General features: G+C 38.7%; 6 protein-coding genes, 1 non-coding gene and 3 pseudogenes across 55 annotated transcripts; 5 read left to right on the top strand and 5 right to left on the bottom strand.

Moving 5' to 3' along the window:
- Window positions 1–41,733: 41,733 nt before the first annotated feature.
- Window positions 41,734–42,860, bottom strand: NEUROG2 (neurogenin 2). Its single transcript, XM_050791334.1, is given in 2 exon segments — window positions 41,734–42,083; window positions 42,086–42,860. Coding segments are annotated over 2 exon segments (816 nt in total). The 5' UTR covers window positions 42,639–42,860; the 3' UTR covers window positions 41,734–41,820.
- A 24,310-nt stretch (window positions 42,861–67,170) lies between these two features.
- Window positions 67,171–152,006, bottom strand: ZGRF1 (zinc finger GRF-type containing 1). Of its 6 annotated transcripts, none has more exons than XM_050791315.1 (28): window positions 151,605–152,006; window positions 148,033–148,123; window positions 146,790–146,870; window positions 139,011–139,070; window positions 135,199–135,387; window positions 132,637–134,884; window positions 127,559–127,623; window positions 124,418–124,468; window positions 121,121–121,204; window positions 118,338–118,511; window positions 112,309–112,459; window positions 109,848–110,500; window positions 109,018–109,156; window positions 107,798–107,982; window positions 106,244–106,440; window positions 103,240–103,379; window positions 90,994–91,137; window positions 90,233–90,347; window positions 88,589–88,851; window positions 85,674–85,833; window positions 82,220–82,297; window positions 81,871–82,018; window positions 76,928–77,055; window positions 75,639–75,762; window positions 68,943–69,119; window positions 68,672–68,806; window positions 67,706–67,967; window positions 67,171–67,523 (listed from the first exon to the last, which is right to left on the bottom strand). In XM_050791315.1, the coding sequence occupies exons 2-28, from the start codon at window positions 148,051–148,053 to the stop codon at window positions 67,366–67,368; spliced, it is 6,330 nt and encodes a 2,109-aa protein (XP_050647272.1). In that variant the 5' UTR covers window positions 148,054–148,123; window positions 151,605–152,006; the 3' UTR covers window positions 67,171–67,365. The 6 variants fall into 6 exon arrangements, with proteins under 6 accessions (XP_050647272.1, XP_050647270.1, XP_050647267.1 ...); XM_050791313.1 differs by lacking the exon at window positions 121,121–121,204 and having other exon boundaries at window positions 109,848–109,988; window positions 110,448–110,500; XM_050791310.1 differs by lacking the exon at window positions 121,121–121,204.
- On the top strand, window positions 152,006–175,083 carry LARP7 (La ribonucleoprotein 7, transcriptional regulator). 4 transcript variants are annotated; one of them, XM_050791327.1, is made up of 14 exons: window positions 152,006–152,200; window positions 154,699–154,793; window positions 162,053–162,256; window positions 163,695–163,795; window positions 163,913–163,996; window positions 164,129–164,293; window positions 164,374–164,467; window positions 164,536–164,886; window positions 164,979–165,123; window positions 166,855–167,006; window positions 167,793–167,911; window positions 170,439–170,598; window positions 171,470–171,561; window positions 174,742–175,083. In XM_050791327.1, the coding sequence occupies exons 3-14, from the start codon at window positions 162,055–162,057 to the stop codon at window positions 174,820–174,822; spliced, it is 1,746 nt and encodes a 581-aa protein (XP_050647284.1). In that variant the 5' UTR covers window positions 152,006–152,200; window positions 154,699–154,793; window positions 162,053–162,054; the 3' UTR covers window positions 174,823–175,083. The 4 variants fall into 4 exon arrangements, with proteins under 4 accessions (XP_050647284.1, XP_050647282.1, XP_050647286.1 ...); XM_050791329.1 differs by lacking the exon at window positions 152,006–152,200 and adding an exon at window positions 152,403–152,563 and having other exon boundaries at window positions 154,702–154,793; XM_050791325.1 differs by lacking the exon at window positions 154,699–154,793 and having other exon boundaries at window positions 152,007–152,200.
- Window positions 175,084–212,181: 37,098 nt separating this feature from the next.
- Window positions 212,182–212,641, top strand: LOC126955628 (oligosaccharyltransferase complex subunit OSTC-like; annotated as a pseudogene).
- A 24,257-nt stretch (window positions 212,642–236,898) lies between these two features.
- On the top strand, window positions 236,899–932,382 carry ANK2 (ankyrin 2). Of its 41 annotated transcripts, XM_050792371.1 has the most exons (52): window positions 596,189–597,351; window positions 700,398–700,442; window positions 723,361–723,462; window positions 744,555–744,653; window positions 747,218–747,316; window positions 779,250–779,348; window positions 783,439–783,624; window positions 784,049–784,072; window positions 786,909–787,007; window positions 788,533–788,631; window positions 796,181–796,279; window positions 801,795–801,992; window positions 804,108–804,206; window positions 804,371–804,469; window positions 810,583–810,681; window positions 823,049–823,246; window positions 826,452–826,550; window positions 827,067–827,165; window positions 831,283–831,480; window positions 836,273–836,371; window positions 837,053–837,151; window positions 841,044–841,142; window positions 842,068–842,166; window positions 851,074–851,146; window positions 852,530–852,583; window positions 859,257–859,401; window positions 865,709–865,811; window positions 866,520–866,623; window positions 871,738–871,773; window positions 878,232–878,456; window positions 879,961–880,059; window positions 881,043–881,197; window positions 883,641–883,852; window positions 884,362–884,566; window positions 886,749–886,845; window positions 890,584–890,812; window positions 891,917–892,042; window positions 894,773–894,895; window positions 897,177–897,209; window positions 899,168–899,189; window positions 901,912–908,109; window positions 909,641–909,715; window positions 912,211–912,342; window positions 913,915–914,058; window positions 916,415–916,700; window positions 918,380–918,671; window positions 921,414–921,506; window positions 921,983–922,066; window positions 922,178–922,342; window positions 923,663–923,845; window positions 926,646–926,737; window positions 930,094–932,382. In XM_050792371.1, exons 1-52 carry the CDS (start codon window positions 597,268–597,270, stop codon window positions 930,275–930,277), a joined length of 12,489 nt encoding a protein of 4,162 aa, XP_050648328.1. In that variant the 5' UTR covers window positions 596,189–597,267; the 3' UTR covers window positions 930,278–932,382. The 41 variants fall into 41 exon arrangements, with proteins under 41 accessions (XP_050648362.1, XP_050648342.1, XP_050648359.1 ...); XM_050792370.1 differs by lacking the exons at window positions 596,189–597,351; window positions 700,398–700,442 and adding an exon at window positions 694,661–695,350; XM_050792373.1 differs by lacking the exons at window positions 596,189–597,351; window positions 700,398–700,442; window positions 784,049–784,072 and adding an exon at window positions 694,661–695,350.
- On the bottom strand, window positions 263,062–263,817 carry LOC126955626 (U6 snRNA-associated Sm-like protein LSm2). The gene has a single exon (XM_050792448.1). The coding sequence runs from the start codon at window positions 263,711–263,713 to the stop codon at window positions 263,426–263,428; it is 288 nt and encodes a 95-aa protein (XP_050648405.1). The 5' UTR covers window positions 263,714–263,817; the 3' UTR covers window positions 263,062–263,425.
- Window positions 297,969–298,271, bottom strand: LOC126955627 (40S ribosomal protein S29-like). The gene has a single exon (XM_050792449.1). It carries the CDS (start codon window positions 298,234–298,236, stop codon window positions 298,066–298,068), a length of 171 nt encoding a protein of 56 aa, XP_050648406.1. The 5' UTR covers window positions 298,237–298,271; the 3' UTR covers window positions 297,969–298,065.
- On the bottom strand, window positions 342,465–344,504 carry LOC126955003 (eukaryotic translation initiation factor 2 subunit 3-like; annotated as a pseudogene).
- On the top strand, window positions 363,739–377,508 carry LOC126955002 (transcription initiation factor TFIID subunit 4B-like; annotated as a pseudogene).
- Window positions 932,383–969,404: 37,022 nt separating the features above from the next.
- LOC126955844 (U1 spliceosomal RNA) lies at window positions 969,405–969,568 on the top strand. The gene has a single exon (XR_007726131.1). It is a non-coding gene; the product is annotated as a U1 spliceosomal RNA (small nuclear RNA).
- Window positions 969,569–1,002,543: the final 32,975 nt, after the last annotated feature.

Here is a 1,002,543-nt window from a genome sequence, read left to right as displayed (position 1 = left end):
GCTGTTGTAGTTTCCCATTGACCTTAATCACAGGGCATAGTAATACTAAGAGATGCCCTAGTGGATCTCCTGCATTGTATGCATACTCTTCCTTACCTCCATTGTGGAGTAGTAGACTGATTTCATCTTGATAGTCCTCATCAATTACTCCAGCCAACACTGTAACTCTCTTCTTAGCCTGTTGACTTAAAGGTAGGAGGAGCGCAAAGTGTCCAGGTGGCAATCTTAACTTCCAGTTTAATGGAATCGTTGTTTAATGTGTCTCCTGGTGGCAGGATTCCTCCCTCTGGAAGTAAGACCTCTAGGCTAGCGGAACGTAATGTCGTGGGAACAGGAAGCAAAAATTTTGCTAGTGGATCACTAGGGGTTATGGTGAGTGGTGCCACTTTCACTTCCACCCCTTGATTCCTGGACCCATGAATTCTGGCTATGGTAGAAAACGTACCATATATTGGACGCTGATTCAGAGCATACATGGCCTTCTGGAGAACTTTGCCCCAGCCCTGTAAAGTATTGTCACCTAGTTGGCACTGTAGTTGTGACTTCAAAAGGCCACTCCACCGTTCTGTCAATCCAGCTGCTTCAGGATGATGGGGAACATGATAAGACCAGTGAATTCCATGAGCATGAGCCCACTGCCACACTTCTTTAGCCATAAAGTGAGTGTCTTGGTCAGAGGTAATGCTGTGTGGAATACCATGATGGTGGATAAGGCATTCTGTGAGTCCATGGATGGTAGTCTTGGCAGAAGCATTGTGTTCAGGATAGGCAAACCCATATCCGGGGTAAGCGTCTATCCCAGTGACAGATAAACAAACCTCTGCCCTTTCCATGATGGAAGAGGTCCAATATACTTGACCTGCCACCAGGTAGATGGCTGATCACTCTGAGGAATGGTGCCATATCGAGGTCTCAGTGTTGGTCTCTGCTGCTGGCAAATTGAGCACTCAGCAATGGCAGTAGCCAGGTCAGCCTTGGTGAGTGGAAGCCCATGTTGCTGAGCCCATGCATAACCATCCGTCCCTGCCACCATGGCCGCTTTGTTCATGGGCCCATTGGGCAACAACAGGGGTGACTGGGGAAAGAGGCAGAGTGGTGTCCACAGAACGGGTCATCCTATCTACTTGATTATTAAAATCCTCCTCTGCTGAGGTCACCTGTTGGTGAGCACTCACGTGGAATACAAATATCTTCACAGTTTTTGACTACTCAGGAAAGTCCATCCATGTATCCCTTTCCCAAATTTCTTTGTCACCAATTTTTTAGTCATGCTTCTTCCAACCCTGACCATCCAGCCAAACCATTAGCTATAGCCCATGAATCAGTATATTATTGTACATCTGGCCATTTGGTGCACTGCTCAAAGTTCTGCCCTCTGGGAAGATTTCCCTTCACCGCTGTCCTTCAGAGATGTCCTAGAATGGGGCTGTAATGCTCCAGCTATCCACTTTCGGGTGGTGCCTGCATATTGTGCAGAACCATCTGTGAAGCAGGTCCTAGTCTTCTCTTCCTCTGTCAACTGATCATAGGGAACTCCCCATGAGGCCATTGGTGCAGGGTGGGGAAGAGAAGGCAGGAATGGAGACCACAGTCATTTAAGTCACTTCCTCATGTAACTTACTTGTGCCTTCAGGACCTGCTCGAGCCTAATCATGTATATACCACTTCCATTTGATGATGGAATGATGCTCGGCACAACCCACTTTATGGCTAGATGGGTCAGAAAGCATCCAGTTCATGACAGGCAGTTCAGGTCACATGGTGACTTGATGACCCATAGTCAAATGTTCAGTTTTCACCAAAGCCCAGTAACAGGCCAAGAGCTGTTACTCAAAAGGAGAGTAGTATCTACAGAAGATGGCAGGGCCTTGCTCCAAAATCCTAGAGGCCTCCACTATGATTCCCCTATAGGGTCCTACCCAAGGCTCCAAACAGCATCCCTATCTGCCACTGCCACCTCAAGCACCATTGGATCTGCTGGGTCATATGGCCCAAGTGGCAGAGCAGCTTGCACAGCAGCCTGGACCTGTTGCAGAACCTTCTCTTGTTCTGGACCCCACTCAAAACTGGCAGCCTTTCAGGTCGCTTGATAAATGGGTTGGAGAAACACATCCAGATGAAAAATGTGTTGCCTCCAAAATCCAAATGGGCCCACTAGGCATTGTGCCTCTTTCTTGGTTGTACGAGGGCCAAATGCAGCAATTTATCATTCACCTTAGAAAGAATATTTTGACAAGCCGACACCACTGGACCGCACACCACTGGACCCCCTTTTACTGAGGTAGAAGGTCCCTGAATTCTAGTTGGATTTGTTTCCCATCTTCTGACACATAATGTCTCACCAATAAGTCCAGTGTATTTGCTACTTCTTGCTCACTGGATCCAATCAGCATAACGTCATCAATGTAATGAACTAGAGTGATACCTTGTGAAAGCAAAAAGTGACCAAGGTCTCTCTGAATAAGATTATGACACAAAGCAGGAGAGTTGGTATACCCCTGAAGTAGAACAGTAAAGGTGTATTGCTGGCCTTGCCAGCTGAAGGCAAATTGCTTCTGGTGGGCCTTACAAAGAGGAATGGAGAAAAAGGCATTCGTCAAGTCAATGGCTGCAGAGTAGGTACCAGGAGATGTGTTAATTGCTCAAGCAATGAAACAGCAGCTGCAATTGGAGTCGCCCCTTGGTTAAGCTTATGATAATCCACTGTCATTCTCCAAGATCCATCTGTCTTCTGCACAGGCCAAATGGGAGAGTTGAACAGGGATGTGGTGGGAATTACCACCCCTGCATCTTTCAAGTCCTTGATAGTGGCACTAATTTCCAGTCTCTCCAGGGATGCAATATTGTTTTTTATTTACTATTTTTCTAGGTAGAGGCAGCTTTAGTGGCCTCCATTTGGCCTTTTCCACCATAATAGCCTTCACCCTACTAGTCAGGGAGCCAATTTGGGGGTTCTGCCAGCTGCTAAGTATGTCTATGCCAATTATGCATTCTGGCAGTGGGGATATGACCATAGGATGAGTCCAGGCATCCACTGGACCCAGGGTAAGTTGGACCTGAACTAAAACTCCATTAATTACCTGATCTCCATAAGCCCTTACTTTTACTGGAGGACCACAGTGACATTTTGGGTGACTCTATACATAGCACTTTTGACCATATGTAGAGAACCAAGGAACATAGTGAAGCTGGTTGGTTGCTCCTAAGTTCAGTGGACAAAGTGATGAAAGAAAACGATGAACTCAGGGATTCTGTCTCCTGGCTTCAGAAGCAGATACTGAGCCTCAAATGTACTAAGGTTGCCCTGAGTGAGAGTCTTATCTTCTGTAGAGAAAGAGCTGAAATTGTGGAAAAACAGACACAAGCTCTTATCATTCGAGTGACTGACTTTTGTATAATGAACGTGTATCCTTTGCTTTCACTAAATTAAATTATTAGTTCTAGTAGCTTTTTGTAGATTCCTTAAAATTTTACATATAGATAATCATGTTTTCAGTGAATTAGTTTCACTTCTTTTTTCCAATCTTTAGCCCTTTATTTATATTAGGTTGGTGCAAAAGTAAATGCAGTTATTGCCATTACTTTTAATTACTCATAATGGCAAAACCTGTAATTATTTTTGCACCAACCTAACGTTTCTTGCCATATAGCACTGGCTAGGAACTCCAATACAACATTGAATAGAAGTGATGAGAGAAAACATCCCCGCTTTATTCCAAAACTTAGAAGAAAATCATACAGTCTTTCACCACTAACTATAATAGCTGTAGTTTTTTTGTAGATATCCTTTATCCGATTGCCAAAATAATTTTCTTCTACTCCTAGTTTGCTGGGAGCATTCATAATGAATTAATGTTGGCTTTTATCAAATTATTATTTAATGCCTATTGTGACCAAATGAATTTTCCTTTTTGGTTTGTTAATATGATTAATTATATTAGTTAATATTTAAATGTTGAACCAACTTTGCATTCTTGGAATAAAACTTATTTGTCTTGAAGATTTTATATACGTATTATTGGATTCAATTTACCAAAATCTTGGTAAGCTGTTTTCAGTCAATATTTAACAGAAGTATTTGTCCTTTTATTTATTTAATTATCTATTTGATAAATGCAATATATTAAAAACTAACTCTTTAATAACATGTTTCTTTTATTGTAATGCCTTTGTTTGCTTTTATTATCAGAATAATCCTAGCCTCTGTAGTTACCAAAACAGTATAGTACTGATATAAGAGTAGGCACATAGACCAATGGAACAGAATAGAGAACCCAGAAATAAAGTCAAATGTATACAGTCAACTAATCTTCAACAAAGCATACAAAAACATAAATTAGGGAATGGACATGCTATTTAACAAATGTTGCTGGGAAAACTGGCAAGTCACATGAAGACGAATGAAATGGGATCCCTACCTCTCACCTTATCTAAAAATCAACTCAAGATGGATCAAAGACTTAAATATAAGAACTGAAACTATTAAAATTCTAAAAGACAACATTGAGAAAATTCTTCTAGACATCAGCCTAGGGAAAGACTTCATGACTAAGACCCCAAAAGCAAATGTGACAAAAATCAAAATAAATAAATGGGATCTAATGAAACTAAAAAGCTTCTGCACTGCAAAAGAAATAATCAGCAGAGTAAACAGACAATCCACAGAATGGGAGAAAATATTTGTAAACTATGCATCTTACAAAGGACTTATATCCAGAATCTATAAGGAACTCAAACAAATCGGCAAGAAAAAACAAATAATCCCATTAAAAAGTGGACAAAGCACATGATTAGGCATTTCTCAAAAGAAAATATACAAATGGCCAACAAACATAGGAAAAATGCTTAATATCACTAATCATCAGGGAAATTCAAATTAAAATCACAGTGAGATACCACCTTACTCCTGCAAGAAAGGCCATTACTGAAAAGCAAAAAAAGCAATAGATGTTGGCATGGATCTGGGAAAAAGGAAAAGCGTATACAGTTCTGGTGAGAATGTAAATCAGTACAACCTCTATAGAGAACAGTATGGAGATTCCCTAAAGAACTAAGAAGTAGAACTACCATTTGATCCAGCAATCCCACTACTGGGTATCTAGCCAAAGGAAAAGAAGTAATTATATGAAAAAGATACTTGCACACATATGTTTATAGCAACACAATTCACAATTGCAAAGATGTGGAACCAACCTAAATGCCCATCAACTAAAGAGTGAATAAATAAAATGTAGTATATATATACACCATGAAATACTACTCAGCCATTAAAAGAAATGAAATAATGTCTCTTGCTACAACTTAGATGGTGCTGGAGGCCATTAATCTAAGTGAAGTAACACAGGAGTGAAAAACCAAAAACAGCATTTCTCACTTATAAGTGGGAGCTACACTTTGAGTATGCAAAGGCATACAGAGTGATATAATAGACTTCAGAGACTCAGAAGGCAGAAGGTGGGGGGGGGGGGGGGGGCCAGGGATAAAAAACTACACTCTAGGTACTATGTACACTACTCGGGTGATGTGCTCTAAAATCAGAATTACTACCGTATAATTTATCCATGTAACAAAAATCCGCTTGCATCCCAAAATCTATTAAAGGAAAAAAAAAAAAAATTGCCAGGCACGGTGGCTCATGCTTGTAATCCCAGCACTTTGGGAGGCTGAGGAGGGTAGATCACCTAAGGTCAGGAGTTCAAGACCAGCCTGGCCAACATGGTGAAACTCTGACTCTACTAAAAATACAAAAATTAGCTAGGTGTGGTGGTGGGCACCTGTAATCCCAGCTACTCAGGAAGCTGAGGCAGGAGAATCTTTTGAACCTGGGAGGTGAAGGCTGCAGTGAGCCGAGATCGTGCCACTGCACTCCAACATGGGCAACAGAGTGAGACTGTATCTCAAAAAAACCAACCAACAAACAACAACAACAACAAATGTGTAAAAAACAAATAATCCTAGCCTCACAAAATGAGTTGAGATAAATTTTATTCTCTTTTTTGGGAGGGTATGTTTGTGTAGATTTAATAATATTTCATTTTCTTAAATGTTTGTAAGAACTCATGAGTAAAACCAACTGCCTGAAGCTTTTTTGTTGTTGTGCTGTTTGTTTGTTTATTGTTTTGTATATTTGTCATAGGAAGGCTTTTAAATACACATTTAATACCTTTAAGAAGATATATGACTACTTAGATTATCCATATCTTTTGTAGTTAACTTAGATAATTTACTGAACATGTAAATTTTGTCTAATTTGTCAGATTTATTGGTATGAAGTTGCTCATAATTGTCCCCTACTTTTTTATGTCTGCAGGGTTTTAGGAATGTCCATTCTCACATTCTTGATATTGGCAATCTCTGTCTTCTCAGTTTTGCTCATCAGTGTGATGTGAAGTTTAGCAATTAAGTGTCTCAAAAAAGTAATTTTGGGCTCTTTTGTTATATTAATTACTTCTGTTTTATTTTGTTTTCTATTTCATTGATTTTGTCTCTCATTACTTCCTTCTTTCTGCTTAGTTGGGGTGTAATCATAAAGTGATTATACTCATTTTTTTCCTTCTTTCTGCTTAGTTGGGGAATAATCATAAAATGATTACATAATTAATTTTAAATGTTTTTCTTCTTTAAAGTAGTTTGTAACGCTATGAATTTTCTTCTAATCAATTTTTAGTCATATCTCACACATTTTGATATGTTATAATTCAGCTCAACCCATTTTCCTCTTGGACCATTGACTTTTTATGTCTGTTATTAATTCTCAAATAGGAATTTTCCAAATATCTTTCTGTGACTGATTTCTAATAAAATTTTGTCGTGGTAAGAGAATATACATTAAATTATTTCAATTTTTTAAATTTATTGAGACTTGTTTTAGGAACCAAAATATGATCTATTGTGGTAAATGTGTCTTGAGCACTGGAAAAGAATATGTATTCTGCTGTTGTTGGTTGGAGTGTTCTAGAAATGTTAACTAAATTTAATTGGTAGTGATTTCCAAGTATTCTATATCCTTAGTGACTTCCAATCTTTTTCTATTAAATATTAAAATAGAGGTATTGAAATCTCCATTGTGGCTATGTCTACTTCTATCAGTTATTGCTTTGAAACTTGGTTAAGAGTATATATTTAGAACGTTATATCCTCTTGATGAATTCACCCATTTATCAGTATGAATGGCCTTCATTATCTCTCTTTAATATTCTTTGCTCTGAAATATACTTATTAATATGTATTGATCATTCTTTTTGCTTTTTTCGTTTCTTTTTTTTTTTTTCTTTTGGAGACAGAGTCTTGCCCTGTTGCCCAGGCTGGAGTGCAGTGGCAAGTTCTCAGCTCACTGCAACCTCCACCTCTCAGGATCAAGCGATTCTCGTGCCTCAGCCTCCCAAATAGCTGGGACTATAGGCACCCGCCACCATGCCTGGCTAATTTTTTGTATTTTCATAAAGACGAGGTTTTACCATGTTGCCCAGGGTGATTCAAACTCCTGATCTCAGGCAATCTGCCCACCATGGCCTCTCAAAGTGGTAGGATTACAGGTGTGAGTCACCATGCCTGGCCAATTTTCTGTATTTCTGATGCTCTGACATGTGGGCCTTGCTGACACTGGAAAGACTGTCCCTCCCAGGGATAGCCAATTCCTAGAGGAATTGTGTGAACAATTCAAATACAGATCAACAAATCCAGATCCCCTAACATCAACCATCTCCTTTTTTGGTCTTCACACGCACAGTCACTATTCCTTTCACCTAATCACCCCAGGGTCAGATACTAGACAACAAGAGACAGCCCTTTTATCCTAGAGCCCACTGAAACTATTCAAACCAGCCAAAATCCTAAGCCTGCTTATACTGCCTTGCTTTGCCTCTCCAGTAAGAACCACAAAAAGGCTCTTGCCCATGTGTCCCCCCTCACTCCCTCTGTCTCCTGACCAACTTGGTGCTCCTTCACATGCCCTTGCTGTTTGGCATGCCCTTCCTCTTGGGAACTATGAATAGCAAACTATCTTTTCAATGGCAATCATCTCCTAACTTGTTAGCCTCAGCACACCAGGATAATAATAAAACCTACATCTTAAAACAATGTATAACTATGTTAATACAGCCACTTCAACTTTCTTTTGATTGTGTCCACAGAGTACATGTTTGTCTAGATTTTTACTTTTATTACTTTTATCTTTATATTGAAAGTAGGCAGCATGCAGCTGGATTTTGCTTTTTTATCCAATATGACAATTTCTGCCTTTTAACTGAACTATTTAGACCATTTACATTCACTTGAATTGTCAATAAAGTTGTATTTAAATCTACCACTGCTTTATGTGGGGTTTGGGGTTTTATTGTTGTTGTTGTTGTTGTTGTTGTTGTTGTAGAGTTCTTTGTTTCTTTATTTTTCTTTCCTTAGCATCTTTTCTGTTAATCATGTTTTTATTAATTCCACTTTATCTTCTTTGTTGGCCTGTTAACTATTCTTTGTTTTTTCAAGCAATTGCTTTAAGGTTGATATTATACGTGGCCTACCTTCAAGTAATATACTATTTCACCTATTGTATAAAAACCTTAAAAGAATATACTTTGTTTTCTTCCTCCTACACCTGGCTTTTGTGCTATCATTGTCATATATTTTACTTCTATGTATAAATTCATAATATATTCTTATTATTTTGCCTTAAATAGTCAATTATCCTTCAAAAATATTTTTAAATAAACGTATTTTGTATTTTCCCAAATGTTTATCATTTCTGGCACTCTTCATTTGTTTTTGTAGATTCATATGTCCATCTTGTATCGTTTTCATTCTGCCTTGAAGGGCTTCCTTTCAAGGAAGAAGTGATCTGCTGCCAATGAATTACCTTGGCTTTTACATGTTTATATAAGTCCTTATTTGAATTTCATTTCTAAAAGATATTTGCTGGATATAGAATTCTAGGTGGAGTTTTTTTAAAATATGTCATTCCATATTAAAGATGTCTGGATGCATTATTTCTGATGAGAAGTCTGTTGTCTTTCTCACTTTTGTTTCTCTGACTACTTTTTTTCTCTCACTACTTTGAAAACCTTATCTTTTATCACTGATTTTTAGAAATTTGATCATTTTGTATACTTCAGCGTACTTTTTTATATATACATAAAAGTTTATATATATATTTTGTTTATATATTTATATATTTTATTTATATATATAAAGTTATATATAAAAAGTATATATAAAAGTTTATATCTATTATATATTATATAACTTATATATAAAAGTATGTATATGTTATATATAAATTATATCTATTTTATACATATAAATTATATATATTGTATATATAAATTATTTATTTATATATATAAATTATATGTGTTATATATATAAATTATATATATTTTATATATATATAAATTACATATAATTTATATATATAAATTATATATATTTTTATATATATAAATTATATATGTTTTATATATATAAATTACATATATTTTATATATATATAAATTATATATTTTATATCTATAAATTACATATATATATATAAATTATATATATTATATATATAAATTATATATATTTTATATATATAAATTATATATATTTTATATATATAAATTATTTTTTTTGCTTCAGATTTATTGAACTACTGGGATGGTTGGTTTTATAGATTTCATCAAATTTATGGTCATTAGTGCTATAATGTTTTTTCTTTCTGTCCATCTTTTATATGGACTCCAAATCATACATATGTTTGGTTTCCTGATATTGCCTTATAGCTCACTATTACTGCTGCTTTTCTCTGTATTAGTTTGGAAAGTGTCTTCAAGTTTATTAACTGTTTTCTTCTATGCCGTATCATCTGCTCTTTATCTTCCCTAGGCATTTTTCCAGATACTTTGTGTTTTACCACTTTAACTTTTATTTTGAATTTTTAATACATTTCATTTTTCTTCTCCTCATGTTCATCCTTTCTTCTACCATCTTGAATTGTTATAACAGTTGTTTTCATGCCTTGTCTACCAATTTTATTATCAAATGTCATTCCTACATTTGTTCCTTCTGAGAGATTTTTCTCTCTTTTGTGAGTAACATTTTCCTGCTTCTTTGAATTCCTGGTCATTTTTTACTAGATGCCAAATATTGAGTATTTTATGTTGTTTGGTGTTGGATTTTTTTTGTATTATTTTAAATATTTGGGAACTAGGTTTGTGGATGAAGTAAAGTTCCTTGGAATCTGTTTAATATGCTTGAGGCTTGCTTATAAGCTTTGTTAGGTCCAATCCAAAACAGCTTTTAGTCTAGAGTTAATTTTCTCCCACTTTTGTGGAACTTTACTCAACATTCTATTTTTAGGATTTTTTTTTTTCCTTTGGCATATGTGAACACAAACTGTTCCTAACTCTGTGTAAGTGCTGGGGGGTTTTCTGCCCACTCATTTCTCGTGATATCTTCTCCTTCTTTGGTAGTTTCCACAGGTGCATGTGCAAATTAGTACTCAGCTAAAAACTCATGAGAACCCCCCTACAGATCTTCTGACCTCTCTCCTTGAGCAGCTCCCTCCTCTGCCTCACATATTCCAGCTGCAGAGGCTTCCCCAAGCTCCAAATTCTGTCTCTTCATTTTAGCTAGACCACCAGGCTCTGTTCATGCTCCTCCCCTCTCTGCTGTGTCCTTTCAAGCTAGGACAGTCATTGGGTACCTCTCATTGGTTTCTCTCCTTTTAGGGATTCTTGTCCTGTGCTGCCTATTTTCCAAAGGTTGAAAAAAACTGTTTCATATATTTTATACAGCTTTCTATTTGCTTATGGCCAGAGGGTAAATGTGGTACCTATTATTCCATCACGGTTAGAAGCAGAATGTTCATGCACTGGTTTTTAAAAGCTTCTCCCTAAAAGTGACAAGGGTCACTGATACTGTCTTATAGCTCACTATTAATGTGACAAGTGTCACTTTCACTCACAATTTATAATCAAAGTAAGCCATTTGGCCAACAATTCTAAAGGTAAAGGTAAAAGAAGGTAAATTCTACTATATGCTTAAGAGAAAAACTGAGATATTTGTGAATGGAACTAATGACTTCCACTTGCCTTAGACCATCCAGTGTAAGATTTACTGTAAAGAAAACATCTAGGCTAGTCCCATGAAATTTAGTCACATGCACCATAAGATTATTATTGCAATATTTCTCTTCGAACTCATACTTCTATTTAGCATAGTGATTACAGCTAAGGCTCCAAAGTAATTCAGGCTAGGGTGCAAATCCCCTTCTGCTGGTACCTGTCTGTGTGACATTGGACAAGTTAGTTAAACTTCCTTAGTTTCATTTTCTTCCCATATGAAATAAAAAAGTAATAATACCTACTCATAAGGTTTTTCCAAGGATTAAATAAACAATGCTGATAAAGCCCTTAGTCTAAAATCTTGTACAAGGTAAGTGCTCAATAAATAGCATTTCATTATTGTTATTATGATTATTGACTATGTGCTGTAAAATGCTAGGCAGATGGCATAATGGTCACAGCTATCCTGATAGCATGTTTTCGGCTGCTTCCTATCACTAGACAGGACTTTGATTTAGGTCAAGATGGTTGGAACACAGTAAGACTCGAAGAGCTCATACTTGCTATTAGAAAAAGTTGGCCGGGTGGGCTGGCTCATGCCGGTAATCCCAGCACTTTGGGAGTCTGAGGCAGGTGGATTGCTTGAGCTCAGGAGTTCCACATCAGCCTGGGCAATGTGGTGAAACTGTGTCTCTACAAAAAACACAAAAATTATCTGGGTGTGATGCCATGTGCCTGTAGCTCCAGCTACTTGGGAGGTTGAGGAGGGAGGATTGATTGAACTCAGGTAGCAGAGGTTGCAGTGAGCCGATATTGTGCCACTGAACTCCAGCTTCAGTGATGGAGCAAGACCCTGTCTCTAAAAATAAATAAATAAATAAATAAATAAATAAATAAAGCTGTTTACTTGTCTCTGAATATAAAGTCCAAATTAAATATGTCAGTAGGCCCGCATGTACCTTATCCCCGCAGTTAAAGTTCTCATGTTACATGTTTCTTTACATGTAGCAAAGGAAAGAGGGGATTAGTTTGGTATTCTTTTAGGCATTTAGATACCTACTAATTAGCGATATAAATTGGTAAGGTCCCTCCTGCCCAGACGTGACAACAATTGACAGAAAAGAATTAATGCCAGGTTTTGAGAAATACACAATTTAACACGGAGTTCATCTGCAACACTGTTCAACTTGAAATTTCCACATACACCCAACTCCCCAGGGACACCACTACCTGTCTGTGTAACCTTGGATAACTTGTGTAACCCTCCTTAGCTTCAGTTTCTTCCCATGTAAAATGAAAATAAGAATAAGAACACCTAGTCATAAGGCTTTTCCAAAGATTAGGTAACCAATGCAGGAAAAGCCTCTCACACAGAGCACTGTTCATGATTTTACCTCCTGTACTTTACCAAATGCATTGCCATCACCTGCAAGAACAGGTGAAAATGTGGTGGGACTTCTGTTGCTCTTGAAAAAAACTTAAGAAGCCCTGAAACTGGCAAAGTGCTTTTTAAGTCTCCCGTGCAACTCAGCCAGGCTCACTAGCATACGCTCACATTTGTTGGCATTAAAACTCCCCTGCCATTCTAGGAATGGGAGTTCCTGGTGACCATTTCAAGCAACTACGGGTTGATGATTTGTTAAACAGAATGAGAGAGGAGGGGATTGGGGCACCAGTGGGTGGATTTGACTCCTCTAGCCCAAACTTTGCCTCAACAGAATTAATTTCGCAGTGCCTAGTGACACAACTGAGGCCCATTGGGAAGTTCATGGGGGAGGAATAGCCTTTTCCAGACACTTTCAACGAATAACACACAGTACACAGCCTCCTGGACACATGGAATTATTCTCTCCATTGTTGACAGTATCAGCTCCTGTGTTGCTAGCTTGCATTTTTCTAGTTGGATGTTTTTTAAAGAGAGGGAATCAAAATAACCATCTAGTATACGGTGAGTGAACAAATCCCTGAAGGCGTTTCTTGGTTTCTTGGCAACTCAGAATATCTATCTACATCAAATGAGCCCATCTAAGAGAAATTTTAGTCTCATTCTTAACTCATATTACCATTTGAAAAATCATAAATGGAGTTTTAGAATTTCCCCCCGCCCCCTGAAAAAAAAATGTCACAAAGGCATAGGCTGCTACATTAAATAGATGTGTCCCTAAAATGTTTTAGGAAAAATTAGTATTTTGGAGGCTGAGTGCAGTGGCTCGCACCTGAATCCCAGCACTTTGGGAGGCCGAGGTGGGTGGATCACTTGAGATCAGGGGTTCGAGCCCAGCCTGGGCAACATGGTAAAACCCCATCTCTACTAAAAATACAAAACAAGCTAGGTGTGGTGTTGGGTGCCTGTAATCCCAGCCATTAGGGAGACTGAGGCAGGAGACTCACTTGAACCCAGGAGGCAGAGGTTGCAGTGAGCAGAGATTGCACTGCTGCACTCCAGCAGCCTGGACAACAGAGTGAGACTCCATCTCAAAAAAAAATCAATTAATTAATAATTTACAGAATATATTACATAGAGAAACAGAAAACACCTTAATAAAAATATTTGTTAATATTGTGAATTGCATTAAGATAATTGAGCAACTGAAAAGCCATAAAATAGTACTAAATGAGAATATTGTGTGTTGTAAAGTGTATCCTTCTTCTAGTGAACATTAGTTTGTGGCATCCTTTGAATTTATTTCTTCCCATTCTAACTATACCAACAGTACCTAGAGTTCCTTTGAGATATCTCCTCCTCTATTCTTGGCCAAGTATTTTAGGTATGATTGATCATCCTCTTACCTTGTGTTCCTTAAGGACAGATTCTGAGACAAGTTGCATGCAGAAGGCTTATTGGAGAGTGACCTCAGCAAATACACCATTCAGAACGTAAGGAGGGCAGAATCATGGAGGAACACGCTGAGGCAGTAGCAATGTCGCTGCAATTGAGGTCTTGACTGATTCTTTGGGGAACTATGAAAATGGCATGAGCCCTCAGAGTTAACTCAATAATGAGGCAAGGAAGCAAGATTTTGTGTCCCCACTTCAGCCAGTTGTTGGCTTCAGGCTACCCCCTGGGAAGGGTGTGACTTTGGGTTAGAATTCTCTACAGCTGCAGGAAATTCTCAGAGCCAGCCCAGCAATAAACCATCAGCAGCTAACATTCCCAACATCTGGGAGAGGGGTAAATCAGCCCTGAAGGGGACCACAGTATCTATTCCACATCCATCCCCAGCTACAGGGGTGACTCTAACTGGCTTAAGTCAATCAATGTTTCCTATCTCTCTGAACACAGCATCCATTTCAGGATTAGGCTCATGCCCAGTTTGAGGGCAGCCAGAACCACAAGAATCAATTTCTGGACTTCTACTGGAGCAATTAGAAAGGGAGATACTCACTTCCATGAATTAGCACCTGGCGTTATGTATCCTGGCAGCTATCTTGAAGCCACAAAGGTAAAGTATGACAAGAAAGCGGCCATGCATGAAGAGGTGTTCTTGAGAGATGGGAGAGAAAACTATGTGAGCCCCAATCAAGTTGCATATGAAACTAAATTTTATCCCTGGAAGGAGCCAGAATGTTCCCTCTTTAACTTTAGTCAGTTTAGATCAGCCTTTCAGTCCCTTATATTTGATTCATTTCCCAAATTTATGTATAGGATGGAATCTTTCATACTAAAACAGCAAGACTTTTGCTTTTGAAACTTGACAAATTATGAAATTCCACCTGAAAAAGTAAACAAGAACAGTAGATTAAATGTTTTTTAAAGTGTAAGAGAGAAAAACAAAACCTATCAGAAATTAAAATATCTCTAAAAGCTTTATTAACACAACTTGCTGCTGTTCAATAATAAACAAAGAGATAAGTAGAACAAATAGCACCGAAGTTAGAATAACAATTTAACACATGATAAAGACAATAAAAAATTGAATTGATAATACAGTAAAGATGTCATTGGCCAATTGGTAAGCTATTTAGGAAAATTCTACTTAAGACTTGATCTTAAAGTATATATTATATTAATTCATTAGAGATTAAAGAAATAACAACAAAACAGAAAAAAATATAGAAATGAAAACTATTCCAGATGGAGTAGGGGGAGAGGAATTTCTAAGCCTAAAACAATAGTAGAGATCAAATGTCATTAAATCAATAGTTCCAAGTATGTACACCAAAGCATCCAACAAAATTAAAAGGCAAGTAAAACACTAGAGAACAGAACAGGCAAAATATTCCTTCCTTTTTGGTAGAAAAAATTTATTCAAGTCAAAAAGAAATGCTAAATAAGACCCTAGTAATTAATAGGTAAGAAAACAATTCATGTAAGAGACAATATAATTAATTAATAAACAACATGGCAAAATATTTAACTTAAATAATGTTGCAAATATTAATGCAGGATATTAAAATATTTTTATATTTTCCACTTTTCAGGTTAGTGATGATTTCCTAATATGGTAATGAATTATCTAATCATAAAAGATGAAAATAGAAATGTATACAATCCTTTTGGATAATAACTTGAAAATATGTATCAAAAGGCTTAAGTGTTCATTATCTGATCCACTGATTTAACTTCTCAGAATCTTGTCAAGTGGAATAATTCTAAACATAAAGAATATTTAATTTGGGAGGCCACTTGAGGACAGGAGTTAGAGGTCAGTCTAGGCAACATAGCAAGACCCCATCTCTACAAAAAATAAAAAATTAGTCAGGCATGGTGGTGCATGCACTTGTAGTCCCATCTGCTTGGGAGGCTAAGGTGAGAGGATCACTTAAGTCCAAGAGGTCAAGGCTGCAGTGACCCATGATCATGCTACTGCACTCCAGCTTAGGCAACAGAACAAGACTCTATCTCAAAAAAAAAAAAAAAGAATATTTAAAAATGAAATAATTTTAAGTACAAGGACATACCTGCAGAATTTAGGACAGTGAAAATTTTGAAGCCGAAATGTCAAACCCCAGGAGAAAAGTAAAAGCTATAGTATGGCAACTTGCTGATAGTCTACCATTTAAAATAATGGCTGGCAAAATAATCCTAAGCAAAAAAAACAAAGCCAGAAGCATCACATTACCCAACTTCAAACTATACAACAAAGCTACAGTAACCAATGCAGCATGGTACTGGTGCAAAAACAGACACATAGACCAATGGAAAAGAATAGAGAACCCAGAAATAAAACCACATACCCACAGCTATCTGATCTTGAACAAAGATGACAAAAATAAGCCAGGGGGAAAGAACTCCTTGTTCAATAAATGGTGCTGGGATAGCTGGCTAGCCACATACAGAGAATGAAATTGGACCCTGTATTAGTCCTTTTTCAAACTTCTGATAAAGACACACCCAAGACTGGGAAGAAAAAGAGGTTTAATGGACTTACAGATTCGCATGGCTGGGGAGGCCTCACAATCATGGCAGAAGTTGAAAGGCATGTCTCACATGGTGGCAGACAAAAGAAGAAAGCTTGCGCAGGGAAACTCCTCTTAATAATACCATCAGATCTAGTGAGATTGTTCACTAAAATGAGAACAGCATGGGAAAGACCTGACTCCATGATTCAATTACCTCCCACCACATCCCTGTCACAACATGTAAAAATTCAAGATGTGGGCCGGGCATGGTGGCTCACGCCTGTAATCCCAGCACTTTGGGAGGCCGAGGTGGGTGGATCACGAGGTCAGGATATCAAGACCATCCTGACTAACATGGTGAAACCCCATCTCTACTAAAAATACAAAAAATTAGCCAGGTGTGATGGCGGGCGCCTGTAGTCCCAGCTACTCAGGAGGCTGAGGCAAGAGAATGGCGTGAACCTGGGAGGCAGAGCTTGCAGTGAGTCGAGATCACACCACTGCACTCCAGCCTGGGCAACAGAGTGAGATTCCGTCTCAAAAAAAAAAAAAAAAATTCAAGATAAGATTTGAGTGGGGACACAGCTAAACCATATCCTTCCACCCTTGGCCTCTCCCAAATCTCATGTCCTCATATTTCAAAACCAATCATGCCTTCCCAACAGTCTCCCAAAATCTTAACTCATTTCAGCATTAACTCGAAAGTCCACAGTTCAAAGTCTCATCTGTGACAAGGCAAGTCCCTTCTGCCTGTGAGCCTGTAAAATCAAAAGCCAATTAGTTACTTCCTGGATACAATAGGGGTACAGGTATTGGGTAAATACAGTAATTTCAAATGGGAGAAATTGGCCAAAACAAAGGTGCTACAGGCCCCATGGAAGTCCAGAATCTAATGGGGCAGTCAAATCCTAAAGTTCCAAAATGATCTCCTTTGACTCCATGTCTCGCATCCACGTCATGCTACTGCAAGAGGTGGGTTCCCATAGACTAGGGAAGTTCTGTCCCTGAGGCTTTGCAGGGTACAGCCTCCCTCCCAACTGCTTTCACATGCTGGTATTCAGTGTCTGTGGCTTTTCCAGGCACACAATGCAAGTTGTTGGTGGATCTACTATTCTGGGGTCTGGAGGATGGTAGCCCTTTTCTCACATCTCCTCTAGGCAGCACCCCAGTGGGGACTCTGTCTGTGTGGGGGCTCCCACCCCACATTTCCTTTCTACACTCCCTTAGCAGAGGTTCTTCATGACTGCCCCACCCCTGCAGCAAACTTCTGCTTGAACATCTGGGCATTTCAATACATCCTCTGAAACCTAGGTGGAGGTTCCACAACCTCAATTCTTGACTTCTGTATACTAACAGGCTCAACTATGTGGAAGCTGCCAAGGCTTGTGGCTTGCACCCTCTGAAGCCACAGCCCAAGCTGCACCTTTCCCCCTTTTAGTCACGGCTAGAGCAGCTGGGATGCCGGGCAGCAAGTCCCTAGACTGCACACAGCAGAGGGGTCCTGGGCCCAGCCCACAGAACCATTTTTTCCTCCTCGGTCTCAAGGCCTGTAATGGGAAGGGCTGCCATGAAGACCTCTGACATGCCCTGGAGACATCTTCCCCATTGTTTTGGGGATTAACATTCATCTCCTCATTACTTATGCAAATTTCTGCAGCCAGCTTGAATTTCTCCTCAGAAAATGGGATTTTCTTTTCTATCACATTGTCAGGATGCAAATTTTCCAAAATTTTATGCTCTGTTTTCCTTATAAAACTAAATGCCTTTAACAGCACCCAAGTCACCTCTTGCATGCTTTGCTGCTTAGACGTTTCTTCTGCCAGATATCCTAAATCATCTCTTTCAAGTTCAAAGTTCCACAAATGTCTACGGCAGGGACAAAATACTGCCAATCTCTTTGCTAAAACATAACAAGAGTCACGCTTACTCCAGTTCCCAACAAGTTTCTCATCTCCATCTGAGACTACCTCGGCCTGGATTTCATTGTCTATATCACTATCAGCCTTTTGGTCAAAGCCATTCAAAAAGTCTCTAGGAAGTTCCAGACTTTCCCACATTTTCCTATCTTCTTCTGAGCCCTCCAACCTCTTCCAACCTCTGCGTGTTACCCAGTTTCAAAGTTGCTTCCACATTTTCAGGTATCTTTTCAGCAGTGCCTCACTCTACTGGCACCAATTTACTGTATTAGTCCATTTTCACACTGCTGATAAAGACATACCCAAAACTGAGAAGAAAAAGAGGTGTAATGGACTTACAGTTCCGCCTGGCTGGGGAGGCCTCAAAATCATGGTGGAAGGTGAAAGGCATATCTCACATGGCAGCACACAAGAGAAGAAAGCTTGTGTATGGAAACTCCCCCTTATAAAACCAGCAGATCTCATGAGACTTATTCACTATTATGAGAACAGCATGAGAAAGACCTGCTCCCATGATTCAATTACCTCCTATCAGGTCCTTCCCACAATATGTGGAAATTCAAGATGAGATTTGGGTGGGGACACAGACAAACCATATCAGACCCCTACGGATCACCATTTATTGGACCCCTACATATCACCATCTACAAAAATTAACTCAAGATGGATTAACAACTGAAGTGTGATCCCTCAAACTATAAAAAATGTATAAGAAAACTTAGGAACTATCCTTCTTGATATCAGCCCTGGCAAAGCATTTACAGCTAAGACCTCAAAAGCAACAAAAACTGACAAATGGGACCTAATTAAGCTGAAGAGCTTCTTCACAGTAAGGGAGTAAACAGACCACCTACAGAATGGGAGAAGATATTTGCAAACTACGCATCCAACAAAGGTCTAATATCCAGAATCTATAAGGAACTTAAACAAATCAATAAGCAAAAAACAAACAACTCCATTAAAAAGTGGGGAAAGGACATGAACAGACACTTCTCAAAAGAAAACATACAAGTGGCCAACAAGCATATGAAAAAATGTTCATCATCATGAATCATCAGAGAAATGCAAATCAAAACCACAATGAGATACCATCTCACACCAGTCAGAATGACTTTTGTTAGAAAGTCAAAAAACAACTGATGTTGGCAAGGCTGCAGAGAAAAGGGAACACATACATTGTTGGTGGGAACGTACATTAGTTCAGCCACTGTGGAGAGCAGTTTGGAGATTTCTCAAAGAACTGCAAGCTGAAATACCATCCAACCCAGCAGTGGGACATAACCAAGATGATATGGTTTGGCTGTGTCCCCACCCAAATCTCATCTCGAATTATAGCTCGCATAAGTCCTTCATGTTGTGGGAAGGACCCAGTGGAAGATAATTGAATCATGGGAGCAGTTTCCCCCATACTGTTTTCATGGTAGTGAATAAGTCTCAGGAGATCTGATGGTTTTATAAGGGGAAACCCCGTCCACTTGGCTCTCACTCTTCTCTTGTCTGCTGCCATGTGAGATGTGCCTTTTGTCTTCTGCCATGATTGTGAGGCCTCCCTAGCCACACAGAATTGTGAGTCCATTAAATCTCTTACTTTTGTAAATTGCCCAGTCTTGGGTATGTCTTTATAGCAGCATGAAAATGTACTAATACACAAGGAAAAGAAATCATTCTACCAAAAAGATACAAGTACCTTTATATTCATCACAGTGCTATTCAGCATAGCAAAGACATGGAATCAACCCAGGTGCCAGTCAATGGTGGACTGGATAGAGAAAATGTGGAACATATACACCATGGAATACTACCCAGCCATAAAAAAGAATGAAATCCTGTCCTTCACAGCAACATGGCTGCAGCTGGAAACTAAAATTATCCTAAGTGAATGAATGCAGGAACAACACATGTTCTCACTTATAAGTGGGAGCTAAATGTTGGGTACTCATGGACATAAAAGTGGAAACAATAGACACTGGGGAATACAAGAGGTTAGGAAGAGAGAGGATGTTAACGGTTGGAAAAACTACCTACTATGTACTATGCTCACTACCTGGGTGACAGATTCATTTGTACTTCAAACCTCAGCATTATGTAATGTAACTTTGTAACAAACCTGCACATGTAAGACCTGATTCTAAAATACAAGTTGACATAAATACATATATATACATGGCTGGCCATGGTGGTACATGCCTGTAATCCCAGCTATTTGGGAGGCTGAGGCGGAAGGATCACCTGAGCCCAAGAGTGCAAGACCAGCCTGGCCAACATAGGAAGACTGTCTCAAAAAAAAAAAAAAAAAAAAAAAAAAAAAAAAAGCAATACCATGAAAAATATTTATAAATAATGTTAACTATTAAAAGTCAAATACAAAATTGTGTACAGAGCATAATTTGAACTATATAAAACATTTACACACAACAAGCCTAGTCTTCATGTATGTGAAAACTAGAAAAAAATGAACATGCAAAATTGCTAAGATAATCTTTTGGAGTGGTGATACTGTGGATAATTGTCATCTTTCAGGTTTTCTCTATGTTCCCTTTTTATTTAATGAGTGATAAACAAAAATATTTTCTTTAAAATTCTGCCACAAATGTTCAGGGACATTTTGAAATATAGATAAAATTTTAAATTTACTAAAATGCAAGGTGATTGAAAAAATATTGCAAAACAGTAGGTACAGTACCATTTCATTTTAGTAAGAAACATATGTGTAAGTTTTTCCTTCTCTAGCTTCAACTCCTTCCTCTCTACCATTGTCTTCTGTTTTTCTGTCAATTTACTCGAACTACTACTATCTTAGAAATAAATGAAAAAGAGAAAAAATTAGCTTTTCACTCAATTTCCATCACCATACTCTTCTTTGCTTCATTTAATACTCTGTAAGAATTCTTTATCCTCCTTGTCTTAGCTCTCCCCTTCTACTCACTCCTCCACTCACTGCAATATGCCCTCACCTCTAGCACCCCAGAAACCCCCTTTGCTTGGCTCTTCAGTGAGCCCCAGGTTGAAAAACAAAATTAACATTTTCAATGTTTATTTGACTTGACTTTTGTAGCATTTGATGTTGTGGACCATGCTCGGCTTACCTTCTCTTTCTGACAACTCTCTTCTGGTTTTTCTTTTACTCTTCTGGCTTCTTCTTTTCAAGCTTCTCTTACTCTCCTTTTTTCTTAACTATTGGCATTTTGTAGGTTGTTACACTTTCCTTGGGTAATATGATCTATACCTGTAACTTAAATGCCACCTCTTCAGTGATAAATCCAAACTTTATGTAATTATCTTGGACCCTCAACTCACATCCTTCCTAACATTCAGAATAAACTCAAGCATCTGTTCATTTGACAATATTCTCTAACCAAACATACCCTGCTCTCAGTTAAGAAGGTGCTAAGTGCTTTTCCTCTGTATTCCTGCATGTTGTTTTTCTAAAATAATACTTCACATTTCTGTAATCATTAGGTTGCTTGATCAGTCTCTCCCACAGGAGGGCAAGAATCATGTTCGACTATTGTTATAGCTCCCTTGTCTTGCATAATACCTGACACAAGATAGTATCCTCCCAAAAAAGGCAAGTAATCTGATGAGACAGAAAATGAGTCAGAGGTTACCAAACTCACTTTCTGGAGCTTGAAATAAGACTGGGGCTAGAATGGCTGCCCAAATCTATAATTAAATTTGGAATCAAATTTCTATCTGTGGACTCCAAATTCAATATGATCCTCTCCTTGCCTCAACGGCATGCCTCACTGCAGCAGCGTACAAGCCACGAGGTTACCTGAGCCATCCGTCCATGGACAAATTGCAAAGCAGAGGAAATGTAATGTCTGTCTTCAGTGTCTTTCCCCAGTTAGTACCCTCCCCCTGCTTTCCCTGCAGCCATCTTGGACACTCTAGTGCCCTAAGCTCCCTGGCTTTAGTCCAGTGCCATTGCCAGGCTTCTCTCTACCATATCCTCATTGTTCCAACCAAATATTGTTGCAACTCACCTATCTTACATCTTATGACCTCATGATCATCTGCTTAATCTAGTCAAAACCCAGGTCAGCTGCGGGGGTTCTCCCTACCCATAGGCCTGGCCAATTGTTTCAACTGCTTCTCAATTCCAATTCCATCCTTCATGATTTCTAAAACTCCTAGGGGTCTAATAGCTCTACAGCATTCCGATAACATTGCTATTAATATAGTGTTTGCTACTGATTTATCAATTTTGAGAAAAGTCAGTGGTTACTAAGTCTTAAGAAACATAGGAAACATTTCTTTCTACAAAAGAAAATCTTTTTCAAATGTTTATTTACTGTTTTTTGTTTGTTTTTTTTTGTTTTTGGGGACAGAGTCTCACTCTATCACCCAGGCTGGAGTGCAGTGGAATGATCTCGGCTCACTGCAACCTCCTGTCAGGTTCAAGCAATTCTCCTGCATCACCTTCCTAAGTGGCTGGGACTGCAGGCACACACCACCACACCTGGCTAACTTTTGTTTTTTTGTTTTTTTGTTTTTTTCAGTAGAGACAGGGTTTCGCCATGTTGGCCAGGCTGGTCTCAAACTCCTCACCTCAAGTGATCTGCCCACCTCAGCCTCTCAGAGTGCTGGGATTACAGGCATGAGCCACTGCACCCAGCCTATTTACTTAGTTTGGAGACAGGGTCTTGCTCTTTTGCCCAGGCTGGAATGCAGTGGTGTAATCACACCTCACTGCAGCCTCGAACTTTTGTACTAAACCTATCCTCCCACCTCAGCCTCCCAAGTTGCTGGGAGTACAGACACATGCCATCACATCTGACTAAATTTTTTACTTTTTTATAGAGGCAGGGTCTCACTTTGTTGCTGAGGTTGGTCTCGAACTCCTGGCTCCAAGCAATCCTTTCACTGCGGCATCCCTAAAGAAAATCAATTTGTGGCCGGGCGCGGTGGCTCAAGCCTGTAATCCCAGCACTTTGGGAGGCCGAGACGGGCGGATCACGAGGTCAGGAGATCGAGACCATCCTGGCTAACATGGTGAAACCCCGTCTCTACTAAAAATACAAAAAAACTAGCCGGCGAGGTGGCGGGCGTCTGTAGTCCCAGCTACTTGGGAGGCTGAGGCAGGAGAATGGCGTGAACCCGGGAGGTGGAGCTTGCAGTGAGCTGAGATCCGGCCACTGCACTCCAGCCTGGGTGACAGAGCAAGACTCCGTCTCAAAAAAAAAAAAAAAAAAAAAAAGAAAGAAAATCAATTTGTAATACTAGTGTAGAATAACATAGCTCCGTGCCCCAAGCAGCTCTTCTTTTTTAAAAAAGTTATTATTATACTTTAAGTTCTGGGATACATGTGCAGAATGTGCAGGTTTCTTACATAGGTATACATGTGCCATGGTGGTTTGCTGCACTCATCAACCTGTCATCTACATTAGGTATTTCTCCTAATGCTACCCCTCCCCTTGCTCCCCACCCCACACTGTTGTGCAATGTTTACCTCATTGTGTCCATATGTTTTCATTGTTCAACTCCCACTTATGAGTGAGAACATGCAGTGTTTGGTTTTCTGTTCCTGTGTTAGTTTGCTCAGAACAATGGTTTCCAGCTTCATCCATGTCCCTGGAAAGGACATGAACTCATTCTTTTTTATGGCTGCACAGTATTCCGTGTTGTATATGTGCCACATTTTCTTTATCCAGTCTATCATTGATGGGTATTTGGGTTGGTTCCAAGCCTTTGCTATTGTGAACAGTGCCGCAATAAACATATGTGTGTATGTGTCTTTATAGTAGAATGATTTGTAATACTTTGGGTATATATCCAGTAATGGGATTGCTGGGTTAAATGATATTTCTGGTTCTAGATCCTTAGGAAGCATCACACTGTCTTCCACAATGGTTGAACTAATTTACACTCCCACCAACAGTGTAAAAGTGTGCCTATTTCTCCACATCCTCTCCAGCATCTGGTTTTTCCTGACTTTTTTTTTTTTTTTTTTTTTTTTTTTTTGAGACAGAGTTTCTCTCTTGTTGCCCAGGCTGAAGTGCAATGGCCTGGTCTCGGCTCACTGCAACCTCTACCTCCCAGGTTCAAGTGATTCTCCTGCCTCAGCCTCCCAAGTAGCTGGGATTACAGGTGCCCACCACCATGCCCGACTGATTTTTGTATTTTTAGTAGAGATGGGGTTTCACCATGTTGGTCAGGCTAGTCTCAAACTCTTGACATCAGGCAATCTGCCCTCCTGAGCCTCCCAGGCAGATTACAGGCATGAGCCACCGTGCCCAGCATGTTTCCTGACTTTTTAATGATCTCCATTCTAACTGTCATGGAGTGGTATCTTATCGTGGTTTTGATTTGCATTTCTCTAATGACCAGTGATGATGAGTTCTTTTTCATAAGTTTGTTGGTCACGTAAATGTCTTCTTTTGAGAAGTGTCAGTTCATATCCTTCACCCACTTTTTGATAGGGTTGTTTGTTTTTTCTTGTAAATTTGTTTAAGTTGCTTATAGATTCTGGATATTACCCCATTGTCAGATGGATAGATTGCAAAAATTTTCTCTCATTCTGTAGGTTGCCTGTTCACTCTGATAATAGTTTCTTTTGCTGTGCAGAAGCTCTTTAATTAGATCCCATTTGCCAATTTTGGCTTTTGCTGTCATTGCTTTTGGTGTTTTAGTCATGAAGTCTTTGCCCATGCCTACGTCCTGAATGGTATTGCCTAGGTTTCCCCTGGGGTTTTTATGGTTTTAGGCCTTACGTTTAAGTCTTTAATCTATCTTGAGTTAATTTTTGTATAAGGTATAAGGAAGGGGTCCAGTTTCAGTTTTCTGCATATGGCTAGCCAGTTTTCCCAACACCATTTATTAAATAGGGAATCCTTTCCCCATTCCTTGTTTTTGTTAGGTTTGTCAAAGATCAGATGGTTGTAGATGTGTGGTGTTATTTCTGAGGCCTCTGTTCTGTTCCATTGGTTTGTATCTCTGTTTTGGTACCAGTACCAATGCTGTTTTGGTTACTGTAGCCTGGTAGTATAGTTTGAAGTCAGGTAGCGTGATGCCTCCAGCTTTGTTGTTTTTACTTAGGATTATCTTGGCTATTCAGGCTCCTTTTTGGTTGCACTTGAAATTTAAAATAGTTTTTTCTAATTCTGTGAAGAAAGTCAATGGTAGCTTGATGAGGATGGCATTGAATCTATAAATTACCTTGCGCAGTATGGCCATTTTCACGATATTGATTATTCCTAACCATGAGCATGGAATGTTTCCCATTTGTTTGTGTCCTTTCATCTCAAAAGTACACAATGGTTTGTAGTTCTCCTTGAAGAGGTCCTTCACATCCCTTGTAAGTTGTATTCCTAGGTATTTTATTCTCTTTGAAGCAATTGTGAATGGGAGTTCACTCATGATTTGGCTCTCTGTTTGTCTGTTACTGGTGTATAAGAATGCTTGTGATTTTTGCACATTGATTTTGTATCCTGAGGCTTTGCTGAAGTTGCTTATCAGCTTAAGGAGTTTTGGGGCTGCTGAGATGATGGGGTTTTCTAAATATACAATCATGTCATCTGCAAGCAGAGACAATTTGACCTCCTCTCTTCCTATCTGAATACCCTTTATTTCTTTCTGTTGCCTGATTGCCCTGGCCAGAACTTCCAATACTATGTTGAATAGGAGTGGTGAGAGAGAGCATTCTTGTCTTGTGCCAGTTTTCAAATGGAATGCTTCCAGCTTTTGCCCATTCAATATGATATTGGCTGTGGATTTGTCATAAATAGCTCATATTACTTTGAGATATGTTCCATGAATACCTAGTTTATTGAGTGTGGGGTTTTTTTTGTTTTGTTTGTTTGTTTGTTTGTTTGTTTTAGTTTCACTTTTGATGTCCAGGCTGGAGCGCAATGGTATGTTCTCAGCTCACCACAACCTCCACCTCCTGGGTTCAAGCGATTCTCCTGCCTCAGCATTCTGAGTAGCTGGGATTACAGGCATGTGCCACCATGCCCAGCTAATTTTGTATTTTTAGTAGAGAGGGGGTTTCTCCATGTTGGTCAGGCTGGTCTTGAACTCCTGACCTCAGGTTGATCCACTCCCCTTGGCCTCCCAAAGTGCTGGGGTTACAAGCATGAGCCACCGTACCTGGCCTTGAATGTTTTTAGCATGAAGGCCTGTGTCGAATTTTATCAGAGGCCTTTTCTGCATCTTTTGAGATAATCATGTGATTTTTGTTATCGGTTCTGTTTATGTGATGGATTACATTTATTGATTTGCATATGTTGAACCAGCCTTGCATCCCAGGGATGAAGTCAAATTGATCATGGTGGATAAGCTTTTTAATGTGCTGCTGGATTCGGTTTGCCAGTCCAACCAGCTCTTCTATGAGAGGATAGTTCAAAAATTATTGTTGAGAAAACCTGAACCATTTATGCAAATGAAGGGCCTAGAAACAAAGAGGCAAGTAGCCATTATCTGATGTGGTCCATCTGCCACAGAGTAACTCCACCACCTTCAAAGAACTAGAAAATGTGTCTTTCTGATGTTTCCCAAGACTTGAAAGAGTGAGACGTTTAAGAGAAACCATTGTTGAAAATAATTACCACTATTCAAAAAGCATTTTATACTTTTCCAACGATACATACATTGTATCATTTAAACCTTATAGCAGTCTTACCTGGGGGGAAGAAATGTTATTGAATTTAATTAAAATACTGTTTTCCTGGCCAGGAGCGATTGGCTCACACCTGTAATCCCAGCACTTTGGGAGGCCGAGGTGGGCAGATTATGAGGTCAGGAGATCGAGACCATCCTGGTTAACGTGGTGAAACCCTGTCTCTACTAAAAGTACAAAAAAATAGTGGCATGCGCCTGTAGTCCTAGCTATTCGGGAGGTTGAGTTAGGAGAATCACTTGAACCTGGGAGGCGGAGGTTGCAGTGAGCCGACTTTGTGTTACTGCACTCTAGCCTGGGTGACAAAGCAAGACTCCATCTTTAAAAAAATAAAAATAAAAATATTGTTTTCCTATTTGAAAACCAATATGTATATATTCACATGAACAGGTGAATGGATGAGCAAAATGTGGTATAGACTTTCAATGGAATATTACTGAGCCTTTAAAAGGAATGAAATTCTGACACATGCTACAAGTTGAATGAATCTCTAAAATATGCTAAGTGAAAAAGGCCAGACACAAAAGGAAAATATTGCATGATTCCACTGATATGAGCCACCTAGAAAAGGCAAATTCACAGAGACAGAAAGTAGAAGAGAAGTTTCCAGGAGCTGGGGACTGGGGAGAATGGGGAATTGTTTAATGGGAACAAACTTTCTGTTTAGGATGGTGAACAAGTTCTGTAAGTAGGCAAGCTGATAACTGCATAAGATTGTGAATTTACTTAATGCCACTGAATTGTACTTAAAGGTGGTTAAAATGGTAAATGTTACATATATTTCACCACACTATCACAAGTGATATGTGTTCAAAGTTGAAAAATAGAAAGTATCAAATAAACAATAATTATAAATTTTAAAATAGTCATGATTCAACCACCAGGACTACTGCTATTAATATTTAAAGTTTGAATGTCTTCTTCTATAAAATAGAAATAATAATAGTAGCTACATCAGAGGGTTATTATGAAGTTTTAACAAAATAATCTATGTAAATGACTTAGCAATGGTCCTAACATGTAAGCATAATGAATGTTAGCTGTTATTACAGCTATTATTTGATAATCATTTTACACATATTCCTATAATCTGCTTTTTTTTTTTTTTTTTTTTTTTTTTTTTTTTTTGAGATAGAGTCTCACTCTATTACCCAGGCTGGAGTACAGTGGTGTGATCATAGCTCACTGCAGCCTCAAACTCCTGGGCTCAAGTGATCCTCGTGCCTCAGCTTCTGGAGTAGCTGGGAATACAGGTACATGTGACCGCACCTGGCTAATTAAAAAAAAAAAAAAAGTCTTGCAAAGACAAGGTCTCACTATGTTGTCCAGGCTGGTCATGAACTCTGAGCTCAAGAAATCCTCCTGCTTTGGCCTCCCAAAGCGTTGGGATTACGGGCATGAGCCACCACGCCTGACCTAATCTGCTGTTTTCAACCTAACAATGTATTGGGAACATACTTTCATGTCCATAAAAAGACACATGATTTGTTATTTCTGGGCACTCTTTCATTGTAAGAAAATAAATGTGAATGCAAAGTTTAGCTACAATGATGTTATTATTAGAGAAAAACTGGAAACTGTCTAAATATTCTGTGATCAAAGATAGAGCTTACAGGTGTAGAACCAAGAGCCCAGACAGACTAAGGAACTTATTCAGAATTACACAGAGGGAGCCAAAATTCAAACCTGTCCCTTTCATTGTAAATGTTTAGTATCGTTTAGATCAGTATCGTTTAGGCAAGAGGTTAGACATTGACTTTTTTGGGAGACAGAACTTTGTTCACTTGGAAGGAATTCTTGCTCTCCCCTCTATCAGTTGTCCCAGCAAAAGTCCCTTTGTTCCAACAGATGCACCTCTTTTACTCTGAAACCATCATCTAGTCAGGAGTCCTATGCACAGCAGATGTTTTGAATAAGTGGTGACTTTATCCTGGGAGACTCTTAGCCTTATCTTATTATTATATTAGTTATTATCTTATTATCTTATACTTATTTTTATACTTATTATGTATACTTATTATCTTATCTTATTATCTTAGTCTTATTATCTTAGTCAAATTACTCTTCGTAAGCTTAAAGTCCCCTTAATACTCAAAATATATTAATAACTTTTTCCCTCTATTCACAAAAAGATTAAATGATACATTGTAGCAATTCTCAAGTAAATCTCACCACGATCGCTGTTGATCTTTCTTAGAGAGAAAAAGAAAAAATCACAACATAGCAATAAATGGAACATAATGCTTGCAAAATTCCTTTGAGTAATCTTTGTTCAGAACTTATTTAGGTTTTTCCTGAAAAGGGGATTCGAGAAAGAAAACTTACATGACCTTATTGTTTAATGTTGCTACCAAAGAAGAGAGAGTTACCTTCCCTTTCAGCCTGGATCAGAGGCATGTTACAGATGCTGGAGATAGCAACACTGAGCAAAGGGTGAGCAGGCCCACACATGACACACACACCTGTCCTCCTGGAGTTTACATTCTAATGAGGGAAGATAATGTAAATAAAATAAATTAGTAAGATAGTATGCTGCTTTGTGGTAAGTGTGAGAAAAATAAAGATAGCTGAGCATCATCGAATTAATGTACATCATAAATGGAACAAGGATTTAAAAATTATATATGTATTCACAACATGGTCTCTAACTGAATTCATATCTAAAAATAAATTATAAGCTTGTAAAAGAAAAAAGATCATTTATTGACTTGGATCTCTCAGAGTCTTTGTATCATATGGGGAAAATTAAACCTCCTTGCTAAAGATCGATACTTTTGGAACTTTTCATGAAGTTCAGTGACAGAGTAGTACACATCCAGGCCTTGGGGGAAAGAAAGTTGTTATTCTGAGTTGGCTCTAAGGGAACACTAGTTCATAGGAGAGAAGTACAAATCCAAACCACCATGCTTGGTGCTGGTTCCTTCAGATTTCACTAACTCTGCTCTACAGCTCTCTGCTCTGAGGCCACCATCTTCCCTCTTCAGCGCACCAGACCATCATGTTAATAAGAGCTGATTTGTAAATAGCGTCTCCCTCACTCCATCACTACCCCCCTTTGGCCAGGCTCCTACTTTTCTGCTCAGTGGCACAGATGCGGCTTTGAGCTAAGGGGGACCAAGCAGCTATTAGCAGCAAATGCAGTGAGGGAAATTAATGAAGGGGACAACTAATAAAAGACAGCTCAGGACAGCCAGACTAACTTGCTCTTGCTCCGAGCAGTAATTAACTTTTTTTTTTTTTTAGCTCATGAAGGTAAATATGCCAGCGGCACTGGTCCAGTCTAACTCTTCTTTATTAAAAAAGAGAGCAGAGCTATTCATGGGGAGCTGAGACTTAATCTGTTTTCCCCCCAAGAGGAACAATTTTAAATTATTGTGTGATGTGTTTATAGATCCATGATGTCCAAATCAAGAGACACCTTTAAAGATCAGGGAGAAATGAGGCAGATGAAAGATTACAACTCTCTGAACAAAAGAAATTATCATCCCCTGCTTGGAAGCAGCTTAAAAGAGAGAAACCTTTATCAAAAATTTACTTCTCCTCACCACCTAAAATGATTGACCTCTGTTCAGTACAAGTGCTGAATGAAAAACAAAATCAAATCCAAAGCACATGGCCAGTCTTAGATGTCAGTGCTAAATATTAGCCCAGCTTGAGGGACTTTTCAGTTGCCTTCTTCAAGCTTCCAGTTTTCATTTTTAAAGGCATAGTTATAAAAAAAAAAAGTTAAAATGTGGTTTTTCCAAGTATTTTTCAAAATTAATATGGACTCTTTGAAAAGTAAAATCTTTCCAAAAATATATCAGGATGAATCTGTTAGATTTTGTCTAAAAGTGTTTCTAAAAGCAAACCTATTGGACTTTATTTTAAAAAAGACATTGAAAAGTGAAGCTAGAATAGAGTTTGGAAATACCTGGTATAACCATAAATAGTTGTTCTAACCTTAGGCCTACTATACCAGGCTAAGAGACCTACTCACAGTTATATAGCCACTCAGTAACAGAAAGGACCCTAACCACTTAGTCCAATGCTCTGGCTTCTCCAAAATGAAAAAACCCCATCACATACTCTAAGTTAGTAAGCTAATTATAGTACTTCAATTTAATGTGTGGTTTAATCACATTGTCTTTTTAAGCTTGGGTACCAACAGGATCAAATTGTACATCACAGTGAATTTTATTCATGGGCTCAGGAATCAATCTACTCTTCAAACTGGCCTCTAGACCCATTGAACTACCTCTGGCCCATTCTGGAAAAAAATGGGGCAAAAAACATAATTACCTGCAGGACTCTGTCAAGCCATCTACTCTTCATTCAGGAGGAGTAGGTACCAAGATAATGGGTGCTCTTTTGCAAAACTGACAGCAATTTTGCATCAGTCAATAACGCTATGGAAAGGAGAGTACAGCTCCATTTTGTTAATTATGTCCTGAAAGGTAGCAGAAGAACTAGTTGTGAATGATAGAACTTTATACATGCTTACTTCTATAATAATAGTGTGGGCAATTCAAATTAAAGTTAATTAAAATGAGATAGAGAAAAATGAGGGCAGGGGTCCTACATGCTTTGAAAATAAATATGAATAGTATTTCCAGGAGCTGGAGGGAAGAAGAAATGAGAGCTGTTGTTTAATGAGTATAGAATTTCAGTTTTGCAAGATGAAAAAGTTATGAAGATTTGTTGCACAGCAATATGAATATACTTAACACTACTAAACTGCACACTTAAAATGGTTAAGATGGTTTTTTATTTATTTTATTTTTTTTTTTTTTTTGAGATGGAGTCTCGCTATGTCGCCCGGGCTGGAGTGCAGTGGCCGGATCTCAGCTCACTGCAAGCTCCGCCTCCTGGGTTTTTACGCCATTCTCCTGCCTCAGCCTCCCGAGTAGCTGGGACTACAGGCGCCCGCCACCTCGCCCAGCTAGTTTTTTGTATTTTTAGTAGAGACGGGGTTTCACCGTGTTAGCCAGGATGGTCTCGATCTCCTGACCTCGTGATCCGCCCGTCTGGGCCTCCCAAAGTGCTGGGATTACAGGCTTGAGCCACCGCGCCCGGCCAAGATGGTTTTTTAAAATCACTTTTGGAACAGCTGAAGATTTTAAGGCATTAAAACATTCTTACACGGCCCAAAATAAAAATAAAAATGACTTTTAAAATAACAGAATCTTCAAATTCTTCAAAAGTGGGCTACCAAGTTTTAGTCAATGTATAAGACTCTTTTTTAATTTTGTTGCTACAAATAAGTTATATATTCCCTGAATAAATATACAACCATATTAATCAGGGTAGGCTAAATTGTGATGCAATAACAACCAACCACTGAATCTAAGTGGCTTCACTCAGGTTTTTCTCTCTCATGCAACATCCACTGTGAGTGTCGGTGACTCATGATGACCACTGCTCTTTATGTGGTCACTCAGGAGCCCAACTAGCTTTGATATTTTGGCCTTACTATCTTAAGGCAAGAGGGAGATAGAGACAAGCTCAGTTATAAATGGTCTGAGCATGCCCAAAAGGATTAGAGAGTCAGATATGGCAAAGACAAGGAACATCCTCCACAATATCCAGCAGTAGTGTTTTGTCAGGTGAAACACAATTAACTGAACATCATGGAATGAAAGGAAATAGCAAGCTTTCTTTTGTTTATTTATTTATTTATTTTTATTTTGAGAAATGTTCTCACTCTGTCACCCAGACTGGAGTGCAGTGATGCGATTACAGTTCACTGCAGCCTTGACCTCCTGAGCTCAAGCAATCCTCCCACCTCAGCCTCCTGAAGAGTTGGGACTACAGGCATACACCACCATGCTGGCTAATTTTTTTTAGAGAGACAAGGTCTCCCTAAATAGCCCGGGCTGGTCTCGAACTCCTCAAGCAATCCTCCCACCTCAGCCTCCCAACATGCTGGGATTACAGGTGTGAGGCACCACACCAGACCTCTTCAAGCTTTAAATAGGAGTCTAAATATAGTGCAAAAGAAATTGTGTTTCCTGGAACTTGTAAAAATATTGCCTACCGTGTAGAGCAAATCACTGTAGGACAAGAAATAGTTCTATTTACACAGTAATATAGTGCAAAAGGACAACGAAGTGAATAATCCGATGATTATGAATGTTAATAGATTCTGTGAGATGCCAGTGAGACAGTGCATGGTGTAATCATTGTTGCCTTGTTTAATGTTGTCTTGAGACTTGTAATCCTTTCCAATTTGCTAAGAAAAATCTCTAGAATTTGAAAGTGTGTCATGAATACAAAAGGGTGAAGAAGCTCAGTGTTTATGAATACTGTCTTTCTAGTCCCTTACCAAAAGTATGGTAACATTAGAATCAAAATGCCCTTGGGGAGTTTCACTCACTTTGCTGGGGTAGGGAGGAAAAAAAAAAGGGTATTGAAGAAAATTGACCCTTTGACTTTCTTCCTTAGAAAGTTAAAGAAGCAGGCCAGGCACCACAGCTCATGCTGGTAATCCCAGCACTCTGGGAGGCTGAGGTGGGTGAATCACTTGAGGCCGGGAGTTTGAGACCAGCCTTGGCCAACATGGTGAAACCCCATCTACTGAAAATAGCCAGGTGTGCTGGCATGTGCCTGTAATCCCAGATACTTGGAAAGATGAGGCATAAGAATCCCTTGAACCTGGGAGGCGGAGACTGCAGTGAACCAAGATCTTGTCACCGCATTCCAGCCTTGGCGACTCCATCTCAAAGGAAAAAGAGAAGCGGGCTGGAGCAGTAACCACGCCTATAATCCCAGCACTTTAGGAAGCTGAAGTGGGAGGGTCACTTGAGCCTACTGGGAAACATAGGGGAGGCCTCATCTCTATGAAAAATTTAAAAATGTAGCTAGGTGTGGTAGTGTATGCCTGAAGTCCCAGCTACTCAGGAGGCTAACATGGAAGAAACGCTCGACCCCAGGAGCCAGAGGCTACAGTGACCCAGGATCGTGCCATTACCCTCTAACCTGGGTGACAGAGTGAGACCCTGTCTCAAAAAAAGAAAAAAAGAAATAAGCAGAGGCAGCAATTACCTGATTACCTGGAGAACTATATCCAGTCATTGACACCACAGATATGTTCTCCAATCTGCTTTGTAAGGTATTATGGTAATTACCACACCATGCATGTGTTATGAAAGTGTAGGTAAGATACAGAGTAATGTGGAGGTGAGGAGTGTACCACTGGCCAGTGCCTTCATCAGTTCAGCTTCACCTCCTATAGTTCAAAACAAAATGGTTCTGAAAACTCTTGGACGTTTAGAAAACTCTCCCCAATGTAGAACAGAAAAGCCTAAGATGCCAGAACAGTTCTACTCAAGGAGAACTGAACCACTTTAAAAATTGTTTGCTTACAGAATAATAACTGAATATGTCAGATGGAGTCTCCTACATCTACTGAAAATTATAGGAAGGAGTTTCTATTGCAGATACCATGAAAAACTCTACAGGATGTGTTTGTGCGTGCACATGCCCGATGTCACACAGAGATACAGTCCAAAATCATCTCCTAATTCAAGAGAAACGTTGGATGTGAACTCAGAACTTCTGAGTTCTTTACTGTTTTTCCAGCAAAATTATGTTTTTTTCTTGTCTGCTTCCAAGCGGTTGCCATGGTAATTTTGAGGGTTAGGGGAAACATTATTAACTTAGATAGGATTTTTTTTAACTATCTTTCTTATTATTTTTTATTTATTATTATTATTATTATTGAGATGGAGTTTTCACTCTTGTTGTCCAGGCTGGAGTGCAGCGGTAAGATTTCAGCTCACTGCAACCTCTGCCTCCCGGGTTCAAGCGATTCTCCTGTCTCAGCCTCTCGAGTAGCTTAGATTACAGGTGTGTGCCACCACGCCTGGCTAATTTTTGTACTTTTTTAGTAGAGACTGGGTTTCACCATGTTGGCCAGGCTGGTCTCGAACTCCTGACCTCAGATGATCTGCTTGCCTCCCAAAGTCCTGGGATTACAGGCTTGAGCCACCACGCCGGGCCCTTATTTATTTATTTTGAAACAGGGTCTCATTCTGTCGCCCAGGCTGGAGTCCAGTAGTGGGATCTCATCTCACTGCAACTTCTGCCTCCAGGGTTCAAGTGATTCTCCTGCCTCAGCCTCCCGAGTAGCTGGGATTACAGGCATGTGCCACCAGCCTCGCTAATTTTTGTGTTTTTCGTAGAGAGGGGGTTTCAACATGTTGGCCAGGCTGGTCTCGAACTCCCAGCCTCAAGTGATCCTGCCGCCTTGGCCTCCCAACGTTCTGGGGTTACAGACGTTAGCCACCACACCTGGCCTAGATAGGTTTGATTTTTAAAAACATCTTTTTGATCAGTCTGGGCACTGTGATATGAAAAAAAGTATTAATTCATTGATACAATGATTATCTGAAGTTTATAGCTAGTCTTTAGTTAGTTTCACAGGTATGTTCAATGTTTTATCTCACTTGACTTCTTTCCCAAAATTATCTGGAAAGTAACGCAAAAATAAATCATATCCTCATATTAAATCAACCTTCTTGTATTGGTTTATATATGATGTTTCAGTAGATGTAAAAATTTGAAGAAAAAAAAAACAAGATTAAACTAAACTTATCTCAGAATCCTTCGTGTTTGATTACTTCAATGCATAGCAAGATTTATGTATTGCAAAAAAAAAAAAAAAGGGAAAGAAAGCAATGGCAAGCCTGTGGGGTTACTCTTTTGTCACACTGGCACTAGTTTGGCTTCTTTCGGCTATTCTTATGCCAAGGAGGCAATAAACCCCCTTGAGAGTCATAGAGCTGCCCGCGGAGCCCTGACGGTGCGGAGAAGCTTTTATGCCAAAATACAATACACAAAGGGATCATAAACACGTTTGAAAAGGAAGATGACCTCTTTGTCACTTGGAATTAGGCTTTATTGCAAGCTGCTGCCATGGAAACCATCCCCAGCTCTCTCCATATTTTAAGGCTTCCTGTTTCCATTTTACATGGACTTCAGCACCTTTATTTAATCCTTTCTACATCAAATAAGATAGGTGAAAGGTTTTGGTTCTTTGCTCCATTGTTTAATGTCTCCACGTATGCCTTTAGTTATGGAGCAAAAAGGAGTGTTAGTGAAATCGAGGATTTGAGTGCAGATGGAAACAAAGAGAAGGTGATAATGGAATTATTAGAAAGAAATGGAGACAAACACTGGTGACACAACCTGCTGTACAATTCGACAAGATCTATCAGAGAAGATATACACTCCGTATTGAATCTTTAAAAAGCCAGCTGCAGTCCAAACAGGCTACTCTAGGAGATGCGTCCTTTGGAAATAACTTTAACATGTTGCCTCTTGCTTTCTTGCATGGCTGGACTTCCATGTGCAGTAATTAGAGTCTACCAGGTTACACGAATCTAAACAGCTGCCCCCAAAGTCGAGCCTTAAAAATATGTTTCCATTGGGAAGAACTGTGAATCCCTGGTTCTTTTATTTCCTAAGAAATATATAACTTTTGTTTTGTAAGACAGTGAATATGCAGAAAACCGAATGCTTACATAGTTATAGCCTTGAAAAGTAAAAGCAAAGATAACCGAGAAAAAAGAGAATTGACGATGAGCTAACTACCGCTGAAGCTCTGCGATCCAAAAGCTGCTGGGACATCTGAAGAATGGCCCGGGGTCAGTTCGGTGAGATGCGGGGCTGAGGAGGAGAAGGAGTGGGACCGTGGGCGCCAGGTGTTTCAAGGATCCTCCTCCTTTCCCCCTTCCATCTCTGATTCCATCTCCAATTTGGATCCCGGGAGACCGAGCATCTCTCACGCGGTTGACACCTCTACAGGCTGGAGCGCGAAGCCGGCGCCTGTCCGGGTGATCAGGGAGGCCTGGCCTTTCATGCGGTGTTCTCAGTCAGTAATCCAAGTTGGCATTTCCCCCTTCGCGCTCTGAGCAGCTGGAGAAGCAGAGAATGCGAGCGAAAGCAGACAGAACCACCCCTATCTCCCCTCCCCCGACCCTGGCACCGAGAGGGGGAAAAAAGTCATTTGTTGTAACGCACACACCATCAGGATTCTTTCCCACTCCATCCTCCCGACTCACGCCACCTTGCAGGGAAATAATAGGTCCGGCCACACTGGCTTTCGCGTTCTGCTTTCCGGATGACTGAATTTCTTTGCTCGCCTCTCCTGTCGGGGACCATCTGAAACTGCCTCCAAGCTGCGTTCCCAGGGAACCCCCCAACCCCCACTCATTTCACTCGGGGACTAAAGAGCGACTCACTTCAACGTCCTCCGTAAAATGAACCCCATCTCGGCTGGAAAAATCAAACTGGGGAAGGAAAAACGCGTGGGGGGCGAGGAGAACCGCTCCTGCAGACCTGGCCCCTCCTTGGCCCAGGGGGACCCCTGCCGGTGCCCACTCTGTGCCACGTGGGGCGGCCCCAAGGAAGATGCACCATCCCCCAAACCAAGCGCTTTGGAAAAGAAACTGCAGAGAACAAGAACAATAAGAAGCACGGAGGGCGGGGGTGGGGGGGGTGTCTGTGGGGTGATGAGAAAGCTGGCCTTTCATCCCTCCTTTTTTGGACATTCCTTAAGTTTAATCATTAAAGTGGTCCTTAAAAAAGAAGCCAGCAGCTTAACGCTGCTATTTCTGACAATCTGCCCCACACACTGTCAGCGAAGTGAAAGATCTGAATCTAGCTTTGTTGCTTCGCTACCAATAGCAGACTTGGGGAGACCAAACCTCCGATTTCTGGCCACATCAAAGCACTGATTATGCAAATTCCCATTTTTTTAAAGAATAAAAGAAAATGGAGGGGGAATTATTTATCACACAATGAACCCCCTGTCAGGGCAGGAAACAATAGATCAGACCAGATAGCCCTTCTAGCCCCAGGCTGGGGGAGCGAGAAAGGGGGGTATTGGAGCCCTCACGTTTTATTGGTCTAACCTAATTTCACTAATTCTCTTTTCACACATTTATTTTGCGGATTCGGAGGCCAGGACTTTCACGCTCCCGGGAGCGCCCTGCATTGGCGCGATTCAAGAGCTGCCCACTTTATTTAATTAATACATTCAAAGCTCGCTTGGGAGCCCGAGGGGGCTCGGGGGAGACCAAGGCTGGCGGTGAGGAGGAGGCGCTTTTAACCGGTTCCAGGTGTCGGTGCCCAGAAGTCACAACCGGCCCAAGGGTGTGCAGTGCAGGGGGGTGTACCCAGCGGGTGGGAAAGCCGCAGCTCTCAGCCTCGCCCTCAAGCCAAGCCCTTTAGCAGCCTGTGACCCAGACTGGCGGGTGGGCGGCTGAAGCCGGCCTTGGGCCTAAAAGCCCTTCTTGGGCCATAGGACTAGGCTTTGGGAAGTGCCGAATGGGCCCTTCCTCCCCCCCGGCCAAAGCCGCCCAGGGCCTTCGCCTCAGCTGGGACACCTGGGGAGCCCACCCAGTTCTGGTCCAGGTGCTGCGGACCCGGGAAGCCTCAGCCCCTCCTCCTGCCTCCAGCTGAGCCTAGGTCCGGCTCCTGTGGCAGTCCCAGCGGTTGGCAGTCCGCCTCCCTACCTTTTTTTCTCCTTCTTGGCGCTCAGATGGATGTATTTAAAATCTAGTGGAGGCAAAATGAGCTGTAACAAGGCCTAAGCACTTTAGAACAAATAAATACAGCCAATCCCAGAACTCTGGCCGCGCTAAAGCGACGCTCCAATGAGAACAGCACCCACCTTCGCGCCTCTCCGCACTTAGGAACGCGCCGCAGCGCACTAACTGGCGTTGGAAAGATCTAGCAACACTGGGAGTCTGTGACTGTCACCGAAAGAAAATCTCCACAGCGTTGGTTGAAGTGTCTCTCGTCAGAGCCACCAGAAATAAAATGGCATGGCTCCGAGGCCTGCAGACCTACTTGGTGCACACAGATGCAGCTCATCACAGTGCGGTCACAGTGTCGGGAGGGAAATGAATCAAATGGAAAAACGACCTTGTTGCCTCCTGCAGAAGCAGCGGCTTCGACCCTCTAATTGTACTCATTCCTACTAGGTAGGGAAAAGAACGCTGGGCCTCAGGCCACAGGCCGTGAAGGTTGCAACGGGTTAGGGGAGAGAATCTCGGTGCCGAGGCAGTCAGTACATCATTCTTACCCGCTTAAGATGATTAGACGCCATAAAAAATAATTGCACCAATTTAGTGTAAAATAGGTGTGTTCTAGACGGGGAAGGGAAAGCCTGAGTGTGAATTGCAAATGGTAGATGAAAGCCCTGGCATTTAGGATGTGTCTGCTTGTGTGTACATGGAGACCTCCAAGCTCCAGCTTTGAGAAGTTGAACAAGACTCTGGACTTGGAAGAAGTGTCTAGAGTCGGCTAGGTCAAGAGTGAAGTCTGTATTAGTTGTATGAGCCTTGCTCAGAGCTAGGATTATTGAATCATCTATCCATCCCTGCCTCTCCAACTGAGCCATTAGGGTCATCTTTTTATGGGATGGCTTCATCAATTGAGAAGGTTTCCCATAGTCGCAGGAGTAGCTGCATCTGAGATTTTGTCATGAACTATTTCTTTGGCAAGTTTCCAAAGGAAGCACCATGTGTTGTTAAATGTATCACCGGAAGATGCGTTGTTCAGCACCAAAACTGATGTTTTCAAACTATCATATTACAGTTCCTTTGCTTGCTGGCTTGGCTTTTTAAACACTAGAAACATAAATGTGAATATAAGAGAAATGTCACTTTCTCCCTACGTCAGACATTCAAAGAGCAGCTAAGAGTAACACAATCTTTAAATTAAAAGGGATTTACCAAAAGGTCTCTCATGCTTGGCTATAAAAATGAAACCAAAACCCTGAGTTAGTTCTGCCTTTGATTAAAATGGAGTTATTAGAGAGGAGTAGTTTCAGATAGACACCTCAGGAGAAATTATTATTGCATTGTGCAGAAGAGTGGAGTATATAACCCAAATCAGATGCAGGTAAGACATTCGTGGGGAGGGGGATGCTGTGAACAACCAAGATTTATTGTGATCTTTTTTAGCTTGTGTTATCATAGACACTCTTCCCCAAGGGGATTAAACCTAGAATGTGGTCAACCTTCATTTGGTCATTTTTGACCCAAAGCCAATCAAAGATCATTCATTTCTGCTTTGGAGATTGAGATGCAAGTTAAACCATTTTTGCTTTCTCTTTGAAGAAGTTTTGACTATGTAATAACTTTAACAAATATTGGAAAGTGGAGCTATTTCTTTATATGTTTTCAATTCCAGTTCATTCTAAATGTCTGCTTTATTCTGGGAGCCTGCTTTTAAAAGCAACTAACTTGTTAAAATGCCTAATAGGAAATCTTCTAATAATGAATTTATACATACTGTTACATCACAGATGTTAGAGCTGGAAAGGCAGCACCCTTGGAGGTCACGTCCTATCCCTTCAGTTTACAGATGAGAAATGAAGCCAAACAAATTGTACAAAAACCAAATTTCCACACACTCCACCAAGAAATTTCAACTTCACTTTTTTTCAAATCAAGGTTTTCGGAACTTTGGAGCTTATCATGACTTAATTATCATTTAAATTCTTCTCCCCTTTTTTGCTTGTTTGCTCAAATTTATTTCTTAAAAATAAATTGTGTGCTTGTCTTAAAAATAGAGTTACACTCATTTCAATATTAGTGTCTCAAATATGATTCAGCTTTTTGTGATTTCTTAATGAAATTCTACACAAAGCATTGCCAAAAAATACAAGTACTACATTCAATTTGACATGGGGAGAATTTCAAAAACACACAACTCATTCGGCATCCAACAATCACATAAGCAAGAAAAAGTTAGAATACAACACACAAACTTATGAAAATTAGATACTTTATTTATAGTTTAATCACAAGAACAACTTTCTTGTTCTTCAATACGTAAATACATACTAGAATAAACTCTGTAGAATATACAAAAAAATACATATTTTCCCATGAAAAATTTCTTTATAATAAATAGAAGGGAACACGTGTGTGGCTGATCCGGATAATGCTCCGTGTCTGCTTAGGTTTTCAGACTGTTGATTTATTTTTAATCTCTCGAAAGAATGGGGGAGTTCCTTCTTCCCTAAAAGGTCGAGATAAATAATGCATGAAGCAATCCTCCCTCCTGATTTTTCCCTTTTCCTCCACATTTTTCCTTTTGATAGAGAGTTCAGCCTAAATTTCCACGCTTGCATTCAATCATTACAAAGCCTACAAATTATACAATGACTTCTAACCTGCCCCTCTAACAAAACAAGTTTTTACCCCTTATAAATCATAAGAGACAGATGGCAAAATAGGGAAGAAAAAGGAAAGAGAAGGACGGGACAATAGGCATTGTGACGAATCTGGGAAACAGAACAAAGTGCACATCAGAGAGGGAAAGTTTGGTTTGACAGGTGAAATTCCCACAGCCTGCAGACAGCAATGGGAATAAAGCAGATGCCAGCCATTGCAAATCTGTGGATAATATTATTACCAGTAAAATCATTCAGATGCTAAGATACATTTCTTTCTACTCGACATTAACATCTCTATGTAGAAGCAAAGGTGAAGAGATCACAGGAACCAGTTGCATTCTCCCTGTGAGATTCACACGAACTGCACCAAGTCCTCCCGCGTTACAGAGAAAGGGGAGGAGCGTCAGTCCGCTCTGCAAACTGTTTAGATATGCCACCATCATCTCTTCCCAGCGTCTTTTTCGTCTCAAGAAGCGCCCCCAAAACGCCACCCTTGGCTTTGACAATAAGCTCCATCACACCTTCAATAAATCAGAGCCCGTCTGAATGAAGGATACACAAAGCCAAGAAATGCAAGAAACAACCGGGGAATCAGAACGGCTACACCTGCCCTGTGAAGTGAGAAGGTTTCCAGGGCATAGAAGGGAGGGGGCAGGGTAAGGGAGGAGGGCTTGACTGGGGACAGGAAAGGGAACCCACTAAGGCCTGACGTGGGTAACAGAAACGGCAGCTCTAGATACAATCCCTGGCTATGGGGAGGTGAGGTGCATAGCGGTGCTTGTCGGGAGGTGGAGGCTGCCAATAGTCCATGTCTGACCCGGCCGGGCTGGCGGGCGATAAAGTGCAGCTGTAGGGGGAGGTGGAGTTGGAGGACGCGGAGGAGGACGGCGTGGGGCTGTTGGTGCAACTCCACGTGGAGGCGGGCGAGGGGCTGTCTCCGCTGCTGCTCAGGGTGGCACTGGCGCCTCCCGGGCTCAGCAACACTGCCTCGGAGAGAGCGCCCCCGGCAGGCCTCCGCCGCCGCCCCCGCAGTGATCCGCCAGGCGCAGGGTCTCGGTGAGCGCCCAGATGTAGTTGTGGGCGAAGCGCAGGGTCTCGATCTTGGTGAGCTTGGCGTCCTCTGGGAACGTGGGGAGCACCTCGCGCAGCGCGTCCAGTGCTGCGTTGAGGTTGTGCATGCGGTTTCGCTCGCGGTTGTTGGCCTTCAGTCTACGGGTCTTCTTGATGCGCTGCACCGTCTCGGCGGTCTTGGCGCCTCGGGAGATGGCCCGCGCCCGAGAGGGGCGCCGTTTGCAATCGTGCACCAGACCCAGCAGCCGTGCGGGCCGGCAGCCCTCCGCACCCGCAGCCGCGCCGCCCCGCGCCCCCTGCCCGGCCTCAGCCCCGCGCTGCCGACGCGCCCCGCCTGACGCGCCCGGCTCCTCCTCCTCTTCTTCGTCGGCGCTGGATGACAGCGGGGTCAGGGCCGCCAAGGCGGGGGAGGCCGAACCGAGCAGCACCAACACGTCCTCTTCCTCCTTCAACTCCAAGGTCTCGGATTTGACGAACATCCTACCAAAGAGAGAGGGGAAGGAGAAAAAGGCAGTGAGGCGTAAGGAAAGAAACAGAGGCGCGATCTTCGTGTCACAGGGGCGTGCTCGGGCGCGCACCCGAGAAGACCAGCTCCGAATGGCGCGGGTAAAGAAACCCGGGCCAAGGTCAGGAGCGCCGCTAGCTCTCGCTGTGATCCTGCAGCCAGTCAGCCAGGTCCTGCCCTCCGCGGGCCGGCCTGCGTTCCCGCCGAGAAGGGACTGCGGCCTCCGCGACAAAGATTCTGCGCGGACCAGAGGGCGTGCGGGTGTGGTTGGACTGAGTGCTGGGAAGCCACCTGCGAAGTTGGAAGCCGTGGCTCGAATACTTACTTAGTTGGCTCTAACTGTGCCTCAGCGTTGCTGTGACTTTGGCGTGTGCCGGGAATCTCAGTGCAGCCGCGAGCGCAGCGCCGCGTCCTTCGCCGGGGGTGAAAGCTGCAAGCCTGGCGCTACTGTGGCGCAGCTCCGCGGGGGACCTCTGCGACCGGCGAGTTTGCCAAGAGCCCCGGCGGCGGCGGCGGCGGCGGCGGCGGCCCGCCCGGGTCTTGTGTGTTGTGGTGGTGGTGCGTGTCTGTCTGTCAGTCAGTCCCTGGCCGTGCGGCTCCTGGCACGCGACTCCCAGGCACTCCAGTTAAAGCGAAGCTGCTTGTGGTTCAGTGGCTGCGTGTCTGGCACACGACTCTCCTTAAAACCCCTTATATACCACCAAGAAAACAATCAGATCTGCCCCGGGCCCCCCCTTCCCCGCCACCGCCTCCTCCTCCTGTCAGTCCTGCCCCCCTTCTCCCCCGCTTTTCCCTCCCCTGGCTTATTCTTTTCATTGCATTATCATCATTCATTTCTTTCTCTTTCTTCACTGCGTTTCCCCCTCCCTTGGCCCTGCCATCCATCCTCCTCCTCCCACCACCCCCGCCTCTCTTTTCCCCCTTTATCTAATCAGCATAAAATGGTTCTAAAGCTCCTGTTGGAGTTCCAGGCTGCGGCCGGAGCTGGCGAAGCCGCAGCGGCCGCAGAGGCTCAAGCTGCGGCTGTTGTCGCCGCCGCTGTCCATTGTGATTGGTGGCTCGCGCTCGGCTGGAGCGTGCCGCTAATTTATTAATGAATGGAGGTCGCGAGGCGCAGCTGGCCAATCAGGGCGCCCCGGACTCCGGGAGGCCTGCGAGCCACGCGCACCGGAGCCCGCTCCCTTTCAGCGGCTCATTAGGGGCCCGAGCGCTGAGGGCGGATGGGGGGACCCGTGCTACCGCCCCCGCCTTCGTCCTCGCTGCAGCCGAGGCTCCCCCCGCCCGGCGCGCGCGCAGGCACCGCACCCGGCGCTGCCGGCCCTCCTAGCTCTGGGTGATGGGAACTAGGAATTAGTTAATGGGGGTCAGAATCCCGGGGAAAGCAGTTAGCCCTGTGGTGCTGCCGGGCGTCTCTTGGCAAAGCCTCTTAGGGGCTGTATCAAATAGTAAACGATTTTTTAAAAGGATTCATTTGGTTAGGAGAGGAGAAGGGCGTGGATGGCGAGCTGTGGACGCCTCGTGGACAAGTGTGTTTGGGGCCGTCGAAACTGGCGTGGGAGAGTGAAGGGAGAGGACACTGGGGATTCAAACAGGCGTCTCCTGGGAGGGGAGGTCGGATAGTGTAGCAGTTGATGAGCTTTTAGGGATGTGAGAATAAAACCACTCACTTGTTAGAGCTGAAAGGATCCCCCTCGTTTTACATACGGCAAACTGAGGCTCCGGGCACTGATACAGGTTTTGCGGGGGTTTACCCAGTTTATAGCCTGGAGGGACAGCAAGGAGGCTTCCCGCGTGGGTGGCAGCGAACCGAGCTGGAGGAGCGGCAGAGCTGCTGCTCCTGCAAGCAAATGCGCTGCGCTGACATTTCCGTGACCTCTGCTCCGCGCTGGGGGGCGTTGTAGGGACAAGGGGCCCATCTTCCCAATTCTTCTGTTTTTCAATAAGAAAAAAGAGCTGAAGGAAGACTGGACCTCGGAGGAAACTTGTTCTGAATTGCTCGTCAGCCCTCCCCACTTTCCCCACGTTCATGCCCACCCTTTTGTCCACGTGGGGATGGATCCGGACTTCAGTAGACTGGAGTGGGGTCCCTTGAGATCCCCTTTGCAAATTAACTTTAGGCAAGGCACAGTTGGAGTGTTAGGAGTGGAAGAGTAGAAGAGAAAGAGAATACTGTCTTCTGGTTTCTGTCTCCCTCGGTTTGTAGGACTTAGAAACAAACTGTATTCCAAAGATGGAGTGGTTAAATTGGCTGTTAGTATTTTGGCATGGCTTTAATTTGTTTAATGTTTTCTTCAGGGAGATAACAAGGAGGACTGGAAGGCACAAAGTAAAGAAAGTGAAAATTAGAAACCTGTGAAAAGGAGCATTACCCATTGCAGTTCTTCAACCTTCCAGCTTCCCTCTATCTTGGAATTATTTGAAAACTATCATGATTTCCACTTTGCTCTTTGATGTTTGTGTTTTCACGTTCTCCCTTTTTAAAGCAAATTCCCAAAATACAAAAGCATCATTTGCCAGTTTCCGCCTCAATTATTTTAGAACAGTTTAATTTCACGTGTTAGAAGTGCAGAAATGAGAAGAAAAGGGAGACACTTTCAGTGTTTCCAGCACACAGCACCTGCGTCTCACACATCTTTGGGTTTCTGTCTCTGTATCATGAACCTTCAGAATCAGAACTTCATAAAAAGTTTGACCAAGCACAAATTGTGCTACAAGTGCTTTCCTTTGTTGCTGTACACATGAACATTAATTTATAGGCAATTATCACTGATAGCAAACAAGCAAATACTCTTCTCATAGTCCCCCTAAAAGAAAACCTGCCAAGGGTGTGGACTTGTCTAGCCCAGTAGGGACCGAAGGAACACGTGGGAGCAGACACAGAATTTTTGTTTGTTTGTAAATTTGAATAAAATTAAAGGACAAGAAAGCTAGGTTCTGAGGAAATGATCAAAGACTTTTAAAAACAAATACCAATGAATGATAGGAGGAACCTTGGTTTTTCAGTCTTTAGATACCTATATCGCTTCACAGGAGTTGCAAAGAAATACAAGCCAAAATAGATTAATGTAATGAAAACAAAGGAAGATTTATTTTAGTGTCAGTGGAGATACCTGTCTTTGGACAGCTTGCTTTAAACTTTTGGTTTAGCTAGGGAGTGCTAGGTTGATTTAATGATAAAATACATTTGGGGGAAGAACAGAATTGGAATCTAGTTAAGTAGAGACTTAAAGGGAAACTTGGTGAGCCTCGTATAACCCCAAATAACAATGAGATCAAGCTGGGTCTGATGCTTAGTGCCAGTGAAACACACAATGGATTTCTTTAGTTGATTGTTAACAGTATTTGAACATCTGACTCTCCAGTTTTTATATTCTCCCAGGATTTTATGTTTTTATGACTCACTGAAAGGGTACATGTTTTCCTTTGACAAAATCCAAATCTTCTATACTGTCTGTGAGTGATAAGTTAATAATGCATATTTAAGTATATCCTATACAGATGCTTAGTAATGGTAAAATTGTATTAAGGTAAACTGCACTCTTCATATTCTGGAAGTTTCCTGCAAAAGGAAAAACCATTCCATCGATGGCAAGAAACTTAGGATTGTGTACATATTCAAACATTGCTATAAATCAATTTCTAATCATTAAATGTAAAGACATCATCGGGTTTATAGAATTTTATTTTTTTAAACGAGGGCTTCTTTAGGCATATGCAGTGATGTATGTCCAATTACTATAAAAAAAATACATCTGTAAATGAGAACACATGGACACAGGGAGGGGAACATCACATACGAGACCTGTCGGGGGGTGGGGCTGGGGGGCGAGGGGAGGGAGAGCATTAGGACCAATACCTAATGCATGCGGGGACTTAAAACCTAGATTATAGGCCGGGCGCGGTGGCTCACGCCTGTAATCCTAGCACTTTAGGAGGCCAAGGCGGGTGGATTACGAGGTCAGGAGATCGAGACCATCCTGGCTATCACAGTGAAACCCTGTCTTACTAAAGAACACAAAAAATTAGCCGGGCATAGTGGCGAGCGCCTATAGTCCCAGCTACTCGGGAGGCTGAGGCAGGAGAATGATGTGAACCCAGGAGGCGGAGGTTGCAGTGAGCCGAGATTGCGCCATTGCACTCCAGCCTGGGCGACAGAGCGAGACTCCGTCTCAAAAAAAAAAAAAAAAAAAAAAAAAAAAAAAAAAAAAAAAAAAAAAACCTAGAGTATAGGTTGATACGTGCAGCAAAGCACTATAGCACATGTTGAAACAAACCTGCACATTCTGCACATGTATATCCCAGAAAGTAAAATGTAAAAAAAAAAAAAAAAAAAGTATACAACAATTTTTTAAAGTACATCTGTAAAAAACAAAAACAAAAAAACGCCCTCTATATATCCTGGAACTCTTAAGATTTTTGGTTGTGTGTTTGTACTGTAGCCTTCAAGAGCTGATTCACACTTGATCACAAAGCATTTCTGAAAATATTTCTTACTGTGAAAAATATCATTTTTAAAAAGAAGAGAAACACCCAAGGACAACCTCATGCAATCCAAAGACCAACCATTCCTACTCACAGTTGCCTAGATAGCAGAATTGTATTTGTTCAGCATTTTGCTTAGTTTTGCCGGAAAAAGAAAGCAATTTCCATTTGTACTCAGCTTTGCGAAGGCATAACTAATGCCAAATATCCTTAGCTGTACTCTTCTAGCACTCTTTTAACTTAAATAAATTCAAGAGGCACTTGTGTGGTCTAAAAGATTGTCCAGATGAAACGAGGCTGAAATGTTATGTGAAGGGGGAGGGGAGTGAGTGAATAGCATCAGCCAGGATGGTGACCGAGGGCCGCTCCTGTCCATTGCATGAACTGTCCTAAGGGGTCAAACTGTTCATCTTCAGCCCTTCTTTCAGTGCGGAATCCTACTTTAAGAGAACAAAAGCTCAAAGCAGGCAGTTATCAAGAAATGGGAGCACAATGATTTAAACTCATCCCCAAACCTCAGAAAGAAAGGGGGCTGAGTGCGTGCAGTGAGAGAAAAGTGAAGTAAGGGGAGGGGTGACAGGGTGGGGATCTTTAGAAAGCCTTTGTTGCTTCTAAGAAGCTTGAACTTTGAGACGACCCAAAAGCCCTAAAGTTTAGGGTAGGTGTTGCTGTGGAGCCATAGGCTACATCCCCTCCACACTTCGACCTCACAAGTGGCGAAAGAGGACAAATGGTCGCCGCGCTAGTCCCTTGCTGTTGCAGGTGACTGTCCGGGGCGCGAAGGAGGGCGCCCTTCCCTGAGAAGACAAAAGCCAAGGTTTGGCTATCCAGCGAGCCTGTCCCCTAATTCACAGGAATGTCTGCGCTCTGCTAAAATAACAAGATGAAGTACCTGACAAGGGGGCTTTGTAACCCAAATCCTAATCCTCCGAGTGAGTTCTCAGAAAGATGGAAAGACGGCGGGAAAAAGTTGGTAAATCCTAAACATCTTTTACATCAACTGTCTCTAGTTCTTCGCTGCAGGCTAGAAACGCAGCTTTCAGAGCAGGAGAGCCTGGGATGGGAACAATTAGCTTTCTCCGCAGAGCACCCCTTACAACGCTAGGATTCGTTATTGATAGTGGTGAGCGCTGGGAATGAGTGTGAATTCAGAGTTTCTGACAGTCCCTATCCGGGAGCCAAGGAAGCCAAGGGGAAAACAATGTAAATTCGCCCCGATCCCCAGTTACTGCATCCCACAAGGTATTCTCGGTCTCCCTCACGTTTTCCCCTTGAATCCTCTAGGGGGAGGAATCGGCTTGAACCTAGCCATGGAGAGGTCCCGGCCAGGTCACTGAGCTGCGCTTCACTGCGCCAGCCCCTCCCCTTCAGTATTTTCATAGCGTCCGAGGAATCGGCATCCGCCAGAGCAGACAGAAGGCAGGGAAGATCATCCTCCAGGCCCCAAGCCCCACTCTAGAGACCCTAGTTCCAAGCTCGCACGACGTGCTCTGGTGCCTCCAAGTCAAACCTTCCGGGATTCGGCTTGACACACAAGGTCAGCTTGCTAGCGCAGAATCGGCCCCGCAGGTGCTAGGAGGCTCACTTCCTTCTTCGCAGACGCTATACCCTGTCCCCACCTGCTCTGGGGAAGGCAAAGCTCCGCAAACTTCTTACCCCTAATGCAACCCGCTACCCAAGTGTCCCTCTTCTTTCCCACGAAGGAAAGAAATTACCGTAGGAGATTTTGCCAATCCATGCCAGCTTTCTGATTGTTTTCTTCAGGTAAGGGGAAAAGAACAGCCAGCGCGTGAATGGAGAGCTGGGGGCCCACTAGGGAGAGAACCTCTTCCCCACCCTTCTGTGCCTGCAAAAAGGGACATTGGCTATCCAGGGGAAAGTGCAAGAAAGAGAGCACTAATCGCTGAACCAGGAGACAAACACGATTACCAGCTCCGAGCCTTGAGTCAGAAAGTCTCATAGACTTTAAGATGTTAATCCCCAGCATAATCCTTCCTTTGGCGTGTAGGAATAGTGCAGCCACAAGAGTTGTTTTGTTATTTATATTGGCGTTTAATAAAACTCAGCCAGTGGTGAATGGGCTGCCCACTCTCCAATGGTAATTAATTCCCTATTTCAGTGACCCAATTGTCCTGGGACAGAGCGGTGGGCCCGTCCCAGTGCCCCGATCCCCCTTTGTACGGATACACTGCCCTCGTGCTTCAACAGCTATGGAAACTCATTCTTTTGATGTCATTCAAGGAGTTTTCCTTGGGCATCTTCTAAACTTCAAGGACCCTTTTCTTTCTCCGTTTCATGAAAAGCAGTGCGAGCTTGACCACCTCTGTAGAATTTAATGATTTGGTGAAAGGGCCCTTTGGGATTTGTGTAAGGAGTTAGACACCGAGCAAGGAAATTTGGCAGCCTGCTCCCTCCCGGCGACCGTCCCGAACCTGGAAAACACAAAACTTTGAGAAATGGATAAAGATCTTGAAAGCTGATTTTCCCTCTCCTTTCCCCACTAAGGAAAAAAAACACCCAAAATAAAACAAAACTTAATTCTCTTCTGGAAATAAATGCATTTTTTATTGTTGCTGATACAAATTAAAAGAGTGATGTTGAGGTAAATAAGTTCGAATCTTTAGCAGAGACGGTTCCTTAATCTGTACCTTTTGAGAAAAGGATATCAGTTTATTACTTTAATTGATTCATTGAATCATTTCTCCTCCCTATATTCAAACTACACTTAAGGAACACCCAATGTGTGTCAAACACTGTAGTAGGCCCAGGAAACACTGCGATGCACAAGACGCACATTCCTACCCCCATAGAGCTTACTTTCAAAAGGTATTGAAAATCGTTTTACGGGTCGGGCACGCGGTGGCTCACGCCTTTAATCCCAGCTTTGGGATTGGGAGGCCGAGATCGCCTGAGCTCAGCAGTTCGAAGCCGGCCTGAGAAACAGGGCAAATCCCCGTCTCAAAAAAAAAAAAAAAAAAAAAAAATTAGCCAGGCGTGGTAGTACGTTCCTGTAATCCCAGCTACTCGCGAGGCGGAGGTGGGAGAATCACTTGAGCCCGGAAACGGGAGGTTGCAATGAGACCACTGCACTCCAGCCTGGGCGACAGAGTGAGTCCCTATCTCAAAAAAAAAAAAAAAAAAAAAAAAAAAAAAGGTTTTATCTATCAAAAAAGGATACTTGTATGTAGACAATGAAACAATGCAATGCAATAGTGTTGGGAGACGGGAGTATGGTTTATTTTCAGGAATCTAAAGATATACTTTAGAACCTAAAACATTGGGGGTCGACCCTTATTGCTGATTTATCCATTCTTTCTTCCCCCCTGCAGTATTTCTCGAGCGCCTACAGAGTGCCAGGCGCCTAGGGAGGCGCAGCGTTAGCACCAGGCGCGAACCAGACAGCTGTGGCCTGCCTGGTAGAAACGACCTTGCGATAACGCAGTTGCTGGTACCGCTCTCGGTGGAGGAGCCAGGGCCGGGTCTCCAGGCCGGGAGGGGGCGGCCGCGGCGCGCCGGGGCAGCGCTCCCTGCACAAGTAGCTCTTCTATGTCTTTACACGTACTTCCAAAAAAAATTCGCAAGTCACAGAAACAATTCAGAATTCAACTAAGAAAATACAGAGTGAACCATATGGCCTGGGTGGCTCGAGTCGGCTGCATTTTCCTCCAGACAAAGAAGGGATTGAGGGTTGAAGGAAAGGAGAAAAAAAACCAACTTTCCGGCTGATGAAGCTGTTGTCTGGAGGCAATGATCCCAAATCTGAAGGCTTTATTCCGGCTCCGACGGAGACGTGATATGTCATATGATTAGCATCTTTCATATTTACAAGAGTGGTATGGGCTGCCAGTCTTGACAGAAAGGCGAGAGAAAGAAGGGGGCATATGCTGAAATGGATTTAGCATTTGAAAGAGAGAAAGGAGATCGGATAAATACACTTAAACGAGGATTTAGTTTTACTCCTGTTGAGTTCTAATAGATTGTTGATTGAGATTTTAGGGGCCTGGAACCGAGGTGTCAGCAGTAATTTAAAGAAGGTATTCAGTCCGCCAGCGCCTCTTTTCTCCGTTTCCCCCTCCCTCCCCTCCCACCCCCTCCCACCTCCTCCCACCCCTCCCTCCCCTCCCACCTCCTCCCACCCCCTCCATCCCCTCCCTCATTTACGCCTTCATGCAGCACGGGGGCGGAGAAGACTTTTAAAACAAAACACAAAACAAGATCTTTTGCGAGGGCGGTGTCTGAGGGAGCCCGAGCGCTGACGGGTGTGCAGGAGGCGCCCCCTACAGCCCGCTGCGCCTCTCGGGGTTGCTCTCCCTTCCTGCCGCACCTGAGCGTTTTCAGGAAGCGCCCGGGTCCGGGAGGGCCGGGCCCACCCGAGGGCTGCCGATTCACCGCAGGCGCGCGGCGAAGTCGGGGCGCCTCCTGGTGGGGCGCGGCCGTCTAGAGGGTATAGGGAGAGCACTGCGGGGTTTCGGGGCCGTGGGGAAGCTCCCAGGACAGTCGGCCACCGGGGGACAGTGGGTTTGGGGTCGCCTCGAGGTCGGTCCGGGGACGCCGTCTGGGAAGCTTCACCTGCGGCTCGGGTTACAAACGCACGGTGCCCAGCCGCGTCCTCACCTGCAGTTTCAAAAGCTGAAATAAACAAACACAAAACACCTCCCCTCGGGTTCTAATGGTTGCCAAGTTTGAGAACAACCATATTTAAGCCCCACGAATTTTGTTTTGTTTTGAGGATTTAGCAAATCAGCTAGAAGTGACGCCAAGACCCAATAGGCTGGGGAAAAGGACTTGGTCTCCAAGCTCAAAAGGAATCAGATGCACTTAGTGGGTCCAGGCTTTGTGTATCACACCATGTCTGTACAGATGTTTTCTTCACGCACCCAGAGCCACGTTCAGATTCATTCTCCAGACTGCTTGTCGTTCCCCGGTACATTTTAATTATCATCCGAATTGGTATTTTATGTTAATTTTTAGCTAGATGTCATGTGTGTAAAATGTTGGGCGGGGACAGAGGGGTGTTCAGTCAGTGTCATTTGCTTTAAGCCTTAGCTCATGGGTCCAGACTCCCAAATTTCTATTTCCGCTCACCATTTTCATCTCTTTCCCACTTTACTTGTCCTTAACTTCATCAACAAATTACTATGCTTTCCCAAGGATCTAAGTTAACTTAAGGACTTACCATTTTACCACTTTACCTGTTAATTGGAACGAATTTAAGTTTCTCGCATTTATCAACAGTAGAGACTAATAATAAATTATACAATAATTTACTACAAAATGTTGGTAGTAAATATATTTACATATAATTGCTACAATAACAAAATGTCATGCAGACATTAAAATTATATTTCTGATGGATATTTAATTTTTAAATCTCATAATGTTTAGTATGACCCCAATTTATAGATATTTGTATCTAAATGATTGGACAGACATATAAGCTCATACATCCTAGAGTGAAAAATATATTCATAGTGGTTATCTTTTTTTCTACTGAGTAGTGGTAAGTTAAGTTTTTATCTCTGTCTGTTCTAGGTAAATACTGGAACATTCATAATCAGAAATTGTTATTTTTTTAAATGCCGGCCTTCTGGAGAATGCCTTTTCTTTTGTAGTCTCTGTCAAACATTGGAAGGAAATTTCAGTTCAGAGATGTCTGAAGTGGGGTAAGTTATATCATAGAACTCATCCACAGTTAAAATTGAGGCCCCAGGAGTTGAGCCATTTGCATTGACATGGGATACTGTAATTTTAAGACAAACGTTTAAAACTTATTCTTGAACTATCAGTGGAAACACTGTTTTAGAGGAGAGGAACATACATTGCAATTTCAGTATTCTCGTTAAATCAAAATTGCTGGGCTTGAACAGAGAAAGGAAAGCTCCTCAATGCTCCATCACATAACTTTCAGAGAGATGAGACCTCATCATAGGGTTCTGGTGGATTTCTAAAGAAAGACTTGATTTTTTGTTTGTTTGTTTGTTTGTTTGTTTGTTTGTTTTGAGACAGGGTCTTGCTCTGTTGCCCAGGTTGGAGTGCAGTGGCATCATCCCACTCAATGCAACTTCCTCCTTCCAGGTTCAAGCGATTCACCCACCTCAGCCTCCAGAGTAGCTGTAACTACAGACAGCACCACCATGCCCGGCTAATTTTTGTATTTTTAGTAGAGACGGGGTTTCACCATGTTGTCCAGGCTGGACTCAAACTCTTGGGCTCAAGTGATCAGTCTGCTTCAGCTTCCCAAAGTGCTGGGATTACAGGCATGATCCACCATGCCCAGCCAGATTAAAAAAAAAAAAAAGTCTCAAAGTAATACACTCCCTTATTTAATAACACTTGCCAGCAGGAAATTCTTTGTGTCTAATCTTTTTTAAATGTGTTTCTTCTTGACCTGCCCTCAGCTGTAATTAAAAATTTTCCTCCTTTTTTCAATTTGTGCTTGGAAATATGGCATCTATGGCTACTGTTTTAAAAATAATCAGGATTTGGAAAATATTTGATTCTGAGTTTTGCTTTCATATGCTGTTAGGCTTTTGGCTTTCTCTGTGACAGAAGCCATCTTTACCCTGAAGGACGCTACTGTGAGTTTCTATTTAACTGCATTTTTATAGCAGCAATCACCACACTGAAACTATGTTGTGTTATTGTCGAGTGCATGAGACAGCAGGACTGAGAATAAGAGAAAGGAAAGGATTTGCAAGAGGATAATGGCATTCTTTTCAGCAAATTCTCTTTTTCTCCAGGGTTTTTATTTTTGAGGATTTGAGGTTTCATTTTCTCTTGAAGAAAAAGGTTAATCTCACAATAAAATAATGTACAAAAAAATCAAAAGATATATGGTAAAAGGCTATATGGTAAAAGTCTACTAAGAAATTTTGAAAACACAAAATAGACTAGAAATAAAAAATAAAACTCCATGTCAATATTAACCGAAAGCCAAACCCTATTGATATCCTAAATAGAAGACAGCTTTCACTTTGTTCTGTTTCGTTTTCAAATTTCCCAGCTGGGGAGAGTCTAATATGCCACCAAAAGGTGGAGAAAATTCTAATTTTATTATTTGCATGAATGTGGTAAGCTCTATTCTTATTTATTTAGTTAGTTAGTTATTTATGCATTGAGACAGGGTCTCGCTTCTGTCATGCAGGCTGGAGTGCAATGTCATGATCACGGCTCACTCACTGCAGCCTCGACTTCCCTGGCTCAGGTGATCCTCCCACCTTAGCCTCTTGAGTAGCTGGGATTACAGGGGTGTGCCACCATGCCCAGCTAATTTTTGTATTTTTTGCAGAGACGGGGTTTTGCCATGCTGTCCAAGCTGGTCTCAAACTCGTGAGCTCAAGAGATCTGTCCACCTCAGCCTACCAAAGTGTTGGGATTACAGGTGTGAGCCATTGCACCAGGCCTAGTCTTACTCTTATACTTCAAATAATTTGAGTTACGTTGGATTTGAGACCAACAATATTCTCAGAAAACAAATGATCAGAGGTTTAAGGACATTGTATTAGGTTTCAGTGTGTTGTTTCTTAAGATAAATTGCTGGCCACCCAAAAAGTGACATGGTATTTTGGTTTCTTCTCTGAGTCTTCCTTTGGCTCTCAGTGTCTCATAAAATTGGCATCAAAAATGTTAGGTGTTTCCGGCTGGGCATAGTGGCTCATGCCTACAATCTTAGCACTTTGGGAGGTGGAAGCGGGAAGATTAATTGAATCCAAGAGTTCCTGGATGCACTGAGCCAGATGGTGCAACTATACTACAGCCTGAGCAACTCAGAGGGACTGTCTCTGAAAAAGGAGTAGTGCTTCATTGAAATAAAAGCCTTTTCTGGCCGGGTGCAGTGGCTCACACCTGTAATCCCAGCAATTTAGGAGGCTGAGGCAGGTGGATCACTTGAGATCAGGAGTTCGAGACCTGCCTGGCCAACATGATGAAATCCCGTCTCTACTGAAAATACAAAAATTAGGTGGGTGTAGTGGCTCTTGCCTGTAATCCTAGCTACTCAGGAGGCTGAGGCAGGAGGATCACTTGAACCCAGAAGGTGGCCAGGTTGCAGTGAGCCAAGATCATGCCACTACACTCCAGCTGGATGGCAGAGTGAAACTCCATCTCAAAAAAAATAAATAAATAAAAACATTTTCCTTCCCTCTCACCCAAAAATTCAAAGTGCTTTTGTCTCCCTAATAAAATAGAGGTGAAATAAACCACATAGAATGTTTAAAGTAATAATTAGAAACATATGGATACAGCCTCCTAAGAAGTCAGTAGTAATCTCTTGGTTCCAAGCATTTGGCCAGGAAAGAATATCTAGATAGCTATTTCAATCACAGCTTGCTGGCATTGGAATTTCTCTTTAATTTGATATTTAAGAAGAAATAAATCTGTAACTGCAGAACACAAAGTGATTTTTCTTTACTGGCCCAGGTAATTTAATCGGTGTGGAGAACCAAGTTAAAAGTTAGGTCAAGATAGCATTCATAGAGATGAAGACAATCACTTTTTCCTCCTTCTCCTTATTGGACAGTGTATAGTCTATGGCTATGGCAAGGCTGTGTCAGTGCTCTTGACAAGAGTGCTCTTGGCAAAGTGCTCAGCACTGCTCTTGACAAAGTTATCCTCTAAAGGAAAGATTTCTTTTGCAGTTTTTTCTCTACTTAGTCTTTCTCCATATTTTTAGGTTGCATTGGGTGACCAAAGGATTCAGTGTTTTTCTGGAGCACATTTTTTAGATGTTTATTTGCAGCTTATACCTTTTGGAAACTTGGAGGATATAGGGACTGCTTCTTGAAGAGGGGAAGCAAACCTACAATGAGCCAGGCACCATACCACCTACCAACCTTGAATATATTGTTTAATTTTGTCTTCGCACAAATCCCAATGAGGACATTATTGTCATTACCATTTTCACAAATGAGGAAACTTGCCTAAGATCACCCAGATCACAACTGCAGTCTAGTCCTGTCACACTGTATACCCAGGCTTGACAATTTCAGGGTTATGTGCTTTCCTTGAGGAATGTGTTGACCCTTCTGAAAGGGAAAAGATTCTCTATGACCTCATCAATGCAGACAGTGCTATTGTTATTATAGTGTTACCTAAAGATGGCCAAATGGAAATCTTACTATAAATTCCTTGTTTTTATCTCTTACAAAGCGATGACAACCAACAAAATTTATAAATATAAGTACAACTATAAAGGCAATTCCATCCAAATCAACATCAACTTAACGGGATAGATGTCATTTTTTTTTTTTTAATCACCTGAAGACACCACACAAATTTCATATAACCTGCCACTGTGAAGTTTCAAGTTTGGATACCTTTAGTATGGCACCAGGTATATTGTGTGATATGCCTACCATTCCCCACCCACCTTTTTTTTGAAATACCAAGAAATCTTTGTTTGTACAGTGTTATTTGGCTGTCATTAAGTGTTGACTAATAATGTACATAGTAAGTTGCCATTTTTTTTCTTATTGGCTATTAAAGCACTCCGTGGAGCCAACACGATCAGAAACATAAATGTAAACAGGGCACTAACATCTCACATTATTATTAAGCACGGAGAATCCCTATGTCCCCACAGATGCCTGTCCTTAGATCCATAAGCTCCACACCAGAGTTGGGACTTACCCCATGAACTGACGATGGGAACACCACCTCCTGAAATCTTCAAGACATGCAATGAGATAGATATATCCCAACAAGATTGAATGGGAATGTCTTTAATGTGACAGTGCTACAGAAAAGACAGCCAGTGGTGCTCAACTAGTCATTTTCTCCTTCTTTTATAGTAGTTAGATCCCCATTTTTAGCTGGGCATTTGGCTGCCTATAGTTAAAGACTACATTTCTCACTTTCCTTGCGGCTAGGAGAGGTCAGTGCAACTCAATTTTAGCCAATGAGATGCAAACAGAAGTGGCACATGCAACTTCATGTCTTTAAGGGCAGGGGCATGCCCTCCTCCCTTGCTTTTCCTTTGCCCTGCTGCTTAGAATATGGATATAATATACGGATTTCCATCTTGGGTCATGAGGAAGAGGTACACAGCCTGGAGATGGTGGAACAGCGACACCCTATCAGTTCTCCATTGCTTCCTTCCCAACTCATTTGCATGGGAGAAATAAACTTCTAATTGTTGAGGGCATTGTTATTTTGGGTTTTCTATCACTCACAACTGAATCTAACAAGCTCCAAACTCCCAAACCAATGAAAAATAACAGATAGGGCCGGGCACTGTGACTCACGCCTGTAATCCCAGCACTTTGGGAGGCCGAGATGGGCGGATCACGAGGTCAGGAGATCAAGAGCATCCAGGCTAACACAGTGAAACCCCTTCTCTACTGAAAAAATACAAAAAATTAGCCGGGCGTGGTGGAGGACGCCTGTAGTCCCAGCTAGTCAGGAGGCTGATGCAGGAGAATGGCGTCAACCTGGGAAGCGGAGCTTGCAGTGAGCGGAGATCGTGCCACTGTACTCCAGGCTGGGTGACAGAGAGAGACTCCGTCTAAAAAAAAAAAAAAAAAAAAAAAAAAAGAAAAAAAAGGAAAAAGAAAAAAAGAAAAGAAAAATAACAGACAGAAAGAACTCCTTTTGTCTCTCTCTCTTAATATTACCTTGATTCCTAGATAGTCAAACTTGGCAGTCTTGGTAACAGAAGAAAATAAACTAGTGAACATCTTATGTGGTCTTCATTTGGCAGACTCAGTGGTAAGCAGAAACCTGATGACAGCTTAGTGGTCCAGCTTGTTTCTCCTGGGGGCGTTCTTCCGAGGATATTTGGGCTGCCTCCAGAGTTGCAGTATCTTGGGCGGCCAGAAGGTGGGTGATGTACGGATCTTTTGTGTGTGTGTGTGTGTGTGTGTGTGTGGCCGTGGACACCCTTCAACCCCGTCTTTTGGTCTTCAAAGACTTCGCCAAAAGGAGGGGCAGGAGCTTCCTTTGGCTTTAGGTGGGGCAGGAGCTTCCTTCTTCGCATTCGGCACCATCTTGTGAAAAGGGTATACAAAGTTTTAACACAGGTAAAAGTAGTCTCTGGAGAGTGGATTAGTGGTTATCTTGGGGAGGAGAGATTGACTCACCCCAAAGGGGCCCAAGGGAACTTTGCAGGTAATGGAAATGTTCTCGATTTTGGTGGTGGTTATAAAGGTGTACATACATTTGTCAAAATTCATCAAGATGTACACTTAAATTACGCATATTTTACATACCTCAATACAAGTAGTTTTTAAAAACAAAAACATATTTCTTAGGATAAATGACTTTGAAGTCAGTGGTTCTGACACAGGTTGACCAATGATCACATGTTGAGAAACAATATTATAGGTGATGAGATGCAATAAAAAATATTTCTAAAGTGATCATATCTGCAATGTTAGAAAAATCATTCTGGTGGGAAGAGTGACTGAAGATAATGAGTTGAAGAGCTTAGGGACGTATAACTTCTGGGCATATGGGACATGTGAGATCAGTTATCATAAATGTGTTGTGGCACCCATCTGCACGTTAGAATAATTTCCTCTAGAGCACCCAGAAGCCCAGGTGTAAGAAAATGGAAAAGGATGTTTGAATAAATCTATAGAGTTTTATCAGCTGGAAAAAAACTGCAGCAAGCCACTAATTTGCCAAGGCAGTTGAGAATGCTTAAGCAGGATGGTGTCTGGACAGAGAGGAAAAGATAAGGAAACTAATAGAATGTCAGAATAGTAACGAGTCAAGAAATGAGAGATCATGAAGCCAGAAGGTGTGTGTGGGAGTGAGGGAGAGGTCATGGTCAGCAGCATGTTGGAGTAATTTAGGGTGATAATAAATCTCAGATGATTTTTTTTAAGTATAGACAACATGGAATGAACTCTAAGATATATTGTTCAGTGAAAAAGGCAAGGTATACAAAATTTCTTACATAGTAGTCTACCATGTAAAAGAGGGAGACCAGGCTGAGTACAGTGGCTCATGCCTATAATCCCAGGAGTTTGGGAGGCCAAGGCAGGAGGCTTGCTTAAGGCCACAAGTTCAAGCCTAGCCTGGGCAACATATTGAGGCCCCTTCTCTACAAAAAGGCTATAGTGAGCTATGTTTGTGCCACTGCACTGCATCCTGGATGATGAAATGAAGCCCCATCTTTAAAAAAAAAAGTGAGACCTGGCATCTCACACCTATAATCCCAGCATTTGTGATGCTGAGGCAAGAGAATCTCTTGAGCCCCAGCAAGGGCAACACAGTGAGACCCTGTCCCAACAAAAAAATACAAAAAAAAAATTAGCCTGGCATGCACTTGTCATCCTAGCTACTGGGAAGTCTAAGTTGGGAGGACCACTTGAGGCTAGGAGGTTGAGGCTGTAGTGAGCTAAGATCATGCCACTGCACTCCAGCCTGAGGGACAGAGCAAGACCCTGTCTGTAAAAAATAAAAACAAAATAAATTAAAAAAAATAAAAGCTGGTGGCTGGGGAGATATTTATATGCATTTACCTGTATGTTAGTAAGGTATTTCTGCAAGGAAATATAGGGATCTTATAGCATTGGTTGATTCTGGGGAGGAAACCTGGGAGGCTGGAGGACACAGGAGCAGGGGAGACTTTGGGCTGTATTCCCTTTTGTTCCTCTTGAACAAACCATGGCAATGTTATTGTCTATTCAAAAGTATATAAATAGAATTAAACAAAAATAAGGGGAAAGAGAATAGATGTGCCATAATGAATAAAAACAGAAAGCAGGCCGGACGCGGTGGCTCAAGCCTGTAATCCCAGCACTTTGGGAGGCCGAGACGGGCGGATCACGAGGTCAGGAGATCGAGACCATCCTGGCTAACACGGTGAAACCCCGTCTCTGCTAAAAAATACAAAAAACTAGCCGGGCGAGGTGGCGGGCGCCTGTAGTCCCAACTACTCGGGAGGCTGAGGCAGGAGAATGGCATGAACCCGGGAGGCGGAGCTTGCAGTGAGCTGAGATCCGGCCACTGCACTCCAGCCTGGGCGGCAGAGCCAGACTCTGTCTCAAAAAAAAAAAAAAAAAAAAAAAAAAACAGAAAGCAGAATGAGGTATTCATGCTTCAAGCATATAAATTAGGCACTGACCAGGCATGGTGACTCATGCCTGTAATCCCAGCACTTTGGGAAGCCAAGGTGGGGAGATCACTTGAGCCCAGGAGTTTGATCACACCACTGCACTCCAACCAGGGTGACAGAGACACTGTCTCAAAGAAAAAATAAGGCATACATGAGAGCACATACTAGAAGGTAAGAGAAATAAACACAGTTTGATTCATTTTAAAACATTTAAAGTATGCAAAATACGAAAGAAAACAGATCATCTGGATATATATATATATTTTTTTTTGAGACAGAGTCTCACTCTGGCTGGTGCCCAGGCTGGAGTGCAGTGGTGTGATCTCAGCTCCCTGAAGCTTCCACCACCTGAGCTCAAGTGATCCTCCCACCTCAGCCTCCTGAACAGCTGGGACTACAGGCACACACCACCACGCCTGGGCCTTTTTTTTTTTTTTTTTTTTTTTGAGAGGGAGTCTCACTCTGTCCACCTAGGCTGGAGTGCAGTGGCGCAGTCTTGGCTCACTGCAACCTTCACCTCCTGGGTTCAAGTGATTCTCCTGCCTCAGCCTCCTGAGTAGCTAGAACTACAGGCACACACCACCACATACAGCTAATTTTTGTATTTTTAGTAGAGACAGGGTTTCACCATGTTGGCCAGGCTGGTCTTGAATTTCTGAGTTCAAGTGATCCACCCACCTTGGCCTCCCAAAGTGCTAAGATTACACACACGAGCTACCATGCCCTGCCCATTCTAGATTTTTATAACATTCTATAGTTACTGAGCACCTACTCTACTGGTGCTGATCCCAAATTATAAATGCAAAACATGATTCTTAAGAGCCATTGGCACTAAAGTTATGTATGTGATTCCTTTACCAATATGTTGACTATTTTGTCCTTGGTCCCTTATATTCAGTCAGCTTACCTAGGCAACATACATAGTGCACATAACAATGTCTGGTCTCATACAACAATGTCTAGACTCATCAAATGACCCTGGACTGCTTGCTGTTCATTACACTTTACCTTATGCTCTAATTTTGTTCTTATGTGATGTCACCATGTTACTCAGAAAGGTCATCATCATCCATTCACAACACTGGATAGGGCTCATAATACCTAAAAGGAGTCACAAACCTGTGGGAGATGTCAGCTGGTTATACATACATCCACAGCTGCGCTGAAGGACGTGGGATCTTTTTATACTTCAGAATTTGTTAACCATGTTGTCTTCCCCACCAGTTACTCCCTTCCATTCACAACTATTATTCTACCTCTCTATGACTTACCTGGTCTTCAAAGATCTAACTTCCACTTCATACCCCATAGCCTGATATTGACTCTAGATATAAAGAACCTAAGGATGTAGGAGACAAAGTATTGAGCTCCTGATGGCATCATGGTCATGTTAGCTCTTATTTAGAAGTATATATTCCAAAAGAATAGGGAAAGGAGCCCAATTTTCTTGCTTCAAGTATGCCCCTAAGTTTTTCCATCAGGAAGAGCTCTACTTTGCCCCATGTCGGGGTGGAGTGGTACATAACTAGTCTTGCACTCCATGCCTGGCCTAACACATAAAACAAGCTGCATATGCCTGTTGTGCACAAAGGGCCAGCCACAGAGCAGATGCTCAATGAATGCACTGACTTTAATGGCACCAAAGAATTAGTTCTATTCCAAGAAGCCATAAATCCATCATAATTCATCCAATGTAATGAACTATATCTGTCTTTAAAGAGGCTGGCTACCATAGGTACCCTAAAACTTTCACTTAGGAAATTTTCTCTACCAGTTCTTTAGCCTGCAAGGTGACTGCTTCCTGATTTTCCACACATGCAAGCATGCACACATACATCTTCATTTATTATCAGGACTAGATTTTTTAAAAATCAAACTAACTTGTGTTTCAGGATGACAGAAACTTAGAGGACTGCGGAGACATTTGGTTAGTATCTTTCCTTTGCTTTATAATCAAGTCATGCTAATGTAAACCAAACACACAACTTGAACTAAACACACATTTCACTCATGGCTAATTACAAAGCAGGGATTTCAAATCAGTGTTGATCTAATGTTTTTAGAGCAATTATTTAATTTTCAAGGTCCAATATCTGTCGAGTAAATCACCAACTTCCAGTTCATTCTTATTTAATATAAACAAATCTAATTAGTATAAAGATATTTCACAGCTGTCTTTAAATTAAACCATAGTCAAGAGCAAGCAGAATTTTGGGTTTGCTTTGGCATCCCAAATAAAATGTCTTTTGTTCAAATATAAAAGAGCAATACCAAAAGTTATGTTTTATTTTGAAGTTTTAAACTAAGCTTCATAACCTCAAGCAACCTGTAATTTTTCACAATTCAAATTTTGAATAAGGACAGGAGCTGGCTATAGAGGAAAGCAAAGTATATTATTTTTTCACCTACTTTTGAGAATTATAAGAATTTTAAGAATCACCATTTCAGCTATAAATACGTTTTCGTTAATAATATTTCTCTTGCATTAAGTAGCAAACTACATCTTATAGTAGCAAATGTAGACATTCAAAGAGAAATCAACAAACCCATTTCTCTAGTAAAAATTATATTTACCAGGAAGGTATAGATTGTCCAACAAATATGCCAGGCACAGTGGCTCACGCCTGTAATCCCAGCACTTTGAGAGGCCAGGTGGGGGCAGATCACCTGAGGTCAGGAGTTCGAGACCAGCCTGGCCAACATGGTGAAACCCCATCTATCTCAAAAAACAAACAGGCCGGGCGCGGTGGCTCAAGCCTGTAATCCCAGCACTTTGGGAGGCCGAGACGGGCGGATCACTAGGTCAGGAGATTGAGACCATCCTGGCTAACACGGCGAAACCCCGTCTCTACTAAAAACACAAAAAATTAGCCGGGCGAGGTGGCGGCGCCTGTGGTCCCAGCTACTCGGGAGGCTGAGGCAGGAGAATGGCGGGAACCCGGGAGGCGGAGCTTGCAGTGAGCTGAGATCTGGCCACTGCACTCCAGCCTGGGTGACAGAGCGAGACTCCGTCTCAAAAAAACAAACAAACAAACAAACAAAAACACATTGTTAATAAATGGTTTCATACTAAATTAACTAAGGTAAATGATCAGGAGACGAGTCTAGTTGGAACAAAGAGGATTGTAAAATTTTTGGTCTTTTATCCTTTGATAAAGTGACTTACAATGCAGTGGTGCAAATAGCCTAGCCTCAGAATTGGATTAGCTTGGGTTCCAGCCCTGCCTTGTACTACTCATGGTAGATTAGGTGGATTACTTCAATTTTTCTGATCCTTGGCTAAATCATTTACAGAATGGGGAAAATACCTATCCCCCCACTGGGGTAAATGAGATGTTTGTGAAAAAATCTTCAAAAATAAAAAAAATCCAACACACATACTATATAAAGTAAGCAATTAATGATGAGTAGATTAAAGCCTAGAAATTTCATTCTATTTCAATTTGTGATACATAAACTAATAGACATTCTATAAATTAAAATCTTTACATTTTAATATCCTATCATTTAATGAACACAAGTTGGGAGACATTGTTTTAAGATTATTGTTATGTATAGATGTTTGATGGCTATCATTGTAAAACTGGCTTATTACTTTGAGTATCTTGTAAAATCCTAAGAAATTTTAATATTTTGATTGTTATTGAATGGGATGCTTCTTAAAGTTCAATTCATGTCTATCCAACCTTGGAATTTGAGATGAAAAAGATAAAGAATGTGTTAGCCTGGGCTTTAGGGATTTTTTTTTTTAATGTCAAATATTGTTATCTTTTTCTTACTGAAAATACATATAAAGACCATATTAATATTCAGGGTTCAGATAGTATGTTTCCACTCAAAATATATCATGGAGCCAAAAACAACTCCACAATGATCAACACCACCCAATCAGAAGAATGTTTTATTAATATAAACCAGGCCTGCTGCAGCTGACATTACACTTTGGGATGACAGTCTGTGACCCAATCCAGAATGGTAAAGATTAAAACCAGAGACAAAACTATTAATACCATATCCACTGTGGAGTAAGGTCCACCCAGAGTGAAAGAAAGCCTCTCCATCTTCTCGCCCAGATGGGAATCTCCGTCCTAAACTAAGGGAATGGGGGCAGCATGGAAACAGAGACTAAACTATTTCCATTTCTTCCCCCGCACCACCATTACTTTTTCTTTTCTAAAGTGCCTGATGGAAAAGAGTGCTTAACCTAGTGAGCTATGCAGGTGGGCTAGAAAGAATAGAAAGAATGGTTCTGCAAAAACCAACATTTTCTATTAATTGAGTTTTAGTTTTCTGTTACAATATGCTATAAATTAGAAAAAGGGAAATAATAGCTATGTAGTTATAAGATAGAGCTAATCCCTTAGCAAAAATAGTAGCATAGTATATTAGCCATCTCTTTGCCACCTTCTACACCATAACATTTATACTAACTTCTTATGTTCTAAACAAGAGGAATGTTGTTGAATGGGAAGTTCTTTTAAAGATTTCGATGTGTTCCTGTTTAAAAAGGACCCAGGCACGGTGGCTCATGCCTGTAATCCCAGCACTTTGGGAGGCTGAGGTGGGCAGATCACCTGAGGTTAGGAGTTCGAGACCAGCCTGACCAACATGGTGAAACCCCATCTCTACTAAAAATACAAAAATTAGCCGGGCATGGTGGTGGGCACCTGTAATCCCAGCTACTTGGGAGGCCGAGGCAGAAGAATCACTTGAAGCTGGGAGGCGGAGGTTGCAGTGAGCTGAGATCATACCACTGCACTCCAGCCCGGGCAACAGAGCACGACTCTGTCTCAAAAAAAATAAAAATAATAATTTTTAAAAAAAAAGGTTCCAGTGGCCTCTGTCACATTAAAATAACTATGAAAACACGTAAGATAAATGTTTGACACTCCTAGCTGACCTATTGTCATAAGTTGGGAGGAATAGTAATGAACTGCTACAATGATATCCCTGGGTTGAAAATATAAAATTGATACAGTACATGTATAATGGCATTAAAAACAGAGTAGGCATGCTCACTTAAAAATAAGACCCTTCTCTCCTTTATTAAATATCAAAAATATAAGATTTATAACTACCAAAAAATAAGGCAGCTATACTTTCAAGTGCAGTTACTGCTTTTTGAGATTGCTGGAATGCTGAACCTACCCTCTACATCAGAATATTTGGCAATGTCTGGAGGCATTTTTAACTGTCACAACTTTGGGGTAAGGTGCCACTGGCATCTCATGGGCAGAGGCCAGGGATGCTGCTAAAGGGCACAGGACAGCCCCCCATAAGAAAGAATTATCTGGTCCAAAAACGTTAAAAATGCCAAAGTTGAGAAGTCTTACTCTACACCATCAAGACCTGTCCCTATATCATGGTAGAAATGGAAATTTCTGGAAAACTGACAAAATGAGAGATGAAGGGAAGGGAGCAATTAATGACAGCACAGGCACAAGTGCAGAAGATTGAGCAGTTCTAGATAAAAGCTAGTAGGATTTAGACTAGGAATTGTGCAAAATCAGTCATCCAGCTGTAGATCTGAGAAAGAAGTTCAATTATCATCCAAATGAACAGTAAGTGAAGCCAAGGGCAATTTACATAGTGTTTATATAGCTCTCATAAGTGTATGTAAAAGAAATATATCCTCAGATATACAAAACCTCAAAAGATATATCATCTATATACTCTTTTTGGGGAAAATAAATTACTTGAGACCTAGCTCCAGCTGGCCAACAACTCAAAATTAAGAAATAAAAAATAGGGAGGTCTGGGCTGCAAAACTCAGGAATCCAGTTTAAATGTATGTTGTCAGTTAGATTGTACAGTTCGTGGGTAAAACGTGGTTCTGTAATACTTCCTTCAACTATTCCTCTGCTTTGTAAGGATCTGTTGGAAGTCACATCTTTCACTTCAGTCTGGATAAACACTTAAAAAAGCAACTATTGTTGCAAGTAGTAACTAACACATTTGGGAAAAGGCTTGGAGAATTATTAAACCACAAGTTTTGTTACTGAATTTATTTTTTTTCCTAAGAGTTCCATAGAGACTGACTGGTCATTTTCTTTTTATTATGAAATAATTCCTGCATCTTTGAAATGAATATTTCCTGCATCTTTGAAATGAATATTGAGTGACTTGGGTCACAAAATATTTGAATTTTCCTGCATCTTTGAAATGAATATTGAGTGACTTCGGTCACTAAGATTTTTTTTAATTGGTAAAAATATTGCATTGATATTAATTATAATCAAGCCCTTGTCATTTTTCTTTCCAGGATGTATAAATGCTCTTTTGTTAATAATGTCTAAGAATCAATGTGGACACAAATGGTTTAAAACTTAACTACGTATATACACATAGAATATAAGCATAGAAAAAAGACTAAAGGAATATGTTAGTGATTATCTCCGGGTAGTGTATTTCTAGGTGATTTTTGTTTTCTGTTGTATACTTTCTTATATTTTGTAAATTTTCTACAAGAATGTATTATTTTTATAATAAAAAGTTGTAACCCATATATATATCAATACCTACTATGCAAACAAATGCAGAGGAAAAAGACTAGAAGAAAATGAACCAAAGGTAATCTTTCTTTCATCTGTTCATTCTTCCAATGGATACTTATTAAGCACCTATTATATCAGGTATAGGTGCAAGGCACCAGCCATGGCCAGGTGTTGAACACTGCTATCTCCAGGTGTAAACTTTTAGTGTTTTTCTTTCTTCTTTTGTGTACTTTTCAAAACTTTTAAACATAAAAACATATTTGTGAATATGTTTTTATTTATAAAATGGGGGGTCTTATAATCTTTTAAAAAATATTCTGATAAAGTTTAGAAAGGTGTTGGTATATCTGATTGTGTAGATATGTTCCAACAGATGAGCTCTGGAGACATTCACTATTATTGAAGTATACAGGTATTCTCCATACCCTGCCCCTTGTAAAATTCATTTCTTTAGCAAACAGAAATCATTCTTCTTAGAAAAAAGCTTATTTTTATTAGGATTTTATACTACCTTTTGTACACTTTTTTGAAGAACAAAATTTTTACATGTGTTTACTACGTTATTTAAATATCATAAAGTATTTTTAATAAGAGGGTTTAGAGTAATAAATATATAAAAAATATACAACATAAAATGAGTCTGACTTTACATAAATACAAAATATTTACATCATGTCTTTTTGTGAATGAGATTTATCTTTAGATTTCTCTTTTTCACTCTTTTTCTTCTGTTTTTCTTCTGCTTGTTTTTCAAAATAATCTTTAAGGAGATGGTTCAGCTGTGATTCATACTGGTTTGCATCTTGCAATCCATCTTTCCTTCCTTAAAAAAACATACGACATGAGACAACTATTCTTTATTTTACAGAGGTCCCAATGTCATCATGTCAGTTACTTCCCCCAGTGACAAATTCAGAACTGCTCCTGCTTGAAGCACCCCAAGCATTAACCCATAAAAGTCAGTTTGAACTTGATACGCATGAATTAAACACATTTTTATTTTACCTTCGCAGTGTTGGATCACTCGTCCCCACAGTCGATTTTTCCTCAAACAGGCTAAATTTCCCACAATCAACAAATGCCTCTTTCCTCTAGTCAATGCAACATTCATTCTTTTTTCTGAATCAATGAATCCTACTTGTCTTGTCCTTACACAGGACAGAATAATGATCTCCTTTTCAGCTCCCTGAAAAGCATCTACTGTGGACACCTGCACAGTTTTAATATCAGGATGGCCAAAGTCCACAGCACTGAGTAAATGACAAAGCTGTGGAGGAAAAGATAGCAATCATGTGGTGAGAGATTGTGAAGAACTTAAGCTTCTGAACCTGCTCAAAGCAACCACTATAATTTAACTAACAGTAAATAATTTTCATTTTTCTTTTATGACTCACATAGATTTGGCTAGTTTCTAAAATGATAGATAAATGACTAGATGACAATATTAATTACGACACAAAATCAAAAGTGATTTATCTATTGCTGCGTAACTCATTTGGATATGCTAATTTGGAGCTGATAAACTAATAATGAAACAGATCAAAAAATACTAAAAGAAAAAAGAAAAATCTAGTTAGAAGTAATTGGCTTATGTGTACATTAATATTTGGTATCTATCCTTGATTTAGTGATAAAATGTACTAATAATAAAAGAACATTTTGGATAACTGAGATTCAATCCCATCTGTCTACAAAGCATACACCATATTTTCTTTCCTCTAATTTGTTTTTTGCATTTTTGCCCCAACAGCAGTAAACTAAATTTAATTAAACCTTGTTAGGTTTACATTTAATTACACAGAAAAAAAGCCAGACTAGAAAAAAATCAGAATGTTTCTTTTTTAATACATTAATTACAGTACCAAAAGTTTTTCAGGCACCAAACCGACTACTATAAATGTAATATCAAATGTGGTAACATGTAATTGTAATATTTAATATATGACAAATGCTGTAATACATAATACCAACCTTGTACATCTGGGATTTGTATAATGTTATCACGCCAATCATAGAGCCTGCTATTCCACTTGCAATTAGTGATTGAATCAGCTTCAGTGTAAAAGTAGCTTCTGCCACATTATGAAAGCTGTTATCTCTTTCTATCTGGAGTAAGAAACAGATCCTAAATTATATTTCCCAGAAAGGCTATGGCAAAACCAAGTAAAATCATACAAACAACAACAAAATTAAACAAGGAACCTAAACCATGTTGACTCTCATCAACATTAATGTCATTTACCTGTTCTAGTCCTTTAACATTATAAAAACACAGGGTTGGTAGCCATTCCAATAAAGGGCTCCTCTCTATTTCTGTTACACCATTCATGAGGGTTCCTTTGTAAAACAGATCATTAGCAATAGCACTGATTGCAGGATGACAACGGTATTGAGTTCTCAATAGAATTGGCTTGTGACCCTAAGAAATTTAAAAGAAGAAAAGTAAGAACACATAACTTTTTTATTCTTCTACAGAAAGAACATTATGTTTTTAAAATTAAAAATATTGCTATATTATGTATGGTCTTAGGAGATGAATTACAAAAAAATGTAATTTTTTGTAATTAATTTCAAAAAATAAAAATATATTTTTTAATTACTAAAAATATGTTCATATTAAATTAGAAAAATTAGAAAATATAAAAGATGTCAACTTTAGATTTATCTAGTAAGTTTGGCTCCTAACAATTATGGTGGTTTTTTTTTTTTGAGATGGAGTCTCGCTCTGTTGCCCATGCTGGAGTGCAATGGCATGATCTTGGCTCACTGTAGCCTCCACCTCCTGGGTTCAAGTGATTCTTCCGCCACAGCCTCCCGAGTAGCTGGAATTACAGGCATCTGCCATCACACCTGGCTAATTTTTGTATTTTTGTAGAGACTGGGTTTCCCCATGTTGGCCAAGCTGGTCTTGAACTCAAGTGATCCACCCGCCTTGACCTCCCAAAGTGCTGGGATTACAGGTGTGAGCCATCACGCTTGGCCAACATTATGCTTTTATAATATATCTGGATTTGGTCTAACACTAAATTGAAAAGAATCTCTTAAAAAATTAGGTGTCGTAGATATCTCATTAACTTCCCTCATTGAGTAAAAGCCATTTTTCATTCTGAATCTTCAAAGAAGTTACAGATTTTATTAATGCATCATAAAATCCAAGTCCTATCTACTTTAGGGCTTTCGAGCAAAAAGTTCTGTAGTATTGTTAGAATTGAATAGCTACAAGGTGCTCTAACAATAATACATGTATAATTCAATGCAGGATTAATGACCAAATGGAGAAGAATCTTCTATGGCAAAAAAAAAAAAAAAAATCCTAGTACTCTTTGGGGCATAAATTTGTCTACGTTTATAAGTCTAAGTCAGCAAGCACATGAAACTGCTGACAAAAGTGTCAAGTATAAAAATGCTGAAAGAAAAATAATGCTCAAGCTGGGCGCAATGGTTCAACGCCTGTAATTCCAGCACTTTGGGAGGCCAAGGTGGGTAGATAACCTGAGGTCAGGAGTTCGAGACCTGCCTGGCAAACATGGTAAAACCCCATCTCTACTAAAAATACAAAAATTAGCCAAGCATGATGGCGGGCGCCTGTAATCCCAGCTACTCGGGAGGCTGAGGTAGGAGAATCACTTGAACCCAGGAGGTGGAGGTTGCAGTGAGCTGCTCAAATGTTAGAGAAATGACTAAATTATGGTATATCCACACTACATAATACTTAGTGATCAACATATTTATGACAACAGTAATGATACAAAGCTAGTAGTAACAAGGGGAGATGATTTACTATTATGCAAAGTTTAAAAAGGCAAGATAGAAGTTATATTTATGGTATGGTTTCAACTATGTATAAATACATATATTTGATATAGGCATATAACCCTAGGATAAAAGATGGAAGGAAAAATACTAAAACATTACAGAGAGTTTTCTCTTAAGGGCAGTGAAGTTATTACAGATGTTTTTGTTTTGTTTTTACCTTTTTTCTTTATTTTCTGAGACAGGGTCTCGCTGTTGCTTAGGCTGGCCTCAAATTCCTGGGGCTCACACGATCCTTATGCCTCAGCTTCCTGAGTAGCTGGGACTACAGATGCCTGACACCCCACCCGAATTTATCTATTTTTTTCTTTTCTTTCTTTTTTTTTTCTTTTTCTTTTTTTTTTTTTTTTTTTAAGAGACAGGATCCTGCTCTGCTGCCCAGGCTGGAATACAGTGGTGAGACATAGCTCATTGCAGCCTCAAACTCCTGGACTCAAATGACCCTCTCACCTCAGCCTCCCAAGCAGCTGAGATTATAGATTATAGGCACGAACCATCACACCCAGCTTGCCTTTCCTCTTGTCTGTAGTTTCCACACTTTCTATAATGAATAGTGATTACTTTTATTTCTTTTACTTTTAATAATTGTGAACTAGTTCAAATATACAGAAAGCAAAGAAATAATATTACATCCATGAACTTACCATCCAGACTTGACATTAGCCATATTAAGTCATTTTTGTTTTGGCTCTCTCTTTTGTTAGATAAAATATGACATATATAGCTAAAGATCCTCCTTCATTGCTTTCCTCTACCACCTTTCCCAGAAATAACCCCAGTCCTGATTTTGTTTTGTGGACTCGTCATACATGTTTTTATATGTTTACTGTATTGGTATGAATCTATAAATAATATATATTATGTGCTTTTGAAATTCTCATAAATGGCATTTTATTATAATTATCCCTTTGTGCTTTGCTTCTTTCAATATCCACTATATTTCTGAGAAGTATCCATATGGATCTAGCTCATTCATAATAACTGTTTTTTTATTCTACTCTATGACTAACTCACTTTTTTGTCCATCTCTTATTTGCCGTTTTAGAATTCCCCCAAATTAAAAAAAACCCACTTCATATTTTAAAAGGCATTGACAATAGGTACATGAAAAAGGGCAGAACAGTATGCAGAGTACACTACCATTTGTTAAAATGGGGAGGGAAAATGCTCTATATTTGCTTACAGGCATAAAATATCACAAGAAAGGTACAAGAAAGTGATGACAGTTTCTTTGAAGGAGAGAGAATGAATGATTGGGGGACAGGAGGAGAAGTCTTCACTATCTCCATGTTTTTTGGTTCCACTTGAGTTTTGAACCATATGACTATATCACCTATTCAAAAATGTTTTAAGAATTTAAATAACTTTTTATTTTAAAAATTTTTTTGGTAGAGGCAGGATCTTACTCTGGTGCCAGAGCTGGTGTCAAACTTGTGGCCTTAAGTGATACTCCCACCTCAGTCTCCCAAAGTGCTGGGAGTTACAGGCCGGAGCCACCATGCCCAGCCCTTTTTTAAGATAATTTTTTTTTTTAGTTAAGATTTTTTTTTACAAAGCCATTGAAAATGTCTGATATAAAAGAGGTTGGACACTGACTTGTCACAGATGAGGTGGAAAGTTTTGCAATTAAATTGCAATTAACAGCTCAAGACAACTGAAAGCTTCCTTCTTCATAAAACGGAATACAATTCAACTCAAAATTCAATGCAACTTGACAGTTAGAAAGTCCAGCAAGAGGAGGTAACCGCTTGAGCTAACTCCGACCCGCAATGCAACTTGAAATTCAATCTAAGGGGGAACTTCTTAATTAAGGTAGAATAAAGCTGCCTTATAGAATCCATTCTCCAATATATAAAGGTACAAAAAATACAAAAACAGCAGCAATGATAATGCAGCAATTAGGCAACAAAGAAAGGTTTACAGCCAACCAAATGCCATAAACTTTAAAAAGTACTTGTCATCAAGAAAGAAACAAGATTCTGGGGTGGAAGGGGAAAAAGCAGCACAGTGAGCCAGAATTCATATGATGGCAATGGTTCCTAAGAATAATGAAAAAGGGAAAGTGAACTTGGCAGTTTTTACTAGAATTGAAGGCTCAAGAACTGTGTCCCTTTCCCGGGGATACTCTTGGGCCTCAGCTGTCCTATCACTTTGATGGGACATCACCATAATTCCAGGGTACTGAGAAAACAGAGAATACAAATCTGAGAGAGTATCTGATATCCAAGCATGAACACCAGAAAATGAAACAAGAATGGCAACTATACAAACATAGTGTTTATATAGTTGTATAGTTTGTATAGAAACAGTGTTCTCTCTTTCTCTCTCTGCCATGTAAGGACACAGCAAGAAGGTAGCATCTACAAGCCAATGACCAATGGAATAGAATAGAAAGTCCAGAAATAAACCCTTGTATATGTGCTCAACTGATTTTTGATGAGGGTTCCAAGACAATTACATGGAGTCTTTTCCACACATTGGGAAAACGATATATCCACATGCAAAAGAATGAAATTGGACCCTTATACCATATACAAAAATTAACTCAAAATGGATCAAAGACCTCAACATAAGAGCTAAAATTATAAAATTCTTAGAAGAAAATATTGGGGAGAATTTTCATGACATTGGATTTGGCAACAATTTCATAGATATAACACTAAAAGCACAAGCAACAGAATTTTAAAAAATAGGTAAATTGAACTTCATCAAACTAAGAACTCTTGTGCATCAAAAAACACTATTAGGAAAGTGAAAAGACAACCAACAAAATGGAAAAAAAATTGCAAAGCATATATTTGAAAAGAGACTAATTTCTAGAATATATTAAAAAAAAAAAAACCTATAACGCAACAACAAAAAAACCAAAACAACCCAATTAAAAAATAGGCAAAGGACTTGAATAGGCATTTCTTCAAAGAGGATATAAAAATGGCCAATAAGCTCATGAAAAGAAGCTCAAGATTATTAGTCTTTAGGGAAACCACAATAAGATACCCCTTCACATCCATTAGGATGGCTATGATACTCAAAAACCAACAAGAAGTGTTGGTGAGAATGTGGATAAATCAGAACCCTTGTGCAACTGCTGTTGGGAGAGTAAAATGATGCAGCTACTATAGAAAAAAGTTTGGTGGTTTCTCAAAAATTTAAACATACAATTATCATATGACCCAACAATTATACTTCTGGGTATGTACTGAACTGAAAGCAGGGATTTGAACAAGAGATTATTCACAAGAGCCAAAAGGTGAAAACAACCCAACTATCTATCAACAGAAATGTAGTACATACATGCAATGGAATATTATTTAGCCTTATAAAGGAATGAAATTCTGATACATGCTACAACAAGGATGAACTCTGAACACATTATGCTAAGTAAATCAGACAGATGTAAAATGACAAATACTGTATGACTCTACTCAAATGAGGCACCTAGAATAGGCAAATTCATAGAGCTAGAAAATAGAACAGAGGTTACTAGGGGCTGAGGGACGAGGAAATGGGAAATTATTGCTTAATGGTTCAAAGTTTCTGTTTGGGATAATGAAAAAATTCTGGAAATGGACAAGTGATGGTTGTACAACATTATGAATGTACTTTAAAGTAATAATAATATAGTACCGATACATGCTACAACATAAATGAACCTCAAAAAATGAAAGAAGAGAGACACAAAATGTCTCATATTGTATGATTCCATTTATATAAAATATCCAGAATAAATAAATCCATACAGAGAGAAAACAGGCTGGTGTCTGCCAGAAGCTGTAGGGAAGAGGAAATGGGCAGTTAACTGCTAAATGGGTATGGATTTTATTTTGAAGTGATGAAAACGTTTTGAAACCAGACAGAGGTAGTGGTTACACAAGAAACTGTGAATGTACTAAATGCTACTAGACTGTTCACTTTAAAATAGTTTCTGCTATATAAACCACATGCTGTAAAGAAAAAAAAAAATTTTTTTAAGAAATTTAAAAAATAGTTTTATGCTAGATGAATGCAATGGTTTGAACGTGTCCCTCAAATTTCCTGTGTTGGAAACTTCATCCCCATGCAACAGTGTTGAGAGGTGGGACTTTCAAAAGGTGATTAGGCCATGAGGATTCTTTGTAATCCTCACAGATTAATGCCATTATCACATGAGTGGGTTCCTCATAAAAAGATGGATTTGTGAATGGATTAATGCCATTCCTGGTATATGTGTGTGGGTTAATGGATTAATGCCATTATCACATGAGTGGCTTCCTCATAAAAGGATGAGTTTGGCCTCTCCCACTCTCTTGCTCTTCTGCCCGCCACCACAGGATGACAATGAAGCAAGAAAGTCCCTGCCAAATGCAGGTCCCTAGGTCTTGGACATCTCAGCCTCTGAAACTATAAGAAATAAATCTCTGTTCTTCATACATTACCCAGTCTCAGGTTGTTCTGTTATACTAGCACAAAATAGACTAAGACAGTAAATTCCACCCCAATTAAAAAATGTTAATAATTAATTTAAAAATTACTTACAATGTGAAGTAGTGCTCCATGTAGATAATAGAGACATTATAGGTTTTTTTGGTTTTAGAGCAAAAGCTATATACTCCTACCCACTACTCAAGTAAATAGGGAAACATTTCTTTTTATAAAAGGTACTGGCCGGGCGCGGTGGCTCAAGCCTGTAATCCCAGCATTTTGGGAGGCTGAGGCGGGCGGATCACGAGGTCAGGAGATCAAGACCATCCTGGCTAACACGGTGAAACCCCGTCTCTACTAAAAGATACAAAAAACTAGCCGGGCGAGGTGGCAGGCGCCTGTAAGTCCCAGCTACTGGGGAGGCTGAGGCAGAAGAATGGCGTAAACCCGGGAGGCGGAGCTTGCTGTGAGCTGAGATCCGGCCACTGCACTCCAGCCTGGGCGACAGAGTGAGACTCCGTCTCAAAAAAAAAAAAAAAAAAAAAAAAAGGTACTTAAATTGCAGGGTTCCACTTGTATTTAAGATTAATATTTTCCAGACAACTCCAATTATACATTATTTTAAGGCAGGACTAAATCTTCTAATATTTTCATTCTCTATCAACACATACACACAATGTAGAATCAATAAATGATAATTCTGTAAGAATTTAGCAGTATGTACCATTAAGCAAAGTCGATCAAAAAGAGTTTGTTCCAATCCATTTTCATGAGCTGCATCAGAACCCTGAATAGTAGGAGGTAGCTGTTTGGGATCTCCAACAAGAATCAGCTTTTCACACTCAAACCTAAAACAGAATTTCAAAAATTAATCTAAGCAATTAAAAAGAGTGCATTAACATCATTTATTACACTGTTTGCCAAAATTGTACTTCGAAATATTCAAATGCCATGAAATATCCTGAGTACTAATAAAGCTTAGTAGTTCTATTAAGCACATTAAAGGCTTTGAAAAGTTACGCAATAAAGAATCCTTTATATAATTTAGTTACCCTCCCCGCACATAAAAGCTAGTAGGTGCCCCTTGCCTCTGCATGGAATTAATATTTCACAGAGCATATTTGGGAAATGCTAGTTTTTAGAATCCATAAACTCTTAAAATTAAAGTCTTTCTTAGGAGTCATTTAGCTTAAACCGTTGTCTTAGAAATTAAGTAAATTCGTGGGCCGGGCGCGGTGGCTCAAGCCTGTAATCCCAGCACTTTGGGAGGCCGAGACGGGCGGATCACGAGGTCAGGAGATCGAGACCATGCTGGCTAACACGGTGAAACCCCGTCTCTACTAAAAAATACAAAAAACTAGCCGGGCGAGGTGGTGGGCGCCTGTAGTCCCAGCTGCTAGGGAGGCTGAGGCAGGAGAATGGCGTAAACCCGGGAGGCGGAGCTTGCAGTGAGCTGAGATCCGGCCACTGCAGTCCAGCCTGGGCAACAGAGCAAGACTCTGTCTCAAAAAAAAAAAAAAAAAAAAAATTAAGTAAATTGGGTTCTCAGGGGCTAAATGTTCTCCTAAATAGGAGTAGGATATAGTGGGGAAAAATCAAAGTTTTATAAACAAACCTATATCTAAATCTCAACTCCATTATATTTTAGATACCCAGCAGGTTATTTAATCCTTTCATGCTTCAGTATTATTATTTTTTCTTTTTTCTTTTCTTTTTTTTGAGACGGGGTTTCACTCTGTGTCACCCAGGCTAGACTGCAGTCATGCGATCCCTGCTCACTGAAGCCTTGACCTCCTGGGCTCAAGCAATCCTCCCACCCCAGCCTCCCAAGTTGCTGGGACTTTAGGCACACACTACCATGCCCAGCTAATTTTGTATTTTCTGTAGAAATGGGGATTTGCCATGTTGCCCAAGCTGGTCTCAAACTCCTAGACTCAAACAATCCAGCTGCCTCAGCCTCATAAAGTGCTAGGATTACAGGTGCTACCCCAGGAAAAGAATATTTTAGGTTACCTTGCAATGGGAAGGAGAGAGGCCGGTTCGGTTATCTGACTACACTCATCCAACACAACTACAGGAAATTTAAGATCATTCATGCATGGGAATGGGCAGGCTGCACAGGTAACTCCAACTACTCGAACCTTTATTACAACAAAAATGTTATTAATTAACAACTATTAAAAGAAAATAAGAGAATGTATTTACCAAAGAACTTGTAGGCTAAAATTAGAGAGTGAGCTAGTCCTAATTTAATTCCTAGCCATCAGAAATCTTAGGTCATCATATCTCCATATTTTTATTATTCCTACATACAAAATGGAAATCAACAAATGTAGGTTACTTAAGCCACAAGCCCATTAACAAGAACAAATAAAAGACATATTTTGATATTCAGAAGGAAAGTATCACAATATCAAGCATTTGTAAAATATCAAGGATGACGCACATATTTTATTGTCTAGATGAGGTTAGACAACGTACATTATATCAACACAGGCCAAAGTTCTTCACAAAAAACATTGAATATGTTAACGAAATATTCTTTGCTTAACCTTCAAGCACATTAGTTTTATTTATTTAAAAATGTAAAGATGACTAATTTTAAACAACAGTAAATAAAATGTACTCGTAGCCTGTGAATATATTTGAATCTTGTAAGTTACACATTATAGCAACATGGCATTACTCTGAAGGCAAAAAGCTTCATAAAAGCTGATTTTTAATCTCTAAAGTTAAATGTAAACAATAGGGAAATCTATGAATTTTCTAAATCGATGTAGTCATTGACCTAGTAGCCTGCTATCTATACACATATGTGTACATACACATATACACACGTATGTTTGTGTACATATACATATGTGTGTATAAACACAAACACATACACATACATGTACATATACATATACAGTCATGTGCCACATAACAATGTGATGTTTCGGTCAATGATGGACCAGATATATGATGATGGTCTCATAAAATTATAATGGAGCTGAAAAATTCCCAGCCCCTAGTGACATCACAACTCTCACAGCACAATGCATTATGCATGTGTTTATGGTGATCCTGGTGTAAACAAACCTACTGTACTGCCAGTCATATAAAACTATAGCACATACAATTATGTACAGTTCATACTTGATAATAAATGACTATTTTAGTGGTTTATACATTTACTATAGCACACTTTTATTATTATTTTAGAATGTACTCCTACTTATTTTTTTAAAAAAAGTTGTCTATAAAACAGTTTCAGGGACGTCCTTCAGGAGGTATCCAGAAGAAGGTATTGTTATCATAAGCCCTGACAGCCCCATGTGTCCTATTGCCCCTAAAAACTTTCTAGTGGGACAAGATGTAGAGGGGGAAGACAGTGATACTGATGATCCTGACCCTGGGTAGGCCTAGAATAATGTGTGTATTTGTATCTTAGTTTTAAACAATAAAAGAAAAAAACAGTTTTAAAGATAAAAAAAGAAAAATTTTAAATAAAGCTTATGGAATATTTTTGTATATACAAAATGTTTGTGTTTCAAGCTGCGTTATTACAAAAGAATCAGTTTTTTAAAATTTTAAAGTTTATAAAGTAAAAATATTATAATAAGCTAATTTATTATTGAAGAAAGAAAACATTTTTAAATAAATTTGGGGTAGCTTAACTGTACAGTGTTTACAAAGTCTACAGTAGGCCAGGCGTGGTGGCTCACACCTGTAATCCCAGCACTTTGGGAGGCTGAAGCAGGTGGATCGCTGAAGGTCAGGGGTTTGAGACCAGCCTGGCCAACATGGTGAAACCCCATCTCTAATAAAAATGCAAAACTTAGCCGGGCATGGTGGCAGGTGTCTGTAATCCCAGCTACTCGGGAGGCTGAGGCAGAAGAATCGCTTGAACCCGGGAAGCGGAGGTTGCAGTGAGCTGAGATCGCAGACTGCACTCCAGCCTGGACAGAGCAAGATTCTGTCTCAAAAAAATCAAAACTTTTTTTTAAGTCTACAGTAGTGTACAGCAGTGTCCTAGGCCTCCACATTCACTCACCACTCACTCACTGACTCAACCACAGTGACTTCCAGTCCTGCAAGCTCCATTCATGGTAATTTAACTATAAAGTTAACTATTAAAAAGCTATAATATACATAGTTTTCTGAGGACTTCTAGAACCAAAACTTTGTGGTTATTATTTCCAATTTCTCCTTCCCTCCCTCCCTATACAGGTGTACCATTTTAAATCTTTTATACCATATTTTCACAGTACATTTTCTGTTTAGATACAGAAATACCATTGTGTTACAATTAATTGCCTACAGTATACAGTACAGTAACATGCTGTACAGATTTGTAGCTGAGGAGCAACAGGCTATACGATGTGGCTTAGGTGTGTAGTAGGCTATACCATCTAGGTTTGTGTAAGTACACTATGACGTTCACACAATGACAAAACTGTAAAACAATACATTTCTCAGAATGTAATTCCATTGTTAAATGATATATGATTGTACTTATTCTCTTCTAACAATCTGAAGATCTATAAAATTATACTTCTTGATAGCAAGGGCAGTTCATACCAACTGACCATATCTTTTTTCAACAAAGTGACAAAAAATATACTTTACAAATTAAATATTGCCTCCACAGATCCTACAAAACAAGAAAACATTACAACTGCCTTATTTTCTTTAATAATAAATAATACTCACCACACACAATAGCCCTGTATCAGTTAGGTTTTCTTCTTTTGTTAAAAACAAAAACAAAAATCTTAAAGCCACATTTATATCAGAAATTCCACAGTATTTAAACATTCAGTGCTTTAAAAATGATCAAGCTTCAGTGCCACTCTGAAATATTATTCATTTTATTTAATTTCTGGCAACTGTATCTACAAAACAATCTTAGAATGAGAACTCTAAAGTTCTGTGTCAGGAAGTTTTTAAATTTAAAGAAATGTCTAATACAAAGACCTAAAGTTTTAAGTTTTCTTTAAAAAATTATATTATCTTTTAATTTATTATGTTGCTGAGATTCTAACAGCAGAAAAGATTTTGTTACTGACCTAACAAGTATTAATTAACTATGAAGCATTTTTAAAAATTAGTTTTATTGTGAAGACATGTCACTTTAGAAATGAGTCAGGTCTTCCGGGTGTGTTGGCTCATGCCTGTAATCCCAGCACTTTGGGAGGCGGAGGTGGGAGGATCACTTAAGGTCAGGAGTTTGAGACTAGCCTGGCCAACATTGTGAAACCCCGTCTCTACTAAAAATACAAAAATTAGCCAGGTGTGGTGGCATGTGCCTGTAGTCCCAGCTACTCAGGATGCTGAGGCAAGAGAATCGCTTGAACCCAGGAGGTGGAGGTTGCAGTGAGCTGAGACTGTGCCACTGCACTCCAGCCTGCAGCCTGGGCGACAGAGTGACTCTGGCTCAAAAAAAAAAAAAAAAAAGGTGTCAGGTCTGAATGCCTGACTGGACCTTAGAAATATGTCAGAGAAAACATCTAAAAAAATAATTCCTCTAAAATAGTTTTCATTTGTGAATAGGTGATACCAATGAGCAATAGATCATGGTAACTGAGCTTTCATTCAGAAAATCAGCCAAGAAATCGTTAACAATGATACATTATTCTTATGTATCATTGTTATGTTGGGTTAGTAAAGTGGTAAGTAGTTTAAATAAATGACTAATTTGTATTAATTGAACACAGCCAAACTAAGCCTTTCTGGATTTGGTTAAGAAGAGAGTACAGAGTTAACTCTAAAATTCAAATAACAGAAAGTTAGTCTGAAGTTTTCTGAGGACTTCCAGAACCAAAACTTGTTATAGATTTAGTTATTATTTCCAGTTTCTCCTTCCTGCTCTAGGAAATTATTATTACATATCCACACCCTTTGCCATGTTACTTGGCAGTGCTTCCCACCAGAGAAGTAGGGGAGTATATTTCCTTGCCTCACTGATGTTAGGCTTGGCCATGTGACCTGTTACAGCAAATGGAATGTCAGCAGACATAATATGAACTGAAGCCTTAAATGTGTTTCTGTGATCTGTCCTGCCCTCTTGCACTTCTGCCATCTGTTCATGCAATAGCAACTGTTCTCAGAATGAGAGACTTGATCCGTAGCCTCAGGCCAAGCGACACCACTTGACCTGTAGAGTCATAAGCTGTTGTCTTAAAGTACTAAGACTGAGTTTGTCAACCCTCATTATTTCAGCAATAGCTGATTAATACAGGGTGCCAAGTAGACTGATTTTCTCAACTCTCTAGCAGAAAGTTGCCAATGTGCAAGTGGCCCAAGAAGCCAACAACTTTCTTTTACTCCATCCCCATTGCTTTTCCCCATGCTCTCCTTTCACAGGAGGAAGCTGCTGATTGATTTCTCTCTTCCAACAGCTGATGCCCAGGCTTCCCTGGATCAAAACTTGATAAAGAAGATGGTGCTACCTGTTACAGCCTAGAATCTTGTGTGCTTAGTCTTGGCTCCCAATACCTGGAAGCTAGTATCTGAGCCTCCTGGATTTTTGGATATATACAAACACTAAAGGTCTTGGCTTTCTTGGAGAGCATGAGCGACAAATTTCATTTGGATATTTTGCTCAGGGTCAGACCCTCTCCATCACTGTTTCTCCTAGAATATAACCAATTTCATTTAACTTGCAAGGAATCTATTCCCACCTCTATACTTTCCTCTTCAAGCCTATAAAAAGAAAGTAAACAGGGAGAAGGAGAAAGGATGACTCAGTCATGGTGAGTTGGATCTATTCACGAATTTGAAGAATGCTTTGAAGCAAACATAAAACATACACTGGGTAGACTATATCCAAGGATCCACATGCATGCACCTCAGTAGAATCTAAACTATCATGGCAGTTTGTTTTATTTAAAGGAAATATTATTTCATCAACAGAAACAAGAGAATCTGAATGGTATACATAAATCAAGAAACAAACTGAAGCTACTTCTTACCTGCTTCAGCAGGGTTCTATTTGTCCCCAGTTTATGCTGCTCAATGCTTTTTCTCACATAGACTCTTTCCGTAGGAGTCAGGTCTTCCTTCATTAGTGCATGTAGTTCTTTTAACTGTTCACTTTCATTTTCTGAGCCAGCATGCAGGCTAAATAATTATATTAAAAACACTCCTCTTTATTTCATTTTTCGTAACATCACAGTAAAGCAAAATACGAATTTTCTAAGTTAACCAAGAAAAGATAAGCCTTTCTCCATTCTTCAAAAATCAAATTTAAGGTAAGAGTCATATAAAAGTACCATACTTCCCTCTGACCATTCTGTGACTTCTGGAATTTTGCATTCTTACCTATAAGGTAAAATTGGTTTGGCAATCTTCCTAACACTCCCAACTCTGATAAAGTTTTCAAATCCAAGACTGAGAAGCCTTTAAATAAGAAAACAATATAGATTCTGATTATTTAGGAAACAGAATACAAAATAAAGTTTTATATAATAACTGTGTTATTACAACTAATTTTGTGTAACAGTATATTTTAGTTATAAAATTTAATGTGAAATACCTAAACTCAAAGTAAACGCAATGTAGTTGGTTTTTTAAATATAATGCATTTTCTAGAGAATTAAAAAATATGCATTATTCCATCTTGAAGGCTCATTAAATGTTCATAAAAAGCCAATGTTAGTATTTATCACAAATAAAATTGCCTCTAAAGACACAATATAGAAAGCAATAGCTACCATATACTTAGCACCAAGATTTGTTAGGAAGAGCCTCTTTACGTATGTCACATTGTTTAACACTCACTACAGCTCTAGATGACATCTCCTCTTAGAGATGAGGACACAAGCTCAGAGGTGAGGTATCATGATTCAAACCCAGGCAACTCTGTCTACATCCAAAGGTTATGACTGGTCCTCTACATACATTATCCCTTAGTTAGGGCTTTGTGAGGAATGACCCCTCACCTACACTTTCCTTTTATATCTTACAGCTCTAGCACTATGCTGGGAACACAGCTGGAACTCAGTGAATACTCAACTCTCTAAAACTTCTACCACCTCAAAATGGGAACGTAAAGACCTGGAGAACTAAACTATAGATCTCTAAAAACAATTTTCCAAAATAATTACGAAACAAATTAGTATCAATATATGAATAGATTTCAATTTTCACATTTTTCATAGTCTTCAGCTTGAAGAATAATAGCAACTTAACGGGCTGAAATACTAGCTTACGATTTTTTTTTCAATGCAAGTTTGGTTAAATCTATAATAACAAAGGTGCAGTCTCCTCAAAGTACTATTCACCCCATGCTCTTTCATTTCTTCTCAAGAAACTGTTCTATCCACTACAATAGGAAAACAAGGTCTGTTCAAGCACACAATGAAAAGGTTATTTCAGTGTGAAGAAATGTATGAAACCAGACTATAAGCAGTTGAGGCATAGATCCTAATTAGAGATTCACATTTCTCAGGTCCTTATCAGAGATTTAAGCATTAAAGAATCTCTTTTATAAGTTTCCTGTTAACTTTTAGTATTGAGTACTTACCTTCCCTCCTCATTCTAACTTCTTGTTTTTTTGTTTGTTTGTTTGTTTTTAATATTGTTTTGTTTTCTAACAGTCTACAGTTAAATTTTCATCTTGGGCTAAGCAATCTAAAGTTCCTTCCTGTGTAGTCTCCAGGTAACTCTTCATTATCTTTATTAAAAACAAACAAACAAACACAACGTCCTCAGCCACTCTTTTAAATTGCTTATAAGAGTGTACACTAGAAGAATCTTTCTGAAGGGAAATTTTGAAAAGTATATTTAGAAGCTTAAAAGTTTTCATATCTTTTATTCTAGGCTTAGGATTATTTTCCTAAGGAAAGAATCAGAAATGGATACAGAGTTTTATGTTTAAGGATCTTTGTCATAACATAATTCATACTGGCAAGAATTTGGAAATAATTTACTGATCAAAAATTGCTTAAAGTATGGCATAAGAAAATCATTGAATATAATAGAGTTATAAAAAATTATGTTTTCTAAGATTTTTTTTTTGGGACAGAGTCTCACTTTGTCACCCAGGCTGAAGTGCAGTGGTGTGATCTTGGCACACTGCAACCTCCACCTCCCGGGTTCAAGTGATTCTTGTGCCTCAGCTGCCCGAGTAGCTGGAATTACAGGCATGTCCCACCATTCCCAGCTAATTTTTATATTTTTGGTAGAGATGGGGATTCACCATGTTCGCCAGGCTAGTCTTGAACTCCTGGCCTCAAGTGATCTGCTCACTTCAGCCTCCCAAAGTATTGGGAATACAGGCATGAGCCAACTTTTTAAGTAAAAAAAGCAGGACACAAACAACACATACTATTGAATCTCAAATTTGGAAAACAAAATGTATGAGTGTGTATTTAAAAATCTGTAAATAAATATAATAAAACATCTGTGTAGTCTGCATATGTTCTACCATAAACATTCACTTGTATAATTATGAAAATTAATTTTTAAAATGCCTAGGCTTAGAAATAATGACTGTTTCTCCTAACCAAACTGCCATTTATGTTGAAATTCAGATCATTAAACATTGGAATATTGGTGAAATATTGTAATATTCTTTGCATTTTTAATAAAGTCTTATGCAATCACAAAAATTACCTTCAAAACAGATTATTGTCTTCTTTGCATTCCTCTTATTGAAATAAAAAACATAATATACTTAAATTGTTAAGCCATTTACTATGATGTGTTCATGTAGGCAGATGAACAAGAGACTAATCTATAACTACTGATTCTGGAATTTGATTCTAGCCTACTTCTTTTTATTTATTTATTTATTTATTTTTATTTTTTTTTTGAGACAGTCTCCCTCTGTCACCCAGGCTGGAGTGCAGTGGTACAGTCTCAGCTCGCTGCAGCCTCTGCCTTCTGAGTTCAAGCAATTCTCCTGCCTCAGTCTCCTGAGTGACTGGGATTACAGGCACCTGGCACCACACCGGGCTGTTTTTTGGTATTTTTAGTAAAGACGGGATTTCACGATGTTGGCCAAGCTGGTGTTGAACTTCTGACATCAAGTGATCTGCCCACGTTGGCCTCCCAAAGTGCTGGGATTACAGGCGTGAGCCACCACGCCCAGCCTGATTTTAACCTACTTCTAAGGTAATAGACCCAAGACTCCTAGGTCAGAGACAAAGGACTTTTACTTATGGCACAGGAAGCAGTATAATTATCAACATATCTGCATTGGTTTCCCTTGGCTCCCAAGTCACATGAGGAGACAAACAGCATCCAGGTAGATGCCTGCACATGCCGTGGGTTGAGGAGTAGGGCAAGAACACTGAGGCTGGGGATCCAATATCTTACAACAAGTAATAAGCAAGCCTGCTCTTTGTCCTGGAGGGAGACATTACTTCATCAGTCAAAGTTGCTTATTGCAAACAAAATGTGAGAAATGTTTTGGGTAAGAATGGTCAGGGACTTGTATCCTTGGCATCCCAGCAGGGATGCTCAGGGCTGCTGGCAGACTGCCTCCCCCAACAATACATCTCTAGCCCTACATGTTCTTGGCTGAACTTGAATTTTTGCATGAGTATCACTGTGCCAAAATTTCCAGTTTTGGTTTTTATTTTATCCTACTTACAAACTAATTAGTTAGCCTGTTACTGTTTCACAGATGCTGGCTCCTGGGTCAGAGACAAATGTCTTGCATTCTTGGCATAACCAGCAAGAGTACATGGACACTCAGGGCCCACAGTGGGTTGCCTCTCTCAACAATATCCCAAAACAATAGCTACTTAAATGCACTTGTCATGCCTACCCAAGAAGTACTCTGTCAACAGCCACATTAGTAGAAGAAGAAATTAGAAGTTTCCATGGCCTTGCATTTCCAACGGTGGGAGCTTCACTCTTTTCAAACAGCTGTACAAAGAACAAAATCACCACTGCCAGCAAATAACTCTTTCCTGCTCCAAACACACCTAATTATTTTAAAAGAAGAAGAAAAAATAAAAAGCATAAAATAAATAAATTTCTTTTTTCTTTTCTTTTTTGAGACAGAGTCTCACTCTGTCACCCAGGCTGGAGTGCAATGGCACAATCTCAGCTCACTGTAACCTCCGCCTCCCAGATTCAAGTGATTCTCCTGTCTCATCCTCCCAAGCAGCTGGGATTACCGGCATGCATCACCACACCTGGCTAATTTTTGTATTTTTAGTAGAGCCACGGTTTCACCGTATTGGCAGGCTGGTCTCAAACTCTTGAACTCAAGTGATCCACCTGCCTTGGCCTCCCAAAGTGCTGGAATTACAGGCGTGAGCCTCTGTGCCTGGTCAAACATAAATTTCTATAGGCATAACAAATATTTCATCCATCTCTCCCTCCTCCATTTAATTAATTAATGTGCTCTAAAAACACTGAGTGCTCACTATGTGCAAAGCACAGGGGATAAATAGATAACCAAAATACTTCCACTTTTAATGAGACCATCGCCTACTTAAAATTATAAACAAGTAAAGTAATAATTAGAAATAATATGGTAAGTAATATTATTTTGGATCACAGAAGGAAGAAAATCTATCCCTGCTTTGATGGAGATGTGAGTACTTCCTAAAATTAAGAAGTAGAACTAAGACTTCCAGAATAAGATATCCAGACTGCTTAGAGAAAGGGCCATTCCAGGCAGAGCCATGACAAAGCATGCAGCTGTTAAAGTAACTTTTCTATATAACCTCTACCAAATAGGTAAGAGATGAGGCTGATAAGGTAGGCACGGGAGCTAGTAAGGTAAATCACAAAAGCTCTGTTTGCTATAGCTAAACAAAGTTTGAATCTTACCTCAGAGTCCAGCAGATGTCATCTAAAGATTTTCAGCAATGGTTGTTTTTTTTGTTTTGTTTTGTTTTGTTTTTTTTGAGACAGGGTCTGGCTCCGTTGCCCAGGCTGGAGTGCAGTGGTGCAATCTTGACTCACTGCGACCTCTGCCTTCCAGGTTCAAGCCATCCTCCCACCACAACCTCCCAAGTAGCTGGGACTACACGTTCATGCCTCCATGTCCAGCTAATTTTTAAATGTTTTTGTAGAAACAGGGTTTTGCCATGTTGCCCAGGCTGATCTTGAACTCCTGAGCTTAAGCGAGCTACCCTCCTTGACCTCCCAAAGTGCTGGGATTACAGGTGTGAGGCCAAGCAATGAGTTTGACTTAATCAGATTGTGTTTTAAAAAAACAACTTGAATGAAAATATGAAGTAAGGCACAACTAATGGTAGATCAATTAGAAAGTTTGTGAGATAATTACAACAATAATAAATGTTAACTTTACTGAGCGCCTCCCACGTGCCAAGCACTGTTCTAAGCCCTTTACATATGTTAACTCATTTAATCCTCCAACCCTATGAGGTGAATGCTATTATGATCTCCATTTTGCAGAGTAGGAAATTAAAGATTAAGAGATATATAACCTGCCCAAAATCATACAGCTAACAAATGATAGAGTCAGAATGTAAATTCAGGATTCTAACTCTAGAGTCCACACTCTTACCCACTAGGCTATATGGAGGTATGATGAAGGCTTTGATTGAGGGGATACAAGTAAACTGGAGAAGAGATACTCAATATGAAAGACAGATAGAATCTAGAAGGAACACATCTTAGTGACTAAGCTGATGGCAGGAGATGAATAGTGACAGAATAAGAGGAGGATTAAGAGAGAGTCACTTAATCTTGAGAGAATAATCTAGGATGACTCTCAGGTTTGATTTGGTCAACAGGGTGGATATGATATAATTCCTCAAAATAGGACAAAAAAAGTAGGATTAGCTTTGGTGTAGAGGTCTATGAGAGAAAATGTGCTACTGAGGCAACAGAATCCAGATAGAACTATTTACTGTAAGTAGGAGGAAGTAAATCGCCTTTGCTATGACAGAACCAAGCAGTAAGAACAGCTCCAAAATTAGGTAAATTGGAGAAGGAAGGCAGGACATTGAAAGCAGTTTCTGTTATGACCTCCATTTCCTCTTTTAGAGGCAAGATCAAGAGAAAGGGCAAGAATGAGGTTATGAGAAGAATTAAGGTTTGTAATCACTGATATAAAGGATAGAAGAGTGAGCTGACTAGGAATAAACAAAAGGTTTTGCTAATCAAGTTAAGTTTACTATAGGACAGCAACATGTAAACATCTAAATCAAATCTGGTTATTTTGACCATAAGCTAATAATGCTACTCATTTATCAGATACACTAATAAGTCTCCTTTTTTAGGGTAGTCAGTTCTGTTCTCATCTAACAGTTTACCAAAGTGGGTACAGGTTAAAAAGTCTGCTTAGAGTTATTCTTGAACCTCATTTGACTAGAAAATTATAAAGGAGCAGACTGAGTCACAAAAGCTTACAGATAGAAAACAATTAGGCTGGGTGCAGTGGCTCAAGCCTGTAATCCCAGCACTTTGGGAGGCCGAGACGGGTGGATCACGAGGTCAGGAGATCAAGACCATCCTGGCTAACACGGTGAAACCCCGTCCCTACTAAAAAATACAAAAAACTAGCTGGGCGAGGTGGCGGGCGCCTGTAGTCCCAGCTACTCGGGAGGCTGAGGCAGGAGAATGGCGTAAACCCAGGAGGTGGAGCTTGCGGTGAGCTGAGATCCGGCCACTGCACTCCAGCCTGGGCGACAGAGCGAGACTCCATCTCAAAAAAAAAGAAAGAAAACAATTACAATTATTTTATTTCTTGCTTCTTACCATGTATGATAGTGATAGGGAGGGTATGAGCTTGCAGTTCCTTCAGTTCTTCAATACTTTCATGTGATGCCATCATTTGAGCTATTTGAATTAGAGCTGTAGCTTGATCTTTGTTTAACTTGTATACCTGAATCAACTCACTAGCTAACTTCAATGTTGCTCCTAGGCTGAGTAGTTCAAATTTTGTGTTGACGTTTGTGAAGGCTGGTGGGATAAATTTTCTATTACTGACTCTTTTGTTACTAACTATAGTTGGCGAAGACCTAATAAAAATGAAGCAAATAAACAATTTTTAAAAATAGAGACATTTGAAAAAGATGAGTAGAACAATTCATAACTTAGCCATCACTTTGTAAGCATTACAGAGAACAGTTTTTTATGGAAACAAACAGTAAGTGGATATATACTGTAAATGGATACATACTCCAATATTGAGGAGGGTAGAAGAGAACTAACATTTGTTGAATACTTACTACGTGCTGACACTTTGCTGAGCATTTTACATATTACTTGATGAAATCTTCACAACACTAGGAAGTAGTTAATTAGTTAATTATCCCAAATACAGATACAAGAATATTGAATTTTTCCCCCCAATACCACACCACAAATAAGTGGTGGACTGACTTTAAAACCCATGCTCTATTATACACACCTGACTTAGATAATTAATCTAGCCCTCATTTCAGGTAAAACTACATCACATGAATTGGTCTTAATTCTATTTCTATGAAAATTCATTTCAAATTGGATAAATAACGTAATTAAATCATAAGGATATTTATTTTTTTACCTAGGACTTCATTATAGTGAGAAAAATAAAACATCACAGATAGATAATAATATTCCAAATTGAAAACTGGACTTTTCCTATCATTTTTAATGCATTTAATGTAATATCACTTCCATTTTTTTAAAAAAGGGACATGGTGCTTGAGAAATTGAAAATGAGATATGGCTATATCGAGAATAAAATCAGTAGTAATATACACACTGGATTCAAGCTGTAAAATGATTCCTTTAAATGTTAAATAATTTGTGATATAAAAATACAGATAATAAAAAATAAAATAAATACCAAAATGATCCTTAAATTATCTCCTGACAAAGTGAAAAAATTTACAGTAACATTTATTAGCTCAAACCTTAATAAATAGATGAAAAATACTGCATATTTCCTTTTCTCTCTCTTTCTTTTTTGAGATAGAGTTTCACTCTTGTTGCTCAGGCTGGGGTGCAATGGTGCGATCTTGGCTCACCACAACCTCCACCTCCCAGGTTCAAGCAATTCTCCTGCCTCAGCCTCCTGAGTAGCTGGGATTACAGGCATGAGCCAGTATGCCCAGCTAATTTTGTATTTTTAGTAGAGATAGGGTTTCTCCATGTTGGTCAGGCTGGTCTCAAACTCCTGACCTCAGGTGATCTGCCCACCTCAGCCTCCCAAAGTGCTGGGATTACAGGCATGAGCCACTGTGCCCCGTCCCTTTTCTCTTTTTAACTACTGACAGAGAGTAATGTTGTAGTCTGAAAAATAATTACAATTTTATTGGCAACATTTATATAATGTACTTTTATTGAATTTTCATCTTTACTTCTGGTTACCATTTTTTAATACCAATGACTCAAAGGTAAAAATTGACTTACATTGTTAACAGGTACTGTGTTAGAGGTAGAGTAGCTGGATTAAAGTAGTCCTGAATGTTTTTCAAAGTAGTCAGTTCTGTGCTAGCATTACAAACTAATAACGCATGGACAATCACTGTACAGAGGATACAAAAAATAAACATTCGACGTAAATAAAATGGCCCATAAAAACTCTGTGTTAAATGTTCACATAACTCAGAGTTTGGCTACTGAATTAAGCACATGACATAAAACAAACCCTTAAACACACACACACAGATCCCAAACTTATATTCATTAAATTACTATGCTATCTGCTCATTCATTTTATAATGGGTACCCATAAATTGCATAATTTAAATCATATTTGGACTTCCATATATCAACAAATGAACAAGAACACCTGTTTTGAGTTAGTACATTGTAGCACAACTTCACAGCCAGCAGTTTCCTTTAATCAACATATCATTTGTGCCATACAGTAGTATTTGTATAATTTTTAAACACTTTCTTGCTTTTTTTCCTCAATTACTTCATAGAAATGTATGGAAAACAGAAAATCAGAACAATCTAATTAGAAAATTAGAACAAAACAATCCCCCACATACCATTCTTCCTCACAGAAATATCTATATATTCAACTTTCATACACATTTTCAGGAACACACTGTACACAATAGTAGAAACTAGAGTTGGGTGCTTTTTATTGGCTTTAATCAAACAGTGCATCTTGTCTATCATTCTTTTCAAATATAAACTAAAATGAACATAGTAATACTCACTGTTAGTGGGCCAGTTGGAAGGGAAATAGCCTTTCAAAGGCAGTATTTCTATCTCATTGATAGACGATGGTCCAAAGAAAGCACTACATGCAATAAAAGTATCCAGCTCAAAGTCTAGGGTTTTTGAAACCACCCAAAGATCATCTGAAAAGACAAACTTTTTTTTTTTTAATTATACTTTAAGTTCTAGGGTACATGTGCACAACGTGCATGTTTGTTACATATGTATACATGAGCCATGTTGGTGTGAAGACAAACATTTTTAAACACTACACAGACACATACAGAATGGTTCTATATTTTTAAAAATTATATATATTTGCACATGTGTGTACATACATCTATAGTACACATATACGTACACATGATGAGAAGTAAAGCTCTGGAAAGATATTCATCAACTATCAACCTAAAGGTTGGGAGTGCTCCTGAACAAAAGAACCAACATCAGATTCTGCAATTAATACAGTACCTCTTGAATCACACAGAAAAAGACTAAAGAGATGGCAGAATTACAGGGTGAGGAAGAAGCAGGGCAGAGACATCACATGGGAAGATGAGTTTGCTACAATGGAAATCCCTAGGTTTTGCATGAACCCACAGAACTCCTAAGAAGGCAGGACATGGGCTAGCCCATAAGACTATTGTATTAGTCCGTTCAGGCTGCTATAACAAAATATCTTAAATTAGTAATTCACAAATAGCAGAAATTTATTTCTCATAGCAGTTCTGGAAGCTAAAAAGTCCAAGATCAAGGTGCCAGCAGAGCACCAGTGAATAACCAGTGAAGGCTCACTCTCACTGGTGCAAAGGGGCCAAGGTACTCCCTTTAACCTCTCTTATAAGGTCACTAATCCCATGCAGGACTAAGTTATGCAGTGCCCACATGACTTAATCATCTCCCAAAGGTCCCAGCTCTTAATACACTGGCAATCAAATTTCAAAATATGTATTTGGTGGGGGGAGTGGAGGGCGGGGGGACACATTTAGACCACAGCAACCACTTAACACACTACAAAAAAAGTAATATTGGACTCAGTTCAGGCTGAGAAAACCAACTGCCAGGGCATCAGCAATTGGAATAGTGCCAAAGATCAGATCAATAAGGATATAAGCAGTTCTAGCAAGCTGAGAAATAATCACAAAAAAGCAATATACTATCCCATTTTCACTAACAAGCCTCTTTCAGGAAAGCGGACCTTCCTCCTCTCTAGCAACTACTTAGTAATTGGCATGTGTATCTTGTGATATTAAAAGTAGGCACAGGGAGGAATAGGGTTTTTAGAAATGAGAAAGGTGTGGAAGCCCTGAAAGAGAGACTAAACTGGGCAGCGACTAAGATTTCAATACCCAAATGAGTCTGAAATTTATTGGACAAAATCTATCAAATTGGATTCATCTTAAACTTTCCCTGCTGCAAATAGGAATGAGAGATTCCAGTGAAGAAAATAAACTAAAGAGAACCTTAAGACTGAATATATCTAGTAATTATTTAATCATATGCATTTCAAAATGGTAACCTATAAGGAATGAAAATGAAAGGTATTAAAGTAAGACTTTCACTTTTAACTGTATATATTTCTTTATACCTTGATTTTTCATTGTATCTATTTATGTATTACTTGTTAATTTTTTTCTTTTTTTCCTCAAATGCTGGTTTGGAGATTTTTAATTTTTAAAAAATGATCTCAAACGTTTAATTTCTAAAAATCCAACCACTTCATGAATGTCTTCTATGTGATATACATTTAAAAAATAAAAACATACATAATGTTCCTGCACAAAAGTTTCCTTCAAAGGTCACATTATAAATTCTTTTTACTTACTAAATTAATAACATAATTCAAAACACGCAAAACAATGCTCAAAAAAACTTTTGAATTAAAAATAAAGACATAGGAGATTCCTGATTCTGGTGTCATCTAAGATGCTGAATTAGTATGATTGTTGGCTTCCTTTCTGTGGGGAACAGAGAGAGAAGTGGAGAAAACCATGGAAAATCTCAGGTTGGAGGGCCTGTTTTGAACCGGGGTTTGTGTACCTGAAGTGATTTTGGCCAAGTGCAGAAGGCCTGTAGAGGAGGAGGGGATCAAAGAGGGTGAGGAACCTCCTGGGGTTCTGTTCTTGCTTCCCATCCCATCTTCTTCCCCATCCCCAATTGTACTGGGACACATAGGGCCTACCTATCCATAAGGCAATTTATACTTCTGGTCCAGAAATCCTCTGGAGGAAAAAAAAAAAAAAATCAGGGCGGCAATGCAAGCCCTATGCCATAAAGTGTGGAGAAAAACAGATGGTAACTCACTGATCACAGGCAGTCTCTACTTCACCTTCAAACCCCTAGGGCTAAAGAATTTTACAATCTAAGAAATGATACATCTTAATGTTGCATTTTCCTTTTATTTTATTTTATTTTATTTTTTTTTTTTTTTTTTGAGACGGAGTCTCACTCTGTCGCCCAGGCTGGAGTGCAGTGGCCAGATCTCAGCTCACTGCAAGCTCCGCCTCCCGGGTTCACGCCATTCTCCTGCCTCAGCCTCCCGAGTAGCTGGGACCACAGGCGCCGCCACCTCGCCCGGCTAATTTTTTGTGTTTTTAGTAGAGACGGGGTTTCGCCGTGTTAGCCAGGATGGTCTCGATCTCCTGACCTTGTGATCCGCCCGTCTCGGCCTCCCAAAGTGCTGGGATTACAGGCTTGAGCCACCGCACCCGGCGCATTTTCCTTTTAATCAGAGGTTTTAGATTTCACTTTAGGGATCATTCTGTGGGTAACTGTGGTTTTCTAGTGCCTGGGGCTCTCCACCCCATAGCTCAGTTACACCCTCAACTCCCTGAGCTCCTTCGAGCTGACCAGACTGGAATGGGCCTTCCCCAACATGTACTGCCAGAAAGAAAAGCTGATACCGCCAGGGGAAAATGAGTTCACAGGCCAAAATATTAAGACATTCAAGGAACACAAAGACTTAAAAAAAAAAAAAAAAAAGAGGTAAAGGAAGATAGTAACATTGTAAAATAATAACAGCTGAGTGCAGTGGCACACAACTGTAGTCCTAGCTACTTGGGAGGCTGAGATGACAGAATTGCTTGAGCCCCAGAGTTTGAGACCAGCCTAGGCAAAACAGTGAGAACTCATCTCAATAAATACATATGTACATACATACAGGAAAACAGGCCAGGCACAATGGCTCACGCCTACAATCCCAACACTTTAGGAGGCTGAGTCAGGGGGATCACTTAAGCCCAAGAGTTCGAGATGTGCCAGGACAACATAGCAAGACCCCATCACTACAAAAAAATTAAAACATTAGCTGGGTATAGTGGCTTGAACCTATAGTCCCAGCTACTCAGATGGCTGAGGTGGGAGGATCACTAGGGCCTAAGAGGTCAATGCTGCAGTGAGCCATGATTGCTCTACTCCAGCCTGGGTGACAGAATGAGACCCTGTCTCAAAAATTAAACAAAACAAACAAACAAAAAAACAAAAAACAGGAAAAAGAAACGAACACAAATATTAGGTTGGAAAAATATAATTGATAAATAGCAGGATGAATACATTTGAGGAATCAATAGCCAATTCAGATAATCATATTGATGATATTTCCCAGAAGGAAGAAAGAAGAAAAATTCAGGAAATATAAAGGAAAAACTAAGAGATTTGGAAGACAGATTCAGAAGTGCTAACATTTAAATAATAAAAGATCTAGAGCCGGGCGCGGTGGCTCAAGCCTGTAATCCCAGCACTTTGGGAGGCCGAGGCGGGCGGATCACGAGGTCAGGAGATCGAGACCATCCTGACTAACATGGTGAAACCCCGTCTCTACTAAAAATACAAAAAACTAGCCGGGCGCGGTGGCGGGCGCCTGTAGTCCCAGCTACTCGGGAGGCTGAGGCAGGAGAATGGCGTAAACCCGGGAAGCGGAGCTTGCAGTGAGCTGAGATCCGGCCACTGCACTCCAGCCTGGGTGACAGAGCAAGACTCCGTCTCAAAAAAAAAAAAAAAAAAAAAAAAAAAAAAAAAAAAAAAAGATCTAGAAAAGAGGGAAAGAATAAAGAGATAAAAAAGAAAGATTATTTGAAGAAATAATTAAGATTCATTTCCCAGAAGTATAAAAAAAGATAATGAACTTTAGATTTAAAAGGTCCATAATGTGCCCAAAAGGAGAAATCAGGAAAAACCCAGTTAGACACTGTGTAGAGAAATACAAGACTATCAAAGTAATTGAGAAAATTCTAAAACTCCCAGCCAGAAAGAGCACATAACACATAAAGAAATAAGAATCAGAGTGCCAGCCAGGCGTGGTGGCTCACACTTGTAATCTTAGCACTTTGGGAGGCCGAGGTGGGTGGATCACCTGAGGTTAGGAGTTTGAGACCAGCCTGGCCAACATGGTGAAACACTGTCTCTACTAAAAATAAAAAAAAAATTAGCTAGGTATAGTGGTAGACACCTGTAATCCCAGCTACTTGGGAGGCTGAGGCAGGAGAACCACTTGAACCCAGGAGGTGGAGTTTGCAGTGAGCCCAGATTGCACCACTGCACTCCAGCCTGGGTAACGAGAGTGAAACTCTGTCTTAAAAAAAAAAAAAAGCCAGGCACAGTGGCTCATGCCTATAATCCCAGCACTTTGGGAGGCCAAGGCGGGCGGATTACAAGATCAAGAGATGGAGACCATCCTGGCCAAAATGGTGAAACCCCATCTCTACTAAAAATACAAAAGTTAGCTGCATGTGGTGGCGTGTGCCTGTAGTCCGTTAATCGTGAGGCTGAGGCAAGAGAATCACCTCATCATTCAGGAGGCGGAGGTTGCAGTGAGCCGAGATCACACCACTGCACTCTAGCCTGGCAACAGAGCAAGACTACGTCTCAAAAAAAAAAAAAAAAAAAAAAAAGCAAATCACAGTGCCATCAGACTTTTCAACAATAACGAATACAAGATGATAACTAAGTATATTAAATGTTGGATTAAAATATTTGAAAGTGCCGTTTTTGTAGGTTGAAAGCATTAAAGGAAAAGAACTTAGAACCTAAAATTTTATATGTAGCCAAATTATCATCCAAAAAAGATAGAAAATAGATGTATGCTAACCCAGTGTTTCAAGATTTAGACTAGAACTACTCAAAGCAGGCTGTCCTGAACAGTTACTGGTCTGTAACAAGAAGCTTGTGCTAGAATATAATTCAACAAATCAACATAATGCTTCCTTCATTCAGAAAGCTTGCTACAAATAAAACAAAATACAGCTAAACTAAACAGCATGCTAATGATATAGGTGATCTACATTCTGGAGCTGCTCCTCAGCTCTCTTTGGGAACCAGTAAGTTTGTGGACCAGAATCAGCCTACAGACTCTACCTTGAGTAGCACTAGTCTAGATTTTGTCAACTGGGGGCAGGAGGGGGAAGAGTAAGGAAACGGATCAGGGGAAGAACCAAGGGATGTGGGTGTTTTCTAAGTATCTGTTTTATTGGGAGCAGGGATAAGATTTAAATATCGATTTATTTTTTAAAAATAAGAAATGAGGCCAGGCGCGGTGGCTCAAGCCTGTAATCCCAGCACTTTGGGAGGCCGAGACGGGCGGATCACGAGGTCACAAGTGTAGATCACTTAGTAGATCAAGACCATCCTGGCTAATACGGTGAAACCCTGCCTCTACTAAAAAATACAAAAAACTAACCTGGCGAAGTGGCGGGCGCTTGTAGTCCCAGCTACTCGGGAGGCTGAGCCAGGAGAATCGCGTGAACCCGGGAGGCGGAGCTTGCAGTGAGCTGAGATCCAGCCACTGTACTCCAGCCTGGGCGACAGAGCAAGACTCTGTCTCAAAAAAATAATAAGAAGAAGAAGAAATGATTTTAAAAAGCATAGTAAAATTAGAATAAACAAAAATAATTTAAGATTAAAGAAACATATCCAGGTATCAATTATTATAATAAAGTCAACTATTGGTCTTATTCTATTTACAAGTCACATCTTTAAAATTGAGACATATGCTGTTTATAAGGAACACCTGTAATATAAGAACAAACAAAGATTAAAAAATGAAAAAAGACTTATGAAACTAATACTAGTCAAAATAAACTTAGCATACCTATATTAACAGACTTTTAAGAAAAAATTATTAGAGAAGGAGAGGATCATCTCTACATAATATGTTTACCCCGAGGTTAATAATAATTTAAAATATATATGTACCAAATAAAATAGCCCTAACATATAAGATGCAAAATGTAATAAATAGCAGGGAGAGAGTGCACCACAAATTTTCAACTCATCTCCCTTAATTACTTAGACAACTGCCACAAAAAGTTGGCAAGACTATATAGAAGATCTGGACAAGACAATTAATAAGCTTGATCTGACCATTAAAGAGTTCTGTATTCAACAATTAGAGAAAATGCATTTCTCTTGTACTATGCCATTAAAAACAGCCTTAAAAATATCGCTCCTCAGTCTTTTGGCTAGGATCAAGTGTACAAAAACCTTAGTAGGCCAGCTGCGGTGGTTCACGCTTGTAATCCCAACACTTTGGGAGGCTGAAGCGGGCAGATTACTTGAGGCTAGGAGTTTGAGACTAGCCTGGCCAACATGGTGAAAACCTGTCTCTACTAAAACTAAAAAAATGTAGTGGGTGTTGTGGTGGGTGCCTGTAATCCCAGCTACTTGGGAGGCTGAGACAGGAGAATTGCTTGAACCTGGGAGACGGAGGTTGCAGTGAGCTGAGATCGTGCCACTGTACTCCATCCTGGGCAACAGAGCAAGACTTGTCTCAAACATACATACATACATACATACATATATAAATTTAATAAATTTTAAAGAATAATATAAAAATAAAAATGTCTACCTATTACATATTTAAGTCAGAAGTTAATAAAAAGTTAAACTAGAAATTCCCTACATTTTTGAATATTAAAACAAATGCTAAATGACTCACAGGTTAAAAAAGAAATCATAATGGGAAATTTAAAACAAACTGAATTATAATGAAAAAAATACTTCAGCAAAAATAGAGTGGTAGGCCAGGCGCGGAGGCTCACATCTGTAAACTCAACACTTTGGGAGCCTAGGCAGGCAGATCACTTGAGGTGAGGAGTTCAAGACCAGCCTGACCAACATGGTGAAACCCTATCTCTACTAAAAATACAAAAAGTTAGCTGGGTGTGGTGGTGGGTGCCTATAGTCCCAGTACGGGAGTATGGGAAGCTGAGGCAGAAGATTTGCTTGAACCCAGGAGGTGGAGGTTGCAGTGAGCCACGATTGTGCCACTGCACTCAGCCTGGGCAACAGAGCCAGACTACATTTCAAAAAAAAAAAAAAAAAAATAGAGTGGTACTTTAAGGAAAACTTACAGCCCTAATAAGTGTATTAGAGAAGAGAAAAGCCTCAAAATTAGCTAAGTATCAACTTAAGATGTGTAAAAAAGAAGAGGATACTATCCTAAACAAAATAGAAGAAATCATAAAAATTAGAGAGGAAGCCAACAACAACAATAAAAATAAAACAAAAATACATTGCTGATCTTCTGATCAATAAAACCAAGTCAGTTCTTCGAAAAAAATAACAAAATAAGACAAACCTCAGGCAAGACTGGTCAGAAGAACAAAAACACAAATAATACAGTGGTATCAGAGAATATGAATAAATTTAAGATAAAAATATTCAAAACTTCCACAGGGAAATTTGCAAAACTTTATTATAAGATGTCACAAAAAAATTTAAATAAACAGAGAGATATAGCAAGTACATGGTATTAAACCTTAATTTTTTTTTTTTTTTTTTTGAGACAAGGTCTCACTATGTTGCCCAGGCTGGTCTCCAAACTCCTGAGTTCAAGCTATCCTCCTGTCTTGGCCTCCCAAAGTGTTGGGATTTCAGGTGTGAGCCACCATACTCAGCTCTAAATCTTGGTATTTTAAAGATGGCATCCCTTCTCAACTTTATAGGTACAATTCCAATCAAGATCCCAACAAGTTTTTCATGAAACTTGATAAGATGATTCTAAAATATATATGAAAGAGTAAAGGACCAAGAACAGCCAGGCCACATCTAAGAACACAGAGGGGAACTTGCACAATTTGATATCCGGATTTATGAAGCTATGGTAATTAAGGCAATCTGGAACTGGCACAACAATATACAAATTAACCTACAGTATAAAATAGGGATTCCAGAACACACACAGTTACTTTAAACCTGATTATATGACAGACGTAGCATTTCAGACCAGTGAGGAAAAGAGACTAATCAATAAAAAATGGTTACTATTCTAGCAAAATTGGTAATTAAAAAGAAAAGATGAAACCGGATCCCTACTTCACACCATATACGAAAGAAAAAAAGAGTCAACTTCAAGTGGACTGAAGATTTAAATCTCATAGCCACCAAAACAGCATGGTACTGGTATAAAAATAGGCACATAGATCAACAGAATAGAGAGCCCAGAAATAAAACCAAATACTTAGAGCCAACTGATCTTTGACAAAACAAACAAAAACATAGAGTGGGGGAAAAAACCCCTATTCAACAAATGGTGCTGGGATAATTGGCAAGCCACATGTAGAGGAATGAAACTGGATCCTCGCCTCTTGCCTTATACAAAAATCAACTCAACATCTAGAACATCAGAAAAATCCTTCTGACACTGGCTTAGGCTAAGACTTCATGACCAAGAACCCAAAAGCAAATACAATAAAAACAAAGATAGGTCGGGCGCGATAGCTCACGCCTGTAATCTCAGCACTTTGGGAAGCCGAGGCGGGCGGATCACGAGGTCAGGAGATCGAGACCATCCTGGCTAACACGGTGAAACCCCGTCTCTACTAAAAATACAAAAAATTAGCTGGGCGTGTTGGTGGGCGCCTGTAGTTCCAGCTACTCGGGAGGCTGAGGCTAGAAAATGGTGTGAATCCAGGAGGCGGAGCTTGCAGTGAGCCGAGATCGTGCCACTGCAGTCCAGGCTGGGGACAAAGCGAGACTCCATCTCAAAAAAAAAAAAAAAAAAAAAAAAAAGATAGATGGAACTTAATTAAACTATTAGTAAAAAGCTTCTGCACAGCAAAAGAAACAATCATCAGGGTAAACAGACAACCCACAGAGTGGGAGAAAATCTTCACAATCTATACATCTGACAAATGAGTAACCTCAGAATCTACAAGAAACTCAAACAAATCAGCAAGAAAAAATCAAATGATGCCATCAAAAAGTGGGCTAAGGATATGAATAGACAATTCTCAAAAGAAGATATACAAATGGCCAACAAACATGAAAAAATGCTCAACATCACTAATGATCAGGGAAATGCAAATCAAAACCACAAGGCAATACTGCCTTACTCCTGCAAGAATGGCCATAATCAAAAAAATCAAAATTAATAGTTGTTGGCAGGGATGTGGTGAAAAGGGAACACTTTTACACTGCTAGTGGAAATGTAATCGAGTACAACCAGTGGAAAACAGTGTGGAGATTCCTTAAAGAACTAAAAGTAGAACTACCATTTGATCCAACAATCCCACTGCTGGGCATCTATTCAGAGGAAAAGAAGTCATTGCACAAAAAAGATACTTACATGTTTATAGCAGCACAATTCGCAATTACGAAAATATGAAACCAGCCCAAATGCCCATCGATCAACGAGTGGATAAAGAAATTGTGATATAGATAGATACACACACACACACCCCCCCGACACACACACACACACACACATGGAATACTATTCAGTCATAAAACGGCACAAATAATGGCATTTGCAACAACCTGGATGGAACTGGAGATAATTCTAAGTGAAGTAACTCACGAATGGAAAATCAAACATCGTATGCTCTAATCGTAAGTGAGAGCTAAGTTATGAGGGTGAAAAGGCATAAGAATAATACAATGGACTTTGGGGACTCAGGGGAAAGGGTAAGCGGGGCGGTGAAGGATAAAAGACTACAAATTTGGTACAGTGTATACTGATCAGGTGATAGGTGTAGCAAAATCTCAGAAATCACTACTAAAGAACTTATTCATGTAACCAAACACCACCTCTTCCCTCAAAAAATTATGGAAATTAATAATAAAGATTTAAATGTCAAAAACCAAACTGTAAAACATTTAGTAGAAAATATAGGTGAGTAATTTTAGAACTCAGCATAGGAAAAGATTTTTAAGATAAGATATAAAAAGCACTGTCAAAAAGAAAAGATTACAATAAATATGACTATTCTAAAATTAAGATTTTTATTTATCTAAAGATATCTTAGGCCGGGCGCGGTGGCTCAAGCCTGTAATCCCAGCACTTTGGGAGGCCGAGACGGGCGGATCACGAGGTCAGGAGATCGAGACCATCCTGGCTAACACGGTGAAACCCCGTCTCTACTAAAAAATACAAAAAACTAGCTGGGTGAGGTGGCGGGCGCCTGTAGTCCCAGCTACTCGGGAGGCTGAGGCAGGAGAATGGCGTAAACCTGGGAGGCGGAGCTTGCAGTGAGCTGAGATCCGGCCACTGCACTCCAGCCTGGGCGGCAGAGCAAGACTCCGTCTCAAAAAAAAAAAAAAAAAAAAAAAAGATATCTTAAAGTAAGTGAAAAGACATGATCTGAGGAGCAGATATTCACAATATACATAATCAACAAAGAATTAATATGAAGAACACATAAAGAACTTCTATAAATAAAAGAAGGTTATAAAGAACCCAATAGTAAAATGGCTAAGAAGAAACACATGTAACTAATAAACACATGAAGAGTATTTTAACATCACTGGTGAGCAGAGAAATGTAAGCTAAAACCACAATGCAATCATCTTACACTCATTTGAATGAGTTGCTCTATAAGATCTCTTATACTCAGGTTGAATACAAACTGATAGAGCCACTTTGGAAATCAATTTGGCACTACAATCTAAAGATGTGTGAAGTATCTTCATATGCTGTAATGCAGCATTTTTATTCCTAGAGTAATATTCAAAAGAAACCTGTACATATCTACAAGACTGTACAAGAATATTCACAACACCCTGTTCACAGTGGTAAAACTTAGAAACCCAAACAATGAAAACAATAAACTATAGCATGTTTACAAAATATTATACAACAGTCAAAACAAATAATCTAGACTAGATTTAAGAACAACAACATGGATAAATTGTAGCAACATACTAACCAAAAAAAGATAAATTCCAAAAGATTATATACAGAATGACATCATTTTAGTAAGGTCTAAAAAAACTAAAAATTTTATTTAGCTCTTTAGGAATTCATTTACATAAATCTATACACAAAGGAAAGAAAAATGTTGGTGTGTGCAAGGATCAAAATGATAATTACCTTGAGTTTGGAGAGACCAGATGAGGTAGTGGGGTTAACTTAAATGTAGGTTGGTATAAAGGTACTAGATTTTGATTTGGTTTGTGGGCTCACAAATGCTTATTATATTATTTTAAATAACTAAGTAAATAACTAAATGAAAGTGAGCTATGTGAGGACCAATGACTAAGAGTAGGTCACAAAATCACAAATAATGATTAATCCAACTTAGTGCACCTAAGGTCCTTTAAAAACACTCAATGCTGGCCGGGCATGGTGGTTTATGTCTATAATCCCATGGTAGCCAAGGTGGGTGGACCACCTGAGGCCAGGAGTTCAAGACCAGGTTGGCCAACATGGTGAAACCATCTCTACTAAAAATACAAAAATTAGCTGAACTTGGTGGCGTGCACCAATAATCCCAGCTACTCGGGAGGCTGAGGCAGAATAATCACTTGAACCCAGGAGGCAGAGGTTGCAGTGAGCCTAGATCACGCTACTGCACTCCAGCCTTGGCAACAGAGTGAGACTCTGTCTCGGGGGGGGAAAATGTTTAAAGGATTTTATTTCCAAATATACAAAATTTGGGGTTCAATGTTGCCAAATTACATAGACAATAAAAGAAGCAGCATCAACAAACTTATTATTACGTATTTTCGGTTTATTTTTGACTTTAAATCAGGGCACAGTTGACTCAATATACTTACTTATATGATTCCAAGAAATAATTAAATGTTTTTGGTATCCCTTTTAATGAAGTTTTTAAAAAGCCCTAACATCTTAAAATATGTTTTTTAGAAATGGTCTAATTTATTATACAATTAGTTTATATATAATACATAGTACTATATTATACTTTCAAAATTTAATATAAAATTCTTTAATATAAACAACTTATACAGTTGTATGTAATGGAGACAGAAGGCTAGATTGAATCACCAGTATGATCAGATCAACTCACTTTTGCTATAAGCTGAAGAACTTTCCTTCCGACTCAGCTTAAGATAAAGTTTGGTTTTTGGTTCATTATAAAACTCAGGATTTACAGTAGTAAACTTCTTTAGTTTGCCATACTGTTTTCTTTGAAAATCAAATCCTTTTCTGAAAGGTAATAAAAAATAAAAATGAATTGTAATAATATTAAGGTGCAAGTTTTTTGAAAATCTTTAAAATACAGTATGAAAAGAACCAGGTTTTATATGTGTACCTACTTTCATACATGTATACAAAATATAAATATATTCTATCAAAGTAAGACAATAACAACTCTCACAGAACTGTCATCAGTTTTAGAAGAGACTGAGATAGAAAAGTATCTGAAAGATAGAACACCTCATGTGCTTTTTAAAATCTTTAAATTTAATTTGTTTTATTGGTATGTAATAGTTACACATACTTTAGGAGTACATGAGATCTCCTGGTATCTTTACACATTGTGTAATGATCAAATCAAATCAGGGAAACTGGGACATTCATCACTTCAAACACTGATCTTTTCTTTGTGTTGGGAACATTACAATTCTTCTCTTGTAGTTATTCTGAATATACAATAAATTATTAACTATAATTTCCCTACTGTATTCCTTTTTCTTTTTTTTTTACATTTTAACCAACCTCTCTTCATTTCCCACCCCGTTTTCTTCCCAGCTTCTGGTAACCACCATTCTACTCTCTTACTTCCATAAGATCTCCTTTTTTAGCTCCACATATGAGTAAGAACATGCAATATTTGTCTTTTGGTATCTGGCTTCTTTTTTTTTTTTTTTTTTTTTTTTTTTTTTTTTTTTTTTTTTGATACTGATTGAGACAGAGTCTGGCTTTGTTGCCCAGGCTGGAAGTGCAGTGGCATGACCTTGGCTCAGCGCAACCTCCACCTCCTGGGCTTATCCTGTTTCAGACTCCCAAGTAGCTGGGACTACAGGTGCAGGCTACCACACCTGGCTAATTTTTTTATTTTTTGTAGAGACCAGGTTTCAAGAGACAAGGTTTCATCATGTTGCCCAAGCTGGTCTTGAACTCCTGTGTTCAAGTGATTCGCCCACCTTGGCCTCCCAAAGTTCTGGGATTACAGGCGTGAGACCATGCCTGGCCTTTGGCTAATTTCACTTAACATAATGACCTCCAGTTGTTGCAAATTACAGGATTTCAGTCTTTTTTATGCCTGAGTAAGATCCCATTGTGTGTGTGTGTGCGTGTGTGTGTGTGTGCGTGTGTGTGTGTGTGTGTTTATATACCACATTTTTTTTATCCATTCATCCTCTGACAGACACTTAGGTTGATTTCGTATCTTGGCTACTGTGACTACTGCTGAAATAAATATGAAAGTGCAGGTATCTCTTTGATATACTTATTTCCTTTCTTTTGGATACATACCCAAGATTGGGATTGCTGGATCACATGATAGTTCTATTTTTTTTTTTTTGAGGAACTTCATTTTCCAAACTATAAAATGGGAATAACTTATTCCCATATCTCCATCTTACAGGCTATTATAATAATTACATAAAATAACTCATGTGAGGCCGGGTGCGGTGGCTCACGCCTGTAATCCCAGCACTTTGGGAGGCCAAGGCAGGCGGATCACAAGGTCAGGAGATCAAGACCATCCTGGCTAACACGGTGAAACCCCGTCCCTATTAAAAATACAAAAAATTAGCCGGGCATGGTGGCGGGCGCCTGTAGTCCCAGCTACTCAGGAGGCTGAGGCAGGAGAATGGCGTGAACCCAGGAGGCAGAGCTGCAGTGAGCCAAGACCGCACCACTGCACTCCAGCCTGGGAGTCAGTGAGACTCCGTCTCAAAAAAAAAAAAAAAAAAATTCCTGTGAAGTGCCTAGTTACAAGAGGGCCTGGCATATATCGGCTCCCAATAAAAATGTTACTATTAAATCACCATGCAAATGGTCTTTATATTTATTTTGAATAATCTAAACTTTTATAAAAGACATACTTCCAAAAAGTAGCATTCTATTATCCTATAAGCTATGTAGGTCAGACATGCAAACAATCAGTTATTTATTATGCCACACTGCTAAAAATTATTCCTATAATTTTTCGGATAGGGTTTCCCTTAGGATTGTGGAAAATAGCCCCAACTATACATAAAATAAGTTAGAAAAATAGCACCCTGCTAGTTATACTGATATTGCTCACACTGTTTGATGTTTAGAAGGAGCCAAAATAACTTTAAAGACTTATTCCCTGGCCGAGCATAGTAGCTCACGCCTCTAATTCCAGCACTTCGGGAGGCTGAGGTGGGAGGATCATTTCAGTCCAGGAGTTCGAAACCAGCCTGGGCAACATAGCAAGACTCCAGCTCTACAAAAATTCAAATTAGCTGGGTGTGGTGGCATAGGCCTGAAGTCCTAGCTACTCAGGAGGCTGGGCCAGGTGGAGAGCTGGAGCCCCAGAGTTCAAGGCTGCAGTGGGCTAAGGATCACACCACTGCACTCCAGCCTGGGCAACAGAGCAAGATCTTGTCACTATATAATTAAAAAAAAAGAGACGGCCGGGCGTGGTGGCTCAAGCCTGCAATCCCAGCACTTTGGGAGGCCAAGACGGGCGGATCACGAGGTCAGGAGATAGAGACCATCCTGGCTAACATGGTGAAACCCCGTCTCTACTAAAAAATACAAAAAAAAAACTAGCCGGGCGAAGTGGCGGGTGCCTTTAGTCCCAGCAATTCGGGTGGCTGAGGCAGGAGAATGGCGTAAACCCGGGAGGCAGAGCTTGCAGTGAGCTGAGATTCGGCCACTGCACTCCAGCCTGGGCGACAGAACGAGACTCCGTCTCAAACAAACAAACAAAAAAAGGACTTATTCCCATTTTGCAGGTTTAGAAACTGAGGTATTCCATCTTTTAAATAGTTTTCCTATCTTAATCTCTTTTAAAACTGATGATAGTTCTGTGAAGGCTGTCGTTCTCTTATATATAATCACAGGCAATCGCTTGGTACTATAAAACATACCTCAACAAAAGCTGGCATTCCTCATAGAGTGGTATCTTTTGACTTCTTAAGTACAAGCCAATACTCTTAATATCACTTAAAACCATGCCAGGTCGAGCTCCTTCCTGTGTTAAATATCCTGGAGTCACGTCCTCAAGCCATTTAAAGAATTTACATCGATCAGCTTTGGGTCCATCACATGTATAAAAGAGACGACCCTAAGGCGAAAGAAAAAAGATCAACATTTAGTGAAAAAAAAGCTTTTACTTTTCGATTATTTTTGTGTTTGTCAAGGTTTCTATGCAAACTGCTTGGCATTACTGTACTCCAGTAAATTAGTCACTATACAACTTAACTTTATTATTAATTTAAAACCACCTGCTTTTCCATTTACTTTCTCTTTATCAAAAGATTACATTATTCTGAGAGTAAAATCTTATTTGAAAATTTGTTTTTCTGATTTAAAATGTTCACTATCAACAACCTGAAAGCTGCCCAGAAACACTGAATATCTTATCCATTTCTTTCTATCTTTTTTTCTCATTCACATAAGTACACACACACCACAACCCAACAAGAACAAACACACGTAAAATTTTTTAAACAAAACTCAGATGATACATTTTCTACTCCGTAACCTACCCTTTGTACCCAACAACATAGTATGAGCATGAAACTATGTCATCAAATAATCTTAAAAAGAAAACAAAGACTTTTAGTAGCTATATTTTAGTCCACAGTTATACCACTATTTACGAATTTTGGCTTTTGACGCCTAAATTTAAATCCAAATTTATACACTTAGCTAACAATAAAGTGGGATATGCAAACGGTGGAAGCAAATTGTATTATGAATGAAAGCACAGTTCTACAGTGAGTATAAGTCATCAATCAACCTACGTTTTATTAACCTGACTCCCTCCATAATATATTATTGACAATATAAATTAAGTCAGCATACTTTTCTATTCCTCTGGGCTTATCTGTTACTTGTACTGGGGATTACATGGTAGACTAGTTTCAACCTTCATTTCTTTCAGGCTCATTTCTGAAATCTCTAAGCTCTCAGGTTGAAACACATCCCCCTTCTCAGTGATCTCACTATAACTTAGGCATATTCCTCCTATTTTATCAATTACAGAAGTATGTAAAATTTTCAGGTGGGCACAGTGGCTTTTATGCCTGTAATCCTAGCACTTTGGGAAGCCAAGGCAGGAGGATGGCTTGAGCCCAGAAGTTTAAGGCTGCAGCGAGCTATGATCAAGGCACTGCACTCCAGCCTGGGCAACAGTGAGACCCTGTCTCTAAAAAAATAATAATAATAAAAATAAAATTAAAATACTACACAAAAAGTTCCTAAGCAACTTGAAGGTTAATTTTAACTCATATTTTTGTATCCTAGAGCACAGATCATTCTTTCAATAAAACTTTGAGAATTTAATGTGTGTTAGGTACTAACACCTCAAATAGAAAGCTCTTAAGACTCACTCTTTAAGCTTATCATGAAGTAATAGGTACCTAAACCCTTTATAAGAGAAGTATTTGGTATGGTAGGGGGAGGGGAAGCAAGAATACCTTATTTGGACCTTCCTTTTTAACCATGACAAGTTTTGCAGGTTGACTATGATGGCAGGATGGCACATTATTTTCTACGTTTTTCAGTTTCTCTCCCTTCAATGATGTGTAAAATGATATGTCAACTTTTGAAAGAGCTTTGTGCAAGTTTTGTGCTAACGCAAACAGCAATATATTTAGATGTTCTACAAAAAAAAAGAGATAGAGCAGAAAATTAAATACAAAATAATTTTGTTTGTATTACATGTGCTGTTTGTAGCTAAATTTGAATAGCCTTTAAACAGTCATACCTAATACGAATTTCCATTTTTAAAAGTTATTTTCTGCTAAATTTAACACTTCTACTTAAAAAAAAAAAAAAGAAAGAAAGAAAAACTCTTAACTTGTAAAAGATAATATTGGCCAAGTGTGGTGGCTCATGCCTGTAATCAAAGCACTTTGGGAGGCCAAGGTGAGTAGACTGCTTGAGCCCAGGGGTTCAAGACCAGTCTGAGCCACATGGTGAAACCTCATTTCTGCTAAAAATACAAAAATTAGCTGGGTTGGCCGGGTGCGGTGGCTCACACCTGTAATCCCAGCACTTTGGGAGGCTGAGGCGGGTGGATCACGAGGTCAGGAGATCGAGACCATCCTGGCTAACACGGTGAAACCCCGTCTCTACTAAAAACACACAAAATAATTAGCCGGGCATGGTGGCAGGCGCCTGTAGTTCCAGCTACTCCGGACGCTGAGGCAGGAGAATGGCATGAACCTGGGAGGCAGAGCTTCAGTGAGCCGAGATGGGGCCACTACGCTCCAGCCTGTGGGACAGAGCGAGACTCCATCTCAAAAAAAAAAAAAAAAAATTAGCTGGGTATGGTGGTGTGCACTTGTGGTTCCAGCTACTGGGGAGGCTGAAGCGGGAGGATTGCTTGAGTCTGGAAGGCAAGGTTGCAGTGACCCAAGACTGCTCCACTGCACTCCAGCCTGGGCAACAGAGTGAGATCCTGTCTCAAAAAAAAAAAAAAAAAAAAAAGATTGTCATCTCCCACTTTTAAAACTCAGTTTTGATCTGAAATTAGAATAAAAGTTACTGTTCAAAAACTAGAACACATGAAAAATAACAAATCTTGAATGAGATACTTAGTATGAAAATTCACAATATAATGTATCATACTCTCACAATTCTACTACTTACATGAAGCAGCAATCGTAATACAATAAAAACTCAACAGCCATACCTATGAGGCAAGATGTGAAAGTCTGCTTATAATGAGCAGGAGACTGAAAAACAGCTGGTATGTGAATTTGCCTTTGGGGAAGATAAGCAGATTTTATTTTCTGCCCACTTGGAAAACATAGCTCAGAGCCACTTATCTCCTGCAATGGAATAATTCAAGTTATCATAGCAACTCCAGAAAAATACCGTTTACTAAAAAGTAAATTATTTTTCATAGACTTATTTTTTTAATTAATTCTTTTGATTTCTAGGATTCTTGAAAATTACTTTCAAATTTTAAATGAGAAAACAAATACAGCAAGAATACCTACAAATGGCATTTTTAACCCTAAATAAGAGTAACTTTTCTTATCTGCCCCTTAATAAGTTTTTATATATTTTTTGCTAGGAAAAGTTTAACTGATGTGAATGGATCATTATGTATCTTTGTTTCTGGTTATGACTATAATAAGGATTATTCACAATTAACGTGAAATAAGATGCACTTTTACCCTAATGATGACTTAATCAGCAAACACAATTGACAGTCAAAAGTAAAAACAATCATTGTAATGGTAGTAGTGATGGAAACAAAAATAGGAGCTATCACTTATTAAGTATTGATAATGTACCAGACACTGTACCAGATACTTTCAAATAAATCATTTCATTCAATGTTCACTACTATTACGAGAGATTTTAAGTAAAACATGATGTGACTGCAGCTCAGAGTTAGGATCAAAAAAAGCCATCTGTTCAAATTGCTCCTATGCAGTATATTTTGTTAATTCTTTTGTTGAAATTCAGACAATAACTATTGGAAAAATGTACAAGACTGGTACATTTCCTCACCTGTAAATCCTTTACACTATAGTTGTAGCAGGTAGACTCTCCTAATACATTTTTAATTTCCTCTGTCTTAGAAGTCTGCTTTAAATTCAGAGAAAGTACTTTCTTTCTGGAAACCAATTCTTGGCTGCTAAAATCCTGCTGCTGTTGATAGAGCATGCCTTTTATCATTTGCAAATGCACAGAGTTCAAAGAGTTTTCATTGACAACATCACCCTGTCTTTTACTTATGTCTCTAAAATGCATCCCAGAAACAGCCTCAGCAAAAAAGCCATCAGTTATTCTCTTATCAACTCTGTCTGGAGTAGTCACGTTGCATTGGGATGTGTTTTGATATTTCAGCCACTTGCTCTGAGTAGATATATTATTGAGAAGTGAAACATCCCCTGGAGTCACTTCCCCAGATTCTTCAGAGAAAGAGGTTTCATTTTGGTCCTCAGGCTCAATGCTAAAAGAAAGAACTGCTGACTTTTCACACAAGTTGAGCATGGGGGAACCAGAAGACTGGTATGTGTTAGAGTTGATCACACACAAATGAGAGTCTAAGTCAGCTGGCCCATCAGTAGGTGGCAAAGTAATAAGTGGAACCTGGGTTCTACTTACTAATGAAAGCCTTTGAAGGTTCTCATTCTCCAGAGAACTGGATTTTTTCATCCCTGAAAAAACAAAATGCTAATTAAATAAAAATGTTCTACTAGTTATCACCTAGGCTCTAGAAAACAGTGGGTGTACAAAAGCAAAAAGTAGCAACTTGCCCTGAAAAAAAAAAATCATATTATTTTATTTCCTTAAAAAAAATTAATGGTTTTAATCTCAAAAAATAAAGATTTCAAAGCTTAATTCATATATACTGAAACATTTTTAGGGTTGATGAAGTCCCTCTTTTTCTTCTCCTCCTTAACTAATGATTTTTTTCCTAATTACTAAATTATGTTTATATAGCACTTAACATTTTCAAAGCACTTTAAAGCTAACAACAACCAAAAAATGCATCATTCTCACTTTACAAATGAGATTACAAAGGCTTAGAGGTAGCATAACTACAAAGTGGCAGAGTCAGGATAAGAACCTGGACTAGTTTTTTATATCTACTTTCATTCTTTCTCCAGAGACTGAAATTCATGGTTCACTTATATGACTATGTGATTGTAACTTCCTTTAGATATTTTTACACTCATGAATTATGTTACCCTTCAGAGTAAAAAAGATTTTAGCTTTACTTTGATCTAATGGTGTTTGATAAGAGTAGAATTCTGGTAAACTCATGGCAAATTCTGTCTGAAAGAGTTTAATGATTCTAATGATTCTTTCTGTGTGTCAGCAGCTTTAGTGATATATTCCTAAAAATCTAAGAAGCAATAAATATTTGTTGAATATATAAACAAATGAAAAATACTGCATCAGAATTATGCAAGCTGATAGTTTTTATCTGACAATACTATGGATACCTATTTTATAATAATGTACCTTCCTGACAGAGTTTTTGTTTTGTTGGAAATACACTCTGGAGATCATCTGGAAAGTAGCAGAGCAGTAGGTGAGCCAATGAATATTCTTTTATAAAGTGCTATGCTGTAATTCTAACAAGTCAATCAAGTAACACTGACAGAAAAGTTAAAAATCCATTAAACTAAAAGATTCATGGTATAACTGTGAAAATCATCTACTGTTCATTACCATATCACTTGTTCTTGAATACCCACTCCCGTGTATTTGATTCTTCTCTACCTTGTTGTCTTCTACCAAGCACACCCATAAAACCTTCTCTAACCCAACTACCAATTCACATTACAAAATTTTTTGTATCATCCATCCAAAATCAAAAAAATCATCTACAACTCACCCCTCACCCAACATAAATTCAGAATCAGGGGAAGATATATTGATAAGATTATAAGAAAAGAGAGAAGAAAAGAAATTTTAGTGAAAGGGATCCTAGAGAATAGTATTATATTCATCAAAAAGCAGAAGCTGACTCATAGTGAAAGGCCAAAATATATGAAAATCCAGAGTCCTAGGAATGCAAGTGTGGAACAGCAGTTGAAGAGTTCAGGATCCCAAAGCAAAAAGAGAAACTAAGAGGTTATGCTAAGGTCAATCAATGGTGTTGATGAGACATTTGCAATCAGTCATTCCTCTGGAACAGGAAGGGGCTGTAAAGGGGTCAGATGCTGCAGTTACAGCTGTGAGAAGTACTGACAATGGTAGAAAATACTTTCAGGGCTCTGTGTTGACAAAGTTGGGAGGAGAAACAAGAAGGAACTAGATAGCTAGAAGGGAATATTGTACCTGGAATAGCTATCTATGATAGAAAAAGTTCAAAGGAAGAAAAGTTATGGAAAGGCTTCAAGGCGTATGACACTGAATCTGGTTCTAAGATATATTTAGTGTAATAATCTCTCAAATAAAAAATTTCATCTCTTAAATGAATAGACAGATATTAGAACAATATGGTAACGACTACCCTCCAAGTTGAGAAAATGAAGATCATCAGGTAAAGTTCTTGCTTTCAGGGACGTCTCAGAGAATTCTACCATGAAGTCTTCATCTCTTGAGTTCAAAGAAACGGTAGAAATAGGGCTCAACGTAGAGACGTTTTGTTCTGGTGATGTCACCTATACAGAAAGAAGAATCAAAACTACAGACCAAAATCTTCTGATTTTTTTCTTTAGTTTGAATGAATTCTAGTAATCTATATTATAAAAATAATGATTTAAAGCACATTATGTAGAGCTATGGTGGGGGCAACAACTATAAAACTTCTTCCAAAAAGGACGGAATAAATTTACTAAAATCAACAAGAATAACAGTAAAATACAGAGCAAAAAATCTTTCAGATTTATTTGAAGTGGGTCAGATTTTGATTTGTACTGGTCTGGGTTATTAGGATTTGGTCCTGAAGATCAATTGCCATTCTAAGGGGCTCGGGCCAAATTAGACCTAATGTTTACAGCTGTGAAGGTCTAAATCCCTGCAGACTCAAGGACTGAACAGTTTTCTCTTATGTCCTCAAGTCCATAGTTGATCTAAACTTCAAGACATTGCTCCAAAATGAAGTGAAATTTTAAAATATATCCCAGCTATACAGTTCATATGTTATTCTTGTTAGAACAGCATTTAATTTTGCTGCTGCTTCTTCCAGAAATTAATCATCTTAAAATCTAATATGATGATCAAATATATATACAATATATATATTTGTATAAGCACAGAATAAAAGAACAAAATTTGGAAGAATACATACCTTATTGTTAGAGTGGTTTTAGATGGGAATGGAATTGGGGGAAGAGCTCTTTTACTTATACCTTCATACTCTTGTAAATGATTTGAACTTGCTAAAATGAGTATGTTAATGAGTATATGATATTTTCCTTAATAAATGACAATAGCCAGGCACAGTGGCTCACTCCTGTAATCCCAGCACTTTGGGAGGCTGAGACGGGTGGATCACCTGAGGTCAGGCGTTCGAGACCAGCCTGGGCAACACAGTGAAACCCTGTCTCTACTAAAATACAAAAAACTAGCCAGGCATGGCGGCGTGCTCCTGTAATCCCAGCTACTCATGAGGCTGAGACAGGGGAACTGCTTGAACCTGGGAGGCAAGGTTGCAGTGAGCTGACATCACACCATTACACTCCAACCTGGGCAATAGAGCAAGACTCCTTCTCAAAAAAAAAAAAAAGACAATAAAGATTTAAAGTTTATAAGCTTATATATACATTTTACAGCATTTTCTTGATTGGCTACTGGGTTCTGGGTGCTGTGCTAGGAAATAAAGATGTGAAAAAATACTCATGATCCCTGGACTCAAGGAGTTCAGTTCAGTGGAAGACAGACAAATGGGAAATTACAATCATCACCATAAAAATAGTTTTATTATATTTCTGAGTTCTTACTATATGCCAACACTATATATTTTTAACTTGTTTAATCCTTATCACAACCATATGAGGTGGGTACTCTTATTTTCCTTATTTTACAACTGAGGGAAGTGAGAAAAAGAGCAGTTTAGCACTTAAATTTGCTTTATTCATCAAGCTTATAAGGGAGTTCAAATCTAGCCAGTCTAGACTATATTGCCTCTTTAGGCCGAGACGGGCGGATCACGAGGTCAGGAGATCGAGACCATCCTGGTTAACACGGTGAAACCCCGTCTCTACTAAAAATACAAAAAACTAGCCGGGCGAGGTGGCGGGCACCTGTAGTCCCAGCTACTTGGGAGGCTGAGGCAGGAGAATGGCGAGAACCCGGGAGGCAGAGCTTGCAGTGAACTGAGATCGCGCCACTGCACTCCAGCCTGGGCGACAGAGGGAGACTCTGTCTCAAAAAATAAAAATAAAAAAAATTAAAAAAAATAAAAATAACAGTAACAGGCAATACTTACTGAGTACACTATTCCGTTCTGTTCCCCTACTACCCTCTCCACAAACTTGCCAACGTTCTTTCTAAAATGTAAGTTTGAATATTTCACTCCTCTGATCAAAACCCTCCAATGCTCCCAATCTCTCTTAAAGTATGAGGCAGCTCTTACAAAGTCCTATGCAGCCCTACCTGATCAGCCCCTTACCTCCTGGTTAACCTCACTGCCTATCACCCTCCCCCTCACTCACTCCATGGCAGCCTCCTTGCTGTTCTATACACCAGCCATCATTCTTCTGCCCCAAAACCTTTGCTCTTGCTATTCCCTGTGCCTGGAATGCCTTTCCCCTGGATATCTGCATGGCTCTCTCCCTCTCTTCATTCAGATCTCGACTCCAGTGTCATCTTATCAGAGAGGCTTACCTTGCCTAAAATAGAACTCCATCCCATGTGTACTCCCTATCCCCCTACATACCAGTGTCATTCTTCAGAGCACTTAAGACACTCTGAGGTGCTGTATATTTATTTTCTGTCTCCTTTAACCAGAATGTAAGTTCTGTGAGGGAAAGATTGTGCCTTATTCATAAGACTATCTCTAGACCAAGAACAGTGTAACATACAGGCATTGTTCAAGAAATATTTGTCAAATGAGTGACTGATTAAATATGCTTATCTTTTAATGAGTTTGCTACATACATGGCCTCCACTTTCTTACCTCTCATTCATTCCTTTTATTTGTTGTTGTTGTTGTTTTTTGAGACTGAGTCTCACTCTGTTGCCCAGCTGTAGTGTAGTGGCATGATCTCGGCTCGCTGCAACCTCTACCTACCAGGTACAAGCAATTCCTGTGCCTCAGGCTCCTGACTAGCTGGGACTACAGCTAATTTTTGTGTTTTCTGTAGAGACAGGGTTTCACCCTGTTGGCCAGGCTGGTCTCAAACTTCTGACCTCAGGTGATCCACCCGACTCGGCCTCCCAAAGGGCTGGGATTACAGGTGTGAGCCACCACGCCAGGCCTCATTCACTCTTTAAATGACTCTAAACTAATTCTTACCCTATTTCATTGAAATTATTCTTGCCAAGGTCACCATTGCTAAATGAAATGGACATATTTCTGTCCTCATTTTATTGGGTGTCTCAATAATAATTCACATAACTAACTCCATCCCAATTCTTGATACAAATAAAACCCATTCTCTTCTCTCTCTATGCTCTCTTTAAATGAACCCACCCATTCTTATTGCTCTAAACTTTTCTTTGTGCAAATGACTGCACAAATATCTCCTCTAAATCAGACCCATGTACCCAACTTCTTACATAGTATCTCTATTTGACGGTTTCACAGGTATTCTTTATTTATTCCTATGTATTCACCAAACCTGCTCCTCCCTGCTACAGAGAGAATTACGTACCCACAAAAAAGTATATGTTGAAGCCTTAACCTCCAATGTGATTATATTTGAAGACATGGCCTTTAGGAGACAACTAGGGTTAAATGAGGTCATAAGGGTGGGGCCCTTACGCAACTGAATTAGTTTCCTTACAAAGAGAGACAACCAAGATTTCTCTCTCTCTCTCTCTCTCTCTTCAAATGCACACAAAAAAAGGACACATAAGAACATAGGGAGAAGGCAGCTATCTGTAAGCCATGAAGAGAGGCTCATGAGAAACAGAATTGGCTGGAAACTTGATCTTGGACTTCCAGCTTTCAGACTGTGTGAAAATTAAGTTCTGTTGTTTAAGTCATCTAGCCTGTGGTATTTTGTTATGGCAACCCTAGCAAAATAATAGTTCCCCATCTTGCTTTACTCAATGAAAATTGCCTCAGTCTGCCCAATTGTTTTTCTTCTCCCTTTCTTTCACCCTACTCCTTACATTTAATCCAGTAACATCCATGATTCTAACTCCAAGATTTGTCTTAAACCCATCAACTCCCAACAATTTGGGAAGCTGAGGCAGGAGGATTGTTTGAGCCCAGGAGTTCAAAACCAGCAGCAACCTGGTGAAACCCCATCTCTTAAAAAAAAAATTTAAATATTAGCTAGGCAGCCGGGAGTGGTGGCTCATGCCTGTAATCCCAGACCTTTGGGAGGCCGAGGCAGGCAGATCACTTGAGACTAGGAGTTTGATAACAGCCTGGCCAACATAGCAAATTGTTAAGCTAGTTCTAAATGTATATGCAACATATGAAAAATACAAAAAATTAGCCAGGCATGGTGGCGCATGCCTGTAGTCCCAGCTACTTGGGAAGCTGAGGCAGGAGAATTGCTTGAACCTAGGAGGCAGAGGTTGCCGTGAGCTGAGATCACGCCACTGTACTCCAGCCTGGGTGACAGAGCAAGACCTTGTCTAACAACAACAACAAAAAAAATTAGCTGGGCATAGTGGTGGGAACATGTAGTCCCAGCTACTCGAGAGTCTGAGGCAGGAGGATTGCTTGATTCCAAGAAATTGAGGCTGCAGTGAGCCATGTTCATGCACTGCAGTCCAGCCTGGGTAAGAGTTAAGACTCTGTTTCAATAAACAACAAAAAAAGACAAACTTTGATTCATCAAACATACCATTAAGAGTGAAAAGGTACGTAAGGGTCAGGAAAGATATTTGCAAAGCATACAACTGAGTATGTATCCAATTATATAAAGAATTCCAGAAAGTTTTTAAAAGATAAGCACATCAATTAAAAAATGAGGAAGAGGCCAGGCGTGGTGGCTCATGCTTGTAATCCCAGTATTTTGAGAGGCTGAGGCAGGCAGATCACCTGAGGTCGGGAGTTTGAGACCAGCCTGACCAGGAGGAGAAACCCCATGTCTACTAAAAATACAAAATTAGCCGGGCGAAGTGGCACATGCCTGTAATCCCAGGTACTCGGGAGGCTGAGGCAGGAGAATCGTTTGAACCCAGGAGGCAGAAGTTGCGGTGAGTCGAGATCACACCATTGCACTCCAGCCTGGGCAACAAGAGTAAAACTGTGTCTCAAAAAAAAAAAAAAAGGAAGAAAGCCGAATAGGCACTACACCAAAGAGAATAAAGAGATGGCCAATAGGCACACAAAAAAGGTCCCAACCTCACTATCAGGCAGGAAAATGCAAATTAAAATTACAAGTGAAGTACCAGTATATACCCACCAGAACAGCTAAAATTGAAAACCAAAAACAGTCAGCATCAAGCGTTGGTAAAGATGTAGAGTGATGGGGACTCTCATACACTCCTAATGGAGATGTAAATTATAAATGCCACTTTGGAAACCAGTTTGGCATTCTGTACTAAAAGTAAATATATCCTATCCAGTGACTCAGTGATGCTACTCCTGGGTAATATAACCAACAGAAGTATGTCACGTGTGTGTGTATATGTACATGTTCATGATGGTACTTGAATGTTCACAGCAGCAGTATATGTAATAGTCCCTAAACACAAATAACATGAACATCTGAAGAATGGATAAATTGGGATACATTTATGCAACAGAATACTACACCAGCAATTAAAATGAATAAATTACAGCCACAGGCAACAACATAAATGAATTTCAAAATGCAATATTAAACAAAAGAGGGCAGACACAAAGAATACACTGTGTATGATTCTATTTATATAAAGTTTTAAAGCAAAACTAATAGATGGTTATAAGTCAAGACAGTGGATATCTTAGGGAAAAGGGTAGTGATTGAAAAGGGACAGAAGGAGAGCTTCTTGGGTGCTGATAATGCTCTATTCGTTAAAGGTGGAGGTTATATGAGTATGTTTACTTTGTGGTGATTTACTTATTTGCTGTATGTATTATGCTTACTATGCTTTTTTTATTTCTTCTAATATGTATTGTTTTAATAAAAAGGGAAATAGACGTTAAACAGATGAGTATTTCTCTGTGTAATCTACCTATTTGCTTTTGTCATGAATTCCTAGTCTTCTCTGAAGTGACAATCTATTAAACTCCCAATCCTAAAAAGGTAATGTATCTTTCAAGTAAAATACTTTTGTTATTTAGTTTTACTTGAGATATTATGCTTCTTGTCAATTTACTGTACTCCTTTTTAACTTATAACTGTACAAACAACTATGCTATTTTTACAAAATGTAGTATTAACATAAAGAAAATGATTTGGCAAAATGCAACTATAAAAATATTTTTACCTGCAAGAAGTCAATCTGCATACACGTGCTAGGTAACTCTGGTGTCTCTGTCATAAAGTTTTCATACTCAGTGCTATCTGGAAACTGACTGCATCCTAGCTGTGAGCTGCGTCCTCTGACCATTACACCACTAGTAGCTGATCCTTTTACTTGATGTCCTTGAAACTCAACAGGCTACAGATAAATCATTAAAAATAAGAACTGCATAACTATATATTGACACATATATTCACAAAGTAAACACACAGAACATAATACATAATTCACTTTTTATTACACATAAATAATTACCAGGAACTAATGCTGAAAACCAGGAAATTCTCCTATTATCCTAAAACATATGTATGGGTAACAAATTCAAAGGACATTGATTTAACTGCATTTAACTTCAACATTAAAAAGTATGATTTAGGCTGGGCATGGTGGCTCACGTCTGTAATTCCTGCACTTTGGGAGGCCAAGGTGGGTAGATCACTTGAGGTCAGGAGTTAAAGATCAGCCTGACTAACACTATCTCTACTAAAAATATAAAAAATTAGCCAGGCGTGGTGATAGGTGCCTATATCCCAGCCACTCGGGAGGCTGAGGCCAGAGAATTGCTTGAACCAAGGAGGCGGAGGTTGCAGTGAGCCAACTTCGCACCACTGCACTCCAGCCTGGGTGACATAGAGAGACTCCGTCTTAAAAAAAAAAAAAAAAAAAAAAAAAATGATTCATAGCCAATGAGGGGGAAAAAATGAATAAGTATAATTTTATTATAAGCATAAAGATGAGTATAATAATGGCTAAGCCAGAAATATTTAGTTGTTTCTCTATGCTTCCATTATATATTACACAACTATGCATTACATACAATACTGCATGTTATAGACTTTCAACTTCATACTACAATGAAGTTTCTCCTTATTTCTATACTAACTGTACTGTAAGTCCCTTGAGAGCAGAGACTTTTTTCTTCATCTAGGTACCACCTATATTTAACAGTGTACTTGGTATACAGGAAGCAATCAATAAACAGCCAGTAACAGGGAAGAATGAGAAAGAATGCAAACAGCATTTCTCTTTACTTAGGGGTTTTGTAAAATATCAGGCTCAACTGCAGGATGGGTGGTGGACTCTCTGCCTCTCAGTAGAAAGATGTGACATCCTACTGCTCTGAGAGCAAAGGCCTGAGAGTGTGATTCCAATGCAGACATGTTCCTTAGAGAGGTTCTTTCACTCAGTCTGTTTTCAGGCTTCAAATGGCTTTCTCTGCTGCCCCCTGGGGGGTTCTAGGATTTTTACTCCACACAAAGTAAAGCCTACCCGAAATGTGGAAAAATAAGACTGATAAGAGAGTCAAAGGAATGTAGATAAAGGATTAATTCATTTTTAACAAAATGACAGTAATATATAATTGAATATACTCTTATTAAAAAATGAAGAACTGTACATCACACATTTGAAAGAAAAATCTAATTTAAATGCCCTTTAATAGGACTTTGGTGGAAAATACTCTTCTGAACTTAAAAATAAACATTGTAATAAAAATGAGTCTCAACTGTTAAAGATTCTATATGTTTCTGCTTCTGCTTTGTCTGATGGGTAATGTATACTCCCCACAAGGAAACAGGTACATTGCTTTCCTTTTTTTTTTTTTTTTTTTTTGGAGACAGCGTTTCGTTCTCTCATCCAGGCTGGAGCGCAGTGGCACAATGTTGGCTCACTGCAACCTCCACCTCCCAAGTTCAAGTGATTCTCATGCCTCAGCCTCCAGAATATCTGGGACTACAGGTGTGTACCACCACACCTGGCTAGTTTTTGTATTTTTAGTAGAGACAAGGTTTTGCCATGTTGGCCAGGTTGGTCTTGAACTTCTGGCTTCAAGTGATCCACCCGCCTTGGCCTCCCAAAGTACTGGGATTACAGGTGTGAGCCACCATGCCTGGCCAAAATAGGTACCTTTCCTTCTATGCTGCCATGTAGATCTTTTCCAGAGGTGTGTTGGGTTTTAGTAGTAGAACTGCTATTTACAAAACCCATCCATTTTTATGCTGTCGTCTTTGTTAATTTTTGACATAGAATAGGTAGCACTACTTAGAGCTTGGTTACATATACTTCTATATACTCAGAAGTATAAGTGGTAGAATAGACTATAATAAGTTAAAGGGTATAAAGATACTCATTTTTTTCCCCACGGAGTATTCATTAATTGTACTCTACATGGCTTTGTGTCCAACCCCCAGTGTATCCCATGTATGGAGGGATAATCTAAACACTATATTATTAGTTCATTAGTAGTATAGAGAAAGTTCAAGACCAAAAAGGGGATCGGGAGTCATTAAATAGTTTTTCTTGTTCTTAAAACCATTTATTATGCTACTAACCTTCTGCCTGTGAAAATTCTGATAGTTTAGTTGTTGTTTTTTTTTTTTTAAAAAAAAGAAAGAAAAAAGAGAAGAAAATATAGTTGGTTAAAGAAATTGGGCCAGGCGCGGTGGCTCACGCCTGTAATCCCAGCACTTTGGGAGGCCGAGGCGGGCGGATCACAAGGTCAGGAGATCGAGACCACGGTGAAACCCCGTCTCTACTAAAAATACAAAAAATTAGCCGGGCGCGGTAGTGGGCGCCTGTAGTCCCAGCTACTCAGGAGGCTGAGGCAGGAGAATGGCGTGAACCCGGGAGGCGAAGCTTGCAGTGAGCCGAGATCGCGCCACTGTATTCCAGCCTGGGGGACACAGCGAGACTCCGTCTCAAAAAAAAAAAAAAAAAAAAAAGAAATTGATGTTCTTCACAAATTTTACCTTAGGGTCACAGGTTTTTCTCTTTATTTGTTTAGGAATAACAGCTAGAAAAGCAGTCTCTTCTTTACTTCCCAAGGAAGAGAACTAGGATAAAATACCAGTAAGTTATCTAGTTAGCTAGAATAGTTTCACAGGTGGTTCATGATTTTGATGGGAAAATAATTACAAAACAAGTTTGCCCTGTGAAAACACACTTGCCATCTCTATCTTGCTTCTCTCTACACACACATACAAGCTATCTCTCCCTGGCAAAGGGGTACTTTAGCAGGTAAGTCACTATGCAAATTAATTTTAAAACTTAGCATGTTAGAAAATTCTGATTTTAAATTTTTAATTAAATCTTTGAACACTAGAAAAAAATGCCAGGTACAGCCGGGTGCAGTGTCTTACACCTGTAATCCCAGCACTTTGGGAGGCCAAGGCAGGCGGATCACCTCAGGTCGGGAGTTCAAGACCAGCCTGACCAACATGGAGAAACCCTGTCTCTACTAAAAATACAAAATTAGCCAGGCGTGGTGGCATGTGCCCGTAATCCCAGCTACTCGGGAGGCTGAGGCAGGAGAATTGCTTGAACCCTTGAGGCGGAGATTCTGGTGAGCTGAGATCACGCTATTGTCTAGCCTGGCCAACAAAAGCAAAACTCCATCTCAAAAAAAAAAAAAAGAAAAAAATGCCAGGTACATAATAAATCACCTGTCAAACCTAATACTATGTTAATGCAGATCACCTATTTTAAAATTAGCAAGAAATGAAAGGAAGAAAAATTGAAAAAGTGCAATTGACTATTTGAAGAATGAATCATCTCCTAGCAATCACAAAACACATCATACTGACAACGGCAACAAGTCATTTTTAGTTCATCAAGTAATATACGAAATAACCATAACTTTTCATATGACTTGGACAAAGAAAATGAATTCAACTACAAAAGCAATTGTTTAAATGTTTAACAAATGCAGAGAAAGAACACTTTCCCAATAGACTGAAGAGGTAAACTAGTATATTTCTTCAAATAAACAATTAGCTCTTAAAAATATTCAACCTATATTTCAGAATTAGAATTTTCTTTTCCTTTTTTTTTTAGAGACAGGGTCTTGTTCTGTCACCCAGGCTGGACTGCAGTGGCACAATCGTTGCTCACTGCAGCCTTGACCTCTAGGATCAAGTAATCCTCCTGCTTCAATCTCCTGAGTAACTGGGACTACAGGCATGTGCCACCATGCTACCTAATTATTTTTATTTTAAAAAAAGTTTTTAGAGATGGAGTCTCGTTGTATTGTCCAGACTGATCTCAAACTCCTGGCCTCAAATGATACTCCCGTCTTGGCTTCCCAAAGTGTTGGGATTACTGGTGTGAGCCGCTATGCCAAGCCAGAATTACAATTTTCCAATATACAGTTTTCAGAATTAATTAGCATACTACCTTCTCTGCTGGAATAGTTCTTTTGCAATGTGTAGTTCATTATACTTTTAAAAATGAAGCAGAAGTGGCATTAAGGGTATCTTCAAAGAACATCCTGTTTTCAAAGTTCCTTCTATCACTAACATACATAAAGAGGTTGTTTCAGAGAGTTGTAGTAAGAAGAGCCATTAAATTAAGCTGGGAACATGCCTATAATCCCAGCATTTGGGAGGCGGAGGTTGGAGGATCACTTGAGGCCAGGAGTTTGAGACCAGCCTGAACAATATAGTCAGACTCCATTTCTACAAAATAAAAAAATAAAAAATAATTATCCAGCCATAGTACTGTGCACCTGTGGTCCCAGCTACTTGGGAGGCTGGAGGAGGATGGCTTGAGCACTGGAGGTCAAGGCTGCAGTGAGCTGTGACTGTGCCACTGCACTCTAGTCTGGGTGACAGAGTAAGAACCCATCTGAAAAAAGAAAAAAAAAGAGCCATCACAAAAATACTAATGTACTCCTATTTTAAAGCTAAAAACAGATTTAAATAATTTTTATTGCAAAAGATTATTGAGACCTTTTCATTACTATGGGATGACAGCATATTTTTATTGTCTTGTTAAGAAGAGGGGGATAACACTATGTCACATTATGGGGTCCAGGCTGGACTCTATCTCCTCAGCTCAAATGATCCTCCTGCCTCAGCCTCCTAAGTAACTGGGATCAAAGGCACAGGCCACTGCTCCTAGTTTCAACAGACTTTTAAAAAATATGTGATATTTAAGTGGCAACTCATTCTAAGGGAAAAAATAGTGATAGTGTTATCTGTACTTTACACTTTGTGATACCTGTCCTTAAAAAATTTTAAACCTAGGCCGGGCGTGGTGGCTCACGCCTGTAAACCCAGCACTTTGGGAGGCCGAGGCAGGCAGATCGCCTGAGGTGGGGAGTTCGAGAGCAGCCTGACCAACATGGAGAAACCCCATCTCTACTAAAAAAATACAAAATTAGCGAGGCATGGTGGTACATGCCTGTCATCCCAGCTACTCAGGAGGCTGAGGGAGAAGAATTGCTTGAACCTGGGAGGCGGAGGTTGCAGTGAGCTGAGATCGTGCCATTGTACTCCTGCCTGGGTGACAAGAGTGAAACTCTGTCTCAAAAAAAAAAAAAAATTAAACCTTATTTTTTCAAGTGAAAAAAAGACAAAAATGTGATCATTTGTAAGCTAAATTTTGTAGTTGCCAATTGTTTATTATTTTATATGTGTAATGTTGTTACATAAGAATGAAAAATGGCAAGTAACCATAATACAGGTGTTTTCTTTTTATTTTGTTCTGTTTTAGGCAACAGAGCTGTAGGGGTAATTGTGAATGACTCATAGGTTTGGTAATGTTTGCAAATCTGCAAACTAACTTCATGGTAAATAATTTGTTATTTAACCAAATTATATTGATCATATAGTACATTTATACTAAATGAATATCACTACAAATGATTTCAAAAACTGACAAACTTAAATTTATTTATAAACTTAAAATTACACGCCATACCTATATATACAAATATAATTTGGCAAATTTTTTTTTTTTTTGATACGGAGTCTCACTGTGTTGCCCAGGCTGGAGTGCAGTGGTGTCATATCAGCTCACTGTAAGCTCTGCCTCCCAGGTTCACGCCATTCTCCTGCCTCAGCCTTCCGAGTAGCTGGGACTACAGGTACTTGCCACCACGCCCAACTAATTTTTTGTAGTTTGGTAGAGACAGGGTTTCACCATGTTAGCCAGGATGGTCTCGATCTCCTGACCTCATGATCCACCCGCCTCAGCCTCTCGAAGTGCTGGGATTACAGGCGTAAGCCACCACTTCTAGTGGCTAATTTATATTTTAAATAACTTACCTGCAAAGACTGAAGTGGTTCACTTAGTTCAACTTCATCTTCTTTTAGTACCTTAGGAAGAGAATATTAATTTAAGATAAACCAATAGGCAATAATAATTTAGAAAACAAAAATACAAATTTCGGTTAGACTTAAGAAATACCAGGGCCGGGCGTGGTGGCTCACGCCTGTAATCCCAGCACTTTGGGAGGCTGAGATGGGCGGATCACCTGAGGTCAAGAGTTCAAGACTAACCTGGCCAACATGGTGAAACCCTGTCTCTACTAAAAACACAAAAATTAGCTGGGTGTGGTGGTGCATCCCAGCTACTCAGGAGGCTGAGGCAGGAGAATCGCTTGAACCCGGGAGGAGGAGGTTGTAGTGGGCCAAGATTGCGCCACTGCACTACAGTCTGGGCGACAAGAGTGAGACTCCGTCTCAAAAAGAAAAAAAAAAGAAATACTAGAACACCATCACTAATATGAAATAAAAACTGGCCAGGCATTGTGGCTCACACCTCTAATCCCAACACTTTAGAGGCTGGGGTTGGAGGACTGCTTGAGCCCACGAGTTTGAGACTAGCCTGGGGAACATAGTGAAATCCCATCTCTACAAAAAATACAAAAGTTAGTTATGTGCTGGCATGCACCTGTAGTCCCAGCTACTCAGGAGGCTGAGACAGGAGAACTGCTTGAGCCCAGGAGGTCAAGGCTGCAGGAGCCAATCACACTACTACAGTCCAGCCTGGGCAACAGAGCAATAACCTGTTTTAGAAAAAAAAAAATACATAAAAAGTAAAATCCTGATAAAACAGTATTGTCACTTAGCAAGAATTTAAAAAGCTCGGAAGGGTACTAGTAAAAATGAAGTAAAATAAATATTCTAATTGTAAAACATTAAAATTTTTATATTTGAAAATATCATGGCCAGGCACGGTGGCTCATGCCTGTAATCTCAGCACTTTGGGAGGCCAAGGCAGGCGGATTACCTGAAGTCAGGAGTTCGAGACCAGCCTGGCAAACATGGCAAAACCCCATCTCTACTAAAAATACAAAAATTAGCTGGTGCATGGTGGTGTGTGCCTGTAGTCCCAGCTACCCAGGAAGCTAAGGCAGGAGAATCGCTTGAACCCAGGAGGCAGAGATTGCAGTGAGCCGAGATCACACCACTGCATTCCAGCCTGAGCAATAGAGCAAGACTCTGTTTCAAAAAAAAGAAAGAAAAGAAAAAAAAAAACAAAATATCAAGAACCCAAGAAAGAAAGTTGTTCCTAGCCTTCCAAATAATTACTTCTACTTCTGGAATCAAATCTAAGGAAAAACTTAAAATGCAAACAATGATTTATGTGTAAAAACATTTATTAAAGGGTTACTTATAATAGCAAAATGCTGGAAATTATTTAAATGCCCAAAACAGAGAACTGTTTGTCCAAAGCACAAGACAGCCATAGGATGGATGGTAAATAACTTTTAAAACATATGTTTAAGAAGAATTATTAATAATGTGAGGTAATACGACGATATTAAGGGGAAAGGATATAAAACTATTTATATACATCAATCTAATCATTTTTTTTAACTGGACACACAAAAAAATCTGGAAACATTAATAAATATTCTGAGAAATAGGGTAAGTTTTATTTTTCTCTTCACTGTTTTCTATATTTAAAAAGAAAAAAATCAAGATTATTAAAAGGGGAAAAAAGGACCAGTAACATAGAAAATAAAGAAAGATATAAAAAGGAAGCAAGTGAGGCCAGGCCTAGTGGCTCATGCCTGTAATCCCAGCACTTTGGCAGCCTGAGGCAGGTGGATCACTTGAGGTCAGGAGTTGGAGACCAGCCTGGCCAACATGGTGAAACTCCGTCTCTACTAAAAATACAAAAATTAGCTGGGAGTGGTGGTGCACACCTGTAATCCCAGCTATTTGGGAGGCTGGGGCAGAAGAATCACTTGAAACTGGGAGGTAGAGGCTGCAGTGAGCCAAGATCGTGCCACTGCACTCCAGCCTGGGCGAAAGAGAGAGACTGCAGCTCAAAAAAAATAAAAACAAAAATAAAAAGGAGGCAACTGAAACATTCTACTTGCTTTTGTTCCAAACATGTCTGTAGAAAGACCAGTGCCATATAATGAAAGAAATGACCCTCCAGAAGTGCTAATGGCATCCCCATTGAGTTAGAAACAGTCCTCTAGATGATTTATCCTAGAATTTCAATTCATCCTAATTAGAGCTATTATTTTTTATATAACTACCATGGTTCCCAAACTGTGCAACAAGGTACTCTGAGGTGGCACAATGAACTCACAGGAACTCCACAAGGTGTTTTACATGTAGGGAAACAGTGTCACCTGACATCTGTCTGACACCTAATGAACTACTAACTCCAGGTCTGTTTCTATATCAGATCTTGCTACATTTCTTTCAATGACATCGCCATCACGCCTTTGTGAAGCTGAGTTCTGAGAAACTGCTATGATAAAAAGCAATTATCACGAGAAAATCAATGTGTAACAAGAAACAAGGTGGTGTTACCTAATCTATTCCAAGGTTTGAGAAGTCATATAGTGCCCAACAGAGGTACACATTCCATTAGTAACTGTGGGGTTTTTTTTGTTTTTGTTTTTGTTTTTTTGAGATGGAGTCTCACTCTTATTGCCCAGGCTGGAGTACAATGGTGCGATCTCGGCTCACTGCAACCTCCGCCTCCCGGGTTCAAGTGATTCTCCTGCCTCAGCCTCCTGAGTAGCTGAGATTATAGGCACATGCCACCATGCCTGGCTAATTTTTGTATTTTTAGTAGAGACGGGGTTTCACCACATTGGCTAGACTGATCTCAAACTCCTGACCTCAGGTGATCTGCCTGCCTCGGCCTCCCAAAGTGCTGGGATTACAAGCGTGAGCCCCCGCACCGAGCCATGTAACTGTGTTTTTTAACAAACAAAATGCTAACATAGGAAATACTTGAGTTGCTTAATACTACTAACTACATAATAAATGCAACTGTTAGGTATTTCTTCTGGCTGAGGAAGGCAATGAAAAAATTAGATACAGGAGGAGTCATGAACCAAGATAGCCTAGGACTGTATTACTATAATTCTATTACAAATTATAGAAAGTTCTTATCAAAATAAAAGAACATACTCTTAGAGAAAAAACCTGTACCTGTTGAGAATCCTTGTGCAGATGAGGAGACTTTGGTGAAACTACTGTAATAAAGGGTTTCCTCACTGTAATGGAGAAAAGAAATAATCATATCATTGTTATATATAGCAGTACTCTAAAATTTAACTTATTCCTAAATATGAAGCAAGGAATATAACTTAAATTTTAAGATCAGACGATTTTGGTTAATTGTTCAATTTAGAAACTAGCATTTGAGGATTCACTGTACTGTTGTTTAGACTAAAACATTTTTATAATAAAAATTTAAAAATATTTAGAATGAAAGCCTTTTTACTTTCTAAGTCAATAGTAGGAATGTTTCCTTGTACTCCTTTTTTACACTAATTAAAAAATAAAAACTAACCCAATAGTTAATAACCTATGCTAAAAATGCTAAAAATGAAGTACTGGACAACTATGAGGAACAAGAAAGTCACGACTCCCAATATACTGTTGCTATGTGCAAACATAGACAAGAAAAACCGAGTCAGGCATGGTGGCTCAAGGCTGTAATCCCAGTGCTTTAGGAGGCCAAGGCAGGCAGATCACTTGAGGCCAGGATTTCAAGACCAGTGTGGCCAACATGGTGAGACCTTGTCTCTACTAAAAATACAAAAATTAACCAGACATGGTGGTGCACAACTGTAATCCCAGCTACTCGGGAAGCTGAGGCAGGAGAATCACTTGAACTCAGGAGGTAGAGGTTCCAGTGAACTAAGGTTGCGCCACTGCACTCCAGCCTGGGTGACAGTGAGACCATGTCTCAAACAAACAAAAAAAAAAACAGCACTTCATGCTATTTCTAGTCTATCTTAAACCCATTTTTACTATGGCTTAAGAAAAAAATTCTATATTCTAAAAAATTCACTCAACAATTATTTTCCAAGTGCAGTGTGCCAAGCACTAGGGACATAGCAGTGAACATGACAAAAAAAAATTCCTTGAAAAAAGATAGACACAAAAGACAAATAACTAAGCCAGATAAATTCAGATTATGATACAAAAGGGTATCTCATTGAACAGTGATATGATACAGAACGATTTTTGACACAGGAATTGGAAAAGTTTCTCATGGGAAGTAACATTTAAGTTGAGACTTGAAGAAAAAATTCAGCTATGACAAGGGTAAAAGTGTTCGAGTAAAAGGCTGAATACAAAACAGCAGAAAACTTGGCAAGTCTGCAGAATGGAAAGGAGTGCAGAGTGGCTAGTTTTGCCACCTTATCAGGTATCCATTTAAAAATAGAATTTTTTTTCTTAAAAAAAGTACATATTCAATCATCTCTCTCTTCTAAAATCACAAAAAGACTAATTTTAAGTGATAATTACGGCAAAAAATCATAGCTATAACTAGTGTAAACTTCATTTTTAGGCTATTGCTATTTATGATTTCATTATTTTCCTGCTAAAATTCAGAATAAAATAAAATAAACAATAATTTTGGAACTTGACATTTCTAAAAAGTTTTTTAAAAACACTGGATGAAAATTGATGTTGTTTTCCTTTACTGCCTTTGCTCCAGAAAAACATTCTAAATTAACATTTCTAAGCTATATACAATTATCTCACAAAAAATTTAGAATTTTAACACTTTCACACATTCTAAATTGGTAGCAAAAGTTATTCTTCTCTAATTTTGCTTTAAACGTCATAAAAGTACGTTATACCCTCGTGATTCAATCTTCTCAAACTGTCTCAAGAAACCAACTTAATTCTTTTTAGAGAAATATATTTATATCAAAAAAGCGAATTTAGTCGATCATTACTCATGGATTCTACCTACTCCCTAAAGTTTATTTGTAACCCCTAAATCAGTATTTGCTATACTTTCATGGTCATTTGCAGACATACATAAAGCAGCAAAAAACGAATTGCCTGAAACGCATGTTCTCAAGGCAACACTCTGGCTTCTTGTTTTAGCTTATGTTGTAAACAATTATCTTTTTCATGGCCATTTGGTGCCACATTTTTCATTTTTGTGCTATTTATTGGTAACTTCACTACTTAAAATGTCCCCAAAGAGGCCAGGTGCCGTGGCTCACGTCTATAATCCCAGCACTTTGGGAGGCTGAGGTGGGCGGATCACCTGAGGTCAGTTCAAACCAGCCTGGCCAACATAGCCAAACCCCATCTCTAATAAAAAAATAAAAATTAGCTGGGTATGGTGGCACACGCCTGTAGTCCCAGCTCTTCAGGAGGCTGAAGTGGAAGAATTACTTGAACCCAGGAGGCGGAGGTTGCAGTGAGCCAAGATCGCCCCACTGCACTCCAGCCCAGGCAATAAACTGAGACTCTTTGTCAAAAAAAAAAAAAAAAAAAAAGTCCCCTAAGAATAGTGCCATCTAGTGTTCCCAAGGGCAAGAAGACTGTTATATTCCTTATGAGTGTGTTAGGTAAGTTTTTTACAGGTAAGTTACATGGCTGTTGGCTATGAGTTCAATGTTAATGAATCAATAATATATATTAAATAAGGTTCTTTAAGCAGAAACATACATAAAACAAGGTTATGTATTCACAAATTAATGAAAATGTTCTGACCACAGGCTTGCAGGAACCTAACCCTGTATTTCCCATAGGAGCAAGGTTTACTGTTGACTAATTATGTGTTTGCAGTGACTTCACAGAACTATTGCAAATCATCAGAATCAACTGTAATTTTCTTTCCAACTTGATGAGAGAAACAAGTTGGTTTCCCAAACTAATGTGTTTTTTTTTTCAGATGGAGTCTTGCTCTGTCACCCAGGCTAAAGTGCAGTGACACAATCTCTACTCACTGCAACTTCCACCTCATAGGTTCAAGCTATTCTCCTGCCTCAGCCTCCCAGTAGCTAAGATTACAGGTCCCCACCACCACACCCGACTAATTTTTATATATTTTATTAGAGATGGGGTTTCACCATGTTGGCCAGGCTAATCTTGAACTCCTGACCTCTGGTGATCTGCCCACCTCAGCCTCCCAGAGTGCTGGGATTATAGGTGTGAGCCACCACCTGGCCTTCAAAACTAAATTCTATAATCCCTAAATCTTCACACTAGAACTTTATGTTCTTATATGGTATCATATAACTTTATCTACTCATATTTATTTTTCATTAAAGCTTTTTACTTTTTTTTTTTTTTTTTTTGAGATGGGAGTTTCACTCTTGTTGCCCAGAAGTGCAATGGCGCAATTTCGGCTCACTGCAACCTCTACCTACCGGGTTCAAATTATTCTCCTGCCTCAGCCTCCCGAGTAGCTGGGATTACAGGTGCCTGCCACAATGCCCATCTAATTTTTTGTATTTTTAGTAGAGACAGGGTTTCATCATGTTGGCCAGACTGGTCTCGAACTCCTGACCTCAGGTGACCCACCCACCTCGGCCTCCCAAAGTGCTGGGACTACAGGCATGAGCCACCATGTCTGGCTACTTACTTTTAATATTTTAGAAAACAAACTAACAATTATCTTCAAACTTAACTACATTTCAAATAACCATTTTAGTAGGTACAATAAGTTATGTATATTTTTCTCAAGAATCACATGAGATACTCAAAGTTCAATTTTACCTTTTGAAAGTAGTGCACTGTTCATTTACATTCAAATGTATATTATTTACTATCATATTCTTTAAAATACAATGCTGTTGCCAGTGTACCATAAGGAAAGTCAAAAGATCAATCACATACTGAAAGAAAACATTTACAACATATATCATAAAGGGCTAATATCTCTAATGTATAAAGAACTCTACAAATCAAGAATTAAAAAGCCAACATCTATTAAAAAGCTGGACAAAAGGGTAGACAGAAAAGATAGTTCATGGAAAAATATATACAAATGATGTTTAAATATAAGATGCTCAATTTCACCTGTAGTAGTAAAAACACAAATTTAAAATAACACTGAAAAGGTCAGAAGTGATGGCTCATGCCTGTAATGCCAGCACTTTGGGAGGCCGATGTGGGTGGATCACTTGAGGTCAGAAGTTTGAGACCAGCTTGACCAACATGGTGAAACCATCTCCACTAAGAATACACAATTAGCCAGGTGTGGTAGACACACCTGTAATCCCAGCTGAGGCAGGAGAATCACTTGAACCTGGGAGGCGGAGTTTGCAGTGAGCTGAGATCACGTCACTGCACTTCAGCCTGGACAAGAGTGAAACTCCGTCTCAAAAATAAAAATAATAAAAATAAAAATAAATAAATAAAATAAATAAAAAATACACTGAAAAGCCATTTCTCATCTATCAGATTGGCAAACATTCAAAAGCTGGGCAATACACTATTGGCAAGGCTGTGGAGAAACACCCAGTCTCATACATTACTCATGGGAATGAGAAATGATTAACTCCTATAAAGAGAACTTTGAAGTATCTGTAAAACTGAGGCAGGAGAATCGCTTGAACCCAGGAGGTGGAGGATGCAGTGAGCTGAGATCGTACCATTGCACTCCAGCCTGGGTAACAAGAGTGAAACTCTGTCCTTAAAAAAAAAAAAAAGACAGACACAATTATGGAACAGAGGAAAGAGGGAAAAGAACTCTGTGGTACAGGATTGGAATTAGAGGTATCAATATGAACTCACTTTAAAAAAAAAATGTATTCCCTAGTACCTGTCCAAAAATGAATAATAAGAATAGATGTAATTAGCTAAGCATGGTGGTGCATGCCTGTAATCCCAACTACTTGGGAGGCAGAGGCTGCAGTGAGTCACTCCGGCCTGGGTGACAGAGTGAGACTGTCTCAAAAAAAAAAAAAAAGAGACATATACACACATATACATACATATATATGTACATTTTTTGACATATATTAACTTAAATGTGCCAATATATGCTTATACATGCATAGAATATTTATGGAAGGATATCCTAGACGAAAACTGTAGCTAATTCTGAAGGGTAGACTGAGGGATATGGTTGGATGGGGACTTTTCATTGGTATTATTCTCTATTAACATTGGTTTTACAAAGTACATGTGTTACCTATTTAAACATTATATAATTCTTTAATGTAGCACCCAGAGCTATTATCTTCTTTCTTTATAGCTCTTTGAGCTATAAAGAAAACAATCCAAAATAGACACACAATTCTAACCTTCAGGACTGCTATCTGGCTCATATGTCTGTTGAGTTCCTTGCTGAAAGACAGTATTTTTCTTTCTCAATATTTCCAAACTGTCTAAAGCAGTACTGTGTTCAGATAGTGACTTTAAAATAGAAATGGTATTTACTAATCCAGAAAGTTCTGAAGAATTTCTAGGATTCCAGTATTGTTTGCCTTCTCTGGCAGTTTCAACCTCAACATGGTCAGGGGGTGGACTTCTAATCTTTCCCAAATCTTCAGGTTCAGATATATGTGCTTCTGTGTCTTTGGAAATAAGATGCTTTTTTCCCAGTGGGTAAAACAAAGAATTGGAAATGTGGGTATTTGATTTATCAAGTTCAATACATTCAGAGTGATTCTGATTGGTATTTAATAGTTGGACACTGTTGTCACTACTAGAAGTTGAGGGTAAAACATGTTCAACATTTTTGTCTAAGTCATTTCCCAAAATAAAATGCTGAGGTTGAGCATCTTCTGAAAATAGATTACTGTTTTCAGCAATCTGATTTTGAATATGAAGAATATGTAAATTCATGTTTATACCTTTAGATTTATTTGGGAGTAAAGCAAAATCATAGTTATTTCTGACTTCTTGAATAGGTTTATTAGAATCTTCTTTATTATCTATGTGTACAGCATCAGTCCACTTGAAAGATTCAAAATTGCTCAATGTGTCACTATGCTCCTCTATTTCTTTTCTAGTGTTTTCAGCTTTACAAATTCTCATGTCAAAACCCACATAAGTTTTATCACAAAACTGTGATGGCAGAGTCTCTTTAACAGGAAATGTCACTGTAGGTTTGCCACTAACAGATGTTAAGAGTGGCAAATGTTTACCCTCAATCTCTTCACAGTTTGTATTCTCAGACCTCTTCTGAACACATGAATTGCCATCATTAACCAAAATGTCCTTTACCCAACTCTCTGAATCCTGGGAAATTTTGTTGCTTTCCTGTGATTCCTCCTCAGTGTCACTGGTCTCAAAATTGTTCAGATTAAAAGTTACCTCCAAAAATGGTTGTGTTACATTACTCAGTGATTCATGAATACTATTAAGACTTTCATTATCCATTTTACTTTCAGAAATCACGTCTGTAATGTCATCAGAGATTCTAGAATTATTACTAAATTCAACTTGGAGATGTTTCAGTTCTGGCAGAGATGACTCTGATTGTTCATACTCCTTTTCTGGTGTTCCACATGTATTTACCTCCTGAGCATTTTCTTTAATGAGAACTGATCCTTTAATGCAGACCTTGTCATTTTGATTAAAAGATATTTTATTATCTTCTTGAATGTCAGATTCTGACAATGTACTATCATTTTCTGCACTGCTACAGGTAATCTGTAAGCTATTGCTTTCACTGAATGAAGGAATTTCTAATTTTACTTCCTGATTCCAGGATTGATCATTATTACCGACTGACTTGTCTACATTATACTTTTTCCCCTCTTCAACACATGTTTCAAAGAACTGTGTATTTTTTTGTAATGAAAGGTCTTTCAAATTATAATTTATATCATCTTCCTGGGCCTTGGTTTTCCTTTCTGTATCATTCCCATCTACAGTAGAACGTATAGGTGAACTCTGTGAGGATAAATACATGGCCCACCGGCTTTTATTTCTCATGGTATTTTCTGATTGATACTGGTAGTATAAATTTTCTGTGCTCTTCATCTCAGCACACTCTTCCTGTTGAATTAGGTGCTTCGGTTTAGTAGCAATTTTTAAATTTCCCTGTGGTTGTTTTTGAGGAAAATGCTCTGTCATCTCAGAATTTAGTTCCTCACATGTACTAGATGATTCAGACTTCAGAAGAGCTAATATCTGTGCTTTGCTTCTGATGTTTTGTGAAACTCCTGAACAGTGAGATGCTAAACTATCTCTTTTCACAGGCTCATTGGTCAGTAAAGAGTCTGAAAGCTTATTTCCAGAATTGATAGGAGAGCAAAAATACTTTTCTTCACACAGCACTTCTGGGTTAATCTGGAAGGATGGAGAAAAAACTGAAGAAAAATCCATGGCATTTCTCTCTCTGTTCTTGTAAGTCACAATGTTCTCAGGGTCTGCCAGTATATTATTTACATCTTTATTGCCAACAGTAGGAAACAAAGGAGGCATGCTGTAGAATGGAGAAAAAATAGTGGAGCCAGGTTTCTTAGCGTCATGTGATGCAGCTGATTCACCACTTTCTGTAATAACCATTTTCTTCGGAACCTGACGTGGTCCTTGAAAATCCTGAAAATATTAAAATAACTGTTAGCTGTACCATTACCCATAAAGGAAATGTGAAGTGAACTGGCTAAGAAAAAAAAAAAAGACGAAGGAGCGTTTCTGCTTTGCCTAAGGTAAAGTAATATTTCAGATTTAAAGTTTGTTAAAGTACATTCATTTGTAATAAGATTTTTCAAAGTAGGGTTTATTTCCTTTCTACCTAAGTATACTATGAAGTGCCCTTTGAACGACAGAGTACGATAACTTCGAAATTCACTACTTTTTGAGACAATTTAATAAATATATTTTGTTGTATTATTTTCCACAGTAAAACTTACAGTAAACTTCCTTTTTAAGCCAGAGGGCTGACATCCACGAGATTGGCCAGAGGATATAAATCTCCTTGAATTTAACTCTGGTGCTTCTTTATTGACATTCTGCTTAACAATACCTATGGCTCCAGCAACTTTAACCTCTTCAACTGTGATTAAGTATCGATCACTTTCTAAGTCATCTCCAGGTTTCACCTAAAAGAATAAATGTCAAAATCACATACATCTAATTATTTGATTATCTATGTATTCCAGGATGCTCACTAGCACTAAGACACAATGGGTATTCAATAAATAGGTGTTGAATGAATAAATCAGTAACTAAAGTCTTCAATTATTTTTTATTATGTACTCGTTAACTATCAATAAGCACAAAAAAGGACAATAATATAATTTTTTAATTTCTCTAATTTGTTTATTCAACAACACATATTAGAGCTAGGTGTGGTAGCTCACACCTGTAATCGCAAGACTTTGGGAGACCAAGGCAAGAGGATTGCTTGAAGCCAAGAGTTTGAGACCAGCCTGAACAAAATATTCAGATCCTGTCCCTACAAAAAAATTTTATTTTAAATTAGCCCGGACTGGATGGGATGGCTTATGCCTGTAATCCCAGCACTTCAGACACCAAGACAGGGGGAATGCTTGAAGCCAGGAGGTCAAGACCACCCTAGTCAACATAGCAAGACCCGTCTCTACAAAAAACTTTTTAAAAAATTAGCCATGTATGGTGGCATGCACCTATAGTCCCAGCTATTTGGGGGGATGGGGTGGGAGGATGATTTGAGCCTAGGAGGTCAAGACTGCAGTGAGCGGTTATCACAACACTGCTCTCTAGCCTAGGTGACAGAGTGAGACTCTGTCTCAAAAAAAAAAAAAAAAAAAAAAAATTAGCCAGGCATGGTGGCATGTTGCTATAGTGTCAGCTACTTGAAAGGCTGAGGTGGAAGGATCCCTTGAGCCCAGGAGTTTGAGGCTGCGGTAAGCTATGATCACACTACTGTACTCCAGCCTGGATGACAGAGTGAGACAATGTCTCTAAAAACAAAATTAAATTAGTAAATAAATATTACATACTGGGGACTTACATGAGGCCCCTTGTTACATACTAGGGATACAAAGATGAGAAAAAAATGCCTCCTCTCAAGCAATTCACTTAGAATCCATACAACTAAGTGTAACTTTTCAAAAATTAGAGTTATTACCAACTATATATCTTTAAATGAATAAGATACTCATAATTATCACAAATTAAACATTATTATAAATCATTACAGTTGCTTAAATAATCATATTCTAAAAATGCATTTTAATCACATTAATGAGTAAATGTAGTACTTGCCACCACCTCTGACTGCAGCATAAAAATAAGATTATCGCTAGGCACAGCGGCTCATGCTTGTAATCCCAGCACTTTGGGAGACCGAGGCGGGCGGATCACCTGAGGTTGGGAGTTTGAGACCAGCCTGACCAACATGGTGAAACCCTGTCTCGACTAATAATACAAAAAAAATTAGCAGGGTGTGGTGGTGCATGCCTGTAATCCCAGTCACTTGGGAGGCTGAGGCAGGAGAATCACTTGAACCCAGGAGGCGGAGGTTGTGGTGAGGTGAGATCACGCCATTGCACTCTAGCCTGGGCAACAAGAGCGAAACCCCATCTCAAAAATAAAAATAAAAAATTATCAACCTAATTTGAAAATACAAAAAATCTGTATCAGATTAATATTTTACTAATGAAATGATTTTTTTTTTTTTTTTTTTTTTTGAGACGGAGTTTTGCTCTTATTGCCCAGTCTGGAGTGCAACAGTGCAATCTCAGCTCACTGAACTTCCGCCTCCCGGGTTCAAGTGATTCCCCTACCTCAGCCTCCTGAGTAGCTAGGATTGCAGGCATGCGCCACCACGTCCAGCTAATTTTGTGTATTTTTAGTAGAGAAGGGGTTTCTCCATGTTGGTCAGGCTGGTCCTGAACTCCTGACGTCAGGTGATCCGCCCGCCTCGGCCTCCCAAAGTGATGGAATTACAGGCGTGAGCCAGCGCGCCTGGCCCGAAATGATTTTTAAGATGAAATAATAGTAGTTACCACCAATCAAACCATATACTAAGATACTGATTCTCCTAGACCCTTCTGAAAATATATAAAAGTATCATAACCACTACTGATGTCACGTAAAATTTCAAAACGAATTAAATCCTATGGCCAAAATTAAACATCATCATCATCATAGTATGCATTTTAACACATTTAGAATCACTGTACTAGGCCAGGTGTGGTGGCTCATGCCTGTAATCCCAGCACTTTAGGAGGCCAAGGCACGTGGATCACTTGAGTTCAGGAGTTCAAGACCAGCCCAGTCAACATGGTAAAACCCCATCTCTACTAAAAATACAAAAAATTAGTTGGGTATGGTGGCGCACACCTGTAATCTCAGCTACTCGGGAGGCTGAGGAAGGAGAATCACTTGAACCCAGGAGGCAGAGGCTGCAGTGAGCCGAGATTGTGCCACTACACTCCAGCCTGGGCAACAGAGGGAGACTCCATCTCAAAAAAAAAAAAAAAAAGAATCACTATACTAACTAAAACTGCTAGGCATTTTACTAAAGTTATTTCTAACCTTCAGACCGACCCTGTAAGTAAAGCCTGTCTGTGATCTACATTTTACATCAGGGAAGTTAGATATAGAATTTAGGTGGGCCAGGAAGTATTTAGAACTGGGAAATGAACCCAGAATGACCAACTTTAATATCCTAATTCTTCACTAAAATATGCCTTTAGTTCTCTTTCTATGCTTTTTCCTCTTTGAGAGGAAAAACACAAACTACATATTTGACAGAATACCTTATTTACCTACTTATTTTTAACTTTTAAGTTCAGGGGTACATGTGCAGGTTTGTTATACAGGTAAACTTGTGTCATGGGGGTTTATTATACAGATTACTTCATCACCCAAGTATTAAGCCTAGTACCCATTATTTTTTTCTGATCCTCTTCCTCCTCCTACCCTATCTGCGTCCTTCAGTAGGCCCCAGTGTCTGTTGTTCCCCTCTGTGTCCATGCATTCTCATCATTTAGCTCCCACTTACATGTGAGAACATGTAATATTTGGTCTTCTATGTTCCTGCATTAGTTTGCTAAGGATAATGGCCTCCAGCTCCATTCATATTCCTGTAAAGGAACATGATCTCATTCTTTTTTATGGCTGTACATCATGGTATATTTGTATCTCGTTTTCTTTATCCAGTCTATCACTGATGGGCATTTAGGTTGATTCCGTGTCTTTGATACTATGAATAGTGCTACAACGAACATACACATGCATGTGTCTTTATGGCAGAACAACTTATATTCCTTTGGGTATATACCTAGTTATAGTTCTCTTGGGTTGAATGGTAGTTCTGTTTTTAGGTGACAGAATATTATACTTAAATGAGAATATGTCACAAAAAATTTCCCACAGTAGACCTCTGCCTATGGAAAAATCATGTAGTAGAATTAGACTCTAGAATCACCTCCTGGGATCAAATCTCAGCCTTCCTACCACTGTAACTCTATGAACATGAGCAAGTTACTTAACCTTTCTGCACTGCACTCTTAATCTATAAAAATCAGGTTTTTTTTTTTTTTTAGATTATAAAAAATCAGTTGTAGAGATTAAAGGAAACATATCTAAAAGGTTTTAGCACAAAGTCTAGTTATAATGTTCAACAAATACTAACTATAATTATTAGTATTATGACTACATTAACAATATTCATAAAGGACTTAAAGAGATTTTTAAATAATAACTTAAAAATAAGATAAACACACTAAAATACCTCAAGGCATTTAAGAAACACACTCTCCAAACATGCTCCTTTGTCATCATATAAAATTGCCTGTATAAAAACAAAATAAAGGTTAAAAAGGAACAACACAATTATGCTTTTCTTAAATATCTTCAAGAGAAAATAAGTAATTGTTATATAAGTCATCATATAACGAAAGGATTACATTTGTTGAACTTGGATTTGAAAATGCATCTATTTTGAATGTTTATTATGCATCAGTCTGTGTAAGAGAGTAAAGGCACACATAAATAAATTCAAGAACTTAATTGCTACCAGGAGGATATTAGAATGAAACTGGGAAGAGGCTGAGTGCAGTGGCTCACACCTGTAATCTCAGCACTTTGGGAGGCCGAGGCAGGTGGATCACCTGAGGTCAGGAGTTCCAGACCAGCCTGGCCAACATGGCAAAACCCCGTCTCTTCTAAAAATACCAGCTGAGGCAGGAGAATTGCTTGAACTCAGGTGGCAGAGGTTGCAGTGAGCTGAGATCACGCCACTGCATTCCAGCCTGGGCAACAGAGTGAGACTCCATCTCAATTAAAAAAAAAAAAAAAATTGGGAAGAAAATATAATTGAAACACATTAAAGGGGACAAACAGGAGACAAGATCATTTCAAGAGATTATTGCAATGGGATGGTATACAGGATAAAGGAGATGATTTAGCACTTAAAATAAGGTATTGGCATTCAGAAGGATAATTGTTTATGAGGTATAATGAATAAAACTTGTTAAATGTGAGGGTTAAGGGGGGAAAAAAGGATGCTAAGGTTATTACCATTTTCTAGCTTTCCCCTTATGTCTCTAGCCCTTTTTCATAGCAATTTTTCCACTAGCCCCTTTAATACTGGTGTTTCCATCACTTTGGAAAACCGTCTGGCAATTACTTGAAAGATTAAACAAAATTCCCACATGACCCAGCAATTCCACTCCTAGGTATATACCCAAGAGAAATAAAAACATATGTCTATACAAAAACCTGCACATTAATGCTCATAGCAGCATTATGCATAATAGCCAAAAAGTTGAAGTAACCCAAAAGTATATCAACTGCATTATGAATGGATAAATAAAACATGACGTATTGGGCTCGGTACACAGCTCGTGATGTAATCCCAGCTACTCCAGGTACTCTGCAGGCTGAGATGCAAGGATTACCTGAGACCAGAAGTTCAAGATCAATCCAGGGAACAAAGCAAGACTCTATCTCCAAAAAATTTTTTTTATTTGCCAGACACGGTGGTGTAAGACTAAGTAGTCCCAACTACTTTGGAGGCTAAGGCAGAGGGATTGTTTGAGCCTAAAGTGAACTATGATTGCACCACTGCAATCCAGCCTGGGCGACAGAGCAAGACCCTGTCTATTGAAAAAAAGAAAATCATGCCAGGTGCGGTGGCTCACGCCTATAATCCCAGCACTTTGAGAGGCTGAGATGGGCAGATCACCTGAAGTTGGGAGTTCGAGACCAGCCTGACCAACATGGAGAAACCCCGTCTCTACTAAAAATACAAACTTAGTTGGCCTTCGTGGCACATGCCTGTAATCCCAGCTACTCAGGAGGCTGAGGCAGGAGAATCGCTTGAACCAGGGAGGTGGATGTTATGGTGAGCTGAGATCACGCCATTGCACTCCAGCCCGGGCAACAAGAGCGAAACTCTGTCTCAAAAAAAAAAAATTATATGGCAATAAAAAATAAAATACATATGAAGATACATGCTTCAACATGGAAGAATCTTGAAAATATTATGCTAAATAAGACTTACTCACAAAATACTACTTATTACATAATTTCATTCATGCAAAAATGTCCAGAATAGGTAAATCTATAGAGACAGTAAGTAGATTTGTGTTTGGGTAGGGCTGGGGGCTGGGTACTGAGTAGTAGCTGCCAATGAGTATGAGATTTCTTTTGGTGGTGACAAAAATATGCCAAATTTAAATTGTGCTGATGGTTGCAAAACTGTGAAAATACTAAAAATCACTGAATGGGTGAATCGAAGTGTGTGAAGTGTGAATTATATCTCAATAAAGCTGTTAAAAAAAATTGGTATTCTTGTCCCTCTATTCTTTTAATTTGATACACCCTCCCTGAGCACTATCATCCATATAAATCAGATCATGTTATGCTCCTGCTCAAGTCATTCCCACGTCTCTGCAGCTCCCTAAGAATAACAAAAGTTCTTTCCATAGCCAGTGAGGCTTATATAATCCCCTTTATCTCCATTCTCGCCCTTGCTCACTCCGTTCCAACCACACTAATGTCCTTGTTATTGCCTTTCACTAGACATACATATTCATTTAATTTAGCGGTCTCTCTCCTCCGTGTTATTTCCATGAAGTCAGGGATTTATCTGTTTTGTTCCCTGCTGTATTTGTTAGAACAGTGTGTAACTCACTCGGATGCTCAAAAAATATTTGTTGAATAAATGAATACACTCTAATAGTTTCAAATACCATCTAAAAGCCAAGGACTTCCAATCTATACTAGTAGTCAGGAACTCCTTGCTGAGGTCTAGATCTCTACAGCTAATTACATGAGTGTTTCTATGATACTTCAAATTTATTTATTTATTTTATTTTATTTATTTTTTCTTTTTTTGAGACTGAGTCTCACTCTATCACCCAGGCTAGAGTGCAGTGGCATGATCTCAGCTCACTGCAACCTCCACCTCCCGGATTCAAACGATTCTCGGGCCTCAACCTCTCGAGTAGCTGGAATTACAGGCACCCGCCACCATGCCTGGCTAATTTTTACATTTTTAGTAGAGACAGGGTTTTACCACATTAATCAGGCTGGTCTGGTCTCAAACTCCTGACCTCAAGTGATCTGCCCGTCTTGGCCTCCCAAAGTACTAGGATCACAGGCATGAGCCACCGTACCCAGCCTCAAATTTGTTATATTCAATATGGAACTAAAAATCTTGATTGTTCCCATTAACTCATTTTTCTTTTTGAAATATTTCATCTTGCGAAATAAATACACAAACCTAAAAGTCATTCTGGATCCTCCTCTCACCTTCTATATCCAAGATTTAAGAGGCTATATTTTCATAATTTATCTATAATCATTCTTTTTCTCCATCGTCATTGCTAATGTCTGCTTGGTCAGACCTCCATTACTTTTTGTCTAGATTATTCTACAGCCTCTACTATAAGTCTCTGAAACCCAATCGGACTTTTACCCTACACAACTTTTACACTGCTGCCAAACCAATCTTTCTAAAATACAAACATAGCCGGGCATGGTGGCTCACATCTGTAATCCCAGCACTTTAAGAGGCCAAGGCGGGTGGAACATCTGAGGTCAGGAGTTTGAGACCAACCTGGCCAACATGGTGAAACCCGTCTCTACCAAAAATACAAAAATTAGCCGGGTGTTGTGGCACATGCTTGTAATCCCAGCTACTCAGGAGGCTGAGGCCCAAGAATCACTTGTGCCCAGGAGGCAGAGGCTATAGTGAGCCGAGATCGTGCCACTGCACTCCAGCCTGGGTGACGGAGCAAGACTTTGTCTCAAAAAAATAAAATAAAATAAAATACAAATATGATATGTCACTCTTGTTCTCATAATTCTTCATTAGCTCCTAGGGCTGAGCACACAAAGTTCTTCATGATATGGTTCCTGTCTACCTCTTTAGCTTTATACTGCATCATTTCCCAATATGGGGCCTTCATTTCAGCTAGATTTAAATGCTTATAGTTCCCCACGTTTCGTATCATTTCATACATTCAGGTTGTTGGGACTAGGACACAATATTCAGCTCCCTTCCCCTTAACTTAGCAATTTTGTTTACAAAACAGAACAAAAAATATATACATATATGCTTCATCTAGAAAGACTTCCCTGAACCAGAGACAGATCTAAATGTCTCTACTTTGTAATCTCATAGAATCCTAAACAAACATATTATAATCCTTATGCCCTTAGTCAAAAATTAGATAAAAGTCCCTTGAAGACAAGAACTATAATAACAAACTACCATTCATTGTGTGCTTAGGATGTGGCAGGTACTTTATTAAGGTCTTTACATGTTTCTTATTTTAATCCTTAAGACAACTTTATGAAGCATCATTTCCCCCATTTTACAAAGAAAGAACAGAGGCACTGAGAGTACTTCCCCAAAATTATACATCTAATAAGCGAAGGGCCAGAATTGAAACTGAGGTCTACTTGACATTTGATGCTAACTGCTCTTCTACTCTGCATCCACCTATCTTACTTGACTTTTCCCACTGTTCACCAGCGATATGTTGGTAGGTTGATGACTTATTCAGTGGAAGTTGAATAACTTTGACAGAATTTAGATAGAGAAAAGGCATAACCAGCAAGAGAAGAATATAAGCAACAGCCTGCATTTAAGAATGAGGGCGTTATATCGGAAACAGTGAGATAATTAACTTGCCTAGAACACAGAAACTTTCAGGGACTAACTTGAATTTACCTTGTTTTCCTATAACCTACTTGTGTGAGATATATAATGGGCACTCAACAAATGTATGCTATAGTTGAAGATAAAGTTGGATAGTAGCACTAGCATGACCATAATAATTTGGAACCAGAAGACAACACAAAGGATATGCAGAATCCAATCAGATGGTTTTTAAATATCTACAAGATTTTAAAGACACTAGATCTAAAGAAAAAGGCAGAATATAAAAGAAAAAGTTATATAGAATAGCATCAGACACTGAATGAACTAGTTTATATATTTAAAAAACATATGGATATGCACAGACCTGAATATTCATCTATTTAAATTAGAAGAATTAATCACATGACTTGAACATAGCGATAGCAACCATGAGACCACCACCTTCAAAGAGCATAGACTTGGAGATCCTGTTGTTACTACAATTAAACACAGGGTTCGACATGTCCCTTGGTGATGGTGTTCAAGTTATCCTGATTATCTATAGCCTTGGGTCTCAAATCTCACTCTAAAATCTTACTGGCAGCCTCAGTTTGTTGATATGATAACTCCAATTTACTTGGGTAACAACATGTTTTTTACTCAATGTGAAAGTACCTTGTAACTCCTGAAACATTTAGAACTGGATATAGACAAAATGAAGTAATTCAAACCAAAAATATCAATACTTTTGAATTATAGTCATGAATAGATTTTAGTTATTGGCCAATCTGACATTAGGTAATCTGATATTTCAAATATTTGAGCCAGGCGCGGTGGCTTATGCTTGTAATCCCTTTGGGAGGCCAAGATGGCTTGAGCTCAGGAGTTTGAGACCAGCCTGGCCAACATGGTGAAACCCTGTCTCTACAAAAAATGTAAAAATTGCCAGGTGAGGTGGTGTGTGCTTGTGGTTCCAGCTACTTGGAATGCTGAGGTGGGAGGATCGCTTAACCCTAGGAGGTGGAGGTTACAGAGAGCAGAGATTGCACCACTGCACTCCAGCCTGAGTGACAGAGTTAGACTCTGTCTCAAAAGACAAACAAACAAACAAAAAAACTAATAAAATATTTGTGTTATTTTTAATTTTAAAAAGCTACTTTTGCCAGGCACAGTGGCTCACACCTGTAATACCAGCATTTTAGGAGGCCGAGGTGGGAGGATCACTTGATGTCAGGAGTTCGAGACCAGCCTGGCAAACATGGTAAAACCCCATCTCTACTAAAAACACAAAAATTAGCTAGGCATGGTGGTGGGTGTTTGTAATCCCAGCTACTCAGGAGGCTGAAGCAGAATAATCACTTGAACCTTGGATGCAGAGGTTGTAGTGAGCCAAGACTGTGCCACTGCACTCCAGCCTGGGCAACAGAGCAAGACTCTGTCTAAAAAAAGAAAAAAAAAAAACCACTTAGTTTTTTCAACTTAAGTTGCTTGAACATTAAGTGAAAACCCTACTGAAAGTAACTGTTAAACTCAACTAGGTTTACAAATTTAATAGGATTACATAAATTGAACTTGAAGACTTAAGCAAAATTAGTTTTTTAATTTACTGTTTTAACAAATTAAATATTAAGAAATAGTAGGGCCAGGCGCAGTGGCTCACACCTGTAATCCCAGCACTTCGGGAGGCCAAGGCGGGCAGATCACCTGACCTCAGCAGTTCGAGACAGCCAGACCAACATGGAGAAACCCCGTCTCCACTAAAAATACAAAAGTAGCCAGGCATGGTGGCGCATGCCTGTAATCCCTGCTACTTGGGAGGCTAAGGCAGGAGAATCGCTTGAACCTGGGAGGTGGAGGTTACGGTGAGCCAAGATTGCACCACTGGACTCCAGTCTGGGCAACAAGAGTAAAACTCAGTCTCAAAAACAAAACAAAACAAAAAAAAGAAATAGTAGATAGCCTTTTCTCTACTAAAAAGTTTGCCTCAGTGATAACCTCACAATGACAGATAAGTAAAATAAGAACAGAATATGGTTATATTTAATTGCTAGACTGAGGAGTAGGGGCTTCATTCAGGAGGCCACAGACATTGTCAATGTGTCCTATGTAAAATTAGTGACTCAACTGTAATAAGGTTCTTTTTTAAAATTGGTAATATTTGGATCACCTGAGGTCAGGAGTTCGAGACCAGCCTGACCAACATGGCGAAACTCCATTTCTACTAAAAATACAAAAGACTAGCCGGGTGTGGTAGTGGCACCTGTAGTCCCAGCTACTTAGGAGGCTGAGGCAGAGCTGCTTGAATGTGGGAGGCGGAGGCTGCAGTGAGCTGAGATCTTGCCACTGCACTCCAACCTGGGCAACAGAGTCAGACTCTGGTTCACAAAAAAAAAAAAAAAAAAGACACAGTAGAATGGAGAATGGTTAGGACATGGGCTCTGGGGACAAAAAGCCTAGGTTCATATGTGGCTCCTCCACCTTCCAGCTTTGACCCTTGGCAAGCTACTCCATCTCTCTGTACCTCAGTTTCATCTTCGGTAACACAAAGATTAAAAGAGTACCTAACTAGTAGGAGAGTTACGTAGATTAAGTAAGTTGATACTTTTAAAGCATTATGCTTAGTATATAACAAGCAGTTTATAACTTTTGTAAAATTTTTTTATTTACTTTTATTTTTTATGTAGAGCCAGAGTCTTGCTTTGCTGCCCAGGCTGGTCTTGAACTCCAGGTTTCAAGCAATCTTCCTGCCTCAGCCTCCCAAGGTGGTGGGATTACAGGTGTGAGCCATGATGCCTGGCCTTATCATTTATGTTAGGAGCATTCCAATTCCACTCTTGGAGTTATTTTGAAAATACACAAAAAATTATTATTAACAATAGTCACTCAGCCGGGCACAGTGGCTCACGCCTGTAATCCCAGCCTTTTGGGAGGCTGAGGCAGGCAGATCACCTGAGGTCAGGAGTTTGAGACCAGCCTGGGCAACATGGCGAAATCCCGTCTCTAATAAAAATACAAAAAAATTAGTCAGGTGTGGTGGCAGGTGCCTGCAGTCCCAGCTACTTGGGAGGCTGAGGCAGGAGAATCATTTGAACCCGGGAGGCGGAGTTTGCAGTGAGCCAAGATCGTGCCACTGCACTCCAGCCTGGACGACAGAGCGAGACTCTGCCTCAAAAAAATAATAATAACAACAGTCACTGTACTGTGCTACTGGATAACAGATCTCATGCATTCTATTAATGAACATTTTTAGAACGCACAAATGAACCACTGTGATATGGAGATCATTTGAAAATCTGTTTTCACATCATTTCAATGTATGGATATATTTGACATTTTATCACGTACAATTTTTAAAATATTCAATCAAAAATCAAGAACCTCGCTCTTGCACCCTGTAGTCAACTGCCTTGTACTCACTTTGTTTCCAAAGGGAGTGATCTTCAGAATTCCATCTTGCCACACTTTTGACTTCTTCATCTTTTGATGAGTATATAGAACCTCATTTCCAAAAATACAAAAGAAATGGTTTCCATTTATATATATTCAATGTTATATATTTTATATATCCTTCCTACATACAAAATATATTTAAGGCACCTTTCATCAAAAAAAGGCACATACACCCATATCAATTTTTTAAATTTTAAAAACAAAAACACAGATAGCATGACAATAACATTAAACATTAATTAAATGAAATAAAAAGGGAAGAAAGGGAGAGAGAGAAGGAGAAGGGGGGAATAAGGGAAGAAATGGCAGGGGAAGGAAGAAAGGACAGGAAAAATACAAGGAAGAAACAAAAAAGATAAATGAGCACTGAAAGTAATTTGAGCTCTCCAGTCATCAGTGGGAAGGGAAAAAAATTATTGGATTACACAGTATAATAATCTGTGCAGTTCTCAAAGTTTGGTCCAGAGACTCCTGGAGGTCTCCAAGACCTTTACAAGTATCTGTGAAGTCAAAACTATTTTCATAATGCTGTCTTTTCATCCTCACTCCTTCAGGGGTACAGAATGAAGTTTCCCAGGATTATGTATATGCAATATTGTAAGATTCAGTTGCAACCTGAATGTAGAAGAAACAAACATGAGAATCCAGTTGTCTTCCGTTAAGCCAAATCATAAATACTTTTTACATTTCTGCTTTAACTTCTAGTATGAAAAACATCAATAGACGTAAGACCCCCATATACACAAGTTACTTGGGGTCAACAATTTTCTAGAGTGTTAGAGTCCCGAGATCAAACAGTGTGAGAACCGCTGATCTATACAGAAGAGGAATGCCAGTTCTTCAAGAGAAAGATATTGTTTCCCGGTCTCACACTTCCAAAGAATATGTTACAAAGGACTTTGTCTAATACTTGATCTTAGCCAAAAGGCTGAAAAGTGATGATTTTGTGTAACAAGTATGAATAGTAGGTAACAGATAGGGTTACCAGATAAAAACTGTGCAATATTTGGGATCCTAATGTTAAAAAAGGTATGCATTGTTTATTTGAAATTCAAATTTAACTGAGTAGCCTGTTTTTTGTTTTTTTTGTTTTGTTTTTGCTAAACCTGGCAACACAGCAATATGTTTGTGAAACGCCTTCAAAAGAAAGAAGGAAGAAAGGGAGAGAGGAAAGGAATTTCACCAAATTGTGAAAAATGGTAAAACTTACAATAAATTCTTGGCTTTCCATTATTTCTTCTTAAGTTATAAACCAGCTGGGTCCAGAAAATAGGAAGTACTTATTCAACTATTTATACCACCTAAAATTAAAAATGACATAAAATTTCCACCCTGATTTCTTAAAAATAACAAATAAAATTTTTCTCAATAAACTCCCGACCACAGGCATGAATCACAGTTCCAAGACTACCTAACTACCAAGGGAAACAGAGGTGTAATAAAATTATCTATCACTGAGGACACAGTAAAAGTGATACCATGCTGTGAAACAAGAATTTTTTCACAAGTAAAGAAAAAACTAACTAAAATATATAAACTAATTTGTAGTCTGCAAACATTTTTCCAGATGCATAATATGTGTCAGAAAACACGAATTTGTCCTCCACGTTTGGTTTCCTATAGCACAAATTCAATTTTTAAAGTTTTCTGAATTGCTATGGCCACCACAAGATGGCCCCCTTGTGTTTTAAATTTTTCCTTTCAACTCTTAGCATCAATATACCACAGAATCTAGGACCAATTATATAGTACCTCTGCAAGGAAAAATCTTTCCAACACTGTTGCAACAGTTACTGTAGTTATGTTATGCTATTGGAGAAAACTGTTTTTGTGGGCAAATTTGAAAATCTAAAATCACTGATGGTGATCAGTGAAGAAGTAAATAGAAATGCCCAAGAAACATACTTTCTTTTTTTTTCCCTGAAGTGGTTCTAAAGATGTGACCCCTGGACCAACAGTATTATCTGGGAACTAGTAAGAAATGACCGATTAAGTCAGAAAGTCTGGGGTTGGGGGCCCAGCAGTCTGTCTTTTAAGAAGCCCTGCAAGTGATGCTGATGGACACTCAAGTTTGAGAATACAGACCTAAAAGACCTAGAAGCTGTAATTTGTGATCTGAGTTCAGTTCCTCTTTTAGACATATAAAATATGCCACTTACATATTATTTATAAGTTACATATACTTATTCAGTACTTACTATGTGCCAGATATTATGCTAGGCTAAAATATTTAAATGGAAACTCTACCCTCCATCTCAAAGAATTTCAGTATGGCGGGGTGATAAACAGTAAATTTAATAAAATATGGCAGGAATAAGCACAGGCTGGTCACCCAGCTTGGTGTGGATCATCAAACAAGGCTTCTTCAAGGAAGTAAAGCCTAAGCTGTAAGTTGAAATAACCATTAGTCAAGGGAAGGCCAGTGAAGGTCTTTCCAAACAAGAATTGATATGTCTGATGAGGGAACTCTAGTACAATTACCGGGTGAAGTGCAGGCCGGGCACGTTGGCTCACACCTGTAATCCCAGCACTCCAGGAAGCCGAGAGAGGCGGATCACCTGAGGTCAGGAGTTCAAGACGAGCCTGGCCAACATGGTGAAACCCCCGTCTCTACTAAAAATAGAAAATTAGCCGGGCGTGGTGGTGCGCGCCTAAAATCCCAGCTACTTGGGAGGCTGAGGCAGGAGAATCACTTGAACCCGGGAGGTGGAGGCTGCAGTGAGCCGAGATCATGCCACTGCACTCCAGCCTGGGCAACAAGAGCAAAGATCTGTCTCAAAAAATAATAATAATAAATGGGAGGGGGCAGTGAAGTGCAAGAAAGTGAGTGGCATCCTCCCTCGACTAATCAAGGTCATCTGGAGAAAGGATAGGTAAGGGGTATGCAAATGAGATATGCATACTTGCTTCATGACACAGGTCACAGGACAGAAACCAAACCTACAGAAGGACTGCCTTTCAGAAATATAACACCTGGCCAGGCATGGTGGCTCAGGCCTGTAATCTCAGCACTTTGGGAGGCCCTGGCGGGTGGACCATGACATCAGGAGCTCGAGACCAGCCTGGCCAACATGGTGAAACCCCGTCTCTACTAAAAATACAAAAATTAGCTGGGCATGGTGGCATGCGCCTGTAGTCCCAACTACTCAGGAGGCTGAGGCAGGAGAATTGCTTGAACCCGAGAGGCGGAGGTTGCTGTGAGCAGAGATTGCTCCACTGCACTCCAGCCTGGATGACAGAGTGAGACTCCATCTCAAAAAAAAAAAAAAAAAAAAGAAATATAACTCTCACATCTTATCTCCCTCCCCTCCAGCGCACATAAACTGCTGATGCCTAATAATGCCAAGAAGATAAAAGAGAGATCCAGAAAACCACTCCTGGGCTGGATATGCTGTGTACATAGATGAGAATACATGGTACAGACACAGTGCTGGGCATGTGGCAGTCATTAATATCAGATCTGTTTAATAGCTACCATGTATTCAGTGCTACCATATGCTAGAGACTGTTAAATGCTTTATTTGGAGGTTTCGCTTTTGTTTGCTTTTTAACTTTTCTTTTTCTTTGATAGAGACAGGGTTTCTCTCTGTCACCTAGGCTGGAGTGCAGTGTTGCAATCATAGCTCACCGCAGCCTCAAACTCCTGGGCTCAAGCAATCCTCCCAGCCTCCCAAAGTGCTATATTATAAACTACATTATATACATTATATGATGTTAATTATATACATTATAATTATTATGTAATTATATAATATATAAATATATTACTGTTATATAATATGTAATTAATTATTGTGTGTAATCATATATATTATATAACTATTTATTGATTACATACTATGTATCAAGCAGGAATTGGACGAGACACTTTACATATAGTATTTATCAGTCTCATAATCCTGAAGAATAAGTATTATTACAATTTACATATTAGGAACCCAATATTTACTAATTTAGGATTACTTATATGCTATTTCGCAATTGCAAGATAAATTCTCTATTATTTTCCTAAATTGAGATATTACTTCTGGAAAGGTACAGTTTAAAAAGAACTTGGAAGATGGAAACTCTTAAAGGATGGTTAAATTCGATTACAGGAGAAAACCTCAAAAAAAAAGCTAACTGGATCTTTTAAAATCTACAAGAGCTCTAATACTTCTTCACTGAAAGTCAACACCCTTTCTTATCTTAGCATTAATCAGAAAAAATTATTTAAGATAACAGCATCATATATTTAAGTGAGATGCAAAGATAAAGAGTTTTTTCCAAGTGTTCATCTGTCCACGTCTACCAGCCAATTCACCTGCTGACCGACTTCTAACAGGTGAAAGATTAATCTCCAAAGAAGTTTTTAAAGATCCCAAATGTTCTGTGATAATTATATACATACATACATATACAGATATACGTACATACACACACATATATATACCTTGTGCTACGATATGTACAGATACAATACATATACATAAAACTCGGTGTTCTCAGTAAAGTATGAGCCATTTTTCATTTAATTACAAGATGTTTTTCCTTTTGTTTTTAGACAAGGAGGATTTTTTGAACCTAACCCTGAACCTCTAAATAGTTCAGATAACAAAGTTTTGGAATCACGAATTCAACATTGTTAAGAAACCATCCAGTCCAAATAAACAAAGGAAACCCACATATCATTTGCCAAGATTCTAATAACCATAATCCTGTGTCACCAAATGACAATGGAGACTCGATCCTTTATCAGTCCTAAATACGAACAGCAAAGTCCCCTTTGGTCCTCATACGTACTCGAAATTGCAAAGCAGGGCCTGGGAAAAGCGGTGAAGAGGCAACCCTTATTACAAGCAGTCCGAGTAGCTGTTACTGCGACCACCCTAATCCTGGTTCCAAACAGCATCCTTCCCGGTTCTCTTCTTACGGAGCAGAGTCTTTTGTCCCTTCGCCCCAAATCGCTCAAGCCATTCCTAGGAAAGCCCGAGAAACACTTCACCTCACCTGTCAAAATTACAGAAAATCCACTTTCGAATTTTTCCCGCGAAAGAATGTGACGTCATTAACGCGGGACCTCACCAGATGAGGACCCAAAACTTGGCCCGTCCACCTCCGCCCAAGCCAAAAACCGCCGTTTTCAAACCGCCAATCAAATTCTTCCTTGGCTTCGAGGCTCTCAGCCGGCCGCGCTCTCCGATGCCCCGCCCTCCCGGAACCACCTCGCCTGTGACGTAGGTGGCGCGCGCACTGCCTTGGGCCCGTCTTTCTCGAGCGGGACCGGCGAACGTTGTCGCTCATCCTATGACGCGAAAGTAACCAAGACTATCAGGATCGGGAGACGGAAAGGGCTGAAGGCCGCAGTACTTGACCCTGTATTTTGGGAGTTGAACGGAGTAAGTTACAAGCGGCGTATAGGGTCGCACAGCTTGGGCGACGTCTGATTAACTCTCCGTCCTTTTTCTTGCGGTCCACTCTATCATCTGTCGTCCTTCTTACCCCGCCTCCCGCCTGCGCATCCATCACTTCCTTGACCTAGTTATCTATGCGCACGCGCAAAACTCTTCCGGCAGTACTTGTAGTTCTCGTTTTCAGAGAGTAGGGGCGCATAGGGGCCCAGCATGGGGAGATTTGGGGCGCGCCCTGCCTATGACGTTGTCCTTGTGGAAGTACGGGTGCCGAGAGAAGCAGTAGTCAGTAAAGACAGTGCAGTATTTCGCAGATTGGAGCTGACTTGTGGCTGCCAGAGGATAGTGAACGTGAGGATTTATATTCTAAAATTATCATCTTCTTTTGCAGGACTCTGCCATAGTCCTCAAAGAGTTAAAAATCCAGTTATGGAAGGGAACTAACAAGTGCTAGATACGGTGTGCAGAGTGTGTTAGCAAAAAAACTTAAGCGAAAACAAATGAGGAGGCAGTTAATTAGAGGACACAGGGTGGTGGAACATCTCAAAGAGTAAGATGCCATTTAACCTGGGCCTTGAAAATTTAGTAAGGAAATTTAGACGAGAAGATTCAGACAAAGCAGAAGACACAGGCCACTACGTGTTGAGGGACTTGAATTGTAAGCAGTGACTAGAACAATGATTCTTAACCTGTTGTGAAACGCTTTTGAAAACCTAATAAAAGTTATGGATTAGCTTCTCAGGAAAACATGTATGTACCTATTAAAACATTTTGCGAGGCCGGGCACCGTGGCTCACGCCTGTAATCCCAGCACTCTGGGAGGCCGACACGGGCGGATCACTTGAGGTCAGGGGTTCGAGACCAACCTGGTCAATGTGACAAAACCGCGTCTCTACTAAAAACACAAAAATTAGCGGGGAGTGGTGGTGCACGCCTGTAGTCCCTTAAGAGGCCGGGTTGGGAGAATCTTGAACTCGGGAAGTGGAGATTACAGTGAGCCAGGATCGCGCCACTGCACTCCAGCCTGGGCGACAGAGAGAGGCTCCGTCTCCAAACAAACATTTCGCATATAATTTCCTCAGGAAAAATTACGAAATAATTTTAAATAGCAAACACACACAAATGACTTGGTGTCCTGTCTAACTCAGTCTTCCGGGTTATCTGTCTTTCGTGATCTTTGAACTATTTTTCAACCATGTAACCCGCTACAACAACATGGAAATGAGTTTGTCCAGTAAAGATGCAATTAATTATTATTCTGAGCAGTATTTATTAATATTTACTTCAACGTTCCTTATTGCCTATGTACGTGCTTTTTTTTTTTTTTTTTTTTTAAGAAGGAGTCTGGCTCTGTCGCCCAGGCTGGAGTGTAGTGGCCGGATCTCAGCTCGCTGCAAGCTCTGCCTCCCGGGTTTACGCCATTCTCCTGCCTCAGCCTCCCGAGTAGCTGGGACTACAGGCGCCCGCCACCTCGCCCGGCTAGTTTTTTGTATTTTTTAGTAGAGACGGGGTTTCACCGTGTTAACCGGGATGGTCTCGATCTGCTGACCTTGTGATCCGCCCACCTCGGCCTCCCAAAGTGCTGGGATTACAGGCTTGAGCCACCGCGCCCGGCCGTACCTGCTTTTTAAATTCTTCCTTGAACTGGTTTTTAACACTTAACTGATTCCTTTATTTACAGTCCAGCACCACATACCGACAGACCGCATGTATGACAGTGGTCCCATAAGATTATAGGTGTGTAGTAGGCGATACTACCTAGGTTTGTAGGTGAGTACATCATACAATAACTACATACCCTACGATGTACTTACTCACCTGAATATGCATTTCTCAGAATGTGTCCTTGTCATTAAGCAACCCATGACTGTGCTTAAATCTTTACCATGTATTCCATTTTATATTTGTACAAGAGTCTTAATTTTACCTTATCTTTAAAATGTATTATTTACAATTTAACGGAGCCCACAAGAATTCTTGTCCAGACAAAGTTGCATGGACTTCAGATTAAGAATTCCTGAGTCAGAACATAGAGTCCATGGTGATAAATTGCAGGAAATTCTAACAAAAGGTAGACAATGTGGGATCAAACATACCTGGGATAATTTACTTAGCTAGCTTGGGCCAAGTCACATAACTTTTTTGAGTTTTTGTATTAAGAAGATGGAAGAAACTGCTACCTAGTGGGATTGTGAGGATTTACAAAAATGTATATAAAATTACTGGTATTATTACCCAGTAGCTTTTATTCTGCATTTAAAGCAACTAAAATGTTACTTTTTTTTTTTTTGGAGTCTTGCTCTGTTGCCCAGGTTGGAGTGCAGTGGCACAATCTTGGCTCACTGCAAGCTCCGCCTCCCGGGTTCACGCCATTCTCCTGCCTCAGCCTCCCGAGTAACTGGGACTACAGGCGCCTGCCACCACACCCGGCTAATTTGTTTTCTTTTTTTTTTTTTTTTTTTTTTTTTTTTTTTTTGTATTTTTAGTAGAGATGGGATCTCACCTTGTTAACCAGAATGGTCTCCATCTCCTGACCTCGTGATCCACCGCCTCAGCCTCCCAAAGTGCTGGGATTACAAACGTGAGCCACCGCGTCGTGACTTTTTTTTTTTTTTTTTTTTAAACAATGTTTTCTTAAACTGCATATTATGTTATGGGAAGGTGCTAAGGAATTTCTAATGTTGCAAGTTTTGACAGAAGCATCACAAAACCAGGTCTGTATTTTAGATGGGTTATACATAGGCTTCTGCTGAGAATGGATGACTTACAGAACAGTTTATAAACTATTGGCATATTCTAGTGACAGTTGTAGCAGTAGTTTTAGAAAACACTGGATGGAGATGAGAGCCATTTCAAAAGTCAAACTGGTAGGATTTAACAAGAGTTTGGATAGAATAATGGTTACTTGTGTTCCCTATCTTAGCAATTTGAAGTGCTTTTATTTACATTATTTTGGCTAATGCTAACAACCTTATAATGTGAGTATGATTTTTATCCATATTTTATAGACCGCAGAGAGATGGGGTAACTTCCTCAAAATCCACACAGCTAATAAGTAGCTTGATTGGTTAACTTGGTGGAATATGGCATCCTTAAATAAGTTGAGGATGGTAGAAAGAACAGGTGTGGATAAGAAAGACAGTGCGTTTGATTTGGAATGTGTGGAGTGACAATACACATACCTGTTATCACAGGACATTGAGAAGTATGGACTTTAAGGATCAAGACTAACGAAAGTATTATAACTTCCTGATTCTCTACAGTCAATGTATAAAGAAGCTAAATTATACCATATCTTATGTTCCTTGCTATTTAATCTAAATCGAAGGTAAATCATTCTGAACTTAAATACTTCAAGCCACAAAAATAATCCTTAGGAAAAGAATGAAGGAGGGTCTCTGGGCTGAGAGATGAGAATGATAAGGAAAATCTGGTTTCTGGGAAAATTGTGGCTTTCTGCGCCTATATATTTCTGTCTACTTTTCCTTAGGGCTTTGACAAGGAAATGAATTGGAGAGCAGGTAGTCTGCCCTTTATAACTTAGTTTTTTCAAGAGAGAAAATCAGCAGTAGAGCCTGCTGTAGTGATAATCATAGCCTACACTGTGTGTGTTTGTTTGTTTGTTTTTGAGATGGAGACTGATTCTGTCTCCCAGACTGGAGTGCAGTGGCACGATCTCGCATCACTGCAACCTCTGCCTCCTGGGTTCAAGCCATTGTCCTGCCTCAGCCTCCCGAGTAGCTGGGATACAGGCATGGGCCACCACACCCAGATAATTTTGTTATTTTTAGTAGAGACTTTGTTTCATTTTGTTGGCCAGGCTGGTCTTGAACTCCTGAACTCAAGTGATCCACCTGGCTCAGCCTCCCAAAGTGCTGGGATTATAGGCATGAATCACTGCACCTGGCCTATTTGTATTTTATTTACGTTCCACAACCTTACAAAGAATTTGAAATGCTTAACATTTTACAGGTTCTTTTAAATCTGTTTATTTATTCAACAAATACTTAGGTACTGATGAAGTTAAAGTTCCTGCCTTCATAGTGTCTACATTCTGGTGGGATAGATAGACAATAAAATTTCAGGCCGGGCATGGTAGCTCACACCTGTAATCTCAGCACTTTGAGAGGCCCAGATGGGCAGATGACTTGAGGTCAGGAGTTCGAGACCAGCCTAGCCAAAATGATGAAACCCCATCTCTACTAAAAACAAAAATTAGCCAGGTGTGGTGGCAGCTGCCTGTAATCCCAGCTACTTGGGGGGCTGAGGCAGGACAATCACTTGAACTTGTGAGGCGGAGGTTGTAGTGAGCCAAGATCGTGCCACTACAGTCCATCCTGCACAACAGAGACTCCATCTCAAAAAATAAAAAATAAAGTAAAGTAATAATTCCAGCTAGTGACAAAAGGATACAAGGATAAAAAATAGTGACTGAGGAGGTGGACAGAGTTAAAGTCAGCAGGGAGAGACTATTTTAGATTGAGTGGAAAGAGTAAGTCTCTCTTAAGAAGTGATGTTTGCAGAGACCTAAGTGTACAAGGAAGTAATCCATACAGATATGGTAGGGAAAGTCAAGGGAGCAGCAAGGGCAAAGGCCCTGAAGTGGGAAAGGTCTTAGCATGTTTAAAGAACCAAAAGATGGTTATGTTTGGACTGAGCCTGTTGGCAAGAATTATGTTAGATGAAGTTAGAGAGATCCCCAGGCCAGATTATATAGGGTCTAGTCAATCACAGTAAGGTTTTTGGACTTTATTTTGAGTATGATAAGAAACCTTTGAGCTGGGTGCGGTAGCTCACACCTGTAATCCCAGCACTTTGGGAGGCGGAGGCAGGTGGATCACTTCAGATCAGGAGTTCGAGACTAGCCTGGCCAACATAGTGAAACCCCATCTCTACAAAAATTAGCCGGGTATCATGGCGCAAGCCTGTAATCTCAGCTACTTGGGGCAAGAGAATCACTTGAACCCAAGAGGCGGAGGTTGCAGTGAGCCGAGATTGTGCCACTCCACTCCAGCCTGGGTAACAGAGCGAGACTCTGTCTCCAGAAAAAAAAAAAAAAAATAGAAACCTGGCTGGGCACGGTGGCTCATGCCTATAATCTCAGCACTTCAGGAGGCCGAGGCGGGCAGATCACCTGAGGTCAGGAGTTCGAGACCAGCCTGGCCAACATGATGAAACCCTGTCTCTACTAAAAATACAAAAAAAAAAAATTAACCGGGCATGGTGGCACATGCCTGTAGTCCCAGCTACTTGGGAGGTTGAGGCAGGAGGATTGCTTGAACCCCGGAGGCAGAGATTGCACTGAACCGAGATCGCGCCACTGCACTCCAGCCTGGTTGACAGAGTGAGACTCCATCTCAAAAAAAAAAATGAAACCTTTGGAGGAGTTTGTGTAAGGAATTGGCATGATCTGATTTACATATTTAAATAATAAATTCTATCTGGAGAATTGATTCTAAGGGAAGAAGATTAGAAGCAAGCAGACTAGTAATAAAGTTCTTGTAGTTGTTCAGACAACACAGTAGTAGCTTGGACCAGGTGCTTATGATGGAGGAAATGATAATTATTCATATTTGGAATATATTTTAAAGTTAGAGCTAACAGAAATACTGATGAATTGACCATGAGGTGTAAGGAAAAGGGAAATTAAGAATGATTTTAGGCCGGGCATGATGGCTCAGGCCTGTAATCCCAGCAGTTTGGGAGGCCAACACAGGTGGATCACCTGAGATCAGGAGTTCAAGACTAGCCTGACCAACATGGTGAAACCTCGTCTCTACTCAAAATACAAAATAAGCCAGGTGTGGTGGTGCATGCCTGTAGTCCCAGCTGCTTGGGATGCTGAGTCAGGAGAATCACTTGAACCCAGGAAGTGGAGGTTGCATGAGCCAAGATGGTGCCCCTGCACTCCAGCCTGGGTGACAGAGTGAGTCTGAGACTCTGTCTCAAAAAAAAAAAAAAAAAAAAGAATGATTTTAAGACTTTTGCCTTTTCAGCAATTTTGTAATTGCTGTTTCTGAGATAGGGAAAATTGGTGGGAGGGGGTTGTTAGCATTTGAGAGTCCTATTTTGAGATATCCTTTAGATAAACTAGTGGAGGTGTGAGGTGGACAGTTGAATATTGGAATGGGGAGCTAATGAGAGAAGATAGATTTGTAAAGCCTCAGCATAAAGCCAACGAGCTTAAAGCCAAGATCCTCAGAAACAATGACTGTGTAAATGAGAAGGAAGCCCAGGACTGACTCCAATTTAGGCATCATGTAAAGGTGTAGGGCACAGTAGGAGAGAGAGGGTAAAAGGAAATTGAGAAACTGAGATTGCAAAAGGAAATTGAAAAGGAGGAAAACCAGTTTGGAAGCTATATGAAGAAAATATTTTCAAGAAGGGAGTTACCAACTGCATTTGCTGCTGACAGGTCAAGTAGACAGTGGAGCACATTCAGGAACTTGTTTGTAGTTTCTCTAGAATGGTGAGGAGGAAAGCCTGACCAGATGGGTTGAAGTAAAGAGCATGAGGTGAAGAACATGGTTGTGTGGTACTCAATGACACCTCACTGTTTTTCTATTATTAACCCATAGTTGTGTTTTATATCTTAAGCTAGCATCACCTAAATATGTCATTACTTGTATAATTTCAAAATTGGTATTTGATTGATCTACTGAAGCCTAAAATGCCAAAATGTTCTTCTGTTGAGTTTGATGAGTATGCATGTTTAGTTGGAGATTTGAGGTAAAATGCATTAAGGGCTTTGTATCCTCTTCCTAGATACCACTTTGAAACACATTATCAGCCGGGCGCGGTGGCTCAAGCCTGTAATCCCAGCACTTTGGGAGGCCGAGACGGGTGGATCACCAGGTCAGGAGATCGAGACCATCCTGGCTAACCCGGTGAAACCCCGTCTCTACTAAAAAATACAAAAAACTAGCCAGGCGAGGTGGCGGGCGCCTGTAGTCCCAGCTACTCGGGAGGCTGAGGCAGGAGAATAGTGTAAACCCGGGAGGCAGAGCTTGCAGTGAGCTGAGATCCGGCCACTGCACTCCAGCCGGGGCGACAGAGCGAGACTCCATCTCAAAAAAAAAAAAAAAAGAAAGAAACACATTATCTATTTCTGTTACTATCAGCAGCATCACTTTAGCAGTTAGAGATTCTAACCAGCAGTCAGACTCAAGAGATGCAAATACTGTTTACCAAAGAAAGATACAAGGCAGAAGATAGGGTAGATGCAGCTTTTTCATCCCACCAAAGGCCACTAAGCCATTTACTTTTTTCTCCCATTTACCCACAGCAGGCATGTATGCCTTCCCTAGAAAAGGACCACGGTGTATTTAGGACACTTTAACACATAAAAGCTTTAACCCCTTTTGCCTATCAATCTGTTGTTCTGGTCATACAAGCATAAGGCCTCCATGCCATCTAATAGCTGCTCCAAACCAGGTGCAACATGGGAAACAGATAACACTCCCCATTAGTCTCTCCAATTTCCAAGAAGACTGTATTATGGGAGACTGAGGTTATTCTCAAGCAGCCTGTATTATCCCAGGCCTGATTATCCTTGTATTATCCTTTGCTGTATCCTAGCCTGTATTATCCTTTGCTCATATAACCACTAGTGATTCAATTCATTCAACAAAATCTAGGCACAATTTATTCAAAACATTTTTAAGTGACTATGTGGCAGGGACTGACAATATATCAGTAAACAAAACAGACAAAAATCTCTGATTTCATTGATCTTACCTTCTAGGAAGGATAAACAATAAAGAAATAAATTGCATAGTAGTGATAGGAATCTTAGAACATGATAAATGCTACGAACAGAAATAAGGCAGGGGCGTTACCATGTATGTATCCAGAAATTTGCATTATTAAATATGGTTGTAGGAGGAGACCTCACTGAGGTGACATTTAAATAAACACTTGAAGTAGGAGAGCAAGCTCTGTTATCTCTGGGGATATGTGTCTCAGAACAGGTTTAAAAACCCCTGTTAGACATTGCTGGGTGAGCTTCAGGAAGTGCAAGAAGGACTGTATGGCTGGAGCTGACAGAGCAAAGGGGAAGAGATGTTGAAAGGAACTTGAGAAAGGAGGGGGGTAGAAATTGCTGCCCTAGGGCCGGGCGCGGTGGCTCAAGCCTGTAATCCCAGCACTTTGGGAGGCCAAGACGGGCGGATCACCAGGTCAGGAGATCGAGACCATCCTGGCTAACACGGTGAAACCCCGTCTCTACTAAAAGATACAAAAAACTAGCCGGGCGATGTGGCGGACGCCTGTAGTCCCAGCTACTCAGAAGGCTGAGGCAGGAGAATGGCGTGAACCCGGGAGGCAGTGAGCTGAGATCCGGCCACTGCACTCCAGCCTGGGCGACAGAGGGAGACTCCGTCTCAAAAAAAAAAAAAAAAAGAAATTGCTGCCCCAGAAATAAACACTGGGATGAGAAGGCTACTTGAAAAGGCTGGTTTATGGCTGAGTGTGGTGGCTCACACCTATAATCCCAGCACTTTGGGAGGCTGAGGCTGGGAAATCACCTGAGGTCAGGGGTTCGAGACCAGCCTGGTCAACATGGTGAAACCCTGTCTCTACTAAAAATACAAAAATTAGCTGGGTGTGGTGGCAGTGGCGCCTGTATTCCCAGCTACTCGGGAGGCTGAGGCAGGGAGAATTGCTTGAACCCAGGAGGTAGAGGTTGCAGTAAGCTGAGATAACGCCGCTGCACTCCAGCCTGGGCAACAGAGCAAGACTGCCTCAAAGAAAAGAGAAGAGGCTTATTTCTACAGCTTACCAGTTGAATTCTGCCCCCTAGAAAGCAGAAATTAACGTTTTAAAAATCAAAATTGCCAGACACGGCCACTCCCGCCTGTAATCCTAGCACTTTGGGAGGAGGAGGCGGGTGGATCACTAGGTTAGTAGTTCTAAACCAACCTGGCCAACATGGTGAAACCCCATCTCTACTACAAATACAAAAATTAGCCGGGCATGGTGGCGTGTGCCTGTAGTCCCAGCTACTCGGGAGGCCGAGGCAGGAGAATTGCTTGAACCTGGGAGGTGGAGGTTGCAGTGAACCGAAATCGCGCCACTGCACTCCAGCCTACGCAACAAGAGGGAAACCGTCTCAAAAAAAAAGCCAATAAAACTTCTCTGGGGCAGGGGGCGGTGGGGGGGCGCGGTGGGCGGGGGATTGTTGCAATGGAGAATGTGCAGGTCCCTTAATCTTACACTTTTCACTTACTGCCTTATAAGTGCAGTTTAGTGAGATAAAGGTGTAATTGTTGTATTATTCTAGGATAATCTGGCCCTGCATTTTAAAAGGTACAGGCCGGGCGCGGTGGCTCACGCTTGTAATCCCAGCACTTTGGGAGGCCGAGGCGGGCGGATCACAAGGTCAGGAGATCGAGACCACAGTGAAACTCCATCTCTACTAAAAATACAAAAAAAAAAAAAAAAATTAGCCGGGCGCCGTGGCGGGCGCCTGTAGTCCCAGCTACTCAGGAGGCTGAGGCAGGAGAATGGCGTGAACCCGGGAGGCGGAGATTGCAGTGAGCTGAGATGGCCCCACTGCACTTCAGCCTGGGGGACAGAGCAAGACTCCGTCTCAAAAAAATAAAATAAAATAAAATAAATGAAAGGTACAAAAAAACTAAAGCATGATCCCTAACATCGGAGGTAAATTATTTTTTTAATTTACTTTATTAAATATAAAAATAAATTTTCTGTTTGTCTTCTCACAGCCAAATGTGAGTCCATTATTCTCTCAGACAATTAAATAAAGGCTAATCTAAATATTTAACTATATTAGCTATTGTGGTTATTTAAATATTTACCTCTTTTTCTTATATTTCACAGGAATGGAAACTGAAAGTGGAAATCAGAAAAACGTAATGGAAGAAGAAAGCACTGAAAAGAAAAAAGAAGTTGAAAAAAAGAAACGGTCACGAGTTAAACAGGTGCTTGCAGATATTGCTAAGCAAGTGGACTTCTGGTTTGGGGATGCAAATCTTCACAAGGATAGATTTCTTCGAGAACAGATAGAAAAATCTAGAGATGGATGTAAGTTTGCTTCAGTAAAGGAACCAACTTTTAGATGTGGTTGCCTTTCAATTTATTTATAAAATAGTATATATATTTTTTTGAGATGGAGTCTTGCTGTGTTGCCCAGGCTGAAGTGCAGTGGCATTATCTCAGCTCACTGCAACCTCTGCCTCCTGGGTTCAAGTGATTCTCCTGCCTCAGCCTCCTGAGTAGGTGGGGCTACAGGCACGCACCACCATGCCTGTCTGATTTTTGTATTTTTAGTAGAGATGGGATTTTACTATGTTGGCCAGGCTGGTCTCAAACTCCTGTCTGCCCACCTCGGCCTCCCAAAATGCTGGGATTACAGGTGTGAGCCACTGCACCCAGCCTAAAATAGTATATTCTATAATGTATGTATTCGTTTCTGCAAGTATGTTCCTTGTCATCTGTTTTAATTTTTATTTAGTGAATGACAGTCTTCTAAATATTTAGACTGTTGGTAAGAGTTTAGGCTATATTAAATAAGCAGTTTCATATCAAAGCTTTTAAGTATTTTGGGATTTAATTGCTTCAATAACCATTTATCATGTGTAACTTGAGATGAGAGTGCTATACTTTAGTTCATACAAGAAGGCATTTCACCTAGCTCAATGTTATTTTTTGTTTCACATTTTTTGAGGCAGGGTCTATCTTTTTCCCCTAGGCAGGAAATGCACTGGCTCCATGTCTGCTCACTCCAACTTCTGCCCCCACCTCCACCCCCTAGCCCTACCCAAGCTGTCCTCCAACATCAGCCTCCCCAGTAGCTGAAAACACAGGCAAGCATCATCAGGCCTGCTTTTTCTTTTTCTGGCATTTTTAGTAGATATGGGGTCCCACCATGTTGCTGATCTCGAACTCCTGAGCTCAAGAGATCTACCTTCGCCTCTAAATTGCTGAGATAAGAGGCATTGAGCCACTGTCCCCAGTTGATAAATTTCAAATGACCAGCCATGTGCTTGTTTCTAATAGGATGGGATCCAGACATCCTCTTTGAATGTCTGGATGTTGCTAAGCAATAAAATCTCAATCTGCAATTACATACACTAAGATGTGTCATTTTAGGTATGCCAAATATGCAATACCATTTAGACCCTCACACAACAATACTGTTAATGGACAAAGTCTGTCTCCCAGGCTGGAGTGCAGTGTGATCTCAGCTCACTGCAACCTCTGCCTCCTGGGTTCAAACGATTCTCCTGCCTCAGCCTCCAGAGTAGCTGGCATTACAGGCATGTGCCACTACACCCAGCCTAATTTTTTGCCAGGCTGATCTTTAACTCCCCCATCCACCCGCCTTGGCCTCCCAAAGTACTAGGATTACAGGCATGAGCCACCAAGCCCGGCCTGAGGGGCAGGTTAAATTGTACCAGATTGAATTAATCCTGCTGATAGTGTACACTAACACAATTATTAACTTTTTCATTTTCATTAGATGTTGATATATCACTACTTGTGTCTTTTAACAAAATGAAAAAATTGACTACTGATGGGAAGTTAATTGCCAGAGCATTAAGAAGTTCAGCTGTCGTAGAGGTAAGAATTAAGAATGACTGCCATTACTATATAATTATAGTTTATAAATAATATTAACGTAATGATCATTATTATAGTTTATTATAGTTTTATTAATGTAATAATACTCTTTTAAAGCTTGATTTGGAAGGCACCAGAATCAGGAGGAAAAAACCTCTGGGGGAAAGACCAAAAGATGAGGATGAGCGCACTGTGTATGTGGTAAGCTTAAGAGCCCGGGTCCCCAGTCAGAAACTGGCACAGAAACAATGTAATTAAGTTAAAAACTTATTGACATTCTGAAAATATAAGCATTGCAAAAAACTATTTAATATTTCTTTTAATTTATCACAGGAGTTACTTCCCAAAAATGTTAATCACAGCTGGATTGAAAGAGTCTTTGGGAAATGTGGCAATGTTGTTTATATAAGTATACCACATTATAAGTCTACTGGAGATCCAAAGGGATTTGCGTTTGTGGAATTTGAAACAAAAGAACAAGCAGCAAAGGCAATTGAGGTAGGTCCAGATCCTAGAAAAAAAAAATGTATAGATATAACAAATATTAAAATAGTAAAACTTTTTTTCAATCATTTCAGTTTCTTAACAACCCACCAGAAGAAGCACCAAGAAAACCTGGCATATTTCCTAAAACAGTGAAAAATAAGCCCATTCCAGCCTTAAGAGTTGTGGGTGAGTATTTTTCAATATTTAAGTAGATGTAATTGAAGTAAGATGAACTAATGATGGCACTTTTACAGAAGAGAAGAAAAAGAAAAAGAAGAAGAAGGGCCGAATGAAAAAGGAAGACAATGTCCAAGTCAAAGAGGAAAATATGGACACAAGCAACACCAGCATCAGTAAAATGAAAAGATCCAGGCCCACATCTGAGGGCTCTGACATTGAGTCTACTGAACCCCAAAAGCAATCCTCAAAGAAAAAGAAAAAGCGGGACAGAGTTGAAGCATCGAGCTTACCTGAAGTCAGAACAGGCAAGAGGAAGAGAAGCAGCTCTGAAGATGCAGAGTCCCTGGGTCCCCGATCAAAAGTAAAGAAAATTATTCAGAAAGACATCATTAAGGAACCTTCAGAAGCTTCCAAGGAAAATAGAGGTAAACTGCAAGGTTTTATTTACATAAATTAAGCTTCTGTTTCACCCATTTCACAGCCGCAAGTCTTAACTGGCTTTTTTATTTATTTCAAGATATAGAAATCTCTACTGAAGAGGAGAAGGATACTGGAGATCTAAAAGACAGCTCTCTCTTAAAAACAAAAAGGAAACACAAGAAAAAACATAAAGAGAGACATAAAATGGGAGAAGAAGTTATACCATTAAGAGTACTATCAAAGTAAGTCTGTGGTTTAAATCCTGTCATTGGCTTAACAATCCATCACCATTGCTAAAGTGCAATTCCAATTTGTGTTCAACAGAGTTGCATATTAGCAACAGTAGTGGCCTGTAGCAAAGAACTGCACACAATGTGGGCGTTAACGCAATCGCTGATTAAGTAGGAACCACCACACTCAAACATGGAAGCACTTATTTTTGTCATACCACAGCAAGTGCCTCCATGTTAAAGTAGAGGGGGCACCTTAACAGACTTAAAAATACAAAATAAAGCTTAAATAAACGAGAATAAAATCCTTTTCTAAAAACCTTATAAAAATGTAAAAGGAAGACTTACCATCACCAAAACATGGAAGCACTTACTTCTTTAGTTTCAAAGCAAGTACATCCACGTTTAAGTGGTGGGAAGCCCAGTCTTGGACAAACTTAGAATCCTTTAACCTGTAACAAGCTTAGTAAGCTTGAAACACAGTAACAAAAAAAATTACAAAAGGTGTGCTGGCTTGGAGACACCTCCACTGAAACATGGAAGCACTTACTTTTGTTTCACACAGCAGGTACCCCCATGTTAAAGCAAAGGGGATCCCTTCAACCTCTTAAGGAGAGTGAAGTTAGCATGTTCTATTTTGGAGAAGTAAGTTGGATTCACTCCTACTAAAACATGGAAGCACTTACTTATTTTAAAGTCACAGAAAGCACTTCCATGTTAAAGTTGAAGGGAGCCCACCCACATACAACTTCTTTGGTCTTGAGAGTAGTTAAAGCTGAGGAGAAAGAAAACAAAATGGCATACCTTTTGAAGAAAAATATTTCCTTACCTTCCTGAATTAGTTCCCAAAGATTCCTGTCCTCCTCCACAAGGGTAAAAGGCAGGGACTTCAGCCACTTCTATTTATACTATTCTTAACTCCTGAATTCCTTTTGCCTTTTTATCTCAGAGAATCATTACAAGGGCCTTTTGTTATTTTAATGTATCAGCTCTTGGGGAATGTATGATCCTGGGTGGGTCTGGATCCTTTTTTTTTTTTTTTTTTTTTTTTGAAGTATACAGATGTCAATGTTAACAGCTAAAACCATTACCACAAGATATCTTCCTCTTTAAAAAAAAAAAAGGAAAATCTATCTGCTTGTTTGATGGCATAGATTAGGGTAACAATGAGTGCTCCCACTAAGCCAAGAGAGGCATTGTGTTTCTATCTGGAGGAACTCTAGCTGTTTGAAGAAACATCTACATGTTAAATATATGTAAATAAATAGAATGCTTCCATGGGGTGTTTTGTTCTACTTAGAAATTCTTTTTGATTCAAGTAAATACTAAGGAATGTTATCTCTCAAATTGGAAGCAGTTTAACAAATCTTTAATCTCGCGCTTTTCCCACAGAGATGACTGATTTAGTAAATGTTACTAGTTAAGGAATCAATGCTAAAATGTTACTTTTATAAATTAAAATACTTCAGACACACTCAAAAATGTAATTGGCAATCTTAAAACGTTTAATCTGAATATTAGGGGAAGAGGAACTCCCTTAGCTTATTTGCTAAATGTCTTTAGAACCCAGGAAATATTTTGAATATGTGTTTAAAGAAACAAGAAAGTTGGGTGGAGGAGTTACTCCAAGTCATTGTGAATGTATATATTTAGATATTCCCATATTTACTTTTTATATTTTATTTTTATATATTTTTTTATATTTAGTCATCTATAATCACTATTTCATTTCTTTCCTTGCAGGAGCGAATGGATGGATTTGAAAAAAGAGTATTTAGCGCTACAAAAAGCTAGCATGGCTTCTTTAAAAAAAACAATATCCCAAATAAAATCAGAGTCAGAAATGGAAACAGACGGTGGAGTACCTCAAAAGACTGGAATGAAAAATGAAAAAAGTAAAGATCACTGATAGTTTTGACTTATAATGTACAGTTTTGACTTATAATGTACTTATATATGAAAATGCTATCTCTGAGTTGTTACAAGATAAACTTTAATTTTAAAAAACTTGATTATTCTGTGTCATTATTAGAACAATTCTTGATTTGTTAAGTTATCCAGATATGTTATTTACTCTTGATATAAGAACATTTAAAAGGCTCATTTAAAACAATTTTTTAAATAACCTGAGTTTTCTCTACAGTTTTCATTTAAGCACATGAGTGCAGTTTGTAGACTGAACAAGTTTGTAGGAATGAAGATTGTAGTTCTCACCTGTAATTTCATTCTGTAGTATGAACCACAAGCAGGAATAAGTTAAAGCAAAATTCTTATGAATTCAAAATTAGGATACATCTTAAATTATCATTTGTTGTAAAAATAAATGATGCTCACGTTGGAATAATTATTTAAAACAGTATCCTATAATTTTTTTTTAACTTTATTGAGTTAAAATTTGCTGTTCCTTTGTGCAGGGAGAAGGGGCAAACTTAAAGACTTTACCAGTGCTCTTCTAGCAGTAACAGTTTGCATGTAGAATAATAAACCTTTCTGGATTTTATTTCATGGTATTTTGAAATAAGCAGTATGACATATAAAATAAACTTTGTTTATTTTAAAATTAAATACGTTTTAAATTATTTAAATCTGCCTCAGGAATTATTCTAAGATAGTCCTCCCAAGTATTAAATTGTTAAGTGTAAGAGATTTAGTGCTGGTCTTTTTCCTCTTCTAATCAACAGCCAACAGTGAAGAGTGTCCCACCCAGGAGAAAGTTAATGCAACAGGACCACAGTTCCTGAGTGGAGTGATTGTGAAGATCATTAGCACAGAGCCTCTACCTGGCAGGAAACAAGTCCGGGTAATGATTTTGAGCCCGTAGGGTATTTGTTCCTTTCTTGTCTTAACTTCCCTGTGTGATAATGTTTTGAATATGGAAGATAAAACAAATCAAATTAGAATTTGTATCTCTATGGTAAACTACCTGTACAGTTTTAATTCCATGGTAACTCTTAGGTTTAATTTTGAAGCAAAAACTAGAGACTGAAATTCCTCACTGAGTCCATTTTATAGTAAGCACAGTTTAAACATCCTTCTTTATAGGAAAATTGTAACTTTTGCTTATTTTTATTGGCACGGATTTATTTTTTTGTATTACCTATGTGCTGATTATCTTTAAAATTGTAATTATAGAAAAGTGTAAAATATTTTTGAAGACCTATAGAAATCTTTCACACATGTGCCAAAAAACCCATAGTTCTATATAATTTACGCTACAAATTGCTGTACACACAGGTTTATAATCTTTTTTTCGTTTTGTACAGTCTATCTTCTATAGCCTTTTATACCACACTGGTAGCAATACTTCTTTCTATTAGGGAAAAGTAAGTATATACTTTTATGTGAGAGTACCGTATCTTATTTACCCTTACCCTGCCTGTGACCCATTTAAGTCAATCCTTTTCTTTTTAAAAAGTGTGAAATGCTCTGTAACATACCACATATTTTAAGTATTTTCTTATACTGACATTCATCATCACTTAGTATATTGTTTTGGTTTTACATAGACTCATCAGTCACAGGTTTTAACTTGAATATCATTGAGGTGGTTGTTTATCTGTAAGCACTCCTTATCTGAAATGCTGTCCTACAATCCTATAGCTGTCACTAAGAAACAAATTTTGATTCTCTTTCCAATATTGGTGAAGGATTTGGCCAAATCCAAATTGCTATTACCAGCTTGCATTTCAGGAGACAGCTGAAAATTGAGGGATGTAAATACCGCTCTGGTTAATCAGATTGCAAAACATTTAATAAAAAAAATTACTCAGTTATTTGTAATCACTCATTAAATAACTTTTATTATTTAAATGGTAACTATATCAATTACAAATTCATCATTTATGATCATCAAAATCATAAAATCAATCCCTGCATTAATCCAGTTAGTAGTTACTTACATTTTGCTGAAACAAAAACTGAGCTGTGATGGTGGTTACAGCTGTCTGTGACTTGCCCATGTGATTACTAGGCTAATTTGTCCTTCTATGGGTTTTAAATTCTGAGGGTTTTAAATCAAGAGATTAGCCTGACATTATAATGGATATTTAGTAAATATCTTTTGAGTTGTAGTAATTGAATATGCTCAGAAGTCAGTTATAAAACTCATTACTGGTACTGAATGCATTCAAATTTCAACAATACTGAATTTTTTACTTGCTTTATATCTAAATTTGGTACTAATTAATTAGATAAAGAAGTGGGAAGGACTAGCAAGTATATGTCTCTGCAGTTCTTTTTTTTTTTTTTTAATTTGGCAAACAGTTACCAAATGCCTGTTTTGTGCTAGTTTGCTGAGTGTTGGGATGAGTTAAGATCTGGTCCCTGGCTTCTAGAAATTCATAGATTTTATTATATATTTTTTATTGTTAACTGATAAACTTGTCTTATTCTATGATGAAATAATACTCCCAGGTATTGCTCAATTCTTTCCATAAATCAAACATCTAAAAATTCAACATTTGAACATAATCTAAATTAGTTGTGTCCTGAAAATGTAGGTTAAAACTAAAGTGAGGCAAGATAAGAAAGATTTTTTTCCCCCATTTAGGAATCTCCAGTTATTTCTTTAGCTTTGTGAATGGAAGTTGATGAATTAGGAATTAGTGTAACATTCCTGCATAAATGCATTGTATACTCTGTAAAACCTGCTGTGAGGGAAAAAAAAAAAGTTGATTAAGAATGCAGGAATCTGGTTAATTTGCCCTCACAGCAGGCAGTGTAGGTAAAACTTTTCCTTGCTGGGTGACCACAACTTGTTTAGAAGAGGTTGCTTAGGTATTTTTTTCAGAAAGTAAGAGCTCTTGAACAATTTGGAAACCTAGTATCTTAGGTTCAGTAAAACTGTTTTTCATGAGTTGTTATTAAAAGTTGAGTGATTTGTACACATATTTTAAAGTCATAGTGATTTTCTGCAGGTGAGTAAAAACAAACCTCCCTTAATCCTTTTTTTTTTTTTTTTTTAATTTTATTCCTTATACTAACTACTCCCAGATGTGAACCCTTCCTGATTTGGGGATTGGGGGACACTATTTCTGCTTTCTGCTCTACAAATCTGTTGTCCTTATAGAATATTCCCATTCTAGTTCAGATTTTAAGGATGTGATTTCAAGAAAATAAAGGAAAATAAATTGTTAGAGTTGATATTATTCAAATCTATTTTTAAGAACATGCTTTACAAGAAATGTTTGATATAGGATATTTGCTCCTCATTAGTCTGTAAAATGCTTTATTTACATAATATATTCTGGCATAACCATTGGAATAGTTTTAGAATTATTGTGAAACATTTTAAATTTTATTTGTCTTTCTACTTAATTCTAATGCAGGATACTTTGGCAGCAATCTCAGAAGTTCTTTATGTTGATTTGCTTGAAGGGGATACAGAATGCCATGCTAGATTTAAAACTCCTGAGGATGCTCAAGCAGTAATAAATGCATATACAGAAATTAGCAAGAAACACTGCTGGAAACTCGAGATCCTTTCTGGTAAAACTTCATAGAAGTGTTTTTTTTTTGTAACCATCCTTATTGTGGGTAACATTTTCTGAGTTTGGCTAATGAAACTAGTTTTGTTTTTTGTTTGTTTGTTTGTTTTTTGTTGTTTTTTTTTTTTTTTTTGGTCTCACTCTGTCGCTCAGGCTGGAGTGCAGTGGTGTGATCTCAACTCAACGCAACCTCCACCTCCCAGGTTCAAGTGATTCTCCTGCCTCAGCCTCCTGAGTACTTGGGATTACAGGCGTGTGTTACCACGCCTGGCTAATTTTTATATTTTTATTTTATTTTTTGAGACAGAGTTTCGCTCTTGTTGCCCAGGCTGGAGTGCAATGGTATAATCTCAGCTCAGTGCAACCTCTGCCTCCTGGCTTCAAGTGATTCTCCTGCCTCAGCCTCCCAGGTTAGCTGGGATTACAGGCATGTGCCACCTTGCCCAGCTAATTTTATGTTTTTGGTAGAGACGGGGTTTCTCCATGTTGGTCAGCCTGGTCTTGTCTTGAACTCCCGACCTCAGGTGGTCTGCTTGCCTTGGCCCCCTGAAGTGCTGGGATTACAGGCATGAGCCACTGCACCAGGCAATTTTTAGTAGAGATGGGGTTTTGCTATGTTGGCCAGGCTGTTGTCGAACTCCTGACCTCTGGTGATCCTGCCTCCTCGTCCTCCCAGAGTGCTGGGATTAGAGGTTTGAGCCACCGCACCTAACGAAACTAATAATTTTATTTCTATTCTGTAATATGTATAAAGTGGCATTAAATATAATCAAAAACTGTCCTAGTTCTGTTACTGAGAATGTAATGCCTTGAATATGGTTTTTCAGATGTGTTCTTCTTTTCATCCATCAGAGTTTTTGTTTGTTTTTAAGGTGATCACGAACAAAGGTATTGGCAGAAGATTTTGGTTGATCGACAGGCAAAACTTAATCAGCCTCGGGAAAAGAAAAGAGGCACTGAGAAGGTAATTAATTCATTTTTGTTTTTTTAGACCAAACTTTCTTTGAACATTTAATGCCAAAGTCAGTATAGGTAGTTATAAAATGATCTTAGCTTTGCTATTACCTAACAAAGATTTACTGAGTATATACTATGTTTTAGGTTGGGAGGAAAAAGTCATTTCTCTAGATTTCAAAATGTGTGAAATTATTTTTCTCACAAGGATACATAATTATAATTTAGAGTTTTTCTTTTTAACTAGTGATACTTTAACAATCTTGATTTCTGGCTGCTATGTCTTGTAGTTTGGTGGTAAATGATTATAGAAAGATTATCGTAATGGTAAAACCACAACATATTTAGAATGTAGTTTCTAAAGATAGGAAGCTCCACAGATAAGATGGAGAGACTTTATGCATAGTGTTTCCTATAGCAACGATAAGCTTTATTCCTCTTTCTCTAAGATAGTCAGTAGGTAATACAAACAAGCTTAAATAATTTAAAGCAAGCCCCAGCCAGGTGGGTGGATCACGAGGTCAGGAGATCGAGACCACAGTGAAACCCGGTCTCTACTAAAAATACAAAAAATTATCCGGACACGGTGGCGGGCGCCTGTAGTCCCAGCTGCTGGGGAGGCTGAGGCAGGAGAATGGCATGAACCCGGGAGGCGGGGCTTGCAGTGAGCTGAGATCCGGCCACTGGGCGACAGAGCAAGACTCCGTCTCAAAAAAAAAAAAAAAAAAAAAGCAAGCCCCTCTTTCAGTAATTTTATTTTTCTGTCACTCAAAATGATATTATAAAAGTGTAAGAAAAAAGAAAAAGATGAACTTCCTTTTTTGTTAGGTGAGCACTTTAAAAGTCCTATTTCCTGTAATCTAAGCTTGTTGATTTGGGGTCATATTTATTTAAAAAAAAAAATTTTTTTTTTTTAAGTTAAAAGGCAAGCATTTTTCATCAACCTTCTTCCATTGCCCAGAATTTATTGTGATTTGTGGGGAGGTGTCTTACTGGTCTTTGTGAATTTTGTTTCCTTGAAAGGAGACTGAACTTGCTGTGGTGGGGAAGCCGCCTGTGCTTCCCAAGGATTCTTTCAGGGATACGAGGTGTTAATTTCAAAGCCTGTTTGAGATTATTCAAATGTTAAAATCACTGATCCAGAACTGGTAACTGAAGTGAAGTCACTTTGTTAAATAATACCCTTCTAATTGCTGTGAAATTTCATTTAGATTGTATATATTTTTTAAACTAGGAATAAATCATTTATTTTTCATTTTAAAAATTTAGAGCTCATCTTTGACTAGGAAATTTCTTAAATTGAGTTGGAACACAACTCAGTTATGATGTCAGGATTGTTGTTAACACAGTTTGTTAAGTAGCTATGGAAGTAGCAAGTTGACTCTTGTGAAATGAAATGGAGGTTACCACACAAAGTAAGTGCTGTGCAAAGCTTGTTGGAAAAAAGGAGTAGACCATAATTAGTTTAGCCAACTTGTTTGCTAGTTAATTCAACTAATGTTTTTTGAGTGCCTTGTGTTAGTCACCATTCTTGTAACCTCGGGTAAAGTCATGAATCACAAAGTCCTCTACTTTCATGAAGCGAACAGATAAACCCTATAGTTTAGGTGATGACCAGTGCTACACAGAAAAATAAAGTGTATTGCAGGAGAGCGTTATATCAGCTGAGGTTGTCTGGAAAGCTGTCTGCAAAGGTGATGTTACAGCCAAGACCCGTAGGGAAGTGAGCGAGTAAGCCCCAGTAAAGTTTAGAAGTATCGCTTTTCAGGCAGAAGCAAAGAAAATGTACAGACCATAAGGGAAGACTGTCAGGGACTAGAAGACCAGTGTAGTTGGAGTACTAGGAGCATCTTAGTAATTAATGGGAATTGCTTAGAAAAAAACTAGTAGAACATCAGTGAATCTGCCAAAAGGTTACATAAATACCTTACTGGCATGACAGCCCAATGAAAATACTACAATAGTATTGTATTTGGCCCATAATTGAGTAAAAGTAAAAAAATTATGGCTCTTAATATTCATATTATGGGGCCGGGCGCAGTGGCTCATGCCTGTAATCCCAGCACTTTGGGAGGCTGAGGCGGGTGGATCACTTGAGGTCAGGAGTTGGAGACCAGCCTGGCCAACATGTTGAAACCCTGTCTCTACTAAAAATACAAAAATTAGCCAGGTGGCACACACATGTAATCCCAGCTACTTGGGAGGCAGAGGCAAGAGAATTACTTGAACTTCGGAGGCGGTGGTTGCAGTGAGCCAAGATGGTGCCACTGCACTCCAGCGTGGGCAACAGAGCGAGGCTCCATCTCAAAAAAACTAAACTAAAATAATATATTAAACACAAGTAAATAAAATTAGTGATGTCTCACAAAAGATCAAGAAGATTAAAGAAAAGTCTGCCAAAAGGGATGTCTCCTAGTCATTTTGCTAGCCTAAATCTTTGTAGTATGCCCTATCATTTTGAACAAATTGGTAAAAATAGATAACAGCTACTAGAGACATAATGAAGCTTATTTCTCTTTGGCTTTTAAAACATTTGAATTATTTTCTGTATAAATTACTGATACTCAGCAGGTAAAGGCAGAATTTATAAAATTTGTGAACAGCAACATGGGTATGATAGAGTTCTAAACATCTTTGGATTTTAATTCACCTCAATGATGAATAATAGGTTTTTAGTTGAATCTAAAAGTAAATTCCTTCCAATGGCCATTATGGTACCAAACACTTTAAAGCTATTTAAATGAATACCCATTAGAATCTGTATTTTTAAGAGGAAAAGATTTGCATTTACTCCAAAGTTTAATATTTTAACTTTTTTTTAATCAAGGAGGCTTTTGGAATATTTTAGACATTTTAAACAGTCTTCTTCTTTATTCTGTGTAATTTCATTTGCCTTCCTTAAATATATTCAACAGTTTATGTTAGGGTATAAGAAATAGGAAATAGTCAATAGCCTTAATAACAGATTTGATTTGTAATTGATTTGACCTGAGCATAATTATCTCATTTGTCATCTTGCTGTTTTTAAAAAATTTTCATTCAAGCTGATAGCTGTGAAGTTTTTTCTAGTCGTAGTTTTGTGTGTGTGTGTATGTGTTTGTTTTTTGGTGTTTTTTTTTGGTTTTTTTTTTTTTTTTTTTTTTTTTTTTAGTATCCAATGCACTCTAATTTCTGATTTATTTCTCTTTAGTTAATCACCAAAGCCGAAAAGATTAGACTGGCAAAGACTCAACAAGCAAGTAAACACATAAGATTTTCTGAATATGATTGAAAAAAAAAACAGTTCACCTCTTAATACTTCACAAGATACTTGAGCTGTTCTTGGGATATTCACTTTTATTATGGTAGCACTGCATAATGAATGTGTTTTTAATTAAAAGAAATATCTTTGTTCCTCAATTTGTAAATAAGACACTTTTTCTAGAGACAAATACGATGTATACCACAATTTTTTCTTAAAACATTTTGTTGAAATTATCTCAGATGTCGATGTCAGGTGATTTAGTAAATAATAAATGTGTTTTGAACATTATTTGGAAATGTGTTGATTTTGTTTTTATATTGTAAAACCAAAACATAATTGCAAAAATAACACTACATGAATATATATAAAATTTAGAGAAATGTTTAATACTGAACTCTCCCTGTACTTAGTAGTTTGTAACTTGCAATACCTTCAATACCTTTTCATGTTGATTTATACAGACATGTTTAATATTTCGTTCTATTTATTCCACTTGGCCTATCTGAGCTTCCATTGAATAATAGACCATAGGGATTGGTTCTAATTAAAATGTTAAATTTTAAAAGAATTGAGTTTATTTTTCATAAATCAAGTTAAATGTTTTATTTTGGTTAGACAAAATAAAATATAATAGGTGCTCTGAGCACAAGAAGGAAAAAATACAGGAATCAACCTTAGGCAGAACTGAGCTCTGTTATTTTATTCAGGAAAATCACAGGAGTGAAATATTTAAGGCCTTCCCAGAATTGAATTTACTGGGTCCATACAGGACTGGCATCTTACTCTCTTACCAAAATCTCAAGGAAGTACTCTGGACAGCCATGGAGTTAATTTCATTGGGCTGCAAACCAAATCCTGGATCTGTCAGCTTTATCCAAAATTGGGGGTCTTATTTGGCCACCCCCTTCCATGGATTGTGGAGAGGCTACACTCAGGATCTGTTCACTTCTATGAGCCAGATATTTAAGGAGATTGGCTATCTCACTGGTTGGAGTGACAGCTAATTGCTACCAAAGTAAGTACCATGGCAAGTTCCCACTCACCCACTCCATGAAGTTTTTCTCTCTCCACGAAGGAAAGCTAGCATATGCATTTTCATGGAGGAGAAGGAAGATGTATAAATAGTTGCTAAGCCCTATTATGAGGATTATGACTAAAGATGCTCCAGTAGATCAGAATATCAGGAGTAAATTAAGGTTTCAAGAATTCAATTGATGTCAGTGAGGAATGTCTTAAGGCAACATGGAGATGTTACCGAGTAACATTTCAGAAATCCTCCCATGAGCAGTTTTTAAAACGGTCATTCAACAAATATTTATTGAATATCTGTGTTTGGACATTGTAACACTTGGAAAACATTGAACAAAACAAAGATCCCTCACTCATGGAGTTTATAGTTCAGCAGCAGATACAGACAGTAAACAAAAGTAAGTAAATTACACAGTTTATTAGAAAGTGACAAGTCCTAGGAACAAAAAATGCAAGGGAAGAGAAACCCTGTTCGTTCATTTTTTCTTTCTTTTTTGAGATGGAGCTTCCAGGCTGGAGTGCAGTGGCATGATCTTGGCCCACTGCAACCTCCTCCAGGGTTCAAGCAATTCCTTGCCTCAGTCTCCCGCATAGCTGGGACTAAGGCACACGCCGCCACTCCCGGCTAATTTTTGTATTTTTAGTAGAGACGGGGTTTCACCATCTTGGCCAGGCTGGGCTTGAACTTCTGACCTCGTGATCAACCCTCCTCGGCTTCCCAAAGTGCTGGGATTACAAGCGTGAGCCACCGCGCCCGGCCTCATTTTTTTATGTTTTAATTCATTTAATTCAAAGAATGTTTATGTAGTCCCTGGTATATATCAGACGCTGACTCTTTAAACATTAGAGATACAGAGGAAAGGTCCTTGCCCTTGAATTTACAATCCCTTGGTAAAGACAGACAAGTGAATACAGTGTAATTATAGTATAGTGTGATAGGACAAACGTCACTCCAGATGAGATGCATTCTGTAAGTAAAATCATATTTCTTCATGACCTTTCCAAGTCCCCGTTGAACCTGTCATGTTTTTGGTAAATTCTTACTGAATTACTGTGCTTAGCACACAGTAATTACTTACTATTTGTTTAATTGAATTAACTTGAATGTGTACTTCATGTTTCCCAAGTGCAAATGTTTAGTTGCATAAAGGTGGGTTGTGTTTTCAAGTTGCTTATTCTTAGTATTCACATTTCTTTTTTTTTTCAAGTATCTGCTCTGTACCTATCCTTGTACATGTCAGTGGGATCTGCTTCTTTAACTGCAAAACCAATTTTATTTTATTTTTTTCCTGAAGATCTGCTTGTTGAGAAAGCAAAACCAATTTTATTTAATCACCCTCCAACATCTCAGTATCGCTTTTACAAATAAAACTTTATGGGCCATTGTCTGAATTGAGATGTGCTACCAGTATAAAATACACACAGATTTTTTTGGAAGAATTGGAAAAGATTATTAATTTTTTCATATTGAATACGTATTGAAATAATATTGTATTAAAATATATTATTAAAATTAATTTCACCTGTTTCTGGTTAATTTTGTATGTGGCTACTAGAAAATTTTAATTGCTTATGTAGCTCACATATTTCGATTAGACAGTGGTGAGCTGGAGGAACCACATTGCAACTAGAATCAATGGCAGTATTTACTGTAATAGCTCATGCTGACTCACAGTTACTGAATAAATTGGGAATACCAAAAACTTATATCTTTGCACAAGGCTTAGCTGATGCCAGAAAAAGAAAAAAAAGTTATTTTGTCCTCGAATCCATTTGATAAGCCTCATGCTTTGTTATCTTTTGACTCAAAATAGATCTGGATTTGTATTTTCCTGTTTCCTGCAGTATGACTATATAAAATTGTCAAGACGTAAGGAGTTTATTATTTTTCTATACTTGAAGAACATTTTGTGGAATTATTTTAAAAGTAACTGCTGAATTATATACCTGCCTAGTTTTATTTTAATATCAAGAAAATATGTACTAAAATTGGCTGAATATATATATATTTTTTGAGACGGAGTGTCCCTGTCGCCCAGGCTGGAGTGCAGTGGCGCCATCTCCACTCACTGTAAGCTCCGCCTCCTCGGTTCACGCCATTCTCCTGCCTCAGCCTCTCGAGTAGTTGGGACTACAAGCGCCTGCCACCAGGCCCAGCTAATTTTTTGTATTTTTAGTAGAGACCGGGGTTTCACCGTGTTAGCCAGGATGGTCTCGATCTCCTGACCTCGTGATCCACCCGCCTCGGCCTCCCAAAGTGCTGGGATTACAAGTGTGAGCCACCGCGCCCAGCAAGGCTGAATATTTTTAAATTAATCATAATATCCTAGAAGTTAACTAGTGAGGCCAAATGGGGTGGCTCACGCCTATAATCCCAGCACTTTGGGAGGCCAAGGTGGGCGGATCACCTGAGGTCAGGAGTTCAAGACCAGCCTGGCCAACATGGCGAAACCCCATCTCTGCTAAAAATACACAAATCAGTCAGACATGGTGGTGCACACCTGTAATTCCAGCTACGAGGGAGGCTGAGGCAGGAGATGCGCTTGAATCCAGGAGGTGGAGATTGCAGTGAGCCGAGACCGTGCCATTGCACTCTAGCCTGACCAACAAGAGCAAAATTCTGTCTCTAAAAAAGAAAAAAATCAGAAGTTAACTAGTGAATGTATTATGCAATTGACTGAGTTTGAATCTAATAAGTATGGCCAAATAATGTCCATTTTATGGTGCTTTATTTAAAGTACAAACTCCATTACGTCTGTTCTAACACAAATCTCAGCCCACGAATTAAGGTATACATAAGATTATTTTATATAATTCAATTTAATCTCGACAAGGCACGGTGGCTCCCACCTATAATCCCAGGACTTTGGGAGGCCGAGGCGAGCAGATCACTTGAGGTCAGGAGTTGGAGACCACCTTAGCCGACACGGCGAAACCTGTCTCTACTACAAATGCAAAAATTAGCCAGGCATGGTGGCACACGCGTGTAATTCCAGCTACTTGGGAGGCTGAGGCAGGAGAATGGCTTGAACCCAGGAGGCTGAGGCTGCAGTGAGCCAAGATCACACCATTGCACGCCATCCTGGGCAACAAATGTAACTGAAGATTTTTTTTTTTTTTTTTTTTTTTTTTTTGAATTAGGGTCTCACTCTGTTACCCAGGTTGGAGTGCAATGGCTCAATCACAGCTCACTGCAGCCTCTAACTTTTGGGCTCAAGCAATTCTGCCGCCTCAGCCTCCTGAGTAGCCAGGACTGCAGGCAGGCGCCATCATGCCTGGCTAATTGTTTGAATTTTTGGTAGAGACAGGGTTTGTCCATGTCGGCCAGGGTGGTCTCAAACTCTTGGCCTCGGGTGATCCGCCTGCCTCTACCTCCCATTGTGCTGGATTACAGGCGTGAGCCACCACGCCCGACCTGACACTGTCTCAAAAAAAGAAAAAAGGAATACCACAGTGCGTGGCTGTACAGGGAAATGATTAATGATATTTGTATGGATGGATGAATCAGTTATATATTTGTAACAATTACATAGTCATTTAAATATGCAAAAGCACAGAGCTAAAAATAAAAGTAACCTAACTAATCACTTTAGGCTTGTTTTTGTTTGTTTGTTTGTTTTTGAGCAGAGTCTCCCTCTGTTGCCCAGGCTGCAGTGCAGTGGCGCGATCTTGGCTCACTGCAAACTCCACCTCCCGGGTTCAAGTGATTCTTCTGCCTCAGCCTCCCGAGTAGCTGGGATTACAGGCGCATGCCACCATGCCCAGCTAATTTTTGTATTTTTAGTAGAGATGGAGTTTCCCCATATTGGCCAGGCTGGTCTCGAACTCCTGACATTGTGATCCACCCGCCTCGGCCTCCCAAAGTGTTGAGATTACAGGCGTGAGCCACCACCCCTGGCCCTCACTTTATGTTTCATAACATTTAATTAAGTCCTACAAAAAAACTATTGCATTGACAAGTATCTTTTTAACTTCTTATTGAAGTAAATCATGTATACCAAAAACTGTACAAAAAGTGTACCAAAGATCTATGAAATTTTACAAAACAAATGTACCTGGGTAACTGCACTCAAATCAACAAACAGATTACTTCAAGTCAAAGATGCACGTCAGGGGGAAAAATAAGAAACACATTATTAGCTGGGGAAGTTGGCACATTCCTGTAGTTCCAGCTACTCAGGATGCAGAGGCAGGAGAATTGCTTGAGACCAGGAGTTTGAGACAAGCCTAGGCAACATAGGAAGACCCGGTCTCTTATTTAAAAAATTAACCAGGCAGGCTGGGTGCGGTGGCTTATGCCTGTAATCCCAGCACTTTGGGAGGCTGAAGCAGGTGGATCATGAGGTCAGCAGATGGAGACCATCCTGGCTAACACAGTGAAGCCCGTCTCTACTAAAAATACAAAAAATTAGCCAGGTGTGGTGGCACGTGCCTGTAGTCCCAGCCACTAGGGAGGCTGAGGTAGGAGAATTGCTTGAACCCGGGAGGTGGAGGTTGCAGTGAGTCGAGATCGCGCCACTGCACTCCAGCCTGGGTGACAGCGAGACTCCGTCTCAAAAAAAAAAAAAAAAAAAAAAAAGCCAGACGTGGTGACACATGTCTGTAGTCCTAGCTACTTGGGAGGCTGAGACTGAAGGATTACTTAGTCTAGTAGTTGGAGGCTACAGTGAGCTATGATGGTTCCACTATACTCCACACTGGATGACAGAATGTGACTCTCTCTCTGAAAAACAAACTAAAATTATATCAGCCTTGGAACTGATTGGAAAAATGTGATGGCCAGGTATGGTGGCACATTCCTGTAGCATCCTACTCAGGAAGCTGAGGCAGGAGAATTGCTGGAACCCAGGAGTTCAAGACCACCCTGGGCAATATAGTGAGAGTCTATCTTAAAAAACACACACACACACAAATGGCCAGGCACAGTGGCTCACGTCTGTAATCCCAGCACTTTGGGAGGCCGAGATGGGTGGATCACCTGGGGTCAGGAGTTCAAGACCAGCCTGGCCATCATGGTGAAACCCCGTGTCTACTAAAAATATTAAAAAATTAGCCGGCATGAGGGCCGGGCGCGGTGGCTCAAGCCTGTAATCCCAGCACTTTGGGAGGCCGAGACGGGCGGATCACGAGGTCAGGAGATCGAGACCATCCTGGCTAACGCAGTGAAACCCTGTCTCTACTAAAAAATACAAAAAAAAAAAAAAAAAAAAAAAAGGCCGGGCGCGGTGGCTCAAGCCTGTAATCCCAGCACTTTGGGAGGCCGAGACGGGCGGATCACGAGGTCAGGAGATCGAGACCATCCTGGCTAACACGGTGAAACCCCGTCTTTACTAAAAAATACAAAAAACTAGCCGGGCGCGGTGGCGGGCGCCTGTAGTCCCAGCTACTTGGGAGGCTGAGGCAGGAGAATGGCGTAAACCCGGGAGGCGGAGCTTGCAGTGAGCTGAGATCCGGCCACCGCACTCCAGCCTGGGTGACAGAGCGAGACTCCGTCTCAAAAAAAAAAAAAAAAAAAAAAAATTAGCCGGCATGGTGGTGCATGCCTGTAATCCCAGCTACTCAGGAGGCTGAGGCAAGAGAATCACTTGAACTCAGGAAGAGGAGGTTGCAGTGAGCTGAGATCGCACCATTATACTTCCAGCCTGGGCAATAAGAGTGAAACTCCATCTAAAAAAAAACCACAACGAAACAGATTATTATTAGCAACCCCTCCTTCAGTCACTTTCCAAGGAAGAACTCAACAGAATAGATTCGTTGTATCTGATTTATGCTTTATGTCAAAAGAATCATACATTTAGATGATCTTTGGTGTCATTGGTTTGCTCATTACAAGATTGTTCCTAGAAGAAAAAAACAAAAAATCCATCAAAAAAAGACTATTTACATGATGGTATATTTACACAATGAAATACAATACTCAGCAGTGGTTATGATTGAAGTAGAGGCTGGGTGCCAAGGCTCATACCTGTAATCCTAGCACTTTTGGGAGGCTGAGGCGGACGGATTACCTGGGGTCAGGAGTTCGAGACCAGCCTCCCCAACATGGTGAAACCCTGTCTCTACTAAAAATAGAAAAATTAGCCGGGCGTGGTGGTGGGCGCCTATAATCCCAGCTACTCAGGAGGCTGAGGCAGAAGAATCACTTGAACCCGGGAGGCAGAGGTTGCAGTGAGCCGAGATCCTGCCACTGAACTCTAGCCTGGGCAAAACAGCAAAACTCTGTCTTAAAAAAAAAAAAAAAAAAAAAGATTGAAGTGGAAAAAAGATGTTCCAATTCAGTACATGTGGTATTAGCCCATGTAGGTAAACATATTAAGGAGAATATATCTCCTTTTAAGAAGTATATATCATATATGTGCTGTTATATACATTAAACACATTTTAGAATAATATAGGAAATTAACAGTGGTCCCCTTTTGTTTTCCTTTACCACATAGGAAGTCGAAGTTTATAACAGTGGTTGCTTTGATGAAGAACTGAAGCAAAGATGGAAACTTTTTTTATTTTAGTATTTGTGTCCTGTTTGTATATTTTAGTAAAAATGCATTATTTTATTTAATGTATTTTAAGTAGACAAATGGAAAGTTGAAGAATCTTTCAAATACAATCTTCATGTTTCATATGAAAGCCTTTGTTTACAACCACACAATAAGACGCCGGCCCTTGAACTTAAGGTGCACTGTTGAAAAAGTGTATGAAAATTCCAGGAGGAACCAGCAACCCACTCAAATGGTTCGTTTTAGCTTAGAATCAGTCCATTTTTGCAGTCATCATTTTCAAGCCCTTAAAATAAAATTGCACTGGTAATTAGTATGCATATCTATTACTCAGGAAATCCAAACAGTTTTAAAAGAAAAGAATGAAAAAAACAGAAAAGAATGTTTGGGAGCTTTAGCTACCATTACTAAGGAAACCAACTCTACTTGCCCTCTCTAATTAAAAAAAAAAAAAAAAGCCACAAAGTTTGATAAATAGTAAGGAAAAAAAGGCTGAATGAAGGAATGAAAATATACTTGTAAATTATCTCAAGTACTGACAAAAGTATAGAAATATAATGACCTGAAAATTCTAGTTAGAAATTACTTTCCCTGCCGGGCGCGGTGGCTCAAGCCTGTAATCCCAGCACTTTGGGAGGCCGAGACGGGCGGATCACGAGGTCAGGAGATCGAGACTATCCTGGCTAACACGGTGAAACCCCATCTCTACTAAAAAATACAAAAAACTAGCCGGGCGAAGTGGCGGGCGCCTGTGGTCCCAGCTACTCCGGAGGCTGAGGCAGGAGAATGGCGTGAACCCGGGAGGCGGAGCTTGCAGTGAGCTGAGATCCGGCCACTGCACTCCAGCCTGGGCGACAGAGCCAGACTCAGTCTCAAAAAAAAAAAAAAAAAAAAAAAAAGAAATTACTTTCCCTATCATTTCAATGACTCAATAAAAATTTATTGTGGAAAAAAACTAGAAAAAAACATAAGAACAAAAAAGAAAGGCATCAAAATTCTATACATGCTATTACAGTTTCATAACTTCCTTTGTTTACTGAGGGGTACACTGTAAACATTTTTCTTTCAAAAAGCATTATCCCCTCGAAGTCAGGTTTTTAACCCGTAAAATAGAGATAATATTATCTACCGTCTCATACATTCTTGGCAGATAGTAATCACTCAACTGCTAGTCCACTGCACCTATGTCTCTCTCTAAAATAGCATTCTTTTTGGTTTTGATTTTGTTTTTGAAACAGGGCCTCTCTCTGTCACCCATGCTGGAGTGCAGTGACATGATCATGGCTCACTGCAGCCTTGACTTCCTGGGCTCAAGTGGTCTTCCCACTTCAGCCTCCCAAGTAGCTAGGACTTATGAGCACAAATGCAACATGCCAGGCTAATTTTTAAAATTTTTTGGCCGAGAGGCTCTCCCTATGTTGCCCAGGCTGGATGACACGATGATGACGATGATTACTGTTATTATTTGTAGAGATGGGCTCTTGCTTTGTTGCCCAGACTGGTCTTGAACTCCTGGGCTTAACCTATCCTCTCACCTTGGCACTCAAGAGTGCTGGGATTGGCCAGGCGAGGTGGCTCACGCCTATAATCCCAGCACTTTGGGAGGCCCAGGCAGGCAGATCACCTGAGGTTGGGAGTTCGAGATCTGCGTGACCAACATGGTGAAACCCTTTCTCTACTAAAAATACAAAATTAGCCGGGTGTGGTGGCACATGTCTGTAATCCTAGCTACTCAGGAGGTTGAGGCAGGAGAATCACTTGAACCTGGGAGCAGAGGTTGTGGTAAGCCGAGATCGCACCATTGCACTCCAGCCTGGACAACATGAGCGAAACACTGTCTCAAAAAAAAAAAAAAAAAAAAAAAAAAAAGAGTGCTGGGATTACAGCCTTTACCACGCCAAGCCAGGCTGGGTTATTTTTAATAGCTGTTTAGTATGCCATTATGGGTACCCATCATAATTTGTTAATGAATCCATTATTGCTTGACTTTATTTATTTTTTTTTTTTTGAGAGAGGTTCTCGCTCTGTCACTCAGGCTGGAGTATAGTGGTGCAATCACACCTCACTGCAGCCTCAACCTCCTGGGCTCAAGGTATCCTCCTGCATCAGTCTCCTGAATAGTTAGGATTTCAGGTGCCACCACCACCATGACCAGCTAATTTTTTTTTTTTTTTTTTTTTGGAGACAGAGTCTTGCTGTGTTGCCCAGGCTGGAGTGCAGTGGCGCAATCTCGGCTCACGGCAAGCTCTGCCTCCCGGGTTCACGCCATTCTCCCGCCTCAGCCTCCCAAGTAGCTGAGACTACAGGCACCCACCACCACACCCGGCTAGTTTTTTGTACTTTTAGTAGAGACGGGGTTTCACCATGTTAGTCAGGATGGTCTCGATCTCTTGACCTCGTGATCCGCCCCGCCTTGGCCTCCCAAAGTACTAGGATTACAGGCGTGAGCCACCATGCCCAGCCGACACCCCAGCTATTTTTTAATACAGAGATTTGGATAATGTTTAGTTTTGCAGAGTGTGCAGATAATTAACTTAGTTAATAGGTATGATGTACTTAGTACAATATCTGGCATGTAGCTAGTGCTTTATAAATGTTCATTGCTGTAACAATGAAAATTGAAGCCGGGAGTGCTGGTACGTTTCCGTAGGCCCAGCTAATGTGGAGGCTGAATCAGGAGAATTGGTCGAAACCAGAAGTTTGAGGCTGTAGTCCTCAATGATCACATCTGTGAATACCCACTGCACTCCAGCCTGGGCAACAGAGCTTGATTGATCCTGTCTCAAAAGAAATAAAAATAAATTTTTTTAAAAGATGAGAGGCCAGCTGGGGTGGCTCACATTTGTAACCCCAGCACTTTGGGAAGCTGAAGTGGGCAGATTGCTTTATCTCAGGAGTTCAAGACCAGCCTGGGCAACATGGTGAAAACCCATCTCTACAAAAAATTCAAAAATTAGCCAGACTTGTTGGAGTGGGCCTGCAGTCCTAGCTACTTGGAGGCTGAGGCAGGAAGATTGTTTGATCCTGGGAGATGAAGGTTGCAGTGAGCTGAGATTGTGTCACTGCACTCCAGCCTAGGTGACAGAGTGAGACCCTATCTCAAAAAAACAAAAACAAAATAAAACAAACAAAAAACAGTTTCCATTAAGAACCAATAAAAGGGCCGGGCGCGGTGGCTCAAGCCTGTAATCCCAGCACTTTGGGAGGCCGAGGCGGGCGGATCACGAGGTCAGGAGATCGAGACCATCCTGGCTAACACGGTGAAACCCCGTCTCTACTAAAAAATACAAAAAACTAGCCGGGCGCGGTGGCGGGCGCCTTTAGTCCCAGCTACTCCGGAGGCTGAGGCAGGAGAATGGCGTAAACCCGGGAGGCGGAGCTTGCAGTGAGCCGAGATCACGCCACTGCACTCCAGTCTGGGCGACAGAGCGAGACTCCGTCTCAAAAAAAAAAAAAGAACCAATAAAAGAAAAGGAGACAAACAAATCTCATAGTCTCAAATCTACAACAAAAGTCAATTTAGAAAACTTCTTTAATATCTATAATATTGAATCACAATATTAAATAATTGTCATCCTTTATGCTTACCATTGTGACTCAAATAAGAAATAAAAATCTCTCTTCTCTCTTGAAGATGGAGAACCTGAGGATGGGTTAACTAGCCTAAACATCTTTTTTGGAGAAAGAATCTCTCTCTGTCGCCCAGGCTGGAGTTCAGTGGTATGATCTTGGCTCACTGCAACTTCTGCCTCCTGGGTTCAAGGGATTCTGCCTCAGCCTCCCTAGTAGCTGGGATTACAGGCACCCGTCAACACGCCTGCCTAATTTTTGTGTTTTTAGTAGAGACGGGGTTTTGCCATGTTGGCTAAATTGGTCTCGAACTCCTGACCTCAGGTGATCTGAGGTGATCGGCCTCCCAAAGTGCTGGGATGACAGGTGTGATCCACTGTGCCCAGCTGTAGGTTAAACAGTTCTATTGATGTTTCCAAAAGTTCAGATTCTTTCTGGAAAGGGAGACTGCACTAGGAATAATCATAGAATCAAAACTTTCATGTACAAGAAAGACACATGAGCACCATCTAATAAATATTCCTTCTTGTTGCCGGGCGCGGTGGCTCAAGCCTGTAATCCCAGCACTTTGGGAGGCTGAGACAGGCGGATCACAAGGTCAGGAGATCGAGACCATCCTAGCTAACCCGGTGAAACCCCGTCTCTACTAAAAAATACAAAAAAAAACTAGCCGGGCGAGGTGGCGGGCGCCTTTAGTCCCAGCTACTCAGGAGGCTGAGGCAGGAGAATGGCGTGAACCCGAAAGGTGGAGCTTGCAGTGAGCTGAGATCCGGCCACTGCACTCCAGTTTGGGCGACAGAGCGAGACTCTGTCTCAAAAATAAATAAATAAATAAATAAATATTCCTTCTTGTTACAGATGAGAAACAGGCTGGGCATGGTGACTCACGTCTGTTTACCCAGCACTTTAAAAGGCCAAGATGGGAGGATCACTTGAGCCCAGGGGCTCAAGACCAGCCTGGGCAACATGGCGAGACCCCGTCTCTACAAAAACACATACAAATTATCCGGGCGTGGTGGCACATGCCTCTAGTCCCAGCTACTTGCTACTTGGGAGGCTGAGGTGGGAGGATCACCTGAGCCAAGAGAGTTTGAGTCTGCAGTGAGCTGTAATTATACCACTGTACTCCAGCCTTGGTGACAGGGTAAGATGCTGAAAAAAAAAAAAGGAAGGAAGGAAGGAAGGAAGGAAGGAAGGAAGGAAGGAAGGAAGGAAGGAAGGAAGGAAGGAAGGAAGGAAGGAAGGAAATAAAGAAACAGAGACTTAGAGATGTTCAGTTCACTTGCCCAAAGTCACAGGACAAGTGTAACAAGCAGAGTCATCCCAGATGTCAGAGTTAGGCGCTGAAGCCAGCAACATGGAGAAACACCAAATAGTCAAATTTATCCTGAGAAAATATGTCTTGCTAGAAAAATGTATTCTTTAAACCCAAACAGAGCCAATTTTCCCACCATTATTAGAATGGTCCATATTCCTTTAGTTGGACAACAATATGCATAACAGTCATTTCAAAGGAAAAATGTGCATCTTTAAACCCTACATTACACTCAAATGTACTTTGATGTTCACTCTCAGAGAAGAACGTGAAAAATCAGGAGTTGGCCAGGTGTGGTGGCTCACACCTGTAATCCCAGCACTTTGGGAGACTGAGGTGGACAGATCACCTGAGGTCAGGAGTTTGAGACCAGAATCCAGCCTGACGCGGTGGCTCAAGCCTGTGGGGAGGCCGAGACGGGCGAATCCCACGTCTAACTACTACTAAAAAATACAAAATTAGTCAGGTGTGGCGGGCGCCTGTGCCCAGCTACTCAGGAGGCTGAGACAGGAGAATGGCCTGTAGTCCCACTGCACTCCAGCCTGCTAAAAAAAAAAAAAAAAAAAAAACTGGTGCAGAGTAGCCCAGAGGAGAGGCCGAGGCAGGAGAATCGCTTCAACTCGACATGTGGAGGTTGTAGTGAGCCGAGATGGTGTCACTGCACTCTAGCCTGGGTGACACAGCAAGATTCCATCTCAAAAAAAAAAAAAAAAAAAGAAAACTGAGGAATCAAGGAAGAGTGTATATTCTCAATTAAGTAGACTGTCTCATAAAAAAAAAAAAAAAAAAAAAGCTTGAGGCCAGGAGTTTTAGAAAGACTGAGCAACAGAAGCTGGGCGCGGTGGCTCACACCTGTAATCCCAGCACTTTGGAAGGCCAAGGCGGGTGAATCATGAGGTCAGGAGATCGAGACCATCCTGGCTAATACAGTGAAACCCCTTCTCTACTAAAATACAAAAAATTAGCTGGTTGTGGTGGCGGGTGCCTGTAGCCCCAGCTACCTGGGAGGCTGAGGCAGAAGAATCCCTTGAACTTGGGAGGTGGAGGTTGCAGGGAGCCAAGATCGCCCCGCTGTACTCCAGCCTAGATGATAGAGCGAGACTCTGTCTCAAAAAATTAATAATTAATTAATTAATTAAATTAAATAAAGACTGAGCAGCAGAGTGAAACCTCATGTCTACAAAATTTAATATTAAAAAATTAGCTGGGTATGGTGGTGTGTGCCTGTAGTCCCACCTCCCCAGGAGGCTGAGGCAGCAGGAATCTGAGGATGCAGTGAGCTGTGATCACTCCACTGTACTCTAGCTTGCGTAACAGGGCAAGACCCTACCTCTAAAAACAATTAAATTTAAAAAATAAATATCATATTCTCTTTCCTCCCCTCTCCTCCCTTTCTTTTCTTTGCTTCTTTTCTTCCTTTTTTTTTTTTTTTTTTTTTTTTTTTTTTTGAGACGGTGTCTCGCTCTGTCGCCCAGGCTGGAGTGCAGTGGCTGGATCTCAGCTCACTGCCGCAAGCCCCGCCTCCCAGGTTTACACCATTCTTCCTTTTCTCCCTCTGTTTTCCTAGCTTGTAAGGTTTTGCTTTTTTTTTTTTTTTTTTTTGAGACTTGGTCTTGCTCTGTTGCCCAGGCTGTAGTGCAGTGGTACAATCATAGCTCATTGCAGCCTCAACCTCCTAGGTTCAAGTGATCTTCCCACCTCAGCCTCCTATGTAGCTGGGACTACAGGTACATGCAGCTACACTCAAATAATATGGTGTTTTGTTTTGTTTTGTTTTTTTGAGACGGAGTCTCACACTTTGGCCCAGGCTGGAGTGCAGTGGTGTGATCTCGGCTCACTGCAAGCTCCGCCTCCCGGGTTCACGCCATTCTCCTGCCTCAGCATCCGAGTAGCTGGGACTACAGGCGCCCGCCACCATGCCTGGCTAATTTTTTGTATTTTTAGTAGAGACGGGATCTCACCATGTCAGCCAGGATGGTCTGGATCTCCTGACCTCGTGATCTGCCCGCCTTGGCCTCCCAAAGTGCTGGGATTACAGGCGTGAGCCACCGCGCCTGGCTGATAATTTGTTTTTTTTTTTTTTTTTTTTTTTTTTGAGACGGAGTCTCGCTCTGTCACCCAGGCTGGAGTGCAGTGGCCGGGTCTCAGCTCACTGCAAGCTCCGCCTCCCGGGTTCACGCCATTGCCTCAGCCTCCGGAGTAGCTGGGAACAGGCGCCGCCACCTCGCCCGGCTAGTTTTTTGTATTTTTAGTAGAGACGGGGTTTCACCATGTTAGCCAGGATGGTCTCGATCTCCTGACCTTGTGATCCGCCCGTCTCGGCCTCCCAAAGTGCTGGGATTACAGGCTTGAGCCACCGCGCCCGGCCTATGTTTATTTTTTTTAAGAGGCAAGGTCTCTCCATGTTGCCCAGGTTGGTCTCAAGCTCCTGGGTTCAAGCAATCCCCCGGCCTTGCCTTCCCAAAGTGTTGAGATTATGGTAAACGAACATATCTATTTATCCTGTGACTCCAGTTGATGGGCTTACAGGGCCACAAGAGGAAATGGAATAATGAGAACAGAGAGGAAAATATAAGCCTCATATGTATCCACTAGGGAGGAACCTACCTCTTGATTTTCTTTGGTTTTTATCCTTATACTTCCTTTCTCAGCATCCCAATTACTTACTCCCCCAAACCTGTCCTCATTTCCCAATACTTAAAGAGTTTTGGCCAAAATGTTAGTGCCGACTCTTAAACATTTTGAAGTAAATCCATGGGTTCTGCTTTTCAATACATTGCTCTTCTTAGCTCTTACAGTTCTTGACAGGTTTGGAAAGATTTGACTCTGAAATCATTACTTCCTAGGCTATCAAGCCTTGGCAAAATTCCTGCACTGATTTGCTATCCATCAACTCCACTCTTGATTTAAATTCACCATGATAGCCCTGAATTATATGGACCCCAGAGTGAGCAATTATAGCTCAGTTATAGATGGATTTTTATGCATGTAGAATATTAAAATTAAAAAGAAAAAATAGAACTCAGTGCTGGAAAGTATAGCATCACATTTCCTCTTTTATTTGATATATTTGGCATATTTAAAATATCAAAAATTTTTTAGAGCTGTATTCAGCTTTATTACTGTCTCAATTAAAGACAATGAAATATGAAATTAGATGCAGTTGCCTTAAACGAAGTTGACAGCAGATGCAAAAAATACAGCAAGCACGGACTTCACTGGTTTGACTAGGGTTAAGTGGTACTGCCATTACAGGTCAGTGCTAGTGGAGTGGGTTCAGAAACGTAGTACAGAAATACAGTGTTAGGATTTGTTCAAGAAAATCTAAATTATTTTTGCATGATAGAAATTGGTGTGTCGGCCCAGGCATGGTGGCTCATGCCTGTAATCCCAGCACTTTGGGAGGCCGAGGCAGGCGGATCACAAGGTCAGGAGTTTGAGACCAGCCTGACCAATATGGTGAAACTTTGTGTCTACTAAAAATGCAAAAATTAGCCGGGCTTGGTGGCACATGGCTGTCATCCCAGCCACTCAGGAGACTGAGGCAGGAGAATCACTTGAACCCGGGAGGCAGAGGTTGCAGTGAGCCGAGATCACACCATTGCACTCCAGCCTGGGTGATGGAGAGAGACTCCATCTCAAAAAAAAAAAAAAGGAAAGAAAAAGAAATTGGTGTGTTGACTGGGCGAGGTGATTAAGGCCTGTAATCCCAGTACTTTGGGAGGCCCAGGAGGGTAGATCACTTGAGGTCAGGAGTTCAAGGCCAGCCTGGCCAACATGGTGAAACCCTGTCTCTACTAAAAATACAAAAATTAACCGGGCATGGTTACATGCACCTGTAATTCCAGCTACTTGAGAGACAGAATCTCTTGAACCTGGGAGGTAGAGGTTGCAGTGAGCCGAGATCATGCCGCGGCACTCCAGCCTGGGTGACAGAGTGAGATCCATGTCAAAATAATAATAATAATAATAATAATAATTTGGTGTGTTGGCTGAGCCCAGTGGTTTACACTTGTAATCCACAGCACTTTGGGAGACACAGACGGGTGAATTGCTTGAGCGGAGGAGTTTGAGACCAGCCTTGGAAACATGGTGAAACCCCATCTCTACTAAAAAATCCAAAAAATACAAAAATTAGCTGGGCATGGTGGCATGTGCCTGTAGTCCCAGCTACTCAGGTGGCTAAGGTGGGAGAAGCACCTGAGCCCAGGAAGTCGAGGCTGCAGTGAGCTGTCCCACCATTGCACTCCATCCTGCCTAGAAAAAAAGAATTTGATGTGTCAAGGGCTATTTTCTAGCAGAAATAACTTACATTAGAATGATTTTACACTCAGCCAGGCACTTTGGGAAGACACGGTGGGTGGATCGTGTGAGCTCAGGAGTGTGAGACCACCCTGGGCAACATAGTGAAACCCCATCTCTACTAAAATACAAAAAATTAGCTGGGCCTGGTGGCACACACCTGTAGTCCCAACTACTTGGGAGGCTGAGGCACAATAATCTCTTGAGCCCTGGAGGCAGAGGTTGCAGTGAGCTGAGATTGCACCACTGCACTCCAGCTTGGGCTACAGAGAGAGACTCTGTCTCAAAAAAGAAAGAAAGAAAGAAAGAAAAAAAAAGAATTATTTTACACCGTGATGCTGGGGTAAATAGGGCAGAGAGTTGCTAAAACACATTTGTGCACAGACAACAGAAGAAAGACATAATAGTGTAAATAATTATTATAGGCCAGACACGGTGGCTCACGCCTGTAATCCCAACACTTTGGAAGGCCAAGGGGGCACGGATCACAAGGTTAGGAGTTCAAGACCAGCCTGGCCAACATTGTGAAACCCCCATCTCTACTAAAGATACAAAAAATTAGCCGGGGGTGGTGGTGAGCGCCTGTAATCTCAGCTACTTGGGAGGCTGAGGCAGAAGAATCGCTTAAACCCAGGAGGTGGAGGCTGCAATGAGCCAAGATCGTGCCATTGCACTCCAGCCTGGGCAACAAGGCGAGACTCCATCTCAAAAAAATAATGAATAAAAATAAAAATAAATAAATAGGCTGGGCACAGTGGTTCATGCCTATAATCCCAGCACTTTGGGAGGCTGGGGCAGGGGAATTGCCTGAGGTCAGGAGTTCAAGACCAGCCTGGCCAATGTGGTGAAACTCTGACTCTACTAAAAAAAATTTAATTTAATTTAAAAATAAATAAATAAATAGGCTGGGTGCGGTGGCTCACGCCTGTAATCCCAGCACTTTGGGAGGCTGAGGTAGGCTGATCACCTGAGGTCAGGAGTTCCTGACCAGCCTGGACAACATGGTGAAACCCCGTCTCTACTAAAAACACAAAAATTAGCCGGGCGTGATGGTGCTTGCTTGTAATCCCCTCTGTGTAGAAGGCTGAGGCAGGAGAATCGCTTGAACCTGGGAGGCGGCGGTTGCAGTGAGCCAAGATTGTGCCATTGCATTCCAGCCTGGGCAACACAGCAAGACTCTGTCTCAAAAAATAAAAACAAAAAGATAGCGTAAATAATTATCACATATCTTATTTATAAAAATTCTTGCTTTAAATAGCTTCTATTGCCAATAAAATAAACCCATGGATTTTACTTCTTATAGACATATTAATTTGGGGTGTCAGCTTTTGTTTTTGTTTTTGCTTTTTTCATACGATGCTGTAGTTTTTTAATCACATCACTTCCTCATTTGTGAATATATTATTTTCCTGTGTATTGGTTACCGTATCTCTAGACTTAGGGTTCTGCGCTTGCTGTCAACTCTCCAACCTCATTTTTTGTTATTCGCTAACATGACCTTCTTCTTAGGCCAAGTTAATTGGCAATAGCACACAGCACATGAATAACTATTTCCTTTTTTTTTTTTTTTTTTTTTTTTTTGGAGACAGAGTCTTACTCTGTCACCCAGGCTGGAGTGCAGTAGCGTGATCTCTTCTCACTGCAACCTCTGCCTCCCAGGTTCAAGTGATTCTCCTGCCTCAGTCTCCTGAGTAGCTGGGACTATAGGCGTCTGCCACCACGCCCAGCTAATGTTTGTATTTTTAGTAGAGACAGGGTTTCACCACATTGGTCTCAAACTCCTCACTTTGTGATCCACCCACCTCGGCCCCCCAAAGTGCTGGGATTACAGGCGTGAGTCACTGTACCCGGCACTAGTCCCTTTCTTTAGGCCCTTAGAAAGACCTGAAATGGGGCCCATCTGGTGGGCTCACGCCTGTAATCCAGCACTTTGGGAGGCCAAGGAGGACAGATCACCTGAGGTCAGGAGTTCGGGACAAGTCTGGCCAATATGGTGAAATTGAAACCCTGTCTCTACTAAAAATACAAAAACTAGCCAGGCATGGTGGTGCACACCTGAAATCCCAGCTACTCAGAAGGCTGAGACAGGAGAACCACTTGAACCTGGGAGGTGGAGGTTGCAGTGAGCCAAGATCATGCCACTGCACTCCAGCCTGGGCAACAGAGCAAGACTCTGTCTCAAACAAAAAAGAAAGAAAGAAAGGAAGAAAGAAAGAAAGAAAGGCCGGGCGCGGTGGCTCAAGCCTGTAATCCCAGCAAGGCCGAGACGGGCGGATCACGAGGTCAGGAAACCATCCTGAAAGGTGAAACCCCGTCTCTACTAAAAAATACAAAAAAAAACTAGCCGGGCGAGGTGGCGGGCGCCTGTAAGCTACTCGGGAAAATGAAAGGCGGAGCTTGCAAAGAAAGACAGAGCGAAACTCCGCCTCAAAAAAAAAAAAAAAAAAGAAAGAAAGAAAGAAAGAAAGACTTGAAATGTCTTTCCTACTCTCTGCCAGTCTGTATCCATCACTTCCTCCCAGTGTCTATCCAAAATTTAGTTTTCTTCAGGGAGACATCCCTTTCTGACCACTTCTTGACTTCTTATTCTCTAATCACTTAAGCTCTGTGGTTCTTCTTAACGTGGTCCTTGTTAACTTCTTCAAGTGACTATTGTCTCTACAGAACTGGGACTGATCCTTTGTTTCTTTGTCATCTGAGCTGAACTTAGCACATAATGGCACTCAATGCTGTCTTCAAGAGAAGATTCAGATGTTATTACCACTGCTTGTCATAAATATCATAATTTAGTTGTTTAATGAGCCACTGAAAAAGAAACATGCAGAATAGTAAAGCATAAAAATGACAAGCAGTGGCTCACGCATGTCATCCCAGCACTTTGGGAGGTCGAAGCAGGCCAATCCCTTGAGTCTAACAGTTTGAGACCAGACTAGGCAACATGGTGAAACCTCATCTCTACAAAAATACAAATATTAGTGGCTGTGTGCGGTGGCTCACGCCTGTAATCCCAGCACTTTGGGAGGCCAAGGTGGGCGGATTACGAGGTCAGGAGATGGAGACCATCCTGGCTAACATGATGAGATCCCATCTCTACTAAAAATACAAAAATTGAGCTGGGCATGCTGGTGGATGTCTGTAGTCCCAGCTACTCGGGAGGCTGAGGCAGGAGAATGGCGTGAACCCACGAGGCAGGGCTTGCAATGAGCCGAGATTGCACCACTGCACTCCAGCCTGGGGGACAGAGGAGGATTCCTTCTCAAAAAAAAAAAAAAAAAAAAAATTAGCCAGGCATGGTGGTGCACATCTGTCTGTAGTCCCAGCTACTCCCAGAGGCTGAAGTAGGAGGATTGCTTGAGCCTGGCAGGTGGAGGCTGCAGTGAACCAAGATCTCGCCACTGAACTCCAGCCTGGGTGACAGAGTGAGACCCTGTCAAAAAAAAAAAAAAAAAACCCAATAAGCATATAGATAAACTGATACATGGAAATGTGTACATAAGCCAAGTGAAAAAAGGCAAAAGCCTCCACTCCTTTATAAAGACAAAGCACAAATAAGAAATAAACACAAAATAAAAACATCAAATATCACAAAATAGTACATATACACTGATTTCAACTCAGTAAAGTATCTATTGTGTACATTTACTTTGTGCAATGTAAATTGTACTAGAAATGAAGATGACTTTTTCTCCTGTAAATTTGTTGGAGTATAGTAAAAATGAAAACATAAACATAAGAGATGAGTGACAAAAGTTGTGAGTTCTGGTTCTTTGCTGTATATATAGGAGTATATTTCTTCTCTCTCTCCTGGCCCTTCTTCCACAAGTCCACAAGAATTGATGAAGCATCTATTCTTTTTTTTTTTTTTTTTTTTTTTTTGAGACAAGGTCTTGCTCTGTCACCCAAGCTGGAGTGCAGTGGTGTGGTCACATCTCACTGCAGCTTGTACCTTTGACCTCCCAGGCTCAAGCAATTCTCTTACTTCAGCCTCCAAAGTAGCTGGGAGTACACAGACATGTTCCTCCATGCCTGGCTAATTTTTTAGTTTTTTGTAGAGAAGGGGTCTCACTATGTTGCCCAGGTTGGTCTGAAACTCCTAGGTTCAAGTTATCCTCCCACCTCAGCCTCCCAAAGTGCTGGGATTGTAGGCATGAGCCACTGCGCCCGGCTCTAAAGCATCTATTCTGTACGTGGCATCAGAGGTAGATCCAGCACCAGGTGATTATGATTATTCTAATACTCTTTAATGCTGGAGAACCACTGCACTAAGGCATAGAATACACTAGTTCAGTGGTTTTCAAATTTTAGCATGCATCAGAATGACCTGGAGGGCTTGCTAAGCCTGCTGACTCCACCCCAGGAGTTTCTGATTCAATAGGTCTGGACTGCAACTGAGCATTCCTAGCTCTAATAGGTTCCCAGGTGATGCTGACACACTTTGAGGATCACTGCTCTAGTGTTTCTCTGATGCTATGTGGAAAAAATTATTGCGTATCATTTGGCTTCTTCTTGCTTAAGTCCCACATCGTATTCCCTTGTGAGCTAAGCTATTGCCTGCCTCCAATGTACCTCCCCTCTGTTTACACTTAATTTTTCTTCCTCTACAGCTTCTATGTAAAAATACCACCATCCTGTAAAATAGATTCACTTCCTGTCTAACTTATTACATCAAGAGAGAGCTATGAGGCTGAGGCGGGTGGATCACCTGAGGTCAGGAGTTCCAGACCAGCCTGACCAACATGGCAAAACCCCGTCTCTACTAAAAATACAAAAATTAGCCAGGCATGGTGGTGGGCGCCTGTAGCCCCAACTACTAGGGAGGCTGAGGCAGGAGAATCGCTTGAACCCGGGAGTTGGAGGTTGCAGTGAGCCAAGATAGCACCATTGCACTCCAGCCTGGGTGACAGAGCAAGACTCTGTCTCAAAAATAAAATAGAATAAATAAAATAAAGTTTTCCAGAGCTATATATATATATATATATATATATATATATATATATTTGAAACGGAGTCTTGCTCTGTTGCCCAGGCTGGAGTGCAGTGGCGCGATCTCGGCTCATTGCAAGCTCCACCTCCCGGGTTCACGCCATTCTCCTGCCTCAGCCTCCCAAGTAGCTGGAACTACAGGTGCCCACCACCATACCCGGCTAATTTTTTTGTGTTTTTAGTAGAGATGGGGTTTCACCTTGTTAGCCGGGATGGTCTCAATCTCCTGACCTCATGATCCGCCTGCCTCAGCCTCCCAAAGTGCTAGGATTACAGGCGTGAGCCACCACGCCCAGCCCCAGAGCAATTTTTTAACGACTGCTTTACTTACTATCCAAAGCTAATGTTTAATCCTAGCATTGTGAGACTCTGCACACAACTAAAGTGTTTGGTTTCATCATACCGCTAGCCTCAAACTACCTATCACTGACTTGTATTCTCTACTGATTTTATCCTTAACTTTGCAGTTGTCTGAAAAAGTAAGAGGAGACTTAAGACCTTCCTTATGTTGTTGTTCTGGCCTCAAAGGTTCTTGAAAACTGACTTCACAAAGACACAGAAACTATAGCAAAGGGCACGCATACTAGTTTGACAGTGTGTGAGCTATCAGAAGTGAGAAGAATGCTGTCACCACATGACAAATGTTCTTGCGGCAGCTGGGAAGGCATACATAGCTTCCAGTATGATACAGTATATTTTTGTCTGGAGTCACGTAGTCCCTGCCTTTAAATATCCAGGTTGCTCTTTCAAAGGACAGTTCAAATACCAGAACACTTAAGATTTCTAATTATTACATAAGCAATAGAGAATTACAAATCTGTTTCTTAAACTTTCCTATGTCAAGGTTGAAACCAGGAACAACAAATATGTTCCTCATTGATGGGATCTTATTTTGGCAGACTTACACAGTCTTTATTTCTTACAGTATGATGTGTCTATATTTAGCTAGTTGTTCCTTTCTGGGCCCTTGAAGTAACTTTTTTTGGCTTTGCTGCCCTTAAAGGAAAAGGAGAGATCTATTAACATGAATGAGAACTGGCCACAAATGGGTTTTTAAAAAGCAATAGAATTCCTGAGATGAGGTTTAGGTTTTCTTCAATTGCCAAAATTAATGCAGTATTGTTGCTGACCCAGTGAAGAGGGTTGGCTCTCTACAAAATGATAAAATAGACAAATTTGACTTCAGACCTCTAGGACTTCTCTATTCTGAGCCGTTTACCTCCTTGGGTGGTGTCACCCTGATTCTCATATCCCCCACATGATTGTATTTTTATTAAAATGCTTTCCGAAATCTTCCATTACCAGATAGAGGTATCATTTGTTCATTCAGCCAATATTTAACTTGCAACAATCAGGGACCAAGCATCAGTAACAAAATAATAGATCTACTCTCACTGAGCTTTTACTCTAGTGTCAGGAGATAGCAATAAATAGATGAATACATATATACATATAGATTGTATCAGATGATAATACAGACTATGGAGGAAAAAAGAGGAAGGGTGTGATGATTAATACTGGGACCTTGTGATCGTGTAAGTTAATACTTAATAAACTCATATATATATATATCTCCTATTAGTTCTGTCTCTCTAAGAGAGCCCTGAGTAGTACAAAGGGTAACAGGAGGCTGGGCACGGTGGCTCATGCCTGTAGTCCTGGCACTTTGGAAGGCCGAGTCAGATGGATCACCTGAGGTCAGGAGTTCGAGACCAGCCTGGCAAACATGGTGAAACCCGCCTTTACTAAAAATACAAAAAAAAAAAAAAAAAAAAAAAAGCCGGGTGTGGTGGTGCATTCCTGTAGTGCCAGCTACTCGGGAGGCTGAGCCAGGAGAATGGCTTGAACCTGGGAGGTGGAGGTTGCAGTGAGCCAAGATTGCACCACTGCACTCCAGCCTGGGTGACGGGGCAAGACTCTGTCTCAAAAACAAAGCCAGGTGCGGTGGCTCACACCTGTAATCCTAGCTCTTTGGGAGGCCGAGGTGGGCAGATCACGAGGTCAGGAGATCGAGACTACCCTGCCTAACATGGTGAAACCCCGTCTCTACTAAAAAAATACAAAAAAAAATTAGCCGGGCGTGGTGGCGGGCGCCGGTAGTCCCAGCTACTCGGGAGGCTGAGGCAGAAGAATGGCGTTAACTCAGGAGGCGGAGCTTGCAGTGAGCAGAGATCGTGCCACTGCACCTCCAGCCTGGGCGGCAGAGCGAGATTCCGTCTCAAAACAACAACAACAACAACAACAACAACAACAGCAACAACAACAGCAACAACAACAGCAACAGAAAGGGTAATAGCGAGTTCAAAGGAATGGTGTGTGTGATGTTGCAAGTTTAGTAACCTAGAGTGGTCTTGGTTAGAAGATAGCATTTGAGCAAAGACCTGAAGGAGGTGAGATAGGGAGCTATTTGTAGTAGGGTTTGAGGGAAGACTTTCAGGCCCAAGGATAGCAAGTGCAAAGGCCCTGAGGTGTGAGTGTGCCTTCTTTGTTGAGATGCAATAAGGAGTTCACCATAGATGGTGTGGCATGAACAAGGGAGTGGGTGGTAGGAGATGAGGCCAGAATGCTGGAGGTCAGATAATATAGGGCCTTGGGGCTCACTGTAAAAAAATTTTATTTTGATTCTGAGGGAGACGAGAAACCATTGGAAGGTTTTGAGCAGAATGACATGGTCTAAAACAGCTTAAGGTATGGTCTTTTCCAGGACTGCAAAGTTGTAGAGATAAAATAATGACTATATATATTATTATTATGTGTAATATAATGGTGATAGAAACAGCCATCTTATATTGAACAATTAATATGTGCAGGCTCTGTGATAAACATTTTACAAGAAGATTCTGAAACGTAATTTCAGGGATGGGAAGACACTTTTTGGTAGGGGTGTCTTCCTCCTGAAATCACCTCACTTTCTCTCTTTCCCTGCCTACAGACAAGAGCAGACATGCAGTGCCCTGAATTTTGCTAGTGACGTGGGAGTTAAGCTACTCTTTAGTGACAAGAGGTAAAATGAGAAAAAGTTTTATATTACATTGTTCCAGAAATATTATTCTTACTGTAAACCCATCATTAAAGAGGAAACCATCATTGCTAAATCACAATTTAAAAAATACTGACCAACTTTAGCACTTCATATGCATTCAATGCTATGTGCATGGATTCCTTCTCCTGGATCTTAAGCTCCTTCTAGGATGAGGGCAATTTTTCCCTTTCTAAATTCTTTGCCGGAACCAAGATTTATATTGAGACTCTGACACTAATGACTGATGCAAAGTCTGATATAATTTTGCTGTCAATTCAATCATGCTGGCTCTATGGCAGCATGCTGGAAAATTCCTGGGTCTGGATTCTACTGGTCATTCTTTGAAATTCTCAGTCCTTTTTTTTTTCTTTGCCATGCACTCAAAACCTGGGATATGAGGAAGTGAATGACAGCACTGGGCACCATTTTTCTGCATTGAAAGACCAGGGAGTGTTCTCTCTCCCTTGCAAAAATTCTCAGATACCTATGCTGGCAAAGAATTGAACTCATGTTTATTATGTGCTCATCTATTTAATTCACTTGCAACAAATACCCCAGAGACACCATTCTAGGTCTGATAAGAAACAAGGGCTTAAAAATCTATCTCCTTGGCACCGTATTAATCCTCTTGAATATATTATTTCATTTACCTTTTACAATTGGAGTTAGGTATTGTTAGCCCCATTTTGCCTGAGGAAATTGAAACTTAGAGAAGTAAAATTGTCCGATGAAGTTCCTACAACTAATGAAGTTAAGTAAAGTTAGGTATAAGATTTCAAGTTCATCTGACGTTAAAGCCCATGTTTTACCAGCACAAATGGTAACATTAAAAAAAAAAAAAAAGATCACAGCAAGAATCACTGAGGAAAAAGAAATAGAATACCAATATCAAGTATACATTCTATATATAGTTTTGTTATTCTGTGGAACATTAAACATAATTAAACCATTTAAATTGTGTATTACTATGGCAAGAGATCTCTTTGATCTTTGATTGAGGCAAAAATGTTGCCCAAACACAAGAAAGCTCCCTAAGGCAATACTGATTACTAGCAACCCTAAGAAATCAGCACTAGCTGGAATGTCTTGGGAATTTTTATTGTAGGGTTAGTACCGAAGAGTGGGAGTTGAGCCTTAGCATGTCTTAATGTGGGTCTCAAGGGCAGGATGGAGGAGGGAGGTAAAGGGCAGGCATTTGGTATTGGGCAGGGTCCAGATGCAAGATGAGAAGCAACAGCAGCTGAGGACCCAGTAAGAAGACATATGTGCCTCTGAAACCTGTCCTTTCCCCTTTAACCTTGACTTTCTTTTTCCATTTCCTTTTACATCTAGGGTCAACCTTCCCTTACTTTGTTTTCTGTCCCCTAAACTGAATAGGTAAGGCTTCCTAAACCCCTCTGAGGAAAACATCACAAAGATATGAAACTTTAGTTCAAGGATATCGCATTTGTTTTTTTCCAAAATGAAAACTTTGGGTTTTCTCCATTTTTTTATGACAAGCAACACGGACAACTACAGGTGAAGTTCAAGGGACATATATTCATACATGCACATAGAAAAAAAAAGATATAAAATGGTATATACTAGGAGTTAGTGTTGTTGCTTGGATTATAGCACTTAGATTCCTTTTTTTTTTTGAGATGGAGTCTCGCTCTTGTCCAGGCTGTAGTGCAATGGGGTGATCTCAGCTCCCCACAACTTCTGCCTCCTGGGTTCAGGTGATTCTCCTGCCTCAGCCTCCCGAGTAGCTGGGGTTACAGGCATGCACCACCACGCCTGGCTAATTTTGTATTTTTGGTAAAGACAGGGTTTCTCCATGTTGGTCAGACTGGACTTGAACTAACGACCTCAGGTGATCTCCCCGCCTCAGTCTCCCAAAGTGCTGGGATTACAGGCATGAGCAACCACGTCCGGCCTATTTATAACATTCTTAAGTAAACAGATACTGCATATGAAAGATTATTTTTAATTTTAAAGTATGCATAAATGATTGCTCAACAATATTTAAGGTGAAAAGCCGACAAACAAGTTGGAAAGGCTGTTAGGACAGATGCAGCACCAAGATGATATTACAGATGCTCAGAACGATAGGTGACTAGTTAAGGAAAATCTATAGAGGCTCTGGCATGGAGGCTTCTGTAAACCCACCTTAGCTCTTTGGGAAAGTCTGTGCAGTGAACTTCATGGAGTGCTAAGGGAAGAGTAACACATCCACTTAGCTTGACAGATCAACTTAATTAAACTCTGTGATGGATGGGCCAACAATAGTCAAATATAGATCATATTAATAGCCAAGTAAATTCGGCAGAGCGCGGTGGCTCAAGCCTGTAATCCCAGCACTTTGGGAGGCCGAGACGGGCGGATCACGAGGTCAGGAGATCGAGACCATCCTGGCTAACACGGTGAAACCCCGTCTCTACTAAAAAATACGAAAAACTAGCCGGGCGAGGTGGCGGGCGCCTGCAGTCCCAGCTACTCGGGAGGCTGAGGCAGGAGAATGGCGTAAACCCGGGAGGCGGAGCTTGCAGTGAGCTGAGATCCGGCCACTGCACTCCAGCTGGGCAACAGAGTGAGACTCCGTCTCAAAAAAAAAAAAAAAAAAAAAAAAAAAATTCCAGGTAAATTCTGCAGAAAATGAATAAATGAACAGATGAAAGAAATTAGATAAGAGAGTTAGTAAAACTGGCTCTCATCTATTGTACATACGATGTGCTAGATGTTGTGCTAAACACTCCATTACTGATCCTTAAATTGACTGCCAAGAAAGGTACCATTATCACCATCTACATCCTTCTTTTACAGCTGAGGATTTCTTTTATTTCTTCATCTATTTATTTATTCCATAGAATTTTTATAGTCATCAAAAAGGTATGCTCATGAAAACTTTATGGGGAGAAACCTTAAGCGAGTAAGTCAGGATACAAAATTGTATTTATAGGCCGGGTGCGGTACCTCACGCCTATAATCCCAGGACTTTGGGAGGCCAAGGCGGACGGATCACGAGATCAGGAGGTCCAGACCGTCCTGGCTAGCACAGTGAAACCTCGTCTCTACTAAAAAATTAAAAAAAAATTAGCCGGGCATGGTGGCGGGCGCCTGTAGTCCCAGCTACTCAGGAGGCTGAGGCAGGAGAATGGCGTAAACCCGAGAGGCAGAACTTGCAGTGAGCCGAGTTCGCACCACTGCACTCCAGCCTGGGCGACAGAGTAAGGCTCCGTCTCAAAAAAAAAAAAAAAAAAAAAAAATCAAAATAGCATTTATAGTAGAAATACAAGGAAGTTTTTTTTAAAAAATAAAAATAATCTGAGCATTAAAAAATTACTGGAACGAGATCCACAAGGAGTTTAGCAGTGACTGCGATTGAGTGGTGGGACTGAGTAAACTGCTTTTCTAATTTTTATCTTTCTGTATTCCTATGATTTTTAAAAGATTTGTGTTACCTTAGAAGTAAAATCAGGCCGGGGGTGGTGGCTCATGTCTGTAATCCCAGCACTTTGGGAGGCTGAGGCAGGTGGATCACCTGAGGTCAGAGTTCAAGACCAGCTTGACCAATATGGTGAAACCCCACCTCTACTAAAAATACAAAATCAGTTGGCTGGGTGTGGTGGCTCATGCCTGTAATCCTAGCACTTTGGGAGGCCCAGGCAGGTGGATCACCTGAGGTCAGGAGTTCGAGACTAGCCTGACCAACATGGAGAAACCCCATGTCTACTAAAAATCCAAAATTAGCTGAGCGTGGTGGCACATCCCAGCTGGTAATCCCAGCTATTCTGGAGGCTGAGTCAGGAGAATCACTTGAACCCAGGAGGCAGAGGTTGCAGTGAGCCAAGATTGTGCTATTGCACTCCAACTTGGGCAGCAAGAGTGAAAACTCCATCTCAAGGAAAAACAAAATGCTGGGCGCCGTGGCTCACGCCTGTAATCCCAGCATTTTGGGAGGCTGAGGTGGGCGGATCACGAGGTCAGGAGATCGAGACCATCCTAGGCAACACGGTAAAACGCCATCTCTAAAAAAAAATACAAAAATTAGCCTGGGAGACAGAGCAAGGCTCCGTCTAAAAAAAAAAAAAAAAAACAAAAATTTAAATGACATGTTAAGAGAACCATATTGAGGGATAAAAATATCACGTGTAAAACTCAATATAAAGTATGATTCCAATTATGTTATGTTACATATATCTTAGATAATACATACATTATAAATAAAAGAAATAATATGTTAAGAATTTCAAAGTGAAATGAATATATGTTAAAATTTCAAGATTTTGGCTGGGTGTGGTGGCTCACGTCTGTAATCCTAGCAGACTAGGCTGAGTAGGCAGATCACCTGAGCCCAGGAGTTCGAGATCAGCCTGGCCAACATGGCGAAAATCCATCTCTACAAAAAATACAAAAATTAGCTGAGTGTGCTGGTGCGTACCTGTAATCCCAGCTACTCAGGAGGCTGAGGTGGGGCGATCACCTGAGCCTGGGAGGTCAAGGCTGCAGTGAACTGTGATGGTGCCACTGCATGCCAGCCTGGGTGACAGAGTGAGACCCTGTCAGAGAAATAAATAAATAAATATTTCAAGATTGTATTACATTGGTGGAGATTTTAATTTTTCTTTATATTTTATTTTTCTCTTAAAAATATCTTTAGTGAATAGTACAATCAGAAAAACATGTTCTTGAAATATATGCTTCTAAAATCCACTAAACTGAAAGATTTCTCTGCTTTTATCATCCCAGCATGTACCACATTTACTGGCATTCTGCCAGCATGCAGAAATACTTGATAAATAAATATATGAAAGGATAAATGAACAAATGAACAGATGAAATAAGATAGTCATGTGCATTCAGGCCAGTTGGTTATCTTTTCCCCATGCCTCACATCCCATCCATTTTCAGATTTTGTCAGCCTTACCTTCATAAACAACACAAATCCGACCTCTCTCACCTTGTACACTGGTACCATTATAGTCTAAGCTACCATGCTTGCTCAACTGGACCATTACAATAGCATCTTAACTGGCACTGCTACTTCTATTCCTGACCCCTACAACCTGTTCTCAATAAAGCAGGCAGAGTATGACAGAACTTAATCATTCCTCTCTTCTACAACCCCCAGTGACTTTCAATGTCAATCAAAAGGAAGTCTAAAGTCCTTCTGGTGGACCATCAGGCCTGTATATCCATCCCCACCCCATATCCCTCTGACCTCATCTTCTACTCAATCACAGCACTCCCACCACATTAGCTTTTTGTTCTTGCCTTAGGTTCTTTGCACCTGCTTGTCCTCTGCCTGGAGTGCTCTTCCCCAAAATAACTGCAAGGCTTGCTCCATCACTTCATTTAGGTCCTGTGCAAATGTTAGCATGTCAGAGAGGACTTCTTAGATTCTCCTATTAAAAATAGCACCATTCCCCTCCTTCAGTCCCCTGTTATTCTCAGTCCTCTTACTCTGCTTTGTTTTTCTTCATAACCCTTATAACCACCTGACATGATGTATATTTATTTGTTTAACATCTATGTTCTCTCACACCCAATGGCCAGAATATATGTTCTATTAAAACAAGGGCTTTTCCTGTTTTTTTTTTTCTCTGCTACACATAAGATTAATTCCTCATAAAAGTAATTTTTTGAAAATGAAGACACAGGCCAGGTGCGGTGGCTCACGCCTGTAATCCCAGCACTTTCGGAGGCCAAAGTAGGTGATCACCTGAGGTTGGGAGTTTGAGACCAGGCTGACCAACATGGAGAAACCCCTTCTCTACTAAAAATACAAAATTAGCCGGGCATGGTGGTATGTGCCTGTAATCCCAGCTACTAGGGAGGCTGAGGCAGGAGAAGCACTTGAACCCGGGCGGCGGAGGTTGAGGTGAGCCGAGATCGAGCCATTGCACTTGAACCTGGGCAACAAGAGTGAAACTCCGTCTCAAAAAAAAAAAAAAAGAAAAAGAAAAAGAAAAGAAAACTAGGACACAAATAATGTCAAAAGATTAATGATATGTTCTCCTCTCTAAATTACCTCAACGATTTGTAATAAGGACATCCTATCTTCATTTCCTTCTTAACCTCAACTTTGAAAGCTGAAAGGTTCCAAATGTCCAATTGTTTTAAAATAATGTGTTAAGCCTAACTGTACTATGAGAATTACCAAACACCTGGTATAGAAATTACCATAATGTAACTTGCATACTAAATTATGAATATGTTAATTGCATTATTAAAATATTTTAATATATGGTTAACATTAATTTATAATGCTGATATTTCAAGACCACCTGGTCCAATTCTACCTCTGACACTAGCAGGTTGACCTTGGGCAACTTGCTTAAACCAGCTGTGTCCCATAGAAGCATAATGTGGGACACATAAATAATTAAAATCTTTCTTTTTTTTTTTTTTTTTTGAGGTGGAGTTTTGCTCTTGTTGCCCAGGCTGGAGTCCAATGCTATGATCCCGGCTCACTGCAACCTCTGCCTCCTGGGTTCAAGCGATTCTCCTGCCTCAGTCTCCCAAGTAGCTGGGATTACAGGCAAGTGTACCACGCCCAGCTAATTTTGTATTTTTAGTGGAGATGGGGTTTCACCATGTTGGTCAGGCTGGTCTCGAACTCCCAACCTCAGGTGATCCACTCACCTCAGCCTCCCAAAATGCTAGGATTACAGGCATGAGTCAACACGCCCAACCTAATTGAAAATTTTCTTTTTTTTTTTTTGAGACAGAGTCTCGCTCTGTTGCCCAGGCTGGAGTGCAGTGGCGTGATCTCAGCTCACTGCAAGCTCCACCTCCCGGGTTCATGCCATTCTCCTGTCTCAGCCCGCCAAGTCGCTGGGACTACAGGTGCCCGCCACCACACCCAGCTACTTTTTGTATTTTTAGTAGAGATGGGGTTTCACCGTGTTAGCCAGGATGATCTCGATCTCCTGACCTCGTGATCCACCAGTCTCGGCCTCCCAAAGTGCTGGGATTACAGGCATGAGTCACTGTGCCCGGTTAATTTAAAATTTTCTAGTAACCAGATTAAAGAATGTGAAAAGAAACAGGTGAAATTAATTTTAATAATGTATTTCACTTAAGCCAATATATCCAAAATATTTCAACATGTAATTAATGTACTCCAATGTTAATGAGATAGTTTAAAGTCTTTGAAATCCAGTGTGTGCTTTACACTTAGATCATGATTCGGACAAGCCACTTTTTTTTTTTTTTTTTTTGAGACAGAGTCTCACTCCATCACCCAGGCTGGAGTGCAGTGGTACGATCTCAGTGGTAAGATCTCGGGTCACTGCAATATCTGCCTCCCGGGTTCAAGTGATTCTTGTGCCTCAGCCTCCCGAGTAGCTGGGATTAGAGGAACCTGCCACCACACCTGGCTAATTTTTGTGCTTTTAGTAGAAACAGGGTTTCACCATGTTGGCCAGGCTGGTCTTGAACTCCTCACCTCAAGTGATCCACCCGCCTCAGCCTCCCAAAGTGCTGAGATTACAGGCGTGAGCCACCACGCCCGGCCCAGACAAGCCACGATTCAAGAGCTCAATTGCTACATGAGCTAATGGATATGACATTGGACAGCACAGGCTCAAACTTCTGCCTCAGTTTTCTTATCTGTTAAGTATGTATAATAATAGTATCCGTCAGCTGCGTGCAGTGGTGCACACCTGTAGTCCCAGCTACTGGGGAAGCTGAGGCAGGAGGATCGCTTCAACCCAGGGGTTCAAGGCTGCAGTGAGCTATGATCTATCATGTCACTGTACTCCAATCTGGATGACAGAGGGAGACTCCATCTCTTAAAAAAAAATATATATATGTGTGTATATATATAAAATAAGTCAATTAATTAAGAAAATGCTGTCTCATATGATTGAATTTGTTAATGGATACAACAAAGTGCTTACGACACACTCAGAGTTTTAAAAATAAAACGTCGTTGGCTGGGCATGTGGCTTATGCTTGTAATCTAAGCACTTTGGGAGGCCAAGGTGGGTGGATCACCTGAGGTCAAGAGTTCGAGACCGGCCTGGCCAACATGGTGAAACCCCATCTCTACTGAAAATACAGATTATCCACAGTGGCACATGCCTGTAACCCCAGCTACTCAGGAGGCTGAGGCAGGAGAATTGCTTGAACCCTTGAGGCAGAGGTTGGAACGAGCTGACATTGCACCACTGCACTCCAGCCTGGGCAACAGAGTGAGACTCCATCTCAAAAAAAAAAAAAAAGCAAAACGTTGTTAGTGGGTGGAGGAGCTCAGTGGTCAGAGGCTGGGAACCACGTCACATCATTTCTTTGGCTTGCTTCACAGAGGAAGATAACCCAAGACCCTCTGCAAGAGTAATCTGATGGTCTAGAGAAGAGTTTGTTGCCACTCAGAGTAGAGGAGATCTCATAACAGGAGGATGAGCAAAGCTGTAATCACAGGTGAGCAAAGCTGTAATCACAGGTTAGCAAAGGTCACAGGGGCACTGATAGCATACATTTGAAAAAGATCACAAGATTTGCCCAGTAAAACATTAATGATTTTGTTGAGACAGTTAGTGTTATCTCTTCAATGACTGATACATAACCCTATCTTATTTTACCTCATTTCTGCAATAAAAAGTGCCAAATAAGCAACTGCTCTTAAATTATTATCTTAATCTATTTGCAAACAATTCAGTAAAAAGTGTTTTTGGGCTGGGCACGATGGCTCACACCTGTAATCCTAGCACTTTGGGAGGCCGAGGCTGGTGGATCATGAGGTCAGGAGTTCGACACCATCCTGGCTAACACGGTGAAATGCTGTCTCTACTAAAAATACAAAAATTAGCCTGGCATGGTGGTGTGCGCCTGTAATCCCAGCTACTCGGGAGGCTGAGGCAGGAGAATCGCTTGAACCCGGGAGGTGGAGGTTACAGTGAGCTGAGATTGCGCCACTGCACTCCAGCTTGGGCGACAAAGAGAGACTCTATCTCAAAAAAAAAGAAAGGAAAAAAAATGTTTTTCTCTCCATTTTTCAGGTTAGGGATTGTATAGACGAAATGAAGGGAAAATAGCTAAGTTACACAAAGGTCACCCAAACGGACAGAACAAAACTTTGGACCTGGGTTTATCCATTTCCCAAGCTCATGTTATTTTCATTTACTAAAAAGTACCATAGGTTCTGCCAGATATTTAAATCAAATAGATTTTAAAATGTGTCTTTTCACAATACCATATCTTATCACTATATAGGTATATGTTCAAATATTAATTCCTCTTTTTGTGGATTTTATTTAATTATTATTTTTGAGACAAGGTCTTGCTCTGTCACCCAGGCTTGAATGCACTGGTGTGATCATAGGTCACTGCAACCTCAAACTCCCCTGTTCAAGAGATCTTCCTGCTTTAGCCTCTGGAGTAGCTAGAATTACAGGCATGCAGCACCATGCCTGGCTAGTGTATTTTGTTTGTTTGCTTTTGTTTTTAATGTTTAGTAGAGATAACATCTTGCTACATTGCCCAGGTTGGTCTTGAAATCCTGGGTTCAAGCGATTCTCACACCTTGGTCTCCCAAAATGCTGGGATTACAGGCATGAGCCACCGTAAGGCCTAGCCTTTTGTGGACTCTAGGTTTTAAAATGGTACTACATTTTATATATTAATGCCAGATTTGTCAAGAGCCCAAAAAATCAGGAAGTAAGGAAGTATTCTGAGTAGGAAAAATAGTTATCATAAAGTTCAGTGCCCTAGATTCAAGACTATTCTCTTTAAAAAAAAAAATTTTTTTTGCCGGGCGCGGTGGCTCACGCCTGTAATCCCAGCACTTTGGGAGGCCGAGGCGGGTGGATCACGAGGTCAGGAGATCGAGACCATCCTGGCTAACATGGTGAAACCCCGTCTCTACTAAAAATACAAAAAATTAGCCGGGCGTGGTGGCGGCGCCTGTAGTCCCAGCTACTCGGGAGGCTGAGGCCAGAGAATGGCAGGAACCCGGGAGGCGGAGCTTGCAGTGAGCCGAGATTGTGCCACTGCACTGCAGCCTGGGTGACTGAGCGAGACTCCATCTCAAAAAAATAAAAATAAAAATAAATAAATAAATAAAATAAAATAAATTTTTTTTTTCTTTAATCAACTCTCAAGTGCTTGGACAAGACCAATCTCATAAGAGTCTTCAGGGCCTCATTCTGAATCTATTGGTTTGCATTTTGCATAAAGTTACAGCAGTTCTCATGATGTGGCTTCCAAACTTGTAACAGATCAGAATGGTGTTAGAGGAAAATCAGCTGCTTCAGGTGGCATATCAACGATAATTAAGCAACAAGTGATTTCCTGTCAGCACAGAAGGAAACAAAAAATTTTAAAGGAAAACTCAAGCCCTCCAAAGAACATTAATAAAGAATCATTTAGTAGGGCCAAATGGTCCTGGTGTTTTTTAGCAGGCAGAGAGTTTCTAATATAGCTTAGAAATGTTCCTTCATATGGTCGGGTGTGGTGGCTCACGCCTGTAATCCTGGCACTTTGGGAGGCCGAGGCAGGTGGATCACGAAGTCAAGAGTTCAAGAACAGCCTGGACAACATGGTGAAACCCTGTCTCTACTAAAAATACAAAAAAGTAGCCAGGCATGGTGGCGAGTGCTTGTAATCACAGCTACTCAGGGGGCCGAGGCAGGAGAATCGCTTGAACCCAGGAGGCAGAGATCGCAGTGAGCCGAGGTCGTGCAACTGCACTCCAGCCTGGCCTGGGTGGCAGAGTGAGACTCTGTCTCAAAAAACAAACAAACAAAAAATCATTGTACGTAGGAACATTTCTTTTTTCTTTTTTTCTGAGTCAGAGTCTCGCACTGTCTCCCAGACTGGAGTGCAATGGTGTGATCTTGGCTCACTGCAACCTCCACCTGAAGGGTTCAAGCAATTCTCCTGCCTCAGCCTCCCAAGTAGCTGGGATTACACGCATGCACCACCACGTCTGGCTAATTTTTGTATTTGTAGTAGAGACGAGATTTTATCATGTTGGCCAAGCTGGTCTCCAACTCCTGACCTCAGAAAATCTGCCTGCCTTGTCCTCCCAAAGTGCTGGGATTACAGACATGAACCACCACGCCCCGCCTACAATAATTAATATAAAAATATTTTGGGTCAGGTGCAGTGGCTCACGCCTGTAATTCCAGCATTTTGGGAGGCTGAGGCAGGTGGATCACTTGAGGTCAGGAGTTCAAGACCAGCCTGGCCAACATGATGAAACCCTCTCTCTACTAAAAATACAAAAAAAACCCAAACATTAGCTGGGCATGGTGGTGGGTACCTGTAATCCTAGCTACTTGGGAGGCAAAGGCAGGAGAATTGCTTGAACCTGGGAGGCAGAGGTTGCAGATTGCGCCATTGCACTCCAGCCTGGGCAATGGAGTAAGACTCTGTCTCAAAAAATAAATAAATAAATATATATTTCTCTATATATATATTCCTCTCTCTATATATTTCCCTCTATATATATATTACTCTATATATTTTCCTATATATATATTCCTCTCTCAATATATTCCTCTCTATATATATATTCCAATATATATTTTTATATATATATATATTGGAAGGCCGGGCATGGTGGCTCATGCCTATAACTCCAGCACTTTGAGAGGCCATGGTGGGTGGATCACAAGGTCAGGAGTTCAAGACCAGCCTGGCCATCATGGTCAAACCCCGTCTCTACTAAAAATACAAAAAAAAAGTAGCAGGGCGTGGTGGCGGGCTCCTGTAATCCCAGCTACTCAGGAGGCTAAGGCAGAGAATTGCTTGAACCTGGGAGGCGGATGTTGCAGTGAGCTGAGATTGTGACACTGCACTCCAGCCTGGGCGACAAAGCAAGACTCCATCTCAAAAAAAAAAAAATTTTTTTTTGGAGCTTGTAAGGAATCCTGTTAGCTACTATCAAAAGTCTCCATCCATCCATCCATCCATCCATCCATCCATCCATCCATCCATCCATCCATCATCCATTCACCCATTCAATACTGTATTTAAATGGAATCTGTATCTAGGGAATTTAAGTTCAAGTAGGGGGCATACATGTAAATCATCTCAGTAGAGTGACAGTATATTACAATGCCTGACACATAGTATGTACTCAATAAGTATTTATTAAGTGAAAGAATGCATAATATAGGTAAAATAAGAACATAAAAGAGATAAATTTTTAACATGGCAAAACTCTACCAAAAAATTTTAAAATTAGCTGGCCTGGTGACATGCAGCTGTAGTCCCAGCTACTTGGGAAGCTGATGTGGGAGGATGGCTTTAGCCCAGGTGGTCTAGGCTGCAGTGAGCCGTTATCACATCACTGTGCTCCATCCTCGGTGACACAGCGAGACCTTGTCTTAAAAATAAAAAATCGTAGGCCGGGCACAGTGGCTTATGCCTGTAATCCCAGCACTTTGGGAGGTCGAGGCAGGCAGATCACGAGGTCAGGAGATCGAGACCATCCTGGCTAGCACAGTGAAACCCTGTCTCCACTAAAAATACAAAAAGTTAGCCAGGCGTGGTGGCGGGCGCCTGTAGTCCCAGCTGCTAGGGAGGCTGAGGCAGGAGAATGGTGTGAACCCAGGAGGAGGAGCTTGCAGTGAGCCAAGATCATGCCACTGCACTCCACTCTGGGAGACTGAGTGAGACTCCGTCTCAAAAAACAAAAATAAAAATAAATAAATAAATAAATAAATAAATAGCTTGCTGCCACCAACATGGAGACTTTGTACCGTGTCCCATTCTTAGTACTTAAGTGTCCCAACCTGAAGCTGAAGAAGCCGCCCTGGCTGCACATACTATTGGCCATGACTATGTATGCTCTGGTGAAGGTGTCTTACTTCCTCATCACTGGAGGAATAACTTATGATGTTATTGTTGAACTTCCAAGTGTTGGCTCTATGACTGATGAATATGGGTATCAGAGGCCAGTAGCTTTCTTGGCCTACAGAGTAAATGGACAATATATTATGCAAAGACTTGCATCCAGCTTCCTGTTTACAATGGGAAGTTTAAATTTCATAATCCTGGACCCATCAAATGTATCAAATATCCCAAAACTCAATAGATTTCTTCTTCTATTCATTGGATTCGTATGTGTCCTATTAAAATTTTTTCATGGCTAGAGTATTCATGAGAATGAAACTGCCAGGCTATTTGATGGGTTAGAGTGCCTTTGAGAAGAAATCAGAAGGATTGTGGTAGTACAGAAGGAGCGCCTTTAGGTCTTAGAGCCACGGCACTTTTTATGTGGGAAAGAACTATGCAGATTTGTGACTTGTTAATTCTCAACTGTTGCTTTACTATTCGGAGAGTCCCCTTTATCCATATGATAAATATTTACATAATGAGAAGCTAGTCTGTGTTGTGTTCAGGCACATGGGACATATACAACAGTAATGAGGATACTGGATTTGCTCCTGTCAATGAAGTTTTAAAGGCTGTACCAATCCTCCAGTATGACATGTGGAAAAGAATGAAGAGCAGCAGTAAAAGAAATATCTAGTGAAAAAACAGGAAGCGTATTGAAGCTTGCACTAGAATTTCTTCTTGGTATTAAAGAGACAATTTTATTACAGTATTTTTTTTTCCTGCTGTCCTGTTGCTATACCAATTATGTTTAGTGGCATTTTCTTCTTAGTTTTTCATTTCTTACTCCATATCTACAACTATAGTATCAAATAATTATTTTTTACAATCCCCTTAACATTTTTTGGAGCTGACATTTCTGATTTTCAGAAATTAACATAAGGCCGGGCGCGGTGGCTCAAGCCTGTAATCCCAGCACTTTGGGAGGCCGAGACGGGCGGATCACGAGGTCAGGAGATCGAGACCATCCTGGCTAACATGGTGAAACCCCGTCTCTACTAAAAATACAAAAACTTAGCCGGGCGAGGTGGCAGGCGCCTGTAGTCCCAGCTACTCGGGAGGCTGAGGCAGGAGAATGGCGTGAACCCGGGAGGCGGAGCTTGCAGTGAGCTGAGATCCGGCCACTGCACTCCAGCCTGGGTGACAGAGCGAGACTCCGTCTCAAAAAAAAAAAAAAAAAAAAAAAAAAAAAGAAATTAACATAAAATTAAGAAGCAAGGTTCCATAAGCTGAGAACTCTGGACAGCTCATCAGCTTTTCCTATGGTGCTTTGCCTTTAACTAGAGTGTGTGATGGTAGATTATTTCAGATATGTACATAAGACTGTTTCCTGAACAATAAGATGCATGAAAGGAGCAGAAATAAATACTCTTCCTAATTAAAAATAAAAAAATAAAAATAAATAAATAAGGCCCGGCGCGGTGGCTCATGCCTGTAATCCCAGCACTTTGGGAGACCAAGGCAGGCAGATCATGAGGTCAGGAGTTCGAGACCAGCCTGGCCAACATGGTGAAACCGCGTCTCTACTAAAAATACAAAAATTAGCTTGGCATGGTGGTGGGCATCTGTAATCCCAGCTACTCAAGAGGCTGAGGCAGGAGAATCGCTTGAACCTGGGAGGTGGAGTTTGCAGTGAGCCAAGATCAAGTCACTGCACTTCAGCCTGGGTGACAGAGCGAGACTCTGTCTCAGAAATAAATGAAAGAATAAATGAATTAATTAATAATAAAATAAATAGGCTGGGTGCGGTGGCTCAAGCCTGTAATCCCAGCACTTTGGGAGGCCGAGGCGGGCGGATCACGAGGTCAGGAGATCGAGACCATCCTGGCTAACACGGTGAAACCCCGTCTCTACCAAAAAATTACAAAAAACTAGCCGGGCGAGGTGGCGGGCGGCTGTAGTCCCAGCTACTCGGGAGGCTGAGGCAGGAGAATGGCGTAAACCCAGGAGGCCGAGCTTGCAGTGAGCTGAGATCCGGCCACTGCACTCCAGCCCGGGCGACAGAGCGAGACTCCGTCTCAAAAAAATAAATAAAAAAAAATAAAAAAAATAAATAAAGTTGACTGGTGTGGGGTGGGGCTGGGGGTAGCAGAGCCCAGAAGAGGGATCTTGAACTGTGTTTCATAAAAGTAAGGAAAGCATTTGAATAAGAAGGAGCAAGATATTTGAAGGCAAAGTGGTGGGGAAGAGTAAGACATACTCAGGGCCCTGTGTGTAGTGCTGGAATGGCTGGTCATGAGGCAGAAGCCACAAGCCAGGACTAGATTGTGAAGAGCTTTGTGTATTAAGCTGAAGAATTTGGATTTTATTGAATCCAGTGTATCCAATCCAAGCATTTACTGAATACTTGGAGTGGAAGGAGAGGTGCCACCTGGTTAGATTTTTGTTTTAGAAAGATCATTCTAGGGTACATCACAGGATCAGAGTCAGAAAGACTACTCAGAAAGTCCTAGACTATCTTTAAAATGAGTGGGGGTGGGACCGGGGGGATGGTGAGAGTCTTAATAAAGATAGTGGCAAAGGCAAAGACAGAGAAGGGAAGTACTACAAAAGAAGTTGGTATAAGGAGAATTCAATGACTATTGTGGGGAAAGTTGGAGGGAGAGAAGAAGTTTAGGATAATCCCTAAAATTCTAGATTTCATGTGAAAAGGCAGAGAAGCAGCTGAAGTTGGTTTTGGACACGCAGAGTTTGAAATGCTTAATGGGCCTGAATAGTTGACTTCTGGGGTATGTTTTATCCTGATCCTGGTCTTTGAGCATTATTATTCTTCATATCTCCATATGCATTGTTCAAAAACTAAAGCACAGATAAGAAAAGAAACTTTAAATGACACAAACTAAAATGTTGCTTGCATGTTCAACTGAATAAAATATTGAGGTAATTATCTTAAAAGTTAACATATAAAGTACTTTTAGCAAAACAGGAAAATAATTGTTTAGTTTTGGGGTCTAGACATTGTTTTCCTTGTCACTGCAATAAATTACTCTCCATTTCTCTCCTGTTCTCTCTGATCTATTTTTGCAAAGTCACATTTATGTACCATCTGCAAACCAATGAAATTTGCTATTCAGATTTTCCTAGTTGGCTATAAATATTCTGCTCCCATTTGCAGATCCTTAGATCATATTTTAATTTATAAAAATCATAAAAGGTCAAACACACATTTTCTCATCTAAAAACCTATGTCTAACATTATTTTCTCTCCTCATATTCCCTCCATGATCTCACCAAAAGCTAATACTTTGAAAGAAATTCTATCATATGGTTGTTCTAAACACCAGAGCAAGTCCATAGAAGAGTACTTTACCCTTTGACCTACTCAAGTAGCTGGTTTTCACTTTGGCTCTTCATGTACCAAGCATGCCGCCCTGGAGGAAATGGAAATTATCCCAGTGGAGAAGGTCAGAAGCCTCTTCCAGAGGTTTCATTCAATCTAGGATTACTGTTCTTGTCCCTTAAGGTCAACATAAATAGTGTTGACCAAATGATTAAAATACTTACAAACAAAGTGGTATTTCCTAACTTTATACATTTCCTATTGGAAATACTGTCCTGGGCTTCACCCAGGGCCATATTCATGAAGTTATCATTACACTCCTGAATGCAAAAGTAGGCCTATATTAATTTCAATGCAATCTTTGACTCTTAAAGTCACTTGTATTTTGTTTCTTTCTTTTTTTTTTTTTTAGATGCAGTTTCGATATTGTTGCCCAGGCTAGAGTGCAATGGCGCCATCCTGGCTCACCGTAACCTCCACCTTCCAGGTTCAAGCAATTCTCCTGCCTCAGCCTCCCGAGTAGCTGGGATTACAGGCATGTGACACCACGCCCGGCTAATTTTTTGTATTTTTAGCAGAGACAGATTTTCTCCATATTGTTCAGGCTGGTCTCGAACTCTTGACCTAGGGTAATCAGGTAATTGCCCCATGCCCATCCTCTATTTAGAGGCTGGAGTGCAGTGGCGCGATCTCGGCTCACTGCAAGCTCCGCCTCACAAAGTAGCTGGGACTACAGGCGCCCGCCACCGCACCCGTGTATTTTTAGTAGAGATTACAGGTGTGAGCCACCATCCGCCCGGCCTCCCAAAGTGCTGTTGAGCCACCGCGCGCCCGGCCTCTATTTAGTTTCTTAAAATATATTGTGATAGGTGACTGGCTCACGCCTGTAATCCCAGCACTTTGGGAGACTGAGGCGGGTGGATCACCTGAGGTGAGGAGTTCGAGACCAGCCTGACCAACATGGAGAAACCCCAACTCTACTAAAACTACAAAAAAATTAGCCAGGTGTGGTGGCACATGCCTGTAATTCCAGCTACTAGGGAGGCTGAGGCAGGAGAATCGCTTGAACCTGGGAGGCGAAGATTGCGGTGAGCCAAGATCATGCCATTGCACCAGCCTGGGCAACAAGAGTGGAACTCCATCTCAAAAAATAAATAAATAAACATATATATATATATAGTGATAGAAGATGCTGTGGCCGGGAGCGGTGGCTCAGGCCTGTAATCCCAGCACTTTGGGAGGCCGAGGCAGGCAGATCACAAGGTCATGAGATCGAGACCATCCTGGCTAACATGGTGAAACCCCATCTCTACTAAAAATACAAAAAATAAGCCGGGCCTGGTGGCACGTACCTGTAGTCCCAGCTACTCAGGAAGCTGAGGCCACAGAATAGCTTGAACCTGGAAGGCGGAGGCTGCAGTGAGCTGAGATTGTGCCACTGCACTCCAGTCTGGGCAATAGAGCGAGACCCTGTCTAAAAAAAAAAAAAAAGAAGATGCTGTGGTGTCTGAGGTTAACATAGTAGCTGGGACGATAGGCCTGGCTAAATTAGAATCTTCATACCAGACACCACAGCATCTTCTATCACAATAAGGAGAATCCTTGAGACTAGGAGGGCTGCAGTGTGCTAAACCAGTCAGATGTTTGCACTAAGTTCAGAATCAACATGGTGACTTCTTGAGGGCAGGGGACAACCAGGTTACCTTGGTAGAGGTGAACAGGCCCAGGTTGGAAAGAAAGTAGGTCAAAACTTTCATGCCGATGAGTGGTGCAATCGTGCCTGTGAACAGCCATTGCACTCAGCTTGGGCAACATAGCAAGACCTGTTTTTTAAAGGAAAAAAAAGATTCTAATTTATGCTACTCTACAATAAAAAGGAATGAACCACTGATGCATGCAACAACTAGAATGAATCACCAGGGAATTTTACTGAACAAAAAAAGCCAATCTCAGATGGTTACATGTTCTTTGATTCCATTTATATAACATTTTCAAGATATTACTTTGATAATTTAAAAATTTATTTTAGGGACCAGGTGCAGTGCCTCATGTCTGTAATCCCAGCACTTTGGGAGGCCGAGGCAGGTGGATCACTTGAGGTCAGGAGTTTGAGACCACCCTGGACAACATGGTGAAACCCCGTCTCTACTACAAATACAAAAATTAGCCAGGCATGGTGGCGGGCGCCTGTAATCCCAGCTACTAGGGAGGCTGAGGCACAAGAATCACTTGGACCTGGGAGGTAGAGGTTGCAGTGAGCTAAGATTATGCCACTACACTCCAGCCTGGGCAGCAAAGTGAGCCTCCATCTCAGAAAATAAAATAAAATTAGGCCGGGCGCGGTGGCTCAAGCCTGTAATCCCAGCACTCTGGGAGGCCGAGGCGGGCGGATCATGAGGTCAGGAGATCGAGACCATCCTGGCTAACACGGTGAAACCCCGTCTCTACTTACAAAAAACTAGCCGGGCGAGGTGGCGGGCGCCTGTAGTCCCAGCTATTCGGGAGGCTGAGGCAGGAGAATGGTGTAAACCCGGGAGGCGGAGCTTGCAGTGAGCTGAGATCCGGCCACTGCACTCCAGCCCGGGCGACAGAGCGAGACTCCGTCTCAAAAAAATAAAAAAATAAAAAAAAATAAAATAAAATAAAATAATAAAATAAAATTATATTAAAATAAATACTATTTTCAAAAAAACACAAGGATATAAAACATAAAAGACATTTGAGTTTTCCTTATTTAATCTTCCTACTTAATCTTCACAGACTATTAATGTATTTGGAAACAATGAACAGCTGTAAATTATAAATCTTTTTCTCTAGTCTCAGTGAGATTTGTCAAAATTCTTTTGGTAACAATGGAAGAGATATGTGGTTAGGAGATAAGGGTCTTGTCAGGAATACTTCATACTGATTAGTGATGCAAAGCTGGCCCTGGGCATGATGTACCTGGCTGCCAATTTTTTGTTGTTTAACCGCTAAACAACAGCTAACTAAAAATGGGCCGGGAGCGGTGGCTCACGCCTGTAATTCCAGCACTTTGGGAGACTGAAGCGAGTGGATCACCTGAGGTCAGAGTTTGAGACCATCCTGGCCAACATGGTAAAACCCTGTCTCTACTAAAGATACAAAAATTAGCTGGGCATGGTGGCGTGTGCCTGTAATCCCAGCTACTGGAGAGGCTGAGGCAGGAGAATCAATTGAACCCAGGAGGCGGAGGTTGCAGTGAGCTAAGATTGTGCCACTGCACTCCAGTCTGGGCGACAGAGCGAGACTCTGTCTCAAAACAAGCAAATAAATAAATACATAAATGAAAGGAGTTAGGCATGTGTCCTCCAACTGCTAAGTTTTATCTAAGGGACCATAAACACTGCAGCTTCCGTATACTGCTGTAATCACCTTAGTTTGGCTTCTCATCCTTTGTGACCAAAATGTATCCTGTGTGGTGGTGATGAGACACCGGAAATTAGTGCCAGGTCCTCCATGGCGCTGCTGCTGTGTTCCCTGTCCCGTGTCCTTTCTGGAAACTAAATTTGGTGCTGACTAAGCCTGTAGTATCTATGAGCTTGAATAAATGGAACCTGAAATCCACTCTGGTGGTCTTCAGCATAACAGTAAACTAAAGGACCACAGTACTTAGCCAAAATAATAACAAGCCACTTATTCAAGCATGAGGGAATACAAGAATACAAATATGATCTTTTATAAACTAGTGATAGAATTTAGCTTTATTGTGCTATGGTTACTCAGTTAATGGACAAACCCTCTACAACACTTGTCAGTTCCAGATTCCTCATAGCAAATAAGTGGCTGTAGGGAAGAAAGTCACACAAGCACTTGCAAAAATTTTAATTAGAAAAAAGTATATAAAAAATAGGTTTAGCAGAGTTATGCTTTATGGGCCAAACAGGTTTCAGTTCAGATTAATTTAATCAGGCTTCCTAAATTTGTTTTTTACCTCTTTCCATTCAACAGAGCATAAATATTAAATGCTTATATAAAATACATTTCATTTGAATGTTTTAAATACAATACAAAATTTGAGCACAAAACAATGCATTATAGTCTATTGAAGAAATTTACAAAACACTAATGAAAAATTAACAGCTTCAAGTAAGTAGATAGTACTATACAAATGCTTGTCCAACAAATGCCATTGTAAACAGAGGAAGAGCTGGTGCAGTGGCTCATGCTTATAATCCCAGCACTTTGGAAGGCTGAGGCAGGCAGGTCACGAGGTCAGGAGATTGAGACCATCCTGGCTAACACGGTGAAATCCCGTCTCTACCAAAAATACAAAAAATTAGCTGGGCATGGTGGCGGGCGCCTGTAGTCCCAACTACTCGGGAGACTGAGGCAGGAGAATGGCGTGAACCTGGGAGGCGGAGCTTGCAGTGAGCTGAGATGGTGCCACTGCACTCCAGCCTGGGCGACAGAGCAAGACTCCATCTCAAAAAATAAATAAATAAATAAATAAATAAATAAACAGAGGAAGAAAATGCAACCAGCCTGGGCATCATGGCGAGACCCTGTCTTTACAAAAAATACAAAAATTATCCGGATGTGGTGGCAAGCACCTTTAGTCCCAGCTACTTGTGAGGCTGAAGTGGGAGGGTCACTTGAACCCTGGAGGCAGAGGCTACAGTAAGCCTAGATGGCCCACTGCACTCCAGCCTGGGCAACAGAGCAAGACCCTGTCAAGTAATGGATAACCCCACAAGACTGTCTGATAGCCTGATCACGGTAGCTGGCAATTTGTAGAAAGCAACACTTAGAACCCATTTTATCATTCCTGATTGAGCTGTCTATGCTTTCACGTGAGTTTTGAGCTTATTCGTCATCTTGTTGATCTTTCTTTCCAGCCTGGTGGATCTGGCAAACTTGACCATCATGTTGACCGCGGATAACTCTTGCTTCATATCCTGGATCTCTGCTCTCATCTGTGACTCCTGCTCTGCATCCTTGCACTGCACCCTGGCCATAAAAGAGAAGGACGGGAGTAGGATCTGAAGGACGCGGCACCCAAACAGGAATCTGAGCACCAGCAGCCACACCCAGCGGTTAGCCTTGGCCATGCCCATGTCAGACGCTCCTGGTGGCATAGGCACCGTTAGCTATGGTAGCTCCATGGGGATCACGTTGGCATCCACCTATGTAGCAGCTCTGAAATGACAACATTTTAGAAATGGCAGACGAAGTGGATGCCAGGGTTTAAGGAGAAGTGTTTATAAAAGGGCAACACATGAGATCCTCCTGGTGTTGAAACTGTTGAATAACTTGCCTGTGGTAGGTGGATACACAAATCTACAAAGGTGGTAAAATTGTGTAGAAGTTAGTACACACACACTCACAAGTAGGGACAAATAAGTATAAGTAACACTGGAAAAATCTAAATAAAACTAGTGGATTGATAACGTAAACATCATGGTAATGGTATTACACTATAGCTTTGTAAAATGTTATCATGGGGATAACTAGGCAAAGTGTGCAAGGGATCTTGCTGTTTTTGCTTATTTCTTATTACTGCATGTAAATCTACAATTATCTCAATAAAAACCTCAATTCAATAAAAAATGTCAGGAATCCATAGTTTCTTTATACCAATATTACGTCATCATATAATATGTTTTGTTGTTGTTATTTTCTGTTTTTGCTTTTGTTTGAGACAGGGTCTCTCTCGGAGTGCAGTGGTGCAATCGTGGTTCACTGCAGCTTCCATCTCCTGAGCTTAAGTGATTCTCTCACCTCGGCCTCCTGAATAGCTGGGACCACAGTGGTATGACACCATGCCTGGCTAATTTTTTAAATTTTTTGTAGAGACAGGGTTTTGCTATGTTGCCCAGGCTCATCTCAAACTCCTGGGCCACAGTGATCCTCCGGGCTTGGCCTTCCAAAGTGCTGAGATTACAGGTGTGAGCCATCGTGTTTCATATAATATTTTAATTATTATATATTTATTATATAAGGTTTTTGTAGGGTATCAAATATTATAATAAAAATGAAGTCGATTTACTGATATGGAAACATGCTGTATTGTAAAGTTAAAAAAAAGGACTTTGTCAAGTAACATGTATAACATAATCCCCAAAATGCACTTGTCTTTGCAAATAAAGGTGCTAAGAGTTTTGAAAGGATAAAAAAGAAGCAGTTTACAGTAGTTATCACTGGGGCATGGGACTACAGGAATAGGGAGTGAAGGACACTTATTTTTCACTTTATGTGTACTTCTTTCTTTCTTTTTTTTTCTTTTTGAGACAGGGTCTTACTCTGTTGCCCAGGCTGAAGTGAAGGGGCATGATCAGGGTTCACTGAAGCCTCGACCTCCCTGGGCTCAGGCGATCCTCCCACCTCAGCCACCCGAATAGCTAGGACTACAGGCATGTACCACGCCCAGCTAATTTTTGTATTTTTAGTAGGGATGGGATTTCACTATGCTGCCCAGACTAGTCTTGAACTTCTGGGCTCAAGCTACCTGCCTTTCTCAGCCTCCCAAAGTGCTGGGATTACAAGTGTGAGCCACCCGGCCGGGCGCGGTGGCTCAAGCCTGTAATCCCAGCACTTTGGGAGGCCGAGACGGGCGGATCACGAGGTCAGGAGATCGAGACCATCCTGGCTAACACGGTGAAACCCCGTCTCTACTAAAAAAAAAATACAAAAAACTAGCAGGGCGAGGTGGCGGGCGCCTGTAGTCCCAGCTACTCGGGAGGCTGAGGCAGGAGAATGGCGTAAACCCGGGAGGCGGAGCTTGCAGTGAGCTGAGATCCGGCCACTACACTCCAGCCTGGGCGACAGAGCCAGACTCCGTCTCAAAAAAAAAAAAAAAAAGCCACTGCGCACAGCCCATTTTATGTGTAATTCTGTAATGTTTGCATGCTATTTACCATGAGCATGTACTACTTTTATAATTAAAATTCTACAAAAAAATTCTAGCTTAATAGCAATCTAAAATTTTAATAAAATTTTGTAAAATATTGGGATATATTTGCAAATATGAGGGTAGAAAATGTCTGCAATAACTTCAGGTAATAAGGTAGCAACATGTTGTCACCTAAAGACCAATGCGTTCTTCAAAATTTGGCTGCTCTATAAACTCTATTAGTTTGAAAAAGCCAAAAATGACTGAAAAAGGAGAAAAATAATTCCTTTTTAAAGCGCTTATGTAAAAAAAATGTGCCAGTTCTAGTGCTCTTTCCATTTGTGGTGATTTCCTCAAATCATAAACAATTATCGTTTATTTCATGCTGATTTTCATAGAACATGTGCTGAGGTTGTAAGCAAGCATATGATACCCCCACCCCGCCAACTTGAAGATGTTAATAACATAGCTACTGGGAAATAGGGCATATGCATAAAAGATAAATAACTATACAATAGGCCAGGAGTGGTGGCTCATGTCTGTAATCCCAGCACTTTGGGAGACAGAGGCGGGTGGATCACCTGAGGTCAGGATTTCAAGGTCAGCCTGACCAACATGGAGAAAACCTGTCTCTACTAAAAATACAAAAATTAGCTAGGCATGGTACTGGGTGCCTGTAATCCCAACTACTAGGGAGGCTGAGGCAGGAGAATCACTTGAACCCAGGAGGTGGAGGTTGTGGTAAGCCGAGATCATGCCATTGCACTCTAGCCTGGGCAACAAGAGTGAAACTTCGTCTCAAAAATAATAATAATAGGCCTGGTGTGGTGGCTCACACCTGTAATCCCAGCACTTCGGGAGCAAGGCGGGAAGATCACAAGGTCAAGAGATCGAGACCATCCTGGCCAACATGGTGAAACCCCGTCTCTACTAAATACAAAATACAAAAATTAGCTGGGCGTGGTGGTGTGCACCTGTAGTCCCAGCTACTTGGGAGGCTGGGGCAGGAGAATCGCTTGAATCTAGGAGGTGGAGTTTGCAGCGAGCCAAGGTTGCACCATTGCACTCCAGCCTGGGGACAGAGCAAGACTCCGTCTCAAAAAATATATATAAAATAATAATAATAATAACTATACAATATAGCACAAGTATGTGTATTATATAAGTACTACATATATATTATATAAGTAATACACAAGTATTATGTATATTATTTGGTTGCTATAGACAGTGAGTGTTCATAAATTATCATAGGATGAGGTAATAGCAAAAGTATAGGAAAATCCAATCATGCTTTTGGCAGAAGATAGAATAAATTTGGGATTTTATTTAAGATTGAGTAGACTGATTCAGCTGAAGTAAGGTTTATGTAGAGAAGAGACAGGAAATAAAGTTGGAAAGGAAGGATGGAGTCTTAATGTGAAAAGCCTTGAACATCAGCCACCTGACAATCAGTCTATATTTAATATGAATAAAACTTTGTTCAAGATCCATTTAAGCTAGAATATCTAAATTTCAGACTATTGATTTGTTCTGTGTAGCTGAAACTCCTACCCTTTTAGTTGATTTGTTTTAAGATTGTTTTGGACCTTACTTATATTGATTTGAAATGTTTACATGGGAGTGGGCCCAATTCTCTTTTTTTTTTTTTTTTAAACAGAGTCTCACTCTGTTGCCCATGGTGGAGTGCAATGGCATGATCTTGGCTCACTCCAACCTCCATCTCCCGGGTTCAAGCGATTCTCCTGCCTCAGCCTCCCGTGTAGCTGGGACTACAGGCACCCGCCACCACTCACAGCAAACTTTTTGTATTTTTAGTAGAGACGGGGTTTCACCATGTTAGCCAAGATGATCTTGATCTCCTGACCTCGTGATCCGCCCGCATCGGCCTCCCAAAGTGCTGGGATTACAGGCATGAGCCACCGTGCCCGACCTGGAGTGGGCCCAACTCTCTTTAGAAATTTGTTACCCAGTCGGGCGGGGTGGCTCACGCCTGTAATCCCAGCATTTAGGGAGGCTGAGGCAGGCAGATCATGAGGTCAAGAGTTCGAGACCAGCCTGGCCAACATGGCGAAACCCCGTCTCTACTAAAAATACAAAAATTAGCCGGGCATGGTGGTGGGTTCCTGTAATCCCAGCTACTCAGGAGGCTGAGGCAGGAGAATCGCTTCATCCCAGGAGGCAGAGGTTGCAGTGAGCTGAGATTGTACCATTGCATTCCAGCCTTGGCGACAAGAGCAAGACTCTATCTCAAAAATAAATAAATAGGCCAGACGCAGTGGCTCATGCCTGTAATCCCAGCACTTTGGGAGGCTGAGGCGGGCGAGTCACAAGGTCAGGAGTTCAACATCAGCCTGGCCAACATGGTGAAATGCCGTCTTTACTAAAAACACAAACAATTAGCTGGGTGGTGTGGTGGCGGGTGCCTGTAATCCCAGCTACTCGGGAGACTATTGCAGGAGAATCACTTGAACCCGGGAGGTGGAGGTTGTAGTGAACCAAGATCGTGCCACTGCACTCCAGCCTGGGTGACAGTGCAAGACTCCATCTCAAAAATAATAACAACAAATAAATAAATAAATATTAATTTTTTAAAAAAAGAGATTTATTACCCCTTTCAGTTTTGCACAGATGCTAGTCAGGTGAAGAAGATAGGTGAAGGCGTTCTAGGCAGATGGAACCCAGGATATGTAAGGCTAGAGTCACAGGCAAGACTGGCTTCTGAGGAGGGAGAATGGCAAGAACACAGCATGAATGAACAGCAGAAGGAAATCAGCTCAAAAGGTCAGTTATGGAAAAGATTGGAGATGTCATCAAAGTGGGGCCTCTGTGAGAGGAACTGATAGCTTGAAATAATTTTATTATACAAACAACGGAACCAGTAATATTTGCTTAAAATATTATTTGAATGGTTGAATAACATTCTATAAAACATCCCAATATGTGGAAGCTTCATAATGTATGTACTCAATCCTCTCTTTTAGAATATTTAGCTGACTTCCAGATTGTTATTGTTTATTTATGTTTTATCTATTATAACCAGTGCTACAGTGAAAATCTTTGCTAGGGTACATGGCCACCATGTAGACCAGCCTGGTCAACATGGTGAGGTAGAGGTTTCAGTAAGCCAAGAATGCACCATTGCACTTCAACCTGGGCAAGAAGAGCAAAACTCTGTCTCAAAAAAAAAAAAAAAAAAAAAAAGAAGGAAGAAAGAAAGAAGAAATGTTGAAAGATTATTCTACATATAACCATAAAATTTCTTTTTATTTGTTGAGACAGAGTCTCACCCTGTTGCAGAGGCTAGAGTGCAGTGGCAGCATCTCAGGTCATCACAGCCTTCAACACCTGGGTTCACGCGATTCTCCTGTCTCAGCTTTCTGAGTAGCTAGGATTACAGTCACATGCCACCAAGCCCGGATAATTTTTGTATTTTTAGTAGAGACGAGGTTTCGCCATATTGGCCTGGCTGGTCTCCAACTCTTGACCTCAGGTGATTCACCCCCTTGGCCTCCCAAAATGCTGGGATTACAGTCGTGAGCCACCACACTCAGCCATTTTTTCTTTTTTTTTGTGACAGAGTCTGGCTTTGTTGCCGAGGCTAGAGTGCAGTGGTGATCATAGCTCATTGCAGCCTCAACTTCCTGGGCTCAAGCGATCCTTCAGTCTTAGCCTCCTGCATAGTTAGGAGCAGGAGGCAAGCACCATCACACTCAGCTAATTGTTTTTTTGATATGGAGTGTCCCTCCTGTCACCCAGGCTGGAGTGCAATAGCGCGATCTCAGCTCATTACAACTTCCACCTTCCAGGTTCTGGCCTCCCAGGTTCAGGTCCTGCCTCAGCCTCCCGAGTAGCTGGAATTACAGGTGGCTGCCACCATACCTGGCTAATTTTTTTGTATTTTTAGTAGGGACAGGGTTTCACTGTGTTGGCCAGGCTGGTCTTGAACTACTGACCCCAGGTGATGCACCCTCATCGGCCTGCCAAAGTGCTGGATTACAGGTATGAGCCACCATACCCCACTGGCTCATTTTTTTATGTTTAATAGAGGTAAGGCCTCATTATGTTGCCTAGGGCGGTCTCAAACTCTTGGCCTCAAGTAATGCTCCCGCCTCAGACTCTCACAGTGTTACAACTACAGGCCTGAGTCCTTACACCCAGCCTCTTTTTAATTTTTTTTTTTTTTTTTTTTGAGACAGAGTCTCACTCTGTCACCCAGGCTAGAGTGCAATAGCAAGGTCTTGGCTCACTGCGAACTTCGCAGCCCGGGTTCAAATGATTCTCCTGCCTCAGCCTTCTGAGTAGCTGGTATTACGGGCACCCACCACTATGCTTGGCTAATTTTTATATTATTATTTTTATTATTATTAATTAATTAATTTTTTTGAGACAGGGTCTTGTTCTGTCACCCAGGCTGGAGTGCAGAGGCCTGATCTCAGCTCACTGCAACCTCCGTCTCCCAGATTCAAGCGATTCTCCTGCCTCAGCCTCCCAAGTACCTGGGATTTCAGGCATGCACCACCATGCCCAGCTAATTTTGTTTTTTTTTTTTTTTTTTTTTGAGACGGAGTCTCGCTCTGTTGCCCAGGCTGGAGTGCAGTGGCGCAATCTCGGCTCACTGCAAGCTCCACCTCCCGGGTTCACGCCATTCTCCCGCCTCAGCCTCCGAGTAACTGGGACTACAGGCGCCCGCCACCTCGCCCGGCTAGTTTTTTTTTTTTGTATTTTTAGTAGAGACTCACCATGTTAGCCAGGATGGTCAATCTCCTGACCTCGTGATCCACCCGCCTCCCTCCCAAAAGTGCTGGGATTACAGGCTTGAGCCGCGATTTTTTTTTTTTTTTTTGAGACAGAGTCTTGCCCTGTCACCCAGGCTAAAGTGCAGTGACACGATCGTGGCTCACTGCAACCGCCACCTCCCGGGTTCAAGCGATTCTTCTGCCTCAGCCTCCTGTGTAGTTGGAACCACAGGCGCCCGCCACCACGCTGGGCTAATTTTTGTAGTTTTTAGTAGAGACGGAGTTTCACCATGTTGGCCAGGCTGATCTTGAACTCCTGACCTCATGATCCACCCGCCTTGGCCTCCCAAAGTGCTAGGATTACAGGCGTGAGCCACTGTGCCCGGTCATTATTATTATAATTTTTTTTTGAGAGGGAGTTTCACTCTTCTTGCCCAGGCTGGAGTGCAATGGCGCAATCTCGGCTCACTGCAACCTCCGCCTCCCAGGTTCAAGCGATTCTCCTGCCTCAGCCTCCCGAGTAGCTGGGATTACAGGCATGCACCACCATGCCCAGCTAATTTTGTATTTTTAGTAGAGACGGGATTTCTTCATGTTGGTCAACCCATGTTGGTCAGGCTGGTCTCGAACTCCTGACCTTAGGTGATCCTTCCGCCTCAGCCCCCCAAAGCGCTGGGATTACATGCATGAGTCACCACACCCAGCCTTTTAAATTTTTTTTTTTTTTTTTTTGAGACGGAGTCTCGCTCTGTCACCGGGGCTGGAGTGCAGTGGCCGGATCACAGCTCACTGCAAGCTCTGCCTCTCAGATTCACGCCATTCTCCTGCCTCAGCCTCCCGTGTAGCTGGGACTACAGGCACCCGCCACCTCGCCCAGCTAGTTTTTTGTATTTTTTTAGTAGAGACAGGGTTTCACTGTATTAGCCAGGATGGTCTCGATCTCCTGACCTCGTGATCCGCCTGCCTCGGCCTCCCAAAGTGCTGGGATTACAGGATTGAGCCACCGCACCCGGCGCCTTTTAAATTTTTAAATAACTATCAGTCTTAGGACTATCTTCCCTAATGCAAAAAGTATATCAATATTTAGAAGGGCTTTTATTTCAAAGCAAAGGAATGCAGATTTTATCCTGAAGCAATAGAAAGCCATCAGGGCTGTTTAAACAGGAGAGGTTTTAAAAAGTAAGTTACTCTGGGTGAATTATGCTGGATGTTCCAGGATAGGAAGAACTCTGTGGGGTCATTATTAAGAAACTAAACAAAACACCGAAAGAGTGGCTGAAAGCCTTGACTAAAGCCAAGGATACAGAAAAAAAAGAAGCGGAGATTACCATATTAGAATTCACTGGATGTGGTGAGTCATTATAGAACCTGAGAGATGTAGAGAGGTCTAGGATGACACTAAAGTTTCTAGCTTGAGTGATTTGGTTCATGGTAAGAATCTCCATCTAGGCTGGGAATGAAGAAGATGGAGCAGGTTTAGAGAATTTGTGTAGATGGATACATAGGTAGGATACATGACAGAGAAGGGTTGCATTGTATTTTAAAACTCTCATATTTTAGGCACTGTCACTCAGGGTGAAGTGCAGTGGCACGACCTCAGCTCACTGCAGCCTTGATCTCACTGGTTCAAGTGATCCTCCTGCCTCAGCCTCCCAAGTAGCTGGGACTACAGGTGTGTGCCACCACGCCTGGCTAATTTTTGTATTTTTTTTTTTTTTTCTTTTTTAGACGGAGTCTCACTCTGTTACCCAGGCTGGAGAGCAGTGGCACGTTCTCGGCTCACTGCAACCTCTGCTTCCTGGGTTCAAGCAATTCTCCTGCCTCAGCCTCCCAAGTAGCTGGGACTGCAGGTGCTTGCCACTATGCCCAGCTAATTTTGTTGTTGTTGTTTGTTTGTTTGTTGGAGACAAAGTCTTGCACTGTCACCTGGGCTGGAGTGCAATGACATGATCTCAGCTCACTGCAACATGTGCCTCCCAGGTTCAAGTGATTCTCCCGTCGCAGCCTCCTGAGTAACTGGGATTAAAGACTTCTGCCACCATGTCTGGCTAATTTTTTGTATTTTTAGTATAGAGAGGGTTTCACTATGTTGGCCAGGCTGGTCTCGAACTCCTGACCTTGTGATCCATCTGCCTCGGCCTCCCAAAGTGCTGGGATTACAGGTGTGAGCCACCGTGCCTGGCCCAATTTTTGTATTTTTAGTATAGATGGAGTTTCACCATATTGGCCAGGCTGATCTCAAACTCTTGACCTTGTGATTCACCTGCCTTGGCCTCCCAAAGTGCTGGGATTACAGGTGTGAGCCACCGCACCCGACCAATTTTTGTAGTTTTTATAGAGATGAGGTTTTGCCATGTTGCCCGGGCGGTCCAAGGGCTGGGATTATGGATTTTTAAAAAGCAGTCCATGGGGCAGAAGGAAAACCAAGACAGTGTGTGGAGTCCTGGAAGTCAAGTGAAGAAATTTATGTCAAATAAATTTTTTTTGAAGATAAGTCAGACAAGAACTGACCAAAATTGACCAAAGCAACAAAGATGGAACTGGAGGTCATTACGTTAAGTGAAACAAGCCCAGACACAGAAAGACAAGTATTGCATGTCCCCACCCATAAGTGGGTGCTTAAAAATGTATATACTTATCCCAGAACTTTGGGAGACAACATTTCAGAAAAAATTTTCTACACGTGGAGCAGAAGCATGGAATTACAGAGGGATGGGGATGTATGCTTATGGGAATGAGCCAATAGAGAGGGAAAATAGATGATACAGGGGAAAGTGAGAGCCAGAGGGAGAGAGAGGAGGGAGAGTACTTATAAGAATGACATTCACGCCGGCATGGTGGCTCACGCCTGTAATCCCAGCACTTTGGGAGGTCGAGGCAGGTGGATCACGAGGTCAGGAGATCAAGATCATCCTGGCTAACATGGTGAAACCCCGTCTCTATTAAAAATGCAAAAAATTAGCCTGGTGTGGTGGCAGGCACCTGTAGTCCCAGCTACTTGGGAGGCTGAGGCAGGAGAATGGCGTGAACCTGAGAGGCGGAGCTTGCAGTGAGCCGAGATCGCGCCACTACACTCCAGCCTGGGTGACAGAGTGAGACTCTGTCTCAAAAAAAAAAAAAAAAAAAGAATGACGTTCACAAGTAAATTTGAGGAGATCTGATCAAGTGCCCAAGTGGAGGGCTTGGCCTCTCATAAGAGCATGCACAATTCATTCATGGTAAGACGATAAAAGGCATCATTCAGCATATGGGCAGATGAATACAATGGTGATGAAACTATGCGGAAGCTCCCTTTCATTCCCTCTGGTTTCTTGGTGAAATAACAAGGTCATCAGTTGAGAATGAAGAATCCAGGCCAGGAGTGGTGGCTCACACCTATAATCCTAGCATTTTGGGAGGCCGAAGTAGGTGGACTGCTTGAGGTCAGGAGTTCAAGACCAGTCTGGCCAACATGGTGAAACCCCGTCTCTACTAAAAACACAAAAATTAGCCAGGCATGGTCACGTGCACCTGTGATTCCAGCTACTCCACAGGCTGAGGCATGTGAATTGCTTGAACCCAGGAAGTGGAGGCTGCAGTGAGTCTACACTGCTCCACTGCACTTCAGTCTGGGCAACCACAGAGTGAGACCCTGTCTCGAAAAAAAAAAAAAAAAAATTCAGGGGTAGCACTGGAAGTTTGAGGAGAGAGTTGTTAATGTGCTAATGATTGGCTTGGAAAGTGGGAGAATTAATTTATTAAGGAAAGATGAAGGATTACCACACACCAACAAGGCCCACTTACAATTAGTATCCAGCAACACTGAGACCTCTCAGCATTTTTCTCCAGGTATACTTTGCATGGGTGCAGGCTTAGAGTAGATGGAACACTGGATATAACTGAGATTTCATTTTGCCAGATGAGCATGGCAGAGGAAGAAAGAGGCATGTTGAAGTACATACAAGGCAGTGATTATAATAATATAATAGTGGTTCATGGAATCCAAATTGAGTTAGGAGAGGAGGGGGACGTGCAATGGAGTAGGGATAGTGTGAAGATAGTAGGGCTGAAGGGTTGGAAGTTTCAGTGGGATTACAGAATTACTGGAGATCAGGTAGTATAGGAAGTCAGTTGGAAAGAAAGTAAGTGATGATCAGAGAATGGAATGTTTGATAGTGGGGTCATAGAGAGGGGACAAATATCAATAATGAAAACCCTAGGGTACGAACATGGGAGTAGACAGTAGATATCTGGGGTGGGGTGGAGGTCAAGTCATTGCAGGTTAAGAGGGGCACTGTCTAATTGTCTATGTGGATTTTATATTTTATTTTATTTTATTTTTGAGATAGAGTCTCATGCTGTCACCCAGGCTGGAGTGCAGCGGCATAATCTTGGCTCACTGCAACCTTTACCTTCCGGGCTCAAGCCATTCTCCTGCCTCAGCCTCTTGAGTAGCTAAGATTATAGGCATGCATCACCATGCCAGGTTAATTTTTGTATTTTTAGTTGAGACAGGATTTTACCATGTTGGCCGGGCTGGTCTCGAACTCCTAACATCAAATCATTCACCTGCCTTGGCCTCCCAAAGTGCTGGGATTATAGGTGTGAGCTGTTGCACCTGGCCTATGTTGATTTTTAAAAATTAACAAGAATTAGCCGGGCGCGGTGGCTCACGCCTATAATCCCAGCACTCTTGGAGGCCGAGGCGGGGATCACGAGGTCAGGAGATCAAGACCATCCTGGCTTACACGGTGAAACCCCATCTTTACTAAAAAATACAAAACAATTAGCCGAGCGTGGTGGCGGGCGCCTGTAGTCCCAGCTACTCGGGAGGCTGAGGCAGGAGAACGGCTTGAACCCGAGAGGTGGAGCTTGCAGTGAGCTGGGATCGCGCCACTGCACTCCAGCCTGGGCGACAGAGCAAGACTCCATCTCAAAAAACAAAAAAAAAAAACAAAAAAAAAAAACAAAAAACCATTAACAAGAATTATGACAAGGATATTGCTGAAGAAAAAGAAAGTAAGGTTTTTAAGGTCTTCAGGAAATGTAAATGTCTGTAACAAAGAGAAATTGTGGTGGTCTAGTATGATTTTCAAAGCAGCTGGATTTTTTTAGGGCAAGCTGTAGGGACAAGAGTCTAGAGGTAGGCCGGGCGCGGTGGCTCAAGCCTGTAATCCCAGCACTTTGGGAGGCCGAGACGGGCGGATCACGAGGTCGGGAGATCGAGACCATCCTGGCTAACATGATGAAACCCCGTCTCTACTAAAAAATACAAAAAACTAGCCGGGCGAGGTGGCGGGCGCCTGTAGTCCCAGCTACTCGGGAGGCTAAGGCAGGAGAATGGCGTAAACCCGGGAGGCGGAGCTTGCAGTGAGCTGAGATCCGGCCACTGCACTCCAGCCTGGGCGGCAGAGCGAGACTCCGTCTCAAAAAAAAAAAAAAAAAAAAAAAAAAAAAAAAAAAAAAAAAAGAGTCTAGAGGTAGCAGTTATAAGCAAAGATGAAGCTTACTCCAGGGTCTGAGAGAGAAGGAGGGCTATTGGAAGATAAACAGTCACCACTCAAGAGGGCTTCAGAGACCACTAAAGTAGTCCTCATTTTGCATAGTTTCCTGGTAAACCCAAATGATGCCTTTCCTGGAGCACTCTTCACTGTCGTGGCAAGCGACAAGTGAGACTGAGACTTGAGTTATACCTCAACAAGCCAAGGAATGCCAAAGTTTTCCAGTAAACTACCAGAAGCTAAGGAAAAAGCATAGAACAGATTCTCTCTCAAAGTCCTCAGAAGGAACCAACCCTATTGTTACCTTGATATTGGACTTCTGGCCTCCAGAACTGTAAAAGTAAAAATTGGAATACTGGCCAGGCACAGTGGCTTATGCCTGTAATCCAGTATTTTGGGAAGCCAAGGTGGGCAGATGGCTTGAGCCCAAGAGTTTGAGATCAGCCTGGGCAACATGGTGAAACCCCATCTTTACAAAAAAATACAAAAATTAGCGGGGTATGGTGGTGTGTGCTTGTGGTCCCAGCTTCTTGGGGGACTGAGCCGAGATCTTGCCACTGCACTCCAGCCTGGGTGACACAGTGAGACAGTTTCTCAAAAAAAGAAAAAGAAAAGAAAGAAAGAAAAAAGAGAATACTTTCCTACTTACAATATTGCATCATGTCTCTATCCATATCTATCAATGTCAACATCTGCCTCTATATCAACCTATTATTTATTTAAAATGTTAATTCTTTTATTGTTATGTTCTTTTTTTCATTAATTTGGATTATGTACCCCAGGACTGGAGAGATTGAAGACTATAAATTTAGATTTCTGTGTGCCCAGTTATGATACAGAACACTCAGGAGCCATAGCAGTATTACCGGTACTTACTTGCCTCGCTAAGTTTTTCTTGATTTTCTGATATGATATAAAGGTTTTCTTTCTTTTTTTTTTTTTTAAATTTTTGAGACGGAGTCTCGCTCCGTTGCTCAGGCTGCAGTGCAGTGGCAGGACCTTGGTTCACTGCAAGCTCCGCCTCCCGGGTTCACGCCATTCTCCTGCCTCAGCCTCCCGAGTAGTCCCCTACAGGCGCCCGCCACCTCGCCTGGCTAATTTTTTGTATTTTTAGTAGAGACGGGGTTTCACTGTTAGCCAGGATGGTCTCTATCTCCTGACCTCGTGATCCACCTGCCTCGGCCTCCCAAAGTGCTGGGATTACAGGCGTGAGCCACCGCGCCCTGCCAAAGGTTTTCTTTTTTAACCACCTTTATCTTCAGTCTCCTGTTTTTAGGTAGATACCATTACATAATATCTACGTAATATATCATTACATAATATTACATAATAATGTAGTCATGACTACATTATTTACATTGAGCATTTACAATGTCTATGTATGTTATCTCATTTACTATTCACAATGATCCTACAAAGTAAGTAATATTAGTTCCCTTTCACAGGTAAGGAAACCTTTTCACAGGTAAGGAAACCTTTATTTTTTTTTTTGAGACGGAGTCTCCCTCTGTTGCCAGGCTGGAGTGCAATGGCATAATCCTGGCTCACTGCAACCTCTGCCTCCCGGGTTCAGGCGTTTCTCCTGCCTCAGCCTCCAGAGTAGCTGAGATCACAGGCACACGCCATCAGGCCTGGCTAATTTTTGTATTTTTAGTAGAGACAGGGTTTCACCATGTTGGCCAGGATGGTCTCGATCTCTTGACCTTGTGATCCACCCGTCTCGGCCTCCCAAAGTGCTGGGATTACAGGTGTGAGCCACCACGCTCGGCCTTTAGAAATGTTAAGTAGATAGGCCGGGCGCAGTGGCTCAAGCCTGTAATCCCAGCACTTTGGGAGGCCGAGACGGGTGGATCACAAGGTCAGGAGATCGAGACCATCCTGGCTAACGCAGTGAAACCCCGTCTCTACTAAAAATAACAAAAAATTAGCCGGGCGAGGTGGCAGGCGCCTGTAGCCCCAGCTACTTGGGAGGCTGAGGCAGGAAAATGGCGTGAACCTGGGAGGCAGAGCCTGCAGTGACCCGAGATCGCGCCACTGCACTACAGCCTGGGCGATAGAGCGAGACTCTGTCTCAAAAAAAAAAAAAAAAAAAAAAAAAAAAAAAAAGAAATGTTAAGTAGATAGCATCTCAGTGCTAGTTACTGAGATCAGTTCACCATCTTAACCATCAAGCTATACTGCCCCAATGAAAATGGCCACATTGGGAGACTTGGAGGAACGCTTGAAGAGATGAAAAAACAACTTTTAGCTGGGCAGGCAGCTTACACCTGTAATCCCAGCACTTTGGGAGGCAGAGGCGGGAGGATCACAAGGTCAGGAGTTCGAGACCAGCCTGGCCAATATGGTGAAACCTCGTCTCCACTAAAAATACAAAAATTAAGCCAGGAGAGGTGGCTCATACTTGTAAGCCCAGCACTTTGGGAGGCCAAGGCGGGCGGATGACCTGAGGTCAGGAGTTCGAGACCAGCCTGATCAACATGGAGAAACTCCATTTCTACTAAAAATACAGAATTAGGTGGGTGTGGTGGCGCATGCCTGTAATCCCAGCTACTCGGGAGGCTGAGGCAGAGAACTGCTTGAACCCAGGAGGCGGAGGTTGAGGTGAGCCGAGATCAAGCCATTGCACTCCAGCCTGGGCAACAAGAGTGAAACCAGGTCTCAAAAAAAAAAAAAAAAAAAAAAAAAAAAAGTGATTTTCCTCCCGAGTAGCTGGGATTACAGGCATGCACCACCACGCCCATCTAATTTTGTATTTTTAGTAAAGATGGGGTTTCTCCATGTTGGCCAGGCTGGTCTCGAACTCCCAACCTCAGTTAATCCTCCCGCCTTAGCCTCCCAAAGTGCTGGGATTACAGGCGTGAGCCACCGCGCCCAGGGGCTAGCTTTCTTTCCTTTTCTTTCTTTTTCTTTTCTTTGCTCTTCTCTTCTCTTCTCTTCTCTTCTTTCTTTCTTTCTTTCTTTCTTTCTTTCTTTCTTTCTTTCTTTCTTTCTTTCTTTCTTTCTTTCTTTCTTTTCTTTCTTTTCTTTTTTTCTTTCTTTCTTTTCTTTCTTTCTTCTCTTTCTCTTTTTTTTTTTTTCTTTTTCTTTTTTTCTTTTTTTAAACTTTCTTTCTTTCTTCTTTCTCTCTCTCTCTCTTTCTTTTCTTTTCTTTTTCTTCTTTTTTTAAACATTTAGAGGTCAAGCCAAAGGAGGACTGAGAATTGATCATTAGATTTCGCAGCATGGAAGTCATTGGGAACCTTGCCAGGAGAAAGTTCGGTGACGCAGGTGGAGGAAAGCCTGAATGGACTACGTTCAATAGAGAACGTGAAGAGAGGAATAGGAGATATTGAAACTTTGTAAAGGCTCTTGCTGAAAAGAGACGTACAGAACTGGAACACTAGCTTAGGGAAAGGAGGCTGCTATAAAGGAAAGTTTTGCTTTGTTTTGTTTTTGAAGGTAGGTGTATATTTCTAAGGAAATCTATAAGAAAGGGAAATTGATGATGCCTGAGAAAGGGAACAATCTCAGGAAGGTCATTTTATCTGTAAAAAGTCATAATTCCACCTCGTTGGGACAGCTGAGCCAATGAATTTCTTTCGACAGTAATCAGGTTTGGAAGGTGCTTTGCAAATCCATGGAAGCTCTATACCCCCGGGAAACAGTGAGGCAAACAAGATCGGCCCCTGTGCGGGATGTATGACTCCTGCCACAAGCAATTGAGCAAAGGTGTGCAAACCCTGGTCCGTCTTTTAAGTTCTTCCCAGAGCTACAAAAGAGGTGCTCTCTCCCTTGGTGAGGGATGGGGCCAAGTCCCTACCCTGGAACGTGGCTGGAAGATGCTTTCTCATAGTGAAGAAGGTGGGAAGGGAAGAGGTTGGATCTTGAGAGAGGGGAAAACGCCCAAAGCGTGAAGGACACACCGCTTGGGACACTTCATCCATCAGTCCACATCCGACAGGGGCTGAGGTCCCGGTGGCATTTCACACCACGTTCACTCCGTAAATGAATGCCCCTTTATCAATAGGGAGTAGTTGGCAGAACAAAGAATGTGTACGCGTGGAGGCTAGAGGTGGGTGGGTGGGTGCCTTAGCACAACGCCAGGGAGAGTGAGTGCAGATAGGAAAAGTGTGTATGACATGAATGGAAAGAACCGAGAGTGAGTGTGGAGATGGGCAGGGAAGAGCTGGACGCGCCCCAACAGCCGGGGGCCTCCCAAGGGAACGTCCGCCAGTGGTGCGGGAGCGCCCGCGGAGGAGCCTCCTTCTCCCCACCCACCTCCCGAACTCCGGCAGTCAGTGGTGCATATAGACATATTTCTGGGAGCTGTCCATGAGCTCATCGCTCTCCTGGCGATAGCGGCAGCGGCTAGGGAAGCAGCCTCCTTTCTCCCGGCGCCGCCGCTAGAATAAGCCCAGCCGCTCGCACGTTCAGACCACACGCGCCGGGCGCGGCGCTGGGAAGGGGCAGCTGCCGGCCCAGCCCCGCGGCCAAGGTCGCGTCCGACCCCGGCCCGCCGCGGCCCGCAGTCCGCCGGCCGGGATGTAGGTGGCGCGGGAAGGGACTCCGGCTGGGTGAGCGGAGGACACAGCCGCCCCTTCCACTCTGCGGCGCAGGAGCCGGGGCGGGTCCGCGGGGCGCGGCGGCTGCGGAGTCTCCGGGAGGGCGCGGGCCGCAGGCCCGACGCGGAGGAGACCGAGGAGACGCGGGAGACCCAGGCGTGACAGGGGGAAGAAACCCGGAGCCGCAGGAAGATGGCTTCTCCCACCTCCCCGGCCCCGGAAGGCGGGGCCTCCACCCCGCCGAACCCGCCGCGGATTCGTCAGGTGGGTGCACAAAGTGCGGGAGGGGCGCCGGCACCCCATTGTCCTCGCGTCCCCCAAGGGCGGGGACCTCAACCCCAATGCAGAGGCTCCCCAAGGAGCGGGGCCGACACGAGCCGACTTGGCTACATCGCCCGGCCCAGGATCATTCTCTAAACCTCTTTTCTCAGTCTCACTTCACACACAGACACACATACAGACACACACGCAGATAGCCCTTGAAAAATACACGTCTTCCAAAACCAGACGTGTAACTTCTGAACGCTCACACACTCACACACACGCACCCCGCAAACTCATCCCTCCCACACCGCACAGAGGCACACACCCAGCCGTCACATGACCCACTGCAGAGCTACACCGTTAGAAGAAACCAGGGTGCCCCAGGGGGAAAGGTACCCCAGACCCAAACTCCCTGAGGACCTTGAGAAGGATTGCTGGAAGCATTTACTTCCACCCATAGGAGAGCAGGAACCTCGTCTAGAGGTTACTCACCATTTCTCAACTTTCGGGCAGAGCTTCACCCAACAACCGCAGCCCTGTATCCTGTATTAGCGATGTAGTACAGAAAACATGTGTTCCTGTTCTCTCCACGTCTGTAGAGACACAAACAGCTTCCCCCAGCACAGCAAGGAGGAATGCACGTTTCTTTGACTGTTTGAATAAGCCCTGTTTTCTGTTTGTATGGTAATATTAAAACAAGGGAGTACTCCATCTGGTTGTGATCTGTGATTTGGTATCTAGATTTTTTTTCCCCGCTGCTACCATTGCCAGAAACTATAGCACTAGCACTTTAGGTTATCACGGTAGTAGCGATTGTGCACTTGCTGTGTTCAGGGTGGTGTATGAGTGTGAGAATATGATTCATTGACTGCAAATAGGAAACCTCTTTACCGAAGACAATTGGATTCCTATTTAGAAATAGGGCTAAAATTGGTTGATGAATAGTATCTGTGCAGGAAAATAATGCCCAACAGAATGGTCTTTCTCCCTGGCAGTGTGGAAATTTTGAAAAATAAAAGAGACTCCAGGATTTATGAAAACATGACAGTAAAATCAATTGATGCCTAACAAGGTCTTTGCCACGTTTGAATCTTAATATGTGTAGGTAGTGTTATATTAGGGACAACTTTTGTTTATGGGCATTTTTTAATGCAATGACTAAAAAGTAGTGTGTACAATTTTTGTGGCAATCTGCATCCCAAAGAAATTGTTAGGGTTTTAAATCCTTATAGAATCTGGGACTCTAATTTTATGACAACGCATTTTTAATGCACTTGGAGCTATTCTTTTTTTTAATTTTCTGGAAGAATTGTGATAGCAGATATCATTAAATCTGTATTTGTGATAGTTATGCATTCAAGAATGAATGTGAAATTATTGTTATTTGCAATATAAATCACATTTTAAGCAAAAAATTATTTTTATATTTGTTTGGCTAAATATATGTGTATGCATACTTATATATAAACATTGAGGAAGTAAAATTTGTTAATAAATAGAATACGTGCACTCAAACATTTCTATGAAATCTTATTCTGTAAAGCACTTTTATTGATCTAGCAAATAATATGTATGAAAATAGTTATAGAAAAAAATGTGTATGGAAGGTCATTGTTATTTTGCAGACTAGACACTCTATTTAGAGAAACTCATAATTAAAAACTATGTAAAATGACATAGTGCTGCAACATTCAAGTTATTGACTGGTGTCCTCTGTTCAGGCTTTCATTTATATGACCTTACAGTAGCACTGCTTTAGTGATTGGTGCATTAATTTGCATAGGATGTAGAAATAGGTTGCTGGAATTATTGGTCCTTCTCGTCTACCTGATTCATCCAGTCAGGTGGAACAGAAGTACTGACAACCTCTGGCTGCAGAATCACCATTTGCCTGAAAGTGATTTTGAGCAAATTAGAAATAGAAAAACAGAAGGGATAACCGTGTTGTTCTACTAAGTGGTGAAATGTTTTAGGCCCCATTCACATTGTATTTTAACTGTGTCACTGTTTCCTGGACATGTTTTTCCGTGTTCATTAATAATTCTTTTTCAAATCAATTCTGGATTGAATTGGAATTAAATTAAAATTGAAATTGTTTTACTCTTTCTGAACCATGCAAAAATTCAGAATAAGTGTAATTGAAAAAAGCACAGAAGTCCAAAGGAGTAAAGATTTTAATGTGGATTTTTGCAACAAATCTATTGGTCATACTATTAATTATATAATGGAAATTTAGAAATTAAAATATTTTAGAAAAGCTTTGGGTGAATATAAACATAACTGGCAAATTAGTATATTTAACTACTAATTTCGATGAAACTATGCTGTGTGGGGATTCATTTATTCAACAGACATTTATTCAGCATAAAGTAATGTTTCATGCTCCAAAAATAAAGAAATGAAGAAGACAAAAACCCTACCCATTAGCAGGTGTAGGTATTTGAAGCAATAAACTATTTAAAATTTGAATTAATTATAGGGTCCTTTCCACGTTATTTAGACAAAATAGTTATTTATCAATTTTTGTTCTGATCACTCCTCTAATAATGAGCCTAAATAATATCTAATTTGTATGTACCTAAAATGTCACTGTAGGATTGCATTCATGTTTGCATTTATTTGCTATATTTCTGTTCTCATTAATTATTTCATATATTATTAGAATTGCATATCACAAGCTATATATGTTATTTTTTACAACTTCACATTTTGAACAAAGGTTTTTTTAAAGCTTTTGGATAATGCTGATGTAGCATGAAATATCTAAAGTGGTCCAGTACCTTCACACAGTGTACTTAAAATCTAGGTTTCCAAAAATGAGAAGGACAAGGAAAAATGACCTTTAAGTTCATTCTGCTAAGGGAGAGATAACTTTATCAATGCGCCATCTTTTCAGGCTTCTTAGGCATTAGGTATTTCCCTTTTTTTCTTCTTCTTCTTGTAAGAAAAGGGGTATCTTTTCTGTATTTTATATCCAGGATAAATAAGTTACAGAATTTTCACCTACTTTTTCCAACTTGTAAGTCAAATTAGTTATTAAAATAGAAAGACAGATTTCATGGACATCAGCCCATGTTTATTCTTCATTCATTTTCTAACTTTGTAAAAGAAAAGACGAAGAAATGGTTGTTTTGCAACTGAAGTTTTAAATAGTTTGTCTGTATATGTCACATACATTAAAGGACCCATATGACTCTTACGGCCATTGCCAGAGAATTTAAATCAAAGCTAAACGAGTACTTACTGAGATTATGAAGTATAAGATATATTGAAGGCTGGGCACGGTGGCTCATGCCTGTAATCCCAGCACTTTGGGAGGCAGAGGTGGGAGTATCACCTGAGATCCGGAGTTCGAGACCAGCTTGGCCAACATGGTGAAATCCCACCTCTTCTAAAAATACAAAAATCAGCTGGGTGGCCGGGCGCGGTGGCTCAAGCCTGTAATCCCAGCACTTTGGGAGGCCGAGACCGGCGGATCACGAGGTCAGGAGATAGAGACCATCCTGGCTAACAGTGAAACCCCGTCTCTACTAAAAAATACAAAAAATTAGCCGGGCGAGGCGGCGGGCGCCTGTAGTCCTAGCTACTCGGGAGGCTGAGGCAGGAGAATGGCGTGAACCCGGGAGGCGGAGCTTGCAGTGAGCTGAGATCCGGCCACTGCACTCCAGCCTGGGCGACAGACCGAGACTCCGTCTCAAAAAAAAAAAAAAAAAAAAAAAAAAAAAAAAAAAAAATCAGCTGGGTGTGGTGGCGGGCGCCTGTAATCCCAGATACTCAGGAGGCTGAGACAGAAGAATCGCTTAAACCCAGGAGGCAGATGTTGCTGTGAGCTGAGATTGAGCCACTGCACTCCAGCCTGGGTGACAGAGCAAAACAGTCTCAAAAAAGAAAAGAAGAAAAGATGTATTGATAGCAGCTATCTGGACCTTACCATCTTTTTGACAAACTCTGATGGGTATTATCATGGCACTGATTGCTGTGAGACTTGGAAGAGCTGTTAAGACTATCATTGTCTATCATTGGCGCCAGAAAACTTCAGTGTCATTCTCTTGTTTCTTCATCAGTCCTTCCCTGTGGTCTCTGGGTATTGGTGTCGTATCATTTATGGCACCAAGCTCGCGTTCCTTCATTCTTTGCTGCGGAAACGTTGAGACCTCCCATGTGGTAATACTGAAATATTTACAGTGAGCCAGGCATGGTGCTGAGCGAGGCATAGTTTTCACAACAATCCTATGAAGGAGATATTATTCCCATTTTCTAGACAAGAAAACATGGGTTTAGAGAAACTGAGCTACATACTCAAGTTCATAGCTAGGAAACTGGAACTCAGGGATTTAAAATGTGGTCTTAATAATACCTCACTTTGCAATCACTGTTATTTACTGTCTTCCTCTTCTAATTTTCAGGATTTGTGACCATTAAAGGAGCTCCTCTGTTACTCCTAGCTATCTATAATTATTCTCATGGAGTTCTGCTTTGAGTTACTTGGATTTAACTATAGTATTTACAGTAGAGTTGAAGTAATTTTCATTACTCAAATCCATCAGGAGAATAGCTTGGGCTGGGCGTGGTGGCTCACACCTGTAATCCCAGCACTTTGGGAGACTGAAGCGAGCAGATCACCTGAGGTCAGGAGTCCGAGACCAATCTGGCCAAAAAGGTGAAACCTCATCTCTACTGCGAATACAAAAAAATTAGCTGGGCTTGGTGGCGGGCACCTGTAATCCCAGCTACCTGGGAGGCTGAGGCAGGAGAATCACTTGAACCCGGGAGGTGGAGGTTGCAGTGAACTGAGATTGTGCCACTGCAATCCAGCCTGGATGACAGAGCAAGACTCCATCTTAAAAAAAAAAAAAAAAAGAAAGCTTGAATTCCATTTTCATTTCTATGTTCTCTAAAAGAACATTTTTCCAGCATTGTGGTTGCTGACAGGAGAGCCTAAAGCCTTCAGTTACTTTTTGCCTACAGTGGGAGCTCCTCAATTATTTCTGCTGTTTCTATGATGGTCCTGAGAAAAATAATTCTGAGAGTGAATGGGTTAATGGAGAATCTTTTTGAACAGGCTATATATACACATATATGTTTACATTTATATATATATATATATATTTTTAATTATAAATAGAGATGAGATTTCACTATGTTGCCCAGGCTGGTCTCAAACTCCTCAGCTCAAGTGATCCTCCTGCCTCAGCCTCCCAAAGTGCTAGGATTACAGGTGTGAGCCACTGCGCCTGGCCAGGTTTACATTTTTAAAGGATTTTTCATTCTTTTATTTTTCTTTTAAGAGTTGGGGTCATCGGGCACAGTGTCTCAGGCCTGTAATCCTAGCATTCTGTCTCGAAAAAAAAAAAAAAAAAAGAGTCGGGGTCTCTCTGTGCTGCCCAGGCTATGTATGGGCAGTGCAGTAGGGTGCAGTGGTTATTCACAGGTGCAGTCATTCTGCATTATAGCCTCAAATGCCTGGGGTCCAGGAATTTGAGACCAGCCCGGGCAACACGGCAAAACCCCATCTTTACAAAAAATACAAAAATTAGCTGGGTGTGGTGGTGGGTGCCTGTACTCCTAGCTACTTGGGAGGCTGAGGTGGGATGATTGCTTGAGCCGGGGAGTTCAAGATTGCAGTGAGCCGTGATCATGCCACTGCACTCCAGCCTGCGCGACAGTGAGACCCTGTCTAAGAAAAACACAACAGGCTGGGTGTGGTGGCTCACGCCTGTAATCCCAGCACTTTGGGAGGCTGAGGTGGATGGATTGCCTGAGGTCAGGAGTTCGAGACCAGCCTGACTAACATGGTGAAACGCCGTCTCTACTAAAAATACAAAAATAATTAGCCGGGTGTAGTGGTGGGTGCCTGTAAACCCAGCTACTTGGGAGGCTGAGGCAGGAGAATCGCTTGAACCCGGGAGACAGAGGTTGCAGTGAGCCAAGATCATGCCATTGCACTCCAATCTGGGCAACAGAGTGAGACTGTCTCAAAACAAAACAAAACAAAATAAACAAATAAATAAACAAGAACACAACAAACAAATGCCTGGGCTCAAGCAATCCTCCTGACTTAGCCACTTGGGTTGCTAGGACTACAGGCCTGTGCCATTGCACCTGGCAGTTTCTTCTACTATTAATTACATTCTTTGTATATTTTTGTCAGGATGTTACATACATACATATACACACACACATACACACACACACGCTCGCATATATATATATATATATATGTATGTTTTGTTTGTTTGTTTTTGAGACAGAGTCTCACTTCATCCTCCAGGCTGGAGTACAGTGGGGCGTAGTCTCGGCTCACTGAAACCTCTGCCTCTGAGATTCAAGCTATTCTTCTGCCTCAGACTCCCAAGTAGCTGGGACTACAGACATATGCCACCATGCCTGGCCAATTTTTGTATTTTTAGTAGAGATGGGGTTTCACTATGTTGGCCAGGCTGGTCTCGAACTCCTAACCTCAGGTGATCCACCCGCCTTGGCCTCCCAAAGTGCTGGGATTACAGGTGTGAGCCAGTGCACCCGGCCAAGATATTATATTTTTAATTTTTATTTTATAAAAAGTATTTGAGTTACAGTACAGGATAATTTATTTTAGAGAGTGAAGGGATGACAGAGGCAATAAATAAATATAGTTATACATTGACATTATCAATTTAGGTTTTTAAATTTTGCTTTTTAATTTACATATAGTAAAATTCACTTTTTATATAGTTTAATGAGTATTGACAAATACTTAGAGTCATGTAACCATCACCGCAATCTAGGTAGAGAATAGTTCTATCTCCTTGAAACATTCCCTCATGCTAATCCTGCTGTAGTCAAACAAAGGCTCCTCCCACCTTCAGTTCCTGGTAGCCACTGATCTGTTATCTGTCCACATAGTTTTGTCTTTCCAAGAATGTCAGATGAATGAAATCACCTAGAATAAAACCATTTAAAATTGATTTTTTTCAATCAGCATAGTGCCTGTAAACAGGTCCCTCTAAGTTCTTACATGTGTAAACATTTTCTTCCTTTTTATTGCTGAGTAGTATTCCAACATATGGGTGCACCACTGCTCAGCCATTCACCAGATGAAGGACATTTGGGTTGTTTCCAGGTTGGGGCAGTGATGAATGAAGTTGCTATATAAAACACTTTGGAAGGCCAAGGCGGGCAGATCACCAGAGGTCGAGCGTTCGAAACCAGCCTGACCAACATGGAGAAACCCCGTCTCTACTAAAAATACAAAATTAACGGCGTGGTGGCGCATGGCTGTAATCCCAGCTACTCGGGAAACTGAGGCAGGAGAATCGCTTGCACCCGGGAGGTGGAGGTTGTGGTGAGCCGAGATCACGCCATTGCACTCCAGTCTGGGCAACAAGAGTGAAACTCCGCCTCAAAAACAAACAAACAAAATTTGTATGGGTTTTTTGTGTGTGAACCATGTTTTTATTTCTCTTGGATGTGCACCTGGGAATATAATTTTTGAATTATATAGTTATATAGTAAGTATATATTTAACTTAATAAGAAATTGTCAAACTATTTTCCAATGTGACTGTGTTGCTTTTACATTCCTTCCAACAATGAATTAGAGTTCTTACTGCTCTGCATCCTTGCCAACATGTGATGTTGGCATTTTTTTGTTTTAGTCATTCTAATAAGGGCGTAGAGACACTTCTTTGTGGATTTAATTTGTATTTCCCTAATGACTAATTATGTTGAGCACGTTTCATGTGCTTATTTGACACCCTTATATTTTCTCTTTCTTTTTTTCTTTTTGAGATGGAATCTCGCTCTTGTTGCCCATGCAGTGGCATGATCTTGGCTCACCACAACCTCCACCTTCTGTGTTCAAGTGATTCTCCTGCCTCAGCCTCCCAAGTAGCATGGACTACAGGTGCCTGCCACCACGCCCGGTAATTTTGTATTTTTAGTAGAGATGGGGTTTCTCCATGTTGATCTGGCTGGACTTGAACTCCTGACCTCAGGTTATCTACCCGCCTTGGCCTCCCAAAGTGCCGGGATTACATGTGTTAGCCATTGTGCCCAGCGGATATCCTTATCTTTATTTTATTTTATTTATTTATTTATTTTATTTTGAGACAGTGTCTCACTGTGTTGCCCAGGCTGGAGTGCAGTGGCATGATCTCGGCTCACTGCAACCTCCGTCTCCTGGGTTCAAGTGATTCTCTTGCCTCAGGCTCCCAAGTAGCTGGGATTATAGGCATGTGCCACCGTGACCAGCTAATTTTGTATTTTTAGTGAAGATGGGGTTTTACCATGTTGGTCAGGCTGGTCTTGAACTCCTGACTTCAGGTGATTCTCCCACCTCGGCCTCCCAAAGTGCTGGGATTACAGGCATGAGTCACCGTACCTGGCTGAAAAGATTATGTTTTATCTATTAAATTGCCTTTTCATCTTTGTCAAAATTCATTTTACATGTTGACACGAGTCCATCTCTGGACTTTCTCTTCTGGGTTTCAATATTTTTAACTTTTCAGATTTTCTGTATGCATTATATAGATTCAGAAAATCTTAACAGCATTAATATGCTTTTAGCTTGGCTTTAAAATAATTTTTTTTTTTTGAGATGGGGTCTTGCTCTGTTGCCCAGGCTGGAGGGCAGTGGTGTGATCTTGGCTCACTCTCATCTTCACCTCCTGGGCTCAAGCAATCCTTCTGCCTCAGCCTCCCAAGTAGCTGGGACCAGAGGCACATGGCACCATGCCCGGCTAATTTTTGTATTTGTAGTAGAGATGGGGTTTCATCATATTGGCCAGGCTGGTCTTGAACTCCTGGCCTTGAACAATCCACCCACCTTGGCCTCCCAAAGTGCTGGGATTGCCGGCATGAACCACCGCGCCCAGCCTATTTTGAGATATCCTAGAAACTTTTTACAATGTGACGAAAGCATTTTGGTTTACAAAATCCATCCTTCTACTTCCTGCTGACAGGTTTGATGAAAAAAAAAGGTAACAACAACAACAAAAAAGGCCGGGCGCAGTGGCTCACGCCTGTAATTCCAGCACTTTGGGAGGCAGAGGCGGGCAGATCACGAGGTCAGGAGATTGAGACCATCCTGGCTAACACGGTGAAACCGTGTCTCTACTAAAAAATACAAAAATAAATTAGCCGGGCGGGCGCCTGTAGTCCCAGCTACTCAGGAGGCTGAGGCAGGAGAATGGCGTGAACCCGGGAGGCGGAGCTTGCAGTGAGCTGAGATCGCGCCACGGCAGTCCAGCCTGGGTGAGAGAGCGAGACTACATCTCAAAAGAAAGAAAGAAAAAAAAAGAATTATTTATACATTTCCTATTTAAACATATGAAGCTACAAGGCAATTACTCATTTCTAGAAGGAAGACTGTTTATGAAACTGAAATTCATACAATTAAACTATATTAAAAAATCAAATGGAAAAAAGAAAAAATAATATATCTCATCTCATACCCTACTTGATGAATACAGAGAGTTCCCAGAGGCTTTAAAAAAACAGTTTCTAAATCAGCTACGTTGAATATGAACAATAAGAAGAGAAATAAATAGGGACTTTAAGCTTCGTTCACTTCAAGGTTTGGAGAAGTTTAGCATTTTATGTTTTTATAAAGGGTTATTATATGGGTAGATTATGGTATATTAAGGAGCTAATTATCTATTTCTAGTGACACATATAGCCTTGAGTTCACTAGCCTGTAAACCTAGCTTTTATTGCAAGGATATATAAATACAGTTTCAGTTATCTATTGCTACATAAGAAACCCCATCAAACATAGTGGCTTCAAACAACAATAATCATGTGTTTTGCTCATTAATCTGCAATTGGGTAGGGCTTGGTGAGGATATGAGGAATCAGCTGGAGTGACTAGAAGACTGGAGGTGACTCCATGACTGGAGCAATAATCTTCTACAATTTGCTCAGTCACACATCTGGTGACCAATGCTACCTGAGGGTGTTGGCTAGAACACCTATATAAGTCCTCTCTGTGTGAATCTTGGCTTGCTTGCAGCGCGGTGATTGGGTTCCAACGGTAAAAGTCCCAAGAAATTGTGGCAGAATTAAAAGGCATCTTTAAGACCTAGCCTTAGAAATCACAGGTTTCTTTTGTCATACTCTTGGTGAGGCAGTCTCATGGCTTCACCTAGATTCCGTGGGAGGGCACATACATCCCACTATTCCATGGGAGAGATGGCTATTAACATCATATTGTAAAAATAGCATGTGGGAGGGATATTGGCCACCTTTGAAAATAGATCTACCGCAGAGTGAGAACTAGGTTAACACAAGTAAGCTGGTATCAAACAAGACTCAACACGTTATTTTTGTCATCGGATCAGGAGGTAACACAGATGTGATAAGAACTAGTTACAAACATTTCACAGGAAATATTTCCTCACTTAAATCTTCATACATTACTATATGCAAATGCTATACTTTTGCTGTTTACCTTCTTTTTGATTGTTCAGTCGCCTTGCCCTTGGGCTCTGTGCTTTGAATTTGGAGAGTGTTACATAGTACCACCCTTAGACACAAGCTCTGGGCTCTAGAACTTCTCACTCTGGGCTCCTTCCAACCACACTTTTTTCTACTGAATGAGGAGGGCATGAGACCAGGGGACTTGCTCACATAGGGCCTGCACTTTCTCTTTGCAGCTATGGGAGGTGGAGGTTGCAGTGAGCTGAGATCACGCCACTGCACTCCAGCCTGGGCAACAGAGCGAGACTCCCATCTCAAAATAAATAAATGAATACATAAATAATAAAATGCACAAAATACATTTTGCTCAATACCTGGCATTTGTTTTATACTAAATAATTTTAGCTATTGTTATTATATGATAAATGCACGATAAATGTTAGCCGCTTCCCTTCCCCAAGGACAGCACTACAGGGAAGGACAGCCATTTTCCTGAGGATTAGCCACAGAGGTCAGAAATGAGACTTGTACAGCTCCCCTAATTCCTATCTGAGTAACTCTGAGTAAATTATATAATTTTGATAAACTTTAGTTTTATAATGTATTAAATGGCAATAACCATAATTCCATCTCATAGGTCCATTATTATTATTATTTTTCTTTTTTATATATAGACACAGGGTCTTGCTATGTTGACCAGGCTGGTCTCGAACTTCTATCCTCAAGCAGTCCTCCAACCTTGGCCTCCCAACGTGCTGGGATTTCAGGTGTATACCACCACACTGGGCCTCATTGGTCCATCATTAATCTCTAATGGTATAGTGTTAGTGTAAGTGCTTTCAAAATAATAAAATATTATAGGTGTACATGCTATTGTGAAAAAATATGTAATTTTGATTTCAATTGTTTATATCGTAAGCCTCTTGGTTAACTCAATGTCCTTTATTCTAATAGTTTTTTTTTGGTAGAGATGGGGGCCTCACTATATTGCCTAGGCTGGAGTGCAGGGATGATTCATAGACATGATCATAGTGCACCACAGCCTTGAACTGCTGGGCTCAAGTGATCCACCTGCCTCAGCCTTCTGAATAAATGGTACTATAGGCTTACAGCACTGCACCTGGCCTCTAATAATCTGTAAACATGATTTTATTGTACTTTTTTTTAATTGAAGAAGTTATACAGAATGTGGTAATAACATCACATATTTATAGATGGATATGTGGGAAAAATAAACCTTACTCCAAAACAAAACACTGCAATCCTCCTCTCCTCCTTTTGTTTACGTAAATGGGAGCCTACTGTCCACATTGCTTGACATCATGCCTTTTTAATAATAATTTATTTTGGTAGGCCGGGTGCGGTGGCTCACGCCTGTAATCCCAGCACTTTGGGAGGCTGAGGTGGGTGGATCACCTGAGGTCGGGAATTCGAGACCAGCCTGACCAACATGGTGAAACCCTGTCTCTACTAAAAATACAAAATTAGCTAGGTGTGGTGGTGGGTGCCTGTAATCCCAGCTACTCGGGAGGCCAAGGCAGGAGAATTGCTTGAACCTGGGAGGCGGAGGTTGCAGTGGGCCGAGATCGCGCCACTGCACTCCACCCTGAGCAACAAGAGAGAAACTCCATCTCAAATAATAATAATAATAATAATGTATTTTTGTTATCATTCCATTTTGGTACATATACTTCATTTTTTATTTAGTTACATATTTTATTATATGCATGTATCATAATTCATTTCACTCTTTATGAGTGAGCATTTAGGTTGTTTCCAGCATTTGGTACAGTGCACACCATGTACATTTATCTTTATGAACATGTGTGAGGACCAGGCCTGGTGGCTCATACCTGTCATCCCAGCACTTTAGGGGACCAAGGTGGGAGGATCTCTTGAGCCCAAGACCACCAGGACAGCATAGTGAGATACCATCTCTACAAAAAAAAATGTTTTCTTAATTAGCCAGGTGTGGTGATGAGCACCTGTAGTCACAGCTACTTGGGAGGCTGAGGTGGGAGGATCACTTGAGCCTGGGAGGTCGAGGGTACAGTGAGCCATAATTGTATCACTGCACTCCAGTCTGGGCAACAGAGTGAGACCCTGTCTTTAAAAAAAAAAAAAAAAAAAAAAAAAGAGTATATATGGGTCTTTGAACACATGTACTGACAGATAAATTCCCAGGAGTGAAACTGGTGGTTTAGGCCTGGTGTAGTGGCTCAAGCCTATAATCTCAGCACTTTGGGAGGTCAAGACAGAAGGATTGCTTGAGCCCAGGAGTTCAAGACCAGCCTGAGCAACATAGTGAGACCTCATCTCTACAAAAAGTAAAAAAAAAAAAAAAAATCAGCTGTTCAGGAGACTGAGGTGTGAGGATTGCTTGAGCTCTGGAGGTCATGGCTGTAGTGAACTGTTATCACACCACTGCATTCCAGCCTGGGTGACAGAGCAAGACCCTGACTCAAAAATAAATAAATAAATAAAAATAAATTTTTTTCTTTCTACCCTGTTAACTGATGGAAAAAATAAAAATAAAATGAAACTGCTGAATTAAAGACTACTTTTACACCCTCTCACTTCTGAATACTACATTCAACAATGTAGGAATCCCAAGTTACACATTGAATTACATTAATTTTGGTCTTAGGTATACAATTGCTAATCAAGCTTTATATTTTACAAATATCTTGTTTGTTTCCTTTACTTTTATTATTATTATTATTTTATCTTTTATTTATTTATTTTTTTGAGACAGAGTCTCGCTCTGTTGCCCAGGCTGGAGTGCAGTGGTGCGATCTCAGCTCACTACAAGCTCTGCCTCCCGGGTTCATGCCATTCTCCTGCCTCAGCCTCCCGAGTAGCTGGGACTACAGGCGCCCGCCGCCATGCCTGGCTAATTTTTTGCATTTTTTAGTAGAGACAGGGTTTCACCGTGTTAGCCAGGATGGTCTTGATCTCCTGACCTCGTGATTCGCCCGTCTTGGCCTCCCAAAGTGCTAAGATTACAAGCGTGAGCCACCGCGCCCGGCCTCCTTTACTTTTAAATATTACATGCTGATGTCAACATATTAGGAAAATAACCCTCATAATCTTGCAACAAAGTAGGGATTACACCTCAGTTGAAAACTTTTCTTCATTTAACTCTGTTCTTTCCTTAGTTCACTTTAGGTTATTTAGCTTCAGGGTGTTATTAACAAGTATGATTTTTTTTTTTTTTTTAATTTCAACTTCTTTTCTTTTATTTTTTTGAGACGGAGTCTGGCTCAGTCGCCCAGGTTAGAGTGCAGTGGCAGGATCTCGGCTCACTGCAAGCTCCGCCTCCCGGGTTCACGCCATTCTCCTACCTCAGCCTCCGAGTAGCTGGGACTCTGAGTAGTAGTGCCTGTCATCATGCCCAGCTAATTTTTCTATTTTTAGTAGAGACGGGGTTTCACTGTGTTAGCCAGGATGGTGTCGATCTCCTGACCTTGTGATCCGCCCGCCTCGGACTCCCAAAGTGCTGGGATTACAGGCGTGAGCCACTGCGCCTGGCCTTCAACTTTTATTTTAAATACAAGGAGTACATGTTCAAATTTGTTACATGGGAATATTGCATGATGCTAAGGTTTGGAGTACTCATCCTGGCACCCTGGTAGTGAGCATAGTACCCAAGAAGTAGTTTTTTAACTCCCCTATCCCCAGCAAGTACCATTTCTGTTCACTTGTCAGATTCCCTCCTTCCTTATAATTCTTTTGTTTGTTTGTTTGTTTTTGAGATGAAGTCTCCCTCTGTCACCCAAGCTGGAGTGCGATCTCGGCTCACTGCAAGCACCACCTCCCGGGTTCACGCCATTCTCCTGCCTCAGCCTCCTGAGTAACTGGGACTACAGGCGCCAGCCACCACGCCCGGCTAATATTTTGTATTTTTTAGTAGAGATGGGGTTTCACCGTGTTAGCTAGGATGGTCTTGATCTCCTGACCTTGTGATCTGCCCGCCTCGGCTTCCCAAAGTGCTGGGATTACAGGCGTGAGCCACTGCGCCCAGCCTTTTTTCCGTCTAATTCTTGACAATCACTTAATGACTAATATCTGTAGCAAATTGGAAAGCAGATAATCCATATTTTAGATTTCAGATTTGTTAAGTGGATGCACAAAGAGTGTAAGTAACTTGCTCAAAATTACCTACCAAACAAGTGACAGCCTGAGCAAGGCCCTCATTAGTAATAATTTGCTCTTTAATCCATGAAACTTTATGGCATTTCAAACATGAAGAGAGAAATTACCAATTACATTTTCAGTTTTAATTATCACTTGAGAGAAGACATACTAATAATGTAATCCTCCCTTACATTTCATTTGGACATTATAGAAGGTAGCTGTTAAAATTAGAAACTAAATTAATAATTTCAGATGTCACCTGGAATATAACCCTTGGCAATAATTTTAAAAGATACATTCTTCAGATTTTTCATTGATTTATTATTTTGAGACAAGGTCTCACTCTGTCACACAGGCTGGAGTATAGTGGCACGATCTCGGCTCACTGCAGTCTCCACCTCCTGGGTTCAAGTGATTCTCCTGCGCTAGCCTCCTGAGTAGCTGGGATTACAGGTGCACGATGCCACATCCAGCTAATTTTAAGATATTTTGTAGAGATGGGGTTTCACCATGTTGGCCAGGCTGGTCTCGAACTCCTGACCTCAGGTGACCCACCTGCCTTGGCCTCCCAAAGTGTTGGGATTACAGGCATGAGCCACCGTGCCCAGCCATATTCCTCAAATTTTTTAAAAGCAAAGTTATGACTCTGTAAGTTATGGTTCATTTGAAAAGCACTCAGAATATTTTAAATTTTCTTCTGAGAAGGACATTAGATCTACCCCTGCTCTCAAGAATCTTAGAATCATATAGAAGAGGATGGGCCAGGCACGGTGGCTCACGCCTGTAATCCCAGCACTTTGGAAGGCCGAGGCAGGTGGATCACGAGGTCAGGAGTTCAAGACCAGCCTGACCAAGGTGGTGAAACCCCGTCTCTACTAAAATTACAAAAAACTTAGCCGGGCGTGGTGGCAGGTGCCTGTAGTCCCAGCTACTCGGGAGGCTAAGGCAGAGAATTGCTTGAATCCGAGAGGCGGAGGTTGCAATGAGCTGAGATCGAGCCATTGCAGTCCAGCCTGGGCGAGAAGAGAGAAACTCCGTTTCAAAATAAATAAATAAATAAAAAACAATATCATAAGGGCAATAATAGTGTATAAAATACCATGGAAGGACAGATAAAAATTTATTTTGGTTGAAGGAAATCGTATTAGGTTTAATGAAAAAGTTGAAATTTGAGTGGGATATAGGAGAATGGCTTTAATTTTTATAGGTAGAGATTGGATAAAGAGCTTTTCAGATCCAGAAGGAGCAGCATAAAGAGACACAGAGAGATGGGAAAATATTGGAGGCCAGGCAGAATTGTTAGTGATCAATAGTAATGGACTAAAGAGTAAATGACAAGGAGTTACTAGTGAAAGATAAAACTGAAAACATATTTGGTAGGCTGGGCATGGTGGCTCATGCCTGTAATCCCAGGGGGAGGCAGAAGCGTGTGGATCACCTGAGGTCGGGAGTTCAAGACTAGCTTGGCCAACATGGTGAAACCCTGTCTCTACTAAAAATACAAAAATTAGCCGGGTGTGGCGGCAGGCACCTGTGATCCCAGGTACACAGGAGTCTGAGGCAAGAGAATCACTTGGACCTGGAGGCAGAGGCTGCAGTGAGTCAACATTGTACCACTGCACTCCAAAGTGGTGACAAAGTGACAAAGTGAGATTCTGTCTCAAAATAAATAAAAAAGAAAAGATATTTGGTATAATATCATGGATGGCCTTCAGTTTACTAAAGAATTTGGTCTTTATTCTGTAGAGAATGAATACCCCTGAAAGGTGTTGGCACCATTAGCCACCTTCCTCCCATCCCCAGATGAAAGCCACTTCCCAATAAAATCATTATCATCGTCGTCGTCATCATTGTTGTTGTCATCGTTATCACCTAATCATGGATGTCATATTTTCACAGTCTTATTTAAAATCCAAATACAACTTTTAAAAAATTGCCATTTTCATCAGTTCTATAATATACAATTTAATAAAAACAATATGTTTGGGACTGGGCACAGTGGCTCATACCTGTAATCCCAGCACTTTGGGAGGCCATGGTGGGCGAATCACCAGATCAGGAGTTCGAGACCAGCCTGGCCAACAGGGTGAAACCTTGTCTCTACTAAAAATACAAAACTTAGCTGGGTATGGTGACGGGCACCTGTAATCCCAGCTACTTGGGAGGCTGAGGCAGGAGAATCGTTTGAACCCGGGAGGTGGAGGTTGCAGTGAGCCGAGATCATGCCATTGCACTCCAGCCTGGGCAACAGTATGAGACTACATCTCAAAAACAAAAACAAACAAACAAACAAACAAAAATACATATATATATATATATATATTTAACCTCTAGACAAATCACTTCATGCCATGCCCCCCTAGAATCTCTCTGTCTTCCAATCAGATTGCCTCCATTAAGTCCTTCCTAAGTAGAACCTCTGGAACTGTCACTGCATGCGGGGTTTTAAATTGAAGGAATAATTTATTTCAAAGTCTGAACAGTATTAGATTTAAAATCATAGTTCTGTTAAGATACTTTGTGTGAATGTAATTTGTAGAACACTCAGAAAAAAATGAATATTATGATGGATATTGCTTAACTGGTTTGGCTCATCTGTGCACAGAATCTTGACTAATATCCAGATATTAGGCCAGGTGTTTTTTTTTTTTTTTTTCTTTTTGAGTCGGAGTCTGACTCTTGTTGCCCAAGCTGGGGTGCAATTCTGAGATTTCGGTTCACTACAACCTCCATCTCCTGGGTTCAAGCAATTCTCCTGCCTCAGCCTCCCAACTAGCTGGGATTACAGACGTCCACCACCACACCCAGCTAATTTTTGTATTTTTAGTACAGATATGGTTTCACCATGTTGGCCAGGCTGGTCTCAAACTCCTGACCTCAGGTGATCCGCCCGCCTCGGCCTCCCAAAGTGTTGGGATTACAGGCATGAGCCACCGTGCCTGGCTGCCAGATATTTTTTATGACAATTCTTGGAAGAGGTTCTTTAATTTAGGTCTTTATGAAAGTAATAATGGAATTTGTAGGAAACAACATTCAAAGAATTCAAATAATTAAACAGATCTCTGCAATTATTAATACTATCCACTGGGGTTTTGATGTTATTAATACTATCCCCTGGGGTTTGGGTATGAAATTCTGTGCCTCTTCACTAGGAAGTCTCAATCCTGTCTGGATTTTCTTTCCTCCATATGTAGCCTGGTCACATTCTGAGTTCCACGTTGTGGAATTCTCTGCAATGTCTATGCTGAGGTTGCTAACATCCTTGTTTTAGGGCCATTATTATTATTTGTACATTAATCTTACTTGCTGCTAATGTGATTACATTTAACTTAAAGTACTAAGTTTGTTCATCTAATTTTGGGACTGTTTTTGCTTCTCTCGCTTTATAGTGTAAAACTTCCATACGTACCTGTTAGCCTGATAAAAATGTCTCTCTAGCCAGTGTCTTCTGTCTTGAATATGTGTATTTGGCCATGATCATTGCTTAGTGAGCTGTGGGTGATAAGAAGGACATTTTAAGTTACCGCTTCACAGGTCATTTCTTGATTAGGGTTTGGGCTGAAAACAGAACCCTTTGAGCAGAAGACTGGCACTTCTGTATCACATATGACAGAATCAGATCCCTTAAAGATGTACCCAAATTTAGAAAATTGGAGACAGACTAGCAGCCCAACAAGAAGCCTAAGAAGAATCAGTCATGCTCCTTGAGAATGGCATCGCATATGCCGGGCGCGGTGGCTCAAGCCTGTAATCCCAGCACTTTGGGAGGCTGAGACGGGTGGATCACAAGGTCAGGAGATCGAGACCATCCTGGCTAACACGGTGAAACCCCGTCTCTACTAAAAAATACAAAAAAAACTAGCTGGGCGAAGTGGTGGGCGCCTGTAGTCCCAGCTACTCAGGAGGCTGAGGCCGGAGAATGGCGTGAACCCGGGAGGCGGAGCTTGCAGTGAGCTGAGATCCGGCCACTGCACTCCAGCCTGGGTGACAGAGCGAGACTCCATCTCAAAAAAAAAAAAAAAAAAAAAAAAAAAAAGAGAATGGCATCGCATAGCCTGAAGAAATTGGAGGAAACACGAAGACCTGGTGATTGTCAAGTGCTACATCTGAAATTTATTTTTCCTTTTAATGAAATTAAGCAAACATTCTTTTGTTTTACCTGAGCAGGTCTAAAAACAGTTTTGTTCTTTTAAATGCTTTATTTCACTAGACAAATATGCAAGTTATTTATCTCAATAGTTTTCTTTTATAATGAATGGTATCTTGCCAGGCACTTGGTATTAAAAGCCAGACTCTTGGAAATGCAGTACTTCAAATCCATTAACCTTTATTCTACTCTTATCATAATAAATGTAGAAGGAACGTGTCATTTTTCTGCAGTGTATTATCTAATATATATTGGGCTTGTGTGACCTTTTTTTCTGATTGTCCTAAAAGATGCGCTTATTAAACTATTTTCCTACAAGTTTTATGAATACTGAATTTCTCTTCTGCTATCTGTCTGCACTTTAATTTCATAAGGTTATTTTGCCTTAGTTCATTTTGGAATTGAGCAAATCAAACAAACTCTTTCTGAGACTGCCCAATGAAATGACTGATAGATAATAATGAACATGAAGGAAAATGATAGATGCATGGTATTGTGATATTCCTTAAATTGTGTGAGCTTGTAGATTTCAGAGTAATAGACATATTTAATATAAATTATAAGGACTAATCACTTCATAATGCCAGTTGATAAGGAAAAATGTTTACTTTATGAATTTGTACCGCTGAGCTAAACATAATATCTAACAAGCCAATGTGCTTTAGTGCTATTACCTATCCAAGATAGTTACTAAGTATTTGTATAGCTTTGCTAGAAGTGCTTAGACAGTTTTTTAGACAACAATGAATATTTACTTTAAGAAAATATATATTTGTAAATATAAAAAGCTAAAATGTACAAGAGTACCAGGGCTGTTGACTAAATCAGACTTCTAGATGGACGAGACCTTGTATGCCAACTTAGAAAATCTTATCTTTCTGATAAAAACTTGGATGACTATATAGCTGACTTAGTTCTTTCATCTGACAGTACAAAATGTTTTATGCATGAATGCCTCTTTTATAGACACCTTCTTCAGTTATAAAAGAGAACCAGGAACACACATCCACTTCTAAACATTTGCATTTTCACATATTCTTGCCTTCTTCCTTCCTGTTTCAGAGGAAGAATTATCCTGACCTTGATCACATTCTCTCCTGCCTATTCTAGGATTTTGCTCTGTTTAGAAGGTGGTGTTGTTTTTCCCAATTCTTTTGTCTTCTCTAGTTATAGAGATTGGGGCAAGACTGAGCCTGACAGTGAGGTTAAAGAAACCCAGTTGATGGGGAGACAAGGATGCATTAGTTAACTATTTAGGAAATGGATAGCACTAATCCTATTAGACCTCTTAATTTTTTTGTTTTTGAGACAGAGTCTTGCTCTGTCTCCCAGGCTGGAGTGCAGTGACGTGATCTCAGCTCACTGCAACCTCTACTTCCCAGGTTCAAGCAAATTTCCTGCCTTAGCCTCCTGAGTAGCTGGGATTACAGGCACCCACCACCACTTTAGCTAATGTTTATTTTTTGTAGAGACATGGTTTCACCATGTTGGCCAGGCTGGTCTTGAACTCCTGACCTCAAGTAATCTGCCTGCCTCGGCCTCCCAAAGTGCTGGCATTATAGGCGTGAGCCACTGGGCCTGGCCTACTTCTTAGCAGTTTTTATTCTGTTGATCATTTCCTCCTTCCTGAAGCTCTTCTCATTAAGACTATAGATTACTATTGATATATTCGACAATTATATTAAACTCCCTCTGAAATAAAGATGCTTATACTAACTGAGCTTGAGTGTGTGTCAAGCTCTTTGACAAATTCTTTACATGTATTATTTCATCCTCCCATCCATTTGATGAGATAGGACGATAATCACTCTAATTTAAAGAAACCAGGCTTAGTTTGCTGAAGATCATGCAGTCAAGCAAATGGCAGAAAAGGGGGTTCACATCCACATGTGTTAGATATCAAAGCTTGTGTCCTTAAACAGTGCATGTAATACCACCTCCTCATGCCAGGTATCACGTTGGGGCCTGGAAGTACAGAGGTGAAAACACCTCAAATACAGAGATGAAAACACTCAGTACTCAGGGAACTATGGTATAGTGGAAAAACCAACTAAGCAGATAGAATATGATGATTTCAATAAAGAAGGTATAATTCAAAGCAGTGGGGGCCTCTGCCTGGGGACTTCAGCAAAGGCCTCAAAGAGAAGCTGGTGATTGAAGGAAGAGTAAGAGCTTGCAACCTAAGATAGAAAGGGAATATCAGAGGAAACGGGAATTGCAAAGGCTTGGAAGTAGAAAGCATATTGCATTTTAGGCATTTTAGGGAGTTATCAGAAGTTCTGATTGGCTGGAGCACAGTTTTGAGGGAGGTGGCAGGATATAAGACTGGCAAGTTGGTCAACAGTCGGATCCTAAAGAGTTGTACTTATTATCATGACTTATTCATGATTTTCCTACTAGTGTTCTTTAACATTCTCCTCCATCCCTTCCTCTTCCTTCACTTGTTCTTTAAACATTAATGTCAACCAGGGTTCTACTTTCCATCTCTGATTTTCATCTCACATATTTATACTTCTTCCCAGATCAATTATCCACTCCTGTAGCTTCCATTACTACCATACGTTGATGTCTCCTCAACCAGTATCTTTAGTGTAAACCCCTCTGTTGACCTGGTACTTTCATCTGACTTCCATAAATCTCCTCCTTTATGTCTTGTGGGTCCTTCAAACATAACATGTCTGTAAAAGTCTCACTATTTGGTGCCTACCCTCAAGTGCTGTTTTTGGTTTCTTTTCCTCTTTCCATCTTTTCTCCAATTTTACTCTTTCTGTCCAAGTTCAGGACCAAATTGGGTATAATAGTGTCCTAATTGGTATCACTCTCTGCAGTCTCTCCCATTTACAAATTCTCTTGTATACATTTAATACATCTGATCCTGTCACTTCCTAATGAAATCAGCCATAAATTTCCCTAATTGCCACATTCTGAGGTATTGAGAGTAGAACAATGCCTATCATATTGCCTGAAATATAACAGGTGCTCGATAAATGATTTAACCTTTTAAAATTGAAATTAAAGTCTTACATGTGTGGACTACATAGAAGGAAAACATAGAGTTTGGTTTTATAATGTGCTTTTAATAATTAAGGTATTTCAAAGCACTTGACTGTGTAACACATAACTCAAATATTTCTTGCCTAGAGATTGTGTTGGCAAATGGAAAAGTCATCATGCATTAAAAAAAAAAAAAAAACCTTACATTGGCTGTGACTATTAGAGGACCATCAAGGGTATAATGGTTCCCTGATTCAGAAGTTTTGCCTAGCTGTTGTTTTTTTGAAAAGTACTATGGAATGATCTCAGTATTTACGAAAATCCTCCACTCCATCCCCACCAGCATCTATTGGCTTCTTTTATTCTCTTGCTGCCGAGAAAATAGAATTCCTGAATCCCCAAGGTTCAGAAGCCCGTGTTTGCCAGCCACTCTCAGGGTTGAATACATGAAAGGTAGGAGAGAGGAAGGATGCTAAAGAAGGGGTGGGACAGAGATAGAGAATTCCTTTGTGTTTCTTGGAAGGCAGGTTGCTATTGTGACGAAGATAATGGAGACTCCTTTATCATCTTGAAGCTTATTAAAAGTTTGGCTGCCCTAGCCAGGCACGGTAGCTCACGCCTATAATCCCAGCACTTTGGGAGGCTGAGGCAGGTGGATCACTGGAGGTCAGGAGTTCAAGACCAGCCTGGCCAACATAGTGAAACCCTGTCTCTACTAAAAACACACAAAAAATTAGTGAGATGTGGTGGCATGTGCCCATAGTCCCAGCTACTTGGGAGGCTAAGGCAGGAAAATTGCTCGAATCCAGGAGGCGGAGGTTGCAGTGAGCTGAGATTGCACCACTGCACTCCACCCTGGGTGACAGAGCGAGACCCCATCTCAAAAAAAAAAAGAAAAAAGGAAAAAGAGTTTGGCTACCCTGAAGAAGGCATTGTCTCTACACACCTGGAAAAGGTCTGAGCTTCCAATTTGGAGTGTGGGAGAAGCAGAAAGTAAAGGAAATGATTCTAAAGTTATTGCTATTTTCAAAGGGGAAAGCAATAATGAAATTGTGAATCCTGAAATGAAAGTGCCACGATTTATTGTGTCTGGCTAGCAACTCATATGCAGGTGTGATGAAAATGGCATCATAAGCATTGGTAGAAAAGATATCAAAAGCAATTTATTGTTTGAGTAAGTGAGTCACCTGGGATCACACTAACCCAAAGTCATGGCATCTGGAGGAATCTTTTTTTTTTTTTTTTTTTGAGACGGAGTCTCGCTGTGTCGCCCAGGCTGGAGTGCAGTGGCCGGATCTCAGCTCACTGCAAGCTCTGCCTCCCGGGTTTTTACGCCATTCTCCTGCCTCAGCCTCCCGAGTAGCCGGGACTACAGGCGCCCGCCACCTCGCCCGGCTAGTTTTTTGTATATTTTAGTAGAGACGGGGTTTCACCGTGTTAGTCAGGATGGTCTCGAACTCCTGACCTCGTGATCCGCCCATCTCGGCCTCCCAAAGTGCTGGGATTACAGTCTTGAGCCACCGCGCCCGGCTGGAGGAATCTTTAAAAGCGAGTTTCTTCTAGAGGAGAAGTGCAAGAGCAGAGAGGTAATTTGCATATCTCACAAGCATAATTATCAGACTTCATTTGTTAGCCTTCTCAAATTTAATAGGAAAATATATAACCTCATAAAATGTTTTATTAACTGTATTAAACATCCACAGGCTTTTGACTCTGCAGTCACATTTTTCGAGCCATTTCTAAACAGCTGTCTGCATTTGCTATGTTCTAAATTGTTTCAAGGCAGAAAGAGACAGCTCCAGCCAAGATAGTTTGCAATTTATCTTGTGATTGTATTTTCTTTTTTTTTTTTTTTTTTTTTTTTGAGACGGAGTCTTGCTCTGTTGCCCAGGCTGGACTGCAGTGGCCGGATCTCAGCTCACTGCAAGCTCCGCCTCCCGGGTTTACGCCATTCTCCTGCCTCAGCCTCCCGAGCAGCTGGGACTACAGGCGCCCGCCACCTCGCCCTGCTAGATTTTTGTATTTTTTAGTAGAGACGGGGTTTCACCGTGTTAGCCAGGATGGTCTCGATCTCCTGACCTCGTGATCCGCCCGTCTCGGCCTCCCAAAGTGCTGGGATTACAGGCTTGAGCCACCGCGCCCGGCCTTGTATTTTCTTTTAACTCATCCTTACCTCTAGCCCCCAAAGCATATGAATTTGGACCACCTAACAATATCTCCTTGTCTCACTAACTCTCTCTGCAAATGATAAAGTTGTGGTCCAAAGTCACAGCTCTTTGATGCAAGATCCTGCCTAAAACACACACAGGCACACATACCCCCATACACGAGTGCTCGCGTGCACATACACATACACCTTTAGGGTGTTTCCACTAACTGTGGCTTAAATCATAAGTGCATTCACTGTTTACCTAACAGGAGGCCAGAAGTTGTTAGTCCCAGGATTGTTGGCTCAGTGGCTCAATAGTGTCATCGATGATTGAACCTTCCCTGATCCTTCTACTGTGCCATCCTCAAGTGATAGCACTGTCATCCCTTCTGGTCATGAGATGGCTGCCACAGTTCCAAAAATCACATCTTCATGTAATGGTGTCCAAAGCAGAAAGCAATGTTGGAGGAAGGTGTCAGGTGGTGGCAAAAGGTCTTTTCTTATGAGGGTGGTAAATCTTTCTTAGTAGCCATCTTGCAGACACTTCCTTTCTTCTAATTATGAAAACTGGGTCATGTGCTTACCCCTAGAAAAGGCCATGTATGGTGGCTCATGGCTGTAGTCCCATCTACTCGGGAAGCTGATGCAGGAGGATCGCTTGAGCCCAGGAGTTTGAGGCTGCAGTGAGCCATGATCACGTCACTGCACTCCAGTCTGGGTGACAAGTCTCTGTGTCAAGAAAAGAAAAAGGAAAAGAGAAAAAAAAAGAGAAAAAAGTTCTCTAGAAATAAAAAAAAAGAATGCCATGTATTGAGGCTGGGCTCATGCCATCCAACAAAACTAAGTTTTGGTTGGGAAACATTAGAGAAATATGTAACCAGTCAACAACAGCTGATAAACCTACACAGCTGGAACTAGATTGAATCATAGATCTCATGAACCTGGAATTTAGTTACTGGTTACTTGCCCCTGTTTACTGAATCTTATGTTCAGTTTCATTACCGCAGTGGGAGGGAGGAGAAGTAGTTTTCAAGTTCTTTTCCTTGAATTCCTTGCTTCAAGTGATCCTCCCACTTCAGCCTCCTGAATAGCTAGGATTACGGGTGCAAGCCACCACACTTAGCTCCTCAAGATTTTTTTTTGGGGGGGAGGGAAGGACAGAGTCTCGCTCTGTCACCCAGGCTGGAGTGCAGTGGTGCGAACTTGGCACACTACAGCCTCCATCTCCCAGGTTCAAGCAATTCTCTTGCCTCAGCCTCCTGAGTAGCTGGGATTGCAGGTGACCACCACCATGCCTGGCTAACTTTTGTATTTTTAGTAGAGATGGGGTTTCTATTGTCCAGGCTGGTCTCAAACTCCTGACCTTAGGTGATCCGCCCCCCTTGGCCTTCCAAAGTGCTGGGATTACAGGCATGAGCCACCGCCCCCAGCAAGATCTTTTTTTAATTAGCTGTCTCGTCAAGGACTTGGTATAAATTTCCTGGTTAATGTTTTTATGGTGATCAAAAGCATTGCCACCTAAGAGCATTTCTTTAGAACCTAGCAACAAAGGTCACATTTAGATAATGATCACAGGAATAAGCAAATATGGTTCTTGACAACTGATGAGAATGTGCGTTGACGGAATTTATTCTTTAGTTGATATGATATATGCATTACATTACTAAAATTATACTGGGTTTACATTTTAAAATATCTGTAAAGAAAAGGATTTTAATTTAATTTTATTATTTATTTATTTATTTTTTGCATCATAAATTTTATTCCCGATGCGGGACAGATTCCTTCCATCCCCAAATGAATCACATGCTGCCCTGGAAAGACCTAGGAAACTCTCCTACCATCTCCAGGGAAGTAGTGAGAAAGGCAGGTGCTGGGGACTGGGAAGGCTTTGAAGTTTCCCAGCCTACTTATCCTCCCCTTCTCAAGAGAGGATAGCTGTTCCCTATTATTCCTCTCATCCACTCATCCCTTAAAAAAAACCCACAAAACCATCATTAGTAAAAAAACAAAACCCCTTCAAGTATTCGGGGTTAGGGGTTCTGGGCTGGGACTTGGGGTTACAGGTCACCAATGAAAGAGGGAGGGGAAGAGGAGGAGGAGCCATCACTGTTTCTGCTGCAGGGCTTCCTTCCTTGCCGCATCCTGCAGCAACTGTGTGTCGACCTCGTCTGCTGGCAGCTGCACATATCTGACCACTGAGCCCCGAATGAAGCAGTTCTTCACTGATAACATGTGAGGATATTTCTCAGGGTCTGTGACACTGATGTCAGTTAGTTTGATGTTGAGATACTGATCCACAGAATGGAGGGTTCCACAGATGCTCAGGTCATTCTTGAGTTCCACGACCACATCCTTGCCCACAAGGGACTTGAAAAAAGAATAGAAGAGCATGGTGCTGGCGCAGCGGGCAGCGGGCCGGAGCAAGAAAAGAGCCGGATGCTGAGAGCAGGTCTGGGAGAACCGAAGCGCGAGCCCGCGCGTGGGGCGAAGGGGGATTTTAATTTTAGACCCTAAAACATTGAAGGGAATCTTAGACATGCTGTGTATCATAATTCCTACAATAACTGTTCTCTCACCTTTTCAGTTTGAGTACTAATGCTAATACAGGAATAATCTTTTTTTTTTTTTTTTGAGACAGAGTCTCATTCTGTTACCCAGGCTGGAGTGCAGTGGTGCGATCCCAGCTTACTGCAGCCTCTGCCTCCCGGGTTCAAGTGATTCTCATGCCTCAGCCTCCAGAGTAGCTGGGACTACAGGCACATGCCACCATACCTGGTTAATTTTTGTATTTTTTGTAGAGACAGGGTCTCACCATGTTGGCTAGGCTGGTCTTGAACTCCTGACTTCAGGTGATCTGCCCCCGCTTGGCCTCCCAAAGTGCTGGGATTAAAGGCGTGAGCCACCATGCCTGACCAGAAAAATCTTGAAAATGTGGGATTATTGATTCATTTGACAAATATATTTTGGATGCCTAATAAGTGTCAGGCAGGTTAAAAGTTTTAGGAATGCAACAGTGACAAAAACAAAATCTTGGCCCTCATGGAGTTTACATTCTAGTAAAATAAAGGAAGAAAATAAAGATATAAATATATAGACACACAGACACACACATACACACACACACACGCACACACACACACACACCATCCCATACCCATTAGAATGGCTACTATCAAAACAAAACAAAATCAACCTAAAAAATTACAAGTATTGGAAAGGACGTGGAGAAACTGGAACCCTTGTGCGCTACTGATGGGAATGTATAATAGTTTAGCCACTGTGGAAAACATGAATGTTGTTTAGAAATTAAAAATAGAATTGCTCTATGATCTAGGAATCCCACTTCTAGAGGGATAAATATACTTCTGGGTATATACACAGCAGAATTGAAAACAGGGTCTCTAAGAAATATTTGTCCACGGCCGGGCGCGGTGGCTCACGTCTGTAATCCCAGCACTTTGGGAGGCCGAGGCGGGTGGATCACGAGGTCAGGAGTTCGAGACCATCCTGGCTAACATGGTGAAACCCCGTCTCTACTAAAATTACAAAAAAAAAATTAGCCGGGCATGGTGGCATGCGCCTGTAGTCCCAGCTACTTGGGAAGCTGAGGCACGAGAATGGCGTGAACCCGGGAGGCGGAGCGGAGCTTGCAGTGAGCTGAGATTGTGCCACTGCACTCCAGCCTGGGCGACAGAGCGAGACTCCGTCTCAAAAAAAAAAAAAAAAAAATTACGAAGGGTCTTGTGAAACTGCAATGGACAATTATAGATCAACATATTCGAACCTAGAAACAAATTTGATAACCGAGAAGAAATTGATACATTCTTAGACACACACAATCTACTAAGCCTGAATCATGAAAAAATTTGAGGCTAGCGCAGTGGCTCATGCTTGTAATCCCAGCACTTTGGGAAGGTAAGGTGGGATGATCACTTGAGGCCAGGAGTTCAAGACCAGCGTGGGTAAAATGGCGAAACCCTGTCTCTACTAAAAATACAAAAAATTAGCCAGGCGTGGTGACTTGCTCCTGTGGTCTCAGCTACTCTGAAGGTTGAGGTGAGAGGGTCTCCTGAGCCCCAGGGGGTTGAGGCTGCAGTCAGCTGAGATGGTGCCACTGAACTCCAGCCTGCGTAACAGAGCAAAATTGTCTCCAAAAAATAAATAAATAAATAGTAAAAAATACAAATATATATATACACACACACACACACACATATACATACACACACACAGAAAATTTGAGCAGATTGATAACGAGTAAGGAGAGTGAATCAATAAAAATTTTAAAATAACAGCTGTTGGTGAGGATATAGAACTGTAGTGAAAAAGAAACCCTTTGTTGGGTGTGGTGGCTCAAGCCTGTAATCCTGGCACTTTTTTGGCATACACCTGTGGTCCCAGCTACTCTGGAGGCTGAGATCGGAGGTCTACATCAACCCAGGAGTTGGAGATCAGCCTGGGCAATATAGTGGGACTGCATTTCTACAAAAAATTTAAAAATTACCCCACATGGTGGCACATGCATGTGGTGCCCAGGGGATGGGGGTGGGAATGCTTGAGTTTCAATGTCAAGGCCACAGTGAGGCATGCTTGCCCCACTATACTCCAGCCTGGGTGACAAAAGGAGACCTGGCTCAAAACAAACAAACAAACAAACAAACAGGAACCTAATAAACAGTTGGTTAGGATGTAAATTAGTAACAGTCATTATAGAAAACAATATGAAGTTTCCTGAAAAAAATTAAAAATAAAACTACCATATGATCTGTCAATTTCACTGTTGGATATATATCCAAAGAAAATGAAATCAGTATGATTAAGTTATAGATGCATGCCTATGTTCATTGCAGCATTATTCACAAAGCCAAGATATGGAATCAGTTTAAGTGTCCATCAGTGGATGATTAGATACAGAAAATCTGGGCCGGGCATGGTAGCTCAGGCCTGTAATCGAAGCCCTTTAAGAAGCCCAGGCAGGTGGATCACCTGAAGTTGGGAGTTCGAGACCAACATGGCAAAACCCCGTCTCTACTAAAAAATATAAAAATTATCCAGGCATGGTGGCGCGTGCCTGTAGTCCCAGCTACTTGGGAGGCTGAGGCAGGAGAATTGCTTGAACCCGGGAAGCGGAGGTTGCAGTGAGCCAAGATCGCACCACTGCACTCCAGCCTGGGCTACAGAGAGAGACTCTGTCTCAAAAAAAAAAAAAAAAAAAAGAAAGAAAAAGAAAAGAAAAAATCTGGTATATATGCACAACAGAATACTATTCAGCCTTCGAAAAAGAAGGAAATCCTGTCATTTGCAGTAATACAAATGAACCTAGAGGACGTTATGTTAAGTGAGATAAGCCAGGCACAGAACAAACACTGTATGAGGGCCGGGCGCGGTGGCTCAAGCCTGTAATCCCAGCACTTTGGGAGGCCGAGACGGGCAGATCACGAGGTCAGGAGTTCGAGACCATCCTGGCTAACACGGTGAAACCCCGTCTCTACTAAAAAATACAAAAAACTAGCCGGGCGAGGTGGCGGGCGCCTGTAGTCCCGGCTACTCGGGAGGCTGAGGCAGGAGAATGGCGTAAAAACCCGGGAGGCAGAGCTTGCAGTGAGCTGAGATCCGGCCACTGCACTCCAGCCTGGGCGACACAGCGAGACTCCATCTCAAAAAAAAAAAAAAAAAAAAAAAAAACAAACACCGTATGATCTCATATATGAAATCTAAAAAGTCAAAAACGTAGAAGCAAAGAGTAGAATGTTAGTTATCAGGGGTAGGGACTGGCAGAGAGGGCAGGGATTGGAAAGATGTTAGTCAAAGGACATGAAATTTAAGAAGAATAAGCCTGGCCAATATGGTGAAACCTTGTCTGTACTAAAATACAAAAATTAGCTGGGTGTGGTTGTGCGTGCCTGTAATCCCAGCTACTCAGGAGGCTGAGGCATGAGAATCGCTTGAACCAGGGAGGCAAAGGTTGCAGTGAGCTGAGATCACACCACTGCACTCCAGCAGCCTGGGAAACAGAGCGAGACTCTGTCTCAAAAAAAAAAAAAAAGAAAGAAAGAAAAGAATAAGTTCAGGAGACCTATTGAACATCATGGTGAATACAGTTAATAACAATATATTGTATATTGTACGTTTGAAAATTGCTGGCCAGGCGCAGTGGCTCACGCCTGTAATCCCAGCACTTAGGGAGGTCGAGATGGCAGATTGCCTGAGATCAGGAGTTCAAGACCAGCCTAGCCAACATGGTGAAACCCCATCTCTACTAAAAATACAAAAATTAGCCAGATGTGGTAGTGAGCGCCTGTAGTCCCAGCTACTCCTCCTTTGAAGGCTGAGGCAGGAGATTCGCTTGAACCCGGGAGGTGGAGGTTGCTGTAAGCCGAAATTGCGCCATTGCACTCCAGCCTGGGTGACAGAGTGAGACTCCGTCTCCAAAAAAATAAAATAAGGAAATAAATAGAAACTTTGTCCCCCAAAATATATAATTAATAATGTCATTCAGATGGGAATCAGTCACACACTTATGATGTCTCTAGACTCTATCTAGAGGAAATTAAGGGTGGAAAAGCAGAGGCATTGGAGGAAACTGTCTGGAAGCTGCATTTGCATAGTAAACATACTGTTTTAGTTAGCTTATATTTTTATTTAGGGCCTCCTGGGGATAATGGTACCACTGGGCATCACTATGAATTTAGTTATTTTGAAAATTATAGTGTACTCGAACATTCCAAAATCAGAGAAAATGCTGTCATGTATGTTTTAGTAGTATATATAGTGACCGGCTGGGCATGGTGGCTCACGCCTGTAATCCCAGCACTTTGGGAGGCTGAGGTGGGTAGATCTAGATCACTTGAGCTCAGGAGTTTGAGACCAGACTGAGCAACAAAATGGGACCCCATCTCTACAGAAAATACAAAAATTGTGGGGTGTGGTGGCACATGCCTGTAGTCCCCAGCTATTTCAGAGGCTGTGAGGTAGGAGGATTGCTTGAGCCTAGGAGTTTGAAGCTGCAGTGAGCCATGATTGTGCCACTGCACTAAACCTGGGCAACAGAGTGAGACCTTGTCTCAAAAAAAAAAAAAAAAAGTATGTATAGTAACTAATATCTACATGTTTTGTATGCATGTAACACTCAAAGTGCAGAAATAAGGTCTCACTTTGTTGCCTGGGCTAGAGGAGTGCCTATGTGACTGTTCACAGGCACAATCATCGCACCTTCAATTCCACAATCAGCCTTCAATTCCTGGGCTCAAGCCTTAGGCTCTTAAGTAGCTGGGACAATAGGTGTGCACCACCATGCCTGGCTCAGGGATTTTCATAAATATTTCATATCTTGTGGTATGTAAGTACCAGCTCACAAGAGCCGATGGTTAAAATATCAGGAATTCTATAAGTTAGTTGACTCATGTTGGTGGTTTGAAATCAGGTAGGAAATTGGTAAGTGCTACAAAGCTTTCTTATTCCCAGGTTGGTGAAACATTTACCAGCATACCACTGTGTGTATCAGCTCATTTTACTCTCACAATGACTATAAAATGGATACCATTTTATTCCTATTTTACAGATATGGGAACTGACAGAGTAGGGATTTTTTTTGTTTTTTTGTTTTTTTTAGAAACAGGGTCTGGCTCTGTTGCCCAGGCTGGAGTGCAGTGGCATGATCATAGCTCTCTGCAACCTGAAACTACTCAAACTACTGGGCCCAGCCACTCCTGCTTCCCAAGTAGCTACAGGCACCACATTATCATACCCAGCTATTTACTTCTTCCTTTTTTTTTTTTTTTGTAGCGAAGGGAGTCTCCTTGTGTTGCCCAGGCTGGTCTCCAACTTCTGGCCTCAAGCAATCCTTCCACCTTGGCCTCCTAAAGTGCTGAAATCACAGACCTGTGCTCAGCCGGAGTAGGGATTTTTAATTGTAGTAGTCAGGTTCTTGAGTTCACGGTCATAAACTCTTTGCAATGTTGCTATTGCTCCCAAAGAGGTGTTCTGTCCTTACAGTGTTTTCTACAAAACGGAATGCAGCCCCACAACTGAGTGTTGGGATGCACTTTTAGAAGTCATCTACTTGGGTCTTCACCAACACCAAACAATGTGGTCTACCCTGGACTAGAAAGAGCATGAATCTCTGCTTCTAAATAACACTCAGTGTTTCAGGCTGGGCGTGGTGGCTCACGCCTGTAATCTCAGCACTTCGGGAGGCTGAGGCCAGTGGATCATGAGGTCAGGAGTTTAAGACCAGCCTGGCCAAGATGGTGAAACCCCGTCTGTACCAAAAATACAAAAAAATTAGCCGGGCATGGTGGTAGATGCCTGTAATCCCAGCTACTCTAGAGGCTGAGGCAGAGAATTGCTTGAACCTGGGAGGTGGAGGTTCCAGTGAGCCAAGATCCTGCCACTGCACTCCAGCCTGGGCAACAAAACGAGACTCTGTCTCAAAAAAATAAAAAAATAAAAAATAAATAAGTAAAAATAACCACAACAACAAAATAGCTGGGCACGATGGCATGTGCCTGTAATCCCAGCTACTCGGAAGGCTGAGACAGGAGAATCGCTTGAACTGAGGTTGCAGTGAGCCGCGATCAGGCGACTGCACTCCAGCCTGGGTGACAGAGTGAGACTCAGTCTCAAAAAAATAATAATAATACATAAAAAATAAATAAATAACACTGTTATTTATATCTCCCTGAGACTTGGATTCCTCACCTAAGAATAAATAACTGGGATATGATTATATCTGAAGTGCCTCCCACATGTAAAATCCTGGTTTAACCAAAGCCTATCCAATTCTGCTTCTTTACCCTGGTATTTGGAGGCCCGGTATCTGCTCCATATGTAGCTCATGGCTCTACTAGTGACAAAGCATTCGTTCATGAGTAATTTTACTCTAGTTATTTCATACATGTACACATTTTTAATATAAATTATATAAGTTTTATACTAATAACTTACCATGACTGCAAATTAGACTTCAAGCTTCTGCAGAAACTGTTTTTTTCATTGATACAGACCCAGCACCTAGCTCAAATTAAACATTTGTGGAATGAATTAACGAAATTTTCTTCAATTCAATTAAACAGTTCAACTTTGACTCAGATCAACAAGAATTAACGCCATAGCTATAGGTTAAATATATTGCATAGGAAAGAAAAGGAAAAACTGAAGACAGAGACCAATTTTGTTTGTTTGTTTGTGTGTTTTTTGAGACGGAGTCTCACCCTGTCGCCCAGCCTGGAGTGCAACGGTGCGATCTCAACTCAGTGCAACCTCCGCCTCCTGGGTTCAAGCAGTTCTCCTGCCTCAGCCTCCCAAGTAGCTGGGAATACAGCCGCCCGCCACCATACCCGGCTAATGTTTGTATTTTTAGTAGAGATGGGGTTTCACCACGTTGGCCAGGCTGGTCTCAAACTCCTGGCCTCAGGTGATCCACCCGCCTCGGCCTCCCGAAGTGCTGGGATTGCAGGCGTGAGCCACCACGTCCGGCTAACAGAGATTAATTATATGATGTGGTGTCTGTGTGTGTAACATACATATTTGCATATATATATATGCATAGTATATCTGTGGAAGGAAACAGAAGGAATAGTAACATTGATTTCCATTAGAGATGAAAAGTGTGAATTCAATTTTAAGCCTACTCACAGTCTCTCCTTAAGAGAACAAGATGCCTACTTTCTAATCTTTTGGAGAAGGAACTGAGCTCCTTAGCTGGCTCACTGATGGGACTCGACAAGTGCTGAAAAATATTATCTTTAGCATGGTGAGTAGTGGGAGCATTTCTGCTATTCCCTCTTTCTAGTTAAATTCAGGGCCAAAATGTATTCCTGGGATGGCTTAGACCCTTTCCTTTTCCTGTGTCCAGAGTCATTAATAGTCAAAAACTACTTACTGGAGAAAGTAGACTGTGAGGAGCCCTGTTAGGGTGTATAAAATCAATGAAAGGCAATTTGCCTGCCACCAAGTAGCTGGAATCCCCAGTTGGTGAGATAGAGGTGGGTTCCTCACCATTTTTCTTTTGGGATTTCAAGAAGTGGTTCTCTTGTATTCTGATGCCATGTATAATAGTAATTTATATCATTAAATGTTTTCCCATTATCAAAAGATGTTCATGCTTATTTTTAAAACAGAAATAAGAAGTAACACAGAGAAAAAGAAAAAAGTTCCATTGTTTTACTACCCAAAAATAACCAGCATTTTTGGGAGACATTTGTTTCCATTTTTACTTTTGTAGTATTTTGTTGGTGTGTGTAGGAAGTAATCTGGGCATGTTGCCCAGTTTGGTTTAATTTTTGTTTATTTGTGAAGTGTCTTAGATTGCATTACACTTATTAGATCATTACTGTTATTAGCTGTTCCTAATGATACATCATAATGTGATCTTATCAATCTAAAATTGAAGCAATAAAAAGTTCATTCCCTAGAGCAATCGCACATGTTGTCTCAATTATGAAGAAATGATACACACTGGAAATATAACTCTAACTTCAGTGAATTTAAAATTCTGACTGAGTGAGGTGGCTCATGCCTGTAATCCCAGCACTGTGGGAGACTGAGGTGGGTGGATCCTTTGAGCCCAGGAGTTCGAGTCCAGCTTGGGCAACATAGTGAAACCCTGTCTCTACAAAAAATACTGAGGTGAGAGGATCGCTTGAGCCTGGGAGGCAGAGGTTGCAGTGAGCTGAGATTGTGCCACTGCACTCCAGGCTGGGTGGCAGAGAGATACTCTGTCTCAAAAATAAAAATAAAAAATAGAATAGAATAGAATATTCCCTGGATGTGATTCTTTAAGCATTTCTTTTCTGTGCACATTGCTTAAGTGTTAAATCAGACTGGGTTCCTTCCTATCTCCCAATGCATCACAGCTTCTTCCACCTCCCCAATTTTGCTTATCTCTTCATCTTCCTGTCTCTACCTGTCAACATTCATCATCTTCAAGGGCTGCCACCCATCTTCCCACAAGGGGGCTTTTCTTGTTACACTGATGTCATTCACATGACAGCAATGAATCTCTCATTTCCCCAAGCCACTGAAGTAGTAGTCTCTGTACCATTCATGGGGTGTGTATATTCTATTTATTTTTTTAAATTGTGATAAAAAATATAGAATTCATCAACCATTTCTAAGTGTACAGTTCAGTAGTATTAGGTATAATCACATTGTTCTGCAAGTAATCTCCAGAAATTTTTCATTTTACAAAATTGAAACTGTGTACTCATTGAACAGCTCTCCATTTCCTCCTCATCCCAGCCCATGGTAACTACTATTCTTTATATTTCTATGAATTTTTCTATATAGGTGCCTCATATAAGTGGAATCATTCAGTATTTGTCTTTTTGTGATTGGTTTATTTTATACAGTCTGTTATATTTGTAGTCTACTTATGTAGACTATAACTTACATAGTCTATGTTCCCAGAATCCTATCCTTTCTTTTAGGTTTCAGAACAGAAATAAAACCCATCTATGACAAGTACCTTTCAATTAAATCACTATATTTTTATAATCCCTTGCCTAACTTAATAACCTAATAGCTGCTAAATTTATCTTAAATTTAAATTAAAAAATAGAACCAGGGCTGGGTGCGGTGGCTCACGCCTATAATCCCAACACTTTGGGAGGCCCAGGTGTGCAGATGGCCTGAGCTCAGGAGTTTGAGACCAGCCTGGGCAACACGGTGAAACCCCATCTCTACTAACATACAAAAAATTAGCCAGGTGTGGCGGCATGTGCCTATATAGTACCAGCTACTTGGGAGGCTGAGGCAGGAGAATTGCTTGAACCTGGGAGGTGGAGGTTGCTGTGAGCTGAGATTGCTCCACTACACTCCAGTCTGGACAACAGAGCAAGACTCCGTCTCAAAAAAAAAAAAAAAAAAAAAAAAAAGAACCATAAAGTTTTACAAAATTTAACAAATCAGTTCTCTAATATTACAGATGAGGAAATTGACTCCAGAGAATCAGGTATACAGAAATATGTGGCAGATCATTTTTCATTCCCCTTCACAATGGCGGATTTCAGACATCTACCACTCAGGGAAGAGATGTTTTGTTTGAGAGGCATTTCCTTGCAATCGCACTATTTCAGTAGGTGCTGCATGTGTGGTAAGGTTAATGCTCATTCTGCAAATCCTTTTTAGAGGTAACACCTTCGTGACTGAATCATTTTTCTCCTAAACTCTGGTTGGGGGGCTGTCATGTAGTGAGATTGCTGATCACATCACTAGACCACTAGTCTTGGAGGAGCTCAGCTGAAGCTGGAGAGAAAGAGAATGGAAATGGAGAGAAAGAGAAATAGTGACAGTAATTCTCCCTTGAAGGAGCACAATTACATTGTTCTGATGACTGGTTTTGGTAGTGGTAAGTAGTGGTAGCTTTTTTTCAGAAAGTCCCTCTAGTGTTATTAAGACCTTGGGCTCTGAAGTTGCATGGTTTGAGTTCAAATTTGGACTCTGAATCTTGCTCAGTATGTGACCTTGGCCTGGTTACTTCCTCTCTAACTCTCATTTTCATTGTCTATAAAGTGGGGATAATATGTTTAGCATATCGCTATTGTGAGAATTTATGCATACAAAGTGCTGGGCACATAGTAAATCGTTCATATTCGCAAACAGTTATTTTTCATAACTAAGAAAAAATGCTAACACTCTATAATGCTTGGTTTAATAACATATTAGACTATTGTATGTTCAGGAAATATATAAGTTCTCTCTGTAAATCTGCTGCCTTTCATTGCAGGAAATCTTTGGGTATACATGCACATAGAGCACATGGTTTGTATTTTATTTTTATGAAATGTAAATATCCACCTATCCTCTATCTCAATTATCAGTTGCTGCATAACAACCATTCCCATGTTCAGTGCTTTAAAACAATAGCTATAATTTATTCGCTCCTGGTTCTGAGATTTATGCAGGACTTGGCATCAGCTGGAGCAGCTTGACTGGGGTCGGATGATCCACTTTGAAGGTGGCCCATTCACATGACTGGGACATTGGTGCTAGTTGGTGGAGTTTGGTGGGAGAAGGGGTTCAGTTCTTGCTCAGCTGAGTTCCTCAGTTCTTGCTGCCAGCTGGGTTCTTAGTTCTCTTACACATGGCCTCACCATATAGAAGACTTGGGCTTCTTCCTAGCTTGGTAATTGAAGGAGTTGAACTATGTTTGTGAGGATTTTCTTCCATTTGTACAAAAGGAGGAAGCTCAAGGTTTCTTAAGACTTAGGCCTGGAACCGGAACAGGGCAACTTTAGCTGTATCCTATTGGTTAAAATGTGTCAGTTTCAAGAAGGGACGGCACAAAGATGTAAATAGCAGGAGATTTGGTTCATTGGGGTCCATCAATAGAACAAACTACCACACCATTCATCTAACGTAAATATTTAGCAACATTGAGGTATAAGAGAATACTCATTTATTAATTCCACAATTATTTACTGAGCATCTGTCCTGTGCCCAGGTTTATAGTAGGCACTTTGGATACACAATTGAATAAGGCATGAGGCTGGGCGCAGTGGCTCACATCTGTAATCCCAGCACTTTGGGAGGCCGAGGTGGGTGGATCACCTGAGGTCAGAATTTCGAGACCAGCCTAGCCAACATGACGAAGCCCTGTCTTTATTGAAAAAGTACAAAAATTAGCCAGGCGTGGTGGCGGGCACCTGTAATCCAAGCTACTCAGGAGACTGAGGCCGGAGAATCGCTTGAACCCGGAAGGCAGAGGTTGCAGTGAGCCGAGATTGCGCCACTGTACTCCAGCCTGGACAACAAGAGCGAGACTCTGTCTAAAAAAAAAAAGACATGTAAGATCCTTGCCCAGGTGGAGCATACATCAGGTAATTAAGCAAGTGATTTCAGTAGTTCCTTACTTAACAGGTGCTATGAGAGTAGTAAGGGCTATATGCTGCAGGTAGCTAGCAGGAACTTTAACCTAGTCTGTAGGTTCAGGAGAGTTCTGAATTGTGAGTTAAAAACTACATTCTAGCTCTTCCTCTGGGCTGCCTACAGAGGTGGCAGCCATCTCCTCCTCGGCATCAGACCCCTTGTGAAGCCCAAGATCATCGAAAAGAGAACCAAGAAGTTCATCCAGCACCAGTCAGACCCATATGTCAAAATGAAGCATAACTGAGAAACCCAGAGGTATTGACAACAGGGTTCATAGAAGGTTCAAGGCCCAGATCTTGATGTCCAACATTGGTTATGGGAGCAACAACAACAACAAAATTAAACACAAACAAACAACAACAAAAAAAACAAAGCATATGCTGCCAGTGGCTTCCAGAAGTTCCTGGTCCACAATATCAAGGAGCTGGAAGTGCTGCTGATGTACAACAGATCTTACTGTGCTGAGATCGCTCACAAAAACCAAGAACCTCAAAGCCATCATGGAAAGCTCCGCCCAGCTGGCCATCAGAGTCACCAACCCCAATGCCAGGCTGCGCAGCAAAGAAAATGAATAGATAGCTCATATGCATGTTTTGTGTTTACATAAAACCGTAAAAACTGCCAAAAAACCCAAAAACAAACAAACAAAAAAAACTCCTACATTCTAGAAGAGTCCAATGTAAGGAGAGAAACAGAGTTAGAATAGGCAAAAAAAAAGTCTGGTTTGTCTGGATATTTAATGGTTTGAAGCACTTAGAAGCATGCCACTATGCCCGGCTGGCATGAATGCTTTTAAAAGATATTTCTAGGCCAGGCTCTGTGGCTCACGCCTGTAATCCCAGCACTTTGGGAGGCCGAGCCAGGTGGATCACGAGGTGAGGAGTCAAGACCAGCCTGGCCAACATGGTGAAACCTCGTCTCTACTAAAAATACAAAAATTAGCCAGGCGTGATGGCTCACGCCTGTAATCCCAGCTACTTGGGAGACTGAGGCAGGAGTTTCACTTGAAATGGGAAGGCGGAGGTTGCAGTGAGCCCAGACTGTGCCACTGCACTCCAACCTGGGTGACAGAGCAAGACTCCATCTGGGAAACAAAAAGAGATCTCCGCCCACCCATGTTATGCTAAATTACCAATTTCCTGATGTTCCCTTAGATGGGGGAGGGAGGAGCAATTTCCTCATTCCTCCCCTCCTATCACTCTCTGATAAACCTGTGTTGTGCTCTTAGCTTTGTCAGTGAAGAGCTAACTTTTAATACTAAAAGAAATAAATATTTAAAGACCAAGACCAGGCTAGGCAACATGGCAAAAAACCATCTCTATTAAAAATACAAAAAATTAGTCAGTCTGTAGTCCCAGCTACTTGGAGGCTGAGGTGGTAGGATCTCTTGAGCCTGAGAGGTCAAGAGTGCAGTGAGCTGTGATCACGCCACTGCACTCTAGCCTGGGCAACAGAGTAGAACCCTGTCTCAATAAATAAATAAATAAATAAATAAATAAATAAAATAAAAATAAAGTTAAAAATCTTTGTTGCAGGAAGCTTCTTCTAACCTATTTCCATTTCCAAATTCGCCACATCAATCTGGTCTTTCTAAATGTGGTTAGCTGCCAGTATTTTAGTTAAAGTTCTGTTCTGATGAGGGGGGACAAAAAAAAAAAAAAAAAGAAAAGCAGAGAAAAATGACCATTATCAAAGAGTCAAAAGTATTATTCTCTTTTTTATTAGCATTATTGTTTCACGTGTCCGTGTGAAGAGATCACCAAACAGGCTTTGTGTGAACAACATGGATGTTTATTTCACCTGGGTGCAGGTGGGCTGAGTCCGAAAAAGGAGTCAGCAAAGGTGGTGGGATTATCATGAGTTCTTGTAGGTTTTGGGATAGGCGGTGGAGTTAAGAGCAATGTTTTGGGGGCAGGGGGTGGATCTCACAAAGCACATTCTCAAGGGTGGGGAGAATTACAAAGAAACTTCTTAAGGGTGGGGGAGATTATAAAGAACATTGATCAGTTAGGGTGGAGTAGACACAAATCACAATGGTGGAATGTCATCAGTTAAGCTATTTTCACTTCTGTGGATCTTCAGTTGCTTCAGGCCATCTGGATGTATACGTGCAGGTCACTGGGGATATGATGGCTTAGCTTGGACTCAGAGGCCTGACATTTATTTATTTATTTATTTTTATTTTTATTTTTTTTAGAGACAAGGTCTTACTCTGTCTCCCAACCTGGAGCAGTGGTATCATCATAGCTCACTGTAACCTCTAATTCCTGGGCTCAAGCAATCCTCCTACTTCAGCCTTCAGAGCATCTGGGACTACAGGTGCATGTCACCATGCCTGGCTGACTTAAAAAAATTTTGGGGGGCTGGGTGCGATGGCTCACACCTGTAATTCCAGCACATTGGGAGGCCAAGGTGGGCAAATCACGAGGTCAGGAGTTCAAGACCAGCCTGGCCAACATGGTGAAACCTCATCTCTACTAAAAATACAAAAAATTAGCCGGGTGTGGTGGCATGCGCCTGTAATCCCAGCTACTCAGGAGGCTGAGGCAGGAGAATTGCTTGAACCTGGGAGGTGGAGGTTTCAGTGAGCTGCGATCTCGGCATTTCGCTCTGTCACTAACAAAGCAGCAGAGCAAGACTCCGTCTCAAAAAAAAAAAAAAAAAAAAAAATTGTAGCGGCTCGGCACAGTGGCTCACGTCTGTAATCCCAGCAGTTTGGGAGGCCAAGGTGGGCGGATCACTTAAAGTCAAAAGTTCGAGACCAGGCTGGCCAACAGGTGAAACCCCATCTCTACTAAAAAATACAAAAATGAGCCAGGCGTGGTGGTGGGCACCCATAGTCCTAGCTACCCAGCAGGCTAAGGCAGAAGAATCACTTGAACCCGGGAGGCAGAGGTTGCAGTGAGCTGAGATTACACCACTGCACTCCAGCCTGGGTGACAGGGTGAACTCTGTCTCAAAAAAAATAAAATAAAATAAAATAAAATTAACTTTTTTTTTTGGAACAGAGATCTCACTATGTTGCCCAGGCTGGTCTCTAACTCCTTGCCTAAAGTAATCCACCTGCCTCAGGCTCCCAAAGTGCTGGGATTACTGGTAGGAGCCACCATGCCCAGCAAAAGTATTATTCTCTTAATAGATATTATCCCATATTACAACCACAGTTTTTCTAGCAACAACTGTTTATCATGTGCTTCTATATGCAGAGATCCAGTTTTGCCTTCTTCATCCAGGCAGAAACTCTCAGGAGAAAGAGATTAGGTCAACTTCCTTCGATTCCGTGAGCTGACTATTTCCACTAGGCTTTTCTCTAACCAATAGGCTTCTTTCCAGCAAGCCCAAGCATCCCTTCACTTGGCCCTCTTCAGAGAGCTGCATTTTCATTGCATAGCCATCCTGACAAAGCAAAGCATGCTCTGTCCATGCTGCCTCTTAGGGCTGGACCTAAGCAGTGTGGTCAGGATCGGTGGGCCCACTTTAGCGATAGGGTGGCAGAGCAGTCAGTCTGTCATCATCATAGTCAGTGCTTTTATGCCTGTGTCCATACAGACGCCTAGTGTAAGCATTCCTTTTGGGTATTTTTTGTTTTGGGTGTAACTAAAACTTTGTTTGTTTTCTTTCCACTTGGACTTCATTATTCTTCATTTGAAATGACTGGTTTGTGAATCTTTAAAATTGGCATTGGGTTCAGCGTAAGGTGTGGTGGCTCATGCTTATAACCTCAGCTACTGGGGTGGTTGAAATGGGAGGATTGCTTGAGCTCAGGAGATAAAGACCAGCCTGGGCAACATAGTGACATGCTGTTTCTTAAAAACAAACAAACAAACACAATAAAATTGGCATTGGGTTCAAAACCCTTCTCAGAGCATTTTTCTGATTTATTGATATAAACAATTATAATATAGTACTGTTTCACTTACCAGATGTTGAGTACTTGGCCCGTTTATTTGAACCGTTTAGAGAAGAGAATATGAACTTAAATAAAACAGGGCTGGGAGTGGTGGCTTGCACATGTAATCCCTGCGCTTTGGGAGACTGAAGGGGAGCACTGCTTGAGACCAGGCGTTCAAACCAGTCTGGGTAACATTTCCAGCCAAATTTTTTTTTTTTAATTAGCTGGGCATGGTGGCATGCACCTTGAGACCCAGCTACTTGGGAAGTTGAGGCAGGAGGATCTCTTGAGCTCAGGTCAAGCAGTTCACTACTGCATTCCAGCCTGGGCGGCAGCGAGACTCTGTCTCAAAACAAAATAAAATACTAAAATAAAATATGATAAGTGCTACACAGACTTGGGGAAGGCTTCACAGAGGTGAAATTCACTGTGTTGGCACAGTGTCTTCAAACTTTTCACTGAATTCTGTGTGTGTGTGTGTGTGTGTGTGTGTGTGTGTGTGTGTGTATTAGGAGGGCTATGGAGTTAGGTGAGTGGAGACACACCCTAGATAAGACTGGTTAAGGTAGGTTGTCAGAAGGGCCTTGTTTGCCTTGATAAGGAGGAGTTTGAGCATTATATTTTAGACAATGGTTATCCATAATAGATTTGCAAATAGAGGAATAACATAATCAGATTTACTTTGTTTCTTTTTTAAAAGAAAGTAAAACTAAGACTGAAGAAAAGTCCCCTAAAATGAAATGCCAGATAATCCAAACTTCCATTACAACCATTTATAAACAGGTTTTAGGGGATTTTAGTCCTCATTCCACATCTTCTGAGATCCATCAGGATTACCAAGTCAGGCCAAGGCCCAAATGTTGACTCTGATACTTGGCATGAAGAATATGGAATTTTAATCTTCCACAGACTGTAAAAGCAAATCTTTTCCCATATTAGCTCAATACAGTGTGTAGTCAATGATGGAGTTATTAGTGAAATAGCTTCTTCTACAGGCTCACCTTTTTTTTTTTTTTTTTTTTTTTTTTTTGAGACGGAGTCTGGCTCTGTCGCCCAGGCTGGAGTACAGTGGCCGGATCTCAGCTCACTGCAAGCTCCGCCTCCCGGGTTCACGCCATTCTCCTGCCTCAGCCTCCCACGTAGCTGGGACTACAGGCGCCCGCCACCTCGCCCGGCTAAATTTTTTTTGTATTTTTTAGCAGAGACGGGGTTTCACTGGGTTATCCAGGATGGTCTCGATCTCCTGACCTCATGATCCGCCCGTCTCGGCCTCCCAAAGTGCTGGGATTACAGGCTTGAGCCACCGCGCCCGGCCACAGGCTCACCATTTTAATGGTGTTTTATATAACCTTTCCTTTTTGGGGACAGAAACATGAAAGTGCGGCAGTTTACTTTGGCTGATACCTGACAATTTCATTATGGTAGATTCCTGAATAACTTGCTTTGTGCATTCTTTTAATTATTATTTATATGTTTTCTTTCAGTTCTACAATATTGGTTTTTAACGTTAAAAGAAAATATGTCTTTTATAGTTCTCTCCTCTAAAGATAACTTCCTTATGTGTATATTGCTTAAACTAACACATGTAATTAGGTTGGTGCAAAAGTAATTGTGGTCTTTCTCTCCTTTCCTTCTTTCCTTCTTCCCTCCCTCCATCCCTCCTCCTCCTCCTCCTTTTCTTTCTTTCTTTCTTTCTTTCTTTCTTTCTTTCTTTCTTTCTTTCTTTCTTTCTTTCTTTCTTTCTTTCTTTCTTTCTTTCTTTCTTTCTTTTTCCTTCCTTCCTTCCTTCCTTCCTTCCTTCCTTCCTTCCTTCCTTCCTTCCTTCCTTCCTTCCTTCCTTTTTCCTTCTTTCCTTCTTCTCTCTCTTTTCTTTCCCTTTTTTTTTTTCTTTGAGACAGAGTTTAGCTCTTGTTGCTGTGGCACGATCTCGGCTCACTGCAACCTCTGCCTCCCGGGTTCAAGCAATTCTCCTGCCTCAGCCTCCCGAGTAACTGGGATTACAGGTGCATGCCACCACACCCAGCTAATTTTTTGTATTTTTAGTAGAAACGGGGTTTCACCATATTAGCCAGGCTGGTCTCGAACTCCTGACCTCAGGTGATCTGACGGCCTTGGCCTCCCAAAGTGCTGGGATTACAGGCGGGAGCCACCGTGCCTGGCCTCTTTTATTTTCTTTTTTTTTCTCCACCCAGGCCGTACCGCAGTGGTGGATCCAGCTCAGTACAACCTCTGCCTGCCCGGTTCATCCAATTCTCCTGCCTCAGCCTCACAAGTAGCTGAGATTACAGGCATGTGCCACCATGCCTGGCTAATTTTTTTTTTTTTTTTTAGTAGAGATGGAGTTTTGCCATGTTGGCCAGGCTGGTCTCGAACTCCTGACCTCAAATGATCTGCCCACCTCGGCTTCCCAAAGTGGTGGGATTACAGGCATGAGCCACCAGTCCCGGCCATTTTGGCCATTACTTTCCATGGCAAAAACTGTGATTACTTTTGCACCAATCTAATATGGGTATAATTGTTCTGTAGCTTTTGTTTCCAATTGAACATCTCAGATAAAATAGCTCACATAGATAGACTTAATGGGTACAGAATATTAGACCTCATGAATAATTCTACTCTGGGAGATTTACATTGTTTCCAGTTTTTCACGTTACCTATAATATTTTCTTAGGATAAGATTTTTTTTTTTTTTTTTTTTTTTTTTTGAGACTGGGTCTCGCTTTCTTTTTTTTTTTTTTTTTTTTTTTTGAGACGGAGTCTCACGCTATCGCCCAGGTTGGAGTGCAGTGGCGCGATCTCGGCTCACTGCAAGCTCCGCCTCCTGGGTTCACGCCATTCTCCTGCCTCAGCCTCCTGAATAGCTGGGACTACAGGCGCCCGCCACCGCGCCCGGCTAATTTTTTGTATTTTTAGTAGAGACGGGGTTTCACTGTGGTCTCGATCTCCTGACCTTGTGATCCGCCCGCCTCGGCCTCCCAAAGTGCTGGGATTACAGGCGTGAGCCACCGCGCCCGGCCTTACCAGTCTCGCTTTCTTGCCCAGGCTGGAGTGCAGTGGCATGATCTCCGCTCACTGCAGCTTCCGCCTCCCGGGTTCAAGCAATTCTCCCACCTCAGCCACCCGAGTAGCTGGGATTACAGGGGCGTGCCACCACGCCAGGCTAATTTTTTGCATTTTTAGTAGAGATGGGGTTTTACCATGATGGCCAGGCTGGTCTCGAACTCCTAACCTCAGGTGACACCCGCCTCACCCTCTCAAAGTGCCGGGATTACAGGCATGAGCCACTATGCCTTGCCAGGATAAGATTTTAAAAGTAGAATTTCTGGATCATACTAGAGCATCTTCAATTTTAATATATGTTGTCAAATTATCCTTTACAGTTTTGGCATAAATTTGTATTCCCACTTACAGAATATGAGAGTACCTGCTTTAGCAAATACTTGCCAACATTAAGCTTTTTCTTTCATTTTTATCTTTCCCAATATAATTGTCAAAAAACAGTTGAGTGTATTAACATGTATGTCTTCATCTGTCATCAGGTTAAACATATTTTTGTAAGTTTATTAACCATTTATATTTCCGTATTTGTGAATGTCTGTTGACAGTCTTTGTCACTTTTCTATTGATGTTTCGCACTATTGACTTGTAAGCCCTTTTTCTCTATGTGTCATACGTGATCCAGTAATGTTTTCTCAGTTGGACTGCAATCCTTTTAATCCAGTTATCATATTTTTTCTTTATTATTCGTAAGCAGGCAGGCAATTTATCAGTCTTTTTCTTCCTTCATTGTTACTTTTTCCTTAACTAATTGTAAAAGTATTACATACATTCACCTATTATACAGGTCACAACACAAACACATCACACAAACACATCAAATAAAAGTTCCGACATAAAAGCTATCGTTCTTTTTTAAATCTATTTTTTTTTTCTTACTTTTCAATCTTTGTGGGCACATAGTAGGTGTATATATTTATGGAGTACATGACATATTTTGATATAGGCATGCAATGTGTAATAATCACATCAAGGTAAATGGGGTATCTATTCACCTCCAGCGTTTATCCTTCTTTTGTGTTACAAACAATCCAATTATGCTCTTTTAGTTATTTTTAAATTTACAATAACTTATTGTTTTCTGTAGTCACCCCGTTGTGCTATCAAGTACTAGATCTTATTCATTCCATCTAAATATATGTTTGTATCCATTAACCATCCCCGCATCTCTGCCTTCCGCACTGCCCTCCCTGGTCTCTGATAACCAGTTTTCATTCTGTTTCCATGAACTCAATTGTTTTAAATCATTCTTGTTTTTTTTTTTTTTTTCTTTCAATAATCCTGTCCTCTCACTCACCTTACCATCCCCTTATATAAGCCCTTTAAAGGAATCCACTATATTTTCAATTCTATAGTGACTCTTAAAGAGATATTGGAAGTTCTTAGACCGGATTGCATATATTTAGGATGGCAATTAAATTAGCAAGTATGGCCAGCTTTTATTGATCATTAAAATGTATAAGAATTAAAACAATTGAAAAATTATATTAACCTTAAGAGTAATTTTCTAAATATATTTAAAGAGAACACTATATATGTTTAATTTCTGTTAAAACTGCTTTCTTAGCGCTTACATATGATATGAACAAAAAAAAGTTCAAATGTTGTTTGGATTGTGGGGATAGAGTTAACTTGGGGGTTAGAAAATGCCTTTTTTTGGCCGGGCGCGGTGGCTCAAGCCTGTAATCCCAGCACTTTGGGAGGCGAGGTGGGTGGATCACGAGGTCAGGAGATCGAGACCATCCTGGCTAACACGTGAAACCCCGTCTCTACTAAAAAAATACAAAAATTAGCCGGGAGCGGTGGCGGGCGCCTGTAGTCCCAGCTACTCGGGAGGCTGAGGCAGGAGAATGGCGTGAACCCGGGAGGTGGAGCTTGCAGTGAGCTGAGATCCGGCCACTGCACTCCAGCCTAGGGGACAGAGCGAGACTCCGTCTCAAAAAAAAAAAAAAAAAAAAAAAAAAAATGCCTTTTTGATCCTAGCTACTCGGGAAGCTGAGGCAGGAAAATTGCTTGAACACGGCAGATGGAGGTGGCAGTGAGGTGAGATCGCGCTATTGCACTGCAGCCTGTGCAACTGAGTGAAACGCTGTATCAAAAAAAAAAAAAAAAAAAAAAAGAAAAGAAAAAGAAAATGCCTTTTTGAATACAGACCTCCTCCTAACATGCATAATTTTCTGGATAAAGAAAGTTGTCATTATTTTCTTGTATTGAAGTGATACAGGTGATGTGCTCCTTAGCTTATTACATGTTTTAGTGTTAAATAATATTCGGTTTCATCTGCAGATTTGTAAAATAGAAACAAAGAGTGAACACATATTAATCTAAAGGAATTTCTTCATTTTAATAACTTCAAAATACTTTTGAATTATGTATTAACTTACACTTTAATCATGCATAATAGGAAAACTGAATGAAGCTTATTAAAATTATTCCTTGACATATTCAATGATAAAAAGGACGTGCTTTTGTGATTTTTCTGCAAATACTTGAAATGTATTCAAATATCCAATTTTAAGCAGTAGAACTAAGGCTATAACTGTGGTCACGCATTTACAAAATCCCTAAAACAAATTTCAAATTTGTATTATATTATTTCAGGAATTAAGCACAGTTAACAATGGTATCAGACTCACAGCAGATGACGTTACCTTTGCATTTTTCTAAAACAGAAGGGAGCAACATCAACCTTATCTCTTAAGGTTGAGGAATTCCTAACAGCGTTAGTCATAATGAAGAGTATCAACATCCTGAGGTGACACATTCTTTACCCAAAACTCTGTGGGGATTTTCAAAGTGGGAAATTCTTTTGTGTCTTTGAAACCAGGCAAATCAAAGGAATTTATTTTAATCTGGCTTAAATCCAGGCCAGTGAGTGGCACTAATAAGGAACAAACACATTAGCACCAAAAGGAAATGATCATTAGAAAGAAATCTTAATCTGTCCATAGCCCACAGGCTGAGATCTCCAAAGCCTTGTCACTGGACTTTAAATGTAAAAATCACATTCAAATGTGTAAAATGATAATGTACAAGAATATTTACATGTGAAAATTGGTGTTTTATGTGCATAATTGGTTAGCTGAATACCTTTTTGTTGGGAGTAGGGGGTGGAGTTCTCCTAGGAACTCTTGAGCTTGTGAAAGAAAAAGGAAGAGAAGTTTTTTGTGAAAGCACTACATTTAAGAGTGGATTCATTTTTCAAATTGAAAGTTAAATATTAAGTTCTGACAATTAAGCAAATTGGTTCTGATCGGATTTATTTTAATGGTGGTTCTCTAATTTCTGGTTTTACTTTCTGGAACATCAAGAATATTGAGAATTAAAAGAAGGTGGGGAAGAGTGACAGGACAGGAGTAACAGAAGACATTAAATACCAGACTTTAACCCTCCAGTATCCTAGGGTTGGAAAGGAGAAATATTGTGAGATAAAAGTGAGAAGTTGGTAAGAATTTCTGAATATGTGATAACTGCTGGGGTTATCAAAATAATCCTAGCGCAATGGGTTAATAGTTTTCTATTCGAGAGTGCCTTGAAATGTCATCAGATGTATATTTACTAATTTTTTTCATTGATAAAAAGATTTGGCTATCATCCTAGAATATAATGAGTTCTACATTAGCTATTGAGATGTAGTAAAAGCTGTTTTCATACATTTTTTGTAAGGCATACTCCAAGTGATTCAATATCTGCAGTGCATCAGGAAAATGTGGTGATTAATATTGTATGATGTAGATCACTAAGAGCTCCTCTTTCAAGGAGCTCCCCTAGGCAAAAAACAAAGTTTTAGAATCTGGAACTGAACATCAACAAATCTGCCTATACAGACAAACATGCTTACCATGTAATAATTGTTATATAGCAAATTAAAATGGTCATTGTGGGTTTTATAGAGTAAATATAGGCACAAATAAACAATCAAATTCAGGGTCTGCAAGCAGTGGTAGATGTAATCCAGTCTTGTTGCGAGCATGCTATGGAAATGTAGAGAACATCCTCATAACAAGCCTAATGGAATGTATTTCTTGTAGCAATGTGAGTGACCTGGTGTCCTTAATTCCTGGAGAGGTCTAGCTCAATGACATATTATTTTCACCTTAACCTGCTTTTTTTCTAGCATGCTTTATGTTTATCTTATGGCTAACCTATAAGGCTATGCTAATTTTACGCACAGACAGCACATTCCTGTTTGACCTTATTTCCCTTCCTCTAACTTCTGCAGCTGTTGGGCCTAAAGTTCCTCACAGTGTAATTTTGTGCTGGATGTGTTCTGAGAATGGATGAATTCAAGATACTCAAATACATACTTTATGGTCCCCTGAGGCAAGGCAATTGAAAACCACTTGATTGGAGGACATTTTGAAACACACCCATGCTTTTAAAATGCTTTGAATTATTGGAAACAAGAATTGCAGATATTCAACTTAGTAAACAGCAGCTGGAGGTAGAGATTGTCCTTTAAAATAAAGTCAGTGGATGGCCCTATGATTTTATTTATTCTTTTTTTTTTCTTGGTAGATGGAGTTTCGCTCTTGTCACCCAGGCTGGAGTGCAATGGCGTGATCCCAGCCCACTGCAACCTCTGCCTCCCAGGTTCATGCAATTCTCCAGCCTTGGCCTCCTGAGCAGCAGGGATTGCAGGCGTGCACCACCATGCCCATCTAATTTTTGTATTATTAGTAAAGACAGGGTTTCGCCATGTTAGCCAGGCTAGTCTCAAACTGCTGACCTCAGGTTTTCCACCTGTCTCAGCCTCCCAAAGTGCTGGGATTACAGGCATGAGCCACCACGCCTGACCTGACCTATGATTTTAAATCATCTTTGATCAAGCATGCATTATTCTATGCTACTTGAGCAGTTATCACCATCTGTAATGTTACCAGTGATATCATTGGTAATGTATGGGAGGAAAAGTCTGAGTCTCAAGAGTAACATGCATGTAGGGGTTTCAAGTCTCTGGTGGGAAAAAATGTCTTAAATGAATTTGTACTCAGGCATAAAAATAGATCCATAGATATTAATGGCAAGCACTTGTTTATGGACCCAACTTTGGAATTTTGGGAGGAAAGTTATATTCAGAAAACGCATGGAAACTCATCAGCTCTTTACTCCAAAATTTTTAGAGTCAGCAGTCACCAACCCTGGAGGGCTTATGAGAGAGATGGTCCCCTACTGAATAGTTACTGGATTGAGAACAGCAATGTTTCCTAGGATTGTATGATGATGTTTGTGCAAAGTGATAGATAATAATGAAGCAAATCTTAGACATTGAGATTTATCATAGGACATAACAGTTGCTAATTTCAGAATTATCTAGCTGTAGGTAACTTTTTTTTTTTTTTTTTTGAGACGGAGTCTCACTCTGTCGCCCAGGCTGGAGTGCAGTGGCCGGATCTCAGCTCACTGCAAACTCCGCCTCCTGGGTTTACGCCATTCTCCTGCCTCAGCCTCCCCAGCAGCTGGGACTACAGGCGCCTGCCACCTCGCCCGGCTAGTTTTTTTGTATTTTTTAGTGGAGACGGGGTTTCACCGGGTTAGCCAGGATGGTCTCGATCTCCTGACCTGTGATCCGCCCGTCTCGGCCTCCCAAAGTGCTGGGATTACAGGCTTGAGCCACTGCGCCCGGGTTTTTTTTTTTTTTTTTTTTTGAGAAAGAGTCTCGCTCTGTCACCAGGCTGGAATGTAGTGGCACGATCTTGGCTCACTGTAACCTCTACCGCCTGGGTTCAAGCAGTTCTGCTGCCTCAGCTTCCCGAGTAGCTGGGATTACAGGCACGCACCACCATGCCCAGCTAATTTTTGTATTTTTAGTAAAACGGGGTTTCACTGTGTTGGCCAGGCTGGTGTTGAACTCCTTACCTCAGGTGATCCACCTGCCTCTGCCTTCCAAAGTGCTAGGATTACAGGCGTGTGCCACCATGCTCGGCCTAGAAGATTTAACAAGGTACAGAAACAGAACAAAGAAGGAAGCAGCCACCTCTCTGGTAGCTATTTAATGCCATCATCATAACGCAGTTTTCCTGCTTCTCTATCCCTAAATTCTTATGCTACATGGTACTGTCTCCAGTCCCCAAAACCAACCCCAACCTCTCCCTCCAAGGAAATGTGGCAGTGTAAAATGTGACCATGCTTGCAACGTGAAGGAAAACTGCTAGCATTTACAATGCCATATACCAGCAGCAAGCGACCTGTGAAAGAGAAGAAACACTTGGCCCCGAATTTTTAACACTGAGTCTGGCTCTGTCGCCCAAGTTGGCCGGATCTCAGCTTGCAAAACCTCCCGGGTTTAGCCTCAGCCTCCATAGCTACCACAGCGCCCGCCACTTCGCCCGGCTAGTTTTTTTTTTTGTATTTTTTAGTAGAGACGGGCACCGTGTTAGCCAGGATGGTCTCGATCTCCTGACCTCGTGATCCGCCCGTCTCGGCCTCCCAAAGTTAACTAGCTAAAAATATAGTAGTACATCTAACTAAAGCAAGTCTAGTCATGTGTAAATCCATGAGGTTAGACTAAAAGGCAAGTTAAGGCACTGCAAGTTTGGTGATTCTAGAACTTTTTATAATAGACTTCATTAAGTTCAAAGAAAGAAGATATCATTGTGGGCAGGAAATGTCAGGGAAAACTGTGGAGGAGCTGTGGATTAGATTAGGCCCTAAAGGATGAGAAGGATTAAGTAGCAGGGGGGAAGGGATAGAATCAGAGGGGCAAGGGGGAAGCAGAAGGAAACAGCTTTAACAAAAATGTAGGAACAGGAATGCACCCAGAGATATGCTAAGGTGTAGAGGGAGTTCCCACCAGATGGCAGAGATCTTATCTCTAAGGTAGGAAGTGAGATCCAGCTGCATAAAGAATCCCAAAGGAGGTGTTAAGGACTTAAGAAGTGGGGGAAATTTTTGCACCATTTCTTATGGGGGATGTGGAGGATGTGCTGGAGTCTCAACAAGGGATGTTGCAGCACAGCTGGGAAACCCTTTTAGTGTAGCCTGTGAAATATTCGTGGTTGATTTTGCTGTCAGTACAAAGAATAGGGAGAAAGTAGTTTGGAGCATGCTCTGGTGTTTTTGCTAGCATTCCCAGGACTTACTAACCAAGGGTAAATGACCACTGAAGCCAGTAATTCTTATACACACGGCACAACCTGATCCTCACTCCCAGAAATTAGAGATTTTTTTATGAGAAATTCAAGGGAGAAGGGAGTCCATATTCTACACCCGACACTGTGTTAGGAGGCTCACTCTGGGCTCCTTGTCCTCACTGGATTACTAATATCACTCTCTGCTCTTTACCATTTGCTTCAACTCCATAAACCCTCCTTGAGACATGTGAGTAGATGCCTATGCAGGGCAAGCACTCCACTCACCTGGTACCCGGGCTGGGGACGAGGAGGAGGCAAGAGAGCAACTCTGGGGCATTAAATGTTAAGCAGCAAGTGCCTCTTTTTCTAGTTCAGTCCTTTTTTCCCCCTCCTCAGCTTTTGTTTGTTTGTTTTTTATTTTTTAGAGTCAGGATCTCCCTCTTTCTCACTGGCTGGAGTGCAAGGGTAGAATCCTGGCCCACTGCAGCCTTGATTTAGTAGCTGTGCCTACAGACATATGCCACCACGCCTGGCTATTTTTTTTTTTTTTTAACTTTTTGTTGAGACAGGGATATGGTGATGTTGGCCAGGCTTAGCTCAAGCAATCTTCCCACTTCTATCTCCTAAAGCACTGGGATTACAGGCCTGAACCACTGCACCTGGCTCTTCTCTCCCCACCTCTTTCTTTGTTTGAGACAGAGTCTCTCTCAGTCGCCCCAGCTGCAGTGCAGTGGCAATTGCTGCGGCCTCCAACTCCTAGGTTCAAATGATCCTCCTGCCTCAGCCTCCTGAGTAGCTAAGACTACAGGCATGTGCCACGATACCTGGCTAATTTTTGTATTTTTTTGTAGAGAAGAGGTTTCATCATGCCACCCAGGCTTGATGTTGCCAGGTCTTGAACTCCTGGGCTCAGGTGATCATCTCACCTCAGGCTCCCCAATGTGCTGGGACTACAAGTGTGAACCTTTGCGTTGGCCTCCCTCTCTTTTAAGCAACACCTACTGGCTATGACTGTCTCTATGACCGCTGCCCTTCATTTCATGAATATACTGTTAAGGAACCTTACAATAAGCCTAGTCTCTCCCTCTTGCCAGGTCTCCACATCATATTATTTTCCTCTAGCCTCAGGCCATTTCCTTCGGAGAGCACATTGATGCCTCCCAAAGCCTCACCAAGGTGCTTCTCCCGGACTCAAAGAATGAGTCTTGCTTCATTTGCTTATATTTGAATAAATGTGCAGGCAGGTGGTAGAAAGAGTTTTGGAGAAATCTCCAAACCCATAGATATTACAGCTAAGCGGACTAGATAGGTGGATACATATACAGTCATGTGTCACTTAATAACAGGAATACATTCTCAGAAATGCATCGTCAGACAATTTCATAATTGTGCAAACACCATAGAGTGTACCTACACAAACCTAGATGGTAGAGCCTACTACACACCCAGGTTACATGGTATTGTCAGAGGCATTTGAACCACAGCAACTCCATCTTGAACAGGGGTTGGGTGAAATGAAGCTGAGGCCTGCTGGGCTGCATTCCCAGGAGATTAAGGCATTCCTAGTCACAGGGTGAAATAGGATATTGGCACAAGATACAGGTCATAAGGACTGTGCTGATAAAACAGGTTGCAGTCTGGCCGGGCGCGGTAGCTCACGCCTGTAATCCCAGGACTTTGGGAGGCCGAGGCGGGCGGATCACGAGGTCAGGAGTTCAAGACCAGCATGACCAACATGGTGAAACCCCGTCTCTACTAAAAAAAATACAACAATTAGCCGGGTGTGCTGGCGGGCACCTATAGTCCCAGCTACTAGGGAGGCTGAGGTGGGAGAATCTCTTGAACCCGGGAGGCGGTGGAGGTTGCAGTGAGCCGAGATTGCATCATTGCACTCCAGCCTGGGCAACAGAGCGAGACTCTTTCTCAAAAACAAAAACAAAAACAAAACAAAAATGGGTTGCAGTGAAGAAGCCAGCCAAAACCCACCAAAACCAAGATGGCCACGAGAATGACCTCTGGTCATCTTCACTGCTACACTCCCACTAGCACCATGATGGTTTACAAATGCGATGGCAATGTCAGGAAGTTACCCTGTGTTGTCTAAAAGGGGAGACATGAATAACTCACCCCTTGTTTAGCTTATCATCAAGAAATAACTGGCTGGGCCTGGTGGCTCACCACTGTAATCCTAGCACTTTGGGAGTCCAAGGATGTGGATCACTCTAGGTCAGGAGTTTAAGACCAGCCTGGCCAACACAGTGAAACCCCATCTCTACTACAAATACAAAAATTAGCTGGGCGTGGTGGCACATGCCTGTAATCCCAACTACTTGGGAGGCTGAGGCATGAGAATCACTTGAACCCAGGAGACAGAGGTTTCAGTGAGCCAAGATTACGCCACTACACTCCAGCCTGGGCAATAGAGCGAGACTCTTTCTGTTGCCCAGAAAGTCTTGCTCTGTTGCCCAGAGTGAGACTCCGTCTCAAAAAAAATAAATAAATAAATAATAAAAAATTCTATTATTGCATGGGGATATATAAAACAGCTTTCCAGTTGTTCACAGATTCTCTTTTCCACTAGACTGGGAACAGCTCGAGGACAGGACAATCACTATTGCATGTCCTCTGCCTGGCATAGTAATTAGTCCCCAGTTAACGTTGGCTCACCTGCACGGAAGCCATAGTCCCTTTCTGGGCCCTGGTTTCCTTTTGTATAAAATAAAATATTTGCACCATATGATTTCCAACATCCTTTCCAGTTCTAACATCCTATGGTCGATCCGAAGCTTCTTTTTTTTTTTTTTTTTTTTTTTTTTTGAGACAGAGTCTCGCTCTGCCGCCCAGGCTGGAGTGCAGTGGCGTGATCTTGGCTCACTGCAAGCTCCGCCTCCCGAGTTCACGCCATTCTCCTGCCTCAGCCTCCCGAGTAGCTGGGACTACAGGCGCCCGCCACCTCGCCCGGCTAGTTTTTTTGTATTTTTTAGTAGAGACGGGGTTTCACCGTGTCAGCCAGGATGGTCTCGATTTCCTGACCTCGTGATCCGCCCGTCTCGGCCTCCCAAAGTGCTGGGATTACAGGCTTGAGCCACCGCGCCCAGCCCCGAAGCTTCTTATAAATCAAAAGCAGAGGTAGCGAACTGTTAGCTTGTGAGCTGAGTTGGGTCCACATTGTTTTTGTTGTTTGTATTGTTATGAGTATTTTTTTTTGGGGGGGGTGTATTATATTAAAAACTTTTAATGAGTTCCAGGGGCTAAAAGTCTTCATATTAAAGTACAGATTTCTAGCTTCTCTCAAAGAAACAGGACTCACTGAGCCTGCTTTCTCCCTCAGGCAGCCATTGGCTAGAGCACTCTCATGTGGCTGCCACCTGCAAACTCAACTTAAGGTCCCTGTTCCCCCATCTCCAGGCCACAATATATATTAAGTTTATAATTCCTGCTCTAAAGTTGCCCAAGAAAACTTACTAGAAAGTGATGCAGTAGAAAGGAGAGTGAGGGGGTCATGTAAAGATAAGAGTGGAGCTTTGAGGAGATGAAATACTGGAAGAACACGTTCTACATAGTAACGGTGGTCACCCCTAGAAATAGAGACGGGGAGGAGGGAGAAAGATGAAGATGTTTTACTTTTTTACCTCAAACTCTTATATCCTAATAGTCCACCAGTTAGGAAAATCCCAGATGAAGACTTAAAGGCATATCATCTTAGAAGTAGCTAATATTTATTTTGCCAGGGTTTAAAGTCTGATGGTGGACCACTGTATATGCCTTGTGGCAAGAACAACTTCCCACCCTGCTTCCCCACCTCAATCCTGCCCCCCTCTAATCCCCTGGGCCCCATCATTAATTGATTAAAGAAACTGGATTAATTGTCCTATGTCGTTTCACATTCTGGATATGTCTCATTGCTTTCTTGTGTCATTTAACTTGTTCCACTGTCCTGCCACACATGTGTGTAAAGACTGAATTATGACCTTTCCAATGAGTTAGTTAACTGGTAAGGGCTTCATGGAACTATTGTTTGTTGGCTCTGTATCATGCCAATAATAATATAAATGTTTTCTTTTTTTTTTTCCTTAAGCTAGTCAAGTGAAGCAGTGGGAGTGGAGAAGGAACAAAGAAATCTGTAACTGGTTATAATTAATTAGTTGAAAACACCATTGCACTTGGACTAGCCTTACTATTATTATTATTAAAACAGAGTCTTGCTCTGCTGTGCAGGCTGGAGTACAGTGACTTGATTATAGCTCACGGCAGCCTCAACCTCCTAGACTCAAGTGATGGAATGCTCTTCTAATGTTGGAAGGATTGAGTTTCGGCTTTGTTTTCTAGAACTGAAGCCTGACTTAGAACCATTTACTCCCTTTCTTTCATGCAACTCTCAGAACATTTAAGAGGACAACTTGAGGCAGGAGGATCATTTATTCCTAGGAGTTCAAGGCCAGCCTGGGCAACATAGCAAGATCCCATCTCAAGAAAAAAAAAAAGCAAACAAAAAACAACAAAAAAAGAAAACAACCTGAATGTATAGTATGCCTGGCTCATGGGGATAATACGGGGCAAAATGATCTGTTGCCCAGTCCTTCAACCTAGTATGTTATTCAATTTCGCTCTACAATACACTATGTGCTCTGACATAATTTATTTGACAATATTTATCTATATGACAAATTAGGCCATTAGGGTTCAGTGGCTCATACCTGTAATCCCAGCACTTTGGGAGGCTGAGGTGGGTGGATCACTCAAGGCCAGGAGTTTGAGACCAGCCTGGCCAACATGGCAAAAACCTATCTCTACTAAAAATACAAAAATTACCCAGGCATGGTGGCGGGCACCTGTAATCCCAGCTACTCAGGAGACTAAGGCAGGAGAATCACTTGAACCCAGGAGGCAGAGGTTGCAGTGGGCCAAGATCAGGCCACAGCACTTCCAGCTTGGGCAATAGCATGAGACACAGTCTCAAACAAACAAACAAAAAGACTGGCCGGGCCCGCGGTGGCTCATACCTGTAATCCCAGCACTTTGGGAGGCTGAGGTGGGCGGATCACGAGGTCAGGGGATCGAGACCATCCTGGCTAACACGGTGAAACCCCCGTCTCTACTAAAAATACAAAAAAATTAGCCAGGCATGTTGGTGGGCACTTGTAGTCCCAGCTACTCCGGAGGCTGAGGCAGGATAATGGCGTGAACCCAGAAGGCGGAGCTTGCAGTGAGCCGAGATAGCGCCACTGCACTTCAGCCTGGGCGACAGAGTGAGACTCCCTCTCAAAAAAAAAAAAAAAAAAAAAAGACAAATTATTTCTTGTTTATAAAACAAAGGTGGGCATGTTTATTTATTTTTATTTTTATTTTCATTTTTTTGAGACGGAGTCTCACTCTGTCACCCAGGCTGGGATGAGGTGGCAGGCGCCTGTAATCCCAGCTACTCGGGAGGCTGAGGCAAGAGAATCACTTGAACCTGGGAGGCGGAGGTTGCAGTGAGCCAAGATCGTGCCACTGCACTCCAGCCTGAGTGACAGAGCAAACCTCTGTCTCAAAAAATAAATAAATAAATAAAAAGTAAGAATTACGCTTTCTCTTTTATTTAACAACGGTAGTGAAATAGAATGAACTCAAATTGTGGTTTTTCTTTGCCAGTGAAGAAGAGTACAGTGAAGCCTGAATGTAGGAGTCAGTGTCAGAATGCTGTAGAATTGTGTGTCACAACATATACTTTGGAGATTTATCCTTTCCTGGTTTCTACTTGGCAGGATGTGAGGGTTGGAGCACTTGGCTCTCTCAGGTTGAGCATTATAGGATACAAAATCTAGCTGGGGTTTATGATTTCGCCAGTTCAGTATTGTTGGTTCAGAAATAATTTGGTTATCAATTCACATAGAACTAACTAATCAAACTTTGGGGAAATAGATTCTCTATAATTTATAAGATACTGCTTTATAACCCAAAATGGCAATCAATTTATTAGTGGTGGGATTGTGTCTTTCCAGTGTCTAGAATAGTAATGTTTATCTGGTATTCAAGTACTTGCCAAACCAAATTAATAATCTGCATGTTACTTGGGAGAATTGGTTAAGTACATAGGGAGTTGTCTGTGATGGAAGCTGAGGAACTATGAAAGCTTTATGATTATGAACACTTGAGTAAGAGATTTTTTGAGCTTGGCTGGAAAAATATTGAAAAATTAAATCTTGTGACTCACGCCTGTAATCCCAACACTTTGGGAGGCCACGGTGGGTGGATCACCTGAGGTCAGGAGTTCGAGACCAGTCTGGTCAATATAGTGAAACCCCATCTCTACTAAAAATACAAAAATTAGCCCTACATGGTGGTGGGCACCTGTAATCCCAGCTACTCAGGAGGCTGAGGCAGGAGAATAGCTTGAACCCGGGAGGCAGAGGTTGCAGTGAGCTGCGATTGTGGCATTGCATTCCAGCCTGGATAACAGAACGAGACTCCATCTCAAAAGAAAAAGAAAAAGAAAAGTTAGATCTTAGGAAATTTTCTTAGAATTCATGAGTGCCATCACTTAAAAAAAAAAATTGTTCTTTTTTTTTTTTTTTTTTTTTTTTGAGACGGAGTCTCGCTCTGTCGCCCAGGCTGGAGTGCAGTGGCCAGATCTCAGCTCACTGCAAGCTCCGCCTCCCGGGTTCCCGCCATTCTCCTGCCTCAGCCTCCCGAGTAGCTGGGACCACAGGCGCCGCCACCTCGCCCGGCTAATTTTTTTTGTTTTTTTAGTAGAGACGGGGTTTTGCCGTGTTAGCCAGGATGGTCTCGATCTCCTGACCTTGTGATCCACCCGTCTCGGCCTCCCAAAGTGCTGGGATTACAGGCTTGAGCCACCGCGCCCGGCCAAAAAAATTGTTCTTACATCACCCCGTAATTCCCAAATTATATCATTTCATTGATGACAGTTTAGGCTAGCGCTTTCCTGAGGTCTCTCAATGACAGCAGTGACTTTTCCTTCTTTTTTTCTTTTTTTTTTTTTCCTTCTTTTTTTCTTTTTTTTTTTTGAGACAGAGTTTTGCTCTTGTCACCCAGGCTGGAGTGCAATGGCATAACCTCCACCTCCCGGGTTCGAGCGATTCTCCTGCCACAGCCTCTCAAGTAGCTGGGATTACAGGTGTCCACCACCATGCCCGGCCAATTTTTTTATTTTTTTATTTTTTATTTTATTTTATTTTTGAGACGGAGTCTCACTCTGTCACCCAGGCTGGAATGCAGTGGCGCGATCTCGGCTCACCGCAACCACCGCCTTCCAGGTTCAAGAGATTCTCTCACCTCAGCCTCCCAAGTAGCTGGGATTATAGGTGCTTGCCACCACGCCCGGCTAATTTTTGTATTTTTAGTAGAGATGAGGTTTCGCCATGTTGGCCAGGCTGGTCTCAAACTCCTGACCTCAGGTGATCCACCTGCCTTGGCCTCCCAAAGTGCTGGGATTACGGGCGTGAGCCACCGCGCCTGGCCTATTTTTTTATTTTTAGTAGACACGGGGTTTCACCACGTTGGCCAGGCTGGTCTTGAACTCCTAAAGTCAGGTGATCCACCTGCCTCGGCCTCCCAAAGTGCTGGGATTACAGGTGTGAGCCACTGTGCCCTGCTGACAGCAGTGACTTTTCTTTTTCTTTTTTTTTTCTTTTTTCTTTTGGAGACGGAGTCTGGCTCTGTCACCCAGGCTGGAGTGCAGTGGCGCCATCTCGGCTCACTGCAAGCTCCGCCTCCCGGATTCACGCCATTCTCCTGCCTCAGCCTCCCGAGTAGCTGGGACTACAGGCGCCCGCCACCTCGCCTGGCTAGTTTTTCGTATTTTTTAGTAGAGACGGGGTTTCACCGTGTTAGCCAGGATGGTCTCGATCTCCTGACCTCGTGATCCGCCCGTCTCGGCCTCCCAAAGTGCTGGGATTACAGGCTTGAGCCACCGCGCCCAGCCGACTTTTCTTATCAGTAACTGTCTAATAGTATTAACAAAAGTCTACACTGATGAATCACCATGTGGTAGGCACATTTGCAGGTATTTTACACGCATTAATTTATTTGATCTCATAAGAATCCTGCGAGGTGAGAGCTAATATCATCTCTGGTTTTATAGATGAGGAATTAGAGAATTAGTTTAAAGTAGCTAACTTTTGGACAGTTAATCATGGATTATGAGTTCTTGTAAATTGAAATCATGGAGCTTTTGACTCATGAATATCTTATACTTCTCTACACTTTGCCTGCTAGATTTTAGGGTGAATCTTTTGTGTTTGTAGTCGTATCATTATAAAACAGGAATAAAGAAAGGCTGTGGATTGAGAAGTGGTGTATGTTAAGGAGAAAAGAAATGTAAAAGCCTTCTTAATTTTGGGTTGTAATCCTTCTGAAGGTGGATTTTTCTTTTTGTTTTTTGTTTTTTTTTTTTGAGACGGAGTCTCGCTCTTATTGCCCAGGCTGGAGTGCAATGGCACAGTCCTGGCTCACTGCAACCTCCACCTCTTGGGTTCAAGCTATTCTCCTGCCTCAGTCTTCCAAGTAGCTGGGATTACAGGCATGCACCACTACACCCGGCTAATTTTGTATTTTTTTTTAAGTAGAGGTAGGGTTTGTCCCTGTTTGTCAGACTGGTCTTGAACTCCTGACCTCAGGTGATCCTCCTGCCTTGGCCTCCCAAAGTGCTGGGATTACAAGCATGAGCCACCGCGCCCAGCCAAGATGGACTTTTTTTTTAGGTGTATTTTTCTGAGTCACATACACATTTTTTTTGTTGTTGTTGTTGTTGTTGTTTTTTTGGTTTTTTCAAATGTTTATTTTATGTACAAAGAACTATCATGGTTTTTCACTGAGTAGATGCCTTGGATAATCCTTTGAAGGAAGATCATTTAGTCCAACTTAATGAAACCGATATCCTTCGCGTACTGACGGAAACACTGGCGGCACGTATTGAGGCCATATTTCCGGATCAGACTGTGCTGGTTTGAACACACGCGACAAGAGCGAGAACCCTGGCCGAATTTTCGCGGGTGGCTCCAGTACAGCTGCTGGTGACCCATCTTGCTCTCAGAAGTGCAACGAGGTAAAAAAAAGCTCACATACACATTCTAACATTAAATTAGAAAAATGGAATTTTTTTTCCTATTTATAGTCAATTTTAAAATTTCTTTATTTTATTTTTATTAAGTACATCATAACGCACTGCATAATCTTTCAGCAGGAGTAGATGAGCATAACTGAATTATTTTCTCATCAATCAGGAAACGCTGTCTATTTTTATTTATTTATTTATTTATTTTTTGAGATGGAGTCTCACTCTGTTGCTCAGGCTGAGTGCAGCGGCTTGATCTCGGCTCACTACAACCTCCGCCTCCCAGGTTCAAGTGATTCTCCTGCCTCAGCCTCCTGAGTAGTTGGGATTATAGGCGAGCAGATGCCACCAGGCCCGGCTAATTTTTGTATTTTTAGTAGAGACGGGGTTTCACTGTGTTGGCCAGCCTGGTCTTGAACTCCCGACCTCATGTGATCTGCCCACCTCAGCCTCCCAAGCTGTTGGGATTACAGGCGTGAGCCACCGCTCCTGGAAGGAAATGCTTTCTAATCAATCTTCTCCAAACCCTTTGACAGATACTGTAGTAGTGACTCCACAGATATGCCCCTTTCCATCAAACTCTGCTAACAGAAATACTGGCTAACTCTTTTTTCCTTGCTCCAGTTAGTGAACTTGTCAATGCGTGCAGTGGCCACTTTGGGGATGAGGAACTTCGTGCCCATGAGGGTGATTCTAGGGAGAATTTCGAACCACATAGCGACATAGTTATCTAGTGCAGAAATCTTTTAGGACCTTTATAGGTGACCTATCTTCTTATGGTCCTTTTTAGATTTGAAATACACGCCTAAATATATTTTACTCTCTGATTAAAAGTTATTTCTTCCTAGTTTTTCTATTTTTGATTTTCATTCAAAAAATACTATGGATTAGGTCTAAAGAACAGTCTTTACAAGATAGCCTTTTTTTTAAGAGACAAGGTCTTGCTTTGTCACCCAGATTGGAGTGCAGGGGCGTGATCACAGCTCACTGCAGCTTCAAATTCCTGGGCTCAAGTGATTCTTCTGCCTCAGCCTCCTGAGTAGCTGGGACTACAGGCACGCACCACTGCGCCTGGCTAATTTATTTTATTTTTTGTAGAGACAAGATCTCTCTTTTTTGCTCAGGCTGGTCTCAAACTTTTGGCTTCAAGCGATCCTCCTGCCTCACCCTTCCAAAGCGCTGGGATTACAGGCGTGAGCTACCATGCTGGGCCCAAATCTTTCTAATTACCACATTTGAATAGCTATTTTCTTTACCTTCCTAGGAAATGTTTTCAGACTATAAGAATAAAGACACAAGTTGCATGAAAATAAGCATCCTCTTTGCTCTGTTCCTTGGTGGTAAATCCCATCTCAATAATGTTGACAGCTTCGGGGGTGAGTAAATTAGCATGTGAAAAACAAGTCATTTTCTCTTTTACCCTCCCATTTTCTGATTTTGATTTGCTTCAGTGGCATCATTCCAGCGTTCTCCAGTCATCAGGACTTGGACATATTTGATTAATAATGATTATTATGGCTGTATGCATTGTAGAGGACTTTGTACTTTTCAAAGTGCTTCTGCGTTCATATATATATATTTTTCTCTCTTTCCTTCATCTTCTCCATATCAATTCATTACCAAGTTCCTACTGATTCCGTAGCTGTAATGTCTTTTAAATTCAACCACTTAATTTCAGTAGCTGACACTATAAAAATCACAGCATAGTAGGGCTGGAAGGATCCTTAGAGTCCACTTAATATGAGCTTCTCATTTTATAAATGTAAAAACTGAGATCTAATGTGGTTGAGTAACTTTGGCAAGATTATGGTTACCCCTTACCCCAGGCTCCTTGACCACTGCTTTCAAGGCCATAAATCAATGGTTGACTGATTGTTTGGTTTCACCCCCACCCACCTGCCCACCCCAATTACGTTCTATTCTGTATAGAATTGGGAGAAAAGTATTTTTCAAATTCCATATTCTTAAAGGTGGGCTCTTTCCTCGAGACTTAATGGGATTTCTTATTTTTCAATATATTAAATCAAAAGTCCTTTAAGTGGGTTTACTATGTATTCCTTCTGGTTTTTTTTTTTTTTTTTGAGACGGAGTTGCTCTGTCGCCTAAGCTGGAGTGCGGTGGTGCAATCTTGGCTCACTGCAACCTCCACCTCCTGGGTTCAAGCAGTTCTCCTGCTTCAGCCTCCTGAGTAGCTGGGATTATAGGCATATACCACCATGCCCGGCTAATTTTTGTATTTTTTTAGTAGAGACAGGGTTTCACCATGTTGACCAGGCTGGTCTCAAACTCCTCCCCGCGTGATCCGCCTGCCACGGCCTCCCAAAGTGCTGAGATTACAGGCTTGAACCACCGCACCTGGCCATGTGTTCCTTCTTTATAAAGTAAACACACGCATTTTTATAGTAAATTAATTACATTTGAATGTATGTTGTTTTTATAATGTCCTGAAATTTTGGGCATACATATTTTATTTTCCTAGTATGCTTGAAATATCTTGAATTAGAAACTGTGCCATTTATTTCTTTTATAAGTCTTTCCATGGTATCTTATGCAATGTTCTGAGTTGGTGCTCAATAAATAAAAATAAAGTTCTCGCCAGGCACCGTGGCTCACGCTGTAATCCCAGCACTTTGGGAGACCGAGGCAGGTCGATCACGAGGTCAGGAGATTGAGACCATCCTGGCTAACACGGTGAAACCCCGTCTCTACTAAAAATGCAAAAAATTAGCCCAATGTGGTGGCACACGCCTGTAGTCCCAGCTGCTCGGGAAGCTGAGGCAGGAGAGTCACTTGAACCCGGGAGGCAAAGGTTGCAGTGAGTCCAGATTGCACCACTGCACTCCAGTCTGGGCGAGAGAGCGAGACTCCATCTCAAAAAAAAAAAAAAAAATTTATAAATAAATAAAAATAAAATAAAAATAGAGTTCTCTTCCAAGTTAAGTGCAAAGACAGCGCTTGGAAATCTTTCTTTCAATAAGAAATGTGTACACAATGCTCTACACAATCTTCCTCTACTATGCGTCTTCACTTACCATACTCATACCATTGCATGAAAAATACCATATTTTTTCATGCAATTGCCTTTTTTCCTTATGTCACTCTATTCTCCTATAAACTCTTTGAAAGAAGGAACTGAGCCTCTGGTAGGTTCTGAATAACATAGTAAGTTCTTAAGAACTATTGAGTTCATCTAACTGCATTGGCTATACCAAGTGTTGTAGGAATACAGAGAAGCACAGAGGAAGGAATAATTAACTTTTCTGCAGGTGATGTGGTGCTAGAGAAAGCCATACCAACATCTGAGTTGAGTCTTGAATTTGCTGGGCATGGGGAAAAGACATTTCAGGTAAATTACCAAGGTGCGGAGAGTTCCAACATTTTAGATGTACCTTTGTTTAAGATGCCCCAGGCAATTGGTGTTTTGCCATACTGAAAGCTCAGAACTCAAAGGGCTATTTATTTGAATTTCAATTTATTACTCAAGTTAAAACAAATGTTTTCTTGATATTTGATTAAATAAGTCATTGGAACATAAATAAATGCAAGGAAACATATTAGGTAAAGGAAAAATTAGTAAGTTCAAATGTCTACTCTTAATAAAGCAAGGTGATTTGGTGAATCGGTAACCTCTATTTTAAAACTGCAACAAGGCTTTATAATATGATTCTCTTGATTTCTTTTACTTTTTCAAGGGTTTGAAACTTTTAGTGACAATGTTTAAAAATCATTTAAAAATATTTTTAAAAAGTAAAGGCATGTGAATGCTTTTCTAATTTTGTTGTTGTTGTTATTTTAGACAGAGTCGCACTCTGTCACGTAGGCTGGAGTGCAGTGGCGTGATCTTGGCTCACTGCAACCTCTGCCTCCTGGGTTCAAGCGATTCTCCTGCTTCAGTCTCCAGAGTAGCTGGGACTACAGGCCTGCGCCACCATGCCTGGCTAATTTTTATATTTTTGGTAGAGAGGGGGTTTTACCATGTTGGCCCGGCTGGTCTTGAACTCTTGACCTCAGGTGATCCACCTGCCTTGGCCTCCCAAAGTGCTGGAATTATGGGCATGAGCCACCACGCCTGGCCTCTAAATATTTTTGACACTATAACTTACACTTTATTTTGCTTTTAATATTTCAATGTGTTTCGTGAAAACTGTTTTTGTTTATGCTTCTGAGCTTCTGGTGCCATCTAGTGGCAATAATTTACTGTTAAAACATTACTTTTTGAAAATGCTATTACTTGATACAGTTTAATTCTATATTCAACGTTTCACTGGGGGAAAATTAAACTTGCAAATGATGGGAAGAAAGTGCTAATTTGGATCAGTGTAAAGTAATAACTCATAGAAGCATTGTTGGAACGTGTGATGAATAATCATTTAAGAAATAAAAGTGGGGGTTGGGCGCGGTGGGCTCACCACACAGCCTTGACGCCCCCAGGCTCAGGTGATTCTCTCACCCCAGCCTCCTGAGTAGCTGGGACTACAGGCATGAGCCACCACACCTGGCTAATTTTTTTTTTTTTTCCTTTTCTTTGAGACGGAGTCTCCCTCTGTCGCCCAGGTTGGAGTGCAGTGGCGCGATCTTGGTTCACGCCATTCTCCTGCCTCAGCCTCCCGAGTAGCTGGGACTCAGGTGCCCGCCACCATGCCCGGCTAATTTGTATTTTTTTTTTAGTAGAGACAGGGTTTCACCGTGTTAGCCAGGATGGTCTCGATCTCCTGACCTCGTGATCTGCCCGCCTCGGCCTCCCAAAATGCTGGGATTACAAGCGTGAAACACTATGCCTGGCTCTTTTTTTTTTTTTTTTTTGAGATGGAGTCTCGCTCTGTCGCCCAGCCTGGAGTGCAGTGGCGCGATCTTGGCTCACTGCAACCTTTGCCTCCCGGGTTCAAGCCATTCTCCTGCCTTAGATGCCTGAGTTAGCTGAGACTTGAAGCATATGGCACCATACTTGGCTAATTTTGTATTTTTAGTAGAGATGGGGTTTCACCATGTTGACCAGGCTGGTCTCGAACTCCTGACTTCAAGTGAACCACCTGCCTCGGCCTCCCAAAGTGCTGGGATTACAGGCGTGAGCCACTGTGCCCAGCCTTTTTTTTTTTTTATGAGATGGAATCTCTCTCTGTCGCTCAGGCTGTAGTGCAGTGGCATGATCTCGGCTCACTGTAGCCTCCAGCTCCTGGGTTCCAGAGATTCTCCTGCCCCAGCCTCTGGGTAGCTGGGATAACAGGCGTGCACCACCATGTCCAGCTAATGTTTGTATTTTTAGTAGAGACGGGGTTTCACCATGTTGCCCAGGCTGGTCTCGAACTCCTGACCTCGTGATCCACCCACCTCAGTCTTCCAAAGTGCTGGCCAGGCCAAAATTTGATTTTTTAATGCTCAACCCTCTTGCATTTACTGATTTCTTTTATTTTTGTTTATTTATTTATTTATTTATTTTGAGATGGAGTCTCGCTCTGTCGACCAGGCTGGAGTGCAATGGCGGGATCTTGGCTCACTGCAACCTCCTCTTCCCGGATTCAAGTGATTCTCCTGCCTCAGCCTCCTGAGTAGCTGGGATTATAGGCGCCCGCCTCTACATCTGGCTAATTTTTGTATTTTTAGTAGAGACGGGGTTTTACCATGTTTGTTAGGCTGGTCTCAAACTCCTGACCTAAGGTGATCTGCCTGCCTTGGCCTCCCAAAGTGCTGGGATTACAGGCATGAACCACCGCGTCTGACCTGATTTCTTCTAGTACTAATATATATATATATTTTTTAAAGACGGAGTTTCCATCTTGTTGCCCAGGCCAGAGTGCAATGGTGCGATACCGGCTCACCACAACCTTTGCCTCCTGGGTTCAAGCGATTCTCCTGCCTCAGCCTCCTGAGTAGCTGGGATTACAGGCATTCACCACCATGCCTGGCTAATTTTGTATTTTTAGTAGAGACAGGGTTTTTCCATGTTGGTCCGGCTGGTCTTGAACTCCCGACCTTAGGTGATCCGCCCGCCTCAGCCTCCCAAAGTGCTGGGATTACAGATGTGAGCCACCTCGCCCAGTCTTTTACTAATGTTTTAATCACTATTTTTATGCAGAGTATTCCAAAATCTATGTTTCTAAGTACAATTCTTCCAAGGTCCATATATAGCATTTTCATTGGCTTATTTGGGGAATGGTACCTCCTGGTTGTCCTATATCTCTCTTTGGATCTCTCACTCATATCTCAGTCACACTTCAAGTTTAACATAATTCCCACATATGTTCCTTCCGGCTTTTTTTTTTTTGACCTCTGTTGTCCAGGCTGGAGTGCAGGGTGCCATCTCAGCTCACTGCAACCTCCGCCTCCTAGGTTCAAGCAATTCTCTGCCTCAGCCTCCTGAGTAGTTGGGATTACAGGGGCCGCCACCACGCCCGGCTAATTTTTTTGTATTTTTAGTAGAGACGGGGTTTCACCATCTTGGCCAGGCTGGTCTTGAACTTCTGACCTCAGGTGATCCATCTGCCTCAGCCTCAGCCTCCCAAAGTGCTGGGATTACAGGTGTGAGCCACGGCACTCGACCCAATTTCTTTATATTACTTATTTCCTTTCCTTTGTATTTTGTAACTGGTCTCCTTGAGAAGTTACCTTTTTTTTTTTTTTTTTTTGAAACGGAGTTTTGCTCTTTTTGCCCAGGCTGGAGTCCAATTGTGATTCTCTTGCCTTAGCCTCCTGAGTAGCTGGGATTACAGGCATGCGCCACCACCCTGGCTAATTTTGTATTTTTAGTAGAGACGGGGTTTCTTCATGTTGGTCAGGCTAGGCTTGAACTCCAGACCTCAGGTGATCCACCCGCCTCGGACTCCCAAAATGCTGGGATTACAGGCAGGAGCCACCGCGCCGGGCCATTTTTTTTTGGTTTGACAGTCTCACTCTGTCAGTTAGGATGGAGTGCAGTGGTGTGATCATGGCTCACTATAGCCTCGACCTCCTGGGCTCAAGGAATCCTCCTGCCTCAGCCTGTCAAGTAGCTGGGACTACAAGCAGGTACCACCATGCCTGGCTAATTTAAAAAATTATTTTGTAGAAATAGGGCCTTGTCATCTTGCCCAGGCTGGTCTGGAACTCCTGGCCTCAAAAATAATCCTCCCACCTCAACCTCTCAGTAAACTGAAATTATAGGAATGAGCCACCGCCTGGCCCAACTAGTTATCAATCCCCTGTTATTCAGGTGATTCCTGACTGGCAGAGCTGGCACAGGTGGTCCTCATGATTATGATTACCCACGAAGCTTTCTACTACATTTTGTTCCCTTAACCCACACCCAGGGTATGTCAGACTCTCGGGAAATATTTTGCTTTCTGACATTCTACAGAGAACCTGCAAGTCTAACTGAGTTTTTCCTAAAGGAACTGAATCAACTGGAATGACTCCTGGGCCCATTCCCAGAATTTACCATTTTCTTTTCTTTTTCCTTTTTTTTTTTTTTTGAGATGGAGTTTTGCTCTTGTTGCTCAGGCTGGAGTGCAGTGGCACCATCTCAGCTCACTGCAAACTCCACCTCCCGGGTTCAAGCGATTCTCCTGTCTCAGCCTCCTGAGTAGCTGGGATTACAGGCATGCTCCACCATGCCCAGCTAGTTTTGTATTTTTAGTAGAGACGGGGTTTCTCCATGTTGGTCAGGCTGGTCTTGAACTCCTGACCTCAGGTGATCTGCCCACCTCGGGCTACCAAAGTGCTAGGATTGCAGGCGTGAGCCACTGCGCCCGGTCCCAAGATTACCGTTTTCTAGGTCTTTAATGGGGCTCAGGAATTTGTAGTTTAAGACTGGCTGGCTGAATTTATCCCATGTACAGTAGCCAACATTCTATTCTTTAAGCACAGGTCAGAGGCAACCTGTGATGAAAAGTCCACTGAGTGTGGAGTCAGAAGGCCTGTGACTATAATTTGCCAACATTGTTTATGAGCTCTGTGAACTTGGACCTTAATATCTTTGAGCCATGTCTGTAAATAGAGTGATAATAAATCATTTAAATCATCATGATATTTTGTTTATCTAGATCAGAAACCTTAATTATGAAGATCTTTTATATATAAATTTATATCTTTATATATAGTCTACTTTCTTGTAAAATCTGGATATTGATGTCCATTCAGCTTAACCCAGGCTGCAGAATGAATGGGTAAAAGAAAGACTAACAAAATTCTTAGATTTAGGGTCAGAACTATTAACAAATCTTTTGACTGAAGTCAGTATTAGTCCTGAACTGCAGGGTGGTGTAAGAAACTTGATAGGGCACCACCCAGACATCATGGGGAAGCCCATATCCACACACGAATAAGGAGGAAGATTTTGGGGCAGTGGTTCTCCACTTGGATGATGATAGGACTTACCTATGATCTGGGCAGCTTAAAAAAATCCTGAACTCAGGCTGGGTGCAGCGGCTCACGTCTGTAATACTGGTACTTTGGGAGGCCAAGGCGGGTGGATCACCTGAAGTCAGAAGTTCAAGACCAGTCTGGCCAACATGAAAACCCCGTCTAGGCCGGGCGCGGTGGCTCAAGCCTGTAATCCCAGCACTTTGGGAGGCCGAGACGGGCGGATCACGAGGTCAGGAGATCGAGACCATCCTGGCTAACACGGTGAAACCCCGTCTCTACTGAAAAATACAAAAAAAAAAAAAAACCTAGCCGGGCGAGGTGGCAGGCGCCTGTAGTCCCAGCTGCTCGGGAGGCTGAGGCAGGAGAATGGCGTGAACCCGGGAGGCGGAGCTTGCAGTGAGCCGAGATCCGGTCACTGCACTCCAGCCTGGGCCACAGCGCAAGACTCCGTCTCAAAAAAAAAAAAAAAAAAAAAAAAAGAAAACCCCGTCTCTATTAAAAATACAAAAAAATTAGCCAGGTGTGATGGCAGGCGCCTGTAGTCCCAGTTATTCGGGACGCTGAGGCAGGAGAATTGCTTGAACTCAGGAAGGGGAGGTTGCAGTGAGCAGAGATTGTGCCACCGCACTCCAACCTGGGCAACAAAGCAAGACTGTCTCAAAAAAAGAAAAAGCAAAAAAACCCAGAAAAACCAAAACCACTTCTGAAGTTTCCATTCCCAAAAATCTGGTTTAATTCATCTAGGGTGGGACCATATAATAATTTTAAAACACTCCCCAATGCCTACCTAGTTTCAATGTGTAACCATGGTTTAGAGTCATTGTTTTAAGGTGTCTCATGAGAAATTTGCTTTTTCCTTTCAAGTTGATACTTATTAGAGTGATTGTCTTTTTTCAAATTGATAGCTTATTAAGCATATTGATTGATTGATTGATTGATTGATTGAGACGGAGTCTCGCTCTGTCGCCCGGGCTGGAGTGCAGTGTCGCTATCTCGGCTCACTGCAAGGTCCACCTCCCGTGTTCACGCTGTTCTCCTGCCTCAGCCTCCTGAGTAGCTGGGACTACAGGCACCCACCACTGTGGCCGGCTAAGTTTTTGTGTTTTTTAGCAGAGACAGGGTTTCACCGTGTTCTCGATTTCCTGACCTCATGATCTGCCTGCCTCGGCCTCCCAAAGTGTTGGGATTACAGGCGTGAGCCACCGCGCCCGGCCAATCATGTGATATTTTATAACATTTCTTTCTACTCACTTAGCTCTTCTAAGTTCATTAAAACCCTTGCTTGTCTTTTATCTTCTAATACTACATAACAGTGTTCTGGAACAACTTTTCCCCCTCTTTTTTTTCTGATCAGGACTTCTGGCATGTCTTTTAGATAGTATATGTCTGAGAGCTCTAAAATTCTTAATTCTGTGTTGTCAGGGTCTGTCTGTCCCCCAACTTCACTGTTCTACATCAGCAAAGTACTGCCCCCTAGAGGAACTTCCGAGAATGTGTGACATTTTTCATTTGTCACACTGACAGTAACAGGGGGCTGTACTGGCATATATTGACCAGAGGCCACACTTGGACTCATCCTCAACAACTAAGAATTATCTTACCTAAAATGCTAATAGTGCCCAAGTTGAGAACACTATGCAGTCGATCCTAGTTAACTTACTCTCAGCGTGACTGACACAATGTGATACACCAGCACGTAGTAGGTGCTTAATAAATATTTGTTGCAGCCGGTCACGGTGGTTCACACCTGTAATCCCACCACTTTGGGAGGCCAAAGTGTGCAGATCACGAGGTCAGGAGTTCGAGACCAGCCTGGCTCTTATGGTGAAACCCCATCTCTACTAAAAGTACAAAAATTAGCCTGGCATGGTGGTGTGCGCCTATAGGCCCAGCTCTTTGGGAGACTGAGGCAGAAGAATCGCTTGAACCTGGGAGGCGGAGGCTGCAGTGAATCGAGATCGCACCACTGCACTCCAGCCTGGTGACAGAGCGAGACTCTGTCTCAAAAAAAAAAAAAAAAAAAAAAAAAATTGTTGCATACATGAATGCATTTTGAAATTTGACTTTTGTAAAGCAGACTATTTTGCCACCAAAAAAAAAAAATTCACAAAAGTTAACTACTTTGTCAGCAATCCTTTAATTACAAGTGAGAAAAATTCAGCTTATACTGGATTATGTAATTGAAAAGTCCAGGGATATCTGCCTTCAGAAATTGCTGGATCCTGAGGGTCAAGTGGTATTATCTGTACTCAATCTCCTTTAATTTTTTGACTTTCTACTCTGGATATTGACTTCACTTTCTGAAGGGCTTTCTCTTCAAGGTGGCGTCCAGCAGCCCAAGGCTTATATCCCTCTACCCTCAAGCCCAGCAGAAAAGGTAATTCTCTTTACTCAACAGTTTCAACCCATACTTTAATTTTACCAGAGTTATTTACAACATCTGTGTGTCTCTAAACCAATCACTGTGCCCTGATGAGATGGGGTACATTGGTGGGTCAGGTTGGATTGTGTCTTTTCCCTCACCCAAGGCAGGAATTGAGTTAGCCAACCTGATCCAGATGCCTTTATCAGAAGAGGGAATGGATGCTGAGCAGGAAACAAACAACACACATTTCCACTGCACAAACCATCACTCTACAAAATAACAGAAAAATATCCATTCAATCACTATTACCTGTGCTAGGCACAGATTTTAAAAGTATAATTATGCAATGTAATTTTAATGTAATTATACAATATCACATATATATACATACATATATATATATATATATATATATATATTTTTTTTTTTTTTTTTTTTTTTTGAGATGGAGTCTGCTCTGTTGCCCAGGCTGGAGTGCAGTGGTGTGATCTTGGCTCACTGCAAACTCTGCCTCCCGGGTTCATACCATTCTCCTGCCTCAGCCTCCAGAGTAGCTGGGACTATAGGCACCCACCACCATGCCCGGCTAATTTTTTCTCTTTTTAGTAGAGATGGGATTTTGCTGTGTTAGCCAGGATGGTCTCGATCTCCTGACCTCGTGATCCGCCTGCCTTGGCCTCCCAAAGTGCTGGGATTACAGGCGTGAGCCACCGTGCCGGGCCTTGCTCATATATTTTGAATATCTTACGATGTAAAGCATCATCTCTTTCTTACCACAAAACTAGAAACTAAGGGATATTCCAAACAAAATTGAAGCATTTAATTAAATTCCCTGGGTATTTCTTTCTTTCTTTTCTTTTTTTTTTTTTTGAGACGGAGTCTGGCTCTGTCGCCCAGGCTGGAGTGCAGTGGCGCAATCTCGGCTCACTGCAAGCTCCGCCTCCCGGATTCACGCCATTCTCCTGCCTCAGCCTCCCGAGTAGCTGGGACTACAGGCGCCTGCCACCTCGCCCGGCTAGTTTTTTTGTATTTTGTAGTAGAGACGGGGTTTCACCCTGTTAGCCAGGATGGTCTCAATCTCCTGACCTCGTGATCCGCCCGTCTCGGCCTCCCAAAGTGCTGGGATTACAGGCTTGAGCCACCGCGCCCGGCCCCAGGTATTTCTTAAGGCCTACTTTTGGTATCAAATTTATAGTAAAATAATTGAAGAGCAATTCAAGACAGTATGAATCAAAATGCTAAATTTAATCTTACTTCTAAAATGAGGTGCAGACAATATGTTCTGCCAGGCATGGTGGCTTACGCTTGTAATCCTAGCACTTTGGGAGGCTGAGGTGGGCAAATCACTTGAGGTCAGGAGTTTGAGACCAGCCTGGTGAAACCCCATCTCTACTAAGAATACAAACATTAGCCGGGTGTGGTGGCATGTGTCTGTAGTCCCAGCTACTCAGGAGGCTGAAGCAGGAGAATTGCTTGAACCCAGGAGGTCAAAGTTGCAGTGAGCTGAGATCGTGCCATTGCACTCTAGCCTGGCACTGGGTGTCAGAGCAAGACCCTATCTCAATAAATAAATAAATAAATAAATAAATAAATAAATAAAACGTGGTGCAGACAGTACCCTAGGCCCGCTAGGCTTTGCCTATGGGGAAAGTGAATGGGCAGCAGGCAAATGATGTTTATAGACAATGTTATCTCTCTGAATGTATGTTATGAGTATGTAGATGCTGTTGTTAAAAGTTAAATGTCTATTTAATAGTATTTTTGGCCACTCTTATTTAGCAGATAGCAAGAGTAACTCGTTTTTTTAACTTAAAAAGGATGTAATTGCCTCAAAAAGGCTGGGATTTCTGATTCAGGCAATCAAATATTCCTGTTACAGAGTTAACTTTTCCCATCTCTCTCATCCCCTCCCAAGTCTGAAATACCTCCTCCTGCCTTTTACTGGAAAAAATCAGAGGAAGAAGAGAGTCTGGCCAGAAAGGCAGGTGAAGGAGAAAACAAAGGGAGAAGGAGATAGGGAGAGGGGAAAGAAGAAGAAATATAGGAAGACGAAGTTGACATGCAAAATTTGTTGAGTGGCTATTGTGAGTGGCTATTGTTTAACGGGAGAGGTCATGGGGCTTGAGGGGGTGTTTCACTTTATATATGGTCCTTTATGTTTACATTGATATTACTCCATAATTAACAGGCAAATACATTTCAGTCCTCATCCCAACTGAACTCAGAAGCATTTGGTACTATTGTTCATGCTTGCTTTCTTTGAATTGTCTTTTTCTTTTTCTTTTTTTTTTTTAATTTTTCTTTTTATTTTTTTGAGACAAGGTCTCAGTATGTCACCCAGGCTGGAGTGCAGTGGCACTATCTCAGCTCACTACAACCTCCGCCTCCTGGGCTCCCATCTCAGCCTCCCAGGTAGCTGGGACTACAGGCGCATGCCCAGTTAAGTTTTGTATCTTTTATAGGAATGGAGTTTCACCAGTTAAGTTTTGTATCTTTTGTAGGAATGGAGTTTCACCATGTTGCCCAGGCTGATCTCAAACTTCTGGGCTCAAGCAATCCATCCACCGAGGCCTCCCAAAATGGCAGGACTACAGGCATGAGCCACCGCACCCGGCTTTTTCATTATATATTGTAATTTTATTTTCTCCTGTAGCAGGAGAGAACACCTGTTTTTCTGCTTACTTTTTAAATGGTGTTTCCCAAAGTTCCTTGTTTCGCTCTTGACAAAAAAAAAAAAAAAAAACCACAACGAAAAAAACAAACTCATTCTTTGTGTTCTGAGATCAGTTTATGCTGATGACTCAAATTTACGTTGCCAGTCAAAAATTTTATTTGAATTACAGACTTGCATTTCTATCTGACTTATGGATATGTATACCCAGATGTCTTGTCATTATCTCAAAAGGTTTGGACCTGAGCTAATCTTTCTTTATGCACATGACCTGCCTTTGTTCACAAAGTATGTCAAAAGAGAACCATTTGGGTTATTAATTCAGTTATCTGTTGCTACAATAATGCTGTCTAACAAATCACCCCCAAAGCTCATTGACTTAATAGTAATCATTTATTATGATTGACAGCTGGTTTCACTTGTGCATTATGAGGTTGCATGGCTCTGCTGAGCGTGACTAGGATTTCACCTGTTGGGGGGCAACTGGCTATAGACTGGGTTAAGTTGAGCTTGATTGGATAACTGGGTTCTTATTTATATGTCTCATACATGCATATGTTTTTCATGTCCCTCCAGCGGGCTAGCCTGGGCATTTTTTCAAGCAAGCTTGGGGAATATGCTCATGGTGATCATAGAAAAGTAAAAGAGATTGGAAAGACCCAAGAACTTTTTCAAGTTGCTGCTTTCTTCAAGTTTGCCAGTGTCACACTGGCCAAAGCATACCATATTGCCCAGTGCAGAGTCAGAGTGGGGGAGGACTAAATATAATTATATAATAGGTTAAAGGGTATACATACTGAAGCCCATTTAATTGAGGCCATTAATACAATCAGTCTACTGTACTTACCAAAGTTAGACTTGGAGTCAACCTTGGTTTCTGTTTTTCTTTTTTTTTCTTTTCTTTTTTTTTTTTTGAGACGGAGTCTTGCTCTGTCACCCAGGCTGGAGTGCAGTGGCCGGATCTCAGCTCACTGCAAGCTCCTCCTCTCGGGTTCACGCCATTCTCCTGCCTCAGCCTCCCGAGTAGCTGGGACTACAGGCACCCGCCACTTCGCCCGGCTAGTTTTTTGTATTTTTTAGTAGAGATGGAGTTTCACCGTGTTAGCCAGGATGGTCTCGATCTCCTGATCTCGTGATCCGCCCGTCTCGGCCTCCCAAAGTGCTGGGATTACAGGCTTGAGCCACCGCGCCCGGCCGGTTTCTGTTTTTCTTACCTTTTATGAAGTTGGTCATGTCCTCTTCATTCTTCCTCTGAAATAGAATCATTCCTTTCCATCAGTGCCCATCAATGCTGCATAATTCCGAAGAATTTAACCATCACTCTTGTGACAGTTAATTCTATGTGTCAACTGGACTGGGCCAAGGAGTGCCCAGATTAAACATCATTTCTGAGTTTGTGAGGGAGTTTCTAGATGAAATTGGCATTTAAATTGGTGGATTAAGTACAGTAGATGGCTCTCCCCAGTGTGGGTAGGTATCATCCAATCCATCGAGAGATTTGAAAAAGGCAGAGGAAAGAGGAATTTCTTCCTTTTTGCTTTCTGCCTTCTGCCTGTTTGAGCCAGGAAATAAGTTGTCTTCTGCCCTTAAGTTGGAATTTACCCCAGTGGCACCCCTGGTTCTCAGGCCTTTGGGCTTAGACTGGAATTTATACCACTGGCTTTCCTGGCTCTCTAGCTTGCAGATGGCAGATAGTGGGGCTTCTCAGCCTTCATAATCAAGCGATCTAATTTCTCATACTCAATTTCTTCCTCTTTCTCTTTATATGTATCCTGTCCCACTGGTTCTGTTTATCTGGAGAGCCCTGACTAATACAACTCTCCTGGATTAGTACAATAGCCTTTGCACTTGTGGGTTTTCTTCTCCCCCCCTTATCAAGTTCTAGATGGAATCACAGCAAAACTGATTTAATTTCTGTATGAGCCCTGCAGATCCTTATCAGTTGGTCTCTCCCTTCTCAGGCAGCCCTGACCCACAACTCCAGAGATGTTTAAGGCCTCCCAGAGTGTGCCACAGTGAGGAGCTCCAGGGAATGTGGATACAGAATTTGGATGAGTCTCTGCAGTTTCTGTGCTGTTTGTTCGGAAGGCATCCCAAGGGCCCATGCTTCATTTGCTATGCCCTTGTTTAGGTGAGAGGGGAGCAGTTTTCACTACAGACAATGATCAGGAGGGTTCTAGTCCCTTAGGGAACACACAACAGCAGAGAACTGGAGGCACCTGCGTAGGGAGCAGATGATGGAGGGCTGTAATGCGGGGTCACTGAAGGTCACTGGTGCAGACTTCTGTTGGGATGGTAGTGTCTCTTTGGGGCGTGCCTTCTTGAAAATACCTCTTTTTTTGAGATAGGGTCTCACTCTGTTGCCCAGGCTGGAGTGTAGTGGTGTAATCTCTGCTCACTGCAACCTTCATCTCCTGGCTTCAAGCAATTCTCCTGTCCCAGCCTCCTGAGTAGCTGGAATTACAGGTACACACCACCACGCCCAGCTAATTTTTGTATTTTTTAGTAGAGACAGGGTTTTGCCATGTTGGTCAGGCTGATCTTGAACTCCTGACTTCAGGTGATCTGACCACCTTGGCCTCCCAAAGTGCTGGGATTACAGGTATGAGCCGCCACACCGGGCCAAAAATACTTCTGCTGATGCTTCAGAGAGAATTAAATCTTCATACTGTTCGTAAGAACAGCAGCTTGTAGCACTAACTCAACATTGCTAAAAGAAAATCTAGAGGTGGCCTCTTATGGACAGAAAACCAGGTGGAATGTTGGTCTTCTCCCACCCTGGAGATGGGAGAACTCCTGGCCTCAAACGATCCGTCCGCCTCAGCCTCCCAAAGTGCTGGGATTACAGGCGTGAGCCACCGTGCCTGCCCTTCATTGTTTTGTTTTAAACCATCATTCGCTACCTTTACATTTCAGTAGTGGTCATCAGATTTATGTGCATTAGGCTGAGTGTGGTGGCACCCGCCTGTAATCCCAGCACTTTGGGAGGCCGATGAGGGTGCATCACCTGACATCAGGACTTTGAGACCAGCCTGCCAACATGGTGAAACTCCGTCTCTATTAAAAATACAAAAATTATCGGAGCATAGTGGCATGTGCCTGTAATCCCAGCTACTCAGGAGGCTGAAGCAGGAGAATCGCTTGAACTTGGGAGGCGGAGGTTGCAGTGAGCTGAGATTGTGCCATTGCACTCCAGCCTGGGTGACAGAGCAAGATTCTCTCTCTCTATAAAAAAAAAAAAAAAAAAAAAAAAAAAGTGCATTAAATAGAAAAGAAAAGAAAAAAAAGGTGCATTATAATCACCTGGTGGGCTCATTAAAACAGATTTCTGGCCGGGCGCGGTGGCTCAAGCCTGTAATCCCAGCACTTTGGGAGGCCGAGACGGGCGGATCACAAGGTCAGGAGATCGAGACCATCCTGGCTAACATGGCAAAACCCCGTCTCTACTAAAAACACAAAAAAATTAGCCGGGCGAGGTGGCGGCGCCTGTGGTCCCAGCTACTCGGGAGGCTGAGGCAGGAGAATGGCGGGAACCCGGGAGGCGGAGCTTGCAGTGAGCTGAGATCTGGCCACTGCACTCCAGCCTGGGCAGCAGAGCGAGACTCCGTCTCAAAAAAAAAAAAAAAAAAAAAAAAAACAGATTTCTGAGTGCATCACTAGATTTTATGATTAGGTAGACTGAGGGTGGGGGCCAAGAACTGCATTTCTTCCTTTCCAGACCCACACTGATACACTGATGCTGATAGTCTTGTGACCGCACTTGGAAAACTACCTTCTTTATGAATGCAGTCCTAACTCCTCAGCACAGCAAAGACCTCCATAACTCGACCTTGGGTGTGAAGAACAAGGGGATTCTGCCAGGAATGACAGTGACAATGCAGGGAGCACTGCGGGGCAGGAAAAAAAGTCTCTTCCTTCTTCCATTTTGAGTTTGTGGCTGGGGCCCCTGTAACAAAAGACAGATTAACAAAAGAAAAGCATACACATTTATTCATTTATTATTATTATTTTTTGGGGGATGGAGTTTTGCTCTTGTTGCCTAGGCTGTAGTGCAATGGTGCGATCTTGGCTCACTGCAACCTCTGCCTCCTGGATTCAAGCGAATCTGCTGCCTCAGCCTCCCTAGTAGCTGGGATTACAGGCATGTGCCACCACACTTGGCTAATTTTTTTGTACTTTTAGTAGAGATGGGGTTTCTCCACATTGGTCAGGCTGGTCTCGAACCCCCGACTTCAGGTGATCCACCTGCCTCAGCCTCCCAAAGTGCTGGGATTACAGGCATGAGCCACCACACCCGGTCACATTTATTTAGTATAAGTTTTTGTGACAGGAAGCATTCATAGGGAAATGAAGACCTAAATAAATAATTAGAACGGAATGTTTTTATGCTGAGCTTAATGAGGTGTGGAGGGTCATGGAGAAATATAATAGGAGGACAAAGGGCATGATCTAATGGGAATAAGCTGGGGAAACTTAACAAGCCTTGTTTGTTCAGATTCTTCTTGGTGTCCTGTGTCTTCAGAAATAAGGAAGCTCCTTTCCTCTGGGTACAGAGATGGCATCTTTCAGATGGGCTCTTATGAGCTGCTTCAGGAGAAGGTCAGAAAATCCTTCTCGCACATGCTGCTTCTCAGAGTCCTTCAGCCTCAGATATTCAATGTGTCAAGGTTCCTATATTAGTCCATTTTCTTTTCTTTTTTTTTTTTTTTTTTTTTTTTTGAGACGGAGTCTCGCTCTGTCGCCTGGGCTGGAGTGCAGTGGCCAGATCTCAGCTCACTGCAAGCTCCGCCTCCCGGGTTTACGCCATTCTCCTGCCTCAGCCTCCCGAGTAGCTGGGACTACAGGCGCCCGCCACCACGCCCGGCTAGTTTTTTGTAGTTTTTAGTAGAGACAGGGTTTCACCGTGTTAGCCAGGATGGTCTCGATCTCCTGACCTCGTGATCCACCCATCTCGGCCTCCCAAAGTGCTGGGATTACAGGCTTGAGCCACCGCGCCCGGCCTATTAGTCCATTTTCACGCTGCTGATAAAGACATACCCAAGACTGGGTAATTTATAAAGAAAAAGAAGTTTAATGCACTCACATCACAGTTCCTTGTGGCTGGGGAGGTCTCACAATCATGGTGGAAGGCAAAAGGTGTGTCTTACGTGGCGGCAGACAAGACAGAATGAGGACCAAGTGAAAGAGGTTTCCCTTTATGAAGCCATCAGATCTCGTGAGACTTATTCACTAGTATGAGAACAGTCTGGGAGAAACCACCCCCATGCTTCAATTATCTTCCACCAGGTCCCTCTATACAACACGTGGGAACTATGGGAACTACAACTCAAGATGAGATTTGGGTGGGAACACAGCCAAATCCTATCAGTGCCTTATTTTGGAGTAGCATATCCTGAACCCTGTGAGCCCCAACTCAGCCATTCCTCACTGGAGACTCACCTGGGACACCTGCGAAAAAACCCACATCTGGATTACCCTCCCCTTTTGGCCAGCCAAGACTTTATTCTCCTGAAATCTGGCTTAAATGCATATCAAGAAATAGTCTGAAGGGAAAAGAAGGTACTAAAGGCAAACAGCCTTATTAACTAGTATAGCATTACCTAGGAGAAGTGTGTGTTCAAGAGGGCAGTGTTGAGGCCCTTGCTGTTGAGTCCCTTTGGTACCCTCGGTAGGATGGGTTTTGTAAGCAGGTTATGCCTTCAAGTCCATCTTATTAGCTGTTGGTGCAGTTGCTTTCTTCTTCTGCTACATTGTAAATTAATGAGCTGCTCCATCCTGTCACCTCCACTTAAGAGGGGTAGGAGGTGACGGTACTGGGAAGCATGTGTTCTGAGGCTGTACAAGAAATATGTGGAAGCTTTGAACAGACATACAGATTCCCACTGCATATGTACCAACTGAGAACCTCCAGAATGAGGACTTAGGATCTGTATTTTAATTTAGATTTATTAGTTATTTTTATTTTATTTTATTTTTTTTTGAGACGGAGTCACGCTCTGTCACCCAGGCTGGAGTGCAGTGGCTGGATCTCAGCTCACTGCAAGCTCCGCCTCCCGAGTTAATACCATTCTCCTGCCTCAGCCTCCCGAGTAGCTGGGACTACAGGCACCTGCCACCTTGCCCGGCTAGTTTTTTGTATTTTTTAGTAGAGACGGGGTTTCACCGTGTTAGCCAGGATGGTCTCGATCTCCTGACCTCGTGATCCGCCCGTCTCGGCCTCCCAAAGTGCTGGGATTACAGGCTTGAGCCACCACGCCCAGCCTAGTTTTATTAATTTTTAAAGTGTGGTCAGGTGTGGTGGCTCATAGCTGAAATCCCAAAACTTTGGGAGGTCGAGGTGGGCAGATCACTTGAGCCCCAGGGGTTTGAGACCAGCCTGGGCAACATGGCGAAACCCCATCTCCTAAAAAATGCAAAAATTAGCCAGGTGTGGTGGTGGATGCCTACAGTCCCAGCTACTGAGGTGGCTGAGGTGGGAGGATCACCTGAGTCCAGGAAGTTGAGGCTGCGGTGAGCCGTGATCATGCCACTGAACTCCAGCCTGGATGATGGAGTGAGACCCTGTCTTATTATTAGTTTAAAAAACACAGAAAAATATAAACAAGAACACAAAATTGGCCCATGTTTTCTTTATACAGATAACCCATATTGGCATAAGCCAAAAACATGCATGGGTTTGGAAAATTCACATAGCATTGAAGGTATAAAACAAAGTAAAAAGTAAAAACTTCTCTCCTCCTACCTACCCCTAGACTCTTTCCTAAAAGATTACTGCTAATTTTCTGTGTTTTTACCTAGGTAATATTTTGGGAATCCACTTTTTTGGGGGGAAAATCTCTCCCATTAATTATCACGGTTAGCCAGATTTGAGAGATGCTGCTTCGAGAAATAGACACATTAATGCATTCAACTTGTGCCAAGACAGTTAGGCTTGATTAGCCCACCCTTTTTGTGGTAATAGGTACAATACGTATTTTCATTCCATCAGTATCCATCCAGTAAATCTTTATCTGCTGAAGTAAATTTTATTTTATTTTATTATTTATTTATTTACTTATTTTTTGATATAGAGTCTCACTGTGTCACCCAGGCTGGAGTGCAGTGGTGCAATCTCAGCTCACTGCAACCTCCGCCTCCCAGGTTCAAGTGATTCTCCTGCCTCAGCCTCCCAAGTAGCTGGAACTACAGGCGCCTGCCACCACGCCCAGCTGATTTTTGTATTTTTAGTAGAGACGGGGTTTCACTATGTTGGCCAGGCTGGTCTTGAACTCTTGACCTCGTGATCCGCCTGCTTCAGCCTCCCAAAGTGCTGGGATTACAGGCTTGAGCCCTCCCAAAGTGCTGGGATTACAGGCTTGAGCCACTGCGCCTGGCCGTAAATCTTTACTGTGGTAAGTGGGGTAAGAGACAAAAATAAATGGCAGCCCTAGTCACGCCCTTAAGGAAGGATCTTTTATCCATGTACTGTAAGATATAAATAACTAACTACCGCTGGGTGTGGTGGCTCACGCCAGCAATCACAGCACTTTGGGAGGCCGAGGCGGGTGGATCACGAGGTCAGGAGATCAGAACCATCCTGGCTAACATGGTGAAACCCCATCTCTACTACAAATACAAAAAATTAGCTGGTGGTGGCGGGTACCTGTAGTCCCAGCTACTCGGGAGGCTGAGGCAGGAGAATCACTTGAACCTGGGAGGCGGAGGTTGCAGTGAGCTGAGATTGCACCACTGCACTCCAGCCTGGGCAACAGAGCGAGACTCTGTCTCATAAATAAATAAATAAATACCATAAGCCTGGAAGAAATGAAGCTCTCATAGAGGTTTAAGATATTGCCATGGACAGCAGAAAGAGGATCAATTCGAGTTCTGGTAGGCAGGCAGCATTTGAATTGTCTTTAAACGATAACAAGTGAAATGGTAAAGAAAGAGGGCTGGAAATGGGAGGCCAAGTTCAGTTCAAGGAAGAGTGTGAGTCAAAGTGTGAGAGACCACCACATCATGGCAGGAGACAGGGGCTTAAGAACTTACTGTCACGTTAAAGATTTGGAACTGTTTATAGACAGTGGGAAATTTTGAAAGTTTTTGAGAAGAGATTTAACAGGACAAGACTGATGCTTTGAAGAATAATAATACTTGTGGGCAACAGGTTCACAGATAATCACCTCTGGAAAATAATTTTTAAAGACTCAACATGAAATTTGTACTGATATTCAACACAGTCTCTCCACCAGGTTCCCCCCTCCTCGTGGGTTTTGTATAGCAGGAGTGTGATGGATGCTTTTGTGTTTGGATCAACTGGAGGTGGAGAGGCTGGTTACTGATAATCTGCAGTATAGACAGTGAAAGAAAAAAGAGAGTAGGGCATAAAGAGATGTTCATAAGGTAGAATCAGAACTTGGTGACCAGCAGGGGCCGGTAAGAGGAAGACAATTAAAATGGATAATTCCTAAGATTTCACCAAAGGCGGTGGCTTATGCCTGCAATCCCAGCACTTTTGGAGGCCGAGGCAGGTGGATTACTTGAGATAGGAAGTTCGAGACCAGCCTGGCCAACATGGTGAAACCCTGTCTCTACTAAAAATACAAAAACTAGCTGGGTGTGGTGGCATGTGCCTGTAATCCCAGATACTTGGGAGGCCGAGACAGGAGAATAGCTTGAACCCAGGAGGCGGAGGTTGCAGTGAGCTGAGATCGGGCCGCTGCAGTCCAGCCTGGGTGACAGAGCTAGGCTCCGTCTCTCTCTCTCTCACACACACACACACACACACCCCCCAAACAAACAAAAATTCTAAGATTTTAAGATTTCTAGGCTAATAGGCCAGGTGAGTGTTGGGTATCGTTAACTGAGAAGGGAAGGTAGGAAAATGGGCAGGTTGTAGGGTAGAGGTTGCTCTGGGCGTTTTGTAGGAAGATGAAGTATATCACTTTAAGTTTGAGTTATGCTGGGGGTATTTAGATAGGGAGACCTAGCAGACATGAGAAATTAGGTCCGAAGCTCACAAAATTGGTCAGAGCCAGGAATATAGGTTTGAGTAGTCATAGGCCTATAAGGACTGAAGTCTTGGAGGCGGATAGGATTGCATGAAGGTTGTGGTTTTCCACACTTTAGCATGTGTAAGAATCTCCTAGAGGGTTTGTTAAAACATGTTGCAGCCCGGCCACCCTTGAGTTTCTGATTCAGTCTGGTTAGAGCTCAATAATTTGCAACTCTAACAAGTTCCCGGATGGTGCTGATGCCATTGGTCTAAGGAATACGTTTTGAGAAGCGCCAGTCTAGGGAACATGTAGTGAGAGAAAAGAACTAAGAGTAGGATTTGGGGGAGTGTTCTGGTTAAGAAGGAAGTGAAGGAAGAGGAAGTAGTGAAGGATACTGTAAGGGAAGAAAAACATCCTTTCCCTTCTACCCTTCTAAGTTCCTAGCTGGGTTCCCTGTAACAAAAGATTGGAAAGAGAAAAACATACAAATGTATTTAATATAAGCTTTACATGACATGAGAATTCTCACATAGAAGTGAATATCAAAAGAAGCAGAGTCGAATGCTTATTTGCTGAATTGGACAAAGAGCAGTAAATTCTGAAAATGTGATAAGACAAAAAGGCTTGGGCTAGGACAATTCATGGTGGAAAAGGAACTAGAAAGGGAAGAGTGAGTTTGACAAGGTTTGTACAGATTTTTCTCAGCCTTAACTCCTCATCTCTCTGGTAAAAATGTTACTTTCCTTCTGGAATAGGGAGCACATCTTCTATATGGGAATTTTATTTCCTGTTTTTAGGAAGAAAAAGGAAAGGTCAGAACCTTTCTTGCACTTGCTGTTCTTTAAGTGTCTTTAGCTCAGAATAACCCTTGTGCCAAATTGGCATATTTTGGGGTGGCATATTCCACTACTCTTCAATACTTACAGCTTTGTCTGAGAGTTCCCATCGCATTGTAATAAAAATAGTTGCACATTAAATATGTACTTTATGCACATATATTTGCACATTAAGTAGGCACCTATCAGGGACACAGTTAGGAAGTTTCCGGAAGAAAACTAGGGAAAGAGGGAATGCTGTGAATCCCATAAATTTGGTCTTTCTAGGAATCCCTCTCACTCTGTTTAATCCCTGAATGGCTTTCGTTTGAGAGTCACCCATTTCACACAGCCCTCTCATTAACTGAGCAGCTTTTACTCATCCCTGAAACAAAAAAGTCAAACCAAATTTATATCCTGAGATCTCCTATGAGTTGTTTCTAAAAACTGAAAGGATTTTAATTTTTCAAACTATGAGAAAAATAAAAATAATATGAGTAACACAAATAACTCAGTGAATGTTGGCATAATATATTCTTCTCAGTTTAGTTAAATTGTTTCCATACGCAGTTTTGTTTGGAAGGGTGAGCTACAGCTGATGGGCAATATACATATGTAAGGCTTTCATGTGCAAAATCACACAGCGGGAACTGGCTCACCGAGTAAATTTTTAAAAAGCCCTGCTAATAAAGATACTGAAAAATATTCAAAGTGGTTTAAAAAAATACATCTATAATTTTATATTTGAGAAATAATCACCATGTTTTAGCTTTCTTTCTTTTTTTTTTTTTTTTTGAGATGGAATTTTGCTCTTGTCTCCCAGGCTGGAGTGCAATGGCGCGATCTTGGCTCACTGCAACGTCTGCTGCCTGGGTTCAAGCGATTCTCCTGCCTCTGCCTCCTGAGTAGCTGGGATTACAGGCACCCACCACCATGCCCAGCTAATTTTTTGTATTTTTAGTAGAGACTGGGTTTTGCCATGTTGGGCAGGCTGGTCTCGAACTCCTGACCTCAGGTGATCCACCCACCTTGGCCTCCCAGAGTGCTGGGATTACAGGCGTGAGCCACTGCACCTGGCCGATTTAGGTTTATTTCTTTCTAGTTTATATATACTTAGGAAATTGAAATAAAATCTTTTATTTAACTTTATATATTAAATTATATAAGTGGGTATATATAGTTTATTTATTTCACTTAGTTTTTTTTTTGAGAAAGAGTCTTGCTCTGCCGCCCAGGCTAGAGTGCAGTGGGTGATCTCGGCTCACTGCAACCTCTGCTTCCTGGTTTCAAGTGATTTTCCTGCCTTGGCCTTCCGAGTAGCTGGGATTACAGGTGCACGTGACCACACCTGGCTAATTTTTGTATTTTTAGTAGAGATGGGGTTTTGCCATGTTGACCAGGCTGGTCTTGAACTCCTGACCTCAAGTAATCCCCCTGCCTTGGCCTCCCAAAGTGCTGGGATTACAGGCATGAGCCACCGCACCCGGCCAATCCAAGTGTTTTTATGCTGGGTTTGAAGTAGCTGAGATTACGGACACCTACCACCAAGCCTGGCCAATTTTTGTATTTTTAGTAGAGACAGGGTTTCACTAAATTGGCCAGGCTGGTCTTGAACCCCTAACCTCAAGAGATCCCCCTGCCTCAGCCTCCCAAAATGCTGGGATTACAGGCGTGAACCACTACACCTGCCCCTGAACTGTGACTTCTGATTAACTGTCACTTGAACAAACATCTGTGGAGGATACAATGAAATCCATATGTAGGGTTGGGGAGACAGGGATAGACAGAACACACAGTTCTTCTCCTTAAAGAGTTTGTCATCTCTCGCTGCTCTGAAGCAGGTAGGTTGATATCTGTGCCTTGCTTGCCCCTTGTAATAACGGTGTCAATTCAAACCCATTTTTGACAAGGGACACCAGCCTGCAATAGGATTGTTACCTAGATTATTCGTGTTTGTGTTTAGGGGAATGTGGAATGTGGGAGTGGCTGTTAGATAACCACCCAGGACACCATTGGCTGCAACTACTTTGTTCGTTGAATTTTTTTGTCTGGGGGAAATCAAATGTGTAATAACTTCTGACTTCTCAACATCATGATTTATAGGCAGTACTAGTACTTTCCACTGATTTCTGACGTGCTGAGCTAGCTTAAACTACCTATTCTTCACATCACATTGGACATCTAGGAAATCTAATTTGTACCAAAGTGGTCAGGAATTGAAGTCTGTCCTTGTGCGAGTTTACTATTAGGTTGGTGCAAAAGCAACTTTTAAATATATCATCATTCAGTTTGAGTGATCCTGCAACCCGTATTTGTTAGTGCTGTTTTCTGGAGTGCCGAGCCACTCTTTGGGTGAAGTCCGGGTATAATTTTTAATGTACATCTTATATATGTGGGATAAGTAATTTTTTGGATAATTCTACTTTTAAAAAAAGCCACTTTATTCTTATTGACAAAGAAGTACATAGATTTCTCATTTTATTCTTGTTTACCTACACAATGATCTCAATTATACAAATGTATGAGAGGACTCCTCGGATATTATCACTGGATTTGGCACTTTCCTCAAAGTTCTGGAACGTGGAGTACTCTAAATGTTTTATGGAAGCATTCACACACATTTTAATTTCAGGCCTTTTCAATTGTCTTCTTGCCTTCACCTGAAGATATCCTAAAGTAGGAGGAAAATAAAACCTTTATGAAGAGCTTGACATTCTGGTTTCCAAATACAAGGGGTTTCTTGCAGGGCATCATTCTTTCTTCTTTCCCAGGAACTCTGCCAGCAGACGTCATTGTGCTCAGAGCCCCCTCCACTGCACTGTCAATAGAAGCTGGTGAGCTGGGTGCAGTGGCTCACGCCTGTAATCCCAGCACTTTGGGAGGCCACGGTGGGCAGATCACCTGAGGTCAGGAGTTCACGACCAGCCTGGGAAACATGGTGAAACCTTGTCTCTACTAAAAATACAAACATTAGCCAAGCTGGTAGTGCACGCTTCTAGTCCCAGTTACTTGGGAGACTGAGTTGCAGTGAGCCGAGATTGCACGACTGCACTGTAGCCTGGGTGACAGATTGAGACTCTGTCTTAAAAAAAAGAAAAAAAAGAAGTCAGTGAAAACTCGGCAGCACCGGGAAAGCCCATTATCCTTAGCAAGGCTGACAGGAAATGAATTTGCTTGTGCATCTCCAGTCAAGGGCAATGCCATTAAGGTCTGCAAAACTACAATATCCCAGTCTAAAGATTTTTAAATTCTATTGCTGGCACACCAGTATGACGCTTTCGTTTCAATTAGACCAAGGGCTGGAAACCTAAGTAACAAAGACACAGTGATTATGGTAGAAAACAATTACAATTATGAAAGAAACAAGTGAATTCTAAAAGGAATCTGTGTGTTGAGTTAACTATAGAATATAGGTAACTCTGTATAGTATAATATTAATTTAATGTATAATATGATTCATGTATAGAACAATAGCATATAATTATTGGATTAGTCTGTTCTCACACTGCTATAAAGATACCACCTGAGACTGAGTAATTTATAAAGGAAAGAGGTTTAATTGACTCACAGTTCCAAATGGCTGGGGAGGCATCAGGAAACTTACAATCATGGCGGAAGAGGAGAGAGAGCAAGTGTGTGAAGGAGGAACTGTTAGACATGCATAAAACCATCCGACGTCGTGAGAACTCACTCACTATCGTGAGAACAGCATGAGGGACACTGCCCCCATGATCCAACCATCTCCCACCAGGTCTCCCTTGACATGTGGGGGTTATCGGGATTACAATTCAAGATGAGATTTGGGTGAGGACACAAAGTGTAACCATATTAATTATAGAACTGTTTGTTACACTTTAATGACCATAAGTTGAACCCGTTTTTAATTTTCGATAGTATTTTCTTTTTTAAAAAAATACTGTTATTTTTTGAGACAAGGTCTTACTCTCCTCACTCAGGCTGGAGTGCAGTGGTGTGATCACAGCTCACTGCAACCTCCACCTCCTGGGCTCAAGTGATTATTGTGCCTCAGCCTATGAAGTAGCTGGGACTGCAGGTGCACATCACCACGCCTGGATAATTTTTTGTAGGGAAGGGGTTTCACCATGTTGCCCAGGCTGGTCTCAAACTCTCAAACTTAGGGGAACTCTGCCTGCCACCATGCCCAGCTAATTTTTGCATTTTTAGTAGAGACGGGGTTTTACCATGTTAGCCAGGCTGGTCGTGAACTCCTGACCTCAGGTGATCTGCCCACCTTAGCCTCCCAAAGTGCTGGAATTACAGGCATGAGCCACCATACCCAGCTGAAAAGTAAACTTTCCTTATTGAATTTCTGACTTCCATTTCCACTGTCAATGGTAACTAATCGTGTTTTATATATTCTCTCAGAAAGAAAAAAAAAACCAAATTGCCTAAAAAACAGAAATAAGCTCATATTCTTCATTATTTTAATATTAATTTAAAAACTGTTTAAACAATTATTAATACTATGAAAGAGATTGTCAATCAATTGTAAAGCATGGCCTTATTTGCACCCTGATTTTTAAAAATCATAAAAAACACACAGACTCCATTTTTTTTCAAGGTGCTTATTACATAAGTATGTTCACTTTATAAAAATTCATCAAGCCGTCTACTTATAAATATTGCAACATAAAGTTTACTTATAACTATTTATGACACAAGCAACAAATTTTAACAGTGACTTTTTTTTTTTTTTTTTTTTTTTTAGGACGGAGTCTCGCTCTGTCCCCCAGGCTGGAGTGCAGTGGCGCGATCTCGGCTCACTGCAAGCTCCGCCTCCCGGGTTCACGCCATTCTCCTGCCTCAGCCTCTTGAGTAGCTGGGACTACAGGCGCCCACTACCTCACCCGGCTAATTTTTTGTATTTTTAGTAGAGACGGGGTTTCACCGTGGTCTCGATCTCCTGACCTTGTGATCCGCCCGCCTCGGCCTCCCAAAGTGCTAGGATTACAGGCGTGAGCCACCGCGCCCGGCCAACAGTGACTATTTTTGATAATATTAAGAAATTGTTAATTTTTAAAGTGTGATAACAGTATTTGGGTTATGTTTTTTGTTTTTGTTTTTGTTTTTTGAGACGGTCTCACTCTGTTGCCCAGGATGGAGTGCAGTGGTGCACAAGCAACAAATTTTAACAGTGACTATTTTTGATAATATTAAGAAATTGTTAATTTTGAAAGTGTGATAACAGTATTTGCGTTATGTTTTTTGTTTTTGTTTTTGTTTTTTTAGACGGTCTCATTCTGTTGCCCAGGATGGAGTGCAGTGGTGCAATCTCGGCTTACCGCAACCTCTACCTCCGGGGTTCAAGTGGTTCTCCTGCCTCAGCCTCCCGAGTAGCTGGGATAACAGGTGCATGCCACCATGCCCAGCTAGTTTTTGTATTTTTCGTAGAGACGGGGTTTCACCATATTGGCCAGGCTAGTCTCGAACTCCTGACCTCGTGCCTCCCAAAGTGCTGGGATTACAGGGTTAAGTTTTTTTTTTTTTTTTTTTTTTTTTTTTTTGAGACGGAGTCTCGCTCTGTCACCCAGGCTGGAGTACAGTGGCCGGATCTCAGCTCACTGCAAGCTCTGTCTCCCAGGTTTATGCTATTCTCCTGCCTCAGCCTCCCGAGTAGCTGGGACTACAGGCGCCCGCCACCTCGCCCGGCTAGTTTTTTTTTTTTTTTTTTTTGACGGAGTCTCGCTGTGTCACCCAGGCTGGAGTGCAGTGGCGCGATCTCGGCTCACTGCAAGCTCCGCCTCCCGGGTTTACGCCATTCTCCTGCCTCAGCCTCCGAGTAGCTGGGACTACAGGCGCCCGCCACCACGCCCGGCTAGTGTTTTGTATTTTTAGTAGAGACGGGGTTTCACCATGTTAGCCAGGATGGTCTCGATCTCCTGACTTCGTGATCCACCCGCCTCGGCCTCCCAAAGTACTGGGATTACAGGCTTGAGCCACCGCGCCCGGCCTCCGGCTAGTTTTTTTGTATTTTGTAGTAGAGACGGGGTTTCACCGTGTTAGCCAGGATGGTCTCGATCTCCTGACCTCGTGATCCGCCCGTCTCGGCCTCCCAAAGTGCTGGGATTACAGGCTTGAGCCACCGCGCCCGGCCGGGTTAAGTTTTTAAAAGTCTTTATATTTTAAGGTATATATTGAAATGCTTATGGATAAAATCTAGGATTTTCTTCAAAATAATCTCGTGTTTCTGGAAAGGGGATGAGAATAGAAGTGAAACACTGGCCATGATTTGCTAATTGTGAAGGCAAAATGATTTGAGTCATTATACTATTCTCTCCAATTTTGTTTATATCTCATTATACTATTCTCTCTACTTTTGTTTCTATTTACCATTTTCCATAAGAAATTGAAACATATTTCCATAAAATATTTTCCAACCATACAAACAGCTATACAAACAATAGTAATGGAATCAAATAGTGCTTGCCTATGTGCCAGGCACTCTTTAAGTCCTTTACATATATTAACTTATTTGATCCTTAGTATACCCCTGTGAGATATACATTCTTCACCATGCTACAGGTGAAGAAACCAGATTAAAGGCTGGGCTCAGTGGCTCACGCCTGTAATTCCAGCACTTTGGGAGCCCGAGGTGGGCGGATCACCTGAGGTCAGGAGTTCGAGACCAGTCTGGCCAACATGATGAAACCCTGTCTCTACCAAAAATACAAAAATTAGCTGGGCGTGGTGGCTTGCACCTGTAATCCCAGCTGGTTGGGAGGCTGAGGCAGGGGAATCTCTTGAATCTGGGAGGAGGAGGTTGCAGTGAGCTGAGATTGCACCACTGCTCTCCAGCCTGGGTGACAAGAGTGAGACTCCATCTCAAACAAAACAAAACAAAACAAAAAACAGAATAAATAGCATTTCCTTTCTTTTCTTTTTTCTTTTTGAGATGGAATCTCACTCTGTTGCCCAGGCTGGAGTGCAGTGGCTCGATCTCACCTCACCACAACCTCCTCCTCTCAGGTTCAAGCGATGCTCTTGCTTCAGCCTCCTGAGTAGCTGGGACTACAGGTGTGCACCACTATGCCTGACTAATTTTTGTATTTTTAGTAGAGACGGGGTTTCACTATGTTGGCCAGGCTGGTCTCGAGCTCCTGAACTCATGATTCCCCCTGCCTTGTCCCTCCCAAAGTGCTGGGATTACAGGCGTGAGCCACCTCGCCTGGACTTTTCTAGGGTCACAGAGTTTGTGGAGCCACATGCATTCATGTGAACACATGTGTATTCACCTCTTAGCTTAAGACATAAAACCTATTTGACATAAGGGAACACTACTTATATGTTGGGTTGGAACATGAGATTGGTGTTTTTGTATGTCATAAATGCATAAACATTGGCAGTGTCATGTGGTTTAACCCAGTATCTCTTTCCAAGTGTATCCTCCATTAACTCTGCAGGTAACAACTCTCATCATTCCCATGCATTTCTTTGAACTTGTACTTCATATGAATGTATACCTAACAATAAATATAATTGTTTCTCATGTTTTTAAATTTCTTGATAGCATACTATTGGCATTTTGGTGTTTTGCTTTTTGTCTTCAACTTATGTTATGAAATCTATTTATGTTGATATATTTTTATTTTATTTATTTATTTATTTATTTATTGAGATAGAGTCTCGCTCTGTCGCCCTGGCTGGAGTGCAGTGGCGCGATCTGGGCTCACTGCAAGCTCCGCTTCCAGCGTTCACGCCATTCTCCTGCCTCAGCCTCCGGAGTAGCTGGGACTTCAGGCGCCCGCCACTATGCCCAGCTAATTTTTTGTATTTGTAGTAGATATGGGGTTTCACCGTGGTAGCCAGGATGGTCTCGATCTCCTGACCTCGTGATCCTCCCGCCTTGGCTTCCCAAAGTGCTGGGATTACAGGCAGGAGCCACCGGGCCTGACTTATGTTGATATATTTTTAAAACGTACTGTGGTATATACTCATACTCTGACATACTATACAATAGTGAAAATACATGAACTAAAGCTAAACTACCTGCTTAGTATCCATTCATGTTATGAGTAAACTAATTTATGTAACCAGCTACCTACTGATGGACACTTTGGTTGTTTCCAGTCTTGTGATAAGCAGTGCTTCTACAAATACATATGGCATACTTAAATGAGTATGTTGAAAGCATAAACTCCTATAAACGATGGCAGTTAATATGTTTTTTTTTTTTTTTTTTTGAGACCAGGTCTCACTTGCAGTACAGTGGTGTGATCATGGCTAATAACAGCCTCGATCTCCCAGGCTTAACCAATCCTCCCACCTCAGCCTTCCAAGACACTGGGACTACAGGCACGTGCCACAACTCCTTACTAATTTTTTTTTTTTTTTGAGAAGGAGTCTCACTCTGTCTCCCAGGCTGCAGTGCAGTGGCGCGACCTCGGCTCACTGCAAGCTCCACCTCCCAGGTTCACGCCATTCTCCTGCCTCAGCCTCCGGAGTAGCTGGAACTACAGGCGCCTGCCACCATGCCCGGCTAATTTTTTGTATTTTTAGTAGAGACAGGGTTTCACCGTGTTAGCCAGGATGGTCTCCATCTCCTGACCTCGTGATCTGCCTGCCTAGGCCTCCCAAAGTGCTGGGATTACAGGCGTGAGCCACCGCGCCCGGCTTTTTTTTTTTTTCCCATCAAACCTGTCAGCAAGAAGTAGAAGGATGGATTTTGTAAACCAAAATGCTTTGGTCAACATTGTAAAAAGTTTCTAGGATATCTCAAAATAGGCTGGGCGCAGTGGCTCATGCCTGCAATCCCAGCAATTTAGGAGACTGAGGTGGCCGGATCACTTGAGGCCAGCAGTTCGAGACTAGCCTGGCCAACAGGCAAAACCCCATCACTACAAAATAAATATAAAAATTCACCAGGCATGGTGGCACATGCCTGTAATCCCAGCTACTCGGGAGGCTGAGGCATGAGAATCGCTGGAACCCAGGAGGCAGAGGCTGCGGTGAGCCAAGATTAGGCCACTGCACTCCAGCCTGGACAACAAAGCAAGAGACTGTCTCAAAAAAAGAAAATATAAAAGCAACACCAGGCTGGCATAGTGGCTCACACCTAATCCCAGCACTTTGTGGGGCTGAGGCAAGAGGATTGCTGGAGCTCAGAAGTTCAAGGTGACTGTGAGCTATGATCGCACCCACTACACTCCAGCCTGGGCAACAGAGCAAGATCCTGTCTCTTTAAAAAAACAAAAAGGTCGGGCGCGGGGGCTCACGCTTGTAATCCCAGCACTTTGGGAGGCCGAGGTGGGTGGATCACGAGGTCAGGAGTTCGAGACTAGCCTGACCAACATGGTAAAACCCCATCTCTACTAAAAATACAGAAATTAGCTGAGCGGGATGGCCGGTGCCTGTAATCCCAGCTACTCGGGAGGCTGAGGCAGGAGAATCACTTGAACCCAGGAGGCAGAGGTTGCAGTGAGCCGAGATCACACCACTGCACCCCAGCCTGGGCGACAGAGCAAGACTCCATCTCAAAAAAAAAAAAAAAAAAAAAAAAGAAAATAAATAAACAAAAAGAAGAAAAAAAGAAAGCCACTACTGCCATTCATTGAGGGTCATTGGAAGGGTTGTTAATAATCCAAACTGAGGCAGACATATTAAGGATCAAGGGGAGGTAGCAAAAGAAGCACCAAGAGTAAGCAGTGAAAAAGGTTAAATATTCCCACCAACAACCCAGATGTACAAACTCTTCCATCATTTGCATTCACAGCTCACAAGCTCACAGAACCTTCCAAATGGATTTTCTCTAGAGCAAGCAGCTGTTTCACCAAAGCTACATTAAAGTGACTTGCTATAATATATTATAACTTTAAAGACTCCCTCTGTTCCCATACTTCTAGTATTTTCCTCTTGTTTTGTTTTATTGGCCACAGCATCAAACTGAGTAAACATTTTCCAGCTCAACCACAAAGTACTGTTGGCTTTGTCTATCCACACTTATAATTGCTCTTAAGAGGAAATATATTTTTCTGTGAGACCAAATGAGAATCTTCATGAGAATTAGTGTGCACGATTTGGAAAATTTTCAGAAAGGATAAAATAAAATCCAATCAAATCTGTTCATAAAGCAAAATAAGATGATTAGCTCTGCATTTTTATCCATTAAATTAAAAGTGTAGAGCCAGAAATGGTGGCTCATGCCTATAATCCCAGCACTTGAAGAGGCTAAGGTAGGCAGATTGCTTGAGCTGAAGAGTTTAAGACCAGCCTGGGCCGGGCACAGTGGCTCACGCCTGTAATCCCAGCACTTTGGGAGGCCAAGGGAAACCTACTAAAAATACAAAAAATTAGACGGGCATAGTGGCGGGCACCTGTAATCCCAGGCTGAGGCGGGAGAATGGTGTGAACCCAGGAGGCTGAGCTTGCAGTAAGCCGAGATCCGGCCACTGCATTCCAGCCTGGGCGACAGTGAGACTCTGTCTCAAAAAAAAAAAAAAAAGTAAAACAAAAAAACAAAATTCATCCTTGACTGTGTGTAAAAACATATGGAAATATGAGGTGTGGGTGTAGATCTCCATCGTTCGGTGTGTGAAAAAAAGAAAAGATTTAGAAAGCATCAGCTTGTTTTATCAACTAACCACCAGAATTTTTTTTTTTTTTTTTTTTTGAGATGGAGTCTTGCTTTGTCGCCTGGACTGGAGTACAGTGGTGTGATCTCGGCTCACTGCAACCTCCGCCTCCCAGTTTAAGTGATTCTCCTACCTCAGCCTCCCGAGTAGCTGGGATTACCGGCGTGCACCACCACGGCCAGCTAATTTTTGTATTTTTAGTAGAGATGGGGTTTCACTGTGTTGGCCAGGATGGTCTCAATCTCCTGACCTCCTGCCCACCTCAGCCTCCTAAAGTGTTAGGATTACAGATGTGAGCCAATGTGCCCAGCCACCACCAGCATAGTAAATGCCTTTGGTCATCTGTGACAAATAAGAGTAAAATCACACTTTTTTTTTTTTTTTTTTTGAGATGGAGTCTCACTCTGTGGCGCAGGCTGAAGTGCAGTGTTGCGATCTCGGCTCAGTGCAGCCTCCACCTCCCAGGTTCAAATGATTCTCATGTCTCAGCCTCCCCAATAGCTGGGATGACAGACACGCACCTTCAGGTCTGGCTAATTTTTGTATCTTTAGTAGAGATGGGGATTCGCCATGTTGGCCAGGCTGGTCTCCAACTCCTGGCATCAAGTGATCCGCCCACCTTGGCCTCCCAAAGTGCTGGGATTATAGGTGTGAGTCATCACGCCTGGCCAAAATCAAACATTTTTCCTCCTGCTATTCGAGTCACATATATATCTTGCAAATTAATTTATTTCTATTTAATCTGGTAGGTACTGTTTTGGTTTTAAGTTTTGTTAAATATGCAATGGCAAAATTAAAGTAAGATTAGATTAAAAATCGCTTGTCAGCCTTTTGGCTAAGATCAAGGATAGATTAGATAAAAAAGACAAAAATATATAGTTGACATTCGAAGTTCTTCACATGCGAAGACCTCGAACTGTTTCAAAATTACCTTCTGCTACTCCCCTCCATAAATCCTCTATTCAGGGTAGACTTGTGTATTACTTGTTCTTAAAATATGTTACATCAGGCTTTTTTTGTTTGCCAGGAAGAGATTCACTCAGATAATTTTAAGATAAAGGGGTTTATTATAAATACCCAGGACCCAGGCTTTGTTGTCTGGTGTCTTCTTGAGGGGTTGCTCGCTTCCTTTCTCCCTCTCACCAATCCTCTCTGCATTCTCTATAAATTCTGGAGGGAGATAGTCTGGACTAATTTCCATTGCCCCAGGAGGAAAAGTCCTTTGAGTAAGTCCACTCCATGGGTCAAGTCCCAGGCTGTGGAGAAGCTGCCCTTGAGTCAGGCCCACTCTGTTCCAATCAGTGGCCACTTCTGTGTAAAGAATGAGTAGGACCACTGTCATGGGTAGGCAGTTCAGTTGGAAGGGGGTACTTACTGTGTGACCCTTGGATTGTCATATCCAGACCACATCTGAAGCATCTCGCCTCCCTGCATTTGCTGGCACCTATCCTTTTTGTCCATAGAGTGTTCTCCATGAATTTGCACATGTTGTGAACTTAGCTGAAATCTTAATAGGTTAGGCAAAGCCTGTCTCAAATGCCGCAGTCTCCTAACATCCTCCATGTGTGATCATTATATGATCATTAATGATTAGTGAGTCATTACAGAGGACACATATTATGTGCTACCCAATTTTTTTTTTAATTATTAAGATTATATACTTAATCATCTCAAATACAGCATAAGTTCTCTGAGGGCAGGAACCATATTTTGTGTATTTTTATTTCCCTCAAAGTGTTTAGGGCATGGATTCTATGTAACAGATTATGGTTTGGTGCCTTTCACCAACTTAAAAAAAAATCACATTTGCTTCTAAGGAAAAAGTAATGTATACTTATTTGCAAGAAAACAATACTCTCATAAAGAAGTTGTTGTGCATGGAGGGTGCCCTTATACAATTATTATACTGTGGTAAAATGGAAAGTTCAGAAAGGACTCAAAAGGGATTTGAGGGAAAAATCCCCAAGTCTTAGATGAGCTGAAGCCTGAGGTTCTCAGCTTACTAGAAAATCCTTAAGTGTTAGAAGACTGGAAATAAAGGTAGCTGGGACAAAGGCATCCTGAATAGGAAGGTCAAAATGAAGGTTTAGCTAAAGTGGTACCTGATGACTGGCTTGTTAGAAATTCTTAGAGGAAGAGTGCAGAGGACACCGTCTAAATCAGCAGATCACATGGCTACCAGGGGCAAAGTTATGATTTGAGACCAAGGAGGTAGAAAAAGGCCTTGGAAAAAAAAGACTTTTTTAACAGGCTGTAGGAGCACAAAACTAAGCATACTTATATTTCTTAACTTAGAGTTGAGTTTATTATGGAGAGGAGAAGAAACAAGTACTAATAAGGACAACAGTGACCACTGATGGCTTTAAATCAGTGATTTAAAGATGGCCAGTGATTTCCCTCAGGGATATGTAGTATATATCCTCAAGTTCCTGTATTTTCTAGTAAATCTGTGCCCTTGACCTCTGTGTTAGGGACCACAGCAGTTGGGATGGGAGAAGGTACGCTGCTAGAGAAGAAGAAAGAAGAAAGGATGGGAGAGAACATGAACTAAAAGGTGGAAGACTTGAAGGCGAAACCTCTCTCTCTCTGCATCGGAGAAATGTGAAACTAAACCAAAATGAAATATCACCTTATATCTGTTAGGATGGCTACTATTAAAATAAAAACAAAACCAAAAAAATACACACCAGAAAATAACCAGTGTTGGTGAGAATGTGGAGAAATTGGAACCCTTGTTGGTGGGATTATAAAAGGGAGCAACCACTGCTTTTTTGGAAGCAGCATTAGAGAGTTATCCAAGATGGTGATAGCAAAGGATTCACTGAGGAGCTCCCCAGATACCAAAGGATTAGATTTATTTTCTCTTCTATATGGTGGAGATAACTTACTATAGTGGACTACATAGTTTGTCATTGTGGAAAAAAGAGAATAAATAAGAGAAGACTGATTTAGACATTTTTGGAAATAAGAAAGGTGATAAAATATTAAATTAACTTCTATTTATAAGAAGGAATTAGTGGATTCTTTGTTTATTAAAATGACCACTAGTCAATAAAAATAATCTGTGTTTGATAATGTGCTACATTGTCTCCGTGAAATATCAGGGTTCCAACCAATTGATCTTGAAGTCTACCTCGTTGATTTCTGAGCCTGATGACCAGATTTCTAGCAGAGTGAGGGGACTCATAGAAGGTCTTTCTTCCTAGTCAGGGGCCCCGTTAACTATTCTTTTCCTTTTTTTTTTTGGGATGGAGTTTTGCTCTGTCGCCCAGGCTGGAGTGCTGTGGCATGATCGTGGCTCACTGCAACCTCTGCCCCCTGGGTTCAAGCAATTCTCCGGCCTCAACCTCCCAAGTAGCTGGGATTACATGTGCATGCCACCACACCAGCTAATTTTTGTATTTTCAGTGGAGACAGGGCTTTACCATGTTGCCTGGGCTGGTCTCGAACTCTTGGACTAAGCGATCCACCCACCTTGGCCTCCCAAAGTGCTGGGATTACAGGCATGAGCCATCACACCCTGCCCAACTGTTCCTTCCTTAAGGGGCTTCAAAGGTGGGAAGAAATAAAAAGTAGCTATTCTTCTGGGAAATGTTACATGAGGACTAATTCAGGAAAGTATAATGTCCCTGTATCATTCAATCTTACAGAGTATTTGAGCAGTCTTTCTAGCTCCCAATTTTAAAGAGGGTTTTGATAAATTTGAACACGTCCAAGAAAGATAGTGCACAAGGTTATGGGAAGAATTGTGAAAATATCTGCATCTCTTTATTTGAAGAAAAATTCTATTGACAAGAGGAGTTAAGTTTATTTCATGTGGCTTCAGAAGGCAGAAGTTGGATTACTGGGTGGAGGCTGCAGGAAGTAGATATCTCCTTAAAATAAGAACTTTCTAACATTTGAGAGAGGAATTGGACACCTTGTGAAGCAGGGAGGACCCTGTGCTTGGAGTCTTTAAGCAGAAACTGGTGAGCTACCTGTCAGGGATATCATAAAGGGGATTCCCACACTGGAGAGGACTGCCCAGATGACCTCAAAGTTTTCTTGAGTCTGAAGGAGCAAGGTAAAGCTGTAGATTTTTGAGCAGCATATATAGGGGTACATATTTGTAAAAAGGTTTCACCTTTTTCTAGGAGCCTCTTAGGAACCAAGATCACAAATGTTGGATAATCATGGTGGAGGTAAAGAAAGCCTCTTACTTCTAAAGCATCCTATACTTTGTTAGATAAGAGAAGTAAAAATATTAACATCTACTTAGGTAGAATTCCCAAATACTTTATTTTTTTATTTTTATTTTTATTGTTTTTAGACAGAGTGTTGCTCTGTAGCCCAGGCTGGAGTGCAGTGGCGCGATCTTGGCTCACTGCAAGCTCCGCCTCCCGGGTTCACACCATTCTCCTGCCTCAGCCTCCCGAGTAGCTGGGACTACAGGCGCCGCCACCACGCCCAGTTAATTTTTTGTATTTTTAGTAGAGACGGGGTTTCACCGTGTTAGCCAGGATGGTCTCGATCTCCTGACCTCGTGATCCGCCCGCCTTGGCCTCCCAAAGTGCTAGGATTACAGGGGTGAGCCACCGCGCCTGGCAAATTCCCAAATACTTTAATCTTTATGAGTAACAGACATAAAGGGAATATATGTATACTGGTTCTTTTTTTTTTTTTTTTTTTGGGACGGAGTCTTGCTCTGTAGCCCGGGCTGGAGTGCAGTGGCCGGATCTCAGCTCACTGCAAACTCCGCCTCCCGGGTTTATGCCATTCTCCTGCCTCAGCCTCCGGAGTAGCTGGGACTACAGGCGCCCGCCACCTCACCCGGCTAGTTTTTTGTATTTTTTTTTTTTTTTTTTTTTTTTGAGACAGAGTCTCGCTCTGCCGCCCAGGCTGGAGTGCAGTGGCGTGATCTTGGCTCACTGCAAGCTCCGCCTCCCGGGTTCACGCCATTCTCCTGCCTCAGCCTCCCGAGTAGCTGGGACTACAGGCGCCCGCCACCTCGCCCGGCTAGTTTTTTTGTATTTTTTAGTAGAGACGGGGTTTCACTGTGTCAGCCAGGATGGTCTCGATCTCCTGACCTCGTGATCCGCCCGTCTCGGCCTCCCAAAGTGCTGGGATTACAGGCTTGAGCCACCGCGCCCGGCCTACTGGTTCTTTAAAAGACAAGTTCCTAATAACATTACAGATAGACTGCATGTTAGTGGACTCTGGTAACTACTTTTACATAACATAAACCACATTTTATTTTGTTCTTCAACACATCCTTTTTTTTTTTTTTTTTTTTTTTTTTTTTGAGACAGAGTTTTGCTCTTGTTGCCCAGGCTGGAGTGCAATGGCGCCATCTCGGCTCACCGCCACCTCCGCCTCCTGGGTTCAAGCGATTTTCCTGCCTCAGCCTCCTGAGTAGCTGGGATTACAGGCATGCGCCACCACACCTGGGTAATTTTGTATTTTTAGTAGAGACGGAGTTTCTCCATGTTGGTCAGGCTGGTCTCGAACTCTTGACCTCAGGCGATCCGCCCGTCTCAGCCTCCCAATGTGCTGGGATTACAGGCGTGAACCACCGCGCCTGCGACAACACAGCCTTATATTTAGTTCCTTGTTTAGTAGGCAATGATGTAAATTTTGCATCAGGCAGGATATCAGAATTGAACCTAGTGACAACTAAACATTTGAAGGATTTGAAAGCATTCTTATGGTACAAGTAGTATTGCCATGGAATTTGAATCCTTTCAGTATTAAAAAGGATCCACAGTCTACAAAGATCAGCATTGTTGATAACTATAAAATGGTTACTAGGGAAGGATGGTTGTCATTTTAGGTGCTTGGTGTTTACTGTGGTTCTCATAAAAGTAAATGCTTTATGCCAACTATAGCAGAAAAATATTTTGTCAGATACAAGGTTTATAAGAAACTAATTTCATCTGATACAAGGTATATAAGAAACATAGAGATGCTACACATTCTATAATTTCCCATCTTCCCTGCTTAGTTGAGTTACTACTATTTCAGAAATATGGAAAAACATAGACCCCAAAGAAAGGAGAGGGATAAAGTTTTGCCCTATTATAAAGGAAGATGTGAGTTTTATTTGCATGGTATGCTCTTTCTTTTATTGTTGTTTTATTATAAAGCTGAAACATGCTTATTATAGCATCTTTTGGAAATGAGTGCATTATTTTTAAACCTCCCATCTGCCACCTCAAAACTACATTTCTTTTTTCTTTTTTGGATAATATAAACTTACAATTCCTTTTGATCCAAAATTTTAAAATAAAACCAGAAGAATGTGGTTTACTTCAAGGAGAACTTCAATTTATACTGTTAAAAACTTATAGATATTAAAAATGCAAGAGAAACTTCAAATTAAATTTTTATATCTAGTGATGCCATTTGTTAAATCATTTTGTCAAAGAAATTAAAACAAGTTGTAAATAAGTAAATTTAAGGTTTGTAAAAGCTCTGACTTGACCATTATTAGATTGTTACATGCACCTATGCATGTAACAGAATTGCACACATACCCCATAAATTTGTACAAATAAAAAAAAAGGCAAATCTAAACATGCTTCTTTAAGAAATTAAAGTTTTAATGTTAAATTATTTATATGAAAGACCAGAATAATATTTATATTTTTCAAAGAATTTAATGATATTAAGGCATATTAGTTATCAAATAATAATTTAGAAAAGTTGTAATAAGACAAGTAGATTTTACCATTGTTATTTACTCTGAAAACCCTTGTTAATAATTTTATCTCGTTATGTCATTACATACTAACAATTAGATATGAATTATTTTATATTTTGGTTTATCATATTACTGAATAACCAAATGATAGAAACTTAAAGACTGAAATGTACTAAGAGATGATTTTGTTATATACTATCTTTCATAAATGAGAAAACTAAAGCTCAGATAGAAATAAAATTTTCTTGTCTTTTTTTTTTTTTGAGACAGGATCTTACTCTGTCACCCATGCTGGAAGGCAGTGGTGCAATCTGGACTCACTGCAACCTTTGCTTCCAAGGTTCAAGTGATTCTCCCACCTCAGCCTCCTGAGTAGCTGGGACCACAGGCGTATGCCGCCACGCCCGGCTATTATTATTATTATTATTGTTTGTGTTTTTTTTGGTAGAGATCGGGTTTCACCATGTTGCCCAGACTGATCTGGAACTCCTGAACTCAAGTAATCTGCCTGCCTCGGCCTCCCAAAGTGCTGGGATTGCAGGCGTGAGCCACCGCACCCAGCCAATAATTTTCTCCATTGAGTAACAAGCAGCTCCTCAGCACTCCATAATCACATTTTATTTGGTTTATAGAGTAACTAATTGTTGACTTTACTCCCATCCACTGTGTTAGAAGACATTTTACAATGCACACACAGAACTCTCAAGTGCTTTTGTGACAAGATGTGAATTTCAATTTAAGATAAGCTATAAAAGATTATGAAAATCCTTTGGAAAGTTTTCATGCAGTTACTAGTTTATTTGCTCAGATTTCTAACTTGAATGTCTTACAAAATTCATTGATGTGTATTAAGATTTTATTTGTAAGGATTTGATGTCCTTAAAGTAGTATTTTGATAGACAAGTTTTCTCGTTTGGAAGAAGAATCAGATCATTTGTTGGGAGATAGCTGATTAAGTGATTAATAGAAGCAGAGTATGTAGTTATCTTATGTGTTTATTGCTTTGTCTATTCCTAGCTAATAAAGCAAAATAATCCCATGACAAATACTTCTGGAAAAGCAATTTAGGTATGATTAAGTCAACAAGGTCTATATGTAAGCCTAAATTTACACTTAGTGATTTTCAGGTATCAGGTTTAATTTCTTTCGTCTATATGAGTTGGTTGCTTTGTTTTCTTTTTTGAGCCAAGGGAGATGCTGAATGCAGAGATGAAGAAGCACTTATTCTGCCATTCCCCCTTCTCTTCCTCCTCCCCAAACTATTTTAACAGGGAATCAGTATCAAGTGCTTTCATCAAAGGGTAAACTTGCTGCCAGGAGTCTCATTTGCCTGCCAACATAAAAGCTTGGCTATAGATTTTTGATTTTAGGGTAACACAGCTCTTTCCAGGAGGAGGCAGTGACAGAAATGGACTCTAGGCAACTGCGAGCATAATAGAATAGAATGAGCCTGGACTGTAGAGTCAGAAAATAACTAGATTTGGCTCCTAGTCCAAAGATGATAACATGTTTGTTATGAAAATCAAATGAAGTAATGAATGTCAAGCAACAATAGCAGTATCTGGTACATGCTGCATAATTTCTCTCTCTTTCCCCTACAATCTAATTGGACTTCTTTTGGATTCCTTTGGAGACTAAACTTTGCAATAATAGAAGTAGGGACAGAGAGCAATCCCAGAAGCCATCTTATCTGTGGATGTTATTTTCCAATAAATGTAGAAGAGAGATTGAGATTACCACTCTCCAATGTGACCCATCCCTAACCCCCACTCTAACTTCAGTGTAAAGCTAATTAAACTAGATTCCTCGGAGATTCATGTTTGGATATATTACTCAGAGACTTGACATGATGATAACCAGCCCTCATTCCAGGGAAAGGTAACCCAAGAGTGGCCCCAGTTGCTCACGGAGTCTCAGTGCTCAGGTAAAGTGTATAACTATTTCTCTCAGTGAAAGATGAACAAGACCTACAGACCCTAAAGTTAGATAAATGTCAAGATCCAGGTACAGGATGAGAAAGGAGAACTAGATTAATTTTTTTTTTTTAATTTTTCCGAGACGGAGTCTTGCTCTGTCACCCAGGCTAGAGTGCAGTGATGCAATCTCGGCTCACTGCAACCTCTGCCCCCCGGGTTCAGGTGATTCTCCTGCCTCAGCTTCCTGAGTAGCTGGGATTACAGGCGCCTGCCACCATGCCCGGCTAATTTTTTTTTTTTTTTGAGACAGGTTCTTACTCTGTTGCCCAGGCTGGAGTGCAGTGGTGCGATCATGGCTCACTGCATCCTCGACCTCCCCAGCTCAGGCGATCCTCCCAGTTCAGACTCTGGGAGTAGCTAGGACTACAGGTGTACACTACCATGCCCAGCTAATTTTTGTATTTTTTGTAGAATTGGAATTTCACCATGTTGGCCAGGCTAGTCTCCAACTCCTGGGATCAAGTGGTCCACCTTCCTCAGCCTCCCAAAGTTCTGGAACTGCAAGCATGAGCCACAACATCTGGCTGAGATGAATTTTAAAAAAATTTGTGATAAAATATACATATCATGGCCAGGTGTGGTGGCTCACACCTGTAACCCTAGCACTTTGGGAGGCTGAGGTGGGCAGATCACCTGAGGTTGGGAGTTCAAGACCAGCCTGACCAACATGGAGAAACCCCGTCTCTACTAAAAATACAAAATTAGCCTGGCGTGGTGGTGCATGGCTGTAATCCCAGCTACTCAGGAGGCTGAGGCAGGAGAATTGCTTGAACCCAAGAGGTGGAGGTTGCGGTGAGCCGAGATTGTGTCATTCCACCCCAGCTTGGGCAACAAGAGCGAAATTCTGCCTTTAAAAAAAAAAAGTGTACATATATATATACACACACACACGCATATAATATATATTATATATAGACATGCATATTATATATCATATATAGATATGTACACATACATATTGTAAAACTTGCCTTTTTAACTATTAAATTTTTTTTCAATTTAAATAGAGATGGGTTCTCACCATGTTGTTCAGGCTGGTCTCAAACTTCTGGCCTCAAGCAATCCTCTCACTTTGGCCTCCCAAAGTGCTAAGGCTACAGGCATGAGCCACCACACCTGGCCACCTTTTTTCTTTTCTTTTCTTTTCTTTTCTTTTTTTAAAATAAAACTTTATTTCAAATAAGTCCAGTGGTATGTGTGATACAACAAAGGCCTGTTGTAACAAGCAATTTCATTTCAAAACGGCATAGAAGTACAAATCTGAAAGTGTTTAACAATGATCAATGTCTGCTAAAATGTATATTAAATTGATCAACATACCATTTTTGACATAATTATATATCCTACTCTTTAAGTATAAGGAGTTAAATTTTCATCACAAAACATGAGGATCACCTGACAGTTTCTACAAAGGTAATGAGCTGTGAAAGGTATTCCCTCATTTTGCTTTGAAAATACACCCCCAGGTTACTAAGAGAAATTCTGACTTCGCCCAACTGTGTTATTTAAGTGTAATTCTGCACTTGTCATCTACTGTTGGCTTCACGGCTACTCCTCTTCCTATCTGATCTCAACAAATTAAATGCTAATGTTTCTCAACTCTTTGGCTAAGGGCAATTTTTTCTCCTACTTTTGTGCACACAGAATTAGTGAGAACTATTTTACCCAAATCATCTTTGACTGCACTCTCTTTTTCCTGTAGACAGAGATCCTGTGTTTACTATAAGAACTTCATTCATGGACAGCTTTTGTACTTTTTCTGCTTTTTTGCCTTCTTCTATACATACACCTAGAAGCTGTCTAAAAAGTAAATAGGACATTTCCGGTCCTGTGACGATCTTAGGTACAGTTCCAACTGTACCAAGCACCTGTCCTGCCATTCTGCCAACACTGGGTACATTTTTGTTCCAACTCCAGTAAGACTCCCTGGAGCAGTGTGCTGAGGATCATCGTATTCTGCAAAAAGTGTTACAAGTTTGGAAATGATTGTTTTACACAAGTTTTCCTTCACTATTTTTGGGAACAATACTAGGTCTGACTCCTGTCTCCTGGACCACCTTTAATACGCCTTTTAAAATACTGCCACCAGTTGTACTCCCGGGTGATATCATCAATATCACAGCCAGGTTTGTTAACATCAAAGGAACCCCAACAATAAGTTGGGGTTCTGAAGTAAAGTCTCTTGGAGGTACTGGAATTTTCTTTTCTTTTTTTTAAGATGGATTTTCGCTTTTGTTGCCCAGGCTGGAGTCCTATGGCATGATCTCAGTTCACCTCAACCTCCACCTCCCGGATTCAAGTGATTCTTTTGCCTCAGCCTCCTGAGTAGCTGGAATTACAGGCATGTGCCACCATGCCCGATTAATTTTTTTTTTTTTTGTATTTTTAGTATAGATGGGGTTTCTCCATGTTGGTCAGGCTGGTCTTGAACTCCTGACCTCAGGTGATCCGCCCGCTTCGGCCTCCCCAAGTGTTGGGATTACAGGTGTAAGCCATTGTGCCTGGCTGGAATTTTCTTTGCTGTGTACTCATGGACAACTTCAGGATTGTATTTCAGCTGAGCAGATATGAAAATAATAGGAGGCTCTTCTGCTACTCTACTTTATATTAATACAATTGAAGGATCTGTTCATACTGTTCTTTAGCCTGACTTTCTTTTACCAAATTAATTTTATTTTATAGAATGAAAGTATGTTTCACCTTCATAGTATCTATGGCAGCCAGGTATTCAGAAAAGTCTGAGGTTGAGGACAAGATTCATTGCCAGCTATCAACAGAAGGGTCACATCCATCACTGCTGTACCGTTCAACAAAGTAGCCATCAAAATATCATGGCCAGGACGGTCAACCAAGGAAACATGTGTGACTAGGTCAAAGTTTCTTTTGGTCCCTGGAATGTCTGTAGGAAGCTCATCAAGGTGTACTGCTTCCACAGCATCTGTAATATTCTGGCCGAGGAAACTTAAGTCATCAAGTTTATAAATCTTGGCATTTAGCTTAACCAAACTTGATAGTAATATTTCTTTACAGTTCATTTTTGAACCTGACAGTGTGAATGACAGAAATAGTTTTTACAATTATTGATTTTCTATGAGCAACATGATCAATTGTACCTATATTAGTTGTGACTCATCTGCTTGATAACTTTGCGTAAAAGTAGAGTCCATTCGGTCACATCCTCATGCATAGCATGGTATCTTTAGCCCCACTGGTGTACCACAAGGGTGTGGTAGTGCCAGGACTGGCCATCTGACTTACTCAGGTTGGTACCATTGTCTTGGCTTGTCCATGGTAGGTCTGATGGTGCCTAGTGCCCCTGGCATGGATCTCATTTTAACCATTTTAAAGTGTACAGTTCAGTGGCATTAAGTAGATTCACAGTGTTGTGCAACCATTACCACTATCTGTCTTCAGATCTTTTTTCATCTTGCAAAACTGAAATTCTATACCCATTAAAAAATAACTCCCTATCCCCCAGACCCTGGCAACCACCATTTGCTTTCTGTCTCTACAAGTTTGACTACTCTAGGTACCTCATATAAATGGAGCCATACCTTATTTGCCCTTTTGTGACTGGCTTATTCTGCTTAGTATAATGTCTTCAAGATTCATCCACAAGGTAGCAGATGTTAGAATTTCCTTCCTTTGTAAAGCTGGATAACATTCCATTGTATATATATACCACATTTTATTTTATTTATTTGCCCATTGAAGGACACTTGTGTTGCTTCAATGGGCAAATGGCTATTGTGAATAATGCTGCTATGAACATGGGTACACACATACCTGTTCGAGTGCCTGCTTCCAGTTCTTTCTGGTATGTGCCCATAAATGGAATGGCTGGATTATATCATAATTTAATTTTTAATTTTTGAGGAACCTCCATACTGTTTTCTAGGGTAGTGGCACCATTTTATATTTCTACCAGCAGTTTACAGGAGTTCCAACTTTACATCTTCTCCAATACTTTTTCCTTTCTTTTAAAATTTTTATTCATTTATTTTTATTATTTTATTTTGTTTTTTTGAGATGAAGTCTTGCTGTCATTCAGGCTGGAGTGCACGATCTTGGCTCACTGCAACCTCCGCTTCCCATGTTCAAGCAATTCTCCTGTCTCAGCCATTCTAGTAGCTGGGATTACAGGTGCACGCCACCATTTCTGGCTAACTTTTGTATTTTTAGTAGAGATGGGGTTTCACCTTTTTGGCCAGGCTGGTCTTGTAACTCTTAGTCTCAGGTGATCTGCCCGCCTCAGCCTCCCAAAGTGCTGGAATTACAGGAGTGAGCCACCGCGCCCTGCCTACATTTTGTTTTTTTAAATAATAAGTAATATGTGTAAAATAGTAGACTAATCCTTAATAACATGAATTCTGATGTATAATACATAACCTGTCTCAGTTCCTAGCCTAGAATTCACTCACATAGGTTCTTGTTGAAAGAATGAACAAGAATCCACACACCACATGTACAATTGACTACCTATAGAAAAGAAGCTAGGAAGCAGTATAACACAACTTATTCATCCATCCATTCATTGGGTCAATGAAATGGAGTATATGCCATGTACAATGTTAATTATTAGGAGTTCAAATTTCAGCAAAATTTGGAGTTAAGACAAATGTGGTTCCTTCTCTCCAAGAGCTCATATCCTGGCCTCTCCCGAGGGAGGAAGGCTGAATCAGCAGGATATGACAGGTCAATTAAAATATCCTTTCTTTTTTTTTTTTTCGAGATGGAGTCTCGCTCTGTCACCCAGGCTGGAGTGCAGTGGCGCGATCTCAGCTCACTGCAACCTCCACCTCCCGTATTCAAGCAATTCTCCTGCTTCAGCCTCCCAAGTAGCTGGGATTACAGGCATGTGCCACCATGCCCTGCTAATTTTTTTTTTTTTCGTATTTTTAGTAGAGACGGGTTTCACCATATTGGCCAGGCTGGTCTCGATCTCCTGATCTTGTGATCCACCCACCTTGACCTACCAAAGTGCTGGGATTGCAGGCGTGAGCTACGGCGCCTGGCCTAAAGTATCCTTTAAAAACACCTAACCCTTCCACTCTTCAGACTACATTTTTTCAACCTACATTATGATTAGCAATGTTACTGTATTCTAGTTTTGCCGACATGCATTTTCCTTTACATTAGTATATGTACGTAGTATATACACTGGTGTAGTGAGATATAGTACCGATCTAGCGTGTGTGTGTGTGTATGCTATATTTATATCTCACAGGAATTTACTTCATATGATTCAGGCCCTCTGGAGTTCTGGGAGTGAAGTAAGTCCTCATAGCTGTAAGGTATTCACTGCATGTAATGAATTAACTTCTCTCTGCATCTAGAATGGTACCAATTATTTGCTATTGTTGGGAGAATTGATAAATAGTCACTCAATTTTTTGTGCTCTGTGTTCAAATGAAGAACCCCTTTTGAGAAAGTCAGCCTCAGTGCTCCCCTCCCCTCCCCTCCCCTCTCCTCCGGTCCCCTCCCCTCCCCTTTATTTTCTTGAGATGGAGTTTCGCTCTTCTTCCCCAGGCTGGAGTGCAATGGCGCAGGCTGGAGTGCAATGGCGCAATCTCGGCTCACTGCAACCTCCGCATCCTGGGTTGAAGCCATTCTCCTGCCTCAGCCTCCCGAGTAGCTGGGATTACAGGCGCCCGCCAACACAGCCAGCTAGTTTTTTGTTTTTTGTTTTTTGAGACGGAGTCTCGTTCTGTCGCCCAGGCTGGAGAGCGGTGGCGCGATCTCTTGGCTCACTGCAAGCTCCGCCTCCCGGGTTGACGTCATTCTCCTGCCTCAGCCTCCCGAGTAGCTGGGACTACAAGGCCTGGCTAATTTTTTGTATTTTTAGTAGAGAAGAGGTTTCACCGTGTTAGCCAGGGTGGTCTCGATCTCCTGACCTCGTAATCCGCCTGCCTCGGCCTCCCAAAGTGCTGGGATTACAGGCGTGAGCCACTGCGCCCTGCCTTGTATTTTTAGTAGAGACGGGGTTTCACCATGTTGGCCAGGCTGGTCTCGAACTCCTGACCTCAGGAAATCCACCCATCCCGGCATCCCAAAGTGCTGGGATCACATACGGGAGCCACCGCGCCCAGCCGGCTTTTCATTTTCAAATGAAGTAATAAAATTGAGCTTCTGAACCTGCAAAGCTGAGAAACTATTCATCGCACTATGGTTATGACAGAATTATGTAGGACACCAAGATAGTTAACTCTGTAGTGACATTACTGCTTCTGCCTTCTGTGTGAATTCAGAATGAGGAGGGCATACATTGGCAACTGAATCATAGTCTGATTTCCTTCCTGCAGAGGCAGGGAGAATGTGCTTATTTTTTGTGTGTGGGATTCATGTGTCTTCAATGCAAATTATTTCTCAGTAGTCAACAAAATGCTGTAAAAATCATGCTATCATTTTGTTCATTATAGTGAAGCCATGCACTGAACTGCCTTCCTGAAGATAAATGTATACATAGTACCTTGCTCCTGAGGATCTGCATTACTCTTTCTACTTACTTAACAACTATTTATTGAGATCCTACCACGTCTTTATTACTGTGCTTGGTCCTGATAATACAAAGGTGAACTGATCCTGTGGTCTAGTGGTGGTGGGAGACAAGTGAACAGGCAATTATAATTACTAAGTGTTAATAAATGACCGAGAAGGCACAGGATGCTGTGGTTACAGAAAAAGAGACCCCTAACTTAGGCTAAGGGGATTAGGGCAAGGCTTCCTGGAGCAGCTGATAACTAAGTTAAAACCTTGAATTGAATGGGAGTCAGCTAAGTAAAGAAAAAGAAAAGTCTTTCTTGGAAAAAACAGTACATAGAGAGTTCTAGCATGGGTTAGCATGCAAACTTAGGAAAATAAAAAAAGATGAGTGTGGTTTGAGAAAAGATTGTGAGGGTGAGAGATGAAGCAGAGAGATAGCAGGAGCGCTCTCAACTAGGATGTTATAAACGCTCTTCAGGACTCTATTTTGAGAGCAATGAAGATCCATTAAAGTGCTTGAAGAAAGATGTATCATAATGAAATTTATGTTCTGGAACGATAACTCTAGCTACAGTACAGAGTACGATTAAGAGGAGGGTGAGGTGAAGGTCTGGGAGACCATTCTTGATTTTTTTTTTTTGCAATAATTCAGTAATTAGAAAAATTTATAAATTTGTGTGATATTTTCCAGGATCTGGTGACTTTTGTTGTTACAGGATGTGGGGGAAAAGGGTCACTTCCTGGTTTCCAGCTTGGGCCACTAGGTGAGATGGAGAAACATGATGAGTGGCAGGTTTCTTGAGGAAGATGACAAGTTCAATTTTAGGTGGTTTAGATTTGAGGCGTTTGTGCGACAACCGAGGAAGCTTTCAGGGTGAAAAGTTTAGAGGGAGATTGGAGGAAGCTGTTGTTCATATTTGAATTGCTGCTCTTCTTGCCAGTCCTCTTTTAGGATGCCACTGTGGAATTAAGAATTTATGAATTAGAGATATTTCCTGTGGAACTGGATCCAAAAAGTACAAAAGGAAGAAGCATGCAGCTTGCTGCTTCTTGGGAGCATAATGGGCAGAGGGTGCACTGTTTTATCATTTCCACCAGCAGCATAATGCTTGCTCCTTCCCGTTGATTTCAATATATGTATTTATATTTTATATATGCAAATTTACGTATTCACAGATAAAGCCCTTGATGTATCTGTTGATGTGCTTATCTCTGGGATTAGGTGGAGGAGAAGAGAATTATTACTTTATGTAACCTTATATTGCTATGCTTTTTTTGCACAAAGCAACTTACTTTTATGAAAAAAATTAAAATTATTAAGTAAATAATTGAGTAGCGATTTTGTGCAAATTGAGTTGAAAAAAATAATTGAAATGACAGGCAATGTAGACTTTTTTTGAAGTGCAATGTAGACAACATAGGAGTTAAAAACAAAAACTAAAACGATATGCCTCAAACTATATGGGGCAATCTTCCTGCCCATGATTCCTCCCCAGGTGATATGTTAGGAATTGTGTGCAAATGATTTTTGTCATCCAGTTGATACTTCTTATTTATTATCTTGTATTTTATTTGGTAACCCTATATGTCTAGCAAGCATCCAACATTACATCTGTTATCAAGACTGATGTTGAACTGATACTCACAGGTAGGCTGCAGTGGTTATTTGTAGCCTGTCTGTTCTGATTGGTCTGATTACTGGCTATTGTTATAATTGCTGTTTTAGTGATTTATATTCTCTGACACCACTGATTCAGGAAGCCTGTCTTGACATCTGCCTCTTCTTTGATCTCCTTTCAAGTTTCTCCAGTATTCCCTGGAGAATATCTATCATAGTAGTAGATATGTAGTATTAGTTATCTATATAGCATCCATAATAGCCTGAATAATGGTCCTCAAAGGTATCAGGTCCTAATTCCAGGAACCCTTAAATGTCACCTTACTTGGAAAAGGGTCTTCGCAAATGTGATTAAGGATCTTGATATGGCAAGATTATACTGGATTATCCAGGTGGGCCCTAAAAGCCTACTTTATAAGCAATAGGCAAGTGTCTTTATAGGAGGCAGGCAGAAGGGCAGTTTGACACAAGCACAGAAGAGAAGGCTAGGGGAAGGAGGAGTAGATCGAGATTTGAAAATGGAGGCCTTGAAGACTGGAGTAATGGATGCAGCCACAAGTCAAAGAATGTTGGCTGCCACCAGAAACTGGAAGAGGCAAGGAGCAGATTCTCCCTCTAGAGCTTCTGGAGGGAGCACAGTCCTGTCAACATCTTGATCTCAACCCTGTGAAACTGATTTCAGAATTTCTACTTGCAGAACATACTTATACTAAAAAATATACTATTGTTTATCTAAATTCAAATTCAACAAGGCAGGCCTCTTGTATTTTATTTAGTAACCCTATATAGAACCCTATATAGAGACTATGTCTTAATCATCTCTGTATTGTTTAGCATGTTTCATCAGTGGATGTTTGTTGAATAAATAAAAAAAATGATAATTTTGCAAAGAGTTAAAAATATTTTTAATATTGAAATTTCCAAATAGTATAATAGAGAGAGAATAGTATAATGAAGCCCCTTATAGCCAAAGAGTATAATAGAGACAATAGTATAATGAAGCCTCTTATATACATTGTAGCTTTTATAATCATTGACGTATGACCAATCTCACAGTTTTTAAAACAATACTTTGTTCAAGAGAAGCAGCTCTGATGGGATAGTTGTTTGATTTTCTATTTATGGGCATATGTATGAGTGTATGAAGGGACAGGGCTATGGTGGCATTAGCACTGCATTTCAAGATGCTACCTCCTTCGACAAGAAATGAGGAAATCGAGAGTGATGAGCATTTGCATATAGATAACAAGAGAGCAAAACACAATGTAACTCATTGAGGGAGCTTGTTATATAGAATGCCAGAAGATATCGAGGACATGGATGATATTTTCTAAATATAAACTGTAACATGTGAGGTGGGAGGATTGCTTGAAGCCAAGAATTCAAGACCGATATAGAGGACATGGATGATATTTTCCAAATATAAATGCAAATATAAATTGGAACATGTGAGGCAGGGGATTGCTTGAGGCCAGGAGTTCAAGACTCACCCGGGCAACACAGCATGACCCTGTCTTTCTGAAAACAACAACAAAAAAAACTAGCCAGGCATGGTGGCACACACACCTGTAATACTAGATACTCTGGAGGCCGAGGCGGCAGGATTGCTTGAGCCCAGGAGTTCAAGGCTGTCGTGAGCCATGATTGTGCCACAGCACTCTAGCCTGGCTGATGAATTGTGACCCCTTCTCAAAAAAAAAAAAAAAGCAACCTGGACACAAAAATTGGTAGATGTAACTTCTGGTAGTCTTGTTCTGCTGAAAACAAAGCATTTAATGAGCCTCAACTAACTTTGCTGCCAATTTAGCCTCACAGAATGGTGAAGAACCAATCAGAACGGTTAATCAGAACTTTATTCTGAACACCCAGAAAGAATAGGTTGGAGATGTGCAAGTGACTAGCACTGAGGAAGGGTGTGACCAGATCATCCCTGAATGCGAAGTAGCCATGGAAAGGAGGGCTGGGCTGAGTCAGAACACTGTTTGTAGGAAAATTAGTCCTTAAAAATTCAAATGAAAGACACGTATAATTGCAGCATGAGGATATTGAAAGACAAGCAGGTGCCAAAGAAATGGGAAATTCTTTAAAAAAATGAAATTTTACAACTAAGCTTCATACATTTTTATGAAGTGAGAGGAAACCAGAAGGTGTTTGAGGCAGTTGTTATTGGTTGCCTACCTTTGTACCAGGTAACGTGAACCAAAATGGGCCAGGCCAACAAGTCAGTCAACAGAACCTTTTTGGTGCTCGCTATGCACCAGGCACCCATCTAGGCACTTGTCATAAATAAGCTAGACAAGGGTTCATTTCTTCAAGAGCCAATGTTCCTGGGGTGGTGTAAAACAACAAGGGTGTAGGGACTGTGACAAAGTAGATAGGCATGCAGAATTTCTTTTTTTTTTTGAGACAAAGTCTAGCTCTGTCACCCAGGCTGGAGTGCAATGGCGCGATCTCGGCTCGCTGCAACCTCTGCCTCCCGGGTTCAAGCGATTCTCCTGCCTCTGCCTCCTGAGTAGCTAGGATTATAGGCACGTGCCACCACTCCCAGCTAATTTTTGTATTTTTAGTAGAGATGGGGTTTCACCATGTTGGTCAGGCTGATCTCAAAGTCCTGACCTCGTGATCTGCCTGCCTCGGCCTCCGAAAGTGCTGGGATTATAGACGTGAGCCACTGTGCCCGGCCACATGCAGATTTTTGTATCTTCATTTAAAAATTTTTAAACTTTTAATTATTGTGGGTACAAAATAGGTGTATATATTTATGGGGTGTATGTGATATTTTGATACAGGCATACAATGTGTAATGATCACATCAGAGAAACCAGGGTATTCATTACCTCAAGCATTCATCATTTCTTTGTGTTAGAAACATTCCAACATTCCTGTCTTTTAGTTATTTAAACATATACCATAAATTATTGTTGATTATAGTAATCCTATTGTGTTATCAAAACTAGATCTTATTTATTCTCTCTAAATATATTTTTGCACCCATTAACCATCCCCACATTTCCGCCCCTCACGCTATCCTTCCTAGCCTCTGGTAATGATCATTCTACTCTCCATTTAATTGTTTTAATTTTTACCTCCCACATATGAATGAGAACATGTGAAATTTGTCTTTCTGTGCCTGGTTCATTTCACTTAACATAATGTTCTCCAGTTCCATCCATGTTGTTGCAAATGACAGGGATTTCGTTCTTCTTATGCTGGAATACTACTCCACTGTGCTTATATATACTGCATTTTCTTTATCCATTCATCCACTGATGAATACTTAGGTTGATTCCAAATCTTGGCTATTGTGAACAGTACTGTAATAAACATGGGAGTGCAGATATCTCTTCAATATACTGATTTCAGGCCAGGTGTGGTGCCCATGCCTGTAATCCCAGCACTTTGGGAGGCTGAGGCAGGATTGTTTGATCCCAGGAGTTTGAGACCTGCCTGGGAAACATGGCAAGACCCTGTCTCTACAAAAAATAAAAAAAATAGGCAGGCATGGTGGCACATGCCTGTAGTCCCAGCTGCTTGGGGAGGCTGAGGTGGGAGGTTTACTTGGGCCCAGGGAGGCTGAGGCTGCAGTGAGCCATGATGACGCCACTGTACTCCAGCCTAGGTGACAGAGTGAGACCTTGTTTCAAAAAAGAAAAAAATGAAAAAATATATATACTGATCTCCTTTCTTCTGGATGTATACTTAGCAGTGAGGTTGCTGAGTCTTATGGCAGTTCCATTTTTAGTCTTTTGAGGAATCCTCTTTTCTTTGTTTAAGAGTGTGCTGGGAAAACAAAAGGAGTCTTCAAGGGAATAATGTGGGTCTTGGGTGGCCCGTTTCTAACTGTCTTGTATCGGATAAAGCTGGTGTTTATTAGCATGGCTTCCAAGGCCCTGTCTGATGGAGCTCTCTTTTAACTACCTCTGCATCCTCATTTCCTGCTGCTCCATACATCTCAGTTAAGCAGTGTAGAACTGTTTCTAGTCTCTAGGCACACTGTGCTGTGCTGCAACTCTGTTCCTGTCATTCTTTTGTAGGGGCCTTCCTGTCTCCTATCAGTGTTGCTATTAAAATACCTGAAACTCATTAAGTGTCAGTTGAATTGAACTGAATGAGACTTTGTATTGTTTTTAAGGAACTAAAAATCTGCTTGAGGAGACCAACACGTATGCAGATACCCTCACAGAAGTGCATTTAAGTCTCATAAAGAGTTCACAGTTTCAGGTTGTAAGGAAGAATATGGCAGAACAATGAGAATGCACAGAACAGTTACTATTCTTTGAGGAGAGCTGGAGAATGGCAAAGGTTCTGGGTGATGGTGAATTTTATTGATGTTTTTAGAAAGGGGGTAAAATTTGGATTTTGATGTACACTTGGGTTTCTTTCACATTAGTCGTCAGCAACATTTAGACTATATTTTAAAATAGGTAGTTTGTGAATACTTAGATTAGGGAGAAATAATCAGTAGGAATAAGTTTGGGTTCACAAAGAGCAAATGAGATCAAAGAAACCTTGGTCTTTTCTTTCATAGGTCTCCTAGTTAATAAAGAAATGCTGAAAATCCACTGTTTCAACCTGGCCTTGGGCAATCCCCCAGAAACAGCATTTGGTTGCTTTGTTATAGGACTTGGCCCTTTGCTCTTTGTCAGACTGTGGGTGAGGCCAAAAAAAGACATGTTTATTAAATTTGCAGATGACTAAGTTTTAATGCTTTGAAACATAGAATTGGGATTTTTAATTGGGCTGAAATGGTAAACCAATATTGAAAAGATGAAATCTCATCAGGATTTGTATAACCATATATATTCAAATAATTTAGCATTCATGTGCTTATGTTCAAGAAAATGAAGGTCTATTTTAAGAACAGTCAGTGAGAAAGTTCTAGTGATTTTAGTTGACTGCAAGCTCAATGTGAGCCAATAGTGAAGAGTACTGCCAAGACATGGGGACACGAATCTACACTGCATTAATAACAGCTAAGTGTCCGGAGTAAGGGAAATAATCATCCCACTTCTTTGTGATTCTCAGACCACACACATTTGGAGTCTTGAGTCCTTAGATCTGGGTTCCATATTTCAAGAGGAAATATTGACAAAGTAGATCATATCCGGAAGTGGGTGAGCAGGATGATGAAGAGAGCAAAAATCATGTCAAATAGGAAATGGCTGAATAAAGTGGGAGCATAATTACTCTCTCTCATTATGTGAAAGAAGGAGTAATCAAATATTATGTCACTCCAGAGAGCAGAACTAAAACCAGTGTGGTTGGAGAATTTAAAGAAAGCAAATTACAACACAATACAAAGAAGAAATACAAATTTCAGCTCTTAAAATTTAAATGGGATTAAGTATTAGTTGTCAGTATTGTAGGGATGATAATTCTTCCGAATTCAATTTTAATGAAAACTCAGTAGAAAACAAGAAGACAAAAACACCTGTGGTATTTTTGTGGGACTAGGGGCAAATTCCAAAAATCACCTAGAAAAATAAATAGACAATAATGACTTTGAAAATTAGAAAGAGAAGGTTGGTTCATCACTACATAGGCTATAATGATTAAATGAAAATGACACTGGTACAGACAAATCAATGGAATAGTTATTTCAGAGATAGACTCTGATATATCAATAACTGAATAGAAAACAAAAGAGGTGTAACAACTGGGGGCATACACTTTATTTATTTATTTATTTATTTATTTATTTATTGAGACAAATTCTTTCTCTGTTGCCCAGACTGGAGTGTAGTGGTGTGATCTCGGCTCACTGCAACCTCCATCCCACTGGATTCAAGTGATTGTCCTGCATCAGCCTCCCAAGTAGCTGGGATTACAGGCGTGTGCCACCACGCCTGGCTAATTTTTAAATTTTTAGTAGATATGGTATTTCACCATGTTGGACAGGCTGGTCTTGAACTCTTGAACTCTTGACTTCAGGTGATCCACCCACCTTAGCCTCCCAAAGTGCTAGGATTACACGTGTGAGCCACCGCACCCGGCGCAGAGAAACTATTTAATAAATTTTCTAGGACGATTCATTTGGTAACTGGAGAAAGACAAAACACTCCAAAAAAACATCCTGGTAGTTTAAATTAAATGTTAAATGGTTAGAAATAAATAAATAAAACCAGGCCAGGCGCGGTGGCTCACACCTGTAATCCAAGGACTTTAGGAGGCCGAGGCGGACAGATAGCATGAGCCCAGGAGTTCGAGACCAGTCTGGGCAACATGGTGAAACTCCATCTCTACTAAAAATACAACAACTGAGGTGGGAGGATCACCTGAACCTGGGAAAGTCAAGGCTGCAGTGAGCCGTGATCGCGCCACTGCACTCCAGTCTGGTGACAGAGACCCCATTTAAAAAACAAAACAAAACCAAAAACACAAAATTTAGAAAAATTAGAATTGAGTACCTAGAAAATCCCTGCATTTGGGGAGAACTGTTCTGTTTTATTACATTTTACTGTACAACATTTCAAATATTAAAATAAATAGAGAGATAGTACAACAAATACCCGTATATTCCTTATCTAGGTTTGCCAGTTGCTAACATGTTGTTATATTTACTTTGTTTTTTTAAAAGCATTTGGAGGTAAATTATAATGTTGCTTTACCATTATGTTCTTTAATATCTCTAAAATAAAGATATTTTAATTTTTTTGTATATATATTGTGTGTGTGTGTGTGTGTGTATATATATATATATATATATATATATATTTTTTTTTTTTTTTTCCAGTAGAGATGGGGTTTCATCATGTTGGCCAGGCTGATCTTGAACTCCTGACCTCAGGTGATCCACCTGCCTTGGCCTCCCAAAATGCTAGGATTACAGGCGTGAGCCACTGTGCCTGGCCAAATAAGGATTTTTTCTTAACTAAGCACAATACTTTTATCATGATCACATCTACAAAATGAAATAATTATCTGCTATCTTCTGATAACCAGTATACATCCAGATTTCCTCTGTTGGCCCCAGTGTGTTTTCCAGCCAAGTTGCTCAAATCAGGATCCAGTCAACGACCTGCATGATTCTTAATATGTGGTGAGCTATGGCTCATATTTCTCTGTTAGTTCTTTCCCGCCTTTTTTTTTTTTTTTTTTTTTTTTTTTTTAAGATGGAGTCTCACTTTGTCGCCCAGGCCAGAGTGCAATGGCGTGATCTCAGCTCACCGCAACCTCTACCTCCCAGGTTTAAGCAATTCTCCTGCCTCAGCCTCCTGAGTAGCTGGGATTACAGGCACCTGCTACCACGCCCGGCTAATTTTTGTATTTTTAGTAGAGACGAGGTTTCACCATGTTGGCCAGGCTGGTCTCGAAATCCTGACCTCAGGTGATCCACCCCCTCGGCCTCCCAAAGTTCTGGGATTACAGGCATGAATCACTGCACCCAGCCCCTTTGCACTTTTTTGTTGTTGTTGTTTTGTTACATTTTCTTGCTGAAGAGACTGATCAATTTTCTGGTAGAATTCTACCTTCTGGATTTATATGATTGTTTCCTTCTGGTTTCATTTAAATTTTAGTTAACTCTCTACTGTATTTCCTGGATACTGGAAATTTTGATCTAAAGTTGTTACTGATGTCAGATAAAACATTTTTGTCAAGTGTATTTCATGGGTGATGCTGTGTACGTTATATCCTATCATATCAAGAGTTGTATAATACTTAGTTGTGTTACTTTTTATGATACTAAGATCGATCTTTAGATTAATGGTAAATGGGAAAATTACCAGATCTCTCTATTATAAAGTTATGCCCCCTTGAGACAAGTAAATATTCTGTGTGTTAAGAACTCAGCAGCAGATTAGTATCCAGTGCCTTTATCAACCTTACACTCAATGCTTTTGGCATCCATTGCTGACTCTTGTCTGAACCAGTTACTCCATTACAAGTTGCAAAACTGTGATTTTTCCAATTGTTAGTGTTTTTGTTTTCATTAACTAAGATTCTTCTAATAACGTTCCCCTTATTAATTAGAGCTATGTGTTATTCCGGCTGGGCGTGGTAGCTCACGCCTGTAATCCCAGCACTTTGGGAGGCTGAGGGGGGGGCGGATCATGAGGTCAGGAGATCGAGACCATCCTGGCTAACACGGTGAAAACTCCGTCTCTACTAAAAATACAAAAAATTAGCTGGGTGTAGTGGTGGGCGCCTGTAGTCCCAGCTACTCGGGAGGCTGAGGCAGGAGAATGGCGTGAACCCGGGAGGGGGAGGTTGCAGTGAGCTGAGATCACACCCCTGCACTCCAGCCTGGGTGACAGAGCGAGACTCCATCTCAAAAAAAGAAAGAAAGAAAGAGAGAGAGAGAGAGAGAGAGAGAAAGAGAGAGAAAGAAAGAGAGAAAGAGCTATGTGTTACTCCAAAATAGAGTTCCATTTGGAAAAGAAAGAATTCATACTTAACTCTCTCTTGACTAATTTTTACGTAAGGAATTGGTATAATAATTACCTCAATGAGGGGGCAAATATGTCTTTTCATTCTGGGTTGAGTATCATTCGGACTTTTATATATTCAAATGTGTCAATCAATTATAGTATTATTTATGATGCTGTGATAGATTACATTTACCAAAGCAGGATACACAAATGTATTCAGTCTTGCATGGTCTTCCTATAATGTGATATTGACACATCTCCATTGCTTCTGCCTGGCACTCTCTTGGGGCACATGTGTTTAGTGAAATCTAACCACCCTGAAGCCACCATGTTAAAAGACCATAAGGAAAAGCAACATAAGAGGTACACAGAAATGATTAAGGAGCCCTAATTATTCCATGCCTCAGTGTTCCGGTTCAGGCACCAGACATGTGAATGAATGAACCCTCAGAAGATTTCAGTCTCCAGCTTTTGAGGTGCACAAATGATGCTAACTGGAGTAGAAACCAGCTAACCCCCTGAACCCTTCCCAGACTACAGATTTGTGAGAAAAATAAATGTCTTAAACTAAGTTTGGCATTACTTTTTACATAGCCACAGGAACTAGAAAAGATGCTTTGATGAAGTTGGTCTTTGGGGGCCTCTCCACGTTGACTCCTGTCCTTTAACATGAGCCCACTTCTCTTCAGTAATTTCCTTGCTTTCTGATATACGACAATGTGCTAAGCTCATCTTATACATTCTCTGCCTCAGATTTAAAATCAGCCTTTTCCCCAAAGAGCCCTGGTTCTTTTTAGTGAGGAATGGTATTTAGAGTTTAAAATCTGGTCATTGGCTGGGCATGGTGGCTCACGCCTGTAATCTCAGCACTGTGAGAGGCTGAGGTGGGTGGATCACGAGGTCAGGAGTTCGAGACCAGCCTGGCCAACATAGTGAAATCCTGTCTCTACTAAAAATACAAAAATTAGCTGGGCATGCTGGCGTGCACCTGTAGTCCCAGCTACTTGGGAGGCTGAGGCAGGAGAATCGCTTGAACCTGGGAGGCGGAGATTGTGGTGAGCTGAGATCCCACCACTGCACTCCAGCCTGTCTCTGTCTTAAAAAAAAAAAAATCTGGTTATTATGGAAACTTTCAGTGGAACAAATTACAATGGAGAAATTACAAATTGTGACAATAAAACACTTCAACATGTTTCCCAAAAGTAGAATTGAAAGGCAAACAATGAAGCTCAACAGAATAGACAAGAAAAATATTAAGTATTTAGTAAAAATAAAAAATCAATGTGGACAAGCAATTCTTAAAAGAGAATACCAATGAATAGTAATCATTGAATCATTTTCAACTTTCTATACTATTTTTCCCTTACCAAATTAGATTTTATTTATTTATTTATTTATTTATTTATTTATTTATTTTTTTTTTTTTGAGACGGAGTCTTGCTCTGTCGCCCAGGCTGGAGTGCAGTGGCCAGATCTCAGCTCACTGCAAGCTCCGCCTTCCGCGTTTACGCCATTCTCCTGCCTCAGCCTCCCGAGTAGCTGGGACTACAGGCGCCAGCCACCTCGCCCGGCTACTTTTTTTGTATTTTTTTTTTTAGTAGAGATGGGGTTTCACCGTGTTAGCCAGGATGGTCTTGATCTCCCGACCTCGTGATCCGCCCGTCTCGGCCTCCCAAAGTGCTGGGATTACAGGCTTGAGCCACCGCGCCCGGCCCAGATTTTATTTATTTATTTATTTGTTTGTTTGTTTGTTTTTGAGACAGGGTCTCACTCTGCCACCAAGGCTGGAGTACAGTGGCGTGATCATGGCTCACTGCAGCCTCGACCTCGCAGGCTCAACCCATTCTCCTGCCTCAGCCTCCTGAGTAGCTGGGACCACAGGTGTGCACCACCATGCCCAGCTAATTTTTCTATTTTTCGTAGAGACAGGGTCTTGCCATGTTGCCTAGGCTGGTCTCAAACTCCTGAGCTCAAGTTGCCTTCCCATCTTGGCCTCCCAAAGTGTTTAGGATTACAGGCATGAGCCACTGCACCCAGCCAGATTTCCCTTAAAAGAAACAGGCCTCAATGCTGACAAGAATGCAGTATGAGTGAGTGGGCCAGGTTAGAAGGTCAACTCTGCTTTCTGTGGTAATTTAGTGGCCCAGTTTTTTTCCATTCATTTGCTCTGCCATTCCCCGTTAAAGCCATGTGGTTGAAGTGAGGTCACAGGCAAATCTGTGTTCTAGCTTGCATAAAGGAAACAAAAGAAGTTTAGGGCAAGCAATGTTCTTTGAAGCAAGAGAGGAGAAATTCTGCTCAGAAGGCCACACTGAGTTGCAAGGGAGCTTGGGAGCTGTAGTCTTTGGGCAGGCAGTTATATATCTTTCCTAAACACTATTACTTTGAAATAAGATCGCATCCTTTAATTGAATAGCTCATTTTTTTATAGTCTTTCCTAAGGAAACAAATGAATTTCAGAAAACAAATGTTAATTACCTGATGAACACTAACTCAGCCAATGACAGAAATGTTCAGTATGTTATTTATTGGAGAAGGAAGCTACTTGAGAAGCATCTATATAGTTTTATTAACGGGTGTTAGAGGCCATGATTAAATGAGATGGAACATGACTGGAGAGTGTTATTTGTTTGTTTGTTTGGTTTTTTGAGACAGGGTATCACTCTGTCACCCAGGCTGGAGTGCAGTGGCATGATTATGGCTCATTGCAGCCTCAACCTCCCTGGGCTCAGGGGATCCTCCCACCTCAGCCTCCTGAGTAGCTGGGACTACAGGCGTGTACCACCACTCCAGGCTAACTTTGAAATTTTTTGTAGAGACGGGGTTTCATCATGTTGCCCAGGCTGAGAGAGTTTTAAGTAAGAGAGAGAACATTCTGTTTGCTTTATGGAGGACAAGTGGAAGCTGTTGCTGTAGTCCAGGAGACAAGTGATGATGGTAGTCTGTGCTAGAGTTTAGGAGTAGTGACAATCTTTTGAACATTAAACCTTTGTTAGCTCTATAGATTTTGGAAAGAACAATTTGTCGGGGAGGCCACATTTCACACTTCACTTAGCTCATAATGTAAGAAATAGTGGCAAAAGATCAATGTATGGGGGGTGTTGGTAGGTACCCGAACAGTGCTATTTTAAAATTGCCAGTTAATTTTAGCTAGAGAGGTCGGCAAAATTCCAAGAAACTGAATACAAAAAGACACTTCTTTGTTTTTTTTTTGAGACGGAGTCTTGCTCTGTCGCCCAGGCTGGAGTGCAGTGACTCGAACTCGGCTCACTGCAAGCTCCGCCTCCTGGGTTCACGCCATTCCCCTGCCTCAGCTTCCTGAGTAGCTGGGACTATAGGCGCCCGCCACTATGCCTGGCTAATTTTTTGTATTTGTAGTAGAGACGGGGTTTCACCGTGTTAGCCAGGATGGTCTCGATCTCCTGACCTCATGATTCGCCCGCCTCGGCCTCCCAAAGTGCTGGGATTACAGGTGTGAGCCACTGCGCCCGGCCTTTTATTTTATTTTATTTTATTTTTTATGATGGAGTCTCAGTCTACTATTTTTCGTAGAAACGGAGTTTCACCATGTTGGCTGGCCAGGCTGGTCTTGAACTCCTGACCTCAAATGATCCACCCACCTCAGCCTCCCAAAGCGCTGAGATTACATGTGTAAGCCACTACCACCTGTGAGAGTTCACTTTCTTTGTCTACTTTAACTGCATTACTTTCTATGTATTTGATTTATCAACTACATTTCAGATATTTGTGTGGAAACAGCATATCCCTAACAAGATTATAAACCCATTGAAGGTCATGCACTTTGGTATCATTTTCAGTGACTTGAACATGATAGGTGTTCAATTAAATAATGAGCATAGAAGAATTAACTCTGATATTGTGATATATAAACAAACACATATATTAATATTCATCCCTAGTTTCTGACACAGAGCTCATAAAACCCTTGTCATTTCCTAGATAATGAGGTGAGAAGAGCATAATTTGCTATTCATAAGGCCCTTTCAACCAAACCTGAGTTTATGCTAATGAGGTGACTCTTGGTGGGGGCAGGGGCCTGCCCTAGATAGCTTCAGGATGGGAGCTCTTTGCCAGAGAAACCAATCATGTGATTAGAGAATTTAAACTTTCAGATCCACCACACCTCCATAGAGGGGAGGGGGGCTGACGATTGAGTCAATCTCCAATGGCCAAATTTAATCAACCATACCTATGTAATGGAACCTCCATAAAAACAAACCATTAGCAATAGGATTCAGAGAGCTTCCGAGTTGGTGAATGTATCCACATGTTTGGAGGATGGTGCACACCAAACACCATGGGGACAGAAGCTCCTGCACTCTGGACACTTCGAGACCTCACCTTACATACCTTTTCATCTGGCTGTTCATTTGTGTACTTTATAATATTCTTTATAACAAACTGGTAACAATAAGTACAGTGTTTCCCTGAGTTCTGTGAGCTGTTAAATTATCAAACCTAAGGAGGGAGTCATGGGAACCCCCAAATTGTAGCCAAGTTGGACGAAAGTGTGGGTAACCTGGGTCCCTACTATTTGTGATTTTTATTTGAAGTCGGGGGCAATCTTGTGGGACTGAGTCCTTAACCTGTAGTGTCTGCGTCAATTCTGGGTAGTCAGTGCCAGAATTGAATTAAATTGTAGGGCACTCAGCTGGTGTCTGCAGAAAATTGGGAAATTTCTTGATGTGAAAAACCCACATATCTGGTGTCAGAGATGTTCTGTTTCAGTAGAAACAGTAGTAGACTTGAACAGTTTTATTCTTTATATAGCTTATTTCCAATGGAGAACAAATGGAAATCAAGTGCCCGTGGAATCTCATACTGAATTCCACAGTCACAAGCATCCTGGTCATCTCAGGGGGAAATATCACACACTTGGTACAAAGCAAATAGATGAGTTAAATATTATATATTAAATGGCAATTTATTATGATATTAGTGATTATATAATTATTAGATTGAATTATTTCAATAAAAAACATGTGAATACTATTATGTTGATTACAATATCAAATAATGATATTATAGCCTTAGTTAACATATAATAAAATGGCACAATTCACTTTAAATATAAGGAACAAAGACAAAATAATGAAAACCAAGGGTTTGCATATTTTGTGATTATTTTATAGGGAATAGCTAATTATTAAACTAAGGAAAACTAAAATTATATATTTATTTTTCTACTTAAGAAGTGTCTTGGCTGGGCACGGTGGCTCACGCTTGTAATCCCAGCACTTTGGGAGGCCAAGGAAGGTGGATCACCTGAAGTCAGGAGTTCGAGACCAGCCTGGCCAACATGGTGAAACCCTGTCTCTACTAAAACTACAAAAATTAGCCAAGTGTGGTGGCACATGCCTGTAATCCCAGCTACTTGGGAGGGTGAGGTAGGACAATCACTTGAACCCGGGAGGGGCAGGGTGCAGTGAGCCAAGATTGTGCCACTGCACTTCAGCCTAGGGGACAGAGCAAGTGAATTCTCCTCTCTGCTACAGGAGCATCATATTTTCTGTAATTTTAGAATTACATTTCTGGTCACAGCTATCTAAGCGGGCTATGATTTTGTTTCATAAAGTCTTAATGATTTTGAGTATTCTTACCTTAAATGTTACCATTTATCCTAATGAAATTAAGATAAAATGTGATTTTGTTACCAGCCTTTAGATTCATATTAGCCACAGAACATTTGATAAGGATCCTTGATAAGGCTCTTACTTCTTGTCTTATCACAGAAGTAGAATTAGAAGCTCTGTGACAAATATCCAACCCCTCCACCATTTGATAATCTGTTTTTGGACTAGGTATGTAATAGGTGATCAATAAACGAATACTGAATGAATGAATGTAAGCCTGAATGGATGGTTCTGACTTCCTGTCTGCTTATCTGCCTGTCTAGGTCTGTACGTCTATTTCTGTTGGACTTTGTGTGAATCCTCTCAAAATATAATTATTGTATATTGCACTGAGTCTAAGGGTTACCTCCCTGAGATCGTCCATGAACTAAACTCAGTGGTGACTGGCTTAAAACACACACACACACACCCCACCTACCAATATTTTATGACTTAAACATATATATAGCATATATATGTGTGTGTGTGTATATATATATATATAAACTCTTATATAAAAGATGATCTACTGAAAGGCGGTGGGATATGGTGGTGGTAGTGATTTATAGATGAAATCACTCCCACAGCATTGGCATCTTGGCAGTAGCTCGTTCCTCAGCTTCCCTGAACTAGGCGTGGAACTCCAGTTACTTCCCATATATCTGATACATTTAGGCTGCAACAAAGTCAAGTGCTTTTCTTGCTTATTTTTTTTCCTTCTTTGAGAACAGAAGACACCAGAAAAAAAATATTTTGTGAGAAAACAACAGTTCCTTACTCTGTACCACCTGCTTAAATGCAAACCAAAGGCACCCAAATGATGCAACCCATGAGTGTGGAAGAGGCTGGCGGATGGGCTGTCACGTCTGGCTGATCTGATGTCAGAGCAGATCATGTGGTGCTCTGTGGGCAGCTGGGACTGGCCCGCCGAAAGCACATGGATTACAGTCTGAGGCTGTAATGGGAAAGTCGGTTCCTGGGCTGCTGTCTCATAGACATCAGCTTGCAGGGAAGCTGGGGGCTCTCCGACTTGCCCTGCTCCGGGGCCCCTCCTGCTGCGTGACTCACAGGCACATTGCAGAGAGAAGCTGCCGCTCCCAGTAAGTGCTTAAAGAAGGTCTTTATTCAGAGCATTTTGGAAGCGGGGAGGAAGTGTTTGTGTTGATAGGGGGTGCTGGAAGCCTTTGTAAAACCCCCTCCTTGGATCTGGGCTGGGCAGCGGCGCTTTCCATGCCATTCTGGAGTTCAAAGGCAGCGCTGATGTGCAAATGTTCCCCAGCCCTGGTTTTGGTTTGTTCTCCATGTGATGTGTTTTTCTGATTTGCATTTTCTCTTTCTTTAACCGTAGGGCAGATTTTTGAGATCTGGTTAAAGTGAATTGATTTCAGATTCCCAGCCCCGGAGTGGACTTGGTGCTCCCTGTATGATAAGCAGGGAGAGGGGCAAGAGGGTGGTGGCTCTTTTGGTCAGAATCACTGCTTGTGTGAAGACACTGACTGTGTCTGTGCCGGAGAAAGTGGTCGCCACCCCTTCTCTGCACTGGGTGAGTGGGTGGTGTGAGAGAAAGCGGGGGCGAACCAGCAGCGACGAGATTTGATTAGTTTTTGGTAAACAGCAGTGCTATTAGTATATTGCCTTTTTCTTACGGTCAAAATTTATATTAAATAGTGTCAGCTGGCAGAACAGGTGCTGGCAGTGGAAGAATGATGGAGTTCTTTCTCCCTTTCCCAGCTAGTGAATTGCCTTTCCTGCATCGAAAGCCCAATTAAGGAGTAGAGAGAAATGTGACAGATACAGATTTCTGAGCGCTGTTTTTTTTGTTTGTTGGTTTGTTCTTTTGTTTGGTTTTTATTTTTTATTCTTAGCAAGCACCATATTTCCACCCGCATGCATCAGGAATGATTCTCACCTTGACGATGTCTTAGGTGTGGCCTTTTTGGAGAGCAAAGGAATAAATTCGATTACATCCTTCTCTTCCTTCTGAGCATATAACATTAAGTTTGTTTTAGAGACTGAAAATAAATGTGTGTGGTTGGAAGGAGATATAAAGGGGAATTTAGAAGAACAGATTGTTTATTTGCCCTGGCACTTTTCTGTGAACACTTGATAGAGTTCTAGGTCAAGGTGTATGGTGTCCCCTTGAGGGATAATAGGCAAATAATTAGGCTATGTCTTTAAGCATTGGAAAATCTTTATTTTTTTAAGGAACAGAACCTGGTCTTTTCTGTGAATCTCTGCACAAACCATAGGCTTTGGGGCCAAACACTGATTCCAGAGACACTTAGGCATTGAAGAAACTTTTGGGTGAGAAAGATGATGGTATGAATGCAAAGAAAATATGCTTAGATGGGTTTTGTCCTTCTTTTTTTTTTTTTAAGCCTTTTGCAGTATATGGTTTAAGTCACAGAACAACAAACAACAGAAGAGACCGTGCCCCACCCATAGTGTTGTGAACATGGATGATTCCCCTCCCATTCTATTCCACTGAACTGCATAAACACCACCACAGAGACAGTTCTAATTCATCTTTTGAACCCTGTATGTTACAGGTACAAGCCATATAAAATGAAGACATAGAAAAATGGAAGATCCTCCCATCCCACCCTACTTTCTCCTCCTTCCATATTGTTGAGTAAAGCTAGATTTATCCTGGGAAGGGTCTCCATCCCTGCTTGTAATTTTGTTAGCCATTTCGTGTAGGCGAGCACGGTGTGAGGATTTCAGAGGTAGTCTTCCTGATCTGGCCCTCTGTCCCTGCCTAGACCACACCCCCTTTTTTGGCCACATGCCTAAAACTCTTTCTGAAGGGGAGTGTGATAAAACGATGCCCATCCTTGGGCACATGGATTCCTCCGTCACATAAACCGAAGAGCCCTGATTTCTCTGCAGACACACGTTTCCTGCATCTCAGGGTGAAGATACCCAGTTATGGGGTTTTAGAATTCCTTTTCTTTAAAGATTAACACAGTAATGTGAAAAGAAATGGAAGAAAATTATCCATTTTTCCATCTCACTCACACAACTCTGTTTAATGTCCTGTATTCTCTTCCTGTCTTTATCATCACATTAGGCTAGCTATGTTTAATGCAGAGGGGCTATCCACACTCCTCCAGATTTCTACTTTTCAGGGAAGGCACCTGTAGTTACAGACTTAGAGCTGGACCAGACCCTATTAGGACTGATAGTTCAGCCGTATTTCACAGAGGGTAAAGCTGGCCAGAGTTACACATCTGTTGAGTGAGAGTTGGGACCAGAACCCAGATTGCCTGACTGTCCAGTGCTCCTTCTGCAATCATGAATCCTAAGGAGAGAACATTTTCTTTAAAAATTAGGTGTTTTTTTCAATTTCTGGTTCTTTTTTATTTTATTTAAAATGCTGTGTAATTATTAGCATAGTAAAATGACTGTAATTTCACTGTCTTTCCTGAAGAATGTCTTGCAATAGATTGGAAAGTCAATTTTGTTTTTTTTAATTAGAGACAGGTTCTTGCTGTGTTGTCCAAGCTGGACTCAATTCCTGGGCTCAAGTAATCCTCCTGCCTTAACCTCCCAAGTAGCTGGGATTACAGGCATGAGCCACTGTGCCTAGCTTTGCCTTTGTTTTTCTGTTTGTTTTTGGAGATAGGGTTTCTCTTTGTTGCCCAGGCTGGAGTGCAGGGGCGTGACCATAGCCCATGTAACCTTAAACTTGGGCTCAAACAATCCTTCAGCCTTAGACTCCTAAGTGGCTGGGACTACAGGTGCATGCTGCTATGCCGGGATAATTTTAAAAATTTTTTGTGGACATGGAGTCTTGCTATGTTGTCAGGGCTAGTCTGGAACTCCTGGGCTCAAGTGGTCCTACTGTGTTAGCTTCCCTAGTAGCTGGGATTACAGGCATGCACCATCCCACCTAGTTCAGATTGGAAAATCTTTACAGAGAAAATTAAGTTCTATTTTCTTAGGAAAGTAGCATGTTTATATTCTTTGTGGGTCATCTGATGAAATCTCAAATACCTGATTGTTACAGTTTTCTAATCTTGGCTTTCTGAGAATGTAGACCACCCTTTTTTTTTTTTTTTTTTTTTTTTTTGATACTGGGACTCAGTCTGTCACCCAGGCTGGAGTGCAGTGGTGTGATCACAGCTCATGTAACCTTGAACTCTTGGGCTCAAGTGATCCTCTCACCTCAGCCTTTTAAGTAACTGGGATTATAGACAAGCACCACTATGCTGTCTTCTACCCTAATTAATAAGGGGATTATTGTTTAGTTATGGCAAACCACATACCACGAGAACATTTAGAAGCTTCATTCTATTTGGGTGGTTTTCTGAATCATATAATTTTTTTTTTTTTTTTTTTTTTTTTTTTTTTTTTTGAGACAGGGTCTGTCTGTCACCCAGGCTGGAGTGCATTGGTGCAATCTTGGCTTAATGCCACCTCCACCTCCTGGGCTCAAGTCATCCTCCTATCTCAGCCCTACCAAGTAGCTGGGATCACAGGTGCACGCCACCACACCCAGCTAACTTTTGTATTTTTTGTAGACACAGGGTTTCACCTTGTTGCCCAGGCTGGTCTTGAACTCCTGGGCTCAAGTGATCCACCTGCCTCAGCCTCCCAAAGTGCTGGGATTACAGGCATGAGCCACTGCGCCTAATTTTCTTTCTTTATACAAACCTATTCATGGTGACATATTTAAAAACCATTTAAGGGGCTGGGCGCGGTGGCTCACGCCTATAATTCTAGCATTTTGGGAAGCCGAGGTGGGAGGATCACAAGGTCACGAGATTGAGACTATCCTGGTTAACACTGTGAAACCCTGTCTCTACTTTAAAAAAAAACAAACAAAAATTAGCTGGGCTTGGTGGCATGTGCCTGTAGTCCCAGCTACTCAAGAGGCTGAGGCAGGAGAATCTCTTGAATCCGGGAGCCAAGATTGCGCCACTGCTCTCCAGCCTGGGCGACAGGCCGTCTTTAAAAAAAAAAAAGAAAAAAAAAGAAAAGAAGAAAAAGAAAAGCAACAACAAAAAAACCATTTAAGGCCAGGCATAGTAGCTCATGCCTGTAAATTCTAGCTCTTTGGGAGGCCGAGGCGGGCAGATTGCTTGAGGTCGGGAGTTCGAGACCAGCTTGGCCAATATGACGAAACCTTGTCTCTGCTAAAACTACAAAAATTAGTTGGGGGTGGTGGCATGTGCCTGTGGCCCCAGCTACTTGGAGGGGTGAGGTAGGAGGATGGCTTCAAACCAGGAGGCAGAGGTTGCAGTGAGCCAAGATCACAACCTGCACTCCAGTCTGGGTGACAGAGTATCACCCTGTCTCAAAAAAAAAAAAAAAAAAAAAAAAAACCTGAAAAAATAAAAACAAAATAAAAAACATTTAAAAGATGTTTAATTCAAAATAAAATTTCAGATTAATTTTTTCCCTGTTGAGATCAATGCTAGGCCCACAAGAGATTTTAAAAAAATACTTGTTCATTGAATGATAGAACAAATATATAGAACATTGCAATTCTTGCTTATGAGTATAATGAGATTTAAAAGGTAATCCAACATTATGCTGTTCCACAATGTTATTAGAATGCCCATCTGTTAATTATTCAATCTTATTTTGGTAAGGGTAAGACTACCACGTATTTGCTTAAAATAATGCAGATATGAATAAATATCATAGATAATTCACCTGTGTTGATGCTATTTGTAAAAGCAATAAACACAAAGTTAGATTGGGTGTTGTTTAATTACAATTGTTGGAAGTCTCAAATTCAGTACAGAGGCCCTCTGATTATATCCTGGATATGCAATAGTCAGTTTCTACTGGTTGAGTGGGGATATCTCTTTATTGTAGACATTAAACTATAGTGATATATTGGGAGAAATTAGTTCTGGTGGCTTTGAGTGGTTTCAAAAAGAATAATTGGGACACTGTTCTAAACAGCCAGCACTCTCTAGCTCAGAAACAAATGGCTGCATGTGTGACATTTCTAAATGGTGACATCTTCAAGGAACTCTTTAAATGGTTACTTATTTTAAGCTTCAGGTTATGAAGGAAAGAAAAAATTAGGCAGGGGATATTAGTTGTTAATGCTCCTAATATGAACAGATAGAAACTTCAGATAAAGATATCATTTATTTAAAAAAGATGTAACTAAGAGGAAATGCAAAAAAAAAAAAAAAAAAAAAAAAAAGCAAAGTTCAGTAAAGTAAATAGCTGCTGTACTAATTGTAAATTTCACTCTTTGAGGTCTTGGGTGCCTTTAACCGATTCCATTTAGGCAGAAAGCACAAGCAAATATCTCTTGTAAACAAAGCAACAAATTTAAGTTAATGCTAATGCGTTCACAGCCAGAGCCAAAAGTTTTTCAGGGTTATTATAACACACTGGGCTCTCAGCCCATCCATCTAAATGTCCAAAGTAGACTAAAGTTATGGATCAGCCCATTGTATATACCATCCCACATGAGAGCCAGATGCTACTGTTTACTGTGCTAGTGACTTAGCCAGATTCAATGTGAAATTTGAGATTACTGTTTGGGGTCCCTGGAAGTTATAGATGGATTTTTCTGATCATGGATTTAGGCTTCTATACTTCAATCTGTTTTGATTAATGCCGATTTTTTTTTAAGGACAATTTTTTAAACCTAATTTATACCCTAAACTTTAGATGGAGAGTTTCCTTATAAAAATTGGGTTCATTTATTGTCTTTGGACCTTGGATGTGTTGTAGGTCTTCACCATCTATCTATCTATCTATCTATCTATCTATCTATCTATCTATCTATCTATCTATTTATCGATCGGGAGACAGGGTCTTGTTCTGTCACCCAGGCTGGAGGGCAGTGGTGTGATCATAACTTACTGCAGTCTCGCTCTTGGCCTCAAGCGATTTTCCTGCCTCAGCCTCCTGGGTAACTAAGATGACAAGACTACAGGAGAGTGACAGGACTACAACCATGACAAGTTAATTTTTTAAGTTTTATTTTTGTGTAGACAGGGTGTTGTTCTGTTGTCCAGGCTGGTCTTGAACTCCTGGCTTCAAGCAATCCTCCTGCCTTAGCTTCCCAAAGTGCTGGGATTACAGGTGTGAGCCACTGTACCCTGCCTTTAGCATATTTTTATTCTTTGTTTTGAGGATGGAAAAGAAGCCATGGAATTCTATTGCACAGCAACTACACTAGAAAATGTAATTATAATGCAGATTTTAAGATGATTTGGTAAAAAACCAGTTCTGTGTATATTGAGAAAAAGACTATCCACTGTCTTAAGAAAATGTGGCACATATACACTATGGAATACTATGCAGCCACAAAAAAGGATGAGTTCATGTCCTTTGTAGCAACATGGATGAAGATGGAAACCATCATTCTGAGCAAACTATCACAAGGACAGAAAACCAAATACCACATGTTCTCACTCATAGGTGGGAATTGAACAATAAGAACACTTGGACACAGGGTGGGGAACATCACACACTGGACCTGTCATGGGGTCGGGGGGGGAGGAGATATACCTAATGTAAATAACAAGTTAACGGGTGCAGCACACTAACACGGCACATGTATACATATGTAACAAACCTGCCTGTTGTGCACATGTACCCTAGAACTTAAAGTATAATTTAAAAAATAACAAATAATAAATTAAAAAAAAAGAAAAAAGAAAAAGACTATCCAGTGTCCTCAGTTGGAAAGAAAATTTCATCATTCAAGACCCAGTATTATCAGATTTTGTTGACATAGTTAGATCCCTTATCCCTTAACCCTCTCCGATTTGGTTTATGTCCTTTTCATCCAATTAAACGGTTTTTTGAGGAAGTATCACAAGTAATGATAATACTATCAATAATACTACCAATACTACAACAGCAACTGTTGTAGGGAAGGAAAGATTTCTTTTCCTCATCCATTGCTAAGTTCATGGCTGAGGCACCTATAACAAAAGACAGATTAACCAGAGAAAATCATAAACCAAATTCATTTAATTAATATGTTTTGGCCGGGCGCGGTGGCTCAAGCCTGTAATCCCAGCACTTTGGGAGGCCGAGACAGGCGGATCACGAGGTCAGGAGATCGAGACCATCCTGGCTGACACGGTGAAACCCCGTCTCTACTAAAAAATACAAAAAAACTAGCCGGGTGAGGTGGTGGGCACCTGTAATCCCAGCTACTCGGGAGGCTGAGGCAGGAGAATGGCGTGAACCCGGGAGGCGGAGCTTGCAGTGAGCTGAGATCCGGCCACTGCACTCCAGCCTGGGCGACACAGCGAGACTCCGTCTCAAAAAAAAAAAAAAAAAAAAAAAAAAATTAATATGTTTACATGACATAAAAGCCTTCAGAAATGAAGACCCAAAGAAACAGGTACATTTGTACATTTTTGTGCTTAGGGTTGATGAAGAGTAGACAGTTGTGGAAAAGTATGATTGGACAAAGGAGGTGTGATCTAATGGTAATAAACTGGGGGACTTAGCTAGACCTGTGTGTTCAGATTTGTCTCTGTGTCCCTGTGCCTTTGGAGATAAGAACATTCCTTTCCTCCAGATATAGGGTGGGCACCTCTCCATGAGAGCCTTAATGACTTATTTCACAGGAAGGTCAAAGAATTGTTTTTTGGCTTACTTCAGGGGAGAAAGGCAAGAGAAAGTCAGCGAGTAACTTTTCTGCTTCTACTGCTTCCTCAAATGCCAAAGTGCCGTATTTTGGGGTAGCACATCCTGAACCCCATCACTGCTAAATGCTGAGCACTTTCCATACGCAAGACCCTGCACTAATACTTCACTTATTTATGGACGTTTCATAGATGGTATGATGAACTTGCCCCAAATGTGTGACTTGTCATTTGAGAATCCAGTCTGTCTAGACTTTTTAAGTCTAAGGCCTATCTCATAACCTGTTGTTACTGTTTTGACTATAAATTTCTACAGAGTCGTGTAGTCTGTTTTGCTTCAGACTTCAAAACCACTTGTGACATCTGTACCAAACACAGTGACAATGGTCTCATTGCAACCTGAAAAGCCAGTTGTCCCTGGAACAGCAGTAACACTGTCCCTTCCAGCAGTAACTTCTGAAGAATCTTCAGGTGCAGCTATTTTGTCTTCCATCTGTGAAACCTGTTGTTACTTCTGCCGGGACCGCATCTGACAAGCCTGTTATTGGCACTCCAATTCAAATCAAACTTGCCCAGTTGGGCCCTGTCCTTTCACAACCAGCTGGGATTCCATAGTTAGTTAAAGTCAAGCAACTAGTAGTTCAGCAGCCTTCAGGAGGCAATGAAAAACAGGTGACCACACTTTCACATTCCTCAGCATTGACCATTTAGAAATCTGGATAGAAGACGATGCCAGTGAACACTGTAATACCTACCAGTCAGTTTCTTCCAGCTTCCATTCTAAAGCAAATTACTCTGCCAGGAAATAAAATTCTGTCGCTTCAAGCATCTCCTACTCAAAAAAATAAAAGAGAATGGAACAACATACTTCAGGGATGAAGATGACATCAATGATGTGACTTCTATGTCAGGGGTCAAACTTAATGAAGAAAATGCCTGTATCTTAGCAACAAACTCTGAATTGGTTGGCACACTCATTCAGTCATGTAAAGATGAACCATTTCTTTTTATTGGAGCTCTACAAAAGATAATGTTAGACATTGGTAAAAAGCATGACATTACAGAACTTAACTCTGATGCTGTGAACTTGATCTCCCATGCAACACAGGAACAATTACGAGGCCTTCTAGAAAAACTGACTGCAGTTGCTCAGCATCGTATGACTACTTACAAGGCAAGTGAAAATTACATCCTGTGTAGTGATACCAGGTCACACACACCTCAAATTTCTTGAAAAGCTGGATCAATTGGAGAAGCAGAGAAAGGATTTAGAAGAAACAGAAATGTTACTTAGGGCAGCGAAGAGTCGTTCTAATGAAGAAGATCCAGAACAGCTGAGATTAAAGCAGAACACCAATGAGTTACAGCATTTGGAACTTGAACAGATGCAGCATAGAGATGCTAATCTCACAGCTCTTGCAGCTATTGGACCAAGGAAGAAGAGACCACTAGAACTTGGAAGTGAGGGCTTAAAATACAACCTTCTTGCTTCTGGGACATCCAGCCTAACAAGTCACCAAACTGTTGCTTCGTCCAAGAATCTGCCTCAGGGACTTGATATTTTGTATGGACAGGAGCAGGAGATGAAGTATTCTCGAGTTCTATACCTGGCCCTTCTGAAGTGACCACTCCACTCTCCATCCAGATCCTTGCTATTTACTGCCAAGGAAGACACAAAGAGCATTGTTGCACTGTCCTCAAATTTCAGTTTCTGGAAAATAATCACCAATACGAAAGAGCAAATGAATGGAAAAACATTTCATGCTCATGGATAGGAAGAATCAATATTGTTAAAATGGCCATACTGCCCAAATCAATTTACGGATTCAACACTATTCCTATTTAAGTGCCAACACTAGTTTTTACAGAACTAGAAAAAGCTATTCTAAAATTCATATGGAATAACAAAAGAGCCAGAATAAACAAAGCAATCCTAAGCAAAAAGAACAAAGCTGGGGGTATTACCCTGCTCATCTTCAAACTATACCACAGGCTACAGTAACCAAAACAGCATAGTATTGGTACAAAGACAGACATAGAGGCTAATAGAACAGGTTAGAGAACACAGAAATAAAGTCGCAAACCTACAACCATTTGATCTTCAACAAAGCCTACAAAAATAAGCATTGGGGAAAGGATTCCCTATTCAATAAACACTGCTGGGATAACTGGCTAGCCATATGCAGAAGACTGAAACACGACCCCTTTCTTTCACCATATACAAAAATCAACTCAAGATGAATTAAGGACTTTTTTTTTTTTTTTTTTTGAGACAGAGTCTTGCTCTGTCACCCAGGCTGGAGTGCAGTGGCATAATCTCGGCTCACTGCAAGCTCCGCCTCCCGAGTTCAAGCAATTCTCTTCCTTGGCCTCCTGAGTAGCTGGGATTACAAGCGCCCACCACCACGCCTGGCTAATTTTTGTATTTTTAGTAGAGAGGGGGTTTCACCACCTTGGCCAGGCTGGTCTTGAACTCCTGACCTCGTGATCCACCTGCCTTGGCCTCCCAAAGTGCTGGGATTATAAGCGTGAGTCACCGTGCCCGGCTGAATTAAGGACTTAAATATAAAATCTGAAACTATAAAAACCCTAGCAGAACACAGAAAGTGCAATTCTAGACACAGGCTCTGGCAAAGATGTCATGACAAAGATTCCAAAAACAATTGCAATAAAACCAAAAATTGACAAATGGGACCTAATTAAAGTAAATGATGTTTGCACAGCAAAGGAAACTATTAACAGAGTAAACAGACAACCTCCAGAATGGAGGTTTGCAAACTATGTATCCAGCAAAGATCTATGTATCCAGCAAAGGTCTAATACCTGGAATCTATAAGGCACTTAAAGCAAAAAACAAACAACCCTATCAAAAAATGGGCAAAGGAGGCTGGGTGTGGTGGTTCACACCTGTAATTCCAGCTCTTTGGGAGGCGGAGGCGGATGGATCACTTGAGGCCAGGAGTTCAAGAACAGGCTGGCCAGTATGGTGAAACCCCATCTCTGCTAAAAGCAAAACAAAAATTAGCTGGGCGTGGTGGTGCTTGCCTGTAATCCCAGGTATTTGTGGGGCTGAGGCACAAGAATCGCTTGAACTCAGGAGGCAGAGGTTTCAGTGAGCTGAGATCATGCCACTGCATTCTAGCCTGGGTGACAGAGTGGGACTCTGTCTCAAAAATATAAATAAATACATAAATACATAAATAAATACAGTGCAGTTTAAATCCAATGTTTGTTTGTTGGATTTATGTCTAGATAATCTGTCCAATGCTGAGAGTAGAGTGTTTAAGTCCTGAACTATTACTGTATTAGAGTCTATTTCTCCCTTTATATCTGGGTGTTTTGGTGTTGGGTACACATACATTTACAATTATATTTATTACATCCTCAGGCCTGGTGCAGTGGCTCATGCCTATAATCCCAGCACTTTGGGAGGCCAAGGTAGAAGGATTGCTTTGAGACCAGGAGTTAGACTAGCCTTGGCAACATAGTATAAGCCCATCTCTACAAAAAAAAAAAAAAAGAAAAAGAAGGGGCAAAGGACGTGGAGAGACACTTCTCAAAACAGGACACACAGGCGGCCAACAGGCATATGAAAAAAAATTCTCAAAACTAATCATTAGAGATGTGTAAATCAAAACCACAATGAAATATCATCTCACACCAGTTAGAAGGGCTACTATGAAAAAGTCAAGGCTGGGTGTGGTGGCTCACACCTGTAATCCCAGCACTTTGGGAGGCCGAGGCAGATAGATCACAAGGTCAGGAGATTGAGACCATCCTGGCTAACACGGTGAAATCCCATCTCTACTAAAAATACAGAAACAAAATTAGCTGGGCGTGGTGGTGGGTGCCCCTAGTTCCAGCTACTCGGAAGGCTGAGGCGGGAGAATGGCGTGAACCCAGGAGGTGGAGCTTGCAGTGAGCAGAGATCGTGCCACCGCACTCCAGCCTGGGCAACAGAGTGAGACTTGGTCTCAAAAAAAAAAAAAAAAGTAAAAAATAATAGATGCTGGTGAGGTTGCGGAGAAAAGTGAACACTTATACACACTGCTGGTGGGAATGTAAACTAGGTCAGCCACTATGGAAAGCAGTTTGAAGATTTCTCAAAGAACTTAAAAGAGGGCTACCCTTTGACACAGCATCTCATCACTGAGTATATAACCAAAGAAACATAAATTGTTCTACCATCAAGTCATATGCAAACATATGTTCATTGCAGCGCTGTTCACAATAGCAAAGACATGGAATCAACCTGAAAACCTATCAACAGTGGACTGGGTAAATAAAATGTGGTACATACACAACATGGAATACTACACAGTCATTAAAACGAATGAGATCATGTTCTTTGCAGCAATATAGATGGAGCTGGAGGCCATTATCCTAAGCAAATTAACACAGTAACAGGAAACCAAATACCAGATGTTCTTATTTGTAGGTGGAAGCTAAACGTGGAGTACAAATACACATGGACACAAAGAAGGGAACAGTAGACACTGGGGTCTACTTAAAGGTGGAGTGTGGGAGGAGAGTGAAGATTGATACTTTTTGGTTACTATGGTTATTACCTGGGTAACAAAATAATCTATACACCAAACCCCTGTAACATGCAATTTTTTTTTTTTTTTTGAGACAGTCTCATTATGTCACCCAGGCTGTAGCGCAGTGCCACAATCTCAGGCCACTGCAACCTCTGCTTCCCGTGTTCAAGCAATTCTCCTGTCTCAGCCTCTTGAGTAGCTAGGACTACAGGTGTGAGCCACCAACACCTGGCTAATTTTTGTATTTTTAGTAGAGACAGGGTTTCGCCATGTTGACCAGGCTGGTTTCTAAATCCTGGCCTCAAGTGATCCTCCTGCCTCGGCCTCCCAAAGTGCTGTGATTACAGGCATGAGCCACAGCACCTGGCCTATAAGACGCAATTTACTTATATACCAAACCTGCACATGTACCCCTAAAACTCAAATAAAAGTTGGAAGAAAAAAAATAGATTTTGCATCATTTTACAGTCACAAAATTATTTTATTTTGCCCGGGAAAGACTATTGTTTCTTCATATTGTATACTCTGTGCTTACTAAAACTTTGTTGATATGGATAAAAGCAGAGTCATTCAAATTGTTATTTGTAGAGTAGTACTGCAGAATTTTAAATACCTCATCCTGATATTGTATGATATTCAATTTCAGAATAAACTAAGTCCTGTAAGAACATTTGGCCCAGATGTTACTAAAAATAATTGTTGCTCTAAAATTTCACACAGAGAATAACATTCCATGGTCTTCTACTGTTATGCGCTATTGCTTCATTTTTCCATTTGGGATTGAAAAGGAGAAATTTAGAAAAATATTTTAAAATGATACATATTCTTGCTTTATAACCTCCAATATTCTGCTTCAGTTAAATCTAAATTGTTGTAAAGAGACAACTGTATACTTGTGTTTAACCACTCATCTGTTTAAAGTATTTAGAATTTAAGTTGGAAAGAGACAAGTCCGCCTAAAGACAGATAGCAGGTAGTGTATGTACTATATGTTAGGACATGGAGCTAGGATAGGTTGGAAGGACAGAAAGTGATCTGTAGCAGCTGGATGGGAAGACTAGCTTCATTTGGACATGGGACAGTATGAAAGGTGGTCTTACTTTCAGTTTGAACCACAAGAGAAACAGAAAGAGGCTTGGTTGTTCTGATAGTGAAGGAAATTCCTTAGAAGTTTTACTGAAGAAAGCCTTGGAATACAGAATTATAAAAAGTTTTAAACAGAATAAGCCAAACATGAGGTAGTGGGTAAGGGGAGGAAATAATACGCTGAAATGCCAATCTTTAGACCACAGTAGCTCTAAAATCTAGAGCATTAGAATATTGGATTGGACAGACAGCTGGCTGGAGATGTCTGATTTTGGAACTGTCAGGGCAATTTTTGCAAGATAAATCTGATAGGTCAAAATTAGAGTAGTTTAAGCAGTGAATACTCTCATTTACACTTAATGATTAGTTTTGATGATATACGATGCGCCTAGGTGGCTGTATATTTTTTCCTTTAATTTATGAATGATTTATGTTTTAAAATACTTAATAGACTGTCCCAAATTCGAAAGGTACAAAAGGATAAATAAATCTTTCTTTATCCCTGGTGCTCCAGTTCTCCTCCTGAGAGACAACTGCTGTTTTTAATTCCATGTGTGTCTTCCGAGTATATTGTATAACTATATATATACATAGATATAACTTTTAAAACACAAATTGTAACATACTATATATACTATTCTGTGCCTTTTTTTCATTTAACATGTCTAGAAGATTATTCTCTGTCAGTATATACAAAGTTGCCTTACGCTTTAAAGAAATGTTTCATTATGAAAAAGTTCAGACATACACAAAACTAGAACGTATAATGGATCCCCAGGTATCCATTACCCAGCTCAACACATATATCAATATTTTGACATTCTTACTATGTATTAGATGATATTAAAAATTATTAACTTTGTCAGGTGAGATAGTGGCTTGGTGGTTATATTTAAAAAATGTTCTTAGAGAAGCATCTGGAAATATTTATGACTGAAATGATATGTTCTCTGACGTTTGAGATTTACTTTAAAATACACCAGAAGAAAAAAGTATGTGTGGAAGGAATAGCTTGAACCAAGATTGGCAAAATGTTGAAGTTAAGTGCATGCAGATTCATTATATCATTTTCTCCTCTATTGTGTATGTTAGAAAATTTCTATAATAAGAAATACATTTGCCAATCTGGTTCCATCTATAGCTCTCCCCTTTTTTGGAAGTATTTTAAAATGAATCCTAGATATTATGTAATTTCACCCATAAATACTTCTGTATGTATTTCTAATATTATAAGGACTTAAAAAAACACTACAAAGCCATTATCACATCTCAGAAAATTAACAGTAATCTTAGTATAATCCAATATCCAGTCAATTTTCCAATTGCTCTGATTTCCTCCAAAATGTCTTTTTGCAGTTGCATTATTTAAGAGTCAAATTAGGTTCATATATGGCATGTCTTAGGTCTTTCTTGATCTTTAGTAATCAGACATTATAAAAAATTAGATTTTTAAAAAACAGACACTTACTTCATTGAGAAACTGGCTTATCTGTTCTGTAGAAGGCCCCACCTTGAGGATTGTTTTTTGTTTTTTGTTTTTTTTTGAGATGGAGTCTTGCTCAGTCACCAGGCTAGAGTGCAGTGGTGTTATCTCTGCTCACTGCAACCTCTGCCTCCTGGGTTCAAGTGATTCTCCTACCTCAGCCTCCTGAACTACAGGCGCACACCACCACGCCCAGCTAATTTTTGTATTTTTTTTTTTAGTAGAGATGGGGTTTCACCATGTTGACCAGGATGGTCTTGATCTCTTGACCTTGTGATCCACCTGCCTCAGCCTCCCAAAGTGCTGGGATTACAGGCGTGAGCCACCACGCCCAGCTCACCTTCTGGATTTGACTGGTTGTTTCCTTCAGGTGTGGTTCAACTTGTTCCTCTATCCCTTATATTTGAGTCTTGATTAAATTCACTTTCAGTATGTTGCCAAGACTCCTTCATAGGGGGTGCTTGTTCTGCTCTTCCTGCTGTATCATCTCAGGAGGCCCACTAGTCTTATGTTTCACTTTGAGTGGTACTAAGATTTAGGAGAGGATTTGGGTAGTGTCAGCCTCATCTGTCATCAACATTTCACTTGATGTTTTTGGCATGCAATGATTATTAATGATTGAGTCCATTATTTCATTAGGGATTACAAAACAATTTTTATTTTTATTTTATTTTAGTTTTTTTTTGAGATGGAGTATCACTCTCTTTCCCAGTCTGGCAATCTCGGTTCACTGCAAGCTCCGCCTCCTGGATTCATGCCATTCTCCTGACTCAACCTCCCGAGTAGCTGGGACTACAGGTGCCCGCCACCACGCCTGGCTAATTTTTTGTATTTTTAGTAGAGACGGGGTTTCACTGTGTTGGCCAGGATGGTCTCGATCTCCTGACCTCATGATCCACCCACCTCAGCCTCTCAAAGTGCTGGGATTACAGGCGTGAGCCACTGCGCCCGGCCACGATTTTTAAATTCTTACATTCTGTTTATACTTATTATTTGGAATTGTTCTGCAAAGAAGTTTCCTTCATAACTATTTGATAAACCAAAGTATACAGTTGGCTTATTCTTTTTAATAACCACATAGCATTTTATTGTACTATAATTTAATTGGTCATCTATTATTTAAAGTATTTACTCTTTTTGGTTTGTTTACATTTTTTCCAACTGTATTTTCTCATATACTTATGCATTTACAATGAATAGTAAACTATATAATTTTATAGTTACATTTTAATGGAAAAATAATTATCAGACTTTTTCTCTCTGTGTGGATGAATTTAGTATAAATATAAGAGGCCAAACCTGTATTTTAACCCTTGGTTGGTTACTTATTTATCACATGATGATGGGGAAATTATCCTTTCTTTTTTCTTTCTTTCAATTTATTCTTTGAAAGCCTCATTTTCTTAATTAATATACTGAGAATAATAACCAATTTCCAGAGTGTTTTAAGGATTAAATTAAAAAACTATCAAAATGCTTGGTAAAGTTCTTAGCATAGAGTAAGTGCTCATTAAAATGAACTTTCTGCTAAAATTTGAGGGATACGTGGAATAGCACATGCAAATTCTATTGGATAGGGCTTAGCAAATAGATGTTCAATAAATAGTGCCACTTTTCTCCATTTCTTAATTTTTCCCCAATCTGAGTAGTAGTGAAGATTACTTTTTTTCCCTAGGCTGTTTTCAGGAGTAATAAATAAATAAACCTTAGGTGCCCTGAGTTTTTTGCTGTGAAAGATCATTCTTCTGTTGGCCTTTATGGAGGCTTATCTGGAATTGCTGGGTCACGGCTTTCTATCCTGGGAGGCTGATATGGTTTGGCTTTGTGTCCCCACCCAAATCTCATCTCAAATTATAATCCCCACATGTTGAAGGAGGGACCAAATGGGAGGTAATTGGATCATGGGGGCAGTTTCCCCCATGCTGTTCTCATAATAGTGAGTGAGTTCTCATGAGAGCTGATGGTTTTAAAGTGTGACACTTCCTTGCTCTCTCCCTCTTGCCACCGTGTGAAGAAAGTGCCTTGCTTCTCCTTCTGCCATGATTGTAAGTTTCCTGAGGCTTCCCCAGCCATTCAGAACATCTTTTATTTATAAATTACCCAGTCTCAGGTAATCTTTATCGCAGTGTGAGAAAGGACTAATAAAGAGAATTGGTACCAAGGTAGTGGGGCACTGCTATAATGATAACCTGAAAATGTGGATGTAACTTTGGAACTGGGTAACAGGCAGAGTTTGAAAGAGTTTGGAGGGCTCAGAAGAAGACAGGAAGATGAAGCAAAGTTTGGAACTTCCTAGAGACTTGTTGAATGGTTTTGACCAAAATGCTGATAGTGATATGGACAATGAAGTCCAGGCTGAGGTGGTCTCATATGGAGATAAGGAACTTACTGGGAACTGGAGTAAGGGTCACTCTTGCCATGCTTTAGCAAAGAGACTGGTGGCGTTTTGCCCCTGCACTAAAGATGTGTGAAACTTTGAACTTGAGAGAGATGATTTAGGGTATCTGGCAGAAGAAATTTCTAAGCAGCAAAGCATTCAAGAGGTGACCTGGTTTTTCCTGAAAGTGCACAATGATATGTGCTCACAAAGAGATGACTTGAAATTGGAACTTATGTTTAAAAGGGAAACAGAGCATAAAAGTTTGGAAAATTTGTTGCCTGACCATATGGTAGAAAAGAAAAACCCATTTTCTGGGGAGAAATTCAAGCCAGATGCATAAATTTGCATAAGTAACGAGGAGCCAAATGTTAATCACCAAGAAAATAGGGAAAATGTCTCCAAGGCATGTCAGAGACCTTCAAAGCAGCCCCTCCCATCACAGGTGCAGAAGCCTAGGAGGATAAAATGGTTTCAGGGGCCAGGTCCAAGGCTGCTCTGCTCTGTGCAGCCTTGGGACAGGGCACCCTGCATCCCAGCAGCTCCAGTTCCAGCTGTGGCTAAAAGGGGGCCCATGTACAGCTCAATCTGTTGCTTCAGAGGGTGTAAGACCCAAACCTTGGCAACTTCCATGTGGTGTTGGGCCTGTGGGTACATAGAGGCAAGAGTTGAGGTATGGGAACCTCTGCCTCTATTTCAGAGAATGTATGGAAATGCCTGGATGTCCACACAAAAGTCTGCTGCAGCTGCAGTGGTGGAGCCCTTATGGAGAACCTCTGCTGGGGCAATGCAGAAGGGAAATGTGGGTTTGGAGACCCCACACAGAGTCCCCACTGGAGCACTGCCTAGTGAAGCTGTGAGAAGAGGGCCACCGTCCTCCAGACCCAAGAATGGTAGATCCACCAACAGCTTGCACTGTGTGCCTGGAAAAGCACAGGCACTCAATGTCAGCCCATGAAAGCAGCCTCAGGGGTTGTACCCTGCAGAGCCACAGGAGTGGAGCTGCCCATGGCCTTGGAAGCCCACCCCTTACATCAGCATTCCCTGGATGTGAGACATGGAGTTAAAGGAGGTTATTTTGGAGCTTTAAGGTTTAATGACTGCCTGGCTGGGTTTTGGATTTGTGTGGGTCCTGTGGCCCCTTTCTTTTGACCAATTTATCCCATTTGGAATGGGAACATTTACCCAACGCCTGTACCTCATTGTATCTTGGAAGTAACTAACTTGCTTTTGATTTTACAGGCTCATAGGCACAAGGGACTTGCCTTGTCTCAGATGAGACTTTGGACTTAGACTTTTGAGTGAATGCTGGGATGAGTTAAGACTTTGGGGGACTGTTGGGAAGGCACGATTGGTTTCAAAATGTGAAAATGACATGAGATTTGGGAGGAGCTAGGGGTGGAATGATATGGTTTGGCTCTGTCCCCACCAAAATCTCATCTTGAATTGTACTCCCTACATGTTGAGGGAGGGACATAGTAGGAGGTGGATCATGGGAGCAGTTTCCCCTATGCTGTTCTTATAATAGTGAACGAGTTCTCAGGAGAGCTGATGGTTTTAAAGTGCGGCACTTCCTCATTCTCTCTCTCCCTCCTGCCACTTTGTGAAGAAAGTGCCTGATTCCCCTTCCCCTTTTGCCACGATTGTAAGTTTCCTGAGGCCTCCCCAGTCTTGCAGAGCTGTGAGTCAATTAAACCTCTTTTATTTATAAATTATCCAGCCTCGGTTAGTATCTTTACAGCAGTGCGAGAATGGACTAATACAGAGGCCCTGCTGCATACTGGGAAATGCCTGCTTTTCAGGCAGTCCCAATCTGGAAAGGCTCAGGTGGAATGCAGACAGCACTTCTTTAACTGAGTTGTGGAACTAGATTGAATGTTCCTCTTCTTCTCTGTCTTGGCCTTCCTACCTCATCCTTGGTTTCCAGTTCATTTTTAGGATTAGAAAGTTATTCTAACAGGCCGGGCACAGCGGCTTATGCCTGTAATCCCAGCAGTTTGGGAGGCCAAGGTCGGTGGATCACCTGAGGTCAGGAGTTCAAGACCAGCCTGGCCAACATGGTGAAGCCCCGTCTCTACTAAAAATACAAAAAATTAGCTGGGCATGGTGGCTCATGCCTGTAATCCCAGCTACTCGGGAGGCTGAGGCAGGAAAATAGCTTGAACCCAGGAGGCAGAGGTTGCCATGAGCCGAGATCATGCCACTGCACTCCAGCCTGGGTGACAGAGCAAGAGTCTATCATCCATGTCAAAGAAAAAAAAATAAAAAAGTTATCCTGATAAAACTCTAAATCTGTATTACTTCCAGTACTCTGTCTAAACCCACTGTGGGAATTAAAGCTAAACAGAATTATGAACAATTATTGTTTCCATGAAACACTACTTTAGAATAAATGGCACTTGCTTTACGGTTGATATGCCAAATTATCTTTTCTAGTAACTCATAAAAATTACTGTTTCTCCTGTGCCTTTGGTATTTCAGTTTCTCATAGGTTCTTCATCTTTGTAACATCTTAGGCCTTAGCTTTAGTCTTCAACTTTCCCCTATCAAATAATGGCCAAATTTTCCTCTTTCCTCTATGGACTTCTGGCATCTTCTCTTCTGTTCATTTCTCCCCTCGTTTTGTAATCTGTCCATTCTCAGAAGCACCATCTGTCCGTGAAGACATTTTGCACCCCTTGTTTGGTGACACTTTGTCCATGTGATGGATAAAGCTAGCCTTTCTCAGCATTACCTCATTTCTTTTTCCTACGTTTCTAGGTAATAGCTGACACACACTGTTCTTTCATTCACAGGTCCCAGTTTTAAAATATACAGAAGGCAGAAAGGTTAAGTGATTTGAAAATAGGTGTTGAAGATAATATAGAGTCAGCACTGCAGACTGGAAAAGAACGATTGTCTCCCTGATGCTTAGGATCAGGCTTTTTGTTTTGTTTTGTTTTTCAATGAAATCTGCTGAAGGAGCATACACATATTTTAGTGACAGCCTGGAAAACAAGAGACATTTTTGGTCATTCTAGTGCATTCCTTCTGTCTATTTTGATGTAAGGTTATTATGAATATGTGCTGAGTCTTTAAAGAGTAGATGATGCCAAATATTTTGACACATTTGAATGGTTTTCCTAAAGTATTAAGGTGTGGTTTGGATAAAATGAATGCTATTCTGTGTATTAATTCAGATTTGGAGCATCAAAAACTGTCACAAAATGGCACTGCTTCTCAAATAAAAGGTGAAGTGTAAAGGAAAAACATCAAAGAACAAGGAAGTGGCTTATTTTTTCAATTGTTTTACAATTAATCCATGATAAGTCAGTTCAGATTTCAATGACCAGCTTTAAGGCAATAATGATCCATGTCTGTTCTTTATCCTGGGCATAGAGATTTTTTGATTGAAGGATGACTTTAAAAAGAATTATAAGCAACAGTTGAAATTTTGCCTTGCACATTCTCTGTATCACATTTCTCCTTCATGGAAAAACCTCTTAAAAATGCCTATTTGTAATCTTTCTTGGCCAGGTTTGTACTATTCTGTATGTTGAGCTATGGCCTATTGTTTCCATTCATTCGATAATAATTGTTGTGATTCATTCGATAATAATTTATTAAGCAGCTACTATATGCTAGGGCTTGTGCTATATGCTGGAGGTACGAAGATGAGTAAGACATGGTCCTGGTCCCTGTCCTTCCTCTAACAGCAGGCTTTAGATCAAACATCTCTGCTTGAACGAACAGGCTTTCCCAGTGTGGTGTGTAGATTAACTGCATATTTAGCTACTGAATCCGAATCTTGGGATGGGCTTAGGAATCTGCATTTTTGTCTGATGACTCTTATGCACTGGCTTAGGACATGGTAGGAGTGAGGTGGTTAATAGGGAGATATAGTGATATGTGATACAGCTCATTCCTCAGAGAGAGCTTCCATTCAGCTTTAATATTTCTGGGAGTTTCCTCAGGAGGGGAACAATTTGCCTGGCTTGAAGGTTATTTTGGAGGTGGCAGGCTGAAGTGCTACTGTAAGTTCTGGAATGGTGCTAATTCTGTCCTCCAGAAAATCATTTCTGGATCAAGGGGCAGATTCTGGGTTAGGTTGGGAATGCTGGATGAGGGGATAAGGGCCAAGGGCTTATATACCCAGAGGGTCCATAATGTAGCCCCTGGGGTGTCCAAAGAGGAAAAATATAGCTGACAGCTAATACCATTAGGATTCATTTAGGGAGGGAAAAATGCAAAGATAAAACAATAAGAGTTAACACATATACAATGTCTTATATGCCTCGGTGCTGTGCAAAGCACTTTACATAAATTAATTAATCCTAATAATAATCCTATGAGGTGGGTCTAGTACAATCATCCTCATTTTACAGATAAGGAAACAGAAGTTAAGTAATTTTCTCAAAGTCACACAGCATAAGCCAGGATTCCAACCCAGGGAGTGTGATGCAGAAGGTAAGCTCATTCAGTTGCTTCTTAGAAGCATCATCATTTAAAATGCAGACAGTACAGTGCGAGTTTAAACTCACACCTTTCCTACTGTTATACTTGAGTATCCATATGTTTCAGCTTTTCACCAAAATAATACCCTCCCTTCCCCATAGGCTACACAAGGAACACTTCTGGAAGTCCTGAAAACTGCCCTCTTAAAGCTTTCAGGGCTGGTTTCTTCTGTTTTAGAGAAGAAATTACACCCTTCCTTTTGCTGTTACCTTGTAATCTAGATGCATATGAAAAGCCCCTTTACAGCAGAGCTGGTCCTTCAGTGCCTGAAGTGAAGACTGGATGCACTATTTTTAGAGACAAAGCCACAAGATCTTAGTCTTTAAACAAGTGTGGATACAAGAAAACTCACAGTGCATATTTAGAAGGCTGAACAACTTTTCAGTTTCTTTTTTAAAATTTTAATTGCAGATTGGGTGTCTGAAGACTTTCATGTTGTATGTTCAGTAAATATGGGTCATTAATAAAAAGTTGAAAAAATGCTAACAAGGGAAAATACATTTGAGGCGAGTCTGAGTTATTTGACTTGAGTTCTTTTTCAGGAGCTATGTAACATTATTACATATTGAGCTGATGATAGACATCTGGCATGCAAACAGATCTGAAGGTGTATTGAATTAGAAGGAAACCTGTGGACTGCGAGATGGTTCTCTCTTATTTTGTAGAATGAAGAGTGAGAGGCTGCCATTTCTTGGAAATTATGCCCAAATGGCCTGACAAGTTGGGCTTTATCCTGGCTTCCTTGTTTGGAGAATTAAACCCACAAGACATTATCTTACTGACTTATCTTACATTCTTAGGTATAGGTTTGCTTCATAAACTCTTACTGTTTTTTTTTTCTTTTTGAGACAGAGTCTCGCTCTGTCATCCAGGTTGGAGTGCAGTGGTGCGATCTCGGCTCACTGCAAGCTCCGCTTCCCAGGTTCACACCATTGTCCTGCCTCAGCCTCCCGAGTAGCTGGGACTACAGGTGCCTGCCACCACGCCCGGCTAATTTTTTTGTATTTTTTTTTCAGTAGAGACGGGGTTTCACCGTGTTAGCCAGGATGGTCTCGATCTCATGACCTCGTGATCCACCTGCCTCGGCCTCCCAAAGTGCTGTGATTACAGGCGTGAGCTACCGCGCCCAACCCAAATTATTTTCGATGTTGACAAATATCTGGTGCTTCTCTTAAAATAACATTCCCACTGAAGAAAGCAATAGTTTAAACCTCTGAAAAATAGAGTAATGATTCGTAAGAGTTATTCCTTTACTTTAATCCAGTGGTCCCCAACCTTTTTGGCACAAGGGACGGGTTTCATGGAAGACAATATTTTCCATGGACTGGGGGGCGAAGAATGGCTTCGGGATGAAATTGTTCCACTTCAGATCATCAGGCATTAGTTAGAGATTTTTCATAAGAAGCCGGCAACTTAGATCCCTCGCATGTGCAGTTCACAATAGGGTTCGTGCTCCTATGAGAATCTAATGCCACCACTGATCTGACAGGAGGTAGAGCTCAGGCCTAAAGCTTGCTGGCCCACTGGCTGCTCACCTCCTGCTGTGCGACCCGGTTCCTATTGGGCCACGGACTCGGGATTGGGGACCCCTGCCTTAATCTATTAAGCAATTATATTAGTTTCTTGTTGCTGCTGTAACAAAGCTCTATTTAAGACAACACACATTTATTATCTTACAATCTAGAGATCAAAAATCCCAAATGAGTTTCACTAGGCTGAACGCGAGGTGCCAGCAGGGCTGTGGGCTCTCTGAAAGCTCTAGGGAGAATCTGTTTTCTTGCCTTTTCCTCTAGTTGCCTGGGGACAACCATCTTCAAAGCACACCACTCCAATCTCTGGTTCTGTTGTCACATCACCTTCTCCCTCTCTGACTCTCTTGCCTTTCTCATATAAGGAGCCTTGTATTACATTGGGTCCACCTGGATAATCCAGGATAACCTCCCCATCTCAAGATCCTTAATTTAATCACACATGCAAAGTCCTGTTTGCCATATAAAATGACATTGAAGGGTTCCAGGGATTAGGAGATGGACATGTTTGAGGACTTGGTGTTATTTTGCCTTCATGGAGATGTACAACTCAGATTTGCTAAAAGATTTTGTGTACTAGAAATTTATATTAGGCCGGGCGCGGTGGCTCAAGCCTGTAATCCCAGCACTTTGGGAGGCCGAGACGGGCGGATCATGAGGTCAGGAGATCGAGACCATCCTGGCTAACCCGGTGAAACCCCATCTCTACTAAAAAAATACAAAAAACTAGCCAGGTGAGGTGGCGGGCGCCTGTAGTCCCAGCTACTTGGGAGGCTGAGGCAGGAGAATGGCGTAAACCCGGGAGGCGGAGCTTGCAGTGAGCTGAGATCCGGCCACTGCACTCCAGCCTGGGCGACAGAGCGAGACTCCGTCTCAAAAAAAAAAAAAAAAGAAAGAAATTTATATTAAATTAGCACTTCTCCCTCAACTCTCTTTCTGTTTTCATCCCAATTACCCAGAGCTCCATTAAGAGCTCACATTTGATTTATCTGAGAACTCCCAACATCGGTATGAAGAGGCTGTGAGAACATTTTCCAGACTGAAACTCCAGTGGCCCAGCAATGTTAGGAGGTGTTCTATGTTAAAAAGTGTTCTGATGTAGATAAGATTAAAAAACATTGCATGTGCCATTCCACCCACCTTCATCTTTAATACACATTAGCATATGGGAAAGGTACTGAGAATTCTTTTTATTGTCTGTGATTCCCAAGTGTGTTTTAAAATGAATTTTTTTTTATTTTTCTCTCTTTTTTAGAATGCTTATGGATTACCTCAAGGAATACCAATGTATTATGTTTGAGAAATGTTGCCCTTAATGTGTTATAGTTTTTCATTCTAAAACTTAACTAGGTTACTGTGAAAAAATAAATACAAAAAGCATATTGGAGCTGATTCTAAATATCTTCTAAATGACAGCTCTCCTATTTAATCTTCCTTCTACCTATGGAGAACTTAGGTTTTTTTGGACTGTAAAACAATTGACTTTCAAAATCTAATTCTATGAAAACTTTGGTTCTATAAATAAATATTTAGAATAATATTATATGCATACAACAATTTTGTGCTACACAACACAAAATTGTTCTGAAAAAGTAAGATAATCTTTTGAATGTTTTTCAAGATATGTGGAAAAATTTACTATTATGAATAGTATGTCAGAATCACAGGACTGGAATATATCTTAAAAAGTTGTATTCACCATTTCCCTATTTTGAGAAGGTAAAGTGGTCTACAATAGTACTTAATAACTTATATGATTCACCTGACAGCTCATGACAATGGTGTGAAGAGGGCCTTAGCCTTCTCCCCTGGGTTCATGATTGGACAACCCTTAGCATAGGTTGGCAATGCAATCTTTGCCAGATAAGATTTTCTTTGCACCTTCCTTGTCCGTTTCTACGACAACGATTATATTTTATCATACATTGTTACTTACATGTTATGGCTTATCTGCCCAAAGTAAAGCTCTTGAAGGCAAGGGCCATAACTGTACCCCTCATGAGGCCTGGCTTTTCCCTTAGCAGGAACTGTGCCAATGTTTGCGAATGAGTGACTTAGGATGGAAATTTTAGCAATATCAGGTGTGTTCTTCAGTCATCCATCATTTGATCCATCCATGTACACTTTTTTCTACTTAAAATTTAAGAAACTCACAAAAATGTATTTAGAACAAGGAGAAAGCTAAATCAAAATAGGTAAAATACCTAAGGCAAAGGAAAGACAAGGTTTGGAAAGTAAAATGGATTTAGGAGTGAGCCTAGTTCTTAAAAATATCTGTCATAAAATTTTATGCATCTTTAGGGGGAGGACATTGTTTGGTGTTAAGCTTACTAGGAGCCAGTGAAGAAAGCAATAGGTTATTTGATTTTTAGTATCCATAAAATTATGATGTCAGTTGCTCACATGAATCATAGCTATTCCTGGAACCAGGATCAATGAGAAATTCCTCTCATGGGATATCAGAAGGAGTTTGCTGTCTAATATAAGGAATAACATAATAACGTATTCAAGTCATCTTTACACCAAGCACAGCAATATATTTCAGAGAGAAATTTCTTATATCAGCCTTGGTTTATATGATAGTATCCCCACTGTGATAACGTAACTTAAATAAGAAGTACAGCTGTAGAAAGGAGTAGACGTTGGTTCATAAAAATCCTTCTATGCTAACAAAATTGCAAAACACTTATCAAACATTTTTATTTTGGTAAAATCTGAACTTAAAATATAAGTATAAAATTTCACTAGCAAGTAAAAGAATGTGGAGTAACGCAACATATATTGCCTAATTATTAGAATAAATAAATTGTAATCAACTAGTATAATCCATTTTCTGAGGCTGGGGCTCAAATATTGATGAACATTATGTACTTAGGTGTTTTTTTGCCTTTTCCCTGCATATATAACTTCAGGATGCAGCAAATAGAACTAGTTTTTAAACAACAGGGACGAAGCTAGTTAAATATAGAATAGATTTCTTCCTTAGGTTGCAATTTAAGCTTCTTAGTAGAAGGAAACTGACTCTAGTGAGATTTCATAGACACCAATTATCCCAGAAAATGATGACCTAAGAGGAAGGTGTGAGAATAGTAACCAATTAATGAAGGGCAGGTACCTGGAGCCCTCTCCTGGGGATGGGAAAGTTGAATGGAAGTGTTCTAACTGCAGGGATGTGATAGATGGAAATTGTGTGTCTTCTGGGAAATTAACTGCCATTCACTTCCCTTCCTTTGTGTCTGTGTGGGTTTAATATTGCCATCATGTAATAGAGGCACCATCAATGTTAGTTTGAAAATGCCTGTCAACATACAAATATTTACTAAAAAAGAGTTTACAGAAATACAGATTCTCAAGTTATTTTTAAATGTTGGTGATTTTCTTGGGATGTTGTCTTGATGTTGGTGGTTCTGGGGTAGGATCAAAACTTACCTTGACTTCCTTCCTTATTTCTGGTGTTATGACTGATGGGCATGCCCAACCAGATCCAGGACAGTAAATATGTCCTCTTATTTGGTTTCTAATTCCTTTGAGTTACCATGGCTTTACTTTGCCCCACACTTAGGAATTTGGGCAAACCTGTATATGTTTTTCTCCATTTCTTCTTACTTCTTGAAACAGTGGTCTTTCCTAACTGAATCTGCTTCTTTCCTTCCTATTAAATTTTTTTCTTTATTTTCTTTCTTTCTTTCTTTCTTTCTTTCTTTTTTTTTTTTTTTTTAGATAGGGTCTCACTTTATCTCCCAAGCTGGAGCACAGTGGCACAATTATGGCTCACTGTAGCCTCTCTGGCTCAAGGTATCCTCCCACCTCAGCCTCGTAAGTGGCTGGGACTACAAGCGTCCCACCACACCTAGTTAAGTACTTTCGATATTTTTTGTAGAGACACGGTTTTGCCACATTGCCCAGGCTGACCTCCAACTCTGGGCTCAATCGATCTGCCCTCCTTAGCCTCCCAAAGTGCTAGGATTACAGGCATGAGCCACTGCACCCAATCCTATTAACTTTTAATAGGCCATTCGTCCACCCTACTACTTCACTGACATTGTTCTGGCAAAGTCACGAAATTCATTAGCTTCTTTTTAATCTACATCTTAGTTTTCTTCTGCCCCATTTTATATTTCTAAATGGATCTTCCCTTTTGAAGCACTCCTCTCCTCTCTCTTGATCTCTTCCTGTCTCTGTGGTTCTCCTTTCTTTTCAGTCTCATCAAAGGGCCTCTGCTCACCTTTTAGACATTGGTTGTTTATTATTGTGCTCCTTTAAGTTTCCTTTCTTCTTTTCCTGGATAATCTCATTCATCCTCATGTTTCAGTATATGTTGATGATCACTGCATCAGTCAGAGTGAGGCTAAGCTGCTGTAACAAAGACGTAGGTAGGTCGTTTTGCCCATGAGGTCATCAAAGAACTCAGTTTTCATCTCTCTTGTTGCTCCACCATCCCCTAATGTGTTATCCTTATCTACAAAATCCAGAGTAGTTCAACAGCACCATGTCTGTGTTCCAATATCCAGGAAACGAAGGTCAAGACTTCCCTCCTGAGGAAGTGGTAAAGAACTTGTATACAACCGTTGTGCTGAAATTACATCGATGAGGATATAGTTGCATGGCCATATGTAGCTTCAAGAGAGGCTGGGCAATCAGTAGTCACATACTCTGTAAAAACTGTGAGTATAATAACTTCAAGGAAGAAGAGGAGAAGGGATACAGGGACAAAATTATGGTCTCTGCTCAAATACCTTCAGCCTACACTCTCTGATACTCCAGGTCTACAGATCCGGCTGCTTTGTGATGTCTTCTGTGTGTCCTGCAGACACTGCAAACTCAGTATGTCAAAACAAAACAAAAACTCAACTAGTCGTTTTCTTCTAAGTTTGCTGCTCTTACCCCTTTTCTCTCTCTCAATGGTATCATTACTCGGTTTTTCAAACTAGAAATCTCAATCGTTCTTGATTCTTCTTTATATCTTACTCCCCACAGCAAATTTGTCACCGAGTTCTCTTTAATGCTGGAATCCATCCTGCTACCACAGTCTATGTCTATCGAGACCCTAAAAAAACTCTATGTTGTATTATTTCAGAAGCCTCCTAACTGATCTTCAGTCCAAAAATTGTTTCCTTAGGTGATCTGTCCTCTGCACAACTACCATGTTTGTCTTTCTAAAGTCATATGGGATGACCTCATTTTAAAATATCTCTCATGACCTTCCATTTGCCACTGTGTATCTTCTTTAAGTATCATTTTTAGAAATTGACCCCCTTTTCCCCCTTAAAATAAAGCCTATCCAAACCCCTCCAATATATACAAAAATAAATAAATGCAGAACTTCTCGTATGGCCTTAGAGGGTGGTTTGAAAATTGCTGGCCCACAGGATTTTAATTTAGGTTACTTGCTAGTAACTAGAAGGCCCTTCACAGTCTAGTTCTAGCTGACTTTCCCAAACTTACCTGTAGCCAGAATTCTCATCATCTTCCCTGCTCTAGTCACATTGCATTGCTTACTTCTCTCACACATGGCTGGCACTTGTGGGTCTATGTTTGTTCCTGTTTCTTCAGTCATGAGTGGTGTCTGCCTGTCATTCATTGAGCACACAATGACTCACCTGAAAGAGCATGAGATTTGGAGCAAGGCAAACCTGGATTAAGAGCTCATCTTTGCCTTAGACTCCTCATCAGAAAAATTGATTATTTTATTTTATTTTAATTAATTTATTTATTTGAGACAGAGTCTCACTCTGTCACCGAGGCTGGAGTGCAGTGGCATGATCTCGGGTCACTGCAGCCTCCGCCTCCTGGGTTCAAGCGATTCTCCTGCCTCAGCCTCCCGAGTAGGTAGGATTACAGGTGCACACCACCATGCCTGGCTAATTTTTTTGTATTTTTAGTAGAGACAGGGTTTCACCATGTTGGCCAGGCTGGTCTCAAACTCCTAACCTCAGGTGTTCCACCTGCCTTGACCTCCTAAAGTGCTGGGATTCTAGGCTTGAGCCACCACACCTGGCCAGAAAAATGCATTTAAAAAGAGAATGACATAAAGTACTGAGGCCATAGTAGAGCTTCAGAGTGTCAGTTCCTTCCTTCTCCTTCTCAAACGTCACTTCCACTCTGTAATTTTTTGTGTGAGTACAAGAAAAAATAGTTTTCTCCAATCTGCTTTTATAGCATTTTATAATGCTTCTATTATATGTTTTATTATTATATTTACTTATGTTTTTGGTTGTCTCACCTGCTGGACTTTGAGCTCCTTGAAGGTAGGAGTCTTGACTTACTCACCTTTGATCCTTAGTGCCTAGCAAAAATAGACATGGAATAAATGCCTATTAAATTGAATTGCATTGAATTGAATTGAAATAAGTTAAAGTAGAAAAATAAAGGTCAACCCATTTCCTTGACTTTGACTCACCTTCCCTAAAAGAATGGAGTTAGAGTTTGATGAATGTGCGAATGCTGTTTTGTAATAGAAAGGAGCAGTCTTCTGATTCTGAACATAAATAGCAACTGCTGGGCTGTGAAACAATCTGCAAAATTGCATTTATCCTGGAGTGTTTTGTTTTGGCATCAGTGGGATAGAATGTAGTTTCATAGTCCATGTTTATTGAACCATGTAAGGGATTTACAGGAGCATCTGTATGGAAGCCAAAGTTAAAGTGGGGCACTGTCCCAAAAAAGTGACATGTAAGACAAATTGATGTATTCAAGCATTCAGAGTTGACAACATAATCTGCTATTTTTATAGAGGACATTTTGGCAGTAGGTGTAGGGTGTTTATATATGTGACAAAACCAAGCTTAATATCCACTCCCCTCAATCCTCTTACAAATACCTCTTTGTTACATCTCTATTTCTTTTAATGATATTAAAATGTCTTTAAATAATGATATTAAAAGAAATACCAGTCTTTGTGTTATTTAATTTTCAAAGTTTGAAATCTTCAAATTCTCTTTTTCTTTTCTTGTCTCCACTTCAATTAATACTTGCCTAAGCCCAATCAATTCTATAGTAGTTCTCACATTCTCTCTCTCCCCCAGCTCTCTTCACTGCACATACCTGGTTTATTACTCCTTTCTGGATTTCTATTTTCTCCTTCTTCTTTGATATCTCTTACCTGTCAAGGCTAGTTAATATGGGTTCTTAAAGAAAAGTAGCATATGTCTAGTCATAGATCTGTTCAGAATACTTAGTTTCCTCATTGCTGTCCAGAAATGCCTAAATGTCTCAAAGATCTATCTTTAACTTACCTTCCACCTTCATCTTTTGTTCCCTTCTTCTAATTCTTATTCAGATTTGATGGTTTAATCAAGCAGGGTTGTGATGGTTAACTTTACATGTCAACTTGAGTGGTCTAAGGGATGCCCAGATAGCTGGTGAACATTATTTCTGGGTGTGCCTGTAAGGGTGTTTCCAAAAGAGGTTAGCACTTGAATCAGTAGACTGAGTAAAGATCTGCCCTCAGCAATATGGGTGGGCATCTTCCAATCTGGTGAGGACCTGAATAGAACAAAAAGGTGGAGGAAGGGTGAATTCTCTTCTTGAGCTGGGATATCTATCTTCTCTTATCCTTGGACATTAGAGCTCCTGGTTCTTGGGCCTTTGGATTTCAAGATTTATACCAGTGGATCCCTCACCCCCACTTTCATTCTCAGGTCTTCGGCCTCAAACTGAGAGTTACACTATCAACTCCCCCGTTTCTCAGGCCTTTGAACTTGGACTGAAGGGTATCAATTTGCAGATGGCATAATGGTGGGACTTCTCAAACTCTATAATCATGTGAACCAGTTTCCGTAAGAAATTTCATCTATCTCTCTGTCTGTCTGTCTGTCTGTCTGTCTGTCTATCTATCTATCTATCTATCTATCTATCTATCTATCTATCTATCTCTCTATCTATCTATCTAGATATCTATCTATGTACCTAATTTGTCCATCCATCCATCCATCCATCCACCCACCCACCCATTCGTCTATCCATCCATTGTATTAGTTCTGTTTCTCTGGAGAACCTTGACTAGTATAGGGGTTAAGAGTTGTTTGGGTTTTTTTTTTTCCCATAGTTCCTCCACTTTTTTTTTTTTTTTTTTTTTTTTTTTTTTTTTTTTTTTTTTTTTTTGAGACGGAGTCTCGCTCTGTCGCCCAGGCTGGAGTGCAGTGGCCAGATTTCAGCTCACTGCAAGCTCCACCTCCCGGGTTTAGGCCATTCTCCTGCCTCAGCCTCCCAAGTAGCTGGGACTACAGGCGCCCTCCACACCACCTCGCCCGGCTAGTTTTTTGTATTTTTTAGTAAAGACGGGGTTTCACCGGGTTAGCCAGGATGGTCTTGATCTCCTGACCTCGTGATCCACCCACCTCGGCCTCCCAAAGTGCTGGGATTATGGACGTGAGCCACCGTGCCCGGCCTGCCTGTGCTAATCTTTTTGCTTGGGATGAACGAGAATGCTTCAGTAACTCTTCTTTGGTCATTCATCTTTCCGCCATCTTCTGCTTATTTCTTTACATTCACCCTTAAAAAGTTTAGTTTCAACTCTGATGTATATATTGATACTTCTGAAATCAGCAACACCATGTATGATTTCGTTACTTGAAGGACATTACTGAGGTTTTATGGAACCAATAAATAGCACTTGTCCTCCATACCTGAGGTCGGAACCAGTTGAGGGATACACCAGGAGTAAGACAGATGAAGACCAAAATGCTGTCTTCATTAATAATAGAGCTGAAACCAGAGAATGTGGCTTATAGTTGTGGAAACTGGACTTCCTAATACTGAATCTCAAATTAGATAGGCCACTCTGAGACTTAAGGAAGGTGGAGTAGAAGAGAATGCACCCCTTGTTAATAATTGCCATCCAAAGATCAGGAGGAGAGGAAATGTCAGTGCTTTCCATGTCCAGCTTTTGCTCCCAAGTTCCCCAGTCAACCTCACAGAGGGAGAAGTGAGCGAGGAGGTGGAGTGAGACCAAGGTGGTGACACTTCTGGAAATCCCTCCACATGGGGGAAACTTTGGGAGTGAGAAGAACATTTCTCCCATACCTTCTGTGGCTATCTTCCCAAATATTCCACCATCACCTCAAGGCCACACTCATCACATTCTCCTCAAAACTACTTTCTTCTCCACCTGCTAGGTTTCACTGGAACTTTGTGTCAGTTTTGATTCACCTTCCCTCATGTGCCAGAGTTGAATATTAAAGTACAATTACTTTTCTTTTCTTTCTTTTTTTTTTTTGAGACGGAGTCTTGCTCGGTCACCCAGGCTGGAATGCGATGGCATGGTCTCAGCTCATTGCAACTTCCACCTCCCAGGTTCAAGTGATTCTCCTGCCTCAGCCTCCTGAGTAGCTGGCACTACAGGCACATGCAACCACACCCAGCTAATTGTTGTATTTTTAGTAGAGACGAGGTTTCACCATGTTGACCAGGCTGATCTCGAACTGCTGACCTCGTGATCCACCTGCCTTGGCCTCCCAAATTGTTGGATTACAGGCCTCAGCCACCGTGCCTGGCCACAATTACTTTTCTTTAAAATACTTCTTTTACTTGTCCCTTCTTCAACAGTGCTACCATAAACCTATGATGAAGCCTAAGCACCCTGAATAAGTTTGTCAAATCTGTCAGGTGTTTTCCTTTGCTTCTAGTTTGCTTTCCAAGGAATGTTGTTCATAAATCTGTTGTATTTTACACTAGATAGAGACTGGAATTTGTCTTCCTCCATTGCTCTAATATGTATTATACTTTTTACAACATTCTCCAACATGTAATAGCACTTTAGAAAAGATGATGGTTTTGGAACATACCGTGCTCATTCCTGTATGCACCTTTGTCCAGTAGACATTTTTCCCGAAAAGCAAACCCTTGACTCTTCATATTCTTCATCTTCTAACTCAACTTCCACCCAGATAGCTCTCTGTGTACTCTAGATCACATCTCTGAGATTGTACTTAAAAGTCATTATTGGCCGGGCGTGGTGGCTCAAGCCTGTAATCCCAGCACTTTGGGAGGCCGAGACGGGCGGATCACGAGGTCAGGAGATCGAGACCATCCTGGCTAACACAGTGAAACCCCGTCTCTACTAAAAATACAAAAACTTAGCCGGGCGAGGTGGCAGGCGCCTGTAGTCCCAGCTACTCGGGAGGCTGAGGCAGGAGAATGGCGTGAACCCGGGAGGCGGAGCTTGCAGTGAGCTGAGATCCGGCCACTGCACTCCAGCCTGGGTGACGGAGCGAGACTCCGTCTCAAAAAAAAAAAAAAAAAAAAAAAAGTCATTATTTAAAATTGGGAACTTGGTTGTTACTAAATTGCTTATGTTTCTTTTTAAAAAATCTCTTTCCAACTTATTTTTTTGAAGAAATTCTTATACTTTTTATGTCTGTCCACCCTTTCCCAACATTTCTAGTATAGGCTAAACACATAAGAAATAATTAGTAAATTGCATGGCTTGATCAATAGAGAATCTTAGGATAGCATGAATTATTTAATATGTTTGAAGTTAGATATCTAGGGTAAGATATGAGTCTTAAAAAACAACAAACATTTCTTCTATGTTTCCTAATTTAGAATTTCCTTAAATGAACAGATGTTTATACGTATCCTATTTAAAATTCTTCTGATGCATTCCTTGTTGGATAATAATACCCTTTTCTTTGGTGAATCCCAAGTGAGAGTATTGGAATGGAATACTGACAGGAAAAAAATGTTCTCGAGATAACACATGGCCTCAATCAAGAAGGCATCAGAAATAATGAAGCAGGAATTTTGAGAAAAGACAGATTTTTGTCTAGGCTCATTGATTTTAAAAGAAAACATTTGAGTGCACGTAATATTTAAAGTCACTTTGTGGACCTTTCTTATTGGAAATTTGTTGCTGTTTTGGAGACAGGGTTTCACTCTGTTGCCCAGGTTGGAGTGCAGTAGTGTGATCATGGCTCACTACAGCCTCAACTGCAGATGTGTGCCACCACATCTTGCTAATTTTTTTTTTTTTTTTAATTTTTTTTTTAGACAGAGTCTCTTTCTGTCGCCAGGCTAGAGTGCTGTGGCGCAATCTCGGTTCACTGCAACCTCCTACTCCCTGGTTCAAGGGATTCTCCTCGGCCTCCGGAGTAGCTGGGATTACAGGCATGTGCTGCCACGCCCTGCTGTTTTTTGTGCTTTTAGTAGAGATAGGGTTTCACTATGTTGGCCAGGATGGTCTCCATCGCCTGACCTCTTGATCTGCCCGCCATGGCATCCCAAAGTGCTGGGATTACAGGAGTGAGCCACCACACCTGGCCTTTTTTTTTTTTAATTCGTAGAGATGAGGTCTTGCTATGATGCCAGGCTGGTCTTGAGCTTTTGGGCTCAAAGCGATCCTCCTGCCTTGGCCTTCCAAAGTTCTGTGATTACAAGTGTGAGCCACCACGCTCAGCCTAAAATGTTCTTGATTTAGAATGACTCCTATTTTTCTCTGATATGTATAAAGGGAAATTTATGTGTATAAAAGGAAGTTTCCTTAAAGAAATTCTTTTTTTTTTTTTTTCTGAGATGGGGTTTCGCTCTTGTTTCCCAGGCTGGAGTGCAATGGCATGATCTCGGCTCACCGCAACTTCCGCCTCCCAGGTTCAAGCGATTCTCCTGCCTCAGCCTCCCTAGTAGCTGGCATTACAGGCATGTGCCACCACGCCCGGCTAATTTTGTATTTTTAGTAGAGACGGGGTTTCTCCATATTGGTCAGGCTGGTCTCAAACTCCTGACCTCAGGTAATCTGCCCGCCTCGGCCTCCCAAAGTGCTGGGATTATAGGCGTGAGCCACCACGCCCGGTCCAAGAAATTCTTTAAAAAAAAAAAAGCAGCTCTTGTCTTACCTATATTCATACAATTGTTTCCTTTAAGTAAATACAGAACAACTTGAGAAAGGTTGATTTCCTAAGCTTTATTGTTCTTAAATTTCAGTTATTAAAAAATTAGCTAAGTATTATCAATTAGCTAATCTGTTGAGTCTTCCATCTTTATGAGTATTTTGGACAGTTGACAATGGGGGAAATGTAGGAGAAATTGGAAATTTTCTTAATTCACAAGGTTTGAGAATTGTGGAGAGGATGCCATGTCTAGGAATGGCCACAAGATGGTGTAGAAATAAATGCATTAAACATACATGAGAGTCATTCATTCATTCATTCACTCAATAAACAAATGTTTAATAATCTCCAACTACATGCTTGGAATAACGTTAGGCATAAGAGTTACTGAAATGATTATTTATAGTTCCTGTCCTCAAGAAGCCTAGATTCTAGTATAGGGAGATGTACCTGTAAGAAAATAAGGACAATAGCGTGTTATAGGGACTATGAAGGAACTATGTATGAGGAGGAATGGGGACCCAAGGGAGAAAATGAGCACTTCTATAGAGAAGGGGTGAGGAGTGTGGATTTGTAAAGAAACCACAGAGGAAATGATTCCTAAACAGAATCTTATAAACTTGGTAGGTGGTTACTAGGAAGAAAATTGTATAGATTATAGGATTGAAGGTTGTGTGGCTTAGAAATACAGGAGGGATAGCCGGATGTGGTGGCTCACGCCTGTAATCCCAGCACTTTGGGAGGCCGAGGTGGGCGGATCACAAGGTCAGGAGATTGAGACCAACCTGGATAACACGGTGAAACCCCTGTCTTTACTAAAAAATACAAAAAAACCTTAGCTGGGTGTGGTGGTGGGTGCCCGTAGTCCCAGCTACTTGGGAGTCTGAGGCAGGAGAATGGTGTGAACCTGGGAGGCAGAGCTTGCAGTGAGCCAAGATTGTACCACTGCACTCCAGCCTGGGCGACAGAGCAAAACTCCGTCTCAACACCAACAACAAAAAAAAGAAAAAAAGAAAAAAAAAAAAGAAAAAAAGAAATACAGGAGGGATCTTTTGGAGGAAAATATGTGAATGAAAGACCAAAAATTGACAAAACAATCTGACATGTTTAAGGAACTTTAAGTAGTTTAATTTGATTAAGGTGCATGGTAGAGGAGCAGACTGAAGATAATGCAGGCCAGATAATGAAAGCCTGATATGCTGTGGTGATACGATAGCCTTGTTTTAGGGATATCACTTTGACAGTAGTATGGATGGTGGCAGGGAGGCAGGGACATAAGCCGGGAGACTATTGTAGCCTCCAGGTGAGAGATGATGAGGGCTGGTACTGTGAGAATGAGGAGGTTAAATCCACATGACTTAGTGACTAAATGGCTGTCTGAATGAGTAAGAGGTAGTATTCTAAGAAGGCATTAAGGGTTCTAGCTTAAGGGAGTGTGATAGATGATTGACCAACATTGGAACTACAGGAGGAAGACATTATAGTGAGTTCAGAGTAGATGTGTAGTTTGAGGGTTTGGCTGAGGACTAGTAGTCCAGAGGTGGGAGCTGGGGTGAGGAAAGAGAATGGGAGAAACGCTGTTCCAGAGAGAGCTCAATGTGGGAGGAATGGAGTAGAATGGGAGGCAGGGTGGTATGATTTAATTTGGGTTATTTAAATCTTTCTTTTCTTTTTTTTTTTTTTTTGACTGGGTGTTACAGAATTAAGTGAGGACATATATAGTCAGACAACAAAACATTTTAGTTTATTATTTCTAAACATTAAGCTCCAATGACACGATGCAATATGAGCATCCTAATATTCTTTCTCTCGATGTAGACCTTCAAAAAGATAAATTGCACTGTTAATAGGAGTACTTTTTGTTGTTTTTGTGACAATTAAATGCCTGGAGCTGGGGCTATATATTTATAGAAGGACTCACCTCTGGCCTTGTGCAGTTTATGGGTGGGTGGCACTGCCTGCTGGGATCACCTCGACAGCAGCACTGCTGGCCCAGAGCTGTGTTCATCTGTAATCTCTCACTGTCCACCAGTCTGCTCATATTGAAGTGTTGCCAACACTTCTGCTCTTTTGTCTTTGTTCATTGTCAATGTCTGCTGAAACAACTTTCAGTTATGCTAAATTGCCTGCCTGGGCAGCCTAATCTATAGCTATTGATTATGGTAGAACACTGGCAACAGGTTGCGTAGGTTTTTGAGAGGTAACTTTCTCTTCCCTGCACCCCCTCCCCCGCTGCCAATTGGCCCTATATTTTTAGAGCACAATTTTGTGGAATACAGTCTTTTTCCCCCTGAATGTGTGTTTCAAGTTATAGCAGAAATACCTGTAATGATCGTAACTAATACATTTCTAGTATTTACTATATGCCAGGTATTGTCCTAAGTTCATTACATGTATTAACAATGCTGTGACTTAAGTGCTATTCTAGATGACAAAAGTAGAGGTGCAGGAAGGTTAAGTGACTTATCCAAGGTCTCACATCTGGAGAGTGACAGAGCCAGTGTTCAGAATCAGGCAGGCTGGCTCCAGAGTCCATGTCTGGATACTGCTCAGTGTGATGGGGCAGCGTTACCTGGAGTGTGCTCCCCTTTGGATTTGGGCTGCCCACCTTTGGTATTTAAGTTCCTGCTGTCATTTTAATGGTCTTAGGAGAAACATGAGAAGAGTGTCATATAATTCCATTTCTGGGACTTAATTTATGTTTCGTGAGCAGTGGTGAGTGAAGTTTAGATGTGGGTGCGCCCAGGAGGTGAGTGAATTCGTGATCTCTGCATTTCTGTTTGGCTTGTTCATTTCTATTTGGACTCCACATAGAAATAGATTATTATATCTTAGGACTTTACATTTTTGGACTGTCATTTAGATGTCTGATTTTCTTTTGACGATACCTAGTATTCTAAGTGAAATTACATCCTCACACAACTTGTTTTTGTTAAGCTAAATAGTCCTGAGGATACTTTTTTAATAGTGAAAGCACAGCAATTTATTGCAAAGCGAAAGTACACACTTGAGGAAGGGGAATGCAGGCACACTCAAGAGAGGGAGTCGCACCTCAATATACTTTTAATAAAATAAATTTTATTCAAACCAACTCTTCCCAATGTCTTACAGCTCTTTGCAGGTAAGCTATACTTCTTCCTAATTTGTCTATGCCCTGAATGCTTCTTAAAAACAATTTTTAAAAAAGGTATTATTGGAGGCCGGGCGCGGTGGCTCAAGCCTGTAATCCCAGCACTTTGGGAGGCCGAGATGGGTGGATCATGAGGTCAGGAGATGGAGACCATCCTGGCTAACACGGTGAAACCCCGTCTCTACTAAAAAATACAAAAAACTAGCCGGGTGAAGTGGCGGGTGCCTGTAGTCCCAGCTACTCGGGAGGCTGAGGCAGGAGAATGGTGTGAACCCGAGAGGAGGAGCTTGCAGTGAGCTGAGATCCGGCCATTGCACTACAGCCTGGGTGACAGAGCAAGACTCCGTCTCAAAAAAAAAAAAAAAAAATGTATTATTGGCCGGGTGCAGTGGCTCACGCCTGTAATCCCAGTGCTTTGGGAGGCTGAGGCGGGTGGATCACTTGAGGTCAGGAGTTCAAGACCAGCCTGGCCAACATGGTGAAACCCCATCTCTACCTTTTTCTTTTTTTTTTTCTTTTTTTTTTTTTTTTTTTTTTGAGACGGAGTCTCACTCTGTCGCCCAGGCTGGAGTGCAGTGGCCGGATCTCAGCTCACTGCAAGCTCCGCCTCCCGGGTTTACGTCATTCTCCTGCCTCAGCCTCCCGAGTAGCTGGGACTACAGGCGCCCGCCACCTCGCCCGGCTAGTTTTTTTTTTTTTTTTTTGTATTTTTTAGTAGAGACGGGGTTTCACCGGATTAGCCAGGATGGTCTTGATCTCCTGACCTTGTGATCCGCCCGTCTCAGCCTCCCAAAGTGCTGGGATTACAGGCTTGAGCCACCGCGCCCGGCCTCTACCTTTTTAAAAAAAATACAAAAATTAGCTGAGCGTGGTGGGGGCACGCCTGTAATCCCAGCTACTCAGGAGGCTGAGGTAGGAGAATCACTTGAACCCGGGAGGCAGAGGTTACAGTGAGCCAAGATCACTTCACTGCACTCCAGCCTGGGTGACAGAGCGAGACTCTGTCTCAAAAAACAAAAAAGTGTATTCTTAAACTATTACTCAGATACTTGCTACAATAGTAAGGAAAGACTTTATTCAGGAGTTGGACTAGCTATCACAACTGTTATAATAGGGGAGAGAAGGTGGGGTCAACTCTCAATATAGCAAAGCCATTGAAGATTTATAGCCAATGAGCAGAATTAGGGGTTCAGCATTGGAAAATTACTGAGGAGACATCAATCAGGGGGTTGTTGCCAAACCAACTTAACAGGAACTTTGCAGAAGGCAGAGCAAGGTAATCAAATATCAAGGATGGAGAGTGAAGAATTTGATCAGGTATCAAGAGTAGGGGGTAATTTCTAAACTGACTTAGCAAGATTCTTGCTAAAACTGGGCTATGCAGGTCTGGCAAAGATGGAGCCAAAGATGAGGCTTAGTTGAGAAGAGAGCTAAGGAGAGCCTGATTAAAGTTTGATCGAGAAGATTCTTTGTCAGTAGGAGGAGAAAACAACAGTTTTTGAAAGAAACTTTAAAAGACAATTAACAATAGCCATGTGGATGAAATTCAGTTCTCCTGAAGGCTGAAATGGAGAAAACTATTCTAAGACTTGTTGAGCATTCACAATTTTAAAAGTTAGGCAATATCAAGTCATCAGTTTATGTAAGGTTGTTTATCTTCAGAGTCGCCATAAACATACTATGCCAAATGTATTCTCTCTTTTAATGGCCCTAGCACCAAGGACAGGTGTTCATGAAGATTTCAGAGGCATATTGAAAAACTACTGGGAAATACTCATCTAGTATTTTCTTGTATATCATGTTTACATTTACAAGAACATACTTGCCCGGAATTCCGCATCATGGATATTCCAAGCCTTTCACACATTCTACAAGCCTGTAGTCAGGGTTTAAAAAGAAATATGTTACTATGCTGCAATGATTCACCTCCTGCTGATGAGTCACCTCCTACTGATTAGAAACAGGGGAAGAGAATGCTACCAATCTGAGTTGGCTGGGCTTGAAGTATCATAAAATATGCAGGGGAAGGGTCTGGATACTAAGGGATCCAGTGCTCCTGAAATTTTAATGTGCATAGTAATCAAATCCTTCAGGATCTTCTTAACATGCAGGTTCTGATTCAGTGGGACTGAAGTAGGACCTCGGATTTTGTGTTTCTAATGAGCTCCTGAGTAATGCTAATTTTGCTGGTCCTAGGACCATACTTTGAGTAGCAAGGACTTAACTCAATAGGAAGTAGAACTAAGTGCTCCTTTGAGCTCTTTATTTACTTCTCTTCACTAAAAGTAAGATTGAATAGTTCCTAGCTTCAATATATATATATATACACACACACATATATATATGTTCTTGTCACATTGTAAAGAAAACCAAAATTTTAAATTTATTACTTCCAGATCATGGAAATGACTGTTGTTTCAAGGAAATTTAGTGCATTAGTTAAAGGCATCACTGATTCACCAGTTCCAGTAACCTTTGTAAAGAGGAAGTGTTTTCCTAGTAAGTGACAATATTATTACAGACAATAACATTATAATTGCTGATAATATTACTGATAATATTTTTACTCACAAAAATAAGGTTAGTAAAACATAGAACTATTATATCTTGAGCACAGACTAGGTGCTAGGCATTCTTCAAGGTGCTTTTTATACGTTACCTTTATAAGCCCTTACATCAACCTTGCAAGGTAGATATTATTAAATACTTTTTGATTGATGAGTGAGAAAACCATAGTTCAGAGAGTTAAGGTATCTGTAGTGAGAGAAGAGAAATTTGAACTTGGGTTTCCAAAGTTGTGTCTAATCTGTTAGAGCCAATTTGGTGGTAGCAATGGAAATAATATCAAAGTCCTTTATTTTCCCAGGAGGATTCTGTTCTTCGCATTCTTAGTTCATGCATTGACTGAAGCAATGGGAAAGTTAGGAGAGGAGACCGACTTGGCAGAATGATTCTGTCTGGGACTATTGCTGTGAGTAACATCTTTGAGGACAAAGATCAGTCAGAGACTATTTAGCTCTCTTGTTTTCTACCTTGAAAGTTTCCCTTTTTTTGACTTTCTCTTCACATTGTAGGTAGCTAATCTTTCTTTCTCTTTTCCTCTTTCACCCAAGCTATTTGACCATTCAACAACTGTCAGATTTGTTTGAAAAATATTCTCAATAGCTTTTATTGGTTAATGTCCTGGGGACATGGGTCTCCTCCCATAAAAACTTTGTGAAACAAGTCTCAATGAAACAATGAAAGCAAGGTTTCAGAGCAAGTTCTTCTGTACCTACAAACATTTATTAGCAAAAATTCAGAACAGTGATACAACTTGTTGGTGGGGTTACCTCAATCTTTGTCCTTTGGCACTCTGCACTCTTCCTAGAACTTTCCATCAAAACCTTGCTCTGAGGCAGACACAAGAAAAGATTACATCAAAAGGAGATTTAACTGCCCTTAGGATGTATATTAAAACCAGTGTACATAACCAACCACAGCATCCCTGATGATGCTGGGGTCTTTGGGAGTAAATGATGAGCAATAGTGCAGGTTTAAACGATCACTTGGCCCTTCCTGGGCAACGCAAAAGAGAGAACTTAGCTTTTTCCTTAGTTGCACTTTCTCAATTAATTGTATTTTATGTAAGATAATTATGATTGTTACAATATTTACATTAGAATACTATGTCTTTTAAATTCCTGGTATTCTTATTTGGTGCTTGTTCCAAAACCTCCTTCTGGATTTGGGAAGGATGAGAGGAGCTGAGCCCAGTTAGGCGTATGTTTTACTGATCTACCTGGTCTCCGCTGCTGCTCCTGTGTCCAGGAAGCCTCCAGCCCTCAGGGAGGAGAGCTGTCCTGTATCTAAGCTTTTATCCCTCAATTGTCTCTTTATTTGTTGCTAGCTTATATGGCTAGAAGCCAGAGAATTTAGTTCTGCTTCCTGAATTATCTTTAATAAAGCTTCTGTTCACAAGCAAGTCTGTGTGCAGTAGGCATGGGGGCAGCTGCATTGCCACTTAGCCGTGACCAGCTTACCCAAGCCACAGCTTCTGTCTAGGGCCCCCTCTCATGTGGCTGATTGCAAGTTAGATTGTTAAAGAGGGTTAGCACATAGAGATTTGTTTCCTGAATTGATAACCTTTATTACCTGAAAAACGATAATAGAAAGATGATGTTTGAGTTGTTTACTAAACTTGTCTTCGTTTCCATGATGTTTGTTTGCTTTCTAACTCATGTGAACACACTAGCTGATTACTGCTCTGCCAGCAATACAGTGACCATTCTCTACTAAATAAGGGGAGTTGTTGCATCAATTGGATGGTATGTACCAGCAAATCTGATAGCTCTAGTGAAAGGAGGATTCATACCATTGTGTCATTATTACAGTGTTCTACAACTGAGAATAAAACATTTATTTGATTAAGTGCCATTTACTGTGCTTCCTTTTCTAGTCAGTTTCTCATCCACACAGTCTTTGGAGCCAGATTTACCATTTAATGGGACCTAAGATTTTATTGGAAGTTTTTTAAAAAAATTCTCTTTTTTTTCTTTTCTTTTCTTTCCTTTTCTTTCTCTTTCTTTTTGAGATGGAGTCTTGCTCTGTCTCCCAGGCTGGAATGCACTGGTGTGATCTTGGCTCAAGGCAACCTCTGCCTCCCCGGTTCAAGCGATTCTCCTGCCTCAGCCTCCTGAGTAGCTGGGATTACAGGTGCGTGCCACCACGCCCGGCTAATTTTTGTATTTTTAGTAAAGACGGGGTTTCACCATGTCGGTCAGTCTGATCTCGAACTCCTGACCTCGTGATCTGCCCACCTTTGACCACTAGAAAAAAACTGAGAAGATTATTTAACTCGACCTACCCAGCCACTAACTGGAAAAGACACTTGAACCCTCTGGGCTTTAAATTAAATATCTGGAAAAGTGAAGCAGTTGGAAAAAACGATTACTAGTATTTTTGGGTCTAAAATTGTATCACCATCTATTTTACAAAATAAAGAAATATTTGCAAAATTAGAGGCTTGCTTAATTAGTGGTTTTAATGAATACCAGTGGAATATATTAAAAGTTAAAGTGGAAAGATTTTAATATTACTTCTTTTTTTTTGGTTGTAAGTCTTGCTTTTCAGGGTTGGGTGACTGGGGCTATTGTAATTTGGGGCCCTTAGCCATAGGAGCTGCCAAAGGGTACAAAAGAATTGCTTCACTGTTAATTTTGCTGGACTTTTCTAAGGGTAAACAAACTTCCTTTGACATGTACAAGTTTCCAAAGCTGTGCTTTCCTCAGGGAAGGTAGTTAAAGCTAAAAGAAGCAAAGCCTTTAGATTTAATTCAATGGGTGAACATGAAAGCCATGCATAAATCTTAGAAGAACTGTGCTTTGCTGAGAGGCAAAGAATTGCCTCTACACTCTGATGTGGGGATATGCAGGAGGAGCCCAGGAGGTCCCTGTGAGGGTGCAAACCAATTAAGTAAGTCTTGAACCAAAATTGCTTTTTATCATCTGGGTGAGAAGCCACAGATTTAAAGAAAAGGGCTATTGTTTTACAAAGACCTAATTAGCTGGGCTACACTCAAGCTCTTGGGTTTTTATCTTATTAGAGAAAGAAAAGGTTGAAATTGCTTATGGGCTATTTCCTGGGTTGGAGTTCCTAGGAATTTCGAATTCCTGAATCCATTTCTAAGGAATACAGAATTCTTCCTAAAGCCATGTGTATCGGACTAATTATATTTTTCATTGAGACTCAAACTAAAAATGCAATCGCTCTGATCTACTGAAGTTTGTCCTAAATATCTTCTTTACTACAGGCATGCTAGTATAAGTATGCTTTAGCCTTCTTAAGGACGTAGACTTTGGAGTAAATAACATGTGGGTTTAAAACTCAGCTGTGTAAAATCTCAGCTGTACACCAAGTGGCTATTTGCTTTGAAGCAAGTTACATGAGCTTATATATAAAATAGGGTATCTACGGGAGTATTGAGAGTATTAAATAAAATTTAGTGACATAGTTAGTGTCTCAAGGGACCTGAAAGGGCTTCTAACTCTTACATGGTGTAATGTTTTAAAATGTGGCACTTTCAGTGTGACAATATTTTATAATAAGCATGAATTGCACTAATTCTTCTTTGTTGAAAACAAACAGGCAAGCAAACAAAAATGTGGCTAGATAGAGGGAGAGAGAGAGAGAAACTCACAGTTTATGAGAGAGTCACAGTTATGTGGGAAAACATAACTAAGAAGACTTTTCCTTATTCTTTAAGAGCATCAAAAACTGGCACCGAGTCCAAACCTTGGCTCATGGAGTCAAATCTATAATGTGCCACTTACTCACTGAGTGCCTGGGGCAAGTTCTTCAACTTCTCTGCCTTGGTTTCCTCTTCTACAAATTGTGAAGATAGTAGTACCTCTAGTGTCATTGTGAAAATGAAGGGGAAATAAAGGATGTTAAAGAAAGTATCCAGCATGTACTCAGAGCCCAGTAAAAGTTAGTGATCACCATTACCTCCACCACCGTATTAAACTGCTGAGCGTTCAATTTTAAAAATAGGAAGGAGAGCTTTAGTGCAGCAGTGTTTGACAGATTTAAGATACAATACCTTTCCTTAAAGTAAATTTACTTCGTTATTTTTTAGCATCTAATTATTGCCCTTTGATTTGATAAAGAGATATAGATGGTTTGTCCCATGAGAACAGTTCTAAGCTACACTTTTTGACATGTTAATCTTCTGTGTGAAGGCTGGACTTCGTTATTTCTAGAGTGTTTCTGAACAAGGCAGATCAGAGCTTTAATTTTTGGAATGTTAACAAGGGCAGCTGTATTCCAGAGTTCTAGTTGTTTTTATGAGATTTTTAAAAAAGTGCAGAAAGGAAACTAGTGAAAAAAAGTTTATAGACTCTGGTTTGAATCCAAATCCTTTCAGAAGGGTTCTCTTCATATTAGATGGCAATAAAATTAGTCAATCAAATACTCAAATGTGTGCTTTTACGATTTATAATTGTACTCTTATTTTTTTTGCAATTATTTCATATCTTTGATTTGGAAAACATTTTTAAGGCATGAGATAAATGTTTTTTGTATAAATGAAAAAATTAAGGTGGGTGTGCATGCACCTGTATTCCTGGCTACTTGAGAGGATGAGGTGAGATGGAGTGCAGAAGTTTGAGTCCAGCCTGGGTAACATAGCAAGACTCTCTCTCTTAAAAAAAAAAAAAAAGAAATGAAAGTCATTTATTCTAGAGGATTCAGGAAACTCCAGAGTTTGAATTTTCCTATCAATGCAGTCTTTATCCATAAAATATGTTGTGCACCTTAGTGATGAAGTAAAGTATTTGAAATCTATTAAATGCTTTGCCATTTTACAATTTATTCTAATCTATGCTTATGTTTCTGTCTAGAACAAAGGATTAGGAAACTATCTTATTTCTTCCCCCCAAGCTTGCTGTATTTTTTTTCTTTGAAAAAATTATTTTTAAGATATTTTAATTTAAGTTATAGTCAGTGTGATTATACTCAGTGTGATATTTAATTTTAAGTTACTCGGTGTGATTATAAATATGAAAATCTGAAGAGTCAATAGAGAAAAAGACAAGAAGAAATAGTGACTATGTGTGGGTAGTAGAGATGTTGGTAATTTATTTATCTTTCAAATATTCTTATTAAAAAATTTTAATAATTATTTATTACTCCCAAATTTAGAAGTCAGTTTCTAATGCGATGTAAGATGCAATAAATGCAAAGGTTAGATTTCAGCATTATTTTAAAAATTACAAAATTTAGAAATTCTTACATAATTTTGTAGAAAACATCTAACTTTAGGGTATCTTTGTTATTTTTTTTTTTGATGTAGTGATGACTAACCAGTCAATTCCACTTTGTGTATTGTGAGGAAAATAATGACTTGTTTGTGAACTAAAGAAGGTAAAAAATTAAAAGATAAAATACTATTATTCAAAGAATTACTAAGAGATAAAAGATGATACAGTCAGGAATTTCTGAGAGCCTGGGAATACATGCAACCAAAAAATTGTGTAAATGTAGAGGTCATAGAAAGAAGAAAGAGATTAGGTAGGGTATTACAGAGAAGAGCCAAAAATTTTTTGTAGAAGGAAGAAAACAGTTCAAAATAACACAGAAGGACCAAAATAAAGGTTCTGGCTAATGCATGAATACAATTTATTCATTTAGCATTCAAAAAAGATTTTGTTCCACTGATTCTCAGTGCCATCTCTTATCACTATGACAATATGACATTTCGGAAAAGACTAGTAACATTTTCATTAAATGGTAAGGATTTTTTCTTTTCTTTTCTTCTTCTTTTTTTTTTTTTTTTTTTTGGAGACGGAGTCTTGCTCTGTTGCCTAGGCTGGAGTGCAATGGCATGATCTCCACTGATATGATCTCCGCTGATGCAATCTCCGCCTCCCAAGTTCAAGCGATTCTCCTGCCTCAGCTTCCCGAGTAGCTGGGATTACAGGCGTCTGCCACCACGCCCAGCTAACTTTTGTATTTTTAGTAGAGACGGAGTTTCACCATGCTGACCAGGCTGGTCTGGAACTCCTGACCTCAGGCGATCCGCCCACCCCGGCTTCCCAAAATGCTGAGATTACAGGTGTGAGCCACCGCGCCTGGCTGGTAAGGATTTTTAAAGTATTTTAAAAAAACGTTTACATGGTCAAAGGTAATTCATTAGCTCATACTATGTTTTGATATAATACAAAAGCAACGAGTGCTATGCTGATGGCACTTTGAGTGGCTGTTAAGAGTAGAAACCAGAGATTCATTGGTCTTAGAAATAGCATTAGTGCAACATGTGGATTATGTGTACTCTAATTTACCTAATGGTGTGAGCACTTCATCTGCTGTCAGAGTAATGGAGAAAACTCTGGTTTAGCATTAGAAATCAGTCTTCTCTAGTACAAGTCATGAAACTTAATGTTGGCAGTTTTAAAAACTGCAGTAAAGAAATTAACCTTCTCACCTTTTATTTTATCACATAACTTTTTGAAAGCTCTGTTATTATAATGACAGTGATTTTGGTTTATATAATACCAACCTCACAAATGCAGAAGTTCTCAATGATAATGTTTATGGTTTTAAAATGTTTGTTCAGGTTTTAAAGACTTCCTCTTTTAAAAAGATTTCTAAGTATATTAAAAGCATTACTATGCCATATAAAGAAAGATTTATTTTAATAATCTCACTCTACTTACTGCCAGTTTTATCTAGAAAAATAGATGAATAAACTGCTTACAAAACAGTTAGGGAAAACAACATGTGGTATGGAGGTAGGGAACATGGTGAGTCACATGAATGAAATTTTGCTGCAGTTAGAATTTATAAAAGATGTGCTGATAGAAATTACTGTAGCTAATCTAATTATATAACCATTAGAAAAATGTAAATATTGTTATATACCTGAAATTTATCTCCAGCCATATATACTTGAAAATTAAAGATGGATAAATTTCATACATTTCTGTGCAGCTTTATAAAGATCTATTTTTGGTAAGGATGGTCTACTAGGTTTTTTTTATGTATTTATTCCAAAAATTCATTGCTCTAAGTTTTAAAGAAATTAAGTACTCTGTTTTTTTCTGTAGCACTGTGAGTTTCAATTTTTCAATAATGTTTTGTGTGTAATAAAGATTAATTACACACACACACACACAGCCTTACTTCACCACCTTGGTGGCTCACTGTGCTACATATATGCAGCATTCTGTTTTAATAAGAGTCCAGCACTACATTTTTTCTTACACACACAGCAGCTATAGCTATCTTTTCAGTTGAGGTGCAGCATACAGTGCAGCAAAGGAAAATATCTTTTGGAGTACAGAATACTCTTAATTATCAGTTACTGGGCATCTACTTTGGGATTGTAATTTATGTCCTCCTATCTCCTGCAAATCCTAGACAAGAAAAAAATCCTTAAATCAATATAATACAATGGGTGCTACTTATCAACTGCTAGGTAAGAACTTCAAAATCTGGATCACAGTAGAGGTTATAGTAAGGCCAAGATCTTAGTCAACATACGGGAAGGAACCACTTATATGAGACTAATGACAATAAAGTGAGTGAGTGACTAAACCCACACTATGTAATAAAAATAATATGAAGTTGAGCATTTTTCAGGTACCTTAAACATAGTTATATTTTCACAACAAACTAAGAGACAGCATTGTTACTTTTTATTCTTTCATTGTGAGACTTGGTTATTGCAGAAAAATGGTAAAACATTAACAAACCAAAAGTAAGCAAAATGAAGATAATAAAGTTTACTAATCATGTAACTACCCAGAAATGAAAAGTTAATTAATCAATGTTAACATTGGCATAAACTTTTTGTATGTTTTTTCTCGTGTTGTTTTTTTTTTTTTAAAGGTGGTATTTTGAAATGCTACTGATGTGAATTTTAAATTTTTTCTTGGAAGTGATTTATGACAGAAGAAAAACTCTGTGTTGGTCCTGCTCAGATTCTTTTTTTCCTTTTCTCTCACAATTCTGCATTGTCTACTGATAATCTTTTGTGTTGGTGTATTAGTCTTACTCGTGTCTGATTGTTTCCTTATATCAAATCTTTTAACATAAATTATACATAAATCTAAGTTTCCAAAATTACTTCATTTACTTTTCACGTAATCAAAAATTATTTGTATTTCTATAGGTCTATTTCCTAGTCTGATGCAGTGCTCTGTTTCTAGTTTCTTCTTGAATACATTCTAAAAAATGTTATTATGTATTGTCTGTAAGGCAATTCTTTCTGTTTTCATAATGGCCTTCTTTTTTGAGGTCTTACATTTTTTTTTCCTTGAACTCTACCTGGTTATGTTTTATCTGCATTGAAAGTATTCTCTTATCTTCCCTAACACTTGTATTTCTACTTTGTGCTCTTATTTTATAAAGGCTATTGCTTTTTAAACTTTTAAAAGAATTATATTAAGATATTTGATCAGATTTTTGTCTGTGCTCTGATAGCATTTTTCTAGTGAATACTCTTCACTTGTCATTTATGCCTTATATTTTTTCCTCCTAGTCTTTTATAATTTTTGTATAGGTTTCGTTTTTTTAAAAACTGAGATATAATACATACATAATAAAATTCACCACTTTAAAGTGTATAATTCAGTGGCTTTTACTATATTCACAGAGTTGTACAACCACCATTACTATCTATTATGATTTTCATCATGCTAAAAAGAAGCTGTATATACAACCACCATTACTATCTATTATGATTTTCATCATGCTAAAAAGAAACTCTATTAGCAGTAACTCCCCTTTCCCCCCTACTCCCTCATCTCTGGCAATCATTAATATACTCTTTGCCTTTATGGATTTGCTTTTTCTGGGCATTTTATATAAATGGAATCATACAATACATGACCTTTTAAGTCTTTTTTTTTTTTTCACTTGGCATAATGTTTTCTAGATTTATCCATGTTGTCATGTATCATTATTTCATTTCTTTCTTTCTTTCTTTTTTTTCTTTTTTCTTTTTTTTGAGACGGAGTCTCGCTCTGTGGCCCAGACTGGAGTGCAGTGGCGGCAATCCCGGCTCACTGCAAGCTCCACCTCCCATATTCACGCCATTCTCCTGCCTCAGCCTCCCAAGTAGCTGGGACTACAGGCGCCCGCCACCATGCCCGGCTAATTTTTTGTATTTTTAGTAGACACGGGGTTTCACCGTGTTAGCCAGGATGGTCTTGATCTCCTGACCTGGTGATCCGCCCGCCTCGGCCTCCCAAAGTGGAGGATTACAGGCGTGAGCCACCCACCGTGCCCGGCTAATTATTTCATTTCTTTTTGTGGCTGAATAATATTCCACTGAATATAGCACATTTTGTTTATTCATTTATCAGTTGACAGATATTTGGACTGTTCCCACTTTTTGACTATTAAGAAGAAGGTTACTATAAATATTTGTGTACAGATTTTCATGTGGACATAACATTTTCATTTCTCTTGGGTGCATACCTATGAGTTCAATTGCTGGGTCATGTAGTAACTCTATGTTTTACCATTTGAAGAACTGCTAGAATGTTTTCCAAAGAGGCTGTACCATTTTACATTTCCACCAGCATAATATGAGGGTTCTAATTTCTCCATATCCTCGTTAACATTTGTTATTATCTCACATTTTGATTTTATCCACCCTCTGTGTGTGAAGTGATATATCATTGTGTTTTTGATTTGCATTTCTTCTCTTTTTTTTATTTATTTTATTTTATTTTTTTTTGAGACGGAGTCTCGCTCTGTCGCCCAGGCTGGAGTGCAGTGGCCGGATCTCAGCTCACTGCAAGCTCCGCCTCCCGGGTTTACGCCATTCTCCCGCCTCAGCCTCCCGAGTAGCTGGGACTACAGGCGCCCGCCACCACGCCCGGCTAGTTTTTTTGTATTTTTTTAGTAGAAGGGGGGTTTTACCGTGTTAGCCAGGATGGTCTCGATCTCCTGACCTTGTGATCCGCCCGTCTCAGCCTCCCAAAGTGTTGGGATTACAAGCTTGAGCCACCGCGCCCGGCCGATTTGCATTTCTTTAATGACAAATGATGTTGAGCATTTTTTCATGTGCTTGTCATTTTTATATATTATTTGAATAAATGCTTGTCTTAGTCTGTATTGCATTGCTATAACAGACTACTACACACTGGGTATTCATAATGAACAGAAATTTATTTGGCACATAGTTCCAGAGACTAGGAAGTCTAAGAGCATAGCGCCAGCATCTGGTGGGGCCTTCATGTTGCATCACCTTATGGTGGAAGGCGGAAGGGCAAGACAGTACATGAGAAAGAGCAAGAGACAACCACAGAGTAAATGAGCCGAACTCATTTTCATAACAACCCACTCTCACAATAATGAATCCACTGCAGTGATAAAAACATTAATCTGCTTCTGAGGGCAGAGCCCTCATGGCCTACTCACCTCTTAATGGTCCCACTTCTTAATACCATCATTATAGCACTTAAATTTCAGTGTAAGTTTTGGAGGATATATAAACCATAGGAATGTCTATTCAAATTTATTGCTCATTTGTTTAAATTTATTTATTTTCTGTTAATTTTTATTTATTTATTTATTTATTTATTTATTTATTTATTTATTTATTTGAGACGGAGTCTTGTTCTGTCACCCAGGCTGGAGTGCAGTGGCCGGATCTCAGCTCACTGCAAGCTCCTTCTCTCGGGTTCACGCCATTCTCCTGCCTCAGCCTCCCGAGTAGCTGGGACTACAGGCACCTGCCACTTCGCCTGGCTAGTTTTTTGTATTTTTTAGTAGAGACGGGGTTTCACCGTGTTAGCCAGGATGGTCTCGATCTCCTGACCTCGTGATCCGCCCGTCTCGGCCTCCCAAAGTGCTGGGATTACAGGCTTGAGCCACCGCGCCCGGCCTATTTTCTGTTATTTTAACTCTATATTTCTTTCATTTTAAAAAATTAGTGTATAATGGGCAAAATGAAAATGAGATATATTTACAATGTATAATGTGATTTCTGATATATGTATATATTGTAAATGGTTAAATCAAGCTAATTAACATATCCAATATTGAGCATTTTTAAGTTAAACTATTTGCATTTTTATTATAGAATTACGAGTTTTTATATATTATGGATACTAAGTCTTTATCAGAAATATGATTTGCGAATGTTTTCTCCCACTCTAAGAGTTGTCTTTTCAATTTATTTTATTTATTTTATTATTTTTTTTTTGAGACAGGGTCTCACTCTGTCACCTAGGCTGGAGTGCAGTGGCACGATCATAGCTCACTGCAATCTCCAATTTCTGGGTTCAAGCAACCCTCCCTGCTTAGTTCCCTGAGAAACTGGAACTACAGATGTGGGCCACCATGCCCAGCTAATTTTAAATTTTTTATTATTTTTGTAGAGACAAGGTCTCACTATGTTACCCAGAATGTTCTCAAACTCTTGGCCCTAAATGATTCTCCTGCCTTGGCCTCCTAAAGTGCTGGGATTACAGGCATGAGCCACCACACTTGGGCTCAATTTATTCCTTCCTTCCTTCCTTCCTTCCTTCCTTCCTTCCTTCCTTCCTTCCTTCCTTCCTTCCTTCCTTCCTTCCTTTCTTCCTTCCTTCCTTCCTCCCTCCCTCGCTCTCGCCCTCTCACTTTCTCGCTTTCTCACCCTTCCTTCCTTTCGTTCCTTTCCTTCCTTTCCTTCCTTTCATTCCTTTCCATCCTTTCCTTCCTTCCCTCCCTCCCTCCTTTCTTTCTCTCTCTCCCCTTCCTTTCTTCCTTCCTTCCTTCCTTCCTTCCTTCCTTCCTTCCTTCCTTCCTTCCTTCCTTCCTTCCTTCCTTCCTTCCTTCCTTCCTTCCTTCCTCTCTCTCTCTCTCTCTTTCTCTTTCTTTCTTTCTTTCGACTCACTATGTCACCCAAGCTGGAGTGCAGTGGCGTGGTCTTAGCTCACTGTAACCTCCACCACCTGGGCTCCAGTGATCCTCCCACCTCAGCCTTGCAAGTTGCTGGGCTACAGGTGCATGCCACCACACCTGGCTAATTTTTGAGGGGAATTTTTAGTAGAGGTGGATTTTTGCCGGGTTGCCCAGGCTGACCTTGAACTCCTGAGCTCAAGTGATCCACCTGCCTTAGTCTCCGAAAGTATTGGGATTGTAACAGGCTTAAGCCACCACACCCAGCTCTCAATTTCTTAGTAGTATCTTTTGACATACAAATTTTTAATTTTTCTTTTGTTGCTTGTGATTATGATTATCATGATTATTATTTTATTATTTGAGACAGATTCTCAGTCTATCACACAGGCAGGAGGGCAGTGGTGTGATCTCTGCTCACTGCAATTTCTGCTTCCTAAGTTGAAGTGATTCTCATGCATCAGCCTCCTAAGTAGCTCTGACTACAGTCATGTGCCACCATGCCTGGCTAATTTTTGTATTTTTAGTAGAGACAGGGTTTCGCCATGTTTGCAAGGTTCATCTTGAACTCCTGGACTCAAAGTGATCCACCCACCTTGGTCTCCTGAAGTGCTCGGATTACAGCCACTGTGCCTGGCATATTATTATTACTATTTTGTTTGTTTTTTGTTTGTTTGTTTTCTTGAGACAGAGTGTTGCTCTGTCACCCAGGCTGGAGTGCAGTGGCGAGTTCTGGGTTCACTGCAACCTCTACCTCCTGGGTTCAAGTGAATCTGCTGCCTCAGCCTCCCTAGTTGCTGGGACTACAGGCTCCTGCTACCACACCTGGCTAATTTTTGTATTTAGAGATGGGGTTTCACTATGTTAGGCAGACTGGTCTTGAACTCCTGACCTCAAGTGATCAGCCTACCTTGGCCTCCCAAAGTGCTGGGATTACAGGCATGAGCCACCTCGCCTGGCCATATTATTTTTTAGTAATAATAAATTATTCTGCAGTCATCTCCAATGCTTGCACCTTTGATATCATATCTAAGAAACCCTTGCCTAGTTCAGGCCATGAAGTTACACCTATGTTTTTGTTTAAGAGTTTTATGGTGTTAAGTCATTACATTTAGGCCTTTGATTCATTTTCCACTTTAATTTTCAATATGGTGTGAGGGAGGGATCCAAATTCACTTTTTTTGCATGTGGATATTCAGTTGTCTCAATGCTATTCCTTGGAAAGATTGTATTTGCCTAGTGAATGCTCTTGAAGTTTTTTTTTTTTTTTTGAGAGGGAGTCTCACTCTGTCACCCAGGCTGGAGTGCAGTGGTGCAATCTCGGCTCACTGCAAGCTCTGCCTCCTGGGTTTGCGCCGTTCTCCTGCCTCAGCCTCCTGAGTAGCTGGGACTACAGATACCCGCCACCACGCCCGGCTAATTTTTTGTATTTTTAGTAGCGATGGGGTTTCACTGTGGTCTCAATCTCCTGACCTTGTGATCTGCCTGCCTCGGCTTCCCAAAGTGCTGGGATTACAGGCGTGAGCCACTGCACCCGGCCTGAAATTTTTTATTGAAAATCAAGTAACCATAGACACATAAGTTTATTTCTGGACACTATTCTGCTTATCTATGTGTTTATCTATGCTAGTATCACACTTTCCTGTAGTAAGTTTGAAATTAGGAAGTGAGGTTCTCTAACTTTGTTCTTTGTTCTTCTTTTTCAAGATTATTTTAATTATTCTACGTTCTTTACAATTCTATGTAAATTTTAAGGATCAGCTTGTCCATTCAGCAAAAGAGGCTTTGGAATTTTGATAGTGTACTGAATTTGTAGATTACTTTGGGTAGTATTACCAATACAATATGAAGTCTTCCAATACATAAATGTGGACTATCTTTCCATTTATTTAGGTCTTCTTTGATTTCTTTCAACAATATTGTGCAGTTTTCAGTGTACTTCTTTACAATTTATTCCTAATTTAAATATTTAATAAAATAATCAAATAAAAATATTTGATTGCCTTTGATGCTATCACAAATGGAATAGTTTTATTAATTTCCATTTTGGGTTGTTTACTGCAAAGTGTTTAGGAATAGGACTGATATTTGTATATTGATCTTATATATTGCAAACTTGCTGAATTTATTAGCTTTTTTTTTTTATTTTTTGTTTTAGAGACGGGATCTTGCTCTGTTGCCCAGGCTGGAGTGCAGTAGTGCAATCTCATCTCACTGCAACCTCCGCCTCCTGGGTTCAAGCAGTTCTCCTGCCTCAGCCTCCCAAGAGGCTGGGACTATAGGTGCATGCTGCTATGCCCAGCTACTTTTTTGTATTTTAGTAGAGATAGGGTTTCACTGTGTTGCCCAGGCTGGTCGTGAACTTCCTGAGCTCCGGCAATCTGCCTGCCTCGGCCTCCCAAAGTGCTGGGATTACAGGCATGAGTTACTACGCCTGGCCTTAGTTTTTATCTTTTAAAGGTGGATTCTTTAAAGTTTTCTCTGTAAAAAATTGTGTTATTTGCAAATAAAGATAGTTTTCTTTCTTCTTTTCCCATCTGAATGCCTTTTATTTCTTTCTCTTGCCAAAATGCCATTGCTAGAGCCTCCAGTACAAAGTTGAAAAGTAGTGGTGAGAGCAGACATTCTTTTCTCTTTTTTGAAAACATGCAGGCTTTCACCATTAAGTATGATGTTAGTTGTGGGTTTTCCATAGATGCTCTTTATCAAGTTCAGGAATTTCCTTGCTATTCCTAGCTTATTGAATGTTTTTACTAAGAAAGGGTGTTAGATTTTGTTAAATATTTTTCTGTATCTATTGAAATAATTATGTAGTTTTTGTTTTTATTCTGTTGATATGACACATTACGTTAATTGATTTCTGTATATTAAACTGACCTTGTATTCCTGAGATAGACTCCACTCGGTCGTGATATAGAATCCTTTTTATGTACTACTGGATTTGGTTTGCTAGTATTTTATTGAGGGTTTTTGAATCTGTATTTTTTTTTTTTTTGAGACAGAGGTCTCACTCTATTACCCAGGCTGGAGTGCAGAGGTGCAATTGTAGTTCACTGTAGCCTTGACCTCCTGGGCTCAAGGGATCCTCCTGCCTTAGCTTCCTTAGTAACTGGGACCACAGGTGCACACCACCATGCTCCAGCTAATTTTTTAATTTCTTTTGTAGAGACTGGATCTTGCTACATTGCCTAGGCTGGTCTCAATCTTCTGGGCTCAAGCGATCCTCCTGCTTTGGCTTCCTAAAGTGCTGGGACTATAAGTGTCAGCCACCGTGTCCAGTCTTGCATCTGTATTTTTTTTTTTTTGAGACAGAGTTTTGCTCTTGTTGCCCAGGCTGGAGTGCAATGGCATGATCTCGGCTCACCACAGCCTCTGCCTCCTGGGTTCAAGCAATTCTCCCGCCTCAGCCTCCCAAGTAGCTGGGATTACAGGCATGCACCACCACTCCCGGCTAATTTTGTATTTTTAATAGAAATGAAGTTTCTCCATGTTGGTCAGGTTGGTCTCAAACTCCCGACCTCAGGTGATCCACCCACCTTGGCCTCCCAAAGTGTTGGGATTACAGGCGTGAGCCATCACGCCCGGCGCATCTGAATTCTTAAGGGATATTGTTCTTTAGTTTCCTTTTCTTGTAATTCTTTGTTATGCTTTTAGTATCAGGTTGATACAGACATCATAGAGTGAGTTTGGGAGTGTTCCCTCCTCTTCTATTTTTTGGGAGAGTTTCTCAACAATTGGTGTTTTATCTTCTTTAAATATTTGGCAGAATTTACCAGTGAAGCCATCTGGTCATGGGCTTTCCTTTGCTTGAAGGTTTTTTTGTTTTTAAATATCTGAATCAACTTCTTTAGTTGTTATGCATGTATTCAGATTTTCTATTTTTTTTTTGAGACGGAGTCTCGCTCTGTCGCCCAGGCTGGAGTGCAGTGGCCGGATCTCAGCTCACTGCAAGCTCCGCCTCCCAGGTTCCTGCCATTCTCCTGGCTCAGCCTCCTGAGTAGCTGGGACTACAGGCGCCCGCCACCGCACCCGGCTAATTTTTTGTATTTTTTGGTGGAGACGGGGTTTCACCATATTAGCCAGAATGGTCTCGATCTCCTGACCTCGTGATCCGCCCGTCTTGGCCTCCCAAAGTGCTGGGATTACAGGCTTGAGCCACCGCGCCCGGCCCTATTTCTTCTTTTATTACTTTGGTTGCTTGTATCTTTCTAGAAATTTTTCTATTTAATCTGGGTTATCTCATTTGTTGGAATGCAATTATTCATAGTGTTTACTTATAATTCATTTTTATTCTTCGTGAGATTGGTAGTAGTGTTTACTCTTTCATTTCTGATTTGAGTAATTTCAATTTTCTCTCTTTTTTCTTGACTGATCTAAAATAAATTTTGTTAATTTGTTGACTTTTTCAAATAATCATCTTTTGGTTTTGTTGATTTAAAAGAATTCTTTATTTAGTTTATTTCTGCCCTAATATTTATTATTTCCTTCTTTCTGCTTGCTTTGGGCTTAGGTCGCTCTCCTTTTTCTATTTTTCTAAGTTGAAAAGTTAGGTTATTGACCTAAGATCTTGTTTTTGTTTATAAAATAGGCATTTACCATTATAAGTGTCTGCTGCTTTCACTGCATTTCTTAAGTTTTAGTATGTTGTTTTTTCATTTTTTCTCAGAATATTATGTAATGTCCCTTATGACTTATTCTTTGACCCATTGGTTATTAGAAGTATTTTGTTTAATTTCCACTTATTTTTTAATTTTCCAAATTTTCTTCTGTTATCGGTTTCTAATGTTATTCCACTTTGGTTAGAGAATGTACTGTGTATGATTTCATTCCTTTTAAATTTATTAAAACTTGCTTTGTGGAATAATATATGATTGATCCTGGAGAATGTTCCGTGTGTGAAATTGATTTAATAAATAAACATTTGAGAAAGTTTCCAGTTTTAAATTTGAAGATGGTAAATATTGATAGATACAATTCACACTCACAAAAGCTCCTGGGGAGGTCTCAATAATTTGTATTTTTTTTTTTTTTTTTTTGAGTCAGAGTCTCACACTGTCTCCCGGGCTGGAGTTCAATGGTGCCATCTTGGCTCACTGCAACCTCCGCCTCCTGGGTTCAAGCGATTCTCCTGCCTCAGCCTCCTGAGTAGCTGGGATTACAGGTGCCCGCTACCATGCCTGGCTAATTTTTTGTATTTTTAGTAGAGACGGGGTTTCACCATGTTGGTCAGGCTGGTCTCGAACTCCTGACCTCAGGTAATCCACCCGCCTCAGCCTCCCAAAGTGCTGGGATTACAGGTGTGAGCCACTGCAACCGGCCCACACTTTTAAGTTATTGAGCCGAGGTGGACAGATTACATGAGGTCAGGAGTTCGAGACCATCTACTAAAAATACAAAAAATTAGCTGGGTGTGCTGGCAGGTGCCTATAATCCTAGCTACTTGGGAGGCTGAGGCAGGAGAATCGCTTGAACCTGGGAGGTGGAGGTTGCAGTGAGCCCATATCACACCACTGCACTCCAGCCTGGGTGTGACAGAGCAAGACTCCATCTCAAAACAAAAAAAAAGTGTGAATAGGTCCTAACACCAAAATGTTTGATAACCATTGGCCTAAAGGAATGGTGGGAAATGACTCTGGATAAAAATTCAAGTCAGAAATGTTTGCTTGGTGAAAGAATATGAATTTTCTTCTCTAATCAGTGGAGGTTTTTAGAAGGAGTTAGTAATTATATCGATTGCATCCCCAGGGCATAGAGCAATGCCTTGTACTTAGTAGCTCAGCAAATATTTGTCGGATGGTAGTCAGAAGTATGGACTGAGAAACTGAGAGACTAGCAGTGGAAACACTAGTTTGTTTTTAATATTCTAGGCAAAAATGCTTAGATGAATGAAGGCCATTCTGAGAAATTATGTACCAATTCCCTAATTACTTGTTTTCTTTTTTTTTTTTTTTGAGACTGAGTCTGGCTTTGTCGCCCAGGCGATCTTGGCTCACTGTAACCTCCGCTTCCTGGGTTCAAAGGATTGTCGTGTTAGCCTCCTCAGTAGCTGGGATTATAGGTGTGCGCCACCATGCCTGACATTCCTGTAGTTTTAGTAGAGATGGGTTTTGCCATGTTGGCCAGGCTAGTCTCAAGCTCCTGACCTCAGGTGGTCCACCCATCCGGGCCTCCCAAAATGTTGGCATTATACGCTCACACCGCTGTGCTCCGCCTAATTATGTTTTTTTTCTTTTAGGGACAGGGTCTTGCTCTGTCACCCAGACTGGAGTGCAGCCATCATAGCTCACTACACCCTTGAACTCCTGGGTTCAAGTGATCCTCCTGGCTTAGCCTCTTGAGTTACTTGGACTACAGGCATGTGCCACCACGCCAGGCTAATTACATTTTTTTTTTTTTGGTAGAGATGAGAATCTCACATTTTGTGCAGGCAGATCTTGAAGTCCTACCCTCAAGTGATCTTCCCGCCTCAGCCCCCCAAAGTGTTGGGATTATAAGTGTGAGCCACCACACACAGCCCCTAATTACTTTAAATTTCTGCTGTAATAGTTACAGCAAATGTGAAGTATTTCCTGGATATTTCTGTGGATATTTCTGGATGTTTGTGTGTGTGTGGTGTTTTTGTTTGTTTGTTTTAGGAGACAGGGTCTTACTCTTGGCTCAGGCTGGAGTGCAGTGGTGTGTTCATAGCTCACTGTAACCTCGAACTCCCGGGCTCAAGCAATCTTCTCGCTTCAGCCTCCCAAGTAGCTGAGACCAGATGAGCGCATCACCCTCCCTGGCTAATTTTTCTATTTTTTTTTTTGTAGCGACAGGGTCTCACCATGTTTCCCAGGTTGGTCTTGAACGCCTGGCCTCAAGTGATCCTCCTACCTTGGCTTCCCAAACTGCTGGTATTACAGCTGTGAGCTGCCATGCGTGGTATAGTTGAGATTTTTTTTTTTTCAATAGAACATTCAATGTCTTACCAACAATTTAATGTAGGTTTTGAAGGAATATAATCAATCCATTTTCAATGCTTTCATTCAGATAAGTTTGTAGTTTGAACAAATAGAAAGTCAACATACATTCTGAGTACAAAACAGCTTCAAGCGATTCACTGTAGTAATAATCACAGTATCTCTTCTTTAAAATAGGAAATCCTGCTTGGGATTTCTATGTACTTTAAAATTTTAATTTAAATCAATGTAACTTTGCATATACTGTGGGAGTATTTTGAGGTTACCCAGTGGATTCCAGCAGAAAGCAGCTGGCACACTCAAAATAGGATAAATTAGGGTGTTTTTATTTATGTAGGAAGTATTTACAGAGGTAAATAAAGAGGGTAGGAAACTGCGGGGATGGAAAAAGCAAAAAAAAAAAAAAAAAAAAAAAAAAAAGTATGTGTGGAATGTAGGGCACAGGCATAGGCTCTTTGAGATAGGATATACCCCTTTCTCTGACCCTACAGGAAAGTCTTAAAAAACAGATGTAGAGATGGATATATCGCCATCAAAAGGTGATGGAAAGGCATTTGTTGCTTGTATGAGACTAGGCTAGAGCTCTTTCCCTGATTCTCACTGTTTGCACAAGGCCTGTTATTTGGTAAGGGAGAGAATTTATCCTCATCTTGCAGCCAAAGAAGAAGTAATTTTTATAATTGCAGGGAAATACTACACCCAATCCATGTGTCAGGTCTACACAGGGTTAATGTTCATTTTCCTGTGCACCTGCACATCAGATACCACAAAGTGCAGGTTCCAGGATCACGAGGTACCCCGTCTCCATTAGTAGAGATAATTTGTTGCACTGATAGATAAAAAGTGCAGTGCAGCTGTACCGAAAATGACATGGAACTGCTTTCTCAACCCATAATTTTTAATAGCTTTATTTATTTATGTGCATTACATTTAATATCTAGAATTTGATAGATTTTGACATATATACAACCGCAAAACCATCATAACAATCAAGGTGGTGAATGTATCCTCCTGCCCCTCCCTACCCAAGACAACCACTGATTGGCTTGTTATCACCATAGAGTGACTAGCCTTTATTATGCTATATAAATGGAATTATTAATAGAACATAAAAACTCCTTTTTTCATGTAACTTTTTTTTTTTTTGAGACAGAGTTTCACTCTTGTTACCCAGGCTGGAGTGCAATGGTGCGATCTTGGCTCACCGCAATCTCCACTTCCCAGGTTCCAGCAATTCTCTGGCCTCAGCCTCCTAAGTAGCTGGGATTACAGGCATGCGCCACCATCCCTGGCAAATTTTGTATTTTTAGTGGAGACGGGGTTTCTCCATGTTGGTCAGGCTGGTCTCGAACTCCTGACGTCAGGTGGTCCGCCTGCCTTGGCCTCCCAAAGTGCTGGGATTACAGGTGTGAACCACTGTACCTGGCCCCCATATAACTTCTTATACTCAACAAAATTATTTTTAGATTCTTCTGTGTAAAATATTAAAATATTAGTTGGGTGTAACCTTCAACCCTTTTACCTGCTTTTGGTGAACATTCTCTCCCATTCCCTTCTGGTGTTAAGCGTTCTTTTTCTTATCAAATTTTCTACCCAACAATCTCCTCTCCCTTCCTCTGAGCAGATGACTTTCTCCCCCTTAATTGAGATAAATAAGACGTTCAGAACAAAATTCTATTCCTTTCCCCCCCATCTTCACATTTCCCCCTTTAGTTTCAGGGATTAGGTGTTCACCTGGGCTCTGTAGTTCTCATTTCATTCTTTCTCATTGCTATTTTACTTTATCATCTATTTCCTCTCCCTTCTGTATTTTCAACCTCTTTCCCCCATTGCCTCCTATTCTTAAGCCTGTAAGACGTTTTCATCCTAAAATGTCAACAACAACCAGAATGCCTTCCTAAAGTGTCAACAGCAACCAGAATGCCCACCACAATAATTAAAGGAGAATGTTCGGCTGTCTGCACATCAGTTCTATTGCCTACTGCCTTTCTGTCTTTCTCATGCTCTCTCTCTTTTTGAGATAGCATCTTACTCTGTCATCCAGGCTGAAGTGCTGTGGTATGATTATAGCTCACTGCAGGCTCAAACTCCAGGGCTCAAGTGATCCTCACATCTCAGCCTCTCAAAGCGCTGGGATTACAGGCATGAGACACAGCACCTCGCCCCTTATCTCTCTTTTCTTGCTCAGTGAAGCTTCTTTAAAATATGAGCTACAAAGGACAGGATACAGAATTTTCAGAGCCCAGGACAAATGAAAATGAATAGTTACTTGTTCAAAAATTATTAAAGAATTTCAAGATGGCAACCCCAGAGTATTAAACAACTCACGGGGACTGGGGCCCTGTGTAACTGCATAGGTTGCCCATCACAAAGCTGACTCAGAATCTACACTTCTCTTTTCTACTTACTGAACTCCCATTCCCTCCTCACCCACTGCAATTTACCTTTTACCTCCATTTTAATGCTGGAGGTAAAACCTCCACCTTGGATTCTCCACCTAGCTAAAATCGTTAAATATTTTTCAGTTCTTATATTTATCTTTTTGCACTAACCTAATCTTCCCATATATTTCTACCTCCCATCCATAATCATGGTTGCTAAAAAATTACTCATTGAATGAACGAATGACCAAACTTTGACTCCTGTTTGTTGGATTCTCAGGGTCCTGACTATCTTACCACTTTATGCCATGCATCTACCCTAGTTAGTCCCTCCAGGTTTACATGTAAGCTTGTGACTTTGAAACCTATATGTAAATTGATGACTTCAAACTCTAAATGTCTAAACCAAACTCATTACCATCTCCTACTTGAAACTTTCTCTTTCTGTTGTGGTTCTTTTATTTATTTAATTTAATTTAATTTTTCATTCTTTTTTTTTTGAGATAGAGTTTCACTCTTGTTGCCCAGGCCTGAGTGCAATGGTGCGATCTCGGCTCGCTGCCACCTCTGCCTCCCAGGTTCAAGCGATTCTCCTGCCTCAGCCTCCCGAGTAGCTGGGATTACAGGTGTGTGCCACCACACCCAGTTAATTTTTGTATTTTTTGTAGAAGGGGGTTTCACTGTGTTGGCCAGGCAGGTCTCAAACTCCTGACCTCAGGTGATCCACCTGCCTCGGCCTCCCAAAGTGCTGGGATTACAGGCGTGAGCCAGTGTTCCCGGCCCTGATTCTTATTTTTAATGGTATATCTAGGCACAAAATGCTAGGAAGGGCTTATTGAAGGAGGAATTTATATTTTCTAACCAATGTAAGGAGCTCAGGAAAAATATCAAATTTGAAATAGAACTTCAAAGTTGAATAAACTTGAAAAGATAAAAATGAGATGGAAGTTGCATAAGAGATGAAATGTTGTTTTTTCTTCTGAAAACAAAACAAAACGAAAAACAAAAAACTAGGGATGAGTTGGAGTAAAAGGATTCCAAACTCTTGATATGTAATTCTCATGTGAGTCCCCCCCAACATTGAGTGGGACTGACTTGTGAACCTACAGGATATTGCTGAAATAATGAAGTTTGACTTCTGACGCTCAGTCATAAATGATATTGTGGCTTCCATCCTGTTCTCTTGGACCACTAGCTCTGGAGCCAGCTGCCGTGGTGTATGACCTGCACACAGCTCTATGGAGAGGTCTATGTGTTGAGGAATGGAGGCTTCTAGAAAACAGCCCATGTTAGTGTCCCATCTTAGATGCAGATCATCTATCCCAGGCAAGTCTTCAGATACTTGTAGTCCTGGCCTATGTGTTGATTGCAGCCTCCTGACCCCAATACAGAACCACCCAGCCAAGCCATTCCTGAGTCCCTCATCCACAGAAACCGTGAAGTAATAAATGTTTGGGTTTCTAAGCCATTATGTTTGGGGATAATTTGTTTCATCATAATAGATAACTAATGCAGAGGGCCTTTCGTTAGATATAGTTTTATATGTATTGAGTTTTGGAACCATATATGTATAGTTTGAACGGTATAACTAAAAGCAACCACAAAGGGAACTCTGAAAATAAAATCCTTTCCTAAATTCTCCAATGATGTCCCATTACATTCTTATTTAGAATTAAATAAGAATTCTTTGCACTTATCTACCCAGTGTCTATGTGATCTGGCCCCTGCTTCCTTCTGTGTCTCCAGCCAGGAGACATTAATGTTAGTTTCCCTTGACTTCCGTCAATGGTCTGACATTTCTGAATTCCAGGATCAACAAAGATTATGTTCTCGAAGCAAACTCTAGCTGCACACCATAAAGCAGCTCTTCAGCAAAAGTGATATGGCCTTCATGTTTTTAACCCAGTAGGACACACACACACACACACACACACACTCTCTCTCTCTCTCTCTGTCTCTCTCTCTCTCTCTCACAGCTTTATAGACGTAAAAAGTAAACAGTATATATTTAACATATGTACTTTGACACATTTAAAATGAAATTTGAAATCATCCCTATACTCAAAGGAATGAACACATCTTTTATGCTTAAAAGTTTCCTCCAAGCCCTTTTGTAATCTCTACCTCCCTCTCACCTCATCCCAAACTAGTTATCTAGACAGATTATAGAGTATTTTCATCACTACAGAAAATTTATTGGAAAGGGCTTATGTAATTCTTGTAAAGAATACCTCATTTTGTTTGATTGTAGTTAATATACCAGTTGTTACAAAGTCAGTGAGCATTGGAACTAGAAGTACATGCAAACACTTCTATCCATTGACAGTTACTGATGACATAACTTTTGAGTTTTAGAGCTCTTTCTGCTGGATCAGCTGAGGTATGTCAAGTTTGTATCATTGTACAGAGTGTGAAAAGCCAATAGCAAAGCATCCTCTTCCTCTAGGAAACTAATTAGAAAAGTTAGCTCTAGAGGTTAAAAGAAAGATTCATAGTCTTTGATTGAGGTAGAGGAAAAACAAAAAAACCCCAACTTGCTCCTTCCATTTAATTAGCAGATAGAAGTTTGTCCAGAAAATCTTCTGTGTCCTCTGATCCTTTTTTCCTTTTCTTCTTTTCTCTGCTTGATTACTTAGACCAGGGGTTGGTAACTTCCTTATAATCCCTCAGAGATGAATGGAATTAGGAAAGGTCTCATCTGGTCTCTTTCACCTTCACTTGGAGTCGTAGAGTGAGAGGAAAATGGGATAATAGAGTCTCTTCCTAAAGAATCCCTCAATTGCTTGCTTCTTGTTACAGCAGTTTATTGTTAAAATTGCATGTACAGATAAGCTAAAAGAAGAAAGTAAAAATGATGACTATGCTTCTTACATAGAAATAACTGCTTAATATTGTCATCTAAACTGAATTCTCACTCTTTTATAAAAATGAAAATATACTACACATTTTAGTTCTTATGTTACTATAAAATAAACATAGATTATCAAGAATCTTCTATAGAACAATTTAGAATAACTAGTGGGCTGGGGATGGTGGCTCATGCCTGTAATTCCAGCACTTTGGGATGCCAAGGAGGGCAGATCACTTGAGCTCAGGAGTTCGAGGCCAGTCTGGGCAACGTGGTGAAACCCCGACTCTACCAAAAATATAAAAATTAACCAAGCATGGTGGCATGCGCCTGTGGTCCCAGGTACTCAGGAGGCTGACTGGGAGATCGCTTAAGCCCAGGAGGTGGAGGTTGCAGTGAGCTGAGATTGTGCCACCGCACTCCAGCCTGGGCAACAGAGAGAAACCCTGTCTCAAACAAACAAAAAACTAATGGAATTGTATACTGTTGTTTAGCCGTGTCAGCTGCTAAATATTCAAAGCCATTTTTTTTTCTAGAAGCTTTGATCCTTGATTTTTTTTATTTAAGACACATTTACTCAGCATCATGATCAGACTATTACATTTAGGAATCAACAGCATGGGTGTAAAAAAAGCAATCTACATTAAAACTCTCTGTTGGAATGCTTTACACTTTCTGCAGAACAGAAACTAAAATACAACTAGTCACAAACACAGTCCTCGAGTTTTTTGCCCATACCCATGAGCCACTGCCTCAGTCAGTGATGATTTCCATCACTTCGATTATTCAAACTGTTCAAAATAATCTTTTAGATGATGTTCTTCAGTGCCACCAACAAACATCTTTTTCAAGTTAAGTGGGCACCGGGTTTTTGAGAATCTTCTCTTGAGACCGCTTTCTTTGGTTCCACAAGTCTCCCATCCACCCTGTGTGGCTTTGCATTCACGGCTGCATCTACCTCCTCCACAGTGGCATAGGTGACAAACCCAGAGTCCCTAGAGTGCTTGGTGCTTGCATGTCTCCTTACCACACAATCTGTGAGCCTTCTCCACTGCTCAAAAGGGCTCCTCAGGCTCTCATCTGTTGTTTCAAAGCTCAGCCCTCCCGTGAAGAGCTTCCGCAGCTGTTCCGGCTCTTTAGGAGTCTCTGACTTAGACACGACGGCCCTGGGAAGAGAGACTTTAACGAGGTTTCCTCAGCGGTGTCCGTGGGCAGATAAGCAGCCCTTGATTTTTTTTTTAAAGTCCTGTATTTAAGGACAAATATAGATAAGTAATTCCTAGCAATGTTAGAGTCAAGATTGTCAGTTTACAAAAGCAGGAAAATTAAGTGTCTCTGAAGTTGTTGAAATATTTAGCCGGGAGAGGTGGCACGTGCCGGTAGTCACAGATCCTCGGGAGGCTGAGGTGGGAGGATTGCTTGATCTCAGAGTTTGAGTTCAGCCCGGGCAACATAGAGACATAGTCTCTTTTAAAAAAAATTATTACTAGTTTAAGATGCATTTTTAAAAAAAATTTTGAATTCTGAATGATGTTTACTAACTTGGAATGGATGGAAATCTGATCTAGGGGGCGGAATGTGCCAGCTGTTCAATGATTCAGAAAAATAAGAATGTTGGTTCAGGATCAGAATCAAAGGATGCCATATCTAATTGAAACTTTGGGAAAATTTATCTCCGCAAAATGAATTATCCAATTTAAAGTTAAGCCAAAACACCAGGTTTAATGCATTAATAATATAAATATATTTTTTAAAGAAAGCCAAATCCTAGGTTCTGTTGATTTTATCACTAGGCAGATAATATTTAATGTAGGTTTTTTGTTTTTTTTTTTTGAGATGGAGTTTTACTCTTGCCCAGGCTGGAGTGCAGGGGTGCGATCTCGGCTCACTGCAACCTCCATCTCCCAGGTTCAAGCGATTCTCCTGCCTCAGCCTCCTGAGTAGCTGGGATTATAGGCACTCACCACTACACCTGTCTAATTTTTGTATTTTTAGTAGAGATGAGGTTTTGCCATGTTGGCCAGGCTGGTCTCGAACTCCTGACCTCAAGTGATCCACCCACCCTGGCCTCCCAAAGTGCTAGGATTACAGGCATGAGCCACTGCGCTCGGCCTACTTGATCAGTCTTGTTCCAACCTGAGGAGTTGCATGTACAGATAGGTTATGATCATGTGTGCTTCTTCTCATTTGCATTTACGATTATAATTATGCAATTTAATTAAATATATGAGCAGATGAAACATATTTGAAAACAAAAGTTATTCTTTCCATGAAAAATGGAATGCTTAGTAAAAATGATAAAAGTGAATCAGGACGGGGCAGAAAACTGTAAAAGATTAGAAAGAAATTCATCAAAATCTTTAAGAAATCTACATTCATACTGCCTACATTTAGCTTGACATTTCCCTTGACTTTTTTCCCCTCTCCAGTTTTAAAAAGCTAAAATTTGGAATAGACTATCCATTGGAGACGTGGGTTTTGCAAGGAAGAGGACTTAGAACTCCATATTGCAGTCATGCAATCAAAGAAAGGCCGTTGGCCTTTACTCATGAATGAAATGGCATATAAATACACTTTTAATCAAAATAAAATGTTTACATTACACACATTTATAAAAAATACCATTCATATATATATAAAATGATTCTCAATTCTTTTTCAGTTTACCAACCAACACCTGGGTCTGATTGTTCTAGACAAAGAATGTGAGCTTATACTATCAATATTTTTAAATAGAGATTTAAACAATTATTCAATAAGGCTGCAGCCAAATTTGGTCTCATAGCACAAATTCCTCTGAGTGACTGAAAATATGACTTAGATCAATCAATACTTTTGATAAGTAATTAAGAGAAGCTTGAGATTGTGATAAAAGATTTTCAAATAAGTGATAGATAACAAAATAAATTTGTATCTTTATAATTTTTCTGTAGTTTTGTTATCTCCAAAATGAAACAAACTGGCCTACTTAGATTTAAATTATTCTACTTTTTGGCCTGTGGGTAATAGAATAGATCAGGAGTTTGATTATTTAGAGCAGGTGACTCTTTTGGTAAAGGGCTAGATAGGAAATATTTTTGGTTTTGTGGATCTTGCAGTTGTTACTCAACTGTGCTCTTGTAGCTAAAGCAGCCATAGACAGCATGCAAACAAATCAGAATGGTTGTGTTCCAATAAAACTTTTTTATAGGTGTTAAAATTTCAATTTCATATCATTTTCATATGTCATGAAATATTATTCTCCTTTAGTTTTTTTTCAGGCATCAAAAAATGTAAAATCCATTCTTAGCTCATAGTTTGTCCTCTGTCCAAAAATATGTGGAAGGCTGCATTTGGCCTGCAGACCATTGTTTCTCTCCCCTGCTCTAGCCTCATTCTAGCTCTCCAACACTACCTTTCTCATGACCCTATAATCTAGCTGCTTTTAGTGTCACAGAAACACAGTGTGTTCATATTTGCTTACATATATTTTGCTTATATTTTTTCCTGCTGGGAACATTTTCTGTTCTGTTTTCTAATCCAAAATCAGCTTAATGTTTCTGTCTTTCATGATAATTTTCAAAGCTTCACTAGCCCTCAGGTGTGTCCCTAGCCTCCAAATTTCCTTTAGTATCTTTGATCTTTTTTCATATGATTAGTGTGAATTAGTCTTTTATTATTTCAGATATGTGAGCTTTGATTCTTCTTTTGATTATAACTTCTTAGAACAGAAGCCATGTGTTATACTTCCTCTCATTTCTCTCAGCATAGTACTAGGCACATAGAAGTATTAACACTAGATTGACATGTTTGCTATCAAAATACAATATATATTATTCTTTTATTAAGTTTTGAAGCATTTTTATTTGGGTCTTTGGTCTCAATACTTGCCCTTTTTTTTCCTCTGTCTTCACTTAATCGTTCCCCACTGACTTCCTTCCCTGTCCATAATCATGCTCAACTCTTTATTTAAAAATTAAATAAGCAGGGCCGGGTGCAGTGGTTCACGCTTGTAATCCCAGCACTTTGGGAGGCTGAGGCGGGTGGATCACGAGGTCAGGAGTTCGAGACCAGCCTGGCCAACGTGTTGAAACCCCGTCTCTACTAAAAATATAAAAATTAACTGGGCGTGGAGGCGCGTGCCTGTAATCGCAGTTACTTGGGAGGCTGAGGCAGGAGAATCGCTTGAACCCGGGAGGTGGAGGTTGCAGTGAGCCAAGATCGCACCATTGCACTCCAGCCTGGGCAACAGAGCGAGACTCCATCAAAAAAAAAAAAAATTAAATAAGCAGCGCAAACTTCCATTGACATTGATACTCATCTATTCCTTACCAAGTTTGTCTCTGAGATGGTATTTTTTGAACATCTGAAAGGAAGATATATACATGAGGTAAGCCCTTGCTTCTGTCTGGGAACACTTTTCTGCTCTGGCACATGGAAATGGAGCCTCTGCAGAGCTCAGTCTCACTGGGCTGAGGAGGTAGGGATTAGAGTTTGAGTATGCGGAGGCAGCTGGAATTTGCAAGGCCAGTCCTTAGAGAGGATGGCAGTCACAGAAGTCTGTTTGGGGACTTGCTGTTCAACATCATTTGCCAAAAGCTGACCTGCACATGTATAGGTCGAGACTCCATGAGGCCTAGGAGAAATTGCCAGTAACAGGGCTGAATGGTGATACAGAGGTTGTACTGTGCTGGGAGATGTTTAAGTTCTGGCTCAGCTAGAATATAAATACCACATTAGGTACCTTAAGTGTTCTGTTGAGACACCAAAAAGGCTGCACTCCAGAGTAAGCTATGCCCTAAGTCCAAGTTCAAAACCAATAGACTGGGCGGGTGTGGTGGCTCACACCTGTAATCCCAGCACTTTGGGAGGCCGAGGTGGGCAGATCATGAGGTCAGGAGTTCAAGACCAGCCTGACCAACATGGTGAAACCCGTGTCTCCTAAAAATACAAAAATTAGCTGGGTGTGGTAGCACACACCTGTAATTCCAGTTACTCAGGAGGCTGAGGCAGGAGAATTGCTTGAATCTGCGAGGTGGAAGTTGCAGTGGGCCAAGATCATGCCATTGCACTCCAGCCTGGGCGACAGAGTGAGACTCCGTCTCAAAACAAACAAACAGACAAAAAACAAATAGACTTTTCCTAAAAAAGAATGTAAAATTGATCCTGATGGAACCAAAGTGATCTACCAATAATTTAACTGCCTTCCAGAAAAAAAAGCTCAACACACTTTAAAGGAAGACCGCATAATCCAGAATCCCTACCATGTTCACCATATGATAAAAAAAATTACTAATCATGTGAAGAAGTGGAATGAGACCTATAATCACAAAAAAAGGCAGTCAATAGAAACATAACCTGAGATGACCTAGATGTTGCCATCCCACAGAAACCTGTAGTGCCTTCTCGCAATTTTTTGCCAGTATTTAACACATTCTTCAAGATCTTGTTCAAATGGTAGGTTTTTTTCCAAGAGGCTTCCCTGAATTCCTCCAATATGAAATAATTGATTTCTCTTTTGACTTCTCACTGGTTTATGTCTCTCCTGTGATACCTAATTATATTATAGTTATCTGCATGCACATTTTCTTTCCTTGGTTGAGGCCAAGGATTTGTCTTTTCTCATCTTTTTAGTTAGTAATATGTTTAGCCACCAAAGTCATGTACAGATGGTCCCCAACTTACAATGCTTTGACTTATGATTTGTCAACTTTACAGTGATGTCAAAGCTAGACGGATTCAGTAGAAAACATACCTCAAATTTAAAATTTTGAGCTTTCCCCAACTGTAGGCGAATGTCAGTGTTCTGAGTTCTGAGCACGTTTTAAGATTGGCAAGGCTAAGCAACGCTGTTTGATAGGTTAGGTGTATTAAATGCATTTTTGACTTATGGTACTTTCAGTTTATGATGTGTTTATCAGCACATAGTTTCATTGTAACTTGAGGAGCATCTGTAGTAAGCACTCAATAATTATTTTTGAATATATGAATAAAAGATATGTGTTTCATATTTCCCTGTTGTTTTAAAACCATATACACTCTGCAATTTTTGTATTTAATCATGTACAGATAGGTATGAGTGAAAAATCCTTCTTAATGTTACTTTAAATTATGAGTTTTCATAGAGGTTTCCGTGAATTAGCAGACTAAAGAGATTGGTCTTCTTTCCTGTTGTACAAATAAAAAAAGCAGTTGGTTATTGTTTTTATTCCAGAAGATTAAATATAAATTTATTTGTGTCTATCTTCACTAGATTGTAAGGTCCATGAGGCCAGAGACATTGTTTAATATCCCCAGAATTTTCCATTCTTGACACATAGTACATGCTCAGTAAGTACTCATTAAATGTTTTACATTGACTGGTATTTGGCCAAGTTTTGACAAATGTTTTACCATTTCATGATAATTTATTTTAAGCCATTTTGAGTGTTTCAAGAAAAGCCTGCAGAGTTTGAAAATAATTTTTCTCAGATATCATAGCTGTACTATAAGGCCTGTTAACTAAACTATATTTTAACAAAAGCTAAGATAGGTAATCTTTTCCTTTACTTGTTAGTTTTTTAAAGATGATTTTAGCTGTAGATTTTATTGATATATATATAGATATATCTCATACTGACAGGATTTATAAGCTCTCTTTGATAACAATTCACAAGTTAAAAAAAAGTCAGTTGGTGGGGACTTGTCTAGCTATATAGAAAGTGGAAATGGTTAATAAAATGTTTAATGTCATCATATTCCAAAGTTAGAATGGACTCTAGAGATTATCTAATCACTATACCCTATGAAAAATGACTTCTAGAAAGTTAAAGTGAGCTGTTCACAAAGTTAGAATACGCTCATATTTTGTATAACTACTACAACCTTTTAAAAACAAAAATATATGAAGAAGATGTTTTTTGTATTCTGAAAATAACAAGGGTTTGCATATTAAAATACAATAAAAATATCAAAACATCTCTACTTCTGGCAAGTTTTAGCATGGTAAAGAGCTTGAAACAGCTCTGAAAATTTTTAATTTTCGTATTTTCTTTTGACTCTACATAGAGTCATGTCTATTTTATAACATTCCACTCTCCCCCTGTCTGCCCCCAAAGAAACAACCTAGCAATGCTCAAAATGACAAATCTAGCTTTTGTTTTACCAGATTATTTCAATCTGGCACTGGCACTACCACTAGTTTGGTCTGATTACAGTTAATCCACTGCCTACAACATGACAAATGTTTTTGGTCCAAGTTGAATGGCGAACTCTTTTCAAACAGGAAAAGCAGTTGTCAGCTGTCCTTGTTGTGGTACCAACATGTATCATGTCAGGACAGCCAAACAAAGAAGAGGATGATTCAGAATGCTGACCCGAGTACACTGAACCTTGTTAACTCTGGTGGGTTTTCTGTAAGGCTTGTTAATAGTGATAGAAAAAAGAAATCATAGCACAAACCCCATATTATATTGGTTCCCTTAGACTATATACACGTAGCAACTAATATCAAATGCAATTACAAAACTGTGAATTATAATTTCTAGTTTCTCTATAAATGACACATTTCTCCTTAAAAATCTCAATTTATTTAAGATTTTCTTAAAATAAACATTTCTCCTCTAGTTTGTTCAGCTTTTTTAGTAGAAACAATACCACTTACAGTACTCGAATTCTATGAGTGCTATAGCTGTTGGGATCACTCATTCAAAAAACAAAAACAAAAACAAAACAAAACCTTAAATTCTCTTGAACAGGGTGTACTTACCATTCATCATCTCCTTTATGGGAGATATTGCCCTTTCTTCTCTTTGGGGTGAGTGATGCATGATGTTGTTTCTACAATAGGCAGAATACTATGGGCTATTATATACACTTAGGGATGTATGCTCCACATGGCCTATGCTCATCCTTCTGACTACAAGCTAGCTCATTCTGCAGAGGTACACTGTGTAGACAAGAATAAACATTTTCTCCACTTTATTTTAGATGACTCACCTTTTTTTTTTGGTGCTTTTCTTAAAATTTAGATTTTTCTATTTTTTTCCTTGTTCTTTTTTTTTTGGCTGGGTTCCTAGTTATTTTCTTTAAACATGATGAATTATTTCTACTTTACAAATTAATGTGAGAAATGAAAGTAAAACATGATACTTTCTTTATTAATAAAGCATGTCATAATCCAGTAGGTTTGTGTTGTAATTTCTCCTTGAAAAGAGCTGAGTTTATGGTCTTTACTTCATATCCCAGCTGTTCGAGAATTGCTGAATCCATAGGGAGTTGCGTGAGTTATGTAATTGGCATGAATTATTTGAGTTTGAGGAAACACAATTACCACATAATGTTAGCCAGTGCTGGATGAATCTCAATACAAGGACTCAGGGTTGCAGAGGTCTGTGGGACCGTAATGTTTTCTTTTTTGAGTGCAGTTGTAAATTTGTTTCTTCTTTTTATAGCTTGTAAGTAAAAAGTACATCATTCTTCAGCATTTTGCCTCATTACTGTCTAGCAAAGACATGCTATGAGGAGAGACTACTTAAACAAAAGACGAAGGAAACAATTAAACAGGCTTAGGGAATGTTAAACTAATAGCATTGGGGCTTATAACACATTCAGACCCCTCCATTCTCTTTTACCTCTTTTTCTTCCTTTAAAAACAGTACGAGGAGGTACAAACATAACATTTCTTGCCAAATAGTTTTGTTCTTTCACAGTGGGAGAAAGGGAAAGAGCTTTCTTTATGTACTTTGCTGCTCTGAGATTTCCTTTCCTGTTCCCTCAAGATGAGCCTTGAAACTTGGCTCCTCAGTCTTTGAAGTACCAGATTCTAGAATAAAATTAAATAGTATTCAAGAGCATGGTGTGGTTCTGCCACTTCAACCTACATGTGAGGCCACCTACAATGATCAGATATTTGGGCTGTAGAATATTACATGGTCTTCAAGGAATGCATTTCGAAGTGGATTTGTTTTCATACATAATTCCCAATGCAGTAACTCTGAAGAATAAAGTTTGTAGCAGGAATTTATGATATACATTTCTGGTTTTTTTTTTTTTTTTCAAGATGGAGTTTTGCTCTTATTGCCCAGGCTGGAGTGGAATAGCATGATCTCAACTCACCGCAACCTCTGCCTCCCAGGTTCAAGCTATTCTCCTGTCTCAGCCTCCCTAGTAGCTGGGATTACAGGCATGTGCCACCATGCCCGGCTAATTTTGTATTTTTAGTAGAGACAGGGTTTCTGCATATTGGTCAGGCTGGTCTTGAACTCCCGACCTCAGGTGATCCACCCACCTCGGCCTCCCAAAGTGCTGGGATTACAGGTGTGAGCCACTGCACCCCGCCTATGATGTACATTTCTATGGGCTCTGCGATGTTAGGTGCCTATCCAAAGACTGTTTAATCCTTTTAAGAACTCCTTTTCATTTACAGTGGAAAAACAATGTAGTGTGCAGGCCAAGGGAAACTGTGTTCCAAAGAATAACTAATCTTCTATCTTTTTGACAGCTTTTTATGTTCCAGGTGTAAAGTTACTGTTCCAGGTATTTTCCTATGTAATATCGTTTACATTTCACCATAACACTGGATTTGGTGTTTTAAACTCTATGTAATAGATGAGATTGAGACTCAGAGGTTATGTGACTTGCCTCGTGCCACATAACTAACCAGTAGCAGATCCTGTTCTTAAATCAAGATTGATGACTCCTCATCTTTCGTTTTTTTTCCTTCCTTCCCATGCTTTCTTTGTGTCCCAGCGAATACATGATATAATTTGTTTATCTGCTTACAATAAAATCTACAAAATTAATGATCTTGTGCTATTTTCTATTCCAGCCATGTCAAGTTATAAATTTTTTTTTTTTTATTGGAGACAGGGTGACAGTATAATTTATTTTTCAAAACAGTATACTTTTGAGAGTAAAAGGAGTGCTATTAGTTATGCATGAAGAAAGCAAGCTTATATCAAAATTATCCAAGGCAAATTAGAATCTATAAATACCCTAATTATTTAAAAAGCTAGAGGTAATATAGCTTAGTAGTTAGAAGTAGCAGCTCTGGAGGCAGAGCTAAGTTCAAATCCTGATTCTACCATTTACTAGCCATCTTATATTTGTCAAACTGCCTCACCACTGTGCCTCAGTTTCCTCATATATAAAATAAAAATAATATTATTAATACCATTTAATTGTGTTTTAAATGAGGTTATACATGCATAGCATTAGGAAAGAGGAAACCCTTGATAAGTATTGTCTATTACTACACATGGAGAAAGAGTGATTTCTGTCATTATGCTTTGAGTGGTATCAAAAGACTTGCCTGAAGATAAATACAGCTTCATTTCTATAGTCAGTCCTTAGAATTAAAGCATTCGTTTTCTGAAAGCATTACCTAATAAGTTCTCAATAAATATTTACTAAAGGTATGAATGAATACCTTATCCCAGAAGAATAAAATGTGCTAGCATCCATGGTTACAAGGATAATTTGTATTTCAAAAAGACATTAAGAATATAGAGATGGACTCGGTAAGTTTTGATGATAGTAGTGGGTAGGTGGGAATTGGGGTAGGAGAAATATTTAGCACCTGATGATCCTGGAGGGCTGATTCAGATGGGGTGTGGGAGCTCTAGGTGGCTCTGGGCCAGTGAAACAGTTCTGGATTCCAGGGGGAAGAAAGGGATGGAAATGGAGGAGGCCATTATGCAAATGCTATGTACACAAAAATTTGATTGGCGTTATGAGCTAGAAAAGGGGAAATAGCCCTGGCATGGCAGGAACATTTGCCCTTGGAATTAGACTGCCTTTATTAATCTTGGGTAAGTCCCTTGGGCAAGCAGCCCCAGCTGTTTCATTGGTAAACTATAAATATATCTAGTTTATGGGGCTGTTGTGAGGATCAGAATGAAGTAAGTGTCTGCATGTGTGTGCATGCATGTATATAATGTCCTGCTTATTATAGAAACTCGACAAATGATAGCTTCTGTAATTATTAAGGATCATAACAATTACCCAACTCAGAATTTTGAAGAATTTTGAAGTGTTTGAAAGCTCTTTATGAATATAAAGTACTTTATAAAGATACAGACTTGTTACGAATGCTGACATTGTCCTGTTTACCAGCTCTAGACCTTGGATGTACTGCTGTTAGAAAATAGCAGTGTTTCATATTCACATGGTCAGAGCTGTAAAGATTCAGAATCAATGAGACTGATATCCATGCTAAGGATATTGAAGTGAAACTTTGAGGCATAATTGTTCTTTTTGTTCTTGTTATTAGTTTATCCTTTTTGAATCCTGAGGTCATAGGATATGGGATATTAGTTTGATGTCTGCAAAACCAATCAAACTCCACATATTTTGCTTCTTAAGCTGTTGATTTTAGGATGGACTTTAGGATGCGGAGTGGGTAAATCTTCATGCATTTGCACGTTCTAAAAATATTTTTTTTTTACAAGTCCTTTATAGCAGATAATATATACCCCAAATAGTTATTTCAACTATATTTCAGATAAATAGTTTTTTTAAAGTTGTTTTTGTTTTCTTAAGAACTCATTCTGATATTCTAGCTCCAATCTTATAAACAATCCTGGGAATGTTAATTTCAATTTTCTCATATGTAAAATGAAGATAATAAATACTACTTTATATGGTTATTGACTAGATTAATATGATAAAGCATATAAGGTATTTGGGAAAGTGCATTATACCTACAAGTATGAATATTGTTATTATTGTAAATTATAATAATAATGTACTTTAAATCTTTTTATTTTTTTAGACAGGGTCGCTCACTCTGTTGCCTAGGCCCACTGAAGCCTCAACTTCCCAAGCCCAAGAGATCCTCCCACCTCAGCATCCCAAGTAGGCTGGGACCCCAGGTGCATGCCACCACACCTATTTAATTTTTAAAAAAATATTTTTTCGTAAAGATGAGGTTTCTCTATGTTGCCTAGACTGGTCTCAATCTCCTAAGCTCAAGCAGTTCTTCTGCCTCAGCCTCTCAAAGTGCTGGAATTACAGGTGTGAGCCACCACACCCAGCGAGCACCTTAAATCTTAATTTGCTAATGTAATTGTTTTTGACATTACTTTTAATGGCAAAACTGCAATTACTTTTGTACTAACCTAATATAAACAACTTCGGGAAACACTGTCATAATAATGACCATTTATCAACCTCTGCATGTTGCATACATTCTGTATTCCATAATGGTCTTGCAAGGTTCTTCTCCCCTTTTTAGAGATGGAGGAAACGTCCACAGAGATATAGTTACTTATTCAAAGTCATGCAGGCCAGGTGCGGCTGCTCACACCTGTAATCCCAGCACTTTGGGAGCTGAGGTGGGCAATCACTTGAGGTCAGGAGTTTGAGACCAACCTGGCCAACAAGGCAAAACCCTGTCTCTACTAAAAATACAAAAAAATTAGCCCAGCGTGGCAGCATGCACCTGTAGTCCCAGCTACTGGGGAGGGTGAGGCACAAGAATTGCTTGAACCCAGGAGGCGGAGGATACAGTGAGCAGAGATGGTGCCGCTGCACTCTAGCCTAGGCAACAGAGCAACACTTGGTTTCAAAAAACAAAACAAAAGATCATACAGACAGGAAATGGGAAAATGAGGATGCAAACACAAGCTTGCTGACCACATCGACTCTTCATCTCTAAACTCTGTGATGTCCCATTTCAAAATGCCCTAGTTGGCTTCTTCTTTTTTTAAAAAAAAACATCAAATTCTCTCATTTCTTGAGCACTTACTATGGGCTAGGCATGTAATAGGCCCTGTGATATGGAAGTGAATACAAGCCTGGCTTCCTGTCCTTGAGAAATTCAGTCTAGTGGAGGTGAGCTCCATTCATTTATATGAATAGAAGGAATCTCTAGTCTTTTCTTTTTAAGGAGATTAAAATTATTGATCGACATAAAATTTTTGTATTTGGTGTTACATGTACATATGTAGTATACATTCATATATATTATTTTTATAATTTGAAAACTTTCAAACTTTAAGTTATGAAAGTACTTTACAAATGAATGCTGATTATGTTGCTGTTCTATGTAAGAGTTGACGATAATGGAAAGCTGTAGATTTAGTAACATATTATTGTGAGGAACTAAACATTTATCTCAGTGTGCTGTAGAATGTTCCACAATTTCCTAAAAGCTGGGCCTAGAAAACATGGTAAAATGCAAATACTTGAAGAGCCATGAATCCATGTCATTTTTTATTGGGAGCATGATGTTCTTTTGTATTATCACCCCTAGAACTCAGTGCTCCACTTTTTCCACCATCCCTTGGCTGTTTCAGCTTGATTTTATGGGAGCAGAAACAAGACGGAAGTTTGTTATATTTTAGCTATGATTTCTTTGAGTCACATCAATGAAACATGCTTTAGAATAGCAGAGCTCATAGATATGACAGGTTGCAAGATCTGAAAGCCAGATTTGATGTACAGTATTTCTTACCCCTCCCCCCCCCAGTCTTTGACTATAACTAATAAGTGGTACAATTCCCAGTAAATTGCCAAATGCCTGATAGAGTTAATGAACTGGTGACATCAGGATGCTGGTGCATTAGACACATTTTGTGCAGAAGTTTTGTAAAGCCTCTCCCAATGGAGATGCTTAGAGATGAAGCATCAATGTGCTGGTAAGTGGCCTAAGAGTAATTTAGTTATCCTAAATAGTCTTAAACATATTTTCCTAATGGAAAATTCTTAATGGAAATTTTTGTTGTGATAAGCATTGAACCACTGAGAATTGTTGCTCTCATATTCCACTTGTCTGAAAAATACGGATGGCACCATAAAACCAGACATATTAGCCTAATACCACAGTGGATGACATCAATATAGTACTTAGGGAGAACTTGATACACTCACCCTAAAGTCTTTTAATCGTCCCTTTCATAGACTTGGGTAGGCAAGCCTATTTTTCAATTTAAAAGAAAAAATAATCATTCAGAGCAGGATTTGCAAAAGGAATTTTCATTCATTAGTGACCGTCAGGATTATTTTCCCCACAATTTTACAATCTTTTAGGTGCTGAACGCCATGGATTTCTCCTCAGAGTGGCAGAAATTCATCATTATCTGTTCTCTGGGGAATTAAATAGATTTTTTTTTTTTTTTAACGCTCCACTGAGGCCACAATTTTGCTATTATGCTCAGATAGCCCCAGAGCTTGCAGATGCTGGCACTTCTGTCTTTTTTTCAGATGAGATACAATCATGCCAAGAATCCAAAGGAACACTTTTAATTCATAAGCAACTTCATTACATTGTTTGGTTACATTGAAAGTCTGCCTAACATCCCACAAAATCTGTCCCCAAACTAGAGAGTTTATTTTCCTGAGGTTTATAAATTCCAAAATCAAAATAAGAACAAAAGCAACTCAAAAAAAGTTTTCTTGGTTGACAGTAATGTCAGAAAACTGGGCAACTGAGAGTATGTGTCAAAGCGAGAGCATTCAAACTGTCTGTGATTCAGTGTTGCTGCATTGTGGCCTCTACATTGCCCCAATTGTGTTGCATTTGTGAGTCAAACTCATTTTGCCACAGCAAGCTGCATAATGAAAGCATTTGTTCTCATTCTCTCACCACTCGCCACCCTACTGCTTCAGTTCCAGGCCATTACGCCCAAAGTCTCTGACAGAGAAAAAGGAGCTCACTTTAGAAGACTTGGAAGGGTCAGCAGGATTGCTGGACTTGGAGCAAAGCTCTGACTTAATTTATGTCCATTGGTTATTTAGAGAGAGCTTAGCTGTTTGTACTTTGTTTTCCAGCCACAGGAGGAAGGAGCTACAGTATATGTCTTCAAAAGCTGTTTCTTTTGCCATGTGTGATATAGACTATGGGCTGTAGGTTCTGTTTAGAGCATAGTCGTTTATTCATCAGGGGCAAATTCTCAAGGGTAAACATTAATTACTCCTACCTTCAGTCTGTTGTTAAGCCCTTTGTTTTATTTAAGCAAGTAACAATTCTGAGAGGTAAAATCTGTGCACTGGAAACAGAATAGAAACCATTTTTACCAGAACAAAAAGCGAAGGGAGAAAAAAAGGATTGAGAAATGTAGCATTAAAACTTCCAGCTTATTGAGATTTCCTTTTCCTTGTAGAAAGGACAGATAAATGTGAGTGCTGATAATGCTTTTCTGAAGTAGAGAAAGACACCTTTGAGGTCTCATTCATGACCTCAGATGCTAAGGAACGACGTTAAAGAGCTTTTGGTCAAGTTTTTTTTTTTTTTTTTTTGAGACTGAGCCTTACTCTGTCGTCCAGGCTGGAGTGCAGTGGCGCGATCTCAGCTCGCTGCAAGCTCCGCCTCCTGGTTCAAGCGATTCTCCTGCTTCAGCCTCCGGAGTAGCTGGTACTACAGGCGCCCGCCACCACGCCCGGCTAATTTTTTGTATTTTTAGTAGAGATAGGGTTTCACCATGTTAGCCAGGATGGTCTCGATCTCCTGACCTCGTGATCCGCCGTCTCAGCCTCCCAAAAATGCTGGGATTACAGGCATGAGTCACCTCTCCCGGCCTTGATCAAGTTTTTACTGCTGCTATGTGGCTGGTTTGGATAAACACTGTAAATGCCAGGCTCAGACTGCCTGTTTTTTTAGCTGTCGTTTCTCCTGTCACCAACCTGAGACCTTCAGGGCTTCTCCCTTTATTCAGTCTTGGAACCACGGCCACAGCCACTTACTTACCTGCTCCTTCCAATGAGCCGCCACCTTTATAGTGAAGCTGTTATTTAAAGACCAAACCACTTAGCTCCAGTGTGAGGATGCTCAACATGTGAACTACATACAGATACGCCAATTAAAGTGAAGCCTCTGTATGAAAGGGGACGATAACTCCTCAATCATGAATTTGTTTTTTGCATTTTCCTTGCCTGGCACACTCTCCCCTCTGCTTCTTTTACATCTGGTGATCTGACAAGTCATATTTCTCTTACAGCCGAGGTTAGAGAAACTCTCTCTCTGACTTTCTCTGATAACTGGTTACTGAGGAAGTGGCCAATTCTTTACATTTTCATTCAGGCAAAACTAAAACCATGCCTCTCTTCAAACACCTGGCATAGCTATAGCTTCTGGTCCCCCATGACAGGAGTAGTTTCTCTCTCCTGGGTTTTCCCGGGAGCCTGGGGTTCTTTGACCCAGTCTGCCAATATTCCGTTTCTTTGTTCAATGCCTCTTGTTCATGTCTTCATCCTTGTTACTTTTTTCATTTTCCCCTTCTCCGCAATAGGAGTTCAAATGGAAAACATCATCTGTCTCAAGCAGAAGTCATTTGCATACATCGTTATGAAGAAAAGCAACTGATTTTCTTTAACCTCTTAGGATCAGCCTCTTTATTTTTCACATTTCTTCAGGGTAGTAAGAGGATTGCCGATCAGAAATTAGTTGGCCATTAAAATTTCCTCATCTGTGAAAATGAAGGGATTAAAACAGATCATCTCTTAAGGATCTTTCTAGCCCTAAAAATATCCATGCACTGATGATGTTCAGTCTTTTTATGGGGGAGGCCAGATGGATGCTCAGCTCTCCATGCTGTGCATCTGCTTGGTCAGTGGCTTGAACATCTGTTTAGGACCTGTGATACCAAGGCATTGCAATTCCCCTTGCTCACCGTTTCAGCTAGCAGCGGCAGAATGCCTCTCCAGAAGGTGTCAGCACTCTTGTCTCTGGAAGAGCTTTTTATTCCCGTTATTTCCAAGAATAATAAGAACTAGTTTCCTGTATATTTCCTTTTTGAGGCTGGGAGATCTATTTTGTGGTAGTGAAGAAAATATGCATATTCTTCTCAAATATCTCAAAAAAACAGATTTACTATCAAATCAATATTAATTCATAGGACATAAACTATAAATCAAAAAGGTGAGAAAATATTTTGACATTTTATCAAAGGAGAAGCCAACCATCTTTATTTTATTAATAGACTACTTTTTAGAACATTTGTACGTTTATAGAAAAATTGAGTGAATAGTACAGAGTTATGGGATTATCCTTTCTCCTTAATTTCTTCTTTGTTAACATTTCATATTAGCATGGTATATTTATTGTAATTAATAACAAATTATTATTAAATAAAGTTATTGTGTTATTATTAAGTAAAGTCCATAGTTTATTGAGATTTTTAAAGTTTTTAACCAAATGCCCCTTTTCTCTTCTAGGATACCACGTTTATATAGTTGTGTCTTGTTAGTCTCCTCTTGTCTGTAACAGCTTCATAGGCTTTCTTTGTTTTTTACGCTCTTGACAGTTTTGAGGAGTACTGGTTAAGTACATTGTGGGATATCCCTTTATTGAAATTTGTCTATGATTTTCTCATAGATTACATGTTTTGATCACAGAATAAAGTGCCGTTTTCATCACATTATATCAAGAGTAGCACTGTGAACATGACAGTGCTGTTGATGTGAACTCTGGTCACTTGGCTGACACAGTGTTTATAAGGTTTCTCCACTGAAGCCAACCATTTTTAAACCAGTGTTGACTACTCTTTCAAATAAAAATTCTAGATTCCATATTTGGAAATTAATTTAAAACTCACTCGAGAAAAAGACCTTGAAAATAATAAAAACAAATGAAACAGTTCATTTTCTTCTTTCTCCTGTCTAATGAACATAGACCTAAATAACTAGCTCATGACTTAGTCAGCCCTTTTTCCAAGAGAAAGAATTTTTTTTGTAGTTGGCACACCAGGAGATAAAAGAGGAGGAAGCAGAGGATGGTGTTTTTCTCTGGGATGTGTCAGCTCCATGATGAAATTGTTGCCCTACAGACACTGATCCACAACTGTCAGTTCAGATATTTCATTCCGACTGAGAGACACTGAAAGAAATGACCACCATGGAGGGTATTTTCAGCATTTCTAATACCTCACTTAGGGAAGGGAAAGGCATTTCCTAACCCTTGTGTGCTGCTTCCTAGCTCAACTCTATCCAGGTTGATGGGGGTTGTGAAGACTTTCCTGTGGGTGTAATCTCATTGTTTTTATTTAAAAATGAGTGAAAGCAATAGTACAAAGACTTGAATATCTTTATGCATATTTTAATTGTAGTGAAAGTTAGGAAAATAATTTCTTTAACAGAATACAGAGGTGACCTTAGTAATTAGGATTCCAAATACCACATGTTGGAGCTCAGAAAAAAGGAGCTCCCTTTCAATTAAACTGGTTGCTTAAATTTGTGTATTTACATATTTTCTTAGTAACATCCAAAATAATTTTAAACTATTTATAGTTTTCTCATTTTGTTAGTTGCTATTTACATTATTACTAAGATGAATGTGCATATACAATTTCTTCTTTTTTCTCTCTCTGGCCCCATAAAAACACCATTTTCTTAGCCATTAGCATAGATGAGAGGATTCTAAACAAGGTTTTCTCTGTAGGATTGGGTACAACGTAGGCACCTAATAGCCTGAACTATTTTATGAATACTAGAAATAAATTATAAGTAGTACGAGAATTAAATTACTTCTTCTGCATTTCTAATATCCATCACGTCTTCTTCAGTTTCAGTGGTAGTATCTTAGTTTCCCATCTTCATTTTCTCTGCTTTTCATCAATCCATCCTGTAGCCAGAGCAAGTTTTCTAAATATTAAACTTAATCACGTCCTTTGTCCATATCTGCTCACCATGATGACTCTGGATTGCTGTCATTAGTTTTCCATCCTGCATCTCCTATATGATTATAAGATCTGTGAGTGCAGGAACAGTGTCTCATTCACCTTTGAACAACCCCCTGCACACTGTAGACTCAAAAACCACAGGGTGAATGAATGATATAGCTATTTTGAGGGGTCATCTCTCTGTATAGACCAAAATTTTGGTGGTGTTTTTGTCTTACTGGCCACATTTCATGAGGCTCTTAAAAAAGTCTTTTGTGGAAAATTTCAAATGTGGACCAAAGTAAGGAGAATAATATAAGGAATCTCATGTATCCACTTAGCTTCAAAAATTGTCATCATTTTACTGATTTTGTTCCATCTATTTTCCACCCCACATTTTTTTGGTTTCATTTTTCCAGAGCATTTTAAAGTGAACACCAGACATTATGTCATTTTACCTGTAAATATTTTATTATGCCTCTAACTAGCAAGACATTTAAAAAAACCATATCCACCATGCCATTATTACACCTCTTTAAGATAGTTTAGTATCAAATATCTAATACCCGTATCTCCCTGATATCTCTTATCTCAAACCTGCCTTTTTTTTCAATTGGTTTGTTCAGATTAGGATCCATACATGGTCTGTACATTGCTTTTGGTTATGATGAAGCATTATTTAATGTTCACACATGGGGAGTATGATTTATGTCAAAGATGGTAAGTGATGATCTGCATAAATAATGTATTTCCTGACAGACACTGGGGACTTCAAAAGTAGGGGAGGGGGAACAAGGGGGAGGGGGTTAAAGTTTATCTATTGGGTACAATGTTCTCTATTTGAACTTACCTTGAGAAATCCTGCTTTGTACATTTGCTTAAGCCAATATTAACCCCACTTAACACCTTCCTTCAAGTCTCCCTCTTTCCATCTTTCTCCTTCCCCCAATTTCTATTTCTATTCTGTCCTCTTAATTATGTCAAAACTCAGCTTAAGTTTCATCACCTCTGTGAAGACTACCCTCCACCAAGCCCTTTAATGCCTGACCCACCAATATGCCTTCTAATTTACATTGCTTGATTTATAAAACCAATTACAGATAAGACCAAGGCTTCTTGAAGCAGGAAAATCTAGATTTGGTTTTCATTCCTGCCATTGATTAGCAATATGGTGTTGGGCAAGAGCCTCACTTTCCTTGTCTGCAGAATGTAGATAATAGGAGGGTTTTCATGAAGTTGTTTTGAATACCAGTTGAGATAATGTATGTAGTCAATATAATTTTTGGTACTTGGAAATGCACTATAAGTTATAAGTTTTTATTATTAACTTTTTTGGTTTCATTATGTCATCTCCAACTAGATTGGAAGGCACCTATATAATGCCTTATACACTGTTAGCACTGCATGCCTTTTTGTAGGGAGTCATTTTTTTGAGTATTAGAGTGACCACATTTAGCTCCTGGGATTTCAACAGCCATCTAACTATTCATTCAATTATTCAGATATGGGTTTTTAGCAGTTGTAATTGGATAACTATAAGGTATAAATGGAAGCATACATTCCAGAAAATGGCTAGAATATGAGGGAAAGCAACGTTATCTATTATTTAGTATCTTAGTGCTTGTTAAAGTTAGGAGAAAAAAGTACTGGGTTAAAATGAGTGAGTCTTCATCTTTATAGGAAGTTTTTTATAAAGTTTGGGAGGAAAGAGATGCTGATAAACTGATGCTGAAAGTATCTAGTTAATTTTTTGTTACAAATGGTTTTCAGTGTTGTTTCTTTGCAACCTCAAAGCAAAATCTCTGCCTTAAAAGAAGAAAAAGGCCAGGCACGGTGGCTCATGCCTGTAATCCCAGCACTTTGGGAGGCTGAGGCAGGCGGATCATGAGGTCAGGAGTTTGAGACCAGCCTGACAAACATGGTGAAACTCCATCTCTACTAAAAATACAAAAATTAGCTGGGCATGGTGGCGTGTGCCTGTAATCCCAGCTACTCAGGAAGGAGGCTGAGGCAGGAGAATCGCTTAAACCCAGGAGGCAGAGGTTGCAGTGAGCCAAGATCATGCCACTGCACTCCAGCCTGGGTGACAGAGTGAGACTCCGTCTCAAAAAAAAAAAAAAAAAAAAGAAGAAGAAGAAGAAGAAAAGAAAAAGAGATGTAATATATTTCACCATCGAAAGTTATTCAACAGCCAGAGGCCAGGAGAATCAAATTGAATTGTGAATCTGAAGGCAGCCAGGAAAGTGCATTTTAAACTGAGCTAAGCATAAGACACTGCATCATTAAGAGAGAAGAGTTACAGACTCACAGTGAAGAGGAGAGCACTTAAATCGCTCTTGAGTTTCTTGGAGAAGAATAAACATGTATGCAAAAGCCCAGGAACTGGTTTTTCAGTTTCAAAAGGAAATAATGTGTGTTCTGTCAGTGGAACTGAGTATTCAAAGGCTCTACAGATCAGCCCAATGGGAGCTGGAAGCAAGGACTTTAAGCAGTAGCTTTGTGTCTTTGGCAGTCTCTTGAAATTGGGACTAAAATTAAAAGTAGCTGAGTGCAACCAGTTCTAAATGTCAGATGGAACACTTTGCTCAGCATGCCGTGCACAACATTGATTTTCCTATGTTCCACACTGTTGTGTGAGATGTTGAATCAGGTTCCTGTTAGCGCATTCACTAATATAAGAGCTGGAAAGCAACTTGGTCCACAATTAATATTCTGTGATGTTACTGTCTATATGCCTTGGACTTTAATTGGGCCAGGTTTTTGTGAACCTGTTTTATTGTTTTGACACCTGGAGGTTATGTTCTTATTTCAATTTGATTAGTCTTTTTCTTTTAATTTTTTTTTTTTTTTTTTTTTAATTTTTTTGAGACGGAGTCTCACTGTGTCGCCCAGGCTGGAGTGCAGTGGCCGGATCTCAGCTCACTGCAAGCTCCGCCTCCCGGGTTTACGCCATTCTCCTGCCTCAGCCTCCCGAGTAGCTGGGACTACAGGCGCCCGCCACCTTGCCCGGCTAGGTTTTTGTATTTTTTAGTAGAGACGGGGTTTCGCAGTGTTAGCCAGGATGATGTCGATCTCCTGACCTCGTGATCCGCCCCTCTCGGCCTCCCAAAGTGCTGGGATTACAGGCTTGAGCCACCGCGCCCGGCCTTGATTAGTCTTTTTCATAGAAAGTTCTTATGAATGCTTAAATGTTGTCCTTTCTGAATTTGTACTAAGACACAGAGAGGATTGTTCACCACATACAAAGTGAATTATGGGAAGATTTTTCTTCAAAGAAGTATTATGGTACCTATCTGATAACTGTCGTTACATACACAATTCCAAGGAAATTTTAAAAACGGTGGTTGTGATTTCAGTGTCTGAATACGTGTTTATAATTTTAATAGCTCCTATTAAGGTTTATGTGAATGTGGACACCATATCTGTTGAAACTATAATATTTTAATCTAGACAAAAAGTAGATCAAGTAAGATAAGGGGAAGAAAGAGGACTGGGGGCATTGAACATGGTATGTGCCAGACGGCTATTCCCGGGAGTTCAGAGAGCCTCCTGGAAACTGAAGAATGACACTTCCTTGACTCCATCATAATAGCTCAAAATATTAATAGTTCACAAGTGAGATAGTGAAAACCCTCTGGCCAAGAAAATCCAGGATTGTTTCACATTGGGCTATGGTCCTCAAACTTCCAACTGCATCAAAATTATCTGGAAGGCTTGTTAAAACACATAGTATTGGGCCCCACTTCCAGTTTCTTGTTGGAAGGTGGAGGGGGGCCTGAGAATTTGCATCTCTAACGAGTTTCCACGTGATGCTCATTCTGCTGGTCTAGGAACCACTGGTATAAGGCAGTGATTCTTGCCATATTTTCCTATGCTTTAATATGCAGAGGGATCATCTTGGAGAGTTTGTAGAAAGTGTAGTCTTTAAAAAGTATACTGACGTGCGACTCAACACTGAGATTTCTGAAAAAGCACGCTTAGTGATTCTGCTGTAATTGGTCCAGGGATCCTAAGCCACTGGATCATTTCTAACACTTAGTATTTGAGTCTTTCATGTTTTCATAACTATTCATGGGCTTGAATGTCAGTGAATGGCTGTTAAAGTTCCAATATGCTTTGAAGAATAAGAGAAAATAAAGTAGAAGCATGGCCATATGTTAGTGGCTTAATGATACCAGAGGTGAAATAAAATCTCATTAAAGTCTGATATATTGGCCGGGCGCGGTGGCTCAAGCCTGTAATCCCAGCACTTTGGGAGGCCGAGAGGGGCGGATCACGAGGTCAGGAGATCGAGACCATCCTGGCTAATACGGTGAAACCCCATCTTTACTAAAAAATACAAAAAAAAAAACTAGCCGGGCGAAGTGGCGGGCGCCTGTAGTCCCAGCTACTCGGGAGGCTGAGGCAGGAGAATGGCGTAAACCCGGGAGGCGGAGCTTGCAGTGAGCTGAGATCCGGCCACTGCACTCCAGCCTGGGCGACAGAGCCAGAGTCCGTCTCAAAAAAAAAAAAAAAAAGTCTGATATATTGTGCTACAATAATGCGAGCAGTTAGCATAACCTGATGTAATATAACAAGATTTTGGCATTAAAAACGTGTCCAATCTCTTGCTATTGTGTAACATGTAAATAAACCAAATCTTTTGAAAGGAAGCAGCAAAATATAATAAAAAAAGAAGACTTTAGAGATGGATATATCCTGGCTCTGGCATTTGCAATGCTGGTCAAGTCATGTAAACTTTATGATGTTTAGTTTTTCTTACCTGTAAAGAAGACTTAGTAATTCCTATTTTACGACTTGTCATGAAGGATAAATAGATACGATATATGAGATGGCTAGTGTAGCTGCTGACATATTGTAGATGTTTAACAAATGGCAGTTATAAAAGGAAGAAGAAGGGATAGGCCACACGTATCTGTCATTTCTTAGTTTTTGTCATTGACTGTTAGATAGGGAATGCTTATTCAATTTAATACTCTTTGGTCAGCAATTTCAGGCAATGCTTTTTCATGCATTTAGACAGACTCTGAAAGTAAACATAGTCACTCAAGATTCTTATGAATCTACTTATGATTGAATGGACATTCTCATGTTTTAAAAAATCTATTTCTCTTACATATTAATAGGCTATTTTTCATCTTTTATCACATTCTGTTTTGGTTACTTTACTGAACTCTTGAAATGTTCAAATATTTTTGCTTTGCTCTTTTGCATTTATAATAGTGACTTTTTAAAATGAAGAACTCTATCAGTGCCTGCTACAAACTTATTTTGATTTGAAATATAGAAACTGTTCTTAATGATAAATTGAAATGGTTTCAAACTTCTAATATTTTCTCTTTTTTATCCTTTTAGGTAAGTAATGAAAAGAGACATGAAGAATTGATATTTCAAATGACCACCATGTTGCAAAAGGTACTTCTGGTATTTTAAATATTACTTTAAAAGAATCTTATAAAAAGACATGGAGGTTAGCATGTAACTAAGTACTATTTTGGTAAAAACAATTTTTATGAAAACAGATTTAAAGATGTCATGGCATTAACAATTTTGTAATTATAAGAAATGTAATATACTGTAAGATTTTTCTTTCTGTAGTCTAGGCAATTATCATCGGTATTGTTTGGGAATTGTTGGTAAATAGATTGATTGTCTCTTCCTCAAGATATTCGTTGCTGGAAAAAGGGAGGTGGAGGAAAGAAATTTGAATAAATAGACATAATAAACACATTGAGATTTGTTCACCAAAGTCATCTATTTTCTCTAAGAACTTATGAACTTGTTTTCTGTGATCAGAACATTATCTTCATAATTACTTATAAAATTGATTGCTATAAGCTTGTCAATAAAGTAATTTGATTCTAAATAATTCAAACAGATTGCATCCATATGGAGAATTCTCCAGATTCTACATTTAAATAAAGGGGAAGGAGGGAAGAAGAAAATATTAGACTTACATAATAGAATGTAAAAATTATTAGTCTATTTATATCGCATACATGATTTGGGGAAATCTGCTTGTATTTTTAAGTCATGAATCTCATCTACAAGAATACATTTCTTTTCTAGAAGGAATCTATGAAATATTGTGAAAATCATCTCATTTGGTTACAGAGGAAAAAATTACATGGTGAACTATTAGATGAGTTGTATGACATCATTAACATTGACAATCATGCAAATATCCATGATGTTTCAGGTGCCATAAATCATATATGGTGTCTTTGTACTAGTTTAATAATTTAATCCAAGAACAGAAGATATGCGAGAATGCCAAAAGAGGAGAAATCAACTTAGCTTTTTAATAAAATTGTAATTTTTAACTCATTTCTCATTTTGCTTAGAAATTTCCTCAAGACCTTACAAAATTCAGGTCATGTACTATTGAAGATAAGATAAAAGGAGGGGGGAATAACTTAAAAATTTGTCCTCTTCGAATGATAGTTATTTAACATATATTTTCTATACTTTGTGGCTATTCTTTTGAGTGCTAAAGGAGAATTAGACAATTTTATTAATGTTGATAAAGAGACAGCATTAATCAGCTTGGGCTATTTTCTTTTTGTTTTGTTTTTTGAGACAGGGTCTCCCTCTGTCACCCAGGCTGGGGTGCAGTAGTACAATCATGGCTCACTGCAGCCTCCTCCTTCCGGGCTCAAGTGATCCTCCCACCTCAGCCTGCTGAGTAACTGGAACTACAGACATGCACCACCATGCCTGACTAATTTTTAATTTTTTTGTAGAGATGGGTTCTGACTATGTTGCCCAGGCTGGTCGTGAGCTTCTGAGCTCAAGTGATCTGCCCACCTCAGCCTCCCACAGTGCTGGGATTATAGGCATGAGTCACTGTGCCTGGCCAGCTTGGGCTATTTTTAAAAGGGCAGATATTACTCTGCTTTATTATATAATTAATATTATTATATGAATATATTTCAATACATTTTGCATCATTTGAGACTTCCAGGTATAAAAGCTAAGTCAGAAGTTGGATAGGTGAATCTTAGAAGCTCGAAGGAAAGATCTGTGATTATAATATGAAAAAGAACCAATTCCACTTCTTGACAAAGAAGGGAAGAATAATGATTTGTAGTGAGTGCCAAATGTTGCTGACAGGTCAAAGAAGATAAATCCATCAACAAACCAGCAGGAGTTTTATATGTAAATGTCCTGAGTAACTTTGGCAAGGGAAATTTCGGTAGAGAAGCAAGGGCAGAAACCAGACCGGAGTGGTTTGAGGAGTAAATAAGAGATAAGGGGATGCAGTTAGCAAAAAAGATAGATTTTTGAAAATTTTGTCAGGAAATGAAAGTGCGGAGAATCCAGCGTCTGGATAGGGAAGTTGGGTTGAGAGAATCTTAAACATGTTTACATTTTAATGGGAACAGTGCAAAAAGAGAGAGATCGGAGGTATGGGTTTCTGAAAAGGAAGGAAGTGATGGAGGAGGTGGTCTAGGAACGGGAATTACCTATAGCCAGTGGGAAGGACAACACGCACATCAACACAGCTAAGGCAATCTCTGTAGGATACGTACAGATACAGATAGGTTTGTAGATATGGTAGGGAAAACTGAAGGGGGTGTCAAGAAAAAGTTTGTAATTTCTCTGTGAAGAAGATGTGGCCAGAGTTGTTAGTGAGTATTTGAGGAAAAGGGCAAGGATTGAAGTATTGTTTGTGGAGAATGAGAGACAGAGAGATCAATATTAGATTAGGCAAGTACTGATGACTGGGAATTTGTAGTATCATCAAACTCCTTAAATTTATAAGCGTATTAAGTACACGAATATTACTCTCTAAAAATCAGAAATCAGGGATAATCTGTTTTGAGGGAAGGTATAAGAAAGGTTTGACTCTTCTTAGGTCCTCAGTTTTGGTTTGTGTCCTAATGACAGCATTTTCATGGCAAAATTTAAGGACACTTTTTACATATGTATACATGTGCCAGCACACCTGCACGTTGTGCACATGTATCCTAGAACTTAAAGTATTAAAAAAAAAACTTTTTGACCTTGAAGAAAGGATTACTTTAGCACTCCAAAATGTATGTCTTTTTTGCCATGACTGAAGAGAGGCTGCTGTCCTTACCCAGGTGTCCTTAGGTAGGCACATTCTTTCTGCTCTGCTACGCATTCTTTGGACAGTAGAGTTAGACTGAAAGTGTTAAACAGGCCCTGAAGATGAAAGACTTCAGTTTGCTGACTTTGAATTAGAAGAAGGTTAATATGTCCATTTAACTAGAAACTCTAAATTTCTGCTTCCCATGTGACTTTTAGGAGTGTTTACTTGAGGGCATAGAGCTCTTTATAAGACTGAAGGGATCTTTTAGTTCAGGTACTTAAATTTTTTTTTTTTTTTAGTTACAAAACCGTTTTGAAAAATAAAATCTGGCATTAACAAAGAGAACTATTCTGACTGCAGTGGGCATGGGGGATATGGAACCCACCCACTTATCCCTCTTCTTTCCCCTCCTCCTCATCCCACTTTCAGGAAGTTCCCCGGAGACATCCTCATTGAGTCTGGTGGCTCCATTAAACATCGTTTGAAAAGTACAATTCTAGGTGATCACAACTATATCGAATTTCAGCGAAACATGAAATTCTTAAGATAAATTAACTGTGGTTTGAGGATAATTTTTTTCTTTACAATTAAAATAGGCAGGTTAGTATCTACTTTAACCTAAAGTATAAATTATCTTATATTGATAATTTTAGTGATAGTAGATACTGATTTTATCAAGGAAGCTCAACAAAAACCACTGCTAAATATATTGCAAATCTGGGATTTGAAAAGCCAAGCCCTCCTTTTAATTAATTTTGCTGATCAGGATTACCAAAGTTCGTAAATGTGGAGCCCTTCACTAAGCTCATGAGTAGAACTGTTCTTCATTATCCTCAAAGGATAGATATATGACTGTAGCAGGGAGGATTAACTGCCTTGATCTTGAACAGCCATGAAAGCATGTAGTATGAGTTGCCAGGATGTTGCTTTTCCATTAGGGTATGACTTTGCCTAGGGCTGAAAACATCCATAAAGATGGGATAGAAGTTTTCAACCACACTTTTTATGTTGGAAAGCAGAGTATTGATAAAGTAGAAAAGCCAAAATAAGAAATGGTTAAAAGAGGGTTAAACTGGAGTATGAAGAACTTGCTAACAGAGTGATAAAGACAATTAAAGAGGGCAGTTTAACTTGAGTTATTGTTAATATTTAGCAATGCAATGAGGTGGATATTGTAACTTGGTTTTATATTTGATGAAATGGAGGCTCATACAGGTTAAGTAACTTGTCAAACTCATACTGCGAATCACCAGCAAATGTGGCAGAGCCAAAATTCAGATCCAGATCATTTTATTTTAAGACTAAAATAGGCTGGTGAAGTCAGACTGAACAAACAGACAGCTAGGATGAGATGTAGTTGAGACTGGGAGAGACATAGCAAGAAAAGGGCTGGTCTTCAAAATCAAAGAGTGCTACTCAAGTCAAATACCTACAATGGCTCACTGAGAAAAAAGTGGCTTTGAGAGTCCAATGAAGGTTTATATCCTTAGAACCTGCTTCCTTTTTAGTCACTTCCTCACAACCTTCCCTCTAAATACTATAATGATTAGAGGACTGTCTCTGCAGGACTTAGGCCTCTTGGGACTTATGCCACCAAAAGCTATTAATACCGAGGTCAGATAGGAAGATCTCTGGCTGGCTGAGGACTCCCCATGGTTTTCCTGGCTTTGGAAGTCTGGCTCATTGATTGGGATTGGGGGGCCCTTTCATTCCAAAACTCATTTCCTGCTGAAGTTGAAGCAACTCAGTCTGGCCAGTGACCCTGCCATCTTCTATTCTGTTGTATATCCCTGAACCACATGTAGAAGCAAATCACAAAAGGAAATGAGAATAATTAAAAGGGTTAAGTATGAAATGATATGGACCAGATTTAAAATTTTGTCTCATGTTTTTAAAAGTTGTTTTTGGGCCGGGCGCGGTGGCTCAAGACTGTAATCCCAGCACTTTGGGAGGCTGAGACGGGCGGATCACAAGGTCAGGAGATCGAGACCATCCTGGCTAACACGGTGAAACCCCATCTCTACTAAAAAAAAATACAAAAAACTAGCCGGGCGAGGTGGCGGGCGCCTGTAGTCCAGCTACTCGGGAGGCTGAGGCAGGAGAATGGCGTAAACCTGGGAGGCGGAGCTTGCAGTGAGCTGAGATCCGGCCACTGCACTCCAGCCTGGGCGACAGAGCGAGACTCCGTCTCAAAAAAAAAAAAAAAAAAACAACAGTTGTTTTCAAGGCCTAGGAGGACCTCTGGGACGACTGGAAGAAAATAGCGAAGACTAAACTTTTTAGATACTGGGGAATAGAATACCTTGCATTAACATGATTATTGATGAGTGTATATTTCTGTTTGCATATGATGCCAAAAATCTTTTGTATACTTCAGTGGTGTTAATTTCCCATCTACTTGTGTAAACTAGGTGTAATCTTTGAGCCATTTCCTGAAGTGATGGAATAGTCACCCTTTGTTCTGGTCAATAATTGTAACATAATTTGCTTAAATTTAGATAACTGAAGCTTGGTATTTTCTGGAATTCTTTTTCCTGAAGAACATATATAAATGGGAGTAATGATAGAGTTAAGTTTGTTCGTCTTAATCCGTTTATTAAGTGTTTCTAACCATCAAATCAAATGGGAGATTTCTAGTCTCTCTCTCATCTAAACTTAATAGATATCTTATCCTTGTACTGTAACTGTATTTTATATGGAGTTCTTGTGACCAGAGAAAATAATTATCTTTTGTTTCCTACTTTTTTTTGTTTTGTTGTTTTGTTTGGGTTAAAATGGTTTATAATCTACATTAAAACTCTTCTTGGTTCTTATACGAAAAAAGATGAAAATGAAAACACAATAAACCAAAGTAGCACGAGTTTTTTTGAAAGAAAAGAACTGAATTTTGGGGAAAAAGTATTCACTCTGTGACGAGTGTTTCTGTACCCTACCTGGAACCAATTCCTTATTTTGTGGTTAGTCTATGTATAGCAGAGACTGTGTAGAAGGTATTGGTATCTGATAAAAGTGAACAAAGTTCTAATGAGCTCATTCATTATTTACTTTTTTCAAAGCAAAGATTTTTTTTCTTCCTTTCCCACAATTTCTCCATTTAATTCATACACATTAATTGTAATTCTAGAAATGCTAGTAATTCTCTATTATAGTTACTATGATGGTCATAGAATTAATGAAGGGTACAACAGTAAAATTTGTGTTAATTATTATCAACCGTATTCTTTATTGTTTAAAATTTTGCAAACAAATAAATAATAGAATAAGCATTAATTTCCACAAACTTATATGAATCACAGTGATCTCCAATGTCTGTGTTTACATGCTTAGAGGCAAAACATATAAAGAAATAGGAGCTTAGCCTAATCAGTGAACTAAATCTGAAAATACTGATCTCACAGAAAAGATCATGCCCTCCGCAGCATGAATCTGGCCCTCTTCATTTTGCTTTCCTCAGCGGGGGCTGTTCAGTGGTGCAAAGAAAACATTGTAAAATGCTTACAGTTTTTAGAAGTGCTTCTGAGTTCTTTAAATAATGGTAAGAGTTGCAAATCTTATAGGAAGGACCTATCACAGAAAAGGTTTATTCAGTTGCACAGGGAATGGTGAACTCCAGTTACTGAGAGCTGCTCTAAAGAGAAATACTTATAAGAAAGGGGTACTGAAGTATTCATTATCATAAAACTTAAAGAGAACAAATGTGTGTTTCATTGCACATCTAAACCTAATATCTGTAAAGGGGATCTGTGGCAGCCAGCAGAGGGAGAAAGTGAAATTCTGTAGACAGATAAAAGGGAACTTTCAACACCCAGCTTATGTTTTTGGCAGAGATTCAATGCACTGGGAATTCTCCAGCAAAATGGGTTGCACTTGGCAGATCTGCAAATATGCATATTTCTGCTCAGTACAATCAGGCAAACATAGAGATTTCCAGAGGAACTAATTATCTTTTGTCTTTTTTACCTTGGAAAGAGGATAATATTTGGAAGACAACTATTAAGAGATTTTAGAGGCAATGTTTAAAAAAATGTTGAAAGAGGATTCTATATTTAGCCTTCTTTTAAAAAGTTTTTAATACCCATTTGTAGTCCCAAAATAATTTATCATAATTGGCAGAAGCTCAAGTCATTTGGTTTATAATTTGAAGACTTTTGTTTATTATTTGCCATTTGCCTTTTTTTTTTGTTTTTTGTTTTTTTTTGTTTGTTTGTTTGTTTGTTTTTTTAGATGGAGTCTTGCTCTGTCACCAGGCTGGAGTGCAATGGCACGATCTCGGCTCACTGCAGCCTCCGACACCCGGGTTCAAGCAATTCTCCTGCCTCAGCCTCCCAAGTAGCTGGGATTACAGGCGTAAGCCATCATACCTGGCTAATTTTTATATTTTTAGTAGAGATGAGGTTTCACCATGTTGGCTAGCAGTGTGCTTTTTTTTTTTTTTTTTTTTTAAGAGATGATATATCTCACTACATTGCCCAAGCTGTACTTGAACTCCTGGGCTTAAGAGATCCTTCCACTTCAGCCTGTTGAATAGCTGGGACTATGGGTGCATGCCCACACCTGGGTGCCATTATCAATATATTTTTAAACTCTGTTGCTATGTTTTCCCTTATTATGTTGTCATTGACACTAGGGAGAAGCTAAAGTTTCTCTATATAATATATTTTGTCAGGTCATTCAGATAAAAAAAGAAAAAAGCTATGTACATAAGATATTTAGAGAATTATTTGAGTTAGCTAGAAAAATAGTTTAAGTTTTAAAAGTGAGTTAGCTAAAAATACATCTATTTAATTGATTCTTGTGCTCATAATTATGTCTTCTTTGTTGTTAAGAAGCTGATGTGGCACTTTAGGGACAGCAAGTGCAGTTCAAAACAAATTTTCCCCTTTCTGATGAATATTTTTTAAGTGACAACAATTGGAAAAAAGGAGGAACCGGGTATGTGGGCCAATTATTTCCGAACACTTATTTTCTATGAAAAGATGACCAAACCCTGATACCCTGATAAAATATATTACTTTAGAAGCCATTTATTCCTACTTCAAAGTTCCCAAGCAAAATTTCACTCGTGTAGTATTGAATTTAAGAAAATCTAGTTGCCGTTTTTTGAGTGGGGTAAGGGGCAGTATATATTATGACTTTCCTATCCCTCTCATTTTCTTATATTTTAAGTGGGGAATCCCAAAGTAAAAACATATATTCCTAGAAAAGTAACATGAAGAATATCACACAATTATGAGAGCTGGATAGAGGATAGCCCACACTATAGTTTCTAGAAGACCAAATTTGTGAGCAGCCTAATTTATTTTGATATTTTTAGGAAGAAGTCAGCCAGGTGACCAGAGTGAAGTAGAGATGTGTGTTTGTAAATTAAATAATTTTTAGGTTCTGGTCCCAGCTATTTGGGAGGCTGAGGTGGGAGGATAGCTACAGCCCAGGAGTTCAAGTCCAGCCTGGGCAACATAGTGAGACCATGTCTTTAAAGTAAATAAATATTAAAAAATAATTTTCAGGTTCTACAAATGACTACATCTAGGAAAACATGATGTAATGAATGTTGGTGGGGTGGGGTGGGGTGGGGTGGGGTAGGGTGGGGTGGGGGAAGCACTAGACTGAAAATCCCCTGAAGTCTTTAAGTTTTTTTCCAAATTTATAATTTTATGTTATAATATGTAGATGATTGCAACAAGGTACATTATATAGGCTCAGGATGCCTATGTAACAGTAAAAAAAACTCATATTAGCTCAGGTGGTAGAGTACAAAGTTTTTCATATCTATTGTTGCTAGGATCAATCCCATTCTAACCATCCAAATTATTTGATAATAGCATAGTGCTATATTAAATATTACTTGAATATTAAAATTTGTGTAAATGGCCAGTAATGGGTACTTAATTCCCTTTCTGTAATGTAGAGTTTTATGGCAAAATGGAGCTTATTGTAAAGGATTTTGACTAGTTTAATTATTTTTCCTGTTGAATATGTAAAGTCAATATTATCAGTCTCCCTGTGTTACCTAGGCTTGCCTTGAACTCCTGGGCTCAAGCAATCCTACCACCTCAACCTCCTGTACACAATGTATTTTAATGTTAAAACAATTGAGTTTACTTTGTACTTTTACTTATTCTAAACTTTCTTAATACTGTGCTTCTGATCAGCATTAATTTTTGAATAATACATTTTGAAACTATATGTTCTTAAATTTTGCTCAGTTAAGTTTTGGAATCTGTATATGAGTTTAACACCTTGAATTCTCTGGATGGTTAAAAAATCTCTTTATAGCCTCTATTTCCCTCATTTGTACAAGTTTACAGATTGCCTCATCTATAAACTTGTTAGAATGCATCATAAAGTATATCTTGTTAGATATACTTATTTTTGTTCAGTAACTTGAGAGCCCTATTTGGAAATCATAGAGAAGTTATAACATAGTGCATGGACTAGAGTTTGAAAGAGATCCAAAACTTATAAAAATGAGTCAATTTGACATGGAATTTAGATAAATACAGCATCTTTGAAATATTTTTTCTATATATATATTTAATATTAGAGAACTTTCATGGATATTTATCCTGTTTTTTTTTTGATGGGAATATTTTGTTGAGTAATAGTAACATCTATAGTTCTTACTTTCTACTAAGGAACTCAGGCACATCATACTTTGAGATAGATTATTTTCGGGTTTCTTTTTAGGTAGATTTTTATTATCCTCATTTTGTGAAAGTGGACACTGGGGCTTCTGTAACTTGTTTGGGTCACATCAGTGGTGGTTCAAGTAGACTTCAAATCCACCTGTCTGACTCCAAAACTCATGCTTTTCATCATGAAGTCAAACTGTAACTTACGTATCTAAATACATCTATAATTGTTTTATATTAAGATAATGATGAAAAACCCATTTGTGTTACTATTATTATATCAGTCATTTACAAAATTGATGTAGGGTAAAATTACGTGTGCATATGTATCTAAAGTGAATTAAAATCTGGCTGGGCATCGTGGCTTACGCCTGTAATTCCAGCACTTTGGGAGGCCGAGGCGGGGGGATCACTTGAGGCCAGGAGTTGGAGACCAGCCTGGCTAACATGATGAAACCCCGTCTCTACTAAAAATATAAAAAAATTAGCCAGGTGTGGTGGCACTTGCCCATAATCCCAGCTACCTGGGAGGCTGAGATAGAAGAATCACTCGAACTTGGAGGCAGAGGTTGCAGTGAGCCGAGATGGTGCCACTGCACTCCAGCCTAGGTGACAGAGCAAGACTCCATCTCAAAAAAAAAAAAAAAAAAAAAAAAAAAAGTGAACTAAAATCAGATTTTTCCCTTCTTTGCTTACTTTTCTTTCTGTGATCTGAGGAAAACAAAAGGACCCAGCCCATGTGGCTTCACATTGGGAAGAAGAAGCACCCACTGTTTCCTAAAATTTAGAGCTAGAAGGGGCTGGAAAGAGCCAACCCTACCCCTGATTTTTTAGAATCAAATTCCTGTATCACAGTTGAAATGATTGTCAAAGGTAAGAACATAATGTTTGTCTGTTGGGGGAAAAAGTCTGTTGGGGATACCTGAAGGAATACGCGAATTTGAAGATGTGAATTCTATTTTTGGAAAGCTTAATGCAGCAGAGGCTGATATAATGGCAAGTGACGGCTGCTTCTGGGGCTGAGTCCCATGACTACCGCTTTCTCCTGAATAGTTACTGGAAAATACATCTAGACTAAAGTTTATGACTAAATTTAGGGCCTGTATGTTCTGATTTTCCCTGGATAATAAGGCTGTGAGTTCTAGTGAATTGAATTGAGTTACAGAAATTAGATTATCATGCTTTTCCTAGTTGTTATTGTTCTTTATACAACTTACATGTTTCTTAGAGCAGGAATCTTCTTAACTTCAAGATCCTCAGGGACTCAGCGTTCATGATGGGAGCTCAGCAAATGTACTGGGATAGACAGAGAAATGATATTTGTTTTTTTTTTTGAGACGGAGTCTTGCTCTGTCGCCCAGGCTGGAGTGCAGTGGCGCGATCTCGGCTCACTGCAAGCTCCGCCTCCCGGGTTCACGCCATTCTCCTGCCTCAGCCTCCTGAGTAGCTGGGACTACAGGCGCCTGCACCGCACCCGGCTAATGTTTTTTTTTTTTTTTTTTTTTTTGTATTTTTAGTAGAGACGGGGTTTCACCGTGGTCTCAATCTCCTGACCTTGTGATCCGCCCGCCTCAGCCTCCCAAAGTGCTGGGATTACAGGCGTGAGCCACTGCGCCCGGCCGAGAAATGATATTTGTGTATGTCAAACTTGATCTAAAGACCACTTTACCAAGAACATGAGGCCCAACAGAAAAATAAGACTTTAAATAGATGTTTGTAAAGGATAAATTTCAAAGAAAAATATAAAATGGGGTCTATTTTAAACTTAAAAGACTGGTAGCAAGATAGTATGAATTATTTTTTCATTTGGGCGGGCACAGTGGCTCATCCCTATAGTCCCAACACTTTGGGAGGCCGAGTTGGGTGGATCTCTTGAGTCCAGGAGTTCAACACCAGCCTTGGCAAGGGGGTGAATCCCCGTCTCTACAAAACATATAAAAAAAAATTAGCCGGGCATGGTAGCATACACCTGTAGTCCCAGCTACTTAGAAGGCTGAGATGGGAGGAGCCCTTGAGCCTGGGAGGATGAGGCTGCAGTGAGTCAAGATTGTGCCACTGCACTCCAGACTGGGCAACAGAGCAAGACTCTTTCAATAAATAAATAAATAAATAATAAATAAATTTTTTCTTCAGTTTATTTTGGGATTTAATCCTGCATTTGCTTTCATTATTGAGGCTTTGCAATTTTGTTTCTGGGCACATGAATTTGCTTAGTATAATTATTATACAAGTATATACTTACTATAACATTATCACAGAATAACATGGAACATTGCCTTTTATCACAGAATTTTTTTTTTTTTTTTTTTTTTTTTTTTTTTTGACATGCTCTGTCACCCAGGCTAGTGCAAAACTGCAAGCTTAATTCTCCTGCCTCATATAGCAAAAGGCGCCCGCCACCTCGCCCGGCTTTTTTTTATAGAGACGGGGTTTCCTGTGTAATCTCTTCGTATCCGTGGCCTTGCTGGGATTACAGGCTTGTCTGGCCTCTTTATGTTTTTATTGTCATATGATATTTGATATTTAGATGCTGCATTGAGAAAAACTGTTGTGTGAGTTTAAGATAAAAATTTATTGTTAAACTACCTAGTAAAAATATGTTTGTTTTATAGCTCAAATAGCACCATTTACTTCTGAATTTTGATTGTTATGGTTCCTGAATTAATACACCTGTCACATGAATCTGTAGGATTTTTGTGTTCTGACATGGTTCTGATGAGGAAATGGGCTAATATTAAACCTAATAGTTTATGGATATAAGTGACAAAAATCTGCCTTTTTCAGTTATTGAAAGTTGCTGCACTAAATGTACTATGCTAAAGCATCTTAATAACTGAGCAGGACTGTGAGCCTCAGTGATAGAAAATAGGAGAATATGGGGTTATTAATCAAAATCACCTTTCATGTACGTCATAATTCTATACCTAAACTACAGTTATGAAGCAGAGGAAACGGATCTGTGAAAACTTGAATGATCAATGCATAAATACAATTCCTGCCTTTAATCTATTAACTATTTAAGTATTTCAGTGAAACAATTGTAGTCTGTACATTTGGTAGCAGTTTGGATAGCGATGTTACTACGAGTAAAAGTGTCAACTTTCTACCAAGACCTCATTCTTCTTAATGGCTGGGATTGAGTCACTTTAATAGCTCCCATTCCTAGCACAAGGTCAGACACATTAAAAAAGTAAAGAGCAAACAAAACCCCAAAACTCTGATACACATTTGTCAGATAAATGAATAGGTGAGGATTTATGAGAATATATTCAACCAATATAATAGCATCAGGATTTGCTATTCAATGTATTTTAATAAGCAATTCAATGATCAAATTATATATCTCCTTATTATATATAAAGTACTGTGGTAGGTACTTCAGTGGCATTAAGATGGGCCCTGATTTTAAGGAACTTAGAATCATAAAGAAAATATATAGGGACAACTTAAATTCCAGTGCTATAAATGCTATGGGAGCAGAGAGGCATGGTTTGAATAAAGACCGATGGATGTTCTGGAAATGAGGAAAAGCATATGCAAAGGCAGGGGGATGTGTGTAACATGCAAATTCCAGAGCAGCAAGTCATTCCAGATAGCTACACCTCAGGGTTTGTGGATAAGATAGGTTTGAGTTGTGGTTTCCAAGAACTACACAGCTACTTTATGCTACCAACTTTCTGCTAAAGCGACAAGCGCCACAGTGAAAAAGAGCTTCTCACAGACTCTTTATTGGTAGCTCTCTTGGATCTAAAACGCATTCCTTTTCATATTACATCCTGGTCAATTCTACAGACTTTTAATGCTCCCAACTTCCAATGTTGTTGCTTATTCTCCTATTTGAGATTTTGCTTTATAACTTTAGATTTGATGTCCTGAAGCAATATACTTATCCTCCACCACCAACACTGCCATGATTGGAATTCCTGTGGCTGATACAAACTGTAGGACTACATTGGAGGTAAAATTGGAAAGAAAAAAATGTGGAGCTCAGATCTTGAGGGAACCTTTATTCCATGTGTTACATGTTGAAAATCTAAGAGAAAGAAGTGGCATTGACAATAAACCTCAACTGTTTGGATATTAAGATATATTATTAGATGACATACATATCTTGGGGATTTATCATGGTTCAGCATTGAATCCTTACTTTGTAGGCTCAGAAACTAAGTTTTTCAGTGCACTAAGAAGAGAGCAGTCTCTTAGAGGTGAATTCACATTAAGTAACCTCACAGGAAGTGATGTATAATATGGACTTTCAATGTATTGTCACATAAAATTTCAATAGTTGTGCCAAATTAATTTGGTGTTCTGATTTTATGGGTCAATAAAACTATGTGGGAACAAAATATTAACCAAAAGATTTTTACATAAGCACGAGACCAGAAGAAGGGGAAAAAATAATATAATTTGATTGTCAATGGCATCAGCCTAGTACCTCAAAGCACTACCTGCATAAAAAAGGTTATCTGGCTACCAGGATTGGAGTGCTGGAGATTTGGGGCCTGCTCATTGCTTCCCTTGCTTGGGCTGGCACTATCAAAATCTTTCTTCTCTGACCCTGCTTTACCTGTCAGTTCTTTACTTATGCTTTTAGTCAAAGCATTCTTCTGAGTAGTCACCTATTCAAGAGGTTAAATGGGTTTTATTGCACAGGCCATCTGATTGATTAGGGGCAGCTTCCTGGAAAAGTCTTGAGAAGGGCTCTGAGCTCAGCCAAGCTCAGTGGACTAGCGTGCTCCCGAGGTGATGGTTGAAGTCTGCCCGGGTTCAGGGAGGGTGGAATGAAGATAGCTTGATGCATATGCCATCCTTGCATAAATAATTCAGGTTATGAAAGCACCTGAAAGAACATAAGTGGGAAAGTGACATCAACAAGTTTTCATTTAGTGAAAAAACAAAAAAGATGATCAAGTCACTTTCCCAGATTTGTCCCACCCACCCTCACTCTGAATGTAAGCTATTTGACAGTAGCCGGGAGATGTGGCAGAAACACCCAAGTCTGGACACCAGTTTTCTATGATCGCCTTCACCATGGCTGCTACATTTATTGTCTGAGTGAATATTATTTTTCCTGTTTGAAGAATAGAGAGGAGAATGATGCCACACTCTAACAAATAAAACTAAAAAGCATGACAGTAATATTAATGATGCAATCTGCTGTCTTCTTAAGTGTTTTGAATGTTATTTGGCATATCAACAGAATGAATAGTTTTGGATTGCAAATGATTTTTTGTATCCTTTAATTTTCATGCTATTTGCTTTCTGTTTTTGAAAATTTGTTGAATATTTTCCATGACAGTTTGTTTTTCTAAATTCCCACTTGTTTGTTTGCTTGGCTGTTGTCTATTTGGCTACTTCTGGAACGTGGAATTCATGTTTGCATATTATTATATCTGCATAATTATTTGAGTTTATATATAGCTAATCAGGGGTGGTAATATGCTCTGCTTTAATTGACCCCTGATTACTTCTGCTTTCTATGGATTTTCTATTTTCTTTCACTTTTTAGTTAATAAAGATTTATTTATCATTTTCCACATGCAAATACTCTTTTAGGCCTGACTAAAGCAGAACTTTTCTCAGCTTAGAATAAATTTCCTAGTATACTGGAATATGCATACTAATACTGTCTTTCAGTCTTAGCTCCATATTGACAATTGGCAATAGCATCTTTTGTATTAGATGGATTTATAGGTGATAGTGAAGACTTGTAGCTGTTATATGGAGCAGGGTATAGCATTAAAGCAATTTATTATTTTATAATTTGTACTTCCATTAGCGTTACTCATCTTTTATCTCTTTATCACAGCTATTTTTATTTGTAAATGTTAACTATTTTTTAATGTTTATAAAAACAAGCATTATTTTAAATTAAAAACTCTATAGAAACTCGCTCATTGATGGTCATTAATGTCGGTTGAAGTCCAACGTGTCAGGTAAGGAAATAAAACAATTAGTTTATTTTATGAAGTCCAATTTAATATAATTAATGTATATTCTAATGTTCATATATATTTATTTTTAATGTGCCTAAGTATTAACAATGTGAGATACATAGAACTTTCAATATTTTCTTTATTTTTCCTAAGACAAATGAAATAAGTATAATACCAAATTTATTTTCCTTAACAAAAACTAACAAGTAGAAAATTCATAAACCAGTGTTTTATTCAAACTCCTATCATATAAAATAGTCATGTCTTTGCTTTAATTTTACTAAGTGTTTTGCAAATGTAGCAAACTGTGGCCAAACTAATGTTCCAGTTGAGAAATACAAAAGTGAACTTTAAGTGCATTATATCTGCCATTAATGAAAATGGAACATCTTAATGCAAGAATAAATATCACTTTGATTAGTGAATCTGTCAGCCTAACTATAGCTTTTCTTTCTTGCAGCTATTAATAATTTATTATACTTAGAGTTGAATAATAATTTATTATATTTAGAGTTGAATAATAATTTATATACTTAGAGTTGAATAATAACATTATGGAATTTTAGGTTTCCTGGGAAGGGCCTTTTCAGATCATTTGGTCCAATGATATTATTTTAAGTATTATAGGAGTAAAAGTTCTTCCTCTCTCCAGTTAGTGGCAAAATTAGGTCTAGAACTGGTGTCCCTCGCCTCTAAGCCCAGGACTCTTTTTCACCACTCTATATTGCCTCTGATTTATATGGCATGTAATATCCACTAATCCTTTATAAGACACAAAGTCAATCTGCATTTGTAATGTTTAATGAGAAGACTCAACTCATTCTTCTTTTTAACCAATGTTTATAAAACATATTGTGTGCTGGCAACAACTACTGAGATGGTTTCAGGGAGAGACATGATCTCATGACATTAGAGTGGGAAATGTCCATATATACTGCCTTCCTACAGCCAAATAAAATGTGTTTCCTATCAAAAAAACCAATCAGTTAAGAAATAATAAACGTTTCCAAAATATTATACATATACCAGAGGATGTAGAATGTAACACTAAAGGGACAAAATGCATTTTATTTCTATGTTTTAAAAATCTGAACAAAGTACAACAGTCTTTAAGGATCTTTGATTGTTTAAACATACATTTTACTTTTACTTATAAATTGAACATTAATATCTTAAATTATCTTGGATTTCCACGGGATTTACCATATTAGTTATAAATAGTGTGCAGTTCAGCACAGATAAGCCATTTATTTGCTTACTTTCCTTATATAGTGTGTATTTTCATACTGCCATCAAGGATGGTCTGTTCTATTCTTATTTTAGTTGAACCCTCATATTCACTATACCGTATTGCACACACATGTACTTGAAGATCAAGGATGCCCTCTTGTGCCTCACCTCCCACTTTTATTGTTTTGAATGCCAAATAGAAAATAGTTAAATTTTATATTTAAAGTTAAACCTAAATAAAAGCTGTTGTATAGCTCATGGATCTCTGATAAAATATTCAGGGAATTTTATTTATTTAAACATATCATGTTATTAGAGTGTTTTTAATGGTGATTAGTCCAAATGAATAATTTTATGTATTATTTTCTTTTTCTTTCTTTATTTTTATTTTATTTTATTTTTTTGGGACAGGGTTTCACTCTATTGCCCAGGCTGGAGTGCAGTGGTGCGATCTTGGCTCAAACAATCGTCTCATCTCAGCCTTCCAAGTAGCTGGGACTACAGGCATGTGCCATGCCCTCTAATTTTTGTATTTTTTGTAGAGACGGGGTTTTGCCATGTTGCTCAGGCTGGTCTTGAATTCCTGAGCTCGGGCAATTCTCTGCCTCGGCCTCCCAAAGTGCTGGGATTACAGGCATGAGCCAACGCACTCGGCTGATTCTGTGTATTATTTACTTATGAGTAATATTTTCTGCATTATATTTCTTTTTTTTTTTTTTTTTTTTTTGAGACTGAGTCTGGCTCTGCTGCCCAGGTTGGACTGCAGTGGCGCGATCTCGGCTCACTGCAAGCTCCGCCACCCGGGTCCACGCCATTCTCCTGCCTCAGCCTCCCGAGTAGCTGGGACTACAGGCGCCCGCCACCACACCCAGCTAATTTTTAAAATATTTTTAGTAGAGACGGGGTTTCACTGTGTTAGCCGGGATGGTGCATTAGGTTTCTTTAGGGTTTTTTTTTTTCTTCTTCTTTTTTTTTTACTGTTCTATAATCTGACATTTCTTTTTTTTTCTTTTTTTTTTTTTTTTTTTTTTTTTTGAGACGGAGTCTTGCTCTGTGCCCCAGGCTGGAGTGCAGTGGCGCGATCTCGGCTCACTGCAGGCTCCGCCCCCCGGGTTCACGCCATTCTCCTGCCTCAGCCTCCCGAGTAGCTGGGACTACAGGCGCCCGCCACCACGCCCGGCTAATTTTTTGTATTTTTTTTAGTAGAGATGAGGTTTCACGGTGTTAGCCAGGATGGTCTCGATCTCCTGACCTTGTGATCCGCCCGCCTCGGCCTCCCAAAGTGCTGGGATTACAGGCTTGAGCCACCGCGCCCAGCCATAATCTGACATTTCTAAAAGTAGAAATAATTTTGAGGATTGTGAGGTACCATTCCTCTAATTATTTTTTTAAAGAGATGGGGTCTTGCCATATTGCTCAGGCTGGAGTGCAGTGGCAATTCACAGGTGCAATCATAGCACACTACAACCTCAAACTCCTGGGTTCAAGCTGTCCTCTAGCCTCAGCCTCCAGTGTAGCTGGGACTATAGACACATGCCACTGTACTTGACTTCTGATTTTTTTCAGAACTTAAAGGGAGAATTTAAAATACCTTTCTATTTTTTTTGCATTATCCACTATTTTTTCCTGTTTTTTAAATGTTTAATATCATGGCTGCTAAGAAAAGTTTGTTACTTTTTCATTGTCAAATGTCAAATAGCATGGTCTTCTATGGATACTACTTAGAATTTATAGTAACTAGGCTTTAATTCATTTGTCTTTGAATATATTTGTCTGGGAACTGACATCTGACAGGTACCAGATGGAGTAAAACTGGTCTGAAAGAAGTTTCTGATGCTGGTAACCAGCTCCAGTGCTGTTTAGCATTATGGCATTGAACAACTGTCTAACATCTTTGGACCTGTTTCCTGAGTTGTTAAATGAAGAAGTAGAACTGGATAACTTCTAAAGTTCCTTTTGATTCAAATATTGTAATTCTTGAAATTGTAGGGCTACTCTAACTCGTCTTAGGTGTGCCCACATACACCAGTCTCTAGAACCTTTGGTTTCCTTTAACTGCAGATTTACAGAGGGAAGACTGGCTCTTTCTTTGAGAGTTTTTAGGACAGAAAGCATTTTTTGAGCAGATCTGTATTGAGCTTCACTTTAGTTATCCTCATACTAACCGCTGTAATTTTCTTAAGTGGTTGTTCAGTCCGCCTCTTCATGTAGCCCAAGGGTCCTATATATGGCTCACGGTGTCACATTCAATCTGTGGCTGGGTTTTTTTTACTATCCACGTGGGCCACATTTAACAAAATAATTGACAAGGAATATTTACCAACAATGAAATCCTGTTCATCTGATTCAGCCCAACTAGGCTGAATGTTGAAAAACTTTTACCTTCAGCAATGTTCTCAATACTCTGTAGAAAAATGATACAAAGAAGTAAAAGACAGGCGATTTGATTTAAATATACGACAGTGCATTGAGTAATGTAGTTCTGCTAGGAAATATTTGAGATAGTAGCATAGACTGTTCAGCCTTGTGTGACAGAGTCAAAGATGGGGTAAGTCAATTATTTTAAGCAAAGGTTTCATGTAGAGCTTATTTGAATAGGAGAAGGAAGGTCCTAGAAGCTTGATGTAATAATCAATGTAAACAATTCAGTCTTGATGTTGTATTTAACCTATTTAGCTATGGTCAAAACCTGAAAAACAGCTTTAATTGAAAATGACTCTTTGATATTCCTTGTCACTGATACAAACCTAGCAAAACCCAAGATACAGTAGAAGAGGAAATAAAGTTCTTATTTTAGGTTATCTCCTCTGTTTCTATTATTATAAAAGATAAGTTGTTTTTACTGTGTCTTAAAAGAAAAGATAGTATCTTAATAATGCTAGGATTTTTTTTCTAGCTACAAAAAATACCTTGAATTTATTATTAGACATGTGTAGATTTAAATGTCACAAGATATGTACTTCCAAAATAGAGGTGCAGTTTCATCAATCAGCATACTGTAGTGGACACATTATTCTATCTTTAACATTTTTATATTTTGACATTTAGTAGCACTAGATTCAAAGCTAATCCCACTCAACACATAGCACTAAACTTGACATCAGTGAAATTAAATACATTTATATTCCAAGACTTTGAAAATTGCTCTAAGGGATAAAATTGAAGAGTTATTTTAAAATGTTTTAAATGTTGTTGCTTCATTGCCTTTTTCAAATATAACAGGAAAACAATTGCCCTAATAGAGTGCTGCATGTAGTGGGTACTGAATCTGCGAACTAAAATGTTAAGCTCTATATGTTGCTGTATTTTTTTTTTTTTTAATGAGCACCTGTCTAATGAAATCCCCCAAAATAACAAGCACAAGTGATACATAAAGTTGGGGAAAAATAACATGAGCTAGATATTTTTGAAAAGAAAGAAAGACTGTCTTTTACAAACATGAATTCGATATTAAGCAAAAAATTCATGACTGCTCTAAAATTAGAATGTTCATTTTAAGTACTCCCAAAGGGCCAAGTGCTGAAATTTGAACAGTGAAATGAACAAAATGGGAACTAAAATATTAACATTAAGCAATCTCTTGAGTAAAGTTGTAAAAAATAGTATTGGTCACTTTTACTATGTTGTTAAGTTTTAGATATTGGAATAGAGAGGAAGGAGGAATTTGGAAAGGAATATAATAAAACGCCCAAATTCTTGGAATTTGATTCAAACCAAGAGGAAATGATCTCTGAAATTCAGCACAGATTTTAAAACAATAATTCTTCCAGTTGTGAACCACTTTAGTTGCACCTCTGTTTTAATGATTTGGAAGATAATTCTGTAAGTCCCAGTGTAAAAAATGAAGAATGATATATAAAAATGATTTTAAAGTAGTTAAAAAGGTGAAGATATACTGACATTTTAAAACTAAGGACTCCTTTAGATTTCTTGAAACATCTCTAAAAGATGTGAACTGCCTGGGCACAGTGGCTCACGTCTGTAATCCCAGCACTTTGGGAGGCTGAGGCGGGGGGATCACGAGGTCAGGAGTTCAAGATCAACCTGGTCAACATGGTGAAACGCTGTCTCTACTAAAAATACAAAAATTAGCTGGGCATGGTGGTGGGTGCCTGTAATCCCAGCTACTCGGGAGGCTGAGGCAGAGAATTGCTTGAACCTGGGAGACGGAAGCTGCAGCGAGCCGAGATCGCACCACTGCACTCCAGCCTGGGAGACAGACTGAGACTCCATCTCAGAAAAAAAGAAAAAAAGAAAAAAAAAAAAAGAAAAAAAGATGTGAGCTGTATATTCATGGATAACATTTCATCTGAGATAACCAGTACATATTCTGGCTACTCCTGGGTGAGAAAACAGCTTTTTAAAAGCTGACTTATCAATATTATGATAGCCCCATTTAGAAAACAATAAAATATTTAATAATAAGGAAATTGTTAAATTATGAAACACCTATGAAATGAGATATTATGTAGCCATTTAAAAGTAGTTTTTAAAGAAATTGTAATGACAGGAAAAAAGTCCACTACCAATAATTTTAAAATTTAGGATGTAAAAATATGTGTCCAACATGCTCTCAACTCTATTATTTATATGCATAGAAAAATGCAAAAGAAATACATATATGACAGTAGTGGTTTTTATCTGGATACATATAATTTTTCTTTATAATTTAATTTCAAATTTTTCTTACATTAAATATTTATTACCATTTTTGTTTTTTCTTTTGCGACAGAGTCTCGCTCTGTTGCCCAGGCTGGAGTGCAGTGGCGCAGTCTTGGCTCACTGCAAGCTCCACTTCCAGAGTTCACGCCATTCTCCTGCCTCAGCCTTCTGAGTAGCTGGGACTACAGGTGCCTGCCACCATGCCTGGCTAATTTTTTGTATTTTTAGTAGAGACGGGGTTTCACCGTGTTAGCCAGGATGGTCTTGATTTCCTGACCTCATGATCTGCCCGCCTTGGCCTTCCAAAGTGCTGGGATTACAGGCGTGAGCCACCGCACCCGGCCATTTATTACCTTTTATAATTAGAAACTACATTTTTAAAAGCTTACTGATTTCAAAGGTCACTGTAAATTACAGTAGTGAAAATAATCATTATTGTTTATGATAAAAGCTAGTTTTTTTGAAATGTACAAGAAAGAAAAGAGCAAAGAATGCAAAAAATACCTAGATTAACCTGAAACTGGGGTCAAATGCTTCAGTTTGTCTCTCAAGTACAGCAACCACTGTCTTAGAAGAATAACATCCATCTGTTTTCTATCTGCTACAGTACATTGCATAACATTTTTAGAAATATGCATGTTTCCTTTTACCATTGATACAAAAGATATATCTGCATAATGTAGATCCTATTGACTATAGAAATTATGTCCTGGAAGAAAAATTTCACTTGGTTGAAAAAAATAATAGCTTCAATCTGTAGGTCCCTGCTAATATGAAACTTGGCATAGTCCTCCTAGTTCCCAATGATAGTGATAGTAAGCACCTCAAAGAAATTTTTTTTTTTTGAGACGGAGTCTCACTGTGTCTCCCAGGCTGGAGTGCAGTGGCGCGATCTCGGCTCACTGCAAGCTCCGCCCCCCGGGTTCACGCCATTCTCCCGCCTCAGCCTCCCAAGTAGCTGGGACTACAGGCGCCCGCTACCACGCCCGGCTAGTTTTTTGTATTTTTAGTAGAGACGGGGTTTCACCATGTTAGCCAGGATAGTCTCGATCTCCTGACCTCGTGATCCACCCGCCTCGGCCTCCCAAAGTGCTGGGATTACAGGCTTGAGCCACCGCGCCCGGCCGTTGAAATTTTTAATTCATACAATCAAAATGTGTAAGTATACTATAAACATTTTGGGCCTACTTGAATGGAATGAACTTGGAAGAACTTTGGGAGATTGTATAGAAGAGTTAGCTGTTACAGAATTATAAGTAGTTTAATTAAAGTTGTAGAGCATGAAATGAGTTTTTTTTTCCCTGGGTTTCTCTGGTAATCAATCCATTCTTCCACAGTTGAATGGAACTATGGTCAGCAAAGGGAGAAAGCTTAAGTAGTCATGAAAAGAAAATTTGGTGATACTTTTCTTTTAATAGAATGTTTATAAGTAAAGTCAGGCATTAATAGTTTGTGTTCTAGACCTCTATACAAAAATTTCAGAAATAGCTTACTTGAATCATTTATGTTTTAGCCAACAGTGTGACCCATCTCAGGCTAAAGTGGGGGAAACCTCTATCAGAGTCATTTTAAAAGTTCAGGGACTTGGATTCTGTGCCTGGAGAATCTGATTCAATAGGTTTTCAGTAGCGTCAGGGAGACTGTATTTAAACAAAACAAAGCAAAGCAAAACAAAACAGAACAGAAAGCCACCTCCAGTCATTTTGGTGTGCAGTCCAAATTTAGAATGACTGGGAGAATACAAAGAAGTAAGTTATCAGGCAGATCTTCATGTTGTTCATTCTCTGAAGAGCAACTCAGAGTCTACTCTTTAAAATTGGTGTGCTCGCTTCGGCAGCACATATACTAAAATTGGAACGATACGGCCGGGCGCGGTGGCTCAAGCCTGTAATCCCAGCACTTTGGGAGGCCGAGACGGGCGGATTACGAGGTCAGGAGATCGAGACCATCCTGGCTAACACGGTGAAACTCCGTCTCTACTACAAAATACAAAAACTAGCCGGGCGAGGTGGCGGACGCCTGTAGTCCCAGCTACTCGGGAGGCTGAGGCAGGAGAATGGCGTGAACCCGGGAGGCGGAGCTTGCAGTGAGCTGAGATCCGGCCACCGCACTCCAGCCTGGGCGACAGAGCCAGACTCAGTCTCAAAAAAAAAAATTAAAAAAAAAAAAAAAATGGTAAAATATTTCTTTTTCTAATAAAAAAGATCTTTTCTTGTCATGAACTCTCCTCCCACATGTTGATAGTTTTTATGTCTATTGTCTGAGGTTCTACCATGCCAGGAATATGAGGGCAAAGAACAGGTCAGTGATTGATTCAATTATGTCGGCATGAAATATCAAAGATCTGAAATGGGCAGAAGAAAGCACTGGATGTCTGTTCACTGGAGTGCTAGGTGTTGTCCAACAGACCTCCAGGAATTATCTGATTCTATAAGTGTTTGCATATTTGATTCTGTTTCTAGGCTGTTTTATAACTTGTAGAGGTAGATGTTAATTTGTAGAAAACTGATAAGGCAAATGAATCTTTTCCATAGAAATGCTAATACACTTTGTCAAGCAGAAATAGAATTAATTTCTGTCCTAGAGAAAAGTAATCCCAAACATTATATTTTACTGCCATGTAAGATACTAACCAGCTTTACATTTATTAGCAAAACCGTTTCAGTATTTAGCATATATGTGGCTGTCCATATTGTGTTAGTCCATTCTCACGCTGCTCTAAGGAGATACCTGAGACTGGGTAATTTATTAAGGAAAGAGGTTTAATTGACTCACAGTTCCACAGGACTGGGGAGGCCTCAGGAAACTTACAATCATGGCCAAAGGGGAAGTAGACACATGGCAGCAGGAAGGACAATGAGAACTGAGCAAAGGGGAAGCCCTTTATAAAACCATCCGCTCTGGTGAGAAATTACTTACTATTACGAGAATAGCATAGGCAGGGGGAGGGAACCACTCCCATGATTCAAATATCTCCACCTGGTCCCACCTTTGGCATGTGGGGATTCAAGGTGAGATTTGGGTGGGGACACAGCCAAACCATATCACATGTACATGTATCAGATTCACCTTTGAACCAGTTTTAATATCTTACTGATCCTCTTATTAATTAATTAGCTACATAAAATCCTTTATATCATCTTAATTGGTATGATAGCTATGATTTTACCATTTTGAAAATGGTGCTTTAGCAACTATAAATCCTTACGTGACTCAGATTTGACTTTGGAATGGATTTTCCAGCAGGGATATTTCTATATCTGTTGCTCTTTCAAGTAGTGGCTGTTTTCTTACTCATCACTACATGTCACTGGATCAGGAGATATGATATATATTCCCTTTGCTCATTGTTGCTGCTTTCAGAAGTTGAGATGATACATTCACAAGTCTTTCTCTGATATCACAACACTAAAAAACAGAAAAAATGTGTACATCATCTGCCCTTGTTTTTTCTGAAAAATCTATTTTTTCAGATTTGTCAAAAAAAATCAAGTATCTTGTAACCATTGGTTACATCATAGTCATTCTCATGTCTTTTACTAAACTATAGTCATAAACTCCACTGCATTCACTGGAGGAACATTCCTTGCTATCATGGCAACAGGCAAAACATGTCAAAGTGATATGTAACTTGTACATATTTCTCTGACCTATTGTATGGAGATGTGACTTTGTTCCTGAAACAATTCAAAGATACTCTCTTTTGTTATCTAGACCAATAAACTTTCTCATACTAAATAACCAGAACAAGAAAAAGCTGTCTCTAGATACTTTCCGTACTTAATGAAGAAAACCCTCGCTGTGCCATTAGCCTGTATAATTTATAAGCACTTTCTGATTTTCTAACAGTCCAGTAGGTTCATTCTATTTAAAAAAATGAAAAAGAAGGACACTTTCGGAAATGTCATAAAAAGAAACATTTTCCAAAGAGTAAAATCATCTGTGATAACCTAGTTATTAAATTTTAGAATTATGATTATAAGTACATTTAAAAATAATACAAATACAGAGAAAATACTACTACACTGGACTTCACATTAAAATGGTTGCTTTATTTTTTTGAACTCGCTTTGAAGTAATTATACTTGCCAGAAGAAGTGTCTTTCATTTTTCTAAGCTGATAGAGTTAGAAAATGTCTTAAATAGAAAAATAGTATGGTACTATAAAAATAGTATAGTACTATAAAAAACAGCATGGTACTGTGGAATGTAGTTATGTAGTATGGTACTTTGAGACATTTCCATTGTCAACCATAAAAATACACATTTTTCTTAAAAGATCTAAGGTAGAATTTTTTGGCAATCGTAATTGTTACTGGCTGAACTGTGTCTTATCTGAATTTCATATGTGGAAGTCCTAACCCTCAGTACCTTAGAATGTGGCTGTACTTGGTTTAGGGTCTGTAAAGGGGGTGATTAATTTAAAATGAAATCATGAGTGTGGGTCCTAATCCAAGACGATTGGTGTCCTTCTAAGAAGAAGAAGTTGAGACTCAGACACTCACAGGACAAAGACACACACATGTTTGTAAGAAAGACCACCTGAGGATATAGGGAAGACATAGTCATCTGCAAGCCAAAGAGAGAGGCTTCAGAAGAAACCAATCCTACTTGACACTTCAGTCTTGAACTTTTAGCCCCCAGAATTGTGAGACTGTGAGAAAATACATTTCTGTTGTTTAACCCACTCATGCCATCTTTAGTTTTTTTTTTTGAGACGGAGTCTCGCTTTGTCGCCCAGGCTGGAGTGCAGTGGCCGGATCTCAGCTCACTGCAAGCTCTGCCTCCCGGGTTTACGCCATTCTCCTGCCTCAGCCTCCCGAGTAGCTGGGACTACAGGCGCCCACCACCTCGCCCGGCTAGTTTTTTGTATTTTTTAGTAGAGACGGGGTTTCACCATATTAGCCAGGATGGTCTCGATCTCCTGACCTCGTGATCCGCCCGTCTCGGCCTCCCAAAGTGCTGGGATTACAGGCTTGAGCCACCGCGCCCGGCCTTTTTTTTTTTTTTTTTAAGACAGAGTCTCGCTCTGTCACCTAGGCTGGAGTATAGTGGTATGATCTCAGCTCACTGAAACCTCCGCCTCCCGGGTTCAAGTGATTCTCCTGCCTCAGCCTCCCAAGTAGCTGGGACTACAGGCATGCTCCACCACGCCGGGCTAATTTTTGTATTTTTAGTAGATACAGGGCTTCACCATGTTAGCCAGGCTGGTCTCGAACTCCCAACCTCAGATGATCTGCCTACCTCAGCCTCCCAAAGTGCTGGGATTACAGGCGTGAGCCACCGTGCCCAGCCTCCGTCTTCAGTTTTTTAAATTGAGTTCAGGGTAGAATATGACAACCAACACTCAGATTAGTCTGTAAATAGGTAAATTTGTACTTACCAGTTAAAATTTATTTGACTCCTTTCTTTGGTCAAAGTCAACTTCTGCTTTTAGGAAGTCCATGATTTACAATACTATACTTCTCTTATTAGCTTGAAAATGATTGACATCTTATTTATTCATTAGGTAAATATCTGTTCTAAAAAGGAATTGCAATGAGAAAGGCAAATTGCCTTCAGGATTATGAACAAGTGAAGAAATGAAAAGAGTTTTATGGCAGGGAAGCTCCTGAACTTGTTGGCTTGTTGTGACCGATCTTCATCCATTTTGAGGATTCATTGTGTTACTGTGTTCATGGGCAGCACTGCATTAATCTTTCTTTTGTGCTTCTGTCATGGCCAACATAGGCACTAGCCAGCTGGCCAGGCTTAGTTTTTCCTAAGAAATCTTCTATTTCTTGACCTCAGATGCCTCAGATGACTGGTCTCTAGGTGAATTCAGAGATAAATGAGGTCCAGATTAGAATGAGGGATTGTTCTTGCATCCAGATTCAGTCGCCTCCATGGTTGTTCTCACTCTCACAATCTGCACTGAAGATCCAGCCTTAGTTCTGTCTCTCTGAGGACCCCAATCCTAACGATGCCCCTCTCTGCATGAGGACAGGCGTGGTGACTTGTTCTCTCTTCTTCCTAGAAAGTGGTAGCCTATACAGATGTTGAAAGAAAAATTATCCTATGCCCAGGTTACGAGGAGTAGACACTGCCCAGTTAGGAGACTGTGATAGGATCTCTGATTCATAAAGTATAGTCTTTGAGTGATTGTCTTGTCACTTGTGAAATAATGAACTTTTTGCTTCCAATTTCACATAATGGAGTTGGTGAATAGGGTGTGCTGAAAGGGTAGAGGAATGAAAGGAGGAAGATCTGATCAGAAATGAAAGCTCCCTTTTTTACAGCCATTTTCCTGCTCATTGAATATGTTTAGGCTGTGTCTGGTGGCTCACGTCTGTAATCCCAGCACTTTTTGGGGGCTGAGGTGTGCAGACTGTGTGAGCCAAGGAGTTTCAGACTAGCCTGGGCAACATGGTGAGACCCTGTCTCTACAAAAAATACAAAAATTAGCCAGGTTTGGTGTGCACACCTGTAGTCCCAGCTACTTGGGAGGCTGAGGTGGGAGAATCACCTGAGCCCGAGGAGGTCAACGCTATGGTGAGCCGAGATCATGCCACTGCACTCCAGCCTGGGCGACAGAGCCAGACACTGTCTCAAAGAAAAGAAAAGAACATGTTCAAGTGTTGTTGAGGAGTGCTACCTGTACCCAGGCAGGGGAGTTGTAGTATGAGGGACACACAGGGAAGGCTGGATTTGACTTTGTAAATGGTTAAAAAAAAATGTAAGAATAAGACTTAAAGTGATGGTGCCAGGTGCAGTGGCTCACGCCTGTAATCCCAGGACTTTGGGAGGCTGAGGTGGGCAGATCACGAGGTCAGGAGATCGAGGCCATCCTTGCCAACATGGTGAAACCCCGTCTCTACTAAAAATGCAAAAAATTAGCCAGGTGTGGGGGTGCACGCCTGTAATCCCAGTTACTCAGGAGGCTGAGGCAGGAGAATCTCTTGAACCCAGGAGGTAGAGGTTGCAGTGAGCCAAGATCATGCCATTGCACTCCAGCCTGGGTGACAGAGAAGACTCCATCTCGAGAAAAAAAAAAAAAAAAGACTAAAGTGAGGAAAGGACAACAGACAAATAACAAGCGAAGCCTCAAGACATTTACATATAGAAAATGTCTCAGAGGAGAAAACAAATTAGCTAGGCACTGAGAAGAACTACCAGAATTTGGTCAGAACACAAGGTCACAGAGGCCTCAAGGTATCAGAGTTGTAGATAGGCAGGAAGTCTGATGATTTCTAACGGTTCCTTCAGTTCTTTCCTTGTAGTGATGATAAGCGCTTTTAAACCCAGAGTTGACTCTGCACATGGCTAGGGAGAAAGGCTGGGTGCAGATGATCAGAGGGAGTTTTTGGGGAAGTGGTTGAGCAGAGCAGGGCCATGGAGAATGGAGTCTTAGTGGTTGGAAATAAGGGACACCCTGCAAAACTGAGGTCTTCTCCTCAATCCCATTTTATTGTAGACTCAAAGCGTAAATCTGTGATTTTCGAGAAGCTGTAGGTTTGCTGTAAACTCATGACAAGCTTGATTGGATTCTATTTATTTTATGTACATTTCAAAGATTTATTTCTTTCCTTTTTTTTTTTTTTTTTTTGGTGGGGGGCAGAGTCTCACTTTCACCCAGACTGGAGTGCAGTGGTCTAATCTCGGCTCACTGCAACCTCCGCCTCCTGGATTCAAGCGATTTTTGGGCCTCATCCTCCCAAGTAACTGGAATTCCAGCCATGTGCCACCATGCCTGGCTAATGATTTTGTATTTTTAGTTGAGACAGGGTTTTACCATGTTGGCCAGGCTGGCGTTTCAAAGATTTCGACCCTGATATGTTCCATAAAGGCTCCTGCCCACTTGAAGTAACTGTAGGTTGGTCTTGATGCTTGGAGAATCATGTGATAACTCCTTCAAACAGTATCCTATGCTGATTTATAACCCCAATCCAGATGTCTCTAACTATCTTAATAGGAATTGCACATTTTAAACAGGTAGAGCTAATTTTTGCTTATAATTGGAAGTTGACATGAAATAAAACAATAAATCTTATGACTCTAAAATATTGAGAATTTTTGTTTAATAGAACATAGGTACTGGGCCGGGCATGGTGGCTCACGCCTGTAATCCCAGCACTTTAGGAGGCCGAGGCTTGCGGATCACAAGGTCAGGAGATCGAAACCACGGTGAAACCCCGTCTCTACTAAAAATACAAAAAGTTAGCCTGCCGCGGTGGTGGGCGCCTGTAGTCCCAGCTACTCAGGAGGCTGAGGCAGGAGAATGGCGTGGACCCGGGTGGCGGAGCTTGCAGTGAGTCGAGATCGTGCCACTGCACTCCAGCCTGGGGAACAGAGCAAGACTCCATCTCAAAAAAAAAAAAAAAAAGAACATAGGTACTGAAGATTCAATTTAATCCATATATTCATACTTAAAAAGACAACATAGGATATTATAATGTTCCTACTTTTAAGAACTAGCCATTTATCAACAAGTGTTAACTTGTTTAATAAGTGTAAGAGACAGCCTCTAGCCCAATGATAGTGATAAAAATGACATATTTGGCTGAAATGTTACATAATCTTAAACAAGGTGGTTTCATTCTGCAGCTGTGACTTTTTTTTCCTGTAAAGGGTGTAAGTTTTAGTGTTAGTCCAAAGCTTAAGTTCTTTGTAATCAGATTTAGTAAAATGTAAGGCCAATGAGAAAGAGAATCTTTATCTTAAAAATATTTCCCAGATTACTACATATAATTTCACTCTTCAAAGATCTCTTTCAATTCATTTTCAAAATAGTTTAATACTAGAAAACATTAAAATTTCACTATGTAAATGAGTGAAATTAATCAAAGGAATCAACTTCGTGTTACTTTTGAAATTCTATATTTTTCTATATTGAGAATAATGTAAAAGTTAAATGATCCACCAAAATCAACTTTCCGTTTCTTCTTTGTCTCTGTTATACCTTTTTCTGTTTGGTTATAATTTCCATGGTATAGCAGAAGTAAGAATGGATCAGAAGTTATGGGGCATGATTCATGAATAAATTAACTGCAAAAAGTGTTTTGGATATAAGCAGGGAAATTTGGATATTAAGTGGGAATTAGTTGATATTAAGAAATTGTTAACGCCGGGCGCGGTGGCTCACGCCTGTAATCCCAGCACTTTGGGAGGCCGAGGCGGGCGGATCACAAGGTCAGGAGATCGAGACCATCCTGGCTAACACGGTGAAACCCCGTCTCTACTAAAAATACAAAACGTTAGCCGGGCGTGGTGGTGCGCGCCTATAGTCCCAGCTACTGGGAGGCTGAGGCAGGAGAATGGCGTGAACCCGGGAGGCAGAGCTTGCAGTGAGCCGAGATGCACCACTGCACTCCAGCCTGGGCGACAAAGCACGACTCCGTCTCAAAAAAAAAAGAAAAGAAAATGTTGTTAATTTTGTTAGCTGTCATACCAGTTCATGGTTACATAAACAAATGTACTTATGTATATTTTAGAGATGCACACTAAAGGATTTGTGGTGAAATGCCAGGATGCCTGGAATTTGTTTTAAAATACTTTAGCAAAGTATCACAAAATTAGGTAAAGACAATGTTATTAATTGTTAAATCTAGGGAATGGAAATACAGGTGTTCACTTTACAAATCTCCCTCTGCTTTTATATATGTCTGAAATTTTTCAAAATAAAAAATTAAATAAAAACAAAACCAGAGGTAGATATTCTGCTTTCTGACCCACACTCTGTAGTGTTGGATATATCACCTAACCCTTCTGATTTTCAATTTTTCCAATTTTATAATTGAAGATAAAAAGAGCCACCTAGCTGTGAGGATTAGATGGTCTAATTCATATGAAAGAACTCTGAAAAAAGTAGAAAGTGATTTTCTAAAATAAGGTGCAAATAATTAATGTAAACATAATCACCTCACCTTGTGCAATGTTTTTTTTTTTTTTTTTTTTAGAAGCAAATTGCAAATTTGTGATAGATCTGAAGGAGATTGACTAAGAGGATGACCATCTGGAAACGATGTCATGTGAGAATGGTTAAAGATGCTCGGGAGATTGAGCCCAGAGAAAGGAAGATTTGTGAAAGGGTTCGGGGAGTTGGAGTCTGTTAGTTGTTTTGAAATATTTCAAGTTATGAAAATTCACCTAGTGTAGTCCCAGAAGACAGAATTGTGACCAATTTATGAGAGAATAAATTAGAAGATTTGGGATCAGAATTTGGAAGAACTTCTTAATAAAAACTTGTGCAAGATAGAATTTAAGTGTCTTGTAAAGCAAGATGATTTCCGTAATTGAAGTTTTCAGTGGAAGCTAGTGACCATCTGTAGAGCTGTGTTAAGGTGTTTCTGTCTTTGAGTTTGAGGTTGGATCCGGCTGAGCTTTGAGAAACATTCCCACTGTCTGTGACTTCATGAGTCCCTGTTGCTCCATATCTTTCTACTTTTCATTTTATCCAGAACATTACTCTCTCAACATTCTTTTCTTCTCCCTCCGGTCTCCTAATTCCTTTCTATTTGAATTTTTAGTCAACTTTTCTATAGTTTCAACATTTTAGTCAATTCAGTGGTATTTATTAGATTCCACGGCCACATTTCCTCTTTCAGCCCCGCTTCCTCTCCTCAGTTTTTATTGTAATTGTTTCTTCACACTTTGTTAAACACATGTTTACAGGGTAGAATTAATTTATAATAACTATTGAGCATTCTCTATGTGTCAGGCAGTATTTTTGGTCACTGGAGATGCAGCGCTGAACAAAATAAACAAAATATCCTTGCTTTCGTGTTGTTTATATTCTAGTGGGAGGTGACAGAAAAGCGAAATATATGCTATATATATGTGATGTATATATTACACTCATGATAAGTGCTACAAAGAAAAATACATGAGACTGCTGGGAATAGGAAGGGCTGAGGAGGGGATGTTCTTTGTACAGGATAGACAGGAAGTTTGTTCTGATTAGATGACATTTGAATAGAGATCTGAAGGAAGTAAGAAAACAAACTTTACATATTGAAAGAAAGAACCTTACAGATGTAGGGAATAATGGGGTACAAAGTCTTTAACGTATTTTGGTTGTTTCAGGAGCACCAAAGCATTCACTGTGGCTGCAGTAGGTAAGCAAGGAGGAAGTGTAGGAACCGAAGTCAGAGAAAGTGTGTGTGTGTGTGTGTGTGTGTGTGTGTGTGTGTAGGGTGCAGTTGGGTGCTAGAACACATAGTGCCTTATAAGTTCTTGGCTTTACTCCTAGTTAGATGGGGTGCCACAGGAGGGCTTCTAACTGAGATGTGACATGATCCAAACTGTATTTTAAATATATTTTCTTTCATTCAGATTTACTGCTTTGAGAAGTGAAAGTTAAACAAAAATCTAAGTGTAAAACTGTGAAGGCAAATATATAATCTTTGGTTTATATGAATCACTATTCTTTGAGTACTTCTGATGGAGCAGGCATAGTGCTTAATTCTGGGAGAAAGATGTCTGAGCCAGGTACTTGCCTTTGAGATCATCCGTCTGGTGCCTTGTCTTCTCAGTTCTGTTATTTTTGAAGCACACAGTAAGCACAACAATGACAACGACAAATCGCCTTTGAGAGTCTTGCACAGTTAATACCGTGAAGAATATAAAAATAGGCCTCGCACTTTGGGAGGCCGAGGCAGGCGGATTGCTTGAGCTCGGCAGTTTGAGACCAGCCTGGGCAACATGGCAAAACCCCGTCTCTATAAAAAATACAAAAATTAGTTGGGCGTGGTGGCACACACCTGTAATCCCAGCTACCGGGGAGGCTGAAGCAAAAGAATTGCTTGAACCTGGGAGGCAAAGGCTGCAGTGAGCCGAGACCATGCCACTGCATTCCAGCCTGGGCAAAAGAGTGAGACCTTGTCTCAAAACAAACAAACAAACAAACAAAACCAACCAAGAATATAGAAATATACAATAAGACCCCTCAAAGAACTTAACCGTCATTCACAGCAGGAGACAAGGAAAGACAAACAGAAATTAAAAATTTAAAGTTACAAAGCAGCATCAGTGATGGAAAATAGAGAAAGCTAATCTTTCCTGGGACAGGTTAGTCTCAGAAAGACTGTTATTAAGTTTATCTGTCACTAGCTCAGAATGACAGTCTGTCAGTGGCCACTGCCACCATCTATAGTGGAGGCAGCTTCTGCATTCTTTTTTCCTGAAGCATTGCTTTGTCTGTCTCTGAAATTATGTTAATTGAAAGTTTGTAAATGGAAGAGCTTCGGTATTGTACAGAACCAAATGGCTGATGACTTGGGAAGTAAGTGTAAAGAGCTCTGGGATGTGAGAAGTAGAAACAATGATAACACTAATAATTAATATTTATTGAGCACTTTCTATGTGCTAGATATTATTCTAATCATTATCTTTTTTTTTTTTTTTTTTTTTTTTTTTTGAGACGGAGTCTCACTGTGTCACTCAGGCTGGAGTGTAGTGGTGCGATCTTGGCTCACTGTAGCCTCCGCCTCCTGGGTTCAAGCGATTCTCCTGCCTCAGCCTCCTGAGTAGCTGGGATTACAGGCACGTGCCACCACATCTGGCTAATTTTTGTATTTTTAGTAGAGATGGGGTTTCACTATGTGGGTCAGGCTAGTCTCAAACGCCTTACCTTGTGATCTGCTTGCCTCGGCCTCCCAAAGTGCTGGGATTACAGGTGTGAGCCACCACGCCTGGCCAGCATTATCCATTTTTAAACTCATTTTACTCGTGCAAATTTATGAGGTACCATTACTATTCCTATTTTACCAACATGGAGGTCAATAGTCTACACAGATCATGTTCCAAATAACTATACCAATAAAGTTTATTTATAATTTTAGTTAGTTTGTTTGTTTTTTGAGACAAGGTCTCACTCTGTTGCCCAGGCTGTAGTGCAGTGGCGTGATCATAGCTCATTGCAGTCTCAATCTCTAGGGCTCAAGCGATCCTCCACCTCAGCCTCCCAAGAAGTTGGGACTACAGGCATACACCATCATGCCTGGCTAATTTAAAAAATTTTTATTTTTCGCAGAGACAAGGTCTTACTGTGTTGCCCAGGCTGGTCTTGGACTCAACTCAAGCAATCCTCCCACCTCAACCTCCCAAAGTGCTGGAATCATAGATATGAGCCATCACGCCTGGCCTATTTATAGTTTTTAAGCACTTTTAAAATTTTTGTCCAACAAATAGATCTGAATTTGGTTCTGAAAGCTTACAAGTATCCTAGCAGAGGTTCAAGGGATGGGTAAAGTAGTGATGGGTGACAAAAATCTCACCTTCCATGACTTACCTTTTGGATGGCAGTCTCTATATGGAAGCGGCTATAAAAGTACTCAAGATATGTCGGTATAGAATTTCTTTGTAAAATCACAATTATTGTCTTTTTTTTGAGACAGAGTCTTGCTCCCTCTGCCAGGCTGGAGTACAGTGGCGCAATCTTGGCTCACTGCAACCTTCTGCCTCCTGGGTTCAAGTGATTCTCATGCCTCAGCCTCCTGAGTAGCTGGGATTACAGGCACCTGCCACCACCTCTGGCTAATTTTTGTAGTTTTGGTAGAGACTGGATTTTGCCATGTTGGCCAGGCTGGTCTCCAACTCCTGACCTCAGGTAATCCACCTGCCTCGGCCTCCCAAAGTGTTGGTATTACAGGCGTGAGCCACTGCACCCGCTTATTACCTTTTTTGACTTGGACATTTTTCAGCCTGATTAGTTTGGTTTCCTTGCCTGAAGCAGTTACATTCATTATTGTTATGCTCAGAAGAAATTCCTATTCTTTAGGCCTAGCCTACCCAAAAGGTCTATTGGCTGTGATGTTTTCAGTGGTACAAGAGCCCCTCAAATAGCTCATTTAATGGATATGGCTTATAGAATTGAGGTGGTCCTTAGAAAAGATGGCCTCTGCAACTTATTAGCTGTCTTCGTGGCCTTGGGCAAGTTATTCCATCTTTTTGTAACAGTTTCCCCAGCTGTGAATGAAAATAATAATAGAATCTCATTCATAGTGTTGTTATGAGTATGAATGAATATTTTAAAACACTTGGAACAGTTTATTTTTACATACTAGGCTCTAAGTTAAAAAAATAAGTTTAAAAATACTATTTACTATATTCATAATCCCCCAAACCATGCATTTTCTCTTAGCCAAACTATCTTGTTAGAATTATGTGACTACATGTGTCCACAATAGCACTTTCACAGAGTTTAAATCATTTCTTCTTTATAAGACCCTCTCAGGTGAGTAAAGACATATTACTCTGTGTGTTTCTAATGAGAAACTAAGGTTTGTGGTGATTTGGTGCGTTACCCCTGGTCACTCATCTTAAGTGGATTAAAGGTGAACTGAAGCTAGGACTTGAACACACGTCTCTAGATTCCTTCTCCAGACTTCTTTTTTCCATCGTTCTATACTATTTCTTTTCAGGAGTTCTATTCATTCATGGCGAAGAATCTATCCACCACTGTATGTGTTGGGGTATGATTGAGATCATGCCTGAACTGGCTTATGAGAGAAGGTGGTATGTTCCAGCAATCTACGTTTATTTAATCTTTCTGTCTAGTTTTTGTTTTCCCCAAAATTATATATTTTAAGCTGTATTTTGGTCACCCCAAAGATCAAGTTAAAAGCAAAATTAAAGCAAACAGAAAGAATACATTCCAGTGGAGGCAGGCTAAGTAAATTTTTATTCTGATCAATCAGACAATGCCACCTAGTGGATTTCTTCTAGATAGCAGAGATAAGAAAAGATTTAGAGGAGGCATGAAGATATAAGTGAAAAATGCTGAAATAAATGGAGAATGAAGAAATGGGAGATTTAAGACATGGGTCTGTTTACCACTTTAGTCTCCAGTACCCTTTTAACAGCTCATCACTGAAATATTACCCTAGGATGTAAACTCCATGAAGGCAAAAATTTTTCTGTTCTGTTGACTACTGTATTTCCAGAATCTAGAACGGTATCTGCCGCATAGCAGGAACTCAATGAATTAATGTGAAAGTTGTTTTCTTATCTTTAAAATAAAAATATTATTTACATTTTTCCTTTCGCTGGAAATTTTTTTATAATTCATATATGAAAACAAGTTTGTCAGAGTTGGTTTTCTTTTTTGTGCCTTATAGTTTTGTACCCTAGCTACTATTGTAAAGTTAGTATGCTAATATTTTGTGAAACTTAAAAAAAATATTTTATTTTAAAATCGTAATGGTTTATGGAAATATTTTCATTGTTATTTTGTTAAGTTTGCTTGCCTCTTAGAAATGAGAAAGCTAATAGACATATTAGTGAAGTCAAATTTAGAAGAAAGTACGAATTTTAAAACGTATCAGGAATTGGTTCATTCTTTCTTTCTTTATTTTTATTTATTTATTTTGAGAGAGAGTTTCACTCTTGTTGCCCAGGCTGGAGTGCAGTGGTGTGATCTCGGCTCACTGCAGCCTCCGCTTCCTGGGTTCAAGCGGTTCTCCTGCCTCAGCCTCCCGAGTAGCTGGGATTACAGGTGTGTGCCACCACGCCCAGCTAATTTTTTTGTATTTTTAGTAGAGACAGGGTTTGCCATGTTGGCCAGGCTTGTCTCGAACTCCTGACCTCAGGTGATCCTCCTACCTCAGCCTCCCAAAGTGCTGGGATTACAGGTGTGAGCCACCACGCCTGGCCAGTTCGTTCTATAAAATTACAATTTTATTTTAAAGTTGGACATTCATTAAAATGACTCATAATTCAAGAAGTGAAAAAAGGCATACTGTGAAAATTCTCCCTCCTTACATCTGTCTTTCAGCTACCCAGGCTTGGTGGCCCTTCCTGGAAGCCACAAAGGTTATCTTTCCATGTGTTCTTCCTGAGACTTCTCAGGTGTTTGCCTGTTTATGAGTTATTATTATAAGTAGCAACTGTACGATTTATACCTATTATTATAAAGAACAAAATATGATGTAAAACACAGAGTTGTTTCAACTCTCATAATATGCTTTCAGTTATTAACAAAAATGTCAGTCTTTTGCGAATGAAAAATACCATTTGGTATCCCTTTGATTATATTTAAATGGCAGTTCTTATTTTAGCATTGTCAGTTGTTAGTTTTATAATAAACTTATATTTGTATATAAATTATTCACACAGATTCCCAGTATGTTTGTTGACAGTTTTACTAGGTCATAAACTTCCACCATGTCATTTCGTGTTTCCACTGCCTTAGTAATTTGCTGCAATCACTGCAGCAAACAAAAACACAATTCCAGGCATTTTACTTTCATACCAAATATTTATTTGCCTGGTAAGCCAATTTTGGCTTAATTTCTTAATTTTGCTATTAAGAAAATGGTAAAGGGAAGTCAGATACATATTAATTTGAGAAGCCACTCTTAAATACTCTTATAAACCTAAAACTGTGCTAGGAACTGTAGAAATCACCTAATTAACTTGGAACATTTGTGGGACAAATTCTACCAAGGGACACACAACAAAACGAGCTAGTGACGGTAAAAAATTTGGCTCTATCTGAATACACACAGGGAAGATCTAATTATTTTTTAAAAATTACAGACATGAGATCACTTTCACTGCTGTATTTGGTTATAATGAGAAGTGATGTTATTAGCGTTTCTCAGACTCTCCCAAATGCCAGAGGCATTGTATAGAAAATTAGAATAGCCGTCAATGTCATGCTGTTGAATAACTGCTGTAGGGTTTTATTTAGCATACAAACCTCTGAACCACAACCGCAATGCTAGCTTAGTATTTACATTTTTAAACAAAAGGACCCAAAATGAAGGAATTTATTGCAAATCTGTAAACTCTTTTTTGCGTGAAAAAATACAATTTTTAGTTCAGGCAGCTTAAAGCACATTGATTTGTTCCTAAGGCATCTATTTTCTCTTGATGAAAGCACAGCGGAACAGGGATTCTCGTGTCAAAGAGTATGATTTATTTATGTTCTGAATCACAGCCGCTAATGCTCACATTTCTATTAAAAACAACATCAATGGGAGAAGGGGACAAATACTTTCAAGTTCCTCATGAGGTTGTTGATAAGATTCTGGCATTTTTAAAGTTGAGAAAACACACTGAAAAATTGTGAGAAGAGTTTGGCTACTTTGGCATAAAAGTTACTAAATGCACCTTTAAGATGTTCATATTCTTCCTTTATACCGTACTCTATTAAAATCATATGGGTAGAAGAATAGTTAATATGAGAAAACGTTCATGTTATTTTGCTGCCTAAAAAATGATATTAAAAAAGAACATTTAACTATGTGAACCTAATTCAGTTAAAAAGATTTATATATCTTTTCGTAAAAGATATAGAAAAGATATATAGGTATACATGTGTGTATATGTATATATACATATATACCTATATGTCTATATATATGTGTATTCATACATATATACCTATACACACATACATATATACCTATACACACACATATGTGTGTATAGGTATATATGTATGAATTTTGTTTTTATTTTTATGTGTGTTTGATAAAACTCATTTTCTTTTGTTTCCTTATTTTCCTAATTTCTATAACCAACATTACTTTTGTAACTTAGTTATGTAAAAAATATATACCTGTATAGGTATATATACCTATGTACACATATACCTATATACATATATACCTATATACATATATAGCTATATACATATATACATATATACCTATATATAGGTATACAGGTAAACCTATATAGGTATATATACACATATAGCTATATATGTATATATAAGGATATATAAATGTAGGCATTTATAAAAGATATATAAATATATTACGTATAAAAATTTATATATTAAATATATTATACATAATATACATATTATAAAGAGTATGAACAGTATGAACCTAATTAGTTAAAAAGATATATTTTTGTATATATACATATATCTTTTATAAATATATCTTTATAGATAAAGATATATAAAGATATGTAAATATATACTAAACATATATAAACTATATATAGTTAAAAACATATATTTAATATATACATATATCTCTAAATATATCTTTATATAAAAGGATATATAAAGATATAAAAATTATATGACCTATACATAGATATATAATACATAGATATCTTTAAAACTTCGTATTACATATACATATATGTGTGTATATTTTTAAATGTATGCATAGGGAAAAACTGGGAAGCTGTACTTCAAAATTTTGTTAGAAGTTTGCTGTTTGCCTCAGTTTCTTCATTTAAAAGTGAACATAATAGGACCTACTTCATAGGGTTGTTATAAAGATTAAATAAAATACTTATAATATTTATAAAATGCTTAGAATGATAGCTGGCACAAATGGTAGCTATTATTGTTGTTTTTATGTTTATGTGTGTTTGATAAAACAAGTTTTCTTTTGTTTCCTTATTTTTCTAATTTCTATAATCAACATTACTTTTGTAACTCAGTTATTTAAAAAATATATTATCTACTTCTAGGATTCTTTAGTTCCCAAGCTCTGTTACCCAAATATTAGAAGGGTAGATAGGATCCTATCATTCTCCTTTGCAGCACAAGCTGATATTGAAATTAATTAATCTGTCTGAGGGTTGTCTTTTCCAGTAAGCTGGAAGCTCCACTCGGTGGCGCTGTGTTGTTTTCCTGATTTTTGTTTCCTTGTGCCTAATGCTTTTCCTGTTCCAAGTCAGAGAGCAATAAATATTTGTCGAGCAAATGAAAGTTAAGTATATGTTCAAAGCAATTAATAGTCACTTTGTATTTGAGATTTAGTTTTATGTATTATATCTTTAAATGAAATTATGCCCATTTTGTAGATGAGAAAACTGGGCAAACTCACAACAAGCAAGGGGTGGGGTCAGGATTTGAACCCAGGTAGTCTTACTAAAGTATACTACCTCTTATGAGAAAAATGAGGATAAATGACCAAAGCAATACTATATAAGGAATTACATCAATAATATAGGACTTTTGTGAAATATTTATTGAGATTAAAAAGATAAAAGCTAAGAGAAATGAAACTGAATATGTGGCATATCTAGTGTGCCTTTTCATAACAAATGCTTTTCTTATAATTTCACAAATAAATAAGTTTTATTTGTATCGACTTTAGCCTTATGTTTATTTTCTTATCTTTTTGTATTCCTTTTTCTTCATAAAATATATTAAGAAAAAAAAATTCTCTATAAATTAGTCCTAACAAATTAACTGCAATCTAGTCTTATCAACATGAAAGTGCTAAATGGAACTTAGTTTTACTTGCCCAACATATAAATGATTAAACTTGGTAACCATCAATCGCTTGCTTCTTCTCTGAATACGAAAGCTGTGGTTAACAAGGTCTTGCTTTCACTCTTACTCCATTTTTGCAGTCCTTAATATTTCTTTTTCTCTAGACTTTTGTGAACAGGGGCGTGGCAGAGCCTAAATATGGTAATGAACCTCTCACTCTGAAAACAGATTTAAGCAATGAGATAGGGCTTCAACAGATAGCTAGTTCTTCTTATCCTAGATCATAGATGCTAATGTTTCAAATGTAAAACTTGAAAGGCAAGTGTATTCTCTGTGAGAACTCTCTCTTATAATAAACTGTAAGTTCTTTTGCTTCTTTCCTTCCTCCTTTCTATCTTCCCTCCCTACCTCTCTCCATCCCTTCTTTCTATTGCTTGCAAATATAGGCAGCATCAATAAACAATTTACTCTAAAGATTGAACAATTGCTGGAAAAAATTAGAGTGGTTGGAGAATCAGATTCCTGTTACTCTTCTCTTTGCTGTTAATTTTCTCTGTGGCCATTGTGTGATAGTGGAGGAAGCCTCGACTGTAAGTCACAAGGTCTGGATTTCAGTCCTAAATTCAATGTCTGTATGGTTCTGTCTCCTTATCTTTAAAACTGTCACATTAGAAATCTAAGGATCCATTTAGCTCTAAACCCTTCTAATTTTATTGTATATTTTACTACAGATGTGTGTGTACACATAACAAATGCTTTTTTAATAATTTCGCAAATAAATAAGTTTTATTTGTATCGACTTTAGCCTTATGTTTATTTTCTTATCTTTTTGTAGACAATGTCAAGATTAACAATATTTCACAAAAACATAGTAAAATCAAGCCTACAATTTTTTTCCTCTTTCCCCTTTACCTTGTTTTGCTGTAAACATCTGGGGGAGAGGGTAGGGATAGCGGAAAGAGATTACTGTGAGAGAATATAATTTAATTTATCTTCTGGCACTTTTGTTAATAATTTTTAATTAAGAAAACAGAGTTGGTATTCAGTAACAAGCTTTATGGATGCAAACTTAATTTGTATGATAGATGTAATTTAGATGACTTCAGACTAAACAAAATGGAGATGGTTTTTGGTGGCCCTTAATTAGAGAAGCCTGAGTTCTATTTTGCAAAATTTTTCAGTCCATTGAACTAATATTTATATCCAGCAAAGACTAAAAAACACATGTATAAAGGTTATCCACATAGCAATCAGCCATTAAATCCTTTCCCCTTACTGGATAAGCCTTTCACTTATTGGTCCAGGAGGGCCTGGCATGCATCCGTTTATTATGGCTTTTTCCTAAGTCATAAATGATATATTGTATTAGCTGCTTTGTACTATTCTCTTGTCTATTTGTTCACTGTGATCTTACCCACAGACTATGGTACATATATTTTCATTTCCAGTTAATAAACTGAGGAAGTGAATTTTGCAGTTGACAGACCTACCTAACACAATATTTTCTTTAACTTGGGTAAATTAAACTGTCCATTAATTAGGAATTTTTAAAAATGTAAACAATTTACTTCTTTGTGATCAGGATAATAGGAAGTTACTATTAATAATGAATACATATAATCAATACTATAGAACATAAAAGGTATCCGTAACTTTTATGGATACCTCCTAAGAGTTTAGGAGCTTATTAACCCTAATTTTGTCTTTTATGTCCATATTCTCCTCTGTCCCACCCCCCTTCCCCATTGGGACCTCTAAATGGTGGTTATCTAGGGTTTGATGAGCAGGCTAGTTGTATGCACATGAGAATTGGTACGTGATTCCAAGGTTAAAGTTTAGCATAGAAAAAAAAAATGAAAAGATTAGCTTGTTTGCAATGAAGAGAGCTGAGGCTGATAACAATAAATACATGCCTTGTAGAGAACGTAAGAGGAAATGTGAGAGGGAGGTAGTCAGTGGACTGGTGAGGATGATACCTTACCTTTAAGGAAAAATATGATCTAATTCAGGTAGCTTTTCCTCTGAGAGTTGATTATCTTTTAGGAAAAAGTACCTTGCTGAAAAAGGCAGTGTTGTATTGAGAGCTGACTTTCTTAGACCAAGAGTGTGATAGGCAAGAATTTATGAGTTATTACAAAATATTTAAGCAACTGTGTATCAGTTAGAGTGGGCTACATTGTGCTGTAGTAACAAATAGCCCCTAACCTTAGTGGCTTATAATCACAAAGGTGTATTTTTTCCTCATACGACATGTATCTTGGGTTGGCAGGGGCTCTGCTCCACATTGTCCTCATTTGGGGCACAGCCTGGCAGAACTTCCACCATCTCAAATAATGCTGCCTGGCCTGGCAGTAGGAACAAACATGACAAAATGTGTTCTGAGTGTGAAAGGGTTCTCCCTAGAAGTGATGCATGTTACTTCGGCTCACATTTCATTGGCCAAAGCAAGTGTAAGAAAGGGCTGTCCCATCTTGTGCCCAGAAGGAGGAGAACCAGAAATACTGGTGAATTGCACCTCTCAAAACCAAAAAGAGTAAATAATATTTCTGACTACCATTTAGTATCAAGATTTTAAAAGTAACAATTATGTAAGGAAAAATGGACATAGTGCCTCATTACAAAAATTATTTAATAAATTGCTGGGTCAGAGCTACCTTTTCTGATTGGTAACCACAAGCAGTCATTCTAAGAAGCGGACTTGAGAATGCATCTGTACACATCAGTCTGAGAAACCTCGACAAAACCGAAAATATCTATTAATTCCACATAATCACTGCAAAAAAGGCTTATTTCCTTTGTCACTGGGTGAAATAATTCAACGCGAGTACATTGGCAGACACGGGACACCACCCCTGCCATGAATTCAGTTCAACAGACTCCAGTTTGAAAAATATAACCATATAGTCTTTATAATGAGTGATGGTTGTCTTATAATGCCCATTTTACAGATGAGGAGCTGAAGCTTTAAGTCATTATGTCACCTTTCCCAAGTTACACAGCTCAGAAGTGACAGAGCCTTGCCTAGAACCCATGTTTCTCTGACCTCAAAGTGCATGCTCTCATCCACATACTCTGCTACCTTGAGACAAGACTGGCGAAGAGAAATACCTGAATCCCGGGTGGTTCAGGAAACAGTGACTGGGATAGGGTGAGTGTGTAGCTGAGTCAGCTGGACTCAGGAGAGGAGGCAATGATCTTGTCACTCTGCAAGTAATCCTGCTCATAATCTTAGCAGAACAAAGACGTTGTTTTTAAATTAGTGATTTTCCGGGCTTAGCCTGCAGAAGCTCAGTTGCCTTTCCTGAACTTTGAGAGGGGTTTGTTGCCTTTCCTGGGCTTTGAGAGGGGCTTGGTGAGCAGGAGACAGGAATATCCCAGAAGACAAACACCAGAGCCTTTTCTGGAAAGGAGCCCATGCCAGCAGAGCCTGCATCCCCATGCCCGCCTGTGGTGGGGTGGAGGATAGGGTCGGCTTTCAGAAGCCAGAGCACTGGGGAGTGAGCAAGCTGTGATGCTGTTAGCCTGCCGCCTGTCCTAAGTGCGGCCCAAGTCAGAGCAGAGGTGCAGATGGCCGGGGCCTGTGAGGATTCTTGTAAATTGAAGACTGCCTATAATTTGATTAAGGCACAGACAGCTAATGGATCTTTAAAGAAGTGTTTAAATCAAATCAGCAAATGAGGAAGGTGGAATTTGGGGAAAATTAGAAGGCAAACGTGGTGGTGTTCTCATCAATCAGATGCAGCTCTCCATGAACTATTTCTAACTTACAAATAAATTAAGTTTATACAGGAAACGGGGAGCATATCAGATCAGCTAATTTTGGAATTCATAACTGTAAAAATCTAATTTTCCTTAAAATTAACTACTAAACAGTGACAGGTACAATGCCAAGTTCTTACACAGACAGTTGTTTTGAATCCATATACAACCTTATGAGGTAGGTATGATAATTCTATTTCAGAGGTAAGCTGACTGAAACCTGAAGAGATTATGTAATTTCCCCAAAGTTATAAAGCTAGAAAGTAGTGGTGTTCTTCAAACATCTGCTTTCTTTTAAAATGCACTTCCTTATGTGATTGTGCTCAGTGGATTGATTATTCTTTTAAGTGGAAGAATAACAGCTTTTCTTAAGATCCCTGCTCAACTCATATTTTCTAGACAACCTTTGCCAGTTAACTCTGGTATGAAGCTGATGCAGAAACAACAAATCAGTATTATTTTCTCTTGCATGATTCATTCTTGTGAATGGGTATTGCATGCTTGTTGAGTCCATATTTTCTTCACATTATATTTTATGCTCTTTGGGGGTAGGAGCCATAACTAAGCAGTTATTTAACCCCCATTATTTTTAATGTTGTGCCCTTCAATGAATGGCTGATTTTATGAAGTGTAGTTACTTTATGGTTAGGCATTTTATATTCCTCATTAAGAGATGACTTATGACCAAAATTTGAATGGAAATCTTTGCTTTGGGATCCTGCTATCACCTAAGGTGCTTACAATTTGTTCTGAGTTATGCCACAAAATGACTAGAATTATTTACCTATATTTCCATAAGCTTAAAATATGAAAAAGTGAAGCATGCAGGCATCTGGAACAAAGTTGCAGAGAGAAGACAACTGAAATTTGCACAACTGAAAGTTTTAAGTATTGTTTTCAGACCATTAGAAGGTATATATTTAATATAGATGTTATATAATAGAGTTTAAAACATTAATATATAAAATGAAAATAAGCGGGTGCAGTTTCTATTAACTAACCAGAGAGCTAGTGGGAAGCAGCAGAAAGCATGTGGGGCAAAGACTGTTCCTTAGGCTTGAGTTCACAGCCAGGTATTCTCACTAATACTGTGTTACCTTCAGCAATTTATATAATCACTTTGAAACTTATTTAAAAATATTTACCACATGTTGTATGTCATTCGTAACTGCAGTGTTCTTCTTTGGATGAAATGTGTGTTAAACATCTAGACCTAAGCATGCATGCAGTGAACAATGATTACTATTATTATTATTGAAGCCCAACACAGGCTGTTTTGATGTCAATGAATACAATGCAGATGTCATCTTTTCCGTATTTCTGGAGAACAGATTTTGGCAAATAGGAGAACCTTAAGATAGTCATTAACCTATGACATGATTTAAAATATTTCATTCTACTTAGTGCTCTGAGCACTCTTCCCTCCTTGACCTTGCCATTTTGTAAGATGCACTTCCTAATGTATATATGCAAACCCACAATTATCACTTTCTTCATTTTTCTGTCCAAATTAGAAACCAGAGTAGGGAAAGATGGGAGATGGAGAAAAGTATTTGTAGGCTGTGGGTAATTTCTCACAGAGGATCAGGTCCGTGCCACCTGTCATGGATACCTGGGCATTAGCAGTCTGTAAGGCTGCTTGAGGGGCTGGCAGCTGCCTTCCTATTTATAAAAAAACAGCACTTTGGAGAAGCCATATGTATATACATGATTCCAAGTTATATCTTGAACACGTCTACTTTCTACATATCGTTCTTTTGTGAGAATTGATAGAACATTTTAACTGTTTGGATTAAAGTTGAACTTTTTTTTTTTATGTTTGGATGATGAAAAATAACAAGAATTGGTAATTAAAGCTGAGCGGCCCCTGATGAAGGAAGAGACAGACAGATCAATGAGCCAGAACAGAATCCAGAAGGAAATTCAATTGTATCATAAATGAGTAACTGCCTTGATTCAATGAAGGGGTTGCACACAGAAAACTTTATTTTCACCCAACATTTCATTCAAACAAGCTCTGCCATCTCTTTTTCCTGGCCCTGGCTATCATCTCAAGTCATCTTACAGCTTTTAAATCCCTGTTTTTGGTAATCAAATGGTCTCATTTTCAGATATTAAAAAGTCTAGGCCGTATATATCAAAACATTACTGTCATAGCCAGTTTAATGGCTTTGTCTCCTTTCAGCTCAGGTCTCACCTGTGATTGCCCCATATTCTCCTTGTTTTTAGATGTTTCAACTTTCTAGGGTTGAGAGAATGAGGCTACTGAGTAGAGAGATAGAGGCAAAGGCATTTTCACCTATTGCTTTTGGTGCTTTCCTGGCTATCAAATGTCCTCTTCATCTCAGGCCTTCAGATGCTGCCTCTTCTCTGATGCCGCTAGAGTTCTTTGAAGATCTCCCCTGGAATTTCTCCTGTTAACTTTCAGAGTCCCCCGTACCCCTGAGCTTTTACCCTAGGAGGTACAGCTCTAGTCATTTACTGTTGGGGTCCTTTTGCCCCAGCAGGCAGCAGTGTTCTTTGGCTGTGCCTGTCAAGTCAAGATGACATCAGCCTAGATATCTGCTGGAATTGTTTCACTGGTTTCATCTTGAAAGAAGGGACTGGTATTCCCCCAGGTGAGTAAAACTTGCAAACATCTCCAAAGTGGTTCACTTGGTCCCTCCTTTTCTTGCATGGCTTCACTTAGGAAAAACACCAATAGAGCATTCTTCTCCTAAAATTTCCTGCAAAGACATTGTCCTCTTAAGGAATCTATAAGCTTTTTAAATATGGGATAGGTGTTTATAATATGTTCAGTAGCTGGGTTTTGTAATCTTTTAATTACTGGGGAGATGATGGATCTATTGATTATTTTTGGAACTAATGTGGATGCTACTGATTTATTAACTCAGTTTGGGGCCTCAGCTTAAATTCTGAGCCAACACAAAAGAGTTTAACTCCACATTCTTTTTCAAATGTAATCAAACATGTTGGGGAAAGATCTTTCTAAATGACATTAGAATATCTTGCTAACCATTTAGGACAAAAATAGTTGATCTGTATTTGAGTATCACACAGAAAAATAAATCTGAGATGGATTAAAGATTAAAATGATAAAACTACTAGTAAAACAAGATGTTGTCATCTTAGTCTGGAACAAGCCTTTCTAAATTTGATGCCAAAGGTAAGAAACAAACAGGAAAAGAATGCCCAATTAGCATTCGTAACAATTAAAAAGTTTCACATGGCATGCACACAACACAAAAGACAAATTTTATAGTGGAGAAATAATTGCAAAAAGGGTTATTGTTCTCAATATATAATGAAATATTATTAAGAAAAATATAAATATGAGAAAAATGAAGAAATTTAGAAGTAGGCAACTCAAAAGAGAAGAAATGCAATTGATCAATAAACATAAATATAATTAGATGTTCGATCTTGCAGATAATTCACTTTTTGGTCTGCTTGGAATGCTTTCACCTTTTCTTCACAATTTTTATAAACCTGATTCCTTTTCACTAGGGTCTTCAGTCTAATGTCCCTCATCTCTGTAACTCCATGCTTCACTTCTTACCTGCCTCTCTCTATTTGAATATAAGCTTTTTGAGTTCAGATACCTAATCTATGCCTTTTCCCCCGCAGTGCCTATTTAGTGCTTGACTGTAGTAGACTCTCAAATATTTGTTGAATAAATGTGTAAATAAATGAAGGAATTGATAGAAAGTAAATGGAAACAATTACATACAGTATTTTCCTATTGTATTAAGAAAGGTTAAAAAATAAAAATACCTAGCATGAGTGAAATAATGTATTCTCATTCTTGGAGGTAAAAATTAGCACAGTATTTCAGTAGGAAAATTTGGCAAGTTGAATCAAATTTTAAAATGTGTGCCTCTTGGACAGTAATTTAATGCTTGGAAGTTTATCCTAAGAAAATTACTGAACAAATGTACAGAAATGCATTTGGTTGTGTAACAAAGTATTGTTTATGGTAGGGAAAAATCACTAGCAAATGAGATGTTCATTGATTATCAGGAAATTGATATTTTATAAAACATTCAGACAACCGAATATTACTTAGTTGTTAAAAATGATGTTATAGATCTATATTTATTGACATAAAAAGGTATTTGTGATAAAAAAAATTATACTGAGCATGAGTTATTTTGATAACTAGCTGGTATAAAAAAGGTTTTTAAAAAGATGACAATTTCTTTTCCAATGTTATTTAATGATTCAAATGAAAAGAAAACAGATGAAGTAATTTCTTTGTAAATTCCTTTTCTTTCTAATTTGTTTTTCTGATTATTTTCTTCATGCTTGTTACTGCCACCTAGTGGATGAGGATTGGTTTGCTTTTTTATTGTTTAAGATTACGGTTTATTTTTTCCCTGAAGGTAGCTCTTTCTAAGGGTTTAAAAAAAATCACCAGCGGTGCGCTAGTAAACATTTTACATCCAGCTATCCAAAGGCATGGTGTACATAAGTATACATTCATAAATTTCTAATAAGCTTTACTTATAAAGGATGCACACAATTTATGTAGAGGGAGCACATATTTTACGAATAATAAGAAAACAGAAAATACTCTTTATTTAAATCATAAATAGCTAATTGATTATAACAAACTGCTTTCATTGCTTTTTGCTGAACTCCTGTATCTGTAGCAAACCTGTGGCTGCAGTTCAACCATGATTTGACACATGGAACTGTATGCCAATTTATTAACCCTTTACCAAATATCATTAAATCTGACATGTGATCTACCGTTGGACTGTTTCTCACCATTGTACAAATTATATTCATTGAACTCAAATCTCTTTCAGCTTTAGCACTAATCCAAACCCTTCTTTATAGTGCTTGTAAATTTATGTTATGCAAATATTCCCACTAAGATTGATGTCAGTCTACCAATGTGAAAACACAGAACCTGAATTTGGGGACAGATGCACAGTAGCACTCCATTATGTAGTATTTTCACTTTACAGATGTGATAAACCTGATAGCCTCAAAGCATAGATAACAGTAAAATGTAGTAAATATAAATAGGGAGTGATGTTCAAAATGTGCATTTTCTTTATTTTTAATATAACTTGTATAATTATAAGTTTATATAACTTAACTATTAAAACTGGCTTGCAAAATTGAAAATTTAACAGTTAGCTTTCACAATCTTGCATGAGCAAACTCCACAAACCACTGAATATAGCTGTTATCTTTGCTTTTTGAGTTGTCTTTATTGTTCTGGGGAAGCTGCAGAGCCATGAAAGAGACCATTCTTTGAGCTCTAATTTGTATCTGAGCAGCATATTATGACATGTTTTATTGTTATCTGCCGTTAGTACATGTTAAGGAAGAGTAATCCCACGATATAATCCTATCTTCCTTAACATGTGTGTTTTAAGCTTTGAGCATCTTGTTAAATAAAAGGATGAACATGTAAAATATATATGCAAAGTTCTAAATTATTGAGCAAAATTATTATCATACAATTACTTCAACTAAAATATCTCTTAGAGATAGTTATATAAAATAATCCTTTTGCCTTTTAATGTGCTTCCTCATATTGTCTCATCTGACCCTCCTACAAATCTGTAAGGGGCGTATTATCATTTTCATCTCACAGGTTAGGAAATGAAGAAACAGAGACGTAAAGTGACTTGACCGGGTCAAGAGAGATTAGGAGATTATATTAGTAATGATAATAACAGCAGCAACAGCATCACTACAGAAATTGTTGACAAAGTCCGCAGGATATGCCAGCACTATTCTAAATACACTGCAGTTACTGTTTCATTTAATCCCATGAACAATACCATAAATCTCCACTTTTCAAGTAAGAAACCCAGACCAGAGAGGTAGACCAATTTGCTCAAGGATACGTAAGTGGGGACACTGGGGTTGAAAGCCAGGTGTGTCTGATTCCAGAACTTACCTCCAGGAGGCGCTATAATCTCCTGCCTCTCATTATTAATCTGGATATCCACTATGTCCTGCATTCACAGATGCAGGTCTAGAAATGCAATGTAAGTTTATCCATTCTTTAGGAAAGCATAATTTATAGCTTGAATATTGTAAAAATGGTTATACATGCTTCTATTTTGCATAATTCTAGAAAGAAGTGAAGTTCTGTTTTCAGGTGTTTGCTTCTGTGCAAGATGCACAGGCCAGAGTCTCTTATGATATTCGAAATAGGGAGATGTTAATGATGAGGACAGCCCTGCCTATTGTTCCCAAGCCTCCAGAGACTTCCAAGGCTTCCAGTCCTTACACGATTTTTGGGAGAATCCCATTATTTGTTTGTGGAGAGGATTACATATGTTTGGTTTGCATTAATTGCAGAGCTTTGCCATTAGCATTACTCACATAGGACTCTTTCAGATAGATATTAATTTCCTTTTAAGGAAATTAAACTTTTGACATTCTCTGGAGGTCTAATTATTGACTTGCTCTTTCCTGACTCTCTACTCTGCCAGAGGTAGTTCTTTTGCCTTGTCGGCACTAAATCTTGACTCCTGAATTTTGGTGAGGATTATTACCGGGTACTTGGTGTTTTAATAAGCATCTCATATATTGTGAAAATAAACAAATCAGTCAGAGATTTTATTGACATTGTGCAAAAATCCCAGTTTTTCAGTTTTTTAGGCAGTTGAAGTCACATAAACAGATTATTTATTTATTCATTTCTTCTCTCTCTCTCCCCCAGCCCCCCATCTTTCTTTCTTATAAATGTAAAGGCAGAAAAGAAATAATTTAGAATATATGATAGACTGGCACTTTATAGACTCAGAAAAATGCAGAACGATTTCTGTTTATATTTTAAACTCAAACAAGATTTTAGTACCTAATGGTCATCACTATGTGAACAATTTAATCCCTTTTTCATAGAATTAAATTTGCCAGTGAATATTGGTGTCTCACCCTGTATCCTTCCCTTTCTTCTTCCTTTGTCCCTTCATTTCTCCTTCCCTCCCTCCCTCTCTCCTTCCCTCCTTTCCTTCCTTCCTTTTCGATAACATGTCAGTCCTGGTATTAGTTCCCTCTACAGAGTTAACGGGCAAAAAGCACTTTCATTAAGTTATTTTCTGAACCAAGGCAAGATGTTATTTGGACTCTATTTATACCATTTGCTGTTTGTGGAAACAATAAGATAAGGTATTTAATGAAAGGGATTATGCAGCAGAAATGTGACAACTCGTATCCATTACGTAGTTCAAGTTCAAGTATAAGCACACTACTACAAACTCTAAATTGTTAGACAGATGGTGGCTTTTGGGCTTCATTCAATAGAAAATAGCACTAATTCTCTAGCAATTCCTGGGTTTTACTACTCAACAGATTTAATTTTATTTTACCATTAACCAACACTTATTTCTAAATAAGTAAGAATAGCAAAATAAAAATATGTTCTTTGACAAGGTCTTTTTAAATTAGAAAGGTTTTGGTTTTAGAAATGGCAAAGTTTAGAGAATTATCTGGCACGTCTCTCCATTTTGTAATAATCATCATACAGTATTATAAATGGAGTTTGCTTGCTGATATAAGTGTAAACTGGAATAATAATTTTGGAAAATAATTTGGAAATATATATTAAAAGCCTGAAAAAATATACAGTCAATAATCAATATCTAGGACTCAGTTATAGGGAAATAATGCCAAATTTATAAAAAACTGTGTGTTTGTAACTGTAAAATATGTAAATCTTTGGCAAGAGGTGTACAGTTAGAGTAACTATGCTCACATTACAACTATGTTAACAAGAGGCAATAAAATGGAAATGACAATGTAAGTGAAAAATAGGATGAAAATTATTCTTTGATATAAATCACATAAAGTTCATGACAAACAAGCTACAGCTTAAACTATTTGTGGAAGAAAATATTCAATATGCTAATAGTTGCTGTGATCTACATACTTTTTATCTTTTTTTAATTTAAAAAGGTCAATTATTACTTTTACAATAAAAATCTGAAAAATAATAAGCTACATTCCTGACCAAAAACTAGACATCAAAGCAACCTAGGCCTAATGATTGCACAAATCATCTTTTACTTCTAGTATAATTAAAGATTATGCTCAAGGCAAAAGTGTTAATAGTGAAAGGACTAGAACCTTTGAGATGATAATGTTCTAAATTTCCATTTGGCATGTAGATATGAGAGCATTAATAGCAATGAAGACTAACACCTTAGTCTTTTAATTCTCAGTTCAAAATCTTTTAAACCATAAAACATTTTATTGTTAAAAAAAGGTTTTGTTTTTTTTTTTTAAACGAATGTGAATTTATTGTGGACTTGATTGCTTAAAGAACTGTCAGTTTACGCCCGGGTATACAGAAAGCCTGATACGATGAGATTCTAGTCTACAGTGTCATGAATGTTACTTGTTGAAAACAAATATGTTATATGTAGTAATATGCCAGGAATAATAAAATATTATGCATATAATTACCAATATTTATGTGCTAATCTTTGATAATTAGTAGGGTTTGGGAGAGGCGGTAAAATGAAGGACTAGTATCCCTATTCTGGAAGCTTGGATGGATGTCATCTTGTTTTCTAAATAAATGTTCTTATAGCAAGTATAGGGATTCATTTATTCACTTATTTAATGCGTGCTTATCAATCACCTACTATGTGCCAGTTACTGTGCTTGCTGCCAGGAAGTAATGGGAACCCAAACCACAAAAAACATTGATTTCTTTTCTGCTCTTGCCCCTGAGGTGAGCCATCACGTTGTATACAGTAGTCCCCTCTGATTCTTGGGAATATATTTCAAAACCCCCAGGGGATGCCAGAAACTTCAGATAGTACCAAGCAATTGCCATCAATTGGAGCACATTTCCATTTGTCTTTTACCTACAAATTTAATGTCTTTTTCATCTTAACTAAGCACTTATCATGCATTATGGCTGTAACTTTTTGCAGTGTGAGGTACGACAGCACAACTAGCACAAATTTCATTTTCCTTCTTCACAATTCCATGGATAGAACATTTGTAGACCTTAGCAATCTCAGCATATGATTTTTTTTCCTTAAGTCGAGAACTTTCACCTTTTCACTTAAAGGAAGCACTCAACGGCTTCTCTTTGTCATACCTGAATTGCCAGCATCACTACTCTTGTGCTTTGTGGTCGCTATTAAGTAAAATAAGGGTGACTTGAAAAGAAGCACTGCCACATCCAAACAGTCAATCTGATAATGGAGAAGGCTTCTGAGTGACTAATGGGCGGGCAGCATAGACAGCCTGGATCTGCTGGGACAAAAGGATAATTCATGTCCTAAGCAGCGTGAGATTTCATCACACTACTCAAAATGGCACGCAGTTTAAAACTTATGAATTATTTATTTCTTTCCACTTAATATTTTCAGAACTTGATTGATTGATGGTAATAAATCACAGAAGTGAAACTTCGGATAAGGGAGACTACTGTAAATATTGAGCATCCCTAAAATATTCGTTGGAAATGATTCTTAAGTCACTACTCCCTGGGGTCCTGATTCAGAAACTGAAACTGAATGAAGAGAATGAAGTGGGTAAAGATGTTAAGTGTTCTGGGTATTAATTCAACTTAATGTAAGGTTAGGGAGGTAGGCACTACCTCTACTATGTATTATATGATTTTTTTTTTTATTGATGTTGTCTCTTAAATCATTGTATCCTCTAAATTATCTGCACTGTTGCTCTTGTTTTACAGATTTAATACCACATGTTATCAATTTTTTGTTACGCTTTTTGAGTTGACTCTACCTGAATACCATGTTATGATGCATTATTAAGATATGGATCAAATGTTTATTCCTTCTCAGTGATAATGATTATCTTTTGAAATTTAAAAAAAATCTATTTTGGGGGTACAAGAGCAGATTTCTTTTTCTTTTTTTGGAGACGAAGCCTTACTCTTGTCCCCCAGGCTGGAGTGCGATGGCGCGATCTTGGCTTACTGCAACCTCTGCCTTCCGGGTTCAAATGATTCTCCTGCCTCAGCCTCCTGAGTAGCTGGGATTACAGGTGCCCACCAACACACCCGGCTAATTTTTTGTATTTTTAGTAAAGGCGGGATTTCATCATGTTGGCCAGGCTGGTCTCAAACTCCTGATCTCAGGTGATCCACTGGCCTTGGCCTCCCAGAGTGCTGGGATTACAGGCATGAGCCACCATACCCATCCAAGAGCAGATTTCTTATATGCATATATTGTGTAGTGGCATAAAGTCTGGACTTTTAGTGTATCCGTTACCCAAATAGTGAACATTGTATCCAATAGATAAGACAGGTTATCTTATTACAAAAAAAAAAGACGAAAATGCAGAGTGGAACCTTAACCCTTAATGAAGCAGATTTTTTTTATGAAAACGAAAACAAAAACAAAGCAGGCCCCATTATAAGGTGTGTTATTTTCTGAATGAAGCAGTTCCTGCTTTCTTCCTGTCTCCCGCAGATAAGAGGATGCTCCTTGGGCTTTAGAAATTATTTTAAAATTTGTAATGCTTTAATCAATGTTTGCCTAATTGAATTGATGTAAAGATTAAAAAATGAAGCTTTGGGAACTTTGTGAACAGGTTATGGGAAACACTCACATGTGATTGGAAGGTATATAATAATTTACTTTACTTGAGATACTCGCTTCCTGTATTGGAACTGCCTTTTATGACCAGAATTCCTCCCTCAAATGTATTGGTATGTAGGAATATATGTATACTAAATTTTTCATGTTTATAAATAGTGGTGCTTCTATGAAAGTCTTGGCAGTAAGATTAAAGAGTGGAGGTACAAGAAATGTGGGCTAATAGACCTTAAGAAGATCGAGAGAATTGTCAAGCCCAGCTCTAGACACTTGTTGGGCCCATGAGAAGTATTTTTTTGTCAGCCCAATTTGAGAAACTCCCTTCTTGAAATCTGCCTCAGAACTGTCCACAACGACAAATGCTCCTGTGATCCAGAGGCCAAGGCTTAGCCTAATTGAATGTTAAGCAGCTGATAGCTTGAAACCAGAAAAACAATGTACATAGTGGAAACCCTGATGAGCCCATCATTATGGTGGTCTCCTGTGGTGGCAATGATAATAATAATAATTTATTTAAAATAGCCAAGGTAGAGACAAAAGTCTTTGTGTATTCAAGCCAAACAACTGAGATGAATGGCACCCCCCAGACTAACTTCTGAGTAAACCATACTGTGATAACATAAAGCGCATCTGTGTCAGGAATATTGGGAGGTGCCATTAGGCTGGAAGACCTGCATATATTCATATATTGTCCACAGCCTCCATTTGGGGTCCAGTTGTCTAGAAGGGATGACTCTAGATGACATGTATGCAGGGTGGATTCTAAACCAGAGGTAGAGCAGCGTTAGTGTCTGCCTCTTTTTTTTTTTTTTTTTTTTAATCTTTTGGTATCCAATTTCCAAAGCCACTCAAAATGACAGACATAAGTGATCTGATTATTATACCAGACACATATAAAAAGTTTCTATTTCCTTACGAAGTTTTTCTGGCTCTCAAATGTAATCACTGTTTTGTTTTTCTGTTGCTGTTTGTTTTTTTAAAGAATCAGAACAAGAACTTCCCTTATTTTAAAATAAACTATTAGTCTCAAACTTTGGGCACATCACAATGTCCTGAATTAGACTGTATTTAATTCAAGACCAAAATTAAATGGATTTAAAATAGACGAACTCTGCTCTCTTAATAAATTTATTCTTTAAAATGATAAATTAGTGATAATCCTTAACATTAACTATTTTACTTTACCATTGTCTTCCTCAGCTACAGCATTTTCATAGTAATAAGATAATTTATTTTATATATTGGCTTGCCAAGTTTCCTCATCTCCCTTTCCCCTTTTTACCTTCATGATATCCCTACGAGGAATTGAGAGATAGCATAATTACTCCAATTTTACAGATAAAACCCCGGATTAGAAAAGTTATTTGTTTTTTCATAAGACTTGAATCAGATACTTTACAAATAACCAGACTTGTAAGGTATTTACAGTACTCAATTTCCATGTCATTCTTGTGTAGTAATTTTAGTTTTTAAACTATATTAAAAATTAGTTTATGTAAACTATTTAAATAACTGCTTTTTTTTTTTTTTTTTTTTTTAAACTGGTGGGCTTAAAAGAGACACATAGGTTACAGACAAAATTCCATTATAAAAATGTCACTGCAGAAGAGCTCAATAAGAAAAGCTATTTCCTTGTCTGGGCAGACAGGCTATAGAAAGTGTTTGTCTGATCTAGCTGCAAAGAATTCTGTGGGAAGAAAGCATCTCTAGATTAAGAAAAATATCAATGTAATAATAACAATGTAGCTATTGAATGCTACTCTCATTATAGGTAGGAAAAGGAGAACATAAGGTATGATTTTTTTAGTTATGTGTAGAGTAACAATTATTTATTGTTTCTATCTCAGAAATAACTACTAAATAGAACCTTTATTTCAAAATTGCCCAAACAAAGATACATAAATAAAGATTCTGAATATAGGACAGAATATTTTTCTGAAAGAAAAAGTGCGTGTGTAATAAGTTCCTCATTTCTTTAATGTGTTCTAAATACCTTAGATTAAAATCTATTACAGACCAGGCCTTGACTTTAACTGTGCGCACTATAGGTGGAGAATACCATTTGCTTTTTGCAGACTATGACTTATATAAACAGAATAAAAGCATGCTACATTTCCCCCATTGTGTTTAGGGCTGTTGGACCATGTGTCAATGGTCCACTTTTAGTTAGCAGTTTTCTCTTCCTTTAAATTATTGTGTTGAAGATTTTCAGATAAAAATTGCTAGTATGATTATAAGGATCAGAGCTGAGTTTGTGAAAAGTCAAAATAATCACAGTTGTTCTCAACCCTCTCTGCCCATTATAATGACTTGAGGACCTCTAAAATATAATGATACTTGGATTCCAAAGATTCCCACTTGATTTGTTTGATTCTAATTTGATTTGTCTAATTTATTTGGGATGGAGCCTGGGCCTAGGAATTTTCCCAAGTTTCCAAAGGATCTACAGTGTGCAACCAGAGTTACAAACCTCTAATCTAGTCTATAGTCTTCAGACTTTGGTTACGTTTAGAGAATGGAAATTTATTTGTTTTTATTAATTTTTGTCTTTGTTTTTGTTTTTCCAACTTTTATTTTAGATAACACGTGCAGGTTTGTTATGTGGATATATTGCACTCAGGTGTGAGGATAGTACTCAATTGGTAAATTTTTCAACCCATGCTTCCCTCTCTCTACCCTCTAGTAGTCTGCAGTGTCTATTGTTCCCGTGTCTATGTCCATGAGTGGTCAATGTTTAGCTCTCACTTGTAAGTGAGAACATGCAGTAGTTGATTTTCTTTGCCTATGCTGATTCACTTAGGATTATGGGCTCCATCTCCATCCATGTTGCTACAAAGGACATGATGTTGTTCTTTTTATATCTGTGAAGTATTCCATGGTGTATATGTACCACATTTTCTTTATCCAATCCACTGTTGATGGGCACCTAGGTTGACTCCATGTCTTTGCTATTGTGAATAGTGCAGCCATGAACATAAAAGTGCATGTGTCTTTTTGGTATACTGATCTATTTTCCTTTGGGTATGTACCCAGTAATGGGATTGCTGGGTCGAATGTCAGCTCTGTTTTAAGTTCTTTTAGAAATCTCCAAACTGCTCTACAGTGTCTGAACTAATCTATATTCCCACCAACAGCGCATAAGTGTTCAATGGGAATTTATTAAGAAAACATATGCTTAAGCCCCGCCACCAAGCTTAATAAGTCAGAATCTATAGGGAGAGGACTTTAGTATCTGTATTTTTAAAAGCTTTTAAGAATCACTGACTTGTGGCAAGAGTAGAATGACATGATTTCACTAAACCTTAATTAGAGTTAAATTTTGGCATGGAGCCATTCAGCTATATAAGGGAAATTATTTTCTCTGGGAATCTCCAGTAGATTCCTGCTCATCACTTGTGTGATCAAGTGTTGTATTTATTTATATCTCAGTTTTTGTCAGCTAATACATGAATATTTACTGATTATATACTTTTTCCATCACTTAACTTTTAAAATATTTCCATCACTTAATATTTAAATAGATAGTGACAGATTCCTTTAGATTCAGTTAGTTCTGACTCAATTGTCATGGTGATATGGTTCAGCCTTCTAAGTGATTTCAAGCTTTGCCCTTCTCTGAAAGCAATATGAGAATGTATTTTGATATAATTCTTTCTCTTTCAAAACCAAGCGTATTTCCAAATATTTGTTGGTTTTTCTTGGTTGACTCTTAATTTTTAATGGTCTTGATGATATTAAAGCCATTTGCACCTTTATAGCTTATAATATACAAGGCAAAATCATTCTTTTCTGGGAACTCAATCTGTTTCATGCATCTTTTATTGCCTACCCACCTCTAATAGTCAAAACAGCATAGCACCAAAGGTAATTACAGCTCTTAGGTTGAGTGGACTTCAGTAAGATTACTTAGATTGTAGTCATTCTTGAAATTACAGAAATAATTTATTGGTTCAAAATTTTGATAATTAAAAATAATCCATGGACCACAGTAGAGTAGCTCTTGGACAGTAGCAGATGTCTTGAGAAGGGGCAGGCTGAATTTTTTTCCCAAGTAAATCACTATTTCTCTTCATGACATTTTTCAGTCTTGATGGGTGCTTCTATAAAATGGCAGTAATAAAGCATTTGATAAGTTCTTACATAATCCCTTCAAGAAAAAATATAGGTTATAATAACATTGATAAAATATAGAAGTTGAACCAAGTCTCTATAAAATATGATTATTTGTAAGAATAAAGCAATTACAATTCAAGACATCTAACATTATTTTGAAACACAAAGTGGAAATTTAATAAAAATAACACCAATATACTAAGAGAATTTCATTTTTTGTGACCCTTTAGAGTTTTTATTTCCATTATTTACAGTAGCCAACTATTTATAGTTACTGATGTCTTGTAACCACTTCCATGATTGCATATAGTCATACATTATGTTAATGGTTATATTATATTATTATTCGATTATATCCCATTGTTGAATTCTTATGTTATTTATAATAAAACATGACATTTTCAATTTTTGCCACCCTTTTATTTCTAGGTGACATTTCCTTTTTAAAATTTTTAAGGTTTTAAAAATTTTTGTGGGTACACAGTTGGTGTATACATTTATGGGGCACATGAGATACTTTGATACAAGCATGCAATAAGCAATAATCACATCATGAAAAGTGAGGCGTCTATCCCTTCAAGCATTTATCCTTTGTGTTACAAACAATCCAAATATACTCTTTTAGTTCTTTTAAAATATACAATTAAATTATTTTTTGTACCCATTAACCATCCCCACTTCCCACACCCCCACCCCCATTACCCTTCCTAGCTGTTGGTAACCATTCTTCTGCTCTCTGTCTCCATGAGTTCCACTGTTCTGATTTTTAGCATCCACAAATAAGTGAGCACTTGAAAAGTTTGTCTTTCTGTATATGACATTTCACTTAACATAATGACCTCCAGTTCCATCCAGGTTGTTGCAAATGACTGAATCTCATTCTTTTTTTAATGGCAGCATAGTACTTCTTTTTGTATATGTACCACATTTTCTTTGTCCATTCATCTATTGATTGACACTTAGGTTGCTTCCAAGTCTTGGCTATTGTGAACAGTACTGTAACAAACATGAGAGAGCAGATATCTCTTCAATATACTGATTTCCTTTCTTTGGGGGCATATGCCCTGCAGTGGGGTTGCTGGATCATATGGTAACTCTATTTTTAGTTTTACGAGGAACCTCCAAACTATTCTCTGTAGTGATTATACTAATTTACATTTCTGTCAACAGTGTATTAGGCTTCCCTTTTCTCCACATCCTTGCTAGCATTTGTCATTGCCTCTCTTTTGGATAAAAACCATTTAACCTGGTTGAGAGGATATCTCATTATAGTTTCGATTTGCATTTCCCTGATGATCAATGATGTCACGCACCTTTTCATATGCCTGTTTGCCATTTGTATGTCTTCTTTTGAGAAATGTCTATTCAATTATTTTGCCCATTTAAAATTAGATTATTAGATTTTTTTCCTATAGAGTTGTTTGAGCTCCTTGTGTATTCTGGTTATTAATCTCTTGTAAGGTGAGTAGTTTGCAAATATTTTCTCCCATCCTGTGGATCGTCTCTTCACTTTGTTGATTGTTTTTAACTTGATGTGATTCCATTTGGTTGCCCGTACTTGTGGGGCATTACTCAAGAAATTTTGTTCAGACCAACATACTGGAAAGTTTCTCTAATGTTTTCTTATAGTAGTTTTGTAGTATGAGGTCTGAGATTTAAGCCTTTAATCTACTTTGAATTTATTTTCATATATGGCGAGAGATAGGAGTCAAGTTTCATTCTTCTACATTCTTCTTCTATATTGATATCCAGCTTTCCCAGCAACATTTATTAAAGATTCTGTCATTTCTCTAATATATGTTCTTGGCACCTTTGTTGAAAATGAATTCACTGTAGGTGTATGAATTTGTTTTGGGGTTCTCTATTCTTGATGATATTTTGAATCACATTCTGATTGATTATAATATTCTGGTTATAGCAAACAATGTAATTCTATATTTTAACTACATTTTATGTATTTTATATTATAAGAATACTTATTGTGTGATTTTATAAAATTATAAAAGAATTTTTTAATAGAAACCAACATTGCAGGACATAAAAGTATTTTAATGACACTTTCAAATTTAGAAAAACTTACTTTTAACATATTTAAATAGGGCTATGTTTTCACATTGTTAAGTGTAGAACTTTAAAAAATCTAAATCTATAAACATCTTCAGTTATAATAATTTAACTATCTGCATCAATTAGGATTCAAAATACTTTAGGAAGAAACTATGACATGTTTCCTTCTCTTTTTGAACATTTATACTATGAATCCAAATTACATTATAAATGTTTGATTAAATTGATATCTTCTAACCCTTGTAAAAGATTAGATCTCATAAAAAATTAAAATATACTAAAATAATTTTTGTTTATGCAATTCGAGCATAACTTAATATATATATTTTTCATTATAAAAGTAATTCATAACATTAGCAGAACATTTAGAAAATTATTTGAATTAATCATGGTAAATACTGTTAATGTTTTGTTTTTCTTTCCAGTTCTTTTCAAATGAATAAGTGTGTGTATATATACACATACTTTTTAAAACCAAATTTATAATCATATATAAAAATTAATCTTTTATCTTAATTCTATAATAAGAGTTTCTTCACGTTTGTAACTGTTCTCAGAAAATATTCCTTTATCAGTGTTTCTTACTTTTCCATTTTAAGTAATGTTATGGTGAACATTTTTGTACTTAGAATAGATTTTTAGAGAATTAAAGATGTCTATATATAGATATCACAACCATAATCATATGTAAGATTATGGATATAGAAGAGATATTCTATATAAGCCTTTTTAAAACCTATTAGGAGGTTGTTTCAAATGTTAAAAAAATCTTGATCTATGACATTTGATTGACAATGCATAAAATGCTGTAAAACCTTATTAAATATGGTATTACTCCTTCTGACCCTCTCTTTTCAGAATGGTCAAATCTCATTTTCAGCCTGAGTGAGCACTGTCAATAAATGTAAGAAAGCTTGATGAAGGCCTTGGGGGTAGCATGTCAAGCAAATTGCTGGTTCCTTTGGTATAAGAGTGATTTTGGGGTGTCCTTAAGACACATTAAGCAGTTCTGAGTAGTAGGAGAAAATATATTCTCTATAGAGAATTTAGAAATTTTCTCAGTTGAACCCTTGATGAAATAAGTCCTTATTAATTTTTAATCCTGAAATACAATGGTATTATACTGAGTTCCAAGTAAAGAAGTAAATGTAGTGTCATCTGCACCATTGAGGAGGGCGTGATTTGTGAGACTGTGTGTATGATCTTGGTTCCCCCTTGGCAGACATAAAGACTGGATTAGCTCTTGTGCCTTCCTGGGGCTGGAAGCCAAAAGTCAAGATTAAACTAATCTAAATCTTTCCTTTTACAAGTGAGCAAAATGATGCTGAAGGAAGTTAAACTACTTTCCCAAGTTACATACTTGTGTGCCAGAACCGAGACTTGCAGCGGCAGAGCCCAGCGTAATGACCTTTTCCCTCACCACCATTTAGTTTAGAGCTTCAGAAGTCTTTTTCCATTGTTTGATAATCAAAATAGTAACTTAAAATGATAAAAGTGGCCCATTATTAGCTGGCTGTTATCCTTTAAAAAAATCTGTGAAAAGGGTTACTGAAATGATGTATACTTTTCCAAAGGTGTGAAAACAAAGTTATCAGAGGTATAGCAAAAATTTGTAGTAAGTCAAAAGTGTTAAATGATTTAATGTCTTCTTTGAAAAAATCCTGTCAGATCCGTATATTTTCGACGTTGTATCAGTTTTTATTTTAGCTGGATCCTTCATTTTTAGCTCTTTAATCACACTCAGACAGATCTTGAATGCAAAATCGTTAGTGTGGGTGGCAGAAACAGAGAGATAGCAGCTTGCTTATTTTAATATTTAATCATTTCCCCTCTCAGCTTGAGTTGAAAAGACAAAAAGCCTGTGAATATATCAAGGAAGATTGTGGAATCCATTGTCCCTCATAAACAAAAATCTCCTGATTGACCAATTTCATGTACCATACAGACATCTTTTTTCCTGGTATTTGATAGTTGATTACTTCCATTAGTTGGTAAAATTAGACGATTTTTATGCTTTTTTCCCCAACCTCTCACCTTTTTTATTCCAGGGAGATTTGCCCAGTCATAGAATGTGTAACTTTCAGAAACATTGAGCTTTTTTTCAATTGCTTATTCATTTGAAGAACTTTCCTATGAACCATTAATTATTAGCAGGTTAGTATAATTCTTGAACTGAGATCTCTATTACTTACTGCACAGGGTTCAAAGAGGTGGTGGTACTGCTGAATAATGTTCAGATGCATTGATCTTCCCAGCCACAGACTTTCTTTCAGATGTTGGGTCAGTCTGGCTGAGACATCTGTCACCTGTCCATGGTCAAGGCCCATCCAACCAGCTGGACGTGCCATTTCCCATCTCATCTCCTCTATGCCACACCCTTGGCTGAAGATGATGGCCTTCCCAGAGAAAAGAGCCAGTCTTTGGTTGAAGAATGAATTGTTCATGGAACCCTGGGCCGGATTTTTTCTTCCAGTTGTCTCTGGTAAATTTATCCTGCCACCACAATTAAGAATAAAGGGGTGAGGATGTAGTTTTTTTGCAAAGGCACATTCCCTGTAGAATCATCGCTTTTTGTCTTTTTTTTCTCCTTCTCCCTTCTCTTTTCCCACATTGTGACTGCTGTTGCCCATAGCAACCACCATTATAACATTCACAGCAGCTTTTACTACAATGTGAGGGAATCCCAAATTAGAAATTATTTGCCTTTTCTATATAGGGACACAATTCTTCATTATTTCATGAGCTTAGCATAGGGTTAAATCATTGAACAGTCTGTTCTGGAGAATTTCATATTTTTACATGCCCTATAGTTATTCATTTCTCTACTTATACTGATTTTATTGATTGTTTATACCATTTTAATTTGGTAGTAGATCCCTAGAGAAACAAGGTCTTTTTGTGTCTTGGCCTCAGATTCATCCCCAAAGTCTCAGTTCAGAATGACTCACTTCCTTACTAATAATTACACATCAGAATTATTTAGCTAGCCCTGTGTATAGTCCAGTAACTATGCTGAGGGCCTTGTATACGTTGTCTAATCCTCAACGGAATTTTGCAAGGTAGGTGTGATTACCTATATTCTACTGATGAGAACAGTGAGGCTCTAGGAGGTATTTTCCAAAGGCTTTATTTATAGTTAATAAATGATGGTATCTAAACCCTTCAGACCCCAGGCACTGGGGCTCTTTTCGAATCCACACTAACTCTGTTAATGAGAATTACTTGCAGTTCCACTTAGTTTTAAAGCCCATAGATGTTCCTTGAACACTCTTTTTCCTGGATTTGCAACATCTCGTTTCTCTTGAGGAAGAGTCTGCTGTTTGCTGACTACCTCTCTATAGGCATTGATTTAGGTTGACCTAGTCCCCAATTTTCCCTTACTTCCAAATTTCTCTCTTTAATTCTTATCTTCCACCTTCCTCTCTGATTTATGCCATTGATTTTACCCCAGACTTTAATGTTGACACCTTGTGCTGTTTCTACAAGTTCAGACTCTCCATGGAAGGCTTAAAGAAAATGAAGACTAGGGAGGAAAAGAGTGGAAAGGGGAGAAAAAGGGGTAAGGTGTTCTGAGCTTGAGACCAAAGCTCCGAAGCGGTAGAATAGGAATTGGATAGCATGGAGGAGAAAAACTCTAACAAACTGTATCTAGCCAGTTTTTTCAAAATATTTTAGGACATCTTGTTTATAGAATGTTCATTCTTACATCTAACCCAGATTTGCGCTGTAGAGTGAGCCAATATCTTCTTGTTCTGTCCATGGTAGATATGGATAACAGTTATTCGGCAATCTCCTTTTATATTTGATAATACGTATTATATTTTCTCATATGTAAGCTGAGCTCTGTAGGAGTACTTTATTCTCACTAGTGATAAGTATGAGAAGACTAATATCTAATTCCAAACAGTTTTTGATGCAAGCCCCTGTCATACTGTTTTACGTAACAATACTGTTAATCTATAGACATATAATTTTTTTTTTTTTTTCTTGGGATGGAGTCTCACTCTGTTGTCCAGGCTGGAGTGCAATGGCACTATCTTGGCTCACTGCAATCTCCGCCTCCCAGGTTGAAGCAATTCTCCTGCTTCAGCCTCCCAAGTAGCTGGGATTACAGGTGTACTCTGCCATGCCCGGCTAATTTTTGTATTTTTTAGTAGAGATGGGGTTTCATCATATTGGCCAAGCTCATCTCGAGCTCCCGACCTTGTGATCTGCCCACTTCTTTTAACTTATTTCTACATGAGTTTATTCTGCAAATGTTTCAGGGCAGCTTATAACTATATATACACATATATATCTATATCTATTTAATGGTGGGGAGAGTGGGTAGATTTTGGTCAAAGGTACAAAATTTCAGTTAGAATGAAGAAGTTCAAGGGATCTAGAACTTGTAGAATATGATGATTATAGCTAATAACAATATATTGTATCCTTGAAAATCAGGAAAATAGATTTTAAGTGTGCCACTAAAAAAATGATAAGTATATGTGGTAATGCATATGTTAATTAGCTTGATTTAGCTATTCCACAATGCATAATATTTCAAAACGTGATGTTGCACATCATAAATATATACAATTTTTATTCATCAGCTAAAAATTAATTTAAAATACAGATACAAGGGGAAAATATAAATGGGAAATAAAAATCATGATTACATAAAATATCTTAAAGCATACTTTTAAAAAGGGAACAATCTGACTCATGAAAATTTAAAATGAACACATGTCACAGATTTTATTTATTAATTGATGAGAGAACCAGCAAAATGTTAAAAACTGGTCCAAAGAGCACTTGATTTGTATTAGATTTATTGCAATTTATTATTGCTGAATTAGATATAAAATTGGTTAATGCCCAACAGAGCCATAAAGCATACCTTAGGTTCCACCAGACAGACTTTATTTGCATTTCTACTGCACAAAATCTACAAGGTAACCTCTGTCCCAACTGAGTTGTAAACAGCCACTAAGTAGAAAGTCAAGCCCAGCAGTGCACTAAAAGCATACCTAGGAATCTCATTTGCCTATTTCCAAGATTCAGATAATTTTTCTGAGAAATAATACAAACTTAGTGTGAGGAACCAAGACCAATGTGGAAAATAGAACATAAGTACGTAGGCTATAAGGGCATATTGTATTTGCTATTTGAAAAGTGTTTTGAATTTTCTGGCAGCCAAAGTGAAAAGAATATATAAAAGGCTAGAAGACTTTATGGTTGGAAAGAAGAAATACATCGGTTCCTTCAGGGAAAGAACATTTTTTTTTTCTTTTAAGAAAAAGACAAGTTTATCTTGAGGAGCTTCATATTAGGGGCGGAGGGACAGGGGCTTGGAATTACACATGCCATGGTCCTCAGAAACAACCTTCTGGCTGATGCAGTAACAGATGTCATAGGGTGATTTCCTCAGCGTTCCCTATGATGAAAGACTCGGACATAACCTTAAAATCCACCCAGGGAAAATGATTCCAGTGGGGCAATGGTGGATTGAGAAAAAAGTGAGCACAAGATAATTATCTGACTTTAAGATGCACCTACTTGAACGATCTCCGGCAATTACTCATTATCAAAGAGATGTACAAGAATCACTCAAGGATTGCTGGGCCCCTTTTACTATTCTGCCAAGGGTAGTGTTAAGGGAGGAGGAGCGGTCTTGCCAGGGCAAGAAGAATACATTGATATTTAAAATGTATGTAGCATAGTGCTTGGCATAAAGTCAGTGTCCAATAGACTGTAGATGCTATTGTGATCACTGTAATTATTATTATTTTTTATTTTACTTTAACTTCCAGGATAGATGTGCAAAACGTGCAGGTTTGTTACATAGGTCTACATGTGCCATAGTGGTTTGCAACACTTATCAACCCGTCATCCAGGTTTTAAGCCCTGCATGCATTAGGTATTTGTCCTAATGCTCTCCCTCCCTTTGCCCCTCATCCCTTGACAGGCCCCGGTGTGTGATGTTCCCTTCCCTGTGTCCACGTGATCACTGTAATTATTACTATTATTATTTAAAATTTTCTATGCTTCTTAGACATCTAAGTTTGGATGTCAGGTAGACTGAAGTTTAGAGGAGAGCCTGGGCCTGGTGATAAGTGTTTGGGAGTTGTCAGTGTACAAGTGTTATGTTAAGCTGCGGGAGGGCCTGGGTGAGAAGGGTTAAGAGGTGGTCACATACATAGGACAGTACAAATAGCAAATATGGGGTGTGACAGTAGTCTAATACCCTTCCACAAATATAATTTCCCCAATAAGACTTTCCCCAGAAAAAGAAGTCATTATTTGAAAAAGACACACGCACACACATGTTGATAGCAGCACAATTCACAATTGCAAAGATATGGAACCAACTTAAGTGTCCATTGAACAATGAGTGGTCATACTACTCAGCCATAAAAATAAATGAAACAATATCTTTTGCAGCAACTTGGATGGAGCTGGAGGCCATAATTCTAAGAGAAGCAATTCAGGAATGGAAAACCAAATAGTGTATATTCTCACTTATGAGCGAGAGCTAAGCTATGAGGATGCAAAGGCCTAAGAGTGACATAATGGGCTTTAGGGGCTTGAGGGTTAAGGCTGGCAGGGGAGCAAGGGATAAAAGACTGCATATTGGGAACAGTGTACACTGCTCAGGTGATAGGTGCTTTAAAATCTCAGAAATCACCACTAAAGAACTTACCTGTGTAACCAAAAACCACCTGTACTCCAAAAACTATTGAAATAAAAGAAATCATTTGCATTGTAAAAACAACAACAACAACAAAAAGACTTTTTCCAGGGAACGTAACCTCAACCTCAGAGATTGAAATGCATGTCTTTCATAATTTTATTTTGAAAATTAAGAAGATGCAGTTTGATTTTCACAAAACTCTAGCAAGTAGGCGTGGCAGGGCATTTTTATCACTCTTTATAGTTGGCAAATTAAGATATACTACGATATAAAAGCAAAGTGATATGCTCAAGATGTACATGTATGTAGCAAATGGCAGAGTTAAGTCTTTGACTGCAGAGCTTCTGATTAGTTCAACGCTGTTCCATCTTCTCTTTCCATCCTGCTGTCTGTTCTCTCTTTACCGAGTTTAGTTGTGTTGCTTTTGATAAAGGATCCAAATGGACATGATCATAGAGAGCTGGTAAGTATTTTCTCAGATGCTATCCTCTGCCTTCCTTCCCAGCCTGGCTTTCTATGCAAACTTAATAAGCACGTTCCTTGTGTTGTAATTTAGGATAGTGACTAAAATGTTAAATAATGCAGATGCAAGGCCACTTCTAGCTATTGTTTCTTCAGTCCAAATGGTCATAATTTGGGCGATGGGTTGTGTGAGGTAGTTGGTTCTCCATTAAGGAACTGAATTAAAACCTGTAACTTATTTCTTATGGGCCACTGCACTGTTGTTAGGGCTTAGTCACAGTCCATTTGACTGGATAGATGGCTGAAAGTAAGAAATGTTTTATTACAATACAAGAAAACCCCAAACTACTCATTCTACAAGCTATCACCTTAAAAAGCAAGTCATTAAAAGGCACAATAATTAAAGCAGTGCTGTACACTGACCTTGTCACTTGATTCTCTGAAACACATAAATTGTTTGCAGCATCAGTCAGCTTTTGATTTGTAGTGTCTTTGAAAAACAATTTAAATTATGTATTGGAAAGAGGCCAGGAGACCCATCTGCTGGGAGTTTGTCTTTCTAAATTGGGTGCAGTGGGTAGTGCTGAGGGGAAATGACACACCTCTCTTATGAATATTTTCATGAACCTTCTCAGTCTCTAGAGAATCCACCCATGCACTGTTAAATTGTGTCATTTGTGGGAACACAATGACAAGGGCCTAAATTGGAAAGCAATACAGATTTAGCAAGAAAATGTTTTCCATTAAAAGGGGACCCTGCTAATTTTCTGTGTCTAATGTAAAGAGTGAGAGGGATTGAATAAACTACAGCATCAAATCCTAACCCAAAAGGCCTACTTTCTTTTGTTACTAAATTAACATACTACCTGGTATTCCACTTAAATAATCAAAAAACGGAATTGTAATCACACATCAAAAAACGGAATTGTAAGATTTCTGTGAAGAGAGGAAAAATGAAGTAAAAGGAAGGAAGAGATGATGTAGTTGAACTTGGACCAGAGCTGCTGCTTCTTCCATCTCCTCACTGGAAATCAACAATCTCAGTAGCATTCAGAATTTATTAAGTGCTTTCTATGTATCAGGAAGTGCAAATGTATTATCTCCTTTATCATCAGGAAAATTTCATTATTTCACTTTGTAGGAAAAGGCAATGAAGTTTAGAAAGATTAACAAATTGGTCTAAATTTCCCTAGCTAGTTTTCTATAGAGAACTTGCATTCTTCATAGAAATGTCTTCTCTGTTTTTTTTTTTTTCCTCTCCTCATTTAGCTCCTATTTTTGCCCTGGTAAAAGTATAGAAAAAGAAAAAAAGAAGTGAACACAGATGTGGCCTATGCCTGCTTGAAAGTAGGAAAGAAGGATTATCAAAAGAAGGGAGAAAATGACATAGAAAAGAATTTTTCAGGTTATCTAAATTGATGCTTTCATTTTCAAATGGGTTAACTATAGTTTCGAGATAACAAAGTAAAACATTTGGTGAAAAATAAATCTGTATTAGAACTGTTACCCACTGTCAGCCCAATACCTTTCACATATCACGTTGCTTTTCATCAAGTCTGGAAAATGCCCATTTTTCCCTTTTGAGAAAAATCTGTTGGCACTTACCTGTCTGACGTCATCTTTTGCTAAAGGAATCAACTGCTTAGGAACTTCCATTTAGCTACCTATAAACTATGAGTGTGTTCTATTGATGTTTATGTTCACTTATCAGGAGTCATAATTTCCTAAGTTCATGGTGATTGTTTCAACAATTTTATTTATTTTTTGCTAGAGTGAATTTGAAGATGCCAATTTTTCCTTCAAATAAAAAAAATCTCTTCAGTACTTTGTTTATCAAGTATAGTTGAGGTATATATGAAAGGTTGCTTGAAAGAAAAAACAAATTGGATCCTAAAAAACATTTTGGAAAATATTATATACAACTTTAAATAATTTTCACTGTTTGATGTATTCAATTTTACAGAAAAATGGGTTTAATTAAACTGAAGGAAATAAACAGAAAGGAGAGGGCTGGCTGACAGTTTTATCCAATGTGACCTAGGAATTGAAAGCAAATACCATCAACCACTCTAATTTTTATTTCTTCTGTAAATAATATACAGCAGGACTGGAAGCAAGTAATCTCGTCCAGTGCTCCATTCCCTTCCTTTTTTGCACAAATGCTTCCCTTTAATTTTGACAATAATCAGGTAACAGATGTCCGAGGCAGTTCCTCTGTATTATGATAATCAGATGTATAATTTAAAATATCAGATTATTAGATTAGAGCTCCAGTTCATTCCTTTTGAGGGAATTCTTTAAAAGTGATAGATGGGTACCATCTATGGGTACGTTTGGATATGACCAATCTGTGTCTGGTTTTAGTTAATGTTTAATTGTTGTTATTCAGAAAGCCTCAGCTGCATAAGTAGTTGCTCCTATCTTATATTTAATTGGTATTTTTTTTCAATTTGAAAATTGAATATGCTCACACATGCTCTGACATTTTTTTCATTTTATGTCATTTTTTTCCCTGCAATCCACAAATTCTCTGCATCTTCCTTTTGTGAGCGTGCTGGTGTGAAACAGCTTCAGTGACAAAGCAGCTTAGGAATTAGAAGAGTTTATCATACATTAGCCCTAGGTATTACTGGCTGTAGAATTTTTTTTTTTTAAGACAAAGTCTCACTCTGTCGCCCAGGCTGGAGTGCAGAGGCACAATCCTGGCTCACTGCAACCTTCATCTCCCAGGTTCAAGCGATTTTCCTGCCTCAGCCTCCTGAGTAGCTGGGATTACAGGCACACACCACCACGCCAGGCTAATTTTTGTCTTTTTAGTAGAGACGGGGTTTCACTATGTTGGTCAGGCTGGTCTTGAACTCCTGATCTCAGGTGATCCTCCCACCTTGGCCTCTCAAAGTGCTGGGATTACAGGCGTGAGCCACGGCACCCAGCCTGGTTGTGGAATTTTTAGCTAACTACTTCTCTGAGAGGCACATTCCTCATCTGCAATGTGGGAATAATCATAGGGTTGTTTCATTCAGTAGTGTATGAGAATTGCTTAATTAATTTTAATATGAAATGTAAACTGATAGTAGAAATGTAAGGTGGTATTCATGCTGTATTTGCTTCTTTTTTTTTTTTTTCCTAAAGACATCCATTCCAAACCAGAGAGGCTTGCATTTTTTTTTTCCTTTAGGAGAGCTCCCAAAACATTACTGCTTAGTGCTGACTCCTTTGTGACCCTGCTCTACTTTGAATCTACCTTCACAATTAAGTCTACCCTTAGAATCTTTACCCACAATGCAGAGATGTATTTAAGTGCATGTTTATATCCTCCTTGGACTCATTTCCTTGAAAGCAGGTAGAAAGGGTGATCTCACTTATCTTTGCATCCCTAGCATCTAGTACTGGGATTTGTCAGTTGTAAGTTCTTGTAAGTCCCTGTTGAACCAGATTTAATTCAGAAGACTAGAAAGCAGGAATTCTTTGTTCCACTCTTTCATTTGGTTTTCTTTTCTTAAACGAAGCGGCGGTTTGCCTTTCTAAAAGAATGGTTTATACTGGGTCACATGTTTACTGATTTTTATGAAAAGAGCAAATGGTAGGAATTAAATTGTATTTATGTAACTTTCTTTTTACTGTAATCTTAAAAAAAGAGGGAGTTGATGATGTCAAATTGCTTGGCTGTTTTCTGTGTGGAAAAAAATACTTTTCAGTTATTTATTATGAATTACCTTTCTTCTTTAGAGAATATGGTTGAAATTAACAATATCAAGGTACATTTTATTCCAACAGGGTGCAAACTAATTAGAAAGTACTTTGGGAAATTCAATTTTAGGAAATGTTTTATGTTAATTTCAAGATATAAAGAAAATTGAAAAGTGAATTTAAATCAAGTGTAATGTCTTTCATGAATTTCTTTTAAGTGTGATTATTATTTCTAATATCCACCTTTACTCAGTTCTTCTTTAAACATTTAATAAGCATGAATAAATGAATTTAAAATATTTATTTATTTATTTTTTACTTTAAGTTCTGGGATACATGTGCTGAACATGCAGGTTTGTTACATAGGTATACATGTGCCATGGTGGTTTGCTGCACCCATCAACCTGTCATCTAGGTTTTAAGCCCCACATGCATTAGGTATTTTTCCTAATGCTTTCCCTTCCCTTTCCCTCCACCTGCCTACAGACCCCGGTATATGATGTTCCCCTCTCTGTGTCCATGTGTTCTCATTGTTCAACTCCCACTTATGAGTGAGAATATGCAGTGTTTGTTTTTCTGTTCCTGTGTTAGTTTGCTGAGGATGATGGTTTCCATCTTCATCCATGTCCCTGGAATGAATGAATTTTTAAATAAGATTCAGGGAAAAAATAATTATTAGTCTTTCTAAAAGTTTGTTTTCTGGGCTGGGTGCGGTGGCTCATGCTTGTAATCCAAGCACTTTGGGTGGCTGACGTGGGTGGATCACCTGAGGTCAAGAGTTTGAGACCAGTCTGGCCAACATGGCGAAACCCCATCTCTACTAAAACACAAAAAATTAGCTGGGTGTGGTGGTGGGCACCTGTAATCCCAGCTACTTGGGAGGTTGAGGCAGGAGAATTGCTTGAACCTGGGAGGCAGAGGAGATTTCACCATTGTACTCCAGCCTGGGTGACAGAGCAAGACTCTGTTTAAAAAAAAAAAAGTTTGTTTTCCATTAGTTTCATTTAAAAATTTCTCTTTCTAGGAATTCTCAATGTAATTTTGTTCCACTTTTTTGTATCATGGTAACATACACTTAACATAAAACTTCCCATTTTAATTATTTTTAAGTGTACAGTGGATTAAGTATATTCACATTGTTTTGCAACCATCACAATCTAGAATTTTTTCATTTTCCCAAACTGAAACTCTGTACACATTGAATAGTAAGACCCAGTTTCCCGCTTTTCTTAGCACCTGGAAACCACCATTCTCCTTTCCAACTCTCTGAACTTTTAAACTGATAGTAGAAATGTAAGGTGGTATTCATGCTGTATTTGCTTCTTTTTTTTTTTTTTTTTCCTAAAGACATCCATTCCAAGTACATCAGGTAAGCAGAGTCATAGTATTTGTCCTTTTGTGCCTGCCTTATTTCACTTAGTATAATGCCTTCATGGTTCATCCACATTGTGGTATGTATCAGAATATCCTTCCTTTTTAAGGTTGAATAATATTCTACTGTATTTCTATGCCACATTTATCTGTTTACCTCTCAGTGGGCATTTGGGTTGTTTCCATACCATTAAAGAATTTCCCAGTGACTTAATGCTTCTAAGCCTATAATTTTACCAATTTGAAAATGCCCCAACAATGATGAATTTGGCATAGTCATTTGACCTTTTTACTCTAAAGAGACCATAGAGTGAGCTCAGGGTACTGATACTGGAGCCAACTGTGTGGGCTCATATCTTGACTCTGTAGATCACTAACATGTGACCTTGAGTAGGTTATTCGGCCCTCAGGGACCAGGTATTCATATTTTACAATAGAAATAATAATAGCATAACAATGTCACAGGATCCTTTGGGTGTTGCTTTTCCAGCTGGAAACCTCTGTGGCCACTGGCACCTTTGCCTGAGTTTTGCTCAGGCCTGCTAGGCTCGTTCTGCCCACTTGGCCCAGCGGGCCGTGCTTGGCTTGTGCTACCAGCCCAGATCCTACTCCTGCCAAGGGCGAGCCAGGTGCAGAGTGGCCAGGGGTGTGTGAGTGAGTGTGGGGTCCGACCACTGTGCACAGTCAGGTGTGCTGGCTGCAGCAAGGCAGACAGCTCCAAGTGCTAGTACAGGTGCCAGCTCCATATGAGGCTGTGGCTGGACCAGTTGTACCACAAGCGGCTTCCACGGGGGTACCTGGGAACGTGGTTGTGCCTGGAAGCTTGGAGATGCCAGGAACCACAGAGCCCCAAAGAGGGTGTCACAGCCCTCGCTCAGAGAGCCCCTAGGGCTCCCCAAAGGGCTGCAGTTCTTTTCTCCTCATCACCTGCCACCTGGTGAGCAGGGGGCATGTTTCAGCCCTGTTTGTCTTACGGCTCTTTCAGGCTTGCCAAATGGCGGGTCCCAAATTCTTGGCAGGTCCCAAATTCTTGTCCCACGTCTAGGAAGAATGAGGTACGTGGACAACTGGAGGGTGAGGAAGGCAGAGAGGAGCTTCATTGAGTGACAGAACAGATCTCAGGAGACCTGAAATGGGTAGCTGCTTTCCGCAGGCAGATTGTCCTGACAAGTCTAGGACATCCAAGTGGGTAGCTTCCTCTTGCAGCTGATAGTCCTAACGTCTGTGTGAGTCTGGCTGAGTCTGGCTGTTCTTACGGGCTCAGAAGGGAGGAAGTGCGTGTTGATTGGTCCATGGGTAGCCATGGGCTGGCTTGGAAAAAGCACCGTAAGTTCTCACTTTCCCAGGCAGATTTTGTCTGGAACTGGCAGCCTGGCCCCAGGCTTTAGGCCCTCCCTGGTTTGAAGGTGGGATTTCTCCGGAAACCCTCCCCTTTCCACCCAGTCTCCCTCCTCACATCAACATGTAGTCCACGTGCCTAGGCTGTTTGTGCTGAGGGTCACCCGCAGGCCCAGGCAGAGCTGCCCTTAGCCACTTCCCCGGGCCTCCTTCCCCACTCGTCAGCGCCCAAAGTCCAAAGGGGGCTAAGGCAGCAGGGAGCTGGCATGTCATTCCTGCCCCGAGCACGTGCACACCTTGCTGTGTTGCCACAGCACCTGGGCTTGGCCACAACTTTGCTCCACACCGGAAGGGGCGCCGAGAGTGGGGATAGGCCAGGGAGTGGGAACAGGCACTTCTGAGCCTGCCCGTGGAGGGGCTTACCGGGCCCCTGAGAGTGCAGGAATGCCTGGGTTTGGAGCTGTGATTGGGTGGCTGTAGCTGCGACTGAGAGCGCGGACTCCTGCCGCAAACTCGGTGGGGGGTGGGACTCCCGCCTGTTCCGGGCTCCGTCGGGCCCTATGGAGTGTGCAACCCTGGCTACACCTCCCCCGCGGCAGCCAGTGTTTTCACAGCGGCCACTCTGGATGGGCTGTGGCTGTGAATGGCAAATGAAGAAGGATATTTAGTTCTGCTTGTGAAAAACGTATCGCAAATGAGAGCACTTCTTAACTATGTCACCTCAATTCATTTAAGCATATATGGACTGAATGCTCTAATCAAAATATTGTGTAAGTGCTCTAGCAAATACTAACGGGACTGTATAGTCTTTTTCTTTGGGGTGCTCAAGGCAGAATATATTTCTGTTATTAGAGCTGATTATAAAGTACGATTTTTAAATTGTGAAATTTTTAATTGCGAGAGATCATTTCAGAATATAGGAAATTGGGAAAGATTTCAATGATAATGGTAATGCCTATGTGCCATAAACAAGCGTGTCTTTCATTTAATTCTTATGAAAAATATATGTAGCAAATTGGAAGCTTATTATTAGCTGCTTAACAACACGTGAGGGCAGTAAGGATTAGCGAGATTGCCCGAAGAGCTTACAGCTGATAAGAGGCAGAGTTGAGTTATAAACGAAGATCTGCCTGATTACACGGCTTGTATACACTTGTGTTCATCATTTTACTACATCGTGCCTCAGGCTGAAAGTGTAACTATTTGAGATGGATCTGGAAGGAGATGTAAGGAAGAGTGTGGAGGAAGAACGTCGCAGATAAGTGGCAGGGCTGTGCTCAAGTGAAGTGTATGCTCAAGGCTTCACTGGCATATGATTAAGGCAAGGATGAGTTGGACAAGTAATTTGGATATGAAATTGCAGAGTAGAAATCCTAGGCAGAATGCCAGTTGGTGTTTGAATTAGTAGGCAATGGCAAGATATCAGAGATTTATGTACAGAAATGTCGCAGTTGCCTTCATGAAAGCTAACCAGCGGAAATACAGAGGATGAAGAGGAGTAGGAGAGAAGTAGATTGAGAACAGTTAGGAGGCTGTTTGAAGAGTTTTATAGGAGAAGGTCTGGATTAGGGCGATAACCTGGAATGAAAGAGACCTTGCAGAGGTGGAACCATGGGATTTAGTACCTTCATGGATGAGAAATAAAGGAAAGAATGACAGACTAAAGCTTTAGGTTGAGAGGACTAGTAGCGTGATGGTTCTTTTAATAGGAGTAATAAAATCAGAAGGAGGAACTGGCTTGACAAAAAGGTAGTGAATTCTGTTCTGGTAGTGGAGTATTGCAGTTAATCCTTTTGCTGGTGTACCTAAGAAAGAAGCGTAGGAAGATACCAACTTTAGTGGAAAAGAAAAAAGATGCTGCAATATTTGAAGGCCTAAAGAAAGGAAGTTTGGGCTAGAGATAGGAAGTTGGAATTTGAAGTAATGCCTCTTTCTTTAAAACAAATCCAAAAATTCCAAGGTTATGTGGGAGCCAGATTTTGTGACCCTGACGGTATTAATTCAACGGTCATAAGATACAACTTCCTAGGTGTGGGGGTATGAAGGGGTTTCTGTCCCTTTCAACAGTAGTCCCTATCAACATGATGTTTACAGAAACAGTGAAACTTTCATTTGAAACAGAAAACAGCAGTGACCCTTCCTTTAATTCTTTCTAGTTCAACTGACACAAGGTTTAAATGTTTTAAAAAAGCTTCAGCAAAGTCAGCATTTCTCAGTGTGTTCTGCAAAACATAGATTTTTGGTCTGTGAATAAAAAAAGAGTTTGGAAATGCTGGAGTTAAAAGAAGGAAACAATTTTTTTTAAATTATGAAAATCTTGTTTTATTTCACTTTATTTTTTAAAATAAACCATTTTATGGTTTTTTTATGGCTGTAGTTAAAGGTGAGTAATCTCCAGCATTAAATTTTGAGACATGCTTATCATCTTTGACTAATGCTGAAAAGTCAGATTATTCTGTAGAATTATCAATACAAAGTAATCAAAAAGGCAGAGTAATCTAATCTGTATGAAGAATATGAATTTAGCCAATTCTAAAAATCTGCTAGGTAGCATAAGCAGATAATTGTTCTCAACAAATGCAGCTTTCTAATTTTAAAAACACATAATTATTGCTGTGTTCTTGAAAAATAGAATTGAGTTGGTACAAGAAATTTAAAACAATTCTCGAAGTTATTTGGTAAAATATCTTAAGCTAAGGGGGAACTTATAGTGCCTATGTCGTAAAGGAAAAGTTGAAGAGCGCTGACAAGAGACCTTCGAAGATTCAGAGAGGATAGAGGTTACTGCGGGTGTGATCTGTGACCCTTATGTGACCAATCAATCCCTGTTGGAAGCCGTGCCCTGTAGATAGGAAAAAATGACATTAAAACTAGTCAAAGTCAAAATTGTACTACTAAGAACATACTGTTTACACCTTTCAGTTAAGCAATTCTAAAAATTCCCATAATTTAGTATACATTTTGTGGCTCCTTGTGGTGGTTCAAGAAAAAAGGAGAGATGAAAAAGCTGTTTTGCAATCTGTGCAGTAGAATTCATTCTTTCAACCCTTGTTATTGGTTACAGAACTGTTTTATGCTCTGTTTGAAGAATGCAACAATACACACCATGGCAACCAGTGCATCTGATGCATACTGCATTTTAGCCACCCCAACAAGACTAATAATATAATAGTAACTATTTTTTATTTCTCTCATTAACTCTTAGCGGTATTTTTAGCCGTCTTTAAAGCCAAAATTCTGTTTTATTATCCTGAAGAAAAACTGTCATGCTGAATTTTAAAATAACGTGAATTTCTGAATATAATGGGTAAATTTCCTCACATCGTTACATATTTCATTGCCTTCAGCATATTAGATTCTTTCTTGTTTTCTAATTCATATGTATGTTATAAAATAATTATTTAGGTAGTAACAAAAATAAATATGCTCCATTAGCATTTGGGTTCATTAAATCTCTGTTTATCTGAAGTGCATAGACTTCTAACATTATTGGGTTAAAAAAAAGAAAAGAGGCCGGGCGTGGTGGCTCACGCCTATAATCCCAGCACTTTGGGAGGCCAAGGTGGGCGGATCACCTGAGATTGGGAGATCGAGACTAGCCTGACCAACATGGAGAAACCCCGTCTCTACTTAAAAAAAAACAAAATTAGCCGGGTGTGGTGGCGCATGCCTGTAATTCCAGCTACTTGTGAGGCTGAGGCAGGAGAATTGCTTGAACCTGGGAGGCAGAGGTTGCAGTGAGCTGAGATTGCGCCATTGCACACCAGCCAGGGCAACAAGAGTGAAACTCCATCTCGGAAAGAAAAAAAAAAATGCGTGAGACAAAAAGAATTGAACTCCTTTTATAAGATTTATCTCTTCCTGTTTTCTCTTTCTCCATAGCTTGATGAATAAAATAGAAGGCTGGGTGAGATGGAGCTGAGTTTTAGGAGAGTGGACAGCTGTCTTTCCCTTTTCCTTCTCTTCATCGCACTTACATGATTCGGTAGAAACTTCAGGAATTTTAGATACTTTGGGGTCATTATTCCGCAACTCAATATTTTACTGTTAAATGTACGAATTTAATGAAGACAGAGTCTGGTTAACAGAATTTATCTATATTTTCATCATTCTTGACAAAATAATAATGATGATAATTTGACATTCCACTGCCTAAAAGCAACTTAAAAAGTTCTATACAAAATTTTTGCCTGGGAGAGGCTCGGCCAATGTGGAATCATAAACGAAAGTTTCCTATGCTATGTTCAGAGTGTGCTTAGAATTATAAAAATCTATTTATTTAATACTTATATCAACTGTATAAAATGGAAATTAGTATCTTGGTTTTTCTTATTGTATGGGGAGAGGATCAGGAGGTTTGGTCAGTGTACTGGTCTGTTTTCACGCTGCTGATAATGACATACCTGAGACTGGGCAATTTACAAAAGAAAGGTTTAATTGGACTTAAATTGGGTTTAATTGTTCCACATGGCTGAGGAAGCCTCACAATCATGGAAGAAGGCAAGGAGGAGCAAGTCACGTCTTACATGGATGGGAACAGGCAAAGAGAGAGAGCTTGTGCAGGAAAACTCCCCCTTATAATAACCATCAGATCTCATGAGACTTACTACCGTGAGAACAGCATGGAAAAGACCTCCCCCCATGATCAATTACCTCCCACCAGGTCCCTCCCATAACACGTGGGAATCCAAGATGAGATTTGGGTGGGGACACAGCCAAATCATATCAGTCAGTATGTAAGCAGTGGGGTAGAGATCTGAGCTATAATTCAAAGCCCAGGTCTTATTTACTATGACTCTGGCTTCCTGTGTAAAGAATAAAGATGAATGGATGTGTAGAGCCATAGAAGTTTACCCAATCATGAGAGGTTATTGACTATTTTCTAAAATGCTTTGCTCTTAAAGTTCGTTCTCATGGTCAGAAGTGAGCTCATGCATTCAAACCTGGGAAAACATTTAGATCATCTTTTGACTGAGGCTGCTTATTTACATTACCAGTGTGTGTTGGGGTCAAATGTAGTACATGATAAACTGAACTCAGTGGATTAACTCCTTCTCTATGGCGTGAGTGCCCCTCCACCTGGTTCAACATTTTGTTATAAAAAAGTTACAATATGCAGAAAAGTTGAAATAATTATATAGTGAATATTTATAAGTCCATCATCTAGGTTCTACAATTAAACGCTTATGTAGCTTACTTTCAAAATAATGGTGATGTCATTCAAAACTGGACTGTTCATCTGTATCTGCTGCTATGAAGACAGACATATCTGTATTTCTAACCTATCTACTAAATTACCTAAAGGCTTCCCTCAAAATATCCACTTTTAAAATACTATTCTATACCCAACCTAAACCACTTCAACTGAGATATAGTTCCAGGTATTACTCAGTTGAGTGTGTCAGCAAACTTGTCGTGTTTGATTTTCACAGGTAAAAGATTTGCATTACAATTGAGTTGCCACACAACACCCACCTACACCAACACATATACAAATGCTAGCTGTGAGTCTATTTGCTTCCCCACTTCTCTCATTTCTTCTAAGGGTGAAAAATAGGCAATGAGAGCAGAAAGACTTCTAGGGAAGTCTCTCTCATAGTAGAGTGTTTCCCTTCTGCATCTCTTTTGTGTGTTTTAACAGAAAGAGGCTGCTTCTTAAAGTTTGTATTGAGCACAGTCCTGCTCCGTATTTGTCAAGTGGTTCTCATCTGAAGATTTATGAGGGCATTAGTTATACTATAGGGACCTGGCTGGTTTCAATGTTAGTTCTTTGAAGCTACTAGCTTCAGAAGACAATGTCCGTATTTTAATTTAGTAATATGAAAGTCTGCCTTTAGTCTCCTTATTCAAGTTTTCGGGTAGTCTTTCTGATTATGCTCCATGGTTCTGCCCTGGAGGGCAGGATGTGGGACTGAAGATTCAGGGACAGTAGGCATTGATTAAAAATATATACTGTGGCAATGGACTTTGGGGACTTGGAGGAAAGGGTGAGATGGGGGTGAGGGATAAAAGACTACACATTGGGTACAGGGTACACTGCTCAGGAAATGGGTGCACCAAAATCTCAGAAATCACCACTAAAGAAATTATTCATGGACCCAAACACCACTTGTTCCCCAAAAATCTATGGAAATAAAAAATAAAATTATATATAAATATAAAATATATACAATTATATATACAATTATGATTCATATATATATTCTCTGATTCTATGAACCTAGAGCACAGTATGTCTGGTTAGTACGCTGTGGTCTAGGTTCATAGAATCAGAGAATTCAAAATCCAGGTAAGTTCAGTTTAATTCTCTAATTTTTTTGATAATTGACCTGTGTGATAAATTATAGCTTCTATATATGAACAGCCAAAATTTTTTCTCGTTGAGTATGTCATTTCTGTACGTGTAAGTACTTTTTAACATTAAAGACACATTAGAAAGTTCATCTATAAAAATATAAACATAGAATTGGAGGTGTTTACAATGCTAGTTTTTTTTTTTTTTTTTTTTTTTTGAGACAGAGTCTTGCTCTGTCACCCAGGCTGGGGTGCAGTGGCCGGATCTCAGCTCACTGCAAGCTCCGCCTCCCGGGTTTAGACCATTCTCCTGCCTCAGCCTCCCGAGTAGCTGGGACTACAGGCGCCCGCCACCTCGCCCGGCTAGTTTTTTGTATTTTTTAGTAGAGACGGGGTTTCACCGTGTTAGCCAGGATGGTCTCGATCTCCTGACCTCGTGATCCGCCCGTCTCGGCCTCCCAAAGTGCTGGGATTACAGGCTTGAGCCACCGCGCCCGGCCTACAATGCTAGTTTTATATGAAGCCGTGTGTTCTGGTAACCCACATGTGCATAACACTGGCAAATTGTGAAAACCCCAGAGGGCAGCCAGCAGAGGGTTTTTTTTTTTTTCACATTACTCCAGTAGGGAACTGTTGATCGTGAGAGAAGGCGCATAGGCACAGAAGAAATGGCTTTTGACTCAGGGGTAGAATCTTCCTGGTAACACCCAGTTTGGAAAGTCTTCAGCACATCTAAGATGCCCTTTACACTGTATAACTACAACAGATATCTTTGTAGGAGACATTTTTATAGAAGGCAGTAGCAGAGTGTTTACTTCATAGGAGTTTCATTGCTATGCATTTCCAGTATTTTAGATTTGTAAAATATCAAATGGGGCAAAATTGCTAGAGAAATAGCGTAATAGGTAATGGAGTAGGTGTAGTAGTTTAGAGTGAACATTGAGTGCTTGCAGACGGCAACACTGTGCAGTGTTGCACCTTCTATGTTCACATTTCACTTAACTTTGACACCTTAGATAGACACTGACACACATGGCATATATCTAATTCCGATTTTTACATATCAGCTACTTCAGTGGTGTCTAATCTTTTGACTTCCCTAGGCCACATTGGAAGAATTGTCTTGGACCACACATAAAATACACTAATGATAGCTGATGAGCTAAAAAAAAAACACACACAAAAAAATTTCATAATGTTTTAAGAAAGTTTATGAATTTGTGTTGGGCCACATTCAAAGCCATCCTGGGCTACAGGTTGAACAATCTTGAGCTATCTAATAATTTCAAAATATTGCGTGGGTCTATATTCTCATCCTCTTATCTTGTTCACACTAGGCTGATATTCAGGGCAGGTATCTGCTTTCCTGGCTTAGACTTCCTCTTCCCCAGAGCTTCCTCAGTGGGGACAGAGGGATGGTGGTAAGTGGAATGGGCAGTGCGGGGCTGGAAGCAGGTGGCCGTGCAGCCTGGTAATGTTCTCTATACTCAGCCCGGCTGGGAGACACAGGCAGGAGACAAACAACAACGCTTTATTTGTTGATTCAGGTACTAACCAGATTCGGATTGGAGGTGGAATTCCTGACCTGCCTTTGTTAGAAGGCAGGTCTTTGGAGGAAGGGTCCCAAGTGGCAGGTGGCGAGTCTTTGGAGAAGGGAATGCTGGACTAATTGCTTGTGTCAGGTCAAGGAAATGACCAACTCGCTCTCAGGTCAGCAATCCCGATACCCATGAAAGTCATACCCACCAACAGGATTGCTAGGCTCTGTGAGAGCAGTGTTGGGAAAAAATGTATTTCAGGAGTTATTTTGTCCCTGTTAGATTTCTGTAGAAACAACTATAACATATATGTCTATTGCCCAACTTTCAGACATTAAACTTTGTAACAATTTTTAGGAATATATTACTTACTAAAATAGGGAATTTCCTGTATACCATTTCAGACCCCAGAACTGACAGTATTAGTGTGCAACAGCATAAGATATAGAAGCAGGAGAGGTGACTCAGATGCTAGAGCAGAGCTAGCATGACCAAGGAGAGAAATGCGTTCCAAATCAGGATAAAGTATGTACACTAGCATTTCCTCAGTGTCCTGGTGAGAAGGAGTCAGTGGTTTACACCAGAACTGCAGTGATAATAGCTATGTAAGTGGGGCTGCTAAGGAAATAAGAAATCTTTTAGAAATTGTGAAAGAAGCATAATTCACCAGATTTTTATTGAGCATCTACTATTCCAGCAACTAGAAGGCAGCATTAAATGAAACAGAAAAGTCCTTGCTGTCGGCATTAACATAATACTGGAAATCAAATATACTCGATGGACTTTGTACTTTTATTCTAGTGACCATGTTAGGAGCATGTCTTACAGAATGATGGCTGAAGTATTTTGAATGAGTTGTCTACTTCTTACTTAAGTGGAATTATACTTGTTACTGTGTTCCATTTCAGCTCTCACTGGAGTGGGTTCTGAGATGTGAAAGAAAGGATGATCTTAGGAAATTAATGCAAAGAGAAAAGGGTTGAGCTGAGAAGAAATGCAGAATGTATACGTTCTCTAAAGGGAGAGGAAACAGTTTGCTACAGGCCAGTCCCATGTAGTCACTTCCAGTTCCCAGATTTAGGAATGGAGATGGGAGTATAACAGTGACTGATAATTTGGAATATATCTTAGCCCTTCTTTCTGTTAAATAGTAACACCTGAAATATGTACAATACCTCATGACTTACAATCTTCTTTTACTTACTTTATTTTATTGGAACCTAGTAGTAATCCTTTAGGTAAATGGAAAAGGCATATTAGCTTAATTATGTGCATGAAGACAGGTAGATGGACTAGTAGAAGGAGTTTGGAGTCTTTTTTCTACTCATAACTTTTAACCAGGGCTCAATATGTAAGCTTTTTCTGGGTAACCAAAATGGTAAAAAAAATTCTGATGGTCTCCTAATAGTTTGATGGGAGGACACAGATTTTCTGGGTGTTTCAGGTCCAGTGGGAATGATTCTGTTTTCTCTGTGAAGACAAATGCTGCTTTAATTTTGTGTAGATATATCTCTAAATTGTGTTCTTGTTGAAGCAGATAAAAACCAATGCTGGGACAGAGGTAATTCTACACTTGATTTTAGCCAAAAGGCTGAGAAACAATTCAGAGGTAATTCTAGAGATCTTGTTCTGCTCATATTTTAAACGAGAAAACTGAGACACAAAGAGGTTATTGGTTTACCAAGTTAAAAATTCTTAATATAAAATTTTAATAATAATATAATATAGCTGAAACTCATATAATTACTTCAATAGGACAATTTAATAATATAGCAGAAACTCATATAATAGCTTCAACAGGACAATTATGTCGTAAAATTGTTGAAAATGAAGTCTGTAGACACAAACATATGATAAAACATGTGGTCTTACTGATTCATTGACTCCTCTTAGCCATAATATTTATCTACCAAATTTCCTTTTATTTTTAGTGGTGTTTTATATTTATTGCAGCTAATTGATTCTGCAGAGAAAAATAAGCCCTGGTGTCTCTGACAGGCGCAGCAGCCTCGTGCAGTATGTTCTCATTATACTTATGTAAAGTGAGTCTCTACTATCAGATGTTAAGAAACAACACAGTGGGACAAATTTTAAATTAATAGTTTCAGAAAATATCCTGCAGCCTTATAGTGTATCTTGTCAACTCTCCCAAAATGGTGGATATTCATCAGAGGTCTTAAAAGAGAATGGCAGGAAGTCAGGGAGCTGAAGGTTTAGTAGTAATAAATGGTATGTAAGCCAATATACAGTTGGCTTAGTGTTGTTCTGTGGGATAAGAAAGGCTTCTAAACCAACAAATTACAGAAAACATGCACACACATATTTTTTGACTTTGGACAGTTCATGACTGTATCCTTCCAAGATTAAATTAAGAAAATTAACATTTAATTTCATAACTCAATAGGGATTGTTGAAATTGTGATATTGTAGCAAACTAAATTTATAATTAAAAAAAAAATTCAGGTATTGGCTGGGCACAGTGACTCATGCCTGTAATCCTAATGCTTTAGGAGCCTGAGGCAGGAAGATTGATTGAGGCCAGGAGTTCAAGATCAGCCTGAGAAAATAGTGAAACCCCGTCTCTACAAAAAAATTAAAATAAAATTATCTGGGCATGGTGGCACGTTCCCGTAGTCTCAGCTACTCAGGAGGCTGAGGTGGTAGGACAGCTTGAGCCCAAGACTTTGAGGCTCTAGTGAGCCATGACTGTGCTACTGAACTCCAGCCTGGGTGACAGAGTGAGACCCTGTCTCAATAGTAATAAAATAATAATAATAATGCAGACATTGAGCCAAATGGACAATGCAGTAACTTGGAGTCCATTAAAAGGCTGACATGATCAGAGTCTCTCACTAATAGTGAAGGTATAAAAGTCCCATCTCTCAGATATTATTATAGATGACACCCATTCTGAGTCCATTCTCTGATTAAACCCAGGCACTTCTTTCCTGTTTTATGTCCAGCATGTTTGTCAGAGGGTTTTTAAAAATACTTGTCTTGGTGTATCTGAGAGTAACATATCTATGTCTGGGTGTGTTTCAGAGACAGAGATGGAAATTCATCATCTCTGTAGCCCTCATCTAGATCAACATTTCACGTTTTTAAATGACAGGCATTTCAAAAAAAGAGAAGATACCAATTATGAGGAGTATAGTAGACAAAGGGCATGACTCACTGCTTGTTCATGCAAATCTTCTACCTTTATCCCAGGACAGAATATGCTCAGAGCACCAGGATTCTCCTTTTCCCTCCTCGCCACCCTCCATGTGCATGGTTGGTGTAATGGTCATTTTGATGTATCCAGTTGGCTAAGTAGTCTCCAGTTATTCCATCAAACTCTAAGTGTTGCTGTGAAAGTATTTTATAGATGTGATTAAAGGAAGACCGCCTAACAAACTTCCAAACTGGATGTTCTTAAATGACAACCAAATTCATCCTAATTTTCTTTCTTTGAAATCCTATTGGGCAAGGTGAGGTGGCTCACGCCTGTAATCCCAGCACTTTGGGAGCCTGAGGCGGGCCGATTATGAAGTCAAGAAATGGGGACCATCCTGGACAACATGGTGAAACCCCGTCTCTACTAAAAATACAAAAATTAGCTGGGCATGGTGGTGCACACCTGTAGTCCCAGCTACTCATGAAGCTGAGGCAGAATTGCTTGAACCTGGGAGGCAGAGGTTGCAGTGAGCCGAGATCATGCCACTGCATTCCAGCCGGGCAACAGAGCGAGACTCTGTCTCAAAAAAAAGAAATCAAGAACCTTGTGTTGGGGACCTTCATTGGTTCAATGATATTAAAAACCCTGTATCACCCATTTGCTGCATTCGTGTCTGTATTTGGGGTGCAGAAGGTGCTCAATGTGATACCCCAACCTTCTGCATTTTGTTATGTAAGCTCAATTCCTTCCTCAACTGAACTCCTTCCTTTCTCAGTTTACCAGAAGCGGTCAGGAAAAATGAAGTTGCTCCTTCAACACTTTGTTTAGAAATTCCTTCAGATAAACATCCAGTTTTATCACCTGCAAGTTTTACCTTCTACAGAACACTAGAACACGGTTCAGCCAAGGTTTTTTTTTCACTATATAAAAAGGATTGCCTTTCCTCCAGTTTCCATTAATATGTTCCTCATTTCCATCTGAGACCTCACAGAATGGCCCTTAATGTCTATATTTCTACATTTTGTACATTATTTTATGTATTCTCTGAGAAGATGGAAACTTTCGCTTTTTCACTCCAACTTGCCCTCCTCTTTAATTTCTGGGCTTTTGCTAGAATTGCATATAAAATCCATATTTTTATTATGCACCCCAAAACTCCTGTAGCTTCTACCCACTCATTACCTAGTTCCAAAGCTACTTCTACTATTTTTTTTTTAGACGAAGTTTCACTCTGTCACCCAGGCAGTGGCGTGATCTCAGCTCACTGTAACCTCCGCCTCCCAGGTTCAAGAAATTCTCCTGCTTCAGCTTCCCAAGTAGCTGGGATTACAGGCATGAGCCACCACGCCCGGCTAATTTTTGTATTTTTAGTAGAGGTGGTGTTTCACCATGTTGGGCAGGCTGGTCTTGAACTCCTGACCTCAGGTGATCCACCCGCCTTTGCCTCCCGAAGTGCTGGGATTACAGGCGTGAGCCACCGTGCCTTTCCTACTTCTACATTTTTAGATATTTCTTGGTACCAAAATCTGTATTAGTCAGCTTAGGCTGCCATAACAAAATACCATAAACTGGGTGACCTAAAAAAATAGAAATTTATTTCCCACAGTTCTGGAGAGTTTGAGTTGTGGGTGCCAGTATGATTGGGTTCTGACAAGGGCTTTCTTTCTAGCTTCTCACTGTGTTCTCACAGGGCAAAGAGAGGAATAACAAAAAACAAGCTCTTGGGGTCTCGTCTTATAAGGGCACGAATCTCATCAAGAGGGCTCCACCCTCATGACCTCCTCCAAACTTAATCGCCTTTCAAGGATTCCATCTCCAAATACCATCACATTGTGCGTTAGGGGTTTAGCATATAAATTTTGGGAGAAAACAGTTCAGTCCATACCAAGCAAAAATGCTGATGCTTATTTCTTAAAATTGACATCTGTTCTTAAAATGTTGTATCTATAATTGCCAAACCTAATCAAATGTGTTATCTCTGAAAGTTTGAATTAGTTGGCCCTTTTCCTGATATCCTTCATTAATTTATTTCAAATATTTAGTGTGGGTCCTGGCACGGTGGCTCATACCTGTAATTCCAGCACTTCAGGAGACTGAGGCGGGAGGATTGCTTGAGTCCATGAGTTCGAGACCAGTCTGGGCAACATAGGGAGACCTTGTCTCCACAAAAAATAAAAAAAAAATAGCTGGACACGGTGGTGTGCCCCTGTAGTCCCAGGTACTCAGGAGGTTGAGGTGGGAGGAATGCTTGAAGCTGAGAAGTCGAGGCTATGGTGAGCTGTGTTTGGGACTGCACTCCAGGCTGGGTTACAGAGCAAAGACCCTGTCTCCAAAAAAAAAAAAAAAAAAAAAAAAATTGAGTATATACTTTCTCTTTTTTTTTTGGAGACAGTCTCGCTCTGTCGCCCAGGCTGGAGTGCAGTAGCACGATCTTGGCTCACTGCAACTTCCGTCTCCCAGGTTGAAGCAGTTCTCTGCCTCAACCTTCTGAGTAGCTGGGATTACAGGTGCCCGCCACTTTGCCCGGCTAATTTTTTTTTTTTTTTTTTGGTATTTTTAGTAGAGACAGGGTTTCACCATCTTGGCTTGGCTGGTCTTGAACTCCTGACCTCGTGATCCACCCACCTCGGCCTCCCAAAGTGCTGGGATTACAAGCATGAGCCACTGTGCCCGGCCAGTGTATATCTTCTATATGTCGTAGATTATTGTGAGTGCTAGGATCATTAAGAGAAATAAGATGAAGGCTTCAGGTGCATGAAACTTACATTCTATTGGCAACTGCAATTTTTTTTTTTTTTTTTTTTTTTTTTTTTTTTTGACACAGGGACTCATTCTATCACCCAGGCTGGAGTGCAGAGGCACTATCTTGGCTCACTGCAACCTCTGTCTCCTGGGTTCAAGCAATTCTCCTGCCTCAGCCTCCTGAGTAGCCGGGATTACAGGCGCGCACCACCATGCCTGGCTAATTTTTGTATTTTAAGTAGAGACAGGGTTTCCCCATGTTGGCCAGGCTGGTCTCGAACTCTTGGCCTCAAGCAATCTGCCTTCCTTGGCCTCCCAAAGTGCTGAGATTACAGGAGTGAGCCACCATGCCCGGCCAGCAACTGCATTCTTTAGAGTACCCAACCACACAAACATATTTTCATTTGACAGTCTGGAACATTTCACTATTGCTAGCTTAGCAAGCAGGTTTGAATGCTGATGTTTGGATCTGAATGGAATACTACTACATTGATAAAAGCAGATATTAATCCTGACTTTTTCTTTTGTATGGGATTTATTTGTTTATATTTTTAATTGTCAAAGAAAAATTATATATATGGTGCCAACAGTCAACTAATTTTCTTGTCATTGTTTTGATTTTATCTGGGAGACAGCAACATTTTTACAGATTCTGTAACCCTTGAAGAAAGAACACTTCTATGTTTTTGGCACGTATTGCAATAAATGGATGGACACAATTTCTTCATTGGCAGATTCGTAGCAACTAATAGCAGAAAGAAAAGTAATGTGATCTTTTATGAAATTCGAACATTTCTGTCTCAGGTAGGTCAACAATTCATTGGAGAATAAGCTAAAAAGTATTGTGGGAGTTTCCTGTACTAATGAAGTTGAAGTACTCAGAATGTAAGTTTTTATGAGACAATCTCCAGTAGTTTAAAAAATTCATTGTGGTATAGACATCAGGCGTTTGGATTTTTAAAAAATTTCAACTTCTATTTTAGATTCAGGGGTACATGTGCAGCCTTGTTACATGGGTATATTGTGTGATGCTGAGGTTTGGGGCATGAATGATCTTGTCACCCAGGTAGTGAGCGTAGTACCCAATGAACAGTTTTTCAACCCTTTCTCTCCCTTCTTTCCTCCTCCCAGTCCTCAGTGTCTGTTCCCATCTTTATGTCCATGTGTACCCAGTGTTTAGCTCCCACTTATAAGCGAGAACATGCGGTATTTGATTTTCTGTTTCTGAGTTAATTTGCTCGGGGTAATGGCCTCTAACTGCAGCCATGCTGCAGCAAAGGACATAACTTCATTCCTTTTTTTATGGCTGCATAGTATTCCATGGTGTATATGTACCACATTTTCTTTATCCAGTCCACCACTGATGGGCACCTAGGTTGAATCTATGTCTTTGTTATTGTGAATAGTGCTGCAATGAACATACATACGAGTGCATGTGTCTTTTGGTTAGAGTGATTTAATTTCCTTTGGGTATATATTCAGTAATGGGATTGCTAGGTCAAATGGTAATTCTATTTTTAGTTCTTTGTGATATCTCCAAACTGCTTTCCACAGTGGCTGCACTAATTTACATTCCCACCAACAGTGTATGAGCATTCCCTTTTCTCTGTAGTCTTGCCAACATCTGATATTTTTTGAATTTTTAATCATATCCATTCTGACTAGTGTGAGATGGTGTGTCATTGTGGTTTTTGCATTTCTCTGATTTTGAATGATGTTGAGCACTTTTACGTATGTTTGTTGGTTGCTTGTATGTCTCCTTTTGAGAAGTGTATTCATATCCTTTGCTTTTTGTGTGTTGAACTAAGTTTCTTACAGATTCTGGATATTAGACCTCCGTCAGATGCATAGTTTGTGAATATTTTCTCCCATTCTGTAGGTTGTCTGTTTACTCTGTTGATAGTTTCTCTTGCTGTGCAGAAGCTCTTTAGTTTAATCAGATCCCACTCATCAATTTTTGTTTTTGCTGCAGTTGCTTTTTGGGACTTGGTTATAAATTTGCCAAGAACAATGTCCAGAAGGGCATTTCCTAGATTTTCTTCTGGGATTTTTATAGATTTAGATCTTACATTTGAGTTCTTAATCTATCTCAATTTCATTTTGTGTATGGTGATAGGTAGGGGTCCAGTTTTATTCTTTCTAGCAGACATCAGGCTTTTGATGTATAATTTGCTTTTATAGGATGTTGGTGAGTATTCCAAATTCTTTGGAACTCTCATACGCTGCTGGTGGGAATGTAAATGCTATAAGCACTTTGGACAACAATTTAATGTTTTCTTAAAAAGTTAAACATGTACATACCATACCTAGCTGTTCCAACATAGAGAAATAAAAGCATAAACCCACACAAAGACTTCTATGCAGATATTTATAGCAACTTTATTTGTAATAGCTCCAAACTGAAAACAACCCAAAAGTCTATCAACTGGCGAATAGATAAAAGGATAAACTATTAATACATGCAATAACATAGACGGATCTCAAAATAATGATCTAGGTGAAGAAGACAGACATAAAATGAATCTGTGTTGTATAAAAAATTTTAGAAAATGCAAACTAATTCGTAGTGGCAGAAAGCAAATCAATGAGTGCCTGGGAATAGGGATGGGAGCAGGGAGGGCCACTTTACAAACGAGCATGAGGAAACTTGGGAGTGATGAGTATGTTCATTATCTTCACTGTGGTGGTGGCTAATGTGTAAATCATCAAGTTGTACACTTTAAATATATGCAAATTTTATGCATTAATTACACTCTAATAAAACTATATTTTAAAAGGAAAACATATTTACTCGTTTTGCACATAAAACATGTACTGTGCTTATAGAATACAATAGGAACAGCACCTTTTATTGTGCCATTCACTTTACTTGCATCATTACATTTCATTCATCTTAATTCACATAGAATTTATTTGCTGATTTGTTTTTAACATTTTATTTTTAAGTTTTGTGGGTACATAGTCTATTTATGGAGTACTTGTGATGTTTTGATACAGGCATGCAATGTGAAATAATCACATCATGAAGAATGAAGTATCCATCCCTTTAAGCATTTGTCCTTTGAGTTACAAACAATCCAATTACACTCTTTATTTTAAAATGTATAATTAAGTCATTATTGACTATAGTTACCCTGTTATGCCACCAAATAGTAGGTCTTATTCATTATTTTATTTTTTATTTTTTTGAGGCGGAGTCTTGCTCTGTCACCCAGGCTGGAGTGCAGTGGCACAATCTTGGCTCACTGCAAGCTCCGCCTCCCGAGTTCACACCATTCTCCTGCCTCAGCCTCCCAAGTAGCTGGGACTATAGGCGCTCGCCACTACGCCCGGCTAATTTTTTGTATTCTTTAGTAGAGACGGGGTTTCACTGTGTTAGCCAGGATGGTCTCGATTTCCTGATCTGGTAATCTGCCCGCCTCGGCCTCCTAAAGTGCTGGGATTACAGGCGTGAGCCACCGCGCCCAGCCTTATTCATTATTTCTAATTTTTGTACACATTAACTATCTCTACCTCCTCAACCCCCAAACCCCCACTACCCTTCCCAGCCTCTGGTAACCATCCTTCTTCCTATATCCATGAGTTTAATTGACATAAATTATAGAGTTCTCTCCTAATGCTTTTTCACTCTTTGTCTGGTATATCTTCACCAATTAAGATTATGATAAAGTTTATTTTCCTGTATTTTTCAAACTGCACATATGTTCCTGCTCTGTGGACTTTTTTAAGGCTTTTAATCTCACTCTATTTATTCAAATTGACAAATAAACATTGTATATATTTATGGTACACAACCTGATATTGTTAAATATGCATGCACTGTGGAATAGCTAAATCAAGCTAATTAACACATGTATTGCTTCACGTACTTATCATTTTTGTGTGTGGTGACAACACTTAAAACCTATTCTCTTTAGTAATTTTCAAGTACACAATAAGTTGTTATTAACTAGGGTCACCATGTACAATGGATGTCTTGAATTTGTGAAATTTCTGACTGACCAAATCTGTGATGCCTCTTATTTCTGTTCCCATCTGCCCCTCCTCCTCTATCCCCCCAAAACCACTGATATGCAATATGCTTAACAAATATCTAACAATATCAACCCTCACTACACCTTGAAACTTTTCAGATGCAGAGGTGATGCCTCCACCAAATCCCTTTTGTGTATTTTACTCCTGGTAGCTCATTTCTAGTCAAATGCCTAAAAAAGACTCCACAGAACTTCCCTGTTTTGTAGCATTTGTTCTTTTCTTCCAGCATATATGTGCATGAATATTTTGGTCATACTATCATGCATTTAATTAACTAATTGTTTTTTTAGTTGGCAAGTAAAAATTGTATGTAGTATACAACATGGTATGTGTGTGTATATATATACACACACACATATACATATATATACAAATGACTTAGACATATATGTGTGTATACACACACACACACAAACATACACACACATTATAGAATTTTGGGCTACTTTTTTCTAATTGTAGAGTCAGTTTCTCAAAACTTTGGTGTCATTTGCTGACTGTTTTGTCCAATTACATAAGCACGTGGAAAATTGTAACCCTTAAAGGTCATCTTTTGAGCATCTGTTCCTAAATGAGATGGTCTTAATTCCTCACATTTTATTATCAAAAGCTACCAGAATTATAAAAAGTCCATTAGTTAAGACTGATGTTAAGACAGTGTCTGACACACTAAGTTTTTCAGAAATCTTAGATAACCCAGTGGCAATAAATAATTGCCATTTTCAAGGTACATTCGGCTGTTTTGCCAAGGGCAAATGGACTCTTTCAAGCAGAAGTCAATTATGTCTGCCTTTTGTAGGTGCAATTTTCCCCTCACCCACTGGGCCCTTAGGGTACAATTCAAAAGAGATTTGGTGCCCAAAATGAGTGATGGTCTTTAACAACTGTTAATACTTAGTACCATTTGCCAGAAGTGTCCGCTGCCTTTTCATTCAACCTCAGTCACATAGTAGCATCCATCATAATGCATTTGCCAGGGGTTTCCAGGATGACTTTCAGTAGTAATGTTAGTGAATGAGAAGAAAAGTACTCAGTGAGCCTAGTTAGAGTTGGTGCTGGATGTCTTACTCTATAATGACTGCTGCGTATTTGAAATATACTCATTGATCAGGTTTCCCAAATTGCATTATGCAGAACTCTAGAGGTTCATGAGATATTAATAGGTGGTTGGTTAAAAAAATTAGAGTGTCATGGTTAAATAAATTTCGGAAAGTGTGTTAAATAAAGTTAACCAGATTCATCTGCTGTGGGATTTCTGAGAACCTTCCATATGTCATTGTGAATTTTGAATCTCTAAAATAAGCATATAGTACACAGCATTGCCTAAACATGTTTGATCACAGCACCCTTTTTCAAAATTTAAAAATATCCAATTGCATCTTGCAGAAAATGAACACTCTTCTAAATTAATTTGGAAAAGTCTTTCTGTGTATATTCCCTTTTGTCTATGTTTTAATTACAAATCAAAATGGGAAAGATTGGAAAAATAACTATAAGTTTAGCAAGAATAGCCCCATCTCCATACTTATATATGGATAATGTATTTAAATATATTAAACATTGCAACACATATATTATACAAAATGCTATACATGTGCACTTTGTGCCCTTTTAAATATTAAAATAAAACATTTCCTGTCATTATTTCTCTCCAGTTTTCCTCTGCAATACAGACAGATGCTAATAGGTAATTTCTTCATGATTGAGAATATTTTACCAAAATTTAAAAAACTAAAATAATGGTAAGGAATGAAGTTTCAAAAGAGTAACCATGATATAATGCTTTATTTTTGTGCATCACCTTACAGTTTGTCAAGCAACCTGGGATATATTATCTTACTTGAGTCTCACAGTCACCCTGCAGAGTAGACAAGCCCAGCATGAGCTCTTTTTACATTAAGGAAATGAAGATCAGAGAGATTAAATCACTTACTGACGATTCCCACAGCCATGGGGGCACCACAAAACTAAGCCTGCCATTCTGCCTCTCACCTGACGGAGACAGGGAGGGGACAAAATTCCTGAAATGTATATATACTTTTGAAATATTTTGTGCTTTTATAAACTGTTTTGGTTCCCTACAATTCTGGAATACAAAACTAGTGGTGATTTGCAGCAATATACTAATCCCCCAACCGACCCCACCAGCCCTGTTCCTCCTCCTCCTTAAAAAAAAACAAAAACAAAAACAAAAACAAAACTGCCCATATTATCCATATTCAGAATTCCAATCATAGAGGAAAGATTTTAGACAAGGATTTTAATTTTATTTGAACCCCCTGAATTGTCTTACTTTTCTTGGCAAGCATCATAGGAAAGTTAATTTGAGAAGGTGATACATAGAACGTCTTAGAGATGATTGAACATCAGAGAGTTAAAGGAATTTGTTCAGTAACACATAGTAAAGTTGTGGCAATTAAGAGTGACAGAGAGGAAAAAAAACTTTTCCTCTATGCTCTTAAGTTCAGTGACTAGGAGCCTACACATTTAACTCATGAAAGACAGATTAACAGAAGAAAAGGAATACAAGTTTTATTTTATGTGCATGGGAGTTCACGTAAAATGACTCAAAGAAAAGAAGTGAACCCCCACAGAAATGGTTAGACTGCAGGGCTTATATACCATTTTAATAAAGAAAAGGGAGGTTGGCTCTGAGAGATGATAAACTGTGGGAAAGTGACTGTGAAATATATGAGTGAAACTGATGGAAGATAAGGGTTATTTTAGTAAGGTTTGCTTATGCAGACTGATCTTGGTGCCAGCTGTCTGTCTCTGGTGATAAGAGTTGCTCTCCTCTTCCTGGTGCAGAGAGATGGACACCTTCATTCACAAAGGGAAATTTATGCTACCTTCACAAAGGAAAGTTTATGTCCTGCTTTTAAGTGGGCAAGGGTGGGCAGAGAACTCTTCATGCATCTATTGCTTTCCAATTGCTGTCAGCTCAAAATAATCCTCATCCCAAAGTGTCGTATTTTGGGGTGGCATATCCTGATCCCCTTCACCAGTAAAATCTGGGATTCGTGCTTCATTGTCCAGTGTTTCTCCCATTTTACTACACTGGCCAATGTGTTTATGGAGGAAGATAATCTGGTAAGTGAGTTGCAAGTTTTCCAGGGACATAGAATGATATGAAAAAAATTATGAGAAGTTTAGAAAAGTTGAACACAGTAGATAGAGTTCAGTGTTGAGTAACCAGGGAAAAGTAGATTTGTGCACAGTTTTTGGCGAAAGAGTAGAGGCGAATGACATCACGCACCAGCAAAGTAACTCAAAACTGTCATTTCCTTCATGTGGATCCTTGTCATAGTCGTCATGACTGAACAATGACATTAGAATTGTTGATTTTATTATCATCATCCTCGTACCCAAACCATCATCACTGTGAAGAAGAATATCACCAGATAATAACTACATCTTTGTCCATTTTCCTGTTTTTGAATGACAGGAATAATTCCTACAAAAGTTTGAGCTCATGTCTGAGATAGTAGATATCAGATGCATGTTGAACAGTTTTTTTCTTTCCGTTGGATTTTGTCACTTCCTTTCTCTTTTTCCTTAAAAAATAATGTAAGGTCGGATGCGGTGGTTCACGCCTGTAATCCCAGCACTTTGGGAGGCTGAGGCGGGTGGATCACCTGTCAGGAGTTCGAGACCAGCTTGACCAACATGGCAAAACCGTGGCTCTACTAAAAAGACAAAAATTGGATGGGATTGGTGGCGGGCACCTGTAATCCCAGCTACTCGGAAGGCTGAGGCAGGAGAATTGCTTGAACCTGGGAAGCAGAGGTTGCAGCGAGCCGAGATCCCACCACTGCACTCCAGCCTGGGCAACAAGAGCAAAACTCTGTCTCAAAAAAAAAAAAGGTGAAACTTTGTGCTTGACGATGAATTAAAATAACTTTATCATAAAAAAGTAAATAATGAAGCAAAACCACCAAAGGAAAGACTATAGTCAAATGGCTGACATATTTTTGAATATCCTGGGAATATGTCAGATTAGTAAATATTTAACTTTGACTTCCCTTCCCCCACAAAAAAATTCAAAGCATTTCAGTGTCTCCATATTTCTAATTAAGTGAAAATTATTCAAATATTATTTGGCCTTTGATTCTAGCGACGCCTCATTCGTTATGAATTTGACCCTCCTTTGGATTCTGGGAGCCCACTGAGTAAATTCCACTTACAGTTCTGGTCATTCCTCAGTCAGTCTAACAAGGATTCCCTTCCATATGACAGTTAGGAGTTTGAGTTTTTCTAAGCTTCTGTCCTCAGGCTTCTCCCCTCTTGCTTACATCCTGGGGTGAATGGCGATGAGATAAACCGTCACAAAATGAGCATTTTGATTATGACAGCGAATCTCAACAGCCTCCAGATGTGCATTTCCATGTAGTTATCTCTCCAGTCCTGACTAGGCACATGCTCCAGCCAGAAAGACCGAATCCTCCCTTTTATTTCCACATTCAATTATCTTATGTCTTAAAAATTCCACCTCCTAAGCATTGCTCATCCATTTCTTGATCTCCACCTATACTACAGACCTTTGTCATTTCATACCTTGAAAATTGAAATAGGCTTCTTTTTTTCCTAATTTCCAGGCTAGCCCTTTCTGGGGCATTTTGGACTTCTCTGTTAATAACCCTTCAATACCTATGGACATAAAGTCCAAACACCTTGACAGGGCTTAAGGCTCTCTTGTGAGTGGGTCCTTGTCCATCTTTTCAGTCTCATCTCCTCCCACTTCCTCTAAGATTATGACATATTTCCTCTGGGAAACTATTTGTAGTTCACCAAATCACCTCTTTCTCTCAGACCTCTGTGACTCTGTACAGACTCTTGCCCATCTGATGTGCCTTTGCCCCTTTGTCTTTTGGGAGACACTTATTCATCCTTCAGGTGACATTCTTTTATGCAGCCATCTGCCATGGGCTCACTCCCAGAGCCTGTTTTTGCAGGCAGGCAACACATTATATTGTAGTGGTTTTGGAGACCTTTGTGTTTTATTGTAAAAGTTTGACCTCTTTGAGTATGGAAATCTTATTTTGTAATTCTTTATATCCCTAATTGCAACAGCAACAGTAAAGGTAAAATGCATGAGTATAAACAAAACAAGCAATGTGTGAGCTTTTATGAAACAATTTGTTATATAATTGCAAAGTCTCAAAAGAAGATATGAATAGATAGGCATGACATGTTTTTGCATAGATAAATTCAATATCGCGTAAGTTTTTCCTAAGTTAATCTATATATTTAACATGACTTCCCTGAGATATTATAGATTTCTTTCTTTCCTTTTTTTGAACTAGACAATACTCAAATGAAAAAAAATAATGAATCAAAAATTTGTTGAAAAAATACTGGCAAAGGAGAGTAATGTATGAGGGAACTGGCCTTGCTGAATATTTTTAAATACTATAAAATGTAGAATATAGTATGGAAATAGGAAAAAAGACAAATCAGTGGAACAGAAGAGAAAGTCAAGAAATAGACTGGATACATATGAAGATTGTCTATATGATTAAGGTGACATCCCAAGTCTGTAGAGACCAATAATTAGTGTAGGGTCTCTGGTCCAGTTTGAAAAACTCATCTTGTGTTACACCACAGTAAATGGTAGTAAATTGAATACTTAAATGTGAGAAATGAAAGTGTAAAAGAAACACAGTCATGTGTCCCTTAACTACAGGGATGTGTTCTGACAAATGTATCCTTAGAATGTACTTAGACAAACCTAGATGGTATATTGCCTACAACACGCCTAGGCTATATGGTATAGCCTGTTTCACCTAGACCACAAATTTGTGCAGCATGTTGCAGTACTGAATACTGTAACAATCATAACACAATGATCAGTATTTATGTATCTAAACATGGAAAAGGTACAGTAAAAATACAACATAAAACATAATGATACATCGGTATAGGGCACTGACCATGAATGGAGCTTGCAGGACTGGAAGTCACTGTGCGTGAGTCAGTGAGTGAGTGCTGGGTGAATGTGGAGGCCTAGAACATTATTGTACACTAATGTAGACTTCACAAACACTGTGCACTTAGGCTACACTACATTTATATTGAAGAGCTTTTCTTTCTTTGATAGTAAGTTAACCTTAGCTTACTGTAACTTTCTGACTTTATAAACTTTTTGTTTTTTTAAAAACTTTTAGACTCTTTTATAATAATATTTAGCTTAAAACACAGATTCATTGTACAATTATACATTTTGTTTTCTTTATATCCTAATTCTATAAACTATTTTCTGTTTAAAAAATTATTTTTTTTGTTTTTAATTTTTTTTTCTTAAACAAAGACCCAAACACCCACAGTAACCTCGCCCTACATAATATTAGGATCATCAACATAGCTGCCTTCCGCCTCCACATCTTGTCCCACTGGAAGGTCTTCAAGGGCAGTAACACACATGGAGCTGTCATCTCCTATGATAACAATGCCTTCTTCTAGAATACCTCCTGACAGACCTGTCTGAAGCTATTTTACAGTTAACTGCTTTTTCTATAAGTGATGGGGAATACTCTAAAATGAGAATCAAAAGTATGGTACAGTAAATACATAAACCAGTTACATAGTAGTTTATTATCAAGTTTTTTGTACTGTACCTAATTGTAGATGCTATGATTTCATACAACTGGCAATGCAGGTTTGTCTACATCAGCATCACCACAAACACATGAGTAATGTGTTGTGCTATGACATAATGCACAGCTGTGACATCACGAGGTTATAGGAATTTTTCAGCTCCATTATACCTTTAAGACCACTGCCATATATACGGTCCGTCGTTGACTGAAATGTCATCATGTGGCACATGACTGTACTTTAATAAGCCATAAGAGAATCTTTTTATAACCTTGAAGTGAGTAAATGCTTTCTAACTAAGGCATGAAAACAATAAGCCATAAGAAAGAAGACTGATGAATTCAACTACATATGAATCAAGAATTTCTGCATCATGCAAAGATCAACATAAATAAAGTTAAGAAGTAATCAAGAAATCAGGGAGAAATATTTGCAACTGTATCATAGACAGGGCTAATTTACCTAATTTATAAAAAGCTCATATTTCTCAAAAACCTAAATATAGAACTACTCTATGACCCAGCAATTCCACCATTGGGTATGCATCCAAAGGAAAAAAAAATCAGTATATCAAAGGGGTACCCACACTGCATATTTATCACAGCAGTATTTACAATAGCAAAGATTCGGAATCAGCATAAGTGCCCATCAAGGAAAGAATGGATAAAGAAAATGTGATATATATAATCAATAGAATACTACTTAGCCATAAAAAGAGTATTTGCTATTTGCTGCAGCATGGACAGAACTGGAGGTCATTAGGTTAAGTGAAATACGTGAGGCACAAAAAGACAAATACCACATGTCCTCACTCATATGTAGGAGCTAAAACAGTTGATCTCATGGACATAGATAATAGAATAATAGATACCAGAGCCTGTGAGGGGTGGGTAGCGAGGAGAAAGGATGAAGACAGAGTGGTTATGGGTACAAACATACAGTTAGATAGAAGAAATACATTTTAATGTTTGATAGCAGACTAGGGTAATATGATTTGAATGTGTGTCCCCTCCAAATCGCATATTGAAATGTGATCTGCGGTGTTGGAGGTGGGCCTAGTGGGAGGCATTTGGGTCGTGGTGGTAGACCTCTCATGAATGTCTTGGTGCTCTCCTCACAGTAATGAGTGAGTTCTCACTTTATGAGTTCATGCAAGATCTGGTTGTTTAAAAGTGCCTGGCACCTCCCCCTCTTCCCTCTTGCTCCCTCTTTTGCTACATGACATGCTGACTCCCCTTCACTTTCCACTATGATTGTAAGCTTCCTGAGGCCCTCACCAGAAGCAGATGCCAGTACCATGCCTTGCATACAGCCTGCAGACCAACTGTGAGCCAAATAAACCTTTTTTCTTTATAAATTACCATTCTCAGGTATTCCTTTATAGCAACACAGAATGGACTAACACATAGGGAGACTATTCTTAACAACAATATTCTGTATATTTCAAAGTAACTATTTCTAAGTAACTAGAAGAAAGGACTTGAAATCATACAACACATAAAAATGATAAACAGTTGAGAAGATGGATAGCCCAAACAACCTGACTTGATCATTACACATTCAACATACGTAACAAACACATCTACATCATAAATATGTAAATTATTATATATCCATAAAAGGAGGGAAAAGCTCCCACTTTCAATAAGGCAAAGACTGATGAGCCAATAAAAATAAGTGAAAGAGATGAGAAAATAGTTAACGGGAAAGGAAATATAAGTGCCTCTTCAACATGTGAAAGGAGGCACAACTTCACTCACAAGAGAAGAACAAGTTTAAATACATTGAGCTATCATTATTTATCTTTCAGATTAGCAAACATAAGAAGTCTTGGTAATAACTTTTGTTAGAAAATGTGGAGAAACACTCTTTTCTCATAGACTGTTGGTAAGAGTATAAATGGGCACAGGATTTCTACAGGGCAATTTGGCAATACCTATTGAAGTTACAAATACACATATTCTTTGATCCAGCAATTTTACATATTATTTAATTCACAGATTTATTTGTAACTGGGTTAATGTACTTAGAAATAGCAATACAATTTTAAATTAAAAATTAAATAAATTTTTGCTTAAAAACATCTTCATTTCAGCATCTTTTGGTCTAGTGTTATCTTTTCCCTTTTCCTCATCCTGCCTCATGGTGGGACAATGTATCTCCTTGCATTTGGTTTCAAACATGTAGGACTTTGTCATGAATCCATTATGAACCTGACTAACACATTTCTCCGAAATTTTTATGCTTTAAAAATTGTTAACAATTAGCAGAAAATTTAGAACAAGGAAAATGGTTACTCTTCTTATCCTCGTTTTTGAAACCAAAAAGCTAACATTTTATTCTGCCTGAGAAAGTAAATGGTCTTAAATCATCGATATGGCATCCATTGCTTTTCCGAAACAGTGATGTATTTTTTAAAAAATCAGTTTTTTTTTGGGGGGGGTACATACTTTGCTCAAATGTTACTTATTTTAACTTATAATAAAAATGGATAAAATATGTAATACATGGAGTTGCCCGATTTGAGTATTTTGTGCAGCAGTTAGTATAATATTTTGACCTTCATCTTGTCCTCTGGGGAAAAGAGTAAGCTTTCAGCTTTTCAGAATGGCGTTTTCACACATATGGCCACACGCTGTGCTGTCCTGGAGGAGCAGGTGGCTAAGTGTGGTTCTGGTCACAGAGCGCCCAAAGATTTATCCTTGCCTGACAACTACACTCAGAAACTGTATATAATCAGCAGTTCCATTACAGGATACCCAAATACCATGTTCTAAGGGCATCAGAGTATGTTTTTTTTCCCATGTGCTTCATAGGAAGTGTTTTATTCTCCCTATCTCAGAATAAAACTATTACTTACAGAAGAGAAAAAGCTCTTGAAAGACTTCGATGTGAGAAAATATGACTTAGAACCACATCACATTAAATTTAAGACTTCGATTGCTAAACAGTGAATATACATACAGAATTTACTGATGGTAAGGACATTTGTACCTTAAACTAAAATTAAGATTTAAAAACAGAAGCAAATAGAAGTGAATAAATAAGTCCATGTTATACAAGCATAGGCATAACTAAAATTAAAACATGTATTAGCCTTCTCACTACTTGCACTTGACTACTCTCAAAAAAGAAGAACTAATAATGGAGTGGATTGCAAACTCAGTATGAAACAATGTTGTATTGTGGTAGAAATATGGCAGCAAAAAGATGTAATATACAGAAATTGCAGAATTCTGTTTCTGAATACTGTATAACTCCAAACTAGCGAACTCAAGCATTCCAGTTCACCTCCTCTGAAATCTTCCAGTTTCAACAACAGCGTACACTTTTCTCCTTGGAGCCACCATCCTGTAGTGTGTTGACTCTTACCTTTTACAGTAGTTTTACCTGGAAAAAGTGGTACCCACACCATTAACTTATTAAACTTTTCCATTTTTTTTATTGAATGAGTTTTTTCTTTTGAATTACATTTTTAATGGAAATAAGCTAGGGTTATAATTTCAGGATCTCCTGACTGCATAGGACTGTAAACATTATATAAAGCTTTGTGTGCTACACTTTATTAGCTTTTAAAGGCAATTGAGTGGAGTTTATTGTGCATAAGTCTTGCATTTGTAGTTAGAGAAAAGCCTCACATGATTACCATCTGTTTGCTTTTGCAAGTGTAGCCCTAGAATTCTGATATGCCAATAGAAATGTTATTTTAGTTTTAGTGCACACTGGAGGTTTTCCACAGGCAATTTAATTCTCCTACTTGGAAGAGTATTTGTGACCCCTGATTATAAGCCAATAGGCTCAAATTTTGAAATTTACTTACATGAAATTAACATATGATACATGATATAAGAATTTCAGTTTAACTTATGTTTGGTGCAAAGCTGGAGTTCCTAAAATAAGCCTTTGATATGTGGTGTCATATGTGAATTAAAAAGTGAGATGATTCTTCTGCAGAAAGGTAAAACATAAATGTATCCAAATACTATTTGGAGGACACAGGGGGAAAATGGTCATTTTCCATTTTGTATAATTTGTGGGATATTTTATTATTTAATATCCCAGACACTCCATTACTGAAAGTAAACACAATCCTTGCTGATGGTAGGCAGAAGAGGCTGTGATTCTGTATTCCATGTCTAGGTGGTGGATAGGAGCAGTCCAGTCCAGCTGTCCCACAGACTCAGCCTGTTCATTGGGGAAAAGGGCTCAGTGACTAGGGCTAACAAAGAAGAGCAGGGAGATAAAGCAAAAAATATTGCGGCTGCTGATCAGCTGCTTCACTCACGGTGCCTCAGAGAAAGAATTCAATTTGTCCTAAACAGCATGTTACAATACAGCACACCTATCCACAGAAGTATCCATGGAAGGCTGTCGGGAACTGGTTCTTCCACCATTCTTGAATCAAAAATTTTAAATTATGCACATGCAGATAAAGGAGAACACTGTTCAGTTTAGGTTTTTGTTTTTTGAGCTGTTTGTTTCAGAATGCTATTGAAATCAGAGCAAGAACTAAGTGAGATGGATGTGGTATTAAGTAGATTCCTCAAAATGATGGCAAATCCATGCTATTCGTTAGTTTAAATATATTCTGAAATCCACAGAGTGCCTAAAAGTTTCAAAAACTGTTTTAAATATATATTCACTATTTTAAAATTTTATGTGTTCACTGTGTATTTTCTCATTCTCCATACCTTTTTAGTTGAAATACTTTTAAATTTATGGCAATGGGTCCAATTGTTAATCTGAAACAAATACATTAAGTACAAAATAGAGTACGCAAAAAACCTGCAAACACCAGGAAATTTAGAGCCCTGAAATATGTCTGGAGATCGAAGAAAAATATAGTGAGAAGGTTTTTCATAAAGTAACTAACCTGCCTTTTAAAAACATGTTTATCCTCTATTTCCCGATCGTGAACATCCCATGATTCTGGAGACTTCAGCTGGGTCAGAGGACCCACAGCGCATATTCTCTGGCTCAGTGTTAGACCACTCCTGATGATAAGTGGCTTGGGAAAGGATTTGCATTTCTTAACATTTGACTGTATGTGTCTTCTGTAAAGTAATGCAGAGTAACTCGGTGCTGTGGTAAATCAAGTTTGGAAATACTTAACTGTATATTTGAAAAATGTTTTATCTTTATGGAGTAGGGATGTGCTTTTAATTCTCACTGTATCTTCATTAATGAACCCAAAGGTTTTAGATTCTGTGTTTCCTAAGGCCCCATTATGGAGAGAGTACACACACAAACACACACACACACACGTGCTTGTGGTATAATATGCCAGTACTTTAGTTTGGGAATTAGGTAGAAGTTAACAAGTAAGAGAATAATCCTCACATGGCAAAGGGTGAAAAAATTGAAGAAAATGTGAAACCACTTCTGGGGCTTTTACCTTTTGCTTTTATTTTGCCTGGTTTCTCTTTTTGAGGGAACTGTATTGTGTGATTCTTATTTGAAGAAATTCTTGATATCAGTAAGATTGTATAATTTTGTAAATATAAGTATCCTGAGAGAAGTGTTTGGTGTGATGTCAATCAATTTAATCACTATCCACTTAAAAATTGTTCTCTCTACTACAAAACCAATGTATTTCCCTCATAGAACATTTCAAACACAGAGACAAGCCCAAATGAAAAAAGAGTTACCTCTAGTCCTATCAAAATGTAATATTGGATTAAAAATATTTTAATGTGTATATGTTTTAAAAACCTCATTTGTTTACTTATTCATCCATTTATTTATTCAACAAATACATACTGAGTGTAGACTATGTACCTGACATTGCACTAGATGCTGGGAACACTGAAGTGAACAAGACAGTTAAGGACCTTGCCCTCTTACATCCTAGTTGGGGAAAACAGTCATTAGATATGCAAAGGAAGAAACAAATGAGACCATCAAGGTTGTGACAAGTGCTAGCAAGGAAATGAACAGCCTGGTGTGATGGAGAGCCTAAGGAGGAGTCCTCTTTAGACATGGTAGATGGAACCAATTCAGGAGATTTATAAATCCATACCCAAACAGAGTATTTTAGGTAGAGAATGCCAGGTGTACACAGTTTTTAACCTGTCTTCTTTCCCACTAGATATAAATGTCACAATTCTTCATATAAAACTCTGTGGTAATAGATAGCTTAGAATTTTTTGAACCTTTGAAACATGGTTAAATACATACATTAGGTAACATTTTCAGCAGTGTCTGAGGCAGCAGGGCAGCAATCTGTAATCAAACACATTAATATACCTCTAGTGGAACAAGAATAATCACACTGTGTGAGAAAATAACTATGACTAGCCTCACTTCAGCTTAGGTTTTGGTGTCAAATGAGTCCTGGTCAGAAAAAGTTTTGCTGGTAAATAAGTTACATGTAAACTTTTGATTTTCTGCATGTTTTGGAATTCAAGATCGTAGTAAGGGGATGGTGGAGCTGTATTTCATAATACAAAACAGCATAATCAATTTAGCTAATGTCACATTTTTATATATCTATATTGTTTTCATTTAGGTTATTCAGGTGAGATAAAATGTTTAAGCTGGGGCAAATGTTCTTCTAGCCATATATTTGTGGACATTAGTGATCATTTTTTTAGGATATATTTGTAGGGGAGGTGAAATTTTATCTCTGCCCTCTTAAGAGTTCTTTGGGCCTGAGAATTAAACTGACTTAAGGCAGATTAACAGGGGAAAAGCATACAAATTTATTTAATGTGACTTTTATGTGACATGGGAGCTCTCCTAAGGAAAGGAAGACCCAAAGAAGCAGTTAGAGTTGAATGCTTATATACAGAATTGGACAGAGAGTAGTGGATTGTGAAAATGTGACAAGACAAAAGAACTTGGCCTAGAGTAGTTAATTGTGAAAAGGTAACTAAAAAATAAGGGATAGTTTAACAAGGTTGGTTTGTCCAGATTTTTCTGGGTCTTGACTCCCTGTCTCTGGTGACAAGGATGTCAATTTCCTTCCGGTATAGAGACGACATCTTACATATTGGTATTTTATCTCCTGCTTTTAGGAACAAAAATGGGGATCCTTCTTGCACTTTCTGTTTTTTTAAATGCCTTTAGCTCAAAATAATTCTTTATGCCAAGGTGGCAAATTTTGGGGTGGCATCGTCTGCCACCCTTCACATTCAATTGTTAGGTAAGCATTGTGCAAACAATTTTATGCATATTTCTTACATAGAAGCTTTATTTTATATTTAAAAAATAAGAATCCTCTCAGAAGGGTTTCCTAATTCTGTAGCTGAGTTGAGGGTAATTATTCTCATAATACCATGTCCAAGGCTCAAATTGTATCATGTTTAAAAGCAACAACAACAACATCATGATCTTTGGCCCTGGTTGTTTTTCACTTTCATGCCTTTCCACTTGATCCTCCATTTATAACAGAAACTGCATGTATATAGAGATTGGATTATTTACCACTAAAATGCAGCCGTTCAGAGGAAGGAGGAGAAGGTAATTGGTTTTTATTCCCTATCAAAACAGAATGATTCAGGACCTGGGGTTATAGAAAAGCATCCTTTATTTAATTACAGAACCATGGGCCATGTTGACAGATTTCTGAGCTGTAATTGTCTTTTCTGTGCCCTCATTGATTTGGTCATGCATCTGACCTTCCTGATTAAAATTTGCCTAGGAATAACTCCAGAATCTAGTCTTCATAGCTTATCCTGTTGAGAATGTGATAGATTTTTCCTTTCAGAGAATAAACTCAATCAGTTTCTTATATCAACTCTGGTTTAAGCATTTGTGATATCAAGGCCACATGTCTGCTGTATGCCCTCTTAATTAACCATACCCTTTCTATGGCTAGTGCCTGCAGTGTTTCAAGTGAGACACCAGTTTTTATGAAAGCTTTAGAGTCAAGATGTCAAATCATTGCTGTTCGTTGCAAATGTATAATTTTATCACTATATCTGTTAATTCAGCAGAAAAAATATGCAATTTGAGAAGTGTGTAAAATTTTAGCTATAACAATATACAATTAAAGGATTCTGCCATTATTTACATGTACTCCAAGAGTCAAATGAAATCCTTCTTTAATTTCTAGCCATACAGAACCTACTTTTATATGTGTTTATTAAATACATATATGACATATTCAAGACCTGGGTGCATCGTTCATGAGCGTGCTATTCCATTGGATCTCACAGGCCTCTCATCCATATGCCTATCACTGAGATCTGTATATTTTAGAAATTGGAATGTCAACATTATTCTTCTTAGAATAAGTGAAGGGGCTCTGTGGGCGTGAGTTGTGGCTGGTTGCTAAGAATATCTAATCAGGTTGCATTGCTATAGCAACAGTGTTGCTAGGACTTTAAAGTTTCCCTGCAATCAGTTGGAATTCACAAGTGAAAGACATTGTTTATCTCAGTGGTATTTTAAAGTGATCCTAGCTAGCATAAGGCAGGAATTCCATACTTTGGAAAGGAATTGATAGCCCCAATGAACTGCACTCTAGTTTATGATTAGTTCAGAGTATGTAATCTACAGAACCAGGGTGGTAATTTAGCAGCCTGTTTTTCCAGGTGTTTTGATTTCATAGTTCCTACCTAGTCAAAGATCATTTCCATCTGGCTCAAGGGTTCTCAAGGTTATCATACATTGATAATTTTAAAAGGAAAAGTATCATTTCATATTTCTGTCACAGAGCAGAAACTTGAGGACTCCAAAAATTATAATATTATTTTTGGTATACATATTATTGGTATTTATGTCTTTTCCAAAATGAAAATAGCTCTATTTTTCTAATTATAATAGTACTTCATACTTATCTAAAATGTAGGCAGTTTAGAAAGCACAAAACAAATAGTTAAAAATCTCCCAGAGTTAACTACTTTTAACATCTTGTTGCAAACATTATATATATCTATAGTTGCTAAATAAAGAGACATAAAACATATATGTGTTTCCTTGCCAGTGGCTTTTCTTAAAGGTAACTTTACATTATATTTTTAAACTGTTTTAAAACTGTCTTTATGTTTGGTCTATTGTGGTTTCAAACATTTTTTTTCCCCTCAAACATACACTCAAAACGTTGAAATGGTCAGGAGTTAGTCTTAAAGTCAAAAGCCTCTGTGTTTACTAAATATCTGCTTTGTCCTATTCCAAAAAGTATTTAAAATATTTAGTTTAAGGATTTCATAAATCACCATCTTAGTGGAACTTAAAATCAGCATTTTTTTCTGGTTTTAGGCCCTAAACTTTTGAGTGAGGGAAAAAGGTTGTGCAACTGTTTCATTCCAATCTTGTATGTGGAATTTGATTCAATTTAAGGAATTAAAATAACTACATATTTTTAACAGGTTGAGCACTAGAGCCCAGAGAGTTGGCTTTAGGTTGGCTGAATATGGGTCTGCATCGGGCATGGACTATAAGTAGCATTCTCTGTCTGTTGCATGTTATTTTATGGAGACCCCAAAATGAAATGAAAAATAAAATGGAAATGAAAAATAAAACAGAAAATCTTTGAAGATTCCCTAGGATGGCTGAGCAATCAATAAAGATCAAGCAGCTCATAGTCTAAAAGATAAAAAAGCCAACATGTTTTGATAATTAAGTATGGACTAGGCACTGTTGTAAGAGTTTCACTATTAACTCACTCAAGCTTTATGATAACCGTATGAAGGTGCTATGACTTGTGATAACCCTAGGAGGATTCTATTATTATTCCCATTCTACAGGTTAGGACACTGAGGCAGAGTGAGGTTGAAAAACTCACCCAAGGTTGCGTGACTACCATGTCTATTAAGTCTCAGAGTAAAAATTCAAATGCGGATCTACCTACAGAGCCAGCTCTTAAAACCATTGTGCTTTGTTCTGAAGGATACTGGTTGGTTTGTTTAGGGTAAGCTTTTCTGTTGGATGTATTCATGGTCTATGATTTCATCCACAGCTTTGCTGGCCCAGAATCTTTTTTTTTTTTTTGTCAGCATATCTAGGGGTGTACTATCTTTCTCAAACTCCATCTTTTTCCAAGTTATTGTAAAGATAGTGAGAAAGTATATATAAAGCATTTAGTTCTGTATCAGTCATGTAGTGTTCTTAATATATAGGAGCCAACAGTCTCATCTATTGGATTTGGGAGACATTGTCTATATAGATGTGGATCATATAGCTTTTTATCTATTGTTTACAGAGCAGGTTTAAAGATATTGTTAGAAATAACCCTGGCACATAATAGTGGCTAACTTTGGGCAAATCCCTAACCTTTCGTAAGTCTTCATTTTCTCCTATCTGTGAGAAGATATAATAATACCTAATCTTCAAGGTTATGATTAAGAATGAGAATAGATTTAGCACCCTGAATAAATAGTATGACAATTTTTAAATAGTGTGATTAGGACATTTCAAAGGGTCTTGCTTTCCTGACCATATGTCCAAACTTAAAGAACATCTACCTTGCAACTCTCTATGCCCTGCCTACCGAATCTTCAATTGTTGAACTAAGTGTTATGACTTAATATGTTCATGAGGCCATTCAAAATATTAGTATTAGTTTTCCTTTTTGCTTACTGCCCTTAATTCAACTTAATGAATAATAAAAAATATATGGGTCATAGGATGACATTGAAGCATGTTCCATTTTCCATGCAAACTTCATGGTCTAATGATTATTGTTACATATGGTGCCATTTCTCAAGGTAATTTAAAAGTAGTATAAAAACCTTATAGATTTTGAATTCTCAATTGTGGTATATTTTGTCTCATCATGTTTTCTACTTACATGAATTTTTGCTCATTTATTTCCTGAAGGGTTGAAAAAAATTCAGCATAAATTTAAGAGGCTTTGCTCAAGGTTTGATGAATAGTAAATAGCACATTTGGGGAGACCAGAAAATGATTAATGAAGGAGATAATGATGTGGTCATTAAAAGGCAATATTGGCAGAACATACACCAACTTTTTCAGAAAGAAAGATGTAAGACCATTTGAGAGACTCATCAGAGAAAATTCTCATGTGGCTTTTTTTTTTTTTTTTCAAAAAAATTTTTTTTTCTTGAGATAAGGTCTCACTCTGTTGCTCAGGCTGGAGTGCAGTGGCTTGTTCATAGCTTACTGCAACATCAGATTCCTGGGTTCAAACCATGCTCCCAATTTGGCCTCCCAAACTGTTGGGATTACAGACATGAGCCACTGCACCTGACCTGTTTTTTTCAAATTTCCTAGTAGAGGGCAAGTTTCCTGTCATTGGGAGAAAGTAGGCAGAGACTGAAAAGGCCTTAGAAAAGTATACACTTCATCTAATATGTGGCCCGTAGAATCATTTATGGACACTTTCAGTACTCTGGAGGCACAAACTTTTATAGGTTCTTCACCCGCCAAGTTTCTGCTTGGCAGTTTGTGCATGTGTGCCAAATATTGATGCAAGACAGTTTTGGTATAATGCAAAATCATCACATATTTTTGGCAACTATCCTCTCCACTCTGAGCCCTCCTGCCATCTCTTCTCTGCTCCAGGGATGCTCTTCTCTAGGTCTCACATTCTTCACTGAACTGCAACCTTAGCCTTGCATAGGGCTAAAAAGCTGATGAAGGCATAAGTTGATTGTATAATATCTCCCTTCACCTCTTGTGACAAGAATGTTAACCCATCTCCCCCAACATAAGTTTTGTTGTTTTTTAAAGAGCTACCTTCAAGACACAAAGGAATGAAAATAGACAATAGGGAAATGAATCCAAGGCAGGGGTGCAGAAAGGAAGCTTGATTCTGGTTTGTAGAGACACATTCTACTGGAAAGGCTGTAGAGAGCTACTGAGGACAAGAAGATGTGAAGAAGCCACTTTGCTGCTGCTGTTATCCCCTGCCCTCTGAGGCTGAGGCTGAGGAGCATGGGTTATCCTTGACTGCCCTACCTCCCATCAGCTTGGAGTGCTTGAGGGGTCACTTCTCCATACCCTGGCCTGAATCCCTTCTTCAGCAGGCGAAGGTGAATTACCACTATCATCTGCTATCCCCTTCACTTCATTTTTATGCGATATACACTTAGAAATGTGGTATACCCATGTAAAAATGTTATAAACACCTACAGTGAATAAACAGTTCTTAATTTAAAGTTATTTCAAGAAGCTTGGTAGCTAATCTTTGACCTCTTATGTATGTTGCTGTATTTTCTGTGCAAGAGTTTATCTTTGTGTTTTGTTGAGTTACATATGAAAATTATTTTATATCCCTTGAGTACATTATATAGCTTAATTTTCCCAAAAACATGTTTCACTTTCAAAAAATGTCGTGTGTGTGTAGAAACTCTGACTTGGCCACTTATCTATATTTTGTGAACCTTGTGGTTGATGATATAAGCTCTACAGAATTTTTTTTAATTTAAAAAAAAAAAAAAAGATGAAGCCCAGAGTGCTCCATGCATGTCTTTGATATTTATTCTTTGAAGAAGAAGTTCTGCAAGACTACTTTGGCCTGTCATAAACAGGAAAAGCTAAACCAACATTGCAGAAATGAGAACTATCATACATTTTCTGCAGACTCTATAATTTAGTCAACTGACTCTCCCTTTGTGAAGTATGCTGCAACTATAAATCTTTTGGAAACCCATATTATTTGGGTTCCATCCAAACCTTGGATTTGCATCTATCGTTCACACGCAGAATTTTGTATAGATTTTTAATGTGCCAATTGTTTTAAGTGCACTTGAAAATGGATTAGAAAAACTTGGCGAGTGAAGGTAGAACTTCAGCTGCAGCATGTAATTCTTATGGAGGTTTCTATTAAGTAGGCACTCTGAGCCCAATGGTATGTGATGCAATGGGATTCATACCAATTGCTCTGAAAAGCTTTTTCTCCTTACCTTTATTTTAGTGTCAAATAACCCATCATACTTGATCCTCTGATATTGAAAACATTCATTTTCTGAATAATTGGATGTGGTGGGTGTAAGAGCAAAAGACTGCTGAAGAACTCCTTTTGTGAACTTAATGAGATACAAAAAAGAAAGTTCAAAGTAACATGTGTGAAAGCAATGGGAATTCATCACAATTTTCGATTATATTTCCCTTGAAAAATAACAAGATGAAATGTTTAGTGCATTAGATTTTTAAAGAGCTTTAGTTGTCAGTCAGTCTTGATGTCTGTGTGTTTAAACTGACAAACCACTGTTCTGTAGCCTGAGGCAACTGGCTGAAATTAATGATATAAAACACAGGCAACTTGACAGGAAGTCATTTTACAAAGCTAGTGGTTGTGACTTGGAGAAAATTTGAAATTAAGTCTATCATGGAGTAAGGGCCATATTTTGAGAGATATTAGTCTTTGACCATCAATCAAAACACCAGCTTACAATTAAAATGAATGATTTTACTTTGGTAGCAAAATCTCAAAGGAACCATTGTGTAAAGAATCAATGTCATAGGAGTTGGTCATACTCTCTTAGGAGAAAAGCTATGTAAATGGAAGATAAATTAAATCTTCTTTACTATTTGACAGCTTGCTAGTTCAGAAATCTAGAGTTTAGACTGAAGGTTAGCATCTGTTTGCACTTTTGCCAAATACGGTATGTGACATGACTTTTCAGGGTATAGCCAGGATCAACCAAAAGCAAAACTCTAAAGAATATACCAATTCTAGCACCTGCATGGTTTCTCCTCCTGTCATCCTGCAGAGGCACAGAAACCTGAGCATGGGTGGTGTTTCTCTTGGTTGTTTTTGATCATGCTTCAGCCAAGGGATGTAACAACATCATTCAGATCTTCTTGAAGGGTTGATTTGCAGGTGATGTCATTCTTTCACTTTTAATTCCTTGAGATATGAGTAAACAGACTTGACTTACTGCTTCTGAAAGGTTGCTGATTCTTGCAACAATATCAATTTCTTGTGTTAATTCTATAATCCTCTGTGATCATCCAATATACTTTTTATCTCATTTGACACCTAATTCTAAGGTAAAGCTGAATCTCCTCAAATATTGGATCCCTCCCCAAATTAACCATTTGAGGAGAACAACTATGCAACTTCGTTTTTTGAGCATTTATGATAAGATTTTAATGCTTTTATTTAAGGTCACAATAAAAGGGGTATGTACATACTTACATGTAAAGATATAGGTATGTTCAGGTTATATGTATAAAAAGGCTAGTTAATAATCTGCCAGTGGTTTTTAACATTTTAAAATATCCCATTAACATTTTTATACTTCTCAATAATATTTAATTAAAAGTTCTTCCCAATTCTCTGTCACTACACATAGGATGAAATAGAAACACAGAGCGTGTTTTCTGACCACACTTGTAAATAGAATTGTGAGCATAACTTTTTTTGTATTTAAAGTTTGCCCTAGGCATATACAAGTCAATTCTTCTAAGCAAAATACTTTCAGTTAAATGTTGTTATTTGCTGTTGGATAGCCTTTGATCATATGGACAGAAATAAATCAGGTATAATAAAACACACACAAAATATTCCAGAAAAAATTGTATTTGTTTTTGACTAATAAGTAAATACAACTTTTTTTTTTGTTTTTTTGGTTTGTATTAGTTTATAGATATTTTTGAAAGAATGGATTCAATCCATTGAGGTAAATGGTTTATGAACACAGATTAACAATCACTTTGAGCAATTAAAAATACCATCTGTACATGAGAAAATTATAATGGTAATCAACAAAATTTCAGTACTTCCCAGAATCTGGTTTTGAAACTTCATTATGTTTTAGGGGAAAAGCTCTCATTTTTCTGTTTGCTTCATGAGTTAGATCACTCATTTAAAATCTGAAGTAGTCAAATTATTTTTTATAAAGATCCAGAAAAATAGTGTATGTATTTCTAAATAATCTGAATATGTTTACATTGGTTTTTTTTTTTTTTTTTAAACTTAAGCTAGGAAGGAATTACCTATTATCTAATAAACATAGTGCAACTATATAGACAAGGGGCAAACATCAAAGATTAGATATTTTTTATTATGTGAAAGAAACATAGGTCTTGTTATGATTTGGAAGTCCTGGGTAACTGGTTAGACTTTTCATGATTGACAGCAGCTGTGCAGAAATTTTGTTAAATGCTTATCGTTTTAAAAAGTTATATGCAAAATATTTCTAATTTTCACTACTTTTAAATGTGAATATTTTTGACAGTCAAAGAAGATTCTCTTCTTTTACTTATGAAGCAGTTTGTTTTTGTGTGTTCTTTTTTTTTTTTTTTTTTTTTTTTTGGTATGGGGTCTGTCTCTGTTGCCCAAGGCTGGAATATATAGTGGTGCAGTCACAGCTCACTGCAGGCTCGAACTCCTGGTCTCAAACCATTTTTCCACCTCAGCCTTTCTAGTAGCTGGGACTACAGGCAAATGCTACTGCGCCCAGCTAATTTATTTTTTATTTTTATTTCTTGTAGAGACAGGGTCTCACTGTGTTGTGCAGGCTGATCTCTAACTCCTGTGCTCAAGCTATCTCCCCACTTTGCCTCCTCAGATGTTGGGTTTATAGGCGTGAGCTGTGGTGCCTAGCCTGAGGCAGTCTTAATGATAATTTTTTCCTGATTAAAATCTACCAAAACAAGAAAAGAGCTTAATGAATGTATTTGAAAAATAGAATAATGTCACAATCCATTTAGAGGATAAGGATATAAAATCAGGGTATCGCTTTGCATTCAGGAAACAGGGAAAATAAATGATTTTTCTTTCTTTTTAGAATTTTTCACAAATATTCATTTGTTATGAGGCAGGAGCTATAGCATTAATTAATAAATAATAACAGCATGGAGCATATTCTTTGGAATGCAGTTCATGGCTTCTTGCCTGGGACAGCAGAACAGCTGTTTCTGCTAAATTACTGGAATGTGAGAAGCAGTGATGTAAACCCTTCAAAAGCACAGAGAGGGAAGGGTTTTTTTTCTTTCTCTTGAATTCCAATGAAAAGAAGCTTTTATACACAGAGAATTCAGAGTGCCCTATACTCTTGGAGCATAACGTTTGTTCTCCCTTGCATACTCCCATTACTCAGCTAGGTCGTTAGTGTGAGTTGTTTTTAACAGCTTCATGGGTCTCTAAGGATCAAGCTGAGACCAAGTTTGCCAAAATGACTGACCACTTATTCCAGTGATGGATCTATTGTAGTTTCTCACTTTCCACTCTTGTTTCAAGACAATATGGCTTTAAGTAAGAATTTTCCACATATATATATATGTATGTATGAGTATATGTGTGTGCGTGTGTGTATATATATGCCAAAGAGCCTTATTTTGGGGTGTAGTGTTCTGAGCCCCGACACTGTCTTTATAAGGAGATAACCTTCTGAAATTTATGCAAGTATTTATGATTCATTGAATGAGATACTTTATTATGTATTTATGAAAACCTCTGTACTTCTCTATGTGTTTGTTAGTTAATTCATGTTACATATAAATATGCATTAAGTAATCTGAGGCACAGCTTTTGAGGAGCTTGGAATCTAAATGGAAAGAAGACAGAGATGAAATTGTTTTAAGAATTAACTATGTTTTAAAATATTAACAATAACAAAAGTAATGCTTAAACAGCATTACCTTGAGCTTCACACTTTGAAGCTGGCAGTCCTAGGATGGCTTTCTTCATCATCCATTTCCCTCTTTTTTAAACCTTCAGAGGTTTAAATGTTTCCTCCATTTGGGTAATTTTATATTAATATGTAAACCTTGACATAAAAATGTGGGGATTCTTTGGTGATTAGGGGTCTAGCAAGTTTGCTTCTACACACACACACACACACACACACACACACACACACAGAGAGAGAGAGAGAGAGAGAGAGAGAGAGAGAGAGAGAGAGACCCTACCTGTGAAGGAAAATTTGGGCAAATTATCAATTTGTCCAATGAGTATTGCTGGACATATGTATTTGATAATACAAATAAGTGTAGAGACTAGTATTTCTTAGCAAATTCAGCAACACAATTCCCATCTTTTATGAAATGCATCCTTTACCAGATTGCAAACTGTTTCTATTAAAATCAATTCTAGTTTCCCTTCCTGAAATTAGACATTACTTATCTATATCATATTTGGTACTCAATTCCAGGATAATCGCATTTTCCAACTGGACAGGGCTCTAGTTCAAACCCTTCACCCTTCACGGTGACTTAGAATAGTTTAGAGATTTATCCAATGCCTCATTCTTGGTAAGTCTAGCATCTTAGTCACATCCTGTAAGCACTTGATCATTGCCTGCCACTAGGCACTGAGTGTACATGGAATTTTATGGTATAGTTCATTCATTTAGAGCTTACCATAATAGGGAAATTTAGAAAGTAAAAATGTAATTGCTACCTATTCTATTAATCTTACTGACATTCTAATTCACTTACCTTGAAAAATTTAAGCCAGCAGATTTGGAGTCATAAGAATCATGGACTATTTTTAGCAGAGACTTCATATCACTTTTCATTGACTGGGTGATGCGCTGATGAGACTTGAAAAATTAGCCAAATTCCCATCATTGTGTTTTATCATCCTGATGGGAGCAATGCTGTTGAATTTCAAGAGGTTAGCACAATCAATACAATGAAGTTACAGCAAAAGGGGAGATGTCTCTATTATTGAGGTTTTATCAAAGTATTAAATGTTTGGTTTGATTTTTTTTTTTAAAATTGCACATACATACCTCTGGAGTGTCTAATAGTCAAAAATAGGTTGAGTATGATGAGGATAAATAGCTAATACATGTGCGACCTAATACCTAGGTGATGGGTTGATAGGTGCAGCCAACTACCAGGGCACATGTTTATGTATGTACCAAATCTACATGTCCTGCACATGTATCCTGGAACTTAAAATGAAATAAAATATTTTAAAAATAGGTTGAGTATGAATGAGAGGGAAAAGAGAAGTGAGCCAGTTCATCATTATAGGCTAAAGATTATAGTGAAATCAGATCACATCTTACATTTCACATTTATTTTTTCTGTACTTAGATATTAAGCCCTCATTTCATTTCACAAACTCCCCACCAATGATCTAACCCAGCCAGATTCTGTCCCTGCATGAGCAGCCCCAGCTACCTCAGCCCCATCTGTCTCCACCTCCCACCCTAGTCCATTCCCTTGGCCTCCTCCATCTTTCTCATGCCCATCATGCATGCTCTATCCTTAGGTCTTTGGTGCAGAGAGGTCTACTCTGCCTGAAATGCTCTATATAGATATGCTTGTGGCTGACTCTCTGATTCCTTTCAGGTCCCTGAACAAATACCATTTCTCAGAGGCATTGTGTCTGACCACGACATCTGAGATAGCACCACCTCTGCTATCACTATCTGCTTATCATATGTTGCCTGTATCTCCACCGGCAACATTTCATCTTCATTTATTTAATTGTTGTTTTCTGTCTTCATGTTAATGCACTACACCATATGCTCTATGACAGCGGGGTCTTTGTTTTGTTCATTGCAACATCAACAGCACCTAAATCAGTTCCTGACACTTAGTGGATGCTTCATAAATAATTGAGAGATAATCAATGAATTTTCTTCACGAGAAGATAATTTCTTTTGATTTAATCATATCTATTTAAAACTCCTTCTGTAGAAGACATGCACAGATGGGGGGAACACATTGAAGAACACATTCTTATTGGGGACCCCTCTACACTACGAGAAGATAATTTTGAAAGGCAACAGTGAAATAGATAAAGTCCCTTTCTTCCTAGGGCTTACAAAATTTGTTTTGTGTGAAAGGTAGACTTCAATTTAAACTTTCCATTATGGTAATGTTACACATATTCTAGTTCATTAGTACAGCACATATGCTCATATTAGGCTTAAAGAGACCAAGAAAGAGAATAAAAAACAAAAAAGAATATATATATATATAAATTCCTTAATTTGTTAACAGCATGAAATTATATATTTATCAAAAGAGTATGCTCCTCCATCACAGAGGCAGTGTTTAATAAGGAATAGAATATGTTAATATTTTGCTCCTAAAGATTACTAGTATACTAGTCACTCTCTCAGATAGACACAGGTAATAGCCTGTTACTGAACTTTAGGATATTAGATTTCTTTTTCCTCATTAAAATTTTTCTCTCTCTAGTTACTTAGTTTGTCAATTGGACTGAGAGAGACAAAAATTTTTAAAGGATACAAAAATTTTCCTTGATCTGATCTAGAACTAGAAATACCATTTGATCCAGCCATCCCATTACTGGGTATATGCCCAAAGGATTATAAGTCATGCTGCTATAAAGACACATGCACACGTACATTTATTGTGGCACTATTCACAATAGCAAAGACTTGGAACCAACCCAAATGTCCATCAATGATAGACTTGGTTGAGAAAATGTGGCACATATACACCATGGAATACTATGCAGCCATAAAAAAGAATGAGTTCATGTCCTTTGTAGGGATGTGGATGAAGCTGGAAACCATCATTCTGAGCAAACTATTGCAAGGACAAAAATCCAAATGCCACATGTTCTCACTCATAGGTGGGAACTGAACAATGACAGCAACTGGACACAGGAAGGGAAACATCACACAGTGGGGCCTGTCATGGGGTGGGGATACGCGGTAGGGATAGCATTAGGAGCTATACCTACTGTAAATGACGAGTAATGGGTGCAGCACACCAACGTGGCACATGTATACATATGTAACAAACCTGCACACTGTGCACACGTTCCCTAGAAGTTAAAGTATAATAACAATTAAAAAAAATTTTCCTTGATCTACAAAAATAAACACATGAAACACTATTTTTTTTTTTAAATCCAAGACTCTCAAGGGAATACTCCTCATAACAAACTATACCTGCCAGAAGTTTTGTAACTAAGCAAGAGTCACATGGCCTGTGGCCAGCAGGATAATTGCAAAGTACTTAAGGACAAATCGTTCCCTTGTGTCTTTGTAAGGACTGTATAACTCGTTCCTTAAAGACTCCAAAGGCATTATGCAAATTTAAATACACTTCTACTTCCCACTTACAAAGAGCATACAAGGAATGCCATATATGAATTATTGTTTGAGGCTAGAAGATAGCACAATTTAGGTTATTGTTTCTACGCATTTGTTAGTCACAAAATTTCAGGCCCTGTGATAGTGGTGAAAAGTAGAAAAAATGTGTTATTTAAATATTTATCTTTTCCATCATATGTTTTCTTTTAGATAAATAAAAAGAAGTCTATCTTTACATATTGTAACTACCTATATGTGTGAATTTTTAAATATAATATTTCATGGTATTTTTGGTGCCTCTCTTTTTGTAGGATACCATTGATTCATTACTCTTAGAGTTCTCTTTTCTTTTTTTTTCTTTTTTTTTTTTTTTGAGATGGAGTCTTGCCCTGTCACCCAGACTGGAGTGCAGTGGCCGGATCTCGGCTCACTGCAAGCTCCGCCTCCCGGGTTTACGCCATTCTCCTGCCTCAGCCTCCCGAGTAGCTGGGACTACAGGCGCCCGCCACCGCGCCCGGCTAGTTTTTTGTATTTTTTAGTAGAGACGGGGTTTCACCATGTTAGCCAGGATGGTCTTGATCTCCTGACCTCGTGATCCGCCCGTCTCGGCCTCCCAAAGTGCTGGGACTACAGGCTTGAGCCACCGCGCCCGGCCTAGAGTTTTCTTTTCTATTATAATTGTAAAAAAGCTAAAGTTCTGAACATGATCATCTTTTTTTCTAATTCTTACATCCATAATTCATATACAAAGTTCTCCTTAATAGTCTTCTAGTTGGTCATATTGATCTTTTTTGCCCCCTTGCCTGAATTTTCCTTAAACAGCAATGATCTATCTATAGACATCACTCTAAACATGTTGCTGCTCTTTTGTTTTTAACAAGGTAACATGTACAAGGTGGCTACCTTCACAAATGATGCCCCTTACCCCACACAATGCATACATTGTGATGTAAAAATTGTGACAGAGGAAGAAAGGTTGTATATGTGGATTTGGGGAATCTGCCTGAGTGTCCCCATATTCCATTTCTTTTCTGTTACTCCCTTTAATAAATACACACATTTATTTCCTGGTAGGCCCATCTCCACTAGTATTCTTTACTTTGTCCAAACAAATGTACATTTCTCTTTGTGCCTTATGGATAAACTCCAAATTCCTGGCACATAATGTTTCTTCTATTCAAAACCTTGCTAAAAATTAATCTCTGTGACACTTTCTAAGGCTTCTCTTCGATCATGCCTTCATTCCTTCAAAATGAATGCAACTCTCTCCATATGCAGTTGTAATTAGCTTTGTACATTATGTTTCTTGGCTTCTTGTGAATGGCTAATGAGTACCTCTCTCTTTTTCTCTGTGAAATTTATAAATTTAAATTGCTAAGGAGATCTGAGGGTGGAGGGGAAGGGGGTCTCACTCTGAGATCAGAAATTGTTTTGTGAAAAAGCAGCTCTTGAGAGATGTAGAGGTATGGGTAGTATAACTAAGGTAGAGGAATGGTTGGTATACCTGATAGCTATGTCACTTTAAGAAGTAGGCAATGATATAAAGGTGAACTTACATAGATTACTTCACTTTCATGGGCATTTTAATTTTCTAGTTTATAAAATGTAAAACAGAAACAGCAGGTTAAGTAAATAAATGAAACTGGGTGGGCCCAAGAATTGCTTGGTTTCTTGGTCATTTTGCACTTTGGCACTCGATAGACAAAGGGTATATGGTACATTTATTTTCCCTCTTTACTATAAGGAAACAACACAAGTGCCGTAATATGTGGCCACGGACACTTGGGACTCAATATGTGGAAAGCAAATGCGCTGTTTAAAGGAGACCACTGCAACTTATCTCTATCTGTTGTTGTCATGTCAGAATGGGAGCACAATACTGACAGATTTGAGTTTTCAGACGAAGTAAGAAGATTTCTGTATGAGATCTCCTGACTTCTAAATGTGAATTCTAGCAAAACCCAAACCCCAACCATGTGGACTGAACTAAACACAACGAAGCCATATCCGGCCCACAGATTGCTGTGATATATATCCTGAAGATCCTTTCTGTGCCAGAGAACTATGATTTTAAATTCCTTGATAACAGAAACTGTGTCTACTCTTTTCTCTTCAACTATATCAACAAAGCATTTTAACTGGAGATCAACAACTGATCATCAGAGATTTTTATCACATCAAAACTTTCATTGGATTGAAGTTTTGTAGGAAAATTTGACCTACAGAGGTATTTTCAGTGGACAGAGAGCATTGATAATTCTGAGGACAACTATTTGTAAGAAAAGGCTCAAATGCTGAACTGTGCAACATAGAAAAGATTTAATAGCATGCAAAGAGAATAGATTGAAGTAGCTGGAGAGAATGGGATCATGTCTGGGAGTACAGGACGATGAGTAATCAAGAAGGGAGTTATTCATAATAGTCAACTCTGCTGACTGGCCTTTTGAAGGAAAAAAATAAAAAAATGATTAGTATAGGGAAGAAGCAATTTGATTTGGCTGAGAGGAGGTTATTGGAAACCTTGGAAATGGTGGCTTTTTTCAGTAGTTGGGATGGAAGCCAGACTGGAGAAGGTTAAAGGGATGAGAGGTGAGAAACTGGGAGATCCAGAGTTATGCTGCTTTTCCAGGAGATTGGACACAAAGAAAGAAGGGCTGGGATGAGAGTGGAGGAATCCATCTGTTTTAGTGAAGATGGTGTGCTGGATATGGGGAACACCTGTGCATGCTTGAAGCTGGATGGTGATACATCCTCTTCATTGTCCTTGGTATCTTGGAAAGTAAGTGATTATCTCCTTTTGACTTGGCCTATCTTGCATATGCAAATCCCTCTATGGTGTGTGAATAAACAAACAATTTTGATATTTTTTGGGTGGGATGATTAATAAAGTTATGACTCATTATTTGTGTATATTCAGAAGTTCAGTACCATCGCTAACTCACAAGTTACAGAATATACACTCTCTCTCCTGTGTTTGAAAATCACTCTAGTCTGTAAGTATCTCCAGATCCCTGGAATGAATCCGTAAAGGCAGGTTATGCTTCAATAAAGTTACTGTGGCGTCAGTCTGAGCCAAGAGTGTTCTGTGAGTATTTTTGCTGATTGTTCAGAACTGATCTCTGCCTGTTTACCTGCAACTCTTCTACTGAGCTCAGTGTCTATCTTCTTCCTGGGGCCACCATTACTGGAGTGGAACCATATGCTTCTGCCCTGGAGACTGCAGCATTATATTAGGTTGCCAAGAGCTAAGGAAGAGCTCATGTCTCCAGGTGTCTTACAGCCATTTCCTTTTATCCCTATTGAATGTTATGGCACACTTCCATGTTCACAAATTTAAATATTTAAATAAAATAACAATAGGCCCTGCTGGCCTATTGTTTGCAGAAAATTAAACATAACTCCTCATTGGGAGGTATATAAATAAATATAAATAAATAGAAAATAAATAGAAATCGATCTATTTGTTGAAATTTTCTCAAAAACAAAGGTCATATAGAGGAAGGAGACTAGTGGCTTTATTTAAAAATGGTGATTTTGGATGAAATGATTGATTTTTTTGTTTACAGTACACTATCAGGTTATGTAACATAGTGACATAATTTTGTTTACGTTAAAGATAGCAAAATAAGATGGTGTAAAATGTGGATCCCCTGACTTCACCATTTATTTATTTCAAATGTTCTTCTACTCTGGTAAAGCTATTAAAATAGGTGACTATGATAATCCATCAAACAAACATTTATTTAACACACACTGTGGATTTTGTCTTAGTGGCAAAGGTAAACAATTTGCACATTTACTTGTATCTAGTAGGGGATGTGAGCAATTAAGCAACTGTAATAGAGTGCAGCAAGTGCCATGATGGGGGAATATAAAATACTATGAAAGCACAGAGTAGGCAAGCACCTGACCCAGTGGGACAGAGGCTTCTCAGAGGTAATGACCTTTGGAATGAGACCTGGTGGAGGTGTAGAAGGTAGCTAAACAAATGTGGTTCTAAACAGAGGGGAAAACAGGTGAGACTGTGCAGAGGTCAGTCAGAACACAGCAAGTTAGAAAAATGCAGAGAACATTTGTTATCTCCCGTTCATGCAACATATTAAGCACCTATTTTGTGGCAGGCACTGTGCTAGGCACTGGAAATTATAAAACGCAAAGGTGACTGTTTCATGATGTTTACTATGTAGTCAGGAAGCTGACACACTAAATAATTGCAGGATGGTATATAAGCACTACAATAGAGACATGTTCTAAGGACACAGTGGAACAAAGGAGGAAAAGCCAATTATGTTTGGAGGTATGAAGGAAGGCTGGAGATTTATTTTGCAACAACTCAAGTGAAAGAGGTCCTTTATTTTGTTTAGGGGCTTAATTTATAAATTGACCTTGTCCTACCAAGCTAACATGTTTGCTTTGAAGCAGGTTTTGGGATAAGAAACCTAAAATAAATGAGAAGAATGATTTTATTTGAGACAACGAAAAATGTGTAGTTTCTACAATGAGGAAAAATGATTCACTAACTCCCAGGTTGCAGGAAAGATACCCCGAAGACCACCTACTTCCATTATATATTGCTGTATGTGAACCCAATATACACAGTCTCCTCAAGTAGGGGATTGAAGTACTCAGTCAACTCAATCATTGTATATTAATATAAGCTAATATCTTGGAATAACATGTTGCTACGTGTTCTGTTTGGGTAACTCAGCTTCTAAAGACCTGATCATATCTGGTGTCAATGCAATGGAGTGGATTTAGAAGATTAAAATAAAAAGCTGGATTTAGAGTAACTGAAAAAACTCCAGGCAGTTTAAACATATGACGTAAGTGTGGATTATATATGACTTGTTATTAATTCTTAGAAAAATAATATTTAAAAAAGCAAAATTATTCTAAAGGAAGGACTCATGATAGGAGAATTTTTTTTTTTTTTTTTTTTTTTTTTTTTTTTTTTTAAGAAACGGGGCATTCTGTCATCCAGGCTGGAGTCAGTGGCATGATTACAACTCACTACCTCCTCTAACTCCTGGGATCCAGCAATTCTCCTGCCTCAGCCTCCTGAGTAGCTGGAACTATAGGCACACACCACTTCACCTAGCTAATTTTTATTTATTTATTAATTTTTTTGTAGAGATGGGGTCTTGCTGTGTTGCCCATGCTGGTCTAAAGCAATCCTCCCACCTCATCCTCCCAAAGTGCTGGGATTACAGGCATGAGCCACTGCCTAGCCAGATTTGGGTATTTTTAAAAGATAGCTATAAATGAATGTGGCAGGAGTTCTTTAAAATAATGAACCTTGAAGGCTTAAGAAACGACAGTAATTAGTGGGTATGAGGCCCACCAAGGTCCAATGAGTTGAAGTGAACTGCTCAGAGTTTATACCCACAGAGAGAGCCCGACCTGTTCACCTGTTCTTGTTCTTGCCAGTGCTTGCTCTCTGTCCATCCACGCCTCAGAATGACTGACTTATCTTGACGGCCAAAAACACCACTCTCAAAATGCCCTGGCAGATTAAAGAGGTACAGTTATGGGGACGTCTGTTGACCTTTTCTTAAATTCTGTGAGAGAAACAATAAAACATCAATACCTGGTCATTTGATTAACATCCATGCAATTTTACGTGGTTCTTGTTGTTCTATTTGACATTGAAATGTATCATCTGCTTTACTTTTTAATTTACTTGCTAATAAGATACAGTTTTCCACATGAAAAGTTAATAATTATATTTATTATCTAAAACAAAAATGTAAATTAAAAATCTTGTGTACTATGTGAATTATAAATACCATGAAAGGGCAATAAAATAATAGTGTATAGAAAGGTAATATTGAAAATGAAGCATGTGTTTCATCTGTAGAACTAACACAAAATCAGAAAAGAGTCAATTGTTTATGTAACAGTAAAAAAAATCAACTAATATATTAGGGAAGGCTCAACCATTTAGAGAATGAAACATCTTATGTGTGACTCACTTGATATCTTCTTAAACAAGGCGATCATCTCTAACCTGGATGAACTGTTTAACAAGGAGAATGTTTGACACAAGAACCTACCTAATTTTCCGCAGCTCAATTCCATACTGATGAGATTTCAAACAACAGGACTGGTTTGGGACTACATGATTAGGAGTCTAGAATATGTCTGTCAGATTTGTCCTTGATGCTCAAATTAGGCAAGATATCAAAAGATAGAAATAAAAGTAAAGTAGTTTTAAACGCAGAGAATAAAAATCCCATACAGAAAAGTACGATGCCTTTTGTAATGTAAATAAGGGATTGGACTCAGTGCGAGAAATGGAGGAAAAGAGCAGGAAAAGTCTGTTACAAGCTGAATATGGGTCAGTAATTCACTGCCATTGTTTAAAAAAAAATCTGCATCATGATGAGTGTGGCTTATATTATTTCTATGTTGGGAATGGCCAAGGTACTTTAAGAACTAAAAGGTAAAACTAAAGAATGTTAAAAAATAATACAAATAATAGGAAAGAAAGGAAAAGAAAGCCATAGATGAGTACAGGTTTAAAACATTTCAAAAGATGAGCTGAAAACTGACTTGTATAGACACTTTTAAGAATGGGAAAAGATTTTTAAGTGAGGGGGATGTTGATCATTTCCGCTTTATATTGAGATGGAAGAAAAATGGGCTTGGTGAAAGCAAAAAGACTTTTTGGTGGACCATCAGTGTGATAGACATTATGAGAGACAAAGAGAATAGTAAAATTACCATCCTGGAAAGCTTCACTAAGATAATGAATGGTCATTTTTCTTTAAGATTTAAGATATTTGCTTGCTTGAAAAATACTTAACAGCTGACTGGAATTGTCTGCCAGCTTTGTGACTCTAATTTGAAGTTTGCCAAAAACTCTTTAAAATATATTACAAATTTTAATTTAAAACAAACAGAGGGAAGAGCTATACAACATTAGTATCTGTGAGACTCCTATTAAGATGCATTAGAAAAAAATTACTTTTATAATAATTTATTAATTGGCTCAAAATTTCTCTTTATTGCATTTTTCTGGAGATATTTATCTTTCCCTGAACCATTCATTCATCTTGCCTTAGATCTATTTATTTAAGGACAGAGAGGATGCCTTGGGGACTGTTGCAGGATAATGGGCAGATGGGCTGACTTCTTGCTTATTAGTAAGCTGAAATGATTTGACTCTAAACTTCTTCCTAAGGGATAGAGGCACTTAAAATGAGGTTTACTCAATCATGGAAGTATAATTGAAGTAAAGATATTATTTCATCTCCCTCCCTCCCACCCCATTTCTATTTTTTTTGGTATTCTTGTTTGACTTGATGACTTAGTGTTATCACTGATGAAACCTTAAGTAGACCAGTGGTTTGTTCTTTTGTTCTTTTGTTATCAGGATGGGACAGATGTAACTGCAGGGTTCAGCAGGAGGTAGCTAGGAGAAGCTTCTCATTAAACAAGAATTGAGAAATCCCATCTGAACACCCCTTCTCCTATTATTTAGTAAATGGAGAACACACGATGAATAAAACAGAGAAATTCTTAATATCAAATGCAAGGGTATGCAAAACCTGCAGGAAACTCTATGTGTGCTTTTCTTCTTTCTTTCCGTCTTTTTCCTTTCTAAAACAAGACATTTGTATTCACTCAAGTTAATCATAGTGTGTTTTGAGGTAATCATAATTAGATGTAATTACTGTGCGGTCAAGTTATACCTTAATCGATGAGCCCAATTGAGTACTTTAGACATAAAGAACTTCTCAAACCCAAACATCCCCAAAATCCTTGACAGGAATGCTAATGCTAGCACAAATGAACCAAAGCATTATTTTGACTCTAATGAACAGTTCTACTTACTGTACCACTCTAGGGCTGTACACACTGTTTGAAAAATATATGCAACTTAAATCATAAGCCTGTTTGTTTTTTGAGGAAGAAAGAGATATAGAATGTTTTGGATTCATGTATTCTTTTGTTGATCTAATTTTTGAATTGGTTTCTAATATAGAAAAGCTGTTGTTAGATGGCCTTGTCCCAGACCTGGGGCACGAACTGTGTAGAGAGTCAAGGAAGGGCATGGGTTAAAAATACAGAATGTGAGGCAGTGGATACTGTCTTGCCTCTGAGTCCTTTTCCAGTGCCCGGTGTTCTTCATTCCCACCTTCACCCTTTTAACTGTTATTACAGGGGGATTCCATGCTGAGAGTGTAAACCCTTAAACTTCTGAGTCTGATACTGTTGGTGTAGGGACTCTGGAAACAGAGTCTCAGGAATGATTATATGGTCCTCAAATCTTTCACTTAGCAATGAGTAAGGCTGTAACATGACTTTGAGGTATTGCCCAAAAGCAGCTACTTCTGTTATTCAAAGTCAGTGATACCAGTGAAAGATTTAAAAATCAGTTTAGGGAGGCTGGGCGCGGTGGCTCAAGCCTGTAATCCCAGCACTTTGGGAGGCTGAGACAGGCGGATCACAAGGTCAGCAGATCGAGACCATCCTGGCTAACACAGTGAAACCCCATCTCTACTAAAAAAAAAAATACAAAAAACTAGCCGGGCAAGGTGGCGGGCCCTGTAGTCCCAGCTACTCGGGAGGCTGAGGCAGGAGAATGGCGTGAACCTGGGAGGCGGAGCTTGCAGTGAGCCAAGATCCGGCCACTGCACTCCAGCCTGGGCAACAGAGCGAGACTCCGTCTCAAAAAAAAAAAAAAAAAAAAAAAAAATCACTTTAGAGAGAAGGAAAGTACTCTTTTACAATTAAATGACTTGTATTTTTAAAATTTATTATTCAAAGAGACAGTCACCCTGTAGTGTTTTCCCCCGATAGGATAGGGCTCCTAGGCTGAGTTAGAATACTCACTCAAGTGCTTGTAGATAAATCTTTTCTGAAAATATCTGCTATCAAGCTTTTAGATGAAACATTCTTCTACCCAGGAAAACAGAGTTTTTCTAGAGAAATCCAATTTTAGAGTGAGCTTTAGAAGCTCCAGCTGACATTCGCTATATCATAAAATAGCTTCCAGTATCAGGAAAAGCATGTGCGTCCATGTGGAATCACAAGCACTACACCATTTGTCCACATTCGGCCGTTTAAGTTGGATTACACTTGAGAAAAATTAAATGGTCTCTCTCCTGTATTTGCAGAACTACATATTATTTGGCCTTAGGAACTTGATAAATAGGGATCCAAGGAATACCATGTTGCCACCAGTGTAGCACAGGATAACATCTCTATTTCATATTACATGAGGACAGAATGGCTGAGTGTGTACCAGGACAACAACCTCAGAAGTTTTAACTGTACGGTAACCTTCTTATTTTAGAAATTAAGACACTGAAATGCAGGAAAATGGTTATAATCCAATTAGTGGTTGATCCAGGAATGGGATTCTTATGTTCTATTTCTCCAATAAAGCAGAGAAAAAAGCTGGAAGTCTGTAATGGCATGATAGGGGAAAAGCGCTCTCTAGGGAATTTAATCTAGGAAACCCAGAAATACTCAAAACCAAACCAAACTCCTCACACATCAAATGCTAAGTTCGTGTTATTATCACATGCCTAGTTATAGTTTTGGAGAAAAGAGATTTATTTCTCTTATAATAGTTACAATTTGAGAAAGAAGTGTGTGTGTGTGTGTGTGTGTGTGTGTGTGTGTATGTATAAAGTATCTAAACTGCAAGTTGCTCAGATGGAATTTGTCACTTTTATTACTGCCCTTATCCAATATTATAAAGAATCCCATCCATGTATGCGACTCTTTATGATAAAAAACAAATGGATAGTTTCTATTTAACTGATCTAACTGCCCCTTTGTTACTAGCAGTTGACCCCCATATTGACAACCTCCAGCAATCACCTGCCTTGCTTCTCTCCTTCTACATTGTCTCACTCCTACACAGATGCCTGGCTCTCTGAATTATAGGTAGAGCTGTCTTAACTATCTTGAACAATGTGTCTTGGCTTGCTGGCTGAGCCTCCACTGCCAGCCAGGTTTCCAGACCCAGTGTGTAGATCTGCTCTTTTCCTGCTTGCTTCATTTTTCTGTATGTTGCCATGCCCAGTTAGCTAATGGAATAGAATGAGTAATTTGCTGGGAATTACCTAAAAAGTTCAAGAGGAAGAAGCTTTGACTCCCAGGAAGACCTGGGTTAAATATTGGAAAAGGAATACCTTGAAGATAGTTTGAGATAGGAACCTTGATAGGAGCACCTTAAGGATGGTAATTATGTCAAGAGGGGAAATCAAGATAACTTTTTACTGGGTCATGAGTGTTCCTTAGATTGTCAAAAAAGAGAAATCTGCTGTTTGTTTGTATTTTTATTTAGCTTATAACCTGATGTAGTTTTTCAATTAAACTAGTAATCTAGTAATCTTGATTTATCTGCAATCTATTCAATTGATCAAGAAATACACACTGTCTGCTTTGTGACTAGCATTACTGGAAAGAAAATATTCATGAGAAAAGACTGCAGCCAATATAAAGAAACCTCCTGGGGGTGGTTTTAACTGTCCTAGGTTTAAGTGAAAGTGGGAACACATTTTCCAGTGAGAAGAGAGTACCTTTTTATGCATGTCCTTGAGGGCAAGAATCATGTCTAAATTATCTTTTTATCCGTAGAAAGGAGAAGAGAAGCTGGCGCTTAGCAGGTGCATAATAATGTTTGCTGAAGAAATATTGACAATCTTTCTGGGAAAATGTAGAGAATGAGTAAATTACCTGATTCTTTTCCACTTAATGACATCCTTCTCTTTTCTCCACTTCCTGGCTTAGGCTACCATGATGGGGAAATGCAGTTTGGTAATGCTACTGGAGTATGAAATTCATTTTCCTATGGAAGAAATGTTTAAAACAACAGTTTAGACATTATTAAATAGATATAATAATTATTATTCATTAAGTGTAGTTAATAATGATTAGATATAATTGAAAACTGTTTTACAGAGAACAAATGTTTTTGTTGGCTATCTAGGAACTCAAGCCATATATAATAAAATTTCTAGGAACAAACTTTGTGTTCAAACCTTGAGAACCTCATCGTTTTTCTAAGTTGGGTTGACATCTACCTTCCTTTTTTTAACTTTTTTTCTTAAAAATAGGCTTTTCTACTATTCTAGATGTTATGAGTCTGTGGAAGAAATAACAGATACCAAGCGTGGCTTTCACTCAGAATAAAATGATCTGTATCAAAAGGTACTTTTTTTTTTTTTTTGGTGTGTGCTGCAGGTGGGTTGGGAAGGGAGTGTTCTGGATTTATCCAGTTGGAAAGAAAATACAGATGCATATTAAGCAGTTAGTGAGAACTAGCTTGTGTGATTAATATAGACAGGAAGTGGCATAGTGATCAAAAGAGAAGGAAAGTTTTATGTAGTTTGTCATTTTTAGAAAAAGCTTCATGGTCAGTTTGGGATTTGAGGTGGGTAGGTTTTAGGGAGATGAAAGAAAATAAAATAGGTAATTTTTTTTGTTTTGCTTTTTTTTGAGATGGAATCTTGCTGTGTCTCCCAGGCTGGAGTGCAGTGGCATGATCTCAGCCTCCCGGGTTCACGCCATTCCTCTGCCTCAGCCTCCCGAGTAGCTGGGACTACAGGCGCCCGCCACCACGCCCAGCTAATTTTTTGTATTTTAAGTAGAGACAGGGTTTCACCATGTTAGCCAGGATGGTCTCGATCTCCTGACCTCGTGATCCACCTGCCTCGGCCTCCCAAAGTGCTGGGATTACAGGCATGAACTACCATGCCCGGCCAAAACAGGTATTTTTTAATCTGGAAATTTTTCACCAGCCCAGGAAAATAGGATTTGATGCTCCTCTTAGAAGTTCTCGTAACTCATCCTTAATAAAAATTTGATCATATTGTATTTTGATTTATCCATCTCCTTTTATAGATATTTGAGTAAAATGCTTGAAGGCAGGAATGTGTAGATGCATTTGGGCAATAGTTGGAAATGTTTCACCTTTATTCTGAAGATACTGAAGACTAAAAACTTTTTTTATGAAGAATAAAAATACAACTGTCTGGAAATAAGATTGGAGGAGAAAACATGAAGACAGGGAGATAGTAAATCCTGTTGATTAAAATAATTCAGATAGAAGATAAAAAGGGATGGAGCAATAGAGAATGGAAGGAATACCTAAGATGTATTTCCAAAGAAAAAACAAAATGTTTTATTTACTGGATGTAAGAAATTGAAAAGAGGAAAGGGAAAAGTTACTAGAGGTTCAAACATAGATTTTTAAAATTTCTGTCCAAATTAATGGGTAAAATGCCATAGCATTTGTACAACTGCCAAAACTGTTTTGCAGGTCTAAATAATTTGCATAATTACTGTCAGTATTTCTTTGTTCCTTCATTATTTTTCAACTCTATTTGTTGACCTTGAGAAAATTAGGTACCGTAGTCTCATATGTCTTCCAATGTCTGTGTTTTCTAGTGGAAAAAGAAAAGGGAATTGAAAACGAAGACAGCTACATTACATTTTGCCTGATATTGAATCACTGGCCATTTAATCTGCTCCTTAAAACTCTCTTTGAGTCATTTTTTCCACTTTGAAATGTAGCTTCATACATTCAAGGACTTTTAGTAGTAAAAAAAAAATGTAGAAAATTATCTGAGAGTTTGGATGCCACATCCAGGACTTGAAACAAACAAAAAAGAAAATTATCTAGGAAAAAAATTAGAGAGTAATCACACATTTGAAGAGATACAGAAACTGAGGACCAAGTAAGTTATATGATTTGTTGTGAGTCCTGTTGTCAGTTAAGGACAGCATGGGGCTTAAAATCTGTGTGTGTTGACCTTCAGCCATTGCTTCTGATTGTATACCATAGTGATTTGGGTAAGACTACAGATAATCTTCCAAATGTTTATAATTAAGCTAACTTACATCTTACTACACAGATATGTATGCCTGCAGGAAATTCGAGGGAAAATTCATCTAGTTTTCACTTAAATTTAGACTGTGACAAAGGACAAATTCACACTTTGTGCCTCAACTGCAAAATAACCTGTATTTTTTGAAACTTTCTGTTGAGATAATGTTCTGTAGATTTCTTGCATTTCTGTACATCTTGTAAGCAGAGGCACTGACTGTGTTTGTTCTAGATTATTTTTTTCAAAGATGTTGGTATAGCAAGCAGCACAGAGAAGCAAAAGGCTGGCATGCTTACTAGCCAGTATAATAAAGATAAAGGTTCCCTCTGGAGCAAAGTACATACATAATTATTGCCCATGATAAAAGATTCAGGCTTCCTAAACTCAGGGTTTCTCTCTGGTACACAGCCTGCTGAGTGTACTGGCATCTATCTAGCCTGTACACATTACTTTAATTGGGAGAAGGGAAACACACAAATATGCTGATGCTAATGTTGCTTGCAGTGGTATATAATAATAACAGCTCTTTGTTTCTGACCTGGGAGTCTCATATCTTCTACCACAATCTATGAGATTGTAGCAAACTAACTTGTTAGCTTGCAAATAGGATAAGATCTCAGTTCCTTCACAGTTCAACACTTTCTAGGCTGACAGATTTATGGGCCCAGGAAATACTCTTATACTTGGTTAGGCATAAGTAAAATTGAAAATGTTGTAAATCAATGGACTTAACTAAATTTTTACTTAGATTTCTACAGTTTTAATTAGAACAGCTTAAGGTCTAAGTGTGGCATTAATATTCTGGGTCTCAACTGATTAGATTTGTGAAATACTAATATACTTAGTTGCTTTCATCAATTTCAATCTGTATAGCATTAAATGTATTATTATTGTTGTACTCTAAACGTTTTTGCAAATTAACAGGCTTGCAAAAGTTATTTTTTGACACTTATGCAAGATAAACTGGCAAGCAGATACTATGTAGTAATTTGTATAGTCAATGTGACCAAAATAGAAGGATTGACCATACTTTGGTTCCTAAGTTTTTTTGTGTAGGACTTGATGAAATTTCTTGAGGAGGATTGTTTTTCCTACTTGAATTTGGATACTCTCCAGGTCTGATTATCACCACATTATCAAGGCCCAAGTCACAATTTGTTCTTGGTAGTTAAGCAGATTAAATAATTAAAGTAGATATTTTCTATTCTGGTGTTACTGTAAGCCAGAAACATGAATAAGGCCTAAATAGAAAAGAACAAGGGAATTTATCAGATATGTAGGTTTTGTTAAGGCCCAGCCCAAAAAATATCCAATATTTATGTACATCAGAAATAAAGACTAAATTCTAGACTGCAGTAGCAGGTTGTTAACAAGTTAATAAACTTTCTTCCAACTCTATTATGTGTTTAATCATTTTCCTAGTATAGAGTTTGAAGCTAACAAAGAATAAATATGCTTGCACTACATGTGTCCCTTTATAGACATTAGTTCAAATCAGTTCTAAGTTATATTTTTGTTTCATTTTTAAGCTTGCTTTTTAATTATCTTTTTTTGTATAGAATTTAAGGCTGTTAGGAGGTCATATAGATGTTATGTAGAAGAGGAGGGGCCAAGGAGAGTGCAAAGAGAGAGGCTAAAGAGAGAAAGTTCAAAAAAAGCTGCACTGTAGTTTAATATGAAAGAATTCCGGTGAAATGATTAGACAGTGGCTCACATTCAGAAAGCAGGATACATGAAACTCATCTTCGAAGATCAACAAAGACTTTTCTTTGAGAGGAAATAATAGAGTTTGACCCAGTAATATGTAATCATTTCAGAAATTCATTGATAATTTTTTTTTTTTAAATGAATAAAGGGAATGCAGAACACTGCAGTTCTGGCTAGCAGAGTCTGTTCCTTTGGGAAAAGACCCCCTAGTATAGTATGCAAAGTCAGCCTGTCTGCTTTCTCTCTCTCTGGCCTACTTTACTTACTGGCCATCTGTGGCCTAGTACATTTTCCAAGATGGCTCCCCTTCCATATGCTCTACAGCAGTGTGACCTTTCCACCTACCTCTCAACAAGAGGCGGAGTCGATTTCTTCACCCCTTGAACCCGGAAGGGCCCTGTGACTGCTTTGACCAATAAAATATGGCAGAGCCCTTAATTGGATAGGCACTTGCCATTTCCTGGCCTCTAGGAAGCCAACTGTAATAAAAGAATACAACTACATTCAAATCACCATACAGTGAAAACCCAAGCCATGGGGAGAGGCCTTGAAGAATGAAGTGCCACATGGAAAGAGAGAGAGCACCAAGCACCAAGAAATCAAGTATGTGAGTAAGGATGCCATGGTAGGAGTAGATCCTCCAGCCTGAGCTGCCCCAGCTGACACTGCATGTAACAGAATGAATCAGCCAGGTGAGCCCTTCCTTAATCCCCGACTCACAAATTTGTGAGAAAAATAATATTAGTTTAAGACAGTAAGTTTGTGAGGTATTTTGTGAGGTAATAGGTAATTAGAATGCCACCATTCCTGACTGGATGGTAGGTAGAAGTTGGAGATTAGAAGTTAGAGAACACTAATAGGTAATACACTCTTTCTGTTATTTTTTTTTCCTAAATGGAAGGAATTGTAGTGGTCAGTCATTAATAATTAATTCACAAGAGTGATAAAGATAGCAAACTGACTTCCTTTGCCATCTATTTTTTTTTTTTTTACTATAGCTATTTATTTAAAGGCTCCTTGAAGCTTTAATGTTCATATTATCATTGGTTTCCACCATTCTTGAGTTTCTCTGGCAAAGGGTAATGTGAAAAACAGGCTCATCTCCAAGTTAATCCTCTTTTGCCTTCTTCTACTTAGATTCTATTATACAAACCTTGATCTTAACTTGTGGTATTTTGCAGCATTTTGCAAAACCACAATAACAACAAAAAATCGTTTTCTCTTATTCAGCTTTCTACTTGTAATGCCTGAAGCATCTGAAACATTTCTGCCTCGTAGATAATGATTTATGTATTTTTTTCCTCAGAGCACCGAGCAATTGCTGGGCCTATGTGTTTGCTGAGGAGTGGGGGCTCCTGAATTCATTTTAGCCAAAAGACACCCCACTAGAATATATTAACACTGGATTAGGAATAAGAAAACTGAGAATTTAGTTCAAAGGTATATGCAACCTTGAGTAGGTAACATAGCCTAGGGGTTCCAATTTTCTTACTTACTAAGAGGTAGGAGCTGGATGCAATGGTTTCTAAGTTACCTTCTAACATTGGGATTCTTTGTGTTCTTGTAAATTTCACCACCACCATGGGTACATATCTTTTAAAATATGATTTACATTTATAATGGACTTAAATATGGAGGCCCTAGGTTATTTGTTGACTTTTTATCAATGGGCCCAGACTTTTTCTTCATTGTTAAAAGAAAAAAATTTGCCGTAACTTATTTTTAAGCTGGTTTAAGATAGAAAATGTTTACAGTAATAAAATTAAGTTGCCCCTGAAAAAATATGTGTTTCAAGGACATGACCTGCCCCAATGTGCTATTTATTTGCATTTACAGGAAAACCCAATTATAACAGCTATTTTCAAGAACTAATATCACTAGAGACTGAATGTATAGTAGAGCAAGCAGATGATAATGCGTCCTAAAAAACTGACCTAGCCGGGAACATGTACATGGTGAGCTCACCCACATTTTGTTATTCTTCTGTGAAATTCTACATTTCATCTAAAATATTGTTGCTGATATTTATGTAAAAGAAGACATAATTAATCACTAGGCTAAATTTAGTATTTGTCTCAGGTGAAGTGAGGTGCTAAAATTGTATGTCATGATTTCCAAAAGTTCTCTTTTTAGATTGGACAGGGTAAATTTTGCAACCAAGTTACCTTTGGTAAACCTTATGTTGGACTGGCGTAAAGCGAAAACAAGCAGTCCCTAACCAATTGCTGCTGCTGCTTCTTTAAAATCCATCTCAGTGAAGCCTTGATTGAGCTGGTTACAATTCAGGAAGGCCACGCTCCATATATACATCAGACACAAAGGTCTTTCCTCCCTTAATCATTCACTGAGGGGAGTAGTTGTTTAGTGGACTCGTTTCTCTCTGGTCTCTTACATCTTAAGCAAGAATTTATGGCTCCTTAATTTCAAATCATAGCAGGTAAGATGTAATGCCAGCTTTTAAAGCTCATCCGTGTGAAGATGACCATGGTGTAAAGGCTACTTAGTGAGGTGGCGTGAGTGCTGCGTCCTGTCTTCCCTATGCTAACTAGTTGTGCTAGCTTGAGAGCAGTCCCTAATCGTTTTGGGTCTTGTTCCCTCCTTTGTCAAATGAAATGGATTTCACAAATTTTTCTTTGAGAGCCCTTCCCCATGTGAGACTTTTGTGATGATGAAGTCTCTGTTTGGGCAAGATGCCTTCCCACTGTCCTCTTCTTGTTTCTCACTTCCTCCTAGGACTTGTGAATATAACATTTTTAGTGGTGACAGACTAATGCATTTGTCCACCCCTCATCATCTTCTCTCTCCAGGACTGCTGTTATAGACTTTTAGATACCTCTCATCACATCCATTCTCTGCTTAGTTCCCATCCAGTAACGCTTTATAAGGAATGCTCTTTACAAAAACTTCAGATTTTATCATTTCACTTCTCTCTTTAAACCATTAAATGGCTTTGATGGCTTTTAGGTCTAAATCCTGAATCCTTAACGTGGCCTATTGAGCTCTTTACTCCCTTCAACTCTGGCATCTTCCCATGTCCCCCTCTGTTTTCATTTAAATGTGCTGCAATAAGCACACATGATATACTTTTACCAAGGGACAACTGGTGATATCAGGCTGAGGATGTTGCTGGGTGTGGCTGCTCAAATCTCTCCAGCTCTTCGTGGGAGATGGGCTCAGTCTTGTGGTCATGGAATTCTTCTTGCCTAGGCATAAGACTGGTTCTTCTATCTCCAAACATATTCCCTGAAACTTCAGAGGAAGTATGTTACATGGTTGCAAAATCCGCCCCTTTTTAGCCATATGACCAGTATATAACATCCTAGTTTTAGGAAATATTTTCCATAAGCTAACAGGGCCATCTTACTACACGGTTCACAAGCTATATAATTATGATTAGATATGACACGTCGGTACTGTATTAGTTTAGGCTGCTGTAACAGAATACTATAGACTGGGTAGCTTAAACAACAAACATTTATTTCTCATAGGTTTGAGGACTGGAAAGTCCAAGATCAAAGTGCAGGCAGAGTCAGTGTCTGGTGAGGGCCCAGGCCCACTTTCTGGTTTGTAGATGACTGTCTTCTCATTGCATCTTCACATGGCTGAGAAACAAATAATCTTTCTTCTGTTTCTGCTTGAGGGCACTAATCTCATTCATGAGCAGTCCACCCTTATGACCTAATTACCTCCTCTGATAGTTAATTTTATGTGTCAGCTTGACTGGGTTAAGGAATACCGAGATAGCTGGTAAAACATTATTTCTGAGTGTGTCTGTGAGAATGTTTCTTGGAAGAGATAAGCATTTGAATCAGTCCACTGAGTAAAGAAGATTCACTCTCACTGATGTGGGCTAGCACCATCTACTCCACTGAAGGTGCAGATAGAACAAAAAGAGAGATGAAGGATGAATTCTCTGTCTTTTTCAGTTGGGACATCCATCTCTTCCTGCTCTCAGACATCAGACTTTCCAGTTCTAGGCCTTCAGACTCTAGGGTTTACACCAGCCCCTCCACCCTCTCTCTGGTTCTTGGAGTCTCAGGCCTTTGGCCTCATCTTAATTACACCACCAGCTTTCTTGGTTCTCCAGTTTGCAGATGTTTTATTGTGGGACTTCTCAGCCTCTGCAGTAGTATGAGCCAATTTCTATAATAAATCCCCTCATCTATTTATATATCCTATTTGTTCTATTTCTCTAGAGAACTCTGACTAATATACTTCCCAAAGGTCTTGTCTCCCAACACCATCACATTGGGGGTTTGAATTTCAACATGTACATTTTGCAGGGATGCAAACATTTGGTCAGTAACAGATACCTACATGGGACACTGATAGTCTATGGATAAGCATGCTTCCTGAAACTTTTAGGCCTAGGATGGAGTCACTACTGCAGGCCTGGCTGGAAGCTACCATTCAACTATGTGGGCCTCATCTCAGTTCTGCCAATGTCATGGTCTTTTCCACCAGAGGGCATTCTCCAGTGCTGTTGTTTTTGCTCAAATGATTCTTTAACTCCCACTTACACCTTCCTTTTCATTTAGATAATTTCTATTTACAGCTCAGATCTTCTCAGTTTACAAGTCACTTTCTCTCAGAGACTTTTCTTGTTCTTTCAGACTAGGTTGGGTGCCCCTGTTTTATGCTTCTGTAATACCCTTATCTCCTACAGAGGCTGTTACTGTATTTCTAGTTCTATGACCATCTCTAGCTTTAGATTGTAAACTCTGTAAGGAAAAAGATTATCTAGTTCATGCCAAAGCCCCAGCAACTAGCATGGGGTCCAGCATGTAATAGTCAGTGATCCTCCAAAAATCTGTTGGATGAATAAAGGAATAAATAAATAGAGAGGAGAAAGACATAGGTGAGAGGAACGAAAGGATCTCAAGGAGGGAGAGGAAGTACTTCTTGCTGATGCTGATGGTGTAACTACTAAGAACTGGGAGAAATAAATAAAAAAGGCCTCTTGCCTGGCCCATGATCCTCACTTTAGCTTCCAAGGAGGTGGAACTACTAAATAGAGTTCTTCCAGGTCTTCTATGGAAAAGAAGAAGTATTGACTAACACTAGGACAGACCCTTGGCAATTCAGGGAAGGCACTGGAAGAGAGCAGTCCCCAGGCCCAGAAGTAGATCTAACCCCAACTCTGTGTACATTCCAACAAATACATGGGGCTTTTAAAAAAAATAGAGGCAGGGTCTCACTATGTTGCCCAGGCTAGTCTTGAATTCCTGGGCTTAAGTGGTCTTCCTGCTTTGCCCTCCCCAAAGCACCGGGATTACAGGCATGAGCCACTGTGCCTGGTTGACCAGGGGTCTTTTTATTGTGAATTTTGGCAAGCTGGAGTTTCTCTTTGTTATCTTTATATTCATATATTTCCCCCACTGATAACAAAAGTATAAAAAAGAATGAAACAAGAAGAATTCTTAGGGAACCTCAAAAAAGTCATGTGTTTGTTTGTAAGATAGGAAAGCATTCTGTGTTTACATTCTCAGTGAGTCAAGAAGGGAGACCACCAGGGTCAGAGCAATGACTTTTGGCAACAGAAAAGGAAACAAAGGATTTATTGAGGAAAAGTGGAAGGAGGAAAAGGAGAGTAGACAGAAGCTGCTCTGGGATTGTGATTCTATAGATCTGGCAGGCATTCCTTTTTGCTACCCACCCCCAATAAACAATATTTTTCTCCTCATCTCTTCTGATCTCCCTGTAATTCCTTCTGGTTCCCTTTCTTACCAGACTAGTGCCTTCAATACAGGACACAGGATCAATCTTCAATAGCTAAGAATGTTGGTGCAATGGGAGTGTCATTCATATAACAGACATCCTAAAGTGGAAATATAACTATGTATTCCCTTAAAAACATGGGTAGATATGGTTAGTTACCATAGGCTAGCAGTTTTCGTAAAGAACACCATAATCTCAGTGATTAGACTCGCATGAGAAAAAGTTACTTGTGTCCTATGAGGTTTAATAAAAAAGGGAATAAGAGGTACTCTGCTCCACACAGTAATTCAGGGATTCAGCCTTTCCCAAATCTTTGCTCTTCCACCTTCTAGGTTTTTTTCTGCCTGTGTATTCAGCTAGCAGATGAATAGAGATTATTCATGGGAGGGTTTATTAACTAGGCTTGAATGTGGCATACACTTCCACCTACACTCTACAGGTTAGAACTAAATCTCAAGACTGCAACCAACTATAAGGGAGGATGGAAAATATGACTGTACTAGTTTCTTAGGGTTGCTATAGCAAAGCACTACAAACTGGGTGGCTTAAAATAACAGAACTGTATTCTCTCACAGTTATGCAGACTAGAAGTGCAAAACAATGGAGTCTTCAGGGCTATGTTCCTTCTGAAGGCTCTGGCGAAGGATCCTCCCCTGCCTCTTCCTAGCTTCTAGTGGTTGCTGGCAATCCTTGACATCCCTTGCCTTATAGTTACATCACTCCAATTTCTGCCTCTGTCTTTGCATGGCCATCTTTTCTCTGTGTGTCTCTACATCTATTTTTTTTCTCATCCTATAAGGACACATGGTCATTGGGCTAGCCCACCCTAGTCCATTATGACCTCATCTTAATAGGATTACATCTTTAAAGACCAATTTCCAAATAAGGTCAATTTACAGGTGCTAGATATTAGGGCTTGAACATATCTTTTAGAGGGATACAGTTCAACCCACAACAGTAGTCTAGCTATGTGCCCAAAAGGAAAAGAAAAATGCTTTGGTGTCCCCTATTGGATCTTTGCCAAGTTGTTAAGATTTTCTATAATAAGTGATAGTGAATGGGAAAGCCTTTTGAGGGCTTTAGAGAACTGAGATTTTTTAACATAGTTTCTGTGAAAAAATGTGTTTGTAACAACAGACAACTCTGACTCACAAATGGAGATAATCTACCTGTAAGACATAAAGCTTTATACTACAGGGAACTTTACCACACTCAAATAATGTTATGAATTTAAATAGTATGTTAGAGCTCTTAATACTATTAACTCTCGTTGTTTAATAAAATAGAATAGGCATATGAAAATTAGAATAATCACCTCTAAAACTCCATGCCTTTAAAATACGCTTAACATAAAACCAATAAAGACATCTTCATTTTTCTACTTGGGTCATTGTCATCTGACAGTGGTTTCTGTTCCCAGCATTTTCCATCTTAGTCTTTGTTCATCTTATACTTTATTAAGTGGCTGCTTTTCATTGAAGCTGGCCATGATTTAATAAAAGAACAACAACCTTCAAGTCTATTGAACTTAAGCTCTATATCTTATTAACTTTCTTACTTTGGACAAGTCACCAAACCCACTTTCTATTTCAGTTTTCTCACCTGTACTGTGATTGACACTAACCTTCTTGTGTGGTTATGAGAATCCCTTAAAGTCACTTAGTATTTATTGAGCATCTGTCATATGCTGGAACTCTTATAGGTGCTTGTAACATATCAGTGAGAACAACAAAGATCTCTGTTCTCATGGAGCTTCCATTCTAGGGGCCAAAATGGTTTTACGAATTATAAAATGCAAATGTAAGGTATTATCATCATTGCTATCATGTCTGCAGCAACTCCATTTTCTCAAATATCTGTAAAAATCTTATTTAAAATTATTTATAGCTCTCAGATATCAGAAAGTACATAAAGGGAAAGAAAAATCTAAGAAATAAAAAATAATCTTTTAGATGTCTAATTGTAAATAAAAACTCATAGTAAATACTGAAAATGTTTCTTTACTGCATTTAAAAATAGTTCCTAGTCCCCTATTATATGCCATGCACTGCAGTAGGCTTTATGTGGCATGCCAAGATAGATATTAATCCTACCCTCAAGGAGCTTAGAGTCCAGTTAGGGACACGCCCACTGGAAAATGTACTATTAGGATAGGAAGTGAAGAATACTCAGCAGACAGGCACAAGGAAATTGATGGACAGCTTTCAGACGAGGAAAGGTGACTGCCCAGACACTTATAACATCTTGCTGACGCTTTCTTTTCTTTTTTCTTTTTTTTTTTTTTTGAGATGGAGTCTTGCTCTGTCGCCCAAGCTGGAGTGCAGTGGCATAATCTTGGCTCGCTGCAACCTCTGCCGCCCAGGTTCAAGCGATTCTCCTGCCTCAGCCTCCCGACTAGCTGGGATTACAGGCACTCACCACCACGTCCAGCTAATTTTTGTGTTTTTAGTAGAAATGGGGTTTCACCATGTTGGTCAAGCTGGCCTCGATCTCCTAACCTCGTGATCCACCCACCTCGGCCTCCCAAAGTGCTGGGATTACAGGCATGAGCCACCGCACCCGGCTCTGTTGACATTTTATAGAAAATGTCAGAGAGATATTTACCCCCGATGCTGTAATTGACACAGTACTATCAGCACCTGTTTAGCTACTGGCTGGGATTTTTATTTTATACAGAATGTTAGATGTTTACATCTATGTTATACGGTATAGTATTTGGACAATACTTTGTACAGGAAGTGCATTGTATACAAGTTAAAGTAATATTTCAGAACGACAGTGCTATGGTTTGAATATTTGTGTCCCCTCCTAAATCATGTTGAAACTTAACCCCCATTGTGATGGTGTTGGGGGATTGGGCCGTTAGGAGGTGATTAAGTCATGAGGGTAGAGCCCTCGTGAATGGGATATGTGGCCCTATAAAAGGGCTGAAGGGAAATAGGTAGGCCCTTTTTGCTTTTCTTTCCTTCTGCCATGTGAGGACAGTGTTCAATATGCCATCGGGAAGCAGAGACCTGGCTCTCACTAGACAGTGAGCCTGCCGGTGCCTTCACCTTGGAACTTCCCAGCCTCAGAACTGTGACAAATAAATTTCTATTATTTATAAATTACCTCATCTCAGGGATTTTGTTATAGCAGCACCAACACACTACACACTAAGATACACACTAAGCAGGCAGCAGGGTAAAGCAGACCGTCAAACTGAGAAGCCAAAATCTGAGAATTTACAACCATGCACCGTATGTTTGAATGTTGACAGAGGAGGCACTGTTACAAAGGCTGTCAGAACATAATCAGAAGTTACTAATTCATAAACTGTTGAAATACGAAGTACATTTGTTTTCAGTTTGCATTGCAGAGGTGATGTAAAAGCAATGATTCTATTACTAATTGGGCTACCAAACCCATTGATTGAAAAACATGTTCTGACTTCAATTGACAAAGAAGAACATTAATAGCATCTCTCTCCTATAGACCCAGTTACAATAAAGGTCTTCCATTTTGCTTCTTCTTTTCGTGGTATAATAGTTTCCTCAACATTTTTGCCAAGAAGTTCCCATCTCAGGACCTTTGAACTGCTATTCTCTTTGCCTAGAATATTCTTCCTTCAGATAATTGTTTTGCTTGGTCCCTTCATTCAGATTTCTAAAGAGCATTCCTTAGCACCTTGTGTGCTAAGCACAGTTAACATGTGTCTCTCATCACTCCTTATTCTACTTTTTTTCCCCAGAGCATTTGTCACTATTATTTTTGTTTACTACCTAGTTCCACTGTTAGAATGTAAGCACTATGACTGCAGAAATGTTGCCTGTTTTGTTTATCGTGATATGCGCAGTAATTAGGGCAATGTGCCTCTAGTACTCAGTTCCTGGCACATGATAGTCATTCAATAAATATTTATTGAGTAACTGAATGTGTCCAAGCTGAGGCTGCTCCCAAGGAAGGTCAAGAAAGGGTCATCTAGAGGGATGAGGTGAGGGAATGAGTGAGGTGTTGGGAGAGCAGGTGGTAGGGGAGTAGGAAATGGCATGGGGATTTCAGTGGGGGCTCTGACCACAGTGGGAGTTGGGCTTCTGGAAGCTTCTGTAGAAGCCCTTTGGGGTTTTGTTATTTTTTTTTAAAAAGAGAACCTTTGCCTCTTTGGCCTGGCTGTGTGATCCAAGGTATCACTGAAGCAATGGTGAGAGAATGGCATTGGTGGAATGGGTCTGCTGAAACAGGAGGAGGGTGGAGGGAGTGAGGGGCAGCAAAACAGGTTGACTCTAGATGAGGACATGGAGGGGCCTTAGAGTGGTAAGGCAGAGAGAAAGAATGATCATAACAGCAATGGGGAAAAAAGGTGAAATTCTGTTACGGTGCCTGATGATGGAAAGGTGAGTTCTCAACTGCTACAGTCATTTTCACATAAACGTTTCTTAAGGTACACTTTCAGAGTTGAAAACTGTGTCTATTTGTAATAATAATAATATTAGCAATAGCAACACATTTACATAGGCACCTTCCAATTTCAAAGTGCATTTATATACATTATCTCATTGGTTTAATCCTTTCTCTATTTTTACTTGTAAGTATGCTGTGTATTATAGTTTACGTACATTGTCTGGGAATAAGGGCAAGTGTTTAGAATATACATATGTACATTTGTACAAAATATATCAGGTTCTGGTTGCATCTACAAGTTTATATATATATATACACATTTTTTTTTTTTTTTTTTTCCAAGACAGAGTCTTGCTCTGTAACCCAGGCTGGAGTGCAGTGGGGCAATCTTGGCTCACTGCAACCTTCGCCTCCTGAGTTCAAGCAATTCTCCTGCCCCAGCCTCCCTACACCCGGCTAATTTTTTTTTTTTTTTTGTATTTTTAGTAGAGACAGGGTTTCACCACATTGGCCAGGCTGGTTTTGAGCTCCTCACCTCGTGATCCACCTGCCTTGGCCTCCCAAAGTGCTGGGATTACAGGCATGAGCCACTACGCCCAGCCTACAAGTTAATATTATTAAATATACAAGTATGGCCACCTTAATCAATAAGTGAATTTGGGTTTCTTGCTATAAAAAGAAGCCCCATTTTTTAAATCAAGAATTCCAGAACTTTATTGTCCTTGAGAGGACAATTGTGTTTTATTCATCAGTCAATAGACATAATTAGATTAAGAAAACTTTTGAGATCAGTTATAAAATATTGTAACTCCATTAGTTTTTAATGTTTGTATTACCGATAGTGTCTTAGATATTTAACAAGCCTTGATTAACTGCCTTTAATGTGCCATGGATTATGCTCAGTTCTGGGAAGTTCAGTTCTCCCCCTACCCAGACACACACACACACACACACACACACACACACACACACACTCCTGACCTAAAACTCTTGGCCTATCCAGGAAAGACAGTTATGTGTCTGTGCAGTTGTGTAATACATTGTAACAGGTACTCTTACATTGGAAAGAGAAGGCACAGGAGAAGAGAGTGGTTGGGATTATCTGGAGGCTGGAGAAGCTGTTCTCAAGGCTTTATGACAGAAGTCATCCTTGAGCGTAGTTTTAAAAGATTGTATTTTAAACCAAGTGAATAACATCTGAAAAACATAGCTTTCTTATATTCACTTTAGGATATTAATAGCCAATCCTTTTCTTTAAGTAGCCTCTTGACTGGCTAAATGTACCTCTTCAGGTTCAGAGACACATTCTAGAATGCTATGGTTTTCTCATTATGCGTTGTATCTGTTCCGTGTTGAAGTACCTGTAGGAAGAAAATTAAGTACAGGTTTTGTGTGTGGGTTGAGAGCTGATCCTATCAAGGGTGTGTCAGAAACCAACCAGCAGAGTCCCCAAATCATTCGAGTCCCTGGCATTCTTTTTTCAAGGCTTTCTTCATTGTAACCGGTTCCTGATGGTAATTGGTTGAATCAGATTTAACAATGCAGTCAGATAAACAGTTGTGGCAGCTGCTGCCATGGCAACGTCACCGTCCTTACCCTCCCAGTGCGCGCCCCTTCCCCACCCCTCCTCCTCCTCCTGCTTTCCTCCAGTAAGTGCATACTCGCTAGTGGTCTGTACAGGCGGCACGGTTTGATGGCAGAGATATTCTCTTTCCAAACTGTTCAAAATGATGAACGAAGATGCAGCTCAGAAAAGCGACAGTGGAGAGAAGTTCAACGGCAGTAGTCAGAGAAGAAAAAGACCCAAGAAGGTAAATCGCCAGAATTAGGAACGTCTGTGTATAAATATGTATGTGTGTACATGTGTGAGTGTGTAATATCAGCGAGGCTATGGAAACCGTGGAGCATTATGAGTAACTGTAGACGATAACAGTGCCAAGCCTTGCTTTTTTAACGAGGCAGGTGCAAACTGCTGCTTTTTGAGAATAGTAAAGAAGCCATGGCTCATAATGGATACACTGGAGCGTGGTGAAGTGAATAGAGATAAGGTGTGTTCCACATGTGGATTACTGAGGACTGTGGCCACTGATGGATACTTCTGGTGTTAACTGGGTAGAGAGAGTCGTTTTATTTTTAGTGTTTAAAAGGAAGAGTGTTAAGCAAGGTGGATTGTGAAGCAAAAGGCAGATTTTTGGCCAGATGCGTTTGCTCTGTGATGATCCTGAGATGGCTAGACAGCAAACGCCTTTTGGTTTCATGCTAAGTGTAGTCCTCCTAAGGAGAAAAGACTGCTGTGACAGGAGAAATATCATCCCCAGCATGATATTTCTTTGGCTTGCTTAGCTCCTCTGCAGTTTTCCCAGACATTAGTGTGATAGCTCTTTCAATGATTAAGAAAAACAGCTAAAGATATTATGGGGTGGGGGCTCTTGGGCACACAAAGCAGTCTGTAGGATTTCTTACTGTGGCATACATTCCCACACCCTCGATTTTCATGGAAATGACAGCAGGGAGAAACAGTGGGAAAAGATGCAAACTATTCAGCCCCACCCAATGCCAGCACTTCTTTCTTTATGGCCTGACTCCTTCTGGTAAACTGTTGCAGCCTCACAGAGCTTCCCTGAGCCTCACCTCTGAAAGAGATGCTCTATAAATAAATTCTCCTAAAATGCATTTATTTCCTGGAGCAATAATATGGGCAGGATATTAGATATGATTGTAATGTAAATGGCTTTCAACATTAGATGGTTTTGGATTTTGAATAAGCAGATTACAAAAATAATAAACACAAACAAATGAATATTTTTCATTTTGCTAATGAAGTTGCATTGTGTTTCAAAATTCTAGATGTCTAGTGTACTAAATGTCTTGTAATCTAAAAATTCTAAATAATTTGCAACCTCTGATATTTAAAAGATCATTGTATCAGCAAACAAGGGAGTAGTATATTTGAATGGTATCTTGCAATTTGATAAAAATAAGCATGTGATGATTTTTTAATCATAGCCTAGAGATAGTGATGCAATCTGATAACAGGCAAAAGGATAATTCAGGGCAAGCAGGAACCTTGGTAGAATGTCCTTTTCCTTTTGTACCTAAGCATTCCAGATCCTCTAGACCTCGAGGGCATTTTTATAGAGTGTTAGCTAATTGAACAACATAGAAAAAGAAAAAGAAAATAGAAAAGAGAGCGAGCAAGCAAGAGAGAGCGAGAGAAGGAAAAAGAAAGAAAGAAAAAGGAATTTTAAATTCACATTATCATTTCAAAATCCCATATTTTCTCTCTAAAGTCCCTGTAGTGCTTTAGAAACAATATACTCAGGACTATTGAAGGGGTGGAGAATGAATCTTGAGATTTTTAAGCTCTGAATGATGATACTAACTTCACATGACCAAAGCCATTTTAAAGTCTTTGAGGAGGAAGAGACAACAAAATCATCCCGTGTAGTAACTATCATATCTTTAAGCTGAATTTTCTCAAATAAATTTATTTTAGGAGTAAGTCTTTTTCCAAACTTGCAACCAAAATGAAAGAGCAAGTTTTGAATGTGTGTGTTAAAGCATCATGAATATTGAGTGTTAAAAGGAGTTTCACCTAAAAGAAATTGCTCTTGAAAAAAATAGTAATTACATAATAGATTAGGGTATGCACACACATAAACACACACACACCCCTCAGCTTGCCTAGTCAGTCAGACGTAAGTGGGTCTGAATCTCAGTTCTACCCTTTAATTTTGTGTGTTTGAAGCACATCATTTAATTTCTCATTTAATGAATCCAGGGATTCATCTGTAAAATGAGAATAATTATATATAGAATATTTTGTGAGGATTAGAAATAATGTATATATAATTATTTGAACAGTATTTAAAACATATAGTCAGTGGCAATAACTTTCAGGTGTTATTCTCTTAAATGGAATTTGTTTATTGCATAAGCCTTTTAAGAGAAAAATCTGTTTATACTTTTGAGAGAGGCAGAAATGACAGAATCCAATATTGGTGCTTTGCAAAGACTAGTAGTCATTTTTCAAAATGTCAAAAGTTATATGCTATAATTGGAAACTTTTTTATCTCGTACAAATCATTGACATTTACATAAATGTACCTTAGGTCTTTATATTATTGTTTCACATTATTTTGCACAGCAGAAAACTTACATTTTCATATTTAAACACTAGACCATTAAACGTGCCTTGATGAGGACATTAACGATAAAGAGATAAGTATCCCTAATAAGCATAAAACCTGAGAAAGCAAAAATTGGGGTAAAGTCAATGTCACATCACTTCAATTTAGTTGTTTGTTTTTCTACTAGAGGTTTACATTGAATCTGCTGTAGGATTCTACTTAAGTATCCAGGATTACGGACTACCAAGCTCACTATGGCCTGGGTGTGGATCTATCCTACTGACTCATATTCCTTGAAATCATGCCTCTGTCTCTAGTAAATACGTAACAAATGGGCTGTAATTTACTTGTTTGTTCTGTACCTTCCAAAAGTACCTCTTCTGAGGGACAGAGCTAAAGGATCTTTTGCCACCAGACCTACAATGTGAGAAAATAAGCTCAAGGAGGAATTCATTTATGTCAGAATTTTACTGAGTGTGTTGAGGATAACAATTCTTTGAGCTTTACTGAAGAATGTCTGTTTTGGCTTCGGTAAGTGAGCTTGTCAGTGCTCTCCCCTCAGAAACCACGAGGAGTACACTGGTGGTTGAACATGATGGGTTTATGACTCATTGTCGTGAGGAGGATACACATCATGGGGAACCGTGGGGGCATCTCAGTAAGCGGGTGCCAGGAAGAATGCATAGGATACGGGCTTTGGTTGAATAATTTGAAAGAGGGTTCAAGAGAGTGGTGGCTCACTTTGGGGATGTGGTACTCCCAGAAAGCAGCAACAATTCTATAATTGTGTATCCCAGTCTTATCTACAGGAGAACAGGCTATAGTGTTACTAAAGCTATAGTTGTAAGGAAGCAGCAATCTCATTTGGCAAGAGAGGGAGATGTTTGGTATTTTGTGTCTTGGACAACGTCTTTGTTTTGTCTGCGTTCAGACATGATATGGGAGTGGTGATGTTTTGGTTTTAGTCTGCCATGGTCAGAGTGGCCTTGTCTGATGTTGATGCTTTGAGAAATTTTTTGTGATCAAATAGGAGAACACTGAGGCCTAGCTGATAGTACCAGGCCCACTCCTGTGGGTCAGTGGCTGCCTTTCTCATTCTCAAGCTTGAACACAAAGATACCTTTGGAGAGAGAGAGAAAGACTTGTTTATTATTGGATACTCTTTAGTACCCAAAGAAAATAAATTATAGCTAGTAGTGTTTTTAAAGTAGTCATGAAAACCTTCATCTGATACTTCAACAAAGTTTTCTTAGGGCCAAGATATTTCATACTAGCAGATATTGCCTAAGGTGCAGATTTGGGATTGATGTTTTAGTGGTGGTTCAGTGGCGAAGAGGAAATGGGGGCTATTCTAATTTTCAACTGGAATCCAGGACTAAAAAGAAGCATTGGGAACTATGTGAAATGTAGCCATGTAAGACGGCTTTCAGCCTACTCTAAATCCCAGAAAACTCTATAAAAATTTTTATATTTTTTGAGGAAGGGTCTCATTCTGTCACTCAGGCTGGAGTACAGTGGTGTGATCATGGCTCACTGCAGCATCAACCCACCTGGCTCAAGCGATCTTCCTGCCTCAGCCTCCCAAGTAGCTGGGACTGCAGGCATGTGCCACCACAGCTGGCTATTTTTTTTTTCACTTTTTGTAGAGACAGAGTCTCCCTAAGGTACCCAGGCTGGTCTTGAACTCCTGGTTCAAGCGATTCTTCTCTTTCATCCTCTCAAATTGCTGGCATTACAGGTATGAGACTATAAAACTTATTCCACTGTTTCACCATTTTGACAGATTATATTACAATAATCCAAGACCATATTTATGTGTGCAACTCTACACACTTTCCAGTTTGTAGCAATAACATAGCAGTGGATTTATACTAAAAGAGGCTGTAGAAGATTTTGGTAATTTACATACTTGGAAATGGTAATGCCCAAGCATCAATCACAGGTGACAGCCATCTGAAACCACTAGGCCTGTGAGTTCTTCTAAAACAAGTACATGAGTAAATGGTTTAGTAACTGTGTTCCCCATTTAGTGGAATAATGATATGAAGATAAAAATAAAATATCGGCACTATTATTTTCAACAGAGTAGTAGGATAAAATGGCTTTATAGGATACCTTATATTTATTAAAGATGCTTTGATCTGGATCACTAAGATATTCATAAGCATTGTAAAATATTTTGAAGGTACACACACACACACACACACACACACACACACACACAGAATGGCTGTTTATGTGCCACTGCCTAAATAGAGAGATGAAAGATGAAAGTGTTGCCAGATGTGTGGTTGAAATGTTGTACCACAGAAATATGAATGAGGTACATATTAAAAGGTTTATTTTTATAGCAGCCAAAGAAACTATGCCCTTTTTAGTGGAATCAGGTAGTAGATCCAACATTTGGGTGTCCAAATAGTATTGTGGTCAATTAATTTTGAATTTAAAGTTGATGCCTTATCTAGTTCACTGATGTCTAGAAAGGCTTCCATGTATAATTTATTCTGAACAATATCCCTATTCCTTCAGTCTTTCAAATAACTTAACCATTTGCCCTTTATAAAATACCAACTTATAACCCAAAATAGCATGTGTTGCCTGAAGACAGTAATTCCCCATCACTGAAGGTATTTAAAATGACCATCTGTCAGGGATGATGGAAATTTTTATTGGATAGAAAAATACCTTATAACCTGGTATTCTGTGATTTTTCTTTCAATGTCTTCCTCTCTGTTTCTATTTATTCCCCTTTATCTTATTAATTTTTTCACTGATAATTTCATGTCTTAGTAATAACTAATTTATCCTTTTACAGCAGCATATTTCAAAGTGCTGTCTACTGACCACAACTACCAGAATTACCTGGGTTTTCTGCTAAAATAATTCACTTCTTAGGACCCACTTCAGACCTGCTGTGTGTTAGAACCTTTGAGGATTTTTAACAGGCTCCCAACTCTTTCTTATGCACACTCAAGTTTAGAGCCATTGTCTTAGCTGGGTGCAGTGGCTCACACCTATAACCCCAGCACTTTTGGAGGCTGAGATGGGAGCACTGCTTGAGCCCAGAAGTTTGAGACCAGACTAGGCAAGATAGCAAGACCCTGTATCTAAAATAAAAACAAAAATAAAAAATTAGCCAGGCATGGTGGCACATGCCAGTAGTCCCAGCTACTGGGGACTGCTAAGGACACCCAATCTCAGAGGGTGAGGTCATAGTAAGCCATGATCTTGCCACTGAACTCCAGCCTGCGTGACAGAGTGAGACTGTCTCAATAAATAAATAGATGAATAAATAGATAAATAAATACATGAATAGAACCATTGCGTTAGAATGTGGTCAACAGTCATGCAGTTGAGTTATCTTAGAAAGAAAAATCTTTAATCTTGATTAGACGCGTTAGTTTATTACTTGGCTCTTACAGCAACATTTGTTTAAGTCTAGATGGCAGCAGCAATGACACAAGAAAATTGAGAACAACATTTTTAAAATCTTACTCTTATGTCTGGAATCTGGAACTGCTTTCATATGCTATCTTATTTAATCTTCAAAATAACTCATTGAATATTATTATCCCAGTGTCATAGATGAGAAACTGGAGACTCAGAGACCACATACAGATGGTGCTGAAGAGACCATAGACATTTTTCCTACTGTTCAACTAATGACATATTTTGAGCCATTTCTCCTGTGGAAACCAGGTGTAAAGTAGTTGTCTGTATCTCTTGCAAAGATTCTGTGGTTTTCTTCTAAGATATCCTCCTGATTCTTCCTTCCAATGTTGCTGTCATTTTGCATCAGTTGATAACATTTCCAAAAATGCTCAATCTTGTCTATGGGAATAACATGGAAAAGTAACTTCTTTCATGACTGTCTATGATACTCTCCCAAGCAGCATTCCCAAAAGAAGGAAAACTTCTTTTGCTTCCATTATATTTTGTGCTTTGTTGTTGTAGATGTATCCATCAGCCTGTGCAGACAACATATTGGACTTTGAAAATTCACAAAAATGTAAGAAACAAAACTTCAGTAAACAGCTGCCTTCATGTGGCTTAGGCGTGTTAAATTAAACCACCCTAAAAAGTTCACCCTACTTTCACCATTTTAGCTCTAACTATTCTCTTGAGAAAATTTTGTTAGTGTGATATTCTCAGTAGTTGTTCTATTAACGGTTCTTTTCCATATACTCTTTTCTGAAGTGTTGGAGGTTTCTTTTTCCTTCTTGATAAAGTTTCTAAAGAGACATTTGATTGCACATTAAAATAAACTTGAAATTTTAATCTGTATTTGTTTCTCTCTTGTCCTAATTCAGAGCATGCTAAATTATAAATATGCTTACAGCTTTACTTCTTTCTTGCTTGTATTCTGTTCTAATTCCTGTTGGAGGCAGAAACAAAATCACTGCCTATTTTTATCTCATTGGACACTGGTCGGATATATCACAACAAATAAAGTTACCATTTCAATTTCCTTTTACTAGATAGAACAGAGATGGGATTGCTACCAAAAGAGACAATCTTTTGATAGAAAAAGTTTAAAGTTTTTATATACTTGAGACCAAATAAATATGATAGGGTATTTCTTTTTCTTTGAAATTCATGCCTACATCCCAACCCGTAGGGAGGGTTATTTTTAAAAAGCTGCAGGGAGATGGGAAAATATGTTCTAGATAATAATATACCAAAATCTACAGGGTGAGCATCTTCTTAGTCATGAGACCTGGTTTTTATTCATGTTTTTCTGTTAACTCACAGACAGCTATCATCTTCTTCCACACACGAATTTGTGTTTGTAGTCATTAAGACAAAGACCTTGATTTCTAGCATTTGCTTAATGAGCTTCAGTTTCTAAGAATCAGCTTGTTTTGCTCAGTTTAATTTAGGTGTTTCTTCCGAACACATACGAAAGTTCCCCCAATTCAACAATTGGTATTGGTTTGCTGAGTGTATAGCACTGTGTTAGGTGCTATGGCATGGCTAGGCTAAAAGCCAATGATTGATACTTACATGGAATTCATCATCTGAGCAGACATTTCTATCTAAGAAAAAAGTAATGAGCCATCTAGAGAAATATTATAGGTACACTCACACATATTATAAGTAAAATATAAATATGTTGTGCAGTTGCCAAAAAGAAACTCTACAGGAGTCTGGAGAAGGGCAAGAGATCAGTGTAATTTTGTTAGACGAGTAAACCCTATGAGTGGGTGAACAGTAGTGCAGAGCCGTAAGTTATGGCTAATGTGTGAGTATAAAGGAAGGGGATACACAGGCAATCTGGATTCAACAGCCTCAGGCATATAATTCCAAGTTACAGTAAAAATTAGGAAACTGTTGGTGATTTGTTGCAATGCAGAGTCATAACCATCATGAGTGAACTCTAACATGGTTGTCCTTATGCTTTCAGCCTTGGCCAGCTCCAGGTTGCATTTTGGAATCCATCTTGTTTTGATGACTGAGCCTGTGTCCTTCTCCTATTAGATATATATGTTTAATCACTCATTTTACCTATGAAGATTTACCCCATATCTCTGTTTATCGATTATTTCTGCAATCAGTAGTAAATTCCAATAAGTAAGCCTCCAAATTAACAAGACATTCGAATCTAGTAGGGACAATTTTTGAAAGTATCTAAATATTCAACCTTCTGCCTTCACCTGAAAGAGATACTGGTATGGATAACCCGGATTGCAATTACCTAGAACACTTATACAGGCACTCATAATGCTTTGCATAGCAGCTAAAAACTGGTTTGTCTCTTTGGGTTATTATTTTATTGGTGATCATGATGTTATGTTAGTGTAACATTACTAAGGTAGTCCACTTTGCAGGCTAACTTTGAGTTTGCTCTGGATCTTCTATTGGATTTTCAGATCCTTGAACAAGAAATTCGAGACTTTCCCCTCCTTTCATTTCCTGGCCTGGCCACAAGTTTCTGTGCAGTCTTCTTTGTCCATTTTAACTGGCAAACAGAGTGACTCATGACCAATCATTTCACTTCTGGCCACCTTTCACTTCCTGCTTACATAATAAGGACAATTATAGCCACTGCCACTTCAAAGAACACACATGGTTAAAGAGAAATACGTAAAGGGGTGTTTTAGAAGTAAAACTATAGAAACAGAGCTAAGCGTTAGGGTCTCTGTCGATACTAAAAATGGGAAGAAATCAAAAAGAAATTGTGAACCATTCTAGAATGTTTCACCCAGTGCTAGTAAGTGGTACCTTTTTTTTTTTTTTTGAGATGGAGTCTCGCTCTGTCAGCCAGGTTGGAGTGCAGTGGCCAGATCTCAGCTCACTGCAAGCTCCACCTCCCGGGTTCACGCCATTCTCCTGCCTCAACCTCCCAAGTAGCTGGGACTACAGGCGCCCACCACCACGCCCGGCTAGTTTTTTGTATTTTTAGTAGAGATGGGGAGTGGTACCTTTTTATAAGTATTTTAATGTAATAATATAACTGTTACTGTAATTCTAATATTTGACAACATTCTTAACAATAAGTATTTCTATGTGGCCAGTTGAGCCCAGTTTAGGTGGGAGGTTTTAAAAAAAATGAAAACGTAAAGAAATTCAAAACATTAGGAGAATTATTTATGAGAAATTTAGTATTTTCTTTGTCAAGATTTTGGTCCTCTTTTTATATAATGCTTATCCCTAAAGAATCCCTTTTTGAGATGTTCTAGACGCTTGCCCAGAATTCAGAGGGTATGGTGGTGGGATGCCTTTCTCTCTTACTCTGTAGTACTGTCTTGTCATAAGTGCATAGGGGTGGCAATACACCCAATGACCAATAATTTAAAATGAGAATCAGGAAGGAAATAAATTAAGTATAGATACTTGCCATTATTTTAGTAGTTTAGAGATGCCATTAGAACTGCTAGATATATTCGTATTACTATTAAATTAATGTGAATGTCTGTCTTAGTCCTTTTGGGTTGATAAAACAAAGTGTCTTAGAGTGAGTAGTTTAAAAACAACAGAAATTTATTTCTCACAGTTCTGGAGGCTAGGAAATTGAAGATCAAGCCATCAGCTGATTTGGTGTCTGGTGAAGGCCCACTTCCTGGTTCACAGATGATGCCTTCTCTCTGTGTCCTCACATGGTAGAAAAGGCAAGGCAGCCTTCTGGGGCATCTTTTATATGGGCACTCATTCCATTCATGAAAACTCTGCCCTCATTGCCAAATCACCTTCCAAAGGTCCCAGCTCCTAAAGCCATTGCATTGGTGATTAGATTTCGACTTAGGAATTTTGAGGACATGAACATTCAGATTATAGCAGTCTGTTTTAATGTTCTCCCATTCAGTTAAACCTGTATTAGAGTGTTTACAGCTTGGCATGCTTAAATAGTATTTTCTGTAAAGTTGACACAGTAAATAATTTCAGTGTTCTGTGAAGTCAGTCAAATTCAGAAGACTAGCCCTACATATGAGTTTGATCTATGTATACGTTGTTGCCATGAACTATAGTATGTATGTTTAATAATTGTCTACGTGATTTATTCTTGGCTTGATCTACCACATATTATCATTTGTGTAGAAAAGGTGTTCAAAAGAGACTATAAGTAGCTTATAAACATCAGTTCTGTTCGTGGAAGAGGAAAGAGTTATCATAATGGTACATACGGCATTCTTATAGGTCATTCCTCTGTCCCAACACTTTGTACTCAAAGTACAGAGACTGTACTTTGAGAATTCAGAAATTGGCAACGCTTTCAACACAGCCTATGATTCATAGTAGGGACTACGAAAAGCCTTAATGTGAATTAGCCATTTGTTTCCATAATTTTAGATTATTCTGAAAAGAGCATTTAAATAGCATTGATAAAGTTCATGAGTAACACATTACTATACTCCAAGACTCAGAATAAGTTCATATACTGAGGTTTGGGGATGAGTGGTGACTGGGTTTTGGTTTGAATGCTTAGCTATTTAGGGCATAGTGCTAATCTAGCCACCACTATCCTATAAAGGCCAGTTATCTTCATTTAGTGTCAAAGGCATATATTTCATTCTTAACTGAAGAGAGTGGCTGATCAAACTGACACAGCACAGCAGAGTACTGCCGGATGTGTGCATACCCAACTACATTACCAAAACTAACACACTGCGATTATCCCAGAGTCACTTATCTCCTAATGTGTGAAGGAATTCTGATCCTTTTTAGAAGGTCATATGAGGGGAAATGATATTAATAGAATGACAGTCAAACAGGGGTTTTCTGTGGCATTGTGATGAAGTCTACCTTAATCAAACCTGTTTGAACACATGATGTTTTGTTAAATAAATGGAACAATTTATTTATAGAAAAAATTATTTATTAGAAAAAATAGTTCATCCCATTGGAACAACATTTTTCAATAATAATAATAAATAGTAGTTAATATTCATTGAGAGATTAGTATATATACATGCTAGTCTACATAGAGTTCTACATAAATTATCTAATTTTATCTTCACAATAACCTGATGAGTAGATAGTTCATGATTCCATATTAAGGATGACACTGATGTCCAGAGGGGTTTAAAAAAGCCCTTCTTGCTTGAATCTACATAGCTCCTAAACGAGCTATCCCAGGTCAAACTGACCACTCTGCTTATCTCCAAACCCCTGTGCTATGTGAATGCCGCAATCTTTTACAGAATTAAAATAGGATTTAGAATGAAAGAAATAGGAGTTTTGTTTATGTCCCAAACCTGTTTCACTCATATGCCTTCGCTGATTGGTCAATTGGTCAAGGAATCTAAAAAGCTATTTTTTTTTTCAAATATGGTTTAAAACAGAGGTATAAATCCAAATTGGAAAAGTTTTTTTATGTAGTTGTTGACTAAGATTGTTAGATGCTTTCTGAATATTCAAGCCAGATGTGAATTCTCAGACTCAGCTGTGGAACACTGAAGAATGAAGCTTTATAGTTGGTATTTCCATCTGCACTTCAACTGTATTTGTCAAACGGCTGACACCCTTAGCATAGCCTCTCTAATATAAGGGGGAATTTGTTAGTAAGTTCATGTTGCTTGTGCTAATTCAAAAGGTCACTAATCTATCATGTGCTCCATAATCTCATTACACAGCAGGGACCTCTTTCCAGTTGTTAAAGAACCAGTAGGACTGATTGACCTATTACATGGGGCAATCAGGCATTTGTTTACTGGCCCGTCTAGAAACTAGTGCATTAAACTCTTTTTTTGAATGGGTAGGAGGTCTGTTCCATCTGGAACCTTGGTACCTCTTCCAGATGACCCTGTGCCAAGTGGCTTCCATGTTTGATTTGTGAAGGTAGTTCTTGAGCGCTAGCAACAGGTTAGGTGTGGTTGGGAACTTACACTCACTGTAACAAAATGCCTTGATCAGATAAAAAATTACTGTTGGAATAATTTTCTGAATCACTGACCCTCATCCGGTGGGAGACTAAAGTTCCTCCCCTGATTGCTTTTTCCCAGTAATAATTTTAAGGGATGACTATTTTTGCTAAACTTTATTTATAATTCGTCCAAATGAGCAGAATATTAGCTAAAGGAAGTATGTTTTCCTTTGCAGAGCAATTAACTTTTCTTTTCAAAAAGGTTATCAGGAGATAATTTTTGTAGGTTGCTTACATAACAATATCAATAATTTTAAAAAATTACATATGCGCATACACACACACATTATTGTGAGTTTTAGATATGAGGCTCTCGGAAATGGCTTATAAACTTTGGGTATTTTTTAAAAAAGATAAACTGTCATAACCATACTCCAATTTATATTTGCCTGGATATTTGAAGTATCTTCAATAATACTGCTGTTGTTTAATGCGCACAAAAAATAGTTAAAAAGAATGAATAGGATGTAGTATTAGCTAGTAAAACAGAATGACTATAGTAAAAAATAATATAATTGTACATTTAAAAATAACTGAGAGTATAATTGGATTGTTTGTAGCACAAAGGATAAATGCTTGAGGTGATAGATACCCTGTTTACCCTGATGTGATTATTACACATTGTATGCCTGTATCAAAATATCTCATGTAACCCATAAACATATACAACTACTATGTACTCACACAAAATAAAAATTAAAAAAATTTTAAAAAGCAACTCAAAAAAAGAATATTGCTGTTGCCATAGAAAGTTTTTATAATAAATTGTCTTCATTCTGAATTCCTAAGGCCATGCCCTGTACAGGGTTTGGATTCTTGTCTAAAGCAGGATTATTAATTTAGAAGCCATAAATTAAGTTTCCAAATATTCAAACAGGCTTCTTTTTCCCCAACATAGATTTTTAACTCTCTATGTCAGGATCTATTGGCAGTTTTTTGTTCCAACTCAGGTGTCAAGGGTCATGTAGACCAGCATGATATGGCCTAATCTATAATTTAAGTATCACATGTATTTCAGTTTAATATTTTAAAATGAAAGTAATAATAATGTGCATTTTAGAATTTTTACTGTTTGAATTGGTGTCTCAAGTTTATTTCAAGGTGACCAATGGACAGTGAGTATGGATCTCATTAAATTCTTAAATTTTCTGGCTCTATAGCTCTTTGTATATTTCTATATGACTACATATCACTCTTTTATAGTATATTCATATAAGATATTTTCTGCACTTTTTTGTACCATCCAGAAGAGCCATATTTTAGGTAGAGGTTATTATATACTTTATGAATTGCAGAAGTAAACAGTTTTGAATAATTCAATACACTAAGAATATATGGTTCCACATGGACCTCCTAGAACATTTTTGACACAACTAATTACATCACAAAGTGATTAATACTTAGGCAGATATGGCTGGCTATGTCTTTCAGTATACCGAATGTTTATCGTATGTGAGAATGATCCCTTGCAGCTTTTCAAGCACAACTGTCTAGCAAACATTTATTGACTATTTGTCCAATAATTTAAGGCTATGTAAATTATCTGATATTTGATAATAGGATTAATATTTTGCCTTTTTTGTCTACATTACTGTACTAATTTGCTTATTTTCCCTAGGCCTATCATGATGACAAGGAATTATGTCTGTTGACCCTAAAGTGACCTTGAGGAAATGAGGCGCTAATATCAATTTAGGTGACAGATGACAAGTATCTGTGTTATAGCTGACTGAAAATTCATGCTCCACAGTGTAATATCTATTTGGAATCTAAAACTCTAAAATTGGATGTGACATTTAGTAAAAAGATATCCAGTAGAATATATATTCATATCTTTGTGTATGAGTGTGTATGTATTTGAGTCAAATATTCTCTTTGGATGTTGCTAAACAATGGAAAAAGTTACCACCAAATTTGTTATGTGTTTTAAATGATAGCATTTGGTTATCATTTATTTAGGGCTCTCAAATCATACCTGCAGCCAACACTGTGGATAAGAGAATACTTGATAACAATCATTATTAAAATAAGAAATTCTTGGAAAGTTGGATTTCAGCTTTGCTTTCTCAGAAAACATATGGTACTTGAGTTTGCTTTCTTCTCTGTGTCTAGTCAAGGTTTGCATTTCTTTAATGATGTGCATTTGCCCTTTTCCATTATAAAAAGAATTGCTTTTTGCCACAATCAGAAAACATTTAGTATATTTTATGTGGCCATTTTCTCAGTTGGGAGAAGACAGAAGACCAAATAAGCTGATAAATAGTAATACACATGCATGATAATAGTAACAGATTATTTTAGTGTGCTGGCAGTTATAGGTAGGTATTTTTATACTTAATTTGAAAAATACTTGAGAATTAACAGCAAATGTAAACTTCAAAGAGCTGAATTATGAAAAATGATATTTTATCTCATACAAATACATTTTGAATTTCTAAAATAATGAAACTGAACTCTTAGTGTGAATTTAGGAGTGAGGCTGAAAATGGATCTCAGGACTATTTTTAGTAGACTTTGTTTAAATTCTTGCTAATTTCCAACTAAATACATTTGAATTTATTTAGATTGCAATGAAAAAAAAAACACTTTCCTGCTTCTTTATTTTATTTGATGTCTCAAATCCCACATTATTTATGGAAAGCTGATTTCAAAATAATGTTTTATTTTTGAGTTGACCTAAAACATCAAACTAAAATTTGATTTTTCCATAAACATAAAAGAACTTCTTTTTTTTTTTAATAGATATGTATAAATGACTTTCCTCCCAGTGGAAGTCATTTTTGGAAATTTTAGTGATACAGTCCAGTTTAATTGCTGAATTGTTTACAGGTGTTAAAGATCTCGAGCATTGATAATAGAGAAATTTTGCCTCATTAATTTTTCTTCTTAGGAATTTGAAGCCCTTTAGAATATAACATAAATACATTTTGCTTCAAGTTTAATAGCAGAAAAAAATCCCTTCCACCTACCTCATCATCTCTGTGTACACTAAGCTCTCCCAAGAGCACTCTGTGTGACTTACCATGATGATAGGTTTTTGTGTCTGTTTTAATCGTATTTACCATACGCAGGTGCCAATTGTTCTGTGAGCATACACATAACAGCAGGTGGTGCCAGTCAGGATTCAGCCAGGATTAAGGAGGAGGGGCTCTGCATTCCACAGTGCACATAGCCACCTTTTGTTTCCCCATGACAGAAATCCCCTTCCCTCCCCACCTGCCAGCCCTGCTTATCCACCTCGCTCTGGGAACTCGATTTGTGGTGGTGTGCTTTGTGAAAAAGTATCAACCACCCTTACTCCAAGAAACTCCAAATGATTGTGCAAAGTATGACCTGTGTCGTTCTTTGGGAAGTCGATTTTAACTTTTAAGATCTTTGTCATGAAATGACAGTTAATTTTCTTGTTAGAAAGTTCTGTAGAACTTATAACAAAAATGTTAGAGTTGAAATTTAAACAAATACAGCACCTCTCAAATTTTACAGGAACATATAGGTATCACCTGTATGCGTATAATAAATATAATATTTTTGTTATTGCAAAATCAATATATACGTGACTGCTCTTTTGTGTGTGTATGCATGCAAGTGACTTTAATGTATGATTCATACTAATTTTATTTTTTAGAGCATAAACTTTTAGAGCTGAAAGTAGCTTGAAATTTCCATATCTAACTGTCTTATTCTGTATAAGGAAATGGAGACCCAAAGAAGTCAAGCACCCTTGGTCAGAATCACGTACATAGTGGCAGGCACGGGCCTAGAACTCATGTCATTTGATTCCTAGAAAAGTGTTTTTCATGTTTCTTACAGGTCATCTGAAAGAGCAATCAAAACCTAGTCACAGGAGAGAGAATTTCAGTGTTGATTTTGGGAGAGTACAGGTTTAGCAATGTCCCGATCAGCTGCATGAAGGAGACTTGTGGTTAACCTGGCAGTGAGCAAAAGCGATGTTTCTAACACCAAGTGGGGCACTGAGCTTCTATCTACAATGTTATTACACAAAAGCTAATTTCCCAATATTTACTAATCAATTGCTTCATGAGAACTTGTCATACCAGTGCTCCCAATCTAGGTCTGTCGTTCAGCTGTGATTTGTGGAAAGGGCACTGTTTTACTATAGTCACTACTCTGGTGTCCCCAGAAATTAGATGGCTTCACCTGGTTCAGGTATATATTTTATAATACTTTAAGACCATCTTTTTTTTTTTTTTTTTTTTTTTTTTTTTTTGAGACGGAGTCTCGCTCTGTCACCCAGGCTGGAGTGCGGTGGCCGGATCTTAAGACCATCTTTAATTAGAACTAAAACAAAAAAGGTAGTTGAAATCAAAATATTATGAGGAAACAATATTTGGGTTTGTTGAACCATTAACACAGATGTCCTCTAAAGATGTTTGGTTTAACAGTGTGTGTGTAGTTTTATTTTTAGTCTCTTTCTACCTTGATTCAAGTACCCTCCCCACCTCCCTCCAGCTCCCCAAAACCCCCAGGCATGCGTGTGAGCATACTCTTAGGCCTCTTACAGTTTTTGCAAGCCGACTGCAGGGGCTGGAGTCATTCTGTAAGTCTTTGAAGTTCAATTACTATGGTACTCTTATTACGAAGGGTTACTGGTGGGTGCCTTTTATTCATCTATGTATTTGTTTATTCTTCACTTAGCACATTTATTGAATGCCTTTTAATGACTGGACACCGTGCCAAATACAAGATACAAAAATGACAGAGACCTATTCCTTGGTCTCAAGAAGTTCACGGTTCATAAGGGCAGACAAATACATAAATAGATGATTATTATATGAGGTGATAACTGCAATATGGAAACATACATAGCCTATCATAGGAGAACAGAAAAGGCTAGGCAAGAACTCCTGCAAGCTATGATGACTGAGTTGAGCTTTAAAGAATAAATAGGAGTGAGCTAGGCATAGGTGTGACTGACAGTACTTCTGGGAGAAGGTGGAGCCTGAGCCATCTCATGAGGTGGTGAAAGCAGCCCTGCACACCCAGTGAAGAAGGGCAAACTGAGTAGAGCGTGGACTCTGGAACGGGACCACCTGCTCTGCTGTATGTAAGGTGTGTAACTTCGGGCAAGTAACTGAGCTTCTCTGTGTCTCAGTTGCCTCATCTGTAAACACGGAGATAATTATAGGACCTCCTAATAGGGTTTCTGTGACAATTGTGAGCTAGCATACATAAAGTGCTTAGAATCGGGCTTGGCAATAGTAAGCATTATGTGAGTTTCTTTGTTGCTAGTTTATGAAGTGAAAAATAAGCAGGACAGGTGAGAAATGAGGCTGAAGGCATCGGCAGGAGTCAGATGACTGTATCTCATGTTAATGAGTTTGGAATTTATGCTATGTAGCCAGAGGGGACTTTGAAAGTCTTAAAAAAGTGGGAAAACACGGCGAGATGTTTTTTCATCACTCTGGAGACTGCAGAGAATGGGAAAGTCTGGAGACAGATTTTACCCAGGGAGCTGTAGTGCTGGGGAGACATGATATGGAAATGAACTAAGATATAGCCGTATGTGTAGGGAGAAAAGGGAAATTAGTCTGCTTAGGCCACTGAGTGGACATGGGAGTGAAATGGAGGGGGCGGAGGGGAAGCAAGAGTCCAAGATATCCCGTTGGTGTGTAGTGCTGGTGATTTGGTGGCTGGTGGTACTAGCAACTGATCTAGCTAATGGTAAAGGAGGAGCAGGTACAGCGGGGAAGATACTGGGTCTGGATTTTCACATGTAGGTCCTAAAGTTTCTGATGGAAAAGTCCAGCAAGCATTTGAAGTGTAACACTTGGGAGGAAGGTCAGGACAGAGAGTTTTAGGAACCATCAGCATGGTGAGGTTGAAATCACAAGTATATGAAGTCCCTCACAGGTGGAGGACAGAGTCTTGGAATGACATCTACAGTTACAGGGAAAGCTAAGAAGAGGTCTTCAGGATGGAGACAAAGAAAGTAGAAGAGCTCTTGGGAGGACTGGAAAAAGAACATGCTCATGTTTTTGCCCCTAGGTATGATGCCCCCCACACATGAGTGCCAGGATTAGATTTTAAGAAGTATTCTTCTTAGGTTGCACTTTACATATGTGGCCCCAAGCATGAGTCTAGGGTTGCTGGTATTCCAAAACTTCACCCAGGCTACATGGCCAAGGTGAAAATAACTAGTCATATGTTTCTCTCTGGTTAGGTGGAGCAAGCTTACTCTTGCTAATACTGGTCACACAGTCACTATGTTTCTGGAGCCACTCAGTAATGCTGGCATTTTTCCTAAGCATGCTGTTAAAAGTTTATTTATCTAGTTCCTGGGATCATTTGGGTAGCGATTCCCAAAGAAAGCCAAAACATATCATCTCTCTGTATGGCATTTTAATTTCTTTCTCATTAGTTTCACCCTGAGTGTTGGAAAGATGTAGGTTGACAGCCACATCTTTGCAACAATCATTATTGCCTTGATAAGCACATAAGTCTTTAAGTTTTTCCTGCCCTTATGAGTGAATTTCTCCTACGCAATGAAAGAATTGCGAAGATACACAAAAACTGAGACAATTAGTTTTGTCTAAACTAGATGTGCTGCATGTAAGTGATGATATAAATTATGAAGATAGTGACTTTGTTGATTTTAAATAATTTGGATACCGGAAGTCCTTGGAGGATCTTTAAGTGTATGTTACCCTTGTTTGTTTGTACCATTGAATATGTTGTGAATGTCATACAAACTTGCATCCCATACAAACTTCAGAAAATTTCAACTTTAAAACATATAATGAAAAGCAAATAAAAAATCTAACACCATTTTAATACTTGATTAGAAAATTGTACAGTGAAGCACTTAAATGTATATTTTAGATTACAGATGTAGAGTTGATATCACATAAGGATAAAGAGAATGATTAGAAATGACTCATATGATTGTATATTTGCATTGCAGAGAGAAAAATGACATGGCTAAGAGTCAAAAACTGTAGACAATAAAGATAATAAACTGCCATTTTGGTTTAGGGAAACAGAAAAGGTATGAAGTCAAATAAGAGATGTTAGACTGAACAGATTAAGGAAGTTAGAGCTGGGCATGGTAGCTCATGCCTATAATCTCAGTACTTTGGGAGGCTGAGGCAAGAGGATTGCTTGAGCCCAGGAGTTTGAAACAAGCCTGGGCAACACAGTGAGACCCTCATCTCTACAAAAAGTTTTCAAAATTAGCTGGGCGTGGTGGTGCATGCCTATAGTCCCAGCTACTCTAGAAGCTGAAGTGGGAGGATTGCTTGAGCCTGGGATGTTGAGGCTGCAGTAAGCCATGATAGGGCCACTGCACTGGGCAACAGAGCGAGACCCTGTCTGACGAAAAGAAAAGAAAAATGAAAAGAAAAGAAAAATGAAAAGAAAAGAGAGGAGAGGAGAGGAGGACAGGAGAGGAGAGAGAGAGAAAGAGAGAGAAAGAGAAGGATAAAGAGAGAGAAAGGAAGGAAGGAAGAAAGAGACAGTAAGACAAAGAAAGAGAAAGCAAGCAAGAAAGCAAGAGTTAGAAATGAGGATCAAAGTCCTGGAAGTAAAATGTGAGGTAAGCACAGAAGAGATTCTGTAGAACAAAAAGGAGAGAGCTGCTGGGGCAGGTAAGCAGTGAGGAAAGGAGAACGCACAAGGTCAGAGAGAAATGAAGAAAAGAACATTTATGCCCTAATTAGTGAGCAATTTGTTACAAAACAGCCTTGCCACCTGGAGAGCAGAATTTAAAAATTTGTTGGCATGAACTACCAAATCAGCCAAATTAGAGCAGGCCATCTTGCAGGTCTCCAGCACAGGCTACAGTGGACAGTGTGCAATAGCAACCCTTGTCATGAAGGCGGAGAGAAAAGGAAGTGTACTTCAAGAAAGCATGGGCTAATCCAATCAAAGAAGATCAGCAGAAGGTCATGAGAGTTCCATGTTGCAATCAGTCTTTTAAAAGCCAAAGAATACCTTTTGCCTTTGGCACTGCTAACTGATACCTTAAATGGAGTATTTTGCTACCAAATGAAACTAAATAGGACAAGAAAGAGCTGCTCATTTATTGCACCATAATTTATACTAAACTTTTCCACGAAAGGGTAATGTTTCTCTTTAACCTCAGGGGCACATGTGAGTCATTGCTCTTTCAGTTCTTAACTATCCAGTGATATCTCTTAAGTCACTACTTGCACCTTTACCACAGTTTCTATTTGGTCCTCCTTCTGGCCTCCCACAAAGACTGCATTAGTCTATTCAACCAGTAGTGTGCTGCCGAAGTTACCTATTCCTCATGCTTGACTCTGAGAACCTCTTCCTTTCTTTCTTCTTGTTTTCTAGGCATAGGGATTTCCAGCTTTACAACATGCTGTGAATTATCCTCCTCTGTGTTAACACTTGTGTTAACCTCATCCCAAGTCCTGGGGGACGTCCTGTTCAACCTGCCATTTCACCCATAGTAGAGTTGGTCCACATTGAAAAGTGGTGAAAAGACTGAAGTCTATATCCATGCCTTTCCGCTCAGAGAGGTTACATCTTATATTCTCCAGACTTAAATTAAAATGTAACTTCCTCCATTTGCTTCTCTTGTTTCTTGGTATATTTTCCTTTCTTATAGACGAAGTTGATCAGCTTTTAATTTTTTTATTTTTTGTACTCTACTGAGATCTGTTCCTAGAATGCCAACATTGTCCACCTTTCTCATTTAAAAAAAATGTCTGCATCGTGAAACTATGAGTCCTAATTAGAAGGGTAGTAGTGATTTTCTAACCAAAAATTACTTGGCATAATTTATTCTGGGATTAATAAGTATAAATGCATTGTCCCATCTTTGAAATTTTTCTTCTACTTCTGACTAGACATGGCAACTCCGAGTTTGAATCCAAACAAAAATGTACTTACTTGAATTTCCTGGTTTTGGTCCATCATAAAAGCCAAAAGTTTGACAGGAAGACAGCCTATCAGTTTACTCTACAAGTCCTATCAGTATAACTTTGGAACCAACTAATCAGACACCCTTTATTTTGTTGGGTAGCAACTATTCCTGCTTGTTCAGCCCATATTACATTTTCTTCTAGCGGAGATCCAGTAACCTTACTCCTTTGTGTGACTTCCCTGATGTCACCTGTGGCTGCCGTTAAATGAACTGTGTCTTTTGAAAATGCTTAAATACTAATTAAATTAGTTTATGGTATATATCGTTAATATCCGATTTTGCCTTCGTCTTTTCTGCCCCAAACAATAAGCCCCTGAGACATTCAAAATGCTTGTGTTTAGTTGCTTGGTAAATCCTTAGTATCCATCATAACATCAAATCTTGATGACAGTAATGGTGATGGATAAAGGAGAAAATTACACCCCAGAGAAGTTATGAGTCGAGAATGTCTAGTGAGATTTACTTAGAACAAAGTAACAGACAAGATAAAGCCCTAAGAATAAGTCTGGGTTCATTTTATATTGAGATGACAACCATCCTATTGTCCTAAAATAATTACTGCCTCTAATATAGACTGCACATGATTTAATTACTTCACATTGATTTTAAAACAAAACTTACTGCGATAGTTGCAGACAGAAGTTTAGACCTGATGCCTTTTCAGCCAGGATAGGGACAAGCACTGGCGCGTGTGACAGTGGGCTTCAAACCTCATTCAGCGGACGGGACAGTAGGCTAGATAATAAACAGCAATTAGAACTCACTGTGCTAAAGGCCATGATACATATTGTTAGAGAGTGCTACAGAAATGCATGGTAGTAGTTCTCTACTCAGACCAAGAGATCAGGAAGGGCTTCATAAACATCTCCATGTAGTGTGTCTTACCTGGGCTGTCACCTACCCTTGATGCCTAGATAATACTTGCTTCTCTTCTGAGACTCAACTCAAATCCACCTTCTCCTTAAGCCAGATTTATTCTTTCCTTGATCAGCTAACAGGCAGTGTTCTGTTCCCTACACACTACCCTCAACCCCAGGAGGATTCATTGCTTCCTTTTAGTTGCTATAAGGGCTTTACAATCTGGTCCAGGCTTAGTGGTACACCCTGCTCCTTTCCCATTTTGATTAAAATCTGTACCATAGGGCCAGAGAAATGAGACAGGAGGGCAAGTACCTTGAGTAGGTGTATTAGTTCGTTCTCACATGCTGCTAATAAGGACATATTCTAGACTAGCTAATTTATAAAAGAAAGAGGTTTAATTAACTCACAGTTTCGAGTAGTAGGAAGGTCTCAGGAAACTTATAATCATGGCGAAAAGGGAAGCAAACACATCCTTCTTCACATGGCAGCAGGAGACAGAAGAATGAGTGCCCTGTGAAAGGGGGAAGCCCCTTATAAAACCGTCAGATCTCATGAGAACTCACTCACTATCAAGAGAACAGGATGGGGGAAACTGCTCGCTTGATTCAATTATCTCCACCTGGTCCCTCCCACGACACATGGGGATTATGGGAACTACAATTCAAGATGAGATTTGGGTGGGAACACAGCCAAACCATATCAAGGAAGCATCTAAAAACTCAGCCCTCCTCTGTCTGTGTTTCTCTCCCCAGCACTTTTGCCATTACCCTATAGATATAATGATGGAGCTCTGGCTTCATGATAACTTCAGTGTTACTTGGTATGGAAAAGAGAGACAATAAAACTTTTCTTTTGTAACAATTTTTATGTCCTCAAGCCAGATCCCCTTTCCAGGACATCTCCAGCATGTAGGGATGAATCAGAGACCCAGACATAAACAGTCACTTAAGCAAACCAGAGAAGCATATACAGTTGGAATTTGGGGTGGTGGGTGGAGAGGGGCACTGGTTTTTGAATGCTACAAAGTTCAAATGCCAGTCTATTTTTTTTCCTGCTGGATTGATCTTTGTGATGTTCAAATAAAGTGAGCATGAGATATTCTCAAAGTTGGAAGGAGTCTGTGACTATTTTCTTAGAGGCAGAGGTTTGGGTGGAGGACAGGTTGTGAGAGCACCTCGGTTAATTTGTGTAGAGGGTTCCGAGTTGTTTAGGCAATAGCAATGCCTTATGCAATACTCAGCCAAAATGTGAGTGTAATAAATTATTACAACAGTTTTGATGACTTTTTCCCTTAAAATAGACAGTTGCATAATTTTTTTTTTCTGTCTTGTCTCCCCAGCAAGTGTTTAGACTTTATGTGTTTAAATTGTGTATTGGGTGCTATAATTGTAGATATTTGAATATTAGAGTGTCTCTACTCAAATTGTTTTCATTACAAAATGTACGACAATTATATTTTGCCATTAGTAGACCAGGTTATCTTCTCGACTCTGTCACAAGGACAGTGTCAATTTTTTTTTTTTTTTTTTTTTTTTTTTTTTTTTTTTTTTTTTTAGATGAAGTCTTGCTCCATCTCTCCAGGCTGGAGTACAGTGGTACAATCTCAGCTCACTGCAACCTCCGCCTCCTGCATTTGAGTGATTCTCCTGCCTCAGCCTCCCAAGTAGCTGGGATTATAGGCGCCCACCACCATGCCTGGCTAGTTTTTGTATTTTTGGTAGAGATGGGGTTTCACTATATTGGCCAGGCTGATCTCGAACTCCTGACCTCAGGTGATCCACCTGTCTAGGTCTCCCAAAGTACTGGGATTACCGTAGTGAGCCACCGTGCCTGGCTGAGGGACAGTGTCTTTTGATTCTTGGAGTTTTGCACAACGCCTGGCACATAAATGTTGCTCAGTTAATTTATTTAAAAAAATAATGACTAAAGGAGCTCTGATTCTTGACTGGACACATGCAATTTAGACTGCTACTAAATAAAAAAAGAACACTAGAATAGAGAATAGATGCACTGGGATTGTGCAGTCAGGAGAAATCAATCTACCTAGATTGCCTATGTGATTCAGGTGGAACTAGGATGCCAGCCTGAAGCATAGAAAGAATTCCCAAGTATTCTACAGAAGACTACAGGCCAGAGGTAGAACAAAGCAAGAAGAATGGCTTTTTTTTTTCTTTCTACAGTCAGCTTTTAAAACAGCACACTCTCTTGTTTCCATGGCAAGAATATCTCCTAGGTGCATTGCCAGGAGATTCTCCCTTAGAAATTAAAAAGAAGAAAGAAAAGAAGGGAAAGAAGCCACCCATAGCTGTGCTTTCTGAAAACAGCTTGACTCTCCTGCTGATCATCGACGACTGCCATGCCATGGAAACACCTCATCCAATGGTGCCCAGGCTGCCTCTATGCAGCATGCTGGAAGCTTGTGATTAATTTTGTTTGACAGCAGCAAAAAGTATGCCCCACGTTGGATGCCAGCTGATTATTTCCAGTATGTTTGCTGCTGAAAATTCCATTAATGATTTGTAATATCCATTCAACTTGAAGAGAGGAGAAAAGTGCTTTTCTGAAAAAGGAAAAGTAAATTGGACTCAGTCTTATGGAAAATCTACAGAGTGAATGTTTGATGGCAGATGAGTTGAGGAAAATGTCAGAAATTTAAAAATTTTTTATGTGAAAGATATGCTCTGTTATTGGTAATATATCATTAGATAATGTGTTGTGAATAATAACATATTTTGATTGATGTGCTTTCATTTTCTTCCCAGTGTACAAGTATGGCAACTTTTAATGTTCAACTTGATGTGTATTTATTAATTGCCTACTGTGTTCAAGACCCTCATTAAATATTGACTGAATTGAAATGAGTCCTGGGGAACCTACCATCTAAGACAGCAATTCTCAACTGTAGCTCCACATTTGAATTCCCAGGGGAACTTGACAAAATTCTGGGTCCTCAGAAGTTCTGACTTAATTGTTCTGGAGTGAGGTCTGTGGCCTCAGTATTTTTTCATATGTCTCCTCATATGCATAATGTATAGTTAGATTTGAGAATCAACAGCTGATACAAAAGGAAGTGAAAAGGCAGTACATGGCCAAGTCCCTGTAGATGTACAAAGGACAGGACACTGTTTTAAAATCATTATCTATTTGAAAAGTATGATGATTTAAAAGGAGAAGAAATTACATTTTATTGAGGCTGCCAGAAAAAAACTCCATGAAGGAAGTAATATTTAAGTTGTCTTTAAATGTGTAAAATTTTGATTGGCAGAGAAAGGTATCCAGGTAGATGATCAAAGGCCAGGATGAGAATGAATGAGGCCAGTTCTGTGAACACCCAGTGACTAACACATGGCTAGGAGAAAAGGAGTATCGATTGCTGTTATAAAGCATTACCATGAATTCATAATTTCTAGCCATGAACTCAGATACGTTTATGAAGTAATGAGATATTTTAGCATATTTTTCTCATGTGCTAAATGTTACTCCTAAAACAACAGGGTTGAAAAATATGTTTAATATATGGCAAAATAGACATAGATTTAAAAATGCATTTTAGTATCTTGCTATTTGATTGTGTGGTCCTCAGATGAGCAGCATTGGCATCGCCTGTAAGTTGTTAGAAATGAAGCTAATGCAGGATCTTGGCCCCCACCCCAAACCTCACGAATCAAAGTCTGCATTTTAATAAGATCTTTGTATACACACTAAAGTCTGAGAAGCACTACTTTAGCGTCTTAATTATTATTTCATTTTTAGCTGTAATTAATTGAGAAGAGTAGAGAAGTACATTTCAACAAATTAAATTTCTACCTATGACTGTGAACGATGAATAGTGTTGATATGCAATAATCTTCTCTTTTACTCGTATCTTTTTATGTCTGTCACCCTATATATCCCCATATAATAATGTACCTATGTGTGATTAATACATTTAAATATATGTGGCTTTGAATAGGTGTTCTCTCCAGTTCCAGTCTTTATGTCTAAAAAGATAACATCTTTTCATTTTAGACCTTGGTAATGTTTTCTGTGCTTTTCAAAAGGATGTCCTCAACATCACCTCTGAAAATGCATTACGACCTCCTGTGCCTCTGCCATCTCGTTGCACACTGGTTTCGGTGGCATGTAGCAGATGGAATAGAAAGACGTGGGGTTGGGAAACTCATAGATTCCAGAGGAAACCTGAGGCACACAGGAAGCTGGTTTAGCTTGGGCATACAAGCATTATTTACCTCTTTAATCTGAATTAAACAAGTAGCAGTAAGTAATGATTCAGAGTTTTGTTAAGTGGCAGAATATTTTATGGATGGGTATTTTCTTACAATGCTTCTGACCTAAGAAACGGCAGCCTATCAACAAATAATTATTAAAACATTCCTTTTCCCAAATAGTATTGGATCTAGTTATCTGTTTAAATACCCTTAGGTTGATAATTAGCAACAAGAGCTTAGTGTACTTTAGTTACAAAATCATCTGCTGTTCTCAAACTTTAGTGTGCGATAGAATATCAGTGGATGTTGCTCAAAATAGATACTCCAGACCCCACTGAGATTGTGATTTGGTAATTTGGGGTGAGGTCCAGGAATCTTTTGAAACAAGCATTCTAGGAGATTTTGTTGTTGGTACTAAGAATACTACATTTTGAGAAAACAAAAATGAACAAAAAAGACATTGCTTTAAGATAGGGGTGTCCAATCTTTTGGCTTCCCGGAGCCGCATTAGAAAAATAAATGTCTTGGGCCACACATGAAATATAGTAACACTAATGATAGCTGATGAGCTTGAAAATAACACAAAAAAATCTCATAATGTTTTAAGAAAGTTTACAAACTTGTGTTGGGCTGCATTCAAATCCATCCTTGGCTGCGTGTGGCCTGCGGGCCAAGGGTTAGACAAACATGCTAAGGCATTATATTCTTAGCAATTTACTGTTTTCTTTTGGTATCAATATTATCTAAACTGAAGCCATGCACCAGGCTAATACCTAAGCTTAGTAAACCATAGATTGATCCACCAAGCTTTTTAAAGAAGATAATATTAGAAAATGATTTTGTGTCCATTGTAGGATTTCCTATTCTAAGCATTGACATATGTAATCTATTTGGCCAGGCACAGTGTAATGCCAGCACTCTGTGGGGCTGAGGTGAGAGGATTACTTGAGCCCAGGAGTTCGAGACCAGCCTGGGAAACATATCGAAACCCTATCTTTATAAAAAATACAAAACTTAGCCAGGCCTGGTGGTGCACACCTATGGTCTTAGCTACTCAGGCAGCTGAGGCAGGAGGATCACTTGAGTCTGGGAGGTTGAGGCTGCAGTAAACTGTGATACTACCATTGCACTCCAGCCTGGGCAACAGAGTGAGACCCTGTCTCAAAAAAAGGAAAAAAAAAAAAACCCTGAAAATTAAGAGGTATATCATACAATCCATTAGATTTGATAAGTGACCATGTTGCATGTTTTTGTAGGAAAAAATTCACTAACTGTACAGTTTTTACAAGAAACCTATAATAGAATCTGACTTTACTCGTGCTGGAGGTTTTCTTAGCTACTTACCATTAAAGAAAGGAAAAAGAAGGAAGGAAGGAGAGAAGGAAGGGAAGAAAGAAGGAAAGAAGGAAGGGAAGAAAGAAGGAAAGAATGAAGGGAAGAAAGAAGGAAGGAAGGAAGATGAGCAACAACTTATGTAAATAGATGATCATTGCAACATTATTTATCAATAGCAAAATAAACCTAACTCTCAAACCATAGGAACATGGATAAACATATTTTGGCATACCATAGGAGAGAAAAAGGCAGTCATTTAAGTTAATATTTAAATATAAATTTAATATAGGAAGATTCTCACCATATCATGTTAAGAGAAGAAATAAGATAAAAGAAAGTTAATTTTAATAATGATAAAAACATACACATAAAAAATTGAGTGGAAAAACAATAAAATGTAAATTGGTCGTATCTTGAATATTAAATTATAGGTGGTTTTAGTTTTTTTCTTTGTAACTTTCTGTATAGTCCAAAATAGTTTCAATGAATTTATGTGACTTTTATAATCAGGTAAAAAAAAAATTTAAGGAGTATAATTTTTAAAATCTGCGTTGTTTTAAGAGTGGTTCAGCTTAAGAACAGGTGGATGGACTAAATGAACCTTTTTAACATTGCTTCAGTTCTAAAGACCATCTGCCCAGTCCTATTAACCAGTAACTACAGAAAGAAGTTAGATCCAATTAGTAAAGGCAGAAAGAAACACTGCCTTTGTGAATTCTGTTTCCCTGTGCATATCTGCCACCTTAAACTAATGGAGCTATTTATTGAGTTCAAGCTGTCCTCAACGAAAGCTGCTTTTTACTTTGCCTCTGTGCAAATCTTGTTCATTTTTTACAACCGGCTACAGAATCAAAGCCAGCAGCTGGCCATCCAGGCTACCACACAGAACAATAGCCTGAGTCCAAGCTTCTGAAGAGCAGGCCTGCCCCGGTATCTTGAATGTATGCCTGCATAAAAAGCAGACACCACCCAGGATGGCTGTATATGCCACTTCTGCTCAGGCAGTAAATATGTAAAATAGGAAGCCAAAACACAGCCAGGGTCACATCTCATTGGGTGCCCTTGGGAAACTCAATTGGATATCAGTTTATCTTTAAAGTAGGAATCATAATGACTTCCTCTGATTATGTCCAGTAAAGTATATAAGTGGTTTATAAGCTACAGTTTTAACATGTTAGTTGTTAGGTGATCGTGTTCACATTTTTTATGGGATTCCTTTTTCAAGTACATACATAATCATGCTAAAGAACAGTAAAATAGCAGCAGTACTCCTGCCATGCCCAGGACTTATGCCACTTTGTAATGTGATCTCAAAATGGACTGTAAATTGATGGCCCAGTGGTACTTATTATCACCACTTAAAGTGAACCCATATGCCAGTGGCATATTGAGCTAACAAGCTGTGATGTCATTGGCAAAAGCAGCCCTTCCAGAAGGCAGAGTTGCTGAGGATTGTCTATGACATTACTCTATCAGCATATTGGATGCTGCTCGTCAATAGTAGCCATGGTGTCAGGGGAAATAAGGTCAAGTGAAGCAGTGAGTTACTGGTGACTTAGGGGTAACCACCTGTCAAAAATCATACATACAGATTATGATTTTTTTCCAAAATTAACCTGAAATCTCATAGGATTAGCACCACTTATATGTTTTGATTCTTCTCATCAGTCCTATGAGATACTGTTATTATTGCCATTTTAAAGATGAGGAGACTGAGGTTAGGAAAGATTAAGGAAGGTGCTCAAGTTCACTCATTTGGGTGGTGAACCCAAATTTGAAACCTCCCAAGTAGGCTGACTGCAGAGCCTCTGCTGCTCACCACTTTGCAACGTTTACCCAAAAATGTTCTGAACAAAGTTTCAAAAAGGAGCACTTAATCACTTAGGAAAACCAACTGCCAGAGAGTATTTTAGGTTTAGCCATTCACATAAAAATAATGCAAACTAGTAGAGTTACTTTCTTCTTAAACTCATATTTTAATATACAAATAAGATTTCTAAATCCCAAAGAGAGAATCTTAGAGGATATTTGCAAATATGAAAAGTTGAAGACGATTTCATTAAACCCATTTATGTTTTTTAGAAAAAGGAAAATTCAAACCTAGAGAAGCTGACTTGCTCCCAAAATTCTTAGAATAAACACGTGGAAACTGCACAAGACCTTCAGGGTCCTACCTCCTACCTCATGGTTCAGTGCCTTTCACATGACCTTGTCCATATATTTAAGTAGAGTTACGAGATTAAAGTTTGTACCTTTTCAGTATAGTTGACCGACTCTTCTTGGAATCTATTAAATTAGTGTTTTATTATGCTCTTCGTTAGCCTCGATTATTTCCCGGATACAATCATGGCTTGATTTTGTCACTACTCCCTTGAACTCGAGATTCTAACCTACATGAACTGGGAGCAATTTTCAGTGTTGTTTTGTGCTTTCTTGCTTCTGGCCGTGTACTGTGAGGCTGTCTTCGAGGTCGTCCCCATAGGTACTCATTCAGATAGAATTACCTGTGAATTGTTCTTTAAATTTTTAATTTCAGCATCTTTAAATTGCACTTACTTGTTTTCATGTTTGGTTTTCTCTTCTAGATTTTAAATTATCTGCAGTCAGGGAACATGACTTACGTGCCTTGGTTTTCTTACTGCTCGGCACACTATGTGGCACATTGCAATAAATGTTTTTAAGTAAATAAGCTTGGAAATATAATTGATTTCTTCTTTTTTAAACTTCTTCGTTGATACCTGCTCTTCTTCTCATTTATTTGAATCAATATGTCATTATGGAAAGTGATCTTGTTGGAGGAAATAAACATTTAAATTGCACCTGGGCTCTCTTCTTGTTATACTTTTTCCTCAGCGTGCCACAATTATCCAAATTCAATAAAGCAAAATAATGAAACTTAATTAAAGATGAAAACATAAAGTAGTTTATCTATTAATTTAAATAAAGTGAACCTGTTATCGCCCTGAGATTTTTTTTTTTTTTTTGAGATGGAGTCTTGCTGTGTTGCCTGGGCTGGAGTGCGGTGGCACGATCTCAGCTCACTGCAGTCTCTGCCTCCCGGGTTCAAGCGATTCTCTTGCCTCAGCTACCCGAATAGCTAGGACTAGAGGCACCTGCCACCACACATAGCTAATTTTTGTATTTTTGGTAGAGACGGGGTTTCGCCATGTTGACCAGGCTGGTCTCGAATTCCTGACCTAATGTGATCCGCCTGCCTCGGCCTGTCACAGTGCTGGGATTACAGACGTGAGTCACCATACTCTGCCCACCCTGACATTCTTAATGCCTTGATTCTGGAGGATGCAGTTCTTAGTAACCAGGCTGTGGCCCTCTGATGTAACTTTAGAGGATGATTAACATATCACGTGGTTAGCTGGGCTCTGAGATGATCTCTGTAACAAAGCAGTCTACATTGTTCTCCCAAGGAAGAGATTTGTGTGTGACTTACTGAAGTGGAATTGGTTTTGTTTCTTAGAGCGGTTTATCATTTCACAACCTGTGTTTTCCATTGTTATTCTTTATCACTAGAAGATTTTAAAACTTAGAGATAATGAAAGAGAATATAAAAACTCTGGAAGCCTCTTAAATTGATTGATGGGAAAACAGTTTAGTTTGTTAAGTGCATTGTCTGGTAGACCTTCTTTTCATACACTAGGAAATGGAATGGAATATATACATTCCATTCAAGAATATATACTAAATATAATGTTTGAATATATATTCAAAGAAGTTTGTTGCGTTCATTCCTGGCATGGCCTCCTTACTAGTTTTTCTAACTCTGCCATGTTACCTGTTGTTTCGTGGATGAGCAACCTATTGAGTTTGTTCTCTATACCTTTGTCCCTGTAGAACTGTGTTTGGAATCATGCTTCTTAGGACAGAAGATCAATGGGAGTTGTGAAAGAAGGTGAAACCCTGGATGCACTGGAGCGGACATAGCAGAATGGAGAGGAAGAGGATGGGCATAGAAAAAAGACACAGGAAAGCCCATTAGGGACAGTATAGTAACCTACACATTAATCTATTAGTTACAAGTGTATTGAGACTACAAACAAAATTGTAAGAGAATATTTTAATCTATAATATATATGAAAAACTATTTTCAAGCTCTTCAAAGGTATTACTTACAAAATATCTGTTTTTCTTATCAGACTCCAGAAATCTATCATTTTGTATATTTTAAAGAATTCGGTTTTTTAAAAAAATGTAATAGAGTGTTTTCACTAACTCAGTCTATCTTTTCTTTTAATTAGTTCTGTTAATAAGATTTTACTGCATATAGGTAGTACCACTTACCACCTTACATTTTTAAACTCAGTATTAGCTGTGCACAAGGAAGCTTCCTGCACATTGATGGTCTTTAATTTTGAAAGGAGTACTTCTAAATCATTAGTTTATTCAAAGAGCTTGACTTCATTCCAGGTTAACCATCTTCGATGCCCAGCAAGAATGGCTGGACATTTTCTTCCGATTAATACAGCTGGCTTCTGTTTAAATGAGTTAATCACTAATTCAACTGTCTTGATTCTAGTAGTATGACATTAGGAATCATTTAGTAATAAAGTAAGAAGCTTAATACTTAATGGAAAGAAAGATCCGTTTTTTTAATGCAAAAATTTTATTATCATTCCAGTTTCTGGGGAAAATTTTGCTGCCATGGCAAGTATTCTTAGCAGACTCTTGCCTTGTTCTCCTGCTTTGGGATCAGGGTGTTTAGATGATATACCATAGACAGGGATTTGAAATGTAAAGATTGAATATACAAAGCTATTTTTTTTAAGCTTTACTGAAATGCTTATATACACAGTCATTAGTATGGTGACGACATATTTTAACTACTCAATAAATATTTGTTGGATAAATAATACATGAAAACGCGTATTCTTTTTTTTTTGAGATAGAGTTTTACGCTTGTCACCTGAGCTGGAATGCAATGGTGCAATCTCAGCTCATTGCAACCTCTGCTGCCTGGGGTCAAGTGATTTTCCTGCCTCAGCCTCCAGAGTAGCTGGGATTGCAGGTGTGCACCACCACACCCAGCTAATTTTGTGTTTTTAGTAAAGATGTTTGATAGGCTGGTCTCGAACTCCTGACCTCAGGTATTCCACCCATCTCGGCCTCCCAAAGTGCTGGGATTACAGGCATGTGCCACTGCACCAGGTCATGAAAACATGCATTCTTTTAATTAGTTCTGTTAATAAGATTTTACTGCATATAGGTAATACTACTTACCAAATTACATTTTTATCTTGGAACTGAATTTGCATGGTCTATATTTTGCATCTAAATATCCAGTAAGTGTGTACAATAACTCAAGCTTCATTTGGTATAAAAATGCCTTACTATTTCAAACTTGTTTTTTCCCCCTTTTTGTCGAGAGTGGGGTCTCACTATGTTGCCCAAGATAGTCTCAAACTCCTGGGCTCAAGCTATCTTCTTGCTTCTTCTTCCCTGAATTTTGGGATCATAGGTGTGAGCCACCTGACCCAGCCAAGCATGCCTTCTTACTTGTATAGAATCATATTTTCAAATTTTTTAGTGACTATACATTTTGCTAATTTATTTAATAATTAATTTTATATGGCTAATGATGAGATGCATAATTACTAAAACTTAATGAAACATGTGTTTAGTTTCAATGCACAATTTTACCTTCCATTTCGTCAACTGGACTTTTGCAAAACCAATTCAGCTTCAATATTTGAAACACATGTGAGAGTATCCCTCTAATGTGGATAATAGCTTCACACTAGAATATTTTAAAAGTGAACAGAGAAAATGTGGCTCAAATAGTCTGACTAATTACTTAGCATCTTGTGAATTTTACAAAGAAAAATGCCTTCTAAAATGTGTTTGTATTTTCTTCTTTACATTTTATATATTTAGTGTTCATTTTTATATTTCCTGAAAGGAAATATGTAAATTTTGCTATAAAATCAAGCCATCTTTGTAAAAGTGATCCTGCTTAAAATTACAAAATCTGTCTGAGAGTCATTTATAAAGGTGTGAATGTATCTGGCAGCTTGGGCAAGCAGTCTGAGTTACTTCCTGATATATACATTTGGCCCTATCTGGAGAGGACTGTACATGTCTGTATAATTTCTTTTGTTGTTTTATTTTGAGAGACAGTGTCTCACTTCGTTGCCTATGCTAGAGTGCAGTGATGCAATCATAGCTCACTGTCACCTTGATCTGGGCTCAAGTGAGTCTTCTGCCTTAGCCTGCCTGAGTAGCTGGGACTATAGGTGCTCGCCACCATGCCTGGCTAATTTTTAAGGTTTTTTTTTTTTTTTTTTTTTTTAAGAGATGGAGGGTCTTGCTATGTTGGTCTCAAACTCTTGGGCTCAAATACTCCTCCCACTTCACCCTTCCAAAGCGCTAGGATTACAGGCTTCAGCCACTGCACCTGGCTCTGTAATCTCTTAATTCCTCTTGAGTTAGATAGCAGAATTGGCTTGCATCTGGTCTTTATCTTCCTCCAGATGTAAAATCCAGGCCCATCACTGATGGGAATAAGGAGTGAGAGAGAGGGGTTACTATTTATTCCACTCAGTGTGTAATCTATTAAGCCCTCCGAGCCAATCAAAATCATGTGGGCATTTAAGTTCAAAACCACAACATAGATGCATTCATTTATAGTGACATTGTGCTTAGGCAACAAGAAATCTGAATCTCCTATTAAACTAGCCAACAGCAAGAATTTAAAATATTTTATTTTATATATCTGGTTATTTTGAATCAATTAATATAGATTTTTTTTTTTTCTGAGAATGTCTTTCTAATAGATATTTAGTTTTTATACAAAGTTTAGGTGACATAAGAGTTATGGCTGATAGCTGCCATAACATAAGAAGTGTAAAATTTCATGGTTTAGCACAAAACATGCTTAAATTTTGTTCACATAAAGTCTAGTGGAATGATTGTGAGGTGAGGGGGTGAAGCTCTTGTATGTTTTATATGTGATTGCTCGGAGACTTAAGTTTATAAAGATGTGTTTAGAGATTCATCTTGATAGAGACTGCTTCTAACCATTGGCTTTTGAGATCTCGTTAGTAGTTGACATCCAGCTGGCCCACTGAGGGACTGAGAATGTGCAGGATGGTACAGGAGATTGTCACAGGCCAGGCCTGAAAGTGGTGTGTATCTCTTTTGCTTACATTCTGTTACATGTTCAAAGCAAATGCAAAAGGGGCAGGAAAATGAAGTCTTCCATGGAGTAGTCATTTTCCAAAAACAATGCTTCTCTGTGAAAAGGCAGCATGAATTTTTGGTGGACAGCTAGCTTCCTCTGCCATGGGAAGAGAGTGACTATGATTGCTGTATTCAAGCAACAACTGAAAATTGTCAGTGTAATGGTATTGAAAATAACGCTATTTTTAAAAACGGAAACGAAACACTATTAAATCCATAATTGAACACATTTAGGACTTTGCTTTAGAACTAGAGGAGATATTATAGCATCAAGTAGAGTCCCATTTAGATGATTAAGGAGATATTTTGGATTTCTGAAATTAAAAATAGTTTTTCCCCTTTTTCCCTCTGGAAAGTAAAAAATAGTTTTTCCCAAGGGTAAAGGGGGAGAAACTATTTTTTACTTTTTAAGTAAAATGATTTTTTTTACTTTTTAAGTAAAGGTCTAAAATTCCCTTTTTCTGTAGTTGCTCAAATAAAACTGCTAAGCAAGATGATTTTCTTTGAAACACATTACCTTGTATTTAGTGATTATGATATAAACATTCTATGATGTTAAATTAAATTTCTGTAATTAAGAATAACAATATCCACATAGTATTTTACAAAGTACTTCCAAGTCCTTATGCCATTTTAGCCTCTCAATGAGCCTTTGCGAGAGACAGAACAGGTGTTCTTCGCCCCTTTTTGGACAAGGAATATGAGACTATCAGTGTTTAAATGACTAGTCTAAAATTCTTTGGGTTGCAAGGGTTATAATCCAAATAATCCAGAATTATTGTTAAGATTATAGTTCTCATTGTAATCCTGTAATGTTTTTTTCATTATCTGCAATGACTGGATCTATTTGGACACTAGAAAGGGCCATTTGTTTACATTTTTCAGGTTGTACAGTTTATAAAAATGCCCACAAATTCAGTTGATTTGAGAATCACCAAGGTGACTGAAGTAACGGATCAGCATTACTGGTTTATTCATTTTGCTGGTACAGACATATTTTGTGTATTGTCTTTTAAGTATTTATAGAGTAGAATTCCAAGAGCGGACAGATATTAAGACTTTTTCTTTCTTTCTTTCTTTTTTTTTTTTTTTGAGATGCAGTCTAACTCTGTTGCCCAGGCTGGAGTGCAGTGGCGCAATCTTGGCTCACTGCAACCTCCACCTTCCGGTTCAAGCGATTCTCCTGCCCTATTCTCCTGGGACTACAGGCGTGTGCCACCACGTCTAGCTAGTTTTTTTTTGTATTTTTAGCAGAGACGGGGTTTCACGATGGTCTCGATCTCCTGACCTCGTGATCCGCCTGCCTCGGCCTCCCAAAGTGCTGGGATTACAGGCGTGAGCCACCGCGCCCAGCAAGACTTTTTCTCTTAACCTACAAGGCATAAGCCATCAAAATTGTAGCTCCAATGTACTTTTAAATGAACCCAGAGCTTTTCTAACATATTTCTAAATGAACTCAGAGCTTTTTCTACTATTCTTCAAAAATAATTTAATGTAGTTAACTTTTTGCCTTTTTGTTCATTGCCTCTTTATTGAGTTTTATTGCCGAGAACTGTGCGGTACAGAGATCAAAGACAAAGTCCCTTTTCTCAAGAGGACTGCAGTCCCATGAGGGGAGACAGAGTAAGCAGAGGCTTTGGATAGTCTGATAAAGGGAATGAAAGAAGGGTATAGAGGAAACCCTACAAACCCAACAACTAGAGGCTAATGCAGCATTGGGTGGAGAGAGAATGGGGTGCTGTAAAAGGTCTTCTAGAGTGGGCAGTGCTTGAATCAACTCTGGAAGCATGAATGACAGTTCAAGTGAGCATGCAGTACATATTTTTTTCAAAAAAGTAAAATACAAAGTGCAGTTACATTATTAATATGTGATTTGAAATTTTAAAATAATACTAAAGTATAATATCGACATCTGGGCTTTAGAAAAGGAATTTAAAGGACAGCTCAGTAGAGTGTCATAAACCTTCTTGGGAAAAAATCTGAATAGAAAATAGTTGCTCTTCTAGCATGTAATATGCCTGGATTAATAATTTAATAACTTGAATTTATTCTGTGCTGCTTCACTTATTGTGACTTACATATGTTTCTTGATTCTTACCTTTCTCTTTGTCCCTTTTCTACCTCTGGCTATACAACTTTAGATCAGTCCCCATATCTGTTGTGATGCACTTATTATGTGTTTTTATTTCCACAGTTACTCAGGCTCAATCTCATTCCTTATGTCCAGTCTTCATGCTTCATAGATTTCTGTGGCACTTACATTTCTGTAGGTCTTTTTTACTTATTTAAAAAATTCCCAGTGTCAGTATTTATTGCCTACCTAGAAGTTACCTATGGTTGCCCATTTGGAATTTGTATTTTAAATACAAAACTAAAACCAGTCACTAGGGGTTTTAAGAAAACCTTTACGTAGTTTTCTTTTAACAGGAATAGATTCTTCTCTTCTGGAACAGTTCATTAGCAGCTCTGCATGTATCTAGAAGGGAAAGGGAAAAGATGAAAAAAATAGAGGACCTAGCGTGACCACTTTTTAACTTCGAGTGCCCATAGCTGTAAGTTACTTTACTGACAAACTATAGAAACTATAAAAGATTTTTCCTTTTATATGACACAAAAGCTGGTCCAATGTTATATATTAACTGGTCATTAATCAGAAGAGTATAACAGAAATCATATATTTAATACAAATATTAAAATTGCCTCAGAACACATTTAGGAACCACTGCATCCTGTTAATGTAGACCCTGACTACACTTTGCCTGCCTTTTAAATGTAACTGTCTCAGACACTGATGAAAGGCACTCACATCTGCAAGCTTCCCCTTTTTTTGTTTTTTTTGTACAATGAAACTCTTTATCATAAAATCAACAAAATTAAACATTTGAAAAGAGATTTGACTCCCATATTACTTTAACAAAATCCCATTTATGTTCAGTCTTTATTTATATTCAGAGATATTTTTATACAGTTGCAACACAACAAAAACATACGTCATTCATTTACTGACCACAGCTTAACTTAGTGCCTACTCTCTGGCAGGCCCTGTTCTAGGGCTGGAGACACTGCTGTGAATTAAACAAAGTCCCTGCCCTTGTGGCAACTATATTCTAGCGGAAGTGCGTGGGGCTAGACAATTAACACATAAGCCAACAGGTAGATAATGCCAAGTGGCAAAACAAACAAACAAACAAACAAAAACACGAAGAAAACTGAAACACAGAAAGGAACAGAGAATGATGGGGAGCTGTTCAAACTAGGGGAGTTAGGGAAGGCTCCTTCGAGCAGGGGATTTGACCGGAGTGAAGAGAAGGAGTTACTTCTGTTACTCTCAGTGTAAGCCCATTCTTGACAGAGAAACAGCAAGTATATAACGCCTGAGAAGGGAACTCGCTTGGCATGCTGGAGGAGGAGTAGGGAGACCAGTAAGTCTGGAGCGCAGGGAGCAAGAAAGTGGTCAGAAATGAGGTCAGAGGTCAGCAGAGACCACGTGATAAGGACCACTGTGTATGGCAGGTATTATGTTGGGTGATAGGAATATAGACATGACCAAGACACTTTTTAACTTCAGGAAGCTTACATTCAAATATGCACATAGATTTATAAGCAAATAAGCAACAAACAAATTGTGTTAAGTGCCATTATAAAGAAAGGAGTGCAGTGCCGTGAGCAGTGTAACTAACTGCATCAGTGAGACAATGATGCCGAAATGGGATTTGAAGGATGAGTACAAGGTTTCCAGGAAAAGAAGAGAGGAAAGAGTATTTCAAACAGAGAGAGCAGCACATGGTAAAGTTAAGGAGTTGTGGAACATCCTGGCATGTTTTTAGTTTAGCAAAATGTTTAGTGCTGTTAAAAAAAGATGTATATTGGAAAGTCATGGGAGATGAGGGTGGAAAATAGGTTAGAACCAAATTATAAAGGTTCCAAGTTTAAAAATTTTCCAAACTTACCAATAAAGTATTCCAGACTGTTTTTCCTTTTTCATTTGTGTTATGTTATTCTATAGAAAGTTAAAGTTCTTATCCATTATACTAAACTCATTGTTTTTCTCCTTTAAGCAGCAAATATTATTAACAAGCAATTAAAATATTAAACAAAGATGACGTATTCATTTCTTAAGTGGAGGTAAACAGACAGAATTTTCAATGGCACTTTAATTTTTGGTCTTTGAGGAAAGAATCAAGACCTCGAATTTATATTTATATTATTTAATAATTATTTACTTTTAAAAATGATAGGTTTCCTAGTTTCCTCACAGATCCTGACTTACTACAAGTTCTACAGTTATATATATAGTAACTTTTTAAGGCACTATTTCTTGCTCATGTAATATTATTTTTCAGGAGATTTAATGTATTTTGAACGGCTGTTATTACTGTTTAAAATTTATTCACTTCATTGTCTTGCAACTAGGCTGAAAAGTTTTAGAACTGAATTATAAATAAATTCTAGATTCTGAGCCTAAGTTTTCCCAATGTATTATTTTAACCTCTGAACCTCAAAAGATTTCATTTCAGACTGATTTTATTGTTTCTGTTTTTGAAAATTGAAGTGTTTCCAGAATTCCTAGAACAGCCTGGTATTTGTTTTTGTAAGAAATCATAAACAATCCATAAGTGTTATTCACTGGATAGATTTAAGGCTGATAAATTGCTGTGTCCCTTGATGCTCCTCATTAGAATCAGAAGTACCATGGTGAAATAATGTTATGGGAACCTCAGGCTCTGGGGTTTTACAGAGGAGCAGGCAGTGCCCTGAGGGACAGCTTTGGGTCACTGGGAGTTTTCACAGGTGCCTTCCTGGCTATGCTGAGGTCCTTTTGTTAGTGACTGGCAATAGTCACGGTTCATTTAGGAATGGGCAAGGCGACAAGCTGGGGAGGTTTTAGTGTTTTAGAATATACGTGTCTATGCAAACAAAACATGAGCATCATCTTTGATTTTGAAACATAACTTTAAAGTGGAAGTGTTTACCTATATAAAGTGAACATTTCCAGAGCGCTCCATTACCAACAATTGGCCTCACATGTCTAAAAACTTGACTGTAGTCTTATTTTAATGGGGTTTTTGTAACAAAGCTTGAAAACCTGAGAATATTAATTTTATTTTTTATTTTTTTTTTTACAAAATGTTGTTTAGAAAAATGACATTTTATGTCTCTACAAGACAGTGAAACAGAAATCAAATGACTGGAAAGGAACTGGAAAGGAAATTAACATTTATTCATAGATGGGCCTTTATATGTGAATTCATCTAACTGTCACAATTGTTGCACAGACATGAGTAGAACCACATTTTTACAGATGAGTAAACTGAGGCTCAGAGAAGTTGAATGACAGGTCTGTGAATTGGAATCCAGATCTTTCTGGCTCCAGTGTCCCTTTTCACACTGCTTCTCCCTATCATGAGTCCCAGCTCTATTTAACCATGTCATTTGATATTTTTGAGCCGTAGTTCTGCTCTAGTTAATTATCACAACAAAACAAACCACCCCAACACTTAATGGTTTAAAACCAACAATTTAAATTCTCTCATACTCCAGTGCGCTCAACTGGCTTTCTTATCTGGTGGTCTCAGGGAAGTATTCCAAAAAAGTGAAATGGAAGCTGCGAGATCTCTTAGGACTTCTAGCCTCTAGAAGTCATAGTGCCACTTCACCACATTCTATTAGTCTCAGAAAGTCACAAGGCCAGCCCAGATTCAATGGTGGAAAATAGATTCTACCTCTTGATGGGAGGAACTGTAAACATTTCATGACCATATGTCATCAGTCACTATTCTTTTCTATCTTTAATTTTTAACACATTGTGTTATGTTGTATTATTACCAAAGCACTGAAGAATGTTAGCAAGTGAAACTTTAGATTCTTTGTCTCTAAAATGTGCCTCCTAATTTTGTTCTGCTTTACCATTGTGAAGAAGATATTTGAAAGGAGATAACGAGCCTGAAGACGCTTTGAAAACCTCTAAATAGAGCCCTTTATAATCTAAGATGTTACTATGATTTATGGAAGATGCTAGTATTTATTGTAGAAATGAGCTTTTCATCAATTAAAAAAGCAGATGAAGGTCGGGTGCGGTGGCTCATGCCTGTAATCCCAGCACTTTGGGAGGCTGAGGCGGGTGGATCACCTGAGGTTAGAAGTTTGAGACTAGCCTGACCAACATGGAGAAACCCCGTTTCTACTAAAAATGCAAAATTGGCTGTGTGTGGTGGCACATGCCACCATCCCGGCTACTCGGGAGGCTGAGGCAGGAGAATCGCTTGAACCCGGGAGGTGGAAGTTGCGGTGAGCCAAGATCGCACCACTGCACTCCAGCCTAGGCAATAAGAGTGAAAATCTGTCTCAGAAAAAAAAAATAATAAAATATGAAAAACATATATGAAACAACCTCTTGTTCATAGGGCATATAATTTTTTCTTCTAGACTTACAGAAGCACTAATGGTTTTCTGAAATGTAATAATATGTAGTATTTTTTTTATTAAGTGTTTTGTTGTTGTTTGTGTGTGTAAAATCAAACAGTGAGTAAAAGTTGAACGGAGTGGCTGGGCGCGGTGGCTCAAGCCTGTAATCCCAGCGCTTTGGGAGGCCGAGACAGGCGGATCACGAGGTCAGGAGATCGAGACCATCCTGGCTAACCCGGTGAAACCCCGTCTCTACTAAAAAATACAAAAAACTAGCGAAGTGGCGGGCGCCTGTGGTCCCAGCTACTCGGGAGGCTGAGGCAGGAGAAAGGTGTAAACCCGGGAGGCGGAGCTTGCAGTGAGCTGAGATCCGGCCACTGCACTCCAGCCTGGGCGACAGAGCCAGACTCAGTCTCAAAAAAAAAAAAAAAAAAAAAAGTTGAACGGAATCAGTTTTCCGTTCTTTGCACAGTTAATAGTATTAGAGCCAGATGTCCTCATACAAGGAAGTCTGTGGGATCATATCTTGGGAATAGAATGGTTTTCACTAATGCAGGAATTCCTAACTCAAAAGACTTTCCCAAAGAGTGAGATTCCTCAGTTAAACTCTTTCTAAGAATCTTTCTAACTTTGAATATAGATTTCATAAAAATCTCAAATTATTGATAAGCTGTAATTTCATGAAATAAAGTATTACTCTCAACTCCTTACTTTTCTAAAATCTATTTTTTTTTGCATCTCAAAATATTATTACAGTTTGCTAAAATGAGTTTTAAAATGGAAAACCTACAGAGTGGTATGAAACAGATATCCTCCTGATGACTTCTTTTTTTAAGGGATGGGTGGGTGAGATGTTAGAACTTTACTTAGGAAGAGGTTCTTGAAAATTAACCCTGAACTATCTGTTCTTAAATGGCCCAAGTAACTGACATTATAAAGCTTAAAAGCTTTGAGTTTGGTCATTTTTTGGAGTTGTTTTTATATATACATATTTATTTAAATTGCATTCTCTACCATGAAATCTGGGGATTAGAAAATACTTAGACCAAGCCACAGGCATACTCATTTATCTCACATTATGTTTTAAAAATTGACTTAGTTGCCAATATTTTAATCAGAAGATTTTATATAAAAGTCTTAAATTCTAGCTTCATGATAAAAGTCAGAACTAATAATATTGGGCCAGCATTCCCACTCTAATATAATGTTTTGAAGCTAAATAGAAGTTACTCTCATTAGACGGGGCACATACAACCTGGTTACCATTATTTCCACTTTCCATACTTTTATAATCTGCCTGGTTGTCCTAGGTATTTGAGTTTGAGACAATGACAGAATTGTGGCTGAAAGATTCAAACATGCCTCTGACGTTTGATAAACAAAGACAATTTGAGGGCTACTTCTGGGCATATCACTGGTACATCAGTGACAAAGAAATGAGACCCTCAGATGGATGGGTGCAAAGAGAAATGATGAACTTAAGAATTCCATCTGCCACCTGATCAAGCTCTGAATATCTGTGGTACAGATTCTGCCCATCTTTGAACCATGTCATAAAACCTGATTTTGGCAGTAATACTTCAGCACAGATTGCACCTGCTGCTTTAAAAATACTGCTTATCAGTCATTTTTAGCATCATATTGATATCAAGGCCAACACAGCCTAAAATTTTGACTTTCCTCAATGCTCCTGAAAGCTACAAAGAAAGAAGGACAATAATTATAATCCCAAATTACCCTGAATTCTGAACTCAGGAATTTAGACAAACTAACTAAATAGTAGACCTTTCTTTTGATCAAATTTTGGATTGGCACACTCTTTAAGAGATGTGATATTTGATCTGTATTTTTGTTAAAAATCTTGTGAATTCTGCGGTGTTTATCATTATTAAATTTTTTCCAGAGTAGTTTTCATTGTCCTACCAATTAGAAATTTTAATGTTGATTAAAAGGCAAAACTGTCCAAATGTCTGCAGTTCTACTTTCTAAAACAGAGAAATGAAATGGATCAACACTACAGAAAATTATCAAAATTAGCTTTTAATAACAGTAGCTAACATTATGCAGTGCTTATTATGTGCCATTCCTTTGAGATAGATAGCTCCACTTTTAGATGAGAAAATTGAGGCATGGAAAGGGGATTACATTTGTCTGAATTTGCAGAGCATGAGGATTTGTTTCTAGGAATTTGTTTAAAGATTATACAATGCTTTGTGATGGTTATAGTCTTGTTTTATAGATTAAGTGCTTTTAATCTCTTGGCTCCACCTCTCTGAGTTTGCGCGCTGTCAGACACACGTCACAGCCACCACTGAATTTCACAAAGATCTTCTTTTCGGACATTGTAAGAATGTGCAGGAGTCCAACGTTTTTTGGGCGTTGGGACATTCTGCATGAAACTTAAGGATTTATAGTCATATGTGTTGTAATAACAGACAAAACCAAAATCATTAATATGAAGATTGGTAGAAACTGTGAATTTTCCTTATAAAACAAAATCATATATTTCCACTTTCAATGTCATTTTTTTCTCTTCTGAGATTGTTTGAATACAGCCAGTGTGTGTTCTTAAATTTATTTTTTAAATGTGGTAATGCACAAAGATGAAAATTAAGGTGAGACTATTTGGATTTTTTTTAGAACGGCATCTGGCTACAGAATTGCAATCTGTACACTACACAATGTAACAAACATACATTACAGCACTTAATATAGTTCAGGCTTGCCTTTGCTTCTGACTTCAAGGACTGAACCATATAAACACAAGGCCGATGAACTAGTGAGAAGTCAATTGGTGTATAGGCAGAAATAATGATAGAAGTCCTTGTTAATTAAAGTGTCCATGGACCAGCAGCATGGGCATCACCCAGGAGCTTGTAAAAAGCAGACTCTCAGACCTCAGCTTCGACCTGTGGAAGCAGAATTTGTATTTACATCAACAGATTACTCCTATGCACACTAATGTGTGAGAAGCATTGGGTTAGAGAGATTGGATTCTGCCAGTCTCTGGCAATTAGCTATTCCTTTTTGAATAAGTCATTCACTATGCTCTCTGTATTTTAGTTTCCTCCATTTCTTGCTACTTACTACATGTTGATTTCAAGCAACTTAATTCTGTAATCTTCATTTAGTTGCCTATAAAATAGGGATATTAAAAATACCTACCTCAGATTATTATAAAGATTAAATGAGGTAATGAGTATAAAGTATATAGAATATTGTCCATGTATAATATGTGATTAATATGTGCTTGTGATGGTTCTTTTAGTTATTTCTCTGGTGTGCTATATAATCTTATTGATTGCATGACAAGTGGAATTAGAAATTTCTTTCAAAATCTCCTACACAGATATATAAATATGCTTTTAAAAATTGAAAAATTAGAAGGAGATAACTTTTCCAAGGGTTAAAGAGCCTAGTGGAAAAAACACTGGAATGGGAATTAGATAGACTAAACTCTAGTCCCAATTATTTTGACCTTGAGTCTGACATTTAACTTTTTGATTTCATGGATATTATATAAGAATATAAAATGCCTTAACATGCTTATAGTGCAGTTTTATAGATTTATAGAACTGGCAGTAACCAATTATTATACATACGTTATCTTAATCTATGAGAATTTGTGACAGGGTGTTCAGGTGACTGCTGTTCTGTGACATTATATTGAATACTTGTAGAAGTTTCAGTAAATCCTTCAGATTATTAAATTACTGTTTAAGCCACAAACACATGTCCTGATTTCCTATATCTAATCCCAAATCTATTATTTGTATAAGAAGTAATTTGTTTTTTGTGTATTTATTTTTATTTTATTTATTTATTTTTTTGAGATGGAGCCTTGCTCTATCACCCAGGCTGGAGTGCAGTGGTGCAATCTCGGCTCACTGCAAACCCTGCCTCCCAGGTGATTCTCCTGCCTCAGCCTCCAGGCATCCACCAACCAGCTAATTTTTTGGTATTTTTAGTAGAGATAGAGTTTCACCATGTTGCTCAGGCTGATCTCGAACTCCTGACCTCAAGTGATCGGCCTACCGTGGCCTACCAAAGTGTTGGAATTACAGGTGTGAGCCACCACGCCCGGCTAATTTGCTTTTTGAAACTCTGTTTATTATGTAATAATGCCAACACATTTATTAAAGCTTCAAATAAAAGTCGGCTGTCCTCTCCTCTTTATATCACATGTTTGTCTAGGTGATATATTAGCTCACTGCCCGGATCATTGCAGGCACACAGCAAACCTTCACCAAATAAGACCGTAACTTTGCCCTTGTTTTCTGCTCTCCATTAAATAATTCACCAGAATTTGTTGCTTCCCTTTTATGTTAGTAGAGTTTGTACCACAATATCAACTCTATGATAACCAAGAACTTTGAGTTTGGAGCTCATCGTAACTCTTCTTTGCTTGAAAATCTGTCCCAAATTCGTAATTAACTTGGCCAGTGTTTATATTGGACTAGATTGTGAACCTTGTATAAATGAATAGACCTTCTTGGACCTTCCTTAATCTGTTGCTTTTGTTTCTCTTTTTCAATTATTAATGATAAATCTTCTCAGTGAACATGCAGCCAACACATTGAGTAAATATTTCAACTGAGTTGATGTGAATGCAGATTAAATTAGGCAATTTTTCTGCTTATTTTAATATGTCTGTAAATCATATCCCATTGAAGTGCTTTGTGATTTTTTTTAAAAAAAGATAAAGTGATTTCTTAAAAACTGGGGAGTGCTGTTATGCTTAAGCATCAGATTCATAAATAAATAAAGACATTTCTTATCAACCTATCTCTGAGACAAAGACGTTAGCCATTAGAAAAGAGACATTCTCAAAGGAGCCATGTTCTTATATACAAATTTTGATACTTATCTGAAGGGGATATTTGATTATGGATTCAAAACAATTACATCCAGCACTAAGAGAACCAGAAGGAATTTATGTGATGGAAAAGAGGGTGCAGCACGTGTGTGTGTGTGCGTGTGCGTGTGCTCGTGCATGTATAAACACTGAAACTGCAGTGGATTACAGTTATCTTCTTGTTAGCAGCTTTTAAAAGATGTAATTGACATAGATATTTAGTGTACATATTTAGTGTAGTGTACAATTTGATAAGTTCTGACTTATGTATAAAGCTATCACTGCAATCAAGATAAAAACACATTTAGTTACTAAACATATTTAGTTTTCGGAATGTCAGAACCATATTTCATCACCAGCAAAAATTTTACTTTATGTTGCATTTTAAAAATTAAGTTAGATTTGTGTATATTCATTTGTGTTTAGTCACAAAGCATTGTTTTGGTAACTAGTTCATGGTTTTTGTCTTGTTTTTTAAAAAATTTAGGGTGTGGCTAGAATGCATGCTGTAGCATGACTGGCCTCCAGTGGTGTCTTTGAAGAATAGCATCACTGGGAAAGTCAAAGCAACAGGTGAAATTTAAAAGATAAGCGTAATTTACACATCAGCTAAGATCCTGTGGCACACTCTAATTGTCAGGGGCTTGTGAAATAGAACATTAGGTCTTCAAAAATGGAAGGTAAGAACCACCCTCTTCCAATATTGGGATTCCTCAGTGGCAAGAAGGGCTCTGATGCTGAGTGATACTTGAATGCAGTTATTACTCAGGAATTTTTCACGGAGGAAGCATTAAGGTTTATATTGATTTTCTTTCTCTAGGAGAAGAGACGTTTTTTTAGGCTGTATTTTTTTTCTACTGTGTTGATGCTTCAAAATATATCTTTATTATATTACCTTTTTTCCTTTCGTGCCTTTTTCTTCTTACAGCTTTTAATTTTGGTTTTATACTCCAAGAACTCTAAAACTGTACCTATATGAGTAAAACTTAATGCACATAAAATGCATTTTTGATTTGGAACCATTTTAATGATGAATTTAGGTGCCTGAGAGTTTGCCTGTGATTTGTATCAGCACAAAGATAGGAAGTGTTTAGATCTTGAACTGCTATGTTCTGGCATGTCCTATCTCTTTATTCTTTCTTTCTATTATTCTATTGTTATCCCCAGTAGAGGAAATGTAGAATCACAAATTGGATTATGAGGACTCGGGAGAATCTAGGTTAATATAATTGAAACAGATTTATACCTTTCTGTTTATAAGTATAATAATAATTCTTTTATAAAAATGGAATTCTTTATCATATGAAAAGGAGAACTAGTTTCTCGTGTAAATACATTACTACTCTACATCTGGATGTCCATGCATGCTCATGTTATGTCTTCGTACAGTTTTTGTCAATGTGTGTTTGTAGTAGTTAACTACAGGCTCTCATCTGTGCTAATGAGTCTGGTGAACCACTTCATTGGCTGCCATGTGGAATTTGAGCACCTCTTTCCTTTTACTCCATGTCTCTCTGCTGTATCACCAGGCTCCACTGGGGTACAAAGGTGCATATGGTCTGATTAGAACTTTTCTTCCCTATGGTGCTCTGATGAGGGGCTGCCAAAGTAGTGTAGCTGTGCTCCAGCGTCTTATGAAGTTCATCCTGATTATTCCTATAGGGTTCAAATATGAGGAGCACTCAGAAGCTGACCAGGAGTTCAGTGCCTGTGACAACAGCCAGTCTTTGGTATTTTATGAAGGACACCTTGTCACTGCATGGGTCTCCTTATGAATTGCTCCTTCTTCCGTTTGAATGAGCTGTTTAAAAAAGTCTCCCAGTCTCCTCATCAATCAGGATTAATTGATTTGTTAAATAACTGAATAATCACTGGAACCAATGAAGCCCCCAAATCACAGTGACTTAAATAAGATAGTAGTTCATTTCTCTCCCACATAAAATAAATCCAGACATCGCTAACCTGGGGTTGGTAAGGTATTCCATGGGCTCAGGAATCCAGTGGCCTTCTATCTTGCTTCTCTGCCATCCTTATCCTGAGGCTTCCACCTCACAGCCTGAGCTGATGGCTCAAGCTCTAACCATTATGTCCAGCATAATCACAAAAAATGGGTAGGAGTATTTATGCTTTATCTTTAAGGGCACTTCCAAAGCAGCAAATAACCCTTTTAAAAAAAATTCTATTGATCATCACATAGTTACATGACCATATTTTGCTTTGGATGAGACTAGGAAATGTAGGCTTCAGGAGCACATATGCAGCCATGTGTCCAACTATTACTATTATTATTATTGTTGTTATCATTATTATTTTATCAAAGCAAGAAGGGAGACCATCTATTGAAGAATAAGCCTTCAATGCTGTATGTAGAAACATAGAAAAAAAAACAGTAAGTCAATTTTGCCACAATACTCATGCAAATAGGTCTCTGGAAGACTCATGCTACCAGTCCACCCAATTTTTCTATGTCTGGGCTTAGATTCAAGCTAAGACCTGACTAAACCTACCCCATTACATGTTGCTTCATTGTAAAGTACCATATGCCTTGGGCAAAAGCAATATTAGTTGCTTCCAAAGCCATCAAGGGCTATTTTATTTGGACCTTTCTATGGCAAATATTATCACTCCTTCAGCTCCAGATTTGGGCTAGGATGTCTGTCATTTACAGAGTTGTCCAGTGTCACTTTTCCTTTTTTATATCATTGAATTTTCTTAAAGTGAGTCACTCATATTCTCTCTTTCGTATGCTGGAATAGTCTATGCGATGTGACCTTTGCACCAGTTGTGCCAGATAGTGTGCTTTGATGACAGGTATTCACTCCCCTAAATTATTCCCACAAAAAGGTGTAGCTGATTTTTTTTTTTTTTTCCTGATAGATCTCTGTGCTGGGGTTAAGTTAATAGAATGCATGCAAATTGGTTATGATTGTCTTCAGGTCACTTAGCAACATAATTCCTTTTTTCTGAGTGAGTCCTAGTTTATACTCTGTATGGCAGATTTGACTGCTTTGAGCTATTGTGTAAGAGTGGTAGACTCTAGTATGCAAATTGCACCCAATTTATACAGTTTGCAAGTGTGTTTTCTTATCAAAGATTACTCTATTTCCTAAACCAAAGGGAAAATAAATTAGGATGGACTAGTGTTAGATAAAAAGCTACTGCTTTTGGTACATGTTCATTTCAGGAAGCACTGTATAAATGAAAACTTTCCAATTTTTGCCCAGGACTGACTCTGTTTGAAGGACTATTAATTTTAGATACAATCAAGAGAAATTATAGGCCCAGACTTAGGGAAATCAGAATACTGCAAATATTTAAGCTCTGTTAATTATTTTAGCTCTTACAAAGCTAACTTTGAAATTTGAGTTAGCCATTAGCTCAAAGTAAAAACCTAAAATAGCTATAGATATTTTCCTCTTGTGTATGTGTGTGTGTGTGTATATATACACACACACACGCACACATACACACACATATATATGTCTATATATACACACACAAATCATACATGTGCATGTGTATATATATGATGAATAAAATCTAACATATCTTAGTGGTTTATAAGTGCTATTTACATAATGTTGGACAAGGCATGTTTCAGAGTTTCCACTTTCTTTTTATATTTGCCTACTGAGTGAAATTTATAGCATTGAATGAATTTTTTGGAAAAGAAGAAAGATTAAAAATCCATCATTCTAAGCTTTTATCTTAGAAAACTAGAGAAGAAAAAGAACTATGTAAACCTAAAGCAAACAGAAGAAAAGAAGTAAGAATTACAGCAGATATCAATGAAATTGAAAACAAAACAATAGAGTAAAATAAATGAAACCAAAAGCTGATTCTTTGAAAAGATATATAAAGTTGATAAAGTTTTAGCCAAACTAACAAAGAAAAGAAGAAAGAAAACACAAATTACTAATATCAGAAATCAAAAAGGGATAGATCATCACTGTTCATTCCATGGATATTAAAAGAGCAATAAATAAATATTATGCACAACAACTAGATGAAATGGACTAATACCTTGAAACGTACAATCTACCAAAACCTATACAAAAAGAAATAGGTAATCTGTAAGCCTGTATCTATGACAGAAATCAAATCAATAATTAATAACCTTCTAATAAAAAAAGCACTAGGCTCAAATGGTTTCACTGATTAATTCTACCAAACATTTAAGGAAGATATGATAACAATTCCCTACAATGTCTTCCAAAAAATGGAGAGAGAAGACTTCCTAATTAATTCTATGAGGCTGGTATATCCCTAATTCTAAAACCTGATAAAGACATGTCAAGAAAGCAAAACTACAGACCAATATCTGTCATGAAAATAGATATAAAAATACTGAACAGAAAGATTTACATACCATTATCAAGTGAGATTTATTCTGTGTATACAAGGCTGGTTTACCATTCCAAGTCAATTAAGGTAATTCACATCAATAGGCTAAAGAAAAAAAAAATCATATGATCATATAAATGAAGGTAGAAAAAGCGTTAGACAGAATCCAACACCCATTCCTCAAAAAATAAAAAGAATCACAGAAAACTAGGAATTGAGGAGAACTTCCTTAACCTGATAAATAACATCTACAAAAGGCCTATAGCAAATATTACACTTAATGGTGACAAACTAGCTGCTTTTCCCTTAAGACTGGGAACTAGTAAAAATGTTTTCTCTTACTACTCATATTCTACATCATACTGGAAGCTTAGCTAATACAATAACACAAGATAGGAAATAACAGATATATTGGGAAAAAAGAAACAAAACTCTCTTTGTTCACAGATGGCATAATTGTCTACGTAGAAAATCCCAAATGGTCAACAATAACAATAACAAAGACCTCTTGGAACTAATATTGATGATAGTAGGATCACAGGATACAAGGTTAATAAACAAAAGTCAACTGATTTCCTTTATACCATCAATGGCAATTGGAATTGGAATTTAAAAACACAATGCCATTTTCATTAGCACCAAAAAAATGAAACATTTACATGTAATTCTAATAAAACATGTACAAGATCTATATGAGGAGAACTACAAAACTATAATGAAGGAAACCAAAGGAGATCTAAATAAATATTCCATGTTCATAGATAAGAAGACTCAATATTATTAAGATTTCACTTCTTCTCAACTTGATCTATAGACTCAATACAATCCCAATCAAAACCCCAGTAAGTTGTCTTGTGGATACTGACAAACTGATTCTAAAGTTTATATGGAAAGGCAAAAGACTCAGAATAATAAACACAATATGGAAGAAAAATAACAGAGGGCTGACACTACCCAACTTAAGACAATATAAAGCTATAATAATCAACACAGTGTGGTACTGGTGAAAGAATAAACACATAGATCAATGGAAAATAATAGAGAGCCCAGAATAGATACACACAAATACAGTGAACTGATTTTTGACAATGATACAAGGCAATTCAATGGAGAAATGAGAGTGTTTTCAACAAATGGTGCTGGAATAATTGCATACCCACATGCAACAAAAAGTTAATCTAGTGGCAGATATTCTACTTTTTGCAAAAAGTGATGCAAAATGGATCAAGAGTTAAATGTAAAATGTAAAACTATAAAACCTCTAGAAGATAACATAGCAGAAAATCTAGGTGACCTTGAGTTTGATGATGAGTTTTTAGATACAGCACCAAAAGGATAATTCAGAAAAACAAAAATTGATAAGTTGGGCTTCTTTAAAATTTAAAACTTCTGTTTTACAAAAGACACAGTTAAAAGAATAGAAAGACAAACCACAGGCTAGGAGAAAAAAAATCTTTGCAAAACACATATCTGATAAAGAAACTGTAGCCAAAATATACAAAGAACTCTTCAAACTCAACAATAAGAAAACAAGCAATTCAATTTAAACATATGTAAGTGATCTGAACCTTATCAAAGAAGATATACAGATGGCAAAAGATGCATAGGAAGAGATGCTGGACATTATATCTCATTAGGAAATCACAAATTAAAACAAGATGTTGTTTTACACTACAAACCTATTAGAATTACTAAATCCAAAACACTGACAATACTGAATGCTGGTGAAGAGGTGGAATAACAGAGACTCTCATTCACTGCTGTTAAGAATGCAAAATGGTGCAGTCACTTGGGAAATCAATTTGGTAGTGTCTTAGCAAGGCTAAACACAGTCTTACCATACAATCTAGTGATCATAATTCTAGGTGTTTACTCAAATGAGATGAAAACTTAGGTGCACACAGAAATCTGCGCTTGAATGTTTACAGCAGCTTTATTCATAAGTGTGAAAAATCAGATGCAACAAAGATATCCCTAAATAGATGAATGGATAAACTGTGGTATTACAGTTTACAATGAAATATTATTCAGTGACAAATGAACTATCAAGTCACAAAAAAATATGGAGCAGCTGTGAGGGCATATTGCTAGGTGAAGAAACAAACTTGAAAAGGCTACATACCATTTGATTCCAACTATATAACATTTTAGAAAAGGCAAAACTTTAGAGAGAGTAAAAACATCAGTGTTTGTCAGAACTTTTGTGGGGAGAAGGGGAAGTGATGAAAATGAAGCACAGAGAATTTTTAGGGTGGTAAAACTATTCTGTATGATCCTGTAATGATGTAAGATCCTGGAATACGTGACACTATATATTTGTCCAAACTCGTAGAACTGTACAACATAAAGAGTAGACTCCGATGCGAACTATAGACCTTAATTAATTAAAAAATAGAATAAAATCAACAACAAAAAAATTTTTTCCTAATTACAGAGATTACTATTGATAACATGTTGATGTATATCTTTCCAAATGTATATATGTAAATGTATCATAATTAGTTTTTTACACAAATGAATGAATTTGATATAGTGCCAAAAATCAGGCATTAACTAAATACAGAGTAACTTTTTGCAGAGATAGTATTTCTTCTAGCTGTGAGAAGGAAATATCCTTAATTTCTCTAGGAAATTCAATGTGGATCCCAAGGGATGTGTCAAATTCTAGGCATTAGTGGTGTTAACTGGACTCTAGAAATATATAACTTTAGCATTTTTAATTATTAATATCCTTCCAATGTTCTTGGCAACAACAAATTTTTCATTCTTTCATACATTCATGCATTCATTCATCTATGCAAGAAAAAGTTACAGAGCTCATATAACATGTCAGTTAATGTTTTTTGGCACCAGGAACTTGTTCCTATGAAGAGAAAAAAAATTCAACAAATAAGAACCCAGTTACCTATATCACTAGAAGTTGTGGTAGATGCTATGAAAGAGAACACAGGTTTGTGTAAGAGAGTTTTACAAGGAGACCTAGTTAGGCTTGAGTTGGGAATGCATTAAAGGAGGCATCTATGACCAAGTTATACTGAAGGTGAGATTTGAAGGATGAGTCAGATGCAAGAATGAGGACAACATTCCAGGCAGAGGGAAGTACACATGCAAGCCCTGAAGTGGGAAAGACCCTGATGCACATAGGGACTGAAAGAAGGCCAGTGTCGCTGGCGTATGGTGAGGAGAGAGAAACAAAGAGGGTCCAGCTCATGAAGGCTTTGGAGTTGTTACTAAGTTTAGTGGAAATTTATTGGAATTATTTGGGCATTGGCTAAGTGAAAACAATTCTGTAATTTGACACTGCTGCACTGGGAGGACTGGCAGAGGAATGGAGTAGAAGTAGGGGAGCTGATAGGATGTTATGGTTATAGTCCGATGAGCAGCAGTGGTGGCTGGTGGCTGTGGGGATGAAAAAAAGTATACATGGAAGACATATTTTGGTGGAAAAATTTATAAGACTCGGGGATAGATTGAATGTGGACAACTCCCAGGTGTTTGGCTGGGTACTATTCACTGAGATGGGGAAGCCTGGAGAAAAAAACGTTTCGGGGGAAAAAAATAAAAAAAAATAGGATGTGAGACATCAAAGTGGATATGTCAAACGGGCAGCTCAGAAGAGAGGCTAGAGCCAGAGATAGGAACTTTGGATTGAGCACAAATATGAGATTTACAACATGGGAGCAGATGCTGCTGGTAGGGCGCGTGAATAGGCTAAGAAGAGAGGAAGCCCCAGGACAGTTCTGAATTTGAGTTCCGATAGTAAAGGGGGACACCTCAAAGAAAACCGAAGCAAAGCAGAAAGTCCATGAAAAGAACAGGAGAAGGTTGAGTACCAGAACTAAGAAAAGAAAATTCCAAAAGAGGAAAGAATGTCCAACTGTGAAGTGCTGTTAAAAAGTCAGATAATATAGGGACCGTCAAATCTCTATGAGATTTGGCAGCATGGAGATCACTAGTAATTTAGTAATATATTTCCTAGTATCTTAACCACATACCTAGATGGAACTGAATTTCTAGATATCCTCCTCTTTATTGTTCTCACCTTTTGTTCCAGGACTAACTTCATTTTCGGTTCCTCTTCACTTTACCGAGTTACTTTCCTATCCATCTATTCTCCCCACTTTGGGCCAATAGAAAAGTATGACACAGTGAGGAGGGGAGGTGGGGAAAAGAAAACAGGACAAAAATTAACACAACATGGTATTTAATTTTGTGCATTCTTCACAGAATTGCTTTTCCTCCTTGTATTTGCCTAAGTATTTCATTTACTTAGAAAAACAGGTATATTTTAATTTAAAATATTATCTGTTTCATCAAGCTCACATAAATGTAATTCTGTGTTGTCTACTCCTGATGTGATTAAATTATAAATAGAGATTTATTTGCAACTTAATTTGCTATAATCCTTAGCATAAAATGAAGATGTCCTTAATGTGGAATGCAAATACTATGATATGGCTTATGTCATGATGACTTGAAACTTTTCATCCTCTTTCACTATTTTTTTTAAAAACATTCATATAAGAAAAGCCTTGGCATTAAATGCTGAGAAATAGTTGCTTAGGTGGCCAGAAATTGACTGGGTTTGATGGCCTTCATGATATAAAAACATCAACTGTTTTAAAAATAGTATTGTCTAAGACTGAAGATTTCTTTGAAGTGAAAAACATATTTTGAAATAAAGGAAAAGAATGTCAGTGATATTTTAATGGCAATTTTTGAAAGTAGTCAAAAGACACTCCAGTATATATCGTCATGGATTTATGACTAATGACTAAAATAATTTAGAATTCTGCTTAGCACTAATCAAAATCCAGTTAAAAGACTGCTTTGGTACTTTTGAAGCACATAAGATCTCTGGAAATGCATTACTGAATATTATTTGTACCTTTAATGCTTCATCAACATTTAGGAGTACAAGCTTTTATTGTCAGTGTTTTAAAAGTCAGCTATATAAAGTTGATAGAGTATACGTATTAAATATATCCATTAGTCATTTTCAGGAAGTGGAATATGTACACACATCTGAATATTTGCTTAAATATAAAACAAGAGTAAGATGTTTAAGCTTCGATGTAGAATAAAATACTGATATTTGGGTTTTAGGTTAAAAAATATTAGTTGTGATTTTTGTTCCCTTTTTTCCCCCATGCCTTTGATTCTTTCCTTCTGAAGACAGACAAAATCCTGACTTAGGCAGTATTTTTTAAAATACCAAGGGCCTCGGAAACCTAGGGTTTGATAAGTAATAGGAACCGGTCGAATGCTGAGTCTCCATTGACCACATTATCATTCTCCAGCTTGTTGTTCTTTTCAGTGGTGAGGTAAGAATATAGCTCCTACTTAATGTTCCTGTTCCTTAGGTGAAATGCTAACATCTTTTGTTCAAAAGTTAGATGCTGGGGTTGCTGCTGTTGTTGTTTTCTTCTTTTCTTTCTCTACTTTTTTTTTTTTTTTTTTTTTTTTTGAGACGGAGTCTCGCTCTGTCGCCCAGGCTGGAGTGCAGTGGCACGATCTCGGCTCACTACAAGCTCCGCCTCCCGGGTTCACGCCATTCTCCTGCTTCAGCCTCCCGAGTAGCTGGGACTACAGGCGCCCGCCACCTCGCCCGGCTAGTTTTTGGTATTTTTTAGTAGAGACTGGGTTTCACCGTGTTTTTGATGGAGACATGGTAGGAAGTCTGCTCTGGAAATGAGGTGAAAAAGCAAAGTAATTAGTTTTTGTTTATACAAAATAAAACCTTTTAAAAAACCTTGTTATCATAAAAAGAGCTCTACAAATATAGATGGTTGTTTTGAAGAAGAGAAGAGAATTGTGGAACACATGTATAATTGGGAGGGGTGGGCACAGTAGCTTATGCCTGTAATCCCAGCACTTTCGGAGGCTGAGGCAGGCAGATCACCTGAGGTCAGGAGTTTGAGACCAGCCTGGCCAACATAATGGAAGTCTGTCTCTACTTAAAATACAAAATATTAGCTGGGTGTGGTAACACACGTCTGTGGTCCCAGGTACTTTGGAGTCTGAGGCACGAGAATCGCTTGAACCCAGGAGGTGGAGGTTGCAGTTAGCTGAGATTGTGCCACTGCACTCCAGCCCTGGTGACAGAGCAAGATTCCATCTCAAAGAAAAGCAACAACGACAACAAAAACAAGCATAATTGGGAAAAAACTGAAAGAGAACACAGGATCATAAAAATATAGCAAACAAAGTGAGTGGGATTTAAAATTAGTGGAATAAGAAATGACGGGTAACAATGAAGAACATAATTTAGGTAATATAGTATCTTGGGACTCCTCCTGGAAGTATCTAGTTATGGACAGTGAGCAGCAGAAACAGGATGTAACTCAATTCAGCATGCCTGATGGTTGTGGTAACCCTAGAAAATGACTCCAGGAAATAGGTGATAATCCAATCAGATTGAGAAGCTAATGTGCATGACAGGGGTGCCCTAGCAGACAGGCGAAGCTGAATAGAAATTCAGGAGGAGAGGAATTTTGGCTATTTAGTAAAATTATGAGCAGTTGGTCACAGGCAAATTTTATGAGTAGGTAGCCCTTCTGAAGTCTTAGGCATATAATTAACCTAGGTTGGAATTAAAATTTGACATCAAAGCTTAAACTTTTTTATCTGAACTGAGATGCAAAAGTAAATTGGTCCTGCTTTTGGAGAATTGTAAAAGAATTCCTTAATCTCTTAGCAAAATTTGGAAGTCAGTATCAGGTGGTGAGGATAGGAAAGTTGAAGAGACTGTGGACCAGGCAAGACCTTATCAGTTGATTTAGGAAGCAGCAGTGACAGAGGCCAGACATGTAACAAGAGAAAAGAGAAGGTGGAAAGTAAGAGACAGTTTTAATTGCTACAATAGAAAGATGGGATTTTGAAAAGATTAGCTATACGGAATAAAATTAACCAAAAATTGATCCAGGATTATAAGAAACTATTTCGAGACTCATTAATTTTACTATTGCTGTCAAACACACATTAAATCGTTTTCCATTTGGGTCAGCTATAAGCATGAAGGTTCATTTGTGAAACGATTTCTGTGGAGTATTGTTCCATGATCTGACATGCTTCACAAACTGTGTTTGTATATCCAACTTAAAAATTGAGTAGTCTATTGTAATTCTACCATCATGTTTGAAATTTTCTTACCTTAAACAAAAAACCTGATCATATTATATTACTCAAATATGGGTAAGACTAGATTTAACTTAATGTATACTAGTGTACAGTGTGAGACTGCATAAACAAACTTTAAAAAAAATTCGTTATACATATTTTGGTTTAACCTACAATGAAGTTAAGAGAAATCCTTAACCCCATTAGAGATTTGGGAGAGAGACGTGGCAACTGCTAACTTATAAATATTTTGCTGAAGCTTAAATTTTACTAGCTTTCTTTCAATTCCTATTTTTACTCAAAAAATTATATAGTATTTAAATTTATAATTTGTATTCAGTTATTCTAGCTTACTGTTATATGGTATGGCTTGACAGGAAGAACATTCTCTTTTACTCTTCTGCAAAACAGAAAACTATCCACTAAACACAAAAATATACAAGTGTTAAAGTAGCCGTCTAAACCTTATGAAGACTTTTAATTCCTCAGATAGTACTTCAGAGCAACTGGATTTAATATCTTTCATCCAGCAGAGGGCTACCAACCTCCATTAGTTTCTGTGAACACACATGGCAAAAAATTCACATGGGTTATTTCAGTGGTTTTCAGGTTGTTTTAAGCAGCAGATCCTTTTCTTAAGATAGAGTTTTACAGTATGGAAGTGAGATACACTCTCGCTTTAATTGGAGAAGGGTCTCCAAGCTGCCTCTCCAGAAGGCCCAGAGAGGTGTGGAGGATAATTGAAACTCTCCACTCTGATTTACCCAAAAATACGCTTCTACATTTAAAGTCATCTCTTTTTGGGTTCAGTCATAATCCTTAATGCTGACACTGCATGGAAAATATATAAGCAGAATAATGCCCAAGTTACAGAAGTTCCTCTTCCTGGATTTTGTCTTCAATTATAACTGTAGTTCCTACCGTGTGGTTGTATGTGTTGTTAGTTTGTTTTTGTTTTGTTTTGTTTGGGAAAGGTGACATTTCATCTCCAATCTAATGAGTGAGAAAGATGCTTATTCTAACAAATTTTCTTCACAATATTTCATAGGTGTGCCAAGCTGACAGATTGGTTGACTGTGTACTCTTATATTTTATTCCTGTAACTGGGCCAGTTTCTGCCCTTAACTAAAACTGGATCAATTATAGGAGTGAAATAAAAGTCCATCTCCTGCCTATTTATTACTCTGCTTTGGTAATAAATCTATTTTTAAAAGAACCTATTACAGAGACTTCCATTTGGAATTTGATGTCAAATGGTGATTGTTCTTTGTTGTGTTTTTCCATTCGAAACAAAGCTTTTGTGAGGCGTCCCTTTATTCTGATTAAAGCCTGGTCTAAATCTTTAACAATGAAGTCCATTAACTAAAATGACTATGAATAGCTATACTTCTATCAGGGATATTAAATACTTTCTCAAGCACACACGCTCACTGATTTTAAGACTCATTCCAAAGTGTTCCAAGTTGTGTGTTAGATTTTTTTGTTTTTTTTCTTGAGAAGAAGTTTTGCTCTGTTGCCCAGGTTGGAGTGCCGTAGTGTGATATCGGCTCACTGCAACCTCAGTCTCCCAGGTTTAAACGATTCTCCTGCCTCAGCCCCCCAAGTAGCTGGGATTACAGGCACACGCCACCACGCCCAGCTAATTTTTGTATTTTTAGTAGAGACCGAGTTTTACCATGTTGGCCACGCTGGTCTTGAACTCCTGACCTCAGGTGATCCACCCACTTTGGCCTCCCAAAGTGCTGGGATTACTGGCATGAGCCACTGCACCCAGCCAGTGTTGGTTTTATCATTACCAAATAGTCATAAAAAGTGTGAGCTTATTAACGATGCTGACCATTCAAAGTGATCAGCAATCTCTTTGCACACACACTATCTTTGGGGGTGATTCTATCTTATTTCCAGTCCACCCATCGTGTTTCAGTCTTGTAAGTCTACTTTATTCTCTTACACTTTTATATTCATGTTTTGTTTTGTTTCAGAACAATAATCATAGCAGTTACCATTTATTGATCTCTTACCAGATGTTTTACATGTGCTATTTCCCTTGGTTCTGTTAGGTAGATATTGTCTTCATTTATGTGAAATGAGATTGAAGCCCCTAATGGTGAAGTAATGCACCCAACATAGAACCCAAATTAGGATTCAAAAACCCAAATTTGAGGCCCTTTACCACGCAAAGAAGCTTTATTTCATGGCAGTAGCAAAACCATTATTTGATTAGTTAATAAAAAAGATGGTTAAAGTGGAGAAAAAACTGACATATGCATAGTTTAAACATTTTATTTCAACTTGAAACATGTAAGTTGGACATTCTTTTACCAATGATCTGATGTCAAGAACTTTTATTTAATTATATTTTATTTAACAAGTTTCCAGAATTTGGGGTTTAGCTTTGTCTTTTAAAAAATAAACAATACCTATTTGTAGGCGTTGTCTCACCTATATTCTCTGGTTTATTATCTGTTAAATGCAGTCAGTAATTAAAGACACTTGCAAAACAATTTGATTGTAGAACTTCTAAATATTTTTGAAGCTTCCTCCCCAATCTTTTTGATTTATTTCAGTCACACCCATAATTCAATAGCAATATTGTAGAAATTCCTCTTTATCAAGTTCTTACAAAGCATTCATCTTAATTTTTGTAAAGCAACAATTTTTGGAACTCATTTTTATTAGATAATATATGATTTATTTAAATTATGTAATTGCAATAGCAGGTACAATAGGATCAAAAGGTTTGGGATAAACATACTTGACTCTTGCTGAGCATATAACTTTACTAGTGGAAGAGGAATGTACACATATTATAGAATGGCTAGTAAGCTACAAGCTTTTAGTGTATGGTGGGCATCAGTCAGCATTTATAGAGAAAAATGGAAACATTTTCTTAAGTAAAGGTTTGCTGAGACAGCTTCTACTCTGTTTTTCAAGACATTAGGGGAGAGAGAGAATTTACTCCTTTCTGTGAAGACATGGAACTGAAGCTATGTGTATCACAGGACTTGAAACAGAAAAAGAAAAAACACTCTACAGATGTTTTTATTTTACAAAGTTAGTTGGGTTAAACATTGCCCAAAGTTTCTACCTGAACCATCAAGTTTGGTTTTCATAAAAAGCTTTTAATTTGTGAGAAAAATGTTATTTGAGTTCTTTCAATTACATCTGATTTATCAGATTTTGGTGATGCTTTTGAATTCTCAAATGTTTCAAATTGCAATTCTCTGTTAAGATTTATTACATCATTATCAAAACTTTGTATTAAGCAAAGAGTATAACTTTCTGAAGTCCTGTAGTACATATTGCTTCTGCCATTCATTTGATGCTTATATTTCTCATTTGCTAACATTTATAATCATCTGTTCTTATGCAAAGTAGTATGTTTTGGTGGAGAGGTAGTGGAAAAAAACAAAAAACACCCATGAAATAAATCTGTACTCAAAGAATTCAGTTTGCTTAACTTCCCAACTAAGTGATACTACTTTAGGGAACCATAACTGCTTCCCTTACTCCATCTCTTTCGTTTCACAGTGCCTTGTTCACAGCTCAGTTATTTGAAGTCTTTCTAGACCTGTTTCTCTTTTTTGTTGTTTCTGCTGTACACCTGGTTGTCTTTGACATTTACTTCTGCCAGGCTTTGTGGTCACAAGTGACTTGTGGAGCATTTTAAACCAAGTTCGAAGCTTGAGTTTTGTTGTAAGTCTCAGCGATAAAACCCAGGTTATAAATCTGCTGAAGGGCTGGTTATTTATTATTCTGCTCTTACCCTTAGAGTATTGCTTTTTGAGATCTCAGATGACTGTGAAGAGGGCTCCCTATTAGACTGTGCACCTTGTGTAGACATTGACCTTTGATATCTGTCCTCTTGCCTAGGAAGTTTTCAAAATAAAAGCTCAAGTTTGCAGGGAAATGCACTCAGGAAACAAAAGCAATTTCCCTGCTTGCTTATCTTTCTGTGGTTCCATTTTCCTTCAGTTTTGCCTGGCAGTTCCTTATTATCATCCCAGCTATTTGTTGCTTTTAAGAAGTTATTTATATTTTATCCAGTATTTCTAGTTTGTTTCAGCAGTAGTGTTTGTCTGAATGCCTGGCTCCTATGAGCTGGAAACACATGCTGTTCATACAGGTGCTTAGTGTTTTGATTGTTGATCTGATTTAGAAGTGATACAAAGACCATGTCACACAAAAAAGCTCAAACATGCTTTACCACTGAAAATGTGGTTTCTAAAGAAGATTTTATTTAATTTTATACTTTGGTTTCCATATTTATGGAATATGAGTTTGCATGAGTGGGTATAAAATGAAAAGTGCTGGTTATGCTGTATTAGTCTATTCTCATGCTGCTAATAAATATATACCAGAGACTGGGTAATTTATAAAGGAAAGGGAGATTTAATGGACTCACAGTTCCACATAGCTAGGGAGGCTTCACAATCATGGTGGAAGGTGAAGGAGGAGCAAAGGCACGTCTTACCTGGCGGCAGGCAAGAGAGTGTGTGCAGGGGAACTGCCCTTTATAAAACCATGAGATCTTGTGAGACTTATTCACTGTCATGAGAACAGCGTGGGAGAAACCTGCCCCCATGATTCGATTACCTCCCACTGGGTCCCTTCCATGACACATGGGGATATGGGAGCTACAATTCAAGATGAGATTTGGGTGGGGACACAGTCAAACCATATCACATGCCTAAAGCAAGAAACAAGGAATGCCTAGCAACAGATTTTATTTGCAGGTTAATTAAACAACAGGTGCAAGCATATCTTATGTCTGTTGGTAAATAAATGAAAATGGATCATAGAAGCTCTTTCAGAGGGGGAAAAAAAGAGTTAAATATTACAGCATCCAGAAGCAGTAATAATCCAGATGTTTACAACTTCATAAAAATTGCCAAGTACCCATGGATACAATAGTCATTTTCTCCAGGTGAAAAATGACCAGATGGTAGCACTTCAATTTTCTGGTGCCAACAATGCAGCTGCAGGTGGATTGTTTTTTGAGTGGTTGTGTTATTGAAACATGTTTTTACAAGTATTTTATATTTATTGTAGTGTCTGCTGCACAGGACTTTACTGGCCATAGAACTGGTTGTTGGAATTGCTGAAAGTGTTTAGGTTTGTGTTTTAACAATAAGGGCTTTGGGTTGGGAAACTGGAGACCTGACACATCATTGATTGAATGTTTCATCTACATTTGATTTGGATATGCTCTAAGATTACGTTTTGCCATTTTTCTATTATTAATTTTGAAAAATAAGAAAATATTTTTGCTAATTATTTACTGGCCAACCATACTGAATTAGAAGGCTATAATTCATGATCTATAAAAAGTATAGAATAATAGCCAAGTCATTTAAAATTACATTTACAGGCTTTTAAGCATTACTAATTTATATGTAAATACAAAATTATTTTGTGAAAATTTAAGATACACATGACTTAGAGTCACATAAAGAATAGCAATTAAAAATAGCTTTGTCCCAATCAAGAAAAATCAATCTTTTTCTTTTGCAAATAGTCAAATTAAAATGTTCTATCAAACAGTTTATCCAAATGGTGCATCTAAGTGACATTGTGTAAATGTAAAACTTTCAGGTATTGATCAAAGTTACCAATAAATTTGTTTCCCTTGAGATGCTAAAGCTGTTAACATATAATTTCTAAGTAAAAATATAATTCCTAAAGAAAACAACAAATTTCTTCATGGATAAAGGCACGACACAAATAAGCACACAAAAACATCCTCAGTGACATTGAGGGTTAACAGGCTTGAGATTGAATTTTCACATTTTAACTACAATTCAGTGCTTTTCATTTGAACAAAATAAAAGGGCTAAGAAATATACCCAGAGCTTTTATAAAAAGCTGTTACAAACCAAAAAGGGAAGTTATATGTGTTTTAAAACACAACAATAAGTAGAGTTAGATATTAACTGTAATGTTTCAATCCTTTAATAGACTATGAGGATTTCTTATCCAAAATCAGTATATTTTTTGGGAAAAAACCTTGTGAGCAATAGAATAAAACATCATTTATGAGAAGAAAGCAGCCCTGAGAAGACATTTGAAGATATTAGTTTGAAACTTGGGCTAAGCGTTTGAAGATTTTGAAGTAGCTTTCTAGCCAGATCTGAATATTAGTAATTGCAGTCACTGTAGATTATACAAAGTGACTGAGATGTTCCAGGAAGGCTGAAAATAATCACTTCCGTGGCTGGATTTTCATCTCCTTGAGGACAAGGGTTTGGTCATTTTTGTTACCAGATCCCCAGTGCTTCATAACTGGCTCATAGTAGGCCTTTAGTAACTATATATGATAAGAAGATACAAATAGAAGCTGTTTATGCTAATAAGATGAGGACAATGAGAAAGTTTTTATTTTAAACAAAGGATACTTTAAAAGGCAAATTTTAAGTTTAATCCCTAGGCTTTCAGTTTAAGATACTATTATAGTAAATTAAAAGAATGATTTTAACATTGTGGGGCTTTTCTGACTCGGGAATAAATTTCTTTATTTTCTGTTAAAGAGAGCACAGAAAATAAATTTGATTAGGAAGTTCTAGGGAGGGGATATTTTCATCAGGAGAGTTTTCACAATTAGCAAATCCAGCCTATTTACACAGGCAGACTCCACAAGCTACACTGTTGCACACTCATCTTTGTCCATTTGGGAATGAGTGAATGAGGGGGCAGTGGGGTTGGGAGGACGCAGGGGAGACAGGATGTGTATGGAAATGTCTTTTGCTTCTGAACTGTGGCTTTTTCAATGTTCCCTTCTCTGTACCTTTCCCTTCCCTCTGCCCACTGCAGTGTGGCTGCTGTCTGTAATCCCCAGACTTCCTCTGACATAATAAAGGGAGGTCTGTGGTAACAGAATGGTCACTATTTATGACCTACACTTTGTGCGGCTCTATCTTCTTTATGTCAAGGGGTGTCCAGAGGGTAGCTTTTCATTCCTTGTCTGTTGGCCACTGTTAACTAGCCAGAAATTTTCTGTGAAACCTCAGAAGCATTATGAGCTTGAGAGGCATACACTTGGGGGTCTTGAGACTACTTCTACATCTCCTTCTCAGCCTATGAAAACCGCCTGTTTTGATTTAGAGCTGGTGTCCTTGCTTCCTTTCCTCAGGCAGGAGTAGAAGGAAGACACCTTTTTTGCATTCTCCTTTTAGCCAAATCATCTCCTTGTAGAAACATTCTTATCACAAGAAAGTAGGATCTATTATATTATAAGCAAGCTCTGCTTTGGTAATTGTGCATTATCAAATTGGCTTTTGCGTTTGGCTTCAGGTAAAACAAATTCAGAGTGCTATGCCATTGGACTCACTTATTCAGTTTGCTTTTCCTTACCGTGATCACTCATTAGTTCCAAAAAAACAGAGGAAGCCTCAACTATGGATTAACACCACGAACTTGATTAGAATAATGAACTCTTGGCACATAGTTCAAACATAGTTCAAGCAAGCACATTTTTTTTTTCCCTGATTAGGTGATGTTTTAGCTGTCTTTGTAGTGCATCTGCTTCTCTTTCCACTCAGCACCCACACCACATTTGTGGTAGAGTGACAATATATGCTGTTCAATTGCATAGCTACTTCTCCGGGCAGGGCTAGGGAAAGTGAAGGGGGAGATTAAGTTGCATGTGGCTAGCTCAGTTATTATTGAACGCTGCCTGACTGATGCCTGATGTCTGCAGAGGATTTTCTTTGGAATTTGATCAATGGAGTGCTGGACAGTGAGGACAGCAAATGGCCATTTTATCTCCTGTCTTTAAAATAAAATATGCCCTCTCTGAAGGGCAGTCTATGCTGGCTCTCAAGTTTAAATGTGAACGGACAGTGTGCTCCTTACCTTTGAAGGCAACACAAGCTTATCCCATTGATGGTCGTGATGCTTTGTGGAAGGAATCAGCTTTTGTTACAAGCTCAAAACTCAGCCAGAATTATATCTCTGCTGGAGATTTGATAGGAAGAGCCTTTTAATGTGGTGCATGCATCATTTCAATGGCTGTGAGCTCCTGGGATTGGAACCTGGTGCCTTGTCTGTGCAGAGGTCAGCTGGTGAGTGTGCGCTACTCTCTTTCCTCAGAGAATTAATACCCATTATTTTCCATTCAAATAGAAATCATAGGTAAGTTTGAGCAACACAAGTATACAAGAAGGAAAGATTTTAAAAACATCAATTTCTCAACAGCTCACTACTGAATAAGTTAGTTATAAAGAGGCATAGTTATCACTGTGTAGGAATGTCTAATTTGCCTAGCTTTCTTAAAAGGATTATGCGCTACTATCTCCTATGGGAGCAATCTGTTCCTTAATTAAGGAAAAGAGAAATAAAAATCACATGTAAGAATAGACTTGTGATCAGTTTATTTTATTTACGAATATTTATATTAATTGTCTCAGATTTCCTGTTTTGTTATTTGAACAGTAAAAGCCCTCAATGAGGGCTTTTTGAGTGGGTTCGTTTTCCGAGGTAGGTTGATTTAAGAGCACTGAACCTTGGCCCTCCTGTCCTTGTGAGCCATCCCAAGGAAAGATACCTGGAAAAAATCATTTGGCTTCTAGTGTCCTCTTCTATAAAAACATGGTGACTTTGCTTCTGTGTAACACTTAAAGGTATTATGAGAAAATATAAGCAAAGTAGTGTAATTATGATTCTTAAAGATGTGACAATCACAGTGCTTTGTGCAATGTGTATGTCAGTCAATCTAACATCTAACAAACTAACACCTAGTTCATTACCTTTTCTTTATGAGACGAAGATAAAAAGAGCTGTCATACTTGTTTATAGAAAGTAAAAGAGCCTTAGAGACTAAGACTCTGTTAACCATGCCTAATTTTTTCTTTTTTTTTTTTACTTATTAAGTTGAAGTTTAAAAAACATGTAAAATTGTATACTTTTCCTGGCATCAGAAAACAACATAATGTAATTAATAACTGTTTGATTTTACAAGACAGTCTATATTGAGCTCATTAAAAGCCAATGAAATAAAACGTTTTTTTTTTTTGGACAACAGAACTCCTCACTTTCTTCTCTATCTGTGCTTATGATTTTTCACTTTCTTAATGAGATTTCTAGAAGAGGAGAGGATATTTTGGTGGTGTATCAGCAGGTTCTAAAGGGGCAGTGGAAAGGTCTTGCGCCAGAAGAAGCTGGAGTCACCCTCACAACAGGAAAAGCACTGCAGGAGGCTCAGCCACATTTCCTTGGGGCTCATGCTATTAAGCTAAATGGACATCCACGAATCAAGTAAGACTTGCTTGTTGCAAACATTTCTTTTAAAGTAGAAGAGAAGAGAATGCCAGATGGCATTCAGAACACCCTGTGCTCCAGTCTTGCTGCTTTCCCTGAACCATCTTCTTTCCTAATGACTGCTTTGACACCACAACAGCTGATTCTCCAGAGTACTTCAGAGGAGAAAATGTCTGAAGTATGCTATGTCAAGTGGCAGACAGTGACTCCCCCGGCCAAGGAGATAGAAGAATCCTCCCCACATCCACACATTGTCTTCCCAGAAAGCCTGAATGGCTATGTGTATTTCTCTGTAAAAATGTAAAAGGTTTTTCAGACAAGGAAGTTTGAAAGGCTTAGATACATATGAAGCTGATTTGTTTTTATTTTTGTTTTTTTTGGAACATGAATTTTCAGCTGTTCAGATCAGAGAAAGCTAATACTCCCCATATATGATAAAAACTGCTTCCTTCTCTCCCCTCCTTTACTGTCTGTAAGTTGACTGACCATTGTATCAACAATACAACGCTGATCCACGCCGTGGTGATTACTGTTTCCTTTGACTGACTTTTGAATCAGATTAAGTGCTAGGTTCTCTATACTACTGTGGACTGCATTTTGCTTGCTTATGGGATATTTTATTAATCTTGCTGCTTTCAACTCAGTTTAGGCAAAAGGAAAAATTGCAAATTATGTTATATAAACTATAACATGTACCATCCACGTTAGTATTTTCCCCCAAGAAGAGTTGCTCTCTTACTATCTTTATGTAGTGCAAGAAATGAGACTTTACGCTTTCCATTTGTGGAAGCAGATATGTCATCAGGGTTAGGATACAAAAACATATCATTTTCTAGGAGAGCACTTTTAATGTTATTTTACTCTTTTTCTAACAATAGCATATATGTAGACTCATTATATTGTTTTATTATCAATGATTATAGTAGTGAAAACCCTTCTCCTAAAATGCAACAGTTGTGTGTATTGGGAAGGAACGTCCATCGTGCTCTATATACAATATAGTGGTGTGATTCTGTCTCCAGCTAAGAGTGAGTAACTGAGAAGTGAGTGCCATCCTTGCCATCCTATTGGACCTTGATAAAACTGGGGCGGTATACATAACTGGAATACTATAGAGAACTTCATCTTCTTGAGTTAACAGCTTGTATCCTCTTTTCCTCTTTCATTGAGCTTCCCTGTTCAGTGTATATACAGGAACATTCAGAAATAATCCTGCTTTACTTCATCACATTGCTTTTCAAGTAAATTTGCATTTAACAAAAGCCTTTGATAATTAATAATGAGTACCTGTGTGCCCTCTCTGAGTGATAAAGAGTGGCTTGGGTGGTGCCTGCTTTCCTCTTTCCCTTTCTCTATTCCTGCCTTCCTCTCCCTCTTTTGAACTGCCCCCTCTTTCTCCCAGGAAAACCTCGCTGAACCCAGATTATACTGTGTGTTCACTGACAGCTCCTTTCTCTGCTTAATGCAGCTCCCTAATTCAGCCTCACGTGGATCTGTAAATGGCACAGTGAGGACCTGGCTACTCCCAGCCCTTCCCAGACCTGCTCACCCCTGTATTGCCACGGCAGTGGCAAGTAACTCCAACTGTGCTCCTCTTCTCCCAAAACAGCAACGTCGATTCTTTACTTTAAATGAACCTGGGAGAAGGAAAGGGCTGTGAGATGAAAAAGGCAGGAATTCATGTCATGTGCTACAGCAGAGCAGCCGTAGCAACGGCAGTAACAGCAGTAGCACGGCAGCAGCAGCAGCAGCAGAGAGAGTCCTTTAGCGAGACTGCACCATTTTCTTCTCACCCTGCATAGAGGTGTGGTTGGAAGCAGCAATAAACTACCCACCCCCTAGCAGTTTCACAGAGGTGGCCTCTTCCTGGCTCCAGTCAGAAGACACAGACTGTCTGGAGGAGTCCCCAAAGACTGTTCCAATTGGTGATGTGTGTCTAAGGATGGCTTTTTCAACTAGTAGGATGCTTCTCTGCACTTGCAGCCACCCAACTGCTGAAGAGCTGGAAGTCTAGTGCTCCGCCTTCCCCCGGGACCATTTCTGACTGTGGGTGCACACCTATGCCTGTGTGCGTGCAGGTATATGCTGCTGGAGGTCTCGGTTTGGGACCTTAGTTCATTGTAGTGAGTTATGGGTGCTGCAGAGGCTGGAGCAAGATTATGACCTAGCTCGGGGGCGGAGTGGATTATCTTGTGAGTGTTCTGGCTGCCAGCCATTGCCCTGGTGGGGAAAATCACATCTCCATAGAGCTCTAAAATCACCTGGATTGCTAGGGAGTGGAAACTGATCCTCTGCTACTGCTTCTGCTGATTTCCTCTGCAAAATGGCTCACGCTGCTGCTTCTATTAAAAAAGTTCGAGAGGCTGATCTGGATGAAAAGGAAAAAAATCTTGAGAGAGACAGAAAAAAACAACGGAAAATCCCCAGAGAACGTATGGAACGAAAAAGAAAGGTATGAGGAGCATCCTTTTAACCCTGTTTCTCTGCAGCTCTGTGTAGCACCATCAGCCTCCGAACTGGCAATTTCATCCTCCCTTCCTTCCATCATTCCCCTGCACCATTTCTAAGCTTAGTTTGCAGCCTAGAGCTCATGCCTAAATTTGCTGCATTGGGAGGAGATGCTTGAGCAGGGTGAATTCCCTTTGCTTTGACCAAGCAAGGCAAAAATGCCTCCACTTCATTTTTCTTTTTTTGTCTCAATTATCTTTATTTAATCTGAAAACTAGGTGCTTTATCTCTTCAAGCAACTCTGAGTACTGGGCACAGAAGAAGGAAGGGGTTGATTTATGGTTGGAGGGTTAAAGTATTTTCCTCTTCTTGTTCCTCATCTCTACTACTGTATCTTTAGCAGTGTGTCTTCTCACTGTATATTTGATGTAGACCTCTAGTTAAGAATAAACTACAGATTTTATGTGCTCTCCTTTTCCCTCCTGGAGGTTTACACTTCTTAGCGAAGCTGCACTAAGAATGTTGGTGCAGTGAGCTGTGTCTCTGCATTTTAAAAATTTTAATTAATTTTTTGTTTTCTATCATTAATCTTTTAATTTTCTTTTCTGAATATGGCAATGAAATCAAAGCAACCAAGGTTAAACAAAGGATGAAATGTTGATTCCTTTTACATTGAACTATTGCTTCTTTCTCTTAAAATACTGTTTTCCTTTATAATAGAAATAATCTTACAACTTGATGGAACTGAAATACTCATTTAGTCAGTGATCTAGATCTATAAAGGAAGATCTCTGTAAATGTTTTAATTAACAAAGTAGGTCACTGAATAATTTCAGAAGATGACAAATGGCATATCACATTAGCAGAGCGTTAAAATAGTGGTTTGTACACAAACTGTTGTTAAACATAGCTCTGGGATTAGAGATGCAATGGGGATGCATATACTTAATAATCCATATGCTCAATGGACTCTTTTTTTCTTCCATAATAAATATGTTTACCTTTCAATTTGGGGGATGTAGTCTTTGCCTCATTTTTGGAAAGACACTTGAGAACCCACGTTGAGTTGAGATCTTACTGCATGGGGATTCATTACATTTCAGTTTACTACTTATCTCACCACCAGCTAGATCAAATGAATCTTATTAGGCTACAGAAATAAAATTAGCAGTATATAATGATTTTCCTTCTGGGGAAAACTTTAATACTGCTTGTCTGACCTTTAAAAGGCCGTGTTGTTTCAAGATTGCATTAATTCTTTTTTGTAGAATCAAAAGTATTATTAGCAATGTTGTGGAGGTTGACTTCCTTCTTGACAGCGACTGCAGTTCTGTTTCTAATCCTCTAAATGGAACATTATTGTATAAAGTAATTTTCTGTGATTATATCTTTTTTATCTTTTGTTCTCCAAAGCACAGTATATGATTTCTTGGCTAGGGGCCCTTGTCAGCATTCAGCTGTGACCTAGCAACTTTGCTTAGCTAGAGTACCATGCATACACCTGGAAAATCACTTGATCTCACTCTTGTTTGTTTCTGTATCTAGTTGAATGTTTTTCCTTTTCCAAACCGTGTTAAAAATAAAAATAAACTGTACTGTTATAATAAAAGGTGCCAGTTGTTGTTGAGAATCTCAGTTGCTTGGATGCTGCATTGCTTTAGCTTGAATCCAGAACCATAGGGAAGATCATTGGTTAGTAATGTGGTCATATGACAGGATCATCTGGTCTTCACATGTAGATATCATATCTAAGCTAGAACCAGAGTAAATTAGGAAAATAAAGGCATAGCTAGTATTTGTCCTTGTTCCTCTTTTTTCATATGCACCTATTGCTCTTCCTCCCTTTTCTACTGCAGATATTTACACAGCAGAACAAACTTGCTAAAAGAGTGGGTGTGCTTTTTAGCTACATTATATTTATTTTCTAGACCGACAATCCCTCTCCCAACCCCGCCACACACACATACCCACTGAATCAGTTTTCAATTTTTTTTTTTGAAAGAAGAAAAATTTACCTCATCATCGTACCTTAAGGTGTACATCATACCTTAAGGTGTACATACCTTCATGATAGTTCATGAAGAAATGAAAAAAGATGCCTATTAGTGGCATTCTGGAATACCATCTGCAGAAAGTAATTTTAAAATTATCATCATTTATTTGCTGATGCCACTTTATCACCATAAGGGAAAACATTAGTTGTACAGATGATTGAGTATATCATTTTCATATCCATTTGTAGTGCCTCTTGCTAATGAAACTGTTTATTTGAAAAATTCAGATGAGATCCACCCCAATGCAGATAAAAGCCAATTATGGGACTTGAAAGAAAATAAATAAGCTGATTTTGAAGGACTTTTACTAAGGTAAAGATATTGCACATTAAAATCAATTAAGCAGTCACATTTAATCTTCATTTTAATATTCTTTTGTAAACATATCATTAATTAAAATAATCTTCGTATTATTATTTTGTCCTCCATAAAACATTTAAAATTAATTTTAATTATTTGTAAACTTGAAACATGTTGCATACTTGACTATAACTCCTCTACCAAGTTGCCAATGGTGTGGTATTAAAACAATGTATACTAAGAGATCTACTTTCAACCTCATTATAAGCAGAACTTATCTTAGAATAATATGTTCAGACTTCTTTGGGCTATACTCTGATTAGCTAATATTTAAATATGGTATAGTACCAAATATCTATTGTATCTGTGTCATACTGTGTAGAGCTAGAATAAAGCTAAGCTTTAAACAAATAGACAAATATTAAGATGAGTTAAACTAATATAGTATGTTTGCTGAAGAGTACATTAATCTGGCATTTTACAAAAATCAGAATATCCCTATTCTAATTATTAGCTTATATTAACAAGTAAGTTATTTGTATGTCCAGATTGCTAGTTTTTATGTTGGAATCTGAGAATTTTAGAATTGAGGAGGATGCCAGCAAAAAAATGGTTAAGTGATTTATCAGCGTTTTCACAAATTTGCGAGACTTAGTTCTAAAAAGTGATTTCAAGTGTAATATTCTTTCCACAACCAGATACTATTTCCCAACTCTATGTTTTTTAAAATTTGAAAAATACATAATTTTTAGAGAATGAGTAAACAAATTTATTCTTGAAAGTAAAGCATATATTTATTTTATTTATTTTAAAACTTATTATAAGTTCAGGGGTACATGTTCAGGATGTGCAGGTTTGTTTCCTAGGTAAACGTGTATCATGGGGGTTTGTTGTGCAGATTATTTCATCACCCAGGTATTAAGCTTAGTACCCATTAGTGATTTTTCCTGATCCTCTCCCTCCTCCAATAAGTCCCAGTGTGTGTGTCGTTCCCCTCTATGTGTCCATGTGTTCTCATCATTTAGTTCACACTTATAAGAACATAAAGTATATATTTAAATAATATTTCTCATTTAAATTTATGATCACCATAAATTTTCAAATAAATCAGTATGTTCACCATTTCTCAGCACGGAGAAACCATTGTCCAATCCATCATAATGTCTACAACACTCACTGGAATCATATGACTTAAAAGGCAAATGTATGACTAGTTCTTAACATCCTAATGTTTAAGAAATTCTTTTTATTATTTTAATTTATACTATTAAAATGCCAGAGTTCATATTTTCTGAAAAAATATTTATGATCATTTATTGAGTACCCATGTGGTCCTGTATGTGACACTTTACACACATTGTGCTGTTAACCATGATAACAGTCCTGTATATTAGGTATTATTCTCTGGATTTCACAAACAAGGAAATTGCTTAGTCATACACAAGTAGCATGTGGCAGAGTTGGGATTTGAATCCAGGTCTGTCTGGCTCTAAAGTTCATTGGAGAAGAAAAAGTTACATTCTTTCTTGGTCTGTACCTAAACTGGATGCAGATTATAAGGAAATTGTTTATTCCACCAAATGCTTCAATTTCTTCACCTCTAAATTAACTTCCTACAGCTGAAAGAAATTTAAATACTGTGATAATAAATTAAATGATGAATTTGAGGGGGAAATTATGTAAATTCATGTTGGGATTCTATCAAAATTGCACCAAAATATTTCATGAGATTTCTTGGAAAATCAACTATTAGAAGTCAATATTTGCTCTTCAAATTGATGTCAATTACTGGCAATTATAGACTATGATATATAATCATTTTTTGTCACAATTTTATTAGGACTTCAAGATGTATTTGCATCTCCACTTTTGTTAAACTGATAGGTGATTTTGCATGGGATTAAGTAGAAAATAAAAAATAACTTCCTTTCAAGTTGTTTTCATTTAATTTCACAGAAAAAGGTTCTGATTAGTTATTTGCTTTTAAAAATGTACACAGTTATTATCTTGGTGAGAACAAGACTTTTTTCTAGGATAGGCTTTGGGGGAATCTCCCCGCCCACCACATTCTTCTTGTTCATTGGGTTATTTAATTGATAGCAATGATAATACTTATTGAGTATATGTAATAAAGTTCTCATCGAGTTGTAATGTGACATGGAGAAATGAAGATTTTTAAAAGTTATATTAGTATTTTTTCTTAAAGTGTTTTATTTGCAAGTTGAGAGTGGAATGTATTCTATACTTTGTAATTATGTTATAAGAATGAGTTGAAAATGAACATGAAGCATAGTGTAAAACTGAGCATGCTTTCCCTGGTGGTCTGTGGGTGAAGCCTGCAGTGTAGGAGGAGATTGGACAGCCTAGTCATCCCTCTCATTTTTGAGCCTTCTGCTTGGGCACTCAGCAGCCTGTTTCTGAAGGGAAGTCCAATTCTGGAAATTGCAACACTTAGTCAAGAACCATGTATGCACAAAGATGTCTGGACACCAAACCAAATACACTGTGATTAAAAATACAAATCACAACCAGAATAACATGGCACTGTGTAATGTGTTACATTCTAGAACTCTACAAACGTGGGAAATCCCAGTCAACAGTTTTTAAAACCTACATGGAATTGTCTTTATGTTAACTTCCCAGAGCGCCTTCATCAGTATGTCAGTATTTCCAGAAACCACATTAACATAAAGTAGATTGGTGCTGTCTTGAGTTTTATCTGGACAGATACGCTTCTTATGTCCTAGTGTCCACTTATATGTGAAAATTCAAAAGTTTTGTTGATTTGCTTTTCCCATTTTGAGTCTAAACAAAAATGTTCAGTCATATCTATTTAAATGTGGTAGCTTTCATGGAATTATTATTATTATTTAAAACCCATTATCTTTTTCTTTATCACTCCTTTGATTTCTTTTCTTAGATCAGTTCACGAATCCTTTCTTGACTGGAATCATTATCTTTAAATAAGTGGCTTGCGTTATTAATGACACTCTTCACCAGCATCATAAAGCTGAGTTTTTATTAGTTTTTAATTATAAAGAACCTCTTTTGACCATTGCATGGGTGACTAATAGTTTAGTGTTACAGCTGTCAAATTTGTGCAATTGTGGCAAAAATAGTCCCAATTGTATGGCTTGAGGTAAGTTTTAAGAAGACAGTTGAAAGAAAAAGAAAATTTTAATTGAAAAAAGCTACTATGAGTGAGTTGACTTAGTTTTGGAATCTAAAATCTTATACACACTCAAAGTAATATTTTTTTCTATTTTATTACATTAATCTGTGTTCACATAAATGTTTTAATTTTTAAAAAATCAGAATTAATTCCTTCATTACCTTTATTATCAAACTTTTAATTTTATTAGTCCCCTTAGTCACCAATCGATTAAAAATAATGATATTTACACTACATTTTGACATCATAATGAATACAGAAAATATTTTGTAGAAAGATTGTAAGAGTCAGTGAAAATACAAGGAAGTTAAGACTTCTATTCATGCCATATTTAATGATCTACTTGTATTTATATTTTTCCATTATGCCACTCTTTTTTATTTGTATTTCTCAAAATAATTTCTTCTTTACAAAGAATTTTTACTTTTAGTCTCAGTCATGGAGACATTATATCCTAAAATAAAGTATACAGAAGACATTTCTCAAATTCTGGATTTCTGCATAAATTGCTAGTGAGGTCATCAGCTATTTAAGTGTGCCCCTTTTGCTCCAAAGGTGAGCTGTGATTTTAAATGTTTATTGTGGAAAGTCTCAACAGAATCATCTGGTTCTATCCCATTCATAATAAGTCAGAATCCCGGGGTAGACTGGAAGGGAAAAGAGACCATAATCCATATGCTTTTCAAGCTCCCTTGGTGATTCCAACCAGGGTTGGAAATGACTAGAATAAACATTTCCATTCCGCCACCAACCCCTACTCTACTCCATCTTGAAATTTCAAGCAATCGTAGATTTACTTCTAATAATCAGTATGACTCTAATTTTTTCATGTGTAGATAGGAGACACCCTGGCAACTTTCTGAAAGTTTAATAAGACTAATTGGTTTATGTAATAACCAATTAATTTTGAGCACAGAAAGGAGGAAACAATTGTTTAAGAGATAAGTTGCAAGACTTCATGATATGCAGTTTGACTAACTTTGCCCTAATGGAATAATCTTCAGCAAATAAGATGGTGTGTATCTGACATTTATGTAGGCTTGGGCAGGTGGAGAAGTTATCCAAGATAAGTTTTTAAAGGAAGACTACTACATTGTGAATTTAAAACTGTGTCTTAAACAGGTTGTGCTGTTTTGAAAGAACTCAAGTTAGTGTCCTAGGGATTTAATTGGTAACTTAGCAGCCTAGGAGGCCTCAAACCTTTGGAGATGTCAGTACTTCTAGGACTTCTAACACAAGTCAACAATTACCTTTTGTGTTTTGTACTTGACTTCGATAGATCTTTTCAAAATTATGTAATATGACATTAATTTAGTAAGAAAGAAGGAATAAGTAATTCATAGATGAGTTATGTCCCCTAATTCTTCAGATATTCTCTTTCAATACTCACTCATCAGCTTCTTACAGTGCCAGGATCTTTTGTTTATTTGGTTGGTTAGTTGTTCTGTTTCTGTTTTTGTTTTTTGCATGAATCCTTTATCAACTGCTCTCTTACTCTCTTTCTGGTTCACCACAACTTCCAGAGCAGTCAGAAAGGGATTCCTTACTCAGTTGTACAGAATTCTGAAATGTACTTTCTAGCATGTACAGTTGGAATTACTTCTTCCATGTTCCTTTATTTCATTAGCAACTTTGCCAGGGAAAACTCTTTCATCTCCCATTAGAGATTCATTTATATCCAACTTAGCCTTTTTCTAGAGACGTTCTTTCATTGTATGTCTTTATTATGTTGCTTATCATGGGGGAACACCTCAATAGAAAACAATGTAAGTAGTATTAAGGAAGAGAATATGTGGGCTGGGTGTGGTGGCTCGTGTCTGTAATCCCAGCACTTTGGGAGGCTGAGACGCGAGGAGGGCTTAAAGCCAGGAGTTGAAGACCAGGCCGGGCAGCATAGACAGACCCCCATCTCTTTTAAAAAAAAATCAGGGATATGACAATCATTATAAACGTGTATCTTAATCTAATCAATTTATTTGTTTAAGAGTAATGGTGTTATTTCACATTAACCTATATTTCTTGGCTTTTTATATATTTTTGCATAGAGACTTATTAATTACCAATTTTAACTCACTTGTTTATAGTTTGTCTATAAAAAAAGCCTTCAATTAAGACCGAAAAGGACCTCTCTTTGTGTATTTGAATGTAATTAATGATGGTTTTTCCAAAAGGCTATTTTTTAGGGAAAAAACTTAATCTCTATGTTATTATTTCATACATAATGTTAACCACACAAACATGAATTCTAATAATCTACTTTTATTATAAAGATCAAATTTTTTTTTGCATTTGAAACCGAGTTTAGCCAATAACCCTTTCAAGACATTCAGCAGGATAAGAGGTGGATGTGAGATCTAAGATTATAAAAAACAGGCAACATACCAGAAAGCTGTTTACTAAGTTAATAAATTATATTTACCAGATACGTCTAAAGCTCCATAAAAACAAATTCAGGAGACCTGTGCTTAATTCTGTCTACTCACTATAACCTTGGGTAAACAACTGACCTCAGTTTTTACATCTATAAAATAACAAGGATATAAGATCTGTTAGAATTCTTTCTGTTTTTATGCTTCTGTGTCATTTTAATTGTTTCTTTGCTTCCCTTTATTATTGTAAATGATTAAGAGAGTTGGTAAAATTTCCAAGTTTTTCTTTATTTAAGATAAAATTTTTTTTGAGCTGACACTATGTCCTAGACAGAGTACCTTTACCCAAGGAGCTCATAGACCTCCTAGGGTGATAGGAACTTTCACAAATAACAAGAATGAGGCCGGGCGCGGTGGCTCAAGCCTGTAATCCCAGCACTTTGGGAGGCCGAGACGGGCGGATTACGAGGTCAGGTGATCGAGACCATCCTGGCTAACACGGTGAAACCCCGTCTCTACTAAAAAATACAAAAAAGTAGCCGGGCGAGGTGGCGGGCGCCTGTAGTCCCAGCTACTCGGGAGGCTGAGGCAGGAGAATGGCGTAAACCCGGGAGGCGGAGCTTGCAGTGAGCCGAGATCGTGCCATTGCAGTCCAGCCTGGGCGACAGAGCGAGACTCCGTCTCAAAAAAACAAAAAACAAACAAACAAACAAAAAAAGAATGAAATGTTAGTTGTGCCATTATATTAGAGTTGAGATTGTCTATTTTTGTTTATATGACACAAGTTTTCTTATGAAATAATGGAAGGAAATAGTTCCGGTTGTGGTGCATGAAATTTTATGGAAGTTATTAAGACAGACTGTATACAAAATGAAGTAATCATATAAAGCTGTATGGTTGTTTTGTATTTCAGGTACTGATCTGAGCCATTTTGAAGGAAGAAATTTATTGTGGTTCCCTGAGAACCACAGTTGATTTATCCTGAAGTTTATTCTCACTTTTCTTTTAGGTACTCTGTACACTGATAATATCAGGAGTTAGAAATTCACAGAGAAATATCATCATTGTTTAATTAATCATTTTACAAAGATCTGATGGCAGTAACAGTAGCTGCCTTTAAATTGCAGGGTGCTGTAATAAACAAGTGTCCAGAGTAAACGCTTAAACCTCAGCAATTCACAAACCTTCCAACTGTACAGCTTAGTGAAAATAAATCTCCCGAGTTCTTCTAGAGGTAGTAGTACAAACTTCCTTATTTATGGCTCCTGCCTCAAACTGGGCCAGAATGCTTAATTAAACCGTGTCACAACCTAAAATGACTGAAACCAATAAAATGTAAGTGGAACAGGTTACCTGGAAACAGTAACTTCTTTGAGGACAGAGGTTACTTAGGAAATGAGGAGCTTTCATTCAGGGTGGTCACCTACATAACGTGGGTCTTCACTGTGGGCTCCAAGGGACAGGAATCAAAGCCTGGGCGTGGGTGGGAGCGAGAAAAGCCATCTGTGAAATCACATGTTACCGTTACTGGGGAGAAGGGAGACAACAAAGGACCCAGTAGCAGTTGCCAATTCTCTGACTACAAACACTTTATCGAATATAAGGGCCCTTGTATATAACATAAAGCACTCATACTCAGTCTTTCAACACAAGGGGCAATATTTTAGAACTTTCAGCTTTCATACTAGAAAACAGAACCAAAAGATAAAAGAACACTTTGTAATATGCTGATATGACAAATGTTTTGCCATTGAAGGAAACTTGATAATTAAGACTAATGCCCATTAATCACTGTAACTGGCCTTCACATGAGGGCCTTCTGGGTTATGTATTCTTTAGTAAGTTGTATAAGAGCATCTGAAACAATTTAGTCACTCCAATGATCTTTAAACGTTTGTAAAGGCCGGGCGCGGTGGCTCAAGCCTGTAATCCCAGCACTTTGGGAGGCCGAGACGGGCAGATCACGAGGTCAGGAGATCAAGACCATCCTGGCTAACACGGTGAAAACCCGTCTCTACTAAAAAAAAATACAAAAAAAGTAGCCGGGCGAGGTGGCTGGCGCCTGTAGTCCCAGCTACTCGGGAGGCTGAGGCAGGAGAATGGCGTAAACCCGGGAGGCGGAGCTTGCAGTGAGCTGAGATCCGGCCATTGCACTCCAGCCTGGGCGACAGAGCAAGACTCAGGAAATTCAGAGAATGATGCTTCTTAGTTTTAATCACATTTTCACTTACAATCAAACAGAAGCTCTTTTTAATTATGCTTGTTTTATTTATGTTCTTTCATGTCTTAGATAAACATTTGCCATGCTTCATTTTTCCATCAAGCATCCTCCCTATTTCCAAAGTGGGTTCAGATGTATATAATATATATAATTCAGGGTATTGCAGTCCCTTGGATGGAAGAATTATTTGTTGAATAACTGCTATGAGCCAAATTTTAAATTGAGAGATAAAGATTATTTACTGAGTAAAAAAATATTTTCTGTCAAGTAACTTCCCTTTTAGATAGATATTTGAGGTTAATGGCAATGGAAAAATTAGAGTACAGAGCTAGATTAGGTATCATAACTTAAATTTTTTCTTTTTTTGTTTTTTAGTACATAGTAGATGTGTATATTTATAGGGTACATGAGATGTTTTTATATAAGCATGTAATATGAAATAGCTTGTTGCTTTTTAAGAGAGATTGTGGACTTGAGGATAGGTAGGTGGTAGGGTTGGCTTAGATGGAGAGGGTATCTTGAGGTTGAACATAGAAGCTGGTGAACAGCTTGGCATGATCAAAGTGGAAGGAAGGGGTTGGAAATAAAGTTGGAGCACCTACAGAGCAAAGAAGTAGCTAAACTCAGTAAAGCAAAAAATAAGCAGATATAGAAGGTTCTCTGTGATGAAGAAAGATTATGAGAAGGAAGTGAAGTGTCAGGGTCACCCAGAAGACTGTGATGGTAATCCAAGAGAGATGAACAGGGCTTGGATTGGAATTGTCATACCGGAAAAGCAGCAGGGAGGAAAACAGGATGGTTATCAGTACTCAACTAGGAATAAAGAAAAAAGAGAAGAGTGAATAAAAATAACTTTAAAGTTATATATTTCAATGATATTAAAAAATGATGCTCATTGACAGAAATACGAATTTCATGTGAAAGTCAGATGGGAAGTAAAAACACATTGCTTTATATGTGGTAAGTTTGAAGTGGTGGCAGGATGATGCTTATTTTCATTAATTGCAGAGACTTTATATGTAAAAAGTCAATAAATAAAAATGTGATCTTTCTCTTTGGGTATAGTGGAAAGAGTATGAAATTTAGGGTTTGGAGTCCTTAACTCAAATCTTAGCTCTACCAAATTCTGGATGTCTGATCCCTGGCCTCAGTTTTCTCATCGGTAAACTCAGTTAATAATGATAATTATATTTAAACTCACGCATGTATGAAACAGAGTAATTCAAAGGATTAAAATGAAATGATGTTTTTGAAAGCACTTATGTGCATAGTGATATTACTTATTATATCACCAGATAGTCCCCCTTTTTATGTGAGAGGGCAAAAGGAAATATACTTACTAAAAGGATTAACAAAGGCCATGAAAATATCATATGAACTCGTTGTTATTTATTTATTTACTTTTTTATGAGACAGAATCTCACTCTGTCACCAGGGCTGGAGTGCAGTGGCGCGATCTCGGCTCACAGCAACCTCTGGCTCCTGGGTTAAAGTGATTCTCCTGCCTTAGCCTCCCGAGTAGCTGGGATTACAGGCACCTGCCACTATGCCCAGCTAATTTTTTGTATATTTAGTAGAGACGGGGTTTCACCATGTTGCCCAGGCTGGTCTCGAACTCCTGACCTTGTGCTTCATCTGCCTCGGCCTCCCAAAGTGCTGGGATTACAGGCGTGAGCCGCCAGAACTTGTTGTTCTTAATATATAGACAGATAGATATAAAAACAAATACATAGAGTTGTGTGTTGTGTGTATACAGACATATTTCCTACTTCTCTTCACTTAGAGGGCCTAGAAGCAAGGATACTGCGATAACACTGAGCAAACCTAGCCTACATCTTGGTTTCCAAACATAATTTTGCAACAGAAGAAAATATAACTTCTTGAGAAAATGGCTGATTTGAGTAAGAACAGCCTCAGAAAATGGTGGGGCATATCAACCTGAAGCAGCTCCCAATGACTGAATACAGAGAAATTTGAGCAACAAAATAACTAATGAAAATAAATAATAACTCATAGAATAAAAGAAATAGCCCTGGTTCTTTACTAATAGAAATAAATAATTGAATAAATAAGTAAATAAGTGGAGGAGAAGGGACAGATTTCTTTATAGTAGACTTCCAATGAACAAATCTAGAAGAAATATGGAAATTATAACTAGTATGAGGGCAATCAGCAATCTAACTTGTGTTCAAGCTCTCAAAAATTGTATTAGCAAATTGTTTTCAACTATAGAATTCTGTAAAAAATAACTCATTGTGTTTTAAGTCATCATAAAGGGAAAAAGTTGAGACACGATTGCTTTGTATAACTTGGAATGACTTTTGCTGGCTATTCAACTCCCAGATGTATTTAGAAAAAAAGATTATGTTATGAAATTGCCATTTTTAGGTGTTTATTCTAAAGATAAAATGGAATTACAAGTGCAAAACAGAATTTTTTTGGTTTTAAACGTTATGACTGCAAGTTTTACATAAATTATTATTTGAGGAAATGGCACATGCAAGGAGCTTCTATATAGTATATTAAATGATACAACCAAAATACCAGAACACTATTTTGTTCATAGTACTATTTTTCAAATATCTGAAGTTGGTCTTTATTAACCATATGTCTGCATGATACTGAATGTTGTACTTTTGAGATATATGATATTGGCGTTGATGCAATGCATTTCTTATTTTACTGTTTTATTCTTGATTCCTTTTTGAGTAAAATAAATTTAAAAGACCCTTTTTTGAGGTAATGGGTGGAAGTAGATTTTTAAAAATTTGTTGGTGATATTAACTACATGATATTGAAAATAACAATTGCAAATGACATTCATTGATCACTTTCTATCTCCCTTCTCTTTTGCAAAATTATAACTTTATTTAGTTTGAATTACTTAGTTAACTGTCTATTCTTCCACTTCTTTTTGCAACTAAGACATGCCATAAATCTGTGCAGGTGTCTGTATAATATGCTGTTTCTCTTTCAGTGTTAATAATTTATAACTGAGATCTATTTTCCACTTTGAACTAGGGTTCAGTAGGAAGAAAACTAACTTTGTTTTTTATTTATCACACTTGATTCTCTAATAATTTTCATAAGCAGCAGCTGCTTTCCACATACAGACAGAACCCGTATGACTAACGAACCACTCCTGTGGTCCCTCCTAAAAAGGCACTCCATTTCTCATTGTCATTAACTTTGCTACAGAATGACCAAACTCAGGAAACTTTTTTCTTCTCTTTTCTTTGTCTTTAATATTTTACTTGTCTGTTTCAATTTATCTTGGTAAAATATTTAGATATGTAATATCTGTTCACTTTCAAAACTAAATTATCGGTTTTAGTCAAATGTATAATGATAGTGCAAGTTGAGCAAACTGTGATTAAAGACCATGATAGTGCCTGTATTAATGTTACATGTGTGTTCTTTACATAACTAAGCAGTGTAGTGACAACTGAGTGTGTATACCTGGGAGAACTTTAGGTACTCCATGTACTTTGAGGTTTTAATGTGCAAGATGAGAACAGTATCCAGCCCGGAACAGCCTAATGCCCCGATGTCATGGGATTTGACAAGCTTACTATACACCTAATAGCCATAGGATTCTATATCATATCACCTTTGCCTAATACATAATAGATACTCTACTGATTTCAAACATCCAATTACTATTTTTGTGTCCTAAACTTAAACTTCGAATTTGTCACAAGTTAGTCTCCTGAGTCAAACCTAGGAAGAGAAGTTTCCTTAGGCAACACATAGATTGTACCAATATGTGAACAGTTATTTGAGAATGAAACAGAACCACAGCTTTGAACACTTTGTTTATGGCTATTTTGAATTTTATAAATTAACAAGGAAACTAAAGATGTTATGAAGGATGAGACAAACAAAATTTCTGGAAAAATATTTTTGTCTTCCTTTGTACCATTTATATTTAAACGTTAATGCACTGTGTTTCCATCTTAAAGTCACACAAATGTTTAAAAACTATAACAGTTTTTAATGAATAGTTTTATTAACTACTAATCCTCCTGTTTTCAATTCAAAATTCCTAGTCTTTGTAGAGCTTGAAACTTTCCTCCGGGATACATGAAGTCTACTAGTTTAGGCTGGCAATCCTCTCTCATAACTCCTATTTGCACTGTTTTCCTTTCCCCTTCATCTCGAGCCTTGTTCACACTCAGTGCCTATTGGTGGCACATTTAGCTGCCCTGAAGCATAGCCTCTGTAACTTTCCTTGTTCTCTTTCGGCTTGACTTTGATGAATGTCACTTAAGCTCCTGCAGTGAGAAAACTACACACCAGTGACCCAGGCATCTGAATTTTCTGGGAACAGGCTGCATTACTGAAATCTAGGTTCTACTCCTTGTTAGACATATCAGTGTTCCAATGACTTATAAAACATTTGATCCCTGATATTTGTAGGTTTCTCTTGTTTGAAAGCTGCTAAAAAGCATGCACATCGTTGGAATGCAAAAGTAAAACAAGAAGTAGAAGTGTGAGGCTCGTTTAGACTTTTAAAAACTGGTCTAAGTGATTGTGGCATGTCAAAGTACTTTCTACGCTCCTAAGTGGGGACAAACCTGTAAAACAGAACACCAAAGGCACAATTCTGTTGCAACAAGCAGTATGTTGTAACTGAGTTTAAAGCCCCCTAACATTCCTGCACACTAAAGCAGAGTAGATTTAAATAGGATCTTTGTGATTCCACATATCCAAAAGAAGCAGTTTTTCTCTGTGTGAAGCCACATGCATTTTCATTGAAGATTCATGGATCAAAACACATCCGGGCAAGATATGAGAGTGAAATGTATAGACAAAAGGATTAAGGGTTCAAAGGCTTTTTTCTGCTTTTTCCCCTTTCCTCTTTGAGCTCAATTATCATTTAATGCCATAGACTGGATAGGTCAAGAGTTTGACTGAACAGAGTCATAAAGTCAACTAGGAAAATATTTTTTACCATATAAAAGAAAAAATAGAATACTATTCAGAGGTATCACAACTATCAGACCATATGGTATAATGCCACTTGATTTTTTAGAGGTTTATTTTTCTAATTAGTTCATTTTGGAGTAGATGATTTGAAAATACTCATCCTTGGAATTATTATGATGTATATGCACATATGTGTGTATGTGGACATATTTATCTGTATTATACATATACGTATTTATCAAAATGCATTTCCATTTTTATATGTTTTAATAATGTCTCTCCCTTCACTTTTTTCTCTTGGAGTTTTCAACATATTGAAGTTACAGTATTGCAGTTTTACTACAGTATGTCCTTCAAATGTACTTAAGGGAATGATCATTTGAATAAAATTTGACTAAGGGATAGATCCTTTAAATAAGTATGTGACATTGATAGAAAATGTTTTAGATTAAAAAGTACTGAAATTTAAGGTATAGATTCATTCCATAGAACTACTTTGTACCCTGGAACTGGACCCTGTGGCATGATGGTAGCTTCTCAGCCAGACAGAGCCCATGAGATAGATGGCTCTGGCAGGAACATTTGGGATCTGACCTTAGATCCGTGGGTGGAGTGAAGAGATCTGATCTAGAGTAGATCATGCTGGGTCCTGTAGGGTATCCAGGTGTGATATCACATAGTTGCTTCATCCACAAGGTAGGAAACAGTCAACATTGGGGTTCTCACTCCAGCAGGGGGATACAGCAATGGGGAATTCCAGCAGCCATCAATACTTGGGAATCAAGCAAAGAGTGGCTGACCTTTGGTTCTTGGCCATCATGTTACTACCTGCTGATATTGATTATGGGACAAAGGTTCAGTATTGGGAAAGAAAAATGTTGTGATGATTCTACCTTGGGAGTTGTACTATTATACTTACAAACCTCCTCATGGCAGCCCTCCAGCTGGAGAGATGCACTAGAGTTTTGGTGGTCCAAGCCAAATTCAGAAGTAAGAGTTAATTCTCTTCACTGACACCAGCAAGAGAAAAATGGAGGTATATTTTGAGGGCAACTTAATTATTGGTTGTTTCTAGATATAGGCGAAGGTATAAGGACTTATTCCTAAATGGTTAGTAAGATAGGAGAGCAGGAATTAGTTTTCTGAAGATGACTTCACTATGAGTCAACATTAGATGGAAGCCAAAAAAAGTTTGACCTTTTATTCTGAAATTAGAGGTGAATGAAGACAGCAGGTGAGATGTTATCAGGGGACCCAGGCATGAGAAACTGATCCAGAGAAGAATAAGAGCATGTAGACGCTATACTTGACTTTTTACAATTATTTATTGTATTATTTAATTCTCACAATGGGGTAGATATTCTTAATCTCATTTTTTAGGGGAGGAAAATTATGCTTGAATATTATGCTTGAAAAAGATTTCCCCCCCAAATTTCATGGCAAATAAATACATTAAGTGACAGACCCCAGATGCCAGATTCCAAAGCCCATTCCTTTTCTCTAAACTATGCTATACTACCACGTAATGTCTGATTTGTAGTATTTTTAACTTAAATTGTAGGGCAGATAATAAACAAACCTTAGACCCATCTGATTCAAAAAGAGAAAAAAGAATAGAGTGGAGGAAAAATAATCATAGTTAGCTTCCTGTGCAACGCTATATACCGGACACTGTCCTAAGTACTTAAGATGCATTGACTTATTTAATCTTTTCAGCAACATCATGAGGTAGAAATGATTATAACTCCCTTTTGTCAGATGGAAAAAGTGAGGTTTAAGAAGGAAGGAAGAGGTAAGACCCCACATGACTGGAATCTGTGCTTCTCCAACTGACCTTATAATGCTATAAAGAAGAGTAGCTGGGATGAAAAATATGTATCACCAAGTTACACAAAAATATTTCTAACCTCTCAAGGAACAGACAAACAAAATAGCGAGGGAAGTCTCTGAAGAATTATGATAAGATTTACACTACGGCAAGGTCCCTAATAATAAGATCGCAGGAAGAAGGACAGAAGAGCTAGAGTTATCAAGTGCTGAAACCATCTATACTACTAGCACCTCCAATGATCAAAATAGCATCAAGGCCAGTTTCTAAGTCTTAGATGTCATCAACAGGAACTCTCGTTAGAATAGAAGAGAGGTGAGGTAGTTTCTGACCCAAAGTATCATATGATTGGCTAGTTTGGAGTTAGTTTATTAAACTGCAATGGAAGTAACTCTAAAATTTCCTGAAAGTTGTCTCTTTATTTCCTTCCTTCCTTCCTTCCTTCCTTCCCCTTCCTTCCTTCCTTCCTTCCCCTTCCTTCCTTCCTTCCTTCCTTCCTTCCTTCCTTCCTTCCTTCCTTCCTTCCTTCCTTCCTTCCTTCCTTCTCCTTCCTTCCTTCCTTCCCCTTCCTTCCTTCTTTCCTTCCTTCCTTCCTTCCTTCCTTCCTTCTCTTTCTTTCTTTCTTTCTTTCTTTCTTTCTTTCTTTCTTTCTTTCTTTCTTTCTTTCTTTCTTTCTTTCTTTCTTTCTTTCTTTCTCTCTCTCTCTCTCTTTCTCTCTCTCTCTCTCACTGCAACCACAGAGAGAACCCAAGGACAAAATTTAAAGTAAAATAAAAGAGGAGGGCTACTGAGGTATTACTGACAACAAATATGAAAAGTTTGGGAGTGCATAGAGCTCTTTGAATGCCTCTTCTGCTCTGCTGAACAGTTTTGAGGTCGAGGATCTGGAAGACATCTTTATACCACAGGAAAATTAATCCCCCCTTATCTTAGTGTGGAATAATAATAAACTGAACTATGTTCTCCTTGTTCCAGAGCAAGGAAAAAAAAAAACTACCTTCTACCTTATCAGAGATGGTTTTTAACACTTGATCTCCAGATCAGCTAAAATCGAATGTTATTAAAATAGAAAGGGCATATTTCAGTAAAATTGACATTTTAAAATGTCAGTGGTTAATGAAAGCCACAGTCTCTTTTATTGATAATTCTTTTTTTAGGAAGAATTTAGGACAAAATTAAACTGTCATGACATACTTCTTGGTCTACTAAATATAACATGAACTTTGTATTTAGTAAAACTTGACAAAATCAGATTAGAACTTTGCCTTATAGTTTGAGTTATCAAAATATGAAGTCAGATTAATTTTATAACCATAGAAACTTAAAAATTGGAAATTCTAATTTTAGACATTAGAAGTGGCATGACCGAAGTTTTATGGTGCCCATTTCTTCAGGATGCACAGTTACTACAGCATTTATCTGAATTACTGATGTTTCATAGTGGCAAAGAATGGAGAACTCCACCTAGGTATTTGAATGGGTTGTTGGTCATGAACGTAAGTAGAAAATGCACATCTTTCTATGAGTATTTATTATAGGCTGATAACTGTGGGGCATTTTTGCATCTATGAGATGCCATATTATTGGTGGCTATTGTCTCTAAAAGGTTAGCATTTGCTCTGAAGGTAAGACATGTTAGAAGTAAAGATACCTATGAAAAATAAAGAAAAACTGTGGAGAGAGGAGCAGCAAGTGAGTGTCATAGATTAAAGGCAATGTCAGTAAAGTGATGGCCACACAGAGGTGACAGCTGTGAGGAGTATTAGATATCACGGTCAGGCAGGGACCTAGTGATGGATCCATCACTGGAAAAGGGCAACCTATAATGAAAGAATGCAGAGAAGCCCTACAGGTGGAAAGAGTGGAACGAAAAGAGCTTTTCACTACATGTAATAGCTTAGAGGCGAATGATGGCCAAACCATAGAGCTCGGTGTGTGTGTGTGTGTGTGTGTGTGTGTGTGTGTGTGTGTGTAGACATTTATGATAACAGTAATCCTTCTGGACCTCTAGAGAACAATAATTATATTTCCCTGACATTAGCAATGATTACTCTCCATATGTTTATAGTCACATTGATGGATATTCTGAAATATCCATGATGTGATCAGCAACAGTCTTACTCTTACCTCATGAACCATCTTCTGGTTCGTGGCTACTGATGCTCTTGTGGCCACTGGCATTTTTGTTCTTTTCATTCCTCCTCATGCTCAGATGGCTACCAACAGATTCAGCGCCTGGACAAAAATCAAACATCTGAAAATATAATCATACAAGAACTGACAGAATAGTAATGTGACCAAAACAAAATAACTTTTAATGGTAATTTGGTAAATGACTGCAGATTGCTATTCTCAGAGATTCATTGAAGTATTTCTGGGAGTACATCAGTAATAATACGCATTTGTCTCTTTTTATTTAAATGTTGTGTTTGGGCCTGCGTATAGTGCTGAATAAATATTTGTGAGAAGAATGAAATAAATGTTTGCAGAAACCATTCATATTTTAAATATGTGAAGGAAGTTTTTTTTATTGCTCATTTTGTCAATAATCAATTATGAGTGCCTGCTGTATAGGGGCACTATCAGGAGTACTGGGGACAAACAGACAAATAAAATATTGTGTCTGTCATAAAAAGACAATTAAAATATAGGGTAACAATCATCATGATGGCTGTATGTCCACAGCAGGCTCCTAATCCTGTTGATGAGGCAGGGCTTCCAAGAGGAGTCTTGCAGATGCTGAGAGGGAGGGAGGTGATCCAGGTGGGGAATAGTTATTAATAAAAGTCCAGAAGAAATTTCAAGGGAGAGAACGCAAAGATGAGATTATGAAAACTGGAATACGCTGGGAATGGTGGTTCGCACCTGTAATCCCAGTACTTGGGAGGAATGCTTGAGTCCAGGAGTTTGAGACCATACTGGGCAACATGGTGAAACTCTGTCTCTACCAAAAATACAAAAATTAGCCAGGTGTGGTGGTGCATGCGTGTAATCCCAGCTACTTGTGAGGCTCAGGTGGTAGAACCGCTTGAACCCGGGGAGGTGGAGGTTTCAATGAATGCCACTGCACTCCTGCCTGGGTGGCAGAGCCAGACCCTGTCTCAAAATAAACAAATAAACAAAAAACAAAAACTGGGTAAAGAAAGATCAGCTCATATAGGAGTCCATACCACATTATTAAGGATTAGAGTTTGGCTTTTTTTTTTTGAGACGGAGTTTCATTCTGTCACCCAGTTTGGAGTGCAGTGGTGCAGTCTTGGCTCACTGCAACCTCTGCCTCCCGGGTTCAAGTGATTCTCCTGCCTCAGCCTCTTGAGTAGCTGGAATTACAGGTGTGTGCCACCGGGCCTGGCTAATTTTTGTATTTTTAGTAGAGATGAGGTTTCACCATGCTGGCCAAGCTGGTCTCAAACTCCTGACCTCATGTGATCCACCCACCTTGGCCTCTCAAAGTGCTGGGATTACAGGCTGGCCAGGCTGGTCTCAAACTCCTGACCTCAAGTGATCCACTCACCTTGGCCGCCCAAAGTGCTGGGATTGCATACGTGAGCCACCGCACCTGGCCTAGATTTTCGCTTTTGTCTTGAAGATTACAGGGAGTTACTTCAATAGGTCTGAGCTTTGGAAAGATCTCCCTGGCTAAGGCACATGGCAAATGGATTGAAACAGAGCAAAGCTAAAACCAGTAAACTCTTTAGGAGACAGTTACAGTAATTCAGTCAGGAAATAAATCACTGAGCTAAAACAGTGGCAAAGGGACGGAAAAAAGTAGACCTTGCAGGATTGGATGTATGGGTAATGTCAACCACTTCAAGATTGTCAGCTTGGGCAGCAAGGTGTATAGGGCTGCTGGTCACTGAGGCAGAGAAGACTGGGCCAGGAGCAGGTTTGAGAAGGGCATTGGCTTAGGAAAGCACTGAGCATGTTTAAATACTAAAGAACTAGTAGAAAAGAAAAACATTTTTTCTTAAAAATATTATTTAATAATTGCTCTTAAAGAAAAAAACCCTTAGTTTTTTAGAGATATATCTGCATTTTAAATCATATTCATATTTATTTCTTCTTCCTCTTTCCTTCTTCCTTCCTTTCTTATCTTCTGGTAGAGAAGATTAATTTTATGTGGACCTAAGTGTGATTTATAAACCTCTGACTGTAAAGATTAAACACATATAAACATCAGCTGAGTGTATTTACTATAGCTTATCATTGTACAGATGAGAGCACCAAAGTTCAAAATGACAGCTGATAGTGTCCATCTAGAATTTATTCCTAGCTGCATGTAGCTAATAGCAATGGAGCTTAGAGGACATAAGACCACATTAACATAATTTTAGAAGAATGTAATAACAGCATTGACTTTCTAATATATTTATGACCCTATTTCCAGAATTTTTGATTGCTTATAAAGTGATTTTGTTTTCAGAAGAAAAGTAGGGCAAGATTGAAAACTTGAAAATAGTTCTCCCATTTTCCAGAGAAAACAAATGATATATATTCAGGATATTTATTTCAGTATGAATAATATGTGAAGAGTCATAAATAATTCTTTATACCTTGAAGTGTATAGATACATTTACTCTAAAGACATCCTGAAATAAAACCCAAGTGAATGAAGTTGGACAATGAAATTCAAGTTCTTTTTGGAGATCTAACTTTTCCGTCTTTGACATAAAATGAATTTAGTCTATTTATCATTCCACAATTGTAGTGCCACTGTTCTTGACTAAATGCACACTCATCATGCTGTTTAAAATAATAATAATATATTTTACAGTCACTCTCTGATGTTGGTGCAACACAACTGCAAGAGCCTAGTTGACTCCATGTTTTAACATAGTACAAGAAAATCAGTTATCCTCATAATAAATCCGGTTTAATTGGTAATTCTAAAATAAATACTCATATATGCGCTAGTTGAACCAGCATCAGATATTTAGTTTGAACTTAGGTTTGTTATTGACTGATGAATGCCTGGGTGCTGCCTGGAAGCGTATTTTCAATGTCTGTGTCTCCTGCTTAATTTCAAATGTCATATGTATGTATTTTGTAGGGAAAGTAGGATTTTAAACTATTTTGAAACCAATAGATTTAAATATTTGAGTATAGGATTACACAGAACTGGACTCTGTGTTACAGTTGAAGAAATCTTTTGGTAATGACAAATGTATCAAAACATTTAAATCCATGGGTTGATGCCCAAAAAGTTTATGAAAGGTTGTTATTTCTCTAGAACCTCTAGGGTGAGTATACAAACTGAACATATAAATATATGTAGCTTAATGCCTGTGAACTTTCAAAGGAAAACACTGGCCAAATACTAATAGAAATAAGTAGTAGGAAAGGATGAATGAATATTTATTTGCTAGCCTTAGTCATGAATAGTTCATTGGGGCTTCATGGCAGCATTTGCTTAATAGTAAGACATTATTTGGGGGGGGGGTTGATTATAAATTCTCATTAATACAATACTCCCGTTTTTCTTGTCTAGATGCTCAAGCAGTGTGTCTAACTACCGTGGCATGTGAGTCCTCTTTGATAGATAGGTCTGGACAACCATGCCATGCAACACATAGAACATAGCTAGACAGCCTTCTCCCCAACCTACCATGAACAGTCACACCTCTTCTAAGACTGTTGTTCTTCTGGGCACCAGACTTTGCCCATTAACTGATCAATTCTCATGCTATGCACCATTCATTTTAAAATCACCTTAACTGAGTACTTTTCAGATTATCTCGATCAGCTGGTTGCCAGATGGAAACTTACTAGAAGTGTTTATACACTGGCTTAGGCTTCAAAAAATAGCTATTATAGCCAGATTGTAATGAAGCCCCCGTCTTGCTTTTTCATTTTAATCACTTGACCGTCTCTTCAAAAAAGCTGTGGGGAAGCCCCTGCTTTAGTAGTTTACCAGTTTGGAGGGATTCTGTACACACATATTTGTCTTCAAAATAAGTCGGGGTTCACAATGGCTAAATTGTTTTATTCACGTTGCATTTCAAAATACAGTCCGATATGACAGAACATAGAATTAGTCAAGTGGCCCCTTAGGCTTGCTTTGGCCACCCTACACTTCCGTCCTCATAATCTCTTTAATGTCAGTCAGCAACATTTATTGAGTGCCCACTTTGTGCTGGGCATTGTGTGGAGTAGCCTTCAGAAAGCTACACGAGCTGTTAGCACTGTTTATTAAAGAATGTTGTCCTTCATGTACCAGAAGTCAAGAGGCAGCAGTCTGGAATGAAAATAATAGCTGGAAGGAATGTAAAATTAAATTGGTTAATTGATGTTTGTGGGCACATGAATAACTTGTTTGTGGGCACATGAATAACTTGGTGATATTCATTTTGATAAATCTGTGTAAAGCATAAACAGTAAAGTCATTTATATTGACCCCAATTAGAAAAGTTATGCCGCATGTCCATATAGGGAATTTAGTGTAGATCCATAAGTTACGCAACAGTTTTCCTGATTGATCAGCTATAAACAGGGCCAATTTGTAAAAATCATTATGTGTTTAACTTTTAGTCAAATAAATTGTATTGAATGTACCCAAACATGGAAGAAAATAGCATGCTGCCTTGCTTATTGCACGGAATGTTCCAATTTTCTTTCCACAGGTCAGTAATTCCCAAAGACAGGAGAACTTGTCCTTGGATTCACGTGACTATGTGGGCATCGAGAATTCTGCATGCAATAAGGGATAACCTAACATTAATTTAATTAGATAAATGCATTTGAGTGAAACTCTCAGTCTTGAATTGTAGCTGCCATGGTCAAAAACGGGGAGAAGGACAGACAGTAATTGAAGCAGATTTCTAAATTCAGTGAAGGTAACATAAATCTTACATATTAATGATCATCTGAAAAATATAAAGTGTTGACTAAATAGCATGTTAGGATAGTTTTTTTGCACATGATAGTTTATATTAAGAGAAACTCTACATGACCTTTTTAAATTTGTGTGATATTCTTGAATAACCCTTGGATCTTGGAGGAGAGAAAAAAATTTAATTCCATGACTCTGAGTGAAACATTCTGATTTGCCACTTTAAAGACTCATGGCAATTTTTTTTTCAGTCTTTTTAATATGATAGCACTAGCCCTTTAAGAATAAATTGATCAGCTGGGCCCATTGGCTCACATCTGCAACCCCAGCACTTTTGGAGGCTGAGGCAGGTGGATCACTTGAGGTCAGGAGTTTGAGACCAGCCTGACCAACATGGTGAAACCCCGTCTCTACTAAAAACACAAAATTAGCCAGGCGTGCTGGTGCACGCCTGTAGTCCCTGCTACTTGGGAAGCTGAGGCAGGAGAATCACTTGAACCCCGAAGGCAGAGGTTGCAATGAGCCGAGATCATGCCATTGCACTCCAGCCTGGGCAACAAGAGCGAAACTCCATCTCAAAAACAAAAACAAAAAAAGCATAAATCAATCAAAACATTTGAAGGAAAATAAAACTAGCTTACACAGTTGATTTGCAAAGACTTGTCTTACAAAATCCTATAAAGCTGTCTTGCAAAGCCAGTTTGAGAGAGTAAGAATGTTTCCAGGCGACAGTTAGTTTACAGTTGTGACACGTAAAAGATGTGGCAGGGTTTAAGTGAGGCTAACGCTCAGTAAAGGTGGAATCAGAGTGAAATGGTCCTCACCTTGAAAAAGAGCTCCTGGATATCAACAAAGAGTCTGTCATATGCCACAGAGGTATTTTCATCCTCCTTGTGAGTCTGCCAGGGAAACGCTACTGAGCAAAGCCAGCCCAGAGAATGATAAACCATGTGATTCCTATCCTTTTCTTCCCCATGCAAATGGACTCAATAGGTGACCACCTTCAACTGTGGCCTTGCGTTAGGTGTGTGTTCAAATGTTACACATTCTGTGTCACAGAAGTGAAAAACTTCAGAGCTGAAAGGGATCCAACAACCGTCGAATCTGATTTTCTTTTTTCAAAAACAAGAAAACAGAAGCTCAGATTTGATAAAGGCTATAAAAGTCCACACAGACAAATTCATAGTGGAATCAAAACCTGGGATTAGTAAGTCCTAGCTAAGAGATCTTTTCAAAACTTCACTTCAGGAATTGTGATCTAACCCTTTAGGTTAAATTATGGAACTGAGACAGTTATTTCTTCTCCAAGGTGTTAGTTTCCTGATGGTTCTGTAATCATGACTTCTTATTTAAAAGGTGAAACTTAAAACTGCAGCGAATGATTTTTAGATTTGCTGTCATAGGGACTTCAGCAGTAACTTTCAGAAGATTAAAGCTGAGAAGCTAGCCTTTGTTCTCAGTCCTTAATCGCTTTTCTCTTATGATGGATTTGAAACACAGCAATACAGATGAAATAATAACAGTAAAAGTGCCTGAGAATTTAAGAAGATATTGCAAATATGTCACGTCATGGAGGCTTTGAATTTCACTTTCTAAGTCATGTATTAAATTCGAGTATCCTGCTCTAAGTGTGGTCAAACATGCAAATATTTGCTTTCTGAGTAATTTGCCCTAATGACTTTGAAGCATTTTTGAAAAACAGTGGTGACATTGTTCTGCCCTGGCAGAAAGCATATTCCTTGTCAGATGTCCACAGAGATCCCGACTGTCTACTGGCAGATTATTAAAGGATGCTGCTGCATTGTATTTGCTAAGCTTTCCTTCAGTTTGACAAAATGTTATGTATATAGGTTGTCACATCACCCAAGCTTCTGTGCCAAACCTGTCTGGCAGTCACTCTGAGTTAACCACTGGAAGATAGAACTAGAGATGTTTTAACTTCTGAAGTAAGGTCCTCTTCTGCAGACTCCTTACGCTTTTATTTTTTGTTAGAAAGTATCCAATCATCGGCAAAGTTTGAAGTGATTGCACATAGGAAGCTGCTCATTGGAAATTCTGTTTTCACAACTACGATGTTTTCCGGGTTCCAGGTTGATAATTTAAATCTGTTCAGCCAGAAAATAGGAAATTTCAGCCATCACAGTAGCCCAGGTGTTTGTATTTGTCTTTCCTTGGCCCGTCCCTGTTTGGTCACTAAGTTTTAGCAGTGGGGTTCAGGGATTACTCCATGGCATATTTGGGGCAGTGTTAATCATAGGAGTATGGATATTATATTCATCAAGCAGAAAGTTTCTTTATTGGAGAAAGCATGAGATGATTTCCCCCGAGATGTAGAAAAAGAAAGAGGGGTAGAAGAAAACAAATAACTAGTCATTTAGGGAAAGTGTCTTCCAATAGTTGTCAGCATGTTACTTGGTTCGTTCATAGTCTCTGTGGTTTTTTCCTTCTTAACAAAGCACTGTAACTTGTTTTCTAGGAAGATTTACCCCAAATGGTGTTAACCTTTTTTTTTTAAAGGCCAAAAGTGAGGTTTATTGAAATTCTGGAAAAGAAATTAAATATTTGTCATACTTAAATATGTTTAAAATTATTAAATCTGTTCCTGTTAATCTGAAAAAAAAAAAAAAAAAAGAAGAAGTTTAGGTCAGTGTAGTCCAGTTAAATATTGATATTATGAATTGCGCCCCTATCTGTGGCTGCCTTTTATTCATTTACCTCACAAACATTTAATACTAGGGTGCATATTTAGGTATGTGAGGACATCGGTCAGAGAAAACAGGCATATCTTGTAAAGAGCGAGAGCTGATAGTAGTCGCAACCTTATTCAAAAAGATATTAACACAAATTAAGGGACTAACAACAAAGGTGTAATGAAGCCTTGTAATGAAGAAAGGAAAGCTTTAAGATGAGCTTTGAAGGAGACAGTGAACATGGACTGGTGGAGAGGGGGAAGGCATGCTTGGAGGAAGAAGTAAAGTTAAAGGCGTGGTGGTGGAATGGGTAATGTATTAATGAGACAGAAAGATGCCAGGAAACAATTCGAGCTGTTAAAGCACAGCAAAATTATTCATCTAGCACTAGGGGCATCTCCCAAATCTGCTGTGGTTAAATATTCCTTTACCATGTGTAAGCACGAGTTTCAGACCTCAGCTCCAGAATGAAGTGAGGAGACTAGAGGTAATTTTTAGGATTTACAACCAGTGTTTTAAGTGGACATAATTCTATTTTGAAGATTCTATTGAATGTTTTAAAATAGTACACTAATTCCAAAAGTGGGTGTGGGGGAGTGCATCTCTTTCAATAGCTGGAAAAATCTTGGTTGGCATTCTTTGTTGTGGGTTTATATTCTGAATAAAGTAGTTCATATATATTCAAGAAGAAGCACCTATTATAAGACTTTGTCTACCGCAGACCTTCTCCAGGTTCTAAGAACCTTATGGAAGGAGACAAAAAAGTTAAAAACCACATCTTTGTAAAATAATTTATAAATACAGCATTAAACATTATAGCCTACTTAATTTCTACAGTACATGGTTCAAATATGTGGAAAATTTGATGAGAAACTACCATATTATGATGAATCATTAGTCTATATAAAATTATTCAGGCAACATGAAAGGCTTTGCTTGCTGTATCCCGGCCAACAGTCTAACCTTGTTACTGATTTTGAAGCATCATCTTTGTGAATACTTTCACTTAAAACTTTAACATTTAAAAGGTTTAGATTATGCTCCTTTAACATGAATGGCGAAATGTGCCACCTTCTATTGTTGTCATAATATTGTTGGTTCAGTCAGTAATTTTTAAAACATGATTTTAAGAGATGCCTTCACCTATAGCTGGGAAGTTAAAGTAATTTCACTGAATACTGGCGATGCCTCAGAAACTGGATTGTAAGGATAGGAACTTTATAATAAGCAAGATACTTAAGGCTCATAAACTCTGGAATGAAGAGTTATTCAAAACCAGATTGACAAAAAAGCAGCGTGGGGCCCTGTGGAAAGCAACAATACAAAAATGTCCTTCTCAGATTTGAGTGTTTAGGGATTTGTGAACTCAAATCTGAGAAAGGTATTTCAGGAATGTTATTTTAAATTTTTTTTTTTTAATGGCAAATGGTTTTTAGCTTTTAAAAGAAAATGACACATTGGAAAGGAAAATTCTAGTCTATCAAATGTAATATGGTTAGTTTCTAAATATCTTCCACATCCTGTTTTCCCCAAATAATTGCTTCCAATTCAATACTTTTTTTAGACATTTAATATTTAATTTATAGCATGTGGATGCATAATACAAAATCTAAGTCTGGACCCTGCATTGAGTAGTTTAAAATGATTTGCAAAACAAGCTGTATATACATGCAGATAACACATGAGGAAGGATAGGACTAATATTCAAATAATTATGTATAATAATATTTATATTAATATATGTTGTATGGTTTTATAAACTGTATACTAGCTAAAGTATATAATATATAAAATTTTATATATAAATATATAGTTTTAAATATACATATGTAGTTTTAGAGGAAACCCTAATGGAGGAATAAAGCTTAATCCATATTAGTCCATCACAAAGCTTTGATTTTGATCATAATTAGCTTCATACAGCATATCTAGTGTATATTTGCTATGCTCATCTCGGTGGGAAACAATTTCTTTCAAAAATCTGTAATATGATTTCAAAGATTGGATGGTGTTGAAAGCCATCTTGATTATTGTTTGTAAAGCTGGGGAAAACATTTTCAAAATACTAAAAATTAAAACGAATTATAAATGAATCAACATGTTTGCTCTGGTGTGGCACAATCATGAATAATGACAAACTACACAATTATAAAAAACAAAGTTTCTATACCGGTGTCAGGTGAGCCATTTGATGGATATGTTTCCAATGAATATTACATGTTAAAAGAATGCTAAAAGGATGGCTAATTGTTTTCTGTGACAATAATGAGAAAGATAGTGTACATAAGCCAAGTAGTTTCCACTTGGTTGAAGCAATTACAAAAATAATTTTTATCTGTTCTGCTGATAAAGCAGATTCGTTGAAATATTTAGTATTGCGTGAATAAGAGACAGAGAAGAGGGAAATAAAAAGATTCAAAAGCATTCATTGAGCAATGCAAAAATTCTCATATATAGAGACATTTTACCCAGCAGGAACTTAAGTCCATGTGTGAGGCAGGCTGCTTGCATGGTGAAAAACAAAACAACACCGCCCCCTCCCCTGCTCTCTGTCTGGCTCACCCCCCTCACTCCATTGACATGCATAGCTGGCCTGGTAGGTGTAAAAATAGACTGGCAGCGCCTGCACTGGAAATGGTCACTGAATGCAGCCTGCAGTTGCCGGGGGTTTTGAGTTCTCTCTGACACCAGCAAGCCAGCCAGCAGATGGGGAGAACTGGTGAGGGGCGTGTAAGGGAACTGAGCAGAGGAGCCAAGGATCATCTTGATGAATTGCCCACATTAGTGTACCCCTGGGAGCCCTGGACAGAGTGCAGAGGGCAAGGACGGGCCCACTGACAGCAGTAACTGTAGAGCTGAGATGGGGAATGCAGCCCTCTGCTCTTCTTGCCATGCGGATAAGAGCATAAGAGCACAAGGAAACATGCAGGAATTGGATAAAACCCCAGACTACTATGGCTGTAACAGTGAGGACGTCAAAGAACCTGGGGTGTGGGTAAGTTTTAGGCCACAAAGGAGGAGGAAGGGAGGATGGTGGCATAAGAATCAACAGTAGACCTCATTGGTCAAACCTCTAAACTTCCTGGAAGGAAGTTGACAGAATAAAGCCAATGTGATCAAACCACCTGACTACCTCTGATCAAGTGGCATGCTGTTGCTTCCTCTTCATGTTATGCAATGCCACATGTTTGTTTTTTCTCAGTTGTCTTTAACTCTGAGCTGACATTTGGGAATGAGCAATGTCGCTGTCTCTTTAATTTGGAATTTTGTCCAAAGGTGGACATATGTATTATTATAGAGTGACTTTCAGCAATATTGCAGAGATTCACTCACGTTCAGTCTGTCAAATTCTTTCGCCTATTTATTCATGTGTAGTTCGTTTCTCACTAAGTCACGGAGCATTTTTTTTAAGCATACGCTCACTTAGTATCACAGCTCCAGCCTAAAAAGGTATTTACCTCTAATATTTGGCTAACTTCAGTGAAGAGGTCCTTAAATGCTTTTCTTGTTATGATAATAATAGTTTGTAAAAAGGCTTAAACGTTAAGCAATTAAATAAGTTGACTTTCAGATTTTAATAATTCATAGGCATGAAGTGTTCCTTAAAATGGGTACAAAGGCTTATTGTGATTATTTATTTATTTATTTTTTGGCCAGGAATCTCTGAAATATTTGGATTTTCATATTTGCTGGAGAATAAAGTTTATCTTTGATCTTTCAGTTCCAGGAATTTGACCTTATTGCAAGTTATTTACTTGCATGAAAATAAATAGCTGGTTGCATGGTTTGGCTGAAACTATGAAACTAAGATATGTAGGATTTCTGAGTAAGAGAAGCAGAGGCGTTTGTACTTGTTATGTACTTGCCTGTTATTTCCAGGAGTGAGAACAGAGTCTGAGGCATAGGAGATGGTGCTCTGCTCTCTTTGGCTTTTACTCTGACCTGGAACAATGTCATTATTTCTTAGCACTGAAACTCTGTCAGACCATAGTGAAACTAAAACCAAAACTAAGAATTTATCAACAAAAACAACATGAAGAGCAAATATTTGCAGTTGGCAGTGAACAGAAAGCCCTGTCGTGAAAAAAAGAACAGTAGTTCTGGCATGGAAGTCACCGTAGTCAAAAACGAACTAATAGAAAGGTGGGGAGGGAGGCAGTCCCGGGGAAGGGAGATCACCAGCCGTTAACAACCGCATAGGCGAGGTTTGTAACCAAGAACAGTAACGTTTCTCCTGGATTATGGTTTCCACTACCCACATCCACCCAGCAGAGCCTCTCCGGATTTCTCAGAGCAGTCACTTCTAATGCAGCTTTCTGAACTGAGAGGACAAAAAGTAACATTACTATTAGTTCAGGGCCACAAAAATGAGTGTATTTTTAAAAATATACAATCTCATTTCTCTGAATTAATTAACATAACCTGTTAGTCATTGAATAAAATCTTCTGCTAAAGGTTTTATAGACTGGAGCGTATCATGATTGGCGTGACATTGGAAAGGTGTGGTAGAGGTGGAAGTGGACCTGTTTTCTACTTTCAGAAGTGATATTCTGGCCAGAATTTTTCCACTTTGGCCATGGAGAAAAAAAAAAGTTAATGTTTAACTTAATACCAAGCATGACTTAAGCAAAACATGTGGTTCTAGATAGTTTAAGTTGGACTTTATGTCTTCCAAATGAGAACGTAAGACTCACAAACGTATGTCAGGGTTTTCCTCTGAAATGTGGTTGCCTTTTACGTAAATCCTCAAAGGACCACAGATCTGCTCTTATCACAATTGTCTTGGCAGCTCCAAAAAAGAGGAAGCATGCAGGACAGGAGAGAGTTAAGAACAAAATTCAGCTGTTTTTAAATTTTTATTTAGTCCTGGTAATGCTTCTAAATTTTTAATCACAGAGGGGAAAACTGCATCATCTCATTATTTTTCCATGTTCATGTATGCAGATGACTGGTGGGTGTATTCCAAGTTCACTTGTGAAAGAAGCAGCTCTTGGAGATGCCTTACAGACTCTGCCCTGGATCCTAGGGTGGCTCTGACCACGAGTCAGCAAGGCCTTGTAGGGTCCAAGTAGGCTCCAGAGAGAAGGATTCTTGACCATGTTTTGATAAAGTGCAATTGAGAACAGCATAAAAAATGTATCTTTGTTTTATGGTCTTCTTTTGGCTTGTATTTTTGTGATGACATCATTTATAAATTTGCATATTGGTCTAAGTATACTCTGTATTTTTCTTACATTGAGATCATGTATTTCTATTGTGGTTTCTTTAGCATAACAAATTAATTTGCTTTGTCCCAAGAGCAAAACCATAAATGTGATGCTTTAATATAGACATTTTTTAGGTTACCTATCCTAGCTGATTTTCAAATTATCACATCCTTCTCTTTTTACCAGTTTACTCTCAGAAATTCTTATTTTATTGGTTCATTTGTTTTTAACAATTTTTCCCAATTGTAGTAGAGAATTTCAGGTTTTTCATATGAGCTTTTTCATTATTCTATAAATGTTCTTATTGCCTTAGACAATGAACATGAATTCTGGTCTTATTTTGAAAACAATTCAATACTTTTCTGCTAGCTGACTCAAAAGATAGTAAGTCAATCAGCAAATGTTCACTGAGCTAGGTACAGTTTTGAATGCTGGCCATTTAACGATGACAAGACAGAGTTGCTGTGATATTGGGAGACAGACTTTCAGCATATATATGGGGGGATGAGGAAGCATGGTGCTTAACTGAGAGGGGAATGTACTCGGCACATGTTTAAGGCACAGAAGGATGGTTAGCATGACAGAAATGTAGTGATCAAAGAAGAGGATGGATGGCAACGAGGTATGACAGGCAAGCATGGGCCTACCTTGGCAAAAGTTTGATTTCTTTCTAAACATAATTGAGTCTTGGAAAAGGATTTGGGATTTCATTAGAAGCACAGTGGGAAGCCTCTGGAGAGCTCTAGACCAGGAAATGGTAGGACTTCATTTATGCTTTGAGAAAAATCTCTCTCCCTTTCTCCCCATCTCTTCCTCCCTCCATTTCCCCCTCCCTTTCCTTGGTGAAGGATGAGTTGTGAAGGCAGCAAGAGAAAAAGAAGGGAGACCAGTTTAACTGGTTTCAAGGTTTGCAGCCCTGAGGTGAATAAGGGTGGAGGATTGGATTAGGATGTTAACAATGGAGGTGAGATTGTAATCAGATTCAGGATGTATTTTTGTTTTTATTGAAGGATTTTGGGGAGATTATAAGAAAATAGAGGGGTGTGTGTGAGAGAGAATGAGTGAGATGATTCCTTATCTATGAAGCATATCAGTATGTCAAAAGAGTTAAACTTTCCTTCAGTTTTGAACTCTAAAAGAATATAAATTAGTTTAAATGGTATAGTATTATCTTCTGTAACAGTTTTATAAAAGATAAGGAAATTTTGTTAATGTGGTTACTTTTGATATTAACCCTAATAAGAGCCAAAAGTATAATGGAAATTACTCTGGTAAAGCATTTCAAAAAATGCAAAATGATGTAGAGATGGTTATGCAATTTTTAGATGATTTATTTAAAGATAAAGGCCTGGCATGGTGGGTCGCATCTGTAATGCCATCACTTTGGGAGGCCGAGACAGGCAGATCACTGGAGCCCAGGAGTTCAAAATAAGCCTGGGCATTGTGGCAAGACCCTGTTTCTACAAAAAATACAAAAATAAGCTGGGTGTGGTGGTGCACACCTGCAGTCCCAGCTATTCAGGAGGCTAAGGTGGGAGGATCACCCAAGCCTGGGGAGGTAGAGGCTGCAATGAATTTTGATCATGCCACTGCACTCCAGCTTGGGTGACAAGGAGACCCTGTCTCAAAAAAAAAAAAAAAAAAAAAAAAAAAAAGAAAGATTGAAAGAAGAGAAGACATAGCTTTCATTCTCTAGGAACTTACAATCTAGTTTTAGAAACAGGGCTTACCCACATGTAATCAATCAACTATAAAAGGTAGTAAAGAATTCAGTGGCTACATGAGTGATGAAATGAGCCATTATAGGATGGCCAAGAGGGAGGGGATCAGTGCAGGCCTCAGTGCTCTGGGAACACCTCGTGGACAGAGCTAATATTTAGCTGATATGGTGCAGATCAGCTGTTCCAGTTGTTTACAGCTTGAATTGCTTTCACACAGGCTAATTAAGCAGCTGTTACCATGAACCCACCAAGCTGCCCCTTCTGAGGCTAGCAGGACCCCATCGTCAGGATTTCCCAGCCTACTCCCATCCTCTAAAGAAGCAAACAAAAGAATAATGCCTGAACTCGCAAGGGGCTTCCAGAACCACCCCCATCTAGTGCTGTGGCCAGTGTCCATTGGGAGTGGTTGGTGCCTGAGCTGAACTGGTTGTTAAATATTTTTAATATCCATCCTGCCAGTGGAGAAGGTGGAGCCTGAAGCAGATCTTGGAAGCAAAATACAATCTGGGTTCCTGTTGGGAAGAAAGTACACTTGTGCCTTCAGTAAGCATGTATTGAGCCAGGCACAAGCCTACCAAGATGAGTAGGACATGCAACCTTGGCTTGAAGGAGTGTAATCCAGGGATGGCCAAAGCAGGACTTTGAATATTGTGTTACCATGTCCTGAGAAAGCACAGGGGATTATAGAGTACTTCAGGATGACAACTCAGCCTCAGAGGGTCCCAGAAAAGTTAAGTCCTGAAGCATTACGGTAAGTTTGCATACTCAGTATTGGACTCATTAGAAAGACTGGGAAGAAGTGGCTATAATATCATTTCTATTGGACATTTGTGGAACCCCCAACACTTGGATGAGGTGCATAGGCTAAGATTGTCAAGAGATTCATAAGTCAAGATTTAGAATTTGAACTATATACTAGTGAAAGGCCATTGACCAGAGGCTGTTTTAGGAGAATCAATTAGGTTGTAGTCTGCATATCATAAGCTCTATTTTCTTTGAAGTGCCTACCAGCTAATAGGTACTCAGTAAATATTTGTGGAAAAAGATGAATGAATTAATGACTAGGAAATCACCCAAAGTAGCAAATCTATTTATGGGCATTTTCCCACTGCAGGTGACATGCCCCCAGATGAAACCAGAGGCTGCCAACATTGAAAAGGTGATGGAAGCACAAAAACACTTCTAAAAACTGTAAAGACGTTGGTAACTAAGAAGTTTTAATTATAACCTTCTGCTCAAAAAAGGAATGTACCCTTACTGCAATTACACACATTACTGGTTGTCATAGTTATTTTGTGTAGCTACAGAAGAATACCTGAAGCTGGGTAATTTATAAAGAAAAGAGGTTTATTTGGATCACAGTTCTGCAAGCTGTTCAAGAAGCATGGCACCAGCACCTGCTTCTGGTGAGGGCTTCAGGAAGCTTCCGCTCATGGAGGAAAGGGTAGGAGAGCTGGTGTGTACAGAAACCAAGGGGAGGTGCCAGGCTCTTGTTAATGACCAGCCATCAGGGGAACTCTTACAAGAACTAATACGGCAAAAACTCACTCCTTATCACCAGGATGGCACTAAGCCGTTAATGAGGGTCCACCCCCATCATCTAAACACCTTTTATTAGGCTCTGCCTCCAATACTGGGGATCAAATTTCAACTTGAGGTTTGCAGAGTCAAATATTCAAACCATAGCATTGGTATAAAATATATGTATAAAACATATTTACTGTAGAAAGTAGTAGATATTTTCTTGAATTGTTATTCTCTATATCAAGTTGTACATAAAATGCAATGGTTACATTTTAAAGAAATTTGGTGAATGTAGGCTGGGCTCCATGGCTCACACTTGTAATACCAGCACTTTGGGAGGCTGAGGTGGGAAGATCACTTAAGCCCAGGAGTTCAAGACGCCCTGGGAAACATGGCAAAACCCCACCTCTACCAAAAAAAAAAAAAAAAAAAAAAAAAAAAGTTACTGGGTGTGCTGGCACATGTCTGTAATTCCAGCTACTAGGGGGCTGAGGTGGGAGGATCACTTGAGCCTAGGAGGTGGGGTTGCAGTGAGCCAAGATTACACCACTGCACTCCAGCCTGGGTGACAGAGCGAGACTCTGTCTTAAAAAAAAAAAAAAAAATAAGAAGGAAAGAAAGATTACATTGTAATGTTAAGCATTATCTATTTATTATGTTTTTTTACAATGAGGTATATCCAAACCAAGTATTTTTATTTACTTGAACTATGTAATAACTATATGAACTATGTAGAAGTAATAACTTTTAAATAATATCTCTTCTGCTGTATTTAATAAGATTAGTTCCACTGTCCCTATAGTAGCTTTTTCAAGGTCACCTGTGTGATGATGGAGCTGGGAATACTCTGGGGAGAGAGTCCTCTTTTCAGCTGTATTTTGCTTCCTTCCCACACAGACATCTGCTGTGCCTCTTACTCACTTTTAGTTGCTGTTTTGGATTTTATGCCCCTTTAGTCAAAACTTATTATGCCACAAGAAAGATTGACTTGTTTCCTGCATTCTTTATTTTTATTTAAGAGCTTCGTTCTGAAATCTTGAGCATTTTATATCACATTTGATTGTCAAAATTTTAGGTGTTTGATTTTTCAAAGCTGACCTTGATATCATATTTGTGTGGGCTTATGTCACTATGGTAAAACTTTTTTGTGCCTTTCTTTAATACTTGCTTATAAGAAGTAAAAATATGCTGGGCACAGTGGCTCATATGTGTAATTCCAGCACTTTGGGAGGCTGAGGCAGGAGGATCATTTGTGCCCAGGAGTTTGAGACCAACCTGGGCAACACAGGGAGACTCTGTCTCTATAATTTTTTTTTTTAAGTTTGGTGGTTTGCACCTGTGGACCCAGCTATTTGGGAGGCTGAGCTGGGAGGAACTCTTCAGGCCAGGAGACTGAGGGTACAGTGAGCCCTGTTTGCACCACTGCACTCCAGCCTAGGTGACAGGGCAAGATGCTGTCTCAAAAAAAAAGTAGTAAAAATATTACAGTGATTGTCAGAAGTATAATCATTTCAATGGTGGCTTTGAGCTAATAAATTGTTTCTTAAAGCTATGTGAAAGCCAGCTGTGTAATAGTAGAGAGTATAAATTGAAACTGTGTTTTTGATGAGTTTAAGTATTGCTGACATACAGTTTATTTTAATTTCATTCTTTTTTTTTTTTTCTGTATTCTTTACCATCCTCATTCATCAATGAGTTCCAGAAGGGGGCTTTGAAGTAAATCATAGGTTCTATTTGACACTGTAGCAATTTCCATATTCTAGTACAGCAACTCCATTAAATAAACACATTGTGTACTTAAATTGGATCTCTCACAAGTCACAAATTTTGAGCTAGAGCTGAAGTATCTTTATATTTGCTACTTTTGTGTCATACCTTTCTAGATTATTGGCTTTCTGAAGGATATTAGAAAGCATCTTCTAAGATACCTAGTAAAACAGAAGTGCATAGAAAAATTTGTGAAAATCTTTCCTTTTTGAAAACCACTGGTTGTTAAATAAGAACTTTTCCCCAGAGTTACAAAAGAAAAAGAGTATTTTTCAGGAATAAAAGACAATGAACAATTTTATATTGGTAAGGTATACGTTTCACAGATTTGTCTATACCATCTATAATAGACAATCATTTCTTTTAAAAAATGGCTTATGATATTGAGCTTCTTATGCATTCTTACAGCATACATTTTGACAGACTAGATGATTAATGATGACATAGGCTAACGTGTATTTGGGATTGTGTAATAAATACACAGTATGAAAGGTCTAGCTAATCCTTTATGTCAGCACCTCCCAAAGTGTATTCTGTGAACTACCACATCAGAAGAATCACCTGGTGTGTTTTTAAATGATGTAGATCGCTGAGCTTTACTCCAGACCTCCTGAGTTAAAATCTCAGAGGTGAGAGCCAAGAATATTTATTTAACAAGATTAAGCATAATCTCTAAGTAACCCTTGAGTGCACTTAAGTGTGATAACCACTGCTTTGTGTTGTAAGAGGCTGAGTTTACTGAAGAGTCGGGGCTGCATATGTAACATCAGCACATAAGAGCATAAAAGTAAAAGAAACTTCACATTTTATTAAGCTTCTTCTTATCCAGGTTAATTCAATGTATTACCAAAATTCTAATTAGTGGCAATTACAGTAGCTGAGACCACATGGGACATGTGGGAATGGAGGATGCTCTGCCAGCAAATGGGCCCTTCTGCATTTCTTATGCATCACCTTAAAAGTAAGAAAATGTCTGTGCTGTATCACAATGGAGTTTTAAACCATAGCACTTAGAACAAATTTAAGTTTCACTTCCAAAAACTAATAATTACTGTGTACCTATATAGAGTCCTTTTATTCATTGTTTAACCTTGTCAATTTTCACTGGAAATCCAAGGACTAAGGTACTATATGACAATGTTATGAAAATGTGTCCCCAAATTTTTTAAAAGTCAGAATTTCATTCCACTGTTGAGCAGTCAGCTTGAACAGCAAGATTGTTCTGAATGATCCGATCCTCCCTCTGCCACTCGGGCTCAAGCGATTCTCATGCCTCAGCCTCCCAAGCAGCTGGGACTACAGGTGTGCACCACCACACCTGGCTAATTTTTTGTATATTTAGTAGAGACAGGGTTTCACCATGTTGCCCTAGAACTCCTGAGCTCAAATGATCTGCCTTCCTTGGCCTCCCAAAGTGCTGGGATTACAGGCCTGAGCCACAACGCCCAACTTTAATGTAAAAAATTCTTGAAGAAAACACATCAAAATATGCAGTGTTAAGTTTGATCAAGGGGATTATGGTTGCTGACCATAATTTCGTTTTCTTTTATAGTCATTTTCAAATGTCATATATATATATAATATATATATTTAAAATGTATGCATGTTGTGTACACATTTTCATAGTAGAACATTATATATGATGATCATACATAATGAAATCATCATATATAAAAATATATGTGTGTGTGACACACAAACAGATTTGTCTACTTCCATTATATAAAGGCTAGGGAAGGCTGTATTTTTACATATATATCCTTTTTAAGAGAAGGGAGATTGTAAGAGCAAAAAAGGCATGAAAGGACATAGACATTTTGTAGTTTTATACAACTACTTTTATGAAATAAGTATTTCTATGTTTCTTTAGGTTTTATAACAAGTTTTTTTTTTAAAATAATCCATACTTTAATAGCTCTTCAATCAATTTGGGGGAGAAAACTTATTATGGGTACATTTCTACTAAGTTTTTACTGTGAAAAGATTAAATGTTATAATTTCTTAAAGGTGCAAGCAACATTTAAACATCAGGTGTGGTGATTAATTAAGAACAGCTGAGAGAGGTTTCATCTCTCTTGGAAGGGGTCCAGATGTAAATCCCACTCAGGGAGATATGTCAATATGAGGTAGTAACAGTCTACATGCTGTTATAGAAACAGAGGGACAAATGTTGTCTTTGAAGTCTACCATTGCTGTGAAGCTTAAAAAATTTTTTTTCTTTTCATGTTCATCATGATAATTTTGATAGAGATAGTGCTGTAGATTCACTTACTGAGTATAATATTGATACAATTTTGAAATAATATAACCATACCCTTAAAAGTCACAGCTGTTGGGTTAGCAACATTAAAGAAAAGAAACCTTGGTATTCCACAGGTGGCAATGCCACATAGTTCAAACTTTGGCCCCTGCCCCTAACTAAAAAAGGGAATTGAGCATCAAGGGAGATCAGAACATTAGTGTTGAGCCAGGAATGTGGCTGCAGTAGCTTCATCCCAGGGCAGGAAGCAGCAGCCACTCCTATAAGTCAGCCAACAGTGGAAAGGTATTTAGCACTGTTGGGGGGAACTTGGGGAAGTAGGAATGAATGGTGGTAATGAATGGTGTCTCTGTGGTAAGATTTACCAGTTACCAATTTCAGGTTTCCCACTTCTTACCCCAAAATACTCAGATGAATGATTTAACCTTATAAGGCCTCAGTTTTCTCGTTTGGGAGGCTTAAGAAGATTAAATAAGATTATAAATGTGCTTGGAATATTAGTAAAGTTAGCTATTAATATTGTGGTAAAAGGCATGAGAACAAAAAAAAAAAGGAGCAAGGTCTCATTCATTCCCTCAACGAGCTGACAGTCTAGTTGAATAGCCAGAGGGTATACACACAAAAGCAAATTGCATATTGTAGAGTCTCTTGAGTAGATGGATGACTTAAAAGAAAAAGCAAGTTTAGATGGCACGTAGAATCCTAATTTGATGTTAATGTCAGTCCATGTTGTGTAAGAAAAAATCTAAACATTTCAATGAGGAATCACTGAAACTGCATAAATACACATGAATCATGTAAAAATGAAGAATTGCGTTGCTTGCTCAATGCACCTTTTAACAAGTGTTTATCTTAAGACAAGGTATAGTGAAAACCAGTATAAACCCAATCAAAGCTCATGTAATTAATTCTCTTACTTCAAACCATAATCAGAAGAAATGGCTTTTGGTCAGACCAAATCTTGGTAATGACTACATTATTAGTACAAAATTAGTAGTTATATCTATGAAAAAGATACTATCAGTGGAGGAAACTCAATTACTAATATATCCTACGATTATCACATGTGAAAAAAATAAACCAAATAAAAGTGGAGCATCTCCAGCTGAAGAGAAGTCTATCTTGTAGGAATGCCACAGGATTTTAAGGGAGACCCAAATTCTCACCGCGCTGCACATTACATGCTGGGCTCCCATTCTGAAGGTTGCCAGTGAGAAATGGCACAACCTAAACACCTTTTATTTGAAATTCTTAACATCTCATAGTTTCACAATGTTGCCCTTTAATTACTGAGACAATGGTAGCCTGCTACCTTGTTCTTAGTCAAGGTTAGAGATGAAATATCTATGGTGTTAAATTGGCATTTCAACTAAGTTAAATTTGCTTAATGAACAAGGTCTTTCTGGGTACAGTTTACTGCTTTGCCAGAAAAAAGTTCTGTTATCTTTTCATATATCCCAAAATAATCTAACTCTTCTTTAAGTGATTTTTGAAGTTTACTTTTTGAGTAATTAAAGCTAGCATAATCTGTATTTATATTAACTGTTGTTAGCTTTACATAAAAAAAAAAAAGATAAGGTAATGTACTCCCCAAGGTTCTGTTATAATAATCATCATTATTGACTGATCTATTTTAGGCACTGAATTAGGTTTTGGGTATTCTAAAAATTATAAGGCATGGTTTCTACCTTCAAGTGAAGTGAAATTTTGTTCTGGAAATGGGATATATGACTTCCTTTCTCTTTCTTTTTCCTTACACACACACACACACACACACACACACACACACATACACACACTAGTTTATTTTATATTACAGGTAGATATTTGTATAGAAATGTATATGTAAAATGAAATATATAGATTCCCTATGACTGAAGAGAGATACATTTTGTATACACAGTAATTAGAAAGAAAACAACCTCTCTCCTTTGTATCTTGGCCAGAATAATTTTGACATACCAATGATCTCTTTCATTTAGAAGGTTAATTAATCTTACTGTAATTGCAGGGGATATTGAAATATATGACCGCATGTTTTACATTAAAAAATACTGAGTAGTCAGTAATTCCCCTTTCATGGATAATTTATACATAATTAAAGCTTATATACTGCTTCATATAAAATCTTTTTCCTCACAGAGAAGAGTAAAATTATAGTTTCTTATTTCTTTATTTTTTTTCCTTTTGTTGAGATGGAGTCTCGCTCTGTCACCCAAGCTGGAGTGCAGTGGCGCGATCTTGGCTCACTGTAACCTTTGCCTCCTGGGTTCAAGTGATTCTCTTCAGAATTCTCTTCAGTGATTCTGCTTCAGCCTACTGAGTAGCTGGGATTATAGGCACCCACCACCACACCCAGCTAATTTATATATGTATGTATTTTTTGTAGTAGAGATGGGGTTTCACCATGTTGGCCAGGCTGGTCTCGAACTCCTGACCTCAGGTCATCTGCCTACTTTGGCCTGCCAAAGTGCTGGAATTACAGACATGAGCCACTGCACTTGGCCTATAGTTTATTTCTAAAAAAAAAAAAACTAGTGTTCCTATATAGTTAGTATCAGCAAGAATCTAGTTTCTTTTTGTATTTAATTTATTTAGTAATGTCATAATTGTCATTTATCTGTTAGCCTAATTAAAGTTAGAGAATGTCGAGCTGCAGAGCCTGTCTAGTCAAGTATATTACTAAATTCATTAGTTATCCATGACTTCAGCTATATGATAGTAATGATACAGACACACTTTACTCATTAACCCTTAGAAAGAGTTAAGCATTTTGATTTTATTGGGGATATTTGATAGAACTATAAAAGAAACTTAAAAAAATGAATAAATAGAGACAGGGTCTCACTATGTTGTCCAGGCTGGTCTCGAACTCCTGGAGCCCAAGGGATCCTCTTGCTTCAGCCTCTCAAAGTGCTAGGATTACAGGCATGAGTCACCACATCCAGAGGGTAAAGGAAACTTTGATAAAAAATTTTAATCTTAGGCAATGAGTTTCAGGTGAATTAATAAGAGCAGATATAAATTTTGCTAATCAAGGTTTGAAACCAAGTGTTAAAGTTTAGTAAGTCTGCAAAAAATTTACTTGATCCCACAAATTTTCACTAGTTTAATTCATATCGATCAATGCTGCTTGACATTCCTATTGGCCAGTTTCACCCTGTTGAACATCTTCCCTTATATTGTTTCATTTCCACAAATACTTCTCCATCTATTCTGTGTCAGGTACTGTGCTGGACAGTGGAAATAAAGGTGAATAAGTAATGGACTATTTCTACCTTGGAGGGCCAGGCCAATTGGGGATATAGACATGTAAACAGAGAAATCTGGGACTCCACTTGAGCCATGCACAACATCTAGCACAGTGCTATGCTTATAACTCATTGTCAACACATGTTTATAAATGATTGAATGCTCAGGGTGTTGGGGACCCCGGAGTAAATGGACTTGGTCAAACTTGAGGGTAGATTTAAGGCAGGGTCCTGAAGAAGCTATCCTTGCCTCTAGGAAATAGACTCACAGGGCCCACTTAATACAAATTCCTGTAGAAGTCAAATAATAAAAGATAACTAGTAAAGAATTCTTCATTGTTCCTTAAGCCTGGCTTAAGCCTGACTTTTCTTTTAAAAGAAGATCTTGGGCATCTGGGCTAAAGTTTAGTTCCATGAGATGAATTAACTAACCTTGCTTTTGTTTTTAGTTATGTTTAAATGAGGAATTTCCTTACTTTTCAAAATTCTCTTTAGAGTTGATGCCAGTACTCTTACCCCAACAAATCAAGAATTTGTTTTGAAAGCTGCCTCAGAAGAAGTTCAGATATTCTTTGAAATGCAGTAATAACTACAAGGATTTTATTGACAGAGTTCCAACAGAAGAATTTTGTAATATAAGCTAAGTTTTTTTAAAGGCAGTGCAAGCTACAAATACTTGATTTACTCATCTTTTTTCTACTCCATGTGCTATGTACTATAATTAATCAAATATTTACATTTTCAGCCAATCCTATCTTTTACATTTTAGTGTAAAATTATGTAAATGTTGTACCTTGCATAGAATTCAAATTGAATAGCCCAACATTCCTGACAATTACAGTTCATAGCACAATGGTAAATTTAGAAAGTTACAGCAGGTCACATCCAATGAAGATAAAGTGGCATTTCAGTTGTGCCCTGGTCTTATGGGAAAAATGGGAACATGTCAGCTGCATGATATTTGTATTCTGAGCTCATGAGAAAACTCCTGTACAAAACTTTGTTTCAGTCTCGTGTGTGTTTGTGTGCTCGTGTGTGTGTGTGTGTGTGTGCATGTGCGTGTATGCACTGCAATTTCTTATTTTATTCTCACTGCCTGGCATTTCATTAAATATGTTGATGGGTCAGCATTATTCCCTTCCAGGGGCATTACAAGAGGCCCTTCCTTATTCCTAGGACATTCATGAGCAGAGAAATGGGAAGGAGTGAAGCAGAATCCAGTGTCTACAGAAAAACTGGGCCATCTCCCAGAGGTCACTCTGTGGCCTCTATCTTTAGTCCATGCCCCTCTCTTGGACTTTTTAGCCTTGCATTTTTAATTCCCTACTTTACAGTGACAGCACTTCAAGTTCAATCAGGTCAAAACCAAACTGTGTTCTTCTTTCCAATTTTAGGGTATTCTGTTCCCCTAAATTATTGATCTTCATTGAAAGTGTCACTTACTACATGCAAAAGCTACAAGTCTCCAACTTTTCCCTAGTTTCTTCTTTTGATAAGTTTTCAAAGTCAATTTCCCCAAGTTTTCAGCTTTTTTTTTTTTTTCTGTATATGACTAATACTTTGTTTTCACACATCCCTGATGACACTGCTCACCAGGACTATCAAAATAGTATCCCAAATTTTCTCATGATTGCCGTGCTCTTTTTTTAACCTTTATTTTAAGCTAAGGGGTGCTAGTGCAGGTTTGTTACATAGGAATTTGTGACATGGGGGTTTGTTGTACAGATTATTTCATCACCCAGGTATTAAGCCTAGTACCATTACTTGTTTTTCTTGATTCTCTCCCTCCTCCTACACTCCACCCTGTGAAAGGCCCCAGTGTGTGTTGTTCCCCTCTCTGTGTCCATGTGTCCTCATCATTTAACTCCCATATATAAGTAAGAACATGTCGTATTTGGTTTTCTGTTCCTGCATTAGTTAGCTGAGGATAATGGCCTACAGCTCCGTCTATGTTTCTGCAAAGGACATGATATCATTCTTTTTTTATGCCTGCATAGTATTCCATGGTGTATATGTACCACATTTTCTCTATGCAATCTGTCATTGATGGGCATTTGGATTGATTCCATGTCTTTGCTATTGTGAATAGTGCTGCAATGAATATACACTTGCACGTGTCTTTATAACAGAATGATGTATATTCCTTTGGGTATATACCCCGTAATGGGATTGCTGGGTTGAATGGTATTTCTGTCTTTCAGTCTTTGCGGAATCCACATACCATCTTTCCACAATGTCTGAACTAATCTATACTCCCACCAACACTGTATAAACATTTCTTTTTCGCCACAACCTTGCCAGCATCTGTTATTTTTTTATTTTTTTTGTAGCCATTCTGACTGGCATTAGATGGTATCTTAGATCACTGTGGATTTGGTTTGCGTTTCTCTAATGATCCCTGACCTTAAGCTTTTTTTCATACGATTCTTGGCTGCATGCATGTCTTCCTTCGAAAAGTGTCTGTTCATATCTTTTGCCCACATTTTTATGGGGTTGTTTTTTCTTGTAAATTTGTTTAAGTTTCTTATAGATGCTGGATATTAGACCTTTCTGAGATGCATAGTTTGCAAAATTTTTCTCCCATTCTGTAGGTTGTCTGTTTACTCTGTTGATAGTTTATTTTGGTGTGCAGAAGTTCTTTAGTTTAATTAGATTCCATTTGTCAGTTTTTGCTTTTGTTGCAACTGGTTTTGGCATCTTCATCATGACATCATCATCTGTTCCTGTGTCCTGAATGGTATTGCCCAGGTTGTCTCCCAGGGTTTTAATTGTTTCATGTTTTACATTTAAGTATTTCATCCATCTTGAGTTAATTTTTGTATATGGTGTAGGGAAGGGGTCCAGTTTCAGTGTTCTGCAAATAGCTAGCCAGTTATTCCAACACCATTTATCAAATAGGCACTTTTTTTTCCCCATTGCTTGTTTTTGTCAGGTTTGTCAAAGATCAAATGGTTGTAGGTAGGCAGTCTTATTTCTGGGCTCTCTATTCTGTGCCATTGGTCTATGTGTCTGTTTTTGTACCAGTACCATGCTGTGTTGGTTACTGTATTCCTGTTGTATAGTTTGAAGTTGGGTGGCATGATGCCTCTAGCTTTGTTCTTTTTGCTTAGGATTGCCTTGAACACCATGCCTTTTTCCCTCCAACTCATCCTCCATCATTATCCTCATCACATGCTAGAGTGGTAATTTTAAAATGGACATTTTCATATTGCCTTTTCCTGTCTTTGTAATACTCATTCTCCCTTTTAGGACATACAAAACATTAATGGTCTGGGCCCTACTTTACTTTTAGAATTTTACTTCTTTCCTGTTTCCAGTATGATCTTTAACTCACTTATACTGAATTTATAATTTTCTCCATACTGTGTTCTTTCGTGCCCCTATGACATTGCACTTGCTATTCCCTGGGCTGGCTATGTTTTCCATCTGACTTATCAGCAGGAATCTTTATCAAACACTATATTGCAATCTCTATTCTAAATGTAAATAGTAAAATAAGTTTGTAAAACAAACAAACAAACAAACAAACAAACACCTATTGCTTAGACTACTGCCTCTACATGGATCTCCCTGAATCTACTTTTCCTACTTCCGTTCCTGGTCTATCTTGTAGCTAAAGTTTTTTTTTTTTTTTTTTTTTTTTAAACTTCAAATATCATAAAATCTTTGAGGGAATGAATCATGTTTATTTCTTCCACATTCAATCTCTAGCATCTAACACAGTGCCTGGTACATAGTAGGTACTTCAAAAATATTTCTTTGATTCTCATCTCAGCTAAATAACTCATTGTTAAGGACAGATTAAATTATTTCAACTATTTATCATAAAATAACCTGCTTTTGACTGATTTATTTTCGCGTGACAAATTGAAAGCTATAATTTTTTTCCAGTATGTTTACATATTTAGATAGATACAGCTAGATCTTTCCAGTAATTTAATCAAGTCAACTCAGTGAGATAAACTGGGAAGCAATTTTCTTCTTATACAGTACACATACTACATACTCTTTAGTCTCTTAAAAAATTTTATGTTAAAAAGATTTGTTGACACTGTTGTGCACCACTGGGCTGGCATGATGCGAGTGATGCAAAATGCCTTTATATGTATCTTTTAGCATAATGCTGACTTATTAGAATTGGAATTTTTCCTTCTGAAGCTCACCATTTGCACTTAGTATCCATGTAAATTGTCACAAATATGCAAAAGATTCTGAAAGCTGTGCATTCCCATTTGTGACCCACATACTTTGGAGAATGGAGTGAATGAGTACGTTCTCAAAAATTATATACACATTAGAAAAATGGACTTTTGTCATCTTACAGATGACAGTGAACTCTTTTTAAAAATAAAAAACCCAGCTTTGGCCAGGCACGGTGGCTCATGCCTGTAATCCCAGCACTTTGGGAGGCCGAGGCGGGTGAATCATCTGAGGTTGGGAGTTCGAGACCAGCCTGACCAACATGGAGAAACCCTGTCTCTACTAAAAATACAAAATTAGCCAGGCGTGGTGGTGCACGCTTGTAATCCCAGCTACTCTGCAGGTTGAGGCAGGAGAATCGCTTGAACCCAGGAGGTGGAGGTTGTGGTGAGCTGAGATTGTGCCATTGCACTCCAGCCTGGGCAACGAGAGTGAAACTTCATCTCAAAAAAACACCCAGCTTTATGGAGATATATTCAATATATCATACAATTCACCCATTTAAAGTATATTATCCAATGGTTTTTAGTATGTTCACAGAGTTGTGCAACCAACACCACAATAAATTTCAGAACATCTTTATCACTCAAAAAAGAAACTTTGTAACCATTAGTAGTCATTCTCCATTTCTCTACCCCCTCCCCCTTGTCCTCCGCATGACATCATTTGGCCCCAGGCCGTCACTTACCTGCTTTTCATCTCTGTATGTTTGTCTATTCTGGACATTTTAAATTATCAACAACAAGCTTAAATAACAGTTTAATAAAAGGGACTAGGCCAGGCGCGGTGGCTCACGCCTATAATCCCAGCACTTTGGGAGGCTGAGGCGGGAGATATTTAGGCAAGTAGAGTCAGATGGCCACAGAGTGGTTAAGCTATAATTAAGTGATATCTCCTAGGAAAATCAATCACATATGTATATATATTAGACTGTTACAAATGAAAAACCTGTGTGTCCATGTGCATCTTCATGGGGCCATGGTAAGATCAACAGTGTGACAAAATGTACCATGATAGAAAAATATTTGCAAGTTCTTTTAAAATAATCTCCGTAGTCTAAGTAATTGCGAAGCTTTTAAGAATCTATTTTTTGTTCAGTCCTGAACAATTTAATGCTAAACAAGCAATCTACTTTTTAGTGTGTGCAGCCCATGGGGTGCGGTCAGCACCTCGTCTGTGTTGTGTCACGGAGCTGCTTCTGATTGAGTGATGTCTGCTTCAGAGCAGATGATCTCTGAAGCTGAAGAATAAGGAGACCAATGGGGCTAAAAATGTGGTGCCTACCTCAAGGGGGCAATAGTAAATTAACACTGTAGGATGAGGATGCGTAGCATAATGAAAAATTGATGAAAGATTTTTTTCACTTGGTTGAGTTTGTTTTTCATATCCTGACAGTTCTAAAAGCCTTGAAGGAGGCTAAGACCTAATTCAGGTTCATGTATCCTAATCCTTAAGTATTGCAGTGGGATGAACTCTAATACATCTTTTTCTCTAAACATCCTGTAATATTTTAACATACTGATTAGGAAATGAAAAGAGTTTTGTATAGAGAGTATTTCTTAAAGAAAGAATTAAATAAACTACTGTTACCAAATGATCTCAAAAGTTATCTCTCCTTTCCCTTGACCCAAATGTTGTTATAGGTGGTTGTAATTCATTTATAAAACTAACTCTTTTTTTGATGACCAGTGATGATCCAAAAGGAAATTCCTTTGGAAATTTGTGTACGATATGTAAAAACTCTCTCAGCTCTTCCGTGCTTGGGCCTGTATTCATTTTGGGGCATGTTGACTTTTAGAAGCTGGCAGAACATTTTTTACAGAGCCATCTAGCTAGCCGAAAATTGGGAAAGAGATTAGGTCTGCGATACAAATTGTTTTAAAAATAAGTTTTTCATTATTTTATGCACAATTAATACCAGTTGGAGATCCTAAAGCAATAACTGAGAACTATTTAGAATTCAATCATATATAGATGCTGTGGGCATTATTAAACATCCAATGTGGAGCTCTAAGATTTGATTATTTCCATTGTTGGCCTGAAGAAGTACATATTTCCATGTTACTTTGGTTATTAAAAATATTAGGGCAAATTATCTGGAAACCATAATAGTCAACATAGGACTTGTATAATATTTTACTTTCCTTTACATTGTCAGCATTTTGAACATAAAACAGTAAGCAGAACTTTTCAAATATATCTGTTCAACCAGTATGGTTAGAGGTTGTATGTGGAATTCAACTATGATGTTTTAAGATACCTCCACACCAAGAGGAACCAGTAACAAAAATGAGGGAATCATATTCTTCTAGTTCATATGTTATTCTCTAGAATGATATGACTCTTTAGGAAGGAATATTAACTTTTGCTACAGAGTTTAATGGCTAAAGAAACTAAGGTGCTTACCTAACTGAAGCAGTAATGTCTTAAATCTGCGTAGCTGAGGCCTCTCAAAGAGTATCTTATTTCTTGAAAAAATCTGAAGCATTAGATAGGTGTGTTAAGTTTTAACATGGACCTCAAACTGTTATTTAATCTGACATCTGACCTAAAGCTGTAGCAAAATGTTTCCCTATCACTCTGATTTTCTTAGCAGAAATTTGGAAATGTTGTGATACAACTCACAAATATTTTCATCTACAAACTTACCATGTTCCTATTCAAATTCAGAAAATACATGTGTTCAGTGTTGGAACTTCTGAGTTCTGTAGGCATTTCAGAGTTATCATGCCCGGAGTACAAGTAATCAAAAACTATTGATTTTGTTCCTTACAATAACTTTAAATTTTAAATTCACCATAAATTTCAATGAGAAACCAACAAAATAATAAACACCTAAGAAAGTTTTCACCTATCTTTGTTAAAGTTCCCATTTTAGTGAAAGTTTTGGTTGCTTCATTGTCATAAACATTTTAGTAACTGGCATAGTTATGGAGACATTTTATGAAGCCAAACTAATATCAACACAACAAAGTTACCTTTTAAGTCACACTTCTATTATGTCATGAAATACCAGCTACAGATTTCATAAATCTTCACTTTAATAATTCTTAAAAAATGAGCATGTATTTACGCTCATATATGTGTGTGTATGTATATATATACATATATATAAGCACTTTCTAAAGTTTTAAAAGCACATAGAGAATGTGAAGTATAAAATAGTTATCAAATAGTTATCAAAGATATTTCATCAGAAATATCTTTTCTGGTTTGTGGTTTTTGTTCCTACTAGTTTTTTTTTTGTTTGTTTGTTTTTTTTGTTTTGGCAGTAATTCTCATCTACTGGAGGATAGCATCACATTATTAATATTTTGATTCAATTTTCAGAAAAGTAAATGCCATAAAAAAATGAGTGTTCAGAATTTTTAGTGTATAAAATTGTCTCTGATAACTTACTTCACTTATACCAGAAAATTTAACAACTGAGATCTCTGAACCAGATCTGGTCTTCTTGAATTTGTAGTAAACATGTTGAAGAACAGGGGAGTAATGCTATTTATACAATATACACCAAGGATAATAAAGGTGGAATAACCTTCACTAATGCTAAGTGAAGAGTATAATTCATGTATAATCAAAGAGAATTATGTAATGTTTGTAATTACAAAGCCTCATGAATATCAGAACAACTAATAAAAAATGCTCCAGAGTTTGATTCTTAGTAAGCATTCTTTTGAGCTAAAGAACAAATTCTATGTATTTAGTAATCTGCATTGGCTCTTAGACTGTAACATGAATATACAATACAATTTTCATTAAAAATCTCACATAATATAGTCTGTATTTAAAAATTGCCTCCAGTATGAAGAAAAGATAATGCTTTTAAATACTAATATTAAATCTATTTACTTCTCTGTGATTTTTGTCATCAGTTTATAAATTAGGAATAACTTATTTTTCAGGACTACCCACATTTAGCTAAATTTTAAATTTTTTATAAAGATGGGTTTTCATTCTGTTGCCTAAACTAGGGTCACCATTTTTTTTTTTTTGAAACAGAGTTTCACTCTTGTTGCCCAGGCTGGAGTGCAGTGGGGCGATCTCGGCTGACTGCAACCTCTGCCTCCAGGATCTGGGTGGATTCCCCTGCCTCAGCCTCCCAAGTAGTTGGGATTACAGGCGTCTGCCACCATGACCGGCTAATTTTGTATTTTTAGTAGAGACGGGGTTTCACCATGTCGTTCAGGCTGGTCTCAAACTCCTGACCTCAAGCAATCCACCCTCCTCAGCCTCCCAAAGTGCTGGAATTACAGGTGTGAGCCACCGCATCCGGCCGGGTCACCATCTTTTAAAGTAAATATTTTTTTAAATTATAGCATACAGAAAAATGTGTAAATTATAAATGCTCATCTTGTTATGTAGGAAGTGTACATACCTGTTAAACTGCACCCAGAACTAGAATGTAGAATTAGAGCATTATCAGCAACCAAAGGCCCCTTTCTGACTCTTTCCGAAACTACTGCTGATTTCTAACACTATGGATTTGTTTTGCCAATTTTTGAACTTTAATAAATGGAATAAAAGATATGTCCTTTTCTGTGTCTGACTTCTTTTGCTTAGCATTATCTTTGTGAGATCTATCAATGGTGCATATAGATATGGTTCATTCATTCCTATTCCCACTGCTGTAAAATATTCAAATTTTACTCTCTTTAAAGTATAAGAATTTTAGAAAGGAATTCATGAATCTCAACACAACATTGCAAAATAATCTTAATTAGTGCTTTGAAAGAGATAGAATTGGTATGCTGTAGGTGGTTCTTATTTTTCGTAGTTGGTATCTTAGGGAAAGCATTGATAAGTGATATAATTTATCTAGTGTGCTAGCAAAAATTAATGTTAAAATGTAATACTAAGTTAAGGGAAAAATTGCTGTCTTTATTTAAAAATGAAATTTCAAATAATCTCTTGCTTAAAATATTTAGGTAGAGTTTATCTATTTAGTTAAACTTAGATATTGTTGTGATTCCAATTCTCAATTTTGTGTTAATAGTTATCTTAAATAACATTCAAAAGTAAAAATATAAACACTTAAGTTTACTCTACCTTCTTCCCCTAACTGAAGCATTTGTAGAGTTCACTTTTATGTCTGAACCAATTTTCTTAACACAAAGGCCACTGGATTAAGAACACTCTTTTTGGAAGTTGCATTTACTCCCTCTGAAGATTAGAGGACCTTTCAGAAATTTTTATTTAGTAGCAATCTAAAGAACTGTTGAAGGACACTATAAATGTAGGTTAACCTGCATGCTTGAGCCAGAGTGTACAAATGTATGGTTTATAAATCGGTAGCAGCCGAACAGAAATTGTCAAGTGGGATTTTGCAGTGTAAAGTGTTTTATGTCACTTAATGTGTTCTGACGGCAAGAAAATAACTTCTGCAATTCTTTCTAAAAAAAATCCTAGTATATCCAGCGTGCGGTTCTTGGTTGAACCCAAATTGTTGGTTTTGACAAGATAGCAATAATAATGTGAGCTAATGAAAGAGCTGAATTAATTAAACAATAGAGCAGTCCCTGGATAGAATTATAAATCTGCAAGTACAAGCATTCAGATATTACAAAGAGAGTTCTCTGCAGCATCTTCATCACTGGTGACAGACCACACCCAGTTCTGGTTCATTTTGTCCCTTTACACCTGTACATCTCAGTGTATTTTTAAGTACTCTGGTATGGCTTAGGCCTGCTGGCAACACAGTAACACCAGGAACCTTCACATTTAAAGAAAGTCACATGTGTGCATCGATAATTTGATTTATTATTGTTATTTTGCATTTATCCCTCACAAGAAAAGCCGCTAATATAAAACAAACTCAGTAAGTATCCTCTGTGCTGTCATTGGGCTAAGCATGCTCAAATCATCATATTTTTCCTTAGCAATTCTATAAAGTACATTTTTTTTTGATAAGGAAGTTGAGACATACAATGACCCAAGATCTGACAAGTCACAATTTGCTAGACATGGATTTTAACTGATCCTACATTCCTAGGAAGAGACCTAAAATACTAAAAATGTCCCTTATTTTCCTGGTATTCTTATTAAAGTTGTTCCCTTCGAGTTACTTTACTAAGTTTTATTTATTTTGTATTGCTATAAAAACGCAGATCTCAGAGTAGCCAGGTAAATGACCCAGTTTTTACAAAGGAATGACTGCTTCCTAAGAAAATAGGCAGATTCCTCAAATTCCACAAGGAGCATGTGCTTTACTTAAGGTTAACCAGTCAGCAAATATGTGTGCAGGGCACACCATAAGCCAGAGACTGTGACAGGGGAGGTGTTTGGTGTCACTCTTTTAAGGCTAGGAGGGACTGCTGGTTGGGCCACCCTTTTAGACAAGTGGTTCTCAAACTTGAATAGTCTATTGATTTCTTTTAAAGTATATAAAAATTATGACCTCCAGTGTTATTTTTATTATAGTGTTAAGTATTAAAACATAAAACCACATAAAACTCCTTAAATTCTTGTGCTACTATAAAAAAGAAACTTTGACAAATTAAGTAAAACTAGTTATGTAAGTTTTATAGTATTATTCAAATAAAGGACATCAATTTAATACAATGAATGGAAATGTCTAAAACTAAATTTAACATATTATGTTTAGTAATAAAAAAGATATAACCTCAGAGTTAGTTCTGTATTTAATTAGTTTCTGAATTTGACTCCAGTAAAAATAATATAAAAAATACCTTTTTTGTAAGTATGTTGTACAAACTATTCTTAATAACTTTAAGGTGGTGTTACCTACTTCAAGCTAATAAAACTTGAAGCTATCAGAGAATAGCTTTAAGAGAATACAATCTTTGAAAGCTCTCTTTATTTGCTTGGAGAGGAAATTACTATTGGGATAGAGTTGTGTACGCAAACCAATAAAAGCTAAAATTAAAAACTGAAAAAATGTTTCACTGTGGATTTTCTATTACACTCACTGCTAATGGTCAGTGCAAGTTGGACCATATGAAGACAGCATCTGAGCGTATGTTAATATGCTACTGACTGCTGCTGCTCAGGTGCTTTTGGCTCGTCATGTCCTGCCATGTATGATGAGCAGATTCTCTGACCATTCTTGTCTCTGTACTACAGCAAAATGCTCTATTATGCATCTGTATATCATTTGGACTTCACTTGTTATGCACTGAGTTACAAACACAAAGACATATACCGAAGTTATATGGTTATACTCACGTATAGGGTACCCCTGTAGAGGACCTGGAATATGCTAATATCTTCTTTATTAGGTTATTATTGAAACATAAGCACAGAATTAAAGAATTAAAAAACTTGTAGCAAGCTCATGGAGCCCTGTGGATATGCCCCTAGAGCCTTTGGATCAGCACTCCTTGGGGATATAATGTGGCTCTGTGAATGCACATTCCTCCCTGCCTTTCATGTCCACACTGCTGGGTGCTAAGAAAGTTGTTCTGTTTTTCTAACATTCAGATACAAGACAACATACAGAACTGTGTCAAGAAGAATTTAATGCGAAATTTTTCTTTCTTGGCTTGAGATGTCACTCCAGGGTTATAAAGGGGGCAAGTTTTAATGACATCCATCTGTTGCAGATTAAAATAGGTGGGGCTCAGCAGTGGAATTCCTTGTCCAGAGTTTGACTATGGGCGTAAGTACAATTGGTTTTAGGATTTGAGAGTCCTAGGGACATAAGCAGCAAAGCAGAGAGAGGATAGTCTTACATTTGTCTGAGACTTTCTCCCAAAGAAGTTGCTTTTGCCTCATTTTTCTCTTTATTATGCTTTTACGTGTGAAATCTCCTGGTTGAGCAAAGGAAACAGTCTATTTTAAAAGCATGCTTTTCCTCCTACTTACACTTGATTTCAAAACCCTTGCTTTTATCATAATCAGTTGGGAAACACAGCATGGTAAAAATTGCTGTATCTCTCTCCATGAATGTTTGAATCCTCTTTCATCTCTGTATTGATTGAAGATACCCAGGCTAACCACTGTTTATCCAAAGCACTTGTGTCAAGGGCCTTAATCACAGATTGACCTCATTGTAGGGTATGATGTGCTTGTGTCTGTGTGGAAGGGGGGAAGAATATATATTTCTATGCAGGTATATAAATTTGAGCTTCAATAATGTCAATATTCATATATAACTTTTAAAACCTCATTTTATTTCCATCCTTGAAATTTACATTCTTGGACTATTTTATAATAATATTTCCATTTAATGCATTTTCTCATTTTGGGGGAAACTAAATCCCTTAAAGCGGTTCTTGGAGAATTCAACTTATACAAAAGTCTCCTATGACTCAACTGCTGAAGTGGTCCTTGGCAGAATGGCTCGGATATTATATTTCCTAGGACCCAGACCCTTCAGGACACTGGGAGCATTGTTTGCTAAAATTCTAAGGATTTGCTATAACTTTGACATGCATCCACTTTTTAAAAGTTTGGTTCAGAAAAGAGAAAACCAGTTATAAAAACTTTTCGTTACTCTATAACGGCAAAAGCAATCCTCAATGTCGTGTCCAATCCCCAGAGAAGATTCAAAGATGGTCTATTACATATTTCTCAGCAATACCTGAGGCCCCATCAGACCATCATCACCGCTCTAGGCTTCTGCAGTTGTGTTTCTAGGTGTCTCTTCATCCCTTCGGGGTTAGGCTCTTCTTCTGGCTCCACCTGTTCACAGCATTCTTTTTTATAGGAACAATAGAGCAACCTGATCTTTTGCTGAGTTTAATCATGTTAGGCATGTTACAGGGAGACAGACAATTGGCTTCTTAATGCAAAGCATTCTTTATCACCTGTTTCCTCATTCTCAGATGAATGTGTTTCTAAGTAGTTCGTCTCAGGTTGGTACTTAACAGAGTTAGTTTTCTAGGTGCATATAGAGGGGTGATAGCTGTGAGGGTAGGGATGGAAGTCAAGAATTTTCTCTCCAGCTGAGGCACTTTATTTAGCAAGTGCCATGATTTACAGAGTAAATATGTAGACCAAAGGCATAATTGTGGTTAACGCAGATGAAATAAACCTAGAGCTCACAGGCTAGGAATCTGTAGTAATATCCACCGTGATACTTTGAAGGTGTGGGATAGGTTAGCAGATAAAACTTACAGCTCTGAACTGATAAACATAAATTAAATCTCAGGTCTTCCATTAAATAAATTTGTGTAAATATGTGACTTTGGAAACTTCCTGAATCTCTTTCCTCATCTATTAAATGGGCGTAAGAATAGTTTTTTTCTCATAGTATTGTTGTATTTGTGATATAATACATGTGACTCCTTTAGCTCTGTTCCTGACCCACTAAACACTCAGTAAATGTTACCTATAAGCATCTGCTTTATGTACAAATTGGAAAGTACTTTCTAGGAACAACCTCTGATATAATACATAGCACACAGATTTGTTTTGGAAAAACTTTATATAGAGGAATAATATGTTCGTGTTTTATATCTGCAACCCAATACTATTTAACTTTTGTTGTTTTACAGTAAAATGAATGTTTCTTGTGAGATATTAACATAACATAATACACAGTATTATAGCTCACTTTTAAGTGCTGTGACAACAAACCTGAAGGTAGGAAATCCTCCTGGAATTCAGCATTTGCCGCAAACAGCAAAATAAATTTCATAGAATAGGCATTTAAAATGAGTCACAGTTCAGTTGCTGCAGCATTGCAGATATTCTTGGAGCACTCTGCCATCGGTGCAGCCTGCAGGAAGGATGAAGAGTGAAGAGCAGTGTGATATTAATCATACGATGATGCAGTTCTAAAGAATCAGGGCATAAATTCTGGATGTATAGATTTCAGTCATACCTTTCAACTCAATAAATAATCTATCTCATTTATAAACATATAAGCCACTTGGTGTTTGGGTTAAAAGTGAGGTAATTTAGTTCTATGGTTTTCAGTCTTCCCATGTGTAAATCATTTTAACAGCATGCAAGTAATTCCATATTTGAAACTCCCAGAGAAAATACTTCCATTTCTATCTCTGTACATCATCACGGATCATAATAAATAGCTCTGACTGAGTGTGCCAAGAGGTTCTTGCCAAATACTTTCTTTGAGGGAGGGAGGCAATGTAGCCTAGTGAGGAGAATGTTTAAGAGTCATCAAACCTTCATCTCACTTCCTAGTATGTCCCTTTTCATGCCACCACTTTCTTTTTAGTCACAAAAAAATTATAACAGTTATGCAGGTGTCTTGGAACCCAGCAAAAGTTTATCATCATTATTATGTTATGGTTTAAAAGTCAGACTTTATAACCAAGCCAGAGGGGCCGCGTGATTGTAACTGTGCATCTGGAGCAACTCTCCTTAGGATTTGCCACAGGCAGAATTCAGCTGAGTCTCCCAGCATCCAATTTTGAGGGGAGTGTGGGAAGATGAGAAACTTAAAAAGCAGTTTCCATCCAGAGTGATCATCTTTACCAAAAGATTTTAGTCTGGTATTATGTCAGGTGGTTTAAATTGAATCATGTTTTTCCAAAATCACTGGGATCACAAAATTTGCATCAGCCCAGTCCACACCTGCCAAGTAGTGCTATCCTCTTTCCTCAAAGCACCCTTGGAGCTTTCTGTTATTCCCTTCTAATGAGACCAGATGACTGCCAAGTGACCCATACTCAGTGTTCTCTCTCAGAAGCATCTGAAAACCAACAGGAAAGAAAGAGAAAGGAAAAACCCAGTAGCTTTAATTTCTTTAGCTTTCTGATTCTTTTTTGACTTGACATTAGCTCAGTATAAAGTCACTAGAATCTTGAAGCTAAAATGAATGAGTAATAGCAGTATTTGAGGCTAGCGTCAACACGTCTTCAAATGTGGCTGAAGATTTAGAATAAAGCAGTAATAATTATTTCCATTTTAATGGTTCTTTTATACCCTAAAATATTGACTTTTAATGTACCTAAACAACTCTCTAGAAACATTGTGAGGTTGCTACCTTATATAGTGAATGATTATTCAATGTTTTAAACTCAGTATTATTGAAATTTTTCCAACTACAGCTTTTCTGACTTCAGTGTAAACATTCTTGTCTTTCTGTATTCGATACATTTCTATGTCATCAATAGTTCACTAAAGGTCTTTTATTTTTCTCGCAGTCTGACAGCAACGCGAGCTTCCTCCGTGCTGCCAGAGCAGGCAACCTGGACAAAGTCGTGGAATATCTGAAGGGGGGCATAGACATCAATACCTGCAATCAGGTAAGAACATGACAGCTGGCTCTGTGTTGTGCAACGAAGAAACACTCAGTACATTCTCAGAGTCCAAGATTATTTTTGTCTTATTAAAAATACTAAAATATCAGTGACTCAGACTTCTGAAACCCCATTTTTGCCCCCTTACCAACTTTTCAAGCATCAGATGTATCTAGAGCTATATGTAGCTGAAAAAGTAGACAGATTAAAAACAACAACTGAATGCCAATTTTGTTTATGCAATGATTTGGGCCACCTTTAGCTGAAATTTTGACCAAGAATGATGTTTTACTTCTCATTTATCATCTAGTAATCCAGACCTTGGCTTCTTTCCTTCTTGACTATATGTACTTTACTCAGAGGAAACTGATTATTACAATTTAGTATAGAGAAATAAGAGGATAAAATTTTCTCCTAATTAATTTTAAAATATGCTTTATAATGAGAATAATTTGAAATTATTATTGTAAATGATGTGTCCATTCATTGTGCCCATTTGATAAGGACTTTAGAGAGTATTATACACTTTGGATATTATTTGGTGCCAATGTTGACATTTTTGTGCTATTTTTGGCTAAGATTTTTACATCATGAACTAAAGTGTCTAGTGGACTGCAGTATTCACTTTAATGCTAAATGTTGTGTTGTGTTTGTGTGTGTGTGTTTGACAGAGACCTAACTACGAAGTGAAAAATTCTGGCTAATTTTAAGTGAAAAGGAGGTAAATGTCACTACTGGATTCTAAATTATATATAAATTCCTTTTTCTACATCCTGGTATATATTGAACCCAGTTATGTTTAATTTATAGACAATTGAAATTAATAAATCTTTCAATAACAACTTTTCAAAAACTGAACCTGGTATCTTATCCTCAAACTTACTGTACTCCCTAATTCCTACCTGCTGATTTCCTCAACAATGTGCCATTCCAACCCAACTGTTTCCCATTCCTCATTTTCCCCCTCTCCAGCCCAGCACTCCTCTCTTTTTCACCTTCTGTATCCAGATTGCATAAGCTTGGATCACCTTGAGGTACTTAACAGAGTTGTCATAAAAGCCTTTTTATTGGGTTCTGTCTTCAGTCTTGTCTACTCTGATCAATTCTCCACACAATGCCTTGAGTGATAAATAAAATAAAAAGATTACAACACTTCCTTCCTCCCCAAACTTCTATGGCTACCCTATATGGCCACCAATGCCCAGATCAGTGAGGTGGTTGTATCAAAATCATCTGCAGGCGTTTGCAAAGGGTACAGGATTTCCCTCCTTCCTCTTCAGAGTCACTGGCATAAAGAGCATTGTCACTGATGTCAATATTTCTCATATTTTAGGGAAGTGTGTCTCTTATCATGAAAACATGTTGAAAGCTACTTGATGTTGGGAAAGGTATTCTGCTGTGGCCCTGAGCAGTCCTGCAGATACTCTTGGGAATAACAAGAATAAAAGACTTTGGGATTGCTTTTTATCTGGGCCATTTCTCAGGGTGGTGTTTGCAATAAGCAACCTTGAGGGATTAGGTGATAGCTCCCTCTAGCTACAAAGCAGGCCTGTATGAATCCCCCAAGGTCAGTGTTCTCTTTTAACACAACCCACAGGTACGGGCATCCATCATTGGTCCTTTGTGTCAACCCTGTTAGATATGCGGGAAGAAAGGGATAGGAAACTGGTATAAGCAACAGGCTGACACTTGGCTACTGCTTTTGCTCTGAATTACAACATCCTTTGTTTCTGACCCAGAAGACTTGTATCTTCTACTAGCATTATGAAACAGTAACGGTTTAGCTTTTAATTCTTTGTAAGATAAATCTCAAGAACGTTACATAGTTCTTAACACTGACTTACGGAATAAACCCACATTACTGTATCCCAATATGTAAAATCTTCGTGTGTTGCACCTACATTCCTTCATCTTATTTTTCATTATGAATCATTTTATCTGATATGTTTTTTGTGTTCTTTGGACAAATAATTTGAACTTTAGATACATTAGTTACCTTAAGAAATGAAAGAACATTCAAACTCCCTATGGATATATAGACTTATTCTATATAATACTTATGAAGTTGAATATGAAATATTTAATACTTTTGATGTAAACTTAGGTTTCTTTAAGTAGATTAAATGCACTCCCTAAATATCTATTTGTTAACTTTCTAAATTTGCAATATTCTAGAGAATAAGCAATGAAACTGTTAGTTCATTTAGGTAAACTTATCATAAATAATGCCAAAAAAGAGAACCCAAGGAAAGTAAAGCTCATTTCAAACCAAATCTACTTCACACTAAAGTATAACAAATACATTAATTGTATGAAAGGTCTTAGGATTATTTTGAGAAACAATAATCTCTCATCAGTAAATACTCAATTCTTATATTTATAGATAATCTTAGCTTCTTGAGTTAGCTTTCTCTTGTAGTGGCCAGCCATCCACTAACATGTCACTATAAAAGGAAAGAACATTTATTTCTGTGAGAAGGCAACATGATGTCATGAAGCCCACACAAAATTTAGAGCCCACAGGTTCAAATTCAAGTTTCATCTCTACTTTTAAGAAGTCAGTTCACTTCAGAAAGTGACATTTTTCTAACTTGTAAAACAGGATAAAAACAATACATTCAATGCTTATATCCCTGGGTTGCAATGTAAGTTAAATTATGAAATGTAAAAGGAGTTTCTAAGGTACATGTGTTCTAATTACAATTACAGTATATAATTAACCAAGAATTATACAAATTAAAATTGACTTACACTCAAAATATGAGGTTGATTCTCCTCAATTCCCCAAACTCACCAGTTATAAAGTAAATGCAAGGCCAGGTGTGGTGGCTCACACCTCTAATCCTAGCACTTTGGGATTAAAGTGGGAGGCTGAGGCAGGATTGCTTGAGCCCAGGAGTTCCAGGCTGCAGTTAGCTATGATCGTGCCACTGCACTTCAGCCTGAGTGGGTGAGAGAGTAAGACCCTGTCTCTTAAAATAAATAAATAAATAAATAAATAAAAAATAAATAAATAAAACAGGCCGGGTGCAGTGGCTCACACCTGTAATTCCAGCACTTTGGGAGGCCAGGAGGCAGGTGGATTGCCTGAGATCAGGAGTTTGAGACCTGTCTGGTCAACATGGTGAAAGCCCGTCTCTACTAAAGACACAAAAAAATTAGCTGGGCGTGGCGGCATGCGCCTGTAATTCCAGCTACTCAGGAGGCCGAGGTGGGGGAATTGCTTGAACTAGGGAAGTGGAGGTTGCAGTGAGCCAAGATTGCGCCACTGGACTCTACCCTGGGTGACAGAGTGAGACTCCGTATTAAAAAAAAAAAAAAGAAAAAAAAAAAATTCCCCAAAGTAAATGTGGTCTGATGGGCTTGCTGGTTCTGTATTTTTATTAATAGTATTCGAGACAGTATATTAATTAAATAAAGATTAGGGAAATACAGTGACTAATGTTACCTACTTAGCTACTGTGTATTAGACTTTGTGCTGGGGCTTTACATGTGGTGTCTTATCAGTCAACTGAGATGAAATATTGTGAGATAGGGATTAGCTCAAGTTTACAAATGTAGAAACTGGGCCCACAGTGGTTAAGTGACATTCCCAGGGCCACATGGATCTGTCTGTCTCCCATGTCCAAGCTTTTTTCTGCTGCAGGATATCTTTTGGAGTAGCTATTTGGAGCTGCCCTTCAAAGTAATACAGTGGTGATGTCCTTTATCTTAAAGTTGAAAACTTATTTTTAATCTACTACTGCTAATATAAAAAGAACTTTATTCATACGTAGTTAAAAGATCTTTTAAGTCAAAGAGCACCACCACCAGGATTACTGCTAAAACTCAAATACAATATAGAACAGGAAATGATTTCCAAATACCCAGAAAAGTAAAAGAGACAACTATTCAGCCAAACTATTGCTATTTCCAAATATACAATATTCAAAGCTAATATGGCATATGAAAGAAGAAAAGAAAATGTATCCTCCAGTTTGCTACTAAGCCTTAGTTTCTAGGGAGCATTACAACATGTAATATAGAAACCAGGACTTTCTGTACTCTGTTGTATTTCTCAATGAAAGGCAATCTGGGCTGCACCAGCTTTCCAAAAATATCACATGTGTTGGCGTGCTAAGATTCCTTAAACTGAAATTTGAATCAATGTTTTTTCTTTATAAAATTGGTTTCACAACTACCATGAGAAGTTTAAAGTATAATTCCCAAATACTATTTTGCTTTTAATCATTTAAATGATATGCAGAAAATTCATAAATTTGGCACATGAAAATACTCTAAAAGGATGTCGTTTTCATTTTTCTTTTTTAAATGATTACAAATATGGTTAACTTTTATTTTCTTTAAAAGATTACACCAGTCATCTATTTACCACGTTATCTCTTGTATATTTAGAAGAGAAAATAAATCTTAGCATTCAATTTATTTCTGAAACTCATAAAGGCTTACATTCTTACCTATTACCTATTTAGTAATTCTGCATAATTTAATACTGTTACAAACAAGATTAACATGCGGACCTTAAAAATAAACTGTATAATATTTTAATAAAAGTTTATAGCCAGTTACAGCCAATAAAAACCCCAGTAGTTTCAGATACTTTCACCATGTATGCAATTTATTCGTTTCACTATAGTGACTTCAAAATGAAAGACTATCACTTAGCATTTATTTAATACAATCCTAGATATGATACCAGTGATTAACAGGTCTTAAAATGCCCTGATTTTTGGTCTTGGCCTTTTACCATCGGAGTTTAAAGGTGCAAAATTATCAGTTAAATCCTGTGTTTCCTTTTTTATAAACAGAAGGCAAGGTCGAAGCATCATTTTCAAAACAATATTAGTGTTCCTCAAATAGCAGACCTTTAGCAACAAGAAGATACACCCAACAATGACTTTAGCATATGCTCACACAGTATGACTCAGACTGTGAAGCATATTTGGAAGTCACATTAACAGTGTGGATGCTGGAAACCAAATTCTAGTTTTCCCCACTTACCAGGTGAATGACCCTGTCAACTTCTGCAGGCCTGAGTTTTCTCAACTGGAGTAAGCATAACAACACTGAAGTTTTAGGGTAGTTTTGATGATTAAGTGAGATGTTTGCAAAAAGCTTGACAGAGCAAGTACTCAATAAATACTAGTGAAAATGATGCCTATTATAATAATGTGATTTTAAAAATATTGATTCTCAACCTAAGCTTTAGCAAAAGTAGCACTGATTCGCACAAGCAGGACAGAACATAAAAGGTATTGCCATAGCCTGTATCACCAAATAGGAAAAAAATTATGATTAGTAGCAATTTGGTAAAGTTACTATTTATCTGGGTTGCATTAAACTAAAATATTTATCTGGAACTAAAATCTTTTTCACAAATGCCATTTGGGTTCATCTGGTTTAGACTTCTCTTTAAAAATACTAAAACAATTCTATTAGCCTGGGACCTTATAAAAACAACAAAAATGAATAGGGGAGAATTAAGTTCATGGAATTAATGGAACATGGAATGAACTATGTACAGTTTCCTAACCAGTTAAATTTGGCACAAATATATATGCAAAAATATAACTATATAGCTAAATGCTTATTATTGACCCCTCATTTAGAAGAAGCAAAAGGTGATGTTTTCATCTGGTTCTGGTTATGTGGTTTTGGATTCTGTACCATCCTGTAATCTCTTTTGATGCGTCAGTGCTGGTCCTTGCTCTATACTGGGTAGTGGTGATTCAGGTTAGAATTGAGTAACACCTGTCTAATATTTTGAGTACTTAGAATTTTTAGTTTACTTGTTGATATTTGCTCAATGTAAAGTAAATCCAATAGAGAGTTTTCATCAACTACTTGCCCCCAGCTCTCAAAATTTCATTCTATATACAATTAGACAGGTTTATGAAGATTTAAAAATGTGCCTCTTCTTTCATTTTAAAAATGCTGGGAGTAGCTTCATGCAAATTATTTCTATGGCTGTATTCTTAAGTACTCCACTGTAGTGGTTTAGATTGGAACAGGACACTTTATATTCTGGAAATTCTCTTGAACACTCTCTTTCTATGGCTAAACGACATGGATTTTAATACCTGACTCCAAGCAGCCACTCGACTCTTCCTAGCTCATCTCGGACAGTAGAATCACAGTATTTTTTTTTCTGCCAGGCTGGACTCAGGCACACTATTTGTTCATCTACTTACTCAAACATGTATTGTGTGTTTACTCAGTGGCAGGCTCTGTCCTAGGTACTGGGGATGGAGTAGTGCAGAGAGACAAAAACTCTGCTCTCATAAAGCTCGCAATCTACAACCTGAGAGGAGAGAAGGCAGTGAGTGATATGGAGGAAGATACAGCAGGGGAGAAAGAGAGAGGAGTGGAATGGGAGTGGTGCATCACTTTAGAGGGGATGGGCAGAAGAAAACCTGAAGAAATTGAGCAAGGAGGCCATGCACGCTGTGGAGGGAGCACATTTTAGAAGACGGCTTGACAGGTGAGAGAACCCCACAGAGGGAGCATGTTGGCATGTTCAAGGGACAGCAAGGAAGCAAGCCTGCCTGGAGTAGAATGAGGGAGAGGAAGCGTAGGAGGAGGTTGGGGAGAGCAGAAAGCAGCATCGGGTCATGTAAGGCCTTGTGGGCTATTTTAAGAACTTTGGCTTTAATTCCGAATGAGCAGAGAAGTGATTAGAGGGTTCTTAGTAGAGGAGTGACATACACTGATGAGTCTTAATAGTAACGCTCAAGCTGAAAGGGAACAAGGACAGAAGCAGGGAACACTTTTGTGATACTTTAGGTGAGAAGTGAGGTGTTTTACAGTAGGACAACAGGCAGGAGAATTGGTGAGAAGTGGCTGGATTCTAGATACATTTCAAAAGCTGATTTTGTTGATGGAGTTAGTGTAGGATGAAGGCAAAAGAGGAATTAGACATGAGGGTTGAGGTCACAATGGAAAGAATGAGAGCTGAAGTTTTATTAACTGAGGTGGGTAAGACTGTGTGAGGAGCAGGTTTGAGGGAATACTCAGCAGGTCAGTTTTGAACATGTTAAGTTTGGTTTGTCTGTGTGATATCCAAGATATTGAGTAGGCAGTTGTATATGTGAGTTTTCTAGAGTCCGGAGAAAAGATTTTGGCCTGAAGTATACATTTTGGCATACCCAGTATATAGATAGTATTCAAAACCGTGGTACTGCATGAGATCACCAAAAGAGAGAGAGTTTATGAAAAATAGAATAGGTTCAAGGACCGGGCCCTGGAGTACTACAATATTTAAAGGTCAGGAAGATGAGAAGCCACCAAGGAGAATGGGAAAGGGTGTCCAGGGATGTAGGAAGAAAACCCGAAGAATGTGATTTCTTAGAAGACCTATTTTCAGGTGGATGAAATGATAAACTCTGTAAAATGCTGTTGATCCAATAAGCTGAGGAACTGAACAACAGCCTTAGTAATGTGATGGAAACTGGTGACTTGATCAAAGCAATTTTGGTGGAGTGGAGAGGTGAAAGCTGGACTGGAGCTCATTCAATGGATGACGGGCAGACCAAGGACTGCTTCAAGGGCTCTTTCTATATAAGAAAGAAAAGAATAAGAAAAGTAGCTGGAAGAAGAAGTGGAATTAAGAAAGATTTCTTTGTAATAGGAAAGAAATAATAGCTTTGTTTTGTTGATGGAGAAATAATCAACAGGGAAGGAAAAATCAATAATTTGAGAGAGAGAGAGAGAGATGGGAGAATTACTGGATGGTGTCCTTGAGTTGATGAGAAGTGGGGATGGAGCCTGATGCACAAGCGGAGGGACTGGCTTTTGCCAGAATCATGGATAGTTAAGGTAAAGGAAAGGTGTATGGGCAGAGGAGCAGGAAGTAGTGTGGGTGCCATGCTGGGAGCTGGATGTGGGGTGGAAGTTCTAATTGCTTCTGTTTTTTTTTTCAGTGAAATATGATTCTAGGTTATCAGCTGAGAGTAAAGATAGGAGAGGAGAGGGTGGAGGTGGAAGAGGGAGAAGGTGTGAAATAATCCAGGAGAGTAAGAGAGATAGCAATTGAGGGTAAGACAGTATGATTGCCAGGCAGCATGAAGGGTCTGCTTGAGCATCATGATCAGGAATTTAAAGCGAATCTAGGTGGCGTGTGTGTGTTCTTCTGCAGCTACGTTCAGACGTGGGATCACATGGAGAGTTATATATAGCCAGGAATGTGGTTTAGCTAAACATATATGGCAGAACTAGAGAAACACAAGGGAACTGAGGATGCATATAAGGGAATGAATAAAATAACGATAAAGACTATGCATAATATTCACGCCAAGTGAGGAGGTAAGTGGGCACCGTGAAAAGATGAATAGACTCTAACTGTTAAGGATTGAAGGATTGCTGGAGTTGGATGAGTGGATTAGCAAGAGAGTAAGTAGTGTTCAGAGGGTTGGATGTTTAAAATTGAAATACTAGAGGAAGTTTACAATTATTGGAAAGGAAAATGTCTAGAATGTGACCATGGAAGGGAGTGGATAAGGTAGAGAAAAGAAGAAATCATTGGCAGAGAGGAATTCAAGAACCTGAAAACCTGGAGTTTTGGAAAAGTCACCTATGTATATGTAGGAGAAAGTGGCAGTGAGCTAGAAGCTAAAATTCTCAAGGGACATGGGATGGCATCAAGAGGATACAGGCTGATGACATCAGGAGGTTTAAAAAAAGGAGGAAGAAAAATAGTTTAAAAGAGCGATGAGAAGCAAGAAGCAAAATATAGCTCCCCCAATGTCAGTGATCTATATTTCTATCAATCCATATTCCTATTAATATCAATTCCTATTAGTATCAATCCATATTCCTATTAATCACCGAACTTGGGGGAGCTATATTTTGCTTCTTGCTTCTACTCAAGTATCCATCATTTGAGTAGACTTCAGGGAAGCAGTGTCTTTGGATTCTAGTTAGAGCAAGAAGCTTAAAAGGGATATTTAGAGAAGAGATTTAGCCCAGACTTTTTGCTAATGACTACACCCATGCATTCTAAAGGATCAGTGTGGGAGTTTTGGGAAACAGGAAGTGATAGGAGATAGAATCAGAAAAGGAGGTATACAGAGGCGGAGAGGGATAAGATTTTCAGGGATGATGGTGGAGTTGGTGACTACCACAAACAAGGATAGAGGACGTGATAAGTTTAGCTCACACAGTCCCAAGCAGATAGCAATGGTGACGTTGTAGAGATTGTCTGGAGAAAGAAGTGGGGGGAATCTATCCAGGAGTCTGTAGAGTTCAGGAGTCCCATCTTGATTTTTGCTGTTGGAGACCAACAGAGGAAAGATCTTAATGGGAATTTATACTCGCTGCAATTTTTCCAGTATGCACTACAAACACAAGGTGGTGTGTGAGATGAGGTGAAGCTGCCATTCCTGCCTAATCATTTTTCTCCTTGGTTATTTTCTTTGTGCCTTTAAGAATCATCCAGCCCTTTTGCAGTAGTTGAGATTTTGCCAACTCATGTTCACATATTCTGTTTTTGTTGCTGACCATTGATTCTTTTATTATTATTATTATTATACCTTAAGTTCTGGTTCCTGTGCAGAACGTGCAGGTTTGTTATATAGGTATACACTTGCCATGGAGGTTTACTGCACTCATCAACCCATCATCTACATTAGGTATTTCTCCTAATGCTATCCCTCCCCTAGCCCCCCACTCCCCAACAGGCCCCGGTGTGTGATGTTTCCCTCCATGTGTCCATGTGTTCTTATTGTTCAACTCCCACTTATGAGTGAGATGCAGCATTTGGTTGTCTGTTCCTGTGTTAATTTGCTGGGATGGTTTCCAGCTTCATCCACGTCCCTGCAAAGGACATGAACTCATCCTTTTTTATGGCTGCATAGTATTCCATGGTGTATATGTGCCACATTTTCTTTGCCCAGTCTATCATTGATGGGCGTTTGGGTTGGTTCCAACTCTTTGCTATTGTGAATAGTGCTGCAATAAACATACATGTGCATGTGTCTTTATGGTAGAATGATTTATAATCCTTTGAGTGTATACCCAGTAATGGGATTGCTGGGTCAAATGGTTTGGTTCTATATCTGGTTCTAGATCCTTGAGGAATTGCCACACTGTCTTCCACAATGGTTGAACTAATTTACACTCCCACCAATAGTGTAAAAGTGCTCCTATTTCTCCAAATCCTCTCCAGCATCTGTTGTTTCCTGATTTTTTAGTGATAGCCATCCTAACTGGCATGAGATTGTATCTCATTGTGGCTTTGATTTGCATTGCTTTAATGACCAGTGATAATAAGCTTTTTTTATATGTTTGTTGGCCACATAAATGTTTTCTTTTGAGAAGTGTCTGTTCATAACCTTTGCCCACTTTTTGATGGCATTGTTTTTTTTCTTGTAAATTTGTTTTAGTTTCTTGTAGATTCTGGATATTAGCCCTTTGTCAGATGAATAGATTGCAAATATTTTCCCCATTCTGTAGGTTGCCTGTTCACTCTGATGAAAGTTTCTTTTACTGTGCAGAAGCTCTTTAGTTTAATTAGATCCCATTTGTCAATTTTGACTTTTGTTGCTATTGCTTTTAGTATTTTAGTTGTGAAGTCTTTGTCCATGCCTATGTCCTGAATGGTATTGCCTAGGTTTTCTTCTAGGGTTCTTATGGTTTTAGGTCTTACACTTAAGTTTTAAATCCACTTTGAGTTAATTTTTATATCAGGTGTAAGGAAGGGGTTCAGTTTCAGTTTTCTGCATATGGCTAGCCAGTTTTCTCAACACCATTTATTAAATAGGGAAGGCACAGCTTCAGCAGACTTAAATGTTCCTGCCTGCCAGCTCTGAAGAGAGCAGTGGATCTCTCAGCACAGTGCTTGAGCTCTGCTAAGGGACAGACTGCCTCCTCAGCGAGGTCCCTGACCCCCCTGCCTCTTGACTGGGAGATACCTTACAGCAGGAGCCAACAGACACCTCGTACAGGAGAGCTCTGGCTGGCATCTGGCAGGTGCCCCTCTGGGACGAAGCTTCCAGAGGAAGGAACAGGCAGCAATCTTTGCTGTTCTACAGCCTCTGCTGGTGATACCCAGGCAAAGGATCTGGAGTGGACCTCCAGCAAATTCCTGCAGACCTGCAGCAGAGGGGCCTGACTGTTAGAAGGAAAACTAACAAACATAAAGAAATAGCATCAACCTCATCAAAAAGGATGTCCACACAAAACCCCATTTGAAGGTCAGCAACATCAAAGACTGAAGGTAGATAAATCCACGAAGATGAAGAAAAACCAGGGCGAAAAGGCTGAAAAAAGATTCTAAACAGTCTTTTCCTCGCTCTGTAGAGGTTTCTCAGTACTTTCCACCCATCCCTCTCTGCCCTCCTGGATATCTCCTCTCTCTCTCTCTCTCCCCCCCCCCTCTCTCTCTCTCTGATTGTAAAGAAGTAAACAAATCCTATGATCTCTAGTCTTTTCAAGGTCTCTTATCTTATGGAATACATAGAAGAAAAGAAAAAGGAAACCTTATTTTAAAATGGCAACTTCTTCAAATTGGGGATTCTCTTCTTAGAAAAAAAGGAAATTGTGTAGAATTAAGCAGTGGTTGTCAGATTGATGTGGGCATGATCAGGGCAACTGTCTGTGAATGAACCTGCATATGTGTAAGTGTAGAGCCTCATGTGGCAGTTGTTTTTAGTCCCCACACTCAGTTCGTTTTTTTACCTTTTTCCTCAGAAATGAAAGGTCTTCAGGGTAGAATAAAAAAGACCAAGATGCGGATGAGCAAGAGCCCATAAAGCACACCATGGGGCATAAGGACAATTCCCCATTCCACACCCCACCCCACCCCCTAAACTGTCATTACTTAAAAAAAAAAAAAAAAACTCTTTATGCACGGTCAAGCGGGCAGAGGGGACAGTTTGAAATAAATCCCTGCACCTTAGTGGGTATGCAGTCATTGCTGGAGTCAGTGAAGGCTGTTACTGCCCTTGGGAAAAAGAGAATTTGCAGTGTGATGTTTCCTTTGAGGAATAAAGGAAGACAGCAATAGTGCCCATGGGAGTTAGAGGAGGGAAGCAGGCAGAGAAAGCCATTTATCAGAAAGTTGAGAATATAGTTTCTCTTCCAAAGTAACCATCAGAAGTTTTTCAAGAGATCTGTTATTCAAGTTCCCTTGGAATTATAAGTTTGGACGCCAAGCTAATGATGGTCACTTTGGCCCTTTTTAACAACTCTACTTTTAGTGAAATTTTTGTGTCTTAAAGAAGGCACTCGTTTCTTATTAACTGATTGTGTCCCCAGCTAACAATTTTGCAGTATGCAGACAGGAAAGCAAGTCCCACAAACTGGGAACTTGGAATTTTAGCAGCACGGGAAAATTGAGGGGTTTAAAAAGAAAAGCTCACAGACTATACAAATATAAACAGGGTTAAAATTAAACTTACCAGGGAGGGAGGCTATCGCTGACATATATGAACCAATTTCAAAGAATCATTTATAAACTAGAATTTAAGCTTCAGTGTCATATAATGACAGGAGCAGTGCTGGAAAGAACAAGACCCAGGATTGACACATAATAGATGTCCAATTAATATTTGATAAATGAATGAGTGAGCACTGGACATTGGGCCAGCCACTTAAATCATTCTGAATCTCAAATTATCCACTCATGAAGTGGGAAATAATAATACGTGTTATATCAAATAATAGTTACCTTTATTACATGCCTGTTACATCCTCATCACTGTGCTACAGTGTGTGTGTGTGATGTAGTGTGTGTGTGTGTGATGTAGTGTGTGTGTATATACATATGTACGTATGTATAATCTTCACAACATACTTCTCTACTTTAAAAGGAGATGATTGGGGCCTCAAGTGATACATATGAAAATCAATTGTGTTGTGCACACTCATTTGGGAGACCAAATTATGGCTCTGATGGTTATATTTAGATAGAATTTGGTTAACAAAGTTAGGCTAGCCACAAATGATTATTTCAGCCACATGAGAGTAGCTGGATGGACAAATTCTGGACAAGTACTAACAAGAATATTCCTACTGATTTTGGCTATAAAGTTTCTTAATAAATTGTTATAATTTCTTTTTGATAATTTATAGTCCCGTGGGACACAGGAAAGCTTCTAATACTTAGGAAGGTTCTAGTCATGCCTCCTTACGCATCCACTCTGCTTTCTAGATGGAAAGACCCACATATTATCAAGTTCTGTTTACAAACCATCTCTTAAGGCAGCATTTCTTCTATTTATCGGGGGGGGGGAAACTTTTTTTGGTCCCATAAGAAAATACATCTGTGTGCCTCAGTTTGAGAAAAACTGCATCAAAATTTGAATGTTCCCTTTAAGTGATTCATTGAAATCAACACAATTAGAAACATGACCAAGAACAAAAAATTACTAAATGTTAATTAAATGTGATTATCCAGATGATCCAGAATATGCTTCTATTAATGTTTTTTAGATTGGCACTAAAATAAACATGTAAAATTTAAAAATTATCACAGAACTCTGAGATCCTTAATAACAAAGGCTATTTAAATTAAGTCGTTCCTTCAGAATCTAGTTTCCTCTTGTATGTGTTAATAGTAACCAATACAGGCCTCAGAGAGTGAATGTCTCGTGATTGTGTTTCCAAAGATGGATTTATTTATAGCTGACTTGTTCATGCACTGACTTGCATTTGCTGACAAAATGTAGAGTACCTGGATGAATTAAGCAAACTCCTGTTTACCTTCATACTGTACACATTATTAATTAGCCCATTTATTGTACAAATATTATTGAAGTGCACCTTTTTTGTGCCAGGTACTATATTAGGTGTAGAGGTTACCAATATGAATAGAATTTGACCATTTCCCATGAAAAGTCTTGTTGGGAAGATAAACAGGAAACATGCAAATACAATAAATTGGTGAAAAGAACCAAATTTTATGATTGCTCAGAGGAGAAAGTGACTAAGCCAGCTTGTGTGTCTCAGACATACCTGAAATTGATACCAAATGCCATTTATAGGAATTATTTTATAATGAAGAAAAACAGAGTACCAGGGTGTTATTTAGAAGACTCGGCAAAGCTTTTATTGTCTGATGCTCCCTCCTCTCCTTTCCCACAGAATCCACCATGCCAAATTTGGCTTGTTTTTAATTAAAATTGTAAAAAATGTGGAGAAGATCAGAAGTCATTGTAATTCTCTAATAATATTACCAAACTTTTATATGGATACATTGAAATATAGACTTGGTTTCTAGCACAATGTTAGCATACAATAAATAGTCAACAAATGTTTTAGTATGTGAATACTTGAATTTAGTTACTATTTGTTGAATATAAGCTACCCCTAGTCTATTAATTTGAAAACTCTGTATCATGTTTTATCTGAGTTTAATATTTTGTTAAAAAATGTTTCTTCACTTGTGCCTCGTTAGAAGCAGGAGGATAGGGCACACACTGGAATCCGCTGTGGAATTTCTTTAGTTCTACTCTCCCATTTTGCTTCCTTTCCTTCGAGGTCCTGCCACCTCTTTCTTCTCAATTCTGATCTCATCCTTGGTGCCTGGAGGCGTGTCCACTGCTGGGTGTCTCACTAGAGAATTCTTTTGTTTCGTGGTACATACTCCTTCCCCTGCTTGCCAACCTTGATAAATTCTATGTCAGTAGGAGAAAGTTCAGGTTTTTAATGCCCTCTTTTAAGATGGGTTCATTGAAATGGTAAATGAGTTAGTGATAAACATGCAGAACTAAGACCTAGTCTTTTGGGTTGTATCTTTAAAAACTTCTGGAAATTATACTCTCATTACTTGTCATCTGATCTTAGAAACACAGAATTTTGTTACTTTAAAAAAAAAGCTTAAGGGAGAAACCATTCTAAACCCTTTCCTCCATTTTTACTTAGCATTTACTTTTATTTATTTACTTATCTATCTATTTAGTTATTTTGAGGCAAGGGGTTTGCTCTGTCACCCAGGCTGGAGTGCAGCCTCAGCTTCCCAAGTAGCTGAGATTACAGATGCACACCACTGAGTCCGGCTAATTTTTTATTTTTCATAGAGATAGGGCTCTCTATGTTGCCAAGGCTGGTCTTGAACTCCTGGGCTCAAGCAATCCTCCCGCCTCGGCCTCCCAAAGTGCTGGGATTATACGCGTGAGTCACTGCACCTGCCTAGAGTTCACTTCTAAATGCTAAACTTGGCATGATTTTGACATCATAACATTCTAGAATTCATTTTAATGGTTTTTCTTTTCTAATTTTGATGTATTTGTACATTAAACATCTGCAAACCTAAAAGAAATAATTTTTAGAGACTGAGATATTTTCTATTAGAAAATAGAGCTAATGAGAAGTTGAGGTCTAAAGAAAATAAAATAGGATTATAATGCAGAGGCCATTGGTTTTTGTGTTACGGAGGCCAGGGAGACATAAAGGGGAGGAGGTCTCAAAGTGCAGTTTCTGAGCCAGAATCACCAGCTAGTTGATAATTCAAAATGTTCAGTTCAGGATTATATGAATTAATGCAATTAAGCGCTTAGAACAGAACCTTACACAGAAGAATAAACTGTGATACGTTTTAGCTATTATTTAAATGATTTGCTGCTCACTTTTAAATTTAGTTTTTACATTCCTTTAAACCATAACTATTATAACAAGTAGTTCAAATAATTTTTCTTCTTTGAGCCTTATATAAATGTTTTGTTTTTATACATGTTAAGCCAACTATTAAAGAAATAATTTACCTATATAATCCTTATAAAATTAATTTAACCAAAGAAATGAGAGACTGCATGAAAATGGCATTTACATAGGAGAGTTGAGGCTGCGTATGGTGGCTCACACCTGTAATCCCAGGACTTTAGGAGGCCGAGGCAGGAGAATCACCTGAGGTCAGGAGTTTGAGACCATCCTGGCCAACAGGGTGAAACCCCATCTCTACTAAAAGTACGAAAAAAATTAGCCAGATGTGGTGGCACGCGCCTGTAATCCCAACTACTCGGGAGACGGAGGCAGGAGAATCACTTGAATCCAGGAGGCGGAGGTTGCAGCGAGTCGAGACTGCACCACTGCATTCCAACCTGGACAATAAGAGCAAAACTCCATCTCAAAAAATTAAATAAATAAATACATAAATAGAGTTGAAATAGAGTTCAGTAGTAAAATTGCAACTGTCTGAATTATTGACAAGGGTGACTACTAATAAACCAAGTTCCTTTTACCCATCTGCTTCCTAGGTTTTATTGTAATTCAAAATACTTTTAAAAGATAAATCACTTTTGCATACATTAATACGTTTGCTAGCCTAGGTAAACGTATGTTGAACTCAAAAATGCTCATTTCATCTCATCACATTTAGCTAAATCTTAGTGATGGAACGAACATTGGCAGGGCTGTGGATGGGGAGAGCAGGAATATATACATGTATTACTGTTTGCATCTAACTAGGAAATAATAATACCTTACATTTGTTTATTACTTCATACATTACAAACAGAATTAACCTACACTATTTTATACTCTTACATAAATATCTGAGGTAGGCAGAGTAGGACATTTTCCCTTTTTACTATTGAAGAAACCTTAAATCCTATTGTTAGGACTGGAGAGCCAGCATGGGAGCTCAGATTTCCTGTTGCCCAATGCCTGTGTTCTCCACTCTGCCACTGTCCCTCTCAGAACCCCAAATATGGACATGATTTAGCCAATATTCTCAAAATGAAGAATTCTGCTCCATCCCATTGTCAATCCTCTTATTTGCATCACAACACCCATCTAAAATGAAAATTAAGTTCAGAAAACTCAAATAAGCCTACCAACAAAACCATTTCTTTTCTTTTTTAAAAAATTTTACTTTAAGTTCTGGGATACATGTGCTGAACGTGCAGGTTTGTTACATAGGTATACATGTGCTATGGTGGTTTGCTGCACCTATCAACCTGTCATCTAGGTCCAACAAAACCATTTCTAAATGTCCATTATCCTCCCTTAAGTGATCTTTGTGAGTGCCAATGTTTTATTTATTTGATCTAAAAGGTTATCTAGTTTCCCCAAGATGACCTCCTGTCTCAGGTCTTGACTAAACTTCTTTAGCTTTTTTGTAACCCAGAGCATGCCTGCATGTGCACACACACACAGATGTGTGTGTATAAAAAGTTTCACCAGAAACCCCTCAAATCAATACTTGCCACCCACAGTGCACTCTGTTTTTCTTTATGCTACTTCATGATTTGAACCATGCTGATTAGCAGTCCATTAGATTGAATTTATGAGCAGTTATGCATCATGACCTACAGTCTGAAATACTGGTTTAGCATTTAATTATTTTAAATAAAAAAGCATGGGTTTGGAAATCAGATAGATCTGAGTTTGAATTTTTTGCTCTTCCTCTTATAAGTTATAATGATCTTTGAGGCAAATCACTTGACTTCTGAGAATTTTAGTGTCATCATCTGTAAAATATAATAAAATATGCTGTAATATAATATATGTAAAATGTAATAGTGATTCTTACATCATTAACATTTCTTATTCTTTCATTCATCAAATATTTCTCAGCACTCATAACCTCTTCATTTTTCTTGATTTTAGTAAGATTCCGAAGACCAATTTTTACAGTTTTTTCTTCTCTCAGGCTAATTCACTACCATATTCAGTGTCATTCCCTATATTTTAGGGATTGTATTATTTAAAAAAAAAAAAAAAAAAAAAAGCCCTTGATAGGGCTAGACAGAGAGCAAAGATCAGTGGCCAAAAAGGGACTTACTATCCAGAGGCGCTAGACGGGACCCCACTATGGATGAAGTAGAGATCACGAAGCAGACTATATAGAGTGACATCTTCAAAGCGTTCTTATTCTTTCACTGTGAAATAACCAATAACCTGAACAGCCAAATTCCAAATCTCATTGTAAATATTTTTAAATTAATGAAGGCTTAGTGAATACCACATTAAATTATCATTTGGGAATTTAAAAGAAACCCTTGAAGACCTGAGAGTAACTAATAAAACAAATATCTTCTTGTATCACCTATAGTTTGATTTACTTTGTTAAATCAGGAACCTGTGGAGACCAGCCAAGGACACAGTCAGTTCAGTTAAACTGTGTCTGACAAAGTTGGTGCATCATGTACTTTGCTTTTCCTGATCTTCATAAAAAACTAAATACATCCTTAACCCCACCACAGTGAATAAGTACTCTTGGTTTAGAGAAGCTACTGTGGAAGAGATGGGAAAAGTGCAGATAAAAGATATATGGGTGTTAAGGAGTGAGAATGGATAGAGAACATGTAAATGTGTCATTTTCATTTTTAATTTGATTTTTTTTTCATTGTATAGATTATTTCTTTTGCCATTGTCATTTTTTTAAATTATTTTTTTGCCATTGTCATTTATACTAATGGCACAGTGAAATTGTAGTAATATTTCACAACTATTTGTATCTACATTTATGGCACGTATTTCATCTTGAGAAGAGTTCTTGACTTAGGGGAATCTTGACACTGAAGTCCGTTCAGAGTGGTGGTGAGGACTGAGAGGCCAAGTTTCACTTTCCTTCACAATTACTGCCTTTGGATGTGCCCATTTTCTCTCTATCTCTTTCTTCTAACCTCTTTCAAAAACTTTCAAGAGCTCATATATTTCAGTTGGCTTCTCCCAAATATTTACATTTTCATAGAATTAAAAATGTTATATAAGTTAGTTGTACTTTTCTGATATGCAAAAGACTTAGACTGTGAAACTCTTAATTCAACATGTAACATTTGCAAAGCAGGGCAGCCAGAGATCTGAAAATTAAATCATTGACAATATATGCTACTGTGTAGTTGATTTTCAGTTGTTTAATAATAAGTATTTGGAGGCCAAATATTTATGGGGACAAAAATTACATAATGTGTCTTTACTTCTCCCTTGGAACCCAGCACTGAGAGCTGAGCACTTAGTGGGCACCTAGCAAATGCTTATGGATTAACAAATAAGTTTGTATTAATTATGAATTTATAATAAGGTGAAAAACAGTTTGATGGATGATGATGCAAACATTTAACCTTCATGTAAGTTTAGCTGTATCTTCTTGAATCTGTTCCTTAACTTCTCCAAGTGGACTCCTCTGTGGTTTTTCTGTGTATATCAGAAACACTCAAATGGTTCCATGAGCATTTTTATTGGCTATCTGTTCTACCTGGGGTCATCCACTAGCTTTATATGATCATACAAAGGCAGTCAATGGAGAAAATATTTCATAAAATCAGCAAGAGAAATAGTGAATAGAGCTTATTATAAATCTGATTATGAACAAAATGTTAAAATACTCTTTATAAAATTTGATAGAAGTGCTAAACAAAAAAGATAACTTTGTTCTTTAGGATTAATGTGCGCATGGTTGTTTCAATGTAGCATTATCATCTTTTTAAAAAATCTACCTGATATTTTTAGCCATTTTAATGGTATTATATGGAAATAGCATTATTCTGAAGTTGTGGTATCAAAGATGATATCACGCCTGGAACTCACAGATCTGCAAAGCCCAGCATCAAGCTCACAATAAGAACTCAATAAATATTTGCCGATTGTGTCAAAAGACTAAGTTCGTATTATTTTATCAACATTAACTTACATAAAGTCAATATCAATGACTTATCAACAGTAGCCTGCTTTGTTGTTTCCCATTTGGTATGCAGTATATATAAAATTGAGAGATACTTAAACCATTGCTAGAAATGAGTCTGACATAGTGAAACTGATAGATATATAGAACATCGCTGGAAGTGAATCTATACCGTGATGCAGCTTCCCCAAATTACAATGTTAAAATTATTCTCTCATAAATTTACATTTCAGTAGAAGACTGTTAGATAGCACATCTCTGAACTATAAATCTGATCATATTACATATCATTATCATGCCTTTTGTCTCTAAATTTGGAGGCCCTATCAAGAATATCAAGACTGTCTTGGTTCTCTGACTGTAGCATCATAATAAGATCATTTTATTGACTGACTTCAACTCAGTAGTCAGGAATTAAAAATGAAATATTATTATTATTACTATTAAATGTTACAATATAAGAAGAAGGACAGTTTCTATAACCTTCATATTTAGTACAACTTCTTCTTTTTTACATTACAAGTATGACTCATGGTCATTCTTAGATAAGTACTCTTCTATAACAATCTACATAATGTAAATAATTTCTATATTCCATTTCAACATCCAAAAACATTTATGATTAGCTTCTGAGATTATTATGAAATAACATTTTGTAGCATTACTTGAGTCTATATGATATGTGTAAAACAGTGTATTTCAATTTGCATGGGAAAAATGTTAATTTATTCAGTATCAATATTAGAATACCATCTGTATAAGACAAGTGGGCTATGGAAGCTAATAACTGGCACCATGAACCAGCTGCTAAATTGTCACTTTATTTCTATTGCTCTGTTTAAGCTTTACTACTGTGTCAGTTGAAGACTTTAATCCTTGTTTTGAAGATGAAGAAACTAATATTTATTCTGTTTTCCAGGTTGAATTAACTTAATACTTTCCTCTTAAAAATTTGTTCTTGAGTTTTAAAATCATATTAATTTTCTTCTAAGTTTCTTCCAAATTGTTGGTCAGTATTTTGAGTCACTGAGTGGCTAGTTAGAGTGAGTTAGTTATAATATTAATCAAGGTATAACTGTTGTCTATAAATCCTAGGAGGTGTGGAGTACATCTTCGTAAGTGTGAATAGCACTTAGCAGAGTGCTGCTTTGAGATACAAAAGGACTGAAAAAATCTAAAGCTGTACATGTTCCAGAAAGTGGGCAGAATTTAATTTTGCACCAATACAATAAATGATATAAAATTGTTCCTTTAAATCATTTAAAAAATTTAGAGATTTCTTAGTTTAAAAAAAATTTGTTGAAATGTAGTTGCCAAAATCCATGTTTCTAATGAATACTTACCTTATTGCCTCTCTGAATCTAAAACACTGAAATTAGTCTCTCCTAAATTAATAGATTCAAGATTCTAATGCAAAAAGGAAAAAAAAAAAAAAAGAAGTGATCAGAGTCTGTCTGTTCTCTGGGTTATATGCTTGGCAGGACACTGTTTGCCTCATTACTTCACTTCTTAAAACCTTGTTTGTTTCTTCTCTCAGAATGGACTCAACGCTCTCCATCTGGCTGCCAAGGAAGGCCACGTGGGGCTGGTGCAGGAGCTGCTGGGAAGAGGATCCTCTGTGGATTCTGCCACTAAGGTAATATTCATGCTGGTAGAATATTTTTTTCCTTAGAAAAGTGAGAATTATTTAAAGCTTTTCATTTTCATGTATTTTTTTAGACAAGGTCTCTTTCTGTTGCCCAGGCAGTAGTGCAGTGGTACAATCACGGTTCACTGCAACCTCCACCTCCTGGGCTCAAGTTACCCTCCCACCTCAGCTGCCTGAGTAGCTGAGACTATAGGCGTGCACCACCATGCCCAGTTAATTAAAAAAATTTTTTTTAGTATAGGTGAGGTCTTGCTATGTTGCCTTCCTGGGCTCTAGCGATCCTCCTGCCTCAGCCTCCTAAAGTGCTGGGATTATAGGCGTGAACCGCCACACCTCACCCACTTAAAGCTTCTTTTCCCTCTTGTACATTTCAGAGGTTGGCTAGAATACCAAGATTCTTAACCTGCAGAATTAAAATTAAAACCCTCTCCATTAAACTCTGCAGAGTGAATTGTTTCATTTAAAGACTTATGGGACATGAGTCTGAAAAATCTGTAAACCTGGTTTCTAAAATTTTATCTTTCCCCCTTTGATTTACAAAGAGGATGCGATTCACATAATCCTTTGTAGACAGCAGCACCTGTTTTCCTATGGTTAATTCATTTTTTAAAAAGAAACTGATGTGGGAAATTTCTCTATGGAAATTGAACAAGTAATTTTAAATGTATACATTCAGTTTGGTATGAGACTATGCAGAATCCTTTATACTCTAATAAGAAAAGAGATTTTGGGTCATGGATTGAATTATCAGGGTAATATTAGATTTTATCATCATAATGTGTTTGGTAAGGAAATTGGACTCATTTTTAAAGAAATGCACGGAATGCTTGGTAAACCAGAAACTGTTCCTTGATGCTGCTTTTGCTAAAAAATATTTGAACTTGTCAACGATTCATTTCATAAACAACATACATTTAAAAAACTATCATCAATGGCAACAATCTTTGTCTCTTGAAGGTAAAATTTTATTTGGAAAAATACAGTGCTAATCAGAGCCAGGCCTGCTGACCAAGCCTTGAGTGTGATAATATGGCTGTGGAAGATGCAGAGAGAGAAGTCAGACACTCTGGTCTCTAGATGGGACACTAGTCTTATCTGGAGTAATGAAACAAAAAAAAAGTACAAGAATAAATTAGAAATACGGCCAGTTAACCTGGAATTCCAATGCCTCATGCATAATTGCCAAAATGTGCATTGGTTCTGCTTGTAGTATAGTAAACGGCAATTCTAGCAGAAATTAAAAAACAAAAACAAGCTAACAATTTTTGGCAATTCCACAGAAGTAAACATGTGAATTCATTATATGCAATACATTTCTTACTTTGAACGTAAAGAGAGAGTAAACATTTTTATTAACATTTCTCTCTGGCACATCAAATACATTTTAAACAAATATTTAAAGGATATCTATTTGAAGCCCAGTTCACTGGCTCACATCTGTAATCCCAGCTACACTGAGGCTGTAGCGTGAGGAGCACTCACGTGAGCCTGGGAGTTTGAGGCTGCCACTGTACAACCCCACCAACATCTATTATTTTTTGTCTTTTTAGTAAGAGCCATTCTGACTGGTATGAGACGGTGTGTAGTTGCCCACGTTAGTATAGCGTATTCATTAAGCCAATTATTTTGCTTGCTTAAGTGTTTATTACTATTTTTGTTTTTCCTTTCTTCTAAACTCTATTGATATTTTTAAAATTAGGCTTACTTTTAATCATAGATTAGAATTGTAGAATTTCCCAGAAAAGAATCTCATGTTTTTAAACAGAAAAAAACTGAGGCCCCCAAATATTAAGTGAGTGCCTAATGCTCCCACAGTGAGCTGGAGACAGAAAGAGAACTAGAGTCCAAACTTTATGGCCTGGAATATACTGGTTTCTTTTTTTTTTTTTTTTTTTGTTATTTATTTTAATCACATCACAGGTATTTTTAATCTCTTGGCTTTTATTTTCACAAAAAGTTTAAATTATTTTTCATTGGTGTTGGTGTTGTGGCTGGTAAATTTCGATGTAGCAAATGGTAGAAAATCATTGGTACTGTTATGATTTATGTAAAATTTATTTTTCTTATTCCCAACATATTCCCAAGTGCCCTAGTAGCTGCAAACACAACTATAAGCCGTTCGTTTCTCTACCACTAAAAATTCCTAGGTTTCTTTGCAAGGTGAAAGAAACTCAATGTTTCAGTAAACTTTCTTTTTAGTTAATATTTCTTTGCAGTAGGATTCTTTAGTTGTTGATTAAATTGCATGAATCTCATGAGATACTGACACATACACACACACCCCCTGCAAATTTTTGATTCATTGAAAACAGTCATTCTGTGTTAACACTAATCAATATTGTGAAAATAGAAAAGGAAGACACTATACGAGGTGGCCAAAAATTTTTTTTTTGATGGTAAAAAATAATCTCTTCATAAGTGGCCTACTATCTTGATAAAATAACAGATTTTAATTGGTTAAAGTGATTAGCGAAGTTGAAAATGCCTGCACATTTTGATTTCTGCAAAATTCAGAAACCTTGAACATTTTCTATTTTGTTTCTCCAAAACAGAAGGGAAATACCGCTCTTCACATTGCATCTTTGGCTGGACAAGCAGAAGTTGTCAAAGTTCTTGTTAAGGAAGGAGCCAATATTAATGCACAGTCTCAGGTATTCCATCAGATTTTTCCTGATGTACATACATTTAAATTAGAACAGTTTTGTGAAATTGATTTAATGGGTTTAACTAGCTGTTTTACTGATAAATTTATTATAAGTGCTTTGTTATTTATTTTAGCCAAATTATTTATTAACTTTTATGATGAAGTTTATTTTTTCAACATATAATCTCCCTTTTAATGTAACTTAGCACTTGACAAATGTAAGTCTATCATCGTCTCTAAGTATTTTTCAAAAGAATATAAAGTGCTTTTTTTCAGAATGACAGTGACATCTGAGAAATATGAATTATTCATGCAAGTTTGGTGTTACTCTATAAAAGTATTCTCTTTCCGTAAATTGAAAATATTCTTGAAAGATTTACGTTCCAGTGGAAAATCTGCTATAAGGTGGGAATAACACTACTTTGGTCACTTTACACCCCCAATGTGAGCTTTACTAATAATAAATAGGAAATGTATGGTTTTAAAATGAAATTAAGAAAAAAATTACACAATAATTACTTAATCAAAATTATACTATAAGCTTGATCCACCTCCCCTTTTTTTTTTTCTGGTGGAAAAGGGGAGAAAACGTTGTTTTGCCCAAAACTTTACTCTTGATATCTATTATACCATGTATGCATGTGGGGATTGAGACATATATCTTTATGATAAAATTCATTCTCTCTATTTTTAGGGTTTTCTCTTTTGCCTTTCTGATAACGCAGACTATATCATGGAGGGTATTAGCAAAATACGCCAGCTCTGTTCCATCTGTTCTTTGGGATAACCTCACCAGCTTGCCTTTGAAGGCCATTGTGTAGGAATATGTATTAACTATATAGTTCATTCATTCATTACCTAGGCATGGCTCTAGTTCTATAGATGGCACAAGTTCTGGACCTAGAAAATACAAAAGGCAATGGTTAAATCAGCCCTATTTTCTTTGATTTTAATTTTGGGAAAAATCTGTTGAAATTATGATAGATAAGACATTATTTTTATCTTTGTAATATCATGCTATTTTAATTAGTCACATTTTTTTCCTTACAACTCAAACATTCAGTTGGATGCATATCCATGTTTTAACATGTATTGAGAATATGCCTTAGTCTAAAACCCTTACTAGATGAAATTTTTATAATTTGGTACCTTCTGTAAAGAACATCTGTATTTTTATAAAGTATAATGGCATTTTAGGCTTGGAGAGAAAGGTCCCTGCAGAAGCTACTGCTCCACCATAAGTGATTCAAAACTTTTCTTTTTTAAACTTTATTTTGTTTAGATTCAAGGGGTACATGTGCACGTTTGTTACATGGATATATTATGTAATCATATAGTGAACATTGTACCCAATAGGTAATTTTTCAACCTTCAGTCCCCTATCCCCCTCCCCACTTTTAGAGTCCCTCGTGTCTATTATTTCCATCTTTATGTCCATGTGAACTCATTAGCTCTCACTTCTAAATGAGAACATGCTGTATTTGACTTCCTGTTTCTGAGTTATTTCACGTAGGATAATGGTCCCCAGCTCCATCCATGTTGCTGCAAAGGATGTAATTTCATTCTCTTTTATAGCTGGCTAGTATTCCATGGTGTATATGTACCACATTTTCTTTATCCAGTCAACCATTGATGAATGCTTAGGTTGATTGCACGACTTTGCTACTGTGAATAATGCTGCAATAAACATAAGAGTGCAGGTGTCACATGTTCTCACTCGTAGGTGGGAGTTGAACAATGAGAACACATGTACACAAGGCGGGGAACTTCACATGCCAGGACCTGTCGGAGGGTGGGGGCTGGGGGAGGGATAGCATTAGGAGAAATACCTAATGTAGATGACAGGTTGATGGGTGCAGCAAACCACCATGGCACACGTATACCTATGTAACGAACCTGCACGTTGTGCACATGCACCCTAGAACTTAAAGTATAATAATAATAATAAAAAAAGAGTGAAGGTGTCTTTTTGATGTAACGATTTCTTTCCCTTTGGGTAAATACCAAAAGTGGTATTGCTTTGGGTAGTTACCCAAAGCAGTAGTGGGATTGCTGGGTCTAATGGTAGTTCTGTTTTTAGTTTTTTGAGCTATCCCAATGCTGGCAAACCTTTCTTTATATCAAGAGAACATCTTTTTGCTTTAGACAGAGGTTCTCAAACTTTACTCTGCATCATAACCACCTGCATGGTGTGTTGAAACCCATGTTTCTAGGTTCCTAGAGTTTCTGATTCGGTTCTGGAGTGGAACCTGATAATTTTCATTTTTTACAAGTTCTCAGATGATTCTAATGTTACTAGTCCAGGGACCACATTTGTGAACTGCTTTAGCAAACATGAGGGAAAACTGGGTGTAAGATATTGCAGTAAGATTCACAAGGTATAGATTCAACTACATGACTGAATCAATAATGTACTCATAAAGCATGAAAATGAAGGCCTGGTTAAATTCAGTTGTTCACTGGAGGTTCTCCTAACTTTGACAGGAAATTCGCCTACACATCGGTGCTGTTAAAATCTGTGAAGAGCGTATTTTACTTTTCTCAAAATGACGAACATAGTGTTGTTATAAAAGTTGACTAGTAGTAAATGCTGCAAGGTAAATGCTTGTTAAAGCTATGATACCAGTTATTACACAGTAGTTGTTGGAAACATATATACTTCGGAGGCTTTTCAAGGAGAACAAGCTAAAACCATTTAATCATAACTTGCTTTCAGAGTCATTGAGGCTTTTCTTTATAAGACGTAATCATGCCATATTATAACAGATCTTACAAGAAGGGTGGTATCATTATTAAGATGTTAAAATAATCCCATTTGTTATTTATACTATTAGGTCAATTTAAAATTTATATTACAGAGGATTCTGACAAATAGATTCAAACTGACGTTCATATTGTGCGACGTTTTAGAGTAAGAAAAATTAAAAATTAAATTTTAGAATATTTTTCTAATTGTTTTTCTAAGTCTTTTGATGCGGCCTATGACATTATTTCCTGTATTGAATTTATGTACCCATCATTAATAGTTGAAAAAAAATATTATTACTTAGAATATTTTATAATATAATGATTAAAATTAAAATACATGAAATTATATAAGAGGGTTGATTATTTTGCCCCTGTGTGTGAGCCAATCCCAAAACTGATGGTTTCAGGGCCATTGAGGGCTGATTTGAGTTCCTCCACAGATGTTATTTCTCTCAGTACTGTCTTACGTAAGATACAGGGTTCTTTATGTGACAATATCGGGTGTCAAGTGGATGGATGGGAGACATGCTCATGGCAGTTAAACAGTCTTTTCCTTTTGAGAACCAGAAAAAGGACGTAGGGATCCTGAATGTACAACATAATGTCTGAATTTTGTATTCAAGTGATACCTTCTTCCACATCTTTCTAAGAACATAATTTAAACCATTGAAATGCAGAATAGTCTGAAATTATAGGAACATTGGCAGCTGCATAGTACTATGCCTTTGGCAAACTTCCGAGTTATTTGGAAACAGACTGCTAAAGTTATTTTTGAATTAGGAAGATAAAAAATTTTCTGAAAAAACCTTCAAGGAATATATTCAGTAAAATTTTTCGAATTATAGGTTATAGGGAAATACACACTTAGGGATTTTTCTGCATTTTGCATATAAACTATGAGATTCATGTGAGGCTTACCTCCACATGACACGGTGCCAATTTTGGTAGAGGGTGTCCTTAGTTCATTAAGAGTTCCAGAACACCAGCTGGATCAACTTCAGTACTTTAAATGATATAGTACAATTGATTTAGTAACAATGAACATTTTTCTAAATGTTTTTCTAAGCCTTTGATAAGGCCTATGACATTATTTCCTGTATTGAATTTATGTGCCCATCATTAATAGTTGAAAAAATTATTAGTTGAAATAATTAGTTGAAATAGTTGAAAAAATTATTTTGGTTTCTTTGTTCAGCAGTGGTATCAGTGTGGCCCCTGCTGAGCCAGTTCTTGGTGTGATTTTAAGTATTGCCCCTGACCATGTAGCTCTCTGGCTTGGTTCTGTGGTGTCCTGGATTCAGTGACATGGAGGTCTCATTCATGGTGCCAGAATTATGGAGTTAGAAGTCAGATTATAGAGTTGAGGAATGTTATTTGCTTTGAAGATGATTGTTTGCTTTCTGAAAACACAGTCACTTGCAAAAAATCTTTAGTAGGCATCTCACCCTCTAAATAATCCCACATAAGTGATGTGGGGGTGATTTCCATTTAAGCTGTATGGGACATTTATTTGATCACTTTTATAACCTGCAAGTCTGTTAGACTCAGAGACATGACTTTAAAAAAATTGTTCAAATTCTATATTGTTATCAAAGAAACTCTACTTAGAAAATTTTTTAAAAGTATTCTTAGAATCATGAGTTTCTTTAAATACTTGTAGCACTCTTTGTTGACATTTTGCCTATTGATATTTACCTATCTCTGATTGCAAAAAAAAAAAAAAAAAACATCTATAATTTCTCCAAGCTGGTAAACTTCTTGGGAGCAGATAATTTTTTCTCACACTTCTTTATAGTTTCAGGATTTTGCATAATACCTTGCACATATATGATTGGAGGATGAAAATATGCATGTATACTCTTTATGTATAAATCTTAGCTTTGTTGTGTATTCCAATCACACTTAACAGTAGACAATAATATTAATAATAATACAGGTAATAACATTGACTGCCAGGCATTGTCTCTAGTGTGTTGTGTACATTATCTCTTTTGATCTTCCTTTACTTTATCATTATTGATGACAAATGGAGACTCAGGTGGCTCATTTACTTGCCCATAATCTTCATCCCCAGGCAACACTGGTTCTCATAGTTCCCATAACAGTTCTACCTTCTCTACAGATCTCAAAGAATAATTTTTAAAATTCATTTTTCTTCTAGCCCAGAGCCTACTCAGGTCCAAATAAGCTGATTTTCTTAAAGTAGAATCTATGTAAAAGGTTTAAGATGGAATTTCTCACTTAATATTTTTTATGAACTATAAATACCTTGCAAAATGTTCAAAAAATGAAAAATATTCTGCTGTTACCACCAAGGAAATCTGCCTTTAGGATTTCCCCATTATTATTTTCTCTACAAAAAAATGTAATTTTTAGTTCTCATGTAAGAGAATTTTTTCTTTAGTTACTAATTATGAATATGTTCTCTAAATGTAAAATCATTAATCAGAAGGAGCACGCTAATAAGGCAAAATTGTCTTAAAATATCTGTTTTTTATTATTACAAAGGAAATTGGTTTATATAATGTGTATTGTTACATGATAAAGAGAAGAAAAGGCAAACTGGATCCTGGACTAGACACCATCATCAAACATGAGAAGCTAAGCAAAATTTTGGAGAATGGGTATGGTAAATTTCCTATTCGTTTAGGAAAATGTGGCTTTTTTTTAGAAGAAGGGAAGGACTAGAAGTTCTCACGAGGCTCCTCAAGAAGTTTGTGTCTGGGCAGTCAGTCTGCATTGGAGAAATTTCATTGTAACCAAACTACAGCCCAGTAATAATGTCTTGCATTCAGACCCTTAATGTTAAATTGTATTTTTATTTATTTAATCTCATTTACAATTATGTGAATCAGCAATGAATAGTCTCATTTTGGACATAGAAAAATTTGAGGCACAGGTAGGAAAAACAACGTCTCATAACAGTTAGTGATGGAGCCACAAACCTATGGTCATTGGTACGGACACCTTCCTTCAAATAATCCTAGGTATACCTCAGTCTTTCCCACTAAATTACTTTAACTAGGGAAGTCCAAAACCCTGCTTCTCTAGGCACTTAGATGCTGTTATAACTAAGAGCCTTCCGCAAAGCTGGGCAACTAGTGAGTAAAGAGAGTCAGGTGTACTGGGAGGGTGTATCCATAATCTGGGCTTCATTCAACCATCCACCTCTTAGACTGTTCTTCAATCAAACAAAATTTTTAACATGTGTAAGACTTAAATATAATTTCTGAAACTGTTTGGTGATTTCCTTTTCAATTCATTTTTCTTATCTGTCTCTACATTCTTCTACTTGTTCTTGGAATTTCTTGTTTCCGTCTTCTCATAAGGACTCTAGAAACAGATATTTTTCATTTTCATCTTATTTTAATGTCAAGTGAGTTCAAATAAGATGTTCTCACTTGACATTTTTGATATCATATCTTATGAAAATTTATTTCTATTTTTATTGGTTATTTTTGCCTGTTTTGTGATTAATACTCTTTGTTTTTTCAATCCTGAAAATATTGTTTCAAAAGAAGGCTTTCCTATTTATAACTCGAGCATGATTATATGATTATTTTATTAGCTTTTGTATTTCTACAGACCACGACTATTAATGCCAGTTGTAAGATTATATCACCATTGGTTATACCCCCAGATTTATGGGGGTGCCTACACCCACTATATGCAATGATAAATGTCTTTTCAGGTGTGGCTACCAAGAGTTTTTTCTTCATTGGCCCTAACCCATTGTCACAGATAATGGAATTGAACTGTGAAGAGGAAGGAAGCCCACACAGTTGGCCAGCATGCCCATTACCTTGAATTGCTTCCATATGGTCGTAGAGCCATCCTTGGCTCTGAAAGCAAAAGCTTGTAATGGAACATTCTGTTCTGTGACATATGCACAGAGACACACACATACACAGATGCACACATATGCACACACACACATACACACACAGTGTATAAAATAGGATCCATAGTCACAGATTTTTTTAAAACAGGTTTTAGTTTCAGGGTTTTCCCCCCAAAATATATGCATATGGTTCTTTCTTTCTCTTTTTTAAAAATTTAATTTAATTTAAAGTTCCAGCATACATGTGCAGAACGTGCAGGTTTGTTACATAGGTGAACGTGTGCCATGGTGGTTCGCTGCACCTATTAACCCATCACCTAGGTATTAAACCCAAAATGCATCAGCTAGTTTTCCTGATGCTCTCTCTCCCCCTGCTCCCTGACAGGCCCCAGTGTGTGTTGTTCCCCTCCCTGTGTCCACGCGTTCTCATTGTTCAGCTCTCACTTATAAGTGGGAATATGTGGTGTTTAGTTTTCTATTCATGTGTTAATTTGCTGAGGATAATAGCTTCCAGCTCCGTCCACGTTCCTGCATGGAACATGATCTTATTCCTTTTTATGGCTGCGTAGTATTCCATGGCGTATCTTTCTTAATAAGCATCTTGTCTTTTTCCATTGGGAGTATTACTATCTGTAATACAAATCCTTTGAAGTTCAGATGAAAGCAGGTACTTGCATTTGACAAGGGATAAAAAAGAAGTCAGGACACTTGTGTTTTTGACTCTGAAAATCAGGCCACTGGGTAATTACAAATTTGCAGAGGCATCTGTGCTCCTCAGCACTCCAAGTTAAAGGAAATATGTTTTTTCCAGTTCTCTATTCCTCAATATGCTTGGGAAAAAGATGAGAATTGATGTCTTTAAAATTTTGCCCAGGCTGGGTGCGGTGGCTTACGCTTGTAATCCCAGCGCTTTGGGAGATCGAGGTGGGCGGATCACTTGAGGTCGGGAGTTCGAAACCAGCTTGACCAACATGGTGAAACTGAATCTCTACGAAAAATACAAAAATTAGCTGGGCTTGGTGGTGGGTGCCTGTAACCCCAGTTACTCAGGAGGCTGAGGCAGGGGAATCACTTGAAGCTGGGAGGCGGAGGTTGCAATGAGCCGAGATCGCTCCACTGCACCCCAGCCTGGGATACAGAATGAGACTCCATCTCAAAAAAAAATTGCCAAGAAAGACATTACTATTCCCTATTCCAGTAGAACTCCAACATTAAAATTACTACTCTACAAAGCGCATGCACACACACACACACACACACACACATTCTCACACATCCTAAAAGACAATATTTTCATTTATAATAAAGTGATTTTTTAACTTTTGAAATAAAATTAATACAATTATATTTTGCCTTTATGCTTATTTTCTTGGGTCAGATTGTATGGAAAGGCTGAATCCTGATTGTCATTTTGTTCTGAAATTTGAATGAATAATAGAAGACATCATCACATCTAAAATCTTTGGTAGATGTTTCATTTACTTATCACTACACAGGCCTATCCAAGTTCAATGTTATTGCATTTTAAAAGAACTAAATTTGTAGTCAGTTAAGACTTGTAGGGAGAAAAGTAAATAGTCTCCAAGTTCTGTTAATAGAAATAGACTTCAAATTTTAGATAAGAGTTACTTCTTTTTCTCCCCTTCTGAGTTAAAATGAAGGATAAGCTACTCAAGTAGTAAATGGTTAAAATAGTACTGTAGCATTCTGCCTGTTACCTCGAACCTTACAGCATTAATGTGTAAGTTCCACAACAACTAAGATGTTAGGTGAAACCATCAGGAACCAAAATGATAATCCTTTGAGGCAAGGATCACAAAGCCAAAAAAAAAAAAAAAAAAAAAAAAAGTAAAAACTTGACACTAATTAAAACTTTCCAGTAGAAACTGATTGGAAGTAATTCACACACTCACACACTCAGCAGGTATTTGAGCATCCAGTGTGTGCCCTCGAACATTTGCTAAGCCTACAATGATGAGGTGGGCAGGGGGCATGGGGAAGAAGACCTAGGAAGTGGTAACTGAACTACTTTTATAAAAGAAAGTGTTAATGCACACATCAGGGGTCAGGGGATGAAATGTGCTATGGTCAAATGCAATCATACATGCAAGAACCTAAAAGAAATGGGCTATCTGGAAGCTGAAACATCCAGGGGAAATGCAGTGTATGAAATGAAGCCTGAGGAAGAAAGTCAGATCCTGCAAGACTTTATGAGCCATATTAAGGTTTTCCTTCTAAGACATGTATCCTAATCCCAATGTGAGGCTGGCTTGAGGGTGGAACAAGCTCAGGATTCTGTTTTGGATTCTGAAAACATCACCCTGGTGCAGCTTGAAGAATAAATTGAAGGGAGTCAGGGGCAATGCAAAGCAAATCATTTGGAGACCGTTGTCATGATCTACTCCGTATAAGAGGCGATGTTAGCTTGGAATGGATGATGGAGAAAAGGGGACTGTTGCAAGACTGATTAAGGATCAGTTTCAGAGCACTTGATGATGATGGCCTTTGGAGGTAAGGAAGAGGATAATGTCAAGGGATCTCTCCCTTGCCTAACAGTATAGATGGTAATGCAACACTATAATATAAAACAGTGGATAAAGACAAAGATTTCTCTGTTTATTTTATTTTTTTGAGATGGAATCTCACTTTGTCACCCAGTTGGAGTGCAGTGGCATGATAATAGCTCACTGCAGCTTCAAACTCCCAGCCCTCCCACCTCAGCTTTCTGAGTAGCTAGGACTGCAAACATGCGCCAACATGCTGAACTAATTTTTAAATGTTTTATGGAGACAGGGTCTTGCTATCTTGCCCAGACTGGTCTTGAACTCCTGGGTTCAAGCAATCCTTCCATCTCCACCTCCCAAAGTGCTGGGATTATAGGCATGAGCCACTTTGTTTCTGGTTTTGTTTTTGGTTTGGTGAGGAGAGTAAGAGATCATGAATGCCATTTGAACTGCTTGTTATACATTCCTAAAGGAAATCTAAGTGGTTATTACATCATTTGATGTAAGTGGTTATTAAAGCAGTGGACTCGAATGAAACTGCCAGAGCAGTGAAGCCAGTGAAGGGGCAAAGGGTATACTTCCCCTTCATCCTCTGAAGACTGGCTAAAAATCAACTAACAGAAAGGCAGGTTAATAGGAGAAAAGGAATACAAGTGTATTAATGTACACGGGAGCCATACAAAACTATAACAACTCAAATAAATGGCCAGATGATTGATACTTTTGTACCATTTTGAGAATACAGAAAGAATAGCGGCCTGGAGCATGGCAAAACAAGTTATGGGAGGGAGAGAAGACGAGGTCTGGCTAGCAAAGGAGGTCTTGTTATACAGATGAAACTTCACCAGTAGTAGTAGCCCTTGGAGAAAATAGATGGTGAATGTTTCTCTCAGACCTTTGAAGGTGGCAGACACTCAGTTCACTTTTTCTAGATCCGGACAAGGGAGGGCCTGCAGAGAAAGCCTGGCTGCATCAATGCAGATTCTCTACAGTTGCAAATCTAGCCCCTTTGCAGGGCTACTTCTTTTTGCAGGCCCTCTGAATGGCCATCTCAAAATATGTCAAAGAAGAATATTTGTTATCGAACCAAACTGGGGCCCACTCACCCTGTACAGTAATGCCAGACATCCACACCGAGGTTTGCAGTGGGAGAAAGGAAAGTGTTTATTGGCAGGGTGCCTAGCAAGGAGGATCAGGCAGCTCATGCTTAAATCCTGACCTCCCTGATGGCTTGCAGGTAAGGATTTTTAAAGGCAGTGGTAAATTTCAGAAAGCAGAAGTTACAGGCAAAACTGTAAATCAAAACATGGGGGTTCCACATTGGTTTTGGCCTAAAAGGTCAGGGTATCTTGAAGCGGGGGACTTATAGGTAATAGATTTTCTAATTTGCAGTTGGGTAAGGAAGAGAAGCTTTGTTTAAAAATGTCGGGTCAGTAGAAAAGAATGTTAACCTGGGTTCATGGGTGTGACTTTTTTCAGGCCCCTCAGGAGGAAATGTAAAACAAAGGATGTTGGCCAGAGTTCAGTCCCCCATTCTCCTTTACTGGGGGCTTCTGTGCCAGCAGGTCTATTTGGTGTGGGTCTGGGTTTCTGAGAAAGGAACTCAGAGACATATGTTAAGATGTTAGCTTTTGTGCCTATAGGAGCACCAAACATCTCATGATTCTAGCTTCCTTGGCTGCTATTACGTTCTTGCTCATCAGGTTTCTTATTTACTTCTCAGGGCTAGCTAGTGCCTGGAATTTCCCTTGAAGGAACTCAAGATTGTCCTTTATTTCTATGCTTAGGGGGCCTGCAGGTCCCTAAGAAGGGGTCCCTGCTCTGTCTCATATTTTGGGGATAAAATATTTTGGTTTCCTTTACCAGCAAGAGATAGAAGAGGGTTTATGTTTTAGGGACAATTTTCACATTGAAGAAAATAAGATGAAGAAAATTTGAGGCATATGTTCAAAAAACTGAAAAAGTTGTAATAATTGACCAGAGGACTTAGGGTCCTTAGCATAAAATGAGTAAAAAATAGCAGGCTTGGAAGAATTAAAATGAGAGCTAATCAAGTCCAGTGATATCAGCATTTGATTTAAACCTGGACTGTCTTCAGTTTAGCAATGGTTAGCAGCAAGAATCCAGAGTCAGATAAACTAGATTTAAATCCTGCTTCCATCACTCACTAGCCTTGTGACCTTGGACAAGTTACTTCCCATTTCTGTGCTTCAATCTGCTTATCTGTAAAACAGGTAAGGAATAATTACAGTACATAAAACTGAGTTTTTGTGAGGGTTGAAAGAAATTATTATGTAAAGCGCTTAACACAGTCCTTAGCACATAGGGGCACTCTACGTTAGTTGCTGTTGTTACATTTATTATTTTCATTGTTAGCTTCATGAGCATGGGAAGGCTATTATACTACCTTTGTGGGAAGCACGGGATCAGTTTTTGTTGATTCTTTAGGTCCTGAATTACTTTCCCTCCCTATTTATTAGATGTGTTGATTCTAAGGAATAAGAGGACAAGGAAATCTAAATTTCATTCAAATAATTCAAATCTAAATTTACATTTAAATAAAGAATATTGCATTCAAATAACGAATATCAGAAAGAAGCAGAGGAGAGCAGTAGAAATAAGTATTGCTCAACAAAATCTATAAGGACTGTTGATAGAAGCCTGGTAACTTAACTGATGGAGAAGAGAGATGAAGAATAAACCAAATTCTATACATTGAACTATATCAAGATAGTCAGATCAGAGATTTGAAACTTCTATTCACAGCCAATTATAATCTGCCAGACTAGGAAGGGATTCTTGCATCAATGTGAGCACAATGTATCGAGCTAATGATAATTTGTGCATCATTCTTGTTCATAACTCACTAACATTTGACAATTGGACCAGGTGCAAAGGCTTGAGAGGTGACAGCTCTTTTCCTTCTTTCTCGTAATGTGCCATTGATTGCATTTTGGAGTAAGGCTCCACAGACAACATCATCTAAGATGGATGTTTTGGTGTTCTTCCTATTTTCCGAAGTTTTTAAAGAAAGATCTCAACCTTCTAGGTTAGCATTGTGTGTTGTGTAGAAGCAATAAAATGTAGACAGTGTTTTAACTATTTTGAAGATAACTTTTCCATAAATAAATGCACATATTTTGCTTTACTTGGAGAGTGTGGGCCTCTTGCATTCTTCACATATTATACTCTTAACTAAATCACTTCAGTGTATAACTGGAAGGGGCTATTGCAGACATTGTGTCCATAACACTTATTACAGGAATTTGAAATTCACAGGGTCACGTGTCTCATCCAAATTCATGTCTTCTGATATCTGGCTAAATACTCCATATGTTTTAAATATATGTCTGTCTGTCTATCTATCTATCTATCTATCTATCTATCTATCTATCTATCTATCTATCATCTATCTATCTATCTATCTATCTATCATCTGTCTGTCTTAACTTCACAAGTAACATGAATATATTCTATTTTAAGCAATCAAAACAATGCAAAAGTATACAGAGAACAAACCTAATTCTCCATTCCCAACTTTCAAGTACGATGGCCTTTCTCAGAAGTATTTTTTTGTTCATTTCTACCCAGTTAAATTCTCTTTATACTATATTATCATGCTTTATAAACAATTACATCTTTATTGTTCCTTAATGGAGTTATCCAGTTATATATGTCTAAAATCCTGAAAAGCATGAGTGAATTTATTGACAATATTTTATTATAGCTTAATACATAATTTGCATAAATGTCAGCATTGCTTTCTTCATTTTATGCAGAGGAAACTGAGGGTTTAGGTAACTACCTATGTACCAAAAGTGATTTGATTTAAACCCCCAAAATTTGATTAATTACATAATCCTTCTTGAAAGATGAAAATTGGAATCTGTATTATATCTTATTTTTTTCAAAGTTTTCGTACTTGGTGCAATTACTAATAACTTTTTTTCAGATATTATTCTTTAGTATTTATTTCCTTTCTTAATTGAGAAGATATGCAAAGCCCAATAATTGACTAAACATGGTAAATATAAATTTGTATGCATGTACAATACAGTTCACTATAGCTATTAATACCTATTTATGTGTAATAATTGGAATCCTCTGCTTATTTCTACTCTTTATTTCTACTCTTAAAGCTATGAAGAAGAAGTTCTTAAGACTTTGAAATGGCCAGCGATCTCTTTTGACATTGCTAGGCAGCATAGTAAAATGGATAAGAACGCAAATTCTGATGCTAGGTGGTCAAATCCCAGAGGTCAAATTTCAGCTCTTCTGCTTTCAACTCATGTAAATGTGTCTTAGAGTTCTCATCTCTGATAGGGGGATCATAATAACAGTACCTTCAGCAAACAGTTGTGAGATTAATTCATGTTCGGCATTTAGAACAATGCCTGGCAATTTTTTTTTTTTAAATTATACTTTAAGTTCTAGGGTAGATGTGTACAACGTGCAGCTTTGTTACATATGTATACATGTGCCATGTTGGTGTGCTGCACCCATCAACTCGTCAGCACCCATCAACTCATCATTTACATCAGGTATAACTCCCAATGCCATCCTTCCCCCCACCCCCCTCCCCATAATAGGCCCCGGTGTGTGATGTTCCCCTTCCCGAGTCCAAGTGATCTCATTGTTCAATTGCCACCTATGAGTGAGAACATGCGGTGTTTGGTTTTCTGTTCTTGCGAAAGTTTGCTGAGAGTGATGGTTTCCAGCTGCATCCATGTCCCTACAAAGGACACGAACTCATCCTTTAATGCCTGGCAATTTTAAGAGCTCAATGACTGTTAGCTGTCATTGTGACCAAATTCAGCACTAGTGCAGCCATGCAAAACCAGCCACTCTGTATGCCCACTGCTGCCTTTTTCTGGCACAGTGAAGAACATAAGTCGGTTTGTGTGACTGGCTTGTTTTGCAACCTCCTTAGAATGCTGTCAATTTGAGTATATGAAATTGCATTCCCCTAAACACGATGCCTAAAGACCTTTAAGTAATTTAATTGTTAAAACACTATAGTATAGACATTGATCTCCTACTGACACTTGAAGCTTCAGGCTAATGGGAAAAAGAATGAGGATTCTCATTTTAGATAGCCTGGATGGTGAAAATAGAAGTCCAACTAATAAAATGTGTTTTAACCAAATATTATTTTTGAAAATCACTTTCAGAAGGTAATTCTAAGTCTGGAAAATTCTAAATGGAATATCACAAACCTAAAATGTATTGTGTTTACATTTGCTTGTGTCACAATAGTAAAATGATTTTTGAAGCATCTATAATACAATATACCTTAGTTAGAATGAAGTATCAGTGAGGCTAAAGTCCCTAGTATAAAAATGTGAAGAACCAACTTTAAATTGCTATTTAAAAGATATCTAATGTTCTTGATTATATGGGCTAGGTTTTTATAAATGTAAAGTTCCATGCAACACCTGCTATTTGGGCAAATACTGTGTGGGCAGCTGTCTCAAATATAAGTCTTGAGAAGGGCTAATTGGTCATGGGTTAGTGTAGTGTTCCACTATAACATAAATCTTTAATTTGATATTTTAATATTTAAGTGATTCATTTATATATGTATATAATTTACATTGATTTAATTTAAATTTTAATCTTCAAATATGCCCTCTGGAATCAGCCTGATATTCCTAGTTGGCTAGTTTTAAAATTTTTAAGTTAATTCCAGATTAAATAGATCAATAGATTAAATTTTAATAATTATTGAAAATTATCCAACTAGGAATATCAGGTTCCTTGCAGAGGAAACATTCCAAAAACCACTGCAAACATCAGTATTCTCATTAAAGGCAGTAACAAGAAAAGGATTCCTGTTTGTGATACTATTTGACACTGCAATCAATCCCTAGCCAATGCAATGAGAAAAGAAAGAGAACTATGAATATAAATGGAAAAAGAAAAGACAAAATGCTGTTGTATACAGAATTTATGATTATTTAAATAGACAATCTGGAAAAATCTACAAATCAATTAATAAAATATTTATTACATTCACTAATTTATTAAGAGCCTGCTGCATATAAAATTCAATACCATGCATCACGGAGTTGTTTTGTCATGGTATTTGACTAAGATTTTCTTCAGCCTAAAGGTCGACATGAATCATTCTGTAAAAAATTTATTACTAAGAGTATTAAGCAGTAAGTTTTTATATATGAGCATGGTAAGTTAGGACTTTAAATATCCTATCTGAAATTAGACTCGTGAGGCACAGGTTAAAGCATCAGAGTGTGCTTGCATGACTAACTTCAACTATATTTTTTATTCTTTTCAAATCACTGGGAAATTTTTGTATAATAATTTTAGAATGCCATGAAATCATATTGCTGTGAAAGTACATATTATTTCACTTACAAAAAGTGGCCCTTTAGAATTGTGGATTTGCAGGAATTGAAACATATGTGAACCAACAATGCCATCAAAAGATATTCATTAACTATTTTATTGTACAGGACACTGTTCTGTATGTTGTCTGAACATAAATGGGTACAGTCTTTTAAATCATACCCCTTAAGCATGTTATGTTTAAATAACATATTAACTGACAGACATGAATAGCAGGAAACATACATAATATAATAAAACCTTCACATTAAAATAAAAAACAACATGGGAAAGCAAAATAAAGACATTACTAAGTGAGGTAAATGCAGGAGCAGGGCACATCCCACTCTACTTCTGAATAGGAGAGGAAAGGCAATGAAATATGTTTCATTAATCCACTATTTGTGACCTTGGGCTTATTACTTAACCTCTCAGTGACTCCATTCCCCATCTGTAAAGAAGGGATAATAGTGTTTACTACATAGGGTTTATACAGAGATTAAATGGGTTAGTACACTTATAGTCCATGTAATAAGTGCAATATAAATGTTAGCCACTCTTCTAATTGTTAGATATATTTGCATTATCTACTTAACTTATTGATGAAATAAATTGATTGGAGTTGAGGACAATATTGCCCAAAATGGCTAATTCTCCATTGAGAGACTGAGAGATTATTATTTTCTGGAGTGGGGAGTGGAGAAAAGATTGTACCAAAGTTTCATCTTGTGTGATTAGCAGCATATTACCTTTACCTTGGTATAACATAGTTTTGGAACACATGGCATGAATGTGAATAATTACAAAAAGGATTTGCTACAAACAGCCAGAAAAAAATGAATATATTCATTAAGTATATACCATATGCCAAGCACTGTTCTAGCTCTGAGGATGCAACAATATAGTCTTTGCTTTGCTTTCTTAACTTTCGGTAGTTAAACAGTCAAACTAAAAAAAACAAAACAAAAACAAAAAAACCCACTTTTTTTCTTGTGTTATCTTCATCTACAATTTTTCTATCTTCTATTATTTTATCATAACTAATATTTTTAATTTCAGTATTTAGCACATTTCAAAGGCTGGAAATAAAGGATTATCTACTTAGGAAAAGCCTTTTTTTCCCAGCTGTTAAATCGAGCTACTCTGTCATCATTTTCTTGTGGTATTTCAAGTTGCAGATTCTTAATCTTCCACCTTACACTAGGAGCAAGCATTTCTGGCATAACTATTTCATCACTAATATTTATTATCATCTTTCAATTGACTGAGAAAATGACTACAACAGTATAAAACTTCATACATTATTTGGCAGTTTATTGTTACCTCCTGATTTTATAGTCAAGAACTGTTTGAGGCCAAGCCACAGAATACTCTCAGCAGCCTCAGACAAGAAGCACTTTCTCACAGCCTATGCGTAGCACAGCTTATAACGCCAGGAAGGGGAAGCACTATATATTGACATATCTGATTCTAATTTTAGACTTTTAAAGGTGCTTACATGTAAACACCCTGATTCTGTACTTAGAAGAATTGGTGAATACTCACTTGCCATAGCTAAAAGAAAGATAAAGATGTAAGAATCCTGTTGATTGCCAATGAAAGGCCTTATGAGTGCAATTAGGCCTGTTAGGGCATCATCATTTGAAAGCACAATAATAAATATCATTTCAGAGGCCACAATAATTATTGTTCTGTGCAGTCTCGCTCCAGAAAACACATCCAACAGATCATCCTCATCAGTTTTTGGGGGTACATTTTGAAGCCAATTTGAAGCAGGAAGAACAACAATCAGAAGATATTTTTATTTAAAATCTGGTTCTGAACAGAAGTATGAGGAGTGGGCAGAGCATGCTTAGGTCCTTTTAAGTAAGAGCTTTGAGGAATAACACCTTCCCTTAAAGTTATCGGGGCCCAATTTGTAGCTTTTGTACTTTGGGATCAAGAATTCCATCCATCCAGATTTTTAAGGCCGTTCAAACACTTTTTTTTTTTTTTTTTTTTAGAGGAAAGGCTAGCTATAGAACGACTTTGTTGGAATGAGGCAGCCTCTGTGTCAGTAAGGGTGCATCACACTCTACAATTTTCATGATTTGCATGAATCAACCTTGCCACATCATATGCTAATCAGAGATTATTCCTCTGATGAAAACTTACCTTCATTTAATAGTGATTCTTCCCTTGACACATATGAGAATTCTTCCAAGGAGCAGCCACAGGTACAGTAGACACCCAACTGTGTGTTCTCTGTCCTTTGTATGAAATCATCATTCTAGATGACCAGAAAAAAAAAGCAAGTTCTCCTTTCTCAAAATATGAGAACTCCCATTTCTATCACATTTCCCTTTTTTCTATGGCTGCCAAAGTGTTAAATTACTGTACCTCGTTCATTCTGAGTTCTGGTTACCACCACTAGAGGACTACAACTAAAGTTTGTTCAGGGTTGCACTTGTAGCCTTATCTTGACTGTAGATATATATTTTAACCATACATATATATAAAGTGTTTCAAGTAGCCTTAAATTTTTGAATGTGAATACATTTCAAGATATAAATTATAACTAAATACTCCAAAGCAGCGGCCCATCAAGGACCGATTTTGTTGAAGACATTTTATCCATGAGCAGTGGATGGTTTCAGGATAAAACTGTTCTGCCTCAAATCATCAGGCATCAGATTCTCATAAGGGGCGCACAACCTAGATCTCTTTCACAGGCAGTTCATGAGTGGGTTCGTGCACCTGCGAGAATCCAATGCCATCTCTGATCTGACAGGAGGTGGAGCTCAGGCGGTAATGCTCACTCATCCCCAACTGACCTTCTGCTGTGTGGCCTAGTTTCAGTACTGGTTCATGGCCTGGGGCATGGGGACACCTGCTCTAAAGAACACTAAGTGTCAGTATGGAACTGAATGGTTCGGTGTGTTGTCTACATGAAGTTTTGAGTCAATGCGTTGAAGATGTTCATTCTTTGAGGTTTTATCTTTGGCAAATTGTGAATTAGAATTTGTTAAGCAGCTGCTAAACATTGAGTATATCACTTTTGTGTAGTATATTTTTCTTCTCCATCTCCGCACTGTCTGGGCACACTGCCTGCTTTAACTCCCTAGCAGCTTTTAAAAGATCTTGGATAAGGGTAAGTCAGCACAGACAAAAACCCACACTTAGTAATGGACAAGTTCTATAGTAAGACTTTCATTATGCTTAAATTGCTCTGTTGTTCAAACATTATAAAACCTATTTATAACCCCAGGTCTTGTTCTAATGCTCTAACCTTTATTGGTATTATACATGTAATATGATATGAAACAAGACTTTGATTATTTCCAAAACTGTTAATCCCAGACATAGAGTGAGAATAGCATTATAATTCTGACGACTGTTGAGAAAACATAGCAACTATTTTAGAATTAAAAAAATGAACCTTTTACTTGGAAAATTTTTAAAAAGTTGGAATTCCCTTGGAAGGTGTTGTTATATTTGTGTCAGATGGCATGTTTTAATTTTTGAATTGCCCTGCAAAGTTATCTGTCAGTTTAACAGTAATCATTAAATGACCTCCCCCCCCAAAAAATGACTGACATTGATGAAGAAAGCAATAACTTCATTTGATTGGAGATTTAGATTTTCTGGGTGTGTATCTCAGGTGATATAAAGTGCTATACTGCTACCTTCTGTATTTATTAACAAAGCCAAGGCTACTAGCTGCAATTGACAGGAGTATAGGAAGTGTGGCTTTAGATGAGCTGGTCTAACCAGATCACACAGTGTTTTGATGTTAGATGTGTTTTTAAAAACTTGGAGCAGCATTTTATTTTCTCAAAGACAGTTAAGTAGAAATAAGAAAACTATTTGGTAGTCATTCATTTAAATAATTTTGGGGGGTATAATGCCTGAGATAAGTAAAAGAGTTATAGCTTATTCTGAGTGGTTTAATCTAGAAAGCCATTTTTTTATCCTTATTATATTGAATCAACCTCAAAATGGTAGAACAATAACCAATTAAGTTAATACTGTAGCTTAACGCAAAATAATTATTTCAGGTTTATGGATTTTCTTCTGTTGAGGGAAAATAAAAGCACCCTATAGCGATTGTTATTGACTTAATTTTCTTGATGCCATAGGCCTATACAAAGTAGTCAGCATTTTTGCTTTTGGAGGTAACACATTTTCTCTTGCTTCTAAGTTACTAGGTCATGTATTAAATTGCTCAGTATACCTATTTTAATGCACTGGCTACATGCTGAGCAAATTATACTACATACTGAAGATCTGAATCTAGTAATCTATGTTGTTAGATAATTTGAAAGTCTAGAAATGTTTCTTTAAGGAAATGTACCAGGGAATTAATTTCTACCCAATTTCAATATTCAAATATTTATTAACTTTACACTAAAGTTTCTTCTCTGACATTTAGACATTTTCATTACTTTTATAACAAATGGGGTACAACTGTAAAATTTAATTTTTATTATTTAAATTAATTATGCATATAAAAATAAAGACATATATTATTATAAAATTTTATGTGATATAGTGAGCAGCACTTAATCTAACATAAACTTAACATTTCTACTGACAACTTAAATAAAAGCATTATATATACAAAAATAACAATGAAGAAAAGTCTACTGCTGTGTATCTTACTTTGTGTTTTCCCCTCACACAGAAAAAAGTATTTTAAAATCTCATCACTTGCAAGAGCAAATTTACTTTCTTACTGAAAATGATCCACTTGCTTTTGTGTAGGTTAACCTCGTGCTTGAAAATCTATTTTAGATTTTCTCTGCATATGTGTCTCAGGGTCACTAAATAATGTATTTTAACCATAATAATATTAAATTATGTTTTTCTTACTGTTATTTCTGTGATGTGTTTTATGATACTCTTCAGATTTACTGGAAAATGCTTCCTTATGAACTAATGGCAGTGGTACAAACTATATTTTGGTATATACCAAACTAGGATATACCAACCAGGATACCTTAAATCGCAAATAAGAAACACAGTTCCTCATTAGATAAACAACAAAAAGGGGGTTTTCCTGGCTTTCATAAATAAAAAATTTAAATGGGTATAATGAACTCTAAGATTGCCTCCTGTCCATCCGGTGGCTTATTCATAACCAAGGACTCAGAATCTTTTTTCCTCTTTGCTATAATTTCTGCAGTGCCAGTTTATCCTCATCTGGCTTTCCTTGTGGTCCTAGGATCAGAACCACACATTTTCTTGTTCAGAGTCAAAAGAAGGGAACATGTCTGTCCTAGTTTTCCAAAAGAGAATTTGAGTTTGGTTGATTGAACCAACTTAATTATCTTGACCAAACTTATACCAGCATTACCAAGAGAACGTAATCTGCTGATTGGCTTAAGTCATTTGATAACCTGTCTGGGCCTAGAAGATAAGGAGAGAAGTTCGGCTTTATTGTAATTACGTGAACTTTACTGGAATTATGTGGGGAAACATAGGTACTCTAATGAAAAAACAGGATACTTCCAAGAAAGAAGGAGGATCCTGGGTAGGCACCTACAACTACCCATGTCTATAGCTTGGATATTCCATTTTTAAAAAGTCGTATGTTTTCTTTTTTTTAAAAAAAATATTTGTTTTCTTTTTAAATTTGTTTACTTTTTCTATGATTTTTAAAATATTCATTTGCTTTCTTATTTTTTTATTTAAAAATCCAAAGACATAACAGAATTATTCCATCATAGCTTAACAGTTTAGCAAGGTAGTTACTCATTTTTGCAAAGTGAAATAGAGAGAGAAAAATATTTTGGAGTTATGTGAGAGTAAAAAAAACATTATTTACTCTTACAATAAAGTTGTAGACTAGCCATCTCAACTTTTCTGTAGAATGGGGTAATGGTAATTCAGCTATTAAATTTAAATGTTGAATAAAGGAGAAAGGCACAAATCTAAGTCATCTATAATTGTCAGGAACAAAGGAAAATAAAGCTAAAAGTAAACTTTTAGTCAATCAACAGCTATTTATTGGACACTTACTATGTTCTCAGCACGATGCTGATTCCTATGGAGGATTCCAATCAAGTGTAAGAGAAGAAGCTGCTTTCAAGAAGTGTATAGGCTACATGCAAAGTCAAGATGAACACATAAAAAACAAAGGCAAACAACAGAAGACACTATATGATTTGGTACTAAATTATATGGAACAGACTATGTACTGGAGAGGAAGATTTGGAATAGCCTAGATTTTGTTAACGAAAAACTCATAGAGGACAGGAGCCAGGCATTGACTCGTACATAAGGTCTGCAGACAGGAAAATGAAATGGAAGACTTTGTAGATGGGAAGATTAGTAACAACAGTGTGAGGAGGTAGAATTGAGCATGGTGAGTGTAGAAATAGTGGTGAGACAAGTTGGTCTGCAGCAACATCACAATATGTATTAAAGGTTTGTTTTCATTATAACTTACTGAGTAAAATGGGGAAAGGATATAAAAGGTCTTGATCTTCAGTTATTGTCTATGAAAACTGATCTCCAGGGCTGGGTGCAGTGGCTCACATCTGTAATACCGGCACTTTGGGAGGCAGAGGTGGGCAGATCACTTGAGGTCAGGAGTTTGAAACCATTCTGGCCAACGTGGTGAAACCCTGTCTCTACTAAAAATACAAAAATTAGCAGGCATGGTGGCACAGGCCTGTAATCCCAGCTACTCAAAAGGCTGAGGCAGGAGAATTGCTTGAACCCGGGAGGCGGAGGTTCCAGTGAGCCGAGATCATGCCACTGCACTCCAGCCTGGGTGACAGAGTGAGACTCCGAGTCAAAAAAAAAAAAAAAAAAAAAAAAAAAGAAAACTGATCTCCAGTCGCAGTCAGTAAGATGACAATATAGATAAGTAGGTTGTTGAAAATAGATTTTAGGAAGATTAGTTCAAGTTCATGTATAGGATGCGCTGGAGTGACTAAATGGAAACAAGCAAAATAGTTGAAATGCTTTCTTGATAATTTATCCATGAGAAACTGAAAGCAGAGATCATGGTAGACCCAGAGGGAATACAGTATTTTCTTTCTGTTTGCTGGCAATAACCAGACATGGTATATCATCTGCGGAATTTGCTGTTAAAACACATGGCAGAACAGTGTAGTTGAAAGAACATGAGTTTTGGAATTAAACATGGGTTCGAATCCCAGCTCCATGTTTTAAGTAATGTGAAACTTCAGGCATGCTTCTTAATCCCTGTGAATGCTAATTTCCTTGAGTCATATAAAGATACAGTATTTGTTTCAATGGACTGCTGGCATTAAATAACAAATGTAAAGTGCTTAGACTTCTCTCTTCTTACTAACACTACCCAAATTTCTTACCCACTGGAAATAAAAAACCAGAAGAATTCCTATGCCTAAGAAAACATTTGAACATTCTTCATCAAGCAGGTCATAGAAATTCCATAATGTCACAAGGCAGAGCTTTCCAGCTCATCCCTAGTACATGGCTTAGGTGAAAGTAGAAGAAAGTTAATTGTCTAATTACTAGATAAAAGTACAGGTGTTCTCTGAAACAATGTTTTTTTTTGTTTTGCAACAGGGTCTTGCTTTCTCATTCAGGCTGGAGTGCAGTGGTGCAATCTTGGCTCACTGCAACCTCTGCTTCCCTGGTTTCAGTGATTTTCCTGCCTCAACCTTTTTGAGTCTGAGGCACTTTGATCCTTATTGAAAAGGGTAGCTGAGGGAGTGAAGAGAATACTGAGTTTGGATCCCTTTAGGGTTCAGATCTTAGTCTTGCCACTTGGTGTGTCCTTGGGTGAATTACTGTGAGCCACAGTCCCATCATAAAAGTGGCCTAATAGCATAGTTGTGGGCAGAAAACAGGATGACACAGAAAACACTTGATAAAACTTAACCTCCCTAGAAAGATTTAGGACATTAGTCATTTTAATGTCATTGGATAGTTTAACTATGAACTAATCTTTTAATCATCTTTGGAGAGAGGAAAGTAGTTAAAATAATTTATAATATCCTAACCCTGGGTAAGAATTGTCAACTTCAGATTATCTGCGAAAATGTATATGTACTTTAATTAATAGGATGCCTTCTTAACTATTAATACTAAACATGTATATAATCATATATTTTGTCCTTTTCCCTTAAATGCTCCCCCAGAGTACACAAAGTAGTCTTTGTTTTTGTGACAACGATTAGTACCCATTGGTTTTTTACATCCTTTGCAGCTGTGCATTCACAGTATATTTAGGGAAATAATTTGAATCATCCTGACCTTAAAGCTTGATGACAATTTGGGGGTGTTTTCCCGCTAATCTCTCATAATGCTGATTCCGAGGAAGAAGAAGATACATAGTGTCTGGGATGGGAACTAGAGTAGTATTTCCCAACCAGTACTAACTGAGTCTGTGAAGATCCTCCTAGCATGTCATGGTTAAGGCTGCTGAAGAGTTCTGCTCTATGAAGAAACATAAATCTTGACATTGACCTGCCTGCAAAAATGGGGTGCTTCTTCAAAAGAGGAATTCTACTTACGATATTTGAAGCCAGATCTTTCCGTAACCATTCTTATTACTACAAAATTTGAAAATAAATGTCTAAGATATGAGTTTCTTTTCCAAACAGAAAGGAAGCATATAAGTTGTAAGAGATGTGGTTGGTAGGGTAGGTGAGGGCCAGATTATGTAGGACTGTATTAGACTTTATGTTAGTTGACTATTGCTGCATAACAGATAATCCCCAAACTTAGTGGGGATATTGTTAGCTTAAAACAGCAATAAGTATTATCATCACAGTCACTGTGGAGTGGTGGCTTCGTTGTGCAGAGTTTCTCATAAGGTTGTAGTGAAGATGTTAACCAGAGCTGAATTCACCTGAAGGCTTTTCTAGGGCTAGAGGTATTTGAATTCTGTTTTACTTTATTCATTTATGTAACAAATATTTATTGAACACCTACTATGTGCTAAGCATTTCTGTGGGCACTAAGTAAAGCCTCTCAGAGAGAGTAACACTTATGTCGAGGCCTGAAAGATGAAGAAGATATGGTAAGAGTTTGCAATATCTCTGCACTTGCTGTATCTGTTCACCTCCTATTCTCTCCTTAACCTCTGTAACTGGCCAGTCTACTTGGTGGTCACTCAATCTCTGGGTTAAAAATTCCTCAACTGTAAAATGGTGACATCTGTTTCCTAGATGAAAATGCTGCAACATTTTCATCTAGGAAAATAGGGCAGTCTCTTTTAATCATTGAAATATATTTACTAAGCTTAGCAATGTAAGATTGAAAGTAAGAACAAATAAAATGAGTAGTTTACACAGACATTTTGTGTAATCATTTGAAATTTCCATGATCAGTTTCCACTCTTGTGATATATTTTAGAGAATGTGATTTAGCTTATGCATCATCTATGAAATTACCTAAGGTCTATCTTTAGCTGAGTGGTAATATAATGAATTGTAGTTTTCTATATTAAGTTCTGGCTAAGAGATCTTTGAAGGTTTTTTTTTTTTTTTTTTAATTTTAAGACCTGTAAGAATTCTTTTCAAGATGCATTCTTGCTTTGGCTTTTACCCATACTAGTAATTTCTCTTACTGTTCTTTCACTATTCATTAGACTCAGGTATAGAGGGAAAAATCCCCCAAGTGAAATATGTGTCTGCAGCAAAGACACTCATACTTCCCATACAGACACTACATCTTTTGAGAGACAATGGAGCAAGAAGAGAAAAGAACAATAACGAACATTCCACTTTCTCTGTATCTGCCATCCTGATTTCATTTAGACCTCCCAATGTTCTCTCTGGTCTGTGTGCATAGGCCAGAATATACCTTCTTCACAGAATTAATTGCTCAGTCTTTAGTATTCCAACAGCATTTTATTCATGTTTCTCTTTTCGAAATTATAGTATGTCTGTAGCCTTAAATGATTCTATATAGATGTATTCTGTGAATTGTCATTTTTTTTTACTCTTGAGAGCAGGAACAATATTGTATTCACGTTTGTTACTTTCAGAACACCTAGCCCCATGCCTAGGAATAATTTTTAGAACAAATCTGGTGCTATAAAGACTGTTGAAAAGGAATAGTAACATTGACCCTTATATTAAGATAAAAGTAATTTTATATGATCACTTTTTTTAAAGTCAACCAAGTGATGAATCTTCACTTGTGTAAGAGCAGAATAAAGTTATGCGTGCCAGGAAAATTAAGGCTGAAAAGTTAAGATTCTTTAAAATTGATAGTAATGACAATTCTTAGAGTTGAAGTTCTTGTCTAAAACATTGGTGCTAAACCATTAATTACCTTGTATATTAACAGTATTTTTCTCTGTATAATTTCTTTGAAATGACTTACGAATATCAATAAATTTACTTGCTTTAAAGATTTTCCAAAAGCTTCATTAAATCTACATCCGATATGTAAAAATATAAATATTAGCTCTTGCACATTCAATTTCCCAAGATAATCCAATTACCAAAAGGAATTTTCACCATTGGCTAAAACCTGATTACTGGTTTATAGTTACATAACTAATGTAAATAGGAAGATATTTTTGTAATAAGTATTTGAATTCCCTAAAATACAACATGATTTCTATATTTGAAGAAAAGCATTATAGCTGTTTAATAAACCTGAGAACTATTATCAATGACTGATAAATAATACAGACAGAATGCACTGCTAATCTTCCTAATCATGAAGCAGAGTATAAACAAATGAAGAGTAAATTACCTTTTAAAATACTAAAATCATATTAACACTTGTAATTCTCACTTCTTGGGATTTAACAAAAACCTGCTTTCCACTCTTCTGGACTATAGTCTGGCCTCCGTTTTCCAATATATCCTCCCCATTCCTCACCAAGTAATATCTTTAAAAAGCAAATGTATCTGTGTCAAACCCCTGTACAAAAAACAATTCCTAGCAAGGCTTTCAGAATAAAATTCAGACTCCTCAGCAAGGCAAACAGGGACTGATCCCTGCCTATCTCAGCTGCTTCTCCCCAGTAACAATGCATTATTTGTAAGTTTCCATATGTCCTGTGTTGTCTCATTGCACGGTGTTCCTTCTCTTTCAAATACCTTTCCTGCTTCTGTGTCTTCAGTGTCTTCTAGCTGTTACTCCCAGTAACTTCTTTCAGATATCCTTTCCTTATCTAGTTGAATTATGGGTCTTTCATCTGTGTTCTCTTTATATCCAACACATGATTTTTTAAAAAACTAATTATATAGGTGTTCACTAAACTGTAATACAGAATTTTGCTAACTTGTCCATCTCAGTCTCTGGGCTGTGAATTCTTAAAACAGGAACCTTGCATTTTGTCTCTGAATCGTTAAAACTGAACACAATGCATAGCAGTGAAAAGTCACCAAACATATTTTTGTTGAGTAAATATAATGAATAACAAATAATTCATAGATTTCTATACACAGGGGTAATGTTCAAAATATTTAATAACCAGTTGCTAGGGGCACCTGTTGGTCACACCAGAACTACTATAACAACTGGTAATGCTGTTCTTATTTCACCCACCCAGTATCAGCCTGGGCTGTGGATATCTTTGACTTTTTTATACCAAAAAGGAGAAAATGATCTATTTTCGTACCTACATGCAACCAGAGACTTTTTAGAAACACACAGAGACAAAAGGTGTTGGAAAGCACCTGGATGCATGTACGCAGAAGCCAATACAGTTATGTTCTTAAGCTATTAATATGTGATGATAAATGCTTTCCTATAAAGTTTACAGAAGAGTGGTGTTAAAGTGCTGCCATGCCTTGTCCTAATTACCCAAAGGCATGTTTTACATTCTCCAGTGGGCTATTTTTTGTTGTTAAATACCAGTAAGTTAAGAGAGAATAATTTCCACATTTTAAGGACCTGTAGTAAATCTTTATTGCCTTACTTCACATGTTTTGTAACAATAAACAACTCTCCGATCTCTGAACCAAAGCTTCCTTCATCTTTTATGTACACTACTGCAAAGGGTACTGCAGGAGCTGATTGACAACCTACTTCCTTTCTTGTGTCCTAGCACCCCAAGCCAAGGCATCTGTTTTCACCAGAATGAACTTTCTAAAATGCAAATGTGATTATGGTGCTCCCTACCAAAATACATTCAGCTTTTCTGCATCACCTGTAACAAACTTTTCAAGGCAATTTAAAAAATGTGCTTTTAAAAAAATGCTCATTTTTGGGCTTTGCACATGGAGACTCCAATTCAGCAGGGACGAGGTGGTAGAGTGGTACCTAGGCACTCTTAAAAACTTTTACAGGAGATTCTATCACACAGCCAGACTGAGGAAAATTCATCCACAGGATGGAGTTCTAATACCATTACAGGGAAGAGACTATTCAGAAACTGCCACCTGCCTGTCACTCCCAGATCACTTATTAGCTGCAAGACTTTGGCTTAATTATGTAGGTATTTGAGCCTCAGCTGCCTCAGTTTGAATGAGAATGCTAGTACAAATGTTGCAGCACTCTTCTAAGTATTAGATGTAGTATTAGGTCATTTATCATCCAAACTGAGGCACTATTAATAATTACTCCAGGATACTATGATAAACTTGAGCGGTCCCAGACAAACCAGGACACTATAATTTAAGGAGATCTATTCAAAGCATTTTTTACCGTGGATATAACAGAAGCTCAATAAGTCACTTTCATTTTTATCATTCTTCACATTTGCTCCCCTACTTTGCTGGAAGCTGTAGCACACCAAGGTCATGGCACAAGGCACTCAAGTGATGTTTGCGAAATGCTCTAACCAAGATTTTGAATGTTCGTCTGTCACTACCCTTCTCCCCATATACTTGATACTTTCTTCCTTGATGTTTTTGTTTTGTTTTAATTTTTTATTTCTATAGGTTTTAAGGGAACAGGTGGTGTTTGGTTGCATGAATAAGTTCTTTGGTGGTGATTTCTGAGATTTTGGTACACCCATCACCCGGGTAGTATACACTGTGCTCAATCTGTAGTCTTTATCACTCAGCTCCTTCCCACCCTTCTCCTCCAAGTCCCCAAAGTCCATTGTATCATTCTTATGCCTTTGTATCCTCATAGCTTAGCTCCCCCTAAGAGTGAGAACATACGATGTTTAGTTTTCCATTCCTGAGTTTCTTCACTTAGAATAATGGTCTCCAGTTCCATCCAGGTTGCTGCGAATGCCCTTATTTCATTCCTTTCTATGACTGGGTGTTAGTACATGGTATATATACATACCACAATTTCTTTATCCACTTACTGATTGATGGGCATTTGGGGTGGTTCCATATTTTTGCAATTGTGAATTGTGCTGCTATAAACACGTGTGCAAGTATCTTTTTCATATAATGACTTCTTTTCTTCTGGGTAGATACCCAGTAGTCTCCCTTGATATTTTTTATAAGCCTTGATATTCCCCTCCTTTTCTCCTCTACCACTTTAGCTCATCTCTTTGTAGGTCCCAGGACAAGGAATGCAAAGAGGCCCGCTTGTAATTTATTTTTTAAAATTAAAAGCTACATATCAAGCTAAAAAATGGCTAAGTGTCTCCTATTTTGACAGGTTAATCATGACAGGTCCAAAGTTAGATATCCTGGAATGCCTGGAGTTGCACACAGGACTGTGATGAGGGCAGTGCCAATCCTGGGGGCCTACCACCCAGTCCCCTTTCTACTCCTGTCCCTGACTCCATCTGTCTGACAGGAGCATCACATGTAAGGGTGTGGACACACAAACCTGCACATATTCAAGCTTTGTACATCTCCCACTTCTACCTTCCCTAGCAAACAGCTTGAAGGGTGTGTATTATATACCTGTTGCCACTGTAACAAATTACTACAACACCAATGGCTTGAAACAGCACAAATTTATTATTTTTTAGCTTTGGAAATTAGTCTTACAGGACTAAAACCAAGATGTTGGCATTGCTGTTTCCTTCCGGAGGCTCTAGGTGAAAATCCCTTTCCTTGCCTTTCTCAACTTCTAACACTTCTTTCTATGATCATGGTCCCATCCTCCATCTCCAAAGCCAGCAGCGTAGCATCTTCTCTCCTCTTTGCCTTCTGTCTTGCTCTTGTAAAGACCCCAGTGATTACACAGAGCCTGTTTAGATAATCCAGGATAATCTCCTCGTCTCAATTGTTTTTAACTTAATCACATCTACAGAGTCCCTTTTGCCAAATTAGGTAGCATTTACAGGTTCCAGAGATTAGGATGTAGACATATGTGGGGGCCATCATTCTGTCTCCCAAAGGGTGTGCATACCAATGGACACTTGAGAGGATGAACCCAAGGAAGAAGTGTGAGTGAGCATTGGAGCCACACTTGGGAACACCTAGGCAGGGATTCTGGTCATGGAGGAGCTGTAGGGTCATGGTGAGCATGTCCTCTTGGCCCTCAGGATTCTTTGCCCTGCCCAGCCAGAGGGGGTCCCTCTAAAGCTCAGAACCCAGGGCAGGGTCCTTTCTCAGGCAGGGACCTCAGCATAGTACATCTCCTTTCTCCTGCTGATCTGGCAACCTCTGCCTGATTCCCTTTCTCTTGATCTCTCTATAAGACTGTTAGAGAAAAGCATGTTAGCAAATTGTTTTACTGCATCAAAATTTCTTTTTCTTTTATTTTCATCCCTGCCTTTTGCTTGTCATGAAAGAGCCCCATTCCACACCCACTCATTGTTTTTACCATCCTCACTGGCTTTCCCTTCCTTTGAATCTCTAATTCTATCCTTCCGCCACCTCTTCAGTGTTCTTAAAATACACAAGATTTCACCTGCTTGCTGTGTGTTTTTTTTTTAAATATGCTATCCAGCTAGCAAGTTATTCCTGAATCCTACAACATTGTTAATTCATTCCTCTTATATTTCTTTTTTAGTTCTAAATTTTCCTCCAACATTTGGAGCCTGAAGAGTTTCTTCTATAATCTAATTTAAAATCACTCTACTTGGTCTACTTGTATACTCTCTCTTTATATTTTGCTGGATGTTGGCCATTTTAAATAATGTTTCCACACTTATACTATATATACAGAAGAACTTATATTTCCAAAAAAGTATCTTTAAAAAATGTTTTCTCCCTGTAGTCCCAGCTACTCGGGAGCCTGAGGCAGGAGAATTGCTTGAACCTGGGAGGCAGCGGTTGCAGTGAGCCAAGATTGTGCCACTGCACTCCAAACTGGGCAACAGAGCGAGACTCCATCTCAAAAGAAAAAAAAAGTTTTCTCTTAAGTTTTAAAAAATCTCTGAACTCTGATCTGTGTTTTTACTTATTCTTGTTAATGCATGGAAAGTTTAAGGAATCATCTATGTTTAAGGTCTACATAGTTTGGAGAGCTTATGAATTATTTCACAAGAAGGTTTTGTAGATTTTTTCCTTAATGAGACATTACATATTCCTAAGGCTCTGATGAAAAGAAAATTTGCCCATTTAAATTTGATTTAAAATTCATATTATACAATTTCAGTAATTTTAAAAATCTCTGATTATAATAATGTTATAATATTACTATAGTGTGTGCTCCACTAGGGTGCATGTGTCTGTCTTATTTATCACTGTAGCTCAGCGATAGTCTAGCCACCAGTGGCTGTATTTTAGCAAATAACTGAGAAAGTGAATGTGAGAATGAGTGATAGAATTTCAAAATGGCTTTTAAAAGCAATATAAAGATGTTCCATATAAACCATGCTGCCTCAATCAGAACACTGAAATATAGACTTAAATTCTCAATCAAATTTGTAGTCTCTCCTAGACTATTCTGCTGTGAGTAGTAAATTACTTCACTAAGGGTGCTAACTAAACTGTGTATATTCAAGATAACCATGGTCTGTTTAAATAGCTTATGAATGATAAATACAGAAGATATTATATAGATGTTATTTTATAAAGATGCTATAGTGATAATTCTGTATGTTATAGAATTATATAGACACTGAGATACCAAATATGCTAAAGACACTAAGATATCTACTTTTTTTTTTTTTTTTTTTTTTTTTTTGAGACAGAGTCTCACTCTGTCACCCAGGCTGGAGTGCAATGGCCGGATCTCGGCTCACTGCAACCTCCGCTTCCCGAATTCAAGTGATTCTCCTGCCTCAGCCTCCCTAGTAGCTGGGATTACAGGCATGTGCCACCATGCCCGGCAAATTTTTGTAGTTTTAGTAGAGATGGGGTTTCATCACTGTCCAGACTGGTCTCAAGCTCCTGACCTCACGATCCACCCGCCTCGGCCTCCCAAAGTTCTAGTATAGGCATGAACCACTGCGCCTGGCCACTAAGTATCTTTAACATAGTGTTAGCAGATGAGAAATGTGACTCTCTGGTACTGAAATGAAGACAGGAAATGAGGGAAACTATCTTCCTTAACTCTTTTTCCTCATTGCTTTCGGAATTGTGTATGGTGCTTGGTTCACTGCAATTTTGTCTAGCTTTATAATGGTAAAAATGTGTATAATTTCTTCAGTATGAAAGTATTTTATATAGCTTCACTAAGTCAAAGGTTTACTTCCTCGTGTTCTCTCTTATACAAATGATTGAAGATGTCTTTTTTTTATTTCTTGTCCTCAGAATGGCTTTACTCCTTTATACATGGCTGCCCAAGAGAATCACATTGATGTTGTGAAATATTTGTTGGAAAATGGAGCTAATCAGAGCACTGCTACAGAGGTAAGACTGTCAGCCCTAAAGTCTTGAATTCTTTGATCCTAATGTCCATATTCTTTATATCAGTCTGCAAATAATCTCCATTACTTTGTCTGAAATATGCTAGGAACGTTCATGTTACTATTATAATCGCAACAGTGGTTATGAACAAATGACTCAGGCTTGTGCACGGAGTTCCATCAGTTTATGCCTTCATTTTGGATTTGTGTCTACTTATTCTTACATAAAATCATGCCTCCATCAGTTTTCCATCCTCTGGCCTTTTGGGAGCTTTGTACCATTCTAAAATTCAATTACAGTAAATTCTACTCATCTCTTTGCACCAATATTTTATCTTTGTTAGGATCTAATATAATTCCTTAATGGAACAACTTTTTTACCATCAGAAATAATTCATAAGTATCTGTGTTAGCACAGTTTCATGAGGAATGTCACTAAAAAACACCCTGTACCTTATTGAAGCACAAATTATGAAACATGGTTGTGTGACTGATTATGGCAACAATTGAATAGAATGTTCAAAATCAGTCTAGTTTTAAAGAGTTCCAGGATATCTGGACCTAATAAGTGAGAGTGGACAGGGGCCTTGAGAACATCAGTTTTCTTTCCTAAGCACTTATTATTTCACCTAGTAAGTAGAAACTGCTTTGTATTTTCCTTCTCATTTTTGCTTAGGTAGGCAGATTAAGCAGCAAGTTCAAGGGCTGTCTGGGGCAGTGATTTCAAGTGATGCTCCAGAAGCTCTTGTGCTTCGGGCCACTGAAAGGTTGGGAGTGGGCCACATGCAAGAGGAGAGGAAGAGAGCTCGCCTGAGACATGTCTCTCCTTACCTCTTTCAACCAGAGTATATGGGCTTGGCTTTTCCTATTTCATATTTTGTGGCCCCACTGATAAAATTTCAAAACTCCTGGCCTGAACTGAAAGAAGACTGATGGATTCTTGTTACCCAGAAACTATCTTAAGATAATTTTTAATGTGGCTTCCTTTCTGGACAATTAAGTCTTTAGGACATGAACTCCCTTCTATGCTGCATTAGAAGGAGAGGTTATTAAAATATAATAAATCCTTTTCCAGTCCCTTTGGGAGAAAACTTTTTATGGAGCCAATTGCAACGACTTTCTGACAGCTTATTCTCATTTGTTTAAAAAAAAAAATCCAAGAAAACACTATGAATGAGACCATGTTGCCTACCTATGACTGGAAAACACAACTGCCCAGTATGAAATGTTTTTGAGTTCTGTATTCAATACACACAGATTTTATACTCTTGCCACTTGGATATAGTGTGATTTTTATGATTTGGGACCTTTTCTTTCCTCAGACACTAGTTCTGTCCATGAGTACCATGTGAATATCTTCGGGCAGAGCTCAGGTAACAATATGAGTCTGCATCTTTGCATCTGGGCCTCTGAGAAATATATCAAAATAAGGACATCTATGTTTGTTTTATTTGATTTTGATTTTCTTGAAAGCAGAATCATTTACCAGATGAAACCTGTACTCTAGAGTGCTTCTATTTACCAAATAGACTTAAGGTTTCTAGTGTAGGATTTAGGAAAACTGAGCTTGCTGGCATTCCCAGCTGTCTCATGGCTTCTGGCTCCTTTGGTCTAGACCTCTGTAGCATTTCCCGTTTGATTCCAAAAATACCCTTTTATGTACATTGCATCAGTAGGGGCTATGTTATACTTTGATCCCCAGAAAGTTAAAATCCTCTCTGATTCCACAAGGAAATGTGTCTTTTGCAAATAAATCATGTGAGGTTTTAAATTCTAGCTTAGACACATTATATACCTATTATTTGTTTCATTTTAGAAACTCATTTAAATAGCTAAAATTACTTTTTTCCTATTGAATATATAAGCTTAATTGATTAAACTCTCATTGTCTGCACTAATGGTTATCAAAAAACACACATGGACAAATCTTTACGTATTCCTTTTTAGTGTATCATTCTGTAAAAAAAAAAAAAATAATGTTTTTACAGGGCTGTATGGTTGATTGCCATTTGATATCCTGTGTTATATTGCTAAATACCATCTACAGTCTTATGTGAACATGTGTGAATATACCTAAAGAAGGGACTTGCCCTGAGCTGGTTGGTAGCTAATTTGCAAAAATTAATAACTAATCAAGATATTATGACCACTTTAAAATCAAATAATTGTGAGATTATTCAATGTGGCAATGAAATTCATGACTGAGAAGAAATATTTAAATTTCCCATAATTATGGCACTTAGCATTGGTAAATGAATGATGAAAAATGAAGCTACTGAACTTTCATATGGATTTCCTTTTAGTTGAGGTACTTGAACAAATCATTCCAAATGTTTAGCCTTATCCCATGCAGTATAGATTAGAGTGAAATCTACATGGTGAAGATCCAAGGTTAAATTCTCAGAAGGGAGTTCTCAGTCTCTCCAGTACCATTTTTATACAGTATTTCTCTACTCTCTTCCTTCTTCCTAAATGTTACCAAAATTAAAGGCCAAAAACTTTTTAACGACATTCTGTTCTGTGAGCAAATGCCTCATCTCCAAGAAAAAAATTAATTTCACACTCTTTTAATATAAACTATCACAGTGCTGCAGGAGATAATACATTTAAATATGTATGTGATAATGAGTCTGTGCTTTTCTCATTCACAGAGCATTTAATATGTGCCAAACAAAGTTCTAAATTCAGGCTACTATTTTTCATCTTAAGATACTACATGCTTTACTCTTCCATTCTGTTAATGTGTTATGTTTAAAAATCAGCTATTATTAAAAAATTATTATTGCTGGTACTGCATACATGATACAATACACTTGAGGAAAACTATTTTTTCCTCAAAAGTCTGCAGTGACTTTAAAACAATTATTATTGGAAAAAAATTGAGTAGTTAAATTGTGATAAATTACCATTGTCTCTAGAGTGCAGTCTCGGGTTCAAGCGATTCTCCTGCCTCAACTTCCCAAGTAGCTTGGATTACAGGTGCACACCACCACATCCAGCTAATTTTTTCTTTGGTATTTTTAGAGGAGATAGTTTTTCACCATGTTGGCCAGACTCGTCTCAAACTCCTGTCCTCAGGTGATCTACCCGCCTCGGCCTCCCAAAGTGCTGGGATTACAGATGTGAGCCACCCTGCCCGGCCTAGAATGCAGTCTTTCAATTTACCATTCTATTGTCCATATTTTTTTCTCTATGTGAATGGAAACTTCTAACTTTGAGACTTGTTTTCCAACTTTTGTGGATTAAGGGTGTTTTTTTTTTCTTTCACATAAGTAGAGCCTAAAATATATTATTTTTTGATGTACTTGTCACCCTTCCAAGAACTGAATACTTGTTTCTAGAGAGAAAAATATAGCTTTCCAAGTTTTCTAGCATGATTATCTACTACTAAGTTTTCTCTACCTTTTCACTCCCCATGCTACTGGTTTTTTACTGTCTTCTTAAGTTTAGAATTGAAAACAGGTTTTTCTACATTACCTAGCACATGTAATTTTATATCTAAATGGTCAAAATAATATAAAATTCAACTATTAAGGGCATAATTAATAAATTAGCCTAATTTGCCAGAGTTTTAGATCGTATTGTTCCCTAAACTTCCAAAATTGAATTGGTAATAGACAACTCCATCCCTAGGGGCTGTTTTCCTTAACCATTCAGTGATATTTAGTAACCTGCATAGTCAATCATATATTTTATTTCCCTGTCTCAGTTACCATATCTTCGATTCCCAGTCAGACTTGGTCTCCATTCTTTCTACCCTTCCCACTTTTCTGCTTTACCTACAGAGGCATTATTTAGGATTGGTTCTCACTTTTATTTTTCGATTGCAACCATACATTTGAGCACATCCTGTATGTAGTATGTTTGTTAAAGAATGCGGATGTTTTTCAAAATGTATAGAATAGAAATTAGGAAAGCCGTTTGATTAAAGTATTCCATAATATGATGGATAACTGGTTATAATCTGCTTCTAATCTTCCCAGTAATATTTGGTTGTCAATCTTGATCATTAAAGATTAGAGCCATCATTGCTTAGAACTAAATCTCTAGCATCTAAAGATGTTAACGACAATTTTTACCTTCTGTTTTACCAGGATGGCTTTACTCCTCTAGCTGTGGCACTCCAGCAAGGACACAACCAGGCAGTGGCCATCCTCTTGGAAAATGACACCAAAGGGAAAGTGAGACTGCCAGCTCTGCATATTGCCGCTAGGAAAGACGACACCAAATCTGCCGCACTCCTTCTTCAGAATGACCACAATGCTGACGTACAATCCAAGGTAAAAGCTGAACACATTTGTGGAAAGGAACTCTTTGGCTGCCAGACTCCTCCTGGGGGATGATAAAGAAGTAGGCCATGGTGATAATGCAAAATTATTTCTGGTCATAAAAAGAGATAAATGACTTTCAGAGGTATTTCAGAAAGAAGGGGACCATCTAAAAAAAATTAAATGCAAGATAATTTTCTTTAAAAGACAAGGTTGAGCTTTTTAGAAATCTGCTTTCTTATTCTGTTTTTAGTCACAAATAATAGAATTTAAAAGATAAAATTGTATTGTGTAGTGCTTGGGGATGTCTTCTTTCAGTAGAATGCATTTTGGCATGTTGGAACAGTATACCCAATTGCAGTGAGCATATTGACTGTTACCATAATTTTGCATTGTGTAATATCTTCCCTCTTTCTCCCAAACAACACTGCTTCAGATGATGGTGAATAGGACCACTGAGGTACAGTATTGTGGTTATACCAAAATTTACCTTGTCTTTATTTTTAGTTTTTGCCCAATTAGAATAAATGCTCACTAATTCATACTAATGATTACAAGTTCCATTAATGGGAAATTAATTTGGAAACCTTTCCCATAATGAAGGCAAACGGATAATTCAAAGATATTCAATGTAACATATAATAGAAGCATTATTTTATCAGTAAAACTATTTAAATAGGTTATTAGAGAATGAAATGAAACTCTTTCTTAACGTATATTTTAATGAGTGAACTTTACTATTAACTTATTGTCAAGAAGAGAGATGATTTTATTTCCTTAATGAGAATTCTCAGGTTAGAGTTTTTACGAAGTGAAAATTTGGGAGGTTTCTCTGCCACTGTGTTTTGTCTTTTTATCTAATTGCAGTTGCCCTTTTTTTCCTGTATGCTCTTTTTCTTTACCACATTTTATATAATAAATGATATTATTGAACGTATCAAGAGCAGACCAATTGCTTTTTCTTCTAAGTCTTAAAATACTTGTCATAGAATCGTATATTTTCCACATTCCAAAATAAGTCACTTCAATCAATAAGAACATTAAGTTCAGAAGCCTCTCAGTATGGTGTGTTTGTATATGTATGTATTTGGTAGTCTCTCCTTGGCCATTGCTACAGAGAGACACTAACACAAACATTGTTGATGTATATTACACAAATTAACCTATACTCAAAAACAAGTGACTATTTATGTAGGTCCGTTATTGTTTTGCTGAGGGGATTCTTTAGACTATCATCTCATTTGATGACTAGGTTGTGGACTTATGAGCATTCTCACAGAGTATACTTGAATTATTTGTGTTATTTCCTTTGTTCCCTGTCTTTGTATGGAACCTAGGTCAGAGACAACAGAAAGCCCAACTGCTTGGTGAACTTGTTCACAACTAGAACCATATAAATTGATATCTTAATAACTAGTTTCAATACCTTTACTTTCTTAGATGCTTTTTGATGATTATTTAATATACATTTTTGAAAGTGGTATTGGCTCTAAACATTGTGAAAGCAAAAGTTTGGGTGAATTTTTACTGAGTTATAAATATTTCCTTGAAGACAATAGAGTAAAAAGAATAGAAACCCCTTTGTCTAATCCTGTAGAAATGTGAACTCTGCCTCCTGCTTCCATGTTAATCAGGGAAGAGTTCCTCTGAAGGGCTGATACGAGTTTTGTGCTGATCCAAGATTCACAGCCTGGGTATCATTATGAATGATCAGTGAGGCTATATCAGACAATAAGTTAGTTTATTTTTGCAAATGATATTACTATATTTAAAGACTTTGAAAATGATTCAGCCAGCCTCAGTATGTTTTTCTGAAACTAAATTGTGACATCAATAATAGACACATACTCAGGATATGTCTGAGTGACAGGAAATATCATGATAAAAATGAAACAAATTTAGTCAATTATTTCCTAAAATATAAAAATTTGACATTTTATCAAATAACAGCCAGGTTGAGGGCTGATTTCCCCCTCCATTTTGACATGAATATTGGCATGATGTAAATGCAAAATAAAAATATCTTGATCATAGATGTGGGATTTTGATTAATAGTTACTGTTCTTATTTTGTGTCTTACTTCTCTCTAAGTGAGAAATTATTTGTAGTTAATGTTGCTACAGTAATAGCACAAATTTTCATTACCTAAGGTATCTGAATGCTTAATTAGGGTGTTTTTAAAACAAAGTCACCAAAGCCTATGTATCAACTCAATAGAAAAAAATGGTTGTAATTTTGAAAATATTTCTTAAAAACAATACAGTAAACAATTCATTTCAACTAAAAGAGAGTGATACCAAGTAACCCAAAATCTGCAGAATGTGATAGCAAATAACAGTTTGTATTTTTCCCATAATCTTTTGTTAAGTAGTGAAACTTATGGAGAGTAAGAAAAATTATCAGATCTTTGTGTACTTTAATAAGAAAAGAGTTAATATGCTTCTATTGTGAAAATGGCAACAATTTTCAACTAGATTTTCATCAGAAAAAGAAAGAAAAGGAAATATATTTTTTTCATTTGATATTTTCAGACTCAGAGAGTAAACAGTTCTGTAATGCCCATTGAGTTGATTTAACCTGGTTGGTTAAACTACATTTTATTGTATTGATAAAATCTGTTTAACATTCAAAATTGGAGTGAGCTGAACTTTTCTCTTCCTTTTTTATTCCTATTTATGCCAAGTATATTGTTTAATTTTTGTTTTTTAATTTTTTCATCATGATAACATAATCTTGCTACACAGTTGTAAAAGTGTATAGGAATATCATGACAGTGTAAATGATGTGGAACAAATTCTATATCCTTTGTAAGAATTTTTCAACATACTTTCATGCTTCCAAAATTATAATGCCAACCAATACTGCTTTTTTAAAACAAAAGTAAAACAAAAACACTGGTTTTGAATCTTCTCTGAAACGATATTAACCAAATTCATTGATATGTTAATCCTATGGCTGAAACTTTATGTTGTTTAATCATATTCTGGTTTTCTTTAATATGCAAGACCAATTTAAGAAACATTGTTTTGTTTAAACAACAAATCTCATAAATAAATATTTAAGATAATTAAAAATATGCCATGAATATTATGCCAATAAATGTAGAATATTTATTTACTTTTTATATGTTTAGTTATGTACCACCTTATAACGTTAAGATTTAAGATCTTACTAAAGCATTTATTATTGCTTATATGTTAGGTAGACCATTACCATGTGACTTTCTTCACTAATACAATGGCTGCAACATAGTAAAGTGAAGCGCTATACTGACTATCATATCTTTGCTTTCATAGAGTGGTTTTACCCCTTTGCACATAGCTGCACATTATGGAAATGTCAACGTGGCAACTCTTCTTCTAAACCGGGGAGCTGCTGTGGACTTCACAGCCAGGGTATGGATTAAAATAGTTTCTCATTCTAGATAGCAGTAAATAAGTACCTTTAGAAAGTAAAAAGGAACACCAATGGCTGTCTTAAAGATTTTATTTCTTTTTCCTTACCTGGGTCTGTGCTGGAGATATTAGATTTTTCATTTTCTTTCTTTAAATCACAAGAAGTCATCTTGGCTTAAGCAGAAAATAAGAATGTTGTAAATTCATGCACAAATCATTTCCAATAGTTAAAGAGGACATTAATTCTGACCAGTATGAACAGTTATATTTAACGATCATGCCGTGAATCCTGATAAGTCATGTCAATAAATAATTAAACTGTTAAAATGTTAACTATAAAATATGTAAGTAGAATGTCTTATGATGACTGTGGGGCACACAATTTGATAGGGAATTGTTTTTAATGAATTGAGAATTTGTTCCCATTAAGTCTTACTAAAATACATAAAAGGTGTCACATTGTTACATGTTTCATGGTATGCTTTTATTAGAAAGAATTCACTTACATAATAGTGGTATATATCAGTATACTTAATATACAGTTAATGCAGAATATGAATATTCAAAAATTACAACACAAAAAAAATCAGGTACATATCCTTGCCATAATGATGACAAGTGATAGCCAATAAAATAAATAAATATAATTTGTATGTGTAATGTTTTTGTACTAAGAAGTCATGTGCAGTGAAACTATGTTCTGTTATTTTCAAGCTGTTTTTCTTACTGAATTATTCTGAAGGAGATGTTTGTTTGTTGTTGTTGCTGTTTAGAGACAGGGTCTGGATCTGTTGCCCAGGGTGTAGTGCAGGGGCACGATCATGGCTCACTGAAGCCCTGAATTCGTGGGCTCAAGCAATCCTCCTGACTCAGCCTCCTGAGTAGCTAGGACTATAGGCACACACTACCATGCCTGGCCAATTTTTTAAAATTTTTTGTGGTGATGAGGTCTTACTATGTAGCCCAGGCTGGTCTTGAACTCCTGGCTTCAAGGAATCCTCCCACCTCAACTTCCCAAAGTGCTGGAATTGCAGGCATGAGCCACCATGCCCAACTTGAAGGAAATGTTTTTAAGAATCATTTTTATATTGAATATTAATAAAAATATTTGTATTCTATTTTTAAGCATCATAAAACTTAAGATTCCAGACTCTTTAAGTGCATGGATGTTATAGAAAGAAAGACTTTACACTAGGGCCCTATCTTAGGTAGATTTTAAATTTTTGTTCATATTACACTAAAGTGGTCGCTTTGTCTCTTGACTGTAACTTGTACATTCTATACATATTTTGTAGTTATTGACTAACTTAGTTATGCAGTTTCATTCCGTTTTTCATTCTCTAACTATATTGTTTTGTGGTTTGTGTGATTTTTGTTCCTGAAAAATCAAAGACATAGAAAGAGTAGAAACTGTGGATCAAATTACCACATAGGTCACAACCTCCTTTGTGGCCTTTAACACAAAGGCATCGCCATCATGCCCTGTCATACCCAACAGCTCTTGTTTGGTCTTTCTGTGGTATAGAATGGAATCACTCCTCTGCATGTGGCTTCCAAAAGGGGAAATACAAACATGGTGAAACTCTTACTGGATCGAGGCGGTCAGATCGATGCCAAAACTAGGGTGAGTGTCTCTGTTCTTTCAATTTTCTACTATTATTATTTCTTTCAATCCTCATAGAAGGCACCTCGAGACACCAGGTCATTAACATAGGCAATGTGTTTTCAAGGAAATTGCTTTACTGGAATTGATTTAAATCTCATACAACATTTCATACCATAAAGTGAAATTAATATTTGCTCATAAGTGCCCAGAGAAGCGAAATGTTGGTCCCTCAATGAGATAGTTTTGAAGTTTTTGCTTAGTGATTTTCTGGGACCAAAGATCAAAGATTAGGTTTACACAACTCTCTTTTGGGTAGTTATAAGTATCAAGAACCCGAACTAATTACCATACACTGAGATTGAGAATGTGGCTTTTACACAAAATATTTTAGTACATGTTTACAATCTTTGGCTTCTAAGTATTCAATTCCTAATTCTTTTTTCTTAAGCGGCTATGCTATCCTGACCTGAGCAGGGGATTTGCTATTATGGAGAAAAGCATACAGTTAGTATACTGTACCTTTATTTATGTCATTTTGGTAGAAGTGCTATCCTTAATTTGTTTTGAACTTAGGTAAAATATCATTTCAAGTTTGCAATACACTCTAAATAGATAACACGATAGACAGTAGAGTGCAGTTGTTAAAAGTACAGAATGAAGGCAAACTACCTGATTTCAAATCCTAGTTTTACTATTAAGAAGTTGTATTATATTGGCAGTTTACTTACCTTCTCTGAACTTAGGCTAATAACAACACACCTACTTCATAAAGTTGTGTGAGAATGAACTCTTAGCTATATTTACCGTTTTTGAAAAGGCAGAGTAAGTTACCTAGCTCTTCATAATATTTGATAATATTACTGACGTTATACAATATGTAGTTACTTGCTTTAACATGTAAGGAGTATTTCAGTATTAATTATCTGGAGTAGATTTGTTAATCATAGACTTCGGCAAAACTTCAAATGTGCCTATAATACAAAAATGTTAATATGTAGTATAAAAAAATCTATGTTAATATGTGGTGTAAAAAGCCTATGAAAGATGATAAATAGAATATGTCCCATAGTATTGAACTTCACTTTGTTTAATGCTGAGACTTCATGTTTTCATAGTGCCAGCAGTAAGGATCAAATCTAGTTTCCTTGCAAATCTGGGGGCCAGCAAACACTTTTGTTTAATAAACTTCATCATCTGTAAGCTTCCAGAATCTATACCAGTCCCAGACTATAAATTATGATATTTAATGACCTCAGGAAACCTTGCTTTTTTAATCTCACTTCTCTAAAGCTTTTGGTCCAGAGTGGCTACGTCACAACACATGGGAGTTCTGACGAGGTTTGCGTTCTGTCAAATCTTTGCTGTGGTGTCCAGTGTCTTTGCATCAGAGTTTTATGTGGTTTCTCCTTTTTGCTTAGTAGGCATGCCTTTTTCCCTTAGCATACTGTGAGTATACAGAATTTGGAACAGTATGAGTTACGTTGCATGGTTTGCTTACTTGTTCTTTATATTTAAAGGAATGAGCTTTTGCACATTACTACATTACTAACATAATTCCTAACATTACCAATGCATTACATTACAAGCATACTTTACTAACATAATTTCTTCCTATATACTGCCTTTATGAGATTACCACTGGAAAGAAAGCATTTTGGGAATGCAAAAAATTTTTATCTTGGCCAATGTCTTAGGGATGCACATTGCTTTTATTAATGCTTTTTGGAGTATTCACTCATTATTGAGATAGTTGATTTTGTTCTTATTAATCAACAATATTTACTTAATAAAAGTACTCTAATATGTGTGGCTTACATATATTTGGGTATACAATTAAAAATTCTAACTCCAAATAGGCAGTGTATCTTCATAAAAATAGTACTAAGAAATGAAATGAAATGAATTCTTATACTAGTTCTGTCATAGTGCAGCCTTTAGATACAGCAAATAAATTAAATTTCATTCAAGGATTTAAAAAGAATAAAATAGGTTTTCTAATTGTATACATTGTATAAACATTCCATTCATTTATTCCTTAAACAAATAACTATTGAGTTCCTACTTGGTGTTGTGAACCCTGAAGATACAACAGTTAACAAGACAGAGTAGGTTTCTAGACTCACAGAGATGCAAGTCAACAGTTCAAGGAATTAAGTTAGCAGTCTTCTTGTAAAAGTTTAATAATAGGTTCTTTAAATACAAAACAAAACAAAACAAAACAAAAACTTTGATTTGTAGCATTGCCTTTGCTAGTTTCCATGGTATAAATACTTCTACAGTGGTCAGTTTAGAGCTAGCAACATGGTATCACTAAATGTAGAATTGGGAAGAGGTGTGCAAAAAGTAGCTCTCCTTATTTCATATGAACTGGTTCCAGCACACCCCAGGATTAGCTACAATATTGAATGGTTGCACTGAACTTTATTATTATTATTATTATTATACTTTAGGTTCTAGGGTGCATATGCAGAACATACAGGTTTGTTACATAGGTATTCATGTGCCATGGTGGTTTGCTGCACCCATCAACCCGTCATCTACAATAGGTATTTTTCCTAATGCTATCCCTCTCCTACCCCCATCCCCCAACAGCCCCCGGTGTGTGATGTTCCTCTCCCCGTGTCCATGTGTTCTCATTGTTCAACTCCCACTTATGATCGAGAACATGTGGTGTTTGGTTTTCTGTTCTTGTGTTAGTTTGCTGGGAATGATGGTTTCCAGCTTCATCCATGTCCCTGCAAAGGACATGAACTCATCCTTTTTTTATGGCTGCATAGTATTCCATGGTGTATATGTGCCACATTTTCTTTATCCAGTCTATCATTGCTGGGCATTTGACTTGGTTCCAAGTTTTTGCTATTGTGAATAGGGTTGCACTGAAATTTTTTAGCACTAAACTTTCCCCCCATAAGTTGAAATACGTCTTCATCTGTAAGTAGGAGGATTTTAAAAGCATTGCTGGGTTCTTTTCATTCTGGCTACAGCTAACAGACCTATATCCCTCTTATCAGAGGCAAAATCAAGTAGGAGGTAAATACTGAAATCAAGGACTGTGTGCTGGAACTGGGAGGCCAATTCTGGAACTATAATATTTGATTACCAAAATAAATGAATATGTTTTGCTTTTTCTTTTGCCTTTTGAAAAGTATTTAAAAATGGAAAAAATATTTGTATTAGTTAGTTCTCATGCTGCTATGAAGAACTGCCCGAGACTGGGTAATTCATAAAGGAAAGAAATTTAATTGACTCACAGTTCTGCAGGACCGGGGAGGCCTCAGGAAACTTACAATCATGGTGGAAGCTGAAACAAACACATCCTTCTTCACATGGTGGCAGGAGAGAGAAATAAGTGCCCAGTGAAGGGGGCAGCCCCTTATAAAACCATCAGTTCTCATGAGAACTAACTCACTGTCACAAGAATAGCATGAGGGCAACCATCCCATTATTCAATTACCTCCCATTGGGTCCCTCCTATGACACATAGGGATTATGGGAAATAGAATTCAAGATGAGAGGTGGTGACGCCTAAATCAAAGCATTGATAAACTATATCAATGTTTAATTTGGTTTTGACTATATTTTTAGATAATATAAGAAAACTTCTATATATGGTTTTTTTTTTTTTTTGAGACGGAGTTTTCTCTCTTGTTGCCCGGGCTGGAATGCAGTGGTGCAATCTCGGCCCACCGCAACCCCCACCTCCCTGGTTCAAGCAATTATCCTACCTCAGCCTCCCAAGTAGCTGGGATTACAGGCATTTGCCTGGTTAATTTTGTATTTTTAATAGAGACGGGATTTCTCCATGTTGGTCAGGCTGGTCTCGAACTCTGACCTTAGGTGATCTGCCTGCCTCGGCCTCCCGAAGTGCTGGGATTACAGGTGTGAGCCACCGCGCCTGGCTGGAATGTTTTTAAAGTATTATGTTTTCTTTTATTTTTGTTTTTGTTTCTTTTTGTCATTGACATCTCAATTTCGCCCAGCATTTAAATTAACCACAAATGTTCTGAATTTAGTATATTCTGTCAAGGATCTTACCTTGGTCTTCTCATTATTTTTCTCATTCATAAGGTTTTTATTATCTAGAGAATAGCAAGATCTATAGAGGCTTTCAGATAATTAAAAAACAAATATTACCCACAGTTACTTCTTGGCTCTCACCACCATTTTGGCAATCATTGAGACATTTTCCATATTGTTGGCATTCTCATCATTGACTACTATCTAATGTGAAACTCTAAGACATTTGCACCAGAGCCTTTTGCTGGTATCTGAAAGACCTAATTTCAATGTGAAAATATAAATTTTATAGCTAGTTAAAATGAAATTATAAATTTAGGCTTTATTAAGGCATTATTCTTTTTTTGTTGTTTTTAAGCTTCTTTATTATTTAAATGTGGTGATACCCCATATAAGGATTATGTTTAAAATATTAAAAAACATATTTCAATACAAACAATAAAAAGTGTACAAAAACCTTAAAGGATGATGAACAAAAAATATATAGGGAAAAGGAAACACCCTTCTTACTTGTTATTAGGTGTTAAAGCAATAACAATAATGGCTGTCAATTGTCATATAAATGTGTTGTTCTAGGCACCCTGCTAAGTACTCTACAAATATCATCTTATTTTATCTTCCTAACAACTTATAAAGTATGTATTATTTTATTGTTGAGAATATATGGAGGTCTTCATTTGAGAAATGAGACTACCAAAGGGAAAAATGCGTTTCAGCAGAATTATGTAACTTGACCTAGGACACACAGCTTGGTAATCAGCAGAGCCTACCCATGTGAATACACAAACTTTAGGACACATTGTTGAAACAATGACCTAAGCAGAAAGGGGGGGAAATATGAAAAGATAAAGAAACTACATAAGTGGCATCCCTCCAGTGTTGATTGATCTACCTTTATCAAAATTATTCACATCATGGTGGATAGTATATCAGTGTGATGAATTGATTCTAGAGAAAAAAAAAAAACAACAGAGAAAACACAAGGGGTCTCTGGAAGGGGAAAAACCCATAACCTGCAACTACAAAGTTAAGAATTTAAGTAAAAGGGTTTTAGAATACAAAAGCTTGAAAGTAATTTTTTTGGGGCATTAACTTGATAATATGCTTTGTAGAAAATATTCAATATCTAATCAAATTGAGCCTGTTGGGTAACTTGAATTTGATGTCATCATTCACACATCTTATAAGGACAGACACCTTGCATCATTAAATGTAGGATTTAGAACTAATTTAATCCTCATTTTTCCTTGATGTTCTTGTGGGTATATTAAATGTGCTCCATAAAGCTCCTGTTGTTACTCTGAGAGTATTTGAGAGGTTTCAACATGATTATACAAAGACTATTTCATGTAATTTGCAGAAAGCAATATGCTGCCTTTTCTAAAAAAGATGTAAGGTGGCATTCCCTCCTTCATCTTTCAAACAAGGCTTGCAAGTTAAATAGGGTGAGAAACATCATCTCCACTCTATGTATCAGGAAGCTGAGCTTAGAGAGATTCACCCATGGTGGCCGATTTGAGATTCGCTGCAGGGTTCCACAGTTCCGAAGTCCACACAGTGAACTGTTACATATGATGCCTCTATTCACCATGTGGGATTTCTCAAACCCTAGGTCTCCACAAAGCTTCACCAAGAATACATTTGAGAAACTATGCTATATCTAATTGTTAGGTAAGTTATGTAGCAACTAATGCTCTGTAGTTCCACCACAGGGTGCTTTTTTCAGGATACAAAAGTGTAATCATTGTCATCACTTTGCCGGAACAACTCTTTTAGGCTCCTATCTGGCAAATTTTACAATAATGTAGCATTTCACCTACAGTAGTTAAATACTTTTTTAAATTTTTTCTGAGAAGGCAGTCTTTTCATGCTAATTCTTAGGTACCCAAAACTGCAAAATCTGTTTTGGTCATTCAATATCTTCATACTAGCTAAATGGATTTCACAAAGCAAAGAATCATTATCAGTCAAGATTCTAGCCATAAACAGAGGACCAAATTTGATCATTTGATTAGAGATTATTGAAGGGTCTATTTATAATATTGTGTAGTCTGTAGGAAAGGGACAAGGGATGGTGTAGAATCCCAGGGACTAGTAATAGCGGTACTCAATACCAATGCTAGACCTAAAAAGTGAGAAGTACAGGAGGCCCCCAGAACTTCAAAGGAGAGAATTGTGTGGAAAGGCTGCTTTGGCAGGAAGGTCAACTTTGGTAAAGACACACAGCCAAATTTGGGAGGTCTCTCGAAGTCCCTTTCATGTCTTGCTGCATTGGCCAAACCCAGTTGGAAGCCAGAGGACAAGACAGCTCGCTGATGCCCCCTGGAATGGCCAGTGTGTTGGGACACAGAGCAGAGCAGAGAAGGGTAGAGCTGGGTCTGGAGGGACAAACAGAAGACATCTTGCACAGAAATCCCAGCGTCGAGTCAGAAAGAATGTTGCAATTCAGAGGAATTATTTTTATTTGGAGTAAAGCATAACCTGGAGAGATGGTCCTGAAAGTAGAGACACAAACAAGAGGCCATTCGAGTTCTGGATAAATTAGAAACTGCTGAAATCCTCTTAACTGCTCATCATCCATTCTCTATGATTTACCCACCTTTTCCACCTCTGTCCTTGGGACAATCTTTTTTTTTTCCTTCAGCCTCAAATCACCAGTAAATTTACATGCTCAGTATTTCATTTTCTCTCTTGCTTCTTGCCCACCGTTAATTACATTTTGCCTCACATTTCCCACCCGCTCTGCTTTTTGGCCATGCCACCCTAAGGAGAAATAAAATATAAAAGACAGAAGGCATTGGGGATTGCTCTGGAATCAGAGGCTATCCCAGAAGTGTTAAGATCAGAAAGTTTCATAAATAAGATAGCATACAGTTCTGCCATATTTTATTTGATTAAGTTAGAGTTCTATTTATTAATAATAAAGCTCATCTTTGGGAAGCAATTATGTGATTTCCAAAATGTTGAAATATATGTGTGAAAATCTTTAAAATAGTCTAAAAAATGACCTTTCACTTTTACAAGCATTAGGGAGCATTGTAGGAGAACTTATGTAAGTGGTGACAATTCAAAAGAGAACATATATGAAAAAATTACACTAAGAAAAATTTTTAGGTAAAAGTATATTAGAACAAACAAAATGAAAACAGTATAACCTAATATAATCCCTATTTTCGGTTCCAGTGAGTAGGGTTTTAAAGTTCAACGAATGCCACATACTGTGCTTTTCCATCTTCTTGATTACGCAAACACATGACCAGAAGCCAATTTCATTGCATTGACCCTCCGTCCACACAGGGGATCTCTCTTGCTTTCTCCCTGTCTCTGTTTTGTCGTTTCCTTTCTCTCTCTTGTTCACTGTCAAGATGTCTTTCTGACTTGTTTTCTCTGTCACTCATCTTTCTGGTCATTTAACAAATTGCAGTTCTATTACAGATTTATTGAGTGATCAGGATTGAGTTTAGGAACTCCCTCTTTATGGTTGCAATAGATGAAATTTGGATTTTTTTTTAAAGTGAACTTGGTCCTAATTCTTCAATTCTTTTGGCAGGATGGGTTGACACCACTTCACTGTGCTGCACGAAGTGGGCATGACCAAGTGGTGGAACTTCTGTTGGAACGGGGTGCTCCCTTGCTGGCAAGGACTAAGGTGAGTCATTATGAGTAAGATGGGATCCTAAGGAATCTTTAAGTCACTTGATATATTATCTCTATTCTTTTTTAAATCGAAGCATCAGCCAAGCATTTTCTAGTTCTTTAATAATTGTGTGCTAGGAATAGGAACATGTATCAAACCACTTAAAAATATTAAAATAAACAGATATATGCATTAAGATGTATTGAATATGTACCTTCAAGTTTTTTTCTATATTTTTATCTGTTATTCTTACTGCAGATGGAATTCTGAATACATCTGTATTTTAAATATAAATGAGAATATCTCTTAGATTCTGAGTCTAGATTTTTATAATCCTCTCAGATGACTATGAAATATATATAAAATTATCTTTTAAAGCAGCACAATTAGCAACACAAGATGAATCTTTTTGCTCATCCATTCTTTATCTCTTAGGTAATACTAATAAAAAATAATTACTCAACAGTGGTATTGATTGATTATGTTGAAGATTAGTAGAGGTGATTTGGAAAGCACAAGTTGCAATAGGCCACCTACAAAGAACTATTAAACAAGCATATTTTCTTTATGACATACTACATCTAGCACTTTTTATTCTCATTTTATCAATATGCTCAAATGTGGGAGAAGCACTTTTCCATATACATGAACGCCACACTGTGAGTTGGTTTGCTGAAGATTTTTCAATATCAAATGTATTTTAAGTGCTTTTATTATTGTATAGTTCTCTGTTATCCAACCTTACATTGGGTTATCAGAAAATATTTTGAGACACGAAGATATTCATGCAGAACTGATTAATGTGATATGCAGCAACCTTGGATCCTTAAATACAACACAAATTTAGACAAAGAGCACTTCTTATATTTTCTCCCTATTCCATTCCACCTCATACCCCCCACCACAGAGTTGGTATCAACTAATGCTATTACTAGGGTAAGCTGAAGAAACTAAGGCAATTGACACAAACAAATATTTTTCAATTTATATATAATTGAAATCATTTGAAACAAAACTAGCCCATATGTTTAAGACATGTGTAGAATGAACTCAGTTTGTAAAGATGTGCCCACATGCCATAAAAGAGTGGCTTCAAATCAGTAATATATGAAGAAGAGAAATAATTATCGCATTATTTTTATTCTCACACCTATACTGTGAATGTTGTATAGATCTGTCTTTAAAATGCAGCAATTTGGGCTGGGTAATGCAGAGACAATTATGGAAAGTTTTGATAAAGAAACATTGAAATTTAAATGGAAATAACAAAATTTCAGACCAATCATGTTACAACCAATACAAAAACCAATATCAAGTTGAAAATAGGCAGATAGGCTTTACAAACCATAAAATAATCTTATCTGCAAAGTTTGCTTGTAATTGTCATATCACTGATGAAGATGGTGGGTTACCTAGATGGAATTTTTTAATGTCCTTCCTGTAAAATCAAGTATCATTCAGATGTAAGGATCCTGCATAAAGTGTCTCTGAGTGTACAATTATATTCATGTATTTATGCATCCAAGTATTATATAATACTGAGTAGATACAATTTGCCAGGCAAGTGTTCTGGTCACTAAGGCACTATCAAGATGAATAATACACAATCTATATCTGCAAGAAGCTCAGAATTTAGCGGGCATGAGAGAAAAAAAAAGATAATTATAAAAAAATAGAGATATGTATAGGGTAAAAAACACAGAGAAGATGAATTAATCAGGTTAGAGTGAGGGGATACTGCTCTCCTGGGAATGGCATAGGTGCTTAATGCTAGACTATTCTTCCTCCCCTTCTGTATTAGTCCATTTCACGCTACTGCTAAAGACATACTTGAGACTAGGCAATTTACAAAGAAGTTTAATGGACTCACAATTCCACTTGGGGAGGAACTCACAATCATGAGGCTAGGAGGCTTCACAACCATGGCGGAAGGTGAAAGGCACATCTCACATGGTGGCAGACAAGAGAAGAAAATGAGAACCAAGTGAAAGGGCTTTCCCCTTATAAAACCATCAGATCTTGTGAGACTTCTTCACTACCACGAGAATAGTATGGGGGAAACCTCCCCCATGATTCAATTGTCTCCCAGTGGGTCCCTCTCACAACACAAGGGAATTATGGGAGCTACAATTCAAGATGACATTTGGGTGGGGACACAGCCAAACCATATTACCTTCCATAAAAACTCCTAGGTTTAAATCACCCATTCTTTCTTCTGAAGCAACTATCTAAGTGTCACCCCACTCATTCCTTGTCAATTCTAGCTCTCAGCAAACTGTGACTCCTCACCACAACCCCTTCTTATTCTTGGTGACTTGACTGATTTTGATTAGAGCAGTGGATAATTCTTTAAGTTGGCCTCTCAGTTTGGTAACTGTAAACCTTCTACAATTTCTGTGTCTAACTTCCCTCTTGCCAGCCCCTCCTGTGTTTCAGCTCACTCTGTTCAGAACCCCAATTCCGAAATTCTTTTATTCTGCTGGGACTTTCAGTCATAGTTTCACTCTTCCTCATTCACATCATGCCCTTACCTCTGCAGGCACAAATTTCATAGTCATTTATGCTACGCTCTTACATATTCATACTACCTACATTTCACTCAATTAAATTCAACTCATATTCATGCAACCAAATGTGGCTACAGGAAACGCCCAGCCACACTAACTGTGCTCACTTTACATTCATGATTGCTAACCTCAAGTGCGCTGGTAATGCTGCCTGACAATCACGCTCTGTTTTTTAAGTCTATTCACTGTCAATCCCTGCTATCTGACCATTCTATATTTTCTTCAGAATTCTTAGACTTCTTTCCTTGTCTTCATTTCCCACAACACTGAGAGAATTGAAGCAATTGGAAGATAATTTCCAAACACTCTCACCTCCATATCTATCCAGTGACATGACTTGGAACCCATGTAGTCTACGTTCTCTCCTGTTACTATCATATGGTGTGATTGCTTGGTTCTGTCTTCTCAAAACACTTTCTTTATTTGCCTTCTGGGACATTACATTCTTCTGACTTTCCTTCTGTTTTCCTAGCTGCCACTTCTCAGTCTCCTTTACTAGTTACTCCTCATCTCTCAGGTCTCTGAACGTTAGAACCTCCAGAGCTCAGTCTTTGTATCTTTTCTCTATTGGCACTCACTTACTATGAAATCTCATGCAGTTCTATCTTTAAATAGTACCTGTATGCTGGTGCCACGAGTGTGTATCTTCAGAATTCCATATGTAGATGTCAGCTCACCATTGCCACTTGGATGTCTCCTGGGCATCTCAAATTTAGTAAGCTCAAAATTACCCACCCCTCAACCTAATCTTCCTGTTAGCTTTCTTATCTCAACAAATGGCCGTCTCATTTTTTCAGTTTCTCAGGTCTCAGGCCAAATACCTCATGCCATGTTGGACTCTTCTTTTTCTCATTTTCCACATTCTGTCACCAAACACTGTCACCTCTTCCTTCAAAATGTGTCACTAAGTCAGCAGCTTGCCAGCAATCACATTACCAACACTCTGTTCCAAGTCACCATCAACCCTACCTGGAGGACTGTAAGAGGTCCCTAATTGACTTCCCTTCTTTTGTGTTTTGTCCATGTAGTCTATTCTCAGCACAGCAGCAAGAGTAATGTTGCCCTAAACCTTCCAACAGCACCCCATGTCTCTCTGAGTAAAAGTCACTTACCTCTTTGAATTCCTCCCCTTATCCATCCTCCTCATTCACTCGCCTTAAACCACATTCTTCTCCTTAGTGATTATTGATATCAATCATGCCAGTTATAATCCCAATGCAATATGTTTGCAGTTGCCTTTTCTCAGTCTCAAGTGTTTTTCCCCCAAGTCAACAAAACTAGCTCTCTTACTTCCTTCATATCAAAACTCACCTTCTCAGTGAGGCCATTTCTGGACATCCTAACAAAATTGCACTCATGTACACAAACTCCCTAGGCCATTCTGTGTTTTTGTTTTCTCCTTTCCATTGATGGCCATCCAACATACTATATACTTTAATTCTTATTATTTTGAAATTGTATGTCTGGCTTCCACACTAGAATGTAACCTTGTTGAAGACAGGGGTTTCCTGTCTGTTGTGTTCCCTGCTGTATCCACAGTACTTGAGCAGGGCTTGAGTAGGTGCTAAGTAAATACGTGTAAAATGAACAAAAGGTTAGATTATAAATATTTTGTTTTCCATATAAATAACTTTCAAATAGGTAAAACAGCATCAATGAATGGCAATTTTTCAAAAAAAACATGCAACAATCTAGTCCAAACTTCATCAAGGCTTGAATTTCTTCTACACTTTGCCCTTGACAGTTATCTTCCCCTCAATGCATAAATGGCTTCTCATCAACCTGTTCCTCTTTTTCTAAACTTATTTAATGAATTTCTAAATATGAAAGCATAATTATGAATGAAGATTATTTCAAAATATATGAATAATTTGTTAGTCACATATACTTTACCACAATTAAGAATTAATTTTTTTTTTTTTTTTTGTCCCTCACTGTTGAAATCACCTTCCTTGTTGAGAATATTGGGCAGGGGGCCTTTTCTGGTAACTTATCCAGATACAGTTTCTGCTTTGTTGAATGTAATTACTGCCAAACTGGATACCTGGCCAACAATCCTTTTTCTAGTGGTCATATTTGCATTGGTTATTAAGAAAAGACAATAGTCCCATCTCTTTAATAGGCAAATTGTTTTTTAAAATTTAGTTTTTTCCTAAGTTTACATACTGTTTCCTGAAAGTTTATTTATTTAGCTTTAAAGAAATGAGAGTCTTACTGAGTCTGATAAACAGTGCTTTACGCTGCTTTCTTGTGTTCCTGCTGTTGACGTTATTCTAGAATTAAGACTAAAGCTGTTTTGGTCCATATTAATGAAGACAAATTTAGATTACCCTCAAATGTAAAAGTTGTGAGGTCATTGGCACATGGCCCACATTTGTCTCACACTCTTCTAGCTCTTACCGACCTGTTTTCTCCAAGTCCAATTCAAGTCTCCTGATACTATAGGAAAAAGGGATCGTAAAATTTCAGAGCAACATGGATCTAAAAGATGATCAAAGTTTCCACACCTCCCTGACGTCTTGTAAATGAACTTGCTTTTCATTCACCCACTTCCCTCTGTATTTATAAGAAATGCAGGCAGAGAGATTAAATGAATGCAGACTGCTATGCATGAAGTTGGATATCAAGTTAAGCATTAGCTCTTATTTATTTTTCTGTATTTAATATTGTCCTAATAACTGTAAAATCAGGCTAAATTGCCACTAAATTGCCACACATACCATTCATGACAGACATACTAATTTGCATTTTTGTCTATGGTAGTATAAGTATGAAATTAAATGTTCTCTTAGTGCCCATCTCTACCAAATATAGTCTGCTGTATATTCTGATGTCAAATGGAAATTATTTTTTCCCCTGCCACTAACTGTGTTAGAAATCAAGAATCAACTTTGCTATATTTTGGAACCTGAAAATAATGAAAAAAAATTGACATTATTTTGTTTTCTCTTAATGTGCAGAATGGGCTGTCTCCACTACACATGGCTGCCCAGGGAGACCACGTGGAATGTGTGAAGCACCTGTTACAGCACAAGGCTCCTGTTGATGATGTCACCCTAGACTACCTGACAGCCCTCCACGTTGCTGCGCACTGTGGCCACTACCGTGTAACCAAACTCCTTTTGGACAAGAGAGCCAATCCGAATGCCAGAGCCCTGGTAAACTTGGCCCAGTCCACATTAACTGAATACAGATTGAGACAAACAAACCCACATTCATTGACCAACGTGCATACACCAGCAATGCATGGTTACAGATATGTAGTTAATGCTGGTAAATCTGTCACCCTTCACAATCGGCCTGTCTACTTCATACCTTTATAGTTTGCTAGCAAATGCTGGTGAGCAAAGATGTATTTAAGAGAACACCAGTTTAACATTTCTGAAATTAGTGAGTTGCAAACAGATAGATATGAAACCTTTGGAGTGATAAGCAGTTTTAAATGGAAAATAGAAGTTGAAAAATAGAAAATTACAAAATAAATTCTAGATACCTCTAGATAAAGTTAGGACACGAGGGTGAAAAGTTGAATTTATTAATCTCTTTTTGGAAAAAAATTAATGGTGAATATATTTGACTATGTAAGAGGGTATAAAATGTAAGCCTATGAAGAGTTCACTTGAAAATTTTCCTTGTTGACTTGATTACTCAACCATAGGCTAATAGAAACATTATGCCTGGTGTGTTATTGCTTCAGGGAGCATTTTATATACACCATTTCAGGAATTGCTGGAGAGAAAACTGCAAGAGGCTGTCCCTAGAGCAATTTTATGTCTCCCCAGTTTTAATATTGAATAAATCTTTCTTGCTTCACTTATTTTCTAACAAGAATCATTGGAAGTATTAGACATGTACTAATTTATGCCTCTTTTTTCCTAATTCTCAAACTAAAAGTAAATCCTTTTTTCTATGTGTTTACATCGTTTGTGTCTGTGAAAATTGGTCTTCAGACAATCGGTATTTAAGCTGAGAGACCTTCATTAGAATCATCAAATATTAAATATGATTTTTATGAGAATTTCTCCATTGGAATCAATTTATGGATAATTCCATGGGAATTGAATATATTTTCCAGATTATATGTAATTATGTGAAAACATTCATTTTCTCTAGGGAGTCAAAAACATTAATTTTGTAATTGGATAGTGGTCAATAAGCTTATAAAATATCACAGCCTGTTAATTGCAAATATTTTAAGTGCTGCATGTGCATGTGGCTATTTACATCTGGCATGTTGTATAGCTCATAAACAGGGGAAATGACTTAACCGATTAATTATGTTTGTCACTCTATTGTGAAAAATAAGAAGTCATCAGCTTAAGTAAGACCATATGCTTTCCTGAAAACTGCTAGTGTGTAAAAACGTTGACTGATGATTGGTCCATGTTGGGACATGCAAAAATGTTAGCTGTCAGAATAGAAGTAACAAAGGAACACTGTTGAAATTAAAAAAATATAATACACGATGAGTAAGCATGGGGCCATTTAACACATTTTACTTGATGTGCCCCAATTCCTGGGCATTAGCCTAGTTCACCAAGTTAGCAAGTACCCGACAGGCTTCTTCCCCACGTTTCTTTACTCCTAGAGCTACCTCATTGCATTTATCCCAGAAATTCTCCATACATTTCTTGAAAATATCCAGGAACTTAACAGTCATTTCTTTATGCAATAAAAGTTATCTGATAGGCATATATGTTGTAAAAATGATGTAAAAATATAGCTTCTATATGTAAAACTGATCAACATAATGATTTCTGCTGACTTGAAATACACCCTTTATAAAGAAAGTGGTAGCAAAGTTGAAATATTTCTTAGAAAGGCAGCATATTCTTAGATTTTTTAAGTAGATGAATAATTCTTATGCTCTGAGAAATGACCCTTCAGAAGAATATATGCTTATCTTCAATTCATCTTCAAGTCATTTACAAACCAGGACAATCAATATACCTTAAAACATCTTAGAACTTCTAAAATATAATTGCTTGTCTATTTGTCTTTCTTTAAAGGGAAGGACCATGTATTTATCTTCACTTTTGTTTTCTCTATAAACACACAAACAGAATTATGTACAGGCCCACCACACATAAGTGAAGTTCAGTGTCTACAGGAACACATCACCATTTTTCTTTCCAAATTCCAACACCTACAGGGAATGAAGAAATGGTAACATTATGTGATGACGTAATATTATTGCCTGCAATGTGCCAGCATGGAATTGTGTGAGAATTGTTTCTGCATGTTTTCAACTAACTTGATTGTCTTTTGCACAGAATGGTTTTACTCCACTGCACATTGCCTGCAAGAAAAACCGCATCAAAGTCATGGAACTGCTGGTGAAATATGGGGCTTCAATCCAAGCTATAACAGAGGTAGAAAAATGTTTTAGCTAGTCACAAAGCATTCCTTCTCTTACTCCTTCCTCCCTTTCTTTTTTCTCATCTTCTGTCCTCTTCACTCAAGTTTTATTTATCTGAAGAAGCCCCAAAGCCCCACTGGTGCAGAGGAGTAAAACTGCTGTTGCTTTGTTTCGCAGTCTGGCCTCACACCAATACATGTGGCTGCCTTCATGGGCCACTTGAACATTGTCCTCCTTCTGCTGCAGAACGGAGCCTCTCCAGATGTCACTAACATTGTGAGTATGGCTTGGGTCAGAATAACCCCAGGGAGGAAGAGCGAGAGGAACAGCGACTGTGGGTGTGTGTACGTGTGTTTGTGTGTATGTCATCAAAGTAAGCCACCAGGCTTTGAGAAGGGCCCTTGTAATAACATATTATTGAAATAATCACCAGAACTTCACTGAAAAGAACCTGGATAGGGTAGGAGGTAAAATGGAAGCTATGAAGTGAGACAGCTTAAGATTCTGGGTGTAGGTGGATTGAACATGCCTCTTAAATGCATTTATTAAAACAAAATACATTTTAAAAGCTCCTCTGAAAGTGAATGGATAATTGGTTGGAATAGAATTTTCAGGGCTCAACCTAGTTGCTTGAGGGAATTGTATTCCAGGCAATTTTCACAAAAACATCAAATCAGTACCATAATTAATCTTAACAAAAGATTAACCAGAGATAGATCAATATCAGAGACTTTTACTTGGTATCAAACTCTTCCTTCTTCAGTTACATGGATTTCCCATTTTGTAACATTACATTGATTTTTACTTTTGATTTGATCTGATTTGCTAGAGTGGAGGCTTCTCTTAGCTGAAAGTTATACCATGTGTCCTGGAATGAATGTTGGTCTCCAGACCACTTTCATTCAGTCAACAAGTACTGGATGTCTCAGAATTTTTCTGTGTAATCTAAATTAGAATTTCCCCTTCTAATTTCTTTGTGTATCTCTCATTTTCTTGGATTTTTCCCCTTTAAACTTTGGTCATTGTATCATGACAAATCATTGAACGCAAATTTTCTCCTGAGCGAGAGAACTTCTTTGCACAAGGTGCAGGCAGGTATTTGAAGTTCAAGAAGGGCTAGTAGAGTATTGAGATTCACGTGTGCACCAGAAATAACTCTCTCAAAATAAATATTAGTGCTTATTATTAAAATGAGCTATGTTTTCAAAAGCAATTGATTGGCACTTGTTGCTAATTTTTTGCATCTCTTTCCATTTAAGTTGTGAAAGAGAATGTCCAATTTCATTTTTTATTTGTATTCCCTCTCATATTTCTTTTTTTCTGTGTTTCACACACCGTTTCCACAGTGAAGTTTCTGATGGCTAGGAAATCCACTGTGAGAGTTAATTTAATTGATTTTAAAAATTATTTAATACTCTCTCTTCATATTATTCCGTAATTGGAGCATAAAATCATTGAAGAATTTAAAGCCTATATTTATAAGTTTTCTTAATTATAGCTTATTGGTCCTAAGGTCATAATATTATATGCTAATCTTTATTTACTCCATTAGACATAAGAGTAATTTCACAATGTGCCAACGTAAGTTTAATTTCTAGTCACTTCTTGGAACTTTAAAAGTAATCATCATCCCGCCCTTTTTTTTTTGAGATGACTACCTTTTTTTTTCTTTTTTAAATTGAGACCTGAACAGACTTACATACAGGCCAGTAACATGAAAACAAAAAACAAACAACAAAAGAAAACAAACAAACAAAACACCCTCTGTGTTCTTGCCCGCCTTTTCCTTGTTTTCTCCACCTTTTCTTATTTGCATTCCAATGCCTATGGGATTAGAGGAGCAATAGTGACATTATGTTACAATATGTTGTCACATTATTATGATAACATGTACAAGAATATTCTGTGGATTGCTTGATTGCAATCGCCTAAATTAACCTCTTTTAGGGGAGATTTTTACAAAATCTTCAAAGAATAATCCCTATAAAATGGTTGTGGAATTTGTGGCCACTCTTACTTTGCTTCTTCACTGAGCAATTCCAAATCTTCAGATGGTTATGGAGTTATAATATACTCCCTTCTATTAAAAAAAGTTATATAGGGTACATGTATATTTTCAAATAAAAATAAAATATTAATTGAAATAAGCAATTTTGACATGTTTTTCAGGTTGTTGAAGACTCTCAAATTTGACAATTGTTACATTAAACTTTAGCTTCCAACTGTTGGTTATTTAAAGTTCTTCATTTTATCTGTTCATTTGTCCATTATATTATCTTTCCATTCAGCTCCCTCAAAACAAATTCTTGAGGGGCATATGCCAATATAATTTCCGTGTTTTCTAGTTATGTTTTGTAAGATACATCCTTCAGGAAGCAGATACCTATTGATAGGGCTGCCCGGTAAATTATAGGACTCTCAGTTAAATTTAAATTTCAGATGAAAAATAAATTTTGTATATGACCCATGCAATAGTTGAGACATAGTAAAATAATTATTTGTTGTTTGTCTGGAATTAAAATTTAACTGGCTGTCCTATATTTTTAATTGCTAAATCTGGCAATCCTACATTTAGAGGAATTTAACTTTCTCTAACAGTGAGATGCCTGTGAAGTTGTGTTTTCTCAGAATATGAGGATATAGCTACTGGATCCAAAATTCTTTGCAAGTTGATGAAGAAACTGTGTGAACACTGACTGCCTGCTTGCTGTGTCAGAGTTGGTCACTTCCTGACCCTAAAATACCCCACCCTTGGAGCCTTTGTGTGTTGCCTGAAATCATGTTGCATTTTTGAATGCAATGCTGTTTGTTGTGCTTCGATGCTTTTCAACTTGATGCGCCCGAAGTGGAAGTCAATGTAGCCCTGTCAGCAGAGTCAGTTTTAACAACTGAGAAGAGTGGCATGAAATTTAGTACCTGCTTTGGACATGAGCATACTCATTCTCTTGCTATTCTTGTTTTTGTCTGAGAATTCACTCCAAGTGTGAGGTGTACCAGTAACTCAATCACGTATAGACATTTTTTTTTAACTGAAAATCTCCTTTTCCAGAAGGTTTATTAATACACTTTGAAATCTAGAATGCGAACTGCCAATTACGACATATCCATAATCCAAAGTATTCATCAATAACTATAGGAATAGAAAACTTAAGCATTTTAACAACTATCAAGAAAGAATGCAAGGTCTTACAAAGTTTTATCTTCCTTCCCATAAGAAATCAGTGGACTAATGGTAAAGTTCACACATTATATTGTGCTTAAAAATTTTCCCCAATCCTTAAATTTCATTAGCTTGAGATAAGAAAGACAGGGCTATTAAATAAAATAGGGTGTCTGACAATCAAGAAATGGAAGTTATTTATTAAAACAATGTATCCTGACGTTCATTTTCTTATTTACTCATTATATATAAACAATGGTAATATTAAATCAAAAGACTACTAAGGGCAACTTACAGTAGAAGTCTATTATGCCAGAGGCATTAGATAAGAATTAAACAAGACCGTTATTATAAAGTGGAGAGACCATGTGTGTGTTTATACATAACCTTTGTTTGAATTTAAGCTTTAGTGCTTTAAATTAGATTCTATGTTTAACTGATCAACTTCAAGTGTGTAAAACCCATAAAAAATAACTTAAGTATAAAATAAAGTTTCAGAAATATTGGCCAGTATTGGAAACATTTCAGATTTTGAAAGCCTCTTATTGATAAAGCTTGGCTTAAAAAGTTAACACGAAGGCCAAGCGTGGTGGTGGATGCCTGTAATCCCAGCTACTTGGGAGGCTGAGGCAGGAGAATCACTTGAACCAAGGAGGCAGAGGTTGCAGTGAGCTGACATTGCACCACTGCACTCCAGCCTGGGGGACAGAGTGAGACTTTGTCTCTAAATAAATAAATAAATAATAAATATGAAAGTTTGTCATTAAGTAGGAATTCCTGGGACCTCTTTGACTTTTAACTTCTTATAAGGAAATTTATTATTATCTTCATTTCTACCAAAATTAGTAAAATTGCTAGCCTTTTATCAGACCTAGAAATAACATAAAGATTTGAGGAGTATTGTTTTTGTTTTTCTGAGACACAACCTTGCTCTGTCACCCAAGCTGGAGTACAGTGGGCAAGATCATGGCTCACTGCAGCCTCAACCTCCGAGGCACAGGCTATCCTCCTGCCTCAGCCTTCCGAGTAGCTAGGTCTACAGCCATGCACAACCATGCCTGACTAATTTATTTATTTATTTATTTAGAGAAGAGATCTTGCTATGTCTCCCACACTGGTCTTGAATGCTTGGCTTCAAGCAGTACTCCTGCCTTGACCTCCCAAAGTGCTGGGATTACAGGCTTGAGCCCCTGTACCTAGTCTTGTTTTGTTTTGTTTGAATACCATCAGCCCTCTGTATCAGCAGCTTCTGTATCTGTGGGTTCTAAATCCATGGATTTAATCAATCTTGGATTGAAAATATTTGAAAAAATAAAAATAAAAAATACAATAAAAAATAACAAAGTTTTAAAAAGTACTGTATAACGACTATATAGCATTTACATTTTGTTAGGTATTATAACTAATGCAGAGCTGAATTATACAGGATTATGTGCATAGGTTACATGCAAATACTACACCATTTTATATAAAGGACTTGAGCATCCACGTATTTTGGTATTGGTGGGGGAAGCAGGGGGCCTGGAACCAATCCCTCAACAATACAGAGGGACAACTGTAGTTAGAAGATCTTAGCCTCATCTATTTAGAGACAGGTTTTAAATGATAGAGAAAACAAGTTAGAAATCATGGTTGTCCAGGGAGGAAAAATCTTGCCATACATCTAAAATCCGAAGATAAATATTAGCATTCATTTTATAAAACAAAATGCTCCAGATACATTTACTTTACAAAAGTCTAAATCTGTCATCAGAAAATAAGCCCATTAGAGGATAAATGAGTCATCAACAAAGAAGAGAAAATTAGAGTAGATATCAAATTTAGTGCTTTCACAATCAAATCATTTGACATGAATTTCTCATAACTTCAAAAGAAATGGTCTCTAAAATACTGAGAAAAAATTAACTGTGAACTATGTGCCAAATTAAAGTCCACCTTAAAGTTTCTAGATTTAAGGGTTTGTTGTACAAGGAATCAGAATAATTCACTGGAGTTTGTCATTAGCACAACCAAATTTAAAATCAATTTAGTTTATTTGGAATAGTTTACTTTACTTGGTTGAAATTAGCCTTATTTTCTAGAACAGTTGTGGTAAATCAATCTGTAATAATTTTTATTTCAATATCTTAAAATTACTTGAGTGAATGAAACCATGCCTTCTTTAGAACTACATAGTTTTAAAATATGCTGATTTTTAAAGCCCTCTCTCTTAGAGACAGTAGAGTAGTAACCGGCTTCTTGAAGAGAAAATTCTCTTACACCCTCGTTCTTCATGCCACACCTAAAGCACCCTTTCCTGACAAGTGTGTCATATTTTGGTATAGAACAAAGATACTGGAGGCGTGATGCACGGCCTACCTCAACAGATGACACTGCTGACAGTCACTTTATTCATCTTTCAGTGGCTCTCTCAAATAACTGTCTATAATTAAGTATGCTCATTAATCTTAAATAGGGGACCTCCTGGGCAAATCAGATTTCTTATCTGATCCATTTTTGTCTAGTCTCATAACACAAAGAAAAATCAGATACAAATTAATAGTTTATTTCAGAAGTAAATTTTGAATCTTGAAAAGAAGTGATTTATTTATGGTACAGGTGGTGTTAATGTTTTGCAACGTGTTGATCTTCAGCATGTAGAGTTTCTCACTGAAATAGATTCAAGCTGTGATCACATAGTTAAGTGAGACAGTGACAGATTTTAGGTTTTTAGGGTAAAAGATAATTTCATCACCAAAATCAATTTAAAGGGATGCTTGGCTGATTGTGAAGTTAAACAACTCAGAGTATCCTGGATGTTCGGGTACATTTACTAGTTTGTCACGGACTTAAAAAAATAAAATAAACATTTGTTTTTCCTTATAAAGATGGGGAAGAAAAATACAAAAATTATCTGGGCGTGGTGGTGCACGCCTGTAGTCTCAGATACTCAGGAGGTTGAGGCAAGAGAATCGCTTGAACCCGGGAGATGGAGGTTGTGGTGAGCCGAGATGGTGCCATTGTGCTCCAACCTGAGCAACAAGAGTGAAACTTTGTCTCAAAAAAAAAAAAAAAAAAAAAAAAAAAAAAAAAGGAGAAGATACAAATCTATGTTTTCCAGACTATGCCTTTTCATAGGTTTCTTAAATCCTTGGATATATTGCTGAATTTCACAAAAGGGACAACTTTATTATTTACCATCCAGAGCAGTGGGTTAATTTATGATTTAACGATCTTTGTTCCCTGGCAGCGTGGGGAGACGGCACTACACATGGCAGCCCGAGCCGGGCAGGTGGAAGTGGTCCGATGCCTCCTGAGAAATGGTGCCCTTGTTGATGCCAGAGCCAGGGTAGGTGCTGGTGCCCTGAGGTTCTCTTCTATCTCGGCGCATGAGTTTCAACCTTAAGAGAGGGTGTTGCCCTTCAGTTCCTTGATTTGGAAATACCAGGGACTGTAAGTGAAAGGATCAATTCAATAGCAGTTTTCCAGGAAAAAAGAGAAACATTATATAAGCAATTACACGCAATGAAAAATGCACCCGGATTTCAGAAACACTAACATTTGAAAAAATGTACAACTTTCATCTAAGAAATACGGCATTGACTAATATTTTAATACTTTTTTTAACCTCGGAAAGCACTTTCTCATATCTCTTTATTTTCATGAATTTTAAAATGTAACCTATAGTATTTAGACATTATACATATTAAAATTTATTTATTACCACCTAAACCAATCACATTTCCACAGTTACCCCTCACTAGTTACATAAAAGCAAGTTATTCTCAAAGTTTTAATGTTTTCCCTTCATCTGTTTGACTTCCCTCCTTTTTATGATGTTTACTTTTCTTCCTACTCTGATTTTACAAATTTATACATTCTGTATTTCCACTACTCCAAAATAGAATTTGGGCATTGAAGATTGCTTGATCAGACTTGCCCTGTTTCTAATAGCTTCTAATTCCCTCACAAGTTGCTTTTTCCTTCTTTTTCTTTTTTAAAATCTTACTCCCCAATTTATTTTCTCATCTTCCTTTACATTGAATACACTGTCAATATACTGTATCTTGTATTTCCTTTTCCATGTTGTTATTTAACTTTTGCATTGGCATCACTGAGATTCTTACGTTAAACAATTTCCCTCCTTCTTCAATATTTGATACACCCAAGTTAGAACTCATTTCAGTTTGAGTCGTACCACTATAATACAGTGTTATATTAGAATGAAAGCATCTGGCTACGGTCATGTAAATTGTAAGTGATTTCAGGCAAGTCACTTCACTTCCAGGTCTTTTTAAAAAATTATTATTATACTTTAAGTTCTGGGATACATGTGCAGAATCAGGTTTGTTCCATGGGTATACATGTGCCATGGTGGTTTGCTGCACCCATCAACCTGTCATCTACATTAGGTATTTCTTCTAATGCTATTCCTCCCCTAGCCCCCCACCCACTGATAGGCTCTGGTGTGTGATGTTTCCCTCCTTGTGGCCATGTGTTCTCATTGTTCAGCTGCCACTTATGAGTGAGAACATGCAGTGTTTGGTTTTCTATTCTTGTATTAGTTTGCTGAGAATGATGGTTTCCAGCTTCATCCATGTCCCTGCAAAGGACATGAACTCATTCTTTTTTTATGGCTGCATAGTATTCCATGATGTATATGTGCCACATTTTCTTTGCCCATCATTGATGGGCATTTGAGTTGGTTCCAAGTCTTTGCTATTGTGAATGGTGCTGCAATAAACATATGTGTACATGTGTCTTTATAGTAGAATGACTTATAATCCTTTAGATATATACCAGTAATGGGATTGCTGGGTCAAATGGTATTTCTGTTTTTAGATCCTTGAGTAATTGCCACATTGTCTTCCACAATGGTTGAACTAATTTACACTCCCACAAACAGTGTAAAAGCTTTTCTATTTCTGCCGGGCGTGGTGGCTTATGCCTGTAATCCCAGCACTTGGGAGGCTGAGGTGGGCAGATCACCTGAGGTTGGGAGTTTGAGACCAGCCTGACCAACATGGAGAAACCCTGTCTCTACTAAAAATACAAAATTAGCTGGGCATGGTGGTGTATGCCTGTAATCCCAGCTACTCGGGAGGCTGAGGCAGGAGAATCGCTTAAACCCAGGAGGTGGAGGTTGCAGTGAGCTAAGATCGTGCCATTGAACTCCAGCCTGGGCAACAAGAGTGAAGCTCCATCTCAAAAAAGAAAAAAAAAGAAAGAAAAAAAAAGCATTCCTATTTCTCCACGTCCTCTCCAGCATCTGTTGTTTCATGTTTTAAATGATCACCATTCTAACTGGTGTGAGATGGTATTTCATTGTAGTTTTATTTGCATTTCTCTAGTGGCCAGTGATGATGAGCTTTTTTTCATGTTTGTTGGCCACATAAATGTCTTCTTTTGAGAAGTGTCTGTTCATATCCTTTGCCCACTTTTCAATGGGATTGTTTGTTTTTTCTTGTAAATTTGTTTAAGTTCCTTGTAGATTCTGGATATTAGCCCTTTGTCAGATGGAGTGATTGCAAAAATTTTCTCCCTTTCTGTAGGTTGCCTGTTCACTCTGATGATAGTTTATTTTGCTGTACAGAAGCTCTTTAGTTTAATTAGATCCCATTTGTCAATTTTGGTTTTTGTTGCCCTGGCTTTTGGTGTTTTAGTCATGAAGTCTTTGCCCATGCCTATGTCCTGAATGGTAATTGCTTAGGTTTGCTTCTAGGGTTTTTATGGTTTTAGGTCTTACATTTAAGTCTTTAATCCATCTTGAGTTAATTTTTGTGTAAGGTGTAAGAGAGGGGTCCACTTTTAGTTTTCTGCATATGGCTAGCCAGTTTTTCCAACACCATTTATTAAATAGGGAATCCTTTCCCCATTGCTTGTTTTTGCGAGGTTTGTCAAAGATCAGATGGTTGTAGATGTGTGGTATTATTTTGAGGCCTCTGTTCTGTTCCATTGGTCTATTTATCTGTTTTGGTACCAGTACCATGCTGTTTTGGTTACTGTAGCCTTGTAGTAGAATTTGAAGTCAGGTAGCGTGATGCCTCCAGCTTTGTTCTTTTTGCTTAGGATTGCCTTGGCCATTTGGGCTCTTTTTGGTTCCATGTGAAGTTTAAAGTAGTTTTTTTCTAATTCTGTGAAGAAAGTCAATGGTAGCTTGATGGGGATAGCATTAAATCTATAAATTTCTTTGGGCAGTATGGCCATTTTCATGGTATTAGTTCTTCTTATCCATGAGCATGGAATGTTTTTCTATTGGTTTGTGTGTTCTCTTATTTCGTTGAGCAGTGGTTTGTAGTTCTCCTTGAAGAGGTCCTTCACATCCTTTGTAAGTTGTATTCCTAGGTATTTTATTCTCTTTGTAGCAATTGTGAATGAGAGTTCACTCATGATTTGGCTCTCTGTTTGTCTATTATTGGTGTACAGGAATGCTTGTGATTTTTGCATATTCATTTTGTATCCTGAGACTTTGCTGAAGTTGCTTATCAGCTTAAGGAGACTTTGGGCTGAGATGATGGGGTTTTCTAAATATATAATCATGTCATCTGCAAGCAGAGACAATTTGACCTCCTCTCTTCTTATTTGAATACCCTTTATTTCTTTCTCTTGCCTGATTGCCGTGGCCAGAACTTCCAATACTATGTTGAATAGGAGTGGTGAGAGAAGGCATTCTTGTCTTGTGCTGCTTTTCAAAGGGAGTGCTTCCAGCTTTTGCCCATTCAGTATGATATTGGCTGTGGGTTTGTCATAAATGGCTCCTATTATTTTGAGATATGTTCCATCAATACCTAGTTTATCGAGAGTTTTTAGCATAAAGGGGTGTTGAATTTCATCATAGCCTTTTTCTGCGTCTATTGAGATTATCATGTCATTTTTGTCATTGATTCTGTTTATGTGATGGCTTACGTTTATTGATTTGTGTACATTGAACCAGCCTTGCATCCCAGGGATGAAGCTGACTTGATCATTGTGGATAAACTTTTTGATGTGCTGCTGGATTTGGTTTGTCAGTCTTTTATTGAGGATTTTCGCATTGATGTTCATCAGGGATATTGGCCTGAAATTTTCTTTTTTTGTTGTGTCTCTGCCAGGTTTTGGCATCAGGATGATGTTGGCCTCATAAAATGAGTTAGGGAGGATTCCCTCTTTTTCTATTGATTGGAATAGTTTCAGAAGGAATGGTACCAGCTCCTCTTTGTACCTCTGGTAGAATTCAGCTGTGAATCCATCTGGTCCTGGGCTTTTTTTGGTTGGTAGGCTGTTAATTACTGTCTCAATTTCAGAACTTGTTATTGGTCTATTCAGGGACTCGACTTTCTCCTGGTTTAGTCTTGGGAGGGTGTATGTGTCCAGAAATTTATCCATTGCTTCTATTTGTGTAGAGGTGTTTATAGTATTCTCTGATGGTAGTTTGTATTTCTGTGGAATCAGTGGTGATATCCCTTCTATCATATTTGATTGTGTCTATTTTCTTCTTTCTTTTTTTCCTTATTGGTCTGGCTAGTGGTCTATCTATTTTGTTAATCTTTTCAGAAAAACCAGCTCCTGGATTCATTGATTTTTTTGAAGGGTTTTTCCTGTCTCTATCTCCTTCAGTTATGTTCTGATCTTATTCTTGTCTTGTCTTATTTCTTGTCTTCTGCTAGCTTTTGAATTTGTTTGCTCTTGCTTCTCTAATTCTTTTAATTGTGATGTTAGGTTGTCAATTTTAGATCTTTCCCGCTTTCTCCTGTGGGCATTTAGTGCTATAGATTTTTCTCTAAACACTGCTTTGGCTGTGTCCCAGAGATTCTGGTACATTGTGTCTTTGTTCTCACTGGTTTCAAAGAACTTATTTATTTCCGCCTTCATTTCGTTATTTACTCAATAGTCATTCAGGAGCAGGTTGTTCAGTTTCCATGTAGTTGTGTGGTTTTGAGTGAGTTTCTTACACCTGAGTTCTAATTTGATTGTACTGTGGTCAGGGAGACTGTTTGTTATGATTTCTGTTCTTTTGCATTTGCTGAGGAGTGCTGTACTTCCATTTATGTGGTCAATTTTAGAATAAGTGCGGTATAGTACTGAGAAGCATGTATATTCTGTTGATGTGGGATGGAGAGTTCTGTTGATGTAGAATGGAGAGTTAGGTTGGTTTGATCCAGAGCTGAGTTCAAGTCCTGAATATCCTTGTTAATTTTCTGTCCCATTGATTTGTCTAATATTGACAGCGGAGCGTTAAAATCTCCCACTAGTATTGTGTGGACGTCTAAGTCTCTTTGTAGGTCTCTAAGAACTTGCTTTATGAATCTGGGTGCTCCTGTATTGGGTGCATATATATTTAGGATAGTTAGCTCTTCTTGTTGCATTGATCCATTTACCATTACATAATGCCCTTCTTTGTCTTTTTTGATATTTGTTGGTTTAAAGTGTGTTTTTTCAGAGACTAGGATTGCAACTCCTGCTTTTTTTTTCTTTCCATTGGCTTGTAAATCTTCCTCCATCCCTTTATTTTGAGCCTATGTGTGTCTTCGCACATGAGATGGGTCTCCTGAATACAGCACAGTGAGGGGTCTTGACTATCAAATTTGCCAGTCTGTGTCTTTTAATTGGGGCATTTAGCCCATTTACATTTAAAGTTAATATTGTTATGTGTGAATTTGATCCTGTCATTATGATGCCAGTTGGTTATTTTGCCTGTTAGTTGATGCAGTTTCTTCATAGTGTTGATGGTCTTTACAGTTTGGTATGTTTTTGCAGTGTCTGGTACCAGTTTTTCCTTTCCATGTTTAGTGCTTCCTTCAGGAGCTCTTGTAAGGCAGCCTTGGTGGTGACAAAATCTCTCAGCCTTTGCTTGTCTGTAAAGGATTTTATTTCTCCTTTGTTTACGAAGCTCAGTTTGGCTGGATATGAAATTCTGGGTTGAAAATTCTTTTCTTTAAGGATTTTGAATATTGGTTCCCACTCTCCTCTGGCTGGTAGGGTTTCTGCAGAGAGATCTGCTATTAGTCTGATGGGCTTCCCTTTGTGGGTAACCCGACCTTTCTCTCCGGCTGCCCTTAACATTTTTTCCTTCATTTCAACCTTGGTAAATCTGAGAATTATGTGTCTTGGGGTTGCTCTTCTCGAGGAGTATCTTTGTGGTGTTCTCTGTATGTCCTGAATTTGAATGTTGCCCTGTCTTGCTAGGTTGGAGAAGTTCTGGATAATATCCTGAAGAGTGTTTTCTAACTTGGTTCCGTTCTCCCCATCACTTTCAGGTACACCAATCAAATGTAGGTTTGGTCTTTTCACATAGTCCCATATTTCTTGGAGGCTTTATTTGTTCCTTTTCATTCTTTTTTCTCTAATCTTGTCTTCATGCTTTATTTCATTAAGTTGATCTTTGATCTCTGATATCCTTTCTTCCTCTTGATCGGTTCAGCTGTTGATACTTGTGTATGCTTCATGAAGTTCTTCTGCTTTTTCAGCTCCATCAGGTCATTTATGTTCTTCTCTAAAATGGTTATTCTAGTTAGCAATTCATCTAAGCTTTTTTCAAGGTTCTTAGCTTCTTTGCATTGGGTTAGAACATGCTCCTTTAGCTCAGAGGAGTTTGTTATTACCCATCTTCTGAAGCCTACTTCTGTCAATTCGTCAAATTCATTCTCCAGTTTTGTTCCCTTACTGGTGAGGGGCGTGATCCTTTGCAGGAGGCATTCTGGTTTTTGGAATTTTCAGCCCTTTTGCACTCGTTTTTCCTCATCTTCATGGATTCATCTACCTTTGGTCTTTGATGTTGGTGACCTTTGGATGGGGTTCTTGTGTGGACGTCCTTTTTGTTGATGTTGATGCGATTCCTTTCTGTTTGTTGGTTTTCATTCTAACAGTCAGGTCCCTCTGCTGCAGGTCTGCTGGAGTTTGCTGGATGTCCACTCCAGACCCTGTTTGCCCGAGTATCACCAGCAGAGGCTGAAGAACAGCAAAGATAGATGCCTGTTCCTTCCTCTGGAAGCTTTGTCCCAGAGGGGCACCTGCCAGATGCCAGCCGCAGCTCTCCTGTATGAGGTGTCTGTTGACCTCTGCTGGGAGGTCTCTCCCAGTCAGGGGGTACAGGGGTCAGGAACCCACTTGAGGAGGCAGTCTGTCTCTTAACTGAGCTTGAGTGCTGTGCTGGGAGATCCTCTGCTCTCTTCAGAGCCGGCAGGCAGGAACATTTGAGTCTGCTGAAGCTGTGCCCATAGCTGCTCCTTCCCCCAGGTGCTCTGTCCCAGGGAGATGGGAGTTTTATCGATAAGCCCCTAACTGGAGCTGCTACCTTTCTTTCAGAGATGCCCTGCGCAGAGAGGAGGAATCTAGAGAGGCATTCTGGCTACAGCAGCTTTGTAGAGTAGTGGTGGGCACTGCCCATTTTGAACTTCCGGTGGCTTTGTTTACACTGTGAGGGGAAATCCACCTACTCAAGCCTCTGTAATGGCGAATGCCCTTCCCACTACCAAGCTGGAGCGTCCCAGGTTGACTTCAGACTTCTACGCTGGCAATGAGAATCTCAAGCCACTGGATCTTAGCTTGCTGGGCTCTCTTGGGGTGGGATCCGCTGAGCTAGACCACTTGGCTCCCTGGCTTCAGCTCTCTTTCCAGGGGAGTGAACGGTTGTGTCTCACTGGCATTCCAGGCACCACTGGGGTATGAAAGAAAACTCTTGCAGCTAGCTTGGTGTCTGCCCAAATGGCCTCCCTGTTTTGTGCTTGAAACCCAGGGCCTTGGTGATGTAGGCACCCAAGGGAATCTCCTGGTCTGCAGGTTGTGAAGACCATGGGAAAAACATAGTGTCTGGGCCAGAGTGTACCATTTCTCAAGGCACAGTCCCTCATGGCTTCCCTTGGCTAGTGGAGGGAGTTCTCTGACCCCTTGTGCTTCCTGGGTGAGGCGACACCCCACCCTGCTTTGGCTCGTCCTCCATGGGCTGCATCCACTGTCTAACCAGTTCCAATGAGATGAGCGGGTACCTCAGTTGGAAATGCAGAAATCATCCACCTTCTGCACTGATCTCGCTGGGATCTGCAGACCGGAGCTGTTCCTATTCAGCTGTCTTTCCAGCCTCCGGCCACTTCTAAGTCTTTATCAGTAAAATATGAGGGTTGGACTCAGAAACTCTAAACTCCTTTCCAGACTTTCTTAACATTCTTTGATTCAATGAATTTAATAGACATTTTCTTGTAACGGGTTCCACAGATCTTCATGCAGAATCCAGTGATACACGGGCAGCCTTAACATTACTCTTGTCTTGGTTTTCATCTGCCTTTCTATCCATTGTCCACATAGTGAAATTTATATTCTTTGGTAATCATCATTGATCTGTTATATTCTTATCTATTTAAAGCTTTATTCAACCATGAGCTTCCCCTGCCATAACATTTTTCTGGTTTCCTTTTAAGGTTACCTTGTATTCAGCTATTTAAAAAATATTTCTATGATCAACCAGTACACTCTGAGTATTGTGTACTTTACTGGAAATTGTGTTGATGTTCCTGTAAATTTTCTTGTAATTCATATTTAATAATGAAAGGGTCTCCCATTTCTCTCTCTTAAAGTAAAACCCGTTAATGTTTATCTATTATTAAAATTAAAACTTCTACTTTTAATGGAAATTTATTCATTTTTGTGTATCTCTGCCAAACTTTTCTCTATTGATATAACCCATTATTACAGACTTTTATCTTTTTTGGATACCCTCTGAAGCCTCTTCCTTAAAAGCACCACTGGCAATAGACTCTCCTTTGAAATATTAATTCGTTAATTTTACACACGGATTTCATCAATTCTACTTTTTTACTTCTCTTTTGCAACTACATTTAGTATCATCGTATACATATAAAAATATCTCTTAATTCCTTATTCCTTCTAATTTAAATATCAAATTTCAGATGTTATTTTTTTTTCTTTTCAGCTCTACCTCCCATTCTAAGCTACAACCGAAATCCCTTCCCTATAGCATTTTCTATCGTGAACAAAACAAAATATCTTAGCCTTGTGAAGCAGTGCTCCCTAAAGGTCAATATGCATACAAATTACCTGGGGACCCTGCTAGAATGCATATTGTAACTCAGTTCTGCATCTTTAACAAACTCTTATGGAATGTCAGGGCTCCCGATTTTGGGATTATGTTTCAAGCAGGAAGGAGTTAGGGTTTTCCTGTTCATAAGTCCTATTTTAAGGCGTACTTTCACCGTGAGTTTTTTTTATTGTCGCTTAATCCTTTTAATGTGTTCCTGGGACTCTTTGATTTAGTTAACATTTGAACAGTGCTTTAGAATTCCCCAAGCATTTAAACACACAGTATCTCATTTGATACCCAGAGCAATCCTGTGTTGTAGGGTGGCTTAGGGTCCTGAAATTCAAGATTGTGCTGATAAACCTGTGGTGACAGAGTTAAGACAAGAAAAGATTTCTCCTCTGATTCTGCATCTTTCTCCAAACTCTTTCTGCTAACATCATTACCTCCCACTTCAAATGTAAAGAGAGCCCTTTTCTCTCCCATCCTGAACAAACCACTGGTTTCTAACTAGTCACATTCTCTCCCTGAGCTTATGACTATGATCAGGAGATCAGATCAAGCTTGGGCTCATGCCCATTCAAGCGGCCCATTTATGAGGTGGGTTAAGAAGACCAGCAGCCCTTCTAGAACCACATGGATTATGGAATGTCCATTTTCCCCAAATGAGGGAGGGCTGTCCCAGAAGAAGGGTGCAGGGGTTATTGGGCAGAAAAATGAACACGTATCTGCTATTTTACCTCTTGATTTCCCAGTGCATACACGCGTGCACACGCACACACACGCACTTTTGAAAACTTCCTCTCTAAACCTAATAACATTGCTCGAAAATTCACCCTCTCCCAGAGAAGAGATAGTAAAAAAATTTGTGCCCAGCCACTGTATCGAGCTACAAGGTCAAGATCGCTAGATAGTTCACAATATTCTCAATCAAGTTTAGAAATAATATTTCATGGATATATAATCATGGGGCTAAGTCATATGTTTTGCCTATTCACAATATTTAACAAAAGAAAAACCATATACTCATAATAACATCTGTGATTTTTAAAGTGCACGCAGCACACTCTATTCACCAGTTCAGAGCATAAGACACATTTTGCTGGACAGACTGGAGAGCAGGGGCCACAGTGGCCTCAGTTCCTGTGTCAGCCAATTTGTTTGACCCCAGGTTATGCTCTCAGGAAGGTTCTTCCTTGTCCAGTGTCCTCAATGGACATTACTGAGAGGGCCACCAGAGCCTGACCATCTGGGAGCTAGTTCAATTGGCAGAATTACAGGGCTTGGCATTTGCTTTAGGGATCGAGCAATCCCAGGGGTCCTAGACTTAAACTCCCTTGAAACTTAGCTCATTTAGAACTTTAGTTAGATACTAGGAGATGTGGCTCCTGGGAACCCTGTTAGTTCCCAGAAATTTAATCAAATTTTTGAACTTTATCTCAGCCAGTGTTAGTTTTCTCTTTGTAAAGGGAGCTGGAACTCAGCAAGTCTACAAAGTAAAATGGTAGATTGCAGTGGCAAAGCAGAGCTCATCTACTTCCAGTCGAGGCTGCATCAGCCAGTGATACTTTATGATGAGGGAATTGTTGCCTCTCATTTTTGGAAGAGGTCTGTGTGATCAGGCTTTCCCCATGAATCTTTTCTTCTGCACTTTCCCAATTCTTTTCCCTGGTTTGAATTAACATTACCCTGAGGCAGTAAATTCAAGTTTTGCAATTCAGCAGGGAAATAATTGGCCAAACCTCAAAAAGTCTTATATCCCTGGTTACAGGTTGAAAGATTTTATTTGCAAAATTTGTATGTTCTTTCCTTTTACACTTTCAGGGAGAACTTTACCAAAAATGGAAAAAAGTAGGCAAGACATCCTATTTTTTAACTTTTTTTTTAAAGGAAGAACTTAATTGCTATATAGCCTAAGAACCAAGGATCAATGGTTAATAATGAACCAATTATGTAGCTACCTCTAGCCAATGATTGCCACTTCTCAGCTATGGATTAAAGAGTCATCATCGCTCCAACTATCCCTCTTACTCTTAGAGTGTGTCGCTTGCAATACTCACCCACCTCTATCAAATTTTGCAGGACAGAGATCTGAGAAGGGAACCCCGGAAACAACAAATGTTCATCATAGCTATTCTCAAGTTCCTTGGTTTTTAGGTTGTTGTTTGTTTTGCTAACCATTTATTTTTATAAATGAAAATATGTTCATTTTATCTATAAACAAAAAATGTTTATTCTCCCCATTCCTCTATTTTTTTTTCCTCTGTATTGCAGAGAAATTTTATCTTCTAATGGGATATCAGTCTGCTTTCTTACTGAGAGTCACTTTGTTCTGACAGGTCTCTTAGTGGCCATCTTATTGTAGTATCTATTTCCAAAGAATGTATAGGCAGAGAAACGTCTTTAGAATCCAATGCCCTGAATTCAAGTTCTGTTTTAATAGTTGAGTAACCTTGGATAATCTTTGAGAACTCGTTTGTTTTTTCTTAATCTTGATCTAGGAAATGATCTAATAATACATTTCATGCTTTCCTTTTAACTCTATTAGGGGGACGGGTCACATACGCATCATACATGAAGATAGCTTTTCAATTGCAAATGTTCACAAAAGTTCAATTCTAGTTTAAAATAATCATATTACTGTTATTTATTTACTTCTTACTACCTTGGAATTCATGCAGTACTATTTTATTTCTTACTATAGCTCCCTCTCTTTTTTCTTATAACTTTAAGATCCTGACTGTTTTTGGATAGATCTTCCTTCCTCTATATACTTTTCTTCATTCATTGTTAGCCCTGGAAGTCAGCCAAGGTTTCCCTTCCTCACTTTTATTATGACATACCCTTTGGCAGATAGTAAAGATAAACCTCTTTTTATCGCTAAAGTTACACTTAAGTTTCTTTTTACAAGAGAGTGGTTTGGCCTGGTTCTCTAAACACTGAAAACATTATTTCCAACTACACATCAGAGTCAGGTGATTTTCTTGAGCCTTCTGGAACATGTCCTTCCTGTCCCTTAGACCCAGCTACATCCTCTGTTTTTAAATGGAAAGCACTTGGCAAATAGTTAACCCTATTTGCTTTTTGCCAGAGTCCCACTTCATTTTTTAAGTTCTGGATGCAAGTTCCAGAACTATCTGCAGCATTTTCTGAAACATCTTTTAAAACCAGATTACAATATCTCCTTTGTGCACCGTTTCTCCTTGAAGAAAATGACCAGCATTTCTATCCTTGGCTTGCTGAATGGAGTAAAATCAAAGATTTTCCAGCATCCCTGGTTCTTCTACTCTTGATAGAGTTCCCAGAATAAATCCTGCTTCTAAGTGAAAACTCTTGGATGAGAATAAGGGTTTTTAGGAGTTTTGGACTAGATTTTCTTCTTATTCCAAACCATCAGTTAGTTTATATTTAAACATAAGTGAGGCCTGAAGACTTAATGAGTTGAGAAATATTTTGGGATGCCCAGAAAGCAATGATGAAGTTCATGGAAGTATATACTTTTTAAAAATTGAAGGGAGTACTTTGTGACCAACCAGGTCACTGCTGTAGCAAAATATAAAATATGCCATGGTCAAAGCAGTGATGATTTCTTTTGGGTGGGATTCCTAGAGATTCCAAGAAGATATCATGATATATGTGAGTGAAACATATCACCAGTGAAGTTCTGTCTGCCTGGCACTAACTTTTTACTTGACTTGAGTTGTAGGAGGAACAGACACCTTTACATATTGCCTCCCGCCTGGGTAAAACAGAAATTGTCCAGCTGCTTCTACAACATATGGCTCATCCAGATGCGGCCACTACAAATGGGTACACACCACTGCACATCTCTGCCCGGGAGGGCCAGGTGGATGTGGCGTCAGTCCTATTGGAAGCAGGAGCAGCCCACTCCTTAGCTACCAAGGTAAGGAGAATGACATGATGACAACATGGACCAAGAGGATTCCTAAGTCATGGTCTTTCTACTCTACCACATACAGAATCAAGAACGTAGATCTCCTTAGGCCTTGACTTACTTCTTTCTCTACATATTTAAGATTCATTATCTAAACGATTTAAGGGAATTGTGAGATTCCATATGTCTTCAATAAAGAGTGCTAAATTTCATTCTAATTAATGCCAATGTTTCTAGGACAGGTATCTAGTACTCTAAGACGATTTTCATAAAGCAAGGACTACTTTTTCTTCTCTTTTTATTATAAAATCTATAATATATTCTTAAGAAAAAGATAAATGAAATTCCTATATACATTGAACTGGTAATACTAATGAGGAAGAGGGTACTGCATTAGATTGGCAGTACTATATTTGTTGTGAGTTGTAGTACCAGATCGAAGCTCACTTTACTTATGCATTTTTGCAACCCTACTATTAGCCACCACTTATTTGACATTCTCATTCCCATATTAGTTTCCAACGTTACCAGCTACACTCTTGCCTGGGTATTTACAGTGTTTAAACAGAGCTGAGCTGGAAAATCACACTTCCTTAGTTGTTATTGACATCGAACAAAGAATTTGACTTATGTTCCAAGTTTCATGACAGGGCAGAGTAATTTTTCGTATGCTTTATACATGCTATTTGACATTCACAATGTGGAGATGACTTAGAATAAAACATGAATATACTCAGCTAATGAGAGCAAAACTGAGCCAGCACACGTGAATTTGTCATGGAGCAAAATAATTCCCACAAATATAACAGCGATTCAGATTAACAAAAGGACAATTTCAATTCTCTCATAATCAGTAGGCATAAGCACTGCATCCAGGGAGAGGGAAAGTTGCAAATATAAACTGAGCTAGTGATGTGGCATCTGTCCTCTTATAAGTAGGAGCAGCCCTCTAGCTCTTATGGCTTATCTGGTTGCCTGTTATGACTTATCTGGTTGCCTATGGCTGTGAAAAGTACTTTGATATAAGAAATTGACAATTATTGAAGTTCTGAACTCTGAAAAGTTGAAAGGATTTTAAAAGTTCTTTTAAAAAAAAAGAAACTAAGCAACAAATGTAGTAATAACTCGAGAGATTTGGTAATTGTCTTACCAGAGGAGGGTGTAAATCATCAAAATTAAGATACATAAAATACAGAAATAGAAAATAAAACGTAGTGTCTTATCTTTCAAAGATATTTAGGATTTAAAAAATATAACTATATCCATGGTAAATTAGGGCAATAAAATAGAATAAAATGTTAAACAGCATTTTTTTTTTTTTTGAGTCAGAGTCTCGCTCTGTCGCCCAGGCTGGAGGGCAATGGCATGATCTTGGCTCAATACAACCTCTGCCTCCCGGGTTCAAGTGATTCTTCTGCCTCAGCCTCCTGAGTAGCTGGGACTACAGGTGCCTTCCACCACGCCTGGCTAATTTTTTTGTATTTTTAGTAGAGACGGGGTTTCACTGTGTTAGCCAGGATGGTCTCGATCTCCTGACCTCATGACCCACCCACCTCGGCCTCCTAAAGTGCTGGGATTACAGGAGTGAGCCACTGCACCTGGCCAAACATCATTTTAAGAGTTCAGCTGACTAGGGCTGAACAGTGGTTGATTCATCATTATTAAAGCCATTTAAGTGTTTCTAAATATCAAAGGGTAAATGAAATCTTGGTGAGATTAACATAAAAGAAGAAGGTAGATGTATGACTCAAGAGATGCCTTCTGACTTTGGTTTTGTTATTCTACAGTAGATTTTATGTAGTTTTGTCTAATAGTCATTTCCAAACTTATAAGAGTTGGATCACTATTCTAGCAAGACTTTAAAGATAAGGAATTTACTTTTTCTTCCTCATCACGTAGTTAGTCTCAAAGAACTCTGTTTCATCCTGAGTATCACCCTAATCATTGTGTGCCTTGAGTGGGGGGAGGAGAGCTCTAACCACAAGTGCTGGTTTATATGGACAATTCAAGAAAGAAGAAATACTTCCTACCTTTGTCCCACACTTGGAAAAAACCAGAAGATTCACTCTCTTCCAAGAATTTATTAATACCAAATGTTCAAAAAAGAAGCAAAAAGAAAAAAGTCATCTCATTTAAAAATAATTTGTCTGGAGACACCGAAAGGGCAATATTGCTTCTTGGGGGATATTCTGTATTTATGATGGGGGCTTAAATGGTCCCAGGATAAGCCATAGCTTACAGCACCTAATCCAGCCATATTTGCTATGTGTTTTACAGGCCCTGGTCGGTGTTAGAATTCCCCTACTCCCACTGTAGTGCCAGAAGAGCATGTGGTTAAACTGTCTGGCCAAGAGGATGGATTTGACATCATGGTGTAGGAACTGTGCCATCCTCGAGATCTTAGTCCAGAGACTTATCTGTATTTATAAGACACTGCTAATTACAGAGTAAGGCCATTGGTTAGGCACAGAAGACACTGAATGTACACATATCAACATGTGTAGGAGAGCAGCCCTCTGAAAAAAAGCTTTAAAGCTTTGGTGTGTTTAAACTCTGGTGTTAATCAGCCCAACATCATGCCAGAAGTAGAATGTGTTTTACAAAAGCAATTGGTCTTCTAGGCAGTGTGAGTCTTCTGGGAAAGGGGACAAGTCAGGATGGGAGTTGCTTTATAATAGTGCATGTTTTTTGTTCTATAGACCATTTATCTTGCCATTTCTGCAGAAAATATGTCAATTAATTCACAAATACTTGTTTTTACTATGGCTGCCAAAATATCCTAAAATTTAAATGAATTTGGAATTCAGGTGTTACAAAAAGGATTGCAAGAAAGAGAAGGAGGGTTGGAGAGAAGGCAGCTGTTGTTTCAAGTCTATTAATTTTAGAGGCAGGAAAAAGATTTTTTTCCCCCATTCACAAATTGGAGCCAGTTTACTGACACTAGTGGCTTTTAAAAATCCCAAACCTATAAAGTCAGATTTCGGTCTCCAAGCCCTTAAAATAAAATTTCTTTTGTTCAGTCTATCAAGCCAAACTTTTGTATGTTAAATTTTATTCTTTTTCTTTGTCCTTGTTCATGGCTAACAGATATAATGCTACCAGTATTTTTTCCAAATGAAGAATCAGTATAGTTTGCTTAATATGTTAACAGATAAAAATATTTTGTGAGGCGTTACAATAATAAATACGATTTTACTTTTTCTCACATTTTCAGAAGGGTTTTACTCCCTTGCATGTAGCCGCCAAATATGGAAGCCTGGACGTGGCAAAACTTCTCTTGCAACGCCGTGCTGCCGCAGATTCTGCAGGGAAGGTAAAGATTTTCTATACGTTATAATTATGTAACAGTCAAGGTGATAGATTAGGAGATCTGTAAAGACATTTTTCTCACTTCTCTGAAAGGAATGTGAGAGCACCTGATGAAACTATACCAAATAGACATGGTGGCGATGCCTTCCATGACCGTCCATGTACACACTGATTCAGAAAGCATTTTGAGCTGTGCCTCAAAGTCTTGTCACAACAGCCCCAGAAGTCTCTATATTAAGAAGGATCCCTGCAATGTTAATGTAGTCTTTCTTACATAGAAGTTTAGACCTTTATACATTGTGACCATCAAGATGCCCTTTGCTGGTGGTATGCTCATTTTCAATTTTAGTTATGTTTTTAATATGAAAATTATTGGGGATTTTATTTTCATTCTTTTTTCTATTGACTATATTAATTCATTAACATGAATGTAATCAGCATCAGTTTCCAGGCATCCTGGTAGCTTCAGGGCAGCTAACCCTAATTTATTAATGCTGAAACTTAAACACACCCTTTACAGAATGGCCTTACCCCGCTCCATGTTGCTGCTCATTATGACAACCAGAAGGTGGCGCTGCTGTTACTGGAGAAGGGTGCTTCCCCTCATGCCACTGCCAAGGTGAGGACCACAGAAAAGGATTTATAGACATAGGGTGTAACTATCACCTGAAAACACATGAGAATTGTCTTTTAAACACATGGTATAGTATAACTGCGACTAGTTCTGGCGCTAGTAGTTTTGGTATTGAGACCCTTTTTTTCCCCTTGTATTTCCACCAGTTGCGTCTAGAAAACCTTTTTTAAGATTTTTAAAGAGTCAGCAAATATTCAGGGGATGTGCCTGTAAACCAGTAGACATGAATCTTATTGCTAACATTCTGTGTGTTAGAGAATGAAGTCTGAATTTTGAGAAATGAGAAATAAAGTCATTATCATGTTTTCCCTTCTCTCCTATAAACCAAATGCTGTGATTAAAATGTCCTTTTATAATCTCATTCTTTCAGACTTCAAACTTCTATTTGTTTCTTTGTTTTTTTTAAAAAATGTTTTACCTGTGTTAACTGTAGCATGGATCCCTCTAAGTCCCTAGACTCGGGGGTGGCGGGGGGGGATTCCTTTTTGGTGTACATCTAGCACCAAATTCCGAAACAGCTCCAACTAAGACTTGTACTTACGGACAGGGCATTTTCCACCATTCTAGTTGGCCCCTTATTAAACTGAAAATATATATGAATGTCGTATAATGCATAAAGTACTCATTGCACCTTTCGTTCATTAACTCAGCACACCTATTTTGAGAACACGTCAGGGTTTATTTAAAAAATATTGATCGTAATGGGAAAATATGTATGCTATATTAGACAACATAATAAAACAACTGCCACCATTTATTTGCCAAACACTATGCCAAGCACTTTACAGCAATATCTCATAATAACCCCATGAGACTGGTATTCTAATGATCTCCATTTTGCAGATGAGAAAGTGAGATTTAAGTAGGTTAATTTTCCAAAGTTATCTGAATAATATGTGTTAGAGCTTGTACCTGGGTTTGACCTCAGGCAGACTGACTTTAGAGCTGATGCTCTTAACTACTAGGTCCTTTGTGTCCCAAAGCAATAGAAAGAGATTTATTCCATTCTATTATACAAGTATATACATATATACTCATATGCCTATTTAAATTATGCATATTATAAATATAAAATAGGATATATACAAAAATATGTTCTGTATAATATATATTTATATATAAATATGTTATATATAATATACATATATAACTTTGTACACATACATACCTATACATCTATATATATTTATATCTTTTTGATGCCAATAAACAGTTTACAATAAAGTACTTGAACTGTCAAAAGAGGATGCCAAATGTTCATAATTATCCACAGTGTTCTTATTCCTCTTTTTTCTACAACCTCATCAATTCTACACATATTTTATGTCTTTCTTCACACTACTAGAGTAGTGTTCATATCATATTCATTTGCATATCTATGAGGTGTTTAATAACATATGTGAGTTCCCAATAAATTTGCATGAAAGAATGAAGATTGAGCAACTATGGAATAAAAATATACCTGCTCACTTAACATGGCAGCATTTTTTTTTCATTAGCTTTCCAGGCTGACCATTCTCAACGTAGATACAAAAGACTTCTTCAGTACTCATGAGTACTTTCATTGAACTCTTATGATGTGCAAAGAAAGGATTGTAGGTACTCAATGGGAGGTAAAATTGTAAAACGTGTGTTCTCTTTCCACAAGGGACTCTCAATCTACTTGCAAGAGAAGACCTAGATTATAAATTAATGTGTATGGTTTTCCTAAAGAGACAAGCATAGCCTTGATTTCTATCCTCTACCTTGTATGGTCCTTAATCTTAGGCATGCATATACTGAGTTCAGATGATGACATAAAGCATTTCTCTACTCCAGAGTCCACAGTAGGATGGGTATTCTGGGAATGCCTCTCTAGTGTCTTTCACTTATCTGCCCCAGCCTGTCAATGAACATGAGCCCTTCATCTTTGGGGCAACTCCTAGAGGTCTCCAGATGGTAAGATCCCCATGGTAGTCTCCACTTTAGACTCTCTTTCTGCTCATTATAATGTCCCCTCTCCTCAACACGCATGGTCCTTTGGCCACGAGAACTTTGCTTCTTTCCACCAGAGTCCAGAACCTTCTCTTAGTCTTTATTGGGAGTGCTGCAATTATTTGAGTCCCAAAATGTTTCCTCTTTGTGGAGTAAGAGGGCTTTTCAGATCTTGTATGTTGAGTATCTACCAGACAAACCTCCTCCATTGCCAGAATTGACACCTTCTTTGATGGTCGCTTATGTTGTTTTGCTAAAATGTCCCTTTACCTGACCTTAGTAGAGCCCATGCTGTAGGCAGGGGGGGTAATTGAGACTAAAGAAACACATTGTAGCAAAAAGAAGTTGACTAAACTTACTTGGTCCACAAAAATCTATGTGTCCTTTTTTCAATAGAGTCTATGGACACAAATACAATATTTTGAAGCATCCGGGACCTCTGATCAAACCCTGAAAAGGCTTCCAAGCTGAATTTCCTTCAGTTGCTTCAGGAGAAACATTATTTGTCAAAAATGAAAGAGACTTATTCTTGCTTAGAGAAATGGGGACAGAGTAGATAATGTAGGGTTGTGTGAGAATCAAGATTTGATGATGGCTCATAAAGACATTTAAATTCTCAAAACACTTTTTTATTTTTTGGTACACTTTGCAGTTAGCTTTAAGGAAATAGTATGACATAAAAACACCTCTCATGTTTGATTACAGGCTCAAGCCTGTACTCCCAGCACTTTAGGGGGCCAAGGTGGGCAGATTGCTTGAGCTCATGAGTTTGAGATGAGCCTGGGCAACATGGTGAAACCCCATCTCTACCAAAAATACAAACAAAATTAGCTAGTCACAGTGGTGTGTGCCTGGAGTCCTCGGTACTTAGGAGGCTGAGGTGGGAGGATCACGAGCCCAGGAGGTGGAGGTTGCAGTGACTGAGATGGCACCACTGCACTCCAGTCTAGGTGATGGAGCCATACCTTGTCTCAACAAATAAATAAATAAATCATCTCATGGTAATCTCACAAGAAGCGCTTGATCATTATGCTGTCTTTCCCTTCAGCATGTCACTGAGGGGAAAAGCCACAGTTAATGGCAAAGACGCTGTTGTTAATTTCTATCACACATTTCAAATGGAAAATTCTACCAGATTTGATAAAGAAAAGGAAATGAAACAATATATATTGCAGACTTACAGTTGTTCCACATTTTTTTTCTTTTAATTAAGTATGGGGTTTAGAGTTTTGTTCTTGTAAGCAGAGTATAGTTATCCTGACCCTCTCCACAAACTCCCACCCGAAATGAGTAGCCTCATATTTCTACTTTTGAAGCAGCAAGTTATGAAGAAGGGGAGATCTAGGATTTGAATGGACCACAAAACTAATATAAGCTAATTTTGTTGTTGAATATATTTTAAATTAGAATTGAATCCATTAAAGACAGGGATCATGTCATGTTCACCATTGTATTCCCACACCTAGCACACTGCTTGGCATATGCTAGGCACTCAGTAATATTTGTTGAACCAGTTTAAAGTACAATCCAAACAGAAGCGTATTAGTTGGAGTATTATAATAAGATAATAGAAATAATTCAATTTGATTCTTTATGTTATAAACATATGTGAAGTGTAGCCTTGGTTCCAGATAGCACATACAATTCAAGAGCAATATTGACAAACTAGAATCAGCTCAGAACAGAACATCCTTATAAGGAGGGATCTAGAAATGGCACTCCCATCAGGAATGGTTGAAGAAATGGAGAAAATTAGCCTGGAAAACAGAACACTAAAGGTGGATATGAAAATCATCCCCAGATATTTAAAGGATGGTCATGTAGAAGAGAAACCTGGCTTACTCTATGTTGCTCTTCAGGAGAGAAGCAATATTATAAGGAGAGAGTTTTCAGCTTTGGAGCTTTGATGTCTGTATCTGTCTTACAGTAGAATGGAGTACCTTGTGACTTTTATTGTAGAGATTTGGTTATTGTTGAATGGAAATGGGATGACTAAGAGTTTGGATTAACTGTAAACTCACTTTTAACTCTTCTGTTGATTAGAGATTTTTATTTCCTTTAGAGATACATATAAGAGCAATTGTTAATCTTACCCTATATGCATGTGTTTTATTTTTGTCTTTTTTAGAATGGCTATACTCCTTTACATATTGCTGCCAAGAAGAATCAAATGCAGATAGCTTCCACACTCCTGAACTATGGAGCAGAGACAAACATTGTGACAAAGCAAGGAGTAACTCCACTCCATCTGGCCTCGCAGGAGGGGCACACAGATATGGTTACCTTGCTTCTGGATAAGGGCGCCAATATCCACATGTCAACCAAGGTATTCTGTCATTTCTTGCTTCAATCAAGAGTGTTTTGGATGCATGTAAACAGTAATCAATCACAGATAGTTTGGAACAAAAAGGAGCAATATATTAAAAAGAAACAGGGATATCTTACAGATCCCAAGGACACGAAGGGAGTCAAGCCTTATGAGAGATTAGAAAACCGTAAGGAAGCAAGGGAGAGAGACTCTCTGTATGGCAACATTTTGGCTTCTTGACTTTTCTATGCAAGTCAGTTCTATTCATCTCTATAGCCCCACTTTCCTTGCATCTCTGTGTGTGTCTAAAGAGGCTACCCTGTAGCTCCCAATGTTAACATCACTATAATTGCTCCAGTGTCTGTTGCTCCTCATTCTAAATTTCAGATATATATATATAGAGAGGAAGAATGGTTCCATCTGGGGTTGTAGCTTAAACAACTGCCTCTAAGCTGGAAGGCCCATGTCCACCACCCAGGGCATTCTTTAGTCTTGCTGGGCATCTGAGGCACCTCTGGATAGTAGAGAGGAAACATAATAAAATACAGATTTTTTGAGTCAATGTAAGCCTAGCTTGAGAGGTTTGGTAGTGGTGGTGAGAAAATCTTTTTTGTTTTTTTAATAAAGCACATCAGTCATTTTAGCCTTTCTCCATGGACTGGCCTCTGTAGACCTCCACATTAATTATAATAGAATGGCAGTCAAAGATACAAGGGAAAAAATTCACATATAAAAATATACTTTTTTTACAAGTATATGTCTTTTGATACATCTATCCATCCATCTACATAAAGATCTATAGATCTATCTAACTTTCTATCTTACACTTATATACATATACTCTGCTATAGCCAGCTGCTGAGAAACACAGTATTGGAAACTGTGTTTATTAAGTTAGTTTGTCATTTGGTGTCTTGATGCTTTTTGTAATACGTTATATGGGCTTAGTGAAAATTAAGTTTCTTAGCTCTTTCCACAAATATACAAATACTCTGTGTTTTCTACATGTCACTGTTAATTGCTACTTTTAAAGTATCAGTGATAAGTTGGTTTTAACGACATTCGTAAATAGGTTATGTAGCATGCATCCTTTAGGAAGAGCTATGAAACAGGCAGGTTGCCTTGAATATTTCTGCAGTCCTAGTCTATTTCTTTGTCACTCGGAAGTGTTCCTGTACATCCCCTGCCCTTACTTACTTCTCTGGCCTTTATAAAAAGTCCCCATAAATCCTTTTTTAAAGTATGATGAGAGCAAATTATAGGGTTAGTCTTCCAAAGGATAGTTGCATTTTTACAAGAATGAACACGATAAAGCCTTATAGTGAAATTCAGTGTATTAGATGGACAATCATTACAATCTAGGGCATGGACGTCCTTGTGACTATTGACGTCATGTCATTCAGGTGGTCATTTACCCTGTTGGAGAAAAATCTGATCTTGAAGCATAGAATATTTTATTTAATATTAGTGTATGAAGGGGGCATATGTTTACTCTATTAATAACAAATAAATCTTCATTTGAAAATAAGCCAAAGAAATCCATAAACAATTCAGCAGTATTTTGAGTAGGATTAAAATTCAGATAGTTCATGAAATGGATCTTACAGTGTTTCTGATGGTGTTATTTTTAATGTATAAAAATGACAGGTACATATCTGAAATCAGTTCACTACGTCTTCCTTTATGGTATTCTTCTAAATACATTACTTTCTTTGAGAGAGTTTTAGCAGTTAACAAATATTTAATGAGTATTTTTGAGTTGCACACTCAGCAATGAAGAAAAACATTCAATTTTGAATCACAAAGTAATTTTGTTATCTTTATAACAATGATTTCAGTAGTACATTTGAGTGGTGTCCTAAACACATAGTATATTTATCACTAAAGTAAAACTTTAGTAAGTTTGTGCAGATATATCTGAATAATAATACAATATATAAAATTTACATATAAAACATATAACCTTGCCTTTTGGTTAGAATTATAAGATAAAGCAACTATAAAAATATCTCAGAGGAGAGGCAAAACTGATAAAAAACTTTCCCATTGCTTCTGAAGAAAACATATATTCTTTTCTTTTTAAGGCCAACTGATATCAATAATTTCATATTCTCCAAATGATTATTTCACATGAAGAACTATAATTTCATATTTTCATGTGAAGAACTATAATATAGAAATGATATCATTATCCAATCACCATCTATCATAAAACAAAACCAAAAAAGATCAGTTGTTGAGTCCACCAGTGTGTCTTAGGAAATAAATTACTTTTTTTTGAAAAGAACTGCTTCAACACTTCCTATTTTCTTGATTTATTAGAAAAGTTTTTTTTTCCTCCCCAGAAACCTTTCAAACAGTGTTTTTCCTCTATTCTCACACTACCGCACAACAATCATCAACACAGAAGGCTTCTGGGACCGAATGTGTAGAGGTTTTCCCCACATACTGAGCAGCACACACCAGCTGGGTGTCCTCCAATTCAGTTCCAGCACTGTCTTATCTGGAGAGAGTGTTAGATCCCTTCAGTTGAGGGCTCAGTCCCCAAGACTGCCCTCTGCACTGACACTAATCACAAGTCTGGGCCTCTGAACTTCTGACCGACTGGCTTCAAGTTGGGGTTCCCAGGACACTCCCTTTGAGTTCCATTAACTCACTGGAGTGGCTCACAGAGCTCACAGAAACACTTACATTTACAGTGCTTACAGTTTCTTATAAAGGCTATTACAAAGGATGAAGATGAAGAGACACATAGGGAAAGGTATGAGGGGAGGTACCCAGCTCCCATGCCCTCCCTGGGAGCACCACCCTGCACAAGGAAGCTCCCTGTGTTCAGCTATCCAGAAGCTCCCTGAACCCTGTCCTCTGGGATTTTATGGAAGCTTCATGATGTCAGCATTCATTCCCCCACGGTATAGGGTGGGACTCTCTCTCTCTCTCTCAGGAGGGTCTTATGACCCATGAATGCTGCGGAGAAGATTAGAGCCTAGCCTTGGGGAAAGCGAAAGGGGACTAGGGAAGGTGGGAGATATTTTGTTTCCTGAGGCCTGCCCCTGAGGCCTAAAATGCACAACGTTATAACAAAAGACTATAGTAAGGGCTATGGGAGTTATGAGGCAGCAACTGTGGACAAAAACCTATATTCACTGCAGTTTACATCCTTTGATTTGGATATGCAAGTTTACCACAATAAACTGCAGAGATTTTCATGCTGGTTGTTAATTTGTAATCTTGCATGGCAGAAAATCCATTCTGCAAATAGAGTAGAAAGAAGCACACATATTTAAAAAGTCATCAAAAATATCTTTGAGATTTGATGATCACTGCATGTAATGATCACTTCAATAACATTTTTAAACAGACTATCTCTGTAAAGAGAAATATTCTTATGTTTGTTATTTTAGTAAGGAGAAAATTAAGATAAGATTCTTGTTTTATCCTAATATTCAGATTTTTTATACATTAGGATTAAATAATATTTGGTTAGAAGAGATGAAAATTTTAATAGAAAATGATACACCTTCTATCTCACCCTGTGTTTTATGAAACTCAAAGTTGAGCTCACCCAGAGCTCTCAGGATTAAAAAGCCCCAGGCCCACAAGGAAAAAGCCTCCTCTCAAGTTGTAGAATGGTTTTCTCTCTGTAGGTTTCACTTACATTTTTGAAATAAGGTCAATGTACTTTTTGATTTCCAGAAGTAGCACCATGGCTGGAGATCATGAATTTTGAAGAACATGGCTTAGCTTTCTCAGCCTAAGTGCTAATGCAGGAGAGTGGGCCTGAAAAGTTGTGGCCAACAGGGCTGGTCCATTTTAATCAGATGTAAAGTGGGGAAGAGGTGCTGACTCAGAGTCCAGGTAGCCACCTCAGTCTATAGCTGCAGGATGTCCAGGAAGAGCATAAGTATAGGAGGCATTTGAACAATAGTGAGGGGAGAGAAATATACAGTATAAATATACTGTAGGCTAGAATGTAAGCTCTATAGAGACAGAAACTTTTGTTCACTGCTGTATTCAAGTGCCTAGAATATGAACACTTCATGACATATGAAACATACTCAAGAAAACACCTGTTAAACATGTAAATGATGTAGTAAGGCTACCTGAGTGTGGCATTGACTGAATAAGCCACTTTCCTCCCTCTTTTCTCCATGCCTTCCTTTTTTTATTATTAATTCATAACTGTACTTTAATTGGATATTCAAATAAACAAAATAATTACTTGATGTATGTATACCAAACATGTGGCATAAAACTGGGCAGTTTGTGGTGCTCTGTAAATAATGAGGTTACTTTAAGGTAATGTTTAACAGAACCTCCTGAAAAGTATACTCTCTTTGGGTGCTAGAGAAGGTTTTTCTGAACTCACTTCCTGTAACTGTCCATTTTTTACAATGATGTAATATTTTGTTGATAAACTGTAGATGATTATTATGCTTATAGGTGTAATAGTTGGTTGATCAGTTATTTAAATAAAGAAGTTGGTACAGCAGGAGATCCAGATGGATTTGAAATAAATATCATTTGAAAGCTTATTAGCTGTGCTAGTTTGAAGTCTCACATCATAATATAAGAACCTAATATAGAAAATAATTTGCCTTACGTGTTGATTGACTTGGAGGACATGTCTTAGATGAAATGTCATTAATTTAGAGAATTTGCCTTAAATATCAGAAGATACAGTTTCTGGGAAGAGGCTATGAGTTTTCCAGGATTTTTTCAATATTTTTAATGTATTTTCATAATATTACAGATGATGCAATGCATTTTCTTCTTCAAATGTATCCCTTTGATTCCATTCTTTCTATAGAGCGGACTCACATCCTTACACCTTGCAGCCCAGGAAGATAAAGTGAATGTTGCTGATATTCTCACCAAGCATGGAGCTGATCAGGATGCACATACAAAGGTAAAGCAAATCGTTCTCAATATTGTGACGGGTTCGGGATGGGATGACTCCCAGTAGCCCCCATTCGGGTCACCGCATGTCCAGGGTCTTCCCTCCTCAAGAGTCTGTTCTGAAATGTAAACTAATCATAACCCTCTCCTATGCACAAATCTATGATGGCTCCCCATTTTTTGCTGGAATCAAGTCCAGTGGATAGCATGGGGTCAGGACCCTTTGAAGAAAGACTCCAATTTTTGCAACCTTAAGTCTACCCTCTCTCTTACTGCTTTAGCTAGTTCACATGAGTTGCCGTGTTCCTCCTTGTCTTGTCTCCATGCCCTTGGTCTGGAAATGGATTTTCCGTCTCTAAGCCATAAAATTCTTACCCATTCTTTAAGCCTGCTGTAGCTACATATTTCCTGCATCTCCTATCAGAGTCATTCTGTCTTTGCTGTTTTCAGATATTATTTGTGCCCCTCTCTTAGTTCTTTGCAGATTAAGTCACCCACATCTGATCTCTCTCGCTGATATGAGGTTCCTTGTGGTCAGGGGTACATGTATAATCTGCTAAATAATATCTTTAGTCAAATTGAATCCTACAATAACTGATACTCTACCCAGTCCTTCTCCTCTGGGATGTTAACCACTAGAGTAGTAAAGTTTCTACTTTTTCTTTTTTTAACTTTTTATTATTATTTACAGCTTGGCTACACACCTTTAATTGTGGCCTGTCACTATGGAAATGTGAAAATGGTGAACTTTCTTCTGAAGCAGGGAGCAAATGTTAACGCAAAAACCAAGGTAAAGTACTTGTGGTCATTTTCAATTACTATAAGCAAAAAGGTTCAGCCATCTGGATGCTTCACTAGTTTACCAAAGCTACAAGTGTATTTTTTCTTCCTTTTTAGTTCTTCTAAAGTGATTTTGAAGAGGTGATGTAGTTTTGTAATTATTTGAGAATTTTCATTCTGATAACCTTTGACAGCCATGCAGGTTAGCTTCAGAACTATTTCTATTATAAAGTTAAAGTAGCTGACATCAATTTAACAACTTACTGAGGGATACAATAGATGCCTGCTAGAACATCTTGATGTTCTGCCAGATTTCCTTTACATTGTTTGAGGACCTCGGCCCCCCTCCCCTGACCTCTTATCCTGTCATGAAGAAATACAGACAGGCAGCCTAGACTGCATGCCTTTCATTTTTAATGAACTCTGTCACATTCAGAACATCACGTGGACATGCTCAGTGAGGCAATAATGTATAAGGCCTGGGCTGGAAGTTCTCAAGGATAATGCAGAGCTGACTTGATCCCAATAGTTTCCCCAGTGGCATTCAAAAGGTCCTGTTCAGCAAAGCAAGCTTGGAACATAACACCTCACTTCAGTGCCCTCAATTTGGTTCAAGGTGAAGAGAAGTTCATACTATAACTGTGGCCATTATGCATAATATAACTTGCAGCTCCAAGTTCTTTGATCCAAAGAAATATTTATTTGCACATTTATTTAAGTTCATATATCAGAAATTTATTTTTCTTTTTGTTTTGAGACAGGGTCTTACTCTGTTGCCCAGGCTGGAATGCAATGGCACGATCAGAGCTCACTGCAGCCTAGAACCTGGGCTCAAGTGATTCTCTTGCCTCAGTACTGACTAGGACTACAGGTGCGTGACACTATGCCCAGCTAATTTTTAAAAGTTTTTATAGAGATGAAGTTTCACTATGTTGCCTAGGCTGGTCTCGAACTCCTGGGCTCAAGCGAAATTCTCCTACCTTGGCCAACCAAAGTGCTGGGATTACAAGTGTGAGCCACCAAGCCTGACCCAGAAATTTCTAATTGTAGCAATTTGAATGAGCTCAAGTAAATTAGTGTGAGAACATTCAGGACTTTTCAAAGCCATCAATTCAAGATTCTACAAATTAAAAATATACAGAAGTTTTATAAGTCAGTCTTTATATTAGAAGCAGAAACAAAATCATTTCTATACATAAGCATGTTTATAGCTAATTTAAAATTAACTGATTTTTAAACTATAAATAATACTATTAACATTTAAGATTTAAACCTACAACCTAACTCTAGCAAGAATAGCTGCTGCCTAGTTTCTGGCCAGTTCTTAAGTTCTCATGAAATTGTACTTTGAGACTTATTTAAAACCTCTAATATGAATTCTCAGGCATTAGCTCCTAAAGCCTTTTCTGCTGAGCCAGCTTGCATATAAGCACTCCAGGAAAGACATTTTTGTTGGAATCCAACTATTCTCTTGAAATGAACAAATGCAACAGTATAGCGAGATGTTGGCAGGGCTTGAAAATGCTTATCATATTTTTAAATGTTTCATTGTTTAAATGGTTATAATATTTAGAAGGCAAACACTATATTGTCTAGAGAATATCAATGGTCTCCCTGGAGTTTGACCTGCATTGAATGAAGATTTGATTGAAAGAAAAATCTCATTTTATCATTTCATTTTTTTTTTGTTTTGTTTTTTAAGTGAACTGAGTTGCTTGCACTGTTACATTTGGAACCACATATCTTCAGGGAAATAGATACAAACCTCAAAAGACAGTCTTTTAACAAACTCTTCAGATTTTTTTTCACATGAAAATGGCATCTTTGGGAAAGGAATTAGGTTTTCTTCCTCATATCTTATGTGTAGCTGTAGTTACTAAAAATTGATTCATTGCTTTAAAAATGTAAACATATATATTAACTTTACTCTGTAAACTCTCATGATGTGGTATGAAAGATTTGGCAGAATGAACTTGTTTTATAAGACTATTCATTGCTTAAAATTAGAATGAAACCCTGTTACAGCAGCTTGGGACAAACCAGACCTGGTTAATCATATATTTAATTTGTGAAGAGGGTTTAGAACAGCACATGAAAATAAAGACACTGAAGATTATAGAGCTCTTCGATGAGGAAAAAAAAGAAAAAACATACACACACACGAAAGTGTTTGCTAAAATTTTCAAAGCTAGAAAAGAAAACATATTCAAGAGCAACTTGTCTGATCCTTCATCAAACTTGAAATCTTGGCCATTTTCATTTTTCAAATGAGAAAACTGGGGCTTAGAGAGGATTAAGGGTCTGCAAATAATTGGTAGCACTGGGTCTACAGCTCCTGGCCAGATGGGCCTATGACAGTGGATTAAGAATCAACCAAATGTTTATGTAAACACTTGAATTGCTCCAGACTTCCCTGGCAAATATCCTCACTGGAGATTTCAGGTAAAGGTTAGATTAAATCAGGGCTGGGGAACATTTTTGTGGCCACAATGTCCACTGATCTATTGAGGGCAAGAATGTTGCTTTGGCATTATTAATTTACATATATTTATAGAGAATTTACATTTATTTATATATTATAGTGATATATTATTTTATTAATTTACATGCTAAGTTATTTAGCACATAGTGTGTGATTAGTAAAAGGTGTTGAATGAATTAACTTGGCTGATACTAAAGAGATGAACTAAATTCAGTGGATTTAATGGATGTAAACACAATGAAAAGGAAGAATTTTTACGAAAAGAAGTGTCACCTAGTGTATTCTCCTTAAACGTCCATGGATTATTTGATTTGACACCAGAGTCCCTGTAATAGCCAAAGGCTTTTTGGAGTCCCTGTAATTGATTTATATTTTCAGGTTTCCTGGGGTCATCCCATTGTAGGAATTTATAAGGATATGTAAGACTTCCAACATGACAAAGCTGAGGATGTGCCACACTTAGAGACACTGAGGTAGACCCTGATACATATGGGCATGTTCCTATGGGCAGACAGAGTGCAGTGAATTTATAGAAGAAATCATGTGGCACCCACATATATAGTAGACAGGACAAGCAAGTATGTATGTTGCTTACAGGGCAGCAGTGACATTGGATGAAAGGGATATGTACACTTAAAAGCTTAGAGTATGAAAGCGCCACTCAGAACTTAGAGCCCAGCACAATTGGGTCTGAAACATATAGATAACATTTTATGAGAAGTGAAGCAGGTGGATTTTAATAAATAATAGCCATTGTCTGGTAGCCATTGGCTGTCATGGTCTTCTGCACAGGATCTGAACCTCGCCCGATTGTGGGGAAATTACTTAACTTTCTTATTTTCAGTTTCATCATGTCTGAAATGGGGAGAAAAGCTGTTCTTGGAAAGGAATGTAAGATTTAGATTTACTTTCAATGATTTAGAATCCTTAAAGCTAAGCCAAAGGTTAATAATTGGGAGAGTCATGATGAACAAGCAGTGGTTTATATGACCCTCTGCAGCCTTCAGTTAAAAACAATTTTACTCTTGTTTCCCAGGGAAGAAATCACAGGGATAATGCTCTTTCTTATTTTAAATCTCTCCTCCCAGCTTAGATGTGAGCAGAAGTCGACTGCACCCATCCCCTTCACCTTCTTAAGGGAGCCCTCCTTTTTAATGCTAACTGGTTAAAACGTATTAATACTTATCATTTGGAGTCTGTTAAGCTTGTTTCATCTGCTGGTCTCTTCTCTTTGCTTAGCAGACCATAAGGTGTGAGGGAGTGTTTGCTGCTGAGAAATGGGCTGCTGATAATCTTGGGCTCCAAATAAAGCATCCGTGATGGTTTTGTTGTAAATAAGACTATTCACAATGAAGGCTAACCTAATTTTCCTCTCCCTCTGCAAATCGGGTGCTGGGCCCGCCGCCACTGTCCTCCACAGAATGGCTACACGCCTTTGCACCAGGCCGCGCAGCAGGGTCACACGCACATCATCAACGTCCTGCTCCAGCATGGGGCCAAGCCCAACGCCACCACCGCGGTAAGGCAGACGCCACTGCCCCTCACCACGCTTTCTTCTTTTTCCTCTCTTGACCTGGTGGCTTCGTGTCTGAGCTGAGTGAGGTCAGATTCCTCCTCTTTAAATAAGCCCCCTGGACTCTGGAAAGCCCCAGATTTTTGGGCAGACTTTCCAGAAGTCGGTGTGACTTCCCCAGAAGTGCTTGCCCTGGGAGGAAAAGCAGTCAGCCTGACTCTTTGGCTCTCTCTGGAGAGGGGGGCCCTCCGCTTGGGCTGCTGGAACGTGCTCTGCTTACAGCTGGTTCTCAGATGTGAGCACGAATTGACCCCCCTCGCCTTCTTAAGGGAGCACAGTAAGGGAGCTGCTGGCTTAAACAAAGCTCATTGGGTTGTGGAGCCATTGAAATGTAAACTAAGCGGTGCAATTAAACGAACTGGGATCCCGAGTGGCCTGGGTTGGATGCAGCCTGAATTGCTTGCTTGTGTTATTTTGCTGCACAGTGAGTTTCTGCACAGCTGTAGCTAAATATGTTACCGTGTTCCCTACGGTAACATCTTACCTGCAGCAGATGGCCTGGCCTCTGATGAGGGATGAGTGTACCTGGTACTTGCTAACAGGTTTTGGAGGCGTCGTGAGGCACTTATCTTAAGCGCAATACAATATTTGTAGAAGATACTTGACAACCTTAGGGTTAAAGCGTCAAGTGCTTCTTATTAAAAAGAGCAAGCAGATGCAAGCTTGTTGTGTTACCATGGTGACCTGGGCTATAGTCTGAAGAAGTTACAAAGACAGATTTAGACGTAATGGTAAAAACTAGTGATTTTCCTAAGCTGTGCCTTGTTTTGGAAGGAAATGCTGGCTCATGCAGAGCAGCGGGTGAGCTCATTGGCTCACATCGCAGTCCTCTCTCTTATTTCTCACTCTCTTTCTTTCACTCTCTCCTCAGAATGGCAACACTGCCTTGGCGATTGCTAAGCGTCTGGGCTACATCTCCGTGGTCGACACCCTGAAGGTTGTGACCGAGGAGGTCACCACCACCACCACAGTGAGTATAAGTGACTGATTAGCTTCAGCCCTGTTATCTTCGTTTTCAAACTAAATACACGTACAGTACTTTTTCACTCACAAGATGTTTGGGGCTTTTAGTTTTGAACTTCTTTTTGTTGAATGTATTGTAGCACATACATAGAAGTATGCAGAAGTAAATGAATTCACACAAGGAACACAGGGCTTCAGCTTCCTTTACTCAGCATCTATCCCTATAAAATGTGTGAATATAGTTTTATAATATTTAATTCCTTTTTCTGTGACTGGTTTCTTACTTTCTGGCTCCTCTGCCCTTTTCCTTTAGTTGTGTATGACACCTACCGCTGGCAAAGCGGTACCACACTCCACTGCAAACTTCTTATCTTAGCCAGGAGGTCAGGCCAGCCTCTGGAAAGACCCTGCTTCTCCCAACACTGTGCTCATGACTGGATCACATGAACTCCCAGTGAGAGCAGTTCATCCTTACTTTGCATCTTATTTCTGATTATTATTTTTTAATTCAAAAAGAGAATTCCTTGTGCTTACTAGCTAAATTGTGCCTGTGTAGTAAAAACATATATTTTAAAATTTTTTATTTTCTCTGTTTTGAATACACTGCTGACTTTTCATGACAAATCAGTGATTATTACTGGCCTCTGCTAGAGAAACTCTAGAAGAGTAAAGACCATGATAATACTGAGTCCTAATGCTCCTGTACCATTCAGTGGGAGCAAAGTTTAAAGGAGGCCTCTTGAGAGGGGGCTCCTACCTGAAAGTGGAAGTGCTGTTACATTTGCATTTATTCATTCACTCACTTTCTACTTTAAGTATGAATTAAAGAATGGCCCTTTAATTTATCTTCGTAAAGTAAAAAAGTAGAGGAACAGTAAGACATGAGAAGCTCTTCAAAGACAGTAAGACCACAAATGAATAAATAATTCTGAAGGAGGTTCTAGTAAATGCTCCAAACTAAAAATGCATATAGAGTTTGAAATGCTTGTTTTTTTTGACAGATGTGAGGAAAAAGAAAGGAATTTTGTTCTTCAGGCTGACAGTACATTCCTGTTGACATACATCGAAGTGATGGAATACAGTCGGTTTAATGTGCAGTTTTAAGCAGAGTGGCCTATGATTTATTAATGAGCTTCAAGACACAAACTGAATTTAGATGGGAGAGAATGGCACTGCTTGTTTTCTGAGGCAGAATCTTAAAACCTTTGGCCAGTGCACCACAATATTTTTAAAGATTTAAAGTATAGCTTTAATAAATTATATAAGAGAAAAACAGGTCTTGTCACTGCCTGGCACCATACTTGTAGGTCACTATATTTAATAGTTTTTTCTTACTTTATGATTTCTTATACCAGGAATATCTTCATATTAAGGGCCTACACATATATACCACTTCATCTGATATCTTTAAAACAATGTGTACATCACAATACATGAAGCCTCTAGTGGCAAAATTGGCCAAGCACACCTGTTCGGCCATTAGAAGTCATGTTTTATCTCAACTTTATTACTTTTTCCCTGCTCTGGGAATAATGTATAAACATTATACATAATGTATAAACATTTTACCAAGTTATCACTAGATGGCAAGCTTGTATCTCTTGTTATCTTGTACCTACTTTGCTTCCATTCATTTCATTAACTGATTTATTCCTTCATTATTTACTGGGCATAAAATATGTGGTAAATTCTGTGCTAAGTGCTAAAGAGTTATCAGTGGTGAAAACATTACTCCTTCCCACCAGCAACTTCAGTGTCATGAGAGTAGAGAATGAGAATCAGGCTTGGTAAGAAAATAAATTCATATTTTACACAACAGAACTATGGAACTTATATGTCTGGTTTCAAAGAGATCTTGGGTTTATAGATATTACTCAGGTGAATGACTTCACAGATCTCTATTTAAAAAGAAGAGCAAATAAACTTTCTCTGGTTTGTCTCTAAATACTGTAATTGCTGTCTCTGAGTAAGTTCTCAGTGTCCTTGTCAGAAATCAGACACAAGATCATCTCTCTACCACATCTAGCTCTGGAGAAGACAGGGGGATGGAAATTCCTTTTAGAACCCTCTGTGAGCTTTCTTTTCTGGTAACTATTATTCTCTACATTCTGTAGCTGAGCATTGCTCCATCAGAAGTCGCTATACTTAGAATTCAAGTTTCTAGATGAAAAGCCAATAAAAATAGAAAACATAACAGCATTTCTGCTTTCAGTTAGGACACTAAGAAATCATTGTCCACTTGAATTCAACAAGTAACTCTGTTATCTAAATGGATAGTTTTAGTGGTTACATGTTTTGATGCTGGTCTCTCTTCACTGTCTGCTGCTCTTTGAATTGGTTTCTCTTATAATTGTGATCTTAATTGTTTTGTGAAATGGAATTTTGGGGTAAGGATTGGAAGAATAGACTTATTCTCATCTATTCTGAGAGTCTTCTTACAATAAACTTCCTCTCTTTGGAAAGAGATTTTCAATCATTCTTTTCCCACATAATATTTTTTCCACACAATGTGTTATTAATGATATTAAAAAACAGTAAATTTAAGTTTTAAAATATGTAAGGCATTGAGAGCAGATCTAAGCTTCAAATTTAGGTTGTCGGGTTTTAAATCCCATGTTCTTAACCTCTCTGATATAACTGACTTTGGTTTTGCTGAAAATAGCTTAATAGGAATTTTGTGAAGAAACTGTTTTCACCTAATTTTCAACAGAAAGAAAACCACTTAAATAGTGCTCTTTATTGATTTTTGTGGAGTTTCACATTCAGTATCATTTTCTAAAATCTACAGTCACTAAAAATAATTTGAAACTAATGATAGTGCAATAGACAACTTAATAGTTAAGTTAAATTAAAAAATGTTAATGTTGTTATTGCTTAAATGCAACAGTTGCATTACACCTGCACAACTGACATATTAATTTAACATGTATTGGATTTGTGTGATGTGCCATATGAGCAACCATGTAGTCCTTTTGATCGAAGAAAGTTTCCTTTCCTATTCTTCCTTTTGAGTTCTTTACCCCAAAGTATGAATAAAGTCATCGTGTAGAGACCAGAGTAACACAGTAGTTTGTAAAGGAAAAACCACTTCTGTAGAAACTTCTGAGGCATTTTGGAATTGTGGTTTGTTTCCTTAACCTTTGCTTTTCTAACTTTACTTTGTGAGATGCAGCAGGGAATATGAGACAGTTTAGCATTCTCCTGGGATTACAATCACTATATGTTTGCCAGAATGGATATCAGAATGGTAGAGACACACTTCTGGCGACAGAAGCCAGCAAGGCCAGTTCACTAACGCAGCTTGGAAGAACTGTGACATATGACTCACCCTTCAACTAATTGATCAACCATCATCAATTATCTCTATTATTTGTATAATCTTAAAGTGATTGTGTTTTATGTTGCATATAATTGGTATGCAGACCATAAATTACTGAATAAGTTAGTAAAATAAAAATATTATATTATGTTATTACTTGATCATTAGGGAATATTTAAGTAAACTGCAGAAAATGTGAATATTCTAAGTCCTAAATCTTACCTGTTGCCACAGGTCAGTTCACATGAAAATCAGGGGAGGAGGGGATACAGAGGAGTTGTCTAATGGGTACAAAAATACAGTTAGATAGAAGGAGTAAGATCTAGTGTTAGGCAGCACAACAGGCTACCTAGAGTTAACTAAAATGTGTATTTCAACATAACTAGAGAAGTGGATTTGGAATTTCCCCAGCTCAAAGAAATGGCAAATGTTTGAGGTGATGGATATCCCAATTACCCTGATTTGATCATTATACTTATATTTATATCAAAATATCACTTGTACCCCTTAAGTATGTACAACTATGTATCCATAAAAATTTAAAAATTTTAAAAATAGGACCCATAAAAATGGCAATACAATAAATACTTGTAAAGTCGTTTGGCACCTTTTGAGGCAGAGCCAAAATTGTTCTGTAAATATAGGTCATCGGTTAGAAGTTAAATTGCCATTCTTGCACAAACAATATCAATACATATTATATTATGTATATCTACATGCTATAATGTGTATGTTTATATGATATTTATATGTCCTGTGTAGTTTCCTGTTCTTTCTCTTTTTGGAGACAGGATCTCACACTGTTGCCCAGGCTGGAGTGTAGTGGTGCTATCACAGTTCACTGCACCTCAGGTGATCCTCCCACCTCGGCTTCCAGAGTAACAGGGACTACTCGGGAGTAGTAGGTGGGCAGATGCCTTGGCCTCCCAAAATGGTGGATCATTTGAGACTAGCCTGGACAACATGGCAAAACCCTGTCTCTATAAAACAACACAAAAATTAGCCAGGAGTGGTGGCACTTTAAAAAGCATCTACCCTAGTTTTTTCTAGAAAAAAAACAGTATTTACATAATATTCAATTTAGTTATTAAAGTTATATTAATATGTATGATTGGTATAAATATGTTTAGAAACAAAAAACAAGTTTAGCTTGAACTTTACTGATGGAAGCCATGGATGTGAGCATTAAAAGGTGGCATCATAACCAAGATTACTCAGTATGCTGTAGTGGCTCAGTGATTATGTGATATAAATGCAATTGTTGACCAGGAGGATTGCCTGAGTGAGGGTTGGCTAAGTGAAGATCAGTTAAACACACAGTTTCTTTTGCATAGAACAAATCAGATATTGACTACTATTTGTAAAGCAGAATGTTAAAAACTCCTACTTTATTTTCTACATTTTTCATATCGTGATTAACAATATAAATTCATTATTAAATCTCTCTTCCGTCTATTATATACTATTTCTTTTGCCATATTATCTGATTTAATTATATCCCATTAATCTTGTACGTAGTATCCTACTCATTTTAACTTCTAAAGTAGTTTCTAATCTTGACCATAGTATATTGGATTCTGTGGCTGAAAGAGATGTCCATGATAATTTCATTATAGCTCTGTTCTCTATGTACTATTCAGAGGTAGTTGCATAAAACCATGTTTATGTTTAAATAATCAAGTTTTCAAAGGACATTTTGTTTAAAAGGAAAATATGTATTCATTTCTTGTTACATTATACATATGTAGGACTACTTATTTGCCATCCATTCAGCAAATATTTACTGATGGCCTTCTAAAGGTCAAATACCTTCTCATGTATAAATGGTATTATATTTATGACACTGTAATTAGAGGCCATTTTTAATATCTATACAGAAAAATATCAGTCACCAATGTGATCAAAGTGTATTACTTTTTCTGTTGCCACATATATTTGCTGATAATTCTGATAGCATTCAGTTACCAAACTGAAGTAGATTATTATTTCCACTCTTACAAATAAGTACAAAGAAAATATAGTCCCATTATCAGCACCTGAAAATGGAAACTGAGATGACCAGGCAGTGAAACTTAATGATTTAAAAAGTATCTCCAGCAATTGTTTTCGAACAGATAATTATCTCCTTATGAAATGTTTACTATGAAGGACAAATACTCTAAAACATTTCTGCAAAAATTTACTTTCTAATACAGTCTAATGTAGTAGACATCCTTTCACATTTTTAAGTATTCCCAAAAAGTTGAATAAAAGCCAGCCTTAGTAGCTCACATCTGTAATACGAGCACTTTGGGAGGCTGAGGTAGGCAGATCACCTGAGGTCAAGAGTTCGAGACCAGCCTGGCCAACATCGTGAAGCCCCATCTCTACTACAAATATAAAAATGAGCCAGGCGTGGTGGTGCACACCTGTAATCCCAGCTACTCGGGAGGCTGAGGCAGGAGAATCGCTTGAACCTGGGAGACGGAGGTTGCAGTGAGTTGAGATCGCGCCATTGCACTCCAGCCTGGGCAACAAGAGTGAAACGACATCTCAAAAAAAAGAAAAAAAAAATGTTGAATAAGGTATCATAGTAGGGTAGTCTCTATGTTATATTTTAAATGCAAATCATTTTCCTGCAATTTATACACTTTCCCTAATACAGGAAAATGAATCTCAAATTGAGCTACACAATAAACCCACCTAAGGAACCTTTAAAAAATACCCTGGTCCCTATGATAGTGGACCCGATCCCTATGGATTTTGATTTAATTGGTCCATGATGGGACCCAAGCAACAATATTTTTAAAATTTTTTCTAATAATTGTAATATGTAGCTATAGTTGAATACCACTGATCCAGAACATAGACTATAATTTATTGGTGTTAAATTTCTAAATTAAAATTTATAATAAAGTAATAATCAAATTGTATATTATAATAGTCTTTTTGAGTTTGTTCATTCAACAAATATTTATCAACCACCACTATTCTCCAGATTTTTGGATGGATACTTTTGTTTTTCCTGCAGCATTTAGTTTGCTTTCAGTGAATAAGACACTGAATAAAACTATTTAAACATCTCTAGAAATATGCAGGCAAGCTGAATTTACAACCCTTGTCTCCAATGGTGCCTTCATGTGAGTAGCAGGAGACTTTCTTTACTTTCTCTGTTTCTTCCTGTCTTTTAACTAAAATTCCACCCAAAGACAATCCATTTCATCATGATGTGGATTTTAAATTTATTTTTTGCATAATTTGATATTACCAAGTTTTTGATATACTTTGAGAAGCTCCTGCTATGTTTCAGGTGCTGTGGAAACAATCTTCCTCTTAAATGACTCACACTCTCGTGTGGAGGCAGATAAGCAGAGAGGGCACACACAGTGCGTAGTGTATGACACAGCACACACGATGCTCTAGGAGTACATAGCAGCAGATAAACACAGTTAAACAAAGACATTCACTGGGGAGGATCAGGGAATGTTTCTCCAAGAAAGTCACATCTAACGTGAGCCAAGAGAAGAGGGGAAAGGATATTTCTGGTAAATGAGAGAATATGTGGAAAAAGTCAGAGGCATGAGAGAACATGACCTGTCAAAATAAAGGCAGCTCAACACGATCGTAGCATGGAATGAGAGATGAGGCCTTGCTACCTCTCCCTCTTTACTGAATCACAGGGCTCTTCTGAGCCAGTTTAGTCAGTTTTCTGAAGAAAATGAAGAGCCACCAAAAAGCTCATGCAGTATCACATTATGATCACTTCCCCTTAACACACAGATATTATATATGTATATAGTCAGAGTTGCTCAGTGAAATTTGATTAACCAGTGAATTTCTTTGTAAATATATTTGAAGTTATCTACTGCTTTTGGAAAGAAAATAATTGATGATAGGTTCATTATAGCCATTCAAACAATTCTCTAATGTCTATGTCAAAGCTTAAACAACTAGACAACCTATTTTTTGTACTTTGATGGCTTTAGTTGAAGATGTTACTCTTATGTCAAGGGATTCATTTTCTTTTAAAGTTTCCATGACAGTGTCAATTGATGCCCTTAATGTATTTTCACTACAGAAACTGAAGGTTTGAATTTGAGACTCAATAGTCTTTAGGTGATGCTCAAAATCATGAGATTTGGATTTTTATGTTTTTTTGGGGTACATACGTCTTTTATTTATCTATTTTAGTTGGCAAATAAAAATTGTACATATTTATGGTATACAACGTGATGTTTTGATACATACATACACACACACACACACATTGTGGAATGGCTAAATCAAGCTTATTAACATACCGATTACCTCCACATACATATCCTTTTTTTTTGTGATGAGAGCACTTAAAATCTACTCTCAGCAATTTTCAAGTATACAGTACATTGTTATTAACTGTAGTCTCCATGTTTTACAATAAATCTCTTGAATTTATTTCTCCTAACTAAAATTTTGTATCTTTTAACCGACATCTCCCAAATGCTCCTCCCCCTTCCTTCTCCAACACCTGGTCACCACCAGGTGTCTATTCTCTGCTTCTATGAGTTTTTTAGATTCCACATATAAGTGAGATTATGCAGTATTTGTCTCTATGTCTAACTTACTTCTGTTATTTTGAAAAATCACTGATACATTTAATGTCTAAAATAGTGCCAAGCATGCAGTAGACATTCAAAATTTTCCTTGAGTGCATGAATGATTATAAAAGTCCAGAGGCTCTTCACTTTTAAGATGCATTTAATACTGAGTTACAATAATCATAATAAATTATGCTAGCTAATATTTATGGAGTGCCACCATATGCCAAGCACTATTTTTAGAGCTCTTGCATATATTACATCATTTAATCTTCATAACCATTTTATGAAGTACTTTTCTATCCTTTATTTATAGTTGAGGAAATTGAGGCACAGATAGGTTAGGGGACTTGCTAAGGCCTTATAAGTAATAAGTGATGAAGTTAGAATTTGAACCCAGGCCGCTAGACTCAGTTCCTTGTCTCCTAACCTTACACTTTACATTAGGAACGAAAGGCATTGGATTGACAACCTTGGAGTGCTATTGCGTAAGGCAAATAAGCAACAAACCAGAACTGTAACCCAGTGAAATATTAAAGAGATGATTTGATCCTCTGATCCCAGAAAAGATGTGTCATATTTTCTGCCCAAATAGTTTATATCTTTCACATTATTTACAGCTTCTTTTCTAATGGCTTTCCTTCTAATACATTGCGTATGTTCATTGCTTCTTTTTAAAGCTTTTCTGGAAACATCGCTTAGTTCATTTTAGGGAAGCTTTGAAAACATCAATCTGCCTTCTCAATACAACTAATTATTATTAATAACACAATTGCTAAAGAATTTATTTTTCAAATGAGAACTCAAAATAATGAACTGTCTCTTGTACAACTTCTCTGGCATAAATGATCATTTATCTTCAAAGAGAACAAATGAGTTTTCATGAAAGCAAATTTCCAAAATATACACGTGGGAAAGATGCCGTAGTCAAGGCTCAATGGCTTGCTGCTGCTGTTGAGCGTGGCCTCCTATGTGATGCTTTTCATCTTTTGTTTACTTTTGGTTTCAACTTGAACATTAATGATTTTTGTTTTTCCAGACTATTACAGAAAAACACAAACTAAATGTTCCTGAGACGATGACTGAGGTTCTTGATGTTTCTGATGAAGAGGGTAAGACTTCTATTCAATCTTCTATGACACCTGTCATGTTCTTACACAAGGGCAAGTCACCCTTTTTTTTTCAGAGACCAAGCTGGTTATGTGGATGGCAGAATCTTAACATTTAAAGTCACTTTTTCACCTTTGTTTCAATACATTTACTTTTGCCGTGGCAGCGGGGGCCAAGGAGCAGTTCTGATTAGTATATTTTTTTCTGGTATTATCTCTTTTTCCTAGCATTATAATTAATGGCTATTAAATAATATGACTGGAAAAGGGGAAAACCTGGAAACTGGCCATGTATTAAAATAGCTATATATTAACACAATTATTATTAAATATGTTTGAATTATGTTAAAAATCTTTTTTTATTCAAATGCCTTTAAGTAAAGACTTTAAAGTATATTCCATCAAGGAGTGTTCTTCTTCAGCCAAGAGAACTCTGTGTTCTGGTTGGTTCATAGGTACGGAATATATTTTAAGCCCAGAGGAAAAGAGCCTCAGAGAAGGTTTAAAAATAGTACAGCAGGAAGTAGTACAAATTCAACAGAAGAATGTATTATTTAAGTCAGAAAATATCCCCCCTATAATTTTGGAGTTGATAAAAAATGATCTCAGGCAATGGCTTCCTAAGTCCCGGGAAGTCTGCTTTCCTAAAAGGAGCAGTGGGGACTGTCTGGAGTGGGTGTGTGACATTGGGCCAGAGCTGGAGATGGGCCAATAGGGTGTCCGGCTCCCTATCTCTACTTCAACTAGAGTAGCTGACTTTTCTTCATTTTGTATTTTGAATTTCCATGTAATATTCCACTTGGACCAAAAAGAAAAAATTTGCTACTAAAAAATCATGAAAGTAGCACATACAATTTTTTAAAGCATTTTTTATGAGGAGATAGAAAAAAGAAAGAAAAAAACCACGCAACCAAGTTTCAATAGTGCAGCGAGTCATCCACTGTACATGATTGAAAAATTACTGTCATATATATACATGAAAATGTATGTTTGAAAAATTATTGCTATTAAGAATGGCACTAGGTTTAATACTAATTGCTTTTACAGAGAAATATTAAAGATGTTTCTTTAGGTTCTTCAAGATAAAATCATAAGATAAAACTTCACATTGAGATGTCCTTATTTAGAACCAACCTGTCGAATCACCTATTGGTAATAGGTATTGAGTTTTCTCAGCTTTTATAAGAATTTATGACAAGAATGAACAAATGTTGGATCAATGTATTATTTTTGAGTAAATTCAAAGGTATTCCCAAAGCCAGCAGTTCCAAATATTTAGTATAATTTTGTGTTCTATCTTGCCAACTAGTTCTCAGCATTCCTACATGCATATCGTATTTTGTTTTGTGGGATCATCTTTCTTATCTCTACTTGTATGTTGAACAGCTCTTAAACAGTTTGGTGACCACTTTATTGATGGGGAGGCACTTAGTGATTCAGGTACCCTTGGAGGAAATTTTTGGAGTGAAAACTTTTCTTTGCTTTTAATTTTTCTTAACTGGATAGAACAACTTGCTTAAATCTGTGTGCCTAACACTAATCTATTTCTTTTGAAATAGCATGTGTAATATGAGTGGAATTGTATATGTGTGCATTTGAGTGTGCAGATTTTATTAACTTAGAAGCTTAAAGTCATGAATTGTTTGTACTGTTAATGATTTTGCAACTATTATTGAGACCTGCTAACATAATTATAATCTAGTGAACATTATATAAATATTTTCCACAACTAGTATCTTTTCTTAGAATATAAATTTAGAGAAAAGTAATTCTTTTGTTAGTCGACACTGAGCTAGCATGAACATGATAATAACTAAGTTAGACCACTTGAAATAAATGCAGTTTATATCACCTTCTGGGTTGATGATATATTTTAGGTGTGATTAAAAATATATTAATAGTTATATGATTTTTAAATATAGCTAAGAATAGAAGTAAAGTAACATTTAAAAATTGTTTAGGGTGAATTTGGCATATAAGGAAAAATGAATAATGTAAGATATTTTATCTAGTAAGAAGTTTCCAAAGTACATGTGGTACCACTTTAAGCAACTGTATTACGTGAAAATTTAAATTTATAAATCAGATAAATTGAATAGTGATTATTTAATTTAAAAATAGCCCTTTATTTACAAAATAATTGCTGGGGAATTCTATTAGTTAATTCATTTAAAGTATTTAATATTGAGTTTATAAAAGAAATTTATACAAAATAGCCTCTCAGATCTGCCTATTGCATTAAATGAGATGAGTTATAACATTCTGTACTTTCATTATTTAAAATGTTATATATTAAATATTACTGGTGATAAGAATTCTTGGTTTGTGAAGAATATTGGTGAATGACCAAGATTATCTTTTGTGGTAAGAGAAGTCCATGTTTAGAAATAGCCAAAACTTAATAATATTTCTTTCCTAGAAGAAAATTCGAGTTGAATAATTTTCATGTAAAGGATCTGTTTGAGTATTGATAAGTAACTTTTTCATAGAAAGAATTAGTGTGAAGGAAATTGGCTGGTTGACATTGCCAATGCCAACCCTTTAATGTTTTGTGAAGTTAATATGTTTTTATGAAACCTGCTATCATCCACGTGGACAGAATGCAGCCACATGTGTTTGAAAATTATTAGCTAATCCCTGTTTTCTCTACAGTCTATTGTTTTATTAGTAGCAATAGTATGTCAATACCCAAAAAGAGTATTCAAACTCTTACCATTAAGAATGCCACTATGTTTAATACTAATAGCTTTTAAGGATATTAAAGACATTTCTTTAGGTTCTTCAAGATAAAATCATAAGGTAAGACTTTACATTGAGATATTCTTACACTGAGGTATCATATCAGGCTAACTTGCTGTATACATATTAAAGTAATCCACAATATCCACTCATGAATCCAATTAACAAATAATGAATGTGATGTTATTGTGTGGAAAGCTCTGTAACTGGTGCCACAGTGGAATCAAAGGTGAGCATGAGGCAGGCCTTAGGAGCCTATATAGAGAAATAATGTGTATATTAAAAGCAGCATAATGGAAGGCACTGTGTTGTCAGGTTTTCATATCCACTTGGGGAGATCAGGAGCTACATATACTTAAAACCGTCTCATGAACGTGCTGAGAAATGAGAGAGTAATAACCAGGTGCATAGATTTTAGGGATTAGATAAGGAACAGTATGGGAAAATCTTGAGATAGGAAAGTACAAGAGAGAGACACAGAGTGGCAGAATTCTCCAGTCATTCGATTTGCTGATGCATGAAAACATACCGGGCTCAGCTGTGGACTGTTTGAATTCTTTGCTGAAAAGTCTGGGAAACACAATACCTTAAAGATTTCAATTAACGATGAAAACATTTAAACCTGTTTTTACAAAGATTTAACCAGCAGTGGTACATAGAAGGAGTTTTTTGGGAAGAACCTGGAAGGAAGCAGAAATCTAAGAAAAGAGAAAGCATTTACGAAACCTCCATAATGCTAGGTACATGTCTCATTTAATCCTTGTACCATCCCTGTGACACAGGCTGTGGATATCGTTCCATATATATATATATATTTTCGGTTAAGGAAAGGCTTATTTTGGGGGAATGAGGCCTAGAGACATTAAGTAGTTTGTTCAATGGCACGCAGCTATTAAGTGGTGGGTGTGGAATCAAAACCTAGTATGAAAAGTATTGTAATAGCACAGCCATGATATAAATATCATCCTTATGGAAGAATATGGCAGTGAAATGCAAGGAAAAGACAGAAATGGGAATTCAGTCTAAGAGAATTATAGCATCCAGATTTAACCAAAGATGTGAAGGTAATCCACTAAGTCTTCGTAGGATCATGAGTTGATCCCTGTCTTCACTGACTCGGCTTCCCAGCCATAAATGATGAGGTGGGGCTTGGAGATTTTGGCATCTGTATAACCAAAATGCCTATAGAATTGTGACTTATGTATGCCTTATTCTCATGAATTCATGAGTGGGTGGCTTGTACATATATCTCTGCTAGTACTCTGGAATGACGTGTACTGGCAATCAAGAGAACTCCAGACTGGCTGAATGTTGGGATGAGATATAGGGGCGCCTTCTCCTTTGATACGCTCACTTCTGTTGTGAACACTTAACACTTAGTGGGGCTCTTCATCTCAGGTTTCAGCCCTTTTTCCATGTCTCAGCAGGAATAACACTTGCTTGAGAGGGAGTGGGTTCTGTAACGTTTCAGAGAATCTCCATGCCAGCATTGTGTGAGGTTGTCAGGAAGGGGAGCCATTCCACGTTTTTTTTTTGTTTTTGTTTTTTTGTTTTTGTTTTTTGTTTTTTTTGAGATGGAGTCTTGCTCTGTCACCCAGGCTGGAGTGCAGTGGTGTGATCTTAGCTCACTGCAACCTCCATCTCCCAGGTTCTCCTGCTTTTAGCCCCAGAGCAGCTGTGACTACAGGTGTGTGCCACCACGCTAATTTTGTTATTTTTAGTAGAGACTGGTTTTCACCATTTTGGTCAGGCTGCTCTCGAACTCCTGATCTCAGGTGACCCACCTGGCTTGGCCTCCCAAAGTGCTGGGATTACAGGCGTGAGCCACTGTGCCTGGCTGCCATTCCACTTTATTTAAGTTAGTCCCGTGCTGTTGTCACCTGTGTCCTACAGGGGTTAAATACACCACTCACTGTCACTGAGGAATCTGTGTTTTCCGGGTATCAAAACATCAATTGTACATAAAAAGCCTGCAGTACACTGATGCTTCACAGTTAGTAAAAAACAGTTTTCACAAAATTGTTTGGAAACATTGGACAATAAAACAACAAGAAAAAGCTAAGTCATTAACCTGGGAATCATCATTCTATTCAGTGAGTAAATAGGTAACAATCGGAAGGAAGTTATTCCAAGTGTAGGAAATAATAAAGAAATTCATTTTAGGTTTGTTCTATAATGTAAAAACTAAAGGTTGCTTTGGTTTTGTTTTGTTTTCACATTGAATAAGTAAGCTGAAACAAAGAAAGTATATAATGATTGTCTTAAAGCTGTCTGAGTTGTACAAAATTCTTTCCAAATCTAATGGCACTCTATTCAAACAAATAAGAGCTAAAGCTTTTAATCTGAATATTATTTTAAATCATCTTTTCTCTCCGTTTGGCTTGGGCAAGGAAGTAGTTGTGCTATTTGCTTATGTAGGGAATTTTCAAAGAGAAGCATATTGACAAGGGGATGGGTAAAGAAGATGGGTTCTGCTGTGGACATGCTAAATCTGAGATGCTTACAGAAAATTTAGATGGAGAAGTCCAGAAGGCAATTGCAATATAGACACAAAGTTCATGAGAGAGGTCTGGGACCAATACAGGTCTGTGTATAGTTAGTGGACCTCTAAGTCCATGTGATAATATGTTAAATAAGAAGAAGGGGCAGATGGAAAATATCAACATTTAAGAGAAGTAGAGACAGGGAAGAAAGACTCAGAAATGTAGGGGGAAGACCAGGAGAGATTTGTGTCAGAGAAATCAAGGAGAATAGTTTACCAAATAAGTCACTTCTCAGCCACTGATTAATTGCTGAAATTAGCAAACATCTGCTTGATAAGTTTAATTGTTAACAAAGAGGAGTCAGAATGTGAAATAAAGAAGGTCTAAGAGTTTGGGGAAGAAGCTACCATATTTCAGAGATCGCAGAAATATGGATATTTTATCCATGGAAGGGGAAAGACCTCCATAGAATCTGTAACAGAGGAGAGAAGGTTGAAGATGAAGCGCCTAGCAGACAAGGTATCTAGGAAGATGGGAGGGGATGAGGCTTTGGAGGCAGGGATGGGCCAGCTTTGCACTAGCAGAAATCTTCTCACCCACTAAGGGAAGCAAGAAAAGTATTTCAGGGGCTCATTAAATACATTTAAAGCTTTGATTTGTATGCAGAATTTTCCAGTTATAGACCAACCTGGGTAATTTTTTTCCAAGTGATTTTTCACATTCTGTTAATTTCTGCTTGCATTCACTTTCCATCTTTTACTGCTGGTATGTATTACTGAATAGCATGATTTATATACAACTAACTGTCTTTGAGAGAAATTTTATATAGCACTGACAAGATGAGTCCCCAGAGAGGTGACTTTCCAGCTAATGCCAACACTGGGATAGGATTTAGACACTGCTTTCAGCATTTAGGGACTTTGCTTCTTTGGGTCATTTCTCACTGAGACATAATCAAGACATTGGCTATATACCTAGGGCCACCATAGGTGTACATAAAAATGCTAAAAATTCACTTTAAGTGGCACTGAACCTAGCAGCTGTCTTAGGCAGATGGCATCATAACAAAACCATCAACATGCACAAAATAAGGGAGAACGTAAAGGACATTCACTCATGAACTCAGTGTAATCAGAGGTGGGTGGTTGTTTGTTTGTTTGTTTGTTTTTTGAGACAGGGTCTCACTCTGTTGCCCAGGCTGGAATGCAGTGGTGCGATCATGGCTCACTGTAGCCTCGACTTTCTGGGCTCAAGCAATTCTCCCACTTCAGCCTCCCAAGTAGCTGGGAATACAGGCACATGACACCATGTCCTGCTAATTTTTAAAAATTTTTAGTAGAGATGAGGTGTAGGTGTTGCCCAGGCTGGTTTCAATCTTCTGAGCTCAAGCAATCCTCCTGCCTCAGCCTCCCAAAGTGCCAGGATTACAGATGTGGACTACTGTACCTGACCAATCAGAGGCTTTAAATTTTTGTCTTGTCACCAGAGTCATAAAATTTTGATATATTTGATTAAAAATATACTCTTCAAATGTCCTTCTATCTTCTAATAAGATTCTATTCACACGAGAGAGGAAGGCTGGGTTCCTGTAGTTGATTGGCATGTTCTACCTGATCAAACACTGTGTCTTGCTCCTTCAGACACGGAGTCATTCCAGCCAGACTCTCTTCTTTTATCTTTACCTTTCTCACCTCTTCTTTCTTCACCCTTATAAACCTTCCTTACCCTACCAAGGTGTAACAAGAGGGAAAGATAGACGGGAGAAATAAGAAAATTTGAAATGTAGGCCCTATTTTGTTAAGGAGTTTTGTGCATTTTTAAGAACCAAGAAGTTAAAGCTTATTTTGAGTTGTGTTTATTCCCTGTGACCATCTTGGCTGCTGAGAGACCGCAGTGAGAACTGGCAAATTAGGAGAAGCAAGATGAAATGCAAAAGCAAACAGACTCTGAGGAGGGACAGGATGCTCGAACCTGAGTAGTATTCAGAATTTGGTGCTGGAGTTTTTGGGAGTAGGGGTGGGGTAGGAATCTGGGGGAAAGAAAGAGTATATAAGCAGACTTTTTTTTTTTTTTGAGGCGAGTCTCACTCTGTCACCCAGGCAGGAGTGCAGTGGTGCAATCTCGGCTCACTGCAACCTCCACCTCCTGGGTTCAAGCAATTCTCCTGCGTCAGCCTCCCAAATAACTGGGACTATAGGCATGTGCCACCACACCCGGCTAATTTTTGTATTTTTAGTAGAGATGGGGTTTCACTATATTGGTCAGGCTGGTCTCCAACTGCTGACCTCAAGTGATCCACCTGCCTCGGCCTCCCAAAGGGTTGGGATTACAGGCCTGAGCCACTGCAGCCAGCCAACTTTTGGTTTTTAAATAATCTTTTTGGGTTTTTGCAAGGGATCCATAATATGCAGCTTGCACTGTGCTTGTATTATGTGACAGATTCTGTATTCAACCATCCCCTTCACCTTTTCATGAAAAAGAATAGATGTAGTCTCCTGAAATGTTAATAAAACTAATATTTTTTTCTGAAAGTACTGTAGGCTTAATCCTAAAGCAGACTATGCCTATGTTTTGATAAATCTATAATTAGAATTCATCTTAGAAGTTTTTTCTCCTAGAAGTAAACAACAAGGGATATCCAAACTTAATATTAAAAGAATTAAAATTCAAGTGATTACTTCTTCTTGGTAAGTGCTAAGAAAATGAATCAAATGTTATTTCTCTAAGTTTTAGCACTGTATAGTTGTTTGCTGGTGTTCTGTGTTCTAGTGTGCAGTGCAGTTTCATCAATATCAAGGCAATGATGTTGATGCATTTCACAGTCATGATCATATTTTGTAGATGACATACATTCAGCAAATAATCCTGCTTCTTCCTCTGATTGTTTCAAGGTGATGACACAATGACTGGTGATGGGGGAGAATACCTTAGGCCTGAGGACCTAAAAGAACTGGGTGATGACTCACTACCCAGCAGTCAGTTCCTGGATGGTATGAATTACCTGCGATACAGCTTGGAGGGAGGACGATCTGACAGGTATCTTGTAAAGCTTATACTTGATGTCAGCCAGAAATATCTGCAACATATTTTTTATGATGATGATAAAAATGTAGATGCAATTATTGAGCATTTAATAGGTACCTTATTAATCTCAGCATTTAGAATGTTATGTTATTTAATTGTCTAACAACTTTAAGATATGGCCATTTAAAGAACAGAAAACTGAGGCCTAGAGAGATCAAATAACTTGGTAAAATCAAACAACTAGTAAGAAGCAAAACCATCATAAATAAGAACTCTCATCATTTAAATGTGGCGTTTTTCATCACTGGCCACTTTTTTCTCAAATTAAAAGAACAATTTTGCCTTATAGACATACTGAGCGGCATCACAGACACTTTGAATACTCTCCTGCCCCCACTTTTTTGTTAGGAACATAGTTTCTGTGAATAAAATATGTTGTGCGGCTGAATTAAAAAGAAATACATTCAGACATGGAAACCATCAGCTGGAAACCATCATTCTCAGCAAACTATCACAAGAACAGAAAACCAAACACTGCATGTTCTCACTCATAGGTGGGAATTGAACAATGAGATCACTTGGACATGGGAAGGGAAACATCACACACCGGGGCCAATTATGGGGAGGCGGGGAGGGATGGCATTGGGAGTTATACCTGATGTAAATGATGAGTTGATGGGTGCTGACAAGTTGATGGGTGCAGCACACCAACATGGCACATGTATACATATGTAACAAACCTGCACGTTGTGCACATGTACCCTAGAACTTAAAGTATAATAATAAAAATAAATAAATAAATAAAGTTTTATTGAAATACAAAAAAAAAAAAAATACATTCAGAACAAAACTGCCTGGAACTGACTTTTCATGAAAAAGAATCCGAACAGAATCCCACGAGAGCCTGGATACAAGAAACAATCGGAGCAAAATCTGAGGGAGCCTAGCGTTGATAGACAAATCCGGGAGGTTTATATAATATTCTGAGATATATAATCAGTGTTACTTTTTGTTATTATTAACTAGTACAACTGGCACTTTTTTGTGTGTGCAAGTTAGGTAATGACATTCTGTGGTTCCTCATCGAAAGTATGACTGATAAGTTAGGCTTGAATGTGGATGTCATAGCTGGGTGCAGTGGCACATACCTGTAGTCTCAGCTACTTGGGAGGCTGAGGTTGGAAGATCACTTGAGGCCCAGAATTCAAGTCCAGCCTGGGTAACATAGCAAGACACTCTCTTAAGACAAAAAAAAAAAAAAAAGAGTAAGTTTGTCCATGTAGTATAATGTGTTCTGCTAACCAGTAATCTCAGGTTTATAGTTTTAAAGTTGGTACTATTGTAAGCTATTTTATGAATATCCAGCATAGAGTCTAAGAAATAAATACCTTAAAGAGTAATGAAGTCTAAGTGCATAATTAGCAAAAACAAACTTTTCTTGGGCTTTTTCCTTGAGCACCAATGCCCTCTTCCACTATCTTTTTTTTTCTTTAGCAAGATAGGCTTGCTAACTTCATAGCCTGATGAGATGGGAGAGGACATAAGCTAGTGGTACACATAGAGTGCCACTGAAGCCCTGAGGCTCTAGCTTCCTGGAGCAGATGAAACCAAACTGAGACCAAATGATGAGTAACAATGATGAGGAAACGTGGGGAGGGCGTTTGAAGCCTTAACAAGGTCTTGAGCAAAGGCTCGCAGGGTGTATGAGAAAAAAGGGAGTGCAGTGTTGCTGGAGTGTAAGTGTGGAGGACGGGAATTATATTTGCATAGCAGGTGGATCCTTCTGCCAGTGAGAAAGAGGATGAATTTTAAAGGAGAGTTTCAAAGGGCTAAACCTGGAGATTGCAACCATTCTGAGAAGCAATTGTGCTTGTATTAACTGCAGGTGTCATGAGAGGACTAGCACTCTAACCTTGGTGATAGTCATGGAGAGAATTTCAGAAATAAAAAATTTGAGAGCTTTTTGAGACATGTGTAGGAGGCAAAACTAGTCAGATTTCATGATGAATTTCACGAGTTAGGTGAAGAAGGGGAAGGAGATTAAATTGACTCCTTGGCTTCAATAACTCAGATAAAGGGTGCTCCCAGAAGGAGGAACCCCTCTGGAGTTCCATAAGCTGTCTTGATACACTGGTAGATTTAGACTTTATACTCTGAGATTCTTAAAGATTTCAAATTTGAATAAAGTATAATGTTTATGGCATTGTACAAATTAATGATAATCTATGAATAGTCATATTACTGTCAACAATAAAGCTTCTGTTTTTAGCATGGTCTCCCTTATTAAGAATAAGTACTTGATTTGATCTGTTTTTCTTCTTTCAAAGTACTTAGATTGAGGAAGAATTTAGAATAATACTTTCTATAAAACAGGATGGATGGCTTGAATACTCCTACTTAAACTCAATACTTTTCAGCACATAAGATCAGGGGACATGAAGCAAACAAGATATACTGTGTTCTCCAGGTCTCCACTTGCGTTTCTAGATCACTAGATGTAGTCACCATTTCCAAAATAGAATTACAGGCAGCATCTCATTTTCATGGTCTTCTTCTTTTATTTTTAATTTTGCTTAGGCAGTTCAATATAAGTTACCTTTTCTCAGTGACCATTTTTTCCTTTGCACTATTTCTTTATTTGAATTGCTTTCACTAGCACCATGCCCAGGTAGGTATTAACAGAGCATGGAAACAAGCCCTTCCTAGATTTATCCACATTTCCCTGCTCACTGCTCAACCTGCGTGTGTGTGTTGCCAGGGGGTGCTTATGTTCTAGAATTATGGATTTATTCTAAAATAAATATTTTTATATATTAAACTGAATAACTAGCTGAGCTAGAAGAGTTGAATATATTACTAAAATGAAAATCTGTGACATGACCCAAGAATGGCTTTGTTTCAACAATCACAGCTACACCTGTGGTTGATAACACATTAGCGCGGCTTCCCCCAGACAACCCCAATTAGCCTATGTGTAGTTGGAGAAGATAGAAAAAATATTCTGATGCCTAAAATATGTAGAGATATGGAAGAATTCAAATACATACAATTTAATGTACATTAAATACAAATACAACCAAGTTATGATTAGTTGGATTTTGTGTCTGTTTTATTGCAGCTTACAAATTAAAAATGCTTTCCAAATTCGATGTAAAATACTAAATAACAACGAACCACAGAGGCTTCTTCATATTTTAAAGTAAATTTATTGAAAATTGTGGATTTCTACTTGTTCAGTAAAGTTTGCCACTCCATTAATTGAATGTTTAATAAATACAGTTTACCAAGATAGTAATTATTATACTTTTCAATAAAATTACACTTTCATACCACCTGTTATGTTTCCATAAAGCAGTTGTACCATAGTAAAATAAAAAGTATAAGTTAAGACCATAACAAAACCCCTAGCACATCCCCTAGTTGAACAGCAAGTAAAACTTTACACTTCTATGGCTATGTTATTATACATTTATTAACTGAATAGCAGAACCCTTGACTTAATGAAAAATTGGCAACTGTATTGGAAAATATTTAAACTTGTTTTTAATGTCTTAAATCAGAGTGAACAATTTCTGATCCAAGGGCTTAAATTATTCCAGACCTTTGTCATGCCAGTTATATTTTAGTGAGAATAATAATTCAGTTATTATTACTTTAGAGAGAATTTTTTTTAGAGAGAATAACTTCTCCGGTGTTGGAATAGTCCATCTTTATTTCATTTAAGTAGATTATACGACATCATTTTTTGGAAAGCAGTTAGAAATGATACACATTGATTAAACAACCAATTAGTATTTCAGAAGGCATAAATAAGTAGAGGAAGCTAGAATACAACTCATAGAAAGGTAGAGACACTCCGATATATGGTTTTGATTTATTCATTGTTGCTTCCTCTCTCTGTCCAACTTTTCTCACTCTCTGTGTACATATCCTAATATCTTTCTCTCTCTAATCAATTTTTTGTGGTTATATATCACTTTGTCTCCTTCTTTCTCTTCTTCTCCCTCTGTATTTCTTTCCTGTCGGGGTTTTAGGAAAGATTAAAAAAACACCAACACCTCTCTATTCCTCTCAGTACAAAACCAATTGAGAGATAGACTCAGGTATCAACTAAATTGATATCAGATTTTCACTTGTATGACTGATATACTGATTGCAAAGTGTGACTCTACTTTCATAGCCCAGTGGGTTCTTTAATACCACATTCCTGAAATAGAGTTGTCTACTTAGCCATAGTCACTCCTTGAGAATGGCAGTTGAGACCTGATTCATTCTTTCAAAGCTTAGACCTTTGCAATCTGGCAGCCACGTCACAAGGTTTTATTTGAGGTACCATTATTTACCATTCAGTTTGTTCTCATTCAAGCTAGATTTTCATTTTCCCTTTGAGACCGGTGTTTCTGCTATTCCAGAAAACAGTTGAGCCCATAGACAAGCCATATTAGAAATAGAACAGGTTGGCTCCTCTACTATTTTCCCTTCGTTGGCCAAATTCAAAACAAAATAAAGGTGAATAGAATTTAAGAGTTGCTGATCTAGTGCCACCTGGTACAAAACACATCCAAGTGGATCTTAGCTATCTTTGTGATTTACAGCAGGAAAAAAAATAATCGATTCCACCGAGACAAGCTTTTGCTGAGATAACTTTTCCCAATAATCTAAACCCCCATCAAAAGCTAAATGTAAAGCCATCTGTAATATAAGTAGCCTCCAAATGCTGGAGCTAAAACTCTTGATGAAATTTCTAAGGCTCTGTCAAGAGCCTCAATCTTCTCCAAGAGTCTACATAACATAAAATAGTTAATTCTCAAGTTATATTTAGATTTTGTTTTATTGTAAACACAGATTTATATATGTATAAACACAAGGATCAGACAACCAACTCTTTTTATATACCCAATACTTAAAGGGTATTGTCATTTACCCTTTAAGACTTTTTTTTGGAATATACCTACATGTAAAATAAGAAGGAGGAGGTCCTGGATTACTATGAATTACCTGCAAAGTGATGATTTCCTCAAAGACAATTGATGCGGTCTATATTGACACCTCGTAGATAGGATAGTACATGGTTTACAAAATTAAATATACTTGCAAAATGAAGATTGTTTATACTAATAAATATGCTAATTTAACATTTAGTCCATAATTCTATAGTGCTTCACTGGCCAAACACCTACTAGCTAAAAGTAAATGAAAGTTTGCTTTTATAAATATTGTGAAAGCTTGCATATCTCTTTTTTTCCCTTATGGGCTTTGGGCTAATACATTGAACACAGATCTTTAATACTTGAACTACAGTGTATAAAATATAACTTATTTAAGATATCAATCTGTCATCTGATTTTACAAAGTGATTTAAAAGGAATGAGATTGCATCTATGCAAATGTCAAGTTTTACCTGTTACATTTGAGTATGTAATTTAGAACTTTGAAATTCAGATTTTTCGAAAATGTAATGCACGGTTTATCAAGGCCTAAATCCCATTTTGAAGCCAAACCTCATTTTTGGTCAGTGGCCATTGGCAATTTGTCTTTGTGCTGGCAGGTGTGTCTGTGTTCTGAGCTGGAGCTTAGAAACGGTTTCTTGTGCTCATGCATCTCATCACCACAGCAACCAACACTCTGGTGCCTCACTCACCACACACAGGACATGCAAAGGGGACAGTGCCCTCGTTTGAAATAATAGCATTGTTGGAGTCACCAGAGACAAACAAGAGGAACTCCACTTCCGCAGGAAGCATGCATCTGGCCACAGTTCATTTCACTCTGTACCTTCCAGGGGAATGCACCAACATTCAGTCATTCACAGTTTAGAGAGGAGAAGAAAGAGGCATGGAGAGAGAATGGAAAATAATGAGCGAAAATGAAACTGGGCTTTCATTTTGTTCTTCTCTCTGAGGGCTGTCTACTTTCCTCGAATATTTTTCTTAGTTGCAGGGAGATTAACATTTAACACAGATTTAAGCAATCTATCCTGGAATTATTTCCTGTGTGAATTTCTTGTACTGGCAGTAATAAACTACAATTGCTGGTTTCAAACATTTCTGGGAAGAAAATGAATCAGATTAGGAGTATCAGATTTTAACTTCTGGATTCCCTTGTGCTCTTGCCATTGAGCGGTAGGAGCCTGTCAAAGGATGTGTTAGTTCAGCTGTTGGACAAAAAGGTAGGACAACACAGAGACTTGTGTCCCCCTGGAAGTTGCGCTGTTAGCTAATAGCACGCTTTTTTCACTCTCCTGCTCGGCTCATCATTTTGTCATCCCAACCCTACTACCGCTGTTGGTATATGCCATGGCCTCCTGCCAACCTACCAGCCTTCGATCCTTCAGTTCCGACAGGTCTCACACTCTGAGCCATGCCTCCTACCTGAGGGACAGTGCCGTGATGGATGACTCAGTTGTGATTCCCAGTCACCAGGTATGTGACATTTTGCCTTCATGTCTTTGCTTTCTGGAGAGCTTTTTAACATTATTGGATGCTAGAAATGGCCTGAGAAAGTTTTTAATCCCCCTCAAATCATTCTTAATTCAATTGACAAGCTAGCATAAGAGATTTGAAGGTTTTCCTAAAACATGAAAAATGTTCACTAGATTTTTTCAATGAGCAGTGTTTTTCTGAAAAAGCATACTGCTTATTTCTTCAGCTATATTGAATTTTTCTGTGGAGATTATATATGAACATTATATTTTTAAAATAAAATCTCCATTAAAGGAAAAAGTGAGGTAGGGTGCATTTAAGGTATAAGATGAATGGTAAATGTTAAGTTATATCTTTCAATATTTAAAATTGTTAGCTGTCAGAAAGGCTTAAAGTTTATTCTGGAATATTTTAATTTTAGTTATGATTTTATCACTTTTGGTGGATTGGGTATAGGGAAATAGATGGATACCTACTCTCTTCAAAGACAATTACGTGAATGTAATCTTATATAATCTATTTAAATAATGCAGTTTAAAAGAGAATGCATTTTAAAAGATTCATTGTAAATACATTGGTTTTTTATTTTTAAGTGGAAGTTTTTCTAGGTTATACCACTTTCCAGTGATGCCACTTTTTGTACTTCGTTATATTTTACTTTAAGTGAAGCAAAGTGTTTTTATTCAATCCAGTGTTCTTTGTGTTTAGGTGTCAACTCTAGCCAAGGAGGCAGAAAGGAATTCTTATCGCCTAAGCTGGGGCACTGAGAACTTAGACAACGTGGCTCTTTCTTCCAGTCCTATTCATTCAGGGTGAGTAAATCAATATTATGTATCCTGATCAAGAGGTAAAAAGAGATGGGAGTGAAAATAACAGCTTTGTCCAGTAGCTTTAGCTGGTGGCTAGCTTTACAGTGGAGGTGCCCTTTGTTTAAACTTGTAAATAACATTGCTTTATCCACCATGGACTCTATATCTACACCAACAAACCAGCAAAAAAGATTGAATTCAGCATTAAAAAAAACTGACTATTGTTTTAGAACAACTAGTAGAATTGCGTCAAAGAGCTTGCTGCCTAACTGGAATATACTGGTGGCCTTCCTACTATTCACATACTGTCTTTAAGACATCTTAAAAAGAGGGGCCGAATCATTTGATTTCTAGAAAGTTTCTATTTATTAAGATTAACTGATTGGTTCAATGAAATAAATGCCTTTCTAATGCTTTTAAAATAATGTTACAGAAGCTTGAATCACACAAATATAAGGAGGAGTTTATATATTTTTTGAAGTAGGGATATAAACAAAAAGGGAATTTGAATGCAACCAGTCAGGTTCTCAGTTATCTTTTTAAAGTCATTCAGAGAGTATACACATCACTGTTGAAGCAGTGCTGCCTGTTTTTATTAACTCATTAAAAAATAGGAGTTTGAGTCATACTTTCAAACATACTTAAAGTTGTTCTTAAGGTGTTCAATTATGTGGAATATAAATTCCTTAAGGAGTTTTAAATTGTAACACTCTTCCAATTTCTTCCTTACATATTAGTAGTTGGCAATAATATAGTAATATCATAATTATATGTAAAATTTCTATTTTTATTTAATTATTTTTAAGCCATATTTATATTCTATATATCAAAATGCAATATTTTGGTTTTAATTATTATCCTCAAATCCTTATCCATAAATCCCAGAACTATTTTGAAAAGTAGATTCTTTCTTATTTTTATTATTCTAAAATATTCTTTATTCAGGAAAGAGTTCCAAGATATTTTAGTTAAAAATTTTAGACTTCTTCAACTAATCGTATACTAAGTAAAGGTTCATACAATAACATTAGTTATATAGTTATTGAAAACAATCCTAATACTCTTTTCCTTGTTAAATAAGTAGAGACTAGTTCCTGATACAAGATTTATTCATGAGAATAAAAAACAAATTACACTTCATTCAAATTTACTTACTTTTTTTTTTTTTTAAAAAGTTATAAGTTACTCAAAACATACAACATTACATTCTGCTGATGAACTTCTTCACAGTGGTAAGTAAGAAGGAAGAGACCTGGATGTAGAGTGTTGTAGGATCATAGATAAGAATCTAGAAATCATAATGAGGTTTTTAAAGCTCATATGCAGCCTACAAAGTGATGAGATGGTTTTAGGTAAAATTTAATTGACTAATAATAACTGAATTTACAAAAGAATCAGTGCATGGCAATACTTCAGTTTTCAAAATAAATCATTTATATTTTGAAAAAGGAACTTTTAAAAGAAGTTCTTTCATTACTGAAGGGCAGTAAAATAGTCTAAGTACCTCAATTACAGCCCAATTGTGTACAACTAGATACACCTATAAGTAATTATGGTGCATTACTTACGATTAACCAACAGCATCCAGTAGTTAAAGATGAATTATGTGTTAAGATAAAGATCTTTAAATTCATAGTCTTTAATAAACCAGTTTTCCTATGAATCTCAAGCATTTAATATTGACTCTGGATAATTCTCAATTTTTGCTGTGCATTAGAATCATCTAGGAGCTTTAAAAAATACTAGTGCCGGCCAGGCGCAGTGGCTCACACCTATAATCCCAGCACTCTGGGAGGCCAAGGTGGACGGATCATGAGGTCAGGGGTTTGAGACCAACCTGAACAACATGGTGAAACCCCATCTCTACTAAAATTACAAAAAGTAGCCGCGCGTGGTGATGCACGCCTGTAATCCCAGCTACTCAGGAGGGTGTGGCAGGAGAATCACTCGAACCCAGGAGGTGATGGTTACAGTGAGCCTAGACTGCACCACTGCACTCCAGCCAGGGTGACAGAGTGAGACTCCATCTCCAAAAAAAAAAAAAAAAAAAAAAAAAACTAGTGCCCAGGCCTCAACCCAGACCAATACTTTGGAGGCCTGGCATTGATACTTTCTACAAGCACCAATAGTACAGATGTTTTATATAAACTGTTAGGAAAAACTTTGCTTAATAAGGCTTTGGTTATTAGAGAGAGCTAGTTAATTAAGGTATACCTGGTTCTCTCAAATGTTCTTCGTTTCTTCTATTTACTTATGTATTCATTCTTCACACATTTGTGTAATTCTGCAAAGTACCTGACATTGTGCCAGGTACTAAGAAAAAAGCTAAGTAACATCTAGCCCCTGCCTTTAGGAAACACACTATATGTTGTTATTGAAAGTTAGAAGACACTTAATCTGTAAAGAGAGAGAAACATGGTGGTTAATAGTGTGCTTTGGAGTCAGACCTATCAGAATTAAATCCTGTCACTCACACTCATATGTGACATCAGGCACAAGTTATATAAAAATCTCTGAGTTTCAGTTTCCATATCTATAAGACGAGTGTTATATTATTGATCCCATAGGGGAGCTTTAATAACTAAATGCTTTTTAAATAATTAGCACTTTGCCTGGAAATAATAAGTGCTCAGTAGATTATAGCTATTAGTGTTGTGTACAATCCTCATACACATGTTCCAGATCTTTCACAAATTGCAAATCAGTTAAGGAAAATGTATTATGACTCCTCTAAATGGCAGCGTCAATGTGGTTCAATTCACAATAGTAATGTTTGACTTACTGTTATTTTTAATCAGGCAAATTATTCTCTATTAGTGTCTTCAGTGTTTGAACAAACACAATGCATTTGATGACTCTAACAGAATGGGTTATTACTATCGAAAGCTCAATGATTCTGAGTGTCCTGGTATTTGAAAGCTACCACGATATTAATGTATATGAGTAACACTCATCATACCATGTCATGTGGCAAGATTTTTTGTAATTTTATTCATTATACATCAGGTTCCTAAATAGTAGCTTTCATTTATTTTTTGAAAAACTTAGTTTCTCTTTAATTAATTGGGTGGATTCTTAAGCCACTGCAAGATCTACCCAAAATGTAAGAGAAAAAAAAAAAAAAAGGAGACGAAGTCTTACGCCGTCACCCAGGCTGGAGTGCGGTGGCACAATCTTGGCTCACTGCAACCTCCACCTCCCAGTTCAAGTGGTTCTCCTGCCACAGCCTCCCGAATAGCTGGTACTATAGGCGTGCACTACCATGCCCGGCTAATTTTTTGTATTTTTGGTAGAGACAGCGTTCGCCATGTTAGCCAGGCTGGTCTGGAACACTTGACCTCAGGTGATTCACCTGCCTCGGCATCACAAAGTGTTGGGATTACAGGCATGAACCCCCGTGCCCAGCCAAAAAACAGATATTTTGATAGAGGTGATAATAAAGTTAACTTTTTATGCACATGCCACTGATTTGTACATATAATGTTCTCTTAAACTTAATAAAGGGATTTTACATTAATAGAAGACACCGTTTCTACCAACAAGCAGTATTGGTGATTTTATTTTACCTCTACTTTATGTTTCCAATGATGAATGTTCATGATTAGAGAACAATAGGTATCAGTGATTAAAAAATCAGTATCAGTGTTAAAAAAATCTGTTCTGCTCAATACACACAGCACATACCTGACAAAAGAAAGACTAATATTTGCTGTTTATTTTAAAGTGTTGTCTTCACATTTGCAATGACTCTGATCAACAGTTATTTCTAGTATCCTAGTCATGATCATAACAACATAATCTTGGGCAAGAATTTTAATTTTACAATTGTTCTTCATTTCATAAGTGCATAAGGAATTAGAAGATGTAAGGCACAATTCTTAGCAGTAGCTAGCTTTGTAAGTCTTCTTAAATATTGTTATTCCAAAGGACTTTAGTTTTTGTAGTCTTTTAATTACAGTCAAATGCCAACAATTAAATGTCAATTCATTAAAATGTCCTACATAGTCTTACATTAACTTGAGGTCTATAAGGTGGTCTTTTAAAGAATTTCTTTTCATAAAAACATGTTGAAGGCAATTTTATTGTTTACCTAAAATTGCTCCAAAAATACAGTATATTTTAAAAATCATCTTGAAGATATTCTCTCAAATAATGGGATATTTGAAATGCAAGGAAGTCAAGGCTCTCACTTGACAATATTAATGTTTATCTAATATGTACGGCAGTTAAGTTAGTTATTCATGTATTTTACAACACCCTAGGGGTTTTCTTTAGATACATGAAGGAAAATTCTTTTAGATGAAGAAAGTTTTCGCATAATAAGTAGCAAAACAAGTGTTTAGTAAGGTTGGATTTCTGGTCCATTAAGCATGTATACTTTTGTATGTCATTAGAGTTGAAAACACAAGAGAATCCTGTGAAAGCTTATGCAGGGTTTTACGGAAGAACAGACTCATAGGTAGAAAAGGAGTGAAAGGTAGAACTATAATGTGGGATTAGACATTATGACCAATGAGGAGGACAGCAATCTCTAAAGCAGGACATAAAGTATTGACAGAAGCACCAAGACTTTGTTTGCGTAGTTTTTTTTTGCTATACTCTAGTAGGTAATTGATATTACCTACCCTGCCTTATGGTTTATGCTAGTGTTTGTTGTTGATCTATGCTTTAAATTGTACCTTTTCTTTTTGCATTTCTTCTGTGATAGCCCAAAAAGTTATTATCATTATTTTTAAAGTATTAAATGTATAAAACAAAAACTTTTGCATCAAAACTGTATTCATCAAATCAAAGACTTTATGTTTTTCATCATAATAACCCTTGATGTTTCTGTAGCTTCTTGGACACCCAGACTTTGTTAAACGCCCTCACAAGCCGATGTTGACCAAGGTTACAAACCCCTATCCAGTGATTTTATAACATCCCCAGTTCCCTAAACTGGGAGTTGCCACAAAGCCCCCATACCTTGCTCTTCTCGAGCTATATCTCATTTGGATTTCCATTTGTTTTCAATGAATACTGTATTGGTGTATAAATGATAAATTACTTCTGATTTCCTTCCTTATATTTCACTTTATCCGTTCCTTCTCTATGCTAAAGTATCTATTCTGTTGCAGCCGCGCCTCTCCATGTCTTGATCGTGACAACAGCAGGTGAACTACTGCATAATTCTTTCTCTGAACATGTTGCCTATTCCTCTCCCCCTTTTGCCATCTCCTTCTGCGTATTCCTTGCCTCAGGATGCTTTAGTGTGAAGATACCTAGCCAAAGAGATACAAAGATTGATGTTCTCCAAATTGTGGCTATTGCTGAATTCCCCTTTCTCTGTGATGAAGAGAAAGTGGTATTTTTAATTTCAGTGGAGATAAAGTGAGGCTGTCCCAGACTTACTGTGGACTGCCTGTCTTGGTCACGGGTCTCCACATCTCCAGCTTGTTTTGTGAGAAAAAGTGCTACATAGAGATGAAAACTGTTGTTCCCCACAATTATGCAAATTGGTTGAGCTATTTTAAGGTTTTATTAAAGGTTATGATTTTAAGTGGCACTTAGCAGAGGGTTTTTTTGTTGTTCTGGGTTTTATTTTAAGTACCATATTCTAGGTGAGGCAAAGGCTGAAAGTGTATTAATAGTGCATTTCCTTGCTAATACTGCTATAAATGCAACCTTTTGATATTTTAGAAATTGTACTGCAGAATGACTCTAGTCAGTGTTCTGAAGATACCCATTATTCTGTTATTTATTTAACGTTATTTTTAAAGGTTCTTATTAGACTGATAATTATAGTATTTTTATTATACAGTCATCCATTATGGTACTACAAATTATCAGTCTATAAAAAATACAGTTTTATATTTTTATTTTTGAAAACTTTTATATACATCCTTATACTTTTTCTCAAATGCACGCTATTGTCTTTCCATACATGAACACAGTGGTTGATAAATAATTATTTGGTGATTTTAACAAATTTGAACTACTTTTTTCAAAGCCATATCCAAGCAATGTTTAAGTTTATAGAATTTGGAGGATTAGGAAGGAATTAAGGGAATTACAGAGGAGAAAGAGCTCATGCTATGGTTTTTCTCACAGTACCTCAGAAATCGGATTTAATCTGAGGCCCTCTTGCTATGTATATGAGGATCACTGAAGCACTCTGATGATTTTTTCTTCCTGTTCTTTCAACTAACTCTGAATGCTGCAATTTCCTCCCCATTCCCATCCCATGGTCCTCAATGAATTAAAAATAAAACTAAAGGAGTAGTAACTTTGGGGGTGGAGGATGTAGTCCTCAAAAGACTGGATCATGGTTTTCTGCTCCCTCCTCTGAAGCATGTACTGTTTAGCTAATCAAATTGTGTATTTGTAGGCAAGTCATCTGCATAATAATGGTTGCTTTCGCTTTTATTCTTTTAAAATTGTGATAACATTGTATCTCACAATTTAGAAAATTTTTAAGAGTTTCTACTTTGCATGATTGCTGAATTTCATTTGGAGAGTAAGAGATGCAATCAAAGCTAAGTGTTACATGATATTTTTTATATGTACAGTCTTAAGTCAATGTTTAGTGCAGTGTGTATACACATTTTCTGCAAAACAGCTGTTTTAACCATAAAGCAAAAATAATATATATTTCCTGAAGTAATAGCAGTTTATTTTCCAATTAGGAATTCTTTCAGTGCATCTGAAATGAAAGATTTAAGTAGGTTTCCCAACCTAGTTAACAGTAAACTGTGCATATAATTTCAATACTGGAAGGCAACTTGGAGTCTATTTAGTAGAAGTCTCCCATTTTATGGATAAGAAAACTGAAACCTAAAGACGTTAGTGACTTACCTGAGGTTACAACATTAATTCAAGATAGAGATATATCTAGACCCAGGGAAGAGCATGGTACTTGTTGCATTCTCCTGTGCTTCGTGATAATGGTATTTTTATATCTTATTTAAGTAAACTTCATAAACGAATACAAACTTCATCATCATATTAAACTACTTAGCATAGTTCCAGGTTCATTGTAGGTAAAGGTTAGTTTCCCCATTTATTTTTCAAGTGGTATATTGTATTATTTTAAAGATATTTAAAATACATAAAATCCTGTAAGTGTAGAGAAAGGAAAATGATAGGAACAGGCATTTATTGAATTCCGTATGCTTTACCCACAAAGATTTCTCACCACAACCTTAAGTGGTAACAGGATTATTTTTCATTGCCAGGTGAGGCTTCAATCTTAAAGCTCATAGATGACAGGCAGAGCCATCAATCTCTATTACCACCTCCTCTAAACATATTTAATTATATGTTTTTACTTCAATTATTTTCATCTCCAAATGTTTATAGGGATTATGTTGTCCCATTTTTAATCTCCTGCAAACATGAGAAAAATCATATTGATTCAGTCAACTCTAGTATGTGAACGACGCATCTCGCGACTCACACCTTCTAACCTTTCTCATTTTCCTGTGGTACATAAAAGTACGTTTGCTTACAATTTGTTTTTTGCTTATTTGCAGTTGTGTTTTACGTGGTAGAATACCTGTCTCCTAACTCTACTACCTGTCCAAATAGTGGCGCTTTTGAGTATTCTGATATTTTTAATGAAAATACTCAGATGCTTACCTAATTTTATATTATCAACTATTGGGATTAACTGATAAGCATACTGACTATTGTCAATAGGCTTTTCATCAGCACCTAGCTATAAACTTGAGTTATTTTTCCTATTCCTTCTTATTTAAAGAAAAGACTTCTTTTATTATGCAATTGTGTAAATTTAGCATTTTTATCAGTTGTTTGGCAATTGCATTATTTGAGTCTAATTTGTTTAGAGTATTTTCATGCTAGATTTTATCAACAGTTTTACTCATTTTGGCTATTAATATTTGGCTTTTTCATATCTTCCAATATTTTAATTTCTTTCTTGACATCTTTCTGTTTTACTTTATTCTCTCTCTTCCCTTTCTCTTCTAAAGAAAATTTCCTCGCTACAGCTTGGTGGGTTTTTTTTGGTTTGTGTCTCTTCCTTTAGTTACTTGATAAAAACATGAAGCCTTATTTTCTTTAAAAATTTAATTTAGGCTGGGCATGGTGGCTCATACCTGTAATCCCAGCACTTTGAAAGTCCAAGGCAGGAGGATTGCTTGAGCCTAGGAGTTCAAAACCAGCCTGAGCAACATAGGGAGACCCCATCTCTGAAAACAAAAAAACAAACATTAGCCAGGTGCAGTGATGCTGCCTGTATTCCCAGCTACTCGGGAGGCTGACATGGGAGAATCGCTTGAGCCCCAAAGATCGAGTTTACAGTGTGCTATGATAACACCACTATACTCTAGCCTGGGTAATAGAGTGAGACCCTATCTCAAGGAAAATAAAAATTATTTTTTCTCTGAATTATGCATATTGGCACCTTAATTTTTCCAATTTGCTTTGGATTTTTGTGCAATATTTAAATATTACTTTCCAGATTTACAATGACATAGAGATTCTTATAGGTAAATTTATCTGCTTGCAGCTTCAGGCTTTAAGTGCTTTTATTTTGATTTTCCCATTTTTGGTCTTTCTTCATATAATTTTCACTTCTATTAAAACAGTTTATTTTGTTAAATTCAAACTTCTGGTTTTTGCTTACTCTCATTTTCCACCAGTCCTCTATCAAAGGAAATCAATTTATTAGGTCTCTCTATATATATTAGAGCGGGAATACGCCTGTAGAAGAATATTTAACATTAAGGATAGTCATTCCCAACCGCTTTCCTACCTCTGAATATAGTGATTCGAATGAATTCTGACTGCTCTGATTGTCCAGAGACTAAAGAATTAAATTTTCTCCTATGTTAGCCTTAGATATAAATATATACAGCTCCTCACATCTTGCCCTTTTCACTGTGTTGTACATTCGCTTATTCAACAGTTATTTATTGACTGCCTGCTAAGTGTTCCATCCACACTGTGCCAGGCTCTAGAGGACACAGGAAGAAATATGGAGAACATGCTCACAGTTATTATGGCACTTTTATGGCTCCTATGTGTGGACTTAGTCATTTCTCAGTGACCAGGAAAGTAAGCAGTTCCAAGTAATGACAAAACCATCATGTGACATCTGGGGCTTAGACCATAAACTTTTTGGCAGCAGCTGCTATGTCTTTTCTTTCTGTATCCTCAGTTCTTAGCAGGGCACTTGACACTTAATAGGAGATTAACAAATATTGCATGAAAAAGAGCATAGAAATGGAACTATAGAGCAAGTGAGAACAAAAAGAGGGTTTCAAGAGACACAGTCAATGACACAATCAGGGCAAGTAATCTAACCTGTAGTTACTTAAACATTGTTACAGTCAGGAACTTAGCTACTTCAATTCACTCTTTAGAGAATGGGCCACCAGAAGATACTCTACATGTTCTTTGATCCAGGCTCCATGTTATATAGGCCATAAGCCATCAATGGAATAAATGTAGTGGAGAGGTTATAGCACACAACATGAGTGTGGAAACGTCTTAAATGCCTTCAAAGGTATAAATAGTACTGAGGATTGATAACATCAAGCAGATGTATTATAATAATTACTTACTAGGTTTGAGTTCCTGTCTGTGCACCAATGGAGGCAGTAACCAAAAGATGAAAAAAAAAAAACAAACAAACAAAGGAAATATTAATCTTAATTATCAGTGAGTAAAAAATATTGCAATGAATTTGGAAGCAGCACTAGTTTAAACTTGTCACTTTTTGCTACTTTTTTACAAAAACCAATCTAAGTATCCTACTCAAATAAGAACAATAAGATGGAAAGGAAAACTTTATATCTGTCTAGAAGTGTTACCAGTATTTTCATTCTTTTGAGCAACAAATAGTTCATTTAAAAGTCAAATGAAAAAGAAAATTTTAAAGAATTCATACTTGAAGACTAGTAATAAGAAAAGTGGCAAATATTTTCTCATTATGTTTTGGTAAAGACCAGAAACATCAACACTTCAGTACTGAACTGTTGATTGTACTTCCTAGTTTTTACTCCTTCCTGAAAACTTAAGCGGGCTAGGTATGAATGGAAGGTCTATCCTGGCCCCTGCATGTGGGAAGGACTGTGCTGCCTCTTGTGGTCTCATCCTGCATGACGTGCTTCAGACAGGCACTCTGGGCTCCTTCGCACCCATTTTTATTACTAGCAACAGGATTTGTGTTTAATGGCATGTTTAATAAGTTGTGTGTTCTGCTTTGAAGAAGATGCTAAGATATTTTTCTTCATTTATCTAAAAAATAACATAAATGTTTTGTGTTTATATCCCATAACTTACTTTGATAAAATACCTTTCAAATGTTTTAAATGTTGTCGTGGAGGCAATATCTAGGTGGGACAAATCCAGTTGGTTCTGTGCTGAGCAGATTATAAGCGGAGCCATGATACACCTATATGTTGCTTTCCTCTTCCAATTTTGGTGTAAAGATCTTGCAAATGCAATGAAAATGTGAAAAGACACTAATGTAATTTGTGAAAGAGCATACACACAGTTTGTATGTCTTTGTATACGTGTACACAACCCTTAGGTTGCCGTGCTGTTTAATTTTTGCTCCTTGACACGGTAAGTGCCTGGGAGACTTTAATGAGTGTTAATACTAACCAAATGACAAGCATTCAAATTAACCTGAATCAGGATCTGCTAAGACCATCCCAAAGGAAACAACTTCAAAGTTAAGACAAACCCATTCTCTTGGTACACTTAAACAAACCAAGTCATCCTGAATTATAGTTCTCCTTTTTCATGAACCATTAGCCTAGAAGAAAAGGAGAAAAATTAATAGGGATGCTGTTAAAATTTCTAAATTATTAGCTATAATTTTTACATTCAATTTATTACAGTTTGAGAAAAATCATGATACAGATGATACGGATATCCTCCATCTGCATGAGCCCAGGGTTTCCCACGCCTGAAATTTCACTTCAAAAATGGTGTATAGAGGAGTCTACTTGTTCCTTATCCACCCGCTCCTCGTTTAAATTAGAATGGTATGGCAGAGAGATTCCTACTCAATAAGTAAAAAAGTACATTTTAACCAGCAAATTGGTTCAATTAAAAACATTTAATTATTTTGCTTTTCTCCTCCTTTAGAATATAATCAGTTAAAAATCTACATCCTGGGTAAGATGATGTTGGAACAGGATGCAGAAAAACTGCAATTTGGTTTTTCCTCTCTGCTTTGTCCTTGTATTATTTCAACATGTAGACTTTTCAGGATATACACGTAAGGAAGTGGAAGTCTTTCCATTTATAACAAAAGGAAATTTGTCAATTGTTCTTTATGTAATTTCATTCCATTTTCCTTCAAAATCAATTAGGCTTATTTTTAATTTACAGTTTATATTGAATATCACCATTGTCAGCAAAAATTAGAATTCTTCTCTACAGATTAAAATAATATAAAAATTAGAATAACAACAAAACAGAATTAAAGGCATTGGTATAAAATAAAATAACTTTTAAAAGCAAACATTTTACCACCATGCATTTAAATAAAAAAGAGAGATTTTGAGACAAAGCATTATGGAAAACAACTTGACAAAGCTTGTTCATCTGCGCCCAATATTTCCAAACATATCTAATCTTCTATTTTAATTTTTAGTTTCCTGGTTAGTTTTATGGTGGATGCCCGAGGTGGTGCTATGCGAGGATGCAGACACAATGGGCTCCGGATCATTATTCCACCTCGGAAATGTACTGCTCCAACACGAGTCACCTGTCGACTGGTCAAGCGCCACAGACTGGCAACAATGCCTCCAATGGTGGAAGGAGAAGGCCTGGCCAGTCGCCTGATCGAAGTTGGACCTTCTGGTGCTCAGTTCCTTGGGTAAGGGTTTCTGATAAACCTCCCACTTAGTCACCGATGAGCTTGTGTCCTCTACATGAAATCACTAGGATGGCATGGAAAAAGGTACGTCAAACCATTTTGAAAGAGGATCAGCACCAGTGAAATTTTTAAAATTGGAAGTAGCACCTCAATGCTTGACTCCACTTACACGCCTCTTATTTTAAGGCATTAATGAGTTAAACATTCAGGTTGAATACCACTTCTTCTTTTTGGATGTAATAATAGCTGCCAGACCCCCAATGTGAATAACCAATATTTTAGCTGATGGTAGGTATTTTTTTCTCATCTGAGAATTAAGTGGTAAAGTCACAAAGAAAAAATTCTGCTCTGTTCCAAACATAAATGTAAATTCTCATGTAGTTATGAAACAGAATCATTATCTTTACTTTGGAAAGCAATGTTGCCTTTACAGAATACCTACAAATTTAATCAATGTTATTTTTTTTTTCCAGCTATCAAAATTGCTACCTTGAGCCTTATCATTACATTGGCTATTTAGTCACAGTTTATATTAAGACAAATACATCAAGACTAACTTCAACCATGCTCATTTTGGCAATTTTGAGCAGAATTTAGCATTTCTTCTTTCTTCTGTTTGTTTGTACGGCTGCTGTTATATTAAGTGGCATTTCAATGTGCCCAGAAATGAATAGCTACAGCTGAAATTAACACAAGGATGAAGTTTTGGTGGGGGACAAGTTTCAAAACATTTTGAAACAAATCAATTGTATTTAAGTCTTGGTGCTTGAAATACTGGGAGAAAATCCTAATAATCGTGAACTCTTTTACTTTGCCGATGTCATGCTGGGAAGAGGATTTCTTGCTTTAGAACTCAGGAAATGTTCTAAAGCTTTGTAATTTGGACCAAACTATTAGCAGATTGCTCCAAATTATGTTCACACACCTGAAAAGGGGTGTGTTTGTATTTCCCAATTATAGCAACCACCTCTCATGTCCTCCAATCAGACAGACCAGAGCTTTACAAGGAGCCTGTGAAGTTCTGGGTTGCATCAGAAAATGCCATTATGTTTGGAGTAATTCCCCAATGATTCTTTTCATATTCTGTGTCAGACCCTGTTCCCCTCATGCTCAGGTAGTTTAGGCTTTTTAATAATCTTCAGATCTGTTGGGGAATATTCATGAAAACATCTGGCCTCTGTACAGGGCAGAGTTTTCATCATATTCCCAACAGCTTGTCTTTCTTGTGGAGCATTTTTACCCCCTTTTTGGCTAGTGCCCTGGCGGTGAACCTAATTAGGGACAGACCGGACAGCTAAGTGCTCTCCTTGCACAGACGCGCCTCCATTGCACACTCTGGGTCTCGGTTCCTTGCTCTTTGTGACCAATGGAGGGGGCAGAACCAAATGCAGTGTGAAACCAAAGTTCACCCTGTGGATCAGCTGGCGACGCTGGGGTTCTGTAGAAAACAATACCTGAAGCTTACCTATGTTCTTTCTTTCACTGCTGCTTTGGATGTACTCAGTAAACTTCACCTGCCAACGGCTCCTCCCCCACTTAATGAGGGAGAAAGTTTGGTCAGCCGCATTCTTCAGCTGGGGCCTCCTGGAACCAAATTCCTTGGGTAGGAGTGACTTAAAACAAATTGATGGCTGCTGGCCCCCCATTCTTCTCCTTCTTCTGCAATATGATTTCTCTTTTTTGTCATTGTGCCCATGACATGTCCCTCTCTATGATTTAAATTCTGTATAACCTATCTTTAGTGGACCATTTCTGACCCTTGTAGTATGTGACTTTTATTTTTGAGTGATGTTTTTATATCTTTCCCCTTAAAGTGCTGTGACCTTCATTTTCGTTTAAGCATGAGATCTGCCTAGTTGTACTATGTGCTAGTTATGATGTTGTTATGATGAATTTGGAGTCTGTATCAAAGCAACCTGGACCCAAAAATCAAAACCCTCTATATATTTTGAAAACAAATGTGACCTAAAAATAATAGGGCAGTGCATGCTCTGGATCCTGAATATAATAGGCATTGGACACAATTGGGCTGTCTGCTGAGGGGCTCAATTAGGGCCACACTGTGTACACATGCCTATTGTTTCCTTGAATGAAGGAAATATAAGCAAAAACCATGAGTGCATGGCTCTTTAGTTCACAAGTAGTCAACTTTCTGACATCTCCTCATTTACGACACATCAAATTATGCAATGTGTAAGCCATTTTCCTCTTAAACCATTTCGTCATTTTGCACCTTGTCGAAAATGTTTTAGGAGATTGGCAGACATCATAGATATGCATGTATGTTTCTTTTGGTTAAATGTGTTCTACTTACATTTATCAAAGGAGAAGTTCCAGAATGCCACATGCACTCACAGGGAAACATTATTTGGCTTAAGATAGCAGCATGTACCTGAGGATTGGTGCCCCTGAGGTGGAGTGCTACTGTGTGACCATCTGCTAGCCTGTGGGCTTCAGGGGATGGCCCACTATGTCCCTGTCCCCAGCAAAAGAAGAATTCCAGGTCACTTTGCAACAGAGTCGAGGTGCTTGTCTTGCTCTTGGTTAGCTCCTGTCCACACTGAATGTTCTGCATTGCTATGTCAGGCCTGTGATCGTGGAGATCCCTCACTTTGCGGCTCTTCGAGGAAAGGAAAGGGAACTGGTGGTCCTGCGCAGTGAGAATGGGGACAGCTGGAAAGAGCATTTCTGTGACTACACTGAAGATGAGTTGAATGAAATTCTTAATGGCATGGATGAAGGTACTTTCAGATGAAGCGTTTTAAAAGAAATCTAAACTGGAAGCATGAAAATGATTCATTTCTTTCTTATGACCTAGGGGTGTGTGTGTGTGTGTGTGTGTGTGTGTGTGTGTGTGTGTGTCCCTTGTGGTATTTTACTACAGCAGGTAATCTGCTTTGCTCCTGTAATGATGAGTTGGAATGCACAATACTTTTGCTTAATCTTATTCCGGTTACATTCAGGAAAATAAAAGCCTTTAAGATATTAAACATCTCATTAAAGAGATGCAGCATGCTTCCATTTTTAGTGTAAACTTGAGCCAAAAATGAGATAGAATAGATATTGTTCTTTCATAACTAAATGAACTGATACTGGATAATAAATCCATTATTTAAAAAAATGCCTAACTTGAAACATTAGATATTTAAGATACTGATAAAAAGTGTTAAGCTATTCTGTTGGAAAACTTACATCTACCCATAACTAGTATGTTATAGAATACTATAATTTTTAAACTTTCTATTATTAAGGGGGTAGGAAAATTAAGTTCATTCAATCTTCTACCTATAATTCAAACAGGAAGTTAGCCAGGGTTGAAATGCATACACATACATACACATCTAGTTTAGGAACTTAGTTTTCCATTAGAACTTCAATCGCTGTAAATCTCAAATTTGTCTTGGGCTGTACAAGGTTGTAATAATTCAGTATGAAAAGAGGAAAGCAGCTCTTATAGTTTGCACAGAGAAAAGGTCCTAGTCCTAATCGTAGAATTCACATTCAACTTTAAGTAACTACAGAAATAGGGCAAGTTCTTTGCTTGCATGTCAGGAACATACCAAGTTTTGTATAGAGCTAGATACTCAAGAGCAAGTATAGCTGTTTATCAAGTTCTTGAGTCTTCTGGCACTAGTTTCAGATATGGCTCGTGGATAGGAAAGAGTAGCCTGACCGTAGCTTCTTTACTATTTCTTTCTACATCCTACCAAGGTTTGAATAAGAATAGAGGCCAGGCTTATCTTATCCAAGGGGTGGATGGAGGAAGAAATTATTCCCTCTAGATGTGTTAAGTCAGTATCTTCTAAGCAAAGTAAAAAGATCAGGGTTTTTATTAATAAAAATTGTTCCCTACAATATTTAGCTGCTTCTACTTCTTGGAACCATTCCTTTTGCTGACATTTAGGTTTCGGATATTTTCCTCTGGGATATTTACTTATCAATAACACTGCCAGTGAGCATTGGCATCGTGCCCTTGGATGGGGGTCCACTCTTTAACTTTATTTATTTTAAAATGAGCTTTCTACATGGGTATTAATAGAAAGTTAATAGATTAATTAATCTATTAATAGAAAGTTAAAGATTTGTGTATGTCTGGAAATTTTAAAAATAAATATAGGCTAGTATTTGCCAGTGCATCCGTCTTCAATCATGCGTAATCAGATACTGAGACTTTTTACTTTTACTGTCTAGCTATGCCCAATAGTCAAGAAAAACATAGTTGCTATTCCTGCCTCATAATGAATTGTAAATGATTTCTAAAAATAAACAACTTTCTATCGCCTGTTAAAATTCAGTGATCCACATAGTACAAATTTTCTACATTTACACTAGTTTGATTTTTTTGTATTGCCCTGAATGCAATTTATAAAGAGCCCATGATCCCATCCTCTTGATGTTAATTGCATTTATAAATTGGGATTATAAATTTATAAATTATAAATTTATAAATTTATAAATTGGGATTATAAATCCCATCCTCTTGATGTCCACTAATGCAATTTATAAAGAGCCCATGATCCCATCCTCTTGATGTTAAATTATGTATTTGAAAAGTTAATGGCATCAGGGGAATATTGAAACCCTGAATTCATAATCACTGATTTTTTTTAATATCCACAGTGAGTATCTCAGACACAACCCTTCCACTGGAGTAAACACATAAACATAAATCTTACTCTTCCAAGATAGATTTTATTCCTGCACTATTCCCCTGAAAACCCAAAGGGCTATGTTACTTCTTAAAACCACGATAACTTGGCTTTGAGCTAACTTTGAAATTTGCAAAGAAAGGGAGTCCAGAAGCAACTTCCTCTCCATCACATGAACCAGGAATAGAACAGGTTCATTTTATTCCATATTTGCCCTCACATCCCTCATTTCAAAGGTGGCCCTGCAATGCTGCACCTAGAACTAAATGTTTCTCTTTCTCAGTGACCTGGAAAGTCCTGATTTTCACAAAGAAAGGAAACATGCAAGCTAAATATTGGCAGATCTTGAAATATTGCAATTTTTTGTTTTCTGGTGGTGTTAGGATAGCCTTGCTTTTTAAATTTTCCTGTTGTTTCAAAAAATGTGTTGTGCTGGCATTTCTGTTCATTATGAACCAAGTCAATGAGTTGGCTAGAATGCTGTCAGAAGGAAATCTTTGCTTTATGAATGAAGGTGGGTCATTTCTTGTCTCAGTACTGGATAGCCCGGAAGACCTAGAAAAGAAACGAATCTGCCGCATCATCACCCGAGACTTCCCACAGTACTTTGCAGTGGTGTCTCGTATCAAACAGGACAGCAATCTGATTGGCCCAGAAGGAGGTGTGCTGAGCAGCACAGTGGTGCCCCAGGTGCAAGCCGTCTTCCCAGAGGGGGCACTCACCAAGCGGATCCGCGTAGGCCTGCAGGTATGCCCGTGTTAGAGGCAAGTGATCCTAACAGGATTGTATTCTAATGATTAAAAATTAGCTTTGTCGAGGACTGTTACCCTTGATTTATAATCATACCAAAAAGGAAGGTAGTGTTAATAGTAGAGCTAAAGTCAAAATCCATGTTTATTGGTTACTAATCTATTTAAAAATTCACCTTATATTTGGACAATTAACCAAAATTAATCTCTAGCTATAAATGTTTTCTTCTTGTAAAAAAAAAAAAGAGAGAAAAGAAATTAGCTTTTAAATGAGAAATAAATTGTTAAAGAATCAGATTATTCTTGGTAAGCAAGAGCTGCCATCAGAGATCGTGGATCTTAGAAAATTTTATATGAGTGCTTAGTAATAATACTGAACTTATGATTGCCATATTTGACATCCACCAAGCTTATTTATCAGATTAAAAAAATACATTGGGTAAGAAATTTGAAATTAAATATAATGATTCATTATATATATATTTTTTATGTTTTTACTTTGAAAAGGCTCAACCTATGCACACTGAGCTGGTTAAGAAGATCCTAGGCAATAAAGCTACCTTCAGCCCTATAGTCACTTTGGAACCTAGAAGAAGAAAATTCCACAAACCAATTACCATGACCATTCCTGTCCCCAAAGCTTCAAGTGATGTCATGTTGAATGGTTTTGGGGGAGATGCACCAACCTTAAGATTACTATGCAGCATAACAGGTGAGTCACATATGACTGTGTTAGTAGAGAGTTCTGAAAAAAGAAACTTAGATCATTGTAAATATTAAATTACCTTTGTCATAAGATGTCTGCAGGGTCACATGCATTAATTCAGGGAATACATTTTAATTAACTAGGGAAATGAAGGGTGAAAGGAAACAACTATTATTTACTAAATAAAGTCTGTATGCCAAACTGTTAGATATTTATATGTGTTGTCATTCTAATTTCCACAATAACCCTGTGAGGAAACTTTAACCCCATTTTGCTGAAAAGGAAACCATGGTTGAAAGAAGTTCTATAACTTGCACTATAAATATTTCGTGGTGTTGGGATTCGAAACCATACCCATATGTCTCCAAAGTTCAGGCTTCAAGTCTTCACTGAAGAGATCACTAAATCTGCTGGAAAAAAAAAAAAAAAAAAGTGTCTTGAGTAATTATACCCAATAGTTCAAACCAAAGTATTATGTTATGGAATTGGTTATGTCTTTATCATTGATCTATTGAACTAACTTTAGACAAACAACTTAAAGATTTTCAATGATTAACCGATTTTTGGTCTTTTCAATTGGTGGTTGTGTAGTCGCTTTCAGATAGCTACCAAACTCTCCAAAGACACTCCCAGAACGTTGGTAGTCTCTTCATAACAATGCCACTACAAATAGTGAGAGGCAAAAAAAATCACATGAATAATGTGTTCTAGGGCTAAATAATTTAACTGATAATTTCTCTATTTATCAACAATTATATGGTGTTGATATTCAGTAAATGTTAGTACTATTATTAGTAAGAACAGTAATCGTCCCTGGATGTTTTGGTATTGTTAGAATTATATTTTTCATGTCTCTTTTGTATTGGTGGAATGTTCACCTTTATTTTATTTTCTTTAATTCACCCTTCTTACTAATATGTTTCTTGTAGTTATGATAGAGAACCACGAGATTATTCCATAAGTTTAATAATAAGACAAAATTTTAAAATATATATACTCTAATGAGTGGGAGGAAATCATATGCTTCACTTATGATCTCTTTCCCAATTGCTCAGTTTTGGTTATTACTATCATTTCTGGGTATCTTTCCCATAATTCCTGCCCCATAGGTATATGGTTAACCTTCTATAATGTGCAATATAATGTCATGGATGTGAAACAGGTGAGGCAGAAGAATATCTGTGATATGCCCTGCCCTTATAGTGATTAAATAAAGACACTATCGGGACCTAGACACCATCTACTCTATTTATTCCAGCCCAATGTCTTTAGACAGGTTTCTCATAAACATTTCTGAAATTTAATTAAAATTATTTTGAAAATTAACAAATAATTTAATGTATTAATTGTTTAAATACCTAGACATTTGAGTTTTTGTATTCTTCTGTGTCATATAGTTATGCTGAGTATGTATTTTAAAGGCCTACTGGAATAAAATTCCATAACCTTTCTTTGATAACTTGTTCTCTTCTTTAAGAAACTTTAGAGTCAAGACTTTCCTTCATTTCAAACATATATTCCTCTTACAGCCCATTGAACTAAAATTTTGTCCTTATCTATGTGATCTTAATTTCTCAGTAGAAATGAAAGACAGGCAGTCACCATCAGACTTCATGGTAATTTTTCAATGTAAAGGGGTCATTCATTTATTTTTTTCATTTACCTTGCAATATTTATTGAGCTCTTACTATTTTACAAACTTTTTTGGGCCAAACTTTTATTGCACACTGAGAGGAAATTTTTTGAAAACAATTGCTTAAAATATGAAGTATGGGAACAAAAGAATATTTAGTTAGAATAGTTAAAATATTCACTATTTTAACAAAGTGTTCAGCTCCTTAGCTGGTCAAAGGATATTTTAAAATAATCAACTGTATACAATTCAAAATTATCTTCAGAGCCTAGCAATTATAATAAAAGCTTTTTGCTTTTATTATAGAAGTAAAAAGAAGGCTTAATAAACACTTATTTAAATAACTACCCTAAAGCTTAGTGTCTTGAGTGTTAGTCTGCTGTTTGTTTTCAATGTGTCATTTTTTCACATGTAGGTTTTAGTCATTTGTTTTCAATGTGTCATTTTGAGGGGTTGGATTGGGCTGGTGAACACAGACAGAACCACAAAGACTTTATTTTAGAATCTAGAGTCTGGAGTTTTGCCTGATTTTTTTCAACAATCATATTATTTCAGGTGGAACCACCCCTGCTCAGTGGGAAGATATTACAGGAACTACGCCATTAACATTTGTCAATGAATGTGTTTCCTTTACAACAAACGTGTCTGCCAGGTATCGTTATATAGCACAGAAAAGCCCCCTATGATATGTTCCCTTCCAAAAAAACCGCCCTTTGTTTTGTTTTATTTTGTTTCTTTATTGTTTGAAAGTTATTTTTTCATTTGATTTTAAATATGGCCTGCCTTTGCTTTAATATTTTAAACTAGATCTGTCAGCAAATAGAATAGTGATAATACAGTAACAAAGTACTACCAATCCTATTAAAATCTAAGGAAAAGAAGTGATTGTCTGCTTTGCCTGTATGATTCTTGGTCAGTAGCAGTTGCTGCTTTTTCTACTTCCAAAGTCCCTAGGAATGATAATTTCCTGTTGTCAGCAAAATAGCCTGAACTACTTTTCCAACAGAATCATAGCAGCACAAATCTCACCATGGTTTCTCTAAAAGGCTTAGAGGCTTCAGTGGCTCTTATATACATTTCTTATTTATGTATTATGCATCTTTAAAACGGTGAAGCAATCTAGTTTTATTGCTTATGCACACATTAACTCAATTGATTAAAGTTAATTCCCATTCGTTTGGTCTTTAATTGATTGATAAGCATTGTTACTGCTCTTTAACTTGACATTACAACAACTTTGTGACTTAAGAAGGGCAAGAGACGTTATGCCCATTTTACAGATGAGAAAACTGAAGTTGAGAGTAATTAAAATGTACATTCCTATTTGGGGTGAGGGAGAAAAGATAAAAGTGCACGAATAGTTAAGTAATGGCATAGCAATAGTTGGGTGTGGTGGCACATGTTTATAGTTCCAGCCACCCAGAGACTCAACTATTGAGTCTACAGTTCTGTGTTTCAATGTGTTTTGCCAATTTAGCATCTATACTGTAATCCAGAAGATGACGTGTTCTGAATAAGAGGTATAGACCAGAGGGAGTAAAAGAATGAGAGAAGGGTGTTCGAATTGGGATAGCTAGAGAGGGTATCTGAGAAGAGGTGACTCGAGACATGTGTTGGAACCTAATAGGCAGATAAAAGTGAAAAAAAGAATAACATGAGCAAAGATGCAAAGATAGAATGAGAAGGTGTAGTGAGGGATAGCAACAATTATCCATGTAGTCTATAATTCAAAAATAATGCTTGAGGCTGGGCCTGGTGGCTCATGCCTGTAATCCCAGCACCTTGGGAGGCGAAGGCAGGTGGATTGCTTGAGCCCAGGAGTTCAAGACTAGCTTCGGCAACACGGTGAAACCCTGTCTCTCACAAAAGAGATAACAAAAATTAGCTGGACATGGTGGCGCACACCTGTAGTCCCAGGAACCAGGGAGGCTGAGGTGGGAGGATCTCTTGAGCCCAGGGAGGTCAAGGCTGCAGTGAGCCATGATTGTATCACTGCACTCCAGCCTGCGTGACAGAGACTTAATCTCAAAACAAAAACCAAAACAAAGCAAAGCAAAACAAAACAAAACAACAAACAAAATGTAGGACTATTGGTTGGCAACACTTTATGAAAGGTCTTACAGGGTAGAATAAGAAGTGATAAATCACCATAAATATATACAATTTTTATTTGGCAATTTAAAGATTACCAAAAGCCCCAGAACTATATGAAAATAAAAATACTATAAAAAAATAAGGCCAGGCATGGTGGCTCATGCCTGTAATCCCAGCACTTTGGGAGGCCGAGGCAGGTGGATCACAAGGTCAGGAGATCAAGACCATCCTGGCTAACACGGTGAAACCCCATCTCTACTAAAAATACAAAAAAGTTAGCCAGGCATGGTGGCACGTACCTGTAGTCTCAGCCACTTGGGAGGCTAAGGCAGGAGAATAGCTTGAACCCAGGAGGCGGAGCTTGCAGTGAGCCGAGATCGCGCCACTGCACTCCAGCCTGGGGGACAGAGTGAGGCTCTCTCTCAAAAATAAATAAATAAATAAATATTAAAATTTTTAAAAAAGCAGTTGCATTTAAAAAGTCAGCTATTTTGTGAGAACATGTAAAAAATAAGTAAATAAAATAAAGCCAATTAAAGTATCCAAAAAATGAGGAGGAATTATGTTATTTTACTAATAATTTAACTACCAAACAATTGAAGAAACAGTGAACAGAATTAGGTCAGTAGAAAGAGGAAGGTACCCAAGTGCTCGCCATGATCTAGGAACTATGCTGAACATTAGAAACATTCTGCTAATTGAAATAAGCCAGACATAAAAGAGCTAACATTGCAAGAGTCCACCTATTTGAGGTACATAGGATAGGCAACTTTATAGAGACAAGAAAGTTTAATAGAGATTTAAAGGGACTGAAGTAAGGGGGAAATAGGAAGTTATTTAACGGGTACAGTTTCTGTTTGGGGTGATGAAGAAGTTCTGGAAATGGATATTGATGATGGTTGCACAACATTGTGAATGTATTTAATGCTACTGAATTGTACACTTAAAATTTGTTAAAATGGTAAATTTTATGTTATGTATATTTTAGCATAGTAAGAATAAAAGACAGGCGGGTCAGGAACTTGAAAGAAAGAGAGGGTAAGAGCATAAGAAAACTTCATGACTTTAAGATGCAGAAATCAAAAAACAAAATTAAAAAATGTTAGTAATGATAATTTCAAATTATGGGAAATGGGCCGGGGAAGGACAGTAATCATGGGCAAAATGTTCTAAAGCACAAGAATATAGAATAAGACTTTGGAAGGGCTGGGTGTGATGGCTCACACCTGTAATCCCAGCACTTTGGGAGGCTGAGGTGGGCAGATCACGAAGTCAAGAGATTGAGACCATCCTGGCCAACATGGCGAAACCCCATCTCTACTAAAAATACAAAAATTAGCTGGGCGTGGTGTGCACACCTGTAGTCCCAGCTACTCAGGAGGCTGAGGCAGGAGAATTGCTTGAACTCGGGAGGCGGAGGTTGCAGTGAGCCGAGATAGCGCCACTGCACTCCAGCCTGGTGACAGAGTGCGACAACGTCTAAAAAAAAAACCCTTTGGAAGTATAAAATAACAAAATGAAAATATTTCCATCTAATGACCTTGACTTTCTTTGTGAAGTTAGCTCTCTTACGGCCTGTGGTGAGGGGTGAAGCTTAAAGAGTGTCATAAGATTTAGTAACGTTACTATAGTGAGCAAAAAATTGCCAGTCAATGTCACAGGCTTAGTTGAGGCTGGAAATCATCAAGTCATTAATTAGAGCCAATAATTTCTTCTATGAATTACATTCAGCAATACTTAGGAGTTCTGGAGCAGTTTTTTAAAAATGGTTGGGTTGATTCCACTTTGGTGATTAGAGAGTTCCTTGGAAAAGAATAATGAGGGGAGGAAAAGCTGGATAGATTTTGTTGAAAAGAGTTTCAGGAAATGAAATGACAGCTAGGGAGGGGGAATCAAGGAAAATAGAAAACCGTGCAGTGAGATCCTTGTCTTCTGTCTGCTATTGAGCTCACTCCACTAAAGGATTCTAAAACACTAAATATATAGTTCAGAAAATTGAATATTCAGAAGAGTTTCCAAAAAAGAAAATTAGAAATACAATATTTAATAGTTGATCTTAAAAACCTGATGTCTTTCTGTCTTCTCTTCACTCCCTTCTGCCTTCCCATCTATCCTCCTACCTTTCCTTTTTTTCCTGTCTTGCTTTTGCTTTCCTTTGATTTTCTTTCATTATCTCCCTCTCTCACTTCCTTATTTCCAAGAAGCATTTGTTGACTACTTTGATCATATTGAAGGAACTGATTTTTCACATGGTATACTTTGAACTTTAGATAACCGACTTTATTTATTTTATTAGGTTCTGGCTGATAGATTGTCGACAGATCCAGGAATCCGTCACTTTTGCATCACAAGTATATAGAGAAATTATCTGCGTACCTTATATGGCCAAATTTGTAGTGTTTGCCAAGTCACATGACCCAATTGAAGCCAGGTTGAGATGTTTCTGCATGACTGATGATAAAGTAGATAAGACCCTTGAACAACAAGAAAATTTTGCTGAGGTGGCCAGAAGCAGGGATGTGGAGGTACTGTACCAAAAATAATAATAATAATTTATGCCATGCTGTTATACCTGTATTAATAGATTACATTTCAAATATAATTTAATAAATAGAATAATTAAAAAGTGAAAGACCAGTGCATATCTTGATCAGTTAGAAGGTCAATATCCAAAATCTCCCATTTTTAGTCATTTTGGACCTATTCAGTGGGACTGATTGGTGTATGTGAGAAGGTAAAAGATGATTCCTTTAAAGATTATTTGAGGAAAAATTATGAGTTATTGATAAACTCACAGTATGTAAGTGACTGTAGTACTTTAGATGTTTTTAGCTTTCCTTGTTGTCCTTATTTTTTAATAGTAACTAAAACAGTCTGCGAAGTATATCCTTTTGCATAAATGTTGAAGCAGGATGTCTAGTGCTTTTCTACATTACTTTTTCTTATTTCAGAATTTTCCATCAGTGTAGGTCTTTGGGTGTTGAAGTCCAGTAACCTGACTCATTACAATGCCAAAAGTTACCCAAGCAGGCCAGGCGTGGTGGTTCACGCCTGTAATCCCAGCACTTCGGGAGGCCGAGGTGGGTGGATCACCTGAGGTCACCAGTCTGAGACCAACCTAGCCAACATGGCAAGACCCCATCTCTACCAAAAATACAAAATTAGCCAAGCATGGTGGTAGACGCCTGTAATCCCAGCTACTCAGGAGGCTGAGGCAGGAGAATTGCTTGAACCCGGGAGGCAGAGGTTGCAGTGAGCCAGGATCACACCACTGCACTCCAGCCTGGGCAACAGAGTGAGACTCCATCTCAAAAAAAAAAAAAAAAAAAAAAATTACCCAAGCCTAAGTTAAATTTAGGATTTAAATGTATTTTGGGTTTGTGGAATATTGGGATACAGTTTTTACAATGAGAACATTATATGCTACCATGCATTAATGATTCCCATTACTAATAAGAAGAAAAAGCACTGGACATGCTGTGCCACAGATAGAATGTCAGTTGTCAATTTAAAGATTGTTGTATGTGTATTATAAGAATTTGAAGTTCCAAGTAGTACTACCACTTCTTTGTGTAAACAACAAGTTGTAATTGCAGCTACTTTATTGTTATTTCTCTGTTTTCACTCAGGTGTTAGAAGGAAAACCCATCTATGTTGATTGTTTCGGCAACTTGGTGCCATTAACTAAAAGTGGCCAGCATCATATATTCAGTTTTTTTGCCTTCAAAGAAAATAGACTTCCTCTATTTGTCAAGGTAATACATATATGGAATTTCGTGATGTCTTTTTTTCAAGATCAAGGAAGAATTTGACTTCTTTAGTAACAGAAAACTTTTGCTTTTCAGTCATCTTCAGAGTTTTCTTTTTAACCATATTTGTAATGTTTTACTGCCCTAGGAAACCAATCATTTTTATTTTTGAGGTTCAAAGTCAACCTGAATTTTTATAGACTATATTTAAGGATGAGAACAGGACAAATAATAGCCAACTCATTAATTAGGCACAGTGATCAGTATTTTCCAAATTTGAAGGAAAGTCTATTTATCTATTAAAACTTTTAAATATTTATGCTTAGATTTAAAAATATATGTGAACTTCACAAGTGTGGAGATCAAAAGAGTTCTAAGTGGCAACTTTTTATAATAAAATCTCTCAAAAGACCCAGGTCTCACTTAAGCTAATAAGAAATTATCTCCGATAGAGCTATAGACTTGATATATTTTCATAAATTCATTCAATAAACAGCATGGAGACGTGTGTGCATCTCTAAACAGAGACAACAAATCCCTAATCCAAGTTAGGGATCTGAGGTGATATATGCAAGTTTCATTTTAGATTCCAATCTATAAGGGATCACAAATGAATGAATAAGAGATTCAGGAAACAAAAAGGAGGTAATAATTCTACTCTGCTTTATTTTCCAAGCTCATTTTTCTTGTTTCTCACAATTTATTTCGCTAATCTAGCGGTCCTAACGCTCAATCCTATCAGGTATAGGCTGGCTTCTGTCTTTTTTTTTTTCCAGTCCTACTTCACCTACTCATTTCCAATTGTTCATCAGCAATGACTCTTTTTATTTTAATCCCTTATTTTCTTTCCAAACATGTGTTTGCAAACCTCTTATTGAGTTTTCCAAAGATCTCTACTGAGTCTCTCTCATTGTGCCATTTCTGGTTCAATTGTTTTGCCTGACTGATGATAGATTCTTACAGATCACCACATTAAGCAGTAACTGCTCGGGGTAATAGATCCATTTAACATAGACAGCTATATAATTAAGCTAATGTTTGATATCATTGGTGTGCAGAATCATTCTCCAAACAACCCAATAAAAAATGAGCAAAGTGCTTCAGTAGACATTTATCCAAAGAAGATACACAGATGGTCAATAAGCACATGAAGAGATGTTCAACAGTGTAGGGAAATGCAAATCAAAACTATGAAGAGATACCACTCCATACCCATTAGGATGGCTATTATTAAAACAAACAAACAGAAAATAAACAAATGTTAGGAAGGATGTAGACAACTTGGGGCCCTAATACATTGCTGGTGGAAATGCAAAATAGTGCAGCCACTTTGGAAAACACTACAGTTTTTCCTCAAAAAGTTAAATATAAAATTAGCATATGATTCAGCAATTCACTTCTCAGTGTGCACTGACAAGAATTTAAAGTAGAGACTCAATTACTTGCACACCAATGTTCTTAGCAGCGTTAGCCATGGTAGCCAGAATGGAAACAACCCAGAAGTCCAAACGTCCACAAACAAAATGTGGTATACACATGTAGTGGAATACTGTTCAGCCTTTAAAAGGAAGGAAATTCTAATTTGTGCTACAATATGGTAAATGAAATAAGCTAGACACAAAAGGACACATATTGTATGGTTTCACTTATATGAGATACCTAGGGTAGTCAAATTCATAAAGAGAGAAAGTATTTTTTTAATTTATTTTTTTGACCTCTCCTTGAAATGAAATAAAGATAGAAAGTAGAAGAGTAGTTGCTAGAGACAGGAGAAGGGGAGAATGGGGAATTATTGTTTAATAGATACTAGAATTTCAGTTAGGAAGATTAACAAGTTCCAAAGATGGAAGGTAGTGATGATTATACAATAATGTGAATGTACTTAATGCCACCAAACTAGACACCTAAAAATGATTAAAATGATAAGTTTTATGTTACATATATTTATTACAATTTTTTAAAAAAGGAATGAAATTCTGACACATGATACAATATGAATGAACTTGGAAAACATTATGCTGAGTAAAGTAAGGCAGACACAAATACTATATGGCTCCATTTCTACACGTTCCTAGAATAGGCAAACGTATAGAGACAGAAAGTAGAATAGAGGTTATTAGGGGCTGGGCAAGAGGGCAATGGGGAGCTGTTGTTCAATGGGGACAGTTTCTGCATAGGATGAAAAACGTTCTGGATAGAGGTAGTGCTTATACAACTTTGTGAATGTGCTTAATGCCACTGAATTTTCTGCCTCAAAATAGTAAAAATGGCAAATTGTATGTTATGTATATTTTACCACAATTATTTTAAGAGCTAAGTTCTGAAGACCTAATGTACAGCATTGAACTATAGTTAATTGTATGTAATGTATTACATACTTGAAATTTGCTAAGAGAGATCTCAAGTGTCACCACACAAAGGGGGTTGAGGTGGTTGATATGTTAATTAGTTTGATACGCTCATCATTTCACAATGTACACATATATCAAATCATCACATTGTACACCTTAAATATATGCAATTTTTGTCTACTGTACTTAAATAAGACTGAAAAAGAAAGCTGAATGATTTTTAAAAAGGCTTTCCAAATGGTAATAGGAAAAGAGAAAGGAAATCCTTTGAGTTCTTACCTAGCGTTAACAAATGAATTTTACTTTCCCTTTTCAAGCATCATCTAGTTAAAGTAAATACTGCACGTCAAATATGGGTGAAGCATGTATGTCTGTCTTGTTCAAGGTACGCGATACGACTCAGGAACCCTGCGGACGACTATCATTTATGAAGGAGCCAAAATCCACAAGAGGCCTGGTGCATCAAGCTATTTGCAACTTAAACATCACTTTGCCGATTTATACAAAGGTATTGTAAAATCTGCTATAGTGCAATTCAGGTAGTGTAGGAATTGATTTTTAAATCTTGTATTAGGTCAGTGCAAAAGTAATGGCAAAAACAGCAATTACTTTTGCACTGACCAAGAAAATGAATACAAACAAAGACTGAATGAAAGCACATGTAATAATCACGTTTGATTCTCTGTCAAATTTACAATTTCCACTTAAGAAAAATCATAGTGCCACCTGATTTCACATTAAATGCACTTTGATGCAAAAATTCTATTAATACACAATGGGCATGGAAGTAAGAAAATGTGACTTCAGATTTAACTTTTTGAAGAAATTTTTAAAACTAATTGGCTTTTCTTCATTATTGTTTTCATGTGCTTTCCTGAAACCATACTAGCACATTTGGCCCTATGAAAATATTAGAGTTCATCAGCCTCTGTTTACTACCAATTCACAGGTGGCTTACATATTATTAAATTCAGAGCTGCCCCATGATATTTTATTTTTTCTAAGTAATTATTAATTTTCTAACTTATCATATTTTAGGAGTATATAAACTGGTGTGTTGGTGCACATCTGTAGTCCCAGCTACTCTGGAGGCTGAGGTGAGAAGATCACTTGAGCCTAGGAGTTCAAGGGCAGATTAGGCAACATAACTTGTGTAAATTGTTAGTTAGAATAAAAAATAGTAGAAATAGTTGATTAGTAAAAAACATATCGCCATGTTATGAGGAGTAGATTTAAAACATTGTTGAAAAGAAAAAATACATTAATTCTGACCCCAAGTCTACCTACAGGAATTATTTTCTTTTCAAACCTCTCCCCATCACGTAATTCCTTGAATACTCTGATGAAATCAAAGAAGACAACTAAATCAATTAAATGTTGTGGATAATTTATGTTTCATTCTTTTAAACTTTTTTTAACCAATATTTCTTTTGAATAGGAAGCTCCCACATGGCAATCTATAGGTGGATGCAGAAGTTGTCAGTGTCTATATAACAGGTTGGGCAGGGTGATGAGTGGCGGCTGCTGAGACCTGGAGGGGAAGTAGGGATATATTTAAAATCCTAAATCTTGACATCAGAAAACAAAAAATGTCCCATATTTCTTTTTCCCCACCACAATTGTCAAATTTTATATTTGCTTAATGAATTATTCTTTGTAAATAGAGATCAACCATATAGAGAAAAGCTCGTAGCATTAGGTTTGACATTGTAACTTTTTATTAAATGAATAAAATAAAATATTATTTATATATGTAAATATACATTTTATTCCAAGAATTAAAATATAGAAATGGGTATGTCAACCCAAATGAGCATAATTTCATTGCATTTTGATGGTGCAGAATGTGTTTTGGGGTTTGTATTGCTGATTAGTAGTGAGTCAGCGGAGGCAGTATGCCAATAAGAGCCACAAAGAAATATGTACTGCTGCGGGCAAGCCACCTGAGTGTTACAGAAAGATGACTGAGCTTTGGCTGATTTCAGTGAGCTTTCAGTGTGCTCTAAGAGAAAGCATTAACTTTATTATTACATTTTATTTCTAAGTCAAGACATAGCGGACACAGCTATTAATGCTGTGATAGTCCAGTACAATTTTCTAATTTGTAACTCAAAAAGAAAAAAAAATGCCAGAGATTGTATATTGAAAATATACCTTAGTATTTAATAGCTCTTGGCTGGGCACCATGGCCCACACCTGTAATCCCAGCACTTTGGGACACCAAGGCAGGAGGATCGCTTAAGTCTAGGAGTTCAAGACCAACCTGAGCAACATAGCAAGACCCTGTCTCTATTAAAAAAAAAAGAAAGAAAGAAAGAAAAGAAAGAATTTAGTAGCTCTTTGTTAGAATAACGCTTCTAAATATTACCTGTGTATTGAAAATTTTTCACCATATATATAAATATACACGCTTATTTGTAGCTTTTAATATTTTCAACCAATATCTGTAATGATTGGGATATTATCATCACTATTTCTAAAGACAAATGCCATCCACTTCATTTAAGATCAAACTTTGAGACTGCTGTGGTGACCTAGTATCTGAAATTAGTAAATTTATAATATTAGTTCTTTTGTCTCTTGAATCTATAAACTTTGTATTTAAGCCAATCCTCTTTTCTGCCTGTCTTCTATAAACTGTTAGTAAGAAAAAAAGAGTATGCTGACTGTATGCTTGCCTGTTGATGCTTGTTGAAAGGGTATTTATTTACTCTTTCCTTTTCTTCTAAATACTCTCTACTCTTCCTTCTCTCTTTTTTCCATCTTGCATGGCATCTTGGGGCGGAAAGGAATCAGAGTCAGATCAAGAACAGGAGGAAGAGGTAATTTTATGACAATGTCATTTGTTAACGGCTGTGTCATTGCTGTAACCACTAATAAGAGCACATAGTTAACCTGTGTTCTTAGAAGGGGTAGGCGGTTCTTCTTAGTATTTAAAGGGGCACAATTTCACTTAACCTCTCTAAGCCTCTGTTTTCTCATCTTGTGGAGCAACTTAAGGGAACAGCAAAGTTTCCCTATAAACTGTTGCCATGTCTCTATGCAACACTATCTTTCTCCACCAACTACTGAGAGCTAAACCATTATCTCAGGGGTTCTTAGTCGGAAGACATCTAGTGGTTGAAACTCTTTTTATACTAAGATGTTATTAATGTCTTAATTTTTAATTAATTAATTTTTAATTTACTACATTTAGTAAAATTTACTACATTTTTAATGTACTAAGACATTATTTGCCTTTTAAACTTCTATATCCTCACAAACTATAGAGGAATCTTCCAGAGTCTATACTACATGTGATGACATTGCCACTCTGGCAATTAGTGGAATGTATGCTTGCATACTCTTAGGTTCTAGCATTTTCTTAGCCTTCATTTGTAATACAGGTATCTGTTTATACATATCACTCACCATCAGAAGTTTTTCAGGCTCCTCAGTACTTTTGGGGAGTGTAAAGGGGCCCTAAGACCAAAGAGTTTGATAAACACTGAGACCAAAAAACTTTAAGAGGCATATAGTTGATTCCTTAGGCTATAATATTATAATGCAGAACTATGCTAATAATAAGAATTTCTTATAAAGTGGGATCTTTACTAAGTGTTGCACATGCCTCATCAATATTGATCTCTCACAACCACCTATGAGGTGTTCGTTATTAAATATTACATTATAGATGAAGAAAGCAAGTCTTAGAGAGGTTACCTTGAATAAATAGCTATATGAATTAAACCTGCTTCAATATTTAAAGCAAATGTGTGTTTGTCTCCATTATAAAGATCTGCAAATGCCCAAATATTATAATAGAAATGAAAAACATAATTGGAAAACTTAAAATAATGTATTTGTTTCTAAGATAGACAGATGCATATGTTACTAGTTTTATGTAAATGTTTTCAAATATACTAGTTTTCTTTTTTTAAATGTTACTCCAATGCATTCAAAATAAAAAATATAAAAATATATAATAAATACACTTATACCCACCAGCTTAAAATGTAAGACCTTATCAGTTCAGAAGATGCCCCTGGATTCACTTTTTTTCTGATACCTTGGCAATGGAGCAGGGTGAGAAGGGTGATTATAGACTCACTGTCCTGCCGTACATAGCCATATACACAACCGACTTAAGACTGAAGTCATTCTTTCCCTCAACTGCACAGTCACTCTTTGCTTCACATACTCCGTTTCCTTCCTGTACTCAGTGACCCTACCACCACAGCTGTTAAAAATGATAGGGAAGCCAATTTTGCCCTGTTCACAAATCACTTTTTTCTGTTAGATGATTTTCCTACTGAATACTTTCTGGAACTATTCAGGGCAATAGATCCAGTTCATATTCTTTTCAGTATCTGGAATGCTGACTTATTATTAATGATAATGAAACTACTTCTGTAGAACATATCACCCTAGCATTGCTGTTTCTCATCCTTTCCTTTTTCTCCACTAAATGGAAACTTATTATTTAATACTGACTTCACCCTTTTTCTGACTTATTCCCTAATAAATATGTATCAAAACCAGCCTGGGTCATATCTTCCCAGGATTAACATGCTAGAAAGGACTTTCTACCTGTAGTGTCTAGAAAACAGAAGTTTTTTTCCAAAGTCAGGATAAGAATCATGGAGACTGTCAGGAAAAACTGTAGCAAATTACTCTGACCTTCCTATAGCTATGGTGTCACCAACATGTATAATTACGGATAGGAGCTTTTTGTGCACACCAGGGGCTATCAGCCAAGGCAGTATTTGTAACCATTCAATTTATGTATGTTTTCTTTCAGATCGATATGACATCAGAAAAAAGTAAGAATTTAAAGAAAATTGAGTTTGTCTGAAAGCTGGCTACCATAAAAAGAAGCATGAATTAAAATGCAAGCTAGTTGCTATTACTAACCACTATAGTAATTAAATTTTTATATTATCCTTATTAATCATTAATATATTTATAAAAGCAGCTTGGCCAGTTAAATTACAAATATACCTGATTTGCGAGCTAATTAGCAGTAAAATGCAATGATTATTCATCTAAGCATTCACTTTCTTTTGACATCCTTGTTAACCCTGGTATTGCTGTTATGCTTGTTTAGAAACCCACCCTACCGTTTTGTCCATTTGTTAGCACAACATTGTCATCTCATTATTTTTTAAGCACTGACATGACAGTATCACTTTGTATGTAATGCAATAGTGACTTCTGTAGAGAGCTCATTATTTTTGTAGGATACACCTGCAAAAGTGATACTGTCTAATAGTTCTTAGCTGAAGCTAATCCCATCCAATGCCTGCCCCTTCCCCCATCCCACTCTTGCACTTTTTACTGTGGTGAAGTGTAACCAACGTCTATAGAGCTGAGGTCTAACAGACTTCTGTGAAAACTTTCTGAAAACAAAACAAAACAAAACAAAAATAAACAAAAATGAAGGGCCAAGAATGCAAAAATTAAAACCCCCTGGATAAAGTTACTAATCACAACAGCATATTATTATAGGGCTCATTTTAAATAATGATGCAAATCCCAAACCTGATCTAGTAGGGAGAACTGTTTTTTACAGACCTTAAAAGAGCTGTCGTAGAACTCATTTCAGGTTTGTAATAGCCAATTAACATTTTAGTTTGTTGGACTGTTTCTAGTGACTGTCTGGCTTCTTATGTGGAAGCTCCAGTGAATTTTACAGATTTCTGCTTTCGTGCCCCAAATGCTTTTTAAAAATATGATTTTTAAAGTTTATTGAATATCAGTAAATTTTATTTCAGAGTTTATTTTGATTTGCTGTATTTCAGAGTATAGTCCTAAAATGAGAAAACTTAGAACCATGTTCAATATGCTCATTTGGTCCTACACAATGATCTGAGGGCTTTTTTTAAAAAGTCCTAGGACAATGTAATTTACTACCAGGTTTTTGAAGTTGCTTTGAATGAGGCTTACCTTCATGTTAAAGCATTATTCAGATCTGGAATATTCACATATCCACATACTGTATCTCCTCAACAAACACAGATTCTCCCAAGAGAAGGCACTTTTGTTTATATGACATGTCACATTGCCTTCATTGATTCCTTTTTTTAAGTGATTTTACTTTATTCTCTCACTTTCTTCTTCAGAACTACTCCATTTATTTAAATGGCCTCTTACTTTGCTCCCCGATACAAACTAGTAAGAATTAAAAATTAATTCATCCATATGGCTCAATTGTTAAAAAAAAAGAAAAGAAAGAAAGAAAAGAAAGATAAAAAATGTTACCATGTTGCTATAATGCCATGGATTTTCCTGAAGGATTTCTAGGTGTTTTGAGTGTTTCAAAAGTTTTAAATACAGACTCATGTTTGCTTTTCTTTTAAAGATAATCATTAGATTATTTTCATCTATGTATAAACTGATCTCTAAAGAAGGGCTCTGTGGAAGGGACTCTTACCTGAAGTCTTTTTATGAGCACATTTTAGAAGAGTTTACTGAGTTTTCTTCCTTACCTTTAATGGGTATAAGCCCCCACAACCTAAGCCTCCAATATACCACCTTCAGCAGCTTATGCATGGACTCGTAGAGAAATAAGTACACTTTGCCACAGTAACATTTTACATATCTGTTCTAAATTCCTGCCATCCTCCTGCCCATGCGTTTCAGCAAGGCCGCCTCTCCCAGCAGTTTTACTCCACCTTTGCTTTGCATGGAAATAACTTGGCTTACATAAACTGTGTGTGTGTCCTGTGTGACTGTCTCTGACTTGGGTTGCCATGCATCACATTTTAACTTTGGACTCACTTATAAGTTTAATCACAATTGTTGTTTCTGTTGTTTTTCTTTCCTTTCCTTTATTTCCCTCCTTGGTCTTTCCATTCTATGTCTCAACAAGGAGGTTGCTCCAAGGAAAGGACCATGCCTCTTAGCACCAGACTGTTTCATTGTTAGGTGTGAATTTCCCTTAGATGAAATGCCGGTTTGCAGCTGATTCAGATATATTTTATATAGTCTTTGTATATTGGTAGAACTAAACATACTGAATTTCAGATTTTTATATGATTAAAAATGTATATACATCATTAGATGTTTTTCTGAGCTTGCTACTACTGGCTTTCTCCTAGAGGAAATCAACTTTCTGCAATTTCTAATGCTTTTTTTCTTATTTTTTCTCCATGGTTTTTTTTTTTTTCAACATTGATCTGTAACGTCTGAACAATCTTGAGATACCTCTGTGTAATTTCACTGCGTTCTTTGTTTTGATACATAGTGTTTTTTTTTGTGCGTATGTCTTGTTTTAGCTTTGTTGTATGTATGGATGTGCTACAAGTGAGAAAAATTAAGCAAGTTATTTCCTGCTCATTTTTCCTTTTCAGTTGTTTTTTTTCCGTTAGCCTTGCTTTGCTCTTGTACCCTGAGGCCTTGTGGATCTACCATTCCCAGCCCATTTTGTTGCCCCTCCCACCACCACCACAGGAAAAGACGCTGTGTCGTTTCAGTCCTGATTACATTTGCCAATATATTTTTTGATTTCCATTTTACTTTCAATGTTTTTCATTCACATCAAAGATGATGAGACAGAATCTACAGAAACATCTGTCCTGAAAAGTCACCTCGTTAATGAAGTTCCTGTCCTAGCAAGTCCGGACTTGCTCTCTGAAGTTTCTGAGATGAAACAAGATTTGATCAAAATGACCGCCATCTTGACCACAGATGTGTCTGATAAGGCAGGTTCTATTAAAGTGAAGGAGCTGGTGAAGGCTGCTGAGGAAGAGCCAGGAGAGCCTTTTGAAATCGTTGAAAGAGTTAAAGAGGACTTAGAGAAAGTGAATGAAATCCTGAGAAGTGGAACCTGCACAAGAGATGAAGGCAGTGTGCAGAGCTCTCCGTCTGAGAGAGGATTAGTGGAAGAGGAATGGGTTATTGTCAGTGATGAGGAAATAGAAGAGGCTAGGCAAAAAGCGCCTTTAGAAATCACTGAATATCCATGTGTAGAAGTTAGAATAGATAAAGAGATAAAAGGAAAAGTAGAGAAAGACTCAGAGCAGCTACAGACAGTTCAAGATAAGGCAGGGAAGAAACGTGAGGCTCTGGCTGTTGGCAAGAGCTCTGAAAAGGAAGGGAAAGACATACCCCCAGATGAGACACAGAGTACACAGAAACAGCAAAAACCAAGCTTGGGAATAAAGAAGCCAGTAAGAAGGAAATTAAAAGAAAAGCAGAAACAAAAAGAGGAAGGTTTACAAGCTAGTGCAGAGAAAGCTGAACTTAAAAAAGGTAGTTCAGAAGAGTCATTAGATGAAGACCCAGGTTTAGCCCCTGAACCTCTTCCCACTGTCAAGGCCACATCTCCTTTGATAGAAGAAACTCCCATTGGTTCCATAAAGGACAAAGTAAAGGCCCTTCAGAAGCGAGTGGAAGATGAACAGAAAGGTCGAAGCAAGTTGCCCATCAGAGTCAAAGGCAAGGAGGACGTGCCAAAAAAGACCACTCACAGGACACATCCAGCGGCATCACCCTCTCTGAAGACAGAGAGACATGCGCCAGGGTCTCCCTCCTCTAAAACAGAAAGACACTCTGCTCTTTCCTCTTCTGCCAAAACTGAAAGGTACCCTCCAGTATCACCATCAAGTAAAACTGAGAAACACTCACCTGTGTCTCCCTCTGCAAAAACGGAAAGACATTCACCTATGTCATCTTCGAGTAAAACTGAGAAACACTCACCTGTGTCACCCTCGACTAAAACTGAAAGGCACTCCCCTGTGTCATCTACAAAAACAGAAAGACACCCACCCATTTCACCTTCAGGCAAAACAGACAAACGTCCACCCGTATCGCCCTCCGGGAGAACAGAAAAACACCCGCCAGTATCGCCTGGGAGAACAGAAAAACGCTTGCCTGTTTCACCGTCCGGAAGAACGGACAAGCACCAACCTGTATCAACAGCTGGGAAAACCGAAAAGCACCTGCCTATGTCACCTTCTGGCAAAACAGAAAAGCAACCACCTGTATCCCCCACTTCAAAAACAGAGAGGATCGAAGAAACCATGTCTGTTCGGGAGCTGATGAAGGCTTTCCAGTCAGGTCAGGACCCTTCTAAACATAAAACTGGACTCTTTGAGCACAAATCAGCAAAACAAAAGCAGCCACAAGAGAAAGGTAAAGTTCGGATAGAAAAAGAAAAGGGGCCGATACTAACCCAGAGAGAAACTCAGAAAACAGAGAATCAGACAATCAAACGAGGCCAGAGACTCCCGGTAACGGGCACGACGGAATCCAAAAGAGGAGTTCGTGCTTCCTCTATAGGAGTTAAGAAAGAAGATGCAGCTGGAGAAAAGGAGAAAATTCTGAGTCGCAAAATACCTGAACCTGTTCAGTCAGCACCTGAAGGAGAAAGCCACAGAGAGAGCGAAGTCCCCAAAGAAAAGATGGCTGATGAGCAGGGAGACATGGATCTCCAGATCAGCCCAGATAGGAAAACCTCCACTGACTTCTCTGAGGTCATTAAGCAAGAGTTGGAAGACAATGACAAATACCAACAATTTTGCCTGAGTGAGGAGACAGAAAAGGCACAGCTTCATTTAGACCAAGTACTCACTAGTCCTTTCAATACGACATTTCCACTCGACTACATGAAAGATGAGTTCCTTCCAGCTCTGTCTTTACAAAGCGGTGCTTTAGATGGCAGTTCTGAAAGCCTAAAGAATGAGGGGGTAGCCGGCTCTCCGTGCGGCAGTCTGATGGAGGGGACCCCTCAGATTAGTTCGGAAGAAAGCTATAAGCATGAGGGCCTAGCAGAGACCCCTGAGACAAGCCCAGAAAGCCTTTCTTTCTCACCAAAGAAAAGTGAGGAGCAAATTGGGGAAACAAAGGAAAGCACCAAGATAGAAACCACCACAGAAATTCATTCAGAAAAAGAGCATCCCACAACCAAAGACATTACTGGTGGCTCTGAAGAGCGAGGTGCCACAGTCACTGAGGGCTCGGAGACCTCTACTGAGGGTTTTCAGAAAGAGGCCACTCTAGGCTCTCCCAAAGACACAAGCGCTGAAAGAAAAGATGATTGCACAGGTAGCTGTAGTGTAGCATTAGCTAAAGAGACACCCATAGGACTGACTGAGGAGGCAGCCTGTGATGAAGGTCAACCTACCTTTGGTAGTTCAGACCACAAGACACAAGCTGATAGTGAGGCTCAGGAATCCACAGCCACCTCAGATGAGACAAAGGCCTCGCCGCTGCCTGAGGCTTCTGTAAAGACAGATACAGGAACTGAATCAAAGCCTCAGGGAGTCATTAGAAGTCCCCAAGGGTTAGAACTTGCACTCCCTAGCCGAGATAGCGAAGTCCTCAGTGCTGTGGCTGATGACTCATTAGCAGTGAGCCACAAAGACTCTCTGGAAGCCAGCCCTGTGCTAGAAGATAACTCTTCACACAAAACCCCTGATTCTCTGGAGCCAAGTCCTCTGAAAGAATCCCCTTGCCGTGACTCTCTGGAAAGCAGCCCTGTTGAACCAAAGATGAAGGCTGGAATTTTTCCAAGTCACTTTCCTCTTCCTGCAGCTGTTGCCAAAACAGAACTCTTGATGGAAGTAGCCTCTGTGCGGTCCCGGCTACTCCGAGACCCTGACGGCAGTGCTGAGGATGACAGTCTTGAGCAGACATCGCTCATGGAGAGCTCAGGGAAGAGTCCCCTTTCTCCCGACACTCCCAGCTCCGAAGAAGTCAGCTATGAGGTTACACCCAAAACCTCAGATGTAAGTACACCAAAACCAGCTGTGATTCATGAATGTGCAGAGGAGGATGATTCAGAAAACGGGGAGAAAAAGAGGTTCACACCTGAAGAGGAGATGTTTAAAATGGTAACCAAAATCAAAATGTTCGATGAACTTGAACAAGAAGCAAAGCAGAAAAGGGACTACAAAAAAGAACCCAAACAAGAAGAATCCTCTTCATCCTCTGACCCAGATGCAGACTGTTCAGTAGACGTGGATGAACCGAAATGTACAGGCAGTGGGGAGGATGAAAGTGGTGTCCCTGGGTTAGTAACTTCAGAGAGCAGGAAGGTGTCTTCCTCCTCAGAAAGTGAACCTGAGTTGACACAGCTAAAAAAAGGTGCTGACTCAGGCCTCTTACCAGAACCAGTGATTCGAGTGCAACCTCCTTCACCACTTCCATCAAGCATGGACTCCAATTCTAGTCCAGAAGAAGTACAATTCCAGCCTATTGTTTCCAAACAATATACTTTCAAGATGAATGAAGAGATTCAGGAAGAGCCAGGTAAATCAGAAGGAGAAAAAGATTCTGAATCCCATTTAGCTGAAGACAGTCACGCTGTTTCCACTGAAGCTGCAGATAATTCTTTTGATAAGCTAAACAGAGACACTGATCAGTCAGAAATCTGTGGTGGCCATGGGTGTGAGGCCATGAGTCCTAGCAGCTCAGCTGCTCCTGTCTCTTCAGGTCTGCAGAGTCCAACTGATGATGATATTGATGAACAGCCAGTCATCTATAAAGAATCATTAGCTCTCCAAGGCAGTCATGAAAAAGACACAGAAGGAGAAGAGCTTGATGTTTCTAGAGCAGAATCTCCACGAGTAGATTGCCCCAGTGAAGGCTTTTCACCTTCGTCCTCTTTGCCTCATTGTTTGGTATCTGAAGGAAAAGAATTAGATGAAGACATATCCACCACATCTTCTATTCAAAAAACAGAAATCACAAAAACTGATGAAACATTTGAGAACTTACCGAAGGACTGCCCCACTCAAGACTCATCCATTACTACTCAAACAGATAGATTTTCCATGGATGTTCCTGTGTCCGACCTAGCTGAGACGGATGAAATCTATGATCGCCAAATAACTAGCCCTTATGAAAATGTCCCTTCCCAATCTTTTTTCTCTAGTGAAGAAAGCAAAACCCAAACAGATGCAAATCACACCACAAGTTTTCACTCTTCTGAAGTGTATTCTGTTACCATCACATCCCCTGTTGAAGACGTTGTGGTGGCAAGCTCCTCTAGTGGAACTGTTTTAAGCAAAAAATCTAATTTTGAGGTCCAGGACATAAAAGTGGAATCCCAACAAGAAAGTACCTTGTGGGAAATGCAATCAGACAATGCCTCTTCATCTTTCGAGCCTACTATGTCAGCTACAACAGCAGTTGTTGGTGAACAAATAAGCAAAGTCATCATCACAAAAACTGATGTGGATTCTGATTCTTGGAGTGAAATTCGGGAAGATGATGAAGCTTTCGAGGCTCGTGTGAAAGAGGAAGAACAAAAGATATTTGGTTTGATGGTAGACAGACAATCACAGGGTACCACCCCTGACACCACTCCTGCTAGGACCCCAACTGAAGAGGGGACCCCAACAAGTGAGCAAAACCCATTTCTGTTTCAGGAAGGAAAATTGTTTGAAATGACCCGAAGTGGTGCCATTGATATGACCAAAAGGTCGTATGCAGATGAAAGTTTTCACTTTTTCCAAATTGGTCAAGAATCCAGGGAAGAGACTCTCTCTGAAGATGTGAAAGAAGGGGCTACTGGGGCTGAGCCCCTACCGCTGGAGACATCAACTGAATCACTAGCACTTCCAGAATCAAAAGAAACAGTGGATGATGAGGCAGACTTACTTCCAGATGACCTGAGTGAGGAAGTAGAGGAAATACCTGCTTCGGATGCTCAACTTAACCCCCAAATGGGGATTTCAGCCTCCCCTGAAACACCGACAAAAGAGGCTGTTAGTGTAGGGACCAAGGACCTCCCCACCATGCAAACGGGCGATATGCCTCCTCTGTCTGGTGTAAAGCAGATATCCTGCCCCGACTCTTCTGAACCAGTTGCACAAGTCCAGTTAGATTTTTCCACAGTCACCAGGTCTGTTTATTCAGATAGGGGTGGTGATTCTCCCGATTCTTCCCCAGAAGAACAGAAATCAGTAATTGAAATTCCTACTGCACCCATGGAGAATGTGCCTTCTACTGAAAGCAAATCCAAAATTCCTGTAAGGACTATGCCCACTTACACCCCAGCACCTCCATCTGCAGAGTATGAGAGTTCCCTTTCTGAAGATTTGCTATCCAGTGTAGATGAGGAAAATAATGAGGATGAAGCAAAACCAAAGTCCAAACTCCCTGTCAAAGTACCCCTCCAAAGAGTTGAACAGCAGCTCTCAGATCTAGACACCCCTGTCCAGGAGACAGTGGCTCCTCAGGGACAGGACATGACAAGCATCGCACCAGATAATAGAAGCAAATCTGAATCTGATGCTAGTTCTTTGGACTCAAAGACCAAATGCCCAGTAAAAACCAGAAGTTACACTGAGACAGAAACAGAGAGTAGAGAGAGGGCAGAGGAACTTGAGTTGGAATCAGAAGAAGGGGCCACAAGACCAAAGATACTTACATCCCGATTGCCAGTTAAGAGCAGAAGCACCACATCTTCCTGCAGGGGTGGCACTAGCCCAACAAAAGAAAGTAAAGAGCATTTCTTTGACCTTTACAGAAATTCCATAGAATTCTTTGAGGAGATTAGTGATGAGGCTTCCAAGTTAGTGGATAGGCTGACACAGTCAGAGAGGGAGCAGGAACTAGTTTCAGACGATGAAAGTAGTAGTGCCCTGGAAGTATCAGTAATTGAAAATCTGCCACCTGTTGAGACCGAGCACTCAGTTCCTGAGGACATCTTTGACACAAGGCCCATTTGGGATGAGTCTATTGAGACTCTGATTGAACGCATCCCTGATGAAAATGGCCATGACCATGCTGAAGGTATTTGCCAGCCACTGGGATTCCCTGTGCTACGCATGTCATAAAATTGATATAGTTTTTTTGTATGTTGTTTTATTTGATGATTTGTGTCTCATTTTCTTTAAGCTTTCTGTAGTGGCTAATGTGTTTGTGTAAGCCCTTTGTGTTTTGTGCTTTCTTTGTATACTCTTGTCTAAGAAAACAATCTCAAGATTGAGTAATGAGAATGCTTATGGAAAACATAAACATAATAACCAGGCAACAGTGATCTTGCCTTTCTTTAGCCTCTGCACGTAATAAGGCCATGCGAGCTTTGAGTTTTGTTGTTCTGAAGTCCCGAGCTTAGACTCAAATTAAGCACTTTTGCACATGAATATATTGTATTTTGTTTCATAGTATGAAGACTCATTGCTTTTCTTCTTACCTTTGCATACTTTAAAATAATTTGTACTTACAATTTTGTAATCATTAGGAAGCCATTTGCTTGAGAAGATTTCACATAACATGAAATTCTAATTGTTGTGGATCTGTTTTTGATTCAGAAAGGTTGGATTTCAGATACCATTGGTAAATACTTTAAGCAAACAAACCTAAGGTAAAAATATGCTTTTCATTTATGTGGTAGATGAATGGAGAATGTACTCTAATTAGATGCAGCAGACAACAAAAACTCAAACTTTGCACAGTTTAAGTTGACTGTGAGGGGATGATGGCTCTTTGACTTATGAAAAAGGAAACCATAGATGGCTTTGAAAAGTAGCCTGTGTTCTTCCAATATCTCTACAATGAAGACTGCCATTCTTAAATTGAGGTTATACAAAATTTCCTATACCATGGTCTAAAATGCTGCCCATCAATCAGTGGGAGTTAAACATGAATGGGAAAATTATAGTTTATAGGAGTGAGTAGTATATAAGCTTAATAGCAAGAAGGCAGAAACATTGCCCCAAAGACATATATGCATACAGATACAATATACACATATAAATGCATATGCTTTTATCCCTGTTTCTCCAAGGTCACCAGGACCAAATGCTGTTTCTGGCCACACTAATCAGGATGGCCTGATCAACTCATGATCAACATCTCTTGTGAATCCCTGCTGTGTTTCCTTTCAGAAATGACCTGGAAATGATCTATCCCTCCACAAGCAATAATAGGAGGTCCTAGCCAATTGCTCCCCTTCTGCATCCCATTTATGATTTCTCTGGTGTTTCATGAACAAGATGGTGGTCTTCTTGGTGGGCAGTATTCTCTCCAATAATTTAAAAGAAAAGTCATAAGATTAGTAGAAATCAGCAACTTATATAATTATGTCTAGTAACTAGTCTTGATTAAAGAGATATGGAAGCAGATGGTTTTCATGATTCATATTAGATCTATTCCCCATTCCACCCCGGAAATCAGACATGCAATATGATCTGAAATGTAGTATCTAGTTTGTGCTTTCAAATATTTGGAGAAGTGACTTCCTTTCTTTGAATGAATCAGTACTGTGGTTCCTCTCCTGTCATAGACAACCTTTGGCCATTCTGTTTTTGACCTTCTCCAGATCCACAGGATGAGCAGGAACGGATCGAGGAAAGGCTGGCTTATATTGCTGATCACCTTGGCTTCAGCTGGACAGGTAAAAAGAATTTGACCCAGGTTTTCAACAAAACCTGACATAGATGCATCAGTCAAGTGTCATTCACAGCATAAAAGGTACCCCTCGCTTTCTTGAGAAAGAATATATGAAAAGAAGAATGAACTAAGTACTAGAAAACCTGGGCTCTGCATCAGCTAATGGTATATACAGCCCAGGGCAGGCCTTTTATCATTTCTGAGATTTAGAATAATATAACTTTCCATTAGAAGATTTAGAGAATATACCCACCTTCAGGAACCTCCTTTGGCAGTTGTGAATATCTAAATTTGGGGGAGATTATTATGTTTCAAAATAATTTTTAGATGTAATTTTTACCATATTTAATGTGAGATTTAACCAGGGCTCCTTCTTTTATATACCTTATGTCAAAAATCTTCATAGTAAACAACACTAAAATTTGCTTTGAGTAAGTGTTAAAACACACATGAATGAGATATTTCACTAATATTTTTGAGAGATGAGAGTGTTTATGTGTAGAATTTTTATGTTAATAATTTATTAAGGAAAAGTTAATTCTAAAATCAATATACTTTATTTACACATTATGATTTGTAGGTTTTAAAAACTATACATTTTCATCTACCTGTGACTTAACCTATTAAAACAACATTGTCAGTCTGGCTTTTTTGTTTTAGTCTTTTTTTTTTTTTTAATATCACTTGTGACTACTTCAAAGAGACAAACATTGTAAAATAATATTCTTCTCCTTTCCATTTCTCAGATTTGGTGATGAATAGGAGCCCATAATACTCATAAAGATAACTGATAATTTAGAGTACATGACTGAAAACAGGAGAAGTGGCCACTTTCTCACTTTTAATAATCTTAAAGTAATTCTTACATACTGATCAGACTTAACTAATTTGGGGATTTAGGGAAGAAAATGATACCAAACTATCCCTGACTGACTTACTAGATAACATTCAGAATTATTTATTTTGCTCTTTAAATATCTTTGTATCCATACCTACATAGTAAATGCAATATGTATATATTTGGTAAAAATTCACATCCTACTGCCATATAGAATGACATAAAATGAAAAGTAAATATGACTCTCATACCTACGTCTGTCTTCTAGCCATGTGCCTCAGAAATAACTGCTAATACCTTCTCATGCTTTTAGAAAAAGTATACAGTGCCTATATTTATGCCTATTATTTAAAAGTAAGAAAAGTTTTACTGAATAATATTCCTCATAAATAGTGTTAACATATGCATATGTATTTCATTCTTTTAAGAGGGTATTTAATTCCACTATATGGAGGTTCCATAATTTTATCAATGGCCTTTGTTGATGGGCTTTAGGTGGTTTCCTGGTGATGGCAGTAAATATTCTTGTGCTTTGGTATATTTTTGTGAGTATATCTATAGGGCATATTAGAAGTAGAATTGCTGGGAAGAAGATACATATATTTTTAATTTTGAAAGATATTGTCAAATTGCTTTCAAAAGAAGTCACCCCATTTACACACCCACACACACATACACACACCCCATAATGTATAAGCATCCATATGGAATGGTTTTTTTGTTTGTTATTTTGTTTGTTTTGTTTTGTTTTATTTTATTGAGACAGGATCATGCTCTGTTGCCTAAGCCAGAGTGTAGTGGCACAATCATAGCTCACTGTAACTTCAAACTCGCAGGCTCAAGTGATCCTCCTGGCCCAGCCTCCTGAGTAGCTAGAACCTTAGGCAAACACTACCATACCCAGCTAATTTTTTAAAATTAATTTTTTGTAGAAATGGGGTCTCACTATATTGCCCAGGCTAGTCTTGAGCTTCTGGCCTCAAGCAATCCCTACCACCTCAGCCTCCTAAAGTTCTAGGATTACAGGCATGAGCTACTGGGCCCACCCAACCTATATGGAATGTTAATAGTAGAATTCAAAGGAAAACTTTGTGTCTTCTTCCCTGGATCAGTTAATGCTTCCTCGACCTCTTATTCACCTGACATGAAGTCAAAGACAGGCATTTATCCAACCACCATAATATAGCTACAGCTAGTATTTATCAAAGTATCCAGAAACAGGATTTATAATACTCGAAAACATCATTTATGTTAATTAAAGGGAGAAATGTTTTATTTTTCTTGTTATCCTTCATTTATTTTCCATTATCTTGCTTAAAAGCATAAGCAAGTATTAATGATCTCGTTTGCATTTTGAAATCAAATGGGCCTGAATTATGCATATCTTATCATCACTGCCTCATACTTATTTTCACTATGCAGTGATCAATTCTATACCCAGTTTTAGGGAAAAAAATCCACAATTAGTACTAGAAGAACAAAGGCACTTAAGAGTCACTTCTAATATGTAGAAATTAAAGAACCCAAATACTCACACCACAATATAAAGAACACAATCATGAACACATCATGATTTTGTGATTTTACAAAATCACAAAACAAGGTGTAGAGACTGAAACCTTGAAGTTACTGTGTTTAGAAAGTAGTATTTTATCTTCTAGAATTAGCAAGAGAACTGGATTTCACTGAGGAGCAAATTCATCAAATTCGAATTGAAAATCCCAACTCTCTTCAAGACCAGAGTCATGCACTGTTGAAGTACTGGCTAGAGAGGGATGGGAAACACGCTACAGGTAAGTGGGGAACTATATGTGTATTGGGCTAAAGTTGGACATGTCTTGCTCAACAACCGCATCTTGCAAATTCAGTAAAACAGTAAAGAAGCAAATGCCATTAATCCACAGTACAGCAGGTCCTTGAGTAATATCATTTTGTTCAATGTCATCTCCTTATAACGTTGATGAGAAAAAAGAATTAATTCCCAGCAAGGCCACTGTCTGTGTATAGTTTATGTATTCTCCCCATGTCCGTGTGGCTTTTTCCCCAGTACTCCAGTTTCCTCCCACATCTCAAAGATGTGTATATCAGTTTCACTGGTGTTTCTACATTATCCCAGTCTGAATGAGTGTGGGTGTGTGTGAGTGCCCCCTGCAATGGGATGGCATCATCTCCCAGGTTGGTTCCCATGCAAAGTGCTCTGAGCTGCTGGGTTAAGTTCCAGCCACTTGAGACCCTGAACTGAATAAGGGGATTGGGAAAAGAATGAATGAATTAATACAAATTATTGTCAAATAAAAATGTGTACAGTGTATGATAATTATACAAGTGCATGAAATAAATGATGCCTTAGGAAAGTACTCAATGAGCCCACCATATTTGTTATTGTTTGTTTACGAACGGCATGGTGGGAGGAGGTGCTCCTTACAATTTTCACTTTGCGAAGATTTATTCCTTGATTGAACCCCACCACCACTATGACCGCCATCACTCACTGGTTCCTCAAAAATTGAATAATTATCTTATTTGTGTTTACTAGTCTTTCTTAAATGTATGTGTAGCTCACTTTCACTTCAGTGTTTAATATTAGAAGTATTTGGGGTTTTATTTTGAAGTTTGGCCATGTTTTTGTGACCAGAACATTGTTTTCTAAGAATCTATCAATGATGTTGAGTAAGAACTTAGTGAACTACTGTAAGCAAATGAGAACAAGCTACTGTCACTTCTAAAGCATGCATGTTGCATAAAAACTCTTGCACAATATGTGTATGAACAGCATTAAATAACAGCTGTCACTTCTAACAGTAATGTTATTCAAACCGCAATATTTTTAAAATATTGATAAGTGGACACAATTGCTTTATTTAGCATTGTTTCACTGGTAGTGCATTACCTTCTGTTTCTGCTTCCTTTACTCATAAATAACATCCAGTCTATATTTATCATTCCTTTTCTTTACATTCTTCTAAGTAGGATTGTCAGATTTAGCAAATAAAAACAGAAGGACGCCCAGTGAAATTTAAGTTTCAAGTGGTCAGCAAATACATTTTTAGCATAAGCATGTCCCATGTGATATTTGGGGCATATTTATACTAAAGAAGTATTTGTTTTTTATCTGAAATTCAGGTATGGCGGGTGTCCTGTATGTTATCTGATGATTCTACTTTTAGGACTTGTGCCCATGCTGTGCCACTTTTTTTAATATGCATATCTCTTTTGTCTGTTGGCTTATTTTTACAAAGACTTTTAATTAGGCTTTGATTGTTTTTTTCTGTACAGATATCAAAAATTGAGTGAGGCAGTTAAGTGAAAGAGATTTCTAAGAGTACCTCTCAGAAGTAATAAATGCCCTTTCTCTAATGTGTCAGATACGAACCTCATTGAATGTCTCACCAAGATCAACCGAATGGATATTGTTCATCTCATGGAGACCAACATGGAACCTCTCCAGGAGCGCATCAGTCATAGTTATGCAGAAATTGAACAGACCATTACACTGGATCATAGTGAAGGTCAAACTGTGTGTGTGTGTCTATGTGTGTGTGTGTGTATATGTTGTGTCTGTGTGTGGTTAATTGAGGCACTGGACCTACTGTCTTTTTTTGTTTGTTTGTTTTTCAGAAGGGAGACCGTGGCCTATGGTGATCATATGTTCTTTTCCTTGCTACCCTGAAGCTTTCCTCCCTGTTTTACACACCCTCCCACCTCCATTTCATGCTCATTCTTTGCTATTTTACAGATAACAAAATGATCCATTGAATTCCCTTTCCTCAGTTCCATGGTGGCACTTCTTACACTTGTATTTTTTTACGCTACCTTAGCCACGTGTTTCTAGGCTCACAACTAGGACTATATCACTACCAGTGACTGTACATTTTCTCTTTTACTTCTGCACCGACAGTGCTTCAGACCCTCGGGGACCTCCAGCCATTGGCCCTACCACATTTTCAGTATTAAAATTTCCCTAACCTGTTCTCATTCGTTTGTGGTCTCTAACACTGTTTTGTTTTGTTTTTTTTCTCTCTCTCTTATCTCTATTTTACTTGTTATCTTCTTCCTTCAAACCTCCAACACTGTCTCTTTTCTTTATTTATACCCAGCTGATGACCAGGCTTCCTATTTCTTAGAAAATGTAGGAATAATCAGAAGCAAATGTCTATATTTTTCCACCACAAATCTACCAATGTGAGTGCATCTCAATGCATGTACGTACTCTACCTTCCATCCTATTAAAATAGATAAAATTTCCTCACTTTGCTAAAGCTATCATCTCTTGTTTTATACTAGATTTCATCTCCTTTTACCCAATCAGGGACTCCATTCCTGCAAGTATCCATTTTGGCTTCCTACCACTAGACCATACCCAACAGCATTAAACCATGCTTTAATAGATCCCATCTTTAAAAACAAAACAAAGCAAATAACTCCTTTTACCCTATATGTCCCCCCTGTTTTACTGCTGTTACTCCATCCATTTCATAGGAAACCTCTTAAAGGGATAGTCTGAATTTCTTGTCTCTGCTTCCTCTCTTCCCATTCCCTCTAAAACTCTCTGTAATTCACTCTAATCAATCTTATAAAATTCACCTATTGTTTCCTCATTGTCAAGTCTAGCAGGCAGTTCTCATTCTTCAACTTACTTTGCCACTGAGTAACATTTGGCATGAATAGTGAAGCCTTTCTTCTTAAAACATTTTCTTTACTTAAATTTCATGACATTCTTGCTTCTTCTTCTTCTTCTTTTTTTTTTTTTTCTACTTTACTGGCTGTTTCTCCTCACTTTTTTTTTTCTGTGGCAGTTTACTTCTCATGGATATGAATGATGATGTATCTTAGTGTTGGGCAAGAGCCTCACAGCTTGTCCTCATCTCCCACCTCTCTCCTTATCGCACTGGTCCTGCACGCCTGGCCTCCTTGCCATTCCTCTGCATTCTCCTGTTTCAGGGCCCTGGTATTTTCTGCTTCCTCCACCCTAGCATGTTCTTTCCTCAGATCAACATATACCTTTTTCTCACTTTATTTAGATCACTGCTCAAATGTCACCTCCTAAGCAGAGCCTTTCCTGACAAGTCTATTTAAAATACTAGCCCCATTTATCGTCTGCCTTTATCCTGGTTTGCTTTTCTCCCAATATTTATCATAAATATATACCTGCAGAAATGCAAGTTCAGTGAGGACAGAAGCTTTTTCTATCTTGTTCACTGCTATATATCCAGCATCTAAGGAGCACATACTATGTAGTTGATGCTCAATATATATCTGTTGAATAAGTGAGTCAATAGATGAATGCCAGTCACTCCTCTGCTAAACATCTTTCAATGACTCCTCATTTCCCTGGATATAATGAAATTCCTTAGCCTGTCATAAAAGACTCTACGTAAAAAGAGTACTATCCTCATAGGCTAGAGTGAGGATTAATCAAGTTAATACTTGCAGCGCACTTGGAACGGTGCCTAACACAGAATAAATTTTCAGTATGTATTAGCTATTATTTGTTATGATGATTATTAACTGTACTCTTCTTACTCTTCAGATTCTGTGCTTTGACTATCTCAGTCCATTCCCACTTACCATTACGTCTCCTTGGCATGTAACACACTCTGTATTTTCTTTCCAAATTCTAACCTCATGTTAGGTGCTCCCACACTCATTGACTGGCACCTATGACCCAGTTGCTCTGCATTGGAATTGACTCTTAACTTGCATAGACTCTTCTACATGATCAGTATCTTGAAGGCGGACGCAGTGTCTTCTTCGTCTTTGTAATCCATCAGCCCATCTCAGGATGTAACACATAGTAGTTACTTAATAAATATCCATTCAATATAGGTAAGCTTCAACTAAATACTTAAATAATTCTCCCTTTAGGGTTCTCGGTACTTCAAGAGGAGTTATGCACTGCACAGCACAAGCAGAAAGAGGAACAAGCTCTTTCTAAAGAAAGCGAGACCTGCGATCACCCTCCTATCGTCTCAGAGGAAGACATTTCTGTTGGTTATTCCACTTTTCAGGATGGCATCCCCAAAACTGAAGGGGACAGCTCAGCAACAGCACTGTTTCCCCAAACTCACAAGGAGCAAGTTCAACAAGATTTCTCAGGGAAAATGCAAGACCTGCCTGAAGAGTCATCTCTGGAATATCGGCAGGAATATTTGTGAGTTTCCAAAGAAGGCCTGTCAAATGTAATACCAAAGAAACAGGCTAATGTGGATGCCAGGCATATATAAGCATAACTAGTTTTTAAATAATTTTAAAATGACCCTACCAATCACAAGTGCCAGAGCTAAAGGAAAAACAAAAGCATTAACATGTAAGAGACATAATTGTGACAGTGTTTGGGGCACAGACCTACAAGAACCAACTTCCAGAGCTGTGACTTTGAACAAGTCCTTAAGTGCTTTGAATCTCCATTTCCACATCTGTAAATTATAGTAATAATACACACTTGACTCATCTCACAGGGTCAAAAGTGTGTTTATGAATGCTTCATCTAAACTGTAAAATTCCCTGTAGATGACACAGCTATGACTTATAATATTGCTGCACCTCATTTTCTCTGTAATACTTCAAATATGGAGCTCATCATGCCATTGCTGGTTAGGAGTGTGATCAGTGATGATGTAGCTACCACAGCCAATGGTGCATTTCAACCAATGCACCATGAGGTGCATATGAGGGGACTAGCCATAAAAATATAAATGCAATGCAAACTAGCCACATAGAATAAAAGACTATTAAAATGTGTTGGAATAGAGTTGGGGTGGGAATAAAGATAAGTCTTATGAAGAGCTTCTGGCTGAAGGAAGCTGCAGAGCCTAATTCAGCTCAGAATTTAAATTCCAGCCTTTATGGAAGCCAAGGAAGAAAGAGTTGTGTAATTGACATTGATTATCCAGAAAAAGAAAACAAATTGTGAGAAAGGCCAACATATCCTTAAACCTGAAGTCTGAGAATAGGGTGTCATGAGATTGTATCAAAGCATTTCACTTGTCATTTGGTGAGTTTTATGGTCACTGACATGAGAAGAGGATGAAATGGGTAATGAAATTATCTTTTCTTGTACTGAGCCACCCTTGCCCCATCAACCTGTAGGTTTTAAGGGTGAGCATAAAGAAAATATAAGTAAGAAGGAGAAGGACTAAGGAAAAGATGGGAAGAAGAGGAGGGGATAAGAGAGAGACATTTTAGGCATTTAATATCTATGGAGTGATAGATTGCACTAAATACCAAAAGAAGACACAGAAAAGGCAAATAATCTTATTTAGCAGTTGAGGTTATCAAAGTTATACTGGAGTAACTCCAGACTATCAATGAAAAACGTTTCCATGTCAACAGATGCCTCTATTATTAAATGAAACAGTTTTTCAGAGGTACAATAAGAATTTCCTTGTATTTATAGTTATGATAACTATATTAACATGGGGATTTATTTAATTCTGCCAAATTTTGATCCTTGCTTCAAAAGCCTTATTATCTACAAATACTTATGTAAAATTCATCGCATCCTCAATATCACCTTGAGTTATAAAAGAAAAGATGAAACTATAACTTACATACATTGTAGAGGTTGGGTAACTGTAATACATTTTAGGATAATTTTCATCTTTAGAATAATACATCACTCTCTGCCAGTGGTAGATCTCAATGAGCTACAACTCTATATCTCATCAGATTATTTTTCTTCAAATGCCTTTCTTGGCCAAATGTACAAAAACTATTTTGACTCTCATAGACTATGGAAAAACCAGCTCCATCTTACCTTTCAATTTGCTTGCTTGAGCGGGAGGTGAAATGCAAATGTCCCTGAAGTCTCATTTGACTTTTTCATTCCAGTGTGACAACTCCAGGAACAGAAGCATCAGAGACTCAGAAGGCTACGACAGTACCTGGCTCTCCCAGCAAGACACCTGAGGAAGTTAGCACCCCTCCAGAGGAGGACAGGCTGTACCTCCAGACCCCAACATCCAGTGAGCGGGGAGGCTCTCCCATCATACAAGAACCCGAAGAGCCCTCAGAGCACAGAGAGGAGAGCTCTCCGCGGAAAACCAGCCTCGTAATAGTGGAGTCTGCCGATAACCAGCCAGAGACCCGTGAAAGACTCGATGAAGATGCAGCTTTTGAAAAGGTAAGACATTCCTCTCCACTTTCTCGCCCACCTGTAACAAAGCTACAAATCTTCCAGTTTCCATTTCTCTGATGGTTTATTTTTTTCACTTCAAAACAAAAAAGTTAACCAAATTAATTAACCTGGCACATGGAAATCCTCAATCCCTTTTAAAATCTGAGAGTCGATTAATCTAGAAGAAATGGTGCACAGTTCCAGTGCTAGTGATTTGATCATAAGCGCTGATCTTATCACTGGAAAGTCTTTTGCTAAGAAAAATGAAAACGGTGGTGAAACAATATATCTGGAGGAGCTTTTCAAAATTAGTAAAGTTGGGCATGAAAGTTGGTGGCAGAGATTAACAGCAACAGGTAAGTCTGCCATGGGATGTGCTGGGACCAGCAGGCTTGTTAGATCTCTGGCCTGTCAGGTGATGAGCACGCAGACTGTGGATATTGGGTGGGGTTTAGCTGCCAATATAAATTTTTCTCATTAGATGCAAGATGATTTCCAAGTTAGATTTTTTTTTTTAAGATTTATTTTGGGAATGACTGAGAAAAAAAACATTGTACCTAAACTTACAGCAGTTTCTAAATGTACAAATGCCTGACAGTGGCATATTTCATAGCGCTTCCTTTGTCATTAAGTGAGTTTTAAAATTGTGAAAAGGGGTGGGGACCATGTTAAGAAAGTAATCAACCATTGGCCGGGCACGGTGGCTCATGCCTATAATCCCAGCACTTTGGGAGGCCGAGGCGGGCGGATCATGAGATAAGGAGATCGAGACCATCCTGGGTAACATGGTGAAACCCCGTCTCTACTAAAAATACAAAAAAATTAGCCAGGTGTGGTGGCAGGCACCTGTAGTCCCAGCTACTGTGGAGGCTAAGGCAGGAGAATGGCGTGAACCTGGGAGGTGGAGCTTGCAGTGAGCTGAGATCCGGCCACTGCACTCCAGCCTGGGCGACACAGCAAGACTCCGTCTCAAAAAAATAAATAAATTAATTAATTAATTTTAAAAATAAAAAAAAGAAATTAATCAACCATTTATTCTCAAAATATGGTCTATATAGTTCACATACCTCAGAATTGATTGGAGAGCTTGATCCCTTCTCAGAAATCCTGAATTAGAATGAATCCCAGCATAGGGAGAGAGAACAAGAATTTGCCCTTTAGATAACTCCCCAGAGGATTCTCAGCCACAAAAAAAGTATGAGAATCTGTTTGAATTAAACTTAATTTAATATAAATTAAATTAGATATTGTTTTTTCTTTTAAAAAGTAATAGAATTCAAAAACACTTTATATTTCAAAGTGTTTTTCGAGCAGCTTAGCAGTAAAAGAAGAGTTAAGTGAAATAATTGAAATTTTGGGGAAAATAAAATGAAATAGCATATCTTTGGGTTGAAGACACACATGTGTTTTTGTTCACTGTAAGAATGAGATCTGCTGCTAGGAATTGTCTGAAATCATAACTAAAATTAGGAAAGATCCAGGCGGATGAGAACTGTGTCCTGATTTTTGGCAGTTTTCTTAAATAATAAATTCATGCCATGAATGAATTTTTATTCCAAGTTTGCTTTTGCATAGAATTATTCATCTCTCAAATTCTTGGCTTGAATGAGTACTACTAAAAATGTTTCATACATGTTATCTGGGCTAAAAGTTACCAAATTTAGCCTAAGAATCCATAGGCTTAGTGAAGTTAGACTTGAAACAATTATCTGGATAATACATATGTTTAATCTATACTAAAGGAATACATTTGTGTAAATCATTCTGAATTTCACATAATTTATACAGGCCTGTTCGACTTATTCTTGATGAGTATCAGGCATTTCTTTTAAGTTTCCCGTGTGGACCCTTATTTCTCATAACCCTAACTTGGGCATCCAATTTTAATCACTTTTCTTGCCAACCATATTTCTGGGCAGTAGATTCCTGATTATATTTAAAACATAATTTGGTTTAGAATTTACATGTCTTCCTTTAGCAGAGACAAATGTAAACATATAACTTGAGTTTTACAGTATGTTAAGTAGATCTACTTGAGCTTTGTCTTTTTTAAAAACAAAATTTATTTAGGGAACAGTAATTCAATATATGACTCCTAAGGTAATATGTGCTAAGCTAAAATTATGTTTTTTGCTTTATCTCTGGCTTTTGGCCAGAGCCCTAAAATACTATTGATCACTTTATCTCAACTTCCCCGCAAAATTATTCTAATATTATTCAGAGTCTGCCTTTTTTGATGCCAGGGAGATGCACTATTGGTTTGATAATAGCTACAGGAAACTTTGACTTCCTGCAAAAAGTTCTGCTAGAAACAGGGGATATTCCTATACCTTTGGGTGAATAATTCCAAGCCTAAGCACAAGCGTCAGTGGCTCATAATTGTTTACTGAACTGCTTAGGTTCTATATTTACAGTCAGGCTTTTTTTTTTAGGAGTTTAAGTAAAAAAAGTCACGTGAGTAAGCTGCTTATAATTTTGGAGAGATTTTGACAGATGGGTTCTCCAACAACTCTCAGAATTCCAGGATTTTTTTTCATTCATTGAACAACAAAAAAACAAAAGAAACCAAAACACTCTATTTTTGTTGATGTCTGAGACCAGCACATACTTGTTTTCACCTCTACCAACGTGTCCACCGAAGACTCTGTGAATAAAAGTTTCACAATACAATGTAAGCTAAAGAAGAAACCAGTAGTGAAGTCATTCCTTAGCATGTTAAACAAAGCAATGCTTCCATGCTTCCACCAGGAGCTAACAGAGGAATTAGGGGAGCTGGAGGCCAGCTCAGATGAGGAGGCGATGGTAACTACCAGGGTTGTCCGCCGGCGAGTGATTATTCAGGTACCCGCTGTTAAATTACTGCACGTCAGGGACAGTCCTGTCCCCATACCCTTAGAGAGTGATCAGCCTGGATCAATGAAGGCTTGGCATGTTCCTTAGGTAGTGCATGGTCATTCAAAAGCAGACTCCTTAATGCTCATAAGTTCTGTTTGCAAAGAAACTCAGTGGTTCCAGCTTTCCTCCAAGAGAGCCACCAAGCAAGAGCAAGACTTGGCTTCTTCACTTCCACCCACTTCACCTCTCGCTTAACTATTTTTGTTGAAGTTTGATCTAACTTTGGTCATACTCTCCTAAGCATGTTATTACCCACCTGCATTTTTCTTTTAAACAAACTAGTTGACAGGATTTTGTATCTCAGCAATGCTTCTCAACATCGCCTTTGGTTTTCTAACATTCCTCACATTAGAAGCACTTGGGAGTAGTTCCTCAGAATTGGTGCCAAACAGTGCAGTGACCCTTTTCTCTCAACTGTTTAGGGAGACGATATGCCCGAAATACCCCCAGAAACAGTCACAGAAGAAGAATACATTGATGAGCATGGACACACCGTGGTAAAGAAGGTATTGTCTAGTATAATCCAACAGGCTTGATTACAAACTTCCTGTTTAAAATGTATCAATTCCATGGTACTGTCACACAAAAATAAGATACACAAATGAAATACATTTCAGGTTACTAGGAAAATCATTAGGCGGTACGTATCCTCTGAAGGCACAGAGAAAGAAGAGATTACGGTGCAGGGAATGCCACAGGAACCTGTCAACATCGAGGAAGGGGATGGCTATTCCAAAGTTATAAAGCGTGTTGTATTGAAGAGTGACACCGAGCAGTCAGAGGTGAGACAACCTGATTCTCTAAAACCCATTTTATGGAGAGGAACAAAATAGAACTCAAAAAAGATGAATGAGATTGTTTATTCACATTTTCCTCACATCTCCCTTTTATATGGCAGTTTGCTTTTAGTTGCACGTTCCGTTTTTGTTTTCATGATTCTGTGTGATTTTAAGACAGCCATCAGGGAGACTTCTAGGCATTATACTCATTGTTTTTGTTTGGTCTTTTTAAAAATATCTATTCTTTATTTAATTCATGGTTGACCACTGCAGAAATCCAAAAGTCAAATTTTGAAAGAATACAATGCTATTTGCTGGGCAAGCAGTACGCTGTGGAGAGACTGTGTAGAAATGCACTGTGGGGCTTGTGCCTGCTTGGCACACCAGCCTTCTGAAAGTCACTCTAGATAAATATTTGATATTCAGATTTCTGCATTGCAGAGTTACTAAAATCAGGATCTAGAAACTCTTTGATTTATCCTTTTAGCTTTTTGTTTTTTGTTTTGAGACAGAGTTACACTCTGTCACTCAGGCTGGAGTGCAGTGACATGATCTCAGCTCACTGCAACCTCCACCCCCGGGTTCAAGCGATTCTCTTGCTTCAGCCTCCTGAGTAGCCGGGATTACAGGCACCCACCATCATACCTGGATAATTTTTGTATTTTTAGTAGAGACAGCATTTCACCATGTTGGACAGGCTGGTCTTGAACTCCTGACCTCAAATGATCCACCCGCCTCAGCCTCCCAAAGTGCTGGGATTACAGGCATGAGCCACTGCACCTGGCAATCTATACTTCTATTTATTTCTGTTTTACTTCCCTCTTTCAGGGACATATTTACTTGCTTCGACAACAATTTGTGAAATTCTCACTATTTTCCATTCATTCACATCCTCAAAATTTTATATTATACACATGAGATTCTCTAGAAATCTACTTTTCAGTTTCTCATAGCTTTTAGAGCTCCTCCTTTGGGGGCTAATTTTATCTTCATAATACCAAAAGAAATTATTTAAACGTGAGAAGAGTTTTTTCATATTATTATGTCTGTATTACACTGAGCAGTTTCTTATTCACAAAACTGATAACTTTTTGTTCAAATAACTAATTAAGTTTGCTTTGGTGTTGTGGAGATATAGTCATGATGTACATATTACCAATAGGTTATAGTTTGTTTTTTTCTAACTCTGCTTCCCATTGCTGTTTTTTGGAAAGCCAGTATGTAACATTATAGTTTTGTCCTTTGTTTTTTAACATAGAAAAAATTCATCATAGTTACATTTGGCAATCAGACATTGTCTATTGTGTGTCCTTCGATCATTAGGTCACTTTGTGTGAGCCCAGCATTTTGTCCAGTACCTCACAATTTCAGGCTGAGCCAGTGGAAGGCCGTAGAGTCAGCAAAGTTGTTAAAACAACTGTGGTACGTGGAGAGAGGATGGAGAAACATCTGGGGGATTCTAGTTTAGCCACTGATCTTCCTTCAGCCAAAGATGACTTTGAAGAGGTATAGAAGCATCATCATTTTGTCTTTGTGTATGTGTGTTTTATGTTGCTTCGCATTTGAAAAGAAAATCGTTTGTCATTGTGTAATTCCATACATGAATTCATGGAAAGGTACAGAATAATTCAAGAGGGTAGAACTCCTGTTTGAATAACTTGCAGAGCAATGTTTCCTCAAACTGTGGTGTTCACTGGTGTCACCTTAACAGCTTTTAGAAGTCCAGATAACTAGGATTTGCTTCTGCCGAATCAGACTCAGAATCTTTGGAGCTGGGATATGATTATACATCTTGTTTAAAAGTCACAGAAGTGTCTTGCTTTGTCAATTAATAAGGGAAAGAAATAAAGACATTGCAAATTATATTTGCTAGCCAATCTTTTCAGATATTATCTGTGATAGACCTTAAAGAAAATTCAGATATATTCCATGTCCATAAAATTTAAAAGCATTTACAATTATTTAAGTTCTGGTTTCCAACAATTAGAAAATGGGTCCACAGTAACAGATCCACAAACTCTTACTAAAATCCCCAAATTCTGAAAACCAAAACAAATTTTGTAAGTTAATTTGGAAGTAAAACTTGAAATAAATTGGCATAGAGCTATTCTGACATGAAGCTTTTTTATTCTACCTAGAGTGAATGTTTAGTGATATAAAAATGCGTTTGATTGCAGGATGTCATCTTCACCTCCTCTGGGGTGTTAGTATTACACAGTACAGTCATGCATCGCTTAACCCACTTATGCCAGAGGTTGCAATTTTTAAAATTTTTGCATGAGTGAAAAATCAGACCTTGGTGATGACCTTGAGCAGTAGGATATAAATAACTTCCACATGCCTAGCGTTCACTAGGCATAAGTGGGTTTTAATGACAGGGATAGGTGCTGGGAAGTACATCGTTAGACACCTTTGTCATTGTGTGAACATTGTAGAGTGTCCTTACACAAACCTAGATGGCATAGCCTACTACACACCTAGGCTGTAAGGTATAACCTATTGCTCCTAAGCTACAAACCTGCACAGCATGTTACTGTGCTGAATACTGTAAGCAATTATAACACAATGGTAAGTATTTTCCTATCTAAAAATAGAAAAGGTTTAGTAGATATACAAAATAAAAGATTAAAAGTGTTCTACTTGTATAGCATACTTCCCATGGAGCTTGCAGGACTGGAAGTTGCTTTGGGTGAGTCAGTGACTGAGTGGCGAGTGAATGTAAAGGCCTAGGACATTACTATACACTACAGTAGACTTTATAAACACTGTACACTTAGGCAATGTTTAAATTTTCCTTTAAGTTTTTAAAATCTTCTTTCTGCAATAATAAATTAACTTACTGTAACTTTGACTTTATAAGCTTTTACATTTATTTTAACTTTTGACTCTTTTGTAATAACACAAGTTAAGGTGCGAACACGTTGCACAGGTGCATTAAAAATTGTTTTTCTTCATATCCTTGTTCTATACACTTTTTTCTGCTTTTAATTTTTTAAATGTATTATTTGTTTCTACTTTTTAAGAATTTATTTTTTTTTTTGCTAAAAACAAAGACCTAAATATGTACATTAGCCTAGGCCTACACAAGGTCAGAATTATCAATATCACTGTCTTCCTCCTCCACATATTGTCCCACTGGAAGGTCTTCAGGAGCAATAACACATGGAGTTGTCATATCCTAAGAAAACAGTGTCTTATTCTGCAATACCTCCTGAAGGACCTGCCTGAGGCTCCTTGATAATTAACTGTTTTTTAATAAGTAAAAGGAGTACACTCTAAAATAGTGATAAAAAGTATCACTTTTATAATACTTGGTAATGAAAAGTGACTGTTACTGATTTATGTATTTGCTATACATAGTAAATGTATTTACCATACATAAACCAGTAACATAGTCATTTATTATCATTATCAAGTATTATGTACCCTACATAATTGTATGTGCTATGCTTTTATATGATTGGCAGCTTAGTAGGTTTATTTACACCAGCATCACCACAAACATCTGAGTAATACATTGCACCATGAAGTTAGAACAGCTATAGCATTGCTAGGTGACAGGAATTTTTTTTAGCTCCATTATAATGTTATGGGACCATGTCATATATGCAGTCCATTTTTAACCAAAATGTCATTATGTAGCATGTGACTGCATATGCATTATATTACCTTGCTAAAATCCAAAAGGGAAAAAAAATCTAAATTTTGAAACACATCTGGTCCCAAAGTTTTGACTAAGGGATCCTGGGCATGTGCAAACATCTACAAAGTACTTTCGCTATTGGAACATTTTGACACTAAATGCTGTATGTGTGTCCTCTACTATACCCATAATATATATTGAAATCATATATGAATTCATTGGAGTATTAAAAGCAAACTTTTAAAAATACTTTCAGTTTTCACATTTTGACAACTAGCAATCTTGAATGGTCAAAAATGAATTATCTGTGTTATACCGTTTGGGCCTTGTTTGCTTATTTTTGCCTCTGGTTATTATATTTATCATTAAAATCTCCACTGTAGAAAGGAATTGGGTGAAGCAAGGAGGAAATTGAAAGTCAATCCATATGGATGTTAGTTAGCAGCTTTTGTAAAGTAAAATAACAAATCTCCCACACAAATGAGAGAAACTAGAAGGACTTGTTAAATAAAACTCCAAACTTAAATCTGCTTCTAGGAATTGTATTTATTTATCCTTTCATGTATATATTTTCATACTGACTATGAGTAAAGCAAAGCAATAGATCGTTTGAAAGTCTGTAGTTTATGATGAGCTTTGTCTTTTCTTTTCTTCTTACTTCAGGCTTTGAGTTACACAGGTAGCCACATGAAAGTCCACTTACCCAGTTTAGTAGAGAATGAAATCCTGAAAGAGGATGGATCAATAATTAAAAGGTTTGGGTTAGCATGGGGTGATGCTTTGCCAACTAACACCATAAAATTTTTTCCAATTTTAAGAAAAGAAGGAGAGAATCCCTACATCTACCCTAAAGCGGATAGAGAACTGCCTGTATCATAAGGCTTTGGTCAAGTACTGGATCTATCAAAGTGTCATCCCTGTAGTATCCTCTTGATACTTTAAACATAATACTAAGTCATAGCAAGAATGAGACTCAAGCTTATACAGTCTGACTCCTTGGGTTTTAGCAAGTCATCAACTTAGTTGAAGCCAGCCTGCTGGTATTCCATTGTGTTGATAGATTCAGAGAGCATAGGAAGAAGAATCTAATTGATAGATCACAAATTAATTTTGTGACCAGCTATATTCAGCTCAATCTTAGTAAATCATTACTTTGAATGGTATGTGGTTTCTTTTAACGGCTGCTGTATGATTCTGCATGTGAGTGGCAAATAACATAAGCATGAGTTTGATACCCATGAAACGAATGTACCTAGCAATGCTGAAACCTAGGGCTTTAGTGAGTTAAGCAAGTGTCATGAAAGCAGTAAGCAGTACATTTTTATGCTTATACAAGGGGGCTGACTCTGAGGCACACTGGTCTGCCCTGGTCTCTGTTACGGATTTGATGTATAAAGTTGGGCACTGTTCCATAGATCTACTCTCACTTCTCACTGGTCCTCTAACAGCACTGTAAGTATTGAGATTAATAAAATGTGCTCAGCTTCTCAGTGAAAAGACACAATGGAAATCCAAGTTACCATCGTGCTTTTCACTTCATTGAAAAGGGGAGAAAGATTGTCATTCAGAGTATGCTACAAAACTATTTTAAGCCTTTAGAACATAATAATTAGAACAGCAAAATTAAAGGTTCTGTCACAATTCCACTCTCCAATCAAATGGGAAAAGAGCAGCAGCTAGGAATTTAAAAGAGTGTAATTGCTCTCGCAGAACTTAAAAAATGCTACGTGAATTAAGGATAAAATGCCTTTTATACTCTCAACTTTTAAGTCTTTTATTCAATTATTCAGATGAAACCACATAATCCACACATACCCTAACATCATGAGCTCTTCAAACTGGAATAGATTTAGAGATCAATTAATCCAAAGTTCTCAATTATGGCTGGTGATTTTGAAGCCAGGAATATAGACAACTCCATAGAGTTCCCACAGCTAGTTAGTTGTGGAAGCTAGTTAGTTACGGAACTCTATTTGTGATGTACAATGCTTTTTTATATACATTGTTAAAGACATCATATACATGTGTATATTCAGAAACACATTGGCCTACATTTGCCTGCACAGAATATCACGAAATGGCCTATAATGGAGGCTTAACCCCTGGCATCAATGCTATAAGGGCTTCTACTAACTCTTAGCAGAAATAGTTAGAAATGTGCCTTTTTGAAGAAAAAAAAATGGTTGCTGAATATTTAGGAAAACATCAGATTTCAATCATTGGAATCAAATTTGACCTTTTCATTAGCAAGAACAAATTTAAGTTTGCTTCCAGATGCAGAACAATTCATATAGTATTAAAGAAAAAGGGAGAGTAGAAGAATGTAAGGGAAGAAGGAAGACGGAAACAAGGATGTCCAAAAAAAGCTGAAAGTATTTTGGCTGAAGTAAGTTATTTTTTAAAAATCAGGATGATCGTAACAAATACATAGAGGTATTGGATAACGGCAGAACTTCCAGCTTCTTAACACTGGGAACCTATAAGGAAAATGCTGGGTAAAGCTACAAAAACTGATCATTTCCTACGGAGGTTTTAAGTGAAGATGCATGGTGTATGGTTATGGGGACTCAGGCTCTGGAATCTTTGACTCTCAGCCCCACTCATGCTAACTCTGTTATTTTTTATTTGGACTATTGCTAAAATTCTCTAAGATTCAATTTCCTTATTTGTTATAATAATAGTGTCTGGCCCATAAAACACATTCATCAAATACTTGTGGAATGAGAACCTGCATTTAGAAGTATATAGTGAAGAAGGCTGCTCTGCCTATGGAGTAGCCATTTTTTATTCCCTTCCTTGCCTAATAGACTTGCTTTTACTTTACTCCAAAAAAAAAAAAGAAGAAGAAGAAGAAAGAAGAAAGAAGAGGAAGAGGAGGAAGAGGAGGAGAAGAAGAAGGAGAAGAAGAAGAAGAAGAAGAAGAAAGTGAAAAGAGCTGAGAATGAGCAAATTACAATATAATTACTTTTAAGTACAGTTACAGGAAAATATTAGTATGACTTAAAATTAGTATGACTATACAAAAGTTATAGCTCTTGGCCCAATGCAGTGGCTCACACCTGTAATCCCAACACTTTGGGAGACCAAGGTGGATAGATCACCTGAGCTCAGGAGTTTGAGACCTGCCTGGCCAACATGACAAAACCCTGTCTCTACTAAAAATACAAAAAATTAGCCGGATGTGGTGGTGGGCACCTGTAGTCCCAGCTACTCAGGAGGCTGAGGCCGGAGAATCCCTTGAACACGAGAGGCAGAGGTTGCAGTGAACCGAGATCGCACCAATGAATTCCAGCCTGGGCGACAGAGCTAGACTCTGTCTCAAGAAAAGGAGTTATAGTAACCACCAGTCTATAAGGGAGGCAAGTAAACAACAGACTGTTAAATGGCAAGAAATACACAGAATGAGCAACAAGCGTGAGACTCTGAGAATCCGGAGGAAGCAGTTGTCTCTCAGTGGCTTTTCTCTTTTCCCTTTCCTCCCCCACCATCTCCAGATGAAGCCTTAGAGAGCTGGGCAGATCATCTTTAGTTGGTAGCCACCTTCTTATATATTGGTAGACTAATATTTTAGTTTTTAAAGACCGATGCCTCATAGAAAAGTTCTCTGAAAACAGGATTTTGGGAAGTTTGGGTGAGGGTGTGACTGTGAGGTTTAAGCTGGCAGCTAAGGTGTTTCAAATAAATTAAACACTTTTTTTTTTTTTTTTTTTTTTTTAGCCTGTCAAAAGGTACTTGTGGTACTATTTCAGAATGAACCAAACTCTATTAAGTCAGGGCTACTTAATCAAACCATGAATGATTTTATGGTTAGTTTTCAAGAAGATCAAATTAAAGCATGGTTTCATTTATTTAAAATTTTTCTTAAAGAATTAAAAAATACTCGTTGTTCCAAAACACTCTTTAAAAAAATCTCACGAATCATTTTAGAGAGGGGAGCTGTGTTTAAAAGAAAGACATAAAAAGATATCTATAGTTTGTTATGCTGATAGTTTGGTGTGGAAATATCTAAAGGTAATACGTTAAGTACTCGGTGTAATGGTTACCTTCATACCTAACAGCTGCCCTCTAGCAGTGAAAAGAGTGTAATTCTCTCTTGTCTGCTTTTCTCCAGGACAACAATGAGTAAAGCCATTACACAGAAGAGGGCTGTGGTGAAGGACCAGCATGGAAAACGCATTGACTTGGAGCACCTGGAGGATGTACCAGAAGCACTAGACCAGGACGACCTCCAGCGCGATCTCCAGCAGCTCCTTCGGCATTTCTGCAAGGAGGACTTGAAGCAAGAGGCCAAGTGAGGGGCTGCCCAGTTCTCACACCAGAAACCACACATTCACTCAATATGCAGCTTCCTGTTTCAGTAGAGGAGTGACCTAACTGGCCTAATTAATGGGATACCCCGACATTTCCACTGTTAGCAAATATACGGCATTTTGTTTTAGTTTTCCCCCATCCTCTTTAACTATAAAGCTAATTTGTGACCAAAGATGGCATCCTTCATACTGGGTGCTGTATCCAATACTTTGTTGTGTCTGTGCTAACCTGGGAACTGGCCACCTCCATTGTTCTTTGCTTCTGCACAAGATCCATGAAAATCCATTGATCAGAAGAACTTCACCTGCAGACCTCTTCAAGTGACACTATATAGGAATCCTTCCAAGGGATATCTATGTACAATGTATATAGTTGAAATGCTCAGATGAACAACATATTAAAATTAAAACCACTGCCTATTGTAACTACACTGGGCATCAGAATAAAAGGCCTCTAGAAATTGCTGAACAATGGTTAATTAAGATATTGCTAACACAATCGAGTGATAATATAGTTTTACTGCAAAAGAAGCACTTCAGACCTATTATGTCCTTAGAACTTCCAGAGTAGCCACTGCTCCCAGTTAAAGGTGGGTTAACAGCCTTGCAGAACTGTCCTGAGACAGTATTGCTGGTGCTGGCCAGCCATGGCTTAGGACTCTCCAACAGCCACTCTGAGGGAGGGGAGAAGGGAGCAGAGGCCACACAATGAAACGATGGGGTATTCAGTTGCTAGCAGCTACATTGTGTGGCATTCTAGCATCTTCAGGTCTTTAGATTTTGGACAAGTTTTGGCAGGGTATTTTAAAAGCTATAACTACTGTAGTTTTCCAGTTTTCATTGCTGCTTTAGCAAACCACGCTGTCTTACTGGTGGTACTTTCTTCTGGCCACTGCACTGTAGATAATTCATTGGAAACAAGATTTACTCACTACATAAAAGGTTAAACTCCTTCAGTATGTTGGAGTGGTTTCTTTTCTTTTTTTTTCTTTTCTTTTTTTTTTTTTTTTTCAGGTTTATATCTTCTCTAATACCTGCATGTGGCATTTAAAAATCAAGACCACGGTCAAACCCCTCTTCTAATCACATTAATTGTTTCCATTCTTTTTACCCTGAGTGAGCACTTTTCACTTTCCAGCTAGGTCTGTTTTTCAGCTTGCAGACGAGATTGAGAAATCCTTGAAAATTTGGTTTTGGTTAAAATTTTTGGTTTATTTATTTGAAATCCACACTCCCTTGGAAACTCTTAAGTGCATTTGTGCACTTCTGTTTGTTTGTCTCAAAGAAGGGACTGTAACAATCTGAGTAATTTCCATGTCCTCTTCCTATTCCTCTAGTGGTTGAAGCTGTGTAGCATTTTAACATATATATATTCACAAATATATTCATATAAACAGTATACATTTTGAATCAGTCATTTGTTAAAGAAAAGTATATTCAATGAAGATGAAATTTAAATAAAAAAGGACAGAGTCTATCCTCCAGGGATTGAACATTTTCCAATTATCTGGTCTTTTCCTGTTGTGCAAAAATGACTCATTGCTCCGAATGTCAAAAACAAATGCGACAAACAATGGCACTTCATCATTTAAAGTAATGTTGCCAAGAGAAAAAATTTCCTGGGAGGGAGGTTTCCCACAAGCCAAATCTCCCAAGCCTCAAATGCTAGCACTTTTTGGCAGTTGGATAGGAAATGAAACATTCTTTGGCAGCCAAAATAAGAGAGGCCGATGGTGAAACTTTTTGAGACACCCTATGGCCTTCTTGTCAAAACCTTCACTGGAGCTCAAGAAAAGCATTTCTGTTGTGTTATTTGCAGTGCAGATGATGTCTGTGTAACAACATAATGGTTATTCACCCTTTTTTTGATTTTGATTTTTGCTGTGTTATCAAAAACTTGAATACTGTGAGAAGAAGTGAATTTTCAGTTGACGAATCAGCATCTTGTTCCCATGGTGATAACACTAATTGAATATATCTATGAGGGCATGTATTAGTTAATGGAAAAAAAAATACAACACTAACAATACATAGCTGCAATGTGTACAATGGCTGATTTAATTAAATAAAATGTACAAGTGTTAAATGTGGCAACAGTGATTTGTTCTTCTTTATCACGAATCTGTGATTTCAGGAGAATAAGAGGTTTTAAAAAGATGAGCTAGATTTGAAACCAACAGAAAGACACAAATTGCTTTTTTTCTTAAGGTTTTTATTTAGTTGCTGAATATGCTATATGCCTGGCACTGGATTAAGCACTGGGATAAATAGATTTTGCCTCTGCCCTCAAGAAATTTTTATTGTTCTTGTTATGCAAAAGGAGAAAATAAGGATTTTTGTTTTGGATCACTACTGAATGAAAGAAAATAGGAATTTGGGGACTTGCAGGAGATGAGAAAGGGCAAGTGCGATTGGCAGCACAGCAAGACTGGTTTGGTCCTCTCTCATGAGGCCATGGCTGTCACTAAACACTTTCTGCCTTTGGGAATAGCAGTTGGCTCTGGAGTTTTCTTTCTGTCTTAGAACCTGAGAATTTAAAATTAAATGGATATATTAATATAAATAAAGACAGGGCAGGACTATGCAAAATCAAAATCAGTTGTGTTTGAAGAGTTTTGTTTCATTTTTTGAAAAATCTCTTTACTGTTGCTATAATATTTTTTACAGTAAAAACAAAACAAGACATGATCCGGGCGCGGTGGCTCAAGCCTGTAATCCCAGCACTTTGGGAGGCCGAGGCGGGTGGATCACGAGGTCAGGAGATCGAGACTATCCTGGCTAACATGGTGAAACCCCGTCTCTACTAAAAATACAAAAAACTAGCCAGGCGTGGTGGCGGGCCCCTGTAGTCCCAGCTACTTGGGAGGCTGAGGCGGGAGAATGGCGTGAACCCGGGAGGCGGAGCTTGCAGTGAGCCAAGATCAGGCCACTGCACTCCAGCCTGGGAGACACAGCGAGACTCCATCTCAAAAAAAAAAAAAAAAAAAAAAAAGTAGGTTTTAGTCAAATCTTACCTGGTATGAGACAGGAAGCTCACTGGATCTGATTTCTATCCCTGGTGGATTTACAGGTCTTCTGAAATTAAAATACCAATTATACTTGACATTTTTCAAAGAAAACAGTTAAAGTTAAAAATAATTCCAAAGTAGGAGTGTCTGTGTGATCATCTCTCTCCCTCTCATTTGTTTAATGTACTGTACTTTCTACTTAGAGCAACTCTGGGCTTGTGTAACTTTGGGTTTCATTAAGGAAATCAAAGCATCAGAGAAGTTTCAGTGTCTTCTCATGTTTAATTATTTGCTGTGCAAAACCCATTTTTGTAAAAGAACTTTAGTGACTCATATGCCGTTTTACAGAAATATATTTAAAGGTAGGGTGGGGGAAACTTCCAGACTGAGAGAAGATTATGCACAACTCATAAATCACTTGTATTAGTCATAAAGAGGTGAAAGTGAGACATATAAGCACTCTGAAACAGGCTTGAATTGAATTTGAAATTAGTTTGCTCGTGGAGTCACTTGATTTATATCAGCATGAAGAGTCTGGGCGTGGGCAAGTAGTCAGGCAAATGAATAAATCAGATAAAGACAAGTTAAACGTAGGTCTAGTGAGAACCAAAATCACTATGAGGTTTTCCTGAATAACAGAATAAAAATGAACTGCTTGCTTTCATCATGCTCTAAAAGAAAATGTTTCAAAGTCTATGTCTTTGGTTGCCACCTCTGCTTAAAAACTATATGCTCCTTCCTTCAGTTAAGGTATCATTTCTCCTTCTAATCGAATTGAAGCTAGAATTACAATCGTAGAACGAATCACCAAAGTAAAAAAATCTTTTAGGTATCTGTGTGGCGGGGATGGGGGTGGTGATGTCCTGCACACAAATTAAAATACTCCTATTGGGTTACACTCAGGCTTTTGGAAAAAACAAAAGTTCTCCCTGGCTTTAAATTAGCTCCACAGTATGAAGTAAGCAGTGCATATGAATAGACTTTGGATGGAGCTTTCATCTATGGTAAACAGAGACATTTGACAGTGGTACATGTAATAATTCAAGAGATGTCTTCAGTCACTGGAGACCTTCAGTTGTTTAGTTCATGAAATGTTTCTGTGAGGCAATGTGACAAATTGGTAAGTGTGTTATCTTATAGTAAGACCTGGAGTGGAATCAGTCCAGCTCTATCTAGCCCCCTTCCATGACTTTGTAAAGGTTTACCCACTGGATAACAATTTCCTCATCAGTAAAATAGGAGACACTGCTACTAGCCTTGGATGTATCTCACTGCTCCAGGCAGGGAAGGGCAGGCAGCCCTGGCCTCTCTGTCACTCTTTAGTGTAGAAGAGCCCCTGTCACCCAAGTGTCCTTGATGTCCATTCATTGTGGACCCATTTGTGACCCTCTGCCTCTTTATGTAGGAGTCAGCCTCGGGGTAGGTGTTAAAGGCATTAGCTTACCCCTCTAGGTTAGAAAATACAGTTAATCTTTTCCTATTAGGGAATCACAGGGATGTTGTCAGTTAAGCCCTTCGATTCACTTCCCATTCAGAGGAAGGATTCTTCAGGATCTCTTTTTGTTTCCTCAATGGGCCCTGTATTAGTCAGGGTTCTCTAGAATGACAGAACTAATAGGAGATATATATATATATGGGGAGTTTATTAAAGAGTATTAAATCACACGATATCAAGGTCCCACTATAGGCCATCTGCAAGCTGAGGAGCAAGGAAGCCTGTCCAAGTCCCAAAGCTGAAGAACTTAGAGTCCAATGTTAGAGGGCAGGAAGCATCCAGTGTGAGAGAAAGATGTAGGCTGGGAGGCTAAGCCAGTCTAGTCTTTTCACATTTTTCTGTCTGCTTTATATACTGGCCATGCTGACGGCTCGATTAGATGGTACACATCCAGATTGAGGGTGTGTCTGACTTTCCCAGCCCACTGACTCTAATGTTAATCTCCTTTGGCAACACCTTCGCAGACACACCCAGGAATAATACTTTGCATCCTTCAAGCCAATCAAGTTGACGCTCAGTATTAACCATCACAGGCCCTTATAACTGAGTTCTGGTTTCCATTCCTTTTTCTTCCCCCACACTCTCAATTTTGAGGTGTTTTTTTTTCCCCCTTGTCTGTCAAAACTGACTACAGAATTGGAGAGAGTCACTCAAACTTCCCTACTGAATGGCTGTGCCCCCACTACCAGCAAGCCCTCCACAGCTGCTGCAGAGCATTGCGGGCAGGGCCTAGGCTTCACTGGAGGTGGCTGTGGACACCTTGGCTGTCTTTATGATGTGCAGAAACAACTGAATCATGATATCCACAAAAAATACACATTGTGCCCATTTTTCCTGGCTGTTGATCAGAACTCAGACCTCATCTAGGCTATGCTACAGAACTTACATGGCACTGGTACAGCAGCAACTTCTGGATGAAAGGTGCCTTGTGTGAATTTTTCAAGTGACTCACAGATAGGTGATACCTTGGAGCCTTAGAGAACCACCATGGTATACCCTTTCTCCTCAAAGAGTCAGGGGGACAATTTCGAGTCTATTGTTCTAACAATCCAATTTGTGTTCAGATTAATGTAGTAGTTTCCTAGGGCTACCATAATAAAATAGCACAAACTGGATGATTTAATCAACAGAAAGTCATTTTCTCACAGTCCTGGAAGCTAAAAGTCTAAGACTGAAGTACAGGCAAGATTTTTTTTTTTTTCCTGAGGTCGCTCTCTTTGGCTTGTAGACCACCACCTTCTCGCTGTCCTTATATGGACTTTCCTGTCTGTGTGTGCCCACATCTCGTATGTCTCTGTGTATGTCCAATTTTCTGCATTTTATAAGGATGCCAATCATACTGAATTACAGCCAACCTTAATGGCCTCATTTAACTTAATCACCTTTTTGAAGACTCCTATCTCCAGATGCCGTCACATTCTGAAGTAGTGGGTGTTATGGGCTTTGACATGAATTTGGAGGAGAGGACACAATTCATCCCATAACAATTGGGTTTAATCCAAAAAAAAAAAAAAAAAGGCAAGCCCTCTAGGTATTTTAAGAAGGAAGGGATCTAATGCAGGGGATTAGAAACTCACACCCGTGTTGGGAGTGCCACAACAATGAAGGCAGGTGTAAACCCAAAAAGATCTGAGTCAGGTCGCAATCAATTTGGAAGTTTATTTTGCCAAAATTGAGGACATGCCTGGGAGATAGGTCTGTGCCTTCTTTGAAAATAATTTTGAGGGCTTCAGTATTGAAAGGGGAAAAGCAGGCTGGAGGGGGAAAAGGAAGGGTATGATCACACTACTAAATTCACATGCTGCAAGGGAAAAGGCGAAGGTAGGGGAATACTCAATTATGTATTCGTTTGGCACTCAGTAAATTGGTGCTTTACACAGAGTAGCTACCCGTGGGGATTTTTAACCTTTTATTGTAGCTATCCGCTTAGAAACAAAAGGAAAGTCAGTGTCTTGCTTGACTCCACTTTCAGCTTAATTTTTTTCCTTGTGGCATAGTGAATTGGGGGGTCGAAGCTTTATTTCCCTTTCACACAGAGGAGCTACTACTGCTTTGAAGAAATCCACCAGTGCAGAAATCAGGAATCCAAGCTGCCACTGAAGGGCTCACGTAGCAGCAAACCATATGTTTCTTAGGAGATTGCCCAGATGTGGCTGCAAAAACAGTCCATGTGTCTTCTGCCAGAGTCCATGCACCTCTCCCCAGCTGCTCCCAAAGGTATAATTATTTGTCTTCTCTTTCCTTCTCAAATCTTGGGCAAACAACTTTCATTGGCAAAGTCAAATACATAACCCCACTGGAAAGGGATTCCAAAAAATGTATACCTGAGATTCTTCCCCCAACATGCAGGGAAGAATGTAGAATAGGTCCAAAACTATGCTTAGCTGCTAACAATCAACCACAGTGGCTGAGCACAGAATAACAGACTTCATCCATCCACTAATGCATGCAATTCAAGACCTATTAGATTTTAAACATTGTGCTAAGTGCTCAGGGTAGACTGGGCCAAAATCTTCCCAGTGGATCACTTTGGCTGAGTTTTCACTATTGCCAGTTACTATTCAATGCACTTCTTTCATCCCCATCACAATCCTATCAAACAGATCTAGGTAAGGAAACTGAGGGGAAAAGAAATTGAACAACATGCAACAAATCATGCAGATAGAAAATGACAAAGCTGGGATAAGAACTCAAGCAAATGGCACCAACAATAAACAACACTCTATCTCTGAAAAACACAGACCCTTCCCTTTGAATTCATAATATTGCAGCAGAGACATATTGAACTGATCATTTAACAATTAATTAAACATTAATTTTCTTCTGGAAAAATTTCTTCTTCTTCTGAAAAAATACCTTTTATACAAGGAAACAGACCTTATTCAGTAACTTTGTCTTGACTATTCTGAAAAATCTCTTTCTCGCTTCTCAACTCCATTTTCTCTTCCTTATCTGCTTCACATTTGGCAGATGAACTTGACTCTGTCTTATAAGAAAGTAGATGTCAATGGGCACGAATTACTACAATACTAGGATTCTCTGGAAAAACAGGACCAATAGTGTGTGTGTGCTTGTGTGCATGCATGCATGCATGTGTGTGTGTTTATGTGCACATATATATAAAGAAATTTATTGTAAGGAATTGTTCCACGTGATGATGGAGGTTGAGAAGTCCCGAGATCTGCAGTCAGCAAGCTGGAGAGCCAGGAGAGCTGATAGAGATTCAGCCTGAAGGCAGGCTTGAGACCCAAGAAGAGCCAGTGCTTCTGTTTGAGTCCAAAGGCAAGAAAAACTAATATCCCAGCCACAGGGCAGTCAAGCAGAAGTTTCCTCTTAGTTTCTTTTATTTTCTTTTTGTTTATTGTTCTCTATAGGTCTTCAATTGATTGGATGAGGCCCACCTGTATTAGGGAGGGCAGTCTGCTTTACTCAGTTCACTCATTCAAATGTTAATCTCATTCTATAAACACACTCACAGACATACTCAGAATAGGGTTTAACCAAATATCTGGGCACCCCATGACCCAGTCAAGTTAACACGTAAATTAGCCATCACAAACACCTTTCCTCTTACTACCTCCAAAATCATCTGTATTTACATGAACCCCACGACTCATTGTTCTCACAAAGAATGCTCTCTTGTCTCCTGGATTTATGGCCTGTGTACTTGCTATGGTCTAAATATTATGTTCAAAATTTGTATGTTAAAATCACCCTTGCAGGCCGGGCACAGTGGCTCATGCCTGTAATCCCAGCACTTTGGGAGGCCAAGGCGGGCGGATCACGAGGTCAGGAGATGGAGACCATCATAGCTAACACGGTGAAACCCCGTCTCTACTATAACTACAAAAAAATTAGCCAGGCATGGTGGCATGCCCCTGTAGTCCCAGCTACTCGGGAGGCTGAGGCAGAATGTCATGAACCCAAGAGGCGGAGCTTGCAGTGAGCTAAGATCGCGCCTCTGCACTCCAGCCTGGGCGACAGAGTGAGACTCTGTCTCAAAAAAAAAAAAAAAAAAAATCACCCTTGCAATGTGATAGTATTAAGAAGTGAGGCCTTTGGGAGGTGATTCATATGTTGAAATCCTCAACCCCCAACGTGGTGGTATTAAGAGGTGGGGCCTTTGGAAGTGTTTCATCTTCATGATTTGGATTAGCATCCTTATAAGAGAGACCCCAGAGAGCTAGCTAGTTACTTCTGCCATGCGAGGGCACAGTGAGAAGGTGCCATCCATGAACCAGAAAGTGGGCCCTCACCAGACACCAAATCTGCTGGCATCTTGACCTTGGATTTCACAGTCTCCATAACTGTGAGAAATAAATGTCTACGTTTATAAGCTGTCCAGTTTATGGTATTTTTTACAGCATCCCAAATGGACAAAGACATTCCTGCTGTCCCCTCCCCGTCTCCTGTGGCCTTGCTCTGTCGTTGTGTGCTCACTGATGATGTTCTCCACTGGCTTTCTCTCCCAGCATACGAGCACAGCTTACGAGAAAAACAGATTTATCCCTGAATCCTGTCTTTACACCTAACTAATGCTCTCTTTCTCTCTTTTCCTTTTCCTTTTCCTTTTTCTTTTTTTCTACATATGCTTTCCTAGTTTTTCATTACTCAATCCTCCTGCACTGTGGCTTCAAAAAAAAACTGAACAGTAAACATATTAGAAACTATGAGATATGGCTAAACAGAGGTCAGAAGAAAACTAAAAGCCTCAAACTAAGTTCTAATTCTTGTGCTGAGAGTGGCCAGACAGGAAAATAATAGGTGAATTGTCTGAACATAGAAAATGAAGAGAGGGGCTGGCCTATGGCAAGCTTAAGAGAACATGCCACGTATTATATATAATGACGTAAATAGAAATCTTCAATTTATGAAGGTTTTAATGTAGAAAATAAAAATTTGAAAATGCAAAATACATCTAAGAGTTAACTTTTGAAATAATAATATTGATAATGGCTAGTAACATCATCAAGAGGTAAAAGAGAAAGTAGAAATATGCAATGATAAAAAAGAGAATGGAGGCTGAGTGCTGTGGCTCATGCCTGTAATCCCAGCACTTTGGGAGGCCAAAGTGGGAGGACTGCTTGAGCCCAGAAGTTCTAGAACAGCCTGGGCAATGTGGTGAAATTCCATCTCTACAAAATAATTTAAAAATTAATGAAGTGTGGGGATGCATACCTGTGGTCCCAGCTACTTGGAAGGCTGAGGCAGGAGGATTGCTTGAGTCCAGGAAATTGAGGCTGCAGTTAGCTATGATCCTACCACTGCACTCCATCCAGCCTGGGTGACAGAGCGAGACTCTGTCTCAAAACAAATGAATAAACAAACAAAAACAAACAAACAAACAAAAAGGAGAGATAATTAGAGAGGAAAGAATAGATAATAGTAAGAAAATGTTACCTTATATTTTTTCTAAGTAAATATAAAAACTTCAATGAGAGGTGATTTTTAAATGATAATTACTAAAACCTACCACAGAAGAGATAATAAAGGTAAAGCCCAATAACCATAAAATAATTTGAGTGAGCAAATATTTAACCCCACAAGAAAGAATGAGATCTAGGTACTGTCACAGATGGATTCTCTTAAACTTTCAACACACGGATAATTTTAATACTGAAACTACCAGAGAGCCCCAGGAGAAACATTCCTAGTTTATATTGTTTTAACACAGCAAGTATATCATTGGTACCCAAACTGGGCAAATTACATCAAAAGAACTTCGAAATAACACAACAACAAAAATTCTTAGACCAATTTCACTAAGGAATCTCTTTACAAAAATTACAAATAAAATATAATATAATTGAGAATGCATTTTAAAAACAAACTATAAACAAATGGTTTCATTCCAAGCAAAAATAGTTCATTAGCAATAGCTATTAATGAAATTCCTCACATTGGAAGATTAAAGGAGAGAAAACCACATACCAATGTTTCCACAGATGGCCAAGAAGCATTTGGTGAAATTTAGCATCCATTTCATGTCCTTTTAAGAAAGTAGGAAGGGATGTATTCTTCCTGAAGGCAATCAAATTATGTATGTGTATGTGTATGTATGAATTGCATTTTCCTTTACAATGATCAAATAACGTTACGTTAAGAGAACTTAAGTTACAACCATTTTAGCGTAGCTTTTGCAATAATTTGCAACAACAGAAAAAACCTTTTCTCTGATTTCTCACCAAACACAACCACATCTCTCCCCTTGCCTGCCTTGTGCTGGCCCTCAGCATCACCAATTAAACTGTTCATTTTTATTGTGTGTGTGTGTGTGTGTGTGTGTGTGTGTTTTGTAATAGAGATGGGGTTTTACCATGTCACCCAGTCTGGTCTCAGATTCCTGGACTCAAGTGATCCACCTGCCTCAGCCTCTGAAAGTGGTAAGATGACAGGTGTGAGCCATTCCTGGCCTACCATTCCTTTTAAAGTTGGGATGTAAATTGTTGGCTCATCTGTTTACAAGGTGATATCAATTAGGGAGTATTTATGAATTCTCTCTTGTAAAAAGGTCAAAATCAATATATTAAGAAAAACGAAAAGCAAATTGAAGATTCTATTGTTTGTCACATAATACAATTAGAAAGAATTTACTTTTAGGATGTAGTTCACAATTGATTTTGATTTTAACTAGAATTTGTGCTTCATCAGGAATACCTTCTACTTCATGCCTTTTTGCCTTGTAACTTTTTTTTTAATTGAATTACGGGAACTAAGGAGGGGACATATGCTCCTCACACCAAAATTCATCTTGCTTAATGACGAACATGGGGAGCATTTCTGTTTTAAAACTGAGAATAAGACAATAAAGTCCACTATGTCCTTAGTGGCATAACGTTAAAGGCAAAGTATTAAAGGCATAACTTTAATAAGGAAGTATTAATCAATTCAATACAATTGACAAAAAACAAGAAATAAAGTATAAAAATGAAAAAAAAAGAAGAGGTGAACCTTGTCAATATGCAAACGATGTTTGTGAATCAGGAAAGCCAAAAGGAATCAACTGAAAGACAAATTACTGTCAAACATTTGGTCACTATTTTCAACACATCATAGAACATGTCTAACCTTCCTTAACACACACACACACGCTCCTCCAAATTAAAAATAAAAATGAAGAGACTTTTATATATCATTTACAATAGAGAATAAATGCCTGGTTGTACATTTAGAAAGAGCCTATTTAAAAATGTTTAAAGTTTTTACTTCCATAAATGGATGGACTTGCACTAACATATATATAGGCATATAACAATTTAAATACATCAATTCCTTCTTAATTTCTTAATTTAATAAGATCACCATAAAATTGCTTATAGGTTTTTAATTTGAGTTGATAGGAAGAAAAAAACAAGCGTGTGAATTAATCAAGAAGATTCTATGGGTAAGAAAAAAAGGAATGTTGTCACCTGACTCAGTAGCCCTACCGGATATTAAAATATACTTTAAGCCACTATTTGTAAAACAGTTTAGTACTAGAGTAGCAAGAGACAGTGAGAGCAATGAAATAGGATGGGGAATCCAGAGAGAAAAATAAATGATCCAAAGTCAATGGAAATTTGGCACGTAATAAATACAGCTTTTCAAATGAAACCTAGACACTATAGTGTTAGGTCAAATGGCTAATAATTCAGGGCAGGAAACAAAGCTGAATGCCTATGCATTACCTTCACCAAAATCCCTTATAGATAGCTCAATTATTTACATGTAAATTTTTTTTAAAAAAGAACCCTAAAAGTAGTAAAAGAAAGTTTAGGCAAACGGTTTATTACCTTTGGTTAGGAAGATCTTTGTAGGCAAGAAAAAAATCATGGGTGGAAAAAAATAATACATTCGACTATATAAGTGTTTTAACTTTCATGCAGAAAGAATATTATAAGCTAAATTAAAAGATAAATAGAAAAGCATAAATTTACTGTCCAAAAAAGTCTCATATGCCAACAACTTAACAGAAAAAAAAGCAGAAAATATGAACGAGCTGTTCACATAGGCAAACAAAAACATTCAAATGACTTGTTTACCTGGGAAAATATTCCAGTCTCATCGATAATTAAAGAAATCATAAATCAAAACAATAAGATGCAACTTTTTAACCTATCAATTTGGAAATAATTACAACTTTTATAAGACCAAGTTCTCGCCCAAGAGTGGGAAAACAGGGCACTTGTAGGCCCGAGGGAATGAAAAATAATGCACAAAGACAACATCTTTTAGAATTAAATATTTAGAAACTCCTTTGATTCAACAATGCTACTATAAGGAATTTATTGATCATCTCCATGTAAAAGGAAGATATCGTACCTTTTAAAAAATCATAGTAAAAACATTCAAATTTCATATCTATAACAGGATGCATAATGGAACATGTATAGCTGTTATCTTCAAGATATGTCTTGGCCCAAGTGCCGTGACTCATGCCTGTAGTTGCAGCACTTTGGGAGGCCGAGAAGGGCAGATCACTTGAGCTCAGGAGTTCGAGACCAGGCTTGCCAGTGTGGTGGAACCCCGTCTCTACTAAAAATATAAAAATTAGCTGGGCGTGATGGTGCACGCCTGTAATCCTAGCTACTTGGGATGCTGAGGCCTGAGAATTGCTTGAACCTGGGAGGCAGAGGTTGCAGTGAACTGAGATCGTACCACTGCACTACAGCCTGGGCAACAGAGCATCTAAAAAAAAAAATGATATGTCTTATATGAGTAAGGTCGGTCCAGAGGAGGTGGCAGAGCACGTTCTCACATTTGTGTAAAATGTAATTTATATATGTTTGTGTAAACACGTGGATTTATTCATAGTTGTTCTCCAGGTCTCTATAAAAAGGGAGACTCATCAAGTACCATGTAGTTTCTTTCTTGCCCCTTCCTCCCTCCCTCTCTCCCTTCCTCCCTTTCTCCCCTTTCCTTTCTTCCTCTTTCCCTCCTTCCTTCATTTCTTCTTTCTTTTTCTTTCTTCTCCATCTTCTCTTTAATCACATGCTATTTAAAGGAGGGGTAGATGATCTAGTTATTATAAATAATCAAATAAAAGCAGAAATCGATACTGGCAGTGAAATGTTGTTAATATATAACCAACACTTTGGTTTTAAACAATTGGAGAGGTGAGTTAAACATAGGAAAGTTGTGAATACTCACAAAGAGCAATACCTTGCATGATTTGTATGAAAAAATGAAGCTACTTGTACATATAAATAAAAACATCTAGTAGTTTTGACTTTCACTGCATTATAGAGACAATATATACAGACTTTGTAACACGCCTGGTGAGCCTTCTGCAAATAAATGGCTCTTGTGGTATTGTGTCATTTCTTACTGTACAGAAGATAATTTCCCAAATCTGCCACTAGAGGGCAGCAGACAATCAGTCATTTGCCTTAGGAGTGGGGGCCACGCTATACTGGAACTTTCCGAGCCTCGGAGCTTTACAACTGGAAACACTGCTGAACTTTTCTAGATCACAGTTTCACCTGTAAATTGTGGAGGGAGTTGTGGACTGGCTGAATCTAAAACCTTTGCCAGCTTTAACAGGCGGCGATTTTAACACATAGTTGTATTCTCATAGTGACCTTTAAGTTAAACTGTATTAAAGTTCAACCATTAAACAAACAAAAACTAAGTTCAAATGTGTTTAGATGTTCTTCCTTCTTTCAAACATCGCTAACAGTTCTTGAGAGACTCTTACGAGCCATATATTGCTCTAAGCGCTTTGCTGGCATTTTCATTTACACAACACTCCTGTAGAGGTAAGTGCGGTTCTGGTGTCCACTTTGCAGATGAGGTTGGTGATGTACACAGAGGTAGAGTAACTTGTCCAAGGGCTCACGGTAAGAAAGATAGGTCCAGAATGGTAGGATCACATTTGTAACTGCTCCATTACACTAGGAACTATTAGTGCAATGAAAGGCAGTAAAATGTCTAAGAAAATGGTAATAACTGCATCTGGCTGGCAATTCGTAGTTTTGCCCTTATAGAAAATGACTTTCTTGGGAGCTTTTGGGGGTACATAATCACATAATTGCATCTTACTTATACCTTGTTACTTACGTATTATTTTCTTACTGTAAAAGCAAATAATAATTTACAACCACTGTTGATCTCTGGGCTAATCTCCATCACCCCCCTTCCCCATCCCCCACCTCCCAAACCCCACCCGCGGGGGGTGTGGCCTCAAGCAGCCTCCCCTCCACAGCTGCCGCGGCTCCACTGCAGTTCTCACACCTGCTCCCTGAAATGTTTCTTCCCCGTCCCGTGGGAAGCCCTTCCAAGAAACACCTGGAGTGTGGTCTCCCCACAGGTTTTTTTGTCTCTGCAAGGTCGTCTAAGGTGCTCTTTCTTGCTTCTCTCTACCTCAGCAACAATCTCACTGTAGTATATTCACTTTGTTGTTTTCCCAATCAGAATTCAGCTCTTTTAGATCAGATCCTTTCTCTGTTTTCATCTTTGTACCCTAAGGCATAGCGTAGTACTTGGAATATAGTAAATAATAATTATTTACTGAAACGTTACATGAAAGCGTGAATGCAAACTTTCCAAACCTTTGCTTTGAAGACTTTTAACCAATCTGCCTTTTACATAGATTATTTCTTTTTCTCGCCAATGACCTTAATGGTTTTGGATAACTTCAAATAATTCTCTGACTTGGTTCATTTAACTCTTTGCATTGACAATTCTTTTATCTCTTAAGTCATTTTTTCCCAGATACTGTTGGATGCTGAAAATTTTATTAACCATCTTTATGTACAGCCAGGTAATTCTGAGAGCGAGAATTAGATCTTAATAGAAGAGGGGTGGGATTGCCAAAACCAATACTGTGTGGTTGAGTCCTTTTATGTACTGGAGGCATTAACAGCTGATGGGAAAGTAGAGGAGTAGCTATTTATTTATTTATTTATTTTGAGATGGGGTCTCACTCTGTTGCCCAGGCTGAAGTGCAGTGGCATAGTCACTGCAGCCTCAACATCCTGGGCTTAAGTGATCCTCCTACCTCACTCAGCCTCCTGAGTAGCTGAAACTACAGGCATCCACCACCATTCTTGGCTAACTTTTTTTTTTTTTTTTGTAGAGATGGGGTTTTGGTTGGCCTCTAGAACTCCTGGGCTCAAGCAAACTGTGAACCACCATCCCCGGCCTACTTATCAATTTTTGAATAAATAATTAAAGTCAGAGTCATGTAACTTTTACGTAGAAACACCTTGTATATACCAGGGAGTCACTGAATTGAAAACACTCTTGCTGATGCCAAAACTTTGCTTCTTTTCACAGGTGCTTGGGATTCAGGCTAATATTATGCCTGAAGGTAAATCACTGACCCCTCTAAAGTCAGCTCTGCTGGTTTTTGTCTGGTTTCAAACCAGTCTTTGGATCTGCCTCCAACCTTTGGTGCTTTTTTCGTAAAATGTCTTACTAAAATGGGTGCCCTTCTATTCACCAAGATACATGGCATCAATACTCAAAATACTTTAACCCCCAAATTTTCTACATTTAGAAATGTCTCCTTGACCTATGTTTTTAATAGCATCTTATCCCACCTCCTCTTAATCCTTTTATCTCTTTAAAACATCAATTTCTTCCTCTTTGCCTAAAAAATATGCTTAAACTTTTTCTAGCCTAAACTGAAATAACCTTCAGTAGAATTCGGTATTTCCCTGAAGTACATTCCATTTCTGTCTCCATTCATGCCAGAATTTTCAACTAACATTCCTGGATAGTGGGGAGAGCCTGGAGAAATGAGAAACTGCGTGAGCAAAACCAGGGAGGAGGGAGCACGTAAGGCACGTTCGGGGAAGCTTTGCTGCTGGAGGAAGTTAGTTTTGGCGAATGATCTAGTTTTGGGTAAATCTGAAAAGATTTTTTTAAAACTTAAACTATGGAGATTCTTGAATGCCAGACTGTGGAGTTTGGATGTTATGTGTTTGACCATGTACAACCACGCAGAAATGTGCTCAGCAAAGCCCTGGGTGGAGTGGATTTAAGGGGTTCAGATGGGAGACACAGAAACTGCAGTGTGGTCTAAGAAGAAGGCCCTGACCAACCCTGAAAAGAAAGTTAAAAGCCTGATGATGTTATTAAGACGAAACTTCTTGAAAATAAGATTATTGGAAAACAGAATGCTATTTACCAAGGACAGGGGTTATTACTATAAGCGGTAACTGGTATTCAGAAATGTGTTTATACATGGGCTTTACACACAGTTGAAATTTTTAAATGAGTGTTACTATAGGTGAAGTGAATGTTACTTTGCAAAGGAGAAACACATTTAAGAACATATATGCATAATCAATGTTTTCAAAAAATGAAGTGGGTCGGGCACAGTGGTTCATGCCTCTAATCCCAGCACTGTGGGAGGCCGAGGTGGCCAGATCACGAGATCAGGAGATCGAGACCATCCTGGTCAACATGGTGAAACCTCGTCTCTACTAAAAATACAAAAATTAGCTGGGTGGGGTGGCATGGCCTGTAGTCCCAACTACTGGGGAGGCTGAGACAGGAGAATTGCTTGAACCCAGGAGGCAGAAGTTGCAGTGAGCCGAGATTGCGCCACTGTACTCCACCCTGGCAACAGAGTGAGATTCTGTCTTAAAAAAAAAAAATGAAGTGAGGGGGATTCGGAGATACAGTGTCACCTTCACTGCCATGTGAGAGTGCGTGTGTTTGTGTGTGTGTGTGTGTGTGTGTAGGAGAGATAGAGAGATTTGACCAGGACCCCTCACCCGTCCTCTTCTCCTCCTCCCTCTGGCTCTCTGGAGCCCTTTGGCTGGCTGCTGGCTCACCAACACTCCGTGTTTGGGGCAGCCTCTCCTCGCCGTGTCTTCATATCGAATCCTTCGCAGGCCAGCTCAGGACCAGTCACCCTGAGCTGCTTTGTCCACTTGACTCTTGTGCGTTCTTAACCTGTAAGTATCTGGAAGCTCAGGCCATACCAAAGTAGACCTGCCTCTTTTCTTTGCTCTGCCACCACAGGCCACTTGGAACTCCTCTGGCCTGAGTCAGGCTATCTCAATTTCCCAAATCCCAGGGGACACATGCCTATCTTTGCATGTGGCCTCCTCAAAGCTCTACAGGCTTAGCTGGGGGCATGAAGGAGAAATTCACAGGACATCAGCAATCTCTGCAAAGTACTCCATACCACCTGGTCCGGCTCTACCCCTACCTTCCTCTTTTTACTAGGTTCTTCCAATGTGATTGATGAGTTAGGGTTGTCAAACTGGTTTCACAAACTCTTAGCCTGTCCTGCAAGGGGGAATGGTTGAGCACCTAGAATTCTTAACCTTCAGGGCTCCACAAAAGCTTCAGACTCTGAGTCAACAGGAAAAGTATCATTTAGCATCTGATACACACCTCCACCACCACATACACATAACACACACACACACACACACACACCCCCCTACACATATATACACACACCCTACACATATGTACATACACATACCTACACATATATACACATACACCTACACATATGTACACATATACACACACCTACACATATATACACATACACACACACTTACATCTACACATACACACATCTATACATACACATATACACACATACATGCACACATCTATACCTACACATATACACACACCTACACATGCACACACCCCCATACATACACACACACACAAATACACATATACATGCACATACACCTATGCATACACACACCTACACATATATATACATACACACATACACCCCTACCCATACACATGTATACACACAGACATACTCCACACATACATGTACACATATACATAAATACGCATATACATACACACTTGCATATACACAGACACACACATATACATACACACACCGATGTAAACACATACAATGCACGTATAAATACACACATACACCTACACACACACAAACACAATAGAAAGGCTAGATGAACCGTAGTCATCTTTGAGCACAACAATTAGTTCTTAGGCTTTTTCTTTGTGTATTTCTGTATTTTCCAAGTTTTCTCCCTTGAAAATATATTACTTGTACAAGTAACAAAATAGTAAATATTTCAAAACATAAGAAAATATAAGTAAAATAAATTTATATAATACATCTGATCAGGTTTGGCTCTGTGTCCCCACCCAAATCTAATCTTGGATTGTACTACCACAATTCCCACGTGTTGTGGGAGGGACCCAGTGGGAGATAATTGAATCATGGGGGCAGTTTTCCCCATACTGTTATCATGGTAGTGAATAAGTCTCAAGAGATCTGATGGTTTTATCAGGGGTTTCTGGGTTTACATCTCTCTCATTTTCTCTTGCTGCCACCATGTAAGAAGTGCCTTTCACCTCCCACCATGATTCTGAGGGCTCCCCAGCCATGTGGAGCTGTAAGTCCAATTAAACCTCTTTTTCTTCCCAGTCTCAGGTATGTCTTTATCGGCAGCGTGAAAACAGACTAATACAGTAAATTGGTACCAGTAAAGCGGGGCATTGCTGAAAAGACACCCAAAAATGTGGAAGTGACTTTGGAACTGGGTATCAGGCAGAGGTTGGAACAGTTGGAGGTTGGAGGGCTAAAAAGAAGACAGGAAAATGTGGAAAAATTTGGGACCTCCTCGAGAGTTGTTGAATGGCTTTGACAAAAATGCCGATAGTGATATCAACAATAAGGTCCAGGCTGAGGTGGTCTCAGATGGAGATGAGGAACTTGATGGGAACTGGAGCAAAGGTGACTCTTGTTATGTTTTCGCAAGAGATTGGTGGCATTTTGCCCCTGCCCTAGAGATTTGTGGAATTTTGAACTTGAGAGAGATGATTTAGGGTATGTGGCAGAAGAAATTTCTAAGCAGCAAAGCATTCCATTTTAAAGGAGAAATAGAACATAAAAGTTCAGAAAATTTGCAGCCTGATGATGCCTTAGAAAAGAAAAACCAATTTTTTGAGAAGAAATTGAAGCTGGCTGCAGAAATGTGCATAAGTAACAAGAAGCTGAATGTGAATCCCCAAATGATGGAGAAAATGTCTCCAGGGCATGTCATAGGTCTTCAGAGCAGCTCCTCCTATCACAGACCGGGAAGCCTAGGAGGAAAAAATGCTTTTGTGGGCCAGGTTCAGGGTTGCCATGCTGTATGCAGCCTAGGGACTTGGTGCCTTGTGTCCCAGTTGCTCTAGCCATTGTTAACAGGGGCCAAGGTACAGCTCAGTCAATGGTTTTAGAGGGTGCAAGCCCCAAACCTTGGTAGCTTCCATGTGGCGTTGAGCCTGCGGGCACACAGAAGTCAAGAATTGAGGTTTGGGAACCTCCACCTAGATTTCAGAAGATGTATGGAAACGCCTTGACATCCAGGCAAAAGTTCAGGAGATGTGCCCTCATGGAGAACCTCTGCTAGGGCAGTGTGGAAGGGAAATGTGGAGTCAGAGCCCCCACATGGACTCCCTACTGGTGCACTGCCTAGTGGAGCTGTGAGAAGAGGACCACCTTCCTCCAGACCCCAGAATGGTAGATCCACTGACAGCTTGCGCCCTGCGCCTGGAAAAGCCACAGACGCTCAGGGCCAGCCCATGAAAGCAGCCGGGAGGGGGCTATACACTGCAAAGCTACAGGGGTGGAGCTGCCCAAGACTATGAAAACGTACCTCTTGCATCAGCATGACCTGGATGTGAGACATGGAGTCAAAGGAGATCATTTTAGAGCTTTAGAATTTGACTGCCCCACTGGATTTTGGATTGTGTGGGTCCTGGAACCCCTTTGTTTTGGCCATTTTCTCCCATTTGGGATGGCTGTATTTACCCCATACCTGTACCCGCATTGTATCTAGGAAGTAACTAGGTTGCTTTTGATTTTACAGGTTCATAGGTAGAAGGGACTTGCCTTGTCTCAGATGAGACTTTGAACTGTGAACTCTTGGGTTAATGCTGAAATAAGACTGTGGGGAACTTTGGGGGATTGGCTTTGAAATGTAAGGACATGAGATTTGGAGGGGCCAGGGGCAGAATGATATGGTTTGGCTCTGCGTCCCCACTCAAATCTCATCTTGACTTGTACTCCCGTAATTCCCATGTGTTATGGGAAGGACCTAGTGGGAGATAATTTGAATCAAGGGGGCGGTTTATCTACCACTGTTCTCATGGTAGTGACTAAGTCTCACGAGATCTGATGGGTTTATCACGGGTTTCTGCGTATGCATCCCTCTCATCTTCTCTTGGCACTGCTATGTTAGAAGTGCCTTTTGCCTCCCGCCATGATTCCTAGGCCTCCTCAGTCATGTGGAACTATAAGTCCAGTTAAACCTATTTTTCTTCCCAGTCTCGGGTATGTCTTTATCAGCAGCATGAAAACGGACTAATACACGTCTAATGTTTTACTCTAATAAAACTTCTTAGCGAGAGACTACTTTCTCCCTAAATGACCCATTAGATCCATTTCTGTTTGTGAAACTTTATAGTTTTGTTCTTTATCTTGCAAAAAATACTTACTAATTTGTACATTAAAATCAGTGAAATATGTATATATTTTAAATTAGTATGTATTAAAAAGGAGACTTTACAAATGAGCTGATTTACATTTGGTTGAAGTTCAATTTGGGGCATTATATTGCATTAGAAATTGTTTTGGTTCTTAAATACTTACTTAGAAAATCGGATTGACCAGGTATGGTGGCTCACGCCTGTAATCCCCACACTTTGGGAGGCAGAAGGGGGCTGATCATTTGAGGTCAGGAGTTCGAGACCAGCCTGGCCAACATGGTGAAACCCTGTCTCTACTAAGTTTTGTAACTTAGCTGGGCATGGTGGTGGGTGCCTGTAGTCCCAGCTACTTGGGAGGATGAGGCAGGAGAATTGCTTGTACCCGAGCAGTGGAGGTTTCAAGGAGCTGAGATCATGCCACTGCACTCCAGCCTGGGCAACAGAGTAAGATTCCATCTGGAAAAAAAAAACCAACCTGATTAATGCATGAATGTTTTTCTTTTCCTCCAGATAACTACAAAATAACCCCTGAATCACAGACATATCAACAAAATATGTGAATCACACATTAACAAAATCTCTTTCCTATTACAAGACTGGGGATTCTGAATATTATCACAATTTTGATTTGATGTATCAATCTTCCACCTTGTCACTGCTTATGAAATTCACCCAGTGGTGACCCTGAATTTAATCAACAACAACAAAAAAACTGAACAAATAATTAAAGTGCATATTTGGAACTTTCACTTTCAAAAAACATTTTGAAACCAATTTTTATAAACCACATCTGAACCTGAGTATAAGGACGTTAACGTTCTTTCTTTTTTATATTTTTTTCTATTCCTGTGACAGATTTCAATGTGAATAGTCTTTCTTAATTATCTATTCTGGTTACTATGGGGTTTGACAGTGATAATGGATCACATCGCCTGTGCTGAGTTCTGAACCAAATGGGAAAAAAGATTTAGGAGGAAGTATCAGCTTCATTTTAGTAAATAAAAATTGGATTAGGCATTGATTTGAAACCAAAATTGGGATCCCTTCTCCTTCCCCACTTCTTTGTACTGACTTTCCCACCCATGCCAAGAGCGCCTCTCTTTGGCAGTTTGAGGAATGAACATATAAATACCATTCTTACTACCAAACACATTTGAAATCTTTCTTCCTGTTGCTAAAAATGAAGGTCTCTAGACAAAATGAGGCAATTGGTGGATTGCCTCTCTCAGTGCCTCTGCTGGTTATTTCAATAGTGCTTTACTAAGGATTTATTTCCTTCTTTTAGATTAAATGAGTGGAATTAATGACCATCAAAATGAAGAGAGTGGATCATGAAGATTTTTAAAATAAGAATTCAGTTTCAGGAGGACAGCACAGCAATGTTTTTTAGTCTTCCTATTTGGCTTAGGAATGAATAGAGTAAACAGATCATATGCCATCATCCCCTTTCCTATCGAAGGAAGATCTGGTAACTGAGCTATCCCAGAAACAACCTGAGTCCCGCAACAAATGGAAACTGATGAATAGAGGTCTTATTTGTTTCTGGCCCAGATTCCTCAATAATGGTCCAAGACTTTATGCAGAGAACAAAGATTTGTTGTTAGATCCAGGATTTTGTATTAGGAGCCAATGCGAATGAAAATCTGCACGCTGCGGAGGTTCAGTGGTCTCTCACTGGGGAAGAAGGCATCTCTATTCTACCTCTCTGCCATAGCTCATGTTCTCTTTCAGCCCCAGCTCCTGCAGTAAAGGAGGTCGGCTCAGCCTTCTGAACTCAAATCTCCCAGAATATGGGCAACTCCAGATGTGTATGTGGAGGTAGAGTTCATTTTAAAGGAAAAACAATTCCATCTATGCCCCAGAAAATTCCTAATGCCCAGCGTATAGTGAGTGCCCAATAAATGCTACTCTACTAAACTGAAATAGTTCCACTAAACTAAAATGAAATAGTTTAAATTAGAGTGAGCAGCAAATCCCAAATTAGTCCAAAGATCAAAACTCATTTAGAAGCAGGTTACAAATCTGAAAAGTATCCACCACCATCACTTTGTCCAGTAGGATCCAATGGCCATAGTGACCCAGAGCTTGATTACCAGATGTGAGCTCCACCTCACTCTGTGGGAAGCCCAGCTGTAAGCATCGGAGGTCTGTTAACCCCTGGAGGAGAAATTACATCGTGTACATGTGCCAGAACATGGTGGGTGCCCAGACCATACAGTGGAGCTCCCTGAAACATGCCCCAGAGAACAGCAAACACCCATGGGAGCTGTTTCCTCAGTTAGGAGGAGAGAGAAGCCAACCCATCCATCCGTGTAAACATGAGGAAGATTGAATTTGGCCTTATTAAGTCTGTCATCATTCATGCAAAGTTGTGAAACACAAAAAGGTCACTCTCGCCCAGTCTTTCAGGGTCCTGGTCCCTTCTCTGTTTATATATTCCTCCCTTTTCAAATGTCCTCTCCTTCCTGACCCATGCTGTAATCAGTTCTCAGTAAATCTGATTGAATCATCTAAGAACAAATTACTAAGAAAGTATAATATTTTATATATCCCAGATAGATATTTCTTTTATTGGGGCTGAACAAAGAAAAAAAAGCCTTAATTCAAAGGAGTATATTTTCAAAAGTGAAATTTCAGGCAGGGTGTTAAGATAAGCTAAGGCTGTCATCCTAGATTCAAACACAATGGAATTTTATTTTTCGTGCACATGACAGTCCAGTGTGGATATTTGGGTTATTGGACGGATTTCCTCTATGTGGTCATTCAAAGCCCCTCTGGTGAGGCCTCTGGGTCTATGCAGCCAGCAGTGGAGGGGAAGGAGAGTGTAGAAGCCCAGCTGCTATCTTGAGAGCTCAGATCCGGGAGAAGCATAACCACCTGGGCTGATCGTTCACCGAGAGAACTTAGTCACATGGTCTCCCCCTTTGCTAGTTGCTGTTGTTTTATTCTGGAAATAAAGGAATATGGATTTTGGCAGCCAACCAACTGTCTCAGCCCAAATCACCAGCCCAGAGTGTGGAGATTTGTTGCTTGGGAGGGGTGCAGACAAAGAGGAAGATGATCTTCTTCCTAATGTGCCTTCAACTGTGTCCTGTAGCTCCTCACCACCTCTACCTAAGCTGAAGCCCAGTGCTGCTGATGCAATGAATTCCCAGAAGTTTTCAAATTTACTAACATCATTTTAACTCTCTGTGGCTCAGCCTAGGTTTGTAACAGTAGAAAAGTACAACGTGGACCTTCTTATCACTGGCCAGTAGGTCTTCAAGAGCCAGCTCCTCAGGTTCCAAGCAGACCCTGAACTCACGGGTAAATCACCAACGTCCTGAGATGGGAAGGTGTGGCTTGATCCCACTCACTAACTCGAAGCCTTTGCTTTGCTGGGGATCATCCAGGCTACTGGCTTCTCCTTTTCCCTAGTTTCTTCTCTTTTCCCAGACAAGTTGCACTGCTGATCAGCACCTGAACCAGGTGGTGACAAGAAGGAGATAGAGATGATGAAACAAACATCAGCTTGGTAATTACTTCTTAAGCCTGATGAAAATAGAGTTGACTGGTTGCAGCTGAAATGTAGTTAAGACTGTGGATAATCATCCTTTATCTCCTCCTGGTCTCATAAGCACTGATACTTGAGAGGTGTCTGGAAGATTATACAATGCTCTAAATTTATCACATATTCATGTTAGGAAGAGTTTAATGCATTTTTCTCTGTATAATGTGTAACCAGAAATAATTATAACAGTGAAGATTTATTGAAAGATTATGTGTCAGGTATGATCTTAAATGCTTTAGGTACATGGTTTCATTAAATTCTCTCTACAATCCTGGGTGGTAGATACTTTTATTATCTCTTTTTCATAGACAAGAAAATTGAGACATGAAGGGGCTTCCTGACTCACCAAGTGTGCATACCTACTTGGTGGCGAGGCAGTGCTCAGAGGCAGAGCTCAGGGGTTGAACCTTTGCACTCTTCATCCTCCCTACAGCAGGAGCAAATTCTAAATGCTCATTTCTAAAGAAAATAGGGTGCACTTTTTTTTTTTTTTTTGAGAAAGTGAATTAATCTGTGAAATCCTTCTTGCCTCCATATCATTAGAATAGAATGAAGTATCTAGCCAGGAGTGAAGAATTCCATTATATGTTGCTGACTCAGCCACTAAAGCAATTCTCCCTGGACAGTCTTCACCAAATGACTGGGCAATAAAATGTCATGGAATTTAGACCACCCATATACCCCCAGCCCACAATAAGGGGAGAAGAAAGCTAGCAGCAAATGAAAATGGAAGCAGAGGGAAGAAACCATAGCATCACCCTTGTCCTCCATCCAGAGGCAGAATAGGTGCTGCTTGTGCCATCGCTGTTGAATTAGTTTATGAAGGACACCTCCTGTGAGGTGAAGGTTAGCAACTGTGGGCTGCCATCACGTGTTGTACTAAATCCTCTTCTGCCCTTCTGTTCTATAACTTAACAAATGGTAAACACTCCTCTAGCAAGTGCCAAAGTAGGGAGCAACAACTACCGAGCAGGCATCTCAGGTCACCTGGGGACACACCAATAGCTGCGCCTAATGATAATATCAGAAAGCCCAATTAAATTCCAGAGAGTTCCCTTGAGCAATCACTGACAGGGCATTGACTTCTGTATGGCCTCAGCAATGCAGAGCACCTGCAAAAGGGCTCATTAGCTCCAGGAAGCCTCTTTCACTGTTCAACTGCACCTCCAGCTCAGAAACATGAAACTCTTGGCAGGTAGCTCTGTCAGCAGCTCAGGGGAACCTTTCCTTTGGTTTCAGTTCATAATGTTTGGCAACCTCTGCAGAACATTATAAAGCTAAAAATCCACGGTAAGAGGCAGCCAACTCACCCGTTCATAATCGTTCCAGGCATGCGCACTATTTATTGTTGTCCTGTTCTAAGCATTGCAAAGCACTTTTGAGAATGTGTCTCTCTACTCAAACAGACTTTTTTGGTGGTGTTTTTCCTCTTCAGAGATTGCCCTTTTGTGTGTTTGGTTTCGTAATACCCCAAAATAATGTATCACACTTACTGCCACTATTTGTTTTGGCACATTTGATTTGCCCTGCAGAGACGTTTTATGATATATTTTCCTAGATATATAAATTAATTCCATTCATAGTGAGTGACTACAGAGATGGCTGCAAAGCAAACTTTCAATCACACAAGTGTCTCTTTCCGTTATTTAATAAGTCTTTATTTATCACCCACAATGTGCCTGGCACTCTTTTAGGTCCTGAAAATAGAGCAACAAAGAAGAGGCAAGAGCTGCCTCCCGTTACAGAAAGGAGAAATCTTCATTAAAAAATGAATGAAATATATAACAATGAAGAGGACAAAGATCCCATTGAGATGAACAAATCAGGGAAGTACAATAGGAACCAGAGCAGAGGGGTAGACTTGCAGTTTTGAACAGAAGTGGGCAGGGAAGGCCTCACCAAAGTGACTCTTAGCAAAGACCTGAAGGGGTCGAGGGAGACAGCCTTGCAGTCACCTGGCCAATGGCGAGGAGAGTGTGAGCGAAGAGAAGCCTGAGTGTGGGGATTTGCATCTAGGAGGATTCCTTTTGATCCTGGTGTTGCAAAGGGACACAGTTGTATAGTGACTGGCCTTTCTTCTGACTAAAACCTATACAATTAACTAACTGGTTTGGGTGAATAAAATATTGTGAAGAACTCATTTAGTCTTAAATGGCCATGTTTGTATAAACAGATCTGACTGTTTTATTGTAAAAAGTTGAATTCAGAGAAGATAAAATATATTTTATCAAATAGTTGATTTAACCATGTTTCTTTTTGGAGCAATTATTTTTATGATAAGTAACATAAAAGGTTACTCATACAGAGAAAAATTCAAGAAGGTATGAGGCACTGATCAGATAAATTCAGGTAAAAGTCTTCCTTCGACGGCAAACAATTCTGACTTGATTTTCTAGCTTTTATCAGTTAAATACATCTAATAATTTGAAAGCATTTCATTTTTTAAGCCTGAAATGATCCACATCTCTGACTTTGCTGTTATTAATCAAGAATATACCTCAACACTTTTGTGTATACGTGAAAGCAAAAATTCTGGTCATCCCTTTCATATCTCAATAACCCCACTGGGAAATTCTTCCGTGCTTATGCAATGTTTCCTTCTCTCAAATATGAGAAGCTGTAGGTGTGGGAAAGGGTAAGAAAGCAAGGATGCTGTAACCCTTTAGCAGGTTTTGCTCAATGATGACAGTGCCAAAAGCCCAGAGAGAGTAGCTGAGCATCCCCCAAGTCTATCCTGTGCATTCAGAGAGGGGACCCCACTCTGCTCTGGGCCTGTAATGGGCACATCACACTCTCAGATTCTTTCAACATCAGTACAGTTTCTGCATTCAGCAAGCGTTTAGAAAACTTTTCAAAGTGGACATAATGATTAATTCAGTCTTCAGAGGTCAAAGTCTGGTTCTATTATTTTGAGTAAGTGACAGCACAAGGAAAGCCAAATGAATGAGCTCCAGGAATTCTGGCAGTGCCCGGAAGGTTCCAGATTGGGCTCTGCACTCGGATCAGGACTGATTGTGGAGGTGCTGCCTCTGCAGAAGCATCTGGTTGTTTAAAGCCACAGAGGCGGGGACCCTTCAAGCATTTTAAACCTCTGATTTTAACATTGCCGGGTTCCACCCGGAATTTGCTTCTTTTCATTTTCATAGCTTTTAAAAGCACATTTGGCATTTTTTCTTGGTTTAGGACAATAACACTGAAATCTTTGTGGAGACTTTAGGAATCTGTCAGGATTTTCAGGGTCTTCATGCTCTCTACTGGTTTTACATTTTTTCTTGGTTTTCGTGTGTTTGCTTTTAATTCAAACTGCATTGTGTGGCTTGTCAGCTAAATGGGTTATCTCTATCTAGTGTGTTGTTCTTAATGACTCTCTGTGGCATACTTTCCATTTCTCACTCCCTGATCACCAGAAGCTAATAACAGTAGAACTCTAAACAAATGAGCCACTATTTCCCAGGGACCATTTCTGCCAGCATTTGATTATTTTTGTATTGTGTGAGGTGGTTGCCTAGGAAGTTTTTATTTTCTGTAACCACACTTTCTATGCTTTCTTGATTTCATAGATGGTAAAAAAGAACGCAGTTTTGGGTTATATGTAGAAAAGTTATCTTTAAAATCCCCAGTTACATAGCATATAATTTGTTGTAAAATTCTTGTTGTGAATCACAGAAGAGTCTTTTAATGGAACTAATCACAGGTGCTTTAATGTAAAGCTTATATTAAAGAGATTTTTTATGAGCTAAGTACTGTGTCCTAGGGTCCATTTATGTTCAGTGGGTGAACCAATTATAATGTTATGATTTGAGTCTGCTGAAAATAATTTTCCCAGCCTGTTTATTCATTTAGAAAAGGTTCTAACAATGGACAATGACTCTTAACCTGTGGAAAGATATTTGGTTGGATCCTATGAAACAGCTGTTTTTGCAGGTCTGAAATGACAAAATATATCAGCAACTTCATAGGGTTAAAATAGTATACTAAAAATGACAGGAGAAATTAAGAAGAAAAAATACAATAACCTAGACTCATGCAAAGACCTGGAGAAGTGGAAGAGAAGGGATGTGTAAGAATAAAATAGGACAGTTCAGCAACCAGGGGCCAGTCTCCATTCTGAGTGCTCTTTTGCCTATGTTCAAAATTTAATAATATCTTGCTTTTGTGGAACATTTTTATTTTATTTTATTTATTTGAGACACGGTCTGACTCTGTTGTCAAGGCTGGAGTGCAGTGGTGCAATTTTGGCTCACTGCAGCCTCAACTTTCTGGGCTCAAGTGATCCTCCCACCTCAGGCTCCCGAGTAACTGGGACTACAAATATGTCACCATGCCCAGCTATTTTTTTTTATTTTTAGCAGAGACAGGGTAAGGTTATATTGCCCATGCTGGTCTCAAACTCTTGGGCTCAAGCAATCCACCTGCCTCAGCCTCCCAAAGTGCTAAGATTATAGGCGTGAGCCACCACTCTGGCCGAGCATTTATAATGAGCTAGGCACTATGCTAAGTGCTCTTTCTATATAGCCTATATATGCTGTCTAAAGAGACGTTATTCATACAATCAATTTCCATGAGGTATTTTAATCATTTTCCTGGATAAGTGAATTGAGATTTCCAGAGCTGAAATCACTTTTCCAAGTCCAGGCAACATTCAAATCTAGTTTTGTCTGATTCTAAAATTTCTGCCCTGAATCATGATGCCACTTCATCTTGTAAACAGGAAGCAGGAGAAAGACTTGGTGCTCTACTCTTAGTATTAATATCAAGAGAGAATCTGTACCAAAGAGCAAATTCAACAGTGTTTCTCTTTTTTTGGTTTCTTAAAGGTTTTGCCTCCTTCTTTATACATCAGTGCTTTAAACCACCAGGTGTTAGAGTCATCAGATTTTAAATGAAATCATTCAATTTCCTGTTATACCTCAAAGCTTAGATTCTGTTTTATTTACAGACTCTTAGTTATAAAGGCCGTACTTTCTTTTTCTACCAAGGATGCATCAAAGGTAGAAAATGGCTCAGCTGCAAGTGCCATGGATGGGGAAGATGGAGCATGAAGATTCTAAGGGGACAGAATTTTCCCCCCCATTTTCTTCGTGGGGTTGAGAAAATGTCTTATTGCCTCCTTCCAGTGTCCAGATGCATTAGGCACATTTTAGGAGATGGCGAATGATAAACTCTGCCATATCATCAGATTTCCTCTTCCAACTTTTACCTGATTCATATTTTATCAAATAAATAAAAATACAGATATATTATAAGAAGAGAAACAGTGGGTAAACAAAAGAGAAAATGTTTTTAAAAATATTTGTAGGTTTTTGAAAAAATCTATATGTGGTTTCCAAATGTAACTTCAGTTGTGAAGGGTGAGATTCAGAATCTTGACAGATATGAAAATGTTTTCAACCCCACAACACGCAGCACTCGTTCATGTTTCTAAACCTGCTCTTTACCTTGGACATTTTATATTTGGGAGTTTAAGACGATGAAAAACAAAAATCTCTTTCCAGCCATTTCTTCTAGAACAAATCTAGTGAAGCAGATGCAACGCAAGGTGGAGACAACTGGGAACTGGCTGGGCTGCCAGGTGAATTCTGGTATGGACCCAACACCACCACAGAAACTAGGAATTTCCCTAGAAGCATTTAAGGGAACTAGCTCTGCTTTTCCAGGAGGTTAGTTTATTGATTCATTGCCTACTTTAGGTCAGGCAGTTTGCCAAGAGCTGTGGATACACAGATGATTGTGACATAATTCCTACCCCTCAAGGAGAAATGAGAATGAGATTCAGACAAGTGAGCTGTCAATGATGCAGTTCTAGATAAGGGCTGTCATGGGATGAGGGGAGCGTGGGGTGCTATGCTCCCCCAAGGGGAGTCAGAGGAAGTGTCTGCTGGAGGCATGAAAATTAGGGCTCTGTCTATGCTGGAACCTTAGCCCTAGTAGGGGCTGGTATTTCTCAGTTTTCCTTGCCTACTAGGTGAACATTTATTTAGCTAGGGCACAGTGCTTCTGGCCCTAATGAGGTACTTCTCTTTGTGGGCAATATTTTTCTGATTGATAAAATAAATGCATCTTCCTCAATTGACATCAGGTAAATGTGAAGAGAGGTGACAGTGTGATGGGCCACAGAGAGGGAGAAATGAGTACATCTCTGTATGTACAAATGCTTTTTCATCTGTATGTTGTTATCCATACAAAACAGCAATCCACAAGACCTGTTGTAATAAAGGAATTACGGGGCATCAAAGAAAAGAGGGTGTTTTCCGGGCTTGTTTAAGAATTGATGCTCATCTCTACCATTCACGAAGAAAATCCATCAGGCTTTTATTCTGTTTCTCACTGCCTAATAGACTACGTGAAACTCAATTTCTGTACAGCAATTTGGCCATAAGAAGTACTTAGCAGACAATTAACATCAGCAGCCAACAACTAGAGTTGGTTAAATATCTACCGGCCTGCAGCAATCCTCATGAATGAGTGATATGTCATCTTAAAAGGAATCAGTTCCCACCCTATTGGTTTATGTTTCTTAAAATGGGATCCAAGGGTCAGCTGTATCAGAACCATAGAGGGTACTTGTTACAAATACAGGTTCTAAGATCCCTCTTCCAGATCTTGATTCAGAATCCCTTTAAATAGTGAACCTATACAAGATTTTTGTTTTTCCATCTCACTCTGTTGTCCAGGCTGGAGTGCAGTGGCCTGATCTCAGCTCACTGCAATCTTTGCCTCCTAGGTTCAAGTGATCCTCCTGTATCAGCCTCCTGAGTAGCTGGGATTACAGCCATGCACCACCATGCCCAGCTAATTTTTGTATTTTTAGTAGAGACGGGGTTTTGCCGTGTCGGCGAGGCTGGTCTCAAACCCCTGACCTCAGGTGATCCACCCGCCTCAATCTCTCAATGTCCTAGGATTACAGGCATGAGCCACTGCGCCTGGACCTATATATGCATTTTTAAAAATAAATTTCTCAATGATTTTTATGCATGCCACGGTTTGAGGAACACTATGATGGCAGTTTACAATCTTGGAATGCAATCTGGAACAGACATACATATAAAGCAAGAATGTACAGAGGGAAATATGGAGAACACATTTAATCAATGGTAATAAATGTAGATTGAAAGAGAAGGAATAATACTCATGACATTGCAGTCCCAGAAACCATTAAAACACAATTAGATTTTTCTTGCTAAAAAGCACCAACCGCAGAGATGCTAATTGCTGACTAGTCCTAGATCCAGGAGCTTTAGATTAATTTTCTAGTGGGCTTTCCTGGCTCTTGTACTATGTATATATTGCTAGGGGTAAGTTGAGGGACTATTTCAGAAGCACCAGTGGCACCTTGGCATAAATATACATTTCAGACCAGGGCAAATTTTACTCTACGATAATAGCCAGGATCTGGGATGAGGGGGTATCCTGTCTCAACCAGGAAGAATTGCACAAATTTTATCAGCAGTTTTATGGGGAATTTTCTCAATTGTCCAAACCTGGGTTAATGGACTTGCAGATTTGGAATCCCACCTCTCCTTGGCCACTATTCATCTCATCACTGATGTGGATGTTTCTCTTCTTCACAGCCCCTTCCCTCTTCCCTGAGTTTAAGGACCATATGTTCCTAGAAGTCCCTGCTTTTAAACAAGTAACTGCAGGTTATAATCCACAGTGGCTAAAGCTAATTTGATGAATGAGATAATTGAAAAACAAAAAGCAGAGGGCTCAAAAGTCTGCATCAAGTTCTTAGATGTTCACATTGTACAGAGAAAACAGAGAGAGTGATGGGGAAAGGGTAAAAAAGAAGAGAGGAGAGAGAATTATGCAACTATGGAAAGAAAGCAGATGGTGGGACTGGAAGCCTCAGGTGGCAGTATCATTTTTAAAAGGTCAAACTTGGAAAGGGAGACATTGTAACCAGTGATTTAGAATCACATTGCCTCTTTTCCTTCTTGTTTATGGGTTGAAACGATGTGATCTTATTTGGCAATAAGGTCTTTGCCAGTGATCAAATTAAGATGAGGTCATTAGGGTAGGCCTTAATCTGACTGGCGTCCTTATTAAAAGAGGGAAATTTGGGCACAGAAATAGACATGGATAAAGGAAAGACATGTAAAGACACAGGGAGAAGGCCATCTACAGCCAACGAGTGCCCGAGGCTGCTGGGAACTAGGAGAGATCTCACAGAGCTCAGAAGCCAATCCTTCCAGCACCTTGATTTTTGCACTTCTAGCCACTCTAGAACTGTGAGATGATGCACTTTTCTTGTTTAAGGCATCCAATTTCTGGTACTTTGTTATGGCAGCCCAAGGAAAAAATACATTTCTTGAAAATTATATTTAAGAATTAAAAAGAACAAATCAGAATGCTATCAAGATAGAAAACTTTGCTCTGTATGACTGAATTTTCTAAGCAAGTTTGTTTTTGTAAATGAATTGATAGAAAGTAAGAGTGGGCATATAAATGTAATAGACCGGGTTACAACTCAAAAAGTTGAAGTCAAATTTTCTGATAAACAATGAAAATAAAAATATTATTAACATATGTTAAATAATAGGGACAAAATACAAAAACCCTGGGTCTTGTCATTCTCAGGCAGCTTAGTGTGGACCGATGGAGCTGAGGACTCTTACAAACTGGCACAACTTCCTCTTTTTCATTTGAGGAAACTGAGACCCAGAACAATTAAATTACTTGGCCAAAAAATAGCTTTTAGCTTAGGAAGCAATTACATCAGCTATATGAACAGAAGCTTGACTGACCAGAACTTATTCAATATACTTTATTACACAACGTAATTGACTCAGAGACAGGCAACTTTGTCTGCCAATATGGTTTCCAAATCAGCCTAGGAGGCAAGGGCATTATATTTCTTCTGTGAGACTTTCAGATACAGTGAACAGCTGCATGCCATGTTTACTCACCTGAAAGGGGTAGGGTGATGATTATTCCACCCTCATTACATTTGGGTTGTTTTGTTTGTTTTTAATTTTTTATTTCCATAGGTTGTTGAGGAACAGGTGGTGTTTGGTTACATGAGTAAATTCTGTAGTGGTGATTTGTGAGATATTGGTGCACCTATCACCTGAGTAGTATACACTGCACACAGTTTGTAGTCTCTTACCCCTCAATTCCTTTCCACCCTTTCCCCATGAGTCCTCAAAGTCGATTGTGTCATTCTTAGGCTTTCGCATCCTCATAGCTTAGCTCCCACATCTAAGTGAGAATATACGATGTTTGGTTTTCCATTCCTGAGTTACTTCACTTAAAATAATAGTCTCCAATCTCATCCAGGTTGCTGCAAATGCCATTAATTCACTTTTATGGCTGAGTAGTATTCCATTATATATGTACCACAGTTTCTTTATCCGCTCATTGATTTGATGGGCATTTGGGTTGGTTCCACGTTTTTGCACTTGCAAATTGTGCTGCTATAAACATGTGTGTGAAGCATCTCTTTCATATAATGACTTCTTTTCCTCTGAGTAGATACCTAGTAGTGGGATTGCTGGATCAAATGCTAGTTTTACTCTTATTTCTTTAAGGAATCTCCACACTGTTTTCCATAGTGGCTGTACTAGTTTACATTCCCACCAGCAGTGTAGAAGTGTTCCCTGTTCATCGCATCCATGCCAACATCTATTATTTTTTGATTTTTTGATTATGGCCATTCTTGCAGGAGTAAGGTGATATCACATTGTGGTTTTGATTTGCATTTCCCTGATCACTAGTGTTGTCAAGTATTTTTTCATGATTGTTGGCCATTTGTATATCTTCTTTTGAGAATTGTCTATTCATGTCCTTAGCCTACTTTTTGATAGGATTGTTTGTCTTTTCTTGCTAATTTGTTTGAGTTCATTGTAGATTCTGGATATTAGTCCTCTGTCAGATGTATAGATTGTGAAGACTTTCTCCCACTCTGTGGGTTGTCTGTTTACTCTGCTGACTGTTCTTTTTGCTGTGCAAAAGCTCTTTAGTTTAATGAAATTCCAACTACTTATCTTGTTTTTATTGCATTTGCTTTTGGGTTCTTGGTCATGAAATCTTTGCCTAAGCCAATGTCTAGAAGGGTTTTGCCAATGTTATTTTCTAAAAATTTTATAGTTTCAGGTCTTAGATTTAAGTCTTTGATCCATCTTTAGTTGATTTTTGTATAAGGTGAGAGATGAGAATCCAGTTTCATTCTCCTACATGTGACTTGCCAATTATCCCAGCACCATATATTGAATATGGTGTTCTTTCCCCACTTTATGCTTGTATTTGCTTTGTGGAGATCAGTTGGCTTTAAGTATTTGGCTTTATTTCTGGGTTTTCTAATCTGTTCCATTGGTCTGTGTGCCTATTTTTATACCAGTACCATGCTGTTTTGGTGACTATGGCCTTATAGTATAGTTTGAAATCAGGTAATGTGACACTTCCAGATTTGTTCTTTTTGCTTAGTTTTGTTTTTGCTATGTGTGCTCTTTTTTGGTTCCATATAAATTTTAGGATTGTTTCTTCTAATTCTGTGAAGAATGATGGTGGTATTTTGGTGGGAATTGCATTGAATTTGTAGATTGCTTTTGGCTGTGTGGACATTTTCACAATATTGATTCTACCAATCCATAAGCATGGGATGTGTTTTCATTTGTTGGTATTGTCTATGCTTTCTTTCAGCACAGTTTTGTAGTTTTTGTTGTACAGGTCTTTCACCTCCTTGGTTAGGTATATTCCTAAATATTTTATTTTATTTTTGCAGCTATTGTAAAAGGGGTTGAGTTTTTGATTTGATTCTCAGCTTGGTTGCTGTTGGTATATAGAAGAGTTACTGATTTGTGTACATTAATTTTCTATCCCAAAACTTTGCTGAATTCTTTATCAGTTCTAGGAGCTTTCTGAAGGAGTATTTAGGGTTTTCTAGGTAAACAGTCACATCATCAGCAAACAGTCACAGTTTGACTTCCTTTTTACCAATTCGGATGCCCTTTATTTCTTTCTTTTGTCCAATTGCTCTGGCTAGGACTTCCAGTACTATGTTGAAGAGAACTGGTAAGAGTGGACATCCTTGTCTTGTCCCAGTTCTCAGAGGGAATGCTTCCAACTTTTCCTCATTCAGTATTATGTTGGATGTGGGTGTTTCATAGATGGCTTTTATTACATTGAGGTATGTCCCCTGTATGCCGATTTTGATGAGAATTTTAATCACAAAGCGATGCTGGATTTTGTCAAATGCTTTTTCTGCATTTATTGAGATGATCATGTGATTTTTGTTTTTAATGCTGTTTACATGGTGTATCACATTTATTGACTTGCATATGTTAAGCCATCCTTGCATCCCTGGTATGAAACCCACTTGATCCTGGTGGATTATCTTTATGATATGTTGTTGGATTCAGTTAGCTAGTATTTTGTTAAGGATGTTTGCATCTATGTTCATAAAGGATATTGGTCTATAGTTTTTTTTTGTTGTTGTTGTACCTAAGTGATGCTCTTTTTGCATTGAATTTCCCAGATGTTCTTTGAGCTTCTTGTATTTGAATGTCTACATCTCTAGCAAGGCGGGGGAAGCTTTCCTTGATTATTACCCCAAATACGTTTTCCAAACTTACAGATTGCTCTTCTTTCTCAGGGATACTGATTATTCTTAGGTTTGGTCATGTAACAATCCCAGACTTCTTGTAGGGTTTGCTCATATTTTCTTATTCTTTTTTCTTTGTAATTGTTGGATTGGGTTAACTTGAAAACTTTGTCTTAGAGCTCCAAAGTTCTTTCTACTGTTTGTTTGATTCTATTGCTGAGACTTTACAGGGCATTTTGCATTTCTATAAGCGTGTCCATGTTTTCTGAAGTTTTGATTGTTTTTTATTTATGCTATTTATTTAATTGAAAATTTCTCCCCTCGTTTCTTTTTTTTTTTTTTTTTTTGAGACGGAGTCTCACACTGTTGCCCAGGCTGGAGTGCAGTGGCGCGATCTTGGCTCACTGCAAGCTCCGCCTCCTGGGTTCACGCCATTCTCCTGCCTCAGCCTCCTGAGTAGCTAGGACTACAGGCGCCCGCCACCGCGCCCGGCTAATTTTTTGTATTTTTAGTAGAGACGGGGTTTCACTGTGGTCTCGATCTCCTGACCTTGTGATCCGCCCGCGTCGGCCTCCCAAAGTGCTGGGATTACAGGCTTGAGCCACCGCGCCCGGCCTCCCCTCGTTTCTTGTATCATTTTTTCACTTCCTTAAATTGGGCTTCACCTTCCTTTGGTGCCTCCCTGATTAGCTTAATAACTAACCTCCTGAATTCTTTTTCAGATTATAGCAGGGGTTTCTTCTCGGTTTGGATCCATTACTGATGAATTATTGTGATTTTTTGGGAGTGTTAAAGAACCTTTTGTCATATTACCAGAGTTGGTTTTCTGGTTTATTCTCATTTGGGTAGGCTGTGTCAGAGGGAAGGACTAGGGCTCAAGGCTGTTGTTCAGATTCTTTTGTCCCACGGGATGTTCCCTTGATGTAGTACTCTCCCCCTTTTCCTAGGGATGTGGCTTCCTGAGAGCCGAGCTATAGTGATTGTTATCTCTCTTCTGGATCCAGCTACCCAGCAGTGCAGCAGACTCCAGGCTGGCACTGGGGTTTGTCTGTACAGAGTTCTCTGATGTGAACTGTCTATGCATCTCCCAACTATGGATACCAGCACAGTATTTAGGGTGTCTTCTGGGTCCTGCAGGAGCAATCTGCTTCCTTCAGAGAGTCTGTGGGTTCTCTTGGCTTTCCTGATTTATTTCTGCAGTTGTTCTGGAGCAAAAGTTCACAATGTGAACCTCCACATAGTGTTCTGGCCATCCAAGCAGGAGCTGCAATCTACTCCTGCCTCCCATCCACCATGATCTCTCTCACATTTGCTTTATTATAGGGTCTGAAGGTGGCATTTAAGATAATCAAGTAATGTCTACTGAACCTGAAAAAAATAAAAAAACAAATGCCTGTCTGCCCTCTCTCTATTTCTTCCCTCCTCTGTCTTATTTTTCTCCCCCTCTCCTTCCTTCCTCTCTCTCTCTTATCATTAGGTGATAAAGTAGGGTCTGTTTCAGACTCGATTAAAAATCATGAAAAAGATTTTTAAGATCTCAGGCTGGACAGTTGATGCAGCAAGGAAAAATAGGAAGGCTTCAATGCTGTAAGTAGAAGTGAACTGCATTTACTGAGGCCTCTGTGTTTAGAAATACTTTTTGAATGTAGTTGCAGGATATAAGGATCTTATAATTTGATGGACAGTGTCTTCATATCTGAACTGTGTCAAGATTTATAAACTGTACTGCCACATCATTGAGCACTTTTTCTGATAAAGGCTTTTAACTGTCAAATATTACCTTGATCTGTCACTTGACTTCAATTTTTAGTAGCTATGCTATGAAATGTGGATTTCAGGTATACCGTCTCACTAATCATGGCATTCACTGATAACTACATACATAAACATATAACTAGAACAGGGATCTGTATCTTTATGAATGATAAAGATTATCTATTGCAGCCTGGGCAACAAAGTAAGACTGTATCGCTACAAAAAAAAATTAATCAATATGGTGGCATGTGCCTACAGTTTCAGCTACTTGGGAGGCTGAGGTGGGAGGATCGCTTGAGCTCAGGAGGTCGAGACTGCAGTGAGGTATGTTTGTACCACTGCACTCCAGCCTGAATGAAGGAGTGAGACCCTGTCTCAACAAAAAAAAAGAAAAAAAGCTTATCAATTGACATCAAAAACTATCATAGCTCCTCTCTGACAATAACTTTTTAAAAAAACTTTTTACTTTGGAAACAGTTTTAGATATGAAAACTACAATGTCTGGAGTGAAAATACACTGGATGGGATTAATAGCACATTAGACACTACAGAAAAAATGATACATGAACTTATTGAAACTATACAAAATAAAGCCCAGAGAAAAAAACTGAATAAGTATTGAGCAGTACATCAGTGTGCTGTGAGCAATTTAAATGGCCTAATAAACATGTAATGAGAATCCCTATACAAGGCATAAAAAGGAGAAAGTTTAAAAATATTTGAAGAAATTATTGCCAAAATTTTTTCAAATTTGTTGAGAAATATAACCCACAAATTCAGAGACTCATGAACTCCAAGCACAAGAAACAGAAATATATGAAGATGCATCATAATCAAGTTATTAAGAACCAAGCCAGGCATGAGGGCTTGTACCTATAGTCCCAGGTACTCAGGAGTTTGAGGTGGGAAGATTGCTTGTTCCCAGGAGTTCTGGACTGTAGTGTACTATGCCAATCAAGTGTTCACACTAACTTCATTATCAGTGTGGTGACCTCCCAGGAGCAGGGGACCACCAGGTTGCCTAAGGAGGAGTGGATCAGCCCAGGTCAAAAATGGAGAAGATCAAACCTCCTGTTCTTGTCAGTAATGGAATCGCCCCTGTGCATAGCCACTCACTGTAGCCTGGGCAACATAGCAGGACCCTGTCTCAAAAAGAAGAAAAAACCAAAACCAAAACCAAAACCAAAACAAAAACAAAAAGGATAAAGAAAAAAACATTAAAAGCATCCAAAGTGGTGGGAAAAATACATTATATATACAAGAATAAAGAAAAAATGACAGCAGATTCGGAAATAATCCATACCAGATGACATTCAATCAACAAAGAATTGAAGAATACTATATTTACCTGGCAGGGGAGATACCATGATCACGAAGATAGTTTTCCCAGGGCAAGTCTTATCCATTGCACTCTGGATGTGCTGACCCCTGTGATTTTGCCAAATGTGGGAAACTCAACTGCATAATTTGCGGTAATAGGGGATTTTGTTTGCACTTTCCCCTGGGGGGCAAAAAAAAAATGAATACTAGAAATGGTAAATAAGAAAGTAAAAATGAAATACACTTTTTCTTATTTTGAGACTCTTTAAAAAATAATTGGCTGTTTAAAATAGATTGTTTCATAATAGTATATAATGAAATTCATAGGTGTTGGTGAAATAAAATGCATAATGGCAATAGCACAAAGGTTGATGGGTGGTAGCGTTGGAGGCAGTGGTGAAAGAAAGTTTACTGTACCTGAAGTGGTGTAATATTTCTAGGAGGTAGACTATGATAAGCTAAAGATAAATACTATAAATCTAAGATATAGATATGTATCTAAAGATACATACTATAGATATATACTATATACTATAAAGATATATACTATAAATTCTAGAGTAACTGCTAATGATATATATATTATAAGTCCTAAAGTAACTACTTAAAAAACAAAATAAAAAGTTATAGGAAATAAACCCACTAAGAAGATATGATGGACCCTTAAAAAATAATAATCCAGAAGAAATCAGGAAAAAGAAGTGAACAAAAACAAAGAAACAAGTAGAAAACTAATAGCAAAATTGTTCATTTAAATTCAGTTATGTTGATGATTACATTAAATGTAAATGGCCTAACCACCTCCAACCAAAAGGCAGAGATTGTATAAAAAAGCAACCCAACAATAAGCTATCTATAAAAAATTTCCTTTATAAAGATACAAATAGAGTAAAATAATGAAAAACCTATGAACCTAATATCAGAGATCCAAATTTTTTGAAGCAAAAATTGGTAGAACTCAAAAAAGAAACAGATAAAATTAATCTAAATTTTAGGTTTGGCAAATAGTCTAATGCCATTAACACAATAAAGAAGATATTATAAAATACATGCTTATGAATATTTTATAATTCATCCAGGTACCCCAAAGACTGTGAAATATACATCATTAGAGATAAAGAAAGAGATCCAGTGTGAATAAAAAGTGAAAAACTAGAATTATTTATGTTGCTCATTCATTTATTCATCTATATATTAATTAAAAAAATATTTACCATACTCTATTTTCTTCTGGGATAAAGTTTGCTGTCAAAAATCTAATGACAATCTGATTTTACTTCCTTTATAAGTGATTTTGTCTTTTGGCTACATTACTGCAGACTTTCTGTCTTTCCATAAAGTATGATAATTTGATCATACTATTTCTCAGCAATAGCGATTGTAGGTTGATTTTTCTGAGTTTATAATATGCTTTTATACTATTTTATACTCTCTCTTTTTAAAAATATTTCAAAAAAAATTTTTGAAATATGAATTTTAATTATTTTCTTCTGTTTTGTTTTTCTTCCATAAATATCTTCTATTTATGTGTCACTTTCAAGTATTTTAAAATTCTCTATTTCTTTTTATAATTTCCTCTTTATTTAAAAATTTTTCTCTTTTCATTTGTAATTCTTAAGGCGTTATCTATTGCATGTATTCTCTCTGTGGTGTAAAAAAGACTACACTAGAAGTTTTAGTCCTTGTTTCCAAATCTATTTGTTATTTTATTTCTAATTCCTTCCTTAGTTCTATCATCACATCTCTAAGTGTTTCTAATTCTTATTTATGTTATTTTTCTTTCTTTTTTTTTTGTTTGGTTTTTTCTTTTATTGTGGTAATATACAAATAACATAACATATATCATCTTAACCATTTTTTAATGTAGAGTTCAGTGGTATTAAATACATTCATAAAGTGCAACCATTACAATTGTCTTTCTCTGTAACTCTTTTTGTCTCGTACAACTGAAACACTGCACCCAATGAACAATAACTCCCCCTGGCTACCTCCCCAAGCTCCTGACAATCACTACTCTACTGTCTGCCTCTATAATTTTGATTGCTCTAAGTTATTGCATAGAAGTGGAATCATATCGTTTTTGTCTTATTGTGACTGACTTGTTTCATTAAGAATAATGCCTTCAAAGTTCATCCCTGTTGTGCCATATTGCAGAAATTCATTTCCTTTTAAGGCTGAATAATATTCCATTGCATGGATATACCACATTTTGCTTATCCATTCATCTGCTGATGGACACTTAAGTTGCGTATATATTTTAGTTATTGTGAATAATGCTGCTATGAACATGGGTGTACAAATACGTCTTCAAGACCCTGCTTTCAATTCTTTGGGGTATATACCCAGAAGTAGAATTGCTGGATCACATAGTAATTCTATTTCTAGCTTTTTGAGGAATAACCGTACTGCTTTTCCACAACATCTGTACCATTTTACATTCATACCGACAGTACACAGGGGTTCTAATTTCTCCACATCCTCGCCAACACTGGTTATTTTGTTTTATTTTTTTATTTATTTTTATTATTTTATTTTATTATTATTTTTTTTTTATTATTATACTTTGAGTTCTAGGGTACATGTGCATAACGTGCAGGTTTGTTACATATGTATACTTGTGCCATGTTGGTGTGCTGCAACCATCAACTCGTCAGCACCCATCAACTCGTCATTTACATCAGGTATAACTCTCAATGCAATCCCTCCCCCCTCCCCCCTCCCCATGATAGGCCCCAGTGTGTGATGTTCCCCTTCCCGAGTCCAAGTGATCTCATTGTTCAGTTCCCACCTATGAGTGAGAACATGCGGTGTTTGGTTTTGTGTTCTTGTGATAGTTTGCTAAGAATGATGGTTTCTGTTATTTTTCATAATTCTATTTTTTCTATCATTTTAGCTCATCTTAAAATATTAGATGTCATTTTTATCTTTTTTGTTGGCATGTTTCTTTTTGACATGCTGTAGTTTTATTAGGAATATTATTCTACTCCTTATTTTCCCTTCCTTTCCTAGAATAACTTTGTACACAATTCAATTACAATGAATTTCTGTTGTTTATTTTTATGTAAAGTTAATTTTCTGTAACTATAAGGATAGGGTTGGCCAGGATAGCTTTTATTGATTCACAACTTCAGAGTTTATTGTTCGTTCAACTATAAGGTGCTGTACTCTCAGAAACCTTCTGGCTCTTTTTCTCCCGTCAGCTATTATTTGAGGCTTTTTTTTTTTTTTTTTTTTTTTTTTCTGTGTCCCTATTATCCCTGTCCTGTTTCTGCGGGCTTTTGTTCCAGAAGGGGCCCTTGGCTAGTTTGTTTCAAGAGTCCATAGACTCGGGCAAGATTTCCCTAAGAACTAGACTGTGCCTAAGACCCTTTCAATTTCTGCTACTTTTCTCAAAATTGTCCCACTGTGAGAATTCTAGTGGCTGCCTCTTGGAGATTTAGGATTCTTCTTGTCTCAGGTCCATCATAGGCCCAATTGTTTTCCTCTGCTTTCTTCAACACAGATGTTTATACTACAAGAATTTAGAACTGGAAAATGTTCAGCCCAGCAGATCTTAATTTTGATTTGTAGGCAATTAAGTTTGCCTGATTTTGTCAGTCATGGATGTTTTCTGTGTTTTAAGTTATGCAAGCCTAGTCATAATGTCTGGGGGGTGTGTGTGTGTGTATGTATATAAAACACATATATATGCACAATAACAATACATATATATATTGTTATTATGTATATACATGTGTTTTTATTTTTGGTGGATGTATTGGGGAGAGATTAAAAAACTATGCTGCTTGGCCAAGCATGGTGGCTCACACCAGTAATCCCTGCACTCTGGGAGACTGAGGTGGGAGAATGGACTGAGCTCAGGAGTTCGCGACCTGCCTGGGAAATATAGGGAAATCTGGTCTTTACAAAAAAATGTTTTAAAAAATTAGCTCGGCATGGTGGTGTGTGCCTGTGGTCCCAGCTACTCAGGAGACTGAGGAGGGAGGATTGGCTGAGACTGGAAGGTTAAGGCTGCAGTGTGCCATGATCAGGTCACTGCATTCCAGCCTGGGTGACAGGACAAGGAGTGATCCTGTCTTAAAAAAAAAAAAAAAAAAAAAAAAAAAAGGTCCACAAGCGGTTCCAAGATGGCTGAATAGGAATAGCTCCAGTCCACAGCTCTCAGCATGAGCAATGCAGAAGATGGGTGATTTCTGCATTTCCAAATGAGGTACCAGTTCATCTCACTGGGGCTTGTCCGACAGTGGGTGCAGGACAGTGGGTGCAGCACACCAAGCATGAGCCGAAGCAGGGTGAGGCATTGCCTCACCTGGGAAGCACAAGGGGTCAGGGAATTCCCTTTCCTAGCCAAGCAAAGCAGTGACAGACAGCACCTGAAAAATCAGGTCACTCCCACCCTAATACTGCTCTTTTCCAATGGTCTTAGCAAAAGGTACACCAGGAGATTATATCCCGCGCCTGGCTCAGAGGGTTCCATGCCCACGGAGCCTCGCTCATTGCTTGCACAGCAGTCTGAGATCGAACTGCAAGGTGGCAGCGAGGCTGGGGGTGGGGCACCCACCATTGCTGAGGCTTGAGTAGGTAAACAAAGCGGCCAGGAAGCTCGAACTGGGTGAAGCCCACCGCAGCTCAAGGAGGCCTGCCTGTCTCTGTAGACTCCACCTCTGGGGGCAGAGCATAGCTGAACAAAAGACAGCAGAAACCTCTGCAGATTTAAATGTCCCTATCTGACAGCTTTGAAGAGAGTAGTAGTTCTCCCAGCACAGAGCTTGAGATCTGAGAACGGACAGGCTGCCTCCTCAAGTGGGTTCCTGACCCCCAAGTAGCCTAACTGAGAGGCACCCCTCAGTAGGGGCAGATTAACACCTCACGTGGCTGGGTACCCCTCTGAGACGAAACTTCCAGAGTAACTATCAGGCAGCAACATTTTCTGTTCAGCAATATTCGCTATTCTGCTGCCTCCGCTGCTGATACCCAGCCAAACAGGGTCTGGAGTGGACCTCCAGCAAAGTCCAACAGACCTGCAGCTGAAGGTCCTGACCGTTAGAAGGAAAACTAACAAACAGAAAGGATATCCACACCAAAACCCCATCTGTACGTCACCATCATCAAAGACCGAAGGTAGATAAAACCACAAAGATGGGGAGAAAACAGAGCAGAAAAGCTGAAAATTCTAAAAATCAGAGCACCTCTCCTCCTCCAAAGGAATGCAGCTCGTCACCAGCACCAGAACCAAGCTGGACAGAGAATGACTTTGATGAGTTGAGAGAAGAAGGCTTCAGACAATCAAACTTCTCCAAGCTAAAGGAGGAAGCCTGAACTCCATGGCAAAGAAGTTAAAAGCCTTGAAGAAAGATTAGACGAATGACTAACTAGAATAACCAATGCAGAGAAGTCTTTAAAGGACCTGATGGCGATGAAAACCATGGCACGAGAACTATGTGACGAATGCATAAGCTTCAGTAGCCAATTCAATCAACTGGAAGAAAGGGTATCAGAGATGGAAGATCAAATGAATGAAATGAAGAGAGAAGAGAAGTTTAGAGAAAAAAGACGAAAAAGAAATGAACAAAGCCTCCAAGAAATATGGGACTCTGCGAAAAGACCAAATCTACATCTGATTGGTGTACCTGAAAGTGATGCGGAGAATGGAACCAAGTTGGAAAACACTCTGCAGGATATTATCCAGGAGAACTTCCCCAACCTAGCAAGGCAGGCCAACATTCAAATTTAGGAAATACAGAGAATGCCACAAAGATACTCCTTGAGAAGAGCAACTCCAAGACACATAATTGTCAGATTCACCAAAGTTGAAATGAAGGAAAATATGTTAAGGGCAGCCAGAGAGAAAGGTTGGGTTACCCACAAAGGGAAGCCCATCAGACTAAGAGCGGACCTCTTGGCAGAAACTCTCCAAGCCAGAAGAGAGTGGGGGCCAATATTCAACATTCTTAAAGAAAAGAATTTTCAACCCAGAATTTCATATCCAGCCAAACTAAGTTTCATAAGTGAAGGAGAAATAAAATCCTTTACAGACAAGCAAATGCTGAGAGATTTTGTCACCACCAGGCCTGCCCTACAAGAGCTCCTGAAGGAAGCACTAAACATGGAAAGGAACAACTGGTACCAGTCACTGCAAAAACATGCCAAATTGTAAAGACCATCAATGCTAGGAAGACACTGCATCAACTAATGAGCAAAATAACCAGCTAACATCATAATGTCGGGATCAAATTCACACATAACAATATTAACCTTAAATTTAAATGGGCTAAATGGTCCAATTAAAAGACAGAGACTGGCAAATTGGATAAAGAGTCAAGACCCATTAGTGTACTGTATTCAGGAAACTCATCTCGCTTGCAGAGTCAAAAGAGAGAAAGAAGGCCATTACATAATGGTAAAGGGATCAATTCAACAAGAAGAGCTAACTATCCTAAATATATATGCACCCAATACAGGAGCACCCAGATTCTTAAAGCAAGTCCTTAGATACCTACAAAGAGACTTAGACTCCCACACAATAATAATGGGGACTTTAACACCCCACTGTCAACATTAGACAGATCAACGAGACAGAAAGTTAACAAGGATATCCAGGAATTGAACTCAGGTCTGCACCAAGTGGACCTAATTGACATCTACAGAACTCTCCACCCCAAATCAACAGACTATACATTCTTCTCAGCACCACACTACACTTTTTCCAAAATTGACGACATAGTTGGAAGTAAAGCACTCCTCAGCAAATGTAAAAGAACAGAAATTTTAACCAACTGTCTCTCAGACCACAGTGCAATCAAACTAGAACTCAGAATTAAGAAACTCACTCAAAACCACTCAACCACACGGAAACTGAACAACCTGCTGCTGAATGACTACTGGGTAAATAACGAAATGAAGGCAGAAATAAAGATGTTCTTTGAAACCAACAAGAACAAAGACACAACATACCAGAATCTCTGGGACACATTTAAAGCAGTGTTTAGAGGGAAATTTATAGCACTAAATGCCCACATGAGAAAGCAGGAAAGATCTAAAATTGACACCCTAACATCACAATTAAAAGAACTAGAGAAGCAAGAACAAACACGTTCAAAAGCTAACAGAAAGCAAGAAATAACTAAGATCAGAGTAGAACTGAAGGAGACAGAGACACAAAAAACCCTTCAAAAAAATCAATGAATCCAAAAGCCAATGTTTTGAAAAGATCAACAAAATTGATAGACCGCTAGCAAAGACTAACTAAGAAGAAAGGAGAGAAGAATCAAATGGATGCAATAAAAAGTGATAAAGGGGATATCACCACCGATCCCACAGAAATACAAACTACCATCAGAGAATACTCTAAACACCTCTACGCAAATAAAATAGAAAATCTAGAAGAAATGGATAAATTCCTAGACACATACACCCTCCCAAGACTATTCCAGGAAGAAGTTGAATCCCTAAGTAGACCAATAACAGGCTCTGAAATTGAGGCAATAATTAATGGCCTACCAGCCAAAAAAAGTCCAAGACCAGACAGATTCACAGCCGAATTCTACCAGAGGTACAAGGAGGAGCTGGTACCATTCCTTCTGAAACTATTCCAATCAATAGAAAAAGAGGGAATCCTCCCTAACTCATTTTATGAGGCCAGCATCATCCTGATACCAAAGTCCAGCAGAGACACACATAAAAAAGAGAATTTTAGACCAATATCCCTGATGAACATCGATGCAAAAATCCTCAGTAAAATACTGGCAAACTGAATCCAGCAACACATCAAAAAGCTTATCCAACATGATCAAGTAGGCTTCATACCTGGGATGCAAGGCTGGTTCAACATATGCAAATCAACAAACATAATCCAACATATAAACAGAACCAAAGACAAAAACCACATGATTATCTCAGTAGATGCAGAAAAGGACTTTGACGAAATTCAACAGCCCTTCATGCTAAAAACTCTCAATAAATTAGATATTGATGGGACATATCTCAAAATAATAAGAGTTATTTATGAAAAACCCACCGCCAATATCATACTGAATAGGCAAAAACTGGAAGCATTCCCTTTGAAAACTGACACAAGACAGGGATGCCCTCTCTCACCACTCCTATTCAACATAGTGTTGGAAGTTCTAGCCAGGGCAATCAGGCAGAGGAAAGAAATAAATGATATTCAATTAGGAAAAGAGGAAGTCAAGTTGTCCCTGTTTGCAAATGATATGATTGTACCTCTGCAAAACCCCATTGTCTCAGCCCAAAATCTCCTTAAGCTGATAAGCAACTTCAGCAAAATCTCAGGATACAAAAATCAATGTGCGAAAATCACAAGCATTCTTATACACCAATAACAGACAAACGGAGAGCCAAATCATGAGTGAACTCCCATTCACAATTGCTTCAAAGAGAATAAAATACCTAGGAATCAAACTTACAAGGGATGTGAAGGACCTTTTCAAGAAGAACTACAAACCACTGCTCAACGAAATAGAAGAAGACACAAACAAATGGAAGAACATTCCATGCTCATGTATAGGAAGAATCAATATCATGAAAACGGCCATACTGCCCAAGGTAATGTATAGATTCAATGCCATCCCCATCAAGCTACCAATGACTTTCTTCACAGAATTGGAAAAAACTACTTTAAAGTTCACATGGAACCAAAAAAGAGCCTGCATTGCCAAGTCAATCCTAAGCCAAAAGAACAAAGCTGGAGGCATCAGGCTACCTGACTTCAAGCTATACTACAAGGCTACCATAACCAAAACAGCATGGTACTGGTACCAAAACAGAGATATAGACCGATGGAACAGAACAGAGCCCTCAGAAATAATACCACACATCTACAACTATCTGATCTTTGACAAACCTGACAAATACAAGAAATGGGGAGAGGATTCCCTATTTAACAAATGGTACTGGGAAAACTGGCTAGCCATATGTAGAAAGCTGAAAGTGGATCCCTTCCTTACACCTTACACAAAAATTAATTCAAGGTGGATTAAAGACTTAAATGTTAGACCTAAAACCATAAAAACCCTAGAAGAATACCTAGGCAATACCATTCAAGACATAGGCATGGGCAAGGACTTCATGTCTAAAACACCAAAAGCAATGGCAGCAAAAGCCAAAATTGACAAATGGGATCTAATTAAACTAAAGAGTCTCTGCACAGCAAAATAAATTATCATCAGAGTGAACAGACAACCTACAGAATGGGAGAAAATTTGTGCAATCTACCTATCTGACAAAGGGCTAATATCCAGAATCTACAAAGAACTCAAACAAATTTACAAGAAAAAAACAACCCCATCAACAAGTGGGAGAAGGATATGAACAGACACTTCTCAAAAGAAGACATTTATGCAGCCAACAGACACGTGAAAAAATGCTCATCATCACTGGCCATCAGAGAAATGCAAATCAAAACCACAACGAGATACCATCTCACACCAGTTAGAATGGCGATCATTAAAAAGTCAGGAAACAACAGGTGCTGGAGAGGATGTGGAGAAATAGGAACATTTTACACTCTTGGTGGGACTATAAACTAGTTCAATCATTGTGGAAGACAGTGTGGCGATTCCTTAGGGATCTAGAACTAGAAATACCATTTGACCCAGCCATCCCATTACTGGGTATATACCCAAAGGATTATAAATCATGCTGCTGTAAAGACACATGCACATGTATGTTTATTGTGGCACCATTCACAATAGCAAAGACTTAGAACCAACCCAAATGTCCAACAATAATAGACTGGATTAAGAAAATGTGGCACATATACACCATGGAATACTATGCAGCCATAAAAAATGATGAGTTCATGTCCTTTGTAGGGACATGGATGAAGCTGGAAACCATTATTCTCAGCAAACTATTGCAAGGACAAAAAACCAAACACCACATGTTCTCACTCATAGGTGGGAATTGAACAATGAGAACACTTGGACACAGGAAGGGGAACATCACACACTGGGGCCTGTTGTGTGGTGGGGGGAGAGGGGAGGGATAGCATTAAGAGATATATCTAATGTAAATCATGAGTTAATGGGTGCAGCACACCAACATGGCACATGTATACATATGTAACAAACTTGCACGTTGTGCACATGTACCCTAGAACTTAAGGTATAATAATAAAAAAGTATGCTGCTTAAATATGACACAAAAAGCTTATGCAAAAAAAGAAAAAATAGGTAAGATGGAACTTATCAAAATTAATAAAAATTTTTGTTTGTCAAAGAACACTATCAAGGAAATGAAAAGGTGACAAAATAGAAGAAAATATTCACAAACCACATATCTGATGAGGGTCTAGGATACAGAGTATATTTTTAAAAAATTCTTAGAACTTAATTATAAAAAGACAAGCCCTTCAATAAAACATAGGCAAAATATTTGAAATATCTTCTTCTAAAGAAGATGTACAAACGGCTAAAAGCACATGAAAACATGTTCAATATCATTAAGCGTTAGGGAAATGCACATCAAAATCATGAGACACCAGTGTACTCCTACTATAATGGTCATGAGAAAACCTGAAAATATCAAGTATTTTCAAGGATATAGAGAAATTAAAACCCTAATTGCTGGCAAGAATGTAGAATGGCCCAGTCACTAAGGAAAACAATTTAGCAGCTCTTCAAAAGTTAAATGGAGTTTTCTATGTATATGACTAGCAATTCCATACCGATATATATGCCCCAATGCATTAAAATATACATACATATCAAAACTTTTACATGATTTTTCACAGCAGCAATATTTATAATAGCCAAAGAATTGAAAGAATTAAGATATTCATCAATTGATTAGTGGATAAACAATAGGTGATGATATATCTAAACAATGGAATATTAGCCACAAAAAATAATGAAGTACTGACACACACTGCAATATGGGTGAATCTTGAAAACATTATGCTAAGTGGAATAAACCAGACAGAAAAAGACATACGTTGGGTGAATTAATTTATATGAAATGTCCAGAAAAGGCTAATCCATAGAGACAAAAATTAGATTACCCGTTGCCAGAGTATGGTGAGAGAGGGGAAATGGGAGATATGGGGTTTTAAATATCCTAGGACAGTCCTTTCTAGCTTCAGATCTATACCTTTATTTCTTAAGAAACTTGTTCTAATTACTAATTTTAAGGCACAGATCTTAAGCAAAAATAGTTTTAACTGACATGTTCAAATGGAAGATTACCCAAAGCTTCTTATAAGTGAGAATAAGAATTTGAGCCCTAGAATGAGGGTATGGAAATGGTAAAATAAAATAAAATACAAAAAAGCAAATTACAGAAAAATGTGTACAGTGCGGCAATTCTGAAAGTGTAAAAAATGACCAGACAATATTATCCATTGTTAATGAACACATCTGAATGCATGTGGAAGTATAAACATTGAATTAGTTGGATACACATCAGACTCATGGAAGTGGAGAACAGGACTAGAAGAGGTGGTCAGATAGAACTTTAACTTTTCTATTTATTTTATTTATTTCGTTTTACAATGGAAAAGGCAAAATACATCTCTCTGGGTATATACTCACATAATCCTCACAGCAATCCTATGAGGTGGCACTATTATTATCCGCATATGAGAGATGAGACAGAAATCTATGGAGTGAATGAAAAGCATAGGAACACACCCAGGGTTACACAGCTAGTGATGACAAGCCTGGAGGCTGCTCCCAGATCTAGATTCATTCTTATTTATTTTGAATTGTTGAATTATTTATTTTACTTTGAAGAGATTTTATGTAAAAGAAATCAGAGAAATGACACAGTAACTAAAGGGATTTGGTGCCAAAAATGGTATGTTTGTTGCTCGTTTTGAAATAGGAGAGCAAGCAGTGTGTTTTAAAACTGATGGAAATGATCCTTAAGAACAGCAGAAAGTGACTGGGTGCAGTGGCTCACGCCTGTAATCCCAGCATTTTGGGAGGCCGAGGCGGGCAGATCACTTAAGGTCAGGAGTCGGAGACCAGCCAACATGGTGAAACCCTGTCTCTACTAAAAATACAAAAATTAACTGGGTGGGGTGGTATGCACCTGTAATCCCATCAACTTGGGAGGCTGAGGCAGGAGAATCGCTTCAACCTGGGAGGCGGAGGTTGCAGTGAGCTGCGATCATGCCACTGCTCTCCAGTCTGGGTGACAGGGGCAGAATCCGTCTCAAAAAAAATAAAATAAAATAAAAAATAAATTAATTAATTAAATTAAATTTTAAAAAAAGGGTGATGGCACCAGAGTGGGAGGGGAGATGGGATTCAGTGCCCCAGAGGAAGAGCTACCTTAGAAGGAAACACTGGAAGGCCTTCCATTTAACAGGTAGAAGGTGGGCAATTATAATTTCCCACAGACAGGAAAGTAAGTTTTTGGATGGACAGCATAGAATAGCAAGTAAAGTCTTCAGTTTAGTATGAGGATAAAAGAGACATTAAATTGGGCTTTTGAAGAGATAGGAGAGATAAGAAATGTAGTTAGGGATGGAGACAGAGAAGATTTAGCAGGCTAAGGAAATGTAGGCAGATTAATAGGAACTTTTGAAGGCCCGCTAGAATTTTTAGTTACAAATTTTAAAATAAGAGAAGTCGGCATAGTGGAATGTTTTTCTCCTGCCATGATCAGCTGCTTGGATGCTGGTACTGAACATGTCAACAGTTGAATTTAGTCGGGTTAGGCAAAGCAATTATCCAAGAGTACAAACGAGTAGACATATGTGTTAAATTTTGAAATATTAATCAAATTTTGCCAGCTGGACTGAAGAGGAGAGTCAGGTAGATGGAACCAAATATGCAAAGCTATGAAAGAGTGAAATGTTATAGTGTGTTCAGAAAACTACATGTAGTTCCATGTTGTTGGTGCAAAAGGTGGGCATGCAGGAAAGGTGTCAGGAGACAATACTACAGACACTGGTGGCCTGGTGTTTTCTGCCAGCAGGTAAATCTACTAAAATATCAGATAGCAAAAGGAATCCAATGGCATATATGGTAAGAATATTGGAATTTACAACAGAGAACTATTGAAGGGTTTTAATTAGAAGGATGATATGATTAATTTTGTATTGTAGAGAGATTACCCTGGCAGCAGTGCAGCAGTGTGGAATCTATACTGGAGTTGTTAAAGATTGCACATGTGGATTCTGTGGTAGGCAAAGTAATGGCCCTTCAAGGATATCTACCTCCTAATACCCAGAACCTGGGCATGAGTTACATAGCAAAAAGGATTTTGCATACGTGATTAAATTAAGGATCTTGGGATGGGTGGATTACCTGGGTGGGCCTAGTGTAATTACGAGGGTCTTTATAAGGGGAAAAAAGAGGCAGAAAAATTGGAGAAGGAGATGCGACTACAGAAACAGAGAGAGAACGAGGCATATTTGAGATGGTATACAGCTGTCTCTGAAAACAGAAGCAACCAAGGAGTGCAGGTGGCTTCTAGAAGTTGGAAAAGGCAGGAAAACAGATTCTCCTGAGAGCCTCCAGAAGATACGCAGCCCTTCCAACACCTTCATTCTAGTCCTGTGAGACTTCTGACCCTCAGAACTGTAAGAAAATCAATAAAAGTTGTTTTAAGCTACTGGGTTTCTGGTAATTTGTTACAGCAGCAATAGAATTTCAACTAGGAATTTATTGCAGTAATCCAGGTAATGACGGAGATTTCTGAACAATAGGGAAAATAGCAAACTCACTGGGCAATTATTAGAGATATGACCAGAGAAAATTAGTGTTCTGATGTCCAGATCAAAAAGAAATTGCTGTGAAAGAGGGAATGTGACAGATGAGTAATTTACTGCCATAAATCATTTTTTTTTTCCATCTACAGTACAATGTTACTAGAAAGTTGCTGCCTGGAAAGAGACTACATTTCTCCGTTCCCTTGCGAGTAGGGATCATGCGCCTTGTTGGTGCTAGTGGAATGTGAACAGAAATGCTGGGTGTCACTTTTTAAAGTGAAATAACAACAACAACAACAACAACAAACGCAAAAAAAGCAAAAAAACCCAGATGTGCATTCATTCTATAGTCTCCCATGCATCATATACTAGGTAAGTGCAGAAGATTCCAAGGTTCTGAGTGGCAGAGCAGCAGAAAGGCGCAGAGCCACAATTTAAAAGAAGGTCCCCAAATCTCTGCCTGGAAGGTCATCTGCTGACCAGGAATGCCTACATAGGTGTGTATGATAAGGAAGATATATACATTTCTGGTTTTGTAAGTCATTGATTTTGGGGATTTATTTTCATCCAAAAAAAATGGTATTGCAACTGGGATACTATTTTAACAGAATCCTAAAATACGTGTCATTGTTGAGTAGATAAAATTGATGTAAGATGTTAGAAAGATGGAGAGCGTGCTATGCAGTGGCAATAAACTTGAAAAAACTTGGCTGACAATAATAAAGGAGTACTTGCCAAAATTGTAGCTCTAAGTTAGAATGTTTGTGTTAGCTTGTTACTGGCCATATTTAGCAAGTTATTCGAAGAAAAATGAGCTTAGACACGAATTGACACATGTGCAAGCAAAAGTGAAAGGGAATAGAGAGAATCCAGCTATTTGGGATTTCTCACAATTGGAAAATCTGCATGATTCTAGAACTCAAACATGAATAGATAAAACTGAACAAAATTGAATAAAATTGAACAACAACAAAAAAAATCCTTTACTCTTCTCAATTAAACAGAGTGACTACATTTCTCCATTCCCTTGTGAGTAGGGATCATGCCCCTTGTTGCATGAATTCCTACCACAGAGCCGGTTAAACATCTAATCCAGAATAATTTCAACTTTGCCAAGGACCAATGACTACTGTGTGACTCTCATTCACCCCCCTATTGTTGCATTTCCCAAATGTCACCAGATAACTCGTTAATAAAGCAAAACTAAAATTTTTAGAACTTACCGCAGTAAGAGAAAATGCCATCTTGATGGAGGCTTAGCAGTGTCTCAGAATGGAGAAGTCAGAAGTGGGATATTTATAGGGTTTCAGAGTCTGGGTTCAGTTGGTTAAAGGCAAGGTCAAGGTGGAGAACCATCTGAGACAGGGCAAAGTACTATGTGACATAATAGTTTAGGAATGGCTGATGCAATTGAAAGAAAGGTCTTGAACCAAAGACTTTATAAGTAAGCTGTTTTTATAAGTAAGCCATTCACCCAAGTGAGCAGACTATTGTGTTTGGGGGAAAAATCATCTGTGGAAATTTCCTGAGGCAAACTATGAAGTTGTTTCTTGATTTACAGACTTGTCTTTCCTAGTCAAAATTTTGCTGGAACAAGCAACAAATTGTGGTCCACAATATTTATCTAAATCATATTGACATATAAGGCATTAATTCTCACACTTCTAGCTATCCCATTCATGCCCATCCTTGACAGGGCGTCACAGGTGCCTTTTAACTCAAATGTTGCCAACTTGTGAGGAGCCACATTCAAGCCTGGTGGAGAGAATAACTCATGACCTAGATATCTAGGATTTTTACGATGTAGTGATTGGAGGAACCATCTTACATAGTGTACTCTTTCATGGCTCCTTGGAAAGAAAGCAGTTGTGTGTGTTTAGAAAGAAGTTTGCACATGGATATTGGCTGCCCAGTTGGGTGGACATGTAACAAACACTTCATGGTCCACTTACATGGTGGACCATGTAAGATCACTAACACTATGTACTTCCCTTCCATTGAAAAGAATTATCACTGAGAATCAGCTGCCCACCTAGACACCACATTTCTCAGCTTCCTGTGTGACCAGGTGGAGCCTTGTGACAGTTCCCAACAATGTGAATATGATGTGAGTGGAGATAATGTGGGTCACTTTCAGACCTAGAATCTATAAAATAGGTGTGCATTCTCCATTTTTCTCTTTCTCCATCTGGCACAGAAAGCAGAGCATTTTGGAACTCTGGGAGAAGGCAAAACACAAATGGAAAAAGCTAGATCCTTGAATCTGTAGATGGAACGTTGCCTGCAGACCAGAGGGGCCCACACTGGTTTGCTACACGTGAGAGAAATAAACTTCTGTTGGGTTAAGTCACTGAGAGTTGGAAGCATATTTAGAATAGTAGGTAGCAGTATCCTAGCTAATACATGGGGATATCATAAAATATAAAATGTATAATATGAATTCATAGCGTGACATTTGATATATTAATTGAAAAAGCAATACAAAGACATATTTGTGTAACTAAATTATTTTTTGTAATAACAGAAAAGCATTTATATATATAGAAGAAACAAGGAAAAATATCCTTTAAACCTTCATTAATAAAAATATGTGAATATTGTGGTTACTGAGAATTTCTATCTTATTATTTATGCTTTTTTGAATTTTCCAAATGCTCTATACTTAATATGAACTACTTCTGATATAAGAAGAATAAGAATTTTTTAAAAGTTGTCACTATTAATAACCTTTTCCAGATTTGGGCTTGAAAATGCTCTTTGTTCAAAAAGCAACTTTGTAAGTCATTTTTTCTAAATGATAGTGTCCAGTAGGTAACATCATTATAAACTTCATTAAAGCAAAGTTTAAGAAGTGTAAGGGCGAGACAACAGTTTTTCAGACATGAGTGACCTAATACTGTGACTCCTAATTAAGAACCATCATTAGGGCAAGAAATTGGTTCCTGAGAGCATCTGAGATCAGAGGCGAGTTGCTGGTAGTGGTATCTTTCTCCCCAGAGAAATGCTGAAGTGTCATGCAATTCTAACTACCTGTGAAAACTTGCTTCCTATCACCATGGCAGCAGGGCTGATCATCTTGATTAAAAAGGTTTCTACTCTCAATCCCATGAGGGTAAAATCAGCACTTCCAGACGCAGATGAGTCATTGCTTTTGGCCTCGTTAATGTGGTGTAGCTCTTCTGTCTGCTAACAAAAAACATTTAACCAAATGAATAAAATTGATGCAGCCAAGCAGTGAGAATTCCAGCAAGCAATTCTGAAGCCTAACTTTGATTTTGAAGTGGAGGTGAACTTTTTAGCAAAACAACAAAACAAAAGAGAAAACAGCTATAGAAAAAATACATTAACCCTTAAATGTGCATGTTCTTCAAAGAGCCAAAACTATCTGGTCATTAGAAGAAAAGATTAATTTAAGTATATACAGTGCACAGAAAACCAAAGCAGTATTCCATTTAGTCTTGTAGAACAAACAACATTGTTATGATGAAGAGTTCCTGGTAGAATGTGGCCTTTTCAGAAGATAATTGGAGACAGAGGGGAGGATGTCTTCCTGCTGCTGAAACAGAAGTTGAGTAGACAAGAAATAGAAACCCTAGTGAACAGTTTTGCATGGAGACGAGCCAATTAGGCAGTTGAAAACATTCTGGAAACAACCGTGTGGTTTTGAAACCATAGACATGTTTTATTAAGAGAAAGAACATAAAAGAGATTGAGATGGACCAGAAAAAGAATATGCAACTGTTCAAGTCAAATTTAACTGTGAAAGTAAAGGATTCATGATCAAATTTTCCCAGGGTTAACAGACACACACACACACCCACATGCCCATCACTGCACAGAAAATACAGCATTCAAATTAGAATTTTTTTTCTCTCTTTTTCCCCCTAACCATACAGGCAGACTTCAGCACAAATAGCTAATGAAGCATCATTTTTTTTTTTTTGGAAAGATGACACTCTAAAATTTCACAATTTTTAATATAGCGACTGCCAGTATTCTTATATGAAGACTCTTGCTCAAGATTCTGGTTCCAAAGAGAGCATCTTTGGAATGGAGCAAGAGGACGGCTGCATGGTTCTTCAGTGAAAAGGCTCATAACTTGTCAATGAGAGTACAAAAAGCTAAGAGTATCTTTAGAAAGCAGAGTGAACATATCTTGTTATTTAAGGCATTACAATGTAGACCAATTTGGTAATAAGACAGCAAAACAGAGGAAAACACTGAAGCTGAAATACACAGCTAGAAGTGCAGCTGGACAGCAGCTCAGGGGGTGTCCTGAGGTCAAAGGCATACTGTAGATGGATTACAGCAAGTGAGTCCTCAGTTGCACTGAGCAAAAGCGGTCATGATTTCTCAGACACAGCCTGGAAGAAATCCAATAAAGTAAACAAAACAGATTCAGGGACTCCAGAGACCTCTAATGAAATGGGGTTACTGAAGAGAAAATACCCAAATGTGAATTGTAAACTAAACAAGTGCAGGAAATAAAGAGGCAGTGGCCATGTTTAGTCTGAAATGTGCTGGTCAATTGAATTCACATTTCCTAAAACACTCTGATTTTGCTTGGGTTGGATGGATGCTTGATTTTCCACAGAATAGAGCATGGCAGTAGTCAGTAATAAAGGGCACACTAACACGGCAAGATTGATGGCAAAATATTTGTGGAAGTTATAAGACTGTTTTAAAAAAATCCGTGGTGCATAAGATCTTCTCACAGCTGTTGCCCATGGTCCATGCTAAGGGCTACGTACTCGTCTTTTTCTGATTTTTCTGGGACATCTACCCTACCTAGGAAATGCAGACAGGTCTGTCTCTCTCTAGCTCACCTCAGCAGTGTCGCTCTCTCTTTCTCTTTCTCTTTCTCTCTCTCTCTCTTACACACTCTTTCTCTAATTTTACCTTAAATAAGGGCTTTAGAGGAGAACAATTGTTCAGATTAAATTGTGGATGTTGAGTTTATTTAGTATTCCATCTGTTTAAAGATGAAGGCAAGAAATTCCTTCTCGTTAATGAGATACTAGATTAATAATTATTTAAAATCTTTGTTTTACTTATTCAAAAATTGAACTGTATAAGCCCAAGGAACATAGGACAAAGAATGTGAGACAAGTTCAGATCATCTTTTATTTTTCTCTCTTGGTAAATATCTCATTGAGATAGTATGGATCGGTTAAAACCTGGATTCAAAGATTTGGAGAGTCAAGTAGTATTGAATTCCTATGTTCTCAAAGATTGTTCCATAGGGTAGTAAATGAGTAACAAACAATTATCATAATTATTCTTTGAATTTTCCAGGTTCTTTTTACCAACCCAGGACCATATTTGTCATACTGTGATTAAGATGTGTGAAAACGTGCTTCTCTGAAGTCTCTCATATCTACTTTCCACCAAGGGCCATAAAATGCCACCATTCTGGATGTCTCAGTTTTATGGTTTTAAAGCAATCCTGGAATCAATGGATTAGAGATGAGGACTCATGATCATCGTCATCAAGTGGCTAATCCTTCCCCAATATCATCCTCATGCAGGAGTCTTCCAGATTGGATTACCAGGGAGGCAAGAATAAATTAGGGGCACAAGATCTTCATTAGGATCAACACACGTGAAGAAAAGGGGACGAAACAGAACTTGGTATAGGAAGAAGCTGAATTGCAGTGGAGTGGCAACAAACCTTGGCTAATGCAATGGGAATCTCTAAACAGAGTATGGGCCATCAGAGTGTCCACAACAACTTGAAATAGCTGGTCTTCAGACTTCTCGGATTCATCATGCTATGTGGGCTGCCCCAGAAAGGGCATGGCCTTGATTTTCTGCAGCTGAGGCTGACTTTGAAGAAGCTGACAGCTGGAGGTCGTTTCAATATCACAGTCACCACAAGCTGAGAGCAAGACTTTGTTTGAAGGAGATTTGGGCAGTGCCTCTTCTTTATCAAAGGAGCTTTTAAAGTTTCCTTTTAAAAATTGTCCACTCATATGTCCACATAAAAACTTGCAAATGAATGTTTAAAGTAGCATTACATATAATATCCGGAAAGTGGGAACAACCCAAATGTCCATTAACTGATGAGTGAATACATAAAATGTGTATACATACAATGGAAAAATATTTGGCAATAAAAATAAATGAAATATTGATCGATGCTACAACATGGGTGAACCTTGAAAGCATAATGCTAAATGAAAGAAGCCAGCTACAGAAGACCACATATGGTATGATTCTATTTACATAAATAGCAAGCCTATAGGGGAAGAAAATAGATTAGTGGTGGTTGCCTAGGACTGGGGTGGGGTTGGAGTGGGAAGTGATTGCTATTAAATAAGGGGTTTCTTTTGTGGATGATGAAAATACTCTAAAGTTGGTAGTGAGGCACAACCCTGTAAATATACTCAAACCATGGAAATGCACACTTTAAACGGGTCAATTTTATAGTATGGGAAGCAGATTTCAATAAAGCTTTTTTAAAGTCACTACTAAAGTAAGGTAGGCAAATTTGCTTCCTGCTTTCCTCTGAACATGTTCTGCTAATCATCATTATCATGATCATTATCATTGTCAGCAGCATTATCACCATCATTAATATTTATTAGGCACTTGTACCAGGCACTCTATTAAAATGCTTTGCATCTATTATCTCATTCAACAACAACCGACTTTTATTACTCTCATTCCACATACAACTGAGGTTAGAGAGAACTGGGAAATTTGCCTAGGACTACAGAGTGAGTGATGTCAAAAGTATGATTTAATCTCTCTGATTTCAGATTTGCTCAACACTTTAATATCTGTGTTTTAGGAATAGATCAAAATACTCGTGTTAATTTAGTGGCACTGTCCTAAAATTAACCTCAAAATGATATGATTTTATATTTTACATGCCCTGTCCTCTGTGAAGTTTAAGAGAGTATAAGTCACATCTCCTAATTATTCACTTCATTTTTATTTGGACAATTAAGTTTAAATAGATTTCTCTACTTCTGGAAGCAATTAACACCCCCCACTCATAATAAAATCATTATTTACTGGCGTCTAGAGAAATCTGAAGAGAATCAGGCAGTGGCACAGAATGTTTTCTGTTGGAAGACATTACATTTTCTTTCTCTTTTTTTTTGTTTTTTTGAAACAGTCTCACTCTGTTGCCCAGACTGGAGTGCAGTGGTGTGATCTTGGTTCACTGCAACCTCTGCCACCTGGGTTCAAGTAATTCTCCTACCTCATCCTCTCAAGCAGCTGGAATTACAGGTGTGTATCACCACGCCTGGCTAACTTTTGTGTTTTTAGTAGAGACTAGGTTTTACCATATTGGCTAGGTTTGTCTCGAACTCCTGGTCTCAGGTGATCCACCCGCCTCCGCCTCCCAAAGTGCTGGGATTACAGGCATGCGCCCCCGTGCCCGGCTGACATTACATTTTCTTTGCATCTTGTTATGACAAATTGTAGAAGACCAAGGAGTGACAGCAATGTGTGTGGAATACTGAATTGTCTAAACCTGTAGACCAGTAACTTTTGGTTTGTTTTTATGGACCAGTTGCAAACTTCTTGAGGCATGGCATGGGAGCATTCATTATAGCACAGTTTTATCTGACAGAAAGTAAGACTGCCAACAAATGACCTCCTGGGACACCGCCTCAAAAAATGTGCCCTGGCCATTTTACTAACAGTACGCACTCAAGTGCAATTTTAACCTGTTGGAGTTTAGAAAAAAATGAGTTCAGAATCCATTGTTGGTGGATGTGCTTTACCCTGGAGCAAACTAGTGTCTGAGGAACTGTGAATTTCATCTGGAGAAAGTCATTCCACTGTATACTCCAAGGAGGATTATTTTTAAAATAAAGTAACTTTTTGATGATAGAAATAACTTTCTAATAATTTCTTATATAGAAGCAAATACAGATAAATTCAGAGATTTGAAGTTACTGTCACCAAGAAAAAAAAGACAAATTACACATATCATAAATGTGAGAGAGATCTTCACTACTGATCACATGAACATTGAAAGAATAATAAAGGAAAACTGTGAACAGCTCTATGCAGGCAACTTTGATAACTTAGAGAAAATGGACCAATTACTTGAAAGACACAAACCACCAAAACTCACACAAGGCGAAGTAGAGAATCTGAATAGGCCTATATGTATTAAATAAATTGAATCAATAATTAATTACCTAAAAAAAAAGAAAGCACCAGGACCATGGTTTCCCTGATGAATTCTACCAAACATTTAAAGAAGAAATAATACAAATTCTCTACAATTTCTCCCAGAAAATAGAAACAGGGTGCACATATTCTAATACATTCTATGAGGCCAGCATTACCTTAACACCAAAACCAGATAAAGACACTATAAGAAAGGAAAACTATACACCAATATTTCTCATGACCATAGATGCAAAAATTCTCAAAAAAATCTTAGAAAATTGAATCCACAAATTATAAAAAGTATTTACTTAGACACACACACACACACATATATTCTTGAATATTTATATTTAATATGCTCATTTTTTTCTCTACCTTCTTCAATATATGAAATATAATTGTAACAACTGTTTTGATGTCTTTATCTACTAATTGTATCATTCATGTCCTCTCTGAATCTGTTTCTTTTATTGGTTTTTCTCCTGTCACGATTCACACCTGATGATTTCTTTACTGGATACTCACCATAGTACATTTTACCTTATTTGTTGCTGGGCACTTTATACTCCTGTAAATTATTCTTAAATCTTTTTTCTGGGGCTCAGTTAAGCCACTTGCAAACTGTCTGATCTTTTTTCGAGACTTGTTTTTAATATCATTAAGTGGGATCGGAGAAGCCTTTAGTCTAGGGCTAATATTCTCCCACTACAGGGACAATACATTTTTGAGCACTGCATCCCATGCCCAGTGAATGACAAGGAGTTTTTTCCCTGGCTGGTGAGAGCACAAACTATTCCTGGGCTTGTGTGAGCCCCAGGGATCTCTCCAGTGAATTCTTTCAGGTGTATTTTTCCCTAGCCTTTGCTAATCAGTACTCACCTGAAGGCTAAAGGAGAACCCTCTGCAAATCTCCACAGCATTCTCCGTGCCGTTCTCTTCTCTCTGGCACATTGTCCTATGAATTGTAGCTGCTTTGACCTCCCTGTTCTCCCACGTCCATGTCTTCAACTTGGGGACTTGGCTGAGTAATGCCTGGATTTTACCCGCCTTGCGCTGTAGGCTGGAAATCCTCTGACCGGTATGCTGGGGCAATCGCCGGACTCACCTTGGTTCTTCCTATCTCTGGGAAATCACTGTCCTGTGGTGCCTGAGAGCCTATGTCTGAAAACCATTGTTTCACAGATTTTGTGTTTTTTGAAGTTATTTCAGGGAGGAGAATACAGGGAGGAGAATAAATCCAGCCCCTGGTACTCCATCTTGGCTAGCTTAATTTGGGGTGCCTGATTTCTTCTCCATCTCTCCCCCATCCTCCAAATACTGTAGTCATATTGTCAATTACTATGTTTGGTGACTGTTTTTCCCTCTCTGTTTCTGTCCAAATCTATTTTTCATCTTTTTCTATTCATCAATATTTACTTGTACTTTGTTCTTATTCTAAATTTAGTTATCTATTTCACACCCAAATCACTGTGTGTAGTCCATCATCAGAAATGTATTGGAGGAGTGTGGATTCCAAATTGTCTGCCCCCTGATTGTTAAGACTTCAGGTACATTGTTACATTTCTGATTAGTTACTCCATACCTCTTTCTTATTTTATCTTGTACAGAAGTTCTTTTTTTTGAGATGGAGTTGCTCTGTCACCAGGCTGGAGTGCAGTGGTGTGGTCTTGGCTCACTGCAACCTCCACCTCCCGGGTTCAAGCGATTCTCCTGCCTCAGCTTCCCGAGCAGCTGGGATTACAGGTGCCCACCACCACAACCAGCAATTTTTTTTTTTGTAGAGATGGAGTTTCACCATGTTGGCCAGACTGGTCTTGAACTTCTGACCTCAAGTGATCCGCCCATCTCGGCTTCCCAAAGTGCTGGGATTACATGGGCAAGCCACCGTGCCTGTCCCACAGACATTCTTAAAGTGTGATTCAAGAACATCCTGGGGTCCCTGAGACATTTTCAAGGATTGCAAGAGGTTAAAACTATTTTCATTATCATACCAAAACCTTAACTTCCTGTTTCATTCTTATTCCTTCATGAGCGTACAGTGTTTTCCAGAGGCTCTATAATGTGTGGTGAGGCTGGACGCGGTGGCTCACACCTGTAATCTCAGCACTTTGAGAGGGCGATGTGGGTGGATTGCTTGAGTCCAGGAGTTCAAGACCAGCCTGGGCAACATGGCAAAACCCCATCTCTACAAAAGATACAAAAATTAGCTGGGTGTGGTGGTGGTGCATGCCTGTAGTCCCAGCTACTTAGGAAGTCGAGGTGAGAGGATCACCTGAGCTCAAGGAGGTCAAGGTTGCAGTGAGCCATGATTGAGCCACCGCATTCCAGCTTGGGCCTCAGAGTGAGACCCTGTCTTTAAAAAAAGAAAGAAAGAAAGAAAGAAAGAAAGAAAGAAAGAAAGAAAGAAAGAAAGAAAGAAAGAAAGAAAGAAAGAAAAAGAAAGAAAGAAAGAAAGAAAGAAAGAAAAGAAAGAAAGAAAGAAAGAAAGAAAGAAAGAAAGAAAGAAAGAAAGAAAGAAAGAAAGAAAAGAAAGAAAGAAAGAAAGAAAAAGAAAGAAAGAAAGAAAGAAAGAAAGAAAAGAAAGAAAGAAAGAAAGAAAAAAGAAAGAAAGAAAGAAAGAAAGAAAGAAAGAAAGAAAGAAAGAAAGAAAGAAAGAAAGAAAGAAAGAAAGAAAGAAAGAAAGAAAGAAAGAAAAGTATGGTGATATCATTCCTCTGAGAGCTAATGGACAATGTGCTTGAATATTTTTGTGTTTTAAAACTTTTTTAGTTTTCATTTTTTTAAATGGTAAATATCAATAAATATAACCCACACAGAGAAAAGCTTTATGAGGTTATGAATTACATTTAGGGTGTAAAGTGGTCCTGAGATGAAATTGAGAAACATTGCTCTAGGTTTCAAAAATTCATCCTGTTTCCATTCCAGTTTTTAAATGGACTATGGCTATTCCATTTCTTGGGTTTTCTTACTTACAAAATTAGCTGTTAGATTGGATAGCATCTATAAGCTATCCATTTATCTGGGCTTCTGAAAATGAGGCATTTCCTTTTCTTTTCTTTCTTTCTCTCTTTCTCTTTCTTTCTTTCTTTCTTTCTTTCTTTCTTTCTTTCTTTCTTTCTTTCTTTCTCCTTCCTTCCTTCCTCTTTCTTCCTTCCTTCCTCTCTCCCTCTCTTTCTTTCTCTCTCTCTTTCTCCTTCCTTCCTGTCTCTCTCCTTTTTCTTTCTTTCTCTTTCTTTCTCTTTCTTTCTTTCTTTCTTTCTTTCTTTCTTTCTTTCTTTCTTCTTTCTCCTTTCTTTCTTTCTTTCTTTCTTTTCTTTCTTTCTTCTTTCTTTCTTCTCTCTCTCTCCTTCTTTCTTTCTTTCTTCTTTCTTTCTTCCTCTCTCTCTCCTTCTTTCTTTCTTTCTTTTCTTTCTTTCTTTCTTTCTTTCTCTTTCTTTCTTTCTTTCTTTCTTTCTTTTTTTTCTCTCTTTCTCTCTCTTCTTTCTCTCTTCTTTCTTTCTTTCTTTCTTTCTTTCTTTCTTTCTTTCTTTCTTTCTTTCTTTCTTTCTTTCTTTCTTTCTTTCCTTCCTTCCTTCCTTCCTTCCTTCCTTCCTTCTTTCTTTCTTTCTTTTTTCTCTTCACCAGTATAACAAAAATAACACCCAAGGTGGGGTTATAAGGAAAAATGGATCTTTTTGCATTCTCATGTCATTCTCTCTGATCTATACAGTAGTTCTGAAACTGGTAATTTAGGCTGAGTAGTTCTATCAGGACTTTTGATGCTTGTCTAGGGCACTACATACCCCAAATAATAATTAAGAACAACCTAAATGACATGTAAGAAATGAGTGTGTCGCTTTTAAAGGTCAAAGTGAAGTGAAGAAACAACAACGACAGAACTAAAACAACAGCCTCAATAGCAAGGCCCATGTACAGGAATATCTGGAGAAGAATGTAATCAGGTATAAAGAAGTTGAGGACAGCATCTCAGAACCAAAGCTATGAATAGCAATAATGTTCTGGAATCTCCCTCCTGTGTGGTGCCTTGCACTTGTTGCTAGAACTAAGCATGCTGGCTTAAAAAAGCTGCAGATGACTGAACAGCGCAAAGGACACTGGACATGAAATGAGGAAACCTGGATTTGAGATAAGTCACCACTAAGTTAGCTTGGGTATATAATTTTATCTTTCTGGTAATTTCTGCACTATAAATCATAACTGTTTTTGGAAGTTAAAAATGGAATGGATGACTCAGTATTTTTGCCTCTGGCAATTTCCCTAAGGAAGTAAGTATGCAAAAAAATTGGCTACAAGAATTACTTAATTGGCTTATTGTTGGTAGCATAAAAATAAGAAAAATGTACATGTTTAACAATAGGTGATTAAATAAATTGTGTATCATTTAGATAGATTCCAGTGAAGCTACCAGCCATTATAGAAGCATATTTTCTGAAATAAAATTTGTTTATTGTTTATTATATGCTGGTAAGTGAAAAAGCAAGTTACATAAAAGAATGTATAGTATGATCTTGTATTTGCTGTATTAATGTAATTGGGAGAACAGAATATCCCCTTTTCGTTTATTCAGATGATATGAAGAAAAGATACTCAGTATTTCAAAATTTGTCTTATAAAATCATCACTAAAAGTATATAGTGCTAGGCTGGGCACGATGGCTCACACCTGTAATCCCAGCACTTTGGGAGTCCGAGGCGCGCCGATCACGAGGTCAGGAGATCGAGACCATCCTGGCTAACACGGTGAAACCCCGTCTCTACTAAAAATACAAAAAAAATTAGCTGGGCGATTTGGCGGGCGCCTGTAGTCCCAGCTGCTGGGGAGGCTGAGGCAGGAGAATGGTGTGAACCCTGAGGCGGAGCGTGCAGTGAGCAGAGACCGTGCCACTGCACTCCAGCCTGGGCGGCGACAGAGCAAGACTCTGTCTCAAAAAAAAAAAAAAAAAAAAAAAAAAAGTACATAGTGCTCCATAGTTTTTCTGGTAAGCTTGAAAGGAAAGTAGAAAAGAAACCAAATACACTAAAAATGAGAGGACATAGATGATCATGAGGCAGACAGCAATGTTTTTTTGTGGATGAGAAACACAATGATAGGATTAACCCACAAGAGAAATATACTTGAAGTTTCATATTGCTGAGACCTGGAGCTTCGAAACTCTCATCCCCTCTCTCTCATTTCCTTTTCACACTTTCCTGCCAAGTGGCATTATAACATCAGCGTACAGATCACACTGAGCCAGGCCAAGATGCTTCTCCAGCCTCAATGTCTCAACCCTGAGAATGGCTCTTGGGGAATGAGTAATAAATGGGATGGTGAAATCTCCCATGGCTAAGTGTGACTTGTTCCAAAAGTAGAGCATGTTTACTTGGATAAGCTTTAAGAAGGAGTTTTGTTGGCTAAAGCATGAATCTCTCAGAAGGCAGTAGAGCCAAGTTAGAAACTAGATATGATCCCAAAGTGAAATCTTCCGGGAAAGGGGCTCTCTCTTTCTGGGAACTTTTTTTTTTTTTTTTTTAAATCGCAGTGACTGTAACATAGTGGCTCCTTAATCAATGTTTCCTTTAGTTCTTATCTCCTGCCTGCAAGGAAATTTTGTTTAATTTTGCTTTTCATCTCTACTTGCCAGCCAAATGACTATTCACCATTCTGAAGTGCCTCTTTTTCCATATCTCTTCATATGTACCTACATATACACGTGTGTATACATTGAGTTTTCCATCTTTTAGTAAAATGGGCCAAATAATTTTCTTATAAACTGAAAGAGAGAAATGCAAGAATGCAAACTTGTCATTTTTTAAATTAGTCCTCTTAGCCCTATGCCCTGAGGGAGTTCTTTCCTCACTGTGTGAACAATAAAGCATCTACTTCTTTTGTTTGGGGGTGAAAGGGTGCTCATGACAAGATTGAAAGAGCAAATAGGAGAAGAAGGGAAATTCTGAAAATTAATGCTTTTATAAGGCTATGATGACTAACCAACTCCATCTTCAGTAGAATGTCTCTGAGTCACCTATAATGAGCAGTGATATTGACAAAAAGAAGCATTGTACACATAACACCACCTAATCACAATTGCTTAGCTAAACACTTCTTCCCACACAACAGCAATTGTTTCTTCAGACCCTGGAGGAACAGGTTCTGTGGGTGAACTCGCTGCTTGTTCTTTTGTTCACTTTGCCAGGCAGAACCAAGTGGGTGGATTGTGAATAAGATCATTGATGTTTGCTTGGTTGCTAGTCGCCCCACGCGCTCACTTTCCTATTTCACTTATTTAAAGTAATAAAACAGAAAAGCAGAACTGAAGAAAATTGATCACTAAATGCGGTTTCAGGTGCTAAGCAGTCTTTTCATTGTTTTTAAAACAACTTTCATTGAAGTTAGGGCAGGGCGAAGGTAGTATCATCTAAAGGTGGTACAGAGCACTTCTGGCTTAACGCACCCTTCTTCCAACTGTAATTCCTACAAGAACTTTAAACTGAATGAGACGTTTAGTTTCCTAGTCCCAAAGTATTATGTGATGAAAAATTATCCAGCACTGGCTGGGTACATCAGGAAGCCACAGCAAGAGCGAATGCAACAGCTGATGAGGTTTAGAGTTTGAAGAAAATAACAATTTTTTTCGTCATATTTTATTTTTTCACAACTCTCATTATATCCATAGAATAACAACCTTAAAGGGGACAATTCAAACATAATTTGTTCTGACTTTTCCTGATTCCAATGAGTTCCCAAACTCTTTCTTGAAAAAAGCAACACAATCCAGTCTCTCTAGGTGTTCACCCTCCCCTGAACACTCATGGTCTAAAAAACAGTAGCTCATATCTAGCTGATGGTCAGGTTCTTATTAGTCTGAGCCCAATAGTGTGTGACCTGTGGTCCAGTTCTGGGCCAACTGGGCTGCTAGGAAATGTTTCCTTGCTGAGGATGGGTAAGGGGAGGTGTGGAGAAGAGCAAGTGCTCCTCTTACAGTGGGTGTTGTCCTGTCTGGATGTGACATGAGGAACCAACTCATGCATTTTGGGACCTTGAGGTCGCTTCACCTGGAGGATACAGTTTACTCTCTTGCAAGGGCAGAGCTAAGAAATGGAAAGAACCTGGGTCGTTTTTTTTACGTTTTTGAAGTTACTGAAATAAACAGCCAGAGCTGACTCATCTGTCTCTTGTGGAAGTAATGTATTTTCCTTATTATTTAAGGTGTTTGAAATCTAGTTTCTGTTCCTTGCAGCTTAATAAATTCTAAATGTGTGCAATGATGGCTAAAAGTTCTTTAGCTACAGTAGAGTTGTTCTTTTCTTTTTCAGTTGATTACGATGTAAGCAATTTACAGCTCTTGGAATTACTCTGAAGCAAATCATGTATGTGCTGGGAGCCTCAGGTTTTTCAACTGTAAAGCAAGAGAGCAATTCATTTATTCAGCTACAAATATTAAGTAAGCACCTACTATGTTCCAGATACTTCTAGGAGTTGGGAATACATGAGTGAACAAAAGGGATAAAAATCCCTGCTCTCGCTGTGTAATTTAGTAGAGGAGACAACTGATAAATAACATGAATAAAATGAGGAAAGCAGTATGTTAAATAGTAACTACCAAGCAGAAGAAAATCAGAGAAGGAAGATACAAAGTGCCGGTGGGGGAGGGAGTTTGAATCTTAGATAGGATTATCAGTGAAGGCTTGACCAAGAAGGTGACTTTATTTTGTAACGAAATAAGAAAGTGAAGGAGCCAGCCTCTTGCCTCTTGCCTTTACGAGGAGGAGTGTGTCTAGCACAGTAAACAGCAAGTGTAAAGGTCACAAGATGGGAGCATCGCTGGTACGTTCACAGAAGAGGAAGGGGAGAAAGTCATAGAGAGAGGGGCATCAGGCAAGACTCACTTTGTCTCTTACTTTGAGTGAAAGCAGAAACTACCAGATGATTTTTAGCAGAGAAGTAATATGTTTTGACATATTTTAACAAGTTCATTCTGGCTGCTGCATAGAGAATAGACAAAGAACAGAAGCCAAGAAACTGTTAGGAGGACATTTCAGTAATATAGAAAACAGGATGATGATTTGATTCAAGGGAGGTAGCAGACAGTATTGTGAGAAGTGGTCACATTCTGGTTATGTTTTGAAGGGATTTCAAATAGAAAGAGAGGAATTAAGAATGGTACCAAGATTTCTGGTCTGATCAATGGAAGAACTGAGTTACCCATCCTTGAGATATGGAAAGAGTTATAAGAGAGGGTTTTGGTACAGACTATCAGGCACTCAGTTTATGATATGTTAATTTGGCATGCCTATTAGATGTATAATATAGATTTCCAATAGGCAGCTGAATATATATGTTTGGAGTTTAGGGGAGTGATCTAAACTGGAGATGTATGTTTGAGAATCACTAATATAATCTGAAGCCATTGAGATTAGATGCAATTACCCTGGGAGAGAATGAAGATGAGTTCCAAAATTTAAAAGTCAAGCTGGACATGGTGGCATGTGCCTATAGTCCCAGCTACTCAGGAAGCTGAGGTAGAAGGGTCACTGGAGCCCAGTTGAAGGCTAGCCGAAGCAACACAGCAAGACTTTGTCTCAAAAACAGACAGAAAAAAAAACGAAAACAAAAAGTCTTCCAAATGTAAAAGTCAGGTTGATGAAAAAGGACCAGTCGGAGACTGGGAAGGAGCATCTATAAAGCTGGGAGGAAAATCAGGCAAATGTATTGTTTGAACAATAAGAGAAGAATGTTTAAAGACTGACAGAATGAACAACTGTGTCAAATGCTGCTGAGAGATGAAGTAAAAATGAGGACAGAAAATGGATCCTTGGATTTAACAACATGGTAGTCATTGATGACTTAGAGAACTGTTTTGTGGAGAGGTAAGGGTAACTGGAGTGGGTTTAAGAGAGAATGGGAGGAGAGAAATTTCAGACAGCAATTTAGGCAAGACTTTCAATGAATCTAGCTATAAAGAAATGGGGCACTGGTGGATACATCTAGTATGGAGGAAATTATTTATATTGACAAGATGAGGTAAGGAGAGTTGCTACCTGTGAGCAGAGCTGGTGGCTTTGTCAGGTGCATGACCTATTTACGAACAGCAATAAAAGAGATAGCAGGGTGCATACACAGAGATGCAGAGATTACTTCATTTCTTGCAGTGAAATAAGGAGCAAGGTCCTCACCTGAGTGAGGATGGGGAAGAAATGTTGGAGGTGGGAAAAGAAAATGAAGTCTGAAATAGTAGACAGAAGACTGGAAGAGAGAATGGATTAGGGACATATGATTTTTGGGCAGTCTCTGGGGTTTACTTGAGGGAGGTGAATAGCCAAGAATACATAACAAGACCTGTCAGCACAGGGGCACGTTTTTCAAGCTACATTCAGCCGTAGAATTATGAGGATGGCCCAAGTAGATAAGAGGATGTATCCATGGTTGTGGGTTTCCAAGGGTGTGAGAAAGTCCAAGGAGCAAGTGAGTTAGGTTCTACAAGCCTTGTAAAGAGCTAACTTAGATTAAGCCCAGATTACATTATGGGCTAGCAATTGAGTCAGGCCATAGCACAAATCATAATATCCCAAAGCAGTTTCTAAACATCTGGTTGCAGATAGAAAATTACTAGAATTTGTATAAGTATTTCACAATTTGTCTTGGTCCTGCCTAGAGACTCAGCAATAAAAATTACCCAACAGTTCTTGGCCATTGAAGACTTTGAAACTAGGACAAAATAAACTCATTTTACTGTAAAATAGCTGCAGATCTTCCTATAATAAATTAAATAGTACCACAGAAAAACTTTGTGCTTTGTGGTTTTGTGTGTGTGTGTGTGTGGTGTGTGTGTGTGGACCTCGATTTTCTTCTTAAAATGAAATAGAAAATAATGACAAGCATTTTAGTAGCAGAGGTCTGGCAATAAGACAGCTGCCTAAGTAGTATGGTTTTAGGGATGCTGAGAACAATCCCTCTACAAACCAATGCCCTACCTGTTCACTGGGGCCTGAGGTGCCAACAGAGGTGCCCTTTGGCTTTAAGAAAGGGGTCAAAGCTGGCTGGGCGCGGTGGCTCACGCCTGTAATCCCAGCACTTGGTAGGCCGAGCAGGCGGATCACTTGAGCTCAGGAGTTCGAGACCAGCCTGGCCAACATGGCAAAGCCCTATCTCTAATAAAAATACAAAAATTAGCTGGGTGTGGTGGCATGCACCTGTAATCTCAGCTACTCAGAAGGCTGAGGCGTGAGCCTTGAACCCAAGAGGAGGAGGTTGCACTGAGCTAAGTTCGTGCCACTGCACTCCAGCTTGGTGACAGAATGAGACTGTCTCAAAAAACAAACAAACAAAAAAGAAAAAAGAAAAAAAAAAAGAAACAGGTCGAAGTCTTCAGTGTCCAAGCAGCCAGCAGCAAACTCATGGGGCAGGCATGAAGCATGTGTGTGCCTGGTGGGGATGGGGGAGTGCTTGCTCCCCTCTAAAAGAGGCAGCAGCTTCTCTGACTGTTGCTGTAGTGAACACAGAACCAGTGGGGCAGACCTTACACTTTTTCAAATTATTTAAGCCAGAAATCATGACTTTTACATGACATATCCAATTTTTAAATGTTGGTGACATTTTAAAAAAACAAAAAAAAACTTGTTACGGACAAACAAGAATTCTTTTTTTCTGTTGTAAAACAGCAAAAGCCTAAATGCAAATCCTTCTGGAGTACAATTACTGCTTAATCTGTTATCAACTTTTCCTATTCCAGTCTGCAGGAGAACATTCCGGCTCTCTTCTGAGAATTGGTTTTGTCTGAGAGAAAAGCAGGAACGCTGTAATTGCTTCGTGCTGCTTTCTCAGGTCAGGGTGGTTTATGACAGCTATTGTTCAGCTCATGGACACACGGTCTAGTATGCTATCTTCACTGCAATCATTTTGTACATTCTCACCTTTAAAAAATCTGATAAAGAGACCACAGAGCCATGAAAGGTTCATAGAAGTCAGTAGGATTTTATTCAATGAAATCACTCGAAAGCTGTGTCATCTATGTTTACCCTTAAATTATAATTCTTCTTACACAAAAATTTGAAATTTGGGTTAAGATTAATATTCCTTGAAAATTTCCTTAGAACATACTGATTTACTACTACATTTCATTTTTCTTACATTCAGCTAGATGACCACTTCATTTGGTGTCTCTCAGTATCCTGCTGAGACATTTGAGTCCGAATATATCCTCAGCAGTAACAGTAAACCTACATTAAGAGGGCAGCCCAACAGCAAAACAAGAGTTGTATACCCTCGTGAGTAAAGACTAATAACAATAGGAATATTAATATCAGTGATCAGAATAGTTATACTGCTACCATTTAATTTCTATCAAATATCATTCTAGTCACTCT

This window comes from Macaca thibetana, chromosome 5, assembly GCF_024542745.1.
Source record: "Macaca thibetana thibetana isolate TM-01 chromosome 5, ASM2454274v1, whole genome shotgun sequence".
In the NCBI taxonomy this organism is placed as follows: domain Eukaryota; kingdom Metazoa; phylum Chordata; class Mammalia; order Primates; family Cercopithecidae; genus Macaca; species Macaca thibetana.
Note: the sequence above shows the minus strand (reverse complement) of the source record. Positions and strands in the feature narration are given on the sequence as shown.

What these genes read in the sequence shown, in the direction of transcription:
- ZGRF1 (XM_050791315.1), bottom strand. Translation starts at nt 148,053, where the DNA reads ATGGAAAGCCAAGAATTTATT. An exon ending in GCCAGATAGCAGTCCTGAAG is followed by an intron (nt 127,624 to 132,636) that starts GTTAGAATTGTG and finishes TCTCCATTACAG; the next exon opens with TGAGGAAACCCTTTATTACA. An exon ending in TGCACAAGGATTCTCAACAG is followed by an intron (nt 124,469 to 127,558) that starts GTACAGGTTTTT and finishes TCTCTTCCTAAG; the next exon opens with GTACTAAAAGAAGATGAAGT.
- LARP7 (XM_050791327.1), top strand. Translation starts at nt 162,055, where the DNA reads ATGGAAACTGAAAGTGGAAATCAGAAAAACGTAATGGAAGAAGAAAGC. An exon ending in TCCAGCCTTAAGAGTTGTGG is followed by an intron (nt 164,468 to 164,535) that starts GTGAGTATTTTT and finishes GCACTTTTACAG; the next exon opens with AAGAGAAGAAAAAGAAAAAG. An exon ending in GAAACTCGAGATCCTTTCTG is followed by an intron (nt 170,599 to 171,469) that starts GTAAAACTTCAT and finishes TTTGTTTTTAAG; the next exon opens with GTGATCACGAACAAAGGTAT.
- LOC126955626 (XM_050792448.1), bottom strand. Translation starts at nt 263,713, where the DNA reads ATGCTCTTCTATTCTTTTTTCAAGTCCCTTGTGGGCAAGGATGTGGTC.
- LOC126955627 (XM_050792449.1), bottom strand. Translation starts at nt 298,236, where the DNA reads ATGGGTCACCAGCAGCTGTACTGGAGCCACCCGCGAAAATTCGGCCAG.
- ANK2 (XM_050792370.1), top strand. Translation starts at nt 695,216, where the DNA reads ATGGGGAATGCAGCCCTCTGCTCTTCTTGCCATGCGGATAAGAGCATA. An exon ending in ATCAGAGCACTGCTACAGAG is followed by an intron (nt 779,349 to 783,438) that starts GTAAGACTGTCA and finishes CTGTTTTACCAG; the next exon opens with GATGGCTTTACTCCTCTAGC. An exon ending in AGCCCAACGCCACCACCGCG is followed by an intron (nt 841,143 to 842,067) that starts GTAAGGCAGACG and finishes CTCTCTCCTCAG; the next exon opens with AATGGCAACACTGCCTTGGC.